General features: G+C 38.8%; 7 protein-coding genes and 2 long non-coding RNA genes across 29 annotated transcripts; 3 read left to right on the forward strand and 6 right to left on the reverse strand.

The window, feature by feature from the left end:
- Positions 1 to 4,905: 4,905 nt before the first annotated feature.
- Positions 4,906 to 6,937, reverse strand: BBS10 (Bardet-Biedl syndrome 10). Its single transcript, XM_039571078.1, is given in 4 exon segments — positions 4,906 to 6,180; positions 6,183 to 6,272; positions 6,275 to 6,687; positions 6,756 to 6,937. Coding segments are annotated over 4 exon segments (1,932 nt in total). The 3' UTR covers positions 4,906 to 4,933.
- A 169-nt stretch (positions 6,938 to 7,106) lies between these two features.
- OSBPL8 (oxysterol binding protein like 8) lies at positions 7,107 to 92,072 on the reverse strand. 9 transcript variants are annotated; one of them, XM_039570281.1, is made up of 24 exons: positions 91,954 to 92,072; positions 63,132 to 63,229; positions 57,747 to 57,783; positions 53,869 to 54,000; positions 37,656 to 37,726; positions 34,265 to 34,345; positions 33,315 to 33,416; positions 31,922 to 32,125; positions 28,046 to 28,130; positions 26,740 to 26,911; positions 22,812 to 23,046; positions 21,224 to 21,408; positions 20,451 to 20,532; positions 19,663 to 19,761; positions 19,116 to 19,212; positions 18,669 to 18,767; positions 17,059 to 17,156; positions 16,283 to 16,372; positions 15,581 to 15,717; positions 15,036 to 15,221; positions 12,603 to 12,690; positions 12,100 to 12,202; positions 11,429 to 11,534; positions 7,107 to 11,199 (listed from the first exon to the last, which is right to left on the reverse strand). In XM_039570281.1, the coding sequence occupies exons 2-24, from the start codon at positions 63,171 to 63,173 to the stop codon at positions 11,064 to 11,066; spliced, it is 2,667 nt and encodes an 888-aa protein (XP_039426215.1). In that variant the 5' UTR covers positions 63,174 to 63,229; positions 91,954 to 92,072; the 3' UTR covers positions 7,107 to 11,063. The 9 variants fall into 9 exon arrangements, with proteins under 9 accessions (XP_039426215.1, XP_039426214.1, XP_019135389.1 ...); XM_039570280.1 differs by having other exon boundaries at positions 53,869 to 54,003; XM_019279844.3 differs by lacking the exon at positions 91,954 to 92,072 and adding an exon at positions 80,296 to 80,316 and having other exon boundaries at positions 53,869 to 54,003.
- Positions 92,073 to 144,090: 52,018 nt separating this feature from the next.
- Positions 144,091 to 211,895, forward strand: ZDHHC17 (zinc finger DHHC-type palmitoyltransferase 17). The gene is made up of 17 exons (XM_010413715.2): positions 144,091 to 144,182; positions 161,540 to 161,643; positions 170,067 to 170,189; positions 173,389 to 173,466; positions 174,831 to 174,975; positions 181,185 to 181,249; positions 182,563 to 182,725; positions 187,340 to 187,465; positions 188,733 to 188,875; positions 191,178 to 191,278; positions 198,537 to 198,661; positions 200,674 to 200,736; positions 201,876 to 201,969; positions 205,216 to 205,299; positions 205,696 to 205,853; positions 206,674 to 206,768; positions 208,743 to 211,895. The coding sequence occupies exons 1-17, from the start codon at positions 144,120 to 144,122 to the stop codon at positions 208,879 to 208,881; spliced, it is 1,869 nt and encodes a 622-aa protein (XP_010412017.1). The 5' UTR covers positions 144,091 to 144,119; the 3' UTR covers positions 208,882 to 211,895.
- A 1,877-nt stretch (positions 211,896 to 213,772) lies between these two features.
- CSRP2 (cysteine and glycine rich protein 2) lies at positions 213,773 to 222,406 on the reverse strand. The gene is made up of 6 exons (XM_039571457.1): positions 222,367 to 222,406; positions 218,659 to 218,786; positions 216,557 to 216,725; positions 215,430 to 215,562; positions 214,682 to 214,775; positions 213,773 to 214,081 (listed from the first exon to the last, which is right to left on the reverse strand). The coding sequence occupies exons 2-6, from the start codon at positions 218,768 to 218,770 to the stop codon at positions 214,005 to 214,007; spliced, it is 585 nt and encodes a 194-aa protein (XP_039427391.1). The 5' UTR covers positions 218,771 to 218,786; positions 222,367 to 222,406; the 3' UTR covers positions 213,773 to 214,004.
- Positions 222,407 to 273,819: 51,413 nt separating this feature from the next.
- E2F7 (E2F transcription factor 7) lies at positions 273,820 to 293,817 on the reverse strand. Its single transcript, XM_039571545.1, has 13 exons — positions 293,785 to 293,817; positions 293,531 to 293,611; positions 290,739 to 291,014; positions 288,619 to 288,787; positions 285,916 to 286,197; positions 285,112 to 285,270; positions 283,918 to 284,055; positions 282,902 to 283,096; positions 282,169 to 282,253; positions 281,037 to 281,556; positions 279,918 to 280,194; positions 278,261 to 278,685; positions 273,820 to 276,978 (listed from the first exon to the last, which is right to left on the reverse strand). The coding sequence occupies exons 2-13, from the start codon at positions 293,609 to 293,611 to the stop codon at positions 276,802 to 276,804; spliced, it is 2,784 nt and encodes a 927-aa protein (XP_039427479.1). The 5' UTR covers positions 293,785 to 293,817; the 3' UTR covers positions 273,820 to 276,801.
- Positions 293,818 to 384,411: 90,594 nt separating this feature from the next.
- On the reverse strand, positions 384,412 to 385,140 carry LOC120411907 (basic proline-rich protein-like). Its single transcript, XM_039571079.1, has one exon. The coding sequence runs from the start codon at positions 385,138 to 385,140 to the stop codon at positions 384,412 to 384,414; it is 729 nt and encodes a 242-aa protein (XP_039427013.1).
- On the forward strand, positions 384,576 to 910,770 carry NAV3 (neuron navigator 3). 11 transcript variants are annotated; one of them, XM_039570170.1, is made up of 39 exons: positions 384,576 to 384,817; positions 518,411 to 518,815; positions 725,816 to 725,933; positions 726,653 to 726,705; positions 751,171 to 751,243; positions 754,944 to 755,121; positions 768,692 to 768,760; positions 771,481 to 771,620; positions 779,124 to 780,162; positions 788,104 to 788,219; positions 801,416 to 801,524; positions 803,303 to 803,686; positions 807,060 to 807,179; positions 844,161 to 844,299; positions 847,460 to 847,736; positions 849,882 to 850,587; positions 852,134 to 852,622; positions 859,029 to 859,070; positions 861,395 to 861,555; positions 863,364 to 863,552; positions 865,808 to 865,860; positions 870,481 to 870,504; positions 872,812 to 872,889; positions 880,562 to 880,645; positions 882,285 to 882,396; positions 883,687 to 883,808; positions 885,616 to 885,788; positions 889,427 to 889,580; positions 892,487 to 892,661; positions 896,404 to 896,501; positions 897,142 to 897,237; positions 897,485 to 897,653; positions 898,382 to 898,617; positions 900,586 to 900,740; positions 901,575 to 901,646; positions 902,082 to 902,278; positions 902,931 to 903,049; positions 905,728 to 905,931; positions 908,092 to 910,770. In XM_039570170.1, exons 2-39 carry the CDS (start codon positions 518,744 to 518,746, stop codon positions 908,209 to 908,211), a joined length of 6,915 nt encoding a protein of 2,304 aa, XP_039426104.1. In that variant the 5' UTR covers positions 384,576 to 384,817; positions 518,411 to 518,743; the 3' UTR covers positions 908,212 to 910,770. The 11 variants fall into 11 exon arrangements, with proteins under 11 accessions (XP_039426104.1, XP_010412028.1, XP_010412029.1 ...); XM_010413726.4 differs by lacking the exon at positions 384,576 to 384,817 and adding an exon at positions 386,520 to 386,702; XM_010413719.4 differs by lacking the exons at positions 384,576 to 384,817; positions 518,411 to 518,815 and adding an exon at positions 651,721 to 652,406 and having other exon boundaries at positions 908,092 to 908,239; positions 909,439 to 910,770.
- A 69,329-nt stretch (positions 910,771 to 980,099) lies between these two features.
- LOC109143234 lies at positions 980,100 to 982,925 on the forward strand. Its single transcript, XR_002043257.1, has 3 exons — positions 980,100 to 980,142; positions 981,760 to 981,878; positions 982,532 to 982,925. It is a non-coding gene; the product is annotated as an uncharacterized LOC109143234 (long non-coding RNA).
- A 41,524-nt stretch (positions 982,926 to 1,024,449) lies between these two features.
- Positions 1,024,450 to 1,063,785, reverse strand: LOC104698409. Of its 3 annotated transcripts, XR_753321.4 has the most exons (5): positions 1,063,698 to 1,063,785; positions 1,051,096 to 1,051,219; positions 1,041,685 to 1,041,842; positions 1,039,692 to 1,039,769; positions 1,024,450 to 1,026,799 (listed from the first exon to the last, which is right to left on the reverse strand). It is a non-coding gene; the product is annotated as an uncharacterized LOC104698409 (long non-coding RNA). The 3 variants fall into 3 exon arrangements; XR_005604559.1 differs by lacking the exon at positions 1,063,698 to 1,063,785 and having other exon boundaries at positions 1,051,096 to 1,057,728; XR_005604558.1 differs by lacking the exons at positions 1,051,096 to 1,051,219; positions 1,063,698 to 1,063,785 and having other exon boundaries at positions 1,041,685 to 1,045,997.
- Between the last annotated feature and the right edge of the window lie 33,392 nt (positions 1,063,786 to 1,097,177).

Here is a 1,097,177-nt window from a genome sequence, read left to right on the forward strand (position 1 = left end):
TGGACCAAAGCCTCAGTTCTTTTATCTGCTGGTGACTTTGTGAGAAATAAACTGTTTGCTGAACCAGCACAAATGGTGTCCCTATGGAAAAATATTTGGTATTCTTTTTGCCAGGACTGTTTTTAAAAAGAGTGCACTGCTTGATCTATTACAGGAATAAGCATCACTTACAAAAGTCTGGTCCTTTATTGAATCATTTAATAAAGAAGGAGCTACTATGTATTGCATCTATTACATTTCTGCTATTGTTTTTAGTTTCGGAATGCAAAAATTAAAATTCTTATTCCTGGAAGTAATTATTAGCTTAATACTCTATTAAGGGAGAAGTAATTTGCAAAATCCTAGATCTAAACATCTATTTGTAGTCTCATTAACAGAATACAAATGACACCTTACACAAAATGATACTGCAAAATTATAATCCTGTTAATTACAGCCAATGCATTTCCAAAGTGACTGGTGTTAAATTCAGACATTTACTCTCTTGTTCAGTTTTAATAGCAATAATGGGATAAATAGTATAGTAAATAGAGCAAGTGTTTAATATTTGGGTTTGCTAGTGACAAAACCACACAGTTTCTTAGATTTCCAAAATTAAAGAGAATTTTGCAACTGAGCATTGAAAGTTTCTCTCTCTTAACATGAGATTTAAAAGAACCTCCCTAAAAAAAAATATGCAAGGTGATAGATTAATCTAAACAAGCATAGAAATAATTCAGCAATGTAAACAGAAGTCTCTACCACTTATAGTAGATCTGTCATGCAACAAAAAGGAACTTTAGAACAGATGAATGCAATTCTAGTGAAGTCCAGGAGATATATGCAAGTGAAGAATTTAATCTTCCTTAATCTTCTCACATGGTGTGATTAATCCCCTGCCTTTGGGCTCTGGAAGATGACTTCTAGATACAGCAACAGAAATAATATGATTTTTCTGCATATAAAATATACAGAAAAATATAAAATATGCCACTATACAGTTACGTTCCTAAACAAAATGTTGCATTCTCCTATCCCCTCTTACAAAGGTGATTCAGCAGCCTGAGATTTGTGGCACAACAGAATAATATTCTTTTTTGTGCCTGGTTCCTGTTCAACGATGCTCTCTGTACAGCTGCCAAAAACGCTGAAGGTCAGCTAAGCATGGATGAAAATGTAAGGCCACACTCAGGTTGCATAACTCCCACTAAAGAAGTTAAGCAATACCTATTTGGTAAGCAGGGAGCTGGTGTCATGGAGAGCAGCGAGCAGGGCCAGGGAAGGTGCTGAGCAGCAAGGGACTGGTGGGGTCAGCAACGGGGACGCAGCTCCAGGAGAGCTGGGGAATGGAGGCTGTCTCAGCGTGGTCCCAGCACCTGCAAAACTGTTCAGACTCGACCCCCACACAAATCAACAAATAAAGCCAGTGTGTTCCTGTCACGTAAATAGATTATGCCTATTCCCAAGAACTGCATGCAGGAGGCAGTTTCAACCTAGTCCCATGCACATTACTAGACACATATACTAAAACTGGGGTTTTTAAAATTTAAGAAAAGAAAGAAACTACCTGACTGTATATGTGAATCTTCTACCTGACAAATAGGATCACCTTGCCTAAAATATACCTAAACTCCTTGTGCATGGGGTGAATGCCTTCAAAATATTCTGAGGAATTTCATGTGGGGCAGAATGTAAGTTTGCTAAGGACTGCAGAAAGGAGAGTTAAACATCATGATTTTTTAAAAGCTATTCTTTTAATCTTAGGCTATTGGCATCAGTATCCCTGAACTTTACATCGTATTTAAGGACTGGATCTGAGTTGAAACACATGTCCATGTGTACCTGACTTTCACGTTGCATGGAGGCCAACCCATATTTAGAAATATAAAAGTAATAGAATAATGGTGCAAAAGAGAAATAATCTCTGCAAAACAGTGCAAGAAAAACCCGTAGGCAGTTACAACCCCATTGAATGCCCCAACACACTGCTCCCTGTGGTTTTGAGTAAACCATTCTCCCAAGCTGTCCCAGGTAACCTCTTTGGTCCCTGTCACTGTGTCAAGAGATCACTTGTCCCCCGCTGAAGGGCAAGCTACAGCTCGAGACAGCTTTGAAATTTGGGACAGCTGCGAGATGTCACGAATAATTGCATACCTAAGGCTTAGGAACTGAGCAACAGTAACAGCCCAAGTAGCCTCTGCAATGGGGGGCAGCTGCTGAAGCAGGTCAGAAACATCAGCAGAGCAGAAATGGCAGTGACAGCACCTGAGCCAGAGCCCAGAACACAGACTGAGCTGTTTCTCAGGGCTACAAACAGCCTTTCTCTTAAAGGGTAGATGGGATAGCAGTGAACCCAAAATATCTTCTAAGATTAGGTCATGTTTACACTTCCAGGCTAATTATTGGAGAAGACTCCTAAGGATAAGGAAGAGCTGCGAGAGCAGTAAATCTGTTCTCTCCAAAGACTAAGTTAATGCCTTTTTTTTTTCTTCCTTGAGCTGGTGCACATCTTGTAATGAGCTTAGACTCCAGGACTGGAACCAAACAGCCATATCCTGAACAAGCATCCACTTCTGCAGACCAGGACAAAGAAGGGACATTCCTCTCCAAGGGAAAAGCCTGCCATGTTTCCAGTTCTGTAGACAGAACAGGGAAACAGTAGTTCAAAATGGAAAACTGATCATCCATAAAATATAGAAGGACAGAGAAGCCAAAGAAATACAGTTCCTGCCTCAATGAATCTTCAGACTCACAAGGTTTCACCAGAAACAGGTCAGAAAAAAGAAGTTTTATGTAACTGTCATTTTTTAATTCTCCTTTGTATCTCTGGCATGCAAAATAAGAGTTCTATATATGGTGAAATTTCTGGACTTTTCTTCTTCTCAGTAAGAATGGCACAATTTAAATCAAACGACCAGAAGGCCATTCATGTAACAAAATATTTTTAACCTTTCAAAGAAACTGCAGTAAATCTGAAAGTGACCAGATGTGCAAATGGTGTAAAGGGATGTGAAATGACACCGTACTTTCTTTCTTTAGACAGCACCTTGATTAGGAATACAAAGGTTTGCTTCTAAAGACAACCCCCACTGCCACAAGGCTTCACGTGTGCTAAGCCACAGTTGTTAAGAGTACCACAGTGCAAATCACTCATCTTTGGCTGGCAAGTTGGTCAGTGGTTTGAAGAGAGTATTGCAGAAACTTGGGCAAAAGCAAAACAAAATCAGCTCATTACAACATTAAAATGCAGACCCAAGTGCCTGCTGAAGTGCCAGGGCTAGTGGAAACTCCCGATGCCATCCAGGCAGAGCAGGGCACACAGCTCTGAAACCTTCCACAGTGGAGATTTCTCTTGGCTCATACTAGACTTGTCATATTCAGCAGCTTCCAAGAGCACACGATAGCAACAAGAATGGGATTCTCTTTCCTCCCTGTTTAATTCTCCCCCACCTCCGCACCTGCCAAAAGATTCTTACAAAAAGAATTGCTGCCCTTAGTTCTTTATTAAAGAAATCACTCCAGTGAGCCCTGAGTCTCACTATTATTCATATGCAGATGTCTATACGAGTGTATTAGTCAGGAAAAAAATTATTACAATGTTTTCTATTACCAGGAATATATGTAAAATTTCAACAGAAAGTTGTAGTCAAACAAAGCATTGCTGACAAAACACCTGAAAGAACTTTGGTAGTTTGAGTCTTCTGAAGAAACTGAAAAAGGAAAAGCATAAAGTAACGGGGGGGGGGGTGTGTGTGTGTGTGTGAGAATCTCTTTACTAGTTGTAACCATCTCAGGTATAGCAGGTAAACATGATTTATGTCTCTGGTTTTAAACAGCCCCACTAATTTTATTTAATGGAAGATTAAGAAAAAAATGCCATTACTCTCTATTATGCAACACTGGCAAATGCACAGAGAACCAATTTGATACCATTATCAGCTGCAGCTGATGAAGTTACTCAAAAACCTCCTCCATCAAACCTGTAGTTTTTAGGACCCAGTGGAAAGGGAGGTATACATGTATGTGGTACTGGGCTTAAAGCAAATATTATTAGGGTGAAAATCCTGGGGGAAAAAAACTGGGAAAAACCAGAAGCAACTGAAGAACCAACCCAGAATAAAATCCCTAATGATCAAAGTCTGAACTGTCTCAGGTTTTTCACATAGAACTGCATTAGGCCTGGCTCAACTTCTCCCATAAGTATACAGCCTTTTATAGCAGGACCACAACTCAACCCATGTTGTAATAAGGAATGTCACATTAACTAATTTACCAGAGAAACTGCCATAAAGTCAAATTATTCCTCACTCTTCTAGTTCAACTGAAATGAACTCAGTGGAAGATAAAAATGCTGCATCTCCTATCAGAAAATTCTTCATTGGGATACACCACAGTGGCTTACTGCTGCCTGCCCCAGTGCTGAACAGGCTAACAACAGTTATGTTTTTCCCTTTATATTCAAAACCACGATGTATTAAAAATATTTTAATTAAAAAAAAAAAACATTTAATCTGGCTAATTATGAAGGCTAAAAAAAAATCCCCCCCCTGGTTTGTAACTTGCAAGTTCAGTGGCTCGTGTCATACTGGCAACTTTTAACATGCCAAGAAAACTAATCACATCTAGCTTGTGAAAACACTCAATCCACCAAAAGAGGCCAAGTCCATCCTCGGCTTGAATGTACACAGGATCCTCAGCATGTGAATGGAGACTGCAATGCACATCTTCTGCAGTGGAAATCAGCTACACTTTCATGCTCAAAATGTCAAGTTCATGTTGTTTACAACCCAGTTTTCCACAGTCTCAGCTGGTTAGCCTTTTTCTTCTAAGAGAAGAAGCACATTAGGTCTAAAAGACATCTTTTACTCTCTAGCATTGAATTTTGAGACATGTCCATTTGACAAGAAGACACAAGAAAACAACACATAACCAAAATCAGTCTTTATTAACGATTTCAAAAGTCATTTTCTGAGTCACAATCCTCAATTCTTTGGAGCGGCCGCCTAATACCGATTATTAAGTCTACAGAGAGAAGCTCTGTAACACAATGAAGAACTGAAATGACTAACTGGTATTTGCAATACACTGACTCTAAGCCTTCATTATTTACAGGCAGTGGCTGATTTTTCCGGAGCGAATTAATGGCTTCAAGATAGAATTTGGTAAAGCCATCTCGTTCTGCCCTCCTGTACAAGGCCTTGGGAATACTTAGCAAAGCATCAGCAACCACGTTAGACACAACAGTTACCTCTGACTGCTGACACTGTTTTGCATAGTCCTGAATATAATAATGTAACAGGATTTCAAAGTAACCTCCTACTGGCAAAACTGGTCCCGCTTCTATGAGGGAGTTGGAGTAATCCTGTGCAATACCTACACAACTCTCCTCCTCTTTAAATGGAACGATATGGCAACATGTTTTTTCTAGACCTTTGCCACCATGCAGGCACTCACACACAGTGACTATATCGGTGTTATGTGCCACTAGCACAGCAGTGCTGTGGTTCTTTTGATTGTGGACCAGCAGATCACTTTTATGAGGGTCTAAAATTTTTGTTTCATCACTAAGTGCTTTCAGCTGACATTCAGAAACCTGGTTACTATTACAAGTATTTTCTGTTACCAGTTGTTTCTGAGCAGCTGAAAAATGCCAAGTGCAAACATCTGAGGCTTCACTCTGGCTTTCACCTTCCGCTTTCCATTCCTCTCTCTGATCAACTGTTTTAAACACCTGCTGCAGCATTGTGAACGCCTCCTGTAAAGCAGCAGCATGCTGCTCATTAACGCCATCGACCGGCCCACAAAGGATCAGGCAATGGGGCTGGAAGGCGCACACACTGCTGAAGCCAATGTGGACACATCTCTTGGAGATAAGCAGCAAGGGCAGGCAAAACGTTACCGCAGCAGTTTCGGTTATTTCTCTGTCCATGTTATCACCGAAAGATGCGTAAGGGGAGACGCCGGTGATTTCACTGATAAGGGCCATTTCTTCCGACGATAAACACTCAACCACAGACACACCATATAATTTGGCATAGTAGATAACTACTTCTTCTTGCTTCGCACTCGACAGTAAAAGCTTAACGTTGTTGCTCTGCAAGCGTTTCATTAAGGCTTCTGTCCTCCTAGTGACCCAGCGCAGGGAAGCCTGATACTGACCCTCAGAGTCTACAACAAACTCGACGCCGGGGGCCGTCAGGCGGGCCGCAGCGGCTCGGTGACGAGCAGGGCCCGCAGCTCCCCGTCCGCCGGGCAGTAAGCAGCGAAGTCCCTGCGGAGGACGATGCCGGGCGGACCCTGGAGCTCGCCAGGGGCAGGCCGGGCACGGCGGCGTGCAGCTCCGGGAACCGCCGGCCGAGGAGCCGCAGCGCCTGCGGGCGGGCGGCGGCGCTCGGGGCGCAGCGGCGGCACAGCTCGGCGCAGAGCCGCGCCAGGCGCTGCCGCTCGCCGGGGCCCAGCCGGCCGGCCAGGTACGGCTCCAGCAGCGCCTCCAGCTGCTCGGGCGGCGCCGGCCGCAGGTGCCGCCGCAGCCCCCGCGCCGCCGCCCGCTCCAGCACTTGCGCCTCGAAGTCCCGCAGCGCCCGCCGCAGCCCGGCGCCGCCCCCCGCCGCCCGCAGCCCGCCCAGCACGGCCGCCAGCAGCACCACGAAGCTCTTGGCGCCGTCCCCCGTCGCGGCGCGGTGGCTGCAGGCGCGGGCCGCCATCACCCTGCGGGCACACGGGCAGCGTTAGGGAGCCGCCCCCAGCAGCCCCGCCCGGCCCCCCCGCCGCGGTACCTGGCCGCGGGCGGCTCCAGGCTCAGCGCCTCCAGCAGCCGCCGCCCGTCCCGCGTCGGCATCGCCTCACCCGAGGGCCGCAGCAGCAGCGCCCGCCCGCCCCGCGGCCCCAGCGCGCCGCGCACCGCGCCCGCCAGCGCCGCCGCCTCCTGGCACAGCGGCTCCAGCCCGGCCGCCGCCATGGCCGCCGCGCCCGGGCCGCCCCTTCCGCCCGCCGCGCGTCACGGCCGCGCCCGGCCAGCGGCTGAGGGGCGGGACCGGGGGACGCGGGGAGCGGGAGCCGGGCTGCGGCGACCGAGGAGCAGGAGGGGGAGCGGGGCCGGGGAGCGGTGCACAGAGCCCAGAGACGCGGAGGTGCGACACATCTTTATTGGAGGCGGCCCGTAACAGTTCAGATCCCTCCCACAAAGCGGTGATCCCGGGTGTCGGACAGGGCGGGACACACGGGACGGGAAAGCGGGCGCTGTGTCCTGAGGGCTGATTTTCCCGCTTGGCAGAGCGAAAGGCCGGGGTAGGGCATAAAAGAGAAAAAGTTAGAGAGAAAGCCCAAATAATCGCGCCCTGACGTTCGAACTATTTCTGTATTACCGCAACGTAGTGCAGCTTCACTGTCACCATCCAAAATCCTCCACTCTCGGTTCACCAGCCAGAAAGAGCTGATTCCCCCCCCCCCCCGCCCCAGTCTGACTAAGCAGGAACATCAGTTCTCAAATACAACAGCCCTCACAAAAGGTCTGATATTACATATGGCACAAATTTGACAAATCTTTACATGTCTCAGAACAGCATAGAAACCCATCAAGAAGGCACTGTTTACAATACTTGAATATCTGCTAAATGTGCTGTGATTTGCGGGTACTCTTGAAATGAAAATAATTAAAACTTAAGGGACGTACAGGATTTTTGTTACACATTATTTACACAAACAATGGTAATAGCCAAAAATAACAGCCTTCAAGAAACAAGAATTACAAATCTGTTTCATGAACACAAGTCTAGCAAAAAAAAAAAAAAAAAAAAAATTGCCAAAGGCACAGAAGGACAGCAAACAACAAAAAAGAAGAAACCACAACCATTACATTTTACAGGATAACCTTTCAAAGAATTTGTGGAATTTCACAAGGGGAAGGAAGGACATGACAACCGGGCTATATGCCCTCATCAAGTAATATCAACTATTTAAAAGGAATCAACAGGTGAAATTCAAGAAACATCATCTAGTGTTGAAAATGATACTTGTTGCATTTCACATGGCATATTTACTTTTTCTCATCTTAGGTCGTCTGTACCCAATCAGGCAACCTGTACCTAAATGGCAACTTAAAGGCATAGAGTGCATCCGAAAACAAACAAACCAACCCAACAAAACCACATGGCAATAAATTCTGCAGATATTTCCTGTACAAGAAAAAAAACCCAAACAAAACAGGACTTGGAAATCAAATGTGAAAACGTGCTGTTATAAACTTTAAAAATTAGTAGAAGACCACAGCCCTCAAACATCTGCAAACTGTACAATCAATTTTTATGTATGTGCAGAGCTCAGTCTTAAGCAGGTAGTAAGTCAAGATCTGCTGTACATCATGGCTAAAGAGGACAATGGTGACGCACTAAAGAAAATGATCCATACACATCTGTGACCAACTGTACAGTAAAAATTAGGGAAGAAGTTACTTTGTTCTATTCAAATGAGGGAACATCATACAAAACCCAGCAAAATAAGAATTACTAGGTTTTCACTGTACTTTTCAGAATTTATCATACGGTCTCACAGAAGTCTGCAATTTTACTTTTCAAAACGTTTCATCACATATTCTTTACCTTTCCAGATCATCACTAAAAACACTTCTTCAACAGAATTCAACTCTAAAAAATAAGTTGAAAAGGAAAACAAGCATAAGGATTTTGTTTCGCTCTGTTCAAGTCTTTTACCTGCCTTGAGCTGAGCATGAACTTCAGCTGTGGAGCATCTTTTTAGTCTGACAATGTCTAACACCAAGCTGCCAGCCAACTGGCTGGGTCAAATCCAGTCACTACCATGCGGTTCATGTAAAAATGCACGCAGACTGTGTTATTCACTGCTCTTGAATAGAAGTGATTTTAAAAATCAGCCTGAAAAGGCAGAAGGACACTTCTATTTACAAGGGAGATAAGAGCTTGTAACTATCAGTCAAGAGTTTCAACACCACAAATTTAGCAGAGTATTATTTTAGGGGATTGAAGTTATTGCCTAAATCTCACTCATTGGATTATTCTCACGTTCAGAATATGTTTAAAGGCTTGTAATGGATCTTAAGACAAGGGAAGCGTTGCCATCTGAATGCAATAATGAATGGCCAAATTCCAGGCTGAGAACACTAAGTCAATGTCACAATACTCTGCTTTCTTAATGCCATTTCATGCATGGATGACAACTTCAGTTTCCATTTAGAGACTGAGGCATTTGTAATCTTTTTTTTTTGTTGTTTATGAAGGAATTTTCTACGTTCACAAATTTTACCTTATGAGATGTAGATTTAATAGAAGTCCAACCAGGTTTGGTCTTGCCCATAGCTACAAGATCTGGCTAATATACCATGTTCCAGAAAAATTATTCAAGACCAAACCATGCTAATGTGAAGCTGTAATAAATATGCTGCAGTTCACTGCTTACACAATTAACTTTTATGCAGCTGAGGCCCAAGGAAGAGGAAAGGTAAAAGAGAAGGGGAGGTGTGTGGAAGCTGGATAGATAAACGAGTAAACAGTATTTTCACTAAATACTAGTGAGACTGATGCAGAACAGAAAGGCAGATCACCTGGAGAGTCAGGTAGGCTGTCCAAGGCAGAGGGATAAAACGTGGCCATGGCAAAAAGTTAAGCGTGACTTTTGAACTGTTCCACTGCCCAGGATGGATTTGATCCTCTGAAAACGAACTTGGCTGTCCTTCACATTGTGTCCTGTTGTCTCACCTGGGGTACTGAAAATACAATTCTACAGCCCCTTTTTGCCTTGGTATGCTTGACTGGCACAGGGAACTCACCAGATAAACACCCGCACTACATTTTTTGCTGGAATTTTACAAATTCTATACATGCCTATATTTCTTCAAATAAAAAATGTTAGAAACCCTGGTTTTGAATTGAAACTTAAGCTTCGCATGAATTTGTATGGCTACAGCATACTAAAAAGGTGCATCCATGTATTCTGGTAAGTAGTATACACTTGCAGTAAGGAAGGATTTCACAAACACTTGGATTTTCCTCTCATTTGTTTTGAGATATATGATGTTAGCCATCACAAAATTTCTGAGCTTTCCCTGTGTAAACACATACATTTTCATTTGCAAGTGTACTCATGACATTGCCCAAATCCTATTCTTTTGGAGATTCAGCTCAAGCTACACACTAAGCACACCTCTTCATCTTCACATTTTGTTTCAAAAATAACCATGAGTCCTGGCGTCAGCAGTCTGTCTGCTTACTGTGACATGGCCATACACAAATGTAAATTCAAAGCTGTAGACTTTTGAAGACTTACAAACATACCAGAAATCCTTGATACTTGCAAATCATGAGAGAGAGCAGACCAAGACAGTACCTTCCTCGGTGCTGTACTGTTAAAAATGTGCTTTGTACAGTAGATGCAGGAATGTTTTTATGATGAATCTGAATTTTTTAAACTATAAAACAGCTGGCTTACAAGCCTTTAGTAATTCAGGATAAAAACCTCATACTTCCAAAACAAATCATGGACATTATGTCGCAGATTTCCCAAAGACTTTAGCTTTTTACTTGCCATTTCCTAATACTCACAATTTTTTGTATAATAATGTATTTGTTTGACCTTAAGCAAAAGTTTACTTCCAAACACCCAATGCCATTTACAAAAGCTGCTGACTACTTCAAAAGTTCCTTTGTTACAAAAATGCTAGGTTTATATATAATGAAGTATGCCTGTTTATCATTCTACCATAACAGGAATCCCATCCTACCTACAGAGTCTGACCTCTGAGTATTTAACTTGATCTATTCCGTGGTGAAGATTCATCAGTACAGCGTATGACGCAATATAAACACAAGGCTGATGTCGTATGACTGCGAGACAGAGGCACACACCAGGCGAAAGAGTGTACTGGCACTTACACAATTCTTACTGCAACTGGGTAGACAGAAGTATGATTCTGAACCATGAACGCTGAGGCAAAGTTCTGTAAGTTGTTGCTACACAGTTCTTTTACATAATATTGCATCATTTGAAGTCCAGCTTAAAATATGGTCCCCAGTAACAGTTCGATCATTCCAGTTCAAGAAGGCCCTTGTTCATACTTATTTGAACAAGAAATTAATGATAAGCTGTAGCAGAACCATGAGTATAATGAAGACACAGTGCTTAAACTGCAAGGAATGGTAGTCCCAGGGTGATGAATTAGAAGTGACTCTATTTCGTAGCGCCATGATCTCCCTGTAAGATAGAAAACAGTATCCTGTAAATTACAAACTGGACAATTAGACATTTTCTACTATGTTAGGGCTCCCTACAGAAGGCAGCTTTAGAGGAAAACTATGAAACATCAATGAGCAATCAACATTAGAGAAGAGTAAAGATACATACCAGCCTCTAATGGGGAAAAAAAAAAGCTATGAAATTACTAGTCTATAAACCATTTTAATTAGTTTTTAAGTAGTACTACCTCTTAATGTCTTCCTGTGTTTCCTTTATAGACTCAATGGCACTCTGCAGTTCACCAAGGTCTGCCCCTTTTTTCCTTATTCTTGTATTATGCTTCAGAAGTTGTGCTAGAAGGATACAAAAGTCAGATGTAATTGACTGAAGTCACTGCTGCCATAAAAGGAACAAAGTATGAATGACAAACTAAGCCTGTTGTAAAAATGAGAAGAAAGTTTTCTGGCTAGCTTCTATTGAAAACTTAATTTCAGAGTCACCTATATCACAGAAGGACAGCAACTTAAGTGCTTGAAATGTCTTTTAAACACTCGCCATATTGTTTAGCTTCTGCAAACATTATCAACAACAAAAATCTACCCTCTAGCCACGTACTAATCTACAAATTAAAACAATTAATCTTTTAAGAAAGGAAAGAGTTTACGAACACTATTCTTTTTCCCTAGGTAGTAAATATGTGCAGCACTTAAGCCTACCTACACTGCATTTAAAAAGACTAGAAAATCTGCAATTAAAAACATGAGCCATTCTGCTCCTTTTGTTTTCCAGAATGTGCTTCATGTTGGATAGAACTAAAGCATAGTAAAAACATTGAGATAAGAAGAGTATGCACGACACTGAACTCTTCAGATGTCAAATAAATTTATTATTTCTGTACATAAATGTATCTTCTTGTACCTTCACTCCCAGAGGAATCCTGGTTATCAGGCTCTGGGGAGGAGAAACCACACTCTCCTTTCTTCTGACTGGCTGGCTTTCGTTTGATTTTTGGAACAGTAACCTAAAATTGATAAATTTATGTTATTTCCAGAGAACCAGAACTCTAGCAAAGCAGCACATTCCAACAGTGACAGTTAAAAGCACAATATCTAATAGAAGTCCAAGTTAAAATTTTCGATGTATTAGCAGTCTGAATTTTGTGCATCTTCCCATTTAAGGAAAATACACATTAAACTGCTGAGCTCAAGTCTGTGTATTTTATTTTCGTATCCAATCAAGTAATTTTTACCACTTAGGATGCAACACAGAAGTGAAAGACATTGTTTGGACTGTGTAAACAACATTTTTGTAGGATAATAGCATTTCCCATCAATCCCAATGCTCTGATGATCTTTATACACATAATGGGCAACATATACAAGTTCCTGGATCTTGCATGTGCTGTCAGAACTGGAACATACCATTGGTGTCCGATGTCGAACTTTTGTTTGGATTGTGCCATCTTTTTCAAACTGGATCATATCATTCAAAGGGTCCCATGGTCTGGTACTAGACAAAGAGAATATTATTAACACTACAGCAATTTAAATAAGAAATATTTCCTTGCTCAGAAACTACTCAGTATGAAGAGGCAAAAAATCTCCCTATAGAGAAATCAGACATGGTGTTACGATCTTATCTTCTACCTATGGTCCAGTCTTAACCTGAAGGGCCAATAAATGGCCAAAATAGGGCCAAAAAATGAACTTCATGTCCAGATCAAACCCCCAGCCAGCTGGCCGAGTATAAACTATTATATTAACCAATATCATTATGTATCTTTTTTTGCCGATCATATGTATTTGCAAACATGGAGAGATTTCCTACTTCAGATACAGTTATTATTTTAGAACTACTGGGAAATTAGACAAATTTAAAAATATTTAACTGCTTTCTGTTGAGTTTTCTTTTTTTTTCTTTTAAAAAATGCCTAGGAAGGCGAGTTTAAGAATCAGTTACCTCAAACCTGCTTCCATCCCTTAGTGGCTAATGGTAATCAAGACTAGTGTCATGAGACACTAATGAGATATGCAGTTTTCTTGTTCTGATTTTTAGGAGTGCTTTTCCAATTACAGCCTAATACAGAATTTATAAAAAACCACAACAGCATGAGAGACATAGCTCATTAGAGAACAACAAGCAGCCAAAGGCAAATACCAACATCTCCGCTGATCACAGGCTTTTCAGGACAGAAACTGCAAGTGAGCTGCAGGAAGGATGTTCTGACACACAGCTTTAGTGAGAGTAGATTAAGCATGGATTTCCTTTCGTGTCCTTCCGTATGCCTTTTAAATAGTTGTAGCTGTTTCAGATGTTGTGAACATGGACCTGCACTTACATCTTAGCTTAACCTGACTTGAATTAAATGTCATCTGAGGCAACTGGGTTAAGAACTAGGCATTGCTCTCTTCTGTATTTGTAATCCAGATGCCTAAATCCATAATCCAGATACCTTAACAAATGCTCCAGCTCACTGCACACATCTTTCATAGTAAGTGCAGAAGACTGCTCTCTACATGGAGCAGGTGGTGAGCCAGCATTATATGCTTAAAAGGAGAGAGAGGCTTCTTCCAGGCAATGCTGACAGTGCAGACTGCTTTCTAGCACATAGCAAAATTTCTGTGGCACATCCTTGAACCACAAGGCCTCAAGGACACCAGAAATAATGCAGATTAACAAGACAGGTCTTAAAGCTGCAGAGGACAGTCTAACAGATTTCAAGTACTGTCCTTTTCCTAATGGTTTTACACAGGGTTCAAGAGTATGGGCAGTCAATTCAGCTGGACCGTTCATAACTCTTCCAGCAGGAAGAGGCATCAACAGCACTAGAAGGTTCAAACCAAGACAGGGTGCTTCACAGAGCATTTAGTCTAGTTGGGGAATTTCCCTGCTGCAGGATGTTTTCAGAGGTGAAAGTGTGCACAAACTTAACAGGAAACCAATGAAATTCATGGAAAATAAATTTACTGAGAGTTGATAAATACACAGATTCCTTGTTTGGTTCCAGGAAACCTCCAAGTTGCAAATTTGCTGGAGACGTGTAGAGTACTCAGGAATCTCATACTCTTCCCTGTACATACCCTTAGGCCATGACCTCAGTATTGCCATTCCTGTACAGAAAGGTAAAGGCCTCCCAGGTTTAGCCATGGGAATATACTTACAGCATTTGGAGTTACTTACAGTAACTCCAAAGTTACTTAACTCTGTGTGTATCATCTTTGGCTATTTTACTTTTACAATCCCTACAATACAGAAGCATGCTGGGTACTGAAAAAAAAAAATCAGCAGAACTTGGGTGCTCTGTGAAAACCGTCACTAGTAAAGGGCTCAGCTTCAAGTGGACTTTTGCAACATTGGTGAGGACACAGAATGCATCCCTCCAGCAATCAGGGAGACAGCTACATCTTCATCTTCTGACCTAGAGCATCACACAAATTGATTCACACACACTCATGTGCAGGGCATATTTGACAGCCAGGCAGAACCACTGGTCCCAGCATTAACTATTGCTGTAAACCTGCTATTCTCAGAGTTATTCTAATATGTAACAAATTAAATAGCTCAATCCAACTAAGCACAGGTTTCTCTGATTTTCAGGTACAAGATTTTCTGATTTCCAGCTGGTATGCCCATAGGTACCATATTTTCCAGTCTGGGAAATCTGTGTAGCTGTTCTGGTCAGTCTAAGGGGGGAAAAAGGGAGGACAGTGCACCCCAAAGTGCCATGCCACAAAAAAATCTAGAACATAGCACAGCTATGTCATTATACATAAATAAGCTCTGTGTCTCAGTTCTTTTGCTCCTGAAACCACAGGAAGTGGCTCAGCAACATTACCAAGCACTCCAGGACTCACTCAGCATATTTGTAGTGCCATTCTCCTGTGACTGAATCCTGATCAAACAGCTTGCATGTCCACTCTTCACCCTTAAGTTTCCTCTCTTTGGCACTCTTTCTCTGAGCTTCTTCCAGAATGTATTTCTCATGAGTAGCTTCTGTTTGGTCTTTATTATTTATTGCTTTTGTCACTTGTTGCCAAAGCCTGACAAATGAACAACATACAGAGTCACCAGAGTCACAATCTGGTTGACAGAAATAATTGCAAACAATTTCCTCAATTACAGGCTAAGTAAATGGACCACCCTCCAAAGAGAATATTACCATCACCCACCAAAGACAATATTACCATTTTTAACAGATGTTTTATGTACATTTCTGTCAAGATTTCCATGATTGTAAGGTTTATAAATAATGATCTTATATTTAACAGTCTTACTTTCTTTTATCATCAAAGGCTAGTATCACCAAACATGGGAAAGTAATGATAATTTGCTTATAATTTGGAGAAGACTATGAGTTTTATTTTGGCAAAATAAATACATGGTTCTAAAGTGAACTTACTTCTCTGACTCAAAGTCATCTTGCTCTTCAAACTTCACAGTGTATCTAGGTAACCTACGCTGCTTCATATCAGATGTTGGGTTCCAGAATGTCTCTGAAACACCTGTCTTCTTGTCACTAATAGTAACTTCACTGTCCTGTAACAGATATGATTGTTACTTTAATTGTAATTATCTCAGAGAGGGCCAAAATAAAAAAGCAAGGAATAATTGCCTTTTTTTTTGTAATAAGAATTTATTTTCTTTTGAATGCATGCAGTTAAGAATAATTAGATATGCTAATTTCAAAATTCAATTTCTGCCCTCTGTGCTAGGTTCTAGCTTGGAACAGTGATGCGATGGAATCATTACCACACCCAAAACCAAGGGATGCTATGTCACCTCACCAGAACTGAAACAACCTTAAATATTTCATGCTGGTGCCATAACAATTCTTCATTGAATTAATGCATATACCAAAATATTTTGCAAGCTTCATTGTAAAGCAACATTTCATTTTCTTCCTAAACTACTTAAATGTGCATTTTTCCACCTTTTAACAGCTGCAAATAGAACAATGTTGATTCTATACTTTCTTGAATACTTTCTACAAAAGCAGTACTTAGCTTTTTTGTAAACATGAGTCTTTTTTGTATTTAAGTGCTATTTTAACCTGTCTCAACCATCAGCCAGCATTTATAAAAGAGCATCACTCACTACTTACCCAGTGACCCTCTAAAATAGCCAGAACTTCTTTGCCAAGCTTAATTTTCCCTGATATTTGGTTAACACTGTCATTGTTACCCAAAAAAGGCTGCAAAACAAAAAGAAATGGTTTCATGTTTATTTGAATAACATATGATTTTTGTTCATATGTTTAATGTTACGGGAAAATGTGAATTTGTGAAATGTGCTGTAAACAGCCCTGATAGCTTTAATATTGTATCTTCTGCCTATTCAATCCCCAAAAGAAGTATAAAACCAGAGTAAGTAGTTTCTTTTTCCCTTCTTCTTAAAAGATTTGCTGAGTATAAGTACTGTCTAAGAAATGTGGAAAGAAAACAGAAAATAATGCAGAAAACAGTGACACAATGATATCCCAAAGGACACAGTCGTTTGCAGCACTAATTTCACAGCTTTGCCAAGGACCATTTGTTACTAGAGATTATCTTTTGTAGAAACAACAACGATTGCCAGGGATTTTCTCTGGCCTTCTCATAGGCTGCACATGTATCCTGTGGACTGACAAGGCAAATTGTCAGTTAACACAGCCTCCCAACTTTTATGTTTCCCCTATAATTTCAACTGAATGCAGTTTCCCTCTCCACGTGCACACTTCTTGAAAACTGTTTTTTCAGCTTTAAATCAGTTTCCGCCTCAAAGATGGCAAATGCAATTTTCAGAAGCCATCTAGAAGTAGTTTAGAAACCTTTGTTTATCTTATGTGAGTGGACATGATGTTCATTCTGCTTCTTGCGCCCACTCACAGCTCTTACTAACCTTGAGTTTGAATTCAATTGTTGCACTGTAGCCAGTTTTCTCACAGGTGATGTTGACTGTTCCTCCAAGCTCTAAGGTCATTGTTCCATAAAGAATTCCTGCAAGAGAAAAAAAAAACAAAACAAAACAAAAAAACAAAAACAAAAAAACAGCTAAAATGAGTATTTTTAACTGAACAAAACCTTTAAGTTACTTGGGTACAATTCCTAGAGTAAACATGCTTATGCCAGAGGAAAAATGGTATTTTCAGATGGCCTTTCCTAATGATAATCACGATCTTTCTGCCAAATAAGAAAACCCAAACAGAAACAAAAAGATCCAAGTGAATTACAGATAAGCAGAAAAACAGTTTATGAAGACGTATCTTTGGCAGCGTAAGCTGCCGGCTCTAGCAAGGGTGATGTTTAGTCTTATTGGAGATTACTGGAGGAGGGAAGCTTCTGAGGTTAAGACAAGAAAATAATCTATGACAAAGACAGCAAAGAAAAACTTCACTCAAAAAGAAGCAGTATGTACAGTCAGGCTACAGGTGAAGACATTCATGGACAACCAATATACAACAACTCTGATCACTCCCTAAAGACTTTTGAAAGTACAAGGGTGACAGTGCTGAGTACACTTGCTTTCCCATGATTACTATCTTTCCCCCTGCAATCCAGTGTTTGAATCACTGAATGTATTTTACATACACTGGATGCATGTGCAAATATGCCTTCCCTGCATATCCTTCTACCTTTCTCCCTATCAGCTTTATTAGTAACACTAATTCTCCTTCTTCCTGTTTGACTTGAATGTATGTGTATATGTTATGTGCTTTAACTGTTCAGTATTATTTTTGCCATCAAAGGTATAAAAAAAATACAACACAATATTAAAAACATTAAAAAACAATGGAAAGAGAAAAATCTAAACTCAGATTACCTATTTCTGCTAATTGATCTTCATATATCTCAAAGGAAGAAAGTATTATATTTGGTGACTTTACAGTCAGGCTTCTGAAAGAGAATTCTAGCTATTTTGAAAGGGCATTCTGGAGTACAGGGGTAGACAATACTGAATAAGCTACAGCTTAAAAATGAGCAATTCTGAAATCTATTTTGTGCTATTACCGACCTTTCAGAAAGCTTTACAAAGCACTGACCCATTTCCCATAGTGAAACTAAAGACAAATGTTCATGATTTACAATCAAATCAAACTATGGTATAGATACTACATTGCCTTTGATGTTTACAAGAGGAAAATATTGGAAAAGCTCAAAGCTTCTCTAAAAAAAGGCAACTCAAACAGTAAATTAATGTAACGTAGTGACAGATTACTATATAAATATATATACACACACACGCTCTTACTATCTCTTACTATATATGAAAAAAAAAAAAATCTTTCTCTGTGTCAAAAATTAAAACATGGCTTAAACAACACATGTATTTTTCTCCTGATAAAATATGTGGAAGCCTACAGCCACCACTGTTGCCAATATTCAGAACACTCTTCTCAGCTGACAAGTTTGAATCCAACACAGTACATTATTTAGAATAATTAACTATTTAGAATAACAAACTTCTTTTCTCATAACTTTGCCATCTAGAGAACGAAAAAAACCCACTACCTTTACAATGGGCATATGGCATTGTCATTACATAATCTTCTCCCCTATTTAGAAACGTTAGCCGTCCTTCTCCATCCAGTATGGCAGATAATGAATTCCCTGAAATTCAAAGACAGACTGTCACATTTCTCATCCTGCAAGACAACAGTCAACGTTCCCTAATAACTAAGGAATACAATTAAGAACATCAATATATTTAGCACTGCAACCTATCCTGTCTAGTGAAGCCACTATAATACACAGTGTCTCTGATTAAAAAGTAAAATACTCCAAAAATAAAAACTAAAATTCTGAAGACCAGTAGCAAAAACTTTGTAAGGAAAGGACAGTACCACAACCAAAACACTGACTCTTCTAACAGCCTTCTTTCACCCAAAAAACACAGCTCACGTGCACCAATTTTACACCCCTCAATAAACATACAACCAAAAAACCCCCATTATTTACCATAGAATTTTGATTTGGCCAGAATGCTACCACTAAGGCAAAAACCATCCTTGCGGTTGCTAACATAGAAGGCAGATATTGGAGGATGATGTGATACCTGTTGGAAAAAAACCACATACTTGAGAAAAACAAAAACAAGAACAAGCAATACAGTAAATATAGTATAAGCCTTAAGCTGATAATGACAATGCAAAATTCAGGCTGCACATATTAGAATGCAGTTAATAGATGTGAAATTTGACTAAAATCTTCAGAGATAAAGATCAAGCAATCACCTACTGAATTTCAAGAATTAAGAAAATCAGCACGTGACTTGTCCCAGAGGAAGAGGGAACAGAAATATTGGAAACACCTTCCTCCCTCTCTCTCTTTAGGAAGACACACTTAAAAGAGACATCTGTAAGAAAACTATGCTCACCAGGAGAGGTTTTAGGATACAATTCGTACATTTCAGTCCATTTTCTGAAACTACCATAGTATTTAACTAGCACAAATATACAATACATTGATTTTTCTTAAAAGTATTTGTTCTAGTTATCGCAGCTACCTGTTCTGCAATATAAAAAGTCTTGCTGTTTGTCCTTGGATGAATCCACATGCAGCGGAAAGTCTCTCCAAGTATAGGATTGTACGGCTTTTTTAGTCCCTAAACAGAAGTTGAATAGAGAGTAACCATACCATGCATGTACACAAGTCACAAAACATTTTATCAGTCTATCACTGAAGATAAGACACACAGGAAAAAAAATTATCCTAATATATATGCTAAAGTACATGGTACTTGATTTCATCATTTGAATACTACGCTCAATTACTCTGCTCTTCATTCTAGGAAAATTATCATACATTCAGTATATCCACTAAACTATTCTACTTGTAAGGACACAGAATACAAGGGAGGTCTTTTTGCAGAATTATTACAGAACTTTTGTCTGAAGTTAGGTAGTAAGTACTTTCTGTCGATACTATTTCCCAACAACATGACTAGGAAGAGTATTTAGCACAAAGCTAAATGAAGTGGTGGAAACGTTAGTCCTCCAATTTCAGACTGTTATCACTGAAGAATGGTAAATACAAAACTGGCTCAACTTTATAAAAAGATACTTAGTTCAATTTCTACTCCAAGGGACAAATGCAACAGAATATAGTCTATTTTAAGCATGGCTAGGGACCAAAAATTTCCATGATGTGTTTGTATAAGCAATGAAGACTTTACCTTGCTTTTTAAAAAAATGCATAACAATATAATTTAAAAAGAAAAACTTACTCCACCATGTCCCTAAGCCCTCAAACTAGACACAATGACTAAAGACAAAATAATATGTGAAAGTATACCTTTGGCTTTTTGTAGAATCCTGACAAATACCACTTCACTACTTTTTTCATGCGGTTGTAAGCATTCTCTTCAAGAGCAGCTCTGTGAAACAGAGAACACAGATCAAGTATCAGTATTGCATCATTTATAACATGCTATCAATTATTGTGACATATCTTGAATCTATGAGCTGACTAAAACAAGTTAGTGATTTGCAGTACTGTAAAACTTTCAGCCCAATCTCACAAAATTTAAAGTTTTCAAATAATTGTCTGAAAATTGAAGTAAAACAAAAATGCCAGAAATGGTATTTCCATATTTGAGGCTGTTCTTTGTAACATTAAATTCTGTCCCATCCCCACTCAGGTTCTTCCATTTACAGGTTACTAGTTTAGTATCTTTTTACTACCAGCCTACTTACATGCAGAGCTCTGAGCTGAATAATATTTACAGTCTTTATTTGCTACATTTGAGCAGACAACTATAAATCTGGACAGAACTTAACACTGTATTAAAAAATATTAACTAGTATTGGTTTCTCATTTTAAATATGTGTCTTCGAGAGAAAAAAATTAAACTCATTTTCAGAAGTCTTTCAACCAGTCTTCAGAAGCTAAAGCAGAAATGCCTGCAACACAATTGCTATTAAATTACTAAGAGGGGCCAGACTTCAAGATGTACCACATGAGCTCTCAAGGCAGTTAGCTTTCAGAAAATGACAGTATCTGACACTGTTACCCTACTTTAATTTTAAAAATTGTAAGAATGAAAACCCGAGATAGGATTGACTTACTCAGACAGAAAGTCTGCATGGTAGTAGTAATCAGACAGCTTGTCCAGGAAAGAGCGAGGTTCCAAAATAAATGTAGGCAGTACAACCTTGGACAAGTCCATTCCTGGCCGGACTTGCTTCAACAGTGTCCAGATCAAACTTTTGTTTTCTTCAGACACTTCTTCTGTCTGAGCAGCCTCCCCTGCCTAGGATGAACCAAAAAATTGCTTACAGAAAGGAGAAAGGAAACAATCCTCCAGAAGACGGGTCAAATATTCTAAGGTTGCAGTGAGAATGGGAAATGGATACTTAAAATAAAGCACTCCGAGATGCTGAAGCAACTATGAAGTTAGATCAAGTTTCTATAAATACACTTATGATACATCTTTAATGAAGTATGATAGTTATACTATTCAGCATTAAAAACTGCATTTGTTTTCATCATTCCTAAGCTGGAAAAATTTGAGGTAGAATGCTGTTCAGAAATCCTCCCTTGGTCCTTTCCTAGGCACCAAGTGCATTACTCTCTTCTCAAATGCAGGGCTTGTACTCCAAAGGGCTGTTCATTCTCCCAGCTTTTCCCAGCCATGAAAGCTGACATATTTATGCTTTTCACTGCCTTGGATCAGTCAGCAGCATCAGTGGTTTTCCTTAAAAAATGAACATGACTTAAGGGTAACTGAGCAAAACCAGCAGCCACACTCCAATATGCTCCTTTCTGCCCAGGAAGAGGGAAGATATTATCCCATATAGATTCTGAAATCAAGAGCAATGGTTGTAGGAAAAGCAAGGAAAGGTATCTCTTTTTTCAGAACAGTTCTAAAATGCATACTCAAAAATTTGTCACTTAAAACTCCTCAGCTTCTCCTAAAATACTGCTTTGTCTAGAAATGGTACTAGAAAGTACTAAAGCATAAGATACTCAAGTTCCATGAGTATTAAAAAAAACCAAATCACATAGTCATTTCTCTTAAGGAGAAAGAGGAGATTAGTGACAAGGTTTATTTCGATTCCTGTTACCAAGTTTTTTGATTTACAAATCCCTGTCATATTTGCCTGTATAGGCAAATACATAAAACAACCTGCAGAAGTGGAATAACAACTCTGGGGTATCGTTAGAATGCAAGGTGACATCAGAAACACGGCAAGCCTTCCACTAAATTCTGCAGACTCTACAACTGCTTAACTTCTCTCTTGCAGGAAAAAAAAAAAAAAAAGAAGTGTCAGGTTGCATTCAAACCTTCAACTTGAAGATTTTTACTTGAAAAAAAACAGGACTAAGTTAATAAAACCCGAACAGAAGTAACAACAAAAGAACAAAAAAGAACAACAAAAGTAGTCATGATGAACTTCTGCTGCAGGTGGCCCTTTCTGTACCTTCTGTCTGAGCAATACACCAGGTAATTTCATTATCTGTTAAAATCTCATACATTAGCACAAGAGTGCCAAAGCAGAGCAAAATATGGGCGAACAGAACCTTTTCTATACTTTATTGCTGAAAATACGAAAGCCAATCCTGTAAGTCAGCTTTCAAGTGTAGTCTGACCCTTAAAATATCAGCTTACTATTTGGAGAAGCTGCTTGCTCAGTACATCAACAGCACTTTTACCTCCCCAAGTTCTTCATGACTCTGTTCTAAATAAGTAGTTTCCTTGATATCAATTGGTTCTGGATCGACATAAGAATCATCCTGTCGCTCCGATGTGTCACTATCGCTTTCTTCACTTTTCCCCAATCCATCGTTATCAGATTCCTCGTGGTCATGGTCATTTTCCTTATCGGACTTGTCAGAGTACGTATCTTGATCTTTAAAGTGATGCCTTTCAATTTCACTGTCATTTAACCTATAAAAAACAAAGGCTAAATGAATCTTTAACTTTACACAATCATTTTGTTGTTTCCAAACCAGGATCTTAATAAAAATACACACCAAAATTGCCAGTATCAAGCCTGAGGTGGCAGAAATGTCAAACTAACCTTGCTGGAAACATATAGGATGCATACTCTTCTCACTGAACTGTCAAGTGACTGATGAGCCTGGGACACCAACCACCTCTCTAGGAAACCTGTTCCAGTATCTTGACCATACTCTCGGTAAAAAAATGCTCCCTAATGTCCAGTCTAAACCTCTTCTGATGATACTTTAAATCATTCCCATGCTTCCATACCAGGGAGAAGAGTTCAGCACCTCCCTTTCCAGTTGCCCTCCTCAGAAAGCTGTAAGAGAGCTGTAAGTTTGCCTCAGCCTCCTTTTCTCAAAACTAGACAAACTGAAAGTTCTCAGTCCCTCCTCACAGGACATGCCTTCCAGCCCTGTAACATGATTTGTTGCTCATCCTCAGAACGTAGTAAAGAACCTTCATAAACTTTTTAAATTTTGGGGCTCAGAACTGCACACATCCCTCAAGGTGAGGCCACACGAATGTTGAATACAGTGGCATAATCACCTCTCTTGACCAGCTAGTTAATGTCTGTTTGATGCACCCCAGGATGGAGTTTGCCCTCTTGGCTGCCAGGGCTCACTGCTGATCCATGTTGATCCTGCTGTCAGACAGCAGCCCCTGGCCCCTTTCCACTGCCCCTTGTCCAGCCCTGTGCCTGCCTCCACCCAACAGTCACCTAAGGCCACTGTGAGGGCAAGGCTGCTCCCCCCAGCCACTCCTCTCCCAATTTATTCTTGTGCCTGGCATTACCCTGCCCTAGGTCCAGAATCAGGCATTTGGACTTCTTTAATTCCATGCCATTGATGATTGCCCAACTCTCCAATTTATGCAGATCCCTCTGCAAGGCCTCTTATCCCTGGAGAGTCAGCAGCACCTCCCTGTTTGGTATTGACAGCAAACTTGCTAAGAGTGCATTCAACTCTTACATCCAGATCACTGATAAAAACACTGAACAGAACAGGCCCGTGATTGAGCCCCGAGGGATACTGCTGGTGTCACCAGCCAGATGTGGCTCCATTCACCACATCCCTTTGAGTCCTGCCATTCATCCAGTTCTTCAACCAGCACACTGTGACCAGCTCATCTCACAGCTGAATAATTTGTCCAGAATGACCCTGTGAGAGACAATATCAAAAGCCTTACTAAAATCCAGAAAAACTACAGCCAGCACCTTATCTTCATCCAGTAGGCAACTGACCTTATCATAGAAGGATATCATATTAGCTAAACATGACTCCCCATGGACTGTGCCTGGCGATTCACTGTTCTTTAAATGTCTTTCAATAGAACACAGGACGATCTTCTCCATAGTTTTTCCACGCACTGAGGTTAGACTCACAGGTCTATAGGTTCCTGGGTCTTCCCTCAGGCCTTTCTTGTAAATCTGAATACTGTTGGCTAGTTTCCAGTCAGTGGGGACCTCCTCAGACTCCACAGACCCTAGGGTAGACAACTGAGAGGTACCCTGCCATAACATCCACTAGCTCCTCCACTGCTGTGTGATGAATCCCATTGGATAACACAGACTTACAAACATTCAGCTGATACAACTGTCACAATTTCAGTGTCCACAAATGGAAAGTCACTGATCCTGCACTCATGGGCCTCCAACTGAAGGGCATCAAGCAGCCCAAGGTCTACTAATAGTATTAATGACTAAGGGGGAAAAAAAAAAAAAAAAAGCATTGAACATGCCTGATTTTTCTTCATCCCTGTTTTTCAGGTGACCATCTTCAACAAGTATTGGTCCAAGGTTTTCCTTGGACCTTTTCTTGCTATTAACCTACTTAAAAAAGCTCTCTCTCAGCTGAAGCTAAAATTGCTTTCACCTTTCTTCTCCCTTTTCTGTCAACCCAATTAAAGCTAGACCTGCCAGTTTTGTTCCTTAGACAGTTAAGCACACTGAATACTCTCAGAATATGCCATATCAAAAGATCTACTTAATTAACACATTAGTCTTAATTAGACTTAACAGCTGTAGCTAATTGCTGTGATTGTAATCTGGGACAGCAGTTGATATAAAACAGCTATTCCAGAGTACAGATCTCCAGCTGAATTGTACACAGCAGTCATATTGTTTCTATGAGATAAAAGAAGGAGCAAAACTGCAGCTGAACCAAACTTGGTCATCTGGATAGGGCCTTGAGTTGTTGCAGGGGGCAAGAATTTGCCTTTTTTGTGCTTTTCTCAGACCATCTATGCATTGCATAAAAAGAATTGCATTTCTCCCAGTCCAGGTCTCTCCCTGGGACAGCACACTCTTAACAGCAGTACAAAATTCCTGCCCAGCCAGAAAAGACAAATGGACAGCTAAATCTTCACCTGAAAGTATATTGAACTGGTGGAAGATTACTGAGGTGGATGCCTGAGAGGAGGCTGTGAGACCATGGGAGGCCTGTGGTGAAGCAGGCTCCTGGCAGGGGCCTGCAGACTTTTGGGAGAGGAGCCCACGCTGAAGCAGTGTCCTTATAGGACTTGTGACCCTGTGGGAGACCCACACTGCAGCAGGCTGTGCCTCAAGAGCCGCCCCCTGTGCAAGAGTGCCCCATGTGGCAGCAGTTCGTGGAGAACTGTTGCCCGTGCAATGGACTCATGTTGGGGTTCAGGGAGCTATCTCCTGCGGGAGCGACCCCTATGGTGGATTCCTCTCCCTGAGTAGCAGCTGGAAACCCCCATTCCCTGTCTCCCTGTGCCTCTGAGGAAGGAGGCAGAGCTGGGAAGGAAGGAGGGGTGGGGCAGAGGTGTTTTTTAAGGTCATATTTCACTTCTCATTATTCTGTTCTGATTTTGTTAGTAATAAATCCAATCAATATCTCTAACTCAAGCCTGTTTTGCCCATTATGGTATTTAGTGAGTGACCTCTCCTGGTCCTTATCTCAACTCATGAACCCTTTGTTAAATTTTCTCTCCCTATCCAGCTGCACAGGGTAGTGAGAGAGAGGCTTTAGTGGGTGCCTGGCATCAGCCACAATCAACCCACTGCAACCATTCATTCACTACACTCAATAATTTATTTCCACAAAAGCTTATGCTCACAAAAACCTGGCTGAAAGTATTTATTGAAATAAGCAGGGAGCAACTCAAGGGCACTCACACATTAGACACCAGGTGATATCAGACAATTTTAACTTTTATGCATTTGATCATAAGGTGACTGAATTATTATTCATCCATCTGATGATTCATGCTGAAACCATTTAAATAAAGGATTATTCATTTCTTTAACTAAAGTACAGCAATGTAAATTTACATCTACTGACTTTTGTCATGTGTACGAAGCTTCTGATTTTCCGCTGAAGCTAACAAGAGACATCAACTTAAAATTTTAATTTTTTCTATTTTGAACAGTTTAACTGAGTACTTAAACTTACTGATGTGATACTCCAACTTCCTTGGGACAAACTTTCCTCTGGATCCACTTCCGTTAATGAAAGACTTTTTCATTTTATGTGCAGAGTATAAAACACAGTGCAAATAAGGCATATAAAGAGAACTTGGGAGCAAAATAAACTGCAGCCTTAGCCTCCCTGTGGCGAAATTATCACTACAAGGTTCTGCCAAAAAGCTATCAGGTTTAGCAATTAATTCACTTACGGTAAGTTTTCTCCACTGTGCAGGTTGTTAGCACGAAGCAGGCCATAGAAAGAGACATGAGTACTGTCTGCTGAGGAGTTCAAATCGTGTTCTTTACCTTCCCTAATCATTGTACGTTTAAGCAGACTTGAACATTTCAGTGCCAGCTCCAAAGCATCCATCCAACACCTGCCTAAAGACAAATTTAGTATTAGACTAAAAATACAGGATTTAACAGAATTATACCACTTCTGTTTCCTAACTGGGAAAATTAGTCCTTTGGGCCTGCTCACATTGCCTTTGAAGACACACTTCAGAGTGGTTCCATGTTACATGCACTGGATTTTACAATCTGGTGGGGATGTAAAAACAACGCACAAATACCCAGCTTTGGTACAAGGGATGCGTCAGGGCAGGACAAGCAAGGTAAATCATGGTTTTGTTAGAGCATATTCCAGCATTTCTTCCTTAATGCAACTCTGGTTCCACCCAGGCCCTGACTGTGGAATGCCTCCAAAGTTGCCTGCAGCCCTGCTCTAATTCTGAAGACTAAGTAACTGCATCATTTGGCAAAATTTGCCCAAGCAATATGATAACAGTGTGGAAAAAGAGCTATAATGATAGCATATAAATAACATTTCAAAAGCTAAAAAGCAGATATTCTAATTTTCTTTGGCAAAAAGTAACTAAACAAATTTGTATATTCTTTCCACTTCTTCTTTTCCATCTATCTAATCCATTTCTCAATATAAAAGGCAAAGAGTCCTATTTTTAAAGTCTGCAGGGGTATGCTTAATTTATCAGTAGATGAAAAGCACCTGCTAGAAAGGCTACACAACAGTCTTAAATTTTTTTTCACATTTTAACTTTAGAAGGTAGTTGCACTGATCACCACCTTCCCAGTGAAGGGTGTTACAAAACTACATTTTGAAGGAATCTTTACTACTAGAACTCCGTGCAACTGCTGCACTTAACACAGAAATGCTTTAATAAGAATACACCCGTATTAGTACTTTACAATGGCACTAGCTTGATATTTAGACACATATTAATACAGCTAAATCACAGATAACCCTTTCCCCCTCCTCTACCTAGTCAACAAAAGGCAACTACAAGGAGTTCAGTAACATTTTCTTCAGGTCAATATTATCCTTTAGTAACCATGTAAAAGTACCAACATAATTGAATGCTCTAAATTAAAGGAGAACCTTAATAACAACTAAACTGCAATCAAAGTGCTGTAACAGACATGATAAGACAATTGAAACCATCTCTTTCTCATAACTAACTGTTGTCACTGCTGAAAATCAATGAAATATCTATTTACCATCTGATTCTGAAGCGGCTCGGATGATCAAGTAACTGCTGGGCAATGGCAGAGTTATAGCACCAACTGCTTCACCTTTAGGACCCTTGAAATACACAAAACAAGAAACAGCATCAGATATTTTAATTCATTTTTACAGTTTATCATTCAATGTAGTAAGAAGCTGACACACTGCAGGGCTATTTACTGTCACTCAGCAACATCTAATGAAGACATGAATGGAAAGATGGACAGCCCTCTTTCACTGGATTTCTTCTTCAAAGACTTCATTCTAAGTATCGGACCCAATTCAAGCCTACTTTTAAAAAGAATGGTCTTTGGGATTAAAAAAAAAGTTTAGTTTAGTTGGTGGTTTTGTTTTGTTTTTGGTTTAAATGGGGTTTTTTTGCCGGTTTTTGTTTGGTTGGTTTTTTTTGGTTTTTTTTTTTTTTGGTTGCTTTGGTTTTTGGTGTGTAGATCAGACTTGGCCAAACTTTTATTTTCACTATGAAGTCTTTTGCGCTTCACATTAAAAAAAAAAAATCCAAAAGACCTTTCCATTTCTGTCAACCTTCATTTTGGAATAAAATCTTAAATAACCATTTTGAATTCCCTTCCAAAAAAGTTTACCTGTGGTAACTTAAAGACAATTGATAGGCAAAGAGGGCTGTATTAAACATACGTGAAGCTATCGCTGAAAGCTGGGTTAAGCCTGCCTAACTGATGTGTTAACATACTTTGATCTTTACTGATTTCCCCCAGAGAAGCCTAATGGAAAGCCAGTATAAGGCTTAGAAGAGGGAATTGGAAAGCCAGCAGAAGTTTTGAGCAAAAGCAGGTAAAGGCAGATAATTTTAGAAGCAAGCAAATGAAACAGCCAGAACGTTTCTGAGGGTGAGAAGCAGGTAAAGGAGTAGTCTTGGTGGCACTTAAATACCAATACAGACAAGCTAGAGCTGGTGTAAATGATGTTCAGAAACTCCCAAGGAGTCAGTATAGAGTAACGGCAACTGCGTGTTAGAAACAAGATTCCAAACCTCCGCCTCCCCCTGAGAGAGAGGAAAGCTGTGCCTACAAAAAGCCTTTGGTGAAGCAGCAACACTGGGATTAGGAGTTAGGGGTACCAAGAACCAAGATGGACAACCCCAGAGCACGATCACTCCTCACCCCAAGGGCGGGAAGGCAGGGAAGAAGCCCAGTCTCAGCAGAGGAGGGGAGAGCACCATGGCACCACACCAGGCAGGGGTGGGAGAGGTGCTGGGGCGCTGCCGGAGGGGACCACAGCACCATGGGCGCACCAGCACTGTGCAAAGGCCTCAACCATCGGAAGTCCTTGAAAACACTTGGGTCACAGGACACAGACTAACAGCAGACTTCTGCTCATGAGGTCTGCCCTCTGGGTTTATACTGTGGCCACTTCAGGGTATGCTACTTATTCTGTACCAAACAACTACAATTTAGAGGTGCAGGATGGTTTTGGTGTCTGGTTTTGCTTTTTTTTCTGCAAGAAAGTTACACTTCCTGTTTTAACAAAATATTGACTAAAACCAAGTGAGTCATTTTTAGCAAAGATTTAAGTAAGTTGACTTATTTTATATAACTGCTCATGGATCTTGATTTCCTCTAATTGGTTACTGTTACAGCAGCACTGGATACTTTTCTTTGGTATCACTCATTATGGTTTCAAAACCAACTTCCAGTAGTTAGTGATCTGTACAAGAGGCAAATTAGTTTCTGTTTGCTGGGTGACTTTATTTGGATTGTCTCTATTCCTGATGGAATGATGCTACAACTACTCCAACCCAATGGTCAAGTCAAAAATTCCATTAGATTAAAAAAAATTTGAAGTTTACTTCTTACAGAATATTCATGCCAATAAAACTCAAATGTCATGAACATTCTTTCAAAGACAACAATGGAAACTGATAAGCAGTCACCCCTGAGTAAATTGACTCAGAAAAAGTTATTTGCATTAACTTTTCCAGTTATTAATTTCAGAAAACTGAAATGGCATCAGGACCAGGCACACAAGGAAGACAAAACAAGGTACAGTGCATCAGCTACCTCAGAGTGCAGGAGGAACATCAAAGACCACAGCAACAGGCTTAAGGGAGCATGTGAAGTGACTGGCCACAAACTACTGAAGAAGAGAATTTGCAGTCTGCCAGAAGGACACACCATGGCAAGTGTGTTCAAGCGAGAAAATCTCCGGCAGTACTTATACCTCTACACATGTTTTTTGCAATGCTATCTTTCTGCACGGACTGCAAACAAGGCTCATTTTGCCTTGGACTTGAGGCTCTTTCTACTAAATCCACTCTAGATCGGTCAATTGCTATTACACTTACACAAGTTTGCCTCACGACAATAAATCTGTAACTAGGATATTATGATTGACTAGGTAAACAAGGCAGAACAGGGCTTCAAACTTAAAGGCCTTTCATTTAAAGGAATCCAGTAATTCTCAACTGCAAATAGCCATACCAAAATGAACAAACGTCACTCCAGCTCTCAGCACATTTAGAATGGACAATATCAACTCGTTCAGGTTTAAAATTTGACCTACCTTAAAAAAGTAAAAATCTGGTAGGGCATGTCCTCTAAATTCTAAATATCTAGTTAAAAAAACAAACAAATCCATTTCTCATTGCCAAGCAATAAAGAAATATAAGACTGATTTGTGATCTTCTGCAGACAGGCCATCGCTTTGCAATGCATGTATACATATCATAAATAAAGCACATTAACACCAAACACTATAGATTTGGAAAAGGATATGAAGTTTGTGTTCTGCAAATGTGAGATCACCACTAATTACTGAAAAGTCTGCCTAAGCAATAATAAATTATTCAAAAGAAACTACAAGTGATTTGATCTAAGTTTGGTAAATTTAGATTAACACTGATAAATGATCACAATTCAGGATGACTCCAAGCATCAGGAATTATACTGCCTGACTTCCCTAGGAAAAGGATGACAAATTTAATACAGCATATTCTACAGATGTGTCAGTACATCTATATCAATTTAAGATTTAGAAGATAAGATAGCTACTGATTGTGAGATTGTAAGATGAATATTGCAGAGGGTATAATTAATTATAACAAGGGCCCTAATATTGTACAGTAATTTCATCTAAAGCAAGAAGTTATTTCAGAAGGAAAATATGTTCACTTGTGCTGTGCTTCCACATCCCCTCTCCACATGCAAACACAAAACAAGAACTACAATAGTTTATCAGGTTATAAACAATGAGTAAGAGCAAGCATTAAAGATCCTTACAAGATATTGAAATAAACTTTTGCCCTGTAGAACACACTGTGCTTCTCAACACAGGTAAGAGCTGCTCACAATATTATGCCATGTATGACAAGGCAAACAGACATCAGAACTAAATGAATATATTTATCCTCCTAACATGATAACAAGCTGCAATATAAGCTAGTATTGCACAAGCAAGCAATCTGCATTTTGACTCTTAAAGCAAATTGAACTAAAGTGACATTTTATTACATGAATATAGAATTGGACACCAAGAAATGTTTCTAACAAAACTCTCTCATTTTGGCAAATCTCCCCTTAATTTCTCATATTTGACTGGTGTAAAATACAATCTTAAACTCTCATTCCTTTCATTTATGTGATGTGTGATGGCATTAACCTTTTTAACAGCAACCCTTTGCACACAACACTTCTGAAGCTCTTTAAGTACACAGAGCAGCATAAATCAAATACCTTTTCTGATAAACAAGACTAGATGTTGAGGGCTTATATTCAGAATAAACAAACCATTGAAGCTCAAACAGAGAACATTGTTCAGCTTTTCATTAAGGTTGTCTTTATTCATAGCTGATTAATGCTAGTCATCCCTTAAGAACCATGCATGCTACCACTAACCTTTGTAGCCCATATAGTCTGCTCCAAAGGATGAAAAAGTTTGAAACAAAAGCCATCTTTTTTAGAAGGCCTCTCGATGAGTTCACAAACGTTCAGCAGCACTGTTCCTACCCACTGGTCATTTTTGGGAGTTTTGTAAAGAAGCAACACTCCTGGTTTCAGTACACACCACAGTTTGGTCCAGCTTTTCAAGGTACCACGAATCTAGAAGATAAATAATTACACTTGTATCTCAGTGAAGTCAATACCAAAACCATCCTCCTTAACAAAACCAAAATTGAAATTTATTAGCTTTTATTTAAAAGCTTTAAAAAGTTTACCCAGATTTATTAAAGAATATAAAGGTCTGCTTGCTCTTCTGTCTTGATGAGTACTCAATTCTACAAATGGGTATGCACACATCCAGATATGGGAAGTATGACAACTCATCTGAAAACTTAATGGATTTTCCTATTTGAAATATATTTTATCACTAGCACAAGGACATGATAATCTTTGGAAATAAAGCTCCTCTGAACACAGGTCAGACATCTGATAATAAAAACAAGATATTAACAAAATAACTCATATATTCGAAGTTCTTAGATAAAACCTTTTACAACAGCTGTTAGCTTCAACCTGTTTGTGAATTAAAAGAATTCCCGGAATTTCCACATCTCATCAGACTGCTTGCATCAATTCTCTCAACTCTGAATTTTAATTGCTTCTGTGTCTGTAGAACTGAATGACAACTTGACCTCTGAGCAGTGTTTTGGCCTGTTTACATCGATTTTTGCAAAAACTGGAGAAGCTTTTTCCTGGCAAGTTATTTGTTTGGAGCAAACAGTAAAAACAGGTTAAAGATCTTCTTTCTTGCACTATTTGTACAGTACTACTATGCTATTCCTAGCCAAAGAATATATTTACAAATGTAAGGAACATGTAGAAATGTATAAACTGCACTACTGTTGATAACATGGACTGCTATTTTTGAGATAGCAGTACCAGCTAGTTCTTAAGAGAGGAAAGGAAAATTACGAGAAATACACTGAGAAATCTGCATTCAAATATCCGACTGAATAATTTTTGCTATTGTTATGTATGTAACAGAGTTGCACTTCAAAGCATAAAATGAGAAGGACAAAATGAGAATTGCAAAGCCAACTCATCCCAAAGTGATGGCAATACACACAGGATGCATGTGACTAGGGTGACTGCAGTAAGTGGGAGCTAGGTTCCTCTATTAGTCCCCTAGGATTTGAGCACAGAGACCTTGGGATGCAATTAGCGGCTGCTGTGCCTGTAGAAAAACATTAACAGCAAGTAAAAGATTGAGCCTTTTCTATTCTGGCCAGAAAGCAGCAAGCAACTAACTGCTCCATCTTCAACTCAGGTTTCACACTTGGATTCTGACCTTCAACCAGTCAGCCATAACAATAACTGAGGGGTCCGTGATCGTGCTAAGTAATTCTTTTGTGGCTCTCTTCTTTTCTTCTCTGTAGTTTTTCTTTTGAACCTGTAAATAATAATAAAAATATTTACAGTGTCATGGCCATAAGCCAGTTATCAGCACAAAAAGGCACTGACCAATATAAGCTGAGGAAAAACCTGCTAAATTCAATTCACAATACAGATATAGAAAAGTAACTTTAAAACAGACTATTTGACTTCAAAGTGCAAACAATTATTTCAAGAGCAGCTACGACGTAGCCAATTTCAGATTCTTCTGTAATTTTCTTTTAAAACTGAGGACTTTGAACCTCCTGTTAGAATCAAAGGGGAGAAAAAACCAACCAAACCAGCCCCCTCCTCTCTTCCTTTCCTGGTGTAAACTACAAAACCAAAACTAGACTAGGTTCCAATTTATAGGTACATTATCCAATCTGTGGTCCTTACCCACCAGTTATGTTCCCTCCCCAGGAGAAATCTGCAGCAACATATCTCCCTCATTTAAAGCCAAATAATTCTACGTTTCTCCTGAAATGGTATCTGTCAAGCAGTGGAGGTTGGTCTTGCTACAACACGGGGAAGTTGGTCTTGCTACAACACAGTAGAAATGCAGTCAAACTGTAATATTGATAATTCCATTTGTCATTTCATTGCATGTAGGTGTCCTGACATCCTTGCCAACTTGAATTAACCTATAATCTGCGTTATTCTACAACATTGTGCCATCTTAAAGACTGCATTATAGAATGCCATTATTCAAGTAAAAATACAGTAAAATTTGGAGAGACTCAACAGCACAGCTTCTCACAATACTTAAATATTCCATTTGGCATTTTTGTCTTCTCATTAGAGAATAAGATAAAACTACATAAATGCATCTATTGTCCACGAGGAGTTACTAGGAAATTAATTCACCTTGAGAGATTCTTTTTTTGTAAGTTTGCTTGAAGATTGAGAGATGTCCTTCTCAGAGCCATTGAAAAGCTTGGATTCAGACTGAAATTCACAACACACATAATAAATAAATAAATGACAATGACAGATACAAGAATATATTACTGATGCTTGCACTTTTGAAAGTGTTTGAAGTGCAATTATGTTTCTAAGGTTCCCATTCCCTCTCACTTCTCTACTGCTTCCCCATTAAAAAAACCCAAACCAACAAACTACAACTTGTAACATGAGGTGTTCACCACCTATTCCTCTTTTCATAAGGGTTTTATGGGAAAGAAGTCTGAGATTCCTTTGGAAGCAGTTGACCTATACACAGTAAGTATTTAGCTCATGTAGACTGTTACTAGACAGAGAATGCTTGAATAGCTAGGCATTATTTTAGCAGAGAGAGAATGTTTTAGGAGGATACAGGTGTTTTAACACAGGAGTCATTCCCAGGATGTATGAATCAGAATACAGAATCAGCTGTCTTCATGCACAACTTGACAGCTTCTCCAAACGGACTGCTACAGAGGCACTTACCCTGTGACTCATGAAGGAAAATACAGCCTCTTCAGTCTAGAATTCAGTGCTCTATAAAACATCAGAGTAGAAATGCCCACTAATGGCACTCGTTCTGCTCCTTGCTCCCTAATTCCACGCTCTGATTACTTTGCAAGTCATCTTCAAGAAGCTCACGGTGGTGTCAGGCAGGACCGAGACCCAGGTTTTTCGTGACACCCAAGTCCTGTTCATGCAGGACAACGAGCTCCCTCAGCACCACATGATCTTCCCCCCCCACCTCTCCCCCATGTCTTGTAAGGTTCAAAGTTTATTCCTAGGGTTTGCTGCCTACTAGTTCAAAGGGAACTCAAGACATCAGTCACTTTAGGAACAGCACTCTTTAGGGGGGGAAAAAAAAAGGAAAAAGAGGAGTTTATCACAGAGTTTTCATATCATTCCTATTGGAAGTCAGAGAACATTGAGAAGGTATGCACTCTATACAAACTTCAGATAAATTACAAAGAGTTGTATTTCTTTGTACACTGAAACATAAGCCTGGTGGATGCAAACTTTCTGCATTGTCAAAAAAAAAAAATCAGCGTGACATTCTAAACTGTGTATTCAATTCAAATTCAAAGACATTTTATTAAAACTAACCCTCAAAATGTTCCACATTTCAAATCTCAAACTACAGTGCAAAGTCTATTCACTGAATTTGTATTTTGGAATACTGTAAAATGACAGTCAAAAATACGCAAGCTTTGAGGAAAACTTACTGCAATAGTAAAAACGGTGCACTTGAGCACTCTCTTAACTCACAAGCTGCTCAAACAAAGGAAACAAAACACAAAGATTCACAAGCTGTACTGAACAATTTAACCTGGATTCTATTTTACATCTTTTATTCAGAACTAAGACTTTACAGGAGTCTACTTAGCTACTGTAAAAAAGATATGTGCAATAACTGACAAAAAGTAATTTTAGCTCAAAACAGGTTTAATGATAAGTAAATTTTCTTTAACTTCTGTATCTGTCTTGGAAAACTGAAGGAAACCTCTTTATTTTGCAATAAAGGTATGTTATTGACACTCAAAATTTAGCCTTAAGATAAGCATACAACTTGAAATTAAATTCCTCTCTCTAGAATTTAAAGGAAATACAGTACCTTAAATGTAACAACAGAAGAGGGGAGAAATGCTTATCACTGTCACATAAGAAGAGGTAATGAATTCATTATGCAAGCTATCATGGAGCAACTTAAGCAAAACATTAAAAAATATTCTAGTTGCTCACTAACAGAAAGCTAAGGCAATCTAAAGGTCACGCATTTAAAAGCCCCAAACCAGGAAGTTTCACAGGCTACAAAAACTCCTTTTCTCATTGTCTCAGTTTTAAATCTCAGTAATATGACACTGAGTAAAGGTCTAGATTCACCTATTCAGTGTTTTGAGACAGGTCAGTGCATATTTTTAAGCCAGTAACCTTCTCACTGTTACATCTACACATAGCAAATGGGATAAAAAATTTAGAATAAAACACTTTAAGAGAACCTGCTGTAACTCTCAGCAAAGTACATTCAGTACCAGATTCCAGGCAAGTCCCATCACTGCTTTTCCATTCTCTCTTAGGAAGAAGGGCTGCTATTTCACTTCCACTAGTATAATCAGAGCCCACATGCAGCAATTTAAAAAAATGGGTGAAAAAAAGCATGTATTAGCAGAATTAGGAATCTTGGTCTCATTTTCAAAAGAAAGACACAAAAAAAGTAATAGCAAAGAACACAAAGACTTAAGATCCTGGAAAGACAAGAACCAAGAAAAATAAATATAAGGGAAAGGAAAAAGGAATTGGATAGTCAAAGATAAATGATTCTTGAGAGTCTGGAATAAATTCAAGTCAGAAGAGATCATATTAACTTGATTTCAAAGTCAAACTGATTTTGAGGTTTCTGGACCAACATTTTGATCAGAAGAAAGCTGGATGGTGAAGTACACTTCCTTGATATCCCTGACAAGTGAGGCTCTAGGATGCACTAAAGCAAAAAGATACAAAGTTTCGTGATTCCAAGTCACGTGTAGGACATCAGCAGTTTGAAACGCTTAGCTACACACCACAAAACTGCAGCATCAGCTGCAGAAACGAAACTGCTTATCCCGCTGCAATTTCAATGACACCATGTAAGCTGGGAAATGCTACTATAATCTTTACGTCTCTTCGTTTTCCTTCAATATCTTTCTAATGTTTCTCTTTACAGCTCTGCTATGGCAAATATCACAGAAAAATTTGTGTCAAGACTTGAGTGCAAACTGTATCTCCAAGGGGTGTGGCTGCCTGTGCCCAGGGCAGAGCACTGTGGGAACAGCTGTGCACAAAAGCAGCAAAAAATCAGGAATTCCCCCCTTTCCCCTGGGAGCTAGCTGTGCTCAAGATCTGGTCCTCACCTTCCAGAGCAACCCACACCAGCTGCACCCTGACAATCTGTTTAAGTGTTTGCTACCACATCTGCCTCTGTAAAAAGACAGTGGACATCCTAGCAGAAAACACAAAACCATACAGCTGGGTAAATTAGAGCCTTCAAACTCTATGGCAAGGTAATTTAAAATCTATGGCAAGGGAACATCCCACTCCAAGACAACAGCAAGAAGACTCCATATTTAATTTTCACTACTTTGAACCACACATTTGCATGTGATGTCATCCTGGGAACTATATTAAGAAATTCCCTTTAATCTTTATCTATTGCTGAATCTGAAGAGTAATCTTCAAGATTATCTACAACAAAAGTTAAATACATTTGCCTTTAATTAAAAATGCTTACTCCTTTATACACCAACATTTTTAAGCCTGGTTAAGAAGTTGTTTTCCTTACCTTGCTTTTTGACATAGAATATGCCACATCCTCTTTACTTTGTGATGCTTCATCCTTCCCTTTGTCAAAACCTTAAAGAAAAAAACCAGCATTATGCAAATAATTTAAATTCATTAACAATCTACATGAGCTAGCCTTTGAAATAAACTTACCTATGTGTTTAGCATTAAAAAGTACAAGTAAATTGGATTTCCAAATAACATATACATACCAATCTGTCTCATCAGTTGAAAACACTAGCTACTACAATATACACTAATTTAATACCCACTAAGAGGCAAGAACAGTCCACTGTATTTGGAAAATGCCACACCTGATCCAATCACCTGATGAATTGTAAATACAATGTGCCAACTTTTGTCCTTTTATTTTCTCATTCTCCCCTACCTGCATACATGCAGGCACAGAGAAGAGTACTAAATAAAGCCTTTTTTTATTTGTTCATTTCTGTAGCTAGGTAATTGTTAAATACCAGCTACATGAAAGCAAATCTGATGAAAAATCACCAGTCAGAATTTTTTTGCAAGAAAATGGAAAAAGTTCCTTACATTAGCCTTGAATTTATACTTCCAACTTGACACTGAAGAAGCATAACTACAAGGCTTTATATTAAAACAGTTATCAAAATCCCATGTTTTTCTTCTGTGACAAACCCCACACCTCCCCAGTAAAGCAAAGTAAGTCTGTGTATGTGTGACAATGGAAAACAGGGACACAACTGGTATGGGTGCTGCCACACAGCTGCTATGTGCCACAGAACATAGACTGAAAACCTGGCACCCTCTCGCAAAAAATCGCCTACTCTGCTTACAAGACACAACATCTCACTCGCTGATCCATTTTATTTGAATAGGGTGGTGGCAGCATACAGCTTTTATAAACAGGAATAAAAAAAATTGCACAATGCATTTATCTGTGTAAGTCAGCATGCCATCGTTTACTCGCCCTTCAGAGAGAAGGCAGATTAAACCATGCAGTCATACATGGATATCCGAACAGCCCAGGCAGCTGAGAAGCCTGATCTCAGAAGCTGGGGGTGTCTGAGAGCTGTGCCCACGAGAGGGCATTGCACCAGCAAGGACACCCGGCACCCACGGCCACGGCCCCGGACACGGCACCAGCCGGGCACGCTGCACCCACCGACACCACCAGAGCTTCAGAGCGTCCCTCCGGGCATGGTCCCGACTTTGGAACACAAGTCGGTATTCTGATCCCCAAAATGAGAATACTTACCAGGGCAACTCCTTGATTTCACATTCTTCAGGAGAATGTGTGTATGTGCGGGGAAACTATGAGCTTTGGAAGAATTTCTAACTTTCGGTAGCAGTGCTGTTGGGTAGATTGTCCATTGTAGGAATTTTTTTTTTTTCTAATTATTATCTTCCCCCTTCCACAACTTATGATACATAGAAACTCTAAGACAGAACTGATTCATTTGTCACAATTACACATCTTGGGAAGATGCATGGAGTTAAAGAGGCATTAGGTTGATCTCCAGGTTACACGAGAAATCTTGAGATTCCTCTTGGTTTTGGTCTGGTAATCAGTTTTTTCCGGTTTTTTTCTCCCTTTGTATTTATTATTTTTGTGCAGATATTATTTTTCAAGATCAGATTTTAAAAAATTATATACTGCAGTACAATATCTCATTCTATGTTCACATAAATAAAAGGAAGTCCTACATGCCTTTACAAACAACTTTTACACATCTTCATAGAAGCCCCACCTGGGCACAGTTCACTAAATCCTCAATTTTGAAATTCTTCCAACACACACCTGCAACAGGTTTGTTCAGCTAATGAAAACCTGTAACACAGAAGACCATTTAACAACAGGGAAGAAGTACCTTAACAGGCAGATGTGTAGTACTAAGGAATCCATAAAAAATCCAGACACCAGAAGCCACATTTCCTGGATAATACCAAATGCAAAAGCACATATGCTATAGCATTAGTTATCAGGCATGAAACAAAACAAAGGCTGTTTAAAGCCTCAGAGGCTACACTTGCCTTAGCTCACTGAGAAGTCACTGGATTCAAGGCCAGCCTTAGGCAGTCAAACACACCCCAGGACCATAACAGACCTCATCCAGCACCCAAAGAAATTCCTCAAAAGGCATCAAGTCCCATTGAAAATGCAATGCAGGCATTTTCTAACGACTTTGCCATTTTTATTTATTTAATGGCACATACAGAAGGCTTAGTGAGGGAAATCAGCAAGGAAGTGCTAAGTCAGGATTGTTCTTACAGAAAGAAGCTATTATTCAAAGCTTGCTTTCTAAAGCACAACAATTTTAAGAACTTTACATGCCCTTAATCTAACAGACATACATTTTTTATTTTCACAAACAAGCTTTGCATCAGTATCACCAAGACGAAATGACCAGAAAGAACTATTCTGTCACAGAGAACTGGACATGAAGACCAAAGTTCAGTGGCATTTCCATGAATTTCATCTCCTTGCTTTCAGTGTCTCGAGCTGGAGAGGTGTGTGTGCCAGGTGATTCATGAGCATACCACCACACCAACTGCTCCCTCCCTCCCCCACGTGCACAGAAAAGGGCTCTCTCAGGGCTTCATCACCAAAGCCAAGTCAGGGTGCTGCACCTGCTGGAACACCTTGCACTGCCCCATCTCGGTCTGTGAGGAAACGCAGTTTTTCAGCTTTGAATCCCCCACCATCCTACTTGTAACCTCCCTCTCTGTAGAGGGATAAGCTCACAATACAGACAGCTGTCTGGAGCAGAGATTGCCAGGGCACAAAAGGATAGAAGCAGGGGGTAATATAAAGAAAGTGTTTCTAGTTTTTCAGTGTTTATCAGCAGTGGTTTGGGACTTAATATTTTAGCTTACTTGTTCTTTCCCATCTTGTAACTCAATTAGCAGCTCTTTAACGAAATAACCTGAGCTCACATTTTACAATGTGGGAATTCAGGTGTTGAACAGTCCCTTTCTGTAATTTCCTCTCTATTGCATCCTTTGAATTTATGTATCATTTTCTACCTGCAATCCTGAAAGCAACCTTTAACGTTAGCAGTGCCACTGCTGTACTCTCTAAAGCAGTTTTGAGCATCAGCAATTGTGTTCAAAGCAACACCACATCTTAACAGACTTTCTCCCAGTGTGACCTTCCTTATCTTAACAGCACAGGTCCCATGGGCTCTGAAAGGTGATCCCAATGCCAGTGCAGTCAGCCACAGTTCATGGTATGACCTTAGAAGCCACGGGAAACTGTCCATTAGTGCGCTCCTACTGTGAGCACTCCCTCAGCATGTTCTTCCAAAACTTGCAGGTGAAAATCTACATTAAACTCATTAGGAGCTTTCAGACAGATATAAGAGCCTGACAGAGGAACTAGAACCACTGTACACAAGAGGCCGATGAAACAAAGTCAAACAGTGCTGCTTTAGAGATTGAGACAGATTATGTAGACAATCCAAAAAAAAAAACCAAACAAAAACCTCTTCAAAACACTGTTGACAAAAAACAAGGCTATGTACACTCCAAGATTAGAGACTATTTAGGATAAAGACTGTGGCAGTTTCAAACAAAACTGTCAAGGTAATAGATTTCAATTTTCAAGCATAACATGTATTTTTTAAAGTTGCACCCACAATCTGTCCCTTCAATCAATTTTGAAGGAAGGGAAAAACCAAAACCTACCACATAACTCTTTCATCTCAAATACTGGCTTTGTGCCTCTCAATAAATGCCATTTGCAATTACGATACATGAGAAAAATACATCAGAAAATAAACATGGTTACATTTTAATGTCAGATCTATTTTATCCATAAAAGAAATAATTACTATCCACTGGAGGCTCTTTTTGAAACATACAGAAAAAACCAGCAAAAAAGCAATGCAATGCAGGAAAAGATCACAAACAGCAATCCAAGCAACAATATTACTGACTTCCAAGTGAAAAGAAAGGAACAGCCTGATTTGATTACTGGTGTGCATGTGCAGTTTTGAGGAACAAATAATTGAGCTGGAAAATGTTTCTGGAAGAAGTATGAGCTGTACTTAGTGGGAGTTGTCAATACTGGTGCTATATAATAAACACATTGGGAAAAAAATCTTTTAAAAGAATTGAACACAGGGAACAGTAGTCTTTTTAACTGACTGGCTTTCAAAAGCTTCTTGACAACCAGATTTAAGACTACAATTTCATATTAACTAATTCAGATTCCTCCATGGACTTTAAAAGTGAAGTAATCAGAAAAGTAAGCAACTCCTTTTATGTGTTTTCTCACAGTCGTGTTTTCTTTTGCAAGCACCATATAAAATAAAAAAACCTAACCAAAGACTGTCATCACTGTAACTACATATGAGTATCTTTTAGACAATTACTCTTTACTTAAGCCAATCTGAAAGAGTATATAAAGAATGTTTATTAAGCATGTTAGGAATGTTTAAATTCTTCAGATATAATGGAAGACTTCAAAAGAGAAAGCATTTTTTAATTCTATGTACACACTTGAATTTTTTCATTAAAAACCTCTTTCCATTTATTCTGCATTTTAAGTAGTCATTTATTGTCTGCTTATGAACAGTGATCAGCTTTAATTGCACAATTCTATACAAAAAGGAAGCAAATACAAAATGAAACCCTTTTGTTTTCTCTAATTACCAGACTACACATTTATTTTAAAGGTAGGAAGCATCTGTCTAGTTGCCAACCCCATGCTTTCAAGCTTTGAGATCTTTTATTCTGTAAGCAGCTTGAATAAAACTCAGCGTTAGATTCTTGGTAGAAGGCTAATCATTTCCTGAGCAGAGTAAAAGGAAACATTCCAGGATAAAACAAGTTTACTAAGACACGGTGTCTGCAGAGACCCCCTAATCGCCAGTCTGCAACTTCCCCCATGCTCTGCACCCAACTCTGCTCCAGGGGTTCAGAACCAGGGCTTACAAATGCAGTGAGCCATGCTCCAGGAGACATGCAATAGAAAGTGAAAACTATTTTATTCCCCCCTTTCCTTCCCCCTGCAGCATCCTGGCCCTGTGGTGTGGGGTACGACTACACAATAAAGTGCATCTGTGCACACACACAAGACCAATCACATACCCAGAGCAATCCTGGAAAGAATGCACAATTTGTACTATGTCCCCTTTCAGGAATGGGTGACCTTGTAACACATTTTCAAGCACTAAGGCTTTCTGAAATAAACTGCTGAAATTCAGGTACCTGCATCAGAAGAGCACATTAGGAACAATGAAACTCTACTAATCCATTTCAATATTCCAGTACTGATTTTCAGGAAACAACGTATCTGAGCAAAAGGAGATTGAAACCCAAATCTTGCACTACAGAGTTTAGCAAGGCTATGTTTTAGCCCTCATTTTCTGTCTTGTCATTTTATGTCAAACCCTTGATGACCAGCCTGCAGATTTTCCAGTAGTTACAGCTAAATGAAAACCTTCTGCTGTACCTTACAATTTTAAAGCAGATCCATTATGTGTGTGTGTGGTGAAGGAGGGGGGGCAGTGGAAAGTACAAGAAAGGAAGGCATTTATAAACCACATCACAGAACCTCAGTCCTAAAAGCCCAAACAACCAAATCAAACATTCCAGTCAGTCTCAAATCCACCAATGCATTTTAAAGTGAGATTTGTGGCAGTGTAAAAGCTAACTTACTCGTTTGCCTGTCTGCAAATCTTGCCACTACAAAGAGCTGTTATCTAAATGCATACAAGCAGTACTCTTTCCGATTTCTACCAACATCTCAGTACATTATTTTCATTCAAGCTTAAAACTTTGAGGTGAAAATTTTATTTGCTTCTGTTCATTTTAAGGAATGCAAGACTGAAACAAACCTGGTAAAGCAGGAGAGAGCTCGTTATATCCGCCAAATGAAGCATTCCGGATAAGCCTTCGGCCATCAGCTCGTGGAGAAAACACAGAAGAAATCCCAGCGCATGAAGAAAACCTACGTCGCACTGGACCTTCTTCCTTCATGAGTTAAGGTGTTTGTGTAAGGATTATGTTCTCTGGGAAAGCTGGCTAGCATAAGCTGCTTGGAACAAGAGTGTTGCGGTAGCAGCCTTTTACCTCACATTCTGATGAGTAAGATACAAAAGAGGAAAAAAAAGAAACAAACGAAGGGCGCACATGAAAAATGCAGTGAAGAGACAGAGGCTGCCAAATCAGCAAGCCAAGCAACACTATACTTCTCTCATCAAAGCCCTTAGGATGCTTAAAGTGCAATGGCTTTGCTTCAGCTCTTTTTTTCTGGGAAACACACCACATCTCATTTTTTACCTCTCAGTTTTGAAGCACACAAAAATGGTACTTATCTTTTAAGGACTCCTTAAATCAAGTTCCTGTTAGTCTTTCAAGTCCCAAATTTATATCGCACAACAGACAACTCATGAGCTATGTGGCTTCCCTGTTTGATACTGTGGTACACTACGGGAATCTGAAAAGGGAGCCAATCATTTGCATTATGCAGCCAAGTCAAACTTTCCTGTTCAGGCACTTACCTAACTAGCTTTTGTCAACTGACTGCCATGGCCTCTACAACTTCACTTCTTATTTTTATTTAAAAGGTGAGGCAATTGCTTTTTCTTCTCAAAACTCTCCCATATTTATATATACAAACCAGCCTGACTCCTGGAAGAGCTGCCCTAAATAATCTCCACAAAAAGGCTTTTTATTATTAATGCCCCAAATATTTTATTCAAGGAATAAAACACTTTAATGGACCAACTTAAATTTTAAACATAAAAAAGATTCCAGTAAATTGTGCTTCAAGACTAGAAATCCGCTGATCCAAACTCCTCCTGCTGGCAGCTACCAGAATAAAGTCAAATAATCTCTCCCTAACCTCCTTTATCCACTGCTGGTTACATCAGCAGCCTCTTTGCCACAATGACTAGCATGCACAGCCACCCTCTTCCATATGTGGAACTTGCTTCCCATTTGGTGTTTCTCTGTGGGTCCCATTTTCCCCACATCTTATGATTGATGAAACAGGTTTTGAAACCTTCTCTGCTAAAAAAACAGGACACCAAGAACTGGCTTGAAAATAAGAACTAGAGTTCTACCTGACTCCATACTAGAGGTCTCCTTCTCTTACAAAGTGAAACACATGCCATAAATTAAATCAATAGTAGCATGAATGTGATTAATCCTCAAATAATATTATTTACTCCATCCCCTTATACAAAGAAGTGTAGTTAACTTCCCAGTATATGACAAGGTAAAAAGATGTACCAGATAAAAACAAATATGAGGCATGGATAGCCATCAATAGAAACCATTATATGCTGCATGAAAAACACTTAAGCACAGGGAGTAGGAAAAACTGGATGAGCATCATGTATTCAGGCCTGTCTCCATTTACCCAGCCCTGTGTCTCACACTTCTTTCAGCTGAAGCAGTCCTTGTCCAAATGTCCCAGAAGGAACAGAAAGAGCAGCTAAAAAACTAAAGGAGTGGAATGGGGGGGCAGTGAGGAGGAAATTAAAGGAGGGAGAACACTACCTTTTTTTCTGTTTGATTTTGGTTTTGTTTTAATAAACACAGCTCCATATCACCTCTCCAAACCTGTCTTAACTACAAAACAGAGCAAATACCTTGGTCCAAATCTATTCAGAATATGCATTTTCTTTTTTTTTATTCTAACTAAAATCAAGAGAAAGCTGCAGTAGAACTCCCCTTACACACAGAAGGAACTGTATCCTCTCATTACAGACCTACCTTGCCCAGTTAATGAATGGGGCTGTTATCTCCTCTTTCAGAGTCAGGGCTGTGACCCTGCCCAGAGCTCTGCTGACACTGGTATCTGGCCGTTTCCATGTCTTGTACAGGAATGGCTGGGTCACACAGACTAATGGGAGGGGCGGCTCCTCCATCAGACACTTGCACATCCCTTGGTCTGCATCTGCCTCCATGCCTGACCATGCCTGCCAGCCCAGCAGCTCGTTTCACAACTGAGTCTTCTCTGCCACCTTATGTTCACATTACTAAAAAAAAAAAGTGCCTACACTTCCAGGGGTTTCAGGAAACAACATCATCCTGAAGGCCTTTCCCTGACTCCTCTTCATGCCCTCGCAGGTCCCTTGACACTGCTCATGTAGCCAAACTGTAAACAGGAACAGATTAAAATACCTCTTTCTCCTTCCTATGCCCTTTTCTCCATTTAGAACTGAAAGCGAACTCTCTGGATAGATAAAATTAAGAATTTCAATATGGATAATGTTACGTTTCCCCTCTCTGAGGCTCTCTCCAGTCAAGGAAGCTGTTATCCAGGTATTCTAAGCACCTTCTGCTTTAACTCAACAGCAACCCAGGAGAGGCAGGCTCTGAGCCTTTTACCAAAATATGACTCTGTCTCACCACCACAACAGAGGAGGAAAAGAAAAAACCTAATTTAAGCTTCCTCCTTCATCTGCTCACTCCCTACCCCTCAAAGACTAAAAAACACCATAAATCCTTTTTCTTCTTCTCTCTTTTCTGAAAATAAATTCAGAAAGAAAAGGTCCATGTACTGATGAAATCAGACATCGTGATCTTAGACTAATGTCCCAGGCAGCCTTCTAGACGTTTGATACTAGCTTCCAGGGCTTTAATAATTGACATACTTAGAAAATGCACTCTCATACACAGCTTAGAAATTTACACTGTTTCAGATACTCACAAATAGAACTACAGCCAAGTCCAACTCCGTAAGTGAGACATGGCAGAAAAGCCTGCATAAACAGGAAAGTATCTGCACTTTAGCCCAAAGGCATCAGGGGCATGACACAGTGTATCTGCGCATGAATATGTGAGTATTTTCATAAAAAAATTTATGAAAAGTCATGATAGGAGGCAGTAGACTAAGTATGCCACTGAAAGAGAAAAAAAGTTTCCTGGTTTCTCTGTTTTATAAAATACCTTTATCAGTAGGAAGACAAAAATCCCTACACAACTGAAATACTTAGTTCATGTATCTCAGGGCAGGAGATTAAGAGGGAACAAAGGGGAAGAATTCATTCTCAATCTGTTGAACATCTCTTTAGAGGAGAAAAACTTATTTAATGTATACATTTTTCTAAAGGCCAGAACGTATTTCTCACATATTCTTCCCAGATATTAAATCTGGGCTTCTTCAATAGTAAATACTAGCTGAAAACTAATAATCCCATACTTAAGACATTCTTCCAGGATATTGACTGGAGCAAAATGTAAATCTCAGTGTACAAAACAAAGTCAAATAGAAGATACCTAGAGTTCTAACCATTTGTGAACACTTTTGACAAAGTCTGGTTTTAGCTTTAAAACATTTCACCAATGGAAAAATATCTACATCTAAAAAAACCACAAAACAGAGGTCTTAACAAAAAAAGACCTCTCTAAATTGTACAGGTATTAATTCCATGAAATTGAACTCAAATCAAATCTGGACTACCCAAATGAGGAACTGTAACTATAATAATCCTTTTTATAGAGATTTTAGAAGTTTAGAATAACAAACACATTCTACAAACTGATACTGATGCAGTAATACAACCAAAGAGTATGTCTAGTGATGCAAATTTTAAAAAAATAACCCTTTTCTCCTTAAAGGTACCCAAGGAAAAGCCAAAATATTCTTAAAACCAAATTCTGTGAAAGCTAGAGAGAAAAGAAGGAGGAAGGACAGGTTGGTGTAGTAGAGGAAGACAGAGGCTTTTTAGACTTGCCCTGCAATTTTGACAGTAATTTGCCCTGACATTTCAACATCGCTACCTTTTCCAGTAGAATTCTCCCCCAGTCCATGAAAATGTCATAAATAATTCTCTACATGCAGTACAAACACGCTCTTTGCAGCATGCAGAAAACAAAAAAGGAAAGCAGCTAGACTATCATACCTAAAAAGGTTTTATCCAACACCTGATTTTCATATGTGGAGTTGAAGTAAAAGTGGTTTTCTCCTATTTAATAAGAAGGGCATTAAAGATATACTTGCCTTCAGCACTGATATTTGATTCAGAAAAAAATTATACCTAAACCATGAGGCTACAAGTTGGAGCGTAGTTTAGAGAGGAAAATTTCTTTCACCAAGTATTCTTCTGTTCTCTGGTATTTCCAGCTCCAGTGAAGTTTAGCTGAGGAGTAATTCCAGAGGCAAGCCTGAGAGTGGTGATGAATGACCACCAAGGCTCCCCATGCACTGCTGGCAACTGTACTTGGCTGCACCTCCTCACTTGCTAACAGCCTGCTCGGCTCCTCCCACACGGAGTAAATAGCCTTGCTCACTACTCAGGTTTCAACATTGTCATCTCAGCCCTTATGAAATTCTCAAGGTCACAGCTCCGGTTCAAGTAGGCCTGTCCTGCAGAGACTGTCATGGAGAAAGAGGACTTGCTTGAGATGTTTCACAGCAATCAGCCCTGCTGTGCCTTTTAAACCCAGTACCACGCTTTCATAAAGCTATAACCCACACAGAAAGGAGTATATGCAATTTACCCAAGCCACAAATACTGGGTGGAGTAGCATTTCAGAAATGGCAAGTTTTAATAAACACACAATGACTTGCAGAGAGGAATGTGCCAGAGTATGCATTACAGTAAGAAAGCAGGAGGTCAGGATAATGTATTCAGGAAACTAATCACACACAGCAGAACTTAAAACATTTTACGAGAAACTCAGTCTTACAACACAGACTAAGATCAGATTATTTAAGGCTCAAGCTCCTTCCTCCTACTGTGACCAGAGCCTCACTCATATCCCATTCAAGACAAGCATCACTAAAGTTACTCCAAGTAAGTTACACAGTTTTGTGGAACTGGGGCTTCACCTCCACACTCCATCAAAAAACTAAAAAGTGACCCCCTGTGTCCTTGGGCTCAGGTCCCTGCAGCAGGACAACCAACACTAATTCAATACCACCTAAAGAACAACCAGTGCCCACGGCTCCTGCACACTGTTGATTACAGAATACTTCCTCATCATCAAAAGCAAAGCAAGACAAACTAAAACACCTCCTAATAAAATAGCAAGAAAGAGCAAGAGTCTCCAAGCATGAGGGCTTGCAAGGTTTTAGAAAGAATTCTTATGCAGAAGGAGAAAGCGGAAGTGTTAACATTTTTCTAAGACATTAAATGCATTTACTCTGCAGAGAAGGTGCCTTACTTCAGAAGTAACACTTACTGTTAATATGGAAGTATTTAAAAAAAGCTTTTTGGAGAGCCTCAAGTAGGCCTTTCTTCTTTAGCAGGGAGACAATGAAACAGACTTATGGGAAGATGAAGCGAAGTAACAAAGTGTGATACACTTAGTAACAAATTGTTCTTACTGTGTCAAGATAATAAATTATTCCGCCTTTCTTCAGCTTCTCTATTCAAAGAAAAGATAGAGGGAAACAGGAGACTGCATGAAGTTACTTCCATAACTAAGTCTGTCTAGATATAGAGAGTAAACTCATAGAAAATGTGAAAAGAAAAACAGAAATCACTATTAAAGATTAAATATAACCCAACTATACAGGAAAACAGCTTGGTCTGGAACCAGACAGACTGGCAAGATTTTGCCATCTGCAAGCCAAATACTATTATCAAAAAGAATTATTAATACACTGAAAGCACTGGTTGGAAAAAAAAGTAACAGCACAAACTGGAATTTAAGCAGTGATCAACTCCCAGAGGAGTTACAGCCTTGCCTGTGCTCGATGCCTCCATCTGCTGTTGTAATTATGGGCAGCGACATTTCTCTCCCCAGCTCCAAGGCAGTTCCTCTCTGCTCTGGCTCCAGTTTCATGCATTTGTATGAAAGAACAGGCTCTTGTGACCTCTTGGCAGAAACGTGCCCAGAGCACCACAGCCAAATGCCTGTCTCAGGTAGAGTTGCTAATGCTTTGAAAAGGCTTTGAGTTCACTGCCACAGGGCTGTATCTTTCCTTCTCTTGGTCCTCAGTAATCTGTCTTCACTGACGGCTGTTTAAGAGGAGATGCACTGCTGTATCTCTGGGGCTTCTCGCACACTGACCACCAGGAATCCAGAACAGGGATGATGAGTCAGGAGCTCCAGACCTTTCTTATTGCCCAGTGAAAACAAATTGTGTTCCTGCTGTCAACTGAGCCAAACAACTGAAACAAATGGGTTTTTTAAAAGCTGCAAGTTGCACAGGTCAACAACAAACCAACTTTAACTTGTTTTCTGGGTCATTAAGGCTCCAAACGCATCTTATCCCAGCTAATAACTGTTCTTTAGGACCTCCTGTTTGAAAATGCCTATTCTTCGCTTTCCACCTTTACTCACATACAAAAATTTGTATTTTCTCAAAAAATGCAGCATCCTGTGGATTAAAACCCCAGCACTAGCATATCCTCTAAATGCTTCCTCTGGAGTTGTTTAAAGTACAAGCTCAGCACAGCCAAAAATGCCCTCACTCTTCCCCAAAACCAGCTTCACCTCCTCCTTCCAATTGAAGGTCATCATCATCATCACTGGCAGACATGTAATTTTGTTTCCACTGTCAACCCACCTGCCTGCACCTAAGTCACTTCTGTTTCTCAGTCATGTAACACGATACATTTTTATCGTATTGCAAATTGAATGAACAACTACTACTCCTCTGCTGGAAAAGAACGGCAGATCCTGTTTCTTATCTCATGTCAGGCTCCTTCTGGGCACACACGTCCCAGAAGAACATGCTCACATTTTAACCTCATCTGCATCTCACTGATGTTTGAATAAAGGCAGGAAAAATACAGAAAAGTCTGACATTTTCAAGGATTCTATTACAGAATTTTAAATAATACTATTTACCACAAATACTGCTATTTAAGCACCTATGCTGTCTTCATAGAAGTTTGAAATATGTTTTAAGAAAATATCAGTAAGCTAAAAATATTAATCATTTATAAGGAGACTGAGTTTTATCATAAATTTAATGTGATCACTATTTCTGCATTGATTCATTTTATCAAAGAAATAAATCAGTATGCCTGAGTTAATAAGATTTACAAGAATCCAATTTACCAGGGATAATTCGACATAAATAGATGACATCAGCAAGCAGAGTCCTGCTCTACAACTTTTGAAAATGCAGTCTTGTACTTGATATTTTTAATGTTAATTTTTAAACTGCAATAAAATAATTTTGTCAGTTATTCCTTTTGGTCACACACTAGGCTAAAAAGGAAAAATTCCAAAAATAATCTTGATAGAAGTTTAGTTGTTTGTTCGTTAATAGTTAATAACATTTTTAACCACTGAATGCAAACACAGAAAATGAGCTAAATTACCATCATACTATCTGTGTGTCAGCTGCTAGAACTGAAAGATGATTTAGCAGTACTAACATCTATATGCACTACACTTAAAAAAATATGGTCTTGGTGAGTTGTTGAGGCCATGCTGCCCACTAAAGCCTAAAGACACACCATCCCACAAACATAAACAAAGCTTAACAGATAAAGCTAACTCCCCAAGCTCATTAAAGTTTCCATCAAAAGGCTACTGAATTATTTAGGTCCTATTCCAAGTCTGACATTAAATAAAATATTGAGCAAAAAACATAGTATAATCATTTAGTATGTTCAAGACACACTAGTTTTAGCATTATGATCAGGACTGGCCTACTCTGACGCTCTAGTTAACTACTTGATGGGCAAGGCAGGAATAAATTAAATCCACAAAAATTAAAATTAAAAGCCCATCTCAGGATCATGCTATATATGGCCAAGTTAGCACTTGACCACTAAAATACTAAACTTTTTACATAAACAGTTTAATATCATACAGGAAAAAATCTCCACCATCCCTTTTTTTTAATACATTTCCATCAAACCTTGCTGAAGCTTTCAATGGAAGTGAGTGCGACCTCCACACCTACGCATGCCAGTCACAGGTAAGATACTTCAGCCTCAGAATAAAGGACACCATAACTTCAAGGATCTTAAAAATATTTTGTAAAACAATGCAAAGATTATACAGAACAGTGACATTTTAATTAGACTTTGGCTGAACAATCACTAGACAATGCTGCCAGATCAAACTGTACTCTACATCTGTAAAATAAATCTGCATTGGACTCCAAGAAGAAGACTTCCTTCTCTGTCTTGGACAACATACTAAGTTCCATCTCACAAGAGTGACAGGAATGAGGAAGGAGGAAAACATGTCTTAAACTAAGAAACCAAGTACAGGAAAATAGAAGCTTTCTGAAATCCAGAGCTATGATCACAAATGAAAACACAGTATTTATACAGGAGCACCTAAAATGATAAAATACGTATCACTTACAACTTTACAATGACAGATTGCATAGTTCTCTTTGTTCCAAATAGGAAGTCAGTGGCTCAAAATAATGTTAAATATTTACCTCCCCTCCCTCATGTTAAGACTAGTGCAGTTTTAACCATATTTGTAATACTTGTCATTAGGATCTGACTTAAAACACAAGCAGAAGACATAAATTAAGCTTGTTCCAGTAGATTTTCCAAGAAATGGCCACTGAGCATGCCTGTCCCTGGACAGATGCTAGACAGCCACCATGGTGGTCTCCATGTTAACACCAAAGTTAGTGCTGGTTGTTCCAGAGACTGCACCTCCCAAGTTGCCGATAGGCTGCAAGACAGTAACTGTGGGTTGCTGAAGCCTAGCCCACATTGTACCATTTCTCTACTGAAATTGAATGCAAGCCAAATTTCTTGTTTCATGAAACTACAGCCTTATTCCTAGTAGTGCTCCTGGAAAATGAAGTCAGTGATGACTGATGCAAAAAAAGGCACAAATACATTTAACCAGCTTAAATCCACATACATAAGCCCTGAAATATTCAGATGAAAAAAAAAAATCTGGAGAGAAAACTTAATATCTGCAAGGAACTTGACATAGGACAATCAAGTCTTAGCGGTTTTCAAGCCCATCTCAATGATTTTCCTATGAGTGAAAGCCCTGAAAAAAACACAACAATTTGACTTTATTAATTAGTGGGAACAGCAATATTAAAAGGAAGAATTTATTAGAATATTCAAATACACTTACATAACTCCAGCATTTGTCTAGTAAAGGATACAACACAGTACAGAGAGAAAATAACCAAAAGTTCTTCCAACATAATAAAAATTATAAACAAGTTATATTTATATTATACAGAAAATATTTCCAGACTAAGCTTGAAACAAGGCACAGGACATCAAGTGCTGTTCCAGTGAGGTAACACCAGGAATTAGAAAATATATCCGAGCTAACTGTGTGTAGTACCAAAAATACTACCATAGTAACTTTAAAATACACTAAAATACTACCAGATTCAGCACAGTAACAACTGTCTTTGTTTCAAAGTTTTTTTCTTATCTCAATAGTACTGAATAGGAAAACAGGAATATGATTCAAAGTTACCTAAGAGACTGCCTTTGTTACTCTGAAACACTAATATCATTACTTTGACAAAGCAAGCTATGGGAGTTAGGGAAACTCATAGCAAAACCAGTAAAAAGTATAAAACCATGTCAGGAACACCGCTCATGCAAAAAACTAAAGGAAGCGTGGATGACTAGCATGGCTGCCAATAGTAAAAGGGGAGAGAATATTAATTTTAAAAGCCTGAAGTTTTCACTAAGAATACTCCAAGAAAAATGTCTAGTGATTTCCTAGGCAATAAATACAAGTAGTTTCAAAAGCAAACAAGCACAAGAGCAACTATCGCTTGGTTTTTTTTGTTTCTTGAATAGACTATCAGCATGTCAGGTCTACTAATGAGTTTCACTTTCCATCCAGTCAGTTCTCATGAATCCACAGAGTTTGTTTTCAACAGGTTTATAGCAAGGCAGAGGGACCACTTGAAAGCTGGCAAAAAGTAGTGTTGAGACTTTTTTATTTCTTTTTCTAAAGAGAAGGATCTTTCAGTAGAAGGAATTGTTGAAGTATCTTTATACAGAAGTTCCACTTATGGTACATCACAATACTGCTGCATAAAGGCACAACGTAAATACTGAGAAAAGAATGTTACTGTGGGTTTTACAGGACTACACACAAATAATCATCTACCATCACGTGGACTGTTCTCCCATCAAACAAATCATAGCATGCTCTAATAAACTAGTGCATCACGTAATGCCTTTTTTTCCTGTTTCAGATTAACACATAAAGATACAAATAATTACATACAAAATTTTAATATGCTTTCTTCCTTACCTCTTTATTGTAAAAGGCAGTGATTTTGAACCAGTATTTGGAACAGTTAAAGTCAGAATCTAAGTTCTTTAAAACCTCTGTAAAAAATAACTTTGTCTTACCATGACTATGGGCAGTTCCTGGACTGAGACATGGTTGGAGTAACTCTTTGGTTGGAGTAAAATAACCTTCTTTCCCCTGGTGCTGGTTCATTTTTCCTGGAGTTATAGGCTGTTCATCACTGTTTGTTACCACTGCTGAAATACAAAATAGGTGCTCATTCAATGATGTTATGTGCTTGTGCATAGATTTCTATTAAGAACTTCACTGCTATTTATGAAACTGGTTTTCAACTTCTCTCTTGCGAAACATTTCATTCTAGAAACTGAGGTTTTCAAACCATGTATTTGCTTTGGAGAGGATGGCAGAAAGAAGCCAGTAAGACTGGTCTAAGACATGAGGCAGAAGATGAAAACAAAGACTAGCATGAGGTTGGAAAGGCTGATACTGAATACAGATACAGCATTGAGCTGTAGCTTATCTTTTGAAATCCTTCTTTTCTTTACCACTTTTGCGATAGCTTTTGGTTTAACTAGCCACAACTCAGCCAACCCACGAAACAGCTTGCCAGATCAAGCTGTACCAACATCCCAGAAAGCTAAGATGAATGTCTGTATATACATCACAAGAAACAAGTTTTAGCAACAAAAATCATGTACAAATTCTGTCGAGGCAAAGGCTTAAAGCAGAAGAGTTACTCTCCTTGAACCTCATCAGTCTGAAAAACTTGTCTGGTGTCTTCTTACCTATTTCTAGGATAACCTCGCCAGCCATCCTGTTTTATAGTCTGTACATTTCCTTAAGCTGCACACAACAAAACTGTACCTTTTTTCATAGTCAAAGAATGACTGTCTCTGTAACACCTGTCATGTGAAAGCAGATATACTGACAATGTGTTCAAAGAGGGAAACAAGCAATATTTACTAAAGAAAAGACTGGAACTTACAACACTGATGGTTTTAAGAGTTCCCAAGCTTTCCTTAAAAGTTCAGCAGAAGATTTGAGTCAAACCAAACAAGTTCTATTCTCTGGATGGACTCTGCAAAGTACAAAGGCCTTCTTAGCTTTATCACTACTATTATTACAGTAGTGGAAACATTTTGCATCAAAACCTGGAATGAACACAAAGCAGTATGAAAAAATAAAAAGGTGCTTGAGTGTCCAGAGAAGGGCAAGGAAGATAGTGAAGGGTCTGGAGCACAAGTCTGATGAGGATGGCTGAGGGAGCTGGGGCTGTTTAACCTGGAGAAAAGGGGATTCAGGGAAGACCTTATTGCTCTCTACAACCACCTGAAAGGTAGCTTCTCCCACATAACAAGTGACAGGACAAGAGGAAACAGGCTCAAGTTGTGGCATGAGAGGTTTAGACTGGCTATTAGAAAAATTTCTTCACCAAAGGGGTTCTCAAGCATTGGAACAGGCTTCCCAGGGAAGTGTCACCAATCCTGGAGGTATTTAAAAGATGTGTAGATGTGGCACTTGGGGAAGTGGTCTGGTGGTGGACTTGGCAATGCTGGGTTAACAGTTGGACTTGTTGATCCTTAAATGTGTTTTCCATTCTAAATGATTCTATGAAGACTGCAAGGATTGCAATATACCCACCTGTATTTTTCTACATCAGGTAAACCATCTGAAGCTCTGCTCCAGACAAACTATACTCTATGTGAAGTGCTGCTGAGGAAAAATATGTAAGGAAATGGACAAGGGAGGCAACAAGCTCATTTTACCAGTTCAGAATTCAAGTCTATCAGTGCCAGAAGGCCGGTATTTCAAAGCAGTGTCTGATTTTGCTCTTCTTGTAGTACCTAACTAGCTGTTTACTGTTCTGCAACTACAAAGGAAAGGGGGGAGCTGGGCAGCTGCTGAAGTCTTGGGAAGGGACTGTACCACAAAAGGTTTGGTATGCGAAAATAAAAAGGGGGTAAGAAAACAGCTGCTTGCCAGGTTTGCACAAAATGGGTCGCTGCAAGGAGAGTGAGCTATACTTGTTTTAAAGATTAAAGGTGTACAGTGCACTGAAGTAAGACCAACTTTCAGCCAACTAGCTGAAAAGTCCTTTTGATGAGCCACTGGCCACTTAGCTTCCACAGGGATGGGATTTCTCAGGTGCCCCTGCCAGCTCCCATGCCACTGCAGCAGGTGACAACATGGGCTTCTAGCACTAGCAACCCTCTCCTGAGTGACCTGTGCAGAAGGCTTGTTTGTGAATGGGCAGCATGCAGCACTGCTAATGTTTTTGTAAGCTTTAAGCTTTGGGAATTCCAAAGGTTTCTTTAAGCTGTCACAATGCAATAACTTCTCAGGCAGCACTTGCCAGTAACCCGGAGTGTAAGCAAGCTCTGCACACAGGTGTTAGTAAAGCATGAGCTACATTCAGCAATGGTGACTCAGTCATACTAACAGGACTACAAGCTTCAAGCTCACTGTTAAATTCATATTCCTTCATTGGGAGTCAATTAGGTCCTGCAACAACTCCTAGCACTGTCAGAAAGGCTCTTTTCCTACAAAACAGAGCTTATGTATCACCTAATACAGAATACCACATGGCAAGCACTTTACATGCCTGGGGATTCAAGGTGAACTTCTTAAACCAAGTGAGTTTTTGAGAAATTCCATCTACAAAGCTGAAAAATGATTAGCGGGAGAGTTTTTAAATCTCCTTTTTATACAAAGCATTATAAAAGTACTAAACAAATGGAAATAAATTAGTTAAGAACATAACTATTTATCTAGACCATATCAGCCACTAGGAGGAAGTTGTCCCCCCCTCCTGCAAAATGCCTCACCCTAATGCTCAGATGTTTGCATCTGAGGTGAGGGAGAAGACAAGGCACTATTTTAGAGAAGAAACATCAAATAGTAAATATCAAAGCCTCCTTGTGACTCTTTAGAGGGCACATTTCAATACCAACAGAACTGTTGAGAGTTGAGAATACATACTTTGTTCATGTTCATCCTACTGGCCATCAAATTACTAATATAAAAGTTTGTCGGTACAACTCATACCTTAGAAGAAACATAAATCGGGGTCTTTTACAGCCAATTTAGTTCAGGTAAAGCTCTGGAAAAAAATATCTGAAGTGTCAGATTCATACTTCCTCTGTTTCTATAATGAGCCTGTGGAAGTGCCTACACCACTGAAAATAGCACAAGGACATCATATACAGGAAGAGGTTTGCTGCAATTCAATTCAACATTGTTTTCCAATGTCTGTAATAAGCCGTATCAGCTAAGACCACAGCTTCTGCACAGATTTCTCATAGAAAAAAGAAACAATTTGTGCCTGCACCTTTCTTTTTCCCACATACACAAACTCTTAATCCCAGGCAAAATTATCCTGCCAATCATACTATCACACAAATGCCCACAAACCTAAAGTAAGTCTTTGGCTGCGTGTAAGCACATAGATACATCTGAAGTTTTCCCTAGCACCTCATCAGATCCAGCCCTGAAGTATTACAGTATATATATACACCTCTTCAGTTCTGAATATGTAAAATTATTGACATCAGGTGAACCACACATAGCACTATAAACAGACAAGCTCAAAAATAAAAAACTCTTTCTGAACCATTATTGCCGTATCTTTACTATCTATATTACAATAGCGTTTGAAGGTTTCATTTCAAACTGATTAAAAAAAGCTTTTTCTTTTCCAGATAAGTAATATAAAAGATTTTTTTTTTTCCTGGCCATAACTGGGAGAGGTGAAGAATAAACTTTTCCCACTAAAAAAATAAAAGCTAAGGTAGGGAGACATTTGGATGAGTGGTATGCCAGGCAATACACTTTTCCAATAGCAAATTTTCATCACACTTTAACTTCTCAATTATGACACGGAAGAAAACCTAGTATTTATCCCAGCAACTATATGCAAAGATATATGCTAACTACTATGAACGTACGTGCAAACATAATGTAGGAGAGAGGAGTCACTTACTTGATGGTCCAGGAGAGTCTCTGTTCTCACCATGATGCTGTGTACCCATACAATTGAGGAATGAAGAACAGCAAACATAAAAATCCAGGCCAGGAAGAAGCAAGTGCACAAAAAGCAGCAGCAGCAGCGGGAAAGAAGGACAATGAAAACAGTGTTAGTTCATAACTAAAATACAACATGCACCTCAGTGCCAAAGGCAAGACCTCCAGAGACTCAGCAGTTCAGAAAAGTTGAAGCAACAAATCTGACAAATATGCTTATAGAAAAGCCATTATTAGAAGCCATCATTAGTAAACAGCAACTGCCTCAACCACTTCTTCTGAGTGGAAACTCTCCAGCAGCAATTTAGTGCTCGTATGACTTGATACACAGCATTTTTTAAGAAATTTTAAGCTGGAATGGTTTCAAAAGACTGAAGCTCTGAAGAAAGCTAAAGTAACACAAAATGTTTCCAAAAGCACTACACTTTCAGAAAAGTGTTTTGGAAGGAAAAAAACCTTTAAAGCCATCAGTAATATGCAAGCACCTACAAATGCTAGATCCAAGTCTACCTGCTTTTTGCATACAAACACAAACTTAGAAGGCACAGATTCAGTTCATCTACAAACACAGGTAACATTTGAAATTGCTCAGGATGCAAGACAAACAGTGCTGTTTTAAATTTAAGAGGATATTTCATATCTAAGTACTTCCATAGAACCAAGTTGCATAAAAAATAATTTCTCTCCCACTGAATCCATCACATACAGGCACTAAAGGATGGTAACTGCACAGTAATAGCCTGTACTCCTTTCTGATATTTGATCTGAAATCTTTTTTAAATCCTTGCTAACCAAGACCACAATCAAGGCTGAGATCCTGCTGTGCTCAGCCATGTACACGTACAGGGCAAATTCCACTTACGTCTTAAAGGATTTACTACCTTTGAAATCTGTGAATAGTAGAAAAGGAGAAAAAAGAATACTGATCCGCATGAACATTTCCTCCTTAAAAGTAAAATAAATCCAAACATGACATATCTTCTATATCCCAAATAAAAAACTTGTGCTCCATAAAGTGGAGAAATCCTTGCTCTGCTTTAAATAGGATCCAATCTTGCCTCTCTTATCAGGACTTAACAGCAGGAAATGTAAAAAAAGAAAAATCATAATCAAAATCTTTGCAAGCAGGAGTCTTGTCTTGCACTCCTGATCTCAAAACACTGATTCATTTTTTTTTATCCCTCATATCTGCCTAAGGGTGTTAAACTGTAAATTGACAGGGCAATGTGCAAATGCAAAGTACTGCAATCAATGTACAGCAACTGCAGTACACATCATTGGAAAGGTGAGGGAACCCTTCTTTCATAATTCTGCACTTTCTGGAACAGGACTTGATTGAACAGAAAAAACTGAAATAAAATATAAGCACACTTGGCAAATAACCTTCTATTCCTGCCAGAGACTAAATTCAGGTCAAAGAGTGAAACCCATGAACTTACCAGTAGTACATGAAAAATATTCAAGAATTCAACGGCTTTCAAGGCAAAGTGTTTATTCTTCATGTACAGATAACATACTGCAGACTTGGAAACAATTTATGTTCAGACTGGAACTGTCCTACCCTCTGCTGATTTTACATTCAAGAGAATAGTAGCTGACAAGAGAAGAAGCAGCCTGCAGAAACCGTACAGAGATCCAGCAGCTGACTGAAGGACTGGGAGCACTGCTATTCAGCACTGGGAGCACTGCTATTCAGCACTGGGCTGCTTTATTTGTCACCGGGAGCCGGAAAGCAAGAGAACGGAACTGGAAAAATACCTTGTACACAGACACAGAGGATCAGGAGTGCCTGAGGCTCAGCCAGATGCTCACTCGCAGCGCGTTACTTACGTGTGGAACAAACAGGAGAGAAAAGGCAGCGCGGCAGGTCCTGTCTCACTGCCTGCCTCGCAGGCAGCCCTGGCCAAGACACAACATGACACCAGAGAGCAGGGCAACCCGTCACCTGAGACGATGATGCAGGGGCTTTTCATGTAAATATTTTAGCATTGCATGGTTAATCCTATGAACTGGTACAAACAGCTCCTATGCCAGAGGCTGAAACACAAGCCTGTCTAACTCTGTCCTTGATCTTCTCCAACAGACATTCTGTTTACACACCAAACTCCGTCTGTTCCTGGTCAATCCCCTCTCTTCATTAGAGGTATTTGGTCCGTGTATTTACCTAAAACCTGCAGAATGTATATTTCTAAACATCAGTGCAAGATGTTAAGGTGAAATGAGACTATTTTGGCCAAAAAGACCACTTCATTTTCCAATGGCCTACTGCACCTCTATCATCTGCAATCCATGTCACTGCAGACTGGGGTTCCAAACCACTAAGGGAACAAAACATGACAGTTTTACTACTTCAATGTTTTCTCTGAAAAGAATGCCCTCAGGACATTCCTGTCCATCACCACCCACAACTCTTATTCTAAACATACAAAATTAAGAGAAACAAACACGTATTTCCAGAGGCCTCCCCTTATTTTCACATTATATAATTGATGACTCTGATTACAGATTACAGAACAAGTCCTTTGACAGGCTCTCAACACTACGTGATCAATTTCACTTCTACAGAGGCACAATTACTTTAAAACGTTGCTACCAAAATATATAAAGCCTAGTCCTCCTCCCAGTAAAGTTTTTGACTAAGAAGTAAAACCAGCAATATAAATCCAGCAATATAAAGCATCACATGAGACAGCAGCTGTAATTCTGTTTTTCTACAAAGGCAGCTCATGTGCTTCAAAAAAAGCACTATTTTTAGACTCTCATTTCTCAGAAATAAAGCTTATAACAACTGCTACTAAACTTTAAGTTTTATCTGCCAAGTTCTACTAAAAACCAAAATCCTTTTCCTGTTGAATATTAGGGTAAAAAAAAAAGCATATGTCACACTAGCATGTCTGAATCTCATATTACAAAAGTTTTTTAAAAACACTTATTAGTTCTACAATCAAAACATAAAGCTAAATTTTTAATAGTCTACATGAACATTCTAAAGCCAAGTTTGAGTTTTCATCTTGCTGAAGATAATCTCTAATACGTGTAAACCATTAAAATTAATCCAGTTACATTTAAATTCAAGACCACTGACCCAATTCAGAAATCTGATCAATAAGAAGAACCTCTACTCAATGCTTCTAGGAAAAAAGGTACTTTTGTATCTGTTGATGGATTAAGTAGCAAGGACTGACACTGACTGTATGAGTTATATGACAGGCAAATTATTTATTAAATGTGTTTTAGCAAAAATTAGAAATGAGTAAAAATTACTAAAAAAATAATTTCACAAAACAATAGTTTATACCATACATTTCCATGTAATATTCTAAGATCTGGGGCAGTGATACTTGATTAAATTATTATTTTATAGAAAAGTAGGCAAAAACTGCTCTCAAGAACTCAAAGCAAAGCATCTATTATTTTGCACTGTTTTAATGGTGCTGGACTACAAAAATAGTTTGCTGACTTGTCACAGGCCTTTGTCTTCAAATTTATATTCAGTACATATCAACCTAATTATTAGACAATAAGAGCATTTAACACAAGACTTTTCTGCCTATACTGATTCTGGAAAGGAAAGAGCACAGCGTTAAGGTCTGTGATCTCCCCATCTGTTCCGCTTTTACACACAAGCCAAAAAAGCAAGTTACAAAGCTGACACCTCTAAAAAAAGGTTTTTTCAGATATCTCCTAGACACATCCCAAAGGACTTAAAAGTGGAGAAAACTGTTGATCAGTATTCCTCATGTACATTGCAACTCGTGTATTTCATTAATTCTACCATGACAATGGAATTTAAAAAGAAAAAACCCAAACAGATTGCCCCTAAAAGTCTAGAATACTGAAAAATTTTAAACAAGATTTTAAAAAATTTAAATTTCTGGGAAGTTTCAGGATTTGCATTGACTGAAGGTCTTCAAAATTACTGGGTCACTCTCTCTTAAAATATATATAACATTTTTAATATTTAATTTTCACTTTTATTCACAATATACACTAGGCCAAGTATATTAGACTACCAAATAAGCTTTCAAAAATGTTTTTAATGCCTTTCTGTGCAACACAGAAAACTTGACATTGTAACTGCAGTTAAGACAATTACCCCACTAGCTGGTATTTTGGCAAGAAATGCTTAGAGTAGCCTATTACAATATACCATCAGTTAAAAAAAAATTATTGTGAGATGACACTTCAGAAGCACACAGGATGAAAGGCAATCTATCCTTACACTTAGCACTCTTCTAAAAGAGTCTTGGTAAAACAGAGACTCATTTTGAGGTACCTTCTTAACATCATGCTATTCTGAAGGAATGTCACAAAAAGAAAAGTAGCACATTTTATGTTACTTTGAAGTGTTTTCTAAACTGGTACTTTTCTATATATTTTGAGGAAACAAGGAGCACAGCAACTGAACTGACAGGATTTTTTTAAAAAATAAAAATACCCTACTGCACAGGTGAGAGTTGATACTCATACTATGCTGCATCTGGGATATAGATGCATGGGCCAGCAGCAAACCAATGAATTAGTTCATTACAGAAAAAAGCCAAGAATTTTCTTAATGCACCGCAAAATAGTTTGTCTCCAAAATCATCACTTAAGATAAAAACAGTAATAAAATACTTGATCAAATTAATAGCTCCATGTAGTAGTTGACTATCACAAATAAAGTTTGTCAGTAATGAGGTGTTAAACTTGACCTTCACCTCAGTTACAGAAAACATATCCTATTTTGCCTTTGGGAGGCAGTGTTTTGGAAACTATAAAACATTTCCTGCTTCAGCTATTAGAGTGCTTCTACATAACACAGCTTGTGGAAAAACTAAACTCTTAAATAATTTCAACATTTATGATGATGATGAAGCACAATAGTACCCACTAGCCTTTCCTGTTTTTAAATTGTGCTTAGAAAGAGCTTCACTGCTTCAGAAATTTTATAATCAGTACAGCTTATCACTCTTACACCTCAGATTACTCTCATAACATATAATTATCAATCCTTCTGTCTTTTCTGCTCCTCATTCCACCAAGAACTACATTATTTTTTCTATTGTCCGTAGTCACTAACTAGCAACGTGCCAATTAGACTGAGAGGAATACCTTTTTCCTTTGGGACTCTGAGACAAAACGCAAAAATCAAATCCAAAATCCAAAATTTTTTTTGAAGTTCAGCCCTCTTGCCATGAGAATCTAGTAAATGATACATGATACTACATGATAGTCCAAATGCATTCACCAGAAAAGTATCAATTCAAACCAAAAGTGAACAGATTCAAGCCATTTAACCCTCTCCCTGCAAAAGCATCTTCACATTCATCTCATTACACAAAGGCACACTTAAGTTACTCACTGAATTTCTATCCAGTTCCCCATCAACCGGAACATTCTCCATGTTGCAAGGGCCCGTTCTCTATCAGTTAGAGTTCTTCCATCCTGCTACTTGAGATCCTAGAGAGGAAATCAAAAATGTAATAATTTAATTCCAAGGGCTGAAATCCATTAGAGAGCTACACTTTCTCTCCCCTATGTTTTAACAGGGTAAACATTCTTATATGGTAACTTCTGCATTTTACAGTTCCTCACAAAACATGAACATTTTCCCATAGAAATCAACTTAGAAATGGACAGAATAGTTTCAAATAAAATGGCCAAAACAAAAACTACTCACAGAGGCAAGCATTTACTTCTACAAATAAGGGAGAGTTATGCAAAAAAAAGAAACCCACATGTTTTCCCCGTATTTCCCGTTGTTCCAGAGTTCCCAGCAGCACACCGCTCCCGCCCCACAGGCATGTGTACACCAACTGTTTGGGTACAAAACAAAGCTATTCTGGAGCAGTCAGGGTTGAGGGCTTCCCAGCATAACTCCAGAAACAACCACATATTGCCTTGTGGAACCAAAACACAGAATTTAAATAATACGTGCAAGCCAGCCCCTTCTGTGGCACAGCGGGCACTCATCTGGGGGTCACCACACACAGCCAGAAAGCAATGCCTCATCCACTAAGCATTTCCTATTTACTTTTTTTGCAAGAGGATGAAATCTACGATGATCTTAGTATTCACAACATATTTGAAGCCATTAGTGAGATAAGCACACAGTCTAGAATCAAGCAAAACTTGGTGGAAAGAAAGTGCTCTAACCATTGATTTGTTAAGCCAGTTTCAGGAGAGGTGCAGATCAAACTGGGATGCCTATTGAGATGCCCAGCTACAGCCCATCACTCTGCCTCTCTCTCCAAGAGCACCTTCAAACAAGACAGTAGTGGATGAGGAGGGTGTGTGCCTACCTGTTCAAAACAGTACAGCCAGTACTGCACAGGGAGAAAACCCTGTGGTCCCTCTGCAAAGCTGCTCTCACTCTGCCCTTCCTGCCAGCCACAGCAATCAGAGAATTAGCCCAAGGACAATTTCTTTTTCCTTTTGTCTTGGGTGGGGTGAGGGGGCAGGAAGCAGCTCAATTACAAACTTAATTGCTAAACCAACACTTGAGCAAGAGCAGGGCTAGCTAGCATGGAGATGGTGAGGGGTTTTTTTACGCTATGCTGTTAACATATTGTGCTTAATCTATGCATCGGGTTAATGGCAAGGTTCAGTAAAAACAGATTAAGTGAAGATGGAAGGGTGAGGTGGGAAGAATCATCACAGTGCTGCCAGGGAACCTGAGGAGCATCCTGAATGTAGGAGGACGGGAGAAAGACAAACAGATAACCAGAATACACAGGATCTCATAGTTCAAGGTCTGTCTCAGGAAACAGACACTAATGAAAACAAATCTCACCATAAAGAACAACTATCTATTCAACTGCTTTCAATGTTTTATTATAATTGGTTTTTGGTTCTGTATTATGTAAAGCAAGTTAGAACTTTCCCTCAGGAAAAAACATACAGTATTAATACACTTTAGCAAATTACCGTAACATATGCCAGTAATCCACAAAAGGAACCATTAAAAAAATAGTTTAACAAAATTACTGTGTGCTAACAAAATTGCAAAGTTAAAAGCTTTCTATGACTTAGTCCAATGAACTGAGGAGGACCTTGCCCAAGCACCTGAGTAATTAACTGAGGAGGCACATAACTGGGAAGCACATGGCTAGATGTTCTCATGTAAATTAGAAACAGTAGACATCTGAAAGGAGATGACAGCAAATGATTAATTTGCATTAATAAAAGGAAAGCTGTCATTACCACAGAAAGAGGAATTCACCCCAAAGCTCTGTTTCGCAGAGCAGCAAGCACTGTGACCCTTACCTTCCACACCCAAATACAAGATGCAGATTGGGTACACCAGACTGCATGCATATTCAATTTACAGCAAACACTTTTAAATAGGATGAAAAATGAGTGCCATTACAAACAGATGTGTGCACTGCTATTTAAAGCCATTTTTTTTGCTTTTTTCAGTTACACAAACTTGTAACCACACTCAAGTTATCCAAAGGAACAGATCTTTGCTGACAGGAACATTCAGCCTAAACCACTTTTAACACATTTTTATGTTTAACAAACTTTTTTTAACTCTTAATTTTTATTGTCAATGCTCCTGGTGTAATCTGCTCCTCCATTTGTTCACATGACCACAGACACTACATCCTTCCTTATCTTAGTGTCAAGAGCAGTACCATCAGACAGGTAGCCTAATGTCCAATTCTTAGCATTCTGATCACTGTCCCAAAGACACTCATAATCCAGCAGGGTCCCAAAGGCTTCAGTGAAGTTTTCTGGGAAAGGGAAGGAAAAAATTCTACCTGCTCATGTTTAAGCAGTAAAGCAGCTGCAGAAATGGTTAAGGACTACCCTCCCCCAAGCTGTTTAGCTTATGAGTAGACAGCCAGCTTGGCTTATTTTTCTTGGCAAAATGAAGGCTGAAAGTGAACAATATTGCTTCTGTTATATGCCAAAATAAATACAAAGGAAGGAAAAGGGCTCTCTCAGCAAAAGGATGTTGCCAAAGAATCAAATAAGTATGAATAATAAGTTCTGGAGAACAGATTTATTTTGAAAATTACAGAACACTTCTAACCATCTGAGCCCCGAGGCTTTGAAACAACTTTCCAACCAATGTAGGGAAGGGGAATATATTTATTTGTAAATGCAGCCAGGTTATTATGAAGAGTACTTCCACAAGCAAGCAAGCTCTTTTCTACTTTAGCTAACCCAACCATTAGATTTGAAGATAAAACCCCAAATGTACCATTTTATTGATTTAGGGATTTTTTTTTCGCTTTTAGGGAACATTCATTACATGCTTTTGCTGCTCTCTGTAACATTCACAAGTGTTTGCAATTTGGTCAACTTGAGGTTTTAATTAACAAATGTTCCTTCACAATCTTAATTCTTAAAAGCTTAAGTGTTCAGGAGGGCACATGCAAAATGAAATTATTTGAAAATAACTCTATAATGGCATCCAGCTAGTCAGCAATTTTTCCTTTATAGACAATGGATACAATCACACAGTCACAAAGGTATTACTTACTTTAAAGCACCTGTACCAATCAGACAAATCCTGCCACAAAATAAGCACACTCTCTCCAACTGTGAAGAAGGTTGAGCAGGTCAAAAACATGTATTTAAACCAGAAGGGAAATGTTTTCTTCTTATCACAGAATCTATAACCTGTCCTGTTAACACCTGCATTCCATCCTATTTTTGCTGATGACACCAAACTGTGTGATGCAGCTGACAAGCTGGAGAGAAGGGATGCCATCCAGAGGGACCTCGGCATGCTTCAGAGCTGGGTCTGTGTGAACCTCAGGAAGTCAGTTCAACAAGACCAGGTGCAAGGTCCTGCACCTGGGCTGGGGCAATCCCCAGGACAAACACTTGCAAGCACAAACACCCAATGCTGGGTGGAGAACAGGTTGAGAACAGTCCTGAGGAAAAGGAATTGGGAATACTGGTGGATGAAAACTAGACATGACCTGGCAACATGTGCTTGAAGCCCAGAAAGCCAACTGTATCCAGGGCTGCATCAAAAGAAGCGTGGTCAGCAGGTCAGTCCACCAGGTCATTCACAGCTCTACTCTGCTTTCATCCCAGGACAAACAGATATTAGAAAGAAATTCTGTACTGTGAGGGTGGTGAGGCATTGGAACAGGTTGCCCTGAGCAGCTGTGGATGCCCCATCCCTGGAAGTGTTCAAGACCAGGCTGGATGGGACTTTGAGCAAACTGGTCTAGTGGAAGGTGTCCCTGCCCATGGCAGGGAGGTTGGAGCTAGATGGCCTTTAAGGTCCCCTCCAACCCAAACCATTCTGTGGTTCTATGGTTTTAACAGATTGCTTCAGCCATTGGTAGTTTTTGTAACAATTTGGTTTTCAGTTTGTTGCACCTTGAGAATAGGAAAATCCTCCTTAGGTCTCCCACGTAAGGAAAGAAAAATATGCATCAATGAAAGCTACTACCCTGCATGAACAGGATCTTTTCTAACCATCTACAAACATGCATGCTCAAAAGTCCTATGGGAAGAGGTAAGACAACAATTCCTGCCCATTAAAAAAAAATAATTTCAAGAGCCATAAAATGGATGTCTCAGTACTATACTGTTATATATTCTCTTAGACGTAGTTACACAGACCACAGACTAAAAGCAGCACAACTCAGGTCACTCGGCATGAGAGAAACTGCAAGCTTTTGTTCAGTCCTGTAGGGATCAGTGAAGTGGATACGGCAGCGTTCTGCATTGACTTACATATTCCCTATGTTAACCAGACTACATAAGCTCTTATTACAGGGTATGTTTGTTTAACTAAATAAAGGGGTTACTAGGCAATGTAAGGCCCTTTTTCTGCCAGCATAACAAGAGCTCAACACCAAACATGATATTTGTTCCAGGCACAAGAGAGTTTAGCCCTGACACCATGGCAGTAATACCCTATTGGTACTATATTTATAACATTAAATCATAATTCAATTCACAAAAGGACTCTTCTTCCCCTTCTCCCCCACAAGATTAGCTTCTGTTCAAACACTCCACTACATCTGGAGAGTTTCATCCAGAGTCCCCACTGTCCCCACACAAGTTGCTGAATTTCAGCCAAGGTGCAGCCACAAAGTGCAAGTGGTAGAGATGACCCCTGAATCTAATGCATTTTCTTTTTAGTCAATGGACCAAGGTACTTGAACACCTGCATACTGTATTATATAGGCAGGTTTTAGCTTTCTTCCTAAGGACTATCACCTACGGTCATTAGATATGGCACTTGCACTGTGATACTGCTTTGTGATCTGTTAGAGTATCACAGTACCCTCCTGCACTCCAGCACCAAACCTCACAGGCAAGGCCAGCCTCACTGTGACCTGCCCCTGGGCTGCATGGTGAAAGGGCTGCTGTGTTCTGGACAGCCTTTCCAAAGGGAAGTGTGCTCCTGGGCTCTGACCTCCAAATTGACCTAAGCTCTGCAGGTTGCCTGCCTTCTTTCCCTAAAGCCTAAAATAAGTAGAAGCATTTAAATTGTCTGATACGAGTATCAGATAAGAATATACTGTAATTTTTTTTTAAGATGACACAAGCATAATTACATATTGACTTTAAAGATCAATGTGGCAGCAAGCAAAGGCAAGGCACACGAAGAGAAAACAAAACTAGTTTCTTACAGTGATGTCAAGAAGGATAAAAATTCACCTAGGTCCTTGCTGGAAAGCAGAGTCACAACAGGATGGATCCTTCACAGAAGGATGTCTAGACAGCATTTGAGTATCTCCAAGAATGAAGACTACACAATCCCCCTCGCCAACCTGTGCCAGTCCTTGGTCACCCTCCCAGTCAAAAAACGTTGCTGATGTTGGGATGGAACTTCCCGTGTTTCTGTTTGTGCCCATTGCCTCTTGTACCATCACTGAGCACCACTGGAAAGAACCTTTATCTGTCACCTTTATACCCTCCCTCCAGGTAGTTATACACATTGATGAGTTCCCCCTGAGCCTTCTCTTCTCCAGGCTAAACAGACCCAGCTCTTTCAGCCTTTTCTCACACAAGAGATGATCCAGGCCTTTGATCATCTTCATAGTCCTTCACTGGACTCTCTCCAGTACATCCACATCCCTCTTGTACTTGGGAGGCCTGAACTGTACACAACACCCCAGATATGAACTCAACAGTGCTGAGTAGAGAGGAAGGATCACCACTCTCAACCTGCTGACAAGGCCTTATCTAATGCATTCAGGAACACCATACATCTTTATGGCAAGGGCAGGTTGCTGACTCATGTTCAACGATCTGTCAGGATAACCAGGTGAAGTCTAGGTAAGCAGTTCTGTAAGGTCCATGAGAAAGTTCAAGGTAATACACTTGAGAAAGGTATCTAAGTGCTAAAACAAACCAAAAAGAACAAGTTTCCTAGACATCAAGAGCTAACTATAACAGTTATAGCTACCTATAACTCCTAAGAGGTATAGGATCAGTTTTAAGAGATTAAAGAAAATCTACACCCTAAATCTAACTAGGGTGATCAAACCAAGGCTCTCAAAAAATCTGAGTGTCTTTCATGCTGTTGTATGACTGCTGAACGCAGTGTCACTTTGCTCCATGCAGCGGGGGAGCAGCAATAGCACAGAAGGCAATAAAAGTACATGTCTTACTCTCAAGGCTCTTTGAATACAGTGCACCAGAGGAAGAGCAGCCTCCTGGTTGTAGCGCAAGGCCACAGATCATCTTCCTCAGCTAACAAGTCTGCACACCAAGTACACTTCATTATCAAGCTACAGATCAGGCCAGCTTCTTGCACATGACACAGTGCCACTGCATGCCAAGTACCCCATATTTGCTGAGATCAGTTCCAAGAAAGCAGGAACTGAAGCAGAGTTACTGGTAAAAATGGAGGAGGGACAACAGGGTCAAAAAATTCAGCAGAAGATCAATCTGAGAGTTGAGTAAATCTCTAGATTCAGTTTCTTCTACTGTGAAGTCAGTCCAAACTGACTTCACAGTAGAGCTTAACAAAACCAGTAATTATATAGGGGAAGTCATAGATGGCAAACTGCATAGTTACATTAACTCTGAATTGCAACATTTGAATGCTCAAAAGTCTGCTACAAGTATAACCACACCAGAATCAACAACTGCCTCAAGTCCCCCAAGTACACTGTGATCCCTTAATGCTATCAGGCACCAAATCTACCCTTATGAAACACTTCCTTCCACCCTGAGTTTCATCACCTGCCTTCTCATTTCCTGAATAAACAGTCCACATGCAGAGCAGGCTGTTTCCTCTGTTTCTGTATTGCTGTTTTCAGAAGGGAAAAAATATCAAATACCAAACCACCAAAAAACCCCAGGAAAGTTGAAGTGCTTAAGAACAGGACTTGAAAACATCTCTCATCTATAAAAATCCTGGCATAGTCCAGATACCTCTTCTATCTTTTGAGAGAGTTAGATGGCAACAAAGGCCAAGGAAAGCATAAAAAATTTCTGAATACCCACTGCAACTTTAATAATTACTACCTTAAACTGGTGGTCCACAGACAAACTTGTCCTGAAAAAAATGAAGGAGTACAGAAAAGATGGTAAAAGTCACCTACAGGTACTAAATTCCAACATTCTCTCTAAAAGCTTGAGTACCTACGGTTCTGGAGCCCTTTGGCCATTGAAACACACTTCAAAGCTCCCAAACTTATCCCAGTCTTCATGATACGTATTCTGCAAGACTGTTCCCATGATTCAAATGAGTTGCTTGTCTTAATGGTAAAAACATCTGCTTCTTCACTTAAAGGTTGTCTAGTTATCTGCAGCATTATACACTTCACTTCCACAAGCCATTTTTACCTGGGGCTTGGTCTAACTTTTGAACATAAAAATAAGAGAGGCAATAGACCACTGATTTTGTTCAAGACAGAATCTATGAAGCTTCATAAAATATTCAGATCTTTTGTTTGTTTCACTGTAAAGTAGGGAAAGAAGATTTATTCAAACCTTATGACACCAAATCTAGCCTTTTATCCTTACATAAATTTTTATATTTTATAATAACTTTGCTGCAGTAGTAACCAGCAAAATAACTAAGTGGGTGTCATACACCGCCTTAATACAAGGTCAAAATGGCCGATGATAGTCTTGATTTTGAAGAAAAAAAGATGGGCTAAAACTAAGTGGTTAAAGACACTGCAAACCATATTCCTTTTAGAACTCCACGCTGTGATTTTCTTTCACATCTGACAAGTTACTAGTAATAGGCTCTCACATGGTACTCTCTGTCTTATCTCTCATTTTAGCAGCTGTATGAAGAGGAAGTGTGACACACTCTTCTAGAGACAGGTGAAAGGGATTAGGAGATTACCAGTCCTCCACACCTGGTCCTTACCACCTCTTTCCCCACAGTGGCTGAGGGACTGCCTGATGACTGTCTGTGCAGGTGCTCCCTAACCTTCTTCAGTCAAAAGGCATCCCCACTACTGCAAATTATTTTAACCACACACTCACAGAATGTCTGTCATTTAAACTGAGCTAGGTCGTGGGACTTCCGCAGGTCTGGCGCTGCAGTGGTAACTAGCAGCTGAGGGACAGCTTTTCACTCACCTCATTCCAACCCTAACAGCCTGGGTAAGCACAGACTGTGTTTACAGCTACAGACCCCCCCAACACCAACTGGAAACTACTTCAGGAAATGAAGGGAATCAAGCCAAGCCAAAAGGAAAAGCAATGTTGTTGTTAGACGTTTGTCTGAATTGAAAAAGTAAGATAAGTCAGCAGAGATGTTTCCATAGACAAGATGGATAGGTGGCAGAACAAATCCTTCTGATTCTGATGCCAAAGTGGAATCAGTTGCCCTCCAGAGAGAACAAATAGATCTGGATTTCTTCTGCATGGAACTTTCCAAAACAAAACCCAAGACTATGAAAAAATTTTAAGAATATAAGAATTAATTCATTGTGCTGAAAAACCCTCAGTAAGAGAATGTTAGAAGTCTACTTCAATACATCAAATGATGTATCTAAACATTTTAGTTATAATGAGATCATAGATACAGAAATATTTTAAGTCTCATCTGCAGGTCAAGAATACAATCTACTTCATAAGGAATAAAGTTTCAGAAAGCTATCCTGAGAGTATATCAAAACTATTGCAAATAATCATACTACTACAGATCAATTAATTATTAACTGCTAGATAAACTGTATGTGACTAGGTGAGTGCTTTTCACCTACTGCAAATAAAGTAAGAAGTTAGCTTAAACTACCATAAAGTTTCTGTATCTCAGAAGCTGCAGAGATTTTGCCTGGACAGATAGGTACCAACACTGGTTCACTGCCACATCAGATGCTATTGCAACTGAATTCCTAAATGAATCCCAAAAAAATTCCATTAAATGAATAATATACCTCCAAAACTGAGTCACTGCAAAGACCAGTTTTCTAACAGCAATTCTACTAGGCTTTTAGCTCTTCCTTCACACTCTGTATTTTGCTGCCTCTGAGAACTGAAAAGGATGCCCAACTTATTTTCAAGAGGTGAAAGAAACCTTAAGGCTTCATTTAAATTTTCAATTTGTTGAAAGGATACCCTAAGTGTCACAGCTCCCAAAGGCCTACCAGTACAGAACCACTTTTCTGTACCCCAATGGCTGTTTCACCAAAGTAGGAACTGAGATTACCTCTCTAATGAGCACCATGAATACACTTCACAGGAGCTCAGTTAAGAGAGTTTTAACTACAATCCTAATTTCTGCTCTAAACTGGAACACCATAAAATAGAAAAATCAATGCAAGTTCCAAGATTAAAAATATGAAAGAAGACTTAACACAGACAAACAAGTCTCAGTTGAGCTGTGTTGGCTGTAGTACAGTTATGTTATGTGAGAGGTTTCTAAAAAAATGGTCTTTCTGCAGGCTGAGATGCAGATATTTCAAACAGGAACCTTATGTTTATTCTCATGTACAATTTAATTTTCTTATTTTAGCAGCAGTGTCTCTTCTTGATATTAAAACAGAGTTGATGACATAAGAAATGGCCTTCATTTGTATTTCTTTTGGTTAGTGCTGGAAAGTAGTTTACACAAGTTTAAGATACAGGGTATCTGTACAAGAATTTAAGAACAAAAGGTCAGAGTAACCTACTGCAATAGGAAAAACCCTAGAAATCCTAACTTAAAGTAGTAGCAGGTTCAAACAGGCAGCAATAGTATCTGGTTTACACATCATGGTTTATTAAAAAGCTTTAGAAAGTCTAATTTAGATTTCCATTGGTTCTGCCAAGTTTGGGGTTTTTTTCACTCTAATGCTAAAGTAAAATGAGCTGATCAACCCAACTTTGCTTTTTAGATGTCAGTGCTGTTCTACATAATCACAGTTCAGGATCTTTCATAGGGGTTTTTTTTGGCAGGGTTTGTTTTTTCTGTTTTTTTGTTTATGTTTTGTGAGGTTTTTTGGGGGATCCTAGGGAGGAAAGTTGGGATTTTTTTGGGAGGTTCTTCACTGTTGTTCTGTGGGAGATTTTTTAAATACAGGGGAAAAAAATATTACAAATAGACTTCTTACAGGCTTAACAAGAACTAGTGCTTTTAGCAACAAACATCTGAGCTTGTCTTCTGAAGCTACTGAGTAACTGCCAATCAACTTTGATTTGGAAATGCTGCAACAATCTCACATAGCTTTTAGTTTAACAGGATGAACAGCAGTATTTAAACAATATAGCCTGATCCACAGGAACTGTACAACAGTATTGCATTGCAGACTTGGCAAGTGACCTAACAATAAACCTCTTGTTTACCTACCCATTTCTATTTTACAAATTACAAGCTCCTCTATGACATTTCTTTGGGCAATGAGAAGCACCTGACCTGCCACAACAAACGGCTACGGAAGAACTACAAGCACCACCAAGTGACAACTTACCTGCAATTCACAGCCCTCAGAAATCAGGTCAGTATCACTGCCTAATGTCAGCCAGGCCACTGCTCACACTATTTGCAACAAACAAGCAACTTATATAAAAGTTACTTTTGACAGAGGTGAAAATAGAAGTCAAGCCTTTCACAGATCAAAGCCAGCCCTCAAAAACAGAAATTAAACATATCCCATTTCTGAAGAGCAGAATGCTTTTTGCTTCCAGTACTGCAAGGAAACACCAAGACTTTTCATAGCAAGAGCCACATATTATCAGGATACATTTAATGTTCTGCTTCAGGGACCAATATAGAAGATACTATTTTTTCTGCTTGAATCAACCAAGTACGTGTCATGATTGGGATAAAGGGTTCTGCTCCTTGACAGCCAGGGAGTGGCTGTAAGCACAGACAGGAAAACAAAGCCTTGATACTTCCTTGGAAGTTCTTTGAAATGCTTCGGAGAAGAAAACAGAGGAAAAAATGACATCCTTGGCAAAGCATTATTCTGTTCAAGGCTAAACAAATATTTAATGGATAAGGCACCTCCTCCTGCCCTTCCATCCAGTTTACTCAAGTACTGGGAATTCTCTTTCCCATAAAATGTTTTAAAGGGGCCATCAGATAGCTTGAGCACCTGATTTAAAGTGAATACAATCCTCTCAGCCGCACAATCCCATAGGACTGTGTGATAGGAAGTTTTGAATCCTGCCTCCTCACCCTCCTCTATCCAGCCCCTCAATACTCAGCAAGTTAAAGGAGCTAGTTAAGTGGCAAGAGACATCAGGTAATTTAGGAATGCCGGGTCAGACAGAAGACTGACACAAATGCTGGGAATGAAGGATGCAATACTTGTGAGCTCAAACGATAAATAAGGGAAAGAATGATTCCAAGAGGGAATGTGTTTCTTTTTTAAAAGGAAAAAACCTTCATCGTTCCCTTTCACAGCATGACAATATCGTCCCCCAAACTGACAAGAATTATCACTTAACAGCATTTTATAACTTACTTTCATATTGAAAATCACACACAATACCAAGATAAACACAAGCTTAACTACCAAGATAATACTAGCACAAAGCAATTCAATACCCTGTATCTCAGCCAAAGCAGTTAACTACACCTCTGTGTATAATGTTACACATTTTATTCCCTTGAAGGCAGCTTACACATGTATTTCCAAGTCTAACATGTAGGAAAAGAATGAAACACCAATTTCCATGCTTTACAAAATAAATGGAGCCAGGCAGCAACAGCTCAGAAGCTGTAACTGAACAAAAATGTACATCCCAACCTACCCATAGAGTGAGAGCACGTTCCTGGGGCACATTCCGTCTCTGACACTCACTTCACACACTGCTGTGAGGTGTCAGAAGGAAGAAAACTGCAGGTACTCATTTAGACTTCCTGCAGGAGCAGCTCTAAGAGTAACCAGCAGTCCATGCTTCCAACCATGTGCAGTGCTGACAGGGGCAACTGGAGGAACCTTGTGTCCTGCCCTTTCAATCCACTATTAACTGAGTATCCAAAACCAGCTGTCACAGATACAAACCAGTCAACTTCACCAAGTACAGTGCAGTTACAACTAGAGTCTTTAACTTTTAAAAGCTATGATTTGCCCAAGAAATCTTATCATGAACATGTAGAAGAGTAAAAATTTATTGCTTTGGGATATTTTTTCCAAAATTGTAAAGAAAAAGCACATGTAATACTGATTTTTAATGACAACAACAAGCATGCAGAGCCTCTAACCTCAAAAACAGCTTGGCATACATAATCTTTCCTATCTGAAAAGATTTTGTTCCTTCGTTTTGTAGCCCTCAACAGAATTCAGAGCAGGATGAGCTGTCCTCTTCCTGATGATCACAACCTGAGAAAAAATACCATAAGCCAGTAATTCTTAATACAGTGGCAAATTTTACACTCCCATGACAGCTTCTAGAAAGTCTGTGACATTCACAACTTTGGCTTTTTCATATCCAAATTGTATGCAACAGACACAGAATATGAAATTAGGGCTTGTAACTCCAGGAGTGCTATTAACTTAATAAAATCCAGATTAAAAGTGAATAGCCAGCTAGATATTTCAAAGCCATTTATAAGCACCAAACTGCAAAGTAACTGAGACACCCATCAAAAGCACCTAACCAAGATAAGCACACAAGCATTCCAGTTACAGGATGAAGTAATAAGCAATTCCCCCCCCCCCCCCCCAAAAAAAGCACTATGCCAACATTCCACATGCAATGAGAATTGACTGCTCCCAAATCTTGATAAGTATAATTAACCTTCATAACCCTTTCTTTGGCCTTGAAGAGTAAACCTGAATTCATCTTGAAAACCAATTAAAATGCTAAGCAGTCTGCCTACTTTGGGACTGGAGAATAGCATTCAATCAAAAAAAAAAGCATAGTACAATTGTCTCCTCAGACACCTTCAAGGATCTGTTAGCTGTTTCAGTAAAAACTGTAATTCATAAATAAACCACATTTTAACAAGGACTGAAAAATTCTTCAATTCTTCATGAAGATCCTGAAACATTTAAGATTTATGAAGGCAAAATCAAAGGTTTAACAGAAAAAAAATAGCCATAGAAACAAAAGATAAAGATGATCTAGGTGGGCTATGAAGTTTGATTTTGCCTTTTCATGCTATCTTTAACAACAGATATTAATTGTACAGTGCCATTTCCATTCAAAGAGCTTAACTTTGTTCTCCCCAGTAAGGTACATTCATTCATTCTGCCTTTTAGATTGACTACTGACAAGGAAATCTACTTATAATTTATGTCACCCAACCTGCTTTTTTTCATGTCTGCCATTTTTAAATTAGCACAACAACTAGACAGGCAGAAGGAGCTGGAATTCTCATTTTTCTTTCTAACTTCTTCTTTCCTACATCACAGATATTTCCTCTTACACAAAAAATTCCACATGCCTACTTGCCATGAAATTTAGATGCATGTGACTCTGTGACTATCACATTTCTTTTTGTAACTTTATTTGTTCAACAGAAGGAAAGGTAGGTAAAGTGATTTCTGATTTTCTAGTGAACTGGAGCTGATTTTATAGTAACTATCCAGTTTTAACATCAGAATTTTGTTTCCAGTGATAGATTCCAGTGTTATATTTTAGTATAACTTCTGGAGTTCACTACTGGAGTTCAGAGTGGCATTAATTACTTTTTCTTCCCCATTATAAATTTATTTTTAAATATACACAGTATAGCTGCTTAACAGGCATCTGTTTGAATATTTAAACAAGCCTAAATTAGCTCTTCATTTTGAAAACAGGTCCTTTATGCGGTGGCTGAAAGTCAGAATCATCTTCATGTCAAGATAAGGCATATTTCAAGCCTTATAACTTCCAAGGAGTTCTCTTGCTGCTGTCCAGTTATCCTTGACAGTGCTGTAGATGGCAGTATTTCACAGAGCTCACCTCCCTGCCCTAACCTGGGGCTAAGGACTGCAGAACAGGGAATGCACTGTGAGGGTGCTTCAAGAATCTTCAGTTCAAGCATTTCCACAACATACCATACACAGTAAGAAAGTATGCAAAATGCTTTAATTTGAAAAGCAACCCTCTCAGATGATTAAAGAAATGTACCATAATGCCAGTCAAACAAAAATGTTAAGTTACCGCAGGTGAGATCATCCTTAAAACAGAGATCCACAATAAACTGTTCCCATGCATAGGACCTGAGACACTCAGACATTTCATTTCAGATTACCAAAATAAAACCAAGTTCTCCGTAGTAACCTCATATTCCTGACTAGAAGGTGCAGTTCTAGTGCAGGTGGGTACATCTGGATCACCTGGGCTTTCACTTTACTTGAAATTGGGGCACTTTCAGAAAATAATAGCCTGCACAGGACATCTCAGTTTCACACTAAAATACAGTTCTAGTCTGTCAGCAACACACTTTCCACATGGAACCCCCCCCAAGAGCAGTCACTTTTGTCTGGAGGCTGATTGTTCACATCACGATGTGCACGGCAAAAGCTTCACAGGAATGAGCTACCACTCACTCCTGGAAAACATAAGTAACATGGATCCAAGTATATATATATATAGCCTTGACTTCCAATTCCCTTTCTTCCTAAAATTTTAGCAGGAGTTGACAAAAGCAAAGTATGCTGTATGCCACTGCTACAACCCTCAGGTGTTCTGCTGCACATGCCAGAAGCAGATTGAGGAGCAAACTGTGCAAATCCCATGCCACCATCATGGTGGGTTCACATTATTTCGCAATGGGTAGAAAAATTACTCAATCACTAGCAAGTCAGTAGCTTTAGGAACCACCACAACAGCAATTTCAATGCTTCCCCAGAAAATTCATCTCCTAGCTGTCAGCCTCATTATGCATCTCAAGCAAAGTACGTAACACTAGCTCCCAGCATACCGAGCATGCAAGCTTGTCTTTGTAATGCTCACGAATCAGAATTCACAGGAGCCTAGCATCTCCATTCCTTAGGATGAAGGACAGCCTGCTGAAGATCAAAATTACTATCTTTGCTACTCAGCAAAACATTTGCTGGGAACTAGAAGATGCATGAGACACCAGAAATAGTGATGAAGGAGGAGCAGAAGCCAAGACACAATGTCGGCCTCACTAACCTAGGAAATGAATTCCAAGGCTGTAATGGAGAGCAGACTGATACCACTGCATTCCACCAGACTATCATCAGTAGGGCTCTTAAAAGTGTTGGTCAGAGCAAATAAATTTACGCTGATAACAACCTCCCTGGACTCAGTTCTGGGAGGAGCAGAGTATTACTAATTTTGCTTTATAGCTTATGCTTGCAGTTATTTGTTTGAGGAGGGAGGAGATGTTGACATAGGCACCTGAACTGCAGCTTCTCCCACACTCTTACAATAGCATGATCTTGGCAAGGCAAGCAGCAAACTCTGCCATGCATGGGATTCAAGTAGAGACATTTAAAATTTCACAACTGCAAAATATTCATGCATCATGCAAGCCTCCATCCATGAACACGTGTATTTTTCTCCAGAGAAAGTGAAGCAAAGCACAAGAATATAGACAAACACTGCTAGGTTTCTGAATTGCTAAGACAGGCAGGACAGCAACAAAGAAGAAAAAAACAGATATGCTACTATATGCTTAAGTGAAAGGAGAGAGAGGTGCATGGGGCTAAAGATAAAAGTATTATGGACATAGAATAAAGCTGGGACAGAGAAAAGATGTTGAGAATCGTCAGACAATTATAACCAAAACAGTTAATGACACAGAGCCATCACCTGAAAGATGACTACAGCAGGACAAACATGGAGATAAAATGCATTTTTTTTAAATCACAGAATAAATTTCAAGCAAACATGACCCTGCAACAGGATGGTGACTAAGGCCACCAGAGCTCACGTGGGCTTTCATTCAGTACTGATGGCAACAGCAGCATTGTGTCACAAGAAGAGGACAGATGCTAAGTGGAGTTGGAAAACTGCACCTATTACACCTGTGAGTGGTAATAAAAAAGCCTCATCATTTCTTTTCTTCTCCCCCACCACTCAACTCTTGGGACCCTTGACACTGGAGAAGGGAGTGAGGATTCAGTGAGAGCTTTCAGACTGAGTGTAAAACCCTGGTAACATGCACACCTTCCTTCACTCAGGTCCTTTTCTAAGACTTCACATGAAACTTGTTTAGCAACTACTTTTTGCTCCTCCACAATTTCCTGTCTGGGCTGCCCTGCTGCAGAACACACTGTGCAGATTGCAGGTGGTCAGCTACAGCAAGTTACAAGTCATTAAAACACCATCTGCTCCCTGACAAAAACAACAACAACAATCAAAAAAAAAAAAAAAAAAAAAAAAAAAAACAAAAAAAAAACCAAAAAACAAACAAAAAAAAAAAACAAACCAACACATCCCTTTCTTCCTTCCCTCCATCCGAAAGTCTACAGACAGAGGTGCAAATTCAAACACCATCTCTATGAAGGCAGTAAACTATATTCAGAAAATTATTCTATAAGCCAAGACCTTGCTTCCACAACATTTCCCCCAACACCTTAAAGCCAAATGAATCACAACAGATGCGACTCATTTGGACAACCCAAGCTTCCTAAACCTGCATTTGTAAGATAGAAATATCTGCTAAACAAGCAGTTTATGTCTTAATCACTTACAAGAAACTAACAGTCAAAAAACCCCCAACCAAACCACACCACACCACAAAAAAACCACCAAGTTGTTTAAATGAAATTGTTAGCTAACACTGGAAACTAATACATTTTTTTAAACCCACAGAAATATCTAGAAAATGCCTACAATGAATCACAGTCCAAATTTACTTGTGATACCTCAGACATGTTTCAGCCATCACTTTTAAACACTGTACATTGAGATCAACACCAGGATGCTCTCACTCTAATTTCCCTTTCCTGTTCCTGGGCTGCCAGCACAAATGCTTTTTTACATATTAAATTCACAAAAGGTCAACTGCCAGATAATATTCCATATAGAGAATTTTTAAAAAGTTATAACTCATTGTCTTTAGTTCTTAAGAACAATACACAATGAAGTTACCCTTAACACTGTTCTCTTAAAATGCAACAAGCCTTAGCTTCCTGAAGTTTAAAATTAAACCCAAAGCCCAAAAGAACCAGCAGTTTGAAAAGCCTGAGCCTCCTGTTGCTACACAGCAATACCAAGAGACCACTGTGTTACAGAAAAATTACCGGTCTCTTCTTCCAAAAGCAGACTAAGCCATCTAATTTTTCTGCTGGATCTTCATCAGCCTGATCCATAAGATGCTGTTGCAAGTTCTGATGAAGAAGACAGGAAGATATGATTTTTAACTGTTCACAGCATGAGAAGTGCCATGCTGGTAAGCATTTCAGATGCATGATGAATTCTTGTACCTGTAATAAGAGGAAGGAGTCCACAAATTATTATCCAGAATAATTCAGGAACAGAGTTCAGAAATAAATCCATGTAAGGGAAAAAAGAACAAATATGCAGGAAGATAGGCAAAGCTACATCTACAATATATTTGTCTGAGATTCCTATTGGCAAATATTCAATCTACATAAGATGTAAAGATAAATAATTTCTTCTCTTTTTGAATGAAAGACTACTCATGATACTGTGAAGCATTCACAGAATACAGCAACTAAAACAGTACAGTTCAATGTTGACTTTTGCCTTATTCTGTTCATGCCTCAATTCTATCTATGCTGCTAATATGGCAGTTAATAAGATGGAGATTACTTCAGTATATTTACAGTAAGAGATAACACAAGTCCTGTTTATAAGTAGGTTCTATTTACAAAGAATCTCTCAATCACGGAGGAAAGTGACTTAAGATAAACAAAAAAATCCAGTTTTCTTCATGTCACGAAGAAAGATGAAATATAATTTGATAACTGATAAAATAAATAGTAAAAACAAGTGTATTAGAGTTCTTTTCTGGTCAATTAGTAACAAAAAATAAATATTTATACTCAACAAATGGTACAACATGCAGCCATCGATTTCTTAAGCTTGAAAAATAACCACCACCTACCAGATCTTTAACCTTCTTTCTGACACAGATCAAACTCTGTTTAGGAAGAAGGCAGAGATCAACATTAAGATATACAAGGAAACTTTTTAAGTCTTCAGTAGACAGATATTGTTTATAAGCCAAAAACAGGGGGAAAAGTACAAAAGCTTGTTTTAATTCAACAAGAATGTGTCTCTGAACACCAAAGTATCACAACTTGTAACATGTGATCTAACAGTGACCAGAGCAGAGGTCTTCTACAAATTTAAAAAGAAAGCAAAGCAAAACCACCAAAAAGCAAGCCCTCTCAGACCACAAGCCTCATTTCCTTACACAAGTTCTTAGTTTACATAAGAAGAAAGTATGTTTCCCTGCTCCAAGCTGACAACCAAACAGAGCTGATGACACTGAAAAAAACTGATTATTGAGATTCAAAGAAAAACATTCCTGTTAGCGCATGGAGACAAATATTGAGCGGTGTTCTTTGAAGCACTGACAGTAAGTGGGTATAGTTAATATTTAAATAAAGTAGCAGACATGGTACAGATCCATCTGTACACTCTCCCAGGTTTTTTTTTTTGCCAGTTTTTCTTTCACTTTATAGGGCAGCTCCCTGTTCTGCGTTCTACCTTGATTGGCATGTATAAACTTTCTGCTTGGTGCTGCTTTGCCTTAGTAGACTTTTTTTTTTAATCAAAGGAGAACTTTTTTCATCAAGGAAGAACATTCATTCTTGTTGATGATTTCAGAATTGTGTCTTAAAAATTCTGCTTACCCTCAGTAATTTTGCATGCTCTCTAAATAGATGGAATTGTAATTTCTGTAGAAGAAATGCTTTCTGCTTGCCAGTATCCCAGGCCTCAAGTCCATGCTTTCCTCTGATGACTTTCCATCCCACATCTTTTAGTGTAGCTGTTTGCATTAAGGCTTATCCTGACCCTTTTCAAGGCTTGCAATCTAGAATCAAAGTAGTGTTTTTAAAAACAGCAAGCAGTAAATCTTTATAGGTAGGTTAGTGTGGGGTCCTCAATTCTGCGTACAAAACAAGATCCAAATGTTAGCTTATTGGCTTCTCTGCACAATCAAAGAGTACATTTCAATTACTGATGAGAAATTACAAAATTTTTATTTCAGCAGAGGAAATATGTGCTGTAACATAAATCTTCCAGCCTCCAACAGATCATAACAGACAGCCCAGTAAGACCCTTAGCGTTAGAACTGTAACTTTTTATGTATTGTGCAGATTCGATTTAGAATTTTTTTTTTAAAGACATTAATTGAAGCAAAGAGATACCTTCAAAGTCTGCAATTTGCATCATACAGATAAGCCAAGTTGCTTTACTTACCCATACCAAGAACTTCTTTTTTTCTAAAGGAGGCTGCAAATAAGATGAAGGACTGCAGGTCACAGCTACCCCGACTGTTGTGTTAGGCTGAAGACGTAGCTGGGAGCCCTGCACTGAGATTTGCCAGCTAGCAGTTCACAGGAGGTTATCTCTTTCTAATGTATTGCTAGGACACTCTTTCCTATGCAAATATATACATGTACACATGCAAATTATGTTCTACAGGTTCAGCAAGTCCTTGCAGTAAAGCAGATACCACACGCCCATGTATCACATCCAGACAGCACACACCACTGCCTGAGTAACACGGGCAAGCACATCACTTCAGGAAGAGAAAAAAATGAACCCTCCTCCAGGCTAGTAGTCCTTCACAGTGTCTGACCCAACTGGACAGAATATAAGGGTCATTCAGGTCTTGTATTGGGAACAAGGTCTACAAGAAGAAATTTCCGTATCAATATTAATTGATCATATCCTCTTCTAAAACTATACTCCCCTGAAAAAGCTAAGTCACAGTTAGTCAGATGGTGCCTAGAGCTACAAGAAATCAGACAGAAAATTCCCTTCAGCACTTTAATGGTGATTTTTGTAGGAGACCAAGGCAGAAGACAGATGGTAAGTATCCAGTGAAATTGGAACAGGTAATGTAGTTGGAACAGCAGACAAAGCAGACAGGTCATATCTCACAAGAAAAAGCAGTAATCCCAGATGTCTTTTCCTCAATAAAGCTAGCAAGAAGGAGGCCCTCACCTTCCTAATTACACAGAAAAAATGGACTGAAGAGAAGCAAAAAGGCCATCTCAACATTGGCAGAGAAGATGTCATTAGGTTAGGAAAGTGATGCAAGTGGTCTTCACTCACAAAAGATACCCCTCCATTAGTAATGTGCACATTACATCCACTTCAATTATGTTAGATGTCAGCTACAAAAAGCATGGCCAGATGTTCAGTGACACTAAATTAACCCTATCTGCTACTTTAGGTAAGAATTTAACAGTATTCCTCAATCCTCCTCCTTTCCCTGTCCTTCACATTACCATAACTTTTGTGACATTGTCTGAATTGGAAAAGTGTATTATCAGGGACAAAAATCAGAAGGCAATATAACAGAAGCACAAAGCATTGTAAGGTCCCCCATAAGAAATGGAAAGAGCAGAGGAGCAGATTTCTTATTCAGAGAATCATTCATGATCAGCCATCAGGAGAGCTGGAAAATATGCAAGCCTAAAAACTAATATTGATACAGAAATTTCTTCTTGTAGACCTTGACCTTTGGCTCCCCAATACAAGACCAAAATGACTTCTCCTGTTGCAGAGACCTCTCTCTTCACCTCCCAAAGAGGAAAGAGAGCTTTAAGAATAATGAGCATTAAGAGAAGAGCGCATGCCTGCATTATCTTCTGCTGCAGCATAATCAGTTACTCAACTGTACAGTCATACTAGCAATATTTAACGTTTTCCAAAATTATATTGTCTGGCACACTATACCCACAATAAATGTATGGTGGCTGTATAGTACATGTAACAAACCCACTGAGATGAGTCAAAGCCAAATTTTCTTTCCATTTGTCCCAGGTTTACAGTGCAGACTATTAACCAAGTTTAGCTGGTATATAATATCTCCACGTGGCAATATTGTCCAGAAGGAGAACAAGCTATTAGAAACAATGAATTTACACCAAGCTGATGCCTATTTATGGCCCAAGTCTACAGAACTTCTTTGCAGTTTTCCCTCTCAATCACGCTAGCTGTTATTTGACATCTTCAACAAATAATACTTAAGCTTTTATTTTATTTAACTCTGCATCTAGACAAACTATGTTTCCTGCAGACGTGGATTAAACATATTCATAATTACTCAAACACTCAAAAAAAAAACCTCAAAAAAAAAAAAAAAGGAGCAACAGCTGTGCCACTTCCAAGTCTTGTCACTTTCATCTTGTTAATGTTTCAACTCAGAACAACTCCTCTGTTTCTAGAACTGGTATACTAGAAAAAGTTAACACTTCCCTTAGGTACCAATCTGATGTCTTTGGATACCTTATTCCATATTTCTGCATGGACTATGCATTAATAGAATCATCATGTTTCAAGTACTTAAAATACATATCCTTTTTTTAAAGTTACCCAGTCTTCTTTGTAAAAAAATCCAGTAATCTTGAGTGTCCAATAGTCCCTCAAAAAGTGCAGTAGAGCAGCTTCCAAGACTTGTGGAAAAAAGATAACACTAACATTACTCAGAGTATTCAACTTCTACCAAAAAAATTGAATTATACATCCACCTACTGGGGGAAAAGAGCACTTGGTTGACTTCACAGGTACTCTTCACCTGGAAATGACCACAGCCTGAAACAAAGCAGTTCCGGGGGTTCACACCACCTCCACCCAGCACCACTCCTACAATTTACATTTAGTTTAGCTCCCAGTTGTAACTCTATGGAGGCAGCGTTCAGTAAAGCACACAAATGCAGTTTCACGTTCAGCAGCCATGGTGTGGATGGCAAGGAGTCGGCACGACTGACATGTTCCTACACAGGAAGCACAAGGATTATCTGTGCCCATCTGTAAAGCAGGAGATGCACCCACGGTAAACTGCCTAAGAACAAATAAATTACTCCATCAAGCAGGTAAGCTGCCTCATTTCCATACTGCACATGTGAGGGTGGGGATGAGGGAGAATAAAAAGTTGTTCACTCTTAGAAGTCAGGCCCAAGTAATACAGACTGCATTATATGCATTGCCATAACACATCTGTTTAGACCAAAACATTTTCCTTGCATTATGTAATCAATTGCACTGCTCTAAATGGATATCTAAACTGGCTCAGTTCCGTTCAGAGACACAAATAAACTTGTTCTTGTGATTGCTTTCCACTGGAAAAAGTACTGAAAGAAATATCACAAGAACTCTGATTACATCAAAAGCCTTGTAAGAGAGCTCTTATTAGACAAAGGTAAAGTCATGCAAGGAAGGAGACCTTCTACAGCCATGTTAAATATTTGATTTTGTATTTGCGATGTATTTAGAGTTTCAGACAAACTCTAGTATGTTTCAGTCCCTCTCCCAGACTAGTTCTCCAGTGAGGAACAATAGGAAACCTGCTCTCCTGGTACAGTATGGTGCTGCTGTATGTGAGTCCCACAGCTGACAAACAACAAACTGCAGTTTATGCAGACTCACTGCTTTAATGCCTAAACAATATCCTAGCTATCCCTTCTGTGCTAAAGAACAGTATTCGACTATGGCAGCATAAAGGTTCACAAGTTGCACCAAAACCTCCACTGCAAATAAACTGCCTCCTCTTCTCCTGGCAGCACCAGCATGCCACCACACAAAGAACAAAACTCCTACCCTGCTCCTCTCCACCACCCGTCCCCACACACATTGCAGGTCTCTCGGGCAGCCACCTCTGAGACAAGACTGGAAGGAACAGCTTGCACAGGGGGTGGCAAACTTGGGATTTATTCTGAAAGCTTCATGTGGCCGTGAACAGTATTCTTCCCTAACTCCAGTCATACACTCTACAGTATTTTCATCCCCTGCAGAGACAAACCATGCCATGGCCTGGTTCAAAGAAAAAACAGTGACCCATAAGCAGCTATTTACACTAGAATCAAACATGCAAGAAAGAAAGAAAAAATATGCTATTGAGTACTGAAAAGAGCTTATATGCGTCACCACGTATCCTCATACCAAGTCATCTTTTCTACTACACTGCAACCAGACCAGGGAAACTACTGTTTCAAGTTTCTCAATTCAGTGCCATTTAAGGAGTATCTAATCACAGATTTACTGCATTACCACACTTCTTTTTAAAACCTGCAAAGATTGCAAGACCACAAAATATGAATATATTAACTAAAAAATTAGGTCAATGCAATATTGAAGCAAATGTCACCCATATTTTACCTAAAAAAAAGTATCCACTTTGCCCATAAAGGATGCCATAATTATAAAAAAATTTCCACATGAAATTTCAAGCAAATGAACTTGCTGCGTACCTGGCCAAATGTTTCACGAATCTTTGTATGTCAAACTTCACGTTTAGAATAAAGCCAGGAATCTTTTATAATTCATGAACTTGACACCAACTAAATCCATAATTTGCTTTCACAAATCTTGTATCAAGAATATGACTCTCTTTTCAAGTATCACTGTCCAGTTATAAGCAATAAATTGTTTGCCTTAACTCTCCAAATCATCTCTAAGAAATACAACATCTAAAGAACATTTTTGAGGAAAAATATGCCAATCACTGAGACGTGGCCCTCTTAGGTAGTTAGAAAAAGACCTGCTGTACATGAGACAAAGCCAGGTTTGGAATGACGCTTCTGCTGGTTGAAGAGTCACATGAACCATCCATGGGTGTTATTCATTACTTTGGGGTGGAATGTATCCTTTAATTTATTAAACCTTGGGAATTCTTAGGAATAGATAAATAATGCCCAAGCCACAGTCAAGTACCCAACTCTGTTTACTAGACCACCTGCTTACTATCAGCTTTAAACATGTGAATTCTAAAAACACCCACTTATCTTCTGATGTGTTATTCCTTAAATAGCTAAAACTGTCAACCAAAAAAATGTCTCCCTACAACAAGCATGCTTCCCTAAGTTGAGCAAGAATACTCAATTAAATAAAATTTTTTTCACATGTTTAAATGACCAGTATTAAACCCGCACTTCCAAGTCCAAGCCTATTCAAAAGAAACTCACTGGTCTTTTGAAATTACCTTCAAAATACCATGGCTTCTGTTTGCAGGCAAGAAAAAGATGACTCTGGAAGGAAACATGCTGGTTTCCCTTATCTCAACTGAATAGTCAGATTAACAGCTTCTGCAGTACTGCAACACCAACACTGGGTGACAGGATTAATGCACTGGAAAATGTCTGAACATAAAGATAGCATATGAGCTAGCTCAAGCTTAGATGCAATGAGAACACTTTCAAACAGATGAATGAATGGTTAAATGGAAAAAAGGAAGATGAGATACACACACTCCCATACTGTGTCAAAGTCAGTGTGACCTTAAGAACTTCCAGAGAGACAGATGTAGCATTTTTAGAGGATAAATGATCAGTGCTGTACCCTGTGCTGAGGGAACAAGCTCAGATAAAACCTTACATCCACAATTAAGAATGTGAAGAAAACGAGGTTTATTTATTCCTCTCCTAGCACCAGAAGTCCAAGCTATTTCCTCAAAATGAAAATCTTACTTCCCAAATGCCTCTTACCATCTGTCAAGCAGTCTTAGCTGTTCTCAAGAGGCTTCTTATGCTACTCTACATGTTACATCTGCAACAGATTTCCTTCTTGTAGAGTACAGATGGAAATAAACACTGTTTTATAACAAATATAGCAAAATACTGCTCCAGATTTCAATTGTGTACAATCCAGGACCAGTTACTCTGAATAAAACGCTTTTAACATATCTGCTGGTAATCAGTGGCCTATTATGAACACCATTTCCCGAACTTCACATGCTGCATTTACAGGATTCAACACTCTACAGAAGCCTTCCTTTTAAAAGTCAGTATTAGTCTTCAGAACATCAAGCTCCACCAAGCTCTCTACCACGATATGAAATTACCAAAATGAGACAAATCACCAGAAAAGCATGCAATTTGCTGTTCCCACAAGCTGGACAAGCATATGTTTTAAGATAAAGCTACACAGAGCTGCTTCTACTGCATCTAAACTGATGGAGTTTCTTAGGCAGGGAAACTACCTCCTTGATCAGATGCTAATTCATAAAAAAATCTCAAAACAATGCAGATTCTTCAAGTCCAGGGTCCAAATTAGTCCACAAGGCAGCAACGCTATATCTCCTCTAGTAATTATCAATGCCATGAAGTATTAATTTTTCAAAGTCAGTAACTTATTTTTTCTAATTTCTGGTTACTAGACCTTCTAATAACTAGAAAACTTGTGCAAGTCACACTTGTCTCAATATTTGTTCACACACTCTCAACAGAGGCAAGAGCCTTACAAAGCCCTTCACATAGCTCCAGCTTCAAACCCACAGTACGACCCTGCATTAGTGGGAAAGCTGCAGGCAGCAGAGGGAAGGAAGGGAACTATTGACCAGCTGAAGCTAAACACAGAGGTTATCAACTTTATCCAAAAGAGAAGAGAACAGCAAAAGAAATCGCTCAAGCAAAACTCAGAGACAGTCCTCTAAACTGAATCAAAGGCTTTGGGAAAAACATTTTTTGTTGCTGTGGGATTTTTTTGTTGGTTGGTTTTTTTTCAACAAAACAAATGACCAAAACTGTGCCCATAATTTCTTCTGTCTTAAACAGATATATATTTCTGAACTGTATTAGCATCAACCACCTGTTCTAACAGAAGCTAATTGCAACTTCTGTCTAACAAAACAGAAAAGATTAACTAATTCAACATCATTATGACCACATCAGAACACTGGGGGGGAGGGGGGGGGGGGGGGAAGCCAAACAGTAAAGGCAGCTCACTCAGGAAATCATCTAAAGAATCGTGTGACACTTAGAAGCAGTATTTTTAACTTCCTCACCAATTCAACAAAACAGCCTAGGCAAAGAACTACGCTGCTTCACTCTTCCTGTAGAAACAGTGACTACACAAATATCTCCCTCAAAAAGGTTTCTGCTACTGCTTCTCTGCTTCCCAACTGTACATCTGCCATAGAAGCAAGATCTTCATTAACAGAATACTCTGTCATGAACCACAATTTACCTGACCAAGATGTTCACATTACAGTTTGGAGAATAGGATCACCAACTTCTGTGTTTGTACTACTTTAATTACATTATACATACTGGAGAAAACCCATACTTGTAGAGAGTAGGACTATGCTATTTTCTACAGTTATCACTATTTCTTCACTGAAGGTCTTTTTCTGTTTTCCTTCACAATTCTCCATTTTGTTGAAAAATAAAAATTGTTATTCTGTGTTTAATCATAAATTTGAGTAATGTAGAGCTTTATGCATGTTCATTAAAAAGAAACAAACAGAACTAAAACAAACTGCATTGCTTGGCCCATTGGGAAGTTTTAAGTATACAACATTATGTAATTTCTCCAACAAATTTATTTTCTGTTCTGAAACAGAAGACCAAGACAATAAGAGATACGTTATCTGACAGACAGCCTAAAGCAAGAGGAATTACACGGCACAGGAAGGGAGAAGGGAGAAAAGAAAACTTAGAAAACTCTCCTGCATACTTCAGGAACTAGAATTTGTGGGAAATGCAGTGGGAAAGCAGGTGGTAAAACAGTAATCAGTGAAGAGATGAAAGCCTAATAACTGACTCGACACAGTTCATTAAAACTTGGCTGAGTGTTCTATGCAAAGATTTACTGGACAGAGAGGAGCCTGGAACACAACTTCACAGAATACAAAGTATGCATAGTTTCTTTACTAGGTAGTTGCACGACCATTTATTTGAAAGTGTAACAGCAGACCAGACAAAAGAAAAAGATTAAGTGCTGCATTGCCTCAGACCCTTCTCAATCACTTCAACAGAATGTAAGGAAAGGCAACCTAAAAATAATCAATCTTCAGTAAACTTCCCTTCCCCCAAAATTATTTTCCTTTCATTTCTGCATTTTATTTCGCTTTGGAGCAAAACCTGAGATAATAGAGCAAGCACTATTAAAAGAACAGGAGTACAGAAGTCTGACTTTCTGTCCCCATTCAGTTCTCTGTAAAAAGTGTACGAGTCCAGCATTGTTTCCTGCAGCATCAGAAAATTCCTCCTTGTGTGGTAAAAGTTAACAAACATCAACAAGCATTTATAGAACAGAGTTTGTACACGTGCAGCAGAAATATGAGCTGAATGGCCCTTTACTAAAAAGTCATTTTTTAACTAATTTGACAAAGCAGCATGTCTAAAAGGAGCTCTTTCCCTGACCCATGAATAAAGTAGAAACAAATTTATTTATTGCCAGGTCTAAGCTACATCAGCCTTGACGAATTTGGTTTATTTACAACATGATTTTTAGGGTCTTTTCTAAGCTAAATGATTCTGTGATCTTCACAACTCTACAACAAAAAAAATAAAAATAACGAGGAGCCAAAGGGTCCCCAAGTGACCACAATCACACATCTCCTTTTTCCCCAAATAGTTTCAATTCTGACGCAGACACATCAAACAAGCATCTGGAAAGGACAGCTCTATAGCCAGGTTTTGGAAAGTTGTATAATCACAAAACAAATTACTTCAAAGGTTAGGAGTTTTGATTAAAAACTACATGGCTAACACAACAACTGACCTCAGAAATTTGCAGGGAATTCTAAAACAAAACAGCACACAGAAAATTTCAGCAGTCCCTTCTACAGCTACTTGATAGCCAAGAATGCAATTATGTTCTTCTCATATTTTCTGCATCATTTAAAACCAGAACTGTATCAACTCTAAATTCTCCCTCGCCAGACAAGAGCTGACAAAGACAAGTGGGAAGCGCCGCTCCTTACACAGTTCTGTTACTGCCCATCATGTTCACTGCGGACTAACAAGTCAGTACCAGCTCCTGTGTTTTCAAAACTTCAAAACTGAGGTTGATAATTAACAAGCATTAGCAGGGCCCCGATTGTATTAACACTTAACAGATCAAAGAGATCTATATTTCCTATGATTAAGTCGGAATGATTACTGTTATGGAAGTTGCCAGATGAAAATCAGCTGTTTTTAAAAGGATTCCTGACCTCAGTCCCAAGAACTCCGTTTTGTTTGGACAGTGGCAGCACGAAACACGTTAGAAACATCTTCAGTGACACAGTGAATTGATGGCTTTCCTCCTTTCAGGAGAAGAATTCTACAGCGCACTGCTACAACACACAATTTGTGAAGACTATTATTTCAAGCAACCGTGTGAACCTCATCTGAACGATCACCGGGTTCGTTGAGCAAAGCCCCCGTAGAGCCCAGGCTCTTTAGGAAGCGAGCCGCTTCCAAGGCCTGCTAATAGAGATACAGAAGCGCAGCTGGCAGCGCCACGGGACCGGGGACAGTAACTACGTTTCGCTCCCCAGGGCACGGCTACAGCACAAGATTATTTTCCCAGTGTGAGGGGAAGGAGGTTACCGCAGTCACAGCAGCTACATTTTAACTGCATGTAACGCGACCGGTTTCCAACGGCGGACGCGGGCGGGCCCGGGCTGTCCGCACGGCGAGTGGCACCAGCCGGCCCGCGGCTCCGGCGCCCCCGGCCGCGGTGCCCGGCTCCGCGGGGCCGTGCTGCCGGCCCGACACCGCACCAAGCCGCCGCAGCCAGCTCAGCCTCGCCCGCGGGACCCAGCCCGGCCGGTGCCGAACCCTCCCGGCGCCCAGCAACACCCACCCCCGGGAAGCGCCGGGCCCGGCGTTACCGGAGACGCCGGGCGGTTCCCAGAAAGCCCCTCCCGCCCGGCAGCCGGCGGGGAGGCAGTACACTCGGCAGCGCGGCACCGGCGTGTCACACGCCCCCCGCTCCCGTCTGCAGCCGCGGTGGCTGCGGCGCTGCCCCGGAGCCGGCACTACCCTCACCTCTGCCCGCAGCGGGTGCGGCGGGAGGCGCGGAGAGGCGCTCGGCCGGTGCGGGTGGGCGGCGGCCGGGACCCCTGCCCTGCCCTCCGCTCCCCTGCAGGCGCGGGCTCCGCCGCCCCGCGCGGCACCGACCGCTCCCGCTGCTGCTCCCGCTCCCGCCGCGGCCGCGCCCGGTCGCCGCCTGATCCGCTCATCCGCCGCGGCGGGAGGCGCGCGCGCAGGCGCGGGCGGCGGCGGCGGCCCCGCCCCACGGGAGCGGCGCGCGGGGGGCGCGGGAGGCGCCGCAGCGCCGGGAGCGGTGCCCGCGAGCCGCCGGGAGCGGCGCTGCTCCTGCCGGTGGGAGCCGCGGGCTGCGCGGAATGCAGGGGTAGCGCGGCAGCGCAGTATCGGTCACCCCGCGTGGTGTTACGGGATAACTTAGGCAGCCGAAAAGTAGTGGCAGTGGAAATTAAGTGCGGTCTGAAGCATGCCTGAAAAACTGAGAAACGTGGTGTCAGATGAACATCGCAACAGGAAGCGTGCATTGCTTTTTTTCTTTTTTTTTTTTTTTTTTTGGTCACCTCAAAATGTGAGTTCTCAGAATCACAGAATCTATTAGGTTGGAAAATACCTCTGAGATCATCGAATCCAACCTATGACCCAACACCACTATGTCAAGTAGACCATGGCACTAAATGCCGCATTCAGTCTTTTCTTAAACACCTCCAGGGACGGACAGTGGCTCCACCACCTCCCTGGCCAGCCCACTCCTATGCCTAATCACCCTTTCTATGAAGAAATCCTTCCTAATGTCCATCTTAAACCTTCCATGGCACAACTTAAGGCTGTGTCCTCTTGTCTTGTTGCTGGCTGCGTGGGAAAAGACTGACCCTCACCTGGCTACACCCTCCTTTCAGGGAGTTGTAGAGAGCAATAATGTTACCCCTGAGCCTCCTCTTCTCCTAGCACTTTTAAACACGTCCTCGGTAATAAGAACCACCATGAGCTACTTACATATATTACTGTATTCCAAATAATATCAGCATGTACACCTCAGGTTGTTATTGCCTGCCAGTTGACAGTGCTGAAAGCAGTTGCAGAATGCAGAGCATCTTCATTCTATTTCAAGGGAAAGTACTGTCAGTATATTCAGAAGATATCTGGCATCTTCAGCACTGACCCCCAATGAATGACTCAGAAAAGCTGACAAAGGATTAATGTTTCCAACTCCAAAAATAAGTCTTTTTGCTCTGTCCAATTTTCATAAAATCATCTGCTATATCTCAATTGTGTAGCAGTGTCACTAGGAGTCCATTATCTTGGGCTAATGTTCCACTCACAATCTTTTCATTCTGTTCCTTGGAATCAGAGTTAATTAAAAGGCTGGCTATTCTTTCCTCAATACTTTTTTATGCTTCTGTAGAAAGATATGTACATGTTCCTGGCTGTGGAAGATTGCTTTGTCTTCTCAGCAATGAGGTATAAAATGTTGAATAATACAGAGAACATATCTAATGATGAAAACAAAATTGAAGTTTCTTTGTACAAAGCTTTTTATAATTAAACAATACTTCTTCCCAAAGGATGGCTCTGGAATGAGATAATTCACTCTGACAAGAGCTACTCACCCAGGATTTCTTACTGCGGAGCTTTAATTCACAAGGGTGGTTGTAGTCTACAGAACAGACTGACTCTAGCTTTGGGAAGCAGTCCTGCGCATGTGTGCAATTCATGACTCATTTATGTCTTGCCTTGTGATGGAGCAAAGCTTTAAAAGCTATTTTCAAGGACACCATATTTCACACCTTCACACTTTGAGAGCTCCATAAAAAACATGGGAGTTCTTCAAGTTGTGGTAAACACCCATGGAGGGGTCACAGTTTCAGATACACAAAGTATGTGATATCAGGCTGTTCTGTGCAGCTGAGTGAGTATGCCAGGTGAATCCAAAATGCTTTTTGCTTCTCCTGGAGGGCACTGGTAAACTCTTGTTACTTGTTCCTTAAAGTGCTTTTCTAGCTTTATAGGGTTCTTGTAGTCTTGTCTGAGATAGAAGGGGGAGGCTGGCAGCACACCAAAGTAGCAAGAGTTTATGGAGAACTCAGGCCTCTGCTCACAGGGCTTACACTGAATGATATACATGCTGATGCTTTCATGGGTTGCACAATGCTGAATTATGTCTCAGATATTTTTCATTAAAGGATCTCTTATAGGGAAAATGAGAGTGAAATACCCTTAAAGTACCACAGCTTCATCTCACCCCTTAGGACTATCAGATGGAAAAAATACTTAACTATCACTTCAAATACAGAGAATCCTAGAATGGTTTGGGTTGGAAGGGACCTTAAAAAGTCATGTAGTCCAAACCCCTTGCCAAGTGCAGGGATACTTCCACCTAGACTAGGTTGCTCACAGCCCCGTCCAACATGGCCTTGAATGTTTACAGGATGATACAACAGCCACCTCTCTGGACAACTTGTTGTAGTGTTTGACCACCCTTCATTGCAAGGCATTTCTTCTTTATATCTGGTCTGATTCTGCCCTCATTCAGTGTAAATCCATGCCCCTTTATCCTATTACTAAACGCTCTTGTGGAAAGTCTTTTCCCAGCTTTCTTGTAGAGCCCCTTCAGGTACTGGAACATCCTATAAAGGTTCCCTGGAGCATTCTCTTCTCCATGCTGAACAGCCCCAACTCTCACAGCCGCATAAGAGATGTGCTCCCTGCCTCTGATCCTCTTCATGGCTTTCCTCTGGACTTTTTTCAGCAGATCAAGATCATTCTTATGTTAGGGATCCCAGGGCTGGATGCTCTGGACTAGGGAAAGCATTTTCCTGCACTGTTATACGTCTATGACCAGGAATAAACCAACAGGAGGCCCACAGCTAGCAGAATAAAAGAATTATCTATTTTTTTTCCTGCAGAAACACCACAACTACCAATTCTGTTAATATGAGGGTCAGAAAAAGGATGTGAAAACTGCTCCATGGAAGGGGAAAAGCTCGGTTACATCTTTAACATAGGCTTTTAATTAATTTAATTTTAATTAATAGAGCATATTTAATTAGTTTAATTTTAATTAATAGGGCATATTTCCAACCCATTTAAAACAGCAGAGATTCAAGTAACTTAAAGGGTTTGATGTTTGAGGTTGTCAGGGAATGGCAAGGACAGGACTGTTCCCTAAGGGAAAGGTGAGTGGGGAGCCAACATTGGTACGATACCTGTCAGAGCAAGTACCTCACCATCCAGGACCCACTCTCACACTCAGTTGAGCCAGACAGACCTAGAGACAGTCAGCCAGAAGTCCGGATCATAAGGCAATATCATAATGAAGACAGAGATCCAAGGAGAAGCCAGGAGCAAAATCCCTTAGTTGTGGTTAGGTTGAGGTCCAGCAACCACCAACACAATGAGACCAGGCTGGTGTCAAGCCAGGAAGTCAGTCCACAGGTCAAAACTTAGATCAAAAATTACTATAGCACAGACTTAGTACTCTTCTAACATAGCTCAAATAAGAGCTGAGGGCCCAGGGTTGTGCTTAAATAGAGCTCTTGGGCCTATCAGTGTAAGTAGAAGCTGCAGATGAGGCTGCTTAGAGCCATTAAGGATTATTAGTGCACTCAGGAGCACAAGGAGTTCATCTGGTCCCTTTTTTCCTTACAGGATAAAATTTGCAATTACATACTGAAGCAAGCTTTTCACCTCAGCTACCTACAGCTGCTCCTTCCTGACTCAGCTCTTGCGAAAGAAGGGGTGAAATGGTGACAGAAGATCTGTGTGCTAGACATGAAGCTGAGCCACAGGAAGAACAACTTCCACCTGGAGTGTGGGAGCTTCTGGCAGTGCCACCATCTCAGGGTTAGTTCCCAAGTGCATCTGTTCTCAGAAAACAAGATAAAATACTTCAGAGTTGAAGGTGAACAACAAAAAGGCAGAGTGTTTTGTTTTGTGGTTGTGCATATCTTTGATTATGATATGCACGTGATTAGGGCTGGTATATGCTATAGAACACAAACAAGCTCTGTTCAAAAAGAAGATAAGGAAATCTGCATTATTCTCAGATAACATACTTGCAGAGTCGCTAGAGGATATTCATTGTAATCCTGCTGGGTGTTGTCTTATTATCTAGTGGTAACACACACCACATGGGACTTTTTTGTAAAGGAAAACAGAGAAAGACTAAAAGCAACAGCAGAGTCTGAAGTAAAGTGAGAATTCTGCAGTCCTGGCAAGGGAGACTTCTGAACACGCTCACTTTATTTTTTGGTTTCTCTGAAGTGGATAGCAGTTTCCTGCTACATCTACAGGGGTAGAGAGCTCTAACAACTAGGGAAAAATTAACAAAACCAGAAAAAAAAACCCCAGAAATACTATATTAAAAGTATGAAGAGGAAAAATACAGCAATTTTGTGTTTTCAGGGAAGCTGTCTTTCTTGCTCTCCTAGAAGTTTCAGCTTCCAGCATCTGTCAAAGAGAACAGAGGCTTCTGTTCTCAGCTTAAACAAAATCATTTTTAGTAAAAGTTAAGATGGAGACCTTTGTTCGAATTAACGAAACTTGGTCTTAATTAAAAAGCAGCAGGGGTTTGGCAGAGAAGTAAAAAACTTCTTAAGTAAATGTGCACTTAAAGTGGTTTTAGCCAGTTCTGATGGAAAGCTCAGTTTTGGGTCCCTCCTCTATGGGAGAGCCTTAGTGCTGCTGATAGAGCCATCAGCTCTTTGGCCTCTGGGCTCTTGTGGCCTCACTGCATAGCTTCATGTTTTGGAGCAATTATCTGCATTCTGACATTAGTGAAATTATAATTTTAATTAAATTTAGAAAGGATTATTACTGGGTGGCAAGTACATTGTACATGGTAGGAAACAATGTTTAGAAGTAGCGCTTTTATCATTGAGTTTGGTATTGCACACTTGTTTTAGAAGACACGTTTTGAAGCTTTGAAGCCACTGACATTGCTGATGGTTTGAGTCTCTAATTTAAAGTCAGCACATTTATGCTAATTAAAAATGAGATGAAAATATTTCCTCTTTGATTCTAAAAGCTGTATGGCAGGTATCTGAAGTATTTCTTATTTACAATACAGTAATTCTCACTGTTTTCCATTTCTTCACAGTTATGAATGCTATCCTCAGGAAATTACTTTTGCTGCAGTAATCCATCATTTACCCCAGTCATTCATGGGACTAACATAAAAGAAGGCAAACTTAGTTTTCCACTGTTAGAGCACATTTTTATTTTATTAGATGCAGAACTACTCATTCTGTCACAGACCTTGGCACTGCAGAATGTTCTTCCTTCCTTTAGATCTAAGCTTGTCTCTATGAGATATGTCAGTCCCGATCTTCTGCATTATATTTAGTTATTTAGGACGTGATGTTACAGGATTTTTAATTCAACTCAGGCATTTTTCAAGTACCCACGTATTTTTATTCTTTTGCATCACCAGTTCAAGTATTCTTAGCCCTGATCTGATTTGTCATTTCTGCAGCTTTCAGTATGCTCTTGTCTGACAAGTCCTCTTTAAATATCTGCTGTATCAGCTCCTCTTCTGTCTTGGAGAAGCTCCTTCCCCCCATGTGTCTGTTTTTAGCCTCCAACTTTCATGTAGACAACTTCATATTTCTCATGTACAGTGAAGTGAGCTTGATAGGATTATATTTAGCTATATCAGTAGGATTTTAATCCAGTAATTGTGTTGAGAGGGAGTTCTTCCAGCAAGGAGACCTAATGCATCTATTTCACCTGCCACTTAGCTTACCTTTGCAGTCAGTTTTCTCAGAACTCTTTGTATTAGTTTTGGTATTGTGAAGAAATAGAAGACAGCAGTGCATCAACTCTTGCACTAAATGGTAAACATGAAGGACGTAAACCATTCACATTGTACGGAATGTCAGTTCTTTCTGCCTGCTGCTGGGAAGTAGTGAATGAATTCCTTATTTTGCTTTGCTTATATGCGTGGCTTTTGTTTTCCCTATTAAGACCTCTTTATCTCAACCCAAAAGTTTTCTCATCTTCACCTTTTGGATTCTCTCCCCATCCCACGGTGTGGGGTGTGTGAGTGAGCAGTTGCATGGTGCCAAGATGGTGGCTGGGGATAACCCATAGGCACAATTCCTTTACCACATGCCAATTTTTTTAGGAAGGAAGGAAGACATGTACACATTAAGATCAGGATGCTCCAGGTTGAACCTTCTTTTCCAGAATTTCTTGCTGATATGTTGTGTTTTCCTCAGTTATAGAATGGAAGAAAATATACTTAAAGTTATAAACCTGTCTTTCAAAAGGACAGAGCCTACTTGTGGGGGCAGGAAGGGACCTCCATAGCTGTGAGGCTTCTTTCTGGTCTCTCGTCAAGTCAGTGGGCAGTATCTGCTGGTCTCTCCATTACAGGCTTTTTATCAAGGCTCTCTTTTCTGTTTCTCTGTCGCCTTTTGTGAGTCTTTTTGTTACCTGGGACAATTCTTTCACCCTTTTTTTTTTTTTTTTCAATAACTCTATTCTATATTGAATGCAATACCAGCCTAAATTTGGAAAAAGAAAGTTCATTTAACTCTGAGTGAGTCCAGGCCCTCCCTTTCTCAGACCTGTTTTGAGTTGCTGGCTAAGCAAGCCTGTTCAGCTGGACCATGACAGGTATGAATATGGTCCCCCTGTGTCAAGCTGTTGAGAATGATGCCTCAGCTGAAGCAGCAACTGCAATTGGTCCTTAGCAGATGCTGTCTTGCTGTAAGCCTCCCTCCTGACCCTTGACTGGCAGCTTGATTCATACCCTTAATGTATGCAGGTTTTATGTCTTTCTAATGTATGTCATTAATGCATAATCCATGAAACATATTCTATATCCGGGCCTCATTTTAACCTTAAGCAGTGTTGATCATGTCTCAGTTCCTTCTTTGCCTCCTTTTCTTGGCAGATAGCTAAGTTCACTTAGCTTGTAAATGCTCGGTCTCTAGCACATCATTACTGAATAGAAAACATATATTCACTGTTCAGGATAGTTGTATAGTCAGTGCTTGGGGGGTTTTGTCAAAGCAAGTGCGCTGTCACATTTGATTTCCTCTCACAGACAGACATTCATTAATTCCGTGTAAAGCACAGACATGTCTCAGAGTCTTGTTTGGATTTTTATTTAGCAGTAGTGCAATTGAATCAAGACTCCATCCACCTCTGCAAATGTGTGTTGTGATTACATGGTCTCCAGCCTGTCAGAAGCTTATGAAACATTTTCTAATCAGGGAAAGGCAACTCAAAAGACTTGTACCACACAGCTCCTGTGTTACCTGATACTTTGTTTATATCATAAGAGAGCCTGATGCAGAGAAAACTATGTAAAAGTAACACACTCCATGTGTCTTTAGGTCCTTTCCATGTCATGCAATTCTATTTTGCATTCTTCATCATGTTTTTCTTATCTTCTTAACATGTTAAAGGCCAGTGTCTCACGTCTGGTCCTTGACAGGCTGCTCTTGATATGATGAGAGCTGTGTTTATAGATGTAAACATAACAAATGAAATATGATGTGTATGCTCACCATTGCCCCAGCTACAGGAAACTTCTTGTCATCCCTCTGCTTGTAGCCTTGCTGTCAGCAAATCTAGTTGGAAGTTGCCTAGATGGCTCTGCATTTCTGTCTTATGAAATATCTGAGCTGTCTTTTAGGTCTTGTGTGTGTACAGTTGTCATGAAACTTGTTCATGAGTAACAGCCTGAGTCCTGAGCCCTTCATTTATTTGCAGAAGAGAATATATGTTATCAAGGATGAGGGAAATTCTAGAGGCCTGTGAAATGGAAATCATAGTGGCCACCTTTGAAAGGATGGACGGGGAGAAGAAAACAACCAAGGAAAATACCCTTAGCCTCTTTTTCCTTCCTAGAAACAGCCCAGCATAAAGTTATCTATGTGTAGCCCCTAGAAGATAACAAGGTAATGAGCAACAGCTGGCATTAATAAATCAGAACAATCATGTGGAATTACCCTCTTTTTCTCTACCCAAGGAATTTTCTGAATGGAAGGATGTCAATGTGATGTATTTTAAATTTGGTAATACCTTAGTAAGTACAAAGATGCAGTTTACATACAGCATCAGTAAAGTGGGAATATAAGATACATTGAATTTTAATTTTCTGGTTTGATAAATAGAAGAGTTGACAGTGGTTCCTGTGGATTTTAGAAAATGATTAAAGGTAATACAATAGTATCCTTTATTCCATGTACTTTATTGAAATAAATGTGAAAGTTCTCTGCTAGTGATAGTTACACTGCTTTTTCCTCTATTTTTGCCTGTGTAAAGGCAACTTCATGAAGTCCAGCCAGTCCACAGCATTTATTTGCTGAAGCAAAGCATTCACACAGTGTAAGTTTTCTTCAATAACCATGAACACATACAAGTGAAAAAACCCACTGCAATTGGACACCTTATTACATTATTCTCCAGTGTGTGTTTCTGAACTGTGGTACCTTTATACTACAGAAATTACTCTACCCCTTCCAAGTGAGTTTCACCAGTGGGAATGGGTGTAGATTTAAGCTTATTACATCCTGAAAACTGAAAAACATAGTTTCAAGGTCTGAGTTTTTTTCATGAAAGTTTTAACTTAGCAAATAGCTCCATTTAATAATTCTCGTAACTAAAAATGGCTGAGTCTAAACCTAGATGATTACTCTAATAAATTGTAGTGATTCTGAATTTGATCCTGCCTTCATGGATCAAATGGATCAAGTCAATGGAGTGATCATTACAGGACAACTGTGGTTATTACTAAAACCAGCTGCTCCTTCTCCAGCACCCCTCAGAAAAGCACTGCTTGTTAGGAGAGTGTGTTCTGAACTGCTGTACTTCACATAAATGATACAACTGTGAAGTCTAGAATAAAAAACAAACAGCAGAGGGAGGCATACGAATAGGAACAGGAGAAAAAATGTGGACTTGAGACCTGAAAGCAAATGAGATGGAAATAGAGAACACGTGGTGCAGCGGGACAGTGAAGGGCACAGCTGCGCAAGTGGGCGATGGGAGGGTAACTACTGGTAGGTACCCAGCCTGTGAGCCTCTGAGAAACCAGCCCATTGCTAGGATTAATGAAAAACTGCGGGGAGGCAATTCTGAATTTCCTGGAATTGCAAGGAGGGGGGATAACTGGGTTTGTTTGGTTTTTTTCTCTTCCTTCTGTTTCAGGTGAAACCCTCTCAGCTCAGGGAATTTTTATTTATTTACTCCAAGTTAGCACCAGCTACTGATAACTGATTCAGGTTTTGGGTGGAAAAAAGAGGAAACATAATTAAACACTTTAAGAGACATCTTTCCTTCCTTAGGCTCTGCTTTGGCCAAACACCTTTCATGCTTCCATCCTAGGCTCCTATTTCACTGCAGGTCATGCAGTGACCCAGGGGAGGTAGTGTTTGATTGTCTGATGACTGCTCTCTGCCACTCTCCTCTCTACAACTCCTTCCCTTCTCACTCTTTCCCTTCAGGCCTCTCTGGGACTACATATCCCCAACATTTCACATGACATCCCCAGCTGTAACAGAGGTCTTTAACACCTTTTCTTTCTCGTAAATCCGTGGTTTTCTCTGGTAATGCAAAAATGGCTAGGCAGGCCATAGAATTGTTAATACCACTATTCATATACATGCAAAAAATTCTAAAAAGAAAATGTTGATTTTAAACAATTTCAAACTGAAAAATGCTAAAATGCTACTGATTAAATCCAATCCAAATCTAGGTGCAATTGCATGGTTTTGCCTCTAAAAACCCTCTCCTGTCTTCCATCAGATACCATTTTTGTGTCTACTAAAAGCAGACATCAGCCTATTGATGATGGGGAGAGACTGCCTCTTACTAAACCTATCTGCAATGTATGGGCCTATGTGGTGAAAACCAAAAATAAGGCAAAATACTTCCAGGTACTCTATCCCTACTAGTGCAAACACTTGTGAACAATAATGTAATCAAGTGGTAGCGAAGTTATTTTTGTCCCCAGAAGTCTAAGGTTTTTCTTGAAAAAGAGAGAAAGTTCTCACATACATGTTTTTATCTATCTCTGCAGATCATGTACTGTTGCAAACATTAGTTGTGATACCAGTCTGTGAGGATGGTCATGGGTTGTGAAAATGCCTTGCCTTCTTAAGTAATCTTAATTTAAAGCCTCAGAGGCACAAAGCTTTTTCCTTCTATTGCTGCATTTGCAGAGACCTCAGGTGAAGGACAGTCTCAGAAATATGTTCCCCAGAAGTATATTCTTAGGGTGTTATTCAGGGTTTGGTGTGGGTTTTCTTTTTTCCCCTTGCTAAGTTGGTACCTTAATGCCACAATGCCTTAATGCCATAGTGTTTGTATTTTCTCATTTCCTCAATGTCAGGACTGTCCCAGCTTGCTCAGAATTTTTCAAGAATATTTGTCTGCATTAATGAAGATGTGCTTTACCTCTGGGCCCTCCCTTTGCATTTTGAATTATTGGATAAATTGTCTCTCCAATAAATTTCCACATTTGCTTCAGTATTTTCCAGCCTGTAGTTTTCAAGAGCTGTAGGGATACACTCCAGTAGTCCTCTTGCTGGTTTAAGTCCCGAACTTGATGTTGCTTACTCAGATCAACGAGCCAGGGGCTGAGGATAGCAAAAAGACATCAAAACTTTCCATCCTGAAGTGCTAGAATAGGAGCCTGTCAAACTTCTGATTAAATTCCATGGGGCCAGGATTTTACCCTTATCTGAAAGCCATGGGATTTCTCCTTCGCGGTCAGTGTCTGGTTAAGTAGACAGACCTGACCCTGAACTCCAAGTCTAAGCAACTAAGTCAAACGTTTTGGTACAGTGTGACTCTTGTCTGAATTACTACAATTCAGACCCATCTCTGCTGTTCATAGGAAAAACAGTTTTGAAACACATGCTTTATATGTCCCAAAACACGGGCTGGTGGCCTTTCAGAAGCAATATGCATTGTGTTTCACTGTAGAATTTGCATGTTAATAGCAATATAATAATATAGAAATGTCCTCACAATATCTCCAAGCACTAAGTAAAGTACAACTGACCTTAGTAAGCTTCCACTGTAGCTCACAGCCACCCTCTGTACTGAAGGCTCCTCTTGCTGGTGTCAAGCCCAAATACAATGAATGGACTGTAGGGTCAGTGTATAAAGCTGCAGATGGCTCCTATAAGCACTCTCACTTATCCTCTGCACCCGACAATGCATAAATCACTAGCACCATCTGCCTGCTATTTCTTTCAGCATCCTGGGCATTTTAACTCATTAGGTGGTGGCAGGGAAACTCGTCTCAAACAAGGGGTTTGCCAAAACGCACCAGACTTCCAATCCTCAGGAAGACCAATGCCTCATCATTTTGCTAGCAGCCAGTTGCAGGAAGAAATGCCTGCTTCATTTTGTACTTTTATTGAGGTAGAGAATGGGCTATTCAAAAGCCTGGGGTATCAAGCAGGAAATCCTCATTCCCTGTTTTTCTGTGCTTCAGTGAGAGAGAGTGATGACAGGTTCATACCCTGGCAAATCTCACCATCATTCTGTTTGGCCTGGAGTCACTTGCAGTCACCCCTGTGCTTGCCTGCTTACTATAAATAACAAACAGTCAGAAAAAAAAAAAGAATTCAAAGCTTCTTACTCTGTTGCTGGCAATAGGAAGCTATTTTCATGATGGTTGTTAAGTATTTTGGGCTTTGGCTTGGATTTCTACAATCATGTCTATAATAAATCACATTAAAGCAGATTAGTTCTGCTACATGCTGAGTTTTGTTCAAGGAAGTTTTTACTTGAGAGGATGAACGGGGGCGGGCAAGACACCAGATGGAGAGGAGTATTCAACATTGTCTCAGCTACAGAGAACAAGCAATGTGGAAAGATGCAGTCTGAGAGAGAAAAGGCTACAGGAAAGAAATAGGGTGAACAGAAACCATTAGGGTATGTGGGGAAAAGAACTTGCAGATGAGAAGACAACTGCAGCTGGAGCAAGACTAAACTGAGTGGCTGTGGGAGACAGGGACTCTAAACTGCTGATTTGGTAGGGGCAGGCTCAGGGAGAATTCTCATTTCTACTGCTGGGTGCAGGGCTTTTTTTTCTAATTAAAATATTTACAAATTTTTCATGATGGTGACCTTCTTAACATGATTTGGAAATGGAATGAACATTTTCAGTGTCTGAATGTTTTACTAGCAAGTGTTACCTTTAAAATTATCCCCGTTTTGATTCCTGAAGGCACCTATGGTTTACTTACTGCTGCTCACTGCTTATCCCCAGTTCAGGTACATTCCCTGTGCTGTGTTCAGGCAGCAGTCCTGATTCAGATGAGGAAGTGTACAGGGTGAGGACTGCATGTGGTCAGGCACTGAAACAAGCCAGCAAAGGCATCCTTCTCTTGCTCCTTTCCTGGCTCTGACTGCATTTCTCAAACGCTAGTGTTCTTCCAATGCCAGTTTTGGGGGGGTGTGAGCCTGCGTGCATAAACCTGAGTGGTGTTGAGGTTCATAGGTGCCTAAGGAATAAGAGTGATCAAACAGCTATAAAACAAGGATGTGCTTAGCCATTTCACTCACAGGCCTACGAGAGAGAATGCATTTTTCTCTGACCTTGGTTTCCAGAATGATAGAAGCATTAGCAATGGATTCCTCAAAAGAGATTTTTGCTGTTTTGAGCATTACCCAGTAAGATATTTCAAGTCTTGTCCATATATAGAATTCAATGAGATTTTAAGAAATTGTTTAATTATAGCAGTGCAGGTCAATATGTATATAGCCCTAAGTGGTTCTAGGTTGATTTTTATCAAGTTGATTATCCAAACAAATAGCAGATAAAATCTGTGTGGGTGTCTGTTATAGGGGTGTTACATCAGATAAACCTGATGTAACAGGTAAGTCGTAACAGTACAAGTCATAATTTAGCTGGAGTAATATAGGTGTGTCCGCAAGCAAGATTCCAGTATGGATTTTCTATCTTCACTTAAAAGTCACAAGAATTAGCTGTTCTGCTTCTTCCAGTTTTTTATTTTTACATCTTTCCCGCATCTTCTTGCACATATGCATTTTAAATTATTTACAATATTTCTTTCTGATACTCCCTGAGAAAATCTCCCATATTCTTGTTTAGCATACCTTATGGACACCAGGGGACTTATTTTGGTGCAAACTATTTTTCTAGCTTTTTTTTTTTCAATTCTGTGAATTGAAAAAGCCACAATTATGTGGCTTTAGATCAGAAGAACCTATTTGCATTAAAATGTAAAGCATCAAGAGACTCCAGCATTATATTCTTATCTAGTTGTACAACGAAAAGAAATTCTAATCTGCAGCAGTATCCTATAAAAAGGAAAATATCCTGCCTAACGCCCAACGCATTTTAGTCAGGCAGAAGTTTTATGGTAACTGCTGGATTGCTGCAAGTGCACAGAATAGAAATCAGTGGAGGCACATCTTGCAACTACCACTCCAGGCTGTAACTTTGTAGTAAAATCTCCCAGAGCCCTCATTCCCTGTCAGCACATGCTTGACTTCCATTTTGCAGAAAATTCCCTAGAACTCAATGATCTGCCAGAGTTAGATTATTCCATCTTTGGATACACTGCAGAATACATATTTTTCTTTCATTTTTTTCTGCAGCTGTCCAGGAAGGAACAAGTGGTGGGCTGGTGGATTTTCACCTTTTCAAAGAAAGGATTTTGGATTGTTAGACAATGGTCCTTTTACATGATTCTGTGTATTATTCTAGGTATAAGATGAACAGAATGCAGAGTGAAACCCACTGTTCTCATTTTTGTACTTGAAGAGAGAAATAATAATGGGATCAAAGATACTTTAGCTACCTTCCTGGGTTTTCATGTGCTCCTTTTTTTTACTGTTTCATGATGCAGACAGCTATATATTAGGCTATAAATCATTCTGCTTCTTTTGATGATGTTACTGCAGATGACTAAAGCAGAATAACTGTTAAAAATACGGGTCACAATGCTTTTGGTTATCTTGCTTTACACATGGTAGAAAGAATAAAATAGTATTTTTAAAGCCTGTGACTTGCAGAGTTTGACTCTTAGATTGTATATCATTATAAATAGCACTTAAAAACTGGTATCTAGATAGGTATATGTTGGACATTGGGATTACATTTGGGGCTTAAGTAGTGAAACTGAGGAAGAATAGAGGAAAAAACTTCTCTGTCTTCCTAGCTTCCTGCTGGTTTTTGTTATGCTCTATCATAGCACAAAATCTAGGGTTACCTGCAAGAGAAATACCACTACTATTTACATGGGTAAAAGGGTAAGTAGAGTAAATGTCTGTGAGACAGCCAAGCTCCGTGTGACCCCAGCAGACCTATCCAAGAATGCGTTCCTGGTGTCTTTGCTCTTGGGCTTGCTGCAGGAGCCAGGATGGTGCTACTGGAGAAGAAGCACAGAAGAGGGCCATAACTGTTGCTCTGACTCCAACCAATGCATCCATCAAAGCCTTGGCAGATGGAGCCAGGATGCAAGATCCAACCTGTAGGCATGTATGTGTGCTTGCATCTATGAGCTGGGTCCTGTGTTTAACACAGGGCACAAACACCATGTGTGAGGGATGGCAAATATGCCAGCCTTCTGTCTTCTTTAATCGGGGTGTGCCATTGAGTGCACTCACATGGACAGGAGTGTCACCATAATGTGTTCGTCCTTCAGATAACTTGAATTGTGCTGAAACAGATACCAGGCTGGAAAGAAGGACAAAGAGAAACTGTTACCATGCCTTAAATATCTAATGGGCACATGTTCTGTACTGGTTTGGGGTCTTGAAGAAGGCTGGCTGTGAAAAGCATCCCAAAGAAATGGATTCTTGGTGAGATATCTTGTCCCCCAAAACGGCCAGCCCATGTTAGTCCTCCACAGCACGGGACAGGCAGTGCCTGGGTCAGCACTGCATTTGCTGTGTGCTCTAAGAAAAAATGGTGTCAAACCTCCCAGCAGGTAATGGAGTTCAAGGGCCTCTCCTTGTTTTCAGTCTTAGATGGCCTCTAAAGAATGAAAAAGTGGCTGCTGTGACAAGGGCTTTGCTCAAGTGCCTCAGTTCACCTGCAGTACTGACCAAGATTTGAAGAGCTGACTAAAGCCATTCCTGTTCCCAGACACAGGCACAGGTAGAATTGTTGGTCTTGCTTCCTAGGAATAAGGTAGTGGGAAATTGCGAAGTGGTAAGTAATGAGCAGTACTGGATTGGTGCGCTACTATTGAGTTAATTTGCTTATATTCTGTTCTAGTCAGCATGAAAACGCTGCTTTTTAGAAATGTACTAGATCAAGTCACCTTATACCTCAAGAAGTAATAAATTATGCTAAAGTAAGATTTTTCCCCCACATGCAGCTTCTAATTAGTACAAATGACATTAGACTGTGTTTGTCTCACTGTGAAAGAGAAGTGGGAATTAAAAAACAGAGTTAACACCAGAGTTGTTAACATGTGTATGCACATAAATGACTTAGCAAATTTTTGTTCACACAGGAGAATTAAACCATCTTAAACTTTAAAATTAAAAAAAAAAGTACTGAAACAACATTGAGACAAGAACACATGAGACGCAGGAGGAGTAGTTAACAGCTGCAGGACCCAGAGCGGATTTTCTTCTCTCCAGCAGATGGCAGAATTTTCTCAGCTACAAACAGGCAACAGGAAGTTGAATCACCTGAAACCGAATCTCTAAAGAGGCAACATCCAGCCTTTTTTGACTTGCAGATCCCTGAACAAAACTGGTGGAGTTAGGAGTTCAACAGATAACAAAACAGATAATCTGTTCTGATGGAAGAGATGTGGAAGTCATCTGGCAGGACAGCTAGCAATAGTCCATGTAGCTCAAATTTACACTACAGCTGAATTGTCATAGCTTGTCCATAACACGTATGAAAGCCCACAGAATTTTTCCACATAGCTTTGACATGCAGTTTAGGAAGTTCAGACAAGCAAATGTGCTGAGTAGAAGGGCAGTAGAAGGATATTCCGGTTTCTGTGATAGCTCTCAACATCTATTTTCAGTCACTGATGAAGATAGGATACTGAGCTAGATAGACTTCATATGACATCACATGGCTGCTCTTATGATATTTGGCTATGCGACTTACTCTAGTAAATTGTTTAAATAATGTGAGAAAATAATATTTTGCTACAATGTTATTTAAGTCCTTATTCACCACTGTGTGGTAAAGCAGCTGCTGGGTAAGGCAGAGAGGTTTAAACTCTAGGCATCAATACATTATTCTCTGTACATCTTTTGGCAAGTCACACATCAGTGAGTTTTTCAACTTTCTACCTGAAAATTGGGTGCAATGCCCTCAAGAGATAAGGTTATATTCTTTGGATCAATTTGTCTTTATTATGTGCTCAGATACAATGGAGAAGAGTTAGAATGATGGCTAGGAAGATGGACTGTAAGCATGAACTCTTGATCTAAGTACATCCTTTTAGCTAAACTTTGAAATAACTCCTGAGATCTCATCTTCTAGCAAACACTGCATTCTAGGTTTTCTAATGCTAACCATTCATTGTTGTTTTATTGTTGAAATTGTTGTTTGAGGGTTTAGAAACTTAATAACCCGAGTAGGAAGGATTTCCTTCCACTGGGAACAGCAACTAGTTATCAGGTACTCATGTAGTTCATGCCAAAATTGTTTTTTTATTGTGTTTCTTGATTTTTATGATAAATAAATAGAATGTTTTTCAGCTACAGAAATATGTGGTCAAATAAATTTTTTTCAGACTCCAATTCTGGCACATTTCTTATCTGATGTCCTATTCTTCAAGTCAACCCATTAGAAGTGATGGGCAGAGTGCTGTTCCCTGCTCTGCTACCAGCCTCTGTGTGCCTCAGATTGTAGCCCAGTTGTGAAACCCTACAATGAAAGTTAAGGCTTCTGCCTGTGCTCTCTTAATACAAGCAGAATTTTAAATAGATGAGAATTCAAGAACTTTTTCCCCTCTCTTTGAGAAGGTAGTAGGAGAGAATTGAATGCAATGTGGTTCTGCAGTAATTCATACATCCTATTCGAAATCAAGGTCAGTGGAGCAGAGAGAAAGTCACTTAAAAAATCAGCTGTCATATATTTCTTGTTCTTCTAATGAGCCGCATTAAATAAGAGTAAGGAAGTACTAATTCATGTCTCCGGATGTGTAGGTTCTATTTATGCTCTTTGGTTTCTGAGTTAACATTACCATGTATTTTTTGTGCAGGTTTAGAATTTGTAGATTAGCAGAATTCAAGGTTTGCCATAATACTTCTGTTAGCAACCTCTGAATAGTTAGATATTCAACCATCTGTCATGGGCATTGTTTACAAGGTGTCCTAATCACTCCTTCAGCTCTAGGATGGTAAGAGACACTGAATAATTTTGCTGTGGCTTTTACTGTGTTCATTCCCAGCCATCTGCAGTCCCTGGAGCACCATGGATGTCCCCAGAGCTTTTAAACCTATTTTCCATCTGTTGCCTTCCCACCTATCAGCAGTACTAATATGGCCCAGAAGATTGTGCTGCTCTCACTGACAGCAAGAGCAACATTTGAAGCCTTCTTTTGTGTGCTGGTGCTGCTGGGAGCTGGCAGGCCAGCAGCAGGAATTAACAGCTTCAGAGCCCTGCAGATTAGGGTTAGACTCAGAATTAGACCGTGGTCAAAGCCATGTACTAGTTCTGGGAATTGAGAACCTCACCTACAACCTTAAGGGTGCTACCAGGACCTGACACCTGAATATTCAGAGTTGTGATTCCCTTCACCATGAGCAGCTGGGCAGAGGGCAGAGCCTTGATTCCATTTTGCTGTACTCACTGGTCAGACCAGCTGAGACAGCAAATCAAAAGCAATTTACTGCCCTGCGACCTGGGAATAAGGAGAAGGAGGGAGGGTAAAGGTGAATTTGACGTGTCTTCTGGGCATAACTATCTGCAAGATGGCCAGTTATCCCCTCAGTTGCTCAGGACTGAAGCCACAAGCACAGCTGACCTCTGCATGGTGCAGAGGGAGTGGAGAATGGAGGCAGATAGTTTCTTGTGCTTTGGGGGATGGGATAATGTTGGAGATGGAAAGAAGCTCTCAGATCTAGGAGAGAGTGACTCAGGAATAATACCCAAAACAGGAAATAATACTTATTGATTTAGTGATCATACCTCAGGCCTGGGACACAATCTTAGAATTTATTAATCTTTCAGCTGTGCGTGCACTTTGGTAGTTCATGGTTTCTGTACAAGCTCTCCTTTCCTTGGTGCTTCATCTTGTCTGTTCTATATCAGCCACGTGGGAGGAAGATTGGAGAATGTCTCCATACTTCCTTTGCACACCGGCCTCCCTGGCACAGCTACATTCACATATCCATGTTTCATAGAGAAAGTATTGGTGATTTGCAGAAAGCAGTATTGGAGTACTCATTCTTCTTTTTCCCCAGGTACTATGGGGCATCAATAAACAGCCAAACAGTTATTTCCTAATGCTACTTTTATCTGTAAATAACTGCAGGAATTGGGATATTACGTGATTGTGTTGAAATGATGGGATGGCATCAGGAACCATATCTCTGAAGGAGAAAGATTCTTTATGAACGACTCTGAGAGGCTGAGTAAGTCTAATGATGGGAAAGAAAGATAGATAAATGGATAGGGAGACACCCTTCCACAGTTCCAGAGGCCAAAAAGGTGAAAAAGCAAGAATAAAGTAGAGCAGAACAAAATTCTTGAGAGAGCAGAACTGAAAGTGGTTTGGTAGGGAGGTATTGTGAATCTTATGCTGTAGCGATGCAGCAATGAATGTTGCCAACATAATTTTATTCACTGTCATGTTGGGTAATAATCTGACCCTTCCTGGTGGTCTTCAGAGCCTCTTTTGGGTAATGTGAACATCCAGGTTTGGGGGTGTTATGACCAGCCCCTGAAGGTGAGGGTAACTCAGGTTCTTGTTGATAGATCCTTCTCCTCCTCAGCTTGGGGGTGCAAACCCAGCCCTGGCAAAGCACCCTGCAGCCTCCAAAAAAGGCTGATTGCTTTGAGTCATTAACATTTCAGTCTCTCACAGGAGATACTTCACTGGAAGGAACCCTTTCATTCAGCTGAATTTAAGAAGAGCAGCTACCAGCACCAGCAAGGCATGGAGACTCTTCTGCTGCCACCTTGCTGGTCACACAGAACTTTCCCAATCCTGGCAGCCTCACTTGACTCCCTGGCATGAGTCAGTGCTTCTCCATATTAAAGCAAGTTCTCTGCTGCCTTCCTGCTTTAGAGATGGAAGTCGATATTTGGCAGGGGAATGGCCTCATGTCAGAAATTTGCTATTTTCTTGTCTCCTGACAATAGACAATTTTTGAAAAGACTATAAAGCACTACAGTAGCTCAGTTAATGTGAACTGATCCAGAAAGACTTGTCAGAGATTGGTACCCATTTTCCTGAGAAATCTGATCTGCAGTAAGCACAGTTCTTGCCCAAGCTGAGACATAGCGAGTAAGAGCCCTGCAGATGCTGCTTCTGGCTGATGAAGACATTGTGGTCCTTGATAAAGCAGCTGAGAGGAAATCCAGCCTATTCTGGATTTTCAGTGCTCCTTCTACTGCATCAATCCTGGCAACAGCAGGACAAGAACTGGTGTACAGCAGGGAGCAATGGGGAAGTGGAGTGGAGTGGTGAAAAGGGGCAAGGTGCCTAGAGAGAAGACTGGAGAAGGGAGTTGTTGGAAGAGGACAAATGCTAGAACCTGTATATAGCTGGATAAGGGATTTGACTGTTTCATGTACTTTGAGACAACAGTCTGGGATGCAAGAAAAATTAGTTTCTCCTAAGGAAAAGAAACCACATTTGACAGCATGGAAGACCAACAATCTATGTCCAAATAAAAGGGAAACAAGATTCACAGTAATTAACTAGTAATGGAAATTAGGAAGCAGAGGAGACAAGAAAGAGAAGAGGGAGTAGCAATAAAATAGCCCTGCAAAGATATTGCTTGAAACATTTGGATACTGAGGGGGCAGAGGAAAGAGAAAAGGAATTAAAAATATGTTCATCCATCATATTTTATGATGGATAAACAAACTAAACATGAAGATGACAAGAGCTGTAATGAAGCTTTACAGACCAGCTTTAAAACCAGAAACAGCAATTTCCTACACATCTACAAGACTTTACCACTTACGTATCTCATACAACTGTTCTTTCTAGAAGAGTTTGGGCTCCAGCCTCCTACACTGATTGTTGAAGCACGGTTATGCTTATGATTTCTTTTATACTGTTGATAATCTAGAGGAACTGGTAATGATCAGTCATTAACAAAATCATCAAAATTTTGCCTTCACTTCTGAGTGTTCCTGGCACAATTAATAAAAGAAGAAAGTTTAATTAACAGGCTACAGGTAACTTCATTATTTTTCCTCTGTAGAGCTCCTGCAGAAAGACTGAATGGAATTAACTGCAGAAATGGAAGAGGGGAATAAAAGAAGAAGAACAAAGAGAGAAGTGAAAATGGACTCCTTAGCAATTAGCTGTCTAATTAGGCACTGTCTTGCACCGTGAGTTAGAACAAGAGAAATTTCATCCTTGCTGCCCATCCATTGACTCCACTGGAGACAGAGCAGTACTGAAGAAAGCCTTGGCATTCTCAAATATATGTTTCCTTTGTAGTGAACATTTAAATTAATTGTGCCTATGTAGAAGAAAAGTGGAAGAAAAATGAGATCCTGTTTCTAGTTTTGCTACTGACTCGCCAAAAAATACTCTCTATATGGTTAACTTCGGTGTAGGATTGCTTTTCTGCACTGCTTCTGGGCATCAGGAGTGGGACTTTGTTCCTTGTGCCAGGCCCAAGTCTTAGGCCACAAATGTGTCCTTCAGGACTTACGGAGCACAACATTGCCTGGGATTGAGAAAAACAGGGATGGACAGAGCTCTCCATACAGCCCAAAATGGAGTGAGATTTCCTGTTCCTGTTGTGTACAGCACCTTCTTCTGCAGCCATTGTGTTTTGCTTGCTGTTGATAAAAGCCTCTGTGAGAAACCACAAATGGACACACAGCTCCACCACACCTCTCAAAGCAAGCAGAAACTCTGTGGGTCCTTTTCACTGCTGCTCCTGTGTTTCACCTTTGCAAAGCATGTCTCAGTGGAATACCGTATGGTCTCGTTCACTAATGACTCTGAAGCTCCTTTATCTTTGGAGGAAACGCTTTACAATGACAACTGTAATATTGCAATCCTGTATTAATCTCTGGATGTCCGGTACAGATGGGACTAGAATTTGTGTGTGTTATCCAGGTCAATAAAGAGCAATGTAGTGTTCTCAGCAGATCTCTAAATGACCTTTTTAGACTTTAAAATTGACGTAGCCAGGTTTGTTATGCTTTTGCAGCATCATCTTCTGCTAATATTTTCTCCTTGACTGGAAACCAATACCAAATTACTCAAGTGAAGGAAGCTGTATGTGTTTAATAACCGTAGACATCTCTGTCTAGCCCATCACCCTGTAATCAAAATCTCATTTCAGATTGTAGAACTATGTGAAAATGCTTTTCTTTTTTTTTTTGTTTTTGTTGTTGTTCTTGTTGTTGCTTTTATTTTTAAAAGTGCTTATTCATTTGGTTTTTATTATGACTGTATATTTCTACTTGGCACTAAATGTCTTGCATCAATTACAGTGTTTACCGTGGACCTAACACCACAGAAATCAGTTTAAATCAACATAATCCACTGCATGATGTTGTTACGCTGCACTCTAAACAAAGAGGTCCCCTTGGTCTCTTTTCAAATCTGCATATGCAAATTTCCTTATGTACCTCCACAGGTTTCCAAGGAGTACCAAAAGGGTAATACCTTAGAAAAGTAAGCAAGAGGCATGCATTGCTGAAAAGAACAATAATTTCTAAACTAGTAACTGTCTGCAAGAAGTAGACACTAAAGAAAGGGCTCATTTTTCAAAAGGATACCTCCATAGGGCACAAATTTGGGTGGGTAATAACCAGACCAATAAACAAATGTGACACTGATGGATAGCTGCTAACCTCCTGACTGAGATAAGGAGCAATGTATGTTCATTTCAACTTACAGACACACGACTAAAACCGAGATGCCAAGAAAGTGTAATGTAAGTACAGAAAATCAATGAAAAAATTAATTCTGATCTCCAAAAGCATCTCAGTAACTTTTAACCCTTTCTGATTTTTTTTTTTTGTGTGTGTTTTCATAGACAGATCAAGGATTTAGAGAGCGAGGATCAAATTAGAAGATACTTCAAATTGTAGTCTAACAAAAGGACCTGTACTTTTCATTCTTTTTTTTGCCTTACATTTGTGAGTCTCAGTTGGGGGGGGTGAGGGGGGCAGGGAATTGTCACCTCCAATGCTGCCATTGTACTTCTGAGTTAATTTTTTGAGCCCTGCAGTCAGCAAATGTGTGTCTGCAGTGTGCCATAGGAACCTGCATTTCCCCAAAGCAGACCAAAAGAAGCATGTCCCTTGGGGCACACTCTCTCCTCTGTGTGATGGGGAAAGAGGCTGACTACATTCCACAGTGAAGGGAGCCAGAGAATGATTCCAGTAATGTAATGAAGACATTTGAGTTCTCCTAAAGGGGAGGGCACCTTTGGGTCAGAAGTGCTGGATAGGGATATATTAGTGGAAACTGTAAGAAGCTGTCAGGCACTGAGACAGTGACACTGGCAAGGAAAAGAAATTAGAAGAATGTAATTGGTCCAAGTAAAGTAGCACTGGTTGAAAGTATGGCTAGTCAGAGCAGCTACTGGAGTGAATTTATGCTAGTAATTTGACCCTTTCCACTCATTAACAAGTGAAACACAAGGCAGAGAACAGCCAAGATGTTGAATAAGACTCCTCATTATTCCAGTCAGTTCAAGCAGGGTAAGGAGCTGGAACGTATTTCAGAAGAATAACAAAGAAAAAGGAGTATGCATGAGAGCAGATGTGCTGAGCTGTTGCCTCCCTTATAAGTTCAATACGGATATATTCGCATAAAGGAAAAGAAATGTGGGAAATAGAACAGACCAGGAAGGTCTGAGATGACTCTCTGCTCTCAGGTGAGCAAGAGTGGCTGTCAGTAGTTGCTTTATGCTGAGGGCCTTGATGCAGTGTTACTTTTGGCAGATGACCAAAGGGCATGAAAATGGCCCCTGATACTGCAGTAACTAAGTAGTATGTCCTCTTTGATGTACTACTTCTTACTGATTTGGATCCACAGAACTTTATTTCTGGAGCCAGATCCTCAAATCCATACATGGAAGTTAGCAACAACTTCTCTCTGTGTGGTGAGTCAGAAATGGGACGAAAACAAGCCCGTCTGCTGATAAGATGGGCTGAGGGAAACACAGCCATGAAGAAAGCATACTGCAGGGGATGTTCCCGAATTCAGCTCTCTCCTAATGCCAGGATGGACTCCCTTTTTCTCTTAGGCACCGAGTCAGACTTATGGGTGCCCTCCCTCTCCACTCTGCCTTTTAGAGGGGCACAGCAGAGAAAGAAATTTGACATTTTCGGGACAAGGAAGAGCTTTCACATAGCTTAGTGAGGAGAGAAAGGCAGGGTGGGAAATGAGTTCCGAATAAAATCAAGTTCTCTTTTCACTGGGCTGCAGGTTCATGTTGCCTCTTGCTCTCTGGTTTCCCTGCCTTGGAAATCTTCTCTGCTGTATGCTGGCCCAGCTTTAACAGGCAGACTGTATTATCTTTTCTTTTTTCTTATCTTCTTTGCTGTCAGTATCATGATAGATAATAGAAAAAATTTTAACTGTTAGGGTGGTCAGGCATTGGAGGAGGTTGCCCAGGGAGGTGCTGGAGTCACGATCCCTCAAAGTGCTTAAGAGGCATCTGGATCTGGCACTGGGTGATGGTTTAGTGGTTACAGTGGCAGTGCTGGGTGGATGGTTGGACTTAATGATATTAAAGGTATTTTCCAACCTCGGTGATTCTGTGATTCTGTGGGGGAACACCAAGACAGAGTCTTGAATCAAGTTGCACACATCCTACTCTGCTGCCCCAGCAACTGAATTGCAGAAAACACTTCACTAGACATGCCCTAAACATTTGAGAAGCTGATTTCACTCTTGCAAAACTTCTGCTGACTCCAGTGCACCCACTTGTACAAAGATAAAACTCCTATTTAAATTAGTTTTCTTTGAAGAATACATCTATGGAATTCTAATACACAAGATGGATTTCTTTTTTCAAACTTGATATCTGGAACAGTTAAAATACCCCAATGAAAATAATAATAAAATAAAGTGTTAGTAAAGTCATCAAAATACCACTTGATTGGTCAATCTGTCTGTATTAGTGCTCATTGTTATTTTAATAACTGGCATTTAATAAGGACATATGTTCTACCCTCTGCTTGGAAGAAAATACTCCATCTCTGCACAATTATTCATTTATTTTAGCAGGACCTCTAGTAATAAAATCCTCTGGGCAATATTCCATGAAGAAGTAACTGCTTTTATAACCAGTTTTCTGGTTGTAGAAACTGAATTTGTGAAATAATTTCTTAGAAAAGTGACAGGGGAAAAAACAGAAAGAACAAAAAGAAAGACCTAATGTATTTTTACTTTGAGTCAAGTGTGTCAATCTATAAAATATCCATTGCCTAATTTTCCTTTGTCCTGACTGCCCACAACATCTCTCCACATGGCAAACAGTAGCAGACTTGGGCTTCTAATAAAATGTGCATTTAACCAGAAGAGACCTTAGGATAACTTCCTCAAATGCCAACTATCCTGGGCTAGAGCAGCAGAAGCTTTTGTTAGAATTACACAGCCCTTTGGGACATGTAAAAAAAGCCTTGTGATGTGTAAAGAGTAGCCACTGTGTTTATAATGGCCGGTAAACGAATCCCTTTATCACAATCACCATCTGTAATAATGTCACTTCAGAAGGATTACATGATCTTCCTCTTGCTTTTAACCAGCATTGTTTAGCCATGGAGGCCGTACAACCTGCACTGGCATGCAGAGCCTAAAGAAAAGGAGTTCTTGAAGGTCCTTGGGTTTCATCTCTTTCAGATTCCTTCAGCAGGCCTGGCTGATAGTTTTCTTTCAATTTCTCTGTGTAAGAAAGCACAGTGACTTGGCTTTGTAATCCATTGTTCACACAGATATCACCTGCCACAAGCAGTGCTCTGCTAATCTGCTGGGACACCTTCATCATTCAGAGGGGAGGGATGTTCTTCATGCTTTGGCTGGGGGTGCCTCAGAGGCCTTTGGGCTAAAAGACCAGATCAGTGAGGCATAAGTGACAGCAGAACTTCAGAGTGATTCAGAGAGCTCAGTCTTGCACATGAAAGAGTGAAGTTACCCTGCTGTTAAGAAAAATCCGCCTGTTACATCTTTGGCAGCCACTTTTCCTTGCAAGCAGACATGCTTCTGAGCTCTTCCACTATGCTTCCCTCATGGGAACATAATTTCTTGCAGGACAGGGGTATTTTTCATAGAATCAAAGCTGAAAAGTTTGTTTTCTGCCACAATAGTATAGCCTATCTATTATACTACAGGCTATTCGCAGTCACGTTTATACCAGTGCTGCTTCTCCGCATCCCTCTCTGCCACCTGAAGGTATAAAATGCCAAGAGAAGGTCATACAAAACTGTCACAATATTGCAGGCCACTGTGCTTAATCATGTGTGGTTTAAAAACATTGGCCTATCCTCCACACTTTTTTTGAATGGAAAATTCTCCTTCCCTACTGATCAAAGAAATGTCCAATTTAATTTTGGTTTTACTCTATAGTTTATGTGATCAGTTCTGGCTTCTTAATAAGTGAAAAGAAATTCTGGTCTTGCAGAAGTAGTTTATCAGCACTCATATGTCCAGAAACAACTGGTGAAAGCAACACCTGTTGAAAGCAAAACAGAGGAGAGAGATTTTCAGGAGGACTCTTTTTAACACAGAAAAAAGGAGAGAATATTTGATGTGACTGGTGGGTAAGGTTTTGTGTCACCAGGCCACCACCGTAATGGAAATGAATTGGCAGCTTTTCTACATGGGTGTGGTTAAATTGGTGTAATGACACCTAGCAACATTAATTCAAATAAAATGTAAAAAAGAAATGCAAAAAATGGAGGACAATCTTTTGAAGATGGCTATACTACTGCTCTTTTATATGCATCTGTAATGGTAAAATGTCATAAAAGATTTTTAGTGGAAACTGTTTTTTTTTCAGGCCAGGCATTAAGCATCTGCGGCCCTAATTGCACTAAGATATAATTTCTCATCATAAAATGAGACTTCTCCTGTGCACAGCTTGTAATTTTACTGCCTTTTATAACTCCAGCACTTACTGCATATTTATATTTTTGATTATTGTATTGAGAAATTAACAATCTCATAGTTAATAAATAAACAAACCAGTTTGGGTTTTTTTCCACTGGGCATCTGTTGCTAGAAGAAGAGACAATCTTGAAATTTTAGGTAAAGCCACATGAATGAGACCAACATGCAGAACACTCAGAAATATCCAGACGCATTTGACACTGGCAGCCACTGACAAGACTGTCAAGTGCCTGTCAAATTTCAGATGTTTTCCTTGCAAGGCTTGGTAGTGCCTATGAGCACTGCCAACAGATTGTTAAAATAACCCCAGGAACACACCCTTTCTAGGTCAAAACCAACTGTGAAGCTGAGTGCACTGTAATTATAGTGCACTAAATGAGTTACAGCTTGAGCTAATCACACCCCACTGAACTAAAGAGCTGTAATTACACAGGCAGTTAATGGGAGCTTGGCAGGATCTCCTATGGCAGCCTATGGCTTTGAGGGAAGGATGCTTCATAGTTGCTTTGCTGGTCATTGCAAGCTGGGGCTCAACTGGGCAAATCTGTAATTCAAGAGCTAAAATCAAGTTTGTGGTGAGACAGCAAAACTTAGTAGTATTTACCCAGCTGATACAAAGAAGGTTTCCATTGAAAATTTTCTTGAAGTTAATTATTTTTATCAAACCAACCAATATGATACTGGCTTTATGACAGCATTGTGCTGCTTGAAGGAAGCTAATATAAGCTATTGATGTAACTGTATAAAGAACTGGGGCCCCTGTATTTTTCTAGTGTTCCATCTGTTCCTCCTATGTTGAAAGAGGAGTCTGGAGTCTACCAGACTTAGGCCTTCACATTTACTTCTTGATTACTTGATTTTCTGAAAGTCTGAATTTTGCTTTATCTTTCTGGAAAGGTACAAAATACTATTTAGGCAAATTTAACTTTGTGCTACTAAATATTATTGGTTAGATCATAATAAGTGGATGGGTTTGGTTCTGTTTGTGATGCATATGGCCTGTGTTACAAGTGGAATTTTTGACCTACAGGACCTCCTTAGCACCACAGAAGTCCCACAGAGAACAGTTCACAGAAATAACTATATTAATCTTAAACAAAATGCTAGATTGTTGTATTTAAGAGCCTCATGGTGATCTCCTCTTTATAAAGGAGCAAAACTGTGATAAATATAAGTAAGAGTGGAGATATTTAATTTATATTTCCCAAATAGCAGCAGCCTGATCTACTTGAAGCTCTCCCTGCTCATTGCAGGGAGATTTGACTAGATGACCTTTAAAGGTCCTCCCAACCCAAACTATTTTTTGATTCTATGAAATAGGAAGAGAAGAAGAAGAGACTGGAGAAGGAAAAGTCATTAATGAAATATTGGGTGGCTAACATAGCAGAGAAGTCATACTGCATGGGGTGAGTCCTTAGCCTCTTGCTGGAGCATTTCCAAAGACAGCCTGGGAGACAGTGGTCTTAATAGTAATGGCTTTTAGTCTTGATCCACTCTTTTTAACTGGTGGAGAACTGAATTTAGACTTTGTATTCATGCACACAGTATCAAATGCAAATTGTTCTGCTACAACAGTATCTGCTCCAAAACCTCCTGTCTACCACAAGTATCATTGGTGCTGTTCGTCACAATCTGATAACTCAGTCAACTAAAATGCAACTTTAAATTTAGTGCCTGTAGGCATTTCTTTTCACCAGGGGATGTTGCCATGTCATATTTCAGCTGTCCCCTTTGGCCACTAGATTACTGCAAGAGAAGTCGCTCTAATTTTCTGGAAAATATTGCTTACAGAAAAGGACCAGATGTTCACTTGTGCCAAAAAGCAGAGGATAATGGAGGAACATTATCCTGCAGGAACATTGGGATGAAAAGGGCTCATTGTACTTCTCAGTGGAAGCCTGCATAACCTGCTCCCTACTGGGGCCACATGAGCCTCCAGTGGCAGGAAAGGGAGTGGCTGCAGTGGGACATCCCAGGATAAAAGCCACCTGGGCGGAAAAGTGACTATGTGGGATACACAGTGGAGAGGGGTCTGCCTGGAGCCAAGTGTGGAAGCAGGGAGAGTCTGAGAAGGTCTCTCAGGATGGGTTTCTGCCGGGGTGGATTTCCGTGAAATGACCTTATTCTGTGTTTGTTGTAGCCTCTCTCATTATCTTTCTATTTTTTTTTTCCCCCTTTAGAGGGGTGAAATAGAGATTGCAGATGAGGTAGGAAGTCCTGCATACACCTGCAGGTGATCACCAGGAGATGGCACCTTCCAATGCAGAAGGTGATGCTCCTTTCTCTCAGTATTGCAACTTGTCCAATCAAAACCCCACTATGCTGGGTTTAAGACTGTGGTTTTTCTTTACTCTTCTTCATCAGTGTTTATCTTCTGGAAAACTCTGTGAGAACAGTAGCTAAAGTTCTAGGGAACCAGATTAGCCTGGAGTAAGTAGCTGGTTTCTTAAACTATCTTGGACCCAGGGAGAAATGTGTGGAATCAGAGCAAGGGTTGGGAGATTTCTACCACTTTCCCCAAGAAATTAAACAAGTGACCAGTGATAAAATGGCTTGCTGTCCAGCTTATTTTTGTGAATAACCTGCAGAATGTCGTTGCTCCTTACAGAGATGAAGTAATATCAAGCAGAGAACTTTCTTGGTGGATAAAAGCTGAGAAATACTCACTGTGGCTGAGAATGCTGGTAGGCTGGGAGAGCACTCTTCAGCTTGCTGCTGAGGTCTGTGTGCATGCTGAATAGGGAACAAGCCAAATCCCTGGGTTGGTGGCTACTCATTGCTCAGCTTCCACTAGAGTTCATGCTGTTGCTCAATAGTGATGATATTGAGGTCTGCCACAGTCCATTTTCACCCCTGTGTGAAAGGTGTGGCCTGATAGATCTATGCTGGAAACAAACCATCTTTAGGGATGAAAGCAGTGGCTTGACATACAGAGAAGGCATCAGACGTTTGTACCACTCCGATTATCCAGATATTAGCCATAACCCAGGTGCTCTTGTGAAGAGGAGGGTTTGGACTGGAATGCTACATCATTCAGCCTCAGGAGTAACCAGGAGAGAGAACCATGTTCAAATCCTTGTGCTAGGAGATGAGTTGTTCTTCAGAATCAGTGAATTTTCTTGTCAGCACCCAGGCTCAAGAGGAAAAGGGCTGCTATGTGAAGTCATACAAAGATTAGCTATTATCAGCTGGTGAAAAGCAGTTTCTTTGTCAACAGGTTTGCTGTAGGCACAGTGGAGTGAAGTCTCTAGAAGCCCTTCTACAGGCCCTCAGTCCCTGCATGATCAATGTCTTCATGTTTCCGGTGAAATGTGTACCAGAAGAGAAAGAGCCATGATAACTATTGAGATTTTCATGATACCCATGAACTCACATCCTTAGCAGAAGCGATTGGGTAGGACTTTGGTTCATTTTATTAAGGTTTTACTTGTTTATATGTATGAAGGCAAAAGAGTCAAGCTGAAAATCTAGAGAATTAAAAGTACCATATAAATATTAAATATATTTAGATATTTATATTTTATGTATTGTATTTATAAACCCTGTGTTTGTATTTGACATTGAGGCACTGCATAAATGTAAATATTAAGCTAGTTCCAAAACTTATACAGATAATTTTTATGCTATAAAGAAGGTTGAGAAATGAAGTTTTCTTTTTTAAAATCTCCACTACAAATATCTGGCTTTTTATATTCTTAATTTTTTTAGTAGAAACATCCACTTGTAAGCAGTGGTGGTTCTGCACTTGCCTTCCCCAGGAGTAGTCTCTCATTAACCTAAACTACAGCAGTTCCCTGGAGCCTCAAAGTGCTACAGCACCTTTGGAGCACTGCTGAGAGAGGTGATGCAGGAGCAAGCCACCTCTACCCACTGCATCACTGGAGACTTCTCTGGTTTTGTAGAGACCACTGTGCATAAAATGACTTTCAAACCATCACTGTAACACAGAAAGGTCACGGTCACTCAGAGGCTTTGAAAAGCTTGATTCTGAGGCTGGGGATCAAGGTGGTCAGGTGCTGGAAAAGGGATTCTCAGAGATTACAGACTCTCCTTCCTTGGAGATGTTTAACTACCTCTTGATGGGATTCTGAACAATCTGTTCTAGCCATGCCTTCGTGGAGCAGGCAAATGGAAAAGGTGACCTCCAGAGGGCCCTTCTAGCTTGAATTATTCTATGATTCTGTGATCTTGGCAGAAAATTCCTCTCTACTGGGTCATATATAGGAATTTACAGTATTTGTGAATAGCTAATAAAAGATGCTTTTATTGCCTTACTTGCTGGAAATACATTTGGTTTCTTGTTACTGTAACTCTCAACAGTGTCTGTACTTGTTTGATCCCACTGAGGAGGTAATGGAGGTCTTTGAGACACACCATCCATATATATTGTTTAATTTAAACTCTGTGCTGCAGGATGGTGCTAGCTTTTCCAATTTTCTTCTTTACCTGAGCATGCAAGTGTTTATGTCCTAAGCTATCTAATGTAATAAGGAAAATAGCAAATGAGTTTCTTTAAGAAATTGTCGGCATTTTAATAACAGTACTCAGGCTGGAATTGCTTTAGAGCACGCAGTGAAAGTTATTTGGAGTCCAAGGCCATTATGAGAATCGATGACACAAGTTTGAAAGCGTGAAAGACTTGCATATTCTTTAGATCATTTTCAGGATACCATTTCCAATTCCCTTAAATGCATGGAAGAGTAAGATATTAGTGGTGTACCACTTCAGTGGGGTTACATCTAGGATGATGTTGTCTATCTTTCACTGTCAGCTGGGGGATATTTCAAGCTGAGACCCCAATTAAGTATACAGTATTCATGAGCTATGCCTGTGTTATTTACAGAATTGCACTTCATCAATAAACACAATTCAGTATTGCATGGTTAATGACAATCAACATAATTACTGTAACCTAGGTACACAATTGCTTCTGAGTTATAATGAAGCATTTTACAAAAAAATAAAATTACTCCAAGGCTTGAGATAACAGCTTTAATGGAATATTACTCTTTTTATTTTTTCTCCCCCTCTCCCCTTTTTTCCCAAACTCCAGTGTTTTTAAGGCAATTCACCTCAAATGTGCAATTTAGAAGACCATAATCATCAAAGTGGAGGACTGGAAGGCTAGAATTTATTAAGATGCTCTCTTTATGGACTATAGACTAGACTCACAAGTCTCTGGTTCATCCTTACTACCGTAGTCAAAGCATTATCAAAATATAGAGAAGTCTGTTTGTGTATGTAAGCATGTATGTATGTACACAATCACCCAGACTTATATATGCAACAATATGACCAAATCCCTGTGTTCTATACTTTAAAGAAGAAAAAAGTAAACTATTTGGTCAAGTTATTGCTAGAGGTCCTTCTGTATCAACCAATATGTCCCAATATCAGGGGACATTTCATAGCTGCAGCCTGTTTTTTGACAGCAAAACTAAAGGGAAATTACTGGCTATTGCATGCAGTTACACAGTCATGCAAGATTTAGGTAGCATAAAATGGTGTAGCCTCATCAATACAAAGAGCACTTCCTTTCCTTGGTCATGTTTTGCACAGCCAAAGGACAGCAGCAGCAGTATAATCCCCTCAACCAGCAATTCCCTTGCATATGGAGACATCACCACCAGCAGCTGGACCCTGCAGCTGCCCTGTGCTCACACAGCTTCTCGCTCTGCTTGTGTGTCTCATATCAGTTTCACCCATCCAATTTTTCCAGAACTATTAATGGGTTCTAACCTCAACTGCTACGTTATTTCCCAAACTGTATACCAACAGATATGTTTAATTTTAGCTACCAAGATCCTAAGTTTATTAAAATTTTTCAATCCTTTTTTCAATTTGCAAAACAAATGATCTTTCCTGAAATCCATTTTTCTTCCTTTCCTCCTCCCAAAAAAATTAATATTTATACTTATATGCTTCCCTAATTATTCCTTGTTGCAAGGAAGCAACCCTTAATCTCTGAGACCTCCTGTACCAGGATTAAGCACTAAACTACTGCCAAAGATAAAAGTTCTAGGCACCTCTTAAAAATTATTTTATTGAAATTGAGGCTAGATTCCCCTTTTTGCTTTAATCAGCATAGGGCTTACTTGAAAATGATTCCTTTATATGTTTTCAGGATACATCATGAATGACAAGCTAAAAATCTTTCATCTCTTGTTTGTATATAGTTACTGCATCTTGTCAATAAGCAATTTGGATTTTGCCCATTTCTTGCAACGAAAGGCTGAAATTTCTTGTTTAAGTGAAAAATATTTACCCTGTATAAATAATGGTATATTAATTACGTATGGATTCTGAGCATACTCATTTTGATTACATTGATTTTCTTCCACAGCCTAAGGATTATTTTTTATCTTATCTAGATATCATACATCAACTATAATTTCTTTTTTATTGAGTCACCACTGAACAAAGCTACCTTTCAATTTTTTTTTCTTTTTTTTTTGGGGGGGGGTGGTGTGTTTTGTTTGGTTATTGTATTGCATTTGTGTGGCAAGTGCTCTGGTAGCTGGGGAGTGTAGAGGCTCAGAGAAGCTGACTTTAGTGACATCCCACCTCCCCTCAGGCCACACTATGACCTGAGGAGCTACAGGGGTGACATCAGAGGGAAGCTGCAAGGAGCTGTGCCCATATCCAACAGAGCCAACAGCAGCCGGCTCCAAGATGGACCCACTGCTGTCCAAGGCCAAACCAATCAATGATGGAGGTAGCACCTCTGTGATAACATATTTAAGAAGTATAGAAAAGTTATTGTGCAGAAGTAATCGCACCCAGAGAAGGGAGGAGTGAAACTGTGGAAGAAAAGTCTCAGCAGATACCAATGTTGGTGAGCAAGAAGAGGGAGAAGGTGCTCCAAGCACCAGAGCTGGGATTCCCCTGTAGCCTGTGGTGCAGCCCCTGGTGAGGCAGGCTGTCCTTCTGCAGCCGATGGAGGTCCATGGAGGAGCAGAGATCCGGCTGCAGCCCATGGAGGAGATGCATGCTGGGACAGATGGATGCCCAAAAGAATGTTGTGACCCTGTGGGGAACCCATGCTGGAACAGGCTCCTGGCAGGGACAGACCCATAGGGAGAGGATCCCACACTGGAGCAGGTTTCCTGGTAGCACTTGTGACCCTGTGGGAGACGCACACTGGAGCAGCTTGTTCCTGAAGGACTGCACCCGGGAAAGGGACGCATGCTGGAGCTGTTCATGAGAAGCTGCAGCCTGTGGGATGAACTCATGTTGGAGAAGTTCATGGAGGATGCTGGAATAGGAGAAGGACGCCTCTCCCTGAGGAGGAAGCAGTGGCAGAAACAACATGTGATGAACTAACCATAACCTTCATTCCCCATCTCCTTGCACCACTGAGCAGGAGAAGGTAGAGAATCAAGAGTAAAATTTAGTCTGGAAAGGAGGGGTAGGTGGAGGAAAGCTGTTTTTAAGATTTATTTTACTTCTCATTATCCTACTCTGATTTTGATTGGTAATAAATTCAGATAATTTCCCTAAATGGAGTATGTTTTCCCTGTGACAGTAATCTGTGAGTAATCTCTCCCCATCCTTATCTCAACTCATGAGCCTTTTCTTGTATTTTCTCTCCCTTGTGCACCTGAGGAGGGGAGTGATAGAGTGGTTTGATGGATACCAGTCCTTTCAGCCAGGTCAAACCACTACAATTATACTTTGTAAGCATTTTCATTTCCCCTTTTGCTTGAACATATGCGGTGGAAACAAAGTTTATGAACTTTCTTAATTTCCTTTTCAGATGACTTGGGATGTTCAGATGACTCAGCATGTTCATCTTGAGGATACGCAGGAGAGGAAGGGCATATTCCATTTTGGGTAAGATTTAATGTGGACAGTCCATGAAGAGATACAGAGAAAAAAAACCACACCACACAAACCAAGAAAAAGTAGGATTTCAGTCTGGAGAAAGAGGTGTCCAATATATATAAACAGGTTTGAGAATAGTTACAATATTCAAAGCATGCTTTCATACACCGTTGCTCAAAATGGATGTGCAAGCAAAAAAAGGGTAGGAGTCCTGGGAAAACAAAATACTCAATGCACACTTTAGGTATTAGAAACAAGGTAGTGGCATCACTGTTCCTATTGCCTGGGATTTAATGTTTGTGGTTTCTCAGCAGAGCCAAGTGAGTGAGCACCTTCAGGAAGGGAGCTGAGCTCTGTTCAGCTGATTCCAAGTCAGCACTGCAGCATCACGCTCCATTGTGCTTTATAGACACAAGGGAGACATCTGAGGAAATAGCTGAGGAATTCCCTTAGGGAATCTCTGTCTGAAAGCAAATGATAAAAAAGATGATGTTCTTCCAAGGGGGAAAATGAAGGAACAATCATGAAGGAAGACACAGTGCCTAAATGAAACAAAATCAGTGTATCCCCCTGTAGGATAAAACCAAGATTATGTTTAGCAGCTCTGATGGGTGGTACTTGTTAATTAGTGCCAGATACAAATATCTTAACATCACTGTATCCCGGTTCAATGAAGAATAGAAATAAAACAGGCTGAAAAATGTTCACTTTGATGGTAAAACATGCAGCTGACTCATTTGCTTAGTAGCTAGTCAATCCGAAAGAAATTTTTGAGCAACCAAGATGAACATGGATAGTTAGGCAAGGGTCTGTCAGGAAAATGCTGGGCTGTGTGGCCAGGAGGTCAGTAACATGTAGGTTGATGACCTGAAAATTCTTTGCTAGAATCAAATGACACTAAAGCTTAAGAAAATGGGGAAAAAAGAGGGAGTTTGTTAGGGTAGTTTTGGAAGTCTCAACCACCTGTACTGGGCAAAAAAAAAAGCCACCAAAATGAGAAGCATGAAAGTCAAACTGGATGGTTCTCCCAGCTGATGAGGCAAAAGAAATTCAAGTGAGATACAGCTTTTCCAGTCTAATTAAGCACCTTGTTAATTAGAGAAAAACTGTGGGAGCAATGACCCCAGTCCTGTAGGTAGAGTACAGGCTTGGACACTGCTTTATTAGCTGCTGCTTTGCACCAGAGGGTGCTGGATTTTTAAGATCTCAGTAAGAAAGGCATTCAGACTCTTACAAGCACTGCTATTTATTAGCATCGGTGTTGTAGAGAAAGACAGGTAGTATAGATAATGTTATGTCCTTCCAGATGCTGTTAATGCTGTGTTGTGCAGCTTCAGACAGGCCTCCAGATCCCATCCATGGAGAAGTTACACCACCTTTTATTTTTTGTTAATTTCTGCTCTTTCAGGATTTTCTTAAAGCAAAACTCTATTCATCGTTTGTGCTGTCAGATAGAAAGGATATTCACAGAAGAACTCACTGCTGCAGTTTCAGATAAAGGCAAGGACATGCAGGTTGTGTGATTGCCAATACCAGGTGGGAGCTGCTTGCAGGCTCCTCCGTTACAAGCACCCAAGTTCACCCTGCAGCAAAGGGATCTGTGCAGCACAGCATGGGTCAGAAAACCAAGCTGTAGCAAGGCACTACAAACCTGCTTGGGTTAAATGCTGTGTGAATCGCTCGTACCTCAATGTACAGTGATCTCTGGTCATGAACACAGTGTCTGCTTGCTGCATCTGCTTTCAGTAAATCAATAGTTAGGTTTAGCATTTCTGTTACCATGTCTTTATGTAATTAGGCAAGTTTTATGAGCACATCATATAAAGTTTACCACAAATAAGGAATGCAATTGCATGTTAAATAGAGAAGGTAATTGCCTTAGTCAGGCTTACAGTTCACTTGGCAGAATGGTGTATTTGGCACGTGTGAAGGAAGAACTTTAACTGAACCATAAAGGTTAGAGAGGTTAAACCTTTGAAACATGGTTGCTGGCAGGTTTGGATGCTTTCCTCTGGGGACCCTTTAATAAAAAGCCCTGTATATTGGTCTACTTGTGCAGCGACAGCCATAAATATGTCAAGTGAAATGCAAGCTAATTAGAAAGCACTTACTTGGGTCCTCCAGAGTATATTAAGATGGAAAGGTTCACTCTCAGTCTACAGCCTACTCCTTTCTTATTCAATCCTATTTTCCTGTTGTATTGCTAAGATTCTCATCCCCATTCAGTGACAAGGCAGTATATCTAGCAGACTTTTCAATGTAGAGTCCTTTCTGTGGTCCTACTGAGTACAAGTCATTGTCTGGGGAGAGCCAGTCACAAAAGTCCTTGAGGAAGTGTGGCATCAGCTTTTTTCGCCCATCCAAGATCAATTACCCCTTTCTTCCGCATCCCCAAATCAAACACACACGTCTCTTTAAAACTCAGAACTGGTGGAACTGGGCTACCTCCAACTGGGGCTATGGGATTTATTAGACTTGCAAATAGTATCAAGCTCCTGCTGGTGCTTTATGCTGCTCCCCAATGGGATAACATGGTACTGACTCCCCTACGGCTACATTAAGACTACTCAGTAAATTTTCCTGGTGAATTTGGTAAAGCAAACAATGTAACAAGACCAAATACATTTATTTAATGACAAGCAAGTTAGTTGGAAACAGGATGGTGAAATTATTCAAAACTGAACAAAGAAAGTTAAATGAAATCATATCTTTACATTACTAATATTTTTGAAATAAAATATAAATGTATAGAGTCCTTATAATTAAACCATCCTCTTCTACAGCATTATCCTTTCCCGTGGTTCAGTTACTTGAGTAATATTTCAACTTTGGTTCTGTCTGCAACTTAATTGTAAGATAGACTTACTTGAGCTATTCCTTACAAGTGAAAATATTGGTCCTATGAAGAGGGCTGGCATTTCACTACAGGTGCAGTTGAAAAACTGGATTGTTTGTGCACTGATCCTACTTCTCTTTATCTATTATTATGACCAATGGCCTCATCTCTCTTGGCCTTGTTTGAACACCACCAGTTAGAGAAGCAGAAGGTAGCCTAGATTGGGCTGGATTTTTTGAATCTTAAACTTTCGTATTTTCAAATTTAGGGAGATGAAAAGGGACTCTGGCCCTTTTAGCTACCGTTGAAGGTTATCTGACTAGAATTTGACTGGAATTGGAGCTAGATCAGTAGGAGATCTCTCATCTTTGAGATGGATGGTCTTCAGACTGTCTTTTGGGTGAATATGAGGATGGGCTACTTGGATGAATTTGAGTCCCCAGCTGTCAGGGTATAATAGTGTAACTGAACACAGAGAGTAAGTTAATTATTTCAGTTTTACACACTGAAGGCCTCAGGGCCCTGGATCTACAGAAGAGAAGGTAAGCTCCTTCTGGGATGGATCAGCTGTAGGGACAGCATGGTAGTCACTGATCATGTGAGTGAGTCAGGTTTTGGGGGCTGATGCACAAATCTTCCAGTAACTTGCTAGGCTTCTAGGAGAAGCAACTCTCAGTAAGTAAGTAAGTAAGCAAGTAAGCAGTGGACAAATGAGGGAAAGTGCTATCTCATATATGCCACAAAATTTGAACACCTTATTCCTGATATCCTCTGTTGTAGGGGATATTTGGCAATTGCACCACCAGGTACTGGCAGAGAGAAAGGTCTGTGACCCACTTTCTCTGACATGTAAAAGAATTGGCCACAACAAGAGCTGGTCAGGACCACAGTCTGACAAATCTCTCAGGTTGCTGGCTGCAATATCTTGCTCACCTTCTCAGGGCTAAACTAATTGTCAGTTTTGGTGTTTATTTGAGGGTTAAATTTTTCCTTCATGTCAGATTGGCAGAGGCTGAGCAGCTTTTCCTATAGGACATGGGGCTGGGTCCATCTGCTAGAAATTCTCCAGGGGTGTTTCACTAATGGCAGTACTGTGCGTCTCTTATGTTCTCTTTGAAGTCATGCCATGGTGTAATTTTTGAGGTTTTTTGCCTTTTGCAGTAATGGTCTTGCAACTCTTACATAGTCTCAGAGATTGCTTTGTGGTATGAGGTTTAGGTGAGGGAGAACTTACTCTGAGGATCTATCTGATTCTAATGTCGATGCCATGACAGTGCGATTGCAGGGAGTTGAATTCAGTGATAGAGAGGCTCTTTCCCAGTCCCACCTGCTGCCTCACTCTGTGAGTACTGTGAGCTCACAGATACTGTGTCCCCCTTTCTGTTTAATTTTTCTATTTATCTGCTGCTCATCAATTTTTTCTTCCTTACATATATGCTGCTCCATATGGTTAAGAGACTACCTCACAGTCTCAACAGAACATTTCTGAAATAATTGAATATGGTTAATAATAGCGACCTTGGAAATTGTACTATTCTAATAATTCTCACCCTTATCTTTAAATTTCTGAATTAGCTTTGGAGCCAGTATTTCCACAAAGTGGTGGAGTTGGAGGTGAATGCTTCATATAGCTTGGAAGCTGTGACTACATGTTTTCAGATGGAACATGGCATTGTTTCAAACATAAATCACTTGGAGGCAGCAGCCACTTAAATTGGGTCAGAACCAGTGAATAAATGCAAGCAGAGAGGATGTTAATGAAAGCAATGTGATCTTTATCTTCAAACCCTCATGAACCACTAAGCCTAGAAAACAAACTGCTGTACGTCTTTGGAAGGCTGGACTGGATGATTAGCCTTCCAGTGGCATACTGCATTGATTTTTGTTCTTAAAGGTATCCTGAGTCATCGATAGTCAATGGATTTTCAAATCAGGCAAACACACAGGCCTTTTTCTGGACACAACAGGATGTTTTCTGCATCTCAAGTGTCTTGTACCACTTATCAGATATCATCCAGCCCTGGTGAAATAAGGACTACCCAGCAGGAGTAAACTGAACTTTAAATAAATAGGTTTTGTTCTCATAGTGTGGGAGAGTAAGAAATGCAGACTAAGATATATATGAGGAATTATCTGCATGGGGCTTTCTTTTCAAGGGGGTACATGTGGAGTGTAAAGCTGCTCTTAAAAATGCACTTCTCAGGCAATGGCACTAATGGCACACCATGCATACAGCCTTCAGTTTTAATAGCAGCTGCTTGGTTAAAAAGAAAGTTCAGTTGCCTGATTTTCTAATTCTGTAGGCATTGTTTTTGGAAATATCCTTTATCTGCAAGACCCTGGGGAAGAAAGTATATTCTTTTCCATTTTTTGAATGTGTGGGATTTGAGAACACTAGAAACAGGCCAAAGCTTTGATGCTATTCTTGACATTTCAAAGTCAGCTAAGCTAAAAGTCAAACACTACTTAATCACAGAGCAAGAAAAAAATTATGGCTAGTATTTCACTTCAGATGCATGAGACCCCATGGCCTTGCTCCCTTGCTCCAGCCTGCAGGCTGTATACATTCTGTAGCAGAAGATTTAGTACAACTGAAAAATTACAAAGCAGTGCCTTTATGATTAACAAACACTTCATGAAAAAGAAAATTTCGTTTCAAGAGGAGTGAGAAATCCCCTATTCTTTCCCTAGCAACCCTTCTTTCCCCTCTTTACTACTCTTCTTTCTCTATCATTTGCTGCCTGTTGTAACGGTTTGTCTGTGATTCTCTCTCTTTCCTCTAAAGCTTTACAGACTCATATTCTTTCCTTGCAATTCCAGAGTCTTTTCCTGGTTTCTCATGTGCCCCCCCACCCATTAATTTGCACCTTGTCTGTTCCTCTTTTAATTTCTCAACCTATTTATTGAGATTGCTGCTAGCTTAAGACAAGGCTACTGCCAGAGGGCAGGACTCCATAGGTGAGGTCTTCAAGGAACAAACAAAAAAAGAAGTCATTAGGCTTCAGTAATCTGCGCTGTGCCCTTGGAGAAAGCACTGGTGTTCATTAGTGCCTAATGCAATAAGCACGATCACAGAGTGGCAACTCGTCAAAGGGAAGAGCAGATGCTGATCTCAGAGCATTGATTAATGGAAGTCTTAAGTAATTTCATTTATATTAATGATATCATACTGTCTACACCAGTGTTTGCAAAGATACCCACTGATGCTTTCACTTAAGAAAAGCCCACTGCAAATACTGGGCCTGATTCACAGCTATCTTTGCCGAAATTTTGCACCAGCAGAACTTCAGTGTTCTCAGAGGGGATAGGCCAAGTTTAGTGATATGAGACCAGAAGCAGCAAACCTAGCCTGTACATTTCCTCTGAGTGCTTTCCAAAGTCTTCAGTTGTGTTTTCAGAGTCTCTGCATTTCTGTTCAAATTCAATTATTCATGTTTGACAGAACCTGCTCTGGCACTATTGTGCTTTTAAAAACTGAAAACTCCTCCAAGGTATAGTACAGAAAAAAACCCCAAAGCCACTCTATTGTCCTTGAAGGAAACACTGCAAGGCTGCTGATCCTGTTATTTCAAGCAGACTGATAGCTTTTTGTCCTATTGTGTCCATTCATAGTTGCTGAATATATTCTAAAATATCTCAATTACTCTCTATTTTACAGACATTTTTATTAGATCTATAATCTCATGCCTCATATCCTCAGAGGGTCCTCAGCACCCTGCCATTGCTAAACAATTATCAGGGGGATGTATTTTCTCCCTGATGGATTATAAGCTTTTCTTCCAGAGGCTAGATTTTATTGCACATTTTATGTCAGAACAGCAGAGGCTTGTTGTTTCTTCTTAATTGTTCCCACTAGAAGTCAAAAACATAAATACAGAAAGAAGAGCTAGAGTGATAATCCAGGCAAGAGAGAGCAAGCAATTTTTGATGTCCAACATTCTCATAAAAATTCATTTCATGCTCCTGCTGACCTCTTTCTTGTTGATTCATGGCAGATAAACATAACACATATCTCTTTTTTCCTCTGTCATAATGCATCAGAGAGGCTAGGCTCCTCTCTTAGCCAGCCTCTTTACCACAGAATAACAGGCTACAGGGAGGCAGATAATTTTGCAAACTTTCATATTTTTGCTGTTCTTTCTGCCCATGCCTTTCACTTCATCCTCTTCGTATCCTGAAAAACTTCACTCACCATAGGTAGTCTTAACTCCACAAAAGATCACCACTGAAAAAGCATGTTAATGTTGTCCCCAGAACATATTTCAGATGTCTGTTGTGCTTGCATTTTCCACAGAAAACTACACAGAAATGTATTCCTGTCTTTCAGATAAAGGTGCCAAATTTGTTGATCAGCTTTCTAATTAATATTAAGTCTAAACCTCCATTGTCTTTCCTCCAGTCATCACAGTAGGAATGTCATAGATAAATAAGTCTTCTTAGAAGCATTGAACATGACCTGTTTCATTCATATAATGGGCACTTCCAAATAGATATTTTAAGGAATACATATCTTAATGACTTGAAAGGACAGCATGTGAAGGAATCAGGCTAGACTTCTCAGTCTCAGTATTTGGGAGATTTCCTACCAGCTGGCTGCTATGAAGTTGCCAAGACTACAGACTCCTGACATACTTTAGGATCAAAGGAGAAGATGGGGAACCCGGAAGACAACACCACTTTGAGAAATGAAACAGCAAGACAATCACAATAGACTTTCTTAAGATAATTCCAGTGAGTCCTTACTGAAGCATGTAAGAGGGTAGCATTAGGTTTTTCACTAAAAGGCTAATCACTACAATGATTTTACTGATTTTGCTGAAAAAATATAGGGTTTATGTCTGCAAAAGTCTCACAATTTGAGGCTACTGCTGCCAAGTTTTTTCATTTACTCTTCCCTCATTCTGAACACCTTCTTCGCCATGCATTTGACAAGCACTTGAAATACCACTATAAAACAAATGTACAGAGATTCAAGCTGGCATCCTTTTGCATAAGTGTATTATCTTCAGAAACACCCACATTACTTTGGAGGCAAAACAATTTTTTAAAATATCCCTCAGAGGAGTGATAGGGTAAAATTATATCATTCTCCAGTGGAGTGCAAAAGGCAGTGGCCTCTGTTGGGGGTCACTCACGAATTCTCCCAAAGTGTCTGTTAGGTTGATGTCTGAACAGTGCTGTAGCTTTCCCAGGATGTAGGGTCTCTCTCACCACCAGAGAAACTGGCTTTTATCTGCTTAGGGTGCATGGGAGATGTTGGACCAGGTCTCTCATTAATCACCTATCTCACCAGTAAAACTCTGAGATGCTTCATTCTTGCCAAGCCGCAAATTTGAGGAGATAAATACTCGTGGTTAATATTAAAATATTTAACGTTTCAAATTCACTCTTGTTTTTTTTCCACTCAATTTCTTGCAAAGGTTACCTACTGCCTCCTTCCCAATTCTGGCAGCTGCCTGTGTGTAGGAAAACCCATGTCTTGGTAAAAAAGGAGCTCATAACCACAGGTTTGAAGTACTCAAGCCTGATAAGAGATAGCTTTTGGGTTTAGAAGGACCACAACCCCAATGTTGTGGGTCTTCCTGTACTTCTTTAAAAGAGTAATACAGTTACAGGTGGCTCCTTTTGCTATATTTTGCATTTCTGATCTCTCTTCTCTTTGGATCTACCCAGGTCTTAGGATAGGAACTGAATATTTGTGAAGAGCAAACTCTGAGGGCTGACTGAGTTTCCAACCAAACAGCACAGTACCTACAAAATATAGCTTGCTATGAGTTGTGCTTCTGTGGGGCGACTGCATCGTAGTGTCTGAAGTCTCTTCATTTTCTCCTTTAAATTGAAGATCTCTTGATTTGTTGTCTCTCTTGTAAAACAAATACTGTAAAATTCTTTGGGGCTTGGTTCTGATGTGCATCTTTTACCACATGCACAGCTGGCTCTGCATGATCCCGACCCCAAGCTGGGTTCACATGAACTGGCTCTGCTAATTCTGGAGCTGGGAGCCTTAGGGTTTTATCCAGCTGGCATCTGCAGAAGTGCTTCTCAGTTACTCCTTGTGCCACTCAATCAGCACAGTGGCTCCACGCTGCAGCAGAGGGATGCTCGAGCTCAGGTCAGCCCACACCAGGGCTCTCTGTGCTCTGCTCCATCCCACAGGGCTCTGCCTGTCCCTCCTTGACGCAGTAATGCATGGAGAGCTTTTTAGGCAGTTTAGCTGGGTTTGATTCTCTGTACTTAGTTTTAATATTGTGTGAGTGGCAGAACCAACCTTGTGATGATGGACAATTGTCTGCAGAAAGTGAAGGTTTAGATTGTGTGTATCTATGTTTTTATCTGCTTCAGTAGACTACCTTGGGCAGAAATGGTAGGAAAATATCTGCCATACAATTTTGAGGGAAAATGGAGTCAGAAGAGAGGATTTTATAGATCTACTCTGTACATGAGGACCTCAATGGCACCACCAGCCCTGTCAGTCCCTGCCCACATTCCGGGGACTCCCCCAACACTGCCCACCCCATGTCAGTCCCCCAGGGCCATCAGCCCCTGCTCCAGAGATGCCGCAGCAGCGCCAGCTTCCTACAACTCTGTCAGTCCTGTCCCCATTCCCAGAGCAGTGACCAATGCTGGTGTCCCCCCACTGCCCCTCTCCCAGCCCGGTGGGTACCCAGGCAGCAGGAGCTCTGCTCCTTTGCCTGAAGCTGTGGGACATGGTGCTAGGAAAAATTACTGAGTTAAAAACGGAGAATGCCAGACACAGCTGTCAAGAAAAATGAAGATATTCATAAGAAACTAAGCATATGGCTACTAGGTCTGTATTACATTTCATTTCACCTTCATGGAATTACCCTTCTCCCTGTGAGACAGGCAGGGACTGGGTTAGTGTTACACAGGGGAGCCCACATCTATGCAACTGCCAGAGTATTCTCAGCTGCAATACACCGAACTGCAACTTCGCAGATGAAATGATTATTTTTGCTGTCAGCCCTCTCCTGCTTTATTAAAATTCAATTTTATGGTGTAACTTTCCCTATGGAAATGTTTTGTTATTTGTTTCCAAGACATGACAGAAACATATATGTGCTTCTAGCAAATGCTGAAACCTAAGAGAAAGAGCTTATAAATTAGCAGCATAGAGTATAATAAACTGCTTATTTCTTTTGCTACAATATATGACCACTTGTAGCAGTTTTAAAGCCCAGGTATATAGTCATCTATTAAATACCATTCTGTGTGCCAAACCTTTTACTTCCACTGTATTAAAGCATGAGCAAGCATTTTTTCTTTTTCTTTTCTTTCTCTTTTTTTTTTTTTGGACCACTAAAAGCACAAGCAGTAAATGAAACCCAAGGTCACCAAGGTCCTGCAAGTTCACAAGTGTTGCCACTTCCCATTACCATCAGGATGTGCAGTTAGAGTGCTGGGAAATCTCTTAAGTGTGATTCTTTTGAGAACGGGATGAAAGAGTCTTAAACTTTGCAGCAACTCAAGGGAAGTCTGTCTCATCAAGCTGCAAGAATCATCGATGCTATTTTGACTGTGTTACCTCAGCATCTGAAGGGAGATAACACAGTCATTGCATTGAAAATGTCTTGGCATCTAGAGACTTTTTTTTAGAAAAGAATCGTGAAAGAGGGTTAAATCATCCACCTCTTTCTGGAATTATCTACATTGCCCACGTTTTTTGATGCTTCTGATCAGGCATCGTTTTTGACTTTGATCTGCAAGCTCAGAAAGGCAGACTTGGAATAGTGCATCTGTAGATTTCCATCCTCTCCTAACCCAGATCTTTGCACAGCAGATTAGAGCTGCGTAACAGGGCTGTCAGCTTTAATGTGACAGCTCAGTTCGCCTGCATTTATTCCAAAAACAGTGCCACTGGTTCATTCCCTACAGCTTCAAGACTTGATTATACCAGCTATGCCCCTCCTATACATTTTGGTGTGTTTTATGATTCCCAAGTGTACCATCTAGACATACAACTTTCTGAACTCCAAGCTTGTTTTTTTTATAATCACACAGCATGATGTTTAACATGGTGTATTGTATATTAGGGATGTTTGAGTTTGCATTTCAGATTAGCCATTTTCATCCAAACCTTATGAATGTTTGATGTATTTTACTTACTTTATTATTTTAAAGACTGGTTGTGGGGATTAATTCTTCGTTTGGCAGCTTCAGTATTCTGGCAGTCCTTATATGAATTTAATAAAGGAAATCCGACGCTAAAACCATTTTCCCCCACTGTATCAATGAGTCAGTAGAACAGGTTGCTGCTATGTATCCTTAGTCAAGGGCAGAAAATGGCTACCACTCTTTCCCATTGAAGCACAGTCGAATTTATATTTGCCCCTATGCTTAGAGTACTTGCCTCTATGCAACTATTATTAATTCACCATAAATTCAGCAAAAATCTAAATAAGATGGTCATTCATGCAACATTTTCCATCACAATTTTGAAAGTTTTTCGTAAGTGCTGTTGGCTTGTTTTGTCTGTCCTTAACTCCAATAGTATAATAAATCTAGAATACCCACATGGCATGCTTTAAGGACTTCAGTCAACCAATTAATTGTTCTCTACAAAAAAACCCAAACAAAACCAACCACAGAGAATTTAAACGTCTCCCATGAAAAGCAAAGGGTCACCCCTGAGGTGATAAGGCAGTTGTGCCAGATGATTATTGTAGGTCTCTTCCAACTGAGTGCTTCTCTTCTCTTGCTCTTCTCTAATACCACAAACTTTCTGGGTTTAATATTTCATTTTCTTTTTTACTACTTTTGATAAAGTTTCTTTTATATCTCTTTTCCTGTGCTATTCCTTTATTCTCTTCTTATATGACGGCAAAGTACCTTTCATGCTCAATGAATGAGCAGGTCCATTCCTGGCAGTCCACCTCCCTTGACAATGGGCTCTACATATTCACTGCCATAACCATGATGACAACAGTTCCTGAAGAGGATTATAACACAATAGTATTCTATGGCCATGCTATTTATAGAAGTGTCTTATTATTTTACATTTGGACATCCCCTTGGTTTCTGAAAATTATTTTAATTCAATTAGCAAATTCTCATTTGTAAAGGGGAAGGGTGTTAGTCTACTATGTTCCTCAGAGCTTGATTTAGATCTGAGCAGGGAGAATATTTACTTCATTCGATAGGAAGTACCGAAAATAATTCATTTACTGGCTTTCAACCAAAGATTGTAAATTAAACTCTTAACTGTGATTTTTTTCTTATTTTATCATTCAGCCCACTAAATTCCTGAGGATGAAATACTTACATAAAACCATTGTTGAATATTTATTGCTTCATTCTCAATGGTATCTTTTTAAAGTAGTGTAATTACTATTAATTTTATTTTATTGGTTTCTCACTGGTTTTCGTTTTGGCAGTGAGTTTCTGCCTCAGCAACTGCCTGTGTTTCAAAAATTCATTACTTGAATATATTCTGCACCTTCTCCAAAGGCAGCTAGAATAATCGGCCCAACGCAAAAGATGTAAAGAAATGTCTGGGAGAACAAAAGATAATGAAAATGAAAACAGAAAAGGAAAAAAGTTCATAAAATGTAATCCAGTTTTCAGTTTCAAGTCTGTTCATTTTTCTTTACAAATATGGAGCATAATCCAGTGTCAGCCGTTGTACAGGGCTGCATCACAGTAGTCCCGGGTTTCAAAGAATGAGCACAGGCAGATGGGTTATCAGAACAAACTGATATGTGTGGCATGTTTCTGAATGTGCCAAAAACAAGCTCTGGGGGAAAACTTACAGGAGACTCAGGTAAGTTAAAAATTACTTTAATGCACCTATGAGATCTACCTAGTCTCATTACCTTAGTGTAATGAGAACACTAAGTAATAGCCACTTTGACTATAATGAACAAAGAAAGGAGAGATGGTCCTTTGACATTTAAGAGAGCAGCAAAGTCATTGATGAGTATGATATTTAAGGTCAGATATTTAAAACACAAATGGGAAATAGAAGCACATCACCTTAAAGGGAAAAAATAGAGGGAATAAAAAGTCAAATTAGATAACCCCACTCATTTTCTGTACTTTTCAATCAATGCAGAATTCGTCAGCACATGGGATTGCATCAGCAAAGATAATCACCTAGGGAAATAATATGACTGCTTTATGTCACTCAAGGGCTATACATATTTCATGTCAATGAGATTATTTTGGCAGAAAAGAAATACACAATAAAATGACAAAACCACCAAAAATGAAGAGCAAGGGTGCTGTGCTTAGTAGCAGCGTACATTTAGTGCTCACCCCTCTGTGTTCAAATACTAAGTAATGATTCTACTGAAAACCGATTTGAAAGGAACAGAAAGTGACAGAAAGAATCTCTCCAGAAAGAGATACTGGATTCACAGGCTGATGTGCCGACTGTTTTGAAAGCACAACTTTCATTAAGACATTTAGGATTCCACAAATTTAAGTGGGGTTTTTTTTTAATAGATGTCTAGCATCTTGCAGTTTGTCCCTGTTTTCTCTATGTGCATATGCCATCAGCATTACATATCAATAACTATATGGGGAAATCTCCCTGAATTTAATACAGGAATTTGGGGTCCAATTATACTGTGGGAAACTACATGTAGAGAAGGTTCCCTTTAAATGAAATGGGTGACAATTTCACCACTGAAAGGTCATTTCCAGCTTCCAGTAGTCAAAAGAAAAGTTTGTTACCTTAGGAAAGTGAGGGGGAAATAGTTCAGACATATTATTTTTCCGATGTTTCCTATCAAACATTGTCATTAGGCCTCTTTTAAGACTAGCAAACTCCTGGATTGTTTCCAGTGGAGCAAGAGGCTATGTAGCAAAAGAGCAGACTTCCTCAGCCAGTCATCATGTTCCATAAAAGCACCTATCATTTGCAGACCAGTAGACAATATTATGGCTTCCTATCCCATCAAAAGAATCTTGCCCCCAACAGATACACTCAGGAGGAGTAGAGAAGAAGGTGACTTTCCCTTTCAGGACCCCTGTCCATGCTGTGTATGCTACAAGCTACAGTGGTTGAGAGGGGACCCAGACATAGAATGATAGTTCAGCTGGGATTTTTTCAACATTTTTCCCCCTGTTTTAGGAGGATTGCTTCATGATATCTGAAACTGCCTGGCATGATATACAGTACTATTTGGCAAATAGTAAAGGATAGTATAAACACAGCAACTGACCTTCATCTCTTCACAACAAGGTAAATCAAGGTGACCACCACTGGAATTCAGAAACGCACTGTTACAAAACTGGTGTAAGAGTATTTCCAGGCTCTCTTTGGTGATGCTCAGGAACAAACTGCCTAACACAGCCACTGTGACTATTCCTCTGCACCGTCTGTGCAGAGAAGAACCTGACCACGCTCAGTAGTGAGGCAAATCACATCACCCACTGCTCTCTTGTACCAGCAACACTGACTGACATGTGGCAGCACATTACATGGTCACACGGTCGAGTGGCTGCTGTCCCCAGTCATCCCGGCTGACAGATGCTGCCACCTCTGAGTGAGGACACTTGATCCCCTCATGAATCCTCTCTTGAACTGCCATGGCTTTCAGCCCAGGACGCTGAAGTCTCACATTGCCTTAGAAGAGAGGGCTGAAGTCTGCAGTGGTTCAGGATTGGACCCACAGCAAGCTCTGATGGCTCTGCCTTCCAGGATAGCCACCCCTCTCAAGTGTGTGAGGCAGCCAGTTGGGACTAAAAACAGGTTTAGTCATGCGGGTTTCATTCATATCCACGCAACTGTCAGAACCCTGAAATACTATAACAGAAGCAGTGCCTGCAGTTACAGGAGGTACTGTATTGAACAATTTCACTATCTGATTTCTGTTTTCAATCGTGTATATTTAATATTCTCTTAATGCACTTGCTTTGAGAGCATTTTCAGCTGGATTATATTTTTAAAGACAAATTCTGTGGAGCCGTCATGCAAACTCACAGGCTTTCAGTCACCCAAACTGGTCCAAACTGTGAGAAGTGGATATTCTCCATGTAAGAATGAATGCAGGGAGAAGTCATAGACTTGGAGAAACCCATGCAGAATGACATGTTTTATACATTCATTTTGGTATACACATGTAGGTAAGTGGGTGTCATTTCCAATATATAAAGCACAAGGCTCAAACAGTAATTGATTAGAAAATGAAGCATAGATAGAGAATTATAATTACTCAGAGCCCCTCTGCAAACATACTCAGAGGACAGGAACACAGCATGGCTTTTCCAGATATTTTAGCCCTTGATAGTGAAGCTAGTTTTTTGGGTCACTATGCAAGGGAAAATTTCAGAGGTACCTCAGTATGGTGGCAAATCTATCTCATGATTTATTAATTGGAATAGAATTAATCAAAACTATGTATGAAAAGTGAAGGACGTGCACAGCTCTTCTAAAGATACACATTCTTGTAGGTTTAGGTGAGGTACTTTTGACTTACTACCTGTTTTTGTACTAAGACATTCCAATATTCTCACTTTAAGTTTTGACCTGCCATGAGAATAAACATTTAGCTTTAATTGCAATATTTTGTTGCAAAGGTAAACATTGTTTACCCACACTTTTTATTAAGTCTTGATAGCGTAATACAAAGCTACTACTAAGAAATGTATGTTAAATGTCTCTTATTTCACTGTCACGTTTCACAGTTTAGTAGAAGATACAAACTAAAAAAGCTGCACAGTAATGCCCAGTACCGAACTGTGTGTACAGATGTGTATTCCATAAATACATTTTGTCCCTGCCAAAGTTTTTTCATTCCTAATAGCTTGTTAAAGAACATAAAATTCATGTTGCAGAACAGAGAGTCATAAGACTTTGTGCTAATTACATCCCAGTTTAGCTGTTTTTTGGCTTACCTGAAAATTAAGAGGTATCCAGGTCTTATGCCCCTTTTCACAGTGATTAACATAAAGCAAAAGAAAGGGAAGAAAATCTATGTGTCTGTGGTACAGGTGAATTGTTTTCCTTTTGTGAGAATAGGACTTAAAAAAATTTTCTAGCGTATGTGGTGTTTAACCAATATTACAGACTTGTCCCTATCGCATGCTTAGTTAAGTAGAACTGGATAAAACCTCTTTGGTCAATATGGAGTGCACTTCACACATCAGCTATAGAGCATTCAATGCAATCACACAGAAGAGCATTTCCTGCCACTGATCAACAACAATTCCTTGCATTTACAAGGCATCTTTAATCAGAGAGATAAAATTGCTTTGCAATGGTAATAAATTCCCAGAGTACCCTCCTGAATGAGATGACAAACTTTTTGATTTAAAGTAAATCACAGAGAAGTGAAACACTTGTTCAAGGTCAGACAGTAATTTTTTTGGCAGGGTCCAGAAAAATATCTAACCTTACAGCCTTTCAGATTTGTGGGAAATAGGAGTAGACTTTGTTTCTGTAGCAGATTGCTGAGTTTGTATCTGCCATTTGCTTACTCTCCACAGACCATAACCTCTCTCTAATGACAATGCAAAACAATGAAGAAGCATGTTTCCATGCAATTGTGTCAGATTGCATGTAGATCAGGAAAGGACAGGGAATGCTTGAAGTGTGGAAAACTTTTTAAACTTCTGAGCCACTGCTAGCTTTTGAACGTGGAGCTCTAATGCAGAGGCACAGTAGCACAATCCCGTATTCTTGTTCTGCTGTTACTTGGCGGTAAAAGGGACACTCATTCTGAAGAAAGATGTAATAGGCTGCACATGAACTATATTCACAGATGAGGCACCACTTTAAACAGCAAAAATACTCCTTATGGATGTATCTGGGAACAGAATTGGTTTCAAAATGTGTAGACAGAAGAACAGGCTACGAATATCTAGACAGATGTCAGAATACATGTTTAAAATCCAGTTCAGAGCCAGGGGACAAAGAATAACTTCTTCAGAGTTGCAAGGAAAAATAATCTGCCTAGTAAAGATACGATAAAGATTTCCAGTTATTTTATCACCTTTGCTTTTATTATAAACTGTCGTGATTGATAGGACTTCTATTCCTGGAGTTTGTAGGGGGTTGAAAACCCTCTTCCTCATGCAAATCAAATTGCAAATTATATCTAAGCCCTGGTACATTTAATAATATAGACAGTTAAAAAAAGATCATCTCCTGTATACTCTGTGTCTTGTTCTGCTCTTTTAGCACTTCAGTCCTTATGGTTTCAAATATGTGCTTTGAGACCTGTTTCACACCCCCGGTTTCTAAATCTTATGTCATTCTTCTTCACAATTTTGAATTTAAATTCAGAAAAGACATTTATGGTTTAACATTTTAATAACGCTGCAGTCAGATTTTATTAGTGCTTCTCTGTTACATTTTGCATGAGATAGGAAAGAGTAATAAAGAGAATATCATTGTAGGGTTTTAGGATTATGAGCTTAATGTATTATGATACAACAAAATGTATTATCTAAGGGTCCCTTTCTCACAAAGGCAAATGAGAGCACCATAGATATAGCAATATAAAGCAGCAGTCAAACCAGCATTAACATTCTGTAATTGCAAAACCATTTTTGATTAAAATGTAATTTATTTTTAAAAAATTGAAATAAAGTGCTTTAGGATTCCTAATCTTGGCTGTATGCACATGAGGCAGCCTGTGAGAACAGAAATGACCAGCTAAACAGTACCAAGCCTATTTAGTAACTAGCCCCCAAATCCACAGCAGGGTCATCTGGGCAGTGCGTGTGTGTTGGGATGTGAGGAACCACCAGCCCAGTAGGGCACAAGCGGCTGGAAGGAATTGCTTCCTCAGGAAGTCCTCAGGACTGCTGGGGGGTTTCAAACATTCCTGCAGCTGAGAGAAAAAAACCTTAATAAAACCTTCGTGCTTTCTTCCCATGATCTTTGCTACCCCAGCAGGCATGAAGATAACTCCCAAAGAAAAATGGGAGTTGCTTAGTCTGGAACCAAATCTACAGTAAATGTAGAAGGTGGAAGGCTCTCCTTTTGCTCACATTCCAACTTGTAATGAACCTTATAAGGCTGAGTATCTCCGCGAACCTAAGCTATACTAAATATTGGTTCCAGGAGAATTGATACTGGTATCTCCAAAAGTATGGGGTGTGTATATACTTATAGGCATATACCATATATAAAATATGGTCTGTGCGTGTGTATATAGATATATAAATAATCTATGCCTATAGCTAGCCATACACCAGTACGGCCCTCCCGCGCGCGGGCCGTGAGGGGAAGCGGCGGCGCGCCGGGGCGCCGCGGGCGCGCGCACTACCCGGCATGCAGCGGGCGCGGGGCTCGCAGGAAGATGGCGGCGCCGCTAGAGGAGTACGAGAAGGAGGCGGGCTGCGTCCCCATCCTGCACCCGGAGGTGCGAGCGGCCCGCCGGGCGGGAGCTGGGCGCGGGAGCGGGGCTCGGGGCGCGGCTGGGACGGCGTGCCGCCGTGGGGCAGGGGGGGAGTGGGGCTCGGCGGGCGGGCGGGGTGCACGGAGGGCGGGAGGTGCGCCGCCGCCCCCCGCCGCCGGCCTGGGTGTGCGCGGCGGCGGGCCGGGGTGGGTAGGGCCGGGCAGGGCGGGGAGGCGGGTGCGGGTGGCGGGGAGCAGTGCAAGGTCCACCGCCTGGCCCTCCCGTGCGCCCTCGCCGGCGGTCCCGCCCGTCCCTGAGTCGGGGGGCGAAGCAGCGGCGGGGGCAGAGGCGCCCGGGTGGTGCCGCGGCAGCGATCCCTGAGCGGCAGCCCGGGGGAAGCGGCTCGGAGGCGAAGGAATAAATGTTTCCCCTTGCGTTTGGATGGCACTGGTCTGCAGCTCACCCGCAGGTCGGGTCCGGCCCCATCCAGCCCAGCGCTCCCCGTGTGGCGTGGGCTTATTTTGAGAGCAAGCGGTCTGTTTTTTCCAGTGTGTTGGCGGTAGGAGGAATGTTTACAGGTAACATGTAGAGGTCGTTTCGTGCCATTTTTTTTACCCTTCTATTGTGCCGCCCACCTTGCAGCATGTGTGTATTCTTGAGGACTAGTATGACTGTTTTGAAATGTATTTTAAATAGTTTAGAAAAGCTTTTACGTGTGGACTTGTCACCTGATACGTTAAGGACGTATACGTTAAAGACTGTAAGAATTGATTTTTCAGCTTACAAAACAGATAAGTGCATATGTCAGGCTCCAGTTTTTGCTAAACAGATGGTATCTTTTTTCTTAAACAGTGTCTTAAAAGAATGTTAGTTTATTTGATGACTGAAGAGGCTCTGTAGGCCTCTATATGTGATCGTGTATCTTACCTACTCTGCCTCTCTAAACTGTGCTCATGACCAGTCTGTTCTGAAGGGTAATTAGCAAAGCAATAAACCCCAAGTGTCTTGATTTTTTTTTTTTTTGTTTTTGTATTTTTTAATTATTTTTGGGCTTTATTTTAAGGGATTTGTATAGACTGTTGCTACATGTTTCTTCAGCCTAACTGGAGTCAGACTAAATGCAGTACCATCGGTAGCAGTGTCTGATGATTTTCAGAGGTGACACAAGTTTTCAGTAGTGATCCACACTCTGTAGGATATTGATGTTCTTTGAAAGAAAGTGTTCTTAACTTGTGGAAGCTTCAGATAGGCAGTCTAAGACTGGAAAATGGAATAAAAAGCGTTTACGGCTTGTCAGAAAACCATTGTGTTTTAAAGATTGAAGATTCCTGTTTGTTAACTTTGAGTAATTACTGTATAGCAGACTAGAATCTCTCAATTTAAATTGGTAGTCTAGCTAGTTAATCTGGTAGAATTTTATGCTGTTCCTTTGATGCATAAAGTCAAATGTGTTTACAAAAGATGGGAAAGGAAGCTAATATATATAGCATGCTGTACCATCAACTGGAGTCTTTTAATATGCAATAATTATCACTCGTTTGGAGAGAGTTCTATTTGAGTTTTCCAGAAATGCTGAGTATCTGACTAGATCTTTTTTGTACTCACAAAATAGTGTCTACATGGATTTCAGTGAGTGTTTCCTTGTTCCCTAAAGTCTTTGTACAGATAAGCTTTAAAAGAGAAGGCTGTTTTTCATGTTGGTGGTGAGACAGACTGACTGTTAACAGATACTCAAGAAATACTCTTTTAAAAACTTACGGATTCTGTGCCATAGCAGAGCTGTATTGTCACAGACCTGCCCTCTGAACAATGCAGTGCATCTGTATTCAGTCATTTTTTTTTTGAGGGTCGGGGGCCTTGATACTTGGTGATTTCCACTTTTTTCAAGAAAATAGCACCATGTCCTTATGTAAGTAGTGACATTGGAGCATATAATCAGTTTCAACATTTGTATACTTTTAAAACCCATGCTTTTTATAGGACTGTCAAAATCTTTACTTTTTGTTTGTTTGTTTGTTTCATGGTGCTGTTGTTTATTTTAGATGTCTTTTTCAGGTATTTTTTCCATGCCTTTTTTATGAGGCTTTTGCTTCTTGCTGTCTTTTTGTATTGACTAATTTGGATTACTTTCAAATTGTTAGAAGTTTTTGTGGGGTTTTTTTTGTTTGTTTTTTTTGAAGAGATGTGTTTGTTTTTATATGGGCTCTAAGGCTTTGCATTTTGCCATGAAATACTAGAATACAATATTAATGTTGTAGGAGAGAGATTCTTAGAAATAGTGAAAAATTACTTAAATACTGGCGTGCTGGGAGATCTGTTTATTTATTTATTTGTGAAAGACTCAGTTTAAAGTGATTCAGTGACTTCGGTATGAAGAGGTAGAAATTGATGAAAATATGAATGCTTTAGGAAACTTATGTTGGGACTGCTTTTTATGGGGTTTGTGTGGTATCTTGCTGACTGGGTTCTTGGGCCTCCCTTGCTCCCTCTCTCATGAATGCAAGTTGAACTTAAGTAATGGACTCTTCTTTTCAAGGATATTTATTCTTTCTTATGAGAAGTTCAATTTAGTATGACAGTGTAGATCTCACTCTTCTCTTCTAGCTGTAAGATTACTAGTGGAACAACAAAGCTTATGAAGATAATTTTAGTGGTGAAGTACAACAAATAATATTAATTGCACATGTAATACTTGTAGAATGATCTTATAGTATATGATAAATGCTCAGAGAACTGCTGGCTAACTAATACATCTTGGAAATAGTTAGGATTATTCCTGAATGTCATTATTCCTAAAAGTCTTGCAGGAGTTAGTCTACTAGACTCAGTCTTTTTTCATTAATGATTTGGAAGTAATATCACAGTTGTCATTAATAGAACTTGCAGACAAACAAGATGGATGGGTGTAAGCAGGGAGGATGGAACTGTACAAAACCATCTAGAATTCACGTGAAGTTATGCTGGTAAAGCAGGCACACCTTAGTGCAGCTATATTCAAAGTAAATTGATGGTAAGGAACATATGCACGGGATTGTATCCCAAAAGTTATTGATTGGTAGGATACAAATATGAACAAGCACTTCAGCAGAAGTTCCCAGTATAATGCTTTGTTTAAAAATGTGTAAGAACAAGGAGAGGATTTTTGGCTGAACATGTGGTAATGCTAATTATGAAGTTTTGTCTTTAAAAATTATTGTTAAATAGTGAAGAGTATGGGAAATAATTAAAAATTATTTTAATAATGCTTTATGGTAAAAGGCCTGCAAAAGCCCCGTTCACATTGTCTAAAAAAGTGAGAAGTATCTTTTTTTCCCCTGTGTGAGTATTTTCGTACTGAAATCCAGTGCTTTATTCAGTTTATGCTTAACAAGACCCAATGACTGGAAAGTGAACTTGAATGGGATCAAATTGAAAAGCACAAAGTGGTAAATGCTGAGGATGAATAATCATTGTAACCAAGGAAGGAGGGCAGTGGTGGATTATCCAGCTGTTGATGTGTTCAGCTGGAGTTTAGATATCTTTCTAGAGATCAAATGCGAGTTTTTTAATTCTGCAACTGGATAACTGAGTGGTGTATCAAATATGTGAATATAGAGGAGTATAGACTGTTGGAGTGACTCTGATTCATATACATGAATTCTTCAGCAGGTTGGGAAGTGCATGGATGACCAAAGGGAGCCTTGTGGGTGTAGGTCTTGGAGCAGACACGGCATTGGTTGACCTGCCGTGTGATATGGTAGCTCCCTGAGGGACGCAGAGCACCCTACGATGGCAGAGTAACACTGGGCTAAGCAGTCCCTGCTGGTTTGTTTCTTTCTCCCACTGTTTAGGTTTCTGGTGACAGAATGGCAAACTCTGCTTCCTTTTATACAGTGTAGCCCTGGTATGGGAGTGCTGCTTATGCTGATTATGTTTGTTATCCTTTGAATAAGTTATTTTAGTAGGCCAACAGACCCCCTGACTTTAAATTCCTTGTATCTTCTAAATAAGAGCGAGTTCCTGATTGTTCTGTGGTGGGTGATGATAAGTTTGGATGTTTAATTCTGTAATTCAAGGGGCGGGGAGACAGGAGAATTTTAGAAAATGGATTTTGCTTGTAATGCTCTTTTATATTTGAAAAATATTCTAGATGTGGGCCTAGGATGGTCCTAACTGCCAAAGGTATTGCAGCTGTTGAGGGCTGCATCTCTTCCTAAATGGTAAGAACTATTACTGGGGAGGAAGATCTGGTTTGTTACTTCAGTGTAGTGCATTTACTGGTGTCAGGTAGTATGGGATATATTTGAGACAGATGGAAGTTACTGTTTATTACAGATTTCTTTTGGCATTAAAAAAGTCTTGTCTGAGACCTATCTTCCTGCAAAGTTGAAAAGCGATGTTAATAGTTATGGGCCCTGTTTGACAGGAGTTTTTCCCAGATGGAAGCTGTCATTCTTACCTTTGTTTCTCTCCTTATGGTTCACTTTGTAACTACCTAGGAAGTTAGAAGCGTATCCTGGTATTCCTTGTTGGTGATTTGAACAAAACAAGTAAACCTACTGTAGATAGCTTTGCTCTAATTTTTTCTGTTCAAGATTTCAGTGAAAGGCCTGACTTTACCATCCAGCTCTATTCTCTGTGGAGCTCTGTAGCTGTTGTTGGGGTTGTACTTCAGTGCAGATTGTTCTTAATTGTCCTGTACAGATACAGGACTTACTGTGTTGTTAAGTCAGGATCACTCCAGAGACTAGTCTTGCATTTGTGAGCTCATTCAAAGATCAGGTATCACTTATTATACTGCTTAAAAAGGAGAACAGAACTGTGATGTCTCAGACAAATTAGCATACTTGATATTGAAGGTTGAACCTTGCTTTGTGTATCTTGGGTAGCTTCAGAGGTTGAGGCTGGAGAGGACTGCAAATCTAATCCAACCTTGTATTGCAGGCTGAAGTTTTTTTAACGAATTCTTTTTATCACCAGAATACTTATCATAAAGTGAAAAAAAACCCAAACAAAATCTTACCATAATAGATCATTTTGCATAGCTGGGAAAGTTGCCCTCAAATATAATTAGTCTGTTTAAGAATTAAACATGTTTCTAGTCTGAATTTTATTTCTGTTAGTTACATCTTGAGAGATATCTGTCCAAACATAGGTCTGTCTGTTTATTTAAGATGCTGGTGATTATCAGATCCCTACACTACTGTTACGGTCTGCAGTCCTCCTGACCCTTTTGAGTCTCTGATGTTCAGTCATCCTTCCAGTGTTTTCATGGCTTTGCTCTCGGTGCATTAGCTGTTGGAGGAACTTGGGAACAGAGCACTATTCTGGCAGTCACACAGTTGTGGTAGTAAACACCTCTGGATGCCCCATCCCTGGAAGGTTTCAAGGCCAGGCTGGATGGGGCTCTGAGCTCTTGTGAAAGGTGTCCTTGCCCATGGCAGAGGGGTTTGAACTAGATGGGCTTCAAGGTCCCTTCCAACCAAGGCCATCCTATGATACCTGCTCATCATTCCCCACACGTATATTTGTACTGGTTTTGTTGGGAATTGCGTTACACTGGAAACTTGTACCCAGATAATGACCATCTGTTCGCAATCGTTTCTAGGATGGGTCTTCATTTTAGATAGGACTTTTGTTGATATTTAAAAAACCCTGATTTTGTCCTGTCCCAACATTCCCCAAGTTGTATAAGAAACAGAGTATTAGTTGTTCCACTTTTTCTCTCTCCACACACTCTGTGCCCTCCCCTCCGTGTTAGCATTACCTCTAACTGTTGGTTACTTCTAGGTTGCAGACAATGGTGAAATAGGGTGGGGTCAAGGTACAGGCTCTAAAGGATGCTTAGTGTTTTCATATTGACACTTCTCTGGGGGTTTAAAAATGGGAGCTACTGAGAAGATAAAGAGGGTTTTTTTGGAGCATATTCCTTAACTAGGAGAGTGTGTATAGTAGTCACAAAGCAAATTATAAGAATGAAGCTTGCTCACCTTTAGTTTTTAATACATGCAAGATAGACCACATTAACTTTCATTATATTCTAATTTTTTAATCAAAATATCAGTCCCAGACATTAACCCAAACACTTTGGACATTAACTGTGTTTGACCATTGCTACTACTTTATCAAATGAAAGTGACAGCTTTAATTTCCTATGAAGCCATGGTACTAGTCTTTGCTAGTCTGCTATATTATTAGTATTTGCTTTATTGTCTGTTCTGTATCAAAACCTAGAAAAGCTAGCAATAACTTAAAATGGTAACTGTTTATAACCCATGTCATCTTGTATCCAGACTGCAGGAGTTTCTTCTGGCTTCATGAATAGCAATATTCTTGTCTTTTGGACTATATGGTTGACCTAAACAACCTTTATTTTAAAAAAGTTTAATACTTGTTCTATTAGAAAGCATTTTATTGTGGCAATTTAAATTTTCTGGCCAGACTTTTTGTTCTGCACTTACCTAATATTTTCAAACTTTGTGGGTTTGTGTTTTTGTATTGACAGTTCTATCAGTTCTTACTTTGTAATCTTGACAATTTTTGTTAATTTCTTTTATTGCCAGGATGGTGCTTGCCCTTCTAGGGATAGGGATGTATTGTATCCTTTTGCTAGCGTTTCAGTTTTTTTGTATTTTTCTAATTTGTCATGGTCATTGTCAATGCTTCTCTTGCCATTCTTACAAAGTTGTTCTTACTTTCTTTGTAAACTGTGCAGTTTTTCACTGCTCTGGTCTTTCTCAGCAGTAAAATTGTCGCTTCTTGGGCATCTGGTAAAACACTTAAACTAGTTTTTTAACTATTTACAGTTTTTGTTATACATATTTTCTTCTGATTTGGGCAGTAATTGATTTTAAAGTTAAAAACTTGTTTTCAGACAGGCCATCTTAATGCATAAGTTATAAACATCTGGTTTGACCCAACTTTGTGTTGATTCAGTTTTCCTTTGCTTATTAAGCACAGGCCTTATTTCTCTCAGATTTTACATAAGATTAGTCTTTCAACAGTGCTTGTTTCACTGTGTTTGCCTGTTTGCCTAGGAAAGTAATGAGACTTTATGAATGTGGAAGAAAGTCTACAGAATTAAGGAGGAAAATGTTTGTTTGCTGTTTGCTTGAAAACTGAACAATACTGCCATTGGTACTTACATGTTTAGACAGGAACAGCCTCAGTAATTGATATTTCAGCATGCACACTGTCCTCTGTGGCTTTTCAAAGACAGTATGAGATAAAGATTTGACTTTCAGGGTATCCTTGTAGTTGAGAGAACACTGGGATATATTACAAATGAGACTGTGGAGCAAAGTAGAAGGCTTTTTCTGAAGTCAAAGGGAGTCTGGATGAATTGAAGCATTGGGCCTGTCATGCCCAGTATGTGGTGCAACATCAGACTACAATTTGTCTTCTGCAATTTTGAAATCTAGCAATTTCTTCCTACACTTGCAGGATGCCCTGAGGTATGTAGAAGCGTTTCCTTGGTCCTCTCTATAAGAAAGGAGGTACCAAAAATGGAGGGTAGTGGGAATGCTGTGGTCAGAACTTGGAAAGCTCCTCAAGATCAGGAGAAGATGTCTCAAGAAGGAGGGAGCGCAGTAGGAAGAGAGGGAAGACGTCCGAGCGTGCTCTGAGAACATTTGCATTGCTGGCTCTGAAGGATGCGATTTTTATGATTGAGTCTAAGCCGGTCTCAAGCCATGGTGGAACCCAGACACAGCTCCTCACCCTTCTTGGGGTGAGCTCTTGCAGTTGTGTGGCCAGTAGGTGACTTGGGGTAGTACTTGCTTGGTGAGTCTGACCTGATCTGACACTGTTACTTTGATGTTGTGAGAATGGGTAAGAGGTAATGGAGAAGGTGCAGCCAGGACCAGGAATGTGATCACCTGCCTGATGGCAGGTCACTTTTAGCTTGTCTTAAGCTGATTGTGATTTAGATGCTTTTGGCTTTACTCATATGCCAGTGATGCTTGTCTGGTCCCAGGATGAGCCAGTTCAGGGAAATAAATCAGTAGAAAATGCATCCAGTAAAAAGAAAACGCTCTGAATAACTTATTGCCAGTTTGCTAAGCCTACTCATGGAAGGATCAAGTGCACTAAAGTACTGACAGAAGGTAGACAGTGAGCTGGCAGTCCTGGTTTGGAAAGTGAGGAGCTGGAGAGAATGGGACCATTCTTAAGTGTCAGACCATGGATTCACTGAGCTGTCTCATTTGCTGCAGGAGATTGACTATTAGCATGACTAGAAGCACCTTTCATGCACTTCCTAGTTGTGGTGGGTTAAGCAGCATGTGTTTATCATAAGTGGGAATGGGAGTTTGCTTTGCTGGCTGTTGATGTAAGGCTCCATTGGCTACTGCAAGGTTGAGATGGGAATGGTGAATTGAAATTTCTTGTAAGGATTGAGCACAACTTGTACTAACTTTTTTTCTGTATCTGCCAAGGAGAAAAGAATATCTGTAGCTAGGCTGACTGCTCGTTGTGACATGTGCACTTGCTGGTGCTCTAATTCTTGATGAATGAAAAAGACATTTACCTTTGAAAAAGACTTTTAAGAATATACTTTTCTGTGAATTTTAAAAAGAGGACTGTTTTTTCTTCAAGTAGTTGAGTATCAGGGTTGAGCTAGATACATACTTGGGTGCATTTTTGAACTTTAGCACTTAGGTCTTTCAGGGATTTTTTTTTTTTTTTTACATTAATGGCTGTGTAAGCTTGTGTATTGTGAGATCTAGACCTGTGTAAATCACTTGGAAAAAGAATAGGTTAATTTTTGCCAAAATCTTTAGATTTTTGGCTCAGAACACAATGCAACACTCTGTGAAAAGAAAGCCAAAAAGATAAATGTACATGTTAATCTAAGTTGCTGACTAAACAAAAGCTTTATAGTGAGCTTTACACCATAACATTTTAAGCTTTTAGTTTTTTTAACCTTTACAGATGCTAGTAAATGTAGCTCTTTTAAATAGGATTTGCTTTTGATGCTGTGTGTGCAAATACAAAGCCTCTTGAAAAGCCTATTTGTGACGCTATGGCTTCCTAAAGTATAACACTGTTTAATTTAGGAGCATCTTCAAGGAAATGACTAGAATGCAGTTGACTGGTTGTGGGTGCTTGTTTTCTTCCCCGTTATCAGCTGTCCTTTAAATCACATGAGCTCTGACCTCTGCATAGAGTGGTTGGATTAAGGGGTCTAGTTGAGCGTCTCTAACTCATTATGTAAAAAATTAGATCTATGTTGGAGAGTATGCAGGATTATGTTCTCTGTGTGATGGCTGACTTGCTTGTGTGTGGAAATCTGTAGCAGCAAAAGGACCACTTCATGGTCCTTTATGGTTTAAGGTGAGGCTTTTCTCCATCTATTTCACCACTTTTTAAAGAAAGCATTGTCAAACTACAGATTGATTGAAAAAAAAGATTTAAGTATTTGGTACAGATTTATTTCCATTGTTTATGTATTCTATAATTAGCTTCTTTAGGGATTTCCGTAAACGAATCTTGTCTTTTAGTGTGTCAAGAAACTGTGCAAATAGACCAGAATTGTAGGAGGTAAACTGAACAGACTTCACAATATGCAGTAAAATGTAAAAAGTAATGGAAAACAGTCACAGAAATTGAATAGAAGTTTATTTTGTCGTGTCATACTTATTTTGTGTAATTTAATGCTGTAATGGGGCAGGGAGAATCCAAGGGTTAAGGACCAAAGTAAGGCAAGTCTGATGGTATATATTTGTAAGCCAGACACTGAACTTTTTTTTAAAAATGCATAATTTGATCAGTTAATAAGAAAAGTGATATGGCATGCTTTTTTCTTCCATGGAGAATGTAGTCTGGTTTAGGTGGAAATTTTCTAGCACGCGTTAGCTTAACTTTAGGTGTATGTGAATCATCCTGGTCCAGACAATCTAACAGCTCATAGCAGCTGTACACTTTGGCTCCTCAAAGTTGTGAACCTACATAGCCCTAGAGAACTCTTAACTTTCTGGGCTAGGTCTTTGTGTGAATATGAGAAGGATCAGACTGTTTCCACTTGATGACAGTCAACAGTTAGATTAGCTGTTGCAGCAGGAAATGTTGGGAGAAACTGGATTTTAGAGAAGAATGTCTGTAAAGAATTGATTGTGATTCTCTAAAACTATGGCATTTTAGCCTGTTTCTGTGACTTTGTGTGTTGCAGAATTAGTTGAAGGGGTAGGGGAAGGAAAGTTACCATAAACTTTAGAAGAAGATCTTTCATTAAAATTATTAAAATAACCGGCAGTATCTCTTTTTTGTTGTTGTCATTTGTGTTTGATTGATTTGCTTGTATTTATTTTCTAAGCATTTTTCTATTAGTGTTAGTTCATGAGTGACTGGTCTTCATGTATATAAATGAATGTGGGTGTTTATAATATGTAAATAACTATGTATAAATTGGTCTGTATAGATCCTTGCACCTTTTTAAAAGTAGGAGGAAAACTGGGAGAGCAAACTAAAAAGGTTGTAGTAAATGAAGAACAGGAAAATTGAACAGGAATTATTTAATACTAACCTCCAGTATTTCTTGCTAAATGTAACACACATACATGAGGATTATTATTTAGCTTCCCTGAAATAGTTGCAGTCACTTCTAATTTTATTATGATTCTCTGACTGCAGCCAGATATGAGAACAGTGTAGACATTAATTAAAAAAGAAATTATTTTGTTTCTGTTAAGAAGCACAGGCAATAGTATGCAATATTTTCTGGAAGGTAATACTTTTATTTCTAAGTTTTTATTTTAAAACTTGTTAGTATTTTCTCTTTAAGTCTCAATTATCTTGGTCACCATTCAGAATTTGAGTGTCTGATTTTGATCATGGTATCACTTCCTTGCAGCAACATTGCATAATGTTAAAGGAAAAGCAGTCCTAGCCATCTGTTAATGCCTACCAGAGCCATGTGTGGCAGCTGTAAGCAGCAGTTCTTTCCTCCCTTCCTTATGTCCAAGCAGGCATATTGACCTATTCATATCCTTCTGCTATGTATAATTGTGAATTATGAAATTGCTGTCTCAGAATAATTCAGTCTTGGTCATCTTTTTCTTTCATGCATACCTTCATATTTTTTTTCTGTAAATACTATTCTCAGAATCCTTAAGGTTATTTCATTTAGGCTTTTTTATTGGAAAAGATTAAAAGCTTTGAGTATTGAGAGGAAATGAGCATAACTTTACTTGTGTGTTTGGTTATGAGGAGGACTGATTGGGAATGCCGATATCAGCACAGCTTCCAAGAATAAACACTTTTTCCCCCTCATCTCCCCTGTACTTCTTGCTTTTTCCTTTGGAGTTATATTTCATATTTTGCATTATCTTCTCTTTCCCCATCTTACTGGTCCTATTTTCCAGAGGAAAAATTTTTTCTCTATGTTGTTCCTTTTTTTACCGAAACATGTCTTTTTTTTGTTGTTGTTGTTTTTAAAGCATTATTCTCTTTTATGTTTTTTTTTTTCCTGCACTGCATTACTTGTGCATCTGTGCAAGCAGTCTGCACATTTTGTGACTAATGAGTAATGACAAAATAGTCACAGATGCCTATGAGTGATTAGGGCCTTGTCAAAGGATAGTCACTGAAATGGGAAGCTTATCTAGAAGTAGTGATCCTTGGTAGGAGTGGGGGAACCAAATTTGATTCTTACAGGTAAACAAAATTTGTCTTTCTTGCAACCTTCTAAGCTAGCCAACTCTAGCAATTTCTAAGCAGAATAATTTTCTTCAACCTGTCAGCCCAACTTCTTGGGTATTTAAAAGCTGTGGTGTGTTCCATGATTGCTTAGTCAAATTAACAATTAGCAGCTGTGGAAACGTTCCTGCTACCTTCTGTTGACTTGCTTTTCCTTCCTGAGTGGCTCTGGAGCCTGTGTTTTCACAGGAGAAACAGATTCAGCTTGCTGTCCTACTAAAAGATAGAGTTTTCTATTTCTTGTTGTTGCCCCCTTCCCCTTTCCTGTACTGGAGTGGAGTGGGCGTGGTGTGACCATAGCTCCAAATACCAAAGCTGGCTTGAGTTAGGCAGCAGGAGCATGGAACCAAGAGCAGTGGGAAAGAGTGGGCAGAGGAATGACCTTTCTCTTTTAGCAAAGGTAACAACTTTGGCTCAAGTCCTACTTGGAAATGGCTCCTTGAAACAGGATGAAATAACTAGAGACTACTGTTTGCAACTTACTTATTTTATATCAGTGACATCGGGCCTCTGCTCTACTACCTTCTTACTAGTTTTCCTGACTCTCAGCTGGGGAAGAGCCATTGTCACTAAAGATCAAAACAGCAAAAATCAAGTGCACTTGGGTTTCAATTAGGTTTTCATCTTTTAATTGGCTGTTAGGGTTTTTTAACAGCTGATCATAATTGAAAAATTAAATTTTCCTGGAATAAATATTTTCATCAAAAAAGGGAAAATATTTTAACACTTGGGAAATGTTGTTGAAGCCATTTGTGAATGCAGTTTATACTCTAGGCTCAAAATGTTATGTTGCTACTTTATTATCAATCTGTCATATCATATGTTTAAAAAAATCATAGTAGTTTCAAGAATTTAAAGTATATTCCTAAAATTTGTGTGAGGGCGTGTGAATTTAGGGGAGGTTCATTCTTTTAGGTGGGAACTTAAAAGCCTAAACTCATTATTTTTCACTTTTTAATGCTTATTTCTGTTCCTTTAGTAGTGGGAGTCAGGTAATCTAGATCATTGTAGGATTTAAAAGTTAAGCTTTCTCTTCTGTCCAGCAAGTTGGAGGAAGTAATCGCTATTTTGTGTGTTACTATTTTTTGTTAACTCTGAAAAGAGATACTATGTAAATGTCATAAGTGTGATTTCTCTCTATCTTAGCTGCTGCTGCAGAATGACCCACACTGGGCAAATTGCCCCCGATGTAGCACCACTGCGGGTGGTTCTGCTGGGGCTGAGCAGCCTGTGTAATGCCTGGGCACAGCCAGCTTTGTTCAAGCAGCCTGCCGTCCACTTAGAGACGTGCCTGGGTGTGTTACGGCAGCATCTGATGGTCGTGCCTGCGCTGAAGCTGTTGTCTGTGGGAGCAATGCATGTAAAAAGAGATTGTGTTTAATATCACCAGGTTTTTAAATGGCAGTCTTTTAAATTGCTATGCGAAACATTTAGAAATGGGAAATGTGCCACCTTGAGCAGGTACCTGGTTTGCATTCATTCATTGTAGGTCTTCTAAAGGTCTCCTACCTCAGGCTGTCAGTTGTTCTCCTGTTATTGGTAGCTTGCCCAGTTAGTGGCGTAAATCTATGTTGCATTCTCTTAATATTAGTCTTTGATTATTTCGTTCTAAATCATTCTTTCTAGAATAATTAGGAGAAACTACTCTTCTGCATTTATATTCTGGTGCCCTAGCCCTGCACAGGAATTTCAGAACCTTGAAAACAATTATTTTCAGTTTCTAGCTGCTACCTTGCTTCTTTTCTTTTTGCCTTATCAGCCAAGCACAGTGTGTAACAGCATTATTTGCATTGACTTGGTCCAAATCACCTATCAGCAGGTGAGTCAACTATGACTGTGATTCACAAAATCCAGGTTTTCTTTTCTCCTGATTCCTGATAGCTTTTTGACTTAGGAACCCAGAGGTTACTCTGCAGATTACAGTCGTAAACTAGGCACTCATAATGCCAGGTCAGAGCTATCCCCAGCAGAATGGCTCTTGCAGTAGCCAGCATGCTACTGTGAGCCAGCATGCAACTGCCAAGTTGCATAGATAATAATGACTGATAAATTTTGAGTCTAAGATTGGGAGTCTGTGTCTGGGCTGCAGAGAACTGACTGTATTGGCTGAGAATTCAGATTTTATATGCTTTCCTGTGATGTACTGTTAAAGATTTACTTCCAAAATGAGCTGTGTCTGCATGTTCTTTTCAGGCACATCTAAAGTCATCCTTTTTTCCACAGTTTACACTGTGCTATAGAAGACTCCGTGGTATGATTTTGGAGGCTGTGATGCTCATAAAACTTTGAGGATTTTAGGAATTGTTTCAGCTATTCCTAAATGTAAAATATGAACTCAACTCTCTTAATAAATTATAAAACATAGGGTTCACTTTAAGTTTATATTTGTTGTGAGTCTTTATATTAAACAAATGGATTGTAGCTGCTCAGGTATGTACTGGGGGGGAAAAAGGGGAGAACTGTTTCTTGCTTAGTTGTGTCTCATGCATCACTTGTGATCACCTCAAATGTTTTTTGACTTCAGCTATTTTGTATTGATGTATATTGAAACTTACAAATTCTGTTAAAAAGAGTAGTTCAGAGATGCTATCAGTACAAAAGAAATATGTATATTCTTAAAGGTACTGTCATTAGCTTTAAGTCATTAGGAAACTAGTAAGCAGGAGTTAATACCACCTCTCACTTTTTAAAATTTACATGGTTATTAGTTAATACCTGAAGTTTTGTTGTATTCTCTTAAACCTTTTTGTGGAAACATTAGTATCATAAGGCTGTGATTTCATGATCACTCTAGGCTGACATTAATGTACACTGCTTGAGAATGCTCTCTTGACTGGCTACTGTAGGCTCAAGGGAACAGAAACCACGTTTGCATGCTTGAAGTGGTCAGGAAAATGCAGGTTAGTAAAAATAGTGTTCTCTGGTACACTAATATATGACTGAAAGACAGCCAGAGTTTCTCAGTTTGTTTTTAATAATTGTTAGATGAGAGACTTTTCCCCCTTCCAGTAGCTGTGGGAGGCTCAAAAATACATCAGACTACTGTCTCCTCATCAAGATGCTCCAGGACAGTGAATATTTTTTTTGTTCAGGTCTCTGCCTACTTATCCTTCTAGCTTTTCAGGGTCTGAGCATTACAAGTTGATATGTAAAATCCTGCTGCAGATGTGTGGTGTAATAATGGGGTAACAGAGATAGTATAAATCCTGCTTTTTTCCTAATATGACGGACAAGAAAAAAAATAATGTGGAACAAACTAATGAATATAGCCTTCTCTTATATTTTACTTTCTCTTTTAAATTGTAATGATCTCTGGTATCTTTTCCAGCATCTTTTACTCCAGATAACACTCTGGCTTATCTGGTAGCTGAGAGAAAAAAGGCTTGGTTAAGCTGTTGCCTTCTTCAGATACAAAGCAAAGCTATGCTTCTGAATTATAAGAGGATTGTTTGTAACATATGACTTGGATGACAGCAGATGCCCTGTTACATTTTTAGGTTGTCTCTCCTGTAGAGATGGCAACAGAGCAACCTTCCTGCTGGGCCAGCTATGCTTAATTGGTTCATCTAGGTAATTTTTCAGGCTTGGAAAGAAAAATTAAATGCTGCAGAATAACATTGTGGTCAAGAAAAGATATAATCTGCTGATCACTTAGGTACTGTGGAAACGGAAAAAATTGTTTTTCTGAAGAAAAGCTGTGCGTAAGAATAAGTCTATTTTGAAAATAAAGACTTGCTGCACTAGTCATCAGTGTTAACTGTGTTCTGGTTCTAAAGCTCTAAATGATTCAATTTTGTGAAAGAGTTTTTTTTTTTTTTAGAGTATAAATTTTCATAGTTTATCTAACTATATAAATTACTATATTAATTTAGTGCAACAAAATGTACTTAATGCATTAGAAATTCTTACTTGGATTTTTTCCTCCTGTCTGAAATAGGTATATTGTATGTAACAAATACAAACATGCTCAACTGAAGTTACTCAATTTTTAAGTAAATACTGAGAGTTTTCAGCTTTGCAACTAGACTAATTTCTTGATAGTTTACTCTGAAGTTATAACTGGTATCCAGAGTTTTTAGACTTCTGCCTAAGTGGTACTTCAGCATGTTGAAATCTAGAAATACTTAAAATGTGGGTTTCAGACTTCAATCTTTTCTTTTTTTTTTTTTTTAGCGTCTTTAAAAGATATAGATAATGTATGTAATAATTTTAGAGTAGAAATAGTTATTGTGAAGTAACAGCCAAGATGAATTAACATCTGAGCGCTAGAGGGCAGTTAACTTAAACTCCCATTCATTCAGTGGGGAGCGGGTTAATGTCCCGGGAAGCAAGAAAACACTTTGGCTCACTAGCCCCAACTGGGCACAGTAAGCAGTTATTTCTCATTGTGCCCACCAGCTCCTTTTGCAGAAATTACTGCCCAGCTGAGAGAACATGAGAAATAGGAAGGCCTGCTCATGCTCATGCTGGCAATAGGAACTCTCCCTAACCCTAATATATCTCTTAGTCAGTTAAGCTAACAGGGCAATGTATGCCTCTAAGGAGAGGTAGTAGTGGAGCTTTGTGACTATGAATCCTTCTTAAGGTTAGGTGCACTACATGATCATTGTCTTGACTCATTTCTCTTTATTTAAAAAAAAAATTAAAAATCTGTCTAGTATAATAATGAACAAGTTGGTAGCTCATTGCAGTAACTAAGTGGGAGTTGAAACTGTTTAATTAAACACCTTTCATGGGGTTTTTAAAAGTTTTTCCAGATTTAGATTAAAGATAAAAATTCTTCTCATGGAAGTATATGTTGGGGAAAACTGAACGTAAATAATACACTTTAATGAAATCAACTGAGATGTATCTTTAGAACGTGCAGAGAGCTTGTTCCTTTTTTTTTGCTTTTTCACCCATATTGCAGTTTTCATAGTTTTTTATGTAGCTATGCTGAATTGCATGGCTGGTGCGCAGAGGCAATCGGCTATAGTATCTGCAACGCATAGGAAATTGTCCAGAAGATCTATAAAATTAATTGTTCAGTTTCAGCTTGCACTTTACAACACTGAGTGTTGTAAAGAAAAATGGTGTCTTGCTGCCCTAGTGATCTGTTAATACAGTGTTTGAGTATAGATTCCAACAGGGGAAGCACTGAGCCTGAAAGTGTTGCCTTTCATCAACAGAATTAAGTCAGGGAGCTGTATCTGTCGAAGCACACATCATGGTCGTGCCATTTACTTTTGGGAGCCACAGCTTAAACATACACAGATAACCTCTGCTATTTGAAATGCAACATTAATTTGTAGAAACATACTGAGACTTTGTCGGTTTATGGCAAATAGCTTTTCTAGCTGTGTTATGTTGCATTTGTAAAAGCAAAGTAAAGCAAAACAAAAAATAAAAACCCAAGCCCAATAGTAACCAAAGAAATTTGTTCTTAGTTTTTGTTAGCATTCTGTAAAAACACAGGTAGGAAAAAAAGTGTAGGATTTGGCAGGACCCTGTGATTGCAAGTCGTGTTTTCTGTAAAGTGTTTGAAAACTATACTGGGGAATATGGTAGCCTGCTTTCCAAAATGTAGAAATGTACCCCTGTTACACTTAGGTAGCTTTATAGTACATTGAACTGGGTACTGGTTTTAATTTTGCTTATAAAATTAACTTTTTTTTTCCTCAGAAACTTCCTAATTTGGGTGTTCTAAAAGCAAGTTTGTCTTTTTTTAGGAAATAAAACCTCAAAGCCATTACAACCATGGATACAGTGAATCTCTTGGACGGAAAAGCCACATTGATGATTACAGCACTTGGGACATTGTCAAAGCCACGCAGTAAGTTTATTTTTGAATGTTAGATTTGTCTGTGTCTTTATCAGTTAGAAACAGTAAAATGGGTTGCTTTATTTGTGTAAAGTGGAAGGTAAACTGTATTTTTTCAATCCAGTAGTGGAAGATTTCAGAAGTAACCTCTGCAAAATTACTGTTAGGACAAATTTTTGATCATTGTATAAAAAAAATGGGAGGAATTGTGGTGAGTTGTAAATATAGGTGGTTGCTGGACAGATTGCTGGAAGAGAGAATGGTACTGATGTTTATTTTCTGTCAGTGATGATTTACAGGTAAGCAGGCAACATTTATATGCAAACATAAGGGTTTGATTGATTTATAGGTTAGAAAGAATGTGTCTCTAACTTTCATGGAGGACTGTAGGAGTAAACTGAGTGCAGATTTAATTGCCCTCTTTATGCAGATGTATTATACAAATTTGTTTGTTCCACAGTCCTGTAGCAGATACTAATTTACAAGACTTTCTGGAGAGTTGTCATGATGCTATTTTTTAGTTTGCTACTGTTTGCCATTCAGAAACTGTCACCACCATCGCTTTTCTTCAATGAGCTGAGATAGTTCTGTAAGATTTGTCTTTTTAATATTGTATTTTCAATTTGAATGCTTGAGCCATTATGGATCTTAGAGAGCTATTTGCCTTTTTCTTCTCAAGACAAAATTTTTCTTACATTTTTTTCCTATAAGAAAGCAGCTTTGCAGCTCTGCATGTGACACAGGCCCAGTTTAGGAGTAGGAAATATGTACTTTCCTTCATTTTTGGAGTTGTAAGGAGTTTAGCTCCCTGAAACAGATGTCTGACTCTGCTATTGTTGCTCTAAGTACTTTAATGGTAGCACTGCAACCTATAATACTCATATTAGGGTATTTTTAGAAATTACAATACTGGCACAATATCAAACTAGCTGTTTCTTATAAAAGTATGGAAGTGTGTTTGACAGCAGAAGTGGTTTTACAAGTTACCTACTTCTATTCTTGTATGTTCATTGCGTGTTTGGAAACCTAAAATACCTTTGTCCCTGTTAACCCTCAGATTCAGGCTGATCTGTGCTTTCAGCTGAGTTGTTGCAAGTCTTTTCTAGTCTCCTCATACAAGAACCAACTGGTCTGAGTTGACATCTCACCACAAGGACTGCAGTTTCATATTGTAGCCCTAATGGTTAATATTGCAGGGAAGGGGGACTGTCAACATGATCAAGTTGTGGTATCCAGGCAGCACTTCCCTGATTAGGAGGAGAATTCACAGAATCACAGAATGAACTAGGTTGGAAAAGACCTTTGAGATCATCGAGTCCAACCTGTGACCTAACATTACCTTATCAGCTAAACCATGGCACTGAGTGCCTCATCAAGGCTTTTTAAAACACCTCCAGGGTTGGTGACTCAACCACCTCCCTGGGCAGCCCATTCCAATGCCAAACCACTCTTTCTGTGAAGAATTTTTTTCTGATATCTAGCCTAAGCTTCCCCTGGCACAGCTTGAGGCTGTGTCCTCTCAGACACACTTTTATTTAAGCATTTACTAGGTTTTGAAGGCCATGTTATAAAAAATGTCTGTCATAGGGAAATATGTCTGAAATTTAAGGTAGAAAATAAACCCACCAAGTATTATAAGATTTGCAGTAAAATAAATAATGCTGCTGATACATTAATTCAGTGTTCTTGAAAAGATACACTTTTTCTACTAAAATGATGTAGTTATTTGCACTTGTAAAAGCATAACCTATCACATTTATGTATAAAAAAATAGGTGATCTTATCTTCTCCCCTTTGTCCTCTAAAATTAGTACTCACTGAGATTAAAATATCTGCTGACTTTCCTTACTTTTTAGTTCAGTGCTAAGTAAGTAAGATACCACAAAGTTTTTGTAAAAAAGGATCACCCGTCAGTCTCCTAGAACGCTTCCCATAAGCAGTTCAGTAAGTTGAAGCAAGATGTAGCAAAATATAATAAGAATTAAAATATAGTAAGATTTTTCAGTCTCTTGGTTTGGGTGGGGTTTTTCCCAACTCCAGTTTCTCCTGGAAAAAATAATTTGTTATGTTATTGTTCCAACATACATGAAAATTGAGAGTATAGTTCCTTAAACCTTAAAGGTGATGGTGAGAAAAATGGGATGAAAAAATCTAAAACTCATCTATATTTCATATATGCTGTTTGAATGTAGAATTCTATTTTGACATGTTCTTATTGACACTGGATTACACAGAAATAAAACAGTGTTAGTAAATTGCTGTGCTCAATTTTGTTTTTCAGCAAGGAAAAATACGACCCTGCAAACTCCTCACATTTTTCCATAAGTATTTGTATGTTGCATCATATCTTATTGAACTGTTTCAGTGCTATATCTTCTTAATCTGTAGATTGGACTCAAATTAACACGCTCATATGGTATGAGCTACAATTATAATAACTTCTTATAATCACATTAAGGCTTCATATAGAAAACAGTGGTTTGGCTCATTGAAGAGAGTTTGTTGGTATTTGTATTTTTTCCCCATTATGCTCCTCATGAGTTCTCCGGAAGACCTGGGGACCCTTGGCATGCTTTGTATCAAAAATAGTCAGTCTCTGTTTTTATTTTGCAGAAAATTTTGCTGGAGTAAAAATCACAGTGTTTGGGTTTAGTACCTATTCATACAAAGAGCACTTTTCACTGACTTTGTTGTAAACATGTCCAAGAGCATCTAGGTAGCTTTCAAAGTAGCACTGTCTTGGCCCTTCATGTTTCAGATGTTAGAATGTATATGTAATTTTTTGCCATATTATATTTGGCTATAGCAAAATTGTTTGGTTCATAGAAAGTCTCCAATTCTGAAAGCAGAAGCAGGCCACTCATCTGTATTTGAAAAACTGTTTTCAAAGGAATAGTAAAAAAATCATCCATGCTTGCCTTTGGTTTTGTTCCTCTGTGATATTCAGAGTTCTCACTGGAGCTCCAGGGAGGGAATGGAGTCTTGTTAAAAAACAAACAAAAAAAAAAAACCAACAAAACCAAAACTGTCATAAGTGATTTAAAGGTGAAATTTAATGGTGATGTATTGGGTACATTTATTTCTGTTGTCTGGCACCAGTAGCCCTCTGTCTCCAAGGCAGCAGTCATAACTTTTAATATGATGTCTTGGGAAACGTCCTGTGTTAATGTGACAAAGTTGCTGTTCATTTTGTTTTAAATCTTTAAACTGAGAAACTGAGAGATAGCTGAAGTTCACAAGTAGAGAAGCATGTGGTGGGCTGTCAGTAGGAGAACAAAATCTGAGACACATTAAACCTCGCATTGTGTTCTTCAGTTCTCTTGGGAGTGAATAGACACTTTTGGCTTTTAGGGAGTTTTATCAAATTCCAGCTTTGTTGAAAGTAAGTTAAATGACCATTATGAACATGGGTATTAAAGATTAATGATACTAATAAGTGCTTTTGTGACATCTGGAAGATTGATTCCTTGTACTCAAGTGTTACGATTTCATTATCACAAGATTAACTTTTCTGTTACATTTTATTCAATGAGATCATTCAAAATGAAGTTCTGTGCGTTGTGAAATAGTGCAGCATAAAATATGAATTATGTTGAGTCTCGCAAAGGAAAAAATTGTTGGATTCATGCTTTTTTCATGACTATTTCTCATCAGTCATAGGGTAACTGATAAAAATAAAGCTATATATTGAATGATTAAAATTGGTAAGGGTTGGCCAGAGGAAGTTACTCCTGGCTCTTTTCAGCTACTCACAGGAGAGAGTGGACAGACTGTGACACAGATACACATCCATTATTCCTGGTTATTTGTGCCCATGGGGTTGATTATATTGCTGAAAGTGAAATGTACCTGATGTTTTCGTGGAAGAGTGGGACTTTTTTAACCACATTAGTAATATGGCCACAACTGTCGAGACAATTTAGGGCTTTGGAACAGTATTCAGTAAGAGCTGAATTTCTTTTGTCTTTCAACACTGCTGTTAATAGTCCATTAAGCAGCTCGAGTTAAACCTTTTCTGTTGAAAACAAAATTGTCTTACTTTTAACACAAAAACCTTGAGAATGTGTTAAAGGCTTTGTTAGTATTTACCATCATTATTCATGGGAATGAGATTTGAAAAGAGAAAAAAGATCCATTTTCTGTTAATTGCATTTTCAGTTAATTTCAGTTGCTTTGATTTGAGTTACAGTGATAGCAAGATGAGGGAGTGAGCTTCTGGTTTACCTACTCTTTGTTGGCATGGTGATGTGCTCACTGTAGAGAGATTCCTTCCTATTATTGTGGCCAAATTTAATGTTAATCGTGCTGTAAAGCTGGCATTGTCTAATTTCAAGAGTCTATGTGTTTGTAGGCAAAAGAATAGAAAATGGATTACATATTTAAAATGCAGAAGGCAGTAGGGTACTGTTTTTCAAAGTATTAAGGTCAGAATATCTTTAACCTGCGATGACAAATAAAATGTTACAGGTTAGTTACTGAAATAGCTTAGAGACTGTGATCGCAAAATGAGCTTGCACAATGGTATTCTTGCCCTGGACTAATCCCGTTTCTTTCAGAACAAGACATGCTCAATAATATGCTTTAATTATGTTCCATATTGATGTTTACAGCATCACCCTCTAGAATTCACTCAGCTGCTGAGTATTTGTTAGATGAATATATCGGTCTCCTGTGAGGATTTGAATCTTTCTCTCCATTACTCTTGAAGGGTGTAGAGCCCTTTATAACAACATTACAAGCGTGATTACACTGTGTCTGAAATAGGTGACTTTGTCATTTTCTAACCAAACAGTGCATCATGAACCTTGAAGTCAGCTGCAGCAAATTGGTGGCGGAAGACTGTAGGTTGTATGTGAGAGAAGAATGCTTCACTTCTGCGACAGAGCTCAAGAAACCATAACTGCAGCAGATTCAGTGTTCTATTTAATAGCAGAGAGCCTGCTGTTTCCAGGAAGAGGAGCAAATTGTTGTAAATTCCTAACTTTTTTTTGCCAGGCAGATTTTGTCTGTCAAGATCCTTAAGTCCTCTTCTGACAATTTAATAAATTGAAGATTCATAAAATTATACCTCGTGTGCTGCATCTTTAGTAAACAGTTATGATCGAGTTCAAGGTACCAAAAGTAAATGGCTAGGAATAGACAAACTGAGGGTGACTTAAATTAAAAAATTGCTGTATACCTCATACTCAGTATCACTTTTGGAAAGAGCTTTGTTTTACTGTAAAGGCTGTTCTGATGTAATGCAGAATTTTGTGTTCTGTTTTGTAGCCAAGTAGTACCATGTACTGTGACTTGTAGTTTGCCTTCTGGTGGGAAGAACGGGAAGTCTGTGATGCTATGCCCAAAGAACGAATCTGTTCATACTATTCCTTCTTGTATCTGAAGCCATGCCAGCAGTCTTTGCCCAGGGCCTCACCACAGTGTTCGGGTGAATTCTAGAAGGAGGTACTTGTAAACATCAGCGGAGCATAATTGGAGTGTTCTATGGGAACTTCTGCCGAGGCACTGGCAACAGCATTCTGCCTCAACAGGCTGCAGGGTCACTTGTGACAGATTTCCTTTGTTTTTATACCTCTTAAGCCAAGTTCTTCAGAAAATAGCATCACATTTTCTGTAGGACTATAGTTCTGCTTTTAATAAAATAACCCAACAAATAACCCTTCCAGCCCTCCCCCCACAAAAAAACCCAAAGAATAATCACCCCTCTGCCCCCTTCCCCCAAGACTGTATAGTGCTTCTTGGTTATACCTATCTTGGCAGCATGGTCTAACAAAAACTTGGGTAGGAATCAAAGGTTACTTTCAGGAGGTTCATTTTGTGTTGTGTAGTCAACTTGGTAGGACACTCGTCTTAAAGCATATGTGCAGTTTGCCATAGCTGGCCAATAGTGATGTAGTGGTTTAACTGCTGGGAAGCTGAATCCCACACAGCTGCTCACTTGCTTCCCTCTGGTGGGAAAGAGAAATTGACCAAAAGGCTAAGGATAAACAAAGTTTAATAGATAAAGCAAAAGCTGCACACACAAGCAAAGCAAAACAAGGAATGAGGAACAGCAAAGGCCTTGACTCTGTGTAAGCACTGCTCAGCAATAGCTAAAATATTGGTGTTAATCAACACTGTTTTGCTCACAAATACTAAACATAGCCTCATAGGAACCACTCTGAAGAAGAGTAACTTGATCCCACCCGGAACAAATACATGTGAGGAAAATCCTAATCCGTTGCATGAAAGCTTTACATGATTGCTTCTTACACTTTATAGGAAGTTAACATTGTTGTATCCTTGTGTTCTTTGTATCTTTCTGATAACTTAGAATAATTTATTTTAAAAATTCCTACTTGCTGTTTTGTACTGCTTACTTAAACAGGAGGAGAGTCAGCTAAACTCAGCTTTAGGCAATACATTTTTTTTTTGCTGGTGACTGTTAAACCTAATAGTAGTGCATAGGTCAATAATTTCTTATATTATGGTTTCAGTTTGTACTTTAAGTGAAGACAGCAGGCTATCTCGAGCAGGAAGGGGTGTCATAACAGCTAATTGGAGTAGAACCGCTTGTCAACAAATGGTTGTATTGCCATTCTGTATGAATCACTTTCCAGGCTGCCTTCAGACATTGTAATATGGCAGTGTGATACTGTACTGTAGGAAAATCAGAATTTGCTGTCCTGCTTTTGGAAGTCCTTCTTTCCCCCATCTCTCCTACTGTCTCTTGACTCCTTGTTCTTGGCTGACCTGCCTTTTGTAGTCCTAACCTGTTTCAGTGGCCCTTCCAGCTGAGGTGAGAAGTCAGGAATGTTATGTATGTGTTAAGCCATTTGTACAAGCTCATCAGGCCACACTACTGATCTAAACTAGGACTTGGTAGATCAAGTGTGCCTAAAGACTGGGTTGACTTAGAACCTTACCAGTTTTCCTAGCAGTTACGTTTGTCTGAGCATGTGTATCTTGTCTAGCTGGTTGCACATTTTTAAGTCACTGTAACCCAAATGTCTTTCCACCTCCAACGGATTTAAAAAAAGGCTTTGTTGTCAAAATTATTCATAACTGCTGCTTTTTTACTCAGTCTGAAGGACCACATTTTACAAGTGTGTTGCCACTTGGTATGTACTGCATGCAATAGGCTTTGTTCTCATCTCTTGTAGTGTTTGAAAAGATAATTAGTATGACAATTTCCAGCATTTTTCATAATTTCTCATGCAACTTTCCTAAGAAATAGAAAACAACATGATCTAAGTAGGCTGTTATGTCTAGTACTTTTTAATAGCGTCCAACTAATTTTTGTGCTTCAAATCTGTGGTAGGCTTAGAAAGCATTCCTGAGTTCTGTTGGCTTGAGTAATTTGAACATTCATCCAGATTGAGGTTCCAGATTCAAATACATTAAAGAAAAAATAAGAATGGTAACTACCCTAGGAGGAAGGTCTCTGCATCAGTTATGCAAGCTGATGAGAAGCAGAAGAGCCTTTTCTAAGGCTATCTCTTCTGCAGAAAGTAGAACATAGAAGCAGCACATGAAAAACTTAGTTAAATCCCAACTTTGAGAGGCTGTTAAAATTCTGTTTTAGCAGAAGTCAGATGTCACAAGGCATTGACCTTGATTGCAAGGCATTCCCACATTCTCCTCCTTGACACTTGAGAAATCCCTATGGGATGTACAGATTTTCAAAATGTTATCTTTACTTCCTTTTCTGCAGTGTTTTTTTTTGACCCAAAAATAGGTGGTAAAACAGTGTAAGCACCAAGGCAAACATTATTTAATGTTGGAGTTACTCCTACATTAAATGCCTAAGTGATGTTTATGCTTCCTAATTTGCTTCAATTTTCAAATATGTGCATAATTTTTTTTCAAATGGTGGTACATCACATTTAATAGTTCTCTTTAATAAAATAATAGATTTCGTATTAATGTGCAGAATTCTGAAGTGGCCTAAAAAAGAAAATGATACTAACTTCTATCAGGAAGATTGCTATTTGTTGTCTTGAGAAGAATGGGAAATATTTGAGCTGCTAGTGTTTGTAGTTGGCTTGATGAACTTATCTTCTGCTGCATTTTAGGAAGATACTGTCAAATCAGCTGACTAAGCTTTTTTTGGTCGTCAAGAGCTGGAAAGGGAGGGAGAACAGAAGTGGGAGAAGCAAATGTAGTGGAGTCCCTGGGAAGTGAACGGTTACTTTAATTTAGTATGCTGCTGGTAGATATTTTGCCTTGCTCTGCAGTACGGTTTTCTGTGGACACAAGTCTTCTGCAATATCCTGATTCGATTAATGTAACTTGCCAGTGGAAGCTTCTTGTTCCAAGAAATTTGTTATCCTATAGAAAAGTTTCTTCATTTCTCTTCTGTTGAAGATTTTGTATTGTGACCAAAAGTATGGTGTTTGCTGAATGCATTTTCATCTAAGGTAAGCATTTTGACATATCTTGTTTTATTCTTCAAGGTATGGAATATATGAACGATGTAGAGAGTTGGTGGAAGCTGGTTATGATGTACGACAACCAGACAAAGAAAATGTAACGCTTCTCCACTGGGCTGCAATCAACAACAGGATAGATCTGGTGAAGTATGTATTACACTTTTGTTAAACAAAAATTAATGTCCTTAAAAATGTTGATTTCTTTTTTTAGGACAACTGAATGTCTTTAATGTGTCCAATTTGTCCTTTTTTCCTTGACACTATGTCAGAGCTCTTGTCCATTAATGCATCTCTCCCACTGTGACATACAGCATTGCATTTTCTTCCTGCTGTTTACTAGAGTGCATGTGACTACTGATGTGTCTAACTGTATCTAAAATTCCCTTTTCTTGATGCAGTTCTTGCACTTCAGGTTCCTCTGTCATTTGGGGATCTTGATTTATATCACTCACCTTATTATGTGCTCTCTCACTCTCTTTTTTGCAAGACACTACTTAATTTTATTTCCTTAGAATTAAATTATTTAGTGGTTTTTATTTGTTTTCAAGCCTATCATATCTTTCCCCAAGTGTTCTCTATTTCCCCATTATGTGCAGTGGATAATTTCATTAAATATGTTGGCTACCAAGCTTGGTACTACAGAGATAAAGTTGTCTACTCTTGTGATACCAGATCTCAGTGTCTGGCTTAGTGGGTGTTGACTATGTAAGTTCTTTCCAATGAAGTAGCTTAGCAGCTTGTCTGTGGGGAGTGCAGGCTTGAAATTAGACTTCTCTTCTTTTTAGTATTTCTTCATCCCATCTATTGTGAGACTTGTGTTCCAGTGTAGGTAACAGTGGGACCTATTGATAAGGAAAACGACAGAACCTTTTCATATTTTTGTAGAATCAGGGATAAGTGTCTACAACACTGTTGTGTTTTCATCGTGTCACTGATGTCTTGGTATGTCTTCAACTTGGTTTTGTAAAAATGCAAAAAATGGCCTTATGTCTCTACAGTTACTTACTGCCTGTATGTCCCCATCCCCTGTGTCAAGCTTTCTCCAGACAAAGATTTCTCTTCTACTTTTCCTTCTTCTAGTAAGTGACTGCATGCACTTTGATTCCTCAAGCACCAAATGCAAGCTGAGGTAGTTTTCAAATGCCTGCCAAAGACTTAGTGATCCTAATGTGGAGATCAGTGGATGTATTTTCTTCTTAAGGTGACCTCTTTTGAGATCTGCTTGCTTTGAGTGTGAGTAGCTTGCTTAAATAGGACTTGAATGCCTGGCATCTTCTAGTGGAAGCTTAGATGACTCACTGAGAGTGGGATTGCCCAGTTCTTTCTTCAGGGATCTTCTCATCTAGCACAAATTTCATTCTGCAAGATCTGCTTAGACAAGGAGATTAAGTTCTCAGTCTGGTTTTGCAGAAAAATCTTACCATTTTTGTGTACTGAAACCAAAATGCAGTGATAAATCTCAACTAAGTCTAAAAACACCCTTAAAGAAACATAAAATGTTACTTCAATGCACCATCTGGCAGGAGATTGTCGCCTTGTCTTTTCCCAGTTGTCAAACTGCAAGTTCTTCCTTCTAAATAAAACCTACTAACCAGTAAGCAGTTCTGCTGTCAGTATAATCTGAACATATTCTGCTTTTCTGCAAGGACCAGTGTTTGAATGAAGACAATCTGTTTAGTGTTCACCTCCCTATGAGTGGCTGTCACATCAGAGAGATGAATCCAAGCTTTGACTGTGAATTTCTCTGTGCTGTCTTTTTATCTAGACAAGATTTCCTTTGTAGCTCCTTCCCAAGGGGGACTAAATAGCTCCTGTTAGCAGCTGATACTTCACTGTAACAAAATTACTTTGTTTCTTTACCATATATGTGCTTTGTGTTTTCACCTAGATGGGACCAAGACTTCGACAAGATCTTCGTTTTTTCTCATGGAGAAATTAAAGAACTTAACTTCTGCAGAGATGTTAAAATTTTGTTCTTTTAGTGTTGGAGACCAGTGGAGTGGACTGTCCTGCATCAATCAGAGCAGATCTTATTTGTCTTACACACTGTTTTTTTTCTTTGGCAAGTCTGTTGAAGTACTCCATTGTGTCTGATGGCTCTAAAGCAACTGTGTAAAAGAACTTTTTCTATAGTTGTGTTTAGAGTGACATGCGTTTTTCAGTTTCTGTTCCTAAAGGTTCCTAGAAGGGCTGTTTTTGAAATTTCATTCTCTGAATCCATAAGCACTCTAGAAAATGAAGGTAGTTACTTAAGAGTAATGTTTTTCAAGTTGTTCTGTTTGTTGCCCTTCTTCTTGCTGTGTCATGAAACACTTAGCAGAGTTTGTGGTGCCAGAACTTCAATGTTGAGGATTTGAAGGACAGCTTGTGTGGGTGGAAGAGCAGCGTTCATATATACCTGACAGGTATTTTTGAAGTGAAAGGTCTGTAGGCACAGGTATTTGAAATGTGCAAACACTTAAATCTACAGCTAGGTAGTACTTTTCAAAGGTTAGACAGTGGTGAATGAAAAACTAGAAGCCTTCTGGGAAGGCCTGTGTTTAGAAACATTGATACCTTTCTACAGCATGCATTTTCTTTCACAAAGGAAAAATAATATTGCTAGCTTAGTGTCCCAGCAATGAAAACAGTTCACAGAAACATTGCAAATGACTATGAATGTGAATTGTTGCAGTTAAAAATAGGTAGCTTCTTTTGTTTTTACAGATAGCTATCTTTCCATAAATGTTCTCAAGGGAAAAATAATTTCTAGTCCATCATTTAGAAATATTTTTTAAATACTCAGATGGTTTTTTTCCTTTGATTAATAATGATTGAGAAGTATGTAAAAATCTTAGTCCTTCACTAAATGTGTAACTTAAATTTGAGTGTGATCTCTGGGATCAATGACTTCAGCAGGGTTATTCCAATGATTTTACAAGCTGCAAGTCTAATGGTATATACTTCTGTTATTTAGCCAAAATTATCTAAAAATTATAGTCTTCTAGCATCATAATCTTCTACCAGTAATTCAGAATTGTATTTAATGCAACAGCCCCATAATGCGTCTGTAGTAGCACAGTTTGTACAACTGGATATAGCAGTTAGTTTATAGAATAAAACTAGGAAATAACGTAATGTTTAAAACACAGTAGGAGACATCCCTAGTCTCCCAACCCTTGTCAGAAATGCAAAAAAATTGAAATTATATGCTTGACCTCTAAAAAGGAATGTTATAAGAAGGCAAGAAAAGGTTCTGGTCTTCTCATCTCTAACTGCCTGTTTTGCATTATATCAAACATGCTCACTTGTGTCCTTTCTGTTTAACCAAAACAAGCAATAATGTTTACTCTTTCTGTTATTCCAGATACTATATATCAAAAGGTGCTATTGTTGATCAGCTTGGGGGAGATTTAAATTCTACCCCACTTCATTGGGCAACAAGGTAGGAAAAAGTCTTCTGAAATTTTCTGTCTGTTTCTTTGCTTAACATGGAGTACTGATAGTTTTATGAAATGGTTGTATTTTATGGGAATACTTCGTACTAGAATTAATTCCGTCTTTAATAACTGAGTTCACTGTGAATGTTGCATGTTTGAAATAAAGGAGCTTTCAGCATGTGGTTTTTTCTGATGTAGAGGAAGATGATTGCTACAACAGAACAACAAGCAAAGTATAGGCAACTTACCTTGCTCTTACTTCTGAGATCTTGTTTTTGTCAAGTTGTCTGGAGTTCAGTGGCACTTTTGCAGATGGGTCTCGGGATGATTTTGTGTGACACTGTCCTTGCAGTGTTCTATTGCATGTGTGGATTTTTTTAAAGATACACTTAAAATCGGGTTTCTTATCTAGAAGATGGTCAGAGAACGACATATGGCTGGAAAAAATTGAAGACAGCCTTCAAGCAGTACCTGCTCCTTCAGACAACCACCTAGAAATGGGTGGGAAAGAAACAGTGTCCATATTAATATTTTTAACTGTAGATGGCAAAAAGAGACTTGGAAAATCAGCTTTTAGAAGATTTAATGTATCAAAATAATCTGTTTGCGAAAGGTGAGGACTTGGTTGTTAGCTTCAATTAAAGACTTCATCTTCTATATTCTTTTTGTTACAGATCACAGTCTGTGATTGTGTAAATAGCACAAAATCTTGACTAAATTTCCTGGTGTTCATTCATACCTGCAATCTGTTCTATGAAGCATTGCCTGAAGGTGCTTCTGAAAAATTGAAAAAATCTTTTGCTCATGTCAGAAGCTGTGTACTGACACTTAGGCACCATGTCTAAAAGAAGGATTTGTCTGTGCTCATTATGCCATAAAGACGCATAAGCTTTCAACACAGGGTGGAGGAAATGTAGACCTTCAATTTTCTCTTTTCCCCCTTTTTTTGTTTTACCACAGTTTTTAAGCTCCACAAAAAGTGAGAGTATCTAGCCAGTTTGACATCTCTTAAAATAGCAGGTTTCATATATGGTATGGAAGAAGTCACAGATTAGATTTCTAAACATTAGATTTCTAAAAAGTAACTTTTTTTTGTTGACTGTCTTTTTTGCTATGCAGTACAGTTAAGCAAATTGCATGTGATGAATGCACTATATGCATAGAATTTCTCATATAAATGAATTTGCTTACTCAGTTGGAGAATCAGATCATGACAGTTGCTGTTTTTAAAGTATGAGTTAAAGTGTGGGAGTTCTGATAGAGTAATTAACTGCTAAACATCTTTGTTGTATTTCAGTATTCAAATTTTAATATTTTTCCTGCATATAGTTATTCAGCTGTTTGTTTTTTTGTGTTTTGTTACATTTAGACAGGGTCACTTATCCATGGTTGTACAGCTGATGAAATACGGGGCAGACCCGTCGCTAATTGATGGAGAAGGATGTAGCTGTATTCATTTGGCTGCCCAGTTTGGACATACTTCAATTGTTGCTTACCTGATAGCAAAGGGACAGGTAAATTTTAAGTAATACCATATTTACATAGATTCTGCTAAAATTTAGAGTAGGAACACAATTGAAACTTACACCTGTCATTAAGGAAATGCAAAATATTTACTTGAATAAATATAAAAATAATTCCATGTCCTTTTTTGTAGACTGCAATGTTGATGTGCCACCTATTAAATTAATTTCCTGCAACAGTGGTCTGAGTACTTTGGCTTTAATTCACACCTGTCTAATGTAGTATATGGAAATTCTAATTCTTTATTTCTAATGAATTTAATCTTTAGATGTTAACTGTGACAATGGTAGCAAGTGTTGCAGAATTCTTCGTAGAATCATCAGTTATACATGGATAAAGAATCTAGTGACATATCAGTCAACAACTTTTAATTTATTGCTGTTCCTAATTACTTCCTTGTGTAAATAGAAAACCAAACGACCCCAGACCTTCTTGCTAGCCCCTTATATTACTTCTAGATCTGTAAAGCCTGTATATAATGTGTATTCATTACTGTTCCTCTTGTGTCCCATCTGTCATTCTGTCTGCTCAAAAACTTGATCCTGTTTTTGCTATGCACCCCTGCACTGTAATTTGTAGATTTACTCACCCATAGGCATGTGCCTGAAGCACAAATTTGATTTACTGTGTAAACCATATAGAAAAGTCAAAGCCCATCTCTTGTATGACAGTACTACTAAAGCTGTTCACACTTCTGTATTCTGCTTACTCTTTCAAATACCAAGTGAGATATGATCCAGTGAGTCATGTAGAATATGAAATCAGTGAGTTTGGTCTGTATAAAACAAATACTAAATTTGCTGCAGAAAATTACTTATACCTGTATATGTAAAAAACCCCAAGCTATTGCTCCAGGCAGTATTCAGTTTGTATCTGTTTGGTAAAACAGTACTTAGTGTATGGTAAAGAGTAAGCTAGGCAAAAGAAGAGTCTGATCCTATTTTGTATAACTGTTGTTTTGTAAGAAATAATGATTGGAGAGGAATGTGTTTGCATGAGGAGCAAGTTTTGTATTTTCTTCTCAAATTACATATAATTATATGGGGATTTTATGTTACCAGAAAAATCTTGCTGATATTATACAAGTGTGAACTTGTTTAAAGCATAGCATTAATAAAGTACTAATAGCCTTTAAAATATTCTACTGTGATTATGAAGTCTCCCTTTGTTTGTCTTCATGTTTATATACAGATTTGTCCTGTTTATTTGAACATATAATGCTTCAATTCAAAAGAAGCTGTATGTCTTTACATGAGTACATACATAAAGACACAAAAATCGCCTTAAAAATGAAAACCTGTTACTTTGAAAACAGTTCTTCTTATCAATAGTTCTTAAAACACTGATTTTTATTAAATCCCTCAAATATTATCAAGTAGGATTTTGGTATTCTTTCCATTATGTAAATGCAAATTAATTTTAACAGTGATTTTTCACAGCACTTCAAAATATTGAACTTTAAAAATCATATATTGATTTGCATGTTTAAAATCTAGTACTATCAATAGCATTGTAATAACAATCCCTAAAATCATAGTTCTCTAGCTGTATTGCATACAACTACAGAAACTACGTGGCTTGTCTAGAAGCTATGGGAAATACATGATTCTGTTTTTTAATCTTCTTTTAATTAGTACTGAGGTCATTAATCTCTTCTTTTTATTTCTTTCCCCACCTTCTTTGTAGTGCTGAGATTTGGATTTGGAAACTTCAACTGCTTTTGCTTCTGTGGGCTTACCCTATATACTACTACTTAATTGCCTTTGGTCTTTAAAGAGACCGGGTTCCCTTATATCCAAGAGTAGGCTAGCCCTTGTTCTGAACCTAATTGTAATACCTGTGTGGCAAATGACAACTAAATAAACATCAAAATAAGGATCAGTGTAGACTGTTGTGCTGTGTTAGTTCTGATCCTGATGCCTTTGTGGATGAGTGTGGTCAGAGAAGAGCCAGCTTTCATAACTGAATAGAGAACTGACAGGTGGATTAAGAAATTGCTCCTAATTTCTAGCTTGTCTGTTTTTGAGACAGCTGGAATCCAGCTTCAGTGTTGCTGTTTCACTCTCTTCTGGGCTGCAGCAGCCAATGGTTCAATTTGCAATCTGAGGCTTGAGTCCAGTCCTCTAGCTTCTGGAGCATGGTGAAGGGGAGGAGCTCTTGGTCAAATGCCCTCTGGCTTTGATTGGAAGTGAACCAACTTTCATGCCAGCAAGTACTACTCAGCCAAGGGGCAGCAGACAGCTGTTACTTTTTATTTAGTCATGTCTCTCACTAAATTCTGAGAGACTGATACCTGGCTGTATCAGAATTTACACATGTTGTTTGTGTCAGCCTGGGTCAAAATCAAGCCTGGGACAAGTACATGATATAAACATAATCAGAAATCAAATAACAGAATCTGTAGCACAGTTCAAGTTTAGGTAAGATCTTTATTTTTAAAAAATGTGAGAAAGAAAAATTGGAAAAGATCTTGAAGGCACTTAAAAATGTTCAATGCATAATTTGACTGCTTGATATTGTGCTTACACTACCTAAAATGCCAGAGGCATATCAGGACCTTGCATACACAAACATTCACCTAGAATAAGTTAAGATATGGATGTGGTATACGAATGGTTGAATAATGTGTTCTCATCCTGTGCATGTGCGAGGTAACTTAATCCCAGATGAGTGACTATAAAGTTGCTTGTAGAGTAAAATCATGTAAGAAATATTCTAGTTCTAAAATTATAGTTTAACTATATCTTACTCATAGTTCAACTATCATTTTCATAGTTTAACTAGAACTTACTCATCAAGTGCATTTTTTGTTTATTCTCAGAGTTGCAACTTCGTATGTTAACTAATGTCTCGAGCTATGTAGGGTCACCTTCTGAGCTATGGCTTAGAAGTAGGTGGCATCTAGGTTAGGAGATACCAGTGTGGTACCAGCAGCCTTGGTTACTTCGGTGCTGTGGTCCATGAGCAGTGTTCCTAAGCATTGTCACCTCAGTTGCCACTGAGGCTCCTTCTCTCCACCAAGCTCAGGCCAGCATTAAGACTCTGAACCAAGTATTTTATTTCCTAACCAACTCAGAGCACATTACTTACAGAATTGTAAGTCCAGTTGTGTTCTTCCTTATGACTGTCCAGACTGACTGTGTGTTTGATGGACTAGGATATTCAGAACAGAGCTTCTGTTTGAAGGAATGAGGTAGGTTTAGTTCTGTGTGTTATCTTTCTTGTTGGTCTGTGCTCTGTTCATTCCATAGGAATCCTACAAAATCTCTGCTTCCAGTCAGTAACTAGCATGTCTTTCCTAAATTAAGAAATACTGTCAGGCTTACATCACCCTTACTGATAAATCTTCTTTACGATATGCTTTTAAAGCCTGTTTTCCTTTCCCTGGGCAGCAGTTCATGTGAAAGGGATCTTTTCCTTATGGAGAATAGGATTCTGAGCAAGGATGTGATGGGTCTTTTCTGTGAAGGTCTGTGTTTTGTGAAACAAGCAGTAATGGTTCTAAAGAGGAGCACATTCCTGATTCCTTTCTGTGTAATTGGATGTAATTCTGAGTAGGATCTCTTGATGCATTCTGTGCTTTTGGAAAGGCTGTACCACGTCACAGTACTGGTTTGACCATTGCTTGTTAAATGTCCTGGTCAGCCTAATGCTGATCTCTAGCAGCCCTTCAGAATCCTTCCTTGTCAACCCTTGCTTTCAGAAAGTAGTATTAAGCAGCAGAGGAGTTGCTGCAACTCCTTTTCGTGCAGAAAGCTCTTTCTCCCCACTATTTTTGCCTCTCTGAAAGCTTTTTTGCAATCTCATATTAGTGTCCTAGGATTGAGTCTGGTTATCTTTGCATGTGCAAAGTTTCCTCTCTTTCAGAACCAGAGTTGTACCTTAGAAACAAGAGGAGATTTTGCCAGTTGTGGTCCACAGTGTTCACACTTGAACCACATGCAGAGGGCAGCAGTATGTGCAATTTTTGATCATTGCATCACTTACTGTTGGAATCTTTGATTCTTGCAATGCTTGCACCATGTCCTAACAGCACAGGCACGCCCCTTCATGAGCACTGATCTGTCACCTAGAGTTAAACAAGAAATTAATGCTAAAGTGCCTGTTGGTACACACCAGAATAGAAAAAGAGTCTCTTAGTAGGTACCAGCTGCTGAAGGTTTACTTTTTTGCCTCAGTCCTCTCTTTGGTAAAAAGCAGGAACAGAGCTTTCTTTCTAAAATGTCTCACTTGTTCTATGGTTATGGTAATGATATGAAGAAATAACAAGGAATTTTTCATGAGAGGTTTGTTAGAGCACGTGTTTGCTATCCACAGCTACATCATGTTTGTTACGTCTATACAGCAGTTTGCAAGTCGATCTTAGTTGCTTTGCTTCTCATTAAAGTTCCTTTGAAAAGGGGTCTGCCTCAGCCAATGTAGTAGTTGAATATGAGTAATAGCTGTAGCCTGTCCAGGTGACTTATGTGCAGGGAATAGTCTGGAGCTCATGGGTTTGGGTTTTTTCTTTTAGCTGAGTGTCAAAGTGTAGTTTGGATTTGTCAGGTGGAATCATTGAAGGAATTGTTCTGCTTACACCCAAACATGTTCCTACTGTCACAGAGAGGTGCTTTTCTATACGAAATCTAAAGATGAAAGAGTGATTGTTCATGTTGTGGTAAATTGTACAGTCTTCCAAGAATGTAGTTCACACAGTGTGAGCTGTGAATCAGTCGTGCTTCTCAAGGATGAATGAACTTGAGATTGGGCAGTGGTTCTAATTTCCTTCATCTCAGCCACAGGGGGTTAAAGGCAATGCCAGCGGTTATGTGGTCCTGGTAGGCTCAAAAGGATCTAACCGAGACAAGTCCTGTGGGCAGACAGAGTTGGATCCTGATCTCCAGCCATGTAACTCTTCTGAACAAACAGTACAAGCAAGTAAATCAAGTAACTGTTCTTTTCCTCCATCAACTTCGTTTTTTAAATTTCCTTTCTTTTTTTCTTAAATTAGGTGACAGAGTAAAAACTCAGAAATATAAAGTTATCTGCAGGCTAGAGGTGTTTTGAAAGCAATTCTTTGGAGGAACTAAGATGGATTTTCTGGGAAACAACTGCTTGGGTCAGGCTAGCAGCGGCGTGAGTCAGGATCCCAGGGTGCTGGGCATTTCGCAGACTACTGGAGCAGGGAAGGTTCTAGGGATGACAGAAAGCAACATCATTCACTTTCTGGGTTTTTGTCAGGAATTCCTCTAGCAGAAGACTTCATTGAAACACTTTCAATCTAATTTTCCTTGTAAGAACTGAGGGAAGTGGCACAGGAAATGCTGTCATAGCTCTGTTGCCTGTAAGGAAAACTCTTCATGTCCTGCATTATGTTAACTTGCAGTGATTTTGTTAGTGCTGATCTGTGAAACCTGCCCAAATGTGCTTGAGAGTCTAATCTGCCTCGGAGTGTTTAGGAATTGCCAACTTCCCTAGGCAGGTGAGGAAAGAGGGAAAAATGCTTAGATATTAATCCTTTCTGACGAGTCTAAAAGAACTGTCTGGGTGGTGCTTTTTTGTCTTTCTGTGGCTACCTTCTGTTAAATGTAATAATGGTTTTATTTATTGATTTATTTTTAGCCATTGGTTTAGTCACCACTTGATTATAGATCATTTTTATTTCTGAGCAGGTTGTTTTTATTAATGTCTTTTTTTCAACTTTAAAATTCTCTGGCATCCATTAGCTTGGTATCCAGATACATTAATACCTTTGGAACTCTATGAACTAAGGAAAATTGCTTGGAAGTGGAAAAATCGATGCGACTGGCATGTACTAGGATGTAGGATCCAGACAGTGGTATTTCTAGTAATTTGTCAAGTATCTTTTTAAATATAGGTGCATTATTTTAATTTTCTTCTGTATATTTTGAATGTAGTAATACACCATCTATATATATCTTTAATGTTGCAGATTAATAGTAAATTAGAAATTACTGGTCTTACACAGCATGACTATTTCATAGTTTCCAAAATAGATTGGAATGGTTGTATTTTGGCAATGGTGGTGTTAATGTTTATTTTCACTTTTTAAATTCTATTTGCTAAAAGCTTGCTAGTTTTTCTTCCTATTCAGATGATTAGTCTTAGAACACTGCTTCTCATTGCAAACCTTATATCTGCTGGATCTTGAGTATGCTTACTTATCTCACCAAGTTTTGGTTTTTTTCATTTTTTTTAGGATGTAGATATGATGGATCAAAATGGAATGACACCTTTAATGTGGGCAGCTTACAGAACACATAGGTAATATGTGCAGTTTTGACTTTATCTTAATGTTAACCAAGTGGCATATAGTAGTGACTTGTTTTGGGGTTTTTTGGGAAGTATTTTTTCTGTTGTTAACTAGTCAGTGTTCTTTCCACAGTTGCCTTTTTATCTTTCTTCATTTATGGTTATTGTGAATTCATCCCACTTGGTAGCTCAGCCCCACACAGCCGCTTCCTCACTCCCACCAAGTGGGATGAGGAGGAGAATCAGGAGGGTAAAAGTGAGAAAACTCATGCATTGCAATAAACACAGTTGAATAGATAAAGCAAAATAAGGAATTAATTTGTTACTTTCCATCAGTAGGCAGAAGTTCAGCCATTTCCAGGTCATCAGGGCTCTATCACCTGTAACAGTTACTTGGCAAGGCAGGTGCTGTAACTCTGAATGTTCTCTGCTTCCTACTCCTCTTCCCCAGCTTTTATTGCTGAGCACACTGCCATGCAGTATTGGATATCTCTTTGGTCAGTTGGGGTCGGCTGTCCCAGCTGTGTCCCCTCCCAATTTCTTGTGCACCCGCAGCCTGCTCACTGGCAGGCAGCATGAGGAACAGCAAAGGCCCTGACTCTGTGTAAGCACTGCTCAGCAATAGTTAAAGCATCCCTATGTTACCATCCTGCTTTGATCACAAATCCAAAACAGCACCATAGGAGCTACTATGGAGAAGATTAACTTGATTTCAGCCAAACCCAGTGCAATGACTTTTTCAAGAGAGAAGGTACTGTGAAGAGGTATTCACTATTCCTTCCTGTGGAGATGATTGGAAAAAATTGATGAAAAATAACACTTCTCCAAAGAACAAACATTCGGATTAGATTCCTGTTTGGAAGGGCCCATCTCCATCAATTGCTGGGAGGAGCACAAGCTAGCTCTTACCAATACCTGCCGTTACCAACATTCTCATCCTATTTTATCTTCATCTTCTGGATTGTGAAGTGGAAACATAACATGTTTTGAACTTCCGTTTTTCAAGTATATAATCGTGTGCATATTTTTACAAATCTGTTAGTATTATTAGATTTTTGGTAAACACAAAACTAGAATTGTAGAACAAATGTTTTGTGATATCCCAGAATGAGCTGTCTTAGGGAGATCCTTTAAAAGCCATCAGAATGGTGGTTGGTTTTGGTGGGAAGAGATTTTTGGGTCATTCATAATTGGCAGCAAAAAATGTCACTTTGCTATTACATAGTATACCTGATTAATGATCTTCATAGAAATTGAATGCTTCAGCAATAAGTTGGGATGTATTTGAGTTCATCTGTAGATCTAACAAGAATTTTCTTTCCTAGTGTGGATCCAACGCGATTGCTACTTACATTTAATGTTTCGGTTAATCTGGGAGACAAATACCACAAAAACACAGCATTGCACTGGGCTGTGCTAGCAGGAAATACTACAGTTATTAGTCTTCTGTTAGAAGCTGGAGCTAATGTTGATGCTCAAAATATTAAGGTAAACGTTTGGTCTGTTTTAACTGGAAGTGGTTTGAGGCAGAAATAACAGAGCCTATGATAAATCTCAAGGATAGGTCATTGTGGGTATAGTGGGATCATGAAGGGAGCAAAACCAATGCCACTAATTTGTCATTTGGCAGTTTCTTTCCTAACAGTGATGCATAACCACTAGTTTTGCACCATGAAAAATACTCAAGTAAATAATGTAACAATGATTATGTGTAAATATAGGCGAGTGGGGTGTGCAATTAGACTGCATGTGTGAAGACCGGTGTATTTGGATGCAAAACTGGAAACCTGACTGAGTATCTTCTAGTGAAGTTCTGAGGTGATCGTTTGTTGGAGTGAGATGTGAGACATCTCTGTCCTCTTCCAGAGAGCTGACAAATTCTCTCTCTAGTCGGTCTCCCAGTGCTAGTAAGCAAACTGGAAGCCTGAAAATGCCAGTAGGAGTAAAATAAGCAAAGGGGCTCTTTTTTTGCATGTGAACTTAACTTGCCTGATTACTAGAATTTCTTAACAATGCATCTAGATTCTGTACTAACAGAGCCCGTCTCCAGCATATGTTAGACCAGCAAAACAGCTCTTAGAATTTCTGCCACAGACTTGGAGCTTCTCCAGCCTTGGAAGGTGTGCCTTTGGGATGTGGTTTTGTCCATTACCTCCAGATGCTCTGTATATCAACTTAGATGCATTTTGCTGCCCAAACTGTTTCATCTGTGGTGTCAGAGAATTCACTTTCAGAAAAAGAATTCTCTACTCAATTTCTCTGCAAATATTTGTATTTTCCACTTAAAGAGTGCTACAGGCAGAGTGGTTACACTTGAAAACACAGCTTTAATGTGTTAACACATAATTTAATTTGTTTGTCCTTTCACCATTTTTTCTACTGATTAAGATGGCCAGGGCCTATTTTGCTTGGACACAAGTGATAGAACTATATTAAAAAAAAAAAAAAAAAGAAAAGTGTGCATCAGTTTTCTTGAAGAGCATGGAACAGCCTTTTTAAAGGTGCAGCCAAATTTTGCTGGCAGCTTTTTAGCTCCTACATCCACTTCAGAATATCAGAAATGTTCATAATCATGAATGAAAACTCACTGGAAGAAATCATGGCTTTTTACATGTTTAAAACAAATTAGCTAGCCTCTTGCATGCACTGAGGTGTGAATATATATTATTCCTGGTCTGTAAGGTCAGTTGTGTGGATGAATTATGCTTCTAGTCTCACTTCTTGTGTTGAAAATTCCTATGCCACCTATGGTAAAAAAATTAAGGTATTTTTGTGGAAAAAAAATCAGTATGTCATACCTTGCTTGTCTTGACAGACTGATTAATGTGATTAGAGTTCTGAAGTCATCACCTTACCTGCATTTCTGGACTCTTATGAAATCCGTAACAAAAATTTCTGTGTTTGGCTATATGAAGAAGTATCTGCTAGCCTGCTAGGTCATGGTCTTGCCTTCTTTATTGACAGACAGCAGCAGTCAGTAGAAAAATAGGTTTTTGTACCTGCTGGATCATGATAATCTTTCCAGTCGTGCCAGAAGACATGTGTCTGGTTTCACTGACCACTGCCTATCTTACGCAGTGGAGTCTAGGTTTCTTGCATGCCTTCCCAGGTTTTTAGAATCTTCAGAGGATCAAAATCATTTGAGCAATGTCAGTTTTGCCATCCAGCCTTTATAACGGATGCTGATAAGTGGTAGTAAATGTATAGGAAATATGAAAATTTGGTGGATTCGTAAAGGCATATAGAAACTCAGTTTGGTGCCTCTCCTTTGACTGTTCAGCAAAAAAGTTTTCTTTGAGCCGAAAACTAATTGTTAAGTGTTTGGCTCGTGTTTCCTCAGAATTAAAAGGAATTGTGAAGGGCTTCTTTCTAATGCAGTCACTTCCAGATTTCTGCAGCGCTATCTTGTGAAGTCCTTTTCTCAGATACCCCACGGAATTCACCAAGAATGGTGGTAAAACAGCTGAGATTAAAGAAATAGATTGGCTGAAAGCTGTTAATCTTCAAATGATGAAGTGACTGAAATATTAGATGCGAGGTTTGACTTTATTGTTATCAGCTCCAGTTAGTCTGTGTTAGAAAGGCACATGCTGCTGGCTGCCTAGGATTGGAACAAACCAGGACCAGTCATCTCAGGAAGGTGTTCTTTACTTTGCATGACAGTTTGTGAAGCATTTGAACAATAGCACTCCTATTCTAGAGCAAAGCTTGATACAAGCAGTGAGTTAGTCCTGTTTTGTTATGTACCCTCCTTTTATTACACTGTACAAGAAATTAATATTTTCCTTTCGGTAGTAAGATACTTTCTTTTTTTCTTTTTGAGAACTAGATTAATGTTAGAGTTAGAAGCTGCTTTTCAGTAATCAAAGTAGAGTGAGTTTTTTTGTTTGGTTGATTTTTTTTTCTTGAGGAAATTATCTTGCCACACCAGTAGACAGATTGGGCAGATGAGGACAGGATTTCCCAGGGAGCCGGGTTATCACTGGGGAAAACTTGTAAATTTTATCATTGGGGAAAACTTGTAAATTTTATTTAAGTATGAGCAGAGACTCCTTTTTTTAGTAGAGAGATATAGAGACCTAAAAGAGCTCTTAAGGTCTAAGAAAGATTTTTTTTTTTTTTTTTTTTAAATCTGTAAGTGAATCATTTCTTGAACTTTAAATGTAGTTCTTGATTATGCAGTGTATCTTAGGCTTGTCCGTGAAAGTCTGCGTGTACATTTCCCTATCATAATGACTCTTCAGATTATTCTTTCTATCTAAATACTTTAAATATATATTGAATATATTATTGAAGCCTTATTGCTTGCTGACAATCTTAAGTGTTACTAGATTAAGTTCCCCAATATATTTTTTCTTAAATTTTTAAGCAAGTCAGCCATCCACTACTCCTGTAAAGACAAGGAAAATATTAAAATGGCCAGATGATGAGAAGTATAGTCAAAGACTTCTTTAAAGCTCCCTCAATTTTTTTATCTAGGCAGTTCCTAGGTGTCTCATGGCCCTCTAGTGGAAGGGATGCTCAGCTGGACCCCAAGACAACTTCAGGATTTACTTGGGAGATCAACTCCCAGAGGGGATTGCTTGTCCACAGGTAATCTTTACAGTCTGGCTATATAAGGTGATACTAAAACAACAGCATCTCTGGAGTTTCCCAGATACAAGTAATTCAAGGTGCTATTAAACTTGTGATGAAACAGGCACCAATAGTTTGATTTCAGGCATTTCTGTTGAGAATGGAGTTCATTTAATCTGTTTAAAAAAACATATGGCTAAATAACTTTGAAGCCAAGTTAACTCAGAGAAGGTTATTCTTTTTTAACTGATTTTGCTAGTTATACTTCTCGCACAGAAGGTGTGAAAGGTCCTGTTAAGTAGCAAAAAGCTTCACCTCATAATTTGTAGTCTGTGCTATTTACTCTCCTAAAGATTTGGAGCAAGATTTCAAAGGCAAAGATGACAGTTAAGTACTCAATTCCCATTGTCTTTCTATGGGATACAGATAGCTAACTGTAGTTTTTAATCTTTGAAATCGCTTCTGTCTATAGTAATTATTGCCCTTTCTGGGTAGTTTCAGTTTCTAGTACCTGTCTCACTTTTTTTTTAGGAGGGGGCCGAGCGATGGAGGATTCAGCCATTTTTCAAGCCTCCATGAATGATTTGTTTAGGAGGGGAGTTAACTCCAGTAGAAGAGAGGAAGAGTCAAATGCAAAACTGAAGCTGGAGGTACCTGCAATTGGTTGTCTCTTGCCTCCTCTATAATTTTAGACCAAGTCAGTAACTTTTTCATTTAGCTCTCTTCCTAAATGTTTAAAAAGCAATAAAATCAAATCAGTTTGGTAGGCACCTCTGGTCCCTGTATCTTCTGCTCTATGTTTCTCTTTTGCTTCGTCTATTAGTCCTTTCTGAAATTACAGAAATAAAAACATAGGCCATTGCTGGCTTAGCACCCAAAATACATGAAGCACAAGCTCAGAGTAAAAGCTCAGAGTTTTGAAATAAGATGGACATGAGCACTCAGTTTATTCTTCCATGTTTTCTTCCTAGGACTTCAGTAGCTGAAATGAACCTAAGAACATTAAGCTTGTGGAAAAAAAAATCCTAGAAGCATTCCATAATATTAGTAACTTCACTCTGCCAAAAGGCAGAGAATTAACTAAGAAGTCAGGCTTTAGACTTCGGAGACTTTCCATGATCCAGTGGGTCACAAGTTCTTATTCTTTGCTTGATTTCTGCTGCCTGTCAATAGCTGAGGGGGAAGCACAGTCTTTCATTTACAGGCTAATAGACTGTGTATAGAATAGTGGAACACAGATTTGTTATATGCCAAAGGCAACAATTATTACTGTCAGGACGTACATCTTGTCAGGATCATACATTTAATATTTGACTTGTCCACACTTTTATAGTTCTGAGAGAGTGAAAAACCAAAAGGAATGAATGATGTTTGGTGTCAAGTAAGCTGCAGAGCAAAAAGTATGCCAGCATGTAGTTAAACTGATTTAAGATGTATTGTTTTTAACAGCCAATCTTCTGTTTCAAAAGTACTTCAAATGCATTTTATTTTTAAATTGGATGTTTCCCACATTTATACTCTTGACAGGGAGAATCACCACTTGATCTTGCAAAACAAAGGAAGAATGTTTGGATGATCAATCATCTACAAGAAGCAAGACAGGCAAAGGGGTATGATAGTCCATCGTTTCTGAGAAAACTAAAAGCAGATAAGGTAAGTAGTAGTATAACACTTGCGTAGATCAATCTTACCACTGCTCTTGGTTTGGGGACCTGTGTGTTTGTTTATGGGAAGTTCAGGACTGTGGTTTCCCCACATTTCAACTTTAAGGAATGTCTTTTTATTATGGAAAAAGTAATTGCAAAAGAAAAAAAAATGTGCTTTATTTAGAGCAGGAGGAAATAAACCCTAAGATTCCATACCCTTACTTTTAGTTTTTGTGCTAACGCAATATTAGGAAAGTATTGAGTGGTCTCGTATTGTTGGGGTAAGCCAAGGCTTTCCAAAACTGACTCTCAGGTAGCTGAGGAAAGAAGCATTTTGGGTATCCTGAGCTTTGATCTCCTCTCTAATTATGTATTGTTTATTGTTATTGGTTGAATGAAAGAAGCATTCAGTCTTAGTAGTATAATGTAATATATAAATACCTAACGTGGAGGCCTTTTGCTTCTCAGGGTATTGTTTAATACTGCAGATAGGAAGAGGCAGGAAATGAGGGTGTAAGGGTTAACATACTGCTCTAGCATGAAGAACTGTCCTCCTGCCTATTGTTTGATAACTTAAAAAGAGTTAATGTTTTCTTCTTAGTATCCATCAACACTCAGGCAGAGTGTTGTGCTGGATATTAAGTATTGGTACCACTGATTTGTTATAATTTTTTGATTTAAAGATGTATTGCATCAAGATGCTCAAAGTACTGCTACAATCTGTGCTTTAACCCTGTGGCACTATAACAGTGCAGCAAATATTGACCTGAAGTGATTTGTACATTTCATTGTCACTGTGCTTTGATTATCTGGAAAGAGTTTAGTGCTCTCATCAGGAGATGTACACGCATAATGTAAGATAAAAAAGGTCCTATCTTTATTCGTAGATGCTTCAGTATGACTTAAAGACTGCAGTTACGTGAGTAGTAAAAGTTCACTGAGATTGTCATGTGCTGTGCTGCAGTTTATACACTTAGGGATTCTTTAAGAAGTGCTAATGTTGCCTTGATTCTGGATTAGCAGCAAAGTCTCTAGAAGACAGTTTTAAAACAAACAAAGTTACTGATTCATAATATTATTTTAGGAAGGTTTCTTTTCCTTGCAAATTCATTGGAGGTATGTAAATACAGGAAATGAGAAAAATTTATGAAGATTTATGCCCCAGTGTAAAGCTTCCTGAGAATTTAATTTTCATGACTGTTCTGTTTATCAGAGAATATTATGCAATCTGTTCCTGAAAATATAATTACTTACTGGTGTTTGTTTCTACATAGGAATTCCGTCAGAAGGTGATGCTGGGAACTCCTTTCCTAGTTATTTGGCTGGTTGGGTTTATAGCAGACCTAGACATTGATTCTTGGCTCATTAAAGGGCTGATGTATGGTGGCGTTTGGGCTATGGTGCAGTTTCTTTCAAAGTAAGTGTTCTACTGGGACACTGTCTGTTTAGTGTGCATGCAAGAAGTATTTTGCTGGCATCTTTATTGGATAGATAACCTTAAATTTCCATTTGTTGGAATTGGTCTTTATTTCTGGGAAAGATCTTGTGCAACTGTAGCTCCTGTAATGCTCTTTTGTCTTGCGAAACATGGAATTATCTTGGGTGAATACCACTGAGCTAACAGAAGCTAACAGCAGAACAGAAATTCAGTCATTATCCAGAGGAGGGTGCTGAATGTCTGTCTACAAAGAGTTATCAGCATGAATATTACAGAAAGCAGGCAATGGAAAAGTTACTATAAAGTAATAAAGACAGTGTGCAAGTGTACCATTAAAACTGGGTTTTTTTAGTAATTTAAATGCATAAAGGCATCTAAAGAGATTTATAGAGAAATTAAGTCAGAATCAGATTTCATAGCTTTTGTTATTGTGGAAAGAAGTGACTAAAGAAAAAGCCTGCTTTCTGATAGTGTTTTTTATACATCTTGTTACCCGAAAATAAAGATTTTCAGTTGTATTTATGATTACTTTAAATTTCTGTTAATGCACCTACAAATATATGTGCACACACACACACACACACACACACACACCTAGTCATGCTCCAGTGGATTTTCAAGATCTGTAGACTACATCATCTCTCCTTTCCTATCATTATCATGTGTGGCCAAGATTGAAGAACTTGATGTATCCCCATGCTTAGGACCTTTCCACTTTTCTGGGGTTGGATGTCATGTTTATTTAGAACCACTTGCTTCTCTTTTCTTTCTGTTTGAAGAGGAAAATATGTCTGCTCCTTAAACCAAGTTCAGAAGATTTTAGTGGACTTAGAAGACTGGGAGGGCAGTGGAAGGTTATCAGGCTTTTGCAGGATCTTGGAGATGATCTGTTTAGTCTTTTTGTCACCTCTAAAGCTGTGCAATTTGCTGGCCTCCTCTCACAGAAAAAAACTGTTTGACAATGCAGATCCTCAACTGTGCCTCCTACAGAAAGGAGGGACAAGATTTCTTCCAATCTCTCAAGATCTGTGTTTTATCAAGTTTTATATTTTTGGCCTACCTGACATGTGTTCAAGATTAACGTTCTTATTTTCTCTTATCCATTGCTTAATGTTTAGTATAAATCCTTTCTGAAGTGTTTTTCACAAAGCCCAGCTGAATTAAACTTGTGCTGTTATTCTAATAGTGTTTTCCTTCTTTCTGTAGAATTTTTAGCTAATCTGCTTAGCTGTGTTTTCCTCCCTGTTTTCACACACACACAAATGCACAGAAGTCACTGAAAGAAAGATTTGTGCAAAGTAACTACTGTGTGTCCAAATGTGTAGTCACTTACTCATCAAATGAGCTTATGTTCCTTACAGGGTTTTCTCCAAAGACCTAAGGAACTTCCACTACAGAAGAGACAGATACTGTAAGGGAGTAAAGAAGTGAAATGGAAAAACTACTCCCTGCACACACTTGTCTATGGCCGCCCTGAGGGAGCCACCAGCACAAAAAGCAAAATGAATCAATATCAGGGTGTTTAGGCAGATCATGCAGAAGCTTTATTTCAGGGAGGTTAGTTGTTTAGAGTGTTGCTTTCCACAGGTTTCACAGCAATTTCTTCTTGAATATGGAGTAGCCTAGTCATTCACCTAGTTTGTCTCAACTGTATTCAGCTTCATTCAGAAGAGGCTTTAAAATGCGAGAGTGTAAGAAAGTGAAAATAATTCTGATGGCTTAATCTTTTTTTTTTTTTAATTAATGTAGCAGCATTTTATCTTAGAACTTGCAAATGTAGTGATACAGGAACTGAATTAATCTGGATTTTTTTTCCAACTTTCTATTGGCAGCTGTAGCAGAAGCAAAATATTCAATAATCTGAAATATTTCAAGTATATAGGCTGGTAACACCAAGGTCTCTTAAGCTTTTTTCTTAGTGAAGTAATTTTAACGTGCAGTTTTCATTGTATGGGTTTCCAAAACGTCTTTAGCACTGGAATCTCAAAAGTTAATACAATTTGCAACCACTGTTCATGTGGCTAAGAATCTTACAGGTTCCTAACTGCTTTCACAGTGTAGTTTTAGCATGAGTATTTACTCATTCTGCCTGTCTTGGCAGGTTGAAAAAGGGAATTTCTCGTGAACTTTGAACAGAAAAGGGAGGAAAATGTGTTTATGGCATATTTTGCAATATCCCATATAGTACATATTTTAATAGGAAGTGTTTTCCTGAAGCAGTAGTTCAGGATTTACATTTTATAAATCAAAACTTACCATGTGACATTGTTCTACATTACAGGTCATTCTTTGATCACTCCATGCACAGTGCACTGCCTCTTGGAATATATTTGGCAACAAAATTCTGGATGTATGTGACGTGGTTCTTCTGGTTTTGGAACGATATCCTTTTTTTGTGTATAGTAGTATTTTTTTCATGTTCATAGTATGAGGAATTACACAGCTATATCCTGCATATAATAGTAAGTAAACTAATAAAAATTTTAAAAAGGGAATCGCCACCAAACATTGCTTTCCATATTAATGGTGATTATTTTATTGCTTTAAAAATGTGCACGCTATTGCTGTGCTTTGGTAAGTAAAAGATTTTCCTCAAAATTTACTTACAGTAGTCTGCAGAATTTCCTATGCTTTACCAGCTTCTTATGTGGAGGAAATGTTAGCAGCTTTGTAAATTATTCTCTGGCTGTGAGGTGACACAATGTAATTAACTGCATTTTTTAGACACTACTTTTCTGAAAAGCTGTAGGCCACTTCATGGTCTGTATCAATTTCAGTGGAATTGGTTTCATAGTTAGATCTTCCTAAATATTTTGGAAATTCCATTTCATACAAGCTTTAGATACATTTGATAACTATATTTTAAGTTATTTTGAAAACGTGTATTAACAATATTAGATTACAGAGATTCAAAATATTGCTATCTTTTTGTGGTTTTGATTGTCTGTCTAGATATGAATTTCCCTTACTCATGGAGGTAGAAATTGATTCAGAGTTCAGTGGGGAATGTTAGTTTTCCATGGCAAGGAAATAGATTCAAATTTTTAAACAACTTTCTTGGGTATTGTAATTTCAGTAGCCAAGGAAACAAAGAAGAGATTCGATGTTTAATACAGTTCTTATGGTTGTAAATAGTTGCAGTGAATTTTATGAGGATGCTGGTGTGGCTTTTGTAGAAACTGGTTTTCTTTTCATCCTGAAAGGAATTGCCATGAAATAGGATAGTAGCAGTGCTTTTGTTTTGGCATCTTCTTGATATGTTCTGCAAGCCTAACTAAATCAGATGTGTATTTTTGGGTTGAGAATAGAGAGGAGACCCTGCTTCCATGCTACCTTTGGCTTCCATTCTGGCAGTGTTTGCAAAGATGCTGCTGTTCATAGCAGTCCCATGCAGCTGGAAATGACTGTTACGGCATGTTAAAAATAAAAAAAGCCCAACAGCTTAAAAATTAATATCTAGTTGCTGTTAAGTTAAAAAGAATGATGCCAATATTGGTATGTCTTGAAACAGTTATTTAGAAATGCTGGTCCTACTACCAGTCTCTCTGCCTGGCCTGATTATTTTATGTTTTTACTCCAATTCACTGTTGACTGCAGAATGAGAAAAGTGAGTACAAAATGACTATGAAAAAGATTTTCAAAAACAGTAGTTAGAAATAGAAGCTCATGTTAGCCAATGCTGTTACGTGGTTTTGGTTGCAAATGTTGAGCTACTGTGAAATGCTTTCTTGTGCCAACATAACATCAGCTTGGACCAAATCTAAGAATGTGTCCACCTTTGATTTAAAGTCCTTGACCACATTAAAATGGCTGCACAACCAACACAACTTGATGATGGCCTATCTCTTGATGTAGAAAGCTGTCCCTTAAAGCTGGCAAATTGTGAGGTTTTTATCCTGAAGCTCATACTTCCTTTTCTACCATCTTGCTTAGATTTTTATTTCTGTTAGTCATTCTCATTAAGTAGTTTGAAGTTTGGCATATTTTTTTCGTCACAGAATAATGTTAATTGTTCACTAGAAGTATAGACAATTAATTATCGTAAAGAAACCTGACTTCAGAATGTCAATAAAATACTGTCCTGCTTCTGTCCCAAGTGGGTGTCTCACAACCTTTGCAACAGTCTTTTTATCACAGAAGTAGTGGTCTAAGACCTTCAGTTACTAATTACTTTCATTAGAGCTGACACAATTCTCTGACAAGCAGTTTTAGAGACCAAGTGCTTGAGGCCATCTTCCTTTAATTGGTGATTTTTAATTGGAAGTCTTTGTAATAAGATTCCAAATTCATTCTTCTTCTGGAAAATTGCCCTGTAGCTTTATTGCAAAAAAAGAAATTGCATGCCTGCTCTATTTTTATAGCACGAGGCACAGCATTGTGGTTGGATAAAGAATTCCTGTATTTTTACAGCTTTGTATGATTGCTTACAGCAGACTAGAGTACTACTTTACACTCTGTAGTGTTCAAGTGATAAAACCTGTCCTGGAAGTTTTCACAAATTGACTGTCTTTTGCTCAGGGAAGAGAGTTTTTAACCTTAAACAACTATCAGGAGTTGCCTTACTGGAACTTTGTATTTTAAATAACATAAAGATCTTACTTGCTGCAAGTGCTACTTTAATATTTAGGTGTTTGTAAGAATTTTCTTTTCTTGTAGATATATTGAAGGTGTCTGGAAGATCATCAATTCTTTTGTGTTTGATCCTAATGGGACAGAAAAGAGCAGTTAATGCAATGTATCATAAAGAAAAATAAAACCAAGGACTTGCAGTGCATTTTCTTGAATTTCAGTGTGGTCACGTGAAAAATAAGTCTCTAAATTCTAAGGCTTAATAATGTGTCTTTCAAAAAGCCAATATTGAAAATGTACTGAATTTTTTGTAAATGTCTCCATTCTGTTGGATTTTTCTCAGCAGCTTCCGAGTCTGATGTATTTGTTAAAGTAGAAATCCTATTTTTGCAGGGAATGAGGAATATGATCTGTGTATTTATGAGTCTATATATGAGTTTATGGTCCTATGCCTCCCTGCCACTGTTTTGCTGCATCCCTGTAACTATGTTTTGCCTGTAACAAAGGGTAGTTATGTCTTGCTCCATTAGTATATTCTAGTTTTCTAGTGTTTGCAGAGTAGGAGCGAAAATGCCCTCAAAAATCCTACGCACTAAGTCACTACATTTTAATTTAGTTTTATTTTTAAAAGAAAAAAACTTATTTAAAATTACACTTAATAATGTGGGACTAGAATTTCACATTTCGTTCTTTTTCATTAGTATTTATAGGTAGAACATTCTCTTGTGTCCTGTAAATGTCCAGGGCAGATACCAAGATCATATCTCAGTTGTTCCTGCAGTCTTTTCAGTTCCAGCTGAACAAATACTGCCTGTTATGTCAAGAGGTTCTTACACTGCTCTTTCTAAGATGACAGTTTGCTGTAACCCAAAATATTCACAGTATTTTTTTTTTTGTTTCTTCTGCTTCCATTTGTTGCAAATGGGAGTGTGCAGTTTTAATTAAGCAAGCTTTTATGATTATTGCCTTAAAATAGCAATATTTTGCAGTGCTGAGATAATGAGATTGTATAAGCCAATTTATGTTTTTTTTAAAAATTCATCATTGACTAATACTGTATTGATTATCTTATTTGAAATATACTTCACCAATTCATGGGGTCTAGGTTAAAGAAAACAAACATTGCACACTTTTTAAATTAGGGATTTTAGAACAGGGTGTAAGAGAATTTATGATGATTTTCATTCTTTCACAAAGGCAATACAATACCATAGGATTTTAAAAACTGTAACAAGCTAGTTGGTACAGTTAAGCAGTTAAAAAAAATTCATATTACCAAAATTAGTTTCAGGAAAAGAGAAAAAAGCCTTGCATGCAGAAAAAAAAAGTCAGCAGCCATGTTTCTACAGGACCCAAAGACCCCAAAAATCCAAACTCTGGGCCCAGCTAGCCAGAACTTCTGTTCCCATATAAAGTCTAAATGCTTCTTCAAAAAAGTTAAAAAAAAAAAAAAGTTAAAAAAAGAATTCCGGGGTGGAGGAGATACGCTAACTGAATTTATTTGCAAGCTAAGGGATTCTTTTATGTCAGATAGAAATGGAGGTAGGGGGCTTTTGCAGAACTTCAGTTAATTACAAATGGATTTTGTCTAATAAATGCCTAATCAAATAAGGCTTCTCATGTAGCTATCTGCTGTTACCTACCTGGACTCTTAGATCCAGATGTACAGCTGTTATGAATTGGGGATTTGGAGCATCCTTCTTACAAGGAAAGGCTGAGGGAGTTGGGCCTGTTGAGACTCAAGAAGAGATGACTGGGAGGGGATCTCATCAATGTCTCTAAGAATCTGAAGGAAGGGTGTCAGAGGGTGTTTCCAGGCTCTGCTCACTGGTGCCAAGCAATAGGGCAAGAGGCAATGGGCAGAAACCGGTGCACAGAAAGTTCCACCTGAATATGAGAAGGAACTTCTTTACTGTGGGGGTGAGCATGCACTGGAACAGATTGCCCAGAGGGGTTATGGAGTCTCCCTTCATAATTCCAGAACTGTCTGGACACAGTCCTGTGCCGTGTGCTCTGGTATGACTCTGCTTGAGCAGGGAGGTTGGACCAGATGACCCACTGTGGTCTCTTCCAGCCTGACCCATTCTGTGATGCTGTGATTCTGGGAATTGGCAGGTTTATTAGCATGTATTTGATCTCTTGACAGCTTACACTGGCTGCAGATTTTTCTGTGTAGGAGAAAAGGATTTTTGGTTAGTGAAAGGGCACATCTGGGTCTATAATGTGCATTTTGGCTTGATTTCAGACTTGTATGATGTCTGATAGCAGGAAGTTGCATGTATTTGGGGCCTTCTAAATAGACTACAGTTCACGATGAAAAATTAACCTATCCCATGTTTACCTCACTTAGGGCTTGTGTGGTGCTTGTTTGGTTTTAATTTTCTTTTTAATGAAATGACCTTTTTGGTTCCAATTCCTGGAATCATTTTCAGCCTCTTGTATTTGTTCTAATAATTAAAGGATATTGATTAGGACTAAAAGTAGGAAGTGTTTCCTGGGTGTTTCTGCTTTGTCTCTCAATGGAAGCTGGGGAAACTGCATAAAAGAGAGCAAACTGATGGCAAGGCAGGAGGTGTGAATGCCTGGTATATTATACATTTTGCAGCCCTTAATAATATGGTAATGTCCTTTTTCCTTGTGTAGCTGTAAATGAGGATGTTAACACAAAATGAGACACTCTCTCTAGAGAACCAATTCCCTACTCTGAAGCTATTGCAAACCTACAAGGGTTTCTTACATGTGAAGAGTTTTGAGAGATGTCTGTGATGCAAGTTGCTAAGATCTCTTTGGAAGTAAGCTTCAGAGGGGAGTTCAGCATGATTTTAGGTACCTCTAGTGTGGGCATCTGTATTGAAGTTTAAGCACTCTTCGTAGCCAGTGACAAAAAATAACCACTTGTAAGGCTCTGCTTCTCTTACCTAATTTAAATATCTTGATACCGAAGATAGACTGGACATGGCTTTTTTTCCTTTCTGATGTCGGTGAAGGTATACTGCTTGATTTAAAGTGGGTGAGATGAACCTTACAGCTGAAGTTCTATATCTACATTACATGCTGGAAATATCCTGGAGAAGAAAACTTTTAATTTCTCATGTAGTCTCCCAACTGCAGCACAAAGGTGCCTTATCTGCCACAATTTATATTGTCAGCATTGCACTCATCTGACACCACCATGATAAAAGGACAGGCAAAACAGGCTCTCTGGGGCATCTCTTACGTTCTCTCTGTATTTGAGGGAGTAAAATGGGGGAAGAGTAAGTTGAGACAATGGACAGCTGCTGTGTTACAGGTTGTCCGAATTTTAGTTAGTAGAAAAACTATTCCAAAGCATTAAGGTTATAAAAACCCTCGTCGTCTTTTCCCACATCTTCTTTAAGAGTCTAGACATGATGTGTGGTAATTAGAAATGGGTCGTAAAATTGGTTTCAGTTGTACCTTTGTTGTTTGTAACAGTTGTCTGATTAGGGTACATTTAATGAAAAACCAGTTTTCACTGTTGTAAAAAAAACATTTTAGTATTCTAAAGAAAATGTAATCTCTCTCTAGGTAAGCAATTCAGTTGCACCAGCTTATTTTGGCAGCAGGTAGCTTTAGAAAAAAAATAGGAAGAAGTTGGATTGTATAAATTTTGAAGTCTGAGCTTTTCATCTCTAATGTATAAAATAGAACTGTGAATGTTTAAGTTATAGTATAGCTGATGTTTTTTCCCCCTGTTATAAACTTGCAGGAAATGTCTTGTTACTGGAAAGATTAATTCCCTTTAGTGAGCTAATACTAGTATTCTACTATATAAGATACGTTATTTAAACTTTAATTTAGCTTGCCAATTTTTTTTTTTATTAGAAGTTCACAGCCAATTCCTTGCCCCAACAGGTGGACAACAAAAATTATTTGGGATACACTTCACATGAACAATGAGCCTTTGTTAGCATTTCAGAAGTCATAAAGAGGCCAACTTGTATTTGTTTGCATTTCAGGGTTCTTCTGCGTTGCAAGTTGCTTACGTCTGTATGTATCTAAGTTACTCAAAATATAGTGTAATTTAGGGCGTGTAGTGCTTTGTGCCTGAGTGATAGGTGTCCTTTTTGTTTGGATAATGCTGTAGAGGCTTCTGCCACCACAGATTTGTCAGGTAGGGCATCTCCTTGCAGTTATAACTGGCAGCTGACAGCAAGTGTGTTTAGTCAGTTTCGTCAGGTCTTTTGTACGTTTATGAGAATAAATAATTTTTCTTTTGTGGAAAAGAAACATCTGAAGTATTTGGTTTTTCAATGTCACTGCTAAAAATGTTTTAATTCTCTGGAGAAATGTCAAGTGCTGTTAGACTAGACATGTTACATGGCAAGACATTGAATGCAGGAAATGTATTTTAAAACAAGTGGTTATTTTCTGTCTTTATGGTAAGTGATTTTATAAACACTTCCAGAGAATAATAAATCCTGTGGTTTTTTAAGTATTAGACATATTAGTATGTTAAAAATAACTTTCAGTGATGCAAAATATGTGTATTGCCTTATTACAGGACCAGGTTTCAGACACTACCTTTCTTGGAGATAAGTGGTGTTGAGACATGATTGCCATGCAGCAGTGGCCATTGCAGCAAAATTCCTTCTATGGCTAGAAACAGCCCCTCCTGTGATATCACAGGAATGTCAAGCTGCTGAAGACATAGGCAGTCAAATGTCTGTCTTAAAAATAGAGCTCCAAAATGTTTATTCTGAAAACAGGAAATAGTTATTAAGAAGATAAATTTCATGGGACTTAATTTAATTAAAAGGGAGAGCAGTTACAAAAACTGAACTATGGTTATTCATCCTTTAGAAGGATAAATGCTTTAGAAATACCTTATGGAATAGACCATTCTTAAAAGTTAGTTTTGAAGGTTGAGCAGTAGAAAATGCTGAGTACCAAGCTACTTCTTACAGCGGTGCTGAATTTTGTTAATTCTGAGGACAATGACTCCAGGCCATTAGTAAAATTTAAGTTTAGTTAAATTTTATTTCAGAATTATCAGTGAGAATGTTCAAGAGGAAATTCAGTTTTACACTTGAGATTCCTTGACTGTAAACACATCTCAATTTTTTCTTTATACATCTTCCATTCCTTGCTAATAGTGTTGCACTTTTCTACAATTTTGGAAAATCCTGGAAATCTGATCCGGGAATCATCAAAGCCACGGAAGAACAAAAGAAAAAGGTAAACCCAAGAGATATGAACTTGTTCTTCAACAGCCTTCCACCAGCTGATCAGAATAGTTAGTTTACTGTTCAGTTCATTAAATTTCCGTAAGTTGTATAACAGAAGGTTTAAAATGTTGAAAAGTCTTCCAGATTTCTTTTTTTTTACCATGTGTAATGCATTTCAAGTCTAATTGGTGCAAAATTGTATATTGGTCATTTTAAGTAGCAAAATAAAATTGTAGCCTGAATTTTCAATTTAAAAAGTTTGAAAAGCAGTTAAGGGAAAAAGCAAATGTGAGGTTTCAGACTTCTGCCATACTGAAACAAATAGCCCCTGATGGGAAAAGTGTTAGTGAATTTTTTGAAAACCTTCCAGACTTTTAAGCACCTCTAATTTTCTTTACCTTTGTGTCTAAAAGTATTAGACTGACAAACACTTTGAGGCTAAAACAGCCAAAACCCCAGGCAGTTTGGGGTGAGCCTGTATTTTGGCATAAATGTCAGAGAAAATATGGGTGATCTAATGATATCTAAGACATTATATCATTATTAGTATTTCAAATTTTTAAAAAAAGTTAAGTGCATTATTCTCAGCAGCCAAACTGATCATTGAATATGCCAACAAGTGGCAGAAGCATTTGTTTTGTTTTGTTTTGTTTAAGTTTCCTAGAAGCCACCGTCCCATCTAAAATGAACTTTGAGCTTCTACTTCATGGTTGCTTGTGAAAAGACCTGTGTGGATCAACATCAGACCGCTTGGAGTTTTGTCCTTAAGCAGGAATGAAAATACAATAGCCATTAAAAGGATGGCATAGATGAAGTAATTCTTGTATTCTGCAATTGGTTATAGCTGAGTTCTTAGTCAATGTGCAGATTTGGATTTACTCTCAATTTTCTGTTTCTGTTATTGCCAGTTTGCCAAAGTAAACTCCAAACTAAATTCTTCTCCTTCAACTGGACTAAATTAAGTAGAATAGTCAACAATGACACTTTGGATTGGATTCAGCAAATTGCACAAATATGCAGTTCATTTGATCTACTTACTTAAATAGGCAAGTGTGGTTCCAAAAGCCTTGTTGAACTGGGTAGGAATTGCAAGATGCAACTTCTTGAGGCAGATGCATATGGCTGTGAATGTTTTGGATTGCATCTAACCACATGGTAAAATGTTCTGTTAGCAGGGGTATGAACCACTGTAGGATGTGTGTCTTGCCTTCGTGCAGTGTAGCACTTCCTGACATTTTCATAATTTGTCTTCAAGTATTTAATGCTGAGTTAGCCTTTAGTTTTGAAATAACTAAGGAAGAAAATTCTTTTCATTTCAGGTGACCAAGTTAAGTATGTTTGGAAATGTGTAGTAAGCAACAATTTCAGATGTTTGTTGTTTTAATATGTCATGTCCTTTCTTCTGTGTTACAAAATAACCCAAGTCACTCTTAAAGCAAGTGAAGGAATAAACAAATAAAATTTTGCTATAGTTCAAAAGCATAGAAGGTAGACAAAGGTTTACAAAGCACAATGACGTGGATCTAACTGAAGTGATCCTGGGTCTGCACAAGACTTACATTTAAAAGCTATTCATCTGCTGTTGTTCAGTTCTGTTCTCCTGAGGTTTGGGATTTTGCTTGTGGACAATACTGAACTCCAGTGCTGAGTGTCAGACCATGTACATTCCTTTTTGCATCCTTTCGTTAGTCTGTAGTGTAGTGTTACACTCCCACTGAAATCAAAGGGACTATTTATGAAATTGTCCAAAATGTATTATATGAAATTGTCCAGGGTATCAAAAGTCACACCAGCAGCACTGAAATCACAGTAGGTGACTAGGAATAAGTATAAACTAGAACTAATTTAGAAGTAAATATGCATATTGTTTTAATAAAGTGGATTCAAAATCAAGTTTCATCTGAATTTAATTTGTTCCTGTGTGTAGAAAGTACCTGAAATAAAGGGCTCACAGCCACAGGTCTGAAAATGTTTGTCACCATTTGTTTATATGCTAAATTATAGTTTTTATTTTTCCTGCAGACAATAGTAGAACTTGCAGAGACAGGAAGTCTGGACCTCAGTATATTCTGCAGTACCTGCTTGGTAGTATATTTTTTAATCAACTTCACCACTTACTATTTTTTTTTCCTTTAATGCTAAGCCAGAATTAGTGTTCCTGTAATGAACACATTTGACCTTAATATTGCAGTTTCAAAGGCAGAATTTATTTGTAATATTTAATTTAAACAGTGTTTTCAATACATAATATGTACACAAAAAAACTGCAACAGTGAGGGGGAAAAAAAAATATCACTGTGGAAATAACTTGCCAGTGTCAAAATTCAAGTATCCAGTATGTCTACCAAATTAGTTGGTTATACACCTAACAAGTTATGAAAATCATATGTGACATTCTACTACCTCTGTAACTCACAGTAAAATTATGTTGTGCTTCTGGTAAAATACTTTTTTCCAAAAATCAAGTGTATTTCTCTATCTGGCAGTAGTCCGGAGGAACAAAAAAAGTCTTAATTTCTGTAAAGCAAATACAACATGCTTTTTTTTGGACGTTAACTAGCAAATGGAAAATTCTCAAGGTTATCAGTGTTAACACTGCAAAGCTCTAATGTATGTGGAACATGAATGATGTTAATATTTCCCAGTTTGAAGCTGGAAAATGATATACAAATGTGGCACCTTAAAAATTATGTGTGTATATACAGATATATCTCAGACCACTTCTTTCACGACATAACCTCTCCAGAAAAATTTCTGGGAGTAATTTAGCATTTTAAGTTCCATCGAGTTCTGCTTGTTGAGTCATATTTCTGTCTTTAGAAAAGAAACTAAAAAGTTTACAGTAGAGCTCTGTTATGAATGATACAGAATCATGGAACTCAAGCTCATTCTGTATTTTCATTGTTAAAAGCTGAAATGAAGCTGGTTGCTATACAAAGCTCAATAGCTGGAGGTGATAGAAGAACTTTATATGAAAAAAATAATTCTCTGTATAAGAAAAATAGTGTGAAAATAATTTCAGTGCAGTTGTAAGGATGTTTGTGTTAAACAGTGTGTAGATGAAGCTTAATAGCTAAGATTGCCTTAAGAATTAGCATCAAATTTTAAGTTCTCTGAGGAATTAACAGTAGCACAATCAATATACATTTAAATTGAGGGCTTTTCTGTTTAAAATATATCAGGGTAAGTTGCTTTTGTGAACAAAAGTTTATTATCTGTTACAGATACGGAAGCCAGTGAGGTCCAAACACTGTGGTGTTTGCAATCGATGTATAGCGAAGTTTGATCACCACTGCCCATGGGTGGGCAACTGTGTAGGTGAGTAATTTGCTAAAATGCTCTGCAAGGTTTTGCCCGTTCTTATTTCACGGTGCAAGTGACTTGGCTGCTTAAGAAAAGCTTTTCAGTATTGAGCTTAATTCTTTTCCTACATGTGATTCTCTGCATTGTTCTCATTTGTATTGTCTATTATATACCCATCCTCAAAATTGTTCTGTGTCTAATTCAGTTCACTACTTATGTATTTTTATTAACATAAACCCTAGTAATGAAAAGATGCGAAGCTTAACTGCTGAAAAGGCATGGGCCAAATCCACAACTGATTATTATCCACTATGTAAGATGAAATTTTTTATTTTGACCAATAATATTCAGTAATTTAATAGTAACGTGTACATATTTAAAATTGTTATGATTGTAGAAGTTAGATATAGAATGACTTCCTATTGAGGTATTCTCCTCTTTTTGATCATCCAGGTTGTCTTTTATTCTCCCCAGTGATTATGAAAGGCATGGATATAGAACAGAAGTAAAGTCTCTAAATGCTGCTATTCCCAGTCATACTTTTTGAGAAACTTATTTGAAAACCATTATTATGCAGGGAGCACTGAAGACCTGTTAGCTAGGAAATGAGTGCAGCTTGCTTCACATGTTTAATTTTTTGGGACGCAAGCAGACGTAACTTTAATCTTGGGGAGGAATTAGGACCTTGGTTCACTGACAGCTGACAGCCATAAATGCTTCATTATAGTCCTTTCACATACATATAATAATGAATAATCAGAGTAGTTTGGTCTAAAAATCAAGAGTAAAATAGTCAATCTGGGCATTTAAATTGTAATATAACATCTTTAAAGTCTCATTGAGATCAACTTATATCACCCTCTTCTATTTTATGTTTCCTACAGATGTTACTATCTGAGATATTTTTGGTTTTTATTTTAAATGTTTTACAATGAAAAACTAAGAAATTTTTGATTCAGACAAATGCAGGGGAGCATGGCTCAGGTTTTGCAAGAGTACTGAGGAGTACATGTCAATGGGACAGAAAGATCCAGTATTTTAATCAGTAACTGGAAAATAACAAAAAAGTGGTGGAGGAAAGACCTTAGTTCGTGTGTATTGAGAGAGTGTGTGAGTGATGGGGTTAGGGTAGATGGAAGAAATGGTTTTTAGGTAACAGTGATGATGAAAAGTAGAATCTGTCTTCTAGTGATGGTGTACAGAGTGAGGTAACTGGAGGTAAAAGTAAACATTAGGCCCTTGAAAGTATGCTGGGAAAAAGCATTAGAAATCACGGTATGGGAGCTGGAGCTGAACTGAAGGGAATGATGGTCTGAACAACCTTATATGGCTTCTCTGTCTCAGACTGGTACGTGGTCACTCTAAGCATGGGATTGCAAAACAGAATTCATTCTTAAAACAGCATTCATGGTATATTTGCCAAAAAGGGAAACATGAATCATGCCTTTCTGGAAAGGTAGAATTTGGATGTGTGTGGAATGTGTTAAAAGGATAAGAATGTTGCTAAAGATAGAACTGAGAAATCTTTTAAGAGTGTTTACAGACACTCTGAAGTAAATCCTTTGGGAATAAAACTTGGCACATAAGGAGACTTTGAATATTTTTACCATTTTGAAGAGGTTGACAAAAAGTGGAGACTATTTGAAAAAGAAATTAATCAGCAACTAGGGCAAATCCTTTGCCTCAAAATTTTAGTTAAAATACAGCAAGCAAGTTTCTAGAAGTGATTATATTTATCTTTTAAATGAAATATCAAAATAGCATTATATTTTTTACAGTTATTTTTTTGTTTTAACTGAAGAGGATAACTTTGTTCCTGCCAGTCCAGGAGGCAACTGTAGAGCACAGTACTGTGTTTTGCCCAATCTTATTCAAAATACAGTTTCTCTAGTTTCTTTTTTCACAGATTTTTTTTTTCTTTTTAAACTGCAATCAAGATTGTACCATTTCATTTATAGTTTTAAAAGCTACACCCATGTTTTTACCTCACACATATGGATTTCCTGTTTGACAGAATTTGCTTTAGTATCTTTAAAGATGTTGCTGAAAGAAGCATCCCATCAGATGCCTCTCAGATGGACTTCTAGGTCGCTATTTAACTTTCTTTTATGAAACTTAACAGTTGTGAAATTTAGAATGCAAATGGAAGTGATACCTTAGGGACATTCCCAAGGCTTTCTCATATGCCTTTAGGTGATTGAAGGCAATATTGCAACGTAATTTTGTGTTTTCAGGAACTTGTTTGATTTTCAAGGAAATGTCTTATGTTTAGTCTAGCTTGTGTTACATGCGTGTTTCTCCTCATCTCTTATTTATACAGTCTTTCAGCTCACTTGCTAAAAGCACTTGATTATTTTCTGCCTCCAGAGGATGCTCTTGTTTTAGCAGGGAAAACATTTGACATAATAAAGAAGTAAATGCTGTGCTGGTAAATGATGACAGCCAAATCTTTTGTAGCCCATTATCATCTCTGTGGGTTTAGTTTACAGCCTGGAGCTGTTGGAAGGTTACAACACTGGACATATTTTACAAACAGAAGGAAGGCTGAGTACTTCAGAATTATGATGTACTCAAGAGGCATAGTTTTAGCTCTACTAATGTTAAAAATAGATCAGTCGTAGTAACTGAATTTTCTTGCATTAGAATTATGTCTAAAGCAGAGTAGTTTTTATCCCATTCATTATTACAGCCAGGTTCTTAGGCCTTGTCTGTTCAGTTACATGTATTTGTTTTACAAGTTTTACTAGATACTTTACTTTTAGCTAGCTTCATCAAGCAGCCAAGCCTAAGATGTGAGTTAGCTTATTATCAAGGAAGGTTGTATATTTGTTCATATTTCTGTTACTTTTAAGAAAGGAACACTGCAGTTTGATGATTTTTCAATGGCTTTTAAAAAATACTTATTAATGTGTAGTTCCTGGCTGTTAAGGGTTCTGCAACAGCTGTCACCAACACTGCTCTAAATATGATTTATCAGTAATTTTATTAGTTCATGAAAGAGGTTACAAATGAATTAGTAAATTACAGTTGTAACATGACAGAAAATCAAAGAAAAATGGCTTTGTTGTCTGAGAAGTAAAAAAAAAAAAATCATAAACCTGCTAATTTCACTGTCTTGAAGTTATATTGGCTTAATATTGTAGAGTAATGTTTCTATGTACAATAATAAGCAGTACTTCTAAGGAAGCATTTAAACTTTCTGGTGTAATGTTGTCTTTCTGCTGAAAGTGTAGTAATTTGGTCCCTGTTGTGCAACTTTAGGAGCAGGGAACCATCGCTATTTTATGGGATACCTGTTCTTTCTGCTTTTTATGATCTGCTGGATGATCTATGGCTGTATCTCTTGTGAGTAAATGTGATTTTTGGTTTGTTTTTTTTAATTGCTTCTAAGTACTTTATCTCCTTGTATGGATTTTTATAGATCTTTGCCTTACCAGAGTTTTGGGTATTTTTATCCCAAAATTGAGCTGGACATTAATATTTGACTATATTGGGTATTTTAATTTAGAGGATGACATTTTTCTTGTCCTAGATCCTTTTTTTCTTCATCATAGCCAAGTGTGTGCATATGTCATGTATTCAAGGAGTTGGGAAAGGAAGAGAGAGCAAGTAAAGCTCCTCTGGCACACTGTCATTTTCTTATTTAATTTAATGCATTCTAATGTGGGCATTATATGTTGCTGTACAATAAACATACCTTAAATCTTCCATATATTTTTTTTACTTTTTTTTTTCCTCTAGACTGGGGTTTCCACTGTGAGACAAGTTACACAAAGGATGGATTTTGGACCTATGTTACACAGATTGCTACCTGTTCTCCGTGGATGTTTTGGATGTTTTTAAACAGTGTGTTTCACTTCATGTGGGTGGCTGTGTTACTCATGTGTCAGATGTATCAGGTATGGAAGAGCACTTCAGTCATAGTGCTGTGTCTTGGGAGTGTCATAAGAATATCAAATAGTCCTGTCATTTAAATTTTCGTGTTCATTGTGCTAGACCAAGTGTTTAGTCTCTCAGCCTTGCTGGAGGAGGCAAGCATCTGCTATCTCTCAGTATTAGGCATCATTCAGTTCTCATTCACGTGGCCTTTTTTTTGTGCAAGAGGTTAAAATACCTGCCTCCTGCTTTCCATTCTCAGAATGACAAAAAGGTAAAACAGACCAGAGAAAGGCAATAAAGACTAATAGAGGATAAGAACTGTGGGATCAACTTATAATAATGCTGTGTGTCATTAACAGAAAGGGAGTGGTAGCTTGAAAGAGGATGCAACAATTTCTTACACTGCTTCGGTGTGAGTTGCGGCCACATTATTGTATTCTAATCTGACCAAACCCAAGTTTTCTTTACCCTTTCTAAGAAAAGTCATACTGAAAGCTTTGAAGTATGACTTGTCATTAATGTAGTATGACTTGACATGAGACTTAATCTTTCCAGAAAGATTTCCTGGAAATAGAAATTATCCTCTAATGCTTAGGTAAAACTTCTCGGTAAGTTTTAGGTTTTGTCCTCCATTTGTATAATATTCCTTACTTACTACATACATCAATTTCAAAATCTTATGGTTTATGTTTGTACCTGATAATTTCCCCAGTCAAAAACTTGTTTGTGAAAAGAAGGACTTCAAACCAGTAAATTTGGTCCTTTTTCAGTCTGTCTCTCATGCACTACTTGGTTGCATGTTTTTATGTGAACTAAATTACTTATTCTTCCTGTTTTAAGATATCTTGCTTGGGTATCACAACAAATGAAAGAATGAATGCAAGAAGATACAAGCACTTTAAAGTTACAACCACATCTATTGAAAGCCCATTCAAGTAAGTTTTAAAGCATATACAAATTTCTTACTTGTGTAGCCTTGCATACATTTGAATCATGCTGCTTGTTGAAACAGAACACACTTAAATACTTTTAGAGTATTTTCTCTACTTGCAGTGCTGAATCTTGTCAGCTATTTTCACAGTCACACATTCTATCCAGTTAAAGGAAGTAATTAATGTTTTGTAGTGTAGGGTGCATAAACACAGGAAAAAAATGCTTTCCAGCAGTGGTTGTATTTTACTGTAGAGTTTATGGAGAAATAAATATCCTCTTTATAAAGCAGATGCTCAAACCAGAGGTAGCTGCTTACTGCAGCATGTTGATGTTGACCTGGACATCCATTTCCACACCGGGCACTTTCTCCTGAGTAATACTTAATGTGCTGTTGAATTTGCTCTGCACAGTAGCTCCCCTTTCTCTCTACTGTGAGAAAAGAGGCTTTGCTTTCTTCCTGTTCATGAGGAAGAGCATGGGCAAAGCTATTTGTGGGGAAGGGAGCAGGATGTCCCGGGAACTGAAGTGGGTGTTGCATGGGTGAGAGCAAGCTGTTGCATACAGCTTTTGGGCATCAGTATGTAAAAGGGTAGGTTGGGATTCTGGTTTTTGTAGTGATGAGAGTGCAAGATCAAAGATGGGGGCTCAGGGATGAATAGTACTGGGATGAGAATACAGGGGCATGGAGCAGCTTGTGGAGCCAAAGCAAGACATAATTGAAGGCATGAGCCTGGTTATTGATGGGTTGAGAGCATGTAGCAAAAGGAGCTGAGAAAAGGCAAAAGCATGTCTCATCCTGCTGCTTGTGCTGTGTCTCCTGTGAGAGCTGCTGCTCTTTTAGGTGCCACACAGGGAAAAGGAGATAGGAGATGGGAATTGTGATCAGGAGCAGTCAGCATGGATTCACACAATCCTGTTCAATGTGCTCTAGGATGACCCTGGTTGAACCAGATGACCCACTGTGCTCCGTTTCAACCTTACCCATCCTGTGATTCTGTTGTGTAGCAGATGGATTTCTGTGCTAGAAATTTACATGGGGTTTTTTTAGTATCTCTTCGTACAAAACTTGTAGTGAGAAGCAGACAAGCATCTCTGTATGGTTGCAGTGTTCCTACAGAGTAGAGTTGTAACAAAAACAGATAATTGCCTGAAAAACACAGGGAGGTGCACAGAGTAGGAAAAACCTGCTAGTTTGATCCCAAATTACTGTCACATTCGCAAACCATTTTAACTGAAATAGCTGCTGTTATAAAAATTACTCCTGAAAATAACACCAGATGTCTGAAATAACTGACTTAGCATCACCTGTCACATGAAGCATTGACATCAAATAGTTTCATCTCCTTTTTGCTTAGACCTGCTCTCACATGTATCGTAACATGAGCTTCTCTTCCAGAAAACTGTGATCTGTTCAGCCTGTGTCTAATTAAGTTAAAAACCCCCGGCATGTTGGGAGATTTTATGTAGGTTTCTTAAATACTTGACAGTTAATTGATTCAGCCACAGAAAGTACTTGAATAGTTCATTTAATTAAGATAATGTTTTCTTAATTTTGTGTTGTCAAGGGACCTGGTTGATCCTAGACCTGCAGCTGGTGAACCAGTATGTATGCAGAAACAGATATCAGTAAAGATGGAAATTATTCTAGGAAGACATTCACTTCATGCCGCTTTGTCTTGCATACATCTGTACAATGCAACTGTCCTCTTAGAATAGGATCTGAATTACCATGCTGTGCTACATGGTGGTGGACTCCTAGTAACACGTTTTGGTAGATAGTGGAAAAAAACTGGTGTCTTGGTTATGCCCAAGGATCAAACATTCACCAGTCTGGAATAATTCTGAAAAGAGTTGATTTTCTAAAGTTAGAAACTTTAAGGGTGAAGAAGCAAACTTGTAGGTAGGCAAAAAATGTTGTACTTCATTAGATGAGCTATGATACTGCTTGCTAACATGGTTTTTTTTTATGTTTTCAGCCATGGATGTATAAGGAACATTATAGACTTCTTTGAATTCAGATGCTGTGGTCTTTTTCGGCCTGTTATTGTGGACTGGACAAGGCAGTATACAATAGAATATGACCAAACTTCAGGATCAGGCTACCAGCTAGTGTAGCACCACCTTCATCCTGTGAGCATATCATACTGAGTGGTGCCTGAAAAATTTTCTCTCTCTCTCTCAACTCCGCATCCCTTGAAGAGTAGCATGCTGTGTGTAGGGCTGATGATGAATCATAAAGGTACCTTCTCTTCATCAGAATTTTATTAACAAAAGTAAAAATGGACAGAATAAACTGCCAAACCTGATAAGGAAGAGGAGGAAGATCAAAAAGGGATTTTAACAATTCTTAACATGAGAATTATTCATGACAGCATATTCACAGTATTTGTTATCGGGTTTTTTATTTAAGGTCTTTCACAATGGAGCATGAGATTACTGAAGTATTGACATAAGTAGTTATATTGTGCTGAGCAGAAAAATTTGTATCCCAGTATCAATAATTCCATTGAAACAAGAATCTAGAATATAAAACTAAATTTCATGATACAGAGTTCACTGATCGCTATGTTGTAGTTCCTGTAATGGGATTTTTTTAATACAGATTTTCTGTAGTAAGATGTACATTGAAAAATGTGCTTTTCAGTACTGTCGTAAACATCCTATGGTGGGGATCCCCTGTAACATGTTAAGTTATAGCAGTAGGGCACGTCAGGTAATGCTGAGTAAAATATGTTGCCCACGTTTTTTGGTGATTGTTTTTGCCACCAGTTAGTGGTACAGCTAAATACTTGTAATAATCCTGTTCTGAAATAATGTAGTCTGAAATAAACAACTGCACCAATAAGGAAAGCTTTTCTGTCAAAGCCCTGCTTAAATGCATGATACACCTGTAAAATTAGTTTACAGTATATAATGTTCAGGGAAAAAAAAAGTGGGGAAAAATAATTATCTTTGAAGTAATTGTATAAGCAACTTACAAACTAGCAATGTTTTAGTATTAGGTTTGGTCCTCATGCAGTACAGTGTAGTGTATTTGGAGACATGTTGGATGAGAAATTACATGGGGGATACCACAGATGTGAAAGCAAAAGTCTCAGTTATTAAAAGACAAGATAGATTTAAATTGAATGCAATTGCAGAAGAAGAACCCAAAGCTGCCTGAAATGCTTATTTCATTTGGATGTGAAATAATGGAACCCAAACTTTAACAAAACCAAAAAATTAAGAATCCCCATAATAGCACGTGTGCACAGAAAATGCAGAGCAGTGTTCTGAAGAAGATGGTGTATTGGCACGTGGAAATTGCCCTTAATTTCTGTTTTTAAGTTCTCATGCTACAGATGTGTTTGGAAGGTAAGGAATGATCTGAAATTGCATTCCAAAGGGGCTTTTCTTGAATGTGATGCACTGATTTTTGTTATGGTGTTTTCATATACTCATAGTGAATTGTTCACTGCTTCCTTAACTATTGTTTACAGAGAGACTGAGAATCAGGTTAGTTCTCTTCTAAGTGCTGTAGCAACCCAGTGGTTCAAGGAACCTGTGAGGGGAGTTTGGGGAGGGACCTGAAAGCAGATGTCTGAGACCAGTGTAAAGAATGTGTATCTGTATATAAATAATTTATCAAATACTTTTCTCTCTGTGAGTGTGTGTTTAGTGTATTTAAAGCTGCTCATTTTCATTTTATTCAACCAAAAAAGTGTAGGAAGATATCTAATGAGCTTTTAGTGATGTTAAATATTGCTGTTAATAGGCATTATGCCCTGCAAATTCACTGCATGTTTGATGCTTGGCAAAATTAGCATTTTCTGTAATACGCAGATTACAGGTAATAAAGCAATCTAGTGGTATTCCCGGCCCTTGCCTTAGTAAGAGGAGCAGTGAAACTGTAAATAGTTGATGTTCAGTATTTGCAAGTAAACATTTTTCCTGTAGTTGTTCATTGATCTCAAGACACACACTTAGTTTGCAAGTACCAGATATCAGGATTTACAGAAGTGCAGCATTAGAGCCCTTGAATGTTTAATACTGGAAAAATCAACATTGTCTTGGACACTTTTAAGAGGAGAGGTTTGGGTATAGGGGTGGCAAGAAGCTTTGGCTACTGTTGTCAGACAAAATTTGTAATCCTAACAAAAACATGCTCTATTTCTGTGAAAACAATTGACTTCAGTTATCCATATTTTTTCTAATCAGAAAAAAGCATGAAAGCTTTACAGTATGGTTTTTTTTAATCACCAATGACATTCTTCAATTTTGTTCTTTTTTTTTTTCCCCCCCCACATTTTAGTTGGGGGTCGGTTGACTTGAGGAGTTTCAATACACTTCATTAAATATCACCCAGCCACCAGAAGAGCAGTTCAGTGTGTGATGCAAGTTTTGGTCACAGTTTCCCAGTAGCATTAACTGCCATGAATTGCATCATGCACTCTGTGTCAAAAATGTTTGCAAAAGAAGAGGTGATCCTTGGTAGCACGTAGCGAGTTCTGCACTATTTACGTGTCAGTAGCTCTCTGGTGACAGTTTTGTTGAGACCTGCAGAATGTGAGCGATAGTAGGTAGTTGTGAAGATTAACACGCTTATATGGATTTGGGATGTATGAAGTTTCCAGTGCAAAATGTAACCTGTCTTGAGTAACACTGAATTGTTGATGTGAAATCATAAAGCAAGCAGGGGGGAGCCAACTATGCAGCATTTTTCTGTCAAGTTATCAGACTTAAAATTCACTTGTTGAACCAAAACTGCATTGCTTCTGAAACTTAAGCTGATCCAGACCAACAGCAGATCAGACCAACTTAATCTGACATAGGTAGAATAAATAGGAATTTTGTCTTGGCCCTAAACATGTGCTGTTTCTTTGCAGGTTTTTGTATTCTTTGATGTCCACCAGATTTTTTTTTTCAATTAATGTGTAAAACAGCATCACTACATTTTAAGCTGTGGATTTTTTGTATATTATTTATAACTGTGCCAAGTATTATTTTAATACTGTCGAGATCTTGATGTGTATTACATTGTGAACAAAAAAAAATCTGTAAAATGTTTAATAAACTAGCTCTCCTTACATAAATTAAATCTGTTAAATTTTGTAAGTTATTAATCAAATAAATATTGACTCTTAGATGCAGTGTTTGTATTGACTTGGGGTGTGATTTCATACAGTGTAGTTTCTGTCCAGTTTCAGAAGCCTTTCTGGAAAGATGTGCAGGTGTCTTACAGATGGCATGCACCCAAATCTGTACAGATGTGAAATCCTGTGAGTTACTACACTGTTTTGGTAAATTACACATTTGCACTACTAATTAAAGTTAGCATTCACTAATTAAATATTCCTGTCTTTTGAGCGAAGCATGCTGGCAAGGTAACATTTCTTAGGGGAGAATTCCATCTGGGGAATGTTTCATGTGGCCTAATGTACTTAGATAATGACATTTGAGGTATTCTAAGGGTCAACCAGACATCTACATAGGGCTAGGATGTGTCACCAAGATGTGTGCTTCTGGGTGGCACTTGCAGGAGAGAGAGTACCTTGACTCTTCTGCTCCATGCTAAAGGTTAAAGTTTGAGTAGAAACAAGGTAACAATGCAATGGAATTTAATCAGGATATTTATAACCAGCAGTATGTATGTGAAAGTATAAGGCTAGGACTTAGGAGCACATCTAAAGGGAAGAAAAAGTGCTTTCTACTGAGTGTTGGATTGGTATTGGCACTGAGAATTGGTTGTGGTGTTCTCCCCTTCCCCAAGCAATGTTCCTGGTGAGGCTGTGTCCAGGCTGACACCCTGTGGCTTGTCAGGTGAAGACCAGGGAAGGTACTTTCTTCCAGAAAGAACGACTGTCGACCTTCTGTGCTGAAGATCTCCATCCAAGATTTGCAGTGCTCCATCAGAGGAATTGCTGTGCTTGGGAGTCCTGATGATTTAAAAGCTGGTTCCTGGGTTTGGTTTTTTTTGGAAAGAAGCCAGCCCTCTGCACCCTCATTACGCCTTGACTAGATTCAGTGGCTTGCACCTCCCATTAGCTGCCTTTTAGTAAAATCAGACTTTTTTGCTATGAAAGCAATGTCTATGGTAGGAGTTAGCAGGACTGAGAGTTTTTCCCCAGGTTTTCTAGGCTGTGCGGTTACTTGCTGCCTCACTCCCACCTGAAATGTGCTGCTTCAGAGTTACTGTTGTGTTTTCCAGCTCTAATCTTTCCTGCTCTGTGAACTGGACAAGCTCTTGGGTCACATTTTGAGCTGGCTTGTTTTTCCTCCTATCCACATGGTTCCTTTATGACCTGTACAAAATGCTCTTTGTGTATTATTTTGAGTAGTACATATTTTTCTAATTAGTCTTTTGGCTTGAACTGCTTCACTGCCTCAGACCACAGTCATAGATCTTGCTTGAAACTGCTTTAGAACGTGCTGACACACTTGCTTAATATTTTGTTGCAGCATTCCCAGTCTTGAATGTGTTTCCATAAAGTCAGTGCTGTGAAGGATTCTTTTATCCCCAAAAAGTATCAGCCTGCTTTGCAAACCAGACAAGAGTTTCAAAGTTCTTTTTTTTTTTTAACCTAACTTCTTAATCTGCAGCTGTCTCGGTGGAGTATTCCTGCGCAGTAAGTTCTGTGCATAACAGCACCTCAATATCAAAGCAAGCACAGCCCCCCAGAATATTCCAGTGAAAATGGTTTGGTTTTCATCTACTAGAGACTCTGTAGCAGAGACAGGCAGCCATTTAGGCACACAGTTACCCCTGATCTGTCACTTTCAGGCTGTGTACAGAGCAGTAGATTAAGATTTACTGCTTCTGTGCAGTGAGCAGCTCGCTGCCTTGTACACACATATATGATGGTATGATACTGGAGGAGAGTGATTCAGCTCTGAGGGCCATGACTATGTTATGTCCAGCTTTCAGCAAAGCTCTGCATCAAGTCTATAAGCACCGTTTTTCCACCCCTGAAGTACCCCAGCAACACTCCCCTCACTTTTATTGCTGACAAAGTAGGCAACACTTGGATTTAGGGTATATCAACAAGCAAAGCTTTATTGAATTGTTACTAAGTATTAAAAGTGTTACAGTGTGATACACAAAGCAAGGAAAAAAGCAGTGTGTGTGTTTGTTTTTCAAATCATCGGCTGAAGGTACACTACAGTAACTAGTATCTGTTTCACAGTAGTTAGTAACATTTAAGAAACTCTTGTTCCTTCTAGCAGGATCTCAGCAGAGCTGAAGGGCATTTTTAGCCCCCTCACTGGGCGTGAACAAGGGCACCTGCTCCCTGGCCGTACCCAAATCCCTTGGGGCCAAAGTTCTTCGCGTAACAACCTGTGAGAAAGATGAAACGCAGTAGCTGAGTCTTCTGGCACATTAATTGAGAACAGCACTGTCTAGGCTAAGACTCAGCTGCTTCTCCTGAGTCACTAGAATATCCCCCTGGGAAGCAATGCTTAGAAACATTCTGTTAAGCTGCATAACTGCCAGGACTGAACTCAGTAGCCAGGACTGGTCAGTCCGTGTAGCTCCCAGCTCACTCTGTGAGAGCAACTCACACGTTGGTTCTGTGGCTTGGTATCTGTTAAGGCATTTGTTATCATCAAACCACTGTGTGGATCAAGTTTGTATCTACAACCATGCAAGAAGGTATGGCAGGATGCTTGCTGGCTTGTTTCCTTACTCTGTTCAGGCAGAGGGTACAGGCTGCTGCTGCATTTCTCAGTATGTGATGTTTTGCTTGATGCAGATCTCAACTACATCAGCAGCTTCAGTAATACCTATTTCATTTTTTTACTCTATTCCTATGGCTTACAGAGCACTTCCATGTTAACATGAGCCTGAAAGTTTCTTATATCAGCAATATATTGACCGTCTGTCCTTGTAAGACATTACCTTGAACCATAAACAAATGGTCTTTGCTTCTTTTCTCACCTTTACAATAGATTTCTCCCTCTTTTTCAGTTAGGGTTGTAGATTCTAGGCTTTTTCCACACTTGGCACATCGGAAGCAGTTCTTGTGCCATGGCTAGAGAAAAAATAAAAATAAAAATACAGTATTAATACACAGAATGCCCAAGTTGGTAAAAACCCACATTAACTGCATCAGTGTTGATTACAGACTGGTGCAATGAAAACCAGCTGAAGTGCATCAGTAGCGCACAAGAGCATCTGTATTTCTGTGAGCAGCACAAAGCTCCAGATTCCACCCAGCATCCTGCTCAGAGCAGCATTTTGAAAGGTTTGGGCTGCTCTGATCAATTCAGAACACATCGTGGCTCTCTGTAGCGAGTGAGTCAGACAGCTGGCAGACTGACATGCAGTTTTACATGCTATTTCCAGAGACCATCCCCTTTTTGCTGAAACATTCAGCCTCCCTCACAAGCTGCATGCCACAAGTTTCCTCTTCTGGGTAAGGGCTTCTGTAGTCTGCTTCAAGTCTCTAGCATGAGATGATACTGAATCTTCACCCCTGAAGTCTAAGGTGATTATTCATCACCCTGCATTTCAAGTGCTTTTCTTTTTTTCAATTAAGTTGATTGATTTGACTATTTCCAGTGCAAAGAAATGCAATTTTAAGGTAACTGCCCTGCTGTTGGTTCCCTGCTGGGACTGACATAACACACTTTGCTCAATTTAAAGTCCACGTAACAGGTACAAAACAGCACATGCAGTTCCTTACCTTTCCAGCTCCTATTACTTTCTCTGCTGCATAAACAGAATCACCACACCTGGAGCATTTCTCTGTCCCTCCAAACTTCTGAGCAAACTTGGAAGGGTTTGGATTTGTGGTGGGCCGGTGAGGAGAAGGCGTGCTGAAAGAAACAGGACATTTGTTTTCTCTACTCTTTTACTAAATGATCTCTTGCTCTTCTTAGTAACATGAACAGACCAGCATCCAACACATGGTACAGAATACAGTACTGCTGCAAAACTGTAAGAGAAGTAAGTTACCAGCAAGGCTATCCAATTACACTTGGTAGGGAAAAAAACAAAGCCACAACAACAAAAAGAGAAAGGCCGTGCTTTAAAGGATAAAAAGAAGCTACTGTAAAGGCTAATTTCCTGAGAAGCCTTCCCCTTTTTACTTAACTAGAAGAGCTGAACTCTATCAGGACATGGATTTTTCAGATAGTAAGCTACAAATAATTCTGTCAAGTTCCTGTCCACTGATTATAATCAGGAACCTGAATGGATCACTGAACCTGGCTGGAGAGCATACATCATATAAACGTTAAGCAATAATTTAGGAACTTGCATGAAGCAAGCTGTGAGACATACCTCAGCTTCTTTCCACATGCTTTGTTTTACAGCAAGAACTTAATCAGACTAGGAATGTTTATTATTTAATGTGACTTTTGGTTTTGGCTATAATTAAGCATAATTAAGTTCTTCATCTGCTAGTTAAAAATTCATTCTGCTTGTAGCCCCAGATTCTCAGCTGTCCAAATCCATCCCAGCAAGAACCTGTTGAACATTTCCAGCTTATTTAGGAGAGCAATGTGAGACGCACAGTCACCTCTGTGAGCTCATGCAACGCCATCAGCAGCTCCATAATCCAATCCCCTATGGCTCATTCATAGGATGAGCGTGTCCTTGCTTGCACGAACTCCTGCTTCTGCTCTTCCGACTCACATGGTCACCAGTGGGAGCTTTGTGCAATGCAGGTTCAATGCCCTGCATTCAACTAGACTGGGATGTTTTGCAATATGTCTATTCCAAACATGAACATAAACAAAACCCAGCCTGAAAGACTCCCCTGAAACTGAAGGACAAGGGCCATGCACCCCCCCAACTCCGTTTACTCACCTCTCAGGCTTGATGCCTAGTCTCTCTCCCCGGTCCATGTTCAGCGTGCCTGCCCCTTGGCCATATCCGTAACCTTTTGGGCCATACTTTTTCCCATAGCAAGATTTGCAGTAAACTTCAGCATCATGAATTGCTACAGTTGTGCTGTCCAAGTTTTTCCGGCAGACCACTGGAGGTAAAAGAAAAAGTTAAACTGCCTTGAGGGACTATTTCCATCAGCACACATAGTAAGCCAAAAATCAAGTGAGAAGTGATGTTATGGGTTTCCCTATCCAAAATCCTTCCCATTAGGCTGTGGGACCACCAGAGATTAGAGGGAGGAAGTTGCTGTTTGAATTTGTGATTTATGCTTAGCCCTGTAAAGGGCTCTATTCCTTCCCACCTCTTCATGACCGTGACATTTAAAGCCTGGAAACTTGCTGTGGTTTGATGAATGAGGCTGCTCAGAAACCCAGAGAGGGCAGTCAGCAGTTTCCCTTGATAGATGCCATACAGCATGAAGCAAAAGCCTATCAGTACAGAGGAGCCCCTGTCCTGCCCTTTTGGCCAGGGTGGGGCTGGGTAAAATTCCAAACCTTCAAGGTTCCTCCCCTCCCCCCCCACCTCAGTACTGCTTCAGGGCAGAGCTGGGGCTGGTTCACAGCTGTCACCGGAGGGGCTGTGCTTTTCTGGCCTTCCTACATTGTCCTTCAGCACAATGCAAGCCCTCTACTCAAGGTTACAGTAGAAGGGAGAACTATTTCCTTCTTAAACCTCCTTTTGTATGCCAACTGGCACGCTCTTTCCATCTGCAACAGCATTATGCCCATGAGAAAGAATTCGGGGAGAAAAAAAGAAACACCCTTATGAATTTTTTGTTTAAAGATTTTAATGTCTTCAAACCACTGGGTGACCTTTGCTTATGACATTCACTAGCTCCAAGGTTCTTTTATTATAAGACACTAATATCCAATAAGTAAATCAATTAATGCATGTTTGTTAAGTCTACAGACTTTAACCACAACAGAAGTATGCACTAAGGAAAAGCATGTATTCAGACACACTAGAGCCATTGTTTGACTGTAAGTTCCAGGTTTCTTTTAATAGTAACTCCCATAAAAGGCTGAAAATGAGGCAGACGATGCATCTAATCTTCGGTTTTTGTGACCACTGTAGAGCTCAAGGAAAGGAGCGTAGGTGTGCTGAGGCTCTCAATGCCAGCATAGCACAGCACAGCACAGCAAAGTTAGGCAGCAGACTTAACAGCAAACTTGTTTGAGGGGCCCAGCTGTAACTGCAGCCAATATAAGAGGGCTAAACCCTAGCTCTGCCCATATGTATTAATCACCAACAAGTGGGGCAAAACCTAATGCTTGCAATAAGGTAAAATTCTCTGATTCAGACAGGCTGTCTGCTTGCAAAGTAGGAGCCTCCAATTCACAGGGACCCTTTGTTCCCGTCATCTAAGCAGAGGTATTTTCAGCAGAGAAAGTGATTTTCAATGCCTCACTGGGCTTGTTGGTTGGACTGGAAAATAATGCTTTGGACTCCTTTCATCTGAAATAAACCACAGGCCCCTGTGCCAAGAAAATTTAGTTTTTTGGCTGTGCTAAAGCATCAACAACTCAGCCGTGCTCAGGCGCACCAGTGCCCTGGTCTGTGCAGGACTCCAGGGCAGCAGTTTGATAACTGCTCCTTCAGCTTCTGCCAGCCCCAGGACCACAGGGAGAAGCCCAGCTGAGCTCAGATCAGTGCAAACAGGGCTCTGCCACTGGGCTTTCTCCTCTGCATGAGCAACACTTAAGCCAGGTTTCCAACCTAGGGATCCCTTAGACTTCTGAGGAAAAGGCTGGCCAGCGTGCAAATGGATGTGCTCTGCTCTGAGACATACATCCTACCCCTTGGTATGATAAAACCTCTGCAGGAGGTGAGCTCTCCCCTTGGGACTGCCAAGCCCAGGAAGCATGTGGGGAAGCAGGAACCAACCCCAACACATGATGGACAAAGCTGCCACCCCCAGTGGACAGGTACCAGCAGAGTCTGGGATATCTCCTGTGAACCAGCACCTTGCTGCTGTGATCCCTGCAGCAGTGCCAGGAGAGATTTTGGAGGGGAATACTTACTGCAGAGGAAGCAGCACCGGTGGAAGCTCCTCCCGTCGCACTGCACCTCCTCAGCATGGTAGACAGTGCGGCCACAGGCACCACATTTGTTGCCACCTCCCCAGTTCGGCATGGTGGTTCTGTGTGCCCTGCCAGGCAGGAGGGGAGAAGGGGAGAGATTTGTTAAACACAGTGTCCTCCACCACCCTGGCCCCAGGACAGCTGGGGCTACAGGCTCCTTCCTTTAAACCAGATCTGTGAAGTTTGTGTGGCATCAGAGCACAACCCTGCAATTTCATCAACTGTTCGAAAACGTGACCTTCCACTGTGTGAGAAGTTTTTGGGATCAGTTCAACTTCCCTCCTCTTCAGATGCCAGACCAGACTTAAAGGCTTAGGCAGGCTCTCTACGGCTATTTGTAAAAGCAGACGAACTGGCAAGGGGAACAGAGACTGCGGCTGCTGAACAGCAAGAAAAACAGAGACACGGTCTTCACGAGCCATGTCCTCTGTCCCTGCCTGGGGATTTTGAAAGTTACGTAAATTGGATATGCACAAATTACAGTTTTATGCACAAGAGCTTTACTGCACCTGGAGCAAATGCCCCCCCAGATGGATATAATTTCAGTTTCTATGCTTCATTAATGCTGGGCCTCTCATCTGATAGAAGCAAACCAATTGTGCCAACAATGGCATTTTATTTTACTGAAGGGCCTGTCATTTGGGATGTGGTACAAGCCAAAGTTCACTTCGCCAGAAAACCACTTATTAGGGCTGTAGGAACATTCTGAACTCCTCTGAGATCACACCTGCACCTCAAAGAAGTTTAAGGGGGATTATTTTCCAGGGACTCCACCCCGATTACATGAACTGCACCTTTACCAGGCAGGTATATCAACCAAACCCAACTGCTCAAGTAGCCACAGCTGATTTAAAAGGAAGTGAAACCCCTCTCATGCATTACTTTGCAATGGACACTCAGAAAACTGTGGGGACAGGCACCTCACTCATTGTGTCAACCTGTACCCTTGGGAACAGTCTCTTACATTAAGCCAGAAGCAGTGGCTGCCCCATCTCAGGCTGATCTGCCCCCTCCTGAACTCCCCTGCACTCCCTGTCACCACCGCCAGCAGTTCCCCCCCAGCTCGACTAGGAGCTCCTCCGGCTCCTCCCATTAACTGCCCGGGGTTAAAGTTCCAAAGCGGAGCCCTGCCCATCATCTTCGGGATTTCTGAGGCTTTCTTCCCGCCACCACCACCACGAGCTAACACAGCCGTGTTTGCTGAAGGCTCATCTCTCAGTCAGCCCTGAACTGCCCTTGGCTTGTCACTGCTGTTCAATGCTGGTTTGCTCTCACCAGCACAGAGGCCAACACAGCCAGACAGGGTTACTGCCTCGGCAAGCTTAACCTAGCAGAGCTGCACTCATCACCCCCACTGCTCCTTACTGATGCTCATTTCACACAGGGTTTTTGGGCGAGGAGCATGGTTTGCCCACTGGAAGCCCAGAGGGCACCTCCTGCCACCCTACCCCACCAGCAATGCCATTCCCTCCCTGCAGAGTCCCCACAGCAGCACAAGTCAACTACCAAGGAGGGAGGCTGGGAAGGAATTTCTTGGGAGCTTCTGACTTTTCTCTGCAAAACTCACCTTCAGTTACGCTTAGAAGCTCTCCTAGGCCTGACAAGGAGAAGATACACACAACAGCATCCCCACTCAAAGCCCACAGCCTGCTGCCTTGAGTTAACTTTGCACTCATCCCTCTGAGCCAGAAGCAGAAGACTACCAATCTCCAGTTGCCTCCCTGGCCAACAGGGAGGAACTGGAAGTGCCACCACGGGGTGCCAGACAGGAGCACTTTTCTTCAAGAGCTCCTTTCTCTGAGGGGCCCCTCTCCCAACGTGTGGGACAGGCCTCAGTGCAGAGCGAGCCACCTCATGCCCCAAGCAAGGTAGAGCAGACTCGCAAACCACAACTGAGAGCAGCAGTTTTGGCTAAGCCTGAATTAAGTGACCCATCTTGCTTGGTCCTGCCCCAGCAGCATGAGCAGCAGTTCAGCAGTTTTAGGGATGCAGGGTAGGATGTGTGGTTCCCAAGTAAGACATGCTGCCAGGTAGCTGCTACAAGACCTTTGTCCAAGACAAGCAGACAGCCATTCATGGCATGTGGGAAAATAAGATTAGTTTATTAAACTCAATTGGGGCACCTTAGGTACATTCCTAAGCAACAGCTTAGGAAACTTCCTCAGAGTGGCTGAGCAGTGCCATTTGCACACTGACACCAGTTACTGAGATGGCCCTTTGTTTAATACTTCCATGGGATTAGCATCATTACTGCTCCATGGTTTAGCACTAATACCCTGACCTAGCTCATAAAATTAGTTTTATGACATTTCCTACTTTGCTTTTGTCATTCTTGGCACAACTGTACAGTCTAAAAATCAAGATTCCATTTCTTTTATTCAAGTGCTTGGCTGTGCTACCACACAGCAGCTGACATCAATCACAGCAAAGAGCGTCCTTAGTTAAAGGGAATATAGGCTGCACAACGCTTTGGAAAAGGAATGCATGGACTGGAAAAAAAAAAAAAGAAAAAAAGGAGGAGAATAGATTCCTTTTCACTCTGTATGCTTTCCAAAATGTAAATGGTATTTGGTACAAGAACTACTTCTGTCTTTTCCTCTCATCACAACCATGCTCATGTTCTTTTGTGCATTGACATGAGCCTACATTATTTTAATCATTTTGTTAACAAACAGTAATTTAGTTTTCATGCACACTAGACCTGAGGACCTGAATCAGGTTTCCCCAGCTTTGCCCCAGATTTCACATACAATATTGGGCAACCCAGGGTGCAGCTCCACCCTTTCTTCCCGAGAGAGACAAAATACTAGACGACCCGACAACCATTAGCTAAACTAAAATCTTCTGATAAGGACTTTGGGAATTCATTAAATGAAAACCAAAAAGGAACTGAAGTCGGTACTTCAAGGTGACCATATGCTCTTCCAGAGAAGGTATTTCCATTTATCCTCCCCATGATGTTCCCATGAAGGCTTGCGTGGGAACAACGGCAATATTTCCTCAGTTACTCAGCAGCAGGAGCTCTCTCCCGGCAGCGCTGTCCCGGAGGCGCCTCAGGGGCGAGGGGCTGGAGCCCTGCAGCAGCCCCGGGCAGCACCGGCCCGTCCTGCTGCCCAGGGCTCCTTCCAGAGCTCCACAGGGAGCAGGCTCACACCTCCAGTGCCGCCTCAAGCCTGCCCTGCTCCCTCGAGACTCTCTGGCTGCTTCATGCAGGCCTCCGGGGAGCTCAAGAGCAGCAATTAAATACCCAGGTGATCTCGCTGCCAGCACCAACAATTTTGGCTGTCGGCTGTCGGCTGCGGCTTGATGGCAGCTGCTTGTACCCAGCACGTCATCCGGACAAGCCACGGCAGCCGCCGAGTCCTTTCCGACCCGTTTGTTAACAGCAGCTCTAATTCAAGAGACCTAGGCCAGCCGCAAGGCAGACACACAGGAATTCCAGGCTAGCCAGTTATCCCGGACGGCTTTTTCGGCGGCCCGTCGGGGGAGCCCGGTGCGTGGCAGCTCCGTCATTAGAGCAGCCCAGCAGCAGGAGCGGGTGCGCACCGCCTCCCCCGCGCCGGCACCGGCTCGCGTTGTGCCGCTCGCCACCGCCGACCCCTGCCCGGCCCGGGGTCCGCCCGCCCCAGCCGCTGCCCCGGCGCTCACCTCGGCTCGGCTCGGCTCGGCTCGGCTCGGCTCGGCTCGGCTCGGCTCGGCGCGTCTCGGCTCGGCTCGGCTCGGCTCGGCTCGGCTCGGCTCGGCTCGGCTCGGCTCGGCTCGGCTCGGCGCGTCTCAGCGCGGCGCGGCCCCGCGGCGGCTTAAAGAGCCAGGGCGGAGCCATGAGGGGCCCGGCCCCGCTCCCGGCGCGGCGCTGCCCGCGCTGGGCCGGCCGAGGCCGAGGGACGGGAGGGTTCGGCCCTGCCCTGCCCTGCTCCGCTCCGGCCACCCCGGGAGGCAGCAGGAGATGTCCCAGCTGCAGCCTCGGACCGCAGGACTTCAGCCTGTGGTTTTGCCCAATTTTAGGATTCTGCTTTACATTCTTGCAGGCTCCGTGACCGTGTTTCCTGGAGCAAGGGGAAGGGATGCAGGGCTCCCCGAGAGGTTTCCCAGGACGTGAGGAGCGGGCTAAGGCAGGAGCCCGTGCCCGATTCGTGGGAGCTTCGGGGGACTCGGCACCGCAGCTGCCGCTGAACCACTGCTCCAGTGGGGACTGATTAGGAGGGGCTTTCACAAAAGACCAGCAATTAGGGCTGCCTACACCATGCTGCAGAAAACTGCCCGAGGCTTCAGCTGCTTTTTATAAGTGTCCCCATCTCCCAGTTTCCCAGGGCTATTGCACATTGGCTCTATCGGTTCAGGCTTATGCACAGGGCTCCCTGTGTCTAGTGGGAGATGTGGGTTTAGCCCCTCCTCGTTATTAATGCAATGCCGAATCGCCTACTTGTTGCCCACAGGAGTGCCAGGCAGCGCAGGAGCGACCTCTTCATGCGCACCAGAGCTGGAGCCCAGCGAGCTGTGTGGAGGCAGCACCTACAAACCCTCCAGCACAAGCGCTGTACAGTGAGATGGGCTGTGTGCTGGCTGGGGTGAAACAGGTCCCCCAGGGCTGTTGTCACAGGGGGACATGCAGCCTACCTTGTCCAGGAGCTGGGCCCAAAATGCCTGTACTGTGAGATGAATGAAAATTACTTCCGTAGCAGGTGAGAGAATGAGAAAGGTTACCTGTTCTCTCCCCTTAAAACGTTCTTCCCGTGTGCTGCAGTCTGCGTGCTGGCAGCTGCAACTTGCTGAGATTTTTTTGCCTTTCAGTTTTTAATTTTTTTGTTTGTAATGAGTTTTGAATGACCAGATTGTGCATGATTTATGTGCATCTCGGAGTCCTGCTCCATAAGCAAAGCCAGTATCGGTTCCTGTGGAACAAGTTGGTGTTCCCTGTGAACAAGACCAAGAGTCTGACCTCAAGCATCATAGAAAAAACTTTAGCCTAGCCTTTGTGGGAACCAAGCACTAGGAGAAGCAGAAGTGTTAGCAACTGTTGTTTCTTGAATTGGAGGTTGTATGAAGGGAGAGGATCTCTCATAGTCAGACAAGTAAGAGGCTGTGAGTCAGAGCAGGCTGACTCCATTTGCTGCAAGAAATGCCTGTGCTCTCTTGTCCAACCTGTCCTGCTCCCAGCACTGCTGGAACTGTGTGTGATGATGCTAAGTTATTTACCATGTCTCCTCGGGTAGCCTCCAGACCTAATAGATTTTCTCTTTTGATAACATTTCCTACAGACTATAAAAAATAAACAGCAGAGATCCCAATGGGAAGAGAGAGGCTTTGCAGACCTAGCAAGGTCTGACCATACGCAAAGAAAGGAAATTCTCACTGTGACTAAGGGGCCATGCTGGTATGAAATAAAATGCTCCTTAGTGGTGAGGTGCTGCTGAGTGAGCTAGAAGACAGTCTGACATCCAATACTTAATTTTCTCATGTTTAGTACTTTGTCAGTCTGTCAGAAACAGAGTAACTATGAGGGTCAGACATTATGTATATCAAGTAAGTCCATTACTATAGGAACAATATTAAGGAATACATTACTGCAACACTTGGGAATAATACCTTGTAATGAAAGAGAACAAAAGAAAGAACGAAAACTTTTACCACATACTTTATTTTTATTGATATGGACTATTTTTATCAATAAATTTTAGAAATATAGGTATGCACATGTATATTTATTATCTGTAAATACATAGTTACTTTATTTATAAGCATACCTATTCTATCTCCTCTGCAGGTCTCTTTCTCTGTTTCTTTCCTGAGAGCATAGTTCAGAATTTATTTAAGATAAAGCCTGAATCCCACCCTGCTGCATTCCTCCTTGCTGTCCTGCACTCCTTCAACCTGTCACCCTGAACATGCCTGCCATTGCCCAAGCAGCCCCACTGCCCACTTCACCTTCCTCGGCACCCTCCTGGCCTGATCCTATCCTTCCCTGTGTTCCTGCATAACACCTGCTGTAAACTACTCTTTCTGATGCCCCCAAAATTTCAGATGATGCCTCTTCTCACTGGCCTGGGGAGGATTTCCCACCTAACCACCGTGGCAGGCCCCTGTAAGCAGCCTGGCTCCTGCAGTCTACCAGTTTTTTGTCTGGCTTTTGCCATTTTGAGTTCAGCAGATTATAATTAGGACAGTTTATTTCTGAAAAACAGTGTTCAAGTGTATTCACAACTCCTCTTCCTTTCCCCTGATGATTCAGCTCAGGGGCGGGGGGTGGGGTGTGTGTGTTTCCTCTCTGTTCTTCTGCTTCCTTGGCCATGGGAAAACCCACAGGCTCTACACAAAACTAGTTCTCCCTTCACTTGTAAAATTCACCTGAAGCACATTTATCACCTCAGAACAAAATTTTCGAGGTTTTAGCTATGCCATAATTGCATGGAAGAGTTGTTTTCCATGTTTTGAAAAACTGAGTAAATCATCAGCTTGTTTGACCTAGTTACTTCTCAAAAGACTTGTCACACATCAGTGTACTCTGGCCTTTTACATCCACTAAGTACCTTCCACTCACCTGGGATTATTTTATCCTCATTTGATCTTGTAAGCATGGCCCCTTGTCTGCTTATGGCAGAGTCAATCTGCTCTGCTGGTAATCTTTGCTGTTGTTCTAGTTAGTCTGTATTTTACTTTGCAGGCAGTGGGTGTATTCATGTTCTGGCACTGTGTTTTTGTCAGACCTATTTTCATCCAAATACAGTTACTACTGATAGAGCTCCCTTAAGTAAGTTCTTATAAGAGCAAAATTTTTAGCTATTTTTCCTATTAGGAAAGGGGTTTTGAAGCTAGCATTAGAATTTATTGTTTACCAGCCTGGGAGGTCAGAACTTTGCAGTGGTTCCTGTGGTACCTTGGTTAATTTCTCACTGGCCATCCCCCAAACTTGCCCCAGTGAAAGGGATTTTCAAGTGACTTATATACAATATCAGCTAGTGAATAATTAATTTGTGCCCAGCATTACCCACATTTGTCCTAGAAGGGACTATGTGTTTAGCTAATTTCCTTGTCTAAACATTCATGCATCTCAAGAGTGCTATACATTTATTCTACTATAAATATGATGATAAATTAGTGAAGTTTTCACAAATTAATGAAAATACAACAGACCATTCTAGAGTTTACCAGAGCTGTGATTTTTGTTTTTTAATTGTCTCTGCAAGTCCAATGTACAGATATGGAAAATATTCTCAGTATGAGAAGATTGTGCTTTTTAAGGTTATCGATTTCTTTATTATTGGTCATGTTTTTATTTTATTTTGCTTTAGGCACTCCAAGCAGAAATGGAGGCAGCTGCAGAGCTGCTCACTGTTAGGGGTATGAGTGCTGGTGGGATTTTAAGGAGATTGAGCAGTGGGTTTTGACTCGGAGGCTCTCAGATTCCTCTCCAGCTCAGCAAAGTTTTTGGGACTCAGTGTGTTCCTGGTCCCCCAGGGAGATGGATCCATTCATTCTGAGGGTCTTGCATGCAACACTTCAGCCTGATGTGAGGCTTATCTAAATGAAACACACGGTTTGCATCTAATCCTAAATCCAATTAATGAGGTAAAGCACAGTGTAGGCTGCCAGTGATGAAGTTATCAGATCACAGCACTGTAAAAACTCAGCAAAACATTGAAGTTACTATATTGAAGTTCTAAGGGTTTGAACAGAGGGTTCTGAAAAGGCCAGTGAAACATGAGCTCTATTTCAGATGCCAACTCAGCAGAATATGAATACCTGGGCTAGTAATGATGTCACCTCCCTGGCAGGAGGCATAATCTAGGCTGAAAGTATTGATTTCTTTAATAAAGCTTGATTTTTTCACTGTACGCTCACAAGGCTGGGTTATTGCTTGAATTGTGCCATGGAAAAACCTGCAGGCAAGAGCTTCAGAAATCTCAGCCATGTACAAGTTCTGTTGCTGACTGACAGGATATCATTAGCACAGGACAAAATTTGAGGACCCACACAGCTCGTTCCAATGATACTGTTACTGATTTTGAGGAGGGCAGGGAAATGTGTTTAATATTAGATATAAGGCACAGAGGGGACAGCCAGGTGCAACTGTCTGACTCTGCTGTTTTCGGAACACTTCCCACCCCCATCAGGCTGCTGAGGAAATTATCTGGAGAGTAGATAGCAGTTTCTCTAAATCCATAAAGTCAAAAAGCACCGGTTGGGCTAAAAAAAAGAGCCCGTGTGATTTTTTTTTCCCCCACTGTCCCCTTTCCCAGTAATTCTTAAGACTCTAAACCCTTCTGCACCATGCCAGCACCTCTGCATGTAGCTTCTTGTCCTGATAAGAAGAAGCTCAAAGGCAAGTCATGCCAGGGCGTTACATCACCTGTGAGCAACCTTCCTCAGAGCCACTGGCAGTCCTGTGCCAGAGCTCCCTGCTAAGTGTTGTGAGAAAGAAGAGGGCGGATGGTTTCCAAGTTGCATTGTGTTGCCATTACGTGAAGTTTCCAGCATCCTTACATCAAAGGAAAGGCATTTCAGACTCCACAGAAACAGCTATGGGGGGGTCAGCAGTAAACCCAGCAACGTGCTGATGCTTGCTGCAAACCATTGCTACAAAAGCTGTCCCTGCCCCCGGCAGCACAACATGCTAAGATGCAATGATGCTTTACCTTTTCCAGTCTAGGAACATCAGATGTAGAGAAAGGAAGTGGAAAATTTGGCAGAAAACCTGTCCCCCTGAAGGAGAATAAGCTATTGATTGTGGTGGGGCTGGTAGTCTCCAGCATGTCTCCTTGCAGCCAGCAGTGCTTTAATTACCCTCTCTGCAGCGGGGCTTGGTGGGATTTTCTCATCTGTTCTCATCTGAACAAAATGTGAGCATCAGACTCCTTTTTACTGACTGTAATGCCAGTGACAAGCATGTGTCATTCGGGAGTGCATGAGCGTGCTATGAAGCCTGTTTTTCTCCAGCAGTAGAAAAGGAAAGGGTAGGTATACCTCATCTCACTTTGAGTCTCCTGGTGGGAAAAAGGCAGGACTCTTCATAAATATGATTGTACTCCATTAACAGCCCATTGAAGGGGAATAGGTGGTACTGGTCATCACCTTCGTGGTGCTGCTAAGACTGGGTGTGGCAGCAGCAACAAGAGCCAGGCATAAGATATAGCTGTGCTCTGATTCCTTTGCCTGAAAACTAAGCACCTGAAGCAGGCTCTGTGTAAAAAAGCAAGGGTATTCTGGCTGCAGACAGCTTGCCAACGGAGACCTGTGCCTGAGAGCTATTCCCAGGCTGCAGAGTTCCTGGTTTGGTGTGCAGCAGCTGTGAGTCTGAGCCCCTGTGGTGAACCAACAGCAGCACTGCGTTTGTGTGGTGCCTTTCTCCAGTGGATACCAGATACAGGTGCGGCAGCATTAGCTCCTGCCATCAAAGCGAGCTTCCATTAAGCTCTGGGTGGACCCATTTCTGTCTCTGACATATCCCTGGTGTGCAGGATCTATGGCACCAGCTGAGTGGCTCTCTTGGTTTAAAAGACAAATATCTGCCAAGGAAGGTGGAAACCTTCCTGGAATGGAAAGACAGCCCCTCGCTCCAAATTATTGTGACTGCGTGACACAACAGTAATACCTCACATCTGCATTTTGAAGCTGAGCTGCTCACCTCAGTGCCATCTGAGGATACCTCATCAGTGCAATCAGCTAATCTGGTTATTAATTAATTTAGTTATCATCACTGGTTGGAGTATTTTAATTACCTCTATCACTAAATAATTATTTGAGCTGGTAAAACCAGGTAATAATAGTACCACAGAAATGCTGATTATATGCAAGGGTTTCAGCAAGGAGAGGATGTCAGGACTCAGTGCTTGGAGATATGTTTGTGATTGTATTAACATAAAAGCCATTGTAGTGCACCGTGAGCACCCGATGTGAGCTGCCCAGCAGAAACTGCTCATCTGGTATGCTGCTTTCCCCCATCAGCAGATATACCCATCAACCAGCACTGACACTGGAACTCCCCTGGTCCCTTAGCCCCAGTGCTCTTTCCTACTCCCATTCCTGCTCATACTTTATCCCTCTTATTGGCCACAGAATTAATCAGGGTGCTCAACAGTTCCCATTTAAAACCGACTGTGCAAAAATCCTACCTAGCAGCAATGCTGCATCATCAGGAACAAATCATTGTAAGGCACTCCGCTTTCCTGTGGTTTCTTTGGATAGCAATTTATGACCACTTCCACACACAGCGAGTGAAAACAACTGTGCTTAGGAAGAGCACTTTGGCCAGCTCTTGCACATCACACAGTCTTGGCAGCGATCCCTTTTTTCTTGGCACAAATACAGAAGCTCTAGGAGGCTGAGGGTGTCAGAACCTCGTCTGCACGGCGCCGATGGTCAGTTTTCAGTGCTTGGCTTAGTCATTATTGTTAATGCTGCATTCAAATTATGACAACCACTGTCATGTAATGCATGGTCTGTGACAGCCACACACCATCCTACTACGATAGACCAGTGCCTGTAAAGTACAGGTCTCTTTTGCTGAGAAATATGGGTGTAAAAAAGCAATGAAAGAGCTGAAAGGATTCCTACAGAAATTTTGTCAGTTGGAAAGAAGATCCAGCATCAACAACCGTGAAATCCATGGTCAGGAAAAAGCCCAAACAATTTCCAATATTTTCCTTAATTGGATTACAAATGTCACCTTTGGAATCCATTTAGAAATCAATTATTCTTTTCTCTTTGTTGTGCTGTCAGTTTGTTTTTTACACTTCATTAAGCAAGGCAATGAAATGAGGCTGGTGTGTTTCTTATTGATTCTGCTTTGTGTTTGAAGTCAGTTTATCTTTCTAGATGTTAGGCCACAGTAAACAGTTTTCTTTTCTAGCACAGATGAGATAACTATCTGCACAAACTTTAAAAAGAAAAGAATTGCCATTGTCTACCACAGAGTCATTTCTGGTCTTCCTTGTGGTCTATATTCTTGCATATTTAATTAAAAGACACATTACACCATAAAAGAGATGGTATGGGGGTTAGGAAGACAAGCTGCTTAACCCCCAAGAGAAGATGTACTAACAAAGATTGAAAGGGAGGTGGCTGAGATTTAATATCTAAACTGTAGGGATTAAAAAAGGATTTAAAAAAGGAATGTTCTGGAGATTGCTTAATAGGCATAAGTGGGGAGACTGTGTCAGGCAGAAGAGAAAGTGTCAAGCTTGGAGTGAGCATAGGAAGCAAAGAGAGTAAACAGGGTAAATGTGTAAATAGGGGAAACAAGATGACTGGTATTAAGGGAACTGGAACAGAGATAGGTAGGAAGATAACATGCAAGATCCTAGTGGAAAACATTCTGGAGGAGGACAAAGAACCAACATTTAATGATGTTTGAGACTGAAGACTGACCTAGGGAGACAGTCATCAGCATGAGAGAGGTTTTAGTATTAGGTTAAAAATTAGGTTTAGTATTAGGTTAAAAATTAGGTTAAAAATTAGGTTTAGTATTAGGTTAAAAAAATATTTTGAAATTCAGAAGTTTATTAACTCCAAACTGGCTATGAGATGCAGGAATATGTGTATTTTCTGTATTCCTTGCAAGTTATGTTACTGCTTGTACAGTTAGATTTATCTCTGATTTATTTTTTTGCCCTAAGATTTTTTTTCTGCAGCAGTCCAGATGTTCAAGAGCTTTAATAAACAACACATTAATTGGAATTTAAAAGCCTTGTTCTCTTAACTGAAAATAATTTCCACATTTTGTCAGAGACTGAATTTTAAGTCAGAAAAATATATAACCATATCTATCTGTCTATCTATCTATCTATCTATCTATCTATCTATCTATCTATCAGGATACAGATGTATACCTGCTGGAATGGGTCCAGAGGAAGCCACAACAATGTCAGAGGTCTGGAGCACCTCTTCTATGAAGGCAGGCTGAGAGAATTGTGGTTGTTCAGCCTAGAGAGGAGAAGACTCCAGGGACACCTTGTAGCACTTTTCAGTGCCTAAAGGGGGCTAACAAGAAAGCTGGAGAGGGACTTTTTGCAAGGGCATGTGGTGATAGGACAAGGGGAATGGCCTCAAACTGAAAGAAGACAGGCTTAGTTTAGGTATTAGAAAGAAATTCTTTACTATGAGGGTGGTGATGCACTGGAACAGGTTGCAAGAGAAGTGGATGCCTCATCCCTGGAAGTGTTCAAGGTCATATTGGCTGGGGCTTTGAGCAACCTGGTCTAGTAAAAGATGTCGCTACTCACTGCAAGGGATGTTGGACTAGATGGCCTTTAAAGGTTCATTCCAACTCAAACTATTCTATGATTCTATGGTAGTGATGTCTCTGGGTTTTTTTCATCCTAAGCTATACACATTGAGAACAGACGATCAGTTCAATGTAAATCGCTTAAAAATTTCTGTTCTCAATTGAAAACCAGTAAGTTATCATGTTGTACCCTGCAGTTTAACACTATGCTTTGTGTGCACATAACAGCCTTGGTGACATGGCTCAGAGTGGGAGGAACAGCAAAAGGTTTTTGGCATTTCTGTCTCCCAGGGGCTGGTGTAGGCCGTGCTAGAGCAGCACTGGCTGCTGGCTGTTGGCTGTGCTGGGCTGCAAAACCCTCATAAGAGTAGGCGATGCCCTTGTCTAGCCAAGGCTGAGGCCAAATAAAGAAACCACTAATCACAGAATCATAGAATGGTTTGGATTGGAAAGGAACTTAAAAGTTCACCTAGTTCCAACCCCCTGCTGTGGTAGCTATAAGAGGCCCATGGATTTCAGTAAGTTTTGGATGGTTTTTCACTCCTTTTCCTTGGCCATCTTACCCCTGTCAAGTGAGGATGGCAGCTAACATTGTGATCACTGAGCAGGGGCAGTAAGTTTTAAAGAGCCATATCCCTATCACAGCTGGTTGCAACTACTGTTAAAGGTCACTAATTAAAGGTCAACATAGTAGCCTGAAGATGAAACATTAGGCAATACTGTTTTGGTGCTTGTCATTTAGCAAGCAGCCTGCTGTCTGTCTCTCCTACACTATACATGGTTTCAGTCTCGGTCCTGCAGTGAGCCACAACTTCTGTTTGTCCAACAGCAAATTTTCAGCACAACTCAGGCCAAACCCTGCAGAAACAGCAGTGCAACAAAAATGCAACAAACACTGAAAAATTTCAGCAGGTATTGCAGCATTAAAAGCTTACTAATTTTTCACTCCAAAATCTAACTGTTGTGTTTGCTTTACAAGAGAAATAAAAGACTTTTGTTTCCAGCCCATGATTATTTGGTGTGAATTAGGCCTTGTAAAGGCCCCTTGGCATTGTATGCGTTGTTCCAAACCTGGCTTTTAGTGTTTTAAGAGTAATTAGTCGAGCCTGAAATTCACAGCTAAAATTTGTTTTGATTTGTTTACATGTAATTGTTGTCAGGCAACCAGATACTGTTTTCAATTAGGCATTATGTTCCAAGCAAGAGGGTTAACAGAAATCAAAAGTAATTAGGTCTCCTAAAAAAGCAGCCATTTTATGCCAAACAGAAGAGGATTTTTATTTTTGCGGAAGATATAAGGTGAAATAAAACTGCTTTGCAGGTTAGCACAATTTTTACTGTTTGGTGATACTTTCGATGGTCTTTAAAAATCAGAGAAGGGAATGGAGCAATTTCATTGCCTGTGGTGCATTTGGAGTGTGGTGCCAAAGCCAGTATGGAAATCAGCTGAAAGATGAGCATTTAACCATTGGAGAGACTCTTGCTGATAATTTGGGGTACCCAATGCTGGTAGTTTCTACCAGCCGTTTTGCTTGAGCAGAGGACTTCCCAAATTTAGGGCACAAGCAGAAGACCTCTCATGCACATATTGCCTCCTCTCTCACCCCACCTGGTGAAATACCCGTTTGGTATTTCAGGAAAATATTCCCCAAGAGCTTCAGGTGAGCTTCAGGAGAACACCTCTTGTTTGGAGAGATGGCAGGGAGGCTGGCTAGATACTAAACCAGTTTTTAGTCATGCAGATTAGACATCAAATCCTATTTACTGTAGGGTACCTGGCTGCCTTGGAGACTTGAAGGTGTTGGAGATTTCTATCAGTTTCTTTCCTTGCTTCCAGCCCACTGTTCCACAGCCCAGCAATAGGCACAAGGCTGGCAGGGCACCAGCCAGACATTTTTTAGCCTGTTTGACCATGTTTTGTTCATTGTGCTGGGATCCGATTATATGTGCTCAAGCCTGTGCCAGCTCAGTGAGGCTTTCACCGCTGAGGATGGAGACCCTGCACTTGCCTGTGGATGTTTGTGGGGGTCAGCACATCACTGGGGCCTTGTTTGAAATGAATTTGTATAAATGAGGAAACAGTGGGTTGCCTGGCCATGCAAGTGGAGACCACTGACAGCTTGCCTACCATCAGGACACTGCTCTTGTTGTTTCAGACTTGTACAACCAAAGTCCTTCTTAAATAAGGAAAGCCAGTGATTCTTGGAGTTGTTTATTTTAGCTACTGTGACTTCATATGATATTCAAATCTGTGTGAATGTAATCCTTGTGTTTTCCATGCTAATCACCTTAGTAATGTGTATTCGCTAACTTATACAAACATTTCCTGATACTCATTTTGCTTTCATTGCCTTTTTGCTCTTCCTGCTCTCTTTGTATGGAAAATGCAGGACATACCATTTTGCCTAATCCTTTATTTTCCCCTTTGCCTGGCAGTCTTTTTTTGCCACCTTCAGCCCAAAGCCTTCATCTGACTTCTTTTACTCCTCCTTGCCTGAGAGCAGCCCTCCAGTTGGTACGGAATGCACACACGTGCCCAGACGCACGTGCACATGTACACATATCTATATACAAATGTCTTATTTTCATGTGGGCTGGGAGGACAACATGGTTTACATCACTTCACGTCTGTTGCCCTGACCTTTTCAAATAACTCATGTGAAGTTTCAGTGTTATTTTAGTTTGTCTTAGTAGCAAGTTTGCAGTTGAATTTATATAGTATTTTATAGTCTGAGTCTTTTTTCCGTAGTTCAACTGTACTTCAGGGAAGAAAGGTTGGAAGAAATAAATATATGTGAAATAAAATTATTGTGCAATATACCACTAATATACGAATATATCATGCAATATACTCTAATGTTTGAATTTCACTGTGCTATAAATAATTTCATGTATAGATGAGGAACAGACTTGATTTACTACTGTCTGTCTGAATTAGTCATATATGGTAAATTTCTCTAAAGGGGTCATATTTGACCGAAGGTGTCTGTTATTGTTGGCATTAAGTGATATGCTTTCTAGAACTGCTAGGCTACTCATGGCACTAGACCAATTTGTTATTTTGGGAGTAGATAAAGTCTTTGTTTAGCCTTCTGGCACTCAGTGGAGATCTTAAAAATGGTTTTCTTTGTTTTGCTAAGGTTTTCTGTTCCTCTTAAATCTACTCTGGTCTATGGGGTTTTGTCAAAGGAGACAAGAGGCCTGAGTATTAGGTGTACTCTTTCTTGGATGTCTTCCCAGAAGGCTCAGTTTCAGGTGGGTGGGAGAGGAACACGAGCAGATACTGTACAATACTGTACTTGTACGTTGCAGTGTCAGCACTCCGGCATTTGTCTAAAACCAGCAGCTGTCGTTGCTGACGTTCACTAGATGTCAGATATGATTTTTATATTATACAATAGCACCTGGGGAAGTTGAATCATATTTTTTTCCACGTATAAGTGCTACCTCATTGTGTACAGTTTGGAGTCAAATCCAGTAGAGGACTTGCACAGTTAAAGTGTGGGGATTTTTACCTAATGGCAAAACTTCCTCAGTTCCTGATTTTAAGATGGCTGGACCTGCATGTTTACACAGACCCAGACCTGCTCCAGCTCTGGCACAGATGTTACCTCGGGGGGTGGAGGATACCTGAGACTAGCTGGGATCCTAAGCAAAATGTTCCTGCCCCGCAGCCATTGCCGTGCTTAGTACACAGGCAGGATTGTTCTCACAGAAATACCATTGCCAGCTTCCCTGAAGGCAGCTTGTGGTGCTATTGTGTGCGACAACCTTGCAATTAGAGCAGTTAACAAGAGTCTGGGAAACCTGGATTTAGTTCTCTTTCCAGGCAGAAAAGATGCCAGAAGTTCCCTTGCCAGGCTCCAAGCTTCTCTGTGGGAGTAGGACTGTCACTTGTGAGTGCAGAAGGGGCCCACGCTGTTGGAAAAAGGGCTTATCCACCCTGCTCTTCCTTATGCCCAGGGCTGCTTTAGTTCATCACTAAGGGACTGCACCCTGGAAGAGCATCTGTAGGGGTCTGAGCATCTGTTCTGCTCCCAGGTCTGTGGGCTTGATCCCAGCTGATGCTTTCATCCTGTTACACAGTTGAGACGGACCCTTGTGAAGCTTGGGAGGTCAGTGGGCTCCACTGATTTACAGTCCAGAGCAGTTTGCTGGATTCAGGCTCTGTACTTACGCTATTTTTATTGCAGAACTTCCCAACAATGCCTTTTGTTTGGTGGAGGATGAAGTAAGTAAGCTCCCTGATAAAATGCCCACTTAAGGACATACTTAAGTGCTTGAGTGAATCTTAAGTAGGGTCCCTATAGTTTCTTTGCAGAACAGAGCTGTGACCCACGGGACCCGATTTCACTGTCCCTGCTCAGGCATTGTAGTTGGTGGGATGAAGGGCCTGGTATTGCCATGCCATGGCTCAGGTCTTGGAGATAAGTGAGGGTTTCAGGCTTTGATTCTTAGTAGAAGACATGACCACCCCTTTGGATGTATAGCACAGAAATGGCACTGTGCTGTCTTTCTGTACTCTCCTGCCGCAGCATGTTTTCTAGAGAGTTCAGGAGAGGTGGTACACTTAAAACATTTTTTCATTTGAGGCTCATAAAATATCTTTCACTTCTCAGCCTTTTGAATTGAAGCACTTCCATATTTTCTCAGGGCACTTATTAAAATGCCAATCAGTGAAAATATCTCCAGGAATTCAGTTTTCCAGGAGACGGCTCCTCATCCATCATGAGTTCCCAGTTACACTGCAAAAAGCCCGATTCAGCAAACATAAACCCACAAATTTACCTTATGTCCCAAGGGAACCTTGCTGGGTACAATTCTGGCTTGCATTAGCATGTGTTTGAAAAGTCTGAACACAGAGACCAGATATTGGAAATATTTATGATGGTTTGACAGCATTTATTTGGAAATGTCACTCCAGTAGTGTGTGGATCTCACTCCAGCCCTCAGGAGAGCAGCAGGTGGGTGTCACTGATGCCCTGTGCTGCACGTGCTCTGATAACAACAGTTCAAATTATTTTTAGGGGATGAAAAAATGTTTCAACACTTGGTTAATTTTTATCCAACACATGCCCGGTCTGCACAATTTAGATGGCTAAATGTCAGCTTGCAATGTTGCTTAAAATGTAGGGCTGTGCTTCATAGTCTTTCAGTGGTTACTTGAGGCTTAGGCATCTGGATCTTCTGAAACTCAGCTGGAGGAGCTGATGTGGACAGTGCTGTGTCACATGTATGTGCAGTACCCCCAATGTCCCTGTTTTCCTGAGACCTGGGCTTCTGGCTGTACCGCCACTTTTTGGGGGGCCTGAGAGGAAGGACATGCCCCAACATCCTTGTATATAACCTCCTACATCTGGAATCAAGGCTTTTAAATCTCAGAAATGTCAGCTGGTTTTTGTAATTCATGTGAAGTGACAGGACAGGGAGTGCTGGATGCCAAGAAGGGAGGTCATCCAAAGAGAGCAGCGCTTAGCTGATGGGGGCAGGCTGGTGAGCAGCAGTGATGAGGGCTTGAAAGGTACAAGTGTGCTATTGCTGGCCAGACCCTGAAGTCCTCCTACTACTATTTGCTCCATCAGGCTGTTATCATCAGAGAGATTGTCTGTATGACGTGAGGTATAAACAGAGTAAGAGCATCAGTATTTGATGTCTTACAGTGAGGGAGGGAACTGTAAAACTCTACAAGTAAAGAATATGCTTTAAAAAACAATTTGAAGGGCAAAAGGAGGGTGAGGGGTTGGACAGGAAGGCAGGTCTCTTGGCTTATAGCTAGAATGGGTTTTAACACAGAAGAGAATTGCAAGTACGAGAAGACTCAGCTGCTTTTTGATGCAGTGTTTTGGCCAACTCATCGCTTTGCTTGTTTTTGGTTGAGTGGCTGTAGTGGCTTGTTCCCATGGTCATTGTTGGCTCTTCAGCTTTGCTCAATTCTTTGGCATTTTCAAAGGGACCAATTAAGGCCATTTCCTTGAACTTCATCATTAGAGACAGTGCTCAGTTTGTGCATTCTGGTTACTTGCCAGATCTGGTGCAGCTATCCCATGTTTGGGGACTTGTGTGCAGCTTCATTTTGTGGAGCTGGGATTTCTCCTGTCAGCAGAAGAAAAGTTTTCTACCTGACTTGAATTTCCCCAGGCCTAGAATGATACCCAAGAGGGAACTGGAACCCATGTTTCTTTTATTTTAAATAGGTCTGCACAAACATCTGCCATAAAGGGGCCTTTGAATTACTGGGAGCAGGGGCAAATGGGAGCACTCCATAGGGTATGAGAACATTTTGTAAGGCATAGGGTTTGGGTCTTAATTTGAGTTTAGCCAAAGGAAAGGTGGCAAAATATTGATCTTTCCAAATTCTATGCAGCATGTATTAGACTTGGCTGCTGAGATTTTACTTCAGTTTGCACCAGGATTGTTGATACAATTCACTAATATAAACATTACTAGAAGGTTCATTTTTCTCCTTTAGCATGGCTTCTAGTGCTCTGGAGTTTTCAGTTTCATATTTTTTTCCTGACTGTTACTTACTAAAAATACACAATTAATGTGTATTTGGCTAGATAGATATTTTATGGTGTGGTCAGTGAAGTTTATTGAACAAAGCTACAGCCTGGGTCAAAAGCACTGCAAAATTGCAAGTGTGCATTCCTAACATCTTTGGACAGGAAAGTAATATTGAGGAAATATAGTCACCATCCTACAGTACCTGGCAGTGGATGCATTCTCCTACTTGGAAGATTTTTTAGCATCACATCTCATGTGAGGAAATGAAACATATTAGATTTTGGGATGAGAAGAGAGATACATGGACATTTTAATTGCAGTTACCCCAGCCAGGAGCCGAACTCCACATAACCGCTCATTCATTCCCCCACCAGCAGGATTAGGGAGAGAATTGGAAGGGTGAAAGCCAGAAAACCCATGGATTGAGATAAAGAAAGTTTCATAGGGAAAGCAAAAGCTGTGCACACAAGCAAAGCAAAACAAGGAATGAATTCATGACTTCCCATGGGCAGGCAGGTGTTCAGCCATCTCCAGGAGAGCCCCATCAGGTGTAAAAGTGAATTGGGAAGACAAACACCATCACTCCAAATATCCCCCCCTTCTTTCTTCTTCCCCCCTCATTTTATATAACTGAGCATGATGTCCTATGGTCTGGAATATCCCTTTGGTCAGCTGGGGTCACCTGTCCTGGCTGTGTCTCCTCCCAACCTCCCACGCACCCCCAGTCCCCTCACCAGCATGGCAGTACGAAAAGCTGGAAAGGCCTTGGCTCTGTGTAAGCCCTGCCTGGCAATAACAAAAACATCTCTATGTTATCAACTCTGTGTTCAGCACAAATCCAAAACACGGCCCCATACCAGCTGCTGTGAAAATAATTAGCTCTACCCCAGCCAAAACCAGCACACTGCTCAGGAAGTTAGGATCAAAAAGCAGAAATGATGCTTCATCTTTGCTTTTTTTTCTTAATGAATTAAACAAGTTATTTTCTCCTGTCCTGGGCTCTGGCAGCCTGAAATGCATGGATCTAGTAATGGCTGTTTTGCAGTAACAGATTCCTTCTCTCTTTTTTCCTTTTCCCAGCTCACCTATTTGTTTCAAATATATCTGTCAATTTCTCTAAGTCCTTGTAACTAGGTTTAACTGAAAAACTGAGAAGTTGTTTGTTTCCAGATAGTAGTATATTTAGGAATGGAAATTCAGATTGACCCAGGTTATGCTGTACAAGCAGTAAGTGTACTTCTGCTACAGAAAATCACTTCATTTGCAATGTTTTGAATGAATGAGCAACCAAAGTGATAAATGTGATGCTTTTCCTCAGTTTTTTTTTCCTCAGAAAGGGCTGTTAAAAAAAGAATTCATAAATTTATTTTCAATTGAGTACTTACCTGGATTCTGTTCTGAGATATGCAGAAATTGCATCCTACTTGTGTCTCTAGTACCCATTTCATCAAGTCACCTCAGCTGAAGGCAACGAGGGGGTTATACCATATGAGTATGTTGATTTATGCCCAGGACCACACGTAGTATTCCCCATGTACTGTGTACAAGCACTCTGTGGTGAATAAACACCGGCCCAAGGGTTCCCATCAAATGCAATCATTGACAGAACTGGTTTTGGATGGGGCGATGAACTTGGGCCTCCCTTTGCATCCATGAAACCAGCTTTTGATTTTGGAAAACTGACTAAGAAGCTTATTTGCCAGTAGATTTCCATGCTGAACAAATGAATGCAGGAAGTAAGGAGAACTAAGTACAACAGCAGATGTAGCTAAGGAGTTAGTAGCCCAGAAGGAGCAATGAAAGTTTTAGGATGTGGGGGTTTTTCCACACTGTTACAACTCTCTTATATTGTGAAAGGGAAGATGATTAACCATAGCTGTGTTGCTGTAATGTTATAAAATGGATGGGATGGTATCTTTCAAGGAGATATCAAATGATCCAGTAGCACGGATAACTAACTGCAGATTTCTCTGCATGACAAGACTAAGTTGTAATAACAGCTTGGGAATAATGCTGGTACTTTTTTCCATTAACAAAAGTTTAATTTTTGGAACTTTGACAGATTTTTAAAGTAACATAGACATTTCTTACCACTGAAACCCACATCTTTATTACAAAGCCAAACTGTTCTCTCTGAAACCGCATTATGCATGTTGTAACAGTACTCTCCCACAGATGACGGATACTTAGAACATATTTTTCCATGTGAATCATGCATTCACTTAAAAATAAATTCTCTTATTAAACAAAATACAATCATGTGACAAGTTTTGTAGGTTTCTCTCTCCTTTTCATTAGCTTATCAATATTTTTTTGCTGCTTCAAATAATTTTCTGATGATTGCATTATTTTTCCTCTTTACCCCTCCTCCTTTTCTTTTCAATGTAATATAAAGCAGTTTCCAGCCTCGCTTTGTTGCAAGCACAGCTCAGTAAAATCAGTGACCAAGAACTGATCCTGCAACAAGATGAATGCAAATTGGACTGTAGTGTTCCTTGAAACCAATGGTCACACAGCTGTATATGAAGTTGCCTGACTGCATTTCTCTGCTGGATAAAGCCCTTAAAGAGAAACAAAGCCATCATTACAGTTCCTGACCCTGATCCCTGAAGAAATCTCCACAATTTTTTTTACTTTCCTTCAAAACTAGAAGGTTACAAGGGGACATGAAAAGCGTATGTTGTTGTAATGCTTGTGCTCTGGGTGAGCATTCATCACCAGATGCTAAGTCTTGCCACAGGTGATATGGCTTTCATGGTTATTATCTGACTGTTTCACAGCCCCAGATAAAGGATAAACAACATCAGAAGTTCCAGGAGTGATTAGTTTTTGATAATTGTTCTGCTGCTTGCTTTGTGCAATTTACTTCTATAAATACACACTAGGGGAATCATTTGTCTAGTGTACCATGGCACAGTAATTTCCTATATAATTTCATCCAACTGCTGCAGGAACTCATTTGAGCAATTGTTAATTAATCATTAGCAGTCATTAACTTTGGGTAGCAATGATTGCTAATCAAGATTTTCATACTGCATTTTTTATTTCTGAAAGTTCCTAATTAATCAAATTAGTAACATTTTTTGTCATTTGAGAAAAAGAAACAGTATGTTTCTAACAGAACTCCTAGTTGCATCTTTGCCTTTAAAATCCTTGCATGCCTTCACTCTGGCTGCTTTTTTGTTGCATAAATTGCTTGAAAATATTTTTCAGTTTAAATTAACAATGCTCTCCCATTGTTCATGCTATTGGCAATTATGCTGCTAGGAATAAACATGAAAGTAGTGACACCACTCCAACTATTTCCCTCATGGTTAATTTTCTTTGCCTCTTACCTCATGGCTTTGAAAAAAAGAAAAAAACCCAGATATTAATAGTACTTTTAATGCCAGCTTTTTCTCAGTGGTGTAGCTAATAATAATCTATTTTTCTATTAGTGTACCCTTGTGGCCCATCACCACCATGCCTGTAGATGAGGTAGATGTTGCTTCATCAAGACTTTGTGCAGCTCCTCAGTAGAGGAATGTTTAATTCCAATTTTCTCTTCCACTGAAGTGACTTTGCAGTGTCGCCTTAGAAAGACAACCCATGGATGACATGGGATGGAAACCTTCCCTTAGGGAGAAAGGCTGGCCAGGTATCTCTGCTTTCCTTTCTCCACACGTTTGCCTGCCAGCCTGGATAGCAATGGTGGTGGGAAGAAAGGAGTAAGGGTTGAGCAGAGCTGCAGCTGGGATACACCACATCTCCAGCAAGGACCTTCACCCTCTGTAGCTTGGCCAGGCTGTACCAAACCATTCCTGTACTTCCAGTCCCACATAGAACTTAGGGTGACCACGTGGGAGAAACCGGACTTAGAGTCAAATATTTCCCCTTTCTGAGGCACGATAGAGAAGCAGCCCAGAAGCTGTCAGGTTAACAGTGGAACCTTTGCAAGCACTGGGAGGAAAAAGACGACGGCTTCCTAAACTGGCGACTGGATTAGCTCTAACACCTCGGCTTTAGGCAAGCAACTCCCATCTGTGTGCCTTCACTCAGGCCAGGAATGTTAATATTTAACTCACAGGGCTGTGAAGTACTTGAACAAGAAAAGAGCAGCATATTTGAACAGCACCTAAATCCAGCCGAGCCTACCTCCACGACGCCAGAGCAAGCTGCCGGACAGGGTGTGACCCACCAGCCTTGGGATGGAGAGATTAGCCACTCCTATCACTGTAGTTATTGAGATAAACTGATCACACGCTCGCCTCACTGGGAGCTGCAAAGACTGAGGTTGGCAAGTCAAGTCCCTTGACAGTGAGAATGCTATTGAATTGCGCTAACCCTTTATCACTGCTGCTTGCTGCACAAATACTTGCTATTACATTTATTATGAAAACACATTTCCTATAGAGCTGCAGATTGCAAAGCTGTGAAAAGTAAAAGGCTGAAATCAGGGTGATCTTATTTCAAGGAATTCCAGAGGAATGAACAATTATTTACCACTAATTGCAAAGAATCTTTGATAAAAACTCTGAACAGATTCCCAACAGCACACATTTTCCAGAGGCTGCCTGGTAACTTTCAGTAAAACCCAAGAACAATATGACCATCAACTTGTATGTTAAATGTCATCCAGATTTGTTCATATCATTCTCCTCTGCACTGCATCTTTTCTAGGCACATTTTCATAATTTATGATGTGCGGCCACATTTGGGGTCGCTCAGTTATACACCCAGGGAAAAACATCAGATTAAGGTCAAACGTAGCCCACAGGGATGGTGATTATCTTTCCCATTTGACTCTTCTTTAAAAGTACCAAAGTTACCTTCTAGCCTGTGGCTTCATTTGTAGACAGATTGCATCTGCACGGACCTCTCCCCACATGAAGGTGCAGTCGATATTTCCTTGAAATGAACAAAGTCACGAGCAGAGATGGCATTTGATGGCACGGTGAACCGCGCAGGGATGGCTTTGTGGCACTGTCTGCAACACTGTGCGAGGGCGTGCTAAATAACGGGACATGCTTGTTGAGAGAAACCCCAGACCTCTTCATGCTTGGCTAGTGCTGCTGATATGCTTGGCTAGTGCTGCTGATATTGTTTGATTGCTGTAAATGTTCAGAAAATTGCCAGCTATCTGTGAGGCTGTGCTGAAGGCTTCCCAGTTCTAGTAATGCTGTTTCATTGTTGTGAGCTTGGTACAAGGTACAGGTTGGTTCTGCTTAGGCTTGTTGCCATTTAAACTTCCAATAGCAGTAATCAATACTAGATGACTTAAGTTACCAGCCAAACAAGAGGACTGATGGATGGTTGAAACAATTTGTAATACCTCATGGGAAAGTTAATTGTTCAAATTATTCAGCAAATACTGCAAGTTCTCAGACAAATAGAACATTTGAATATTGTGTCGTAAGAAAGAGCTATGTCTATGCAGAATATTATTTTAAATTAATATTTCAACTGACTCATGTTTTATTTCTTCTGTGTAGCTGGCCTGGTTTTGTTCTATTGATAGAGGAAGTAAAAAATGTATGAATGTGTTCTGATTCCCCAATTCCCTATTTAATATAACTTATTAAAAAATTAAAAACAAGCTTCAAGGCACATCCTGCTGTGTGGTTAGTTCTCTTAAGAAGATTAGCAGACAATTCTAGCTGTGCTGTGATCCCAACTGCCCGTGGCTGAAAGGTTGGGATGCACAAGTCATTAAAAAACATAGTTGTTGATATTGTAAGTTGCCTAAATTATCAGAGATTCTGATATAGCCTAAACGAGGAGATGTGCATGATAGTCATTAGTTCAAATTCTTTGCTGACATAAAGCCACAGAAAGAGATGCAACTGACTCTAAAGATCTAGAAAGACCTTTAGCACAAAGCTTTTTATTTCAAAATAAAAATACCAGCTATCACAATTTTGGTTTAAATACTAAGGGCCAGTGCAGATGAGATTCTGTGTATGATATGTTGCTCTTGCTGAGCACGTAGGTAAGATTTCTTGTCTGTGTTCTGCTTTAAAGTTTCCTCTCCCACTCATGACTTTATGTGGCCGCCGCTCTTGCCAGCTATTTGTCAGTCTGAAGATACCAAAGAGAAATTTTGTATGAGTCTCTTATAATTTAAATGTACTCTGATTTAAAATGTAGGACACTGTTAGATGCTGATGTATTTTTTTCCTGAAAAATAACATGCAGCTTGCTATTCAATGAAGCCTCCTCAAGAACTTTTGTGTGAAAGAAAATGGCTTGTACCCAAGCAAAGCACTGACACTTTGCTGGGACATGTTGGTCTATATTTTTTGTGGATGAGAATGTGACCAGGCAGAGCAGCAGGCTGTACCAAGAGAGGACAGTGTGCTTTTCCTGGGGACAGCAGTTTTCCCTCTGCATTAAGTTACAGAAGATGGTTTGTGGGGTACAGCTGAAGAGCCAGGGTGTCTGTCTGGTTTCTGGAAGCTTCTTCCTAAAAGGATATGCTGGATTTAACTGTGCACTTGTACATTCAATTAAATGATAAATCAAGCTTCCTGAAAATCTGGTGTGGATGCTTTCCACATACTTGATCAAATGTGTGTATCTTACCCATGGGATCAGCAAAAATAAGGACTGAATGCTTGAAAACCATTGCAAATGTTTGCAGCTGGTCTTTTTAAATAGAAAATCTATTATGCATACAATTCTGGGGCAGGCACAAAGTAAAGATGCACAGGTAGGACCGTGAGACAAGCCCTGGCAAAGGGCTGAGAGGGTCAGACCATGTACATCAGCTTCCCCCCTTCAATCTCAGCCTCTGAGTAGGCTCTGCTACAAAAGACAGTGGTCACTGGCATATTTATTGAACTGGAATAGTCAAAGTGCAATTTGTCAACTTTAGTCTAACAACAGGGGAAAAACACCCAAACAATATGCCATAATAACACCCATTATTAAACAAAAAACTGGTTTTCATCAAGCCAAATTACAAATCTGCATCTCAATTCTTCTATAGTCAGAAAGCACTAAGATGACAAAATGCTTATCCTTTCAAATATTTATGCAAAAGGACACGGATAGCTCTAGTACCTTCATTTTTGCTGATTTATGTCCTTTTGTGTAAGAAGATATCTTTAAATGATACCCTTTTGATAAATTTATTGAAGAGCTATAATTTCTTTTCTCCCTATTTTGCTGTGCTTTGTAAAGTCACATTACACTGCAACATTTGAACCATGGACAGAATTTGACAGTACTTCATACCAAATGTACTTTTCAGGAACAAAAATAATAAATGCCCAGGAAATTGCTATTTTTACTGTTATTGTCCATTAAATCCATGGAAAGGGTGAAAAATACACTGCAAAGTTGGTAAAAGACCCACCAGCTCAATCTGGTTTTTAAACACAGAAGAAACTTCAGTGATGTTTTCTGCAAGCAGGAAATTCTAGAACTAAGAAAATTTCATTTAGAAACCACTAATATAAATTGTAAGTTTATTTATACTTTGCCTTCTACTCTGCAAATAAGTTTTCCATGTTTTTGTCCTTGTATTAGGTGTTCCATTTGAGGCCAGACAGATGTTGTAAGGCCAAAACCTCAGCTGTCATTAGATTTATGAATCAGTTTTGCTACAGTAAGGAGCTCTAAAAGAAGTGAAGCAATCTGATATTCTGCTATAGGAAACAAATAGTCTTCCACATACTCAAAAGCATATTTTTTTGGTTGCTTAATGATAACATTCTATCCTTTTCCTGATTTACATGTTTTGGCCCTTCCAAATACCCTTTATCTTCCAATTAGTTTCCCCATTACATGTATAATTAAAGACAAATCAGATTATGGTGATTAGCATATATTATAAGTAGTTTTATTAGTTTTTGAAGGCATATTCCTACAAGGGATAACACAGAAATTAGAAGACTAATTAGGCCAAAATTACCTTCACTAATGAATCTAAGCATTAGTTAAATCCTCTAACAAAAGAGACATTTTTGCACTTTGGAGGTTGAAGGTGTGATTTTCAGCAACCAACTTTAGGAATAAATCTGTGGAGTTTCAAAATCTACAAAGGGCTCAGCTCCAAAACACCTGAACTAATTCTCTGAAAACCTGCTGCCATTGGGTCTAACTGTGGTTGCTGAAGGCTTTCATAAAATAGCTCTCATGAAGTACAGCTCTTTCCTCTGTTCTTGGGCCTCACAGGGAGGAAGAAGAAGGTTTGAGGAATGAATGCCAAATTTTATTTGTGATGTGAGGTTATGGTCAGGCAAGAACAACACCACCTCACCAGCAGGGTGAAGGCAGGGTCTGTGTCCACCTGCTTGCCCCTGTTTCCCTGGCAAAGAGACGTTGCATGAGGAGTTGATACAGGGTCATGGTCAAAGCATCAAACACAGAAACCTGCAGTGGAGCAGCTCCTTGTGCCGTCTGTCCACATCGTGTGTGCACTGGTCCCACTCCCTTACTTATCCGGAAAGCATTCTGAACTCAGGAACAGTTGTTGTAACACAACAAAACATCTCTAGGTGTTGAAACACCAGCCCAGGACTCAGGAAACTCATTGTGATTTGGGGCCATGCAGTGGGTACACAGCCTTTGAAGGTTAGTTAATCCCAAACCTTTACATGCATTTGAGTTGTTGAATCTCCTTGGAATTAGGAACCAAAATACCTTTGAGGGTTCACATCTCAGTATTCCTGTCATAGAGTGCTCTATCTTTGAAGGGGGAAAAAATACTTTCTGCTTCAGATATGCTAAGTATGCTGAAGAGGGAGGAGTGGTTCAACAGTAGAAATGAAAGGCAAGAAGTACTTAAGATCCACCAACTAAGGACTGCCAGATCTGTTGCTGGCACAGTCCTTCCCCAGGCTTGGACTTACAATAAAGTGGCATTATTCACTAGAGACTCCCCTTCCCCCCAGTTCTCCACTGGGATAGGTATCTGTGCTCAGCCTGGAACAGAGTGCTTCTTTCCCGCATTCTTAATTGGGATGTATGTTTGTTCCTGTTTAACAGCTCTATTTTCAGATGATAATTACCTGCTGAAAATTTGGGCCTCTGACCTTAAGATTTCCAGGCCAGGTTTCTACCTCAGATTAATTTCATTTAGATGTGTAGTTAACAAAGAACAGCTATTCATGTAGGCAGGGAAAATCCCCCGTCATCTGAAGGAAAAAAGAAGAAAGTGATAGATTGTTTAGAACAGCTTTGGTGTCAAAATGGGTGGGAGCGAGTAAAGACTGAAATAGTATAGGAAAATAGTCCTTGGAGAGGTGACAAGACTTTCAGAATTCCAGTGAAGCTAGCCAAGGTTTGGGTATGATAGTTTCCATATGTATGACTGGTTTGCACAACTATTTCCCCGTTTGCTGCATAAAATGAAGCATTGCTGCACATGGTGATGCTGTTCTTTGCACACACTGGAAAACCTGCCTGGCTGGGCTGTACCTCCAGCGCTCTGCAACAGGTGAGGGTATGGGAGGAGTGAACATGTAGAAGGCAACAAGCTTTAACATGCAAAGATGTCCATTGGAAGTGATGGGGTTTGGTCTGTCCAACAGCCAGATAGCTTTTTCCCCAAAAAAGAGAATAGGAAAAGACCTGCTACTGCAGTCACTGAGCATGTGGATGTGTGTGTAGGCTGAGCTGACTCCAAACTCTGTGCCTCAAGCTGTTAAGATTGAGGCAGCATGCAATATCAAAGAAGTGAACTATACATTTCAAGGGGAATATTTATGGACTCAGAAACTGAAAGGTCTCTAGAGAGGAGAAGTAGGTAAAGGGGATAAAGGGCTTTTTGGAGGAATTAAGTTGCATGAGGGTCTTGTAACTGTTTTTCAAATCTGTCTCAAGTCCAAGGGCAGTTGTCAATGTGACACTGACAAAATAGCTTTGACTTTGGAAATTAGTTAATTTTTGGCACATTAACATAAATTTTTTATTACTGATTTGTATTTTGAGGAAATGAAGATGATTTAACAAACAGGGAAACACCTTTCCTCCCCATTCTCCTAACTCAGCTGAAGCCAGAAACCTTCCAAGCCTCAGATTCCTTTGTTTCTGCCAGCCCTCACACCCAGCCCCTTCCAGCTCCTGTAGTGAGGTGATAGGCACCACTGGAAGGTGGACCTGTGCATAAGAGTTTCTTTCAGCTACTAGTTCCTTCTTACTTTTTTCATTGGTTCACCAGCTGCAGGAGTGTCCCTGCCCTGATGTGGGTCGTGATTCCTCTGAGGTACCACCCCAAGCATGGAGCAGCTTCTCCCAAAAGTGCATCAGCAGAGTGCTACCAAGGAGGGGAGAACAAAGTACCAATTGTGAGCAGTAGGTGCAGAAGAAATGAAAAGGAGGTCAGAGCTGAATGCATGAGTTACTTGGCCATGGCTCGGAAAGAGGAGGTAACATCACTGGTGCACAGCAAGCAGTGTGTCTGAGAGAAGGGTACACACTCCTGGCCAGACAGCAGGCCAGGAAGGGCTTCGGCTGGAAGTCCAGCTCCAGGAGTTTGCAGGAAAACATCCAGGCTGAGGGTGAGTGTGACAGGGTTAGGTTATATTACACCCTTCCTTTAAGCATTTCCTTTTGGCTAGCTCAGGTTTCTGCCTCTTAACCTCCAATGCTGGCATAGTCAAGGGCTGTAAATCCCTCTTGGGAAGGCAGCCAGCTGAAAGCTGGTCACTACTGCAGCAGCTTGTTGTGGTTTTAGGTCTGTTTGCCTGTTCAGAAGACACTACTGGCAGCTCTGCTCTATGTACTGTGGCCCACAAGCCCAGTTTTTTTGAAAAAAGCTAAATCCTCACCAGAATTAGGTGAATGGTGTTATGCACACTATCACTGGGCAGGAACTAAGAGACTATCTAAAAAGAAAAAGCTGAGAAAATCCTGGGGATGTGAAGCAAAATTCCCTTAGGGGATTTATTGTCTTATATCCTGAGCGATAAATGGATGGGTTCCCTTCCATTTTCCATGGACATCACTGCCATTTAGCACCTGTGCTTCCTCTTCACCACAAAGTCTTCCTTCCTATGGACGTGTACAACAGTTTGTCCTTGCACCTGTGAATTTGGTGGCAGCTCTTTGGCAATGACATAAAGCAGCCATAAATTACAACTTAGGCTGAGGTCTCGTGCACTTGGTTTAAAGACTGGCCCCCAAAAGTTACCATCTTCACTTGGAGAAGACCTGCCTTGAGGCCAGCATGAGTGGAGCAGCTGGAGACCTTCTAAGACAGGTAGTTCCCAGTCTTTCTTACTCCTGGCCTGACTGTGTTGGGAGTTGCTGTTGCTTGATTGATCTGTTTGTCCTTGTCATCTGAAGTGGGCACCCCTCAGAGGGGTGTCCTTGAGCTTCAGGTAGCTGGACTTGTTCACACTGACTGTCTATAACCATCACTGCAGCACATATTTAATCTCTTTAGAACATTTGCTTAGCCTCAGGAAGTTTTCTGTTAGTGCAAACCCTAGGAGATAGCTTGATTAGGCTCAAGTGAGTGTATTTTACTGCCTTGGGAAGAAATGGTTTCTGCAACTTAACATGCAACAATTTGTAACACTTTTCTTCCCTGTGGCACTTAGAGAATATGTCAAGTGCAAAGAATTCCAGCCAAATATAGAATTCAAAACACAAAGAACTTTAATTAATTTTCTGGAAGAATTTATCATGGGGGAATCAGTGGGAGGTGAGATGCAGAGCGTTTTGCTGTATTTCATTTTCCTTAGCTGTATGTGACAGTATCTGTCTCTCAGCATGGCTCTTTCTCACAAGCATGCTCAGATGCAGCTGGAAGCTGGTTACTGTGACAGATGGTGCCAAACCTCTATTGTTGGGCTGGAGGTGGGTATTTTGGAATGGTTTTGCTTTAAAAACAACTCTCCTCCAAACTTTCCATTCTCTCTGAGGTCCCGAAAAGGTTTACAGTGAGGTAGGAATCCTCATAGTGATATAATGTGTGTAAATCTACCATTGCTGAGATCATTTCTATAGGCTGAAAGATGGAAAAACCCAGAGGCATTCCCTTGCCTGGTTAAACATTACTGCTGAGCTGTTGCTAGCATGTCGTGCTCCAGGATGAAGCTTCCACCAAAGAGCAGACAGACGCTGCCAGTTGCGTATGATTGCAGCCTCCTGGGAGCTCCAGCTTACCCTGGAAATGTTGGCTGCAGTAGGAATGTTGGCTGGGGCAGAGGCATGTGTTTTATACAGAAGATCAGTGCCAGCAGCAGCCGTAGTGTAGAGGCAGGCATGCTAACACAAGTGCTCCTGCCAGCACAGTGCATACAAGGTATAACAGCCACAGACTCCCTGTCCAGTGCTTGGCATGTGCTTGGGGAATTGAACTAGAACCTCCTGTGCAAGCTGCAGAGCTGAGGCCTTGGAGGAGGAGTTATTGTCTCTGAACTGGGCACAGCACACCTCCCAGGGGATGGTGGCTGCTGCTGCCGCTGTCCAGAGCACAGCCCCAGAAACCTGTGGTTCCCACTGGTGGAGCAGGTTGCACCTTCAAACAGGGACAAGCTTTGGGTGCAGAAGGAGCTGGTTCTTCCTGTGCACTGGGGACTGCATGGATGTGCCTGTACTTATGTCTGGTCTCCTGAGAGCTTAAATCAGGACTAATCCCCATTATTGGTAAGTCCTTACAAAAATTCTGCTAAGAAGGGTAAATCTTGGTAAACAGCAGTTCCACTTGGCAAGAGTCATGGCCAGCTGGCTGAAGCAGGCTAACATAGCTGGTACTGACTGTTTCTTCAAACTGAGCACCCTCAAGGCCCTTCAGAAAGCACCCCCATCAATATGTTTTCAGAGCCAGCATATTGCAAAAGCCGAAGGGATCTTGGGTAGAAGAGATTTTGTTTATTGCTGGGGAGCTTGACATCCTGTAAGAAAGGCTTACCTTGTTAGAGGCTAGCGGGTGCCAGTGGGAGGGAATCTGTGTTCACTACACAAATGCAAATTCCAGTGAGGAGATTAAACTTGTAAGAGTCTTACAGAAAATAAACATCCTGGTTAGGGAGGGAGGCTGGAGAAACAACGCTAAGTATAACCATTGAGTGCTTAGCTTCAGCAAAGGGTATTAATGGATAACTTGATACCCAAAGTGCTAAAGAAAACCTCAAAAGCCCATTTGAAAGGAGTTAAAGAAACTCTGTGTGTGTATAAGATAAGGCAAGAGGCCAACAAACACAGCACTGTTAAAGGTGTTCAGAGTGATTTAAGAGACAGGAAGAAGATCCAAAAAGCTGTTAAGACTGCAGGAGACCCTACTTCCAAGGGTGACAGGATTCTGATTTTCACAATCTGAGGTGCAGGATACAAGCAGGAAAAAAAGATTTCATTCTCAATGAAAAAGTAACCAGAGGCAGAGCCTTTACACCCTTACTTCTGTTATACTCTGTCATTTTTCTGGCTAAAGCATATGCTTTTGGGAAGGAGTAGGACAATAGGACAGAGTAAGTCCTGCCAGACATTTCTTTGAGAATCTCTCTCTCTCTCTCTCACACACACACAAAATAGAAAAAAGAAAAGAAAAATAAAAAAAAAGCAGCAAGTATTTTGTATCTTTACAGATTATGTAAAGATGAAAGAGTGAACTACCAAGACGGAAGACGGACGTCGACACTGCCAGGATACTGATAGTTTCAGATTCTGATAAAACTGTGAGTTCTCTAAGGTTGTATCTGTTTTATAATCACACCAAGTCTTTGCACACAAGGCCTAGATAGTTATGGCCTTCCCCTCCCAAGACAGGATAAGTTCTTGCTCTTTTTTACACTGGAGAACTTTTTCTTGTATGCTCTACAAGTAAATGCATCAATCCTTATAAGTATCCTTTAGGAATGAGATTTAACACAGGAGGCCTGATTCTGCACTACTCAGTGATTGAAATCAGAGAGAAACAAAAATGAATAAACAACTGCAATGACTCCTTGGGTTTGTCAGCTGTTTTATTCATTTATTTGGTCAGCTTTGCACAAGCATAAGTGACTACAGAATGTGCAAGGCACCAAAAGCTGCAGTGTAATAAGATGACAATGTTACATCTTCGTGGGTCATACCTTCTTGAGACAGCATCAGAAGACAGAAGCAGACAACTTCTCCTTGGGGTATTCATCCTACCCATGAAGGTACAATGGGCTTGTTTAGATAACAAACAGATTATGTTATTAAAAAAGGGTTTGCTTTAGAAGCAGTTCCATGTCAGCATTCAGGATGAAAGCCAATAAAATATGTTCTTTGCACACAAAATGGAATATACCAGGTGCCAATAGAAGGGCAGGTAGCAAAGAAGTTGTATGAAACCATTGCTTGAATATGTACACACAAAATCAGGAAGGTCAAAGTCCTGGATATTAGAGCTGATGTTAGTGAGGGATCTTAAGGATACCAGGAATCCTACAAGCATGCTCGTTACAAGAATGGATGCAGGTCTGTTGGAGGAGACAAGTTAGTTTTGGACAATATGGAAAAGGCTGAAAAACTCAAACAACTTTTTGCTTTGGTTTTCACAAGAAAAACCTGCTCCCAGACCACTGTGTACATCAGCACAACTTGGAGACTGGAAGGGCAGGCAGAAGTGGGGGAACAACACAGTCGGTACTGCCTGGAGAACCTGGGTGTATCCAGACCTGAGGGGCTGGATGAAATTTTCCTGAGTGCTGAAAGAATTGGCTTACATGATTTCACAGTATGTTGTCTGTTCTCTCTGACAAATCTGGTGATTGGGAGAGGCCTAGGACAACAGCAAAAAAACTTGTAGTAAATCATTAAGAAGTGGAAAAGGGAAGAAATTACCTAGGAAACCTCACTGTGTGAAGGCCAGCTTCACTTTTGTTGCTGAAAAGATTATGGGATATGTCTTCTTGGAATCCATTTACAAACATGAGATGGGCAAGAAGGTACTACTCAGAAACAGCCAACATGGTTTGCCTTCTACAACAGTGTGACTATGTGGAGAAGGAGAGAATCATGTATGCAATACACCGTGACTTTATTAATGATTTTGGTGCCATCATCCACAGCATTCTCATTTGGAAGCTGAAGAAATAAGGGCTAGAGAAACAAAATGCTTGGCGGACTGAAGAGCAGCTGAACTTCTGGGCACAAAGGGGGGCTCACATATGGTTGGTGGTCACTTATGAGAGGAGTACTGCAGGTGTTGCTTAACATTTTCATCAGAAGCCTGAATGATTACACAGAATGAACCCTCAGTGAATTTATACAAGATATTTTATTAAAATAAACATTTGACAAGATGAGTGGCAGAGCTTCAATCTAAAACACCTTTGCTAAACATAAGGACTAGGCCAACCTAAACAGCTCAAATAGTTTGACAAGAAGAAATGCAGAGCTTTGCACCTGTTGCAGAATAACCCCGTGTATCAGCACAGGCTGGGAAGTGACTGACTAGTGGTAGTCCTGCTCAAAAAGTCCTAGGTGTTATGACCGGGCACTCTCATTGCAGATAAGTCAACCCCTACCTCACTTGCAAATAAGACAAGACCTAATGTAGCTTTCCATGAGAAAGAGTCTTGGGATGGCAACGGTCCTGCTTGGAGCAGAAAACTGGGGTAGATGACATTTAAAGATATATTTCAATCCACTTATCCATGATCCTATAGCTTCAATATCAACAGCAGCTTAGTCTTTAAAGAACTTAATGTTTTTTTCCCAGGAAATATGTATGAAAGAGTCCACTCTCTAGGTATACATCAGTGTGGAATTTAGACAGTACTTCAATTCTCCACACAGAGTCATCTCCCTTCCCAGGCAAGAACATTTACCATGAAATCATAAGGTAGGCAGAAGGTTATGACTGTGGTGTGTGAAAGTTGGGAGTTGGGCCAGTTACACTCCTACCCTGGATATTTCTGGTTGTCTTAAAACCATTTGCTTTATAGCTTAGTTAATTGATGTTGGTTGTTATGAGTCTTGATAGCTGGGAGGGACTGGGTATTAGTCCTTTCTAGTTTTCATTACTGGCCTGTATAACTGCAGTTAATAAAAGCAATGATTCCTTAAAATGCACTCTGTGTATTGCAGGTGTCCTCAGACAACAGAACAGTATGTCTTGTTAAACACTGAGCCTTTACAGCAGCAGCACAAAGTCTGATGTTCTCCTCTGAATCATGGGAGATGGTAAAGGAGCACATCCCTTGCTGAGAACAGGGTTTTGAAATTATTTTCTCCGTCTTGCTCTGGTCACCCAAAACCCATTTTGGTATACTCATTTATACGCCCACTCTCTTTCTAAATTGAAAATGGAATGAATACTTTGTGCTTTTGGGGATTAGTGACTTGAGCAGAGCCACTGAGATGAGATCAAAGCTCGTGGGAAAATGATGGGCTAGCCTTTCTCCAAATAAAAACACAACAGAAACCCTCTCAGGGTCCTGTTGTTGCAGTGGCATGAACACCTTTGCCCGAATTCATCCCATCACATCATAGGCACTTAAGGAGGCATCTAAATTAAGAGTCTAAATGCTTTAAGTTCTCTTATTCCTATCATTAAGGGACTCTGGAATGCAATTTAGTTCTCGTACAACCTGAATTACTCTTTCAGACTGTTTGTCTCTTGCTGGATGATCAGGAAGCCTTGGATGACTCAGGGAGACACTCCAAAACTTTCAGTTTGGTATGAAAGCCAGGATCTAGCTATTTTTCTATGGAAAGATTGCAAGCTGTGGTTAATCCTGTTGGTTGTATGGTTTGATGCTATGAGCCCGCCCAGGGCTGACACACTGCTGATTTACTCTCTCCATTCTAGAGGATGTTACAGAGGAAACGAAGGAGTCAGTAACCTCAGTGACTCTGCTCTGGACAGATGGGCAAGAGATTAGCTTAGGGTAAGATCTGAACTTGAAAATAGTTCCACAGCTGAGCCTGCACAGCAGCCTAATACTGTCAACATGCTGCAGCTGTCCCCACTTCATTTTCTTCCCTCTCTTTCCTTCTTGGAGGCGTCAGACAGGCTGTGAGAGCAGTATGGTTTGTTGCATCGGTCTGCATGTATTGAGGGAACAGACTTCCAAGATTTCCATGAGCTTCTTTGTACATACATATACAATGACTCCATTGCCAGCTGTTTGAGACTCAGGCATAAATTACGTGGGAAAAGACCTGCCGTAGAGATCTAGTAGCACTTACCTTCTTGCTTCTCCACCTCTTTCTTTTACTTATGTCTTCTTTCAGTCTCTGGATGATCCAATCCCACTGGACATGCAAGTGTTAAGGAAACTTCCTAGTCTGACCATGCACATGGCTCTCTGGCCATCACACTCCCAACACGACAGATTTTCACTGCTGGGACTGAAGCCTCTTCACAGGGGGCAGCTCCAGTGAGCCCACAGGTGCCCTGCTTGGCTCCCTGCACACCCCATTTACACTCAGACCAGGTTTCCTGACCGGTTCGACCCCGGGTTTCCCACAGCAGCATCTCAGATGTCTCATTCCATAAAGCCATTTATTCATGGCATAGTAACACAGAAACAGCCTGAGCTGGTGTCTCCAAAGAGAGACCCCCCAACCAAGGAACCCCATGGCTTTTATACTCTCACAGTCTACTTGTGCACAAATCTTGCTCTTCTCCTGAGACCTGCGCTCCTGCTCTCTCCCTCAGTGTCCATCCACTTGGCTGACTCCTCTGGTCTTTGGGCACCTTGTTATCCAAAGGTTTGGCAGTTCATTGCCTCTTTTCTTAGGCTCCCACCCAGAGCTCAACCTGCACCTCAGCCTGCATCTCCACCTGCAGCGAGCTGCCCGCACCACGTGTATTTCTCAACACCAGTGTGAGCTGATGGGCAGCTCCCTGGCCCTGTGCCCCCTGTCAGCTGGCTCTTTCAGAAGGGGTGTGAGATGGTGAGGGTAACATCCTTCAGTGCAGCATTTTGTACACTAAGTGTGTTGAGGATAATAACATTTAGTTTTCCTTAGGGTTGGATTGCCTCCTGCTAAAGGTTTCTTTACCAGCAGCTCACGTGGACTCATCTTGGACCTGAGCTGATTCAATCGTTATTTCTCAGCACCATCTCCAAATACTTCTGAAAGATGGCACAGTCTTTCTTCTCCCATTCCAAGGAAAGCAGTGATGTCTCCTCTTCTATTCATCACACCCACCAGGAATTCTTCTGGACATGCTAGTTGTGTCATACTTTAAGAAAAGTATTTATTGCCAGTGTATGGACAGAAACAGAAAGGGACACCACAGACACAAGCTTTTGTAATGACATCAGGGAAGATTTTATTAATACTATACTGAAGAGTCCAGTAAATCAAGCTAATTCCACACAGCAGTTGGTATTTTTTAGCTTGCCTCAGGTTCCGTCAAAAAATGTCCATCTTTCTCCACAGTTCACCTTCCCCAGATCAGGGCTGGACTGTGCCATGACTCCTGAAGTGCTAAAGGAGGTCGTCTGCATCCTGGAAATCCTCTTTCCTGCTGTCAATGTAGAAAACACATCCCAAGGCTCAAGAGTTGTTTCTATGAAGTAAAGATGTTGGTACCCATAAAAGATGCTGGCTTTCCTGTTCAGATGTCCAAATACACATTTAGCTTTTGTTTCATACAGCTACCCACTTGTTTGAAGTTGCAAGCACATGCTGAGTGTTAGTTTCCTTCTTTCCTTGTTTCAAAGTGTACACTCCGTGTCTGTATAAAAGTATCTCTAAGTGTAGGAAATCCTTCTTCCTTTCATTGTGCATCTATTGGACGTGTGATCCATTTGTGTAAACAAAAAGGGAAATTTTGAAAAAGTGGAAGGAAATTCCCCAAACACTTAGTTGAATTAACACATTTGTTGCCTTTCAGTAGATTGTATTTACCTCATTTTCCAGTGTTACACTCCTGAAACACACTCCTGAAACTTTCCACACATACCTGAGGGACCCAAATTTCCCCCTAGAGACTCAAGGTATTGCATTAATCAGGGCCGTGTAAGCCTGGCTAGAGACAAAGTGGGCTCCATCTCACTGGAAATCACCTGGAAGATGTATGTTATATAAAAGAAATAGAAATTCTTAGTTCATCTAGGCAGAAATAAGTAGTGTGGAGACATGTAACTGTTGGACTACTCAGAAGAGCTCTTCTGCAGGGCAAGTGCCCAGCCATGGGGAGAGCCAGCCAGGCTGGGGAGCGATGGGCAGCAGTGGCTGCCTGTGTGGTGCTGGCAGCTGCAGCATCCAACCTTTCAGCCAGACAACACCAGGAACCTGGAGCAGCTGCATAGCCTCCAGTAGCCAGAGCAAAGCTGGCCCAGCACAGGCTGGCACAGCAGACAGCAACAATGGCCACTGTCTTGTAGCCAAGTGTTTCCAAATGACTTTGAAGTGCATTTTTTCTTTTTCATAAACAGCTTGCTGTCTTGTTTTCCCAAAGAAGCACAGAGCATTTTTTACTTCCCAAGGACACACATGTGCCTGTGTGCAGGAAGGAAACATCTGTGGAGGTGAGCAGGCGCAGTGAGGAGTTTTTGCTCTGTGCTGGTTTGTGGGAATTTATTGCAAGCCACTTGAAGGTTTCATATAAAGTGGGTAGTGTGCTAATGCCCTGGCCTTCAGGAATATTTCAGGGCTGGGGTTTTCCTTTTGTTTTACTTTTTGCTTGTGCATGAGATGCCAAAGAAAACTACTTGGAGGGGTCGTGGCTGCACTGGCACTGAGTGTGAGCGATGTCCACCAGCCTGCCTGGAGACCAGGCCTGTGTCTGGTCAGGCTGAAGAGCATGCCCAAACTGATCAGGTGCAGGCTGTTTCCAGGGCACCTGGCAGCACCTGGAAGGCACCCCAACTCTGTACGACGCCCACACATTCTTTTTGTGTGGCACTACCACCCATCATGTGACACAAACAGTGGGGTCCAGGAGCCCAGGGTCTCAGTGCTGCTCCAGTCCCCAGGGCAACTTGGCACAGTCTGGGCAAATGAACAGCTGAGAGAAAGAGGCCACAAGGATGTAACACAGAGCTTCTGCTGGAATGCTGGCTGCCCAAACTGGTTTGGAGAATGTTTTGGAGACCCATGGGGCTTTAAGCTGCAGTAATTCAATATTTAAAAACAAATAGGTTCTCCTGCCCTACTTATCCACTAGACGATGATGTTGATCCCAAATGTTCACAGTGCCAAAGGCCTATTCAAAGTGATAGGGGCTTTGAATCCTGCCTGTCAACACTGGGTCTTAACAAATGTCTCCTTGGAAATCAGTGCTACAGACCTAATTTGGAAGGCACTGCTTTGGAAGAGCTCAGAAGATTCGTCTGTAAAAGAATGGCAGGAGGGTACTCTGTGGCATTTCTAATCTCAATTGCTGTAATCTATAACAGGATCTGTAATGCTGTACTTGTTCAGGTGGGTTCCTTGGCAATTGTTTTCTTCTCCTGGCGTCTTCCCATTATTTTTTCATGAAATGCATATATAAGAAATAATATTCTATTTTATGTAATTGGTCATAAACTGGGGGAAAAAAAAAATCAATTAGAGCAGGGACTGATCCTGTTTTGAAGTAACTTCCCCCCATTGCTCTCTCTTCTCCAGGGCTGGCAGCTCTCTTCATTCCCAGGCATTCCCTTCATTCGGAGCTTGTAATGTCTGAGATGAAGTGCTATTAAATATAATTAAATACATTTAGGACACACAATCTACCACCTTGGTAGTATCTGTAAGAACAGGTGTTTAAAAGCTGCATGGAAAAGGAGAAGTCCATTTTTCCAAGTGTAGCAAACCTACCGCCCAGTAATAGTTTCTGTCAAACTGAATCTCCATGCGCTACTGTTAAAATCCAGGAATCTGGTAGAGTATTCATGTCCAGAAAACCTTTTTTTCCCTACTGTCTGAAAATGGCCTCTTAGTTTTAAATGATGATTTTAAAACACACCAGAAATGTATTTTCCTGCATCGGCTATTCATTCTGCCTTAAGAATATATAAAAACCAGATGGGACTCGTTTTCTCTTACTTGGTCCAAACATTTCAACAAGTGGGTTATTTTTCTTACCAGCCTTTGGACTCCCCGCTGTTCTTAATAGGATTATTTGGATAAATAAACTGATCCAACTTTGACCCTTTACTAACCGCTCATCTGAGGCAGAACATGCAGAAGTTAATGGAAAGAAAGGATGTCTGTTCTGGTAAGAAGTGAGCTAATATTGCTTTACTATGGAAAGAAGTAAAATTATTCTTGCCTGAAACAAAAAATCATGCATTTTTGGCATAAATATCCAGTTTTATTTCTGCTGTAGTTCAGCAAAAACCAGAAAGTGAACAGGTTGGAACAGTTTGGGAAAAACAAGGAAGGCTTACTCTAACTACCTTATGGTTTACAGATGTTTCAGGTAGTCATATAGACATCTCCTTCATTTCAGAGTTATCCTTGTATGATTTTGCCAGTGTTCAAACTAATTTTTCCCTTTAAGTCTTTGTCTACCTTAAGTACAATTGGAGGAAAGCAGGATACAGCCTAGCATACAGCAAAAACAAGATAAAAACAAACAGTGAAACAAAATCACTTTCCGTTATAGATAGGAAAGGAAAATTTTCAAAAAGTGAAATGATGAAATGAAATAGGACAGACATCCTCCTTGTTCTTCAGGGCTGAATGAATTAACAATACAAAGATGCAATGAGATACCTATATCAGTGATAGGTTTCAAAGACAATACTGAGATGGAGGTCCTGAACAAGGGAAATTAAAAGCTGAGCAGTACTGTAAGTAACACAGGTCACAAAAGATGTGCAGGTTAAATTAATGTATGTCATCCTTCAGCTGCTTCCCAAGCTCTGATCATCAAGGAGCTGAAGCTGTAGTAAAATGTACCAGTGGTCTGTACCTACCTTTAGGATTAAATATTTCAATGCTGTGAATAACTGCCATGACTGAGGTGCTCTGACATGTCACATGTCTCTGGCTTTGTCCTCATTATCTGGTCTTTTCGTAGAAGGATTATAGGTGCAATGGAAGTGATGCTATAATAAATAGAGTAGAAGTAGGAGTGGGTCTGAAGCATCCATTGTGCCTGGTGAGCAAAGCTATAAGTGACATTGATATGTTGTCCCAGTGTGCAAGGAAATATGCATTTGTCATGGGTTAGCTAGCACAGTCCCAGAAGTGATGTCCTTGCAAAGGAGTGCTTACAGCTTTCCCCATGACCTGACAGAACCTGTCAGCTGGCCAGTTTGAATATGGACAATTCTTTAAGCCACTTAAAGTTGTGACCGCCTCTGTGATCCACACTTAAGAATAGAAACCCTGAGGCAGAGGCTCTCTCTCATTTCCGATGCTGGGACAGGTGGCTGCGGGGCCCGTGCCATCCTGGAGCCGATGGGCCCTGTTCCACCCGTGGAACCCCCCCACAGCCCTGCTGTGGGCAGCCGGAGCAGCTTGGCTCACCCCCCCTTTGCTCAGATGTGCTGGTAGGGCTACTCATGAAACTCCCTTCCTCGGTTCAGTCCCTGTGAGCTGAGGTGACCAACACCTCTGAATGGTGCTGCTTGGACTAAGAAGGGGCTGAGGACATGTGCTCCTGAGGAGCAGGACAGAGGGGTGAGGAGCAGTTTGCAGCAAGCTAAGAGCACTCATCTCTTTGGCTATCAGCATTGCATTTGTCCTTGGTATCAGGGCCTGTCAATTTGGGCCAGTAATTTATCATCCTGTAAACAAGGAGCTGGTTCCAACAGTGAATTCGAAGAGCAGGCATATAATTATAATGTTTTTACCAACTCCTTCACCTAGAACTGCATTAGGACAGTTAACTATGGCAACTGATAAACTAGACAGGTCTGTAAAAGAAACTTTTCTCAAGCCATCCTCTTATATATAAAATACTAACGAAAAACAATTGAAGTTGTGGAAGAGTGTGTAGGTAATTGCACTGTACTATAATTTATATTTGATACTATGGAAATAAACCAAGCAGACAGAGCAGCATATTTGACAAGAGGTAGAGGAGATCATTTTGTTTCTGTATGGGACATATGTCACAGCTGCAATGGTGTTCTGCTTTGGATGAGAAGGGTGTGCAATTTTAATGAAATATTGAAGACCTCATTCCTAATGTGAATGTGGTCTAATGAACATTGTGTACTAGTCACCATTAGTGTTGACTGTGCAGTGACCTTGGATAAATCATTGCATCTCTTTGTGCATATGCTCATCTACAAAATCTTCCTCACAGATACGTAGTGAAGATTAATTAGTTAATGCTTACAGAATGCTTTGAAGACATAAATAAATACAATTATTACTTTAACAATGCTGAAGTTTTGAGATTAAGAGGGCATTTTACTCTCGGCATCCTACTTGCCAGTTGGGGGCTACAGTAACTGTCCATAGGGAAAGTATCTTTCACATTGGTGTTTGCACATAGCTGTCATCTTCTACTAAATGTCATTATAAATCCACATGGTCACCAGCTATCCACTGTCTACGAGTGCCCAATCTTTTATAGCAATTAAGGAATAAATTATAATCATTTTTGAAAAAACTGTACACTAGAGATGAAAATCTATTGCATGCACTGGCATTATTTGTCGCTCCAAGCAAATACAGGGTGATTTGGTTTCAATCTTTCCTTCATTCTTCCAATCCGCAGGACTTCATTTCCCAGGCAAAGAGCAGAATTGTATCTGGACCTGGGGGTGCCATTAAAATGAAACAAGTTTGAAAAATTCATAGGTTTGTTTCATGCCGAATCTCTGGGACACATTGGCACTGTTGTAAGTGTCTTTTCTTGAACTTTCAGATGAGTGTACCCACCTGATACACCTCCACTTCTTATGCTGAAGTTTAGTATGCAACAGGAGATCTCTCTAGCACAGTGAAGCAATAGAAATCTTGATCAGAACTATTGAAAAAATATTCATGCTCATAAAATCTGACTAAAAATAGTAGAAATTGCTGAACTTTAGATTTCCGCCAGCTAAAGTTAAATCAGACTTTGTCCCAAATTGGTTGTTAACCCATTTTTTGGGTATTTTTTGCCAAAAGGAATAGCAGTACCATGGAAATAAAGAGGACATAAAAACTATTAGAGTAGTTCAACATTGTTGCTATGTTGATAAGCATACAGTTATCATCATGCCTCCATTTCCCTGTGTTCTTCTGTTCTTTTGTATTGGGGCTAAATGGGTTCGTTTCCACCACAAAGAAGGGAGACATACATGGGGATATGGGGAGACAGCTGTGTGTCTGGAATGGCACGAAACGGACGATGAAAAAGTGAATGAGGCTACTTTCCTTTCTCAGGAAGGCTTACTAGGAAGGAAGACCATGAAAAACCACGAGCATCATTCACTGATGACAAAACAAACCGTGAAGCCACAGGTTTTTTGGCTTTGCTGCCATCTAGCAGAAGACAGACAGCCTGACATCCATCCACCCGCTGGGACAGAGAAGGGTATTTGATTGCTGAGGGAGGTGGGGGATAAGGTGGAGTGTGGTTGAGGTCTGAGCTGGCCGTTCTGGCTAGTTGACTCTTAAAACGTGGCTTGTTTTTGGAAGAACAGATTTAGAGGCAGAACTAGCTGAGACTCACTGCTGTTGCTGGAGGAGTGAAACAGGCACTGTTGGATTGAAGGAGAAGTGCAGCAAAAAGAACAAGACTTAGGAAAATTCAGATATGCCCTCTAAAGACTAACCTCCTCAGCAAGATAAGAGCCATTTTCCTTTCTGGAGAATGGAAAGCAGCCTTTGTGTGTACAGACCACATTTAATAATCATCAGTTAATAATACCAGTCACCTTGATCAAGGTTTGGTCAAGGCTCATGCTAAAAAACCCTTTAGCTTCTAACACATTTCAAGCAAGTCATTAGCTGATTCTGAGTGTATACTGCTTTATCATCTGAATGGTCTTGAGCAAAGCTTAGTTACGTAATGATCATGTTAGGCTCCTAAATGAGTTTCCTTTCCTGTAATTATTAATCCTCCAGCTCCCCTCTTTCTTGCAATCTCATTTTCTCCTGCAGCCTAGGTTCCTTTTGCAGGGACAGATAACTATGTCTTGCAGACAGTCATTTATGGTCTGTGTTCATTAGTTCACAGGCAAAGGAAGAAAAGCAGACTGCACTCCGATTTTCCCTTTGTGCAATGGAAAGGGAACATTTATTATGGTTTTGTTGCTGAGGGGAAGTTCAATTGCTAATGTAACACAGGCTAAAAATTTGCAGAAAGAACTGTTTCATGTTCTGGGACAACTGAACTCATATGTGTTTTCCTGGGAAGGAAAAAATCTGCTAAACCTGAGTTGAGGTGCTCTTGTGAGGCTGAGAAACATTTTGATAATGTTGTGCTTGGGCTGAGACGAAGGATTAATCAGGTCACTGAGCCTGAAAGTTAAGCTTTAAAAGAAACTGAAATAAGTGAAGATAGAGGACTATACACACAAATCATCCAGGTAAGTTTGCCCTGTATCTGTGTTCTGTATATCACTGAAAGTAAATAATTTTCCTGCCATATCTGATTAGACTGAATTTTTTAAAGATAAAGTGAGAAGTTTATTCCCATTCTCCTATTCACAGGCCATTTGCCTGTGAGGAGCATATGAGGCCCACACTGAGTTTCTGTGATGCTGCTTTTTTCTAGGGCTTATAAATTCAGCAATAAGTTATATTCTAGGTCTCTAAATTACACTAGGTGTCATATGAATGCAAATACATGTTAAGTAGTTTAAGAAACGCCTTGAGGAGGGAATGTTGGCCACCCTTCCATGCTGGAAGGGCATGGGACATGCCTTGCCTTCCTCAGAGGAGCTGTCAGCTGGACAATCCTCTTCAACCGAGCATGGGGAAGCCTTCAAGGGCAGAGGGCTGTTTCACACATACAGCACCCCCAGAGCCACAGCCCTTCTCATAGTGCTGTGCATCAGGGTATCACTTGCCAGCACCTGTGGCTAGTGTGGGATAGACATCATCCCACAAACATCTGCTTCAGAGTGCTAGGGTGATGGGCTGGAGGGAGGGAGCTGGGGAGTGAGGGTGTCCAAGAAACCATCATGGCCCATCAGGATGCATTGGTTGCCCTGAGGAAAAGCCTGGGTACTGTGGGACCCTGTCCTATCCTATACATTACAGGAGCTGGGTTCTCCTCCTCTTAACTTTGCACTAGGGATATTTTAACGTGATTTTGTTTCATGAGCCTTCTTCATTATTCCTTTTCCCCAGGTCCAGTAGATGAGAAGGGAGTGGTGTCTCTGCTCAGATATGCCCCAGTACCCAGCCCTGAAGAGCTCACCCCACTCGTGTGGTGCCTGCAGTGCAGTGACATGAACTGCATGTGTTCATTGTGGGGCTCAGCCTGGCAGAGTTCCAATCAGCCTCTGCTCCTGATTAAGAGGGAAAACATTCATGTATGCTTAGGTAAAAAAAAATGACCTTAACCGAGAGAAAAATGAGAGAGTAACTTTAAAATAGTTTTAAAAGCATATTGTCAGTGTCACCAAATAATTGTTTTAAATCCAGTTAAATAGAGTATTTTGTCAAAATGAGAGTGTCTCTTGCTGCAGAAATCTGCATTTAATCCATCTAAATGAGACTCTTGTAGCAGTACAATTATGACTTAAAGCCAGGTCAAAATAAATTGATTTTTGCATCAACACAACTGATGCCTTTACAATCATTTCAGTCTTTCTGAAGCCTACCCCAATGAATGTTTCCTTTATGAACTGGGAACTCCTAAAAACTCGAGAGAACATTCCTTTTTTATATTCACCAGGTTCAGACTGGTGAAATTTGTGTTGTCTTTGAAAGAGGGTTGTATGTGCTATCCAAACCAACCTCTAAAGGGTGTGTAAAGTAAAGTGCCAATCAGATTCAAAGAAAGTGGAGTTATGTGCATGCTCCATATATTATTCTGACTGATGGCTTTATTAAATCACTCATGGCCCTGTAAGCACTTTCTGTGATAATTTACTTGCAGCTGGTCTGGTGATGGGACTGGAGCACGGGTATTTTAGTGCAGTCTCCTTAACTGTAGGATGTTGTTGGTGATGCTCTGAGCATACTTTAACTGGAGTTAAATTTTCAGGGCAGGAATTATGTTTTCAGATGTGCATGTCATGTTATGGGTTCAGTACATGATCTCAGCATGCTTTTCATGAAAGCAATAAATGCAGCCAACTAGAGGAGGCAGAGAGTTGTGTCTTTTTTTTTTGTAGAGAGTGTAAGGCATTGCCCAGAAAAGGACAGTTTGGCCAACCAACACAGAGTTAGCTAAAATAAATTTACAAAAATCCAGTATTAGATGATGAATTTATGGGCTACTGATAAGTGACTAAAAGCAGGAAAGAGCAAAGCTGCCTAAACCACCACTCTGTCTGTTACAAGTGTGCATTTATGCCTTCTAACATGCATTGATGATATTCATTCACTCTTCAGTATGTTTTATTCATTCCTTTTAACATATTGTCTGGTTTTTCCCAAGAAGGAGAAGGTGGATCTTTTTCTAATCTCCTCTCTATAATGCTTTCACTTCTTCACTCAAACCAGCTGCTCTTTGTGTGCAGATAACTGAATGGACAGTTAAGTTTCCAGAAGTGCCTTTCATGTTCAGGAGATGTCAGTTAGTCCTGGAACAGTCATGGAACGATGCTCCAGAAAGCACAGTTTTGAAGCATGACGTTACCCACACTGAAAGTGCTTGTTCTCTCATGTGAAGACTGAAAAATTTGTGGAAAAAATGTCAAGGCATATCAAGGAAAAGACTTTCTGAAAATTCTCAAATGCTGAAAGCTTTTTAAAAATGTTTTCCAGAAAATTAAAAAAAAAATAAATTGCAGAAAATGTGAGAAATGGCATCTCTCTCTCCAAGATGGAAACCATGAGCAGAAATAGAAATGATTGTCTGTGCTTCCCTGCTGTTGAGATATTTCCAGTCTCAGAATTTATGGCTGCTTGGGAAAACTCCTACCTGGGTAGAAGAGCAATAAATACAAGGAAAACTAGAAGACATGCCAAGACAGTATCATCTATGTTATTTAAACTCTTTAGAAACTGGAAAAACCCCGCTGTTTATATCATGCATAGATTTAGTTTCTTGCTTACTAAGGAAAGCTGAAATCACTCACTGAGTTTTGGAATGTGATTGCAATATGATCACTTTGTAATGCTGGGGAAAAGGGCAGGGAGCCCTACATGATAGAGATGATCCCTGGAGGCAGGAGTATCATTTGATCCTTGGCACAGCCAAGGTCTGACATCATCTGAGACCAAAGACTGCCAGGTTAATAGCTATTAGCTCTACATAAAGAGGCAGCCATTATGCACCTTAACTGCTGTTTGAAATTCCCATCCAACAGAATAAATTCCCAGTGCACAGGTTATACTTTGCACATATCCTGAGGAAATACGTGTACCTGGCTACAAAGAGGGGAAATGAGAGCAGGCACTGTCAAGTTGGCTGGACCCAGAGACCAGTTTAATTCTTGCAGTTGAGGTATTGTCAGCAATACTTCACTTCTAGGAGCATCTTTTGCATTCATTCCAGCTGGGGACAATGCTAGTGCTTGTCAGAACCCCAGAGTAAAGCACTGACTTGCTCAGGGTCCTTCTATACCCCTCCATTGAGGAGTGTATGTCACAAACACATGCAAAAATATAGCCCCAAGAATCCTCCAAACAACATTCTGGTTAAAGTATATTTGGGTTATGAGCATATTTGGGTCTAGAGTGCAGCATTACAGATTTCATTATTGAAGGCTGTCGTCAATTTGAGGTCACTTGGTGACAGTGTTTGTGGTGCAAAGCTGAGTGGCTGTAGTTTTCTGCTTCTGGGGACTTGGGGTGGTTAAAGTGGAGTTAAGAAAGCTTCTTACTCAGCCTCACAGGTGGTATTTACTTAGAAATCAGCAAGCTGTTCATGTGAACAAAGTTTGGGAGAACTTGAACATGTCAGTACTTCTGTAGTGAAGGATGCTCCCGCTTGCTTGTCCTCTGAGACCCCCACTATTGAGATGCATCTGTATCTAGGACTTTCTGGAAATTGTCACTTTCTTAGGGCCAAAACAAACCTTTGTAATTCTGTCTCGAGAAGGTGTTTGGAAGAGGAACCAGCTGCAAGTGCACTAAGAACTGTGACAGAATGGTATTGAATAGATGATGAGGAGCACTTCTAGCCAGGCTGTTAGCAACTCCTGGAGACTATTCCACTTCTATTTCCCCATTCTTACCTTTATGAAAAGATATCAAGCCCTACATAGGCAAACAGTAATTTTATAGGGAAATGGACTTCATCTATCTATGTTAGCTAGAAAACCCTTTCAGCACTTTTCTCAGCTCTTCAAATACAACATACTTGGTATGGCTATAAATGTGATTTTCCTGGCTGCATCAGACTGTGGTTTGGGCATGGCAGTGACGTGCTCACAGCCATCTGTTGCTAAGTATAAATGTTGCTTAGTTTCATATCAACTGAAATATTTTCAGTGTGTACAGCTCCCATTCCAGATGTGCATTTCTATGGCATAGACTCAGAAGCTATGAACATCTTGTCACACTTTGCTCCAGGGACAAAGTATTGATAGGACAGAATTTAACTGGGATAAATGCAGTGAGATAACAATCTTATGTGATATGACCTTACTGCAGGCATTAAAAAAATGTCTTGCAATGAGACACCTTAACCTAACCAGCACTCTGCCAAGATATTTTTCTTAGGCATTAATTTTCTCCAGATATATCCATTGTCCTGTACTCAGAGATATCAGTCCCACAAGCCTCACAAAACTGAAATCCTTAGGAAGCAGAGATCAAAGCAAGCTCCTTTGATAGTTTGCTGCTTGTAGTGTGCTGTAATATGAACTCTGACGTGTTCCCAGTGATATTTAATCCAGGTCCAAAGTGGGATTTTTTTAATCTATGTTACGGCATGACCGATGTCCCATAGGATGACTCATTCCTCCCCTAAAATCCCCTGGAACTGGGTCACTATGCAACAGGATAGTCACTGAAAAAATCTACTCCCAAACAACAAACCAAAACTGCACAGTTGAATTACACACTGGTAAAAACAGGAGGTCATTGTGGTAAGGCTGAATGCTGAATCCATTAGATTGAGAGCTTAAAAAATACCTCCAGTGTTTTATATATAGATATGTATGGATTTTACTCATGGTATAACTTTTACTATCTTGAGAGAAAGCACAAATGTTTTGACTCCTCTAACAGAAACCACAAATGTGATTTATGGATTCAAATTGATCTATGAGTTTCTGCTGACAGAATTCATCACTTACCTAAACTACAAAAAGTTTTATTCTGCATTTCCAGTAGAATGAATGACTTGACAATATAGGAAGCAAAAAAAAAAAAAAATTTTTTTTACCCTTTATTTATGGAAGTTCAACCATAATGCAGCAAGGACTCAATTAAAATATAGCAGAAAATTTCCTGAGAAGAGACTGACAGAGATTCATTTGATCTCTTAAAAAGTAATGAGGTGGCATACAAATGTTCTGAAGATGGTATGGTGTGGAACTGTCCTCTGTTATCAGAAGGACTGGATGAATTCTCTATTGCTTTTTACATGGACTGCTGCAGTGAGGTAAATTCCCTCTCCCCACTTCCAGAAGCTTCTCCACGTTTCCTGTATATTAGAATTGCTGATTTCTAAATGACAACTTGGGACAAGGAAGCAAGGATTGTCCCTGTAGAAGTGATACAGTTATGTTCCCTTTTTAGTCCATCTCAAAGGATGTAGATGCACATCCCTGACAGGGGAGTCCAACTTCTCCACTCCCATAAAAGCTAGTACAGGGTCGGCAGTCCTAGAGAAAATTACCCCCTGAAGGAAGATGGGTGGGTGAGGGGAGCTGTTCCCCAGAGGGCTATGCCTGAACAATTGTGCCACTTTCCAGGCAGCACATTTATGGATTTACCTCAAGTTATAACATCTTCCCCATTTTACAGAACATAATTAGGGTGTGCATCTGGTTTGCAATGTGGAGTAATGGGACCCATCAGAGTATGTCAAAATGCAGTGATATAACAGGAATACATGCGAGAAGACGTTCGTACGAGGGGCTCTTTTGGAACTGTGGGGTGTTTGACACAAAGGGTTTCACCCTGAGTTAATGCACACAGGCAGAGGCAGCGCTGTCTCCAGCTGTTGTACAGTGCTGGCTGATCCCCAGAGCTGTGCCAGCTGATGCAATCCCATAGAAGACCAGGTGATCAGTTTCAGGGGACTGGCATGAGAAAACATCCCAGTGCAATACTCAGTGATTGATTGCTTGGATTTGCTGACATTGTTCACTCTTTGCAGAACTGCTTCTGAAGCTGTGATCATCTCAGTTGTTTCCTATCTTCCTAGGTTGAAATGGAAATTACCTAGCTTCTATTCCGGTTCAGCTGTAGCTGACTGGCTGGCTGTTGTTACCACAAATGTTTCTGAATTTCTTTCCTTATTCTCCTCCTCCATAGCATCAGTTTCGGTTTAGCATCTTGTCCTCCAAAGTGTTTTCAATGTTTATTTTTCCCCGTCACATACAATTTCAAGCTGCTCTAAACAGGCTGTATTGCTGGTGAGCAGACAGGAGACAACTTGAAAGGATAAGAAGGACATAGAAAAATTAATTCCCTTTAGAAAAGAGCTTGAGTATCATCAACTGTGGTTAGGCAGGTATTTGCATTTCCAGTGTGGCAATTAGACCCTGCAACGCTGGGCTGTTGGAGGGATATGCAAACTTCTTATAATATAGCTTTCTGTTAATCTGCTAAGAACAAAAATCCATCAGTTCTAGCAGATGCTCTGACTCTGTTTGCTAGAAGAGAGATTCAGCCAGATGTAGTAGGGCAAAACTCCCCTTGTGCCCCCAGGGTGGGTCACTGTTCAGTGAGCAGTGGCTGCTGCCATCATCCCACAAATGGCTGTGTTCAACTGGTCCTGGTGAGTACGATACAGAGAGTGACCACAGATCCTCTAATTGGAAAGATATTTAATCCATCTCTTCATGCTGCTAGTCATTGATCCAAATGTCCTCTGTTGGAAGTACTGCTGAAGGGGGAAGTTCTTTGTACTCCCATCTGGTTATGATTAATCTTCTCAGCCAGGCTCCCTTTGGCCAAAGAGGAGCCCAAGACAAGAACGGTCTCTCTCCCTCTTAATTACACTGGTTTAACAGAGAAACACTAGTAATTAGAGCACAGAGCTGTCAGTAGGTATATGTGAACATGGTGTCAGTTTACAGGGTGATGTGTTAAAGCTGATTCAAGCCTGTACAAAATCTCTTTCTCATTACAGAGGTGTGTAATTAATCACTTTGTCTCATTAGCATGCTATTGGATTAAACAGAGTCATTTTAACCTTCCTCCCTATCTTGGAATCTACTCTCACACAACAGAAGCCAATTTCCTTCAGAAAATATTATCAAGCTTTTGCATCTGTGGGATGTGGCTGTGCAGAGTTAAGCTAATTTTAGCCTTTTTACTATTCACCTGAACTTAAATGACATGTTAAAATCATTGTCTTGGAGACATCCCCCGTCTGGACATTGGCTAAAATGAGAAACTTAGCTGGCTGAGTCCAAGGTGGGCTCCTTTGCTGATGAGGGCTGCTTGTTGGTGCCTCATAGCCCTGCATGGGGAGATTTTTCAGGGAGGGATTTCTGCTACTCGTCTTTGCATCTCATTTTTCTTTTAATATTGGCCAAGCAGAATCCCTCCTTGAAAATGAAACAGAGGAAATACGTATGACCCAATTTTGCACAGAATTACAAAAATAACATTTTTCTGGGCAGAATCATAATCCAGACCAAGATTTTCTGAGCCTCAACAGACTTAAAAGGTTTATGAACCTTTGAGATTCATTTTGCTCTCTTTAATTAAGCTCATGTCTTGAGAAAGCCAAGGGGAAGATTACAAACATGTTTAACAAATAACAAATGGCAAAGACTTTGCTAGGAAAAAGCTGGTGGTCTGGTACTTTCTTCCTGTCCGCTGCTTTTTCACAGAGATAACAATTCACTGGGGCTGTGCAGGACTTTGCAGCTTGCCTTAACTTGAAGAGATGTCCAGAGAGACTCTTAACAGGGCAGGAGGGAGGCTGGCGCCTAAGTGAATCCTTTCATCCCCTGCAGAGGCTCCTGGAGCTCAGCCCTAGCTACTCTGGCAGGGCGTGGCATAGTTATCTGATTATAACAAAATATATTCCCTGAAACATTTTTTCCTCTTTAATTGTGTATGCTGGGAAGAGCTTTTGCTTTCTCAGCCTCTTAAAATACTCTTTTTTCTAATGCATTTGAAATGTTTTTGTTAATGTCTTATATACATAATGGGCTTCAAACTATGTCATTGCTGCCTCACGCTGATGGAAAGGAATCTTACATTAAAGATCAATAACCAGACAGCAAGGGAAGGTCACACCAAGACCATCAGGCTTATACTGCAGGAGCACAAGGGCAGGTTTTGATGCTGTCCCAAGCTAGTAGAATCTAACATGTCCAAATAATGGGAAGACCCAAGCAAGGCTGAGCAGAAAATCCCTAAATTATTTTCAAAATTATTTTCAAATCAATGAATATACTGTCTGACTGTTTCTTAACACCTGCTCAACAGAGCTGGCCCCTGCTTTCTTTCTACCTCACTCCACATCCACAAGCTAGATCCTCAACTGTAGTGAAGCCAGGTGAAATTCCTGGTTTTTTGACGTTCTCTGGATTCAGAGAAGTCAAAGACTGCTTTGCTCAGTATTGTGCAGTAGATGATGGGTAGAATTAAGGACTCCAGAACCAGGAAACTGACCCTGCTGCCCTTCAAGCCAATGTAGATCAAGGGTGAGTCCACTGGAGCCACTGGCATTGTGTTACTATAAAGGCAGAGAAGAACAAAAGTGCTTGAGTGTTTGCCACTTAGGCCTAGAGTGTCTGTAGAGACATTTTTAAGCAACATCTTCCAAACATCCTAGTTTCAGTGCAATAAGGATGAAAATACTAATGTAGGTGAGGCGTCAAGTGGGAGATTTTGTCATTAATTGGGGCAAACCTTAGAGCAAAGCCCCAGTCAACCCCTCCCTAACATCTTCTACCTTAAGTTCATTTAATTCCTGGTGCATTTCAGCACAGAACTAGTTGTTACCAATTAATCCAGATTTTGAAGGGGTGTAGGGTGATTAAGTTACATGCTGGTTGGTTATCAGTGAGATGCAGAGACTATGAAGACGCAAAGCGTTTTTCTTACCATTGAAGAGTTGGCTGCCCGAATAAGGGAGGTGTTTCCTTTGGGACAATTTATGGTGAAATCGTTATATTTGCTTCTTATTTTCTAGGCTTTAAATTGTTTCCCTTTTCTTCCCCAAAGACTAAACCTGGTCCAAATTGGCCCATTTCAGCTGCTGTTACAGGCACTTACCAAGATGCAGTATTTTACATATATTGGTGGTTTATTTGGTCTCACTACAGTGCCTTTGCTATCACACCATGCTTTGGGGATAAGAGTGTAAACTGCTGGTTCACAGCTGTCAGTTTTGAAACAAGAAAGCAGCTGTTGGAAAAAAACAAGTTTCATGCTCCCCTCCCACCCAGATTTGGTATATCATCTATGAAATTACACTGTTGTCACATCCAAGGTGAGAAATACCCAGCCAGAGGCAGGGGAAAGGCGTAAAAGTCTGGCATCTCACATTCAGTGCCAAATTTATTTATGGGACTTATTTATGTACTAAAATGGAACTTATTTATGTACTAAAATGGAGGAGCTCCAACTGAGGCAGAAGGTTTTGTCTCAGGAGATCCCATGATATCAGACTTGGAGGTCACAGAATTTTGTGAAGCAATGCAGTCTTTTGCCACCCATGAAAAAAGTTACCATGGCCTGCAAGGGGAATGGGGGAAGGCTTCACACTCTCAGATCTTAAGCTGGTGCTGACTGACATCATTAGAATTCATTTAATCGCTCTAGGAGTCCTTGGAGAAAGTGCTTGAAAAAATATCCTAAATTCTCCTCACATTTCTGGTGCAATAAATAAAGCTGGAAAGAAGCCAGACATTAATGCTTCCTGCACACATGGATCTTCTCAGACGACCACAGTGAGCATGGCTTGAATTTGCCTCAGTTGTGTGTGTGAAGCCTTTCTTCTCACTCCTTTACTTCCCAAGCTATTAAATTTTAAATTAAGCAGGCCACGGAGCCTTGCTCAGGCACTCTGGGCTGGAAGGAGAAAGCACTGCCATGACCCAGTTACCTCTCAGGAAACCCTCCTTGTTGACCAAGACAGCTGGTGAAGACCTGCTTCCCTGGACATGGTGGGAGCAGGCTTTGCTTTGCTGCTTGCTGGAGGCTTCCCTTTTGCTTGCCTCTGGCTGGGTTTGCTGGCAGTGCTCAATACCTTCCAGGACCAGGGGGTGACACTTGTCTCCTAGCTGGCTCTGGGCTGCCCAGCCCATGCTGGGAAGCATGAAGACATTCATCCACCATGGTACTGCTTGTTAATTTCCCTTTCTTATAGAGGGAACTGAATCAGACAGAGTTTGGTGTACTCCCCTAACTACTTTTTACTTCAAAAAAAGGGAGTTTTAAGTGTACCAGTGAGGACAAAAACTGTTGGAAGCTACAGCCCTGCTCCTCCTCAAGAAAATGTCAGTGGAGCCAGAGCATTTCTCATAGTGTATTTAATCTCATTAAACTTCTAATTTTTCCTGTATTAATTGTATTATTGTTGGAGTAGCAGGTCAGAAAAAGCTCAAAACCAACACTGAGTAAGCTGCTGAGTTTTCCTTTTAGAAATGAGTTTTGAGGATCTCAACCCTTTGCAACTCAGTTGTTTTGCAACCGTTGTTGGTGACATGGGACATTAACTTACATCTCTTGAATCACAGGGAGGGGTAAGGTGGCAATACTGGGCTTGCTGAAAGCAGTAGTGAGCCTGCTGTTGATTTTAATGGGAGCTGCGCCTTACGCGTGTGGGGTTAGGGAAGGGCAGGAGAAAGGGAATGGAAGCCACAGGTCTGTGGCTGTGTTGTCCACTTGCTCTTTCCAAGCAGCTGGTGTTGTAAAGACACAAAGCAAGCACCAGCTCCTTGGGTGGCTGTGGTCAGGCAGGCATTGCTGCCACCCTGTGGAGAGTGGGACCGAGGGACAGCTGCAGGGACACGGGGGTCCAGGGAGTGTCTGGGCAGGCCCTGCAGCGGTGCTGGGATGGGCTCCCACAGTGGCCAGTTGGGGATCACCTCACATGGCTTTGGGCCAGGGCCACCCAGTCTTGCCCTGGCCTGCTCCAGGACTTTAAGAGCCAATTTACATTGCACTGGTCCTTGTGCCTGCAACAGCTTGGTGGGAATTGTGCCCATGCTGCATGAAACAGATGGATGCTGGAGCCACTGGGGTGAGCTGTTACCCTCTACTAGTCCTTCAGTGCTCACATCCAACAGGGACTTCTCACCTGGACACAGTGCAGGAATATTTCTTTTCAAGGGTGTCCTTGAAAGTCCTCCATACTGAAATCACAGCCTCAGTTTTAATTTCAATTTTTATTCTGTAAAAGTTTAATATTTTGCTAGAAGATAGTATAAAAAAATATTCAACCCAACAGTGTGATCAGAGTAAAGCTATATGCAGACAGGTAAACACAGAGAGCTAGAGAGCAGGAAAAGCAGGACACCTAATCACTGAAGAACAGTTATAAACAGCAATAAAATTTATATCTATATTAAACTAGCAGTGCAAAAAAACAAACTGGAAGCAGCTTTACATTAAAAATACAGCTTTTTAAATACAGAAATAGCACCAATTTACAGAAGACAATCAGAAATGTAAACGTGGCAGATAGATTCAAGTATAAATTATATGCTCAGCCTCCTCAACAACTGTCTTGGGACAGAAAGGTTTCACAGACCCTGCAGAACTTCCTGGGTATGCACTTTGCCTCAGTGCAAATACAAATTCTGCTTTTCCAAAGCTACTTTGCTGATGAGTTGTTCCTATTTTATTTAAATTCTTAGCTTTCAGTGAAGATAAAGATAGGAAAGACAAACCCATTTCCTCTTGACAACCAACTGCTCCCCCTCACTGGTCTAGTTCAGCAGTTCGGATACAGAAAGTAGCTGCCCAACTGCTTCAGTGGTCCCGCTCTATTTCAGTGAGAATTTTGCATTGACAAAAACAAGACAGCATATCAACATCCTTTTTCTCCCAGGCTCAAAATCTGCTTTCCCAACCATGACCCACTGGAAAGGGAGTCAATCGTCATTTCCAGACCTGCTGTATTTATAGAAACTCAAAACTAGAAGCAGAAATTGGAAACTGAAAATCCATTTTCACTCCCTGCATTTTCAAGTATAAAGTTAGTTATGGCACACAATAACATTACTGACAAAGAAAGGCAATTTTGGTGATGATGCTTCAACCGGAGCAAAGAGCCAATATTAGCTCTAATCCTCCTCCCTGCTCCCAGCTGCCATTTCACTAAAAGGCTGCACCATACTAGAGGGAGAGAGAAGGCTTGGAGGATCAGCACCCACTGTTTTCCCTGGAACCCTAGCAGTCTGTTCCTGCCCCAGCAGCAACGCATGCATGCCAGCAGAAGTGCAGGGGCAGCACTGTGCTAGTTACACACTGCTTTTCAAAGCAAAATTAAGCTAAGTGGGTGTATAAGAACAAATAACTCAGAAGAAAAAACTGTAAACTTTCATAACTGTAGTGTCATTAAAATATAAAAAAATTAGCAGTCTGAAGATGTCTCTTTACCACCCCTGAAATTTCCTATGATAATTCTGCTGTAGATTTTCTTTCAATGAGGGCTAACCAAGCCCTCTCAAAAAGCTGTTATTGATCTATTCTAAGAGAAGGCCACATTACTCAAACTCTCAGCTTCACTAAAATTCTTTCTTAAATTCCATTTTCATCATACATTTTGTTATAAAAATAAAACGCCCTCCTCAAATTCCCAACCCTTAAAGTCCTAACCTCCCTTGACCAACAAAATAGCACATCCAAGAGTGCATCTGCCCTTGGAAAATCAACACCAGTACCAGAGAGCTGATCATGATGGCCTTACATTTGCTAAAAGTCCAGGCTAATGTGATGTCAACAGCAAGACTGTCTTTTGAACAGGAGACTGCACAAATTTGATTGCAGTTTGCTACATGAGTGAAAACATACCCAAACATAAGAGCATTAACTCTTAAAATTATGTTCTATATTGCTAATAGCACCATCCATTATTTGAGGACTCTGAATGTTAAGATTTTTCTTCCTCATTATCTTCTCCTAGGGTATACTGATAATTTTTTACTTTTTTTTTTATATTACTTTAAAACTCAAGGCTCCTGCTCTTTTTTTAACTTCTTTTTCTGGTTTAGATAGATAAGATCTCCCTTGTCTTCCCAACATGCTCAAATGAACTATTAACTAGTCAATTCCTGTGAAGAGTTAGCCACTTAAGTACATACCCCTTAAGTACACTTAAGTAAACAGCTAAGTAGGCACTTAGTAGACTCAGGTTAGACTGAATCTAATAATGAGTGAGGTTAATGACTTATCGGTATTCCTTGGTCATAAAGCCTAGACTGGATATTTAAACAGGAGATGAAATCTTAGCACAGTCCTCTCAGTGGCTTGCCACTCTCAAATCACTTTGTCAAACCTGTTTAAGGATTCAGGTTTTGTATTCTTTACATCTAACTTGCATATTTTGCTCAGAGTAAAAGTAAAAAAAACACCAACCAACCGAAGGACTAATATAATTAATTAACACAACTATAAAAATGTTAACATTCACAGTTATTTTGGTCTTAATATTTTTCACATGTATACATTCAATCATAATCATGTGTTATTATTAGGTTTTTCTAACCACAAGTGCTGGGCAAATTGTACAACAACCAACTGACATTCAAGTAATCCTACCCTGAGAAAATCTGTTAGTCTGAAACTGCAAAAATCCCTTTTTTCTCTAATCCCACTCCAACATACAAAATAAAAAGCAAAAGGCTGCACTGCAGAGGCAGGATTTGACAGATTGGAACCAAGAAAGCAGTTGCTCTCACAACTGCAGAAGTTTATCATTTTCACCACAGATTTACTCAGGCTAAGTAGAGTACATGCAAATAAAATGCTTACCCTGGATAAGTGCTAGACATCTCACTTAAAACCATGAATAAAGAACTCCTGGGGACTCCAAAAGAATCTGTTTGCATCTTCTCACAGAAATAAAGAGAGTTTTCCAAATTAAAATCACAATTACAATTTGATGCCCACAAGGCTGTGTGAAGCACAGAATCTGAATTCAAATCAGTACTGAAGGACAATTCAGTAAAAGGATTTCAGTACCAAGGGTGATTTTGAAGAAGATGGCTAACAGAACCAGTGGGTGAATAGATAGTAGGGAAACATGCCAAAAGGGGTGACATTTTAACTTGCTCCTCTTGCCAGGCAAGAGCTTCTTCTCTCATAATTGATACAGAGTCCAAGGACAATCTGCCCACCCCTTGCAAAGAGTGGAATTAGTCAGGGCTGGTACTAGAGATTTCCAGTCTCCTCTGCACAGAGCTGGCATTTCTGGTTTGGTTGCCTTCATTCTTCTTCCATGCCACAGGTTCTCCAAGACTTCCAGGAGTTTTGAAAAATGCTTCATGATGTGCAGGACGAATATTCTTGGGAGTGAGAGGTGCCGATGAAGGCTATTTGTGAAACAAAACCAAAGTGATTTGGCAGTGTTTTCTCAAAGCCTACACACAAACATGCAAACAGAAGACAGCTGGGAGCCATTAATCCCTGTGCCCTGCTACTCAAGGTCACACACCCTTTCAGAAGCTCCACGTGAAAAGCTATGGGCTTTGCCACTGCTCTTCACTCTGGAACTGGATGCTAGTACATCACTGCTGGAAGATGAACACCTTTATCTCGCTTCCAACTTAAATTTTTTCATGATTAGTTCATACTCATTTGTTCTTATGCCAGTCTTGTCCTTTAGCTTGAATGGCTCTTTCTCTTCCTTGAAGTTTTACTCACTTTTGTTATTTGTTACCATCAAGAGAAATCAAAAATTATTCTTCTAAACCCTGACCACTTGTCTTTTAAGTGCCACTCCACTGTAACCTCTGATGTTAGTATCTGTAATCAGATTGGCTGCCAACCAGTCTCTTATTGCAGCCTTTTTCTAAGCTCGAAGAAGATAAACATAAAATAATGTTTATAATGCTTCCAAATGTTTGATCTATTTTTCACTGAATTAGACAATAGGAAAACAAATCACCGATTTACAAATGTAAGTTGAATTAGTGCCAAAATTTCACCGCTAATAGTTGTAAACACCAAGCTAACAGTGTGACATGACTGTTCTGTGTCACTCGTATTTCAGATAAATGAGTCCTCCCTCACTTCTGAACTTCAGATTTTTTTTTACCCAAAAGTCTGGTTCTATGGTAGATTTTTAAAAATACCTTTATAAAAAAAGTTCAACAATCCCACAAGAATCATTGTTTTCTCCCAGCTCTGATGTTGCTATTACTTTTCCATTACATAGTGAAGAGAGATCAGAACAGGGCTGAGGGCATAACCCAGGACACTACTACCTGAAAAAGTGTTGCAGCCAGCTGACTCCCGATTTCTGACATACAATCTTCCTGTTCTCCTAATGTTTTTCTGTAGCCATTGCATAACACACATGACCCTGTCAGATGGGGAAAAATCCCCTTAGATTGGTGGGGAATTTTAGAATTTCTGTAAGAGATATAAAACTAACCACTTCACTGTTCAGGGCTAGATGTGCTATGCTGGGCTATGACTTCAACACGCCCTGTGCCACTGCTAAGATGGACACACACAGCCTAAGGGGAAGACATCAGCTCTCAGCATGCCAACTCTGCACTGACACAGCAGCACCAGCTTGCTGCACACACCGCCATCAGGCACCTGGGACAGCTCTTTTCATCACCACTTCTGTTCACCTTTCCCCCTTACCTGCTGCAGCTTCAGAAGGGTCACTGGGTGTCCCATACACACGGGGGAGTCCAGTTTAACAGCACTGCAAGATCTTGTAAGCACAGGACTCAGGTGCAGAGCAGGGTGAGCTGGCTGCTGTGGATCCACCGAAGGGGCAGGTGAGACCTTGGGGGTGACAACAGCCGTGGTGCTTATGAAAACAGGGGTGGTGGATGCCAGGCTGGACATACTGAAATTTGTGGAGGCAGCAGCTGAGAAGGAGCCATCAGGAACTGGGGAAAGAGGACTGGTGAATGAGGGAGAACAGACGAGAGGGAAGGAAGCCAAGGCTGCTGATGGCACCATGACACAGGGTACACTTAGAGAAGGCAACTGATTCGCAGCCAGGCTGATGGCACCAGGGGCTTGGTTTGCAGAGAACAGGAAATTAAAACTGCTTAATCCTAAACCAAAGAGAGAAAAAACAAAGCATTAATAAACTTGAAAAAGGGAATTAAACTACTGTAACTTCATCTAGAATAGGAAAAAGGTATGACAATAAAGAAAAGTCTGCCTAGGAACTAAACTGTGACAAAAATAATAAAAAATAAGGAAGAAAACTGTCACAAACCCCAGACTCTTCTGTCCAGCTCCCTTCTTTACCTTCCTCCATTTTCCCCCCTACTTGTCTATTCACTGTACCTGCATCCATTTACTTTGGTCATATGAAGTACCAACCACGCCCCTTGCTGTTTTCTGCATCTAACTTCAATTACAAGAAACATCCTGGCTAAACAAACTTTTTTTTCACTAACTGCAATCATCCTCTGCTATATGAAAATATTGCTTTTAATGAGGGGAAAAAAAAAACCCAGACAAATCAAACCCAACAAATGGGAGACACCCACAAAGATATATCACAGAGGCATTAATTTTGCTGAGAACAGCTAAACTACTGTATCGAAACAGAAGCTGCTCTGGCTCGAGTTTGTCTGACCTTCCAAAACACCAGGTTTAGCATTTTCAAACTGAGCATCTCCAACCTAAGTGAAATGCCATAGACCCCACTCCGTGTCACAAGTGAATCAAAGACCAAAGCAGTAGTCACAGAAATCTGCCACGCATGTCCTGTTCCCACAAAGCAGTCATCCACTGCACACAAACATGGGCACAAAACATGGTGGACACGAAATCCTACTGCAGTATTTTCAGCTGCTTCCTCTCTATCCTCACGGTGTCATACAAGCAGGACTGGCTACATTCCCAGTGCCTTGGGGGTTATCCTGATAATGCATGTTACAAGACAGTACAAAGTTTGAAGGTGATTAAATTCATACATTCAGGGGGATTCTGCTGTTCTATATTGGCCACCTTATTGCCAAATCTAGACTTCCAGCTCCTTTAGGTTTTGAATGCTGGATAAGTGTCTTTTTTTGCTGCACATAATTCAGGCATGCAAACCCTGCATTGTTCAATGCTATTAATGTTTGGGAACCTCAGAAAAATGCCTATCTTTTCAGAGGTGGAACAGTTCACATTGAGTCAAGAGATTTCAGAGTTATTAAACTACTACAGTGAACTGCTGTCAGGGTTTTTTGTGCCAAATATACTTATTCACCTATTTGTAGGACTCAGTATTTGCTCAGTGAACAGATACAGAGGTTTGGGTGCCTCTGAATCTCATGGCTGTCCTTACCAGCAGTAGGCTGAACATAAAGGTACTGTGGTTGGAAAGGCTGATTGGCATTTTCTTTAGAGATGTGCTCATTTCCTGGAGGATGTTCATCAGTGTCTTTGTTCTGAGATTGTTTTTCTTGCTCCTGCTCCTGCCAATCTAAAGGCTTAGCAGACTCCTTGTTTGCAGCCTCTGCAGCAGCAGGACTTGCGAGGTCAAGATGATTTGTTTCTAGACGTACAGCAGATGAACAGCCACTTCCTAGGGAAGGTTCTGCCTTGGGTGACTCAGAAGGCTTCTAAGCAAAAACAAAAGTGGAAATGAAGAGTCCAAACTAAAATAAAACCATGCAATACCTCTCAGGCATCTGTGCAAAGGAGCAACACAAACCTGATTAGCAAATCACCAAGTTAAAAATTTTGGTTGAGGGTCTGAAGAGCCATATGAGTGATGCCTAAACCCTGTGCCCTTTGCTGTTGGAGACACTACGTAAGAAATACCTGACCTCTGGGATTACTTTTCTATTGATAAGGAAAAGCACTTGTTTCAAATTGTTTATACTCAATATTCAAATGGCTTATATGATATGGCCTTGAGCCTGACCCCTACTGTCAGTATTTAAGAGAATTCTGAGATAGCTACACATCAACTTCATCATCTTTCTCTCACCAGCCTGCTGTGGGCAACACTGGGCTTCAGAGAGAGGGACTCAGGCTGGAGAGTAGGGGGAAAGAACAAATCACATCTGCTATAGCTCAGTGAAGTAAGCAATGCTGCTGCTGCCTGGGAAAGCCCAAGCTAACAGGGGAAGGTGAGGAGTAATAATTACATTGATTTCTTCCCCTCTGACCAATTGTTTTGCTGAAGACAATGATTACAACACTAACTCCAAAGAACAGCTGAGCATCACATCACTATGCAAAGCAATCCAAGTCCATTTTCCCCTGGTAGTGTGAAAACATCTCCCAGTTAATGCTATACTTACTGACACAGCCCACTTACAATTTTATTAACATGTGGGAGGCAGCATTTGTGTCTCTCAAAAGCAGTGTACTAAATTTTCCCTCCTGGAAACACTGTCTTAGGCAAAAGCCTTTCCTTACTATGAGAAAGCCTAAGTGATAATGCAACTCACTTTACCTTGGGTACTACAAGTGAGAGGGGGAGATCACTCTGCTCCAATGTCTGTTTTTTAGCAGCTGGCTCTTCATCATCTACAGGTGCAGAGGGTGATGAGCACTTGTGGGAGCTGCGTTTTTGGCAGCCAACAGGAGGTACGGCAGCCTGAGCTTCTGCACTCCTGTTTCCCACATCTCCTGAAGTGGGCAGGGTCTCGCTCAAATTATTTTCCTGAAGACCACCGCACAACATGAAAAGGGATGAAGATGGGAAGCACAGGAAGGGTTGGTTGGGGACCAAGGTAGGTTTTCCATTTCCTGTTTTGGAGGCTGCTGGTGTGGAAGGGTGTGAAGCCTGGCCGCTGATGCCAATTGGTAGCGAGAAGCTTGGCACATCTGCCTGAACCACAGGGAAAACTGCCTGAGGCAAAGGGTTAACACAAAAATCAGAGTCCCCAGGAACCGGAAGAAGGGAGAAAGCTAAGGTTGTGTTGGAGTTCTTTGATGAATTTAGTATCGTTTCAGTGTCACAAGCTTTATTCCTACAAAAAAAAACAACAAAAAAACTCAAACAGTAATGAAAAGAGGAAAAACATTTATTCCAAAATTAAACCCCTCTTTTATCCTTACCAGCAAAGAGATACATATTTGGACACAAATGCAGAAAAATTCCACCCCAAAACCACAGTTTTTACACAGTTTACAAGAAGGGTCACTTTTTTTCATTTCTAATTACACAGAAGCAGTCAGGTTTTTGGTGGAACAATAATGCTTTTGGCCGCACTTGACTAGTCAATCATTCACAAATGAATTCAAATTGGGATGGGTGTAGAGAAGACCGATGAGAGACAGAGACACCCTTCCATGGAATAATTTGCTCAGCTTACCCAGACAATAGGTCAAAGGATGCAGGAATGACCTATATAAACACATATGACAGAAAGAACTACTGAAGCAAAACACCAACACTGGTAACAAGCACAGGTGGGTGTAAAATGACCATAAAAAAAAAAAAAGCCATGCTGACATCTATCAGTATTAAAATTGTAATAATGAGACTTTATTGCAATTTTTTTATCATCAATGGAATCTATCCTTAAAATAAACATGACAAGCACAAAGCTGAAACTGGACAAGAGTTAAGACCAACCTACCCAGTATCTTCCTCTATCTTCTGCCTGCAGACAGCTGCTAGATTTATCATTTTGGAACAATTTTCATCTGAATTCACAGTGCAAACTGAAAGAACAAAGAGGCATTCAATTAATCACAGACAGGTTTACCAAGCATATTTTGATACCGGCCATATAAAATAATAGCTATAATTTTTCAGTCCTGACACATTTTTATAACATCCACTAATTGCCTAGAGCCAGAACCTGCAAGACACTCAGAAGTCTCAGTCCCACTGGAGAGGGGTTCAACATCATCATTTCCTATAAGAGGGAACTGTGAAAAGCCCTGTAATTACTTTGTCTTTTTTAACAACTGTCCATTAGATTGTTACAGTAAATTTCACTATATTAGGAACCATAAAATAAAGCAAGCATTTTGTGGCTAAATAATCTTTCTCTATCAAGTTTTCACAGATAAAACTGTAGTATAGTTGCAGTTAGTACAGAACAGAAACATTTAACTGCAGAAAACAAACTGCAGATTCAATTGCAGTATGGCCCAGATTCACCTCATGTAACTTTAGGGATTTGACTGGAGATTTTAAACCAGAAATTTCATTATCACATGGACAGTAGAAATATAGGCACCTCCCAAGAGTAATTCACATACTTAACTATGCTGATTCACCCAATCAAGTGCCTTAAATTGGTGCATGCCCTCATTTGGGCAGGTCCAGTGGGATAGAAAAGAACATGCTTCATTAGTAGTTACCTTGCCTCTCTTGACGTGGGCTGTTAGGCTCAGAACTGACCTTCCTTCTGGCTGCTTCACAAGGCTGTGCACTGTTAAATGAAGCATGACGTGTAAACCTTTGCTTTTCAGCAGCACTGGTCTGGTACCGGGCACAGGCTTCTCTCTGTGTCCCTGGCAGAGGATCTGATGTTGGGCTGTGCCCTCTCAGCTCATCTGTAGGGACACAATTTTGTACAGCAGTCCTTCAGTCAACACAGCTCATCATTTAGGCTTCTGCCATATTACCAAACTTGGCATTAAGGGAAGAGGCAACCTCTGTATTATCTCAACCCCCACAAGACTGAAACAAGCCTAGAACTCAGTAAGCACCAGCAGACAAGGCAAGGGCTTCCCTCCTATCCATTCCATAGCAGCTGCAGAAGGGACTACATTCTAGTGTGCTAGTCAGGAGGAGAAAGGGCACTAAGATCGTGTTTACATTATCCTTCACTTTCACTTGTTCCTGGCACTGTCCTGACACAAATATCCAAGCCAAAGGGAGCCTATCTGGCCAAGAAGCATGAACTTACAAGATCCTCTGTCCCACCACCTCATTCTTTGCAGACAAAGTTTTTGTAAAAGGAGCCATGTGCAAGAAACAGTCCTGATCAACTTGGTACGCCCCCTTACAAAGAAAATAATTCACTGTATAATTATTACTGAATTACTTGAGATTTTGCAACCCAGAACAGCTGTGGACCCAGATTTAAAGATATCAGTGCTATCTGCCATTGCTCTACAATTGATACAGTTATGCATACAGTTATCTAAGTCAGTGCAAAAATACCTATAAGACACAGCATCCCTCAACATCCTTCCACAGATCCAGACCTTGGGCGCAAAGTCTAGCAAGGGCAAATGTTGAGCTGGCAGCAGTTAATAATCACAGGGTACATGTTGAATGCTGAGCCATTCTTTACACACAGAAAGCAACATTTTACCACTTGGGAAGGGACTATCAAAGCAAAAAGAAAAATACAAACTACACAAGTTACCAGTCTTTCCAGGGAATTCCACAGGCCCGATCCACTTGAAAGCTGGTTTGCGTCCTCGTTCCTCCGTGACATGAACTTTCTTGATCAAGCCTAGGCTGGTGAGAACATTGGCAATATCATACAGCCTTCGTACCTTTGCTAACAAGAAAAGGCAGGAGTAGATAAAAGAGTCAGCTTTACAACGCATACAAGACACATTTATGTGCTTATTTCATTTCAGACTATCACCACATCTTTCATAGATGAGGTGAGCAAAATCAAATCAAGCTGGACTTAGGCTACCTCCTATGAAGCCTGCCAGGCCAGCTCCCACCTGACTGTCACAGGTGCTTCATATCTTAGCTGCTCAGGTTTAAACTCATCGCCCTCATTTTGATGAAATAGCTTAGGGAGTGATTACATCATCAACTTGACCAGAAAAGGCAACTACCTCCACATGGGTAAAGAGAAGTTGGGGGCAAGAGGCACAGGAGTGCACAGCTGATCACAAGAGGACACATATCCATAATTTTTAAAAATGTAACACACTCAGAAAAATCTCTGTGGCTCTAGCAAATAACATCTTTGAGCTCACTATGATACCCACATATTGTCCAGCTAAACTCCTCATGTTTCTTCTTATATTTGGGGTAGAATTTTAAGATTGAAGTGCAAGTACTTTATTTTAAAAGCACTTTAAAGGCTTAAAAGTCTTTATCTTAGAAGACTTATTTACTAATGCTGAGTTTTCCCATGTTCTCCAAGGGATTGAAGTTCTAATCCTCACTAACTGAAAGCAAACTCTGCCATCCAGCTGTAAAAGATTTCTGGGGTAAAAAGGAGAAGGAACATATTTCTGCAAAGAGAGAATTAATTCAATTAAAATAAACAATATGTTTCATTTCTGAAACACCATTCAGAGCAGTACAGGAAACAGGGTTTAAACAAAATTCAACAACAACAACAACATAAAAATGTGCTTCTTTATTCTGAAGCTAAACTTGGGAGATAACTGTCAAAGTGTCTCTTCCCCACACCAAGCTCTGTTTCCACAAATAGGCATTCGCAATGAAAAAAACCCCAGACCATATTCCAGGAAAAGATTCATGAATTGCAGTTGCTGTTACCTACTGGTGTCTGTTTGGTGTCAGACCAAACATGCCCTGTTTTCTGTACTCACTGACTGCTTGACTTGCCTCTCATTAGCCATCTTACTTTTAAATTTGCTGTGGTCCACTGTATCCTGGGTTTCTTCTATCAGTATCTTTGCTGCGATGTCCAGAGTGACTATCTTGGTCTTGGAGACAAGGAACAGCATGACAAACTTTTGGCTCATAATCCGCAATGACTTGTCCTTTCTGCTGTTTGCAGATGCTGTGTTACAAATAATACCCAAGCCTCTTAGCATATGTCATCCATCACAGCCAGAAAACTAATAAGTAGGTTTCTCACACACAAAAGGAGTAAATATTTCCTTGTCAGAAAGCAGAAATTTATTGAAAGGCAGCAAATAACTGAGTAATGCAGACAGGAGTCTCTCTTCAAAGGGCAATAAAAATTCAAACTTGCAGAAATAGCTTTTAGAAAGTGAAATTCCAGAGCTGATTCTATGTTAGGTTACACTGTTTTGTGCCACTATAATTTTGTGACTCTAATGGACTTTGTAACTTAAAAACATTATGTGTTACATGGGCAGCATGCAAACAGTGGACAAATGAAGATGGTGCTTTCTGTCAGGATAAAGCATTTACTGTCAGATACAGGTGGGGAAAGAACTGGATTGTCCAGCACAACTTCCTGCCTGTCTGTAGGACAGAAGGAAAAATCTGTCTTGAGACCTACGTTAGGAACAGAATAGAAGGAAGAATTCTGTACCCTCCATGGTGAATTCAGCACCTTTTTGGAAAGGATAACTTTCTATTATTTAATTTAAAAGCAAAGCAAGAGGAAAAGTGACATAGTAAACTGGAGGAAGAGACTTGTGTCTGTGTATCATCATACATCTAGTAATTATCTTACCAGAGATGCAATCTGGTTCTGAAAACTCCAGTAATGATCTGTCTTGAGAATCTGGAATTGTTTCCTTTTTCTGTTCTCCAAATTTGTACTCTAACTCCTGCTCCTTGTGCTGGGAGGTCAACAGCTCTCCATACTGCAGCTCTCCTGCTTCCTGAAGCATTTTCAGAGTTTGGCTGAGGTTATGCCGGCCATGCCAGCAGTACTGGTTCTTGGCCACACGGCTGACCAAGTGCAATGACTCCAGGACGTTCACGATATCGTAAATTCTTCTCCGTTCAACTCCTGTTTGGGAAGTGGGGGGGAACAGATAAAAAAGACATAGATGCTCATCTTAGTTCAACAGAAGCAGAGAATGGGTTGTTCTCTAACAGACATTGTCATTGTTCACATGGGCACATTCCATTAGATACATCTGTATTTGCACACTGAAAATCTGACTTATGTGCGGCCAGCTTCATGGTACGCTGCTCTTTGTCCATTTTCTTAACATCTAGACCAGCCATGGCTTCAGCCTAAGGAAGAACCCACACTGTGTTTAGGGTTTGCAGACTGCAGTCTGCCAGCCCCATTCACTCAGACCTACCCAGAGTGCCCCAGGGTTTTCAGAGCACTTCGGCCCTTCCTGACAGAGAGCTTCAAAATTCACACATGTACCTGTATACAAGCCTGCGTGTAACAGAGGGCAGGAAAGGGTCTGCCACAGTGTAGAGATGAAAGCCCCTCATACAGGAACCAGTGGGAGCACAGTTGTCCACTTGCATTTACAGTGGCACAATTACCTTTACTTGCTAAACAAGTACCCAGTAAAGGGGCATCAAAAGCTTCTCAAGGTGCAAAGCAGTGTAGAATGAGACCTGCTGTTCCCAAATGAAACAGAAACAAACCATCAGTGCTGGCTGGGTCAAGACCTATGGGAAATTTATTAAATATGTCCAGCTGGAGTTCAGCCTGCTGATGTGAGCAAGGTTGGGGACCGAATATGAACAGGTGGGTGGCTATGCTCGCTGTCCTGAGTACTTGTGTCCAGTGCTGTTTGAAGCATGGCTGTTATATATAACACAGTGTACTATATGCTGGTGGCAGCATCTGCACGAAAAAAGCCTCTAACCATTAACATCAGCTGAGCAGAGCAAGTGCCAGTTAAGGGGAACGGTTTTGAAACTTCACTGTGGGATGGCTGTTTACCCATCTGAAGAATAGGGATAATACTTACCAGCCTCAAACACATATTAGGTGAAACAATTCATGAGCATTTCCAAGTGTGTGAAGAACTTGGAGTGAAACACAATCCAGAAAAACAAGAGTGTTACACGTATCCTGGTGTCTGTCAGACACCAGCAGTACAGACCCCTTTGTGGCCTTCCACAGGTCTTCCGTGAACAAAGCAATATACATTTGTAGCAAAACCTGTATCACAGACACCATTTGTTACATTAAGAGCAGCAACATCAGCGCTGGGTAATTTTGTGGTCACAAGCCAAGGGGATACAAGCAAGGAAGGGAAAACAAACGGAGAAGGACAACCACAATCTTCCTCCTTCCTGGAGGTAAAATTTCCAACAGTAAATTTTAGAAGAAAGTTTATATTATTTAGGAAAGCAAGGTAATGCCACTCCCAATACAGAATGAAGCACTATTCATGTTCAGCTGTACAAGGTTGGAGCATGGGCATCTCATGCAAACACATAAAGGAGTAACTGCAAAATCTAAAAGAACAATTAATTTTAAAAGTAATTTATCTAACTATTTACCTAATCTGTATTCTATCCTATTTCCAATTCACAGTACCAAGGCAGATAAATAGGTATTTTAAGGCCTTTCTTAACAGAGTCTCAGAAGACATCATTCTTCTGTTTCTTTTCTTCCCAAAAGAGACAAATTTCATTTTTGCTACATCTTTTCTGTTAATACCTAAGTTTTAAATGTATACAAGATTTATTTAATTTAAGTCCAATTCTGTAAAGCCCTTCCTAGCAAAGAAACAACCTCTCCAAGGACTTCAATATTTTTGTTATTAATGTGGCCTGGCTGAGTCCTCTCTCCCAAGTTTTATTACTTCTTGCAGATATTCCATTAATCTTTTAACTAAATCCAAACTTAACAGCAGAACCAGTAAATGGGCTACTCAATCCCTTCTCACCACCTCAATATAAGACAATTTCTCATGGTACTCTTGCAGTTCTCCCAGTACCTCCCCATCACAAGGCAGTATTTAAAGCTAAGGTAGCCTTGATGAACCATGAGACCTTGGAAGATAAGATGCCAAACATGTTCAGAAGTCAGGCAGTAAACAGAATTTACCTCCTACACATGTTAGTTTGCAATTGTTTCCCCAAACGTTTCATTTTGACAAAATTTGTTGTCTGTAAGTCCTCCTTCAGAGGGTTTGTAAATCCTGACTCCTTGTGTCCAACAAATTGAATATTTAAGAAAGCAACAGTTGGTAAACAGCTGGAAGCAAGATCTGTCTAGTAAAAAGTACAGAAAGTCAGAAAGCAGATTTCAAAATGGTAGTGTTACCAAACAACAAAGACACTGAGGAATATAAGGCATTTCCAACTCTTGTTTAGTATGATTAGAAGAGCATCCAGATCCTGGGAAAGGCAGATCTTGAATGTAGTCAGTTAGAATATGATGTTTGGAAGGCCCACCTGTCAGGTTACCCCAGGTGATCAGTTACCCCAGTTTTGTAGGTATACATACCAAGAATTGAAGCCACTTCATCCAAAGAAATGGTAGTTTTCTCTGTTGACAATGGATAATTTGGATAGCGAGCTAGAAACTTTTGGCACAAGAGTCCTAAGCTTTTCTGTTTTCTGCTGGGTCTCTGCTTTTCAAATTCATCAACCGTGCTGTCATCTACTATATCATACTGTTAAAAAATAAATGTTAACCCTTTAGTGCAGAGCTTGTAAAAGCAAGACATAGTCAAGTGAAGCATATTTCAGATGTTACCAATATTTAAGACCAGATTTTCTAATTAAAAAAACCCCATGGACTCCTTGAAAGCACAGGACACTTGGATAACACAATTGCAAGCTCTTCTTATTTCATTACATAAGATACCTACAGAAAAACTCTTATCCGTGCAATCACGAAATAGTGATCATGCACAAGGAAAAAAGCCAGTAAAGACCAAACACCCAAGACTAGCAGATGATAAGATTATACTTGGAAAGAGTATTTCTTTTGGAAAGAAGGAAGAATATGCTCTCAAACACTTCTGGATCTAATAAACCAGGAGATGCAGAAACCATCAGAAAGTTCCTGCAATACCTCTTCCAAAAGATTTTGCTGACCTTTACAGTGACTCTATCACAAGGGGTGGGGGCACTTTGCTCAGAGACTATAAAAGGTGCTACTCAGTCTTTGAACCTTAAACTTAGTCAAGATGTTAGCTTAAGTAATTCTGTAGGATAGCCTGAATGTGGTCTTTCTATCCCTGTAGTGGGAAAAAAATAGAAACCAGCAAAACTGTGATGGCAAGAATGTACGAAGAGGTATGTTTATTTATCACAAACTGAGAATGATGGAGGATTTTTTTTGCACTGGTAGCTCTAAGGTTTTCTTCTGTGTTAGAAAAATAAGTCTTGCCCTCTGGCAAAGAAAAGCTGCAGGTGGTGGTAGCTGTTGAAACCCGTGTTTCCTTGCTTATGGGATCTTAAACTGTCCTTTGCTAGTTGCAACCAAGTAACCTTGTGGCAGGCTGGTGCCCTGATAGAATTCTTTGAGTTTTATACGGTATGGAAATAGCAGTATCCTTACTCTAAAACTTCTACTTCTTTTGTAAGTTACCTTTTTAAGTGGAGAAAATTATTAAATGAAAGTTTTATTAACTAGAAAATATTTGAATTCTTTATAGTAGCCACCCCAAAAATGCAGTGTGATCTTAACAGGCTTGGAGCGGTAATGAACTAACCTTTAACATCAACTATTTTTTATGTACTGGACACTATGTCAGGAATGATCTTTAGAGAACTGTTTGCTGTGTTATGACTATGAAAACTGCAGACTTTTCTACACTACTGTTGCTACTGTACTTGCTGTAAAAACTGCACTTCCAGAGTGATCTGCACCTATGAAATGATGCTTCTCAGTAGAAGCACCCGGAACTATTTTCCTGTTGCTGAAATCACTGGGGAAGGATATCCTACAAGAAATAACCCAGGAGAGGAAAAGTAGTGGTTGGAACAACAACAACAAAAAATCATGAAGGAAGAAAAGCATAATGATGCTTACTACAATTTGAAGTCATTCTCTCCAGGGACACTTTCTAAAGTGAAGGACAGAGATCAACCCCTGCATTGCCTGGGTCTTGTGAAGTAGAAGTCTTAATTCCTGACCTTGCTTTCTGACCACTAGTTTGGGAGTGGAAAGTGGAAAAAAAGGGTTTCAGATGACCACTTTGCAGGACTGCTGCAGATGAGGTAAAAGATTTAGAAAGCATGTTCTTTCATTGTCAAATTTATTTTTGAAAAGGATGCTTGTTTAAAACATGTCTGGCAATTTTCTTTCTAATGTGGTTCAGAAGTACTTCAGCTGGGGAAAATCAAACATTTAAGCTCTACTTCCTTCACTGTCCTTTTAAGTAATATTCAGACTCTTGAGGGGATCTCAGGTCAGTTACTACTAAGACAGTTATTTTTAGTCTTTTGAAGTCCTACTGCTCAGCCAGTGCCGTGTAGGTAACTGTCCTTGGGAATGTCTTACAATTCTGCAGCTTTCCATCCAGAGGAAAGCACCAGATGGAAGAAAACTGAGGAGCAACTTTAGGAAGGTCTAAGTCCTAATGGAACATGAGATAACCGTGTTCTGAGTCTCACCTGTAATGAATCAGGTGTGTCACTCTGCTCACTGTTTTCTATGGGTCTGAAGAGCTCTTTCTTCTTCTCCCTGTCCCTCATGTCAGGACTAGCAGCACTAACAAGCATCTTCAGGTTTGCAGTAGGAGTCCAGGGATCAGGCTGAGGTCTGTCAATGATCTTAACAGGTGTAATTGGATTTCTTTCCGGTGTGCAGCCTTTCTGCTTCGATAAATCAATTGGTTCATTCTTAATGGGAGTCTTTGGGGCCATCCTGGATCGATCAAATATGTTTTCCTATTAAAAACAAAGTTTTTAGAGGAAAAAACCATTCCATCAATCAATTTCATGATTCTTATGAAGGTAATTTTACTGACTTGTGCCTTGGCACTCATAGTTATATTTAGCACAGTTCTTCTGCCTTTCTTGGGAGTGTTAAAATATTCTACATGCTTCTGTACTGGAGGAAGTGTATTGGAGATACTGCCTTGAAATGTAGAACTTGAGGTCAACCAGTCCAACTTGTGGCCTATTAGGCTTTTAAACCCTGACTAAACCATCAGGGTACAAGAAAGCATTGCCCACAAACATAAATCACCAAATTGCAGGGAAACTGAAATCATGCATTGGTCACATTACACTTAGCAAGAAAGCACAGTTCTGTTTGAAAGGTCCCAGGTTAAAAGCCGTGCTGGGGATGCAGCTCTAACTCACAAAATGTTAAACTAAAGGGGATGTGACCTCATGTGCAAGCAAGGCAAGGTTTGCATCTGCACTGCCTGCTGCTCAAAGCAATCAAGAAAATCTCCATAACTGTTCCTTGACTACAACTAAGAGCTGCTAGAAGGAAAAAGTCTAATTCATCAGCTGATTTTTATCATTTTCTGACTGAAGCTCAACTCCTTCCAGTCCCTAGCTGCTATCAAACTTTTTTCATATTTCATCTTTGGATCCCTTTCTCTTACTGCAAGAATTATCACTACAGATGAACTCACCTCAAGGGACTGACTGAAGGAAGCATTATTGGTATCCTTGATATAATGTATTTTATTTTGTGCTGTAAGAAATCCAATTCAGAAACTGAATAAAAGCCGGAAACTTTCTTAAGTTTTGCCTTTTACTTGGAGTAATTTAACTATTCTGTAGTTGAAATAGATATTTAAATAGGTGATTCCAGAGGTCATCCTAACAGGCACAATCTAGCTAGAAAGCAGAAAAAAGTTCTAGTAACAACTGAAACCGGCTTTTACTAGGAGCAGTTTTGTAGCATTCAGACTGGAAACAAATTCGGCACATCAAAAGCATTGTGCTCTGAGCAGTGATAAAGAACACTGCTCCATACATTCACCTATAAATTTCCCAAAAGTATGTAATAAACACATCTCGTTTTTTACAACTAACAGTCAGCCAATTGTAACTTACTACACTGTGACAAATAGGGGTCAGTTTAGAGGCCATGGTACTTCTTGGAATAGATATTTATATAGTGTTGGCACTCAGTATTTTCTTGCAATTTCATGTTACAACCTTAAGTAATGGAGAAAGTCTATCTTCCTATGAAGTTCCTGTTCATTATGGTTGGTGATAATGGAACTGAAGTGAGGGCAACTGAAGCAACCTGCTGTTTCAGTACTTCAAATCTTCATGTTTGTGCAAATACCACCATGAAGAAAGCAGTGGCTCTACATGAAAAGCACATGACTCTGCCCTTTCAGATCTTTTTCTCCTACTATCCGATCTTTATTTTCTACTACCATAACTACCTGCTAAGGTAAAAAACACTTTTACCCTCTCTCCCCCTTTTTTTTTTTTTTTTCAGTAGCTGCAACATTCTGTGAAGTCCTACCTGTAGTGCACAAAATCACAAGGGCAGTTGGTATGAGATAGAGGATACAAGAGAGCAGCTTGATGAACTTAGTTTGTAAGCAGGAATTGAAACAAATCTCTGAGATAATAGGAATGGTATCTGACAAGAAAAATGTGAATTTTGGAGGACTCAGATTGAGCATGCACAGCAGGTCGTGAATTGCATCTAGTTCAGGAGATGTTACTGAGCAAGGTTATGGCTAAGGCTACATATGTCATCTCCTGGCTGGTGAGGCAGTAGGGAAACAATGAGCTTGTTTCTTGCTGAGTGGCCGTACTTAGCCTCTTGGCTGGAGAACACCACTTTATGAATACAGACCGAAGGCAAGCATAGTGGACATGTCCATCAGCGTGCTCAAACTGCTGCTAAACAACAAGACTATACTATTCCTGTGCCAAGTTAGGCCGGTGGTTCTTACCTTTAGAACTGTGAGTCTCTACAAGAGCCCTCTCCACCTTACCACATGGTAGCCATTGCAATACTTAAGATCACTGAGTGAGTTTTACTCAGGTGAAAGCTAAAATGTGGTTCCCTGTGTGCAGTACCAGAGTGCAATCACTTCACTTACTGACAAGGGTGGCATGACTCAGGCGTCTTACACTAGATTATATCTTTATCTTAGGGGTAGCGCTGGACATCCCAGTGCTCCAAGTGTTCACAGGTAAGATGCTGCGGTACAGACCAACAGGGGAGAGCAGGTCCGATGGGCAGCACCTCAAAAGCTGCCCACGGGAGCCACAGAAGCACAATCCAGAGCCCGACCCCCTCCAAAGCCCCCGCGAGTGGCGGCCCTGCTGTCGCGGGGCTGGGGCTCCACGGCGCTCCACGGCACCGCTCTCGCCACCCTCCCTCTTCCTCTCCTCCCCGCACTGGTCCGGGGCTCCGGACAACGCGTGCAGGGAACGCGCGGCGCCGGACCGGACCCCGCGCCGGCCCTCCCGCTCACCTTCTGGGCCGCCTCGGCGCGGCCCCGCCGCCCCGGCCGGGCGCTCGCCAGGTCCCGCAGGGCTAGGACGCTCACCTCCATCTGCAAAGCGAAAAGGCACTTTTAGCCCGGCTCTTAAGAGGAGCCGCTCCCGTCCCCGGAGGGACGCGAGGGGAGCGCGGCTGCTCGGGGCTGCGTTCCCGGGGAGGGATGGAGGGGAGGGATGGAGGGAAGGGAGGGAGGGGCGGGAGGCTCGGCGGGCTCCGCGCCCTCACCTCGGCCGGGGCCGGGGCCGGGGCGCGCGGGGGCGCGCGGCTCTGCCGCTCCCGCCAGGCGCCCTCAGACATCGCTTTACAATCCGGCCAATCAGGGGCGGCCGCCGGGGCGCCCCGGCCGCGCCGCCGGCCAATCAGCGCGCGGGCAGGCGGCGCGCGGCATCGGGCGGGCGGGCCGGGGCTCCCGCCCGCGCGGAGCCGTTTCGCTCCTTTTCTTGGCGCTCCCCGCCCTCCCCCTCCCGCGCCCTTCCCGCCGCCCGCGCCAGGCGGGAAAGGGCCCGCGGGTGCGTCTGCCGAGAGAGCCGCCTGCCTCTTGCCCGGAGCCGCTGCAGCCGTCCTTAAACCTGTGAGGGGGGAGGAAGGGCTGAGTCAGCAGGAGCCGGGTGCTGCCTCGGTCGCCCTGCCACTGGCTCGTAAGAAACGCCGTCGCGGTATCCGCGCCGGGACAGCACCGCCCGGGCCGTGGGTCGAGCGGCACAGCAGCCCTGGGCAGCTCGGACAGCCTTGTGATCCTCCGCCTCATCCCCTGAAGCGAGTCTGCTGCCGTGAAGGTAGAGCGAGCAGACGCCATGGGGAGCAGCCTGGACTTTTCGCTTTTTCCTGAGACTCTGCTGTGTGGTTTTCCCTCCTTCGGCACCTCACTACATACCAAGATAAAAGAAGAACTGGAAGGGAGCCTTGTCCAAAGTTAACACGTCAAATCCCGGCAGCCTGTGGGGCCGTGCAGTGATGAGAGTTGTACCTGTTCTGAGTATAGAAACACAATGTTGCAAAAAAAAAAAAAAAAAAAAAAAAAAAAAAGAAAAGGAAAAGTTGTCAAAATCATACCTTTCTGCAGTGCAGAACTTCTTCTGTCTTGAAAGTGATTGCTCTAAGCTTGAGACCCTTTCTGGAGAAATTTGCTCGGTGCAGTGTAATTAATTTTGCTTGTTGAAGTGTAATTAAGATTTTTTTTTTTTTGTATCTAAGAATTTTTGTTGTTGTTGTGGTAATAGCAGACATGCTTCTGCATTATTCCTGTCTTGTTTTGTTGTGGGAGCTCTGACATAGCTCATGAGCTAGTAATGAGTTGTCAAGGAAAAAAAAATCCAAGACACAGTTCTGATAATTTATAAAAATGTTCACTAGGTAATTTTTGAGGAATAGAAAAATTTTCTTTTCAATAGGAATGTAGAAAGCAGGTAGATATTCTCTCTTTCATTAATTGTAATTTATTTGTTTTTAAAATACTCTGATTTTTTCTTTTCAGCAAGTTCCAGTACACCACAATTTGCTGAAGAGAATAAAATATAAACTCTCAGAGAACCTCCTTTTATTAAAAAAAAAAAAATAAATAGCCCTACAAAAAAGCTCTACATACTTTTTAAACCTTAGTCTTCCTATTTTTAAGAGGAACATTAATTCCGTAACTGCAAAGCGTGTCTCTCAGTACATATTTGCAGATATGTAGAAAGAAACATTTCTAAGGAGTCAACTATCACTGCTGCTTTCACACACAGGAACTCTAAAAACAGACTCATGAGAGTCATAAGAGATGCATAGTCATGGAAAATCCAAACAGAATCTTGTGTCACAGACTGACGTGCCCAGGCATGATTTCTAGGCCAAAGGAAAGAAGGTGAGAAGAGAGTGTAGTGGCTGAGAACCTGCTTGTGTGCTGCAGCCCCAGTGACAGGAAATTGCCATCTGTCCCCTTTAGTCATTTACTTAAACTAAAGTGACACAGAAATATACATTCTCAGACCTTTATCTTAGAACTGTCACAGGCATTTGTGTATCCATTGCAGGTTAATAATATCTGTCGTAAGGTATTAGATGTTGTGAAAGTTTAGTAGGTCTAAATACATTTGCAGCTCTAGCACAGAGACTTTCTGGTTAAGACCTTAGTGGTGGTTAGGAACTTAATACTTGAGTTACTTGCTGAAATACCATGGCATGTGCATGTAGAAGTTCATTTGGTCATTACGGTGATTGGTTCTGGCCACACAAATCTGGTAATTTATAAGCCATTAATCAGAATATCTGTAGGTTGACACAAGACTCAGGAAGCTGAAGTCCAAATACCTGTCAATATCATTACAGGCTATGCAGGCAATGAGGCACTTTCTACTTGGGATGTTACTGACTTATAATACCATAATTTTGCAACTGGGATGGACCTGGGCTCTTATTTGACCTTCAAGGCTTGTGACTTCTTAGAGGTTAAGGATGCCTCTGAATATAAACGTGTTACTATTAAAGGTCTCTCCAAGTCCTTAAGGGAGAACTAGCTTGAGTCAAGTTTGACACCTTCGTTAAACATTGCTGTTGTTTGACATGCACAGTATTCCTGGCAGCAGAGCTGGGTACTGCTCGAAGGGCCCTGGCTGGAATCTGCTGGGTTAAATTCAGCCCCAGAAGGTGGGGAGCTCAGCATGTGGACGAGAGGCAGAAAAGCAGAGCTGGAGGGAGAGAGGCGTCACACCTATGCTTAAAAGAGGTGCTAGAGCCCACTTTGGCACTGAGTACTGTAAGGGGTGTGAGTCACATATGTAGACTAAGGTGGGAGAAGTGAGACAGAGCACCAGATGGGCAGCTGTGGGAGCCGCAGTGGGTGTGAAGGGACACTGGGTGCTGGTTTAGTCTGAGGAAATGATTTTTATTTAGACCGGAGAAGCGCTTTTCATGGGAGGTATTGCCAGTAATTTGGATTCCTCTGTACAATGATTCTTCTGTAATATGGAAACAAGGATGTTCAAGATTAACATATTCAACTGTTACACAATGTGACGAATGTATATAACATAAAAATATACTTTGCTGTTTGTTATATATTTTTATATAGAAACATATTTGTTAAGCAATGTTAATCTTTTCCATAAGATGAATACACAGTATTGTAGTGCATTTAAGAAGCAATTTTTTTGTTCAGTGAAATAAAAAACCAAATGTCTAATAGTGAAATGCAAATTTTAACTGGTAAACGAGTTATGAGTTAATCAGAAGAAAACTATGACACTGCATTTCCTTGCTTGTCTATAGCAGCTGAAAGAAGGTTGCTGATTATCAGATAAGATTAATTGTTGCAGCCATCGTATATCATAACATGTTCCAAGATGATTTTTATATCTATTTTGATATGCACAGGTAATCTACTACAACTGGCAGGAATAAGTTAACAAACTGATTTTTAAACACAAGTGCCTGTTCTTGAATGATTTTGTTATATAATTTTTACAGGACCAAAACCCACTATCTGATTGTTTATGATTTTGAATGAATGGTACATGGACTAATATATATATATATACACACATATATTCTATTTAACATGAATATTATTAAGAATTAAGCATTTCCATTAGTTTACTTCCATTTGTTTCTAGACTTGTAAATACAATATTTCATGCAAGGTGGAGGTGAAAGTGCCAATTCCTTGTGATAGAAAGCCAATACCTTTGACAGAGGAGATGGATAAAAACAAATCATATCAATGTGTTCAACAGTACTTCTCATCTCAGAATAGGAAATAGTTTTTAAGACCTTTAAACCTGTAAGACTTCTTGTAATGCAAAAAATATGATGAACCAAAGACCCAGTAGTTCCTCTATTCTCTCTCCTTTTCTTGGCTGCCTTTTCCTATGAGCTCAGCTATGATGGAAAATTATATTTCTCCATCTGTTTTGGCTGATATTTGAAATTTCAGGTCAAAAGCTGGGAGTGAGGAAGAGACAGATCCAATTATGAGCTTTTATTTCCATTAAAAGCCAGACTGAGTCACCCAATTGCCAAGCCATCAGGGAATCTTTGTATACCAGTGCTCTCACCAGTGAAGGTAGTGGTGTACCCAGTGTCTGCTGCTGATGGTTTTCCAAAATGCTGCTGGCTTAGGTATCATCTCCTTTCTGGGGCAACTTGGAAGTTCCCACCATTCAAGGACCTCAGGCTGCTCTGACCTACGCATGTTCTGCGCCAGCAGGGGCAGTAGCCGTGAGCATTTAACATTCAAGAGCAGCCGGAAGAGGTTGCATTGAGAGTGATTCTATGGACATGTGGCATCACTAGCTGTGGCTAGAATACAGAAGCACGGCTGGGAGTGGGACCTGGACCCAGCAAAGCCCTTCTTCCTCTACTTCTCCACTTGCTTTTGAAGTTTACATTCGCTGTAACACAGAACCCCAGCTCTCACAAGAGGGACAGAGAGGGGTCACAAATAGACCACAGGTGAGTGGCTCACTTACTGACAGGGAAGATATGCACGTTGGAAACCATTCCACTAGAGGAAGGCATTGGATGAGTTTCCCGTTTTCTGCCTGCTGTAGTTGCTTGGTGTTCTATCAGTATCATTGCTTTGTCCCTTGGCTCTGTCTTCTCTATAAAAATAGTAGGTAATTTTCCTGGACTCAAATCAAGGAAGGCACCAATGACATTTAACCTGAGGCTACAGTTTGTAGAAGGGCCTCAGGTCTTCGGTATTTCCCATTGCCTAATTCAGGTGCAGCCCTGCTCAGAGTTGCAGATTCATGGAAGGCAGCTGACTGTTTGCATAGAGGGTAGTGTAGGCAAGTGCTCCAGCTGGTTTGAAAAATCCCTTCTAGGATCGGAGGAACAGGCATGGCCATGCCTCGGTCCTTTTAAGGGTCTGATCTCAAGTAACCTGACAAAGATCACATAAGAAAGCAGGTAGCTTGCTAAATCACACTGCTCTTGAGTCAGCTTTGCACCTGAAAATCACTTCCAGCTGCTGCTGTTAAAAAACCTGAATCCTTCACAAAGGATTGCACTGGTAGCATTGCACCCCCCATTATTTTGTTCAGAATTAAATTGCTGTCTGCATACTGAAATTAATGGTGAGCTCTCTGTAAACTTCCAATTTCATTACTCTTCTTTAAGTGGGATACAGTTTGCTTAATGTCCCATACCACAGACCTACTCTGCTAGGGCTTGGGTAGATAACTTTGCATTAAAGAGAAGTGAACAAAGAATCAATGTGTTTACTGCAAAACCATTTAAAAATTATTAAAAGGATTACTGAAATAATACATGATGACTCTAGAAAGCCACCATGATGGTTGAAACCCTGTCTTCCTGCACACTGTATCGTATCTTCATCCTGCATAGCCCTTGACCTAAAAGCAAAGGGTCTATGGGTATCTTTCATCTGGCTGCTGTAGCAGAGAGAAGCTGCATGCAAACTCTGTCTTGTCAGGTTAGCTTTAGTGAAAAGTGCTTAAGTACCTCTGCACAGCTTGTTTTGACTCATCCTAAGATGAATCAGGACCTCACAGCATAGGATGCTATTCAGACATGAGACCACACATCTATGCAGCTGCAACCTCCATTGATTCAAATTAAAGTCTAGAGTTCTTTGTTTCTTTTGTTATCAAGAAAACACTGATACAGAACCATTTCTGCAAAAAATTCACAGGAAAAGATTTGTTGTTCCATAAAACTGTCAGTAGTTTAACTTAAAGAGGGATGCATTCTGTGCTGTAAATATTCAGAACTGCTCTCTAGTGATAGTGATTATTTGCTGTTATTTTGTTGTGCAGAATGGTTCAGTAGTGCTAGTTTCCTCCATGGACCTGCCACCTGAAAGTTTAACTATTAAACTGGCAGTGAAATAGAAGGCCAGGTATCTTCTTACAGTTGAATGGTTTTCCTTCCTGATTTCCTGTCTAAAAACAGGACAACCACTTCCCTTAATAATTTAAAAATTTCTTTTGAGACCAAACATGGAAAATAAAAATTTGAAAAATAGGCTCTTACCTGGAAATTAGTATCATAAATACTATAACAGAAGTCTCAATATGACCCCAGTGATGTGCTACCCAGGGAATTCTGTAAGACTGTTTACAGTTAGGGATAAAATCTATTCCTGAAATATTCTCCAATGGAGAAACAAAATCAACAGATGGACAGGCATGACAGAAAAAAGAAAGTCCCATATTTGTTAATTTTTTTGTGCAGTAGTCCTGGGAAAGACTGCCATAAACACTCCTAACTCATTTCATTTCTTTGCCCTGTATTCTTTGATCTGATATGATTGTTCCTAGATTATAAAGCCAGAGGGACCATTAGATCATCTGGTTTGACCTCACGTGTGTTGCAGGCCATTAAAATTGTATTCATTACCCTTGTATTGATTCTAAAGGCTTCTGCTTGGCTAAGGCTTGTGTTCCAGAGAAGCATGTGGTATTGATCTGAAGACAGCAAAAGACCGTGAATCCATCATTTCCACTATTATTAGTTTAAATATTATCCCATTGTCCCTATTAATTTTTTTCCTTATTTCTAATTGGATTTTGTCTGTCTAAAGTTTCAGGCCATTAGTTCCTGTTATGCTTTCCTACCTTAAACTGCAAGGTCTTTCAAGTATTGCTTTTTCCTGTGGTAATAATAAGCAGGTCACCTCTTGCTCGTTTTAACAGACTTCACTTCTCACTAATAGCTATTTTTTATTTTTATGGAGCAGATCATCTTGAGTGCCATCATACAGCACATACAGGACAACCAGGGGGTCAGGCCCAGGCAGCACGGGTATATGAAAGACAGGTCCTGTTTAACCAACCTGATCTCATTCTATGACAAATTAACTGGCAAAGTGGGTGAGGGGAAGGTTGTTGATTTTGTCTACCTGGACTTTAGTAAAGCACCTGACACCATTTCCCACAACATTCTCCTGGAGAATATGGCTTTCCACTGCTTGGACAGGTGCACTGTTTGCTGGGTAAAAAACTGTCTGGATGGCCAAACTCAGGTAGTGGTGCTGAATAGAGATACATCCAGCTGGTGGCTGGTCACTGGTAGCATTTCCCAGGGCTCACTGTTGGGATTGGTCCAGTTTAATATTTTTATTGATGATCTGGATGCCGGGATCAAGTGCACTCTCAGGAAGTTGGCAGATAACAGCTGGGCCGGAGCATTGATCTGCTGGAGGGTAGGAAGGCTCTGCAGAGGGGCCTGGACAGGCTGGATCAATGGGCTGAGGCCAACTGGATGAAGTTCAACAAGGTGAAGTGCCAGGTCTTGCCCTTGGGTCACAACAACCCCATGCAGCACTACAGGCTGGGGGCAGAGTGGGTGGAAAGTGGCCTGGTAGAAAAGGACCTGGGGGTGCTGATTGGCAGTAGCTGAACATGAGCCAGCGAGTGCCCAGGTGGCCAAGAAGGCCAATGGCATCCTGGCTTGGATCAGCAATAGTGTGGCCAGCAGGACCAGGGCAAGGATTGTTCCCCTGTACTGGGTACTGGTGAGGCCACACCTTGAGTCCTGTGTCCAGTTCTGGGCCCCTCACTACAAGAAAGATATTGAGGTGCTGGAGCAGGTCCAGAGAACAGCAACGAAGCTGGTCAAGGATCTGGAGCACAAGTCATATGAGGACTGGCTGAGGGAGCTGGGGTTGTTAATCCTGGACAAAGAAGGCTCAGGGGAAATCTTTATCATTCTTCTCATAAAGCAGTCCTTATCTCCTATGTGACAACCCCCCTCACCTGCAAATTTTATCAGTTTTAAGTTTTTGTCTTTGTTTAAAGTTTGCAACTGCTGAGAAGATACCACCACAGCTGTCCTTTCACAGTATGTTTTAAAGGGTTGCTGCTTTGCCAAGTTACCATGCATCAGCAAAACTGTCACTGGACTCACTGCCTGCCAAGTGGCTATGGAAAGGAGAGGAGTTCCCACTGGTCCCTCAGGTTATGTATGTGCCATGCTTAAACAAAACTGCCTGGCTGGTGCCAGCTCCTATAGAGCAGGGCTAACAAAAGAGATAAAGAAAACCACTTAACAAAAAAAAGGGGAAAATCTCTGCTGCCAGTAGGACTAAAGAAGCTCTTAGACATTGATAAGGAATTAATAAGATCCAAACTTGAAGTTAAAGAGCACCTTCAGCAGATTTCAGCCTCTAAAGTAGAAGGACAGCATCTTGTGATCACCAAACATCCATTGCAGCCATCAGAAGTCAGCTCTTCTGCAGAAGAAGACATGGGGTTTTCACCTGAGCAGTTCCTGCTGCCTGGGAAGATACGAGGCTGCAGCCAGGGCTGAAACTGGGTTACCTACCCTATCACCTCTAGTTACTGTCAATAGCAAGCTCTAAACTTGATACAAACATATTTGCATGGCCAGTACAGCACAATGCATTTGCTCTGCGGGGTGGGAGCGAGAATACACCCTTTAGGTGTTTGGGGCTGTCAGTGCCAACTTACAGGTCCCTGACTCTCAGAGTGGAAGTTGAAACCCGGTCCTAGTCACATTCAGCATTTGCAGAGGCAGATGCCACACTGAAATGTAAACCCACATGCAAAATGGGAAGCCCTTTTCACCCAGACAGCAGTAGATAATGACAAGACTGAGCCCTGACTTTATGGAAGTCTCTGTCCTATGTCATAGAGCCTGGTGCAGCAGTCTTCAGAGCATCCGAACTTTGGGGTGAAGCCTTGAACTCAAAGCGTACATTGCACAGACGCTCTGGTGACTGCGTGTCACATTATCTAGAGATTTTGGTTTCAGAAGTGTATTGTCTGGATGTTGAACCTGAGCTGGTGCCACCTGATCCTGCAGTCATGCTAATAAGCCCTCAGGCTAATAAACCGTCCTCACTTCCATCACGGGTGAATTAGTATTTGGAACTGCTATTGCTTATGTCACTTTGCTTTTTTCCATGCCCCTACTCTTCCCCTTTACCCCAAGGCCATTAGCCAGTTTGCTTGGAGCTGCCCTAGACCTCTTGTTTTATATGCAATGATATCTCTATTGTTTTTCAATATTTTATTTCTTAGAGTTCTGAGCAAAGAGCGCTCCATGGTTCTCCAGGGGACTAATTGCAATCTGGCAGAGCAGCCGTGTTTACTAGCTGAACTACTTCCACACAAAAGCATTGTTTCCAGGCTATGGAGTGGAGCAATACAAATACACTCCTGCAGGGCTGTCCCTGGAGTAATAAACTAGCACTAAGCTGCTTCTGCACAGAGCCATATGATGTGTCTCCAGCTGTGGTGAGGTCAGTCTGGAAGCCAGATAAATTGCCAATAAGAAACAGAGCAGAGCTGACTATATATCTGAAGTCCTATACAACTGTTTTTTTAAAAATAGTGACACTTAAAGAAAGCAATGGTCCAGCATTACATTTGATAGATAGTAGGGGCTTATTTGACCTGCAAAGCAATGAAGACATTTAGCACCTTCCAGAAGCAGACCCTAAATCTCTTGGTATTTGTAAGGATTTAGTATTATACTTACGATGCACTTCAAGGAAAATAGAAGTCTTATGGTTGGCACATGAAAGCTGTGATTTATCAAAATTTCTTCCCTGATATGAAAGGAAGCTCTTGGAGGTGAAATAAATTGAAATACCTATTTGTAATGATCTTTTCAGGGCTAGAGAAGAGGATAGCATTGCCATCTTATATGGTTTGTGGGATATATTACAAAAGGTGTCCTAGAGATTTCTCTAAATACATTTTTGTTTCTCCAATGTTTGTAAGCCCAGAATAATATTTTCCCCTTTCTTTGATGTATGAATATGGCTGTTTTGGCAGGGGTCAACCAATGCCATGAAATTAACAACAGCACCCCAGCCTAATAGGGTTTAAAACGCCAATAGAGAATGGAGCTATGTGTCTCTGCTAAAACCCAAGTACCATTTGTCTGATGCTCAAGACTTGCCCTATAAGCCCCACAAATCAGCAGGGAAACTGCTAGGAATTTGGTGCGTTTTAGGACCTGACTTACTACAACAGCTTATCAGTTGCAGTGCAAGGGATTGGATATGAGAGTAGTTTACAAGCCCAGAAAGCCTATCTACCCTCTAGACTGTTGCTCTTTTTGTTTCCCTTTTTGCATTTCTTGCTCCAGTACATTATAGAGAAAGTCACACAAAAATACCCTCTCTCATCAACCAGTAAAATTACCAAGTGAATCATTCTCTATTTTTTAAAATTTAATAATCATGTGCTTAAGCTTGATATAGTTCATACAAAACAAGTGGGAAATAAGATATTCTGCTGGAGCATTTGGAGTATGTTTTGAGCAGTGGTTTACTAGAAAGATAGTTAAACTCAGTTATTTATATTCTTTTAGAAAAATACAAACAATACCTCTTTTTCAATCAGAGATAACAGTACCTTCTCTCAAATCTCTGATACGCCCTGTGGGGGAGATGATAGTAAGAAACCAGAGGAAGAACAGAGAAGGAAATCACTTAGATTGGGTCTGGTCAGGCCTATTGGCTGCAATTAGCTTGTGTAAACACACTTAATATGCATTTCATTAAGGACTACCATGTACATACCATCTGTCAGTCACAGAGAGGATACCAGGTTCAGGGAGGTTACCTTGAGCAGAACTGTACAAACCTGTACATCCATGTTGCTCAGTAATTATAGTTAGTGCTGATGAGTATAGGGAAACACAGGGATGACCATGGCAGACTAAGCCAGAAGTCTGCTCTGAGCAGCCCTGTGTCTCACAACTAGCAGGAACAAACACTGAAGAGAAGTACATAAAATCATAATTTACAGAAAGTGATCTTTTCCCTGATCATTCTTCCCAGGTCCAGTACTTCAAGGAACTTCCTGAGAAAGCACTTGCATCTAGGCAGTCACATTGAGCAGCTGCCTCTGAACTCCGCCTGCACAAAGTCACTTTTGAACTCAGCTGCACTCTTGGCCACCTCAGTGTTCTGAAGTGACAAGTTCCACACTGTAATTACACAGTGGAATTACACAGTGTGGAAAGTACTTTGCTTTGAAATATGATGTCCGACTGAGTACAAAGGCTTTCTTTACCTTAAGCTGTATGTTAAAACAGTAAAAATGAAAAAATGAAAGGTCTGCTATGATATACCACTTATAGGATCAATCTCCAAGTGTGTTAATGCTGCTAGCTGATTTGCAGGTGTAAATCACATGTTTAAGTGACAGTGCTGTTCTTATTCTCAAAAGCCTTCTAGAGTATATGAATGAGATGCTGTGTTTGAGCTGCAGTGTGTGCAACCAGAGGCTTCTGGTTCCTTTGGGAATTCAGTTACAGCATGAAATTGATCTCTTTCAGCTACTCTGGTTGAGCAGGTGAAATGTGAAAATAATTATCAAGGCTCTGTGGCCCCTAGTAATTGTGTGAAACCTCTGAATATGCCTTCACTGCAGCTTGCTGACATAGTTTGCAATTGTCTGAAATGAGACAGTGCTCAAAACAAAGAACAGCACTGCTTTTCTCTTAAATGTCGGGAAAGCTGCAAAAACTGAGTAGTCTACCACATGCCTTTAAAAAGCAACTCATTTTCAGTGCAAGCATTGAGTGAATTGCTCATCCAGCACATCCAGTGTCCTCCTGACATATAGCTGGGAATGCCAGTAATTAGGCTCAGTGCAGTGGCTCATCTCCTTAGATGAAATACCAAGAACTGATGTTACTGGTACTGCCTACACTATCAAGAAAGAATGCTGTATCTAACCTAGAGAACTGGCACCACACATTAAATGGAAGCCACTCTTTTTTTTTTGCTGAACACCAAGGATGGCTAAATAAAAGCTCAGGGGTTACTTTCATTGCTTGGTAAAAATTGTTAATAATCTAGTGCTTAACCCTTCTCACTCATTAAGGAATCAGAATAATTTCCAGAAAAGTCAGGAACTGATTTAGTCCTTTTTTTTTTTTCCTTCTTTTTAAAATGATCAGTATAAATGGGAAATTTAAAGATGCTCAGGAGGGAGGAGGGCTGTTAAAGAACCACCTGTCCTTACTCAACAAATAAGTAAGAAAGTCATGAAGAAAAGTTAGCATATATATTCTGGTGTTGAGCTTTACAAGGTTTGAACTTTACAATGCGCTTTGTTCCAGATTGGGCTTGATCATTCTTTTGTTGCTATATTAACAAAAAGAAATAATTACTAGAGTCAGTAAAGAGGCAGCTGGAATACTAACCTGAGTGGACTCTGGAGTCCACAGTTAGAGGCTCACACTCCTGCCTGGGAGAGTGGGTTGTCTTGGAAAAAAGACCAGACAAATCTACCCCTGAAGCCTGAACTCCTTGGCTTTCATGAAAGTATGATTAACAGCCACTAGGACAGCTCGGTATCCAAAATCCAGGAGGTGTTTTCAGCCTTACATTTCTAACCAGACATGGAAGATGCTTGAAGCACTGGTTTCAGGCCCAGAGGAGAGACAGCAGATCATCCTGCAGTCAGCTGGATTAGGCTTGACCCAGTCTCTGCATATTTTATGCTGAATACCTAATTTTGTACTTTCTGCAGGAAGACCTTGGCTTTAGGAATTCCACATAGAGCTTGGCAATACCCTAATTAAATGTGAAATTGAGATCCAGATGGTGTTCATGCGTAGATGCTGAGTGTTCCCAATTATGTTGGATCTGGACATTCCTACATGTTTTAGAGGAGTCACACAGAAAGGTGTGTAGCAAATTGATGTTCCTAGGGCACTGGAGGGAAATGCTGGACACTGGAGGGAAATGCTGAGTGATTTGGAAGATGAAGTTGCATCTCGCTGCCATCTCCAGAGAGGATTCTTGGTTGCATTCAGTCCAAGAGCAGCAGGCATTCTCAAGCATTCAGGTCATATAATAACTGGGCTTTTTGTACAAAATCACGGAACAAACGGGTCTGCTGCCACTGGCTGGTGACTGATGACATTGATTCAAGGTCAGAATCTTGTTATCATTGCTAGAGATAAGCACAAAGTATTTACAGGCATGAAATGTCCTTGCTCTGATTGAGACTTGATAACTTGTCTAGCTGAGAATGGAGAAATACTTCTTTTCCTGTGAAGAGGCTTGTATTATGAGTCTTGCAAACATGTAGATGGATTTGTTAAAGTTGCTGCACTCCCCATGAAATTGGGAAGCATGTTAAGTACAAATTATTCAGCAAGTACATTTGTGTATACAGTGAACTTAGGTACATCAATCATAGATGTGCCTAATTGAAGGTCTCAAGGTTTTGCTTTTCTTGTGTTGTCTTTGTAGGTGAAGTGTAATAGAATAGACTTGATTCATGAGGATGCTGATATTTAGAAGGACTGGCTGTCAGTCAATATTGATTCTGGAAATCTACTGTAGCTGGAATGAATTTGACAGAATAAAAGTCCAAAGTGTATACCTGTCACTACTCATTTGCCCTTCATGACCATTTGTATAGGTGTGACACTGGCATCTGGAATGAAAAAAAGCATGTTAATCGTTCTGAGGTGAAAACAACAGTTGATGTAGAGGGTATGGTAAAAAAAATGCATGGGGCAGCTTTCTGTTTTCCAAGGAGTTTCAGTGAAAGTACGTTGACAAACCATCTGTTCACTGAACAAGGTAACTCAAACTGGAGTGTGAAAAGCCCTGTTAAACTGGGGGGAAGGACAGAAAGACATGCTTTAGCTACTGTATTTAAACCACATTGTGACTATTCTATTCCTATGGAAAGATCTGTGACCTGTACCATGCTTCATGTAGGCAGAGGATAAATTCAGCATGCTGTGGAGAACTGTAAGGGCTTCAGTGTGCACTCACATCTGCATCTTTCTCATGCACTTCGTTTATACTGTCATCAGATTTGAGTTTAGAGAGGATATTGGGGGTTTTGTCCCCTACTGCAGCATGGGGTCTCATTCTCCTGATGATTTTTCCAGACATTTCCTGCTCAGTAATTTCTCTCCCTCTTGTGGATTCCAATGTTCTGTACTCATAGCATGCCCATGACATACCTTTCAAGATGTTTAATAATTGAAACATTTACCTTTCATGGAGCAGATGAGATATTCTGTCATTTCAGAGTAGACCCTTTCGTTCTGTGAGACTCTGAAAGACACAAGGGATTGGATACACTGCACAAGACAAGTGTTTGAGAACATTTCATGTCATTCCTGTATTTTCACCCTACGTCTTATTATTGAGAACAGTAATACTGGCACACCACTTTTAAGTGAAGACATTTCCTTCTCTTATGAAAGTACTGTATGTGTTTCTACGGAGTATTTAAAGAGATGTTCTCAGAAAGAAGTGTGTTACTCGGTTTTTCAGGAATCCAGCTTTTATGAACAGCTGGACTTCTCTGTTCAATATGTCATTCAATATATCTAGCTTTGGGTCCAGATTCTACAGTCTGGTTTTGATCAACTGGATGACAGTAGCATAATAAAGTAAAGGGATACAACCAACTTGACTGACTCTGAACTTTAGTCTTGAAATATTCTTGCTTGAGAGATTGACAAGGACATGAATCTTCTTGAGAGATTGACAAGGACATGACAGGAAAAGAAAACGGAGCTGGAAAGGAAGTTAGATTATTTATTAAATATTTAGTGTGACTGTGTTTGAGGTAGAGTAATTCTTATTGCTGTTCATTCTGGTCTGTCTGCCCCTTGCCTTTCTGCAGGTCACTGCCAGCTGAGGTGTTTGCCTGACTGCTCTTTAAATATCTGGAATGATTTGGCTCAATGAAAAACACACACTCTTAAACGCAGGTTATAGTAATTTCGTGCTTTCTTTAGAGGACACACTGGTTTAGAAGTTCTTGTCCCTGCTTACAAAAGGATTACTTCTGACCCAGGGGAGTTGCCTGGCCCAGTTCCCAGCACAGCCCCGGAAGTGCTTGGCACTGTGGTGAGGGACCAAGTATCTGAAGATCAGAAGAGAGAAGCAGGACCTTCCTGGGACAGGACTGCCTCTTACAGAAAGACACAGGCAGCCCAAGGACAGGCCTGGCATCCCATGGGTGTGGCTTCCACCTGCCAAAGAGATGATGATCTTTCCCTCTCCTTCCCATCACCATTCTGCAGTTCATCAGGACTCTTTTAATGTGATGCTACAGCTTTTTCTGTGGATGCTGTGCATCACTGACCATAAGATATACCACGCATTAAAAAATGTCTATTTGTGGCATGTTTTTAATTTGGATTCATTTTTAATCTGAATCATTCTACTGATACAGTTTAGAGCATGACATGCTAAGGAGTTGCCTCAGCATAACAGTGGAAAGAGTGTAGGAAATAATTCCTGGAGTCCAGAAAGGAGGGGCAAGGAGAGGAAAACTCTTCTAAACTGGCTTTGCAGCAGAAGGAAAAAAACAGTGGTGTTCCAGCTGTCTCCTACAGAAAAAGCAGTAGGGTTTTATTTCAAAAAGAACTACCTTAGAGAGGCTTCTCTCTTCAACTGGCACAGCTGAGCAAGCTGCAGACTTCTGTGGGGCATGGGGATGAGGGACCAGCTGGGTCTGGAAGATGTGACTTGCCTAACCACTCCAAAGACACAGCCACCACAACAAATCCAACTTTTCTCCGTAGAAGACTACATCTATAATGTGTCTTCACTAGTCTGATATAGCTGATATTGGTATATGCAAAACTCTTATAAACTTGAAGGAGATTTGGCCTTTTCATGTACTGCTCAGACAAGCACAGAGCTGTCTGAAAGGATCTGCAGATATTGTGTTAGAAAGGAGTCCTGAGGTATCAAGAGCTGTAACACAGTACCCTAACCTGCATGGTGGGCCAAAGACATGCATGAATGTCTTTGAAGAAGCAGCATGTTGGTATTACAAGCCTTTTAAAGACAATTTCTCTCAAGAGAAAAAACACTTCTCCAATCTCAGCTATTGTAAAATACAGACTTGGCAGATTTTTTTATCTTGGCTCTAGTATGTCAAATTTATGGGTTTGATTCAGAAACATCTTGCAATTTTATGGCCTGGGGGTTTTGTTGCTATTTTTATTTTGTTTTCAAACAAAGGAGGTCAAACTAATTGAGGAGAATGGTGCTTTCTGGGGTTGGAGTATATGAAAGATTCATTCACTCTTATTCATGTTCTCCTTTACAGTTACAAGGCATAAACTATCTACCATAGCAAACCTTATTAAAAGAGGAAGGGCTCTCAGAACTGGTCTTGCTTTCCTGTTAACTGTCTGTTGTTCTACAGCTTTCAGTTGTAAATCAAATGCAGCAGTAAAACTGTCTAATATTAACATAAATATGTTTTGGACAAAGCAGATAATGTTATACCATGTACCAGATCAAAAATACGTGTAAGCTGTGGAGCCAAAAGCATCTCTCAGGTGTTGGAAGTTTTAGTGACTTTGCAAGTATCTGTTTAAATTCCAGACAGCCTTAAGTTCTTCAGACTCCAAAGGCAGCCATTTGAAAACAAACTGATCTGGTCATCATTCTAGTGAGGTGTGTCAAAACAGCCCTTACCAATGGAGGGTGCATGGAAATTCCTACCTAGTAGATGGATTTCAGGCCTTGACTTTGACCCTTCATATTTCTAAAGTTCCTGGAGTTTTCAAACCACTCAAGAATAACAATTTGCAGTAAAATTTTTTTGTTTGGCCCTTTCAGAAAGAGTACCATGTAGCTGTCACGTGAGTCTATGAATGGGTGACTATTAAGACTATTAAATGATGTCTAATTAGATCAATAGTATTTGAAGGGTGTCTCTGTAGAGGAGAATTTAAACCCCAACTATCATCATCATAATTTTTGAGGAGCTGTGTCTGGGGACAGATGAGCTATGGGCTCTGTCATTGCTTTGTTGTGTGACACAGAGCTGGTCACTGCACTGTGCTGTGTGTCAGTCTCTCTCTCTCCAAAGCAGGGAGGAGGATGCTGATCTTGGTAAAGCTATTTATGAAAATAGGAAGATATTAATACTTATTTATGCAATGTCCTATTTATGCAATCTAGTTCAGGTCAAATTTGGACATCTTGGAAAAAAATCTTCAATCTGTCAAGGGGAAATGTACCTGCAAAAGCTGCTGCAGGAGAGCTGCCAGACCAGAACAACAGCCTGAGCAGAAAGCCTCGTGCATATGCTGCATACAGGTTCCTGATAGCTGTTCAGGTCCTGGTAGGATGATAGTTTTCTGCCTAAAAATGTCTTGGTTTTCATCTCTCAATTTTTTGGCACTTGTGTGGCAGTCACTTTGGAAGGGGCATCTGTAATTTCCTCCAGCAGTCTATAAGCCAGAGCTCATTTTCGCAGTCATCTGGTAGATGCTCCCAGCATGAGCAGTGTGTCACCTTCTGTCAAAGATGAGGCAGGGAGGGAAGGAGAGAGACAAAGAAGGAATAATCAATTAACAAGGCAAAAGGTTAAAAGCAGAGAAAAATTAGGCAGAAAAGGAGAAGAGAACAAGGGGTTCCATAAAAAAGAAACAGGTGAAGAAAAAAGATTAGTGGAGGGAGGATAGCAATCCCTGTTATGCACTTAAAAGGCAAAGCATGCCTGTTCACAAGGCCTTGTGCAGGCTTTTTGTTCTTGTGGAATAGTGGCAGTTGGAGTTAGGCAAGGAGGCGTATCCCCAAGGAAGATCCCCCCAAAAGTGCTGACCTGCTTCTAGCTTAATCACTGCAAACATCACACAACTAATGAAAGAGCAGTGCCATTGCAGCTGCCAGGGCAGCAGCAGCTCACTGTGCTCAGGAAGTCCCACCATTTCTGATCTCTTACACAGTGGTGTAAATGGGGGAGAAATGTGGGCCAACCTAGACTGGAGCAGGGATAGGGATCAGTCTGCCAAGGTTTCTCTGAACAAGTATGGGCCATTCTTCAAGCTCATTAAATAGACTTACGTTTTAGCTCAGCTCCCAACAATGAGATTTAGCTGATTTCTTATTTTTACCATGTGTAAACCTTGTGTGAGTTGCTGGCTGTGAAAACTCTGGCTAGAAGTAGGGTAAAGTCTATCAGGTTACTGCTTTAGGAAAGAGCAGGCAGCTGAACGTAACTTCTCTCCTGACCTTTTTAAAAGTGCCTCATGTCCATTTAGTCATAGCCATTCTAAGAAATATAACCCAGTCCTGAAAGTACCTTCATTTTCATAAACAGAATAATCATATTTTTTTCCAGTGGACTGTTTTGAGACATTTTGCAAAAGGCAACCTAAACTAAGCATATTTACAGTTAGTTGTCATTCCTTAAAAAAACACAGAAAGTTATGTTACAACAAAAGATTGTGGTTTTCATATGCTCTTCCACATACAGATCTCTGCTGTACTATAGTATTATAAAAGCTACTAATTGCATATAAGGTATTGTAGTAGAGGAAGGTAGGGGTCTGGAAGTGAGGAAGGAGCCTGATTGTCCAGCCAGGAAGCAAACATGTATATATGGTATTGTTTGCCAGGAATCATAACATCTCTAAGCCCCTGGATATGCCTGCAAGCACACATGGCCCAGCAGCCACCCATTGGACATGTGAAATAGTGAGTGTGAAACAAAGGTGGCAGGTTGAAGTGGGACAGTAAAGCAGGGGAAGGTTATAATAATCATTTAGCTGCTTAAATTAGGAAGTTCAGAATTTTTTTTTTTTTTGCTTATGTATGGGTCTCACCCTCTGGAGGGACAGTGCTTGCATGTATGTCTACCAGACCATCTTTGTCCTCTTATTCACAACATGCCATACTACTGTATTCCCCTTTCAAGACACCAGGTAGTGTTCTGCCATGAGGAAATGGATGCTGCGTAGCAGGAACCATTTAACCTGAAGAGAGATGGGCTCAGAGCCACAGGCAGCTTGCGGAGGGCACCATCCGACGACTGCGGGAAGAGGATACTCATTGCCTGCGAGTTCCGGGCCGCTGCTGCAGGGAGACTCTTGCAGTAGCTGGAAAGGGCCTGAGGAGGGTGAGAGTGAGCTCAAAATCCCTCGTTACAGATCTGGCTGGGCTGATCAGTTAACGTCTGGCGAAAGAGATTTTAATGAGATGTTGGACTTACATGGATACGAAGCTTTTCTCTTGGAGGATCTTGAAGAGCTGTGTAGCTGGAAGCCTGCTAGTCCTGGCAGCTGTCTGGGTCCCAGCAGGGTTCCTTCTGCCACTACGAGGAAATTTCAAGGGTATTGTGTAGCCTCCTGCTATTTTATGCTGAGAAGTAGCCCCTGCAGGCATCACAGTAGAAGGCAACAGCTCTGAAAAATAAAGGACAGACTATTAACGTCACCTTCCTAAGTTTAAGCAGGGACTCTATCAGGAGACTGCAATATGGACAAGGATTCCCACGGACTGTTCCAGCTGGGTGCCTTAAACAGTCTGTGGAGGCTAAGTCATGCAGGAGGAGCTGAGGGTGGTTCAAGGTCCTGTTTGACATGCTGGGGCAGTCGTCTGCAGCTCAGGATAGACTGTACACAGCTGAAGCCATCCAGGCACATGTTAAGTCCAAAAAGACGCTGTCCTTGGGAGGAAGGTGTTGGCAAAATAAATGGCAGGGAGGAAAATCACAGGCAACCGGCCCATCGGGCTCCCTCAGGCAAGAGGGGCCCTTCAGAAAGTCATGCACTTCTGACATTTTCCTTCAGATTTTATATTAAATCCCATACTATCTGGTCTTTGTCATAAAACTTAATGTGACAGCCTGTGCTTAAGGAAATCTTTTATCTTCATCATCTTTAAAGATAGCCTCCACCTTTCAGAAGAAGCACAAACCCCAGAAATCCTAAAACTACCAATACAAAAAAAGCAAAATAAAAACAGATCTCATTATATACCTGGTGGCCATTTTTTATGTCAGTTTTGTGGTTGTCAACCTATTCCTTATATGAATTTTGCCTTCAGCACAGAAGTTTCAAAATTGCCTTGTCTCATGCTGGCACTGAGGAAAAGAGACCTTTGCAAATTCTCTGTAGTTATTGAACTGCAAACTGAGCATGTTTGAATTAAGGGAAGTATTCCTCATAATGAATTACCATGAAACATTTGTGCTTGTTCGTCATGTCACTTGATGAATGTGTTTTACATAGATTTTATATAAAAGAGCAGGAGACATAAAGGGGCCTTGGACAGCACCTTCTTCACCCATCCACGGATGACATGGGCTGCTTCTGCTCTAAGATCCATAACAGTGGACTCCAATGTGCTTAGAATCTCCTATTTAGCTCTCTTTCTGGTAAACCCATGAAGGAAGGCAGTGGTTCAAGTGTGGACTGAATCCTAGACAGATGATGAGATGTCCTGCATTTTCAGGGCAGGCAATAAATTGTAACTGTTGTCCAGATCCCTTGCAGAACAGGAGCCCAGGACTGCGACTGTCCCCTGCTGGCTTGTAGGTAATGGTGGTCTCATGTACTACTGTGCATGTTCTCTGGTCCTTCTTCCCACAAAACATGCATTTCTTGTGCCCCATATCATGTTTTTCCTGAGTATATCCAAAAGCTAGGCTTTTCCTGGATACAAGGGAAAAAATTACCAACCAACACCTATACATTAAAAAACTCGGCAAAGATAGATAGTCCATTTTATATGTAATTTTATTATTTATTGCTTAAGTACTTCTTAATCTGATTTTCCCATTTCATATTTTTCCTGCACTGTAAAGTTTTGGGAGTCATTCTTTAGTTTTGGTCTCTGTAAATAGAATTTGACACCTACCAAAGTGACACAAGTCTATCAAACAGGTACTAGCATCAAGGGATTTACTGGGCAAAGGAATCCTTAAGCTATACATGAAACTGTCAAATGGCTGATCTGGTAAAGTATACGCTGACTTAAGGGGAAATATTATAAAACTGTTTAGAGCCTTGAGAATGGTGAAGCATGAATTATGCTGATATATGTCCACATTACTCTTTTATTGAAAAAGATAAGGACAAAACGGGAAAATCAATCATATTCAAGCAATCCAGAACTACCAAATACATCTTCAACTGCATTAGGCAAGCATTTTTATCCATTTATGTAGACAAATACTTTGTCTTGGTCATAAACAAAATAAAATGTGTGTTTTTATCACTGGTCAGTTTAAGCTTTTCTGCAGACATAATGGAACAAAATGTCACAATAGCCTAAGGCTGCACATTTTGTCTGAGGAGCCAATACTTTCTTTTCTTTGTGCCTGAGTGAATATTTGTCTTGGGAGGAAAAGGTTCTTTTACCTGGAAGCAAAATATTTCTCAGTGTTTTGGCTTTGATTTTAGTGCTGAACATATTTTTAGGAGGAGTGCAGTTAAAGAACTGTTCTGGAAACAAAACTAAAGTAGAATCTTTGAAACTTTAGTAATGTGAAATGCAAAAATCTAAATCTGTAGTATGCTTCTATGTAGCTGAGATGTTTTCTACCAGAAAGCTTTAGCAAAAACAACCCCTGAATCTGGGCACTTGAAAAACATATAAGGCAGCCCTACTCTAGTTATGGAATTTAATCTATTTCTAGAGGGACCTGTGCTATATAATTCCACAGTTCACTAGCATTCTGTTTCTTATTCAAGAACACTCACTGAACCAAAGAAATCTAGGTTTGACTCAAACTAATTAAGCTTGTGAGGATTTACAAACATCAGTCAAAATCTTGCCAGCAGAATATTCAATGGAATACAGTGCAGAAGCTCAAACCTCTCCCTGCAAATTGAACAGCTTTCCTTGGATCTCCAGCTAGGAGTATGAGGCTTAGGGGATATCTTTGATTTAAACAGGGATTTTCAGAGCACAAAATGGAAACAAAATGCTTAGGAACCAAAATGTTTTACAAACTTTTCCTGTTAGGCTGTTCTGAATGTCTGAAAGTATTAACAGCTGAACAGGTGATCAATTTACAGATGGAAAGCTGAAGTGCCTTAACCTGGCCTGTTTATGTACTCCTGACTTGGTGCCATGGTAAAGCAAAGCATATTAAGCTAAGCTAAATATATAGGGTTTATTCCTTAGTTGCAATGAGTCAGAGGCATGCAGATGGTTAGTTAAAATCTTTCTGATGATGAGTCAGCTTCTCAGACCACAGTAATTCAGTTGTTTGCAGTTAACCTTAATGCCTGTTGTGGTCTGACTGTACCCTTGCTAAACGATAAAACCCCAACAGTCTTAATTTTCCATTCCCTGAGCAATAATATTGCACCTGGCACCACACACAAAACACCTGGGTGTAACACAGCCCAAGAATGTTCTTCAGAGCCTACATGTCATACCATCATTTCAATTCCCATATCCTTTCTTGAATCTTGAGTGAGGTGGGAGGGTTTCAGTCTGGCAAACTTGTGTATTTTTATATCGACTCTGCGTCAGCCTGAAGAGCTGTGAACACGATTAAGGTTTAGTGACCCACTGAGCACTGAACATGCTTGCGTTCGTGGAACTGGCTCCTCTCTCTGAGTCTGCTTGACATTCACCAGCAGATGCCTTGTGCTGGTGAATGTCATGCAGACTCGGAGAGGAGAGCCAGTTCCATGAACGCAAGCATGGCCAGCCCATCTGTTACAAGATTCAGGCTCTTCGGCTTAAATCTGCTTCCTTCATGTAACTCGTGCTTCTGCTGGGTACAATCCTCATTAATGGATCCCTAACTTAATAAAACTCAGACTGGCTCTATTAGGAAGAAAATATGTGCTGAGCTGCAAGTTTTAAAACCAGATTATTGCTGATACTGGTGTTGAACTTATCCAGCATACTCCACCTCTCACATGGTGTGCTGAAGGGTAAGAGATGCTCAGAGAATGATGGAGAGCAGGTTCCAGAGGGTGAATCCACTCCTGCTCAAGATGAAACCCACAAGTTGTGATGTAGGGCCTCTGGAAGCCTTGCACCTTAACAGAGATGCATCTGGAACTGGGTTGGGACAGGCTAGGATGTGAGATGACTGTATTCAGAGAAGTGAGTTGAACTGAAGATACTTCTGTTTTCTTCATAAGAATGTGATGGCATTATGAGTATTATGTAGGAGATATGAGTTATGTCAGAAGCTGTAGCACTTACTTAAGCCGTGGTATTCAGTGGTGTGTGCCATCAGACACGCCACATTCCAGTGATGAGAGTTCCCTAACTCTAGGAATGACCAGGAAATACTCAGCCCAGGTTTGTCCAGAGAGAAAAGCAGCTGGTGGGGGAAAGGGTCAGAGGCAAAGGGTCTGGATCACAGATGACAAGTTTCTTCCAGACAGCAGGAAAAGGAGTTTCAGAGGAAATTATGGATCCAAGCTGTCAGGAAAACTCTAACAAATACAGACCAATATGTGTGTTTGAATGATTTTCTTCAGCATTTGCCTTGACTTGAGCTAGAGGCCATGCAATACAGAACTCAACCTTCAATCAAACCCAGTATTTTTTAGTAAAGCCACTGCAATTGCTGGCTGTCTGACCTGTGTTAGATGACAGTCACCAAGGAGGGGTGAACGACGTCACTGTCATGATGCTACTGAAGATCCCAGTCTGCTCTTTTCAATGCTTCTTTACATATAGGTCATCTCTGTTAGCTATTAATTGTGCTCAGCACCAATTACTTCCACATTGTAACAAGTAATATAGTAGGCCTACACCTGCTCAAGTGCTTTCTGCACAAAGGTTATCATATTCAGTTCCTATTGAAATCATTGTTATAGCTTTTTATTGGAATTGGATCAAACTTTCAATTTTATGTACTTTTTTGAACACTGAGGCTATTCTGTATCACACAAAAGGAACACATGGACCTCACAAAATTGTGTAGTTATTGATGAATAATACTGAAAGATTGCTTGCTAATTGCCGTTAGTTATTCAGGTAGTTTCAGCAGCCAATGGCATACTATTAATTCTACTTTAAATCTAAAGATGACTCTCTTCCAACTCTCCTCTTTCATCTCTTTCATTGTACTGTAAGGCCTATTTGCCATATTTTAAACGAGCTATTTTTTATCCTGTCTGAAGTATTGAAAAGAATTACCATCTTAGTAATTACTTCAGCATAGCACATCTCCAGTAAGGCACAGCATTTTATCTTCTGAAAATAAAAATGATGCACCCCTAACCTTGTTAGGACATAGCGGTTTATTCATTCCATTGTTTTTCATTCTATTTTTTTGAGGGAGAGGGGAGGTAAGTTGGTGTTTGTTTGGTCTCAAAAATAGACAGGAAGATGAGCAACTTTTGACAGAATGATCTCAGCAGATAAATAACTGGGTTTCTGTATACATACATATGAACAAAAAGGACAAAATAGGTGTCTGCAAAGAAATTTGAAGTTGATTTAGTGAGGAGTCCTGTGGGATGCTTGCAAGTGCTTTATTTTGAACATTAATTATTTTACCAAGGTCAACATCATGAATAATGCTGTGTGATTAGCAGCAGAGATGAGCAGACTAGTTCACCCACTACTGGGCTGATGGCAATTGACAAACCCATGGAAAAGGCAAGGTTCCGAGAGGTCTCTGAAAGAACAGCCAGCAGCTTCTGGAGTAGAGAGGATTGTGCTTCTTGAGCCTAATACGTGGCAGAGGCAAGGACAGAGGGCTGGAGACAGTATGACAATGTCAGGTGCTGGGGGTTCATGTGTGGCAGGGTTTTAGCTAACAAGGCCTTGCTTAACAATATTATTTTATTGCTAACCCCACAGCTGTAGCTCCATGATACTGAGCAGACACTCTCTTAACCACAATATCTTTCATACATCTTTTTCCCCCTGGAGTACTTCTTGAAATTTATTCTTCTGTACAGTAGATCACTTTACTGAAGAAATGGAAGAGATAGTTTCATCTATTTAATCTCTCTCAATTTTAAGTTCAGACGTGCAAGGGGATAATAGGGAACCCAAGAATTTCAAAGTCATGCTGTTTACCACTGTTTGAGGAAGGAAAACTTAAGTTCCATACTGTCACCTGGGATTTCAGGTGGCATCCTTGAAGTGGGCTGAAATTATCTATGAAGTCTGTAGCGAAAAAATAAGATTTTGTCAAAAGAACATGAAAGGTGGTTTTGGGGTTTTCTGGTTGTTGGTTAAAAGAAAGGGGGGAGGCTGTGATATAACAATAAAAACATTTCCTTAAAGGAATCAAGCATTCCTGTTGATAGCAGAGATAGTGTTTCTAATTATAAACTAGAATTTTAAATTATAATTAAATACATATATAATATATATTATATAATTTAAAATATATGTAGTGGTTTAATTTGTTGTTCCTTATTTTCTGCCCTTTTTTTTTTTTTTTTGACAGCTCAATGTGAAGAAAGGGGTAGAGATTGCTGATAGCAAGGTGAAAGAAGTGCTATAATAATTCTATTTACTCTGTGCAGAATGTGTGTGCCAATGCTTTAAAAAGGTGATTTTAGTTTTGGGGAGAGAAATCAGTTTTCTCTAATTTTGTACACAAAAAGGGGTTACCTGTGCTTTGGATTTATTAAATTGAATTTACTAATAGTCTCAGCTCCAGGTAGAGACAGATAAACACCATAATGCTCTTCTACTTTTCCTGGTTATTCACAAGTTTAACTCATGTTTTTAAACACTGCTTTTAAAGCCCTTTTCTGTATGCTTGTATTGGCTTTGTGTGGCCAGGTTTTGGCAGAGGGAGGCTACAGGGGTGACTGCCGTGAGAAACTGACAGAAGTTTCTCCATGTCCCACAGAGACCATTTCCACTGCAATTGGCTCCAAGATGGGTCCACTGCTGGCCAAGGCTGAGCCCAACAGTGATGCTGGTAGCACCTCTGGGATAATGTATTTAATGCTGTGACATGGCAGCTGTGAAAGAGGAGGGAGAATACGTGAGACAAACAGCTCTGGAGACACCGAGGTCAGTGCAGAAGGAAGGGCAGGAGGAAACGCTCCAGGCACCAGAGCAGAGCTTCCCCTGCAGCCCGTGGTGCAGCCCGTGGTGAGGCAGGATGTGACCCTCCAGTCTGTGGAGGTCCATGGGGGAACAGAGATCCAGCTGCAGCCTGTGGAGGACCCCACACTGGAGCAGGTGGAGGCCTGAAAGGGGCTGTGATCCTGTGGGAAGCCCAGGCTGGAGCAGGGTCCTGGCAGGACCTGTGGCCCCATGCAGAGAGGAGCTCACACTGAGCAGGTTTGCTGGCAGGACCTGGGACCTCGTGGAGTACCCACTCTGGAGCAGTCTGTTCCTGAAGGACTGCATCCTGTAGAAGGGACCATGCTGGGGCAGTTCATGGAGAGCTATACCCCATGAGAAGGACTCAAATTAGAGAAGGTTGTGAAGGACTGTCTCTTTTGGGAGGGACCCCACACTGAAGGCAGAGAAAGAGCGTGAGGAGTCCTTCCCCTGAGTAGGAGAAGCAGCAGAGACAATGTGATGAACTGGCCACAAACCCCGTTCTCATCCCCCTGCACTCCTGAATGGGAGGAGGTAGATAAAATCAGGAGTGAAGTTGAGCCCAGAAAGAGGGAGAGGTGAGGAGAGGTGTTTTGTGATTTGGTTTTATTTCTCACCCCCTACTCTGACTCTTCTTTGGGAATAAATTAAATTAATTTGCTCAAGTACAGCCTGTTTTGCCCAAGTTGTTAGTGGAAAGTGCTAAGGAATTATTATTGGCGAAATGCTAAGAGTTTCTATCTAGATTTCCTTGTCCCAGTCAATACTTTACCCACAGCTTGTTTAATTTTTTTGGTTTTGAGCATGGCATAACCAACTCAAATTTATTTAGCACATTAGTGAGGTCTCTGGGCTGGGTCTTCAGGAATTAAATCACTCTCTTGTTCTGTTTACACTAAAATTTCATTTATAAGGTATATTTATAAAATCTGCTGGCATAAGCTTTTTTTCCCTTTTGACCTTGTGCATCGAACTCATATTCTGTAATATAGATGCACATAGAGTATGCTTGCAGGAAACTGTAGAGAGCAATTCAGAGATCTAGTCCTCTGCTAAAGGCTGATCTATGTGTAAGTGTCCTTGCTGTATGCCCTAGCCTCACAAAGGAATGGACTATAGAACATGATCAGATTACCAGGAGTTTGGAATAGCCTTATCATGTGCTATTAACTATTCCACACATCTGTCTCTGTTGCAGATAGGCAAAAAAAGAAATGTTGCTGCCTCTGAATCACAGAATCCTAGAATCCTAGAATCATCGAATCATAGGGTAGTCTGAGATGGAAGGAACCCACAAGAATCATCAAATTCCACCTCCTGGCCCTGCACAGGACCATCCCCAAGAATCACACCATGTGTCTGAGAGTATTGTCCAAATTCTGCTTGAACTCTGTCAGGGTTGGTGCTGTGACCACTTCCGTGAGGAGCCTGTTCCAGTGCCCAGCCAGCCTCTGGGTGAAGAACCCGTCTCTAATATCCAAGCTAAACCTCCCCTCACAAAAGTTCAGGACATTCCCTGTGGTCCTGTCACTGATCAGCACAGAGAGGAGATCATTGTCAGCCCCTCTGCTTCCCCTTATGAGGAAGATGTAGACTGCCATCAGACTTCCTCCAGAGTGAACAAACCAAGTGATTTCAGTTATTCCTTGTAAGGCTTCTTTCTAGACCCTTCACCATCTTCATAGACCTCCTTTGGATGCTTTCTAATGCCTTGCTTTTATTGTGGTGGCCAAAAGCTGTGAGAGAAAACACTTGCCAAGAAAAGAGAGAAAGGATCACCATTCAGGCAAAATATAAGTTGAAGAACACAGAGTTGTTTCTGCTGTGAGTCCTAAAATTTGATTTACAAGCCTTAGCAGTGCATAAGCCATTCAGATTTCTCACTGAGTGACGAAAAAGGTATTGTATTATGAAACCAAACTTCATAAAATTCCAACAGCAAATAAAAAAGAAACATTGAGTAGAAATTTAACTTCTCACTTTTCTTCATACTTGTACTGTTTTTAAATGCACCCATGCAACTTAGGAGTTACATGATCATTATTTTGTCTTTGAAATAAAATGGTTACCAAATTATTTATGGTAGACTTTTCCATACACAGTTCAAACAACAAACTGAAACCACCTAAGTCCACAAAAAAAAGGAGAGATAAAAGCTGGATTCCTCACTCTCATGCTTTAGGAAGTGTTGGTAAGTAATACATGCTGTAGATTGAATCTGTGTCAATATTTTCTTTGCAGTTCTTCAAATTTATGTAATGCTGGTCAAAGGACTCACCAGTTCCATATGTCTCTGCGTGGAGGCAGGTTGAGAATAGAATCACAGAATGGTTTAGGTTGGAAAACACCCTTAAGATCCACAAGTCCAGCTGTTAACCCAGCGCTGCCAAGTCTCACTAGACCATGTCCCAAAGTACCAAATATTCACATTTTTTAAATACCTCCAGAAATGGTGACTCAACCACTTTCCTGGGAAGCCTGTTCGAATGCTTGAGAACACTTTCCGTGAAGAAAATCCTAATATCTAATCTAAACCTTTCCTGGCATACATCAGCAGAACACAAGAACCCAAACTGAAATGCTAATGGTTACTCAGTGCACCAGATAGCAGCTGGGAGAGCTAAATTATGGGACAAGATATTAGAATGGTAAATCTTAATTGTCAAAAGCCTTGGTTGGTTCTATAATTCAAAATTCATCCTTCAAGCAATTAGTCTATAAACCAAATCTTTTCCTGAGCCTAAACTTGCAGACGCTTAGAATGTACAGGACTCTCCTGAGATAATCTGTCAAGTTTATTTGTGTCTCCAGACAGATTACCAACCTATTTTCTTTGCACTCACACTCCAAAGGCAATCTAATAGAAATATGTGAAGCATGAAGTAAGAGTGGGTACATGAAGTCTAGGCCTCCCTGTCAAATAAGAGGGTGAAGGTTTTTAATTGTTATTTGATAAAGATTTCTATTGCCCCTTTCTCACAGCCTATACCTAGGCTCAAAAATCACGAGTTTTGAATGTTTTGTTTTGCTATCACTGCACCTGCTTCATCTGCCCCTCATATATGACATGTATCTCAATAGAAAGATCCCAGGTTTCAAAAGGTTGAAAATTTCCTTGTGATTATTTCATAAACAACATGAAAACTGCAGGCAGAGGGGAGTCTTTTGCTGATGCCCCACTATCCTGTGCAGGCTATACAAAAGCATTCATGAAAACCATCCTCTGGCATTAGCCAAAGGAAGAGCTACTTAGAAAAAAATTAAGTTATTAAAATACTATAAAACAAAAGGCATGTGAGCCCACACTCTCCACTGCCGCCCAAGTCTTGTTAACTCCATTGGGTACCTCAGGGGTCAGTACTTCTCTGCTTTCAGGGTCCAAATCTGCACATAAAAGCAGTCTCAAACTGAATAAGGGGGGAGGGAAGGAGGAAAGCTCTTTTGTTTTAAGAAAATCATGGAAGAATTGACTCAGCAGGCTGCCAATAGTAACTAAAATATCCATTCCAATGAGATCACAGCTCTTTGCTCACCTCTCTTCTTCCTCTCTAACTTATTGCCATCTACAGGGACTAACTCAAAGATGTTCCTGTCATTTGTCTTCCCAGGGTTAACTAGGATCAGATCATGAGTTAAGATTCCCTTTTAAAACTTACTTCTTTCATTACAATGCTCTCTAATAATTTTTCTAGCCTCTGTTCACAGACTGAAACCTTCCCATCCCTTTGCTGCCTAGCATTGAAGAAACTCAAATAAATCTTGGTGTGCTCTGTGCTTGCAAAGATGCAGTCACTCACTGCCAGGGAGTCCGCACCATTTAGACTCACCCCAGAGGTTACTGGCAATCCAGGTGCCAGCCATACTTAAATCTCATCCCTAAGGCCGTTTTTGCTTCTTTCTTTTCCTACCCCTGTGAATTTTGCAGCATGTAGCTGGTGAGTGTGACCCTTTTGTGCTCTCTCAGGGTACACCACGAGCGTACAGGAGGGCTGGCTTGTATCACAGCTGACTGGCACTCTGGGTACTGCCTCTGGGTAGGTCACCTCTAAGGCACTGAGCTGCTTAGGACTGACGGGTCCAGTACCAGGCTCAACAGACCCTTATTCCTCTCTTTACTTGGAAGGAAATTGTTTTTGAACTGCAGGGTCAAAGGCAGCTGCCTTTTAGGAAGGGCTGCCTTATTACCACCCTCTTTCTTTGGACTGCAAAGTTTGCCCCTGCAGTGACTGCGGTGTCACACAAAGCTGATGTCATGGGAGCTTGCTGCTCCCGTGGGATGCTGTTCTCATCCTGGTGTGTTATCAGCATTGGCTAGGAGGCTCCTGGCTTTACCCAGGCCAAGTGACTTGTGGGTGCTGGCTGAAAGTGACAATCACAAATTTATCCAATTCTTAGTTGCAGAGGCAGTGAACGGATCCTGTGACCTCTCCATAAGGTGGGCCCCCTAAAAGTCAAGATCTTAATGCTTCCCCTGCAGTGGAAGGTAAAGAGGATGCAATAAGGATATTCATGGTGTTTAAGGTTCTGGAGTTCAGGCCATCCTAAGCCCACATAGCTAAGGTTCGTCTGTCATGAACTCTTGGCTTGAGCTATGTTAAATAATTCTGTTGCTCTTGAGTCACCAAGTAAGGATTTTTCTCAGAGTCCCAGACCTCAGATCTACGGGATTTCTAACCCAGCAGTGAAAATGTTCACTGAAGCACCTGAAGTGCCTTGCTGGTCCACCGCCTTCCTACAGTGCATCAATAGATGGCAGCAGGCAGTTCCTCCAGGAGCCGTCTTCAAAGCAGTGGTGGCAACAGCCAGTGATGATCTTCCCTTGCAGTGGTTTGAGATTTAAATCTGCCTGCAGACACTTTTTACGATGCTGTCCCCATTAAAAACAAAATGTGCTGGTTCTCAGGTAGGGTGTATGCTGTTACTGTAGTATGAAAGCAGTAAATAAGTATTGGCTTTATAGTATTGTAAGAAGATTAAATTTTTGGAGCCCTAAAGATTTTGTGCTACATTCAGCTGATTTCTTGGCAGTCTTGAGTGTTCACAAATCCCACTTCTTTCATTCCTTCTTGAGTCGGATAACTTCGCAAAAGTCTGGCAAGGGGATATACTATTCTGAGAAAGGAAAATCACAGGTAGATTCCATGTATTTAAGAAGATAGAGGAAAAAACATACCTTAAAGAAGGCTAGTGTGCTTCATGGGCTTACATGCTCCCTTTCATTCTGAACATTTCAATTATGAGTTTTACACAGAGGTTGGTTGTTAAACTGTGTCAGTCTGTCTCAAGCAATGAGCAATAGCTGCAGGTTGTGTTAAAAAAGAAGCTCAAGTTCCACATGGAAGAATATAGACCTATATCAAGTGTTTGGCCAAATCAATCCCCTATTCACAAAAAACCCCCAAAAAACCTAGGAGAACTTTTGGTATGTCCAGCACTCATAATGACATAGCACAGAGCTGATACTGTTCACTGACTGGGAAATGCAGTAGCTGGAATTTTACTGTGGGTCCAAGCCAGTGCCGGCAAAAAGCTCTTTTGCTTGAGGGACCTCTTGTGCTGCAAGGAATTATGCCCACAGTTTGAAGGTATAGCTTTGTTTAGTTCTTCTTAATGAATAGTTGCACTGCACTTCAGAATGGTTGTGTTGAAAATTACCTGTAGTGACTAGAGTGATGGAAGAGAGTTTTAATGTTCCATCTACTGCATAGAATTGACCCCCTCTTAAGTTTTTATCCTTATGTGAGACTAAAAGGCTATGTAAGCTATCAAGCTTCTGGTTAATGACCAAGCTTTTGCCTTGCAAACAGTATTAGCAGACCCTTTATCAAGAGGACGTGATGTCTCTGTGAACTGGCTCCACAGTCACAGGCACCAATTCATCATAGTCATTTACTGTGAAAACAGGAGATTTCAGTCTGCAGTGTAATAAAATGCTTTGCTTCCCAGACTTGTGCAATCTCCACAGAGGTAAAAAAAGAAATTTAAAGTCAAGTTTTCATGTGAAATGATGTAAACATAAAATTGAATTAAAGTCAATGTGCGCTGTATAAAACATTTCTGATCTCAACCTTCAAAAAAGACTGGAAGATGATGTTTTTAATATGAGCACACAGGTTTCAGTCAGGAAACACTTCAGCTGAAGAAATACATTTGAAACCTGTGGGAGTCCCCTGCATGGAGGGTTCTATTACTTTTGGGGGTATGGATGTTCTTGGCCCTCTCTTACATCTCTACCTTCACAGCATAAGGCATTTTTATTTTGATATGTTAGCTGTATTACAAGGTCTGGGGAAAGGACTACAGTTCCTTGTTAATGTTTCAAGGATGCTGTGGGCCTAGGTGATTTTCAGACTTGGTCTCACTTTGAATATTTGTGCATGTAATTGTACAATCTAGAGAGAGGAAAAAAGAGTAAACAGAGACAAAAGGTATTAAATTTACAAAGACCTGGAAACCTGGGTGTTTATTTAAGAACTCCAGGAAGGCATTAAGGAAAAACTGCAATCTTTCTAATATCCTCTTAGGAACTATAATCTGAACAACCATATTTTTTATCTGATATCACTTTTTTATTCATTTCTAGATTGATAAAATCAGGATGAAATCCAGTGTATATAAAGCTATTGAACCCAAACAGGCTGCCTTGCCATGTCTTTCCTGTAGGACATTTTCAGAAGCACAATAATTGAGGCAGAATTGCTCTGTATGCCTATAGTCCAAGTCTTGATATGTGAATACTGTCAGTGTAAGCATTAACATATTATTCTAAATTTTTTCCATTTGAAACAGGACCTAAATAGCAGAACAAACCCAGCTGCAGATACCAGCCATCAATATCTTTTCATTTTACATTTCACAAATATGGCAGAGCTGCTGTGTTTGTAGTTTTCCACACAGCTGAAAAAGTCAGCACTGAATTACTCACCAGCCTTCGGGAATCTTTTGTATGTGCTGGCTTCTGCGAGCTGTAGAGCACCTGCATTCATGCTCCAGAGGACTAAATCACTTCCTTCCTCTATCCTGATATATATCAGGATGCATGTGTCTTCATGGTGCCTGGGTGATAAGCTATCAGCTTTACATCCTCTGCTGGTTGTTCTGGAATGCCTTCACAAGTAAGTTGAGGAAGCTAAAAAGATGTGTAAACAGGGAGTGAGAAATGCCTGTGATAAATAACATCACCAAAATCCTCTTGGACAAACAAGTGCTCTTCAGCTCCATCACACTTGAAACCTGCTGTTGATTCTGCTTGTGGGAGAAGCACTCAGGACCCTCCATCCAGCTACTGGGGTAGGAAGAAGATGAGACACTTCACCAGGGCATTTGGTTAAAGGAAAGTTGCACTGGAAGAGGTCTGAGGCCATTTCTGGCAGTGCAATTTGATGCTGTGGGTGACTTGATTTAATAGCTAATTGTCCCTGAAAGTGGTGTTCCCGTGGCTCTTCCTGCACTCACATCGCTTTCCTGGTGCTGGCGCTCCCTTGTCTGCCCAGAGACTGATTGCTGAATCAAGAGATACTGCCAAGTGGAAAGTGTAAGGAGGAACGGGAACCTGGGATCAAGCCTCTTAGCAACAACTAGCTCTCATCTTTCCTTAGCTGTACTATTGACAGCATTCTCGTTGCCTGTAAGAACACTCTGACCCTTGTAAATCCAGCAGTTCACATGGCAAGAGCTTCTGGGCATTGCTGGATAGAGGGAGGATAGATCTTGCTCTGTGATTCCAGCCTTACACTGGTGACATTTCCACCATTATGTGGAACTCACAGAATTTGGTCCTCTGTGTGGACAGAGCAACTGAAGCTTGTATGTTCAGTAACGCTGGTTTTGACAAGAAGCTCCCAGTCCAGCTAGTAGTGCTGCTTTACACATCCTGCTTGTTCTGATCTTGCCTTGAGCCAATGCTGGCCACTGAATAACCAGCTTAAGCCTAACTGAAGTAAGGTGCATTTATTGTAATGTCAAAATGCATGTCCCAGTCACCAGAGGGATTAAATCCATCCTCAACATAGGCCAGCAGCTCTCCACTCAGAACTGAAGGGCAGGGCTTGGCAGGAACACCCCAGTCTTTGAGGAAGTCCTGAAAAACATGGTGGGCTCATGAGGCCATGGCTTTTAGCCCTCAAGGGATAGTTCTGAAGGACCAGTGGATGTTGATTGGTGTGCTGGAGTGCACAGGGGTCAGCTTCAGTCTCCTGGATGACACCTGGTGTTATATCCAATGCTCTACAGTAATCTGGACTCTTGGGTTTTTAGTCTTGTTTTTTTTTTCCTCTTTTTCCTTTGTCATCCCTTTCTTGGTTATGCCAAGGTATCTCAAATGTATAAGATAATGTCTCCTTCTGGACAGTTGTGACTGTGCTGTGACTGACCTGGCTGAAAGATTTAGCTCCAGGAAGAGGTGTACAGCTGAGAATTGCTATTATTGCAACTTTAGAAGTTAGTCAGCTTTGCAGTCCCATTTTTTCCCTGTTTCTTCGTCCTGGCTAGATATGACAGCTCCCTTCTCAGCGTGGTGACATCTCAGCATTGTCCTGCTGGATGTCTGGCTCTCCCCATGCATGGTGTAAAGAACCATGTACCTCCATTGCAGCAGTGATTTTCACTGTGGAAAGTGGGCTTCTTAGAGTTTGATTCACCCACAAGCTTCTTCTGCCTTAGTTGTCTCAGGATCCATGACATAGGATCTTCTGTAAATTTGCATCCATCACTTGGGTATCTCAGAGCTGGAAGCCGGTAGACAGGATCCTGTGGCACAGCTGAGAAATATGTCAATGCAACCCAAAAGGACCTTAAATCTGACCTTGGACATGGATTCTTCAGCTCACAGGTGAAGTGGCAGCTAGAGGAGGAAGAAACATGGTCAGAGAGACCTCCCCTGGGTCACAGAGATGAGGGAGCAGCCAAGAGGGAGCTCTGTCATGGTGCACATGGGCCTGCAGGATGTCGAGTTCCTGATACAAACTCCTGATATTGGTGTTTTGCCCCAGGAATTCAAAGTGTAGTTTGGTATTTCTGTATCCCCTTGGATAGATATGCATCTTGGTTGGAGAACAGAAATATCCCACTCTGTATGTGTGTGCTGTTTTTCCATGTGGAAATGGATTCAGTCTCCCTCAGAGATCTCAAAATAGCATATGGAAATGTGTTCTTGCTTTCATGTTCATTTTGTTCTGCCTTACACCTGTTAGACTTCACATTTTTCACAAAAAGAAACAGCCATTACCTTTTTTCAGAAAACAACATTTTATTTCTTTTTTACAGAGCCAGCTGAACACCTTTTTCTCCTGATCAGCTTAAAAAAGACTGCTCACCTAAACCCACAGATAAGTGAATCATATTCAATGATGTCACTTCTGCCCAACTAAACAAATGAATTTTCTTCCAGGGTAATGCAATCTTCTGTTATACAGAGATTAAATTACTGGGTTTAAAAAACCAGAAGTCTTAACCTTTTAAAATATCAAAAGTTTGAAATTTTTTGCTCAACAGTCTGACTAGCAGAGTAGTTTACTACAGCAAAACAAGAAAGGCTTCTTCTTGAACATCTTCAGAAAACATTTGAAGAGTTCCAGCATTCACTGAAATAAAGATTGGTGGTGGAGACTTTTTTCTCTACTGTCCCCAAACTGATCTATTTACTGCCATTACTGCTATGGCTACAAATGGCTTATGAGTTCAAAACGTCAATTAGGAGACCGGCTTTGAACCTCTCTTCTGCCTAACTCCTGTCTGTGGCTGATGTGTTGCCAAGGGAGCTGCATTGTTTCCTAGTGCAGCAAATGAATAAAGTTAAATTTATATCTCGCTATGTGCTAGAGAAATAGAGATGTAGTTATGTATGCATTACCTTGAATATAAATCATATAGAGCTCCCCACCTCCTCTGTCTGCTACAAGGCATGCATGAAAATGTCCCCCTGGAATAGAAATAAAACCATAAAACACCATGTCTCTAGCTAGAGATGAGTCAGATGCAGATTTTAGAAGTGGATCCAGATTTCAAATGCCACCCAAATCTGTGTGTGTGATCAAAGGTTTTGATTCTGACCCAACTCTAAATCACCATAACAGCCTGGATAAGATCCTGAACCCATAAATCTCTACCTTTTTATACATCCATTTAACCACATGGAGATCCTTTCTCAGATGGGAGCCATGTGAAACTGGGGGATGCCTTGCTGAGCACTGCAAGATGTAGGTACGACTGCCAGGTCAGATGCAAAGCTACCTTGTGGCTTTGGGTACATGATTTAGTCCTGGATGGCATTTCACAAGCAATGGGGCCCAAAGGGGCAGCAACAGGGCACTTGGGGAAGGCATTGCCACGCTGTGCCACCTTGGGCATGAGGATGCAGGATTCAGCCCTCAGGCTGGAGGTGCCCTACAGTGAGAGGCTCCCTGCAACTAACTAGCAGGCTCTGCAGCATGCTTGGGGCTGATCCCAGCTACAACCTGCACAGGAGGAGGAAGGGGAATAGCTGGGCTCAATTCCCCTATTTTAACACAGCTTCTTGTCCTCGTTCCAAATTAAAGCTTCCTTCATGCTCTTAAACAATCCATTGCCTTGATAATCCTTCTGCCAGCAGGATAAATGCTTCTTCCACTTCACAAAGTTGGTATATGAGGCATAAAATACTCTTTAAATTTTGGGTCACTGAGATCTGGCAGTTACAAAGTCATGGACTGACCAGCAGTGGAGAGATGGCTAAGATGTTTTGTGGATTCATTGGGTGGCCTTCAGTGATAATATTATGTGTTTGTTTTGGAGTTTTTCCTTTGCACAATTTAGGTTTGAATTAAATCTCTTTATTAAAATAGTTAGTTTGGTTTTCCAACTTTAATTTGGGATAAGATGTTTTGTCCCAAATGCTTTTGTCCCCTTTTCAGTACTACAGGCAAAACAAGAAACAGCCTTAAGCACAGTTCCCTTAAATGATGTTGGCTTTCTCTTCTATTATATTTAAATTGCCTTTTTTGGTGAGTGCTGAAGGTGAATCAAAGTACCACTTAACCTTCAGGTCAGACACAGGTACCAGACTTGAGTTTAGGCAAGTCACCCAACTCAGTGTGACCTATTATGTTCCATCTCCATATGTTCCATCCTTGGGAAGCACCATGCATATATTTTGCTATTCAGAACAAATTAATTGATTAACAAGCTATAAAATCCTGAGTACTTGTATCTCCCTCAGTGAAAAAAGGAGCTTATGTACCACTATGTAATATGACATTAAACTTGACTGAAAATTATCCCTCTCAGTCATAATTAAACATGACTTAGCTCAAATTTAGTATGGCTCTTGAAATCAGCAGATGATTTTTGTTATTAGGGCAATGGAGAGGAGGGGGCAGGGTGGCAGGTGATAAGTTCTCCTCCCTAGGCACTGTCCACCTGCCCTGCACACTGTTCTCTTTAGGGAGGGAATTACTAAAGCTAGAAAGTGGACAGAAATGTTCTTTGTCTACGTTTAGGCAAAACATCTGCATTAGTGTGTTCAAGGTTAAGACACAAGGTGAAAGAAATCATTACTCTCAGCATACAGCAACAATTCCATCTTTAAATGGGAATGTTATTTCAAAAGTACATACTTTAAAGCACAACTCTTCCCCTTCAACCTTCTAAGGCTGTTTCTTGTTTTCTGAGGAGAAAAGAAGCTAAAGGGTTGGAGCAGAGGACATTTAGGATGAGAATTATAACACAAATTTGAAAGTCCAGAAAACTTTCAGATGCTTTAGAAAAAAATAGAATAAATAATAGCCTCGAAAGTGCTTCTGAAGCATTAACTTTGGATTCTGGAGGCTTCCAGTTTGACAGAGACACTATTTTATTGCCTCAGTTCCGTGCAGAGAAAATCTGAGCTCGTGAGCACTGCGTGGAGATGCCATATGGGAAGCTTTGTAAGCCTCTGGCAAATATCTGTACCAAACATGCACTTGTGTATTACCTTCTGCATACAAAGCACAAAATGGCAACAAACAGAACCTCGCAGCACCAGCGGGAGGCAACAAATTACCTTCTCCACTTACAGATGGCAAAACGGGACCCACCTGTGCTCCTTGTAGCCTCATCTCTGAGAATGTAGTGAAAAATGTTGCTGCTCTAAGCCAGTGCTTTTTGTCTGTGGTTAACAAGAGGTGGCTTGGTGGGAAGGGTGATGAACCCAGCATCTGCCTGGGAGGAATATGATCTCAATCAGGCTCTCGGGCCACCCTTCTGCTAAGGACTGTCACTCCACAACTGGTAAGCATGTATTCTCTGCAAAGACACAGATGCAGGTATTGTATTTATTTTGTAACTGAAGGCTGTATACATTTTAGCACTTCTGCTAAATAGAAATAGAAATAGAAATATGAATCAGCTCAGGTTGTGTGACGGCATTGCAGCACCCTTCAGTGAATGGGGGGTGCCCTCCTTCCAACACCCCTTATTGTCACATTAAATTTTCACATTAATAAGCTTTATCTTGGTGGACCAGAGATCTGTCAAGGCTCAGAGTGAGGAATCTGGTCTTCAAGGAGCAGTGAGCCGGACGATACCCTTTATGGCATTCACCCAGGGAAGGAAGCCATATGCTGCAAAGCAGAAATGTAAATCTTTTCTTCCCAGGCAAACTGTGAAGCAGGGTGACTGTTACCAGGTCCATCCATAATGAAAATTAAAAATGGGAGCATCAGTCTTTCCCTTTTCACATATACCTTTCGCACTCAGTAGTCTCCCCGAGCCTGAAATATTGAAGCACCTTTATTGAGCATTAAGATACATCGTACACACCATTAATTCAGCTTCATAATGCCATTACCAAACAAACAATTATGACCATCTGAACTGAGCTTCAAAGTAGGTAAATACGTGGAAGCAGCCTTCATTCAGCCCATAGAGTTATTCTGTTCAAAATTATCTTGTATTCTAATTATTCAGGTGCCATGTAGAGTCCTCCCCATACACAGCAATTTTTAAGAGCTAAATTTTTCCTAGCCATTTTTACAGAGAGGCAGTTGCAATACTGCAACTATTCCTTGTACAGTCTCTCATCAATAACACCAGCCTCCCTCTCAGACACCACTAATAAATGCTGAATTTAGCAGCTGTGTGCCCAAGCAAGGAAATCTAACTGCAGGGTTGTTTATTGCCTGGAGCACCCACTGATAACAATAAAAGGGATACAGCCCTTATGAAGATCTTACATGCAAGCTAGATTATGCATCCATATCTTAATTTAGCTCCCTTATGCTGAGGCATCACAATACATTTGTTAATTACATGATCACATACGGTGTTTCCCACATTCAACTCCTGCTTCAGTTGTTGCATAGGATGGTCTGTGATGGGCAGCTGTTCAGCAGTCCTCTTTTCCCAGCTCTTCCATGCAGGTGTGCTGTGTCACTCTGACTAAGCACCGAGCTGAGTGAAATGGAGGTAATCAGTTCTTCCTTGTGTGTTCCTCTGAAGCACGAATTGATGGGAAATTGGACCTCTTCACAAATATCAGCACAGTTATCTTTAGAGCTCCCCTGTGATAATACGCAAAAGGGATTAGCCCATTTCAGAGGCATGGCTGAAGCTCATGCAAGTCTTGTATCTACTGCAATATTTGCCTGAATTTGACCCCCAACATTGCCTGAAGTTATTCAGTCTCACTTCAGCAATCCAGGCTGAGAAGTAAAAATGGACACTTGCTTTACCAGGGGAGTGTGTGAAGCCTCCTTCAGAAAAGCTCTGAAATGCAGCAAGCTTTTAACACCCCTCCCTGGGTGGGCTCCAGACTGTAACTCATAGCTTCCACTGGCTCAACACAGATCATCTTCCCAAAAGAAAGCCAAAGCAGGGATGGAGGGTTTTGAGTGGTTTTGTGAAACATCCCAGCAGAAAGGGAAATGGATAGCACATGGACCATCAGCCAGAAGCAAAGACCTTCCCCCTGGGAGTGGGAAATCAGTCCAGATCATTAGTCTAGTAAAAGAGGGAGAAAACTGGTAGGAGAGATATCTGAATTCAGCTCTGACTACTCTGCCTGGTGTACATGTGAAGACCAAAGCTACCTAAGCTAACACAAGCGCGTGCACAAGGCAAGATCGTGCCTCAGCTGTGAGCAAGGAGAGTGGTTCTGCCAAGGCCTTTTCCATCAGTCTAGTGTTACTGATGTTAACGAAATTCTTTGGCATGTACACCTGCCTGCAAGCCAGAGCTGGCCCAGACTTTACAGCTGTAATGTTACATTAATGACTTCAGATGGCAGGTCATGCCATTGATTTCAGCAAGGCTGTGTTGGTTGCAGCCATAGGTGGAAGCTCGTAGAGGAGCGATGCAGGAACATTACACAAGGGACAATCAATAGACTGAGACAAATTAAAGCTGGCAAAAGGTATGGCTGTTGACATAATAGTATTTGTGGTGAGAAATCTATCAGTTTCAAACAATCTTGACTTTCAAAGTGTGTTTGTTACTGGATTTTCCATGCTTTCCACCCCCACTGAGAAATTTTTTGCATACCAGGCAACATATACAAATACTATGTGAGATGAAATGCTCTCAGGTCCATGGTGTAATTCTTGGAGTTGTCCTGTGCAGGGCCAGGAGTCAGACTTTGGTGATCCTGTGGGCCCCTTTCAACTTGGGACATTCTATGATTTATGGTAGACACTTTAAACTGAGTGAAACAATCTGAGCACAAAGGAAATGTCTTTTTGCATAATGATCTGTGAAATTCAGTGTCATAGGAAGTCAAGGAGGATGTGAACATTCAGGTTACAGAGAGCATGTATTTATACCAAGAAGCAGAATAAATAAATTTAGAACAGTAAGCTCCTTAAAAGATTTATGTGGGTGAAGGGAAGCCTGAAACCTCACATTTCCAGGTTAAGGCACTAGGGGTCTGAAAAAAGCTGTCCTATAACTCTGTTTTGTAGAATTTTATGTATTTTTGAAGTGTCCGCTGCTTCAAACTTGGCAGCTTGATCCACTGGAGAAAAATCTGTATTTCAGCCTGAATATATCTCCCTTTGTATTAGACCCATGTAAAATGTTCTTCATTCTTAATAAATGGAGCAATTTATAATGCCAGTGTTGACTGGCAGTGTAAGAACTGACACCACAAAGCATAGTAGTAACTGTGGCTTTTCTCCCTCCAAAGTGGTAGCATCCTCTGCAAATCATCTTTTACATGGTAGCCTGAAGATCTTGGTCAAGGACTGGGAAGTGGGGGTTTGATGCCTGCTTCAGTGTGAGGAATGCTTAAACCCATTGCTCCTGATTTTTAAGAGACAGTGCTACTCATTATGGCATAGACAAGATGAATGGGGAAAAAAGGCTGGAGAAAGGGGAAGACAGATTTATCGGTTCCTTTACCTCTGTCAGTTGAAAAAGGAAAAACTAATGGTCGAAGAGCAAGATTTCAAACAAGAGCCTGTCTCTTACCCCAGCAAAGTGGGGACTCTGGGCTCTGGGTTGCACCCGGTAGTTTCATTGCACTTTTCCATTAATTGTTGGATAAAATCGTTGGGAGGAGGAAGGGACCAAACCTAAGAGAACAGGACTTAGAGCCAGTTCTAGAAAAGCACCCCCAAACCAAAGACAGGATGGCTGAGGCTGTTTATACCTGATGGCATTACTCCTCAATTCCTTTGCACAATGGCTCTGTGATGAAGCACCTTGAAGGCTCACAGACAGGTGGTCAATTGCTATAAATATTTGCATAGTCTGGTATGAAGGTGTTTTAAATAAAAATGGATAATTCGCTTATTTGACAGATACATCTTGTCAACCACATTAAGTTGTGCTGTAGAAGGGATTTGTTCATGACTGTGCGTTCTGTTGATCAGAAGTGCAGCAGAGCGATTAAAGTAGCACCTCCGATTTTGCTTACCTAGACCAAAAACATCTAGTACTTTCTACACAGGGTTTCTTTGAAGCCACCACACATCAGCACAGAGGGGACTCTTCTCAGCTCCTACATGCACTAGGACTGAATGATGGGCATCTGCAAGGATGCAAAGTGCATGGGTCTCAGCTTAGAGGCCCGTGTGCCAGCAGGTTTTGCCTCCAGTCCACCAGGGTAATGCCCTCAGCAGTACCATTCTAGTACAGAGCGCTTTTTATCCCTGGCCTGGCATAGAAAGGAGACATTTCCTTTTGATTCACAGCAGAACACAACTGTTGCCCTCTCCCAGCTGCACAGGGTTTGCCTCAAATCTTTCTAAAGAAACAGCCTCCTCTTGCAAGCAACCTCTTGATGTTTATTAGCTGTGGAGAAGTAGGCACACACCCATTCCCACAGGGCTGGGATGAACCCATCTTTCCTGACTTTGGGGGCTGGAAGCACATTTAAGCCTGCCAGCTCTGACGAAGGCCTGTGGGCTGGGTCCCAGCACCTGCATTTAATTTTCCTCCAGAGCATGTGGGGCCAGTCCTATTTCTGGGTCCTTAAAGATGTCATACTCCCTGCCACGTACATGCTGGAGCCTGTTGGGTTTGGGATAGTGTACGTTGTATAAGACTTGTGCCAGCTGAGCAAATCCTGGGGTAGATGCTCCATCACCATCCCGCTCCAGAAGGAAAAGGTTGTTTCTGGGGTCTGCAAGGGTCTACCTCCTGCTGCACGCTCCTTCAAATGCCATAATTCAGACTACCGTGTGTGAAAAAATTAAGGATCCAGGACATTTTACGTCTTAAACAATGTGGCATCATTTTAAGACCTGGCACCTCTCTTCAAGGCACTATGGCAGTCCAGCCTGGAAGTGCTGTGAGCCTCCATTGGCTGCATGGGAAACAAGGATGCTGAAGATCTGTAGTGAGTAAAATCCTAAAAGCTGTTAAGTTTGTATCACTCTGTGTCTGTTTGCAGCCTAATCCACAAAGGCTTTTACACAACCACTATTACAGCTTAAGCTCCATTCTCCTTTATGTCCTCGCAATTTCGTTGGAGGTCATGGGGTTGTATATTCTATCACACTGAGTTATTACGTGGGAAACACACATACACTACAAAAAAAATCTCAAATGAGTCATACTAAAGCAGGAGTGTTCCTTGCAGTCTCCGGAACTGTGCTGTTAAACCCTGAAATGGAGGGTTTAACAAAGGCAGGAGACCATTCTCTCACAGTCTCTAACTGCTTGCAGTTTGCAGTGGGGTTTTAGCTGTATGAGTGCTGCAGGACTGGGCTATCGTTGAACTTCTTAAATGTTACACTCGCTCAAAATATGACAGAGGCAGATTTTTGTCAGGAAGCAGATGAATGAGACACTGGTGTCATGGCAGTAGACAGATTGTTTAAAATTCAGAAAATTTACTATGAATCTGAATTTAAAAAAGCATCATTTAATATTTGGCACATTATTAAAGCAGTGTCAATTCTCAATTTTTTTTATTACACATGTGTGGGTTCAATATAATTATACTTCTGTACAGTGTAAACACATGTTTTGTCTGCATAAATGTGTGGCCTCATGTGGGACCATTTTGCACAATTCATTTAAAAGCACGATTAATAGTCTCTTACCCTTATTTGTATCCTAAGTAGCAATATCTAGTCCAAAACCACAGCAGTAAGGCAAAATGTTCCTAGAGCAAGCCAATCTCTTTTGGAAAACAGGAAAACTGTGTAGCTGTTTTATGCACATAAATACTGCTTAAGTGTATAATTACATGTAGGAAATTATTTCAAACACAGAAACACAAGAAACATCAAATCAAGTGTGATTCAGTAAAGGCAGTTCTTCACTGTGCTTTTCCAGGAGGGGAAGCCGCCAGTCTTAATCTGACATAGTGGTAGTTTCCAGAAATGAAAGGAAAAGCTGAATGCAGGATTCATTGCATACAACTTTTTCATCTAAGTATAAGGTCTCTTGCACAAGCTGTTCACCTAGACTCCCTCAAAGATCTGAGAAGTGAGAGAAGAGATCAAGAAGGAAACCCCAGCAGGTACTTTGTCATGTTGTGTAACAGGGTTGTCAGGAGGATTTGCTCCAAAAGCTACCAATTCTGGTCACTAGCTAGAGAAACAGAAGATTAAATCCTCATTTATTTTAAATGGCCCAAATTATGTGATTAAACCCCACCCTGTAGTACTTGCCAGAAGCCTCAGGGAAGGAGGGGAGCTGTACCCATGGAGGGGATCCTAGCAACTCAGCCCTTGCTAGAGGTGAAATGTCACCATCCTTTCTCTGATCCACTGGAAAGCCTTCTGAACTCCAGTTTCCAGGGTTTCTTTAGGACGGTGTTCTTTAGCAGGATTTTTGTGGCTCATGTTTGAACATCTGCCTTCTGTTGGAGTCCCGTGTTCCTGTGGAGGTGCAGCCAGTTTGCCACAAGTCAGATGGGGAACGGCTGAACAAGTTGCCTTGCACCAACCTGGTGCTCTCTACCCAAGCTGGTTTCTTGCTCTGCACATCCATCTTATACAGCTCAAGTTTCTTCAACCCTATATTATTTACTTGCCCCTTCTGATTCGACAATATTTTTGATCTTCTTTTTCTGTTTTCAATATTTTTTCCCCCCTTCATTCATGAAGATGCACTACATGTAGGTTTTTTAGTATGTTTCCCGCAGGGTTAGATTAACCATCACCTGTGCCTTATTTGGGAGCTTGTTTGCATTAAGTGCTGACAATAGATAAGAGGGTAGTAGAACTAATTGCCCTCCAAACATGTGCTTCTGATTAGCTTATTATTAGGAACTACCCTAGGTTTAATTTAATCAGTCATTTAAGCATTATGATGACATATTGGTTAAGTTCATTGGTTTGAACAGAAGCCAAATGAACATGCCAATGGAAATTACATCCCTTCAAAAGCTGTTCCCAGACCCCTTCTTCCTGGCTATGCTGAGGCTGCTTGCTTAAACACCCCAGGACAACACAGCATTGCAAAACCCATAGTACCTGGAAAAGCCTTGTAGAAACATTTCCCCAAGCACCAAGCTGGCTGCTCTGGGCCAAGACTCTCTACATAAGAGAGCACAGACACCAGGATTTGTGCTAACATCCATGCACACTCATGAAATAGCCTAATCCCACCAAACAGCCACATTATTTTGTAGTAACAGGGCCACGCCCTGCCATATGGAGTGTTCCTTGCAGGGCTCGTGCTTGTGGGTTAGGTCTGTGATGTCCTTTTGAGAGAACTTGGGGATGGCTGGCTGAGGATTCATCTTCCCCCCACGGTGTGTTATTTCACTGTGCTTTCTTGAGATATATTTTGAAGAGTTTTTTCCTTCCAAATTACTCCATACATCATCACTGTCTCTTTAGTTAATACAGCAAAAGGAGAGCTAAAAATGTAATATAATATTTTCCTCATTCAATGGAAAACATAAATTCTTGTTTGCTTGTTTTTAAATCAAAGCATAAATCTGCAATTTTATCGGAGCATGACCTCTGTAAAAGGTTTTATGGTTATTTAAGAGGAATATGGGCTGTAAAAAATGTAGGTTTATTGCACACTTGGATTAAAATTTTCCAGTTTCCCTGGTAAAAAAGTGCAGCTTCTGAAAAACACATTAATATGCTATCCTTCAGATTTTCACACAAGGGTATAAATATTAACACAATAAATTGTGAAAATAAAGACAATTCAGGATAGACAGACAAGGATACTTGATAACCAAAATTTTCCTCTTCTGTATTTTGAATCATCTCTTGTAAATGTGAAAATAGAGATCTTCATAAGCTCATCCCACTGTGTCAGCCCACCTGTTTGCTGCTGCTTGAAAATGAACCAGGTCTCTAGACACTGGGACATTTCTAGAATGATTTATCACAAAGCCACTAAAGGCAACAGCTGTTTCTGAGCCAGATCTTGATGTTACTGTGCAGACTTGACATAATAACCATTTTTACACTGAGGTTTTGCCTTTATTTGCCTTTGTATCAGACACTTTTCAGGCTTTGTGTCATCTAAAAGGTCATTTGCTTTTCCTACGTTTTTGGCTTTGTATCCATCTATGTGGTTCTGCATTTTTAACTGATTAACTGGCACAGAAGTATCTCCTGTTTGCTGCTGCATGATGTAGGGTCGTGGGTCTATATTGTCCTACACCTATTACTGACGTCTACGTTTTTATTATCCTAAACCCACATTTAAAGCATCTTCATGGCAATATATAGGAAGAATACTAAAATGTTTATTAAAAACAGTATCAGATGCTTAGTTAATTAGATTTCCCATCTGGCAATGTCTGAAATGGATTTGCCACCCTGTGTAAAGAAGAAGAGGAAACATCCTCCCTGACAGGAGCTCCTGCTCGCATCGGTAGCAATGCATCCACAGAAATCACTGGTGCAGAAACATGTTCTTGCACTGTAAATACAAACAACCAACTAAGTGCCTTACAGTTTTCCACAATGAGTGCATGAGATGCACTTGGAAAATAACTCCTATTAGTGGTTAGGAAGTAATATGTGAACCTCCGGTGAACTGGTGAAAAAATAGACTGAAAAATTGGCAACGTTGCAGTCTTGTCTGATTCGCATACTTAAATACTTGTGTCCTCTGCACCTTCTCAGTGAGAATGCATAATGTAGTCAGGAATAAAATACAAATTCTTAGTGAAGGAATGTAACTTTTTTAACAAAAGGAGACAGAATTGACTAGTATGATGTTGTGCTGGGACTGAAACACCTTTGGTTTACAACACTAATTACAGTGTGATCTGTTTTTCTGTTGGGTTGGGCTTTTGTTTTGTTACTATTCAATGTTATAACCAGGTCACATTCGGTGCCATTACAATCTTTCTAACTGTTCTGGGGAAAAACACTGCCATTTGTACATACGGATGAGGGGGCAAGTACTGAAGACGGATCAAAAGGAAATGATAGTGAATATCATCTGTAGAAGTAGAAAACCTGTTCTATGTATACCCATAAATGTTTTAAAGCTTAATTTTAAAAGCATTTGTTCTAAAGAGATGTGTTGATGTATGCTGTGTTCTATCTGTAAGATACCACTGTTAGAATAATTTATATACATGAACTACGTTTCCCTTGATTTGCCATGTTAGCCAAAACAGAGGTACCCAGAGTTTTGCTCTTAAAAGCTAATTGCTGTAAGGGGATGCCCTTTTCTTTACTCTGACTTCAGCCATTTTGTCAGAAGGTTTGTAGATAATGAAAGGATCTTTTTCAACTCACTCTGGGACTATAAAATATTTCTTGAAATCAGTATGGCACCCGCAGAAAACTGTAGCTGGGGGATCTAAAGTGAAGCTCATAATTTTTACTAAGCTTTATGCACAATATTTCCTGATTTAAGAGGGATATTCCTTGCAAAGCACTGGAGAACACTGTCCCCTTTGGCATACCATTTTTTAGCTTGCTCTTACTGTAGCTACCACTTTCTGATCTAGCATTCCTTTTACATGAGACATTTCAATTGAAATTAATGAAAAATGAGGGTGTTCAAGGAAGGCAGCTCTATTTTCATGTTTTAACATAAAGATGCAAATTAAGACCAGTATTAAAAACCTAACAAAACGGATGGAATTGTAAAGCAGAGTTTGTATTGGATGTAAGTAATTCGTTCTGACATTTTGTATAAGCATTACAAATAAATCAGGAGCTTTACTTTAAATACTGCTTACTGCTGAATAATCTGGATAAAAGACAGTTGCTGTTATGGAACAGCTTTTTAGTTAGTACTTTCAGTGTCAGTTTTGAACTGGATTTATGAATTTACTAGAGTGCCCTTTCATGATGCTTGTGTAGAGGTTCCTGTGGACAAACTGGGAGGATGAAAGCATTAAGATTTGGCCCAGCTCCTCAAATAGGAAAATCAAAATTTAGCTTTCAAGTATTCAGGGATCACCTCCTCCAAGCTCAGGAGCAATGCATCCTAGCAAAGAGAACATCGGGCAAAAATGTCAGGAGGCCTGCATGAGTGGACAAGCAGATCCTGGACATACTCAGGCACAAAAAGGAAGCCTACAGAGGTGGAAGCAAGGACAGGGAACCTGGGCATAATACAGAGACATCGTCTCTGTGGACAAGGATTGGGTTAGGAAAGCTAAAAGCTCTTGTAGAATCAAATATGGCTAGAGACATCAAGGGCAACCAGAAAAGCTTCTACAGGTGTGTTAGTATTAAAGAATGACCAGGGAAAATACAGTGTCTCTCTGGAAGGAAACAGGAAACCTGGTTACCGAGGATATGGAGAAGGCTGAGGTACTCAATGACTTTTTTTGCCTCAGATTTCACTGCTAAATGTGTTCCAGCCACACTGCTAAGTCATAGAAGGCAAAGGCACTGGGGGAATGAAGAACCACCCTCTGCAGGGGAAGATCAGGTTTGAGACCATCCAAGGAACCTGAAGGTGCACAAGTCCATAAGACCTGATGAGATACTTTTGCATGTCCTTAGGGAACCGGAAGATGAATTGGGTAAGCCACTATCCATCATATTTGAGAACTCTTGGCAGTCTGGTGAAGTTCCCACTGACAGAAGGGGAGACCCAATCCCCATTTTTACAAAAGGAAAAAAAGGAAGACCTGAGGAACTATATAACAGTCTCATGTCTATGCCCAGCAAGATCATAGTGCAGATCCTCCTGAAAACTATGCAAGGACAAATAGAAAATACAGAAGTGATCGCTGACAGCCAACATGGCTTCACTAAGGGCAAATTTTGCTAACATGACTGATAGAGGGTTGAGACTAGGTCATCTTTAAGGTCTCTTCCAACTCAAACCTTCCTTCAACTCTGATTTTAACTGTGAGACTAGTCTCATGTCACAGTCAGTAGACATCTTCTTCCTGCAGCCACTGCTCACATTAGCGGATGCATCTTGGCTGGCCAGCTGAGATAACCCCCAGTCTCCAGTGGCAACGCTGATGAGACCTCCATGGGTTACCATGGGAATTATGACAGTTCCCTAAATTACAAACATGAGATGCAGTATTGTAACTGGAACCGAATTCCCCTCCCAGAATTTTTCTATCATGCATGTGACCTTATAAAAGGCTAAGTCAGCAGCTATTTCCAATTGGAATTGGAATGGAATTAGTACTTTCTACTGTGATGAAATCAGTGCCTACTGTTCCCTCCATATCTGTGGGGTTGAGTCTCTGCCTTGTGCTGGCTGCCACCTGGGGCTCTGCCTGGCTGGTGCTGCTCAGTCAGGATAATTTCTTTCATGTGTCTCCTTGCGTGGGCTCCCAACTGGCCCGAGAGGCTGAAAGAAAGTCCCTTTCCATGCCATGTCATGTGCTCAGTTACTGAGTGGTTTAGAGGTTTCCAAATCCTTGTTTAAACACTGCATCCAAAGGAAATAGAAGGTCTTATGTTTTACTCCAAAATAACCTCTGGGGCCAAGCCAAAATGGAGAAATGGAGAAAAACCCCATAATTAAAAGAAAAGAAAGAACTATTTACAAAATCTAATCTGTAAGAGGACTTTGAGTCTGAGGTATTACTGCGTGAATTTATCTAGGAAAGAAAACGTGTAAGTCTCAAAGGACATAACTAATGTCAGCATGAGTCTGTAGTTTAGGGCCTACAGAAATTATTCTCCATGCTACTTCTGCCTGAAATGTACTGTTTCTTATATAAACTATATTTATGACAAGCAAGATAAGATGTTAAGAATAGGAAAAGTGAAAGGGAATTGTGACAATGATGTGAGATGGGGAGGAGAAGGTGACTCAAATATCAATTTTTTAAAATAGTTTTTACTTATTTAATTACAGAAGATCTTGTAGTTTTGGGTCACTAAAAATGGATGTCAGATTTTGGGACATGGATGTTCTCATAATGTACGGGTGCACAAGCCATTGCTGAAGCACCAGTAGTCCTCTGTGGTGCATGGTGCAACAAATGTGCTCTATTGTCTGTGGTTTGGTTTGATGCATTTATCCCCAATATACGAGCTTCTGGATGGACATGGTCTCAGAGCAGCCCTTAGCCTTGCAGTTGTCTCAGCCAGCACCAGGGAGATGCCAACTCAACAGTCAAATAGAAAGCATTGGAGGCTTAACATAGAAAACATCACTTTTCCTCTGCAATTTTCTGCTATGCCATCACTTGCAAAAACCTCCGAAGAGATTCTTTTATTTCTGCAGCCTTTTTTTTTTACATCAAAGGCGGGTTTTTATCTGACTCAGGATCTTTCTTGCCTAGGGTGAATCCTGACCCCATTGAGACCAATGGTACATGTGGTCTTGGTAGTCTGTCCTGACCACGTAATGTGTCTCCTGGGCCACAGAAAATGAGCTAACTGCTTCACTGAATCATGGAGCAAAAGGACTCTTCCTTTCAAATGACCATTTGGGAATAAGGATTATTTCCTGGAGAAAGTCAGTTCTACTTTAGCCACTACCTTACAGCTAAAATCTCTTAGAGATACGTAAATATAGCTAAAACATTAATGGCAAAGTAAATATGTTTTATTTTGTAATCAGACATGAATTACATAATAATCACACAGCAATTATGGTAAAATTATTACAGTTCCATGTTACAACTACTGATTGATATACTCTGGTTAGCACATGACACTGTTATTACAGCATAAACTCAACTGAGGGTATCTGGGGTCTAAAAATACACTAGGTGATCAGAAAGTAACACAGTCATAGACACGGCCTCCAACTTGTAGAATTGGTGCGCTCAGGGATGTACAGGCAAAGTCTAGTTACAACATGATGGCACTACAATTTAGGAGTAACTTGAAACCACTGCATGATGCAGTCTTAAAATAAGGTTTTACAATGTTAAAAAATGATGATATTAAAATATGCAGAAATCTTTATAGTTATAGCTAATTCATGGCTAGAGTACAAAATGCTAGTACGAATAGTCATTTCCATATTTTTAGAAAAAATTCCTAAAGTCAGTATAAGTTCTTTGAGTAATCTATGTAGGTTTGAAAATTCAGGATTGAAAAACTGCCTAAGCACAAAGTGTACATCATTTGTATTTGCATTTTTTCTGTGTCATGCCATGGTTTCAGAAAAGGAGAACAAAAGCCAAGGAGGATAGTAGCAGATTTCCCAGGGAGTTCCAAGGCCTGGAAAAAACACCAAAATAAAAAAGTAGGTGTAAAAGGGCCCTATGTGTTCTACTGAGTCTCTCAACTCATTGTACAATGATTTTGCTTTCCAGCCTAAACTTTTGTTTGAACCATAGCATATTATTTTATGACACATTCTTTCATGTTTTAAAAGCTGCAAGTGAAGGATCAATTATTATTTATCCTCTTTGTTGAAAAGGAAGAGTTTCTAGACTGAGTTTGTTTGGCTCTGGTTTCCAACCACTGAATTGTGCATATTTTTCTAAGAGAAAAAGCATTTAAATTCTGTTACACTAATAAAATAACCTCTTATCCTTTTTTGGGTAATCAAAATAGACTAAAACTTTAGACCTTTTCACCAGAAGATACTTCTCAAATTTGGGCATTCTTCCCTAGCTTTTATATTTCCTTGATATATCAGTGCAACATCCCTGATCTCCCCACCTGCAGCCTCCCTGGACCTCCTGGGGACAGGAATAACCAGTGCCTTGCCCTCAGTTATCCTGCTCATCGTTTCAGGTGCCGAGCCTGGCTGGCCCCTGCCACTGGGACAGAGTAGCAGGAGGGAAAAACAGAAGTTGGAAACAGACTAGCCACCTGAGAAACAGAAGCAGCAGCTCCATTGGTGCTCATGGTCAATTTTGTATTTTAAAGTAACAAGCATCATGTACAACAAAACAATGGTATTTCCTTACTTCTTCTTGGCATTTGTCTGTGATGGAAATGATTTGCACTTTCAGCCATTATATTATTTTTCTTTTACAGCCACTATATCCTTCTAAAAGCCACTGCTTCCTCTGATATTCTCTGCCTCCCTTTACAAATGGGATTTGTTTTCTCCTGAAAAATGACCTTACACTTGGTTGTGTTGAAACATGCATTCAAATGAAACCGCCTTTCCAAGTGACCCTGACCTACGCTCGTCATCTCTTCTCTCTTCATTATTTTCTTTTTATTTGCTACAAATTCTATCAGCAATGATTTAATATTTTCTTCAAGATCGTTGAATGGGATGAGAGCAGTTCCCTGGAGGCTTCTGCTCAAAAAACCCCTAGCCATTGCAAATGCCATACTGAGATCTACCAACTGAGCAATCCTTAATCTTTTTAAAATGAGTCTGTATTGATTTTCTTGTATAGATAATTTTTCTGAGAATATTATGAAGGACTTGCTCTAATGACTTTTAAAAGTTGGGTAACTGAATCAAATTTGTAATGTCACAAAACTTTTGGGGTAGATTATAAAAATTAAAAAAGCCCCAATGATATTGATTGAATCACTTGTTCTTTTGACTCCTTGGTGATCATTTTCCCTGCCAGCCTTTCCTGGAATTTATTAGAGACAAATGTCAATCTAAGCTTGTTTGTAACATTGCAGGTTGGATTTTTTTATCATTCTAGGATAAAATTATTAGCATTACTAATTCAGAGAGTTCCTTGACCACAATTGTTATTTCTTATAGATGCAACTTAGCTGGTCTTGCAAAGTCAGAATTGTCTGAACAGGATGTGTGGGAATCTGTGTGCCAGACCCCCATGGCTGACTCTGGCTCTTGGTACCTCAGCTTCTCAGCACCTGGGGGAACAACTGCTTGAGTACTTCTGTCTTTTGCCCTTTGTGATCAATAATCCTGCCAACTTCGTCTAATAGCAGGTCCAAGCTGTTAATGGGATTTCATTTCATTTGCTCCTGATGTATGTTAATAACGCCACCTGGTTAGCCTTACCCTGGATGACCAATGGCATCTCTTCTATCCTTAGTAATTACTTGTATTTCCACATTTCTTTATTTCTGCCCATTACTATCAGAATCATTTCAGGTTTAGTAGTATTTCTACCTCCCTTTCATCATTTAATGAAGGGAGGCATTTCTCCTGTGAGGAGTCTTTGCACAGACATGGATGATTAGGAGTTGCTGCTCTACTTTCTGCAGAATTTGCTTTCTCCCAACCTGAAATAGAGAGAATATCCTCCAGAGTACAGAACTGGCCTCCCTAAGATGGTGTCTTTTGGGTTCATTGGCTGTAGTCAGCTCTGTCTCTGTGGTTCCAGTGTTGAGTTTCCTTGAGGTTTTGCAGCAGAACAGGCAGACTGAATGTGGTGTGGAGCTGTTGCTGCTGCTGAAGGAGAAGCAGAAGTGGGATAAGATCTGGAATGATTCCCTGGAGAGCCTGGCTCCTTCCTCCAGCCCCGTATGAAAGGGGAGAAGAGACTTCCAGGTGGTACCAACTTAACAGCTGCCTTTTTGACAGGCTCCCCATCCCTTTAGCCCAAAAGCAGACCATGCCTGTGTGTTTGGAGACCCTTCCCCTCAGAAATAACACCACTATGGCATGGGCAGCCATTCAACCTGTGGCAGCCCACCGTCCTGACCTGCCAGGGCTGCAGCAGGTATCACCCTGCACTCTCACTGGGATGGCTGGCTACCATGGGCTGTGGCAGCATGGTCACGTTGGTTTGGATCTCTGTTTGGTGTGAAAACTCATCCAAGAAGGGCAAATGCCAGCAGACAAACCCAAACTTACTTTAGTGACACCACACGTACATTCATTGCTTGTCACTATCCTGAAGCTGATGTTGACAGACTCTCTCCTACTTGCTTTTGCTTGATTTTTTTTTTCAGCTTTAGGAAAGTGGTGTTCTGAAAGAAGCAAGAGTATGTACTGCCTACGTGCAGTTAGCCTATAGCAAGTAAATGATCATAACCACTTGCACCTACACTGACTGACATGGTTTTGTTCACATGTAATATGTTTTTTTCCCCAAGTCTTGTACTTTTTGATAGACAAATCAGTAACATTACTGATTTCACTGTCTAGAAAGAGACTATTTGCCTCATAGGTAAAGGGGAACAGATTTTCATATTGTGCAAGCATTAGTCGTTGCTGATACTTCGTGATATATTGTAGTGTATGATGCTGTTTGTATAGGACAAGCCAGAAAATGACATTTGAAAGGATACTTGCATAACAACTGGTGGATGATAGACTGGCAGAGGATATCTCAAACAAAAATACTCTTTCTATTAAGTAGTGTGCAATTTAATACATTTGACTTTACATGCCAGAGTCTAGTTGATCTTTTAATACATCCCTTGGATATTATAAATGTTTAGAAATATTAGTAGTTTCCAAAAAAAAAAAAAAACCCTGAAAAAACACTGCAGTTTAGTCTTAGGGACACAGGCCTTAGCACAGTCTAATTTTTCCAGTTTCTTAGCTGGACCCTGAGGGCTGGTAGCAAACTTTCCCTGGGGACCAGGGGACACAGAGCCCCACCCTGTGCACAGATGGGTGCTATGAATGATAAAAGCCACGTGGGAAAAGGGCAGGCTGTTATCCCACTGTTGCTGCTATTATGGAAAAGGGGTCAAATACAGAAAAATAGCAACCCCTTCATGTTAGGCAGTACAGCTCGTAGGCAAGGTAGAACGTTAAGAGGAGTCTTTGTCTTAAGTGCACTTGTAGTTACCATTGGGATAAACTTAGGATTGATGTTTGTAACTGCAAATACTACCCAGGACATATCAATTACACTGAATTGAGTTCTGAGTTTACTAAAGCTGTGAGCACAAGGTAGCACATGCAGGCTAGGGATGGCAAAAGCTGGCACAATTACAAGGCCTTACAAACCAATAATAATGCTTCAGTTCTGCTTTCTCCTCATATGTATCAGGGGCGACTAAGGAGATACCAAATTTATGCAAATAGAGGTAATTCAAAGAAATTTGCTTTACAGTGCCATAACTTAAAGACGGCAGTTTTATTGCCAATGAGAATCATATGAGAGACTAACATGCACATTTATGCAAAAATCAGCCAGTTGCATTTACAACAAAGCAGAGTAAACTAAATCCAGACCAAAAGGGATTTGTTAGCAGCTTTAGATTTTGTTTAAATTTCCCCATAGGACATGTGAACCATATGTGGAAATAAAATCCATGCATAAAACTGCATATTCCTGTGCAGTTTATTAGATACTTGACATCTCAATCAACATACTAATGTACTTCCTGAGACAACTCTTAAGCATCTGCAAATCTTTCCTTTTGATTGTTTTTTTTCTCTTCCTGTGGAAGAAATCTTCCTCTTCTGACTGTTCTTCTCATGAGCTTGTAATTCTCCTCACCTGTCCTTGTCTCAGCGCTGGCCAATCTCAGTCCTACCTTCCTAGAAATGTAGTGACTCAGAAATTTGTCTTCTGATGTCCTCACACCAGGAGTGTCTAGCTGCTCAGGAGAAACTCCTTTGGCTTTGAACTCTGGAATTTGAAAGATGAGCCCTGTACAGCATACAAAAATATTTTAGAATATTTGGAGAGTTTTTTCATGTCTTTATGCTGAGGTTAGATTTTTTGTTTTGGCCAGAGTTGTGTTATTGGACTAATATTAACCAGAAAAAAGGTCTACAATATGGCTTGAGGTGTTCCTGCCTACATAAATGTTAATAAATTAGGTAAAGTGTCTGTTCTTTGTTCCCTGAAGGGAAGTGGCAAGCTCTGAGCTGTACTTCTGTAGCAGAAGTTGCTTTCCTCCTTCCTCCTGGGCAGAGTGACTGCATCTATTCTGTCTTCTGGAAACAGATCCTGGCCTGTGTATCACACAAACTGTGCTTGGGGGTTGTCCAGGAAAGTACCGCTTGGCATGGGTCAAATCCATGCTGGGTAATGTGTTGCTCCATCTACTCAGTTAAATAGGAGGATGATCACAGGCCAATGCTCTGTCTGTCACCCTGCTTTGTTTGCTAGAATAGGCATAGCCCCCAGATCCCATCAGTCGGCATTTCCAGGAAGCTATTCAGAGCATCTTGTCTCAACAGCTTGCTGGAGGAGCTGGATAGAGAGATGTAGTATTTATAGGGGGAATAAAAGCCTAACCCTGTCAGGGATTGGCACTGCTCCTCCAGTTCACCTGCCTTGGGGTTTGCAGAGAACTATGCAGGAATCTTGTAAAGCACGGTAGAGGTTTTACTACCTGTCTTTTGGGGTGTTGATGCATGTGATCACTGTGCTAACAGGTAGACAAAAAACCCCTTTGTATTATCCCATCATGTTTTCCTTATATATCTTACTCCCTCTCTGCTCTCACTTTCTCTTTCCTTCCATCTGTCTCTAGACATCTCTTACAAGGGCTGGAGCAGCACAGATTTTGAATACTGACAGTTCCCAAGAATGCAGAATATCAGGAATTTGCTTGGACCCACTGGTAAAATACATCCTCTCCCTGCCAAGGTAGCCACACACTAATAAGAAGATGACAAAGAGAGCTATTCAGAAAAAATCTCCTAAATGCAACATAGCTTTTCATTTGCCCTCACTGGAGCTCAGAAAGACTCCACAAGCTGTGCTAACTCAGCACAAACACTAATGAGCAGCTGATGAAGACTGCTGTCCCTAGAGAGCTCAGATCCTCAAGTCTAGGCAAATGCCAATCCTACCAGTACAGTGAAGGCAACCAAAACATCACAATCACAACCAACAGAGTCAGGCAACTGGGCTAAGGCCCCCTCAGTTCATCTGTCCTTAAGCCCTCACCTAGCTTTGGCTCTTTTCTCTTTCCAGGGTCACTCTGTCTCCATGCATCAGGGCCATGTGCTTTGACACTTCTGTCTGCCCCTGGTGCATAGAGATATAACCTTTGCTCTGCTGCTCCATCTCAGCCCTAAGACCTTGGACACCGGAGCTCTGAGTGCTGTGAGCCAAAAGGATCTTTCAAGATACAACAGTTGCTCAGAGTCACCTGAGCAGCAACTGAGCTACACCAGAGTACCAACTTTGGCATACTGGTCCAAAGGCAGAATGTAATGTGAAGACAGAGCAAAACGGACTCTACGAGAGGTACTTGTTGCTTTAGGCAGCATGGGAAAGATCCAGCTTCCCAAAAAATGTATGTGTATGTCAGCAATATTCTTCCACACTCTTTCCCTAGTCTTTTAGTTTAAATCAGAACATCTGAGGACCTCATAGGATCCTTACTTAGCCTGTCCCTTCGTCCCCATCCCCACCTTGCTAGCTCTGAGTCGCTGCATTGGGTTGGATGTTGACAGCAAAGAAGAGGAGAGAAAAGAGAACATTTGTGCTCCCCAGTGGGTGTCAGGAGGCCATTCCTGCAGCAGGGAGATCACTGGGGGTTACACCAAGCTGGAGGGGAAAGAGCCCAGTTACTTGCTTGATACAGGAGGAAGGAGATGTGAGTGCTGGGTTGCCGCAGGAGCAGATGGGCCCAGGCGAGGGTCGGTGCTGGAGCCGCCACTGAGTGCAGGTGGTGTTCTGGCTCACATTCAAACAGGGCTTGGCTCTGGCTGCAGCACCATCAGCCTGGCTCTTGCAAGAGCCATGGCTGTGGCTGTGCCTGGAGAAACACAGCCAGCGACCTGCAGCACTGACAAACTGGAGCTGACTGAAGCCCAAGCTTTCTAACACAGGCTTTCCCAGCAGTCCTGATGATCTCAAATACCTGTGGGCTCTGGGCCTCAGTGGCCAAAAGGGGCCCTGGTGAGAAGAGGGTTTTTTGAGAGCTGGAACAGACTGTGTGGAGGCTGAGCATCCCTCCCGCAGTCTCATGGTGTCTGAGTAAAAAGCAGCTGCCTAGCAAATAACTTACAAATGCTAGTCCTAATTGAACTCCTGGCAAATACCTTGGTAAGGTAAGCTGCTGCAGGAGTTGAACTTTAGAAGAAAACTAGCAAGGTTAATTTCAACTGTTTTTCTAGACAAGTAGTGAACATGGATAATAATTCAAACGTTTCAGTGAGCTAGACCACTACATTGGAATGGCTCAAGGGCATACAAAGCAATGGTGCTGATGGATGACATCACCTCTTTTTTTGGTTTGGAGGCAATATTAGGAGGCTGTGTTGCTGAAGCAGGAGAACGTCTGTTGGCACTCCCTGACAGACAGGGATGCTTCATAGTGACAGTTAGAAAAGCAGAGATAAGCAAAAATAATTGTTTTGTTGTTCTTCAAACTTCAATGGACTAGATGGACTGATTAAAAAAAATATTATTTGAAGATACCATAATAATTTTATTGCAATTTTATTCAGGAAAAAGAATCAGTTTATCATGTTCACAACTAGCTCAGGAAATAACGAGGAGAAAATAACAAATCTTACAAACATTTCTGGATTTTCAAGAGGTTAGGTTATTTTTCAATACCCATTCATTATAAAATTTGAAAAAGGAAAAAGATATGCACATATATATGTGACTGTAAGCACACCTAGCTAAGATAAATCTTAGCTATATATTTGTTTATATATATTTATAAATGGTGTATAATAGATGCCTTTAATAAAGAAGGAACAAACCAAATGAAATTATTTAGGAAGCATGCAAGCTCTGAAATTTCTCCATTGATGTTAAAAACTTGCTTATTGCTTTACAAAATGTCTGCATGGATGCCTGTAGCAACGTGGTCCTTGGTCCTTTCACAGTCCCTCTGCACTGCCTATTTCTGCACAGGCAGAGCAGCAGTGGTGCTTGGTGACTGGAGACCAGGCCGGAACCTCAGCTCAGCTCAGCTCAGCCCAGCCTCTCTTCTGCTGTCTAACATCAGCCCTTCTACTTGATCTTCCAGTGGGAGCAGAGTATTCACAGTATGTCCTTTTAGACATTAGATAATTTGGGCACTGGACTGTGTTCTGGGGAATTTCACCTCCCTCTTTATTAGACAGATATGAATCATGGAATTGTTGAGGTTGGAAAAAACTCCAAAGATCGTTGAGTCCAACCACTCTTGGATCGTTGAATCCACCAACACTGCCAAGTCCACCACTGAACCAAGTCCCCAGGTGCCACATCTGCACATCTTTTAAATACATCCAGGGATAGTTATTCTATCACTACCCTGGGCAGCCTGTTCCAATGCTTGACAGCCCTTTCCATGAAGAAATTTTTTCCTAATATCCAATCTAAACCTCCCCTGGCACAACCTGAGGCCATTTCCTCGGCTTCCTTTGCTTGCTAACTGGGAGAAGAGACCAACTCCCATCTGGCTACAACCTCCTTTCAGGTAGTTGCAGAGAACAATGAGGTTGCCTGGAGCCTCCTTTCCTCCAGGCTAAACAATCCCAGCTCCCTCAGCCAAGGACTTGTGCTCCAGACCCTTCACCAGCTCTGTTGCCATTCTCTGGACACCCTTCAGCACCCCAGTGTCTTTCTTGTAGGGAAGGGCTCAGAATTTGGCACAGGATTTGAGGTGTGGCCAGTGCTGAGTACAGGGTTATAATCGGGGATCTCGTCCTGCTGGCCACACCATTGCTGATACAAGCCACATTTTTGATACAAAAGCTAGCCCTGAAATTATGAGATTGGAAATTATTATTACAGGCATAAAATCCAAAACTTTATATTTTATGTCGTAAATGCAAGAAGCACATGGCTATTGCAAATATGAAGAAGAAATGTCTATTTATCTAACTTAGCATAGACAAACTTTGAAAGGGCACTGCATAAAAGCCCATGGGAGGGAGAAAAGAACACACAAATCCTGACAAGAGAGGCATGATATGTCTGAGCAAACCAATGGAGATGTTAAAACTCAGAAGCCCCGAAGACATCTGCTAAATCAAACATGCAACTGGCAGCTATCACCAAGCTGTGCTCTCATGTGGTTCTTGGCTGTTGCTTGCCTGTATTTTCTAATTCCAGCATGTCTCCTTGGTGTTACTCCTACATGAACTGGCAGTGTTGTCAGAGGAAATCATGTCAGTGCACTGCAGACCATTTTTTGCCTTGTGAAGAAGTTAATTTGATGGATCTTGATGTTTAAAATAAAAACGCAAGTTCCATCTACACAGAGCTTTATATTTCATACTGGGAACATTGAAACCATGTGATGGAATCTTCTTCCAGCCATGAAAAAAAAATCAAGTAGGAGGAAGATGCTTCCTTTCACTGTAGGGTGATAAAGTTCACAAGCAAGTGCAATGGATACCCACAAGGTTCAGGGGGAACAGTACTAAAATGTCAACTTTCTTCAGTAGTCATAGAAACCAGTGTGATGAAAAAAGCAGCTTGGCAAACCCAACCTGGTTTTGGGCTCAGTCGGACTCTCAGTAGAAAGCTGAAGTGGGGCATAATTAATTATCAGGGCTAAACAAACTTTTGCAGTCTGCTAATGACATGGATCATATGGTTACCCTATGCTCTTCCCCCAGTCCCATGTGGTGGATAGAAGTACCTCTTTTTGTACCATTCTATAGCCAAACCATCATGCACCTGGCTCCTTTTCTGCAATAAAGTCCACTGAAAAGACTGTAAAAATCCTGAATGAATATGACTCATGCCTTTTAGACGCATTCATAAAATCCCCTTCTCATGGATTGACCTTTGCTATATGTTTTGGGCTGTCGGACAGATGTGTTTTGTCTACAGATTTCACTATCTTTGTACCAAAGGACTAATTTCTCAGCACTGATAAAATTCCCCTCTCGCTTCCCATGAAACAAACCCCTAAAACTGAACCCTGCAAAATAGTAATCCCTTTGCCATTGTTCTTTAAACATTGGTCTCCTGGAGCTCATCCTACCTCAGGGCTTACTTTGGAGATGAAAAAGAATACCAAGACATCTTGAGAAATACCCACACTGTTCAGAACAGAAGATTCAAATGCAGCAGTGTAATTAACTGTCTAAAAAATCCTGACCTGTGAGGCAGTCTCCAGCTGTGAGCCTGTAGCTCTGCCCTTTGGACATGTCTGCCATTCATGAAATGCATAACATCAAGAAGCCATTCTGCGAGAATGTAGCTGCATTAATGAGTGAGGAAAACAGACAGAAGCTTGTAGGGCATCCTCCAGGAATTCCACAGCCAAAACATGTTTTGATAAGGTGCAGTGCTCTAATAAATACACCAAGCACTCATGATAACTATGTCATTCGGAGCTCCCAGGTCTTATTTTCTGTAATATGTTCACCTTGTGAGTAGGATTGAACCCAACTGTGCTTCATGGTCTTCAGTGGGGTCAAAAAATTGTAAAAAATATACTGCATCAAGATAATCTTCTCCATTTTGTTGCTTCCTTTCAATTTTTCCTGTAGCTAACTCCCTCTTCAAATACAGAGATAGGAAATTAACTAAGTGATTAAATGAAAGATCATCCTATTGCAGACAAATAATGCTCTATGAAAATTCTTCAGTCTGCAAATCACAGCCTTCCCTCTAGCAAGTGTTTTGTGCAATGTACATCCAGTCAATCTGATTATATGTGACTTTGAGCAGTGGGCGGTTTTGTGCTTGTCCTCATGCGTAAAGGTAAATGTCAGCAAAATGAATGGAACTTTCAGTATTACTTATGCATTTGATGAAGCCCTTACACTCTCTCTACCAAGTATACTGTAAGTGCTTGACTAGATTTATCAACTGCTTTATAAGGAGCAGCAAGAAACTCAGATTAAAGGTTGCTAAGTTACAAACCAGATAAGACATAGGCATATTTCCAAATTTATATAAGCACCATACCTAAATTAAAGAGAAGTGTGAAAAGCGGTTCAAGCTCAAGAATAGGTTAACGTGCAAGACGGATTTTTTTCTCCATTTCTCTGCATGGTTTTACTTCCAGTGATATTTCAAAGAGGTATTACAGCATTCAGAACCTATTACAACACGCCAGCTATGGGAAAAGTAATGCCTAATACCCAGCATGGGGGCTTTTTAATGGTAATAAAAATATTATGCAGCATTTCCCTCCCCAAGTCAAGCCTTGAATACAATCCTCCTACAAATACAAACATGTACATCCTGGGTGTACAGGCCCTTGTTACAATAGGGACAAAGTAGAACCGTATTCACAGACAGATAACACAGACATTAATCCGACGATTGAAGAAATGGGATTTTCAACTGTGCAAATTCCAGTTCAAAGGAGGGATCCTTCTCAGTATAGATGTCTTTGTTATCAGCCTGTGTTTAGCTAATAAATGGTTTATTAAAAATGGTGTGTCTGTGAGTGGCTTACATACATATTACTGGGTTTGGAGTGGTCCAAAATTAAGGCTTACTGTGCTGGAAGAGCTGTTAGGAGATGCTTGTGTTCACCACATGGGGAGGCAGCATGCAGAAAGATGGAGCTCCTCTAGAGGCAACACCTTTTCAGCCTACTTAAGTTCCCAGGCTTTATTGTGGTCATGTATTATTAGTAGGCATCATCACAGATGGCTGTGTTTTGAGAGCCCCGTGTTTTCTAGCGAGGGAAAGGCTGCTGGAGCATTCAGCACTCAGACTGGAGGTGAGGCCACTTGGTGTGAGGTACCTCATGGCTAGCAGGTGCTCCCAGCTGTGAGTCCAGCTCCCCCGGAAAAATGTGTGCTGCAGAGTCCTGCTGCAGGAGAGAACAAACTGACTACTTAAAATAGCTCATGGAGAAATAACCATATTTTGCAGGCCAGCTTTTGCCTTCAGAAAGGCTAGCTGAGACATTTCTCAGATCATTATCTCCATATATCTAGATTTTCTAAAGAAAAAAAAATACAAAGAAAGAAAACTTTAATTGAATTCCACCTACATATTGCATGATGGCTAGAAAAGGCTCTGGTAGGGACTGGATAGCTGGGGTACAGAAGGACATTGCCCATATGCCTTTTTCTCATTCCCTGCTCCTTATGCAGGTGCAGAGTCCAGCAAAACCAGGCAAAGTTATGCTACACCATATTGATGCCTTCAGGGAATTTCCAGGAAGAAGGTGAACTAGGGCTTTCTGGCTTCATTCTGGTAGTTAAAAACAGAATAAACACCTGACTTCCAGACCGTGGACACCACCCAGTCTGGCTTTGCCATTTCTTGGAGCTCTGCAACATAATGTCTTAATGAAGTAGAATGATGTTGCATTGTACTTTCCTCTTTCTTCTTTTTTTTTTTTAAAGAGTATTTTCACTTACATGAAAGAACAACAAAATGCAACCTGATTTCTATCCTTCTATTTAATTACCAGCCCTTCTGTTTTCAAGCAGTTTTAAGGTAAGGATAATTATTATGAGCAGAGTTAGGAAGCAGGAAGTAGTGCTTTTTTTTTAGTTATGAGACAAAAAAGTGCTCTGAAAGGCTCGCCAGGCCAGATGGCAAAACATACCTCAATGTTGCTCAGTTATAACAAGAAAAAAAATAGTATAGTCCTAGATCTAATGGAAGTTCAGGGCACTACTTGGCCCATGAGCTGTCTGTGCTCCTGTCTGCTAGCCAGACAGAGAGTACCAGAGACAAAAGTCCTGTGTTCTGGGCATTGATTAAAGTCCAGCCTTATCAGAGGTACTAAATTTATGTTACCTTTCAGCTGCTGCAATGAAATTTTCATTAGAAAGAGTGTGCTTTAGTTTGGAAGTTTTTTGCAGTTGCATGTTTTTCCCTCTGTATAGCAATCAGTCTTATCTCTGGAAAGAAGAACTTCCCATCAATATTTTATTTTCTTTGTCATGAAGCCTTTCACCCTTCTTAGCTCAGAGCCTTAAAGAGGATGCCACCTGGTGGTTCCTCTGCTGGTGGTTCCTTTGCCACTGGTAGGACAGTCCATCTGTACCAGCTGTTCAGTACAAGCTCCTTGCGGCTCTGAGTAAAGCCTGAGCACATACTTACAGATGCAGTAAACTGATATTGTTTATTAATCACTGCTATGAGGGTTTTTTTATAGACATGTTCTACATTTTCCTACTATTCCTTGCTGTAGACAAGATACCACCCTGAGAACATCCAGTAGAAATGAATCCTGCTGCAAGATCAAGTTTTGGACTGAACATTTGAGTCATTGGCCTTATAGCTAGGTGCTCTGTTTTTCCTTTGTGTATTCGCCAAGCTGACAATTTAATCTCTCCCTGCCTGTCAGCTCTTGACTGTAAAATCCTTCAATCTGTGCTCCTGGAGAGCTCAGTCATCCCAACAACCATTGCCACTGTTTTGATCATTTCAACCCTCTTTTGCACATCTGTGGTTGTGAACAGATGAGAGAGCAGCCAGAAGAATGAGTTTAAAGGGCTTTTCTTCAATTCTTCAATTGAATCCTTCAATTTTGTTACATTACCTGAGCTTGAGTCTCTCTTTTTATGAAGGGGATAATATGGCATTAACCGTTATGCCCGTTCTTAACCAGGTCACTGGAAATTCCTTCAAGAATATCAGGAAATTAAGTTCTGCATTTTCTATTTCATAGTGTCATAGAATCATAGAATCATTTAGTTTAGAAGATACCTCCAGGGTCAGCAACTCCAAACATTAACCCAGCACTGCTAGGTCCACCACTAAATCGTGCCCCCAGATTTTAAACACCTCTAGGGCTGGTGATTCAACCACTTCCCTGGAAAGCCTGTTCTGGTACTTGATATCTATTGTGTGAAGAAATTTTTCCTAATGTTCAATATAAACCTCCTCTTAAGGCCATTTCCTCTTGTTCTATTGCTTGTCCTATTTGCAATTCTCACTCATCCCTTCTAAAATAACCCAGAAGCTTTTAAGCTTCCCAAGGAGCAGCATATCAAAGTGTTAAACCAACAACGGTCTTTAAAGCTCTTTCCTCACATATCCATCTTCTCTTTCCTTCTCCTTTTCTCCTAGCAAAAACCAAGGCTTTGTGAAAGATGAAGTCCCATGGGAAAGCTGCTGCAGGGATTATGACATCAAATTTCATGGGGTAGTCACTGCCACTTCTGAAGTAAAGTCTGCACTACAGGTTTTTGTAAATCCTATATGGAGCAAGGTTGTTTGGAGCTGGATTGACTTTGCGTAATTGTGCTTGTCTAACTCAAATTTGATGCCCAAGGTTCAGCCTCCTAGGGTCCTTCCTAATTCATAGCCTTCCTGATGAGTCAGTTATCCTGCAGGTTTCCTTCTTTTTCCATTGATTGGGTAGCAAACAACATGAGAAGAGATTTGCCATTTTTAGAGAGTTCAGAAGAGATGAATCATACCTCACTGCTGTGGTGCCTTCTTGCTGTCATGAGTCCTCTACAAGTTGAATCCCTGCATCCCTTAACTTACCCCTGTAACTTAAGTGGCTTTTATGAGGTTCCCTGCAGGAATCTCTCCTCACTGTCAAAACTCAAGTGAGTGAGTCATATCCAATGTTACCCACATTAGGCTAAATACAAATACATGCTTATGGAACAAGAGCAATCACACCCAAAGCCCCCTATTTGAACATATTCCTATTGAGATTTTATTCATTACTTACAATATCTTCAGAAAATCTCACAGTAGTTTGTAAATTACATTGGACATTACAGCATGGACACTCTAACCCAAACACTGTGATTTACAGAGAGTTTGGAACTCATTAGGGAAAAAAGAGCTAAATGGAACATGAAAACAAGCTCCACAAGTAAGGAAAAGGAGCAGGAATTAATGTGAATCTTTCCAGCATTATCTGTGAATAATCTGCAGAGATGTAGCACAATTCTATTTCACTTTTATGAGATTTTATTCATCAGCAGTGGAAGTAACAGCAGTGTTTTCTGAGACACATGAGAAATTCCAAGAGACCTTATTTTTGAAGGAACCCAAAGCAACAAATTCAAACCAGTATAAGCTGTGACAAAAAAAGATATGCAGTGTCTGAGACTCATGGAGCTATAGAATTTTTTAGACTAGTTGTAAATGGGGAAGAGAAATTTGCACTGTATATTTCTATTCTGTCTAATTTTCCACTTAAGGTACATTGTCATACTCATACTACATTTGTGATGTTTCTGTTGAAAACAAAGAAGCCACATGCAGAGAGACAGACACCCCCCACACCCAGAAGTGCTCCCGGCAGCCATGGTGTGGGAGCTGCAGCCTAACAGCAGTTCCCTGGGGGGGCTTTAATGGGGATGTGCTGAGATTGATGCTGTATCTGCGGCACGTATCCATTTGTGGAGAATCCATACATAATCAGGCCAGCAGGGACATCAGAAAGCCAAAACCACCACGCAGCATCTCCATAACAATATCTGAACCTGTGATGGTTGCTAATATAATTCTGCAGATGGAGAATCACAAGGGTACAGGACCAGTGGGGAATCTGGGATAACTGCAAGTTAAAAATAAATTAATCTATCAAACATGAGAGATTTAAATCAAGTTTATGTGAGGAATACAAAGCTGAAAAGAGTCTGTTCAGTAACAGACAGATTTACTCAAAGTTGAAATTCATCCTAGAAATAAAAAAACCCTGGTAATATGCACTAGCCTGGCCAGCAACAATGATGCTGATGAAGCAAACAGATAAGAGAGTGAAAAAATCCAGGCTCTCTGGTGCTCAGTTGCCTCTTTTTGCCCTGATTCAGACCCTTCCCATCTCCTTGTCTCTATTTAATTAAAGCACGTAAATGGCAGTGCCATTTAGCATGTTCGTTTAGCGGCTTTGCATCCAGCAACCATGTCTCTCAGGCTAGCTGCTGAGTCAATGTGATGGATGAGGAGAGCGCTTTGGCTTTTGCAGTCATTTAGTTGCAGCCTCCATAGATCTGTGGTGCGATGCAGAAGTGATAGATCTGCTCCTGTGCCAGGGCTTTGGAGGAGCAGTCTGTAACTGAGCACTTGCTGCTCCATGTGTGTCCATCCTCTTAGTAAACCCTTTACCATCCCTTGCAGTTTACAGTCAGCTGTCTGCTTTTTTTTTTTTTTAAACTGCTTGTAACATTATCCCTGGTAAAGGAAACTTTTAAATAGTGCTTTGTTCCTCTGTTTGGTTTTGTTTGTTTGTTTGTTTTTTGTCAAATATAATTCACAAACAATGCAGATTGCTGTACTCCAGGGAAAGGTAGTTATGGGAGAGGAGTAGGGGATTTGTGCATTGTTTCAAGAGGGAAAAGGAGGTCATAAGCACTATCGTAGAAATACAAATAACTGCAAATCTTTAGTTACTATTGGCAAAAAAGACTAGGAAACCAGCTCTGAACTGGGGAAGTAACATCCATGGGTTCATTGAATAAATAAATAATTTTTTTTCTGAATGTATTCAGTAACACTGGCCAGCTGCTGATGTCCAAGTAAAAGTGATACAGACAGAAACAAGCTCTGATAATTTTATTTTTCATGTAGAGCTGTCATGCATCAAAGAAGTTCATATTCACCAGTGAAGTCTCCTGACACCAGAGTGGGCAAATGAGCATTACAGAGCAGATGGGTAAAATGAGACTTAAAAAGGCTGAACAGAAGTGGCCTCCCTGGAAATACAGCTCAGCAACCTCCTGCTCAGATAAGTACCCTCAGCCTCTTTCTCCATCCTCCCCTTTGCAGCCACAACACATCTGTGACAGTCACTTCTGTGAACATTATCCTGGGGAACTGCAGCAGGACTGGAGCATCAGACATGGGATCTGTCGCCATTGCCCCCATGCTATGCTGTGGGAGCATGATGTCAAGCCTTCCACTTCTGGGAATTGATGCCTATGAGATGTGCATTGGAAGCAAAAGTGGCCAGAATTATCCTGCAAGAAATGCTGGGGATCCCACTGAACTATGTGTCACACCAAACACACCACTACCTCATGCCTTAGCTGTTAGAATATTTTCAGTCCAATTGAATGCAACCAGCTGTGAACATTTAGGGTTAAAGTCTGAGATAACCTCATCAGACAACCCCACTCTGGCAGACACCCGGACAGGGGAGGCAGTAACTGGTAGAGGGAACATTTCACCACTGAATGAGTTCAGGATGTTGCAGGATTTTTAAAGGCAGTCAATTCTTTGCTCTCACAGCAACTTTTGAAAAATGACAGTAAGAATCAAGCCTCTTTCACAGAGAAACCCTCTAGTGCACTTGAAATTGAAATTTTGAAATGAACATCAGCAAAAACCATCTACCTGAAAAATGCTGTTTTACTTGATGTGCACTAGAAATATGGATATGCCAATTTCATTTGCAGTAAGGTATGTTCTTTCCTCTGGCTTTAACACCAAACTTCTCAATCTTAGAAATAATTTCAGATCTTTGACTCAGTGTTAGAGAAAATACCTAGTTTTGTGCACAAACCTGATAGAGGGCCAAAGTCTTTCTCTTATAAAATGCAGAAATTTCTGGAGTTACTCCAAGGATGCATTTAGTCCCTTCTGTTCAAAATTTAAGACCTGTTGTTTTTCTAACAGTGCAGGTAATTGCTACAGCTGGAGCAAGGCTGTATCTCATTGTCTCCAACCTCAGCCCCTCCTGCTATTCTCTCTTTACTCAGCAGAAACACAGTGAATCCCTCAGAGCATGCCAAGGGATGGATCCAGTGCTAAATCCTTGCCCAGTGGTAGCGGACTGGGGATATCTCTGCAACCTGCAGCACATTCCACACTGGTTTCCCTGCAGCAAAGAAGGGTCAAGACTTCACCCATATGGGTGGCTTGAGGAAATCCTGCAGATATCAAGGTGCCTGCTGATACTCCCTTCCTTTCACTAGCCCTGAGTAGCAAATCAAACCCTCCTGCCATGGGGTCAGTTTGAGGACTTTTTCTTCCACTTATTTGCCACTGAGACCCCGATGTGGCTCCTGTCTCCCCATCGCAGGTTGCTGATTTGGCTATAGGATGAAAAGCAACTAAAGGCAAAGAGACACCTTCCAAATATAACAAGGTAAAAGCCTTTGCCCTGGAGAACTTTGGAAGAAAGAGACAGAAAAAAAGCACTAAGGAGATTATATTAGCTTGTTTTTACAGCTGGAGACCTGAAGCTCAGAGTTGAGATCTCCACAGTGATAATTTATGCAAGACCATGAGCTCACTCCGATCCATGGTGGGGCATGAGGCAGAGCCCTCCACTGAGCCCAACTGCAGCGTCTCCATCACATGGGGTGGTACAAGCCAAACCCCTCTGTCAAGTCCTGCTGTAGCTACACCTGTGTAGTTCTAAAGCCTTCTCAAATGGGAGAAAAATCATCATTTGTGCATGGAGATGGGATGTTTCTCAGCTTCCAGGCTTCCTAGCTGTAATAATTCCTTGAGAAACAGCTGTGAAAAGGGCAGGATCAAGAGGTGAATTGTCGGGCACTGTGCTAAGAACAAACTGGCTGCCTTTCTCTTATGCCATTCTGCTGCTGTACAGATACACATGCTCACTCATAAACCCAAATGTCAACAGATTGTATTTCTTTCCAAACAGGATTATCTATGAATATATATAACTCTATCTTGAATTAGAAAAATCCATCAGTTTTTCAGGTACACACATACATATGCACAAGTCTGTGCAGACATGCAGCTGTGGTGCAGTACACTACAAACAAAATGTGGAAGTGTAATTACTAAGTCTAAAACAGAGCGCACTCAAGAGATGCATACCAGCAACTCCCCAAATTCCAACACCTCCATGGCTGTATATATCCATCTCATAAATTTTCAGACTTACTGTGTCAAATAATTTCATTTTGTAATCTTTCCCTTAAACTGATTTTAGATTAATCTTATTTATTCTTATTAGATACATGTTTCATGCAGAGTGTAAACCAGTAATCTGCTTGTAAAGCTTACTGGCACTGGCTCATCAAAGTGGCAGGCGGAGAGTTGCAGTTAATGGTGATGACAGAGAGAGCCTGCTTGCTGGGTGGCAGCACCTCTGCGTTTTTCCTACCTCCCTGCTGTGGGACTGAAATCCATGAATTTCAAAGCTGCTTGTGTCTTCATAGTCATTATGGAGGTATCTGTCAGCCAGCAGCAATTAATGACAACCTTAACTTTTAAAGAAGAGAAATGTCAGCTCCACCTGGAATTCCTGGAAAGAGAAAAGCCTGTGGACTGGTCTTCTGCAGCATGGCAACCTCCATAGCCACAACCAATACACAAACTGACCTTTTATAATTTTCATTTCTACCTATTATGCTTGTTTTCTCACTAGTATGTGCTGGAATACATGGATTCTGGTGTTTGAACGATTTTTCCAGTGTTTTCACCTCCTAATGGTTGGCAGGGCAGCAGTGGCCCCTAACTGCATGCTGGGAAGCATTATTGTTCAGTCTGCTTTGCCCCAGATCCAAAAAGTCCTTGTCTTCCCCAGAACTGTTGGGACTATGCAAATAACAAGAGTCATTTTGACCATCCAAAAGATGAAGTCTGGCCTTGCCTTATTCATTTACCTTATATAAAAAAATAAATGCTTAAATGAACAGTTCATTATCAAGCTGCGTAAAATTCTTCAGCATTTTTAAATGAAATGCAAGAGGAAAGATTTCCCCATAACACCATGTTTCAATTTTTCTAACAGAAGGCCCAAGCTAGAAAATTGTCCTGTGTCTGTTTCCCAGTCATGTGTGAGTCTTTTTCCTGGAAAGTTATAGTGTTCAGCTATAAACTTTGGTATTTAACCTGCAAAAACATAGTATAGATCAGTCATTTCACACTGGTCTCCCAATACTCTCTGATATTTTAAAACCCATGCAAAGACCTTGCAAGTAATTTTGCATGTGTCCTTCTTCCTGGAGGACTTTGGAATGGACCTGCGAAACAAAGCCCCAATTTTGTATTGATGAATCTGGAAGTGAAGATGCAAAATATGCTGTTTGGCTGAAGGGATATGAGGAAATCAGAGACACAATACAGATAACGTCACATACAGAATATGTGACCTATTCAAATGAAAAGTTTCCCTTTTTTGAGAGCTCCAGTGTCCTGAATGAATAAGAAGCAGCCTGTTTCCTGCTCTGAACTCTCTTAATGGCCCTTTTAATGACTGCCTGCTCAAGTTTAAAGCCAGCTGTTTAATTACTAAATGCCAATATTTATGGAAGCCCAGCATATATAAGTGATTATGACACAATTCAATATTTATGGTGAGAAGATTTTTGGTAACTACCAACACTGAATAATCACAGTACTCTCTGTATTGCCACTAATTTTAGAGAACAACGAGCAAGATTACCTTTAAATTTAAAATCCAGAGACTATTCACCCTTTACCCTCTCAGTGACTTTAGACCCAGCATGTAGTAGCGGCAAGAAAGAACTATGATTTCTTGTCCCTGAAAACCATTGCTGAATTGAGGGAGTGAGAGATATTTTTAAGGTACTGTGACTAGTTTGCAGATGGTGGGGAACCTGATGAGGTGAGCAGCAGGAAGACAGTGCTCAGTGCTCTGGCTTTCGAACAATAGCTCAGTGACTGGAACATGTGGAGAGCAGGGAGAAGAGGTGGTCAGAGTATCAAATTCCCTTTGCCTATTAAAATCTTGCTTTTCTTGCTAGTAAACTCCAAAGCCTCCTAGAAAATTGGTCAAAAGCAGAAGCACTTCTAGATTTTAGGTCCTGTGAGATGCAAAGGTCCTTGTTGAGTGCAAAATTGTTCTCCAAGACTTAAATGACTCAACTACACCTACGCTTTGGTTTTGCTGGACTTTAGCCAGTGGGCATCAGATTCAAAAGCCTGTGAGGATGGTGCAGGACAGACATCACGGAGGGAGGGACTGCACTGGCTAACTTTGCTTCCATGTAGTAAGGGAAAAATTGAAAATTTGAACATTAAGGAAGCTGTTTCTGTCTACTGCTGATTTCTGTACTTCCATGTTTAGGCTGCAGTTATATTTACCACATAAGTGCATCCAGAGGAGAACCTCGGGTTTATATTTTATTCAAGAGAGAATTCTCTACTGTTGCAATATTTTTTAGTGCTAGAAATGGTAGTAGAAATTATGTCAATAGCTCACACAATTTCCTGCAGAGCCTGTTTCCCTAAGACATGTGGTAGAGCAATATTCATCCAAAGTAATGAAAGGTGTAAATTAAATGGAATAAAATTAAATTAAATCGAGGAAATATTCATTCTGCCTGGGAATGACCATACAGATAACTAATGCAGTTTAAATAATGTATCCTAAATATTTTCCTTTAGGTAACTTGATAACTGTTCCTGAACAACCCCATGTAATAATCAGATGTTCTCTGCTGGAGTATTAACCAGGTTTTTGCCTTTAGGAGTCTGCTCTGAAGATCTGAAGAAAGATTTCACTGAATTCACCAGGCTTTGCGTCAGAGATCCGGCTTGCAGGGCTGGCTGAAGGGAGAGTAGCGGGGGCGTGGCCTGCCTGGCTGCAACATCAACGTGTAACATAACACAGAACATCCACATGATGTCAGTGCAAAGGCTCATCTGGTCCTGCTTCCTCTCTCCCTGCGTATTATTGAGGGAAAGGAATATAAGAACAAAGAAGTATGTGCTTGCTTCTGGGTCCGTGGAGGCGGGATGGTATGAAAGTACAGGAGGGGGAGCATCTCTGTATACCCTCAAAGCAACAGGAGAATCCCTGGACTACGGGTCATAGTTAGATGTTCCTGGTTAGTAGCCACAATGGACCACTTTTCCATATATTTTTCTCCTCCCTAAACTTTTTATATACAGATTAAGCTCCATGTGAAAAGGCCATTTCAAAAATCCATTATGCTTTAGCTGCAGGTATCTCTTGTGTTCATTGTCCCATCCTGGCTTTCTGTCCCTAGGAACAGCAGTGGCTTCAGTACCTGAAATAATTAAGTAATAGTAGCATAAATGAAGATTTTTGTACTGTCATTTACTTGTAGGGTGAGAGGAGGCAAATTGATGAAATGTTGATGATTAGTTGCCTAAAGAAAAAGAAAGAAAAACAGAAATTTTTTTTGAGTAGAGGGACATAGTGAGCCAAGCAGAGTCAGGAGCCCTGTGTTTCCACACAGTATTTGATCATATCACTAGAACTCTTTTAGTTTCTTTCCAAATGTGTGAAACAGAAATGTGTAGCATAAATGACAACATGAGCTACTATGACTGTAATCTGTACATTATTTTGAAGGTGTTGATTACAGTATAAGAGCCAAACACATGGGGTTTCTTTGTCCTTATTGTAAATAGCTTGCTTGCATTGGCAATATTTAAGTCCTTACTTAAATGGGTTAAATTAATACTCATATTTACACAAATGTACATAAAAATTTGTTCTTATTGAATGTACTTGCACGTAATAGCAGTTGTCAATCTCTTTAGAGCCCACCCTTCTCTTCTGGTTGTAACTGGCTCAACTTCTGATGCTTGATTTTTCCCATGCTGCAAGTTTGCTCTTTTGCTCAATTTTTCTTTTGTTCAGTGAGACAAAGAATTCATGTGACTGAAGCTCATTTTCCTGTGTGAGGTATGGTAATAGCAAATAAAAACTGTCTTCTTTTGAACAAAATATACATATACTTATGGCTCATATCTGAAAGCTTCATTAGCAGTGATCCATGAAACCAGATCACACTTCACATAGAGGTGTGAAGTGGATCCTGCACCAGAATAGAAAGAAAGGGTCATATTTGCAAATACACATTAAACATTTGTCACTGATTCCGAAAGTCTTTGCTGAATGGCAGAGCAGGTAGATTTTGTTTTGCTGTGAAAGGCTGCTCTTGCCACCACCTGATAGGGAGAACAAGTCAACAGTTAAACGAAATAACCCATTAAGCAAGAGTTATAAAGAGATACAAAAGCCTCTTCCTCACTGACTTTGAATAAACCATGCTGAGCAAAAGACTCATCTTTTAAAAAGTTATTTACAAGACTGAATAATAACAACCTTGGATCAACAGTTTTATCTCTATGATTATCTCTCCACTTCTCCCCTCAATCAAAAATCCTCAGCTCTTAGTCATGATCCATTTTGGTTCCTAATCTCCATATTTCAAGGAATTCAGAAGAGTTAATGTGTATAGCTCGCATCTTAATTTACTAAGCAGGTTCAAGTCTTGTCACTACCCCCGAGCATATATACTGTTTTTTGAGCTTTGGTAGTTTACTCAAAAGCATCACCTTTCCTTAGTTCCTTTTAATTGTTTTTTTGTTTGGGGTTATGGAAGTGTTGAGGTGTTACTGATCACACAGATCATCATTATGGCAGAAAACAGACAGGAGAAAGTCATAGTCTAGACAGACTACTCAGACAACCTGTGTCTCCTTATTCCCACCCACTGCCATTTCTATCTTAGCCTCATCTTAGAAATATATTCTTATACAGCTACTGTTCCTGGGCATTGCAAAGACAAAGGCAATGCAAGTCTTGACACTGCATGTGCTGTGCCTGTACAAGTAAGGTGCAAAGTCAGCAAGAGAGCAGTAGGAGTACGACTGGGAGGCCTCATTAATGGGTTGCTGGCACCATATGAAGACTACATCAGTCATTTACTGCTGACATGACAAGATACTCCCTCAACAGCAATCATGGATCAAAAGAAAGGAAGCATTGCCAGCCTGAAATCTAAACTGCCCAGACACATACACTGGTATGTGCCTGCTGTCAGCTTCCTTCGACGTTTTGTGAAGTTAGCTAACATTTATCATTTATAATAAGTCTTTAAATAAAGTCTGTGCATGAAATGAACTATAAGGATATGCCAAGCCATTGTGCTCTCCTCAGCTGTGGATGTGGCCATTTGGCAGCCTCTGTTCTGTATCAGAAATGCCATGTCTAAGACAAGAATACAGGTGCTACCATCCCAGCCCCCATCCTAGGGATTTATATTCAAAGGGGGCCCTTGTGAGTTAAATGACGGAATGAAGAGGGATCAAATAGGCAAAATACAGTCAACATGTTCAGGAATAAAACCAATTAAAAAGCACTGGTCTCCCTACCTTTGTATCCATGTCCCTTTGTCACAAAAGGGCATACATTTTAAGGAAACTTTAAACTTGCATGGATTTAGCCCTTCAAAAAGATAACTCCATACCCCAAAGGATGGGAGAGCGATTGTTTGAAGTACCTATTAAACTCTTTTCATTATTCATTGGATGTCTAGAGAAACATTTTGACTGGTGTAATTCTATATACCCAACAGGCTGGTGCCAGAGTTTCCATTAAACGGGTGCAAGGACTACCTGAGCTGCCTGCACAGGGACAGTCACAGCCCTGTATTAACCCTTATTGATTTATGCACAAGTGAGAAAAGAGAAAACAATGCATGGAGAGAGAAGCCCTAGCCTGTCAGTCTGTCTGCTCGTGATAGCCTAAAACTTTCATTTACTCTAACTGGAGCTGAAGACACTCAGGAAATGAAGCCTAAGTTGTTAATTTGAGGACAGAATTTCTGCTACTATTTCAATACTAGACAGGGTACTGTCCCCCAAGTCCCCTGTTCTGGATTTGGAGGAGGAAGGCGTGATTCTGCTGTGGTAATATAAAAAGTCTGGAATTACACAGACAATAATGAAGAAAGGCTCTATTTTGCTATATATTTTTTTTATATCTGTTCTATTTTTCTATTCACTTTCTTACAGAAAAATACCTGTTTTAAAGGCACAAACAGTATATGTGAGTATATATCTTAAAGGAAGCCAGCCAATACCCAGGTACTATGAATCCTGCTTAAACCCTGAAATCCCAGCAGCTCAAATGTTTTTATTCCAAAAGATTGGGGTGAAGTCTCTTGGACTGCCATGGAAACAGGCTGGGAAGTGTTGTCAAAAGGAATAAAAATCCAATTGTACAAATAATCTGCAGTTGATGTGAATATTGCTCATTTCCAAGGCATAAATGTCATACTTCATAAGAAAAAAGTTTCCAGCAGATGTTCCTGTAATCCTATTTACTGGTTCTATACTATTTCCCCCGGTTGCATGACATGACTTTTCAGTGTTGTCAATATGTTGAAAAAAAATTTAATGAATACAATTTAAGAAATAATTCATCATGGGCAGAGGAATGGAATAGATGACCTAAACAATTTCCAATATCTACTGTTTTATTGTTATACTAAATATGCTTGTAACTAGATGACAAAAGAACAATTATTCCAGTGTAAAAAACATCCATGTTATTTTTTAGAAAAGTAAAAATAATTTGGTAAAAAGTCATGCCCCACAATTAAGTACTTGTACAAGAACTGTGCATCAGCCAGGCTTGGTAAATGGCTCTGTGTGTGGGAAGTTGTGCTGGACTGTGCCCTGGCTTCAGTACACTACATTTTTCAGAGTATTTACTGTATAATTTCCTGAAATTTTAAACTAAACACTGTTTTTTCTTCCTTGCTTACTGAACAAAAATTAAATTTGCAAGAAGTGCAGCTTCTCATATTCACAGGGTTGTACCTTCTCTCCTTTCTCTCTTCCAGTCTGGAGATAGTTTGATTGTAAAGTTTGAAAATCTCTTCCTGGGAAATCATCCTTACAATAAAGAGAGGGGAGAGAAAGAAGTAAGGAAATTACTTGTTTTTACTAAAAGGAAGCAAAGTGCAACATATAACATTTTAACCCTAGGTGTGGTAGAAGCCCTCATGAGTAAGTATTGTGAAAGGAACTTCATTATTTTGGGGGTCCCAACATAAAAAGGACATGGACCTGTTGGAGCAAGTCCAGATGAGGGCCATGAAGATGATCAGAGGGCTGAAGCACTTATCCTATGAAGCCAGGCTGTAAGAGCTTGGCTTGTGAGGAGGGGAGGGGAGGGGAGGGGAGGAGGTTCTGGGAAGACCTTATACCACCTTCCTGTACCTTAATGGAACACACAAAAAAGCTGAAGAAGGACTATTTACAAGGGCTGTCATGATAGGACAACAGGGAATTGTTTCAAACTGAAAGAGGACAGGTTTAGACTAGGTACAAGGAAGAAATTCTTTATTGAGAGGGTGGTGAGGCACTGAACAGGTTGCCCAGAGAAGTTGTGGGTGTCCCACCCCTGGAAGTGTTCAAGGCCAGGTTGGCTGGGACTTTGAGCAACCTGGTCTAGCAGAAAGCATCCCTGCCTATGAAGGGGGTATTGGAAAGAAGTTATCTTTAAGGTCCTTTCCAACTCAAACTGTTCTATGATTCTTTGCTTTTTAGTACTCAACTTCCCAGCAGGAAAGTATAAGCATCCATTTCTATTTCCTGTATTTACCAGAGATGTGTGAATTGCTCTGGAGAAATAAGGATCCTTTCAAGCAGCAGATTGGTCAACACTGGGTGTCCCAGCTGAAGGATGGAGATGAAACAAATATCCTTCCCCTAAACTATCGTGCTGTCATGCAAGGTTGCTGTCATGCAACCACTTGTTGTCCTGATGCTTGTACCTGGCAGCACCAGACACCTTGAGCATGGCTTCTGTGTGAGCAAAAAGTGAGCAGAAGCCAATTCTGGCATCACTGGCACAGTTCCTTGCCCAATTTTAATAGGTGTGTTCATAGTCTGACACCATTCTCCAGCAATCTATTGGCCTGTAGACAATGTGATCTGTCTGTTACCTGTCTAAGGTGATACCTTAACAGAAACTACATAAATTTATTCCAGACATGACTTCACCAGTAAAAATGGATTTGCTGAGCATTATCGTACATTTACTTGGTAACATCTTCTAGTAAGGCTGTTTCAGGGAAGTGGAAATGGCAGTCAGAGGGTACTGTGCCCTTCTTCATCGACAGCATGAGCCTGTTTCCGCCTCCCAGTCCCAAGGACAAGCTACCTCTGCCACCAGTGCTGGAGTTTTCCATTTATTTCAGTTCAATGTCATGTGCAATAAAACTGAGCTTCCTTTAGTCAATTCTCAGCGGAACCAGCAGAAAAGGTTTCTTTCATAGATTTCTTCATTCTGTAACTAATTGTAACAAATCCTTTACAACATACTTTTATCTAACACCTCCCATTAATATAATATTTTTATTAAAGAACTTAATGCCTGAAAATATATTTTAATCACCTTTCAATAAAGTAGTTTTGTAATCAAAATGTTTTTTGCCTTTGTTAAATGTCAGGATCAGATTTAGTCTAAAAATTAAGTTAATAATTTTGAAACAGTCTTCCGAGGGGTAAATCAAAGCTGGAAGTTAGATAGAAGCTAGTGGAAACTGTAAAGTACAAGTGGAAGTATAAGAGTTTCTGTCAGAGGACATTGCACTCTCTGATACAAGGGAGCAAACAAATATGCATTTAAGGATTTTAAAATGTAGATTATTGAATCTATAATTTCTATCTTTGATGTAGGTACAGTAGGTATTTGGTTAGGATATATTTGAAGAAGAGAATGGTATATGCAGAGGACAAACTTCAGTGTCACAATACACAGCACTTTTCTTCACAAACTTTCTTACACCTTCGTACATTATTGAATTTCAGACAGGTATTGCAATGCATATACCAGATAGAGGGAATGCTGCTGTCATTTTGGCAATAAATGGATCAAAGTTACCAATACTTCTAGCAGAATTTACTGAGACAGATACAATTAAGCAGACTAAAGGGTTTATAAATCTTCATTTTTAGATATCATAGGCTATCTTTAAAAAAAAAAAAGACATGTATCATTAATTTCCGCAGACAGATGAAGTGCTGATCTCTCTGAAATGCAAGAAAAAAGATGTAAAGTATAAGTCAGTGTCAGTGCAGGTTAGGGAAACACTTCATGGCTGAGTTGGCTTCTCATGCCTCCACCAGCACTGCTACCATTCCTCTGGAAAGCAATCTGAATCCAGGCTGGGACATGAACCCAGACACGCCAAGCCAAGCTGCAAGTGTCCCAGAATCTGAACCACTTGTGCATTCTCTGAGTCCTCCTCTACTGTACTTACCTTTCATGCTTCTCAATCTGAAAGCAGTAGGAGTTCCAGGAGGAGGTGTCTAAGAGCAGATTTAGGTCCCTGGGCTATTTGTTTTTTGAATTAAAAAGACTAAAGTGGTTTCAGTAGTATAATATACACATCACTTGTCAAGTTTAGATCAAAGCAGCTTTAGTTATATAAGAATAGAAGATGTCTGCACTTGGCAAACTCCTATTTTTCCTCCAGGTATGCTATACATTCATCAAAGAGCAACTTCATGACACATACTTTCAGCTGTCACCCACTCCTAAAAATATTGCAGCTGCCTTGCTTTCTTCCTCAAAAAGATAGAATGGGGCTTTTTTCAGCCCCAGCCATCCTCCCCACTGTGTGGAGATGTGGGCTGTGCTGTGCCATGTGACTCCCTCAGCCTGGGGACAGGTGTTCATTCTCTCCTGGCCCCAATGGTGTGAGGAACAAACTCACAAGCAGAAGACACTAACAGAAGCAGGTGTCTCTTGGTTTTTTTTCTTTTTGTCTGTCTTTATTTTTTTGTCACTTTCCATGATTCTGTGAGCACTAAACATGCGTAAGTATTTGCAGGAGTAACTAAATGTTTTGGTTTTGTTGTTTTTTGACTAAAAATTTGGGGGTTTGTCAAGATACACATCAAAACAACAGCAATCACTGTCTGTGGGAATTTTTCATCCATGTTGAAAAAATTTAACAATTAAATTGAATAATTTACTCTGACATATAACACTTTTGTTGAGATCTCAATCATTATTGCATGGGCCAAGCACTTATTCTGGGTTATGTCTCCCAATTATGTGACCAAGTATTCCTCCAGTACAATGGTCTTTTTGCCAAAAGATTTGATGTTCCATAGAAGAAAGCAAAATACTCAACTACTGACATATGTAGAGACCTGACAAAGGAAAGAAATTCAGTACCAGAGCTGGGTAAAATAGCTGATAGTTCAAGTGGTAGTTTTTAATGCTTTTAATAAAAAAATCCTCTGCTGTTGTTTTTAAATATATATAGTCAAATTTTGAAAGTGAGTATAAAAACATGATGCAGCCACAGTAGGATAATAACTTAAATGACTGAAAAAAATTAGCACTCCCCATCCCCCAATTTTTCTGGAATTGTTTAAAGCTAAAAACTACAAAACCTAAATTTACAGAGCTATTTTTTTCTGAAGTGTGGACTATACAGTAGTGATAATGAAAATGAGAACAAACCTCCTGGGATTGTGATGCTAGTTTGCCCTGCCAGATACAGAAACACTCCTATACTTTTAGTATTTTATGTTGCTTTTAATTTTGTTTCATTTCTAGGGAACAACTGTACCTCAGGTCATTTTGATGTCAGATTCTACTTCACATCATTTCTTTATGAGGTGCATTTCTTTTCTTTGGCTACTTCAGGAAAACATTACGAGGAGCCTGAAAACTGATTATATGAGCTGTGGCCAGGATGCAGCCTTACAGAAAGATCCTGAGCACTAACTTTCCTTACCAGCAACTATTAAAATATGTAAACCGACATTTTAAAGAGTTCAAGTTGAATGGTAATGACTCTAAATGACTTTTTAAAGATGGTGACAAAAGTACTTATGGGTATTTTTCCCTATGCTCATACAATTCTCTATCTTTAATGCAGTAATCATAATAAATATTGCCAGACCTGAAGAAACAGAGCCTGAGAGCTTGTCCGTCTTTCTTAAGAGTTTCTATTGTTCTCATAAACGTTTCTCTATGGCTCTCTCCTCTCTTGGATACATTGTGATATAACCATGCTGACATAATAAGCACTAACAATAGAAATCAAATTCAGAGCTACAAAACTTACTGTACAAGGAAAACAGATAATGAGATGGTAAGTAATGTCAATATACATTCATGGGAAAAATTGCATAAGCCCTGCATGGCTGTGAAAGAGCAAGCTGTCCAGTCATTTTTGAATATTCTGATCAGCATGGAAAATGCAGAGAAGTCCTATTTTGCAGTGCTGATTTGCTTCCCATGTGTGCCACTGCAAGGTCAGAATCCCTGGAAGCACACTGCTGCTTACCTCAAGCTTTCTGGGAGCTTCTGCCTTGCTTTTGGCTTGGAAGACCTTGAAAGACAAAAAGGAAGAGCAAACAAGTGCACGTTTTACCAGGGGTGACTCAAGCCATTAAATCGCTGCCCACTGGCCGTGCTTTACAGAGCACAAAGGGAAGATTGACTGCCCATGCCAACATTCGAACCTTGTGTCACTGCTGAAGTTCCCAGTGAACCTCTCCCGGGCACACCTTGCTCCATCAGACTTGGCACACTGAAGGCACTGTCAGCAAGCAAGGTGGGGCTCAAATGCAGCCTTTTTATTTTGGATAGTAATTCACTAATATTTGGGGACTGAGAGGATTTGTGTCTAAGTACTTACTACAGACTATTTCTGCCTTGGCAGGAGGACTTGAGAAGTACAGAGCACCTGAAGCAGGGAAGAATGGAGATGTGCCAAAGACCGGAGTGCTTGATTGCCCACCCAGAGCAGATCTTCACGGGCTTTGGGAAGCAGCAGGATGGCTGCTCTCACCAGCTGCATGACCTGCCTTTCTTTTCCTGCATATTATTTCTATTTCTACTGCTTGCAGTTTCTTCTTTTGTTGCTCTCTTTGCTCCTTACTATGAATTAATATGCTGCTGGAAGCTAAATATCAACTGAATTGATAAAGATAGGTTATTTATATCTTCTCAGGATTTAAATGACACAGAAGAAAGGTGGGGGACTTGAGCAGATCAAGCATTGTTTTGCACTTGCAGCCCCATGTAAGTGACTGACTGCTTTGATGGCAGGTGCATTGACAACTTCAGTTTGGATATGGATGGAAAGTAGATTGCTTTTTGGAAGACACTGCTACTTTACTCAAATTTCCTACACCACAGATGTCTCTCACACCTGGGCAGTGTTACCGTGCTGTAACTATCACAGTGTCCATGTGTAGTTTTTACTCAGAAGTTGAAGCTTCTTCTTCTTCTTTTAATTATCTGCATCCATCAGGACCTGTTTTGTTTTCTGCTATAATAATTTTTTGCTGGAGGAACATGGGAACCCAAGCACCATTCCTGGTGGTTAGGGACTTCTCCATCCGTTTTGAAAAGACATGGCTGCAGCTTTAGAGCCACAGAGCATTCTCCTTTAAAAGCCTGATTTCTGATCCCTGTCTGACATTGTCAGGAGGAGATCACTGGGAATGCTGAGGGTGGCAGGATGGGGGACCAGCATAGGATACTCTCCACAGCCTGCTCTCGTGCATTGCTGTCTCTGACAGTGACTCACACCAGCAAATCTTTGGAAAAGCGAGGCACTGTCTGCTGCACTGGCTACTGGGGAAGCTGTTGCTTAATCCACATTTCTCTCCTGTTTGTCTACTGGAAAATCCTTTATTTCCTCTTCTGCTTCAGGGAGGAACAAGGAGAAGCTGTTTCACCTGAGATCTACACAAGAAGCAGAAGGATCTCCTCTGCCGCCTTCCTATCTGGGAGAGTAGAGTCCAATGCACACCTTGATCTGTACTCACTCTTAAAATCATTGAATTGTCGGCATCCCAGGAAGTGACTGGGAAATACAAACATAACCCAGGACATACTCAGTGGAGGAATGATTGCTCTTTGCTCTCTGTGTATGTATATATTTTCTGATGGCTTTTTTGCTCCTCCACCCTTGCAGTAAGTGAAAACATGGACTCCACTCTGAGGACATGGAGTCAAGGAAGAGAAACCTTTTCTCTGAGGCCCCTTTGTATAACACTATGCCATATATCATCACCACTTTCTCATTTCCTAAGTCCCTTATTCCACCTGTCAGCATGCACAGACTCTCTCTTGGGCAAATCATGCCCCAGTCCTTTGGTCGTCTTGCAGAGCTCAGAGCCAAATTGAATTGCTGCCTGAGAGTACAACTAGGGTTTTAAAAGCCTGCTTACTCTGAGGAGGCAGAAATTAATTTATGCAGACTTTAACAGAGATACACAGTCATTTCTCTGTGGATGAGGCACATAGATGACTAAGGGGTCCCTCAACTTAAAGATCACAGTTTTGGGTTTTTTCGGAGCCACTTTGGAAAATTATTGCTCCTTCTCACCTGAAGGAAAGCTCTGGCATCTCCTGCTCTGTTTTTTATATCCTCATGAATCTCCTATTGACATCAGGATGTAACAGCCTGCGTAAAGACTGATTAGGTCTTCAGAAAAATGAAAACCATAAGTCTAGACTGCAGACTCTTGGATCTGGAAATCAAATGTTTGCATGGATGACTCATTCTTATTTTCCAGAAAGAAAACTGTACACTTCCTTTTAACTAAGTTTTATGAGTAAAACCCTTCTCACTGTGTGTGGAGCACATCTTATTTGAAAGATCTGGAAATGTGTCATGTATTGGCAGTATATCCTAGCAATAAAATATGCACAAATTCATAAGCACCATCCTCTCAAACTATTTCTGGCCAAATCTCTCTCAGAAATCAATGAAAAACCTTGACAAGGGAAGTAAAATAAGATATAGTGGATACCAAAGAAAGAAATACCCTTCTGCTTTGGCCTTCTCTGTCTTTTTGACCTAGCTTAAAATCAGTCAGTGAGGCATTACGTGACTTTGGAGAGGCTATAGTTAGACATATACAATGGCTCACACCTCAAACTGACAACCAAAACATTTTTGTATTTATGAAAAGGTCTCTGAACAAGTTTTCAGATACACAGGCCTTTTTTTTTTTTCAGTCATACTGTCCTGTTTTTATGTGTTAGAGTGTTTGGACATTTCAATATGTCCCTTTTAAGAACCACAAATTGCACAGCCTATTTGCCAAGTCTAAGATGCAAGCACTGTGTATTTATTGTATCTTTTCTGGCTCTGGCACCCATCTGTCATGTGGGCACGGGTATGTTCCTACACTTTGTGCCTCTCCTTGACTCCTGTACAACTCATTTGGATAGCAAGCTTTGCAAGGCAGAGTTTCCTACTTACAATGTGTCTATGCCAGATCCCCCATGTAAGCTGCAGGTTAATGAACATAACATGAATTGTGTAAATAAACAACACATCACAATAATACCCTTCACTGTTATTTCATCCCACTCCAATCAATCTTATATCTTAGCCTCCAGATAATAATTTTTCACAGGTGATAAAACAGATAATTTGGAGATATATACCCATATAAGCATTCACCTCCACCATTATAGAGGGTTACTCTCTTAGTATAGGTTTCCATTCTTTCTGGCCCACTGTGATTATGTTTGCTGGAAGATGCCTGCCTCTGTTCCCCTGCCTTTCTCACAATCAGCCACAGCATGATGTTACTGCAGGCTTTTTGGTTTTCAGTCAAATTATACCACCACAGATGTCCCAGGTTTTTTCTTCCATGGATGATGTAGGCAATAAATGCTTGTTTGCCTCCTGACCATGATGCATCTCTTATTATGTTGGAAAGATAATGGGATGATGTCCAGTCTCTGTTAAGGCACAAATGGTAGCACTGGTAACATATGCATAGGTAATGTCTAAACGGTATAATCCAGTGGCAGTGAAACCTTTGATTACCAGAAGAGAGGCCTTGATTTTGGTTCTATATTGAATAAAGAAGAAGGAAAAAGTGCAGATTACTGTTACTAATGATCAGCATACGATGGTCTTTATTGCTAGGTAAAAGGCTGGTACATTTCGTACTGGTCAGCATTCCAGGAGCTCCAGTTTCAGCAGCAGATCTGCAGGAAGTAACACCAATATGGCAGTGATCAGATTTAGCTCTTCATGGCTTGTCCAAAATTTTCACATTAATTGAAGACAGAAATGTGAGTTTTACTCATCACATTTGATAGGTAAATGGGAATCTAAAACAAATAAGTCCAAAAACTTGAGAGTAAGACTTATTTTAACCATCTTAAGATTTATGCTTTTGAAATAAGGAGAAAATTCTTAAACATGCTTTCCTCTTCTCATAAACAACTGCTCTGTTTTGTCTGGATTAGCCTTAATATGATTATTTTTCATTTTGATATTACTTTCAGTAGGAGGCTGGATAGAGAGCACTGTTCTCCATGGGATGCAGAGAAGAAAGGAACGGAAGTCTTCTTTGTGTTTCAGGCTCTCTTACATGGTTTGTCTCATGGTCTCACAGCACTCCCCACGCCCCAAACTAGATGTGACTTCAAATGGTGACAGGCATCTGAATGCAGAAAAGTCTGGCCACAGCTGATACAGAGAGAGATTTGTCAGAAGCAGTGTCGTGGTAGTGGTCAGTACAACAGAGTCGAGCTGCAGGATGTGCCCACCCGCTCCACACTTCAGCAGTGCAGGTAGTTGCATGCTTGTCCTCTTTTGTTCAGTGCTTAAGACAAAACAGCTCTTTCTGCTGCTGCTTGAAGGGGCAAATGAGATGGTTTGAACTGTGCTTGTAGGAAGCTACTAAAGCAGTAATGACTTCTTCAGCTCCACACTCACTAGGCAGAGGAATTTACCTCAAGGTACACATGGGACCTGAAGGCACACCTGGAAGTGAAAAAGCATCTTCAGAAAAAAAATTCTACATTTAGTCTCAGAGGAAGAATTTGAGCCACCTCAGAGCATTTCTGTTTTGTTCTATGTCTTTAGTTGATTTTTTTTTGTTGGTTTTTTTTAAGGGCATAATAGTTGTAATGAACGCTACCAAATGTGAATTTTCCCTCTCCCTTCTTTGATGGAGGACAAGCAATTAAAAAGTGGCAATTGCTCTTTCTCTGCATCTTCCTCCAACATTTGTAGTTTATTACAATTTGTATCTTCTTTTCACTAGTCCATCAGTTTGAGGTGATGTCTGGAAATGAATAATCATTTTCTAGCTTTGCATTACCACTGCATCCTCAGCTTTAAGAGGATTCTCTCCCTTTCATGCTTAGATCATGTTTAGATTACATTTTTGGCTTTATTCATCCTTAAAAGACCAGAAGTCTTTTCCCTCTGCTTTTTAATTTACTTAGGAAAAGCACATTAATTAAACAGTTCTATTTGGTTGGTTGAAGGTTGCACATGATATTTATTTAGCTGGAGGTTTATCTGGCTGTCAGAATAACTCACTGGAGAAATTGCAGTTTGATAACAATACTGGTCAACCAATGAGACCTTCAACAGGACCACCTGTGGTGGACCTTGTGAGCCTGCCTGTAGCACTTATCCCTGCCTTTTCTGGCATGATTTTATATGCTACTGCACCTCAGGCACACAGTATGTAACTTCTGTCAAGCCTTCAAGAGATCAGCAGTGTGATTCCAAAAATGCTGATAAATATACAAGATATGACTCAGAGACAGCCGTGATACCTCTTCTTCTAAGGTTTCCAGGATTGTAAACGAGGGAGGACTGGAACAACCAGACAATCAATTTATGGAACACTGAAAAGGTCAAGGTATTGTAATAGGCTGTGTTGCACTGAATATATGGGATATTAAAATTCAGATGGTTCATCCCTAGGAAAATAATTGCAGTTGCACAAATAGAGAAGCATAGATTTCCATCGTGGTGGCAATTACACAAACAAACAGATCTACTCCAATTACAGTCTGAGACAAACATTCTTGTGTGATCCTCTTTGGGGTTCGAATATTTGGAGTATTAAGTTGTTCCACTCAAGCAGAGTAACATAACCTGATAACAGGGATGGAAATCTTCTTTCCTTCTTCTTTCTCATAAATTAAATGATAAGGAAATATTAACAGTCAGTTCAACCTCTGCTAACCTTTTAACTTCAACTGTTGATGTGGTGAAGTCAGGAGCCTCTGTTAGGATCTTTTAACCTCTTATTTTCTTTCTCTCCTTTCTGATCCTCAATTTGCACTTTACATTTCAATTGTTTTGCTGGGGTAAGGAATTTCACCACTGACTATTAGCTTTACTTTGACAAGCCTCTCTTATTTTAACATACAGAGCCCCAGAAATTTAGCTAGGAGCCATTTTGATGTAAGGGTAAGACCAGGTTACTGGTCTGTATGACCCTGTAATTCTTACAGGCTTTTGAGAAAAAAAACCCTCTTCCACAGGATGTGATTTCTAAACTTCTGGTCATTGCTAGTCTAATTGACCCTAAGTTATGCACAACATTTTTTAAATCCTTACCTAAATCTGGACCTACAGCTACAGCTGAGGCTGCAGCAGGAGCACATGGAGCAGAAAGCACGTATTATATCTCTCTTGCAGAAAATACTCTTCTCAGTATATCCCTCCTCTCAGTGCTTGCTTATACTAAGCATTAAAGATCACAATTCTCTATATGCAGCTGAACTTGACTATTTAGAAAGGGAGTAATTTCACCAGCTAACCTAGACAGAAAACTGAGGCATTACTTCGGGAGAAATGAGGAAGGTGATGTCTGCCATTTGTCTTCAGTTACAGGAAGAAATAAGTTGTGTCCTAAATTAAAGCAGGAATTGAAGCCCTCTTGCATTGCAACTACAAACAAAGTTGAAAGAATATTCCGGCAAGAGCTTCTGAGTTAAAATACAGAAGATAGAAGAGATCCAGGTCATGTGAGAACCAAAGAACTGAAAGATTAATAGAGGAAGTAAAACCATGTCCATGTCTCCCAAAGATGTTTTCTGATATCCATGGCAGAATGGTGAATTTGACAGAAATATATTTATGTCTGCCAGGCACATATCCAGCTATAGGAAAAAATTCTGTTTGCATATGAAAACTCTGTTTTCAGTAAGAAAGCTATGGAAAATAATTTCTAACGTATATAAGCTCTTCTGTAAACAATACAAAATCATTATGCAGGGTACCTTTACCCTGTGTATCAAGAGGCACATCTTTTACGACATTTTTTTATTGCTATATTTGTGATATAACTGTTTTGCAGTGTTATTTAAACTCAAATAATTTAACTTTCCTTCTGTTTTATGTTTAGAAGTTTGGGGGTTGGGATTTTTTGGCATTTGGAAGCAAGACAACTGGAGAGCATTTTCTGTGCCATCTGAGGTCAAAAGTAACAGCATGGAGTCAGAGAGGGCCATTCAGCAGGCAATTTGTATCCCCAGTTGGGCATCCCTTCTGTTGAATGCAGCTGGTATAAAACATACAGGGTCTGGGGCTAATAGAAACAGCAGAATTAGGAAAGTGAATTTTCTAGAAAAGCTTAAAGTATAGAAAAAGTTGAGCATGCTGTTAAACAAGTCATGAGTTTCGTTCAGGGGACTGCAGAGCTTTTCCGTTTTTCAGTGTCATATTGCAGTTCCTAATACAAGAGGAAATAGATGTTTAAACCACTTTTTCCTCTGAATAGGCTGTTTTTAGTACACTTCTATACTTCTAGACAATATACTTCTAATATATGGCCCATTTCTGACCATATAGATTGTTTTGCAGCCATCGTGTGATAAAAAAAAAAAAAGTTGAAAAATTCAGCTACATGTGAAAATGAGACTTGGAAAAAATGGTGCTCCTTTACCAGTACTAAAGTTGTGCTCTCTTCTTTGAGTAACTCCAACTTTAGAGGAGGTATTTGAAAATTAGTAGTGAATTAATCATAGATATGTCCTTCACCATTCTATAGAAACATCTCCACTTTGGGCCATTTTGGAAGCCTCAGCTGTTCTGTGCAGTGCCTTCTCCATTAACAGCCAAAAATAAGGGTGCTGGAGACTCCCTCTTCACTGAGGAAACCCATTTCAGAACTTGCTCAAGCTATTAGATCTTGGAAAAACCACATTTTCCCAGATGCTGCAGGGATGCCATGCATTTTAGCAGTTCTGTTTTCTGAGCACATCGCTGTGCGCTCCTGCACACCTCACACCTTTGCAGGCAGCCAGGTCCTGCCTTCCCCAACAGGGCACAATGATCCCAGCTATGCAGAGATCCAAGTGCAAGGTCAGGCTTTCATTGTGCCTCTGCTCCAAGGTGGTGTCAGTGCTGGAAATTGAGGAGGGAACCTTCCTCTCCTTTGCTCTCAGTAACTCCCCACGCGCTAATTAATGATGAAGTCCACAGAGCTAATACATTAGTTTGCCTTTGCAAGTTTGTCATTGTTTGGTCATTCACTTACATACACATATATTAGCTGAGATAATTGACTGTATTTAAATACACAAGCCAAGATACTGCACTTTCAAATTACTGTATATCCTGAAATAAATTTACATTTAATCTCATGTCAATAATATCAACATACTTGTTTGTATCTCATGTTGAAGAAAACTACAACATAACTCATGTGTTGAAGTTTCATATATTAAAGGTATAGCTATGCAGTTTATTCTAAAGCTGAGAATCACCTTTTTATTCTTCACCATGCTTTTTTAGTCAAATGTTTTGCAACAAAGGGAAAAATAGACAGTTATTTAGATATTTTCTCTGCAAAACTACAAAAGCCATTGTAGATAATTCTTGCTAATAAGTAAACTTTCAAGATATTTCTCTGCTCTGGAATATCACTTCCTGCAGGACCAGAGGACTGGTTACTGTTTTTCTGTCAGACAGAGGCTCCTAAAACTGCTAGAGGCATAAGATTAAATGGTTGAGCCTAAGAAACAGAAAAATATTCTATTCATTTGCAAAACCTTTTACCAAATACCCCGGCAATCACGGAGTAGCCATTGGCAAAGAGGAGGTGGGAGCCTTGTGCATGCTGCTGTCTGTTTTGGTACCAGGGTCTGCCCATTGCACTGACAGAGTGGTTGAGCAGAGCTGGCTGGATCACCAGGTCTGATCTTCGTATTGGTGAAACAAAATTACTCCACACCATGGTGAAAAACGTTATGCTAACAAAACCATAGTTCTGACAATACTAACTGCATCTACATTAGAGGCCTCTGCTGGCACATCTCTGCTGGGTAAAAATTACACCTCTAACCCAATTAACCTTTCAGGGAGAAGTCTTGCAGCACAGAGACTGCTGAGATAACTCACTGCTCTGTGCCTTTCATGCACTGAAAGAAATAACCTCCAGGTTATCCACTCCAGGGATTGTCATTTCTGAAAGATGTCGGTCACCTGGGATCTTCACTCATGTATTTGTAATTCTAATTTTAAGACACTCAGCCGCTCTCTTGTCTCCGAGCTTTAAGAAAAGGCAGCCTCGGATGTCCCATTATGTTTTATTGTGTAAACTATGGTCAAAATCTATCCTTATTTATTTTCAGGAATATTTCAAGTTATGGTGGTATATTGGTAGGAATATTTCAAGTTATGATATTTGGAAAACTGGATTCCTGGACAACGTGGCTGTCAATTCCTGCCTTTTGGTCAGGCCTTTTAAATAATCTTTCTTATTTCTTAACACTAAGCTCTCACTAGGCTGCAAGCTGCTGTATGTTTTATGTCTCTTACTTTCTTAAATAGAAATGGCTAGCTGAAATGTCAGGCATTAATCAGAATGGGAAAATACCACACAGCTCAATAGGAGAGGTTTGTTGTTTCTTTTGTTCATTCTTTTACTCCTGCATCCAAACATGCCTCTGGTAGCTAATTCCCTCACCTCATGAGGTAGTTTCAGCTGCAGTTGTGGTGACCAGCACTGATGAACATTTGTGACAAATAGAGAGCTGCAAGGCTTGACCAGCTGATAGACTGGAAGATGAAGGTTTTTTGAAGCCCCATAGGTATCACGGGAGCCACTAACTGCAAGCTATCTTTCCCTAAACCTGTGACTTGCAAAGTGTTCTTCCTCTGGAAAGAATAATTCCACATTTTTACTTCAGAAGGGGCTCATTTTCTTTAAGGCAATCATCTGAAGACTTTTTTCTCCCTACTTCTCCCCTTTCTTGGGAGCTGAAGCACATATAGTGTTAGACTGCAACAACAGAGCAAATAAGGGGTTTCCCTGTGCTCTGCGGCAGACATTTTTCAGAACTGGAATAACTTAGAAGCTTCATTCCCCACCAGCAGAAACTTGTGGAATATATTCTGTAGGGGTGAAAACCCATCCTTTGGGTGGTAGATGCTGAATCAGCTGCAGGACCTGATGCTGCTGGAGCAGAGAGAGGGCTTGTGGTGAGAAATGGCTCACCGAGGAGTGGGACAGAGGAGAGCAGCATGTGAGGGGTGAAGGTGAGGACAGATAGGGCAGAATGAAGTGGTGGCAATGGCTGCTAAGCTCTGTCCACCCACTCAGGTGAAAGTCTGTATGTGCCTGTGAGTGGCAGCTGTTAGCACAGCTCTCTCCACAGTTGGGCTCCAGTTGGATCCAGCCTCCAGGCTTGCCAGGGTGTCCTGCAGGCCAAGCTCACTTCTCGGGACAGGCAGGCTTGAGAGCGCTTCCGTTTATGAATAAGGGGCACAAAAAGGATGATCTGTGTCAGAACTGTTTGTTGTATTTTTTGAGTCTTTTAGTTGCAATTTAAAAATTGTGATCTGCGGGCTGGGGAGGGCTGGACTGGTTAGGAAGTTTTCAACCCCTCATGCATTTTATACACTTTTTTCCCTTTAGTCTGCCCTCACTGCTCACATTACAAGCTCTCAGAAGCCGGGGCTGCCTCTTTTCGTGTCTGTGTACAGCGCTCATTTATACACTTTTTTCCCTTTTGTCTGCCCTCACTGCTCACATTACAAGCTCTCAGAGGCCGGGGCTGCCTCTTTTCGTGTCTGTGTACAGCGCTCATTGCAACTGAGCCCTGTTGAGGCCTTTGGATCCTGCTGTTACGCCTATAATAATTCATAACGCCCAGGGCTACTCAGCAAACGCGTCGCTCCCTCATCCCCCGTGTCCCCTTGGATGCCCGTATCTCAGAGCACCCGCGGGAAACTTTTGGTTACAAAGGCACACCCAGCCGGCCGTGGGCGGCGGAGGCAGCGGCGCCCGGAGAGCACGGCCCCTTTAAATTCCAGCTGTGCGGCGGGGGGCCGCACCGCTGGCGGCGCGGCGCGGGGCTGGGGCCGGGGCCGCTGCCGGTGCGCGGCGGCGGAGAGCAGCCGGCGGCGGGGAGCGCGCAGCCCTGCGCCCGGGGAGGCAGCGGCTCCGGCGCCGCGGTCCCTCGCGGAGGCGGAGAGGATGAGGATGGCTTCTGGCTTTTTTTTTTGCCTCCTCGCGACGATTTCCATAGTAACCTGATCGAGCGGTGCAATTTCGGAAACTGGGGTGGCTTTATTATTATTTCCTCCCCCCCCATTTTTTTCCCCGCTTCATCCCACCGCTCCCCGAGGAGTGCCAGCCGACAGGTAAGGTGCCCCGACCCCGCCGGGGTGTTTCCGCGCCGCCGAACTTCCCAGGGCGACAGCGGCCAGGCGCGGGGTCCTGCCCGCGGGGCTCCGCTGTGCGCGGCCGTGGGCAGCAGCCCGGGGCCGGGGCCGCAGCCCGGCCGGCTGCCGCGGGGGGCCGCACGTCGGGGCGGGGTGCCGCGGTGCCGGGGAGCCCGGCGGGGGGTAACCTCCCGAGGAGACCGCCGAGCTCTTTTTACCCTCTTTGTTTGCTTGTTCCCGGAGAGGGTTTTATTCTTCCCTTTGTTTCTCCCTCCTTTTCTTCTCTTCCCCCTCCCCTTCATCGCTCCCCTGCCTGGTTTGTTTCCTTGATCATCTTTCCTCCCTCCTCCCTTTTGTGAGGGTGAGAAATCGCACGCACTTAACCTTAAAATCTGCGGCGAGCGAGGACACAGCCACCCGGCTGCCCGTTCCCGGCTCGGCCGGTACCTGCCGCATCTCCGCTCGTCCCCTGCCCCTGGCCGTGCCCCCCGCCCGGAGCGTCCCGCAGCCCTCTGCAGCCCTCCAGCTGGGGCGGGCAGGGGACAGCCCTCGCCGTCGCGTCGGAGAGGAGCGGGGCAGAGCAGCCCAAAGCATCCCCCAGCCGGGTGTCATGGTCTGGGTCCCCCGAGAGGGGAGAAAGCACATCGTGGAAACCTGTGAGCAGGTTAGTCTAGAAGCTTCTCCGTCCATGACCTGCTCTTTGCTCACCTGCCTGGGCCCGTCCGGAGAACTTGGGGATGGGGGATACATCTTGCCCCTGCCTCGGCATTGGGTTGGCAAGGGGGCTGATGGCCCCATGGGTCCTGAGCCACCCAGCCCTGCTCCACAGCCTTCTCTTGCAGCCATGCATTGTCTCCCCTTCCTGGGTGGGCAGCACGGGGAAGGCCCCAGCAGGTGTGGGTTAGGTGGTGAGGATCTACTCCAGTTGCGATCATACTCGGTTGGTAGTGCCATTGCTATGGCCAGGTGGTAGCTGTTCACCAAGCAGGTCTCTGGTAAAACTTATTGTTGCTTGCCATCTTCCCTAGCTCTCTGGGTTTCATCCTGAATTGGTGTTTCTGACTCTGACTATATATTTTTTTTTTTTTGGGGGGGGGGGCGAGTGGGCAAGAAAAGGGGACTATTTGTCATTTTTTACATCACTTTGCACTGAGCACAATGAATAAATTAGTCTGCTCAAGGCTTTTTGTTTCTGTCATAAGTGATCAATAATCATCTGGTGGTAAGATGATCTTATTACAGAAAAAGACAAAGTGCACGCTGAGAACAGCTGAAATACAAGGTCAGTAACTCTTGGGTTATCAACAGTAAACCTGCTTTGCATATTTGAAGATGACGTATTTCTTTCAAAGTAAAGGCAACTTCAAGCCTTTGACGAGCTTTATTTTCAATGTAAAACAGTCAACATAGAAAACAAGCCTTGTTTCAGAGTAGGCTACTCATCCTTAAACATCCCCGGACCTCATTTAAATCTTTCTCTTTAGGGAAGGTGGACGGGGATTGCAGTCCTCTTAGGTGAGAAGAGTTTTTGTAGCTCCCAATACAAAGGTTGGTTTGTTCCTAGTGCCCAGCAACTGCTACAAGCTTTCCAGACACAAAAGAAAGGCGTAGTCTGTGGCCTGAAGATCGTGCATGCTAAAAAGGCAGTCAGCTGGAGGGTATCACAGATCAACAACCAGCTCCGCCGCCGCCGCCTGGTAACTGGCTTCATTCCGGGAAATGTAACAGTTCAGCGAGACAAGTAATTTGTGCCGAGGGGCTGGTGGCTCAGAGAGGACGGCCCTAACCTTCGGGTCAAGCCTGGGGTATGAGGAGCCGGGGTTGCGAGAGAGAGAGCCTGGACAGGAGGAAGCACTGGGGGCAGGTGAGGCAACCTTTCCAGAGAAGGCATTGGATTACAGCACCGAAGCACGGGAATGAAATATGAAAAGGGAGCAGGGCAGATAATCGGCAGGGGAAGAGGTTATGCGGGGACTCAGAGCCTAACATAAAAAGCTTGAAGTAATGAGTTTAATCTACGAAATCTAGTTCTTAAATTGTATGTGCTTGCCAATTAGCTAACCATTCTGCTAATCAGAATGGAATTCAGATTGTATCTTGGTAAATGTATTGACTCTGAAGTGCTGCAAGGATAAAAAAAAAAATTCTTTCCTCTTTCCACTGTTGTGGGCTTTAAATATGAACAAAAATCAGATCTGAGAATTGAGGAACCTTTTAATACACTTACTTTTCTGAGTTCACATTCTATCTAGCCTAGACTACCACAGTTAAAATCAAAAACTCCTATGGTAATACGACTTCAGGGGGCCAAATTCAGAGCAGTTGTAAGGCTTTTTACTGTTGAATATTGCCATGCATTGTGAGGAGGGGTCACCATCAGTCACAGTATGGATTAGACTGCAGGAGATGTGAGGCTGTTACCTTGCAGGGAGAAAAGCACTTACAGTATATTGAGGGAACCAATAGACCTCTTGGGCTCCTCTAATAAACACTTAAACAGTGCATGTATATAAAAAAGAGTTGCAGCATAACCTTTATTCTCCTGTATTAAGGAATGTGTTCATGTGAGTATTAGTTTGTGTGTCATAACAGCTTTCAAAATGGCTGAATGATATTGATTCAACTAAAAATACTATGAGAGAATAGCTGAAATTAGTTTGAATTTCAGTTTAAGAGAATTGTAAAAATAATGCCAGTTTTACATTGCTGGACAGCTAGCTGCAGTAATTAATAGGAATTAACAGAATCCTTCATAAAGCTATTGTTTTGTCCAGATTTTACTGGTATGGATTTAGGAAAAGTAGACATGAGTCAATGCCAGAAATTGCCACCGAGATCAGCACCCTGGGCAAGAATATTTACAGATGTGTTTCAGTGTCTGGGAATGTTCGCTTTAGATGGCTGGCAGTACTGTGCTTTATACTGCAGAGGATCAAAAATTCATTATGTTTGATTGGTAACACAGGGATGTAATAATACAGAGTTTCTCATTTTCTTAGAGGAGTGTTATCTAATTTGTGCTAAATTTTGCAGTTATTCTCCACATTGAGATGGATTAGAGGTGTACAGCTGGGACATGTGTAGCTGGGTTTTTTAGCAGTGAATCTGACTTGCACTGATGCATATGCATTTTTTTGTACTAGCCTCCCGTGGTATTGCCTGCACGTGCTGATGAAATAATCTGCCTGAGAGCTGTTAGAATTTGTATGTAAGAAACTGGTTTGTTTATATGTAGATCAGTTATTACTGCAAAGATAAATGTATGCATGGAAAATTGTTACCACAGATGGATGCTGGCTTCTGAGAACTGGGTCTCTTTAAGATAAACTTCATGTGTCATGTCAGAGAAATAAGCAAGATGGGGGCAAAACCACTACTGTGTTTTTTATTACGTTTTCCTTATGCCAGTCAGTGTAATATACACTGCAAGGACCCGATGCTATGCTTGCCATGAAAAGACTTGGGATTTTGTCAGTGTTAAATCAGACCTTTACCCACATTCTCACTGTTTGCCTAACAATCATTAGAAGAAATACTGTGGTAAAATTTCCTTGCAGAAACATTTTGTAAAATATGTAATATGTATTGGTAATTGCGGTATGTTTTGCTTGTACTCTAATGTTTCTTTTCTACTCTTGAAAATGACTGCGTACAAATAGCCCCTCTTAGTTGTTTTTTTCCACTTTCCTATCTATATTTAGAATTGTATCTATTTAATTGAGTGACAAATGTTCTGTTAACCCAAAAAGGTCAGATAGGATAATGGCAGTGTGAGCTGTCCTCTCTTCTCAACTGGACATTAGCAGACCAGTATTTGAGTCCCATCTTTCAGCATTTCCAAGGCTCACCAATCCTTGTTCCATGTGCTTTCAGTCCTCTGGATTTGGACTACCTTGAGGCATCACAGAAACCCTGTGCAGGACAGAACATTTAAAAAGTTGCTCCTTCTTCTGACAGAGCTTCTTGGTCCTCACTAGCTTCTTGGAGCACTGGTTCACATGGTTGTCTGCATGCAAATGAGGTGTCCTCTGGGGACAGTGTTGGATGGTGCAAGCACTAATGCTCCCTTCTATGTAACTATATCAGGAAAGTGTATGCAAAAAAGGTTTTTTCCAGGGATTTGTGTGAAATGGAGCTAGTGGATCTTGATATCTGCTGAGCTTTGACTGTTAATTTTTGTGGATGGAGATGGTCAGGTCTCTCAGGAACGGGCTGATAAATGTCACTTACTGCAGGGACTGGTTCACAGTGTTTGTGTTTAAGTGGAGTCCAGGGAACTAAAGCTCCATAGAGCAAATGCATTCCACATCCAGACATGTACATCAGGAGACATATTTCAAATGAGACAGCAATGTCCTTCTAGACTAATTCCAAGAGACAGAAAGGAAATGTGAGCAAGAAAATAAGGTCGCGCCATTATGTCTACTGATGACTTTCAATCTCTGATGACTTTCTATCTCCAAACTTAATTTAAACAATGATAATTGTATTCTGTTACATCCCAATACAGTCATGACTGTTTGGTTTACTCGTACTGCAGCAGTGGGTGCTAAGCTCTAATTTGAAACAGAGGTGGTCCCAGTTGGTGCTTGGAGGGTAAGCCTCTGATGATACCTTTCAGATGGAAACACTCCAAATAATTGAGAAGTAACTGAAAGCTGGTGAAGTAATAGTGTTAGTAAAGAAAGTTAATATTTATACTGAGTCAGAAAAACATTTGCATAAAGTTAAAAAAAGCCTAAGCACTATTAAAAATTGTAAGAGAGAATGCTTGACTGAGAGCTGACAGAAATAGTAGCAGTTGTTGTTTCCCCAGATTTTAATCAATCTCCTGTCAGTGACAAATAGAAAACATGAATTTTTTTGGTTATTCAGAACCATGCTCATAGAGAAATAAAAGCTAATCCTGGAGTCCTTTTAAGTGGGATATCCTGCAGTGTTCTAAATAATTTGATTTGGAGGGAACATATATCAAATATGTTTACATTTCATAAAAACAACGGATATTTTTCATGTTAGATTTATTACATATGTACCTTCTTCTTTGTGGAAAATGTGCTGCTTCTCTCTGTGTTATTGACACTTTCATTAGCAAGATGATAGATGCTGCTTGAAACAAAGTGTTTTGCTGAAGACTAGTAGAATCACTGTTTTAGGTTTGGGAAGAAATATCGTCCATAAGGAAGAGCTACAATCTGTAAATGAAGCATTAATTAAGTTTACAGTTACAAATATGAAATTATGGTACAATTACCTTTTTCAGGAGTCATTATTGTATTAAGGGTTCTGTTTTGTTTATATTTGTCTTTTTTCACGGTGATGTCAGTTACCTCTTACAGTGAAATGTTACTTTTTGTCAAATGTGTATGTAACATCTAACTTTTAATGGCCAATTTGTTCACTTCCACCTTGTTTTTAAATAGATGTCCATGTCTGCCTTTGTTCTATAAAATGTCAAGTTAATGGGAAAACCAGTCCTAGGTGACATGGCAACTTGGAAGAGCATGTCAAAACCAAAATTGGTTTAATAGTTCATTATTAACAATTCTGTTTACTGCAGATGAATGGGTTTTATGGTAAAACTCCAGCTGGACTATAAAACTTTGATCTTTGGAGTATGTCCTAATGTGTTGTTATTAAGCTTTAAAAATCAATAACGCAGGGGAAGTACATTAAATTGGCAAAAGTTAAAATAACATTGACAAGCGGGCAGTTAAAAACTGTTGATGGAACAGCTGATGAATTTGCAGAAGAACCTAAGATGATAAGGGTTGTTATGATCTATTTAAAACCATTGCAAATTCATGCAGCATTGCTCTTCTGGAAGTAGCACATCCAAATATTCTTACAGAAAGTCTTGACTAACAACAAAGTTGATTAGTCATCCAAGCCACCAAAATAGTTAAAGCAAGAGTCACTATATCTTGGAAAAGACACTGGAGCACTGATGCAGTTATTTGAAGGCATTTCAGCGTGCATAAGGCACTGAGTTACATTATAAACTATTAGGCAATATGAGACTCCAGTAATATCACTGTTATTTAATTGTGAAGCTTTAGCTGCATGTCACAGATACAAACTCCTGTAGAGCTCATATATTTTGGGGCACGACTTCTTTAAGATATATCTAAGGAAAATGAACAATATCATTCTGAAGAATATAAGAAGGGTGTAACTTTGCATGTAGGAATCGCCTCAGTAAGACTGAGTAAAAGTGAAAGAAAGTGAAGTATGTCACATCTGCATTGATGCACAGGGCATTTTTAAAGGGCTTTTTTGGGGATGCAGGCTGCTTATTAAGAGAGAGGCAGACTCACCAGTTTTAAGGAAAAAAAACTAGGAGTGATTTAGTCTGGAGCAGTAACAAGTGAACTAGGCTGTTACTTTAGAGGGTCTGGGAGGAATTCGTTTATCTTCTGTGGCTAGAAAACACTGTTTATGGAACCTGTTGTCCTTTCTCTTGAGCATCAAAGCAGTCCAGTGGTTCTGTGTCACCATGGTGCAGAGGTAATCAAAGCAAACCTTCAGAGACTGTCACAACATTGTCATTTTGGCAGCGCATTGAAGATAATTTCAGCAAAGAGGTAAATAAGCTCTGCATTGATAAGTAGGTTTCAGTCTGGACAGCTGGGTAGAAATAAACAGTCCCAAGCGGTCAGATACCAGTTTAAAACCACCCTGCTGAGATTTTTGTTGTTAGCAGAATACAGTGCCCAGATGATGAATTACTTCTAAATAAGAGCAATGTCTGTTTAGCTTTTTTTCTCCCTCCCTCTGTCCAACACTAATACTCATAGAATCTGTGCTAAGACACATGGGGGAGAGGGATGTGATTTGAGACAGCCAGCACAGCTTCACCAAGGGCAAGTCCTGCCTGACCAACTGAGTGGCCTTCTGTGGTGGAGTGACTGCATCTGTGGGTGGGAGAAGGGCTACAGGTGTCATTCCTATGGACTTCTGTAAAGACTTTGATACAGTTGCTCAAAACATCCTACTCCCTAAAATTAAAGAGAGATGGATTTGATGAATTGTCTGTTAGTTGGATGAGGAATTGGCTGGATGGTCACATCCAGAGGGTAGTGGTCAGCAGCTTAATATCCAAATGGAGATCAGTGACAAGGAGTGACCCTCCAGGGTCTGTACTGGGACCAGTACAGGTTAATATCTTCATCAGTGACATAGACAGAGGGATTGAGTGCACCCTCAGCAAGTTTGCAGAGAGCACCAAGCTGAGTGGTGCAGTGGACACAACTGAGGGATGGGATGCTGTCCACAGGGACTGGACAAGCTGGAGGAATGAGCCCAAGGGCACCTCATGAGGTTCAGCAAGGCCAAGTGCAAGGTGCTGCACCTGGGCTAGGCAATCTCCAGCCACAATACAAGCTGAGGGATGGAGGAATTGAGAGCAGCCCTGCTAAGAAGGAATTGGGGTAGAGGAAAAGCTGGACATAACTAGAAACCCAGTCATATTCTGGGCTGCAACAAAAGCAGTGTGGCCAGCAGGTTGAGGGAGGTGATTCTGCCCCTGTACTCTGCTATGGTCAGACCCCCCATGGATTGCTGCATCCATCTCTGGAATCCCCAACATAAGAAGGACATGGAGCTGTTGGAGGGAGTCTACAGGAGGGCCATGAGGTAATCAGAGGGATGGAGCATCTCACATATGAAAACAGACTGAGAGACCTGGGGCTGTCAGACTGGAGAAGGCTCCAAAGGTATCTTATTGCAGCTTTTCAGTACTTAAAGTGGCCTACCAGAAAAATGGAAACAGACTTATTAGCAGGGTTTGTCTGACACAACAAGGAGTAATGACTTTAAACTAAAAGAGGGTAGATTTAGATTGGACGTAAGGAAGACATTTTTCACAATGAGTGTGGTAAACCCCCTAAGAGGTTGCTCAGAAGGGTGGTAGATTTCCCATCCCTGGAAAATGCTCAGCACATGCTGAACTGAAAAGGCAGTTTAGTTAGTTTTTAATAACTAGCTACAAGGAATTGAAAGAAAGGACTTCTATAACAAGTTACTGTAAGCATAGTACAAGAAGTGTACATGCTCATACATGTAACTAGTGCCTCACCACATTTTATTGATAAACAGATAAAGGCAAATGACAGTCTGCATCACTCAGCTATGTTTTGCTGGTAAATGGCAGTGTTGTGGGAGTCTTGAATGTGACAGTGGCGCTAAAAAAGATGGAAGTGAGAGTTTGAGCTTAATGTAGACGCACTATTAGTTTGGATGACAGTGTACTAATAACATTTAAATCCACATTTTCTGTAGTGCTTTTTAAATGATGTTTGTGTCCTTGTGATTATTTTGTTATCTGTAGCTGCTTATTTTCATGGAGTCAGTTTTTAAACACTGACTTTTCCACTGAGTCAGTTTTGACTAAAACTCTGTAATTTGTTTTTTGACAATTTTCTCTCATTTACAATAGGTTGGCTGTAAGATAATTTTCTGTGATCTCATCCACAGAGGAATCAGTTAAGAATTCTTGCTACTTACTAGCCCATTCCCTTGCCATTCATTTTGTATGCTTTGATAGAAAATTAAACTCAAATACCTTTGATTTATATTTTCATTTGGGGGGAATTTACAAATATCTCTTTTGTAAGAGAACTTTGTGGATCTATACCAAATCTTTTCCTTGCATAGCATATTGCAAATAGTTTGCATTACAGGTAAAACCCAAAGCCCCTTAAGTTATCTTGTGGATGTGAAGTAACCGATTTGGGGACAACTGGCGGACTAACTGGAAAGCACTATCATATCATGTGGTCATTTGGGGCATTTCCTTGGTTTATTTTCTCAATTTTTCTTTATTGTTTGTAATCTGCCTTAGAAAGGTAGGCAACCATACTGGTTACAAGACTGAATAACTGATGGCTTAAATGTTGAACACCAAAGTAGTTAACAGCTTTCAATCTGTGTAAAGTAAAATCAGTTTCCCTAGTTATTAAGAATCATTGCAAGAATTTGCTAGCATCAATGACATGATTAAAGACCAGATTAAGACCAGGTGTGGGTCCATGAAATTCCCAAGTGTACAAATTTACAAGCACTTTTTAAAGCATATATAATGGTATAGCTAAAGGCTGTTGTTGGCAATCTGCTCCTCCCTAGCTTACTCATCCTCTTCTCATGCTGATGAAAACTTCAGTGCAGTAACTTCATGGCACATAATTCAATGATGTTAAAATAGGATAATTTATTCCCTTCCCTCTCACATTTTATTTCTTTCTATTAAATAAATTTCAGGCTCAGAAGTAACAAGGGAGTTGAGTTCGTGACCTGAATATAGCTGAAATTTACCTGCAGATTGCTTCCAGTCCCATCACATGTTCCTTCCATTTTCAAACTGCTGTTCTCTCTAGTAATATCACATTAGTTTTTCATGCAGAGATTTTTAGGCTCTGAGTTCCAATAATTTTCATTTTATGATGATCAGTCAATGCATGCAAGTCAAAGCCTGATTTATTCCAGCCATTAGGTGGCAGAGATTCTTGGGTATTTGGACTGCAAGCACTACATTTTGCCAGAAGCAGATGCTTCTGATGTTCCAACACACATATTTTGTGATCTTCACACAGTCAGAGCCACAGAACTGCTATGTCCCTCCTTGAAGAATGAGAGGGATAAGTAAGATTTCCCTCAGGAGGGAGAGCGAGGTGGCCTCCAGAGATCAAACCCTTACAGAATGGCCTTAGACTGACATAACAATGGCCTCAGCATCATCTCTTAGCTCAATTTGTCTTGCGGGACCTGGACTACGTGGCAGTCTCTCTGTAGCCCCAATAGGAGAGTTACACATGACATAATACTAAATGAAGCTTGGTGTTAGGTTCCTTGTTCCTGCTGCTTCATTGTTGCACAGCACACAGGATTTCCAGTGTATGCCATCAAATACTGCATAGGTCAAGGTTAGCCTAAGGTTAACTCAGTTATGTAAAATGCATATGCACTGCTGGTAAAGTTAGCACTATAGATCCTCAAAATAATTTTTGGAAAATATGTGGCATATTTTGAGAAGAAAAAGGGAAAAAAAACAACAACCAAAAAAGCAATTTTGGAAACAGTGAGTAATGGAAAGTAAAAGAGGACCCAAGATGTTTGTTTCCATTTCTTTTTTAAGCCCACTTCCCCAAATTGCTGGATATCAGTGTGTGCTTGAAAAAATATAAATGCCCATTCCTAGCTGCACATAAGTGTATTAGTTCCTACATGTACCCATGCTGTTTCGGGGAGCAGACAGGACGTAGCCGGTCTGGAGCTGCTTGAGGCATAATATTCCTTCTACCCAGCCCTCTCATTCATGTCTCCTGTGAGATAAAATGACCTATAGTGTTAGATGACGTATACTACCACTTTCCACTTTGAGAGCCTGAAATAGATTTTCTATGTGTCTGACGTGAAAATCCTGACAGTGCTCTACAACCTTTTGCCTGAAGCATGCAGGAGAGCAAATAGCAGATATGGAGGCTCTGGAATTTAAGGCCGAAGAAATCTGTCTGCAGAGCACCAGAACATGCAACTGTCTTGCCACATGGCCTAAAAATGGCCTCCCCTGACACATTCCTGGAGTTGGCCAAAGTAATCATAAAATGTACATCTTCCTGCACATGTGCAGTGCCTTCCCGTGCAGGGTAATGCAGAGTAACTCCACAACAGAAGAATATTTAGCAATAAGGTTAACAGACTAAGTACAGTGGTGAAATAAGGCCAGAAGTTATAAGGAAACGTGTTTTGGACTTATATATTGTAGACTTATCTATGGTTTTGAATATGAGTTGTCATTTGAGAGTATTCACCATGAAGCTTGTCTGAAAATAGTCAGAGGTCAGATCTTTTGATACCTACCTGCTAAAATCAAAGACGTTTAGTGTAAGGTGCTACTCTTGTAAAGTAGTTATAAATTCATGTGGTCTTTTTATTCAGCAAAGCATGTGTTCAGTAGAGTGGAATTCAACCTAATGAGGAACTTGCAAACTCAGTCTCTCCAACGAGCCTTGATGTGCCAGAGGTCAGAGGTTCTCGTGACTGAGCTGTACAGGTGTTTAAATCTCACTGGTGTGATTTTTTTCCTCTTTTCTAACATAATCATTTAATGGAGTTTGAGAAATATTTTCTGAGTAAACAGTAGCCTTTGTTTTCACCACTGAAAGGACATCTTGGGAAGAATCTTTGTTCTGTAAATACAAGTAATGATGTTAGAGATTTGCTTAGAATCATGAAAACAGTTTAGGGAGAATTAAAAAAACATCAGTGTGAGAAATGAAAAAGATGTATTATACCAATAGGTTCATTCTACCTTGTAGGAAAGAACAGAGGAAAAAAAATCTAAGTTACCTTGTTACCCTTTCGGTACCTTTCCTTACTGATACGGAAATGCTTTTGAAATTTTTCAAATACTGCTCTATATTTTCTAGATAAGTAGAGAACATACAGGAACAATTTCTTCTTTCCTCTCTTTGCTTTTCTTTGTTTTTTTTCCAGTGAATATGATGGAAAACACATTCAGAGAGGGATTATTTTGTCCTGGTTCTACCCTAGCCCAATATTTTTTTTTTCACTGAAGATTTCTGACAACCCTTTAGATAGCAATTTTAATTAACAGCCAAATTATTAAGAACATACCCACTCAGAGAAGCATTCTAAACAGCACAATTGTAAAGGTTAATTGTTCAGATATAATTACAGCCATACTCTATCCTTAAAAGTGTTGGTGAATTTCTACAGTCACATTATTTAAATCATTTAAATCTATCTTGGACTAATGCCATTATCTCTAAAATCAAAATCTGCTCCATGGACCTTGGTTATTCTCTTGTTTATGATATTTTTGTTGTAGTATGATGTCAGTGTCTTCAAGGTAATAGTGAAACTGGTCTTCTCATCTTTAAACAAACAAACAAAACCCAGGGAAACACTTTAGAGGAGAAATGAAACAATTGCTTCTCTCTAGTGGTCATTACCTTCAGACTTTAGAACAGAAGGCAAACCCTGTTTTCTGTGCAGCAGTTTTCTGAAGATTAGCTGCAAAATACCTACTACTTTTCAGTTGTGTGAATCAGTGAGACACAAGGCAGGAATAGTTGGAGGGGTGTTGAAAGACAGGGAGGAGGTGATGGTGTTAATGGAAAAGAAGTGGGTGGTAAATGCACATTAAAGACCCTGGGATATTAACCTTTGACTTGCACATGTTGTTTATTTCATTCTTGATTAATGTTTTTAAAATTTAGAAGGAAAGGCACCTTTTGGCCTTTTAAACAATGCACACCTTCAGTAAAACACTTCTCTTTGTTTTGTTTTTTTATTGGAAAGGGGAAATATTAAATGATGCTATTCAGGCTCCCAGCCATTTGACTGCATTTATATAGCAATAGTTGATGGCCTCTTATTTGGAGCCTGTGTGGTTTCATTGGGAGTGCAACACATGCTGCATTCATCCAGAGGATTAACTGAATTCTCTGAATTAGGAGGGTGACCTTGTCGAGCACAATGTGTTTGGAGACGTGAGGTATTGGTTCTCCTTGCTTTTTAGGGAATTTTGGGGTTTGGGCTTTTCTTTCTTTTTTTACTTTTTTTTTTTTTAAACCCTGAAATTTTTGGGCTAGCTTATCCATGTTCCCTTTCCCATTTGTTTTTGGGTGAGTACTGACAGTATTCTTAATGTGACAAGATGTCACTGTCTTCCAGATACTAGTGAAACCAGTGTTTTATCCTTAAAAAACCAAACAATGAGTATTAGACAAAATTCTGCCTCTGCCACACCTGTAGGCTCCTGCTGCATCCCAGTGGAAACCACTTGCAAGAATCCAGTTTGGCTTATAAACCTTCAGTCATGCACTGAGACAGGCTAGCTCTAGGATGGACGAATTGGGCTCAGTACTGCTCTGCTGACAGTCTTATTTTATTTCAAATTTTAACTCACAGTAGTAAGTAAATTGTCATCTTTGTATGTGACCTTGTCATAATTCCAGAGCAGAATCAGTGTGATCAGTGCAATTATTTGATATTGGTATTTTACATGAGACCCTTAAAAAAAAATCAAATTCCCACTTTCAGGGTGAGATATCAAATAACAGATTTTTAAAGGTTGTTTAAGGTCTTTGGGTGCCAGGTTCTCATTGACTTGTACAGGTCTCTGCTGTAGCTGGGAGATTCTAACCCCAAAGGTCTTGAAGGCAAAATTATCCCCATTTTCATCCAATCCTTAATCCAATTTTCTTTTAGCAATACGGCATAGCAATATATAGATATTGTTTTTTCTATAGATGTTTCTCCTTGCATTACATGACTGAAATGTCCCCTACAAATTCACCTACAATGAGCTCTGGGTTGAAAAATCAGCAGAATGAAATGGTTTTTAGTGTTGTAGACTTTAGTCTGTTTGCATAGATGCAGTTTTATTTCTGTAAACATTAGATATTCATATCTGTTATTTATGTAAATTTCTCTGTCTGCTATAGATTTGCAATCTTTGCATATTCTCTATTGAACTTTGATTATGCAGTTTGTAAAACATAGACAAGAATTTAAAGCCAGTTCCTGGTGATGATGAAGCATTTTCTTGCTTCTCAGAAGTATACTTAATCTTTTAATTTTATCAGAGGTGGAATTTAAATAAATACATCTGGAAAGCTATCTGAATGAGAGTGTTTTTGTTTCTTAAGGACCTTTCAGTAATTGTAATATGACTGAAAAGAGCTGCTATGTGTGGTGTTTGAACTGCTGATTGCTGCCAAAGGTTACTGGAGTGAAGACAAATGAATCCTTCAAGGCAATTAAAAGTAATATAATTGATGAAACAGAAGCTGCTAATCTCTTCCAGTTTCATATAACTTAAGATTTAGGGCATCATGCCAAAGACATAAGATGCAGAGGTGAAAGCCACTGCTAAAAGTTGCGTACAAATGGTGTGTCTTTTGGGGAGGAAGGAGCACCAGGAGCATGTCACACTAATGCTCTGCACATTCTGGTGGCTCCCTATTCAATTCAGAATACACTTTGAGGTCCTGATCCTTCTGTTCTTAATGGACTAGGGCCTGTCTTGGCCTTTCCATTTTCAGCCGGAATGCACAGGTTTAACAAAATGCTGCTGTGATTATAGCCTGGTGTGAAGCTGGGAGCCGGAGGCTGAGAATACTTCAAGCATGGCTTGAGAGACCAGCAAAGGTGAGAGTGAGTGTGGGCCTGCTTATGGCATGTGTTAAGACCAGAATTTTCCCTATAAATCTTCCCTCAGCAGAGAGATTCAAATTAGTTTAATTCTCATAATGGGAAAGAAGTGAAAAGAGGAAAAGGGTGAAGTGGTAGGATAGAAAAAAAGTCAATAAAAAAAGCCAGGGGAATGTAATAAACATGTGCTTTTCTGGAAAGCGGGCTGATTTAAAAAAAACCAAAACTTTCTGCTATTAATTAAAATAATATGCATCCGAACAATCTTAAAATAGACATCTTTCCTGCCTTTCTTTAAAAAATAAAAAAAGGAAAAATAGAAACCATCTCTGATTTTTATCAATTTTGGTTTTTTTTTTTTATTTTAAGGTGAGACTTGTGTGTTGTCTCAGGTTCAAATATCAGGTTTCCGTGCTCTCACAAAAATGCATATAAACTACTGGGTAGTTAAAGGGTCATCACTTTAGGTCTGCTAAGAGGAGTGTGATTTCTGTGTTAGCAAAGAAAGCTTTAAGAGGAAAGAACAGCTGAACCCAGAGGTAGGAGCATTCCATTGGCAGAAACTGTTGCTGCCCAAAGCAGGTCAGCTGAACTTTAAATATATAGAATTTTTAGCTTACTGTACCATAACCAGAGCTTGGTTTTCTAGTATTTCGTACTATGCTTCTACTTTATATTTACACATAGTCAAAAAAATCACCAAGTTAGGTAAGCCCATGTAATTGGTAAATGTCCATGTAAATCAATCTTAGCTCCTGTAGTTTTGTTGCTGTAGAAGGAACTCAGCAAAAGATGTTGGATAGAGCTGCCCCAACTGCCTCACTCCCAGTGCCAGGTCAGTGTACATCAACCACTTTGAGCTTCTTAAATATTACGTATTTTCACACTCAAAGAAGCAGGCTTACAGAGCAAAGCAGGATTTTTTCCTCTAAAATCCAGCACATTTTTATGATAGCTACTCTATGAGGGAATTAATGCTGTGAGAAGCAGGTATTTTTACTGCTGTACATTTGTGCAGTGTGTGCTTCTCCTGTAACATAGGGGTTCAGGGATTCTAAAATGTCTTTAGTTATATCAACTGTGGTTTTTGAGGTTTCCCAAGATAATATTAAGTGAAAAAGCTCACATGGTGTCCATCTTTATAATGATCTCTTCTCTTATCCATTTTCTTTAAGGAATTTCTCTAGACGCACAAATAGGTCAAGGCCAATACATCATATTTAAAAATAGGCCTCAAAGCAGAAGTTTGCAAAATGCCTTTCATCCTCATCCTTCTCCAATGTGACCATCACTCATAATCTTTTCTCTACTGAGGACATCTCACATTGTGGGGTTATATGCTGCACCTTTAGCCTCTGATCCTCAGGTAGTGATCCTTACTCAAGCACTGTGGTGCCAAATTGGTACTTGTTAGCCATTGCCACCACTGGAAGATCTTGTCTCTGAACAGCTGCAGGACTGAGTACCTGAGCCCTTCAGAGAAGAACGGGTACCACCCTGCAGCAAGGCTCTTGCAGTGTCACTGGGGCTACAGTGGGTGACAGTTCAGGGCGGTGTCACATGGAGCTGTGATGAGAGTGCAGGTTTTCTGTACAGCCTATGTCAGCAGTGCTCCCCGCTCTCTTCTCTTGCTATCTGCTCCTTGGGACATCCTTGTGTGCTGCACCTCACTTTCATGTATGGAATGGGAAGTTAATTTTCCAGTGCCAGGCAGTTGCAGTGATTATGGGCAATATAACTGTTTCTGAAGGCAATCTTCCTAGAAACCTGCCTGGAAAGATGTGCAAGTGCTCTTGGCCAAGGTCAAACAAGGTCCACTTTTTCCTCTCATTGTAGCTCTCTGTGTGGCAGTGGCAAAAGTAGGGGTCAAAGCAGCGAGGCATTATGAAGAAAATACTTTTTACTTAATGCATGCTGAGCTAAATGCTGGAAGCTGTTGTCTGTGATTACACCTGGAGCAAAGGGGTTGCATCAGGTGCCCACAGCAATGCTGTGTCCCAGGGAACCCAGCATCCAAACTCTCACACAGATACCAAAGTAACAATGATGAAATAAGTAGTTGGAGAGAAGGTTATGGGGCAAAGGGAGAGAGGTTAAGCTGGGACACAGGAAGAGAGTGAAACAGTCTTCTGCTGGCAGAGGATAGACTGGACCAACTATTCATTGTGTAAGGCAATGAGACAAAAGACTTGATAGAATGAATGGTGTCTATTTTTAGTAGAAAGAAAATGGCTTCTGCATCTTTTACATAAGCAGGGGAGTGCTATACATCTTTGTTTAAAATGAGGGATTCAATCTACCTATTGAGTTCAGCCAAAATGTCAGTAGGTTTAATGGATATCTTTAGAGATAGACAGTGACTTGGAGATGTCATGCCTGTGTACTTTCTACCATATCCAGTAATGTCCTGGCAGTTGCAGCAGGTTCTTCTGCGAACTCTGAGGATCGTGGGGAGGCCATGAGAGATCCAGGGAAGGGTGTCAATTCCCTGCCTGTGTCATGCAAGTCCTGGACTGCACTTTGGGACAGCAACACTAGGTCTCACTTGCAGTGATGTGGTGGGGCAAGGCAGGGGGCAGATCCCCAGCCAATCTGGATTTCAGTCTCAGAGGTGACAGTGGCGGCTGTGTGCACCAAAGTTGTTATCTTGTTACCATAACAACGTGGCACATCCTCTGCAGTCCAGGCACTCCGTGCCTAGTGTGCAATGCTCAGCAGTTGCTCTAACAAGATCCACTTTTATTTTATTCTTGTATTATCTATTGTTTGGGATAGAGAAGGAACACAGCCATTGGGTTTTCTGATGCGTCTTGTCAGCTTGTCCTAAAACTCCCGGGTACAAGGGAACGGAATGCCCAGATGGCACTGTTTTGCATTCCTATTTTGAAGATTTGGAAAATAAGTGCATGGCATGTGTATATGCATGGACAGAAAACACATACAAAAACCAATCTGACATATCTTGGAGTTGAATGTCCCAGTTATTCATTTTTTGGACTTCACTCCTTGTTAGTAATAGAAAATATTGCTGGGGTTTTAGTAGTGTGGTGTCTCCATAGTATGAAGTGACTGAAAGTTGGTGTGCTCTATCAGTAATGTGACATGAATTGTTAGTGCAGACCATTCTTCACTTTAAACCCCCCAATTTTTTGTTAAAGGGTCAGGAATAACATGTAAACAATACCTTTTATTCTCTGTGCTAGGTCTGTTCTCTCTTATTCTGCAGACATTGAAGAATCATGGCACAGGAAAATGTGAAAGAAGACATCATTCCTGTTGCATGACATCCCTAGCATTCAGGAGGACTTCTGTGTGCCTAATGTTTCATACAGGCACAGTACTTTAGCATTTAGTTAAACTCTGTTATTTTACTTACTACCTCACTATTTGGTAGTACTGAAAGTAATTTCTATGGGACCTGACTTTCACCCTAACTCTCAAAAAGACCAAAACCTTTTTATAAGGTCACTCCAATCATCTTTTAACATCTTGTCTTAAAATGCTCTGAGGGTTATTGCAAAGCAAGAGTAATAAAAGATTTCTTTTTAAAATAATGAGAAATGCATATTATGATTTTATTACACTTTTCTCAGCTGGCTGGGTAAAATATTTTCCTGTTGACATTTCTGAAAGAGGCAAGAAAATTCTTGTTCAAGAGCAAGTTTGTATGCAATGAGAAGCTGGAATAGCAACAACAATCTTCGTAAATCCTAATGAAAACCATAATCCAGAGGAATAAATCTGCTTCATAACACTAAAGCATTATAACTGCCACCTACTCTTTCAAACCCACAGACCAGCAGCTCCAAAGTACCAACTCCCTGTTTAGATATACCAGAGTCAAGAAATTTTCTCTCTCTGTGTATACATGTATCACGCACTTAGGATTCCTAACTCAAGCATCAATGTCAGAAATTTAACCACAATGCCTTGAGGGCAGATGATCAGCATTATTACTTTACTGTTCAGCTGAATCAGTGCTCCCTCCAGTTGGTTTCTTCATTCAGCATGCTTTCCTGTGTGCCATTAAGCTAAACCCGGCTCACATCCTCACAAATAAAAATAATTCCCTTTAAATATTTTGAAGAAATTTTTTGAAGGACCCACCTTGAGTAACTGGATGCAGTAACTCCTGCAATATATTTTAGGTATTCAGTATTTTCTGACTTTGAGACAATAGTTCTCATATTTACAGCCCTGGTGGATTAGCAATGGGATGTTTGCTACATCATGTTGCACTTGTCAAATGCTGCCTCTATTATTAGCAGGAATCACTGCACAATATAGTAATTTGAGGTCAACAACAACAACGTACGTATTTTCCATAATAGGAAACCTCTTTCTCCTGTGTGACCAAATTACAGTCTGCTAAAATCAACAGACAATAAACTAGTTAAGCTTTGAAGACTTCTAGAGTGATTCTGTGCCTAAGCAGTCCAAGAGTTAGGTGCTCATTTTCCAGTTTCCAAAATACTAACTTCATCTTTTTTCAGTCACATAGTAATTAATTAATTGTACCAGAATAGACTTTTGAAAATTAAAACTATGTTATCATGAGGTATTTTAGTATTTAGTAGTTTGAGCATTGAATGAAATGTATGTATCAAATCTTTGTTTTCTGATAAGAACGGGACAAAGGTGATGCACTTGAAAATACAGTGCTTAATTTCTTCAATGTTTATGTAATTGTTTCTTGATTTTGGGCAGCTATTCCAGGCTACTACTGGCAATGAGAGTCATGCTAGATGAAAAAAGATTAAAAAAATGGCCAATAAGAAAAAAAAGTGAATTCTCAATCTGTTTGCATGAGAAAATTTAGGTAAGTTCAGGTCTTGGGAACAAAGGAAGTGTTAACACTCCTCTGGGCTGCTCTCCCACTGCAGCTAAGAAGCTGTGAAAAAATAGACTCTTTCAGGGCTTGAATGTGAATGAGTTGAACTCTCCTGTAACTAGGAAATCTTTTCAGAATCAGACAGAACCGAGCAGGTTTTCAGTTGGTTGTATCCCGTTCATTCCCTCGCTCCTTATCCTCCACATGCTGATTCAGCTTGTAACAGAGTATGTTAAGGCTTTTGAAGTCTGATCAAAGATCCCACACTGGCTGCAGAGAGGTGGAAAAGAAGGAAGGCACCTTGTCTTTTGTGCTCATCCTAGCTGCAAACTTTACTGCTCCATCACTGTCATCTAAACCAGAAGCAAAAATGAAAATTCCTCTGCAACTTGGATGGTATTTTAGTCGTTCAATTATGACTAATCCAAGAGGTTGGGTAGTGCTAAGTGATTTTATTCTTTCTGTTTATATGCTGATTGCTCCCCAGTCTTAACTGATGCTTCTATCTAAAATGCCTTACAAGAAATATTGCTCAGTACACCTGCATCACTACTCACATGGGAAGAAAAAATTACCTGGCTCATATCTAATGGCCACACCTTATGAACCACTGATGCATGTTGACATTTTTAGTCTTCCCATGTCATTGGAGAAGTGAGGGAAGGGGAAAGCATCTTGTCATTAAATGTTTTTCTCCTAAGTATGATCAAAAGCCTCCTTTTTGTATGAGTTCACCTGCCAGGAAGGAAGGACTTGCAGGGAAGGACTCTGCCCACACTGAATCATATTTTGAAAGGAACAGAAATATTTCTATAATCTCTGGAGTGATAGTAGTAGCTTACGGCATACCAGTAAAGCAGCCCTGGATAAACTACCACAGTTTTCAGTTAACAAACTTAAAATTATCATCAAGATACATTTTTCCATTGTGTTTGGAATCAGCTGGACAATGTCTCTATTTTTGCCAATAGATGCTCTTCTATTTATGTTGGCTCCTAAGAGTACTGGACATTCAATTTTAAATCAGGGAGGTAACCTTGATTATTGTTTTTTAATCAAATACTGGGTCATGAGGCAGTGACTCAAGCATCACCTTCAACTCACCACTGTTAGCCCACAACTTTTATGGACTTGTCCCTTATCCCTATCTCACTTATCCCTGTTCTGCTTATCCCTAAATTACTGGGCAGGATAAGGTTTTTAGTTCTGTTCTTCTTTTGAACTACTCCTCAGTTCTTGTGAGGAAGAAGAGATGGGTCTCATGCCTGTTTCCATGCCACAAAGCTTTTTCTGCAGGAGCAGACCTTGAAAGGATATCATAAGGTCCTTGGTAGATGTGTGTATAACCAGATCCCTGTGCCTTTCTCTTTGCTTCACAGGCCATCTTCCTCAGTAGCAACCTCTTCTCCTGCCAGGGATTATAGAACCAGAAAAGGTTATGAAGGTTTTCTCTAACTGGACACTGGTGTAATTTTGCTGCCCAGCTCTCTTATTATTGAGAGTTTCTCACTGTCCACATCTGATGTCAGTACTGACATGTACCGAGCTGACCTAAATGCTTTGACTAGTCAGCAGCACAGTACCCACAAGCTGGCATTTTTTCACTTATCTCAGTGGTTTTTTTCCTGCAGAGGAAAAAGCTAATGGTTTCTGTATAGCTTCAGATGCAGAGTAAAGGCTGTGTCCCACTGTCAGCTCATTTCAATTCACACTGCATCTTGTGATTGCATGTGCAGAGCAAAAATTATTATATTTATTATCTGCAGCATGGCAAACAATGAGACTGCTGATCTGCACAAACTCTGCGTCAAGCCTCGCACTGGGTTGTCCCAAGTCTGTGAAAGGTAGGCAAAGTTCTGGGCAAAGCCTGGGGTCTGCAGAGTTCTGTTTTCCTTCACAGCCTTTTACTTAAATGGCTGCTGATAAATGAGGTACAGAAAATGGCATTAAAGTGGCTCATGATGTCAGCAAACTTTGCTTCTTGGAAATGTCACATTGTTGTCATTGCACAGAGAGAAAAGGACCAAGCATTGGCTGGTGTATACAGTCAATAAGGAGAATTGATCCCTGATTCTTTCCTGCCCTTTGCAGAATATAAGTTCTTTTGACCAGGAGAGATAAGGAGAGAAAAAGAAACATATAGTTGCATTTATGTTTGGTAATAATTTTTACGTAAAGCAGAAATAAATATTTTTGTGACCTAAAATATAGTGCATTGAAATGTTTCCTGGTGAGAGTGATTAGAACAGCGTGTAATAGTGTCTGACGAGCAACATGAATTCATTGACAACTAGCTGTTGAGTCTTACATATTTGATCTGTTTCTACTCCTTATGTTTTATTAATGCCATCTTTCAGTTCTAATAATGCCTGATTCTGTGCTTCTCAGTCAGCTACTGAGAAATTAATTTTCTGGGACTTGCTCCGAAGGAAGAAATGATGTGGGATTGAACCTGTCATTCCTGAGGAGCATTAACCAGGCTTTGGTCTTGGGAGAACTCTTATAGATCCCTCCATGCAACACACTTTTTATAAGGAGAATATCATACAGTAAGGAACATATTCTGTGAGATTTGTAGCTTTATATTTTATATATGAATATATATATATTTTTTATATTTTACATTATGCTGAAATCTGGTAGGAGAAATAGGACTACAGTTGGGACTCTGTGATTGTGCATGGGTATGCATGGGACCAGGTAAGGGGGGTGCAAGGACCCCCCACCCATAGTACAGCAATTAATGGACAGAAATACAACTAATCACCAGCTGCGATAATGTATGATAGCTTTGTAGATTCAGTGTCTCTGGGTCTGTGTGTAAACCATGAAGACCACACCTCTGGTGAGCACAAAAAGTAAAGACCAGGATGAAGCCTTGCTCACTCCCTGCACTTCCTTTGCTGCCGGAGGAATTTTGAGGATGCTGAGAGGAAGCAGAGGAGCTTCGGCACTGGCTCCATCAGGTGGCCTGGCCCCAGTGGGTGCAGGGATGGGTTTTGCTGCCTGTACAGCAGAGCATTCAACAGTCAGCACGTGGGCTGGTACACCCACACTCACACCCCCATCCAGAGCCTCTCCATAGCCCAGAGCCACTGCCACTGCCACAGATCCTGGCGCCACGTGTAGAACTCCCTTTGCTCAGTCCTGATGTCTGCATACAAAGTCATTAAAAAACATGCTGTGAGGGAAAGGACATATGGAGGCAGGAGCCATGGCCTGACCTGATAAACTTTTCATTTCATTTAGGCTGCTTTAGCTGCAGCCAGGCTTGGCAGAGAGGGGGTGCATATAGTTCTTAGAGGTTTTTTATACATGCTTTTTCCCCCTGCTTTTTTTCTTTCTTGTGGGTTTTTTTTTTTTTTGTTTGTTTGTTTTTTTTGTTTGTTTTTTATATCTTCTCTTTTCATCTGTTTTTGTTTCAAAATATACTTGATTTAAAGCAAACAGATTCTTCTAGTGTGGTGGTTTCTGAGGAGGTCACCATTAAGGCAGAATGGGCAGCCCAGATTGAATGAAAAATGGCATCCGCTCATGTGTAACCGTCTCTTACAGAGAACCCTACCTAAGTGTGTCTTAGTGTTTCTGTTTGGCTGATAAGCCAGCCAAAATCTCCCCTTTATTTATCTTACAAGCAAGAGATGACACTTCTGATAATGTTTTTTCAATTTGTCTCTGAAAGGAAACACTTGAAGGGGGGCTCTGTTTCTGCAGTACAAATGTCACAAAATTTGGACTGCATGGGCGCAAACAGCAGACTGTAAACCTTATGCTGTTTGTCTTTGGGATAGCATACCTTACAATGTCAATATGTGTTCTATTAATCAGATGAGTGTTGTGTCCTTTTGCATGAACCATCTATAAAGTATGCATCTCCCTTTGTGTTTTAAAAGCAGTTTTAGCCTGATGTTTTAATACACAGGCGTATTGCAGAATTGGTGTCACACAGCATGTCTTCATTTGTATTTACTATGTTGCACCACAGAACTATTTTGTTTTCACACTGTAATGTACATTTGTGAGAAGCTTTTCTGAAGTAAAAGTACACAATCAATGCTTTAAAAAATATTGCTCAAGGAAATAATTTTATTAATCCTACACACAATATCCTTCCTGTCATATAGTGGAATTTAGATGGCAGGATCAATAATGTAGTATCCACATGGGAATTGCTAATACACAAATTAGTGCATGGTGCCTCTGCACTTGGTAGAAAAGATAGCCTGTGTTCCCTCAGCCTTTTATTGCTGTGCAATCAAAGAGAATTATGGACATAAAAAATCCAGTAAAATATAATGGAATACTTCATGAATTGCAATGCTTACTAACAAGAGAAGAAGTTGCTTTTTTCAATTCGTGGCTGAACAGAGTAGCAAGAAATATTTAGGGTAGTAATAAAAGGCAAATTATCAGTGTTTTCCTTTAAAGCCTATCATGGAGGTAAACTAAAATCTAATGCAATCTGGTAACATTAATGCACGCTCTTTATGGTGTAGTGTGTGAATACTGGAATACTAATGGTTCATCATATTTATTCCACATAGCAATATTCTTTTGTGTTATTGAAAATGTAAAGGGATATAAATTAAATATAATGAAATAATTTAATTTCTAATGGTTACAGAATGATCTAAATATACCGAACAAGACCCTGTGACTGCCTGCTCTAGTAATTGCTCAGTTGTATGCTTATTTTCATAATCAATGCATTACTCAGACTATCTTTAGCAGAATTTATTGCCTCATTTTCAGTTTCATGCTACTTAAATATGCAGTAGGCAGTCCCACAGAAAATTGTGATCTGTAGAGCAAAGAATCATGGTGTCAGAGGTCAGAGTTCTTTGTTTTCATTCCTTTGAAATCGCTCTTTAATATTCTAAAAGGGGCAAAAAGCATGTAATTTGCATTTAAAGTACAGCTTTCCTGCATTACATCCCCTTGAATATATCCTTTGGGTAGTGGACATTTATCATAGAATTCCTCTTGACTCTGGAAGCAGTGCAGAAGGTAGCTGAAGAACCTTTGTAACTGTGCACTACAAGGCAATAAATCTGAAGCTGCCACAGGATTACTATGGTAACCATCCAGCCTGTCGGTCTTCCGGCCGTACTGAAAGGTAGGTTCAATTTTCAGCTCGTCAACTCCTATCCCTGATTTACTTGTTGACACTGCACATTTGATGTAGTAGTGTTAATGCCCTCTTGCAGCACAAGGGACTAATACTGACACTGTTTTATACGGCAACATGCAGGAACGACCCCAGGAAATCATTTAAAATTGTGGAATTGTATTCCTGTCAGCAAATGCATAAAGTGGCATAAATTACCAGATTTCGAATCTTGCTTTAAGCTGCTTCAACTTTGTATGGAAGAAGGAACTGTCTTCGCATGGCAGTGTGCAGTATGAGTTTAGAATTGAGATTAAAATTGCCTACTTACTTAAACATTTATAGGAGGGAATATGTGCAGGTCATCCTGGGTGTGTATCCCTGTGCTTGCACCCTTCTTCAGTTTCTTGCTACAGAGATGGAGAGGGTTTTGGCATGCAATGGGGTGATTTATCTTTTTTGTCTTGTAGTATTCTCCATGGAAATGATCTGTGGTTTTGAATAAGTATGGCAAATGCTGTTACGCCTCAAAACAGATTACTTGAAATGTTATGTTTTGCATTTACACACCCACTTATTTTCTCCCTAGGGCAGACTGAGGCTGTGTCAGGTTAGCCAATAAACCAGGGACTGCTGACTAACATCTTGATATTTTTATTTTTGAAGCTGTCCCCCAGCTTTCTGGGGGTCAATCCAAAAAAGAACACTGTTTAAGTGAGCTTAAAGTGCCTTTGTTGCTGAAGAAAGGAGAGAAATCCATGTTAGTTTTTAACACTGAAATACATTCAGGAGCACTGAAGCTTGTGAAGCCTGGTTTACTAAGAGTGTTTGTGGGTGTGGCTGTGCATGTGTCATGCGGAGTGAAGTTTGATCCTCTCGCATCTCATCAGAGGTGAAATCTGCTTTTCTGGATGGGGATAAAGGCAATTTAGTCTCTGTTATCATATCTTTGATATGAGTGGGTTCTTCTTTGTGTGTTGAAAGCCAGACTCAGCATTTAGCTTTTCTCTCAGTGGGGGTGCTGATCAAATTTAATGGCTCTGCTCTGATTCCTGTCTTCAAAAACACTGTAGGAATTTAGTAGATTTTTGACTTCCTCTCTCTGTAAAATTTGGTGGAAACTGACTGGTTGTTGCTAAAGGTAGCAGAAACAAGAGGGAGTTTGTACCCCCTCACATATGCCACTCTATAATCATCTTTGGAAAAAAACAAGGAAGGGAAAAAATTCTGCATACAACAATTGATATGCTGTTAGTCCAGTATCCTTTGGAGTGAAGCTCCTTGACTAGGAAAGGTGTGGTTCAGTTTGAAATAACTTTCTCAAGCCAAACCTTTCGATATGTAATATTGTCATTCACCCCATCTTTGATTGTAAAGAGGATTTATAGATTTTCAGTTTGAAGGATCTTTAGATATCAATTTCTTCCTTTCCCTAAAATATTCCTTAGGATTCCTCTCAAAACAATATATTCATATTAAAGAAATAAACCAGCCAAAGCACTGCTGGTAGTATGTTACCCTTCTGCTGCTGTGAAATATTCCACCTGCTGAAAAATATTTGTTTGCTCTCCATGGAACATAACTGCTATTTAATATCTGCTTGTAATAATCAGTTTGGTTAGTATGAACACCACATGAAGATAACATGAAAAACCACCAAATTGGAAATGTGCTGTCCCGTACTCCTTCTCACAGCTGGATTTGGATTGTCTTCTGAATGATAAGTGCAGAAGCAGGAGTGGGTCCCTCATCAGACAGGCCATGGTTCAGCCCACATGCTCAAGTTTCTGTTCACTGAGAGCTGGAGTAAGTGATCTCTTAACTGGTTATGCAGGTGCTTTTTTGGTTTTTATTTCCATTGGTAAGGACTAGTTGCTATTATAGGGAAGGGGAATTTTGACCTTGGTTGGCTGCCAGATGCCCATCCAGCCACTGTCTCACTCTTCCTCATCAACAGGATGGGGAAAGAAAATAAACTCATGTATTGAGATAAGGAGAGGGAGGTAACTTACGGATTACCATCACAGGCAAAACAGGCTTAACTTGGGGAAGATTAATTTCATGTTCTCCTGGTTAGAAACAGAGTAGGACAGCGACAAAGACAGGACTAACAACCACTTTTCCCACCTCCTTCTTCTCAGGCTTAGTTCACTCTTAAGTGTTCTACCTCTCTCACCCCCCAGCTGGTGCAGGGGGATGGGGAATGGGGGTTGTGGTCAGTTCATAATATTTCATCTCTGCCGCTCCTTCCTCCTCCCACTCTTCCCCTGCTCCAGCTTAGGGTTCCTACCACAGGATACAGTCCTTCATGAACTGCTCCAGGATGGGGGGGTACCCCCCCATGGGCTGCAGTTCTTCACAAGCTGCTCCAGCTTTGGTAATACCAGTCAAAGCTTATAGCGATCAGCACAGAAATGAAGACCTGCACATTTCCCTACAGGGCAGTGATTAAGATGTAAGAGAAGTGGTGGGCAAGACAAGGTGTGAACTTCTGACTTCATGCTGGCACCATATATGTGTTAAATCTGGTGAAATTATGAAGAAATGCGTTTCTTCAAGAAGGATGGCCCTCAAAAACATCATGTCTTCTTTACCTTAATTAGACAGATCACTTCATCCCGTGTGATGACTTAATCTCATGCTTGAGGATCAGTAGCATACTGTCATTTAGAACCATGGGCTTTATGAGGAAAGGCTGGAAGAATTGGAACACTGCACTTTATAAGGGATAGCAAGAAGGAAAATCTGAGAAAGGAATAATGTGTTTTTGTTTAAACATTTGACGGTGATAGATGTTGGCTAGTGTTGTTTTCCAGACCACAGTTGCTTGAAGGCAGTAAAGTTCATTTTTTCTGGCAGGCCACAGCTAGAGCTTTGTTTGAAGCATTGTTTCTTGGCTATGCTGTTAAGTAGAAACTTAGTAAGCATCCATATTTTTACAGTTCTAAAGCTCTGTCTGGTCTGAGATTTAGCAGATATACGTGTCTCTCTGGAGATAGAGTCAGTTCTTGTTGGAAAGCTGCTCATAATTTTCTTTTGGTATTTTACGTATATCTCAAATTAGGAAAATGCCTAGTAAAAACCTGGTACCATTTTTATAATTAGAGCTATGTTCAAATAATCTTTTCTAGGAAGGTGCTAAGACTTTGAAAATAGTGCTGATTTCCTAGCATGAACATGGTAGATAGTTTAGCAAAAATCTTCTATTTTCTAGAATTGTATATCTTCAAAATTTATCCTTTGCCATAAATTCGGTTCTGAAATCTGATGTTTTGTTTAAAGATAAAATGGTCCCTTGACTCTTATTGCTGCAAAGACAGTCTTAAAAAATGTGAAGGGAAGTGTGCCTTCCTTCATGATCTTGACAAGGTGAAATATGAGAACCTCATTTGAGAGGTTATTAACTCTGAAACTTAGTGCTTTGATAATTTTAAGCCTTGCTCAACTACTTCACAAAGGACAGTGCTGTCCTTTTTAGTGGATGCTGCTTCTTTGCTGGCCTGTACTATCATCATTAATAGCTATATTGATTCAGTCATTCATTTTTATATTTAATTCATTACAAAGTGCAGCCACTGAAGAGGTTACATAATCCAGAAATCTCAGTGCACTAAATCGGAAGTTGGAAGAAGGAAGCTATAAAGGGACCCTTGCTTCCTCTTTATCACAGGAGTTGTCCTTGTTTTCTTGGTATTTCTGACATATTTTACACACTCTCATTTGGGTAGCTTTTGAATTTTGTTCTTCCCCTCCATATCTACATGTTGCTGCCAGGAATTTTTGTTTGTTTGTTTGTTTTGACAGTGTTATTGGCTCTACGCCATCAGAGTCCTGCAACACTGCAGTAATAGTAAACCAGTGGCTATATAGGAAAGCATACGTGAAGGAGAGAGGACATCATTATTTTCCATGTTTTTGCAGTTACAGAGCTCTGATGCATTCACTAGTGCTATTTATATATGTGCCACTAAGCAGTCAATATCAAGTCAATCTCAGTTTTAAAATAAAACATGGCTTAAAAATTCTCTAATAAAATCCCAATGCACTGAAATGTGAAAGAGAGTTTCTTTTGTTTAAACATACTTCTTTTGGTTTCAAAGACTACTATCTCCCTATGATGGAGCTGAGGAAAGTAATTGTTTGCAAAGCAGATCTATGACAGTTCTTCTTCCAAAGTGTAAAGCTTTGGAAGGGGTAGAAAATGGAGGTAAGTGGACATTTGAGTCTTAAATCATGTGGGATATCAATAGATAGGCTGAAGTGTTAGAGAAGGTCTAGGGGGATGAGAAATGGCACAGGTGGTTTACAGTACATGCAAGCATGAGCTGGTTTTCTTCAGGTTGGGAATGGGACTCAGAGCTGTGAGGTAAAGGATTCTTCTAGCAGACAATGTTTCTCATGCCCAGACAGATCACAGAGTGGGCAGGTGACATGTAAGCTTCCATGCCGGCTTTGGTTCCTTGGGAAGGACTGGCAAGGCTGGAGGAGCCTTATTTTGAGGACATGCTTAGAAGAACTCTGTGGCGGATAACCTGTGCCTGAAGCATGTGGATTGTCCGCTTAACCGAGAAGTACAGGGGAGAAATACAAAGAGTATCTGGGAAGGGATAAACTCCAGCATAATCCTACTGTCACCTCTAGATTTCAAAAAAATCCAATAGCTACTTCTTCTAAGAACACACAAATTAATCCCCTTCTATTACAGGCAGTAGAGTATCACATTGTGTGTGCTAATTTGAAGTTCTCTTTATAATTTACTTCATTTGCAAATCATGTCATTCAATTTCCATGGCATGCAAACCAAAGCTCCTGAGTGAATTATGTTGTTTTAAGAAAAAGTGGACAGCAGAATAACCCAAGTACGAGCAGGTCATTGTTCCGTGGCTCTTCCCCTTTGGAGAACATACAGCAGTGAGATTTAGAAAAGGGAGAGGCAGGGCTTGCAGTAGAGAAATGTATAGTGGTGACCGACAGCCAAAGCATGAAGAATAAAGGGACCCATGTTTTCAATTAACCATGTCCAAGATCAGGCCTCAAAAATATGAGATAGTCTCTATGTAAACTATGCATAATCTTTGCCAGTCTGTGTCCAAATGAGACATTATCACAATGTGCATTAGAATGGGCTGCCAGAGGCAAATGCTTGTGTAATAACTCCCCTAAGTGAATAAAAAAAAAAAAAAGCCAAACTTGCGTGGTGTCAGCTGCAACATTTCATTTGTTGGCAGCCATTTTCCATTTGGGAAGCATGCTCTGCAAGTGTCAGAAACACACCCTTTACACCCAAGAAGAAGGGACAGAGAAATGGAACACATTAGGCTATGTATTTTTGTTTGGTTTTAATATTTTTTCTCAGTCTTTTTCTTTTGGACATCTTTATCACTCATGTATATACATTTTCACTAATTTAATATACTGCTAGTCATCAGAGGTATACAGTACTGCAAAGTCTAAATTTGTATCTGAATCGGCTTTTCTGTGCTATTTTAATGATCTATTACAGTCATCTATACATTTTTCCATATGGATGTCTTTTAGTGGTAGGAATAATAAAGTGTTTGATTTGTACCTGAATCAAAGATGGATTCTGCTGATAAGGAAAATCCAAAATAGCTTAATTATAGCTTAACATTGTCTGGCAGGTATATCTGACACTAGACATAGTACAAAGTATCTTGTGGATGCTGCAGGTGTTTCCTCTCCATTCAGGGAGGTGCAGCTGGTGAAAATACCTTGTCTTTGAAGACATGGCAGGTTCCTCAGTTGCTATGAGCTAAATTTGCTAAGCTAAATTTGTTGATTCATGTGCAGTATTGTGCTGGAACATTCTCCTAAAGTGAAATCAATTTTTTAGATGTAGTCTGACAAATTTTCTGTGTGGAAGTATGTATTTGCTCTGCATTTAGGTTCCAATTTCAGAAGCGCCATACTGGTCTGAAGTCTATGCTTTCTGACAGCTGTTAAGACTGCAGACCTCTCAGTCATGGTCACAGTAGGAAAATGGCACTTTCTTTGAGATAAACCTTGGTTATTAAATAGTTGCAAAGACTAATGTATTGCCCCCTCTAGCCCCTGTGAACATCTCAGTGTGTGGTTTGGCTTTGCATGTATCATGGCGTGAGTAGAGGCTGTGTTCGGTAGGGGCAGTCCCACGCTTCCTTCATCTCATCTGTTTCCCTGGCTTACGTTGTACCAGGTTGAGCAATCTGTGAGTGCAGAGTGAGTCAGTTTAGCCAACTGATTGGATCCAAAACCTTCTTTTGGCAGATTGATCTTCTGCCAGGCAGGTCACTGCGCCAGCTGGTGCTGTGGTTGCATGGTTGCTACTTGTAATGCTAGGGAGGAGTCTGGTGAGAGAGTGCTTCTTTGCACGGTAGCCCATGGTTTCACCAGCCTGAGTGTAACTTAGTACTGAATTTCAGGATTGGTGCCTGGATTCCGAAGCCTGATGAGTGGATTTAATGCAGTCATTTGTTATGCAATTCATGCTGGACTGGTTTTCAGTCTCCAGAAACATTGAACTGTAACTGCCAACAAGCTCTGAAATTGCATTAGTCTTTATGAAGGGGTTTTTGTCTTTACATATTATGTGTGATTACAAGCTAAAATGAATACTGTTAAAGTGTTGGGGTTTTTTGTTTTTTTCTCTATTCATTGCTACCCGTATTTGTCAAGGTACTGATGTAGAGTTAACTAGTCTGTAGTGACCTGGATTCTCTGTGCATTTTCTAAAGTTCATTCTCAGAAAGTGTTTTCTTTAGCCCATGGACATCTCCTCTGTTTATTTTTGTTTTGATTATTATCATACCCCTCCCCATAAGAAAGTAAGGAGAATTAATGTAAGCAGGTGGCCTTTTGTGTTGCGTGAGAGATGAGGGAAGTGCTCTTTCAGTACAGACCTGTGCAAGCTCTCGAGCAGCTCTTTCAAGAGCAGCAATTACAGGCAACCATCACACAGAAGCACTTTACAGAACACAGAGAAAAAGCAGCTGTTCGCTCGAGGCAGCTCCTGAGCCCAGACAGGAACTTTCCTTCTGATCCCTGGGAAGTCCTGAGATCACTCTTTAGGGTGTTTGGTAGACTCTGTAGATCCAGGTGTTTGTTGCAGGATGGATGATGCTCCAAAGTTTTGGGGTGCATTACTCCAATATTTGGTCCCATTTTAGTATCTCCTTATTAGGTTTTTGGTGGAGAGAGATCTTTTTTCCTCTAAGGAGAAGGAAGGAACTTGCTTTGTCTTATGACTCTGCTGCAAATGTGTTACTTTCTCTCGTACCAATTTTGTTTTTCTTTTCCAGTAATGCTTTTGTCACTTACTGTAACAACTCTTGCCATCCACTTTTCTTATTTGTGTTGGTATTCATTCTTTTAATTTGATGTTAAGGCATTTCACTTTACTTCCAGAGCCCTCCTAGTGGTGTATGGACTATTGCCTTTATGATGCCAGTTATAAAACACTTTTGCAAAACTTTCATGTTATCGCTTGAGTGTTTTCTCCAGCCCTTATTTGGTGACATAAGAATCTGCAAACGTGTTTTGGGGGTGTGTGGTGTGTATGTTTGTTTTCCCTCAGATTCCTCCTCTGTTGTAATGTTTTAAAACCCATGGCATGTTGTCTTGGCTAGTTGTCAGACATATCCTTTCTCTGTTATTTCTATCTCTCTTACTTCCCCTCCTTTCTCATCTCTTCCCACATGTAAGCTCTCAACAACAGGAAAATTAATTTTAATTTCTTTTGAAGACAGTCAAGCCCGCTGGGGGCTTGGTCTGTGATAAGGACCACTTAGTTGCTTAGGCATGTGCTACTACCTGGTCTCCCTAGTCCATGGAAATTTTTCCTGCAGTGCCTGTTCCTCAGCCTTAGTACTTTATTTTTCCTTCCAGCAGATCTTTTACCTCAATCCAACAATTACCACTGTTCTCATTTATATAAATTTTGGAAAAAAAGTCACAGCTCAAAAAAGTCCAAATATTTTACCCAAAGTGGAAAAAAAAAAAAAAAAGAAAAGAAAAATCAGGTATCTTGTGTGTTCTTGGTTTGTTACAATCTTAATTAATAATGGTAGCTTAATTACAGTCATTGTGATTGGAAGTTCTCTCATATGGAACATGATGTTTACTACATGTATGGAAAACATGCTGTAGAAATAGAACTAGGATTTTGAAGTTGACAGGCTGTGCTTGAATAACCCAGCTGAATAAATTATTTCTCTCATTCTTGGGATGGCAAGTTTATCTCAGCCTCCCAGATTTCTCTTTTCTCTCAATTTTATCATCTTCTTTTTCTCAGTAACAATATCAAAATATTCCTCCTCTTCTCTTAGCATTAATTGTCACAGTTCTATACTGTAGATATATATTTCTAAGGTAATAATTGCACTTTTAAAATTTCCATTGCTATTTTGTGAAATGTGTCAAATAGCTTAATGAAAAGTTGTCTTAAAGGATGTGGGCTTTTAATATAATTGGAAAAAATGTGAAAAATATTTACGACTAAAACATAGTTACTAGAGAACAACTTTGTAAAACTCTGAGAACAAGATTGACTCAAAAATTCTTCACTGAAATAAAAAGCAATTTGAAATCAACATGTATGTAATAGAGAGTAGAAATCAATTCTTCAATTAGAAACAAGTTATTTCTAATAAAAACCAGTAATAAAACACAATCATTTCCTCTTTTTTTTTTTCTTTTTTTATATAATGGACTGTATTTCACTGTGATCATTGTACTTGCCTTATACATGTATGAAATCAAAATTTTTGTTCAGCGAATGCTGCTTAAGGCTCTGAACCCTGGAAAATCCCATATTTAACCTGAAGCACTTATGTAAGAAAATATCAGTAATAAAGCTTAACTGCCTAGTATCTCAGTATGAAAATGTAATTTTACATCTATGTGAAATACACTGCTGTATTTGGAACCAAATCTTGGACAATATCAGATGATGCCAAAATGCTGATCAATTAACAAAGACTGTGGATAATTACAAAATTAGCCAAGAACTGTGAGACCCCGTTAGGTGATTTCCCAGGGCAGTGTTGCTTATTTTATGAAGATGGTATTTGCTTAAGATTTTTATATGCATATATATTTGCTCTTTTTTATCCTTTCAAGCCCGTAGGACAGCTTATAATCCTTTGGGTTGTCCTTTGCTTAGGTTATTTACGCCTCGCCTCGCCTCGCCTCCCCTTCCTTCCCCTCCCCTCCATCCCCTCCATATCTCACGTGAATCAGGAGCACAAAATAAACTTTTGATGCCACCCCTTTTATACCTTTTTATAACTTCTGTATTCTTAGTGGTTTTTGCCTACATTCTTGGACTTGTTTGTCAAGCTAGGAGACTCAACATTTTAGAAGCCTCATAGTTAGGGATCAGTGTGCCCCAGACCCCAAGGTCCTCTCCAGAACACATTCTGTAAACTCAGATTGAACCATCCAGGGGAAGGCTCCTTGGGGAGGGGGCTCACTCGAGCCTCTCATTGGGGAATCTTTGATAGATATGCTAATTAGTAAAGCCTATAATGTTATACCCGATTGATTGTGGGGTCATTGTGGTGTGCATTTCAGCACATTCCACCTGGACATAGTGCACCTAAGGATCCTTAAAATAAATACCAAGGTAAAATCCCTTTTCACCTTCTAACCGTGTTTGATTCTTGATTTTAAGACCAGGAAAAGGCATCACTTTGGATGCATGCAATACTGATTCCATTCTTTTGTTGAAGATAGTCTTTCTTGCTTTATACGATGAAAGTGAAACATCCTCTGCTTGACCTCCAAAAGACCTTCTGACATGTTGCACACTATTTCCTGATGTTGTGTACTCTATGTTTCATAGTATCTGTTTCACTGCCCAATATTATTTCATTCTCTTTACTGATCTCCATGTTCTTCTTGTTTCTTCTTACATGTCTGGTTGTTATAAAACCTCTCTTCTCCTCTGGGAAATAGCAGCTGCTCGAGTTCAGTACTTAACTGATGCACACCAGATCAAAGAGCTGAAGATGGGTCTTTAATCCGAAAGTTCATTCAACTGCAGTTTATGAAAGACTCTTGAAACTTCCTGGATCAAACCACTGAGATAGTTGCCTCATGCTATTTTTTCATTATGCTTAGGCATCTACTTGTAAAGAATCCAGATACTGACACAAATCACTCAAATGCTTGAGCAAGGATGCAAGATCACTCCCTCGTAGCATATGATAGGGACAGTGCTGGATGGAAAATATGACATTTGCCTTGTGATTTCTATGCCAATGGGAGATCTATTTCCTAGAGTCACTGACTTTCTAACCAAGGCATTGACTCCTTAACTGAGGCCACTTCTCTCCTTCCTGCCCCAGATATCATAACAACAGATTCTGGGCTGAAAAAGATGATTACAGGTGGATAGCAGAATTTCAAAAGTTGTAGGAACATGAGTGGATTGAGCCCTGCAAAAAGCATGTGCATTGAAGTGCAGAGAAGGTTTTTAGGACATTCCTCCATGAGCAGCACCAGTCCAGTAGCATTTTCCATCATCAGTCAATATAGCTCTAATTGTGGTTTAGGTTAGTAGAGGCTTCAGTCATGAACAAGACAACTGTAATAATATCATACATCTTTTTTCTATCATATTCCCTGCACAGCAGAGCTCATCCCACCATTTCTTTCCCTTTTAATCCAGCTTGTCCATGTTTTCAGGCTATAAAATTCATCCTTGACTAATAATACTGATAGAGAAAAGACTATGCTTAATACAGTTCTCTGGTTGAAATGTTAGACACTGTTTTCAGCTTCCCGGAAGAAATAAAACAAAATGGTGTTGAAATCATTTGTGACAAAGCAGGAAATGGCTTGGCCATGCTTTCTTACTCTTGTCCTCAAACATGATTATGTTCTTCTGCTTATTGTATATTGCCTTATCAGCATGAGGATTAGACTTTGCAATGAATAAATTATGAGGAAAAAAGTATACTGCTGTCCAAGAATAACCAGTCTTATTGGATACCGCATTCAGGAGGATGCTCAAGCAGTATTAGAGGTAGTTTCTGACTTCTGTAGTGTATTGTTGTAAGAAAAGGGTACTGTCCCTCTGACTTTTCATGTTCTCCACTGTTATTGCTCTGTTCTTCTTTGTGTAAATCCATTGGAAAAATTATAGCTCCATGTGAAGCATTTGCTAAAATGATTGGTATACAGATAAATAATTTGGGGAAGAGATAGAGAGATTTAGAAAAGAAGCTCCGAAATAGAAAGTGGACATAGATTGAAAACTCCTTTTAATAGTGAAATATTTCTGCTCAGGTATGTTCCTGAGATACTGGCATCCCAAACTTAGCATATGTTTGCATATGTTTGTGCCAATTTGCACACGACCTGTGTGCAAGCATGTTGACAATAAAGGTTTGTTCCTGTCACTATCCCTGGGAGCAGCTGGGCTCAGCCACACGTGATTAGACCCAGGGACCCAACATCTTTGTGGGCTGAACCCCTGTCAGGGTACCTCCTCACCACCCACTGCTACCAGCTGTATCAGTGTAGGAATTACTGTTCTGTCCTTTGGAGAAGACTAAGAGAGCAACTCTTCCAAACCAAACTGTTCTATGACTCTGTATACCTGCTTTCACTCCCATGGAGCTTTTAAGCAACAAGACTCAGCCCAGGCTGTGGGGCTTCATGGCTGTAAGAAGTTCCATTGAGGGCTGGCCTCTTCTCCCAAGCAACTAGCAAAAGGACAAAGGGAAATGGCCTCATGTTGCACCAAGGGAGGTTCAGGGTGGATATTGGGAAAGATCTCTTCATTGAAAGGGTGGTTAAGCACTGAAGCAGGTTCCCCAAGGAAATGGTGGAGCTACTTGGAAGTGTTCAAAACATGAATGGACATGGCACTTTGTGATATGGTTTAGCAGGCGTGGTGGTATTCAGTTGGAGGTTGAACTGGATGGTCTTGGAGGTCTTCTCCAACTTTAATGATTCTATCCGGAGGGTTGAATGCTTTCAGATAGCTTCACTCTGCAGCTTCACTCAAGAAAGGGAAGCTTGACCAGCTGATTGGAGTCCCACCTTTAATGGATATCCAAAGCTGTGCAGGCAACTCAGACACGCAGCACCATGCACTCTAGCTCAGAAGACTGTGTGTGGGCAGTAGAATGTCCTGGCTTAAACCCAGGTGAAAACGCACATTCATTTCTACAATGAGAACAGTCAGAAGAAACATGGGGCAAGGGGAAGCATCCCCACTGAGGGCAGTGACAAGGAAGGAATTGCACATATGGTCTGTACTTTGCAGTGACTGAGTGGCAGCAGGCACCCTGTGAAATTCACAGCTGCTACCTCTAAATCTTGCTTGTGTTTCCCTGTGGTCTTACTCTGGGACTCTGCTTCCTACAAGTAGTGCTCACCCCTCATGGGATGCAGGGGCAGATGGAAGGAGAAAGGAGCCATCCCTGGTACAAGAGAGAAGCATCATGCTACAGCTTGGATCATAGCTAGTGTTTTCCAAGAGGGAGTTGGACCCATGACCCAGTCTACCCAGCCTTGGGTGAGAGCAGTCTATCCCCAGTGATTTTAATAATGAAGGAAAGAGACCATTTAACATTCTTCTTCTGTGCCCTAGAGTCCTTGTAGATAGGCCAGAAGTATCTAGCCTTCAATGCTTTCCAATGCAAATTTGATTTATTTGTTACTGCCAAAATGTGTGCTTTCCGTTTTGTTTACATTTGGAGAATTGTGGTCTTATACAAATTGTCAACACTTTGAAGTAAAATAACCTATTCCTTGCTATTGCTTTAAAACTTCAAAGATAGACTGAGGGGCTGGAAGTGTCAATATGTTATTAATTTTACAGTGGCAAGTTCCTGTCACCAGTCATTCAGATGAAGAGCTGTGATAAAGTGGAGCAGTTTAAAATTACAGCAAGTTCAAGGTAGATACAGTACCTCATTCACAGTATCTTCAGGCAAAATAGTGAGATGAAATTGGTGAACTTTGGTGGATTGTTTGTTAATCACACCAATGGAGAGAATTGATGAAATAACCGGCCTGTACTAGTTTGAAAACAAACCAGTGGGAGGCACCAAGTCAGAATAACAATTTAATGGGGAAGTTAAAGAAAAGGAAAGAAAAAAAAAAACCTAAAAGAAAACACTGGTTCGAACTGACAGAGTCAAGATACAACCTGAGTCCCTGTTAGGCAGGGTGGTGATAGCAGTCTGGTAGAATGGTGGCTGCAGTCCTCTAAAGCGGTGATCCTGTAAAAAAAAGGGCCTACTCTTCCTCAGAAGGTCCAGTGGTGGCTGTGTAGCTCCTGTCTTCTGGAAATCCAGTGAAAAGGCCTTGTCTCTGGTGTTCAGCCTCAGCTTATATCCACGATGGGATGCTTGGTTCCTCCCTCTGGGTGGAGCATCTCACAATGGGGTAACGAGTCATGAGGCCAAGTGTTGATTAGGCTCATTAACAGAAGATAGTCCAGAGGGAGTTATCTCTGAGTCATGTGGCAGGACAATGATGGGCCATTAACAGCAAGATAGTCTGGGGGGAGGAGGCAAGGAAACACTGCCCCACCTGATTGTAACAGCTCATGAGGATGGTAATAGAATACACTGCAACCCAGGACACGGCCCTTGCAAGGTAGGGTGCAGCCATTCATTTCTATCTTGTCATTCATGCAGTTTGTGCAAGAAATAGCTTTTAGAAAATGATTAAAATTGATGCAAGTAGTAGGTAGTGCAGATGCAACTTGTGAATTCCAGCAATGCCCATTTCACAGGGGTAGGGGAGACAAAATGCACTTTCATTTTTCTCCCAATCATATTTGATGAAGATGAACTAGATTTGTGTGATTATAGACAGAAAAAATAGCTCTGAGGGAAGGGTATCACCTTGCCTTGCATATTGACCCCCCAGAGTGCTGAACTGTATTTGCTCATGTCCATGGAGGAAAGGAAGGTTGTGCCACAGCGCCAGTACAGCAGTGAAGTAGCAGGCTTCAAAGACTGGCTCTGTGCATCCCTCCTCATGTGTTATACTGAAGTCCTTTTACATATACTGGCATCTCTTTTCACACAAATTTAACGTGAAAAGTCCATGTTTCAGAGCCTCACTGAAGCAATGTAGTTGCTTCAGTTTCTGCGTAGTTGCCTTCTACCGCGCACTGCCACTATAATAAGTGCCAGTTCATTATGGCAGTCAGAATGCTCTTCCTCAGGTTGCTGAGGCTCTCTGATGTGTTGCTGCTGCCATGCTTCCAGAAATGATCCATCACAACCCTCGCTTGTATTAGAGGATTGTGACACATGCTCCTGTTCTGTCCTGTCCCATTCCCATGACTTCATCTATCCTTTTCTTGCAGTGGCTGTGCTGCTTTTTGACACTATAAACCTATTTAATCCATGGAAATGGCAGAAGACTCCAAGTCCTGCATGAAGTGGTTTTGTGATGTTTTGGTGTTCACACACAGTGCTTGCTCTCACTGAGCAGACAGTGATGAGGGAGGAGGTAGCCAGAGGAGCTGGGGAGACCTTACCTGGTGGGCCCCTGTATTGCTCACCCAACTCACCTGATTTCAGCTGCCTCTGCTGAGGTCAGCTCAGTCCACCTGACACGTGAGCCTTGTAGTGGTGTCCAAGCAGGGTGCAGAGGCGGGCACAGAGACACCGTGCGTTGCTCTGGCAGTGCTTGTGTGGAAACGGGTCGGACCTGAAAGTATTCCCATCTCCTTCTCCAAACAGCAGCAAATACAAATAATAACTCTTTGTGTGCGTACTTGAGGAAGAGCCCCAGACTGCTCTTATCTCTACAGCTGAGGAGGGAACCACATGTCATGCTGAGGAGAGTGAAGGTGGTGTGTGCAGGGGGGACTGGGAATAGCAGCTCTGGCTCTTCTGATGCATTTGGAGGACATGGAGGAGTATTATGCAAGAGACAGTCCTGAGAAGCATTTGTGTTGGGAGTCCATGTTGAATTTGCAGTACAAGCAGCACAAAAAGTGTACTTTGATTTGCAAATGGCTGCATTCTATATGTAAATTACTGAAAAAAGATAAATGTGGAACTCCACAAAGTTGCTTTTAGTTAATGTCAGAATGGAATCCAATTTTAATGAATACAGCCTAAAATTTTAAATAGCTTTCACTTAATTGGAAAAATGTTTATTTGCTGTGTTCATCTTTTTTTCTTAATGAATATTTGAGATGTGCTTGGAATGTATTGCATAACATCAATAAACATTTTACTAGCAATATGTCTGGATTTGTGTGTGTTTGAATAAGTTTACTTTCCTGTTTTTATACCAGATTGTAATGCAGGAACTCTATTATCCATCTTGCAGCCTGCAAAATAAGTGACAATTTAATGACTCGCTGGGACTAATTAAAAATGAGTCTTGCTGTTCACTCCTTACTTTCACATAGACAAATTTGGCAGTAGCACATCAAAACTTTAGACAGCTTCTTGTCCTTTTATGCATTCCACCTGATCTGTGAAAATAGCCTGCTCACTGCAGATACTTTCAGGTGGGAAAATTTTTCTCCTCTTTACAAGACTGTGAGGCCAGTGTGCAGCTCTTCACAAAGGCGACAGGTTGCTCCCAGTCTGGTAGAGCGGAATCTGAGCTGGGTTTTCCAGAAGGTAAGCCCAATGCCCAGGGCTTTGGCTGTGTAAGGGGCTGGATACAGTGGGAAAATTGCTTTTTTATGAACAAATGGACCTGAGAGTGTGACAGGATGGTTTGCAATAAGTTGAGAGGGCAGAGGTGCAAAGGGCAAGAGACTGTAGCTGAGAATGGTATTTGGAAAACTTATGTGCTGAAATGCTGGAGAAGTGGTAATAGCAGAGGATTTTCATAGACAAAGGGATTCACTACTTAGATTTTTTGTATGGCTGTGGTCCTAATTTAAATGACAGGAGATGAGAATATGGAGGTTAAACATATTCTCTCTTCGCCACCCTCCCTAGCCTTTGGTGTTTGGTTTTTTTTCCCCGTGATAGTATTTTTCAATTAATTCCTCAATTTGAAAAAAATTGCTTTTCTTCTCAGACTATAGGAAAGCCTCTAGAATTAAACCATGAAGTGTTAGAGCTGTGTGATTTGTCACATTCTTGTTGAAAAAAGGTTTTATTTTTGTACATAAAGGAGGTGATACCAGTCTCCAGATCAAAGGATCTTGTTATCTATTCATTCCACCTAGTCTGGGTTTCATGAGGTTTCTAATTTTTTGAAAGCAAGAATGACATAGTAAAACAATCATGAAAACTATTTAAATCAAACTTACACTACTGGAAAGAGATAGAGGCATAGGAGAATGTTTCAATTTAATTTAATTCAATTCTAATTTTAACAGGAATAATTGAAGATTTCTTTTATCCAGATCTCTATTATTATTGAATTTTTAAGTAAATATACTTGCTGCCTCTGTCTGCCAGTCAAATTCTAATTTTTTTTTAAAATTCAGAAATATTGTGGATTTATGGCACTCCAAATTTCCATGGACAAGTAAACTATGATTAGGCAGGCAAGGAAACATCTTCCCTGCCAAATGAAATTGGCTTTCATGTTCATTACAGAAAATAATACTGTTACAATAAGATCAAAATTTCAAAAAGAAAAGATGAATACCTTTACTCATTACTTAATTAAAATGTATGTGATGGCTAGTTTAGCAACAGCTTTCTCCAGCACGCTTTCTCAGGGACTCTTCTGGCACTCTGAAACTTACACTGGGATTTCTAATGGTAGATACTCTGACTCAGACACGTTGGGTTTATTGAACTAAGGATGTGGATAATGAATTGTTTAAAACATGGGGAAAAAAAATGTTGCATCTCTTCACCTCCTCAAAATGTTCAATTAGTCCTGAGTACTATTTCTCAAGGTGTAAGGAAGTCTTAAATCGTAGACTATATATACTTCCAACATCTGTTTTTTCATATTTTTGTTAAATGTGTATTATCTATCTATATTAAATGTAGAATGTACAAGACTTTTTGATCACTACCTGGAATCTATCCTTTCTATTTTTTTTTTTTTTCTCTATGAACTTTTAACATCTTTCATGAGCAAATTAGAACGTGGAATTGTGCGAAGAGCAGAAACGGCTAATTTATCTGGGAAAGGATAGCAGTATGAAGCCACCACACATTTTAGTCTAAAACTCCATTAATTTGTTGACTAGCAATGAAGCTTTTCAAAGCTTTATATCTGTTCTTTGTGTTTCTCCTTTATTGAATATTCATCTTAGAGGCATGCAAAGGTTGAAGAGGTAATGCAAGGTAAGGTCATACAAACCTATTTTGGTCATGCCCTTTGTGCACCATATTTGATGGGAATATTTCAAATGGCATATCTCAAATACAGTGACATCTGACTGGCTGGACATTGCAGACTCAAAAAGCTAAAACCTACTTAACTGCTCTCACTGCTCAGATAGTTCCAAATCCCACATGCAAAGGTGGGATCTGACAGAGACTGTGTATTTTTCTGGTATTTTTTCTGGTTTTCATCTTATCCAGGCTGGGTTTTTTCCTTTGTAGGGCAACACCTGGTTCTTAAAATCAAAAGCAGAAGAAAAATCAGAACACAGAAATATTGTGTGAATAGCAGAAATTGATAATTTATCTTGGAAAGGATTGTGATTAGCATCTGCCACACAAATGTACAAGGTATGATCAAATGGTAATATGTGAACTCAAGTAGGTGTTTCAATCTCTCTAAAACATGTTATAAAGAAGCCTTTTGAACTAATCAGGTGGGTTTTATATCCTTTGTATCATATTTCACTATAAAATAAATAGGTGTTTCCTGTTGCTGATGAACTGTTGAAACAACATACTCAAATACAGAGAGGTTAAATTATCTATTCCTTATAGCAATTGGGCACTTCTTGAAGATCTAAAAATTATAACCTGATATTAGCAATTTCTTCTTTTTTCTTTTTATACAACCCCAAAATTTCATATACTTGAGATGTTGTCTGAACACACTTGACAACAGCTTTGCCTCACCCCAAGCACTAATAGAAATTAAAATTTGTAACATTTCCCTGTTTATTTCTGTCCCTACCAGCTGCCTTCCTTTGCTAGCACCAGTGGTTGTGTGTCAGCTTCATGAACCAGCTGGGGAAAAAAGCCCCATTCTCTGATCTGATTCATCACAAGTCTGTGTTCAGTAATGAACAGCTAAAAATGGGAAGACCATGTAGGGAGTGAAAGTAATGGCCAAGGGGAAGAAAGACGGGGGACGACTTCTGTATTTGGCAGCTGTGAGGATGAGGGTGGTTGCTGAGGTCTGTAGGTTCATGTTAGACTTAGCCAAGTGAAACTGCAGGCTGCCAGCCAAGGATGGTCCTGCTTCTTCTCCGTCCCTACTGATTGTAGGCCAAGTCTTTGGAAAGCAAACCAACCTAAACAGAAGTTCTCCATTAGATCTGATCTTCAAGCAGACTTGTAACCTTCTCCTTGCTGTACCAAGTGCAGGAGGTAGCAATGACTTTACTCTCAAGGAATGGGATGTGCAGAAGAAAGGTGATAGCCTCATGTATGAACTGAACTTGTCAAACAGCAAATAGCAATCCTCGTTCCTTGCTTTACATTACCTGCTGAAGCTGGGAAGTTCACTTGTCTGAGGGAGTGAGGCTCCATACGATTTTTATTGGCATTTGTTTCTCTGACTTCCTGGATTTTATAAAAAAAATTCCACCTTGGAGCTATAAAATATTTTCTGAAGAGCTGTAGACTGCTTATTTTGGATCTCCCAAGACTGTAAATATCGATAGTGCTATTATAAATTGTAGCCACCAAGACTGGCCTCCATAAACTACGATACTAAATGCACAGTAAAGATGAACCCTGCTCTTAGAGTCTTACAATTTAAATGAGGACTGAAAAAGAAGCTTTATTCTCCTTATTAAAGGTGAATTGAATCTCAGTGAAATGAAACAGGAAATCTTCCTTCTGCAAAAGTGAGTCAAATGCCTGATTTTTATAAAAAACCTCACCCTTCCTTTGGACTTACTCAGAGACAAAAGAGAAGAAATCAGATTTTCTGAATCTCAGCCCTGAATCTTAACCGGTCATTCTGGCCATCTTTCTTTACTATATACTTTGAATATAATTAAATTGCCTTATTAAGAGAAGGCAGAACTGCTTGGTTAATGCCAGAGAAACTGATTAAATCCCTTATGCTGAGAGAAAGGTGCATTGGTTATTATTAAGCAACATGGCCTGGATGCAGCCTCAAGCTCAAAAGGTCATTAAACTATTGCCAGGAGCTGCTAAAGGAGAAATTCTCTATTTTCCTTTTGTCCTACATTCCTTCTTCAGGCATCTGCTGTAGAGGTCCATCACAAAAAACCCCAAAACACTACACCCTTATAGCTGTCCCTAATTATGTGAAGAAGGCAGAATGAAAAAGATTAATCTGGAGGGAAATAAAATAAAGTTAAAATTCCGGTTGACTCTCCAGACAAATGAGATGAGAATGAGGGTCACTATTGGAATCACAATACTGGGCTAAATTGTCATCTGGTTGGGACAAGAATATGGTCCCCGGTCTCAAAACTTTAAATCAGAAAACTTTCATGATCAAGGAGCTGTAGAAGGCCCTTTTGGTTTGCCAAGGAAGGTATGCTCATCTGACCTTCGGTAGGAGCTCACCCATTTGATGTGTTAACATTTGCGTGCAGAAGCTGTCAATCTTGATTAACTGTTAAAGAGTGAGTTAATACTGTCACTTTTAGATCAGTCTGCAAGCAGGTGGTTCCTGGGTGGAAGAAGGCAGAAAGAAAACATGTCTGACTTTGGGTTTGTTCTCATATCAACCCTTTCAGAACTGTGATGTCTGTATTTATGTTTCTTCCTGAAACATAAAACTTGCCAGAATGATGACCTCCAGTGTGAAAAGTATTTTAAGAAAGTTTCCTGTTACCGTTTATCCATTATTCCTTTTCCTTTGCCTCTTGCCGCATAGGTTGTCTGAACCAGTGTGGTAAGTGAAAACTGGTGGTAGTAATGAGGCTGCAGACTTTTCTCTAATTGAACCCTGTTACTGTTCCCATTAAGTTGCAGGATGTGTGTTGCCTCATTAATCCAAACTACTGTTGTAATTTCTTCTTCCCGTTCCCCACCTCACCCTCAGCCTGTCATCAATGCAGATAAGGAACGCCCTGTCTTAGATGCCATGTGCAGGAATTAGCTGCTAATTGCTGCTACTTTTATTGGTCTGACTGGGACCACCTGGCAGCTCCTCAGTAAACCAGAGGGAGCTGTAGGGTGGTATTCATTGCTCTCAGTAATGGATAAGATCTTGATGCACATGTTAGTCGCTCAGCACCAAGAACAGAGGAGCTTGGCAGCCAGGTTACTCTGTCTGGAGCCTGTGTGGTGCGTCTGAGGTATCTGCTATTGCAGTAGAGGGAGGGCACCTCTTTAGAAAGGTAGGTCAGGAGACTGTCAGCACAAATTCTGTGCTCATGTTGTCCGTGACTTTCCTTCTGAAGGTGGGCAGCTGGGGCTGCGGGAGCCTGGGATTCATCCACTGCAGGTAAGAGTGTCTCTCTGGTCAGAGGTAGAAAGGTTTCTCTGTGTCATTATAACTATCTAATAACTAATGCACTCTCACAGTCTGTGTTTATGAACTGGAAGTTGCTCTTGCTGCTGTAATTTGTGCTATTTCGCGTGCGGATGTGCTTGCACTGAGCCCCTGAAGGACTGTGGTGGACTCTGCTCTAGTGTTGTGCCCAGGCACAGGGTGTGTAGCAACTACTCCAGCTGGTGTGGGGAGAGTTAGTGAGTGTTTGTGATAGGTAGAGTACAAATCTGTCTGGATAGTCTTCTTAATGCTAGCTCCTACCATCCTTCCCCAACCCACCCTGACTTCGCTGTATTTTTTTCCCAGGGGGAATCACTGAAAATACCTATATGCTCTTTGGTGGGCTATTGCAATAGCTTTTTATTTTAATCTGTAGCTAGTGCTGATAGAGAAGGCTTATGTGGTTAGTGTGAGTTTGCTGATCTTTGTTAGTTCTGTGATGGCTTTTTTTTTCTTTGTGTAATTACAGATATATTTATCCAACTTTATGCGACAGTAATATTCTGATTTACGGTGGGACACATAAATCAGGAATACTATGCATTGCAAAGCAGTTGAAAAACACAACGTATTTTCAAAGAGATTTCATAAGAGTATGTTTTTTATGGTGTTTGAGTATATTTTTTGCCTCCATTCTACAGAAAAAGCATTAAAATGTAAGTTAGAATGGTAAAACTCACGACAAAATGTTAATAAACAGTGGCTGTGTAGCTGTACAAAAGATCATGCTTACTTTGAATAAATTATCCCAGTCACATTCTTCTGGTTGCAGGATAATCTAAAGCTTCAGGAGTAAGAGAATTTTTATCACAATGCAAATGACTATGAGGGGAAAAAAAAGAAATTTGACACTATATAAACTGGAAACTCCAGTCTCCAAATTTTTGTATACCAATTAAGATGAAATGTCATTTAAACTTGAAAATGAAAATGCTGCCCCTTTAAGGTAACATTTTTCTTCTTTATATTGTCAAAGACAACTGCAGTCACTGTGCCAACGCACCTTCAAGGTGCAGTGGTAGCATTCTGAAATTTGACAGGTTGAAGTTTGGAACTCAATTATAGTGACAGCCTTGGCACTTTATACCTCCCTTTAAGGTAGAAACCCAGAAAACAGTACCCAGGTAATAATAATTGTGTGTGTTGGCATAATGTACATGCCTGAGAGAAAGGAAATAGAGCTAAAATGTCATAAATGAGGATGAAATGAACTAGCAGAAACTGGTTGCTTAATAGATGTGATTTTTTTAAACTACAGGTCAAACTTAACCACCCTGGAAACCTTAAGGATAATTCAAAGTGATCTCTTAAGGTGATAGGCTGCCTATAGGGGTGGTGATGCAAGTGCTTTCAGCCCATGAATTATCTGTTACTTAGACTGCTGCCTTTCAAGGGGTGCAGTCAACTGAAGGTCTCATTTGTTGGTATGTGGAAAAATAAGATGCTAGGTAAGCTGTTTTTCTACACAGAAAACCTTTGCAGAGGCAGTGAAGAGTTACCATGTCTGGGGGGTGTGATTGGTGGCAAAGGAAAAGCAGAAATCACATGGCTGAGTAAAAACTGCCAAGCTTTTGAAAGAATAGGAAGGTTAGAGGGAGTTTTGGTTTATTTGTTTGGTTTTGCTTTGTCTTTTTTTTTTTTGGTTGCTGTTTTTGTGTTTGCTGGGGCTTTTTTTTTATTATTTTGGTGGTTGTTTTTTGTTGTTTGGTTGTTGTTGTTTTTTAGATTTCTGGTACTTTAGGATATATTCAATTTACGCCTTTGTATTTTTTTTTTCTCTTAGACTATGAGATCCCGAATTCTCCTTTTGAAGTGGAAGTATAGGGGTGTTTTTAAGCTATTTTTACTTTTGTAATTATAGATAGCAAATAATATGAGAAAAAAATAGTATTTGGTGTCGCTCAGATTATGTTGTCTTGCTTCCAGCTCCCTTTATTTGACAAGACTTCCTAGCATCTGTTTTGCTTTGGTCCTGAAACCCTCGAGACAGCTTTTGTTCTGCAGCAAGTAAGCTAAGAGCATGGAGAGTCAGCTGGTAATGTGATCCTGCAGATCCAGATACAGGGCTAAGTTTATGAAGGCAGCAAATGTGGCTCTGCCAAATGCTCTTGTCGTGTACTTTTAAAAAGATGTGTTGTCTGATAACTTCAGCTGTAAACCCCCGGGCCAGCCCAAGCTCTCAGAAGGCTGCTCTGACTTGCATGAAGTGTCACTCTGCCAGCTGGGAACATCTGGAAGAGTAGGCTCCTGCTCTGCTTTTCATTGAGTGTCATGGGGTTCCAGGAGAGGTGGGATGGTGAGCACAAAAGTAAAACTATAGCTGGGTGCAAATTAACTTTAAAATGTATCAAGCTAGTCATGAAGAGCTCTACTTCATATTGTAGGTGGTGCTTTTAATCTAGCTTCCAATGGAAGCCTATGTGCTTATTTCCAGGCATGATGTAGAGGTGATCAGAAATTTCGTAAGACTATCTGCTTGGATTTCACTCTAGAGTATCTCCCATGTGATAATTTGTTGGAACCCTGGGTTTAGAAGATTTAGGTTTATGGGATATTGTGATATATATATGTGTGTAACAAGATGGAGGATTTTGGGTGTGGGTTTGCTCTTCTTTCTTCCTTCTTCTCCACAAATCTGGGAAGTTTGGTATTAGTTGAAAAAACCCACGGTGTGGAACATGAATGTTTAGTTATTGGACTATAAGTAAAAATAAATTAGTTGGCATTCCATAAGTGGGTAATTTGGACCTTAAAAGACCTTGGAAGTTAGAACTCTGAGCTGTTTTCCATCTTGTTAACTAAGAAGCACATCCTGTGCAGCTGTACCATAGAGAAGAAAATAATAAACATCTAACTCTGAAGAACAACTCTGAGTAAAAGAACTCACGAAACAGAGGCAAAGAAGAAAACAAACGAGACAGAGAAAATTAATAACAATTGGTGTATTTATTAAGCTGTCTAATAAGCTTTATTCTTTCTGAAGATAAAGCAGCACTGAAAAAAACAGCAGGTAGACTGTGCATTTGTAAAACTCCCTGTCTTAACAGGGAGCTTGCTTCTATTCTGGTGGAGTGCCAGTTCTGACATGCTCTAAATAGCTTTTCATTATCACTTGATACCTGTACACATTACAGTGTGAGAAGTGCTTATTTTTGTGCTTTTTATCACTGCTAAAAACTTGTTCTGTTGTGTATAAGTTTATTCTGAACACATGATATACATGATGTAAGTCATGACAGTTCTATGTGTTTTTCCCCTTTTCTCACCCTTACTGAATTTGGAGCAAGAAACTTCAGGTTCTTTGAAATCTGTAACAGTGAATGCTTGCTGGGTGGTTAAGGATATATCTGCTTGTTTTCTCTGTGTAGAAAGGCAGAAAGAAAATGGAAAAATTCTTGTCAGAAATCTTACACTCAAAAGACAGAAAATTTAAAAACAGCCTTATTTCTTCTTCCTAGTTTAAATATTTCTTAGTGTAATTTTTCCTCTCCTCTATTGCCCATGGGAGGGCAGGAAAAATCTGAGATAAATGTGTCTTTGGAGCATTGCAGGTTTAAGGTCCCAGAGTGAAATCTGTGTTTGCTTCTGCAGGTCCCTGAGCCCTCAGGTGAATGGGTCCAGAGGGATCACGTGTTTTGCTATTTCAGTTTAGCACTTTAGTGAGGCCTCAAAGTGAAAGTCATCCGCAGGCAGAATTCAGACTGTTTTTCACACGTGTTGGTGCTCATCAGGGAGCAGAGTCTGTTGGTGGAATTGGCTCAGCTGCTTCTCTGATAATGCAGTCCTGATGCAGGAATTTGGACACTGTAGAGCCCTATTGCTTCTTCTCTGGGCCTCTCACTCAGAGGAACCGCTCAAAAATATTGGCTGTGGTGCATCAGGCTGCTGAGTTTGAGTACAGGTCAGAGATGCCCTGGCTCCGTTGGAAGAGGCTCTGCAATGATCCTTATGGGTTTTGCCTCCTTCATGCCTGCGTTGTGGGCCACAGTGCTAGACAAAAATAGCCCTCTTGTGTTCTCTCTTTTTTTTTTTTTTTTGGGGATCCTGTGACACAGGTTTTGTCTAGGCTACAGAAGTAATTTCTCGGCTTAACACAAGCTTCTTGCACAAACTTTTCTCATTTTGTATGTGGTTTAAGGCTAATGTGTTTTCTTCTATTTTGTATTGTACACTAGATGGGAGTGTCTTGGTGGAGAATTTCCAGATAGCACTTGCTAGTATGATTTTGGATGATTATAAGATCTTCAGAAGGGATAGGTGAGGAAGGAGAGTCAGTGGAGCGGCTCTGTACATTAGGGAGTGTTTTGACTATAGAGTCCACAAGGACAGTGTTGATAAGGTTGAGTGCCTTACTTATGTAAGAATCAAGGAGAAGGCCAACATCCTGGTGGGGGTCTGTCACAGACCACACAACCAGGATGAAGAGGTAGATGAAGTATGCTATAAGCGACTGGCTGATGTTTTCTGATGTTTTGGGCTTGTGGGACGCTTTATCTTGATGGATGTCTGCTGGAAACTTGGCACAGTGGAGAGGATGCAGTCTAGGAGGTTTCTGGAGTGCATGGAAGATAAATTCCTGTCATAGCTGGTAAGAGCCTAGCAGGGCAGTGCCTTGCTGGACCTTCTGTTTATGAACAGGGGGCTGGTGGGAGATGTGGTAGTCAGAGGTAGTCTTGGGCACAGCCACCACAAAATGATAGTTTTTGATTCTTGGTGAAGTAACGAAGGGAGTCAACAAAACCTCTGGACTTTCAGAGGGTGGACTTCAGCCTGTTGAGGACACTCATTTGGAGAGTCCCTTAGGAAAGGGAAGGAAAAAAGAATGGCAGGTCCTTTTTGACCAACCTGATTTTCTTTTGAGACTGGGTAACCCACCTAGCGGATGAGGGAAAGGCTGTAAATGGTATCTACCTGGACTTCAGAAAAGCTTTCAAAACTGTCTCCCACAGTGTTCTCCTTGGAGAAGCTGGCAGCCCTTGTCTTGGACAGGTGTGCTCTTTGCTGGGTTAAAACTGTCTGGGTGGCTGGGCCCAGAGAGAGCTGGTGAATGGAGCTACATCCTGATGGCAGCCAGTCACTGTGCTCTCTCCAAATACCTGAAAGGAGGTCGTAGCCAAGTGGGGGTTGGTCTCTTCTCCCAGGCAACTAGCAACAGGACAAGAGGAAATGGCCTCAAGCTGGGTCAGGGGAGGTTCAGGTTCCACATCAGGAAAATTTTTTTTCACTGAAAGGGTTGTTAAGCATTGGAACAGGCTGCCCAGAGAGGTGGTGGAGTAACTGTGCCTGGAAGTGTTTGAGAAACAAGTGGACATGGCACTTAGTGCTATGGTTTAGTTGGCATGGTGATGCTTGGTCAAAGGCTGTACTCAGTGATCTTGTCAGTATTTTCCAATCTTAACTATTCTATGACTTTGATTTTACAATTGATTTTGATATGATATTTTAGTGTCTTCAGTCACAAGATGAAAATTTTATACATTTCTCTTCTTTCTTTTCTATCCAGTGATAAACCACAGTATGTGTGATTTCTGGTCATTCACCACCACAGCTCATCAGGTAATCTTTGAGCATACCAGTAGCTGATGAAACAGGTACTTCACAGACAATTTCATGGCTCTGTCCAACAGAAGATTTAATCTTCTTCAAACAACAAAAATTACTCAAATTTCAACACTGAAGAAAGGTGGTAGTGACTGCTGAACTGATTAAAAGAAAAAACAAACTGATTTTTGCTGGATGTAGGTGCAGTGTTATGATTGCCACTTATGCTGTGATATAATGGACTTGGGCCTTGTAAAATCAAAATCTCAGAACGAGTGCTTGAATACAGTGTTTAGAGTGCAATAAGGTATGCATGTGTCTTTCCTGGAAAGGTTTACATCATATTTGTATGAATTAGCTTGATATGTGATATAAATGTAAATAATTTTAGGCATCATTAATGGGAAAAACTATTTTTCAACCCTCTGTTAGAAGAGAGTTACATTGCATAATCATGTCTTAAGTTGCTTGAAACATTTCTGAATATTAAAGTTTTGAGTAGAAATCATCTATGACTCCTATATGTCTCAAAAGATCTCTGAGGGAAAGAGGCTTATATGGAAAATATAGCAAAAGCAACTCTCCCATTTCTCAGAGCAAGTGTATGAAAAGTGAGCTGATTTGCCCATGTTAGACCTCCCATAGGAGTATTGCTGAGAGGCTGTTCTCTTCCTGAAGTGGTGGTTTTTTTGTTGGTTTTTTTTTTTTTTTCCTTTTTAAAATTTCTGTGAAGTCATATATCTTTTTGCCATTTTCTGAGGGAGGGTTGCTTGGGGTGTGGGTGTAATTTTTAACAGTAGCTCAAATCTGATTATGAACCTCTGGAATCTGTTTTCACAGTTACAATATTACAGCTGGTTGAAACTTGGCATTGCTTGTTTTCAATGAAATGCCAACGCTGAATTTTCTTTTGAATGAGAATGAAAACAAACATTAATTTGTCCATAAAACTGATTTTTTCAGAACACATTACTTTAGCTTCATTGAAGCGCTATTTTAAGGAAATCAAAACATTGTATTTGGCTTTTGACTCCTCTAATTGTTCCATATAATAAGAAATAACATTCTAAATGATATGTCTTTGAATGAAGCATGGCTTTTCAGAAAGAAAAAATCATAGAACTCAAAATATTTTTTGTTGTTCTACTTCTATTTGTTAATCAAAATTCTTAAAAGGAATCCTTGAAATTTCAGTTTCATCAGAATGGCCATTTCCACTATTGATTCTGAACACAACTGAATCATGTTAATGTTCAGAAAATTATTAAAATTGCATCTTCATGCAACATTTTCCAAGCCAGGAAGGACTGGCTGAATGAGACCTCTCTGTAGCTGCTTCTGTCTGTGGCTGAGAGACAGAGCTCAAGAATACTTCCTGTCTTGTGGTCCTCTCTCACCTCTATCCTGTTATTTGTTCCTGGGCAGCAGGAGAGCATTTAGTTATTGTTAAGAGGATGTAAAGTACTTCCTTGCATTTAAGGAACTGGAAATGGAAAGGGAATTTCTGAGGTTAAAGCACAGAGTAGACTAACTGTAGGTTAAAGATGAGACAATTGGATGAGTTAGGAATGAGGGGCTGTGCTGTGCTGTCAGTGGTCCCCCTGGGTTTGAGCACCATCCTGTCATCAGCAAGAATTACAAATGCCACTGAGGAAGCATGCATTGCTTCCCTTTTGTAGCTCCCAAGAGAGGGCTGTTTTGCCCAACTGAATGTGCAGTGTGGTACTGCAGATCTAGCTGTTTTCTGTGCTCATGTTCTACCTTGGGGGAAGTAAATAAGGAGCAGGTATTTCACTGTTTTCAAGGGGAGATGCATGGAATCTACACAGCAGTAAAATCTCAAGCAAGCGAAAAGCAAGTCTGTTCTATGTAATATGGTGTAGAATTTGTTGCCAGACAGAACTACTTGTTTTGATATTTTTTTAAAAGTCAGTGTCCCTATGATTTTCATGCTTGAAATTTGTAGCAGTTGTGACTGGATTGCTTCTTCTTTTTTTCCTTTAATAATTTATTCCTCAGTTTTGCTGTTTTTAAGTTCATTTTTATTTTGCTGGTAATGTTGGTCATGATTCTCATTCTGTTTTCTGGAATGCTTTTAGAGAATATTTTCCAGAAAGTTTTAAAGCTATATTCAACTTCTATCTCAAAGTTTTCATCAGGCATGTTTGAATGTGGGCAATGTTGAATGCAAACCTACTCTTTTGCTTTTCTCAAAATGAGGTTTGCATTTACCTTCCCCTTCTTGAAGTGTTGAAAGAAAAAAGGGACACATTTTTTGTTATATAAATGTGGCTTTGTTTTGCCAAATTAATCCTTTCCTGAGAAGAAACCCACAGGAGAGTCCTAGGAAGACAGTAGCATCCTCTGATTGATTGAAATTTCGCACAGTGTGTGTGATGAGAGATTTATGAACGTGGGGCAGTGCAGTTCCACAGTTCTTGCTTGTCTGAAGGGCTCTTGGACAAGAGACTCCCTGGGTACCTGAAGGCTTTGAAGAGAAGTGACATCCACAGAAGCAATTGCTTTCCTGAGCTGCAGCCAGACCTTCCTTTTCCTCTTCAGGTGTCACATTTTAAATAAATATTCGGTTGTTTTTCAGATCCCTTGATGACAGCCACAGGAGAGATTCAGTGGCCACTCCTGGAGGAATGTGAGCACTGTCAGTCACTGCCTGTATTCCATTAACTACAAAAACCAGGCAAATTTCTGGTTCACTTTCACACAAAGGTACTAAAAATTAGAGGAAGCAGAGGTAAAAATCACAAGATGAAGAAATAAAACTTGTTGGAATATACTTCAAAATCCTATTTCTCATGAGCATTGAGAGACAAGATATAGCCACAAATCAGCTATCTAAATGAAACTGCAAATGAAGCTGATAATAAAATTTAGCATGGCAATAAGATAAGAACTTATAAGATTACAGTGTCACTGGTAGGTTGTACGTACATTTTCTGACTTGAGTGCAGGTTTACAGGTAGAGGTTTTAAGGTGTTTTTCTACAGTGAAGCTACAGAAATTTTGAGGGTTGGTTGCTGGAATAATCTCTCAGAAGTAAACATTGAACTACACTGAGCTCTATAATCATTATACCCTAGGCTATTTTTTAACTAAGATTTATCAACATTTTTCAACTGGATTACAAAGTGTAAAGCTCCTAGGCATGCTTATGAACAATGCATAGTAAATATGCCACCAAAGTGTTTTCTGCTCCTTTCTTTAAACCCTCCAACTCTTCGAGTTGAAAAATACTGTACTATCTAATCCTTTGTTATTTAAATATATAGTGGTTGGGGCTGTATTTTTCTATTGTTTGCGTGGGAAGTAGATTGCATTTCCATGGGATTTGAATTCAATTTGTTATTATTCTCCTACTTGGCAGCTGGTGCACATCTCTGGATGCTGGCCAGAAGGAAAGGTGGGAGAAGCAGTGTAAGCTGATAAAGAGAGAATATTGTTTGGTTTTGTGTACCAAGCAACCACCGCCTCCTTTCCCTTTTCCTTATTTGCTAATGTATCTTGTAATTGCAACCTGAGACTGGTACCTGAATTTTAAGCATTTTTCATTAGTTCTTACATAAGAATAGGGTGTCTACCTCCCGTTGTATTGGTGAAGAGCTAGGAAGTTCCCAAATAGGCACCCCATGTGCCTAACATTGGGAGCCCCTTACAGCCTTCAGCTGTTAGTCCATAGGCATGTGAGCCTTCCATCAGCCCCATCTGGTATCTGTCATCCCTTGGGCACTTTAAATGATGTGAAACACTGATGGTAAGGTGACCCGCAGTGGGCTTCATGTCGGGACAGGCTACAGGCTCCTAGAGGGTGATTTGACTTTCCCTGAAGCAGACACTTTAAATTCATTGCCTTGACTAGTGACTATACTGGGAGCTTGAATGCTTTTCAGAGTCTCTTAAGTATAGATGTTTTAATCTTGGATAGATCCTAGCCAGAGCAATTACCTTGCCTCTGATAACAGTGTGGGATTTTGGTGGCCTTAGTTGTTAATTTACATTATGAGAACTTAATTTTTGTAGAACAGCAGTTTTCACTAATAATAAACCTTTAATAAGATTTTCAGTTTTAGTGCTGGCCTTCTTTATTATTAACTACATAATGTTGCTGCTAGAAAACCTATATATAGATGTGAATACCTAGCTGGAGAATACTTAGTTCAGTAATTGTTTGAGCTGAAAGTGGCTTGCTGGGAATAATTTGTACATGGGCATGCATATAGTCTCCATGTGCACATATACACCAAGAGCGGGTTTCTTGTATCATCTGATTTAATTTCAAAGTATCCTAACAGCAGGTAATATTATTCTACATTGTTTCTACAGAATAAGTTGTATCAAAAACTACTTATTGATGACTTTTTATTTTGTCTTGGTTAAAACAGTACATGGAACAGTACAAATCCATCCAGGAGTAGCCTGCCTCTTAATCACTCTGACTTTTGAACAAGGCATAACTATTTACTGGTAGTTTCCTAGGCTGCATTGCCTGACTTGTTGTCATTGTAATTCCTGTTTTATTTCAACAGCAATGTTATTTAAAAAGCATAGAAATGACAACAAAAATCTCAATAGTATCATGAATATGTAAACCACTTTATTTCCTGTTTATATTATTCTAATCACAGAATCATTTAGGTTCAAAAAAATCCCCAGATCACTGAGTCCAACATTTTTCCAATGACTTCTTTGTCAACTGAACCATAGCATGTCCACTTGTTTCTTGAGTGCTTCCAGGGATGGTGTCCAGTGATGGACAACTCCCTGGACAGTGTGTTCCAACACTTGGCAACCCCTTCTGCGAAGAAATTCTTCCTGATGTCCAACCTGAACCTCCCCTGGTGCAGTTTGTGGTTGTGTCTTCTTGTCGTGTTGCTGGTTGCCTGGAAGAAGAGTCCGACTCCCACCTCGCTACAACCAAAACATTGCTTTGTTGACTGCATTTTACAGAAGGGCTGTGGGTCAACTGTCAGTCATGAAATTTGACCAAACAAATTGTCATTTAAAACTGTAACAACAGAATCTGGAAATCTGCTAATTCAGGGTGTATGTATGTTCCCTATAAAATAACTGAAATCAGGTTTATGAGGAGGGGTAGGAGAAAAATGTCATATAGATGCCATCAGACCTCCAGCCCTAGCAAAGAGGTCTTGAATTTTTCTCTCTATATTAGTAATGCAGGCTGAAACATTTTTGATAATGACTAGCAAAGGTAGAGGGAAGAATAAACATGACTAGAATGCTAAGGTTTCCTTCTGATATTTTTAAAACTTGATTTTGAAAGAAGCACAAAATAATTAGGAGACTGGGTAGAAAAACTAATTCTTCAGTGATGAAGTTGAGTGAGATATTTAAGTACATGCTCAAGTTTAAACATTCAATATATTTTTGGGCTGTATCCAACAAGAAAGCATGTAATTTCCTTCTATCTAAATTACGAACTTAAAATTTCAGATTGCTTGCTCAGTTACCATCTATCCTGGAGGGAACCAAAATTTACTTGCAGAAAACTTCAATATTTTCTGTGGATTTCAAACAATTCTTATAAAAATGAGGTAATTCACTGACAGAATAATGGTATGAATTTTAACTTGATTTTGCCTTTTCAGATTTTAATGTCATTTAGCTTTGGAAGCTACTGCCCAATGTGAAGGCATTTCTGAATTCTGTTGGGGCCTGAGTGCCCCATTGCACTGAATGGGAGAGTTCAGGTTTTTAAATTAAGGTTTATGGTTTAGACTGTACAGCTATCTGCTACCAAGCTGCCCCTTCCTTCACCAAAGTGTAAGTTGATGTGGTGCATAAGTCACTGGAATGTCAAATTGGGTTTGTAGATAAAGTTTTTAATTAGTTTTCTAATGTTTGAAATAATTGCATATAATGTAGCTTAATCTTTTTAGATTTGGTGCAGTAAATGCTTTGTTTACATTTAGGTGATTTTTTTTTTTTAAATCTTTTAGTGTGAAAGTTGTAGTTTTAGGTAAGGATAGAAGGCAAAGGATGATAGAGAAGTAAAGATTGATAGTGGAAAACTACTCTGGTGTGTTGCTCAGAAAAATGCAGAGATATTTTCTTTATGGAACATTCCCTCTTATTGTGCCAATGATAAATACAGCAAGTAGGAAGGTAACAGTTCCAACAACCTGGGTCATTCATTCAGCTTCTGCACATAGATCCCACTGAACTTGAATAGGTATTTCTGGGCTTTCTCAGGTTGAACACACACAAGGTCCTGTCTCTGGCTGCAGATACTCAAGCAAGAGTTTATGGCTCAGGTTGTAGCTGAGGTTATTGTAGTGCAGCTGGTTTGCAGAAACCTGCGAAGTGCAACTTGTGTACTTACCTGATAGCACAGGACAGCTGTACTTTGTTTAACCATGTTTCCCTGCAGGCTAAATGAAGTCGAGTCTCTAGCCCACACCAAATGCTGGTTAGTGTGTGCAGAGATAGTTGTTGGTCTTTTGAGCATCAAACTACTAATCTGCAGTAACTTTCTTTGTAAGTTTCCCTGTTTTGAACCATCTTTGTAGAACTTGAGAATGTGTGACCACTACTTGCTTCTTCAAACTTGTAACTATCTTGAGAAGAGGATCTAGAATACAGAGTGCTGACAGGGCATCTCCTTAGGATTACTCAGTGAGGAAAGCAACCAGATGTGTTCCTTGCAAAAAGTTCAGCCCTTCTCATTTTAGAAAGTACTAGTTCTTAATTCCATCCTCACCTCTCTGAAGGGCTCTTTAGAAACTGGGCCAGGATCCTTTAAGATCTTCTCTCTAGAACTTTATTTTGAAAGTCTGGTTTCTGCAGATTGCTCTCCTCTTTCCTGTAGCTGACCTTACCTTGTCTGTTTCTTGTCAAGTCTTTCTCACATATGTCTTTTTTTGAGTCTCTGCTGTGTGATTTTTCTAATTTTTTAAAATCATATAATTATTTAAACTTATATTTTCCTTGTTTTTCTTCTCCACATTCAGTACATACTCATGTGTGGGTCTGCTTTAGAGAAGTACCTATTTCTTCAAGTTTTTGCTAACTTGCTATTCCCACAAGGAAGGTGGCAGTCCTAGATTTTACCAGGGCATGGTTTTAAGTTGCTATGTTCATACAGGTCCTGAGTAAAGTTTGTCATCTGACAAACATGGCCATTCTCTCCTTAACTGCTGGTCTGAGCAGCTGTGTTGGAGCAGGCATGCTGTTTGGTGTTGAGCCTTAAACACTGAAGGATTGGGATGCTCTGGGAATCACATTTTTCATGCATGTTTCATAGCTAAGGTTGCAACTGGAAGTATAGTCTAGCTGCACTACAAATATTAGAGCAACTAAATGACTCTGCAGCATGATACTGTATAAGATGAATACAGTGTCCATATCCTAGCACATAATGTTTCCTATCACGTATTTATCCTATCACATATTTAGTGTTTCATGTGATACCCTGACTGATGCCAATGATGGTCAATTATGGATGATGATGAATTACTGATATCAGTGAAACAATATTTTCACTGCTTTTATAGAGATTTCATGTGCAGTCTTTTAATCTCTTCAAGCCTTATTACCTCTGAGAAAATAGTTGCCCACCTTATTTTTAGAGTCTGGTTTATGCCTGGCCAATCCATGAATACAAAACCTCTCCCTCACACAGTTCTGCCCAAGTTCTGTTTTGTTTTGCCTTTGGTGTCTCAGTAAATGTTGTTTTGATTACAAAACAACCCTAAACCCTCACAAAACTCAAAAAACAACACCAGGAAGTAAAAGGGAAAAAAAAGAATTTTACAAAGGTGATGCAGAAAACAAGGATGCCAAAACTGCCAGCTGTACTTTGCTTATAAATCAGGTTGTCTTATTTTCATGCTCAGCAATTATAATCTGGTTTCTATGTTTTCTTCATGAATCATCTCTTAGATCTGGATTCCAGGGCTACTATAACTCATGCTGTACCTCCATAATAGTGATGTTAGAGAGGCAGGATGCTGCAAAGGCTGTAATTGCTCAGAAATTACTGATGTGTTACTGATGTGGTGACTTTGTGCCAACAGAGTCCTTGTCCCACTCTCCAGTGGTGGGGCAGTGATATGTGGGTTACCTATTCTGAGCTGCAGTACTGAGGAGAATACTGTCCTCTGCAGTATTCTACTGTGGAGCACAGCTTCATAGTCAGATCTTCTTGACAAGCATGTTACTCTGATGTTATTTTAATTTGTCAGGGCAAATAATGTCTGAGACCTCTGAGTAGTATTGCTTGCAAACTATGGATTTGGACATCATGATGGAATGTACGTGTCCTTTATACTCACTGGTGATGAAAGACAGGCATGGTCTACAAAGATGATATCCAACTTTTCATACAGCTCAGTTCTAGAAGGCTGGTTTTTGTGGACCACCTCTGTTGTGTGCTGGACTGCATGAACATATAAAATCACAGGTATTTGTCTGTGTGCTGCTCCAGCTGGGGCCTGTTAATCCCATCAGATAGAACATTTCTGTGTCCCTGCCCCTAGGAGAATGTAAATCATAACTTTCCACTATTCTTGGTCAGACTAGAGTTAGCCACGTGGCCATTTTTGGGCTACCCTGCAATACAGCTGGACTTGGGACAAGTTAGACTTTTTCAATCCTCCTCTCTCCCAGCCAATCTTTATAGCAGGATAAAGAGAAAGCTACCTAGTTGCATATAAAAATTGGAGCCCAGATGTCCCACATGAGTCACAAAGAAAATTCTCTGAGGCATTTCACTGAAAGCACAGTCTTTACTTTCTTAGACTCCAAGAAATTTCAATCTGTGCAGAACTTATAAAGCAGTATTAAAATTCAGCATAGCACAGAATTACGTCATATCACACATGCTCTCAAAAATAGCATCTTGTTGATGGCATTAAAGTAACAGTATTTAATTGTGCATTTTTTCACAGTTTTTCAAGATACTTGGTAGAATTTTACATATAATAAGAAAGCCAAATCCTTTTTCACTCTGTGTACTGAAAGAGATAGACTGCAGCCCAAGGATGGGAGAGGACAAAGCATTTCATTTTGCCCTAAAAACTTTATCTGCTCTATGTTAATTGGCAGAGCTGTGTCCAATCTACATTTCACTGCTTCTCTTTGAAACCCTCTGGATAGTAGAAAGCATTTGAGGTTGTAAGTGTTGCCCCTCAGAGTCAGGCAGCACTTCAGCCAATATCTTCAATGGCTAAAATTGTCACTTTTTAATGGGGGATACTGCTAAAAGTACAGATCTTCTCTGGCAAGAGCCAGGTTTTACGCAGTGGGAGTTAGTTGCAACTTTAACTCTTCAAATAGCTCTAGGTCACTGGAGTAGGATCTTTCAGTAAAAAATTTCTGCCATAGAGCAGAGAACCAATATGTTCTTTGTTCATTCCAAGCATGTTGCTCCCAGTGCAGGGCAGAAAAAAGCTGAGACCAAGGCTTGGCACTGGCAGATGTATGCTAGCAGGAAATTTCCTGGAATAGGGTTTTGGCTGGTGCAGTCTGGCAGGATAAGAGCTTCTTTTTGCTATCTCGGTGTGAAAAGATGATTCGTGCTTGGGAATATGTCCCCATGTCTTTTGCTGCATATGTAGTCACAGAGCAGGTGGCATATAGATTGTTCCATGTAGAGATCCACACATGCAAATTAGCATGAACTTAAATACAGGGTGACTCAAGATGGAGGTGCCATGTACCACACACTTGGGAAATGGCATTGCTTCTTGTGATGTTCTGATCTGCATGCTGTTGCTCTCTCTTCCCAAACAGATATGCCCTTGTTGTCAGACTAGGGAAGAAATTTAAGCTATCAGATCTGGTGTATTTGGATAAGATGAACTCATTAAAAGAATATTTGTTTCATGGCCCTTTCCTGGATTTGGAATGTAGGCATGCTCTGAGCACCTACTGGTTTGAGCAGTGGACAGGTTCTCCTGTTCTCTCATTAAATTACCTAATGCTTCACAAATCAAAAAGTAAGGAAGTTGTAAAGAGCAGGAGACAGGCCTTTTGATCATCTGACCTGTGTTGGTTGCCTAAGTATGGTGAGCTCCATGTTCAGTTTTTGTTTATATTAGTGTTTGAGCTTGAATTATGGGTACACTTTTGAAATCAGTATTTCCATTTTGGTTCTTAGAGCAGTATTGGAACACTTACCTCCAGATGAAACTAAGTGTTCCAACCGCCAGTGTGTGTTCAGTCCATGGAGCTATTTGGAAATAGTCACTTTCCCACGCACTATATGTGTACCATGGATATCATATACTCAACACCACCTGCTTCACACTACAAATCCTGTATTGGGATTTGCTGCTTCGTGATACAGCCCTAAAGCTCTGCTGACAGGAAGAAGGATGAGTGCTCTGACTCAGGGCACCATGGTGGGGAGAATGTCTCATCCTGGAGATACAACTTGGTTCCACTTTGGGGTCTAAACTAATAAAACATCACTCTCCTTGCAGAGGCAGAGGGCTTGCTTTGTGATCAGCAGAAGTGATAATCAGACTGGGTCTACAAAAATCTGCATTCAATACACAAACCCCAGTTTGTGAAACCTGTCGGCTAAGGTCAGCACCTTACAGGATTATGCTTTAGCAGTTTAGAAATCTTTTTGCCCCAAAATTGTTTTATGCAAATATGTACCTATATAGTAGTGAAATTAAATTGCCAATGTTAACTGTAAAAGAGAAGCACTTTTAAGACCTGGAGCTTGCAGCACCTCTGATCCTCTTGTCTCAGTGTTTCAGAGAAAAAGTTCAGCATTAAATATTTGACTGCTTTGAGCCTGCAGCTTGAGAACTGGCACAGCTTTATTCCATGCTCAGGTAGATAATAATTGGGTTTCAAGCTTCCACATCTGTTTTTTGACTGTTTCACAAGTGCATATGATGGCTGAGTTCATCTTTCCATGCATAAGCCTGATTTACCAGTACATCATGCAAGATCATGCACATTATATATGTCTGCTGATCTTACTCTTCCTCTCTCTTTACGTACTTTAATGAATATATACTTCTCAAGGCAAAATGGTGACGATAACAGAGCCCTATGTAGGGCAACTTCTATGCAGTTACAGGAAGTAATAATCCTCAATGAAGCTGCAAATTTGCGCTTGTAGGTCCTTCTTTCTACTGACGTGTTCCTTGAACTCACCAAAAAAAGTCAAAGGTGGGTTTTCCTCTTGCCACCCTTATGAAGATCAACTGTGATGAAACCCTGCATTTCTTAATTTTTATTTTTCTTATTATTCTTTTAAGCTCTTTACTTCTAAAATGCTGGGTCCGTGAACGTCCTGGCTCTGAGGGGGTCTTGGCTGTGTTGGAGAGGAGAACAGGTTTGGATCAGCTACCCCACTGTAGCTTCACAGCCCCACTCCCACAATGACCCCTGCCTGTCTTTCATTCCCCAGTGCCTCTGCTCACATATAAATCAGAGCAGAAGTGTGAAAATGGTCAGATGACTTCTGAAGGCTTTTTGGCACACCCATGCATTGCTCATACCTCCAACCATGCCTGTGAACACTGACTGTTAATCGTGGGAGCTGCTGTTGAGTTGTGCTCTCACCCGTGTGAATCCCATGTGAATGAGCATGTGTAGCCTGCCAGGACAGGCGGAGCAGGGGAAGAGGAGCTTGCCTGCTCCTCTTCTTTACTTGTTACTGCTCTAGTATTTACTGCATCCAGTGGCAAACCCTTGATCCTTGCTAGATTTTCTAGGTGCTCTGATATTCCTATTTCTACTACTAATGTAGAAACAATGTTGATCAATTCAAAGCCCAACCCCTTTTTCTACTATAGAAGGGTTATTCTTTATATAACCCTGAATTATTTTTGCTTTTCTGTCTGGTAATGGATTTTTTGCAAATCATACTGTTCATTGCCACCTTATTCTGTCACCCATTATCACATTACAATGTGTTTATTGTGTCTTGTCTCATCTTGTCCTTTAAGCATTGTAAGCCCTGACCCTTGTTAGCGCCACAAAATCTTGATGGATTTGGAACCTCTGTCTATTACCATAATGAAAATATTAAACAGTAATTTCCTACTTAGATGGCAATAGATGTAGCATTACTGGGACTCTTGAACTGCTTATCAAATAGAAAATTTATTTTAACACCTGCAGCTGAAATGAGGTAGAATACTTGGTGGCTGCTGTGCTCATGTTTCCACAAAGAAGAAAAAAGTGAGAGAATGTATCCAAAACCAGTGACAATGTGTAGTATAAATGTTTATGTCCCACTTTATGAATTTATGATGGGAAATACTATTCTGATGTATAGTTTGATACTGACACTTTTATAGACAACTGATTTTTATCAGCATTTTGTTGAGGAAAGAAACTATGAAGCATGTTTCAGTTGTGGGTTTTAAGCTAGGATGGTATTTCCCTCTTTCCTTCTCTCTCTTGCTCTTTTGCAAGAATTTCATTCTTTGATCAAGTGCAGGAAAGGTAAATGCTGTCTGCAGTGCTGTTGGATTATTCCCAAATGAACTGATTCTGTTGAGGAAATGATTTTAAAATATATTACGGCCTCTGACCAGTATTGAAATATCTTTTGAAAGTAGAGCTATAACTCTGCTTTTGCTGTCAGACACCGATGATTCCTCAAGTTTGTGGTGTTGCTCAGGTCTAAGAAACCTTTGTGTTCAGTGAATGCAGTTCAAGGGGAGAGTCTTTGAACAGGTACCTCTTCACAGTTACTCCCCTATTTGAAGACAGCTTTTCATTGTCTGAAACAGCTCTTAACTTTAATTCTCCCGTGGTATGGAGATGCAAAATTTAAATACTATTATACTTTGATTCCTGTTTTCCCTCTCATGTTATAGAATAGTATTTATGGTGCTATGGCAATAACATCTTCTGTGAGTATTCTTTGCTCTGGCTATATTTCAGTGTTTAATCACTATACCATGAGCAATGTCCTTGAAAGGGTAACAGGATGTGAACATCCTGGTTCACGAAGAACATATGCAACAAGATTATTAAGCAATTAGTCTCCATAAATCATGTTTTCTTGGTCTATTACTATATGTTTCAAGCCTGTTCCAATAGTTGACAGCCCTTTCCATGAAGAAGTTTTTCTTAATACCCAACCTAAACCTCCCCTTAAGGCTATGTCCTCTGGTCCTATGGCTTGTTACCTGGGAGAAGAGACCAACTCCCACCTGGCTACAAACTCTTTTCAGGTAGCTGTAGAGAGGGATAAGGCCTCCTGCAAGCCTCCTTTCCTCCAGGCTAAACCACCCCATCTGTCCCTCACAAAACCTGTGCTCCAGACCCTTCCCCAGCTCTGTTGCCCTTCTCTGGATACACTCCAGCACCTCAGTGTTCTTCTTGTGGTGATGGACCCCAAACTGAACACGGTACTCAAGGTGGGCCTCACCAGTGCAGGGTACGTGGGGAGAGTCACTGCCCTGGTCCTGCTGGCCACACTATTCCTGATACAGGCTGGGATGCCATTGGCCTTTCTGGCCATCTGGGCACACTGCTGGATCATGTTCAGCCGGCTGCCAACCAGCATCCCCAGGTTCTTTTCCACTGGGCTGCTTTTCAACCGCACTTCTGTCAGCCTGTAGCACTGCGCAGGGTTGTTGTGACTCATGTTGCAGTAATTTCTTCTTCCCCACTTCCTCCCTTAAATGTATGTAGCTGAATGATATTCTTTCTGTGCCTTCCAGAGTTTCTGAGGGAGAAGAGCTCAGAAATGGACTGAATTTTACAGGAAATATTGCACCCTCCTTCTGAAATAACCAGTGTTTCATAACTTAAAAGAATGACAAGCCTCTTAAGCCTTTTCAAAAAATAGGCTTGAGTATCTTTAATAGGAAAGAGTATTAAAATTCCATTATACTAAAATGGCCAAAGTTCAGCTATCATTAATTTTCACAGACCTTCAGTGAACAAGTCCAATCTAAAGATCTATATCAAAATATCATTCATTATTAAAGCTAATTGTTTGTTTAATTATTCACAGAGCTGTCAAGGATTGATTTGTCTGTAGTCCTGGGCTAGAATTTGACTCAAATTTTAGAAAAATTATACAAAACATTTCTCTAATTTTATTTGCAGCATACAGAATTTAAAAAGTGTTGGTTTTGGTTTTTTTCCCTTAAAAGCATTTTGGTTTACCTATTAATAATCTAAATCTCAAAAATAAAAAGCATAATTTCTATCTGTGGAGTGATGCTGAAGTTTTAATTTGATTTATTGCATGATATTAAAAGATAGTTAAAGGAAGATTACAGGGTTTTGCATTGACTTCTATATTTACTGCTTCTAAAGAATAACATTCAGGTAACTTGACAGCATGGTAAATGTAGACTGAGTGGAAAAGTTGATATATATTGAAGATGTTAATCCTGTCCCTCTCCCTCCATCATTTATTTGAGTGTATATTTATGTCTGAGGCTGTGCTATCTCTCTTGTCTCAGGTCTTTTGGCATGGGGCACCAAATGTTGAGAACTATATTTCTTTAAAGTGTATTATCTTAGCCATCACTGATTTAAATCCAGAGAAATAGCCTGAGCACTGAAGAGAGCGTGATTTTTCATATCTTGCATGTCTTTGGTGTTTCAAAGTGCTGGCTAGCTTCTCCCTCAGTGTGAAGTGGGTTCATCTTTCAATAAGTAACCTGTTTCTATCAATATTAAAGGAGGCATTCAGCAGTGTAATACCTAGGATCCATTTTCATGCTGTTCACTCTGGTGATGGTGTTCAGTCAAGCCCCAGTGCGAGGAAGAGATGCAGGACCACAGCAGTCCCAAGTATGCTTTTATTGTATACTCATCCAGCTTTTCCTCAGCTGACAAGCTTTTTGAACTGAGGTCATGCCTGAACACTATTGGATGCTGAATTTTAATCAATGAGCTTTCCTAAGAAGTTTTTGGACCTATTTCAGCTTTTAACATATGATGCAACGTGTGTCACTGGATTTCTTTTGTCTGGAAAAAAAATCTTTTTTTATCATCAAACTTCTGTTTGCTAATTTAATTTTATTTGACACTTCATATCTCAATAAAATTACGAAATATTATTTTCTATTTACCTTTCTAGATTATTTATGATTTTACAGAAATTTATATCAATTTTGTATTCTCTCCCATGTTCAAACTGAATAGTTCTGCTTTATAGTCCTCTAATGCAAAAGTCTTTTCAATTAATTTGTCATCTCCCTCTTTATTTCTAGTCTCAGGCTTTTGTGATGAAAGTTAAAGGCGCCAGAACTCCATGCAGGATTCGAACTGTGAGCATGTAGGATATATATATATATATATATATATATATAAAATTACCTGCTGAAGGTTTCATTGTAATTCTTCCCAATATTCTGTTGTGTTTTGGAAAGCCACCAAACTGAGTAATGTTTGTGGTGGTTTTGGTTGTGTGGGGTTTTTTTAGTTGAGTTTTTTTTTTAAGTGGTGCATTTGATGATGGATCTACACTACAGTCCTGAAATGGTAATAACAAGTTTAGAGTCTATTATTGCTTTTGACAGCCAAAGCAAGTCTTGGTTATGTGCCTTATTTTGGCACTTGAATTTTTCTTGCCACTTTGTTGCCCAATTTCTCAGTACTGTGAGAGTTTTCTGTAGCTCTTCATAGTTTAGATTTTTGGGAATTGCTCAGAGTTACTGAAGATGCTTTTCATTCATATTCCTTTTACCATTAAGCACATATTAATCTCTAAGTTGATCTTTCATCCTATTTCAAGATGGTCATGTTTTTCATAGCTTGTAATGTGGAACCTTGCTGGTTTTGTGGCTGCTGTCCTGCTTCCTGATCAAAGGCATTTTGTAAACCCATGAGATCATCTTTTATTTGCATGCTGGCTAATTCCTTCAAAGAGTTTTTAATATTTTTGTCTGTTATCAGTTCTCTTGCTGAATCTATGTTGGCTCTTCTCCTGTATGTCATGGGTATTCATTTATCTAATGATGCTATTCTTTACTGTAATTTCCAGCACTGAAGATGATTTAAATGATAGATTGTACAAATGGGATATTGCACACTGGTTATGACAATACTTTGGCAATTTCACATACAAGGTCCTTCAAATCTCTCGGGTGAAAGCCATCTGGCCTTGAAAATTTGTTACCGTTTTTTATCAATCTGTCCTACAGCTATTCTACTGACACATTAGTCTGACATTCTACAAAAAAGAATGAATTGCTGTGGGATCATTCAAACATCTTCTAGGGCAAACAAGTCTTGTAATAATTTTGTAAGCTTTACAAGGTTTCTTGTAGGCTTCTCATTCACTTAATTGTATTTGAGGGAAAACAGCTATTGCTGCTATGTTGTTAGTAAATTTTCTACAAATCATTTACTAATAGGTCATCTTATTTTATGTTTAGTTGCCGGAATTCCAGTGTCTTTTATTTACATGTGACTTCTGTGACTAGTAGCTGACTTCTGTTGTCTTACTGAACAGGCAAACAAGGTGATTACTTTGGGGGTTTTCGGTATTTCTGTTGGGGTTTTTTGTTTGGTTTGGGGGCTAGTTTACTTGTTTGGGTTTTTTTTTCCCTCCTTCCAGTTCCTTGTCTTTGATCCTTCCTTTTGTTATGGAACATGAGCACAAGAACTATCCCTACCTTAGTACTCCTGGACAGATCCTTTGGACATGTGGAGAGATGCCCCCTCTGCACCCAGCAGTGCAGTGTGAGCTTCACTGGCATCACTGACCCAGCTTTGCTTGCCTGGGACTTGCATGTTACAGGTCAGCTTCAGGCATCCTATGTAGCAGAGTGAGCCAGAAAATGTGTGAGCTCCTGCTGGGGTTGTATTCATATTTGCTTTCACCAGTAGATTTTGAAGTTCTCTCTGATTTTTATGTGTTTGTTCATTCCCTCTGTTCTGTTTCTCTTCTAGCAGAGCTCAGACCTCCTCCCCTGCTTTAGTGTATATCTCTGTGGTTTTGTTTGGGTTTTGGCTCAAAGTTAGAGGGGAAGGTCCAATTAGTAGATGCACAATTTCATCTCTTCACTTGGGAAAGTCTTGGTATATGAAGCTTTTTGTTTGTGAGTGCTAACAGAAACTAAGGCTTTATTACATATTTTTTTGGTGTTTTCTTTGCTGTTTTTTAAAGCTGCATGGTCTTGATGGTGGTTTTGTTGCTTTACCAGAGCTTTAAGGAAGAAAGTTAGAATTCAGTTTGTTTAAAGGTTTAGATAAAATTAGAAGTTGCCTTGGAGGTTCAGAGCTTTTATGTCATTGCAAAAAAAGAAAGGAAGTGTTATCTAAGGAGATGTGTACATGTGATGTCTGATGCTTCAGGGATATCAGACAATGCTTGAAAAAGTAAGGAGTGAAAACATGATGGGATTAATACTCATGAAATTAAGAGTAGAATATTGTTCTTCATATTAGATTACATTAAATATTTAAGTCCGGTTCCTTTGTGACGTGATGGACACTTGGGATAAGTGCGTTTTGTAATAACATTTTGTCTCCTGACACTTTTCTTTTATGAAAACCTGGCTCTTCTTTTGAGACATCCAGCAGCTTTTCAGATGTTATTACTTAAAGTATGTTACTCCAATTAGAGAAGGGGGGGCAGGACCATGGAAAACCAGAATGATATGTATAAAAACTTAGACATTTTGATCTAGTCTGCTATTGACTTTTAACACTTAAAAAACCCCACCACTTCCCCTAAAACCATTGAAGAACCCTATTTAAAAATACATCTTTGTGGGACATATTCTCAGTTGATGCAGGTTTTTACAATCTTGTTAAAGTCCAAAGACTTGTTTCAATTTATGCAAGCTGAGGCTTTGTATGTGTAAACCTTGAACTGTGGGAAGTGTTTATTTGTTACTGTCTAAGCATGGTTTGGGCAGTGAGGGCTTTCTTCCTATCACTGTCACTGTACTAAGGGCAGCAGGGCTGCAGAGTGCTCTTGTGGAGTTACTGAGAGCAACTGCAGGACTGCTGCAGACAAATATAGCTGAGGCCATGTTGGAGCCAGGACATGTGCCTGAGGTGCTTGGAGAATTCAGTTGCCAACTCTTAGGAAGTCTTTGAGCATGCATGAACTGATCCCTTTCACTCAATGCAGATTTTCAGAGATGAGAAAAGTGTGGTCCAGTCAGCAGAGATGCTGCCTGGCTACTTTGAAACCTATGCCTCTCAAACAGCAGTTCCCAGCTTGGTGCTGAGATGTCCATCCCATTCATGGGATGAAGGATGTGTGCCCATTCATGCAAGTTTCTTGCCAAAAATCTGTATCTTGTTGTGTCTGAGGAGTGTCCAGGTAAGCATGGCTTGGATAGAACAGATTTCAGAGTGTATTTCTAGTTATCCCTCATCCTACCTGCTCCTCAGCATTTTCTCGTCTCTCCTGTTCCTCAGGTGCTTCTACCCTTCTTCTCCCATCCAGCGGGTGTGGATGATGCTCTGGGACTGTAGGGAAAGGAAGACGTGTGGACAGGCTTTGCAGACAGAGGAACCCTCTGTCTGCAACCCTCGGGTTGGCAAAGAGGGGGTAACCAAAGGAAGTCTTGCTTAGATGCATGGAGTGCTCCTCTCTCATGCTTTAGATTTAAAAAAAAAACTAAATTAAAAATGCCAGAGTTCCTCAGCCAAACCACTACCAGCTCATTTGATTGGTTTTAGCAGGGATTAAGTAGTGGAATTGCTAAGTCTGAGAATTGCCTGGACCTCTGTACTATCATGTTCCATGTTAAATGAATGCATCCTAAAGTAGGCACTCTGGGTAGATTACTTCAGTTGAAATAGTTCAGGTTTTCAAAGATATAATTGATCAAAACCAGTCTTGAAACAGATTGTACAATTAATTGAAATTTGTGTTTGCAGCCTCACCTGTGTGCATATGCAAATATCTCTGAACATGTTTTTTAAAATAGCAGTATACTCCTACTCCATAACTGTATAACTCTTCAGTTTAGATGCTCAAATAGCTTTGTATTCTGGGATGGATGATTCTTTGAAATCCTTGTGAGCTGGATAACTATTCAGTTTATTTTATGCCATATAGAAGTGGGCTGTCTTCATCATCTGGCTGAATATTTCACTAAAGAGTTTTATTTTTATTAGTAATTGTCATTAATGAAAGTGCCAAGTTGTTAGTGTTTTGTGGCAGTGTTTGGTGAAGATCATTTGAGCATAGTGGAATTCAAGCAGCTTTTATTGACTGGAGAAAGGTGTGTGTTTATAGAATTAATCATTTGGAGAATATTTTTCTGTCTAATAGAGGCCTTAACTAAGAGATTCTACAGTCCTTCAAGTGAATCAGATGCACAGATTTCAGTTAAAAATTAAATAATAAAACACATACCAAAGATAATAGGAAGTATTTAGTAATAAAATGTTGAATATATCCAGTTGCTATTAAACAAGTTATAAAAGTAAAGTTCAGTAGTACATACTGTCTTGTGAGCCAACTAGAATGTGTTTTATGTGTCATTACTTTTTTCATCATCACAGTTTCTCTAATGCTATGGGCCTTTTTAATTTTTCAGGAGAGTCTTAGCAAAAATTGAAAATGTACTTTTAGCTGAGGGGATAAATGTGCTTTGGTTCTGAACTGAAACATGACTACAAAAATTGCACCTTCCTACCCAGGAGGTCTGATCTCTATATTTTTTGTCTGTTTCATTCATTAATTTTAATGACTAAAAGGTCATATTTCACTGGGTTTTATCCCAGTAGGTTAGTAAACTGTCATGTAGCAAAAAATAGATTTTATTTTCCTTTATATTTAATCATTGAAGCTGATAGCTAATCCTCAGCTGCAGGGCCAATTTATTCCAAGTTTGGTCAGTCAAATTCCATAGTATAAATTATTTTAAATGCTAAAGAACTGCACTGGAATATCTGCAGATTTTTTTTTTTCCTTGATGTAAGTTTGATAGCCCTATCTGAGCAGAAAAGAAATTAGCTCTTCCTTCAAAACCAACTAGGCTGGGTTTTCCAGCTGCTAGATCTGTACTTCTGCGAAGAAATTGTCTTTAACTTAAGGCAATTTGGTCAAAGTAATTGAGGTATTCCCACAAGCCTCTTCAAGAATGAAATCTAAGAAGAGGTGGGAGTAATTCTTGGGACTTCAGTGGGCTTCGGACCATTCTTATGAATACATTCTTAACTAGTTGTCATCTCAAATAAATTTGCCTTGTAGTTGTTGCTTTCATGGGGTTTTCTGGGGGCTGGGAATATGGGTAGGGTTGACATATTCTTAATTAATTTTTAAGATTAGATAAATAGTTTCTACTCTCTACTGCTGTTTTGACCACAAATGAGAAACTACTATAAATTAAAATGTATACTTGTGTTTTTCATTTATTTTTAATTTAGGCTTTCAAAGCTTTGCTTTTTTTTTTCTAATTTCCTGCTTCTGGTGACCTATTTTGCTAATATGCTTACCATCCTGTTTGTTCATTAAAATGACTGCCAACTAAGTTTACTTTTATTTTATGTTTATTTAAAGGCTTGTGGAAAAAGCCATTCTGTTTGTTCACAATGGCCACAAAGGGCTCTTCAGACATGGTTCAAGCAACGCCTTTTATGGAGGAATTCATACGTGTAGGTGGATTGACGGAATTGCGCTTGGACTACGGGGTTATAACTACAGTCATTCCCCTCAGTCTGTACGAAGGGGATGTGGGTAGAGCTTGCAAGTGCCTGTGCATTTGCTGCCTTAACACAGATGTGTTACTGTGGGAGCACAAACTGTACCTAAGGTTGTTCCTGTCTCTTGGAGTTTGACTAGTGTCCTGAGATTCATGTTGGCCAACACTTGAAAGCTGACAAGTGTCTTAGCTTCCTGCCCCCTGTTCACCAAACACAAACCGGTTTTCCTTACAGTGTGAGAGGTTCTGAGAAGTGAGAGTGCTGTTGCCCGACTTGAAACATTCAAAGGCCATTCTCAAACCTAGAACTGGGAAATGTTTCATCCATTCCTTATTGGTATATGGATTATGGAAAAAGGGCAGACCTTGAATTTGATATTTCTACACTTATTTTGTAAAGGTCATCTCTGTACAAATTTACAGAAAGATCTTAGTGATTCCTTCTGTGGTATTCTTTTGCTGGATAGGGAGCCTCTAACATGGAGAAATGAAGTTGTTGCTTGGTGTTACACTTGTTTGTTGGCCTGAAGAAGGGAGAGCTCAGTAAGATAATTTCTGACCATGTATGTAGTTAACTAGAATAATCAGATTTTTTTGTTTCAAGTAATACATGTGTGTAATAGTGTAATTCATACAATTATACAAAATAGAACAGTTGGTCATTTAATACATTTTTTTCCACAAAAAAGCCTGATTCAGATATTAAACTAATGTCTATATATAAGTATCCAAGCAAGAAGTTACTGCTTTGATGTGCAGAGATTCTTTGCTATGTCATTGCCTAACAGCTGAATGTTAGGGGGAAGGCTTCAGTGGTAGGGTCAAGCATTGGGGAGTAATTAGAGACAAAATTTACTCTCAGTTGTTTCCATTAACTACAAAATAACTGAAACATGTTTTATTGTATTGCATGGGTGTGATCTATAGCCTAAAATATTGTTTTGTGTTCTCTTTAACTAGCAGAGATCTATATCAGATCTGTGTTTCCCTTTTGGGGCTCTATAGTAGTTGCCAACGTGAATTTTTTGGAAACTGCATTAATCCTCCAACTGCTTTTCTGCTCTTGGAAGGTGACAGCTACTAATGCTCAGAGACTGAGGTGGCCCTGGTACAGCTGCAGCAGGGAGGTTCCTGTGTCTGCAGGCAGGTACATCATCTTGGAGTTAGCATGGGAACCAGAAAAAGTACTAGATTAATTAAATTCATTAATTAAATTCTTCCAACAGCTTGCAGAGAAGTGGGTAGGAAGGGATAATTGAGGATTCAGGGGTAGGTTTTGGGAGGGTACTATAATTTGACAGGTAATTGATAAACTTGGTTTGACAGCTCTGTTTTATTTTAACAAATGAAAGTGGATACTTTTTTCCTCTGGAATTAAGTGATAGCATGCTCAGTTTCCTGTAAAACAGCAGCTGTTATCTAAAGCATCTTTACAAGTGTGAAGAAAGTTTGATAATATAGCAATATAATTTCTATTTTAATATCAAAAATTAGATGGCTTATTTGTTAAAATGACAGTTTTACCAAGTCTTGAAGACAGTTACCTTATGTATGTATATGCACATGCTGGAACTCCATGCCAAGATTAAATATTCAGATTGGCTTCAGTTGATTTACTTAACTTGCTAATTTATGCAGCAGCTGTGCTCCTATAGCAATCAGTGAAGGAATTCTGGAGGAACCTGGCTTTGTTTGGACTATATAAGGAAAATGTGGTGGACCAGAATCATTCCTGCTCTTGAGCTACATATAGAGCTACTCTGTGTCATACAGCTGAAGGTATTGTTCCTCTTCGTGAAGTCTGACATATCTAGACATCTGGGGAGTAGTTCTGATAAAACTCCCTAAGAATGCCAATGTGTTGTTTTGTTACAGAAACCTAATGTAGTCTGTAAAGCATAACCTGGCTGCCTACAGCCAATGCTGTAGCCAAGGGTGTGATGCAAAATGTATCTGCATGCAAATATGATTCAAATGGAAACCTCTGGTAGCTGATTTGTAAGTGAGGAAAAGGAGCTGAGTTAGACGAAAGCAAATACGGTTTGGCTAGAACCAGAAGGTGACAGGAACAGTGGTTCCTGCAGTGGGAGCTGCAGGATGGAGACAGGAAGGGTCTGCTCAGGGGCATGAAGAGGACTTGGGTATTGCTTCCCATGGCCTTCCATGTACAGAGCTCTCTCAGGAGCTACAGCTAGTCTTTAATGTCAGATGAATGGAAATTGTGCTGGTTTGTTTCTACTTGTTGTGCTCTACCTATTAGTTTTACCTCCATGTGTTTCCTGTAATTTGCCTCTACTTTTTTTTGCGTTTTGATTTTTTAGTATGGAGAAGAGGAGGTGAAGAAGTCCCTAAATACTTCAGGTAGAGCTGTTGAAACACTAGATTTGAAACGGTGTGTCCTGTTATTGCAGACTTGAAATTACAAGGCAGACCTGCATCTCCTTTTCTACTTCTGGAAGTGGCTGCTGGGAAATCAACACAAAAAAGTAAAATGTAACAGATGAATTTTGGCATCCCTTTCAGTGTTCGGTTCTTTGTTAATCCAAGATTATTCACCGCATTTAATCTGAATTTGTATACAGTTTTGGACATCTTTACGGTATTTTTCAGTGAATGAAAATTTATGTGGAAGCATTCTCTCTATAACTGACTTTGGAGATCCTAAAAAAAATTAGGATGATAGATAGTTCTGTGGAAATAAATTATCTGGCAAATGCCCCAGATACTTCCAACTACAGGCAGTTTGACAGACTGCTTGGTTTTCCCACTGTAATTCTGTATTACTGATTTCTGCATAATTCAGCATTAGCCTCCTTAATCTGTTTTGATATGTCTTACTGTAATAGCAAGGCAGTAAAAGCAAGACTTGAACCATGAGCATTTGGTTCCACTTGTCAAGCATTTTCTCTTTTTTTAAATTTTATTTTACTTTAGAAGAAGAGATATGTAAAATGGGGAGGGTTTAAAAATAAATTCCTTCTTTAGGGGTAGGACCTGGGTTCTGAGTTTGTTCAGTAGCTGCAGTATTTCAGAGAGTGTAATCCTTAGTGTTTTATAAGAAGGTTTGATACACTTTGTTGAATGCATGTAGGTTATTTGGATCTGCTTCCAGGTCCTATATTTTCATCCACAAGGCTGACCTTGTGAATAAACTGTGAGGATCCAAGTTTTCTCTACTCAGGCTGCTTCCTGCTGTGTCTGGAAGTGGTCCCAGTATGGGACATTGATTTCCACTTAGTCTTTTCACAGGGGTGCAGATGAATGTCACCCAGTGAAGATTTAAGGCGATCTCTGTCATTTGGTAGGTGACGTCAACTGGCAGAGGAAATGGTGTACCTTCTACTCAAATGTGCCCTATGTGATACTTGGTGCATATTCTTGGGGGGGCAGAAGATCACAGGATATCAGTTTTCTTCCATCCTGTTCACAAACTCAAGTTGTACTTTCTGCAAATCCACAGTAGCTGAACCTGGTTTTTAAAGGTTAGTGCAACCTTTAGAACTACAGTAGATGATGTAGAGCTTTGTTTTCTTGTGGCTTGTTTGTGCCCAGGAACTGCTGGCTAAGCAGGGAGGCACGTCTGGAGTAGTCTGGCATCTCTCTGTATTTCCAGTTACAGTACCAGCAGCATTCAGGAGGTTCCCTCTCACCCAGTTCTGCCTTGTCCTCCTACCTTCCCCCCCACCCTGCCCCTTAACAGGACTAGTTCTTGGCTGTCAATATTTCGTTAAGAGAAGATCAGGTTTCATGTTTAATACAAATTAAGCATTGCATTCTAAAATCATTGTGTGATTTTATCCCTTGCTAAGAAATCTCTCTGTTGGAGGCATAAATTTATGGAAACCTTTAGTTTTCCAATACTATCCTTAGCCCAGATTTGTTGTAAATAGTACTTCCATGTTGAGTCTATAAAAGCAATCTTCATTCTTTGTAGTAGCTTTTTTTTAGTTGCCCTGTATATTGAAATAAAAATTTTCAGAAGTGGAATAATGATGTTCCACAGAAAAAGGAGGTATTGGTAAAAATGGATCCTTGATTAATTTCATGTCAAAAATTTTTAAAATAGGTAATTATTAAAATTGAACATATGAATCACTGTAAAATAAAAAGAGCCTGTATTCCTTTAAGGGTTGTAGATATTGCTTTTATTTAGCAATGCATGTATTGGCAACATTTCTAATGCACATTGTTAGGATCAGGAGTAAATCTGGTTGTTGCAAGTGTGATGAGCACTGGAATTAGGACTGACATGGAGAACCCCTTGGAGACAGCACCCTGGGTGCTCCCTGTTCCACATCTGTGTTGTGTGAGGAGAGATACTGGGAGAGTACCAAAGCAGCTCTGGAGTCATGGCTGGTTTTGTGTTGTTATATTTGTATATTTTTGTATTTCTGTATTTGAATGTACCTCTCCCTAGTGAAACCATCAGACTAGAAGCCATCTTTACATTCAAGTTTTTTTCATCCTGGCAAAACTCCTGGGTTAGAATAATTTTAAATATATATGGGAATATGCTTAAAATAACAACACTGCAGTTTTCAGGTTTTAACATTGGGTAAACTAAATTTTACTTAAATCTTATGACTATCAATACAGACACCTGAGTTCACGTGGAATTATGGCTGAGAATTTAAAGGCAAGAAGAAAAAAAATGCAAGAAAATTCAAAGGAGTGGTTACCAAAGCAACTATGATTCTTCCCCACTTGTACTCTAGTAGTGCTGCATGCTTCTCAGTGCCGCCAAGTGCTGATGTGTTAATACATGCGTGCAGCATAGCTGAGTTACTGAGGGAACCAAAGTTGTGGGGAATTTTAGATTAAAAATATGTGCAGGCCTCCTAGCTCAGCAGTCAGAAAAAAGCACAGGGTAGGAGAAGTGCAGCCTTTCACACGGCAGAATATGATTATTTTCTTGCTCCTGGCAAAGAAAGTAAGTTAAAAGATTAAAACTCATAAATTAAAAATTGTGGTTTTAGAAGATGGGAAATGCTTTAAAGAAAAGGATCTAGCTGGAAGAGTAATGCACCCTTCCCACCAGCACCAGGCTGCCAAAGCAGAAAAGATGTTGCCTGAACTCTGGTAGGCAGAAGAACCATTCCTGACCAGTTTCTTCTCCTATGTGGTGCAGTGAGAGCTCCCCCTCCTGTTTTCTGCCTTACCTGAGCTTTCAGATAGTACCAACCTTCATTAACATTTCAAGGGTATATTTGAAATCTGTGAGGAACTATGAAGCCTGGGGCCAGTACTTCTGCATAGGTGAGAAAGGCATTTTAGCTAAGACAGAGCATGACCCCATGGCACGCTGTGCCTTTGGGTGCTTGGATCACCGAAGCAGGTGCTTGAGCTGAGTAAACATAAGACTGGCAGTGACACTTGATGAAACAGTTAACAGTTAGTTTTTGTATGAAAACACAGTTCCTGTGTCCAAGAGGGGAGTTCATGTTTCATTACTAGAGGGCCTCTGTGTTTTCAGGCTTCTTCCATTTTTGAGCTTTCCCTAGTGAACAATCAACCCTGTACAGTAAATGGCTGTTTTCTTGCTAAGCCCTGCCAAGAGTACTGAATAAATAGTTTTAGGGAAGGACATGATATGATGATGGAAAGAAAATCAGGAAGTTTGCAAGACAAGTTAATATGCCTGCTTCCTTGTATCTCAAACCTTTCAGTGGCAGCTGTATTCAAGCAGTTGCATTCCTTTAGTATTAGTCAGAAAGCATGATTGAGTTTTATTCTAGCTTCATGGTTTTTGTGCCAGATAAAATACTTTATCAAGTGACAGCATTACTGATAGGGTGATACCTTATCTATTGTAATGCAGCTGCACAAGTTGAACTGTCAGAATTGTTTGAGCTTAGATAAGATCAGTTATTTGTGTCATGTAGTCATTGTGGTTTGAGTCCAGACTTTAAAGTTGGATTTTCCAACCTGTCAATTCAAAGTTTGGGAACAATCACAAGAAAATAGGCAACTTAAACTTGCAGGCTGAGCAAGCATTCTTCACACCTTTGTAACTCAATTTTTTGGTAGGCTAAGAAGTCAGATAATCTTCATCTACTGTGCAGCATATCCTTCATGAAGATGATAGGTTTTATCAAATGTTGAAATTATTGTTTCATGCTAATAAACCAGAATTTATATACTCTACTTTGTAGACTTCACATGTAGAAATACAATTCTGTATTCAGCTAAACACCCAGCCATATGGCCAGTTTCGGCCTTGCCTTTTCATCTGGAATTGGGGCTCCTGAAGAGAAATTGGAAAAAGCTATATTGAAGTCATGGATACTGCATAAGACCTAAAATGCCCTTTAACTTATTGCTGGAAATTGATATCTGATAAACCATGTTGGCCTTTTTGACTATGGTAAGTAGATTACAATAGTTTGAGAAAGGTTACAAACCTTGTAGCTGTGCAGGTAAGGTAGGAAGCGATTCATTGTCAGTACATAAGTGAATTTACTAAAGGGTGCTTCATTCAAGTGATATAATCACCTTAATGCTTCTTAAGTCAGCCTGGGATACCTTCTTCAGAACTGCTCTTCATGCAAAGTGGATTACCTATTGCCATCCACATTTAAAAATATTTAAATAACAGTTGTTTGCTGCCTTTTAACAGGTTTCTCTCCTCTTGATTTATTTTTGGGCACAGACTTGTTCTGTTTCTTCTTGAGCAGCACAATAGAATTAATTCCATAAATAACTTGGCACTTTTGTATAGCATATCTAGCAGACAGAATTTTTTATTACCAGTGAATATATTCTTGTGTAGGTTCCCATTGTTGGGGGTTTTTTTTGCTAACTTTTGAATGAAGCCACCATAATCAGATATTAACTTAAATGTCAAATTAAGAATGCATCTGTGGGAGTCAAGTATCCTACCCTAGCTAATTATTCACTAGGGGGTCTGCATTCTATGTTAATGAGGTATAAAACACACACAAAAAAATAGCTGAATATCAAAGCTGCTATAAGTGAACATGCAAGTGACTTAAAACCAAAAAAGCCCTGTACAGCACTTTCTCAACATGTGTAGGTAAAAAAGTAGGTACTTAGATGGCTTAAAGCATAATAAAATATGAATTCACATCCCTAAATGGCAGTGCAGTGAGGAAAGACTTCAGCTATCCACAAATCAGTGGATAGCACATACCTGTGACAGCGCAGACATAAAACTGATAGAGCTATGCAAATGTGGAGGTGGTATTATCAATTTCCAAAGAGGACAGGTCACTCTTCTGAATGAAATTCAGGCAACCTTGATGTACTTTAGGGAAACCTGCAACAAAACTGCTACTAGAATCCTCATTTTTGTATTTGGGTTAGCAGGTTTTTTTTGATAACCACCATAAAAAGGACTGTGCATCTTTCATCTGGCTGAACTGGAATATTGGAAGCTGCTGTGTGTTTAGCTAGTTGACCTTATTCAGGTCCTTCATGTGTGTCTGCCACCTTGCAATCACACTGTTCTGATGTGTTAGGTAAGAGCAGCAATTTCCCACTGGCCTTCAGCAAAGTCTGCCTAAAGCAGTGGCTTGGGAGCCATTCTGGCAACCTGCATGTTTCAGTAAGATCCCTGTTTTTTGTAATTTGAGAACTTTACATTTTTCTTGATTTAGTTAAGAGGGACAATATCTAGCCTGTTTCTGATAGCATTGACAAATGTTTTGTTATGGTGAAAAAGAGAGCAGGAGGTTATTGAGGTATTTTTATAAAATCGTTTGAAAGGATATAGGAGTGTTTAAGTTCCCCTGGTGTTTTATTTGGTCTGTAGACCATTATAGGACTGTTTAGTGAGCCCTGAGAAATTTTCTGTTCGTTTCAATGATATTGATAAGATTGTGAATCTGTGTGTTGCACAGGATTCTACACCACAGAAAAGGCCCCTCCAGAATTCCTGACATCTTCTATAAATCTAAGGAAACAATAAAAATAGAAAATGTGTGTTGTGCCCAGAATACACAGACAGTAACAGTTCACCTGGGAAATAGTTTCTGACAGATTCACTGATTGGTAGATGGCTGATGGGATTAGAGAATAGTCAGGGACCAGTGGTGTAGAAAAGGAGGAGTTTCCTTCTTTGAACTTTAAAATGTTTGTCCTTTAGGGCCATTTAATCGTAAATCAGAAGTGTTTGTTTTGAAAAATGTTATTGATAAAGAATGTTTATTTTTCTTTTCTTTTGAAAATTCTCCTTCCCATTATGTCAGTAGGTCTTTATAGTAAAGTGTATTAACTTTGGGGGGTGTGCGTATATCTATCCATATATATAAACACACAAGTTTACATTATATTATACACTGTAATGTAATGAGGCAGTGGAATTTTACTAGAGACTCTGGTATTGTTCATGCTTAAGTAAAACAAAGTAAAAGCCTAGCCCTGGAAATAAAGGCTTTGCTTAGTGGAAACTTAGAGCTGCCTGTGAAGGATAAAGGATATCCCTGGACAACCAAAGTATCACCAGAATCCTATCCCTGCTAACATGTCTTTGAAACATTCCTAGCAATGTCTGACATCACAGGTAAGTAGCTATAGCAAGACTGACCTCTGGATCAATAGAAATATCAAGAATGCTGTGGGAATATAGTTGCTTTGCGAAGTTTTATTCTAAGCAGTAATCAGTAGTGTGAGTGCTAGTAATTTGTCAAATTGTGTTGTACCTGAAAATGTGAAGAGTATAATAACCCTTTGTAGAATCACATTTGAGGTACCCCAGTTCAGCTTTGACACCTCATACACCTGAATGAATATTTACTCTTGCAATTCTGCACTTTGAATCCTAATCTCTCTCCATGGTCAGCATGGGCTAGTTGTGAATTTTTATGACCGTTTTCTCTTATCTCACCATATATTTTTTCTCACCTGTCCTTTCTTCTGTCTTTCAGTGCTTGGTATTCTCACAGTATTTGTATTTTTTTTCCTCTCCATTTCTTCTTCATTGTTTCTGCATTGCATTGCCCTTTCACAGTCTCCAGTGATTTTAATCTTTCTTTTCCCTTCAACCCCTTCTTAATTGCTTCTTTCTTTTTCTCATACCTCATAAAATCTTCGTCCTCTTCCTTCCTGCCTTCTCTCTCCTTGTCAAGATGTTCACCTCTTCTCTCTAGATCCAATATCCCCTATCCTCTCTCCATGAACTTTTAAATTTTTAATTTCTTCCCTACGGTTAGTGTTCAAATATGCTTCCATGTGCATGTAAGAGATTAAAAAAATTCAGTTCTCTCAGTGCTAATTATGAACCTTCAGGCACCGGTTCTTTCCATCATTCCAGTAGAAGGCGCTTTGCATGTGCGTATTAAGTTACACTGAGCAACAAGTTTGGCTTATAATACCTCTCTGCATGTTCTGATTCAAGCAGTATATCACATACATATTGAGGATTGGAGGGTTGAGAGGGGGATAATATTAGGCTTATTTTTCCACCTCCTATTTTTAAAAAGCATCTAACCTTTCTGGCCTTCTTCAGTAATATGTTCTTGAATAAATCAAAACAAAGGAAAAACATCCAGAAGGGGGAGTGGGGTTCGATAGATATTACACAGAAGAATGAAAAAAAATTCTGCTCTTTTCTACTGAGACAATACTGGATCCGTGATTAGTTTCAGGGTGTTTTTTTCTAGCCATGTGAACTACTGTGAGTGAGCCAGGCTTTCAGATATTCCATGTGCATGTAATACATTCTGCACAATTTTGACTTTGGGTTGCATTTAGCTATGTACATGTCTTCTCAGTGATTGAATTATTGACCTTGAAATTCAGTGAATATTGAAGGAGACATGATTAAATTTTTTTTTTCCTTTTTTAATGATTATATTTTAGTCTATTTGTGTGGCTAAACCTGTGCTCATTTAACATTATTTATTGAAATGATCTGAGAATCATATGAGACTCAAGGCTAAGCTGTTGAACCAAAATCTCCTCTGGTTTTTATTCTGAACTTTTAGAAACTAATACTTGTACAATTGGTTGCCCCCAAATGGTAAGCAGATCAGAAGCAAAAATATCTTTGAGTTCTTTAGACATACTAACAGAAACTTACAGTAGATACTGATACACTGAATCAAATGTAACTGGAGTCAGAGATCTCACAAAGTTAAAGGCTGTTTGAAGCTGTCAGGTCACACTGGTTTGCCTTATAGTTGCAGTGGTTTTTATTCTGTGAACATCTGCTGTTGGATTTTGCCCCTAAAACAATTCATACTGTGAATTTTGATGAACTCTTCTTCAATAGTTGCGTGTGACATCTGGTAATTAGAACACGTTGACAAACTTGTCCTTACAGGATGATGTAGGAGCTTTCACTTCCATACCTGTAGTTTGTCTGTCTATGAGACTTGCTAAAACCCATCACAGATCCTGGGATTAAAATAAAAATGCAGGGTTGGCAGCACTGGGTAAAATGTGATGAGTCTGACTTTCAAGAATTACGAGCATTCATTTTTTTTCTAAAAGCACTGTTTTTCCTGTTCCATAGTGGTGATGAATTACAGGAGCTAGAGGTCATACAGGACAGTGTCTCGTGTGCCTCAGCCTGCCTTTCAAGCTGACAGAAAACAGTGTGTGCTCTGTAAGCATTGTATTGCCTGATGTTGATCACGCTCGTTTCCCAGTGCCTCTAGAGGAAGGTGAGGGTCCTTGGCCTCTCTGGAGCAGTGGATTTCTTCCTATTAGCCCAAATGTGCCTAACTGTAGCTCTTCAGCTGTGCTGTGGGTCTGTAGGATGGGAGCCATCAGGATTGCTGTCCTGGGTCCTCAACAATCCCATTTGGGTCCTATTACAGAGCTCTTAGCACAGGCTTCAGCTGAGGCTAGTCCCAGAATATGCCAGTCCAGGGAGGTGATGCAGCCATAAGCAGGTCTGTCACAGCCTCTGCTATGATTAGTTGATGCTGTGAAGCATGAAACAGCATTTGCTTTCTGTGCTACAGCTATCAGATGGTGTGCCCTTCTTAATGCTCCAGAGGTATGATAAACAACTGTATTTCATGAACTGGCATTTCCAAAGAGGTCTTGCTTGTTGAACTGAAGCCCATTAACACAAAGTTTAACCAGCAATGACATATAAAACTCTAAAGCTAATTAATTCTAATAGTGAAAACCCATCTTAAGAATGATTTGATGTCTGGAGTATTATTATATCCCATGTTTTAGTTTCATTTTCTGCAGCTATGCTTACCCCAGCAGACATCAAATTTTGACCTTTATTTAAAATGGGATTACTTACAGGTGATCATTAGTTGGAGAGGTTATATAAGGGAGATAGCTAAAAAAAAAATCTCAGTATGATGGGAAGAACTGAGGTTCTGTAATAGTTGAAAGATGTACCCGTAAGTAAATAAGGAGAAAAAGGAAAGAAATGTTGTTTCAGTTGGCTGATTTTAACAGAAGCATATATTAGAGAAATAGGAGGTTTTGTCCTTGCCAACAATTTATTGTGTAGCTTTCTTTTCAAAGCACAAACTCTTGGACAAAATCCTTAGCACTGAGCAAACTTTCAAACACTGTTTTTGGGATTCCAACACCATCATTTGAATGACACTCAGTACTTGTTTTATTTTGAAAATTTTCTTTTAAATTAAAAGCTACTCCCTTTTTTTTGCTTAGGGAATGAGTCCATTAAGGGGATTTCAGCAGCAATCATCCTCACCTTTTTCTGGGTGATGTACTTATCAGTTGTCAAATACAGATATCATATTACAACTTGAGCCTCTGTTATATGCACTGTTCATGCTTGGTTTTGGAGAAGGACTACTTTTGTTTTAGTACAGAAATCTGGTAACAATAAAAATCTGATGATCTGTTCATGTACAATAATTTATTTACTTAGATTGCCCCCCTTGCAGTTGTGTTGTCTGCTAATTTTCTGTTAGCTTTATTCATGTTTCTCCTAGAGTGAGTCAATTATATAAAAGTTACAGTGTATACTCACCAAATTTGTTTTAATATTAAAGTAATATATGGCACAATAACTTCTGAGCTACTTAAATTCCTATAGCTTGAATCTTTCCAATTTTTTTCTCTTTATATGATATAGGACTTGCTGAGATGATTACATTAATAATGCATAACTATAAAAATTAAAGTGCATCACAGAGAACATGCTAATAGGCTTAATTGATTTAAACTTGTAAATGGGTGCCAGCAATCAGAAGCCAGGTGCAAGTCTGACTTCAAATGAACTGATAGTGATAACAGTGCCAAAACCATTGGCAAGATTAATAGTTCTGGTGTTGAAGGAAAAAAGAGTTTAATATTATGGAGTTACTTAAAATTAAGCTGGAAGAAAAATGTGAAGTACATGCACTGGACTTTTATGATGCTTATTTCTGTAATGAATTTAAACCTCAATTTAGTAGTTTCACACTTTTCTATTTTGTTTGGTTTTGAATTTAGTTTCATATTTTAAGATTTAAAAATAATTGTTGAGTAAGATTAGTTTTATCCTATGCAGATGGCGAAAGTGATTTTCTAAAGAATTAATTTAGATTGCAGGGTATCAGAAAAACAGTGAATATTTAGCACCAGTTAAATGCAGGACTTGGCCATTATGTATTGTTAGTCTTTCTGCTTCTAGTTGTGTAAAAATGGTAATACCCTCCATGTTAAAGAAAACAGAGCATTTACACAGCTTGGCTGTCATTGGCATGCAAGTATTTTTCTGTTTTATTAGCAAATAGGAATGTATTGTACTTTGTAGAGGTCTGGGGTCAGGATTTTATCTGTATGTCTCTAATTTTGATTTATAGTTGCGCTTTAAGGTAACTTTGCACTTGAAAATGACTTTGAACTCCCTAACTTGTGTATGTGCTACTGTTAAAATTTGGGCTTGGAGACAATCTTTTAAAATCAATTATTTATGAATCTTCAAATGTAAAGTTTACTGCGGCACAGTAGATTTCTTTAAGAGTTTGCTGCTGTCCAGATTGTACCATGTTCAATATTGTGTATGAAGAGTAGAATCCTGCGGTCTGGAAATGAGGATGTTGTCAACTGTTTTCTGACCACTTCAGATATTATGGTTCAAATACTGATTTTTGTTATTTTGTTTTTCTTCATGCAGACCTCTTCTACAGCTTTTGTATCATATCAATAACATTGAGAAACTTATTCTGTTTATGAGTAAAAAAAAAAAAAAAAAGCAAACAAACCAAAACCAAAAAAACAACAAAACCACAAACCCAACTCCTTGTTTTGGAGGTTTTTTCATGGATATTTTTCCTGTCTGTGCTTTAGCATAGTCCTTCAGAAAGCAGGATGCAGGGGAATACCAATATCTTAAGTGTACAGACTTGAAGATAAAAATGGAAGCTTGTGGAAAATCATGGGGGAAACTGGTATCAGATATGCAAGTTGAATCTACGTTTTAGCACGTATCTGTATACATCAACTGGCTACCATCCACGTCCTTACTTCCTGCAAATTTAAATTTTAGACAGGAAGCTTTGGAGATCCTGGGCAAGATTATAGGCTATTGAGATTCTTGTGGCTTTTGTAGAAAACTTTATAATACACCACTCTTGCTTTTACAAGGAATAAATCAGTATGAAGGTCCACCCTGTGAATTTGCCAGGTACCAGACCCAGATGTGCAAGAAAACACTTTGAAGAAAAAGAGAGGGGGAAAAAAGTGAAAATAGAGAAGAGAATCCAGCAAAACAAGTATCAGAGTGGGCATGTTAAATATATCTTGAAATATGGAGGTTTGTTAAGTACTTAAATGATTGGCCTGGATGCCTGCTTCACTCAGGCTTTGTGGGCTGCCTGAGAGGCTGGATGTGTGGCGGGGGTGGGGGGAGTTGCAGTCGTAGGAATGAGGATGGGCTTTTAAAAACTGGCAATGAATGTTAGAACAACATATTAAATCTAAAGTCCTGTAGTCTTAGTTAGATCATTCACTGCTAGAATAAGTCTCTATTAAAGTGTTGTGGGCTATATTGCTATTTAATTCCTTTGTTGGCTCTCTTGCTTGTGGTGGGGCTGCAGGGAAGAAGGCAGCTGCCCGTTTGTCTTGTCCTGCCTGCTGTGTGCCAGCTTCGATGAAGGCTCTGGAAGGAGGATGATGACTTGTTCCCAAGGGGAGAAATAAATGTGCAGGAGGATAGTAATTCCTGGGAACAGCAAGGAGGAAACACATGGGAAGCAGCTGGGGTGACTTTGTATGTGGTGCCTTTGGGTCTCCTGGTGGGGGAGACCGAGGGGGGCAAGAAACCTCAGAGAAAGTGTAAGCATGGACAAAAGGGTCCTTCTGGAAAAGGCAGGCTGGGCAGAGGAGGAGAGGGATTTGAAAGTCTCTCTTACTGTTATTTTATTTTACACAGCATAGAGGAGTTCTATTTCAAAAGGCCCTACCTTTTATTCTAGTAAAACCCAGCATGGGAGACTCAAAGCCCTTTTTGTCTCCTTTGGGATGCTGAGTGTAAGAAAAGGTGTAGTCTAGGTCATCTGAAAGGTCATGACTCAGTCAGGGACCCATTGGGCAAAGACTCCTTGTTTTTGAGACCTGAGTCTCAAAATTCAAATGACTCCAAAGCATTGCAAATGGTGGTGACATAATTATCTATAGGTGCCATACATTATTAATGAACAGTTGATTTGAATTATGTTTATTGCTGCATCAGTTATTTATCTAGAAACATACTTAAAATTCAGATCAGGAAGCAACATTTTCTTAATCTTGCCCTAGAATGGATTTTCTGATTTTCTTCTTTCATAACTGAGGCTTGGCTAAACGGGGAAAAAAAATAAAAGGTGCTTGATAATACATATTAGAAAGCTGTGTGTGTAGTGGGAGATAAGCTGATGTTTGAAAAAACACAGCAGTTAATTACACTTCAGGAGGTGGTGGTGGGAGGCTATAAAGGGTTGATATGTTTACCTGAAGACTCCTGTTTTCTTGTCTACAGTCCACAAGGGAAAGAAAACTGAAAAAATATTCCACGAGCATCTTTTTCTTAAAATATTTTTTTCCTCAGAAGTGTCAGATTAATTTCTAATACAGTAGTGGCAGTCACATTATAAATGCTTTACATGTCTCACTTGTCCTTTTTGCCTGCTGGTGTTCAAATAAGAATTAGTAATTCAGTCTTTTTTTTTACCACAAAATTTTCATTCAAAGGAAGTTGAAAAACATGAACACTGGTCATGAATTCATTATTGTCAGATTATTCTCTTGTGCATTGTTTATGGCACTGACAGAATAGATAACATCACTGGCCTTTTTAAGCAGCACCCTATTATTATTATTGCCTGGTGTATTTAATTCTAATGTTCGTTACAGGTTTTATGAGGTGTGGATTAAAGGTAAAAATCTCTGGAGTTGAACTGACAATAGTCATGCTGTGGGTTTCAATTACAGAATAATTCCTCCATTTATTCTGCTTAATTTTAGGAAGCAAAGGTCACAGGAATAAATTTTCTTTGTATGAATAAACACTGGGGAAATGATTGAGGACCCAACTATTATCATATGAGATGGCAGTCAGTTCTATCAATCTAGATATTTGCAGGTCACACTGATGGCAAATCTGTGCAGTTTTATTAGAAGTGATGCTAATAGTCAGAAATTTTAAAGGGAGCCTTTGAAAATGCTCTCTCTGAGGGTGACTGCTCCAGTAAAGCCACTGCAGGATCCATAGGCCTTACCATAAACACATTTTGGTGAACTTCATCCTTCTGTTCCTTTCCATACTATTAAAAAAAGAGTAGTGAATGCTATGGATATGTGGAAACTCTTACAGCTTCTAAGACCGCATCAGTAGTGTCCTGTCAGCTCTCTGTCCAATTTTACTCACTCTGGATTTAGAAATTAAGATATTTTCCTACTAGAAAAGATGGGGTGGGTTGGTTGATGCTTTTAAATCTTTGACAGCCTCCAAGGAATATCTACAGCAGAGGAATAGTGCAGAATATTTGTACATTTCAGTATTTTAATCAAAGGTCATGGGGAATTGCTTCTTTGGGTGTCTAGAAATCCTCCTCTGCTTCTGCTTCAGATGAATGTTAAGCAGTCCTGTAGCCATTGTACTTGCTACCTGTAATTTCCACAGCCATTAATCACAAAAATGTAACATGTAGAGTGCCATGATGTCAGAAGACTCTTCAGGTGCCTTCTTCAGATACTCTTCAGTTCCTTGCAACTGGAGGGTGCCACACAGCACCGGTGTGTCTGAGCTTGGAGAAGGGGGTGGTCAGGGGAGGTTGGGGTGCCCTTGGAGGCTTGGGACACAGCCTGGCAGGACCTGAGCAGTGTGGCCTGGCTTTGAAGTTAGCTTTGCTTTGTGCAGGACTTCAGACCAGATGGCCTCCAGAGCTCCTTTCCAGTCTGAGTACTTTTCTAATCCTGTGACTTGGCCTGGAGCATGCTTTCCCCCACTCTTCCCTGCCCTCTTCTGCCTTCCTATGTATTTCTTATCGTATTTCTTTGGCTAAGAAAAGTATCCAGATGAGAACCACTAGACTGGAACTAAAAGTGTAACTCTCCCTTGTCTCAATTAGCTTTGCTGTGAATGCTGTCTCAGCATTGTGGGCACATATACAGAGAGGTTTGTAGTGGCTAATGGAATGCAGCTGAGTGAAAATACATGATGTTATATAAAGACTGATACTTGGGAACATGGACAAGGATAAATGATAAAAGGCATCCAGTTTTTCAGAAGAAAAGCTATAATGGAGATCTGTCAAGAGGAGGCCTTAGGGTAGGAAATGAAGAACAGTTTTATTCCTGTGTATAAATAGAATTCAGAGCTCCCAGACACAGTGAAGTAAAAAAGCAAAGATTTGTCACTTGGATGTAAAGGATATGTGGGAGATTTATGTCCCTGCACTAAAAAAATTCATATATATATATATATAAGCCAGCCAACCCTTTTAGTTTTGTCGAATGAGAGGGGAATAATTATTCATTCGGGTTGATGTTCTATAAAGGAATGTGCTTATTCAAACTAGATGCATCTGATAGGAAATTAAAAGCTTTGCCTCTTTTGTCTTTATAAAAATCTGGTTCCTTTTTTAATGGTGACATTTTAAAGGAAGAGAAAAATGTTAGCAAGTAGTAGCCAAAAAAAACCCCCCAACAACTCGCAACTCAAACCTCCAAACCAAAAATCTGCTTTTGCAGTGGGGGAAGGGGGGGATTTGTAATTAATAGTATGTGTTTAAACATAAAAATTAACAAATCCAGGGAAAAAGAATTGAAAGAATTGTAAGTGAAACCTCATTGTAAAGATGAAATTGTTTTTGAATCACCAACAAATTGGGATGGAGATCTTCATATTTGTTGAGCATTATTTTAGTTTTCCTCTAAATTATTCAAATATTAATTCATTTACACACAGCTGGGATAGGAAAAGTCTTAAGAGAATTTTATGAAAGATGGACAGGGTCACAGTAGAAAAGGTGGTGTCTGTTAACAAGTGCTCTAATGTAATTGTAGATGAGGCCAGGACTGGAGTCCAAAGAACCTGGTGAGAGCCTGTGAAGGATATTTTAAAATGAGACACAGCTACCTTCCCTTACTTTTACGAGGGAAGTTTTAGTAAGACCTTGACAATCCTTAGGTTTTTCTTGCTGGTCATGGTCATTTGACATCTCACTTCTATGTGTTTGTTGTAAGGGAAAGGCTGCTGTTGCCAATCATAAGCATGGGGGTAAATTAGTCACTCTGGAAAGAGAACTCTCTTTTAATATCAGACCCTCTACACTTCCATATTGTTGAAGCACAATTTTCATGCTTCTAGGATTTTTGCATAACGGCTTTGTTTTTGTGTCTGAAGAATCAGTTCTAGCTGGCTTTCCTAGCAAATTGTCTGTCTAGTTCATTATGATTTTTTGTCATCTAATAGTTGTTAGAGGGTAAAGTGCTTTTTACCAAGACATTGCACTTTTTTACTTGTGCTTATATTTCCAAATTTGAGTATTTGAAAATTACTATTTTTTCAAGGTTTTGTGGATGTGATTCTTTGATGCATTTCTTTCCTTGTTGAGGTGATGCCATAGACTAGCAGGGATTGGATATTGCTGTGCATCATGGGGATATTACATCATGTTGTAAACATCACTCATCCCTCATGACACTGAGCTCGGATTGTTTCTTTTGTGCTACTTGAGCATGAGCCTCACTGTGCAAGTGAAATCTATGAATCAGGATGTAAATAGCTCTAAAAGTGTTTGTAAATGGAAGGCATCAAACTTGCTAATAAGTGTGTTTAATATGTAATAAGTATTAAAGTGTCCTTACTGTGTGTGAGTTTAGATAGGCTTTAGTGGATGCTGGACAAAGTCTGTTGCCGCCTCTTATGTATAAGAAGCCACAATGAGATTAGTGGGGAATTATGTTAAAGGAATGAGCAACTTCAATTGTGAAGGAGACATGAAAGACTTCCTGTGACTTCCTGGGAAGCTCTAATGCAAAGCCTTTCAGTGATCGCTGTGATCTGGGGAAAGGAGAGAAGGAGGAGGGGTGTGTAAGTATCTGTGAAGAAGTGGTAAAAATCTTTCTGAATTCTCTAAATAAAACCAGCCATATGTCCAGAAATAATTTTACCAACTTGTTCCAATGTGTTTCCTAACAGAATGTATCTTAAAAGTGGAAATGCTCTCTTACTTTTAAAAGTCATGCTGAATTTCTTAAAATATAATTGTGGGGGTTTTTTTTAATGGCAGTGGTATTCTTCTAATATAATATTTCTCAAACTTTAGATTTTTCTTAGTAATCATTTTGAGCAGTTTTAGAAAACTATTGAGCTTTCTTACTGTTTCTTAGTGTTGTAAAATATATGATTAACATAGTTACCATTGTACATAGATGATACTTCGATTGTTATAGCTATAGTTCAGTGTCAGAGAGTATTTTAATATTTTATGTGTACTTTAGATAAAAGGAGAAAATGTATGTATAAAACCTCATATCAACTATATTTTACCTTACCTAGGAGGAATGAGATATGTAGGTAATATGTGACAAAGATTTATAAAGTGTCTTTTTCTGTCTTTTACTTCTCTTGAAAAGTTATTTGCTGTCATCTGCATGGCAGCTATGATCGCTGTTATAGAAAGTATTTCAACATTCTCATGCTTCAAAATGTTTCCATGAATCTGACAGTTGGTACCCAAATAAAGTCATTTCCGAAAGCAACAGCAGAGAAGAGAATGTGCTGCTGCTATTACTTTTGAAGAGAAGACTTATTTTTAAACTCTGATCAGCCTGCTATTATGTGCATGCTGGTTTTACCTTGTTATTAAAATATCACAACGGGGATCAAATTCAGCTGTGAAGAAGAACCATGCTATCTGTATGTAATTCTATTGCTTAAAATTATGGTATGTTAATAGTCACACGATGGAGAAACCCCCCCCCCAGTCTAGGACTTCATTCAGCTGTATAAAGACGAGGCAAGGCTTAAATATTCATAGTTTTTCCTTTTTAATTTTATTAAGAGATAGAATGGAAATGCAAGTATCTGGGTCACGTTTTCAGGCAGACGTGAAATGTACTAAATGTGAGTGGTTTGGGAAGGTATCTCACCCCTATACACAGGGCTAAGAGGGATTTGTTAGCTCTCAGTCAGCATGTGGTGGCTGAAGGCCGTTCTAGTTGATGCTGACAGTGACAGCCCCATCAGGGCTTTTGTCAGCATGTGGACTGAGATTTCTGTCCCACATATATATTTCTGGAGTTTGGAAAAGAGAATAAAATCCATTACTTTATCCTTTCTCTATGCTGTTTTCTTATTCTTTTGTGTTCTGTAGATTTGTATTTCAGTAAGCTGCCCTGAAACATATGGAAGTTATTTAGGCTGCCATTTTATAATCCAAGAAATGACCATCTCTTTATGAGAGGGGGTAAGAGATAAGTAGGGATGTGAAGCTGTAATTCCCCAATGTTCCTGCAGTCTTCATAGGAATAGCTATGTTAATATAATAAGCAAAGTAATGTAATACTTTATCTTCTGTGTCACTGGCTATTCCACTGTGTTATTTCCTTTGTTTGCCAACTGCAATGCAAAATTCTGAAAACTTGATTAAGGTACTTCATCGCCTTTTAGCACCTTTTTAGGAGTAAAGCAGGAGGATTTCGATCTTAAGGAAAGATGCAGCAAATGTACCAGTAATGGCTGAAGCATGGTTGCCTTAGTCTTCAGAAATTGTATTCGTGTGGGGGAAAGCACTCATCTCTGTCAAATAGTCCTTTTCTTTCCCTCGTGGCATTGGCATGCCTAAATGTTTTAGTGAACTGGGACAAATGGGAAAGCTATTGTTTTGGCTGAACAACTTTGATCCAGCTCTCTGTGAAGTCTGTGGAAAGAGTCCAACTGACTTTCCTGGGAAATACAAAGTGGATGAAAAATACAGTCCATGGGATGCAAAGCTATTGCATTTTCCTTTTCAAATTTAGCTGAGACATATTAAGCATTTTTGTGCTCCAGTTTTCTTCAGAGAGCAATAACTTTTGTCACCCTCCTTCCCTCTTCTGCCTACAGAAAATCTGGTTTTGCTGGTGTCTTGTTCAGTTGTTTTTTTTAATGCAAGTGTGATGATACAGCATATACCTGCCTTACTTGTAGCATGACTGTGTGCTCTGTTCAGATGAAAAGGCCTCATTCAAGTCATTAAACAGGAGAAAATATTAGCATAAACTGTATTTTTCTTGAGATACCTTATTCCAGTGGCTTAAGACTAGGTTGGGAACTGTCAGTTCTCTGTTGAAAAACCGTCTAACTGTTCTTTCCATGGGATAACACAAGTACAGCTAAGAGATGGCTGAAGATGGTGCTTACTGTCTGAAAATGCAAACTGTGCTTGTTTCTAACAAAGCAGGACCAAATAAAAGCATCCATTGGCTAGAATATGCCACTTCACACAGCGGATACATACCCCCATATTATCTTCCTAGTTGAGCGAGGCAGGCCTGAAAACAGTGTGGCTGCTGGCTGGCTATCTCTTTCAAATGCATGGTTGCTTGTGTTGCTTTATGATCTCAAAGGTCTTTTCCAACCTAGTTGATTCTGTGGTTCCGTGAAAATGTGGAGATGAAGCTTGAGGGTTATGCAGGTTGAATAGTTGCATGTACATGGACTGACCCCTCTTGATCTAGTTTGTCAACAAGCTCTTGAACTGTTCCTACCTATCATTATCTGAAGAGGCAGGAAGGGAGTACAGAAGTCAGCAGAGTGTAGCTGTCCTCCTTGACCTTGCATTCTCTTGCTGTGACTAGTACATTCCTGGAGAGAGCAGAGGGGATGAAAGGAAGGGTACAAGGTGTGCTCTCTCCTTACTACTAGTAGGCTAGTACCAGGCAGGTGGATGTGAAAAGTCTCAGCCTTAGAATAAGAAATGACTGGCACTGTTAGTGTGGGTATCTATTTGTTAGGCAAAGAATAGGCATATTTCTGTGAGACCATCTAGTTCATCAGATTCCCAACTGGCCCAAGACTGAGAGCACTTATCCCCTGGGCAACATCCTTGTTAATGCTCGTTATGAACCTGAAACACAGCAGACTTCTCTTGGCACACACAAAACTAAATGGCTTCACAGGTCATGTGTGTGATCTCATTCATCTGCAAGACTGTTATGTGCAGATATCATACTTTGAAAGAGCTGGAAGTAGGGACAATTATCTCTACCAGGTGAAGTACCACCCTTCCTAACCTCTCCTAATTCCTCATTCCCCCTGCCCCAGTGCTGTAATTTAATGTGAAGGGTTTAATACCAAATTTTACTAAATGCTTTAGGGAGTATTGCTGGGCAACTCTGTAAAGAAGGCAGTGCATGGAAGTTCTTGTTTCCGACACAAGAATGTTTAGTGAAGTTTTCCCTTATTTATTTATTTTTATCTGTAAGGCCTGGGTATTTCTTTTTACTTTAGGGAAAAGGTACAATCCAGAACACATAATATTATCAGTTGTTAGCTCATTGAGTTGCTAGTAACGCCGCTTCATATTTGATTTCCAAGCGTATCAGGGATGTTAGGGAGTGAGAGAGCAGCTGTGAAAAGGTCAGTCTTTACATCTTCATCATAATTAACTTACTTTCATTTATGACTAGCAAATGTTCCTATCACCTGGAGACAGGGGTTCATTGGTAACAAATGATAAAATGACAGAACAAAGTGACCTGATAGGGCCTGACAACAGATTTGTTAAATACCTTCCCTGTAAAGGTTTTGTTTCTGTTTATGTGATGTAATTTCCATGTGTATAGATAAAACACAGTGGTGAACTTGGGAAAAGGGAAATTCCTCTTACTTTCTCTTGAAGTATCTCACTCACATGAGAATGTAAGGAAGGACAACAAAAGCTGTATGGAAAAGACGGTTTTGGAGGAATCACTAATACACATTTCCTGTGACTCTCAAAAGGGAGAGCCCTTTTGCTTTCACCTTCCAGGGTTGCTCCACCAACTGGATTTCCCTTTTTCTGGTTGGTGGCCTGCTTCTTACAAGGGTTTTGTCAAGGTCTTGCCTAGATTCTCAGAGCTATTTCACAGCAGATTTGGATGTTCTTCGAGGCTTGGTGAGTTAGCCCTGGAGCTGTTGCTTAGGTGTTTGATTGTACCATAGATTAAAGGACAAAAGCACCTACTTCATAGTATTAAGACAGGTAAAATCACTTGTTCTCCACTATGCTTAACTTCCTGTTAACCTCAAAGTATCTGACAGGTTCTGCTAATAGCTGATACAACTGGGTCGGGTGGGTTGGAAACCCAGGGTTGTGATGTGTGTGAACACTGCAGGATACCTGTTCTGGTAAATGAAGCAACATTAAAAATGTGAAGATATGAGAGCAGCCTAGCTATGGGATGTGATGTCTGAGGGCGTGGCACCCTAGCTGCTGAAAGGCACAGGCCAGTATTACCTACGGTGTGAAAATGCTTGTCGGCTCTTTGCACAGTATTCAAATTTGTCTGCTTTGGGGAGAGCTTTGACCATTTGCTTCAGTCACTTAAGATGAGGTGAAAGAATATATTTGGTACCCAATTAAATAAGGTACCATGAGAGAAGCAACAGCTTGAACTGTTATTATAGGTAGTACCTGTGTATATATATATAGGTAGTACCTACATGTATAACTGAAATTATAGGTAGTACCATTTGTAGTCTCTTAAGCTGAGAGCCTCTGTTTTCAAAGGAGTACTCTAAGAGGGTACAGATGTTGGACAATATAGCCAGATGCAACTGCAAGTTCTGTAAGCTGAGAGTCATGAAGAGCTTATGCTGTTCTCATAGGTACCAAGTGTGTGGCTTTATTTCTTCCCTAATAAGTTTCTGGTATTATCTTTGCATACACTTTAAGGTTAATTTGATTGTAATGTTACTAACTGTGGTTCTTCTCTTGAGAATGGTAACAACAGGTATGAGGAGGACTTGATCTTTATTTAAGATCATATAGTGGCAATACAGGAGTCTACTTAAAATGTCTGATTTCTTACCTATCACTAAGCATCTAAATTGGTGGGGTTTTTTAGAGGCTTTTTCATTAAACTAGGCTATATAAGTTAAATCATCTTCATGTTTTCCTTTATCTTGTACATAGAATTCATCTGTATTTAAGTGGAATGTAACCTCTGTTTAAAACATTAAATAGAAACATTTAGAATTTGCATGAAGAAAAGACGACATTTGAAGGAAATCTGTAGTTTTTAGATTACCTTACCCAACGTAAGACATTTTATTATCAACTTCAATTTCTCTTTACTTTCTGAGTTGACTTGTGATTCAAGTAGTGTTTGAACTGAGGCTTTAGGGATTTCCTGCATACGGTACTTCAGATGACTTTCAAAAAGTTAGTTTAACTTCTGAGGAACTGCCCAAAAGTTAAAAGCTTATATTTACTCCTACTTTGCGTATCAAATTGCTCCTACCATGTAAGAGAGGGTTTTAGTAAGTGATAATGCAGGTGGGTGGGTTTTTTATTATAAATTATTTTAATTTTTTGCTTTTAAATTTAAAATAAGCTTTTCTTCCATTCTACTTAATATGTTTCCAAAAACATGTAGTAACATAATGTATTTAGGGATGGATGAGGAAGGAAATTAATTGGATAAACTTTCAACCACTTGGAGCTTTCTTGAACTCCTTTTATTTGAGAAAGGGAAGGCAAAGTTCTAAACTGAACTCTTTGCATAATGCATGTTTATTCTGGAACCACTTAAGTCCCCAGTAGTTCTTAACCATCAAACAATATTCAGATAAGCATCTTTCAGAGCAGATTTTAGGAATTTCCCTGAACAGTGAGGTAGGCAGGCTAGGTAGTACAGGACTGTCTCAACTTTTGGTGATTAAGCCTTTCTAAGAAGTCCCTGCTTGCCTTGTGCCACTCTTGAGGAGGAGTTTGCCCTTCGTTCACTGGCAAACAGTCTATAGGACTAGGAGTCCTATAGACACTGGGGGGGAGCTGCACTGTAAATGAGCTCTATGGGAAAAAGCTGAGTAAAAAGTAGTGCAAAAGAAAGAGGATTTCCCCATTTTCATATATTCTAACACAGTTACATGAGTTCTTCGGACAAAGATCATTAGCAAATGGGATGGAAGTGTCTCCCTTCATAGTACTGTACATTGAGTTTGATTTAAATGTTAGTGGAAGTACCTAGTAAAACTGTCATATGTAGTTGGATAAAATCAGCTGGTTATAATGAGCTGCTATGTTAATTTAAAACATATTCACCATGACAGAGACATGCCATGTAATTGTTGAATCTCCTTTGTGTTTCTTATAATTGAATATTTAATTATAATTTTAAAATGATAATATAATTAGCATAATTTATTTGAAAAAATCCCTATTACTATCCTTAATTACATTATTTTTAACAATACTGCACATTAAAGATAGTCTGATAAGGGTTTACATACTCCTTTGTCCTGGAACTTGCCCTCTAGGTATCTGATAGTAATCCTTACATTTCTGAGGAAAAAAATCAGTTGCTTCAACATTATAGAAATTCATGTAGTTTGACAAATCAATCCTATTAACCTCTGTTACCCCATTGGTTTGGCTATTCAGAGCTTTTTGCATGACACTGTAAAAGCGTAAAACTAACAGTAAAGTAGGTTTAAATCCTTGAAATCTGTTCTGCTTTCTGGATGTTTGTATCACTGCAGATGTTCCGAAAGAATGTAATCCAAGTACAGTGTATATTGGATTGTTCACTTTTAAAGACTCGTCTTTGAAGAAATATCTGTTCAGTGGTATAAACTTCTAGTTGACCCAGATGTCACAAACCTAAAACCTAACCAGGGTTCTTCTACGGTAATGCCTATTTGTATCTTGTGTAAACTGGAAATATTTGGGGTATAAACACACAGGGAAACACTGTCAGTATTCTTGAGGGAGCTGAGGCTGTGTTAGCTCTATTGCTCACAAAGGAGCTGTCTGTGAAGGAGCCGCAGTGGAACAGCAGGCTCTCACACCAGCTCCCGGGGTGTGGGAGCCTTGCTCCGCGCGCCAGCTCTGTCTTGGCCAGGGTCATGTCGGGAGTGTGCAGCTTCCTGCAGCTTTTGCCTCCAGTTCCTGTAGGCAAAAATCGTACCCTGGGAGCTGTTGCCCAGATGTGGGATCTGGCATGTGAATGTCCCTGCATCACCAGTCCCTGCCCCTCTGCCTAAAGGTGGAGAGTCTTCGCTGTCTTACTAAAGCCATTGGTGCCAGGAAAGTGGACAAAGCTCTTCTGTGTCTATAGAAGATATCTATGTATAAAATATGTATTAGAATTAAAGAAAGAAATGCTTCTTTGTCTGATTGAACTGTTCTGTGTTCTCTCTTTGCATCTTTTTTTCTGTGGTTTTTTTTTTTTTCCCCCCCATTCAAACAGAAGCTGTATTTAAGGAGAAATATCAGTGAAGTCTGAAGGAATGCATCAAGTTGTCTTTGGAACTTAAAAATCTTGGCTGTGGCAGGACTCAGACTATCTGTGTCTGGTGATGCTGGCCAGATTTTGAGCATCTGGCCAGATGTTGTGGTTGATTGAAATATTTTTGTTTCGCAACCCTTGCAAATTGTTGGTAATTTTAACTTGATGATCGGCATTTGAAACTCCACTCCTCCTCTCTTTGCTTATACAGCCCAGTAGGAAGGAAGCTTTTTCTTTTTCCTCTTTTGCTTACCACTACAGTCAGAGGTTCATCAGAACTCAGTAGGGAGACAAGTATAGTTTAGCAATGTTATATAAGTGCATTCATCCCACTGGAACAAATCTTTTGTACTTCTCATTTGTGTATTTTGGTATGCTTTTTGATTATCATTGATTTTCTTTATTACACCATATAAAGCAATAACTCAAAGTATTCAGCTAAAGCCTGAGCATTAAATATGAATTAAATAAGAGAAGAAAAAAGCTTAAAATATATTTTGAGAAAATAAGATTAGATAAAACAAGAAAAAAACAAGGTTTATTGGACAGAAAAGGAATTGGTAATCCTATGAACTAAAGAGGCTGAGGTAAGAACTACAAAGGAAAAGGTAATGAGCATAGAAAATGAGTTGTTTAGGTAGGGAAAGATCCAGGTTGTATGCAGAGGTGGCAAATGAGGGATTAGAGAGTAAAATAAGCCAGTTACTGGATCAAATGTTGAGGAATCTGGATCAGTACAAAGGGGTGAAAATCTAGGCTTCTTAGGAAAGGATTAGTATTGAAAAGTGGTAATTGCAGTTGAAAAGGAAGACAATAAGGCTTGCACAAGATGGGAAAAAAAAAGGGATAAAAATTAATCTGAAAAAGCAAAGTAGAAAACCCAGGATTGTGTGAAACAGAAGTCTACTATATAATGGAAGCCTCTCATTTATTCCAGGAGGGGGTGATGATAATACAAATGAATAATAAATTTGGTTTCAGTTTTTCTCACATGGTGTGTGCCTCACAATCTTTCCTGGAGGATAGAAGCAGGGAGGTCACAGTTGTGATTACAGGAAATTGATTTGGAGCACTTATCATTTTCAGCTGCTGCCAGGTATGCTGCAAGGTGTAAACTTTCAAAACCAGATTTGGAAGATGTGTGTACAAAAGCTTGGGGTTTGTTTGGACAAAAAATGGATTTGGGATGCATCTCTTCCATTGAGTTTCAATCCTTAAATTTGTCAAGAGACCTCCCATTCTTCCCCAGAGTTACGTATTCATTTATTTATATGTCTATATTTGGATAGCAGTATGAAAATTCTGTGAAACCAGAGTGAATTTTCTTTTCTTCCCTTGAGCAGGAAATTGTGGTGGAAGAATAATTTTACTTGCTAATAATAGTTTGGAGAAATTTTGGCATTTTTCTTCATGGAATTTAGTGAAGCAATAATGAACAGAGTTAGTCTAACACTAGTAAAAGTATTTAAATAATTCTCTGATTAGAGGAGTTATCATTGAATGAATTATTCAGAAGCTGTTTTTCACACACAGATTAAAGCAAAATGTATTCAGATTTTATTTGAAGCAATATTGGAAAATTAAAATAGGAATGCAATTAATAATTTCAGCAATGGTAGGCATTGTTCATGATGTTTTTTACTTTCTACAATAACTAAGATATGAAAAGGAGTAAGTCGGATATAGTGATCTGAAATGAAAAATGTTTATGCGGCAGAGCCAAGCTCTTCCAAGGGAAAGAAACCACTGAGTCCCTTCAGAAATGTTCTATAGCATTTTCACTTTAGGGTCCAGTTGACACTGTTGGCTGCATTCATGTGCTTCTTTGTGTGCTCTGAGCACAAGGATAAGGTAGTCCAAAGCTTCAAGTAGCAAATATTCTCTTCCATTTTACTTCACAAACAATTTCTAAAATTTATTTTCACTGCCTGTGGACTCAATTCTTACGACTTCTGCATTTTGTTTAAATTTTGTTCTTGTCAATAAAGGAAACCATGGAAGTGAAATGAACATCTGTGTATACGTGCCTTGGTTAGTTCAAGATTGGATGCATGTTTCTAAGTCACAAGCCTGTCGCAGGTTCTTGGTTTCAGTCCCAGATCAACTATGATGGTCCACGTTATATGGGCCATTATACTCTAAGCCAGACTAGAGGACCCAGTCTGGCCTTTCTCAGTCTTGAATTGTATTGATCTTGGATAATTTATCTGTTCAACATGAAACAGAAGCATAAAGGGTAGACTCTAGTTTCAAATTATGTATATAACTCAGTAAAAGAAAGGTGGCTTTCATCTTTTAACAGGAAGACTGTATTAGTTAGAGGGATTTAACAGTAATTGCTAACATTTTAAATTTTTGGCTACTACTATTACAGCAGTAAAAGTACTAACAGCAGATCATGGTGTACTGTGCCACTCCAGATCATAACACTGTTTCACATGAAGGTAGAAGAAACAATATATGTAATGTTCTTGGTGTTCTTCGTGTAACTTCCTGCTGCAATTTAGACTTTTCCCGCTGCCATCTGATCAAACCTGATCAATTGTTAAAGGTGCCCAAAGAAAAGGATGCCTAAAGTGTTTTTTATTTCCCAGGAGACTACTTCTTATGAGATCACTGCCTTATCTAGGAATTTTGTAAAACTATGGTGATTTAATAAATGCCTCTAAGTCACCTTTCAGTGCTTACCCACATCAGATACTAATTCATCAAATAATGAGCCAGCGTAAGAAAAGCTTCCTGGTGTGGAAAATCATGTTCAGCTTTGACATTTTAAGTCTGAGTGCTAGACTAAAAAAGTATTTTAAATAACTCTTCAGGATCATTGGTGTGTCGCATTTGTAACCAACCTCCTTGCTTTTTTAAAATGGGGATTTACATTGCAAAGTAGTTCTTTTTCTTGTCTTTTTTTTCCTGAAGGATCACTTACTTTGGATTGATTTCTGCTTCCTGAATAGGACATAACAGCTCTTTAATATTCTTGTTGAGTATGCTTATTCAGAAATAAGTATGATGCTTTCACCTTTTAGAAAGGTGAAAGATGTATTAAGGGTTAATTGAAATGAGAAGGCAGACAAGTTTTGTCTTTATGAAAACTAGGTGTGAAACTTCAAGCATGTGTGAAAGAGCACAGCTAATGTTTTCATCAGCAGAACTGTAACATTTCTATAGTCACATGCACTTTGGACTAATTTTTTTCTTTGCCGAAGTTCTGTAGTGAGTGGAATTGAGGTTAGAAAAATTACCCACAAACAAGTTAGTTTACTTTGAATTGTACTTAATGTTTTATCTTCTTCTTATGGAAACTCCTGCACTCCCCTGGGCTGGAGATGAGATTCTTCAATGTGATGCTGCCTTTGCCCATCTCAGCTCCAGAACACGAGTGTGCTGCAGAGCTCAGCAAGAGATGTGAGTGGATGTTTGTCTTCACTGCAGAAGGTATCTTGCACAGTGTCTTTAGAAGTTACCATGACTTCAGTTGTCGAACATTATATTTTTCCCCTTGGCATTGTTATGCATTTTGGCTGTGGCAACATCCTTATCTGACTATCTCACCAGACAGAGGACATAGCAAAAATTTCAGAAAAATTCTCAAGGCAGTCACTAACCTATCGACTGTGATCAGTGAGAAATGACATTATCTATTTACCTATGTCAGGAAGAATTTTGATTTCTGATGTGGGGTAAAGGCAAGTTCCTCAACCCTTGATTAAATGTCTGTTTTGAGAATTAATTGAAAATGAATGTGAATGGACAGAACAAGTATCACCTGGATGCTATGATATATATACTGATTAATTTGTGGTTTAATGACTCACTGGACTGCATACCAACTTCAAACTTTAAAGCAATCAAGATGTTTTGGGGCCACAAGATTCCATTTCTTAAATTTCATAGAAACTAGAGAAGATCAATCAGCAGAAAATTTTCTTGAATGAAAAAATTATGCTTTTTGACCAGTCTCTTTCAAATGCCAGATATTCCTGCTGCACGCTTGATAGTAAAATATATTTAAAATTTGTGAGAGAGCTCTTAACAGAGAATTACAACACAGAGCACTTCATCTTGGGCAGTAGGGATAGCAGTTGGCCCAGGTGACTGTGATACCAACCAATTCACCTGTGTTTGTGTTTTCAATTTAAACTTTTAATTTAAATTAAAATGAATGGAGACTTAGTATATTTTTAAATATTCTTTCAGTTTAATATTGCAAGATAGATAATGTGCATAGGTCTATCACAGCACAGATGCTCACTGTTGAAATACTACAGAAGGGATTATTTATCATAGAAATATCCCAAACATTTTAATTCAAATGACTAATAATCTATTATATCAAGGTTTGAAGCTAAAGAGGGGGGAAAATAAGGGATTCTGCAGCCACTGCCTTTTATCTCTCTATAGCATGGTGTATTGAACTATGGCTCATCTTTTAATATTAAATTAAATTATTAAATGTACATGTATTCCACACCCTCAAGGATTTAAAATTTGTTTGGCTTCTCTCCTTCTCCCTGGTATTCTGGTGTTATTTAAAACAAAACCCCACCAACAACACCATTTCTACTTAGAACCACAGGTTCATCAAGGCTGTCTTATATACTAAATCAGAATTCTAGTCACTACTTTTGAAGAAGTAGAAAGTCATAAAGATGTAATCTCAGACCCTCTTCTTTTTCCCTCAAAACTACTTCATAATACATTAGTACAATTGTTATGTGCTTTAGTTGAGAATACAGCCTTGCCTTTAAAAAGTGCAAAAAGAATTAACTTCATGACTTATTGTAACCTATGATGAGAGGGTAAAGGGACAGTAAAAGATTATTTATCTATTCAAAAGATTATTGAAGTTAAATTTCCACCCATGTTTTTGTGTTCTGAAAATACCTAGAATTGTTTATATGTTGTTAGCATACAATAAAGGTCACTCTGTTCAAGGCAAATTTTTATGAGAAGTTTTTTTGTAATTACTTGAGTTTAAAGCACTTGTGGCTGTACTTTGGGCCTAAAGTCATGCTTAACACTCTGACAGCTGACAATTCTCCACCAATATTTGCCTTTGGGGAATTTCAGTGAGTACTTACAGGATAGTTTTACAGGGTAAGTTCTCCATTACTTACCTCACTGTTTGAGAGTCTCCATAACTAACTGCATAACTTGCTGAAGGAAAGTTATAAAACACCTTATTTTCCTTATTGGGTAGTGGAATTTCCTTTCATTAGTTATTTTCCTTCTTAATGTAGATAAATCTACTGAGGGTCTGGATTTGGTTGGCAGATGATTTGTCCAGACTTTTCAGTGTCCTTGCAGAAGTATGAATAGGTGAGTTGGCACAGGTCACAAAGCATGAATTTGCCCATCCAGTGCATCTGTTTTAAGCACTGAAGCACACAAATGTCTCCAGGTGAAATATGTATCTAGAAGAACATCTGTTATTGCACATTTTTATTCTAATAACAATTGAAGTTACCAAGATGAAATACATTGGCAGAAATCAATCTTTTGTGTGTGTGCCCTGTAATTCATATTCGAAATCCTCACCTGTTTTCAGCCTTTTGGAGATGGAGGTCTAGTGAGTTTATTTATGATTCATTTCTCCAATTATGTTGCTTTTGTTTCCTGTAACTACATGTCAGGCTTCTTAAGACAGCAGTTTTAAAAACTAAGAAAAAAAAATCTAACCAAACAAAAAGAGGAAATTAACAGTTATTCCTGTCAACATGTGATTAACTTGATTTACATGGAATTTCAAATGTTTATGTAGCAAACATTTGGTCCACATACTGTAAGCTAAACTCATGCAACTAAAACATTTGTCTGCATTTTTGCTTTTGAATGAAATATGGTCAAAGTGAACAATAGTCTTAGCTACTTTTTTGTGGCATTTGCCAGGCCAAACTACTATCCCTGAATGTCTATTACTGTAAAGAGGCCAAACTACTATCCCTGAATGTCTATTACTGTAAAGATTGTATTGTTCTCTAGTTCCTCCCAGTAAGGAAATGATAAAGTTCCACTGGCAGTGGGTATGCCTCAGTTAGCTTTGTAACCTGTAGTTGGGTTGAATGCCTAGCCACTAGAAAAGTAAATAAAATTAGAAGCAAGGATTGTTTATGATTAAAAAACCCAGGAAACATACCCAACATAAAACAACAAAAAGCCAAAAGAACAGAAAAAAAATGAACAAAAGTCACATGAAAGTAAGATTTATTCTAGTTTGGACTTAATTTGGGTATAATTTCATATGCTAACTAATTATCTGAAACACTTCCATCTGGGGAGATACTTCTATTAGGAATGAATGCTATTTTCCCCTTAGTTCACATTCTTCCCCCTCCCCCCCGCCCCCCCCACCCCCCTTAAGTGATTCAGACTATCACCAGGATAGGTTCCTTTAAGAAAAATAATTTTGAACTTTTGTCATTTCAGTTGTTGGTTTAGTGTTCTGCATCATTTCAAAAGCAGGGATTTTCATTACTGTTACGATTGCCCAACCACCACAGTAAGATGTGACTTTACTGTGATCTCATTAATAGAATAGAAATCAGGAACTGACAGAGTGAATGTGATTAATTCCTGTTGCTGTTCCTTGGGGCTACAGGGAAGCAGGGTGATTACGTGCCCCCTCATAGCTCAAAAGAGGTGGAAAATCCAGTTCCAGCAGGAGACCCCACTAGGATGCTGCACAATAGGGAGGAAAGTTGCTGTTAAAGTTGGAAAATGAAATCTGGAGTTTGTAATTCTGTCAGACAAACAAACAAGGAGTGTTGGGCAGAAAGTAGAGATGAAATTGGAGCATTCATGGTGGAGCATTCTGTGGGCTACTGAAGGAAAGAGAAACAGAGGCGATCCCCTGCTGCCATTGCACCCATGGCTTGCAGAAGGGCTTTCAGGGCAGACATCACCTCTTGTTCTCTTCTCCTCTTGTCAGGCATAGCAGTGATGACCTTTTATATTTTGCTGCAGAAGGCCCTCAGGTGGCTGGTGGTGGTGTGGAGTGGAAGAAACAATTATGTCAGTGATGTGCAGTGTTCCATTGCTCATTCTCCCCATACTGTGCAGCAGCTGGTGTTAGTCAAGCATCTCCTCCACCGCATGCACCTTCGCCACCCAGCTGTTCCTCAAAAGCTGTGCCTTCCAAAGCAGTACCAAAGACTAGGACTTCGCAAGCCGACACGGCAGACATGGAGTGCAAGGTGAAGCAGGCTTGGGAGCCCAGGGCAGGATAGGATCCAGGGCCTGGACAGTTGTTTCCCAGCAGGCTCTGTCCCTGCTGGCTTCCTTCTTCACCCCCAGCCATCCTTGGGATTCAGCAAAGCCTCAGGTCTGGTTGGCCCAGGCTGGCGACAGCCTGCACATGGCTCAGCCTCCCCGTCCCAGAGCATGCTCAGCCTGTGTCTTGCTGGGCATTGGTATGAATGTGACAGCTCACACACTTATACTGCCATCACTAATGCCAGTGCCTGCTGTGTATGTCTGTGCAGTTCCTGCCCTCAGTGATTACAGAGTGTTTCCGGACTGCTGCAGCAGTCCCACTGCTCAGCTCTGTGGCTTCCTTGGAAGCAGGTGCCAGTAGGACTGCTATCAGTGGAGGTGGCCCTGCTGCATGGAACTACTTTCCTCTTCCTCTTTTCTCTTTGCCTCATCTTGGAACTAGGCACTGCAATTTGAAGTTAAAAATCTGGAGTGTGTCCAGAGAAGGACAACAAAGCTATTGAATGGTCTGGAGTACAAGTCTTATGAGGAACAGCTGAGGGAGGTGGGGCTGTTTAACCAGGCAAAAAGGAGCTTGAGGGTGGCTCTCAACACCTACCTCAAGAGGCTGTAGCCAGGTGGGGGTCAGTCTCTTCTCCCACTTAACGAGCAATAGGACAAAAGGAAATGTCCTCAAGTTGCAACAGGGGAGATTTATACTGGATATTAGGATAAATTTCTTCACCCAAAGGCTGGTTAAACATTGGAACAGGCTGTCCAGGGAAGTGGTTGAATCACCATACCTGGAAGTGTTCAAAAGAGATGTGGATGTGGTGCTCAGAGAGACAGATTAGTGGTAGGCTTGGTAGTGCTGGGTTAAATGGTTGGTCTCCATGATCTTAGAGGTCTTTTTCAACCTTAGTGATTCTACAGTTCTAAAAAGGTTAGCTGCAACCTCTTTAAAATGCAGATCATGAATCCTCCTTGTGGCCTGTTAATAAGCTAGCTTTTGTATCTTATTTGCCTTATTTATTCAAACCAGGTTTGTTTGTTTGTTTTTGAGTATTTAGATAATTTTTGATGTTGACACATAAATCATTATTGTTGTTGCCTCAGGTGCTGTTGGTCACAGCCAAGTGCTCTTATACCTGCTCTTGCCTGGCTATGAATGCAGGAAAATTTGAGTTATTCTGCCCAATGAAATGTATTTTTATTATTTAGATTTTCACTGTGCCATTTCTGAACTGTTGCAAATGGCTCAGAAAGTATTCTAATTAGGGAAACTATTTCTACTCGGTTCACAATGGATCTGTATCTGAAAGAGGGAGAATCCAGTGAACTTTGGTATTTATTCATCTTGCATGTGAACAGCAACACTATAATGAAAGGAAATTAGTTGCAGTTCAGAGGTATGAAGAAAGGAAATGTAGCTCTTCCTAGTAATGCACTGTGGTTAAAAGAAAACATATTTAGTGGCTTGCTTTGTGAAAATTACATGACTACATAAAAAGGTGTTTGAAAATCAAACATTTTTCTCCTCCTTTTTTTTCTCCTCCCATATTACTAAATATGAGAGCTCTATTGTTAGGCTCTAGCTTTAGGAAGTAATTTTTTAAGCGATCTTGTGTTCTAAATTTGGATTTTTCTTACATTTGGGTAAAATGCAGTATTTCAGAGTAATTAATCTGTTTGTGTCTAGTTTATTCTGGGGACTATAGCCATATTTTAAAAAAGAAGCTATGAGGTCATAAGAGTTTTATGAAATAGGCCATTGATGGAAAAAGCATAGGGTGAAGCAGCATTCATGTAGGCAGTGTTGGGAGTGGATTTTGGCACAGAAGTGGCACCCACACCAAATGTGGAGATCAGCGTGCCTTTCATTCTGCTGTCTTGGAGCACTGCTTGGTAAGGAGATATCAGCTGCCAGTAATCAGGTATCGATACTTCTAAGATTTGGGGATTTTTGGTATTGAGAGCTTAAAAAGTGTATGGCTTTAGTTCTTGTTTTCCATAAAGAGGAATCTTACCAGAAGTGGTTAAATTGTTTTCCCATGTTCTTTATTCTCTGTCTCTGTTAGCAGTATTAGTAGTTATTTGTTGAATCCAGTCTGACAACAGCAAATGATGGTTATGAAAGAGTCACATAGTAGTCTAGTACTAGAGTCATGCAAGAAATGACTTGTGAAAGGGCATTGGAACATCTAAATATCCTGTATTTGCATTTTGAGGGGTGCAGTGGCTTGTACTGAGGATTGTCAGGTTGCAGTGTAGATGGATGGCTGCTATCTCAGACACAGAACTATTCAATATTGGACTACTTAATAGGAAGAGAATAAAAAAAAGTAAGAATTTGAGAGAATATTTTTATGATACTCTTTGCTTCCTTATGTACAAGCTCTTTTTCAGATTTAAATTTTACTGGCAGTTTAACTTTTTTCCTTGCCTGATCCTTTCTTCCTGGGTCTCTTAGTCTGCTTTGGTTAATATGAAAGCAGTTTTTTTTCCTGTCTTGTAGTTCTCCTAAAAAGCCTTGCTGGGGTTAAGTCTATCTTTGCCAAAATCAATCTGTATGATTTACTCAGTTGCTCTATTTTTAGTTTTCTTCCTGCTCTGTGGGAGATGCAACAAGCAGAATCCTCATTTCTATGCAGAATCATAAATTCTGTAGCATTTCTAGTGCTATGTTCCAAGTCAGGCATAACGGGGAATTGTACCTTTGCCTGCTACATCCAAGCTGAAAGTTGGGCTCAGCAGGACACAGACATATGCTTTTCTTATTTCCCCTAGCTACTTTTGGATATCTGTGCTGGATGAATATAACCTGTTTCAGAGTCAGAGGATTGTGGGGACTTACTTGTCTGCTGTGCACTTCCCTTAGAACTGAGGCTACCTGAGAGAGTTGTTTTAGGATTTTTGGATCCTGAGAGGGCTAGAAATTTTTGATATGTAGAAGGACTTGCAAACTTTGACAGGGAAAAACTGAAATGCCCCAAATGCCCCAGACACTTGAGGAGTAACAGGGCACTGCAATGTGGACAAAGTGTTTAGAGTGATTAGATACTTGTAAGTATCTGCAAATCTGGTTCTCCCTGTAAATGAATGTCGTAAGTAGCCTGTGGTGATGAATAGGAGCATGGATAAGATTTCCATGCACAGAGTGGATTTGTCCATGATTTACTGAATACTGCTAAAATTCTCAGAAAGAAGACTTAGCACTTTATTACGTAGCACTTAGCCCAGGAAATTATGGTCTTGACTAGAATGTCATGGCAGGACCACAGAACAAATATAGAATAATAACTCTTAACCAAAAAAGCACTGTAGTAGATGCTTTCCAGACCACTGGAGAAAATGATATCCCAGAATGAAGTAGAGAAATTCTGGTGATTTCAGTAGAATGCTGACGATCTTCCCAATGCCACTGAGAATTGCAGACTTACAGCTTCTCTGAATCAGGCTGTGTCAATACAGTTTTAACTTGCATTTATTGGAAATGTTTGCACCCAAGCGCCTGTAAAGCTATTGAACAGCAAATTATTTTTTAGTTCTTATTGTAGAAAATAAAATGGATAGCCACTTAAGCTTACAGGGTATTCATTAGTCTTAAACCTGTGAGCTACAGGAATAAGTTTTGAAGGGCCCAAACAAATAGAGAACTAACATTCATATCTGTGAAACATCCTTCATATCTCAAGCCATTCACAAATTTGAATACTATCTTAATCTGCTCCTGGGTTTGGTTTTCCCATCTGGAGTTGTCCTTAAGAAGTAAAGTGATACGTAATTCAGATCCTGAATTCTAAAATACAATCGTTCTTCCCAAATACCATATAACTTCTTCTTAAGGGGATCACTGGAAGCTTGTGCCATGAAAAAGTACACTATGTAGGTTCATATTTCAAGCACTTTTGAACATGTGTTACAAGTATCTGATGACATGAATTCACAACTGCTGGTGCATATTTTTGTGGTGTCACTAGACCTTGGTTGTGTCCAGGTAAGTCTTCAGTGCTTATTAAGTCTCTCTTGTATCTTGTCCATTATTAACAATCCAGCCTATGTAAATAATGATAATTTGAGAGAGAATTCTAGGTTTGGTTTTGCTGGTATTGCAGTGATACAGCTTTTGTTGGCACCTGCCTTCTTCTAGTTAGACTGGCTATAGATTTTGTTTGCTTTTCTTTCATACAGATAGCCTAAATAAGAACAAGAGTAATGTTTGGTAGAAACAGAAGGTAATTCTGTAATTTTTTTAAAAAGTAGAGTTAGTTTGGTGTTCCATATGATACTCTGTATACAGGAAATCTATAAAATGTGCTCAAAGAGAATCAGAAATATTTCTGAGATTTTTTCTCATTTTTTTTTATTAATTATTTCATTTGAAAGATAGCTCTGTAGCAAATTAAGTGTAGTTGTTTTCTGACTGTGCTGCTTCATGGTCCTGTTTGAGTTGAAAATCTGAATTGAAGTAAGAGCCGTATTTTTGTCAGTCTCCCTGTGTTAATTCAAGCTACTGTTTACAGATGCAGTTCTGCAGCACAAAAGGCATTGGACTTTTTGGTGGAAAGCTGAATAAGCAAGCCTGAATGTATCTGCAATAATAATTGTGATCAATTTCTCTGCCTGGTAAAATGACAGAGGTTAGATTAGCATTGGGTTCTGCCACAAATTGCGGCTTTTCAACAGGGCTTAGTAATGTGTGTCTGCCTGTCTGTCACACTATTTGATACATGTCAGGCTCTTGCATAATCATTTCATTGAATAAATAGGGCACTTGAAAATGTGTCAGAGAGAACAGTCACTCTACACACAGGCAGAGTGATCAACTTGATGATTTATCAGCCTCTTTGCTTTGCTGTTTCTATTAGACTGTGGTTTGCCCTATATATACATAGCTTTACTATCAAAATATATTCTATTGTTGTAATTCATATGTTATTAAAGTTGAGTGATTTAATAATATCCTTATACAAAAGATGTTTTCCTTCCATGCTCCATAAAAGGAAATTTTTGAACTAGATTGAAACCGGGTTTTTTACATTTAGCTGTGCTTTCCGTTTACTTTAACACATGCTTAATTTTAAAGAAATTTCTGTTTGCAGATGTCACAATGCTTCAGTCCTGTGCAAGATGTTTTGCTGGCTACAAAGTCCACTGAAGATTGGTTGCTTAAGGCCCTTTTCACTCTACAAGTCACATTATTTTTTTTAAGCTTTGTTGCAGATCAGTTCATTCAACTCACACAGTAACAAACCTTCAGCTCCTAATTATAGTTCTATCAACCAAAGGGTTATTTTTGAGAAGAATGGGACGCAAGTGATGGACCCTGTTGTGTGCAGAGCCACCATCACATGCAAAATTTTATTTGTACAATTATGGTGCTTGTATATTTGTGTATCTGCTTACATCTGCATGCAGAAGCAAATCAGTTGCATTTTCTGTTTTTTAAAAAATGCGTGGCTCCAACAGTAATCATATTTTATGGATGAAGCTCATTTGCATTAGGTTTAATTTTTGTTCATTTACCTACAATTATCATTGTAATTTCCTGAAAATTACAGTTTAGTCAAGAGGGACTTCAGGATTAATAATAGAGGGGTGAATGAATGCAGCATGTATGTTACTGCTCCAGCCATCTGCTATATGTTTATCCTGGGAGTTTCCACTCTGATTGAATCAGTACTGTCAACTTTGTGATCCCATCCAGTCTCTGACTACAGAAGTACAGAAAGAAATTCTGCTTTTGCATATTTGAAATTCTGCTTTTCAGGGTTAGCTAGCTTTGTCTGGTGTCAAGTGGTAAACCAGTCTGAGCTCCAAGGTTGCCCTATGTGCCTTATGTCTGTCTTTCAGTGTGGACACTTTCTCTTAAATGAGCTTTTTAAATTTCAGTCATGATTCATCTTCTTGGAAAGGTTAGATAATCAGCTGCTGTGCCTTTCAGAAAACTAAATGTCTTGATATAATAGAAGAGAAGCAGACTTTGAACTCTCTGCTCGTGTCGGGACACACCAGGAAACTGCTATCTGTTCTGCTCCTCAGATGGTGGGAGGTAACATCTTGTATCTGGACAAAGTATGGAATTGCTTATGAATGCCAGATTTGCTACAGTAGGTACAAACATTTTTGCAAGGAATTATTGCTAGGGAGCACTTTGGTTAGTGACATTATGCCCACAGATGGTTTTTTTTCTCTGCTAGGGGTTTTGTGGAAACTGAGCTTGCACATCCTTCAGGTGAAAGTCTGGTCTTCTGCCAACAACTTCAGTCCCTTAAGGGGGCAGGAAGCAATTCAACCATTATAGCATTATTCTGAGGGATAAAGTGGAAGTCCCTCAAAACCAAGGAGCCTATTAATATACCTAAAAGTATATAAGTAGCAAATATTTCAACTCAGAGTCAAAAAGTATGTAATTATGTTTTGGATTGTAAGCTCATCTCTAAAGTTAGTTGTGTAGCTGCCATGTAGTTAGAAGTTGGTTATTCTCCTGGCACATTCATTGAGAATTGGGCTTTGTAATTTTATTTTTTTTTAGCCTAGCAAATGTTTAGATGCAACAAACACAATGAAGCTGATTTGACAAATCACAATAGTATAGCACTTTAGTGCTAGCACAATATATAGTTTTGCTATATATATATATATATATATATATATATATATATATATATAGTTTTACTGTAGCACAATAGTATAGTTTTGCTACTGATTGCTGTCATGGGTTTTCCCATTTTTTGCCGTGTAGAATTTACTCATTTCTTCTTGTGAGGTATTTTCTGTTGAATTTTTCATATTTTCTTAATGTAGTTAAATGCTTTCTAAGTCACATAATGGAATTCTATTGTAATAGAAAATTTTTATCATGATTAAAATATCTGACGAAGGTATGTTCTTGGTCTTCTACTGTGTCTGATATTTCACTTCTAGAGGCTTTCATGAATATATAGATCCACTTTTGACATATTAAGACTTCTTTTGCATATGATGTAGAAGCTGAAGGTAATATAATAATAACTGTGAGAGCAAATACACAGTTTGCAGTGAAATTTAATATTTTATAGCTTTCAGTTAGAAGAAAAGAAAATAATGTATTTTATAGCTATATGAAAAGATGATTTAAGTGTTTCAGCTCTTAATTTTCACTGTGTTGTCTGCCAGTTGGGGATTGGTTTACTTTTATTTTCATGATAAAAGCACGTTCATATGAAGTTTTCTTGCAGCTAGATATTTTTGGTTCTATACAAATCCTTGCTGCTTCTAGAAAATATACAATTGATTACAAATAAATGCTATCATAAAAAATTACTTATCATAAAATATAATCAAAAATTTAGGTTGCCAAGAAGGCATTAAGTCAAGAAAGAAACAACTTTTCAAAACTTGAAACGAAACATACCAAAAAAATTACCAGATCTTTGCTGGAAAACTCATTAAATTGCTCAGATTCAAATTTCTAATATAAGATTGTCACTCTTTTGTAAAATTCAACTTTCATTAATTGGTTTTTTCCAAATTCTTGTTCGTTTATGTAGTCTGCCATATAGCGCAACACTTATTAGAATTGTCTGGTTTCAAATATTCTGCTGGTGAAGTAACATCAAGAACTGCTGAGCCATGTTAAGAGTAACTAATTCTCATGATAACTAAGTGATCTTTTTTTTTTTTTTTTTTTTTTATTGTGCTCTCAAATGAGAGCTCTAGTTTAGCTTGGGGAAAGATGCATTAGTGTAAGTATAGAGCTAAATACTATTATAAGATTCAGGAACTTTTAACTTATTTCCTAATAAGAAGAATATTCTTTAATCAGCAGAAATACATGCTGAGATGTGTGTGTGCCTTCTCTTTAGCCCACTTTCCTGATTTTTGCCTTAAGGATTCCTAAGAAGTATTCTTCCATTTCATGCAGACTGAACATTTCTTTGTAACAACATATTTTCTGTGCAAAAACCTTTTTCTGTCTGCCTCCTTAGCAGCACTTTTTTTTTTTTTTCCAAAATGTAAATATATAAATGAAAAAAGCCTAAGGGGAAAATAAGACAAAGTTTTAGAAAAATTATTAATGCCAGATATATCCCTAAAGCAACATAAAGGTGGAGAAATTAAGTAGGATGTATAATCTGTCTGGAGAGGAGTTGTATTTCTTGCTTTAGCCTGACTTCTGGATGGTCTCTTCAGACTCTTGCAAACTGTAGACCAGAGAAGACCTTGGTCTTAGTGCAGGTTGTGCTGGCGGCAGCAGGAACACCTCATAAGCACTGTCTTCCTCATCAGCTTCAGTCTTGCACTCTACTGTCACACTGTTCTCAGCAAGTTGTCACACTGAATCTCAGTGCACTATTTTGTTCTGCAGGTGCAGATTAAAAACTGGCAAATCTGATGCACAAACGGTAAACCTGTTTGGTGGTGTGGGAGACTGCACTGCTGTTCTAGGCTTTACAGAAGAACCTGGGAGATGCATCTTTTCCTTGAGACTTCAGCAATGAGGTTGTTAGCACTTCTTTCTCATGCTTATTTGAGAACAGTTGAATGTTTTAAAGCAACTGTCATGCAGTGGGGCATTATAGACACACGAAATGCAGAAGAATGTGGAATTTTGTTTGCGCCCTTATTTTCAGCTGATTGTTGGGCGTGCGTGTTAGTTTTCATGCCCTATATACCATGTGCAGTCTGAAAGGAGTCCTCCCAAAGCACCAATTACAATTTCTCTTTCCCACAAATACATGTGTAAACATGTAGTGACTTTTTTTCTTGAATGACAGCAGTCACTTCTGACAGTAATTGCTGCTTACAGTTTCTTATAAAAGTATAAGAAGTCCTCTATATGCTAAATTATATAGAAATATAATGTTGAAAAGTGTTTTTTTTTCCAATTGTAGCATGGAGCTGATGTGTCTAGTTGGTGGGAAAATACAGTAAAAGCTAAAAGGAATGTGTTATTAAGAAATCTGAGGATCTGTAAAGACATTCCTGCAAACAAATAATTTTCTGTTGGGAATTTTGTTTTCATTTTTGTTCTTGAATTCTTCTCTAGTAGAGATCACGTGAAAATGTGCTGGTTTACCCTGGTATGAAAACAGCTTTGAGTACATAAACGCAGTTTTGTGTTTATCTGAAATTAAAAGAAGAACTAAGCATTGTGCTCAGATAGTTCATGGCACAATTAACAGGAATTTTTAAGTATTGATATCTTGTAAGAATATAAACAGATATTCTTTTTCATTGGACCTACTAAGCACCATCCAACCAGTGTGTTATGAGCAGTAAATGAATATCCTTTTTGCTAGCCTGTAGGATATTACCATTGCTTTCAACTTTGTGGTGTATTACATGTTTCTTGATTCCTGAGTAAGCTGTCACAGGCTGCTCTCTGCCTGTTAAATGAATATATGCTATGAGAAGACACAACTCTATCCTGGCAACATGACTGCATTGTTACTGGTAATTTTCTGAATGTTTGTGACAATACAGACCTGTCTTTTTCTTTGTTTTCTTTGTTATTTTTATTTGATAAGCTTTTGATACTAGTAGTGTGTTCCTTATACTTTGTATCAGTGGAACTAGTGAAGAATGAATTTGTTCTATGATGATATTCTGAAATGTATAAACATTTGGGATGCTGCATCCCATCTGACTTTTCTTGAAAATGATTTCTTTAATTTATCATATGTCCACAGTGGAGATGGGGGAGGAGGAGGGAGGAAACTGTCCAGATTGAAATGCAAGTCTCTGTGTAGGCTTTTAATTAATTTCCCAAGAGAATGATATTGCAAAAAGGATGGAAGAGAAATGCTGCTAATGGTCCTAGTTGTGACACAGGAGAATATAGTGATGAACTTATAACCTGCAAACAAAATGGTGGCCTTTTGTTAGGGATGAGCTACATTTTGGGAGCTGAATTTTGTGTTTACTATAATCAAGATCCCAAATGGACAAACCCTCCTCATTCCAGCCTGGGGTTGCCTAGTCTATCAAAAGAGCAGATTTACTCCATACTCAGAGCAGATAGTGGCCGAGCAATAGAGATTTTGCACATCATGAGAAAAGATTCCATGATTCATTAGTGTAGTCACAGGACTGGTGCTGGCAGCAGAGAGCAGTCCCTTAGATGCCCTTGAGGAGAGAATGTAGAGTTGTCAGGTAAACTGTTGAACTGCTGCCTTTGCTGCCTTTGGTCATGTGGCAGGATTTGATTTTCTGTTTTTTTGTTTGTTTTGGGTTTTTCTTCCACTGCATGAACAAAAATGTTAAAACAACTTGATTCAGCTTTGCACATAACTGCACTTAAGGCTATGAGTCATGTGTCAGGACTAAACAATACCAGTCCTTCAGGCTCTCTGTTGTGCATTGTGCTGCTTAATTTTTCAGCTATGTAAATATTTGTCACTTCATGCTAAATGGCTGTTTTTCCTTCTTCCTGTGACCTTAACATTTTATAATCAAATTAAATTTTCCAGGACGGTTTTGTCAAATTGATCTAGATGTTGGAGTCTCTGGGATGTTTATCTTCAGCAGGATCTTTGAGAAAATACCATTTTTTGTAGTGTCTAATACTAAATGCTTTGAGAAGAGTTATTAATAGCATTAGGAGTCTCCAAGGAGGAAGGGTATAAATATGCCATAGTCCAGGTTGGCACATGGGCTTCTGAAGGACAGAAGCTGTGAAGAGGGTATGGAAAGACACATCAGTGTGAACAGCTCACCTCACTCAGAGTCTGGGAGGTACAGGACAGATGTGTATGCTTGTGTGTAGCAGAGCTTAGGCTGAGCTTTGAAGGAGTTTCTGATAAGGCTTATCACCAACTGAAAACAAAGTAATTTTACATATTTTCCTGAAGATGATTTTTGGCTGTATCAAGGAAAAATATCACTGCAATAGGGAAATATGAGATGCTGGATGAAACTTTCATCTTTTTCTATGGGTACTTGTTTCTGGAATAATCTTTCTGCTGAGATGGGCTCTAGTCCTCTGTTTTCAGATACAAATGAGGATCATAAGAAGCTCTACCACCAGATGTGTGGTGTTCTTCTGTTTCCTGAAGCATGAGGAGACTGATAGACAGGACATCACTGACTGTCAAACTCCAGATGTACTGTGGCAGTATCACTGTGTGCTTGGGTGGTGTACAAATCCCATGTAATTAAGTAGTGGCAGTAGTGGTACAGTGATGTGAAAAGAAATTTGTGTGCTTCAATATGATCAGTCCTGTGCTAAGATAATACACAGTATGACCTGGTAGTAGACTCGTATGAAGCTTTTCAAGCAGTAACTCAAACTAAAAACTGATGGGTGAAGATTTTGGTATTTTTCTTCTGAGCTTTTCTTGAAAGGTATCCTGTCCTCAGCAGTGTGCATTCACAAAGGCAAATAGAGTGACAAGTCTTTACATGTGTTAGGCCTTTAAAAATACACATTTTATGGATGTTCAGCAAGCATAGCTGCATGATTAAAATAAAATGGCTTACAAGAGAGTTGGATGGCATTAGACAATTAGAGGATCAAGTCTCTAGTCTTTTTCCTGGAAAAGTAATCTGTTGTGTACAGGTGAACAGGCCCTGGTGATGAAATGATGCAGATATATGGAACAGAGGACAGAATGGGAAAAACTTGTTTCCCAGGGATGGACTGCAACTCATGAAGTTAGGGTTGAATACGTTTCCATGCAACAATGAACAAGACTGGCAAATCATCCTAATAGTGTATTTCTCATCTCTTCTGAAGAAGCAATATTTCAGAATGAAACAAATTATATTTAATGCATACATTCAATGACTTCATGTGCAGCATGTGTCTCTGAATTTGTTATAGAAGATACTAATAAAAAAATTACAGTTTTACTGTGTCTTTAGTTCTCTTCATTTCATATGTTTTGATGCAGTCACTACTTCACTGTTAGAAGCTGTATTATCTCATATTCCTCTCAGTGTTTTGTGTTTCTATTGGACAACTTAAGATGCCAACTCTTCTGCCAGTTCTCTTTGCTTTTGTTAGATCTGAAAGTGTAATAATCCAGAGAGAGGATGTTATTAATTAACATAGTCTTTTTCAAGACGACCTATAGAATCTATACTTAAAGCAAGGATACTGGTTGTAGATTAATTAAGTTTTTAAAACCTAATTGTGGTAATCTCTGCTTCAGTTATAACTCAGACTAGTGGTTTTCTGCTAGGAAGAACTGTATAATAACTCAGCAAATGATTCATCAGTTGATTTATTGGAAACCAAGGGCAGGTATGTTAAAAAGATACTTCTAAAGGCAGTAAAAGAAGGGATGCCCAGTAGTAAAGAGCTTGAACTTCTGGGATTTGGTGGGTTTTTTTCTTTGGTTTTTTTTTTTTTTTTTTTTTTTTTTTTTTTTTTTAAATGTTGTTTCTAGATGTCTCTGTTCTTGATCTTCTACTTCTGCTGGTATGGCTTGTTTGCTTTCTTTTCTTGTGAAGTTTCTGATGTACTGAAGTTTTATTTAGCCATTGCAGTCTGCTTTGATGCACTTCTTTCAACATGCTATTAGATTCTGAAAACTTTCTGATCTTAAACAGCTTGTCTTGCCTATTTTCACTACAGAGTATGCCAAAATAAACCAATTGAAGTATATTTACACTTACACTACCTTATTTATGAAGTCAGATTGGTGGTTTTTAGGTTTCATTCTTATTTTAGTAATTAAAAATGACTTGAATATTCTCAGTCACCAATATTCAGTTTATTCATTACTAAGCCATTGTAACTTATCACCTAAAACATCATAGTACCAAGAGACTTCTACCTGGCAATAAATGTTATGGAGGTAGGGCATTATGTAGTATGGTATAGTGTAGCACAGCATAGTTAGTTGCAAGTCCAATTCTGCTCTTCTTCCCAGAGATGGGAGTGCCCTGAGGGTTTTTTTGTAGCTCTCTCTCATCTCCCATCATGTCTTGATTTGGAAAGAAATTTTCACAGAACAAAACTTCTGGCTGGACTATGCCTCTACTTTCCAGTTCCTCAGATGATAAGGAGGCTTCTTTGAATTGCATAGTGTTTTATTGCATAGACTGTTTTTAAATGAAGACAGTCTCTGGACTGCTTTAATTTTCATTGAGGACCTGTTGTGGCCAATGCACTGAGTGTAAATTTGAATTTTACCCCTTTTCCCCTGCTTGTGCTGGGCTAGGATGGAAGATTTAGCCTACAATTTGAGGATGCAAAAATTCTGAGCATCTGTTTTGAAGCGACATAGTATTGAAAGAGCCATTTTCAGTATTGTGAACTGGTTAACATGGTTGAATTTTTGAACTTTCAGTAGAACTCCATGGATCATGGATTGCCAAGTACAATGGTGCTACTGGGTGAATATATCAACAAGTTAAGCCAGCTGTTATGGTGGTTAGAAAACCTCTGCTAAAGCAAGCCAATGGTAAAGATAAAACAATTGAGTTGAGAAGAGGAGGCTCAGGGGAGACCCTATCACTCTCTACAACTCCCTGAAAGGAGGCTGTAGCCGGGTGAGGGTTGGTGTCTTCTCCCAGGCAACCAGCAAGAGAAGAGGACACTGCCTTAAGCTGCACCAGTGGAGGTTTAGGTTGGACATTAGGAAGAAGTTTTTCCCAGAAAGAGTGATTGGGCATTGGGATGGGCTGCCCAGGGAGGTGGTGAAGTCACTGTACTTGGAGGTGTTTAGGAAAAGACGGGGTGTGGCACTCAGTGCCATGGTCTGGTTGACAAGGTGAGGTAATGCCATAGGTTGGACTCAATGATCTCAAAGGTCTTTTCCAAACTAGTTGATTCTGTGATTAGTTGCCAATTTATGAATCTTTCAGAAACACAATTTTCTGAGGTTTAAGTAATAAGTTTTTTGATGTTTTTACTTACTCATTTTCCTGCAAATATTGCGTTATAAACCCAGTCTGATATTTGGTGGCCTGGTTGGAGCGCAGGAGTGGATCACACAGATTTTGTCTCTGTGGCTGAATTTCATGAGATAGAACTAAGGGGAATATGAACCTCATAGTTCTGCCTCTACAGTTTACGTATTTCATCATCAAAGGGCAGATTGAATGTCAACGGGCAATATGGAGGAAGGCATAATAAATGTGTTACAGCTCTGTCAGTGATGACTCTCGAGATTTTGATGAGGAGGGTGGTAATGTCTCTCTCAACAGTTCTTAACAGACTGGAATGAAGTTGGGTTCTCCTAGGCAGAACTGTAATAAAATATAGGCATTCTAAAATTTGTTTAGTTAAACCTGCAAAAACAACAACAAAACCCCCAACACATTAGGAGTGTGAGATTTATGAATTTTCTAATATTGTGTATTAGAAATATTACATGTTAATGAAAGAAATTTATGGAATAGAAAGAAGCTGTAAATAAAGGTGATGAATAGGCACTGTTGTTGCATTTGTTTTGTTTTCATGGTTCATGAGAAAACTACAGAGACGGTTTGAGTCATCTAATCCTTCATTTTAGTATTGTAGTATAGTACAGTAGAAACAGGTAAGTTTTACCCTGGAAGGTAAAACCATAGAAGCTAAGGTTGATTAGGCTGGGAACAGATTAGCTGGCTCACATATTCATGGAATAAAATGCATTTTCTGAAGAGATCTTTAAATGAAGCACTGTAAGGGAGTGTTGGTGGCAGAGCAGGGGAAGGCTAGGCTGCGATGAAACCAAAGAAGTCGGCACATTGAAGCAGAATAAGTATGTGTGTGTGTGCATATTTGTTCATTTGGCTGCTTTCTAGATTTGGAAGCCTGTTTTCAGATTGTGAATGAAGTTTCACTGGGTTGTGTTGTGTTCCTTTTTGCTAAATTTTGGTTTTGAGGAAATAGAAGGAAGACAGCATGATATCCAGTTGGTGGACTACTTTATATGCATGGATTTACTGTTTCTTGATGTGATTGAATGCAGCAATACTGAGATACCAAAATAAGATGCTGTCTTGTTCCAAAGCCCACTGAGCTAAACAGGGAAGAAAACACAGAATCAGAAAACTGCCTGTTGTAAGCTTGAAATCCAGAAGTTTTCCCACTGACCTGATGCTAATAGATCTGTCATTACAATATCTCAGCTCCAATTACAGGGGTTGTTGGAGGTATTATTGCTCTGTTTCTACTGTGTGTGTTATGTCAATGGTAGTGTAATCCCCATCCTCATGCACTGTCTAGTAAACCATGGTGATCTGTGTGATGTGGGTTAATTGAAGGGAAAGGAAGTCCTGTGAATCAGTGGTAATAGGCATTAGCAGATTATAATGTTTTATTGGCTCCTCATTACACAAGCTTTGAAATTTGAAGATGGCTTCCGTACAGAGATGGGGGGGCTGGGAAGAAGGATCTGCGTTTCATATCAGCTGCCATACCAAGCTACCCTCAGGCTAGCATATTTGCCCCCCCCTTTTGGATCTCACTTTGTCTTAAAAGGTGGTTAATTTATTTTTTTGTGTTGTAGCACTATTAATTTTTGCCTTTTGGAATAGTTTGAATGCAATGTGTGTTAAAAAAGGCAATGAGAGCTTGGTTTTATTTTGGGTAAGGGCTCTTACTGTTGGGGAAGGCTAAAGAAAAGACATCCTGTAAATGAATTAGGATTCATCAGTTTTAGTGACTGGCATGTTTCTTAATAACCCTTTGCTCTAATTGGCATTTTAATTAAAGATGACATTTTAATTGGTTATTTTACCAATTTAGCTTGGTTATTAGCATCAGCTACTTCTTTCATTACAGGTAATTTATCTATGCCATCTCAATATCCATACTAGATATTTTAAAATAGTATTTTGCTGTTCTGACAAAACTGAAATGCTTTTTTCTTGCTCCTCCAATGCAGTTCCTAGTGCTTGTGCTAGTCTGCAGTGTTTGCCGTTGAAAAAAGTGGACTTAATATATCCTAAGTAGTGCAGATGAACAAGAAAAATATCTCAATAGCAAATAACTATAAATTAATTATCACTGTTAGTACATTAAGTCTTTTCAATGCAAACCAACTGTGCAATATTAATTATAGCCTACCTGCCAGGTGCTGTCTAGCTATGCATTTTTCAGACACTTGAAATATAATCTGATAATTGTTTCCTTCACTATTCTTATTCCATCCTGGTTTTGTGTATGATCTTAATTTCATATTTTAAATTTGACATGAAGGTAAATAGAAAACATACTCTTAAATCTGTGATGCGGTAATAGGATATCCTTCTAGAAAGTAGGAGAGTGCAAAATATTCATAGGGAACAAAAAATGCCTGTAAGTACTGCATAGAAACTTCAAAAAACACCCAAATAACAAAAATAAAGCCAGGATTGGGCAAAGGTATGTGCTTAATAGGGTTTAATAATATTGAGATTTTCATTTCTCTTTGAAAAAAGATCCTTGGGTTGATTAGGAGAGCTGGAAGCTTCAAAGAAGCCCACAGGAGCTCAGCTGGGGCCTTGAATGGGCTTTGAAAATCCGAGCTTAAGAGAATTTAGCCTCAGCAGCTTTAGGTTCTCCATTATTATATTTTGCTTTTTAAGTAGCTGTCATGTTGTTGTCACCACATTGTGCCACAGATGATAGAAGTGTGGATGTAATGATTGTCTATTCTTTAAATATGCCTTTTGAGAGCTAATTAATACTAAGCACTTGAAAATTGTCTGGCAAAGGGCATGATATAAATGGAATATATGAGAAAAAGTTTTTTATCATGAAAACAGCAAACCATTTCTAAATACTTGTGCAAGAGATCTAAGGGCTCCTCTGAGGTGCCAGATTGACAACGCTGCCTGATCCTGTACCCACAGAACATATGCACTGTGGGCAGCAGTACAGCAAGTTATCCTGCCTGTGCCTCTGCCCTGTCCTAGATGGCCTGCCTCCAGCTACCAGCTTGCCTCCTGGTTCTGCTAAAACTGACGTTTAATACCTGCTTTTGTGATAATAGCTTTTTTGTTTACTATGGGTGGTTGCCTGCTGTGAACAGGATGGAGACTATCTTCTCTGCATTTTGTTTTTTATTCTGTGCTAATGAAGGACATGGTGTTAAATGGTTTATCTAGCACAACAACAATTTTTATATAAAGGAAAGAGAACTCACAAAACAAGGTGAAGAAACGTGAATCTCATGGTCATTGTCATTAATTCTTTTCTCATTTCACGTGGAGATAGAAAATTGTCTTCTTGTAAGCGCAAATGGCTGCTAAGATGCTTCTTAGCCTGATTATAGGGGCTGGACCAGAAAGTGGTTTGCTTATAAAACATCAGCATTGTTTTGGTTATGTTTTATTTTTGAAAATATTATGCAGAGAAATGTCACTATAAGTACTTAATGAAAACAACTTCAGGTCATAAATTATAATATGGGTCTCTGCATTTTGACTGTGTTATGCTGCTAACATCTGTTGTAAACTGCCCAGATAAGCTATCTTTGTTCCTAGTCCAATTTCTGTGAGGCAGTCATGGAAATGGGCTATGTTTATTTGTTTCAATTCATTTTATTAAAGGGTGAGAATAAAAAAGGGGTAAGGATGGGGAGGCATGACATTGTTCCTTCACTCTTACAAATTAGTAGCATGTTCAAGGTAAACAAGTATGTTCGTAATACAGAGATTTAACCAGATTTTTAAAAATTGCTTTAAACATAAGGTTTGGGTTTTTTTAACATTTGCAAATAACAGTTGCTTTTATGGCTCATCAGAAGAGAGCCTGATACTGCTCTCAGTGATGTTTCCTTCATGTATTAGTTGAGATATATTTAAAGCAGAATGTAATTGTTCCAGTTGAAGGTATTGATGTTTAGTGTGGGTGTCCAGCACTGCAATGGAGTGCTAATAAACCTTACTGATCTTAGAGCAAGAAGTTCCTCTAGACTGTAAATACTAGACTACTATTTGAACCTACTGAGAAGTTATGCATAGAAATACCTAGCTGAGAAAGTTAGGGATGGCTTTTTGTTCATAATTGTTTACAATATCGTTGAGTGTATGTTTTATTGCTTACAAATCTTACTTACTCATCCCTATCTCAAACTTTTATCAAGCTTTTTGTTTGCTTCAGTTACACTGAATGACCAGGTAATGAATTTTCACACTGATTCTTGTGCAAAAGGCTGTGTTCTGCTTCCTATTATCTGGGAATGTTGTGTGCATAAATGCTTAGCTGCTGAGTTAGACTGGTTTCCTTTCTGCTGTTGTTTTGGAGAAAGCTTATTCAAATGCTTCTGTAACCCCAAATATTTCACAGCTTTCCCTTTTATCTCTGTACTCAAGGGTTCAATATTAGAGATTCACTTTCTATCAGAGGACATCTGGGCAAAATAGTCTTGCAGCCAATCAATACTGCTCCTAATCTGGCAGGATAAAGCTGTGTGTTCCCTTCCACTCCAGGGGACTGCTTTTGCTGCCTGTGCAGCTCCCCACTGCCTGCCAAGACCAGACTTGGCTTGTTGATGCAGTGGTATGGGGAATTAGGCAGTGGGCTGCCAGACTAGTAAAAGCAGAGAGGCTCAAATTAAACAGAGATGTTCTTGATTTGTGGTGCTGGGAAGTATAGAAAGGTCTCTTTGTCTGAATTGCAATATCTGAGCTAGCTTGGTAGGCTGCATGGTAATACTTGTCTGTGATGACAGCAGGCATCTAACATGCTGGGGATTTAACACTCTCAGGCAAGTGCTTTCCTCCTTGTATTGGTTTCTGGTAAGGATGAGCTGTCACCTCTCAATGTGTGTAGAGAACAGAGGTCTCCTGAGATAAGGCTGTTCCTTATGCTTCCTGAAGAACCATTAAATTTCTATCACTGCAATGTGATCCATGCCTTGGGTAAAGACATTGTTTTCTGAGCCTATTCTTCTGTCCTAACCTCTACTTCTATGATGCTATTTTTTTTTTTTTTAAATCTACAAACAGCAAGAATATAGAAATTTGTAAGTAGTAATAATTCGGTGTTTTCATGCAGAATCTCACAGTGACATGATGAAAATCATGCATTCTTACTGCATCACCTGGTATGTATAAGCCTTTGTAAAATGAGTCATCATTCATATCATGTTGCTTTGTATAAATTTGCTGGATTTGGGAAGCAGTGCTCAATTTTAAAAAACAAATCAATACTGTACCAGTATTTCAACATGTTTGTTAGTATCATCCAGTAATAGCTGTAACAATCTTTATTTTGGTTGAGGCTGTTTAGACTGCTCCATCTAAATTACTAAAAGAAAAAAATTGGTTTAGTTATGGGAACGTAACTGATGTACAATATAACATTGAGATTTTGTATCTGTCTGAGATCTGTGTGCATGCTATTTAATACCAGTCATTGAATTTGTGTGTAAATTTACACTGAGTGTGTAAAAAAGTTTGGAGTATTTTTCTGCATAAAAATAGTACGTCATGGACATTTGCCATATATTTAAAAGCTTTTAAATGCTTTTAAATATGTTCAGGATTTCCCTTTTACTCTGAAATGTTATCAGCCATCAAAAATTAACAGGACTGGGACATCTTTTTAGGGTGAAACTTTTTAATATTTGTGCACACAATTTTATAATGCAATTAATTACAGAAAGTTCTTCAGATAGGTATTATTTCTGTGATAGATTACATAATGCATTTTACAGAACTGTTTCAGTCTTCTTTTTGCCAGTCTGAGCATCTGGTGAACAAAATAATTAAATTTGAGGTTTTAATTTCAGAAACCAGATTTTCTTAAAATGCATACTCAGCCCAGCTGCTAAATCTCTCCTTTGGAGTTTTTTCATACCTGATTTCTGATTATGTAAGGCAAATGGTATATTTGGATTATTATACAGATGAGATACAAATATTATCCAGCAAAACACTGTTCACAATCTGTGTGTGTTCGATCACAAGAAGCAATTGTGCTTATTTTGTCAATGTGGATGATCTCTGACCTTTGCATTTCTTTATCTTAAATGATACATATTCTGCGTGTTGATTACCAATAGTGTCCAGGAGACTGACAATATTTAGATGTAAATACCGCAGTACAAGCAGTGCACATTTGTGGTCTAATTCAGCAGTGTGTTTGTGACATGAATCACATTTTAATAATTGGGAGGGCAAATTACAAGACAGCTGTCTCAACAGAGAAAATAAGAATTGTTTGCATTGATAATTAGCATTTCTTTTTTCTTTAATTATTGCACATTTCAAACAGTTTTTTGGCACTTTTTGAAAGGCTGGAACATGTGTTTGTTTGAAAAGAGGAATAGAACCTCTGGTAGCTCACCTCGTCTCAGTTGTAGATCAGTGTTATAATCAATTTTAATTATTAATTATTCTTAACATAAAAGTTTTACTTTGATTTTCCACCCCATTCCATCAGGGTGGGAGAGAGCGAGAAAGGAGAGTTTGAGCATACAGCTGTATCATGCTTAATTTTCAGCTGGTCTTAAAATCACTACATAGATCCTGTAGTTAGCTTGGAAGAAGGAGGATTAACAAAAAGTGGAAACTCACTGTTACAGTTTAGCTTTCAAGATCTGAGGAAATTTTGCAGTACTATAAGATACTAAAAATTACTTAGATATGAGAAAAAAATCAAAAGTCCTACAGATGATGTAATTCATGCGGTAAGTAGTAGAAGATATTACAAATATTATTATAAAACGTGTTGCAAACCGAGCCTTTGATTTAAATTTCTTTAATCTAGCTGTGTGACAAAGAATCACAGAACCCCTAAATATAAATGCAGGATATGGGTGAGGAGGGAACTTGTAGCTGGGTCAGGGATCCATGTTACTCAGATCTAAGGGGTGGTATTTACACAGGTAGAAGTCATAAGATTGTCCCACTTATTGTGTTTTCAGGGCAAGTAGGTTGTATGATGTGATGAGGAGATCGTCAGTGTTATATTACAGAAATAGGCCAAGCTATGTCTAGTAAGACAAGACTGTGTCAGAAAAATGTTCTGCACCTTAAGAGGCAAAAAACCTCTCAAAGCTGTTTCAAAGGTTTAAAAGAAAATAGCAAAAGGCCTACGTTTTGCCTTCACGTGTGTCCTACTTCTGGCTAGGATAGAGTTAATTTTTTGCAGTAGTTGAGGAGGTATGACTAGGAGGTTTGTCTATATCATCTCACATTCATTGCCTGGGGTTGGGAAAAGGGACTCTTGCTTCTGAGAAGGATGTTCCTTCCAGTGGTAGATGATGTGGTGGGGAAGAGCTACTTGGTATTTGATTATTGTTGCAGGCTTTCTGTGTAGATCCTTTTGTTGTCTTATACCTTTTCCTATTAATACTGTTGCTATTCCTGTTGATTTTCTTATCTCATTGCTCTTTCTAGTAAATGGTTCTTATCTCAACCCATGATCTATGCCTTTTGTCCTCGCAGTTGCAGGGGGAGAAGGAAACAAGTGTGGAGTGGTTTTAGCAGGACTAAGTTGGAGAATATCACTGGTAAACCACAACGAGGTTTATTGTTGACTTGAGTAGCTATATAATACACTTTCTTTAACATAAACAATGAAAAACAGGACAGAGTTTGAAGTACTTGTGGTGTATTTGTGCCTTTTGTACTTAAAAGGAATCAGGTAAGTTTTCGTGAGACTATTGAAAAACTACCTGCCAAGTCAACATTAAACTTCTAAGAAAGAAGGGGTATAGCTCTCAGTGAAGCAATTGTTGTAAGCAACTTTTTGTGAAAGGAGATATGTTTCCCCAAGAGTAGCTCAGTTACTGTGGCAGCCAGCATTTTCACCTGTGACAAACCAGAAAAGATCTGTTGTTCCTGTACATCCACTTTGAATGAAGAGATGGCTGGTAGATTACTTGTATGGGATTATTCCACTAGGATTTGATCAGATGTGTTGGTGTGTTTAGACTTTGTCGTTTTTTTGGGTTTTGGTTTTTGTTTTTTGTTTTTTTTTTTAAACAGCTTCCTAACATTTGTTTGAATGTATGAGGCTCACATGTTCCATCCCTTAAGATGTGTAGTTTGAAGGAAAAGATTCCTCTCACTTGATTTCATACATACAGCAAAAATCTGTGCGTTCCAAAGCCCTTTAGGTCATGATTCATCTCAGCTAGTTTGGATGAGAGGAATTCCATTCTAAAAATGCCTATTTATTTTCTCAAGCTACAGAGAGACTACTGAGCCATGATTTTAGACTTACGCAACTGTTTGTTCAGATGAATCCAACCGAAGACTGTCTCATAGACACAGGATAATTTGGTGTACATAGTGATGCAAATCTCTTTTCAAGTGGAGTGTGATGTTTTTCTTTGAGTACATTACTGTCTTGAGACAATTTAGGCATTCATGAGTGGACACATGCTCTAGGTAGACACAAAGACCTATTCTTCCCATAACAATTATTTCCTACATGTTACCTCAAACCCTTTTTAGTTCTACATTTTCAGGAGCACTTAAGACTCTCTAGATATTCCGTATTTCCAGTCCATGTTACTGTTAGTTAAAGCTCTTTTAATGTAACACTTCCGTCTTTGCGATTCTTGGGAACAATGGATATAGTGCTTTGACATCTTGAAATGCAGTTGTATATGTGGTACTCTCAAGGTCTATTTGAGTTTCACTTGAATGGACTGAGACCTAAGATAAGTCAAAAATCAAGGTTTCCTTACATACTCATATTAATAAAAGAAGATTTTTAATGTGTTTAAAATTGTAAGGTTACAATCAGTATGTAAAAATATATGGAGTGAGCAATTATCTATGTTGGTAAATATTGATACAAATTGCTTGAAGAATGTAAAATCCAGCTTAAAATTTAAGTCGGTATACCCATCCTTTGATAAACTTAGAGGATTCATCTATGTTGGGCTGTTTAATATTCTCATGTGGCAAGCACTGTGAGCTGTGTCACTTGGGAATTTAGGGTAATACCAGAACAAAGCATTAGAAAATACAATGTAGTAATGTATTCTACACTGGCAGACCAGGAAGCAATTTACCCAGAAGGTCTTTCCCAGCCCAAATTTAAACTTGCCTGTGATGCAGTGATTGTGAGGACAAACTTCTCCCATCAAAGGTCATCTTTTTAGTTAATGGTTAATACACCTACTGATGCTTTTTGTCTTCAAATATTTGAAATATTTTTTGTCACTCAGCTCTTCCTCTAAAAAATATTTACAGTCCTTTTGTATCCCCTTCCCCCACCCCCAGTTAGCAGTCTCATTTAGTCAGTTGTCTCTGCTCTGCAGTTTCTAGGAGCTGTTGTTCCAGTCACATATTTGTTTGAATCAACTGATTTAATTGCAAGAGACTGCTCTGGACACAGATTGAATACTGAGGTAGCAGAGCACTCTTTGCAATCTTTGATCAGCACCTATATGTAATTTCTAGTGATGAGCCTGGGGTTTACCTCAAAAGGCTGCCACTAAACAAATACTGAAATAATTAATTGGCAGCTTTTGAAGCACCTGTGAAATTGTCTGTGAGCATAGGTAAGAATTTTTGCTTTATCACTTGTAACAGGCATTCAGTTAAAAATGTTCTGAAAATGCAGCTGGATCTTTTATGCAATTGAGTTATTTAGAAAGTCCTGATAGATCAAGAGAGGATGTGTAATTTAATGTTATTCTTAAGTTTTAAGGATTTAGTTTTATCAAACTGGGGAGTATAAGTTCTTATTTCCAGTAAAATAGGGGAGGTGGATTTAACTGTTTCAGGTAAGAGTAACCGGTGAACCCTCAGTATGTTGTTTTTGTGTTTGAATATATAAATTGCTCAAAATAGCAACATATGTGAAACTTTGTGTACTCCTGTTTATCACATTCACAGCCTATGAACCTGAGAGAAAACCTCCCCTTGGGCTGCATTCCATTCATGGATGGTAGCAAAGTTTTAACATACATGGGGTATTGCAAAATACCAGATGTATTAGTCTCCATAGAGCTACCATATATCTACATATTTCCCAAAGCCCAGGGCCTTTTTCTTCCTGGAAATTTTGTAAAGTTCACCAAAAGTGTTTAGTAATTTTTTTGGGATTTCTTATGTCTTGGTAATCTGGTTAGAACAATAGCTGTAAATGATTAAAACTCCCAGAAGATCGACCACTGCTCAGACACAGGTCAGCTGCATCTCTTTTCAGCATGCCAATCAAAACTTAAAAGCAAGAAAAATGAAGGCTTAATAGCTCCCTAGGAAACAAAATTTCAAAGGTATGTGAGCTCTCTGCTATTTTTGATTAGCCTTTCTCTTTCTCATGAGCCTCATAAATAGTTTTCTTGCATAAAGACGTTGCTTCAGTTAATGGGTCAGAGCAATTTAAGATCCATGTAGGTGTACTCGCATTGTTTGATTGAACTGTATTTTCTTGCTTGCTCTTTCCATTGTATACCTAGAATATGAGAATATGCTTTCTATATTCCCCTTGATTTCCACCTCAGTGTTGTCTTTCTTTCTCATATTCCACCCATGTTTTTGGTAGGTTTTGAGAATATTTTTGTATCTTCTTTTTTAAGGTAGCTCTTCTGTTATACATGCAGAGTTATAAAAAAGAATACAAATATTGCCAAGTATTTAGCATGTAAATAAATAAGGCATATTCATTCTTCCTATTGTTTCCCAAACATTAGAAATGTAAAAGCTACACCATACTGTTTTAGTCTATTTCAGTAGTACAGAGGAACATTCAAAACAAGTTTGAATAAAAATGGAGAAATATTCTACTGAAACCAAATTTATATAACTCTTCAGGTGGAATTTGTCCTTTACAGCATGTCTGCAGAAGTGCTGTAAGGCACAGTGAAATGTAGGCGTTTTATGAATCTCTTAAGAGACTGCATATGTAGCAGGGCAGTGCTGGGTAAGATAACCAAATGTCATTTGGGTCTGGTGCTCAGTTATGTAGAGAGTACTGTGCATGCAACACAACTGTCATCCCTCACAACAAATCTTTAGGAGACATCATAGTAAAAGGCTAGACTGGACTATCTCTTAAAAATATATTTTGTGTTCCCTTTCTTATGCTTCTTTATCTCTGATACTCAGTGGCAAAAGAATTGGATGATGGAAAAGGCATTCTTGTCTCGTACTGGTTCCAAGCCTGAAACAAAATTGTCATGTAATAGCAGCTCTAATTTCTGTAAGGAGAATTCAGCCTGTTTGATGGAGGTTGCTATGTAAGATAAAAAGAATTTGAGAAAACCAAAAAGATTTGAGTTGCTGTACCATTTATAATAATGCTTTCTGAGAATAGAACAGTCTCATATATATGTGTGTATATATACATAATTTTTAATTCATTTTTTCTAGTTCATTGTGTGCACCAGTGTTAATTTGTGCATTCAGTCTGATGATTTTGAGGCAGCTGGCATCCTTCTTTGCAGAAAAACATTGCAAGGATGTAAATGTTAGATTGCTCTTTATCTTTTTTTTTAATCCATACAAATCTGAAAATAAATGTTTTAATATACGTTGACTAGAGCCAGGAACAATGCAAACGGTTGTAATTCTATCCTCACTGATAATGTGGTGGCTCCACATAGCATTCTATCCTGAAGAGGAGTTCTCCCCTATGAAGAAATGCAGAGGATAGGGTAACACCACTTACAGAAATAATACAAAATGTTTCAGCCACGCACTTAATAGAGGAAATATCATCTCTAGACTTGTCCTTATGGGGTCACTTTTTATCTGAGTAAACACCATTTCATTTATTAGAAAGAGCTGAAACACTGCAGCTTTTTGTATTGCCATGAATCAGGCGTGTGTTTGGAGCAGAATTAATTTTGTATCAGAATAAATAATTCTGTAGGCAAGCATCAGTGCTTAGAGATATTTTTTTGGCTCACCACCTGCCTTCCCAGACTGCTTTTATCTGGTGCAGACAAGCCTTTCTATGGCACTTCTATCATACATGTTTGCAGAGAAGATATTGGCTTCTTATTCTGAATGCTGGCTAAAAGCAGTGTTCTCTGGCATTGCTCTCAAATCCTCCAAGAGTCAACATCATCTTCCTTTTCTGATAACTCTTTGTGCGCCTGATCATAATGTTTGAAGTTAGACCCATACAGAGACCCTTCATGCTTTCTCCCTGTGGAAAAAGACTACAAAGAAAGATAAGCTTTCATGGTTAGTTTTTAAGGCCATTGTGAAACTACTGTTAAGGGTAAATTATTAGAGCCACACTGGGGTGCCACATCACCTAGAAGTTTCATAGGAGCATATCAAGCCTGGAAGTTACATCCCTGGTATTCCTGACCTAGCTATCTTCAACGTGAAGCTGAATAATTTTGCAGAATGTTAGTGGTGAGCCTTATTTTTATTGCCTGAACTATCAACCTGGAGGACAGTGCCAATCTCAAGGGAGTCAGGGTGTCTTGACACTCTCCCACCATTTCTCTCAGCAATGCTGCCATCCCTGGCATTGGTGGACCAGAACAAAGGCTGGTTTGTATCTGGGGCTGGCTTTAGCTGTACACTGAGATTTACAGATAGCACTTGCTTTGGGTCCTGGCATAGACACTGTTGTGTTTGAAACAGGTAAATGGGTATTGTCTTCAGTTCGTTCTCCCTCCCAGCCCCCAAATTCCACATCTATTATAACTGCACATAAACTAGAAGGTCCATTTAAATAATGAGCTATTAGTACTGAAAATTGCTGGTTTGTCCTAAAATTTGTACGGCATTTCCTATCAGCATACCCAGAAAATAATTTCTCTGTTTAGATTTCCAGAATTTTTTTAATAAAAACATAACTATCTTAAGCATAAAACACTATCAGCACTGCTTATAATACCCAGGATGCAATTCAGTAGACTTATCCTGTACACAAACAAGAAAATTTGAAAAGCACAAATTGCAGTCACAGTTTTATACCTAGAGCTGCCTCAAAGTTGCTTTATTGGTATGGCAAAAGCTGAGAATGTCCACGTGGGCACAATATGATTTTGGAAAAGAAAGTAATCTGTTGGGTCTCTAACGTAGCCCTCATTCCCACCTTTGGCAATGATAACAACCACGGAGCAGTGTTTTGGTGTGCAGCCTCCCAGGCAGCCACTAGAATGCACCTTATGTGCTCATGTAGTTTTAATACATCTGAAGGTCAATGAGAATGGGAAGAAACCTAGGAAAAAAACTCATTATCTGAATTTTTCCTACAGCTGTACAGCAACCTTTTCATTGTAGATTTTGTAGAACCATTAAAACTGAAACAGTAGTTGCTTACAACTCACCCTCCCTGAACCTTCTTCTCGACCACGTTGATTTGCAACACCCAGACTCTGTAAAGATATTTATGTTAACTTCCACCAAATTTTACCGAATGTGCCACTTACAGGAAAATATTATTATTATTACTACTACTGCTACATGGAAAAAGCCTGCAGAGAGCTTGAAGATTCTGGTTGCTTTCTGAAAATTCTGTCAGTGTAAACTTACCAAGAACTATCTGTGTTGATAATAAGGGCAGTATAGAGAGGATGATTCTCAGAATATATTCTGGTGGTTTTCCCTACTAGTCTCTCAGTAACCTGTAGCTTACAGTGAAGTAAAAAGTTATTTCAGGCATATTTCACCTGACTTAAGTCCACCTGAATTTAAGGCAAGTATTTGAGGTACTTAAACCAGAAGTTTCATCATCTTGAATGCTTTCTGTAGTTTCTTTAGAGGAGGAAGTCACTAACCTCCCCCCATCATCACAAATATTTCAACATAGTATTTTCCTCATTGTGTTGTTTAGCAAGAAAGTCTAAGGATGTTCCTGACTTGGATAGCTTGTTCCACTTCCTTTAGGCCTGTGTTTGCACTGTTAAATGCATCTGGAAGACTATTTTACTCTAAGTGTCTGTAAATTATTAGAAATTGTTATTGAATGACTTTTTTGTGTCTGTTAAGAGAATAAAATAGTAAAAAAGCTCTAAATCATCTTGACTTTTATATTTCTAGGTGACCTAGTAAAAATCTATTATTTAGTGTGTGATCATCATGCTGTCTAGGACTCTGGATGTTTTATTCTGCGATTTGTGTGTATGTTAAATACCAGTGTAAAATGGTAAATAATGAATTGGATGCCACTGTAAAAAAAAAAAAAAAAAAAAAAAATTACCAGCCAAGAGCATTTAATTACCTGTTTATGTTGAAAAGGCTGAAGACCATGGAACAGTGTGCTGAATGGAACAAGCAAGAGTTGCCACCCTGTGCTTTGCGTGTTAAAAGTAATGAGGGCAGCCCAAACAAAATTATTTGCATTCTGTCCAACTTTGGCTTGAAAACACCATGCAGTTTCACAGAATAGCTTAATTGCCTAGCATAGCTTAATTGCCAGGCATGGAAAGTAATAAAATTCACATGTCTGACCACGAAATGAACCAGAGAAAAATCAGAGGAACTGCTGGGTTTAAGCAGCTTGGTTTTGACTTATCTTGGCTATGTAATTGTTATAAGCATAAATCCAGATGTTGATCCCTGCCAGCGGTATCTCATGTTTCATCTTCCTGCATCCTGGCATTATGGTTTTGTGCATTCTGTGGATCTGGGAAACTGTCAAATGGGGGAAATCACAGGTGGGGTGGGAATAGGCTGCACCTGAGAGTGATATCTGGCTCTGTCCTGCTGTGCATCAGATTCTGTGGAAACAGTGAGAAAAGCTAGGTGTGCTTGGGAAGGTTATAGCATACTATTGAATCTGATCTGCTTCTTAATCCAATAAAATCCTAAATTTATGGAAGATTTTAACAGCATAGTTTTAATGACTGCTTCCTATTTTATGGGCAGTTAATGCCTTAGTCTTGTTTTTTATTTCACTGACTTTCCCAGGATGCCCTAATAATGAATAGAAAAACGCTCTCTAAGCATCTGAGTTTACTTTGGTGAGCATGTTTATAATACACTGCATAGCTGCAGAAGGAGGTGATTCTCAAAAATTAGAATAGCAAGCAAAATTCATTATATGCTGGTAAGATGTACCAGGCTAAAGTTGTGTTTGGGTAACAAGCTATCTGGGTATGTGTTCTCTCATATAGCATCTTAGTGTACAATTGTTTATATTCCTGCGATTTTCCAAGGCGAATGCATCTTCTGTTTAGTTATTTTTGGAAAGGACTTGTCCCTGTTGCTTGATTAGTCCTGTATTGCTATCATGTTCAATTGTATATGAAGATGAAAATAGGTAAGAATAGGTGCTTCACATTGTAGTGTTGAGAATAACTACAATTTTGTTTCTTGTTGGAACACTCAGTCTGGGGAAGAAATTGTATCTCATAGGGCACTGTGCTATCAGTGCTTCTTTGTATCAATATTGATCTCTTGATTTTGTCTCGTGTCTATCTCGCCCTTGTGTCTTTCTCCTATTTGTAACTGGATCACAATGAGAAAGCTTAGGGGTGGGATGAGGTATTTTAAGGAGGATTTTTTTGGTCCATTTTTTATTTAGTATTTTCAGTATTTTAGACAAATAGTCTTTGCTTTTCTCTTTCCTATATTTTTTCCTTTACATTGATACCTGGAATTCACTAGCTGTTCTGAGTTGAATACTCTATGCCCACAGTGATGTAGAGGGGAATGAATGGGATCATATATTATTTCATCCTGCCAAGTACTAAATGAAACTCCAGTATCACTTAACAAAAACAAACAAACAAAAATACAACAAAAACAAACAAAACCACAAACCCAAACCAAAACTAAACAAAAGAAAAAAACACCCCAAAACAAAACCACCAAGACAAAAACCATGCAAAATCCACACTCACACCCCCCTAATGAAGACAGATAATCAATCAGTTACAGTGTGACAGAAAACGTAAATCAATCTTGATGATTTTTTTTTTTTTTTATCTCAACAGGTCTACAGTCAGGATGTAACCTCCTGTAAAATGGAAACCTGTGAAGAAAGATACAGATAGCAGTTGGAGTTAAAAGTGGTAGATGACTATTTCTCTTCTTAAGCATCAGCTCTTTAAAACGCTATGGTGATTTGGAAAGTCTCAAGAGTGAACTGCAAAGTTTTCCTCAGCTCAATCAATGCATTTCTTATTCATTTCTCCAAGTCATTGATGTTCAGAGATGGTGTGTGATGGAAAAAAGCACCATGTTTCTGTGTTTGTAGCCCCTGTTTTTTGGATTAGTTTGCTGCATTGCTGAACCGATTTCATTTTGAAGGGCAAGGAGTGAATGTGATGGATTTATCTTCAGAGATGAGCAAACATGGAAGGAATCCAGTAAGTCATAAACTAGAAGATCAAAAGAAGGTAAGATTGGTTTTAATTATACTTAATTATATTTGAATGACTTGCAAACTTGTTGATGACTTCTAGGAAACTGGAAATGAATATGCTTTTGAGGATAGAGTAGACTCTACGCTGACACAATATTGCAGTACAGAAAACTCTCTGAATTTTTCTAGCAAACTGTCTGTCAAAACCTGTACTTGCTGACCTGCTGATCTGAAGCAAAAATCTGACATCAGCCTAAGACAGTGTGAGATCATTGTTTTTTACTATGCACGTGTGGGTAGATACCCTTCTCATTCTGTTCTATGAGTAGTTCTGGATAATGTATTTTTGTTCAATTTTTATCCTTCAGTATCTAAGGCAGTTTAAGCATGTAAATTCATGCTTCCATGGTATGGGAAGTTCTTTCAGAAATCCTGCTTCTGCAACAGACTATCCTAAAAATTTAACCTTCTGTATTCATGTCCTTTACTTACTCATACTATGGTCTAGAAATATTTCCAGTGCCTATTTCATGAACCTCAATTTGATGCCTTAATTTCTTTGGGGGATGATAGAAAGACCCGTGTTTTATTGGTCTTTTGGTATTACATTAATGGATTTTTCCTGAAAAAACGTTTTGTTTGCTTAGTTTTGTGGGTTTTCTTAATATCTAGTTTATTAAAAGTTCAAAACACTCTAATATTCTTATTGCCTGGGTTCTAAGGTAAGGCCTGCACTGATTGGGAGCCAGCAGAGAGAATGTATTCCAATGTACCATCTGAGGCTGTGGTGTGCTTCATACAATGCCTTAAAGTGAGATTTACTGGCCTCTTAGAGTTATTGCATAGGTTCAGTGGGACTGTCCAAATAATGTATTGAAGTGCAGGTTATCTGCTTCATTATTACACAGACTTATAATAAATGCTTTTGGCTTGGGTCACCTTTTTTTTTTTTTTAATTTTTGGTATGAATGTTTCTGTCTAATGTTTTAAATAATTTTGATCTTATTTGGGAAAAAGTAGAAACTGGTATAGTTTATGGACAACATAAAACAATTTTAAATCCTATAAAATCAAATACTTGGTTTTAGTGTCTCTGAGATTTGTATGTGTTAATCTAAGTCATTAAGTCATAGCCAATAACCCTCTAAAGTGCAGAGACTTGTAGGAAATATACTATGCTAACACACGATGAAATTATTGCAGAAAACATATTCAGCCTTTGAGCATTTTTCGTGTAATGGAGAAGAGGGAGAGGTATATGATAAAAGATTATTAGTTTACAGCATGGGACTTTCTCCACTTTATAATTCCCACCCTTCTGTGGCACAAAAGAAAAGCTGAGAAATGTTACATTAATCTCACTGTCTGGTGAACTGTTTTCTGAACCATTATTTTGTGACCTGGAACCAAGTATGCTCGAGTCCCCTTTTCCTCCAATCCCCCTCTTGTTTTAAAAGAATTTTTTTCCCATCATGTCTAATGCCTGCAGATTCACTCCTAGACACGAACTCTTTGGATTGCTTAGGAGGAGAAGGTTTGTTTCAAAGAGGATCTGTTGTACCTCAAGGTCAAATCTTTTCTTTGAGCTAGTCTGTAGATATTTTATCCATTGGTAGAACTATGCAATGACCACCAAAGGCTCTGCAGCTGCTAAGAGACTCTGCTTTTGTGCTGTGGTTGATGCTGAAGAAGTAAATGTGATGATAATAAACAGAAGACTTGTTAGTTTTCATTTCCTTCAGGGATCTTTACTAGCAATTGAATATCATTCGTATGCTAATATCATTATAGAAGGCTAATATTAAAAAAAAAAAAAAAAAAGGGTTTAAAGGTGGTGGTGAAACATAAGAAGTGAAACATAAGAAGTAGTAGCTATTTGGCTCTTTTTGCTGCATTGTCTCTAAAGCAAAATTTTAAATAAACAGATCACTTTAGGAAATATTATCTGACTTACTGGCTGCCATGGGTCCTGTAGTTGCCCACTACCTGGATCAAACTAGGCAAGAGTCAAGCTGAATTTCTTGGATGCCTTATGTCCTTTCAATAAATAAAAAAATATTGTATTCTTGAAAGACTCAACTGTTGTGTAACTGTAGAATATATTGTTACTGTTTTCTGCATGAGCAATTTAGGAAAAAAGTCAAATTGAGAAAAAAAGCTCCATATAAGACTTCTCAGGTAGTTTTAGAAATGCAGACTGTGCTTTGGGATGTAACTTGTCTAATAATTTTATAGCTATGCTATATATATAATAGCATAGGGTTATTTTTCTGTGGTCTGGATTTGTGTCTGAACAACTATATTTAAATCATTTTTCATATTACTAGTGTGTATGATACTCAAATATACTCCTTGGCTCAAAACCCATCAAATGCTGTCACCTGCATTTTAACTAGGTGCATACTTCTCTTGTGGCTGCAGAACTGTCAAGTTCCTTATCCTTCCTGTAGCTTCAGGATGCAATGACATTTTTATTGATTTCTGCAATAGCCTGCTTATGTTTGTGGGACTGGCAGGTGTTGCTGGGCTGATGCTCACAGTCTAAGATGTAGCTTAGTCATGAAGTGTGAGCTTTTGGTAGCCATGTGGAAGCAGTAGTCTGAGTTTTGTGGCTGAAGTGTTGGGAAAAGGAGGGAGGCAGGCTACTAGTGCAGAGAAGGAAAAAGGTTTTAGAAAGACCATTGTAATTAATTTGACCTCTTACAGAAAACAGGCATAGGCCTTCCTTCTACAAATTCTTCTATCTGGATGCAAAGCCTCAGGAAACTGGGAATGAGCTGGAACAGGTAGTTCTGGGACGTCCATCATTTTTATCTGCCCAAGGGCTATGTGTCCATGGTATCTCCATCCAAAAGATGCCTTTTTTCCTCCAGGCTTGGTGTGCCAGCCATGCAGCTTCATCCATGTAGAGATTTCAGGTTAAATGCTGTGCTTCAGCATCTGTTTGCCCTTTCCACAGTGTACTGTGATTTCTTATTAAATAAGTATGATAAAGCTAAAGGCTTTAGGACAGAAATGTCAATAAGTAGCAGATCTATATATTGCTGTTTACAGTATGGTGTGCAAGTTCATGATTTTAGCACATCGCAGAGAGAGCCACCAACTAGCCTTTTGAATAACAGATTTCTCTAGACAACTTGTTGCAAACAACCATTTTAAAACCTGAAAGAGGCTGTCTTTTCTATCTGCATTTCACCATTCAGAAGGGTTCTTCTGTTTTCAAAATCAACATTGCAATTTGTGATCTGCCACATACATGGTTTATGCTAGCCAATCTGCGAAATGCATATTCAGAATTTCCTGACTACTCCAGTTATTTAATTTTAATGTTTTCCCTACAAGAAAGTCCCATTGTGGCCATTTCTTTGACAGACTATCCAGGTTATATTGTATCTTCAAAAAACACCTGCTTGCTGCAGACAGGCAAAGCCAAGCCTTAGAATGATGCTGCAGCTGTGGCCCTGCTGAAGTCTGGCGGCTGGGGGTGGGAGCCTGACGGTGGTTCACTGTGGGCGTGCGGATGTCTGCGAGGCAGCACACAAGTAAACAACACAGGTTGCTGTATCCTCAAAGATCATTTATGTACTTGATCATGCATAAAGCTGTAAAACTGTTTCAGAATTATAAGAATGTACAAAATGCTTCCCAGTAACAGTAATACTCTGTGCCTTAAAGGTTTGGCATATCTGCTTTGTCTGCCAACTAATTTACTGCTTTCTGTTCCACAATGTCTAGGGTGTTTCAGACAAGCCCTCTGAGTCCCTGTCCTGACACATACTAAAAGATGTGTGCCTGGATTTGAAATCTATTATGCAGAATACAATAGGAATGATATTGTTGCAGAATTTCTTGTTTCCACAGTAGGAGACTTTGTGCCTTTGCTGACACATTTTATCCATGTCTTGGAATTCTGCACACCCAGAATTCTTGCTATGGGCACAGGGATAGTTTTTCATCACATTTCTTTTAAACTCTTTTGACAGAAGGCCTTGATCCTTCTGTTTAGATATGGATCCAAACCAAATGAAAATGGAGGGTAGTTTTTAGCACTGCACCACCTCCTCTGCAAAGATATATATGAGAAAGCTAAATATGAGAAAGTATAAGAATCTCTGTTGTTTTCAGAACAAATGACGTTGTTTTCTTGTCTTTCTTTTGGTAGGCAGATGAGCCACTTTATTCGGAGGCACTTTCAAATAATCACCAAGGCTCTGTTACTGAGCAATAATTAAATATAATTAATTAGCAGAAATAACCAAACAAGCTTTGTCTAGTGTTAGATGTTTTGCTGATCTCTCTGGTAGCCATTTGGAGTTTAATTAAAAGTCCAAGAATCAGTCAGATTTTGCTTGATAGGATAAAATAATAGTTTACTGTCAAAAGCACCAGGCGGTCTTGATATGCAATCCTTTAAAAAAAACAAATCAAGAGAGAGGGTATAGAAGGGACAGATATAACAGGAATAATCAGCATGTGCACCACACTGTTCCTCCATCCCCTGTCTCCTTTGTCCTAGTCAATATTCAGTGCACGAGACAACATTTCAGGAAAATCAGATGTTGTCCTCACGAGGCAGTGGGTCCAGAAGCATAATTTGTTCTCCTGAACACTCTTCTACTGCTGTGTCTGTGCTCCCCATTTTCACACTTCAGTTCTAATTTTTATGACTAAATCTGTAGTCATCCAACAAGTGTTTTGAAAAATAATGACATGACATCTTGCGCAGGCCAGAGTTGTTGCTATTCTTGTTTAATAGTGCATTTTCATTTGAGGACCTGGGATCTGAATGATGTTGCTTTTTATGTGAACGAGAAGGTTGATTTCTCCCATTTTGTTTCTATTTCTCTCCGAGGCTGCTCTGAGCTTTCTCTCCCTTCATGCACTCCAGCCCCTCCTACACATATATACATATACATGTATATTCTGTGCAGCTCTTGTCCATCTGCTCCTCTGTGTCTGTCAGGAGATGCTTTGCAAACAGCTGGAGGTCTGCAGATCTGCTGAAGAATCAGTGATTCACTAAGCTCAATGTTCACTCTTATCCCGTATTGCACAACAACTGGCAGGGATTTTGTGGGGTTTTTATTAGGATATATATTAAGTGTTTTAATCAAAAATAGTGCAGCAAGGGAATGGTGAGGGGTCATCAGGGCTGAGGGAAGATATTTGTTCCTTTTTTGCTTTATTTCTTCGATGCCCTAGAATTAGGCACAGATAAGAAGAGCCAACACAGCTGATAAGAAGAAATGGACTGTAGGGATAAAACTACAGTTGCTTTTTTATATCAACTTGCCATACATTACCTCTGCCATTCCTTTCCTTAAGCTTTCTCCCTCCATACTCCATGTGTTTTCTGTTTCAAAAGTTTTGCTAGAAAGACTTGAGTTATCTCCCTGCCTATCAAACCTCCCTGGGGCCCCACCACCTGACTCTTCTCACTTTCTGAAATTGTTCTGTGCACACTGCTAGGGAAGTTCAAATTTTAAAAAACCAAAAAAACAACACACAGTCTTAATAAATGGAGTTAAATATCATTTTATGAAATATGAATCCCATATTTAATAATGTATAAAATAAAGTCATGTCCTCTGCTGCATATTAACAGGGCTTTTTCTTCCTTTTGGAGAATCACAATGTAAATGAGATAGTACATATTTCTCTTTTATACTTTTTCATTGCCTTCCCCAAACCACTATTTGCAAGAAAGACTTGATTAAAGGGAAGAATTTTGTCCCAGTGCTGCACCAAAACAGCTAAAAATTTAAATACTGATTAAATTAATTCTTTTCTTAAAATGATACTGGCTGGCTGGTTTTTTTATATTTTGTTAGTATGCCTCTGTTTTGTAGATGGTTGCTTTCCTTCCCAATCACTATCAGTTTTATCTTATAGTTGCTGCTATCAATGTGTGCCTGATAACTGAATAAAACTTGGTTTTATCCAGGAATACTAAGTAAAAATTGTACAGGGTGTCATCACTGCCTGGTTGGAAGGAGATCAGCTGCTTTGCAGCTGTTACTGCTGGCAGATTTTTGTGTAATCAGATAGCTGAAATGAGTGCTATTCTATATGTATGTATACAGCATGGCTTGGGATGTGCACTACAGAGTCGAGTGAGAGAAGGTGGTGGTGTCTCATTTGGGTTGGTTACTTCTCTCCCCACTGAACAAACAAACAGACTGACTGGTCTTGGTCTTCACTCGGTGCTAAAGGCATAGTTTTCAATTTCTACCAGTTACATTGCAAAGGTAGATTTAAGTGTCCTGTCTCAAATGGTCTTCTCTGTTTTGGAATAAGATACAATGGCTAAGAAGCAGAAAACAGTGAAACTGATGGAAATAGTATCTCATGATTATACAAGGTTCTCTAGAATTCCTTGAAGGTTACCAACTACTTGCACAGTTTAAATATGTCAAGTATAAAAGAAAATAAAAGACTAAAGGACTTTATACTATAAATCCTGTTTTTTGATTGCCTTTTTTAAAACAAAGCTCTTATTAGCTTCAGTACAAAGAACATTTTAAATGATAATAAATAGCTAAGCAAGTAAATGAAGCTTTCTTTTTTTGTCGTCTCTCTACAGTGGCATTGCAAAGCAAGGAAATCACTGTCATTGTTATTTAGTATTTTCCTGCTCTTAGCATTTTTATCTTTCAAAGTGTTCTGAATAATATTTGTTTATCTGCTTTTGTCCTGAAATCATCATCTTGGAAAATCTTACGTACTTCAAGGATGAAATGCTGAACTAATCTGCAACCTTGTCCTATCTTTCATCTTTTAAGAAGGAGCACAAGCTTGAGAAGCAGTTGCATACAACACTATATAGTGGAGAATCTGAACCTGGCCTTCTAGCTGATCCCTTCTCCTGCACTGTGACATTGTCTCAGGAATTTTATCAGCCAACTTCATGAAGATCATACCTTCAAAAGGTGCTTTGAGGTTTCTGCCGTTTGAAATCTCATCTTCGTGATAGTTTCCAAAATAAGTGCATTAGCATTCAGCTATCCTTCTTGCTGATTTTGAAAATATTTTCCTAAATTTTATCGATTATCGTGTATCAAACCACACATTTAGAGGAAATGCCTATTTTCTTGTTCCCCTTCTCTTGAACTTGCACTTCCTATGGGATTCTTCACTATGTTGAACAGGCTTCATACAATAAAGATTAATAAAAAATGGCCAGATTTCCTCCCAAAATGTTGGAAGAAGTAAGTAAAAATCACTTGAACCTTCTGCTTATTCCAGTTCTGGACTAGATTTGAATCTCTGAAAGACAGAAAAATCACTAGAGCAATGTTGACATGGATGCAAATAAAGCTTTTTTTTTCACTTTGATAATTTTTCTACTTCAAGTGAAAAGAAATGCTGTGTTTAGGAAGTATTTGGGGAAACCTGTTGTTGTTATTTTTACCACATTTGCATTGAGCTAGTTTCTTGAAATCACTCTGTAATGTTACCTTGAGATTTAACTGGATCCTAAATTCAGGTCAAGGACTCTGCAGCTTCCTAATTATCTCTGCAGTCTGGCAGTACAAGTAAAGCATTATACGTGTTGAATCTGTATGTCACGCAAGGAAGTCCTACTATTTGCTTCTCTAATTCCCCTGGAAGGCTAATTTTTGAAATTGGAAGGAGAAGCATCTGCTGCTACTGTATCAGAAGCAAATAAGTGAGGGGCTGTACTGCAGTGTGCCTTTGTGGGAGGGATATAAAGACCTCTTTAAGATTGCATTTTATAAACATTAAAGCAAGAAGTTTCTTGTGAAACTGCATTGTGTGTCTGCTTGTAGAGCAGAGTTAATAACCTTTTAAACTCATTTTAGATAGGCCTAGCCTAAAGCAATATATGACAGGACAACCTTGCCTGGTACTGTGGCTTTTAGCTTCTGAATAAAATTATCTGGTGGAAAATTGAGTGATTGCCAGCAACAATTAGTAGTCTCAAATTAAACTAGTTCTTGTTTTTTTAGATACGATATGTAAATGCACACTCTGAATTGGGAAAGTGAGAAAGGGTTGTATGAATGCAGAAATGATGCACAGAAAATTTGAAGCCTAGCTTCTACAAATGAGATTTTTTCCTAGGATTTTTGCATCCTTGCTAAAGGAAATACATGTGAAAACCTTCCCAAACCTCAAAACCTGTAGAATTAGGGACAAGGTATATTGTGAAGGTTGCATTAGTTTGTCATGTTAATTTTCTACTGTACACAGCCCTCAAATATGAATCTCTGGAGTCTGGGTATTGTACCAGAATGGAAGACTATGCTTTGCTACACCGTAACCTAAAGTGCCAGGGTGCATTTATGCTGTGCTCCAATAAAAGAATACTGCTGGGAAGATGCTTCATTTTTATCTTTTTTGATGGCTAGGTGCTGATGTTGGCTTTTCTCCAGTGCTCAAGTACAAAAGAATGCAAAGGCAGGGAAGTACTCTGGAAATGGTTATCATTTTCTTCCTTTCTTTCACAGCTGGTTACTGGCAAGCACATACACATCCATTTTGGTTTAGATGTAAGTATATGCATGCATACAAAGTAACATAGTTATGCTGTGTGTTTCCGGCAGGTAAATGAGAAAAGCTCCTCTGCTAGAAGAGAATAAAAATCTGATAGAGCTACTGAGTTTAATACCAATATTTCCTCTATTTCACATCTATGTTTTGTATTTTTTGTTGTAGTTTTTTCTGTTGGCTTTTTGATTGTGGTTTTTTTATTTACTTCAAGATACTCTACAGTTAGTTAAGTAAGCCTTAGAATATTCTTTTTGTAACGTGTTAAATTGTAATAAAATTGTATCTCAGTAGGCACTGGTGTATGCAAAATCCCTATACTTTTTTGATATTAGAAGTCCTTGATGTCTTTTAGAATTCTCAGTATTGGGCACAGAAATGTTTCTTAGTGGCACTTTTTCCTAAGTGACTGAATGGGTGAGGAACAGCCCGTTCCAGGCTGAGGGACAGCTCCTGGAATACAGGGATATAGCAAAAGTTTGTAGCAAAACAGCTGTTGTACCAGTTTAACATTTATCATTTTTGATGGAAAAATAAACCTGTAGTTGAAATACAAATCAGCAGGCTGTCTTTATTAGTTGGGCTTTTGGTATTATTTCTTTTGCCTGCTTTTCCTTTCCTTTTGTTGTTACTGTTGTTTTCTCCTTTCTCTGTCAGGAGTATTCTCATTACTTGTCATGTTCCCTTTATCCTTGCTGCATACTTGTTGCCCTCTATCTGTTTTGTTTTCATTTTCCTTCTCCTCAAATTACCTCAGCTTACCACTTTTTTCAGTATACGTGCATATAAAAACATGCAGGGAACTGTGTATGTGAATATGCATGCATGAGCATGCATACCTGCATGGATATTTGTGTGTACAAGTATTTTGAGTGAGTGCTTCTATATAAACTTGTAATACGGACAGCAATGCATAGGAAAATCTCTAGTGTAATTGAATGTGAGAATGTTTTTCTTTCTCCGTAATCCATTTGTTTCTTGTTTTTTCTGGAAAATACTGTCCTTAGTGCAAGGTCTTTGCCACACTGTGAATCTGTGTGCACATCTGTGCAGTGCTTAGGACAGGAATCACAATTTTGTTCCTGGGTCTCTTGAGTTTTTTAAAACAATAGTAGTAGTAATTATATGATTTAATATTTTCTTTTTAACTGGAATTTTTTGTGTGGTGGTGGTGAGAAATTTGTGTATTTACTTGCTTCCTCTGATAGAGCCTATCAGTGTTCTCTATCTCAGTCAGAAATGTGGCCGTCTTAGCCCTTGATGTGTGAGGTGCAGCCTTAAAATACTGCTGATCCCCATGTCATCTGACTGATGTGCATTAAAGCTCCTCCTTTGTCTGAATCCCTGAATTAATGCCACTAGTAAGCTGTATGGTAATCCATGACAGGGAGTAGTTATTAGTGAGTATGGTGGAGGCACTGTACCAATAAAAGAGGACTGGGGGGAAGCTGCCAAAAATATTTTTTTGTTATTGTTCTAAATTGCCTGATGTAAACACTGTGTCCATAATGTGTAATTTGAAAGGGATAATTTTCAGCAGGTGCTATTTTTGGCTTGATTGCAGAGGTCAGGTGACTTTGGATTTATTGTTGGCATTGTAAATGAGAAACAAAGGGAACCACAATGCACAAACACGTAAGTGGTTTTGCATTATAACCTCTAGAACACTAACAAGTACCCATAAAACAGTAATTAATGTGGCCCCCATTGGTAAGCACCATCTAAAACCAGTTTTTACCTATGGTTATTGCAAAATATGCTCTACTGTCTTGAAGACATTTCTTGATGTGCAGTGACTGAGATATATAATGACTTCTTGATTGCGACACCCTTTTAAAATTATTTTTATTTTAAATATGTTGACTTCTTGAACAGAAACTACTTTAGACTCCTGTAATTTTTGATGTTGTGAAGGTATGTGGTGGGTTGACCCTGGTTGGATGCCAGGTACCCACCAAAGCTGCTCTATCACTCTCCTCTGCAAATGGACAGGAGAAAAAATGCAGCAAAAGGCTAATGAGTTAAAGACAGGGAGAGGTCACTCATCAATTACTGTCACAGGCAAAACAAACTCAGCTTGGGAAAGTTAGTTGAATTTATTACCAGTCAAAATCAGAGTAGGATAATGAGAAGTAAAATAAATCTTAAAAACACCTTCCTGCCACCCCTCCTGCCTTCCCAGCTCAACTGCTTCCCCCAAGTGGCGCAGGGAGAAGGGAATGGGGGTTATGGTCAGTTCATCAAATGTTTCTCCCACTGCTCTGGAAGAGGAGTCCTTTCCCTGCTCCAGCATGGAGTCCCACCCTGTTCTGGTTTGGTCAAATTTAGAGATATATTCTCTGAGAGAAGTCACGTCACCACCCCTCCCCCACCAGGTTCAGGAAAAATAAATTTTCCTCGAAGGAAAGCGAAGGAGATAAAAACTATTTATTTAGCAAACACACAGGAAAAGGAAAATAATGCTAAATAATAAAATCTTTTGCTGTGAAGAAAAAAACCTGGGAAAGTGTTTGAGTCGTCCTTTGGTCTCCTTGGAGCTGGGGCTTGGGCCAGGGCCAGGCCCTCTGTGCTCAGTGGAAAGTCCTCCTGATGTGCTCTGATACTGAAGCAGTCCAGTAGAAAAGGGAGAAAATCTGAAATTTCAGGGAAGGAAAAAAGTTCAACTCTCAGTCTCTCTCTGGAGAAAAAGAAAATGAAACAACTGGCCAAAAGCTGACTGGCAAAAAAAAAAACCTGCAAGCCGGGTGCTTCCTCGCTCCCCTGCCGCAGCTGGAAAAAAAAGTCTCTATCTCTGTGTGACCTTGAACAAGCTGCAAACTGCTTTGAAAAAGTTTTGCTCAGTTTTTCCTTCCCCCTCTCAGGCTCAGTTTAGAGGCATAGAAAGGCACAAGAATTAATGTCTGGGCATAGGGCAGTGATATGGGATACACATCATAAAGTCACCCCAAGACACACCCATGGCAGACAGTCCTCCGTGAACTTCTCCAATGTAAGTCTATCCCATGGGGAACAGTTTTTCATGAACTGTTCCAACATGATGGGTTCCGTTTTACAGAGTGCAGTCCTTCAGACACAGCTGCTTCAGCCAGATCCACCACCATGTCACAAGTTCTACCAGAAACCTGCTCCAGCGTGGGCTCCTCTCTCCAAGAACCCCCAGGTCTCTGCTAGTACCCTGCTCCGCCGTGGGCTTCCTTGTGCGATCACAGCCTTCTTTCAGGCATCCACCTACTCCAGTGTGCCTCTTCTCCACAGGCTGCAGATGGATCTCTGCACCCCTGCTAACCTCCGTGGCTGCAGGGGCACAGCTGCTCCACCATGGTTTGCCCATGATCTGTAGGGGAATCTCAGCTCAGGCACCTGGAGCACATCCTGCCCTCTTCCTTCACTGACCTTGGTGTCTGCAATTGTTCCTCTTGCATATTCTCACTCCTATGGAATAACATTTTTCTCCCTTCTTAAGTATGTTATCCCAGAGGTGTTACCTCCCTTTCTGATGTGCTCGGCCTTGGCCAGGGGGTCTCTTGGACATGGGAGAAGATTCTGGAAGCTTCTCACAGAAGTTACCCCTGTAGACCTGCTGCTCCCCTCTACCAAAATCTGGCCACACAAAACTAATACAAGGTAGCAGATCAATATTAAGTCACGGTTCTGGAAGGCGGTAATTTAGTTTGCCTGAACACACTCTATATTTAGAGTGGCACAGTTACAGCTTTGTGAAACATCATTTTTATCTGTGTTATATAGTAGATTATTAATAATATGAATATTCCTATTGCTGTATGATAGTTGCTGTGGTATCACTTTTAGGAAGGATGTTAAGGTTTAGGCAAAAGACTGAAGGTCTGTTTCTTTTCTAGCTTTGTCAATTTTCTTTGTACCCTCAGGGAAGTTGCTTAAGCTCAGTTTTATTCATCTGTAAAATTAAAAGATCCTCTGAATCATTTATCATATAAGATCTTCAGATTGAAGGTCAAATATGTTTACCTAGTGTTTAAAATAAATATGCTGCACTCCTGGTTATTTGCATTGTGGAGTCTCAGTCATGAATCAGGATACAGTTCTGCTGCTGCTGTAGGAGTACAGTAAAAAAAGACTGTCTGGTTTAAAGATCTTACAGTTTGCTTGTAATATCCCTTGATTTCACTCTTGTATTTAATCCCTAAGAGATGAATGTGTCTTTTTCTTGGTAGAATGTGATCTCTTACACAAAAACACATGTCATTTAGAAATATATGTGAGAGAGGAGGGAGAAGTTTGTCTACAGAAAAGAAAGAATACACAGGCTTTTTCTTTGTCATGCTCACCAAGATACTTAACATGCCTTAGCTGTTACTGCATTGTATCTCTTTTTTTATCCTAATTTCCTAAATATGCTCTCAGGAATACAGCCACCTGTTTGGCTGTGCATTATATAGGGGAATACTTGCTTAATTAGTTCCATTTAGGTGATAGCTAAAGTAGATGGCACTTTCTTGTCGTTGTCTACTGCAACATGGCTACTTCTTGCAATGCCACTTCTTTACGTATTTCCAAATGGTCACATAAAGAAGTAATTTCAAGAGAACCAAATGGATCAGTCAGAGAAGTGGAAGATAGAAATAATAGAAGAAAATTACAGGATTTTCCTAATCACTTCCTTTGTGAGTGTAGACAACTGGGATTGTGTTCTTTTTTGAAAGCAGATGGAGCTGGTTACAATTTGCTCTGGAGTAGCACCAGTCCTGCTGTAAAATGAGACTTCTGGCTCAAAATCCGGAGGAGCTCTGTTTTTTAAAAATGCACCAGTAATGCAAGCTGATTTTCAGAATTGACACACATACAAAAACATTAATAAAATTATGCGTGAAAGAAACACTCATGACCCATAGCTGTCTGTTAGGCATTAACATTACATCAAGATTTAATTTGCATCTCTTGCGGAAAAGGAGTTCAATATTCCTTGCTATCCCATGCGCAACAGTAATGAGCTAAAATGGTATGTAAGCATTATAAACAAAAATGATCCCAAGAGCCAGATTCCTAAGTGGATCTGTAAATCAAAAGTGCCAAAGAGTGATTATGGAGATCTCAGAGTTCAGTTTAGTCCATCATAAGTAGAAATAGTGCACGTCTGCTTTGCTCCCCTCTCCTCTCCCCTGGAGTTTTTGTTCACTTTTGGTTAGCATTCCCATAAACAAACTATTAATCAGTAAAAGAGATGCAAAATACCTTTACCAGTAGTTAGTCTTTTTCTTGCCCTTTACTTATCTGTATGTTTCCATGAAATGGTTAAAGCAAAACGAGTCATTCCTTCATAACATGTATCTAAAAATCGTGGCCAATCCAAATTTGATCTGTCAAAAATCTTGTGTTATCTGGATATGTCACAGCTAGAAAGAAAGGAGGAGTTGTCATTCTGCTAATGTAGAACAGCTGGCATAACAGACTCCAAGTTGTGTGTTCCAGGAATTAATTTATTACCAAGGTAAGTTGAGTCACAGATTTTAAACTGTTAAATTTTCAGCTCTGGCTGTGCTGCTTGCCTGGGTAACAATAGAATCTCAAAGGAGATAAAAGGGAAACCATGCAACATATTTTTAAGGGGTGCTGGTCTTAATTTTTATTTTCCTCCTCTGTAAAAGAGTTTTCTGTGACTGAAATTGATTGCTCTGACAGCTGCATAGGGAAACCAAAGACTCTCCTGTGTGGTAGTCAGCACATGTGTATTATATGATGCTTTTTGCTTTTGTATCTTTATTATTTTCTCTTAGGAGGATTTTTGGTAATAAAGCAACAACTGAAGCCTCATTAAGGGGGAAAATAAATCCACTGCTGCTATTTAATATTTTCAAAAAGCACTTGTTTCTTCCTATCATGAGATCCTTGTGAGGGGAAAAGGAGAGGCAGACACTGATCTCTTTTCTGTGGTGATCATTGAGAGGACCTGAGGGAATGGCCTGAAGTTGTGTCAGGGGAGGTTTAGGCTGGATATCAGGAAAGGGTTCTTCACCCAGAGGGTGGTTGGGCACTGGAGCAGGCTCCCCAGGGAAGTGGTCACAGCAGCAAGCCTGACAGAGTTCAAGAAGCATTTGGACAATGCTCTTGGCACATGGTGTGACTCTTGGGGATGGTCCTGTGTCCCTGGAGGAGCTGGACCCGATGATTCTTGTGGGCCCCTTCCAACTCAGCATATTCTGTAATTCTGTGAGATATTGGTTGTTAATGTATTTTCAGAAGGCTGAACCCCATTTTTCTTCTTCCTTACTTATTGCAGCATATATTTGGGAATGCTGTGGATGCCATATTCCTAGGTGTACATCACTTGAATCATGAGGGTTCTAGTAAAGAAAAAGAATAAAGTGTTGCTAGTTCCTTATGGTAACCCTCTCCCCCCCCCTTTTTTAGATTTGAAAATTTCTCTGTGTGGTTTTAGTGCTGTGTAAGATTTTTACCATTTAATAACATAGGTGGTGATTGAAGGGGCAGGTACCATTTGTTATATTTGCAAGATCCTTTGTGACTATCTTGGTACTGTATCTGCAAATGCATCCTTATAGGTGCTCCAGGCATGTGCCATGAGGGTTTTTAACATCATACTTCTCAAAATCAAATCAGTAGCTGCATATGAATTTTTAAAAGAAGTGTAGTATTCCTGGCAATCTCATGGTTAAGGCTGTGCTTGGATTTACATTACAATACTTCACAGTTATACTCTAAAGGTATAATTTACTCAGACCTCTAGGTAACAGTGGGAATCTCTCCAATGATTTTTGGCAGGTTTTCTGTAGAAAATTTTCATTTCAGTATTTGATGGAACTTCTTTTTTTTTCAAGAGAAAGCATATTGGTTTATTTTTTTTCTGTGGGTTTGTTTTTTTTTAACCCACCAAACAACCCAAAACCAAAAAAGCAACTGGCCCAAATGTGTCTAGTCACAGTATGTGAGAGTCTCAATCCCCATCAGTTGCTAGTTTGTGTGTGCATGCAGACTGTGACAAAACTTGGGCCCTGGGGTTACATTAAAGAAGTAAGATATTTGTAACTCTTAACTTTGTTGAGAATAACCTAAACTCAGTTTATCAGACAAAGGCCTGTCAATCTGCCAAAGCTACTGCGGGGTCACTGAAGTCCAGACTCTTTTGTGTTACCTCTCGGAGAGCATTAATTAACTGGATTTCAAGAAAAGAAGTCCTAATAACAAAAAAAACCAACACCCCACCCCCCCCCAAAAAAAAAAAAAAAATCCAAAAGTTAGAAAATTAGCTTCCTTAATGGCTTTGTTTTTAAGGCAACAACGCAGATTGCTTTTAAAGACTGAAACTCTTCCAAACCATGTTTTGTCTGAATGAGGCCCTTAAATGAGACTGACTCTTTGGACCAGGATTGAATTGGTTGAATTGCCTCTAATGTTGTTTGGAACAAACACATACCATATCTTTTAGAGGAAACATTTTAATGTTTCTTAAAATTCTTCATTAATGTAGTTTGCTTTTTGATTTAACAGGAGGTCCAGAAAGCAGAACATGTGCTGGCACCTAAAAATAAGATGATACTCTGATTCTACTTAAACATTATTTCTCCTATAGTCACTTTGCTGCTGAAAATTTATCAGATTTCCTCAGATCTACTGTCTGTTATCCTTCCAGAGCTTCCCATCTTATGATTTAGAGTTCACTGTTTCCACATGCAGTACACCCAACCTGCCTTGTTAGAAAAGAGCAACCTGTAAGTTAAACCTGAGGGGTTGACATAGGGGTCTGGGTGTTACCAGTACTTTTCCAATGGAGTGGGCTGGGGGAGAATACTGCTTATGAGTTACCTGTGCTCTGTATTTTCTGGGGTGTCCCATCAGTGGATGCCCCACAACACATCTATCTGGTCCTGTGTCTTGGTGTGTAAAGTCTTTTCAAGAAGATAGACAGTGTCGATGACAGCAGGGGGAGCAGCTTTTCCAGTCATTCCTCCTCTTAAAAACACTGCCTGGTTTTTTTGTCAAAGGTAGTCTAGCTATTGGGTGGAGGATGAAGAAGGTGGATGAGAAATTTATTCTGATGAGGTTTTTATTTGTTTTGAGAATTGTGTGGAAAGATTGTTATAAAAGTGCCTATACAATGTTCAGGATAGAATAATAAGACTTATGACCTTAGAGGCAACTATAATAACTGCTTATAGTCTCGATACCAAATCAAACTTTTTGTACAGTATTTTTATTTGGTTTGTACTCTGATACTTATTGGGCTTGTTTTATATCGTGGTTATTACATTTTATTAAAAGTGTGAGCTTTTAGCACCATAGAAACTCAGTTTCTGAGTAGTATTACTTTGACATTACCTTGGAACAATTCATGCCACCAATATAGAATCAGCTGCTGCTTTATTTTTCAAATACACATGCATTGCATGCTAGTTTTGAAAACCCAACTGCAGTAAAGCCCAGAGCTTTGATGCTAAAAATTATTCTCCTCATGAAAATGCACTGGCATATTAACGTTTCTGGCAATTTCAGATACATGCAAATGTCAGGTTAATTTTTTCTACTTTCACAGAGTTTGGAATTGGGGTTTTTGATAAGTTGTAAGTGTCTCTGGGTTTCCTTTCATATGGAAATAAATGCCGAAGATGAGAATATCTGTTCTACAGTTTCATGAAGCTGACTCTTCAGATAGTGTGGCTCTAAAGGCCACTGAAAAGAAAATTAAGCAGTAAATTATAATGGAAAAAGGACATATTCTATTCCTTAAATGAAAATCAAAAGAAACTGTCATTAAACATGCATTTCATGTCTTTATCTACAGCCTGGAATTTTCAAATAAACTTTTTTTTTTAAAGTTTATTTTTTATTCTTGATAGAAATAAAGAAGCATCTGATTGTCTGGTTTGTGTAAACTTTGAGTGGGTTGTGAAAAGAGAATTTGTTCTATTAAGAGGTAATGGAGACTTGCCTTTCCTTGCAGTTTACTACTTTTTTGAATCACAGATGCCTATAAATGTACTACTTTTAATCAGTAATGTTGATATTGTCTTACATTATTTATGTGGTATCCAGTTTCTCCATTGTACAGTATTTTGACCGATAATTTGACAAATAAAAGTTTTGGTCTTCATAGGTAATGGGAAAAGATATAACAGGGAGGGAGAGACTGTCTACTCATAGAATCAAGCAAGGAATGAATGAAAAATTAGAATACCAGGGGTAAAAGTAGCACCTCTGTGTTTGTGCAACAGAGTACCTTGTGTGATGGAGGACGCTGACAAACTGAGGAAACACAGCAATGCCTGTATGCTTCCACCACAGCACAAATTCATTGAAATTGCTGAAGTTATGGTAACAACTGGGACTTAAATTGTTGATCTCCTTAACTAGCTGACTATTGCTCATCTTAATAGTATTAGTATTTTTTTTGTTACTACATGCAGTTCTGTTTGCCTGTTTTTTCATTAATTTTCTTTTTTCTCTTAACCCCTACTCCTGTGGTACTTTATCCTAAACTGAAGGTGCAGGCTCTTTGGGACAGCGACTTTTCTGTTTTACAGTATGTCTGTGCAGTGCTTGGTTAAACTAAGTTTTCAATTTAGTTTTTCACTTTTAGGCTATTTTTCTTAATGTTTAGAAAATATGATTTATTTATATACGTGCTGATAAGAGAATAAAGATGATCTGACTCATAGCACAGGGTGGAAATCCATCTATTTTAGTGCTATCATTTTGCAGGTGGGCACCTGCTGGATGTTTGTGTGCCTCCTGTGACCTATCAAGACCTCTTTAGCTTGGTCTTGATAGATATTGCCCCAGGGAAGATCAGGTAATTACTAGCATTATTTTTATTTCATAGTAATTTATATTCAAGATGATTTTGAGTTAAGAGACAGGGCCAGAAAGTCCCATGGTGGTAGATATTCCTTGTATACATTCAAATAGTAGGCTGAATTGAAATATTGTCAGTCTAAAGCAACGTAAGTAAGGTAAGCAGCCTATTTTGAGTAGCTATTCTACTTTAGGAGGTTTCCAAAATCAGACGTCTTTTTCTAACTTGAAATTATGCGTACTCTGACTGTAAATGTCCTGAATAAAATGCAGTATTTCAAGGCTATGAATCTATTAATAAACTGGGTATGTTCTAGTATATTTTTAGTGTAGAATAATTTGACAATTAGAATTATTAGAAATGTAGAGTGCTACTGAATAACGTAATTAGGTGGTGTTCGTTAATGAATGAGTACCTGTACTTTCCTTTAGAGACATAATCAAAATAATGTAATAGAAAAGGTAGCTTTTTTGGGACCAGATAAGATGGTGTGTTCAAGACTTTCACTTAGTACACTGGTTCTCATTCATATGGCTATTAAAAAGTCTTGCCTCAATGTTTTTAGCATTTCTTCTACTTTAATTCATAAAATAAAACAAGTAGCTTAATCAAAGTCAGTTAATATATCCCTCCTGTATTCCCTCCTTCCCTCCTCTTTGCTTTATGTTGCACAAATTTGATAGCATTTCATCTGAGGGTTCAACATGAATCCTTTCAATCACAGAGCAGGTTTTTTCTGTTGTTGTTTTTCCAAAGAAATACATACACTTAGATGGTATTTAAATTAGAACGATGCCTTTCATGTTTAAGTAGTGCTGTTAATTAATGTTGAGATGCCATAGAAATATTTTTTATCTTCCTTTTACCCCGATTTAAGTGAGAGTAGGTGGCAATGACAATTAGTCAGGAATAGACTTTTGGAATTAAAAAATGGTAATATGCAGAAAGTCCTAACTACCTTTTTGTGGTTTTGCATTACTCCTGCAGTGTTTGTGTTACAGTAGTATCTACCGGCCATGACCTTAAATCAGACCACATTATGCTTGTCACCACACAGAATTATATAGAGTAATTATTTCTGCATTGAGGTCCGTGTACAGGCCAGAATCTATGTGAGCAGGTTGGGAATTTATAATTATTGTCTATGATTCTACAGTATCTTTGCTCTTTTTTTTTTTCAAGGAATGGATTGTCTCAGTCATGATGGAAAAGGGGTGGTTGTAGTTGTAGTCTTCTGAGAAATGAAAATGCACAGGACTTTAGGGATTACTGACTTGAAACCTGTAACCATGGGATGCTTGAGCTAGAAGAGAGAGGAGGAGGAGAGGAAACCTTTTGGATATTGTCAATAGACACCATATTTGAATCTACTGAAAGGAACCTTGTAATTTATCCACTAGAGTACAGGATATGGTGTGATGGCTATGCTGCATTCTCCTGATATTTTGTCACAATTAAAGTGACATCTTCCATGTCACTTTATCAGTATCAACACATATCAACAGGTTTGATGAACTTTTTCTTGCATGAATATGCAGCCCTTCTGTATGAAGGGAGATGACCCCAAATTGGAAGCACATATAGAAGTTTATTGAGAAAGTCAAGTGAAGCACAGATTTTTGTAATTAATAGGAAAATGTTGTATGTTGTTATGTATTCTCATTTAGCCTAAGAGTCTCTAGATAGCAAGAGAAAATCATCTTGAGATGGATTACATTATTGTCTTCTAGGTTTTTCTAATGAAGGATTCTTATTCCTCCTGCGGTTCACTTATGGAGCGTCTAGTCTCAAAAGCCTTAATTCAATTTCCTTTCCTTAAAAGGAAGCATTTCTGTGGCTTGGGACCCACATAACAAATTCTGTCAATAAGTGATTCTTATATCATTCTTACTACATTTTCTTCCCAGTGTTCTGAAGGCTGGGAGGCAAAGTCATGATGTCAAATAACAAATAATGTAAAGCTGAATTTGGAAGAGGTCAACATTTGATGAGAATGGAAAAAGCATCTGTAGGTTAGCCCACAGTACAGTTGTGATGGTCTGCTGCTTGTAAGAGAATTTGTCCTGTTAACAGAAGGCAGAGGCACAATTATTACCCGTTTACAACTGTCTGAATCTCTGTTATTGTACAAATTTTGTAATTATTTATGGTTGTACAATTACAAACGGAACCATCTTCAGTGTTTTGGCTTAAGCATTATTATACAGCCAATGTACAGTAAATAAAAGTCAATGGACTCTGTAGAATTTTTGGTACTGCTTTGAGAAAACTTTGCCTTTAGCTAAATCTGTGCACTTGCACTGGAAGATAAGAGCCTGTTGTCTGAGAACAGCTGAAGTCAAAATTTAAAGACCTTTAAGTCACACATCTGCTACTGAGAGTAAAATTTGATCAGCAGGAGTTATTTTCTGCAGCTGGTATTACACCAGCTGAAAACAAAAAATGCTTGATTATCAGTTTTAAGGTGAGGTGAAAGCTTCTCTCCACTCCAAGTACATTTGACCTGTATATCATGGGAGAAGTCCAAAATGTTTTACGTTTTGCATTCAAAAGTGTTAGTAAGCACACCATCACTGAGTGCAGCAATGGAAACATTCAGTATTTAGCATTTCTAGCCCTTCCAGCATACACGATCAGCCACTTTACACTGCTACTGTAAGTGAATGCATTAATGTTGTTGACTACACAGCCTGCCTCTGAACCATATAAAAGGTCAAAAGGAGAGCCTTTCTGAAGAACCTTTTGGGTAGTTCTGTATTTTTCACGTTGTCTTACACCAATTCTCCCTAATCAGGAAGATAGGCATGTATGTATAAAGATTATTAGAATTTAACAGAATGGCTACTGAATTAAAATATGTGTACTTTTTATAGTTTCCCTGACTCTTTTCCTAAGAAATGAGATAGTACAAAGGAAATAAGCTTTAAGCATGCTTCTAGCCCCCTAGTACTTAGAATAGTATTTTTATGACCCTTGAGCAAAAGAAGTGGAGTACTGAATATATACATGCTCAGCTATTTTAACAGGATTTGCTTCTGATGTAATTAAATTTTTGAAATAGCAGTAAGAGTGTGCTCCATACATTCAGAATAAAAGTTTACTAGGTACTAATAAGGTAGAGATGCTTTTTTCATCATTCTTCACAAAATTCAGTATTTTGATTTAGAAGAATTTTATGATCTCACAGGGTTTTTTTCTCCTCTGGGGCTTAACAGGTAAGTCTGAATTGTACTTTATTAAATTAATTTAACTATCAGTTTTCCTTTTATCATGATTTAAACTATTTTTGAAACGTATCTGTATTTTCAAAGAACATTAATCTGGAATATTTTTTTCTAAAAAAGATACGATGTTAACAATCTCCTTGTTATAGTCCTAGTCTAGTTATGTATGGTTGGAGTTCAATCAAAGGAGTCTTCTGCAGTTTCTAGTTTTTGCTAATAGCCTTTCTGATCTAATATTTTAGACTCTACTATTAGCGTAAAAATGTGATAAACATGGAAATAGAGATTAAATTTTCCACCATATAAATATTAATTTAATCTCTCTGGAAAATTATAGCTTTTAAAATGCTTTGTAAATTCTGTAATTACTACAGTACTGGTTAAATAACTAATAAAAATTATAATAAATTTATCAATTGAACAGTCTTGTGATAACCATTTATCATCTTATTCTGTTATCAGTGTACACATAAACTTATGAATATATGCACTTAGATTTGTGCGTGTATATGTAAATCTATGTAATATTCCTTTAATACTGCAGTAAGATACAGAAGTTAGTTGTAGTCTTTCAGCATTACTGCTTCAATTGTTAGTACAGTACAAGTTTTCATTTAAAGGTACACTTTGAAAACATTTATATCATCAAACCTGAAAAACAAATAAATGCATATAAAGAACAAGAGTTGACAGGAAAAAGACTCCTTTGGAAGGCCCTGAAGGAGCTGACTCCATTTGCTTATGCATTACTACCGTTCTGATCTTGGATTTTTAAAATAATTTTCAAGCAAGTAGCAGATACAGTGGAAAATTAATACAGTCGTATCACATCAGGCCTGCTCACAATGTACTTGTAAAATTTATAAATATGATAAGACTCCAGAATTATGCCATTCAAATAGTATACTCTATTTTAATAGACGTGCAAATAGGATTAGAGATGTTCAGGATCATTACTGTTTAACATCTGTGAGCCACTGTAAATAGCAGGAATGTCCCTGGTTATTATGAGATTGTCAGACCATCTACTGCTGCCTCACATCAGGTGGAGAAAGGCCACACTGGAATGAATCTCAGCGTTATCTGTGGTGCTCCTCTGACTGTCTCTGTGTAGGAATCAAGACAGGGGATCCCTGTCTTGATTCCAAAACACTAAACACCTGTAATTTATCTTACTGTGTACTAGAAGAAACTGGATAATTTCTTCCATCCAGCAGAGGTGTCTCTTTGAAATACTTACAGCCATGCTTTTCTATGAGTAGGCCTGACAGGCCAGGTGGAGGACACCCTGCAGCTGTTACCACTTTGACAGTGAACAAAAAGAATACCGTTGACTAAGATATTTCTGAGAAAGTTGTAACAATTTTGTTGTTATTTTCACTGTTTAGCTGACGTGTTTTGATTTTGGGCTTCTAAGATCTGGGTGCTTATGGGCACACCATTCAGACACAAATTCAGTGACTGGTCTCAGTGAACCATCTCTTCACAAGATTTACTATTTACTATTAAGAAATCTATCTTGCTGTCCTGAAGGCAGCAAATCAAATCTGAGACATTGGATGCAGTAAATGGATAGAATAGATAGCTGTCAGGTTTGCGTAATGAAAATTCTGCAGAGACTTTAGTTTGTTGAGAGGTGTTTGGTTTTGGCAGTATAGGTGGGGGAGAGAATTCAAAAGGGGCTGAGGAGCTTTAAAAAAAAAGAAACTTTGTATCTAATCTATGTGTCTTTGAACTGCAGATATGAAGCCTTGCTTTTCAAATAGTTGTAGGCACTGTAGGGAATGGAATATGTCAATGTAACGTGCTTTCTGGACCATGGTGGCTTTTCTCTCGAATGAAAGGTGGCAATCAAGGAGCAAGAGGTAAAAATCAGAACTCTCTTTAACTGAGCACTCAGTGTTCAAGGAAGGTCTAATCAAAACCAAATGGAAGTGCTGTGCTTTCTAGAAGAGCTGAGGTAGTACTGTTGGGTACTGAATCTTTTTTTAGGCTGGTGAAAAATATTTCTCTGGTATTAGTTGCTCTATTTAATACTGTGTTAGTTTTATTTTCCCCCAAAATAATTTTCATCAGTGTGTGAATCTTCGTACAAATCTATTCTAAATGAGAGTCAGACACTTGTCTTGGAATGGGTGTTTGACTAGAGAGAATTTTTCTGAATTAAGAGGTCACATTGGACAGTAAAGCTAAATCCTACAGTTACTGTTAAATTACTAAAAATAATTAATTTTTCATTATCAAGTGCCAAATATACATGCAAGCCTATAAAGTGTTTTAAAATGTGTCCCTCATCTGGAAAATGTATAATTTCATATACATTACTTTCAGCACAGTTACCTTAAAAGAATGGGATTTCTACACCAGGATTCTTGGATTTGAATTACTTTTGACCTCTGTGTTGTTCCTAAAAGGTTATCTTTGATTGCATTTTTCTCATATTCTTCTTCTTTAGGTAGAAGTTCTCACATTCTTTACTTCTTTTCCCTTTCTTTCTATATCTATGACATTGTATTTTAATGTTGATATCATCACTTGTGCCTGAGCAAATAACATTGGACCAAACCCTTTGTTATTGGTGTTGCTGTAGTAAGGAGTTAGAGTCTGCTGCCAGTGCTGTGTACCTGAAGAAAACCAGAACTTTTCACATTCAGATGTCAAGATCTTCATCTGTTAAGGACAATGTCACCTATCAATAGTGGCAGCTCATTGATGTCTAGAGCCATGAATGCTGTTGTGATCAGTAGCACTGCTTCCCTGTGTTGTTTTTTGCAGCCAGCTTTCTGAAGGCATAGCTACATTTTTTTGTGGTTTTTTGTTTATGCTTTAGTCTGGCAAGATACAGCTCTGGATTAACATGGCATAGTGCCTATGTGATTGTATCCTGCAGGTATGACTAGGCTTCTAAACGCCATCTGGCAATGATAAGGGGCCAAATTATATTAGAACATCCAGACAATGAAATGGAAAAGGTTTCATAGTAACCTTGCTTCACCTGGTTTTGTGTGCCTTGTATGCAGACATCAAATAGATTGTAATGCTTATTCGTGTTGGACAAATAAGAGCATGGTGAGCTGCTTAGCCAGCAAATGTAACCTTTAGCTTTTCTCAATTCTGCAATGATATTCATAATTTAATGTTGCAGTTACATGGATTTATGCATTTAATTCTTAATTATTTTTTTAAAGTACTGCCTGCCCAAAGACCTAAAGCTTCATCTCTCTACTGAAGCTTGTATGTTAAGATTAATCTAAAACCCGAGGTATGGCATGTGCTTTTGAAGTCTTTGAACTGAATATAGCTTTAGTTTGAGTTCTGTCTACTTCAGAGGAAAGGAAGCACTTTCCTATTCTGCTCACAGACAGCCTGTGCTGGAGGGCTGCTGCCTCTCTTCTCACAATGACTGCAGCAGCTAATCATGTGTAATCCCTGTGTTACTGCTCACAAAGAAAATCAGTGTCATTGGAAAAGCATAAATCGGTGGATATACACATTTTACATGGGTAGATGCTTATATTTTATTTTATAAACCACATCCTTTTGGATCTGCCGTTATTCTGCTTTTTATGTGGCAGGTGTCAAGATTTCATTTGTACCACTTTGCTATTGTGGGTTCCTAAAATGTCTCTATAATGAGAGGCAAATCAAGGGGGAGGGGAAAAGGGGGAATTTTCATTTTCATTCTTCAGATAAAACGATGAACTGATATAAACTATATAAAAACCACATATAAACTATATGTTCGACAATCAAGATGTTGTATGTCTGGGTCTTAGACATGTCTTTTTTTCTCCCTTGTGCAAATACTCTTGCTGGATATATCTCTTCACCAGCCTGCCAAAAATCTTGAAACCTTGGACAAATAGCCATTGCAAATAGATGAAGTGATTTTTCTATTGCAGTGAGTCCAGTGCAGCAGGGTTTGTCAGAGTATATGACTTATGCAATGCATGTTGCCACCTTCATAGCCAGAACTTTCCAGACAGAATTTTGAGTCCTACTGAGTGTGATGGATTGTACTTTAACTTATAATATCAAGATCTGGATGGTTTTATGCTCCTGAGCAAATGTGGGTGCAAATATTTAGTATTTTCAGATAGTGATTTAGATGAGATTCCTGTTTCCATTCCATTCCATTTCCTCGAGTTGAGCACAGGTTGGTGGTGTTTTGTTTTTTTTTTTTTTTTATTTTTTATTTTTTTTTTATTTTTTTTTTTTTTTTATTGATGGCTTGATAATTTAGCTCACTGATAGTATCAAAGTACTAACTACAAGTTGACATTTAGGCATACACTCTCACTTCCTTTAGAAAATTGCAGGACAGGTTTTCTCACAAAGATGAAGGGAACATAAGTGTTTTGGAATTTGTTTTGTGATTTTTGTTAGTTTAATTTTTTTTGCTGATTAATTCTGGTATTGGGTTTTGACAGGGGGTACTAGAATGATGTTTAAATCTTTATATTCTTTTATTTTGGAGGAGTTAAAACTTGATGACTTTTCTGTTCTACAAGAACACCTATGCCAATTCAGGATTTTTCTCCTCTTCTAATGACAATACTAGGTCAAGCATGTTTCTATCCTATAATTTTATCTGTGAAACAATTCTTGGAAGGATTTGGGTCACAGCTGAGAGTCTGTCTGAGTCCAAAGTTCCTTTTGCCAAAAGCAGACTTCACTAAATATGGATTTTCCACTATCTACATGAAATTAAGGCAGAGGTGAAAATTATTTCAGCTTTAGTCTAAATCATGTAGAAGAATTTTTGACATGTGAACTGAGTGTTTGTAAACAACTGTAGTGTTATGTTTAATCTCCTGAAAGATGTTTACTAACCACTTTCAATAAGCTGAGAAGTTTATTAATCTTGATGAATATTCCCCATATGTTTTTCTAAAATAGATGTTTTAAATATGTCCTTAATTGTACCTTATCTGTTAGGGTGACCTTTTCTTCCAGATCAGCCTTTACAATTTTTATCCCTATCTTTGTCACAGACAGATTGGATCATGATATTCTAGCCTGAGTTTAGTAACATCTAAAGGCCATTCAGAAATTCTGTTAAAAATAAGTCATCTTTCTTACTTAATCGTGTCTCATATAGATCTATACTCTGTAGATAGTATAGCTGATAATTCATTTACAGCCTTTAGAATCTCTTAGTAAAAGAGATGGAAATCAGGCCTTTTGATACTCATTGTAACAGCAACTAAAACACTGGAAAAAATAAAACGACAAGTACGCTTGGTATGTATTTATTTACAATTGAGTCTGCTATTCTGGGTAATAAATGAGGTGGGATAGGGAAGATAAAGCAAACCCACAAATTTAAAACATATGTAAAATAACTGCAAGAGCATTCTGTACATAATTTATATTTAAACATGAAATGAAGATATAAAGTGAGGTTGAAAATGAAAAGGAAAAAGTTCAGGGTCTTTTCTGCATGTATTATGGTTAGTCTGAAATCTGGATAGTTTTTCCATGAGTAATTGAAAATTGACTATACTTCACATCTGTTTTGGCTTAACTAAAATATGTCAACTGCTACTTCCACTCAGAGCACAAGTTCTTTGTATCATGTTCAAAGGTGTCCTTTACCTCCATATTTGTTATATTTTTCAGATTCTAGTCAAGGCCCACAGCGTAACCAAATGATTGTTTAAGCTGCTCTCTTTGATCCCTTTCTGTTCTTTTTTTTTTTTTTAATGCTATAGTTCTAATATCTATTATAAGGTAGTAAAGGAATTCTGTGTTTCCTATTAAGGCCATCTTTATAGTACAAAGACACTGTGAGAATACTGGTAAGGAAATCTGACCATCTTTAGCTTGTAATATCAGGCAGACCATGTAAATTGGTTTTGTTAATTTACTCCTGTCTTTTAAAATCACTCACTGTCACTTGTTCTTTAGATACTGCAAATAATGGAAGACTTAAAGGCAAATTATCTGAAAGATTTAGACTAGGATTTTTTTGTCATGTTCTTGACATGATCTGATTTGATTTGTGCTTTGAGATACTCCAGTCATAGTCAGAATATATTGTGTTATTGTTTGCTGTTCAGCCAAGATGTACTCCTTCTGTAATACAAAATTCAAGCTGTTCTTTATAGATACTCTTCAGAATATACTGAGTAATCATTAGATTAAAAAAATAAAAATTGCTTCAGGGGATATTTTAGGGTGAATTTCAGTTCTGTTTTAGAAAGAGACTTATGCTTTATGTCATTCTTCAGAATTTGCAGAAAAGGAGCAATCCCTACATTCAGTTCTGCTCCCTGGGCTACAGGGAGATGTGTGGTGCCACATTTTGCAGTGTGAGTGCTCTAGTCAGAAAGGACTGTGGAGGAGGTGAAGGAAACCTTGACTGCTTAGGGGATGACATCATGGGTTTCCAACTGCTGAAAACGATGGCCCTACTTAACTATTTCTTGCTGAGGAGGTTGTCTTGTTATATGTATTAATCAACTTCAATGTTTAACTGTATTCATGACTTTTCTGAACTTTGATATACTTATCTGGTATTCTGTCAAGTGGTAGAACTTTGCTTACTGAACACCATTTCCTATAAATAGTCCAATCTTTGCTTTCTAGGGGATATGGACATGCAAATGTGCGTATCTGTGATTTCAAGCTAACTCTGCAGGGACATGTGAGGGAGCTGTTTAAATTAGTCATCTCTTAGCAACTGTTGTATCAGACAGATAAAATGTTTCTGAAAAGATTCGGAGGAAGGAGGTGGGGGGCAGGTTCTGACACTAATTGCCCTTACTATGTCTTTAAACAAGGTGCAAAATCAGCATGTGTACTCCAAATCCAGTTCAAAGAGTAGAGGACTGCTACTGTTTTAAGGTTAGGAAAAATAGTAGAATCTTAGTTTAGAAGCAAAAATTTAGAGAAGGTAGGCGATGACTTATTTTGCTCCTAATTCCTTGTGCTCTCAGACTGAACACAGTCAGACCCACAATGCCCAGAGCATGTACCTTCCTCTCCAAGTCTTCACTATCCTGGGCAGGGCTCATGATCACTTAAGCCTGAGGGAGAGGAGGCATCTTTCCAAAGAATGGTGCCTGAACACTGTGGCTGTATCGTAGACTGAAATCTGCAGCAGGGCAAGACAGAGGAGAGCTAAAGACCTCGTTCTTCACCACCTTTGCAACATGACAAGATTCTGTGGATGAATGAAGTGTGCAGTCCTGTGCTCACAGGAATGCATCTGTTCCCCTCTCATTTTCATTGTAAAAACATTTGCCTCTCCTCCTGTATGGTCCCAGCTCAGTCCCATCCCCTCCCTTATACAATTCTGCCATCCCTCATCACCAGTGTGGTTTCTGAAGTGGTTTGTCCATGCTTCTCCTATAATCCAGACTTTTGTTCAAAAGTACACAGTGAAGACAAGATAGAGATAGAGGCAGGTTTTGCCATGTGTGTGTGTAAAAAATTAGACTCTCTCAGACATAAATAGCTGTGCCACAGTTCAAGTTTTTACAGAATCCAAAAATCATCAATCATGCACCAGATGTGAAAATTGCTTTAACATTAAAGCTCTTCAGGGTTCAGAACAATAATATAAAGGCCTCTCAGAACTTTAGTTCTTCATTTTTACTCTTGATGCCAGATTATGACTTTGATTTCAGACTGACTTCACTGGAATTATAAATGTACCTCAGTTATGTTACATGTAGAGCTTAGGTGAAGCCTTATAGGAAGACTGCTCAGTTTTTTGTAGCAGTGATTTTTGCGGTATGTTTTAATCCTGTCGCAAATAAACAATACTATAGAAATCAATTAATTTTCTTCACTGGCTACCAGAAAACCACAACTCTGGCATTTGATCTTTGCACTTACAGACATAAAATCTTTTTTAATATAAGCTTGAAATCCATAGAAATTATTCTTCAACATATTGCTTGATCCTTATGAACTTGGGCAAAGGCTGTGGAGATTCTTTTTTCAAACTCTAGAATTAAATCTAGACGACTTAATACCTCTGAATTTAGCAAGTGCTATTTTAATAATTGACTAGTTTTAGATTGGAAACATGGTATGATTCTATAAAAAAGAATATTTTGAGTTGGGCAATCTCTGAATTTTTCAGCTATTTTTCTATGTTATTGGAGGCACTATCTTCCCCACATGCGGATCTCCTTTCTGAAAGATACACTCTCAAGTCCAGAGGTGAAGAAGTAGTATTCTTCAGAATCTGACAACAGTTTTTCACTTTTATTTAAAAATAACCCTTTTTGTTTATATAAAAAATGCGTCCATATAGCTGGTAGTTATTTCCAAACAAAGCATTTGTAAAGGTTATGTTGGAAGCCTTTCTGGTGGAAAGAAGCAGAAGTCCTTTTGTATCAGTTGGTGTATATTCAGCCATATACCCTATATATGCAGAAGAAGTTGTCTTTTTGCACCCCCCTCCCCAGGGGGCTTTCTTCCAGTCAGCAGTAAATTTTGATGCGCAGATATAAAGCTGAAGCTGACTGCACCAGTGTTTGTGAAGTTCACACCATTTGGAAAGTGGACATTAAAACAGTGCAAATATCTATGCAAATATGTTTTGATTCATCCAACTGTATGCAGTACTGACACTAGCACTCCAAATTTGATTTATTTCTAGCTAAAATTGCTCTGACTGCTGAGAATGGAACTATTTATTTATTTATTTTCTTTGGAGATCACTGCCTACTGAGATTAGATGCTCAGGGAAATTCATTTTAATTCTCTTAATATTGCAGGAAACAGTTTTTTAGAAAGCCAAGGTTATCCACAGTCCTGGAACTTGCAAGGAGAAATTCTAGCATGGAAACTGGACCATAACGCCAGCTGAAAAATCACAGAAGAAAATGCCATTTTGCAAGGGACAGCTGGAAGAAATCCAGGATGCAAAGTCAACAGCTGTCTTCAGTTGTCCCAGTACAGCGATTGCATCACTGGTTCACAGTGAGAATTGTGATTTTTACCAGCCTCTTAGTTTGGGAGAAAATTGCTACTTATTTGTAGGAATGCTATAGCTGAATGATTTTGTGTCTTAAGAAAAATTATAGAGTGAGAGTAGATTTTTGGCAGGGCTTTTGATGCTCTCTCTCACACAACATTCTTGTGTGAAGGTGTTTGAAGCCTGGGATGTGGTCTGATGAACAACAATGTGGTTTGGATCATTGGGCCCAGAGAGTGATTTTAATGGGTCATACTTTGCTTGGAGGCTGGTAGTGAGAGAAGTACTACAGGGTTCTGTTCTGGTTATGTTCAATATCTTAATCTATGACTTGGAGGAGGGAACAAAGTGCTGCTCTTGAGAGTCTTGCTCCTGGGAAAGAACAATTCCTCACAAAGTTACAAGCTGAGGTCTGCCAGTCTGTGGAGCAGCTCCATGAAAAAATGCTGGGGCTGTGGTAGGTAGAAAGGTGAGCATGGGACAGCAGTATCTGCCTGACCACAAAGGCAGCAACAGCTTCCTCAACTGCGCGAACGAGGGAGATCAAGTGAAGTGATGATCCCCTTTACACAGCATTTCTTATAACCCATCTAAACTGCTCCTTATAGTTTAGTATATATTTGGGGCCCCTCTGAACAAGAAGGGTGTCAGTAATGCTGTAGGGAGTTCAGCAGAGTGGTACCTGTGATGAGAAGCCAAGGAGCTGGGGTTCCTTGGCTGAAGTCTGGAGAAGGGATGACTTGACAGCAGTCCGTCACCTCCTACCAGGAGGTCATCAATAACGTGGTACCAGGCTCTTTGTCTCTTGTTCTCCCACCATGTTCAACAGGAGTTGAAAATTGAAAAAAGAGGAGCTGTACTGAAAAGGCTTTTCACCGTGAGGACAGTACAAGTACTGGCGGAGGTGGCAAGTGCACAGGCTGTGCAGATAGTCCTTGCAGATTTTCCATCTGGGAATAGCCCTGAGCAAGCTGACCTGAGCAGACTTTACTTGGAAGAGATTGGAGTAGAGCTCTCTTGAGGTCTCTTCCAGCCAGTATTATTCTGTTATTATCCAGAGGGGGCACTTTATGGAACAAATGGAACAGCTACATCCTGGTCTCACAATTGAAGGGGGGAAAAAACCCAAACAAACCCCACAGAAAAACCATCAAAACCACCCCCATCAAAAAACCCACAACACCCCCCCTCCTCAACTATTTCCTGTGTAAAGACAGGGGCAGCAGTAGATGTGTATATCCTCAGAACAGAATGAAGTGCCCATTCCCCGTCAAGGGTCCTTTTCCATCCTGTTGCCAGACATTCAAAATGAGAAACAAACACAGGGGAGTTCTGTATGTGATAGCTGAAGATGAGGCTCTGAACAGAGGCTTCTCCTTCACCCCCCTAACTATTCAAGGGCTTCCTCTGTACAGAAGGGGTTTTCCCTCTTTGCTTTGGACTCCTGTTTTATTTTACTTTTTTAAGTAACTTTGATCACCACCATTTGATCTGACAAGAGCATCCCCCAAGGCCTTTTCCAGAATCATGACAATGTATTAGTGTCATCCTGAAGGAAGAAGGAAAATAATATGTATGTGTATATATGGATGTATTTCCTGATTGGAGCTCTGCAAGTGGGGGGTACAAAGAACAGGATGTAATGTAGGGAAGATGAGCACAGAGAGCTAAGGAAGTCATTCACAGGCACTAAGGATGCATGTTCAGTCTCATTGCAAAAGAATGTTAAATGAATATGACCATAAGAGAAGACAAGTGATGCCATAGAAAACAAGATCCAGCTCTTTGTGAAGTATCTTGGGAATGCTGATCTCATATGCAGTCACAGCTTAAAGAACCAGTGTTCCCATGCAGCCCTCTCTGATCTCCCACCTACCCCTTGTCCAGCTTAAAGCATTGCCTCTCTTGGCAAGGTCAGGGTCCCATCATCTGCACTTGTGGACTGGACTGATAATGCAAACCCAGGAACACCATTTATTAATGATGAGGAAAAGTAATTTGTCTGTGAGAGGCTAAATGTACATAGTGGAGTTGGGGTAATAAAGGAGATGGGGAAGTTCTGTTGCAGAGGCAGAGCATCAGTTAAAGAGAAAGCAGTGTGTGGGAGCAGTCAGTTTTAAGAAGTCTTTGTCCTGGTGATGACTGTTAAGAGACATAAACACCAGTAATGTGGAAGGGATATGATCAAACTGTCTAAATTACAATCAAAAGAAAAAGAAAGAACCTAAACACTTCTTACCTGGATAGAACTAAAGTCATTACCACAATGCTTTGTTCATCAGCTGTTAGGTCAACACAAGTACTTCCTCAGTGTTTTGTAATGGAATCTGCACCTGGAATTTTCCTCATTTCATCATAAGTAATTTTTATAATTTCTTGATGTGCGACAATAGAGTACCTTGTGGCCTTCTCCAGCTATCAGAACTGCGAGTACAAATGGATTATTTCTCATGATGTTGCTTTCAGTTGCCTCTTATTGCCACATATCTTTTTCTGCATATTTACATTTTCCACTGATCCTCAGTATACAGAAGACAGAGTGTATAAATCATGCATTTCACATTCCTGGATAGAGCTGCTGTTGCTGAACACATTCAACACAAAATGACTACTGTTTCACAAAATCTTAAAAGAAATTAACTGCTGAGATTACTTTTTTCACTTGCACTGAAGCAATTCTGACATTCCCCTGGAAAGCTTTTGGTGTGAAAGCCAAAATGGTTGTGTTTTTTACAGCACAATATTAAAATAATCAAAGAAGAAATACAGTGTTACCTGCCAGATATTTCTGTAGTATCTGCCTCAATTCCAGCTTTCCAGTCTCATGGAGAAAAACCTTTGAAACTGTGTTATTTTTCTCCCTGCCTTATTCCGGAGACACATGCGGTGATAGTACTCATCTATTGTAACTGCTCTGTGACAGCATTATATTGACACAGATGATATTATCCAGCTGGGAATTTTTCCCAGGTTAGCTCCAATGTTACATCATCAATTTGATAAAGTAGATCCTGCCATAGACAAAAATCACTTCCCCAGATAAATTCAAGGCAGTTGTTTTTTGTTAGGTATGAGTCCTCTTTCTAGTAGTGTCAAAGTGAAAAGTTCTGGTCTCTGGTTTTTAGTCACTCACATAAATTCATGAAAACCTTATCTATTTCCCCCAGCTGACCCATATGTGCTGGTTGTGGGAGACACCCGTTCTGCTTCTTATTACATTTTGGGTATTTAGAATCTAATTTTTTTATTCCAGATGAGAAATTCACAGCTGTTCAAGTCTTACTGTAACAATTCTCTAGACCATGGCCTGGTCTAGAGAACAGATGCATTGTGTCTGAATTTACCTCTCTGAATAGTAAAGCCCACAGATATGACCCAATTCTGTAACAAAATCACTATTAAGACTTGATGTCCAAGTAATTAGTTTGTTGGTTAATCAAATTAGTTTTGTATTCTTCTGCAGGAGAGACTGAAATGGATTAGTATTGACAAGTATTTCCCAAACAGTGGAAAAAATCTTTCAACTGAAAGATATTTTGTATTCATCAAGTCATTCCTATTTGCCATTGACAGACTGATTGCTGTTCCCAAGGCTCAAGGAGACCAATATGTCCTCTATAATTTATGTCTGGAGTTTGTAGCTTGAGGAAAGAATTTTAAGGGATTCACATACAAATATGCTATTCTGTCTGTATGTAAACCTCAAAAATCTCTGGTTTATTAAAAGACAAAACAAGAAACACCAGCAACCACAAACAAAAGATTTTTTTTTTATTGTTTTCACATTTTAAAAAAAATATTCTGGATATTTTTGTGTTTCTATGGATTGCTATTGTATTTGCCTTACAAATACCTTATTATCCACAAACCCTTAATCAGAACATGAAAGGGTCATTTTATCTCCTGTACTACTTTTTGTGCTCTATTTCCCAAGGCTTCTATTGATTTTTTTTAAATGCAAATAACTTAAAAGGATTTAATTTCAGTTGTTGCAAAGCAATTACCTTTAGCTAGAAAGGGTTTAATTGTGATTTTATTTGAATGCTATGTTGGAATTTCTTCTCGTGGTTCATGATGTTTCTGTGCTTCAAATGAATTAATTATATGTGTGTAAAAATATTAAAATATTTCTATTAAATTTTTTTTTAAAAGATGTCAGAGTTTTAGTAGGACTGTGTGAGGATTCCCAATCTATCAACTGCTTTCTGAAGAAGTTTTTGGCAGGTGTTTCATAGGGACTGGTTTTTTCATTACAGCTTTCCACAAATGATCTTGTGAACAAATTTATTGATAACGGTAATAGTTAGCATTAAGGGGTATGAGGCTAAAGACTATGAACATATCTTTAATGATATGGGAATGTGGGGATATTGAATTTTTTTTTTTAAATGCATCAATTTCCTTAGACTTCTGAGACAACTGGTCGTATCGTGCTGCCATATGGAGAAGCATATAGTGCCTGAATTGCAGGGTGATGTTTTATACCTGCTGATGTAACTGCTTCTAATGGTATCAGTACATTTTAAAGTTGTATAGAAAGCTTTCATTGCTCATGCGTAAGGATCAGATTTCTTAACCAATTTATGTTCCAGTAACTTTGGGATATTTTCATATAAGCACTCCCCTTTGTCTTTTTAGTTAGATCTAATTCTCTCAAATTACCCTATTGTTCTCCAGAATCCTAATTTCTACAGGGTAAGAAAGCACGGATTTCATTTTGGACACTACAGAGTATTAAAGATGTTTGCTTATGTTTGCATAGTCTGAATATTTTCTGGTTTAGGTATTACAGATTTTTCTGGGTGATTTACCTGTGAAATAAGATATCCCTCACAGTAGACTGTGTCAATGCAATGGCTTCTGCTATATGGAGAATATACTTACAGAGCTTGTTTCTTCTTGTGTACGTAAGTCACATGTTGACACCCCTGTCTAGCTCTGAGGGGAGCTAAAAGCTCTTCTATCAGACACTGTCTCAAGTGTGCATCTGTAATTTGATAACTACTCAGTATCAATATCTCTAACCCACGTTTGGCTTTCTCGTATGACGCACCAGGGACAGGCAAGCCCAAGTACAGAGCTACAGATATTTGGGGCTGTATTCAGAGCCAATGAAACATGGCAATGTCTGGTAGATGATTGGAGTCGGAGAAGAGCACCTAAAGTGGGAATGATGTGTTCTCCAGTGTTCTCCACCTCACAACCCACCCAACACCCCCAATACTAAAGTTTTTCTGTGTAGGACAGAGAAGAGCTTTGCACCAACTCTTTATTGCATACCTTATTCATAATGCAATTCTGGATTAAAAGGAAAGTAACAGAGATGTATCAAAGTAACAGTAAAGGTCCTTCCTCTGTCAGAATTACTGTTCTTTAATGAACATAAATAACTAAGGCCTTATTGTAAGGCTTACTGTGGAAACTGCATACATTGATACAGTGCTCTGTAATAGCACTGGGGTAGAGTGGCTCATTCTGGATTTGCAGTCAAGGCTATGACCTGTGAAGTTGCCCATGTCAGTTCTGGGGCACTCTAGATTTTGCCCAAAGTAGGGCAGTCCAGGACTGCCTAAATTCTCTCTAGTTTCTTCCTTCCCAGTCTACTCTAACACCTCTGAGTGTCTCACCTTTTCATATTTCAGAAGCAACACTGAGGTAGAGGCAATTGCAAAAATGCCTTGGGAAGGCTTCCTAGATTGGGCTGCAGTTCCACTGTGCTGAGTCAGACATGGACAGTGCAGAAATGCAGCATTTCCAGCATTATTAATCAGGGAATTCTGTGTAAGGGACAGGGAAGATTTTTAGTGCAAAAGTTCCATTTCAGGCAGATATGGTAGTGCTGCTCCCCCATGTCTACTCCAGCAGCAAGGCAGACAGTGCTGAGTCAGAGCTTCAGGACAGATCCTCTCTATCCTAGCTGAAGGCAGGAAATCTAAAGTGCACTTTCCTTCTGCCTCTCCTGTTACAGCAGTTGGTTTCAGGGGAAGGCATTGATTTTTCACTACATTTGGAGTCAAGGCTCCAGGGCTACCAGCCCATGTACTCAGTTCTGTTTCTCTGTCCCCTCTGCCCCCACCCCTTTATTGCCCCCTGCTCAACCTTTTGCTCCTAAACATCCTTGAAACAGAGCTGCAAAGTCCTCTGTTCTGTATACATTCAGGGACAACTTTCTCAAAGTAAGGAATTGTTTAATCCCAATGTGGGGGGGTGAATAATAGGGGACTTTTTTTGCCTAATAAAAGCTCTCCAAATGTTAGTTTTATCTGAGCACTTGCACCTTTGATGAATCAACTGTCCCTCTTAAAGGCCTCTTATTCTTCAAGGCCATGACTTTTACTTTTATAGGAGCTTTGTTTTGTAACACTTGCTGTTTCCATTCTTTTGTTCAGATGTTTTGTCAATATTTGTGCGCTTACTGTTTCAAAGGCAGCGTTTTAAGGCAAGTAACATCTTACTCTTTTTGAAGAGTGAGAGACTGTGCTATTTGTAGCTAGTGTTTACTTTTCTGCTTAAATGCAGTTAGTCTCATTTTGAAATGACCCCATTGTTTTCATACAACAGTCTCCTTGACAAGAACCAAATGCCTAGCATTGGGTGGGTTTTATGTATTCTTACAGAGGAGGACCACGTCCCTCAAACAAATAACCTCCTTCACTGAATACAAGGAAAGGCTGAAAATGTAACTCTCTTCAACTTGTTACTTCATTTATCTTTTTCTATTTGTGGTGTACAACTGAGGAACTCTCTAAGAGCTTAAATAACTTTTCAGCCAACCTCTTGATCTCATGAGGCTTCTCCTCCCCCCTTCCCCCCCATACTTATCTTTGATTATGAAAGTGAAATGGTATGGTAGGACAGTCTCAAAATTTTTAGGGAGCCTCTGGGATGCAGAGCATCAGTGCAAGTATTTGCTTCTACATTAGAGAAGCTATCATTTTGCTTTTGTTTTTATTCATCATATTGTTTGTGCTATATGAAATATGGTATTTAGTAGAATTTTTTGAAGTTGTGTGCATGTGTCAGCTTCAACTCTTGTTGCATCTTGATTTGCATGTTATGATAATGATATCAAGGAGACAGAATAACAAATTCTTTCCTTCTCTTCTGTAGTTTCATTGACTCTCACATATCAGTAGAGATTTCTTTTTGCACTTTTTGCCTTTCAGTCCCTCTACTGATAGTAGTTAACTTTTTCTTAGTATTTAAAGACATTTAATTTTCATAATATGCACTTGCTGGAACACAGGTGTGCTGTGGGCATATGCTTGATTTATGGACATTTCTCTATTTGTAGCTATGATAAATACTCTTACATAAACTGAGTTTTTGTTTGTTTTGTAAGTGAAAGTACACGTGGGTCTGTAAAGGTGTCAGCTGTGTCTGTTGCACACATCTAGTGTTGTGGCAAGATAACATGTATTTGGCACAGAACTGTACATGATGTTTATGTAAAACACGAGAGTAAGTGCTTTTAGTGTTGCTCACTTAGTGATTTCATTGGCTTTTCTCAAGACTTAAGACATAATATCATATGGGATTTTCTAAAGTGTTTGCGTTGGTGTAAACTTTGTTCCTGTCAAAATCCTAGCGATGGATTTAAAAATTGTCTATATTGCTCAATATTGCCTAATGGTTTAAACTCAGAAAAAAAGAAAAAAAAAAAAGATACAGAAGGGTAAATTCAACAAAATCTGCATTAGAAAAGAATAGATGCCTGCTCCCTGTACTAATACTATCCAGTTTCTGCTGAGAGAGACAATTTGGTAGAAGGTAGGGTATATTTCTGCTAACTTTTAAGCCCATTTGAGTACAATGAAAACTTGTTAACACAAATACGTTTCCCTCTACACTACCCTAAAGATCAAAACCCAGTTGTCCCTGAATGGTGGTAGTTCCTCTACAACCCTCTGTGCTTTTGGTTTTTAAATAGGCACTTACATCATCTTTAGAGGTGAATGCTTCTGTTAGCCTAGAAGAAATTATGGGGGAGGATCTGGACACTTGTCAGTGTGTCCTAGTTTTAGAACTGCTGAGAAAGTAAGGACTTAATGTTCTTTGGTTTTGATTACAAATGCCTTGTTTTCAGACAGATGGCTTAAGTAAGCCCTGATTCAAGACCAGTTGAGGTGAAATGCAAAAAAGAAAAAGGAGGTTTTTAGAACATCGGAATGGCTAATCAGTTTAAAATATTTGATCCAGATATGAAGAAATTAAAGAAAATATCATTTATGAATCTATATTCACCTGTATAGTCTGAGATCATCTAAAGATGGCACTTTAGACATGGGCATGCATTGTTTTTGTTTTAAATGAGCATGAGAAGACAGTGTGGAGTCCATTTGATTTATGCTAGTTATGGAAGGGCAGATCATATCTGGTTTGATGTAAACCCTGCTAGAACAAAGCTGTAAGTTCACACTGAATTTTTGCCAGTATCAGTGGCTATATGAAAAAGGGAATTTTCAGATTACACAGATACTAATCTGTTTTCAGAGACCCTCTTTCTCTCCCTTCCTACTGTAAATGAAGTCTGGACCATTGTGCATGATTCTTTTTTCTTTCACAGTATAATTCCTGTTCAAAGAAATAAAATGCACAAAAGTTTATCTGTGACGCTGACAGTAAATTCGGTCAGAATACTCTCAAGTGACAGTTGATTAATAATTTTTATTTATAACTATACCATCATTTCCTAGCCAACTGTGCTCTTTAAATGGAGGTTTTTCCTTTTTTAAAATAAAATCTTTAGTGAGGATTTATGAAGAAAGTAAGTTCTTAAATTGTTGGCTCACAATTGATGAGCAGCAGAAAATGAGGTATAAAAACCTTTCCCTGTGTAAATAAATGCATGTCCCTGTGTTTAACGGTAAGATTGCTATCAGTGATTTTTCTCTTAAATTAAGTGTTTAGATAATTTATTTTATGCAGGTTGTCAGGGTCTGATAGATAACAGCTGTATAGTAATTTCTCAAAAGTGTAATAGAAGGTATCTCCCAGCTGGGCTGTTTGGTTTGGGAATAAGTTTTGGGAGGTCGCTATGAAGAGGGATTTTATAAATCATGTGTGAGTAATTGTGCTTTTGATGAAGCTTGGGTAAATATTTGGACTTGTTCTGTGATTTAGGAAAACCATTTATGTGAGAAACACATGTATTTGTACAATTAGAGAAAAAAACGCCCTTCAGTTCTGTGCTTTACCACTGGTCATGTGTTGGATTGAGGACAGCATGAAGACTATATAAATCAGTAGCTAATTAAGACCATTGGTTTCAGAGCAGTAAATGGGAATGTTACCTCTCTGAAAGATCAGAATAAAATAGTTTTGCCATTTTTCATAAATGTACTGAGACAAAGCTATCTTCAGTTTTATGAATAGGAATAAGTATAGTATATAGCTATACATTGAGAGATTATTACAGTGAGGTAGAAACAGGGGACTCCACAACTTTATTTAAATTTATTTCTTTCTCATCTACAAAATGTTGCTTATGTTCTACATTAAAATTCAGCTCATATTATCTGCCTGTCTGAGTGGCTGTGGTTTTATCATTAAATACACAGAAGAATAGCAACCAACTATTACAATTTGCCTGAGGAAGAAGTCCACAATGAAGGGTGTTTAGAGTCAAAACTGTGCCTCTACTGGCGTCATGGGAATTGCAGTCTAGGCTAGAAAATGCCACTGATCACAAGGTCACATAATAGAGATTACTGATCTGAAATGTAGTCCCTAAATCTCCTTAACTCCCCAGCCAGGTTTGGAACTACAAGTTACATTATTTTGCTTAAAAATCTGAAGAAAAATATTTCCTGCAAGCCTGAAGATAAAAATTTCGGGTGAGAAAAAAAGGACAGCTGCAGCTAAGTGCTACTTAATAAACCCAACAAGTCCTGGTTAAATGAAAAATTGTCTTTGAGTATACGGATGTATATGTACAGAATTCAGCTTGATAGGAATGTTCAGTAAACTGGATATTGTGAAAAGTTGGGAAATGTGGTTTTGGTTTTGTTGTTGTTGGTCTGGTGTTTTTTTTTTTGCTTTTCTCCAGACTCTCAAGATACAGACAATAGAATTAATTTCTCATTTTCCCTTACCCCACACTTATCAACATACACACCTTATGCTCTCTAGAAACTTACTATTTTATGGAGATATATAAATAATATGATAGTGCACTAAAATCACTGATGAACAACTTTCTAACAGTTATTTTACAGTGTTGGACATAGCAGACTCATTCTGTGGTAGCACCATGCTCTCTTATTCCTTTTTATATTGTGTATCACTCAAGCATTTTCCTTGTTTCTTCAGGCTCTTCTGAGCTTTATCTACATTTTATGAAATGCTGATGTTACTGTGGGACAGGAATTCTTAATTCAGTCTTTTGGGACTGTTTTAAGGGTCTGGGAGGCTGTAAAGGTAGAAAAACAACTCTATGTACACTTTGTGGTCTTTGACACCTGTCAGAGGCAGATCTACCTCTTGGTGTAGCAGTGACTGTGAAGTTAGGCCAGGACTGCATCAAGTCTCAAGTTTAACTGTCTGTCTTTGGCTTTGTGCCTCATTACTAACCCTAAACTCATGGGAATAAGGAAGCTTATCATATAATCATGCAGATTCAGAACTTTAAAGATATGCTGTATATTTTGGGTTTGAGTATTTTGATGATAGGCCCTTCAATAATTCTTTGAATAATCATACCTGAATTTTCTGCCAGACAGAAGGCAGGTTAAACCACAGTGCTTACTTATGTAAGACATACTGATCACTGGCAATTTCAGAGAATGACAGTCTGTTCTTTCAGGCTATTTAAGGTAAAAAGGGGAGCTGCTGTACTCGAGAGCCATGAAAATAGGGACAGTTTCAAATTATCTACTGATACCTTGAAAGTGGGTAAAAGAACATGTCTTCAGACTCCTGTAGGTTAAAGGGGAGTTAGATCAATGGTAGGAGGTAGAGATTTTAAATGTGAACATATATATATATATATATATATATAATCTTTTTTCTAAGCATATTAAGTACTGCCGTTTCTAAATTGTGTGGAATAAACAAAAAAAATCATAACACAGATCATAAAACTATGGCTTTAGCAGTATTTATTTTTTGAATGTCAGTCCAGAAGTATTCTGCTTGCATCTGTCCTTTTAAGTACAAGAGATGTTATTAGGGGAGTCTGACCTTCTCAGAAGAGAAAGCAAGTGCACAAAGGGTTTTAACAGTATTTTGCTACAATACAGGATATCTGTTGCAACCCTAATGAGAAATGTCAGTGTTGTATGTTCTTTATGACTATTGGGTTTCATGACATGAAGGTAATATTGATTTCAGATTGAAAACATCATTGAGACAGTGCTTGTTCATGCTGTGAATTTTATCTGATGCACCCTACTGTTGAACTCAGAACTGCAGTTTCCTAATGTCGTTGTATCTTGTCAGTGTTGTTTGCAAATACGTAAGTCCTATAAGCTTTGCTTGGTGACATACTCTGACTCACTTTTCGTATGAGATCATGCAATACACTGGCTGGTTTTTAGTCTACCTTTGTAGAAAATCACAAATCCATTCATTAGCTAAAGTAAAACATTGAAAAGATATAGTATACAAAAGACTAAAATACCATTTGCTTGGTGATAATTACTAGTGTTCATTTTCTCACTTAAGTGATAGGGCACATCACACTGTTGTCATAGCAACCCCGATTCTGTCCCATTAACTGCCTAATGTGAATTTATGAATGCAAGTCTCAATGTGTGGAAAGCTGCTCAAAATAGGGAGTGATTCATCATGTACAGCACAGACAGCTGAGTTGCAGGCTAAGTCAGGGCTGTCTGATTTGGTTTTCAGTGTTAAAATGCTATGCTGTGGTGCAGGTATCCAATTAAAGATTAAAGATTTGATATTTAGTGAGATTTAAAATGATAGTTGAATACCTCTTTTAATTTTTGAAATGTTCTATACTGCATCACAACACTAAAAAAAATAAAATTTGTTTTTCTGGAATGATACTGGGAAAGAAAATGACTCTTTCACAATGATTTTTTTGAGATTTGAGATATTTCTAAGGTGTACCCATTTCAAGTTAGCTTGCTAATGCTGAATGTGCTCCTGGATACAGTGTCATAATGGATTTATCCCAAGCATTAATTAGAAGTTTACACCTCAAGAAAACAAACCTGTGACTAAGGAACTGGAATGATACCTGGGTTCAAGTCATGCCTTCCCTATAGACTTCCCTGATTCAGTGGTACATGTTTAGATCTGTGCATGCATTTCTCCTGTGAAGTAGGAAAAAAAATACCAAAAAAACCCAAAAACAAAAAAAACCCCAACCAAACGAAAAAAAAATCCCCTCTTTACTTTTTCTCCTCTGTGTCATAGAATCGTTACGGTTGAAAAGGACCTCGAAGTTCATTGAATCCAGCTGTTAACCCAGCACTGCCAAGTCCGCCACTACACTGTGTCCTTACACCATGTCATAGCTATTTAGTCTCCAATCCTGTGCCTATTTGCAGTTTTCACACTTGTGACAAGTTTTAGTAAATGCATCAGCATTTATAGGAATAGTCCTCTATCTGAAATAGAAAATATGTCTCTACTTACAGTCTGCCTACTCAGTCTCAATGTGCTGTGCCCATATCATTCACTAGTTTTGTTCAGTCCCGAGGGCTGCTGTGAAATGGACAGTATCAAATGCAGTAAAACTGTGTTAAAAAAATGATATCATGAATAAGAAGCTAATAATGTAGAGGTGGAATTAAGGTAGCTTCTGCAATTTTATTTTTCATTTGTGCATCTGCATGGTGGTACAGTCCTTTATTACATTATTATAAACTATTTTTAGCAGGTTGTTTGGAGTTACAGAAGTGCTGTATGTCTTTCTCTAAGAAGCATGTTTGTCTGTTCATTGGGATAATAATAAGTGTCTAAGTTTACTTGGGATAAAAGAAATATACTTCCTTTTACAATAGCTATCTTTTGGAATTAGATTCATACTATCGGACTATACACTCAATCTTTTTTGAATAGCATAGCAGTGGAGTCAGAATCCAGACTTCATTTTCATGCTTTGCTTTTCTGTATATTATTACATTACACTGAATCATTCAGTTGCACAGTAAGATTTGTGCTTTATTTGTAGTTGATAAATTTACCTTTCAGGGTTGTTCTGTATGGAAGCAAAGGATACATTATTGCTGCTGTTGTATCTCTAATACATTTGGCCAAACACAACTTATTGCTGCTTTTCATGGTACCATTATGGTACCTCTGTTCCTGTGTGCATCTACTCATCTCTTCCAACCACTACTGGCAACACCATTTAGCGAGGACAATCTCCCCAATATTACTAGTTTTCCAGACAGAGAGGCCAATTTTGCTTATAAATCCTTAAACACAAACTTTCAATGATGTAAGAGAGATTTTGTTTTCTTTAACTCATGAACTAGAACTTGCAGCAGGTGCTTTGAAACCCCTTGCTGTCAGGATATGCAGTGAAAGCATGTCAGTGTTTAAAGGATTAAAAAGCCTCGCAGTTTTAGGCAACTGTTCAGATTACCAGTTGGCAGAATCGCAGGATGGGGCATGTTGGAAGGGATCTCTGTGGGTCATCTGGTCCAGCCTCTCTAGCCTAGCAGGGTGATCTTGAAGACAAGAAGAGATATTTGTATCTTTGGTAACTTGCTGCACAAACCCCATGGTATTACTGGAACACAAACACATATGGCATGTTTAAGCCATAAATGTACACATAAAAATGTAGTCTCACATAGGTACATGATTGCTGATATAAATGATCTATGTTCATCATTTTTAACAAAGAAAAAAACAAGGAATTTATGTAAATTTATTGGCTTCTTAGGAGTTTAAAATGTTAAAGTTTAGTCCTAGATCACAGATGGACATGCAAGATGCTTCAATGTTTAACATGGAATTAAAGGGAAGCCCGCTATTCATACAAAGAAAATGTCACCCTTTGCTGCTAACTGGGTGGCCTTCTGCAATGTGTTGACCTCAGACAGTTCACAATCAGCATCTCAAGGAGTTGTTGAAAGTATATTGGAGTCGAAAAGCTGGGAGGGGAAGGAAGTAGGGTGCTTTGTAAGAAATGTCAGAGAATTTCCTGCATTTCAGTTAATGGAAATTTTGTAGAGTTGGTTAACAAGAATGTCTGCTAAGGATATGCATTGACATGGCTTTTATTTATTTTTTATTATTGGAATTGACATCAGGGAAAAAAGTTTTGACCATTAAAGACTGGCAAATGAATTAATAAGTTTTAAAGAGCACATTTTCTACTAAATGCTGTATATGTAATATGCAATGTGAAAACTCATGAAAGGTATTGCAGTTGACTAACAAATATTTGGAAAATTATTTATAGCATATTGAAAACTTGACAGGAGGTTTTCTACATGACTTGCATGATGAAGAATTTGAAGCTTGATTTTTGGGGCCCAGAATTAGTAATATAATTGAAGTATACTTAAGCCTCAATTGCTTAGTGTAACTTAAAAATATTTTAAAACTTAAAGACATAGTAAATACTGTCTGAGTACCTAAGTATTCTGCTTGTCAAGATTGTAATAATTTTCACTAATTGTTACCAAATTTATCTTAGAGACACACACATTAAAGGAAAAAACAAGTTTTATTTTTTTTATGTGGAAAATCACATCTGTGTTTACAACTGCTTGTAATAGCATATTAACTAATAAGGGTGCTGCCAGTTACAAATTCATAGCCTGAACTGGGGTTTATACTTGATTTGTATCCTTTTCATCATATCTTTAGCAGAAAAATATCGTTTCCTCTGCTGCACACGCTTTTTGAAATGATGAGTATTTATAAGTGTTTTTATTTAATGTTGTGAATTAAAATCAAGAAATCAAAATTTGTCTCTGTATCTTATTAAAAAATACATAAGAAAAAGTAAATGTGGATGTATTTTGTTTCCAATGCTCTTAATGGTAGAATGACACATATCACTATCTTCCTATAAAGTTTTCATAACAAAATCTAAGAAATCCTTTACACTTACATAATTTTTATGAGGATTATTTTCTTACTCATTCTTCTTCACAACATAGAAGTTTATTTTAAGGAGGAGCTAAACAAGATTCTTCCATGAACAAGCACAGTAAAGACCATGACTGCATTTGAGGACTGTTCTGAACAGTCAATGTATTCAGTGGATTTAGGTCATCTTCAGGAATCAGTAACACTACCTTTCAAAAAGAGAGGTTTTTTTAAGGAAAGTTATTACAAATTATCTTGATGTCTTTCAAGAACATTTGTAACTTTCAGCAATTTTAAATGGAATGTTTCTCTGTAATTTTTTCAATACGTTATTTTTCTCCTGCTCTTACACAAGGTACTTTCTATTATCCACGAAGATGACTGAAGACACCCTACAAGTAATTCTAAGCATCTCAGAACGATCTTTTTTAAGTAGTCCACTTGCTGGTAAGCAGTGGAATGAGGAGATAGGTGAATGGAAACAATACAGGAAAATTCAGAGAATGAGATGGGGAGGTGGGATAAAACAGCAAGGAACTACAGGTTTGCTCTTTGTGGAAGATTCAAAAAGGACTGTTCACGCAATCCAGTAAATTACATACTCAAATTTATATTTAAGGACTAATCCTGAAAATTTTTAAATGAGGTAGCTATAATGACACCCCAAACAACACATCTTCTGAGGAATGTTAAATCTGAAGTCTAAGACTTGGTGAACCTGAGGCTGCAAAGGAGGAAAGTGGCAAGTGATTGTTAGCACTGAAGTTGTGAAAATGTGTGAACTCTTCTTCCAGCAACATGCTCTCACAGTTTTTTTGTGGCTACCTTGCCCAGTTGCATCTGGGTTTAGAGCTGCCTACTTAAGAGGAATACCTGATTTATAAACAAACTAATTTCTGAACCCAGTTGAAAATAAAAACATTTAGAAGTTGTAGGAAGATTGCTTGGGAGGTCACACTGTAACACTTGACTCTCAGTGCTTGCAGAGACTGGGAATATAGAGCATACTTTCTCTCCAAGGAACCTGAGTTGAAGTTACGCTTAGGCAAGATGTGCTTGAAAGGGCGTACATATATGGACCATCTCCATATTCAGTGGATGCTAAAGGGTTGTACAGAGCAACCACAGCTGTTCAGTTGTGTTCACATCTTCTAATGCCTCTTCCATAAGCCTTTGATGCTAATATGATGCACTTATGAGAGATTTGTGTGGCAACAGAAGTCCTTTATTTTCAGGTTTGAAATGAAACTTGAGCCTGCACTTTTAAAAAAATTCAATGTGCTACAAAGTAGCCACATTACATATAATTATCTTAGTGAAGAGGTTGTACAGAAGTTTTTAAATTACAATTAGTAAATAAAAGGCTTTCACAGACAATAGGTTTCCTTTGATAAACCAAGGACAACCTCTGTCTTTCTGCTTTTTCAGCTTTTGCCAAGTTTATTTGTGTAGTATAGTGTAACACAGACTAAGGTCTCCTCAGGGGTTTATTCAGCTAGTGACCGTTAATTGAAAAACTCATTTCAGATAATCCCTATGAGTGAAATTAATCTCTTGGTTTAGATGAAGTCATACATGACCAATTTCATTAAAAAATGAATTGGTAATACTTTTCTTTTTAAATGTCAGGTTTGGATTCTTATTTTTTCGTTAGCTATTATGACATTATGTTCTTGCTTCTATAAAATAAAAGCAGGATCTTATTTTTATGCCCTTAATGTTCATCACAAGCTTCACAAAGACTGTTGTTGCCCTTGCTTATTTTTTCCCAGCAAAACTGTTCTTGAAACTGATTGACACAGTTCTCAATCTGTTTTAATCTCATTGTGAATTACATTTTTCCACTAATAAATATTTAGAATTTAATCTAGAGAGGCATTTTAACAATTCTAGCATAAGGCAGAGTAGGGTACTTAAGAGGATCCTTCAAAAATCTGTAAGGAGAACTGGTGTCCTGAAGCAGTTCAATGACCCGTAGTTATTTAGTAAACTTGAGCAGCAGTGCTTTCTTCTTCTCCTGACATGTTTTTAAACATGTCAATTGCTGGACATTATGAATGGTTTTAGTAACCAGTGTGGTGCTACATGACTGCTTTTTGGTACCTTGCGGGTGAGAGACCAAAAAAATTTGCATTTTCAGGACTACGTATTATATATAAACCAGTAGCATTCTAGTTACCATCTTTTTTAATATAAAATAATGTGTTTACACATATGTAGTCATATTAAAAGAGCATTGTCAAAATAGCATTATCAAATAATCATGCTAGCAAAGACAAAAATTGGAGGTGCTCATTCCTCAGCAATTCATTGCTTAGGCTTCCATGCATGGGGCTGTGCTCTTTGACAGCTCTCTGCGCTTAGTGTAGAAACTAGTGAGGAAATTTTCAAACCAAACAGCTGAATTTTGGCAAAAGTACATACTACTGAAATACAGGTTTTGTAACAAAATTCAGGTAACATTAATATGCTATGCTGCCATTCCTGTGGTTTGTATAAAGTTCTGTCTCAACCACGAGCTCCTGTTAGCATGATTACATAATAAAAAAAGACTTGATGAAGCCAGTTTGGATAGCTTTAACCAGTTATTACATTGTCATAAGTGGCATGCTGTTCCCTTTGAAATAGAGGCCAAAGGATTTATTCCCAAACAGGTCCTGACTGGTGGCTGCTGCTGTCTGCACATTCAGAAGCATCTGAATATCAGAATTTCCACCTGAGTTCAAGTATTAGCATGTGTCAGTGTGGTCACAGGATATAGGGCTGATGTGGTTGGACACTGTAAGCATGATTTGCAGATAAAGTAGTCTAGTCACCGTCCATTTAATTTTTTAGGCTCTAGTAGAGAGGAGGCTGAGTTAGGCATGGACACTATGGGCTCTCTGGAAATATTTTATCAGTCTATATGTTGCAATAGGAAGCAGTATTGCTTAAGTATAAATGCATTATGACCCCCTAGCAAGGAAACTTGGAAAAAAGGCAAGAGAAAAGTTTAGTAAATATTATCAAGTAGATTACTGTTGTCAGTGATATACGTCTGACTTGCCTAAGGCTTGCTTCAGTAACTTCAAGGTTTGTAAAAATGACAGACTGAAGTAATTACCCTTCATGAATGAATGGATGAAGTGATGGACATACTCCCATGTATGCTTGTTTTGGTTATGTGGGGAGTAAGGAAGATATCTCACTTCCTTTCAATGCAGAAGGTTGTGGCATTCCCAGCTTGCTAATGCAGAGGAGACGGTATAGGCCCCTAGTCAGTAAACCTAATTAGAGAACTATTCCATTCCCCTATCAACTGCAACTGTGAGAGGCAATCTCATTAGTGTGTGACCTGCTGAATGCAGACAATGTTAGTGCCTTTTCAAGCTGGAATGCATATTTTGCTGATAACATATTCTTAGCAATTATCCTTTTCTCCATCAATTTTGTGGGTGTCTAGGGCTTTGGAATATTAGCTCTTTAGTCTGTCACTGTTGAAAACATCTGAAAGGAATAGAGCTTGTCAGCCTTTGGCTCATATGCAGCTGATACAGCTTCATTGTCACTATCTAGTCTGTCTGTGCTGGCAATACAACTGCTCCTATGTTGATAGGTATAGGCATGTGCAAAGTTTCTGCAGCACTGAGAATCAAATTCAAATGTTGTGAACTTACTCCTACAGTTTGTTTGTTTGAAGCAGAAGTAGTCTTAGAATCATGCTGCAGCTGTGCTTATTGAATATTTTGACATTAATTTCCAATTTTGACTTCAAAAATAACAGGAGGCATTTGCTTAAAGCACCTGATTTCTTAAAAAAACCCCTCACAACAACAACAAAATAACCTATAAAAACAAAACCAAAACAATTCAAAAACCCACTAGGAGAAAATAATTGGTTTTATATGCCTTTTAACATTTCTCTAATAACAGATCTATTTTTAAAAATTGCACAGTGTTATTCACACAGCAAGAATATATGCTTACAAAATGAAAAAAAAAACCAAGATACAAATTCCTCTTCTACTAGTAGCTATTTTAAGCTCCTTTCTGTGTCAAGATCATACTGATATGATTCTTTTGTTTCTATTTTTTATTTAGTGGGTTCTTTACTGAAGTGACAGAAAGTGGTATTTACAGACCTAATTGAATTAAATAGTAAGACCTTCTTAGTGGATTAAAGAAATACAAAATTTGAGGATTTCAGAGGGAAAAGATAAAATGTTATTAGTGTCATAAGTAATACATAAACCAAAAGCTGTTTTATAATAATTATTTATGTAATTATAAGAGTCATATGTATTTTCACTACAAGCAGGAAAAATCAGTTTCTTCTCCTGAAGTCCGTTTTCCTAGTTTTTAAAGCTCATTTCTCTGAGCTAATGGAGGACCAGCTTTGATAATAAAGTGTTTCCAGAGATTCCTCCCTTGTAGGATACAGGAATGCAGGTGTGCTAAATTTGCTCTGGTTTTTCTCATATGGTAGAAACCTGTTAGTAGCTTAAAACAGGCACTGAAAAGTAAAATTAAAAATGAGAGATTCCAGAATTATACTTTTACTTGATACGTTAATTTGGTTTTAAACAAATGCTTTTGAGACAAATACCCTATACATCTCCAATAAAAACCTAGATTTTAGTTTAAAATCTTGTTAATTTGACAGTATTGCTATTGGCTGCCAACTGCCAGTGACGAAAGAACTACTACTAATAGAAGTTCTGATCTCCTTTATTATATCTGATTCTTTTATGAAATTAATTTTTATAAATAAATTGGGTTCATCAACAAAATTTTTATTGCATATTGGAGAACTGTCCTCTTAAACCTCGTGTTTCTTCAGGTGGTTTTTTTTTTTTGTTAGGTAGAAACATAGGTGAGCATAAATATTATAAAAACATAGCTGTATAAAAATTAGGGTTCTAGTCTGTATTTGTTGTCTAGCATCTCTGAGTAGCAAACACAGAAAATGGGAACCCTCAGAAGGTTAGTCACTTCCCCTCCTCCTTTCCAATATTCGTAAGAAAAGCTCAAGTATAGTTGCTAAAGGTGGTTGAAATTTGTTAAAATGATGCTGTCATTAGTGCTGGGCTCTTCATATTGGTATTTCCTGCATTTCCCACCTAGCTTGAATTAACATTGAGTAGAAGTAAAACAGTTTGCTTTATCTTTCCAGAACAGACTTGCCATGATGATTTCAGGGCACTCAAACAAAGTAGCTCCCGAGTTCTGTTTTCAAGCTTTCTTGTGATGCTGAGCTATCCTTTGAATTTTGCCTGGTCTGCCTTGGCTTGTTTAGTGGAGCTGATGATATATGCTGTGATGGTTTACAGACCAGACTTTTTCTCTCTTTCCACACTGTGAACACCATAAACAAGCAAACAAATAAACAAGAAAGATGCTGCAGGTTATTAAAATAATTTAAAACAACTCTCTTGACTCAAATAGAGCAAGAACTTAGTGCCTGAACTCTTTACTAAAGTTTGGATGGAAAAGCAATGCCAGATTTACTTGAAACTACCTGTTTATCATAAACTTGCTGCTTCACAGTGTTATCCCAGAGTGGATTGTAAAGGTGTTTTTATACTGCTTTACCCATTGTGTAAGCTTGTTAACAAGATTGCCACATATTTTTAAGAAAATAAGTGATGGCTTTATTTAAATACAGGATCAAGCTTGCTTTTAAGAAAATAGGCTTTATCTTTCTCCCCCACTCCATCCTCCCCCTCCCCATTCTTGTTTCAAAACGGTACCGAGCCTAATAATGAGCTTGAGAAGTTTTCTAATGAGCATGTCTTCTGAAAAATTATTAGTGAGACCAGACTTTCTGAGAAAATACGCCTCTGCCTTTATCGGAGGGACAAGTCAACTCCGAGGAATTGCCGAGGATGCAGAGAGCAATCCCAGAAGGTAACACTGCCACCTTGGGCTCTAGCTCTGTAAAAGCACAAGGAGGAAGTTCTGCAGAGAAAACCGTTTTCTGATGCTGGAGAGCTGCTTGTCACGTTACGGTAGGGAAACCCAAACCCTGATGTTCCTAAAGCACAGTATCCCGTCTCCCAGAGAGTTAAGGAATGACTCATTGCAATGAGGTTTTCTTGCTCTAACAGTAATTGGTTTCTTCTGGATGCTTTGTGGTGCCTTTAGGAATTGGTCCTCAGTTGATGACTTGAAAGGACTTCTAAAAGCTGTTTCACTTCCAGTAGCTCTGTAATGTAAGAAGTTTTATTTTCCTGTACCTTCTATAATTTCATGTTTTACAATTAAAAAACATATTTTGCATTTTTTCTTCTTAAACACATTCTTAGCTTATTTGCCTTCAGTTTGTATTAGTTGACATTTCAGCAAATGCTATGTGAATAGGCAGAGAGTAGTATGGTTCTGCTTTCTAAAAGGTTTCACCAGAGGAAAAAAAAGGTTTCTTTTTGTGGTGAATTGTCCCATATATACTTTGGGTGATATATTTCTGTGCCCATCCCGTAGAGTATAAAGAAAGAAAATACAAACTGGAACATCAAGATTCCAAGATTATATATTTTTTATTAGACTCTGAATTATGTCTTATCAAACTACTCCAATAGCTAAGTGTACATCTAATACTTCCCTGTTATTAAGAAGGTATGGGGAAAAGTAAGGATTAGCACCTCCTTCTCCCCCTGCCAAAAGCCCTCACATGTATGACTAGAATATAAAGGGGCGCACCACTTCAACTCCATGTTGAAGACATTTAAAAATCAAATTAATTTCACTAGCATAATTACTCTAAATTTTGCATATGTATTTTTTCACCACTAGTTACTTGCACTGTTCTGGTTGTTAGTTGTAGCTGTGAATGATCAAGGACAAAAAAATGACATGTCTGCAGGGCAAAGTAATTATGGGGGAGGTGTGCACCTGATGCAGCTGAGGAAAAGAAATAAAATTTTAAAGGGCAGATATCTAATTAAAGATACTAATTGCCTCTAAAAACTGGGGAAAACACACCTTTCCTCTGCATAGTAAAGCATTCTCTTCAACTACTCTGGCTAAAAGAACATAAATTATTTCCTTTCATAAAATGTTTTTCATACACTGTATGTAAATTATCCTTAGAAATTGCCTCATCTTATTTAAAGGAGTATAGGCATGGATTCTATATTTAGCTAAATCATATATATATATGTATTTGTGTTATATAAAAATAAATAATACAATATGAGTAGTATAAAAACATCCTGCACAAATCTTTTGCAATCTATTCCATGGCTTGATTATGCCTAATTGCATGCTTGTAAAGAAAGTGAGATACACCCTTGTAGCTGGTGTAGTGTGATACAATCAGAATATATATCTGAAACAAGAGATCTTAGATCTGTTTTAAAGAAAAGAGTAAGTGCTAACAATGGAATATGAAAAAGGTAAGTGTTTGTTCTGTATTTTGGGACTTGTATATTTTCAGGCAACTGCAAGAAAAATTCTGAATTAATAATGAGGAGTTTTGACTGGTAGCTTGCAAAGCACTCTCAAGGGAGTTAATAAACCATTAATGTGATGTTCATTTCTCTTATGCTGGTCATCTTTTCACTTGAGTGCCCAAGACAGTCTGTCCCTGTGTCACTTCAATAAACAGCATGTTTTATTCATTCTCTTAAAGAATTAAAGGCATCATGATTGCTCTCATTTGCAGCAAGAGTGGTGGAGTGGTGATATTTAAAAGGTTTTTACATTGATGGAGATATTTAGTCGCATTTATGTGACTTAAATACTACAAGACATCCAGTCTGTAGCTTGAGATGTGTTATGTTTATGTGTAGAATAGCAAGTTGGCTTCACTTAATTGTATTTGTGGGAGATCTTTGCAGAATTCTATTTTCTTGCCCCTGTCTTAGAAGAGATTGATCTGTGGTTATAGCTATTCATTTTGTTTACCAAATGGAAGAATTACTTTTCTGCCCAAACATCTCAGTATAATCTAGCTCCTGCATGTTACCTCAAATATAATCTCGTGCCCACTGCTTAAAATAATAATTAGCTATATTGCAAATACGAGAGCTAATCTTCTCTCTTTGAAAAGCTGCATAAACAGCATGGATTTGCTTTGAGGATAAAGGGAAAAGAGTACTCCCCAAAGCTGTTTGCAGTGAGGAAATCTGCTCTGTAGTTGCTATTATGCTCCAGGAGCTTCTGCACCCCTTGCTGTGGCCTCAGGAATGCTTACATCTAGTGTCAGCAAGGCATTTAATTGTGTGCTTAACATTAAATTCAGCAAGACATCATACACATATTTAACTTCAACACTTGCTTGCTCGGTTTGCTTAACTGAGATTACAGGAAGGAAAGAGATTGTTCGGGTAAGGTAGGTATCCATGGATGCCTGCATCTACACCAACATCAAAGAGATCTTTTTCCAGCTCAGAAGCACTCAGATCAAAACTGGATTGCTTCCTTTCCAATGATGTTCATAGCAGAGGAAAGAAAACAGCTCTTGCCTCTCTCTAAAATCATCACTTGTCATTCCACATCCTGCATGTTCATCAGGACAATTGAGGGTGCTGTGGAATTGCCTTTCTTTCTCTACTTGTTTCCACCATAGAGTGACTGGCATTGAGATGTTATCTTTCCCATATTGCCTCACGCCCCTGATGCTGCCAAAAACAAGCATGGAAGGAAGGCTGTAGTGACCTGCTGTACAAATTACATTATTTTTGTTATTCTCTCAGAAAATGTCAAGTCTCAACACTGTACATTCTCAACAATGTACGGACTCTTCTTCCCAGCATCACAGCTTCACAGATGCTCACTCAGTGCCTGTCCATTTCTGGGCTTGACGTTTGTAGGATGGAGCTTACTGCTTCAATTATTAACACAAAATTCAAATTAACAACAGCCAAACTGTATTGGCTTACAGTCCAATGCAGCTCCAGCTCAGATGCCACATATCCCCTTGGGATTCACCTGAAGTACTAATACAGTCAGCTCCCTGCAGAGCATGGGAGACCATAGCCATATAGATTTCTGACAATATAATTCATTAAAGGCTTCAAAAGTAGATGAAGTGTAAGGGATGCAGCACAGCTAACAATTGGGATGGAAGCATATGGTCATTTTTTATGATAGACAGAGGCTTCTAGCTGATTCCTTTAAGGATTTGTGCTGTTCATGTTAAAAGGTCTGTGAAAGAGAATTAACATTCAATTGACAGAAATCTTTGTGATACAACATTATATACTATAATTCATTGCTGTTAACTTATTTTCTTCTATTTATCTATCATTGGTGTAAGTGGAACATTTGAGTGCATGAGGTGTATTCTTACTAAGCCATAATGTTAGCCTCTCTGACCTATAAATGCCTTTTATTGGTATCAATTCGATTGAAGCCTGGGAAAGCCTCATACTCTCTAATTAGAGAGTTTATGCATCAGAATTCAAATGTAAGTTACAGTCCACATTTTGTTGGCCAATTATTCAGAAATGATGCCCAGTCTAACAGCTTTCCTGCTGGATCATCCTCTATTAATGTGCACAGATCTCAGGAGCAAGCTGTCCTTTGCAAGTGCTGCAAGGAGTAGGTTTTAATCCTGGACAAGCTGCCACCAGAAAGTTGGAAGGAATTCAAAGAAAGCCACCAATGATGATTAAAGATTTAGATTTCATGAAGACTTACTAAAAACTAACTATATAGAATTCATCCATATGATGAAATAGCGATATGCCAGTGCAGAATTATTCTCACAGGAGAAAGGTGAGAATCACTAGTGGAGAAGATCAATTTCCAGTCCTCCCCTCACAAAAAAACCAGTGCCAAACCCTGTGCTGTATACCACTGCTTTCCTAGTCTACAGAAATTTCTTGCAAGAAAGCAGTACGATCTGCAGTAAGCAGTGTCCTTGTCTACCTTACTTGCTATAAGCAACTTAATGTTACTTAATTTATAGTTGTATTCTCATGCCAATTGCTGTTTCACACTTCTTTCCTCTCACGGATTCTGAGAGTGAAGTTTTTGGTAGATTAGCCACTCAGCGTGCACTGTGATCGCCTGCTGCATAATTCACAAACGTCAAACGACTAGACAGTCAGTGTAGTGGAGTTTTAAGCAATCAGTTGGAAAGTGGAAGTTGGAGTCCCTCAAATCTTGAAATCCTAGATCAGAAAAAAAAGATTAAAGAAATGCTTTGTGCAGCTATTAAACACCTCCAGGTGTGTTTGACTCTGATTAGGTGCTTGAGCCCTCACAAGTATTGAGTGTTTGTGTTGGATTTTTTTATGGATTAGTACAAGTACATAGGATCTTGAAAATCATAGTGTGACCACAAGCTCAGTAAGTAACAGAATACTGTTTGGTTTTGATGGAGCCTACAGAGTATAGATGGAAGATCCTATAGATTTTACTTTCACAAACCAAACTCCCCAGTGATACCTTGTGCTCTCAGTCTAGGGCTCTTCCAACCTGCAAATGAAGTCTGTGGTGGAGGGGTTCTCCATCAGTATTTCAAGGTATACCATTGCAGCCCCAATCAGCATACAAGTAGTTTTCCCCCTCTACTCAATTAAAAATGAAGGATTTAAATTTTTTTCTAATTTCTAAGATGTTTTAAATTTTGTTTTCAGTGTGAACAGGTTGCAATGTAATATCTCAGAAGTGTGGAAAAAAACTTGCACGTTTTGCCTTTGCAAAAGCTCATTTTCATGCATATCCATTTCCCAAGGGATACCTCTTTTTAATACTTATAGTGTTGATCACAAGCCCTAGATAAGATCAAGGATCTGCTTTGTTTTTGGTTTTTTGTCTGTCTTTTTTTAAGAAGATGTTCTGAAGGAATGTAGCAAGTGAATGATGGCTGATGAAAATGGATAATTAGCCCAGGTGTCTCTGCTTATATGAGATTTGGCAAAAATAAAAAGTCTCAACTTTGGAAGGGTAGCGGGCTTTCTGCAACGCACTTGACAACAACTGCCATTGGAAATGAAGACAGCACATCCTTGTGTGCAGTCTGAAAGATTTACAAGTTTCCTCTCTGGTTGTATTATATTCAGCTATCCTCCTCCAATTGTCAGATTAGGAATGCATACCTTCATTTCTTCTTTTTAAACTTGTGAAATATGAAGCAAATTGTATAAGAAGCTGATAATCAAACAGCATGGGGAAGTGAAAAATCTAAATACTGAACCTCATGATAGAACAAAAAAAATAGTTGAAAAGGAAAAATGCAGTGAGGAAAGAACACAGTAATAAGATTTCTAGTTGTTTTGCAGACATTCTCAGAAGCATATTAGGATTAGCCCAACTCCTGTGTACACATACCAGATTTCCTCTGGAGCACTGCATAGATGCCCATGAAAACAGGCATGACTGAAAAACAAAAGCCAGTGAAGCGCTACAAAGGGAGCATGGAACAATCCAGTTTTTACTAGTTAAGTGAGTTAAAGCATGAAAGAGAAAGCTGAAACTATAATAAGGTGAAAGACATGCATGAAATAGCAAAGAATATTTCAGAATGCTAACTGTGATGAGTAGGCTAAATGAATAGTTCAAGCAACAAAAGAAACAACCTTTAAAAATCTGCCTGTTTAATATGGTTTGCTGTAATTATTTAATCTGACCAAGATAATCCACTCAGTGAATGCTCACGAAATTGCAATTAATGTCAAAGACCATTTAAATAAAATCTTGAGTGTTTGAATTTTGGATTTTTTGTCTTGATAGTCATTCATGCCACCAGTAGTGCTTGGAGTCCGTTAATTTTTTTTTTACAAAAATTTTATAGTGCTTCAAAAAGAGTTTATTCTTTCGCTCTGGAAACTGTTTTGACAATACATAGTTGTACAAAAGCAGCATCTGGTGATTGAAAGTAGCATTCTTCAAGAAATATTAATCAAAAATCATAAATCATACATAAAACTTGTTTCCTTTTGGCTTCTTCTTAATTTTTCAAACATGAAGACGCCTGCTCCATTCTAGCAAGCCAAACAATCCAGTTGCACTGAATAAACACCTGATTAAAACCTTATTATCTAATTCACTTTGTTAGAGAGGGAGAGACTAAAAAATAAGCCTGGTTTCTAAATCTTTAGATCTCCAGATCAGTGCTTAGCTGTCAATGTGAGCTGCATCTTAAACAGACAGGGAGGACTTGATTCATCTACAGTGTCTGCTTTGTATGATAAAAAGATATCATTTGACCCAGCTAGAATGTGTTCCTGAGCCACAGAAGATGAGTGTTGTTTTCATGGCCTTCAAATTTAAAAATGAAATACAAGTGATGTGAAAAGTACTGTAGTCCTTGTGGTAAGTAAGCTCTCAGTATCGTTATAGTAGCTGGCTTTACTTAAAAGAGAAGGGAATACTGGAAAGCTGAGGTCACAAAAACAGCAAGGGAGCTTAAAAGTCTTACATCTGATAATGGAGATCATAACTTCAGCATTTGAAGATTTAGTTGGCAGTGCAGGCTAATGAAAGGACTGTTTTTTAGACTTAAACCACTAAATAGCGGGATTGCCAGGCATAAGTTTTGTGCAGTGTTTATTGTGCCCTCTGGAAAAGTCACTGTGTGGAATTTAGGATAAAATTCTTCAGCTTTATATGTGACATATTTTAAAAACATGGAGATTTGCATAAACTTTCTTCTGACATCCTCTATGGCATATAATCTCTCTTGCATGGAAAATGGACACAGAGAGTCTCCTGACATTTCCTCTGCAGTGTGTTTATGCTACCTTCCTCTTCTAGGGATATGCCTTCTCATGCTCCTTTCAGGACTGGCAGCAGAGTCCTTAAAGAAAGATGTGTGGAGGTGTTGTGCCCCTGGGCCCCTTTCAGTCCTCAGACCCTTCTTTGGGGTTAGTCTTTCTCTTCTTGGCTCCAATTTATTTATCAAGGTGTAGTCCGTAGATGTAAGGACCCCAATACAAATGGGTTGCATTTGTTCAAGTTGGAATGGGTGTGACATGTGAGATGTCCTCATACTTTTTGTTTCTTAGCCCATGTTTTACCTTACGTAATTGAGAATTGTTTGTATTTCACTACGCTACATAGTGCAGCATTGTAGTGTCATGTGCCTCGGTCATTAAAGAACTTCAGTGCTGGAATATGCTTGACAGACATGTCAATAATGCTTACATCCATTAGATCTGTTCAACTTACGGTTAATTTTAAATGTTTGCTTTCTTGAAAGAATTTGCTTTTTAAAATGTGTACACACTGTATTTTACTTCCACAGCTGCTCCTTTTTTTACCCCTGCTGTATATTGGTGAGTCTGTATTTGTATTTTCTTGGCCTTTATTTTCCCTTCTTGCCCATTCTGTCCCCTTATATTTAAAGAAGAAAACAATTCCAGCAAGTCAGAGCAAAAATGCAGGCACCATACTTGAATGCTTAAAATGTGACAGAACTCCTGGGAACTGGCTCATTATTAGCTCACTTCTCCATCCATTAATACATGTTAGAAATCTTAATTTGGTAGTCTTTTCTTTTTCCTTTTTTCTTCTTACATCCCATCCTAATGCCTGACATAGTTTACCATCAAGATGGGTCCTTTTCCCCTGCAGCAGTGACTCATGGTCAGTGGTCACCATGTTCCCTTTCTCCCACTGCAAAAATATGGGCAGTCTGTTGCTATTGCCTAGTGCCACACGTGAGAACCTGTCTGCTATGTTTATCAATACTGTGGTGGAGTCTTATTTCAGGCTGAGAGCCAACAGTGCTGAATGTTAGCAGAAATAGCAGAAAACATTGAAAAATCAGGTTAGTAAGCCTTCTTGTTGTTGTTGTTGTTGTAATGAAATAGTGGAGAGCTCTTTTCAGCTGTGGATTTTTGATTATAGACGTGGCTGTGGGGATACTATGCCTCCAAAACATGGATAATTGGCTATCATTCTCTCCACTTCCAAGCCCATTATTTTAACATAAAAAATATCACTGAGTCAGTGCTTCCGTAATGTCTTTCCCTTTATGAAGAGTGCATTGATTAATCCATAAATATATAACTTAATTTTTGGGATGTCAGCTGTATATGTCCCCCTTGCTTTTCTTCTTTTCTCATCGAGTGACAATTTATACTTTAAGAGATTGAGACATGTTTATTGAATTAAACTCATTTACAACGTGATGTAGCATTCAAATACAAACCTCTGGGCAGACAGGTGCTCTGCTTTGTTTTGCCAATGTCTGCATTTTTGTGTCCTACAGTGAGAGCTCAGACAAGCTCCCCACTCTGCATTTCCTAACACATAATTAATGTTTACCTGGCATAAAATATTTTTGACATCTTATCTTGTCAGTGCCAACCAATATGAGTGCAAAGAATGAGGAGAAAAAAGTAACATGTGTCTTTTCAGACATTGCAGATGCCTGAAATGTAGTTACTTTATGACCTTTCCACATACTCCAAAGGTCCTGTGCAGGTGCTCACTCTAGAACACAAGTAGGTGGCCATGTATTCAAATGATGATAAAGCAGAGATAAAAAAAAGAACTTTGTAGGCCAGAACTTTTTTTTCTTAATTAAACCTGGTGAGACTAATGAATCTCATTATCCTAACAGTTCAGTAGGCCTGAAGGAGATTACTCAGCATTTTCAAAGAATGGATTTTTGATGTACACGTACAGTCAGCAAAAGTGAGGTTTTGTTATCTGCAGTTTTCAGTATAATATGCAGAACAGTGCTTAGATAATTGCAGAAGCACACAAGGCCTGGAAAACTGTAAATAAATAACAGAAGAAAGTTAACTGATACTGAAAAGGATAGTCTTAATGAGCAGGCATTTGTTGAATAAATACCACTTAGCACACCCACTGATTTTCTTGTCTGAGACTAAATAAATGCCCAGGTTCTGTGAGTTCTTTTTAATTCTAAAAAATATATAGTCATACCCTCAATCAAAGTAGATACATATGTGCATATATATATATATATATATATATATATATTAACCTAGACAATGTGGTGATAACATCTTTTGGTACAGTGATCCCAAAATTTGCATTCCAAGTCAGGGTCAAATTAGGATTTGCAGGAGACTCCAGAGAGAAGATAGAAATTGAATCTGAAAATGAGAGCATTGCCAGTGGCCTTGGAAGATCTATGCTCAAAAAGAAACTGGTGGCAAGGCTCAAGACAAGCAGAGCCGAGAGCAGGACTGGCATTCTACCCTATAGATACTGTACAGTGCTTCTAAATGGCAGAAGGACTCAGAGGGAGCACTAGCACCAAAAAGCAGATAAAACTAATGGACCGTCCCAAGGTGCCTCCTTCATCCAATCAGTACCGTCCGACTGATCAAGATTAAACAGAAATCACCAGGCTTTTCTTCCAGCCTCCGAGTTAGCTGGCACATCACTGTCCCATGCTTGTTACCGCTTTTGCACTTCCTCTTTTGTGTGTCTGGACTCTTGTTTCATGATCTTGTTGAATAACTACCTGCCCCTTCTGAAGGGCATCAGAAGTAAAAATACAGATTGAAATTTGCAAGGCTAATTATGGATTTTAACTCATTGTGTTCAGTGATGTTTTTTCTTTTTTTTTTTTTTTTAATGGAATTTATGAGTATATATCTTCAAGGTGCATCCTTCAAGAACAAGTTGTGAGCTAACAAAAAAATTGCTTCTGTCTTTTCTTTTATGTATGTTATTCCTGTTTACCATTCTTTTCTGGCCCATTGGTCTTCATATTTCATTCCTGCTCTTTGAATACTGTAAGATACAAAGTGATACAAATTTTTACTCTAAGATATTTGGCAGTACTAGAAACATATAATTTACTGTGTACCAGTTGCTATCCAGTAATACTGATTGATTGATTGATTTGGGGGAGCTTATTACTTCAGTTATAGCTGCAAATGCTATAGTTTGACCTGATGATTATAAATTTAAGTGTCAGACATATTACTGATGAGGATGCCCCACAGGAAAACTTTGATTATAGACTTTGATAATATGCTCTTGCAAAGGAATTCTTAGATTGTGGAGGTATTAACTCATCAATGTATAAACCTTTGTGTTTACTGTTGAGTATTATCTGGAATTATGAAATAATGTTATTGTAGGGCAAGGATTCTGCATAATGAAGGTATTGCATAGATGGACTCAATGTCTTACATCTTTGAAGTACAACACTGCAAGGCTCCAAATGAATTCAACATGTCAAGAGTAACCTCAGATCTACAAAGAGGAATAGAATGTTCAGGATAAGAAATTCAGTAGCAGATAACTTCCTTTCTTCTTATTCTCCTTTAAGATGGCTTAACCAGGTAGATATGAACAGCTCAGAAACTAAGCTGATATTTTTTCTTTCAGACACATCTCTATTAAATAACGGTGCCTTCCTTGTGTATTAAATATGCCTATAATATTCAATACTTTGTTACATAGTAGGATTTAAAAAAAAAATCTAAACAGTTGGTAGTATATACATGCACTGTATCATGGTCTCTATTAACATAGCATTTATATTTCCCCCTCACACAAATTTGAGAAGCTTAGTTTCTACCTAAGTATATCTCTGTATTTAAATGAAAGACAATACATTTTTATATATTTTTCTGTATGCAGCTGGATTTTATTCTGTAATTAACAACTAATCAACAATTAATTATGAAAACATGTTCACCAGCTTACTGGTGTCTCAATTTTCTCTCGCTGTCTTGGTTTGTTTTCCTCCTCCTCATCCCTCCTCCCCCAGATCGTAAAAATAAATAAAGGATGAGCTTCTGGTGTTTTCTATAGACCGTTAAGCTTCGCTGACACTGAGTAATTTCTTTTACAGCTCACATGCACTTTGAATTTAAAATTTAATCTGTTCAAATCAGCTTGCATTACCAGGGAATTGTGCTTAGCATGTTCCATGAATGATTCAGTAGATCTTAATAGCTACCTTAGTAATTTCTTCTGAATCATTGAAAGAGATCACATTAGTAAACATCACTAGTAAATGCTAAGCACATTTTTCATAAAATTGTATTTCTTGAGTACTGTTGATTCCAATATCTGTTGTGTAGGTTTCATATATAGAGTTGTATGTTGTACCTTAGATTTATTGTGCTTGTAAAAAAGAGTACTTGATTTTTTAATTTTTTTTTTTTTTAACTCTGCAGCTGATACAAACAGTACACCAGCACAACCACCATGGCATTGTGCTTGCCAGCTCACACAGAGTGCCACACTCCATGGACCAACTCTAAAAGTGATATAAATGTAGCTCTGTCTTCCATTTGAAGACTTTCTTACATTGTACTCACTTATCACATATGCTGCTTCTGATTTCTGGGAAGACAAATAATGCTATTAGCAATTGGAGGAATAAAAATAACATGTGGAAGTAATATGTATTAAGGGAAGTGGATGTTTCATAAACTTTATGTTCCAATGACTTTGAAGTAGTTCTTAATTCAGCAGTAAGAAAGAGGAGTGATTTTTCTTAATTATTGTTCCCTTGAATATTTAAATTATGAATGAAGAATGCCATTGTTTCTTGAAAGATGGTAATACTTATTTAAATTCAGCCCCATTAATAAAAAACCCAGAAAGAATAAATAACTTTACATTCAAAAGCTTCATTAAACTCCATGCTCACAGTTATAATCTATTAATTATACTTAATATCTTCACTTCTATTTTGAGTTTATAGAAAATCTAATACAAGAAACTTTGAAGAGTTGTTTTTATTTAGGGAAGATACATGCCACTACGAAGGAATCTCTGTGTTTTATCATCATCTAATATTTGGATGTTTTCAGTGAACTGTTCCAGGTGTGATTTTAACACTATTATTGACTAAATACGTGAGCCATAAAGCTGCAAGAATACAGAGTGGATATTTATAAATGTAAAGCTTAGGAGTGTCAGTAAAACTACTTATGTATCTTTTGAACAGTTTTTGCTCAGAATAATTGCAATATAAATTAAGTAAAAAATCCAAGCACACTTATCTTTGAAGTGTGAGATGGGAGGACAAAGATCTCAAACCTGAAGACAGAGCTCAGTAGTGGAGCTGCTGTGGTCTACAATGAGCAGGATTAAAAGACTGAGACAGGGCACATTGAATCTCTCTACTGTTCTACAGAGCATCAAGATATATAGTTATTTTTGCAGTCTCATAAATATCCATCATTCAGAACAGTCCTGTTTTGCATTTTTATAGCTCTTTTAATTTCATAGCATCCCAGAATGCGATGCAAACTATGCAGAAATAGGTGCATAAGGGATTCTGACACATGCACACCTCTGGTATACATCAGCCTGTACAAACAGAAAGAGGGAAGAAAATCTGGCAAGCAGTTCTCCTAAAAATCCTGAGAAAGAACAGGCAGGACACGCATATATGTTGAGAAGCGGGATTCCTTCCTTCTTACTCTGGAAAGTTGTTCTGTGGGTAGAGACTTCACAGTTTTGTGGTTGTCCTGTTACACGAGTCGCAATTAACTTATGCTTGAATAAAAGTGCTGGTTTTTTTGTCCTTGTGATAATGTCTGTGTTTTGGGGTTTGTTAGTGAGACTATGTCCTGATTATGAGTACTGTGCCTACGACTTATGGTTTGGAAGATGTGACTCTAATGCATGGCAATTCATTAATTCCTAGGAGTACACATTATCAGGGTGAAGTAAGGTGGGACGAATAGGCATAATTTTGACATTTCCTAGAATTTTTAGTGTTTGACTTTGCAACTGCAATTTTTTTGCTAGTTTAACATTTGGTCAAACCAGAAAAAGTCATCTTTGAATGTGTTTGGAGCTGTTAGAAGGCATTTGTACATGTCAGGTGTGAATTTTCCTCATGAACAGGAGCTCAAAGTAAACTACAGGAGTCAAAATTGGACTTGATTTTGAGATGTAAATAGCAATTTGAGTTAAATGAATGATGTGTCAGCTGACATTCAAAAAAGTCTGCCCTTTTCTAAAAGAGATCCATTGTATTTAGCTTGAGAAGAGGTGCTATTTTTAATCTTTTTTCAGGATTTTTAAAAAATTTTTTTAGTTTCTATCATAATTCCAGTTTTAATAAAAATAGCATGCTCCTCAAGTAAAATTCATCATGTAGCTATATAAACAGGATTATGTTTAACTTCTTCTTTGGAAAGCTTATGTTGGAAACCCTTGATTTATATAGGCATAATAAAGGTTAATGTAAGCAGCAACAACATTTATCTCTGATCATAAGGAGTCATCGCTCTTTTTTAATAACACAATATGTATCCATATTGTTGACCTAGTAGTAAATCAAAGACTTCAGTAAGGATTGGGTTGGAACAGAGAACTGTACTGGAGTGCAAAGTTTGGTACTTTTGGAGGAAAAAAATAAAATCATAATATTAACAAAGTTTATGACAGTATATAGGCACAAAAGAATGTGCTAGCAGATCTTTTGTTTTCTTTTCCTATTTTGTCAGCCATTGCATGGGAGTTTCTCTATAGCAGAGTACAAAATATGAGTGTTAAGGTACGGAGGCTGCAATGACAAAAACGATTTCTGTTTTAGTTGAAAAAAATGGATCTCAGTTCAACGATATTTCCTGCAGCTTTTTTAAAGTAGGTCAGTCCTGAAATGAAAATCCTTTTCCAGAACAAGAGGTTGAAAGAATTTGTTTAGAAAATTACTTCTAAAAAGTCAAAAATCTATCCCAGGATTTTCATTCCACTAGAATTCTTTGCCAAATCTGGCTTGAAATTGTGAGTAATTTGGCCGTGTCAAAAAAAGCATTTTTATTTAGACCTATTCTCAGCCAATAAACTGTTTCCAGCTCTGTCATTGTGTCCTTACTGCTAGCAGAATGGAGATTTTAAGGCCAAGAAAAATGTCTTTCTATGTTCTTCTAGGCCACTGAAAACATGTGGGGCACCACAGCCTGCAAAAATACCTTAATAATGTTGTTTAAGGAACAGTTGCAATTAGTTTTAATTACTGTATATAAAACTAATCAGAAATGCCAAGTGAGAGCCTATACGTACACAACCTTTTCAATGTTTCAAATATGCTGAAGCAGGCGTGAAAAGCATGAAAAATAAATGAGAATTTGGGGTATTTTACAACCACATTAATTTTCAGAACAGATGCAGGGGCTTTCGGTTATTTTTTATCGAAAATGTTTCATCTACAATGAAAGAGCTGCTTTTTCAAATGACATTTTTGCAGGTAATTAGTCTGTGATATTTCTGTACTACTTGTTGATATTTTGGAAATATTTTTAAATAATTCAGCATTTATTTTTTTCAAAGTCCTAAGATTAGTTTTTTTCCCCCTGCATCTATTTCACAGTAAAAAATTACATGTGTTACATTATCAGGATATAAATTCTGTTTCATTTATTTGGAATGATTACAAGTGATGTGGAATTGAATGCAACTGCTAATTTTTCTCTCTCACACTTCCTTGCATGTCCACTCATAATTTGCACACTTTATCATTCATTGTCCATAATAGCAGAAGTTACCAGTACCTTAAACTGCTCATAAATTTTCAGTTCAAACTGTTATGTTGTGTCTTGTGAGAAGAGGATAGTGGTGCTACAGCCTGCATATTGTGTAGTAAAACCTAGAGTGCAGGTGCTGTACTTGGTCTACACAATGTGGCATGACTTCCACTTGCCTCCATGCAGCGCAGGAACCACACTGGCTGTAATGAAGTATCTGGTTAACAAGCTGGGATGATGAGAAGCAAGCGTTTTGCATATCCCTTCTATTTGATTCCTACTCCTAGGACATAATTTGATCACCATTATCGGATGTTAAAAAAAGATGTCTAACTGTACAGATGGCACATCACCAGAGCATTTCTGCCTGTACTTGTTTTTTGAAATTGAGCTTAATGAGAGTCTTTCTGTACACTGATGCCTTGAGTCATGCTCCCTTCATCTTCGAGCTCCTGGTGGTGTGGGGAGAGTCCACATTTCCCTGGGGAGCAGTGCCGCAGGAGGAGCTCCTCCTCATGGGGTCTGTGGTGCCAGGCCCCTTGGTTCTTGGCCTCAGTGGTGGGTGCCTGTGTCACGTAATGCTGGCAATAAGAACATGCCTTTAACATTTTTATCTTGCGTTTCTATCATCTAGCACGTGTTTTGGGTAGCCTGTGCTTCCCCTTTTCAGTCAGATTGCTTGAGGATTACTGTAGCAAGAGCAGAAGCTTGCGGTATTTCAATTAGTTTCTTTCTTTTAGAAGGAGCATATGCAGCTATCAGCCTGAGATGCAGTTTGGTGGAAAATGTTACAAAGAGTCTGACCTTGGGAAAGTATATTCTCACATATGGTGTCTGAGATTGATGTTACTTAGAGGTAATGAGCTGTGTGCTACATTTCCAAAGGAAAAACTCTCATTGTAGACATTTACTGAAAAAATGTTACATGTCATTTCTTTCCTGGCTCACAAGAGTTCAGAGAGAGGAGATGTAAGGGTCAGAGAACTGTAATTTAATTGTGATTGTCACCTCTTCCCTTCCTGTTGGGAGGAACTCCAAGCTGTTAGCAACTGAAAATTAATTATTATCTTGCCAACTCTTTATTGTGTATAAAATAACTTAGCAATTGTGCTTCAGTTTTCAGTGCCAGGTATCCTCATGACACATATAATGATGCCAGTTGGTATAAATTGTCGATATAGTTTGGACTTTCAGAGAGAAGAAAACATAGGGAAAGAACTGACCTGGTCATAAAATGATGGGTTTGTCATCTCTGTTCATCACAGAAGCTACAGGATGCTGTTGAGGAATACTAAGTCATTGTTCTCTTTTGATCCCTTTGAACTGATCAAAAGTGAAGAGCTTCTTAGTTTTCATAATTTCTCAAGCAATTTTGATTATATTTCTTCAGTACTTCTATTTATTAAAAAATATTTTTTGCTTGCAACACTAGATGCTTATGAAATGTCAGTACCTCAGAAGATGTTATGTTACTTCGTTGCTGGGCTAATTATTTACAGTCACGTTGAAAATAAGGAGTCTTGCTTATTAAAAATAAATGAGATTTATCATTGACTTCTGTTTGCTGAGCAAAAGATTGTATCATTGTATTTCTAACCAAGGAAAACACATGCTTTATTCAAATTTTACTCTTATTAGCCTCTAGCAGCTAGGAAACATCAAAAGCTCTGTTCTTGAAACAGGGAAAGCTGTTTCTTTAAAAATAGTTTTATGTAGGTCTGAAAGAATAGTTAGAAGCAGAAAGAAGGCAAAAAAAAAAAAATTCAGACAATTATTTTTAGACCTCCCCCTCAAAAACCCTTAGGCTCAAGGAATTCTAATATATTTTACATTTTCATCACCTGTACATGTAACAATTTTTCTATTTCATAAATAGACTTAGAGGTGAGCTTCTACAGAGTAGCACATAATTTCTGATTTCAAGCCCTATTAAGAGTTATGAATTTTGTATTCTGATACATAAAAGCAGATCTTTGAAGAGTCTTGATGAAGACAGTATTAGAAGCCTAACACATAATCTGATCTATGCAAATTCATAGATTAAAGAGCAGTTTTCCTCTGCTGAAGGACAAGAGGCTTATTAGGGTATTTTAAGCTGGAATAACTTGATTAGTGTAAATTCAATCCATAAACTACATCAGCTGAAAAAAAGTAGAAACCCTGTTTTCCTAATACTGATTAGTTAGATATTTTTATCTCAATAATAATTTTGCTTAAATTAATAAATGCTAAGAAACACTGGCAAAACACTTCATTTATTACCGAGTCTTGTACTTACAGATGCAGCCATAAATTCAGGATTGAAGAGTGGTTTTGGAAGGTTCTAAAAATATAGAAAAATGGGCTTCATCCTGTCTTTCCAGTTGGGAATATGGACAGGTGGTATGGAGAGTCAACTGGGATTTGAGAATTATGAAGCCTGATCAAACAAGGACATTTAAAAACTCAATGTCATGAGATGTGGTTGGACAATTCAGTTACAGTCTGTGACCTTCCCCTTTTAATTTCATCAGTTACTTCTGCCCACGTTAGCCTAGTCTACATCTCCAGCTATTAAAGAATAGTTATGTTTCTGTTTTAAATGGAAAAAAATTGTGACAGACATCCCATTTTGACACGTTCTATAAGATTGTGTACCTCTTTTTACAGACCCAGCTTTAAAAACATTAAAGATAACCTTAATGCTTTTAGACCCTTGAAAGTAAGTGAGTCTATAATTCGAATGAAATTTCAGGGGGTTTTCTTAACAATTTCTGTGTTTCATTATCCTTTTACAAATGTTAAAAAATCCTGAAAATGGATATCAGGTTTTATAAAATCATTATAATATCACGTTTTTTATACCTAATGTTTTTTTGATCCTGAGAAAACACATGGTGAATTGTGCCTTGTACTGAAAGCTGTTGTGTTTTAAGAAAATTTTAAAAAATTGTTTCCATTGTTTGAAACAGCTTTTAGGTTTGTGCTTCAGCCTTGCACATTAATTACATTGAGATTCTTACTTCAATACTTTATATAATTAAGAATTATGTATGGGGACAGGTTAACTTTTTGTGACTACCAGCAGTGTTTCTCAGAGGGCCTTTTTGCATTTGCGCAATTCTACTATATTGCATGTGCCATCTGCCACCTTCTGGATATTGTCAGAATTGCCAGTTGTCCGAATACTCTTTAAAATAATCGGAAAGTGCCTTCATCCCCCACGTACCTTCTGTTACAGAAATGAGTACAAGGGGCATCCTTGCACAGGTTAATGTATCAAAGGAAGTAGCCCACAATTCTCAGCCAGCCACTTTAGCAGCGTGCAATGGTTTTAGATTGAAGTCTGGTCAAGTTTTAAGCAGTGTTTCTATGTCCTGCATCATTCTAACAGATTGATTGTTGCTCTAAAATAGTTATGCATTTTGGCCAGGCAGTGAAAAACAACGTAGGAAATAAAATCTATCAAAAAAGTATCGATCAAAAAAGTAAGCTATCAAAAAAATATCCAAACCAACCCAGTTGAGAAACATGCACAAAGTTGTTGAGGTGGGAGAAATGTGCCTGTGTTACAGAAAAATTGAAGATGTGGGGTGAAAGCTTTTTGAAGTTAGGTATAAACACTCTGAAAAGAATTCTCACTTTCTATGTGTAGCTGCTGATAAAAAGTGGGGTTTGATTTACTGAGTCTAAAAGTGAGTTAAAGTGCCTTGCCAAGTCCTTGTGATTTCTGTGCCCTTTAGTCCCTGCCATAATTCATTCTCTCTTCTACATGCATTAATTTGCAATAACCTTTTCCCAAATAGAAATATGCTGAGTCTTGTACACTGCCCTTCACTTCACAGTCCTCTGTTGGTACTGGGAAAGTCTTACTACCCTTGTTCTGTGTCCCAGTCTCATGCATACGGAATGACCACATGCTGCCTTCTTGACTTAAAATGACAAACAGGAATAATTTCTTACGTGCAATAGTAGTTGAACCTAGTTTTGAAATTAGGCTGCTACCTAATTAGAGCTTTCATTTTGGAAAAATTAAAGTTCCAGCTTTCTCAGTCTGCTGGACTCCATCGGTATTTAACGCAATGTAAACGAGATCTTTAGTTGCTTCTACTAAGTTTTTTTGCTTATTTTCATTTGTTACTTATTAACAGGCTTAATTTTGTCTTCTGTCTATTTTCCAGTATAAGCTGTTCTCTTTAATAAGATTTGAGTTCTAAATAGGATTTTGGAGTTCATACATGAATTGCATACAAGCTCAAAGATAGAAAGATGAGCTTTTTCAAGTCTGATGGGTAGTGAAAAGGAAGCCTGGAGTTTATAGCAAAGCTTGTAGCTTGACATGATGCAGCAGAAATTTCAAGCAGAAATACATGAAAATTACATCAACTCTCAAGGCTGTCCCTTCAGGTATTGTTTCTCCAACTGCTGTTTCTCTTCAAGAGATGCTCTGTGCAAGCTGTCAAAGTCCTCATGGCAGCCAGGAATTAATTCTTTTAAATCTTTCCAAAATATGTCTTCCCTGGGGAATTTCAGCCTCCAGTTCAGAAAGGCAAATGTTGGGTTTTTCTCCTCAGTTTCCTAGTGTCAGTGTGTTGGCTGATGAACTGAAGGAATTTTACACCCCACTAACTGCAAAAGAAGGGGGGAAAAACCTCTGCCCTTGAGATTTGTCTAAGTGAACTCAGTTATTTTTTTTTTTTAAATTCCAAATAGGAAGCTAATGAAAGACTAAGTCCCTTAAAGATAAGCTATGTGTGGCTCTGTTAGTTTAAGCTTTTAAAGCTCTAGATGTACATTCTGGATGAAGCATGAGATGGAAGGAGAATTATGAAAAACGTAATATAAAGAATAATAGCTTTAAAGTGATTGGTGTGTAATTGGAGCAGAACAAGTAAACTATGAAAAAGCTGCACTCAATACTCAGCAGTTCATTTCAGGCCACACAGTCAGAGTTACTGCACTTGAAGAGATTCTAACCTGAGCCTACAAGAAAATTAAGCACTGTTCCATGAACGTGGAATTGAAGTAAATATCATAAGGCAAACCAGTATTCAGGTCAGGTTACAAAGCACATCCTAAACCAAATATTTCTTTAAGTTTCTGCAGTACAACTTCAAGCAATTGCTTCTTAGGGAAGGTCTTACCTCTTGTTCTTTGGGTCGAGTTCTAACACTTTAAGCTAAATAGAAGACAAAAGGTCCTTAGAAAAGTGTGCGGCACATCGCTGCTTTCTAACATGTGATTCATTTATGTGGCATTATTCTAAAATGGGAGAGTTGGTTTGAATATGCTTTTACCAGAAGGTTTGGTTGCGTTCTTCTTCACTCAAATGCAAAACAGAGTTCATCCCAAAACATTGTTAGCCAAGAGATGCACAACCATGAAATGTAAACAGTTTAAAACAGAGATTAGAGGGAGAAACCAGAAACATGTCAATTTCCAACCCACATAGTCTTCCTGTCTCAGGGGGGTGAAACAGTCACTCGGAGTTTTATTTTGAAATCCTCTGGAATATAAAAGCAACGTCAGAAAAAACCAAAAACACAGCTCAAAACCTGTCCTCAGAGGAGTAGCCAGTAAATACAAATTTTACATACAGTCAACTCACTCTCCATTAACACTTTTGATGTACCACATTAAAGCAAGCATATGGAATTAAGTTCACTTTCATGTTATATTTAACTGGTATTTCCTTTAGAAGGAATGTTTTCCCTCTTACCCTGTCAGAATTAAAGGAGTCCATACTTGTCTCCAGTGTAACTCTTTTTCCATGTTGCAAACAATAAATACATTTAAAAGAGGTTTGAGTCACACCATCATCTAACAAAGCATTTACAATTACCTTGTTTGTAAAATTTTTCTACACTAAGGTTTATTTTATTTAATGACTTGATGGAAAGGAGTGTTTTGCTTTTGTTTGTGGAAATAGGCACTGGGAGGGAAATTGTTGATAAAATATAGAACTGTACTCATGGTAGAGCATGAGTATTAGTTGCTAAAGCTTGCTATTTTGTTTTCTTCATCTGAGTAAGATGCAGCATCAGAGGAATAGATTTTATCTGATGTAGCTCATATGAGAATGTCTAGGTATTGTCAGTTGAGATTTGTTTATGTAATGAGTGTGGTATGTGCAGAATTAAAAATTATACCAGCCTAGACTGCATTCACGGAAATGGGTCCCTTCACTGTGGATAGACCAGAATTCTGTCTTTGGCATGAATAGTTACTTTAAAACGAAGTGAAGGAAAGAATTATGTAGTCTTGTATCCCATTTTTATGAAGTAGAAAGGTGACAGATGAAAAAGGGCTGTCATTTTGACAGAATGAAGTAGCAAATGTAAGGAAAACAAATATTTATGTGACTTTCCAGGAAAATTGTATAGATAATGAAAGGACCGTAATTAGCATGGCCTGGAACTGACTGTGCTCCACTAATCACAGGTAAAGGGCTTATGCCTAAATGTGAAAAATTTAGAGTTACTTTAGACTTTGAAACCAGGTATTGTTTTTTTAACAGAAATATGGTTGAGTAACTAATACAACTGGCACAAATACTGACGGGTTCAGTATATACTAATATAGATGGCAAAGAGAGTAGATGAAAACATTTATTTGGATCAGTATCACTTACATGAAAATGGGATAATGAAGACATACAGATTTTAATGCAGAATGTGATACCTTTAGAGTTCTGAGAAAAATACTTCTGAAATGTAGGTCAATGTGAAAGATCAGTCCCTAGTTACAAATTTGAGAACAAGCATTTCTAACAAAGGTAGATCCCAGCTGTCTCAGAAATGAGAGCAGCATTTTTCACCACAATGCCAGCAAAGAGAAACATTTTACATTTCGTTCTGTTAAATTATGAAGACATTATAGAACTGGTAGCAGAAAGGATCCTCAGCTAATGTTGTCCCACATTGATACCATTTAAATGAAATGTAGACTTCTAGCAGCTTTCATTTGTAATATAGCAAATTCTGAGGAATTAAGGAAGCTTCCAAGCAAGGTTGGTTAGACTTGAGGGCTAGAAAACTTGGGGGTTTTTTTAGTCAAAATTGGAAAAGGATTTAGAACTTTTACCCTCCCTTGCCCACCCCCCCCCCAAAAAAAAAAAAAAAAAGAAAAAAAGAAAAAAAGGTTTGTGTCTTAGCTGATTAATGTGAATGTTCAAAAGAGATCTCTAGATATGTAAGGAACTTGAGCAGGCAGTACTGAAAGTCTATTTTAAAAGTCAGGAAGTACTGTGAATAAATGAGATTCCTAAAGTGAAGCTGATTAAGCATTTTTCAGGAACTTATGAGAAATTGTGGTAGGTTCTTTAGTCACTTGAAAAGAGAGATGAGATGGATGGGAAATCATTACACTGTGACTGTAACATCCAGATTAAAGGTAAAGTCAGTGCGACCTCACAACTCAGTGAATACTTTGAGTCGGTTTTCAGTAAGGATATTGATGTTGAACATGAGGCCAAAGGCTGAGTGACTTAATAACTGGAATGAGTGCATAAAATGGAAATTACCATACTCAAGAGGCAAAAAAGACTGTATTCTCCGTAAATGGACTGGAATTTTTTGTTCATAAGGTACGGAATGGGGCGAGGGGGAGGTGGGGGGCAAGTCTGGCATGTAAGAAACCACAGGCCTTGAGTTTTACTATCAAGCTAGGGATGGCACTGGATGAACAAAAAGTGATGAGTGTTCTACAAATATTTAAAAATAAAAAATGAATCCAGTGAGCTATAAAACTTTATAAAATGCTTTATGAAATACTTCAGAAGAATGAGTGTGGAGGTAGATGAATGATGAGAAAGAAAATGACGTGAATTTACCAAGGTAGGTTATACCTTCTTGTCTTGACTAGACATTTGCTCCTGTTACTGAAGGATATATAATAGATCACAAAAAGTCAATAGTCATGTGAGGAAGTATTTATTAAGACAGGGAAAGTTAGAATCAGTACATGATTAAAAAGATGTGTAAGGAACATTAATAAGGAAATCTCAAACTAGGGTTTGAAGCAAATTGCTTGAAGACTTGCTGTAGGATAGGTTTGGGGGTGAATCTTATGTAACATTCTCATTAATGACTATGGCACAACAAGGTTTTTGCCAGTGGCATTTGGAGATCAAAAACTTGAGATGCATCATCAAAGGAGAATCAAAACATCATGAAAGAGAGTCTCCGAGGTCCATGAAGTAACATGAACTGGGGCAAAGTGACTCTGTATTTATAAAATATGAGGTGCTTCATCAGAAAATAAGAGAAAATTATACCTGTTGGTTGTAAGATGAATATGAGCAGTAAGAGGAATGAAAAGCTAAATGTGATCCTCTACCCTATTTTCAGTGAAAGTAGTGGCATGAAAACCTTCCTATCTGTGGTGTTGGTAAGGTGTGATTTGGAATCCTGTTCTCAGTTCTAGCCTTCATAGTACATAAGGATTAATATAATCATACTGGAATATAACTAGAGGGTTGCTGGGATGGTCAGCAGATTGCTCAATTTATCTTGTGTATTTCATGAGAGCTTGTCTAGCCAAGTGAATCAGAAGTTGAGAGGGGATATAATTTCTCTTGATGAATACATGATGGGGAGGAATGAGCATTAGGGAAGAAGAAAAGCTTAATGACTCTTCTAAGAAAGAAAATTCCACATAAAACAATCCTAAAAAAAAAACAGGGTTAGAAATTAGAACCATCAGGGAAATGAAGCTATGGAGTAGCTTTCAAATTTAAGTACTTGGGGGGGGCCGGGGGGGGGGGGTGGGGCAGGGCAGAATGACATTTCAAAATAGAGTAGTGTAGTAATCTGTGAAAGGGATGATGTGAAGTGCCTCACTATTATAGCAGAAGGCTCAATATCATGACTTAGATCTCCATCCTCTAAACAGAAAAACAGAATGAAAGAAAATGTTGGTTCTCTCAAATCACTGTTATATTACTTTAAAAAATATGCATTTCTTTCAGTAGGACCAACACATGCCGTCTGTTTTTCCTGTTGCTTCTCTAAATGGGTTTCTGCTTGAAATATTAATATGTCGGTAGTTTTTACAAAGAAATCCAACTTGCTTTCTGTTTCTGTAATCCTACGTATATGTCCATAATCCTGTTTGTTTCTGGAAGTTCCATTTCTGTTACTTGAGTGCTTATAAATTCAGTTGTTATGAATAAGCATGTAACACCAAGAAGAGAGTGGAGTTATTTCATGTTACCCTAGGAGAAAGCTGATAATAGGATAAAACTAAGCAAAGCGAGAGAGGTGAATACCAGGAAGCTGATAAATCCCTATCACAGAGACATATAAAACTCCACTGGAAAAATCCCTAATATAAATTGCAGAGAAAAAAGGTTTAGTCCTGTGGAAATGAAAAATTACACCACCTGATTTTTCAGTCTGATCTTGATTTTTTTCTTACTATTCTCTTCCTTTCTTTTGCCAGTGCATTTTTATGTTATTACAGTGTACATTTCCACATGGTGGCTGCTCAAAACACTGTAAGCACTGAGATGACTAAACACAACTGACTCATAAAATGTGACAGGAAGAGAACAGTTACATTGTAAGATCATCAGTTAAGCTACAAGCAGCCTTACTGGTTCGACCACCCTGTTGCTGCTGATACATATTTTAATCATTAGCCGAGATATAAATGAAACAGCTATTTACCCTTAAAATCTTAGAGTAAATCAGTCCTGTAAGAAGTGTGTCAGTTTGTCTTGCCACTAAACCTTCAATACTTGTTTTTCCGAACCATTACTGCTGCATTTCAGTGCTACTGTGTGTCACTGTACTTTGTTCCTGTCTGCACACTGTCCTGTCCTTCCACTCTGCTTTATTTCCTTTCCTGGACTAATTCAGAACGAATGGATGAAACTAAGCTTAGTGGATTTTTGTTTTGTATTGATGTGGATTCTTCTGGCAGCTATTTTCATCTTATTTAAAATGTCTTGGCTTGGTTCTTATTTGGATTTTCTTTCTTGGCATGAATATTATACTATTATACTGGTTAGTTGATTTCCAAATCAAATAGCTTATGAAATAATTGAAGTAAAGTACTCTTATAATGCTGAAATACTTTGTACTGCACAATGACATTTGGAATGAGCATAATTGCCATTTCTGGATACTCCTTTGTTTTGGTAATAATTGTGGGTTGGGGTTTTTTTTCTCTATAATTTTTATAAAGCAAAGTAAAATCATTGAAATTCTGGGCATTTTTAACTAAGCATTAGTTACCAAAAAGAAACTTGTATGGCAGCAACATCCGCTTCCTGGTGTTATTCTGGTTTGGAGCATCCTGATTTCACCAGTGATCTCTTTAACACTTTCTGAAGATCCTAGAAATAGTCAGGGGTCTTCCCACCAAAGCATGTTATTAATATCTGAGTACTGCCTTTTCTTCTTAACAATTTAAGCACCAAGCTGAGATCAGCCAGCACTAGCAGTTCACTTCCATCTTAGAACTCATCAAAATCCCAGCAGGAGAAACTTCAGAGCAGACAAGAAAGAGCCTGAATGAAGCCCCGCAGACAGAGGACTTGGAGGAGAGGCACAGAAAATGCTCAGAGCCTCAGCCTTTGCTCTCTGGGCCTTTTTGGTGTTATCATCTGATGGAAGTCTCATGTAAAATATATGCAGTTTCCAGGAAGCTGGGTCTGTCTTCTAGTTGAGTGTCCTGATCATGGGGTCAGGTTTTACTTGATCTCCACTTCAGATGATCACAGTTTTTGGCTGCGCAGAAACACAGGTAGGCAGGAGAAGAGAGTGCTGTATACCTGCTGCTGGTGGGGAAGTGTAGGATAGTTCTCTGTGTTACAGGAGATCTAATTTTATTGCTATGCAAACTGAATATGTCTAAAGCCTAGACCTCCCTAATTCAGGGATCAGGTCTTCAGCCAAAATCTTGACCTCAGCTGTTTTGCAAGGATCTTTCTGAGCAACTGGAGTGCAGCTAGTGCTTGTGTGGGTGAGCCTTGGAAGGAAGAGAATTTTGGATGGGGGAAAGCACTTGTCCTTTCAGGACACACTTGTCCTGAAACTAGTTCAGAACCCAGTTGTCCTATTGATAAAAGAGACTTCCTTCTTGTTTAATCAAAATTTTCAATATGCATGTATTTTTTTTTTCTCTTTTTGTCAATAATTTATTAACTAATGCAACACAGCATTTTTTGCCTCAAGCATATCCATACGCTGAAGATGGGGAAACTATTAGTCACTTAATACTAAGTAAATACTGTGCAAAATGCATGCAGGCTGGCCAACATCTAACAAACTGTATTTCTAATGGTATATGTCTGGATTTGACACAAAATGAAATTGCCCTTATTAAAAAAAAAAAACAAAAAAAAACAACCAAAAAAACCAAGTGAACTATTGTACCATTTTGTATATCTTTTTAAAAGCCATTTTTTTGTTAAAAATTCTGTACTTTAATAAACAAAACCATTTTACAGTACTGTATAACTGTCTTAAAGAGCACTACAGAATTAGTGCCAGTGGAGGATAACAATAAAAATTAAAATTTGGCAGTTATGACACAATTGTTTTGTATGCTTGCATTTCACCTCTCAGTTGTTTTTTAAAAAGTGCTGGTTTCATAAAAATGTAGTTCTTTTTAATGCCCAGTGCTGCAGGTGGTTCTGAGTTCCTTGACATTTATGCTTTCATCAGATACATTTTTCCTTCATGTTGCTTATATTTCTCTGTGGGAATGGCAAAAAAAACCTGGCAGAAAATGAAAGGAAATGTACCCTGAAAGCTTCAGCAAGTGTGGTATTAGTTCATATGTCTCAAATAACATAATCTTTTGGCTGGAAATGTGGCATAGAATCAGATGTACTCTTCTGTCCTAGGGGAGAGCTCATGTGATTTTTCTGTAACCTGTTGACTGCTGCTTTGGTTGCTGTCCTGAGGGTTTTTGTACTCCAGGACTGACACAGGGTAGCCACAAGTCTCACAACTTGTCACTTGCTTCCAGCTCTCAATATTTACTGTGTATGAGCAGAGCAGGAGAGGATGTAAAATCAAGACAATAGCTATCATTTTAGTAGCAAAGGTAATAGGAACAATTAAGCATCACAAAACAACAATTATTAACTTGAACAAATTTTTTACCACGGTGGTTTACTATCAATTGGGAATAGAGCAGAGAGATATTAAAGCAGAGGTGCAGTTATTCTATGGTATTTCTCTTGATGTAAGTAATCACATACGACATAATGAATAAAAAAAGGGCAAAGATTAAGCAAACTAGGATGTTAAATTTATGTTAAAATTACCATCAACACCAAGCATGAAGGCAAATGGCAGAAACTAAAAAAGCCCCAAACACCCAACATCCTGTCCCCCAACCAACAGATTTTATACCCATGTGTGTATAAATGGATGAACACGTTATAGATCTTGAATATCCCCTTCTTCTCTTTTTAGCTTAGTTAAAACACATGAGCACATGAACAAATGTGCCTGCTGTCATGGAAGCTTCACAACCCTTGATCAAGAATTGAATAACTAAGCATAGTGAGCTATAAATCTTTTTCTTCATAAAAGTAAAAGAAATAGAATTATTACACTGTAGAAAAAATAAGAATATTTTAATAAGTGAAATAAAACTTGCTATTGCCAGGAAAATGTTTTTTTTTAAAAAAGTACAAATTATTGATGAGCTTTGAGATGGTATTCATTTTTTCCATTAGCTTTTCTTAATATACCTCAGGGTTTATCATTAACTAAGCTCAGAACATATGGTCTGAATATTTGCTGACATGGTTCTATTCATTTCAAGTATTTTTGTTAACAGCCATATGCCAATTCTGCTGAGAATGAAGAAGTGAATTATGTTAAAGTTCAGTCATTTTTCCTGGAAGACTCAGCTTGTTTACAGCCTGATAATGTAGTTATGCCAAACAACTTTTGTTTACAGGGCCTATTTCAACCTCTATAGAGCAGAGCATCAGTAGGAGAATAGTGCAAAGTTTAGGAAGGGAGAGTAAAGTTAATGTGTATTTACAAGACCTAAGTGCAAGTATTTACAGTCTTTCACAGTACAGCTTTAGAGTGCTGGTTTTAAACTCATCACATTTACATGCTAGTCAGAGGTGGTACAAGCCTCTGCATAATATACTTACCTTACATTTCTTTGTTGCCCCTTCAAGGCCCCATAGAAACAATGCAGAGTTTCCTTGAGCTTCTTGGACTTACTGTTGAAAGCCACTGCTTAGAAAACTAAGATAAACACTTTAGAAAGAAAAAGATGTCTACCAAGAACTGAAGTAGTTTTATAAACTATAAACAATGGCAATATTAGTATTTATATAATTTCAAGAGGAAGAGAAGGTTTTAGTCCCAAATTATATGGTCACATCAAAATATTGAAGATTATGAAAGTCACAGACATAGAGTGACTACATCAACTCTCAAATAAAGAACAATTTAGTGCTGACAAAAGTGAGACAATGTAAAAAAATAGGATCAGTCTCTTCCAGTGACAGATGTGGCACAAGGTGTATGCCTGTAGAGATTCCACACCCAAGTTATGGGTTAACTGCAGATAAATAAGCTCGGAAGTATGGGAAAACTTGGTTGAAAACAAATAAATATCAATCAGGAAACATATTTTTTTCACATTGTTTGGAAACTGTGATAAGTTGCTTGTTTAAGCAAGGCTTTCAAAGCACGGTAGTGGACAACCTCCAGTCAGATGGGATGCAGCCTTTGTGGTAGGACCTTTGTATACAAGCCTTGTGCTCAGAAGTGGTTGACTGAGAAACACACGCTGTGTAGCTCTTGAGAGTTTCAGTGTTGCCACTAGAGTTTGGAAGGGGTTAGAAGGTAAATTGCTCAGAAATAAGATATGTTTTCCTGCACATAGTTTCCATTGCTCTTGGATACAAAACAGATGGACTCTCAATAAGGAGATTATTTTACAGCTAATTCTTGACCTCACCTATATGAATACTATTGTGTTTTAGTTAATTACTTTTGTTAGTTCTATAGATATGTGACTAGATGGTAAAGAATTAGAAACCTCTAGTTAATGAAATTTATGTGAGGAGATGAAGGAATCTGATATGAAGGTCTGTAGCAAACTTCTTGCTGATTATACTAAATAGATAAATATCTTATATATTCTTCATATTAATGGTGCATTACATTAGGTTTTGATTAGCCTTAATGAGATTTACTTTATGTCTGGAGCAGTGTTCAAATTACATCAAAATTACAGAAATGGAATAAAATGAAAATACTCTCCTTCAATTTGGTTGAAATGGCCTTAATTTATGTTATTATGCAGCCCATTGAGCTCTTTGAAGAACATCCAAGCTGTTTCCACACTTATTTTTATAGGGATATGGTTTAAATAAAAGAACTATCAGAACTGTTCTTGTATTCAGCCACATACATTGTCATTACTGGCACAATATCATCCCATTCCTTTAAAATCAGAAATGTTTGTGAGGTATCACAGGTTTCAGCCACTCTTCTCTGTGAATTTTAATTAACATGCTATGTTTAGTGAGCTGCCCTGAAGTTTTTTGCTTCATTTTTATTATGAGTATTTCCAATGCCTGCTTTAGGATGCAAAACCATAATATAAGGGTTTTGCTAAGAGTTTTATGAATTTTCTGCATCGATCCTCACTTTTTACTGTTTTGATTATTTGATATTACGCTGACGCATGAAGTTTGAGCTGATCGTTGTCCATTTTGTGAGATAAAGTGTAGTAAAATGGGGAGAAGAACATAGCCCAAACTTGTCTTTAGAATCAGAATCAAAAAGAAAGAAAAAGCTCAAAAAATCCCCCTCGAAACCCAGCAGACAAACAGTAGGCAAACATTAATGCCGGAGTCCCATGGCAGCCTAACCGCAAAATCAGCAAGGGGCTCTACTCTCCTGACTTGCAGATTGGATCCAGCACACTGGCATGTTTTTGGAGAGGCTCCACAGGCATTGGCAGGGGTTGATATCTGAGCCAGCTGATCATGGTTCTGGTACCCCAATTGCTTTTTCAGTCACCTTGTCTCTTAATTTCCCACAGTTACGTTCCCCCTGGCTCATGACTGGGGTGGTGCCTGTTAGCTGCATGTGAAGGTGATCTCAGGTCCCTGGCTCTTCTGTCACATGAGAGGGGTGGTTTGCTCTAGGTTGCCTGACAGGTGCACACCCAGGTTTGATGGTGAAAGACTGGAAGAACTTAGAACTTGGTCCTGGAGACATCAGGTCTGGTAGACACTGAGTTTGGGAAAGTCTGGTATGTCAGGGGCCAAGAAACAGGCTTTTTAGACACGCTTCCAGGCAGCAGCTTTGAGATTGCATTAATATATAGGTAAGACTGGGAAGATCATTTAAATTCTCTTCTCACCTCACAAATTACACAGTGCTGTTTATAATGTGTACACCCTTGATATTTAATTGGGAGATAAGTTTCTCTAAGTAAAATTGCCTGGAAATATGTTTTCCATTCAAATTAATTTCTATTTTGTTTTATTTCTTCAAAACACAGCTACATTTTCAGTAAAAGTAGTTATTTTTATTATACCTTTGATACAGTTATATTGAATTTTAACTGAAAAGCAGAACTAAACCTACATTTCACATAGTAAAATCAAATATTTTCAGCAACAATCACATTCTCCTTAGAATGCTTAAATTAAACCATATTTTTAGACTTGAAAGCTTTTGTAGAGAGAATGTTTTCATCAGCTTTGCCTGCACACAGGAATTTTGGAAGAAAAGACTGTGGTTTACACTGAAAGGAACATCTGCATCCATATGGGATATGGCAACCTGTGAGTCCATGCAAGCACCGATGCAGCCAGCACACTGGGGAAGATGACAGATGTGCCAAGTTGTTAACAGGAATATATTGATCCAAACTGCCTGCTAAGGGGCAACAACCACTGTTTCAGTCCATGCCCAGCAAGAGATTGAACTGAAGCTGTGGCGTTTTAGTTAATTATAGACCAATTACTTTGTCTTCAGATACAGAAGGCTGGATTTCAGCCACAATATATTCTTTGGATGTTAACAAAACACCGACCTCTTGATTTATTTATATACAGCATTCAGTTAAAATTCACTTCTTTCGCTAGAATTGCAAGATGTTCTTTTCTTAAAATTTGCTGTCTCACAGTGAATTTGATGCTGTCATGAAGTGTACTAATGTCATTTCTGGGAACCTGAAAAGTGCACTGAGCTGTTACAGCAGACTTACTCATAGCAGATAGGGAACTATTGCCAGTGTGGAACTACCAGATTTCTGCTGCTAAAAGCAAATCCTAGGCCATTAAAGAGAATGAAATTTAACCAGAAATTATTTATTCTCGTGGATATTTTCCAAATCAAAAAGACCATTTTCTCTATAGCACTGTCGGTGTACATATGTCCTCCCTTAAGATATGACTATTGTAGTTTTTTTAATTTTTCAATAATTATCTGTAATTTTGTTTTCTAAGGAATCTTCTTTCATGGTACATAGGATGTAGCACACATTGCCCAAAACGTGATCAATAATGCAGGTTGCATTATTTAGACATGTTTTAATTCAATTTAAATATAAAATAACAAATTGTAAGGATGGTCAAGTAGTGACACAGGTTGTCCGGAGAGAGCATGGAGTCACCAACCTTGGAGATACTAAAAACTTGACTGTACACGGAAGTTGAACAACCTGCTCTAGCTTGACCCTGCTTTGGGCAGGGTTTTGGATAAAATGGTCTCCAGAGGTCCCATCTCAGTAATTTGGGGGTTGTGGAAGTTCTAGAATTGTAGGCCACTGCCTCTTTCATTTAACTTCATTCACTGATACAATTCTTCATGATGAAAGCCCTATAAAGTTTGATAACCAGCAGAATAAAAGACAGGCATTTCTAAGCTCAGTAATTTCATGCACTGTCTCCTCCTCATGGCTGTCTCAGCATGTTTAGTCAGTTCAATTTAATTTTGAATAGCTTGATTTATTATCCTGTGCTAAAACATAGCATCTTTCTGTTCTCTTGTTCATACTTGCCTGGCTAGATAGTCATCCCAAAGTGGTTCTTCACATAAAGATCTGGGAAAAAGGAAGTGTTTTTAAATGCTGTTTACAGATACTGAATTATTAATCTTTCAGTACATCACTATGGTCAATTGTGAAATCCTTTGGGAATCAGGAAAATTCAGGTTTGTTTGTGTTGTTGTTTTCGGTTTTTTGTGGTTTGGTTTTATTTTTTTTTTTTTAATAAATAGAAAGATCTCTGCTTTTAAATAGGTGATATTGCTGTTCTTCCCTTGCAGCTACTGCTGCTAGGCAGAGGTCAATAAATGAATGTGTGAAACTAGCATAACATCTTTATGTTACTATGTAGAATATAAGTAGCTGGTTCTACATGTTTCCTGCTGATGACAGCATATATTCTCATTAGAAATTTTAATAATTAGAAAAGGGGAAAAGTGGCAGATACCAAAGGCAGAATTGTTCATTAGAGCAGTGTGGGAAGCAGCAGTACATGCTTTCAAGTCACTAGACATCTGTGTACTTGGGAACACTAAAGTTTGGGGACACTGAGATAGAATTTAGCCAAATTGTGCTTAATTTTAATTAAATTTTTCCTTTTGATCTTCTGTCAGAAACTGGGTTTGAAAGTTTCAGTCATCCACTCATGTTTTAAAAAAACTGGAAAAAGCATTGTTTTTTTAGAATTGAAATAATTTTGATGTTTCATTTTAAGTAATTTAAAATATAGTGGTCACATGACCTCTGTGTCAAGCACATTACTTTTCTGTAGTTGTGAAAACATGTCCAGATCTGAGAGATTGATAAGTCTTTGAAGATTGTCATCCACCAGACATGTTCAGTAAAGGCTTCTGTGGCCTATTCTGTGCTGACACAAGTTGTCCATGAACTGCACAGGAACTGTTTGCCAGAGTGATTTTGTCGTTTTCAACCCAGGCAGGTAAAGCAGGATTTTCCTGAAATGTTAATGTTTTGTGGAGGCCATAAAGTACTCTCCAAGGTTAGGCAACCAGTCATTCCTGAAATCTCAACAATTGTCCTGTTCCTCCCTTTGCTAAAGCAGGGCTTTGCTTTAGTTGGAAGGCTTGGATAGGGGATGAGTGGGACCAGAATATTGGACAATGGGAAGAAAACAAACTGTGAGGGGAATTATGATGGAGAGGTTTGGATATCAGCAGGACAGATTAGTAGGATTTGGACTGTTTGTGAGTAGGAAGGAGAGAACTATGAGCCAGCCACTGGTGAGAGACATGGAGATCAGAAAGCCTAGAAGAAGGGGAAGCAGAGTCTGGCTGGACAAACAGAATATTCCTTTACAGAACTTCTTATTCCCTAGTTCCCTATACATTACATACATGCATGTCCAAAGTAAATTGTAGGTACCAATTTTTTCCTTCCTTTGCATTATACATGTACATTTGTATTGTCTTCTTTTCAGAATTGCAGCACCCTTTTGTTCCCATGTCTGCTTAATAGACAGTAATTCTAGGTTCAAAGTATATTCTTTTTGGATATGGGGAGAAATCACTAAAAATGAAGCAAAAAAGAAAATAATACTAAGTCCCTTTTACTGTTTAGAGCATTCTCAGGTCTCTGTATTTTTGCCTCTCAGGAAAACTCTGGCAACACTTCTGCAGTATGAGATGTGTATCTTTGCTGTGATTTTTATGGATACTTACTTTCCCAATGCATCTTTGAAATGTCATTATTTTGCAGAGGCAACCACTGCCCTTTTAAATGGTTCTATTAAAATAAACTCGAGGTACCCTGAAGCTTTCTCAGGAAAATCCCAGCAACAACAAATTGAGCTCCCTTAGTGAATGATTGATTTGGTAGACGTACCATTCAAAATAACAGATATTTTTGTTATTTTTCCATCTGCTTTTAAGCAACACAAGTAAATACTTGCCTTGTTTGGTTTTTGGTTTTTTTTTTTTTTTTGGCTTTCTCTTTATTTCAGAGGACTAAATTTTAAATAAAATGGATAATGACATCAAAGGGATTGCCTTGGTATAACCTTTATGTAAAGCAGCCTTTTGGTCTCTAGTAAGTTACAGTACTAGTAATGAGATTCAGGATATGATTTGATTGAAAAAGGGAGCTTTAACAGCAGCTTTATTCATGGTTCTGCATTATTAATAGGTAGGATTACTTGTAATTATTTGCATTATTTCCCTTTCTACTCCACAGACATTAGCTTGTCTAAAATAATTTGTGGGGAACCCATCCTTTTCTAAAGTCAAGGAATTTTAAAAGCTGGCTTTTAAAAGGTCCCTGAGACATTCTAGTGTCTCAGAAGATTTGTTATTTTCCCCCTCCCCCTTTTTTTTTGATCCTGATACAAATATGGAAGAAGAGAGGGAATTCAGTTGGATTCCTACCATGTGAAATTCAATGTAATTGAAGACAAACCCAGTACTTTTTATAACTGTTGACATTAATAGAAGCATAGAATGAATTTTTCCAGAAAATCTGTATTCAATTTCCTTTTCCTTATGAAAAAAAAAAAAAAATTGGTTTTCAGATGGTTGATGATGTCCAGTTATGAACAGCATGTATTGAAAATATTATTCTTAAAACCAGAGCAGCAACCAAAGTAGTCAGATTTATTCTGATATTTTTCAGGTAAATTTCAGTTTAGTAAGATACTTAATTCTGTAGCTTTTGACGGATATGTAATCTAATTTCATTGCCTGAGCATCTAACTAGCATCTTTACTGAGAAATGTACCAATATGAACACATGTGTGTAGGTGCTGATCTGAATACAAAGTTTAGTGCCTTCCTTGACTCAAATGGTGACTGTGGAAAGCAAATAAATTTAGCATGAAATTTCAATAGTCTCGCCTAAAATATTGTTGGAAGAAATATGGCACCAAGGAGCCTACATTTTATTTACATGCAAGTGAAACTCACATAAGTCATCGAGCAAAATTTATTTTTTCTGCAGAATGATTGCTAAGTGCTTAGTGTATTTGAGTACCTATTAATTTTGGATAGATATTAGGAAAAAGTATGCCAGAAAAATGTGTAAGTAATATAAGTCTTCATATGTTCTCTTTTTTCCCTTTTTTCTTAGCACCACTGAATTTAGATTCAAGGTTTGAGCAGAAGTAACAGCTAATTATGGTAATAGTTTGAAGATTATTACAAAGCTAGTCATTCACCTGCTAAAACCATTGCTTCTTTCATCTCTGTTGCAACAGCTTTTTGATGTTTATTACCGACTTCGAAATTATTTTTTTAAATATTACAAATCACTTCATATAATGCACATAGAAAAGCTGTTGTGTGGCTGCAGAGATTTAAATTTCTTTTTTTAGTTCATGCTTATATTTACTTAAAACTAAGGTGTTAATGCCAATATTTTGAAAGGAAAAATATTGGCTTAGCTGAAGCCTGCCTCTGCTTGTGCATGAGACAAATCTGACTCCATCTGGTAAACGTCAAGTCTGTCATGGAGTAGAGACAATTCAAAGGAGAGTGAAAGAAGCAGCCATGCTCCCTCTCCCTGCAATTCTAATTGCATGTCTCTGTGTCCTTGTATTTTTTAAGCATCTCCCTCAAGGCTGACATGACGAGAATGTTGTTTTCACCCTATCCACCTTCATAAAAATATATTGTTGGCCTTTTTTAAAAAAAGAAAACCCCAACATCCCTGTCATTGGAAGGTTAGGAATATTTTAAAATCAGCTGCATCTTTTAACTCTTTGTGCACTGCCTGGATCCCAATGGGAGGAGCTGATGAAAAACATAGAGAAAGTTGGCAAGGAGTTTATAAGCCCAATGTGATGAAGGGTATATGTGCATACTATATTACATGAGATGACTTGGGCATGGCAGGCTGCCCATTATACTGTTGTTCCTCTTCCCTTCTCCCACCTCTGTTTGGGGAATCAATGGAGGTTTGAGAGTGAACTTTTGAATCTGTGAAACAGGCTCTCTGAAGACCAAAGTGTCTTCTCCATGCACATCTTGAAACCCAAGAATATCTATGCAAAGATAGAAAAATATTTCTGGAAAAAGTCACTCCTTGGTTTGATATTCTGGATAGGAGTGGTAAGAAAGAATGACTTCTTCCCCACATATTTTTGCTACAGACCTCTGTTCCTTTATTGAATATGTACCCATAGGTGTATTCCAAATGACCTTACTGGAAGAAGATTGACAGGCATTTGAGACCTTAAATGGTAACAGGGATTTTGATGACAACCCATTGCTGCAGTTGCTGGAACAGATGTCTCTGTAGGCACCTTTTTCACTCTGAGTAGTAGCTCAGAATAATGTTTCAATACCACATCTCACAGTGGAGAAAGAGAGTTTGTCCTTTGGATATTGATTGGCTTGTCTAATAACTCTCTTCGTGTATTTTTTGTGTAAATGTCTTGGAGATTAGGTAATTTTCTACATATTCTTGGGTAAAATACCAAGTAAACTATCTCAGAAGGTACTTGACTTGGATGTTTAATTATCTTGTAAAACCTTGAGTCATTTTTACAAATAATAATAAGTTTAGTGCTCTGACAGAGAGTAACTGACTAGTCTCTACTGTGTGCTGCAGCTTTGATCCAGGCCTGTGATGACATTTTGCTCAGCAGTAAATGGGTAACTGTGGGCACAGATTTGCAAAATGAGTTACCATAACCTCAGCCATTTGATGGACCACTGGGCCTTGAACAGACTTCTGATTTCTCTTTTTTGAATATGACAATTTAAAGCCAAACTGTGTCACTGCACATGATCAGGTTGATATTTAACTGTGAAACTTAGAGTGCAGCACGCTTGTGCTCTGAGTTGTGCATCTGTCCTGCTTTAGGCTCTGTTCAAGAAACTTGCCTTTGACAATCCTGACCCTTGAGGATGTGATACTTCTTTCTTTGTATGTTTACTAAATGTTAAAAAATACTTTATAAACTAATGCTCATAAATATAATGCCATCTACATGCTTGAAATGATCTTTGAATATAACCTTAAAAAAACAAACCAAAAAACCCACCAAAACCTCTACAATAGCATCAGTACGAGGAAACCTTAAACTGTGAGCAACTTAATACAGATGATTAGGGTAATTTTTTATCTCCAAAAATAATTTGCAGCTTTTAATAAAAATGGACTTAATTTGAAGGAGTATGACCTTCAAAATGTATTTATTAGTTTGTATTTTTCAGCTAATTTTGTTTATTGACATCTAATTGGGAAGATGTTTGTATGTTGATTTCACTGGAAGATATTTGTACTTGTGTTTCTTTTTCTCCAGTGTGTTAATTTTTGGTGTCTCTGCTGTACTAACTGTGAATGTTTCTGCTGTACCAAGTGATGATATAAGAAGGGAGGTAAAAAGTGGAAGGATGCAGCAGAGTGGAGCTCTGGGGATCAGCACCCCAGTGGGTGGCATGTCTTTAGGCACGTTGCAGCACCCAGCCAGTTTCTCATTTGGCACATGTAGCTGCTTAGCAGATCAAATGTGCCCCAGCCCAGCAGGGCAGTCCACAAACAAGGCTGGGGCCATGATGTAAACATAGCACTTTAATATTAGATTTAGAGAACGGAAAGGAAATTATGCATTTTGTTGTCACTCTTACTTCTCTCCCTCCCCAGGTACTGGAAGTGCAAGCATGCATGTCAAGGTGGGGTTTTAAAAAATATTTTGGCCCTATTTACTTCTTAAGCTGTTCTGAACTATTTAGGAGTTGTTACTTATTTTTTCTGTCCTGCTTTGTTGCTACAGCAGTGAGAGAAAACTTTGATGTATGAACATCCACTGCGCTGTACAAAAATGTTATGAATCATTGCATTTGTTTCTGCTTCCTAGAGTACAAATATCTTACTCAGCATATTTCATAACAAAATATATTATTACATGTTTGCCTGAAGCCTACAGTCCCACTAATAGGAATCATAGTTCCCATACTAAAAGTTGTCAGTTTCTGTCACAAGCAGGTTTTAAAGGGATTTATAAATTTTGTAGATGTGTATGTTATTTAATTGGGCTTTGCTCAACAGTAAAGTACTGTTAGTAAATGTTATTTCTGTGCGTGGTGGTGGATGGGAAGATGTCTCAAAGAGCATGGTGATGAATTGACTTTGGTAATATATATGTTATTTACAAATAAATCCTACCTCCTTTTCTTTGTACTTTGGTAGGAACAACATGGCTTCCTAGCATTGTGGTGAAACATAGCACTAGCATATCACTAGATGGGTAGGAGTTAATTTAAGAGAGTCCAAACATAGATACATAGGAATACATTTCACAGCAATTTGTACTTCATCGATATATTTATTCTAGTGAGAAGAAGTTTCCAAATTAGTAGATTTTTATAGGTAGTCTTAAGTTTAGCGGGGTAGAAAAGAGTGTAGGCATCCTAAGGATCAGACCTAATTCTTACTTTCTTTGAAACAGAAACATCAGCGAAGTCTTCAAGTGTTTATTTTTCCATCAGAGCGATACATCCAGCATGCACTTTAAAGTATTGTTCCACATTTTGCAGTGACAAAATTTAAAAGTAGCCCGTTATGTTTTTCTTTTATTTCTATGCAGAGAAGGAAGGATTTGTAGTTATTATCTGAAAGGAAAAGTGACAAGTATTTTACAAAAGGGATATACCCTGACTCAAGAGGAATCACTTGAAGAACTAACCTTCCTTACCCTCTTGCAATTCAAATCAACACAGTATCCTCATGTCCCTAAAGGCATTACTGTGTTCATAGCAGAGCTGTGAAAAAACTGTTTTGTTTCTGCCTACAAGGCATTGCAATTCACTGCCCCCTTTTGCTCACGATTCAACTTCTCACCTACCTGTGAATTAGGGTAGCTGGGCTGTAAGTGCACATTTGCTTCTGTCAGTTCTTCTAGAGATGTGATAACCTCTGGCAAAGGAAGGAGCAAGACAACAGTGAGATAATGGGGATTGTGTATTTGAGAATGTGTAAAAATAAATTACTAAAAGATCTGCTAGGACTTCCAGAATTGTAAAAAACTGTCAGAGGCATGAGGCAGGATGTGTTGGTGCTTGACTGTTTCACTTCTTCTGAGCCAGTTTATGGTACCGACTTTTTTGTTACTGTTGAATTTGATGTGATTACACTCCTGCCAGACAAACGAGTAAAAATGTTTATGTATGACACATGATGCGCAAAACAAATCAGGAAGAAAATCTTTAAGAATGAAAAGTAAGAAAATGAAGCCAGACTCAAATTTTCAAAATTCTGTGAAAAAATAAGTAAGTTCCTTTAGAATTGTTTTTACCCTCCTAAGAAGAAACTTGCTATCTAACATACCAAGAGAATATTAGGAATTTTCCCTATTTCTTTATCTCATTCTTTCTCTCTTTCCTCTTTCCCTACCTCCCTCTCTTGCTCACTCTTTATATCTATGCTCTAATAATTTGATCTAAAATGCATATTGCAGTTCAAGGCCAGTCATTTTCCTACTATTTACAAAGTAGTAAGCTATTCCATGACATCAACTATTTTAAATGATCCTTCTGCTTGATTATTTGGTTGGTTATTTAGGGGTAATATTGGAAATATTAGACTACTTTGAGAATATAAATCATATACTGCCAGACAGATGGGAGTTTGCCTTGTCCAAAAATATAAGATGTATGACTCATTTTTATCTTTGGTTTTCCACTGTAAAGAATGGGTGTCAGCTTCCTGTGTAATTTTGATTTGTTTATCCAGCAGTTTTGTTTGTCCATGCAGTTTTCTCTTTGCCAGTTGTGGTCTATATTTGGTTTCCATAAAAGGTATGTTTTCTTTAAGGCTATCTTTTTTTTTTGCTATTGCCAAAACCACAAGTGATGCACCATTACTTGGACTTTTGTTCTTAATTTAAACTTGGCATCGTGTCTTCCTTTGGTGTAAAACATGAAACAAAATCCTTTCTGACATAAAATCTAGGAGGTAACTCCTTCAGATCACTTTGAGATTGAGTGTGGGTTCTGTTGTATCGAGTGAGCTTTTCTACTTTCCTTACATTGGGAAGTGGGATATAAGGGATGAGGGAAGAGTACTTACCTGATGGTTGAATATTTACGGGGATCAATCTGTTTTGTAGAGTATATGGGGAAGGCTGTAATAAGAAATATAAAAGTTAAAAGTTGGGGAGAGGTAGTTTATTTCGATGAAGGTGTTCCATCAGAGAGCTATACCAACCCTTTCTTACTGTTTTTCCTAGTCTGAACAACTTTGGTGTCTTTGAGCAAACTGGAAATATATGAAAGTGGAAAAAATTAGTTCCAGTTGCTAAAACATAAACACACGTGGGTCTGCCCAGTAGCAATGATAATAAGAAGTTCTGATGCAAAATACTTGTTAGACAAAGATGACAGCAGTTGAGAAGATTTCTTTTTCTTTCCCTGCTTTTTGTCCTCCCTCTCCTCCACCCTTCCCCTCCTTCCACCTGCCCTTCATCCCCTTCCATTTCCTTTTCTTTTTTCTTTACTTATTTTCTTTACTTTCTTTCTTTCTTTCCTTCCTTCTAAGACAAAACTTGAAATGCAAAATAGGTTTGAAACATGCCAAATATGGAAGAGTGGACCACAGGGAAGTAATAGACATGAAAGCACAAAAGTTTCCTGTATTTCAGCTTGTATTGTAAATGCAATTTATTTATTCACCCTGGAAAGAAAGGAAATTACAATGTAATATTTTATGTTATGCAGTCTTAAGCAAGGATATCCAAAGCAGTCTGTGAAGAGCACATACAAAATTTCTGTGGATAAGATGGTGAGGTAACTCCTGCAGGCTATGGCAACTTCTTATCTTGTCATGGTTGTGCCGTCTATTTGCCCACTCTAAAGACGTGTCACTGCAATCTCAGACAGCACCTGCTAAAGTTTTTCTGAGAACAGGCTGTGAAAGTACAGCCTTCGGCTTTTCTCAGCCCTTCACCTCTGCTGAAGTTGATATGAGTTCAATCTATGTTTGTTGCATTACAGAGTATCACAAGCTACTTCTTAATCACCTTTCTCTTTCTGCCCTTTATTTAATCATTTTTGTTCTGGGGAAAGTAGCATCCAGTTAGAGGCCAACACAAAGCTGTTGATTTACCTTGTCTTAGCCACATAGTAGTAAATTGCTGTGTTTGATCTCTTTAGTGCCATCTGTATCTCAGCATGGATGAGAGAATTAGGATGTGGAGAAGGGAGAAGTCTTGAATTGTACATCTATGCTGCTTTGTCACAGAGTCTCTTTCTTTCCTTGCCTAGTTCTGAAGTGGAAAATGTTGCTATTTATGCCTTAAAAGAGTGGGGAAAAGAAAAGAGAGTATACATTTCTATTTGTTAGAGCAGCTCAGTTAAGAAAGTAATACATTGGCAGCTTGGAACTTAAGGAAGATGGTTCTATATTTCATAAATAAAGGTGAGAAAATAATAAAACAATTTGAACGATTACCTAACTCCTCCTAAGAAGCAGTTCAAGTACTCTGCTCATTGACCTAGACATGTAAATGTGAGTCTCCAGGTGTCTGTATCCTTGCTGTTGTGATGTTTGATGGTGCAAGTCATTCCAACCTCGTTTCTACTGACACTTTTAACTGATGCTTTTCTGAAATTTTCAGAGCAAAACCCACAAGAGATCCTAGTACTAGCTGTACCAGATTTAATATCTTCACATGAACATAACAGCAGAGTGGGATCTTTTGGAAAAGCAAAACTTCATTTTGTAGTGTACTAATTTCTTCCTATTTTTATCAAAATTTTCAATCAGCTATAGTCTCCATTGAAAATAAAGGAAAGAAATCTCCCATTTAGGAAGGAGCACAACTAAATAGTGCCTTTGGCATGCAGGGTGTGACTTGTCAGTCTTTGAATCAGAGTGATGAAGAGTACAGGTATACAGTTCAAAATCCCCATTTCTGTGCACTTCAACTGAGAGGAGCATCCCTGAAAATCCTGGGGAAGGCAGCACTCTGTTAGTTGCAATTCTGGCCAAAGTCTCACGTTTGGTGTAAGTAATTTCTGTTGCTTTGGAGTTTTCAACTGTAAATGAGGTAGTTTACTGCCTTCAGTACCAAATACTGAAATGGCTAATTTTTCTAATGATATCTAGCAGTAAAAGAGAACTAATAAATAACTTTATTTTCATGTTAAGATAGACTGTGACATATTTGAAATAGTAATTTAGATTTTTTTTTCCAGCAGAAAGGCCTGCAGTTTCCATGCCACTTTGATTTCTTCAGGATTTCCATGTATAGTTCATTGGAAAAATCATGTAGAAACCATGGTTATGTAGCATAGCTTATTAAATAATTGCTTTTTTTGATAGGCTTCTATATATGATCTAGTAGCTAATCTGTGAGAGCCACACTGTATCACTAGGCATTTCTATCACCACTTACAAGAGTAAGAAAATTGAATTTTGCTTAGCAAGGATCAGTTAGAAAAATAGAGATAAGACTTAAAGCACAAGTCAGAGGATGCTGAAGTCAAGTGAGCTCCCCAATGTCTGCTTTGTTGCTTTTAGGTTCCTTGACTTTTTTTTCCTCTTAATCCCATCCAAGATATTCTCCAGCCATATAAAAGGAACTTTTGTTTTTATGCTGTTCTCAGGGCTTAGTTGAGAAACAGGAGTGCAGCTGTGATGGCCTTGGCCATAGACTGTTTTTTACCGAGACACATTCCTTTCTCCTTGCCTGCATCACTGGGCTCTTGTCCAAAACCAACTCCATCGTGTTTATACTGTGTCCTCCTATGGTTTAGCCTTCCTTAGGATCCTGTCAAGCTCAGCCCTCACACTATGTCACATTGATTATGGTGACTTCTTTATTCCCCTTTCCTCAGACTTAGTTGTGAGAACTGTGTCATATCTCTTTGTGCTGAGCACATTCAACATTTTTTTGGTTAGAAAAGATACAGGGATACCATGAGAAAAAAAATGTCTTCATCAGCCAAAATTCTTAATACTCTTCATAATTTTAACTTCAGCTTGATTTTCTAAGAATGTTCAAGTTCTGTCAGTCAGAATTGCTAAAAGATCTAAAGCTTCAAGTGCCAGACTGTCATCCAAGACTTTTCTTGGATTTCTCTGTGCCTTTCTCCACTCCTGTGCTTTTGGTATTGCAACCCCTCGGTCGGTCCAGTGTTCTTAAGATTGAACCATTTGTTTCTTACTCCCAGCAGAAGTACATGGCTGCTAATGCAAAGGCTTTTTACTGGCTGAACAAATTAGTGAATACAAACTGACAGGCAATTCCATTTTCATGTGCCTTTGAAAACATTCTTGGCCACTTTACCCTTACAATCAAAGAATTGTGCAAAACTTTCTAATCAATTTGTGTTGATGTGTCTTGCTGCAGAAAATGAGGTTAGTGTCACTTCCATTAAAAAATTTACTCTTTTTTGGGTGGTTCACTTTTGGATGAATATTGTAGTTCAGTTTTTCAGTACTGTGAAAACTGCATGTTTTCTTTACGCAAAACTGGAGAAAACAAAACTGCCAAACGTTATTGAGAGAAATGCATATAATTGGCACAGCCCTGCAATTTAATGCACCAGTGATTGAATTAAGAGTTTGATCCTTTTCTTCCCTTTCTGATCCCCTTCCTTCTTTTGCATTCCCTTTCCTTTTGATCAAATAAAAATTACATTAAAAATCTAAGTCTCCCTAAGAGTACTAGGTCTCATTTTACCATGAAAGCCAATGATATTATGAAAATATATGAGGATCTCCCTGAGGCCCTATGTTACAGTTTTGTATCTAGTGTTTATCAATGATTTATGTGTCTGTTATGCAGTGCTCCATCTCTAGATGCTGCAAATATCTTTTCCACAGCTGACATGTCTCTTGGCTCATAAAATGTCTCTAAATGAAAAATGTTGCAGATCTGGCCACAGTAAATAGCAGGAAAAGAATTTCATGGTGGAGGTTATCCATAAACAAGTTATCCACCACATCTTCCATCAAGTAACACAAACCTAGCAGTGCGTTATCCTATCTACATATTCTGTGTGTTTTAGAAGCATATAAACACAGCCAAATGCAACTTAATGAACTATCTCCTTTTTTATTTTTAGTTCGGAAAGAAAAATATTTCTTCCAGTCTCTTGTTAATGATAAATGACAAATAAAAAAACACTTGAGAGTTCTTAATATTTTCTTTTTTTTTTTTTTTTTTGGACATAAGGGAGGAAGAGCATCTAATGTTGAAATTTCAGGGACACAACATGGCAAATGTATTTACTAGAGGTTTTTATAAAATCTGTTTCTCTACACAAATACCTCCTTTTGGTTTTTTTTAAGGAAAATGTTGAGGTACTTTTTAAGTCCAGACACATGTATCAGGCTATAATCTTTAAAGTGCGAAACAAACTGTGTACACCTGGAGTTTTTTGAAATTCGAGGGAAGACTTTTAGAAGTGCAAATAGCAGGTAGGTACATGTAATTGTGTAAAAGCCTCTTGTGGAAATTGCCTAAAGTGTACTCTGCCTAGATGATCCACTCGCTTTGAGTGGTGGTGGTGGTGTGTCTCTGCACACCCAACTGCATGACTGAGATAATGTGATTAGCCCCAACCCAATCTGTGTATCTGTGTATTTCGTGTAAGCCAGGAAATCTGAATGGAGGGTTCACAAGAACTTTTAGAATGAGATCTGGTAGACGTTAATGTTCCTAATACTTTACTCTGTCCTTTACTGTGACTCCTACGTTACTGTGTTAGTATCACTTACAAATTGGAGTGTCATGTTCTTCTGGGAACTGTTCTGCTTCTCCTGTTTGCCTGAGTCCTGCTTCCTGTTCCAGCTGTACATGAGGCACTCATCTATTTAAAGTGATTTTTAGCACTTCTAAACTGACAACCTCTTGGGAGTTTGCAAGATGGAAAGAGAAAGACAGTGAAGAGTATAAGGTTTGAATTAGATTTTGGAAAACAGATTTTTGGGTCCCTGAAAATTTATCCTGGCCACCAACTTACACAAACTGGTATAAAATATCTGTTGGGGAGCACCTGGCCATAAGGAGCGTACTTTATTAAATACAGATTTCTTTTAAATAGTGCACTAAGATATTTTCTTGATAACTGGATGGAAAACACAAAGCTAGGACATCCCAGTGGAGTACAACTACAGGACCTCCTAAGAGCCATAGCATGTGTTCACAAGGTGAAACCTCAGTTGAAGAGCCAGGAAGGTTCAGACTCTGGGTAGGAAACAGCAGGAATTTCCTGTCTTCTAGACTTAAGCTTTAGCCATGGGATTATAGCTTACCTGTTGAGGTCAGCGTGCAATAGGTGTTATTTGATTTAAACTTAAGTAATATTCATGAGTTTACTTAATTTCCTTTTATACATAAACAGTGCTCAGGGCCCTCTGCATCCATATATACCCAAATACACACATTTTTGTTATTTTCATGTGCATGGAGTAGCACAATTTCCCAGGAAATTCCCAGCTGAGAAATTACTTCAGGCTGCAGATCATTCTTCTGATCTTTCTTCTTCTCATGAATTTTAAACCTGCAGGAAATGCATTCTCATACAGCTGAAGGCTGAAGTAATTATAGGTTTTCTTTGCTTTGGACACATTTATTTCTCTGGGGATTCCTCTCCTAAGTGTGGAGCATTAGAACCGCCTAAATAAACCAGGTGTCAGAAATTGATTCGCACAATCGTTTTTATAGTCAACTGAGTAGCTGAGCTTTCTAGACTCCTGAACTCTGCTAAAGCTATAAGGATTCTCCTGTGTAAAATTAGGTTATGAGGCATTTAACATTTCAAAAGCTATTTTTCATGAAGTTAGGCCCAAGCATTGCAGAGTAAGTTCATGTCTTAGGAAAATTGTTGTTTGAATTTGCTGTGATTATGTAGATGAAGAAAACATTTCTTTTTCATTTTGCCTACTCTCTTTGTTGACAGTCATTATTAGATTTTAAGGTGGAGTGTTTTCATTAATAGGCAGTTGCTGAAGTTCTACCCTAAATTTTTATCAGTTTTTAGTTTAATAATTATGAAAAACAGATTTGAAAATCTCTGGCCCATGCTAGAAAAGGCTCCATCATTCTTATCTCATGATTAGCTGCTGTCTTATAAAAAAACCAGTATATTGCACTTTACACTTGAATGGCCATAATTTATTAAATAAGGACTAAGGTGATCCTCATCTGCATTTTGGACTATGCTGTACTTACGTACATACAAAGGCTTATCCTACTGCTTTTGAGAACAGTGGGACCATCACTTGGACTTGGAAAAGTAATTTAGGGTCCTTTTGACTATTTCATGGATGTTACTTCCATGGTAACCCATAAAAGAAAGAACTTTGATATAAAATACTCCACTGAGGTGTTGTCTCAGGTTGAAATAAATAGTTAGAAAAATACTAAAAAGCAGACACAATTTTCAAGCAAACAATTTTCACTTGTTTTACATTTTGAATGAGAGGTTTAGAGGAGAGGACTTTCTTGCCAAAAGCAGACTGCTGGGAACAGAAGAACAGAGCTAATAGAGCGAGTGGGTGTGCAGGACAGGAACTGGGATACATTTCTTAATTTCCAGTCTGTTCCTCTGAAATAAGGCTCTGATCCTTCAATTCCATCTCAGTTTTCCCACTACAGGGTAGCAGTATTCATCCTGAAACATTTTACATCAAACTGATGGGTGCTGCTGCTTTTCAGGAGGATTAATGTAGTAGCACCAGCTACAGCTCACTTAGAACTATTTCCATTTCTTGGTTATTAAAATCTACATAGGAGTTCTACACTTGCCAGCCAGAATTGGCAAAATGTCCTAGTGTTGTTTCCATTGGTTCAATTTCCTTAGTAGAAACAGTGTAGAGCTGGTGTGGCACAACATTGATGCAGCCAGCACTGGCTGCATGCTTATAACATCTATTGATAAAAAACATTTCAAAACTCCAAGAAGTAGAAGAGTGTGTGTATATAAAAGCAGTTCAAAACATTATACCCTTGCTCTAAGAACAGTGGTGCTGTTGGCCATTTTATTCTTCTGAAGTGTTTTGCTTCTTAGGCAGGATGCGTGTTATATTAAGTAGTACATGCTTCAAAATTGGCTCTTAAAATAGTTTAATGTAAATATAGTTACAGGTAATAGATTCTTCTCTCCCTGTTAAACAGTGCTGATATTAAACTTCTGTTAGAGGTACTGTAAGAACTATAAAAGGATGCTGATTTTCTGAACGTTTACTTTCTACTAAAAGCTCCAATGAGTTCACAATGCTTCTCCTTATTAACAAAAAAGTCATTGTGTAATGCATTCAACAAGCTTTAGTCCTAGAAGTAGGACATCAAATATTACTCTATTATTAGAAACTTCTTTATTATTTAAGAAGGAGTAGCACATTCTTAATGTAAGTTATGCATGGGAATTAAAAAATTCCTGGGTTACTGGAGGTACAAAGCCAATTAAAGCCCCAGACTGTTGAGGTGGTTTGAATATCTGATCTTAAATGAAGTACAGAAAACAATGATGATCTCGTGGTAAAGTTCATGAAATAAGCTGCAGGGCTTTAAAATTTCTGGTTCTGCTGTAAGGTGGCATGTTTGATTTTGGAGGAACAGTTTTCTCTGTGCCCAAGTTCCATACCTTTAAAGGAGGAATAGCACTGCAGAGACAGGCAATGATGATAAATCAGTTGGGTTTTAAAAACAGTTCCTGTGCTGATTGCAATAAAAAACCATAAATTAGAAGCCCTATCAAAAAATACAGTACAATGATATCTCATTATCTCTCTTTTTAAAATCAGTTGTGACATAAGGCTGCTGTATGTTGGCTTCAATTTGTTGGGTTTTTTTAAATCTCCTTGGCACATACAGAATGCTTGATTGCCAAGAACAATCACTTTATAGAGACAAGAATGGCTTCCAGAACTGTGAATATTAAATGATGTCTTAAACATTTTCTGTTAAAACATACTGGTGGTTATGCTTGAATGCGTGAATTCTGACTGCTATGATCGCTCCTTCAAATAGTTATTTAGTAATGTAAAACTCCTCTTCCTTAGTACTTTCACTCTCTAAAGACCAAGTCCAATTCTCATTAGTGGGAGCGTTAGTGCAACTACTTTTAACAACTGCAGTGGAGGTCAGTGAAGGCACTAAGTTAAAAAAACCCCATTAAATTGCAAATATGAAATCACAGATTGTACTTAACTGGTAAAAATCAATAAAATGTGTGGAACTTTCAGCAATCCCGTGTGGCAAGATCTTCAGAACTGTCAGGGCCTTCTGTTTCCCTCTTTCTGTGGCAGTGACGTATCTTAATGTTTCCGAGAATTTGGATTTAATTGATGCATCTAAAGCCCCAGCTTAAAAATAATGGCTAGCTTTTCAAGATGTCTTATCATGCAAATAGGAATTCTTGGAGTTTTGGAAATACCCTTAAGAACTTAGCAGCATATTAGGCAAGAAATGCCTTTAAAAACTGGACACGAGTGACTTCAAAACTAGGGTTAAACACAGATGTTTAAGATTATTGACTCCTGTTTATGTCAGTGGGAGTTAGATGCTTAAGTACCTTTGCAGATTTGGTCAATGGGATGTGAGAGTGCTTTACACTTCTAAATCTGGATCCATGTCCCTGTACGCAGTCATCTAAACGTCTATCCCTAAGGATGAATACGTGCTTCATCCCATGTGTATTCAATGGGTTCCTGTGGGTTCAATTTTAAACTGAAATATAGTGAAAGCTTCCAGTACTTTTTATGGGAATTAGATGATAAAATACATTTGAAACCTTTATCTAATAGTTTTAAAGTTTCAAGATGTATTGCAGCAAGTTTCCAGATGTAAATGAGCTCTGCAGGTTTCTGAGCCATGGAGTTAAAATGTGAGGAGTGGACGAACAGTCCTAACACCAAGTCCTACACAAGTTACATTGCTTTGCCAAATACATTAACCCACAGAAGGAGCCATACTGCCCTGGATCACTTAAAGTGGCTGCAGTCTCTTTTAAAAGAAATATTTCAGTTCTTTCAAATGCTTTTTTTTTTTTTTTTCCTTGTATTTGCTTAACCACCACAGTAATGAATGCAATGTAAATCTGGAAGAATTAGACATCGTATAGAATGACTCCATGTTGGCACCACCATAAGTGCAAATACAGTAATTTGTCACTCCTGGGGTAGCTAAACAAAAGTCTGGGTCAATATTCTGTGTAAAAAGAAAAGAGGTGGGCATAGAGCATCTGTAACTGTATTACTGAGGGTGTATCAACAAGCTAACATGGTCAAGATTCCTCCTGAAAAATTAGAAATGTGAAGAGGAAATTATTATTATGCCATTAAGGGAAAAATATTAGATGTTCTGAGCAAAGATTCTACTATTTCAGGAATCAGAAAGGCTCATAACAGGAAGGACCACAAATCAGAAATAATACAAAAAAACAAGGAATTGATGTTGATCCAGAACTTCTTATAAGGAAAAAATTATATAAAAACAATTGACCTAAACCCAAAAATCCTGCCTTGCTTAAGGCAATATAAATCTGTTAGAAGGTCCTGATTCTGCATATATTTAATGCAAGTGAAGAGTCCTTTTGTATTTAATGGATTTGCAAATGGGTTTTATGCTGCTAGATCATACATGCTTGTGCTATGGGATAGAAGAAATTCCTGTTCCTGGAAAAGAGCTAACAAAAGCCGTATCAAGAATACTCTCGAGAATCACTGGGACTACACACGTGAGTGAGTGTACAAAGACTTGTAGGATAAGGACATGGAAAAGTAAATTATGTGGCTCTCCAGTATCTCTGTGTAAACTCAATCTTCATATGAAGATTTTTGTTTTACTTGGCCCTTCACAAATTATCGCTTTGTTTTTGATATGTTTTTGAGTGTATTTATTTTGGTTTTAGGGGCAGTAGTTAAAGTGGGGAAAGATGTAATTGTCTTTTCTTTTTGCTTAATATTTTAAGTATACAAAATAAAAACCATAATTACTCAGTTGGCTAATTGCGTATTTTTTCTGGCTCATTGTTATCAGTGGACAATAATTTGTTGTCATAGATGGTCTGTTGGGAAAGAGAGTTAGTCTAGTCCAGTGGTGATAGAACAGACGGCAAAACGAATTACTGAATTACTTCAGCGCATGTTTCTTGACTGGTTTGAAGCTTCCATGCTTGTTTCTCCACTCTGTGGAATGGAACATAATATTCCATGGGTAAAATCAGTGAGAAGCAGTCCTTCAGCAGGGCCAGGTTTTACTCCTGGGGTTTATCTAACAGTGGACTTGTGACAACAAACTTAATATGCTTAAAAAGCCTTCTCTTTAAATAGAATGATACTGGTTTTGTATATTAATTAGAATATATGCTGTTCAGAGAACTTTATACTTTGAACATTTCATGTGACAGTGTTTAATTGTCACAGATGAGGGATTTTCACTCTATGGTCTGTGGTTTCTTTAGGTGGCTTCCAATATACTACACAGTGGTTGAAGTACTTCAGGAGGTCCACACACAGGCCTTCATGCTAGCAAAGTATCAATTCTTAAATCTTTCATGGCTTCATTTACAATGCTTTAAATTCCAAAATAATTGTGGGACACTAAATTTTAAAATATGAATGTTTGTCTGCAGTTCAAATCCTTCAGTATTAGGGCTACTGCCATCGAGATAACTGTAGTCACGTTTTTTTTGAAAAGTCAGGAAAGGACAAACATAGAAGTGGTGGTGTGAGTGCTAAAGTAGAATCCCATAACCAGGGAATGAAAAGTTAACATTAGGAATACAAGGAAAAAAGATGGGTCATAACCAAGTAGTGTTACCCTCATTACTATAAGCCTATTGCATCTAGCTGCCTTCACACCATTATAACGGTAATTTTGATGCAATCAAGCATGCACATATCCATAGGAAAAGTGAGATAGGTAACTTTAGGATATTTCCTTCTTAAGAAATGGTCTGCAATGTGACTACAGTCAAAAAGCAGTATCCCAGGTTATATTTGACCAGACATTGAGTTCAGTTGAAAGAAGAAAAAAAATTCTGAGTTTAAATATGGGGAAAGGAGCAGAGTCTTGGCTAGGTCCCAGGTGGTTAGTGGTCACAGGTGATCCTACTATGCAAGAGCAGGAGAACTATGAGTTTACTCCATCCCTTGAAAGTCAACAAGGGATTCTCCATCTTGCTTCACAAGAGTTTTTTGTATCTAAGCACAGGACAGCTAACCCAAGGGTTTCTGTGCCTCTTATTTCATGTTTTGAGGGTTTGAGCAGGACCAAAGTAGAGACTACGTCTTCACTGACCTCCTGTGCTAAAGTGAATTTCACCCTAAAGGCCCCTTTTGGAATAAACAGCTTTTATTTCCTTAAGCAAAAACAGAGTTGCTTCTGATTTGCTGAAACCAGATAAAAGAATCCAAATCCATTCAGTTCTGTTTGGTTTGGGTTCTGAAGAAAGAGTTTATCCCAGTTGGGTTCATACTGCAATTTATTTTTTGAGGATTTTTTACATTAGGGAGAAGAAAGGGGATGTGGAAGAGAGAGATAACTATGTTAAATGAGAAGCAGTTCTTTACTAAAAAGAGTTGAGAGTTCCTTTTTCCATAATTAGCACGGTTTTTAAACTGCTGACAGGGCTGCACTGCTGCTTATTATGAATAAAAGCTGGACATGGATAAAGCTGGGTTGAAATCTTGCCCGGAAGGTTTTGAAGACAAAACTATATTTTATGTTCAAATGTTATACTTTTATCTTAATTTTCTGTCCCTTTCAACTACTATTATGAGATTAAAGTTAGATGGATAAAGTCATTTGAGAAGCTGGGTAAAAGTTAAATTTCCTGAGTCAGTTCAAATGACCAGAAACAAAGATGCATTCTTCCTCGGTTTAAAGGATTACTTCTGGTCACTAAAATGGTCTTTTGTGACACTGAGATTAAGCAACGTTATGTGATAGTGCTCAGACTTGATTCTCCTCATTCTACTGGAGCACTCTTTCCTACCAGCTGTTACTGTCATCTATTCATTGTTTTCAGGTTGGCTCTAAGAATCTCCTCTTATTAAAGAAACATCAGATTGATCCTTCTGGGCATTTTAGGGGTATCAAGACATGAAAAAATTTAATTAATGTCATAATAGAGAATGTTTTTCTGTAGTCTGGCTAAACATGATAATAAGCAGAAAGACTGTAACTATATGGTGCTGCTGTCAGTCAGGCTTGACATATGGTGGTGTGGGGATGGTGTGTGCACGATTTTTATCTGAATGCTAGTGGTAGCAGTAGCAAAAAAGCCCCCGTATGGCAGTATTTAAAACTTGGATCTGATTTTTACTCTGCATCGTTGCATCACTTACCTGCGGTTTGAGGACTGAGAAAATTTGGGGGTTGTTCTTTATGTTTCCAAATGTTTCTGTTTAATCAAGAATTGTTGCCATGAGTGTTCAGGTGTTCAGTCAATATTATGTAATTTTTGTTTCTATTTAACTCATAAAGGGAGAATTTTAAATTGCTGCATCATGAGCAAAATGCATGGGAGACATGGAAGACTTGACTGAATACCTGAGAAAATACTGAAGTGCTTCCCTGCAGAAATGACATCATCTTCCCATCAGTTCATCAGAAGTGTATCTAGTAGGTGAAGGTGTAATAAAAAGTTCACTTGCAGATGGAAGTACAAGAGACACTTTATCATCCCAGTGAGTTTTAGCGTGTTGTCTCTGCAGAGAACTCTTAGGAATGGAAAACCTGGGAGTTGCAATCTAAAGGAGTCCTTCCATCAGTGCCAAGCCAAAGAGAAAGTGGATGTTCACAAGGAAACCGAGACACTCTCAGAACACTGAGGAACATGTTTCTCAACTAGAATAAAGAGAATATTAGGACAGCATGGGGACTATAGCATTACTTCAGTGGTCAAGATTTCAGTCCTTTTGAAATTAATGGGGATTTTATCACTGACTCATGTAGTGAAGGGATTTCAACCCAAAAGTAGCTAGGCCTGACTGCCTATGTAAAGGCTTCTGGGCAGCAGGAGCTAGTTCTTCATGAGTGCCAGGAACAGTTGAGTTGGAAGCTGCAGAAAGGGGAACAGGTGGGCAGTGATGTGTATGAGCTTTGGGGATGTCAAAGACAAAAAGGGTGCCATTCAAGGTTGCCCACTTCCCTGCTTCCCTGCCTGGCCCGTGCCATGCTGCCAGGCTGGTGGAATGCACCTGCCTGAGCCCCAGGCTCAGCTCACCAGCATACACCACAGCTCTCTGCCTTGAAGACAAACCCTGGAATATATGGCCAGCATTTGAAGCAGCATAGGTTCATATGTAAAATAGCAAGGTATGGCTGAGGAGGGTGTAATTTGTTCAAAATTGTGGCTTGTCTGGGAGCACAGCTCACATGCTGTCCCTGCAGTGGGAAGCATGGACTTCTGGTATTTTGGTTTGCTGTTTTCCTTTTCTTGGCCCATATCAAAAGTTCTTCCAGTACAGGAAAGTGGTGATGTGAGTTGGATACCTGAACTTCTTGAAGCCAGTAAGAGTTTTATTGGTGTCAGCAATTCAGGGATTTCTGTCCAAAAGGTGTCATAGTGGCTCGTGTGGAGATAGCATAGAGGGAAAAAACACTGTAGCAGAGAAAAAAAGGAGCAGAATACTAAGTGTGTGTGTATATATCTGTCTATATGTATAAAATTTGTTTCTAAACCTATTTTTTTCACTCCATCTGTATTTTCTCTTTTTGGGGCCTCTATTTTCATTTTTTACCTCTTTGTTGCTCTTGATCACCTCTTTTCTAACTTCTTTATTTTGTGTGTATGGGAGCAATAACATTTCACTGCAAATTGTACATTTTAGTCCAGGTGACAGTCATTTTCTTCCTGCACGTTTTCTGAGATGCTGAGGACAGATATCACAAACAGTTCTTTGCAGTGGTTAGCTTAGGCAAACCCTTAGAGCTATGTCCCCTATGTATTATGCACAGCAGTGCCTCAGGATACACTCTTAATTGTCCTTTAGTAGGTCATCTGTCTAAAACCTGGGAGAACTGTATTCTTGTTATAAAATTTATTTCATCTGTGTAACACAGAGACAGTTTAAAGAGAATGCTTTTTGAAATGCTTTTATTTCAGTGTAGATCTTGTCAAATGAAATACTGTTTTGTACACTTGGGCAATGCATCAACAGAAACATAGTTCAAGGAATGAAGATAATTTCTTCAATGTTTTGAGGCTGCCTATACTGAGCAGCATTCTGGGTGAAGGGTAGATATTTTAATGGAAACAATTTATTCACCTAAATCCAAAATCTTTGCTGCAACTGTTGCTAAGCGTTCCATAGAGCCATCTTTTATGTTCTCCCAGATCATAACATAGATTTTGTGTTTCTGTATTAGTTGTTCAGTATTTCAGATATTTCAACAAGGGTATCATGAAATGTAAAACCTCTCAGTATAACTTGTACTTCTTATGTCTAGCAGATGTCAGTCTAAGGAAAAACCCAAATATAGAATCTTTACTCTTTGATGGGAATGCATTTCTCAGTGACCTTATACTCCTAATCAGGAAAATTTAACTAAAATATTCCTTTTTGTTTGGTTGGTTTTTTGGTTGGTTTGTGTTGGACTGTGGTTTTTTTTGTGTTTGTAGTGTTTGGCATTTTTAAAATTGTATAGCTTTCCAGATGTAACTGCCAGTCTCCAGGAATCACAAGATGTATTTCTGCTTCAAAGAAACTGCTCATATGGGATTCAGTATGAAAACAGTACCACTGCAGATTAGCCTGTGCATTTTTGAGTAAAGTGTCTTCTCCTATAGCTACTGAGAAGTCGGTAACAACCATCAGTGGAAGTAGGCTAAAAAAATAGGGTTGGAGGATGTTGTACATCATGACAGACTATCAAGCTTTGCTAAGTTTGCTTCTAGCACTGCATGACGTCAGGTCTAAATGCAGGTGTTGTGGGAGGTTGTTTTTGTCTCTTAAAATAGCTAACATTACAGTCTTACGGGTAAGTTTCAGTTTTTCTTGGTATTGATACACATAATCTGTGATTCTTTGCTCAGTGTTGGTCTTTCAATAATTTTAAAAATTTACTTCACTAGAGCTAATGACTTAGGAATGGGTGGCTTATTATAAACATTCAGAAGTAAATTTTAATGCTAGTATGAGATAAAAATTTGAATTTTTGGGCTTGTCTGTATGTGTAGGTGTGAGGACTGCAATTTTTGGGTTGGAAATGTCAAAATGCATTCTGATTTTTTTCATGGAAACACCATATATTACTGTAAAGATAGCAAAATATTGCCTGTAATGCTCTCGGTTCTAATGGAGCTTGTCAGAGAACAAAACATTCTTTTCTTCAAGACTCCCAGCAGGAAAACTCTTTCCACAGTGTGATCTGATTTGTAGGCAAAACTTAACTTTCTGCACCTAGGATAAGACACCTTTTTCTTGCTATGAATCACTGAATCACAGAATAGTTAGAGTTGGAAGTGACCTCTGGAGATCATCCAGTCCAACCCTGCTGCCAAGGCAGGGTCAGCTAGAGCAGGTTACATAGGAAAGCATCCGGGTGGGTTTTGACAAGGAGTATATAAGCGACTCATCGGCGGCATTGGAGCTGTTTTGCTGCTTCCCTCCAGGTCCCAAATCACTTAATCTCAGCAGATGCCTCTTCTGGCCATGCCCCAGTGTGGCGATGGGGCACGCGGCTCTGCGTGCCCTGTGGCAGGAAACGCCCTCGCAAGGTACACCTTCTCAGGAACCAGAAGCTCAGACTAATTCACTCAAGCCTAACAACCTTGGGAAGTGCATCTTAACGGGATTTTAAAGGGATTTGAAGCAAGATGTCGAGGTCACATTTCAGTGCACTAGAGCTGAACCAGAGTAAAACAGCAATATTCTATTTTCATTTCATTGTGGCATACATTTCTAAATTACCAAAGCTGCACCCTTCCAAGTTGAAATTTTGGGGAGCATACCTTCTGGAAGGCATTTGGATAGAGTGCTTCCAACTGGAAAAAATTTTGGCATGTCCCTAAATTCTCTGTCTCAATAGAAAAATGGAAAAAGAAGTATTTTTGTAATATGGGTAAACTCCTGCATGAATTCTAAAATAAAACATTTTCTTTTATTTGAATTTTATCATGTTACAATTTGTTGTCCTAGAAGAATAGAAGGCTAAAGTGATAAAAAAAAAATTGGAAGTTGTTCAGTATTCCATTAATAGTCCCTTATTAGGAGAAAATTAAAGAACAATACAGTAATGATAAGTTATTCCAAGAGTAGCTGAAACTTGTGTACATGCTCATGGAAAATCAGGGACATTACTGGGATATTTCAGACATTAGAAAATTCATTATTTACTGTTTTTTAATCAGGATTGGCATACTGCGGGAAAGGCAGAAATTCACATGCATGGAGAGAGGAAAGACATTGTTTATAGAGTCCAAGAAATATTTGTGACAGATGAATTTATCCACTCATTCCTAAAATGGGACTTAAGTAAGACATAAAAAGTACACAAGTCTTGTGCCAGCTCTCTGCACAGGGGTGAATTTAATCTAGAATGAATAAGGGTCTTTTACTTATTTTGTTTACTTTTTGCAGCCTTTCTGCCCACTTCCTAACACTGTGGTTTTTAGACAGTATTTTGGACAGCAATGCACCACCTGTAAGTCAAATACCGAGGGCAGTGTTTGTAGGAAAGTTAATACATTGCTTTAATCTAAATCAACATATTGCCTTTATGGCTTACTCAAATGTTAAGAAATCCACCAATAATTTTAAGATGCTATAGTTTAGAAGAAGTACTTGACATTTACAAACTAAAGAAAAAAATATTTGCTAATAATTGGAACAGAACTGGATTTTTTTTTCCCATCAGATGTGTAGTTAGTGGTGCCGCACCTGATAATTGCTGGCATTATTTGTTCTACGAGAGCATTTTATGTGATATCCTGTTTTATGCAACTTGTGGCTGCGCATTTTGCCACTCTTTCACCATGAACCTTTTTTGTAAACTGTGATTTCAGCATGCTGAACTGTAAATTCAGCCATTTAGACATTTTAATTATTAGATTTCTGAATGTTCATGTGAGTAATCTGGTTTCTTTTTAATACTATTAAGTATTTAAGACTACTATAAGTGATGTTAACACAGCTAAATATTCTTTTAATATTAATTTTTTTAATGCATCCTTACAAATTTAGAGCCTGTGAGAACTGTGTGGGTGGTTTGAAGGTAATTTGCCTTTCATTAACAATTATTTTATGTCTAATGTTAAACAAACTAGTTTGCTCTAAGGACTTGGGAGGCAATTTTGGACTTTCGTGTTTGAAATAAGGTGTTCATTTTTATTATGAAGAGAAATATAATGACCTTCAGTAATAGAGTTGGATCACAATATATTTCACATACTGTTCTATTTGGATGTTTCTTGTGTTCAGCTGAATAATTACTGGTTTTATTTACTTATCTTTGTGTGCATTTTGATATATGTGCATGAATGCTTGCATTTGTAATTTCTACTTATTTTAAAATAAAATTTGTTGCCAGATGCACTTTTGTAAAGATGTTACATACAATTTTATTTTGTCCAAAGTTACGCAGGGTTGGAATTGTCTCCAATACACCAGTAGGCACAAACCCCACAAAACTTTGCAATGTAGGTCTTGCTTTCCTTTGGTGTCAGACATTTTTTCATATTAACTCATATTAATTCTCTGGTAGATTCTTAACACTGGAATCAGCCTTTTTTTTCCGTGTATGTAACTCATACAGATTGCAGGGGGAAAAATTTATGGCTATTGTGAAAAAATCTTATTCTGTACATATGCAAACAATCTGAGTCCTGAACTCTGAAGATAAGGTCTAATTTTTCAAGGGATCTCTCACACATGAGGTGGAGGTGCACATCTGCTTTTTTTTTTTTTTTCAAATATCAAAGAGCATCTTGACTTTATGGACGTTAGAAATCTTACTGTAAACATTTATCTAAGCAATGGTAAACTTTGCCTCAAGCGCTTTTTCAAAACAAGTTATTTTCCTCCTACAAGGATACCATACATTAAAGAAAAAGTCCAAACAGCTGTTTGTCGGGGGAGGGTTGTATTCAGGAAGACGTTTTGTGGCACTGAGAAACTCAGCTTTGGGGCTACTTTCAACTCACCTCAGAGCAAGAAGTACTGTAAATATTTTGCTTTCTTACTGTGTTTTACAAACAATTCATGAAATGTTGTTATGTGAGGATGAAATACACAGTTGTCCTCAGGCTTCTTCATGAAAATCAAAATGGCCGTGAAAAAGCCATGAACTGTGAGAATTAGGTTATCATCTGTAGGTTATAAATAGAAAGGTACAGCTGTAATCTCGTAATGGATGCTTTCTGCAATTCTTTTAGCTTCTCGAGGAAAGCATGCAATGCCTCTTATGGTAAATTTGCAGCTGAGAAAACGTCTGTGATGGATGTGATGCAACCCCTTACACATTAAATAGGAGGTCTCTTATTAAATCATGTTACTTGAAAACTCTTTCTGTTTTCTGTGTGTTTTTCAGGCTTAGGAGCCAATTTAATGACACAGCCAGGTCAATATTTAAGAAGGTGTTATTTTGCTTAACCATATCAGTTTGCCAAAGTTTATGGACAAGTTATAAAGCTCTGGATGTAGGAATTGAAAACAAAAGCACTGGTAAATCCTTAACTGTAATGGCCTCCATGTCATCAGGCAGCTGTGTCGTGGTTAGAGACATGTTTTAAAAATTGAGGTAATTACTTATCAGTGACCCTTTCATATTCTGTTTTTCCTTGTGTTCACACATGGCATTTTTTCCTTTAGTGATCTTACCTCCAAGTTAGTATTGGGAATAAACCTCTCAGATACATACAAGCTAAAGTAAAGGGGAGTAGTATATGTGCTACCCCTAGAGTAGAATACAATTTTGTTGTTGAAATTCCAGTTTTTATACTGGGTCGCAGTTGGAGCTGGATATTAGTCCTTTCCTATCTACCTCCAATTGTATAATTACACAAATTCATGAGCACTCCAGGAGTGTAATTCTCTCTCCTTCCTCTTCCCACCACTCCCATCTTCTGTCACTTGAAAAACCTCTAAATTTTCTCTCATCAGACTTCAAATGCATGACTGTTCCCTCCTTTCAGAAAACAAACATTTTTTGCCAGATTTGATGAGATTAGCAAGAAACAGGAGGAATGACAGAGGACATTTACTCATCTAGTTACCTACTTAGTGCCATAACTATAATGCTTCTCAGCCCAGCTGTTTCCCAGGAATCTTCAAAAGGTCTGCCAATAGCCTAAAGTAGTTTTTCTAGTAAACTTCATAGGATGAAGGGGTATGTTTTCTTCTCCCACTTTAAGGAAAACCCACAGTGACAGCTGTGAAGCCATAATGGTGCTCCTGCTTTCTGTCTCCTCCTCCAAAAATTGCGCAGGGTAGCCTGCTGTGATTCAGACTCCTCTGAAACTAGCGAGGTGGTGCTCCACTACTAGGAATCAACCTCACACCATTAACAAGGGGGAAAAAGGCAAACTCGTTATCAGATGGGAACTCAGCCCCTCCTTGCAGAGCCACAGGATCACACTGATGATACATCATATTTTTCACACCTTTTAATATGTGTGTGGCTTAGGTCCGAGTAAGGCATTTGAAACAGTACTGTTAATATGCAGTATTTCCAGGTGCTGCTGGATTAACAGGCATTTGTGGCCTGGTGTCTCAATCTGCACTAAGAGTACTTAGCTCTTCAAATGCTGTTGCATTTGGAGGGAGCAAAGATACTGTTGAGAAGCCTTGATTCCTACAGTAATATGCACCTACCCTTGACTCACCTGGGGCCAGATTGAAACTAGTTCAAATCACACAGAAACTGGGACCAGACCATTAGAAAATCAAAGCAGTCCGGTGTCTGTCTGGGTTCTTTTTTAATACTTTTTCATTTGTTACAGCTTTCATTTTTTCTTTGACTTCCACTATAACCGACATCTGCTTTTTAGATTTTTTTCTATGGGATCTCATCAAGTTGTTGAATGCCCAACACTTGCTTCTTTTCAGCCTTCTGAATTCAACATTTGCCTTTGTCAGAGGGAAAATGGTGCTTTCAGCTTCCATTGATGAAAGGAGAGCTTATGGTTTATAGGGAGATGTGCTATCTTTTATTATAGCAGCTGATACAGCTGAAGGAAAAGACAAGTTTTCGAGCACCCATCCCTACTCAAGTACAAGCTTATGAGAAAAAATTTAACTTCCCGCCTGATCCACATTAAATAAAATGTGGATGAATACAAGCTAGGAAAACCTCTGAGCAACAGCAGCTGCTCAGTGTTTTGCAGTAGTTCAATATAGAGATGCTATTTCAGCCCAAACTCCTCTCTTTGAACAGATGACAAGAGAAGTGGTAGTCTTGCTGTGTTCACTTGGAAAGCAAGTCAATTCCCTTCCACTTTCTTCTCCAAGTCTCCCAGTAAATGTCTAGGTGAAGACATTAAAATGTTTTAATAATGTATGTTTTGGTTTAGATTATTGGAGAGCTTGTGTGTATATAGAGACATGCTTAATTCCATGTTTATTGTGGTCATTTTTGACATTCAGAAAAACCAGCCACCTCAAGCAAATACGTGCTATACATGAGCAGATTGGTCTCACCATCAGTAAATAAAACTACCACTGAGTCCTGGGATGGAGGTCAGCCCTGTGGCAGCTCTAGCCATGCTAGAAACACCTCAAAATCTCTTTAAAGCAGAAGTAGCCCTTCCCTGAATCAATCTATTTTTCTGTGTTCAAAGCTGGAGCTGGATATTACTCCTTTCCTGTCTACCTCCAAACATCCAGGACAATGAGTAACCAACTCAAGGTTATTTCCCACCCTTTTCAGAGGACAGAGAAGAGAAAACACAGAGGGGAGAAACGCCTATCTTTATTTTCATTCTCTCGTACCTTGGGATAATAATTCAATGTCTTGGGGCTACCTGTGTTACATCAGTTGCCTTTTCCTCTTACTGTTAGAAAACAGAGGCTGAATTTGAGGTCTGCAGTGTCAGGGTTGTTTCTGCCTGAGAAATACACTGTACACACATCTAGCTCTCAGTCTCTCTCCTTTACATTTATATTTGCTGATGGGCTTTATGATTAGTTTCTTCTTAAAACTGAGGTTATCTGACCCATTAGATGATGGGAATAGTTCATGATATCTGGTCTGGATTTCTGAGTCTCTAATCATTGTAGCTGAACTATGGTCTGTCTTTTTGGCAAAAATTTAATGTTACCTGAAAAATTGCCAGTAATGAAAAGATCACTGTTACATGTTTGTTGGTTAATTATTCTGACAATTAAGAAATATATATGTATTTTCTGGTTTTAAACTGGGGCTTGAGCTTTCAGCCCTCCTATACCTTCCTTCTATTTTGCAGTCAACTGGCTACAGATGAGCTTGTGTGGTGTTTGCAGCAGCCCACTTATCTCAGTTATGTTGTGTTAAGTCTGGCCTTGGGAAGAGGATTTCTCTCCTCTGTGTGGATTATTCTGATTACAGCATTCATATAATAGTTTGAGACAGCCTCTTCTTTTTTTTATGTTTAAAAAAAGAAAATCTATCAATCTACTCCAAGTATTTATTACTTTAGGAGTGATAAAAATCATGACATTAAGGAAAAAAAGTACTTTGCTTAAGTTCATTATATGCTGGAAGTAGTACTTATGTGATCTAGAGTTTAATGTTGGGAAAAATTGGCCTATTTTTGAGATCTGGTTTGCTTTGATCTCTTATTTCCTGGGGATTTTCCACAGCTTCTGTGTCATGAAAGCTGCTTTGCCTCTTTGACCTTAGTAGAAGTCATATAGCAAGCTGTTTCCTTGTGTTTGTATGGCCTGAAGTTTCTCTTTTTCCTCCCTACACTTTCTGTCATGTAATCCTTGACTACTTTTTTTCTTAAATAAATTTTTCCAAGTATCCATTCTAAATATCTCATTCAAAGTAGTAAGAGCTGCCTTGTATTCATTCTTCTTCACTAAAATAGCACTCAGTTCTATGCACTGTCAGTGGACTAAGGTTTTTGCCAGAAGACACTGAGTGGTATTTGGCAAAATTCTGGCCTTTTTAAACCTAGCTGGAACATATGGAAGAACCAAATCCATGGCATTTGTTTTGGGCTAATTCCTCAAATTCTAAACCATACATTTCATAGAGTTCATTGCTCTGCTTCTCTGAATCTTGCCAAAGATAATGTAAATCCCCTTTTTATCTTTCATGATGGCATATAATGATTCTGTTGTTTTGACGTGAATTTCCTGTTATTACTTCCTCTGCATATTTTAGAGTAGCAGCTTGTAGTGAGAGAGAGATTTGGACATGCATAGGTTACTGGAAAAATACAAATATCCTGGATGAGATAACCAAGAAGGTAATTTTGTATTCTGCTAGAAACTCTTGAAATGAAATGCAGTTTTGACCCTGATGCTGTCATGTTTATAGAGACAAGACATTCCTCGGAAAAAAGTGCTAGTGTAGTCAGAAGTTTGTCTCCTGTCAGTGGCTTCTGTGCACACACTTTATCAAAGCATAAGGAACCAAGTTATTCCTTTGTTCAGTTAGCAATTTGGAAAGAGTTCTATGTGGATGCAATGGCTGTGTAGGAATGTATAGTTAAGGAAGAGGTGAATTTTTTTCCCCTCCTTTTTCATGCCTTAATTTTTGCTCTCCTGAGCCAGAGTTTTTTCTTTTGTTTATGAAATAAAATAAATCCAAATCAAACACAGTTTCTTTGCTCTAAGTTCTTTCCTTTTATTTGTTTTTTCTTTTCTTTCTCTTTTTTTTCCCCTTTCTTTTTGCACTCTGTCACCCAAATTGGGTTGAAATGTTCAGTACCATTTTATAGCAAACCCACAATTTTGTAGCTTTTTCCATGGTAAATTACAGATCAATTTTTCTTTCAAGGATGATGGACATGGACTTGGTTACATTGTTGTATCTGTCTTAACTTGGGTTCATTATATTCCACTCTAGAAAAAAATATTACTTGCCAAATATTTTTATTGGCTTGTCACCTTTACTGTTATAAAACCATTAAATTGAGAACCTATTAAAACCAGATTTTAAGATGCCTGAAAATTGTAAGTATGTCTTGCAATAATGTGTATGGAGTAATTTTAGTGAATGTCTGATTTTTCATTAAGTTTTTGTAATTTTCAAAATCAGCCTGCCTAATTTAAGAGTTCCTTAGGCACCACAAATGCTGTCTTTTACTGTTTCATGAGGGAATGGATAATTAGTCTGAAAACTGTGAAAATTTTCAGCTAAATTTTCTCTCTAAAATGTCAGGGGAGGACAGGGTAGGAAGAACTGCCCTTCGAGCAAGATGATCAGCAGTGTCACATGGAAGGTAATGCCATATGTCTGGCAGAAAGGCTCCAGGAGACAGACACTAGCTCAGATTTTCAGAAGGGAAATAAGATTGTAGGGAGCAGGAAAATGTGAGCCATTTGAACTGAAATAAAAGGAGAACAAACTGCAAAATTACAAGGCGTCTTTGTATTTCGGGTGGCATATGGGCCTGGATACTTCCTAAAGTTGTGGTGGACTTGGTCCCATTTATAATAATTTGCCAAAATATTAGAGACATATACAGTTTAATAAAACTGAATCTTTGTACAATATATGCAAATTTTGATTTGCAATACTCTCCTGAGGAGTACTCTGTGATGAGGGTTATGATTAAATGGAATATCCTCATATAATAACAGATATAAGCAGTGTTTTTTTCTTCCTTCCTGCCACAGAGCTGTCTCTAGGCCTCCAGTGACTTTTTTATTCATTTTTCACCCTTTTGCATTGGTGAAATCAAGATTCAATTACCCAAGAATTAAACAAGAGGAAAACCAAAACTGAGTATATGTTTGAGAAACTTTTTTAAAGTTAAAAATAAAACCAATTTGCATACACACACGTATATATTTTCAATCTCTTGCTGAACTATAAATTAAAGAAACACAGCCAGATTCTTGCCTGTAAGCCAAATTCACTTAATTTGACATTGATGGGAGCCCAGACACAACCAAAAGACCAGTAGACCTGAGTGCTATAAACTAACAGTTCCACTTGTGCTCAGGTCTGCCAAGAACTGCAGAGCACCAACAAGGAGCAGCATTTAATAAAGATACCTTACATCACTATATAAAATTGTTGCAATTGAATCTCAACATAGTAGTCTCATCAAATTATTTTTCTCTCCTTGACATGATCTGTAGGAGACATTCAAAGGGATTTTTAAGTTTCCTCAAAAAGATTTAGTTGCACAGTTCCCACTAATTAATTTATTTTGCTAAAATTGCCACTTAAATTGTAAAAGAGTTAAATATGCAAATAATTTTTTACAGAATCAAGGACTTTTTTTTATGTGTGCATTTTTAAAAGTGTTTTTTTATTTAGACCAACTTTTGCTTTATTTTTAAAAAAAAATTATTTGCTCTCTGTGTATATTGGTAAGTTTTCTGTTGAAGGAAAGACTATACTAACATTGTATGAAAAGAAAAGTAGTTAATGGATTTGTTTTTCTGGTTTGAAATACTGTAGAAAAGTTGCAGTGTAAGTTGTGATAAAATCAGTACCCAAGGATTTAAACTATTCAAAAACATGATCAGTGACAGAACAAAATTTGACTAAACTTCCTGAGGTGTTGCCCACAAGAAAGATTTTAGGGCAACTTCCCAAGTTACAAAAGCAACAACCCTAATACTTCCTGCTGCCAAAGGCCACTCCCGTACACATACTCCCTTGCCATCCAAACCTCTCCTGAGCCAGAATACATGCTGTTACCAAAACACCATGTGCCGGGAAAAGCTTTCTAATTGCTTTGAAGATGAAGTACTGGAACAGGTTGCTTAACAAAACTGTATAATCCCCTTCATGGGAGATGGTGAAGAAATGCTCAGCCAGTGAACTGATGTGTGTGGCCCCTGTATTTAATCCCCCTCTGTGCTTGGCAGTTGACTGGATGCCCTCTGGAGAGCTCTTCTTAGGCAAATTTCTAGGATTTTTGTGATGATAAACAGAGTAGTATATAATTGGCATTGATATTCCTTATATTATTGGTATTAGAAGGACTGAACCAGTACTTGGATAAAGTGGAAAATTTCCCCAAAGCTGACAGAACAAACTCAGTTTGATGTGTAAATCAATAAAACATTTCAGTTAAGGCTACACAGAGCTCTGTGGTCCTTAAATACAGGGAGTGACAGGAAGTGGAACTGTCCTTCTAGTTAGAGAAAATAATTTCAATCCTTTTTTTGTCTCGATAAAAATGCAGATAACCCATCAACAGGTTTTGCTACCAGTCATGTCAAACCAGATGAGGTCATATGAGCTGCAGTCATAGCATAACAAATATTCCAGATACCTCTGTGCTGCTTCTGAGCTGATATCCTTGGAGATCTTTTATCACTGAGGGCATCATTGAGGGCAGAAAACATATCAAAGAGAGGAAATTAAGAATGAGTTGTGCCTTTGAGCCAAAACACACTGTAAGGACCATCCATAAGCAATAACACTGAAGCATAAATTTGTGTTTCTGTGTTTCATAATATCATTCTATGTGCCTGCATAGGCAACCATTTTAAATATTGGGGTGTGAACAGAAAAAATTAAATGGATAAAGCACAACCACAAGTGGAAGAACACTTACTTGATTGACTACTTTTTTTAAAATTGCTTTTTTTCCTGCTAAACGCATAAAAGCTGTTCCAAAAAGGTTTCTGTTTTTTATATATAAATACTTTCTGAAGTTCTTTAATGAAGTTTGCCTGTAATCTGATGTCCTTCAGGCACATAAATTATAAAATACATTTATGCCTTTCTGCTGTAGTATTCTGGACCTGAAGTACCCTAAAGAAATCTTACAGGTTTGACAGATTGTTTAAACGCAAAGAGCTCGTGTTAAGTTTGCGCGAGTACAGATATTCCATTCTCTACCTTATTACTTGTTGAAATTCTGAGAAAGAAACCTGGATTTTCGTATATTGTTACTATGTGGCTAGCAGTAGATGGTCAAAGACATTAAGTACTGGATGGGAAGCACTTTGGGAACAATTTTCCTTATGAATTGAGAGAAGAACCGGAGATGATTCATGTATGGGTTTCTTGTGTTTCACATAAAATTTTTAATCATCAGTGAAAGATGGGAGGTTGTTGCAAGGCTATGAGTTTGAGCTCACAGTTTGAGCATGAGGACCAGTTATTTACTTGCCAAAAGCTATGTTTAAATTTGTGGGCATGTACAAAAGTTGTTGAGACTTGAGACCAATTTTATGCTGAGACTAATTTTTCCTCCACAGGAAATTTGCAATGGTGCAATTCTCTTATCCCACTACAGTTTTATCTAATGGTATTCACCACTTGAATAGTCCCATATGTATGGTGAAGAATAAAACAATAACACTGTGGGTTTGTTGCTGTTTGGGCTTAGGTTTGTGCTTAAGCGAAACAGTCTTGTGCTCCCTGATTCAGAACTGTAATTCTCAGATTATCACAGGGGTTGCAGCAAAGACACAGTTGTGTTCAGTGCCAGTCTTCAATATGTGTTTTGTGTTCTGATCCTTGTTCTGATCCTACCCATAATCAGGGTACATGGAACTCTGCAGAAGTACTGTGGGCTAAAAATTATCCAGAAAGCTTGGGAACCATCAATTTAGACACGTACAATATCAGCTATTGACCTAAAGAACTTGCAGTCTAAGTTGATGCAAGGCATCTCCTGTATGTGGCAAGTGTCCCACCTCAGCTGGCTTTGGATGGAACATAAACACACCTTCCTTACATGGGACAGTCTCAGTCGCAGAACACACCGTTGATGATTGGTGGTATAGGATCCTCCTGCCCTTAGCACCAAAATTTGGGTTGTCTTGTATAATTGGATTGTAACATGAAGCTCATGTTACTGAGTACGAAATGGACTTAAGACTGACTCAGAATACACTGGTTTTTTTTTTATTTTGCCAAAGCAAGCTAATGCAAAAGATGGAGGAAAACCCAAAAAGGAAAGAAAAGGAAAAAAAGGAAAAAAAAAAAAAAAAGAACATCCATGGCATCGGGACTTTTTTCAGACTCGACTCAGGAGATGGGGTACTTGTCCTTGTTCTGGCTGGTCTGTCTGGTTCTATCTTCTATAAAGCATGATCTGAAGTCATATTTTCTGTTCTTCACAAAAAATTGTTGGTTATTCTAGAGTTAGATTAGGCAATTTATTCTCCCCTTAGGAAACTTAAAAAAAAAAAAAAAAAAAAGAAAAAAAGAAAAGTCCTTGGGGGAAAAAAAGGAAAAAATGTTTGTTTAAAAATGGATCAATTCAATTAATAGACATTATTGGCAGTGCCAAGGAGCAGAGGCCTGCAGCATGGAATTGAGATTGATGTTGGGATCCGGAGGATAAAGGTGTAAACAGTCTAATTGAGCAATTCAATGCTTTTGCCTGATTTTTTGTAACTTGAAACTGTAACTTTGTCATACCAATTCAGTCATACCTAGAAGAGACTCACAGTGTGGTCAGTGGAAGGAAATAGGGATCTCAGGAGGTTGGTTAGTCTCCTACTCAAAGCAGCCTCTAATTTCTCTCTGTTAAACAGAGCTGGGGCTGGCTTGCTTGGACATAGCTCTGTGAAGATGCATGAGATGAATCAATCCCTGCTTGTGTGTGTCCTAGAGCAGGCCAAACCCCTTCTGCCTCTTCAGTCCTCTTACTCTGGTGTGATTCCTCTCTCTCAGTACGAGCAGGTCTTAACTATGGCTTCTGCTGGTCTTCTCAGAGGCTTCCTTTCTGTATTATGTTGTCTCCCCAGTCCTAGTGACCCCCTGCCTAGCATTAAATAGCTATTCCATGGAATAACTTTGGTCAAACAGTTGAAGCAGACTTGACAGTTGAAGATGTAGGCTTCAAATTGCAGCTTCAATGGTTTTTCAGTGTTATCCTTCCACTAAGATGTCAAGCGTCTTTTGCAGAAAGGGCAGCTGTCTGGCAAGGAATTTGATAGGTTTGCTTTGGGCAAGATTAAACATGTGTTCGAACATAATGCAAAATGTACTTCATAATTTCATAGAGATGTTCCTCTCTGTAACGGATACAACAGACAGATGGGGGAGCACAAGTTTCAAGAGAGACAATTATGAATCACTTGCGAAACAGTCGTGTTGCACAACAGCTGCTTGTCAACATCAGCTATTCTTCTTTTGCCCTACAGCTGTGCAAATCTATCTTAAAATTTTTAAATTGTTTTAGAGAAAAGTATTTTGTTTGATCTGATATGTTTTAAATGTTTTTTATCAATAAAACATCTGGAATGTTTTGAAATGAAACAATTTCAAAATTAAAAGTAAAATATTTGGAAGAAATGTGGCAAAGATATATTTTCAGTAGGTTTTAAATGTAATTAGTCATGGAAATTTATCACTACCTGATTTAAAATGTAACTTAGATCAGTTTGAAGGAAGAATTTTGAAAGAGAACAAAGTAGTTTACAGACAAGAAGCAGGACTACTTTTAAAAGTAAAGAAGGGATAATTTGCTGTTAGTAATTTTCAGGCTGGAATGTAGATTTTCTTAATACATTTTATCTAGTTTTTGTTGAAACATTTCTTTTGTTGCCATCTGTCTCCTCACGTTTTTATAAATTCTCTTTGTCAGTTTTTGTCCCAGTCCAGATCTAAATTTATGACGGTTGTATGTCTTCAAAGTTGGAGGAATACCTAAATCAATTTCCTAATAAAATCACTATTGCCTGAAATATAACAGCCTGTGCTTTTACAGTTATTTATTAAGTGCTCAATAGATATGTTATTGCTCAGTGGATAACAACCAAACATAAACTCTGCTGTTGTACTTGTAAGTAGAAAGTTTATTCCTCCTATGACAATTTTTCTGGCTTTCTTAGAGAACCAACTAACATCTATACATTAGGGTAGTAGCTTTTAATTGTTTCAGAACCTTCCTGGAAATGTGGGATGATTTAATATTTCATGTGGTTTTCTTTCCTGCTTTTGTGCTTCAAAGGATGGTGAACAAATTAGCAAAAACCTCAGAGCCAGCTACTGTCTGATATCTGCACAACTCCCACCAGCTTCAACTTGCAAGCTCTGCTTAATGACTTGAAATGGATATGACTTTATAGTCTGCATGTGATGACTGAACTCATGATGGTGATGAGAAATGAGTATGTGCTAGAGCTGCAGGATCAAACCCTTAGGAAGTCCATTACCCTAGTGTACAGCTGAAGGCTTCTTTCACTACAATTGAACTAATGTATTTTAATCTCTACCTCATCATATTTGACTTAATGTGGCAAAGAAAATTTTAAAATTGCTCATTAACTACAGCTGTTTATGCGTACATCTAACAAACTCTATAGACACAGATTGTTTCAAAACAGGTTCAGCTGCAAGCAGAAAAAATGTCTGGTGACTCTCAGTTCTCCTCTTTAGGAGCTTTAAGAGCTAATAAAACTTGGGTTTAGCATAGAATCTTTAAAGTAAAAAAATTATGGTAAGTTAGGAATTTTTTAAAAGGGGAAAAAAACCCAAGTACTAATTTCAAGCTGGACCCATAATAGTTATAGGGTGCATTTTCAAATCTATATAATTAAGGGCTCTAGAAGGATTAGAAGGAAGCTTAAATCATAGGATTTTTTGACTGAAATGCAGTCATGGGCTGTGCATAATAATCTGGATTTTTTCCTACATTGATCAGCTGAAGGACAGTAGAATGGGTAATGATGAAATTACTGTAGAATCCAGGTCATGACTCATAAATACCCATTACTGTAAGTATAAGGATACAGCAGTACTGTTTTCTTTTTCAATAGATAGGTATATGGATAAAATGAACACGAGAATAATGAATGGCCAGGCTCCCATAACATTTTTGACATAGATAGATGCATGGATGGATGAATGGATGATGGATGGTGATAGGATACCACCTTGCTTTTCCTGCAAGTGGATACTTTTTCTGAGTATCTACTCTGTTGCATCTGAATTCTGCTGACTGTGATATCATAATCACTCACAATCTTTTTCTTAGCATCATAGTTGTGATGCTTTCCTGATTTCACAGTTCAGATCTCTTGAAACAGACTGGCATATTAGGCAATGTTGAGGTATTACCAGAAAAATCTGGATGATGTCTCTCACCCACTATATTCCCTAAGGGAGGACAGACGTTTTTGTTCTCCTTACACATCTTGGGGTCCTGTGGTTATGATTCTTATCTTGAAACAAATAGAAAAAGGCTACTGAGGTTTGATACTACTTTCCATTGCTATACAGTCTCATCTGTATAAAATTAACAGCTATAGGAAGCTTTCTAATAGAGTTCAAAAGGACTGGGAGCCCTGCCTTTAGGGTCAAAACTCCGGGGCATGAGACTTGGAATTTGGAAGGCATTTGGGAATAGACATTTTGCTCTTATATCATGGCAAAAAGGCAACGGCTTCTCTCAGTGACCTCTCCCGAGAAAGGAGAAACCAACATATTTATATAGATTCAAAATAATTTGAAAAGCATCTGAGGCTTTCAGATTCTAAATCCTTTTCTGACTTCTCAGACTAGCACTATCAATATAATATTCACAGATTTACTTCTGGGCAAAAAGTCTCAGCTTTTACATAACCCACTGACATTCAAATGATTTTTTCCAATCACATTTGAGTTTTGACTTCAACTTGGCTGCCAGCAGAGTAAGAGAATTTGAATAAATAAATCTTTAAAACCAGCCTTGATAAGTTTTTTAATCAGTTCAGAAGAGCTTCTGCTTAAGCCAAATTTGTTTCAAAGAGTGTACAGAAGTGATGCCGAATAGTTTAACCTGCCAATTCAAGCAAATCTCATAATGGTCCTAAAGTTTCTACCATCCCACTAATTCCTACATTTTCTTTGAACTCATTTACATAAGTGAATAATATAATCCCAGCCTCAGAGTCCTTGAGTGAGAACTATTTAGCACATGTGGCCACCAAAGTCTATGGAAAGATTTCTCTCTGTGGAAAGATTTTTGTGGAAATTGGGCTTGGTTCTTGGGTTCCCTGAGACCACTGCAATTAGGAATGGATTTTTCCTCTCCCTTTCATTGAAATCAGTGAGAATTGCTTACTCAGAGACCTTTAAAGTAGCAACCTTTAAAATTCTAGCCTTTCAACAGCCTAGCTTGAAGCCATGTTTGAGAAATGATTGTTCTGTAAGATTTTGATTTCATTTGTACTCCCTAAATCCAGATATAATTAGTGAGAACTTAAGGTGGCCTAAGATGAAGTTTAAAATAACTGGATATTCACACCCTGCTAAGGGCATGATCCAAAAGGTATGGTGCTAAGGTTTGGCTCACTTTAACTCTTGTTTCCTGTTGGGAAATTCTCCTGTTAAATGTTTTTATTTTTCTTTTAATTAAAACCAACTGTCTTTCCTCAAAGAGGAGGAAAGTATAGGATTGAAATCAAAGATCAAAGAAAAGCAATTCTCTAGTCACAGTTGGACAATGTCAGAATTTCTGAGCTCCAGGTACTTTGGTGTTATGTGAACAAACAGGGTGCGTTGAAGCCACTAGCATGCGCAAGGATATCTCTGTGACCCTGCTGGTTTCTGTGAAGAGCAAACAAAGAGTGACATTATCAGCAAAACTGTTTAAAAAAAACCCTACTGGGATAAATTTTGAAACAGAAGTTATAAGAAGGATTCATATTTTGTTAAATATACCAAATTGTTGGCATATAGTATAAACAATAAATTCTTTCCTGCTGAAGGAAAACTCACTGGAATTAATTAAACTTATACCGGGGATAAAGTTTACCCAACACATAGAAAGTACACTCCATATACTTCAATAGTTTTTATTTTTAATGAGTTTAATGATTACAAAATAGTTGTGTAGCAGTTTTAAAGATACAGCTTTAGTGACCTTTTTGAGCTGCCTGCTATTTGGATATTAGCAGTCTAGAGATTAATAAATAATAACAGTTCTGCAGACTTGACAAAGAGCTGGACAGTCATGTGTGCAGCCTGTGTCAGCACAGAAGAATGCTTCTGTATTGTTCTTAAAGATTTTCTCTAAGGGAAAAAAAGCTCCTCTTGATACATACATTCTCAGTAGTTACATTTTCCATTGATTTGGAAGTAAAATATTTCCAAATATGATTTGTGTTAAAAATTCCAAATATTGTGTCAACTTGTAGAATAGCTTAAAGGAAAGAAGAGGGGGCTAGGGTAAAATTGAATGTTCACAAGTGTGTTGGAGGGTAGCAGTCTTAAGTAGTATAATATTTATGAGCAACCAAGAGGCGACGTTCTGCTCTCAATTACTCTGGCATAAATCTAGAATTACTCATTGGAAGTTCAAAGTTTTTGCTGTAGATTTACACCCATATAATGAAGAACAGAGTTCAGTTATGTAAGGGTGGGAAAATCAATTTGGCCAGAATGTAACTAGCCTGGAATGCAAACTTAATCACAGAAGGAAACCTTTTCCAGGTCAGAAAGCAGACTGCACATTGGTATCCCTCTTTTATTCTTCCGCTCCTCCTCCTCCATCTTTAGCTAATATATTCAAGCAAGTATAGGCTCCTGCTTCTTGCATTATCATCCCATGGCATTAGGCATTGGAATGCTTCAGCTTTATCATGTAGGGCAGAATAAAAGGGCTCAGGAGTGTTGGATTCAAGAAATTCCATAGAGGGCTAAAATGTAGTAGTGTCATATACACAAAAGTGGCTGGATTATAGTTTAAGTGAGTAAAATGCTTAAAAAACATAATGGTGGGTTATTGAGAAATTTCCTAATTTGAAGACTTTTCAGAGAAGACAAGAATCTTTTGACAGGCTGTTGGAGGAGATTTTTGAATAGTCTGCTAGTTACAGATCCCAGTGTCGCTCAGGTGGTTTGTACTGCAGAAATTGTTATGCTGTGCCGTAATGGTTTCTGAAAAGAAAATAAAAATACTGCCTGCACATCTTGTTCTTATTCTGGAGAATATTCTCTCACTGGGTGTAGGGAAGGGAATGGAGTGAAAAATAAGACTTTCAGAGAGAGTGTAAGAAAAAAATAAAAGAATAGAAAGGAATTATGTATGGAATCTAATTATATCTTTCCTAAATGGAAAGGAAGACTGTATTAGTATGTCTTGTACTTGGCCTAGTGAAGTAGCCAGAATTATACAGTTTTGTACCAATAGAAAATCTTCCTGGATCTATCAGGAAAGTTACTGTATTGTTGGCTGTGATGCTACATGAATGTGTAATGAAGATATTTTCTGTCTGAAGACTTATCTTTTCGAAAATAGTTTCTGCCTTTGTCACCATTAGAGGTGCACATGCCACCAGCGACATTTTCACTAGTGGCTGTTAACTTAGTTATTGCTGATTTATAGCTAACAGTGTCTGTTTAGCTGAGTGCTCCAGCTAAATAACCAGTTTAGTCTCCCTTCTGATTTTGATAAAACTGGTTTCTTTGTAGCTCATCCTAGGGTTGTTGTAGGTGGAACAAAATTATTTTGGCTTTCTGTTTTATTTTTTAATTTGTGAATGCTGATGTTGCTTTTATGGCTGCCAAATACTTGTTACATATGTCAGTTCTAAAAGCACAACTGATGGATGAAAGCTGGGAGAGGAGTTGTATCGTTTGTCTCCCATCTAGCACTTTTCTTGCACTTGAAGGTAAGACCAATATATAACGATAGCTTCCTTTTTTATTTTTGAAAACATGCAAGGTGAGGTAATATTTCTCCCCAGTATGCAGAGAAGCAGGAAGGAAGCATCTAACATCTGCAGGATTTGAAGTTATTTTTGACAGCTGTGTGCGACTGAGGGTTTCTAATATTTTTTGTGAAAGATAAAACAACCCAGGTGAATTGCTCAAAGGGCATTAATGTCTGTCTGACATGTTAAACATGTGTACTCATGTGTACATAAAGATACACATGAAAGATAAAATCATGCATCTATAGACAGAGTAGTGGTGAGTAACTACAGTTTACTGACCAGAAAAGCTGTTATTGTAATGTACTCTTATATTTTTTGTTGGGATGACACAGGGTATATGGTTTATGGGAGATGTTTGGTAATGAAAAACAGCAGTTCATCCTTGACACTTACTGATCAAAAAACGGGAAGGTTTAGTCTAGTGACATACAGAACCCATTTCAGCGGTTGGCCTGGAGCACACTCTGATCACAGCAGAATGGAGAAAGGCACAAGCTTTCAAGGCTCACTGTAGGAAATGTTCACATATGGCCAACAGGAGACAGAGGCAGATGGTTGAGATTTTTTAGTATGTACATGGCCAATTTTTATTTGAAAGAAAAGAGCACCCACTTACAGCTCAACTATATGTGGTCAAGGTTTTCCATTCATTGACACAAGGCCTGTCTGCTTAATATTTCACAGGTAGAGATGAGTGATCATCTCTGCCAGAGCTCCAAGCTGGCCAAGCACAAGACAAGAGCAGGAAAATCACAGTGAGTGTAGTGATATGCCCTGGTGATGAAACACTGTTGAAAAATGTGGATTCTGTATAGTGTTATCATAACTCATCAATAAGAGCAGACAAATGGCACAAAGAACATGGTTAAAAAGAGCATGGTTCCTTATCACAACAAAACAAAGTTCCTAGAGTGACTTCAAGATACAATATCTGTACTTCATGTGACAACTTGAGATCAAAAATGAAAGTACTGGTCACAGAAAAGATCCAACACTCAGGATGGTGCCTCTGACCATTAGCAAGAGATGATGTGCAAGGGAAGTGTGCAGCAATGGGGCCTATAGAATCATACAATTATTTAGGTTTGAAAAGACCCTTAAGATCATACAGTCAAGCTGCAAACCTAACACTGACGTGGGGTGTAATACATCACCAGTACATTCACCCAGCATCAGAGCACTGTAAATGCCAGATTTTCTGATGGGAATTGTGGCAGGGAAGGTGATATAATGGTGATCTTTTAATGCTTCTCCAAAAACTACAATGATTTTTCATACTTTATGTTGAGGTGTTAAGTTTGCCATAGGAAGTCTTGCCTTTAAAATGTGTGTTAGTATTTCCTGAATTAGTGCAAATCACAGGAAATGTAGGACAAATATTAAATATTCATGTGGTTAAAGAAGATGAAAATAATATGGGCATTGTAGGAAGGGTTACTTTATAACAAAATTAGCTACGATGACTATCTGCAAAGGCCAACAGGAAACCAAAAACATGGCTGGGATCATTCTGCTGTACTGATAAGCAGTGAGAAATAACAGGCAATATTATACAATAATTACAACTTGGATCAAGGTCCGGGGTAGCAGATGGGTAGAGGTGGTATAGCTAGCACAGTAGGTATTATAAACTGTGGGGGGTGCAAGTTGGCGTTGAATGATTACAGCCTCAAAGCAAGAAGGAAGCAGACAGTAGATTGTGAGTCAGAAGTGCTCCTCCAGCTGCAGTGCAGCTTGCACTTGTTTAAGGTCAAATATCAAAGCTAATCCTTTAAAATACATCAATCTTTGTTTTCATTAAGTATTCTCTAAGTATTAATATAATCTTTTTTTTTTTTTAAACACCTATTGCTAACCTCCTAACAATTCACTCCTAACAATTTTCATGATTGTTAAAAAAATTGTTTTCTTCATTGCTGTCTTTATACACTTTTGGCAGAGCAAGTTTTCTTCATATCGCCTAAATTCTCTGTGCAGTAATTTCCACTGACTGCAGGGGTATCTACTGGTGATAGCAAAGCTGATTGACTTCAAAGTCTCTTACTGTCGTTACTGCACTTGGCCAAGAGTCTGCTCATGACTGTAGCAGATGTTTCTAAGCTATTTTTTTAGAGTAACTTTTTTTTTTTAATAGACCAGTGGGAACCTTATGTAGAAGTTTTTCACTGCAATGCTGAAGTGAATGCCAACATAACCATGATTTTGAAACCCTCTATCAGATCCACAGTGCTCGTAAGAGGAAAGTTTCCTGCAGCTGAAAGCTTAGGTTTGCCACTCTGCCAGCCACCTGATGGCAGATAATCAGCAGATTCCTTCCTGGTTAGTGTCTTTTTATGGATTATTTTTTATAGTTTGTTAGAAAATTTCATAGTAAGTAAAGTGAATTTCTCTAAAGAAATTTTGGATGAAAGTTCTGAAAAGTTCACACTTAGTATCAAGAGTCAGAACAGCTTTGATTAACTACAAATATTGCCGATTTCCTTCTCATCTAATTAGAACTTATAAATGGCATCATAAAATATTCCATCAAAATTTTAGGGTGTATGTGCATTGGGAGAATTTTTTTCTGGGGGAATCTATATTGAAAGCAGTAGTGATTGAAGAGAATTTATGAGGACCATTTTTGGAGTGGAGCATAGATTTTAAATTTTAGTCAAAATTTCAAATGGAACAAAACTTCTTCCATCAATAACATTATTAAAAACAGGCTAGGAATTCTGTTCCTTACTACTTCCACTGAAAATAATGTTATCACCTAAGAGCTTAATCATGCATTCTGTAAATGTCTGGTTTTGTCGTGTCTACCTCAGACATTCCTCCAGCAGTTCTACAAAGAAGTTCTTAATTACCCTGATAAGTGGGAGAAATGCTCTTTGACAATGCAGCACTGAAGTAATGTATCTGTCATGTGATCTAAGACAGAAAAATGTAGGACAAGCCATAGAAATCATAGTTTACTATGGCCCACCAAAAGTGATACAAAGCCAGAAATCCCTTCAGAGAAAGAAAGACAAACTGGGAGGAGAGCAGAAATGGAAAAAGGTGAAGATACCTGCTAGTGTCCAGAAGGATACTGGAGAAGCCAGTGTGCCTGCTATGACTGTGTCCTGGAGAAAGTTTGTAACAGAGAAACCAAGGAGACAAGGAAAAAAGGACAGAAAAGCTGGCACTTTGATCCTTAGGATGACTGTTGTCTTTCTGACCACTTTATGCTGATTGAAATAACGGTGGGCATTTCCTTGTTAGCTGCAGTTAACCACAGCTTTAAGAGTCTTCAGCATTTTTTGTTTGGTTCATTTGCTTAGAAATGAACAAATAGATTATCCTTTTTTTTTTTTTTCCCCCCCTCTTCCGCCTCCCAAAGAGAAAAGCTGATCCTTTCATTAAACTTTAACAGCTGGCTGCATGGTCTAGCCAGTAGATCAGTATGTAAATACTTACATAGTATGTTCAGTTGCCATCAGTTCTTTCTTATCCTTAAAAAATTTTAGTTTATGTTTTCCAATCCTATAGTATTTATCCTTGATTCCTTTAAGCCAAATACTTCATGATTAAATACAGTGCACAACAAAGAAAAATAATTGTGATTTTTAACCCACACAGATTTATAATTCAAAAAAATCACTACTTAAGAAAGAAAATACTGAGGCCTCATATAGACCTGGGAAGGTCATTTAGGTTCATGGTTCCACTTGACTATATTTTAATATACCTTACATACTTCACAAGGTGGTATGGTACTAAATTACACATAAAGATTTCAAACCATCTGCTGGAAGATGCTGCAAATGTACAGCATGAATAAAAATTATAGAAGAACTGGTCACTTTATCAGTTAATGCAATCAAACCCTTAAACTCCTGTCTGAGTTTTGAAAGGCCAAATTGTTCAGACAATAAAACGATACCCCTATTTAAAAGTTGTCTTCTTTGAAAAACTTCCCCAAACATTCAGCCAAAGCAGAAGGATTTCCTTTAGGAAGCCGGATGCACCTTTTTCTGAGACTGTAACTTGGCTCTGGATTATATATCTTTTGGAATACAAAACTGTTAAGAAAAACAACAGCATCTTACTCAGTAGCATTACATACTTGCAGATAGGATTAAATACTTGTTAAATTTTTTACCTTGAGACTAATGGATTCACCTGATTTTTGTAATAACAAAAATAATGTCCATAGATTTATGATGTGAACATGAGTCAGAGCTGAAGGATTTGTCTCATCAGTATCTGACAGGTTGAACATATTTTGTTACACCAAACAGACACATGATATACTTTTTATTTGCATTATTAAAGTTTAAACCCATCTTATCTGGAGTAAATAAATAAATCTTATTGGTTCAGGTACCTTCAGTATTTTAGAATCATTGTTTACTTTTTCAAGAGTTGTCCATCCCCAGCTGGGGAAAACTTTCTGCTCAACCTGAAATCAGTGAACACAAAATTATGTGATTGTATCGGCACATTCAAGTTCAGAAGTTGGCCTGGCTCATGTAAATTCTATACACAGCTGCTACACCAGTGGGATGAAGTGGGGAAACAGCTCAGAACAGAGCTCTGCAGTCTCTGGACCCCTGACATTTCCTGTTTGACCCTGGACACATGCAACAGCTTCCTTGTTGAAGATCATAGAGAAGAAGGAGCAAACAAATATCTTGGCTCCATTTTTGAGGCAGGTGTCCCCTCTCTTGATATTTCCTGTGCTCTGGGAGAAACTGCCAGCTGTCTGTTCAGTTCATGCGAACAGTTTGTCTGAGGGCTGGGAGTGCAGAAGGGGAGCAACCTTCATGGGACTTGTACTGGTATCCGACTCAGTAAAGGAAAGGAAATATATTCTGGGGTGTTGTGCTGTGAACAGTTATTTCTGTTCAGTCCTAAGAACAAAAATTCACCATAACATTATGATTGACTGATACCTTCTTTCATGAAGTGGTTTAGACTTCAGGTGTGTTTGCTCCTGCTATTTGAAATAAATATTACAGCTTTTTTTTGGGATGTGGGGACTATTATACTGAATCCATACATGCTGTTTTACTTTGACATACAGATTATTAATATAATCCATAATTTCTGTAAAAATGTTGATTGTGTGACACTTTCAGAGTCATGATTTACAGCCAGATTGTCACTATTTTATCAGCTAAAGCAATGGCCCTACCTTCAACATATCACTGGAACTGCCTCTACTGTTGACAAAACTACTAAAGATTGTGTTTTGACCTTTGCTTTGGTTTCCAATTTTTTGGTTTCTCTTTACACTTTTATCTTCTTATCTAGCATCCCACTTGAAAAGTTACCCTCTATTTTTTTCCGCACTTCAGTTGTCTTCTAGCTCCTCATAACTCTCTAACCTTTCCTGCACAACTTCATCATTTCCTTTGTGTCAGGACTTCAGTCATGATCTGTGTTCGTCCTCCTGCATCCAGAATCCAGATGATGTGCCCTACCTGTCTGGGTGGTGGATGTCTACTCTAATAAATGTCTAAGAGGATAAATTAGAAACCTACAGTTCTTTGAGCAATGCTTAGCCTGACCTGTTTCTCTGCAGTCTCTTTCTAGATATATCAGTTTCAGGTAACCAAGTGAATATGTGTCCCTTACTTCTATCAGCCATATCTTTTTACTCACTGCTTTCTCTATCCTGACTGTAATACTTTTGTCCCTCATTCCAGACAGTCTGGTGTTGTGTTTGATTTCATGTAACTCCAGGTTATTACCACAGTTTACACCTTCTCCACCCCTATTTTCTCACAGATATGCCTTTTTTTCTGTTTGGACATGATTCACACATATCTAAATCATCCTTGTTTTGACTTTGGGTTCTCCCTGGATGCCCTGCTTGACAGTCACTTAGCTTCCCACTCCAGAGACACTGAGGAAAATCCCACCAAACTTACATGGTCAGCTTGATGCCTGACAATGTGCCCTTCTCTGCAGCTTCCAACTTTGCCCTTTCCCCACAATTCCTTCCCTTACAGAATCTTCAGACACCTTCTGCCCCCAGGGTCATCCCACCAGCACCTGCATCTGGTGACAGTTTGTGTATGTTGTCCACAGATGCTTTATCCTGTACTTTCCTGTTTGTGTGGAAAACAATACTGAAGCTTAGTTGTTAAATATTCTTTCCCCCAGGATAGCCTTCATAAAACCCACATTCATCATGAGGTACACAAGAGCCTTTTAAGCAAAAATTGTAGCTAAGTGATTTCTAAGAATAGCAGATGTTTGTTTATTTATTTTTTGCTTAGAATTAGAGAAAACAAGAAAAGGAAGACTAGGCTTGTAGCCACATTCTTACTTATGGAGTATAATTGTTTTCCTCCATTATCTTCTATGATTCCTGTAAAGAATCTTCCATACTCTTCTTTGCATCTTCAATAGACCAGAAGCACTTTTGTGATTTATCATTGTACAAATTCTAGCTCGATGATGTTCTGACCTGGTACTAGTTTTAAAGTCAACATATAATGAAGAATTATTTTGAAAGAGTAGCACTAACACCAGCCTCACATCATTGTTTCCAAATCCAGTTGGTTATGTATTACAGATGACTCTTTCCTAATAAGTTTGCTTACTTATTACTTTCAGGGTTTCTGTGCTGGGAAAATGGGTTGCAAAAGAGACTGTGGGTATCATGACCTCATCATTCATATTCAAAAGAAGATCAACAAGATTACCATAGTGCATTACTTTGTAAAATTATAACCCCGAGAAGTAATAAGATTCAATTACATTTTTTTGGCAGAGTTATTTTCAAGAAAGTATCTGTCTCATGGCTGTAGTTTATTCTTTGTCTTGCTCATTGGATAACAGTTCTCATGAGGATTTTTCATCTTCTCAAACCTTGCAAGAGATAAATCCTTCTTTTCCTGTGGTCTACTTCAGTCTTTGCATATGTGCATTTTCTGAAGCGTTAACTGTTAACAGTTGTGCCTAAGAACTCTAAATTCCTTACACAGCCTCAGTGCTTTATAATGCTGGAGAACAAATGCAGACCGCACAAGGAGCTTTATTCCCCTTTACTCTGCAGAAGACCTGAAATATCACACTGAACAAGAATATTCCAATCATTGGAGAAAACTGATGGATCCTGTGGGCTGAATTTGTCTAAAATGCAGAGCAGCTACCTCTGTCCATTCTTGCACAAAACCCATTGCAGCTGCTATTAATGGTGGCAAAACCAAATGGCAGATAAGCAGAGGATGCTGAAATGTGTTTGCTGATTCTCTGTATTCTCACTTCAAAACTCAGGAGATTACTAAAACAGGTCAAATTCATTCCTACAAACCACAAACAAGAATGGGATAGTTTGTAAGTCAATACAGAGAGCTGGATTTACCTACTGCGTCAGTGCGATCTTTGTAAATGAGTGATAGAGAACAATACTGCAGGTATCACAGGTCTATTCTGCAAAATAATTTAAAGGGATGATTTAAGATCTTTTTAGTCAGCTTCTCATTTACACTGTTTTCTTTTCAATGCTTTTTTTAAACTTTTGCCTTCCTTGTTTTGAGAATGTAAAAGTCCAGAAGGCTCTTCTGGACTTCTCTTCTCTTGTGCTTGTATCTATAGTGGTAATAGTACATACTATTCAAGGAAGGCATAGTTAATACCATGTCGTATATTGGGACAGAATAAGTCAAGTCACCTTATGGTTTTTTTTGGAAGACATAACAAAAAACCCCATGTCTCTAATGTTGGGTGATAAAATCCCATAGGAGTTGAATGGTGTGATATTTCTGCACAGGTTTTTTCCTCATGTCAATTTAAAAGGGATTCCCCTGCTGCAGGATCTCAAAGGAATTTACAGTTGTTCTTTTAAGTAAGTGTTTATGCTGCTCAACAATTTGGACTGTCCATCGTGACTCATTTTGGAGCCTGCTCTGCCTGCCTGACTTGTATTTCTATGTGCAAGGATTTGAGGTTGCCAGCAAGAATATTTCTGTGAGCAACAAGCTCACAGAAGTCATGTGTTGGACATGGACTTCATGGAGCTTTCAATGTTTTTAGAAAGGGAAGTGTTAACACTGAATAGATGACGTTAACACCACCACCAAGAAAGAAAAAAAAAAAAAAAAGCTCTGAAAAGCTGTATTGACTAAATCTTCTAACAATGCTCGTGATTCTCCTATATCCTGCTCTGTGTTTTTGTATGGATTTTTCATAGCATAGACAGACGTTACCCACAGTGTGATTCAGTGTCTGTTTCTAGCTACGCTCTTGCATGATTTTAACCTGATTTCACGGGAGGAACAGAGAATGAAACACCGTAGCTCATGGTTGTCAGCAGTGAAAAATAGCCAGAAATCAGACAAACAGCTTCATTGCTGAGATTATTTCCGGGATGAAAACTCGTCCAACAGCTGTTTGCTTTGGCCACTACTCAGGTCCTGGTTTTTTTTTTTTTTAAATCAGAAAAAAAAGAGGTGGTTTTTTTTTTTTAAGATGTGGGCTGGTTATTTATGTAGTCAGGAAGAGGTCTCTGCTTCCAGTGTTGTGGTCTCGGAGCTGTTTTGACAGTTGGAGTACAGGGAGGTTTCCTCTCTTCTCTCTCTCCTTTTCTCCCATCCTTCATTCACTTAATGCACAGACCTGGAATGCTGTAGGAAGAAGAGAAAGCAAATTTATGAGTTCTTTAATCCCGGACAGGCAGCTCTGTGGCAGTTACCTTCAAGAAAAGTTCACGCCCCAAAGGAGCGTTTAGTCTTACAGAGCCACTGACTCACAGAGCAGTGCGTGTGAGTGGCTGCGAGGGAGAAGGGCAGAGATGAAGGAAAAGTTTTGCTTCCTTGTGAAACTCGTAATATTATTGCTTTAAGACTTTTTGAAAAGATGACTGCTACTTTTGTTTAAAGCATTTGTTCTGAAATTGCTGAAGCTGGAGTCTACCAGACTGAGGTCAGGAGCATTTTCTTTGGCAGAAAGAAGATACTTTTATAGAAGCCATGCCTGTACTTGGGGTTGCCTCCAAGCTGAGACAGCCAGCTGTAGGGTCAAAGCCTGTCCACACTGCCCTCCCGATACCCAACCTTGGTTCTCCCAGCTCACAGAAGTACTCACCAAAATCTTTGGAGCTTACTGGGGCAGAGAGCTCCATGCTTTCTTGTCAGCTTACGTTAAAGTCAACCTGTGATTTTGGAGAGAGGAAAACGCTTCAAGGAAAAACCCAGGAGATCGAAGATAGCAAGGTTAGTTGTAAACTTTACCTGTGGAACTCAGTTCTCAAAAAATGTTGATTTGCTTTGAAAAAATCTTTGATACAAACTTTCTGCATGCAGAATTTGGGGGTAAATGAGTAAAGAGACTTTTGCTGTCATCACTGAACTCCCATAGCAGCATTGGAAATTTGTTTTGCTCAGTGTTGCTGTTTGAATAAATATTCTGGTTTTAAATGTTAGTGTTATTCACTTCACAGATGAATTTTGATAAGGATCAGTAGAATCATTAGGAGAGAAAAATCATTCTGGCACCCAGTAAACAGAGAATTTAAAAAAAATCTTGGCAGCTTTATGTTATATTATGAAATTTAAAAAGAGATCTCACGCCCACACCTATTCCCACAGGGAGGCTCTTTTAAAATAAAAACATGCAATTGATTTTCTTTTCAATTTTCAAATGATCTGGCTATTCTTGCTGCAGGACTGCTGAACCAGAAAAACAGCTTCTCAGTGAAAAGTACTTGTGTTTTTCTCTTCTTCAAAATAGCTTCTTTGTAGCCCCTATCTAGCCCCAATTCATTGTGATTTAAAAAAACCCTTGGATTATCTGAAGTAGGATGTCACAATACTTTTTAGACTGCTTAGGGATTTTTCTTTCATAAGGGGATTCTTTTTGAGTCCTAAGTAACTTTTAAAAAAGCTTCTGCTTTATTTTCAATTAGTCTTTCTGTTGTAGTTGAAAACATTTTTCATGCTTTGTACATGAGTATTGAGACCCTTCTTGTCAGCAGCATATATTTCTGTAGATCTTTCAGTCACTACATTACGGCTGCATGTGTGGTTTACGCAGCTTCAGCAAGCTGTGAGACTACCTCCTCTTGCTTTTCTAGTTTGTGGAACTGATTACCACACTGGAATTAAACATGTATTTTCAATTGTATCGTAGTTAGTTTGAGAACACTTAAATGTCATTAGAGTTGTTACAGTGGCAAGATGCACATAATATATGTACTTGTTTTTTCTTTGTTTTTAGTTACTGGGTTAATTCAGTATTACTGAAGAAAGTTGGTTTTGTGGTTAAAGCATAGGGTTGGGATTCTGAACATTTGGTTTCCTTTTTAAACCTTACCACATATTTCCACATGAGATTTTGGCCATGCCACTTAACTTTTCCCTTGGAGTTTTCTGTCACATCTCCCCATCTCCCAGAGATGATGCACTGGTGGTGTGAGACATGCTATACAGAAATGTAAAAAAGAAGCAAACTGTTCATCTCTTGATTACCACAAGTGATGAACAGTCCATTTCTATAACATGAGTATGAAGATAATATAAGTTTGAAGATAATAAGTTTTCAACACAATGCAATTCCTGCTTGTTTACTTATTTTTAATAGAAAATATTCTTAGTTTGTTTTTTAATGGTATTCCTTAATGGATATTCCATGAAAAGTAAATTAGATTTGCAAATACTATTTTCCATGAAAAAAGCAGAAGGTTACTACATTGGCTGCTGAGAAGTGTTTCTTGTTTACTTAAAAAAGTGTGGAGAAAGATATTAAGCAACTTGCCTTCAGTATTTAAACCATTTGGGAACTCTTAGTAATTAGTGTGAGACCAACTGGGAGTCATAGCCTTCCAAGGCATCTGGTCCTGGACCCTGCTGAACTTCTACTGAGTAAAGTAACAGCCTGGATGGATGAAAACAGTGATAGCAATTTGCTGTTTCATTGGTTTGACAATACCTGGCATCTCAGAGACTGTTTTTTTAAAGAAAGCAACAAAAAGCAAACCAATTTCCAAAAAAACAACCTACCAGTCATGACATCCTTCTCTATATATGTTCTCAGTGGAGGCTGCCGAGCAGTTTGAAAAGATGATCTGTAAAGAGTAAGACCAGCCTGTGCACATGATGGTCTGAAAACTTCCCCCAGCCAGCTGGATTTATAGAAGTGCTGAACATTCAAAAAGTTGCTAGTTTCTGAAGCCTTTCTGTATTATCCCCTTATAAGTCTGACATTTCCAGTAAAGCTTAGTGGCAGCCTTTTGCTCAATTTTCTTCCTGGCACATTTTTGGAAAGATGTTACTTTATTCACCTTTAAAGCAAGTTTCATGAAATCTTTTTGCCAAAGAGGTTTGGGCTGTAAGGTGGATGGGTTTTTATGAAAAAGAAATTATTTTAATGCTTTTCTTACTAGTAAGCTTCAAAGGATCAACCTAAAAGTATTGAATGCTGTTTTCTTCTTCAGTGATGGAGATCCATGCAAGCTGGGTAGCCTCAGAAGTATGTGTAGGTTACTAAACAGTAGTTCTAAGCACAGACCTGATCGAGCTGTTAGAGTTAATGCCTCTTCAGGTTTGCTGAGCAGATGTACGTCCTGCACTACAGGTAGGACATCCCAAAACTTGACCATTTGTGAGTGCTGATTCCAACAGATCTTTGGTTAGCAAACACATTAATCCATGTGATATCTCTGTGTGACTGTTGTATACAAAGCTGTACATTGGGTCCGTGTAACTATAAAAATGATCAGATAAAAAGTTTTTCAGTCTAAATTTGGTGAATACCTAGTCTGAGTTTCCAACTGAAAGTAAAATCTGACTAACATATTTTTTGTATGCTTATGTTATAATTGGATATAAGGCAGCACTGATTTTTGCGGGGAAAAAGTATGTATCTCTATGTGCAAAAGACAATGGAACATATGAATTCATCATCTGGTTAGCTTTTGCTCTTGTCTGCTGAAAGCAGCGCCTTTTGCATTGCTCGCTCTGGTGTTTTACATTTGCTGCACTATGGGTCACAAGTTTTTTCATCCTGTCTGCAAGGCACTTAGATTGACACCATGTAGTCACTGTGACATATCCTGTTGCTATGCTAAGGATTCTAAAATACATTTGGGTTATGCATGTCAATACAGTAGGTCGTTGCCACCCAGCTGTTTCCTCTATGAAGTTCACTCTCACCAAAAGTGATTGTTCAAGAATTTTTTTGCTTGTGTTGGCTTTCTCACAAGGCCAAGGCTGGTGAGGAATATAGCGGCAACCATCAGTTCCTTTTCCCTTGGTGTTTCTCCCATCTCAAACGATTTTGTTGCACTTGCACATGTGGTCTTGGTTGTTTCTTGTTTGTGGACATGATGAAGTTTAATAAAAGTGATATTTTATTGTGGTAGAAAAATTTTGAGGTGATTATATTTACCTTTTTTCTTAATTGTATAGAACTTAGTTAAGCTTATGAAAGCAAATAATAACTTGCTAATGATTTAAATTATTCTGTGTGTAGTTTATTCAAATGCACTTTTGTTCAAAATTTTCATAATTTGTGCTTTGGTACCTAAGTCTCATAGAACAGGTCCCTCTGCTTTCTTGCTAAACCCACTAATGTTTAGGCTGACTGCATGAACACTTTATGATGTGAATAGTAATGCAAAATATTTGAACACAAGTATTCAGAGCACATTCTTTTTCCCTGAGTATCATATAGACAAAAGTTTATTCCTATATATGTACACAGGAACAGAATCCAGCTGATGGATTCATGAGGTGAAATGCTGGCTGTCTTTGAAGCAGATGGAGTTTTGCTGTTCATCTGGACCATAGAGTGTTTTTGTCCAAAACTATGTCTGAAAACACAACTATATTTTCTAATACTTTTCTAACTGTGGGTGTAGTATTATTTGTATTTCTTTACCACCACTTTTATACTGCTTGCAAAATTAATCATCAGGTTGCTTTTTGATACTGTTCTAGTTGTAGAATGTGCCACTAAACAGTAACAAAGTGAAAAAAAATCCATTGATATTGTTGAAAAGTAAATGAAACAATGACTTAAAACTACAGGAATGAAGAAGGATTTTATTTGCAAAACCAACTTATTTGGTCACTAAATTATAACTGCACTGTATTATCTTGAGTTGGTGTTGGGAGGCTGGGGCCAGACCCTTCAGCTGTGCCCGGCAACAAGACAAGCGTCAAAGGGCAGAAACTGAAGCACAGGAATTTCCATTGAATTTCAGGAAAAAATTCTTTACTTTGAGTGTGGCAGAGCACTGGAACAGGCTACCCAGAGAAGCTGTGGAGTCTTCTTCTCTGGAGACATTCAAAACCTGTCTGGATGCAATCCTGTGCAACCTGTTCTAGGTGAACCTGCTTTAGTACAGGGTTTGGATTACAGGATCTCCCTTCTGTGAGTCGGTAATACTGACTTGTAGCAAAATGCCAATGGCAATAGTGTTTTACTCCAGGTCACCTGAAAGTGTGATTGATTTCAGCTACTCTCACACATTTGGTGGTGTAGTCACAAGTGCATTGCCATGAATCCTCTCCAGCACAAAGCTGCGCAGCTGCTGGGAGTCAGCAACGTCTGCTAGTCACACTGGTCTTCTGGTCTGGCTTCCTCGGGGCTGCTCCTTGCAGTGCTCTGCTTTATGTTCCCAAAGTTTTCCTCCCATCATTAGACTTTCTTCTTTCAAGAGCCCTGCACCATCATTTATGCTTCCAAAGAGAATTTTCTCTGAGATTAATCTGATATATTAATTGTAGAGTTTTGGTTGTATGACTTGGTTGATAAGATTTTAGCCTTCTTTCCTGAGTTAGTTAATTCCTTTACTATCATAATATCTTCTTTCTTTTGATTTTTTTTTTGTTTTCAGTCTCTCTTTGTTCATGCTATCTGTCTGCTGCTGTCTGCTTTATCTGCTTCTTCCTTCCTGCTGGCAGACATCTTTACAGGCTACTGAATATGACTTATTTTTCTCTGTATCCCCTAATCAAGTCTTCCTGTCTTGCCTGCAGCATTTTTCATATCACTTTTTATTATCAGAAAGCACTCGTCAGCCTCCCCGGATGATCCAGTACACACATGTAAACCTAGAACTTTTCTAGATACCTCAGTTTTGAGGGCTTGTAGTAAGATCCTAGTAGCATGGTGATAGTGGTATCCAGAGGATGAATGGACAGTTGTGGATCTTATGTGGATCCAGCCCTAGTAATTTCATTAAACAATTGGATTTTTATACAGGAAGATCTTAGGGGAGCTCAGGAAATGGATCTTCTGCAAGGCCTCCTGGAAGAAATGACAAAGAGTATTACGTGTCCACCTGAGTAAAGAGACATAACCAACTTCTTCTGTAGAGCACAGAAATCTGAGCAATTAAGCTGGGGAAGAGGTCTGTAAATCAGCAGGACAGAGCAGAATAGATGTGTGGTACCTGGTAAGCATGTCCAACAGAAAATGGGGTCCAAAACACTTAGTTGTACCAAGTGAATGTTGTTAAAGTAATCGAAACTGAACGTCAGTGTCACAAACCCAAGCTAAATACTTTGATCTGATTAGGCAAAAGCACATGCTGGTGCTGTTAAAGTGACTCTTAAGGTCCATTTCATTTGGTATCCTACCACTGCATCTCAGCTTTACTCTGAGGGCTTCTAGTGTCATTCAGCCAGCCCTTTTGCACTAGGACATTAAGATGAGCATGGAAACCTCTCATTTTTCTCTCATCAATTTCAAGTAGTTTGTCAGTGATGTGGTAAATCCTGCCCATCACAAGACCCCAAACTTGGAGAACATCTAGGCTGCTCTATACAGACAGATCTCAAGACAAATATTTTTGTTTTCCATACATGGGTGGAGCTCCTGCTCACGTCAGTGGGAGTACTGTGCACATTGGAATACCAGATGTGTGCCATAAATGACTTCCATATCTCTGTCTTTCCTCAGCTAACCCTTCCATACCACTTACTTATGTTTTGTGTGACCCTTTCCCACCATTCCCCAAATCTCTCCAAAGTAAGGCATCTGTTGCAATCCCACATCTCTTTGACCTTTCAATTGCTTGGATACTTTTTTGTCTGGTCTCTGAGGGCCAAGCTCCACTGAGTTTCTTGACACACTGAATCTAGGGAGCATAAATAAATGAGTTTCTTTCCCCATTTTGTCATAGCCTTCCTTTTCTCAGCACTAGTGCCCTGGAGATATCTGCCTTGTGGGTTGGCAAGAAAGGAGGCTGCTCATTGTGCTGAGAGTTTCATTTACAGCACTACAGCCAAGGCAACAGAAAAGGGCAGCAGAAGCAGCCAGAAACCGCCTATCTTCTCCCCATAGTGACCGCTAATGATGGGAAGCCAGCAGTGTTTCAAAAGCACTGAGCTAGCTGCCAGAAATTTCGGTCAGCACTGTGGACACCTGGGACTATGCGTGTTCAAAATTCACACAGCCCCAGTGAAGCCAGGACAGTTGGCAGGAGTTCAGATTGTCAGCAATTTCAGCTTCTTGTCTTGTGCTCTGAATTATTTCTTTATCAAACAGATAACAGTCTTTAATGTGCTTTATGTATCCAGTACCATCTGTCTATGCTATATTATAACTGATTTAAGAGCTCCATGCTGTATGAGCTTGCACTAAATTTCACTATTGTTTATTGTCTAATCATCTGTATCAAGCACATGTTCATATAGTTGAGATAAATGTAAAGTAACACAATATCAGCTCTCAAAGCTTTTGTATCTGTGAACAAATAGTATTGAGTGTAGGTTGAATGATGTTTTTCGTCTGTAATTTGTGATTGGGATCATAGATAGGAGGGTATTCAGCAACCTGATCTTAAGACCTCTGCCTAAATTTCTACTGCTTTCATGTTATTTCTCTTACAAAATAAGAACATAGAACTCAACTTATTCCGTATTAATTGGTGCGTTGTGAGCTGGTATTACACATCATCAGAAAACAATCACAGTTATTCTTTTGTATTGCATTTGTGCCTGGGGCAGCTTCTTGGGGATTTCCTGATGAAACAACTATTCAATAAAAAAACCTTTCCTCAAAAATGGGAGTGTGTCTGCAGGATGATGCACTGTGAATGCACCAGCAGAATTGGAACAACCCAGCAACATTTGCTTGGTGCCACACTTTTGCAGCCCCCTGGGATACCCTGTTCTTCATAGCCACAAATGGAGGTAAGTGGTCTCCCTCTTCAGATAAAAATAATGGGCTTGTATTATACCCCAGGAGGTTTTAGTTAGGCTTTAGTAAAACTTCCTAGTCGTAACAGTAGTTAAACAGAGGGAACACTTTGCCTGTGGAAAATATAATATCTCCATCACTGGAAAACCAAATGTGTACACTTGCCAGTCATAGTATTATTAGCACTGATCCTCCATTGTGCAATGGAATTGGTGACCACCTTGATGATCTTCTCATTCTCTTTTCTCATTCCTTGGTTCAGCTGACTTCAGGAGCTGAATGAAACCATGATTCATTGGGAACATGGGCTGACAGCACCGTGGCCCACTGGGATACAGATATGTAAGGACTCTCTTTGGAGACAGATTTACTTCCTTAGAAAAAGTGCCTTTGTGCAGTATGGGTGTTTCCAGAGGCATTGCACTGAAATATTGCAGTTCCTGTTAAGTTTCCTGAAAGCACAGGCAGGGTATTCTTGGAGCCCAGAAAGCTAGTTGTGTGCTTGGAAACACTGATTTCCCTGGCATATCAGTATTGGAGTGTCCTCATGCCTCCAACAAGCCTACAAGATCTGACAGTGGAGTGACTCGTGGGAACCCAGTTCTTTGCTCTACAGCAAGGAACATAGAAGCCCTATGAACTTAAAAATCCTTAATTTAAAATCCCTTCAGGAGCAGTGCAGTGAATATTTCATTTGGCTGCATTTTGTAGGGGGTCCCTGGAAGACCGGAGCACCTCAAATCAACAAGCAGTGTGAGGGGTACCACTGAGATTAGGGAGTTTGGTTGCACTGAAAAACATTTCTCCTCTCAAGTAAAAACACAATAATGTCCTTTCTGTGGATTTTTTTGTTCGGGTCAACCATACCTCGATCCCAGAAAGTTTTACTAGATTGATGTCTTACCATGACAGGTAGCATGCATGCGTGCAGAAGTTAGTCCAGCCCTAAATGACTGCATTACATGGAGGGCAGGAGAAAGGGAAAAGCATTATCCCCACAGTGCAGAGGGAAGGGAGAGATTAAAGGGAAAATGGATGATTTTCCCACACTCAGGCTGGGACTTTGTGGCAGCACTAGGAATTTCAAGTCATATATATCTCGAGTCCCAATCTCCACATCATAACCACAAGCCTATCCTTTGTCTTTTCTAAGGGATCAGTTAAGAATGAAACATCCAAATAATGAGTTATTTTTCCTTCTTGCCTCATAAGGACAGTTTTGGCTTTGTCATCATTTTAATGTCAATAGCTAGCATAAATGTGGGCCCAGCTCTGAGCTGGAGGTGGAATTCTACTCCAGGAGCCATATTCTCTTGATTTTGGTGTATCCAACCAACACAGACTAGCAGAGTTTGTTAAAGATGCAGAATATTTTGTGCGCTTTGTGGAGCAGTATAACATTTATCAATGGTCCCGTGTGTAATGCTGTTGATAGGCTGTTCACTTACTAAATATGATGTGGAAAATCCAGTATTTGTGAAGTAAAAGCAGGCCTCTTTTGAAGAGAAGTGGCTTTTTTTGGTCCTAATTTCTGCCTTTGAGTACACTGCCTAGCTTCTTTGTAGCAGAAACTTGTATTTAGTAAATACTAAGGGCATGAATTAGAAATGAGAGCTGCTAATTTTTTTGACTATGTATTCATTCTGGTCTAGGTCTACTGTCCCTTTTTCTCTAGTATACTAAACTATTTTTTGAGTCACACAGTTTTTCTTGCACTTGCATACAGGGCACGCAAAGAGTAGTTCATTTAAATCAGCTCTGTGTTTCATTCTGACCTGATTCACAGGATGTGGTCTTGGAGGAAGCCCATGCCTTAACAATAGCCTTTTGACAAGTGAGGGTGTTTGGGGATTAAGCTGGAAGAGGAGGAAGCATATATCTATTCTCAAACCTAGTAGTGGGCTATTTTGTGCGAATCTTCACTTGCCCATGATGTTTTTAAGGTCACAAACCTTCCTTTTGGTTTTTACTGGCAAGAGGATGTTGGCTGAAAGATAGCATAACTCCTTTAAAATTCAGTAAAGGAATGCAGAGTGTTTTGTCTGGTAAATGTGAAGGGATAATTCCCCTGTGTAAGATGTGCAGATTTCTGATGGCTCTTGTGTATGTTCTGTGTAAACCAAGCTGAGAGAACTTGGAAAATAAGCAAATCAAAGGGAAGCATAATTTTGAAGTGGTTAGAGCTGGATCATAATATTTCTGGATATATAAACTGAGAAGGTGCCAGCCACTAAATATACTAACTCTGCATAAAACATGAGAAAATTTGACCAAGTATAATATTAGTATTGTCCTAACCTACTTTCAACATGACATTTGGTCTGACTTGTATTTCTAGTTATATTTATTCCCTGTAAACCCTCCTTTGCTGCTCTGCCCTTCTGATCTTAATTCAGCAGAAAGCATTTCATCCTTCAATATATCTCTCAACAGTTGATCAAAATATTTTGTTCAGGTGAAACTCTCCAATTGCAGCAAATTTGAAAACAAATTGGAACAAAAATAGTTGTTGAGCTCTCTCTTGTGTTTTCTATTTCAAATTATCTCTCTTTGACAGTTTTAACACCTGGCTTTGTAGCTTGTTGATGTTGTGTTAAGCTCCAAAAGATTTGGCAGTGAAAACTTCCTGTTGTGCATCAGGATTTGAATTACAGGGAATGAGTAAAACCACTACAGCTTAGTAATGAGCATGGCCATGCACAGAAAGACTCCTAGCAAGTGATGTAAAGCACTTGACCACTTTCATTAATCTGGAAAGGCTGCATGGCTCATACGTGATTTAGGGTGAGTAAGACATAAGTCAGGGTGCAGGATTTTTACTCACCGCTACAACAATGAGATTTCCTGGCAGCACATCTAAGCAGTAAACAAGTTGGTTTCTTTTTTTTTTTTTTTTTTTTTTTTTTTTTTGGGAGTATTTTTGTTTTGGTTTGGTTTTTGTTTTTTGGGCTCTTTTTTTGTAAGCTGTCTCTGTAGTAGAAATAAATAGGCATTAAATAAGAATGTGAAAAAACAAATAAAAGTTCAAAAGGAGTTAAGAAATTTCCTCAGCTGAGCAGTCTGCCTGCTTTAGTCATTCCTGGCCAGCTCACCAGCCATAGACAGAGTGCTGGAAGGAAGAGCTGAAGGAATATGTTTCTCATGAAGGAGCAGCACAAATCTGAAATCTTGAGAGCTGCAGGTTAAGATTCTCTCTTTAAATGCTTCTGAGAGGGAGCAAGGCTGAGTGTATTACATGGGAATTCACAATCTAGTTTCATTTGTGGTTATTATCAAGTACCTCCTTGAACTCAGCTCATGCGTGAAACAGTAATAATGAATGTGTTTTTTAGAGTTGTTTCTTGACTATTATTTGAATATTATTTTTTTAAATACAGAAGAAATAATCTAATTAGCTACTTTTTAAAGTGTTGGTGAAGTTACTTTTAATTATCATAGAAAAATGATTTTTTTTTAACCTAATCTGTTACTGATGTTTTCAGCTTCCTATCTGTCAGGCTAATAATGCATCCATTTTTTGTTCCTGCTTGTAATAAGAAGACAGAAGTAGGAGGCATTTTATATACAACATGCATTTTTTTCCTGTGTAAACTTGTGATCCTGACAAAAGTAAGGAGACAATAACAGCGTCACTGCTGTTTTCTTCACCTCGCTGCAATATCTCTCTGAAGACTGGTATGGTTCTGTATTATTAGCTGAAACCTAAGAAATAGGTTGCTCCACAAAGATACTATTGTAGTGATTGACAGTCAAATACTCTGTTCATAGGTGATGCCATCTCCAGGTGTGTGTGGGGGGGGTTAATACAATCTAATTTGCAGAACTTTCACATCCAGCCTTCTCTTAAGGAAGAGCAAGGTTTCTCCAGTTGGGAATGGATTGGTGTTTGTGTTACTGATGAACGAGAGCAAAGCAACCCTCCCCATTTGTGACAGCTATGTCAGTCACAGCCTTAAAGAGTTTTGGTTTATAAGATAAGCTATTAGCACAAGGGAGTGGGGAATAGAAGAAAAATGTGTGGAAATGAAAACAAGACTTTCTTCCCAGGGCCCCACCAAGTCAGTGCAGTATTTTTTCTGAGTTATTCAGCCTTATTTGTGGACATGATACAGAGATGTAGAGTACTGAGGGGAGCTGATTAAGCAAAGTTTCACAAAAGGGAGCATGCAAATCTCAACATACTGAGTACCGGTGTGTTGAACTGAATAGCGTAATTCAAAAAAATTATTTAAAGAGGATTTGGCAAAAGAAAAATAATATAATACAGGAGATTAAGATCAGCAAAATAGATACTGGATAACTCCTTAAAAGCAAGGGGATTATGGACATATTTGCATCAATTGAAATTTTTTTTCCTTTTTTCCTGGGCATTTAATAGTCTCATTTATTTGTGCAAAGTTGTAAGATTTCATTTTGAAATAATTATATAGATGCCAGAAAAGACAGAGTGATAGTAGTCACATTTCACTCTAAGGGGACAAAAGTTCACTTCCCATTAAAAATTTTATTTTGGATTATAATAAAGTCAGTATTTTCAAAAATAATTTTCACTCAGATGTGTAATTGTCTTTAAAGGTCTCAGCAGCCTTTGCACAGAGTAATATAAGATTCACAACACCCTTTCATTATAAACTAGTTATTTTGTCCTAATTGATTAGATAGAAACATGTATCTTCATCAAGCCATAAATCAGTGTCATATCCCAGTATTGGTCTTTGGAAGGTGAAGGTGAGTATTGGTTCCTGCTGTATTTGTAAGTCTGTATTTGTGATTTAGTCCATTTCTTACAAAATTCTGCATGGATGCAGTAGCTAATCTGAACTGAAGGTTGAGTAGAATCTTTTAGAATGTATAAATACTGCCATGATTTTAAAGCAACAAAACATTTTGGATCATTTTGGAAAAAGTTGGGGTATTAGTTCACAAAGATCCACTATGACGCAAAGTGTAATTTTTTGGTAGTTCCTGAGCTGCTGTCCTTGTCTTGGTCAGACTAACGTGGATTTATCACTAGCTGTGTGATAATTCAACTTTTTTTTAATGCTGAAACATTTTCACAGAAATATGCAAGTAGAGCCTTAGATACAAAAATGAGAAATTCGAAGTGCAACAGCACTCTTCTACAACTACCTTTGGTTTTCTTATTTAGACTTCAGGAATGGTGATATTTCAGCTAATATTTCATACAATTCCAATCGGACATTTAAGGGCTGTGTAAGACAACATTCCTACACAGTGCTTTTTCTTTGAGATCAACACACTGTCTTCCTTTGAGTGCAGTTTGGGTGTCTTGCCCTTAACAGTTAGTTAAGCTCTTTAGAACAGCTATTTAAATAATAATTTTTGTGCTTATATGATTAATTTTGTTCTGCAGCTGCTTTTGGGATACTTTCAAACATGTTTCAGTGTGACAAGTATTGATGTGTACCCTAACATTTTTGGAGTAGCAGGATACAACTTGGATATGACTCAAAATGTTAAACCAGCAATTCATTGAATGGATTAGTACAGCTCCTCTAAAGCCACCATGAGATTTTTTAGTACAGAGATAATAAATGTAGCCTTAGCATTTTGGCACCAGTAGTGCGTCCTATGTAGAGTGAAATACATATTTAGTATATGGTGCGTATTAAATACAGAGATGGGTATTTGTGCTCATATACAGATACCTGTTAACATCTATCTATGTCATAATTTACAAAAGTTTGAAGTATAGTCAATAAATTATTCTTTTTCAAATGTGGAAGGTGGTTTAGAGATGCATATATGCACATTATACATGTGCACATATAACTCCATATACATCACGTCATATATGTTATCTTTTTGATAAAGAAAGGATAGAATTTTGAAAGAAAGGAGAATTACTGCTTATAGTAATGTGCAGAAAAAGTGAGATGTAGAACATGTCTTTTTGCTTGTCATTAACTGTAGAATTAACTGCTATGTTCAATACTGAAACAGGCAAATGCAGCAGAAGCACCGATCCCTGTGCTGCTTAGACCATGTGTTTCCGTCAGTGCACCCACAGCACTCAGCAACAGCTCAGCAGCCCACATCCCCAGTGACAGGCCAGGGGCTGGCAAGTGGTGCTCTCCTCTGTCCCTCCACTCTCAGCCTCTCTCAGGCTGCATTACCCCCTCCAGTTCCTCTGGGGTGTGAATCTGCCTCTGCAGTGCTGAGGAGACTGATGGAAAGATTGTAAATAAATTCTTTAAGTTATTGGGAGTTTCCAAAAAAGACTAGATTCTGTTACCCTACATTTGTATGCTTCTGCAGCTCTCTCCTTTTACCATCTCTGTGATATCTTCTAGGAAGATGTCCATTGTTCGCTCCATCATTTCAAATACTTCATTCTAGACACATGAAAAAAATAATCGTTTTCAAATTAGAACTTGCTGTGTTCTTTAAATCAGTGGGGGTTTTTCTGTTTGCTCACTGGAGTAAGAATATCATCCCATTTCGTTGTGGTTAGACAATTTATAATCTCTTACATTTTCACAAAGTAAGATTTTCAAGCAATACTTTTGGATGTCATTTTTGGGAATGTTGGGCTATGTTCGTATCCTGTGATATTTTATGTCATCTGACTGGTATTATCTGATAATCATTTAATCTGAGATTTTTATTCAGGGAAATTATAGATTTAAAGAGGAAAAAAAGAGAAGAAAACTTCTTTGTGCACTGAAAACATTCAGAATGTATTATTTTAGGAAAGCTGAGCTTGTTACAGAAAAAAAACCCCCTCTTTTCCATTTACTATTTTTTTTATTCTATCTGTTTGGATGACCTATGGAATTTGGTTAATTAAAAATTCCCAAATATTTAGGTTATGCTTCTTGCTGAAGTATTTGGACATTTAGATACTTCTTATAAGTGATACCCTGTTGTGTTTTTGAATAAATTTTGAGAACTATGATTGGCATGTCACTGCCTTTAATTTCCTTGTATGGTACAGTATTCAGTTCATGTCCATTTTACACATTGTATAGCCAAACTTGAGTATGCACAAACAGTATAAGGAAAGGGTAATCAATCTGACTGTGTGAAAACTCTGAGGAAATACTGATAAGTAAAACAGCCCATAAATTCTGCAGAGAGAATTGTTCACATTCATGGCTCTAAAGATTAAAATTGAGGCTCCTTCTGTCCCACCCATAAATGACTTTTGGCAGTAGAAATGTGGTCAGTAAAAATCCACTCACAATCTTTCTGCCAATCCATATCAGCTTTCTCTGTCTTATTCTATGTACCAAAAGAATCCAGTCTATATAGGACCATTGTTCTAAAATATTGTATTTCTTTAATGCAATCTTTCTTTTTGAGTTCAGTAATATTAGGTCCTGATAGCTGAACGTTGCTGTTAAAGTCAGGACTAAGTGCATGTGATTAATGAGCAGTATGAATAGAATATGTGGAGCACAGGCAAGAGGCTCTTTAGGATTGCTTTTTCCTGTCTGCAAATAGCTTGGGACCAATGGAAAATATAAGGGAAGTTCAAGAGAGTCCTAGCTCTTTTTTGTAGATCAGTGAAGTTCAGAATCAACACAGAGTGGGGAGCACTGATCAAAAATTGTTTGAGGAAAGTTGTTAATTCTGTCTTGTAATTTTCACATTTATTGAAATAATTATGTCTGTCAGTTTAGGAAAGGATGGAGGTTCCTGCTGAAAATTGAGAATTCTCTACAACCACCTGAAAGGAGGCTGTAGCCAGGTGGGCGTTGGCCTCTTCTCCCAGGCAATCAGCAACAGAACAAAAGCACACAGACTCAAGCTGCACCAGGGGAGGTTAAGGATAGCCATCAGGAAGAATTTCTTCACTGAAGGGATAGTTAATCAGTGGAACAGGCTGCTCAGGGAGATGGTGGATTTACCATCTCTGGAAGTGTTCAAGAAATGACTTGTACTTAGTTCTGTGGTTTAGTTGATATGGTGGTGTTTGGTCAAAGGTTGGACTTGATGATCATGGAGGTCTTTTCCAACCTCAGTGATCCTGTGATTCTATGAGGCTCCAGTCACAGTGGAATTCATCTTACCTCGTTAAAGCCAGTTAAAAGGTTGACGTCTAGTCTGAGCTAGTTGCATGGGCTCCAACTCCATCCAAATGGCAGAGAAAAATACTTCTTGAGGGCAATTTCTTTCATTTTTCTGAGTTGTTTATGTAAATGTAGAATGACTCACCCTCTGGCAGTACGTGCATCTATTGCTCAATTAAGGGGAGATGAACCTTCTAATTTAAATTAAACACTTGATTTTCAGTATCTGAAATCAGCTGAGATGAATCTTACCTGTAGTACAGAACTTCTATTTGTGAAGTTCTTTTCAGGTACGTATTGCTAATGTTATCATTATTACAACAGATTGTACAACTGTGTTTCAAAGTACATTATTTAAATCTTTTGAGGCTACTTTGCAAGCTAGTGGAGACATAGACTTCATAAAGGTGATGGATCAGGGCATGCTTTTATCAGAGGGACATCCTCTTTTTGATTCTTAAAACAGATTAGTGATATGAAAATATGGAAAGTCCCTGAGAAATGGTGAAGAGCAAAAGAGCAAAAATAATACTCAAAATGAGCCAGTTGCATGGGAGATGGAGATATCTCTGTGAAGAAGACATGTTTCATTTTGATATATTCTCACAGCTTCCTGCTTAATGCTGCAGAGACTGTAGAGATAATGAAATGGATCATTACCCAGAAATACTCTAATGAATTAGTTTACTAAATTTATTACAACTGTGTATATAGACACGTGAGCCTTACACGTGCACACAAAGAGAAATACGTAATGAGGTGATGGGCAATCAACTTGCACATGTGGATTTACACATGGGTGTACTTGCACAAATGTCAAAAGTTCTATCTCAGCAGCGTCTCATACAGATGCACACAGCACTTGCATGCATCTGCCAGCATTAGACTTCCTCCCTCTTCACTGCTGTCACTGTCTTTCTGAGGAGAAGGGTGGCATTAATCTAGAATGACATTGTTGTAACTGCTACAGCCATTGCTTATGGGGAAGGATATCATTAAGGAATTGTGGTTTCTGCTTAACAACTTGAAATAAGTAGGAAGGCTTATAGCAAGTGACAGGGCTACATGCTGGCTTAATCAAGTTGGATGTGTGCTCCGCAAAGGGTGCTGCTCGTTGGCTGTAGTCGCTGTAATTTCGCTGGTAAATCCCTCATGAGCTGTAAGCTACTTTGCTTGGCAAACTGACATGAAGTAGAAATGTTTGGAAAGCATTGGAGCTGTCACCTGTCTAACCAGTCTGCTTATTTTCATTTTGGACATTGTGCTTGCTATTTTCACTAGAGGGTATATGCAGATTGGTCTGAGTGTGCCCCGCAGGTGTGTGTTGGTACTGAAAATTTGGTTGCTGCCATTTGTATTTCAAACCAGGCAGTCCCAAGAACACAGATGTAGAGCCTTGTACCAGTGTAAGAAAGAGAAGGCATCAGTCAAATTGCAATGATGTCTTCCAAAATAGACATCAAAAGGTAGCTAAATGCCTGCCATTTCAATAATATAAATATTTTGATGTATAGCTGTTAAAGGCGTAAAGGAAATGGGCTTATTAAAGGGGTGACTGGATATTGCATCTGAGGGTTTAAGGTCTTCACAAAGCACGGAAACTTATTTCCTTTCAAAACTTTTAAGTTGGAAAAACTGATATTTGAGGCTATAAAGTTCACTAGATACATCTAAAAACCATTCCTCTTGTAGCTTCCTATTCACCTAAATGCTAATCATGCTAAGGAAAGTGCTTAATACTGTGTTAATTTTCTCAAGTCTCTTCTATTATGTTAGAAGTGACAATAAAACAGATTAACTCACAGAAAGGTAAATCATCAAGTTGTTAATATTTTCATGTTCTTTAGAATCAATTTTAAACAACAAACTTATTTTAAATTGTAGCAGGCTGAACTTAGCTCTTTCTACAATTTCTCCAAAAATTTTTGGTTACTTACGGGAAACTGGTGATGTTTTTCACTTTTGTCCACTGTGGCAGCTGTGGTACAACTGTTGTACAGCACAGCTTATTCTTAAAGGACTACAGTGCTTATTCTTAAAGGGCTCCAGTTCTTGTATTGTGTTCTTGTATTGTACCTGCTTCCAGGGTATTTCTTAATAGTTCTTCCAAGCTATCTTTTTAAAGGCTAAAGAAGCTACATTTTTTAGCTTCATGATAACAAATTTGACAGTGTGTCAGGAAAAAAAAGCTTGGCATGCTGTAGACAAAAGTTCAATTTAAAAAAAACCTTTTATCTTCTACCATCTTATGACTCAAAAACTATTAAATCCAAGCACTTAAATGAGAGGGTCAGTGGTACTAGATTCTATACAAGTGGAATAGTGATCTAAATTCCATTTACAATATTTGTGATGTAAAAAGAGTGTCAAATAAGTGAGGAGAAAAGGAAGCAACTCACAGATACATAGAAATTTTTATCTATGTTTATGTTAGAACATAAACGTTTAAATGTTGGACTTCTTTTGGCCCTGCTGTAGTATGCTAACTTATTTCTTGTCAAATACCTCAGCAGAAGTCACTCTTTGGAAGGGGCAATTGAGTCTTAGAGATTTTCAGTGCCCTGGGGATGGGGGGAAAACAGTGTGTATGTTTGGGTGAGGACTGGGTAAGAGAAGAGCAAGGCCCTGCTATTGCTCTGAAGACAGCGGAGCAGTGTTAGCAGTTGGATAGATATGTAAGGGCTGTGTCTGCTTGAAAGAGCCTGAAGTTAAAGACTAGAAAACTGAACTCAGCTCAAGTGAGTCAAAGGAAGGATGTTCACAGAAACGGACAAAAAAGTCTTCACAGCTGTCTCTTCTGTTTGGCATGCCCTAATTGCTATGATTGTTTTTAATGCAGTGCTTTGATGATTAGGGGAATCTTTTCTAAACAAAGTACCCATTGAGGCTGATACTGCGAATTTATCTGAAACTGTTTGTATGAAAATGGCTGCAACACAAATGCCACAGTCACTGCATTCACTTGCTTGATCAGGCAGCCTCTACTTTCTCATTGAAAGAGAGCTTTTTTTCCTAACTCCACAGGAGGGTAGACACAGAGAAATCAGAAGACTAATCTAGATTCTTCTATCTTATTTGTCCTATGTCTGAGTGTCACTGTGCTTACAACTAGCATGTCCTTCCCAAATATTTTGCTTGCAAGGCTCAAACTAATAAAAGGGATTTTAAGGAGGGGTGAGCAGGGAGGGAGATGGGAACCCTGAGGAGAGGGGATGGGATTACAACTACAGAGGATGAGGTTGTACATCTCAGCGCTCAGCATAAAAGGCTGACTCACAGTCTCTGCCATGACAGGATTCATAGACACAGTCCAGCAAGTTTTCTGTGTGCACTGACTCTATGTGCATTGAGGTTCCCTCACTTTCTGTATTACTACTTAGAGACCTTATGACCTTAATCCTGGAAAATGCAGTGTAGATATTTGAAAAGGAAGTTACAACTTGACTCTTATCTGATTCTGTACAAGAACTGAAATTCAACAAAGGCAAATGCAGGGTTCTGTACCTGGGGAAGAATAACCCCAGGTACCAGCACAGGCTGAGGTCTGACCTGCTGGAAAGCAGCTCTGCAGAGAAGCACCTGGGAGTCCTGGTGCACAACAAGCTGCCCATAAGCCAGCAGTGCCCCTGTGGACAAGAAGGCCAGCGGTATCCTGGGTGCATTAGGTAGAGCCAGCAGGCAGAGGGATGTGGTCCTGCCCCTCTAGTCAGCCTTAGTGAGGCCACATCTGGAAAGCTGTGTCCAGTTCTGGGCTCCTCAGGACAAGAGAGACATGGAGTTCCTGGAGCAGGTCCAGTGAAAGGCGACAAAACTTGATGAAGGGACAGGAGCATCTCTCTCATGAGGAAAGGCTGGGACAGCTGGGCCTGTTCAGCCTCCAGAAGAGATGACTGAGAGGGGACCTCATCAATATACACGAGTATCTGAAGGGAGGGTGTCAGAGGATGGAGCCAAGCTCTTCTCAGTGGTGCCCAGCAATAGAACAAGAGGCAACAAGCAGAAACTGATGCACAGGAAGTTCTGCCTGAATACAAGGAAGAACTTCTTTACTTCACAGGTGACCAAGTGCTGGAAGAGATTGCCCAGGGAGGCTGTGGAGTCTCTCTCACTGGAGGTATTCAAGAATGGTGTGCATGCAATCCTGTGCCATGTGCTGTAGGGTGGTAACCCTACTTAAGGAGGGAGGTTGGACCAGATGACCCACTGTGGTCTCTTCCAACCTGACCCATTCTGTGATTCTGTGAGGAGTAAATCTACCCATTTATTGGAGTGTTTTACACTTCTATAGCTGACCTAATTAGAGTCACTAACTAACTAAACAATGAGGTAAATATCTTTTGTTGATTCTGCTTCTCCCCTCTTTCTTAAAAAAATTCTTACCTAAGGTTGTCTCAGAAACATACTGTGAATCATCTTTCAAGATTTACAACTAAAGGAAAGAAAAAACAACTTTTTCCCTTGACTTTTTCATTCAGTGGTGTTTATATGAAATGGTGAAAACTTTGTAAATTTTTGCCTAGTTAAAGACAGGTGCTGTAAAATGCAGAGTAATGAAAACGGTCAACAAATAATGCTGGACCCAGCTGCTCTAGTCTTTGTAGGTGGATGTCCTTTCTGATTCCTCATTTGCCTTTGGACAAAGGACCCAGATTGTAGTGCCATCTCTACTGCTCTGGAAAAAATTAGATGGGTGGTTCCTGAAGCACCTCAGTGAGCTCTTGGTTTGATTGGAGAGGATAACTTGGGAACAGCACCAGATGAGTCATCCTCCATCCCTGCCTTCAGGGACTGACTGTTTTGCTTACCCAACACTTTCAGTTCTTGTTAGGCTGTTCCTGCTGAGTAGAGCTGTGGTAAGTGTTGCCAGCATGGGCTTCTCTGTAGGAAGCTCTGATTCTGGAGGACTATGGATGATGTCAGTTACAGCTGATTTCCTTTCCTGAAGCTAGTGAAAATTTCTCCAGCAGTATAATCTGTATCTGTGGGGTCCTTAATATAAGGGAAGGTGGCTGACTGCAGTGTTTGAAGTCTGAGTTATACCTGACTGGTATGTAAGAAATCACTGGTGCTCTTCTGGACACCACTGTAGCAGCATCAGTGGTACGCTGCTTCCAAAACAGGGTATGGTTTCATGTACATTTTTAAAATACAGTTTGCATCTATGGACTTACCTAATGGCAGTTAAACCAATAATTGTTTGAGGCTCTATAAAGCTCACAAAGTATGTATGATGCTTGTAAAACTAGTTAGCACCTTTTCTCCATTATTCATTTTTATTATTTCAAGTTGTCATAGTTCCCCTAATAGTGGTACATTTTTATATACAATGTTGCCCATGAAAACAGTAGGGATGTCTGTTCCTTTAATATTTGGCCCTTTTGGTAATCACTTGCTCAGAGCTAAAGTCTAACCAAGGGTGAGCTCACACTGCAGTCTTCATTGAGAGTAGTTTTCTTTTACTCCTGGTTTCCTCTTTCCATTTGTAAGAAGGAAAAAAAATAAAGAAAAGAGGAAAAAAAAATTAAGAATGAAAAATCTTTAAAATCTTTGAGAATTCTCACTTTCCTTCAGATTTTACTCAAAGTAACCCATATGCTCTGTTGTTAGGTATGGACAATGGAATAAAATGGAATGGAATAAAATTCAATAATCTGATTTGCATTAGGAAATAAATTTATAATCTAGTGTCAGAGTAGTGTACGTGTAAGGAGAAGACCCCCCACTATTTTCCTTCTCCCTTATCATAGGCCATCTGGTCTGTATACAATATCCACAATATTTATGGAGATGTGTATGTATCTCTGTAATACTGTACATCCATATAGTCTCCCCAGCTTTTAAAGGTCAGATTTTTTTCTATCTTCCTCTCAGCTGCATTGTAATTTATTAAATTAAATATATTTATTAAATATAATAAATTTAAATTTATTAATTTTTGTTTCCAATTTTTTGTGCATTTTCTTATTTATATGCTTGTCATAGAGTGATTTTTTTGGTGTGAATCTTGAAGATCATAGACCTTTTTGAGATAAAACTCACACATTAATTTAGCTAGAATTCATTAAAGTTAAAAAGTTTTCTGTCTTATGGAAAATCAGATAATTTCCAGAGTAATAACAAGAGAAAACTCTTATATGCAAGGTTTATATCATTAACCTACAAGTCTCATTCTTTGTTAAATTCGTCCTAATTAACAGAAATTCCTTTATCAGTATGAAACCCAACAGATCAAGTGAGACAAAAAAAGGAAATGCAAAACTATATTGTTTCTCTTTGCTATTATCAGGATAAACCTTAAATACCAATTAGGCATTTTATTTTTTGGCTTTTCAAACCCAGATATATATTTTAGAGTGTTAATTATTTTGCCTATACAGGGTAAAACTGTATGTAATACTAACATGAACAATGCTGAGCTAAATAGGCAAACTCCAGCTTTTAGGGGCAACTATTCCGTTTTGAACCTAGAAATAAAAGCTGCAGTTGTTTAGTCGTAGAGTTACCATGTTGGAATAAGGCAGCATTATGCAAGAAGACAAAAACAAAACAACATTGACTGTTTGGTGTACTTTATAGCAATTCAGTTGGAAAGGAAGAACAGAATTTAACCATCAAAATATTAGAAGCAGCTGTGGATACCTTAAGCAGGTTTAAAATTTTAAGAGAAGTTCATATGGCTTTAAGAGGGAACAGGGTGTAGCACTGGCATTGGCTCATACAATTTTTGAATGGCAAGGAACATAATATTTCAGTAAGTCTTAGCCAAGCTGTTCTAATTAGCCTACAAAAGAAAAAAGATCTTATGAACTGAAAACATCTTGCACTGAATGGGTAAACTTGATCAGTTTAGTCTGAATTATTTGGCTTCAGTCTGCATGTCTCATTTGGTGTTTGTTGGCCTTTGTACAACTGCAGAAGAGTCATGTAGGAGAGAGGAGCTGGAAGCACTGTAGACTGTTCTTTTCGGAGACGTTTGTCCCTCAAATTTGTGTACTTGAGCCAGAAAGTTCAGGGTAACGCTATGAAAAATAGTGCTTCTTGAAGCATAGCCATATTTATCTGGCATTAATTCATATACAGTGGATACAACACTGGCACAATTACAAAAAAGGAACTGATTACAAAACTGTATGGAGTGGTGGTTTTAATAGGGTCACAGTTTATTAAAATCATAGCAAACAGAAAAGGAAAACTCTTTAGAAATTTTATCTTATTTCTCCTCTTTCCATTTCTCCTTTTGCCTATATATATTAGTCTATCACTATCTACTGGTTTTAAATTTTAAATCCAAAAAGAAAAAGAAAGAATCTTTACATGTTTCATCTTTATAAGGCTCTTCAGCCATCAAAAAATCAAAAGTTCACTCTAGCACACTGTTTTCATTTATGTCATAGTGATGAAGGCACATTCTGGAAGATGAAAATTAATAATATCTTAAATGCTTTCAGTTGTCCTTCCTCAGCATCCATACCTCAGAAAGCATTTGCTGCATATGTAAAATCTGGAGATAGTCTGAATATTACCTAGTAGATCCAGCTTTTCTAGCTTTTTAGGGCCCAATTTAAATTACTGGTGAACAGAGGCCAAAAGTCAAATATATATACACATAAATAAATGTATTTTTGAATTACAAAGGACTTTGGAGGTCTGCAAGTGCACACACACTGTTTGACTTGAACTCTTCTGACATTAGCCACCTGTTGCATAAGCTATAGGACTAATAAAATAGAGTTGCAGAAGTATTCTGTTCTTTTTACTTTCAAGACAGAAAAGCATTGCAGCCAATTTTTGCAAACTGAGCAGCAAACAGACAGGAGGCAATAAGAAAAACCCTCTAGAGATACGGAGTGTTTTTCCTCGTGGTTCTTTATGGTATTGTCAAAAGGTATAGTTGTGCTCTACAGAAAGGAGTAAAACTACGTTACTCAAAGCCATTAGAAAAACTGCTGTTTGGACTTGGTCCAAAAAGCTATTGCTAATTACAGATAGATCTGTTTTTATCAAATTCTCAAAGGAGAACCTGTGTTTTAAATTATTTTAAAGTAAATCTCCAAATCATAATATAATTCACTCTTAATTCCAAAATAAATTTATATGAATTGAAGATTTTAATTTTTTTTCTTTTCTTCTTTTCCAGCCTTTCTGGTGTTTTCTCAGTAGGGATTTGGTATTCTTGCAGGCTTTTTAAACTTGGCTTTCTGTAACTCGGCTTTCTGTAACTCTTAAGGGGCTTTTCCAGATGTTAGATGCTCATTAAAATGAATTCTGTTCTAGTTCAAAAGTCTTTGGAGAAGCACTGAGTAAGGCAACAGTCCATTGATTCTCTCATATTAGACTCAGTGTTGGGTTCATTTCACGGACTTAAGTTCAGCAAGTAAAAATGTGCAGCTGTTAGTTCATTTCTCAACAGTGTTTCTGGCCAAAAAGGACTTTTATGTACTATTGTAATGACTTATAGGTTTTTTTGTGGTAAAGGATGCTCTTTGCTTCCTTTGATCATTGTTGTGTGAATCTGATGCACCAATGATGAATTGCTTTTAAATACACACTGACAAAATTCAGTTTTCTGCCATTGGTGAAAGAAGCTAGAAACAACATGACCAGACTTTGCTGAGTGTGCTGAGCAATTTCAGCATGTTTAGATTGGCTTGTTTTTATGTTTGGGAAAAGAAAAAAGAGAACAAGAGTCAACTTTAAAATTCATTTTAAGAGCAGGGTAATCCCACATAAAGTAAGAACACATTACAAGGGAAGGAAGTAAATTCAAGAACACAGAGGCTACATCCTACTTCCTTTGCTTTTTATACTGGAACATAGTAACTTAATAGACTGTACTAGAGAAGTCGATAGGGGAAATACCGTTTCTGTTTTCCTGGGGAAGACAATTATTTTTCAGATTTGATTGCTAACTGCAGCCTTATTTTTTACCTAACACACATGAGTTGCTCCAGTCTGTTGTTTATGGGGTAGTAAATTGCTTATCCCAGTAAACTGCTTTATTTTTAACATTTTTCCATCTTTTGAAACAAATTGATTCCTATTATCTTGGTGAGATTGTGATAATGCCAAAGGAATAGTCCCTTTTAAAACACTGCATGTTAGTAGATAAGTTTCTAGAGTGTAGAGAATAACATGAGATATTTATTATTAATACTCAGATAGTTTTAATGCTTATTTTAAGTATTTCCCCTGCAAAAATTACAGATTGTCGATTTGCATGTGAAGTTCGTTTTAATCTCACTCTTTCATTACCATCAAAAGAAAAATCCAGTTCATGTTAGAGATGTTTCCATCAAATTGTAATGAAAGGTTTCCTTTTTTTCCTAATAACTGAATTTAAACAGGACTGCTCACATCTTTACTCACTTTATTTACACATCCATTATTGTAATTATTGTAAACTGGATAGTGTAATATTCAGCATATCTGATTTGTTAATTCTTTTAGCATGCTAAATCTTACTGCATTATATATTCTTTACTTTTGGCCTGCTTTCACTGAATTGAGAAGCTTTGGGTTTTCTTACTGGGGAAAAATACAAATTCACTTGAATATATATATGTATATAAGATGCTTCTGGCTGGCTGACTGCAGGCACCATTTGAGGGCACTTTTAAAGGCCTGTATGGCAGAAAGATAGTTGGAATGTGTACAGAAGGAAAAGAAATTATTGAGCTGAAAATACTTATACTTAAAATAATATACAAAGAATATATGGGATAGGCACCTAAAATTAAGAAATTTATCTTTCAGATTGAAAATGTGGTTTGAAAATAGCTTTCCTGTAGCTTACCCCATTATCATGGTTTACTGGAAAAATTTTTTCATTACTCTGTGAAATCTATGGCAGATTCTTAAGGCATCCCTACAAAAAAGGCCAGTATTCATCAGCCCTGAAAACTTCAAAGCATTTATCTACATGAATAAATTACCACAATGCTAATTATCACTAATCCAAGAATTGGGATTTATATTTCATTGTTATCCTGTGATCATGCCATGTGCACATTTTTCACCGTAACTTGAATGCAAGGACTAAAAACCACCAGATTATTTCACAGTAACTGGTTCTTGTTCCCGACCTTAATTACAAATATTACTTTGGTTTTACCAGGGCACAGGAACCACCGTTGCTGTGTGTAACTGTCACTAATATCAAAGGCATTTTTGCAGCAGCTTCAGGGGGCCCAGATTAAAGCAGATGTGGGATGAGGTAAAATTCACACCAAACCTGACATCACTTTGGGCTGAGTATTTTATCTGTGAGTGCATCTGGGATCCATGCATGTCCGAGGACAGAATATAGTCCTTTAACTCTTTGCCAGAAGTTAAGGATTTGAAAGTCCCATTGGCCTCATGGTTGTTATTCATTCTAATGAAACTATCCTAGCACTTAGAGAATTTATTTATAACATATATTAGGAGTTGTCTTTTTTCTTTAGAAGACTGTACATGTGCACAACAGCAGTCTTATGGTGGTTGGCAGGTATCCTTGCCTCACTCAAGCATCAAACTGTTGAGTATTTTTCCTGAAATTCCTTCACAGGAAAATATTATAGTCATGGTCACCATCTGGTTGACCATGTTGTTTTGTTTTCAAATGGCAGGGAAATCTGTATCAACTGCATAAGGAAAGTTTTTGAAACCTGATTTGACTGCACTGATTGTTATGTGTAGGTCTGTGTTTCCAATCATCATGTTTTTTTAAACAAGTTCACTATTTGCATTTGAAAACCTGTAACATCTTAACATAATAGACTCGAGCACAAGGATATATATTATAGATCTACTCATAAGATGTAATTTCCTTGCAGCCTAATTTTCTTGGAAAACTTTCTTCCCTGCTTTGGGCAAGGAATTATTTTCTGATAAATACTAGGATAAAATCTTCATATTGTTCCTATCCACTTCTTGCACTGGGTCTTTTGGTGAAACCTGTGGTTTTCTGCAGTTCAGCAGGGTCTAATACCGAAAATTTTGTTCCTCGGGTGTTTCTTGTCAACAACAAGGGCAGGATCCTTTAATCAGCACACTACTTTCATTAGCCACATGTATTCTTTATGACATTTATTATTCTCCAGCAAATACTATTGAATTATACCATTTCTTCTTAAAAGTATCCTTCTGTGATTTTTACCTCTCAGATTGACTTATTGACTTCAACTTACCAAAAATATATTTTCACTTCCTTTCCTGTCAATGTAGATCATCCACATCGAGGATAGGATATGATTCAACTTACTGCTGAGCCACAGATTGTACATTTCCATGATTCTCTACTTTCAATCTTAAGGAGAGAGTGTGGGAACATATCTTTGCCTGCATGACCTCTGGGTGTACATCAGGATGCCAGGAAATGCAGGTCTCTGTGAAAACTGAGCAGCTCTATAAGATCTTGGTGTACATGATCAAGGTACTGCAACTCCTGTAAGCTTAGTAACTCATAATTCTGCCTAAAAGACTTGGAAGCGTTCTTTTCCCATTCCTCAGACAAAGAATAAAACTTTATTCCTAACAATTCCTGCATGCCTTTCTCTTGAACAGAAGGAAAACTGCAAATTTCACGGAGATTGCCATTGCAGAAAATTAGAAGGGCTAACGGTCCTTGATGTCTGTAGTAGCCTTGGGATGGAGCAGTAATTCAGATTCTCATTACTTCATGCCAAGTTAAAAGATGGTGCGCCTCACCTCGGTGCAGATGGGAAGATGGATGATCTTAGCAGGCATCAGCCCTTTCAGAGTTCCTGTGTGCTTATGACACGATTCTCTCCTCTCTACCACCCACTCACATCTGTTTAAAAATTTGGTATGATTTCATATACCAGCACAACTCCAGAGACAACTCAGAGCTTCCCTTCATGATGTTTTGTGAGCTAGAAGGAGTTGCTTTGCGCCTCTTACGCTTGGTCCCCATTCGACAGCAAATAAAACAGGCCTCAATGAAGGTGTTGTCTGTTCATCTGTTTTTGTCTGTCCCCTACTGAAGCCCTCTGAGGAAGCTGGTAGTGACCTTGGAGTTGAAGCTAGTTGTCTGGGTCACTAATCCTAATTTAGACCTTGTAAAGCAGGATTTCTGAATGGCAGTATGAGGCATCATTTATGTACTGTAAATAGCATGGCGATGAGGTCTAAAATGAGAAAGATGGTGTGCTTTGGGTGTCTCTCTTAATGTTAAGTATTTCCTCCTAGATAGTGTTTCATTTTCATCCAGTTTTATTTTACTTTCTTTTCCTTTACATGGTAAAGGATATTATGCTGACAGTTGCAAAAACCCACTGAAATCACTCAGTGTTGTCATTCAGCCAAATTATAATCCATTAAAAGTGCGGCAGGAATGAAACACAGATTAGATACTAAATGCACAAAACATGATTATTGATTCTCAGATTCAAGTTCCTGTATTTCAGTTTTCTTTTTTTTGCCACAAATGATACTGAATTATGAACAGTCCTACTCTTGAATGGTCTTCACTCTCCTCATAAGTGGGCATGTGAAAAAGATGGAGTAATAGACACTACCTGGCTGTGTTAAATCTTTAATTATTGTCTATCATTACAGAATTTGTTCAAATGTAACATCTGAAGAATGTAGGGTTTGACCATTTTGATCAACCAGCATTTTCTGGGTAATATGTACCGCTTCTGTCATGCTGCTGTAGATACAGAAAGAGGATGCTTGTAAGTGGCCTCATCTGTTCGTTTGAGAACACTGCTGGTAGTTATAGGGGTTTATGTAGAAACCCACTCATGATGATACTGTTTTTAAAACTGAGAGGCCTGTTTGATTTTAACAGGGCTCTGCTGATACCCAAGAAATTTTATCAAGCAATTTCCCAAACCCTTTCTAATCTCCTCATGTGTTTTATACCTTACAAGTCTAAGTGAAATTGATGTCAGGGTCTCATCAGCACAAATGCAAATCAGAAAGACAAGTACTGAAAGTTAAAACTTTTTCTGAAGAGCTACACCCTTGAAAACATGTTCTTATTTTTATAGATTGGTCAGTGCCTCTCTGAGAAAGTTACCTAATACTAAGTGAAATGGTTTTACAAATGTAACTTTAGGAAATTCCCTGGAAATTACTGAAACAGTGTCGTTAATTTTTGCTTCTAACTACCAGATCCTACTGGATGTATAGCGTGTAGTCAAAGTTATCAAGAAAGAGCAAAATGCTTTCATTTCTAAAATTTAAATGGTGCTGTTTTCAGTAACATTTATTTCAAATGTACAGGTTGGCCAAATAGTTTCATAACTAGCCTATGAACTAAACTTCTCCCGAAGACTACCTATCATCCAGACACTACTTCGAATATTTCCTGAAGTCATGTGCAATGCATAAGGCATTGCATAAGGCTTTTCCACCTGCATTTTCTGGATAATGATAAGCCTCCAGTCCTGCTTTTGCCAACACTCAAGTATGGCTGTTGTTCTCCCTTTGACTCCTCTTACACTCCATCTTGAGCTAGCACAAGTATCTGAGTAGTCATGTAGATAAATAGATCAGAATTCATAGACTTTTACCAGAAGTTAAATAACAAGTATGACTTAATCTGGATCTGTTTTCTAGTACTGTTCACAGACTCTTGGAACAGGAGATGAAGGGAGGAGTAAGCGGTGGGTGTAGAAAATGGATGGGACTTTTGAATCAGTTGTCAGTTTATATCAATTTAAAATATTCCTTAGGCTAAGACTCAATAGCCTCAGATTAAAAACAAAAGTACCTAATATAAATAGGGGAGGCTTTTAAAAGTCTGTATTTATGTCTTTGATGGATAGGGAACTACTATTTGAAAGTACTGTGGGTAGACTTAAAATCATTCTGGTGTTATTTCCTAAATTTATCTAGAATCATTGGAAGAGAATCTGCTAATCAGACAATAGGAACCTGAATATTCTTGGTTTGAAAATTAAGCATTAGGTTTATACAAAATAAAGCCATGGAACCAGGAAGTTTTATGTAAGAATAAATAAGAAAGGAATTCTACAGATGATACAGGATACTGAACTTTTTATAAAATGACTGCCAGGTGAAATTATAGCTCTAAAGTGTCTGGAGTTCATTTTATCTGTGCTGATTTACATATCAACAGAACTACATGACCAAAACCAGCTTTGTATGATTTTTCCTGGGATTGCATATATATTTCTATATGAAAATTTCCTTTTCTTTACTTTTTTTCCTATTACAAAAAACTGTAGTTGAACCTGTGCTAGGTCTCAGGAGTTATGAATAAATTTTCCTGCAGACCTGACATATTTAACTAGAGTTCGTAAAGTTTTGTACATTTATATAGTTTTGTAGGAGGCTCTGTAAAGAAAGAAGGAATGTTAGATCCCGCTTTAAATAAGAAACATAATGATGCTTCAAAGGAAAAACACACATAATTGGAAGGAAGGAAACATTTAGTTGACTGAAAATTTCTTTTAAATTAGTGTCAACAATGAAAACCAGGTATATATGTGTATGTGTTTGGGAAACATGAAGGGAGTTATTTCTGATCATTAAGAGCAAGTCAGCTATTTCCTTGGCTAATCAAATTTATCTCTCTTTTTTATTATTCTTTTTATGAGAGTTATTAAGCAGATTTGTGAAACAATTAATGTTTTTAAAATTTTATTGCTAAATCAAGATGAGATATTTCCAAAGACAATATAATTATTATTGTTAATACCATGTTTTATTATCATCTTACCAGAGATCTTCTGTTCTACCCCAGGTTTCTCTTTTTATTGTGCCTATGATGATTTGCTCAAGAAACTCTCACTTCTTTCAGTTTGTCTTTCACTCCATACCTCTTTTCCCCCTTAAGATCCCCTGTTGTTTCTGAAATATTCTCTGGCTACATTCTCTATCACATCTCCTCCATCTTTTACATCCCTTTTGTTTTCTCTTTTCACACCCTTCTCCTTCACCTTCATAGTGTGCCTGAGTGTGGAAGAAAAATGGAGGGTTGTTGATGGGGTGTTTGAGGAGAAAAGGGTATTTCTGATTCTGTAAGAATTGTTTATTTCCCTAGCATGTCTGTCATAGAAGGAGAATTATACCATCTTGGAAGTCATTTTAGAAATACAAGAGAAAAGAGAGAGTACTGTGAACTTTGTCTTTTTCTGATTTTTCCTCTTTGAGTTTATCTGGAGGGTGGACTTGTCAGTTGGCATGTACTACCTTTCTGTTCAACTAGCTGAAACACTCTATTCCCCTCTCCATCACAGGCAGTAACTGCATTGACAAATACCTTATGCAACAAAACATTTTTTCACTTAAACATATAACTTGTATGAGCATAAAAGAGTTTTGAACCACCAAATAATAATTATGGTCTATAATTTTTATAAAAAATATAAAGAATATGCACTGTGAACAGGAAATATAATTAAATTGTGTATCAACATAATTTTTGAATACATATGTGTGTTTAGACTGTGGTAAAAATAACGCAAAAGCCGTGCGTGAGGTTTGGGCACAGAATGTAGTTACTTTATTTTGTTACAGCTGTGATTAGAAGTTATGGAAGGGAGAGAAGAAAAGGCTTGAAAAGGAACAGAATAAATTAGAGAGTCTGTCAAATGCAGAACTCTTTCCAGGAGGTGAAAGATACATTATGGAAGGGGAATTAATCCCATTCAGTGGCCAGACAAAGAGAGGCATTGGAAAAAGAAGACATCTGTTGGTGAAGGAGAACATAAATTGGCAAGAGATGAAGTGGGATGACTGAAGGAAAAGTTTTTTAACGTCTCAGAGGAACATATTTTAAATGATATTTTGGAATGGAACAGACGGAGGATTGCAATGCATTTTGATCTGAATATAGAAAGATGATGCCAAATTAGGAAAAAAATAACATTCTGTGGTGGAATTAAATATTAAAGGATGAATATTCTAGATGAACAGTGGAAAAGAGTATGTAGTTGTGAAACTGAAAACTGAACAAGATTCTGGTTGTAAGATAAAGATCCATGCTCTGAGCCCCAGGTAGAAGCCATTTGAAGAATCTCATTGATTAGAAGTGCTGACTAACAGTGGCAAAATTTCTCACTGCTGGGACTATGAGTTTTGATACATTAAGTCAATATGAGCTGATCCATCTTGACATGAGGGAGGTGGAAGCAAGCAATGTGTTTACAACCTGTTTGATATTATAATCTTGTAAATAGAGGACTTGGTCTTAAGAGAAGTCTTCAAAATAGTTTAAGGGTAGAAACAAAGAACACAATAGTTAAAGCTAAAAGGTACTATATTAGCAGTCAGATCACAAATCCAAAAATTGGATCAACCCCCATTGGATTTAGGAAAACAAGCCAAACAATTTTGTCTCGCTTTCTAGCCAGTGGCAAGCCACACTTTAGTTTTTCCTCAAGATGTACTTAAGTGAAGAATTCTGTAACTCTGGGTGCCTCAAAGAGATTCCTTGTGGTCAAACTGAAAAGCTACGTCCCTGTTTTATTCATGGGGCTTTCAGGGATTTGCTAGTCCCCAGAAGGTTTTAGTTCTTTGACTAAGCTCCAAACACATCTCATGTTTCTTTCAAGCTATGACAGAAGGGGGATTTGTTTACTTTATGCTTAACAGTTGAGTATTGTACCTAAATTTTATATTCACAGCAAGAAACAGAAGACATGAATTTTAGGCTTTTCTCGGTCTGAATTCACAGACCCCCATTTCCTTGAAGAGTGCCCTATTCATATTGGTTTGACAGGGAGAATCCATCAGTCATTTTGTTGAAATGCAGTGGAGCCAGGAGCAGAGGTTACTGGGAACTTCGTTCTGACACTATTCAGAAAAAAAATCTTTGTTTCTATTCTGTAAGAGAACAAGAATATTCTTTTTGGTACGATCAGCCTGTAGGATCAAGTGTAAGGTAAATTGAATATTATTAGATTACTGGATGAGAAGATTAACAAAAGGAAGAGACAAGTCTCCCACCAGGATGCACCTATGGCCTGAGCAATGAGAGTGAGATGGCTGCTGCAACTTTCAGAGCATAGACCATGCAGCTCATAGCTCCTTCTCACCATGGGGGACTATTCAAAGCATAGCTGGTGATTAATTAAAAGGTACAGAAAACCCATTGCCTTTATATATACTCCCTACAATATGTAGAAAGGAAATCAATTTATTTGAATTTCGGTCTAAGTGATATGATCCTCAGATTCCTCTTACTTCACTTCTACAGAGGATGAAACATGTTCCTATGGACTGAATATATTAAAGAGGTCCCCAGTATAATGTGTCTATAGAGAAATGGAGAAATAGGTGCCTGAAAGCCAGATACACGAAATAACAGGATAAGGGCCCTTGAACACTGCTCCTTGTGAAAGTTGGCTTTGCACAGTAGAAGTGAAGAGGTAGACCACCAATGAACAACTCGATTTATAGATTTATAGCAAACATTACTTCTGCGGGATTAGATGACGTGACAGTTTTTATAATACTCTAAACTTTGTAAGAAAATATAGAAAGGAACAGCTTTCTTTATGAAAACAGAAATTTCCACAACCAACCCCTTAGTTTTCTGTTTTATTTTCCAGAAGGGCAAAATGGATTTAATATTAGAAATATGTTTTCTCTGGATCCAATTTCAATCTCGGCCACACTCTCTAAATAAAAATCTATAATCCAACTGACCATTCTTGCAAAGTTCCCTCTAATATATCTGTAAATGAAATATGTGTCTTAGAACAGACTGCATAAGTTTAACTAAATTGGCTTGAAACACACATATTTTAGCTAAGTGAGTGCAGGATTTTGTGCAGACAATGTCTATATCACCTGCCTATGTGCTCTGTTTTAGTTAGGAAATATAAGAATGGAATGTCTGTGGGGGGAGGAGAAAGTTCAGTTATAATCAGTTCTTCAAGGTTTTTTAACGCAAGCCATATTATGTGGGGAATAACTACCAGTTTTCAACCGGTTAGTATGAGGGTCACTGTAAATCTGTAAACTTTGTTACTGATTTTGGAAAAAAAAGAAGAAATCTATTTCTTGCTGGGAAATATTTTTCCCCATTAATAGGGGAAAAAAAGAAATATCTATTGAGATAAACGGAAAATAACCTTTGAATGTTTAACATAATAATTTAGAGCATTTCAAGAAAAAAAAAAGAACCAAAATCTGCTCTTGATTATACATGATTTTCAGTGAGTCAAAAAAGGGTAGCACAAGCACATCCAAAGGATAGAATTTGGCTCATGGGACGTAAGGCAAAAAAGAGACTTGAGAAATAAAATCTCTATATAAGCATCCTCGTCATTATTATAATAACACAGACATTTGAATTTTAGAAATTGTTTGAAATGAATGCATCTGAAAACTATTGCTGTTCAATAATAATCAATTACAGAGTTATCTGCAAATTTACATGAGGCATATATTTTGAATTTAATTCTTCCAAGTTATGTCATTTGCCTTTGAGGTATTGGTTTGGTTTTGCTGTTTGGTGTTTTTTAATATAAATTAGGCATTATAATTATATTTAACTCGTAAGCTTTACAATACATTCTTCTTTAAATGTTCAAATTTTAGAATTGCTAAAAGGGTGAATTTATCCATGAAGAACTGTCATGGTAGAATCAAAAGAATGGTGAAATCCTTTAAGTGCCATATCTTTGTAATTCATATTGCACCTGTGCAACTTCAGACCAAGAAGGAGCTGCTGTGTGTCTGGTTGTGCTTACAACACCATAAATAACCTCGCATCCATAGTGTTGATAATTACCAAGCTCTAGTGAACTGGTGTAAGAGCTGTTGGCAGAACTGTACTTCCTTCCACCACCTGCAAATGCAGAACACAAGAGAGCTGAAATGAAATAAATAGCTGTTCTTTTCCCTGCTTGATAAGTTGATCTTATGCCAGAAATCTCCATGACAGTTCAAAGTATTGGAGATGGGAAGATAGGAAGGTGTCCTGAGCTTGGCTAACTTGAAAAAGTTCAAAAAAGGGATCATGTGAGCAGGAGGACTCTTAATGAATAAAATCTTGCAATATATGTTTGTGGTCCTAAGGGGAAATTATCATAGTTCATCTTCCTAGAAAAAGGCTGAATACTTCAGAGTAATATTTGGTAACTAAGTACACTGTGTGGCTGTCATTAACTTTTAGGTAAAAAAAGATCAGATTATAAAGAATTATATTGCATAATTCTTGTGAAAGTCAATATTTTTCTCCTTTAAAAACACAGATGCATCTGTTTAAATGAGCTTCCAATAGAAATGCAAAGCTGGAGTTTTCCATGAGTCTAAGTGAAATTTTGTAATCTTTTAATTTATCCACTATAATACAAGAGTTAGTCTTGTTCTACAATAAATCCTGGATTCCTTGTAAATGTAAATATATTTGAAAATTGCATACACAAATTTAGAATCTCAGACTTGTTAAGAAATACTAAAATTACCTTATTCTGAAAACACCAGAAAGTTAAATTAATATTTAAAAGACATGATGAAGATTCACTGGTCAGAAATACATATCTTCCAGCATTCTGTGTTTTATTCTAATTAGATTCTGCATTTCATAAAACATGGATAAAATCTGAAATATAAATATTCTGTAGTCCTTCAATGAAAGTACAGTAATTGATTTTCATGGTTATACTCATATATTGGACTAAATTCTTACTGAGCAAAAGTTGTGCTAGAGAGAGAGCTTCTCCAGCGGTTGATTTTCTGTCAGTTTCAGAGCCCAGTAGATCTCAACATCAATCCTCATCTTGGTTGCATTCACTGAAATCCAGAATACTTTTATTTTAGAAGTCAGGCATATAGAGCTGGAAAAACCTAGCATTTCTTTCTTTTATTTCCTCTCATAAGTTACAGTACTATAGTCCCATTCATCAGGTTAACCTTTATTTATTTTCTGAGACTTGAGTCAATGCATCTCACTCCACATTTTAAGTCAGAGTTGACAGTGACTTGTGGGAGTATCTTCTACTGAAGATTCAGAATTCTAAGAAATGGATAGGTCAGTGAATACTCCTACATGATTCATACTGTTCTTTCAGGAATTCAGGAGTGCTTGCCACACTTGAAAGGAAGATCAGAGGCTTGCAATGGAAAAGGCTTTGAATATTCATTTCAAAGATACTGGAATAGAGATAGCAAATAACAACCACACATCTCTAACTGCAGTCTTCCTTTCACAGAGCTCTCTTGTTGCTAATAACCCCCTCTTTTTAAAAAGTGTTTGAACATTGGATGTCAATGGAATGCCCCTAATTGGATCATGCCCACTGTTAATATTTTGCTTGAAATAGACAACACTGATGTGAATTCATGACCAATCTAAATATATATATATTCTTCAAGAATATTTGTTACTATTTTTACAAAGAATATTTTTTCTGCTCTTCATGCCTACTCTCTCTTTATCAGTGCCAGGGATAAACGTTGGCTAGCTCTGCTGGCATACTGCAGGAAACAGACTCCCAACAGAAACAGCAATGTAGATCACTGCTATTTCTCCCTGTTTTGAGTCTGAGCTGCATGTCTGAGCAGTCTTTGCTGCTATTTCACATACTATTCACCAAAGCCAAGGCTTGCATGAATGCACCATGACTGTTTGAAGTTTGCACTACAGTTGGGGACATAGTTTTACTCTTTAGTTGGTTTGTATAGCAAAAATGCATTGGTTTGGCCTTACCTCGGATCAAGCATCCTTTTTTTTTGTCATCCAGTACAACAGCACAGTGTTGCAAGTAAGATAGGTAAAAATAATTCGTCCAATAAAATTAAAGACAAAAATTCTAATAATATTTGTACTGTTAAAAAACTTTGCAAAGCCTCTTTCTTGGAGGAAATAAAAATGCTGGGTCCAAGCCAAAATATCTGGTGTTATCCTGATGTGTATTAAATCATCATATTTTTTCCTCAAATAATAATTCCATTTTTTGTGGTAATTTAAATTATTAACATGTAAGGAATTTTGAAACCTGTTCACCATTTGCTAGCTTTTTGCAGTTAGAGCTGTACTTCATTCTCATGCAGAGGAAATGCATGCAAATAGAGGTAGCCGCTAGCAATGCACTGGAAGGACAGCTCATAAAACTTTTCCTGGGCCACTGCACAGAAGGGAAGTTGATCCTAGGCAAAAGTTATAGGTCTTATCCACACTGAAAATAGGCATCTTGCCTAACCACGCTTGGGAACCAATGGACTGCATGAAGCTAAGTATGACACCAGTTTCTAAACAAGTTTGCAGGAAGAGTTGAGGCTCCCAGATGAGTACTGGGAAGATTAGCAGAAACATGATGCATTTGAACTGACTCAGCAGTAAGAACCAGCCTCCCAAACCTCCTGGAGTTCTTTGCAGGGGTCTGAAAGCATGAGGAGAAGGTAGATCCTACTGACATAACCCGCTCTCATTTCCAAAATGCTTCCAATATGCTTCCTAATTAAAAAAAAAAAAAAAAAAATAGAAACTAGCTATAGCACAACACATTTTTTGACATGCAGCTGGTTGTAACAAGTGCTAAGAATGTATGGTCACCTGCTGTGGTGACTTGGCATAGGCACTATCAGTGACGTTCTGCAAGGGTTGGTTCTAGAACCACGTGCATAAAAGACCCAAAGAAGGGATGAGAAGTTACCTGACAAAGTTATGTATGTTATGAAGTCATTCAGACTAAGGATGACTTAAGATATTGTGGAACATTATGCAACTGAGCAAAAACACAGCAGAGGAAATTGTTCACAGACAAAAGTTTTAAAAAGGCACATCTGAAGAATCACCCTTACTTCACACATTGAATTGTAGAGTGTGTCATTCCTGCTCATAAGTAATACTTTCGGGTTCTGATCAATAATTCCATAGCAATGTCAGCTCAGTATTTAATATAGTACGAAAGACAAGCTAAGTATTAGGAATTATTGGAAAAGCAATAGATAAGGAAGGTAGTAAATGTAATTTCCCCATCCGTGCCACTGTGACAATTCATGCTGTCTTAAATACACATCTTGACTACTTTTCACATATCTGGTCTTTCCATCTATTGAAGGATAAAGTAGAAATGGGAAGATTGCTGAGAACAGAGCAAAAAAAAAAAAAGATGTGGAAGGATTGGTGAAGAAGGAATGATTAAGCGAATTTCAGTCTGCAAAATAAATGAGTGAAAATAATCTGTGAAATCAAGAGTGCTGTGAAAGGAATGACAAAGCCTTAGGCAGGGGGAACTCCTGCTGGAACTGCTGGAAAGCCACAAGTGAAGCTATAGAGGCCAAGCTCAGAACAAACAATCAAGGTAATTCTTTATGCAACCAGTACTTGAATTTTTGAACCACTAACCACAGGGTGCTGTGGATGCTGAAAGTTTACATTATGTCAAAAGGAGCAGACAGAACAAGCTCGTAAAGGATAAATTCACTGAAATTTACTAACTACCTAAAAAATGCATCTGGCTAAAGTTCTTCAGCTGAGAATGGCAACTGCAGATAAAAGGAAGGGGTAGTATGTATACTTGCTTTTTTTTAACATACTTTCTTACAGATCCTATTTTTGCCTTCTGATAGGGACAGCTTAGTGGACCAGAAATTTTGGTCTTACCAAATATGGCCATTATTATGTTCATACCAAGTGTTAGATTTCTTATTTTGGGGTTAAAAAGGGATTTCAAGTGCAAAGATAGTTTATTTCTCTTTTTTTTCTTCTTCCCGCCCCATGTACCGGGTTTCTGTCTAACAGTCTGTCAAGGTGTCTTCTGTGATGATTAGTGAATCTGATTTAAATAAATAATACTTTCAGCTTAAATTAAATTTTGGATGTGCATTTCAGTCACTTTCCCAGACACTGGAGAAAATTTAACAAAGTTCCTGTCTTCAACCAAAAAGGGAAGGGACTTATTTGCCTTTGCAGTCAGCAAAGTACAGTTAGATAAAGATGAATTTTCCAAAGTCTGCTTTAGATTCATCTCCGTAAGTGATGAGAAAAGTTCACAGCATTTTACAAAAGACATTAGAAAGACTCATAGGACAAGATTTTGGTTGTTAAATTTTTAATTCCATTTGAGTAAAAGTTTTGTTTTAATTAAAAGGATAGGTGAATTGGAGTAAAGAAATTCTGTTCATTAATTCTATGCCATTCTTAGCTCACTGTGGATTACAGATGAGGTCTGCTCTGAACAAGATGAAAAAGTTCCCAAGATATTTTTTATACACTCTATATGAAAAAGTGGGTTATCCAAGTTCAATATTTCGTTGAAATATTATCTTAATCTCTCCCTTAAGTAAGACATTAATTCCTTGCTGAAACTGAACACATAATCAAGACTTATAAGCATACCCACAGGTTGATTTGGCTTGAAAAATCAACTAAGAGAGAAAATTGAAAGTGTGCACAAAAAAGAGGAGTAAAGTCAGATTTGTGGCGAACATGAGGAAAGACCCTTCAGTTTGCTCTTAGTAAAACATCATGATGGGTAGATTTTGTCAGGCAAGGAATATTTTCCACAGAAGATGGAAAAGCTTGTTAGGCTAGATGAAATAAAAAATGCGTCTTCAGCAGGGTGATTGAAATCTTTCAGCCTAGCATCTCCTGACATCTCAGCCTTCAGTACCTCAAATTTACTAGATGCTTCTCAGTGTAATGTTAGAGCCCACTATGAGCATGACTTCTGGCTCTGGAGCAAGCCCAGGCTGTCCAATTCTTCTGCCTGAGATGACTCAAAGATTATAACCTGAACAGAAGAGCCTGTGTGCTGCCACCAGAAGGTATTCCCACCAATCAAAAGCTCTTAAACACGCATTTTGCATTTTTAATGCAACTGGATTGACCACTTTTGTTGAGGGGTTGTTTTAATTAAAAAGGTGTGAAATCTGACGTTCATCCTCTTGTAAGAGCCTAATGATTACAGAGAGCAAGAGTCTAAAGTTTTGAACTCTACTTAGGGAGTCAACCCTTTCTTCAACCTTTCTTACTTCATGCAGGAGAGCTGAAATCACTAGACTATGGGCAAAATAGCACAAGGTTACTCATGTATTGTTTTTGAATGACTTTGCTGCCAGTAACAGAAGACTTGGGAAGAACATCTCACTGAGCGCATTCTTTTTTTGGAAAAGGTAGGCCTTGAGTTCTAGTCTTGCTTTAAGGCCTGTTTACTTAGTGTCTGTTTAATGTACCAGTTAAAGAAATACTGGGAAAATTAACATGTAAATCATTTTAACATACCAAGTACAGAAGTAAACACCATCTTTCTTTCCTTTGCCACCTCAGATGTGACACAGAAATGTAAGGCTTACTTAGTTCATGACTCCTGTGAGAAAAATGGAGCCTTCTCTGAGCACTTTCCCTGAGTCTCAGTCTTTGAACATGTTATGCACTGAAGTAATTCTTTAGGAATTTGTAATTCAGTATGTGGATCACTTATACTTTTTTTTGTTGATACCTGTTTTTGACAAGCACTATATAAGTAGCCTAGCTGACTCAGAAAGATTTATGGATTCTTCTTTGTAGCAAAAGGTTTAAAGTTAGGCCATTTACTATCTGATTTCTCATACCTTTGTCATTTAACAGAACTGCACTGCTTTGTTGGGATGCTCTATATCTCAGCTTGATCACTTCAAATATGTTCTTTTGTGAGAACTCTGGGAGACTGCATTGACCAAAGTATCCACACCTGTGAATAAGGTCACAGATACTGTTCAGCGAAACTGACAGTGGAAAATTCAGCACCTAACTTAATAGTTTTTGGGTTTTGTATTTCCTGTCCAGATTTTTTTTGTGGCTGTCAGAGTTTGATGTTCTCCATAAATGGCAAATAATTAAACCTCCTCATATGAATCAGTAGATGTTGCTGACTCTATGAAAAGTGCTTAGGAGACCAGGAGACACGATGGTGCTTAATCCAGAAAACTAGGTCATTGAAAAACATAAAATATTTACAGTTATATATGGTGTGGAAAGAGAGGTACAGCAGATGTCTATAGCGGGAGATGATGTGGAAAAACAGGTGCAGCAGATTTTCCCTTTGTTACTGTTGAGGTGATTCCTGGAAACTCTGCATCAGTTTCAGCTAGAGGCCACCCAACTTCCCTGATGAGTCAAAAATCTTGTGAGCAAAACAGCCTAGGCGGTTCTAATAGAGCATTTTATTTGCTAATGAGTCTTTACTATCTTGTTCTCTTTTCTCCGCACTCCAATTTATCAGGGTTGAATTTAATTGCTGTGATCACTGAGGGGGAAAAAAAAGGCTAATTTGATGCCTAGTGTTCTAGGTTATATCAGCTAATGCATATTAATGACTTCATGCTTCTGTAATCAAGCTAATAGTGACCTCAGACCCTGTTAAATATGGCAAAAGCCAAGTAAAACAGAGCTCTAGTAATTTTGTAGACAAAGTGGAATTTTCATATGATGTAGGAATTCCATTTGGAGCCTATCCATTTTGACGAATTTTGCTGAAGAATGAGGAAGAACACAGTATTTCTAATAAGAATGTTTGGTTGAGGTGTTTTCTTGCAACCTCATTTTTTTCAAATAAGCATTAAGGATTCTTACATGATGTAAAGACAGTGGCAAGCTCTTGAAAAATGTAACGTTCATAGTTCTAAAAGCCTCAAGCAGTTTACTTGGATTCTAACTTATCACATACTTTATCCTATTGTTTCAAGTCCTATCTTCTATACCAGTGAAACCTTATTTTTTCTTTCTGGAATGAAATTCAGTTCTCATGAGTCATGAGATCACAGCCTACTACAAGCCATCGCTGAAACAAGATTCATGAGAGAAGTTGTGGGAAGAGTCCACTTAACTCAGGAGGTCTGTGCCCCTGCAGAATTTTCCAAATCACCCCTTCAGGAACATCTCTGGTATTCAAATCATATTTCTGAAGACAGCATTCATTTGTACATCTACTGTACATAAATCCATTTACTTCTTTGTGCAGATCAAAGCATTTAATCAGCACAAAAAGGCATGTAGTTGGATTTTCTACAGCCCCTTAGTTCCTAGTCAAATAGGCTCTTACACAGAAGTGTCTTAAACTTTAGATTCGTATGCAAATAAGGTTTAAAATCATCCACCACTTACCAGGTATTTGAACATTCCTGCTTACCTCAGTTTAATGGTTTCTTATTTGTCTGATGCTTTAAATCATCTTCCTGTGTCTGAAGAGATTCTCAGAGAACATGTTAAGAAAAATCCCTCCAGAAACACATCTGAAAGATAAAAAAAAGCTTAAAAAAAGAAAATTATAAGCTAAAATGATGCATTTAAATGGATTTATTGGGAAACAGTAACTAATGAAAAGTCAAACTAGTGTGAACAGTGTAGAGACTTTTACTTCTAGGAGGCTGTGATTCAATTTAAGCGCAGATCAGTCAAAACTAGTTATGTTAGGCCTGTGTAGGATAAGTGTGTGGTCTTGCATGTGAACAGATGTTGATACTTCAGAAGTCTATGCTACAACTGCAACTAATTAATACCATGCTGGAGATCACAGCAAGGAGGCCAGTGACTGAGATAACTTGGAGACTAAACTGTCCTCTGACCCAAGAGATGACTTTGCCTGTGGCAGCTGACATAGTCATCATTAAGAAACTTGCTATCCTCTGTACCATATGCATGCTTTGGGTAAACAGAGAAATTACACATTTTTAGATTCTAGAGGCCTTTAACAGTTGTTAAAATTGTATAAAATAAGATATGTAAAAATGTTAAACTGCAGTATCCTTGTCTTGTTTTCATGCAACAGTATTGATGTTAATGATTTGCATAGTTAGTGTTGCCAGATCTTGCAAAGCCAATTAATTATAAACCCTTGTTTTTAATGACATTAACCAAAGTCCCATAGATACTTTACCTGAATTTAAATTTATGCTACTTTTTCAAACCCCATATGAAAGAAGAGGTGGAAACTGCAATATCTTGATAGAGATCCCTTTGTATCCAGAGACATGTAATGCTGAAAATATATGGCTGGAAAACCTGCTGTTCTAGGGAAAAGCTTATAGTCTTGTAGAAGTTTTCAATGTGGAGAAATTAAGGTGCTTGACTAAATCATTTGTGTATAGTTCCATGCAGTCACTTCCAAATTTTGGACCTATTTCAAAAAGTAACAGTTGTATAGGATACCACACAGATAGCAGTTCATTGTTCTGCCAGTGTATTAAATTTCAGCTTACTCTTTGGAATCTGAGGTAATTTGTGACATTTTCAAGATGGTGAGGAGCTCTACATCAATTTTGTGTTTGTCTAGTGCGATGTTGTCTGCCAGTGGAAAGCAGATGTGTGATAGAAAATGAGCTGAGTTTCTGTGTTAGATTAGAAGTTACAGGCTTCTCCCCCCTTGGGCCATTGACTGTCTTAAGCTAAGGTAATTAATAATTGCCTGTCTCAGAGCTGTCAGAATAAGGTATGCAATTCTAAATGCTGTGAGACAGCAGATATATGCATGCATAAAGTAACTGTGGAAGAATTTTAAAAATAGTTAGGAGTATGAAGTGACTTTCTGAAATCTGTTTGAACAGTCTCAGTTTTGAGGAAGGGATTTTCAAAACAATTTGGAAAATTTTGGTCATTGCATGTAAATGATACTAAAACACTATAAAGTTACTATCTCTGGCATTATTTGTTTGATATATAAGCACGCAAACCCTTATTTCCTTCTTCTTTGAAATGTTTCTTCATTCATGACAGTAATGAGACACAATAAGTCCCCAAGTCCTTCCTTTTGCCCATGGAAAAGTGTTTCTTAAAGCATTATTTTTTATTTTTTTAGACGTGTGAACATGCTTTGCCCTTTCACACAGGTAGCGACTAAAGATACATGTAAACACTGAAATGCTAGAGATTTCAGGTGCAGTCTGAGGCCAGCATTTACACTGGTGAACGGCCTCAAGGTCCTTGTGGAAAGCGCTGATGATTTGTGAAGTACTGGCTGGTCATCAGCAGTGGCTTTTGGATTCTGTGGCAAAGTAGTTCAGAAAAGAGCAAAACAATGTAACCTTTTCAATGCTCTGTAAGTGGGAAAAGAGAAAGTTCTCAAGTGGTGAATTTCTTTGTTAAGACCTGAAACTCATTTGCTGTGCAGGACCATTTTAAAATGCTGCTGGAAATACTTTATTGTCAAACAGGAGGAACTGGGACAGCCATTAATGGACAATCTTATCTTAAAACATCACTTTCCTAGCACCATTTTCTTCACCCATTTGAGTTTTCAGAAAGAGCAGGGAACCATAACTACAGGAATCCTCAAGCAATTCTTTGATGCAAGTCATGACAGTAAAGCGTTTTAAGATTTAATATGCATAAAAGCATTACCTTTTCTGTGTGTTTAAAGGTTCAACCAAATTTTAAAATGGATTTAACTATCCAATGCAGGTGGGTGCTTTCAGTTGTTATTTCTGTTGTAAGCTATCAGGAAGTCAGAAGCCTAAAGCTTTCACAGATGCCTAAATGTCCTTTTTTTTAAGTGTGTGCATAAAGACAAAGTCAAGTTTGGTAGGTCTGCGACTCTAGAGGCCTGTCAAATTATAAACCTTGGGTGAAATCAGTGTTACAATATTCTAACTATATGTTTATTATATCATATTTAACAGTGGAAAAATAATAGTTCATTTCAAATGGCAATGGTATGCTTTACCAAAAACTGATAATAATGGATATAAGGGTACAAGAATGATGGCTTTATGGTATGTCCATCTGTAAAGCTATCTAATGGAAAAAAATATTATTTTCAAAACCCTGCAAAATACATTTTGGAATTTCAGATTGTCATTACTACTTCTCATATCAGATTTTATAACTTTGTTATAAAATACGTGCTGGGCTGTTTTACTGAAGTTAGATCTGACACTGTAAGTCTGGGTCAGTGCCATACACCTGGCTTCTGCATTACTATAATCTGAGTTTTGAGATGGAAACCAGCTGAGTATCGTATTTTAGGGTACATCACTGTTTACATGGCATATGTTTATTAACTAACTTTTGATATTCCTTTCTGAATATCAAATCAAGTCCATGGAGCAACAGAAGTCAGTAACTTAAACCAGTTGTGTCTTACCCAAAGCTCATTAAAATCCTTGAAAAAATTCTCATTGACTTCAGCATGCTTGGAAATAGTGACTTTTAACTAAATGTTGAGCAAAACTCTACTGTGGTGTTTCTGAGACATCTAGATTGTTGCAAGCAGTTATACATAGGAGGTGGTTATGCCTTTCACTGGAAATTGTTTTCTGGCTTAAAGAAAGAGAGGAAAATTTTATTTATTTATTTATTTATTTATTAATGCTCTGGGTCACCACAGAAAGATAGCTCAAGGGTCCTTATAATTCAGAAATAACATACAGCAGTTGCTGGGGTTAAGCAACAAAATGGGTTTGATTGTACACAGTTAGTCATCTGTTGGGTTAGATCCCATCCTTTCCAACAGAGGAGCCAGAGAGAGAACAATTGGGTGGAAAAGATAATAACAAAAGACTTAGAGATGGCCCTGAGGCTTCCCCATTTAATTGGTGTGTGCATTTTGGATGCACATGGATGCTGTTCCCTCTTGCTTGTGTGCATTCGTTATGCTGCACTTCACAACATTTACTCAAATGTGTTGACTACATGTTACCGTGCAAGGATCAGGACAAGAAAGATAAAATTTTTGTCACTTCCAGATGCTAATATGCACAAAAATTTCATTAACTGCTACTGTTAGCTGGTTTTGATTTGATTTTTCTCTCTTAAAAAAGTAATATATAACATCCGAGCAAAGCAAGTGTTGTATATCTTCACACAGTTTAACTGGAAAGAGGGTGTGGGCTTAAAATTTATACACAAGTAATAGTCACTGTATTGTGAAAGCCTGTATTTAAATATGTGGCAATGAAGATAGAGCATATGTATAAGCCCAACAATTTAAGGCTTATTCACAGCATTCTTTGCTACTTACAATGTTGTATGCTGCTTACTGTGTTCTCACTTTCCTTAATAATACATTCTTTGCTGGTGCTTTTCTGAAAATTCTTTGAAGACATAAGCTTTTACTCACCAGCCACTTACACTCTGTTGTTGCGACCCTTGACATTGCTTCAGAGGTAAGTCTGAAGGAAGACCAACAGTAACTAAATAATATTGTACCAAAATAGTGTTTCATGCTAAAGCTAAGCAGAAGTAATATTTGTACATGAAGAGCATATTTGCCTGCTCCCTCCTCATCTGCTGCCTCTCTTCCTGCTCAAGACCACATGTTCTGTTCTCCTGCCTATGGCCAGTACTGATGCTTGCCAGACAGCTGGATTGATTCAGCTTGCCCATCTTTTCAGAAATCATTTCTCTCTCTCGTTGTCAAGCTGGTTTCTGCTGTATTGAATTACATTTGTTCAGCAAGGTGGGTAATGGCTATCCAATTTTTGAGAAGACTCATGGTGGCAGAGTTATAGGAGCAGGTGACAGTCTGTACTGTATCATGTGACTTAAGCCTTGATGTTTTCTCATGTATCTATGTGGTTTAATAGCCACAGTTTAAGTTCCTATATGTAATGTTTTTTATTTGCTATATAAGCTAAAGAAACATGGAGGATTCCATTCATACATCACACATCAATTTTTGATGTTTATCTGTCTACCCATCTCTTTAGTAATCCTTATTTTCATTTTCTTTTTATGTGCATCAATATAGGAATTGAATATTAATTTATTGTAGCAGTTTTGAATCTAATTATCTTTCTAAGAGAAAACAAAGAGAATTTGAAAAAATATCAGTATTTTAGTAACTCAAAGTAAGCTTTCAGCTTGACTGAAAAAGTGAAAAGATTAGTGGGGTGTGAGTATAAGAGTTACCCAGTATGAGCTTACATAGGTAGCTTAGAGTATGGTGCAGTATTTTTCCCAGGTAGAGTTTGATGGTGGTTGAAAAATTCATGCATAGTAAAATGGTGTTTCTAGCACCCATGAGAAGTAACCAAGGCAAGAATTTCTGTGAGGAGGCCATTTTCTGCTGGTGTACGTTTGCTGACCACTTGGAGATGATACAAAGGGAACTTGTTTCTGGAGCTACAGATATTGTTGGAAGCTTAACGTCAGCGAGGAGCCCAGAAGTGCTCCTAAATCAGGTCTGAATTGACAAATTTCACAGTGACCATAAATTCTTTTAAATGTGCTTCCTTTTCCTCCTCCTTGCTCAGGTGATCCAGCATTCAATGGAGTATTTTTCAAACAAGTGTGTGATTCATAGTAGAAGTGTCCTTTTGCTGATACTCGAGTTCACATGATGTGATCAGTGCACCCAGATATTGCAAATGTATGGCAGCTGTTAGAATTCATCTCCTTGTGATGCCTTAAGTCCTTTAAGTTGGCAAATGGTTCAATTTGGATTTTTATTTATCTTAAAATTCTGCACTTGCCTCACGTTTTAGAAGAGTTTAAAACATTACAATTTTCAAATTATTCCATTTTATGAAGTAAATCATGTTCCTTCTCTGAAGTCCCCAGCTTTGTATTCTACTTTTGTAACTTTTCCTTAGGAGCCTAGCTTTTCCTGAGGAGTTTTTACATGTATTGTATCCAAAGACAGATAAAGTATGGGAAGAGGTTATCAGTTGAGGTTATTTGTATTTGTATGTCTGTAAAGTGAATTCAATTCCTCTAGTTTTTTTTTAAATCATTTGCTCTCTGTTTTTTAATCTGCTTTGAACATTTTTAATTAATTTGTTTGGCTTGGGATGTTCTTGTGATATTAACAGAACATGGTGATTCTGTACTTTCACATTTCTTTCTGCATTGTGTATGAAAACTAGAGCAATGCACAAGTCTTATCTCTGAGCTCACTTGGATGTAGTGATAATTTAATGACTAAGTAATCCAACTTTGGAAATTACTAATAAACAGTTATTTCTGTATTTAAAAACCATGCCAGAGTATTGTTCAGAGAGAATAATCAAGCACAGATTTCTTTTACTTTTTGTGCAGAATAAAAACCATATCCTTGTGCTCCTCAGATCCTGTATAAAAAGCTGACTATGAGTCTTTCTATTCCAAATCAGCATTTTTTAATCACTTCCTCCAACTTTCCAACAATTATTGTCTATGTTTTCTGCCCCTCTCCTGCTTTTACATAGTATCTACAGGTGCTATCATCAAAATACCAATTTAATCCTATACAGGTAAATTAAAACTGCATGTTGGAACTTCCTTGCTACCTCTTCTTCTTCGCCTTTTGTGTTTTCCTTGGGATAAACATTCGTCATTCTTCTTTTTCTCCCAGGTACTTTATATAGACAGTATGATACAGTTACAGTATATATTGCACTTTCTAAGGTATACATTAATTTTTGAGAGAACTTTCTAATGAATATCTAAATATCAGTACATATTAGTTGATTTCTATATTATTCTTCTAAAAATTAACCATGTACTTGGTGACTGCATGTGAAATTTTATTGTTTGAGCCTCAAACAATAGCTTATCATAACTGCAATTCTAAAAATCTTAATGAGCAGCAGACAGTGTAATGGTTTAGAAAGGAGGATGGTAAAACAATAACCACAAGGTGACTCATTGCTCTTAAATCACCTTAAAATGAAAAATAGTGAATACTGTAACATTGCATGTCCAGAATTCAGTGAATAATAATTAAAGGAAAGAATGTAGGGCTTGAGATCTTTTTCAATTTTCATCACAGTATTATCTGCAATTTCCAATAATGGATCAGTCTGTACATAATATTTTCTTGATAGATTTTCTTCAACAGAGCCCTATATCTAATGCTGCCTAAAATTATCCCCTTACGCATATTGTATTTGTGGATTTTAAAAAAATGTGTGTGAAGACTGGTTTTACCCTTTCCCTTAAGGATTAGTTTTTAATTACTAGCAGAAATTATACAGCTGTTAATATTTTTATTATACAACTGTGGAGAATTACAAGGGAGCTGCATTGCTAAAATTTTAACAGGACCTAGTCTTCTTCCAGTTACATCATTGTAAACATGAGGCACAGATTTTAAGAAATTAGCTTCAGCTGCAAAACCATGTACCTGTAGAATACAGGTACTCTTATTTTAAAAAATCACAGACAAGGACTGACATTGTATATGATTTCCCTAAACTAGTTGGCCACAAAAGGACAATGAAAACAAGTTTAAGTCAGGAAATACACAGTCCCCTTTTTCTGCTGAACAAATAAAGCATTTCATTGACTTCCATATGGTTTTGTGGTTCCCCTTCCCCCCTTACTTTCATATAAAAGAAGACGGCTTTTATGGAATTTCCGGGTTTATTGCTGTATTTTTAAAAAATGAAAAGCAATTATTACGAAGGAAAAGCATAACAGGAAAACAGATCTGAATACTCTATGAGCCTGAGTGCTGGTGGCTCTATTTGAATAAAAACAAACCTCAAACCTTCCTGTGGCCACAGTCTCATGCCTGCTTTTGCTTGAGCATTGTTTAAACTCCGAAGTTACTGTGAGTACTGTAAAACAAATCATGCCAAAAGTGAAATGACAACATATTTTTCTCTGAAAAAAATTGCTCCCCACCGTTGTTAGAATCTCTCCACCCCCTGCCAGTCAGTTAATGGCACGGAGTTAACAGTGCATTAGGATCCTAGCAGGCTTCACATCAGGTAACTAATGGCTTTAGAGACTTCTCCAGTTATAACCAAATTCCTCTAACATACTTGTTGGGCTTTTGCAAACTGTTATTTTTGCCCTCTTGTGCTTTCAAGAAATTAAAGTGTATGCTTGCCCAGTTCTGCTTCCTTTTCCAGACTTCATTTCTTCTCCTTAGGGGTGACTTTTATCCCCTCAGGACAATTTGTTCATCTGAAGTTCCCACACAGCCCTTTACAACATTTTAGTTGCCCATAATATGTTTTTTGACTTCAGGTAATGTTTGATGCTGCAGGTAATCTACATTCAGAGGAAAATCAGAAATTGTGGTGCCTTTCATATAACCAGAAAATGCTTTTTATTGTGAGTGTTTTCTTTACTAAAACAATAAATACTTTTGAGAAAGGAGCCTCTCTGAGAAGGCTACTTCACTTAGGCAATTGTTTCATTTGTAGGCTTATTTTATAGTTGTCTGAGAAACTTGAAGAAATGCTATTTTTAGAATATGGTTGTGGTCTTCTGGGACTGACAAAAAATTATAACCTGTGTTTTGGATGGAAAAAACCAGCACACCCTACATGTTAAATGCATAAAACAATTAATAAAATAATCTTGCTGAACTAGGGATTATACTTTGGGACTGTGTTACTCTGTTTGTGAGTGCTATAACATCCATGCCAGAGACCCCATAGCAAAGGGGGGTGCAGTTACCTCCAGCTCAGAGGCCTGGGCTGGGGCCTCCGCTGAGCCTGCCCTGTAGCTGCAGGGTGCTTCTGCCACATCTGGCTTCTGACTCAAGGGCTTATTTATTATTGTTCCTCCTTCCAGCCAGCTAGTTAGCACACTGGACCATTCGTATGCTGTGGATTTTAATTCTGATTCCATGTCTTCTTCCGGCAGGGGTTTTGTAACTGCAAACAGATGGATGCACATGCTGCAGTTAATAGTCAGGTCCTGGAGGTGAGACATCTGATCATGTTGGCTCACTGAGGTTCTACACACAACTGTCCTAGGGTGGGATGAGGGGTTTCTGGGAGACTTTCTGAGAGACTAGAGTCTCTCACTGACTTTACAGTTTAGTGATATCTGCCCTTTGAAATACACTGCAGAAAGGTGGTAAGAACCCTATAATCTGTCTCTTTATTTCCAGGGAGAAGATAGTTGACCTTCCCCATACATGCCATAAAGCCTCCCAAGAGAAATAAAGCTGAAGTAACGCTTGTCAGCAAATTTTTAGAGTGATTTAGGGACCTAGCATCCAGGGCTCAATGAAAGTCAGTGCTAATCTACCAGATATATTAAAAGATGTAAGGATGATGGATCACCTCTTTCATCACAAGGCCTTGTTTTCTAGCTGTTTATAGCTTTGAAAACTTTAAATGTATGGGCTAATATTTTTAAGGCAAGTATTTGCTTTAAGCAGAAGTTTTAGAATAATAGTAATCAAATTATATTTCATTTATCTAAAAGTATGAAGATGAAATGGAGATAGGCACTATGGTGCTGGATAAAATAAGGAGTCTTATGACTGTTTCACTAGGAAGCTATGACAACTCTGTGTCGGAGCAGAGTCTTCAGATTTGGCAAGGGAATGCTGGAGGGTCAGTAAAATGCTTTTCACTCCTTCCCTGTGAAAAATCTTCTGAAATTCGAACAGGATGTGAACATTGGAAAGTCTCAGTTCACACAAGCTTTCTACACTTGGAGATTAGAAAATAAACCACCCTTAATTGTACTGAACACACTCCAGTCCTTGGGCTTGCTTTTCCCAGCAACCAGAGGTCACTGTAACACCGGACATAGGCACTGAGAAAATTAAGGCTCTTCCCTGAGCAACAGGATTTATCTTCCTCAGGCCTGGGTGACATTTGGGGCAAACAGCATCAATGAAATAATAAAGAGGTTGTAGTTTAGAGCTCTGCTGAGAAGGGAAACTGAGTTTAGGAGAAAGCCAGGGCTAAAGAAATGGGTAAGTGAGAAAAAAAAAGTGGTCTTGAAACTTGGATGAGAAGTCAGAAGAAGTGCCACCAGTGAGAATTAAGTTATAATGTTGATCTTAGCCCTTTATAGTAGGGCCATACCAGGAGTGGAAAAGGAAGCAGCCAAAACTAAGTTTTGAGAACCTTAATTTGGCAGAATAAATGTCCTCAGAGCCCATGATATTTGGGTAAATTAAGAAATTGCTAAGAATCCTTATTGTTGAACTAGAGACTGAACTGTAAGAAACAAAAAGGCTGGCTGAGGCACGAAAGGCTGGGAAGGCATTTACTGTGGCTGCCCGTGGTGCCTGGCAGCACAGGACACAGAAGCCTTCCAGTTTGCTGAACTGGCACTGCTGCTCTGGAAAGGCCCTCTGTCCCTACTCCTGGGGGTTGCTCCTCCTCACCCATCAAGCACAGTATCCTTCTTTATACCGTCAATGGAGTTTCTCCACTAAGGTGATAAGAACATTCTGCAATCAAACAAAAAGGACGAGTAGATTTTTCTGAACATCAGATTGAAGTCCTAGCTAGGCTTTGTAGGATTCTTCTTAGTCATGTTGCTTTTAAAATTTGTGAGGGAAAACAATGGAATTAAAAAAAAAATATATATCATTGCACAGATAATTTTTCATTGGCTTCAGGCATAGTCTTGACACTATTTCCTAATTAAATATAAATCTAGTTCACCCGCTATTTCTCTACTAACACATTGAATAATCCAGTGCTTCACAGTTTGGCCACATATCCATAGAGCTCAAAACATCATAAAACTTTTCCCCTTTGCACAGTAATTGCCTTCACTTGTAAGTGGTCAGTGGTACATCTGGCTATAAAGATCAACCTCTAATGACAAATATGGAGAGCTGAATACATGCACACTTTCTTTACTACTTTGCTGTATTGCAGAAGCAATTTATTTTCCCCTCAGAAAAGGTAGATGTTGATTTTACACAGCAGAGTATTTTGACTGCTACATTTAAGTTTGTGCATAAGTCATGAATAATTTGCTTTTCAGTTAACCTCATTCACTGTGTGAATATTGCAAACATTTTCTTTTGTAAACTGTGCATTTGCAAGAGGATCTTGAGGCCCCTGTTGGGATTCATTTGGATCTGCATGTAGATAGTAGTGATTCAGAAGAGTGTAAAAATAGGGTAGCTCACAGCTGTCTCTGCATAAAACACCACTGGGATTGTATCTTGTAAGGAGAGGGGAGGAGTTGCAGAAAAATAAAAGCTCCCTTATGGCTATTTAAATCACAGTTTTTACCCTATTCTTACTTTGTTTACTAAATGCCCTTTTCTACTGTCTGGTGCCTAACACTTGCTGAAGAGTGAGTGAGATTTATTTTTCTTCTTGCTTTGCATTTTTTTATTCCTCTGCTCTTCACACACATTTCTCTCACTTCATTGCCCAGGGCCCCACCTCTACTTCCTACCGCCTACCTGCTGGAGGAAAAGAGGATCCAGTTTTCACAGTTTTCTGTCTATTGGCAGAAAGTCAGAAGTACCAGTCACAGCATGTTTCTTAATTCAGAAGTATGGAAGAGCTACAAGGATGAACAGCTGCTTTGGAGGGAAGGGAGGTGCTTTGAAGGACAAATCTGTGAAAGAATTTAGGTCTTTCTGAAGCAGTTGATTTCAGGCAGCCTTCTCCATGCAATTGGAGTTCTCACCTTCACAAAATAATTCATCCTAGTAATTCACTTAAGAAAGAAAGAGTTGATGGGCTTTTTTTTTTTTTTTTCATGTTGTTGATTAACAGCTTCAGTGGTGGTGATTTCTTGGATGGTGTACCAGCTGGTCTTTTAGATCTAGGACAGGCACCACTGCTATGGAAGAGGAGGATTTTCTCAGAGCGCAACAGCTTCAGAAGTTTCTTTTCCAGGAAGCTTACTGTTTAAGAAAGAGTGCAGTTGTTTTGCTTTTTCCCCCTTGCTCGTGTGGCATTGGATCAATAAAGTGTTCAGCAGAATTTCAGTCTGTTACTTTTTGGTGCCAGACTGTAAAATAAGATATATTTGTAATTAGATGACATACTGACGTGAATCAAATCCTGTTCTGGCTTCAACTGTCAATATTTTCAAATAATAATTAAAGTACTTTCAGTGCCAAGCCACTCATGATATGAGGATTTGAAGAGTGAAATTTTAAGAGATGAGGAGCATGGTTGGAAAATCTCTGGGCAGTCTTTCTCAAGAGGGCAAAATATCATTTAAATAGAGTTGAAAATTAATCCAAAAGAAGTGAGGCAAAACATTAATTAGATTGGGCAGATCATTTGAGAAGATTAATGTGCTAAAGAATACATGGTGATTATTCCTGTAAGAAATAGAAAAAAAAAAACATAAGTAGAAGCCTCTTAGCTAGAAATATTTTATACACTTAAGTTCCATCAAAATAGGTATGACCTAGCCTCCTTCCAAGATCAACATGGAACAAGAGGAGGACTTTTTGGACTGTGCAGAAAATAAGATGTAAACCATTTGATGTTTTCTTATATTTATCATATTAACACTCAAAACTGCCTCCTAAGCAGGCCAAGTAAGCTGTAGAGTCTTGTTGGAGCCTGTATGACTTGAGTCTTAAAACACGTTGAGGGTAATGCCTAAAGTAAACCTGATGATCAGGGTGCTGGTGATGTTCAGTGAATGCTGTCTACTCTAATCACCTAAATTAGTGCCCCATGCATGCCCAACTTGGCAAGTTAGACACCCCATCCCAGTGACAGGACTCAGTACTTCTACATCTTGTTGCACTTTGACATGCAGATTAGTACTTGTGCACCAGCAAAGCATGAAAATATCACACCTGGAGGCTAGATTCACTCCCTGAGGGACAGGACATTTACCCTTCAAGAGTATTTTCAGGGTGATAAATTTTATTAGAGTGTACCTGCACTTACAGAGTAGGCATGTCTGGTGTTCTCCTAAAGATGTCTTTTTCTATCAATCTGCAATGTCCTCTCTTGTAGATGGATCTTATACTATCTAAAGCAAGAAATATTTTTTATTTCTTATTTATGTAGCTGCATTGAAGATCCTGGAGTGTAGGAGGACTTCTTGATGCTGTAGTACTTTAATTAGTAACATACACAGTACTTTGTTTAGCTGCTCTAGAATATTTTTGAATCTCTGCAATGGGCGAGTGTTATAGTTTAAATCATTACAGCTGCTGTTATTTCTGAAATGCATTTCAGGGGCAGTGCGGTAGTTGAAACTCTCTGGATGTTTCTCTTCATTGGTGGTGCTGCACTGGCTCTAAGAGCCATTTGGGGAATGTAACAGGTGCCAAAAGGAAAGGACTTGCTGGTGGAATTGCAGAGATTGGGCAGGCTACTGGAGAGAGAGGTAATTTTTTTGTGTAAATTTCAGCTATTAGAAGTGGATTTAGTTTCGTTAACAATTTTCCTTCTTCTTACTAAGCTGAGATACTTTGGACTGTCACTTGTTCTTCTCTGGGAGACAAAATATCGAGTTTTTATTTTTGTCAGCGTTTTAAAAATCTTGATTTGCACTACAATATGCTGAGGAAAGAATTTGAAGCTCATGCAAGACTGCATAAGCTGGCAGCAAAGAAATAATGTAATCAGCACCAAATGTGTTTTCTCCCATGTTAGTTACTTTTTTCAGTGATTCTAGCATACGTTCTTGAAGTGTTACTTTGAAAATAGGATGCTACTCTTACCTGAATGCTGTGAGCTTTCCCCAGGCTCTGTTTGCCGTTTTGCTCCCTCCCCAGAACCTCTTGTTTTGTCAGCTCAGTGCATCTGAGGGGCTGCCTAAGTTGAGCTGGCAAGCTGCTCTCACTGGACCTCAGGCTTTCCTTTGCCTTCAACTTCTGCACAATTAAAATGAATGATACACCTCAGTGCTTAAAAGGTGCAGGCTGTTCCTGGGAAGGCATGGGTGAGCTGAGTACATTCAGATGGTTCCGCAGTTTTCCAAGCAGAGGACATGGGTCCTGCCCTTAAATTAAAGCTGTTCTGCTGCCTGTGCAAAGTGCTGTTCGTGATGAGAAAGGCTCAGGAGTTTTGTAGCAGCAGCAGCTGCTTAAGGAGATGTGTCTTTCAGCTGTGTGAGGAGCCTCTTCCAGTCAGGAGCTGATTGATGCAGTGTGGAGGCTTTTGGGACAAATGGCTGATAGGATGAGAGGCAGAGTGGACTAAAAGCACAGAGTGTTATTAGTTTGCTCCAGCCAACATCTGGCCTGCTTTGCGAGGTGTTTGAATGCATCCATTGTATAAAACAGGACTAATTTTTTCATCAAAAACACATTCCTGGCAAAGTGGCCTAGTTTCCTCCCCCTGTTCTGATTTGTTTTCTTACTGAACTCTGAAGCTGGTGGTGTGGGTGGGACGAGATGTTGCTTTTCTTATGCATGTACACATGCTATTTTTTTTTTTATTCCAGTTCTGGTTAATACATTTTGGGGTTTTTTTCCCTTAGTTGACAGGTATTTTGATGATATTACAGTTTCATGAGTCTAAGTTAAGTGAGGGTCAAAAATATAATATATTCCTAGTATTTCTAGAGCAGGATTTTCAGCTCAGTCTTTGCTGCAGTTCTTTGGATTTCCATCATATTTTGAGAGAATAAAAATAACACATTTGCCTGTTATTACCTGTACAGCATATATTTCCTCATAACCAATGAAAATAAAATTGTATTTTTTCTGTATTTGAATATGCCATGGTATTTGAGACTCTCAGGCACCACTGTCTACTCTGTTAGCAAGTTAAACAGGCAGACCTGTGAACAAGTTCAAAGACTGAGAAGGGATTTTTAGTTGATAGACCAGCTAGCCAGTTTGTAGTTTTTCTCACATTTTTGCCAGAATTTTTCCTTGGAAAATTTTCATGATCCCAAATGGAATAGCATCACAGTAATCAGGAATACAGAAAAGCAAAGTAGACTGGAGTCTGCCTCAGCCTAATGGCAAAAAACTGTTCCCTGTTAGTCAATAGCAACTACATATGTAAGCCAGGAAAGATTTTGAAACAGAAAACTTTAAATAGCTTGTACTGATTATCAGAGTGTTTTTACTTATTTTGCTGTTAAAATCATAACGCAAGACTGTTGAATTCCTATCACCAATATGCAAATATGAAATATGCTTCCTATTACACACATTCTTATGTGATACTTCAGAATCAGAGATCAGGTGATTTTACAGTGATCCTTTCATGATGTGAGCCTGATTTCTTGCTTTACATTCTGATCTGGTTTCGGACAGTTTTTCCTTTCTCTGTCTGCTCTGTATTCATACTGACTTTTTCCAAGCAGAGAATCAGGTGCTCTTCTAAATTTTAACATCGTCTTAAAGCTTCTGGCTTGCATGCTGGGAGGTTTGTAATAGATTTATTCATATGCCATTTAGTTACTTTTATTAATTCTTTTAGTCTTTTGGAACAAAGTTAATGATCTCATTTTACACTTGTTTTGATGTGATGCAAAAAGAAATGTTTCACATTGAAAATAAAATTGATTTTTTAATAGGATGCCGTGAATTATATCTGCATTGGTTAAGTTGCAAGGGCAAATACATGCTAGTGGCTTAAGGCACCCGTTTATAATACACTGTGGCTCTGGCCTGCTTATGGAAGCCACCTATTTTGTTTACATAAAGTTTTGCTTGAAAGAGTACTTTTAGAGTTAATAAAGTTTTATAACCACCTGTGACTTTGAAGTGCAAAATTATTTGACCAAAATTGCCCTTGAAGCAATAGTGAATGAGAATGTGGGGACAATCAGGAGAATGAGAGTCTGGAAACAAGTGGAATTGCTGCTGTACAGGGGATATCAATGATTTCAAAAGAAAATTGAGGGTAGGAGAAGGGTTACAGCTGCACATCAACAAAAGTCAGCAGGAAGTTGCTGCTTCCTGTTAGTATGTCTTGGGGATAGAAGTGCCATTCTTTCCTGCAATCTGAAATGTTTTAGTGGTCAGCGTGAGTGGATGTCAACATGGCCTACTTCTCCTTGGCTGTAAGCAATCCAGTGTAGTTCCTACCCCATGTGAAACACCCTGCAATTGAAATTATATCTAGAGTTCAGATTTTACCAAAAAACCTTTCCAAATTCTTTCTGCCAAAAATCCAAGTCAAGAAAACACACCACTCCCATAATACTCTAGGATGCTGCTCAGCAGTGGCTTTTATCATAATCCTTCCAGTGTTCACTGTAGATGTTTGAGTGACCCTTTCAAGAAACAACCACAAATTGTATGCAGTTTTCTTTTACACAGTGTGTAACAAACAAACACACAACGAGTATCCTACAGTTCCTTTTTGTCTACAAAGGGAGTAATTTTTAAATGCTCATAGCAGTTTTTCCTTGTGTAAATAAAATGTGTGCCTAGAAACAAAAGTTCTAAGAAACCAGGCTGGGAACATTTCTCTCTCTAAATTACTGATTTTTTCAAAAAGTTGGCATTGATATTTGAATTGATCAGAGCTTATTGCACTGATAATTTCCTTCCCTTTCTTTCACCAAGGATTTACATTAAAATAAAGCTCACCAGCAGCTATGTGTAGACTGTTTAAATGGAACTCAAAACACCACATCAAAGTATGACCCTTTCCCTCATTGTTTTCTCCCAGTGCTGGACTCCTAAGGTTGCATTACTGTCTAGTCAGATGAGTAATGATACAAGGAGTTTAGGTCAGACTTGGGAGGATTCAGAGCAGCACTTTCACCAGGTAAGATGGTTGTCATTCGATGAGGGCCCTGGCAGGGACACTCAGTCTGCTGGGCCATGGAGAACCATGACTGCTGGTAGGTGAGGTAGACCGGCTGTAACTGGGGATAGCTTCAGCCCCGTCCTTTGTGAGATCTGTAGGACAATTTAGTCAGCTGGCACAAGGTGAAGCATTTTTAAGGCTACATTTATTAAAGCCAAAATATGGCCTGATACAGAGCTGGCTCAGGATTAGGGGAGAATGAAAGCAATTTCTTGTGTTATCTGTTTGTGCTCTGTGTATGTCATATACATGTATTAATAGTGATATGTTTATATTTTTATATTGAAAGGATGGATAGCTCTAGAGTAAGTCACTGTTGTTACTTTATTCCTCATATTTAGTTTTTTATATTTCCATAGATGGAATAAACTGAATTTGCTAGAAGCAGTTGACTGCATTTCTATGCTCTATCAAGTTATTAGGCACTTGCTTAGATATATATTCTGACTTCTCTCCCCACAACACCTCCTTCAGTGAGATAAACCCCCAAACAGAGGTCTTTCTATATCATGAAATCCTGTTCTCAACATCTTTTTCTGTATTTTTATTTCTAGCCTTCTGTTCCTACTAAATATGTGATCACTTTTTTGAATGTGTGATCAGCTTGTTTGTACCAATATATGTGCCAGGCCTGGGATACTTTTTGATTGTGCAGGTAGAAAAACAAAAAAGAGACAGTGAGATAGTGAGAGACAGATGTTTATCCATATCCATATTCCAGGAGTGTGGCCTTCCTGGAATATTTGCATCTCCATAAGCTCCTGCTTTGCAAATTCCTGCTGTCCCTTTGCAGGAACAAGTCAACACAGAACAGATGTACCCCATTCAGTCTTGCTCCATTAGAAATCAACAGATAAATTAGCAAAGACTGCACTAAAACTGTGAGGAACCATGAGTATCTGCTGTGCACTTTTTCTACAGACTCTCCTATTCCACTTTTTCAACCAGATGCTCCAGAGTCAACCACAAAATTTAAGTTTTAAGATTGCCATGCACTACATGTGGGATTAGTCTCACTAGTTTTTGTCTCCTAAAAAATAGGAATTTAACTTCAGAGAGGAATTTGTTCTTGTATTACGCTCCTGTCCTGCTTGGGTTAAACTGCTTCACAGTTTCTCTTGGTACAGGCTGTTGATGGAGCCTAGATGCCTATCTCAGGCTAGATGCCTGCATTTTGGGGGAAAATATCTGGTTCCTAAATACTGCCAACTTTAAGTGATCAGCCATATTTATTTCCATATCAGACAAACTGGTATGGAATATGCATATAAGTATAAATAAATCAAATATGAATATATAATCAAATATGCAAAAATCAGAAATACTACAGCATAGTGAGGCAATGCTATTATATTATACATTATTTGATACATAATATATATTATACTGTTGCAACTAGTTGGTGCATTTATTGCTCTGAGCCCCTCAGGAATGGGAGCAGCAGAGGTCACAGAACTGAGCTGGGAGTGTGGGCCACTGTTGGATGCAGCCCTGCTTTTCCATAGGTGTCTTCCTGTATAAATGGCAGCTGTTAGTGCTCTCCTGCATCCTGTGTGTCACTGGTCCATGGGATGAGTGACTCGCATGATGTGGGGGTGGGAGGCGACGCTCCTTCTCCAGCAGGGTTAGTCACAGCACGTCCTACACATAAGTGCTTTCCCCGACTCACCCGGTGGCCTCAGTGCCATCCCCTGTCCCGGGAGCTCCCTTCTCACGTTTTGCTGGGCTTCTGGGAGTGCTGGGCTTCGTCTTCCTGCCTTGAACTGATTTGGATGCCTGGCAAAGATGACAATGTTAGAGAAAGCAGTTCATTCCACCTAATTCCACATGAAAAAGGATTAGGGCAGAACAAAGTTTTGAATGGCATTAGTGAAGCAATTGATCCAGCACAGAAACAAGGCAGCTTTCTAAGTATCTGCAAACTAGACAGAGCATCAGATACTCATTAGCACCATAAGCTTACAATAAGCTGTGATGAACGCTTCAATTTGCTCAGCAGTGCCAAGGGGGGATGTGGTTGGTTGGTTGGTTGGTTGGTTTGTTTGTTTGTTTAGCTCCAGGCCCTACTTCTTACCCTAAATGCAACAATTCTTCTGTTTATATGTTGTCTTCAGTGGAGATACTTCTGCTTTCTTGTGGTACAGGTAGGGGGAGGCCAAACCCTAGAAATGGGAAATTCTAATTTCGTTAGAAATATCCAGCTGAAAACAGATGAATGTGTTTTAATCCTTTGTCAGGAGAGGAATGTTATTTCTTTTTTGCATCAGTATATGCTGCAGTTGGACTTTCTTGAGGGAAGGGAAGAGGTTCTTACCTGTACTTGCTGCCATGACATTGACTGTCCTGCTAGTAAACGGATTTACTGAGGCACATTCCTAGCCCTTTGGCTTGAATAGCTAGTAAAAAATTCAGATTTTAGTAGGCTATTCCTGGCAAAAAGAAAAAAAGAGGAATTTTTAAATCCCATTTTCTACCTTATGTGGATTTATGACACTTTTCTATCTTAAAAGGGAAAATACCCAAATAATCCAGGCCGATCTCCTTTCCTATATCCCAAGATTATTTAAGCCACAATCTTATCATGAAGTGTTTAGTTATTCTGCACATTGATACTATTCAGGTTATTCTGTGATTTTTGGGGTTGTTTTCTGCAGCGGTTTTTCTGACCCTGAGTTTTGTCTCTGCTTCTTCTAGGCAGCCCATTTTTCTTTGTATATCATCTCAACAAAAACATTTTTCTCAAAGTCATTCTGCCAGATTTATTTGAATATCTGAAAACCTTACATTTGCTTTTGCTCCTAGCAAAACTCTATTCCTAGCTGTCTCACCTTATCTCTAAATTTAGATGTATCTTCACAGAGAAAACGTAAAAGATATCAACCTTGTCTCTTAAGGGAAAAAGCAGTAATGAAAAATATGATATAAGAATATTTTATGAAAGGATATCTTCTTTCCTAATTGTTTTCTTCCTTAGTTCTCAATATTTGATGTCATATGAAAGATTCCCTCCTTATTTTAAGATTTACAGCACATCATATAGCAGACCTCCATGAATCAGTGGACTGTTTTTAAGGCATCTGTGAAAAGTAGCTGAAAAAATGCTTACAGTAAGTCAGTTTACACTGTTATACAGAAGATAAAACAGTTCTGCAGGAAGATGTTTTGAGGCCATCCAAGTTTTTGACAGCCACTCGTTCTGGCTTCAAGGCAGAACCATATACAAGGTCTGTCGAGAATATGACAAGAAGTGATGGCAAAAATGATTTTTCATGCACAAAGAGGAGAAGTAATTATATGGAAATATTTTCTGTCTTTGCCCTCTTCAGGCTGAGGGCAATTTGCTCTTCCAAAGATGAGTGTAGAGAGTAAGACTAAAGGGCATCTTAAAGCTAAAAAATGATGATGCTAGAAAGTAGAAGCATCAGTAAGAGCTTGTAGGTACAGAAAGACAAAAATAGGATACACACTGATTTTGAAAGGTTGCTGTTTTAAGGGACAGAGCACTTCCAATCAGTTTACACAGGAGAGGTGGTTATGGAGGCCCTGCATCTCCTGGATCCCCATGAACTGCTTCAGGGTTTATGAGTGCATTTCTACTTCAAGGGGCCCATGGGCAGGTTTGGAGTGGAGTAAGCCATGTAGTGTCTGTCATGGCTCTCTAAATACTCCACAGTCAGAGTGACAGGAGAAAAGACGCCAGCTCCTTCCAGCCAGGAACAGAGAGCAGAGTAAAGTGACTTTTTAAATGCTTTCAAGGAACACTGAAAACAGGCAGTGGGGGGAAAAACCTAACTCTGTTTGTTGCTTTAAGCCTTTGTTCTGCCTCCTGGCTTTAAGTGAATAAATACATGAAGTTTGTTTAAAAGTGTTTGGGTTTCCCTGCAAATGCTGATTCTGACAGCTTTCCACAAAAAAAGGTTCACTTGTGCCAAAGTCAGATGGTCTGGTTAGTTGAAAAAACAACGTAAGAAACTGAGCAAGCCATAGGTACTTTGAGGTGTTTGCACTGCCTGTTCCCATGAAGGGCACCAAGAGGGATGTGTACATAGATGAGGATTTACACAACTCTACAGGTTGTGCTTCAACATCATGCCTTCCCTGATTTTTGTTGCCTCTCTTCACATGATTTTGCTGTTCATTTAGTTGTTAGATTCTTTGGGAACTCTGCTTATATAGTGTATATTCAAGGACTGGAATATATATAGCTAAAACCATTAGATGATAATCATACTATCTACCTGTGGATTTAAGAAATCGTCTCAATTCTTGGCTTTCTTCCTGTGTCTTCAGGGTCAATCCATCCTAATGCGCACTGTAGGTTTTCTGGTTTTGTGCTTTTTTAAAAAAAGTTTTACCTAGTAACTGCTGAAGGACATGCGTGAACCTCTCATGTAAACTGGAATACCCAATAAACTTGTAAATATTTGTTTTGCAAAGAATGGACAATATGCAAATACCTGTGCATGCTATTGTTTTTAAATAACCTTTGCCTTGCATCAGGTACATTCAGATGGGTTCCTTAGTTTATGGGTACTTTGTTGGTTGAATATCATCTCAAGGCTGATTATGAAGTATTGTCTTGTGCCCTCTGTACCACTGTGGCTGTTGTGTGATTGGAATTTGGAGCATGCTGACACAATTAATTGAAATATATTGTTCTTAATTATTTACAGAAATGTGTTGTACCTCTGAATATCACTGTGAGCATTTTAAATGCCATTTTTAGAATGTAATATTTTTTAATGGCCTACAGTACAAGACACTTTATAATTTGTATGCTAAAATACAATCTTTTACTGCGGTATTTTCAGACATTTTAGAGTGTTCCTTTGGGATTCAAATCCTGCAAGCTTGTTTGACATGTAACAAAGTCACCTATTTTGCACTGTGGTATAAACAGTTGTTTATAAGAGAATGCTTCTGTGGATTAGAAGTTGAAGGAATACAGTATATTCATCTACACAATAAATTAGATATATATATATATATATAAATTATGGAGAGGTGCATTTAATCTATCTAGCTGAGATGGGATTTTTTTTACTGTAAAACCACAAATTAGAGAACCCATTTGTCCACTTTCATTCTTTTTTAATGTATGGAACATCTTTTTTCGGGCAAAGAGACACAGATGAAGCATAAGTAGTTCAGCAGACTCTAGATCAGAGCTTGAGACTTAAAAGAGTTTTACTGCTGTGACTCAAGAGTAATTATTAGGCAGATAATGCCAATACCATTATAACCTGCAACAAGATAATGACAGTAACATAAAATGAAACACTGGTGTAAGTATAGGATTTTATTCCTGATAGTGGAGTAACATTAAACTGTCCAGGGAAGGTGAGAGCAAAGCCATCTGGTGCAAAGTTTGAGAAGCCTCTCTGTGGGACTGAACAACTTGAGAGGTATACCAGTTTCATTAAATTTTAAACTTCACTTTCCACTCCAAGTTGAAGTTCCCAAATGCATAAATTCTTAAAAAAAAAAAAAAAAAAAAAAAAAGCATTAGGGTTCTTTATAGTCTCAGGAAGTTCCTCCAAAGCATTTGTCCTTACATTTACATCAAATGAGAGACATTCAGCAAGTGCTATTAAAAAAATGCAATCCTCTGTTATAAGGGACCTTCAAGAACAACTGTAAGAATTTAAGGAAAAACTTGCTTTAAGGACTATTCTGTTCCATACTTATGCACTAAGTAATGTAGGAAATGGTTGGACTTTTAACAAAGGATATCCTTTGTACAGTAATTCCTGAAATATGACCTTCCCTCCTCCCCCAAAGAATTTTTGTTCCTATGACCTATCTCACTTGCATTTTAGGTGTCTATATCTATCATTCTCATCCTCAGAACTCCCACTCAGCAGCTGTCTATTTTGGCAGTGTTCATGTTCCGTCCATAGCCATTCCAGGTTTTTACATTAAGGATCTGTACAGACATGAAATTGTACCTCTGAGAATGCTCAGAAGCTGCGTTGGCTTCACAGAGTAAAGTACCTTGCCAGCAAGGTTTATTTAAAGGGCAGGTGAAATAAGCACCTGCCTACTTTAACAAAATTTACAGCTGGGGAAAAAGCTCTAACACTTGCCAGTGTTTCAGAATGAAATATTTATTATTCATCAGCAATAAGTATTTCCTTTTTCAATTAAAAAAAAAAAAGATAGCATGTTTAATTTATCTTTTTTCTTATGTTATCAGAGAGTTAGGAGGTTAATGGGAAAGGTCAGAAAAAATTTTTTTCTTGTTCTAAAAAAGTAGACTAAATGGAGGAGTGTCAACAGAAGTCCCCAAAATAATACTCCATATGCCTGTGAATGATTAAACAGCTGTGTAGGCTGTCCTGAAATGCCAGCCTTCTCAGAGCTACCTGAGGAGCGACCTACTGGTGCCATTAGTGCCGTACAGCACCACAGTCCCAGAAAACAACTGAGCCTGACATGGGATGGGACACAAGGTGGTAGGCAGCTGCATTAGGGACTCATTTGAGAGGAGGCATGATGCTTCTTTTACTGGATCATTTTTGTTTCTTACTTACATTAGTAGAACCAAATACAGAAAGGCTCTTGGAAGGAACGGCTGGAGCACAATCACTTCTGTCCAAAATGAATGCTATAATCTCTGGCCAACAGAGTTATTTGTTTGTGTTTTCAGTGAGTCCCTTTCTTCCTCATCTGCTTCCTGCTCACAACTTCCCAAATCTTGAATTATTTTCTGTATAGTGGTGTGGCTGCAATGAGAGTATCCCCTTCCTAATCCTTTACAGAAGCCTTTAGTCCCAAGGGGTGATTGTGTGGGAGGTGGAAGATACGGATTTAATTAAATTTACAGGCAGTGGCCATTTAAAGTGAGTTAGTCAATCTTTATCCTTCATTTCTAGTCTGTCATCCAAGAGACACAGTATCACCAGAATGTGTATTTTAAAAGAAAATATAGGACAGTGAATGAAGAGTTGCAGATGTGGAAAGCAGTCCCTTGAGGAAGAGGGCCCTGTGTATGGGCAGTCATGAGGACCCAGAGAACAAACCTCAAACACAAAAGCACCATTTTGTGTCATAAAAGAAGGGAGTTTCATTGTCTTCAGAGGTGAATCGTGTGAAAAAATTGTGAATCATGAATCACAAATCTTTGGGGCTATTTTGGGGTGTGCTGTGGTCCTATAAAAGGGTGTAGAAGAATCAAAATCTGGTAGAAGACATGGGTGGGAGACTGCAGATTGAACAGTGAATGAAAACCCCCAGGTCACAAACTCTGTGAGACACTGCCTCTTCTCATGTGATGTGTAGCCCAAGCATTCCCTAGAGGCATTTAGGCACCTTTTATGATAGAAAGAAAGGGTGTTCAGAACATTTTTAGTAGGAATCTAGAACCTTTTTCTTTCCATTGTATGATCCTTCCAAATCTGGTTGTGTTACAGAAGGTGTATGTGTATATTTCTTTCAGTAAGAAATGAGAAAGATTGTAACATTGATTCCCATTTGGGATGAAAAGTCTTCTGTTGTCGTAACTATGATAAGATTATTTTCTTCTCTTTATTGTTTAAGAATATCAACTGACAGAATCTGCTTCACACGTAAAATTAATTGTGCTGGATGATTGTAAATTTAAGTATTATTATAATCAGAATGGGCAGGTATTTATTATGGGCAGTACTTTCAATGGTGATCAAAGGAAAAAAAGGAAATGTCCTGAAGTGGTATCCCAATTGTACCAAGCTGCATTTTTAGTCTTTCAAGTCCTTGAAACACTGCATTTCTTGACTGAAGAAGTGTAAGTATAGGCTGTCATCTGTGTAAACAAGATTTCATTTTCCTAAGTTCAGATAGGTAGCAAAAGGCAAAGCAGTTGCACACATGATCATTACAACTCTCGCACCAAGACCTGTTTTACTAGAGGTTAATAACGGTAAAAGTCTCAGATCACACTACTTGAAATCATTAGCTTACTTAATATTGTTGTGTTACCTAGAGCACCTCAGTGGTGTTCTAAATATGCACAAGACCATTACTGATATTAAAATCGTAGAGTTGGTGAAAAACAACTTTTAAACATCAAAGCACAGAGAGAAATTAACCAGGAATTAAAACATCTTGTTATAAAATATGTAGCTCAGAAAGCAGTGTATGTTGTTTAGTTTGATTTGTAAAACTATTCTTCAAGATGAGAGGAAATTAGACAATTTAAATTAGTTTTCTAAGCCTCAAAAAGTGCTGAAGACTCTAAAGTTAGTTACAATCTTATCTGCTACTGTTTTCTCACAAGAAGAGAACAAATGTATGTCTTAATATTTTTGCATTTTTATGTATCAGAAATTTGCCTTCCACACTTAAAAAGAAGTGCTGGCAAAGAGGGTTATTTTGATCCCTGGGCCAAGTTCTTTAATGCCAAATTGTAGTGTGGAAAGAATCTCCCTGTCCAAGTTATAAATCCTTAAAATGAGCTTTGATGGAAAATATGGAGTAGTTTCACAGTGGAATCTTCTCAGCTCCATGTGAGGAGCCCCGTTGCTGATTTGCAGAGGCAGGTGTTCACCCAGGAATGGTCTGTTTGATAGCAAGAGTGGCTTTTTGCTTGTGAACAAAAAATGAATCAACAAAGCAATAATGGTTTTGTGCTCAAAATTATTTCATGTTTCTACTGAGGTTGTAGAAGTCTTCTCCATTCATCTGTTTTGTTATACTGGTGAGCTGTAAAGGAAACCTGTTCAAATTCAGTTAATTTTTCCCCTTACAGGAAACTTAACTCGGCATACTGTGGGTTTCTTTATTAAAGTGAATACAGGACTGGTCATGAAACTTATCCTGGCACTAACAAGACATTTATGAGACACAAGATTCACACAAATGGGGCCTCTACTATCCTGGATACCCAGAAAATTAGAAGCATGGCTTTCTTCAAGCACATCTTTCTTTTTCTTTTTTTTTTTTCCATAGGAAGGTGACCTTTGAGAGAGCCCAAGTGACAGGAGGCTGCCTTTAGAATCACACTCCTTATCAGAACTAAAATGTTGAAACCTTCTTAGTGGTGTCTCTAGGTGTAACACTTATGCCCATGGGGTAATCCTGGTCTTCCTTACTGTAATAAAATTATCTGAGATACTAGTTTAAATCAATGTTTTATGTAAAAGCTGCATTGAATAATAGATCCTTTATTTTATTGTATTTTCACTAAATGGATGCTGAAATTTACTTTAAAGATTATACATATATAAACACACACATATATAGATATATATCGATATCTATATATTTTATCCATATCTATATCTAAGAAATAGTTCCAAAGTTGTATGAACAAATATATGGTGTATTTATATCAGAAAGTCTCAAGGTTGACTGCTTTGGAGGATTGTTTTGTGTGGGTGGCACTTAATATTGTCTCCTGATAATTCAGGAAGCTTGATGCCAATGTTAATAACTGGGGTGCTGTTGCTCCCTTGACAAGAACTCCTTCCCCACAGCACAAGCCTGTAGAGAAGCAGCTGCCTGTTCAGGGTCCCTGCAGCTTCAGGACGAATATCTGGCTCCTTCCAGTGGCATTTTATTGCTATTGCACTAGGCTGAAGCCAATAAACAGAGCTATATGATTAAACTGTCCAGCAAATCAGTATGATTCTTTTCAAAGTATGAAAAAGTGAATTTATTCTATAAAGAGTTGGATTTTTATCTGGGCCAATATACAAATTACTCAGTGAACCTTGCACACAAATACACACACACACACAAATATACATTCAAAGAAGCTTATACTGTTACCATCCATCTGGCACAGAAGCATCAAAAGTATTGCCCCTGTGCCATTGGTGAGTACTGGCCTCAAACATACATGTTAGATTAATTCTGAGTTGGGATTTGGGAAGAAATGAGTAGAAAGGGAACACAGTAAACCAGTACTAATGTTACTTCAGTGATTAGATCACAAACTCTAAGTGAAACTTGGAAATATAAAACAGCCCCCTTAAAGTTGGGTAAGTCATCTAAAGTTTGCCAGTGATTGTTGAAGAGTATTGTTTCTACTAATTTTCTTAGCTGGGATTAGTGGAGTTTTGTTTAATTGTGTTTTTATCTGTAAACTTCTGAGTAGTGTTGATGGATATATGCTGCTATTTACAAAATAGAATTGTACTACAGGGATTCTGACATTTTGGTTAATTGGCATGTATGCCTCTAAGTGGTTTCTATTCCTTAACTCATAATTGTTCTCATTTGCTCAGTGGGATTCAGAAGCAGCATTTGTGGAATGTCATTTCATACTCATTTCATTTTGTTAAATAAAGTGCATTGGTTTCCATCTTGCCTATAAACTAAGTCATTCTAGTTTCATTTTATGGCTATATATTTTTAATTGTGTAAATATTTTTCTTTCTCACGTAATTTGCTTAATGTTACAAAAAGTGCCACCCCCCCAGACCCTAGATTTACTTCATAGCAAATGAATTTCAGAGTATTTTCTATAGCCAATTAAATCAAGACATAAATTGAATGGTTGATCTGTCTCTTATGGCAGTCTAAATGTGAACCATTGTTTTCAAAGTTAGCCTTTTTACTTGCTAAGTGGAGGACTGAAACTAATAAATTATTCTTTTGCATCCCAGAGGCATAACCTTCAATAAGAAAATATTTAAAAGGTCAGATCCTGCTTTCAAGTTGAGTTTTCCTTAATGTATAGGCAGTGGGAAGGAGAAAGGCATCTCTTTGCAATCTGGTTTCCTCACCCTGTTCTAACAATAATCAATGTGTTACCCAGCTTCTCTTTATAAATACAAACTGCTTCAGGGACACTCCAACACGTGCTTTGCTACCCACAATTTATTAGCCAAGAATAGCTAAGTTGAAATAAAGTTGTGGTCATGCCCTCTCCTCTGGCAAATCCTCTTCACAGGGACTCTGGGACTGTTACGTCGGCTCTGTTGGGTATTCAGCATCCAGGGTAGGCCACACACTGGAAAACCTCCCAAGAAATAGATACACAGCCCTTGCAGCCCACTTTGTAGCATACTGGAGAAAAACAGAAACAACTCATCAATCTTGTCTTTTTCAAGTGCAATTTGAAAAAGTGTCCACGGGTGAAAAGCTCTTAAGTGCTGTCAACTATCCACATTTGAAGTAGAGTGAAAACATTACACTAGAAAGTCATGTAACCCTTTTATTAAGTTAACAGTTGCATATTTCCACTTTGGCTGACTGTTAAAATTCTAGTCTTGGGGCTATTTAATAGTTTCATATTCCTGTAGTCCATTTTTTGTGAAGAAAAAAAAATTATGAAATGTATTGATATAATCCAAACATAAAATAAAAGACAGACTCCTGCTCTGCCAAGAAGTAGCACTATGTATTGCTGTGAAATATTGCAATCCAGGTAAACCGCTAGCAACATTTTTTATTTTTTAATAGATAAATATTCTTTCCATTTCTCAAACTCTTGTTTGTCACAAGATAAACACTAGAGAAAAATCTGTGAGAAGCTTGCTGTTACCTACAGATTCCTTTTGGTAAATGGAGTTCTTAAAAAGCCTCCTCACCCCCAAAGATGCTCATGATAGTGAGCATTGGAGGACAGCATTTCAAGTCTGCCACACTAATGAATGAGGATGCAGCTGTCTCCTACAGAATATTTCAAAGGACAAGTGATGAGAACTGGATTCTGTCTGTTAATTCCACATATCTTTTTCTTTTAGTGGAAAAATATTAAAATATTTTTGAAAATTAACTTATGCTCCTAAATGGCATGGAAATCTGTCATGGTCTTAGTGTACCTCAATTGGCAGCAACTGCTGTTCTCCCTCAGCAGCAGCACTGGCACATAAGGGAGTGACAGAGGCATATGGAAAGCCATCTTCTCAGTAGCAACAGGAGACCATTTTCAGAGCTGAGATTCTATATTCTGTAGCAAACAAAAAAAAAAATATCAAGAAGGATCCAAATTCTTGGAATATGCATTTTCCCACCAAGCATTTTTATAAAACTACCTGATAAAAAAGCTCAGAGAAGAAATTATTTTAAACTCAGCATACCTGGGATGTATTCCCAGCTGTTTGCCCTTGAGTGAGCCACATCAAAAAGCAGCCTTTATGCCTCAGTTTCCTCAAATCTACAGTAATAATAAATAGAAGGGGTGATCTCATTTATGTCTGGAAAGCATGTTGAGCTGATCCAGTTAAAGACACTGACAAAGTGTCATGCATTATTATTGCATTAAGCTGACTGCACTTCTGAAACCCATCTGACATTTCCCACTTGGCATTGATTGTGCTCAGTAACATTTCTGCATTAGTTTTACAGAGGATGCTTTATATCACTGCCTGATGTGTATTACATGATTTATGGTTAAACATTTTCTAAAAAGGCAGTAACCTGTGAGATCCTCTCTCTTTTTCACTTCATTAAGCTACCGCATTACCAAGTGTTATGCTTCATTACGGATCCTGCCAAGCAGCTCTACTGTTTTCCTTATAGCTACATGTGAAGTATCGAGGTGAAGTTCATAACTATATTTGGGTATCAGGGTTGATTTCCTCTACTCCGTTGAAGGTTAGCATGACGAGCAGTTGAGGAATGCTGGGGGAAACCGCCGTTAACATGAGCAGCCTGTGCCCGGGCTCGGATTGTCCTGCTGAATCCCGTTCCGTGTTGCGAGCAGTTCAATCACCAGGCTTGGCAGGGGGCTCGGACCACACAAACACAGCGTCAGGTCTGCTCCGTTATCGCGCTGCTGAGCCCGGTGCTCTGCCTGGCAGGTACCAGCGGCTGTCCCGGCCGCTGCCAGCACTCACATCCAGCGCTGCAGCGGAGCCCTCCCGGTCAGACGTGCCTGTAAAGCAGGGTGGTAGGAGAGGAAGCCTGGGGAGGAAATGAGTAAGTCAGCAACCAGGCCCAGTGTGTGGCTGTAGCGCAGGGTTACTGGAGCAGTGAAGAGGGGAGGAAGTGTTGCAACAACTAACTCTCATGTCTGTGTTTCTCTCTGAAACAGCCTCATTATAGAAAAATCCAACATAAGAGGATTTTGGGGAAACACTGCTGCACAATTAATGCAAGATGTCATGATCTATTGCTAGTTCTAAGAGGGGGAGCATGCACAGTTCCTCCTTAGAGCTACTCTGCATCCAGTGGAAGGGGAGCACTCATAAAAGGCAGACTTGCATGAAGTTACTGATTTTTTATCTTCTGTTCTGAGTTTTCTCCTTTGATAGCTGAGTATTGTGAATGATGCACACTGGAGCTTTACATTTTCCCAAGGATTTAAAGATAAAACTTACAAGATGCATTGATACTTAAAAGCTGTGAAGGGGGGAGTCTATTTCTCATTATATTTACATCAGAGAATTTAATGTAAAAAGATTATAGTGGCATGTGTGCATTCTTGCAATTTCATGTGTCTACCTACATGCTTTTCATTTTTTACAAGACTCCTGACCAATTGGGTCCCCAGAAGAATGAGATGAATGAGAAAGGCATCCTATGGGGAAGGGGGGAAACAGAAGCAAGTGGTATTTCCTACAGAAAGAGAGGAAATAAAATGGGACATTCCGTTGCCAATTGGGTGTTGGTTTGCTATATTGTCTCCATCAATAAATCTTTGCCTTCCTGATGTTTTTAGAATACATCTGAAGTGAAAAGACTCCTTTTTTAACACCGCCTCCTCCCAGTACTGTTTTTGTACCATTGCATGACTATCAAATGCTGACCATCAGAAAAAATTTGGTATGGTGTGGATAATCAGCCTTTGCTTACAAAACACTGTTTGCATTCTTTATGCTTATCACTTTTAAATTAATGAGAAAAGAGAATTATGAAGGGGGTGGATGGATTGGTGAAGTCCATTCTTTGAATACTAGACACTTGCAAAGCAGCTGCTGTACTGAAATGTCCTTGTCTGCTTAGTGGGAGGATAGTTCAAATTGTAGTCAGAATTAGGACTGATACACCCGATTATGTGAGGGTGTGACAAATGAAAAAGGAAATGCCTGGTATTTTTATTTGTAATATGAAACTAACCTAAAATAATACTAGTGGTATTAAATTTTATATGTTCCAGTGGATCAGTTTCATTGGAATACAGAAAATAGTTCTGCTTGTATTAATAGAGAGTATTTTTGAAACATTACTTTAAAAGAATGACTGAAGTTGAAATAGTAGTAGTAGGGAATATATGATGATATGGGTGTGGTATGTCTTTTATCATCATGGTTTCATATTATTTTAAATATGTGTTCATACAATCTTTATAGAGACCCCACATTTCACTCCATATGATTATACAGTTGAAGAAACACTTTCTTAGCTACAGTTTGCTTTAAAATAAAACATTTTAATGGAGCCTTTTATGTTACTCATCTGTAATAGGGAAAAAAGAATATGAAATCAGTGAAAACACAGGGGACTCAAGTGTACTTCTGAGTGTAGCAGGGAGATGAAGGGCCCCATTTAACAGTAGCATCCTTTGACTATGGGAGGGTGAATCCACTTCCACAGTTTAATTCTGTGGAGTTATTTAAAGTTCTAAAGCTATCAAGAAAGCTGTGGCAAATCAACTGGTGATCCACCTGCAAGAACATGGGAAGAAATAGAGTAGACCAAACAAGTTTTATTTTTCTCTCTTTCAATAAAGAGCTTGAAAATCTGTGGCAAAGGTACTCAGGTAGCGAAGGAGTCCTTAGCAGGTGAACATGGACTAAGTAGTGATACTTTTGTAGGGTGAAAAGCAGATGGCAGTTCTCTGGGTTAGGCTCTGGGCTGGGAATTGCATCTGTTTTCCCACCCTGGCTCTGCCACAGATTTCCTTGATGAAATAAGCAAGTAAATGGCTTTGGCCTCTGTTTCTCTCTTCACAAAATGGGATTCTGACCCCTTCCTCTCCCAAGGGTCTATGAGGTTAGATAAAAGGATGTTTATAAAGTAAGTTGTTTTTTTTTTTTTATGAAAAAGGTGCAGTTTCAACATTTTCAAACAATATTCTCAGCAGAGAACAACTCTTAGTTATTTTATTTACTCACATGGTGGTGCTGTAATTCATATGTGCTTTCTCTCAGTGGTATCATCCCACGACAGTGGGAGGTTTGGGAGGTTCTATACAAGTCCTGTTTTCTGGAGTGAGGAAAGAGGTCACAGACACCCTGCAAAAGGGAGCCAGGGTTGGCTGCCAAGGGCCACGGATACCCTCCTGCTGTGTGACACCCCCTGCCAATCTCCATTAGCATGGGCTCCCTCTGCTTGCTGGGACACCCCAGTATGGTGTGAGAAGCTCTTGGGGGGCACTCTCCTTCAGTGTAAAGGGGAAGGTGTCTGTTCCTTTTCTCCCGCCTTAAGTGAACCTGGTTCTGCTTGTGTGTGTGCTGGGGGTGTTACCAAATACTCTGTGTACATATGCACCTTATGAAATGCCTTCCACCTCTCTCTTCACGCTCCTCTCCTCCCTTATTTTGGAGGATGTCATTCAGCTGGTCCTTTTCAACCTTTTGTTGATAACTGCCATTTTTTGTTGCTAAGTGTTTGGTGCTGCTCAATCTCACCATTTCCCAATCCTCTTTAGGCAAAGAAAGGGCACAGCATATTTCCAGAATATATATACTCTAATCCCAGTGATACTGTGCATCTGGTGCTCTCAGTCTCCTCTGTGCACATTAAAGCACTTTGAAGTGCAGGCAAGGGGGCAAACGACCTGTCCCTGGGCAGTGGAACACAGTGATTACTGCATAAGTGTTACAGAGGCATCACTGGGCGCAGGAACACCAGCAACACCCCAATTAATCCTTAGCCAAACACAGGCACATGTCTCTGCTATCACTTTCTCTTAGACAGCCCCAGAGTATGAACATTGTTGGCGGGGCATGCATGGAGGTAGAAGTGTGGTGGGAGGTGGAATTGTGGTAGATGTGATTGATTTATGACAGGAGTTTCCTTTACAGTCATAAGGGGAATTTTGCTCGGTCACAGCAAGTTTGAACCCTCATGAAACAGCCTGAATCATTTGAAGCTAAAATAAAACAGAGGATGGCAGGGGGAGGGGCATGGCCGTTAGGGGGAAAAAAAAAAAAAAGTCAAAAAACACATTAAAATTTTTTCCCTTGGTGCTGACTTCTTAAATGGGAATGTGTTCCAGAATAGTTCTGCTATGTAAGCCAACATTTGTTTTAAGACTTTTTATTGTCTTTTTTCCTCTCTTCCCCTTCTTCCCCTTGCCCTCCTGCTCTGCTCTGCAGATTTACACTGACTGGGCTAACCACTACCTAGCAAAATCTGGCCACAAGCGGTTGATCAAGGATTTGCAACAGGACATTGCGGATGGAGTTCTGCTAGCAGAAATCATCCAGATCATCGGTAAGACCAGGGCTGAGGGAAGCACTGCGAGCTGACTCCTTGCATGGGGGAATATATAATTCAAGCTGAATGTATTTAACAATAAGATGAACCCTGAATAATACAATTTGACTGGGTCCATATGTCTCTGATATGTGTGGTTCATCCTTGTCTTAATTAAAAAATATGTTTATGTGAGCATGTTTGGAAGTTGCTGTTTAACCATACTTTAAATGGCCAGAACTGTATCTTACACACTTTGAATTGTCAGAAATGAATGCTCCATTAAACCATATGTCTCCCATGTGTGCATTTTGTTAGCTGGAGTGGCTCATACTTTCTGGGATTCCTTGAAACTGTATCCTGACCCTGCAAAGACAATTGTGGAAGATTTCATGTCAGCAGTTATTTTGCAGGGGCTGAAGAATTAGCAGCGACCTCCTTCGCACTTCCCCCTTTGCATGATTTGGCATATGGAAGCAACTGCTGCTAACAAGAGTGTTGTTACTGTATGACTGAGCTGTACTTAGAAAGGAGCTCTCTGTCAACAAAACCCTCTGCATTTTATTGCTGTGCCTTTTCTGCTTTTTTTCGGATTTTTTTTTCCTGTTTTGATTTTTAGGTTTCTGGGTTTGGTTTTTTTTCTTTCCTTTTCTTTTTTTTTCTTTTGACCAGGGGTTGGAAAGGAAAGTTTTATCTCATTGTTTACTTTTGCTTTTCCCCTCACTGTTTTTGTTTAGCAAATGAAAAGGTTGAAGATATCAATGGCTGTCCACGGAGCCAGTCTCAAATGGTAAGAATAAAATACATTTTTAGTTTGTGTTGGCACCACTGCACCTTCCTAAAATGCTTTTTAATATGGATTTATATAGAATATGAATATTCTGTCCCAATTTTACCATAAAGTTCTAATTCTTGTACAGTGTTCCTGATACTTTTTTCCACACATTCTTAGTGTTTTTCACTTTGTTTCTGTGCTAACTTTGGATCTTGAGATAACTTGACAGCAAAATTTCATCACTTCTAATTAATCCAGAACTGCCTTATCAGACCTGTTCTTCTGATGATCCAAATAATTTCATTTAGCTTCGTTTTAAGGGCAGTAAATCCAAGAATAAATTATTAAGTGGAGTCTTTGTGTCTGGAAAACTGGTTTGATGAACAACACTTGCCAAATTGTTTTTAAATATAAATAGCCTTTTGGATTGTCCACTGTGAAGTCCAGCTAGATGAACTGACTCCAAGACTTTCAGAAATAGCACTTTAGTCATATAGCTCTCTGAGCTATAGCTGGCAGCTGTCTAAAGACTTTTTAATACTCTCAGACAAGAAGCATTTAGTGACTGTGATTCATATGGAGTCTTATTAATCTTCTACTGTGTTTGTGGCTAGTCAACTACCACATAAGATGATACCTCCTTAGAAGACTGTGAAAGTGACAGACACAAAATCTGAGCCTCAGTAAAATCACCATACATTTATTGAATCATTTGCAATTCAAGTCATACTCTCCCATGCTGAGGTCTTTGCCTTTCTGTTTGCATTCAAATAATATATAAATAAGGTACATGGTTGTGTAGCTGGCAAGGATTTTGCAGTATAGTGATTTGGATGAGCTTGCATAATAGCAAACTGCTGAAACTGGGTTTAAAAATGGAAACAAAATAGAAAAGAAAATGCATTTGTTCAGTGCATTTTTTAATGGTGGAAGGTGCAGCTTTTCTTTGCAAAGTGTCAAGAGTTAAGGGGAAAGTTCTTGAGTACTAGTGAAGTTAATAATGGAGTCTTTTGGTTCTTACTGTTCAAAAAATGTGCAGGTTTAGAATAAGATTTTCTCTGACTTTCAGACTTTTTGAAACAGTCAATAGAAAGAATGTACATAATTTCCTTAATAATAGTTATTATTTTACTTACTCATATTACAGCAGCACCTAGTGGCTCTGGCTGAGAACTTTGGGAACTCCAGCGTGGAACTCTAATATTACACTCACAGATCAAGAGATAATCACTCTCTACTTTAATCACGTTAAAACTTGCCATTCCAGACAGGCAAGACAAACAAGGAGAGACAAAAGCACAGTAAAGTGGTATGATTTCCCAAGGTTATGTAAGTGGTTAGTGGCCATCGAGGATTGCTTAGGGACCCACCGCTCGTTGTCTATCGAGCTTCATTGCCATGAGAGAAGGACAAGCTGCGGAGAGAACTATTCACTCTAGCAATATTTGTATCTCCAAAACAACACTGGTATATGTCCTCTGTTGCACTTCTATGTGGCATAGGGATTCTGGATTTCATCTCTGGCTTCATGCAGCTATGGGGAAAACATGGTCAGTGCATGCCCATGCTGCAGCAGTACTTGTGGCTCTCTTTTGTGTTCATCTTTCTCCTCCCATAAGCCCATCTCTCAGCTCAGCCAGGCCAAAGAATTTGTCCCAGGTGCTCTGGGTCTCAAACCAGGTGCTTTGAAAACTCCTGTGCCTAGTCATACATCAGTGTTTGCACGGCGACTAAAGTGTCGCATTTAGCCACTTTAACTTCATAATAATATCTGTATTTATCCTTCTTTTGATACAATCTCTTTACTGAATTGCTTTTTCCCTACAGACTGATCAAATCATTTTCCTGTCTTTTCACATACTGGTTCTGTACTGCTGATTTCTAAAATGAGTTAGGAAATTTAAAATGAAGTTAAAGTAGTTCAAACGTGTCAGTTTTTCTTTCAGAGCATCTCAGAGACTCCAGGTTTTGAACCTGCTCTTCATTTGTTTCCTTTGGGCTGTGCACTGGTCTAACCTAACCAAAGACACAATTTTACCAGATTTTCAGGTAATTTTCCTTGGCAGTGCTCAATTTTGCTAGCCCACTCAGTTAATGGTAGGGCTATTCTCTTCTCCTTATAGCAGTGGACTCTGAAGGTGTTTGTAACATGCAGGGGAAAAAAATATAACAGTGGTTGAAGCTAGTTTGCATGTTGTATGTTTGACATACACTAGTATGTAACAATATGTCCTGTTAGAATTTGCCAGAACACCAGCCATCAAACCAGCAACAGTCAAAATATTCCAATAACATTTGTTAGCCATTCGTTCACCGCTTTCATTTTAAAATTTTTAGTTAATAAACCTCAAGAATCCCACTACCCTCTTCTTGCACATATGTTTTCGTAATCCTTGCTCTCATAACTTGCAATTAAGGGGAAATGTTTTCTCTATTAATCTGCCATTTGATACCCTTTCCAGAAGGCCATTGATACCCATTTTCAGGAGGTCTAAGATATTTTATTAGTTTTAAAAAAGCTAGGGAGCACTGACATGGATTGTCTGCTGCTGGAAATACTTGATATTCTCTGTGGATGAAATTGATAGTGGTTCATAATTAATCACTACCAATATTCCCAAGTTCTGTTCCACTCACAATTTGGTTTTCCTCTTGCGAATGGCATCATCTTTCAAGTGATTTTTGAGGCATCTCAATTCAGCTGTTGCCTTAGATTGTAAACATATTTTAATGTTTATTTTAAATGTATATAAAATGCTTGGGGTTTAGTTTTTCTTTAGTTCTATTGCAATGTGTTGCACTCTATGCTCATTTTGGCATTGGTATATAACATACTTGCAGACAAGGTGAATTGGCTCCATAGGTCCAAGTTCATAAAAATTAAAACCTGTGAAACGCAGCAGCACCCAGTTTCTGCATAGTTACCTTTACCAGGATTCTCGTGGCTTTCATTATGCTCACCCATTTGATGTTGAACACAGAACTTGAGAACCTGAGATGTACTGGGGGAAAAAGTATTTCATATTCTAATCTCAGAAGCTTTAAATAAATGAAATTTGTAAGAGAATTAGAGAGGTTTACTTGTTTGCTGGGTAAGTCTACTGTGGTGTAAAGATTTTGGTATTTCTAAGGAATTGTTATCATAAATATAATAAGGATTTAAACCTATGTGTATTACAACATATGTTGTCTGTCCACAGTGTCATGTAGAGTATTGCCTATTTTTTCTTTACAGCTATTCTTTCAAGGAGCAATATGGCATTTCATCTATTTTTTCATCATCTCTTTGAATCCCTTCAGTGGAAAACAATGCCACAATAATTTTTATAGTTTCCTTGTATGAAATATTCCATAAGTCTATCAATTAAGGACATTTCATATCACCTTTATTTAGAAAATAATGGGATTTCAAGGGTTTACCTTTTGGTAAAATCTGAAGCTAATTCCTTTCTGCCTCTTTATAACCCATTTGCTTCTTTAATTTCTGTTCCAAGTTCCCCCATCATTAGGAAAAGCAGGATAGAGTCCTGGGTAGAAAATACCTTACAAAGCTTTTATCTAATTGTTCAAAGAGAAAGCATTTAGAGTGTTTTTTTTTTCCTCCTGAACAAATTACAAATATAATGGAAAATCTCCAGTGTTTTGGCTTTTAACACATCACATCAGGCATACAGTAAGCATACAGAGCATAGCAATTCAATCCATCCTGGGGTAGTTGGAGAAAATGCAAGAGAATCAAAAGGTGTTGGACTGAAAATCTTTTAATGGTGACATTTGCAGTGTTGTCACTAGAAAATTTTACAAACATCATTTTTCTATTCTTTCCTCATGAAGTTTACAGTGCTGTCAGCAGTATAAACAGTAAAATAAATTCAAAGTTGACAAAAATTTTTTCTTTACTGCTCTTCAAGTTGATTTTTTCCTTCAGAGACTGATGCTGCCTTAATAGGTTTTTTTCTTAGAATTAGCTCTTGCTACTTCCCACAAGAACTGTTTCTGCCAATACACATCTAAGTACAAAAGCATCCTTGATTTTTCTTGGTAGCAGGGGTTTTCTCATAGTTATGATAAGGCTGGAAAGACCTTTCTTATTAAAGAGTCTCCTAGTGTTGTATGCATTTCGTGAAGACTATTTTTTATTTTGTCAATCTGATCTTTAGCACACTTTTCTACCAATTTATACAACCAAAGGTATGTGTCAAAGGTAATTTTTATGGTTTATAATACAAATACGCTGTGGTCCCAGCAGCCAGGACCCAGCACATGGCAATGAGCTTTTTCTTTTCATCAGCATTGTTATTGAAGTTTTCCTTCAGATACTTCCCCACCTCAGCTGGATTCTGAATTCGTTCAGGGGGGGAGTTCCAGGCTACTGGGTCAGAAAACTGCTTCAGGATCTGGCCTGTGTCCTCCCATACCCCACACCACTTAGGATTTTCCTCAACTGGGGCAGGTGTCTGGGCAACCCCTCTGGAAATCTCAGCCCTTGTTTTAGGCAAGCTGGAGACTACATAGAGGAACCCTGCTAGGTAACATAACAAGAAGGTGGTATCTTTGACATCCAGGGGAGCTGGACACTTTCAAAATGTTACGTGTCAGATCTGAAGGGGAAGAAGGAGATGAAGGGCTGGGAATTATCATCCCCTGCTTTTCCCCTAACAAACTGGGTGTAATTGCTAATACATTCCAAAAGAAAACTACCGAGGCCAGAATGGAAAAACAACATAACATACACATTCTCAACGGTTTCCATTACTTAGCCAAACTTTGAGAGATCACTAACACCAGGAATATTAAAATGGCAGTCCTGATTCTTACTCCTGACTTACAAAAGGTATAAGCCAGGGACCCGATTGCCTATAGCTGTGGACATGTATTTATTGCTAGGTTCCACAGAAGAATTATTAAATCAAACAGCATGGTGATGACTTACTGCTGCACCTCAATACAAAAGTGATTCAAAGCAAAATGTTTTGGTTTTTTTGCACTTTCACGTGCCCCTTAAGTAAAAATACAGGTCTTGTTCATCCTGGAAATCAGGGAGTTGAGAAGAGGTGTTGGAGCTGTAGAACATTGCCAAATTGATAAGAATCTTTAGTAAAAAGCTTTAGTTATCAACGCTACCACTAATTTTGTGTGAGCAGCAGTGTATCTGATAAAAGTGGGAATTGGTGTGACTATGTTTAGAACTAATAAGATAATTTCTACAACATAGTACTTTATTTCGTTAATAATGCCTTTAAAAAGATGCTAATAAATTAAAAATGTTTTGTAAAAAAGACAGAAGAATGCCAAAAATATTGCTTTATTCTATGAGACTGAAGAAAAGTTGTGTACATTAACAAGAGGAAGGCAGAGTAGGTCAATCAGTCCCTGCTTAACAAGGGAGCTTTTTCTGTGAGAGAGAAAGTTGAAGTGTGTGAAGCCTAAAGATGAAGTAGGACAAAGTTACCATATATACTGGTAGACATTGTTTTGTAACTTACTGGGCTAGATGTGCTCTGTAGTGTTCTTGTAGTCCCACAGAAGCCCATGGGGAGCTCCATCTCTACTTCTTTGCTTGGGTTTTTCTCTGGAGGAGGACAAGGTTGCAAGAAAATGGGGTGCATGCAGATCTCTTCTTAACAGGGAGTCAGCCTGTGGACAGGACAAATAGGTGGAAACTACAACTGCTGAATGTGCCACATGTGTCCTTCAGACTTCCTCTGACATGGATGTGCTGGGCGGACACTGTGGAGCAGCATCCATCCGTGTCCAGCAACGTCAATATCCAAGCATGATGTTCTGTGTCTAAAAATTATTTGTGAAAAACTGGGTAATTGTGTATAAAGTAAACATTGAGAGTTCTACTAAGGTTCATGAATTCCTTGTGAAAATGTGTGTGGTATGGTTGTGTGTAGCTCTTTGAGGAATGGGAAGCCTGAAAATATCATTCCTGTGTTCACTGTCAAGTGGGCCCACATGTGACCTCTCCCTGTCTGCACAGTCTTGAACTGTGTAAGAATCTCCGGCTTTGCTGGTGCAGTTGTTGGTGAGTTTGGCTGTATGGATTCAAGATACACTTTCTGTGCTTTGGAGCAGCTCCAGGTGAGCCTTCCACACAAGTGTGACAGATTGAAATATATACAGAAATTCAGCGGGGTGAAGAAATATGGTCTCTTGGGAAACTGGGAGTTCAATCTGAGTTTTGAAAACTAATCCCAGCTCCTTTAATGTGCAGGCCAGTTTCTTCCTCCTGTGACACCTATATGACCCCTTTTGACATCTGTATGACCCCCTTTTTTTTAAATTCGGACCATATTGTCCACACTTTCGTGCAGCCTCAAGCCATCTTGTTGTCCAGCTGGGAATTTCATGAGGACATTTTGCCCTCATTGTAGATGAGCCTGTCCCCAAATGTTAGCAAGCTCCTGACAATTGCATTTCTTCCTTGGACTTCTTAAGTGGCGGCAGAAGCATCATACTCCCCATTCCCTGGGAAAATTGGGTCATGGTAATATGCATCTTATCTATTCTTCGGTGTCCCACCTCACAAACACTTACTGGTTAATTACACATTTCTGAATCCAGCTCTTGCGGTTTGGCAGAATAAAGTCTTGTGCAATTAGGTTTTGGGGAGAACTGGGGGTAAAATACACATTAGAGCCACACTGGTAACAAATACTTCTTTTCACCATCTCTTCTCTCCTACCTTGCAACACTGGCAGCTCCAGGTGGAAGTGTGGACAAGGCTGACACAGCTCCATTATGAAAGGATATAAGCGGGTAATTTTCTGTGAGGGAAATGGCACTCCTCAATCTGATTCAGATTTCCCATTTTTTGATTGCACTTTCAAATAGGCCCGTATCTATTTTTACTTAACTAGCTGTGCTTTGTGAGTTTCTTCACTAGGTAGGTGATTTACATTCAACTTTTAACCTTTCTGGGATTCCCAGAACCCAAGGGCCTGATACTGTCATAGCCAGGAGCATGTCCTAACTAGCCTTCTGAAGATGATTTCTTGGACAAGTACTCTCATTTCCTAGGTAGGTTCAGGGTGTGATCTTCCTTTTAAGAACCAATCCCATTCCCACATCCTTCTCCAGTGACTGCCCTCAGCTGTTTGAGGGAAGGCTTTCTTGGACGTGTTTGACATATCCAGACACTTGCAATCCACTATTCAGCATACAATGTACTAGATGGCTTCAAAGCATTTGTAATTTGTTTGGCATTCAGTGAGTGTTGAAGCCAACTATCATTGAAGTCTCCCATATTTAAAACTCTTGAATCATGAATGATGACTGCAGGACAAAATTTTAGAAGCTGAACTTCAGGACTGTAGTTTCCTTCTTTGTTTTAGACATTTAGGAAAACAAAAACCAAAGCCATTTTATAAACTCATACACCTTGCTCATGCCTTTTTTTATGTAATTCTCTGTGCCATAGAAATTTAAGATTTCTCTGGCTAAAAGCAATGCATGTAGATATATCTACAGTGAAAATATGCACATATATTGAAGTTTGGTTGTTTTTTTTTGCAGATGATATTAACTTGACATTACAACTAGACTAAAAATGAAAATGAGAATATCAAGACTATAGACGTGTAACCTCAAAAGAAAAAAGATAAAGGGAATAATGAGGGTCTATCTAAGTATACATTTTGGGAATAATTGTGAATCTATGAATGGAGAGAATAAAGAAAGGAAAGAGAACAATTTCTGTAAGGGCAAGGTTAAAGGTGTTAATGGTGGTTGAATCTCAAGGATGTAGATGTTTGAATTCTTGTTTCAAGTTTTGCTGAAAAGAGATTATTAATGTTATTAACACAGCCAATTTGAGTAAGATGAGAGGCAAACTGGTTTAGTATAGAACTGGAAGAGGAGGAAATCCAACTGCTTCTGTGAACAAACCCTAAAATTTCCAGAAACTCAAGAAATTTAAGAGAAAATATAGATGGGATGACAGTTGGACAGACAGTTGCCTTTTTGTGGTAGACCAAGCATATTTTTACTCTGAGAGAACAAGGAAGCTGAGGAAAGGATGGAAGAACTGCTGCAAGTGTGAGATTAGTAAAGAATAAAGAATGGAAGACTTCATTCATCCTGCCTAAGAATGTTACTGTCTTAGGAAGGAAGGGGAGGAGAAGGCAACAAAATCATCTCTTTTTTGATATGGTTTGATTCTAGTTTGCTTGTTGTGAGACCTCTTTATTCTGCACTGAAACAAGCAATTCTCTTTACATTTAGAACATTAAATTTGAGAACATTAAAAGGACCACAAGATTTATAACAATCTTTCTTCACAGAACAGCTCAGAGTTACTCACTATTATCAGGCACTGATATACATATTCCCCTGAGTCACTCACATTTGACTGTCTGAAGTCATAAAAGAAAATGGCACAGGAACACATCCTGAGTGTTATTTTACTAGGCTAGAAGTACATTATTCATGAAGTATAAATTGTGCGCTGTTATTAGCCTTTTTGTTTACGCTTACAAATCCTTTGTGTTATTACTGTGTAGAATCATATGAGAATAACTCATCTAGATGTTAATGAAATAATCATGTCTTGAAAAGTACATATATTGTGATGAATACTTATACAGACTCCATGAAATCTACTGAGTCATTAGGTTAGGGTTGGGTTTGCTTGGTTAGGACTGGAATTAGGGTTATGCACACATTGCTTCTTAGACCAAGACTACCAAACACTAAAAGATCTTTTTATTCCTTAAAGTCAACTGTTTTCCCTCACACACTGCTTTCCTTCTCCCTCTCCCCCCTGCAATTCTTTGCAACTCACCTCCCTTCAATCTCTATCTGGAATATACCACTCATGCCACTGAGATATGACCATCTCACCCATCTGTCTCTTCTCCCCATCCCTCAACTATATTTGTCAGGAACGTCAGTTGATCAAAACTTGAGTTAAACTGTATTGGGAGGACATGCAGAGATTAAATGCTGCAGTGTGCTTGAAAACTAATGGGTGATGTACAGTGTGAAGTATTTATTGTTTGAAGAGATGCAGTTTACAGTCACTCCATTTCACCCATCTCTAATTAGCTTTCCATGATCTTCTATTTTTAGTTGGGTTTTCTGTGGTGGGGTTCCCTCCCGCCCCCAGAAATGTCATGTGAACATTCCCTGAAGTTTTGGAATTGAACTAATATATATTAGCAATACACATGCTTACACAAAGAGGTGAGGAATAAATGGCCTTGAAACCTCCATTAATAGGAATGCACTGAAAAGTCATAACATAAACGTGCAGTTAAAATATATACCCAAAAATTGACTATGACATTCATTCTAGAAAGCACCTGTGGTTATAAGACATTAACAGATTTTTCCCAGACAGCAGCAGCAGATTACAGTAAATATGTGTGCTTTATGATGGTGTATTTTTATCATCTTCTATAGGGAGAGTATGTTATAAATACTAGGAATGTCTAGAATGTTTACTGGATTTAAAAATAGAGAAGAAAGTGCATGATATTTTGCTGAACAGCAAAAAGGCATATTTAAGCTGAACAAGAAAATAAACAATGTATCTGAAGTGGTTTTATTTTACAGTATAACCAAACAAGGCTTTCTGGTAGTGCTGAGATTTTGTCAGCTTTCTAGATTTTTTCAAATGTCTGATTATTTTGGAACTGTGGCAAAATGCCAGGTTTTTTTAGTTACAGTTGGGGACTTCTATTTAAAGATTTTCTAACCACTCCCACTTCTGCTTAGACTTTTGTAATTTTGAGTGCTGTATGTTATTTAGAAAAGGTTATTGTTCTGTGTCTGTTGAGTTTCCTTGGAGAGGTAGACTTTTCACAAAAGAACATTTCTTAACGCTGAGGTGAAGTCCCCAGGCCTTTCACTCATCCTTCTTCCTGAAATAATCTGCCACTGCCTCTCTTGACAATGCAGAATTCTGCAGCTTCAGTAACAGCAAGTCTCTTGAGAAGCGATGCGCACGTGTGTTTTGGTGTTTGCCTCACACACATGGTCATGAATATGTGTCAAGTACCTTGTGCTGTTTTCTTTGAAATCTCAATGATTCTACACACTTCCAAAGGTATTTAAGCCACTCTCCCTCTCATGTGTGAAGGAAAGTTTGTGGGAGCTTTCAAATTCTTGGAATTTTTGTATTACCTGGGCATCTGTGAGAGCATGAGGTGGCCACTCTTCTACAGATTTGCCAGAACTACTATCTCTGTTCCTTAGAGTGAGTCCAGATTAAGTTTAGAAAAGATCTACTAGACAGATTTTGAGAATTAAGCATCAACATCTGCAAACAATAAATGAGGGCACACACCAAGTGTGAGTATCATCAGCTTTCACTTGGTTGGGCTGGGAAATGCAACTACTGGCAAGATGTTTTAATGGAGATACAGGAACTGTGCAATGGTCCATAAAATGCTGTCTGTGGTAAAGCAGCAGAGGGTGCCAGAAATCAACAAGTTGTGGCTTCCATTGTAATTAAAGGAACTAGCAATGTTAGGGTGGGAATGGCTTGCATTGTGAGTTTAGCTGCAGAAGGGAAGAAAGAAGACACCTTTTTGTAATTTTAAACACTTATGTTTAAAATTATAGTAAACACTGTCCAACAAATGATCAAGCTTTTGGAGGTATGGTGTGGTGCATTATGCCTAGGTGACTGTGCTGGTCACTGAATCATCTTTTAGCCGCTGTACATACCTGGTATTTAAAAGCTTGGCCTTAAAGCAAAGAGACTGCAAGACATGAGAATAATAAAGTAACGCGGAATGTCCTAGCAATCTAGTGTGTTAATTACAGACTAATGTGGCAACAAAAACTATCCTGTCTTTCCAAATTTAAAATGATGATGTACATTAAAAAGCCTTCACAACCTCCCCCACTCTCCTGTTAGAAAGTAAAATAACAAAAATTTGTTGCATCAAAAAAATTCGAGTTTTTTTGGCAGTACTGCATTACTTCCAGAATATAATACAATTACAGTGTTAGAAAAGGAAGAGAAAGAATGAAAGTAGGTGCATACTGAAACTACTGTGATCTGTCCAGATGTATTTTCTCACTCTGCCCTTGATCTTTGCTGGAACAGAAGCTGCCTACATCTGCTGCAGCTTAGTGTTAGCCTGTTTCATGGAAAGAATGCCAAAACTGCTTGATTTTACAGTGTCTTTTACATATTCACCATTTTGGAGTTCCTTGACTTTTATGCACACTGACCTGCCTAACCTTGTGCTTTTATTTGGCTGTAATTATATTCAAAGAACAAACTCCTCTTTGAACCCTGCTGCAAATCCCTTCCACTTACAGCCTCTCCCCAGTGTGCTGTTGCTGGCACACATGAATAGCACACAGCAGTGGTCCATCAGGTCAATATTGCCTCTCTGAGAATGACAATGTGAGGGGTGGCTTAAAAAGAACAATTGACCCTGGCATTTTTATTCCTTCATTCTCCTCCTTTTACCCCAATATCTAAAGTTGCTGTGTTAGGGAGTTAGAATGGACTTCTTTGCCTGCGCTTCCAGTGTATATTTATGCACTAGTGTTGCAATCACCATATATTCCATGAAATGTCAAAATGAAACGTGCTGTGTTTGTCAGGAAAAGTCTCGTGTCCCTCATGATCATGTGCACAGCCATGGGACCAGATGGAGAGTAGTCATGGTTTTTTCACTCATTGAAATAACGGCTCCACCAGCCTTCTCCTGCTGTCAAGTGCCACTCTGAAGTGGCACCAGATAGCATGAGGCACCTGAAATTGTGTTAGTAAAGATTTTGACAAACTTTGAACTGGACTTAAATACCAGTGTTAGCTCTAAATATAAACTCTGTTACACCTGGTGACCCTATTATAGGCAATGCTATTAAGGTAGAGATGGGTAAATTGGCTTAAATTAACTTTAGAACAAGTATCACAAAGACTGCTCATTTCAACAGCATTAACTAATCCCTTTTCATGTAAAGGCTTTTGATCAAGTTAATTAAAATATTAACACAATCTCCTGATTTTATTTTTTTTATGTAACTTGTCTGTTTAAATCCACTATGACCTGAAATTTAATACATGAATAGTTAGAATACAGTACAACCATTTTTGTTTAAGCAGAAATAAATAGTATAAATAGAAATACAGTAATCTATTTGGCAGCTCTCAGATGTGCAGGACTTATTTAAAACACTCCTAGTCTGAGCAGTCTGCTGACCATATGATCAATAGATGACCACATGACATAAATCAGAGCTATACTTATTTAAAGTTGAACTTATTTTAAGTTGGCCCAGTGTCTGGATATATATTGGTCTGGGCAGGGTTCATTTTCAGTGTCTGTCCAAGATACTTTTTTTATGTTGTTGGGACTAGGTTGTATTCAATCTCACAAACTGATCACAAATATTTTTTGCCTTTTTGATAGTTTATATCAGCTTAAAAAATTTGTTTACCTATGCAGTTCCTAGCAACTCTTTCAGGTGGCATCTGGACCAGCACCAAAACTGCAAAGTTCTGAACAGTGAATCTGAACAGTCTTCCTGAAAGAGAAATATACTTGTATTTTAGCTTGTAGCTTTTGGCAGTCTTTAATTCTATAACAATTAGATTATAATTTGTTTAGGCTTGTATTGTCAGCTAATTAGAACCTTGTTTGAATTATTCATACCTCTTGATTCTTCAATGTTTTTTTGGAATTACCATGGGAATGTACGAATGGCATTTCCCTCTAGGGGAAAAAAACACCACAAGAATTTCCCTTGGTTTCCACACTTGAGAAATGAGACCTATTTGCATGTAATAGTTAATATTTTTTTATTGTTATTTTTCATAAATAGTAGTTCATGGAGTTAGATAGGCTTCTGTATTCTAACTGCACACATAACTAACTAGCCAGCATCCCAGCCTTGTGAACTGTTTCGCCTGTCACACAGATTTTCTCAGTAATTCCTCCCAATAACAACTTTTAATTAGGTGTTTGCTGTTTTTCTTCTGCTAAGAGCTCTTACTTAGTTCATGGGCAGATCAGCAGTAACACTCCAGGGTAAACATATGTGCAAGGGTGTTTTCACAGTTCTTGTATATATAAAGCTTCTATTTGGATTTCTTGGCATAAACAGTTTCGAAAGATTTATATTGTTGCATTGTATGAATTAATGTATTTGAAGATATGTGCCCCCTCTAAAGGCCCTCTAAAATACTTATTTTTTTCAATAATACTGGCAGTATTTTGGAACTTTAAAACACTTGGATAACTTTAAAAAATTGTTTCCTCCTACACTTTACACTTCATTGGCTACAACTGGAAGTGATGGGACAACAAGAATTAAGTGCTTGTTAAGACTTCATTTTATAGGCTTGAGAACTTCTGATGTTTCTCTTATAGCATTTGGCTGAGAAGTCAAGAAAAAAAATCTGATCCTGTTGAGCTGACAAGCAGATATCCCACTGCCTTCTGTGGTTCCAGGTGCTTTTATTTTCCTTGACCGAGAATCTAAACATGAGATCTTGTGAAAGTGTGAAAAATTCTTACCACAGTTAGGAGAAAGGGGCAGAGATAGGCAAGCATGAAAGCTGTTTAGAAGCATGGTATGAAAATATGTACAGCAGGGCCTCATATTCCTATGTATATTATGCTAAACATGGTTTAAAATGCAATGATCAGGTACACTAGCGAAAGTGAAAGCCTGAGTATGAGTCTCTTGTGTTATCCCTGTGGGTTTTAAAGACATCTGGTTTAATCTGAGTGGTTTTACTAACCTGTGATGTCAATTCATCATCAGGTTTTTTTGTCTTTTTCTTTAGGGCTTGGATCAATTTGAGTAAGTAATATGAAAACTAAACATAAAGGAAAACGAGTAACTTATGTTCTCTCATGCATATATCTTCCCAAGGACTTTATGTTCCAGCTGGAGGACCAGCCACGTAACTTTAGTCCTACAGAAAACTCTGGGCTGTGCTTTTAGACGTTGCTAATAACAAGTACTTTTACCACTTTTCTTTTGATGAGCTCAATGTTCTAGAAATACTGTATGTTCTATAAATACTATATGTTCTATAAATTCTATAAATATTCCCAGGATAATATGAAAAATATATCTAATTAAAAAAGCCTTACAATGTTTATAAAATCAAAAGGCCAGATGGATAGGAGCAAACTGTTAGTGTCTCTCCTGCACAATCTGTAACATTATGACTTCTGCTGGAGTCAGGAGGGAGGGTTCAGAAAGCACGAAGTGCATCTGGCTGGATTCCAGTTGCAAAGTTCAAGAGATGAAGTGAAATGCCTCATAGTTTACCTGTTTACTTATTTTTTAAAGGATTCATTCTGTCACTGGTTGTACTGCCCTTATTTCTAAAAGCTGCTTTTTTGAGTGAGCTAAATGAAGTTGCTATGCACTAAGTAGTGGCGAAGGAGAGAACTGGAATTCTTTCAAAGGTTTAATTAAGTCTAGTAAATGAAGACTCTGTTGTAGACTCTCTCTTGACCTAATAGAGAGAACCTCCTCTGTTTTAAAGAAGCGTGCATTTTCACATTGCCCTCCAATTTTCAGAAGTTGCCAAGTTCCATAAATATTTAGACACTGGTACCTCGCTGACTCAGAAGTGTTGCATAAGTAAAAAAAAAGATTGTAGAAAGGCTTATTGGAGTGGAGCATTGCTTTAAGAAACACGGTGCTTAAACAGAGTTCTTTTTATCATTGCCTTAAAAAAGAGTCCTCCCAGGGTAGTGTTTATCTTCAATTTTGCGTTCTTAGTGCATGTATAAGGCTCTTTCATGGTGGTGGTGGCCTCTGGCCTGTGGAGAAGAGAGTCCTGAAGTAGCAAGTTACTTTCAGACACTGGAAGAGAATTTTTCCATTCTGCTGTGCAGCCATATTAGCTTTCTAAGAAATTTGTGCAACATATTTGAATACATCCATGGTTGAGTTCCAACCCAGCACTATATTCCAATCAAAATTCCAAAACTTTCTTCTCACAATTTCTATTACAGTAGCACAAAAGCATTTCAGAAATTACCATTGCTGTATTTTGTGCTTTACGTCTGCGGCAGAGACTACTCTATAAAAATGGGAGAGCAAATGCAGACAAGACAAGAAACAGAAGAGTGAGTAGGAAAGGAAGACGAGAAGCAGGCTCACATCATTATATAGATGATCAGTGTAAAATTTTGCAGTTTCCTCTTATGTGGTGGAAGGTTTTTGGTGTTTGTGGATGGAGCATTTTTTGGTTTTATATGAAAATGACCAACAGATGTTTCTAATGATCTCTTTGGCCATCTAAAAATTATGATTAGGATTTTTTTTTTATTTAGGATAACTAAATTATTCATTAACTTGCTGATGTGTACAGACAGAAACAAACAAACAAACAAACAGTTTTCTGTATATGCCATTACAGAAATAATCTCACATTCACTCTAAGGTTTCCAAGCATCAAGTGAGGGGCTAGGTGAAAAATTTGCAACACCAATTGTTGCTTTTGCGTTCCTGACAGGACTGATAGTAATTCATACCAGAAGGGATCCAATTCCCACTGTACCATTTTCTTAAAAACAATACACACCCGAGCTCATGCTTTGACCTCAGCAGTGACCTCATACATTCTTTTATCGGCAGGTCAGTACATATGTCTGTTAAATTCTCCAAGTACTTGAGAAGTTAATTTGTTTTCACATTTCTGGGTTTACTGGTCATATTTCGTGTTTGGACTGCATGTTGGAAGAATTTCATGTGCGTGTTCCTTAATATCTGTTGGAAAAGGAAGTGGAAGCTATTTCAGTTTTAAATAGGATTGTCATATTTTCCTCAAAAAATAACTAATAATTAAATAATTCCAGCACCATTTCCTAAAAATTTTTGCCTGGGAGGCCTTCTACATACCAGTAGTTATTATTCTCTAAGGTAAAATTCTTCCCAAATGCCTCCAGTAAATCAGTTTTTAATTTGCATGTATGGTCTCTTATTGCAAAGTCAATGCTTAGTGTGGAACAGTTTTCTGGAATGAAGCTACATGGTTCACTGATACATAATTTTTATTAAATGCTCCTTGAATTATTCTGTTGCAAATAATGAGGAGTTTGCTACAAAAGAGTTAAACCGAATGTGTCTGCGTGTCAGTGTGTTCTGTTTAACCTCCTAACATGTGTCATAATTTTGATAGAAATGTGGAATGTGCCTTAATCTGGGCCACGTGCAACAGCAAGTCAGCAGAATGCACTAAATATCTCCCAGCAGGACTGTTAACACCTGTTTTATCTGGATGGGTTTTCTAATTTACACCACCCATGGAAAGTTGACATTACCTTCCAGTGTAGTCACAAAAAGTTATTCCAATAGGCTGCTGTGGTAGGAGCTTATGGGAAATAAATTACCAGAAAATAAATAACATGATTTTTGAGAGCTTGTTTATCTCCTGATTTTCCCTTTCTTCAAATTTCCCCATTTCTACAAGGGAAGCTGAGGATTCAGGGAAAATTTCACTCAGTCTCAGTATTCTGTAGCCAGGGGAACTGTGCAACATGCAGCCTGCCATATGAGCACTTTCCACAGAAACTGCAAATTTAAAACTAAAGAGCTTCCTCAGAAGAGTCATTATAAGTTTTGCATTACTCTGGGCCACATTTCTTCCCACTGCATTTACTTTCAGATTTGGAAGAATTTGTGTGTATTTTCTGCCCTTCAAAGTGTCCTTATTCTGTAGTATTAGTAAAAAATAGGTTTTTTTAAATTACACAGTAATACTTTGTACACTTTCTTCACAAGGAACCTTGATGGAAATATACAACTTTTAGACAATCTTACTCAAAATTAAGAATCTGTAATTAATTTAGTATGAACACATTTATATGTTGACAAGGACATACAGCTTTGAATATTCAAGAGACAAGAAAGCAGATCACTTTATTTCAGTTGTGTCAAACTAGTTTAAACTGCACTATATATATATAAAAAAATAACCAACTTGCTTGTTATAGTTCAATTATAATACTTGCAAAATGAGCCCATATGAGTCTATTTCACATTGTTCCCTTTGAAACCCTACTCTTTAATTTAAAAAAGGACCCTCCCTTTTAGAATACCTAGGAATCAGCTATTGTGGATAACATACAACAGTGTAGTGAAAATGGTATGACAGCTTTGCAAGTAAAATTTCATGACAACTTTTCACAGAAAGCAGGTAAATCAACAGCAGTGTCAAATGGAGTGGAGCACGTGGGATAGAAGGTGCTTCCTATTATGATTAAGGTTACTGATTGGTACTTTTACAAATAATTGAAATAAATCTTACCATATGTTATAACAAATAAATCATAATTGCTTACTTTTTATGGATTAGATACATTTTACCCCACAGGACATGTACAACTATGAAAGCATTAGGGATAGTTTACATTTTAATTGTATTACCAGTTGCATATTTTTCTAAAGAGATGAGCAGAAGTTCAGATGTGCTGAACATCTGTCTTACAGTGAAGAGCAGGGGACTGTGACTACTGAATATTGTTTAAGTGATCATTTAAGAATCACCTAGAATCCCAAACAATGTTGAATGTGTGGCATTTGAAGAATGGATAGGCAGGAGGACTGGGTAATCCATTTTGGTATCCCAATTTTAATCTGGATGGTGCTTTTAACCTCTTCACTTGGACCTCTTTAGAGTAAGTCAGCTATCAAAAATGGATTTCTGCACCAAATCCTCAGCCTTAGAAAATCAGAGTGCATATAGATATGTATAAAGCAAGTATGCTTGTAAGTATAGTAGCAGGCAGTATATTCAGTTATCACTGAAATGGAGCAAGTTCTTGACTTGTTTGATGTTTATTTTTTGGTGAAGGAAATATTTGACATATGCCCATTTGTACCTAGTGAAAAATGCTAAATGTCTACCTCCCTGGTTTATGAAGCCTGGTTTTGTTAAATAATCTGAATGATAAAACTGAGGATAAAAACATGACACTATAGACCAGCAAGCATTATCTATTAGTATCTCTATCTTGTAACTTTTTAGCTCTTTGTTTTAAGGACTGGCAGAACATAAATACAAACTCGTGAAACCAGCTGGGAGGAAAACCCATAAGGAACAAAATTACAAAGCAAACCGAAAATCTGGGTTTTTCCCATGCGACAAGTGAGTTGTCAACAGGTCACGATGTGTGCAATGGATGAGCCATTTAAGAACAGAAAGTGAAATAAACTTGTCCTTTTAAATCTCCAAGAACACCTTTGGGCGTAGCAGGTTGTGAAATATAATATGTTTGGTCAAAGAATAGTCTGTTTATGTAGTGTGTGTGTGAGGATTTACCATTAACTTGTGAGAGTGTACATGACCAATTCTCTTACTGGTCTTAGACAAGGGAAAATTAGAGTTTAGGCCATTTCCACCTTGAAATGCTCTTCAGTTTCTCCCAGAGCATTCTATATAGCTAAATCTATATGGAAAGTTTAGTTCTCTTACCAGCTCCAGCATGTGCATCAAAAATGCTTTTATTCACTCATGAAGACATCTTGGTTGCTTGCCTGAACCTCTGATCTTTTTAGAGCCTGCAGTTAAGATCAGATCACTGGCACTTCATCCAGTATTAAGTAAGCAGCCAGAACTTAAAAGCTGGTATGTCTCCTTACATGACTGATTCCTGTTAAATTCAGACAAATAGTATCTGTTTTTACATTCTTTAAATTTTAATAATGTTATGCAACATGTGAATTGTAAATATTTAGTGTCCAGGTTGCTACCTGTAAGGCCTGAATTTTATTTGCTTTTGATTGTACTAGTGCTACAGAACTTGAAAGAGAAGGAGCTGTGTAACAGCAATAATATATTTTCTAATTCTGCATTCATTTAAATCCTCCACAAATTGTATTAGTGATGAATATCCATGCAAGAGGAAGATTCAAATGCATGTCTCTAAACTCAAGCTAATACTCTGGAGACATTTAGGAAGAAACATGCTGGGAAAGTGTGTTTGAAGTTCAATTATTTTGACACACACTATCTCATACCGTAATACTAATCTTAAAGGAGTACTATTTATTATTTGCAATTAAAAAGAAAAACAAAGCACCAAATACTGAAGAACTTTATGGAGTTTCTGTGCTCTGGAAAGTGAGTATGTATATGATTCTCTGGATTTCTGTGGAATACTATTTCCATGGATGTCCTTAATCAACCATCAGCAACATTACAAAAGAGAAAATCCTTTGCCAAATTTTATCTGGGAATTGGGTGATGAATCAGAATGTCAAAACACACACAAAGAACTGTGGAAGATAGCACTGAATGAAGTGCTAACAGAAATTATTGTTTTACTTTTGCTGCCAAAATAATCAAGAGTATTTAAGAGCACATATGTATAAAAACACTATGTGGTTACAACAATATGTCGTTTTTATGAAAGTGTCCTATTCTTCAGGAAGAATCCCACTCAAAGTAGGTGAACAGTAACTAACTTGTGTATATGTCTATGTGTTCTTGTAAACAATATTGTCATAAACTTAATAAAAGGGAGTTAGTCAAAGCAAGATATTTTTTGAGCTTCTTATACATGCAGAGAAACATAATGCTGTGTTAGTCATAATTACATGTCTTCTGAGCATCCCACAATTAAATTTATTTTTGGAAGTGAAGAAAGTGTTGTCTGTCAGACAAAGGAGATGAAAACTAATCTTGGCAATAGCAAAAATAATAGGAATAAAGAGACATATTCTATGTGTTGAGTCACTGGTGAGTACATCCCACAAATGAGCTCTTCCTGTAAGTCTGCTGGGTATTAAGTACTACTGTTTATCTACATGCAAGTCCCTCAGTCTGATTTAGTGATTTATTTCTGTTAGTTAAACTTCAAGTAACTTTCAGTCAAAAAGCAGATTACCCACAACTATGCCATGTAATATGTAACAGCATCTTTGCAATATATCTTCTTTGCATGCCACCTAATCTATTAACATTATCAGAGCTGTGACATTTCTGTTTATTTGTACATCATCATATGAACTGTATCCCCTTAAATGTCAGTGTAAAAATATCTTTGAAATCACTAATATTTTTGGTGTTAAGTATTTCAGGTGCTTTTTTCATCATGCTGTGTGTATGAATACTATTAAAAGGATAAGATTTATGAAGAAAGTTTAATATATTGTAAGCATAACTCAGGCTTAATTTAAAAATAATCAAATGGTGTTATCTACCTGATGATGCCCACAAATTAATTTCTAAATTATCATCATCTTAGCCAATTGTATCCTTACCCACAATGCTGGACCTGCATTTCAGAATTTGACATAGTATCCTTGAGTTTTGATAAGGAGGTGATTAGGTTTCAGAATTAGGTTTTTGTTACCTCTGAAAAGCAATTTCATGTAGTGTTGATTGACTTTCAACGTGGTTAATCGAATAGCTGGGTGGCAAATATCTATATGGGAGTGAAGGTTTATTATATCTTTAATTACTTATCCTATTTATAGTTGTTAAGAGTTTTAATATTGCAGGTATGCTATTCAATGTGCTGCAATTCCACTGGTTTGAATATTTAATATAAAATAAGAGCCTTGGAACAAAATAAAAATTGGAGATAGACAGTGGTGGAGAACTTTATCAACAGCAGTCTTGGCAACATGTACCTGTACAAGCAAATTTGCACATTTGAGACTCTTCTCTGTCTTGATATGCAAGATTTGGAGTCAATCTGTATATCCTGAATTCTGTACTGTAATGAGCAATATCTTCTGCTATAACACCTTGTAGTTCTGATGATACAATTCACTATAATGATAAACATAATCTCTGATAAAAACTAGTTATTTTTGCAAGCAAAATTCACTACAGAATTGTGGTTGTATCTGGTGTCTGTGTTGTGTTACACCACAAAACCTTCAGCCACTGCAGAATTCTACATACACAGTATGTAGAAAAACCAGTAAAAAGCAGTAGAATTCTACATATACAGTTTCAGCTATAGGAGGAGTTTACACCAGTGAATAATAACTTCATTTCTAACTACTTATATAAACATGGACTTCAGGAATTCGTACCACTCTTGATTGAAACAGTACTGAGGAATGGAAGCTGCTTGAAATCTCTTAGAACTTTTGTAATTGCAAAATTACTCTCATCTGTGAGTAAGTTTGAAGAAAAAGTGTTTGGGGCTGCTTGGGTTTGAGTTCAAAGAATAACTGTGGTTTTCTAGGGCAAGAAGTAGGTAATTAAAGCAATATTTAGAGACCCACTGAAAGCTTCAAAATGGGACAACTTTAAGACTAACATTTTCTAGACTGGACAGGAAAGAAAGTGAAAATAACCCAAAAATGTATTAATGCATGTCTCATTGAATCCCCTAAGAGTTTCTGAGAGTTGTATAGTAACCGCAGTTATTATCAGATAAGTGACTGTGAGAGTTGTTTTCTGACATTTTCGGGGTATTATGGGGCTGTGAGTTGCCACACCAAACTTGCTCAATTCACAAGTGAAAACAAGACTTTATTATAAGGCTAACAGTGCAACCCCAGTCTATTGTCTGGAAGTTGGCCACTGCTATTGCTTCATATACCCTTACCAAAAGGGTGACTTTCGACTCAGGGCTTCTGTTACTCTTCTCTTGGTGAACTCTGAAGCAAAACAGAATTTGCTTTGTAGTTCTGCAGAATACTTGTGTCATTGGTGTTAGTGGTAATGATTAGTTTTGTCTGAGAGTTTAAGAGACATGACTTCAAAGACACATGCTGTAAAAGTAGACACGTAAAATAACCAGGTGCTATTTCTATAGGATGTTTTTCACCTTAAATATGTGTGAACGTTTAGGTATTAGGCATATTATTTACTAGATATTCGGTATTGCAGATAGATATTGAGATGTTTTCACATTTGGGCTTAAAAGTTCTCCAGTGAACTAGGTTTTGTTACATCTGTGGTCTCCTGAACTACGACAGAGGGGACATGCCCCTTATGAAAAATTACTTGATTAAACTAGAATATGTGTTAGGAAATATTGTTCCAGTTATTTGAAGATGGGTGCTACTGATGTAGTGCACTGATTTTTCTTTCTTTTTTTCCTTTTTTTTTCCTCCCCTTGGCTTCCAGTACTAAGTAATAGAGCAGAATTTCCCACCTTTGAACCAATTGATACTGCATTATGGTTGATTTGAAAGTCCGAAGACACAATGTGTTGTACAGCTAACAGCCAAACAAACCTTCATTTCTTTTCAATTCTTCAGAGCAAAAAAATTTCTGTTCAAAATTTTTTATTATATAGTTAACATTGTTTAAAGGTGGAGTAGAAATACTCTCTTCATGTGCACTGTTTTCTGAAGTGATGAAGGGTTTTAGTTGGAGGTCAGGGCTGAGCCAGCCCAGTGCCTTGCTACTGCCACCAGGAGTGGCACCATCCGCTTGTCCCTCCTTCCCACCTCCCCTTTCCTCTCCCAAGCGATGATGCTTTACTCAGGCTGGGACACACCCTCCACTCTGCTGGCTCCTGTGCTTATCTGACTGCCCGGGAAACTGGAATGACTGAATCCATTTGCCTTTTTGCTGGGTGAGTTTTCTGCTTGGAGCCAGTTCCTTGTGTGCTCAGAGAAGCGCTGAAGCCCAGTAGCCGCAGGGCCCTCACACCTGGGAGGAAGAAGAGGTGAGGAAGAATCAGATCTTCCTATTTTAGCTGCAGCCAACTTGCAACTGATTTAGCTGTGTCACATCTCTATGTCTTAACAAGATTACTTAGTTAATTTGGGTTTTTTCGTGGTGTAAAACTACATAAACATTTAAGAAAAAGACAGTTAATACCTGGGTTGCTTCAGACTGTGCTGGGCCAGAGCTGAAGTATTCCCATTGATTTCAGGATGGCTATTCCACATTCAAAGCTGTGAAAATTGGTGACACCCACCAAACTGATTGATGAAGACTTTATGGTAGACCCCAATTTTTCTAGTGACTTTCATTAATTTAACTGCAGACTTTGAGTTTTGGTTTTCTTATGTAATTGATTCAGTAAAGAGATTGTTTATCATTCACTGTACATGTTAGCATGCCCTTGAAATCAAGGTTTGAAAAGACTTCTTAAAAATGTGTTTGGTAATGTTTTGACATTTATTGTCCTTGAAGATCATACCTAAATATTTTGCAAGTATTTATAAATTTATACCCATGGATCAAGACAGTCTGTAAACTCGTAATACATGTTTCTAGGGTCAGCAGTAAAAAGAATATTTATATCATTTCAGCTGTTACCATTTCCAGAGAATAGTGGCTGAACTCCAATACAGAAAGATGAGAGTAGTGAAAGACTTTCTTAGGCGAGAAAAGATATTGCCAAGGATCATGTAGCTTTCATTCAAGAATGAATTTACCCCTTATGTTTTGATGGTTGGAAACCATTGACATGAGATACTGTAAAATGTGTAAACATTCAAATAAATTAACTGCATGGACTTGAGCTACTGCAGATTTATGTTTTTAGTGTTGAATATTCTTTGCTTTATTTTTAATTTTCTCCAATGATAATAGGTATTTAAAATACCTATTTGTTTAAAAATTCTTAGAATTTTATTTTATTTTTGTGGTCCCAATTGCCTTGAAATAAATGCATCAACCTAAAAAAAGTATTTTAAAATCAAATCTGTTGAAGCCACTTCAAACAAAACACCTGTCTGTACATAATTCTTCTGTTTTTGTAGCAGCATATTTATAGACAAAGGTAGTAGTTTTTACATTTATAGCTGATTATTCCTTCATAGGTCCTAGAAGGACTGGGGTAATCAGCTGAGGACGGTGACTCAAGAGAACCTTTTGGAAACCCCTGTCTCCCACGATGCATGAAAGCAGTCTAATTCTGTGATTATTTATTTTAGAGGTAGAAGTTTTATCCTATTTTTGATATACATTTAGGCTACATTTTTGTACCTAAAGCTCTCTGTGGTTAACTGTAGATTTCTTCTAAATCACCAAGAGAAGCCAGCACCGTGTTCTTTACTAAGCAAGAACTCCTCAGAGGAGCATAAACAATAAATAAATTAAAGTTATTTGTTGTAAGATTTGAAGGAAAGAAATTAGAGAAACAACCACTAATGAGAATGATATCATTTTCACAGAATCCTACATCATCCCAAGTACCTTTGCTAACACTGTTGGAGGTTTTTGCTTACATTTTTTAGTAAACTCAGCCACTCACATCTCCAGACATATACTCAGTGTCTAATTCTCTATGGGTGCTTTCATTGTTCATTGCTGCTTGTTTATAGCATACAAAATCCAGTTTTATGTTAACTAGGTGGGTTGCTGAGTTGCCAGCATGCCATTCTGGATCAGGCATTTGTGAATTGTTTTTAAGCACCAAAGCGGACAATGAAAGCTTTATCTTGATTCCCCAATTAGCAGTAATCATTCTTGCTAAACTTTGGTAAAGAGCTGTAGTATGCAATGAATGTAAAGTATTCATTCCTGGGCAGTTACTTTTTTTTTTCCCCTCGCCCAACATTTCTACATTTTGTCAAATAGTCTTATGCTGCTTGTTATTTCTATTCATGTTGCAGATTGAGAATGTTGATGTCTGCCTTAGCTTTCTGGCAGCCAGAGGCGTAAATGTCCAAGGTCTTTCTGCAGAAGGTAAGAGAAACAAATCATCAGAACAAATAACAATATTTTCTTCTGAAAGCTAAATTTCTTGACACAAATCACTTGCACCTAAATACCAAGCTCCAGCTGTCTTGAACAGCATGCAAATATAGATTAGTGATAACAAGTGAGAGAGTTTCCTTTTAATTTTTCCTTGAAATTGAACCAAGAAATGCAATGTTTATGAAGCTTGAGACAGTGTTTTAAAACAATATTTTTTCAATGGTATTAATCTTTTCATGTTACCTCCACAATATTAGATAGGCACAGAACTTCCCAAGCATTTTTTTTTCTAACTTGTTCATATATTTGATTCAAAACAGCAAACAAGAATATAAGGATCTTGCTCAGTTAAATAAACCCGGGCAAGACTATTTGTTTCAGCAAATTTATTATTAGTAGTAATGCTGTCCAGATGAGTCTGAAAATTACAGTATTCCTTTGATGTCTTCTATTAAGTGAAAGAGTGAATGGTTTTCCTGTTTCAGCTATTCTGCTGTATTAGTCGCCTTAAGTAATTGCCTAACGTGGTTGCAACTAAATTAATAAATACAATGAACAAAAACCATTACAAATATCAATTGTCTTAATTATTATGTAATATTTGCCTTGTTCATGTAAGAGGCAAGTGAATTAATAAAATGTATATGTCTTTGTCCTGTAGCAAATTAAGCAGTTCTGCAAGGTGCTGTGCACCTTCAAAATCCTCTCTGACCTCTATGGCACCTGAAGGTAACAGGTCCAGAGGTGCAACCCTGTATTTTTATTTTGCTTGTAGCAAAGCTAAAAGCTGGAAGGAAATTTTTGTTTCCCCAGAGGTGATAATTTGAGTTGAATTCTTGAAGATTCATGAAGAAAAAACCTGGATTTCTAACCACTACTTGATTTTTAAATTAACTCAGAATTACTGTCTTTCACTCTCTGAACCTATCTAAGATTTTAAACGTGCAACATGGTCACAATATGTCCTATCTATTCACTTTGATAGTCAAATTGTGAAAAGCTCCTTAAGTGATTTAAGAGAACCTTTGTATGTACTTATAGATATGTTGTTGCAAGAGAATACTAAAAGTCTGCATGTTGTCATTCACCTCAAACCTATTTAGAACCAGAATTTCTAGAGCAACCTATTTTTACTTGCATATGAAGTATGAATCAAATGTGTGAATAGCATGAATTTATTTTATGAAGACACTCATCATTGTTTAATACCTTTACATGGTACATGACACATTTTCTGTACTTTTTAAAATCAAAATCTGTGTGCATTCTGTAATGCACACCTACCTTTGTTTTGCTTTGGAAAATAATTTTAATAGGATATAAGTTTCAATTGTGTAACTTCAATTTCATGTACTACTAAAAGCAATAATACTACATAGAACTAAATGCAAGGACTATGATTTAAAATACTCATTATTCTTCAAAACCAAATTTTAACATTTAGTGCTGAAGTAAGATTAACATTAATTCTGCTGTTATGCAGTTGGTCATGAATCTGGAGTAAATCCACCACTATCTTTGTAATAATATTCTTCAAAGTACTGCAGAAGTGTGATTCCCTTAAATATACCATTTTTTACTATGTATAATCCTGAACACTAAAATTTTTTGGGGGGAGAAGAAATTGAGTTTCTTGTAATAAGCTTTTGGTAAAGTGTCTTGTTACTACCAGGTCATTTATTAATGACAAGAAAGGTTGTAGAAAAACAAAACATAAGCTTAACAAGTTTTGAAGATTTCATAACCAGTTTCTGACCTCATTTTGACACTTGAGCAAAGAGGTCTAGAAAAAAAGTGATTTTCAAGTCTTTACTGCTGAATCTCTGCTTGAGAGCCCAGTTGATAAATAATTATCCAATTGCTACAAATTAAAACAGTCCCCTCATTTTCTGAGTATGTGCTTAGTACACATTAGAAGTTTCTGGATTTTTTGCTTGTGAGAAATCTTCTAACTTGATTAAAAGTAGGAAGGAAAAAGTTACTAATAGCATCTTTCTCTTAAAATAGTAAAAATTATAGTAGAACACAAGAAGACCAAAATTTTAAGATTAAAATATATCGACTGGGATTTAACGAAGGATTCTCTTTCTGAGCATTAAGTTATCCAAAATTATAATAAATAAACTAGTGTCGTGTACTGACAATCTTCTCAAATCAGAACCACTTAAAATGGATAGTTATGTAGTTTTTGGGGGTGTTTTTAGGATAATTTTAAATATAAGTTTTCTGTATTCCTTGACAATGATCTTCCTTGATACCAACGTGACTTGCAAAAGTCATAGGTGCCTAAAAAGTTCACTCATTCTGGCAAAGTTCTGCATATCTCTGGTGATCTCACTGGTAATCAAAGATCCTGCAGCATCTTCACAGGGAAGATGAAAAACTATGGCTGCTTAGAACAAATTTACATTTTGAAAAGTATATTCCAGTGCCCCGGATTGGGTTTGCTTTTGAAGCACAGGTTGTGAGCATTTTAAAAGCTCCAGTGTTTGCTGGCCTGTGTAGTATATGTATTAACACTTCAACTAATCCTATTGAAAGAAAATTAATATGGTTTAAGAGACATGAAAATGACAGTAATTTTGGATAAATTCAGCTTGAAAATTTACCTGGGAAAGCTGTGTAGCACACGCAGCTCAGTATTTTGATTTGCAGGGAAGGCAGAAAGGTTGTGGCATTGCATGTTAGGTTGCAAGTCTATAGCTCTAATAAAAACCTTTCACAGGGTGATCAGTGCCAAAGAAAATCAATAATGAGTTTATGAACAGACCTAGATGCTGCAGATAATTTCATTAAAGTCTTCTGAGGTTGCTTTTTCAACATTGAGATCCTTTATCAGCAAAGAATATATTGCATTATCCTTTTAAAATCTTCATCTCAGGATCAGCAAAAGCTATAAAAGGAATGGGAGACATAGGGATGCTACATGGCTCAGCAGAATTGTATTCAGGTAGCTGTTTTAGCCTCATGGAAGCTGTAGTTTTTAAGTCTTTGTTATCAGTAATAGCAGTATAAAACAGAAAGCTATAAAATAATCATGTCATTCAAAAGTTCAAAGATTTAATCATGAGCATTACAGTCACCTTTTTGAAAACCAACCTTTCATTTATTTTCTTCTCTCATGTACCCTGCACATCTGTATGAATGGATGTGCTCACTGACAAGAACCATTACCATACAGTCTTTTCGATTTTTCCAGAACTCACTGTTTATTGCCAATGTGCACAGAATTTGCCCCAAAAGCCAAAAGACTAATTTAAAGTCACAGGATTTGAAGGGAAGTATATCTAAGACCAAAAAGAATTCAGATTTTTCTGAATGAACTTTTCCTTAATTAGAATATTTGTACTTTGTTGAGACAGGAGTATTCATTTCAGATTATGTGTCTTATTTAAGGTTGGATATACTCTTGTTTATGACCATGCAAATGACTCATCAGGAGGGCACTGTAGAGATAGGTGTTTATTGCAACCCTGAAACATAAATAAACAAAAATTATAATAAAGAATAAACTATCAGTGACACCTAAAATGTCTCTGACTCTACAGGTAAATGAAGAGGTATAAGACATAAACATGTATAGCTCTAGGTATGTACAGAGATATTTTAGTATGACAGTTACAAAACTGAAGTCTAAAACCAAAGTGTTTTCACTTCCTTTTCTCTTTCTTTTTTTTTTTTTTAATAGAAATAAGGAATGGAAATTTGAAAGCTATTTTAGGGCTGTTTTTCAGTTTGTCTCGGTACAAACAGCAGCAACATCATCAGCAACAGTACTACCAGTCTTTGGTAGAGCTACAACAGCAAGTCCCTTCAACTCCAGCTGAAATCAGCCAGTCCAAAACACACCAAGATATGCAGTCAAGGTAGGTTAAAAAGTTATTTTTCTCAGGTGTAAAAGCTTTTTATTTTTCTGTCTGAAAAAGACAAAATTTTGTATAAAAAAATAGGTCATTTAAAGAATTTTTTTAGCTATTTACACAGTGGATTCAGTGTGGTTTTTGGTAGTAAGCCCACATTTTTTGGGAGTAAAGTTAGAGCGAGAGCAGAGAACATTCCCAATTAGATTTAGTTCCAGTTTTAATTAATTGTAAGCCTTTCTTTTACTTTATTATTGATTTTTCTGCCCATTGCACAACAAGAGGCAGCTAGCACACCATGTAGTTAGTACTGGTTATTTTCATGTTTTCTTCACATACCCAGTTCCCCATACGTAAATGAACAATTTCCAATAATTAACAAAACACATGGGGAAAAGGCACAATTGTTGCTTTCGTTTGTTATAAACTCTTTTTATTCCCACACATTCCGGTTTTTGAGGGCCTAATTCTATTTGAATGTTCTTTTTAAAATGGAGAAATAGCCCTAATCTAATTGTTTCTTTTAAGGGGCAGATTTTAATTTACTTTTAAGAAAGCGAAGCACTCAGCAGAATCCAGTAATTGCTGAACTACATTGCTTTCAGACTGTATCCAAAAAGATATTTTCAGAAGGTAGTTGCTTAAAGGCTACTACAGAAGAATTGAGTTTGAAACAGAAATATCTATTTACATGGAAAGAGTATTGCCAATGTATATTTTATTGGGGAAGTTAAAAAAAAATGTCAACTGTAGATCTTCATAAAGAGTTTTGTCTGTTGCTTTGTTTGGTTTAGTACTTTTTCCATTTTTTATATCCTTGTTTAAAATGTTTTTGTGGACCTACTGAACAACTGTATGTCTAGAATGTGGTAAGTCAATGATCTACATTGGATCAAAAGTATCAGACTAATATATTGACATTCTGGTTCTTAAGTCCCTTCATATATAAATTACACTTTCATTTGTATAATAAACATATTTCTTCTTCAATTGACAAAACTTTTAACACTTCAGCCTGATAGAAATCTATGTCTTGGAACTAGAAATATTTTAAAATTATGTTTTGGAGGAACGTGTCACTGATAGCATTTTAATTACCTCATTTGATGCAAAAATTAAGATACACTTGTGTTTGGCTGGGGCATTAAAAAGTGAAATACATTTATTTTCTCTGCTACTGAAAATTAATGTCTTTGAATGCTTTCTCTGTGAAGTACAGTATTAACATGCAATCTAGGAAATTATGGTGTGGTCCTAGAAGAGTCTGACCATTCTCAACATTTTCCAAAGTTGAATTTCTGCTTTGTGAAGGATATTTAATACTGTATGAGAGGCAGTAACATCTTGTTATTCAGGAATTAAGTGTTCACAGCTTTAATCAGTGGAATTAAGATCTTTTTGTTCATAATTTAGTGAAAGAACTGAAACATTTCCTGATTTTGTAATTTACCCATGGTGAATTTTTAATTACAAAAAAATTACAGTGTTCCTTTATGCATCATGACTATTGCAAGGGTTTGTCCAAAAAAGCCTCGATAAAGCAAGTTTTTTTACTATTTGGGTGACAGTGATTGCACATGGTAGGCAAAGAGGTGATGAATCTTTTATTAAGCTTTCCATTTTAATTCCTCAAGATCTCATGGTCCTTCTGCACTTTTTTCTCCTCTTCTACGTTGCTATGTTAAAACATGCTTCAGTGTTCAAAGCAATTATTCCATATCCCAGAACCCCCACATTTATGCTTTTGTAGAGTGACATCTAAGGCTGGTTTAAAAAAAATATTACTTCCATCAGTGTGTTTTAGACCTTCCTCTTTAATCTAGGAGTTTAAAATAGTTTAATTCTTCGATTAAATTTCTATTCATAGCTATGGTTCAGTTGTAAAATATTTCTCTGTAAAAAATTAATAGACCAAGATTGATGCCATCTTTCTTCTTCCTTATCTGCAAACTGAAAGCATGTTTTTTTTCTGCTTGCTTTCACATATACAGAAGTTTGATGCTTGTCACTATAAACTTCTGTATTGCCTGAGGAAATATGGTTTTTTCTATCCATATATTTTTCATTTAAGTTTTTAAGGATAAAGAAAGGTGCCTACTACTAAAAACTTTCTCCTGTATGAGAGGTTTCTATCTTTTACTCTAAAGGCATCTATTTAGTATTATGAGCTGCTACCAAAACACAGAGCCCTGGAACTTAGAAACAAACTGAAATACAGTTTCTTTCAATACTAATTTTCTTCTTGGTTTTTTTTTTTTTTTCAGTTTTCACTGAAAAAATTGAATTACTTTTTGAAGTAATATAAAGAAATTAGCATAAAATTATATGTCCGCTTCTAAGAAAAATGACCACATGTGAAAACAAGTTCTCCACAAATAGATAGGCATATTTAAATGTACACTGATGTGAATTCTCTGTGGTGGACTTAGCAACACTTCATAGCAGTCATTTAATTAAATTTTTTTTTCCCCACTAAAATAAATAGTTTGAAAAATAATTTAAAAATATTTCCCAAACACCTTTTTAGTTTAAAGGTGCTACTGAGTAAATGAAAGCTTCTTTTTACACAGAAGCCAAAATATAAATCAAAGAAAGAAAAGATGATTTTGGTGAAATTCATCTTTCCTCTTGCCCACTTTTTGCTATCTAAAATGTGGACAGGTAGCTTACGTGATTCCCCAAAGTGATTTCTATGATGGCTTTCATGTCAGGTGTGTCTCAGCAATAATTACAGAAGCAACCAACATAACTGAGCTGGCTCATGATTTAGAAGGTCCTGAGGAATTCACATGACTGCTCCATGGGACACTTGAGACCTTTAGATGCATTTGGCAAAAAGTAGCTTCATACAGACACTGAGACCTAGATATTTCATTGAATGGAGAATTTTGGAAAGTGATAAAATCTGAAGTGTATATTAATGTACATCCTTCACACTGTCCATATGAAATTATTAACTCAATAGATAATCTAACTGCTATCAATCAATAATGGAGTCATTTTACTATTTTTCTGAAGTGCTGTTGATAAAACAAGCTATTTTATCCTTTCATAGTGAATGTTAATCTTTAAGGCTATTTATTATTACACATTTATTGTGCAGGTATGCCTTTTTTTATTACTGTGTTGCAGTTATGAATATGTTTTTAAAAATTCTTGATTCTTTCCTTTTTCTAACATTTCTAACATAACTGTGGAAAGGTTTGGTATGTAGAAGCCTTAAGGCAGAAAATCCCTTATGGTGTAGATTTTGGAAAAAATATTTGGCAAATACACGTAACGAGAGTAGCTTCCATTAAATTGACCTGTGGTCTTTTACCTAGAAATAGTTCTTTCAGGTTTTCGAAAGGAACAAGAAAAATTACCTTATTATTATGGCAGAAGCCAGATAATGACTATAGCTGCTAGCATGTGAATGGGACATGAATCTTTTTTCAATAATTGCAAAATGCTTCAAACCTAATTTGAGTACCTTTTCAAAGGTATTTTGAAAATCATCTTCTTAAACCACGGGTATTTTATTGTACCGGAAGACTCACACGTATCTACTTTGTTAGACACATGAGAAATAAAGATGTCTTTTTGATGCACTCTGTATATTTAAGTGCATTTGATATCCATGTGCTTGTATGCGTGAATACATGTAAGCAAAAGCAAAATATATACACTGAAAAAGGTGGGTGCTTTATATTGACTTAGTGCATTTTTTTAGATCTTTAATAATCAATCACATTTCATGTTGTACTTTAAGTATTTGAAACTATGTCTTAGTTTCAATTAATAACTGAGGTTATTTTAGGTTAGAATATTCTATGAGAAAAGTTATCCTCTTTGTTGCTTCCAGCTAACATATAATAAACATATTGTGTAATTTCAACTTGATTTCCTAAGAGGTAAAAAGCTGTTGTATTTCCTTTATTAAACAAATAACGAGAAAGTGATGCCCTTCACTTCTTCCAAGAGAAATACAGATTATACATGGGAGAGGGAAATACCTCTGAGAAGTCACACTGAAGATATTCAAATTACAGAGGTTGTAGCATTCAAGCCTTGCTGAAGACCAAGAAAGTTTTGTCTTTGTATGTGCAGAGCTAGCATCTCCTTATTTAAAAAACTGGTCCTGCAGCTGATGGTGACGGTGATGATGATGATGGTGATGATGATGAAGATGATACTCATCCTCATTTGCAGATTATGATGTCCTCAGTAATGATCAGTCTGTGATTATTACTGTGTCTGAATCCATTCCGTGTGCCACTAAAGACAAGCTACTTTATACAGTGTTTGAGCCCTTTGTCAACAAAACTGAAACCGACACCAAATTATATTAGGACTCTACAGGCTTCATACAGAGGTTGCTTTGCTAAGGCAAGAGGCCCCAGGGGAAGGTTATAATCAGAATATCACAAGACTGGACAGATTAGGTTTGTGCAGAAATGGGGAATTCAGGAGACTAATTCAGGAGTCTAGTTGTCCTTGGGTGACTAGGAGGCAATACAGACCAGGAATGTAATTAAACCAATTTCTGGAGGAACCTCTCTTCCCTAAGTGCAAAGTTTGCATGGGAGGATAATGAATCTTCTTTCACAGGCTCCTTACAAGGTTATGCATAACTGGTCAGTGTGGCAATACTCTTAACATTCCTATTCCCATGTAATCTGTGACCAACATCAGAATTGTGAAAACTATGCACACAGAAGGCAAGCAAGATTCTTCTTTTGAAAGAGTATCATTAGCCTGTCTAATCCTACAGCCAACAGCAACATTTCAAATTAAATGTAAAAAGAATGAAGGAAGTTGATTCATGGTAAGTGAAATTGCCTTGTAAAAAGCATACTTTCTTTATGGATGATCATAGTTTTGTACCAGTAATAATAAAAACTTTGAAATTATTAGACCATCAGTGAAAAAATCTGTGGCAAATAATTAATGGTAACCAAAGACAAAGAATAGTTTTAGATGCGATTTCTGATTTCTTTTTACCCTAAAATTTCCTATATTCTTTCATGACTAACTGTGGGAATTGAATACTTCGAAATCTGAAGTTGGCACTTCACTCTTTCCTTATGACTTTTTTGCGGCTCTGAGATTTATTTTAAAAAATACAGTGCTGGTGGCCTTATTTATATCTGTCAGTACAGATAGATGACAACAATGGCTACATTATATTTTTATGCTTCGCTTTGCTAGTGGATTCCATTATCAGAGCAATACATCTGTGGTGATGATCTTTCAACCACCCAGATACTAAGAGAAAACACATGTGGATGAAAGAAGTTCTGTCTCATTTACAGATTAGACAGTAACTGGTTTCAGTAAGCTGTCAGAAAAATTCCCCTAGACAGACAAACTATTTTATCACGTACAGGAATGATGAGCACAGCTTGAGGTCCAGATGTATTTTGTTAAATTTGTTATATTAAAAGTGCACCCTGGTTTTTGTGGGCATATAAACAAAGTTAGGTAGCTGATTTCTATAGGGAGTTGCATATATAACTACTGCAAGGAAGAGGGTTTCATGTTGCCAGCTGCTCAGAAGTACTAGGGAAGAAATTAAGCATATTGGACACAGAGCTTGTGCTGTGTGAAATACAGTAATGAAAATGTAGTTGTTATGGTTATGAATTGAAATAGATCCATGTCAGAATAGTAGCAATCTGCATAGCAATCTTGATTACATCACTCTGTTTAGAAAAAGGCCGACATTTAAATATTCTCAAGGATTAAAATATGGTTGCAGCAGTCGACATCAAGTGCATGGCACTGACATAGGCTAGAAACTGGAAGGTGTACATAGTTGTGTGTCTTCCTTGGTTAACAGATAGGAAAGTGATGGAACAAGTCCCTTTGCTGTCCTTAGCTCTTGCCATTGCTAGTCGCTTGGTTTTGGTGAAGGGAAATGGGTAGGTAGTTCCTGCTTTTTCCACTACAGAATCATTATCAAATCACTGAAGAGAAGAAAAATTAGGAAAATATTTGTTTCTTCTTTCTGTTCTCTGTTTACTATTAAGGGTCTAAGCAAACAAAGCACTATTCATCTAATCTATGTATTTTTATGTGTCTGGGAGATAATGCAGAATGAGTTGCTTAATGTGATTGTTCCAGGATCTGCAGGAAGCTGACCTTCAAATGGCCCTTAGATATTTAGTTTTATTTTAACCTTTTATTTTACCTTGCACGTCAGCTTTGTCCCCGTTTTGTTCTACTCCCCAAAGATACAATCATTATAGTCCTCAAGGTTCCCAATGATAGGAACATCAGAAACAAAGTTTTCGTCATATTTGTCCTGAAGTTAAAGTAAATAATTTAGTATGTCTCAGTGGCAAATGACTAACCTGCCTAATAACCTTCACACAGAAAAGACAGAACAAAGCAGTAGTAAGAATGTATTTCTCATATACTTCTTCCCTGTAACCCATCCTCTCTAAGAAGATATCTAACATTTCTTAAGCTTCAAATAATGGGAGAAAGGGTGTTTCAAGGTGACATTCAGGTTAATTAAAATTTTAAGAAATTAAATTATAAAGTATTTTTAGTCTCTCAATAGGATTTCAGATTTTTTTAAACTGTTCATCTCCCATTTGACCATTTCACTACCAATCCTTCATAAACTGCTTGTATGTTTTACCTTCTTACATGCTTCTGTGGGCTGGATCCTTGAAACTTGTCCTTTGCTGATTGGTATCTCCCCTTGTTTGTTACACACCATTTTATCTCCTTGCAAAGTATCTGCTGTATGTCTGAACATTTTCTTTAGGAACCTGTGACATGTAGTTACACTGATTTCTTCTGTTTATGAATTACCTCTGCTCAAGAACGATATTTTTCCCTGCCTCCTCTTTTGTTTGCAGTTCAAAATGCAACTGTCATCTTTTCACATTATCTGTTCTTGCAGTTTTCCAAAGAGTGTTTTAAATCAGTTTAATGGCAATTTTCATTTTGTACATTTCAAATATTCTCATAGTCTGGCCTGTGTCACCCTTGCCACTCTTTACTTTTATATGTCAGTTTTGATGCACTTTGGCCATAATTTTCACTGTTGCTAATCCAGATCATGTAGAATTTAATGGGTAGTGTTCCATTCATCCTTGTAGCACTTAAATACAATCTTTTATATATTCCCTTTTGAAGGAATAGAAGATTTATAATGAAGTTATTTTCCCTTAAGACATTCTTTGCTGTTCTACCCTCACTCTCTACTGAGATTCATTAGTTCTTCTCATTCTCTGAAAATGAAATCTGATGCAAATGTCCATACATTTATTACTTTCCCAGACCTGTCACCTATTTAATTCTGATGTCTTGTGAACATTGGAGATTGCCTATAATTATTTGTATATGGCAAATAAAATTCCAACATGTGTAAAATGCAAGGGTAGCTATATTAAATTAGTGCAATCTTCTTTTTTTTCTTTTTTTTTGTTGTTGTTGTTGTTGTTGTATGAGTCCATTTTTACCTATTAGGAAGTAAAATGTTCCTTTTTGTTCCTATATATTCTTTAATAAATTCCTTTATACCAATGTGTGGCCCAGTCTTTTCCTTGCATTCTTAGATTTATTTAAGTCATAGTTTTATATTTGTACTGCTACTTTCTTTGCTTCTGTCAGTCCTTTTTATCAACTGTTATCTCTTACTATTTTCACAGACTGTGCAACAAATTTGATAGTCTACATATTGTGGTTTTGCAGGTGTCAGTTAATGAAATAACATTACAGTTAGAAGCTGTGGAGGCAATTACTTTCTCTCTTCATTTACCAAAAAAACTCCAAAATCAAAATCTGTATAAATTCTAAAGAAGCATAGCCAGTGCTGTTTGGCAATCATTGTCTGTGGAAAATAGATTAAAATAGAAGTGAAAAAAAAAAAAGATTTTTTTTATATTTAAAATTCACCAGGCTTACAGGAATTTATTTGTGTTTTGAAAATACTTAAGGGAAAATAGCTGAAATACTGGTAGAATCTTTTGTATTTTCTTTATATTACAAAGCTCTTTACCATTTTAAAGTCAATGGGGAGACCAAACAAAATGCTTACAAATGTATTTTACTACTGTCAGTAGAAACAGTTAACCATGTGATAATTTTTTGACTGACACAGGTTTATATCCCAGCCATACATTAGGATGTGTTATGAATGTGGATTTTCTGGAAATCTATGCAAAGATTCAAGAGATAATTAGCATAGATTTGAAGAAGTAAGAGCATCAGCATTTCTGTCACCTGCATTCCCATTCCCTCTAGGAAAAAACTTTATTACAGTTTTATTGTATCAAACTGAAGCTGAATGGTGGCATATGATTCTGTGCAGATACTCTGATATAATTTTGTTCAAGTATAAGATCATAAATGGTATGGAGATAAGGTCATAAAAGGGTACAGTCAGTCCCTAAGGGCCTAATCCTAGTTCTGGCAGCATGCTGTTATCCACTTGTCCAATTTGTTCAGAGAAAAAAAGTAAGGTTTAAAAGACAGCATTTTAGGTGTGCTACAGGTTAGGCTAAGCACAGTAGCTAAGTAGCACAGTGTCCTAAACTGCAACACACGGTTATTGCTAGCCATCCATTTTGTTTCTTTAATGTTGTGATTCCTGTACTCCTTCATTAAATTCCACAAAATACCTATACTACAATACGGGGACCAAAGCAGGAAAGCTATGGTCACTGTGGCAGACGATTCATTCTTATTACAAGTCTCTGTATTCTGCAAGAACATAAATATTGATGCAAAACTGGGTTATCTGCATTTTGCTTTATGAGTTGTGAACAATAGGAAAACATTGAAAACATAGTTTTACTTGTACCTCCAAGCATGAATCATTTGGAGACAGACTTCTTGAATAAGATGCCAGAAGTTCAAAGAGCGGAAAGGAGAAATGTCCTACTAATTTAGAACAGATGACAGGGTATGAGCTAGGACTGCCTGAGCCATAGACATTTCCTCTTGTGAATGAAAAAATGAATGTGTGTTCATGTGTCAGATATACACAGATAAAATACCTCTATCTATAAAGTACACATTCATATATAACATTTATATAAATGTTAAATGTTAACTTATTTACAAATTAATAAATACGTATAGATATAGATAAATGTAGATATATAGATGCATATATGTAGATATAGCCATATATTAATTCACCAAGACTGGGCTAACAAGGGAAAAGATATGTCTGAAAAATATTGTTTGTACAGAAATTCAATTTTTTGGTTTCTTCCTCAGTGTTCCTTGCCTATATATTTGGGGAATCAGGGATCTTCTACCTGCCCAAACTGTTTTATATGGTGAGAAGCCTGGAAACTTTTGTTTCCTGTGGCATCTTTCCAGGCACACTTGGAATTTGGACAGGTAGACCTTAGAATATTATCTCTTGTGCTTTTCAACCAGTAGGATGATGAGCTTCCAAGTAGCTTATTAAAAAAAATAAAATACAATAAAAAAGAAAAAAATGGTGCACAGTGCAACTGAGACCTTTTGGGGAAAATTTTACATTGAAAAAGCATTCTTTTTAAACTAGTCTTTTTTCAGAGAATCATTCTAATATAAAAGTCTTGAACAGCTCTGGAGTGCATTCACACTAGAGATTAAATGTACTTTATAAGATCAATAGCATATTAAAATTCAAGTATGCTAGTAAAGAAGAAAGAGTTTGATTGTATACTACAAACCCCTTTGCCTTTTTCTAATTTTAACATAGTGCATAGCTGGCATTTTAGAACCACCATGTGACTCTTAACATTATAGGAAAATGACAGTGTGATGTAACATGAACCTTTTGATCCTTTGGAAGACTTAATAAAAAGTAGATGATATTCAGGGTGTCACTGCATGGGTTACTTTTTGAAGAAGGAGGTTAAAATATTTTTAGCTTGATTCATGTTCTGTTCAGGTTTATCAAAGCTTCATCCTTCAGCTTTATGTGTTAACCCACTTTCAAGGACCTGCTTTTTTTCTGACATACTATACTGTATGGCAACAAGACAGACTTTCTGGTAGTTTAATCCATTGTCAAACAATCTGTTGCCTTCCTTCTTCGTAGAATCATACAATGATTTAGGTTGGAAAAGACCTGTAAGTTCATGAAGTCCAATTGCTAGGACCCAGTGCCACCAAGTCCACTACTAAAACCTGTCCCTAAGTGCCACATAAAGTCATTTTGTATTGTAGCTTATATTGATTTCCTAGTTTCCTCAACACCTTGTAGGACCATTTTGTAACTGTGTCCTCCCTGCAAATGAATGACCTCTATCAGTTCCCCATCCTGATGGATCATGGTGGATAGGTCCCCAATGCAGCTGACTGTGCTGCACAGCCATGTGGCACTGTGCAGAGTCCTGGTTCCTGCAACCAGTCAGCACAATACAGACGTTCATACAGGTGTTCTCCATCAGCACCTCGGGGTCAGCAACATCACTGTCCTTTCTTCTCAATGCTACCTCAGCTACCTCTGTGCTAGATTGCCTTTCTGGACAGTCTAAGGATGTTTATTCCATTTTCTCACAGCAAAAGAAATTTCCCAGTTGTCACCATTTCATATCTGCTGTGTTGACTAGTGTTTCCCTGGTTTGTAAGACAAAATATTGATGACTTCCACCTGGAAGACAGAGTTCAGATTATTTCTAGGGATTTGGTATCAGATGTCTATATGCCATTTTACCTGTTTTGGACAGGATTTATTTCACTTCTGCTGTGTGTTATTTGGAAGAGGAGAGCTAAGCATGATGCGTGGTCCTCTGTACATGGTGTAGATGATTGCCGATATGAGTATCCTGACAGTGGAAAGGGTTCTGGTAGCAGACTACTGAGAACCAGAGGCTTTCAAAATCCCCTTTTCCAGCCCTCTGACAAGTAAAACCTTCCTCATCCTGAATGCTGTAGCATTAAAATGATACTGTCTGATCTGTTCAAATCCATTTACTGCTTTATTGAAGACATGTACGTACAATATCATGGTGTGGATTTGTAAGCATTAAAAATAACTGTTTTAAGTGAAACGGGTTTATTTTCCTGACTGACAGATACTACCCACAGACAATTATCTGGCAGGACAGAGGGCAGTAGGTAAATATTTGTTTATACATTTAGAAGAATGGCTAGACTAAAGTCTAGTCTGCAACAGTGTTGCAGTTCACATCTGGAAAAGTGAGGCCAGCAACTGGGAAATGCATCCATGCAAAGCTTTCATGGGCCCAGGACATCCAGAGTTAATTGAGAAGGAAAACCTAAAGTCATTAGGAACTTGATGCATCTGCTTTAAATTATCTTTTTGCCTTTCTTTTGTCACATTACTTTGGAAAATAAATTTATTCAGTCACAGTGGAAATCATGCTTTACAAATCATGTATTACTGACATTGATACTTTCATCAATGCCTTTCAAGCCTGTCTGGAAAGTTTGAAAGCAGTCTATAGGCTGATGTTTCATGAATTTGCTGGTGGGTGGAGTCTCAACTAACAGGCAAAGAAGGAAAGCATTCTAGCAAGCATTATCAGATAGGTATTTATGTATTTATTGCTATTTAAAGTCTGTGGGCTAGCTTATCAACACTGAGATTAAGGGTTCTGATCTTTCCATTTACTCTGGAATGTGTTGTTTGAGGTAGAAATGCTGTGATACACTAAGGCTCTGCATCCTATTCACTCTGCTTTCCCATCTTATTTTCTGTGTTGATTGTACTGTGTATCATTCCACCTTTTACAGCATAAATGCACTAAGGTTTTATCTGACATGCAATTTTTCTCACAAATGTCTTATTTTAGTCAACTCAGATAACCAGCTATTCATTTGTAGATTCCTTCATTTTAAGTATGTTGGAAAAAGAAGATGAAAGATCTCATCTCAAAAGATGGACTATTATGCCAGGCACAAATGTAGCAAATTCAGTAAAACAACCTATGTCACATTTGCATTGTAAGTCCAGACATTATTAAGACATATAGCTGCAAGTGAAATATAATACAATGCACTAAAAACTAGATAGATAAAAATACATAAAGTGAAATTATTATAAAATTTTTTTGATATTATTATAAGTAATTATAATATCCACAGAAGCTATGGTCATATAAAAAAGCAATTTGTCAGCATTACTGTGAAGATATATGTCAGAGAATTGAATGCTGCTTTTACATATTGAATGATTCCTTTTTGCCCATTAAAGACTGAAGTACTCTCCTTTTTTTTATATTCATCATGTGCAAATGTGCCATTTTTAATTGGCAGGAACAGAGGCAGCTCTGAACCCTTTGTTGGGGTTTAATTTGTTAAAGTAGCAATAATCCCACATCCCATTCCAGTCTCACGTTGTCCCTTGGCTTATGCTTTCTTCTTGCCCCTTTTCAGCACTGCAGTGCTAAGAAAGGGAAGACTTTTCTTACCTGACAACTTCTCCCATCTGGTTTACACTCATGCTGGCTGCTTCAGTGGACTGGCAGAAATTGCTTAACACCGTTCTGTAGACTCAACACCAGCAGGTGCTTTGAATATGTGGTGCCAGTCTGTAAAGCTGGGACTAGAGCCCTGTGGTTTCTGCTGCTACTCAGAAGAATTTCTGGAAGATTCAGAACTTTGAGAAACAAAAGAAATCTGTGACTATCAGAGTTTCTGCTTACTCAGTTGTCCATGACTTCCTTAATAATTCAAGGAGTTTGATGTTGTGATTGCACCTGGCTTAGGTACCTGTCTACAGCTTTAGACTGTGTGGATCCCAAAGGATGCACCTGTTTATGGAAACTGAAATTACCTATCAGAAAGCTGTACCTTGGCCATATATTTTACATATCCCCTATGCAAATGTCTAAAAGATTAGAGGAAATAATTTGCTGTCTAGTAATGCCAGGTTGCTGGGTGTCAAAAGGAACACACAGTTTTTAGCCCTATAGTGTAGCATGTCTTCTGTTGCAGAAATGCTACGTGGATGCCTTAATAGACAAAGGTGCATTTTCCTGTGGAATTTCACAGTGAGTTTAAGCACATGCCAGGGCTTTCTTAATGCAGCCTCTTGATACATTGCCTGGGTCACCACATATGTGACCTGTGCTGTAACAGTAAAAAAATTTGTGACAGGGTGCTTCTTCCATATAGCTCTACTGTCAGGAGAGTCACCTTGCTTTAACAGGAATTTTTCTGAATCCACGTTGAATTTGGTATAGCAGATCTGTTCCTAACAGCCCTACTGTGAATACAGTCAGGTTGCTGGGGAGACCAGTAGGTGTGTATTTGTGCTTAGTGCTTTTCATGGGGGAAAAAAAAAGGGCACAATGTTTTAAAGTAAATTCTGTGTGAATTGAGCTATAATTCAGGAATTCAGTGGAAATTTGCTCGCTTTTTCTGTTCATAAGATAATTTCTAGCAAATGAGACATTTTATAACAGTATCCATTGTTTCATAATCTGTTCATTGCATCTCTCATAAAAATATGCATGTTTACATTGTTTCATATTGTTGCCAGTTAATTTGTGTTTTCTATCCATGTTCGATTTGCATTCATTAACTCATAGTTTGCTGGTAAGTGTATTCTTTCTATACATATTCAAAGAAATTCTTTAATTCAATTTCTCTGTTTCTTCTCATACAGTCTCACAGCCAGATATGCAACTCAGTCTAATCACAGTGGAATTGCAACCAGTCAAAAAAAGGCTTCTAGGTCAGTTAAATATCTCTAATTTATTGCTTGTTAGTGATACTCAAGCAAGTATATGCCCATTGATATTTTATCCTTTGGACTTAAGCAGACACTAAACAATGTGTAAATTTTTTATGTGTGCAAGCTTTGCGATGGTGAGCTTTGCCACAGAAAAGCCTTGTATTAATTGGCTTTTGGCCAGTTGGCTGATTTGTACCATATATTAGCAATATTTCTGGTTGTTATGTATCCTGCATCTTTGTATTCTGCATGTAAAATATTGGATGTGAAGGATTAGTTGGTGATTTTAGTGCTCTGTTCTTTCTGGCTCAATTCCTGACTTTAGTCATGAGTGAAAAGAAGTTTGGGAGTCCACCTCAGTTCCCACTAGATGTTTTGCAAATATAACAAACCAACCTGAAAGTTTGAGTTCACAGAGTTGAGTTAATGCAGAAGCAAAATAGAGCAGAAAAAAAGAATGACTTCCAAGACTTCTGCTCCATCAAGAGTAGCCTGCACACAGTCCCCATGAATGAGAGGCTTTGTTTTCGCAGTGAATTTGACAGAGCTGTGTGTAGGAGCTGACTTGTTTCAGATTTTGTCAGTATTTTTAGTCTGTCATTTCAATGAGCACTAAAATCTACAAGCCAGATTGTAGAAAAAAGAAGCTGAGGTCTAAAGCTTACTCTTTTTTCTAGCTTTCTTTTTTTTTTTTTTTTTTTTTTTTTTTTTTTGGGGTGTGGGGGGGAATAATCAACATGTTCATTAATTATACCTTTGCTGTACAGTTCATTGGTGAGACCAATGAACTCTAAATTGCATCATCTACAATAAAGATTGCGTTTCGCAGTACGGAACACTAACACGATGCGAGTTGCTGGTGATAGCTTGAAAGGAGCTACACCACGGTCCGGTTGCTTCGCACCTGCATTTATAGGTCTTTGTTTTCCTTATTGCTGATGCTCCTGTCTTGTCCACATTCAACATGTCAAGGTTAACAGTCTTATTGTCTAATACTTTAAATCTGTGGCAGTGTTTCCGAAGCCTGTTCAGAGGTATGTGACTTGTCCCTTACTTGTTATACTCTTCTTTGCATTTCCTTAGCTGCTTAACATGATTCTGCAAGAGCAATTTAAAACCTGAATTCAATTAAAAAAGTCAGCAAATGAAGTAAACTGGAAAGTGTGTAGAGAAAATGACCTCATGCATAATGTGCTCATTGTGGCAAGTTCTTGAATTCTGGCATGCAGAATATATGCAGAACTATTTTGTATTTTAACAGAACAGATGAGTTTCCAGTGTTGCACATGCCTTTTCATTGTTTTTGTCATTACCTCTGACAAATGATCTCAGGGCTCTTACTGCCTGTCAAATTAGGGTAATGAGAAGGAGAAAATGGATTTTTAAGTTTGTTTGAGTGCATTTTTCAGGGAACAGAAGATCACTCGAATTCATGGGTCACGGTAAAGGTTAGCATGCGTACAGCTGCAGAGCAGAGACAGTCTGCTCTGGGCTCGGCGCAGAGACTAGCAGCGCAGGCTGGCGGCCAGAATGAGACATAAAAATAATTAGTGGATTAGTTCTCTGAGGTTTAAACTGGTAAAGAAAGAGAATATGGATCTGTTTACATATGTTTGCAAATGAAAATAAAATTATTTGAACATTTCTGTTATGCCAGTATATTAAACAAACAAAAAAAAACTTTGGAAGAAATCAACTGTTTTTTACTTCTTTGTAATGTGATTTTGTTCCTTCCTTCTGATGCTGCTCTTTCATAATAAAGTGAAACTAACAGAATTTGATAACTCTGGTATAATTTGCACTGCCATTATTCAAATCATTCCAATAAGCAAGAAACAGAATAGAGATGCTCTTCTCCTATGGCCAAAGTCTATGACTGATTTGAACAGTTAATTTTGTCTAAGAAATAACAGAACTGGAAAGGATTGGGGGTGCCCACAAAGGTGCTTCGGAAAGTTTGAAGTAGGCATGTAATTAAGGTATTTTACAGCATAAAAGAGATTTAAAAAGATGCAGGCTTACACATGCCAGAAACAAGAATCTACATTTTTTTCCTTAGCACAGCCACACAGTAAGGTTCAGATGGTGGCAGCAGATACTAAGAAATGCGCTGTATAGTCTACATTATGTACTTCCATCTGAAAGGTATAAATGCATCTGTATCATCTAGATAAAAATAAGTATTTTCAATATTTTTCATTTAAAATAGTAAGGTGGAAGTATTTTAGGCAATAGCCTTCTGAAAAATAACTGAAGAAGATAACTAAAAAGACAGCTTTTATGCTAAACACAGCTGTGAAACATTTATTAGAGATACAAAATATTTCTCAACTATGTATTGCTGTGCTTTCTAATCGATCTTTTTAATACTTGCTCTTCAAAAGTGACAGATTTTAATAAAGATTGATATTGCACTTTAATATTTGTTAGGGTGAATCTGTTTTAGCAATGTTAACGGCAAATGCAAAGCATCTTCTTATATGTCTTGTGACTCTAGAAAGTATCTTTTTCCCTTTTGTGTGCGTAAAGATAAGCTTTTATTTTCATTTGTGGAGTCTAACTAATTTGAATCTTCCTGCTCGTTGTTGCTTACGATTCATTGGGTTTAATTGGTCTAAAACTGTGATCTGATATTTGCATACTGTCTCCACTATATGTTTCATTTCATAAAATGAACTGATTTCTCACTGATTTCTCACTAAATTTTTTCACCATTCCAGGCTTCCAGGACCCTCAAGGGTGCCAGCTGCAGGCAGCAGTACCAAGGTCCAGGGAGCTTCCAATTTAAATCGGAGAAGTCAGAGCTTTAACAGCATTGACAAAAACAAGCCTCCACAATATGCAAATGGAAATGAAAAAGGTAAGGATTAAGGTTACTAAGTTTACTCTTCATAACACACAAGAAGGGTAAAAAAAACATCCACAAGGGTCAAAGAAGTGAATATAGTATTTAGACTTGGTAATGAAGACCTATGGAAATTGGGGTCTGAATTAGGACTTGTGGTTCAGTTGGGATTTAAGTTCAGATGTGAACACTTTCAAGATGTCATAATTATATTGTATTCATCTTTGATGGAAGTATCACAGGGTGACTTTTACAAAGTAAAAGTTAATCCATATCGGATGCCTATAATCTTATTCCAAATTCAAATCTACTCTTACCCAAAGGAATACTGCCATCATTTTCAGGGGACTTTGCATCTTAGCCTCTAATGGAGAAGAATCATAATATTATATTTGCACCAGAATGTTACATGTATCTATTCTTTCAGAATCTTACCTAGTGTGTGTATAATACTGAACAAAGTATTGAAAATTAAGTCAAGTGAAATGAAATTTTGCAGGGATTTGGAGCAGCCATTGCGACAATGAACTGAGTACCCTGGGTCCTTTTGTTTCTCTCACCCTGTCTCTCTTTTTCCGGAAAATGTGCCTCTTCAGGCTTTATCTCAAAAAGAATAATGCAAAAATGCAGCTTTCTGAGTTGTGTAACTAATCTATCCCCTTCCTCCCCTTCTTTCTCCCTTTGTGTAATGAACAGCATTTTATTCATATCTCTGGGTTAGAATCCAGTTGAAAATGATACAATATACATAGTACCCGGTTGCATCCTTGGGGTTTGTGGGAGGAACAAGTATGCAGTGAATGTTCTTCATCCAAGCAACAGGCAGCTATCCAGATTTTTTTTACAAAATTCTGATGAACACGCTTTGCCCCTAGCTGTATCTGAAGATATAAAACCATCCTTTCAATAGTTATTTCTTTGTTTTTACTATCAGGATTGAATGTTTCACATAGTTCTATAGTGGGTTTTATTTTACCAAGGACTTGTTTGTGTCAAGACATCCAGGCTAAAACTAGAAAGAGATCAGAGTGAAAACTGAGCACACACTGTATAGTTCACAAATACAATAGTGAAGTAGATGTGGCTGCTTGAGTGAAGGTATGTACAGCAGTTTAGGTTTTAGAATTGCTTCATAATGTTGACATGTTTGTTACTGAAATATGTGAGAATGAAATGATTCAAGGTGAGACGTGCTTGTAGATACTGATATTCTTAGCTCATTACTTGGAAACTGTCTTTTGACTGCTAAGGTTTGCATTGCGTTGTACATTTATGTGACTTTTTGCATGATGTATTTCTTTACTTCCCCATTTCTTTACAGCAGAGAATGAGAACCTTGATGAGGTTTTTAGTGAAGTCATCACTTGCAAGAGGATAAGGGGGTGGCTTTTTTTGTAAAGTCAATTAATTTTACAGAAAATATAAGATGTAATGTTGCATATCTACAGACTACTGTATTTGAGATGTTTCCATCTGTTATTTTTTTTTCCTATCAAAACAGCAGAATGCATGAAAAAACATTAATTTGCATGATAATCAAAGATAAATACAAGTTTGTTTTAGGGTATAAAGCAGAAAATTAGAGAAAATTACTTTTGTAAGTGCAAGGATAGCAAAGTGATAATCTTTCATAATATCCTAAAAGAACACAAGAGCCTGTGTTTGAGTACACTGTGCTGCTACTTTGCCTAAAGAGAAAATCAACTGTACCTTGCTATATTTTAAATTTAGTCATTATAGTGACTAATTTTTGAATATTAAAATGAGATTTCCAGGTACTTTTTTGATATTTTTAAAAGTATTTTAGGATGTTCTGTAACCTGAGATTTTTGAAGAATTTGTTTAGAAACAAACTTCAACCCTTACTATAGCAATAATACAAACCCCCTCTTTTTAAAAAATAGTGTCATCATACAGTAACAAACTGATTTTTCCTTACAGTGCAGCACAAGTAATAGACCTTATATGTCAATTTTTGCTTCTGATGCAGATGCTTGGAGCAAGATAACTTTAACAGCTTTTTTTTTAATAGATGCACAGTCCATATGCCCTAATTTCTGAGACAAAAAAATTACTTGTGCTAGGTAAATAGCTGTTAGATGTTGGGACCTCCAAACCTCTTCAAGGTCAGACCACTGTTGTTACATTTTTCTCTGTTGTACACCTTCTTGTATGTGCTATAAGGAGACCTCAGAAAACATATACAGTATAAGATTTTTTTTTAAATCCAGTTATAGGTAGTACTTGTAATCCATTCCTTCATAACACGGTCACTCAGTCACAGTGGGGAATGGATATGTAGTCACAGAGTTAAAGGAGACCTGAAGGTCATCCCAAAGAAGATGTGAAATCAGTCTCTTATTTAGTATTCCATTATTTAGTCTTTTTTTGATATGATCTCCTTTGAACGCTGCTTAGGGAGTAGTTCAACACAGTCAGAAACCTGGCTCCCCTGAGCAAATGCAGGTTTGCTCTTTGCAAAGCAGAGCCCAGTTTCCACCGACTGACGCGGTCCATTGTGTGACACAGGTGTATAGTGACAATTGTGTATAGTTCTGGTTAAGTCAGAAACACAGAATGCACCAAAACATTAAACAAGCCATTAGCTGAAACTTGTTTGTGGAGCTTTAGTGAAATTGTTTTTTATTTTTGCTGGACTTTGCAGCTCACTGCTCGATTTCAAAGAACATGCCTGCTTTTCAGACGTCAGATTTATCTGCCTCTGACTTAATAACATAAAGATAGAAATAAAACTAGGAAAATTAAACTATTTAAATGAAGTTATTATTCAGATTGCTATTAGGTGGTGGAAAAGCAGCACATTTTGAGTACAGCAAAGATATAATGTTCTAATTCATGCCACATTTTTAAAACAAATCTTTAGCCCTTAGATCTGAGAAACAGTGTATTTGAACACTGGTAAAGGTCTCTATGTCATGGGGTTTTATTGTCAGCTTTTCAATATAATTTAATGATGTAAAATGGTGTTTGTGTTTTCTCCAAACTCAGTTTTAACAGTATTTCGTTATTTTGCCCATACTAACTCTGAGAAACTCTGCCCTGGAACTCTATTGTGTGATGATGCAAATTGTTGCTCATCTCTGGCCAGTATGTACATCTATAATTAGTTGGTGTATGTTTCTTTTGGTACCACTATTTTTCCAGGTGTCCTCTTGTGCTGCTAAGGGGTAGCTACATTCTCACGGAAAGCTAGAAAGGGAGAGTTGAATAAGCGGAATTCTTTTAATTTCACTAGATAGACCTCCCATTCCTTCAAATATCCTTATAGCAACCCCTTGCAACTTTTCCATTTTCTACTAACCTTTTTTATTGTGAGTGACTAAAAGTGGATTATCTGCCTGCCTGAATATTTAGATTATTATACCTACCTTTGCTGCAGTGGAGGAGCTGTTGTTACAGAGGTTGTCTTCTCCAGCAGCACAGCACACAGTAAAGGCCGCAGAAGACAAAGGAGGTTGATTATGTACTGGGCCCAAGTTCAACTCTTCACATGTCCTTTATTTGTTCAACAGCCTATGAAAAGTGGATTTGAAAATGTCCATTTGATCATCGTGGTCTTGCTGGGTTCTGGTAGGATTTCCCTTTTTGCACTGATCACCTGGGGATGTTTCTGCTGTGCTTTTACAGTGGAGGTTGAGCTCTGAAGCACTGAGTTCTCAAGCAGAATGCAAAACCGTTTTCACCAGAAGCTGACTGTGCATCTCAGGAATAAGGGGTTAAGCCTGAAATAGAAGACTGACTTCTTGTAAAATTTAGTTTACAGAAATAAGAAATCCTTGTCATAGGTTGGGTTCACTCTGTCTCAAAATCACCACAAGGTGGGGACAGGTTTCATGTAATGAACAGCTAAAGCCAAGCCCAACTGAACATGCAGAAAGCAGTTAATTGTGTGCAGCTTCAAGTAATTCATTTGTGCTGGAAGTGAGGGGGGAAATAGATCTTTTAATTCTGTATTTTTAAACATACAGACAGGTTGTCAATATTTCTTGAGAGCATGCAGTTCACATTCCTTGCAGAAACATTAAGGATGCCCTTTTAATTGAAGATTAATGGCAAGCTAAAGTTCTCTGTAATTTTTTGTTGCTGTTTATGGTTTGTGACATAGGGATCAAACAAATACCAGTGGGTCCGGGAACCTGTATTTTTTTGCTATATATGTAGCAGAACAAGCTGTTGATGAAACAGTAAATACTCTTCTTTTTACATTTTTCCCCTTAATGAGTTTAGTATTATACAGCTGGAAATATGGCAAGGCAGGCATTCTTCTTTTTAATCAGAACACTTCTTGGGTTTTTTGTTTGTTTTTTTTTGTTTTTTTTTTTTTTTTTTGTTTTGTTTGTTTTGTTTTGTTTTGTTTTTTTTTGTAGTTAAACTAATAGCCTGAAGCCATAAATATGTAACAAAACTAATAAAACAGAATGTAGTGGCATTCCACTGTTCACAAATTGTTACATGTACTCTGCATTAGCATTGCATATTCTTATGGTGAATTGTTCTTCTGCAAAATTACTGGTTTAGCTTAAGATCCCAATCCTCCTGTGTATTTAGGGCTAGCTTAATGCAAGACAAGATGTGTGCAAGTGCACACCCACTTCTGAGCTATCAGCCCTGTGGCTGATTCCTGGTATAAATTAAGAAAGCCTGAGGGCTGCAGTAATTTCCAACAGCTGTGGTTGGCCCCAGGCTTTCTTACAGCATCTGAGGCTCACTAGACAAGAGCAGGGGCCCAGCCATAATTCCTGCCTTGGTCCCAAGGGATCAGCTATGCAGCTGCCCACCAAAGGTGCTCTGTGCTGCAACCTGGAGCCTGGGGAATATTCTGTAACTTCACCTGTCACAAAAAATACTCTGAAGCAAGCCTCACCAGTGAATGTTTTCTTGCTTAGAACAGGACTCGGTAGAGCTGCTTGAAACCTTTTGTGAAGGTGGAATGAGCTCATTTACAGAATGACAGAATGGGTCAGGTTGGAAGGGACCACAGTGGGTCATCTGGTGCAACCCCCCTACTCAAGCAGGGTCATCTCACAACACATTGAACATGGTTGCATCCAGATGGTTTTTGAATATCTCGAGTGAGGGAGACTTCATAGCCTCTCTGGGCAATCTGTTCCAGTGCTCAGTCACCCACACAGTAAAGAAGTTCTTCCACATATTTGGGTGGAACTTTGCATGCATCAGGGTCTGCCTGTTGTGTCTTGTCCAATTGCTGACACCACTGAGGAAAGCCTGACTTGATACCCTCCTTCCAGATACTTGTATACATTGATGAGGTCCCCTCCCAGTCGTCTCTTCTGGAGGCTGAACAGGCCCAACTCTCCCAGTCTATTCTTGTAAGAAAGATGCTCCAGTCCCTTCATCAGCCTTTTTTGCCCATTTAGCGCTGTGGCATTTGCATACCAGGCTGAGGAGTACACAAAAAACCCTGGGCAGATGGAATTATATAGCATCTATAAAGGTGGAGGTGATTGGCTTAATGGAACTAGTTGTTAATAGGGTTAAACAAGTAAAAATGTTACATGTTGTCATGTTACTTTTGCTCAGATTTTTTTTTTTATATTTTTGAACTAGAACTCCTTAATGCTATCCAGAGCAGTAAATTTTGCTATGTTTGCATTCTCTTGTTAAAGGAAAACCAGGTTCCCTTTCAGTATTCTCAAAATTCTGCCTTTCTTGAATGCATTAGCAGCTTTCAGACTTCCAGATGGGTAGTTGAATCTTTACTTGAGGTTTAGGACTGAGACTGCAAAAATGGAAATGATGCATAATTTCATACTCTGTGCTGAAGGGACAAATGTCCTCAGCGTTCTAAGATCTGATTCAGACAGGGGAGCCCCAAGGTATGATATACTATGTGTGTATGCCAGGCATCATGCACTCCTTTTGTCATTACACAAACTGTATTTGCACTGCATGTTTCATGGGCTTTTTGTAGTACAGAATTCAGTATACTATAGGCAGGCTTACATCTAAATCATTGACAGTCTCAATGCTGAATAGCAAGACAAGATAGCGCCACTAAAAGAAAATACATCAGCTGCTGAAATAGCTATGTACCACATGATTTGATTGCCATTACCACTCCATTTCTCTGGTGCTCCGGGAGTGATGGTGTTTATACACTCAGATATGTCTTGGGAATCTGAACTTCATACAGAAGATCTTAACCCTTTCATGCATTGGTTTGTTTTGCTTAATAAGGCTAGGTGACGAAAATCACACCTATTTACTGGCATCGTTTGATTATTGCAGAGGGAGCCTTGTTCTCATTCATTCTGAAGATTCACTGAAGTCCTGGGTGACATAAATGTACTGAATGTGCCAGAGCCTTCTGTACCTACCTGAGTTCAGACCCAAACCAACTATCATTGCTGTACCCGTTTCAAGTACTGACACCAGTGAAATTGTTGGTAAATTTTTTTCCCACCTATGAAGGTGTACTGGGATAAGTTCCTGAAGTGAGCTGCTAAATATTGTTAACAGTACTTAAAACTAAAAAATGTATAGTCACCTGTCTTTTTTGCTTTTATGAATATTGATTTTATCCATTTAATTTCAGTATTACTCAGTCCTCCTCCTTTTCCCCAAAACCTTGGTTTTCTAGCACTAAACATCAAACCCATCTTTGTCCAGTTTTGGTTTTCTGCCGGAATTGTAGCATTCTTTTTTTCTTCTATGTCTCAGTGTTTTGTTATCAACAGGTGATTGGAAGAATTTCTTCATTACATATTAAAAGTAAAATCTTAAACTGGAAGGTTTGATTTTTATAATGAAATTGATGTAATAAAGGTGTTTCTGAGGCTTTCTTGGGCTTGTGGAAGTATTAAACCACACCATCATAATGGAGGATGTTGCGGTGGCAAAGTCCACTTTACACTCCCCACGTTGCTTTGAAAGTGGTCTCTCAGTAAACCTCTGTGCTGTAAAGTTCTCCCTTTACCAAGATTCCACAGGTTACTGACTCTCTCCCCCCTCCCATCCCTTCTCCCATTGGCCCCTGTTACATCACTCACCCTTCCCTCTGCCCCTTAGCGCTCAGACCATTGGCTTCTGATGCTGTGCCCGGCCCTGGGACCCTTAGAGAGAAAACCACACTCAGGTTTCCTTCTTGGTTCTTTGTCCCTGCTTCCTTCGAGTGTGTTGGACCCCTGTCACTACTTTGTCTCCGGTTCGTGCACAGACTGTGTGTGTGAGCGGCTGTTCGCCACCACCTGCGAAGGTGAGGTGGTGTGCACGCATGGGTGCTGGCAGAGTGCTGCCTAAGCGTCTCCACGAGGGACCCTGTGGAAAAAACGCGGCATCGATCCACCAAAGCCCTCCTTCCACAGGAGGAAAGATAGGTGTTTTCTGTTGGCATCCTTCATGTTCTATGCACATATAAATTATGTTTATTATAGATCACATGTAAGTGTGTCTTAAATGCCAGGGGAGTAGGACATCACCTTCAAGCAGGTGATGGGAGAGTAACTATACCATTATGGTTTTTTTCTGTTTTTTAAGCAGATTCACCAAAAGGCCCTCACCCCTCTGCAGGCATGAATGGAAATGTGCAGCATCCCACCAGCACCGGGCAGCAGCCGGTCTCTGCCATACCCTCTCCAAGTGCCAGCAAGCCTTGGCGCAGCAAATCCATGAATGTCAAACACAGTGCGACCTCTACCATGCTGTCTGTGAAGCAGCCCAGTCCCGCAACCTCCCCTACTCCAACTTCAGACAGGCTCAAGCCACCACCTTCTGAAGGCGTTAAGCCCCCTTCTTCTGGTCAAAAATCTATGCTGGAAAAATTCAAGCTGGTTAATGCTAGGACTGCTCTGAGACCTCCTTTGTCACTGAGCTCAGGACCCAGTGACAGTGGGAGAGAGGATGACAACTTTTCAGAGTGTGGTGAAATGGATGTCTTAAGTGGTGGGGTGAATGGCGGCGGCTCCACAAGTAGCAGTCCCAAAGTATCACCGAAGTTAACCCCTCCGAAAGCTGGCAGCAAAAATCTCAGCAATAAAAAGTCTTTGCTACAGCCAAAGGACAAAGAGGAAAAGAACAGGGACAAAAACAAAGTTTGCACTGAGAAAGCAGTCAAGGAAGAGAAGGATCAGGTCACTGAATCATCTACAAAGAAGAGCTCAAAAATTGCAAGCTTAATCCCAAAGGGAAGCAAGACAACAGCAGCCAAGAAAGAAAATTTAGTATCATCTTCTAGTGGGATCCCAAAACCTGGATCAAAGGTGCCAACAGCAAAACAGAGCACTTCCTCCGCATGCACAGGGAGTAAGGAGGTTGAAAAACTGAGGACTACAAAAGGAAACCAGTCCCAATCAACACCAAAATCTCAGCTTAGTGAGAAGGCTTCTCCTTCCTCTGGTCTTGCTTCTTCTGAAGGGAAAGAACCAAGTGCTGCTCTCACCCCAGGATCTTCTGCAGCTCTGTCAGCCTCGATGGCTGCAGGCAGTGGCCAGGGCACAGGAAATGGTGTAGTCCAGCTTCCTCAGCAACAGCAATACAGCCACCCCAACACTGCCACGGTAGCTCCTTTCATTTATAGGTAAGATCATGGAGGAAAATGGGGTTTGTGCTACTATTTAGGAAAGAGAGCTAAAAGGGATAAAGTAATGGCGGATCACGCTGTTATCCATCAGTTTCTGTCACAGCATCATGCCAATGTTTTCCTAATATTATTTTTTAATAAATATTACTGTATGAACAATTTTGTACAAGAGCTCTGAGTCTTTACCTTGTACAAAAGCAATCCACTGCAAATATTTGCCATTTTAAATTCAGGGTGTTTTGATTAGAAATACAGATCACATGGTACATTCTTTGTGCTGCTTTTGAAAGGTCATGGCTGAGTCAGGTTTCTAGTGTGAATATTCTTGTTTGCGTTCTAAGAACCTCAACATCTATTTGCTGATATTAGATAATATTTGCTTAGAACTCACCATTCTCCTAAAAGATCATAAAATAAACTCTTGTTGTTTTCAGAATGTATAGCAGTACTGGTGGATAGCTGAAGAAAAACCATACACAAAATTTTACAAGTATTCAAAAATACTTCAACAGTTTGTGTAGACAGAAAATGTTGGTGTTTGCAGTTCTTTTCCTGTTTAGTTTTCTACATGAGTTAGGTGTAGATCAGCTTCCTGGAGGCAGTTAATTTTTACAGGCAATAGTAAGTCTTCAGATGGCCAAGGCTCTGGAAAAGAATGAACAGTTAAATGTATCAACATTTCTCTGAATTTATTTTGTTATATGATAGAGCAGTTGAGGAGAAGCTGGGAGATTTCATTGTTGTACAACTCAGAAGATAGAAAAAGTGTAGAAAGATTGACAGGGTGATTTGAATAATGTTTTCAGATGTCAGATGTCAGAGCTGTTGGAGGGCTTTAGCTACAGTTGTGGGTAAATTTAACATCTGATAAAATGACAAATACATTACTAAGCAAAATACACTGCCAGTTTTTGTTAGTGAGTAGTACTCTCAATAATCTTGGCTAAAGATTAAAGAGGTGATGAAGTAGGCTCTGAGGAAGTACATGTATCATTACACACAACTAAACATAGCTTCAAAACCAATTTGGATGACTGATAAGTTCAGGAAATCATATGGGAGGAAGAAAAGGCTCAGTATGGGTTATACTTATTCTAATATGCAGTGAAGCCTCTTGAGCTTCAATTAGATGTATCAGTGGATGCACTTAATATGCATGTGACTATCTGGAATAACCTCAGTGATACAGAGGATTTGTAGTGTGGTACACGGGACAGCCTGCATATGTGTTAGGGTGCATATATAAGGAGAGAGAAAAAGGAGCTATGCTTTGCCTTCAGATGTGTGTGCTCTTTAATGGCTATTTTACTACATATTGATGCCATTTCATTGCGTGATAGAGATGTCTTAGTGTTGTTTTAAGCTTCGTCTTGAAGCAAACTGTATTCTGAATTTTAAAGGGTGATAGAAGTATGCTATCTTCCAGTAAAATTCGTTACTAATAATTGTCTCTTTGCTTCAAACAAACAGCAAAGGAGACCGCATTTGAAGTTAAATCTCACATGAAAATAAAATTCTCAGAGCCAGTGTCTGATCTCAAAAAATGCCACAAACCCAGAGTAAAGACTGACTTTGATCAGGTTGCTTCAGTATGTATCTCTCTAACTCTGTGCAGAATCTGACTCAAAAATACACAGTAACTAAATTTCTCAAAAATCTCGAGGGCTTTGTAATACCACACAATGATTTCACAGAAAAATATAAATATAACCAAGGATAAAATATCCAAATTTTCAAAGTTGGCATATTTATTTCTATGGATATATGGTAAGTGGAAATGAGCAAGAGCTGGGGTACTGTATTTACATTTTTTGTTCTTCAACATAATTGTTTTCAAAGCAGTTACCACAATTAATACACAGAATATTCAGGTGTGCTTTGGAAGAGTTGTATATGAGCTAGTAAACAATGATTACCATTTAGACTAGCAGGGTTTTTTGCCAGCTACAAGGAATATCTAGGCTCTGTGAGTTTGTACTGCAGTCCTTGTAAAAAAAGTCAACAAAATTTAGTAAAAATACAGTGGTTTTTATCTAGAGTTCCTCAGAATCTTGTAATATACTTGTGTCATCTATTTAGACTGCTAGCACAAGCATAAGTAAGCTAGTGCTTTCTCTGATTTGCTGCTGATACCTGCAGATACCACATATTTTGAAATATTTTTTTGTTAACCAAAAGGATAGATTTGAGGAAAAGGAAGATTTGTAAGGAAAAGGAAGTATTCCAAGGAGGTTTTTTTGAGATTGCCATGTATTTTCTTTAAGTAAGTAATGCAAACCTGAAAGAGTTATTAACAGCCATGTTTTCAAGAAGTCTATATTTTTATTAATGGACAGTAGATAGAAAATACTGTTTTACTGGGAGGTTCTCAAGTGGCATATTGCGCTACTCAGCTTTGCAGTCTTGGTCCTTTGCCCCATCTGATATCACGTTGTATTTTTATTCCTCTTAAACACCTGACATCAAAATTCTTATGGGATTATTACTTCTCTTCAAAGATTAACAGCAACAGTCAGAGTTGCATTTGAGATAATCTAAATGGGTATAATTTAAATTCTTCCATTCTGCCAGAAAGTGATCATTTATTTTCAAATGTGGCTGTGAATATATTATTTACAGTCCCGTATGTGTCCCCTCTGAAGTTGACCGCAGGGTCCAACTGATACATGATTGAAGTAGATGTAATTTATTTGCCAGAAAGCTTGATAAGAGAGATACAGTAGGAAGGCATAAGAGACCATATAATTGTTTAAAGTACACCAGCCACTGCTTAAAATTACACGTTCTTCTACTTAGACAGAATTGTAGGAGGATGGAAATTGTGCCATTTTCCTGAGTCCCTTAAACTTGTATTGAAATTAGCCTTAGAATTTAGCTGTGTTCCTAGTAGTGCTTAAATTTCAAATGGAGAAGAGTAACCCAGAAGTTTAGTACCTAGTAGGCTACAGTGAAAATGGGAGGAGAAAGGTACATGGATGAAAACAAAACAAGAAATCCTTCTGAATTTCAGGAGAACATTGGGTTATAACTGGATGCATGTACTGCACTTCAGCTTTATTTTACTGACTCCTCCAGTAACCAGTGTGAGAGCTTAGTAGGTCTCTTTTCCATGGCTCAAATATAGAATCTGAAGCTCTCAAATCCCAGGGGCTGTAGTGCTCAGGAATTGCTTACTGCCTTAAATGCTGAAAGTATAGAAATTGCTGCAGAGAATTAGCTGACCACTCATCATCCTGAGCTGCACTTCTATGTTCTGCATTGCTTAAATTTCCATTTTCCATCTGAATTTTAGTTTGATGATAACAACATCTGGGAGAAGTTTCAACAGTGTCTGAATTGCAGTCTTGCAGAGATATTATTGTAGTGTTAATGCTGGACTACAAACACCAATTTGGCACTTCTTTTGTCCCTGCAGAGTAAGAAACTGGTACCTTCATCTACCTAATAGGTTGGTGTAGGTAAGATGTTGCCAGGCTCTTCTCTGAAATGCAGGGTGAGAGGATAAGAGGTAACAGATGCAAGTTACAGCAGGGAGGTGCTCGTTGAAAGTTAGAAAAATATGGTTTTACCTTGAGGTTGGTGAAATACTTGGTGCAGGCTGTGGAGCAAGGTGGAATCTCTGTCCTTGGGCATGTCCAAGATCCAGCAAATCAAGGCTCTGAGCAACTTAATGTAACCAGACCTGCTTTAAGAAAGTCATTGGACCAGATGGCAACTAGAACATCTTTCTGATCTAAATTACTTAATGATTCTGTAAGGACTAAAGTATTCAATAGATAGGGCAGAAAAAGGAAATATCAGTGTAATAAATAAGCATGTTACTGGTTAGTAAAATTTTCCTCCCAACTCCTTTATTACGTGGTGATTAACACAATTCTTTTACTAGGCCATAGCTTCAAGGGTGTGCAGGAGCTTCAGAGCAGTGACAGATAGGAAGGAGGATATAATCTGGTTGTATCTCTGGAATCACAGTGAAATGCAGCTCCAGATGCCTGTTCAGGATGTCTTCATACAGGCTTAGGGAAAAAAAATATATACTACTCTTCAAGGATCCTGCAAACATAGCATGTGTAGGGTTCCTTGAAGCCACATTTATCCAGTTTTAATGACCAGAAGCTACTTCTGTGTCACTGATTGTGGAGTTGAAACTAAGTTTACAGTAAAAAATATTCCATCAGTTAATTGTGTTTGTTAATAATAGATTATGCTGCTAAACATACTTTCTTCAATAAAGTGAGGACTCAAAGTCATACTGCAGTGCTTTATTGATTCCTGTTATTTACATTGCTGCTGTGAAAATAAAGCAACAATCACTACCAAAGTTTTGCAGTTGTAGGTAGTGCTAAACATTGTCACTCACCAGTTTTACTTGTAACAAATACATGGTCTTTAGAAAAATCCTACCATTTTTCCATGATTGATTTTCAAGTAATTGTGCAAGAAAAGTTTCCATTGTAGAGGTTTTAGTTTAAGAGATGGGAAGAAGCATAATAAGTGAAGAAATCATTATAAACACATATTTGATTAATGCTGAGTTAAAAGATTAGCTTGATAAATCATCTGCGTTCTGTTTATGGTCTGAAGTTATTCTTTTAAATTGCTGTACAGACAGTGTGGCTTTATTCCTTTGACTAAACAGTAAAATGCAGCATAAAAGACGAAAAGAAATATTCTGTTCAGGCTTCTGTAACTGGCCGCCCTAAAAACCCTTTCATAAACCAACTAAATTTAAACTGGTTAAAACCCACTACTACAATGGGAAGGTTCCTGCAGGAACTCACTCATAACATTTTTAGAAATTGTTTGCGTCCTACATGATAATGTTGCATCCATTTATTACTTTATTGATATTGTCCTTTGACTTAAAAAGGTGTTTTCCCTCTCTTTGATTGCTCTTTTTAAATATGTGAGGCAATAAGCCCATCCCCTTCCTTCTCTTTTGTGAGGCTAGACCAAATCAACTCTTTCTGGTTTTGTTTTCTGGTTTTTTTTAAGAAGGGTTTCTTCTTCCCCATGAGCATCCCAGTAGCCCTTCCTTGCATCTGTTCCCAATTTAACTCACAATTCTTGAACATGGGTAATTGAACTGCTCATATTGCAGACGTGGTCCTGCCAGTCTGTTACACTGACAGTGATACACATTCAAGACAGCTGCATCTCAAAGAGATGTTGGAAAAATGCCATCATATTCATCTGATATCTTTTGGAATGTCAACTTAAAAGCAAACAAATCTTTGATGTTATCTCTGTTTATCTAAGGTTGGCTATTTTGTTAGAGACAGGAAATGACTGACTGCGTTAGAGACCACTTATTAAGTAGTGTTTCAAATTCTGTTCTTAATTACCCTGTACAGGCTCATTTTAATCAGAATGAATGAGCTTGTGCAGGTCTGATTGAAAGAAGGATTTGTCCCATTAAGTGAGTTTGATACTCTTACAAATAGGTAGCATGTAACTTAGTGGGTTGGGGATAAATATATTCTCTGATTGCCATGATTAAAATAGAAACAGATTGTCTTGTTTTCATGACGGTTTCCTAAATTAACCTTCACTGTAGATGCACTGCACTGGAAGAAATATCACTGGGCTGGCTTTAACTAAACTGAAATTCTTTTCCCTTTTCTTGATATCAAGAGAGATGCAAGAATTTAATTATTTTTAAGGCAGTGGGTTGTGAATAGGTAGAGGATAGAGGATCATTCATTAAGGCCAGTGTGCAAGGTTAATGAGAAGATCACTTAATTTGCTGTTTACTTTCTTTGAGCTTAATCTGTGCTGTACTCCTGCAGAGATCACTTGACTCGTTCACAGGATTAATATGTCCCACAGAAAGGCTGTTAAAGCCGAAAGTATAGGAGAAGTTGAACCTCACAATTTCATTTCCCGTTTTTCAAAAATTATAAGAGGCATTTACATGCTTGGTCGAATGTCACAACCCATAACAGGCCCACAGCAACACAACTTGAAGTTTTAGGTACCCAGTGTGCACCTGGGCCTCCTTGTTCCCCAAGACCCCCAAAATCATACACGATTTTACTTGGAAGTCTTTCATCCCTAGGCTAATCTTTCACCATTCTCAGTGCCTCTGGGCTAAGCTTGACTCCAGAGAAAATCAGGGCCTTGGCCATCATGCATGAAAAGGCTGGTCTGGTGTGGAAGTGCTGGCAGCCAGCAAGCCCCTGGAGACCTTCTGGACAAAGAGCTTGTGAGAGACCTGTTCCCTGCTCCCTCCTTGGGGTATCTCCATCACAGCTGCCCAAGGGCTGGTGCTTTCTAGTCCATCTGTACCAGAACAAATAACCAGTTTTCTCAAGTAAGCAGAACTTAGGTTGCTGTGAAATCCATAGTCCTCCATAAGATTTCTGTGGTTTCCTCAGACAATTAAAATTTTGAAGATTTAAAGCCCTTTGGGAAAGCAAGCAGGACTGTGGAATTTCAGAGTGTGTTCACTGCAGAAGGATAGAGTGAGCTTTTTTTTACTTGAGACTCTTCTCTCAAGCATCAAATGTAAAACTACATTCAAGGTTGGCAGGACATGGTTAACCTTGCAGTATGTGCCGAGCTTGTGTTTCCAGTGTGTGTGACAGACAAGTACCAAAAATAGTTTTTATAGAGCAGTTGTCTGTTTCCAGCATCTCAAAAGTACAAAACTTGATAAGAAAGGCAATGCATCTGATCAGGCATAATTTGTATTTCTATTTCTGAGTTGAATGGTTCTAATGAATGGATGCCACCATGTCAGGACTTGTGCTATCTTTGTGCAGATATCTGTTTCCTCATCTACTGTCATGAATTACTGAAAAAATCTATTTAGTAAGTAACTTTAAAGAAAATATTAACTGGAAATTTATTTCATAAAATAAGTTGCTATAAAATTATTTTGAGAGATAAGTAACTGTTTTTATGAGTTTTATTTATAAAATACAGATTCATTGCACAGTTAAATGTTTCTGTTTCCAGTTTAGTTAGTCATTGGAAACACTCTATGGTAAATTTTGAAAATTGAACTATAAATGTCCCATTTTAAAACTAGGATATAAATATTTCACCAGTCTTTTAATAAATCAGAGAAGGGACTGCTATTCATGTCAGGAAACCTGGAAGAACTTAAGCTCTAAGTGAAGATCTTTTAAAATTTTATTTCAAAAACATACATCTTTAGATGTATTCTTTTACTGTATACACATGGTGGTACATGCTGATATTTGATGACATCATAGTTCAGTAGTTCCAGTGTAAACTACATACTACAGCTGTTCCTTAAGAAGAGGCAATAAGCGTGTGAGGTATTTTTTATTTTAATCAATGTGCTCATGTATTTCTTGCTATTTACCTTCATACAACAGAAAGTAACTCTACTCAACAAAGCATTCCCATTATAACTTATCATTGATATTCAAAAAAAGATACCCTCAAAGAAAATAAGAGCTATTTGTCAGAAAGTTAGTAGAAAAACTTGTATTATCCCATTCCCTGGAGTTATATAAGGGGCATTATCAAAACAAGCTGCGCACAGATTTAAATATCTGGGCCATATTTCCATCCAGCCTTGCATAAGCTTTTTCCCACATGGCCTTTCTCACTTAATATTTCATCAATTACAAGTTTTTATTTCCTTTATGTATGTGCAGGGATGTGACTTAACCAATGTAAATGGATTCTGACTAGATCTGGTTGACAAATCCTGCAAAAAAATAAGTGGGGGAAAAAATGGCTTCAAATTTCACAGCTGCAAGTTGTTCCTGCAGAGAGAGAGAGAGAAACCCTAGTTGCTTGTACATTTGTGTAGCTGGACTTACACTAGCATAATAAGAATGTGACAAAAATGATATTTTCACCCTATAGTGGTATGATTCTAGATGGAGCTGCAAGTAGTACTTTTTTCTATGAATACATGAATGATAGATAATAATAATCTATCTTTTTGCTTGATTTCAGAACTCTCTCAGAAAATGACAGTACCTCTTTACCACCTGCTGACTCCTGTACCAGTCCTACTAAAATGGATTTGTCATTTAGTAAGACTGCCAAACAGTGCCTAGAGGAGATATCTGGTGAGTAACAGTAAGTCAGGAGAAGACTGTGAACTTCTTTATTTACATCTGTTTCTTACCAGGAGCTTTGTGATGGGTTGAAATAATACTTCTGACCTCTAATCATGAGTGATATTAAATACACAGAAAATTTAGGTCATGCATATTTAGTGCTTCAAATCCATGGTTATCTATTTGAACTGGTTCCTTCTGTTAAAATACCCTCTTTGTCATTTTTCAGAAACTGTGCTTTCACAAGACAGGGTTTCATGTAATTGTTATTTTATTTAATCATACTGAATGTTCCAAGAGGAGCAGTGGAAAGTCAACTTCAGAATGTTTAACACTCTCATTTAATAACATCAAATTAAATCATAACATCAGAACTGAGATATAAGTTACATAAGATATATGTTGCTTTTATAAATGAATCTGTATTGAGAAAACAAGCAAGTCCTTACTATTGTACCTGACTTGTAAGCTGCTGCTAGAGCTAAGCTGCTAAAGGTTGTGTTCTGGAATTCCTTGCAAACATGGATTAAAGTCCTTACTAGGTTACAATGGTGAAGGGATGGGCTATTTTACTCGTATTGGAATAATTCCTTTGAAGTCAAAAGAGCCATGCTGAGTTACATCAGCACAGGATCTGGTCATGACTGCCTATGGATGCAAAAAGCAAAGTGTGCCACCATCTCAGCAAGACTAAACTGCACTGCAAGGTTGTGTACAAGTTGTTCCAAAGGGACTCTTTGCAAGAGCTGTTACTTGGGAGTCTCAGGATTTATTTTTGCTGTTGTCTTGTTTTGGTTTTCATTAGCATCCTTACTCTTACAGTTTTACAAAAGGTGATATCCTATCCCACTGGTTTTACCTATAGTTTTGCCCTTTTACTCCAAACTTTTAACATTTAAATGGATTTGTAATGAGTCATGTGGTTCTTCTCACACAGGATATAACTCACTTAAAGCACTAATTTGACACATCAGTCTAAAATTATCTCTCTGCCAGAAGGGAAATCAGATGCCCACACTTTATGGGGACTGTCTTGACATTTAACTGACTCATACTGAAAAAGGTTTTGTCCTGGTTTGTCTCAGTCCCTTTGGAAGTTTTCTAACATCCTTTATTTGCACAGCCAGCTTCTGTGATAAATATGTCACTCTGAAGCATGGTGTAATGTTCCTTGGAAGTGATGCATACCTGTAAAAGTATAAAATTATTTTTAATTACTCGAGAAATCGGACTCCTTTGTCTAACATACATAAAGAGTTTAATTGAAACATTTGCCACAAATCAAAAGATGCTTCAAGGAATCATCCAGAGACATGCTAGAAAAATCCCAAGCAATTCAATACTTGCTGAAATGATCAAACAGAATATCATATCTGATGGCCTTTTACTGTTTTGAACAGCATCAAAAAGAAAAAAAATACAGAAAGAAAACTAGACACCAGAGATGTTCCTAATCTGATTATTTAGACTCTGGTGTTAGCCCTTGATTGGCCTAACAGGCTGTAAAGCAGAACCACTGGGAAAATGTGGTCAGTGATTTGCTGTGTACGTAGGGAAACAGAGGTGTGTCACTTGTATTTAACTGTTAGCAGCAAAAGGAATAAACAGATCAAGTACTGTATTTGCTGAATAATTAATTGTCTGCATGGGTGAACTATCACCAAGTCATTCGTGATGCTGTTATTGAATCTGCATGGATAAAAGCTCATGTGATAGTTGCTTAGAGGAGTATTCCATGATGGATTAGCCATGAGAAGGGACAATTGCATTCTTTTACTTAAGAGCATCTTTATTCTGGTATGATCAAGGGATTACACCAGTAGTAGAAAAGAGATAGGCAAGGTCAATTTCTGTGGTCTGGTCACTTATTTTCAGGGTATTAAGCAATGAATCCAGTTTCTTTCATTTTGATACTACCTTCTTCCTAAAATCATCAACTGTTGCTATGGATGGGCATCATCTTGATACTACCTTGATCTTTTGAAGCTTGGTAGCCACTAAACTAGCACAATATGTTTGTAAACAGTAAGGATCAGTAAGGATAATGCAAAAGAGTGAACATCTGTGGAAATCACTAAACAGCTGGGAGGAGTGCATTCATAAAGCACTGTCCTACCAGTATTTTGTTCCTGCTTCATTAATCATTATTATTTTTAAAGTGCCACATATTTAGAATTAAGGCTGACATGCTCAGTACTAGAATATCTTGGCCAATATTGTTGTATAAACTGTTTCTCTACTTTCTGAATATTTACACATTCCTGTTTGTTATTGCATCTTGGCTGAAGATTACTGCTCCCATAACCAGCCAAGCTGACCGTATTAAAACTCCTAATCCACTTTGGAGCAATATCAACCAAATGAACCTAAACTGATGCTTTTAAGCATGTCTGGTTCAAGACTTCTCCATAATATAAGCAAAAGTTGGATGCAGAAAAAATAATCTCAAAAATGATTTAGGAGTGGTTGGCCAGGCACCACTCCTTGTATAGTTCAGGAACCAAACCCAAGTTAATTTCCTTGCTGTAGTGGTAAAAAGTCATTGCTCTGCTTTCTGTGTCCAGCAAGGCAGTTCACATCCTTTTGCTACCATCTCAGCAGTGGTGATGGGAAAGTAGAAAGTAAAGCAATAATATGTAGAGGTAGTTTCCAGCTCTCCTCTGCTGTGTCTTCTTCCTCCAAGGGAGCTGGTTAGCTTTATAGCCTCTCCTGTCTTCCAACTCAGAGCTGGTGAAAGGTAAAATCAGAGCTCAAGCCGCTTGTATCCTACTCGCTACTTCGCAAGTGATTACTTGGTTTTACCTGCACAGCCATGAGAAGAGAATAGTGCTGGAAGGCAAGGGAGGTGGGGAGGCTGGTGTAGGCATGGACTCACAAGTGTGGCCCTGATAAACTGGACACCCTCTTTATTTTTATGTTGTCATCAATAATCTGCTGCTCTTGGTGAATATATACATGGCTTATGCCTAAAACCAGTTCTGCATCTTGGTAGAGCCATTGTAAATCTGTTCCTGTGTCTCTGGTGGGATTTTGTTCTAGATGTGATCTGAAGTGCTTGAGACTTTTCCCTACTTTATTTTTTCCCTTTTGAATATTCCACAGCTCATCAGAGCAGCCCCAGGTGTTTCCACAGTGCACATGCAGATCAGCCGTAGAGCACGCGCAGAGCAGTTTTCAGGCTTATGCATGCCTTGAATCCCCTCTGTGTGCACAGCACCAGTGACACATGTACTCCCACTGAATGAGCCCTGTTTGTAGGCATCAGACACCTGTGGAGTGGTTCTGGTGTGTTCTGTGTATGGTAGGCTTGTTGCTCACGTGGCACACAGGTGTACAGACCTCTGTCTGGGAAATCTCAGACAGAGGTCTGGGAGACCTAAATAAGGAACAATTCTGCATTCAAGTATGAACACAATTTCTTGCATGAACTTCATGTACCAATTGCCTCAACAAGGCTACTCAGTATCTATCCACTTGGTTTCTGCAAAACTGCAATATACCTTTATAAACAGGATTATAAAATGAGAATGAAAAGAAAGGCTAATAAAATAGTCCAATTTGGTTGTTGTTATTCATGATATGGCTGGGAACAAGTTGTTCAGACTTTCTTAACAAGTATTTCTTCTTAAAGTAGCTGTGACATTTATCACTTTCTGCAGTAAGTTTATTGGAGAAGGATGTCAGTAAGTTAATTAGTTAATAATCCATTGTAAACTGTACATGCTGGTAAACTACAAAGTATTATTTTATTATATCAGTGATAGCATTTGGCTTTAACAAGGGCTGGCATGTTCAAAGAGCTTAATGCAAAGTGTTTGGTTAAGTAATTATTCATGAATTTATAAATATTGACTAATTATTAAAAATCTGAGAGATGAAGCAGAAATGAAACAGTACTTTTAAAAGTTATAGGCCTATCTCAATGTCAGGATTAGCATAAAAACATTCAAATTTTAATATTTTATGTTTATTGTGCTTATTTTTTTGCTCTGTGAAAGAAATAGCTAATTAATACATTCAGGAATAGTTTACATTTTTTTTCAAGTAAGCTTAGCTGAAGAGATGCATAATCTTATGCATTTCCAGATATATTACATAATTCATTTTTAGGGTTTTAAACTACCCATTGAGACTTCAAAGAAAGTCTTATCTGACAGCTAAATTTGCCCAAAGATTTTTAGTTCTTAAAATAATTTTTATAATTCCTGTTATGGCAGAGACAGTAAATACAAAGTAGTATGTTTCGCTGACTGTGATGGCTTCAGGAAGTTCCCTAAGCTGTTCTTGATGTAAACATATTCCTGCTTGATGGGTGGAGAACACACTGAATTGCAAGGTAGTTGGGGAATAATGCTGTCTTGACATTTGCTCTCCTCTTGTCTCCTATACTTTCTTCTAGCTTAGAAAGATGTATTTTTTGTTGCTATATCTCAACATTTTAAAATGGAGAGGCGAGCTTTAGAAAGTTATTTTTCAATCAATAAACCTGAGAATTTTCCACATTGCAATTTTATGTTTTGTCAAATGACACCCTGTAGAGAGATGTTGTAAAGTACAAGGATAAATCCAGTGTTCTTTCTATGAGCACTTGGTCCAAGATAAATAGGTGTCTGTTGTATCTGAGGATGATCACAATGGCATGTCTACCAAGTGAGGCAATAGGATTAATGGGAGAAAAGTTCATATAACTTTATAATTAAGAGATGTAGCAAAATGTTCGTACACAGGAAGGCTGAATGAAGGTTGTGTGATTAGCCTCAGTACATCTCTATAAAAGCATTTGATGCATTGTGTTTTTAATGTATTTTGAAATGAGGCAGGTGAATGCTGCAGCTGCCAGCTACCCTCACATGACTCTTACACAGTCCAGGCATCATTCCCTTTTCAGTATGATGGTCTGTGACCTGTGTACTGCTGAAGCTGGGCTGCACTGAACAGCTCCGTTGGGAGATGGAACAGGTCAGCAGAAACACTGAGACCCACTGGGTTGGCCAGGATGCAGCTGTGCTGATGAGAGACACGTCCAGCCTGGAGTTGTGTGGCACCTACTGCCAGCACCATATGTGAGGTTTGGTGTGCCTCATTGGGTGAACATTTTTTGTCCCCTGCCATAAATTCTTCTGCTCCCAGCCAGAAAGAGGACTGACTATACCTGTCCAATTCTGGCAGTCTTCTATCTGGTCTCTCATGTTGGAGCTGAGCAGCCATGCCATGCACTGCTTCCCTAGCAGAGCAATGCTGAGCACTAGGGGCATGCCCTGCCCATGGGGCTTACTGAGGCCAGCTGCAGCTCTGCAGTAATGACTGCTGTATGTGACCATGCACACTGGGAGCGTGGATGGAGGCAGAGCAGGTACACATCTGCCCACAGCTGACCATGGAGACAAGTCACTGCCTGCAGATGTTGGAGCGTGAAAGAGCACGTGGGGCAGTTACCATTCATGGATTTGGAATGTCAGGGAGAGATTCAGACTTGCTCTTTATGGTAGGAAAAGAGCCTGTTCTCTTGATTCCAAGACAATCTCCAAAAGAACTTTTACATCACAGGGCCAAATCATGGAATCACAGAATAGCCTTAGTTGGACCCAAAAGGATCATCAAGTCCAGCTCTTAAGTGAATGGCCCATACAGAAATAGGATCCATGACCTTGGCATTATTAGCACTGTGCTCTGACCAACTGAGCTAAAAATCACTATCCTTCCTGTTGATTCAAAACATAGCAACTGAGAATACCAATTTGAGTATAAATCTAGGATATAAAAGAAATTAATGTGAAAAGAGTGAGACTGCCCTTCATTTTTCAAATTCTCTGTTGTCAATACATCCCTGTGAGGTCTTTCTAAGAACCACAGCTTAGTCAGGCATGTTGGACAGGCTGGGACAGCTGCATGGCACTGTCAGTGCACACCAGCACAGGAGTGTGCAGGCAGTGCTGGAGCTCTGGGACAACACCAGCACCACACCAGCTCTGAGATAACATCAGCACCCACACCACACTCGGCTCTGCTGCAGGCAGGCACCAGCACGTTCATAAAACCCTTCTAAGCGCCCATATGTCACTGCAAGTGGCAAACCCTGGGAGTAAACACAGCAGTCTCATCTTTTGTTTCCATGCAGAAAAAGTGGCAGGTGTTTAATATTTGGGACAGTTTTGTACTCAGGCAGACAGACCATTTCTCTTGTCTTCTCTTTGATTGTGTGGGCTAGGTGGGGATGGGAGCAGTACCTCCTCTTGATGTGGAACATGTCTTTCTAGGAATTCGTCAGTGCTTTAATATGGAAAACCACCATCACTTTAGACTACTGATTTTTTTCTAGGTTATTCTGTGTTTCTGCGAGTTATCTAGGAAGAAATGTACCTTTCCTTTAAAATTTCCAAGAATTTTCCCCTGTGTATCTTCAAAGACTATAAACTGAACCAGTGAAAAGCAAGAAATACACTGAGGCTTCTGTTAACATCTGTTTATTCATACAGGAAATCTGTGAACAGCTTGTAATTCTTAGGGTGGCATTTTTAAAGGTTATTTGCCTGTCACGGTTTCTCAGGTAGAGACTTGAGATGAGCATATTTTCACACTGACAAAAGCTGTTTATTTTTATACAGTAATTTCATTATTTGTAGATTTCTACATAATGTTTTGTGAAATTAATTTCCCCTAGATAAAAAGTTTGTATCTAAAAAAATTATAATTAAATTCAGCTATTTCTTTGTTCATCTGTCCATTTCTGGGACTAATATATTTTTCTTTGTGAGAAAAGGCATACATTTAAACCAAAGTCTTCTTCCTCTCTGGATAATGAATTTAAAAATAGCATTCAAAATTGCTGAACTTAGTTCAGACACAATACCGATTTGCTTTATAAAAAAATTACTCTTCCATTAATAGGTTTTCTTCAGAATATTGTGAAACAATGATTTTTTTACAGGTTTTTAATTCTATACTAGCCTCTGAATCTCACAGAGGTGCAAACAGGGTAGCTTTCTAAGGAGAAAGAAATTAAATATTTCCTTTTATGAATCATCTTACCAGACAAATACTGTTCCGAGTCTTATCTTACGATTTTAAATGATATTTTTTTATTTAGGGCAGAAATTGCAAGACTGGAGGTCCTTTTGCAAGTCTGCTTTTAGCTTCCTGCATAGGGAGTAACAGGGATATGGAAGAAATAGTTTTTCATCCTTACCTTTTGGGGAGAAAAACAGGATTTTACCATGAGCTAGATCAGTTACTGTAGCATCCCATTCAGGTGAAGCTGTGTCTTGAAACCTGTGGCACTGTAAAGTGGGCAGAGGCTTCTGTGTCTCTGGTTTAATTCACCAGGATGTTTGCTGCCATGGCAGCCAGCAGCATTCACTGCAGTAGCAGAGAAGAGTCATATATCTGGTAATGCAGGTTGAATACTAAAATGTAAGGAGGCTTGTGCTTCAGTGGTTAATTTTGGCTCTTTATTGAGCTCTGACGTGGAGGCTGTACTTGCAGTTCTGTGTCAGCCCATCTAAAGTGAAGAGCTGTGCACTAGAATCAGTCATGAGCTGGTGAGAGGGAGGGAAAAGCCCGAGACAGTACTTGTGCCTACTTTGGATTTCAGAAGGCAGCAGCTGTAGAAAGAGATGCAGGCCCACTGCTCCGATGAGACTGGTGATTGGATGGAGAGGGGAAAACACGGTTGGCTTTTGGGATTACTTCTGTGCTGGAGCAGAGTGTTTGATCAACTCTCTTCTGCTTGAGAGAAATCTAAGTGAAAATGACTGTAAGTACTGCAGATTAATGTGACGGACGAGAAGTGGCTTAGCAGAGACAGCAGTGTAATTTCAAAGAAGATGACTGTGCCTGTCTAGTCCCTTACAGTCCGTAGAGTGCATGTTTGAGCTGTGCTTTCACTGCGAGTGCAAGTATGTGCTACCTGGGGTGGGCAGCGTGCGGTGATGCAGGGAGCACCACCCGGACCTTTCAGGGGAATTGAACTGCTGTCCATCTCAGAAATATGAAATCTAACTGAGGTAAAGCCCCAGCCGGAAAGATGCAGCGATCTGCTGAATTGTCAGTGTTTAAAGGCACGGAGGTTAGAAGAGGGTGTGTTCGTCTTCAGAAGCAGAAGTCTCTAACCAATCTCACGCTCATCAGTGAAGGGGAGAAGAGGCGATACTCATACAGGGAGAACTGGTTTGGAAACGCCTCCAAGTCCAGCCAGAGTTACCAACGGCGGGAGACAGAAGCTGGGTGCAGAGGCTCCCTCTCCAAGGCATTCTCTCAGTCAGTGCACTCTCTCTGCCACTCCAGCCTCACCACACCCCAAGCATTTCAGGGGATACCACCTGCTGGAAGCAGGACATCCAGGAGGTCAGGAGACCGGAGTACAGGTGAAGGCTTTCAGATTGACAATGAGGAGAGCAAAAAATCAGATGATGAAAATGCACCCTGTACATCCCATTTCCCCAGCAGGACCTGGGCAGAGGAGGAGGAGGAAGGGTGCTTGCGTGAAGGGACTGCACATCTGGATGAAGATGTCATAATAACAATGCTGGGTGACCTAGAACAGGTCCTTTACACTGATATTTTAGGTAAGTTAACTTTGGCTTGACATCAGGAAGGGCAGGAGGAGACCCAAGTATTAGCAGATATCTGCATAGAGCAGATTTTTGATCTTGACAGTGATTTCCCAAGACAGAACTGGGTTTATTTGCAGTAGTATGCAAAAATAGGGTCTAGCCGTTTCTTCTTTGTTTGCTTACTATGACTTCTTAAGACTGTATGAAATGAAGACAAATGTCTAAATTGCTTTTGATGGGTGCAGGGGCAGCAACAGCCTGTGAATAACTGAGTATAGTTTGCTTAGCTTTTTGAAAAATAAGTTCTTAAATATTTTGAAATATTTAAGTGCTATTAGTTTATTCTTAAATTATTTTACTTTATTGACATTTTTTCTCATTAATTTGAAATTGATGTCTTGAATCCAGGGTTTGGGTGGGACAAAAAATGTCTTGGCCTTCCTAAAAACTGCCCCTCCAGTATTTCTTCCCCCTTCCCTAATCCCCCTGCAGATAATTTTACCCCTACATGTAGAATTGTGAATGCCAGGGTTTCAGTTTAGCTTAAATAGCCAGTTTTGTTATATCTGTGCATGCCAGTGAGTATTTGAAGTCCACAGCCATAGGTGCTTCAAAGGCTTCTGTGTAACTGGCTTTACTTTTCATCTCTCAGCCCTTTATAAGAGTGCTAAAAGTGTTCATTTCCAAAGCTTTGCTCTTCAGCCAGTCAAATGGTTGAAATAGCTGCTTGCTTTTCAAAGGTTATATGCTATGTGTCCAGCCTGGAGCTTCTTGCTGGCAGATATGTTAGCCCTGATTGTGTTTAAACATTAAGGACAAAATTTTTGCTGTATATGTAGTGTAAAAAGCTGTCATCTCAACACAAGAAAGAAACAAGAATTCTCTTTGTATGAATACCTTTTATTACTTGATTGTACCAATAGGTTAAAAGGGCTTCTGCTAGAGATCAGAGGCTTGCTAGCACAGGAGACTGAGCTCTAACCTGCCTCTGCTCCTCTTCAGCTGTTTGTCACTGACAAATCCCTGTTCTCTTGTAAGCCTCAGTTTCCCCACTTGCAGAGTAAAACTGGTGCTTTCCTTTCTGAATTAAGTTAATATCTAATAGTGGACAATTCTCTGCAGAGATGCTTATTATTTGTAAATCCTTTTATGCAAATCAGACAATTGGTGGAACTGTTATTCTCCCATTTGCTTTGGGCTGTGATTACATGTGCAGAAGAACAGAAATCATTATGAACAGTATTATTGAATGTGAAACTATGGGTGAGCCTCAGAAATGTGAATGTAAAAGTCTAACCCAGGTATCCAGTAGTTCCTATAAAATGTCTATTTTGATTTCCTGTGAATGTATCTCACACAGTGGAAGAAATGAATGTGTTTTCCAGAAATTTATTGAGGGAATAATGATTCACTGTTTATAGGCAAAAATTTGGGGACAGTCTTTTGGAATAATAATGTTTAAGATAAATGATGAAGCTACTAGTGATTGGAGCAAATGGCCTTTCTTGTAAGAGGAACAGACTTTTGACAGAAAGTTTCAGTGTACCCTGGTTTTAGTCTTATCCTAGACTCCCCATGTGTGAGACAGATTGGCTTTTTTTTATTGTCCAAACCAGAATCACTTGAGATAACAAGACAGGGAGCATTTCTGATATGTTAGGTCATGCAAATATGGCCAGACTATGATGGCAGTGCACCATAACATAAGAAACAAGGTATCCAGAGGAGTCTGGGATCCCTTTGAACCCAATCCTGATGCAATAAGCACTACAGTGTCTCCACTAGCAGGCATGGTGTAGTTAGTTTTCAGAAAAATAAACATATTCAGCATCCCTATGGTCTTCTTTACAGAAGGAGGCTTGTAAATGGAGAGTCAGTATTGTTGTGAAAATGTAGAATCTTGTACTCAGTGCAGAAAATTTCTTCACTGTCATGTTCAACTATTTATACTTTCTGACTTGTTCATCCATGGTACAGCAGGATTCCAGTGATATGGCCTTTAGAGAAGGATGGAAAGAAAAAAGAAAAATCCCTTTTAAACCCCTATAACAGTTAGAGTGAGAATTTTTTATAAAGTACTGTGTAGTATTTGAATATAATAAAACTTCAGTTTTAACTTTTTTTTTAGTAAAAACTGGTGGAAATGTTTTGAAATTACCCTCTGTGTCACTGAGAGATCAAAAGAGATTAGATCTCAAACTTTTCACCTCTGCAGGATAGAATAACCCCAATTTTTATGGTATAATTTGTCTGAAAGTGAAATATTCTTCACTGTGAAAATATATTTTGGCAGCTTGCCATATATGTACCTTTTTATTTAATGTATTGCAATTATACCTCAAGGCTTTGTTATGTCATTTACTGTGCAGTACATACTAAAAAAGACAGTTGCTGTCATTTTTGCTGCAAGAATTTGCAGTGTTAACATACAGAAGAGGACAACTGACAAGGATAAACAAGGAAGGAAAAGGGCAAGGTCACTGTAGAATATGAATTGTATTCAGTTCCTCAAATAAATATAAAGGTAAAGTATTGTTTTGACTCTAATTCTGCCTGCATAGACCCTGGAATTGGTCTTTCTGTTTAAATAGAAAATTTTCTTATGCCAACAAGCTACTCTTTCACCTCTGGTTCAAGGCAGGGCAGGTAACAGTTCCTGGATCTTCCCTATATAGGTATTGTGGCAGGAATATAACGTGCTCCTGGAAGTCAATTTGAATGCGCTTGGCAGAGCGGGGAAGGCAAAGGGCAGTGACAGTGAGGAACTGAGTGCACCACAACTGCCTGGAGGCAGGCATGGACAGTGTGCCTGGAAATTGTCTGGGCTTTGAAAAGCAGTCTCAGTCTAACAAGACATAAATGTCTTCAGCATGAGCTGAAGCATGAGCCCTTTTGCCTCACAGGAATCTCCAGGGTGGTGCAGAAACTTCTGCAAAGAGTTCATGGGATCCATGGGTACATTGATTGCCAATGCTTTATCAAACACATCTAGCTTGAAACACAGGAACAGCTGTAGTTTCAGTGACTGAACATTTGCCTCCTGCAAGGTACTACATGTAAAAATGTACACAGGTGGTTTCTTTTATGGAACTAAATATTGTGAACAGACATGGCCTTGGGGTGTGGCTTGAGAAGAGAGAGTTTGGCAGCACTGCAGGGCCTGTATCCCCGTCCTGCCCAGGTGTTGTTCCCACTGTCAGTTCCATGGTGCCAACATAGATGTTTATAGACATTAACGCACTGAAGAATTTTTTTTTGAGAGATAAAATAGGCAAACATCATTTACTGAAGGACTGTTTGGCTGCAGCAAAGAGGACAGAAGACACAACCAGGGCAGAGGAAATGGGAAAACCTCAAACTGGCATTGCTGTGAAAGCTAGCTTGACATTAAGCCACAACTGCAGGGTATGTTGGCTAGTACAATGCATCACTTGCCTATTGAGGAAGAATTAAAGCTTATATGGAATATATATGAAATAATTTATTTCCATTTAATATCAGGAGTTGAGATTTTTCTTAACTGCAGCACGTTTGGGCAATAGGACCTGACTGCAAAGGGTCTGTGAGGTATGATGTGAAATTTGTAATAGAGTCAAAGAGGAATTATTTGCACTTCAAGTTCAGCATTTTTACATGTAACTCTAATACCGATGCTTCTTTCCAACCTTCTTACAAGCAGCAGATACAGGATACAATCAGCAGTAGAACAGCAGCTTTGAACAAATCAGTAATTTTTGTCACAGAATTTCTTTTTAAATTCTCTTATTGTTCAAAAGTAAAATGAATTAAACTTCCTTGATCTATGAATTTGCTAGAAAACCTGCATTTCTGTTTCTTGGTGTATGACTACTGGAGGTTCCTTTGAGACTTACTATGTTTTTCTTTTGTAACATATTATACGTGTCTTCTCTCCTTTTTAAAATTTAGTTTTAATTGTATGGAGTAAACATTGTTCAGGATGTTCTAGGCAAAATTCTGAAAGCTTCTTTATCTGAAATATGAGACCAGTTTTTCACAATGGATCCTGAAGGCTGTTGAAACCTGTAATTGTACAAATGATGCACGTGTGTGGAGTGTTCAGATTTGTATCCCAAGAAGCATATTTTATTTTATCCCATACAAAGAATAATGTCCCTCTTCAGGAAAGCATTACAGTCCTGGAAGGATGCTTTATTAAGTGCCTTACTTAAGGAGTACTTTGAAATAGCCTTGATGTTAAGTGAATACCAAAGAGTTGTTCTAAGAGTCATCCCAGTTCTTTCCAGACACAGATTTAATGTGGCTTTTTTTCCTACTGAGTTATGTAAAATGTCAAGGACTAAAAAAGGCCTTTATAATGTATCAAGTGGTCTGGGGCTGCATCATGCCTTGATTACAGAGGATAAAAATTCCAACACTGTAAATCAGAGTTTCATTAATAGATTTGGGCCTTAACAGGGATACTTTGGTGGGCTTTTTTACATACCACATGTTATTTGTAAGCATATATGTGTTCTATTAATGAAAGGATGAAGTTTTATTTTTTAAAAGATTAAAGGGACAGCCCTATTACAATCGTGTGTGTGTGTTCTCAGCTGTGGATATATGTGTGCACTTTATTGAACCTTATAAACTCGTGTTCAAGTGTATGTGGGTTTTACTGTTTTCTTCCAGGGGAAGACCCTGAAACAAGAAGAATGAGAACTGTCAAAAACATAGCAGATTTGAGACAGAATTTGGAAGAAACCATGTCCAGCCTTAGAGGGACCCAGATAAGCCACAGGTATACTGGTTTTGTGTAGACTGCTGAAAATATGGACCATGGGAGAGTATTACTAGTTGCTGAATGACTGAGAGACTTGCAAGGAAAATTACCTGCGACAGTAAACTGCCATGTGACTTTCATATAGTATACTGTCAAAGTGTCTTTATACAATACTTCACAAAGATAGTTGTTTCATACACATTTACTTAGAAGCCTATAAAATTTATTTTAGGTAATTTTATAAGTAGATGTTGGGGATGAGATCAAATGCAAGGAAAAATCTAAATGTGAAAAATAAATATGTTGGCCATGGGAAAAAGACCCACTGGTGTAGTGTTATAGCTTTGAGCTCTTCAGGTGTTGTTTCTTCCCTCTCCTTCATTTATCTTCACATGTGAGCTCCCTTCTATTTTAATTTTGTTACAGATAAACTACCGCCTTCTGATTGGTCCCTAGGGTCTCCGCTAATTTTGTTACACACAAAGCATGTCTCAAGCATTCCATGCATGTGATTGTTTTCAATCACACTAAGTGACACACTCATATGGTGGATTTTCCACCAAAATAGTTTTCCTGCAGCACCTTCAATCACATGCACAGATCAGCAGAGCCTCTAGGGCCAATATTCTCTTGTTCCAATCTTGGTTAAGATGCCAGGTGTTTGGCACCATTCCCATAAGTAGAGGTTATAGAATCATAGAATCATAAAATTGTTTAGGTTGGAAAAGACCTATAAGATCGCCAAGTCCAACCATTAGCCCAGCACTGCCAAGTTCACCAATAAACCCTGTCCCAAAGTCCCACGTCTACAAGTCTTTCAGATACTTCCAGTAATGGTGGCTCCACCACTTCCCTGAACAGCCTGTTCCAGTGCTTGACAACCCTATCCATGAAAAAATTTTTCCTCATATCTAATCTAAACCTCCCCTGTCACAACTTGAGGCCATTTCCTCTTGTCCTATCACTTGTTATCTAGGGGAAGAGGAACCCCCATCTGACTACACCCTCCTTTCAGGTAGTTTTAGAGAGTGGTAAGGTCTCCCCTGAGCCTTCTTTTCTCCAGGCCAAACAACCCCAGCTCCCTCAACTGCTCCTCATCAGACTTGTTCTCCAGACTCTTCACCAGTTCTGTTGCCCTTCTCTGGACTTGCTCCAGCACCTCAGTGTCTTTCTTGTACTGAGGACCCCAGAACTGGACACAGGATTTGAGGTGTGGCTGAGTACAAGGGGTAACAATTTCCCTGCTTCTGCTGACCACACTATTGCTGATCCAAGCCAGGATGCCACTGGCCTTCTTGGCCACCTGGGCACACAATGGCTCGTGTTCAGCCATGTCACCAGCACCCCCAGCCCCTTTTCTGCAGGGCTTCTTTCCATCCACTGTGTCCCCAAGGCTGTAGTGCTGCATGGGGTTGTTGTGACCCAAGTGCAGGATCTGGCACTTGGCCTTGTTGAACCTCATAAAATTGGCCTCGGGCCTTAGATCCAACCTGTCCAGATCCCTCTGCAGAGCCTTCCTGCCCTCCAGCAGATCAGCCCTCCTGCCCAACTTTCTGTCATTTGCAAAATGACTGAGGGGGCACTCAATCCCCTCATCCAGGTCATTGATAAAAATATTAAACAGGACTGGCCTCAGTACTGAGGACATATACAAGCACACGTGTGCATATGGTGAAAGCACATACACACACGGAGAATTTTTAGAAACAAATATGCTTTCCTCCAGCCTTCACTTTTCCTGATATCTCAGGAATAGAGAAAGTAGAGTTCACTGACTTCTCCATTCTGTTTGGCAGCACATTGGAGACAACTTTTGACAGCACTGTGACAACTGAAGTGAATGGGAGAAGCATACCGAGCTTATCCAGCCGATCCACCCCGGTGACCTGGAGGCTGGGGCAGGCCAGTCCTCGGCTGCAGGCAGGAGATGCTCCATCCTTGGGTGCTGGTTATCCTCGCAGCAGTGCAAGTCGCTTCATACACACAGACCCTTCTCGATTCATGTATACCACCCCGCTGCGCCGAGCAGCTGTTTCTCGCCTTGGAAATATCTCACAGATTGACATGAGTGAGAAGGGAAGTGGTGATTTGGACATATCCTCTGAAGCTGACGTTGGTGGCTACATGAGTGATGGGGACATTCTTGGGAAAAGCCTGAGGACTGATGACATCAATAGTGGGTAAGCAGCACCTTTTTCTCCATTTGAACCAATGCATGACTGTTTAGAAGGATTTTTCTGAAAATTTTGGCACACAAGTAGAAGGTACGTTATAGTTGCAATATTTAAATATATGTATAAAAAACCAAACCTCCAATCTGCCAGTGATACTCTCAGCTGCCTTCAAATTCTGTTCTTTTCCTTTAACATTAAAATTACTTTGCTGTGAACTTTGAGTTCTAGTATTACTTACTGTAATTTCCTGGTTGTCTGGTGAACCATCATTTTGCATTGGTTTCCCTGGGATAGGTCTTCTTTTGGTATTTTTATGTGTTGTTTGAGATGGTAGGTATGGCATTGGATCCATCTGATGAAAAGCTGTTGTTGACACCACTGACTTTCTCTGTTTCCACTTCAGATATTGTCTAGTATAGTTGGTGTAATAGACCTTTATTGCAGATTTTCAACTGTGCATATCATTTGAGCAGTAATAATATCTTTTCGTAAAACACTAGACCAGTTACTCTCTTAATAGGTCCAGGAGGAAGAATCACAGTTTTTATTTTTGTTTGCTTAATCAGTTGATTGACTTTGAGGTACTGCATCCCCTGTGTTTCAAATCACTGTTCAACAAGTCTTATGTCAATCTAGGAACACAAGTCAGTTTAGTCCTGTGTATGTTAGAACTCATAGAACATCATTAAGAAAGGAAAACTATGTTACAGTTTAACTCATACTTAAATTATTATTCAGTGCTGCTGTTGGCATCTCAAGGCTGCTTGCTGACTGATGTTGAATAGACATTCCATAGAGTACATGGTCATGTCACACCACCCTGCTTCACTCTATAATTTTAGAATTCTTGCTGTCAATCTAATCTCTTAGTTTGAAGTATAGCTATGATTAGAGAACAGTGGGTGAAGAAATTGAGTATGACACATTCCTAAAGGCAAATCTAAGTCTGTGATCAAAGCTCTCTTTGGAGTAGTGTCTCATCTCAAGCACCATCCAAAGATAGATCTCTAGAAGAAGCTTCACTATAAAGAAAGCATATTCCTGTATCTCCCTGGTCTGCTGTCTCAGTGCTTTGTGTATGGAGCACTGCTGACACCATTGTCCACAACACCTATGTCAAGTAGGATGCCATATTTATATGTGCTAGAAAAGAGAAAATACATATGGAAAATATGATACTTTAATGTCTGAGGACCTCTTATCATAAAGGAAATATTAATGCTGCTTTTGAGAGATGCATGGATGCATGGTTTTATTCCAATTTTTTTTTAAAAAGGGAGTCCTTTGCAGTGCCTGATGATTTGTATTAATTAGCTTATCACATTAAAGGATGAATATAGTCATCTTATGTGACTTTTCTTTGCATCTCTAATAAGGATAACTCAATAGATAGTAAGTTGCTCTGTGCTCAGTTAACGTTTTTAGGCGCAGCAAATGTTAAAAACAAGTTGATAAGTTCTGAAATTTCAGGATTCACCGACGCATGTAAAGTCTTATCTCCTCTATGCCTCTTCCACTATCAGTTTAATTACTTTAAACACTTGGGGACAAGAATGCAGCAGTAATTAGAAATTAGTGCAAGGAAGGCCTGTTGCACTTATTAAGTCTCTCCATTCAGACCTTACTTAGAGAGGAAAAAAATCCATACAGTCTGGATTGCATTCAAGCCACAGCTAAATTTAATATGCCATTCTAGAGCTGTGGAATCTACTGGATAATTCAAGGCTAGCGAAATTATCTGTCCAAAAAGTCTGAATTTTGTCTTTAATAAAAAGATGAATATAGTATGTAAGTGTGACTGTTAATTTACCTTTGAAAACAAATGTGAAGTTACCATCTCCAAACTCCAGATACCAAGGTTTCAGAAATCCTTTGCTGAACTGCAGGCCAAATCTTACCCATGCATTGAATGCCTCAGAGTTTTGTCAAAAATAATCAAAGGAACCCTTTGTGTTTTAATGCCTTGAGGTTGCCTTCATCCATATTGCCACCCAAGACATGATGCCTTCTCAAACTGGAACTATCACAGAGGGTTCCACTGCTGCATCTTTGGTCTCAAGGCCTGCACCTGTTCACCCACCCTGAACCACGTAGATGGAGGCAGAGGCAGGTGCTCCCAGACTGCTCCATTGGCCCTCAGGTCTCTTTCACAGTTGATTTCAATTAAATCTGATCCCATAAGGAACTACAGGGAGAGGGCCAACAGAAAGTTGGAGCAGCAGTAGTGTGTGTGCCTTGGTTTTTGCCTGGAATTCTATGCTGTTACTAAAGTTAAATGTTTGTGTGCTTGGATTGAAAGATGGGTTTGTGTGCCACCATTTCATGGCTGGAGGAGAGATTGCGATAAAGATTGAATTTATACAATTTGATGATTGTTAAAGTGAGTAAACTCTGGGAAATCACTTTAGCCATCAACCTAGCATTAGGACTATGCCTATTTCAGTAAGTCTGTATTTTATTTTGGGTAGGTTCCATGAGGTATAGAAAACTTTTTTCTGAATATGTACACTTCTATGTTTGGTGCTGTGCATGGCCCTTCAAAAATAAATTTATGCTTTGTTGGTACATGAAAGTTATTAAAAAATACAAAAGGGAAACATAAAGAACAAGGGCCTAAGAGGGAAGACAGTTTGATGAAAGATCCTTTGGGAGCATGATGGACAGGTCTTGAGAGTAAGACAGGCTTATGATGCTGCTCTCTTATTAGTTCCAAGATTTGTCATAGAGACAACTAAACTGTAGGTAGACATTCTAGTAATTATTGCTGGTGCTTTTAGTTCACAAACTTTTAGTGGCTTTCTAGTGAGTAAGCAGCACTATACTCACCGGTTCATTCCTTAGACATTCATTGTAATGTGAAGTGGTGGGAATCAAGCAAAAGGAACATACAGAAAAATATCATTGTAAGGTTTTCAGTGGATATCTTCTCTTTTATATCTCAATAATTGCATTCCGGCAGGGACTATGAATTTGGGTTGCTAATTTCTGTTCCCATTTGGAAAAAGAAATGCTGCTAATTTTTTTTTTTTTTTTTTTTAGCTGGAGTGATGTTTCTTGCACCTGGTGCTATTTTTTGGCAAAACCACAGCATTTAAAATGTGCTTTTGAAGATACTTGAGGGCTTCTGTCTAAAAACATTTTAGTAAAAGAAGGTGGCCTGTAAGACATCATAGTAAAAGGCAAATGATCCCAGAAAACAGGCAGATACCCAATCTCCCTGTGCTGGGCACATAAAATGGGAATATTTAGTATCAGTCTACCATCTAGTAAGACAACATGTACCTTAAACATTTGAATTTCACAGACCATTAACTTTAGAGTGAAACACGGTTGCCAGATGGCTGCATTCCCCACTGTTTGACCACAAATTTATTTTCAGGTACATGACAGATGGAGGACTCAACCTATATACAAGAAGTCTGAACCGAATACCAGACCTCGCTGCCTCTCGAGACGTCATCCAGAGAGGGGTTCATGACGTGACTGTGGATGCTGACAGGTAACAGTGCTTTGCTAAGTAAAAACCTATTTGAGCTTTATAAATATTTCACATTCTTCATACTTGCTAAAGTATCACATAAGGAATAGGAAGAGAAAGCAAGATTCTGAGGCTGCAAGGTTTCTGAGCACCCAAAATAGCAAATACCACAATGAGCAGGGGAAAAAAAGCAAATTCCTCACATGGGAAGGAGACTTAGGAAGAACTTTTTGTTGAAGATGTAAGAGAAAATATTTAGAAGCCCAGACCTTATTTGCAATCTTGAACTTCTGAAATGGGATGTGAGTTTTACAGGTTGCCTTATCAATTGATGAGCAAGTGGAAAATTCTCATGGTCTCTAGGCAGCAGACAGCTTATGTCCCTGATGACATGGTTTAAAACATGCATTTAGATTTGGCTGGAAGTGGAACCATAGTCTTGTTCACCTTTGCCCTTTGCAAGTATCAGAAGAAGGCAGTACTGGCAAGTAGTGAGAAGTGAGAATTGGGGTTCTATCCCATTGTCTGTGCAGTGTGAAAAAAGAAGCAACTCCATCCTGCCGTTATATATGGGTGTGAGCATAAAAACATGCTCCCACTAGTATGTCTGTTTCTTTTCCTTAAGCTTAAAGTAGATTCATATTCGTGGCTTCTATCCACATCTGAGAAATAAAAATTCATAACCCAGCTTTTGCAGAACTTGGAGCTGTCAGCTCTGGGGTTTTGGTCACACCATCACAGAGATAAGGAACAGCTGTGAAATTTGGCAGTCTAAAATTTTACGGAGTCGATATGAGTGCCCTCTTTTTAAAATTAAGTTTCTTTTAGGAAAAAAAAGAAGTATTTAATCACGAAGGGAGGAAAGGTTCATGGAGTGGTTCTGGTTTTATAAACCCAGCAAATTAGTTGAAGAAGTTCTAGGATATTTACCTAGGTATGATATAATTTTCACTTATCACATTTTCTTATTAAAATATAAGTCAGGAATAGTCTGCATTGATCAAACAGTGCAAGCAATGCATCAGGATAAAGAACATAATTTTCATCTAGCGAACTAGCTACTTAAAAAAGAGGGTTGCTTTAGCTGACATCAGAGCATTTGTTGACCTTGCAGAAAAACCCTATTTTAGATAGAAATTCAAATGAACACAGCTAGGTTCTTTGGAATGCAAGCACTGACGTGATGCAAAGACCAGAGAACACGTATAGTAGGCGTTTAAGAAAATACTTTGGATAGAACTCAGGCAGTAACAGAAGGAGAAAATGAGAAATGAGATGTGGGCAGGAGGGACTTCTGTGGAGATCTGTATGTGAGAACAGGAACCTTACGCTCAAAGTGAGAGAGAGGGTGGAAAATTTAGAGGCTAGCAGTCATGTAATTAGAGAATGTCACTAGTGCCCACGTGTTTTTATGTCTCTCTCTTTTTTTCCCCCGGGAATGAAGTTATTAGAGCTCTTCCCACCACACAATATTCACACCCAGGTTTTGAACCATGCAGATTTCCCCTGAGGAAGGAGAAAAAAAAAAAAAAAAAAAAAAGGTCCAAAATAAGGGATTTTTTACTTTTTCTTAGTATTCCTCAAGTTCTAGATGCCACTCAAACACTGGATGCTTATTTGTGTTAATGTATATGTTTGTTCTGTACAGTGTGCACGTACATACGTATTTTGCAGAGTCTATCATCTACAAATGTGAAGTAGAACTTACTTCGAGCAATGACTGCTTTTCCTTACACAAAGAAAGAAAGCTGGATTCTTGTGTTCTTCCAGACCCTCTAAATGAGGTTTTATGGAACATACTATGTCAATATTTAATTAAAAGGTTTGTTCACAATGCACAGGCGTGAGGTATCTAAATTATTGCTATTCAGACAATTCTGGCATTCCCTGACCTTTCAATACTTTATTTTTACAAACTTAATCGTTCTTCGTGGACATAGGGTGGGGGGTTTTTTTATGTATAAGTGTATGTTATTCCTTGAACAAGCAGAAGTTTTTTAGGAAGTGTAAAATATAAATATTTTTATGAGTTCTGATGATAATAAAACACATGCTTACCAAAACTGGTTGCAAAAAAACCTGCGTTAGTTAGAAAAAAATTGTTTATGATGATCTTCAATGATGTGTGCCACACTCGATGTGACATCAGGTAGAAAAAGTAGTAGAGATTGCTGAGACTTTGGTAGGGTAAATTTTGGTCCTAAGATTTCATCTAATCTCACGTAGCCTTTTACAGCTTTTTTTTTCTACTCTGAACAAAAAATAGTAGGGTTTGTGTCATAGCTTCAAGGTATGCCTTGCCACTGGTATGATGACCTTCTGTGAAAGAGGATTATTCTCCTCTCTTTCATCCCTGTAGATACATGAAGGACATACACATTTTCTCTGTGGCATTGTTAGTATAAAACTTTTTCATAATTGGCATGATCTGCCCTTGCCTTTCTGTTGTAAAGGACTCTGCTGGCATCTCTTTTCAGGCAGGAAATAAATTATATGCTGCAAATATCTGATTTACATTAGCAAGCAGGAGAGAAATTTGGCATTTTGTCCATTACTAGAGGCAGCATTTTTTGCTGACAGCAGTCCCATATTCATGAAAACTCAACCTGGGTTTTCTCTGACAAATTGTAGCTTCTGCTTATATTTTAAAACTTTTTCTCTTTATGAGCTGGCAGTACAATATTCTTTAGAGATGAGGGCTGATATCTCTAAGGGTAATGCAATTTCTGGTAAATTTATACTTTCAGACTGATTCTCATTTCATGGATAACGTAAAAAGACAAGCAGGTCCCCGGTTTGATCACACTCTAAATTGGTTCAGATAGCACCTGCATCTCCACATCTTGCCAAAAAGCAAAGGTTTGAAGGCTCTCCATGTGGAAACATAGTCTGAGAGAGCTCATCCCGATAATAACATTAAACTGCTCTTTGAACAACTTCATAAAAAGTTAAATTCATGAATTCAGCATAAATCAAGGCTTAAGCTTTGCTTGCATGCTGCTCTGTAAAGCACATTGGTGCAGAAAGTACTACAGCAAACTTGCTTGTTCTGGGGAAGGAATTGTAAAGGCTGAAGAGACACTGGCAGCATCAGATGTCAACAGTTGTTTCTTTTTTTTTTTTTGTTAATAAATGGTTATTCCTTCCAATTTACCTTGCTTCAGTTACCATAAGAAATTAGTCAGAGAGCAAGATGGATTTTCTGCATCTGATATAACATGGGATATGGCTAAGGGAGTTCTCAGTGGTATGATATGACACTTCATTTCATTTTTTGTCCTGTCTACACTCTAGCATTTGCCTCCTGGGACTTCTAGAGGGAGTAGTTGAGGAACATTCTTGGAGTTCAAAACCTTCTTCAAAGTAAGATGAGCCAAAAGAGATTAGATATAAGCACACAAAATTAATTATTCAGAAGAAAAAGGTTTATTGCAAAGTAAGTTGTAGTATTTCCAAACCACCCTGTGATGTTCATGAAAACTGTTAGGGAAGTTTAAAGTAAGCCCTATTAGAAGGAAATACAGCTCCACTTAGCTCAAGCATTGTCCTTCCACTCCCTATACCTGCAGAATTTAATGCAGTGTGTCACAAACCACAGTTTTCTTCACCTTCGTCAGTCAACAGATGTTGTACAACCACTTTCACCTCACATCCCTTGAATGCAGTATTCTTTCTTTTTTACCTTTTCTTTGGATGAAATCCAAAGCTTTAAAGTTTATGCTGCTTAGTGTGCTGCTATCATGACCCACTTCAGCTACTTTGCTGTTGCATTGAATCTGAGCCCCAGTAATTGAGAGTTCCTATGCATAAGGAGTCTCTCAAATGCTTCCACCATCTGTCACATGTGCAGAAGATTTGGCAGCTATCTCAGACTAGCTCAGGCTTGGCCTGTTTGTTCTCAGCCAAACCATAATCACCATAATACATTATTAATTATAATAAAATAATTCCAGATTTTGTCTGTAGTTTATTAACTAACTTCCTGCATGAATGACTATAAGTCGTCTTCTGGTGTTTGTCTGAGTAGATGAGCCTTGAGTTGGAATATTGTGCTTTTGAAAAAGGAATTTTTCCAGAGTTCACATAGGCATTGAACTGGGAGCTCTGTTTCATAGGGTTGGTCATATTAGAAAAGGCTGAGACATCATGAACAGTAACTTAAAATCCAAATGGAATACAATGCCTGTTCTCATACCTTACGTTTCTAGAAGCACATTGAAATTTCTGGTGTCATTTGGAATTTACCCCATTGGGATGTTGCTAAATGGCAGGGCATACTTTACGTTTTGCCTTTCTATCTGGATGACTCTGTGTAATGTGTATTTCATCACTGTACTAATACTGTGCTTTCTGCTATGTGTCTCTAGTTTGGTATTGATGGGACTATGCAACTCTTACCTGTTCAGTTTACTGCTTCTGGTTGCAGAGCAGGATTTGCTATGGGTGAAGGAAATGTATATGCCACAATATTGAGCCATTCACTGTGTGCACGCATTCAGCCCTCTACCCTTTCCTTTGTCTGCCAGCATGTCAGGTCTCTCCAACACTGGGGACCTGTGTCTATGGCAATAAATACAAATATCCACCCCACAGATATGACGATATAAATAATAAAACATGAAACCAGATATACCTTCTTCTTGCTGTTCAAGACTTTCTTGGGAAATACTGAGTTTTGCTGTAAAACTGCACTGTATATGGAGGCTTCCAGTATCTTTTCATCTGCCTTCACCACTCGGTATGCCTGCGACTGTTACTCTGCTCACAGTCTAAAAAAGTCATTGTAGACCTGAAAGTCAGCATGGTTCATATAGCTGTGTGATTTGCTATCATTTTCTTGATTGTGATTTTACATTATTAGTAAGTTCTTAGGATATTGAAATAATTCTAAATATCTATACCTCACTGGTTTTGCAGTTACTATTCAAATACCTATAGAAGCCATAATGATAGAATCTCTCTTGTGAAGCAATTTAAATTTTAAAGTGTTTTTACTATTATTGTTCTCTTCTATACTTTTAATCTTCCGTAATTTCTTTTCACAGCTGTTGCTGTTAACATTTCCCACCATTTACATTTTTATTATTCTCAAATGATCCTGCATTTTCATAGTCTCTGGTGTAAATCTTTCCTCATCTTGGCATCTGCTAGGCTATCAAGAAAGTTACTAGTTAGAAGTATCTATTTCAATGTGTATCTCAGCTTTTATTGTTTCTGCAATGTATGGATGCTAAATTTAAGTACCTAAAGCATAAACATGTAGGTATCCATGCATGAAGGGCAGAATAATTGTGTCAAAAGGAGCACTCCTGGTGTTTTGGCTCATTATGTTGTTAAGTATTCAGAATTATTTGAGGATGAATTCCTTATTTTCAAAAGCATAATGAGAAATAAATTTTTCAGTAATATGATTTTGTGCAACAATATTAATTTAGAAAGAATGTTATTTGAATTAGTACAATTTGTTTCTGGTCATGCTTTCAAAAGTCAGGATTTGGACAACAAAAAATAAGCAAAGAAACTGGACTTTGATCTCATTTTGTGAAGTTCACCCTTCCTTACTTGCATTAAACATCTACTGTAATTGCCCATAGAACCACAAACCAAAAATGGAAACATACACCAGCTGTGTGGTTTCAGGTTCAGATACTATATTAATATCAGTGACATAAAGAAACTGCAATGTTAGCATGCTGTCATTAATATGTTAAACTGTCATGATCCTGCAACATCATGTCTGGAGACACACATTTTTGCACCCAGCTTACATTAAAAAATTACACTCAGAAAAGGCAAATGTGAATGGCAGATATTTACCTTAAAACAAGACCACGCTGCAAACGACAAATTAAGCTTTCTCTTTTTAAAATTTTTACTAAGTGGAAGAAAGAGGGACAACTAGTTTTCAGTTTAGGTTAAAGAGGAATTAACAGAAATAAGTTTTTAAACTTTTGCAGGAATACAAGCCAATTATATTCTCATGTGATGCAAAATGAGCTGAGTATATAATTTGCTGTGGGTTCATTGAACCTAAGGCTGGCTCTTTACAGATGACACATATAATACTCTCATAAATGTACTTTTTAAAAGTGGATGGAGTGGAGCTAGGTATTAATGACATGCAGTCTGTTGGTGTTCATTACTTCTGCTTATCTCAAAATTTGGTTTAATACTTCAAAATTATTTGAAGTGAGACAGGACTTTATCTTTTATTAACAGATTTCTAATACTCCAGGCAAAATGTAGATGGCTTATTTTGATTGCAGTCTACTTCTGAAGAGAGTATCAAAGTATTTAATAAAAGCTTTCCAAGGCTTGGCTTACAGTTTCAGCAGCAGCAACGTTTTGGTCCACCACTGTACTTCATTGTTACCAGCAAAAGCTTCTGTACTGCCTCAGTGCGTTAGAACAAAACATGGGTAGCAAGATTTAAATCATTAACCAAAATACCCCAGGCTCAAATATAAAATAAAAGAACTTGAATCTCCCATGTGATACATATTTGAGTCCTGAGGTCAAGAAACAAATTAATTTCTTTAAAATGTCTTGATTCGTTTGATGGCTGGAGGAAACAAATCCTGTAATTTTATTCTCCTGCATGGCTATTTTAAAAAGTCATATTGAAACTTGTAATAAAATAGGTGCAATTGATATTACAGTTCTAACATTAACAAGCACGTAGTATTTTAGACAGAAGCCTCATAAAACTGTATATAAAAATACTGATTTTGATGATTTATTATTGGAGATAAAGCAGCTGGTGATTGCTAAGCTGTCTTTTGTTCTAAATTGCCTCAGGGATACTTCTTTCTTAGTTAAGTAATTTTTTTAAAGAACTGTTTTTCTAATAGCTACATTCCAGACTGAGGTAGTTGCATGCTTGTCAAACTAAACATATGAATTATAAGAATATTCTAATTAACCCTTTCATGGAAAGTGATTATTTTTTAATACTATAAAAATCCTTTGCTTTGGATTTAATAGGTATAAGTTTCCTTTAAATAAAAGATGGATTTGGCAACTTCAGCAGTTATTCAACTCTAGAATAATGAGGAATAATTAAAAATGGAGAGCCCCATCATGATGCACTTTTTATACTCATGAGATGTTATGAGAAAGGGGTTAAATCAACTGTTCAGTCAGCTACTTGCTGTTGTTTTGTACAGGTGTAAAAAAATAGGTAAGTGAAAGGAAGAATAAATTTAAGCTAAACATCTAAAGTGTGAGTGTACTTTGCTGCTCAGGCTGTAGGGCTGCTTACAGTGCACAAGAGGAAAATTAAAAGGTTTTGACCTTTTCCTTTGCAATGTGCTGCTCTTGGAGCAAAACAGTGCTACTCTGTCCTGGGCCTTCAGGAAAACAGTGATGTTCAATACATTTTGGAATTGAAATTGCGTTGCAAGGTAACTTTATCATTGGCAGTTAAAAAAAGATAGCTGGAATCCAGATGAAACCTGGTCATGCGTTATCTATGATTAAATAAAAGAAGCATGTATCTAAAGCTGTGCAGGTTAAAAAACATGGGAGCCTTTTATTTTCCTTGAAAAAGAAATGGACTTTGAACACTGTAGACTGGCTAAAGACTATGTTCAAAGAGAGAGAGTGTGAAGAGAAAGCTGGGAAACGTGGCTGAAAACCTGCCAGCCAGTGCACAGAATACCCTGTGCTGCAGGCTGCCTGCTGTGGAGCACAACATGTGTTAACCTTTCCTTTTGGAAAAAAAAAATCCCTCCATTCGCTTGTATCAACATTTTACTTATAAATCTTAACTATGTCACCGCTGAGTCTTCTTTTGATGGAGAGAGGAAAAGACAAGCCTCCCTCATCAATCTGTTCTCCAAGCACTATTGTGGAGGCTTACTGCCCCTTCTGAGCCCCTTGTGACAACCTCAGCTCCACACAGGGAAATGTTTGGTGCAGCAATATGCTAGGAGTTTGTTTTCTTTTGAAGTTACAGCACTAATCTCATCTGTATCTAATTGTTAAAATATTAAGTCTTCAAAGATTTCCTTTGTAAACAAAAGATTGTCATAACAATTTAAGCAGGATCAGATGTGTGAATTTAAAGAGTGCAACCCTCAGTGAATTCTACAGAAGTTTTTTTTTTGCAAAAGGATACAATATATTTATAATTCAAACCTGCTTAGTTGACTGAATAATCTAAAATAATCTAAAATACATTATTTGAATGTGATTTTAAAACCAGATTTACCTAATTAAATTTACCTTAATAAAAAACCTTTTAATCTCTTACCTGTGTGCATTAGCTTTAATTTCTGATGTATTAAACTTTCCCTTTTATTCCTTTTGAATGCATTATGTTCTATTATGTTTCATACTGTAGAACAGAATGTAAAATGGCTGCTAACCCTATCAGCTGCGGCATATGTAATTCATGAAAGCAAAAATTGCTTTACTGCAGTTTAAATACATTGTGTAGTGTTGGAAATAATTGCATTGCCCTGGGAAGTACAGTAACTGTTAGAACAGGTGTTTGTCATTCCTCAAAGTGTTTTATCTAGCAACAAATCTTATTGGTATAAGCTAGTTTCTTTCATGTTTAAATACCCAGCAATTTTTTATCAGACACTAGGTACACTGATTTAAAAGTGAAATTAGGGTATTTCAAATGGATAGGATTTCAATCAGTTTCTGGAAAAGCAACTACAGAGTCAGAAAACACTGTTATGTATTGCATATCTTCTGAGAGTTTATCAATGAACAGACTCATACTGACAGCCAGGACCTAAAAGCTGAAATTTTTTTGATTGAAGCTAGAAATGCACACACAATTTTAATAGCATTGTGAACTTTAGGAGCAAGATATGAGGAATAAACTTACTTCATTTTTTTTAAATCAAGCCTAGATCTTTCTCTAAGATATTTATTTACAGATTTAAATACTAAAGTAGACAAAATTTAATGAGCGCTCTGTGTCTGGGGTAACTGGAAGACATGTAAAGCTTTCTGAGAAACCAGAGATCAGCGAAGGTGTATAATCTTCATGACTCATGAACCACCATCTGGAGGCCCTTATCTCTATCAGCTGTACTAGGAACATTGCTAGACATCTAGCTTTTGGGTTATATTAAGATGAAACATAACTGTTTCAAAGAATTTAAAGAAAGAAAACTCGCAGACATATTTTTGTTTTAATTTTAAATAAAATAAATTCTGGTAGAGCATTGCAGTGAAGTGACAGCCTGTCACCCAGGGATAGTTCCTTAGTGAAAGGAGCTATCTTTCAAGTGTTTTTAGAATGGTTTTCCTAAAATGGAATCTTTCTCTGTACATCAAAGTTACTGAAAGAGAAATCAGCATGGCTTTTTAAGGCTGAAGAATGATTCTTTTTCCTGTGTGAGTTAAAATCATTCCCCTTCATGAAAAGAGTTGACTCAGTGTTCCACTTACGACTCAAATCTTCAGATGCATAGTAAATAACTGAATTTGCTCTATCTTGCAAGTCTTTTCCCTTTGTTCAGTACATAAAGAAATTTATAATCCCCTCTTATAGATCTTTATTTCTAATCATTTAAATTAATGATACCAGCCACACTCTTGTGAAATGGATTAATATCAAGTGGATAAACTTAATGCAAAATCATGTAGGAAAAATAATTTTCTGTGTATTAAAAATAATATATGCTGGCAAAGATAATTTACAGCCTTCCAGATAAATTTTGAAACTTAATATCCTAACTAGATTTTCAACAGCTTTCCCTAAACAGCTATTTTCAATAAAATTATCTTCATATTTTCTTTTAAAATGTATCTATCTGATTGGAAATGTTGGAAATTTTAAGATGACCGGGCTTGTGTATATGTGTGTCATTCCAGCAAGCCACTGAATTGTTGAGTAGTGGTAAGTGAGCCCCAAAAACTTTGAATCAATTTCTGCAGCTTTCCAGTATGGGCAGTAAGAACAGCCTACATCACAGAAAATTTATGATATATAGTTTATTAATTTTGGATTGCTGCCTTGGTGGTGTTTTGTCAGATTCTTGGACTTACTGCAGCTATTCGGTCCAAGTCAGCACAAAGGCAGTAAATACTGAAGGTAGCTGGTCAGCAATGCTACATGTAATTTTGGTCCTCCTGTAGTTGGTTTGACTAATGCTTATTGAGGTAACCATTACAATTTCCTTGACAAGAGCTCCTTTCCTTTCACTAGCCATGACTCTGCTACAGGGGACAACTGAATAATGTCTTTAATGCTGTCTTAAAGCTGCAAGCAACTTCTTTAGCACACCTCACTCTGAAAACATTACCTGTTTTTCTTTCTGTGTAAAAGTAGCAGTGAATCCCAAATACAGAGTTCATTTCACTAAGTATTGAGTTGCTAAAGGAATAAGGTTTTTTGAGCTTCTCTCAAGATAATAGTCCATTTCTTGGTTTACAGCTGTAGCCCTGCTATAGGTGATGATTAGGATGTCAAACTGCTATCAACACTTCAACTTTTTAAAATTAAAGAAAAAGATAAAAAGTAGTTTATTTTTCAGTAGCTCAAAGGTTTTGGAAGAAATTTCTGTCTTGATGATATATCTTAAGTAACACTAAGGATTGATCACCAGCTACAGCTTCTTAAAAATATACTCTAACTAAAGGAAGCTCAGCATTTTTTGTGGATGATTCTTCCAGAAAATGAATACTCCTTATGAAGTTGTCTTTGAAAGGTGTCTTCTGCTTTCCAACCTCCGGTTCTGTTCCCCCTCCATCATCCATGTAGTCATCATCCCTAGAAAAATTATAATGACATGTATCCAGATATTCACTTAATAAGAGAGTCCCTGTAAAATATACTATATATGGTATAAAGCAATCTATAGTACATGGACAACCAAAGCTGCCCCATATCAATCTCATGCTCAGGGAAGGTACAACAGGATATGAAGTCCTCTTTTTTTCCCCTCTCTGGCAGCTGTGATGTTTTAGACCAAAAGTCTTAAAAAAGAGGATCAATTGCCAGTGCTATGCTAAGCATCATTTGTATGCGAGCAGAAAACGAAGGATAGTGTTGTCATTTTTATGTGACGTAATTCATATATTTGGAAGGAGCCTAAACAAGGTTCCCAGTTAACTTCTTAGGAAATTCTCCTGTTTCTGATACCAGTTTCTGAAAAACCACCTTCTCTTGTCTGAGTAGCAGTTTTGTGGGTTTTGTTCCTGGTATTTCAGTTGTGTTTTGCAAGGGAGTTAGGATAAAAGCCTGAGATAAATCCTGAGAAGACTAATCCAACTTAAGTATCTCACACCTGGTTTTATAGGATTTTTATTTGAAAACCTGAGGTTATCAAGACATAATTACCTTCTAAAAAGTAAAAATAGGAAAATTTAGGCAAAGTAAATAAGAATATTTTGTTTTAAAAAAATGAGAATTGTAAGTAATAATTTCAGGATGGCTTGCACTATGGAGGTTGAAAAGCTATAGATAAAAATAGATTTTCAGAGGACAGTGTTAAATCTTTACACATTTACTATTCATCTTTTAGGCAAACAGAAGTGCTCCTGAGTGAACTTCAAACAACTGAATCTTCCCCAGTTAGTTTTCTTCTATTTTACCTTTGATTGTTTTTCCAAAATATTGTTTGCAAAAGCGTGCCATAATGTAGAAATTACGCTGAACATGTTGTCAGGTCTTTCTGAATGGCACATGATCAAGAGCTGGATGCTTAAGCTGTAGATTTAGCAAATTACTTTCTCTTTTCATCTGACCTTGGAGAATTTCCTCAGTAAAAATTTGTGGATTAATCTACGTGTCATAGAAAGCCATATGTCTTTAAGGAAACTTGGTTAGACATGAATGTTGCTCTTCTTCCCTGTCTTTTTCTATTTCTGATAGGAAAATAAACCCCATTATGTTGAACAACTGTGATTTTAGAAGATGGGGAACAGTCTCATGAGAATATTGTGAGTCTCTAATATATTTAAACAGCCTAACTTTTGCTGTATGCATTTTACTACTCATTCCCAATGAAAAAAGGTGAAACAGTCCTACACTTCCTCTCCAGTGCATACCCTACATGTAGTACTGTATTTGCCATTCAAAACTTCCTCAAAAGGATTTTATTAGAACACTCTAAATATTCTTTACAGTTCACCAAAATGATGTAGTACTTTCCTGAGCAGTTCTTCAAGAGGAGTATATGTTAAAAGGGCCATCAGAAAGTGACCTGCTGGCTGGGCTGAACATGGAGCAGGAAGCTTCCAGAGAGACAGCAGAGAAGGGACTTCATCAGAGAGATGAAGCAGAATTATAATATATCTTTCAAAGCAGAATTATAATATATCTCCTAACACCTAAAGGTCTTCTAAAGAGACTGCTGAAATTGTGCATAAAAGATATCAAAAGGGTACTGAGGACACTGCTGCTCTTGACCGTGTTCGTACGGTGACAAGCACAGTGTGCATGCCTCTGTGGCTGCCCTTCTGCTCTGGTTAGTATGCCAGCAAAATTAGACAACACAATATTGCCATTCAACTCAGCTGGGATATTCTCAAATTGTTTTATCGGCTGTTGACTGAAAAAAACCCCAAATATTTCTTTTGTGTTTGGCTTTAGCCTGGATGCATTGACTTCTCTTGGAGAAGCATGATAAGCCTTTTGTTGCAGAGGATGTTGGCCAGGTGCAGAGAGCCCTAAGCATCCTTGCAATGCTGCTGGCAGCTCAGAGGGGCCTGAGAGCTCAGCAGAGGTGGTGTGGTTCCCTGAGCTTCATGCCTCAGCACTTGCCAGTTGCTATGTGTAGCCAAATAATCACTCAAGAACCCTTTGTGATGCTTTCAATTATAAAAAACATTTCATTAATTGCCAGTTATCCCCAGATTGTGGAAATGCAGACATGGCCTGGAGGCATCAGTATATTCTGTGTGCAGTTGGGATGGAACAGGGAATTCAACCTGCAGTAGTTGACTATGTAAAACTCAAGTAAAGTACATGAGGAAAATTGTATAAAGTCAAGATAAATCACTGCTTATTGTGTCAGGAATAGAAAGACATCACAATAGTACTTCAGAGTAATATCCTATAGTGGCAAAAAATTTACTGGTAGTTTTTCTTTCTGCTACAGGTTCAAAGTTCTTTGATACATATTTAGCTGCCAGTTTGTAATAAAGGCTGTGTCAGTTCCATCAGGACCTCGTGCAAGCCCTAAGAATCAGCCAGCTTCATATTCTAATCAGAGTAAGATCTCATGAAGCTACTATCAGAGGCTCTATAAAATGTATGGCAGCAATAGTTTTTAAGAAAAAATATATAATTGAATGTGTGGTGTGTACCAAGTTGCAGTCTTTATAAATCAACTCACTTTAATGCTCAGGTTGCTTTAATTTTCCATTAGTTAAGGAAGGGAAAGACTTTTTTGGTTTCCCAGTATATTTTCATTTTTGTGTTGTTAAATGATTTACTTTTGGTGGAGACAAAAATAATTGGTTGGACAAGAACGTATAGAATCATGAATGCATTTCCTGAGTGTCAGTATTATGTTGATGTTTCTCTATGAAGCTCTTCCATCTTCTATTTTTCTGTAAATTCCAAGAGAAATCTAAGAAATGCTTTTTTTTTTAAATTGTCATTGGTAAAGCAAGCATTTCTTAAGAATAAACTTTTGCCAGAGTTTTAATTTTTTCTTGTAGGAGATGGATTTTTTTAAAACAAGCAGCTACCTCAGTTAGTTCTGAGTCACCGCTAATTTAAAGTTAGACTCCCTTCCTTAATGGGTTTCTCTTCCTAGTGCTAGTTTTTTCCTCTGATATTTTTATAAAAGCCTTCTGGATTCCCATTTGGATAGCATTACTTCACAGTACTTCTTCTCTGGTGTTATCTCTTGCCTGCAAGACTTGTCTGAAGCCTTATTCCTAATTGGTTTCCTCACCATTTTTCTTTTACAAGAAAGGACTTTTTTAACCTCCCAACTTTTAACTCGCTCTGGTCATTTTTTTATCCTTGTATTTTTCTTTTGAAGCAGTTTTGAATTCCATTACACCTCCTGGGGTGTTTTTTAAGTTTGACCAGCTTTCTTGTATTCCAGTAGATGTGTTCTTTGGGTTTGGGGTTTTTTCACATTTCCAGCTAGTTTCATTCTTATACTCAACATGTTTTGGTTTGGTTTGCTTGTTTGTTTGACCAAAATAGAATATAACAAGCTCTTTCCTCTGGTTGCACCTTTCTAGGATAGACAATAATTCAAAATAGACTCTGATTCTCCTTTTTAATAGGTACCTGATTCTATTAGTTACTCAGCAGTTAGCTGTAGGCCTTTCCATAGTGATGCCCTCTTTTAAATTTATTGCCACAGTGTTTTTGATGGTGAGATTGTAGCTCACTCATGGTTCCATTTTGAAATTGCACTATTTTTTCCTGTCCCTTTCTGTCTCTTCAGTAAATATGAGAACCTACTTTTGCTGTCCAGTTATATTTATGAAGATGATTGCTATTCCTTTTCCTGACTGGTTTTGTGGTCTCATATTTTTTTCCAGTGTACCAATTTTCAGTAGCTCTTTTTCCATCTCATCTTTCAATCTATCCTCATATCTCAGTAAACTTGAGTGATAAGCACTGGCTGGACTTTGGGAGAGAGGAACAGTAGTCAGGAATGAGAAAAAACGGTGAAAGGCTGTTGTCCATATTCAATATGGAAAAAAGTCTATGACATACTGCTGATGATGTGGAACATTCAAAGAGTTTTTTCAGCTTTGCAAAGTGGGTGGTAACAAACATGACAGCCAGCAAGTCTGGAGTGTGAGAGGAGGACAAAGTTTCCCAAGATGGCAGAGACTTAATTAATTGCAACAGATTTTAATTTTTTTTTCTATCTGCAGCTATGTTTTATTTCATCTCTCACCTGCTAGCCTGCTCTACAACTTGAATATTACAGCTATTAATGTAGAAGGTGGGGAAAGTATTTCATTGTAATGGGGAACATTTAAGTTGGGTTTTTTACCCCCTATATAGTGAAGCCATTTGTGGTCACCTTCTATCTTTCTTTGTGACTCACCTCTGAACCTTAGTAGTCTTAACGGGAGTAATTAATAAGCTAAAAGAGATGTGCTGTATTGCTGCTATGTCTTCCTCAAGATTTCTAGCTGATAAGGGGTTTTATAAATTTGTTTTGGTTTGGGCTTGGGGTTGTTATTTTTCTGTGTGTGCACAGCCAAGCAGTAGCCCTGCTTTTTTTTGTCTTTTCTGGCTTTAAATCAAGATGACATTTATGGAAGATGAGAGAGCTTCAGGATGCTGGGGTGAGATCCTGGGTGACTGGCTGCTGTTTGGCAGGGATTTACTAAAGCAGCTTGCCTTATCTCCCTGACTGTGATCCTGGTACATTGACTGCTAGAAACACAGATAGCCAGAGGTCCCATTACCTTCTCAGCAAAAGTTTGTTGTGTCATAGACTTTGTTGTTCAAGTTCTAAGCCTAAGAGTTATTTAATTTTTAGTATGAAACATTGATAAGTTCCAACTAAACTGTGGAAGCAATCAGCCATTTTGGATGCATATTGACACTTCCAGAATTTAAATGCAAAGTCTGCTTTGCTTTCTCAGACAAAATAGCATGTTTTGTAGAATTTTTGGAAAAGCATGAACACTCTTTGGGTTTCAGCCAGACTCTTTGTATTATGTGCAGGTGCTTTGGGGCTTTAATAATTAGAGGATCTAATAAAAGAATCAGAGGATAAGGCAGGAAAATTACTACAACATGGGTTTTCTTTGCCCTTACAAAAACCAAGCTATCCTGTTTCACCTAATACAAAATTGGAAACTTACAGCTGTATCTCAGCCCATACTTACAGCAAACACATAACAGAATTGATGTAATTATTAAATAATTATTAAGAATCCTCTATTTCAAGCTGCCTGGATTTGATTGCTTTAGCTTGAAAAATAAACACCAAAATCCCAAATGAAATATTAAGCTCTAATTGAACAGGGAAGCAGGGCAAAGGTCTGATGTTTCTGGGTTAATACAATGTCACTTACTGTTTTTAAATTGTCATAGTGCAGTAAATATACATGGACTGTTTCTTTTTCCCTAGACTAGCTGAAGAAATGGGTATGCTTTTTGTAGCAGGCAAGATTTCAGAAGGCAAAATCATGACTTTTTTCTTTACCATGTCCACTCCTAAGCCACATAAGATTTGGAAAAAAGTGTTGCTTTCTGTTCTGCAGAAAACCCATCACTGTAAATCACCAATCAACACATTGTATTTATATCAACATATCCATGCCTATGTGTGTCCTGCCTGCAGGTGCTTATCCATGTGGTGTGAGCATGTATTGGTGGTACACACCCGTAAGTCAGTGTCTCTCTCTCTGCATGTGTACAGTGAGTGATCAGGTTCTTAGTGGAGGAAGAAGTGATGTTCACAAGCTGCGCTGTCTCTTCATGCTGTCACCATCTGTGTTGGCTCTTTGCCTAAAGCTGGTTGACTTTGAATATCACCCTGAAAACTGATGGGTGTTAAAAACTGAGAGGTTGTGACCTTAAGTGATTAGCAATGACACAGCATGATAAGTTCTTAGCTCTTGAAGTATAAGGCTTGTCTTAGGAAGGTAACAGGTAAATAATGACACTATGAGTCAAGGAGAGAAAAAGGCAGTGAAAATGTTCTCCTGGTGATTATAGATATGTTCTACAACTGATTACAGATAGAGTAAAATTATTCATCAAAGAATTTTGCAAAGATGCATTAGCTTCACGAAGCTATTTTGGCTCTTACAGTCTAATGAACTAGATAATTAAAAATTTACTCTGACAATGTCATTTGGATCTGCTAATTATTTACCATTTTTTGCTTGACAGCATACTGCTGTATATTAGACCTAATTTACATTATCTCTTACTGTATATTTCAGAAGTAGAAATGAGCAAGCAGCACATGCTGATATTTTCCTTTTCTTACAATTAAAAAGGAAGGAAATATTCTATTATCACTCTGCCATCTCACTCACCAGTCTTAGGAAGTATCCAGTATTTAATATTTAATATTTTTGTCTTCATGTGCAAACATTCACTGATACTCTGAACATCCCAGTGTTGGGTATTTTCCTTATTTTGAAATTAGGGAACTAGAAAAAAAGAGCTATTTTTGTCTCAAAAATTCAAGTACTAAGTCTGCTGGTTTTGTAGACTGGCTATCAACCCTTCTGATCCTCCAGAGTTAAGTTTTCAAAAGTCATATACCCATTTTTCCTGAAAAGCATCCATACGTTACCTGTGCTTTATTTCTGCACTGGAAGAATGTATTCTTCTTATTAACCGTGGTAGGTCTGCTCTTTACACCTTTACTTGTCATGTTATTGATTAGGCAAACAACTTTGGTCTGGCTTCTTCAACTGCTTTTTTTGCTCAGTTTTGCATGTGGTCACTATTGATTCTTCTGTGCTTACTGTTTTCTTATCCTGTCATGTCCTAAATGCTATGGAAATTATAAATATTCTGGGGCAAAGATTTTAGTTGCATGTTGCTCCAGTGTGCAGGGCACATATTCAACTAAAATATTTGAGTATTATTTCTAGGGCATACCATAATACATCTTATGGTAACCATTAGTAAAGATCATCCAAAACAACCCTTACAAAATTAGCTTTACAGTCATTATTCAAATTCAGTCAAAAACATCACCTAATTTCCTTAATGATTCAGTCATACTTTTCTTTCAAAGTATTAGGCATTGGTTTTTTTCAGCAGAATTCTTCCTTGAAATAGCATGCCTAAAGTAGATGGAATATAACTGTTCGTGAAAAGATTAATTGAGGGTATTTTGTACTGAGATAGTGGGGCTGTGAAATTTGAGATTTGGATTGGAAAGCTGCTTTGTTTCACCATACAGTCTAATTCAGAACTGTTGCTAAATAATGACATTTAGCTGTTCTCACTTGAATATTCTATTTCCCATAGTAAAAATTTTATGTTATGCCCAGAGCATTTCATTAAATTGACTGTTCTCACTGGGCTGGATTTTTATATAGGTTTTCTCAAATGCAGTAACGTAAAATACTAAAATAAAAATTAGCAGTAAATACTAGAAGGCAAGAAATTGAAAGGAATATCTGTGAGAGAGCTATCAGAAAAGAAGTCAGAGCATAAAAGACAAAGAAGCAAAGCAAAACAATATTAGAGACGAGTCAATAATATAAAGGTCACAATGGAATAAGTAATAGATTTCATAATCTAATAGTGAATTAGAAAAGAGGCTCTTATCAGATAGTATGTTTGTGTCCATTTTTATAAAGTATTTACTGATTTTCTGCAAGGCAGTGGTTGATTATAAAGGTACAATTAGCACTTACTAACAACGATAGAGAGAAGTGTTCCCTGATAACTGTATAATCTGCTCTATCTGGACAAAAAGAATCCTAGCATTTTTAAAGTAAAAGCAGGGAAACAGTTTAAAATGATGCTCCATGAATTCTTGAAGGCAGGAAGTCTGCATTAACTAATTTGAGAAAATAAATTCAGAACCACACAATGGGAATATGACCCACAGGGAATCAAGAAGTCATTGTTTAGTAATGCTGATGCTGTATGCAATAAACTCAAGTCTATATTATTTACATAATCCTCACGTGAAGAAGGCCATGCTGTATTTGACAAACAGACACAATGTGATGAAAGAGAAAATGCCAAGCATATTTCTGCTTTCTGTAGTGCTACTCGCTTGCAATTGCTATAGATTTTTGGAAAAAGCTATTTTATAAAGCTTTCAATAGCTCCATCTCACTGATAGTTGATTTCCGCTATAAAATAACAGAGACCTCCCAGACCTGCTACATGAGAACTCAGAAAGAGCTCATTATCTAATCAAGGAGAGGAATCTCCTGACTCACTTTGTGGTGTTATATAACTGTGTGCACACTGTAGGTGGTCTACCTATTAAATGCTAACCCCCAGAGCAGGTTGTACTAAACATTTTGCTAGACAAAGTGGTAAACCAAAATGAGACTTAGCAATTCCAAAACTCTTTTTGGTACATAAACCATGAAGAAACAGGAGAATTATGGTTTTTCGCAGTGATTGTTGTCACTGGCGACATTTTTAATATCCATTGCACTGTTAATATATCACTAAGTTAATGGAAATATTAATATAATAATGAAAAAATATTCTCTATAGTAGCAGAAGAAATGGTTAAGGAAATTCTCATCCATCAAATATCTGAATGTCAAATTAAATTAGAGCAATTCACAGTAGACTGGTTAGAAAACAGTGAGAATGAAGTTAGGTAAAATAATTCAATCTAGATCAAGATAAGATAATTTTTCCAGAATGCTGTTTTCAGATTCCATTTTTCTGCAGGCAATTTCTTGAAAGTAACTGCAGCCACTTCTTTAAAATCTTTTCTTTTAATCAATTTTTTTTACAGCAGTTGAGATTAGGTTATTCATTGTAGTGACAACAATGTCGATGAACTCATTTGGCTTTAATGATTTGATTCCAGCAGCAGCTTCTAATTCTGCTTACCATGATACCTAAGGTTTTTGTACAAAGGTTAAAGATGGAAGAGGCTCCTGGGATGGATGACAGGGTGGATTAGTGCTGCTGAGCCCTGCAGGAAAAGGTCACCACTGCAGTACAAAAAGGAGGGTTGTCACTGGGGGAGGTGAAGTCACAACTGGCCTACAAAGAGAGCTTTGGGTTTGGGTAACAACAGCATTGGCAGGGATAAGTAGGATTTGGTTGTTGTCTCCTGCTTATCTTTGCCTTTGCCTATCAACACAGCTTCAAATATTCACTGCCAGGCAGCCATCATGTCAATGGGACTGTCAGCGGTTCTCCTTCCTTCTCCCTCCTCCCAATATTACTTGTTTGTGTTGTTTCCAAATAGAGCATCTTGAGCCAGCACAGCACTGCCAGGTGAGCAAGGGGAAATATTCTTCTGCTGGCAGAGGTTTTTAAGCTATGGAAAGTTCCTCTTGGGTTGTAATTTATTTTTGAAGTTGCACACAGTATTCTGCTCTTATCTGTGTCTCACTGAGAATTCATGTTCAGTCCTAATAACTTCTGTGTCCCACTTACAGTAAGGGAGTAACTGAAGATCTCATTACTTAGGACTTCACATGATTAGTCGTTGGGGTGTAGGTTCTCGACACATTCATAGAACTGTGTAACATGTCATGGCCTTAGGAGACAATTTCTCAGTTGCACAAGGTAATATTTGTTATCAAATATGGCTTGCTAGGAAAACGATGGCTCAGCAATTCACCCTGAAATGTCACACCATTTCAAAGGCTTATCTTTCACAGTGCTGCATGTTGTGAACTTACTAGGCTGTACATTGAAGCCTACATACACAGTGAGAATATTATACATAAGTGGCAGTCCATGAGAAAGTGGCAGTTTGCAAAATGATGCCTGAATTATAAGAAATAAGAAGTGATTGCCAGCTTTTGATTTGCATTTAATGGTACCAAGCTGCAGTGGCATGAAGGCTGCTATCTGAATTTAGTGAATTGATGGTCTGGTCTCACTTAAGAGGACTAATTTTTTTCAATACTGGATTTCTCCATCTGGGAGGCGGGGATTTTTTTCTTACACCAGCTCCATGCTATGCTCTCTCATCAGTCATTCAGGGTGATCAGACTATGGGGTTTTTTACTGGCCCTGTATACTCCAGTTATACTGCAGTATGCTGCAATGTAAAAGTTAACTTTCTTACTGTTAGGGGAGCAGTTGCAAATCACAAAAGATGTTCCTTCCCAATCCCAAAAAGTAAACTTCGGTGTGGAGGGTAACGTGTTAAAAGACATGTGTCACAAACTTCCACTGATTTTGATGACATTGCAAAGAGAAGACGTAATCTTGAAAATGCAATTTAGTGTTTCTACTTGTTGGTTGTCACCCAGTCTCTCGGCAAAAAGCGCCTGGGACACATTACAAAAGGCAGAGGAAACCAAATGGCTAGTTTGTAAGCCAGTGAATTTAGGTTTGGAACATGAATATTCATCAGATCTTATTCCTTAAAATAATCAACACAACCTTTCTTCGCTAAGAGCTCTCAAGTTTGACGTACCATGCATTCAGAACCTGACTCAGAAATTATTAACTTTTAAATGGAAATATCTTTTCAAGCAGCATTAAACAGGGCGTTTTAGCAGTTTCTCATAAAATTTTCTTCAGTATTTGTAAAGTTCATTGATTTCAGAGAAATAAAAAGCATCAGTGTATAAAAGATGACTTAGTACTCAGGAGTAAACCAACTCCTCCCCCTTCAAACTTTAAAAATAAAATGAGTCTAAGAAATTAATTCAGCTAATTTAAAGTGTGTCTCATATCTCAGAGTAATAGAAACAAAGAAGTAATAGGAGACCTTTCTGCTTTCCCTGTTCAGATGCATTATTTGCTATAATTTTAGGCAGATTGCCTCTCAAAAGACTGAAGGGAGTGCAATAGCTGGGGAAATCAGGCCATTTTACAGTGTCCTTAACTGCTTAAGTGTCACAGTTTTAGACATCTATGGTTGAGAATTTTGATCTCTACCTAAATCCTAGGTGTCATAAAGAAAAATGATGTTACATAGTATCAAGAAACTTGTATTTTGAATCACTTACAAGTAAGTGCTGAAAATGCCCTAAGTTACGCTTTAATAACAAAGGCAATCTCTGTTCTCTAAGGAAAGTCTTAGGAAAATGCTAATCCTAGGGGAAGGATATTTAGGGATCATTTATACCTTAGAACATAAAGGGGCTTTTATTTTCACTCTAATGTTAAAAATGTGTATTTGTATTATCCTTATTAATTTCTAATTCCTTAAAAAGGCTAGCTAGGATCAGGTATTTAATTGTGCTCTGCTTTATGAAGTACATTTCATTGTTTTCAGTTACTGTTTTTAAAAATTTGTCAAGTTGTTTTATATCTGTTTGTTTCACTTCTTCCCCAAGAGACTTCTGCTTTTGTGAGTATTTCAAGTAAGGGATTTTAAAAGAAATTTCTTTTCGCAATCAAACTGTAAATAAAATAGTGAAAATTTCCTTCAGGCAAATTCTGGTAAAAGGTTTTATACCATAAAAAGCAAGCAAAAAAAGGCCAAAAAAAGTTAGAAAAACCTAACCTGAAGAATTTGATAAGACAAAAGGCAAATAAACAGAGAATCAAGTATCAGTGGATGTCAGAATTTGTTTTTATTAACAAAGAAATATCTTGACTTCTAGTGACAGACTATTTTGATAGTGGAAAAGAAGACCGATATAACAAGATGGACTCACATGCTGCACAATCTACAGGAGAGCCCTTAATAGCTTGTTTATTTTCCAAGGATGCACACTCCAGCATTCCCAAGTGTAAGCCATCACATTTGACAGATTTGAGAATGACCAGAGGCCTGAACCAGCAGCTTGCCATGTTCAACTCTTGCCAAATGCTTTTAATAGCAGTGTAACAGCAAAAAAAAAAGTGGGGTTGAGTGCCTTGTCAATCTTGGGAGACTCCTAGGCTTTGCTGTGTTGCAGACAGACTATGCCTCACTCATACTCATATTTTAATAAGAGGAGGAAGGAGTAAATTAAATTTTTCAAAGAAAACCTTGAATAAGTGAATGAAAATCCAATGGAGTCTTCCTGTTTGTCATAAGAAGTAATCCTGTGATGTTTTCTGTAATTTTCTGTAACAACCAGATTTTCTTTTCTTTGTGTGGGAGCACCTGGTCAAGAGCTGGTCAAGCCATGGACAAGATGCAGATGACTGGAACTGGCTTCCAATTTGAACCTTTATTTGGGACTCTTGTTTTTACTCATCTCCAGCCTTAATTACAGCAAAATTTTGGCTTGATGCCTAGATTTCTGTAGAATGAATCTGAGGCAAAAAGCTCGTGTGTGCTTAAGCCAGTACATGTATCAGGTGCCTGGGCAGGGAAGGAGAAGGGAGGGAAGGCCACATGCAGAGCTTCACTGCTGATTGTAGAGTACCCTATGGCCACTTGGCTTTTGAACAGTGTGTATATATTGTCTCCAACATCCAGTTTTCATACGGTTATTAAAAGTGAATCTTTAACCCATTTAACTTTCACACTTAAAACAGTCATCTGTATTTAAGTGTCTCACAATCAGAACATTAGAATGGTATTACTGGAATACGACATGAAATTCACATGAATGTCTCTTAGATGCAATGGCAGTGTTAGAGATGCCACTTGAAAAGCAGAGATTTGAATGAAGGATAAGGGAGCAAGCATCTTTATTGAGGCAATGAGTTAGCAAAAAGTGAAGCAAGGTCAGAAGTCCTCTGACTGTTCTCTCTGGTGTTCTCCTCCTTTGGAAAAAGCCACAAAAGGCAGCAAGGCAATTGCCTCTGTGATACTGCTGCTCCTTTGCCTTTGCAGTGACTGAAGCAATATATTCAAGAAAAGGGAGTGGTGTTTTTTGCAGGATTTTCTTCTGTGCTACTGCAAAAGAAAATGGTAGTCATCATTCATTTTTCTAGCAATTTAATAGTGAAATAAATGTTGCTTCTCTCATAGTTGGTCATATCTGTTATATTTTAGCACAATAATCTTAATTGTTACCCAGTATAAGATAGGTACCCCTTTACTCAAATTTTAGTTCTTCAAAACCGTTTTAAGAAATTTTGTGTTTTGTATTTATACCAGTAATTCTGTATCTTTCCTGTAAATTGAAATTTTGGGGAGATTTCATATGGAAATGGAGACTTTTTATAAGGGAGAAAGCTAGATGTTATAAGCATTGATTATTTGTAGAAGAGCTATGGTATCAGTAGTAGTACATATTGTATGTGCTGGGGATTTTAAGAGGTAAGTTTACAGTAGAGTTTTCAGCTTGCCATAAACTGTTCTCACTACTGCAATACCCTCTGCCCTTTAATTTCTGCTGCTTTTTATAATTTTATGTGGTCTGTCAGAGAGTAAAAATTATCTGAATTTTAGGTTAAATGGGAGAGAACAGGGCAATTTCAGGTGAAAAGTAAGTAAATAAAGTACTTGACTAAGGTAAAGACAGCATGCTTTCTCTGCTGATTTGCATGGGAGGATTTTTGCTGCAGGCCCTGTGCTGCTGCCTGTAGTGCCCTTTGTCTGGCTGTATGTGTCTAGGTTAGAAACAAAGCAGCAATTCAATTCTCCAAACTCTGCTCCCTGCTAATGTCTAGAGCTCTGACCTTTGTAGGTCAGACATTCACCCTTTTTTCATGCAGGATTTGAGCTTGGTGTCCCTCTCTGCTGCAATCCATCATATTTCCACAATCTCTTGCTGTCTGGTCTTTTGTTGCCTTTGTTGCATCTTAATTCTTTCTGCAACACTGCAGATGAGAATTTTAATTCTCAGTTCTCCTAGCAGGCGGTAAAGAGGATTCTAGTCCCTTCTGTTCTCTTTTCAGCAGAACTACAGGCTTCATGCCTATCCTTTATGGTTTTGGTTTTTTTTTTTTTTCAGGTGGAAAAACTGAACTGAAAGAACAGTGGGCATGCATTCTTTCTTCTTCTTTTCTCCATGATTTTAGATCCACTTCCCCACTTTCACAGCTCGCCTGGGGTTTGGGTTTTTGGGTGGTAACAATAAATACTGAACTTACGCTTTATATTACTAAAGGTAATGAAAAATTCACACAGTTGCAAGGATAACTTGTACTTAAAATGCATCTTGCTTGCAAGCCCAGTGAAATCATCATCATTTTGGAGAGACGTTTAAACTGGCTCTGAGATGAGATGTCCCATGCAGTGAAGTGAGCTGCCTGGAGAGATTCTGCCCCTGGTGCCCAGCAGGGTGCAGTGGGACTGACAGAGCACATATGTCTTAACAGAGAGTAAAGGCCCACCAAGTGCCTTAATCTCCTCCCCTACAGTCTCTGTCTGCTGCTGCCATTCCTCAAGCACTTGTGCGTGGCTGTGCTGGGCTGGGGAGGACCAACCAGAGGTTTTGTCACTGTCATTCACCACTTCTTTGGTCCTATCACAAAACTCTTTTTCTGCCCCTTGATGCTGACCTCAGTGCACTTCCCATTCTTCCAGATTCCATGAGAAACAGCCAGAATTGAATTCCTTACATTTTTGATAGATTTTGATATGTTAGGGGGGTAAATCCACTTGGTCAATTATTTATGTGTCTACAGGGAGATCAGGCATTATTTTTCTCCTGCTGAAAATGCTTACAGGCAGAAATGTGTCCCCTTTTGAAAACCTGCCATTCACACCACACTGACAAGCTGTGTCAAAAGTGTCTTGAATCCACAAGCACCATTTTTCTCTTTCAGTCAATCTGGCAATAATAGTAATTTCAGTACTTTCATCCCTTGGAAAGGTAGAACTCACAGTGAGATACATTAGTGCTGCCACCTTTTTAGCCGATAGGGGTTCTTTTAATGTACTGTTTCTCGGAAATTTGAGCTTAAAATAGCCAAGGGAATTACTCTGATATCAGAAGAAAGAAAGACTGCAACTTTCTAAAGGGTTTGGGTTCTTCATTTTTTGTAGAAAATTGTTTACAAAACAGAAGGTACCAGTGCCTCCAAGAAATATCTGTCATTGTACTAGGAAGAGTACCAAAATGTTTAGTATGGATAAAAATTGGCTATTGTTTTTGGTTGTGTATCTTTAGAGATTTGATCAAACTATGTAATTTATTTTTAAAGGAATTTCTCACATTTTGACTCTGGTTTTGCATTCAATTTTGAGTGGGTTTTTTTTAGTTTGTTACGAGAGAAATTCAAATATGTTTCATTTAGGAAAAAGGAAACGATCTTTTAAAATTTTGGTTTCCATTTCATGTTAACTTTTATTATTTTATTATATATGCATTTTTTCATATGACTGGTATAAGTTATAATATTTCATTGAAGATCCTTCAATTTAGTAAAAAGGAGTTTTGTTCAATGTTAAATCATTTCCACAATGATTTGAAATTTCAGACAAAGTAAATTGAACCATCTGAAGGCTAAGATACAAAAAGAACATTTGCGCTGTCCTTTTACACCTGTTTTCTCAGTGCAAGAAAGTTATTTAATATATTTAATATGACTAAGTATAGATTGACTGAAATTTAAAAATTATTTCTTAAGGTATTGAATTTTTTGAGAAAATCTGTTTTTTAAATTTTGCAAGATGTTTCATTTTCTATTAAAAAAAAAATAGTGTATTGTCAACTATATTTTGATAATTTCCACCTAGCTTTATATCCACACAGCTCCATGATAGATAGCTTGCCCTTTCATAGTCCAGGAACCTGAGCAGTTTATCTGGCCTATAACTTACTCCTAAATCCCTGCCTCCTCCAGACTCTTAAGAATTGGATAAGGATTAGGTTGAAACCTCAAGCAACAGTTCTGTAAGCGAGCTCCTACCCTCGTTGGCAAGATGATAAACACGTGGCACAGAGACTTTTTAAGAGATTATGAGACCAACAAGGATTGCGTACCACTGGCATAAGGAATAAGAAATATTTGAAAACTTCTGGTGATAGAGTCAATGACAGCTGTGGTCTCTGAGCAGGATTAAATTACTATTACTGCCAACGATTGCTTCTAAAGGCCATGTGAAAAGCAGTTATGTAACATGAGGTGCAAGTGAATAGCATTTAGATTTGCTGCAAAAGCCTGGCACAAGTCAGGATTAAAGATAACATTAAACCCTTCAAACAGAATCATCTTAAACTAATTAGTGCCAATAATGGAAATTCCAAGAGAGCCCTTTAATGCAGGGCAAGAAAATCTTCAACATTTGAGATATTGAAAGAAATATAAAATATCAAATAAATGCTTGGATGGCTAAAACTGTGTAAGTTAGGTTCTGAAATTTGTCTTTTCTAAACTCAGCACCCTGGCCTTCATGGGTGAAAAGGCTACAGGGTATTAAAAATCAGAAAATCTCCAAATCTCAAACCTGAATAAAAATATTCTGTGAACCTATTTATTAAAAAGACAATAAAGATACACTTGAACTGCATTATGCTTTTGGTTTTGCTAATTTATAAGCAGTCTTATTTTATGTATAGAATCATGAATGTCTGATATATTTAATTCATATTGCACATTTCCTCTCAGAAATACTTCTGCCTTGCCTCTGTCTTCATATGGCTGTGTATTTGCTTGAGAGTTAAGAAATGTAATTTTTTGAGCTTTATGTTTTCTGCAAAGTTTTATTAAAATCAGCCAGTAGTTTTGCCCAGGCAGCAATGATGAGCAAGACCCTGAAGGCCAGATGCACAGGGAGAATGACCATTGAAGCCTTTATTCCTTACTGATGCTAAAAATCAGGTCCTGCAGACGCAGGATGAAGTCCCTTCCTACTTTCTGCTAAAGCTGGGTCATTACTCAGCAAAATTTGGGAAAGAAGCAGGAGGTGTGAAAGACAATCCTGGCAAACCAACCCAAGAAAAGAAGGACCCTTGTGTTCTGCTTAACCCGTCCTTTGCCAGACAAGTTGTTGTCGCAATGCTGACTGCAAGAAAGTAATCATGTCAGGCTTCAGGAAATAGGCTTGCCTTGTTATCTGAAAATATTTGGGTGGATCAAGCTCTCAAAGAGATTCAAGAGGGAAGGTTTTTATTAAGAAGATCTTTAGGCTTGAACTAGCACCTTTTCCCATAGACACAATTTATCGCTAAATTCAACAAACCAGCACCTCCTCTTGAGACCTGAAGGGGAAAAATACGTAGCACCAGGCTGCGCATGAGGAAGTCTATTGCCTCCCAAATTAAACTCATTTTACACTTTCAGAGGGACTGTTTTTCCAACAGTGCTCATGCATTCAGGGATGCGTCCCACAGCCGGAATGCGCCTCCCACTCCTTGGATGGCAGTGCAAGGCTTCCAACTCTGGGACCATGTCATGCCATGTTTTGGTAAGGAGGTTATCAGGAAGTGCTTCAACGAGGTGTCAGGGATAGGAGGTGTCCAACTCCTATGTTGTTATTAAAAAGACCCAGTGAAATTGCAAATTAAGAATCTCTGTCTGCCACATCTTTCCATTCTAAGCAAATGACAGTGTGGGGTAACAAATATTCCTCACAAGTCAAAACCACTCCAAACCTTGCTGTACTGCCGCAGCAAAGCTGTATAAAACTGCTGGATTTAAGACTTGCTAGATCATGGAGATTTGTAGGATGAGTATCATGACCAGAATGAACAGAGATTTACTTATCATTCTGCTAACATACTTATGTACACTGTTTTTTTTCAGATTGAGTTTAATCAGGTGCAGAGAGGAAAAATAAATCCCTCCTTCTGCTCATAAGCAAAAATAAGACAGGTAGTTCTAGCAACAAAGATGCTTAAACATGAGAGACTGTGCACAGCAGAGGAGGTTACCAGTAAATCAGGACTTTGACATTGGGCAAATAATTACTGGGAATAGTTCTCCTCTGAACAATTATCAGGAGGATCTGTTTAGTTTCTTAATATACTGTAGAGACAAGGTTGAGTAAAGAGGTTTGATATTTCAACACCTCCCTCCCATCTGAAGCAGTCGACTGGCAGTTTGCAAAGGTGAATGGAAAATTCTGCTTACCTCAGGTTGTAAGGGGCTGGTTTCAGTATGATTTTTCTTTGATTATAAATGCAGATACCATGAGATACTTCTTTATGTTTGAGGCATCTCATTTATCTTTTCAATTTTGGGGGTGGGAAATGGCCATATACAAAGTGAAGAATGAAATCTTTACTTTGTAAAGTGATGAGGTAACAAGAACTAGTAGGGCTTTAAATTGTTTTTTATCTTCTGAAGAACAGCATAGGCACTTTGTATTTTGTTTATTTATGTCCATTCAACTGATGTTAATTAACTTGTCTGAATCTGCATTTGAAAAATTGAAACATCTCTTGCATCCAGTGTGTAGAAAACTTAACAAACGGCAGCAGGAAAATAATTCCATCAAAAGATTTTCTCCCTTGGCTTGTTATGGTATTGTCAACAGCTCTTGATGGAATTACTTCCTTACATCTTGCTTCAGCCCATATATTAGTATTTTCCAAAGATTGTTCAAAATATAATTAAAAATGGATGCTGTTTATCTGCCTCATGTAAAAAAACCCCCAACCCTGTACATTCCAGAAATAAAGTATCTTCCTGGTTGGATATTTATTGTTTTATTCAAGTAACGCTTGCCTAAATTTCATTTTGCAAAATTTCTTCTTCTGATTGTTGATACATTCTGTTATGAATTTAGAGCAAAGTAATGACTTTCTGCTGTCCCTATCATGTCAGATTAAGTGTTGTATTCAGAAATAAGTGGAAACCAGAAGGAATTCTGGCAATGACTTATTCAGATCCTGTGGTGTGGGTATGCAGGTTTTGCAAGGTATGTATAATTATCTCAAGGAATGTAAATCTTCCATCAATTCTTTTTTTTTCCCCTGCTGGCTCTAAAACCAAATTATTTCTTAAGGCACTTATTAAATGCTTGGAAGAACATGGAAATTAACTGACCTTGCAAAAATGCGTTTTTCTCTAATTGTGCTCTTGGGCTAGCTGTATTTTCTGTAGTAGGATATAATTTTCTAATGGGATCTTCTTATACAATAAATTTCTAACATGGAATAAAGAATCCTTGCGAAGTGATACTGCATGAAAGCAGGTGCATAAATGCATTCCTATTCTTTTAAACCCTAAACAATTTTCCTTCGAATATGCTGAGTGGATCCATTTTGAAATGTACATGGCGTGATTTTCTCCCTGTGACCTCAAAGTAATTCAGGATTAAGGCTTCAGTAGTCACCTTATTGCAGTATGACAGGTAATGGATTGCACTTGCTGAGGAAAAAGTGGTGAAGTATGAGTCCAACTGGCAGTGTTTTCATTTAGCTACAAGCATAGCATAGCTATAGGGAAATTTATGGTTCCTGCAAGTTTCTAGTTTGATTCAGGGCCTGGGCTTTGGCTCGCACAGTCTGTGGAATGAAGAAAAGTATTGATTTTACAAACTCTGTGCCCTCTTGAATCTGTCTGTGAAGGGTCAGCATAGCTGTTCCATGAATAATGAGCAGCTGAGATCACAGTAGAAGATTTAAAAGGGATTAATTCATGTTGAATTGAACTTTGAAGGAGAAATTTTGCCAGCTGATATATTGGCATGTTAGTGAGGAGTTGCTTTAAGTAAAACTGTCCAATTATTTTCTTATCTTTTCCTCTTAATGAGCTAAGAGATCATTTCTGTTCTCAAAAGTCAATTATGGAAGTAGCTATAAAATCTTTATATTCAGCTGAATCCTGCCTTACTCTCCTGGAACATGACCTGAAATATGGGTGTCAGAAAAGAGAGTTCATGGCAGCAGCCCAGAATGCATGTTAATATTCACTTCACTGGTGCACTGTAGAGAAACAATGACCACCCCCATGGAGTGTGTTGTGGAGGCTGATTTTTGCATTTTGTTCCGTTTTACGGATTTTATGTGTATAGAAGTAGCTTAAACACTATTTTCCACTTGCTTGTGTGAGTAAAGTAAAGGTGTACTAAGTTCAAACTTTCTGCTGTTGGCATATAGTTTAAGTCCTTTTCTTTGTTGTTATCTCTCCAGTCTTTCCTGCTTACCCTTTGAATATACCTGCCTTTGTCAGTTGACTACTTAGGGGATTGAATGCCAACCTTTTATTTCCTAACTCACATTTAGTGTAGATGCCTTGCACATCAGTGGCACAAATTGTCTTACACCCCAGGTAGCTGTCCACCTCACAGGCACCTAAATCTAGGTATTTTGTATTTTCAGAACACTGTAATTTAAATAACTATCCATTGTAACTGGATGTCCCAGTCCTATCCACTGCAGTAGACTACTGTACTAGCATCTTCTTTGGCAAACATGGAAGTATGCTATACTAATCAAAGAAATTCCTGGTGTTTCTCGTACCTCTACAGTTTCTATGAAAAATTGTGTAGTGACATCCAGAGGCTCTAAGAAAGGGACAGGGAGACCCGCAGCATCTAGGCATTCATTGACATAAAACAACGAGCTGGATGCAGGCAGAGAAAGGGTTAACACCTTACTGCTCACCATTGACCTGCTCTCAGTATGGATTTGTAGCTCCTCAAACATTCAGAAGTCAAGTTTCTGTTTAGCTCTGAATGCTACTCTTGTGTCATGATCTCAGTTGTCTTATTTGTCCTCTAAGACCATTCCCCCCAGCAGGAGAAAGACACTTGGGTGCTACCCTGCATGTACCTGCCATGGCAATGAAGGATTTAGAAGTGTTTAAAAGGGCTTCACAATTTGAAAGGTCAAAGTTGCTATAAAAAGCAAGTAAAGGTTGTTTTGCTAAACGTGTTCAGATTCCTTGAATCACAAATCCATACAAAAGTCCCCAGGGATATGTGAGTTCCATTGGCATTAGCAAGAATGTGACTAAGGATTTCTCATTCCTGATCAAGTACGTGTGCCTATTGCTGTGGTCTGAAGCTCTTCATGTGCAGTACAAAGCATGCGACAAAAGCAGTGCTATTTTCATTCAGTTACAAACTGAAAAAGTCCCCAGAGAGAGCAGTTTTTCTGATTAAATGAATACTTTAAGATGAAAGGTTTTGGTTTTGTTTTCTAGAGCTGTATTTTTGAAAGCTGTAGCTCCCGCTTCTGCTTGCAAAAATGGGTAATGAACAAAAGAAAACAATGCCAGAAACTTGTCAAACTGTGCCATGGGCTGGATACATTGAAGGAACCATAATTTTCTGGTGTGCTTGGTAGCACATTGATTGGAGTCTTGCTGTGTCTGATGATCTTCTTGTGAAAAGCTTTTTTATTTGCATACTTAGGGACTTCGGCTGGAGGAGCTCTCAAAAATTAATTAAGTATGCCAATGCTGGAACAAATTTCAGGCACCAACCCAGCTTATCAGTATGGTGAACTTCAATAAGCTGGCAAGTTTAAGGGCTTGTAGGAGAATGCTGGAAGTAGAAACAGGAAGGGTGGATGAAACAATGACCATGTCTAAGTGCTCTGTCATATCTTGTTGGCAACTAGACTGCTTTGATTTTCTGAAACAGGGACTTTGAAAGGAGAATATTTTAGGTATCAATGGACCAAAGAGATTGTTAATACCACTTCCCATTGTCACATACCATCAGGATTCATCTCTCTCCTCATCCAGTGCATTCTTACTTCCAGACATCATGCAAAAGTCTAGAAAAATATGTTGCATATTTTCTGCAGGTCCTCATTACATAGGCTACAGTCTAATTGCATCTTTGGCCTAAAGCTCTACTGCTTGCCTGCCTGCTGTGTGAAATAATGTCTTATTTTGTATAAAATATTTCTTCATTTGTTTCATATACTTCAGTGTGTTAATTCCACCCCCCTCCCCCCCCAATACTTGTGGAAAGCAGACAAAAAATTTTCATGAGCACAGTTGAGTGCAATTTATCTTTCCATTTGAGAGAATACTTGTTGGAATGTGTTTGTAATCTTTGTTCAGCTCTACATACTGATGTTAGCACCATGTGTTTAAACTTCAGACACCTTGCTATTTCCAGATCGCTATGTGGTAGGGAGGTCAATGAGAGGATTATTATGAGGAGATCTTTTCAGTACTAGCACATGCTAATGAAAGTGAGACAAAGAGTAATACTGGAGACTAACAAACTGTGTAGGTAGCAAGTCATGGATTTCTCAACTTTATGGAGTATTTGATAAGGTCAAGGAGTTGAAACTTTGCTTGAAGCATTTGAAGCAATTTGTGAAGCCCTGAGATGTGTACAATATTCACAGCCACCTTCACCAATTAGTGATGGAGTGGAAGTCTTCTCCAGCAGAAGTGTTTTTTCTTGCTTCAAAAGAGGCAAGAATTGTTCAGATTTGAAAGTTGCAGGCTAGAATTAGGGGATGAGTTTTAGCTAGTACAAATAATCTCATTGGCATAACTAGTACATCAAAGGAAAATACAGATCTCAGCAGAAAGAATATTGGTGAGGTTACTGCAAAGAGTCTGGGCAAAGTCAGAGGGTATGAGGTTTTTGGATGGAAGCTGTAGCACAGTGGCCATCATTTTAACCATTTGTGCATGTACTGTCTCTGTTTTACAGATGTAAAGCTGAGGTACAGCAATAGTAAGGCCAAAAAAGAGGTGCTGGGTTTTGACATGCAATTTGAGTTGATAGTAACCTAAATTTTAAGGTATCCCTGCAGCAAAATGTAGGTTCAAAGCACAGATTTCCATGCATTAAATCTTTGAAAGTCAAATGCAAAACACTAAAGTAAATTCAAATCTCTTTATTGGCGTCCAATTTATTTTAAAAAGTTGGTTAAAGCAGTCACCTTGCAGATTGCAGGGAGTCTGGTACACCAGGGGATTCAGTCATGCTTCATATACTCCCATTTGTTACAGAACTTTCAAATTCTTTGAAAGGAGACAGAAGGTGTCTTTCCATAATGCAAAATTCAGATTCATCCCTAAAAGCAGACCTCCTACAAGCACTAAATTAATTAAGCACTTCTAGAGAAATAATAAAATGTGATTGTGTTATCAAAAACTGTGCTGTTACATGGATTCACAATGAGAGCAGTGACTACTGGACTGTTTGCTTGTTTTCTATTTGGTGATTTGAACCCAGACAAAGCAGAATGAGCTGAGCGGCTGAAAATAAAAATCTGTCAGGTACATGTAAGCAGTGATTTTGAAGACAATAATGAATTATCCAGATTTAAGAAGATTTCTCTTAGAAATAGCAAAATTCATATCCTTAATGAGAAGATTATGGCTTGCTGAATATAAAGGTTCTTCTCCAGATCCTCTTGGGATCCAGGGGTTTCTCAAAGTAAAAGTTGCCAGAATGTGTCAAAACAAGGCACTTTCCTCTTAGCCTCAGTCTCCCAGGCAGCTGAACACCATTTGCTGACGTTTCCTCTTAAAGAAATCAGCCTGAGTCTGACACCAAGAAAAAATAAAAGAAGGAAATTTTGTCAACATTATAAGTAGGCTAAAATGTGGTTTTTAACAGCAAAGTGGTGTCAGGCATTAATGTGCAGCAGTACTAACATGACCTATCATAGACTCTATAGAATGTGTGAAAAAGAGAAAAGTAAATGAAAAATAAAAATGAAAGATGAATCATAGCCAATATATTAAAATATAAGTGAATATTGTTTTAATGAAGTGTAGGAGGAACAAGAACTAAAACTATAGTTTGCTGCAGACTCTGACTAATTGGTTTTCAATCTCAAAGTGATGCAGAATAATTTTATCAGATATTTCTGTCATGAGTTTACTAGTTTGAAGGATACATTATTATGAATCATCAATAATTTTTTTGTAAATTATAAGCAAGGCATTTTCATTATCAAAAACATATTCACGTGTCTGATAGCAACTCTACTATCTAGATTTTGGGAAAGAGGTCTGTAAAAGTAGAAACAAAAAATACTGAAATATAAAAATCTGGCTGCATGAGCAAGTTAAAACAACTTTGGATAATACATTAAAATAAGTAAAACCAGCAATCTTCCTTGCCAAAAGGGTGGCTGATATGGTCTGTTCTGTTGGAGTTTTCAGGTTTTACCATGTCTTTTCAAAAGGCTGGTATGAAACATTGTGACAAGTTGGAATTAATTTCTCTTAACAGTCCTTAGAATATGCCAGAAAGAACGCGGGTTTCGATAGTCCTGGTTTTTACAGGCATACTTAATATTGTGAGAAATTTTGGTGTATGAAACCCCCAAATTTATAAAATATCTTGAGCACCTATCATAAGAGAAAAAAAAAATCCAGACAAATACAGTGATGACTCTGAAAGGTTAGTAGTGGAGGTGTCAGAATAATCTTCTATACAACTTACAAGGTGGCCACAAGTGTTCCCCAAACCCACTAATAATCCACTGGTGAGTGAGGTGTGATAAGTGTGAAACACCATAGAGAAGCCATAATAGAAAGGAAGCATGGTCATAGTAATTTTTGCCTGAAAACTTCGGCTGTAGAGAACATAGTTATATCTTGTGAATCAGCTGAACTATTTCAGAATTTATAAAATGTGAATTTTCTTACAGAGAAGAAGGAACACATAATGAAGTATGAAAAATTAAAATAGAATAGAATAACAGACATGGGGAAAGCAGGATGAAATTTGGTCCTCAGGGTCTTAGGCAGACTCAGAAAACTGATGGTCAAATATTATTTGACATGAATGTTACGCATTAAAAGCTCATGTTTCTTCTGGAAGTATCTAATATGTATCATTTTGGATTTGGTTTATGATCTTTATTTTCTTTTTCAAAAACCAGCTTTTAATGAGGTTAAACTGTCTTTTCTACAACCTAATCACATTTAATATTATTTACAGTTTTATCCATCCTTAAGGTTCTCAGCCTTAATACTGTTCTAAAGGTATATTCCCATGTGTTACACAGCATGTTAATAATGGCTTTTGAGCATCAGTGAAATTATGCATCACATTAGACAGTGAAAAAAATCAGAAAGTCTAAATGACTAGTGCTTCAGAGATGGTTCTTAGATGAATGTTGACAGCCTATAATGTATGGTATTATAATTTCATTATTAAATCACTTGCATGTTTATTACCTGGAAATGTAGCAGAAGACATATTTATTTGTAGTCATTGTACTCAGCAGTGGAAAGTGCAGCACTGTAATAAATTCTTGCCCTCTGAAATATGTTTATCTTGCCACTGAGCTGGTTTACAAATGTGATTTTCTACCTTTTGCAAAAGGAAGGTAATGCTTGCTGCAGTTGCTATGATACGGGACTGGTGCACTGAACTTTCTGGTGCATCAGCACACATTTATTCCATGCAGTTCCCTGTCACTGCTGCTGTCTCCCAAAACTCCAAATGTAAAATAAGGATTCACTGGTATTTTCCTTGTTCACTCTGAATGACTAGCAATGGTACTGAGCTTTAATTTGACTGTGGGATTGAATTTCATTTCTTTTTCTAAAAAGTGGCTCATGAGGCTACAGCAAAACAAGGATAAAAAAGTGTTTTGCACTTTATCAGCACATTTAAGCACCTAGCTTTGTCTTTCCAGAAGTTATATATCTAGAAGATGCTTTCTCAACCCTCTCTTCTCCAGGAGAGGAAAAGACAAAAAGAGGGACCTTCAGTGGACAGTTTATCCTATAAGCCTGAGACACTTGAAGCCAGGAGGAATTACCTCCTGGAGGAGGCTGTTTTTAATACTGGTTAGAGAGGACATCTAGATAATTTAAATGAGATACCTTACTTTTATATACCTAAAACTATAGGAGATGAATCACATTGAAAGTGATAAGGTGAATTTTTTTTCAAACTTTTGGCCTCCGAATAATCTAAAACAAGATTAACAGGTGGAGATGTAGCAAAACTGGGAGCATAATGCTGTATGTGGCAATAAGCTAAAAGTCAAAATGTAATGCCAGAGAGAAGCAGTTCTGGACAAAAGTCTGAGAAACACAGATCAACCTCCCTTCCGTGCAAAAGCAAGGCTTTTGTGAGATTTGGTAATGACATGTCTCTAAGAGCAGCCTTTCTCTCCTCATTTGCATCCTTTGCCTCTATCTCCCAAAGCAGGACAGTTGACAGACTGTGTTTCTTCAGAGATGTATAACATGTTCTCTGTCAGCTCCAGTGACTGTATGCTCAGGGATTCCTATTTTGATGACATTGCACCAGCTAGACACAGACTGAAGAGAAGAAAATAAAATTTTTGAAAATACTGGCTTCTTGCTGACAGTGGATTAGGCTGCAGAAAAGATACTCCTTTTAAATAGCCTGGAAATTCATCAGGTGTTCTCCAAGATATTAATAATGTTTTGGCTAGCGGTATCAGATAGGCTTAATGGATTTCCCTGCTGGTGGAGTGAATGTGATTGCAGTGAAACATGAAACAAACTGTTTTAATGACTTACACTTAGACCTGATCTTAATTTTTTTAAGGACTCCTGCATCTTTCATTAATTGAACAAGCAACCACTTCACTGGGAGTTAATAATTAATTTAAATGTCTGAAGAATAATATTCATTGTACCTTAGGAAATACTACTGAAAAGTTTCTGGTAAATCACTTGAAAAATAAGTAATGGCATCTATTGATTTTGAGATGCTTTCTGCCTATTGAGACACAGTATGTAAAGCAGATGTGTTCCTTTCTCTGCAGCTGGGATGACAGCAGCTCAGTTAGCAGTGGCCTCAGTGACACTCTTGACAACCTCAGCACAGATGATTTGAATACCACCTCATCTGTCAGCTCTTACTCCAACATAACAGCCTCTTCAAGGAAGAACACTCATGCCCAGGTGAGTAGCCATTTGTTGCAACACCCCCCAAGCATGCAGGATAACAAAAGAAAAAGTTTGGTATCAATGCCTCTAAACAAATTAAATATTCGTATTTTACAAAATCCTCTATTACATCTGAATGCAAGAAGCCACAGACCCCATTGACCCAACCTTGGGCTGTGAGCTGACATCCCAAATTCCCTGCTCCCAGGGCACACATCACTGCTGAAGGTGCTGGCTGGTGAGACCCAGCTCTGCCCACCCTGGGGGAGCCCCCACTGTTCCCAGCCCCTGCTGCACCCTAACACAAAACAAACACAATATGACTGATCTGTGATGCACGGATTTCTACTCACTTCAGCTCATTTGGAATATCTCTTTCAACAGATAACACAATAAAAAATAATGTATCTTTTGTCTTTTATGAGCTGGAACATATTAGGGAAGAAATATACAGTCTGTACTGTCCTTTCAAATGGCAGAGATTCTCTTCTCCCCGCTTAGGTCCAGGGATGAAAGTGTCAATGCAAGGTGAAAATTCACAGTGTCAAAATAGAATTCTTAATAGCATACAGCCACAAACTATATACAAACTATATACATAACACATATACACGTGTGTGTGTGTGTGTCTGTGTATGTAAAGCTCTTGTCCCAGGTATCGAAGCTTTTCTTCCCAGCTCCCCTCAAAATTGCAAGTGATAGAAAAGTCAGTACAGAATCCCTGCAGGACTTGGTTCCACCCAAAAAAAGAAATAAAACCAGAAAATTTTGTCTCAATAGGAAAGTATTCTCTGCCATGTCATCTCCTGTTTACAAGCAGGGAACTTCAAGACTGAACGCTCAGCATAGGGGAACAGTGGTTGCCTCCAGTGATTTGATGTCAAGTGTTCAGGACACAAGGTTGACATTTCTGATTCCATTTAGACTCCTGCAGTTCAGACAGTGTCTGCAGTTCAGAGGTCTCTTTTGTAGATGTATATTGTAGCAGACTCTGTGAGCCGGAGAAAAACACGTGTTTGTCATTCCCCCAAACAATAGGGAAATATAGTTACTTTTGGAATGAAAATTACTTAAATCTCCAACAGGACAGATATCAGACGAATGCTGTACTCATGCAAATTCACACTAATGCAAATATTCTTCAGCCCTTACTCTTGCCTTTCTCACTCCATCAGGGCCTTCCATGGTTGCTAACTGGAGATCAGCCTCTTCCCTTTCACATCAGCAATGATGGCCAGCTAGTTCTGGCTTACTTGTTCCACTGCATAGTTATCAGGATTGAAAAATCTCAGGCTGACCATTTAACTCTTTGTGGTTTTGTTTTCATTTGGATTATCTCATGTTCTAGCTGCTCTATAATAAGCTTCTGTTTTATTCACAAATTGTTCAGCGATAGACAGAGATGCAGTGCATGTTCAAGTTTTGCTTTCATTCCAGAGTTTCTTTATATTATGAAGACTAGGAACAGACCTGTATCAGGTATGCCTTTACCAGGCAGATTAAGCAGAACTCACTGTATTCCATGCTAGCTGGCAATCTCAGTCAGAAGCTGAGATGAACAGAATACATTTTGCCAGCTGTTCTCCAGGTCTTAGATACACTGCAACACAGAGATCCCTTTATCAGTCTTTTTAAGTGATTGGAGCAGGAAGGCTATAGACTGAGACAGAAATTGCATATTTTGTTGTCATTTTCCTATTAAAAGCATGATAATGATGAAGAGAGGCTTTTAGAAAGTATTGTACTACTCATTTTTTTGAAATTATGCAGTTTGCTTTAAAAATGTATATATTTACAGTCATTCATTTATGGGAAAATGTCTGTAAGCATGTTGTAACAATAACTTTAAAAACTCTCTTCTGAAGGACCCTGCAATATTTTTGTAGGTATTTACTTGGGCTTTTTTCCCATTAATCGTTACCCATAATCTGTGCTAGCATGTCCAAAGAACATATGCAATTATGGAAATACAGAGATCTTTTGCATTTTGTACACTTCAGCTGACAAATATGTAAACAGGGACGGATTATTCTGTTGGTCATCAAGTCAGTATTAATCCTACTTATGACAGCAGTGCCTAGGAAGCAGCCACAGAGGGGTCTCTGTGGTGAAGGAGCTGTGACAGCACAGAATAATAAATAGCCTGTCCCTCAATGTGTTCCATTTTGCAGCCCCTCTTAGGCTGGTGATACCTGAGAGCAGCACCATATTTTTGCTGTTAAAGAGGGGCAGAGGCAAACAGGAGTGGTGAGAGGGTGATGTGCAAATAAGGTTTCAGTCTGAGGTCAGGAGGCTGCAAAAAAACACAGAAGGAAGAGTTACACCAAACAGCCTGTCAGCACAAAGAGCACCAGTCTTGTCAAACACAGAGGGGTAGGGTCAGTCTCTGTTTCTATTTAAGCCATTTTCACAGCTTCTGCCTTGTCTTGTTGGGCTGCTCCTTGCAGCACTCCCTTATCAGCATGCCTCAGGGAAGGAGATGCCACAGGGGGGTTAGGTCCCTGCTGGTGCATCCTCCACATGGGCCTAAGTTTCAGATGGAGCATGAGCCCAGCTTCTTGCCTTGACACCATAGATGAGTAGTGCTGGCATAGCTTCTCTTCTGCTCTGTTAGTTGATAGAGAGAGCTTCTTGTTGGAAACAATTCATTTCTGTGGAGACGGACTAGTGGAAAAGCCATCAGCTGTAGCATGAATATTTTTGTGGAAGATGCTATCCTTGCTCACTGGTGGCACAACATACTCTGTTCTGCTGGAGCAGTATTCCTAATCCAGTCACTTGAAATCTTGGGTAGGAAAAGTCAAGAAGCCAGACTGAGGTAGTATATTTAGGAATTCATTTACCCAAGCTTTTAGTAAAACCTCTCAGCACAGTGATTCCCTTCTGAAATTCAGACGGAGTTGAGGAACAATAGGGCATCACCACTGATTGGAGTAAATTATATTTCACTTCATTATGAAATCTTCTGAAATTAAAAAAAAAGAGAAATGTCAACCCTAATGGGTATGTTTTGTAGGTTTTTAAATTTTTGGAATCAGGATACTAATGTTTTAGAAGGAAAGTTTCTGTGGCCCTTGCTGCAAATAGACCAAATTCTCCTCCCCTACTATGATTTAAGAAATCAGCAAATAATGGAGATTCTGGGACTGACCATTTCTCATGGAATCTCTTGTAGCTGAAGACAGACTCAGAGAAACGCTCAGTTACAGACAGTGAAACTTGGGGCAGCACTGAAGAACTGAAGAAACCAGAGGAAGACTTTGACAGCAGCGTAGACAGCGGTGGCAAGTGGAAAGGCCTTCCCTCAGGGCTGTCTGAAGAGTCAGAGAAGGGGGGGCAGAAGACATCTCTCTCTGTATCACAGACTGGATCTTGGAGGAGGGGCATGACTGCACAAGTAGGAACAACTCAGTCCAGGCACAAAGCAGGAACAAGCGCACTCAAGACCCCAGGTAGGAAACTTCTGTAGTTCAGATTACAGTGGTCTTAAAATAATTGATGGGTACTCTCTCTCTACATATATATACTATATGCATATTGTTCTCTTCTCCCGTAAATGACTTCAAGCCCATATTGTAATATTATATCAACTTTTTCATTTCTATAACAGTTAGTTTGCTACATGCATAATAATAATTTATTAAGTACACATGGATGCATCCATAACAAAAACTGTGATTGCATTTTGTTGTACTATCATTTGTGTATGTCAATGTCTATTAAGGAATTCTTAGAAGTATTTTTGGACTCATCTGTGCCTTACCCTTTTTCTCTAGAAAACCTTACCTTTGATAATTCAACATTTGCATAGAAATGGCCAAATATTAGAAGCTGAATCAAAAAGCTTGAATATTCAAGGAAGGGGACTCAAAATTATATTTCTAGTTATTTCTGAACTAAAGCTGAGTTATCACATTCCACATACTATGGGTGTTCTACAGACCACTGTTAAGCAACAAAAAATTGTAAAAAATGTCTTTTTACACATTTTCAGTGCTAAATGCCCTCTTACCTAATTTTGGAAGGCCTCTCAGAAGGAGTAACCACTTCTGCAATCTAGTTTTCAAGCAAAAAATCCAAAGCTGGTGAAAGAGATATTTATTAAGACCATCTAATCCTAATCCATCATTTTACTAAAGAAATGTGAATTCTCAGTAGGACATTTTCTGGAGCTTTGTCATGTCCTGACAAAACAGTGCATGGGCATGCTTCAACCCCCAGTTGTAAAGACAGCTAACAAAGATCTTCTCAGAATAAATTCCTACCCTTTGTGAACCATTTTTGTTTCTTTGCAATTTGGAACTGCTCAGCGTTGGTGAGTCTCTGGTCTGTGAGATCCCTGAGGAGCATTGCTGTGGTGATCATACGGATACAGAAACTATAACACTCTAAGAGCAATTAAAAATGGAGATACTAAAAGGTTTGCTGCACGCCAAGCTAAGCTTCCCAGATCGGTTTTGCTGAAGGTGATCAGGCAGCCACTGTGCAAGACAGAATTGAGGCCTTAACTACTAATGATCTGTATGTTTGCTGGGTCAGAGTCTATCTGTATCATGGCATGTGCATCTGTTTGTGTAGCATAAAATGTGTACTGGATAAAAACATGAGTGGATTTAGTTCTGCTTTGCAGGTGATGCTCTTTATTACATTTTAGTTTCTTAAGAGAATTTAGGTCATCCACCTCCAAAGCTTTCATAATCACTTGATGAGTAAATTAAAAACTTTAGTATGTTTTAGGAGTTATTAGGAGTATACTATATATATTATATAGTGTACAAATGCTTGGAGAGAAATTAGAATTGAAATGGCAATTTTTATCGATTTTTAAAATAATAAGAGAACACCTTTAAAATAATAAGAGAACATTGTTAGAACACCTTATTTCAACCTTTCTGCATGTTACAATAAAGTTTTAGAACATATGGAAGAAACATAGAAATATATGTTATATAGTCATAAGCCTACCCAGGACTGAAGAAAACCTCACAAAAAATCAAAAATCTTGAGAAGACATCAAGGATATGACAAAGACTAATTAACTTGTGTAATTGATATTGTTACAGATCAAGATGATTCTTTCCATAACGTAATCTCTCCCTGATAATTTTGTGTAACTAAAACCAGAACAAACTTAGTCATAAGCTAAAAAAGATGCAATCAGTGAAAACCAAAGAATTCTATAAGTAGCATTAATTTCTACATGCATAATTAATGTCATACTTCAGGAGATGTTTATTACATGTAATGTTTTATTTTCAAGCATTACTTCTTTCATATAGAAATACTGTTAACAGAACAAAATTAGTCAAAATTCCTCATAGTTCATTCAAGATAATTTTCTACAACTATATTTTCTACCTATATATGAAACTGGAAGTCCTCAGAGGAATTTCAAGCTTTTAATATTTAATGTTTACCTGTAATGTCTCATACATAGCTGATGGGAGAGTAAAGACCAAACTGGTCTGTTTCCTTAGGGGAATTATTCCATTTGTGTGCTTTTTCATTTTGAAATTGTAATCATATCGTGTTGAAATTAGATATTAAGGCATTGCAGCTTAAACACAAGTGACCTTTTCAAATATACTTTGACGTAGGAAAAACTGATGATGCAAAAGCTTCAGAAAAAGTGAAAACTCCCCTAAAAGGAGCCTCCATACAGCGATCTCCATCAGATGCAGGAAAAAGCAGCGGTGATGAAGGGAAAAAGCCTCCCTCTGGCATTGGGAGATCAACAGCTACAGGGTCATTTGGATTCAAGAAGTCTGGGTTGGGATCTTCTACCATGATCACCACAAGTGGAGCGACCATCACAAGCGGGTCAGCAACGCTAGGAAAAATGCCAAAATCTTCAGCCATCAGTGGGAAGTCCAACGCAGGGAGGAAGACGAGCTTAGATGGTTCCCAAAACCAGGATGACGGCATCCTGCATGTGAGCTCAAAGACAACTCTGCAATATCGAAGTCTGCCTCGCCCATCGAAATCCAGCGGCAGCGGGATCCCCGGTCGGGGCGGCCACCGCTCCAGCACCAGCAGCATCGACTCCAATGTGAGCAGCAAGTCTGTGGGTGCTGCTGCCACCAAGCTGCGAGAGCCAAGCAAGATCGGGTCCGGGAGGTCCAGCCCTGTCACCATCAACCAGACAGACAAGGAAAAAGAGAAAGTGGTGGTGTCAGATTCTGAAAGCGTCTCACTGTCCAGTTCCCCTAAATCCAGCCCAACTTCGGCAAGCGCCTCTGGCACACCAGGACTTAGACAGCCAGGATCCAAATACCCAGATATTGCTTCCCCCACGTTTCGAAGGTTAGTGCATTTCTATGATTCCCTGAAGTTGCAATACATAAAGCAGGGATTTTCAGTGTGTTGAACTACTGTGCAAAAAGCCTTTTCAGGGAATATTTTGCCACAAGCAAATCAAGCACAGGAAAATAAGAGGGCAATAATTTTTTCATACAACACAATTATTTCTTTAAGATTTAAAGACCTTCCCAGACCTGAAATGGCTGTTCCTTGAGCTTTAAGCATTTTAGGTACATCCCCATAACAACAGTTTGAAGCTTAGAAGGTGGACTCAATGATCCTTATGGGTCCCCTCCTACTCAAGATATTCTATGATTCTGAGTTCAGCCACATGTGAATTTTCTTCTCAATACTGTGCTAAACCCCCAAAGGGAGGAAGGACACTGTGTTCAGGCACATTCTGTTAATGGAATAGGCATTGCCATATTCTGGATGGAGAACTGAAGAGCTCTTTAAATTATAAAGATTTAGATTTGCTTTCACATTGTTGGCAGCTCCAGCTAGAAACGTTTCATTATCTTAGCAGCTTCGTTACATTTTTCTACACAAACATTGGCAAGGCTAAATTTCAATTGTAAATGCTCTATTGTAACATTTCTGGAAGTATAAATCCGGATGAAGTGTAAATTGGGATGGAGCGCTTGCACGGCTGGAGGAAAAGCCAATAGTGCCCTCTTGTGCCTACTTACCAAAACAGCATCTCCAGGCAGCTGGGGAGCTGCACCTTAGTTTAGTGGGCTTGGTAATACGTAAAGCGGATTCTTACGTTATTAGACATGCTTACTTTACATCATGATAAGTTTTGTGTTTATTTACCTTTAACTTATGAGCTGCATATTAACTGCAGCTTGAAATATTTCCAGAAATACATTAAAACATCACATGACCTTTTAGTTCAAATTTTAGAGGACTTGCAGTTTATTTTTTCATCATCACTGTAGAATTTTCATATCTAGAATTGCTGAAGACATTATGTGAAATACACTTTTATCATTCCTGCCCTTGGAGACAAACTGACCCCTTTTAGCCATGGTGCAGTTTATTCTGTCTGAGGGGTTACTACATGACTGATGACTGCCTGACCATCTGTGCAAAAAAACGAGAGGAAATTCTGCACAAATACTTAGATGTTTATTAAACTTCGAAGGTTTTTGCACATGTTTGTTGCAATAATTTAAGCAGATTTGAGAAGTGAGGAGTTTAAAAGCTAATGACTTGGGAACGCTTAATTACTGAATGAATTTGGGGGAAAGTGTAATCTGCTTATGAACTAATAAGACAAAAACGTGATTATTCTGCCTCTCTCTGGGAGGGTCTCTGTGCAAAGAGCACATCTGAATAGCAGTGAATGAGAGCTGTTTCTAAAGAAACAAACCATGATTATTGTGATATGGTTAAGTGAATTAAAACTTGTGCTGCGATTGATCAACTAGGTAGGCATGATTTTAGTAGCAGTAATTAAAAATGTGTAGTTTGGCTCTTAGGATGTTGCGCCATGAATGTTTAATGTGGCTATCAGTTTCTCTAAAGCTATTTGTTTTACATTTAGGTTGTTTGGTGCCAAGGCAAGTGGTAAAGCTGCCTCTGCACCCAGTACTGAAGGTGTGAAACCCACATCGGCAATGCCCAGCCCTAGTACCACATTGGCACGGCAAGGCAGCCTGGAATCGCCATCCTCGGGCACAGGCAGCATGGGCAGTGCAGGTGGGCAAAGTGGTAGCAGCAGCCCCCTCTTCAGTAAACCTTCGGACTTAAATGCAGATGTTGTAAGCTTAAGTCACTCCTTGGCTTCCAGTCCTGCCTCAGTGCACTCTTTCACATCAGGTGGTCTTGTGTGGGCTGCAAACCTGAGCAGCTCTTCAGCGGGCAGTAAGGACACACCAAGTTACCAGTCCATGACTAGCCTTCACACCAGTTCCGAGTCTATTGACCTTCCTCTTAGCCATCATGGCTCTCTCTCTGGACTGACAACAAGCACTCAGGAGGTTCAGAGCCTGCTCATGAGGACTGGAAGCGTCAGATCTACTCTTTCGGAAAGGTGAGCTTGCCTATAGATACAGTGACCACGAAATAAGTGAGAGGCAAAAGGACAGGAGCCAAAACAATAAACCCTCCACCTCTTTTGCTAAAGGGACACTGTTTAATTAGCAGCTTAGTCCTTTATGTGAAAAAGGAAGGAAGAAAAGAAAGCTGAAAGGCATCACAATGTGGAATCAACTGCCTTTTAAGGTTTTACAAGCACTTTTTCTATCTTGAGAAATTTTTTTTGGTTCCCTTGTTCTGGAGACAATGAGAGAAAAGGGGAAAATTATCTAATTAAAGGCAAGTGTAAATAGCTAACAGGCACATAATGATTCCTGCATGCTGGATCCACCTGCTGTCCCATCATTTGGCAGCTCCAAAGCAAGCAAACCTCCAGCTGTGGGACCTCACCTTTTCTCTTCCCTTTAGCTCAAAGTACAGGCAGATCTGGTGTGCCCTGGCCTTAGCTGACCAGTCTTGCCTTAAAATACTCAGTCCTGACAAGTTGCTTCTTACATGGTCATCATTACACAGATCCTTACTGAAGTGCAGTTTCACTGGCAGGGAGACACTTTACAAGATGTGATCTTTGCTATGTGGTCAGTCCTGGCAAGTGTCTGGAACAGACAAAAATGCAAGAAAAGGTTTTTCCATTTACTCTATTAAAGAATTTTTTTACATGCAGATTTTTTACCATTTAAGTTACATTATGAGAAGGTGCAACTAGCCTGGCACAGTTGAACCAAAATTTTTTTCTTTTCTTTCCTTTTTTTTTTTTTTTTTTTTTTTTTTTGTGGAATATTTATTTGACTTTTGCAGGAGAGAAAAAAGTAATCTTTGCTAGGTACTAAGTAACTTCTGCTTCCCGTGAAAATTTTCAGGATTTGACAGTGAAACTCTTATCTCACACGGGGACTGCAAAATCAATATTAAATATTTCATTAGCCTTTGGCTCAAAAAAGAAAATTATACCGAATCAGTCAGAAATATTTTAAAACTAATTAGTTGTTTAACAACACAAACATTTTAAGGAAAAAAGACATTTAATACACAATGTCAAGATTTTTTTGCCCTTTATATAAACTCAGAGATTTTTCAATACCCATCCTTTCCATAGAAGGAATTCACTTTCAGTGAACCAGCATTAAAAAAAACCCCATAATTAAAACTTTGAGAACTCTAGATGGAAACTTTACACAGGTTTCATTTTCTTATGTTACGTTCAGAGGTATTACTATATCAGCTAAAAATCACACCTCTTACTAATATAATTGCAAATTATATTACTATTATATACTAATATATTCTATTATTTATTTGAATAATTATAAAACATATATATGTCCCAATATAATGTACACTAACAATACATAGAATTGTTAAAAATACAGTAGTTAAAAATACACTGATACATGAGCAATTTGTAGTTTGCACTGTGCCTTTAATTTTTAAATAGGAATTTGCATTTGTGTACTATGAACTGAATGTGACAATATTTCTTAAAAGATCAGTTATTAATACTAAGTTTACAAAATCCTTCTCTGCTACATATATGGATGGTGAGGTCAGTAGAATGATATGGAAGAGTATGAATTTATGCCAGAAATTATATTTATGCACAGGATCTTAAACATCACATTTCAAATATTAATGGCTTGGCATAAGCTCCTGAGCAACCCCCACTACTAATACTTTATGTATTTTTTCAGTGACTCAATTTCAGTGGTTCCAAATACTTTGCCGTTGGCAATATTTTTAAGTTTCATATTTGTCCATATGGGGATATTATGATTGAGTCCAGAGAGAGCCATTGTTCATGTTGATCTGGCCTCAAAACAAATACATGTAGCTAGAGTAAACGGTGTCATTTCTTGAATTATAGTCCCAACAGGGTTTTTGCAGTTTGATTTTTCTGAAAGGTCTGATATAACTGCTGAGTTTCTAAACTCTTTTATGCATTAAAACTTACACGTAGCAAAGTATTTTTTCACAAAAAAACATTGATTTGCGATGTTGGAGGCAGATATGCTTGGCAGCAGACTATGTCCTTTTTCCTTTGTAAACTCAGATTATATTTGAAATACCTTTGGCAATACTAAATATAGCATAGGGTAGCATTAAAAATTGTCTGCAAGGAGGTTTTTGCTTTTTCTTCAGTCACCCTAGAGCTTGCAAAAGACTGAGTCAGCAGTCCTTATAATCAGATATACTAATATAAGGTGGAGACAAAATCAGAAAGACCAAAGTGCACAATGAGGTACAACTAGCAAGCAACGTAAAGTCTGTGCAGAGTAAATGTAGGAAAAACTGAAATAGAAGAGAGAGCTAATGATAGATGATAAAAAAATATGTGTGTGTTTCATTGAAGCATTAGCTGTAATTTGATAGATATATATCAATAATGGCAAACATACTAAGAGGAAATGAAAAGGGTAAAAATATCTTTGGTTTACTGTCCTGATGAACTTTTCATTTCCCTGCTTCAGACACAGCCTGAAAAACCTGCAGTAATTAGAACTGGAGAAGAGTTTTCAAAGGGTCTGTGCTGAGGAAGGAGTGAGGAGGAGAGCTGGGATGGAGGGCGAGGAGATTACAGGAAGGCCACTTTGCCTGTAAAGATACAGAAGACATTAAACAAAATAGTTTAAGTAACAGATAACATGGGATTAGTCATTAACAGCCTTTTAAATAAGACTAATTTAATTAATTTGTAGGAAAACAAGCACTCTGAATAGAGGAAAAATAGTAAATGCAATAAAAATCCTGAACTTACTAAAGCTTTAAGTGCTATTCCTAATAACACTCTCATAAGCAAATGGGGAAAATAAAGGTGCTTGAATAGTCGGTAAAGAGTTACTGAAGACGTGTGATCAAAGGTTTATTATTCTGAAGGGATATAACAGGGCAGGATAGATTTGCATAGATACAAAATGGAAATTACTGAGGCTATTCTGCAGAACATGTGTACAGAGTTGTAGTGCAAAGCATTTTGAAAATGAAAATATTGCATGTAAGTCTTAGAAAGTAGCTATCCCATTCTACTTTTTCACATTAAGGCTTTAACTTGAGACTTTGGGACATCAAGTTTTAAGAAAGATTTAATGCAGCTGGAAAGAACACAGAAAACGAGAACAAAATTTCAGGGTACATCTACGTTTTCTATGAAGGAAAGTAGCCCTTGACTGCCTCCAGAAAAAGTCACCTTTCACGGACGCAGCAAATCTGCAAGGTCTCTGCTATATTTGCCCACCTGTCCCTCCAGGGATGATCAGATGTTGCCCAGTTTTCAGGCTACCCACTGAGCGATGGTATGACATCAACCCAGAGCTGCCTGACAACTCCTGGAGTGGAGTGTCGAAGTTTAGTCCCGCCAAATTTTGCGTCATTCAATGAAATTCTATTGCATTGTAACAACCAGAAAATAGGCTTGGTAAAAGCTAACAAAATATTTTCTTTTTCAGAAAGAAAGCAGGTTTTGCATCTCTCTCAGGCCTTTTGCTGGTTTTGCGCTAGCAATATTTAGAAAAGTCTAATTCTGCTGTCATAGCAGTGTAGCTCCCTATGTGGGAGAACACTTGTATTTTACCTTACTACAACTTACAGGGATTGAAATAAATCATACAGGTACTTATACTATAAAATAAAAACATCTTCTGGGGTTAAGTTGTAAAATTTTCCAGGTGGACACATCACCAGTAGTTCTTTCAAACCCTTAATTGCTGTTGGGCATTGCAAATTTGTGACTTCTGCTTGATCTGAATGACACAGCAAGGAAGGCATAAAAATGCAGAAGTACAGAAATAAACACTGGTCTGATCAGCAGTAATAGCTGCATTTTAAGATTAGCAGAGTGGAAGTGGTTTCTAGTTACATGACTGGCTTGCTCCAGTTTGCTTTAAAAGAATGTTTTGTTTTGAGGGTTGTGAAAGTCCATTGAAATCCACTTAGGCCCTTCAAGACTTTCAATTATTTTAAATTACCATCATAATTGATGGTTGTGGTTTTAAGGTGTGAAACAGTGCATCATGTATCAGATTTTCTTATATGTCTTGCCTTTTGTAGAAACTAGTTTGTAAGACCTGTATCAGCTTTGTCCAGCCTGTCATGGAGCTCTCTAGTTGTTTTTTAGCTTGCAATAATTTGTTTTATTGCCTAACAGCTCTGAAAGAGTTAGATGTAGCTCGAGGGTATGCTGTTATGACCCTTTCCCATGGCAGCCTCCTCACCAACGGCAGGTAGGAAAATGAGGGATGTAAGGCTTTCTGTAATTTCCCCCTTAGAAGTTGCAGTCAGTTTCAGCAGTGCAAAATAAACAAAAAAGAATGAGATATTGTGGGCTTGATAACTTCAGCCTACGTCTTCATTCATCTTTCTGCAAGATTGCTTTTTCCAATTTACATGGCAAAGGAAAATACCAGAATACTATGATATTCTCATCCTTGGTATTTTATATTGGTATTTGTCCATGTATGCATTGCTTCTTCCAGGAAAGGACTGTCTTTATTATCATTATCAACTTTACAGATCTGAGGTAAATTCAGTTCTATTTACCAAAAGTCCAGTTTCTGTGGAAGGAATGAACCCAGCTTTTGGTGGATGAATGATTCCAGATATTAAAAAGATTAGAGCAGTTATTGGTCTGAAGTAACAGTTACATGAGACTGTGCTTAATGGTTTAATACAATTATCTGAAATCTAGGAGCATCTTTGTAAGCTTTAGTATTTTAAAAACACAGAATGGGCGTTTGCTACACTCTACTGCAGTTGCAATAACTCTATGCTTATGTTAAGGAATATTCATCCCTATTTCATTTGATCATCTGAATTCAAAAGATTTTCAGAAAATCCTATGATCACTCTTTGCCTTCTTAAACGACTGGCATAACTTTTGGCTTGTGGATTGCTTTAAAGGAGCACTGACTCCTTTATTTTTATATAATGTGCTATAGATTACTTTAAAATACATATATCTCCAAGTTAAAGTAATATTGGAAAATACATAGTTCATACAGATTTTTAAGTGTTTGCATAAGAAACTGGTGTTACGATCATGTTTATTCATCTTGAAATTTAGAGGTGTATACAAGTACATAAAAGAACATCATGGCCCCGTTTTTCTCTCTGAAGAAAAAAAAATGAATCATTCATTCAAATTTATGTTTGTTTTTTGCCAACCATTCTTGGTCCTGTTAGCTATGTTGGGAGCAAAATGCTGAAAATGCAGTTCTCTGTCTGACATGGGACTACTCTCACATGGACCATGATAACTGGACCTGTGCTGAAATCCTGCTAATTTTCTCCTTCCATTTGCTTTCTCCGCATGCAGAACAAGGCTCTTTATTAAACTAGTAAAACTGTCTATAAAACTTCCTGGTGGTAAGAAGAGTTTGCTTCCCATTAGTCCAAGCCCTGACAGTAATGTATTGTCCATGTCAACAGTGTTTTCACTGCCTTTATCTACTTGGATCAAGGATACATGACAGTAGGACTCCCATCATCCCCAGCACGACAGGAAACACCTTTAATAAGGGTATTTCTTGGGTAGCAAGGGTCCTAAGTTACTGCTGCTCTCAGAGGTGTGATTATGATATGTAATACAGAAGCTTTCAAAAGCCATTTTGCCATTTAATCCATATGGTGACACTAAGTTATGTACTAAAGGGAGAAAACTTTGCAATACTTACTTGATGGTAACCAATTCAACTCACACCAGGCAGAGACTGATTTTCCAAGACCTTATGGTGAAATTCCCAAGTAACACTTGGAAGGAAGGCTAGTGGGTGCCCTTCTAGTGATGGAGTTTAAATAAGGAAAATTCCAGCCATAGTTTTTGGGTAATCAGCCACTCTGACACTATGTGTGCAAGAATATAGAACAGCATTGCTCTGGTGCCACTTTTCATTGTCCCCACCATTGCCTTACTATGTGAGACCCTCAACAACAGAAAGTCAAGAGTCTGTATGTTTAGCACATATTTCTACACACAGAGATGTCATTTGGCTTCTGGCAAGGCCATGCTGCCTCTTAGCAGGTGCCACAACCTTCATTCCTTTTGGAAATCTATTGGCTTATCATAGGCAACCGTGAAAAATAAAGATTCATACTGTGACCATATGATTCTCACACAGATTGCAGAGCAAAGCTGTAGGAAAGTTAGAAATGGTAAAGAAGCACTTCTTTCTGACCTGGACAGTCTCCAAATTACTATTGACCCAGCCCAGAGCATGTCTAGATGAAAAATGAATCTCCAGCAGTCCATGTCCTATTGTTCCCTCCAAATGAGTAAGGGATTTATCATGAAAGTTATATTAAAAAGCATTAAATGACCTTCTGTTATGCACACAAACCTAAAGCTTTAAAATTTGTTATTCTGAACAGTCCTGTTTACTGTATGTCCTTAGGGATTTTTTTTGTTTTAACAGCATGCAGCTTGACAGAAATACACTACCCAAAAAGGGATTAAGGTATATATATTTTTTTTGAGCATGACTGCTGCTTCTCTCTTTTCCTGTAACCTTTTCTACACTGCCTTTACTTTTCTTTATTCTTCTGTTGATCCTGTTTGCAACAGAGTTCTTGGAATTTAGATTCAAACCAGAAAATGTAAATTTTAACAATGGACTTTTTCTTTCCACATCTGCCTCAGGAATACATTTTCTTTCAAGATATATCATGGAAAGTAAATACTTTTAAGGATCATTTCCTTATGCAATGAATCTTAAAAGGCATTGAATCCTGGAGAGCTAAAAGAAACAGAACAAGATATTTATGCAATTCAATAGGACTAATTATAGAAAACATTATGGAGAAAAACAAGGTTTAGGGGTGGATCTGACTTGAACTCATGCGAAGAGTCATGCAATTTGAACTGGAGGGCTATTAAAGGGTAGGGCTAGAAAATACTAATTTTGTTATCCAAGGTTTATAAGTATGAAATGAGTCCTGCTCCAGACAGTATTCTTGGTCCTTATCCAGCAATACTGAGTCCACCTTTGCTACTAACTCTTCACTAAATTCTGTCTTCATCACAGAAAACAGAATTTATCCACCCTCTTCTCTCCTCCATGGTTAAAGAGTGGATCATACAGGAAACCTGGCTGGTCTCATCAGGTGTGGAAGCCCATCTCCCCAGTCCAGGAAAAAGATTTGGCGAGAAAGGATATATGTGCATGCACACAGACACACTGCAGCTTTCCAATAACTGAAATGACACAGTTAAATCTCATGAGTTATGAATAAATATTTATTAAATTTTAAGATAGTGCTAAACTGTTGTCACTAAAAAGCACCTTTTGCACTAGTTGTTCCTTAAAAAGAATTTAGTCAAATTTCCTACTATTGCAAAACAGTCACTTTGGATTTGGAGAGAACAAAAGAGGTGGAAGACATTAAAGGCATAATGTGGACCCTACAAAGACACAATGGGATGATCGAGGTTTGTGGATAAACAACTGTAATGGTGGCTGAAAGTGAACTGGAGTGGGAAAACTGCTTATAGGCATATAAGAATGATCAGTTAGGCCAGAAAAAAAAGTCAGTTTGATTTAATGTGCAGAGATCCTTGTCCAAAACTCAGATCCTGAATTCTTATTTTGTCATCCTTCCAATCTGATAACCATTCAGTAACTCCGTTCTCTACCACATTTATAGGCAAAGATCATAGCTGCCTTTTTGAAAGGTGAAAGGAAGTAAATATTTAATAAGGACAAGATAGTTTACTGCTGTAAAATATTGTACAAAACCCCAAGCACAACAGAAGAATTTACATGTTCATTTAATCTTCTCTCTAAGCAGAAACACTTGTGCCTCACAAACCTGAAGCCAGAATATCAAAAGCCCTTTCTGCTCTGCTGTTTTGGGGAACACTGATGGCTCATGACAGTAGTGAAGAAGGTGCTCATTTCTCAGCAGGAGATTGAATGAAGCAGGCTATTGCAGACATTGCTGAAAAAAAATCTCTTGATTAAGACCCACACCACCTGCACATACTAATGTTTAATCACTGCCAGAATTGCCCTTCTTCCAGCTCAGCCAAGAGAGGCTGGACCAGTGAGTTACCAGTTCTCCCTCAGCCCACATGTCACATTGAGCTTGTTTTATTGGTTTACCATAGGAAGCAGTTGATGAATTATTTGATTGCCAAACTTCTTCCTTCCAGAGAACTTGTTTCTGATAATTGTGTATTTTTCCTGTCCCTTTTCCTCCCCTCAGTTTGGGGCCAGACACAATGCCAGGTAGCATTCAGAGTAGCAGACCATGTCCATATTACTATGACTAGCTGTCGTTACCAATGCAAACTCCTTTTTCAGAGTTGTTGATCTGTTTCACTCCTGTCATCTAATCAATTGCCCACATGATCTGTGACAGATGTCATTTCGTAAGTGGCTACTAACATTTCTTGGCTTCTATTCTGTCCATTCCCCATCCTAATCATACAGCTTCCAAGCTTTTGCATCAGCCTGTACACTTCCTATAGCTTTGAAGTCCTTTTCTGTCAGCTCAGTTGTCTGTCTGCTATGGTTTATCATTCCATCTCTTCCAAAGAAGGGAATGCTGTTCTGGGGAGGGGGATGAAGAGTAAAGGGGGTTCAAGTCCTGTACATTTTCTGTTGTAACCCAGTGGTAAATTGTGCCTTGTTAAAATCTCTGGTGACAATCACTTGACTAGCCTTGATGTTTTCCAAGGGATTTGTTCTATCTAACTGGTGAAGGGTGTTTATGTGACAGCTGTTTCTTTCCAAGACATCACCTTGTCATTGTCTTGAGCATGTCAGCTGTGGTTTTTCAGATATACACCATCATCCCGGCAGACAAGTCAGGAGGAAGGCAAGGAATGGCTACGCTCCCATTCAACTGGAGGCCTGCAGGACACTGGCAGTCAGTCTCCGCTTGTTTCTCCTTCAGCTATGTCTTCATCTGCAACTGGAAAATACCACTTTTCCAACCTCGGTAAATGCTGTTTCCCTTCACTGTTTCTCCCCCTCTATAATAGAACCACAAAATTCAACTGTACATATTTCTTAGTCTGCCAGACTAGGTAGTTTATTTTTAACATCTTCATCACCATATTGTGTTATCGCACTAATGAGGGGAAACTCAACAGTGTTGTTAATGCAGTGGGCCAAGGCACCACATATTTTGCACAGAGAAAAAAAATCACAGATTCTTTATGATGACCAAGGAGAAAAAAATGGGAGGTAGAGCTGGAAATTAGCTTCTAATTCAAAGCTACTCATCTTTTAGATTTCACAGTCAGTAAGATTCTTTCCAGTGATTTTAGTGAATGTCAGAAACTAAGCATTGCATTTTTTCTACATACAGGTTTGCTTTGAGATAGACCTTTTTAATGTGTTTCAGTAGCTGGACCTGGCTGTAACTGCACTGGGCCCAACCTAAATCCTAATCTTGAATGCAATATAGTATTTTGGGATGTGAGTCACGTTGCAGTTTTATTTGATTACAGGCCAAGGTTTAGATTTCATTATTCTGAATCTTGTTTCAAATTAATCCAACACAAGTTTGGTTTTTTTGATAATTTTATTTTTTTCTTAAATGCTGAATAGAAACCACTTACCTGCACTGCACTTGACACATACCTAGGTTCACAATGAGCTTTATATGGTTTAGAGCCTTACTGAGGAATTAGTAACATCCTTTAAAGCATTAACGCTTCCATCACTCTGTCGCAACTTATGGCATCTATAGGCTATGATCACTCAAAAGAAATTTGATCAGACATACACATGTTGGTCTTTATTACACACGGGAATAGAAGTTGGACTAAAATACTCTTAAAAATGAAATTGGATCCTGGCTAAACAAGCCACTGCTTTGAATTTTCCTCCTGTAGTTTTAGATACAGCTCTTTGTTAGCAGTGGTTTTCCACTATATTATTTTCTGCTTACAATTATCTCCTTTTATTTTTGTTCATAGTTCTTGTGAACTCACAATAGAGAGCAATAAGATCATGGAGTTTAATTTTTTTTTTTCATTGTCCTTTCCTTTTTTACATTTTCGTAGCCTTGTGGAATAATTTGCTGTCACAACACAGGTGGTCTGGTAGTTTATAATTTAGAGAACATCTTGCACGATCTAAAATAAAAGTCCAAACACTGAGGCTGAATTTGGGTAGACAGCTTTTTTTTCTAGGCATTGAGATTTTGTAGTCCAGGGGAACCACAGCCCGGCTTTCCTTCCTACTGGCAAAAAACTTTGCAAAAGCTTAAAATAGGTTCATCAATGCTGTTCTTGATTTCAACCATGACTGACTACACCTGTTTATTAGGATGAGATTCCACTGAGGCCTGTGCAGGAATTTTTAACCTAATATGGTGGTAGGTGCTCCTGAAAATCAAAGGATAAATGTCTTGCATATGGAAATAAACTTTGGTCTTAACAGTCACCAGTAATACAGATACATAACAATAAAATACAGATACTGATTATTAGAAGAGCTGCTTATAAAAATACTTACGTCCTCTTACTCCTTTTTAACTTTTGAATCTCCTCCCTTGATTTTCTGTCTTGGGCTGCCAAAGGGTGTTCAGACATTGTTTTACAGGATTAATCTCATCCAGCTCCTTTGAGGCCATCTGCTTCACCTTTTTGTTGTGGCTTTAAATGTAGGAATAAAAGCGTTTCATTTCCTCAACAGCATGAAGTCCACCTAACCATGCTAGTCCTACATTACAATTTTATGAAGAACCAAAATTCACTTAATGGAAATGTGCTTCATTAATAAAGCTTTGTATTCCAGTGAGTCCAACCAACCTATCACAGTTTAACCTTCCTGGACCCAGCATGATGCGTTCAAACAGCATCCCTGCACAGGACACTTCCTTTGATCTCTATGATGACTCCCAACTGTGTGGTAGTGCTACATCCTTGGAGGAGAGACCACGAGCGATCAGTCATTCAGGTTCATTCAGGGACAGCATGGAAGAAGGTAAGACTGAGGAACTACTTAGATCAGCAAACATGCCCCAAAATAGATGTCCAAAGCTTAGTAAAATTTTAAAATATTTCTTCTGCACCCCGCACCACAGAAACTTAAATGATTCTGTGAAGTTTTATTAATCCTGTTGAGTTGCACTCGCAAGTCTTCCACATCCTAAAACATGGAAGATATTCCTTTCACCCAGTAATATGCAATGCTGTGTATCCCATACATGTGCTTTCTTTTTTTTCCCCAAACACCAGTGCTACTTAGCACCTCCTTTCTTTTGTAGTAATTTCATCCTCCCGCTTTCCTACAGCCTCCTATAGCAAACATCATGAATTTCTGTATTTAAATTCTGTAATTTAAACTGAGCTCACTACTTTATGTGGATTATTACTGTCTGCTTCCTTTAATGCTATCTGCAACATCTGGAACTTGGTGAATATCTTTTGGTTTGGTTTTGGGTTTTTCTCTTTTACATCTACAGAGCCCCTGACAACTCCCCACTGTAACATTTTCTTCTGACTAACATTTCTGGTAAATCTGATTATTTGAAGAATTCCTATGAGTGAAAAGTTCTTACACCCTTTAATTAAACAAAAAAAGACAACTGAAATTCCATGGAATTCATTCTATAACATCTTCTTTACTGCTAAGTGATGACAATATAAATTATCTTTATAATAGGCAAATAAAAAAAGTCTTGCCTTATTCCCAAAGCTCACAGTTATGATACAAAAGGGGGGAAATAAAAGTCCTATATAAAACAACAGACAAAATAATACTTATACTTTTTGATTCCTTTTACTGTATTTTAGATGATATATCAGGCAGACATCTGGGTATGTAATACTAGCAGTAGGGTGCAGGACAACTCAAGCTGTGAGATGTCAGCACAGATGGCTGGCTGCACAGAAGAAAATCACATAATTCAAGGACAGAGCTGGCTACAGACTCTTTGCTGAGGAACAGAATTATCAAAGGAAACACTGGAAGAATAATAGAGAAAATAAAGCAAAGTTATGCATAGAAAAAGAGGTGTTAAATGTAGAATTTCAGTAATGGGTCACCAGTGGCTTTAATGAAAGCTTTTCCATTGGTTATGTTTCATATCCAGCTGGAGTGGATAACCTGATCAACCTGAGTAAATGAAAGTCAATGCAGCAGTAATAAACAGTTTTCAGCAGTTTAAAGTCATTAGAGATTAACATGGAATGATGCTGTTAGAAGGTCAAATGTATTTTAAGATAGGAGCTCGGAGGAAGGGTAAAGTGAAACAAGTGAGGTAATGCATAGAGCCACTGTGTATGAATGCAGAATTGGAGTTTAGCTGAGGCATTTAAACCAGAGACTGAAAACCAAACATACTTTGGAAGACGCTGAATTTCAATTGTCAGTGTACCACATCTCTAAGAATACTAAACTAGATTTAAAGTCCATTTGGCTAATGCAAGTATTCTTGTAGTGTCTGGATTTTGCATACTGATGCCAGGTAGCTATTAAAGCAAAATAATTTTTTTACCAGACCCTGGCAGATTATAAATATCCAAAAAACTTCCCGTGAAACAAAAATAAAGAGAGGCAATGAAATAAATTATCTTCTTTAAAATTATCTGTGGGTATAGCCTTCCTCAGGAGCAGAAAGGGGCAATTTTTTTACAGTTTTAGTCTTCATTTGCCATTTCCAGATAGGCCAGGAACCCCATTTCTTAAAGTGCAGCCCTGCAACATTCACTCGATGCTCTTGACGTTGACTCCACTGAGAATTAGGGGAAATATGGCACTACATCTCACAGTTACCACTTCCCATGGACTACAACTACACAGGTCAGCATTGCTGAGAAAAACTTGGGAGCTCACCCCACGGAATGTGAACTGTTTTCCTAAGCATAGTCTCTTACTAAAATCATTTGCTCAGCTTAGGGCTGGTGTATAAACAGCTCGATTTCTGGTTTTTCTAAAGAGTGTATTTATCAAGTGATTTCTTGTCAAAGCAACAAAAGGGCTGCTTGGTTTGCTGATAATAATAAGAAATGTCATTGGCTCACTCACCTGCCCCATATACAGGAAAATGTTTTTTCTGTATAGGACAATCTTTCTAAATGCAGGGATATCTATCAATAGTTATTCTATACTGATAACTCATAATTGCTCTTTGTGGAAAATTGGTTCTCATCTTAAAAATCTGTTTACTTATTGAGCTACATGGGGGAAGTTCTATGCTTTCATCAATATTTCATCTTATTTTCCTTTTTTTAAAGTACACGGGTCCTCATTATCACTTGTCTCCAGCACGTCCTCTCTCTACTCCACGGTGAGTATTGACATTGTAGAAAAAAGTTCTGCTTGCCTCTGTTCTTGTTCATTGTTCATGAAAAATTCAATACTTTGAGATCCAGAAGAATTAGAACTTTACTGCAATAAAGTAGGAATATTTATTTTCAGCTTTGTACTACTGCATGATATTTTAGAAAACAGTATTTTCATCTTTTTATGTGAATTGCTTGTAACTGTTTGAAATCACCCAGTATACATTTTGAAAGCTAAAAAGAAGGTAATGGTCTAAGAGTGTCTCTTTTGTGGGGATCATTATGCTATTGTAGTTGACCATTTAGAGGCATTTACTTACTTTCAGCTAGTGCACAATTTAGAAAAGTATTTATATCCTGGCACTGCTTGAGGTAAACTTCTTGAAAACCACAAGATTGCTTTAGGGTAAGGGAGATACAATTTGCAGTTTAACTGTCTACTGATTTTTCTCTCAAGTGACAGCATTTAGATGTTATTTACAAAGAGAAGAATAACTTTATAAAATTTTAGTCTTACATTAATTAGATCAAGTAATATTTGTTTCTATCTCCAGAAGTTGTTCTGGGTTTGATTTTTTTCCCCTATTTTGTTGTTGTTTCTTGAGGGTTTTTTTAACTTATGGGGTTTTTGTAATATATTTTGCATAATTTATTTCTTCGGTTGTTCTACTGATAAGAAATCACCCATAGGGGAGCAGTTAAACATGTTTGGACATTCCCTTGCTGACACACAACAGTTGCTTTGCAATCTCCTCACTAACTACAATTACACGCTGCAGTAGCCCCTTTTCACAGGAGAGCAGCCCACTTACCTGCTTTCATCCCAGGCATTCATGAACAGTCCATGCCCTCTCCATATGTCCAGGTGTTGAATAGTGTCAGCTGACACTCCAGAGGTGGACTGCTCTACCCGCAGCCAGCACTAGTTCTTGCCTAGGAATACCAAGCCCATGCAGTTTGATGCCTCTGTAGCACATGGTAGCTCTGTCTCAATGCTAAACTCGTGTTAGCTTGAAACATATGCTGCATCCATGCACAGTCCTGCCTCTCAAAGTTCTGTTTAATCATAAAAAGGTTCATACAAGGGCATATCTAAAACATCAGATACACATGCCTTAGGTTTTTACAGGCCTTAAAGTGCAAGTTGCAAGTCATTCCAGCCCAGACCGGTCCTGAATTATTTGGAAGAGGGGGAGGGGAGGGAAGGTGGGAGGTGTAGAATGTATCTACAGACTGCTGCACATGAGGCGTGACTAACACTCAGAGTTAAGCTTCTCACTTATGTTTTGGTGGTTGAAAAAATCTTCAGAACTATTTCCTTGTCTATGAGACACTATGATCAGTTTGCATGGGAAGGTGTGTCAAAAAATATAATTCAAGCTTTAATGTAAAATTTTAGAAGAACGTTATGAAACTGATAGATGAAAAAAATAAGTTTATAAAGTGACACGGGGTGCCTTCAGCACCCAGTAAGTCTGAAATACCTGTGCTCTGATATTGTGTAATGTAGCAATTACTTACTATTTATATAACCTGTTATCTTTCAACAGAGTATCTTGGAAATAGTAACTAAACCCCATGATAGTAAAGAATAGTATTTTTTCTGCACAAAGTTTAAACTGTTTACCCAGGTTCATACTATGATGTCTTCTGACTGTGAATTCACACTGCAGCTGAGCCCCACTCCTTAAGTAATGAATTATGTAGGCAAGATAATGGAAGTTGCAGAAAAATCTGCAAAGGGCCATAAAGAAATTAGTATCACAAAATTACTAGGATTGACTTTTCGGAAAGATTTTTATTCTGAATTTCTTCCGCTTGATCCCTCTGGGAAAAAAGTTTAAACTTTGCAACAATTAATCAAAAGATGATGCACAACTGGAGTATAGAAACATGAAAAGTTTAACAGTCAGTATCACATCAGCTGAATGAAGAGAGCAATGGGATAGCCTCACAAGGGTATCTCAATCAAATGTATTTATCAGATTTCTTGAGCATTTTCTTAAGCCTTAGTGCTAGTGGTTTTCTGTGGCCTAATCACTGGTGAAATTCAGACAAAGTACTAAATAAAGATCAAGACCTTTATGTATAATTACCAGAGGATACTTGAAAATCTTCAAATTATTCTCTGAAGATTGTTTCTTTGGGAATTAGAATATGAGATTCAGAAGACATTTCCTTATTTTCTGCCATTGAATAATACAATGACACAGAAGTTCTTCATTCACTACTATTTTCTGTATATATTGCCTTTCTTCTTGACTTGGATTTGGGTATTCAGGACTTAACTTGCATAGACTGGGAATCTAGCTTGTAGAGATATGCATGTACAGAGACATCCATTTTGTTTCACAGAAACATATACCATGTAAGCAGATGTAGTAAATTGATTGAGTTTTGCTAGTGACTACTTTTAGCGCTCTGAGTAATTGAAAAAATTATAATAGGTTGTCTCCTGTTTTAATCTCCTCCTTGCTCAGTAGGTGAAACAATTAATTTTTCACATATTTAGTTAATTGCCAATTTCTCACACTGACTCTCAGCATTAGCTACACTTTGACTCCATAGGCTTCATTGATTGTGCTAAACCACGCTCAGAGGAGCTGTGTAAGGACGTGTCATTTGTACCTTAACATTCTAAGGCTTCAAAAAAAAGAAAAAATCATCCTTGCAAGGATGGGGTGCATGCATATGATGGAGAAGTAGAGTGAGAAAAAGGATTTTTTCCTTTTAGAGCCTATTGGAACAATGGCTGAGTCCTGGGTTACAATGGTGTCAGCATGAACTTAAGTAAAAACTGCTCAGATGTATTTGATGGTCAGATTTTATTTTTTAAGCTAATAGTATGTCCAGAATCCTGTTTTTTCTCATTCATCTACTTCCTTCACTGCCCACAAAATCTCACTTGTGGGAGCCACCTTTCTGAACTCAGGGAGAGCAGCAGCACTTCCTTGTGCATTGAGGGAGTTGTCTGGTAACAACATATAGCAATGCCTTTATCAGCAGGTTTGGTTGGTCTAAGGACAAGCACCATGTTGCCACATGGTAGTTTTAGGAAAAAGTCACCAACCCTAATTTTTTCCTTTTGTTGTCACAGAAGAAATCATAAGGGGATATTGTCATCCTCAATCCCTTTGTGATTTTCCATGCACTATATATTTGATGTAACAATAGTGGGAGTAGAACATATTGGTTTTTTCTATAGGCAGATCACCTTTTTGCAAAAATAGATGAGAAAGTTAGTGTGTTACAGTATGTGGGTCATGTCAGTGCCGGAAAAAAAAAGTCATTATACTAAATCATCCTTATGTAGTGTGGATGTGTCACGTATTGCAGTACTTTCAGCCAAAAGCATTTCCAAGTGTTGCCAAGGTAAATATCACAGCATCACAGTCTGTTTAGGGACTGCTAACAGATAAGCATGTATGGGAAGAGGCATTTTCCAGAAGTCTTCTCCCTTACACAAGATAAAGGAAAAAAAACCATTTCTGTTATAAATTATTAAAATCCTAAAAGCCAAAAATTAGTACCTAATAGAGGCTCAAAATCAGCTATACTAATTTGTAATAACACAGAATAACACAGAGTGTCTGATGCCAAAGAATCCTCTGAAGAGCCCTTACCTTGGGTTTTCTTAGTGTTTCTAGTGTTATTTATAGATAATTCTTCTACCTGCATTTTCCTTTTACTGCTTTCTTCTCTTGCAGATAATGTTAGACTGCTTCTCTGAACTTGGGCCACCTCAGATCATGGGGTGGATTGATTTCCAGTACATTAACTGACTCATTTTGTGTTATGAAAGGGTTCTTTTCTCATGGCATGCCATTCTTTCCCATTAGAATCCCACTGAAGCAAGATCTCTCTGTCCACCAAATGTCTCCTGAATAGTACTAATCCAATGCTTAGAAATTGAATGACTTTCAAAGGTTTGCCTTGCAATGGTTTCGTTTCTTAGCTTGTTGAAAAAGGCTGCTGAGTGAAAAGCTTCAATATATGACACAATATGTTACAATTTGGAAAATATCTAAAATTATTAAATAATATTAGCAAGTTTAATTGAAAACTTTAACATGCCTTGATAGCCCTTAATATTCTGGTCAGTAGTCTTTATGGAATAAATTACATTAAAATGCAAGTTCCCCTCACCTTCCTCAGTGTATTTGTTACAGGTATGCTGTCAACTGCTCTTATCAGGGATTACTTACTATCTTATTAGGACTATCTCTTGGTATGCAGTAGAACAAATAGAAATCCAGGAGCCCTAATAATCATTGCAGCATAAAAGTGTGCTGTGTCAGACTAATAAGGGCCGTGCAGTGAGAGCATAGTAAATTTTTGTTTGTATCTTAGAAATGCAGCTGCAGTTTCTGCAGTTCTGGTCCTGCTCTCCCTTTCTCCACTGTTTCATTTTGTCAGTATGCTGGCAGGCTCTTTGGGGTTTCAGCTGGAGCCTTGCCAAGTAAGTTGAAAAGAATTCCATTTATTGTTTTTACTGGATACCTTCCTTAAATGTAATGGATGCATGAAGCTATTCATTTCACTTCAGTGTAGCTGGCTTTTGTATTCTATTACTGCAATTATGTTGCACACTGATTCTAAGCCATTTCTTCTTTGTTTTTTTCCAGGCAGAAGAAAAGGCACATTCAGAGGTAAGAACTTTTCTTCATTTTTATGCTTATGTATTACCTTACGTTATTGTATAGTTTATTGTTTACCTGCTATGGCTAAACTGCCTGGTTGGTGGGGAAAATACACCCTGTGTCTTTGCATCACCTTTTAAGAAGTATTGGTGAGAACCTGGTGCAGCTTTTAGAGTACTAGAAGGTGTTTTCTTAGCATTGTTCTGAAGAAAGCCTCCTGGCTGCCATTCTGAAGAGATGAAAAGAATCAGTGAGAACTGGGCATTGAGTGGAGGAGTTGTGATAGGTCTGATTTCAGACTTAATACCACTCTGTGCAGGATCTAAGGGATTGTGCAATTCGAGGTAAGGTGCTGCCTTTCAGGAGGAAAAATACTTCAAATGATTGCTTTGAACTTCTCTCCCTCACATTTTGCATTATATTAAATTTCTGAAACTGACCACTTTGATGGATTTCAGAGCAATGCAGATTGATTTCATATATAAATCAAATTTGACATGGAAAATAGCTTCTTTCTCCTCACAGTGTATAAGAATGGGTGACAAGCCTGGGTCAGCATCTGGATACAATTACAGACTTTCTCAAAATGAAGTCCAGGTTGTATTAAGAGGGCACCAAAGTGTAGCAGCAATAAAATACAGCACCAAGGGGTGCATTTCCACTTCACAGAGCTACGTGCCTTCCAAGTCCTGCATTTATGCGGCTCCTATTTTTACTATTTTAATCAAAGTCAACAAAAAGATATTTTGAGGAAATTGAACAAATAAACATATCCTTCCCTCCTTGCTGCAGTATATTTCAATATAATTTCATCTAAGATCACATCTCCTAAAGCAAAGGAACTAAAGAGGCATGCCATAACTCAGTAGTGTAAATTACAATTCCTCACTTTATTGCCTTTTATATAGGGCAGTATGTAGAGGTGAAACAACATTTCTTTCCGGTGTGTTTCTACATGATGTTTTCTCAGTATCTGGGTCTGCTTGTGATGCTCTTACAGATGTTGAACAGCACTTCATGAGATCTACCTTGTGTAGTTGCAAGAACATGATGAAAGTCAGCTTAAGCTGGAATGTTAAATAATTTCATTTGAAAACAAAAGAGAAAACTTGGAAAAATAAAAGGGTCAGTCCAGGATGGAGAACAGCTCAATAATCTGCCCCTGTTGCCCTGAGCTAGTGTAAATGACTGAGGTATTGTTGTGTTACAGAAGTACAGGAACTTGTTCATTCTTAAAGCTTGTGCAATATTCCTTGCTGGTTTTCATGGAAGTCATAAAACTGAAGTACTACAATAATCTTTACTAGTGACTGGTACATGTTCCCCTTCCTAAGCTGCTTTTACCCATTTTACTTCTCTAGTCTGGAAAAATTTCTTTTATGTCTGAGTATGAAAGGCTCTTCAGGGTGAAACTCCATGCTGTGCTTGATTTCAGTACAATGCCCAAAAGTCCCTGCAAGATTTCAAATAGGGTTAAATGAGCTTAAAATGATGTGCAAGTTTCATGCTAGATATCTACCCTAGCTGAAATAGAAACAGATATTTTTCTTAAGGATTCTGTTTTTCATTAAAGAATAAAAGAGTCTTGAGTTAAGTTTATTTTCATGTCAACAAGCACATTTAAAGCTACTTTTTTTTTTTTTTTAAGTTGGCAAGCAAGTTTTTGAATACTATATAATGTTTAAAGTGGTCACATATTTGAATTTCAAGGACTGTAGGAAGCATGAGTTAGAGAAACAAAAATACTACTTTATCTCACCAAATTTTAGACATCCATAAAGAAAAAAGTCTGTGTCTGAGGTAGAAATCAAAGCCTTCTTCATGCCGGGCAGTGTGGGAGTACATTTTTCACGTTATCTTAGTCTAATGTAGACATTCAACACATGTTGGTTGCATCATGTCTACAGTCAGGCACAGTGAACCTCACCCAAGTGCACTCATGTTTCAGAACCTCAGGCCACATCCAGGGCAGCTCTCCTTGATTGCACTAAGCATATGTTTGGAACTTACGGGATTTGGTAAAAACCCATGACATTTCCCTTGCAAACAGAGGATAGTACATACAAAGTAATTAAGCATTTGCCCATATGTGCTCCCTTAACTGGAATTCTGGCTCATACGCCAGTTAAGTGCTAGAAAACAGCTGGAGCAACACTAAGAGACAACTTTTAATAATTTGTATTTCTAGATAGTTCTGAAATTAAAATGTGAAGCTAAGACATTGTAAACGTATTGGTGATGTCTCAAGAAAACACAAAAATAGCCACAACAAAAGAAAATTGCTGAAATACTGACAGCAGTCTGTTGTTTCTCTAGCAAATCCAGAAACTACGGAGAGAGTTGGTTGCATCCCAAGAGAAAGTTGCTACCCTTACTTCTCAACTTTCAGCAAATGTAAGTATTTTTGCTTGTGATGATAAGTGGTATCAATGAATACATTATCAATAGCTCTTACTCAACACATAGTTTGTGAGACTTTTACTATTTATTTATTTTGGGGGTTTTTTTTCAATTTAATTACTTCATTAAATGTCTATATTGCCCCAGCTTCAAGTAGAAGAAATCTTACGGAAAGTGGACAGTGGAAATGAAGAGTTTCCACAATTTGGAGGGGACAGTCCTATCCTGTTCAGTTTCACTCTTTTTTCAGAATCAATTATTAAAAAAAGCCAAAAGTAAGGAGACACAACCAAAGAAAGGCATGGTTTGCATATTCTGGTAGAATTCATCAGAGTTTCATTTCACAAAGACAAACCCTGCAAAATGCAGTCAGGTGTGAAGCAAGCACAGTGTACAAGTATATATAGAATTCATATGCTACAACAACAGTGCTGATCTATAACTAATGAAAACTGGGCTATTTCACAGACAGCTTCCCAGTGTTCCTTCTAACTGACATGTGTAATATGTGTTATGGAACATGTTATCTGAAAATAATGCCAGATACAGAATGCAAGCTACAATCCTATCTGGTTGCTGTGGTTTCAGGTGAAGTTACTGGATAGTTACTGAACAGTCTGTAGTATTGTCATTTTTAAATGCAATTTAGAATATAATTATTGTTACTACTGTGAAGGAAATTTGAGATGCGGTTACAAGAATGTATCATTTTGCAGTTCAGGAAAGCAGTTTCCTGTTGTCTTGGGTAACCCATAGAGTGCCTTTCTTTGAAGTGTAGGTTCACTGAGTATTTAGATTTATAAATACTGTTGTAATTTTAAAGAAATTATTTCATGTTTTGAGAAGATAATCTCTAGCTCTGTGAAAGCTTGTTTTTCTCTTAGGACTTCCACACATGAAAATGTGGAAGAGCTATGCTTAGCACTTTCTTCTCTGTTCAGATGGCTGCAGAGCACCTGTGCGTGTTTGTACGTCTGTAGCAGCGTAGGTTGCCAGACTCAGAATTCTAAGTACTGAGAATGAACAAGTGATTCAGATGTGGGACACTGTGCTGCTTGTAAATTCAAACTCTAGATTCTGAGTTGGGTTATTTATTTGAGAATATATAGGTAGAATAGCCAGCATGCCTATATTGGCTATGGGGTTTCTTCACTCACGTATTTTAGACACTGATCTTCAACAGTTTGGGCAGTTCTCCATCCACCTGTCCTGAGAGCAACAAACTAAAACCCACACTGAGAGGTCAGATGAGCTAAGTCTCCATCCTTTTCAGTCAACCCAGAAATGCTGTAGTCTATAATACAGCAACAAGTACAATAAGGCAAGGATGTCTAAGCATTCTCTGCAGCTGAGAAAACGAAGCCGTTGTTTTATTTGTTTGGACAAATGGTGTCCAATCTCTTCTCAGTCTTATTTAGAAGTCCTTCACTATACCTCTGGCCAATATGTCCTTCTATGAGGTAAACACCATAGAGGCTGGTTTCTAATAACATTACTTGTTCTAGGCAAATGTTCAAAGCCAACTCCAAGTTACAATCAGATTTGATCCACAATTCAGTGAAACTGAGTCAAGTTAAAAATGTGTATTTTGGCTTTGTTTTCACTCAAACTAAATCAGCTGCATGGGTAAGAAATAAATTTGGGTTGTTCTGTACAAATCAGATTGGATTGTTGTGTATCTGTTCCTTCATACTGCCTCTGGGCTTCTGAACACCTAGCAAGAATGCTTTTCTACTGATCTTACCATAAGGACGTTTTCAATAGGATAGTTAAAAATATATACATTTACATCTGGTTTTGCCTGTCCAGAAGTACCACCTTTGGATAATTTAATCATGTTCTTTTGACTGTTACACACCTTCTAATCCATCTCCATGGAGACATTCTTTAAACTCTAAACCTATAAGCAACTCCAAGGCTGATCCATTTAGCACATGCATTTTTTAAATGGTACAAGAGAAATCCTTCCTCTTGCCTAATCCCTAACATGTAGAAATTCCTTCAAAATTAAATTTTTCAGGAGCATGAAACTTAGAGGCTTCAAAATCTCCAGGTATGAACAAGATTGTATTCACAATTAATACAATCTTATAAAAAAAGTAGGTATTACTGGATATTAGGAGTAAATATTTTTGGTAGGATGTTCTCATGAGATACATACTTTACAAAACCAAAAAAATTGAAAAGTATTTCACAGTAAGCCTAGTCCTGAGTTAATTTTCTGCTATTTCTGGTACAAAACTTGCAAAGCATTAAAACAACACTTCCGCATAAATCCAAACATCGAAAGAGACTACTTAAATATTTTAGCACTACTGCTGTCAGTCCTTCGAGCACTTTATGTAAAGAAATTCTAAAAAGTATCATTTAAACATCAGAAATAAAATCCAGCTTGAAAGCAGAGAGTATATTCAACTATTTAATTATGATAGAGCCACTAAAATTTAGTCTACTTACAGAACTGATATTTAAATGCCCGTTATTACTTTTCATAAGAAGTCTGAGATTTATTAACAAACAATTGATTTAACTTGGCAAACTCATGGAAAACCTAGATGGGCGTCTAAATTTCATTAACTTGTACTGCCTTAACAATGCTTTCCTTGCATGTATTTATCATTGATCTTCTAGTCTAAGAGACACATTTCACCAATCGCTGCTTTTTAAAGAAGAAATAGTCCTAATCACAAAATCTGAAATTTATTCTCAGAAAAGTAATCAAATCTCTACATGGATAATACTGAGACTCTCATTTTGAGTCACATTTGCTTGTCAATAAGGCTAAAACTTGAACAAACATTAAGTTTAGTGCAGAAAACTTTGATCACGGCCTGTGTTCTCTGTAGATACATCCATCTCTGGCAGACAGGGAGCTTTATGGACAGAGTATCTTTTGTGGTGCCTTTGCTAACCAGAAAAATGCTCTGTCCTTTCTGATGCTTTTGCTATAAATGCATTCATCTTTGCATTAGTCCTAAGCTCCTCATAATTTCCATACCTTCACTGTCTGAAAACAGGAAGCACTTTTTGCCTTACTGTGGTCTGGAGAAGGAAACTGTTAATAGCCAGAAATCTTGTTCCCTCATAGTTAATCTCGGTGTGAATTTGTTGTTAGTATTTCCCTTTGTAGAACTGAGCAAAAGTATTGTACACAAGTGAAAAAATAGAGCATCTTATTCATCTTATTTCAACACTCTTTGTGCCCTTCTTTGCTTCTCCACAGAAGACTGTTGGTGACATTAGTACATAAGTCATTAAAAGACTGGCGGCTTGAAATTTGACCTATTTGATCAAGCTTTTGCTTGAAACATGATTTTATACCAAAATCTGTCAATTGGAAGTTACAGCATTTCTCAGGCATTTTTGAAAACTCTGCTAAAAATTTTCTCATTTGGTTTCATTTACTGTTCGGGTTTCATTGGCTGGATTCAAGTACTGTGCTTGATTTCAGCAGTTTATTTCATTTGATTAACCCCAAAGCGCCAGAGTGTTTTGCCTGCATATGATTAAATTCAAGCAGGGTCCAGCTGTTGTTTGGATGTTTAATTTACAGATTTTCTCTGAGATTCTTGCTTTACCCCTGGCATCTGTCTCGGTGTGGCTGAAGGGCAAATCTCAATACTAAATCAGAAAGGGCCTGTTTTCAGGGCAGAAAATGTCCAACCAGCAGACTCCCTACGTGACTGACAAGGGCTCAAATTCCAGTGAGCAGCCTGACCCACTGTGTTCAGAGGGACTTTGATCAGTGCTTTGTACTGGATAAAGCTGAAGGGTGTATGCTTGCAAACTGTAGCAGACCCAGGATGCCAAAAGAAAGAAGAGGGGGTTTGCTGGCTAATGCTCTTGTTTGGCCAGCTCTGAACCACTATCCTACAGCCAAGCAACAAGATGCTAGAAGGCAGCAAACAGGAAAGGTCACCAGATGCACAGTTGCTGCTTGCAATCAGCCCTATCCCTTCTGGCCTTTCACACATCCTTTCATTCAGCCGTGTCAGGTGGGAGGAACTTTATTTATTTACCTTTTTTTATAAACCTGAACACCACAGGTCAAATCCTGATGTGTGTTAGAAGACAGATGTTTCATATGTGAATGTCATGTTCAGGATAGGCTGTAAACCTGAGAGCTGAGGTATTTGGGGTTTGCCTGGTTGCTATAGTTTGCTAAGTAGGAAATGTTCAAAAGCAAATCTGTCCTCTTAGCACTGAAGTCATTCCCTAAACATACATCTCTTAGACTATTTCCAATGGGCATTTCACATGTTAATAGAAGTCAAAATTAATTCATACATGAAGGTTATCTAAAGATTAAGAGCTGTTCATCTATGTATCTGATATGTATGTCATGTTAATGATGGATATTTTTTGCTGTAAGTATACTTCAAGTAATTCCCACTTACTTAACTATAATTCCAGGATGTCTATTTTCAAGTAAAAATACTGCATTCAATTGTGAAGACATATTTTTACTTTAGAATAAGCATTACACAAAGCACATGCAATATTCAAGCTACTCTTTGAAGTATTGCAATGATGTGTGTATGCCATGAATGAAACTACTGAATCTAATGCAGAGATTTCTAAGGTGTGAGAGACTGGCTGTAACTTAAAAAAAAAATAAAAAAATCCTAAATATTTTTACAAGAGCGAAAGAATGGAAACTTTTAGATAAATTAAATAATCCTCATAAATTACCAAATTTTTAAGTGTAAAAAAAGTTTCTAATTGGAATTTTTGATTTCTGATGAATATTCTTAAAGACACAGATACTTCTTTCTCTTTGCTTTAATTGTTTTATGAATTATTTTGCATTTAACTGTTGAAATGCGAAGCCTGATCTCAAATGGGAATAGATACATATATATATGTTTTATGTATACTTCAACAAACACAAAAATATACTAAAAATTTAGCCTTTTTCAAACTAAATTTTCTTGGTTTGTTGTATAGGATTTCTTTAAGGAAAATCTGCTTAAGTTTTCAACAAGTAGGAGTTCCCTAGACAGCTGAATAAATGAATATTCACTACCATGCAGAAAGGCAGAACAGTTTATTACTCTGAATGTAAAATTAATACTTCAGTAGAAGAGTATTGTGTTGTTATAAACATTTAAAGTAATGAACAATGCAATTAAAAGGTTTCTTTCTTGAATAGTTTTTGGTCAATTGGACTTTGAATTACATTTCTTTATTACTAGCAAATCAAGACCTGATAGTCTTTATCTGAAATGAGTTAGGAAAATGCATCATCTTGATCCAATTACACTTATGATGCAAAAAGTATGGTAGAATATTCCGAGAAGGTAATGTGCTCTGTCATGGGCTGAATTTTAGTAAGAATCCTTGTGATATGGCTGTATTTCTCTAAAGGCTGTCAGAAAATAACAGTGTCAGTGACCTTTGATATCACTTTTAATTATGCTTTTTAGTACTTAATTTTTCCTGTAAGTTCTGTGGGGTTTATTCATGTACAATATAGGATGAAGTTGTAGCTATGAAATAGGAAAATACTTTGCACAAGTATGCATAGTTCCGTACCAAAGTACTGTGGTCATTACAGTCTAATTGCTAGAAAAGGACAAAAGCAATGCATAATTAAACAAATTATTCCTCTTTCAAGCCCTCAGTCCCCACTGTAATTCTCAGAGTAAAGCAGAACCACGGGCCATCAGCCAAGCCGTAGATTTTTTTTATGAGGCAGGGAACAGTGAGCTCCATTAGTTTCTTGTTAAACAGAAGTAATGAGGAGACATTTGGCCAAAATTCTGTAGTAGTGCATCTACTTTGTCTCTGATTGTGTTCTGGGTCTGTGGTCATCACCTTTGGAAATAAAACACCATAGATTATTCTGGATATTTTTAACATGTAGCTAATTAATAAAGTGGAATGTAAGTTTAAAAATCAGTTAGTTTTATTTTCCCAGAGGAATAGAGTAGTAAAAACAACCAAGTAGTATTGATTGTCAGGTTTCCAGGTTCATTTTATTTAAGATTATAATTTCAAGAATGTAGCCTAAGTTATAAATGTTTAAATAGGAATATATACAATTACTAATTAATCTTTAAGAAATTGCATATTTGTCTAGTCTCATGTTTATCAGGAGTTAGTCCTTGTGGTATGTGTCCTTTACCAAAAGAGTTATCCCTAAGATATCCCTGGAGATGCAGAAAGCAGGTAGATTGACCTCTATACCCATAAGTAATTAAGTATATCTAAGTATACTAATAGTACAGTTTAAAAGGAATAAACTTTTAGTAAGTTTAATAAGAATAAAATAAGGGGCTTTCAAGATACCTAAATATTTATGGCAATCCAAAATTATTTACAAAACACAAAAGCCACTCACCAGTGTAACAGCTCTGAACTGGAGATGCAGAAGTAGCCTACTATTATATATATGATAATATTCTCCTGTTTGAGGGATAATATACAGAGCAAGGTGACAAGAAGCCCTTTTCCCTCTCCTAAAGGGCAGAACAAAATCCTTTTTGGACCATGCCTTTTCTTGATTATACCTCAGATTCAGTACAACCACATACATTCAAACAGTTTTAACTATGCTTGTAAAAGCATGCAAATTTGCAGCTGAAAAATTTGCCAGGCACTGTGTGTGCCTGCACTGCTGTAATAAAAACTAAATTTCCTCAGTGAGGAAGCTCAGTTAATCCGTTTGTGCATATAAATATGGTGGGTTTGAGTTATATTTCCGAGTGCCAATGTTTAAAAACTTTGCCTATTACCACTTTTGAGATGGTAACAAGAAAATAAGCATTTCCTTATGCTTTTACTATTTGATGTTTTGAGAGAAGTGGATGAAATTTTATGGACTTTCATAAAAATTAAATCATTGCTTTCCCTTGGCTGTACAAGCTGGCTTAGCATACTCGGGTTTTCATAACCACTTTCCCTTCTTGGCCTAGAAAGCTCAATGCCAGTTAGATCTGATGAAGTATCATTTAGCTCACATACAGTGTAGGATGCTGGTTGTTTAAAAAAAAAAAAAAAAAAAAAGAAGGTTTACTTTTATTTTTATTTTTTTTTAAATCTTTTGGTCTGTTTCAACTTTATTGCTTTTCATACTGAGAGGTAAGACTTCCAGTTTTCAAGATTGTCTTTTATATATATTTGCACACATTATAAATGTTCTATTTACAACATTTTTTCATTACTTTTATACGCACACAGACTCATATGATCAATATAATATTTATAGACTAAGCAATGACCTTTTGTAAGACTAACTGTGACATTTTTTGTTTGAGGCTCTTGATTTTTAGGAAGTGTTTTATTTGTGAAGTTAAAATTTGCTTTTCAAGCTAAGTACTTGAATTCCTGTTTTGAAATGTCCAGTAATTGAAAATAATTGCTCCTGGACTTCTCTTTGGGAGCAGACTATTTTGGCCAATATATCAGTAAACTTAAAGCAGGGCATTAAATCCATATTTCATTTCCAGGCAGGGATACCTGAGCTAATCTCACTGGGGGCTAAAGAAGCCTGAGGAGCAGTGAGTTCATTTGGCTGATTCATCTATCCAACTCAGCTCAGTCAGAGTTTAAACTAATATTAAAGAGCTGGAGAAAATGTGCTTGCAGCAAAAACATACTTTTAAAAATCAAATGGATCTGGGAAAATGATCCAATTATGACAAATGTTGTCTTTCTTTCACAGGCTCATCTAGTAGCAGCTTTTGAAAAAAGCTTGGGAAATATGACAGGCCGATTGCAAAGTCTAACAATGACAGCTGAACAAAAGGTAGGTTTAAAAAAGTGGATGCTTTAATGTAGAAAGCAGTCATCAAATTTTGTTAGAGTTTTGTTTAAAAAACACTGAAAGGAAACAGGAACATCTGTGGCAGTAAAACACATTTTTCTGTAATGGTTGCTGCAATCAAATCTACATGAATGTCCAGCAGCATCGGGAAAAAACTATGCAGCATCAGGTTTACACAGACAGTGTCATAAAATAGTTTGAAGATAAAATCTTTCATTTCCAGAATTTAATTAAAACATGTGCCACTATAGGTTTACTCCATACTGAAAGATCCTGTAACAAAGACTTCTTATATATAAGATGCTGGAGTGCTTCATTACAGCCTCCCAGTGCCACCAGAATAATAGAATTAATTACTGGGAGCAAAGAAGTTTAAGTAGAGAAAAATAGCTCCATTGAGAGAGTTAACAAAGGTTAGGCATCCTATCCATAAGTAAACAAGTTTGGGTTTTCATTGTTGTATTTTGTCTAGTGGAGGAAAAAACTCCAAACCTGATAGGATAGTAAATTGAATGTGAGCCCTTGTACCAAGCTCAGGATGAAGAGGCTGCTTAGCACCTTACAGGATTGAACTTCTGAAACTCTCCACCCTTATGCATTTTGAACAATATCCTGTTAACGAAAGGCCTCCTTGAGACAAACTGTGAAAGAAACTGTTTATCTGTGAGCTGCTAGTCACCACTGGAGTCTATAACTGTCTATAAAAATAACATTTCAGAGTCTGGTTGAGCACCAACAGATGAAATGTGGTGAGACTCATTGTGAACTGGATAGAAAATATTTGTATTACTTGCTTTTGTTTCATCTTGGGGGGGAAGGGGAGAGGAAAGAACACAAGAGCAATGAAATTTTCTTAAAACCAAAACTTTAAACTATTTTATAAAGTATAATTTAGAAGGTTTTCTTTCCAGAAGAGGTTAAGCAGTGATGTGGAAACAGATCATGTCCAAGTGTCTTTCCCAAAAGATTTAGAACTTATTCTTTTCCTTCTCTTCTTTTCTCTATTGTTGAGTTTAAATTCCTTTAACCCTCATTATATAAGTACAGACTGGACAGACAGGGAAGTAATAAATAAAATATTGCTTATAAAAGCAATCATAAAAGATATTTTTTAATAAAAATCATCTGTGTATTCTAATACAGAACTTCCTGCACTCAAGTGGAATCATTTTACTTCAACTTGCAGGACCATTTCTATTAAACAGAGGGTTTTTAAATAAATTAGTATTTAAAAAATATTTTGAATTCATCCATTTAACAGTAGCCTCACATATTGAAGGATGTAATTCAAACGGTTTCATTGTTTTTTGCAATAACGTCATTGAGTTTTTCTTAATTTTATATTGAATAGTCATTTAAGACCCTTTTTAGATTACTCCTTGTAAAAGTGTTTTCTTCTTAAAAATAGCGTCATTGCTTTATCTAGAATAAATGAAAAAGAATAAGTTAGTTGATTTTAACATCTTTGGAGAGAAAGTATGCATTCTTTTTACTGTTGCTGTTATGTTCACCCAATCAGTCCCATGATCTTTAATTTGGACACTCTTGTAATTTTTTCTTTTAGCTTAGATAAGCATTACTCTTTTGTCATTATTTTGATCTCTCTTTGCTCTTCCCACAGGAATCTGAGCTTATAGAGCTAAGGGAAACCATCGAAATGCTGAAAGCCCAGAATTCTGCTGCACAAGCTGCTATTCAAGGAGCCTTGAACGGCCCTGATCATACCCACAAAGGTATGGGTTTGTCGTTATTAAAATAAATGTGGAATTTCTCCCCAGGAAAAAAAAACAAAACCGCTAAGTCACTAGTTTTCTGTTGTTTGGGAACTCTGTTGCAAGGGCAAGCACATTCTGCAGTGAATGGTAGGAATACTTGTGGTATTTCCAGAGCTGGAAACCTTGCACGAGCTTCCTGTCTGCCAGAGTTCCTGGAGCTTTATCTTAGAGTTCGGTGGCCAGGAATTGATCAAGAGTTATCCGTATCCCTGCAGTTGTCTGCTGAAGTACACCCAAGACACTGGTGAAGTCTTGCGGTATAAAATTGTTATAGCTTGGGAATCCAGTCAAAGTTGTAGCTTTGCAAATTGATGTTCTCGTTGGTAAGAGATGGACTGACAACAGCTCAGCTCCTTCATGAAGTGCTAAATCAGAGCAGGAAAGCAGGTTTTAAATTCCAGATGTCAAATTAATTTGTCATTGCAGTTAGGCAGATATTGCATGATAAGTACGTACTTCAAAAGTGCCTGATGATAAGCAACAGCAAAGGAATTACTTGAAAAAAATAATCGCAGTATTTGTTTTTGAGAGTCTTATTGATCTTCCATTGGAGAGGTCATTATTTAGATGTTTGTATTAAGGTCATTTCACTGCATGACTTCAGTGTAGCAAAGTAAATTTCTAGAAAGTAGAAAATAATCTAAAAAGTAATTTCCCTTGGTATTAGTGGGCATGTTCTGCAAGAATAATTTCCAGTGATTAAGATCTAGTTATTGGAGACTTTTAAGAAATTGAAACTCAAAAGCCTCACTAGCCATTTTTAATGTTCTCCACTTCTTGGTTATTTTGTTTCATTCATTTTTAATGAACTCCTGCCTGGTTTTTTTCTGTCATGGTATGTTAGAAGGTGGCATCTGAACGCCGATTAGGGCTGCTGCAAGTCAAGTAGTGCCTACACTCCTCAGAACTGTAGTACATGTGATACTGATACATCAAGTAATCCCTGTGTAACAGACACTGCTCAGCCATGAGGATACACGTGCGTAGATTGCTGTGAAGGGTCCTTGCCTTCAGGGCAAGAACAGCCCATTTTGGAGAAGCCCCTAAGTGTTGGTCTAATTGTATGCATCCCCCTCTAATCCCTATGTGGTTTCTCACAGGCTTCAATAGCTTTAATCTGAGCCACTGCAAGCATCAAGGCCATTTATGATTATTTAGACTTCCTTTGAGGAGGAAGATGCTACATAAATATAATATTTTTACTATATTGAAACAGAAACGGATTTCACAGTAACTTCTTTTCTTTAGATTTACGTATAAGGCGGCAACATTCTTCAGAAAGTGTTTCCAGTATCAACAGCGCTACAAGTCATTCAAGTATTGGCAGTGGTAATGATGCTGATTCCAAAAAAAAGAAAAAGAAGAACTGGGTAAGTACTCAGCAGGTTTAAACCTATTTTTTAGTTATTATATAATTTTCTAGTGTCTGAGTAACATGACAGTCCATTTCATCTGGAATGTTCTTGTGGGGCCAGATGGATATCAAGAAATTCGTGTGTATCCATACTTTGGCACTACCAGCAAACTAAAAATTATTGAATATCAGCAGGGGTTTAATTGCATAAGTCAGAGAATTTAAAACAAACAAAACCATAAGCAACTATGACAACAAAACAACAACAAAAAATTAAAATAGCGGTTGTGACCAAAACCATCTCTGGGCCACATTGAAGCCCTGTTCGATTTTTCTTCAGTTGGAGTTTGGTTCAAAAGCTTTACTCAAATATATTACCCAGCCATGGAGGGAGTTGAAATCTGTTAAGAATTCTCACGTAGAAGTAGTACGGTGTTTAAATAAATTAAGATGTTTCTTAACTGGAACATACAAATACCACATATTGCTAAAGATTTAATCAAATACTTTCAGTAAAGAATCAGACAATATGTTTTTATTGTTTTAAAAATATTATCTGCATAAACATTTGTTTTAAAATACTGATGAGCCTTCATTCCCTTGATTTGTAATTCCACACTCTTTCATGTTTCTGCAAGGTGAACTCTAGAGGAAGTGAGGTGAATATAAACCATGGAAAAGTTGGCATGCATCTATAAAAAACCCTATCTTGGCATGATTGCTATTTATTTTGGCAGTAGGCTTTTATACCTTCTAAAACCAGATTATCCTGTATGTCTTCTCAGTTTGTCTTTATTCATTTTAATCTCAAAGTTTAGGCTATAGAAAGGGGGAGTGTAGCCAAAATCCATTTCTTTCTCATTAGACATCATGAGCTGGAAAGGACTTAAATAATGCTTCGCATTAAGATCAGTGGTCGCACTCCCCACTCTCCAATTATACCATGAGAATAATGTGTTTGAAGACCTCATTTTTTCCTAGAGGAACTAGCTGGTCATTGTGTTCTGTACAGTTTTGATCAGAACAGCTTTCTGAAAATAAAAACAAAACCCACATTTTTTCTATGATTAACAAGTTCTGTATTTAGACAAAGGTATGAACAAATGGGCTAGTTAATTTTAACTGCAGACAAAACTGTTGTCATCTTGGCTCCTGAAATAAATGGCTCTTTGGCTATTCTGTCCCTTTTCAATACTGGATAGAAGCTTCTAGAGGGAGAAGGCAATGCTTGTACATTCAGAGATCTTACCACTCTAAAGGAAATTGCAAAAAACAGTATATACCTTTCAGCTAACATTCTTCTCAATAGTACAACAATGCAAACCTCATGTCCCAGCTTATATCCTCTCGATTATGATCCAAATCACAGCATTTGCACAGTTTGACCATTCCAAGTTTTAATGGGGAAAATAAATTGGCAAACCCTATAAATTGGACTAGTCTTTGAATTTCAGCTTTTAGTTCTGCCTGTACCTAGATGCAAAGTGGTTATTTAAAGCCACCCCTTGAAGGGAATGCCACGGGAATGGGGTTCCACCGGGGCTTAATGGCTTTAAATGAGCACCCCTCTCCAATAGCTGTACCACTCAGTCCTGCACTTTTTCCATAGCATTACTCTTGCACTGCGCTGGATTAATAAAGTCAAAACAAAGCACCGTATCATGTTTTTAGAGATACTGTGTTGCATATGTTAATACCTTGCTTCTGCATACTGACCTCAGGCAGTGGCTAGGATGGCATCTGCAAACTAACTCTTCAAAACATGAGCTACGCACAAAGTGCTCTGATGAGGAAAATAATCTTGTTCTGTATTTGTTTTCCAGCTAAGAAGCTCTTTCAAACAGGCCTTTGGAAAGAAAAAGTCCACCAAACCTCCTTCCTCACATTCGGACATAGAAGAGCTGACAGACTCCTCTCTTCCTTCCTCACCTAAACTGCCCCACAGCTCAGGAGAGTGTGGGGCGACATCAATGAAACCATCACAGTCAGCGTCTGCGTAAGTGTCTCTCTTGGCAAATGGGATGGGCTGGGAAACAGGCCTCCTCCAGTGTGGCCGTTTGCAGTTCACAAGCCATTGACAACAGCTGTGATCTTTTAATCCTGAGCTCCCTCCATTTGCAGGATTTCTTGTGAGCTTCACCATTTACACACTAGTTCTGCAGCAGCTCTTTATTCAGTCATTCTTTGCTCCTTTCACAGACTTTATCCAAAATCACCTAGCTATGCAAACTTCCAAAAGCTTATGTTGTGCTCTCCTTGCACCATTAGCAACTCTATTGTATCCATTTAGTAAAGGCCAAATGCTGAAGTTTCCTTGTTTCCTTTCTTCATGACACACTAAAAATGTAATTTTTTTCCCAGGTGGCTATGGATTTTTACAATATACTCATTCCTCTTGTTATTACTTTATCTACTTTGTAGCTACTGATGTATATAATTTCTAATCTATTTCCCCTCTTTCATCAGTTTGGTTTTTTTGTGGGATTTTACTTTTATATTTTATTCAAATCACCACCCTTGAGGTTTCAGGTCTGAGAACAAATCATCAGTCAACAGCTGTCCCATTTCTCTTTTTGAATATCTGATATGTTCTTACAGAGTTCACAGCTTTCATTCGTATACCTCTGCCTTTTTTTTTTCATTCTGCTAAACTCATAACTCTTTCTAATATGGGGAAATCAGCCTCTTTGAACCAAAAAATGCCTACTGCTAGTGTGAGCCTTACTTTCCCTGTCCTAATTGAGAGTAATCAGGTCACAATTACTCTTTCTTAAGGCCCTCAAGGAATTCTCATGACTGATTACTAAGCTTTATAATAGAATTACTCTGTGTTAGGTTATATGCCTTTTATTATTAAGTTTTTATAGACTCTAATGATTTTTATATACTAGGAGTCTGACAGCAAATATTCCCAAAAACTGAACACCTTGAGAATAAGTGCTTTCCTTTTTCTCAAATTGTGTGAAGACTAGAAAATCATAACTCATTTAAGTCTCTGTATTTTTGCTGGATTATTTTATAGGAAGCTGATATTTTTACCATTTGAGGTGTATGTGTGTTTTGGGATGAGGATTTCTACATGTTTGGTACCCTACTGTTTGACTTATTATCAACTTAAAAATCACCTTCATAGTGAAGAGTAAAAGCCTTACTTAGAAAGTGACTGAATGTAAACAGAACACTTTTATTCTGCAAAAATAATTACTCATGATTCACAGATCTGCTCCCATGACCTTATCCTGCCTCCTTTCCACCAATCCTAGTTTTTTTCTCTCTTTGACTTGCTCTCTAGGTGTGCTAGTATTCCCAGATTTTATCAAGGGCAAACTGCACATCTAGTCTTTCATCTCAAGCTTTTGCCATGGTTGTTTGATCTCTGAGCCTTAAATTTTTAAATTTCATCCTGTTCACAGCCTTCGGGTTTTTCCTCCATAACATTTTTACACAGTGATCTTTCTGATCATATTATTACATTTTTTATTATTATGACCTTTCTACACGGGATAACACAGAGATTACATAAAATGTATTAATATAGATAACTTGTCTGTTATGCTGATAATGTCACTTGATTTAGAAGACTCAGTTTTCTGAGTTGCATAATTTAAACTCCTGCCTCCTTTGAGACTTTTCATAATTGTTAGCAAACTCTGTTCAAAGATCTTGATTTACTCCTTCTACCTAAAGCAACCTATTGATTTAAAAATTCTGAGGTTGTAACAAGAAGGAAAAAGGAAAAGTCTTTCTAACTACTTTGAACCTCTGTCTCAAGTCTGATCAGACATTTGAATTTCTTTCTGTGACTGCTCAGGAATGCTAACTTATATTTTTGTTTTTCTTCCTTCTGATGAGGTCTCATATTCTTACGTAATTTTACAGTTATAGGAGCTAAGTTTTGTAAAGTTTTGGGATCTGCAAAAGAAAATTTAGTTCTTACTTTCTGCTTCCATTCTGCCTACCTTAAGAGCTGAGACCAGTTTTTCCTGTTTATTCCAGAACTGTAGCTCTGCTTTCTGTTTCACTTTTGTATTCTTTAAAGCTGGCTTGCCAAGGTCTTTTTGTCCATAGCTTCTCAAGATGTACTGAAAAAAAACCAAAAAAAAGCCAAAAGAAACTAGCCAACAAATAGATGACTTCCCACTTGTCCAGGTTATTTTATTAGATAATATATGCATGGAAATAAACCTTCATTTCTTACTTGCTTAGCATAGGCAGGTATGGGCACATCACTGAAAGAACTATATCATAATATTTGGGAAAAAAAATCCTAGTGTATGTCTTTAATAATTTGTAATCACTTTTAAAATATTTGTCCTTATTTTGAATGATATTCATTATCTTTCTTCCTCTTTGACATATATTTTATTTGCCATGAACTTCTTCATCTTCCCTTTGCTTATGATTTCTTCCTATATTTTCTTGACCAGGTCTCGTGTTCTAAACCATTACCTTTACTCTCTTCCAATTGCATCTGTCTAGTACATGTGTATGAAGGTCATCTCTAGCCTGGGCATCAAAGAAAAGGCAAAATGGTCGTGTGGTCTATAAACATAGATCCTGGTAAAACTGAGCGTGGAGCATGGAGCTGTATACCCAACTGTTGACCTGAGGAGTGCTGCATCTTCTTTCCCAAAATGTGTTTTCATGCATTCTGGCAATTAAATGCTGACCTTGGTTTCTATTTTTTTTTTTTTAATATTAGCAGTAATAATCACAATAATAATACTATTTTCATGAAATACTTTTCATTGAAATTTTTCTGCAAATATTAACTATTTATAGTCACAGTAATAAAAAACAACATTTATTGAATTGACTGGAAATACTACTTAGTGTAACAATGTAACCGAAATTCCGTGTTTTACTTTTTACTGGTGGTTCTGCTGATGATACGAAGAGGGCAAAACAGTCTGACAATGGAGCTGGACAATTGTGGGTCTCTGGGCCAGTAATGTTTCAGTTTTTTCTCACAATGTTATGGTTTCTTCCCTTAAAATAAATGCTCATGGAAAGTAATCATATGGTAATCCAGTCTTTAAGGGAAAAAAAACAAAACCAACCCACATGATTTCATATATCATACATCACAAAATGACAGGCTATAGGCAAAACATCAGCCATCACAAATCAAAACCATCACAGATCAAAATCTTCTAGACTATAAATTCAAGGACTGTCCCTTTGTGTACTGTTCAAAACAGAGAAAAATATTGATGCCTAACAAATAATAAATATCAGCAGTACACTTTGATCAGTGCACTTCAGTTCTGACAATTGTTACATAATGATAAACTTTGCACCAAAGAAATTATGTGAGTATAAAATCCAGTTAAAACCAATGGATGATAGACACTTAAAAAAAGATACCTGAAAAGTAGTTAAGAATTTGTTTTTCACCATAGTGAACTAAACTAAAAAGCTAAAAAGCAATCTGATCACTTCTTCTGGAGAGGGCTTTTTTTCCTTTTTTAATTTGCAGTTTGATCATTTTCATGTTTCTTTGATAAGTTTCTTTCTTCACTTCATAGGTTTCACAGCAGCAAGCATTTTTCTGTACTTTGATATTTAATAATAACACTGCTTTGGGGAGAGAACCTTCCTTTAATCTCCTGCCTGTGTCCTGCTCCTCTTTAGGATCTGTGAGTGCACAGAGGCAGAGGCTGAAATTATTCTTCAGCTAAAAAGCGAGCTGAGGGAGAAGGAGCTAAAATTAACGGACATTCGTCTGGAAGCCCTCAGCTCTGCACACCATCTGGATCAGATCCGGGAAGCCATGAACCGCATGCAGGTCAGTGCAGTAGCTTAAGTGATGACAGAGATGCACACCACAGGTATGACTGGTGTATTTCCTTGCCCAGTACTTTGTTTCAGGCACCAAAAAACTGTCGATACAAAGTAAATTCCTAGATTGACAGTAATTCTGAAGGCTGGGTATGGTAAGTGTTCACCTTATAATAAAGACATTCTTAGCATATGTATTAGTACCTAAAATGTGCTTAAGAGATATGGAAGAAGACATAATCCCTGCCCAAAGGATATTTATCAATTCAAGCCTGTGACTGGAGTAAGCAACATGACAGAGAAGCAGATCAAAAAATGATTTCTACAGCGTTTTAAATCCTTGAGCCATGGAGGGGGCCAGGATGTTATGTGCATACTCTTCCATCATTTCTGATTCCTAACTCAGTCATGGTTTGCCAAGGCAAAGAATGTAAAATTGAACTAATTACTGTATCCAGCATCATAAAATTTTGCTACGTTATTTTGTGACACTGCTCCAATTCTTTGTGAACGCATTTTTCATTAGAAGATTTTCCTTTTCATGAGGCTGATAGGATGCAAAAAGAATGGCAATGTTCTTCAGTGGAGCACAGAGCTTTATGGGACGTGACTCTGTTGCTTACATGCAAATACCCAGTACCATGGTGGGTGCCCAAAATGATCTGTAATATCCACACAGTATGACATAGGTTCTTCAGTAGAACTGGGCCCTTCTGGAATGACAGCTAACGTACTTACGTCATTCCTGAAGGCAATATAAGTCTGTATTTGGGGAACAGAATCAAGGTCATGGATGGATATTCAGGTTGAGACAGGGATGGCTACATTTAAAAGTCTAGGAATGAGCTGCATAATAAACTTCTGTTGTTGTCAATTGAATTTTAGTCCTGTAGTAGTGAGGGCTAAAGGGCTATCCTAAAATTACCCTGAGATAGGTACAGAGGGTGAAATGGAGTTCTTTGAGCATAGGCACTTCTTACCATTTGAACCAGCCTCAAGTATTTGCATCTGCGCAGGACATGTAGGTTTAGCATTCTTCCATGGAAGACCATGTTTGTTATGCCACTGGAAACCCACCCCTGCACAGCTGAATCCAGCCCAGTGGCTTGCCAGCTGAATTGCTCTGCGTTGGGTGCTTAGGTAAGGTGCACCTTTAGGCACTTTTGCGTAGATGCCCATAGCACCTGATTTCATAACTACAGAAATGGTGTGCCTGATGTTTTTCTAGACCTCTTTGTTTACAACATGCCTACATGAGTCTCAGCCACATCTTTAAACATCTATGGTACCTGCCATCCTCCCAGGTGTTCACACCCTGAGTTCCAACATTACTGTGGGATTATTTGGCTGAACTTCAATTAGAGGGAAGACTTAACAAGAACTGGTCCGTAAATATGGTTTCAGTTGTCCAGACATAAGTAAGACATTGATCTCGAGGCACTGAAAGGTTTTAAGGAACTATGAGGAATAGAATACAATTAATTGCAATGGTGGAGAAACGGATGTGAAGGCTTATCATCCAATTACAGTTTTATACTGGATACAAGTGCCTGAGCCAGGTGAACTCCCAAGAGGGAGAAGTTTGCTGGAGTTTTGCACAGTTCTCCAAAGTCTGAACTTCCTCAAACTTGGGCAGAGGCAACTGGTTGAGATGCTGTTACTGGTAATCACCACTTCTGAAGTTTTCCCAAAAGGACAGGCCGCCACCTTGCAGTTGCCAAACTGTGGTATTTTAGAGGATTGATGAGGATTGGTAAGGGGAAAAAGTAGGACTCATGGAAGTGATACATGATTACTTTTATATCCAAAGCACCTTAAAAACCTAAAGGTCAGGTAAATTGAAGACTGCTAAGGCTGTGTAATTAGTTGGCGTACATTGCAGAGTAGCTCCTGATTTGAACCCTAGAATAAACTGATACACACATCTGTTACCTTCTGTTACTTTTATGCTGGTTTGTCCCTTCCCTTTCACTAACTCCTCACCTTTGCATATGTGATCCGATCTTTTTGTAGCTGTAGCAGGGTTTTTTATGATGCTATCTATCCCTTATGTTTTTACTTGTATAATATAGCTGTGCAGCCTCCATAAAAAAATGGGACTTTTAGCCAGGTGATAGTGAATATAGAATTAAATTTGATGTGCAGAACCATCTGCAAGAATAAGCAGTTGCTTTGCAATGTGCTTTGTGAAGCGACTGGAAGCTAGATTTTGCTGGTACCAGGCTGTTGTCAGGCTAAGTTTTCATTTTATTATTGTACATTCAATAATCACTTGGCACCACAGAGGATTTAGCTAAAAAAATTCCAGTTGTTCTGATTCATCTGTAACTGTGTGTTTTCGTCATAGAGTTTGCTCACTGCTCTGTGAACAATCCCATGTTTGAATGATCAAAAAGTCTTCTTTGATAGCAAGAATGGTTATGAAACTGTTAAACTATCAATTTCTAATTTTTAATTTTTAATTTAATTTCTCCATGAAGTTACTGCTTAAATTTTATGTTCAAAGGCAGTAATAATTTCCTGTGACTTTGGAAACATTGACATATCCAGTAACTTTCTTAACTGACTGTTGCCTAAGGTATTTGACAATAGAAAGTACCTCAAAAAAATGGGGATAGCTGGGAAAATTCTCACCACAGTCACATTATGGTCAACTCTACAATAAAAACAAAAGCTTGAAGCTTACATTGCTTAGGATCTATCTTGAGGCAAAAGCTAAACATGGTTATTGGGGGGGTTCCTCTTCTTTTAAGAAGTAAAGGCAATCCAGTTTTCACTGTGTTATACCTCTGCTGTGAAAGTGGTAAACCAATTAACTAGGTCAGGGGAGCAGCATCACCAGAATAGCCACCGACATTGGTTTTCCACAAGAATAACCTCCTGTGCTTTTGTGTTGGTTTCTTTTGTATGTAGAATGAAATTGAGATATTGAAAGCTGAAAATGATCGCTTAAAGGCAGAGACTGGAAATACTGGAAAGCCTGCCCGGCCATCATCAGAGTCATCAAGCAGCACATCATCTTCTTCATCACGGCAGTCACTGGGACTTTCTCTGAACAATTTAAACATCACAGAATCTGTTACATCAGGTGAGCATACTTTGGGGACATGCAGGCCTCTGCAGTTAGTAAGAATTTTTCAGCCTCTAAATGGGCCAAATAGGAGCAGCATTTCTGAAAATTAAAATACCTCATATCACTCAGGCTAACATTGGATATACATTCAGTAACAGAGATGAGGAAGAATGCTCGTGGCCATGTCTGAAAAATGGAGCTTTTAGAAGCCCCTGAACAGCAGTAACAGACTGTTCATTATGTTTGCTTTGTTCCAGGCTATGACACTCTACCTACATAGTTTACGATACTCTTTGGTCATACAGTTTACAATTTGTTTGTAAAGGAATATCTGTTGAAGTATATTTGACAACTGTATTGATATATTCTCTTGCCCATATGGGATAAATATGACTATAGTATGTGAAACTTTCTTCTTTTAGTTTACAGATCTTTGATCATTCAGTTACCTCCCTTAACTTGACTTCGTATTTGCAGCTGAGGCAGAAGGTGGTCTCAGTTAGCTTTATCCCTTACATTTTCTTAATTTGGTACAGCTAGTTAGCCTATGTTGAACCAAATCACCATTTATCACTGGAGTCAAACCTCTCCTGGCTTATTAGGGACTCTCATTGTGTTCTGTGAATGAAGAAAAGCAAGCAGAACTTTGGTCCACATCCTGAATGTTAACATTTGATTATTTTCCATGCCATGGAGTTTATGATAATAAGCCTTCTACATTTGTTTTGATAATGTAGCCAAGAAACAGAAGTGCTGTCTCTAACATTAGAACCGGGAGCAAAGCAGGAGCAGAGCAGCACTCATTAGCATAGACGCCACAGAAAGTACAGTGTAGTCTCTGGAAGCAATAAAAATGTGGCTAATAATTGTGGAAAGAGTCTAGGCAAGAGTACAGCTGGGAATATGCCAAACTGACTGACTATAATTTGGATTGGCGGTTAGTCATATTATCTTGCCAGTCATTGATTACACGGATATTTGAACATTTTTTCTGGTTAATATCAGATTTTGTATGAAAATTGGTATATTTTTTATTTACATTCCAGCTCTTTGAAAGGTTTAACTTTTAGCATGGAGGAGTCTGAACTGGGCCTCAGCATGCACTGAGGTGTTGCAAAAGCAGGGAGAAAACATTTAACTGCTCACAGATCCACATATATTAAAAAAAAATGCAAAAACCAACCAAACGAACAAAAAACCACCAAAAAAAGTTACAGAATTTTTTTCAATATGGTGGTTATAGAATGTCTCTCATGAGTAGCAGCCATTAGCACTTTGTTGCTTGGCACTAACTCTGTCTAGATACAGGAATAAACATGTAGGAAGAAGAGTTTGAAGAAAAGGAGGGGGAACTAGATGAAAATTCAATGGGTAAAGAGGAACAGGGGAAAGTAAAGGGAAGGTAAACATAAGATAAAGAATGAAGAAGAAGAAAATTAGGAGGAAGTGTTCAGCAAAAGAACAGAAAAAATAAAAGCTGGGAGAAAAAAAGAGGAAGGAGAAGAAGAAAACAAGGCAAAGGAACTGGAAGAAGGAGAACAGGATGGCTGGGAGAAGTGGTTGGACTCTATGATCTTAAGGATGTTTTCCAGCCTAAATGATTCCATTATTTCATAAGCTTTATGTAATTTTCTGTGCTATTGTTCTAAATGTTTTTCTCACATGCAAAGTAATTACTTTTGGTTATAAGAAATTAAAGATAAAAGGGTGCCTAATGAGGAGTGGAGAATTTCATTTGATTATGAATCCAGAATTTTTGATCATTGCGATGATCATTTTGTTGCCATGCCAGAGAACTTGGAAGGGTGACAGCTTACCACCAAGTCTTTTGGGATTTCTGGGACAGCTGGAGTACTACTGAACAAAAGTTTCTGAGATGTGGAGAGGTTAATCATGATGAGGACTAAGCTGAGAGAACTGAGGGCTTTGGCTCTTCGTATTATAAAAATGCCGCTGCATGTTCTGGAAGCAATGTCTCCAATCAGTGATGGTCATCTGGAAATGACCAAAGCTATCCACTGTCACTTGCTAAGGGTATGATGATACCCTCCAGATCAGTGTGAGTGGCAAGCTGGGAAGGGGTTTGATGGTTACAGACACCCCTCTTTCAGTCAGTCACTGGAGTGAAAGGAGCAAACAAGGACAAGTACAAGACTGGCCCAGAGTGCCAGAGCTCAGACAAGAATTGAACTGAAGTGATCATAGCATGCCTAAAAAGCAGACCTGGCAGGGGGTAATTAAAACAATTTGTACCACCATGAAATTAGAGGCCCTTGGGCATCTTCTAAGCCCCTTGTATCAGTGAGAGGGAGAGCTCTTATAAAGCGGAATTTGTTCTTTTGCTACAGAGTGGTTCCTCATTCCTAAAGACTTAAAGAGGAATTAATTTAAAGGGCTACATAAGGGTCATTTAGAGATAGAAAAATTTCACAGGGGGATCAGTTGTACCATAATTTGCCCTCAGACAAACTATGATATTATCAAAGCTCTTAGATTTGCTCAAAGGTTTGTCAAATGTGCCAAAACACAAGACAAGTGAAGTGAAACATTCAGTGGTGACACAGAAAAACTGTGCCTGGAAAAAAGCAAGCATAGATTTATTAAAGCTCACAAAAAAAGAAAAAAATGCTTCTTTGTTCAATGAATTAAAAAAAAAAAAAAGCAGAATCTGCATTCTAGATCTGGATGTAATTATCAAACTTTTTACATGAAAGCTAATTTTTTAATACATTAATTGAAATTATATTCATAAGCCTTCTTTGGTTTTCCTTTGAACTGTGACTGAATCTTACTGGGACCTCATTTAATTTGGCTGAAATCTGACCTTGTGCAGACTATGTCATGAAGTCAATGTTTTTCAGACTAAGAACGAACAGGGCTTAGGTTAGTGGATTACTGTGCTGGCCTTTGAAGAAAATGCAAATTTGAAGAAAATGCAAATCCATAATCTCATCTAATTTTATAGTTAGTTTAAATGTCTAACAGTAAAACCTCAGAGAGAACTTCTAGAAGAAAGCAGCAGTTTTATCACTTGCAATAAAGCTGTAGGCCCAGCCTTTAATAGAAATACATCAACTTTCTCATTTTAGGAGTTAATGAAGTGGTAGAAGCAGAGGTGCAGAGCAGATCAAAATCACTCTTTACATCCAAGAAAAATGAAACCTTTCCTTAGAGGAATGGCTGAAAATAGAGTCCCATATTCTGGAGGAATCCAAAGTGGTTTTCTAGTGGAGGTGAAAAAGTTTCTATCCATGCCATATGTACAGAGGATAAAGGAATCATCTGGAAAGTGAAATTAAATGCTGTTTTACTTAACAGCAAAAATATCAATGCAAGGATTTCTTGTTTTCTCTTCTTAAAACATTCTAAAGGCGACAGCTGAGTGCCCAAAGACATAAACTTAATTTAGTTTTTAAACAACATTACTTTGTGAACATATTGTAATTTTGAAAAAGTTCCAAGAGGAAAAGCAAAGACAAGACTATAATGCAAGATTTTATTTATTTGTGGATTCTCTATTCATTTTTACATGATTAAAACTCCTAATGTTCCTTCAAAAATTGACAACTGGTAACTTTTTTGTCACCTCCAACAGAAATGGTGAATTAGGAATAAGTACAGTTTATAACAATTGCAAGTTGTTGTCATGGCAGCCTTTCTTTTTAACCAAAAAATCCTTTGAACAAATACTGAACTAATGATGTGAACAGAATTGATGTGATTTGTCAGACTGATCACTTCCCTTCTTTTAATGCAGATATTTTGTTGGATGATGTCACTGATGGAGCACTCCACAAAGATGGTCATAGTGTCAAAATCTTAGTCACTATAAACAAGGGCTATAGTCGAGCCAAGGTAAGTGCATTACCCAGAGCAGAATTATAGCTCAAGCAAATACTGGAACGTAGTAGCTCCATTTTTTTCGGTATTTTAAGCAAGGAACTGAAGGGAAATTTCCTATAGGTAGCAGCTCTCTTCTCTGTCATATATGCTCAATACAGGGAGGCACATTCTATAGACTAATGTTATATGGCCTCATTCTGCCTTTGTGGTAGCTTAGACACTACCAATTTTCAGTTTAATTAGTAACAGGATGTCCTGAGACTTCTATCTCCATTTAAAAGTCATTATAAGTTAGATCTGTGCCTTGGACTCCTTAGGGTGCAACTGTGAATTTGCTGCTGAGAAATTGCATTGTCGTGTTTTCATGTTCTGTGTTAAAAAAATTATAAATACCGTGCAATCTTTATTTTTAGTCATCTCTTTAAAGACACAGATGCAATCAAAGAGCAGAACAAGATTCTATATTCCCTTCTTTATAAAGATGTACCAAAGTAATACAGTCTATACCTATTTCTGGCACAGAGATTATTACCAAAGTTGTAACATCATATTCTAAATAATATTCTTATTCTGCATTGGGAAAACTATGGATCTTCATAGAAAACAAATTAGCACCATTTTTAGTCTAGTTTCCAAAAATCTCTCTTTCCAGGATCAAAAGCCACATGCATACCTGATAGGATCAATTGGAGTCAGTGGAAAAACAAAGTGGGATGTTTTAGATGGTGTAATCAGACGTCTCTTTAAGGTAAGACACTGAAAAATTAGCTTAAGTATTATTACAATTTTCTGTTTCATGCTAGAAAATTTCTGTATTCTTTGAGTTGTCTTGCCAAGTTTTTGGTTTGGTTTGAGGTTTTTTTGATACATAGTTAACACCACTATTAAGCTTTATTCTTAATGTCACTGTTCTTTTTCTTATGACTATAGGCAGTTTTCCAAATTGCTTTCATTCAGTAAATATTTTTATGTTTTATGTTTTCATTTAATTTCAGGAGTATATTTTTCGAGTGGATCCAACTACTAGCCTGGGTTTAAGCTCTGACTGCATTGCTAGCTACTGTATAGGGGATGTAATTAGAGCCCATAGCCCAGAAGTGCCTGAACTGCTGCCTTGTGGATATCTGGTTGGAGATAATAACGTCATCACTGTGAACCTGAAAGGTAAAACCCAAAGAATACTTCTGCAGGTACTGTAGAGTCCTACACTGCAGTTCCCTATCCTTTCATATTAGTTTTTCTTACACCTGATCTTTATTGTCTCTAGTTTGAGGACACATTTATCACATAAACTGTCTGTAAGACATTGCATAATAACTATTGCATTGCGGCCTTTTGAGGGAAATCTAGGGATATCTGTCCTCCCCTGCCTGACTTCCAAATCACACCAAAGTACAGATTTCTAAACAGTGGCAAAAAAATGAAACCCAAAACAGAGATTACAATGAGAAATATTTATGCTTTATTCAGTTTCACAGGAAAAATTCTAAACATTTCAAAAGCTCTAGGGATTTGCTATTGGAGGGGAGAGGGGACCTTCAGGGGAACTTTACATACATTGGTGTGACAACTGGTAACCCTTGTGGCTGTCACTTTGACCTTTTTTTTGTCATCGTTGCCAGTAATGTCTGAAACATGTATCTTTGCCTCACTGAGCCTTCTCTTCACATTTATTTTGATTGCATCTCTCCCACTCATCTCAACTCACTACTGCTGTTTAATTTTTGTGGAAGTATATCAGTAATTCCACAGCAAAGAAGTCCTTAGTAGGGATTTGATTTAAGATGTGTCTTACCTTGCTTTGGGCATAGCACTGATACAATCAGGTGCTGGGCCAAATTACTACCTTAGCAAGGATAAGACAGGCCATTTTTCTTTTCTTTTATCCCCAGGAGTGGAAGAAAACAGTTTGGATAGTTTTGTGTTTGACACATTAATTCCTAAGCCAATTACCCAACGGTACTTTAATTTACTGATGGAGCATCGCAGAATTATTCTGTCGGGACCCAGTGGCACAGGAAAGACCTATTTAGCTAACAGGCTGGCTGAATATATTATAACTAAATCTGGCAGAAAAAAAACTGAGGATGCAATTGCAACTTTTAACATAGATCACAAGTCAAGCAAGGTAAGTTACAGTTGAAAACATAACCTATTGCTCAGTTCGTAGCGATGATGCAGACCGGATTCTATTAATTTGTGTTAATATTATCTTTTGCTGCTCAGTTAGCATTTCTTCCTACAAGAATTCAGTCTCCAATCCTAGTGATGTACAGGGGCCAGATCTTTCTGTTCTAAACAAACCACTGGAGCACTGTCAAGGAAGACTCAATTTTTCCCCTCTTGAGGAAACCCACTTTAAGTATAGATGCAGAGTCCAACTCCTATGTAAATTAAATTTTTGGACTGTCTGTAATTTCTTTGTCAGAAGGTTGGATATATAGTAATACTAGTGTAACTTGCTTTTTTATTATGATGAAATCATCCTTTGTTAACAAAGATTTCAAAGTGAGGATTTGGAATTACTGTCTTGGGCTCAGTTTCTTAATCAGCACTGGAGAAATACAACCATCATGATTTCTGGTGTGCATCAGTGAGGAAGCTGACCATACTGAAATTGCCTCACACATCATGTCGCATTCCTAATGATTTACATGGCTCAGATTATCAGGCTTCTAGCATGACTACTGTGCTAGCCATAGATAAGGCTATTCACTTGGCTGTCCTGAATTGGGTGTACTCCTAACTTGGTACCTGGGGGGAAAAAAATGAAAGGGTTGCCCCAAGCTTTCTGATTTACACAGAACGTAGTGAATGCTAACGTAATGTAAGAAGGAAGAAGATCCCAAAGGGGCAAGAGGACCATTCTGGCAAAAAAACCTGCTTTTCACTGTCTTTGTACAGAGGATTTGTGATGCCATTTACTTTGGCAGGGAATGTGTTTATGTTTTGTTGTTATATCATACACATCTGTAAAGAAAATTGTCCCACAAAAGAATAAGCTTTTGGATTTCTGGTAAATTGCTTGATCTGTGTGTTTTGGTGTTTGGCTGTTGTTTTTGGGATTGGATTGGTTGGGGGCTTTTTCCCCTTTTCCTTTACTTCTATCAGAATTTATGTAGAACTTTTGAGTTAAAAACCCAAAAAACAACATTGTCAAATACCAAGGGTACAATACAGATGGTACTATTCCATGGAAGAAACCCATAATGTTCCCTGAGAGACACCTGATCATAAAAAGGCAAAGAAAAATCTTTCTTGAAATAAAAAAGGTGCATGTTCACATTAAAGAAGAAAAGATTCGGCTATCCCTGATCCAGAAAATAAAATGTCAATAGGAACTTTGTCCATGATACTGAGTATTTCCAACCCTGACAAAATTAGATACCTCTAGAGATACAGCTGTAAAACTTGACTAGCCCAGATCCTCAAGAGCAACAAAGTGTTGACAAAAATATGAAATGTTTTGGTTACAGAAAGCTCTCTTTTACTTCTACACTAAACAGCAGCCAGACAGCTGACAGGAAACAATTTACACCACAAATTTTATTATGAGGTGTGATAAAGCATCCTCAAGAGGGCAGGGAGATTTTCGGTGAGAGTGCTGAAAAATGAGATATCTAAAGCAGCAGTTCAATATACTGAAATTGTGTGACAGTGTGGTGGGGTTTTTTGTTATATGAATGTGGCATTCGTAAGAACAAAGGTCCGAAAATTAACGTGAGTATCTCAGCCCATTGGAAATGGCATACTTTATTGTAAACTATTTTCCTCTGGAGATAAGCTATTTTATCAGCAAATTTCTAAGGAATATATCCACCAACTCAGAATGCTTCAGTCATTTGCCTTGTGTTTAGCACTTTTCTTTTTCCTAGGATGTGGTTCAGTGTTGCCCTCTATAAGCAGCATGGTTTCCTGCATGTGCCGATCCAGCTGAGTGATCGATCCACAGAAGGAAATCTCTTTAGCAGTCATTTTATCTTCCCAAATTTTTTTCCAGTGAAATTACATCTATGGTCTAATTGAATTAATCTTTTCTGGGCTTGGGGCATTTTTTTGTGATTTTATTTTTGTTTTCTTACTAATTCTATGGAAGGATCTGCGACAATATCTAGCAAACCTAGCTGAGCAATGCAGTGCTGACAACAATGGTGCTGACCTCCCTGTCGTCATAATTCTTGATAACCTCCACCACATCAGTTCACTAAGTGACATCTTCAATGGTTTCCTCAACTGTAAATACAATAAATGGTAGGTATTACCTCTTCTCTCTCCTTGCACTTGTTTTGCAATTAAAACAGTAAAAGCTCTTTGTTATTTTGCAAAATAAAATGTCCCAGTGAACATTTAGACTCCCATAGGCCATCTGCAAGGCTGTTACGTGCTTCAATAATTTTAACCCTCTTCAGCCAAGTACTTAGTTGGCTCCTTCACTTCATTTACATGACTCCCATGCTTCTCAGTAAGATGTAAATGTACCATGAAATTTAAGAATGTACATAAACACTTCTCATTAGTACCATGAGAACAGCTTACACTTTGTAAGTGTGGAATTTGGGATAAACCATGCCATGCAGAAGCAGCTGTGTTTCTAGCAGATTTGCCCTTCCCATAGTTTTCCTGGAGCAGTGCATAAGTACAAAGTTGGCTGACTGTCCTTTACTCTCAAGCAAGAGTAAAAATAATGTTTTCTAGAACTTTTACTGCCGTGTAACATTGGTTATTTCTGCTGTAAAGGTGACATCAGAGGGACTTCCCTTCATAAAATCGTTGCATGCAATGTCTCATGACATTCACTGGCTTTTGAAATTAAAAAGCTAAGCCTACTGCCAAATTATGAGTTACATTAAGACAGGGTTGCTTCATTTATTTTTTCAGATGAGCGCTAGTAAACTACATATATGCAAAGAGGGAAATCGTACAATAAGCATTTTAAAAAGGGTACCTCAGAAATATTTTAAATATATGACTACAATACATCCAGAGACTCTTGAAATTGGCCTAGTGCAGAAAATAAGAAGGAATATACTTCGAATATTTGAATAAATTCTCCCTCAAAAAATCTTACTGCTTTTATCTTTCCAGTCCCTATATTATTGGAACCATGAACCAGGGAGTTTCTTCTTCACCAAATCTGGAGATGCATCACAATTTCAGGTACATTCACTCTGTATTTACTGTGGCCATGTTTGCGCAGCTCACTGCTTCTAAGCCCAGTTCTTTGACAAATATTGGTCTTGTGTCTCATCACAGTAAAGTATTTCAGTTTCAGTGTCTCTCCTCTGTTGATGGGTCTCTGAATGGTGTTGGGGAAAAGTAAAAGAAATAAAATTACTGTCTGGCACCTCTAGCAAGTTGCTGAAGATGATTGCATTCCTGCATTTCATTTGTCTTCGGCAGTGTCTTGAATTCCTGCTGGAACCTGAAATGGCTCTGTGGAAACAGTGAACAGTAATGAGGTTTATTGGAGCAGTGTTGTACTTGCTTACTAATGAGACTTGGAAGCTTATGATATTACTTTTATCTATATGTTTAAGAGGAAATAATGTATTTTCTATTCATGGCTGCTTGACATTTATCTCTCCTACCCAGGTGGGTGCTGTGTGCTAATCACACAGAGCCTGTTAAAGGTTTCTTAGGCAGATATCTGAGAAGGAAACTGATTGAAACTGAAATAGAAAAGAACATACGCAATAATGAGCTTATGAAAATCATTGACTGGATCCCCAAAACATGGCATCATCTCAACAGCTTCCTAGAAACGCACAGCTCTTCAGATGTAACCATTGGTGAGTCCACTGGTGGAATGGTTTGAAATAAGGATGCAGGCTGAGAATTTTAGAGATTTGTGAAGAATTTTTTTTTTTTTTAAAGTTGCCATGTCTCAATGGGAAGTACCACATAGGTATAGGGAATTTGTCTAGTTGTCATCGAGATTGAAAAGAAAATGGAAAGTTTAATGAGAGAGTATATATATTTCCTGGTAGAGCTTCCTTTGTTGCTAAATACTTTCAAGTAAAATATCACAATTTTTAAAACTAAATTTAAAAAAAATTACCCCAACAGTAACTTTCCTAAGCCTTATTTTTTTCTCCTGCTTTCACACTGCAGTATAATTACAGCAATAAAAACCCTTATACCTGAGGTCTTTTAATGGAATTACTACGTTAGCAAAGATGTCAGCTTTTACATAGCTTTGTAAGTGTTCATCAGGCCCTAAAATTGAACTAAATGACACCAGTTTTTTATCAGCAAATTTCTAAGGAATATATCCACCAGTTCATTTTTAATAACAGAAGACTGTTAGCTCCTTTAATGTAGTCCTGTTTTAGTATTCTCTTACCTTGAGCTTGTTCCAGTACTGTTCTTTTAATTTTGAGAAGATTATTTTAAGTGTGTTTCCTAGTTCTACCTTTTTTAATATACAACTTGACTGCTCAGGTCCCCGTCTCTTCCTCCCTTGCCCTATGGATGTTGATGGCTCCAGAGTGTGGTTCACAGACCTTTGGAACTATTCCCTGGTTCCGTATCTTCTGGAAGCTGTGAGAGAAGGACTTCAGGTATTTCATTTGTTTCCTAGAAGTTTTTTTGATTGCTTTCAAAGGCTTTCTCCAAGCTATTTTTAAACAATGCATCCTGGTATGAATGTTGTTGCATTTGCAAGAGGAAACTCTTTGGAGGAGTTATAGAAGGCAGACTCAAATTCCTTTTGACCTGCTCTTGCTCTGGTACATAATTTGGCTTTGTTTGCTCCAGCACTAACATATCTTGTATTTTATGAAGAGGGTTTCTTTGTGACTGGAGGAAGGTGGGGGTTTTTCCATTGTTTAAAGAGTTCCCAGCATGGCTAAATACAGCTCAGATTGTCTCCCTGAGTCAAGGCAGTCTCAGCTTACCCCTAAATGGAATGGTTAATAAGCTTTACACTAGTGCAAGAAAATAGCTTCGGTCTGTGTAATCCTCCTACCACCTACATAGACCGTTAGATACACAGGCATGTGGGGAAAAGCTGTGAGCAAGGATGTTTTCATAGAATCATAGAAAGGCTTGGATTGGAAGGGACCTAGAAGATCATCTAATTCCTGGCCTTAAACACTTCCAGGGATGTGGCATCCACAACCTCTCTGGGCAACTTGTTCCAATGCCTCACCACCCTCTTAGTAAAGAATTTTTCCTAACATCTGATCTAAATCTCTCCTGTCTTAGTTTAAAACCATTCTCCCTTGTCCTATCACTATCTGCCTACATTAAAATGTTGTTCCCCCTCTTTTTTACAAGCCCCTTCAAGTACTGGAAGGCTGCAATGAGGTCTTCCCCAGAAGGATAACTCCGGGTTATACCAGAGGAGGTTAGGATTTCAGATAGTTCCGTATCTCTGGAGCAAGCCTAAATCTTTACATTAATCCATTCTTTTTTTTTTGTATTTCCCCTCCTATCTTTAATTGGCTTTCTCCCTTTTTCCTTTTTTCTGTTTATGCACTGCAATTCTACGTCCTCTAAAAAGATGCTTTGTGGAAAGGCATTTTGTTCCACACATTACACTGAAAAAAATTACTACACAGTGCAGAGGGGATTGTTATGGACTAGGCAGAGCTATGTAAGCGGCTGCAGTTTCTTTATCACCTGTATTGACACAGTGACATACTGATGCGATGGAGGTTTAGAATCTTGCCTGTTGAATATCTCATGCTTTCCAAAAACTGCTTATCTCTCTGGGAATTACAGTGTTTATGCCTTGTACAGAATACTGCCAAACATTTGATAGAACAGTCACAGTGAGATTAACAGCACTTGTTTAGACCAGCTATAAAAATGCAGTGGTATTCTTCATGCTCATATTTTCCCAAGCATACAGGGTAACTGCTTAAATGAAAACTTCAGTTGTGGAGCAGAAGATGGCAGCATATAGAAGAAAATATGTTTGTTTCATGAGCTGTACCAATTTTTAGCTGCTTTGGATGGCTTCCATAGAATAAAATTATTAATAATAAACAGAAATCCTTTATATCATATAATTAAGTGCTCCTGGAACCAAAGATGGATAAAAACTGCCTTTCTAGTCAGGTACTTTGCAAACTCACTTGTCAGACATAGGATTTACAAGCCTTGCTCTAGATTCCAGAAAAGGTTTAGTTGCTATTAATCTCAGATAAGGGAAGTGCTACAGTCTGGAGTTAGGCTGCTACCTACCTGAGGAACATTTCTCTTGGCTTATTTAGGCAGAACTCTGTTTTAGCAACCTAGCCTCAGTGTAGGGCAGAAAGAGTCTGAGTACCTCTGTGCCTAATACAGGGAACTTGGCTGCCTAACCTGAACTCTGCATTCAGCAAGTTCCTGGCAGCAGGTGTTGCAGTGATAAGCACAACTCATCACTCTGCCTTTATCACTAAAGTCCTCCCCTCTTTTAATCCCTTTAGGAGTGCGGCCCACCTATATCCTCCATGAGTGCATGCCCTGCCAATAGCAGGGTGTTCTTGGATGGTGTGAGGCTGTTTGAGATGGGAGAAATTACAAAAAGCCCTGGTGAATGGCTTCCCATCCCAGTGTGTCATTGTCACTGCTAAAAGAAATCTTTAAAGCAGCAGCCAAGGGGTTCTCAGTTAACTTGTTGCTTGTGAACAGCAATACAGGCAGGGATGCATTTTAGTGAGGAAGCTACCAGATATCCTATAATTACAGTATTCTCATTTTTGCTTCCTCTGTCCTCCTCCCAGATTCATAAGCATTTTATGCTTCACAGTAAGGAAAAATACATCCCTTGTGAAGTTCTTCTCTTGACCTTCTAAAAGTTCTCACACTTAGGATGTGGACAGACATCTGATTCAGCATCTCATTTTACTAGGAGAAGTGAACAATCTGTACTGCCACCTTCTAATTCACTTGAAACAAAATCCAATTAACCTGAGTGCTTTTGATAGGTCTGTGTTAATTTCACTGATATGCTTTAAGCAAATTACCTGGAGGTCTCATTTCACACTGTATCAAGAACTTGCTGTTGTCTACAAGTGTCACTAGTTACTGAGTGTTTTCCAACTTGCAGCCACTCGGTGTATTGAAGGAGCGTTAGTGGAGATGATCAGGTCTTCTTAAGGTCTTATTTTACCTGAGTACTGAGAACATCTGAAAGCAGATCTCTTTCTAAAATGGTTTAGATGTTTGTGATAACTTCTTTTTCTGCTGTTACAGCTGATACTGAAAACTCTGTAGAGTACTTACCTGTGTTATATCCATAATATAGATGTACGGTAAGAGGGCACCCTGGGAGGATCCCTCCAAGTGGGTAGCTGATACCTATCCATGGAGCTCTGCAACTCTACAGCATGAGTGGCCATCACTACTTCAGTTAAGACCCGAAGATGTTGGTTATGAAGGTTATGCATCAGCAAAAGAAGGAACAACATCTAAGCATGTTCCACAGACTGATACAGAGGGGGATCCCTTGGTAAGATTCAAACTTTTGGGAAAAAGCTTTTCAGTATGCACTTTACTCTCACATGTTAAACTGTACACTGTGCAGTAAAAATCTACTGTGCAAAATAGGCTTTTAAAATTAATCCTCCTGTAATTTACAAGAATGTTGAAAATGAAAGGAAGCAGGAAGGCATGTATCAACAACATGTTAATTTGTCCTTGTACTGTTTGCATTTCCCATCTGCCCAGATGTACCTGGTATCTGGTACCATGTATCAGGTCTTCACCATTATATTGTTTGGGTACCACTCTTCAGCAGCTTATAATCAATTTTATCATGAAAACATCATTTTTCATTGGGCGGGTGTTCATCTACATTATACAAATGAAGGACTGCGATATTCACATTATCTAACTTATCTATCATAGAGAATTTAGTGAAAATAGAAATTAGCCATCCTCCCATTTCTCAGAAGATTTTAAGATAACTGATGACTGTGTAACAGTCTTAATGTAAAAGGAATGCAAGTGTGGTGGCATTAAATGATAAGAAATTGATTTCCCTCAATGCCATGTTTTGTTTTATTTAAATATGATCCCAGACATGTGGGTTTACCATTGCCTCCTCTGATAATGGACTATTAAAATGCATGTGTTGAACTGCTATTCTTGTGTAGTGCTTTCTCTGTGGACTGCCTTTATCATAATTCAAAATAGCATTTTAGAGAACTGTATTTCTAGAATACAGGCAGCCCTTGGAAAAGGGAATTTCTTAGAGAAAAATGCATTTAACTCTTATCAGTGTTAAGAAAATGGTTCCTCAGCCTCACTGTTTCATGTTCAAAAACAGACCTTGCACCCTGAAGAAGTGCAGAAAATCATCTAATTTGAGGTCCTCTCCCATTCCATAAGCTTTCAGGTGATAATTTGACCCTGTGATTTGGGCTTTGAGCGAGTGTATTGGACAGGCTTCCAGCACAGCATAGTCTCCACTATGGTGAAAACATGGGCAGCCTGAGTTCAGTGTCCATTCACCCCTGCTCCCTGCACACTGTGGTCAGCATCTGTACCTGAGTAAATGCCAGAAGCTTGGAAATTGTGACTGGAGGGTTTGCCCCCACCTGCAGTGGAGCTCATGGGTGGACAGACGCTGCACTTGTGGAAACAGGACACATCATGTGCAGGCTGTATTGAACACCCACCACAGGTATTCTGTGTTCACAAGCATGGGATACCTATCAAAGCTTCAGCAAAAGCTACTCAAAAGTGTTGAACACTGTTCAGTGCCTAGAGAAAACTCCACCGTGCAAGTTGAAAGCATAGAGATGTAAGGATTTCCAAACAAACTGGAAATAGGGGTTTAAAACACAGATAAGAATGCATCTTTCTCTTTGGTTTTTCTTTGATTGCTTTTTGTAACAACAGCGTATTTATTCCGTGAAAAACACTAAAACACTCTCAACATTGCTTGCAGTCCTTAGCATGCTGGCAGAAGTGGATGCTTTATAAATAAAATCCTGACCATTATACAGAGTTAGGCATCAAGCATCCAAGTAATTTTCTGGGTCTTAATGCTGCCATTTGCTGATTTTCAGATGGATTTCAGGTACCAGTAATCCCTAAATTATGAGGGGTTCTACTCTCCTGGGTAGGAGGATCTGTTGCTGTTCCCCTCCTGAGGTCAGCCCCTCAAGAGCAGATGGGACTCATTTATGAAGCAGCTGGCATCAGTCCACCCTCTCTCATTCCCTCCCCATCCTTCTCTTGTAGAGGGGGTATGTTACTGTGATTATGTTTTCAGTTGCTTTTCCAGCGTAATCATCTACACCATCCAAAAATTATCTGGAAGCTTGACTGTCTCCAAATATGGGCCCAGATGTCCAGCTGAGATACAGCTTCCTTCCTCTGCCAGTGTTGCAGCTGCAGCTGGCCTCACCCCTGAATTAGAGTTATCAGGCAGCTCCATTGTGTCCCTCTTTGGACCTTTAAGCTTCTATTTAAAAACCAGAAGGCAATGAAAAGAGTGCCAATAGGAGCCACTATCACCCTGCCCTTTCTGAAATCCTTTTGTATGGTCTCTCACCTAGATACCAGCACACCTCATACAGCAAGGGAGCTTAATTAAATTTTAACACGGTCACTGCAGTATTAAATGAGACGAGATTGTGTAAACATTGCTTTCTTCTTTCAGATGAATATGCTAATGAGGCTTCAAGAGGCAGCCAACTATTCGAGTGCGCAGAGCTGTGACAGTGATAGCACCAGCCACCACGACGACATTTTGGATTCATCCCTTGAATCAACCCTCTGAAAGGGACAAATCTTGCTGTAGGATGATGGTAAAATCTGTTTCCACTAGACCACTGCCAGTATTAAAGCAGCACATCGAGGTCTCTGAGTAAGAATGGTGTGTTGTAGGTAGGCAGGAGACCTAACTCTGCAAAGTCAGGAAGAAAAATTGAAGTGGAAAGCTTGAATTAGTTTAATTTCAATACCTATGGAGCCAAGTGAGACTCCATTTGTCAACTGGAAAGTGCCCTAGACCAAGGGCATCTGAGCAGATTGCACACGTGTTAGCCAAACTGGAATATTTTTTTTCCCTTATCCTCCTTCTCTCTCTTTGTCTCTCTCTGTTTCTCTGTACAAGTTTACAGTGAAACTTCTTTGGGTTTTTTTTCCTTTAGTTTACCCTGAGGTGCTGCATGAACAATGCAGTCTCCTAATTATCTTCTAACCTCTGTTGTGCCACATGGTGCTGGTCACAGGACGGCAGTGGTGTTTGTGTTATACACTACTGTCCATTCCAAAATGAGTAAAAGATGATAGTAACTCAGAAAGCACAAACAGTATTGTGCAATCACCAGAAAACATGACTGTGATATGCTGGATAAGTGCCAATTTAATTCTAACTGCCATGGTCACGGTGATGCGCTCCATCAAGTTTTTAGTACACAAGTCACAGATTTTATAAAGTTATTTTTACCACAAGGGTCTTTTTTAACCACCTGCCCACTCCTTAACAACGGTTTTCTACCAATTATTAACCAACACTGATTAAAGGCTTTTTAGGGCTTCGTTTGTTTGAGCCTTTTCAGTGAAAGAAGGAACATTTCTTATGGTGCTGTCTCACTGCCTTAAAACAGATTTCTAGAACAGTTTTACAGTTGGTTTAATTCCTAAACCATTGGTAATTTACACTGTTTTTTTCTTCATTTACTAATGAGAAAACATCAGTTAACATAGTAGCCTCATATCTGTATATCATGATTTTTTAAAGTAATGGATACGAGAAAGAACAGTTGCTATATAATATTTTTATCTTGTGAATAGATTTCTCTGCCTACCCTCAGAAGTACACAAGGAACCCAAACCCACTTTCACTGCCACCTAAATGCTGACAAAATCGGCTCAAATCCATTTGGTCCCATGGAACGGAATTTTTGGAGGATAGATGTTTTGAATACTTATCCAGCAGAGCTGGATGCACTTGATGCAGCATGAGCACAAATATATGGGTTTTTTTTTTTTCTTTTTCTAGTTTCAGCATGTTGTTTTGATTGCTATAGTTGTACATGAAGAATTCAGCATAAAAGAACACTGAAGCAGTGATGTCCACTGTGGAAGAGGAAGAGTTTATACTGTAAAAGTGGGTTGGTTTTGCACAGTCTACTGGGTGGGTATTGTAAATATAGAGAAAAAAAGAGAAAAAAAACAAAAAAAAAAAGAAAAAAAAGCCTTGCACAAATCAAATCAAAAACAAACAAACAAAAAAAAATTGTATTTTATTCTGTTGGTGTTAAGAGATGTTTCACTTGCTGAGATTTCCTGTATGTTGCAAACAAATACAGAATGCAAAACCTAAAAGCTGTTATTACCTGGTGTGTTTGTCCTGTACTTACAGTTGTTACGACTATGCAGGAGCTATCAATGCTACAGTCAGCACGTTTCAATATCTATATGAAGCCAATACATTTTGGGGGGAAAAGTCTGAAAATGTGTTAAGTTCATATGTCACGGCAGGCTACAGCCAGACTGCATCCGGACTGCTCAGAGTAATCAGAAACACTCTTTTACCACAAGAGCCGTGAGATTAAAATAGGTGCACGTGAACAAGAAGGTACCTAAGGGCTCTGGCATTGTGTAGTCATGTACTGTACACCTCCATGGATGTTACCTTTGGGATGTGTATCTGGTGCTATCCACTCCTCATGGCCGCTCTGTGGCCACCTGCTGTAACTTAAAGAAATCAATGCAGTTTCCAAATGGCACTAAGCTGCATCGCTGAATCTAGAGGTTCCTACACGGTGCTATTGCCCTAATAAAACTCTGAATTTATGCATGTACGATTCAGTCAGACCAACATCGTGCCCCCCAAATCTGAATCCATTTCTGATGCAAAATGTCAGCTCATACACCTTGACTGACTCAAAGAACTAAAGCAAAGCTGCTCTTTCTTGTACCTGTGCTCTGAGCAAACCTGCAAATCTTTTCCTGCCATATTTAGCTCACAAACACACAATATTACATATACAAAACTTCCTGCAATACATCTCAGTGAGTCCACCTAGTTTACAACTCAGAAATTGTTTGTGAAACATTTGTCTGTACACATTTTATATTTTGTACATTTTTGATGTAACATATCTTGTAAATAGAAACAGTGAAATAAATCATCTGAAAAATTTTGTAGTCTTTGTAAAACCCTAATAAGTATTTGGTGTCATCGGACTTAACTGGATGATGTATTTTCTATTGGTTTATTGTTCCTCTAGCTTGTAAACCAGCTTGCGTATTTTTTTTTTTGCAGGTGTGCACACTGTATCTGTCTAAATTATTACTTTGCCATTAAAGTGGAATTATTTATTGAAAACACAGTCTGGTGTTTTTGCAGTCAGGACCACTTAACAGTAGATATTATTTCAAGTATATGAACATGAAAACAAAGTGACAAACTGAAGGATGTGATTTTTCTGTATTCAGCAAAACTAATCTCTGTAGAAACGAAATTTAGTACTGTTTCCAGTTCCAGTGATCCAGCAGGATTTTTGAATTGCTGTGTCCTTGGTGGGAACAGGTTGTGCCATCCAGAAACAACTTCACAATCTCCCCATTCTCAGGATTATTTTAAAATACAAGTCTATTGATTTTAGTGACAAAAAATCTGTCCAAAACCTGTGAAGTATAATGCCTTATTTTGAAACTCAAAGAACTCAGAGCTACTTCCTCAGTAGGTATACATCAATATTATTTGATAGAATTCAAAGAAAGGAAGTAGAATTGTGTTAGTCGCCTAATTGTAGACTTTGAGGTTGGAAGAGATCATGTTCCTGCAAGTTGCAGCACCTAAGATGTAAGTCTCAGCAGCAGGCCTATAATTTCTCCTGAAAGTGCAATATCCCAGGAAAGACCTTTAGACATATCAGAAGAGAGTAGAAGATCCATCACCTTGTTAATGATATGGATAATTATTCACTGGGTGATTTGGATTTTTAAGGGTTTTATTTGCAGTTAGATCTTACGTATCACTTTTTCAAGAGAATAATATCCTATACTGTCCTATGTTACGCTCTTTCTTCTTATACTAAAAAGCCACTCACAATCAAAAACATCTTTTATATCTTTTACAGTAGTCTTCTTTGCTTGTCTTTTTGATGAGACAGGCAGCTTGCTCATTCCTAGCTTTTCACAGTAAGTCATGCCTTTCAGACCTCAACATGTTTATGGCAGGACTTTCTGACTATGTGATTTATCAGATAGTCCATTCTGAAATGTGAGTATGAGAGTTGCACATGGCATTCCTGTCATGGTTTCACATTTGCTATAAACAGCACTAATATCACCTTCCTACTCCCACTTCATATTTTCCCTGCTTAGGCTTCAGGGCTGACATTCAGTCTCTAATTGCATCATCCCACTGCAAGATCATGTTCAGTTAATTATCTACCAAGACCCTGACTTCTTTTCATGTTCTATCGTTTTGAAATACTTAGTCCAATCCTGTCTATATAAACTATGCTCTTTCTTCCTTAGATGTATGAGTGCAAATTTATCTGCATTAAAACAGGATATTCAAATCAGCCCACCCTACTAAATGATTAATTCTCTACAATTATCATCTGTCTAATTTATGACTTCACCAGATTCCATAATTTCCAAAACCTGCACTGTCATTTTACTTTGTCTTTCAGTTTGTACACAAAGGTAGTAAGTTATGTTTTGTCAAGAGCAGACCCCTGTTGAATCCTGGTAGGACCTTCCATGAAGATTTCCTGTTTACAGCTACATTGTTTACATCTACTCAAGCCTTGGGTATATTTGTATTTCAATTAAAACAGATATAAGCATACAAAGCCATGTGTATATAATATTATAGGAAATACATGATAGCATGTCTTCTCCATCACTAGGTCTCCAAGGACGGATTAAATTTGTTTCTGTTGAAAATTACATATGTAGAGATGATCTTCCACAGAAAAAAGATTAGACGAGGGTGATCTCAGTGTGCCTTTCCTATAATTCAGTGCTGCAGTCTTTGCACATTGTCCAGCTGCCATCACTTAGGGAAAAATATATGAAATTTAATTGTTAAACTCATTCTGTATCTCCCATCTCAGCACATCTGCCTGTTAACCTTCATCTGGAGACCTGCTTGGTGAATGCCCAGGTTCCCATGACAGGAATGGGGTAGTGCAGCCTCAGAAAGAAATGTTTTTAGCAAAGTACTTGAGACATTGCTCTTGCTTACAAGAACTCATTTTTTATGCTATTATTAACTAACCACAGTGTTTTCTCAGCATGCGCTTTTTCTTGATAACTGAATAATGTCACACAAATTAAATGCTACCACTACGTTTGGAAATGCAAGAGCTCCAGATGCACTGTCATGGGAGAAATGTAATGCTGGTAATAATACTAGTAGCAGAAAATAGAATCTGTCATGAAAGATAAATTAACTAAGGCCAAGGCCATGTGACCTTGCCTTTCTACACTAAACTGCATTTACTGTTCTTTGTTCAATTGCAACCTTAAACAAATGCTGACAAATAGCAATGACAGAGCACACTGCATAATCATGCCTTTAGTAACAAATTTCATAAATGAAATAATGTTTCACCTTTGTTAGTGCTTGTACTTGTTTTTCCAGCAGTTTTTGTTAAATTAGATTATACAATTTAGGAAACTAAAATGCATCTTGACAATTAAATGCCAAAGCTGGAAGAAAAGACATCTGGTAAAAAAATAAAGCATTTACATGGTGACACATAACCAGCACTAATAATTTTGTCATGCCATATGTGGATGGCTCTGACAGAACAAAGAAACAGACAAAATATGTATTATCTGTATGACCAAAGCCCAAGGACTTAATGAACTAAAAAGTAATTTGAGTGAACTGTATTTTAGCACTGATAATTCAATGCACCTTAAATATGTCCTGCTGCACTCTGCAAGTGCAGTGAAAAGACATACACAGTCTGAAAACAGACTCTTCAGTGCAGGTAAGCTGTTCCACTCATGTAGGCTGCATGCAAGAAAGAGATGTGGCTTCTGTACAGCAGTCCCTGAGCTTCCAGACATAATTTGGTGGCAGAATGAATAATTTAGCTTCATCGTTACCACACTCTTTGTGTAACTGCCGTGATCTTTAGCGTACTCTGTCCCTGCTTTTCCAGGTCAAGCTAGTGGCACTGGTTTGGACTCATGGTACTGACTCTTGATTGTGGCTGTGCAAAGTCACACTGGAGGCAGAATTTGCATCTAACTGAACTAACATTACAATGCAAATGTATTTTTCATGTAGAGGAAAAAAAGAAACCTAAAAGCTATATAAGAAAACCTTGTTTCATTAGTAATTACTGTGATTAATCTCATTACTACTTAATGTCTTTATATTACTGCTTTTGTAGAATCAGTGTGTCTCAAATACTTTATAAGTAGTTTTCTTGTAAAAACAAATTATGTTTCCAAGTATAAAATTACACTGCTTGTTTGAGAGGTGTTTATTACCTTGTATCAATCTACCAGCCTGTTTAACAAACTGCATCCTCACGCAGTAAATTTCATCTCTATCTTAAAGGCCTCTGAGGTCAAAAAACATTTAGTCTTGCAATGTATTCTAAGTCATGTTCTTTAATTTCTGTCCTGAATATAGGTTTTAGCATGTGAAGTGCTTTCCTAATTTCAACTTCAGTGTGTGCAATTTATTCCTCCCTAAACCATCATCTTCAGAGAATAAGATGGTCAACTAACTGCTGCTAGATTCAGATGAACATTGTGGCAACTGTGCAGAGCATTACACTCAAGAATTATAACGTAATTGCATGCTTAGGCACAGCATTCAGTGGTTTGCTATTTTGCCAATTGTAGTGTTGAATAAAACCTTCAGACCATGTTTCTAATCAGAATGGAGGGAGGCCTCCTCTTTTTCTGGAGTGGAGCAGCTGCTGGCAATAAAACCTAACTGCCTATTTTTAGCTACAAAACAATGGAGAGGTTACTCCACCTAGAGAAAGACAGGCAAGCTATAGGATAAAGTTACAGGGCATGCTGGAAAAAATGGTTCGTTCTGAAAAAATATCACTATTATTGAGCTGTTAACATTCCTTGATAAGTCAGGTAACTTTTTTAATTAATGATAATATTTTCTTACCATGTGTGAAAGATATGTGGGGGGTTTGCTGAACTAAGCAGTAATCAAAATGTAAAATATAAGACTGAAATTCAATGTGAGCTTCAGAACAAGTATCCAGGCTTTAAAGGTGGTGTTACATTGAGACACTCTGCCTAATCCTTAGGGACATACTATGATGTACAGAAATTTCACCTATATCCACCTAAACCTCCATATTTGCTCAATAATGCTGAGTCCTGTTCTTGTTCTTCCTCTGAGGGAGCAGGATAAAGAGAAAAAAGAGGTCTGATTCATTTGCCTATTTGTGCCCATGAATTCTCTCTCCTCAGTTTTGTTAGCAGACCTGCTGAATACCAAACCATAGCTGGTCAGGATGTTTCCAACTAACAAGGCTGTCTTTTGAAGCCAAAATGGTACACCAACGAATGTCAGAGTAAATGAAGCTTGGATGTACCACAAGAAGAGAATATTTTTGTCCGTTTTCCTGACAGCTCCCCAGGCAGATGCTTCAGAACCAGAATTGCAGCGATCTGAAGCTCTGGTGAAGTCTGGCTCAGGGCCCAGAGCATGAAGTTTCTTGCTACAGAGACGAAGATGCCTGTTGCAGGAATTCAGGTTCTCACTCCCCTGGTTGCTCCTGCAGCCTGAGTGGGTAGGGTATGCTGGCATCCCTCAGATGCTGAAGAAATACCATCACCACCCTCAATTCCCATGGAGGAACATGTCCTAAAGTGGATGATGGGGTAAAACCTGCTAAGATGTGTGGGAGGAGGAGGGGACAAAGCAGCCATTGCTCTGATCTGTTCCAGACAATATGAGCAAAACCTCTTATTCTTTCTAGAATGAAAGCATGGAGAATTTCTTCCCAGTGGTATTTTTTAGATAGGCTTTTACTGAAATTATTTCAAATACATACAGACACACATAGAGGACATTACTGTAAAGGTAATTTCTATATGAATCCAGCTTTTTGTTGACAGAGGGTCCTTAAGAGTCTGTTTAGACTGCAATGGCAATGGCAGCTTTGTTGAGGCAGACATTGCAGCTTGTTCTGGGGACTGCCATTACCAAAGGAAGGAAGGCATGTGCTCAGAGAACTCCAAGCAGTGGGGTTTTAGTATTTTTTTTTCCACTTGGATCCTTTTATAGATAAGAAAATATCTCCTGTCACTGTCACAGGTGCTTTGACTCCCTCAGCATTTTGTTCACTCCCGTCTCTGCCCTTTTGCCATTTAGCACATCCCTTCTTTTTCCTTTGCCTTTCTCGTACATGTTCCTCTTCTCTCTGCTGTTCCCGTTGACACTCAGTTTGGCTCCCCTTCTCTGCCTGACACATTTCACTTGTCCATCCCCTCACTCACCAGAAGGCTGCTGGCTGCTCAGAGTGTGCAAGGACAGCATCATGTCCTTTTCTGGCTCTGAATGCTGAGCATATGCTGTCACAGCTGAGCAGAGTGTGGCAATCGCAATCCAGCCAGCAACATCCCCTCCCGGACTCTGCCTGAGTGCTGACTCTTCTGCCAGTGCCATGGCAAGGCCCATTGCAGCAGCAGAAGAGGTCAGCAGCCTCTGGGAAGCCCCATACCTTACCCATGGTAATAAGTTTGCAGTGAAAAAGCTGAATGACTTTCAAGGCCATGGACCCTGAGTGCTCCCATCCTTCTCTATCCCCCCATCTCTGCTGACTGAATAATATTAAGTTAAAAAGCAACCTTTCACTGCTTTTAGCACTCAGCCAAAACTAAATAGCTCATATTTTGTAGCTTAGAAGAAGACTGTGAGATGTAAGATGGGTGACACAGTTATCTAGGATACAGGATGGTGGGAGCAGAGGCTCCAAAGCTTTCTTCAGCTCTCAGACTGAGTCTTTTCAAAGGTGTTTTATTCTCTTTCTTTATGGTTTGCTAAAGGATATCAGCACTGCCACTTCTGTGATCAAGAAAGGTGAATTTTTACTGTAAAAAATGGTAGAATTTTTCAGTTTCAGAAATTACAAGCAGAAACATCTCATCTTGAAAGAGAAGCAAATTCTCATTGGTAATTTGAAAGAAAATTAGAAGTAGTCATGTTACTATAGTGATATTTGTTAAGTAGTCATTAGCTCTAGACGAACACAGAAAATATTTTTCCATGGCTGTCACAGGAGTTATAATGATCAGCTAATATTATTTTATACTTTCTTAGTGATTTTGAAAAATCATATTGAAGTACTTTACAAAGGCCAGGATGAGCATCATTGTTAAGGAGTGAATGGGAAAGAAATCTCATTAGCAGCAGCAGGGTGCAGATGACAACATAGCAGAGCTTCATGAGAGGACTGTGTCTTAAGATGCTGCTAATGAAGAAAGTTCTGGAACTGATTGGCATTCCTACTGTCTATCACCCCTTATGTCAGAGGGTATTATATATATTATGTAGCTTTAGAAAAATTTTTGGATTGTATAGTGTAATATACTGCTTCCAATATCTGAAAAAGAAGATTCTGGGAAAACCTGTTAGACCCACATAGTTGCTCCTAGAAAGTATGAAACATTTTGTTGTCTGTGAGAACATAGGCAATCACATGTCTACATATGGAGACAGCGAAGGGAAAAAGTAATCATTGGATTTGGGGGTTTTATAAATGGGAATTTCACAGGGCTGTTGATATTAGTTGGTGAAGGAGACTAAATTCTATTTTCAGTGTTGACTAAGGACTAATTGAGAAGACTTCATATTATCCCTTGAGAATTTTTAAATTTTTGGTAGTTTGTAACAGTTTCCCTCAAAATTTCTATGCTCAGAGTTAAATGTGAGAAGGGTAAGCATTTCAGCTTGGAGTCCCATCAGCATTTGTGTCTCTGAATTCAAAATTTCAGCTCTCCCAGTTAGCTGGATTTGGAGACCTCCGTGGCTCAGTAGACCAGGGATTTCCTGTTTGCCTCTGGGAAGCAGAGAAGATTAATCATATACTGTGATCTAATGCTACAACTGCAAATGAGATTTCCAGGCAACTGCTAGGCATGTGGGTTTGGATCCCATATTTCTAGTTTAATAACTGTAATCTTAGATATAACTCATTTACAGGCTAGTCTAGTCCAGCCAAAAGACTCCATTTCATTAGGACACGGTTAGGCAGACATTCTGGCAGCAGCAGCAGCTTCTGTAACTCCATTAAACATGCTCAGCCTAGCTTTTCTCAGGAGATGGCAGCAGTAGCATTCCTGAATTGGCTGCAGTCTTTTCCATTTACTTCGGGTGGCATGAGGTGTAAGGCAATAGTTAGGTGGGAAACAACCCCTTCCCCCTGAAAAATCCTCCCTGAAGCCATGTGGAGCATTATGCTTAGAAATACAGACCTGTGGGTGTTTTGTGCAAAGAGAGTGATGGTTGAAGAGGTACAGATAAAGAAATATGAGAGTTAGCTGGGCCTTACCTGAATATTTCATATGTAACCCAAAACAAGTCTTTCCCTTTTTGAGCCATCCAAACAAGGTACTTTAAGCAATGCTGTGGCAGGATAGCACCATTCCATGTCATTGCTCCCAACTTGCTTACAAAGGTCCCCTCTGTCAACGCAGCAGAGGGTTGAAGAAGGAGGGTGAGAGTCAACTGACAGTGCTTGTGCTTGGTGGCGAGCAGGATTTCACTTTGCCATGGCAGATGCAGATGAGGCAAGGGAGAAAAGAGAAGATGGGCAGTGACATGACAGAAGCAGGCAGGAAGCAGAGAGGGCTATTTTATATTTTAATCCGTATGGGTTTTTCTGATGATGTATTGAGAGCACCCGAGCACTTACGTACTATGAGAAACAACTTTCATGTCTTGTTTATACTATAATCCTTCCCCCAGGGGGAGAAGAAGGGGCAGAACATTTTGTTTTCTGAAGGCATTTTCATTTGCTTTTCTTTAAATCCACGTGCTGCTGTGAGACTGAAGCAGTCAGAGGTGGGTCTCTGGCAGCAGTAGGTGATGAGCTCCCTTTCAGTGCAATGCTCCCAGTGGGGCATGCATGGGCAGGATCCACCCTGCTCACAGAGATCCTTTGCACCAAATGCACAGAGAGGTGGAGGACACTCTTCCACTCAGATGCACGGAGTGAGGTTTTTTAATATATCTTGGGCACAACTTTGCCAGCATTTTTATTATACCAGTGTGTTTAGTTTTCTTTTAAATGCTGTGACAAGCTTGTATGCAGCTCAGAGAGAGGTTTGCTGTATGTGCAGCATCCTGACTTGCAGACAAAGGTAGCTATTTTACTCCATGCTACCTGGAATTTTCTAGGGCTGTGGACTTCACACTCAGATATATCACAGAGATATATCAATCAGTCCAGCTGACAGGTGACAAAAGCAAGAATAACCATTGCCCTGCCCTTACCCTCCACTGTTTGCCAGTTGTAATCTGTGTTCCTTTTCAGCCTGCTGCTTTTCATCAGTGCTTTGATCACGTCCAAGTATGAGATGGTATTGGTGGCAATGATACACTGATCTGTGACAAAAGATGAGTTATATGTGTTTTTCACATATGGTTGCACGCAAGTACAGACTTACTGTTCTTGGTTAGGGAAGAAAATCCCAAAAGGTTCTCTAACTATTAATGTAATGGCTGTTCAAAAAAGAAAAAGAAAAAAACCTAAAGAAACAAACAAAAAACCCCACAAACCAACAAAGAAAAATATGACAGAAAAGACCATAATGCTGTGGTTTTTTCCTACTTAGTTCATCTAGGAATCCCATCTAGGAAAACAAGTTTCCTACACAAAGATGGTAACTTGCCTCAGACCTATAGTTGGTCCCTCCATCCATTTCTGCCATCTTGAAGAGTCTGTAGGTTGCCCTGAGCCTTGGCAGTGGCTGAGTGTCTGATCAGTGCCCAAATACTGAGTGACCCTTGAAGCTGCTTGAGTGCATCAACTGTGGTTAGATATTTAACAGAAGTTGTTACTATTTTCACTAACCCATCCAATAAACCTGGCACATACCAAGCCTTCTGACAAGTACACAATCTTCTTCTGTCTGATGCTTACAGGGGGTAGAAAGGGTAGGTTTTTTGTCAGCCCCAACAGGAGACCTGTAGATTTTAGGTATACCTGTGATCTTAAAACAAAAAAAAACAAACAAAAAAACCACCACAACAACAACCAAAAAAACCAACAACAACAACAAAAAAAAAAGGCAGGGGAAGGAGAAAAGAGCTACAGATAAGCTTTGCAGATTTGCTTTAACATGGAGAATTGAAGCATCAGAGCTATTTATTCATGTCCTTGGGATGCCAAATAGATAAAGAAGGAAGAAAAAGTGAGTTTCTTCAGAGAAGGACTTCTCCTTTTCTTCCTAATACTCCTAAAAGAGACAGCTCCTAAGAAGGACAAGGTAGGTGACTTTTGAGGAAATAAAGTTAGTGTGTTTTCTAAAATTATGTATCTTACCCCTGTCCAGAGCAGGCATGTCAAGAGCTAGAGTTGACACATGTCATTTATGTGACAGCTGAAGAATTATCATTTAGGAAGGCCATAGCCAAGACTGTGATAGCAATTATCTGTAGAGCAGAACAGGAGAGGCTACAGAAGAAGAGGTATTTTGTGGGAACAGCAGTCTTTATCTAAAAACTCAGGTGTTTCTGTACTTCAAGTCACACCCTTCTGGTTTCAAATGGTTAATGGCATGGAGAGGTGAGTGGTCTGTACTTTGTTGTTTCCAGGTGGCACAACTGGATCCTGTTGGGACCTAGTTCTCCCTCTGCAGCCGAGAAACAGAGGTTATTAGTGGTAGAGGTAGGCTTTTGAGAGAATAGTTTACAGAAACATGAAGTACTTGCTATTAAAGAACTGCTCTCAATTTCTGGAACATTTTACATTCTCTTCTGTCTTTGAAAGTAAAAACTGAGCAAGAGGACAAAAATGTATCCTCTTCCCTAAATGGTAAATTGTAGGACGAGAAAGCTGAGTAGGGATCAAAATGAGGATTGTGAAACACTGGAAGTGGTTGCAGGGGTGTTCAAAACCTGCAAGGATATGACCACGAGCAGCCTGCTCCAACTGCTAAGTTAAACATGGTTTGAGCAAGGACTCAGGCAATGTAACTTTCAGAAGTCAATTCCAAGTTTAGTTATTCTGTGATTTTAGTAAAGAAGGATCAGAAAAGAAATTAAATATGTCCATAAAAAGTGATTTTATTTACTAAAATCAAACACCACATCTAGCTGCAGTCAACTGCAATTCTCCTCTAAAGAGAACAAGTAGGAGAAGCAACAACTCCTTTGTACATTTCTTTTCAATATCTCTTCACTGCAGTCCAGCAGGAAGAACTCAGATAATATTCCCATCTTCTGAACTAAAGTTTTGCATCCTCTTTAAACAATCATCTGCATCTCAGGCACCCTCTTCTTCGGTACCAAATTTTCAGCTTTGTTGCAAGATGTGCTGATTGCTTCCCATGGTCGGACCATAGATACTCCATGATTATTTTAAGGTATGTGAGATGAAAGAGTGAATTCTAATGGAAATGTTCAACACAGAGTCTACAGTTAAATTTAGTGAGGGTGATAGATGAGAGCCTGACAGCCATACAGACTTGTGCTCTGGTAACACTTTGCATCTAGGAGGGGCAGCATCTAGAACTAGATCACTGTTTATTGTGATTATTCGTAACGGGGAAACAGGTCGAACCTTGAGATGACAACAGTCACAGGTAATAGCATTATTTGGTTTGTAATGTCTGGAGGTGGTCACCTCCAGACTATGGAGGTGATAAGATTTTCAGAGGACTTGGGAAGAAAAGAAGGCACATAATGGCAAATGAAAAATGCCATAGAAAATAGAAGTATTTCAGTCTTTAATAAGCACATGGAATTATTCATATATTTGCTAGGTTCTCAATTAATGGTAAACCTTGGCCATCTCTGAAAAACCTCTGCATACTTCACAGTGGTGAATCAAAAGGCATATGGATTGCTGGGAATTCTGGAAAATGGAATTTAAAATAACACTGGAGTTATTATATGAATAAATACTTTACATTCAGCTGGTATGCTGATGATCCCCATTCAAACAGGATAGTAGAAGAAGAAAATTATTAGCAGTATGTGAGTGGAGATGAATAGCCAGGGAATTCTTGGAAAAGATCAGTGAAAGTATCATAAGCCGTGAACAATAATACAGAATAAAAAATTAATGCTTTTAATTTCCTGCTTCTGTGCTACAAGTGGGGAAAGAGTAGGACAACCAGTGGACCAAATTATGAGTTAACAACCTGGCACTGTTGGTAGGCAGGATGCATTATACAAACACGGCGGGCAAAGGGTATCAGCCACCAGAGTCCAAGGGTCAGGATAAACAATGTGCCTGAAAAAGGAGGTTTCCAACTGCACTAGGTCCACAAGCAGCTAATATGAGCTGCTGAAACACAATGATCAGAGTCCCCACAACACTACACATTTAGATGAGTGCTGAGCTCCTTGTCCTTTTGCTGGTTGTACTGTTACTCTGGAAAGCTCTGCATGTATAACAAAGCACATCTCTTAAACAACCCTGGGATGGTGTCTGGCACAACAAGGAAGGCAAATCCTGCATGCTTCCAGTCTCCTCTTGCTGTGATGTTATTCTTTTGCTTTTGTGGTATGGTTTATTTAAAGAGGGAAAAAAAAAAAGAGTACAACATTGAAAACACAAAGGCAGCCAGGACTCACACCACCTGTTTTCCCCTGGTGCTTCTGTGTAGTGTTCGACTGGGTAGACTTTGGCAACAAAAATACACATTCATTGACACAACAGGTGGTTTTAGCCACAGCCTTCAACTTTGTTTAGCTGTTATCAGAGAAAATCAAATTTGCTATGACTTTTTGTGCATGCAATATTTCAGCAGTTCACCTTAATTAGACACAGAAACTAACTTTGAAATCCCTGTTGTCCTTCTGGATAGAAAGATCAGCCAAAAGTCTTGTGCCTATGCTAAGTATTTGAGATTTTGGTCTACCAGTTTGTCTAGTGAAGACATGGAGATGTGCTGCAAGCAGAACTAACAGAGGGCTGACTGGCTTGTTAAAAATTCACAAATAAGAGATAAAAAAAATTGTGGTGCGCTTTTACTCATGACACAAACTCATGATTTTAAAGAACAATTTTCTGTTATTGGACCTATTTAAGCATTCTTCCCACTCTGCAGAAGAGCTTTCTCTTCTCAGAAATCTTTCTCATGCATGTAATCATAAACTGTGAGTATGCTCAAGTAAGAACTTTGCTTGTCAAATAAATTCCCATAACCTTGTTCAAAACCTCTTTTTTTTTTTTTCCTGTTACACCATCTCATGGTTCCTCCCTATCCCAATCCTGGTTTACAAGCCTCCATTTTGAAGTCTGAGCTTTGGAACTGGACAATCTGTTCCAGGCAATGTCATTCATATCACCTTCTAAATCCTTAAAATTTACCCTGGTCATTATTACCTTGTGGGCGCTACTCCTGTTCATAAGTTTTTAACCATGTCTAGTATCATTCCTCTGGAAGAATATTCCGTTTGTCCTATTTACTTCTTTTAAAGTTAACAGAATTGCTCAAATAGTCTAAGGTTGCTAAAAGATCTCTGTGATCTGTTTTCACTTTTGAAAAGTTCTTGCATTATAAGTACTCTGCATTTTTTCAGTTGCTTCTCTTGAACCCCTGCTGCTTAACAAAATCCTAAGTTACTCTGGGAGAGAAATTATTTTATCACTGTTAAGACATAATTTTACTATATGCTGTCTTTCCTTACTGCAGAGAAATGTACGTCTATGTTCTGCCATGTATCTATGATTATTGGTAATTCTATCTTATCTGTTTATTCTTAGAATTTTCTTTGTTCAGGCTCTGCTTTATGAACTTATAATCAATTCATATTTTCCTGCTACAGGTTACTTCTCCTTTTGCCTTCCTTCTCAGTGTTTCTCAATTCCCTGAGTCATATAATTCAAAATATCAGAAAGGTCTTATCTTGTGAATATGTCTATAATATACATACAGAAGACAAATATTTCTAATGTAAATACAAATGTAGACATAAGTGTACACACACCTAGACACATAAATAAGGGGCTTTATATACATTATCTTACTTTCATGGTTTTTTCACCTTGTCTCATAACCAGATTTGTCTTCCATTCATTGTTGTTTTCATCTAAGTAGAGGGATTACAGTTTTTGGTGTTCTTAAATTTCCAGTCATGTTTACATAGTTCTGTCAAATTACTTTTTACAGATGATTCATTTCCTCTACTTTTTTTTCAGTTTTAAGAACGCCTCATAATTGATAAAATCTTTATTCCTCATTCTGTTTGTGAAAAACCAACGTGAAGAGTCATGATTTCATCTGTGCTATGTGATCACATCTGCACAATCACAAAGATCACAGTGAGGCTCTTTCTGTGTTGCCAGTGTATCACATGTTATTCCTGGTTTCTGGCTCTGTGACCCAAACCCTACTTATCTGTCAAGGTGAGGCCCAACACAAAGTTCCTTTGTGTTGAGTGAGCACATCTGACTTAAGACATGAACATGCAAATATAAGTTAGTATTGGCAGTGTCACACAGAACAAAAGTTCTCATGATAATGCAGTATTCCCTCATTACTCTCTGCTAGTAGTAGATGTGTAAGATGCTGCAATATTCTCTTACCTTTGGGGTTTTTTATGATCAGAATTTACACCAGTTACTGTTTGAAGTCTTGGAATAGGTGATGCTGCACAATCCAAGACATTCTGTTACCCAGGTACGAGACCGGTAATTTCTGAGCCTGTCAAATTTTTGCCCTTCAGCCTTCTTTACGGACCTGAAATTGAATCTGCCGAAGAGATGATCATGTCAAAGTTCCCACAAAATCTCAATAATAGTTTTAAGGTGAAATGTATGCCCTTTAATGAGCAGTTCTGATTACTTTTGTTCATTAATTAGTTCCCTTATATTGCTTTATAGGCAATTAGAGATTTTTTTTTTGCTCACCATGTGCTTTCATGTCTAGATTAATTTTGATTTCTAACCTTATTCTGGCACTCATTTCCTCTTTTCATCTTTTCTCTTTTTTTCTAAATGCCTTCTGATTTGTTTGTCTGGGCTGTCCCATCAAAGCTTTCATTACATTGACATAGATTCCACCAAAATCATATAACCCCTTTACCTTGTGAAAGGCTAACCAAGTGCCCTAGCAGAAGAGAGATCAGTCTTATAACAACTAACTTGCAAAAACAAAGCAGCCAAAAAACCCTTAGTCTCTCTCTTCAGGTGCTAGTGAAAGATGAAAAAAACCAGGAAAACCCCCTGGCTGTGTTCTGCCTTCCACTCATTTCTGAGTTTCTCTAAAGCAGTCTATAGGCCATGAAGATGCTGTTGGGCAGCATCCTTGGGCCACCACCTTCAGTGTATCCTCATTACTGATTTCACAGGTCTGTTGAATCTCCATGTACACTAGAGGCTACAAAAATGTAGAGGTACCCAGCCAAACTTAAATGAACTCACTTGACATCACAGTTTGCAATGGCCACAGCCTTAAAATTGTAATTTACTGACGAATCAGGGACAATTAACTCACTTTGACTTCTTTACTGCTTGCTCCCCTGATGCCTAGATTTGAGCAAGCCTGACCTTTTCTTTTTTCTTCTCCTTTTTTTTTTTTTTTGTATCAGTTCTGAAAACCAGTTCTGATACTGAAATACCTCACTGCAGACCTGCCAGTAGCTGTACTTAGAGAGTGACACCTTGTGTCTCTGCCTCAGGGAGATAGCACACCATCTGCTGTCTCGTCCTTTACAGGATGTTCTCTCAATTCCATGTGGGGGAGAAGGCATCACAGCAAACTCCATTCTGATCAGGAAACTTGTTTTAAACATTATATCATTGAACAAGAAATTAATCTAAACTTTTATTTGAAATCTTTTTTTTAACCCAGCACTGAAAAACTGACTATTGTTTCTTGAACCTTGATTGATTTTTTTACCTGAAATTTATGGAAAAAAACTAAACAAAAAATAATCCAAACCCAAACCATAAACCTTCTATCACAGCTAAGTTCAAAACAGGCTGGACTGTTTTGGACAAGTCCGTGTGACTTGTTTGCATAGATTACATCTTTTCTAATGGATTTACTTAGTTTTCCTACAGCTGAGAATTGTGTGTCTGTATCTTCCTTTCCTCTTTCTTCACAGTAGCTTTTCTTCCTTCTTGGCCAACTGCCACCTACAATATCAGCTGCAGTAGTCATGTCCACGACCTAATGATCTCACATCAAATTCTTCTATTTTCCTCTATGTTGGCAAGAATGCACCCATTCTTCTCTACCTCCCTGTCCTGGGCTTCTAATTTCCATTGGCCATAAGTCACAAATATTTCTCTCCCATTCCTCAGTGGCTAGCTCTTTCTCCTTTGAAATTTTGTCTTAAATTGTATCTCATCTCTACTTCTTGGTCTAATTTATCACTCTTCTGGAATAGCCATCATCCTGCATTTTATACACATGATGTTTCTCCTGGGTTGTGGTAGGACAAACTCCACATTATCAGAAATAACCACTGTGGTTTATGATTTCTGAACTCCCTGGTGAATCTAGCTGCTAGCCATATTTTCAAAGTAAATATTTGAAAATACATAGTATATCAGCATGGGTTTACATATAAATTGAAGACTTACTGGGTGTTATGAAGAATCTACTCTTTTGGTTGTTCTGTTTTTATAATTCATTAGATGCAATATCTAAAATTAGCCAGCGGCCATTTGTAGAGGAAAAAATACTGGATTAGATAATACCACTGAATTTTAATGTGAGGAAATTTTCAAGCTCCGTGTGAAATACCATAACCTTGACAAGTCATTATACCCCAAAATATTTTGAAGGGCTTTCCTAATGAGATGAAGAGCAAACATAACTGCTACGTTTTCAGTCTCCCTGTCTACAACAGTAACAAGTAATGGTAAATATGGAAAACATTTTCTTGATATAGACAGCTAGATAGAAATCATCAGCTATTTCTATGTTCTCATAAATGCTTTTGCATGATTTCCAGTTTGCAAAAGTTTATTATTATATTACAACTTGTAATTAATGATCAGATGAAAGAGAAAAGATTTCTTAATAAGTATATTGTTGATGGGACAAGAATAAGTCCTTGAAGACAAGAAAGCACATTGTAAAAATATTCATGAAAGAATGCAATATAGTTAAATATTCAAATCAGTAGAACTACAGGAAGAGTAAGATGAGGTAAGCAAATAACAGTCAGGATTTAAACTCCCTGTTGTACTTCTTCATGTTGCAAAAGCATGATAGCCCTGATGTGGAACAGGACTGCCCAGGCTTACCAGCTCTGAAGATCCACCACTCATAAAATTTTAATAACCTTTATAACACGCAGCTGTTCAGAGATAAAGAGCCTGGCTGTAAAATTACAAACAGTCTTTGTGGACTAAAGGCTAAAAATGCAGAACAGCACCTGGACTAAGATGAGCTTGAAGAAAATACACATGCTTACTCCAGAATTAATCAGGCAATGCCGTAAAAATTTTGATTTTCAATATAAATTAATTGAGGGAGGGAAGGTTGTTGGGTTTTTGTTCACAACACTCTTCACACAACCTTATTCCTGCCAGATCTCCCTTTGAAGTACAGAGGTGTTGCTATTAAAGCCAGTGTCCTATGTTAGTACTCCAAACCAGACTCTACTTCAATTATTCATATGTATTTCATATGAATTGTACTTGAAGGACTTCTGCTCTCGAAACAGACACTCGTTAAGATAATTTCTTAGCCTTGTCCTTCATGAGATAGATATATATACATATATATATATAAATATATATATTCATAGCTCCTCAGGGTAATATTTCAGCCCAATTCTTTGCGGTACATGCATCTTCGTATCTTCAGAAGTAAGAAACTAGAAAAACAGTTGTAGCAGTGAGGACAGTGACCAGGAAAAACTGATTTTGGGGCGAGAGAGAAGCCCCTTGGCTGTGTAGAGGTCATATGGGAGGCAAAGTTGAAAGAGAAAACAGAGGAGAAGAACCAGAAGAATGGAAGTCAGAAAGAAGCAGGGATACTGGTGAGGAAATTGGGATGGACAAAGAAGCTTATAAAGGACAGATCTTCACTGAAGATGCAATCAAAATCCAGGGGAGAACCTAGTCCCACCAAGAAAATGCCTGACAGCAGGGAGACTGTAAGGGAGAGGAGGAATGAAGCTGGTGTCTGAGAGGACAGTGTTCGCTGGAGGCTCATGACAGAATGAGAGGTCTGTTGGCAGACATCAAGTCTGCACTAGTGCTAGAAAATATTAGCTAAATGTAATCACTTGTGTTTGATACCAATTCACTGCCTTTCTATGAGGGCCTGCCCTTCGCTTTCTGTCCTGCAGCTTTCAGCATCCTGAAAATATGTATGCTGCTTTCCGTTATGTAAAGAGCATTTTTTTTCCTGTTCAGACTCCTACAGTGTGCCAGGTGGCATGGAAGGCAGAACAGTTGCACAAAATACCCTTTTTATATCAGGCAGCATTTAAATAGTGCTGTTCGTGGAGTGTGGCCCTGTTCCCACTGAAGTCAGTGGGTGCTACTGAGCAAAGCTACCACAACGAGTTTAGGCCTTACGCTTTTGAGGCACTGTCCCGTTATAGTCCAAACCTCAAATAGCATTGTCCCTCTAACAAACAAGCAGGGATGGATGGGAGCAAGCTGCTTCCCTGGCTGTTTCCTGCAGCACTATTTTATACTCACCGTCTGCCCACCCATCTGTTCAATCTCTCTTACAAAAACTGAAAACATTTCGGCTTTTTAAATGGGTGAAAAATGCCTCAAAAGAGGCATGAGTACTGTGAAATCTCCATGAAATGACTACTAGGCTTCTCCCAATTAAAGGTGATAAAACCTGGATATTAAGAACATTTTTATTTGTTGAAGGATATGGTCTTTTCTGAGAAATTTGTGAAAGCAGCATATTTTTTCAAGGATTCAGCAAAAAGCCAGCTGTCAACTCTGGTGCCACTCAGTCCCCATTTATGGATTTGTGGCTAATATTGAAGTGTTTGATGGAACAAGAGTGCTGACTGGTGTTTCTGGGAGCCTTTGCCTGTCAAGTGAGCCACAAAGCTCCAACCTGAGTTCATGGGTTGTCAGGAATATTCCCACAAATACTGGGAAGCCACCATCCCCAAGGAGCACTTCACAGCCAAGCTCCATATGATGGTACCATCAGTCACTGATTATTTCTTGTCCTCTGCAGACCTGGTTTTAGCCACAGATAAAACTTTGGAACTTGTGACCAAGCCTTGGCTCACAGCTACCTTGAGGATGGCAGACTGGTCTTCTGATTTGTAAAACAAGAACAAGGTGAAGCTCAAAGTGGGCAATGAGGGACAGGGAGAGCTGCTAACATGGGGGACCCTTCCCAGGATCCCAGGTCCTCGGAGAGGCAATCCTCAGCTGGGAATGGTGGGGCTTGGTGCTGGCCCAGGCTGATGTCTGGTTTGCTGTACTGTCAGAGGCTTCCTCTTTTAAGAGGAGACCACTCCTTGCCACTGTCTTAGAAAAGCATCCTTAGAAAAGTCAGGTGACAGCAAGGATCCTCTCTTAATGAGGCCATGGTCCTCCTGTAAACTGAGTAAGAAGAAAGGCTTTCAGGTCAGAAAAGAGGAAAGAGATTTTCTAAAGCAATCAAATAAGGAGGCCCATTAGAAAGCTTTTTGGAATGATGAGGTAAGGCTACTTGGAGTTGTGCATTGACTTGGAGAGGCATATTGAGCTGGCAAAGACTCCATAATACTCCTTGAGCAGGGAAGGAATTTGCTTGCTTTTAGATACAGTTATAAGGATCACCATTAAATAATCTAGACTCCAAACCTGAAGCCTTACTGCTGGCTTTGCAAGTGGCTGGGGAATAACTTTTCCAATACCCCCAAATAGAAAACTGTCGTAGGGATTAGATCTGGCTGTGCATGAGGAGTGACTCATTATGTTTTATAGCCCTTAGGTTTTGCTCTTCTGGTAATTAAATCAGTTTATTCATGAGCTTTTCAGGAAAGGGAAAGAAAAGATAGGCTGTGGGTTCTCCCCATGACAGGAGGGAACACTGCCGGTGAGGCTACCTTGGCTTTCACACAGATGAAGGCGGGTGGGCTTGAAAAATTGCATGTATGCTAACAGACACAGCTGAAAAACAGTCTCTAGAAATCACACATTTCAGAGCTGTGTTTGCCTTCTTATAAAAGTAGCCAAGTTCAAGCATTGTCCGTCCCATATGGAAACTTTATAGTGTTCTAGTCTTAGATGGGGAATAGCTACTAATGACAGCTGTTCACCTTCATTTAAGAAACAGAGAAAAAGATACTTCTTGTTTGCCACAGTGGGCTGGTGCTGAACTTCATCTCTTCTTGACTTCTCATAAACCTAAGACAGCTCAGCACTCTCGCTGTTTTTCATGTTGAGTAATGCCTTGTTTCATTGAAATCAAGGCTTATGAAGGAGTCTCTTCAAACTTACCCATTTGAAGCTTATGGTTTAAGCTCTTATCTGAAGAAAAGGAATCATACACAACTCAAAAATAAACTTTATCTTGAATTACAGAATGTGGAGTCAGATTCCAATAAAGACTAAGTAACTAAGATTTAGGATATTTTTAAACATTAGTTTCAAATCAAACTGTTGACGATCTTTTCCATACAGAGAGCATCTTGCTGTATTAAAGAACAGCCTTATCAGCAAACAATGTGCACTTCAAAGACTTAGTCTTTTCCACTAGGCTTGTCTCCAATTAGAAAAATAAATATTAGAAACTGCTGAGCAGCTGCACTGAGCACGAAAAGATTCAGACAAGTTTCTGGCTGAGAGAATATTGTCTACTGTAAAATTTGGAGTGGAAGAAGGTTGAGTACTGCCTCTGGTACAAACGGTGCCAATATTCTTCTTAAAAGGTCAATACAATAACAATTACTCTATTTTGTGCCATATGTAGACTATAAGTCACTCTGCAATGCTTCACAGTGCTGCTGGTCAGAAGACCGCTTGCAAGATGTGAAGTTGAGTATTGGGAACTGCAGTCTGTGCATGATGAACCTCCAGATTAAAAGTTTTTATAAAAAACCTGTTTTGTGCAGGCAGACTGCAATATTTCTGACAGATTCTAGCCCACAGTTTGTCTAAAATTTCAGTCTTCTGGTGCTTAGTTAAAGGAGAATATACTTCTGAAATTTGAAATAATAGTGTTTCTCAGGTGATGTGAGAATTTCTATTTTTATAAAATTATTTTCTTGTTAGGGAAGCAAAAAGAGATTGAATAAGGCAGACTACCTAAAACAAACTTCATGTGAGGAGCTGGTGGAATACATGCTGCAGTCAAATATATTTTTTATTTCCTAAACTCAAATATCTCTGCATTTCAGTCTTAGCCCAAAGAAAGTGCAGCTGACCAAAAGGGACTCCAAGTAGTAGAACAAAGGAAAAAAACAGGGGGAATTTGTGGAATCAGAGGTTGATTTGCTGTTTCTAATTGCTATTTGTACAATGAAGTCAGGTTGTTCTCAATACTTCTGTGATAGGAGACAAGGCTGATATGTGCCAGCCAGAGCAGGATGCTGTGGCCACTATTTGGGCTTACCAGACCTGTGTAAAACTACTGCTTGTATCCAAGTCCCACATGGTTTGTGGAATCTTTGTGTTGGAGCTCAGCAGTCATTACAGACCCGGAGGCTTGGAGCTTCAGTTCCAGACTCTGGAGTGAGTCACAGGCTAAATGAGATCCTGTGCTGTGTGGCTGAGACTGTAATTGCCGTTGTCAGCACTGCACGGCTGCAGCTACCATCCATCTCCAGTGGATACAAATATATGTGCAGAAGATAGTGAAGAAGGTCTTAATGTGCATAGAGGTAAAAAAAAAAAAAAAATTAGCTTGAAGTCTTTAAAGAAAGAAGATAAATAACATTAAGATAGAGGCTCCCTACTCCCACAGCCAATAACAAGTTTTCAAGAAGGTTTTCTTTTCTCCTGTGTTGGCAGCCACTTTGTTAGATAATAGCTGTGTTCCAGCCAAATGATACTGCTAAACAGCTTCTGGAGATCTTCTGTTGCTTATTAGGGCAGAGAGATTGTCCTTTTTATAAGAGTTGTAGACAAAATAATAGGAAACTTCTAGCCTTCTGTCTTTTCTGCTGTGCATACTTTTGGGACTTAGAAACCAGTTTTGTGGATGAGATGTGTATCCAGCACAAACAGTGAACTAGAGATGTATTTATCTTCTTCTGGAAGGGAAGAGCTCATTAATTTAACTTTGCAATTAAGATGGAATTTCTCTATTAAGAATATGGAGAATGGAAGATGCAGCGAAGTAGTTTTCTTCTAGACTAGGGGACTATGCAAACAAGTAAGGAACTAAGGTGCTTCTTCTCCTTCTCGCTGGTCTACTGCTACTTATAATTGTGATGGAGGAGTACAGTCTACCTTTTTTCCCCAGACTCTCTGAGTGTTTTATAGGAAGCATGCAGTATGGAGGAGGACAAGCCATACTGTGTGCTTGCCAAGTTAAAGTACAAAACAAGCTGCAGCTTTTTGAAACAGCCTCCTAATAACTCCACAACACAGTGGAGAGAGGCAGTCCAGTATCTCTTGTAAGACTATTTTAATTAGCTGGCCCAAATACCAAAGTAAATCCCTACCAATTTCCCAACAAGCTTGTTCAAATGCAAGCAATGCTTAGTTTGCTCAGCAGCACAATTTAGAAGACCACGGGGTGAGGGAGATTTGTCACTTTTTTGCAGTTATGACAAAGTCTGGTAGAGTAGCTTGGCACCCTGACAAGATGCTGAGGGTGCCAGATTTTATTAGGCTCCCGATCCATCCCTGAAAGTTGCAGTAGGGCAGCATTTCCTTCACCGCAGCAAAGCACTGGGACCATGGTATGGATTCAGCTCGTCAGGGTATACCCGAGATTTCTGTTCTGTTGATTCGAGGTCAAATCCTGAGTCCTCATATAATGCATATAAGTGTAATCTTCCCTTATCTGGTCACATAAGGTCATCTGAGAACATTTCTTATAAAATGTGTGTGGTAGAACACAGTCAGTGGCTTCCCAACATGGTTTCTAAACTAAAGAGTTAGGGATTTGGTAGGGCAAAAGATCTCACCTTCGTCTTTGAGTATATTTTTCTGAAAATGAAAGGCATTTTCTTCATCCTAATGTAGAAAACCAAGGTGACTTTCTTCCAAGGAGAGGTCATTAAAGTTCTGATATCTAACATTAATCTAGCTACCACTGCCTCCTTTTATAGAAATAGTTTTTCTAGAGAGTGATTCATCTCATCCAAAGAAAGACATCTAATGTAGGTCAAATGAATTGCTCTTTTGAGGCATCTATTTGTCTTCCTTGGCTACAAAGAGATATTGAGATGAGTAATGCTGGTGTCTGAAAGTGAAACATCTAAGCCAGGGTAGGTGAATCTCACTTGGAACAGGGAGACAAAGAAGCTCCATGGGGAAAAGTGTGCTGGACCTCATCAGGAGACAGACCTCACCAGTGTAAGTGCTCAGTATATATATTATTAATATTTATTTTATGTTATTGTTTGACATGATAGTGACTCCTTAATATTAAGTCCTTTTGTCTCTGGTTTTATGGTGCCTGTATCTTTTCTCTCTACATTCTTGGATGATCCCTTCCTTTTCTGTCTAACCATTCTTGAATTTCCCCTCTCCCTTGCTCTTCCTTCATTAGGTTTCTCCTGACCATCTTTTTCTGCCAGCCTCTTGCAGACAAAGACCCTCTAGGTGTCTAATGTACAACTGAATGAACTCACAGTTCATCCCATGCTGAAGGGCTTTAAGGAGTTGTAATTGCACAGAGGGGAATCTGGGTGTTGAGGACTGTCTTTGGCAATGTCCTTTGCATTACTGGCAGTGCTCCTGTATGAGAAACTGGCTTTTTTTATTCCTTTTCTGACTCTGTTTTTTGTATCCTATTTTTCTGTCAAAGGGAACTACACTAGCTTCCTGCTTCTGCAGATGGAAGCAGCTGCCTGGGAAATTGGCAGAGCCCACTCCAAACTATGGAGAAGCCAAGTCTGTTCAGCAGGAAGGCAAAAGAGACTGCTGCAGGCAGGAGGTTTTCAGACCAGAGACTATTCAAGGAAGTCACTCAGGGATAGATGTTTCTCTTTTACTGTAACAGCTTCTCTGGAAGATCTTTAGGTAGTGAAACCTGTTTGGAATTCCACTTGCAAGGTCACAGTACTAACTGGAATGTCGTTTCCACATGAATCATGGGTCTTGCACATTCATGGCACAAATTCTGGGAACATCTTCCATAAGGTCTTTATAAAGCAATCACTTCTAATCTCTTTTTAAAGCAATCACTTCTAATACTGTGAGCAACTAATAGTATTATAATTTACATTCTTTGACTTAAGGTTTTTGTCACCCTTACCAGACCCCCATAACTAGAACAAACTGGAACACAGTATTTTACCCTTAGAACAGCAGGGAAAAAAAGTGAATGAGAGAGAAAAGGTCTTATGTTCTCTGTTATACATTTGTAGAAGTGTTCTGTACAAATCTTTGGAGAGATTAAATGGATGATAGTTGTATTCAGTTTTAAATGGTGCTACCTCCTAGCAGATAATAGTCATGAAAGAGACAGACCCTTCTGGTGTGTAAATTGCTGTCATTCCATTGACCACCACTGAGCTTCACAAAATATCTGAGAATTAGGTCTATGAGGTCTCCCTGAATCTTTGGAGATCACTGTAAATGGATCCCACTGTACATAATACTGGCATTAAGGAGCTATAAATCATTTCTTGTAGCGAGAGTAGCCTCTATCATTTTCAGCTTTTGCTTTCTCTGTTATTCGCCAGTCTATTAGTTTGTGTTTTAGGGGTTTTTTCTTGTCTCTTTCTTCAGTGGCAATAATTTTGCTTATTAGTAGAAGTTATGCTGGAAGATGTTGAAATAAGGGGAATTGTCTTATGCATGACATAGTTTTATTATTTGATACTGGTGAAAAACAATTTCTTGTTGCTTATTTCCAGTGCATTAGCTCTTACAACCTTAATTAGGTCAGGGCCCCACTGTACTAGAAGGGGATGCTGTAAAAGAGAATCCCTGAAGCAGAGGACCTAAACCATAGAGATAAGAAACAGCAACTGAGAGAAACAAAAGAACAGGGAGAACATGAAAAGGTCTAGATAGGCATGAAAAACCGACTCTAATTTCTATCTGCACAATTCCTGGGTGTATTAAGCCAATCAGTAGCAATGATAGCACCTCTGTTATTTGCTTTTCCAGTACAGCTAGGCTGAATAGAATTTAAATTTCAGAGCACTGAATACTAATTGTGTTTGTATTACCCACTTGCCTATTTCTCCTGGTTTTTGAATGCTTTATCACAGACCTTGTATTAATTAAAGCTTTGCAATAGATAGGATTGTTTGGCCTGTACAAACATGACTTAAAATATCAGCCTCTTTCACAGCATCATGGAAGCCAGGGCCAATTGCTTGGATAATGACCTGCAGAGCAAGGTTCTTCCACCATTACGGTGCACAAGTTAATCCTTTTGCCTTCTGACAGGCACCAATGGATGGAAAGCAGCCAGTCCAAAGCCACCATACCTCAAATGCACCCTCCATGACTGGTATGTCACTGCAATATAGTTACTCCTTCTGCCACGAGATACACGGTGCTCCATGGTTTTAGTGAATGCAAATAGTACACCTTTAAAAAGTATAATAATGAATAGATGGGTAGGATTCTACATTTGCTAGTTTGTTTATGAAGACAGGGCAGAATTAGACTGTACAAAATTAACCTCAGTTTAACAATCAGGAAGATTTGTCCCGAATCTTTTCTCATTTTCAGTGATGCTGCCTGCTATTTCCATTATTTATTTCAATAACTAACATAATTCACATATTCAACTTTCCTGCTACCCATTTTCCTCATCATTAACCTACAGACTTATACTCTGCATGTTTCTGAGAGCCAAATTATTGAGGTCCTGGGCTCAAGAGATTAGTATCTAGTCCAGCAGTGTTCTGAAAGAAATAACAAGCAAGTATAAGAATCAGCATTGCAAAACATATTTGCTATTATCTATTTGATGAACCAGAAGGTCACAAAGGAAATGTGATACCTCATATACAAGAAAACTAAGGTCAAAACAGTTTTAAGGTGGCAAAGAAGCATGAGTGAACTAACTGAACTGCAGCTCCATGATTTTGCATCTCAGCTAGAAGTCATATTCAACGTGATCTGTCCAAACGTGTTCTGTACCCTGTGACATTTTCAAACTGGCCTTCCTTACAAAGTTACCCAAGCCCAGTTTGCATATAGATTACCTTCTTACAGTAATGCATTCAAAACTGAACTGTGTTTCAGGGGACAATGTACTGGCAACAAATCAGTTCTTTTATATGTAAAATATGGCTCTGGAGAATCTTTTTGTTTTTTCTATCATTAGAGGATTTTAGCAGGATTGTGTATAAAAGCCTGTGCTTCTCAACAGAATTTTTGGTAGCAGGCAGTTCTTTATGGAATTTTTATTTACTGGGGTATAACACCTGCTGATGTTAGTGCTTCAAAGGAAAGGCAGATTTCTTGGCTGTAGAGCAAGCATCTTAATTTTAGGTTTTGACACAGCAGGACATATATGGCAGCAAGCAAGTGAAGGAAGGATGCTGTTAGTACATAATTAACTGAATCACCCAGACAGATATCTTCAAAACTGGAATTGCTGCAAAACCAAATTTTGATTTTTGCTTTGTCTGTAGATCAATATTTATTTTATCTGATGCTGTAGAATCCAGAAGTCATGTATTTCCTGCTTGAAAAAGCTTCAGAAATTAAACTGATTTCTTTCCTGATCTCTGCAGAAGAAGGTTTGTTTCATTCTTAGATATTTTTAGGAATTTAAGGTGATGCATACTTTTGAACTGCGATTAATTGTCCTGCTTCAATATACGCAAATTTTTCACTTCTAGAAATACAGGTGTATGTTTAAGCATTTAAAAATGTGACTTTTTACTTCCTAGCAATAGGCCAATAGCCCATTTATATTTCCATTCAACAACTTTTTTCTCTGGTATCTTCAATCATCAGTCTCTGAGAGTATTTCCAGAAATATCAGCATATTCTTACAAAATGAATGCGTTTTGCAATATCATACCATAGGAAAGAGATAAATATAAGATAAAAACCCCTACAGTCCTAAAATCAAATTACCAAATCTTGAGTTTCCTTAGATTGGATATATTTTTCATCTTAAAGGAAGGAAAAAAATCTTGCTTTACTTCTGGGAATTGTGGTACACCTTAACCTCACATTCGATCTAGCTCTAGTGCCTTAGAGCAGCAGGTCCTAACCCATGTGCAAAACAGGAAGAGGAGAGAAGTCTGGCTGGGAACAGATTTTGTGAAGTATGCTAAGAAAATCTTGCCGTTCCCCTGGATTTGGAATTGCTCTGAATACTCTCAGATTTCCAAAATCATTCCAATTTCATTCCCAATTTCAATATAAAATGCTGTTGGACTGCATTTGTATTTCCTGTATTCTTGCAGACTGTCTAAAATGCCCCTAGGAGGATCAATTCTCTATCTCAGAAGTATTTCACGCAGATAGGTACTATCCCATTTATTTACTTATTTTCCAGATCATTCAAATCATCATCAGAATTATCAACTCTGTCTGGACATTACTGCTTTGAATTTATGCTTGGATGGTAACCACGGTCATTAACATGCTGTATTATTTGTCTGCAACAGTGGGATTATAGCAAAAAATCACTGATAAGTGATGTTAGGAAAGAATTCCTTATCAGAAGATCCAGGAATAGAATAGTTAGTGGATGATTTTAATAACAATAATAACAAAAAATTATCCCCTTAAAAGTTCCAGTTATAATGGTAATAAAAAATCATCCCCTCATAAGTTCTGTGCTCCTTCATTGTCATTTTGCTTCTCAGGTATCAACCCCTGGATGACTATTTCAAAGTGCTCTTTCTGCGTGGAAAGGTCTGCTAAACTGTATGTGCAGCAGTTCCCCTTCCCCTCACGTTTTGTAAATTCTGGAGTTGCTCACAGGAGTTTTCACAGTACCAATTCACCACATGTTTGTGAGATAGGCCATACAAACACTCAGAAATATCCTGGGTTGGATGTTAAAATCTAGTGACTGGGTCTGCTTCCAAAATACACATTTGGGCACATGAGGGTTTGGCCAACAAGTAAATGAAGATCATGTACACTTATCAGAAGACAAACATCAGTTGGTGTCATCAGAACAAATTCCACCTTGGTTAGATTTTCTCTTTTCTTCCTGATTTTAGCCTTTTATCAGCCCATTACAGTATAAAAGTAATGTTCCTAGTCTTTCAAGCTTTATTATTTAGCAAAAGCTTAAAATGAAATTAGAAACTGGCCTCTTGTTTGGAGAATGCTCAAGACAAGACTTACTTCATTCTCACCTAGTTAAGGTCATTTTAAGAGCATTTTGTCTCACTGTGCAGGAGATTTAGTCAATATACAGACAAATGAAAAAGCAGGGGATTTTAATAACTTTTCCCTGACCTTCAAGAAGGATTTAGAATATCCAGTTGTCCCCAAAAAGTCAAATGAAGGCTCAGGGACAAATTCCAGCACAAAAGCAGGGATATGTGTTGAGATTAAACCCCTGTTGTCTCAGTGATACAAACATTAAAGCCTATATGAAAGAAAACCCTGTATTGAAAAAAAAAAAAAAGAAAGAAGTCAAGAAAAAGTTTTGGGCTGATAAAATGACACAGTTCTTCTCCAGACAATTGAGTCCTTAACTATTGACTTTCCCAGAGAAAAAAATATCCAGAAAATATGTTTCCATTAGGTAGATACAAGCATATACCTGCCTTTCAGCCCTCTGTGAGAGAAGGCTGGTGAGTTTTAAGGCAACTTCCTTAGTGGGAGACTGCCTTCTCTCACTCTCCAGGACCTCTGCCTAATGGAGGTTTTTGTCTTCCTCTGGGAAGAGAATACCATCACTCCATTAGAAGTGAAGTCAAACAATTGATACAGGCTTGGCATTTTAGTGTGTGAGTAATCTTAATGGGTATGGTTGCCACATGTGGGCCGTTAGTAGCTTTTCCTGAGGCAGTAACCCTATTGGATATGGGAAATTCTCTACAAGTATGTTCTCCCCCTTTAATTGTAAAACAAAGAGTGAATTAAACAGTTTCATGCTGTGTAGTGAAATTGTAGGAACTGTACTGTTTAAATCATAAAAATCTTACTTTCAGCAGGGAACAGGGTACAGTCATGGGCTGCTAGGAGACTGAACTGCTGGCAGATTAAGCTGCTGATGGGGTTCAGGAGCTGGACTCACAGGAGCTCTGCCTTAAGATTTTGTTGGAAGTGTGTGGGTGCTGGCTGAGCTTTGCTGGACCCTCTTCTGTAATGACAATTTTAAAGTGACATCAGGGACGAATAAACAAGGAGTCCTACAGTATGAATTCTTGCCATTATTGTGCTTAATGAGAGAGTGTGCATGAGAAGTACCTGCACGTGTTTAACCAGTAAATCTTTTTCTGCTCCTCTGAGGGAAGCTGCTCTGGAGCAGGGGAAGCAATGCAAGTCATGACACCCAGCCCCTATTTGCTTCCTCTTCCCTTTATTCTTCTTCTTCTTCTTTTTTCTTTTCTTTAGGAATGGTTAAATGGCATGTACCTTAAACACAGCACATTTATAGACCAGTGACCTTAAGAGCTTTAAATGACTACATTGTTTAATGTGAAGGAAAAGAATACCACAGATCAGTGGAAATGTCAGCAGTACTTTTAATGAATCAAGTTTGTTTTAATCGATAGCCAAGTCTTCTTTCCTTTGCCCTGAGATTGTCGTGCTTTGCAAAGAGATAATAGTAAATGTCATGCTCTGAAAAAGCAGTGACTTGGTTACTATAAATCAATGGAAGCATTGTTCTACTAGATGTGACATATGAGAGACAGAAGTGCTGTCTTTCCAAGAAATCACTGTGTCCATACCCCGTGTAGAAATGGAGTCTCTGGAGTACTGCTCAGAGCCTCACCCCTCTGTATCCAGATGACTATCTTCAATAACCGAGTGAAAAGTGGGGAAATGCACACAGGATACCACTGAATCTGAGTGGACAACTACCTGAATTATTCAAACATCAAATTCTTTTTGTTTGTTGTCTGTACTGTGAATTTTGAAGTCCAGTTGAGAGTTTAGGTCACGTAAGAGCTGAGAAATAAACGTGCTCCTTTTTTACATTAAGGTGAAACCAGAAATTGCGCAACCACACCAGGGTTTTCCTGTATAGACAGCTGAAGGTTATCTCTGTGGGAAAACCTCTTTGCCTTTTCAGAGGTTTTTTGTTGTGGTGGTGATTTGTTTTTGGGTTAGTTTTTCTCCCTAGCCTTTACAACAACATCTGTAACTTGTTCTATATCTTGTTTGCTTGTTCATTTGTTTGTTTGTTTTATAGGTCATTCTGTCATGCTTTTCTGGGATATAGTTAGGAGTAAGAGCCTGTAAATTTTATAGCCAAGAAAAGAGATATCTGTCTTCATAAACTCCGTCCATCTCTAGCCCTGCCAGTGATGCAAATGAGAGAAGTGGCCTGTCACCTAGTTCAACACAACAAGCAGTGACAAGAATTCATTACTTTAATGCCCAAAGTAGGCAAAAGTATGCTAAAGTATAAAGTATATTACATTTGTTCTGGACCTTGAGAGTTGGATTTTACATTTAGTTTCTCAACCCTGACTTTTACCTCTGCAATTTATGCAGTAGTGTGGAATTTGAACAGACAGCACCTGTCTAGGTTTGTGTTCCAGAAGCTTTATCAGCTTTATAAACCCTCAGAGTGAGTTCCTCTCAATGCCATAATGTCCTGCTCTTTGTTTAACACCTTACAGATGTGTTGCTCAACGAGCTGAGAAATAGCAGACTGCTCGTTGCTGGCTTTCTCTCTCTGCTCCCACTAGTCACAACAACTCTTCTTCCATCTTCTCCTTCTGCTTAGGACACTGCTCTAGCAGAATTACCCCTTGCCCGCCTGTTTCATGCCTGAGACCTTTCTAAGAACACTTTACCTCATGACTTACTGTCATATTTTTCTGCCTGACAACTCACTCCTGAATTTACACCAGTGCTATTCAAGCCAAAAAAAAAAATAAAAATAAAAAAAAAAAAATATATATATATATATATATATAATCCTATCAGGACTCAAAACTTACAGATGGATGGGTGGAAAAGCCCAGAGCACAGTAACGCAAAAGAGTATCTGTATGCACCAGACTGCTGCTATTCCCTAGGAAATAGGCCAATTGTTTGAACTTCTTGACAACTTCTTCAAATTTCTCTGCCTCTGCCTGTGATTTTCCAGGTTAGTTTGTACTTACATCAATACCAAAATTCCCAGAGTAAGGGGAAGCCTGGGACTGAGGTTGGCTGAGTATCAGCTTCTTGTCTGTGCTGTACCAAGGTCTGAAATGTTAGCTTTTAAATATAGATCTATTTGAAGAGAATTTTCTTCCTTCTTTGTTGTCTTTCAAAGACAGCTTCTGTTTCACTGCAGCAGAAGGATAATAAGGACCATAGGAAATGCAGCTCTTGCTGACCTATTTCCTTAAGCATAGGACTGGCGTCAGTTCTGGGGTGGGATGGGATGGGAAAACACTCCTTTAAAATCCTGCATAAAACACCCAGGATCCACCACAGACTGCAAGTTTTGCATCCTCGTTTGCTAGCAGACAGACACTAGTGAGATGGTTGATACCTAGGAAAAGAAATTGTTGTAAAGGTGGCTTTCTGATTTATGTATATACTGTACTAAACAGGAATCAGTCTGGGAGGTTCATTACATGGATAAATTTATAAGACTCTGGACAGGAAAAAAAGCGAAAGCACATGACTCCACTGAAAGATTGAAAATCCTTAATTCCTACACTGTATAGAGAGATTGATGAATTTGAAGAGACAAAACTTCAGGAGTTTGAATTTCATTGGAAAATGTACCGAACCTCCTGATTGAGTGAATGGGGCTTTTTTTATTTGATCTCGTGTTACAAAGGCTGGTAAATTTAGAGGCATCTTTGAGTTATGAGAATAACTCTGCCAAGCTGTAGGCCAAACTGTGACCTTCGTTCAGATGTTCTGATTGACAAGCACTCTGGGGTGTTACCTAAGGTTTGGTTCTTTGCGAGGTGGGGGGCGAAGCATTCTTGTTCATAGACCTTCTTGGTCTTCACCCCAAACTGGCTTGTACACGTTTTTCTGACAGCTCCATCACTTGGGAGAGACAGGCCTGAGTTGTCATACTTTTTCTTTCTTCTTTTTTTTTTTTCTTTTCTTTTTACATTTCTTATGAATTATATTTACCAGATAATAGAAATCTGGCTTCTCCCTGCATACTTGCAATGAACTGGTAGAGTACTGAAGTAAGAAAAAACAAATTACTAGCACTCCATGAAAGCATAAGCATGCTGAGGTGCCCTCTGTGATATAATTCCTTTTGGATGAACTAGATGTTGTGCTGCATGCATTTGCTCTGAGCGTGCCCTCTGAATAGCTTTTTCTGTCAGCAAGTCCCATCATGTTTATTGTAAACTCTATTAAGAGTTCTGGGAAAGCTAAGAAATGTATTTGCTTTAAGCATAACACAGACTTGTTAATGCAAAGAAAATCTAATGCTACTACAGTATGAAAAACTGGACCACAAGATTGCAGCTGCATTATCATCCTGAAGTGAAAGAGGGGACTGAGGAAATGCTGCTTTCTGAACATTAGCAAATTGGCAAGTTTAATGAAAGGTAGGAGGCACAGGTAGTGTTTTAGAGTCAGCTTGTTAGGAGAGGGGGCTACATTCCTCAGGCAGTTACACACTCGTTTATGTCGGTACCTTGCTGTCCAACCCTAGATGTTTGGTTCAGGCAAACCAGTGGTTTGCCAGATATTAATCACTATGTAAGAAGTTTTCTGGGATGCTTTATGGTGGATCACCAGGAGATAAATTATTTTTCTAGAGAAGATTGTCTTCTGATGCCAGTACACAGGGCAGCCTGGCAAACCATCATCAGTAGCCTGGACATATTTTCCCTCAGTCTAAAGAACTAAGTTGACCCATTCCATGGCCAACAGCATTTGTAGTTTCTTCTAATCATTTGTGACCCAGCCTTGTGTTCTTCATATATCTGAAGAGGCTCCCTACCTCTTTCCACAACTTCTTGGAACTCTGCTTCATACGAGCTTCACAGGGTTAGTCACAAAGCATCTCTGTGTTAGAAGAGAAGGGAAGGAACATGCTGAAATAGAGTTCAGCTTAACAAAGCATAAAAATCCCTTTTCAATACCCATTCCCCCAGAAAACCTTCTCACTTTTAAGCATATTTGCATGTTTGTAAACTTGCAGATACACGCTGATTCTCACAAAAGTGCGTAGGAAGGTCAGAATACCCAGGGAGGTGAGGTTGGCATTACATCTGGCTTTGAGATGTGGCTTCTACTGACTGACAGGACAGTTGCAGACATTTGAATTGTGATGGCTGAACATACCAGACCTGCAGAAACGGTGTTTTTGCCTGCATGCCGATGTGAATACAGCTCCTGGCAGCAGTTGTAAGGTGGAACTGAGCCAGTGGAACAGTCTAATGTTGCTAATACTGCTTAAAAGCATTGAAAGAATCAGCTTTTACTACTGCATGGTTTCTTTTCTATCACTTGATTGTGATTGTGTCACTGAGTGAGCTCACAAGAATGCAGGCTGTAATCATACAGCAGGTAGAATAAAAGACCCTTTAAATGGAGCAGATACAATGAGCTGTAAAATGTACATATAATAAATGGCAAAAACCTATGCAGAGATATTTAGGAATATAATCATCTTTAAATCATCCAAATTCTATCAACTGATAGTAGGACCTAGCACTTGACATAAGCCAGAACATATTTTTGAGGCTAGCTTCTAGTTTGCCCTCACAGCATCATTATTTATAATCCCTGTCTTAGCCTGTATGTCTCAGATGCTGCAGGCTCCATATACAGGTCAATTAAATGTGCCCAGGAACATTTCTGGGCTGGGAGGCACAGCACACCCTGTGCCCAGACCTGGGAAATTGTCTGTGAGCCTGCTGCCTGTGGGAGTGTTCCCTGGAGCATACAGCATCCAAGACAGGCTTGGGAATTGCTGGGAATAGTGATAATTGCTACAGGCCAAAATAGTACAAGGAAACATTATAACAGTTTTATTAATGTAAACAACTGACTTTCTGCATTTTCCTGAATACTTTGATGTACTGGTATACCTTCAGCTGCTTTTACTGGGGGGCTTAACTTTGCTTTTCACACATCATAAACATATTTTACAACCTTTTACAGAGGCAGTTAGGTTCTATATAGTATATGAATACACTGTTCACTTTTTCAAGTTAATTCAGCAATTCACCTTGAATTTAGAGATAATTTCTTGTTTTTTTCAAATCCATTATCAGTTTTAGTACCCTTTTAGTTGTATGCCATGTTTAATGATAGAAAAAAGTTGTAGAACAAATGTTTTTTACATTTTCTTCTCCACTACTCCTCTTCAGTACCAAAACATCTTTGTTGCTTGAAAAAGAGCTTGTGCATCCCTTGTAAGATAGAGAGATTGAGTCTTACATGTACACAGATATATCTTTTTCTCTCTACTTAAAACACCACTGAGCTATTTACAATCACCACGTGTAGAAATTTGAAGTAAGACCAAAGGGGATAAAATCAGCCAGTTAATCCTGTTAGCTGATGCTGTGTCACTAGATCATGATGTATTTGCCCAAGTTAATTATCCCACTGATGGTACCCTAATGAAGAATTTCATATTAATTTTCCTGTTTGGCAAATGGCAAATCACAAAAATTTGTTTTACAAAATATAGGTTACATTGTTGTGGTGCCTCTCAAAATGGTGGTATCATTTGATGTGCTGTATGGGTTGGAGGAAAGACAAAGAAAACGGGGGTTTTTTGTAGGAGACAGCAGGAGAGCAGACTTGCCCCTGTCAGAGTTATGCGGCTTCTTTCCTCCCAGCAGTGCTCCAGTGGCTTCCTGCGCTTGGAAACCTTTCCTGTGCTTCAGCCTGTGTGTGAGTGCTGCTAATGGTAATCCGCAACAAAGCAGAGGATGTATTTGCTAGTATTATCCAAGAATAAAGCCCCTATACTTTTTTTATATATAAATACATTTTAAGAGATAAATCAGAATTTGCTCCAGTAATGTGAGCAGAGGTTCTGTCTGTCTATCCACTTGCCAGAGTTGTTGTCACTTCTGATTTACTGTACCTGGGGCTTAGAGGCCTGAATCTCTGCAGCCAGCAAGGAATTCAATAAGGCTCACATCTCCTTGCCCTTTGCCATACATAAAAGTTAGGAAGAAAAAAAATCCCCACCAAAATAAACTAAACCAAAAACTTTTACAGCAGGGGATATCCTGATACAACTATAAGCCCATCCTTTTCCAAGCGTAACTGCCACCTTAAGTAAGTGTTGTATAACAAATGTGGTACACTTAGCAATTAGTCCTATAGAATGCAGGACTAGAAAGTGTTATTTGAGCTGAAGATGTACATTTCCATTATTCACAGAACCATCCTTCCAGATTATGAGAGTCTTATCTCTAGTGTAGACTTACAGAATTTCACAGCACTATGGTCTGTGTTACTTAAATATCCAGTAAAATATTTGTGCTCATAGAAAGACTCATTTTGTTTGGAACAGAACACACTATGTTTCTGATATGTCACCCTTTATGAGAGTGCCTTTTGAAAGAATTAATAAGCCCCATCTCCCTAAAAATGAAATACATTGAAAAGCAGCAGGGTGTTTTCCAAGCAACCTAAATACTATAGCAATATAATCAAATTTCTAAAACACATGATCCACAATGATGGCAACAACAGTTTCATGCTGTCATGGCAACAGGAAATCTTAGGGTTGCAAATCCATAATTTGAAAAGATTATTTTGAGAGAGCAAAGGGGTTTTATATGGCAGCTGCAGCCATAGTAGACACAATATACTGTTGCTGGCTACTTCACAAGCTGTATATATCTATATTTTTTTAATTTGTCCTTCTTTTCATGGTCTTTAAGCCTCGTTTGTGTGTGTGATGTTCTTCTCTTAAAGGATTTGTTTGTCTTTCATTTAACTGTGAAGTTTTTATTAATCTGATTTCATGCTAGTTTATAATCTGCTTTTATGAGAAGTCTGGGGGTTTGGCCACATATTTATTTCATAATAGCAAATTTAATTCTTCTTTTAAGTGGCATGTTATTTTGTGTCAGGAGTATTTTTTTTTTAATTCAATGTGTATTATCTTATAATTCTATGTACCTAGGCAATGCTCCTTTTAGTGAAATACCTTTTACTCCAAGCTCTGCTGATTGCTACATAGCTTCTGGTGTTGGTTTAGGGTTTCTTTATCCTCCAAAGATTGGTAAGAAGTAAGCAAGGAATAACAAGGAGTAACAAGGAGCAATGAGGTTTTTGGGGTTTTTTTCCTCTAACACTTACCCTGTGATTTCAGAAGCTTGACTCTCCCACTGTTTGCTTTTATTTAATGTTGAGTAGCAATAGCATTAGACATATAATATATGGACTTCAATATGTTGTCTTTTACTGTGATCAGTTACAAAATTCCTCTACTCTTCTGGGGAACCAGGATTTTAAAGTAAAAGGATATTCTGTTCTGAGGAAAGGAGGCATGAACAAATTATGTAATGTCTCTCCTGATCTAAGATGCAAGATTGCTTTGCTTAGTCACATGGAAGAGAATGTCTCCCCATCCTAAATTTATCCTTAGACAGCAATCACGGAGGAGGACCTTTATCTGAGTAGATGTACCTTGTTAACACATTTCATGAGACTGAAGGGAATTCCTGGGTACATGCCATCAGAAGAAATTGTATCGTACAGTTAATGAAGCTTTATCTTAATGCTACGCAAGTTGTTTTCCTCTTGATTACTCATAGTGAAAGGCCATTCCTGTAAATATTCCTGACTTCCAGCCGAAACTGAGTCATACCACATAGCCATTTGTTCTTGTGTTAGTGTTGTTCCTTAGATTTAATAGGCCTTCTCTCCTCCTGCTGTCAGCCTCTAATGTATTTAGAAAGAAAAATCATATCTTTTCTCAACCTTCATGTTGAAAGCTGAGCTCCTTGCTTGCCCTGGTGGTTCTTTTCTGCACTTCTTTCCTTTTGAATTCAGCTGTACTGAACAGCAGGGAAGGCAGACCACTGCATTTCACAGGACAACCAGTGCCACAATGGGTCCACATAGCAGAACTTGCATAAAATCTCCAGACTGACTCTGTTCCCAAATATGGTTTTCTTCTATACATCACAAAGTGGGATTACCTTCTTACGTGGGTATATCTTTATCACCTCTTCGGATTTGGTTTCTTACATTGAAGTGTCATTATGTGTGGAAACAAAAACAAATGAATCTTACTAATAACAAAACTCCTAAAAAATGGTAGCAGAAGTTGTGGCCCCATTTTAGTCAATAGGTACTAACGAGAAAATCCTTATACAGACTATGCAGTGCATCACATAAGATGTTAATAACATGAAATGGTCATTTGCCTTGAAATCACAATATGGCATAGTATAGACCTTAAGATGAAAGTAAGGTTCACTGGAGGACTATTCTGACATGGTTGTCTGAAAATAAGCCTCTAAATATTTATGGACCATAGATTATTCCAAATATGAATAAAATTCATTTGTGGCTCTGTTCAAACTGGATCACATATGCACAGAATCATGTCACCTTAAAGAACTGTATATGTTAGAAAATAATGATTTTGTATTTCTTAGAGGTAAGGCAGAGTTAGAAGGCTATACCTATGTTTGCAAAACTAAAAGTCTTAGCAAGGACTCACAGTAAAACTGAAATAATAACTATTGCTATAGGATGGTTACTGACTAGAGGATAGATAGGGCTTTATCATTTCAAGTTCTTATCTAGAATAGCACATAGAGAATACAGAACAGACATGGCTTGAGTTTGTTTTACTCGTTTCACAGTGCTGTGAAAAGTTATAAATTCACTCTCGAGACTACAGGGCTTTCTCAGAGCTAGACGGAGGTTTGCATTAGTACACACATCCTGAGGCTTTGGTCCCTTGGCATAGCTCTAGTCATAAGATCCACACAGAGCCACAAACTCATTTGGGCTGAAAATTATGCTGGAGGTCTCCTAGACAAACTTCCTGGGTGAAGTGGGGTCAACACTGAATTCAGAGTTGGCTTTTTCCACAGCCCTGGGCCACTTATTCCCGTGCTTAGTTTTCCTTATTGAAATTTTTATTTTTCTATATTTCAAGTCAGAAACTCCCATTTTATGACCACTGTTATCATTCTTTCATCATGCACCACAGTAAAGGATTTGTTTCTGTCTTTCTGGTAACCACCTCATAGGTACCAGGGGGAAGCCATTAGGTCCACCTGAAGCCGTATTTTCTCCACGCTGAACATGCCCCCTTCCTTCAGCTGCTCCTCACAGAGCAAGTGCTTCAGTCCCTAACCATCCCAGTAGCCCTGATAATCAGATGAAAAGATTGATTAAAATTGCTTTACTTCTGAACAAGGAGCTATTATAGGAACTACAGAGTGTCTGTGTCATAATGATTGCTGAGGAACCCTGAATGCCAAATTGATGCTGGAATGAAGGGGACTGTGGTGATTTCACTTTGTAGAATGATTTCAGTGAACTGAACAATGCTGTCACATTGGTTAAGAAACAAGTGGTCTATCAGTAACTCACTTCTGAAACCTGTTGAAAAAAATCCCACATGGGTACATTGCAGCAAAGCTTAAGATACTTGTGTCTGGCTAAGTACCCTGCCGCTCACAGGGGATGCCTGGTCATTCCCCCCTCTCTGAAGAAAAGCTTTCTGCAAAATTTAAGCACAACTGGACCAAGGACTGGACCAAGATCCCAGATTCTGTACCTTACTTCCTGATGAAAAGCAGGAGCGTCATGGTGTAGAACGAATGTCAGTACCACTGGTTCTGATGTGAGACTCGAGTTTCCCCTTCGCTTGTCCTTTTTTGCAGCTCAGTGTTTCAAGCTGTGTGAACTCGGCTGCTTGTTTCTTCTGCTCCTTCAAAGCCCTGTTCCTGTGGCTGCTCACTTCTGTGTGTGGAAGCAAAGCTTTGAAATCGATTCTGTGTGACCACAGCATCCAAGTAATGAGTATTTAAAAAGAAGATATGAGAGCACTGGGGAAAAGGAGAAAAGGATGGGCTGTGGAGGGAAACATTCATCTGTTTGAAATGTCAAGGCTTAAAATACTGCTCCCAAGGAATTTCAGGGAGCTTTGAGCCCAGTCAGGAGCTGCCTGCTTGTCCTGCTTCAGGCATTTTGTCACCAGAGAGCTATGGCCTGCTTAGAATGGGGACATTTTTTTCCTTTGTTCTGGGTTTGAATGCTCCTTAACACAGCTTGTTTGGAAATCCTGATTTATTTCTTTTAAATAATTAAAATACTAGTACAATAGTATACAATCCTGAGTGTATATTTGTCAAATTGAACCAGACTTAAGTGGTCTGTTGAAGATATGAGATGTTCACATATCTGATGGGAACACACAGACCTTAACATACTGAATAAGTGTCTTCCCACTGGTTATAACAAAGTTTTGATGTTCCCCTCCACCTCCCTCCCAAATTTTCTGATAAATACATTGTGTATTATTCCTTATGGCTTGTAACTGCAATTTAATTAAAACAATTAATATTCATGTAGTAATAAATAGTAGGAGCAATTTTGTGAACAAAATTGGTTTGAAAGTACCCTTTGTGCATACAAATGGTTTAATTTAAATAAATACTATAATTAATGTCTTATAGCATAAATGAGGAAATGCTTGCAGAGCTCTGTGTTGTGTAGCACTTTTGAAAGACAAAGCTCCAGGCACCTGGAGCATGCAAAGAAATGGGGATGAGGAGACAAACAGTACAGCCATTGTAGTCCTTTCTCCTATTTAATCTTCCAAGATACATATAATCATAATTAAAAGCAAGATACAGGAATGAAGGAAGGTAAAGATGGAAAACTGAAACACATAAATCACACTGCTGTGACAAAAGAGATTCGACTGACATTCTTGTAAGGAGGTGCTGAGTTTGAATCCTCTCACTTGTCACCATTTCATTGCATTATTTTTAGCAAGAAGCTCAATGTGAAGCCTTCACTGGATGACAAAAGTCACTGTGTTCCTGCAGATCTATAATTCTAAGCTATCAGGTGTGAAAAAACAACTGACATGCACAAGGACATCCTGTCACTGCATCAAGGTGGGAAAGCACTTTGAATATTAGTGCTGTGCCATGGCTTCCCCATAAAGATCATGTTGTCAACATCAAAATTATTCTCAGTTAAATAAAGCTCCATCTACAATATTTTTTTTTGTTTTAAAACATTTCATTAAAATTATTAGTAAGTAACATTTGGACTTGGGGAAGGAGCAGGTGAACCTTTTTGCAGGAGCACTCCCTCCTCCTTGCTTTCATTAATGAGGCTTTCTGCTGGTCCAGTTTCTCATTGAAGCAGAGACGCTCTGTAGAGAGGATTCTCTTGGCGCAGTGCTGGTTTCCTCTACAGTAATATGACTCTTTTTCACTTGCGGGAGATATTTTTCTTAATATCACTCACGAGCGTATTTCCAGTGGTAGCCTATTCTCTTTCTTTCCTCCTTCTTCCCTTCCTGGCCCATTTCCTTATTTCTCTATTTCTCATGCGTCATGTCTAGACTTTCAGAGAGAACTGGATTGGACCCACCCTATATGTCCACACTGTTCCTCTAGGAGCATTTAGTCACCATTCAAGATATAGAAGGAATATTGCAGGTTTTTTCTAGTAGATATTTCCACTACATCAGAAAAGCCCTAAAATGTCATAGCTAGAGTAAAGAATAAATACTGTTATACTGCATGGATCTAGAAGGTATCCCTTTTTCCCTAGGAATCTGAAACACTTGTACCCTGCCCAAATCCTGATTATAACCAGCAGCTTGTCCTAAGTTGGAAGCAGCACAGATGTAGAGAATTTGCTCCTACTGCCGTGGGAGTTCTTCTGTGGGCAGAGGCTGCAGAGTACTGGGGTAGGGGAATTATCTTCCTATATGTTGAAACCCATATTGGGATGGTGTTGCTCTTCAACCAAGCTTGAAAATTTTAAGAATCAAGATACAAACAATTAAAAGCCAGTCTAATCTGTAGTCTAACAATTAGAATATTCATATTGGGAACAGGCTAGGCTTCTACTCCTTCCTCTTTGGTCTTTATCTAATACTAAAAAGCTATGTTTTAAATAGAAGACAGATATCCCGACAAGCGCATGTTCTCCACCTCATTTGATAAGAGATATAAATATGCTTTGCATCAGGGTAGACTGAGAGTGATATGCCCAAAATTTTACATACAGTTAGCTACTCATCAGTCTGGGAGATGGAATTTCAACTGGATGCTTTGCTGAGAGTCACTGAGAATGTGGTCATATCTTTATTCTGCTATATTATTATTTAGATTGAGAGTCAGTTTTCCTATGTAGAAAGACAATATTTTCTAAATATGCAACAAGTCCATGTTTCTTGCAGAGGGGAAGGTGTTGTAGGAGATTTTTTCCTGCAGATGCAAACGGGACTGTAGAAGAGATACCCCCATAAAAGTGCATAGATTAAGCATAAAGGCAACTAAATAATTATTTACTCATAATAAAATACATTTCAAAGCCTATTAATTCATCTTTACAGGAGGTTTATTGACTTTGGGTCTGATTGACTTATTAGTGGTATTTTTTGTTTAATTGTACTCTACTGGTTTTAACCTTGTTAAAAAACAATCCTTGCCTGGTGAAACATTTTCTGTTTTTCAAGCTAGTACTCTTGTGTGATGATAAACATGTTGTGAGGATGGGGCGTTTGAGGGCAATACTTCAGAGAACTGGAATACAGACACAGAAGCAAAAAATAGAAGAATGCACCGGTAGACAGAGGAAAACTTTGGAGTTAACACAGAATGCAATTCATTTCCTAAGAAGCTGCTCATTAGGAAGCCTGTGTGGTTTTAATGCTTGAAGAGTTGAGAAGCAATTTTTAGGTTCTGGTTCTTCCCTCATGGCAAGGCTTATTTTTAAAACATCAGTGTGATATTATTAATACATGTCATTTAGAAGGAAGGCCAAATGAAACGATCATGTCTACTTCTTTCAGAAAATTCTAATGCATCTCTTCATTTGTATTTTGTCTCATCAAGAAATTTATTGGCCCACGGAGACCTGCCAAGGTTTCATTTGTGTGAATTGTTCTTTCCTTCAGTAAAGTGGCTTAACAAAACCCGATAAATTGCTATCTAATTTTGTTTCTTTATCCCTTTGCAGTATGCAGTTTTCAGTTGTATTTCTGGGAAGTGTTACTTCAGGACAATAGCTTTCTGTCATGGTTGTGGTTCAGGTTTAACTTGAATTACATTGTCTCTTCAGTACAAAAGTACTCTGTTATTGGTCTTGCACAGTATAGAAGGTGTCTAGCAGGAGAAAGTAATTTCTACTATCAGCATACAAAAGTGCTTATGTGGATGTCCTGGAAAAATCTTTTGGCTGTTTACCTAATCAGCTTCAAAGTAGTTGCTTGATTTTTGCCCCCTCTATCAAAGAAATACACAAAATCTGCTGTATACAAATCAAAGTGGAGATCCTGCACTGGCAGAAACTGAAGCACGCTAAGTTCCTCCTGAACATGATGAAGAACTCCCTTCCTGTACGGGTGAGTGAGCACTGGAACAAATTGCCCAGAGGGATTGTAGAGTCTCCCTCACTGGAGATATTCAAGGGTCATCTGGACCCAATCCTGTGCCGTGTGCTCTTGAATGACCCAGCTTGAGCAGGGAGGTTGGACCAGATGACCCACTTCTGTGTGTGACCCTCTGTATCGTAAGGGACTCAGATAGCTAGTGGGCAGCTCATTCAAAACATTGCTCTTAAGGAGTGGATGCAAGAGGCAAATTAAAAATTAAGCCAAACACACTGACTTAGTTTTTAAGAATCTGGAGCAGAACAGGAGGGTAAAACCCAAGCAAAACCGTCTGAGTGAAGAAAAGAGCTGAGAACTTCAGTCAGTGAGTCAATGGTATTATTTGAGAAGACATTAACCAAAGAGGAGGTAACAGGCAGCAGAGCTGTAACATACAGACAAAATGGATTGGGTGCTCCCCACAGATCAGATAAGCCGAGCTCATCCCATTAGCCCCATTTTTATGTAGTAGCAGCAGTGAAGGCCCTGGCAGTGAGAATAAAGGTTAATATTTCCATAAACATGTAGCACTGAACATTCTGCTCTCCAGAAGAGGGAGCTTAATGTGGCCTGATGCAATCTTGTTAACCTCTGAGTCCCAGTATAACCTATTCTAGGTTCTTGTCTCAGTTACAGCAACCATCTTTGTGGAACCTCTGCCCAAAGCACTACCCAGGGTGGTTGTAGCAGTGCCCGCTCTTTGTTCTAGCCATATGCCTGAAGTGGGCTCTGACTTACCTCCTCCCCACTACCCTCAAGGGAAAATTTACTAGTAACTTGGAGTCTGAGGGACTTCTCCAGCTCCCATTAGAGTCAACAGTTTCTTAAACCCCTTCTTCATTCATCAACTGTGTAATATTGTCTTCTCGACTAAGTTCACTGACACTTTTCTCCAACATCTACATATTGATCTTTCAGGAATTCCTGCTTTCAGGCTTTCCTTCAGTCACTTTCTGCTGCAGGAAGGAAGGAAAAGGAAAAGGCTAGCCATTGATTTGTTAAAATCAATTGCTCTGGGTCCTGCAATGCTTCTTTTTTGAAGTCTTTCTCTTTTCTGCATACCTTTAACATTTGGTAAGTAACACCAGGTTTCGAATTTCCCTGTTCTTATATAACCTTTTGTGTAGGAGTCCTTTAGTTTCCTGGAGATCATGACTTTGTCATACTTCTTTCTAAAGGGTGAAAGTCTCCATTAATTTTTCTTAATTTTCTTATTCCAGAATTTTCCATTTGCTTGAGACTCACAATTTATTAATGATGGATACAACTCTTGTATTGGTGGTTCCACTGAAATGTTACAAAAATGGTCTAGTGAACATTGAGATTATATTACACCGAGAAGGTAATAACAAAAGTTGTTGAAGCACTTAAACTAAGCATTATGAAAGTAATATAGACATTATGGATGAAGTGATTGTTTTTCTTGCAATGTTATTTTTTTTTAGGCTCTACTTTTAACACTTTAATATGCCTCCTAGGATTTCAAAGAGCTTATTCAAAACCTCATTTTATACAGTTACCAGCTTTTTGCATAAAGCAGAATAAATATGTTCTCAATATAATTTAAAATAGTTTGACTATTGCAATTATAACCATATAATTGCATAATGTGCTGTATAACACAAACACTTACTTAACTGTGCAGAACAAGATAAGACAATTGAGTTTCTAAAGACAGAGACATTGACTTGATTTCAGTGTTATTTAAGCATATATTTTCTACCTGAAAACAACTATGTTCCATTAGTTCTTGGTGGACTCTACTATTGTAGAAGAGTTTAAAAAACCCATTTATTTTAGAGGGAAGAGGATATATTTTCAGTGGCTCTAAAAGTTTGCATGTTATGCCCAGGTGTGTATGTTTCCACTCTAAGGGAAGCCTCTGTATCGCCCTGTGATCCCTCCTGTATGAAGAGAAGATTGCATGAAACAGCCCAGGCCTATCAAGAGAAGATTCCTCCTACAAGTGCTTTCCTGCTACAGGTGTTTCATACTCCGAATCCAGTGACAGGGATGTGCAAGGGCATCTAAAAATGGGTTAACGATTTTCTGTGTGTGTAGATGCCAAAGCTGATAGATAGCTGTGTTAGTAGAGTTATGCATAAAGTACCTAAGGCAAATCCCTGTCTGGTTTTATCCTCTTTTGAGAGCTCTTTTGTTACAATAAGGGTCATTGTGGTATCCCATGCTGTAATTCATTAAGGGAAAGATGGGGAGGGGGAAAATAAAGGAGCACATTAATTCTTATTCATCACTTATCCAAGGACAATGATCTTGACAATGCGGCACGTCTTGAAATTAAGTTCTATCCCTTCTTCATCGAGCAATGTAATTTATCTCCTCCTGGAACCCTCTGTTACTATCCAGCAAATAATAAGCAAATAAAATTGTTGGATCTTTCATAGACTCTCATTATATTAAATTGGTTTCAGATATTCCAATTGTGAGATGTGGCAAATGAAAGGTGACTATTAGCATTACATTTGCATTTTAATTAGTGGATAATTAGTGTTCTTTAGTGTTCCTATTAATGCAATTTAGAAAATAACTTACAGGTGATAATTAAAGAAAATGTATTTATTCAGTTTTTATCTAGCACTCTAGAAAAAATCAAAGGGATTTCGTAGCAAAAAGTGAACTAGAAGGAATCATTCATATTTTTATTCACTTCTCAACGTTGTCATGTTCAATCCCATTCATTAAACAATATCTCTTAAGCTCTATCTTCAACACTACTTTTTCCCATTATAAAGCTGCTTCACTCCTGTGATGGTTAGAAATCTTTTCTCATTTCAAGTCTAAATGACTGCTTTATAATCATTTATTCTTGTGCTAGTACTGCCTCTGAGTTAAAAAATTCCAGTGTCTCTGTGTTTATTCTTTCTTCCCCCACCCTATATGTTATTAGATAGGAGTCTTATCCATCCTTGTAATTCTTACAGTTTAGCTTAGCAGGCCAAGTTCTGCTAGTGTATTCCAACAGCTCAAGTTTTTGATGCCTCTGCCAGTCTAGGAAAAGTATACTGCATCTGCTTGATCTGCAGCATTTCCATTGTGAGTCAGGTATTTTGAACATATGGAAATGAAAGCATCTGTCTTGCAGATGAGACCCTGGTAGGAAAATGTATGTGAAGCATAGAGAAAAACTGAAGTCTCTAACTTACCTCTCTCCTGCTGATTTTTTTTTAGCAGGATATCTTGTTTTCTGTGTCTGTGTTAATTGCAGGTTAAAATTTTCTTGCATCATTTTTCTTACATCTCTATAGTTATAAAGCTACTGGAGGACACTTTGAGGGCCAGCACACCATTTTGTTGATACGTTGTGTCATATTTGTCTTTTTTTGCCTTGTTTGCAACTCATCATTGCAGAATGATTAGTTCAGGTGCCTTGTTTCTACCTCAAATCTGATGCTTTCACTTCCACTCCTTCTAGGAGTCTACAACATTTTTTCCTAGGACCAAAAAAATTCTTTGACAGAGGCTTCTCAATGAAATGGTGGTGGCTCAAAAATCTGCTTTGTCTGTGTTATACTTTATTTTACCTCATGTCTCATTATATCATTAATGCAGGTTATATAATGCACTTTTACCTACATTTCTTTATTTCCAAAAGAGGTTGTGTCCTTTGGCTCACCTCCTTCTCTTCCCCTAAGTTTTATTTACCTCTGCAACACCATTTTTTATATTCTAAATCAGTGGCTAGAGTTGCTCCTTGCAATAGTATCCTGGGAGCCCTCCAAGACCCAGTTTGACTGAAGGACTGAATATAGCCATTTAATTTACACCACTCTCTCTCTGGGTACTGATCTCACCCATATGGGTACCTTCTGCTCTTTTCAGCTCTTTTCTGTTCTTCTCTCATTAGAAGTCTGAATCAAAACCCAGAGCTCCTCCTTCCCTAGCTGAAGGGAGTGATAATAACAGTGACATAAAATGAGAACTAGACACAAGCACAGATGGAAATTTTCTGTAAGAATAACAATTGTGATTAATCTGCATTTCAAAATCTGTGTTCCTCCATCCTTTGTCATTTCCCTCCCTCTTCCCCCTACTCCTGTGGCAAAGTCACCAAAAGGTTGCAGGTTACACACTGGTATTTTACTTTTCTACACCTTTAAACTGTTGTAATAAAAAGGGTGATCAATAGTTCAGTTACAAATGAGTTTGGAGGGGAGGAGAAGGTTTGACTGCTTGTGAGCCAGACAGCTCATCTCATGCAACGAGGCTGAACAACTTCTGTTTGATGATCGTCACGGTTGGGTGAAGTAGAGCAGGGAGGGAATAAATGTCTTTCAAATTAGATTGCAAAACTATAGGGTGGAAATGCTGCCTTGAATTTAACCAGCCAAAGATCTGGTTAACTAGAATTATGGCTTTATTTAATTTGATAGCTACTTCTCTAATTTATGCTTAAATTATTATGGTCCAGCCCTTTTTAAGAGGGGTCTGTTCTGAGGCTGGTTTTGTCTGCACAGCCCTCTGTAGGTACCACTAAGGGCAGTTCTGCCTGCCCCCTCTGCCTCTCCCAGCTTTTAGTGAGTGCTGTTATCTCCCCCCAAGCTCAAGGCAGGGGGAGGCTCTCTGGAAACATCTGAATTCACTCCCAGCATCCTAAAACACCTTATTTTGAGACACTCTCAGGCACTTGCAGTGTCAGATGCTTCAAAGGGAGCAAATTCACAGTCAGGATAGACTGTGCCTAAACTTTAGAGGCAAGCAGAAAGGCCCTCAAAGGTCAGGGTAGATATATCCACTGAATTTTAATGGAAAGGCTGCCTTACTGGATCATGGATTGACAGCCCAAAGGCTTTACAAGTGTTCTGTTTGCTTTACCAAAGTCTAAAAATGCACTTGAATTTATTGTTGAAGTAGAACCTCTCAGATTAGACAATAAAACTAAATAAGCAGAATAAAAGATAAATCTCACAAACTTTGCTTTAAACTAAAATGCTTCTATCCTATTTCTCAGATGGTAGCAGTCAGTTAATTTGCTTCTACTGCTGTTCCAACAGATGAATTACAAATGTGTTTGCTTTTCACAGTAACTTTGGGTTATGCTGGATGCATCACACTTTCTTTCAATTGAGCAAAGTAGATGCCGTGTTGTCAGTCACTCTGTTTACATGAATCTTTTCATCATCAAAATTTACACTGCACTCTCAACTGTCAATGCTTTACTAGAGTGACATGTAGAAATATTCTCATGACAGAGGTCAGGTATCTCTTCAGAGTGGCAATTTAACCTTTTGTTTAGAATCTTAGATGAAATTGTGACTGTGCTGATTTACACCATTTAACAAGCTGGTCCTCCAATATTAGCCCAAGGGGACAATAAAATTCTTCAGAATAGCTTTAATTCAGAAGCAGTTCCTGTCTTCCAGCTACCCTCCAAAGGAAAGTGATTGACTTGTATTTGTTGTGATTTCTCTTTCAGGAAAAAAAACAAACAGGTAAATGGTGCTGCCTCTGCCTTCAGCAAGAGGTGTGGGGAGCAGCGTAATGGAACAAAGACAACCTGGTATGACACTCCTGGATACCTGGAGGAAATCAGTTCAGCTCCTGCCACCAGAGAAAGATTTAAGGTAAAAGAATCAATTTACCCCACACAACTTAGGCTTCAAAAGAATAAAGCTGTCCTTTCCAAGTCCTTAGTTGATTGTAGCGGACAGGAGAAATGAGGTGTCACTAATCCTCTTGCTGCTTTCCCTGGCTGGTTGAAGAGTACAGATCTATTTTAAAAGGCCTCCTGCAGGCAGCTCTGTGGCAGGTGAGTCTGTCCACAGTGTCAGTGGGGCTCTGCATTGTACCCATTTAACAAGGCAGTGGTCCACTTCAAGGTCTTCAAAAGCTTAGGTTTTCAAAAGGAAGTGTCCTTTCGGTTTCAGGATAAAAGTCTTTAAATGCCTTGTTTAGTTGGGTTACAGCTTAAATAATAATTAGCACTAGATTTGGTAGTGGGACCATGAATTCTATTCCTTTTTTCCACAGCTTTTGTAAACTTCACAGTCTAAGGAAGCTTAATCCTTAGCTTGATTTGCCACTTTATTGCTGTTGTTTGGGCAAAATGCCACCATGCAACTGAAAACTGCTAGGACAGCATAAGCTCGGACAGTGTTACAAACAGTAGATGTAGCATGTTCAGAGTGGTTGAACTCAGTGGACTGGGGTGCACACTGAGCATAATGGGCATCCCTGCGTGCGTGCCAGTGCCCTTCCTTGTGCCTTGCTTCACCTTCAACAGAAAGCTGTCTTTAAGAGGTATCCTGGCTGAACTTACTTCTGCTGGGACAGCCACAAAACAACTGAGCCACTGGGAGCAGGAGGTGGAGGGGTGATGTGTGTATGAGCAGGACTGGACATTGCAGAGACAGCATCCAGCTTGTGGAGAAAGGCATTTTAACAAAGCTAGGCCAGTTCTTTCCTGCAGGCTCCCATTGTGGAGTAAGATCATGACCCTTGTTCTTTCTCAAGCAGACATATTCTCAATTAAAGCTGCCTCCTTGACAAAAAGGGTACATATTAGAAAGGGCAGGCTGGGACATGTGATGGCTCCTCCAGGCTCTTCCCCTGCAGTGTAGCTGGAACAATGGCCTCAGGCAAGGCTGCTTATCGGAATAGGGAAAAAACTTTTTCTTGCCACCTTTCAAGATAAGGCAAGGGTGGGAGGTCATTTTTTCCTCTGAGAGTTGGGTTTTTTCCTTTTATAGAGATATCCCCTCTTACAGTTCAGCCAGCATTAGTATGTCCATTACAAACCTGTTTTTGTGAAACATCCCATCTATTTTATATGGTTTCTTAAAAGCAAACCACATATAATTTATAAATGGGGACATGGAGAAACTTTTGGGTTGAAAAAAATAGTATCCTACACCAAAAAAAAAGCAAACAGAGAAGCTGTAACATTTCCTTCCATATTGTGTCCCACTGATATCAGTTGCACATCCCCTATTAATCCAATTACTGGGTCACCACTGCTCTGGCCTCATCAGGTCTTGAGTCTTGTTTGGTCTGAACAGCCTGCAGGATTGGCTCCTTTCATGACCAAACTGTTATACTTACTGGGACAGGCCTAAAGGTAACCCTCAATAAATCTTTCATAAGAAAACCCTTGAGTTTCCTTGTTTCTCAGGAACTAACCCTTCATTTCATATTTTTAAAGAGTTCTATATTATTCAGAGCACTGGTGTTCCTGAATTCTTTAAAGACCCACCAAGATACCAGTAGATGGATGCATAGTCATCCTCTTTGCTCTTGCTAATACAAATATGCAGATCTCGACACAGCAACAAATGACAAAAGAGCACAGGTAGAGTGTCTGGCCAAAGACCTGTACAGCCCCATATGCTGACCCTGACATTTGTGAGATGCTGATACCTGTCTTCATGCTCTTCTGCTCTCCACTCTCCACCCATTTGCTCACCACTCCTGGGACAGGGACAAAAGTCCGTCTTCTCACTTCCCCTTCAGATGGCTGCTTCTCTGGAAATACTTTTGCTTCTCTGTGATACTTTCTGCTTCCATTTCCCAAAGTCCTTTAACAGCTCCTTTACTGCAACTGTGTAAAATTGACAATGCTTTAACTTAGGTCCCATGGGCATGCTTTGTAGGTGCAGCTGTTTGCAGCTGTGGCTTGGTTTCACTATTCTACAGAGAGTTTTGAACACATTCCACAACCAGTCATCTTCCTCAGAAAAGGTACACCATGAGCTGGATACTCAATTTACCTCTGAAGGAATACCCTGCACATACCCCTTTTATATTTTCCCAATAAAGGGCTCGATGCTCATGTAATGCAGAGGAAACATCGCACCCCACCTGCAATTTGCCACCTTCACTGGTCCCTCATTTTCAGAATAAATGTGACTCTCAGCAAGAAAGTGTCTCTTCAAAGACCCTGGGAGTCACTGTGTCCTACAAGATGCTATTTTGCCAAGACTGGGACTCAGATGCAAAAGCATAGGTGTGTGGAAGACAAACAGAAGAATAGACTATTAATGCTTTGACCACAATCCAGACCAGAAATTTTCTAAAATGTAATACCTTTTTTTAAAAAAATAGATATCTTCCTCTTCCTGTGAGTTTTAAGTGTCCAGCAATATTCTGTAACATGGAGCACAGGAGATAAGAGAACAAGTTCTCTGCTATAAAACAATTAGGAAGTAGACATGTAACAAATCCTTGAGCCATGGCTTGGGTTATTCCCTTGTAGTGGTTATAGGGGAGCAACAGTTGTATGGATTATGAATAACACAAGCCCTGATACTCCCAGAGTTTGCTTCTGGTCTCCAGGAGGAAATACCCTCCCACTCTGCAGTGCAGCAGCTCAAGAGCTGTGCTACCATTGACTGTTAGCAAGCTTTCATTCCAGTTAAAGGGTCAAAACATAGTCAAATGAAAATGAATGCTGTGTTCTGTCAGGCTGAGGTGCTTAACACCTTCTTTGCCTCAGTTTTTAACAATAAGACAGGTTGATCTCAGGACAACCAGCCTTCTGATCTGTTAGATGGGGACAGGCAGCAGAATAGCCCCACTGCAGTCCAGGAGGAAGCAGTTCATGACCTGCTGAGCCATGGCCTGATTAGATCTGTGTCTGGCTGGCCACTCCACCATATTTTGTGGAAGGCCTGTGTAATTTAAAGGAAAATCCAGATTTGAATGCATGTTCTAATTTTCTCCTTCTCCAAATTTTTCTTTTTCAACATGCAGTATTTTTATTCCTTTGGATTCCTTGATTCTCACAAAGCAGAGGACACAAGGTTGTTTTATGTTATCAAATAGGTTAGTGGTTGGTCATTTTGTTTTGGTTTGGGGTTTTTCTGTTGTTTTTTCTTATTTCTTCTCAGGTGTTAAAAGCCTTGATGGCCTGTATTCCACACACTGGCTTGTAGTCCATCCTAAAGAGATTCTATCATGGAGCTTTCATAATAATTTGCACTCACTGAGTTGAAACAATAACTTCACCAGTGGGGGTAAAAATGTATAATCTCCTTCCATTTGGATTGCCCTTGGTACATAATGATGGTTAGAATTGTTTTAAAGTACAAATATAAAACTCAGCCATGTATCAACCACTTCCATAGGTGCTACTGCAGAAGCAAAATAAGTTCAACGGACAGTAAGGAATTATCTTAGAGGGATTTTACAGGACACAAGAAAATTAAAAGCTCTAAGGACTTGTATGCCCATGCTTTTAGGTGTTGCCAAGTGTAGAACAGACTGTATTGAGTTATGTACCCATGGACCTGTTTTGTTTGGGGTTCTTTTGTAAATCCAGTAATGCTAATTGTTCTAGTGCACATCGCTGTTTTCTTTGTGAAGCTCTTCACAGCAGCTTTTAACTCCCAGCTCTGTGTTTTAATAACAATACCATCTGGCTGACTTTTTCAGACTTCCCTCTGGGGGTTGAAAGACCGTTTTTTCCATTATAATTAATGAGATTTGGGTGTCCAAAACCCCTGGGCAGTTTTGAATATATCAACCTGCATCTTTTGGGGTTCAGAAGTGCTTTGAGACTTTCAGACTGAAAAGCCATTAAGCTGACCTGAGATGATAGGATGCTATGCAGTCTTAATGCTCAATACTAGTTTCTGTGTAAAGTGGCCAAAGCTTGCTCTGTTGTACCTGAGAGGCAGTGTTGTCGGCTTGGTTAAGAATGAACAAACCTCTTGAGGACCTTATCAAGTACATTTAATTCTTATTCCGGTAATATTGACCTGAAGGCCAGAAAGATATTTTTTTTTTGTTTTCCGTATAAAAGCAACATTTTTAATGTCTTACATTAGAGAAATATTTGGTACTCATAAAAGTACATAAAATTCCGGCAAACTTCAGTAGCAGCAGCTATCTGTGGTATAATAAATACGTAAAAATTTGCTTCAAAATGCTATGCACAAAGGGTGGCCAGCCTTAAAGTCAGGTTCCGAAAACTTCATATGATCTCAGTCAACAAAAGCCTTTCCATATTTACAGAAGAGATAAGGAAAAAGGGCAGGCAGTTGCTCCTAGTCATCTTGTAAACTGGATTTCAGCTGGGAGGGCAGACCTTAGTTGTCCCTTCTTCATCATTTCTGGCATCTGATGGCTTGGAGGCTCCCACAGCTGGAACATCTGGAACCAGTTGTGTGAACATTTTAATAGAACATCACTCTGGTCACTTCATTCTTAAGCAAACTGCCAAATAGATTGACAGCATAAATGCTGCAACAAACTATTTCTGTGAGTAAGTAAAGCCTGTCTGATGGCAGGTGTATTTCGTAAACATCTGCATAAGAGGGTCTTTGGCATTTATTATGAAGCATTTCTCCATGAAAATTGTGTGCAAATAAAGATTTCTAAGGCAGAATTTAAAATGTTTTCTATCTACTGCAGGAGAATCCTTTCAGCAGAGCTAAGATAGATGGGCTCACTAAAATAGCAAATGATACAAAAAGAAAGTGGCTTCATGCAGAGGGCAGTTATTTGCACTTAAATGGCAAATAAAAAGTAAGTAGTCAACCAGTTCAAATAATATTGTTTGGGGTAATCTATTTGGGTGTGTTTATCTAATCTATTTATAAGAATCTACATAAAAATCTCTGTATTCAGCTGTTCAGTTTTATGTTGTTTTGGACTTATAACAAAGGTTCCTTCTGTATGTTTCACAGCAAAAAATGGATTTTGAGAAAACTCATGAACTGTCAGAATTTTCGTGCAATAGATTTCTGGACTTAAAAGTGATACCTCAGATATGACTCAGTTATTAGATTTGTAAACTGCATGTGTGAGGATGTGGTTCTGTGCTCAGTGTAAGCAGATACATGTCTTGTACCACCTCTCAAAATAGCAATTTTAACTGCAGGAACTCAACTTTCCCTTGTGCCAGTGTTCACAGGGATCAGATCCGGCTGAAGATTAACCTGCATTTCAGAAAATTAAAAATAAAATACAAGCACAAAGTTTTCAGCAAAATCAATTTGCTTGGCTGAGCCAACTCAATGAAAGGATGGAAGCACAAGGTTGAGGGCAGAGAGGGAACAGGAATCACCCTTCTGGCCCCTATGTGGTCTCAGCTTATGCCTCTAATGTCACCACACTTGATATGAACACACACATACAGAAAACATACAGGCAATTCAGGATATCAGAAGCAGCTGGCTACATGCCAGCATATAATAATTCTTGATAAATCACATTGCTGGCTATTGGATCTAGCAGGGGTTGTGTGTTTTTGAGGTTGTGGGGTTTCTTTAAGACTGCCAGCTCTATATTCTACATGGATTTTAGGCAAGATCAGAGAAATAATTAGCTATGTAAGTATGTGCAGAAATTTCTCTCTTAGTGAGACAGAAGGAAATCCTGACAGACCTAGATGAGATGGAAGAAAGGACAGCAGTTTTCCCAGGAATAAGACATGTGTTTCAGAATAAATGCTGTGTGTAAAGAAAATGACAGTAGACTCAGTAGGACGTCAAAAGATATGGGCATGGTAATGTCTGCATTATTATTTGTTGTGAATTTCAAAGACTGCAGACTGGCCTCTGGAACAGTGTATTAGCTGGGCTCAGCAAATCACTTCTTCCCTTGTTTACTGGTATAAGTGAGCAAAAAGGGAATAATACTGTAATTCAAGGAATTACAGGGAATTCATTGCAGAGAATTTGCACCATGTAGCCAGTTGTTAAATGATATAAACATTAGAAAGGCAAGACCCCACTTATGCTTCTGGAAGGGTAGAACCTTTGTTTTAAAGGGGAAAATAATGCAAACCGATTTGAGAGCAATAATCCAAGAGGGGATTGTTGATTCATGTATCCTGTAAGAAAATCACTGTGAGCTACTGCCGGCTCCTATTTATTTTTACGTGTTTCCACCACCACCCCCCTCCTGAGACAGTAGCTGAACTGTGACTGAAATATTGTTTTTCCATCCCCAGATGGCAGTGCTGCCTTCCAAGATAATAACACTCGGTAGCTCTGGGAGAGAAATGCTGCCCGTCTCTGGCTGTCTTATGTGCCATGTTTCTTTGTTTCAAGGGAAATATGCTACAAATTCTCACGTAACAAGAATAGGGTAATCAAGATGGGCTTTCTCATCCAAGTCTGACACAGCAGCCATCTTCTGTTAGAGGCACTCACCAGATCACAGCCTACTCATGAGAAATGAAGTCTCTGACTGCGAGTCAGAAATTCTGCTGAACTTTAACTGTGCAGTTTCTATTATCTTCTAGGTGGACTAGAGAAGAAATAAGCATGATGGTCGTTATGGCTCTTAAAGGTGCTGTAGAAGAAGACTGTGCATACTAATCCTGGTTCACAAGCCTTTGGCATCTGGCCTAATCCTGCTTCCACTTTCCTCACCAGCACAACCCTTGCCATCCTCAACAGGGCAGGCACTGAGCAGCATTGTAGGTACTACATTAGGCTGTTAAATCTCCCACTGGCTTGCAGGCTGAGATACTGGCTTGGTTGCACTGTGCCTTTCTCTGCACAATTGCACGGTCCCCTTCAGTTACCTGGCACAAGAACTGAGCTGTTATTCCACCCTGGGCTACCCCTGCTGAGGTGTAACAGCACACCTTTGCTGGGCAATCTGGGATGTTCATTACTTTCTCCTAAACATAAAATAAATGTGTCTCGGAGTAAAAGAAACCTGGTGCATAGGGATGGCTGCCAGCTCCAGTGGTGTATTGAAAAGATTATAAGGATGTCTCAGCCCCTCTAGAGAACCCAGGAGAGTCAGTCCTGTTCTCATGGAAAGTGAAGCTCTTTAGCAATTGAAAATCCAGCTGAATGCTCTAGCATGTTGTTCTCTTGTATTTTGAAATGATGAGCAACGTCCTTCCGGGTTGGGAGGGTATGATCTTTTCAAAGATCTTCACTCCCACTGCAGCTCTTTTTTGGGTAGCTGGCAGGAAGCTGAAAAATGACTTGTTCTTTTCCTTCACTGGAGACATTTGTGTGTGTCAAGCTCTCTATAAAAACTTCTGCTACTTTGTGAATATCCTAAATCCCAGGTGGCATTAAAATACACTTCAAGATAATGCTCTGACCCCCTCCCCCAGCCACCCTGTTTGTGGTTTACAATTCAGTGAGGAGAGGCTTTTTCCCACCTTTCCCTGACAACATGCTCACAGAGCCAGTAAGGAAAGATTAAATGCAAGCAGATCTGGAATATGCATTGCCCTTCCCCTGACAAGCCCAGGGCAGAGGAGGACAAGGGGGCTCCCCGGGTCATAGTTGAGCAGGGAGGAAGAAGGAGAGGACAGCAGTAACCGCACGAAGAATCTGCCACAGAGGCTTCATCTGGAGGTGGTGCTGCTCTCTGCTGCTCTTTAATTGGAGCAAGCAGTAAATATAACCTGGCCTTCCCAGTTAATAGGATAAAAGAAATGCAGATTTAGTTCAGAGCAGCTTCTGCGTTGCTAATGGTGCTTGGGTCACAGCTTCCATCCTCAAGCCCTCTTTTATCCTCTTTTATTCCCTTTGATTTTCTACATAGGAAAAAAAAAATCCTTCTCCCAGAAGGAAATATTTATTTTCCCTTTCCAGGTTTCTCTAATTTATCCTCTCTTCACCCCAAATTCCTGCTATGTCCAGAGCCATGTTTTCCAACCCATAACCCCCATGCCCATCTCTTTCACTGACCTCAGAAATTAATAAACCACCCTACCTAAAATGAAGAGATATCAAACATAAATTTTGCATTCTCAGCTCTGCCACAGCTGTAATTTCTCTATTCTTCTCTGCTAGCTGTGGGGTGCTTGGAGAAAAATCTAAAAGTTAAAACTAGAAAAACCTTAAAATCAAACCCATAAGCAATTTTTTTTTTCTAGTGGAAGCACTCAGCCCTCTAGCTAATTGAGAAGACCAGGACCTCCTTATCACCACACCACACACATAGGCCAACAAATAAACATATCTGTAAATAAAATGCAGTAGACATAGCATTTGAAACAGAAGGAAAGGAGCTATCCTTCAAAATGGGGGCTGGATTTCGTGTTATTATCTCAATCAAAAGCCCTCTCCTTCTCGAAAACATTAGCAGAGATGAAAAAGACAGTTTGTTTTAAAAGCTGTATTATCAAACCCCTAAAATATATTTTTTTCCTCCTAAAGTCTGCATACACAGAAAAGAGGGAAAAGGAACTCAGTAATCTCAGACATTTAAAGACACATCTGCTCATCCCCAGAATTTGATTTCAGCTGTCACCAGTTCACCTGAAATGATTATATGGGAAGCCAAGCTTATCAACTCCAGTTTCTTATTTCCAGTGATTACAGCACTTTGCAAGTCTGATGGTTTTTGCCTGCAGAATATGGCAGACTGAAATATAATATTGGTTTATTTTTTAAACGACCAGATTTCTCAGTTCAAAAGAAAATCAACACAAAATATAAACAATATTACTGCTGCTTCAGAATAAAGATTTTTCCATTTTCTAGAATAAGTTTGCTGCCAAATCGATGATTTTTCCACAGCTAGAACATATTTTTCATTTAAATGTTAAATACATAAAGTTTACTGAAAACAGAGATATTTTATCTGAAATTAAAAAACCCAGAACAGCCTTCTTCCCTCTAAATTGAAGAGAAAATTTGTAACCACTTTTTATAATTTCCTTTATATATGTACTGAAAAATTACGTTTGACACAACTTGGAAGTAGAATCTGCCTTTTTTTCCAATGTATTAAATTGGAAGACTGTAGCAAAACTTGTTGCTATGGTTGGATTAAATCACCCTGACATTAATATTACATATCTTTCACTATTAAAAAACAATGTAAAAAAAGTAAGAACATTTGGTATCTTCTTAAGACCAAGATGGTGCAACACTTTCTGGGATACAGCCATCCCTAGCATACTTGCAGGGCACATGTGGATAAAGGGATATGGTTAAGGGTTTCTCCTTCTTTTGCAGGGAAATATGTGTGAAAAAAAGGCATTGGAGAGTCTAAGAAAAAAAGTACTTTGAAGAAAACTAAACATTATGGGATTAAGGAGAAAGGCCTAAATAAAAGGGGGCTGTGAATTTCCTCGTACACAAATTGTTTTCTTACTTTGCCTATGGAACCCTGGTTAGAAATACACAGGTTGCATAGGAGATGTCAGTCTAATCTTGGATTTTCCTTTGAACCAAAATCTTCTGTCTAACTGCCTGGGTCAAAAAGGGCAGCCGTGTTATAGAGCTTAGCTGGCAGAACTTGGTTAAATGTCTGTCTTCGGACAAATCAGTGTTTTTAAAAGCAGAAGTGACTCAGAGAGATGTGGGACAGAAAGGCTGTGCATCTCACCTGGCAGCCACTCAACTCTCCAAATCCTCCCAGGGAAGGTAAACTTACAAGGAACATTTATTTTGATTCTGTGGCATGTCTTGTAAATATGCATACTATTAGGACAAAAGGCAATAGAGGATGCCCCTCACCCAGTTTTCCTGGTTTGAGTAGACAGGAATTTGTTGCAGGTCCTCTTTCATAACTTGGCATAACTGGGAACCCTCTCGCTCCTGGTTTTGTCTTTCTGTCATCACTTACTCTGCAGCTGGAGCGTGAGTTTCATTCCAGACATTTTAATTGCAGGATTTGTTAAGACTAGTAATAAATATGACCCATTGCAGTGGCACTTTGTGTTTCAGAGAGATCTTTCTCTGTCTTGCAGACTGACAGATTTTGTTTTCTTTTCTCTCGTGGAAGTACCTGATTCAGCTGGTGAGCAAACACACTGATGTGGCTGAGTGAGCTGGAAGGGGCCATCCACTAGAATTCTCAAGACTGAGCCAGCCTGGCTGCCCATACCAGGAAGCAGGATCACACTGCAATCCGGATTGCTTTTCAGTTGGATATTGTCAATTTCTATTCACTTTTAAATTTTTATTTATTTATTCACAATCACTATCCAGAATATTCAACCTGGACCAGATTCTGACATTTTGAAGGCCTAATTACCAGTCTAAGAAGGAAGCCTACGTTAATTGTCAGTAAGACAGTGAGACTATTATTGAAGTAACTATATTGAAAAAACCTAAATGCCTGTTATCAGCAAGGGAGAAAGTCTGCCAACTTTATGCTAAAGAGAGTTTTTACGCAGAGTGGGTTTTTGATTTGGGAAATTAAATCAAAATACAGACGGTATTTCCAAAAAGAATTATTATGAAGGGATACTGAAAGGGAAGATGAAGCAGGGAGAATAAGAAAAAGCTGCTTGGAAAATTTTTCTCTGGATGCATAATTTTGTTTGAGGGAAACAGAAGATGGGGAAACAAAAAGAGAAGAAGTTGTCTTTTTTTTTTATGCACTGGGATCTGGAGACAGGTTGCTGGGAGTAGCACAGAAGCACTCCTACTGCTTCTAAAATTTCTCAGGGGCTTGATTACTGTAACTTGCTCAGGTTTAAAGAGACTGATGGCTTTATGGCAATGAAGGAATATTTCCATGGGATGGACATTCGAAGATTGTTCTATTTCTACATTTTCTTGCCTAATTTCACGGGGCATTACCACAGACAATCCAGGAATCTTGATCTCTTCTACTCTTGATGCCTTTTCCTGGTCTTAAAATCAAGAGTCATACATGGTTAGAAGGGGAAAAGGGATTTTACCTTTGTGTTTATTTTAAGGATCCTTAGGTGCACACGTCCAGGTCATATGCATCGAGATGCACCCCGCCGAGTCTACCCCCAAAGATAGGGTATGACCTTATAGGTTTTACTAATTAGCAGATCTATCAAAGATTCCCCAATGAGAGGCTCAAGTGAGCCCCCCTCCCCAAGGAACCTTCCCCTGGATGTTTCTATCTTAGTTTACAGAATGTGTTCTGGAGAGAACCTTGGGGTCTGGGGCACACTGATCTCTAGCTAACATTCTAAAATGTTTGGTCTCTTAGCTTGACAAACAAGTCTAAGACTGTAGGCAAAAAGCACTAAGAATACAGAAGTTGCAAAAAAGTTATAACGGGTATAAAGAAAAGGCAAAAAATCTTCATGGCATCACTCTGCATTTGTGACACATTGTAATACTGTGTTTTTACTGTTTAACTGTACACTGAGGGTATTCGGGGTTTATGTAGTCCTATAGACCTTTCTGAAATAATTTTTATTGTGCTGCCTATGCCAGTGAGGGAGATAAACCTGTTGGAGGAAAGAACCACCTAATGGCACCTGATACCATCACACAGAGAAAATTTTGCCATGAAATCACCTGCCAGCATGTAGCCTGCTCCCTGTGAAGTACCTCCCTAGGGCAGAACTTCTACCCCCAGGTCTTTGTACCATGCAATCTTGTCAGGTGTTTGCATCCAATCCTAAATTTTATGAAAGTAAACAGGCTAAATCAGCTGCCATCCAGTACACTTCATTAAGAGTTAATGTTCAATCATAATTTCCCAGAGTCCAAAGGGAAAAAAATCCAGGATAACTTGAAAGATAATCACAATTTGATACTGATTACTAAATATTGTGGTGGGCTATGACCTACATGACAGGTGTGTCTCATAAATTATCTAATAAATCATCACTAAGCAACATGGAAAAGTAAAACACAGAAAATGCTCTAGAAAACAATCAGTCAGCTTGTTTCTATTACCTTTGCAATGCTTCTTTCTGGAGTAGGTGTCGGAGAGATCTGTTGGTGGCAATGGATATTTCAACTGACTAAGGCCAGCTCAATTGTTTGAAGATACTTATTCTACTGGGAAATATATTTTGATGTACACTGATGCTTTAGCCCATTCTGGTAAGAAGAATTTAGGATAGAGTTGATAGGAGATAGTAAAAATACTTCCCAGAGAAAGTGGCAAAACTTCTTTTTAGAAACTCATGAGTTTTGCCCCTCTTACGAAAGTTTTTAAAATATGGACAGTCTTTAGAAAATTCAATTGAAAAATAGTATTTCTCCATCAGATTCATGGAAGCTGCTGCAGTGGGATGTAGGCACTGGGTTTGGTGTACAGGTATTGACCATGCAAGATGACAATATTGATGTTGAACTGAAGTGCTTTCCTTGGAGTCTTCCGTGTGAGAATCTATATGAGCTTTGAAGCTCTAGACATACTACCAAGAATTCCTCCGTAAACCACCCCTTTTTCTCACAGAAACAAGATCATCTGATCCTCTTAGTATTTTTCTGTAATGGAGGATGTAATTGTCTCTTTCCTGATTATTCAGGGTCTTGCCTGTTACAAACTCAGGAGTTAGTACAACTCTCTTTACCTTGTTACTGGTTGTGTGTTCCAAAGATTGTTTTAACTTTCTTGACTGTGTTCCCTCCTGTACAACCTAGCACTGAAGGCTATGATAGAAATTATCACTTGACCTTTTTCTGTGCTCCTAATCTGAAAAATAATCCTAATTTAATTTATGAAAGAATGTTTACTAATTTTTCTTGGCTTGCATGACTTGGATTGTGAACTCAGGTTTTTCTGGTGGTGAAATTCACAGTATGTTTTCAGCCATGCTTTGTAATACATTTCTTCCTTTTTCCATAATGACTCAGTTAAATACTGTTTATCATGGTAAAGTTCCCAGAGCATTTTCTCTTTCTATATCTACTGGGTCATCTTTGTTAATGCTCATTAAGGGTCTGTACCAAACTCTAACAAAGTAAAAGGAAACATTCCCCTTGGAGGAATCTGACTTTGGATCAAGCTCTCAAACCCCATTTTCGTTTTAAATGGCTTCTCTTTCCTCAACCCTCCTACATCTTTGCAATGCATTGAAGGAAGGAAAAAGCTAACACTATTGCATTATCCTTTTCCTCATTTAAAAGCAATGCTTTTAGAAGGAAATAAATGTGATGTTGTGTACTCACTTATAATAGCCATGGGTAAAATTATGCTGCATTGGTTATTGTTCTTTACATATATTACCAATTGAAAAGGAAATGAAGTTAGAATTAATGGACCCATTTGTACAAACATGATTGTTAATATTAATATGCAGGGTAAATCAGTTGGCAAGAGCAGAAATAAATTACTGAGTGTCTCAAACACAGTATTTCACTAGAGACTAACTGCACAGATGCTGAAAACAAAATCCTGTAGTTAAACTGGTGTGTGGGGAGGCTTCCCCTAGAGTTCAGGAGAAATATCAGAGTGCAGATTCCCCATAGTACACTTCTATTGTCCAAAAGTAGACAGGTGTTGCCAGGAGATTATTAGCATTTTCTGAGAAAAAGCATTCTGCAAAGGAAGGAGCTGGTGGAAGTAACAACCTTTCCTTCTGTGGCCACTGGGTTCACATTGCAGCTGCAGGACATTCTAGATTGATTTTTCATTTGAAAAAATAACCACAGGGAGTGGGTTGGCTTTTTTTTTTTTTTTGGTAGGCTCAGGCAGAATTGTAATAACTCAGTTTTTGAACCTGGCCTGCCTGGGGAGTGCACAGGTTTACTTCCTCATACCTCCACTGTAAGGGCACACAACACAAGCAGAAAGACTGCAGATATGGTTATTACCCTCAGATGTGCAACGTCTTAGGACAAAACCCTGTTCCTAGCTAAGAGGTAAAGCTTTGGAGAGCTCAGTGGGAATCTTAGTAGTAGAGTAGAAGTTTCAGTAGTCAATTTATCGTGTTTATAAATTATTCCTCTAAAAACATTCCATTTGTGATCGTCCCTTATGATATTGAAAGTAGTATTTTTGTGCATCAAGCCCAAATTTCTTTTAATTATTGATTACCTTCCAGGCCATTAACTTTTTGGGAAAAGGAAAGACACCCATCATAACCACATAATCTCCTTCATTACATCTGATTCTTTCAAAAAAAAAGGTGTGATAGTTTTGCTGGCCTATTTCAGAGCTGATTTTAAATTACCTTACTGAGACAAAGCTATCAATCTCTTAATCTGAAGAAACTGCAGATCAATCCAGAGCTTTCTTTTTTTATATAACAAGAAAGGGCAATTTTCCTAAAATCAAGGAATCCTCTTGAACATGGCCTTTTTTTGTTTATGTGAAATACTCTAATATTTTTTCCTTTTATCCTTTCATCAAGATTTTCAAATGCAACAGTGGAATAACATCAGAAAAAAAACCCATGACAATCACTAAAATGTTTTATTCTGCATTTGAATCCCATTAATAAGAATTAATTGAATCCCATTGATCAGAATCCCATTAAAACTCAACATTAAAGCATTGTTTGCTGGAAGAAAAATTTTCATGGCCTTGATAAAGAAAAACAAAAACAACCTTGGCTTTTCCGGCTTTAATCAAGTAATTTGTGACCCAGTAAGAGCTCTCTACTGCTGAGTTATTTTCGGAGCATTTATCACAGGTATTTCACTTGTGTCCAGCACATCCTGATTCTAATCTTAATACTCTTAACAATAGTAGGGCAGCTTTTGAGAACAAGCAGACTGGCTCTCCTGGTTATTTTGTACTGCATTCTTACACAAGCATTATTTATTTGGGATTTGAATACCTTTTCCAACATTCATTTCACCTAAAACAATCTCTATCCACATAGGGGGCCTTCTTGCATATCTAAGTTGTATGAAGAGAGACATTCATGGACAAATCTAAAATGTAGGCCACTTCCTTTGCTTTTGAGCAGTGATCAGTGTGCTGGACAGCAACCATTTGAAGGAACATTCCTATTCTGGGTGCTCACCACTTGGGGTCTTCTCATCCAGTTGACTGGCATCTGGGCTGTATTGTGGGCTTCAATCATGATGTCATATAAACAGAAGCAGAAATAAACCACAGTTCTCTAATTAGCCTCATTAATTCATTACTTGTGAGAGCTCCTGGCTTCACTTGGTCCTATGATGGATTGCGGCAAATGCAGTGTGCATCCCAAGCCAAAGGCGGGGGCATGTAAGGGCAATGTCCATGAGATGATCTTCAGATCCAGCATTGGATTTTTTTTTTTAAGTACTTAATACTTTTTTATGTACTCCAGATCATTTTTCTTCAAATGATTATGCTTTTACTGTGTGATAAATAAGACTCTGCCTGAGGATACCAGAGGGCATGCAGCACCAGAATAATATCTTTGCAACATATTTTGAGTGGTGATCACACCATTTCTAGCTCACCATATGGCTTAGTGCAGCTGTCCTAGCATTAAAATGACCTTCTTCATTACATAAAGGTCACAGATGCAGAATTCAACATTTTGTAACCCTTGGCAGGGGTACAGGTTATGCAGGGAGTACACCTGTTGTCCTGCCTGCAGTTCAGTACACCGTCACCCATCAACTGATTGAAACACAGGGATTGAAATTTAGCTTGCATTACTGTAGATAACATCAGTTAATAAACTTAGATGTTATCAAACAGTTTAATGTGCTGAGTTTAATAAAGAAGAATGCTAACATACTAGCATCAACTTCTTTATAGGTTTTTCTTTGTTATCCCTAGTAAGCAGGACCGCTACATCCTTCTTTACTGAACCTGGTAATATTAAGTTAAGGCAATGGCCAGGTGTTTCTGTACATAAAACAGTTAAATTTTTCTTCACTCAGAGAAGAAGTTTTTTGCATATTAATAATGGAATGGAGAGAATGCCCAGTTTTCTTCCCCCTGCCTTGTCCTGTAGAAGCTGGTCTGCTAATGAAGGGCTGAACTGGATTTCCCTGCTGTTTTCCCCAAATTAGCAGAAAAACCTTGGGGTGTTCTTCAGTGTGTTTCTCCTGCTGCTTCTTGCTGCTTCAGTCAGGCAGCATATTGAACAAGATGGAGTACATGGCCTCTTGACTTAATCGGGATTGTGAAGGTCAATAAAGGGCATGGATTACCACTAAAACACATTTCTCTCATAGCAGTGCTCAACATCATTGCCTTTTGATGGGTATTGCTAGAAAAAAAAAGCTGTAGTTGGCTTGAACCTCTGAAGAACTGCTAGATAGAATGTTTTAAACAGCGTATTCTAAGAAATCGAATCAAATAGAACAGATCTGCTATTTGCGTCGGAAGGGACCTACAACTAGTCCAGCTGCCTGACCACCTCAGGCTTCCCAACAGTTCAAGCATGGTTTTAAGGGCATTGTCCAAATGCCTCCCAAATATTGATAGGCTTGGGGTGTCAGCCACCTCTCTAGAAAGCCTGTTCCAGTGTGTGACCACTCTCTTAGTTAAGAAATGTATCCTAAGTCGGGCTTGATATTGCTCTTTCCAGCCGACCATCCAAAAGCACTTTGGGGCAGCCACTGCAAAATTCAGTAGTCCTTTTGGAGGGATCAGTACAATGTTAATATATTGAGGAATATCTCAAAATCAGTTTCCCTCAGCCAGTCTCAGAGCAGCCTATCACTCATAGTATTTCTGCCTCCTCTGTGTGTCTTCCTCAGCCATGAGCTTTCATAAAAGCTACTGATTTGGTTGGTTTAGGATATAACCAAAACATGCTCTCTGACAACCTGATTGAACTTGTAACACCTAATGTGGGAGCATTTCTTTTAAAAAGCACGCCAATCATCAATCTGGGATGTGACATTTTTTCTAATAATTAATAAAAAACTCCCAAGGCATGTGAAAAGTTGACACAAATAACACCCCAAACCAAAAAAACACCCTAAAACTGAATTTTATTCCCACAGGTTAGGGACAAAAGAAGTGAAACGGCACTGAAGGTAAAATACATGATGCTCAGGGAGATTGGCACAGCATTATGAAACATCTAATTTCAGCTACCAAAGGGGCTTGTATTGATTTTTCTTTTTTTCAGTCTCTGTGTGTTCTTTTATAGAGACTTCAAATAGAGTCTCCATTTTGCTCTTATGAAAACCACGTTTCTTGGAGGGCAATGTGGGGGAGGGAAAAGAATACCTCCTTCTGCTTGAAAAATAGCAGCCTACTTAGCACTTACTAGAGGATTATACACCCTAATGTTCTGAGAAGCTCCTTTTCAAGTACATAGAGGGAAAATGGATGCCTTGGGAGTATTTAGAAAATATTTAAATCCATGCAGGCTGCTGAGTGTTTTCACATTTGTGCATTGTGAGAGACAGATCCAGATTCTAGCCATCACTTTTGGAGCTATAAAATTTAAATTGAGGGCAAAGAACATGGAGCAATTCAGAAATACCTCTATTTGTAGGTCATAATTGAAGGTATTGAAAATGTTGTTACACAGAAAATATTCTCTCTTCAGGGCTGCCCCAGCAGCTAGAGTCTGACTCCTTGATGTTCAGACAGGGAATATGGAAAACTCCAGTCATGATCCAGGTCTGAGTGACTTAAAGATCAACTCTTCATTAAGACAATTTTTTCTGACGGTTTAGAAAATCCTAAATCTTTTCAGTATCAAAGGAAGCTATATTAGCAGCACCAATGCCTGATTTTATTCCTTTTTTTTAGAGAGGTTGTTATTCTTAAGTAAAAGATGCAGAAGTTCTAAGAGGAACATAACACTTATTAATATATAAATTTTACTTCAGCCTGAGGAAGGGAGACAACTCACCTTTCTTTACTTTTCCCTAGCTGGTTTTTGAGCAGAGGCTTTAACCAGAGTCCCTCCAAACTTTTGCCTCCACCATGCCTTCCTAACAGCTGGAGAAGTGTCATATTTTGTGCAGTCACACACTTGTTTACAGTTGTTCCCTGCACTCTGGTTCAGAGATTTAAAATGGCCAGAGATCCTAGCAGACGTATGGCTTCCACTGGATCCCTGAAAAATTACTTTTTCTATCGCTTTTTAGGACAATGTTAAAAAAAAAATTAATTGTGCTAGAATTTTGGCAGAGGAAAAGAAAAATACTGTAAAAAATACTATTGCTGTTTCTCAACGTTTGGCACTGTAACAGACCAAAATTTGAGCCATCCAAATGACAGTTTTAGAGAAGGGGGAGGGAAGGAAAGACAGCAAAAAAATTCTCATTGCTCAAACAACTTTCTGTTTTACCCCACATGTTATCTGACAGAATTAAAAATCCAGCAGGAAATTAAACCTGTACACCTGACAAAGAACTGCTTAGATGTGATGTGTGATTATAGATGACTCATTCCCATTCTGGAAGACCGGCCTCCTTTAAAGATTCTAGAAAGCTCTATTTTCTTTATTACTTTTTTTTCACAAAAGACATTTTACATCTTCATTTTCTAAATACGATCTATAGACAGTGTTTATTTAATACAAAATAGGAAGCATAACAAGCTTCTTTTAATTTTATTTCCTAGCTATTCAAGTGATTATGAATTTATATACCACATTTTTAAATTAAAATATTTAATACCCTGTTTTCCAAGACTATGGAAAGAATTGCTTCCTAGGTGCCTGTGAACTGTATTTTTAAGCTTGTGTGGAGATAGCTGGACACTACTGAAAAAAAAATCAGTGCAGTGATAACATTGCAAGCAACATAATAACACTTAACCCTTACATGGCAGCTCTTGCATAAAACTCTGCAGTGCCTTCACAATGACTGAAATGATTATTTTTCATAACACCTCTAAGATGCAAAGAACAGCTGCACAATGAGTACTCGGCAAAGGATGGAATCACCAGGGGTGATCACCTCCAGTGCCGAGGACCACCGTTAGTTAAAGTCTTCATCAATAATAAACAAGTTCAAGCAGTAAGTTGGTTCTATTACTGAAACTATCAAGGGATTTGAGTTTTCAGCATGTTGTTTCTGAGCTGGAATTTATCCAAGGTATCCAGGCAAACTCTGACTTTCAGAAAAATTACTGTTACGTGATCAAAAGAGGGCATATCCCAACAGTAGGCCCCATCAAAGGATTAGACCTGCAACACCAGGGTGCTCTTTAATAAACCCCTATCAGGGTATTGACTCCATGCAGTCTTAAAAGGAAGACTGCAGTCTAGTGAATCACCAGCACTGTTTAGTGCAGACTGAGTGTAATGTCACTTCACTTGAAGGATTTGACATGATGAGAACACAAAGTGGTGAGATGTACAGCCTACAACCACCAAGGACTTGTGCTTTCAGGAAACACATTTAAAATATTGTACTAAATTTACAAGGACTATATTCAACTCACTGCTATACTGGGCAGTCATTACCATGGTAAGCGGTGCACCTATAAGACTAAGAAGAACCTGCACACATTACTGTGAGATCCTCTTATTGACTGCTTATAACATTAAACAGCTTGAATGGTTCAGAATAATGGGGTTTTTCTGCTCAGGTGCATCATTTATTTGTTTTTTAATGTTTAAGATGTTTCCAGGATTGGTATTACCAACAACAGAACATTTTCTCCCCATTAAAAGGTAAGGTGTTTGACTGAGAAACTCTCTGTTGTATCCTATTCTCTAGTTGTTACTGATTTCTCACATCTAGTAATAATTAGGCCATATTTTTATTCTTTTTAGTATCTTTTTCCTCTAGTAGGGCCTTTACTACACATATACACTTCTGCTCCCTAGAGCTGTTTAAATCTCCTGTGGATGGTCCCAGCACCTGTACCTCCTTGCCTGGTTGTCTGATGAGGGTTTCCAGCTGCCAGGTCCTGACAAGGCTCGGGGGTGATGCTCAGGTGTCCCTGAGCTCGGGAGCCCCTTGTACAACTGGATCTAACACTCACTCCAGAATAACCTCAGTCACCACCACTGCCACCTCATGGACTATTGTTTTGAAAGATAGAATACCTTGCTATTTTTGTACAAATCAGTTACAGACAGCCAAAACTACATGTTTATATTACTGTAAGTAGTAACATAAATTTGATGGCAAAATTCTGACATGTTCCAGCAAATGGCCTGGATTTGACAGCCTGTCTCCTTGTCCAAGGAACAACTTTCTTCTGCTGGCCCCTCTCTAGAAAACAGTTCTTTTTCTCTTCAGTGGGAAGAGGTTGGACCAAAACACAGACGAGTGAGGAACTGGAGATAGGAGATGTACAGAAGAGAAGACAGAGCATAGGACAATAGTGAGAGCTAGAACTGGGAACAATTAATTCCAACAGAAGATCTGTAAGGGAAAGAAAACAAGAGAGTGGGGAGTTACTTTAAAAGGAGAGGAATTAAGGAATGAAAAATAAGACAGCTTTTTTTTCGGTGGCAGTAGAATGGGAAGCATCTTAGGCATGATGATAGAGGTACGCAGTGGAGATAAAGGATGAAAAGAGGTAGGCAAGATTCAAGAACAGGGGAGATGAACATTAGTGTAACAAAACTTCCTGAAATGGCAACTCTTGATACAGATTTCAGTAGAAAACGATCCCTTAGATTTTAAGGGTTTTTCTCCCCCTCAAACTTGCACAAGTAAGGCTTTGCTCAAAGCTTCGTAAGACAGCTAAGATATGAACTCTGATTTTAGGAAATGACAGAATCAACAGTGGCTGTTTCTGTCAGATTTTATCAGGTTTGGACATTTTTTTTCTTATGTTGCAATGGATGGCTTATATTAAATCTGGGCAGTTTTCTAGGGGGGGAGAAGTAAATCTATAGCTATTCAAAATTAAAGGGAGAAGCTGAAAAAGAAGGATCAAAGGAGGGGGACATCAGTTGGAATGGGTGCAAGATTTTGGAGCCTTTTCTGAACTGTATTGTTGGTCACAACTGAGCCCAGTCCAATAAAGATTGAAAGTGATAGTCATCTTCTGGCATATGAAATGATTCAAGTCTTGATAGAAAGCAAAGTATAACTTTCTTGTTTTGACAGAAAAAAAGAGCTCTGAAAACAAACTCCATAGGTATGGAATTTAAGTTTTATTGCTGACAGCTGGGACATTGTGAATCCCATGTGGTGAGAGCAGAAGTATAGACACCACACAAAGTTTTAGCACACTGGGGACACCTTCCAGGGGAAAAATTATGTTGCTTTCCAATGACCCCTACCTGGAAGATTACAGGCCACTTCCCAGACTCTTGACACCAGTGGACCTGACACTACTGCAGGATAACTGCAATCCCCTTGCATGCACTACTGGGAAGTTGCAGAAGTAGGATCCTTGGTTTCTTTTTTGACCAAATAAAAGGTGTAAACTAGTCTGCTTTGCTAAAGCCCTTCTTAAATTTGCAGTAGCTTGGCTTGTAGACGACTGAGGGGATTTACAGATGTGTACAAAAAACAATATCTGACAGCAAATTCCTCCCTCTTGTATCATCACCATTGCTGGGATACCTTGCAGCATCCTTAGGGAGAACATGTCTTTCCAGTCCTTCACTTGCTCAGCTCAGCCCTCTGATGTGGTTGGTGATTCGTCTCTTTTTGTTCTACTTGAAGAGCCTGTCTCTTTGATGACAGTCTTTGATGTTCCTGTTTAAGATTCAAAGATATTGCCTTTTTCTACCATTAAAAAGAAAGTTTTAAAGCAAAGGAGAGGTCATAGTAATAAATAGAGTTCATAAAATCAAACAAAATTAATTAAGATTGTATCATCAGATTCCTTATAAGTTTCTAGTGCAGTAAATTCACTGATAGTTTAGAGATTTTTCTGTATACGTTTTTGAATTTAGGTTTGAGGGTTTTTGGGTGTCCTGGGTTGCAGTGTGTTCTATTACCATCCTCAGGAGCTGTTGCAATCAGGTGGGGCAGTGTTTCCTTGCCTCCTCCCCCCAGACTATCTTTCTGTTAATGGCCCATCATTGTCCTGCTGAATGACTCAGAGATAACTCCCTCCGAACTATCTTCTGTTAATGAGCCTAATCAACACTTGGCTTTGCGACTCATCATCCCATTGTGAGATGCTCCACCCAGAGGGAGGAACCACGCATTCCATCCCGGATATAATCTGAGATTCCAAACACCACAGACAACCCTTTCCACTGGGTTCCCAGAGGACTGGAGCTACACAGCCACCACTGGACCTTCTGAGGAAGAGCAGCCCCTTTCTACAGGATCACTGCTTCAATAGAACCGCATGCACCACTTCAGAGGACTGCAGCCACCATTTTATCAGACTGCTACCACCACCCCGACCAACACGGTGTCAGGTTGTATCCTAACTCTGTCAGTTTAACCCAGTGCTTTCTGCCTTTATTTTCTTTGATATCCCTATTAAATTGTTATTCTGACTTGGTGCCTCCCAATGGTTTGTTTTCAAACTAGTACATTGGGTTTGGGTTTTTTAGTACTACTATATGTTTACACAATTTAGATAACAGATAAATTATTGCAGTTTCTATGAATCATTTCAGATGGTATTCATGGATTTATTGCAGTCATTATAAATATAGTTTCAACTCTTTCTGATGTAGCTTACCTTACTGAAAGACATTATCACTGCTGTTGAGAGCATTTGTTTTCAGAGAGGAGAGGTCTCCTAATAATGTCATTCACCTTTTTTCTCCTTGGGAATTCCTCCAAATCATTTCTTTCTGGTTCCTGGAGGATTTACCTAGACTCTGTAGTGGCACAACAGTGGCAAAATAATTGTAAGAAGATATCCCCAGAATCTACAATTTATTTTACTGGGGAGATACTGACAGTTATGGACAAGAAAAAGTCTTTTCCTTCTAAGGCAATGAATTTTCCGTTGTGGCAATGCTTTCAGACACAGGAAGTTGCAGTGCTCAAGGACTGAAATGGGCTCTCTGCAGAGCTGTGTGTCATTCACTACCTTGGCTGTTGGGCTTATTCCCTCTCTGTTATTCCTAACTGGTGTCATAGATCGTCCCTTTTGAATTTTAAAGCAATGAAATATGCCATTAATAGAATAGACTCCCTGACTTGCATGAGTTTGAATGATCAGAAAATCCATTCCCCAGTAGGGATTTTTAAACTGTAATGAAGAATTAAACTCTCGCTGCATGTCAAGGAGCCTGCCAGGTTTTCCTAAGCTCTTTCTCTTATAAGGTAGGAGAGGGCAGAGAGTCCAGCTGTTAATGGAAATTATAGAGGAGAGCTAGAACTTTGCCCAGCAGAACTGCTTGGGCTCTACACAGGCCAGTGAGCTGTAAACAAGTTCAAAAAATGTGTGCTTGGAAAGGACTGTACATGCATTATGTCACTGTATATATTTTCCTCAGAAAGCACCAAATTAAGATTTCAACCATTCTGATTGGCATTACAATTTGGATGATGAGCTAGGAGAGGATACTTGTGCAATTTCCAGAACAACGTGGTTGTATATAGAAATTTCATTGTTAGAGTGACTAATGGTGAAATTAGGCTTGTAATTTTTACAGCAAAAAACCCCCAGCTCTTCCAAAAAGCATCAGAAAGTGGAAATTTCATCTCTGAGGAGTCTGACACAATTTTGTGGGGTGTTGAAAACATATTAGCTATAAGCTGTAGTTCTATTCAGAGCTTCACTCTATAAATGACATTGTAACTGCTTTGTTTAAAGAAGCAAGTGAAGATTTGTAATTTGTGCTGCAGGATTCACTGAAGAGAGTGGGACATAACAAGCAAGCATCATCTTGCCCATTACTTGGGGAAATGAAATATCTATTTAAGGCAAATGCTTTGAGGCATGTAAATTTTGAAGTTCAGACTAGTTCTCAAACAGTATAGATTGAATATGTATAAATAACTGGCAACAGTTACACGGTGATATTAACCCTCATAAAGCTGTTATCCCAGCAATGCCTCTGCTTGTCATCTTCCAGGATGTATCTTTGAAGATTTGTGTTGGGAATTACAATGATGGAGAGTATGAGACAAGTCCTGTACCTTCCCCAGTTCAACAAGATTCTAAGGAAGGTCTGGGGCCTTCAAGATCAGAGGGGTAGGTAAAGGGAACCACTGAGATTCAGCTGAGTACAAGCAACTCACCTCTTACCTGTTCTTCAGGATAAATCAGGGAATAGGGGAAGTGGGAAACAGGGCAAACTGAGGTCTGATAACGTGTCAAGGGCGTATGGTAGAACAGACAGAGGAAGAGATGGGCAGGTGTCTGCTCCTCTGCCCATGCCTTGGCTAATGATGAGAAGTGCAGCTACCACCATCCACAGCCCAACAGGGTACCTTACCCTGCACCCACAAGGTAAGCCCAACCCAATGACACTAGAAAAGTGCCTTTAGGTGAGCCACAATCCAAAACTCACAGCTGGTAACAGCTATTTACAAATAACCTCATCTTGAAGTACCAATAGTTTAGACAAATATTCTCCACTACATGACACAGGCAAAGAGATTAACAAAGAGTGTGGTCTGGGCAAGAGAACAGGAAATGTGAACAGCAATCTAGAGATAGACATGGGGTGGTGGGGCCTGGGAGAAGAAAGAGTGAAAAAGATATGCACTGGGCTAATACCTGTAGCCTTTCAAACCCCCCACCTCTCCCTGTTGCCTTTGCTGCTTGCACACATAGCTTGACAGTTTCTCTAGTTAAATTATTAGTGCTACTTTCCTCTAATTTTATTTGTGCTTATTTTGCAGCCTGAATATATACTTTTAAGATTGTCTCTGCAACACTGAGAAGCACTACATGAAACAAGTTGCACGAGAACCTACCAACATGGAGGCAATAAATTCCCTACTTTTTAGACATGGGTCTAAGGAGCAAGAATAATAAAACACAATGGGTGAAAGCAAATGAAAGAAAAACAAACAAATCTGTAAGTAGAGCTTCTTGGGGTGGCTTAGAAATACAGCTTTTAAGGTAGAACGATTATTAAAGTGTGTTTTCACTTTGACTGTATTTGTTAGGCTTGTGCCAAATTCTGCCATTTTCCTGGCATTAACACAAAAAGGGAGCACCTGCATCTCCTTCAAAAATCTGAAAATTCTTGTCTTAAATAAAGCCTTCAGACAGTAAGGCATTTCTCTATCATGTGTTGTTTTCCTTTATCAATTGACAACCTGGATCAAGAAATGAATTTTGGGGTTTGTTTATTTGAGGATGTTTTCCTTCCCAGGGGCTTTTGGAACTTGAAGGTAGAAAATCCTTACCTAGGGTTATATTTTGTGCTTGAACAGTGAAATTGCATTCAGTTTTGACTCATGTGAGAATTATTTATAATAATTAATTTCCTTCAGTAATGTGTTGATTTGGAAGATTCTTCAGTGTGTTAAAACTAATGTCTAAAAATGTTCTACAGAGGATTGCTCACTAGCTTGAGCACCATCTCTAGCACTAGCTGCATCACCTACTGCGTCCTAAAATATCTCTGGACTCAATATATCACCAGTGCCACTGTCTCACTTTGCATGGGTCATCCTTCCCACTCCCTCATATCTGCTGGGTGGAGAAAAATACACAGAGCTCTCTGGGATTACAGTTGGGACCAGCCCCACTCCTGAGGTGAGATGATGAGGAAAGTCACCATGGGGAGTTTCCAGATTCCTCACTTCTCCTCTGTGTATGAGTGTTAAGTGCAGGAGAAGTCCCAAATGACTATTTGTTGGACTTGATTCTTTGGCACCATCCCTTGTGTCAGAGACTGAAAATAGTTCATGCCTCAAACATTGATATAAAGTTTTGCTCATTATAAAGAAGCTACAGCTGAAGAAGCTTCCCTGAAGAGTGGGACTTTGAACTGAAAGTCAAACTGTTGATTAGATAAAGGGAAAGGCATTGTTCAATCCTCTCAGGCTGAGGGAAAGGTTTGCATCCACAAAGGCCAAACCCACCGGCTGCAACTATCCCCAGCTGAGTTTGGGGTGGGGGAGAGCCCAGCTCACAGAAGCCAGGTTTACACAGACTCCCCCCAGCCGAGGGGGGAGGAGGAGGAGGTTTTGGGTGCATGGTGCAACCTCTGGTGAGAGGCAATAAACACCCATCCTCTGATTACACAAACTGGCCCAGCTGTGGAACCCCCAACCCCACAGGGCACATCCATGGGACATTCCTGTGAGAGGCTTGGCCCCACAGGACTGCATGTGATGCAACAGACCCAGAGTCTGCTGTGAGAGACTGACCCCCACCTCAGGGGGACATGGCCTGAGCATATAAACCCATGGGACTCTGTGCCTTCTGGGGGAACCTTCGCCACCCAGAGACCAGCTGGAGAGGATCAATGAACATCATTGGGATCCACAGAGTGGTGATATTTTCCTTATTCTGTCCCTGTCACTCTTTCTGTCCTCCCCACCTATCTTCTTTCTTCCTTACTCTCTCATATTTACCATCAAATAAACCCCTTACTATTGTCACTGGCATATGGTCTTGTTTGCACCTTAATTTGGGCAGAGACATTTCTAAGAACCTTAAAACTGGAGCATAACACCTTGGAACAACAGACTTTTCCTTTATCAGCTGCTTGTGAGCAGCTATGCTGTAAGATGTCTTCTCTGGAGGTATGCAGTCCTCATACTAAATGCTGGGTTTGCTATGAAAAGGTATGCCATACTTAAATTGAAAGGCCAAAGTTCTGAAATATAGGATGTTCCTGTAATTAGCTTGTCTGTGTAATCTTAATTTACATACAAATTTGTATGGACAGCTACAGTTCATAGAGCTCTCATCACAGGAGCCAGGTCTTGGTAAAAATACATTCTGTACGCAAAGGAGAGAATGCTAAGGATTTCTGGACAACCATGGAAAAGGTATTTTCCAAGCTATTAATCTTCAAATCCTGTGGAACAGCCGGGGTTTCTGGTGTAGATGCAGAAATCCTTAAGCAGTATGGAATAATGGAGGGTAAACAAAAACCTGCTCATCACAGAAGGATTTCAAAAGGACTTCTGAGGCAGCTCACTCAAAAAGGCAGGACTCTTGCCAATACCAGGTCAGATCAGCCATGACTGTGTGTAGCTGCATCTTCAAAACCTCAAAAAATAGATGGAAATTTCAGAGTTTACCTGCACAGCTTGACAGGGCTACACTGCAAAGGTTTTACTCCTAGTGAAAAGTTTCTCGTTAAGTCCTTTTTCTTTTACTGCCCTTGAAGTGGTTGTTGCCTGCTTTTAGACCAAGCCTAAGACTCTTCAACAGTCTAAGGATCTCTCAGTATTTCCTTGTGGCCCAGTAGGCTGTCCAAAACTTGATTCACTTTTTTCATGTGAAGCCCCCCCCCAAGCTCCAGGCCAATGGGAAAAACAACTTCCTCATATCTTTTAGGCAACACCTTTCAACACAGGCTGATCTTCATTTTACCTTATTCACAGGAATAGAGAGTATTCAAGCTAGAGTCCAACAATAATCTTCTTTTCAGCAAGACTACTGCTAACTCTTTAATCATATATGAGCTTAAACTACCCCAAGAGCAGAAGTTTGCTTGTCTCCTTGTTGGACATCGTGAAGTTTCTGTTGTCCCAGTTCTCTAGTTTATCAAAATCCCTGTGGATTCAAGCTATGACACTCATCGTGCAAGTAATTCCCTCTAATTTAGCATCATTGATAAATCTGCAGGTTATACATCCAAGGTGCTTACCTAGGTCATTGATTAAGATATTAAACAGTGAGAAAGAGCAGCCATAACACTGCTCTGCTCACTCCTGGCCACCAAGCAGATGCTGAGCTACTCACTGATAAATTTTAAGCCAAGACGTACTGTTAATTTTTAGTCCATCTAAGCATCATTTCTTCCAGTCCACAAGTCCTCAGCTGCCATCTGGCAGAGTATGGAGTCAAAAGCTTTCCTAATGCTGAGATGCATGACATCCACAAACCTCACTTTGTTGTAGGAGGCACCTGGGTTTGCTGAACATCATTTGTCCGTGGTAAATCTGGGGATTGCTGATTAAAACTGTGAAGTTTTTGTTCTTCACATGCTTGCAAATGCATCCCAAAAAGACAGTCTGTGTGATGTTTCCAAGGTCTGAGGTGAGCCTGGCTGACCTGTAAGTCCCCAGACCCTTGCTCTTGCTGTTTTTAGAAATGGCACCCACTGCCACTGTGCAAACAATCCAGGGAACTGTGTGTTTTCTCTGTGAAGGGCAGGGTATCCTGGAATTGTTTTGCCATGACAGAAGGGTCTGAGCCTGGGAAAGCACCATGATCATGGCAGCATACAGTGAGCTCTTGCTGCTCCTTGACAATTTGGAGGAGATAGTGTAAATCTCATGCCAGGCCATGCCCATATGTGCAGAGGTATTTATCCCAGCTGACTGTAATTTGTGTGCAGTCATACCAGTTTTTGGCTTCTCACTTAGACACCTGAATTAGGAGGACAAGTCACCACATACACAATAATTCCCCTACTAAATAATCCAGAACTCTCATTTTAATCAACATTTCAGCTCAACTTCATTCTGTGTTTTTCCCTCTTGGGGCTATAATGGTGATAAAGGAATCTGAATCAGTCCCCTGAGTTAAGAAATTTCTCCCTTAGGCAGTGTGACTTGTCCTACTGAGTTCAACTGGAAATTTATTTTGTTGCATAAAACAGAAAAATATGATTCATATACTGTTAATACTCAGCTGCATGTTTGCAATTTGAGCATTTAATGAATTTCAGTTCAACAAATTAATTGCCAGTTTAGCCTGAAAATGTTTCAGAGGTCCTTGGGAATAAGAAAGAACACATTTCTGCATCCCCTCATCTGCATGGATCAGCACATGACCTCTGCAGCTAAGGCTGTCTTAAGAAAAATGTTTTGTCTCTTTAGAATAGCAATCACCAAGCCAGCAAAACCATTCTGTAAGTGAGGTCACATGCTAAGGGTGCTTTTGCTAATTATTTCTGGGCATTAATGCAAAGAAGGTAATTCAAATTTCATCCAAAATAATCGACTGTCTACTTGAAAACAGTCACAGAGCCATAAAGTTTTGAAACTAATAGAGCATTTTAAAAGACTATTTTAGGAAAATATTTGAAGACTGATTGTTTTAGAGGTAGTTGTACTTGGAAGTGCCTTAGTAGTTGTGGTCTTTAGTTTTACATCTAGTGCATTGTGAAAAACTTTTGTCCCACTAGAGGCTTCCTGCAATGCAGGCAGGCACTGAACTGCTCATCCTTGATCCTTTGGCTTAAGTGGCAGGATGGGGAATATCTACACAGAGAGCACAACACCAGCAGCAGTCTGTGTTGTGGAAAAGCTGCATTTCAAGACTGGGAACATTGACAGAGCAAACTCAGGAATCCTCTCCCCCCAGATTTAGCTGTTTCTAAATCTCAGCCTTAAGAATTTCCTTCTGCCCCGTAGATGATACTGCTACAAGTGATACCAAATATTAAATGCTAATGGAGGTTTTTGGAGAGTGTCACTGAAAGGCCAATTGAAAGCTTTGGGAGAAGCATTTTGCGACTTTGTACCTCCCAGGTTTGTGACTCTGGATCCTGTTAACAGAAACACCGGAAAAAATGCATCCCAGCATGGTTGCCACTGGAATGGTGTTAATTGAGGGCATGGATCATGAAAATATTGCCAGCTCTTGTCACTTGTTACAAGTTGTTGATTTATATGGGAAATGAGAGCTACAAAGGTGTGTTTGTGGATAAGTATTCATGTTTCTCTCTTGGTATAAAGGGCTGAGAATAGAGGTGAAAAAGCCAAGAAATGAGAAGAATACAAAAGATACCCACACATCTAGTGAATATTATCTTGTTCAGTAAGTGACATGCTAATTTCCTCTTTGAGCATACATACTGTGGCCCTGCTAAAGTTTATTATCAAGTAAATTAAACTGGAACCTTTGGTATCTCAGTCAGTCCAGAGAATAAATGCATTTCATTAATTTTTTTTTCAAGAAAAAATAGAAAAGAAAATTGATTTTATTTTAAAAAAATAGTCAGGTGGAGCAATGCATGCTGTGTATGCTGTATTTTAGGTGCTTTATCATGCAATTTCCCATTTCTACATGAAGTTGCTTAGAAGCTAAAGCAAAATAGCAAAAAAAAAAAATTAGAAATTCCAATTTCTTAAAAGCTTGTCACTTTGATTGTACATTACCAGCTCTTTAAATAAAGTGAAGTGCTGGGCGAAGGAGGAAATATGTAACTTTGCCCCACGTCTCTGAGCTACTCCAGAAGATAAAGTTCTGCTTTACTCACTGTCCTTGTTTCACAAACATACAGCAGTGTGTTCATGAAAGTGTGATCTAAACTTTTAGCTTCCATGTATGAGACTTCAGTAAAGAGTTAAAAAAAAAAGTGCTTCCAATTCCAAAAGACAATCGTTTGATCACTGAGAGTTCATGGTCTTTATGCAGTAGAGTTTCATTTTTATATACATCCTAAAGTTAGAACACCAAAAGACCTAGTCATGAGTATTCAAACCAGCAATCATGGTTGTTTCTTTTTTGAAGCCTGACTGCAAGGCATGTTCTGTTGTCTTGGTAATTTATATCTATATTTCTCAGAGTTCCTCAAGTAATTATATTTTTATGAATTTGTTTTTTTGATTTCATTTGAAGTAGTTAGACTAATGTATGCTAGGAAAGACAGAAAAAGGTTTGGCATAGAGGATATGTCAGTTATTTAGCTGTGGTGACATTCAATCTTCTTTATTCTTTGTAAATCTGCCATTAGCAGGTTACAATGAAGTTGACTCCCTAAAATCTATAAGATCTCAGTAATTCCTTAAAATCAAATTGTTTTGCAAACTCCTCAATAAGCTATGCAAGAGAATTTCTCTGAAAAATGAATTTAAATAGTCCTTGAAAACAGAACACTGAATGTTTAAGCCTTTGTCAGGTAGTAGTTTAGGGTTTTGTGTTGTTTTTGGTTACTTTTTTTTTTCCAAAAATGTAATATTTCCTAAGAAATAAGGAAATTTCTTCTGCTGCCATTGCTGAACTGACTGATGGCTCTATGTGGGTGTTGCTTACTGTGGTTATGCAAAAGAAATCATGAGTCACAAGCAAGTGGAAGAAGGCAGTTGCCGTAGGCACTGCCACCAACCCTGGGACTGGCAGCGTGCTGGGGAGAGGAGCAGTTCTCTCCCATTTTGGCTCCTCACTTTTCCTGCAGTGTTGCATTTGACAAGTCATTTAAATGGTGAAGAGAATGGCTGCAAAACAGAAAGAGGAGCTGGGACTGAACTAGGAGAAAATACAAAAATAAAATGGATTAGGCAAAATGAAGAAACAGAAACTGAGAAGCATACTAATAATGATAAAAGATTTACAGTGAAATTTGATCAGGGACCAGTTTATTACAACCCCCAAATCTAGAGTATGATTTGCCCACCTGTAGCAGCTATTATGAAGGATAATGTTTTCCCACCTCCTTTTCATGCAAGTGAGACAAAAAAAGATCAGAAGCAAAGCTGCATTTGGAACAAGTTTCTCATTCCACTAATCCATCAGCATTATCTCCTGGGCTGCTTCCTTCTCCTGTGAGCCTGCAGCAGATGTAGTTACATTGCAAAAAAACATGAAAATCACTTTCCAAGTCATTTCAGTCAGTACTATAAGATTACTTAAAAATTGCAACACTGACCACTTGCACTGAGTCTGAGACCCTCCATGTGAGACCCTCCTCTGAGCCTTTTCCTCTGACTCATGATCAGTGACGTATCAGCAACAAAAGGTGTTGACACAAGACAAAGAATTGCCAAAATCCCAGGACAAATTAAAAAATGAGCAACCAGATGTATGCTGTCAAAATAGAAGGCAATAGGGTTAGAAGAGGAAATAGCAACACAAGAATCTTGTGGTCATAGAGATATGTAAGTAAAAAAATCAGTGACCAAAAAAGAAATTATTACTCTCACAGTTTTTTAATGAAGATATAAAATGAATAAATAAATAAAGGTTAGGGAGTTTGGATAGTGCTATGACTTTGATGAGGAGCTTAACTGTTACAAACACGGCTGTCTTAGGATGTGTGAAGATCCTTGGCATTGTAAAAGGATGTAGCTGTCCTCTATTTCTCAGTTAATACACCAAGAAACTGTCCTTCAACCCAAGTTTACTTCAACACTTCTGATCTTGCTGTGGAACAAAAGGTAATGATTACAGTGTGGCTCTGTTCCTCAGTTCTAGGCCTGGGTACCGGGGATCCAGAAACCTAACAGAAGCAAAGACATTGATTCATCACAGTACCTTAAAGAAATCAATCACCTTCTGGATGCTGGTTCCTATCTCTGTTTGCTGTGAGGATTCATCAACAGTTATGTTTATCTCTCTGCACATCATCTGATAGTGTTGAGTGGGAATGGTGATGCTACCTGATATTACTAACAAATATTTAGGTCTAATTTTTTTTGTCATTGCAAGAGATACAAGTTTCCTTGGATAGAATTATCTCAGATTTTATATTCAAATCCATCAGGGGCTCTTTATTTATTAAAAAGGTAGCATTGGCAGATATATAATAGCAAAAGTTTTGTTAAAAAATGGAGTGGGGAAAAAACCCTTTCAGTGCAAAAATCAATTGAGTACAGTGCTGTCGCAAATAATCCCAAGACTAAGGTTTCCGTTCTGCACTGCTTGTGGCTAGCTCCTACTCCAGGCAGTAACTAATAGCTTGCAGTTCGGCCTTGATTTTCTGGGATAGCAGAATAGTGCTTAGAGCAAATTTGAACTAGAAGGAAGAGGCATTAAGACACTGAAGCATATCCCTGAACCTCAGGTAACAAATGCCAGCCTGTGTCTGTGAAACACATTAAAGTAGCTTCAGGGCTGCTGTCACTCATGCTGTCTGCCTACTCCAGAAGTGCCACTGGGGCTGCTGGAGAGAAGACGAATGGAGTGACTCTTCAGCAATTTCTGGTGGCTTAGCTTTTGGAGGGGTGGCATGGCACAGAAGTAACCATGGATCTTTTATGACATGGTGACAAGCTGGTTGCTTATTAAGCCAGTAAAAACTGGAAACTGAGGCTTGTCATCTGAGAGAGTTTAAATGCACTCACTGAATTTTGGTTTAACAAATGTGCCTGTGTCCACAGACTTCCAAATTTGAATATTCCTGGAAAACAAAGCACATGCTTTTCCTTTACCCTTCAAAGAAATGACAGACTAGCTGCCAAATTTAACACTCTTTTGTAATGAAATATGTGCCACCAACATTCTCTCTACTATAATCTTTAGATTTACTAATTAATGCCCTTCAGGTCTGTTAGGTGAGAAGCTGATGGTCAGAATATTAATTCTTTCCAAACTCTTTGTTCAGAGGGGTAGTCAAGAAGACCAAACTCTGTCCTGTGTAATATTCTCCAAGAGCAACACCTTGTTCAAAAAACATTAGTCTTACAGTTTCCTGACAGTACTCTTCTTTATGAAATTATCCTCCCAATTGCTGCCAAAAGCAGAGGTCTGCTATTAGAAGAAGGCTGGTGCAGAGCCCAGAAGGCAGGGTATTCAGCATGCTTTGGGCAGCATTACTTTCTGTTCTTAAATGTTTCCTTTAATCCTCCAAACCTGTGCAAAGCCAGGTTTGGTCTTTTACTGCAAATGGACCATTTTGAGATAAATTTGTGCTAGAAAATTGAAGCACTTTAATTCCCACATCCACCAGACTAATTTTTATGTTTGACAGATAGAAAGGTTTTGGGTTTTTCTAAGAACTTAAGAAATGAAAGGAAATAAGCTTATAAAAAACCTTGTCTCTGAAACTGCAGGCTGCTTGTGAGACTGACAACACAGAAAGTGCTCTGTGCTGAAAGCCTGTAAATTCTGGGGAAAAAAGGTATGTGAAATGCAGTAAGGAATAAAGACAAAACTAATGCAGCATTTCAGTCTTTTTTTTTCAATCTATAAATGTTTCTATTTATATACTTATTTATGTAGGTGGTGATCTCCTATAGTTTTCACAAATTGACACACAGAATATTGCTAAGCAGACGGGACAAATAACCATGATACAACAGAAGTGACTAAAAGCCTTAAGCATCATAGGGCAAAGAATATTTTCTCCACCCTTGCCTGTGACTGGGCAGTACATATATATATGTGTGTGTGTATATATATGTATATATACATGTATATATATAAACATATATGTGCTGTAAGCAGAGATAATCATGTGGTAATCCACAGCCCTATATAACAGTCTTTATAGTTTTATGATTTCTGCATGCAGGTTTTGCCACACAGCTTGCGCTATGGTTTGTTTCTACATCTCTTTAGGCTGTGTTGCCATCATTCCAAATGTGCAGTAGCAGATAGAGTTCCAATCTGCCAGGTTCTTCTTTTTCTTTTCTCTATCCTCTGTGAATTAACATTCCAGGGAAGTAACTTTGTCAGAAACAGAAAATGTAAGAAAAGGTAACCAGTATGTGGAGAAATTCAATTCTTGTCACTTGGTCAAAAAGAAAAAATTTTTACTTTTCCTTAATGTTTTTCAGTCATATTTAAAAGGCAGTGATAATCCATCCACAATGGATTGCAACGTGTCTTTGTTCCCAGATTCATAAATAGGAATTTATAAAGCAAAATTTGTTATAAAGTATAGTTATCTCAGACACATAGTCCTAATCAACAGCGCATTAATTATCAGTACTGAAAAATGCATCAGAAGAGATCTCTTCAATTTTTTGCAAAATTTTACTCTTGATGTCCCTGAAGTTGGTCAAATACCTTCATCAGTAAAGCAGACATTGACCAAAATTTCATGGATGTGTGATCTATGGTGGTCATTTTTCTGAATATGAATAGTTACATATTACATAAGCTATTATTTGTCTGGATGTTTGGGGGGTTTTTTTCAGTTAGAAAGCCTTAGAAATCCCAGATTTCCTTCTTGAGGGTTTATATTAGTTGCTAGAAAGGTTGTTGCATGGAGACCTAGTATGTCTGGTGAACAGCTATATCCAAACCACATCTGAAACACTTATCTTGTCTGGGGAGCTGATGTCTGAACAGTACCCTTCTGCTTCAGAGGTTGGGCTTTGACATTATAAATGGGGCCTATTTTTTGCAGCCACCATCTTTCAGTCTCCAGAGTTAGCAACAAACCCTTCCAGGCATATTTTTAGGGAAGCAGGGCATTCAGAATCACTCTTTGTTCATTTGAAAATGAAATGAATTAGGCAATGTGCTCTACATGTTTGTCCCAAAGGCTAGTATTATTGCTATTTAACCAATGGCTGTCATTTACTGAAATACCAAAACACATATTTAATTTTAATGTTACTGTCACATCTGAATTGATAAGTTAGGTATGCAAATTTGATCTCAAATGAGAAATTAAGTGGCTAATCAGCTGATTGCTGCACTCATAGTATGGCATTAGCATTTTTGGTCATACATTATTATTTATCTTTGACTACTGGGTAGTTTTACTCTCACAGCACATTATTTAATCCAACCGCTATTTTTCTTGTTATATTTAATTAAAACTTGTGAAAAAAACAGTTACAAGGGAAACAAAATTACTGTTTTAAAATAGCCTGGTATATACCTTATAGAGGTAGAAACAATGCTAGATAACCATGTCTGTGGATGTAAGATATCGCATGTACACCTTCAGCACACAGGCCATTCTATTGAACTAGAACTTTCATATTTGCCATTGAGTGCTAAATTTATATGAATGGGGTAAAACAAATCAAAGACAGTAGCTACTTGATTTTTTACTTCTCCAGCATTTGTGCTTTGGATTGGTTTCCATTGTTTCGAGCATTCATCATACTGCCAAGCTACCAGCTGGTCCATTGAACTGATAACAGGTTACTCCTGAGGCACGTTAGGGGAGGTTTTTCTTATATTCAGTTCTCTAGTTTGATCTTCAAGTTTCAATCCTTGAATGATTATTCTCTGTGGAAAGCAATTAGCAGATTGACGGAATTTTTTCCCCTGTAACTCATTTTTTTGTATTGTAGATGAATTTGGAAGAATGCTAAGAAGAATGTTTAAGGCTCTTATAAGCCACTAACTTCCCTTTTTTAAAGAGGGAGATCAGCGCAGAGAAAGTTTGGAGGGAATATACATTGTCAGAACTATCTTTTTGCCTAGAAACTCCAGTAGTTCTTGGCTTGGAGGCGAATTTTACATTTAGTGAGGAGCAACTTTTTTATATATGAAAACCCACGCACACTTGATAAGTCAATATAGACAGATCACACATTTTGAAATTCCAGAATATAAATGCCCTGTCATTTTCTCTGAATGTGGAGTGGAGGGAAAGATCTTCCTGCCATTGCAGCTCTGTACTGCTGTGACTGTATATGGTCTACACCCCCACACTGGATGAGTTGTGTGCTTTTCCAGTTCTCTTCCTGCCAGCAGTTTGCAAGATGAAGCTAACTAGATATTATGCACAGGGAACAAGGCAAAACTGATACAAAGACACTTGAAAGGTGCATGGCAAACAAAGTGAGAAACTTAGACTGTGAGTTGGACTTGGGGGGGGGAATTGGGAATTTGGCGTACAGCTTTTGTCAGAGACTTTGTTTTTGGCAAGACCAGGAACCTCTGAGAGTAGCCAATGCTCTTGGTCTCTCAAGCAGCTTGCAGAGTGATGTAGGAACTCGTGAAATTTGAAAAAGGGAGAAATGGGTCTGAAAAGAAGCTTCAGTGCCAGCAGGACAGCAGGAACTTCTTAGGCAGTGATAGCGGGGAGCAGAGCTGAAGGAGGCAACTGGAACAGATACAAAGTTTAGAAGACAACTGAATACCTAGTGAGACAAGAAAAATATAATCAAGCTACAAGAAAGGGAAAATGAGACTAGTTAACAAGACTACTGGGTGAGAGAGAAGGCAGTGAGTGGGCAGCAGTGCAGAAAAGTAGAGGAGGGTTGGTTATGCAAAAGAACCAGGAGTAGGATGAGAAATTAGAGTACTTCTCTGGGACTAATGAAGTGAGAGGTTGTGTCTTAGGAGCAACCAGGAGTAGAGCAGAGGCAGTTGAAGATCATGGGCACACTGAATCACGCTTGGAGAAGTTGGGGAGCAAAACATCAAAGTCTGTTCCCAGTAACGCACGCTTTTCTATAGAGCCTGGCCCTGGACCTCAGATCCAGGGCCTCTTGCCATACTACTGTTTCCATAAAGGGCCAGGTGTACATGAATTTGCAACAGTTGTTACCTATGTCAGTTTTCTCTATTTAGACAAGATAATAATGAGAATATGGCAGTTTGATCTCCTTTAGGTGTGATTGTACCTGATCAGAGACCCAGGAAGGGCTCAACTCATACCAAGACCTCTGACACCAGATATACATTAGGGTTAAATGACAGCTCATGTGTTACAACATACTACAGTATATAAATACACTACGGTGTGTTCCACACCCGTGTCTTTGATACACACTGTTTTTGCAGTCTGTGATAGTACCAGTTCTCAGGCCAAAAATCACCATACCTCTATGTAAGAAGTCAAAAGTTTGGTCCAGTTGTGATTTGGATTACACATATGCAGTTGGGATTGTTGACAGAATTTAATTCCAATAAAACAGGGAACACCACAATGACATACACAAAAACATATTTCTTCCAATAAAGTATTAGGAGAGTGCTGTCCAACGGGTCTAGATGTGGTGGGATGGGCAAGTGTCAACCTGAATGCCATGTTGAACTTTGCCTCTTTTCCCCACCCTGATGATGAACCTCAACTTAGCCCCCAGACACCCATGCCTGTGACAGTAATTTTCCTACTCTGTCTAAGTCTTGTAAATCTTGACAATGCTGAAGAACTACCTGTCTATCTTACAACTAAATATTATCAGGATTCACAAATTGCCATTCTTTTGCCTGTCTTTTTCTATTAGGTAGCTGCTTCAGAGACTGTTAGATTGAGCTTTGTACAACAGAGGATGCCACTGGCAGAGGCACTGCCGCAAGTACATTTCCAGAATTCCAGTCTCTAGAATATCCCCTTAGATATGGGAAACTCAGCTTAAATTATTAAACCAGGTGCTGTACTGTAATGACTGTAATGAATGGCACTCTCTGGCTGAAAAAATTCAGTGATTTCTGCTGAATCTTCTCCATTATCTCTAAAATAGTTAAAACATTCAGTTGATGCAGTGTCAGAACTTGTTCCCTTGGTTTTGCACCTACTACCCATAAGTTCATGTCCATGAATGCCCATCTGTTAAGTCTGAAGCTTTTTCTGGTTCCCTACTTCAACAAATACCTGTTTATTTCACACAATGGGAAATAGTTTCCACTGAGAATTTGTGAATGAGCAAGTCTGTGAATTCTGCTCTTAGATATTGTGCAGGGAATGTGAGGCTATAGAAACCCACAAATGGATTGGGTCCAGTGTATGGAGTCGGGGGTGTTGGTCTATCCAGCTTTAAACCAGGGCTTTGCTTTGCACTGATACTCAGTGCTTTCATCCCTTGGCTTCCAGAGCCTGACCTGGGACATGTGCTTTGATTTCCAGGAGTACCATATGCACTTCACTATATCTGATGCAGTAGCAGCTACACTTGGGGTGGATATAGTAGTGCATAAGTCTGACTATTTTGAACATCTAGTCTCTGGGGGTTCAGACTGAGCACCCAAACATTGTGAGGGCTCCATGCCTGGGTTCTTTGGCTGTCAGAGGGAATTAACACCACTCCTGACAGTGCCCAAGGCTGCCCTGAGCATCGTGGGTGTGAAACATCCAAATTGTATTTTGAAGAGCACCAGAGAAAAACATTTAAGGAGATTAAACTTCAGAAGAGTTTATTTTATGTGTAGTGCCTGAATCAGAAACCTAAAAATGTGGACAAGGCAAAACAGTCACAGTCAGCTCACTAAGTGAGGTAGGGGGAAAAAAAAGAGTATATAATTCTTAAATTGCATAATATATCATCTCGTAGATGTGCATGATATTGAGCACTCTAGTATTAATTTCTTAATTTCTAAATTTGCCGGTGTTAGACTTCATGATCTTTTAATGTAGCTCTGCATTTATTTTTTTTAAACACGACTTAAAATCTGACAGATGGCAAGCTTTTACAATTATTATCCCTTTATTTCCTCAGAATGTGTCCTAGTAGTTTTTGGAATACATGCCTAAGGGAAATGTTGGTTGTTTCAGTGGTTGTGTAAGTTAAAACTGTAGCATACAATATAATGTAAAGGACAATTCTATAGTGATAAGTCAGAGGACCGTATGACTTCACAGGGCTTTTTCTATTTGTGCTTTGTGTGGTTCTGGAAAAGCGAGTTAGCTTTTCTCTGTGTTATCCTGCTGCTCTGCCTCAGGGAAAGACTGGACTTAGACAGGATAAATTAATTTTCATTTGGACTGTGTCTCTCTCCCTTTCTCCCAGCATCACATTTGAAGTTCCTGCGTTGTGTGATCAAAAGGCATCTGATGCAGAAAGTCAGTCAGCTCTGCTACCATCTGCACAACTGTGTACAATACAGATGGTACTAGGGATTATGGAGATACTATCTGACCAGTAAAGAGAAAAAAATCACCCAGTCTTTAATAAAATGGTTGTATCAGTGGGAGTGGAGAAATAGTTAATCAGTGTAGACAAGGTAACACTTAGTAAAAAGCTTAAGGATTAACTTCTAAACTCTAGATGATGTGGAGAAAGGAAAAAGGTAAATGTTTATCTTCTGAAATCAAATGCATTTTTTTCCCGGGGCACCAAACATCCCACACAGAAAAATCTTCCTTTGGCTAACGTGCATTGCCTAGCTCCAGAAATAATGTCCTAAACCAGGTTAGTCAGAGAGAATCAGGCTTCCCAAAATTTGACCCTGCCTTTTCATTGTCTTTGGAGTTAAGCAGTGAAATTGAGAGCATCTCAATTTGTATGGTGATGTATGATTGGGATTTTTTTTCTCCTTCCCTTCCCTTCCCTTCCCTTCCCTTCCCTTCCCTTCCCTTCCCTTCCCTTCCCTTCCCTTCCCTTCCCTTCCCTTCCCTTCCCTTCCCTTCCCTTCCCTTCCCTTCCCTTCCCTTCCCTTCCCTTCCCTTCCCTTCCCTTCCCTTCCCTTCCCTTCCCTTCCCTTCCCTTCCCTTCCCTTCCCTTCCCTTCCCTTCCCTTCCCTTCCCTTCCTTTTCTCCCTCTCTTTCCCATCTTCAGGTGCAGTCTCTCTGTAGCATGTGTCTGGACCCTTTTTTCCTCTGTAAACTCAGCACATTTGGATTTTGGTCCAGTTGGCAGGACTGCTGATACATGAACTGTTCTCAGTCCTCCTGATATTCCTGGAGTTGCCTGAAGGAAAAAAGTGTTGCTGTATGAACAGGATAACCAGCAAGGGATAATCTTGGCAAAAATAATTTCTACTAGCATTGTGAAATTTGACATGATTTCTTTGATTACCTGTTCTAGAAATAATGTATTTCCTAACTACAGGAATGTGTGTAATGCCTACTCCAGTTAATTTTTGGAAAACACTTATCATTCTGATGCTGTTTTCTGGTGCTTGTAGCTTTATGGAAGCTTCAAGCAAGGAAGCTTGTCATTCTTCAACCCTGCTTAGCTAATGAAAGCTTAAGACTTTCACAATGCCCTCTGCTAATGATCATGTAGAGGGATATGGTGTTGTGGAGAAAACAGTGTTCTACAACTTGAGAAGAAAAGTTGGAGATGGAAATTTGATCACTTTGATTTAATAGAGACAGACTATTTATTCTTTTCCTTTATTAAAGAAGAAATACCCTGCATGTTAGGACTAGGTATCTACTACTTGGCTAATGACCAGTCATGAGTCTAACTGTCCTAACCACGTCTCCATTGCTGTGTTCTGTCTTCTTACAACAGCATAAAACTTGTCTATACAAAAGCAGTGTTACAAAGATGAACCTAATGAAGCAATAATATTGCTTTCTGTCCTAGAAATTCTCCACAGTCTTCATCAAGAGCTGCCTTGTGGGTTTCATTGTCCCTTCATCCCAAGGCACACTGTTGTCTGGCCTTTGTCTTCAAACTTCTCTCTGCCATGTACATGAGTACATATATCTGCTCTGTCTTTTCTTCAGCTTCCTGAAGCTGGAAGGGAGGACAAGAAATAGTTTCCCCTGAACGGACCAGCCAAAAATGTGTTTACCATGAATGATACCACTCAGTCTGCAGGCCTCAAAACACCATTTAGTATTGTTATTGCAAAATAGTGTTTATCAGGGAATTCAACTGACAGGCTGAGAACTCTTCTTGTGTGGTTTTGAAGAGCTCACTTCTTCTTTTCAATCTAGAAGAAAAATACCTATAAACCCTCTGCAAATTTGCTTTAATATTGCAGTCGATAACAAAGAAATCTATGCAAGAAAGAAACACACTTCTGCAATTGTTCCAAAATTCCAAATTCTGTTTGGCAGTGTAGTTCAGACTGCTCTATATCAAGTTATTTTGGAGGCTACCTCATCTAACAAAACCTGAAGCAGTCGCTCCTTAAATGCTGCCTTGTTGTTTAACAAGTGCTGCCCTTGGTCAAGGGAACAAGAAGCTTCTCCTGCACAAGGTAACATGAAATGAATTTGAAAAATGATCTGTCACTTGTGTTTGCGGGATAAATTTATAAGAGCTTTGTCATGGTCAGCAGGGAAGATTAATGGCAGTTGGGACTTGAGTCAATCAGTGTTGAAACACACCAAACCAATTAAATAAATGGAAACATTTAACAGAGCCTGTATCAATAAATACAGATGAATATTAATGCAGACTGTAAGATTTGGAGTGGGGGGAAATGAAACAATGTAGAGAATAGGAAATGATTAGAGGGGAAGAGTTTCACTACATTTCTACTGCTGATCACCCAGAAGGATTTGGCACTGAAAGCAAAACTGTGCTAGGTCTTGTACAGATAAGCTGCAGCTGTATTATTTTTCCGTAATATATCTGTTCTGCCTTTCTCTCATATTTTTCATCTGTAATCTTCACACAGCTTTTACATTTTTTGGGTTTGTGTTGCTTATGCTATTGACTCATAATAGAAAATACACATAAATTCATGATTGGATTTTGAAATGTACAGCTACAAAACACCACAAGATAGTTAATATATAAGGGCATTGCCTTTTCCCTAGGTCAGTTATTCACTGGGTAGCAGTTCCTTCTAACTGTGCATAATAAGAGCATCCTCATGACTGGGGAAGTTTCTCTAGACTAGTTAACTTTCTGAATTTTTCCAGAGACCCTGTTTATAACTTGAGGAGACAAGGTTGCTGATGATGATAGGAGTCTTAGGACTGCAGTTAGGCAGGTCTTAAGAGATGTTTAGGTTTAACTAATGCTGTAGATGTATATTTTAAGAGCATGAAGAAGTACTGGGCAGTGCTTGAAGGGGGTCTGACTGTGACAATAAGGATTACAGTGGTGGAATACAAATACTGAGGATTAGTAAGTGGTATACAAAGATATTAAAATTCTTACATCAAATAAAGTGGTTCTCAGAAACAATTTATAGAGTTTGGTGTGCTGGAGAAAAGAGTATGTTATTCAGATTGGAAATTTTTCAGAACTTTGGAAAAAAATTAATGATTATAAAAATTATGGGGCATTTTTTGTCTTTCAAATGACTGAAAAGGGAAATATGTATTCAGAATAAGAAATGGAATAATTTGTGTCTTTCTCCTCCACTTCCTGGCCATAGCATTAGTGACTGAAACATACACACACACACACAAGATTTTGAAAAAATATTACATTTTCTTAAGAATGATTTCTATATGACAACCAGTTATCCTTGGGGTGCTGCTTTCTTTTATAAGGCAACACTGCTAGAAGGGCTCTAAACAAGCTTCCTTCTATAGAATCCTAATTGAATTCAAGTGTCCTGAGCTCAGATATGTCCCTGAAAGACAGAAGGAACAGAACAGAGCGTCATGCAGTTAAATTCACCTTTCTGTATCCCAGCTTCAGTAAGTTGGTGGATGGTATGACCTCAGAGAGGTTCATCTCACTGCTAAGGGGAATTGTTCAGCTGAGTCAGAGCAGACAGGAAAACAAGCAAACAAACCACCACCAGCAACAACAATGAAAACTACTGCTTCTAATTACAGACTGAACTGGAAAGGACCAAAATTTACTCTCTGTGTCTGATGTAGTTGCTTATAAAATTGTATACTCTACAATTAACATAATTTGGAGCAGTTTGAAATTTCATTTCTCTTTTTTAGTTCTAAGAGGCACCTTTTTATTGCTTTACAATGACATGAACATCAAAATGTTCAATATTTTTAGAAGTTAAGTAGAAAAAGAAGTGTGCTTGCTGCCTTCCTCTCTTTTCCAGCAGGGCAATGGAGCACCTGAATATAAATAAGAACACAGCTTTGACCAGTTGTTAGAAAAGAGGGGTAAATATCCATTACTTAGCAAAGAAATAGGTTTTAAAATTTAAATCTAGTGTGGAGGCAATAAGAAAACTGACTATGCCAAAAAGGTCGGTACAAACACAACCACATTGTCTATTGAATTTTTCTCCCCTACTTCATTCTTAGGATGCTCGAATTGACCTACTGTAGCTCAACAGCACCACAAAAATGAACATAGCAATGCCTTTGGTTTTAGACATCCTTTAGTTTTCAGGCCAGGTAAGTTTTATCAAGGCTAATATTCTGATAGGATATATATATGCTCTTAATCATGTTGTGAAAATCAGTGCAGAAATGTGCTGGTTCTTTGTACCATTCTTCTTGTGCTTCACAGAGCTAATATATTGGCTTGAACACTTGCATAACTGCATTTTCACTAGGGGAATTCTGAAATTTCAACTTTTCTGGCATATTCTAAACATGCAAAATATTCTTTAAAAGGACAAGATGGTAAAAAGTCCCCCTTTACTATCTCTCCTTTGGCACATTAGATTTTTATTTTCTTTTGTGACTTGTGTGGGTAGTCATCTGTGTGATGACTCTTGAAATGAGAAAAGGACACCAATGTTGACTCTGAGACTAGGCAATGATACAGCAGAAATCCCTTCTTGGCCAGTCCTCAGGTCTGTGCCTTCCCTGACTACTCATAGCATCAAAGAGCCTATTTAAACTAAGAGACTCTAATAATCTCTTGAGACTTCTCCTAATAATTTCACGCATATGTAGGAATAGGAAGAATTTATAGGTAATACTCTATGCTTCATAACAGATAAGAATGGATGGGAGCGTCAACTGTTTTTTGTGAAAATAATCCCCCTCAATGTCCATCTGACAGTTAAGAGAATTCCTCAGAAAACTAAAGTGAACTAGTGAAAGTACAGTCGTAACACGCTATAGAATCATGGAATGATTTGGGTTGGAAGGGACCTTAAAGATCATCCAATTCCAAATGCCCTGCCATGGGGATATAGTTTTGCTATGGTTTTCTAGTTTTACAGTTTTATGCTATAGATTTTCACTACTAATTCTCAGCTGTAGATGAACTTAAACTGCATAATCCTTAGTGCATTATTAGAGTGTCTATATGGTAAAGGGTAGCTTATACCACGTGAGACTTGCAGGTGCTATCAATTTTTTTGAACTATTGATTTGTTTGCTTAAAAGAAGAAGATAAACCCCATGTTCACCCCATGTGAGAGCATAGAATGAGTGAGGATGTTTTTCTGTTATGGCTGAAAAGAACCTCTGCTCTGGGTGCTGCTGGGAATAATGGAATTTTGTTGGCTCACCATGGTGTGCCTCCATTTGACATGCTGGGATGGGAATTTCACGGAGACTCTTACTAGAACTTCTGTCTTCCCAATATCTCAAACAAAAACTGAGCTGAACCAGTGGGAAAATACATAACTCACTGTCACATTGATAGGCAAGAGTGTTAAAATTTTAGAGCAGTGGCAAGCATCCAAACCACTTTTTTAAATGTTTTTTGTTTGCTCAAAAACAACTGGGTTATCGAAATAAGGTTCTTATTAGTTAAGCTTTGTGACAGCTCAAGCAGACACTTTTATCCAGTCAGGATATGAGAGGAGTTTCTTCAAAGAACTCAAAAATTAAGCCCTGAGTCCTGATCCTCAACCTCATTCTGCCCTGCAGAATAAAGGTATCCCAGTGTCTTCCTGCAGTGACAGTAAATGATTTTTCTGTTCATTATCATATTAAATGGGATAGTGCTTTACTCTCCTATTCAGAGACACTTTGCTGGATCATTCAGCATAATTAGTTAAAAACATACTACTTTATCTTTAGCAGAACATAGCTGATTAATTTCCTAGTTTAGAAGACACAGGTGTGTAGGATAAAAGCTTTCTTTGTTTGAATAAACAGAAAATGTCTCACAGTTTTTCAAATAACTTTCTTTAAAGGAATCTAGATAAATGAAGACAGAAGTACCTGTTCAATATTTATTCATTGAAAAGCAGAGAGATTTCTGCTAGGTCTTGTTTTTCAAACAATGTTAAAAGCTGTCCTAGTGTAATTGTATTGAGCCTAATGAATTGTCACTGGAGATGAATTTGGTCCTGATATCTGTTTTCACCTGCCAGAAAAAAATGTTTTTAATCTGCCTTTACATATTAATCACTCACAGACAAGGAGACAAGTCCTGGAACAATTCTCTCTTCTTTATACAGACTTTCTAATTCAGGTTGTTATATAATGAGGTGAAAGAAAATTCAAGATCACTCAATTTTTGTAACGACTTTGAGTCAGTTCCACAGATTTTATCAGGTTTACCCCCAAACTCAAGAATTTCTTGATGGATTAATAAATTTTTGAGAAAATGTATAACTTTAAAAATGTATTTGGAGCATGGAAAAAGATAAAACACTTTGGAAATTTATTAGCTGACTTGTGTGCAAAATGTTGCTTTAAAAGAAATTTGGGTTGCTTTTAAACATCTTGAATACTCTGACCTTCAGATTGGTGGGAAAAGTGCTGTGTTCATGCTCTGCCTAGACAGGCAAAATACTCCTGCCATCCCTGAGAGAGTTGCCCTGCAGGGTCTGGGCAAAGCGTCTGGGATCTCTGGGCTGGCAGTGGCTGTGGAGGTGCTCTGGAGGCAAGGCTGTGCGCTCCTCCTGCCTTCCATCAGTCCCTCTCTTCACCAAACCTTCTGGTGTGTCTGACAGGCTCTGGCTCCCTGAGCCCAGAGGGAAATACGTTGAATGTAAAGAGCAGTCTCTTCTGTCTATATTTACCCATGGCCTAAGCTAGTCTTTGGAACATATGTAACTTTCACAGTCTCATGGCCTCCAAATTCAATATTGATAGCATGCATCTCCTGGAGAGCTTTAATTTAAGACTAATTCTGCCAGGTAGCCTAACTTGGAAATTAAAGAGATCTTTCTTTAATCAGTAAAATGTCTCTCATTAATGAAAACTTGTCGCTATCAGATGCATTGACTTGCAGACCTAGTTGAAATTATTTGTTCTTTTGGCTTGTTCCAAAAACATCACATTATATAATACAGATTTCAAGATACCGCCATTTAGAAAGTGTTACATTTTTGTGATTTTTCTTTTAAAAGAGAGGTTGGTTTCTCTTCCCTCACCACAATGGAATAATGGTGGGCTAGCATGAATGAGTCGTGAGCTGCATATATCAGAGATACATAAGTCAACTTAAAGTCCCTCAAACCTCAGTTGATAATTAGAAACCAGAGTATAGGCATGGTCCTCAAATCCTGATTAGAAGCCACTTAAAATAATTACAGAAGGAATGAATGCAATTTGAAATATTCTGGTGAGCAGAAATCTCCATAAAATATTCTTGAATGTGATAATGTAAAATTTCAGATTATGAGTTTTAAAAAAAAATCATTACTCAGGTACACAAAAGTAACCCAAAGTAGACAGAGACAAATGTCAGCAGTAAGTTAACAGCCATAGAATATATAACATTAGGTGTTATGTCCTCTATTACACTATATAAAATTTCTATTATTATGTTGTCTTTAATAATTGAAATAATACTTTGATAAGTCAGCTATATTTAGGCATAACTGCCCTAACTTCTTTATCATTCATGACATTCACTTGCAAAACACCCATGTGATTTCATTATGTGAGTCTATTTGCACCCTCATCTCCTTATATTTTAACCTGAATTTATGCAATTATTTCCTCCTTTTACTTTTCCTGTGTTGATTTCTGCCTTTGTGAGACACTAATTGAAAATTACAGCTGTTTGGGAATGAGGTTAGAAATATCTGCTTGGGCCCACTCTAAAGTTTGAGGACTGGTTTTTTTTGGAGACCCCTTGTATTTCCTCAAAATCTTCTGAACACTAATGCACACATTATGGAGTACAGCTGTCATCTCAAGGCAGCCTCCCACAAAGTATTGACCATTACTGCACTATCTGTCCTACTGCATCATTCACATGATTCATCAAGAGCCAAGAAGGAACAGTTTGATTTTTCTGGCTAGTACACAATCATCCTTAATGTATTTGCTGAGACTTAAATTCAAAGCCAGGTATTGCAAGGATTTCAGATAATACAATGCCATTAAAAGCTTTTGTGTCTTTATGAAAAACTGTAGTTTAAGCCATATGTATCCTATACCTTCCTATTATGATTTTTTCTCTTTTTTTGGAGGGGTTGATTCCCACATGCTCTTGCTTAGAATCCACATTGCCTTGGGAATAGATTTGTAGCTTTGTCCTGTTCTTGTCATTGTGTAGATGGCAGAGCAGTACTGCAATGATATTTTTCTTTCATAGTAAACCAGTTTTCACTTCTTCTCCAAGTCTGTGAGCTATCAGGATTTCTAAAGGAAAAAAAAAAAAGGATTAAGTAACTCTTCCTCTTCCTGCCAACAAAAATGAGAGCAGCAGCTTGTATTTATGGTCCTAGTGAATTTTACTTTTTAAAATTTTATTTATGTAGGACAGAAGGAAAAGAGAACTCCTCCTGGAAACATATCCATCCTAGTAGATAGGTGTTCATGTTCTCCTTTCCAGGACGACTACGTCCATCTGATGGATCCACATGCACACCTCTTGTCACAGCTGTTTCCTGTTATGCTCTTTGCTGACCCATTTTGTTTTGTGTTACAGGAGACCAGGAAAGCATTGGCAGGATTGCATGCATATGTGCAAAATTTCCTTAAATATGTGGAAGGATTTTAAAGTATGTGCATTTTGCTGACCCAGGAACCAAACTGACCCTCAGAAACCTGCAGTCTAAGGATGTCAGAGCACAGTTTTGGATCTTTCACTTTGGGGAACATGCCTGTCCACAGAGGGTCACTGTGAAAGATTGTAGCTTTGAGGTGGTGGCAATCCTTGTTGTCTTTATGTTGTCCAGGAAGGTGTAGTCACTATCCCTGGATGTGTTCAAGAAACTGGACATGGGACTTAGTGCCGTGGTTTAGTTGACATGGTAGTTTTTCATCAAAGTTTGCACTTGATAATCTTGGAGGTCTTTTCCAATCTAAATAATTTTATGGTCCTGCAATGTGAGAAGCAAACATTTCCAATCAATTGACTCACCTATGCAGAACTCTATGTCAGTCCAGTGAAGAAAATATTAATACTTTATTTGGGCTTGTTTAAGCTTAGATGGGTTTATTAAAATTTTTATAACAAAATCAAAATGACAGGAACAGAAAAACTGCCCATTTCAAATATTTCACCCAGAATTTCTAGCCATCCATAAGCTAGTTTTAATTCATATATCTTCTTGATCTCCACAGAGAGAAAAAAAATGCTGCAAATTTCCTTGGCTGAACGAGGAAAGGTTACTTTTTAGGGGAACAAAGTAGAAATGAGTGTTTTTAGTGCTGAGTATGTATTTATGGACCTTTAAATCACTTAAGTACTTTTCCTGTCCTTGAAAATATGGATGTTCAAAAGTTCTTTTTAGAGTGTGTCATAAAAGACAGTGGTCAAACAGGAGTGACATGCAGGTGCTGAAGCTCTTAGCAATATTTATTTTATCTTTTAAAAAAGAGATTTATTTTGCAGTTAATCTCTTTTTCCTTTCAAGATTACTTTGAAAAAATAGAGGAAGATAAACTACGTATCAATTTATGACTGTTTTTTAAAAATTAGGCAGATTTTCCTCTAGAATTTTGTGAATTTGTCAGAATATTTTGACCATTTATTCTGCATGCTATCTTAGTTTGGAAATCTCAAGATGAAATAACTTTTTTTCCTTTATTGTCGGAGGCTGTCTACTTCTAGGAAATCCATGCTGATGTCACTCATAGAAGGATGATTTAACATAAAGTATTTTCAGTTGTGATTTGTTACAGAAACAAGCTTTGAATTTCTTTTTAAACACAGATAAACATACATAAAAATGTTCTATATTCCAATGAAATACTGAGATCAAATTGTGATTTTTTTTTTTTTTTTTTTTTTCTTCCCTCAGCTTAATGGCCATAGTAAGTACTAAAGTGATCCTTCACAGAGCACAGCACCTCAATTTAATGGGCATATGGCATAAAGTCAATTTAGGAGAATTGTCATTCTAACATTGCATCTTTGCCAAAACATTGTTACTGAATTTTAGAGACACTAATTTAGTTTCTCTAAAAAAAGTATCTCTATTTAAAACTAGAGAATGTCAGAAATATATCAGAGGAAGGCTTGTTGATGAAGTTTTTGTACAGGATCTATTATAGCTGAGAATCCTAGATTCTCAAATATCACTTTTCTTTCAGAGCCAGCTTTTAAACTAAAACCCATGATGTTGACTAGAATATGCAATTCCTAGTGAAGCAATAATGAGACAGAGAGGGAAAAAAGCCCCTGTTCCACTCTGCGCCCAGCTTCTACCTCTGACTCTCCATTTAGTGCCTCACATACAGTGTACCTGGCTTACTTTCAAGCCTTTCCACAAACATGTCATTTTCTGCAAAAGGCTTCAGTCTTGCTGGCTCCACTGTAGATTCCTAACACCAAGTCACACCTGTAACACTCAACAAATTGGACATGATGTTTATTGGGTGCCTTCAGTTGTTCCTGCCAGCCAGAAGGACACCATCAGAGTGTGGCCAGTATATCTCCACACAAAGTGCACTTAATGTCTGCACAAACCTTCACCTCCAGTCTGGGAACGTTTGGTGGTAAAGTGAGGAGCGATACAAGAAGACACCTAGTCTCTAGTCTTCTAATATCTATTCCTGTCAGGAAATTTATTTTTTCTAACAGAAACTCTTTTCACTTAAGACGGCACTTCCGGAGCTTTTCACATGGCTAAGGGAAGGTACAGCCGCTAAGCTGAGCTGCTCAGGTGTCACCTGACCCACAGCTGGGGACACCTCAGCAGCCACAACTGGTAACCTCGGCAGAGCCTTCTTTTGGACAAGGTGTGACACCATCCTGCGTGTGCCAGGCCAGAGCAGCTCTCCATGCGCAAGAAGAGAGCTCCAGCACAGGAGTGTCAGACACGCTGTCCCCATGGGGCTGTTCGGCCTCTGCCCCAGTGCTTCTCACTGCATCTCCCTCTGTCTACACATCGGTCTTCTACCCTGATGCCTGCAAAGAACCTTGCACAAATGTTGTGGCTCTTTTACCTTGAGGTCTGGGTAAGTACATTTCTAGGAGTCTTTCTTCCTTCACTTCTGAGTCCTGAGACCCTAATGTATGCCCATGTCATTTCATTCCTGGCTTATTTAAACATATGACCTGTATTTGTTGGCAGAAATGCAAGTTTTCATCTGAGACAAGGCGCTAACAGGTTTTGTGTGTTGTGTACTACCAGCAAAGATCACAAAATACGAAGAGAGCTTCACAATCAAAGACATTGCAGCCCCCATGGCATTACATGCTCTAATAGAGGAAAGCTACAAATAAAATTTAAAATTACTGAGATGCTGAAAAATGCTATTCACTGTGCACGAAGTTAGATTTTAATATATGCTCAGGTGTCTACGAAAACTAATGGAATGTCAGTTTGAGAGCTGGAAATAAATTTTTAGATTATATTTTAATATGAGCTGGTGAAGACAAAGTACATACCATGTAGTCAGATAAATAGAAAAGTCTGCAGCACTTACTTGCCAAGAATACCTGCAAATAATTGCATGTAAGTTGAAGTGGTGCAGTATTTAGACCAGCTGAGAATTAATACTGTATTTAGCAGGATGCATGGGAAAATGGATACACTGCTTCACCTGGGAGATGCATTCTTATTTCCATAAGGGAAAAAATTATGAGGAATTACTGAAAGAGATTTCAGCACCTTCTACTAGGTACAGTGTGATGATAAAGTGTGCTAATGGAAATCAAACAGTACGAGTTCAAAGTAGCTAAAATCTCCATGCCTGTTAACAGTTCTAAAATCACTGACATTAACCGTAATATCATTCAGGATGGAGTTTAAGACATTGGTGGGAAGATGAAGGAAAGGGGAATTAAATCACATTTTCTTTAGAAAACTGTATATAGTCCTTTGCTTTGTCTTTCATACCTGCTCTCACACTAAAAATCTCAACCTTTTTGTTATCATTATCAGTGGTAGCAGCAGCAGCAGCAGCAGCAGCAGCAGTAGTAGTAGTAGTAGTAGTAGCTACCAGTTTCAACTACATTTGGCAGAAAAATGAAGCTCTCACAATTAATTAACTTTGCCAAGTCTTATGGAGCTGTGACACTGTTGTAGTAGGCCCAGTAAAGAAAGGCTAATGTTAGCTCACCAAGCAATGCTTGGTCTAATAAACAGCCTCCATATGCTTTGGTATTTCTTGTACCTTCTAACACAACAATCACCCACAGGGCACTGACCTGTAGAAAGACAGACCATTGGGTTTGGTAGATGCTGAACTAGTTTTTTAGTTCACAGGGGTTGATGTTCAAAAATTTAATCCTAATTTAACAGTAGAAATACTGCATTTTGCAATATCTTGTGAAATGGCTGGGTGCTGATTTTATTTTATTTTATTTTATTTTATTTTATTTTATATCAATGTTGTATTCATAAGTGCCTGGTTGAACAATATGCACAACATTTCCATTCTTTCCTAACAGAAGAAAACAAGTTTCCACCTATTTATTTTCTGTCTGAAGCTCTAACGCTGGTTCTGTGGTTATTACTCTATTTCAAATACTGATATACAGAACTATTTCCATGAAATCCAGAATTAGGAGTGTCAGGGAAAGAAATGGGGAAGAATGTGAGATGTTAAGCAATACTCTTGCTAAGCAGGTTAACTCTTTAACAGTCTCCAAAAGCTGGTAGTTGAACTTTAAAGGTTGTGTACGCTTCAGCAGGCAAAAGCTGTGCTTCAGCAAATCTTAGACTAAGTGACAATAATGTTAAATGCACATTGCCCACTTCTGTAAACAGAGCAGTGAAAAAAACCCTCAAAATCACTCTTGCTTAAGGATTTAGGAAAAAAGGTGACTTGTGGGTGGATGAGATTTAAGCATCATATAAATAAGCTAAGTGTTCTGAGGAAACTTGAATCTCTTTAAGAAATGGAATTGACACAGAGGAATCAACGATAGAAAAGTTTACAGACACTCATTTGGAATAAGTAACGAGAAAAGATAATTTCCAACTTGACAATAGAATGTTATATGCAGTCTTAAACCAAAAAAGGACCCCATTGCAATATCTTATTGATAAGGTATTGTGGCTTTACAATATCTTTATTTTTAGGGAATTTCTAGGTGAAGACTCAGGTACATTAACATCAATTACTTGAGTATCATTTTCTCTTTTATATCTCACAGGAATTGACTCACAATGATACTTAAATACATTTACTCAGGGAAAAAAATGTAGGCAAAATCAGAATGATGTTCCAGATGCATTTAATATTACACAGAATAAGAATACCAATTAATAAGAATGCATTTAGCAGCACATGAACCTTATTTACTATGAAGCATAAGATCTGCAGGTACAGCATCCAGGATTCTTGACAACATCAAGCAATCGTACTTGTAAAAGAAGTTACTTTCCTTCTCAGTATTCTTTTCAAGAAGCACTTTTCAAGAGATGCTGGTTTGATATCTATTTAAGAAGTTTTAAACCAAAGCCTCAGGTTGTGAAATCATATGCATGTCACTGGTTTTTTCTTCAAATTGATAGCTGGTGCATCTTTTCAACGAGTCTTAGATAGTTTGTAGTTAGCTGGCCACGTTAAAGATTTAAACTCTCAGTTAGTGTTTGCCCTTTTCAAGGGAAGATAGTTTGCTACATCTTGCTCTCCTGCAGACTCTCAGTGCATCCTTTCTCCTAACAAATGGAGCTAATGCTGTACTAATGTTTCAGCCCTGCTGTCCATTACTTCACTTTCGGATAAACAGAAGCAATTTACCTAGTGGACAGAAAATGTACACTGTTCAGCTTTGTCACAAGGAAGATATGACAGTCAAAAGAATTGCAGTGGCTAAAGAAGTATATGCTGTCCTTGGCCATGTGAACTCACAGATCTCCTTTCCTTGCTTGTTTTTTGGTAAGTTTAGCACAATTCAGACCCTGTATCTGATGTGGGGCCATAAGGCTATTCCTACAGTGTTGAGCTGCTAGCGCTTTGTTAGAAATTCACTTACAGTTTCTGTTAGTTAGCATCTTTCCTTCCTGTCTATACTGCTGGAAACCCTGAGGCATAGGCCTAGGGCAAAATAATCATGCTATCCTTGCTGGAATCAGGAAAGTGAGAATCACCCAAGTGGAGATAGTTTCCCTTTCCTTCCTTTTTTATCCTTAAGTTTTGTTCTTTTGTCCAATGTAATATCAAAGAGGTAAACTGTGGCACATAACTATTATTCAGATGAAACCCCTCCCACCTCTCTGCATTTTTTTTTCCTATTCTTTTTGTTTTGTTTCTTCTATTCATTTTCTTTCTTTAAATCTTCCTTAAGAGGCTTTCAGAAATCCATTTAGTTTGACTCAGTTTGAAATATAAATAGCAAGCAGATCACTGTCCCAAATATCATCTGTGAGACTCTCTTTAGCACTTAAACAGCATCCGGTATGTGCCTGGCACTGGCACAGAGACAGGAGTCTCACAGACTAAGCTGATTTAGACACATGTCATGAGACCAGCATGTCACTAATTGCCAGTTTACACACTGAAGAGCTCCTAACTGGTAGTGAAGAAGAAAATTTCATGATAAATTACCATGGAGTAGGTTTTAATATAGGTCACATATATTTTTACCGTGTTACAAGTTAACTCCTTGATGACTCCTGCAGTAACACATTTGTCCGGCTGTACCCAAAGATCAGAATTTCCTGGAGGGAGAGGCCTGCACCACTGTTAAAGTACCTGCAGTATCTACCAGGCCTTTCATGTAAGGATTTTTAAGAAGAAGAAAATGGACCAATTTAATTACTGTGGGCTTAGCACACTTCACCCTTATTTCTGTGCTATGGCATGTCTTAATTTACCAAAAATACTACCTGGAGGATAACCTGTGGACTCTTATCTCACTTATGCTTCTGCATGGTTCAAGATGAGGTCGCCACCTGTCTTGGAGTTGTAAATCCTGGCCTAAAAGCATGCAAGCTCAACCTGGTCATGTCAGTATTTAGTTTATCTATGCAGATATGGAAAGATGTAGGACTGATAGGATTCAGGAGGTATTTTTATCAAAAATAAATGGTTGGAAATATAACAACCAGGCAAAATTTTCATCAAATTTCTGCTTTAGCAAGAGATATAAATTTTAAAAATTCTCTAGCAATGTTTTCCAACAATGTAATAATGTCTTAGACTTCCTTATTTAATGTAATTATATTGCATGATTTATATAACAAAATCACATGTGGAAAAAGTTCTACTTTTTTAAAATCTTTGAGTAGGAGTGTCTATTTTGGTATTATGCTTCTAAGGAAAACCACCTGTCTTCATGTCCAATTTTTGAACTGGTGAAGATATCCCCATTAATATGGTTTGATTTGATTAAATTTCAGATTAAAGAAGGAAAATAAATTACCTGTTTCAAGAGAGGCTTGAAAAACATCATTTTTCTATTCCCTTGTGATATCAGCAAGCCATGTTCAGCTGCCTGAAACACTTTGTTAGAGTGAAATTTGAGTTTTGTCATCAGCTGTCTGGAATAAACAGACTGAAGATCCGTGAGTACAGGAAGGGTGAAAAAGGACATGTAGGCATGATGCTCTGAAACTGGAAGCTGTTCACTTTCCCAATAGTTTAGTCCAGTTAGCTCTTTATTTTTCAGTGTAGCAGATACATTTGCTCTCAATTTTCTGATGGTCACACTAAAGTACTTGCATGAAGATTTATTATGTTGGTGAAAAAAAATGTGACTTTCTTTCCAAAATAGATCCACAGGTAAAATGAATGCTGATTTTTTAATTTTCTTTCTTTGTGACAAGCTTTGTCCTCAGAATTCTGAAGCTGTTTTTAATGTAGAATTTTTACCTCTCTTGGAAGATGTTATCCTTAAGTGAGCCTTATCATTCCAGTGACTATATCTTTAAAAAGAGGTGTAAGGAAGAGACACTGCAGCATCTTTGAATTTGAGAAGTGTAGTATATGCTACAGGTCACATTGGAAAAAGAAGTAAGTGTACTATCTGCTAGAAGCTATTTCAATCACAGAACTTTATTAGCAGTGTTCTTTTTTCTGATCATGATGCACTGCATTAAAAATATTGATTTTTATCAGTATTAATGTTTGCTACAAGGAGGTGAAGCAAAAAAATATAAAAATAAAGTGGCATAAAGTAGGATTAAGTGGAATCACTCCTCAAGGATTATCAGAGCACCTTATATCTCACAGAGCCTAATATCATCATATCATGTGGAAACAGCTTGTATTTTATGAGATTCTTTTTAATTCCTAACCCTTGCCCTCCTTCATTACAGCAGACATTTTTTGCTTTATATTAGTATTTTAACCACTTAGTAGCTCAAATTTAGTCATTTAGCCTTACAAGGCATTCAACTTCATACAATTTTTTAAAACATAATTTAACTATTAACCATTACACCACTGTTTTATTTTACAGTTAAATAATATTTTCCATTTTCTTGCCCATTCATATAAATTAGTAAAGTCTGTAAACATGACACAGTATTTTTTTTCTCCTTACACTGATGTTTGTTAAAGGGCTTTTTTAACAGCAAGATGTCCTGCATATTCAAGACCATAAATGCAAGAAGATACTTAGAAGATCATCTGAAAGAAGTGTAAGTATCAAATATCTCTCAATGCTTACACCATTTTTGATGACATAATTTTTGGCCAAGATGAGTGTTTTTTCTATTGTTGTCTTAGTGTCTGAGTAGGAGAATGTCAAACCCCTTTATTTGTCTGTGCCTGTGACAAAAAACAACCAGTTGTGACTATTAAAAAAGTGTTGGATATAGTTGATAACCTGAGCTGGTCAAGCAGAGGCTAGCAAGGTAACCATCTGCCAAAGTGTGGTAGAAAACTCTCAAACTGCCTACTCAAGGTTAATCTTAGTTTATCCAAGACTTATCACAACTTAATTCTAGATATAATGTAAGTGCTCTGTGTAACACATCATAATGGTTTATCTGTATACTCAATTGTCTAATATACATTTGGCTGATACTTGGAAAATAAATCAAGGCTGTACATCTCTGTGCCATGTCACTATCCTGAGTTCAAAGTGCTCCTTTCTGATGGACGATTCTGATCCTTAAAGAACCATCCATCTGTCCAAAGTTAGGATCAGCTGCCAAAAACATGTAATTTCCAAAAATCCCCAATGCAGACACTTCAATAATGTTAAGAAATCCCTTGCATTTCTTACCAGCTCTTATAGGTAATTTCCACCACCCCCACTCCAAACGCCCAGCTTTACATTTATTAGATTTTTTTTCCCACTACACCTTCTTACAGCAGTAGGGACAAGTTATGAGGACTGCCTAGATTGAAGCGTTCAGCAATTCTTATCATAGCTATTTGCATTCGGAAGCTTCCACCTGGTCAAGCTCTGCCCAGCCAGGATACACAAAGACGATTACGGTGTCAGTGTTTTCTAAATAGCTACTTTTGCAGAAAATGGCTTTCCTTTTATCTAATAAAAGTGCAATTGAATGTAATTTTGTTCTTTTAAGTAAACGGTTCTCTAAAAGAGATACAATTACAAAATTGCAACTCAATCTGTAAAAAGACGATGTTCAACAGGTTCCAAGACGTAGACCCTGGATTATCTTTGAGTTCTTCAAAGCAGTCTTTCAAGTGCCACTGGTTAATAACAGCTGATAACTGCATTCTTGGTACATAAACTTAGTCCTTCAAGACTTGCAGTGTAAGATACCCATCTTGTCTTCTTTTGTTGGTGGTGGAAAATAGAGGGACTGAATTGCCATGTGGCTGCTCCTGACTATAGATAAAACCTAGACAACAATCTATGACTGGCCAGTACTTTTTTTATCTTTCACTAAAAGAAGCTTTATAAAAATCAATGCTGTTTGTAAAGTTACCATCCTCTGGTGAATCTTGAGAGGATTCCAGCTGTTCCTCCAATCCCCACAAAACCCCAGAGTCTCTCCAGCTGACTTCTTTCTTTATGGAAAGAAGAATTTTATCCAATCCTGTAGAGTTCATATCCACTTCACTCTCCTGGTCAGTTCCTACTCAGATCATATGAACATTTCCCAAAGGTCTATACAGCTCGCTATGAAATTTATTGAAATTTTTTCATTGATTTCACAAGGCTCTGAACTAAGCCTTTTTGCTTGTGGCCCTATAGGATTTTCCTAGTCTTCTCTCCTTTCTAGTCCACTCTCTAAACTTGATGATCAGCTTCCGATTCAAACAGCTGCCAAATATCCTGCTGGGCACTAAGTAGCTGCTGCTAATTTCCCTTTGCATAGATAATGAATCCTGATGTATATACAACACAGCACGTGAGATTCAATCTCAGCTTTCTGAAGCATACTAAATTGAGACAATAGCTGTAAATTCACTGTTTATTTTCTTTAATTTCCGAGTAGATAGAGCTTAAAGCTACCACAAACCCTTCATGTTTATCTTTTTGATGCACATTTGATTTCTCTCATATTCCATTAATAATAAGAGCATCTGAGTGTGTTACTGTTGCTCACAAACATATGCTCTGTGCCAAAATACTTTTCACCCACATATTGTCATCTTTGTTAATGGCAGGGTATAAGAGTCCTGGGAGAAAAAGCACTGCAAGGCATAGGCTCTGCCCTTGCTACCAAGAGCAGATTAGGGGTCTCACACAAGACTAGAGAATTGCCTGCCACAACTTCTTTCTTGTGCTGCTGTTTCAGTTCCTTGAGAGCCCAGATCTGTTTTGTGCAATGGCTCTGCCTGGCATTTCTCTGGAAGCTACAATAGGAAGCTGTTGCCTGCCTCATGAAGCTCCCAGTTGCTCTGTCACGTAGCCAGTGCCAGTGTTTCCCATATGAATCTGGGCTGCAATTCCAGTGCTCCTCTCTGCCGCCTTCATGACAGATGGTGCACAGCTCTGCAGCGGCCACAGCTGAAAGTAACTCGTGGAGGTGTGATCCCACTGTAAAGGTTTTCCAGCATTGCTGCTCAGAAGAACTCCAGTGACAAGAAGTGGCAGTTAAAAATTCTGCTATGTACATAAAAGCATTTATTCACCTGTCATTGAACACAGAGCTGGAAGGTACCACTGTGCTTATTAGTGACAATTTGCATTACCTGAGCACCATGAATTTCTGCTACATCAAAGCTAACATGCTGCATTCTGACTTGCCAAGCTGGTATGAGGAACAGCATAATGTTGTGGAGGTTTAGCAGTCGCTGGAACAACACATCTGAGAAGCTGCATAGTCAGGTAATAGGCTAACAGTGAGGGCTTGTCATCTGGGGCCAGTGCACACTGCCAACCTTTCACAAAAAGCAGCTGCACCAAGGAAAAGTCCAGGAGCAGAGCAGCTGGCTGGGCTGTGTGAGTTTGGTGGCAGCACCTCAGCAGCATAGTCACCTGGCCTTTGCCTGCTCATGTCTGGCTCACAGCTGACTTAGGGTCATATGCGAGCATCACATGGAAAATGCAAAAGAGCCTTGTCTGATAGTCAGCCTACAGAAAGCCCAGATTTAAGGCAGTCTTAAGAAAAGACAAGTTGGTGCAGTCCAGGGACTAAAAGTATCATGTGAGCTCTTAAGAGGCATAAAGAAAACTCTGTAGGATATAGGGAATTAACTGAAGCAAGAGAAATTTCTTTTTAAATAGGCTACCTATTCCCCAAAAAAGCTAAGACCACAGGTAGTTCTACTGGGGCCCTATAAAGGGGAACAAGTTTTTAATACACACTTCTTTAAAAATGACACAAAAATAGAACTTCTGGGAAAAAAATTCACATGCATCTCACTTCAGTCACCTAATAGTGATAATGACCATTATAAAGTTAGGTCTACAGAGGCATATTTGTGCTTCTTTGGATACTATAGTCATAGCCTAAAAGAATGTAGGCTACCAACCTATGGCATTTGCATTAAAACATCTTACAACTGAAGGCAGGTGTTGAATTTTCAGTTAAGAGGGCTATAAATTGACTTTAACTCTTTTCTTTCTCATCCTGGCTCTAGCTGGCTTCACTTCTCACCTGATGTTCTCCACTTCTATGATTTCACAACTGGAGGCAGCATGATTGCTCATTGTCAGTGAGTGTACTGTATAACGTGTGTGCCTCTAAATTGCTTTCAAGTTGATAACTCTTTCTAATAAGCTTCAAGACAGTGCTCAGAATGTTTAATGTTTCTATTATTTTTCTACAGAATTAAAAACTGTTGCCAGTATTTTTTTTCCTTGTTTAAATCTTCTTATCCCAAATCAGCTGGAAGAGGGAAAGGACTTATGCTACAGGTGCACAATTCTGAGCACAGCTGTCTCTCCTGACTGTTTATGAAGGCTTGTCATAGAAAACAAGACCACTGCCAACCTAGCTTGTAAAAGGAAAATATGTATTCACTGATTATTATTTTTGTTTGGGTTTTATTCCTCTGTAAAATAAAAATGCAGATGTAGAGCTCTATGTGTTGCTGGCACTAGTGCCCCATAGGTCTTGTCACGGTAAATTAAAAGAAAATAGGTATTTGCTAATTTGTCATTACAAAAAATTAAAATTTAAAAAAAGGCATTAAAGTGATAGTCCCTTCGTAAGTCTGGCAACAACAGGGAAAAACAACTTCACAGCCTGATGTTGTCGCATTTTGGCAGTCAAATGGGTTTGTGTAGGCTGCTGTTGGCAGCAGTTTTCATTAGCTTAGGGCCTCCTTTCTGGAAAGACAGAACTGAGCTGCCAGACACAGATGTCCAGTCTGTGCAAGCAGGACTCACTTGTACACTGTCCTGCTGAGCAGCCCCCTTGAGCATCTCCCATCTGCCTGCCTTTAAGTGCAATTCTCTTATCATTATGACATCTTCCTTTATGACATCCGGGCTTTAATTTATATGTTTGCTTTAAGCTAAATTTCCTGTTATGTTATAGTAACCATTAATAATCACGGCAGAACTTCTCAGCAAGGAGAAATGAGTCACATTCCTGTATACTTTTAATAAATGCCACTGTCACTACAAACTGGTGATTGGAATAGGGCATTGTTTTAATTGTTATTGGTATTTATGCTTCACCTAGCAAGCTCAATAAACAAAACTAATCTAGTATCACTGTAATGTTTACTGATTACCTTCAGTAGATCCCACAAAAGAGACACCACCTGCAGAAAAAGGAATCAGCACCACTACTGATTTTTACCCTCCTGGTGCATCCGGTCCCACGACTGCAATAAGATCAGAAGGATTTAGGTCTTTTTCTTTCTGACTCCCTGAGAAGAAACATGAAATTATGAATTATTCCCTGAGAGAGAGCATAGAAGGAATTAATCATGTCCTCACGATGAGAGAATTCTTTTCAAGTAATGGCTGTTACCAGAAAATATTTTAAAACATTTTTTAGAAAAAAATATTCTTATTGATGTTGTACTGATTATACTTCAGCAAATACATTCTATATGATGAAGTTTTGAAAATTAGATCTTTCCAGAACTCTGGAGATGAACCTGGTAAAGATTCTGAATTTTTCAGGATCCAGAAAGACTCCTCAATAAATTGTGTATAAGGAATAATGCGTAGCTTTAGTATCTTCCTATTACAAAACTTTTCTCAGCATCTCTGTACTAAGACAATTTTTTCAGCGCAGCTAGCATTTGGACTGGAAGGAATAAAGTTTTGGAACATGAAGTGATAAACTTTTAGGATGCAGTGATATTTGCTCTGTTATTGTATATGTCCCAACAATGCGGTTTTTTTACTCTGTATATGAGAGTTTGAGGGTTCTCCAGAAAACAAAACCTTACTTGCTGTTTTATTTTCAGTCCCTCCTGAGAAGGGAGCTTTATTCAGCCAATAGAAGAGATGATCACTACCATACCTTACCGTGCTGAGCAATGTATTAAGAAAACAACTATATCAAAATCTTAGGTGCTAGAAATTAATTCGTGTGAGCAAGAAATTGCCCCCATTGTGCAGCTAAGTAGGTACACTCTGGCAGTTCCTTGATTTGCTTCTGAGCTGTGGTGGGTTTTTTGAAGGTTGGAGGGGGTTAGTTGGTTATACTGCAGTCCATTTTTTGTAGCTCTGCACCTTGATGTGGTATACCCAGTTTAGTACAGCCTAGTACTTTGAGTGATACAGCTGAGGACTTTTCCTGGCATTGTCTTAAATATTTTATTTGTGCCTCTAAACTCAATGTGATTATGTCAGGGTTAAGACCAGGCAAACAAATATGTCATGTGTCCATCTCCTGTCTCTGCATTATTCAAATAGCAGTGGAATTCTGTCTCTGTTTACTTACTCTTTGGCTTAACTGGTATGTATTTAGCCCTTCTAATATTTTCATAAGTCTGTTTTGCAAGTGAATTATCACTTTTGTTTTGCTACCTTGGATTTCTTTCAATCTGTCACTGTGCCCATGTAATGAGATGTCCAGAGCGGCTGCAGGTATAGTTGTATTTATTGCCCTACATAGATGAAATACCTTCTGCAGATTGAATGCTATTAAAAAAGCTGTGGACTTCCTGCTGTCAAACTGCATGGCAAAAGCATTTCTTGATTGCTTCAACATTATGACTATGTCTCTTTCTGTGTGTTCAAAAGTGAGATGTTAATTTTTTTTTTTTTTTAATTAATAGAAACAACTGAAGAAGCATAATATTCTCATTGCCATAGAAGTCTGAGGCAGCTAAACTGATTAGGTAGCTCCCTATTACTTGACTAAGGTTAAGTAAGATGTGCCCAGTATGAAATTTGCAAAAATTAATTGTTACAGCCCAAGTGACATGGAAGTGGACTGCAGAGAGGGTGAACATGATTCTGTGAAAGACAGTTCAGTCCGTGCTCATACCTTCTGATACATATAAATGACAAATACAACTCCTTCTTGATTGACTCATTATGTAGAAGGCAGAACTAATGCATAGCTAACTTGTATATTAGGCATGCCTTACATAAGGCAAGCAGAGGCATCTCTCTGACATTAAAAAGTGCACATTAAAAAATCTGAAGGAGTAGCGGTCAAAAAATTGCAGTCAAGAATGTTATTTTTCTCTCAGAGAATATGACATCTTTAAAATTCAGCAGTTCCCTTGATGTCTGTCAATGTGTCTGTTTGTTTTGAGGAAGAAAAAGATGAAGTGTTGTTTTTTGGTAAGGTCAAAACCTTTCCTTTTCAAGCACACCTGGAATGTTTTGATTGTTTCAAGACTCACATTCTTACTTTGCAAAAAAAAAAAATGTAGATCAGTATGCTCTAAAAATGATAATATATTCACATTTATGTCTTACTTTAATAGACTAATCAAAAGAAATCCATTTAGGTTTGTCTGAAACATATACTTTAGTTAGCCCTATGATTAAAAAACAAGTAATTAAAAAGGTTTTCTTTCTCTTTATTATTAGGATCATTTTGAGGGGATAGAAATAGTCAGATTAGATACTGAGCTACCTTTGAAACCCTGAATGTAGTGTGCAAGGTCAACATAGCAAAAATCTAGGTTAGGTCACATACACATGCAAGAACACAGCCCCAGATATCAGTATTAGTACACAAGCTGGGCTCAGCTGCTCTATTTCAAACACCAGTTGAAATAATTCAGCTTAATAGGGACATGTTTTATAGTAACTCTCTTATTGCAATCTTCCTGCAGAGCTAGTAACATATGTAAAATCAAAGCTCCACTGAAGAGTGAAGCTCTGCCTATGACTTTAACCTATGTCTTTGTCAGAACCTTGTACAAGACCAAATGAGTCAGCAACCTCCTGTTCTTTGTGAAAAGATTCTAATACAGAATTTTTGAAGAATTTTCCTCTAAGGAGGTTCATTTTCATCTAATGAGAACATATGGCTTTAGCAGCACCAATCTCTAAGGAATGCAGTCAACCTTTCTTTTATTTTCCTCTTTTAGAAAGTATCAGCGTAAGTACTGAGCTCATTACCAGTAAATCACCAAGTAGCATGAAGTATTCCAATGTAATCATAACTATCCTCACTTGAAGAAGGCTTGGAATGATGTGAATCATAACTGCACTTCATAACAAAGATACTATTGTGTAAATGTTCCTATTCAGAAGCAATGAGTCATGCTACAATGACCATCATTTAATCATTCTGACTAAACAGAGATTAACACTTACAACTGAATGTGTTACATTTTGAAATATCTTGGAGAGAGAAATATGGCAAAGTATAAAAACTTCTAAAAGCTACCACTGACTATTAATTCATGTGACCTAAGAGCTACTAGTTTTACTTGCAAAAGCTGTGGTCATTGAAGTGTGAAAGGCACTTATTATTTCAAAAATGTCTTGAAAATATTTTTCAGTATCAGGAATAATCAGCTTCACCCTTTAACACACTGTCTATGTTCCTTTCACAGGAGATTAATGCAATGATAAATGCCTGGTATAGTTGAGAATAAGAACAGCATGGATGATCACAAAAGCAGAATTTTGCTTTTTCACTTAATGTAACTTAGTATTCAAAAGAATACTAAGTAAGTTTGCCAGTAACACTAAATTGGGAGGAGCTGTCAACTCCCTTGAGAGCAGAGAGGCCTGCAGACAGACCTCAACAAATCAGAGAGATGGGCAATCACCAATCATATGAAGTTCCACAAGGGAAAGTGACAGATTCTGCACCTGGGATGGGAAAACTCTGGATGTACGGACAGACTGGGGAATGAGAGGCTGGAAAGCAGTGCCAGGTAAAGGGACCTGGGAGTCCTGGTCAATGGCAAGTTGAACATGAGTCAGCAGTGCCCTGGCAGCCAGGAGGGCCAACCCTGTCCTGGGTGCATCAGGCACAGCATCACCAGCCGGGCAAGGGAGGGGATTGTCCTGCTCTGCTCTGCACTGGGGCGGCCTCACCTTGAGTGCTGGGGGCAGTTTTGGGTCCCACAATATAAAAAAGACATTAAGCTCTTAGAAAGCATCAAAAGAGAGCCAAGAGGATGGTGAAGGGTCTGGAGGGGAAGCTGTATGAGGAGTGGCTGAGGACACTTGAATTGTTCAGCAGGAGATTGAGGGGAGACCTCACTGCACTTTACAACATCCTCACAAGGGAAGTGGAACGGCAGGTACCGATCTCTTCGCTCTCGTGACCAGTGACAGGACTCGATGAAACAGCCAGAAGTTGTTTCAGGAGAGATTTAGGTTGGGTATAAGGAAAAGGTTCTCACCAAGAGGGTGGCTGAGCACTTGCGACAGTGCAAAGAGGTCACAGCACCCAGCTTGACAGAGTTCAAGAAGCATTTGGATAACGCTTTTTAGGCACATGGTCTGATTCCTGTGGTGTCCTGTGCAGGGCCAGAATTTGGACTTGATGATCTTTGTGGGTGCCTTCCAACTCAGCATATTCTATGATTCTATGACTTTTCTATATTTTAACTGTTGATAAAAACCTATTATGGAGTGGCAGCTTGCTATCAAATGGCCCTTTAAAAGACTGGTTTATAATCCCATATCTAAGGAGCTTGGATTCCTCTTGGTCTGATACAGATTTAATATCTTCCCCTCACAAACTCACTTAAAAATAATAATTTTTTTCTTTAAAAAAGTCAAGTTTAAAAGTAAAAATCTTAAGCTTTTTTTTTTTCCATACTGTCAAACATTGAACATGAGACAGTAACGTGCCCTCGCTGTAATGGCAACTTGTGGTATCTTGGGCTGAATTAGAAATGTTACCAGTGGGTCAAGGGAGATTATCCTTTCCCTCTAATCAGCACTGGGAATCTGCACTTGGGGTTTTGTGCTCAGTGCTGGGCTCCCCAATACAATGAGACTTGGACACAGGGCAAAGAGTCAAGTGTGTCACCACTAGGAAGACTAATAGACTGAAACTGGAGCATCTTTCATACCAGGAAAGGCTGAGATATTATGTACCATTCAGGCTGGAGGAGAGAAAACTCATAAGGATTTTCTCAATGTGTGTAAATACCTGAAGGGAAGGTATACAAAAGAAGGAGCCAGGCTCTTTTCAGTGGTGGCAAGGGACAGGACCGGAGTCAATGAGAACAAGCTGAAACACAGTAGTTTCCTTGTGAACATCAGAAACACTTTTTATTGTGAGGGTGACCAAGTACTGGCACAGGTTGTCCAGAGATGTTGTGGAGTCTCCATCCCTGGAGGTATACAAAAACTATCTGGAGATGTTCTTGGGCAAAGAGCTGTCAGTGTTCCTGCTTGAGCAGGAGATGGCCTCCAAAGGTCCTTTCAAACCTCAATCATTCTGTAGTTCCGTGATCTCTTCTAACTGATTATCCCAGTATTGATGATGATCAGAATTGATAGTGTTTGAGTAAAACAAGAAGCACTGAACTCCATTCTAAATTTATATTGGATCACTACTAAGCTTCATAAACTTTGGAGAGTACCTTTGTTCTGACTTTTTTCTGGGCTCTGCTGTTCCTGTACATCTGTCACAACTTCTACACAAAATGCTTTCAAACTTCTGGCTTAGTCCATGTATTCCCCCTTTGACTTCGGTGAATCTTCTGCAGAGTCAAATCTAATTTGCTGTCCTCCTCCAAGTTCTTTTACTGATATCATATCCATCTGGTGGTGCTGTGCTGATACCATCACGTCTCCTGCTGAACACTATTCTCTTGTTTCTTTGTAGCATCCCGTCTGCATCCATCCTTTGAAGCAGGGAACATCTGTTTTTTATACACTGATTAACCTAGAATGGAGACTCCAGGGGTCTCAGGTAATAAAAATAGGTGACGATAGCAATATAATGTGAGGCTCCAGCCTAGCATATTGATTTCACTTACATATGAATATCAAGTTTTGGAATAAAATCTGGTGCTTCAAAATCAGTTTTTAAACTCTTAAATATTTCCCTGGAACCATTATTTCATTTTTGTTTTTCTAGCTCATCCAAAATTGAAATTTTGAATAATTTCCTGTTCAGCTAGTGCTGTAAGTTATACCTACTGGATGGAATTAAAGGATACTTTCTATAGGGAAGTGAGGCACATAAATATTTTCATAGATCGTGAGAGGAAAGTTTTGTAAACATATGAATAATATGCCAATTGGAGTACAGGAAGCCTGAAAGCTTTTTTTTTCTTTTTCCATCAGAAAAAATAAGAACAAAGACTTTGTTTCTACACAAAGATGCCATCAAAACCATTCTATGCAATTGTGCAGCCCTTCTATCCTAGAGCAAAATACAGTGGAATGAAGTCAATAAAGGAATCAAGTTTAAAACATCAAGAAAATAATAAGGGTTTTTAAGAGCAAAAGGGGTCACGTGCTTTTGGAGAAACATAATTCTAAATGTCAAGGACACAACACATTTTTAATCATTATTTTTCTCACTGATTTTATTGGGCCTTTCTTACTCTGGATGTAACAACTTTAGATCGCGAGTGAAAGCAAATGGAAGAATTAGGACAATGGTAAAGGTGAACTCGGGAAAAAAAATGAAACTGACCACAGCTGGATAAATCCTCTTCTTTAGTGTTAATTCAGAAAAACAGTAGGTATTATCTTTTTAAAGACAGTGTAAGCACTGCATGGTGCATTCCCTTTCTAGAAAGAGGACTAGATCATTGTCATAGCAGGACTGTAATAGGGTTGTAGGAAACTTGGTTTCCTTACTTCAGTCAGTGAGACAATCTATTCAAACTTCACATTTGTACAATCTCCTGCTATAGGAGAAAAATGAAGAGTGTTAATAATGTGGAAGAACAAGATAGCTAACACTACTGCTGGTTGCTATTTTTGCACTGTACCAGAAAGCAGGTACTGTTTTTGTCCTCTCATAAAATCCCTTCTGCTAGGGGTCATAGCCAGGCCCTGAATCCAGCACACTCTCATGCACTGTACCAGCACATCTGGCTGTGCCACCACCTACTCCCACCCATCCATAGATCCTGTTCGAATATTTCTGGGTTTTCAGCAGGTGAATATGCCTTGGGACAGATAGGCTTCCCTGTGCCCAGAAACGCCAGGGTGTCCCTCTGAAAACAGCAAGCTGGAAACCAGCCCCTTTCACTGGGATGGGTTTAGGCAGCTCAGCTAGATGGAATGAGTGTGCTGGGTCTCTGTGAGAGGTTTATGCAGCCAGTTGTATATCCAGCAGTGGAAGATCTGCCTTGGTTTAGTGGCTGCTAACAGTGGAGGGCTTCTGCTTTGAAAGTGGTTTCTGTGTCAATGGTGTGTGGTGGGTTTACTCCAGCCGAGTGCCAGGTGCCCACCGAAGCTGCTCTATCCCTTTCCTCCTCAGAGAAGAGAGGAGGAGAGAAATATAGTGAAAGAAGAGAGAAAATATAATGAAAGGCTCCTGGACAGAGAAAAGGACAGGGAGAGATCTTTCACCATTACCCTCATGGGCAAAACAGCTTGGGGAAATTACCAATCAAATCAGAATAGAAATAAAAACTAAATCTTAAACCATCCACCCCTCCCTTCTTCCCAGGTTTAACTTCAGTCCAGATTTTGTCTATCGCCTTCTCTCCAGTGGAGCAGGGGAATGAGGAATTGGGGCTGTGGTCAATCCATCACACATTGTCTCTGCCGTTCTTTTCTTTTCAGGGGGAGGACTCCTCACTCCGCCTCTGCTCCAGTGTGGGGGTCCCTCCAACAGGACACAGTCCTCCACAAACTTTTCAAATATAAGTCCTTCCCAGGGGTTGTAGCTCTTCTGCTCCAGTGTCGGTCCCTCCACAGGATGCAGTCCTTCAGGAACACACTGCTCCAGAGTGGGTACTCCATGAGGTCCCAGGTCCTGCCAGCAAACCTGCTCAGTGTGAGCTCCTCTCTGCATGGGGCCACAGGTCCTGCCAGGACCCTGCTCCAGCCTGGGCTTCCCACAGGATCACAGCCCCTTTCAGGCCTCCACCTGCTCCAGTGTGGGGTCCTCCACAGGCTGCAGCTGGATCTCTGTTCCCCCATGGACCTCTATGGACTGGAGGGTCACATTCTGCCTCACCACGGGCTGCACCACAGGCTGCAGGGGAAGCTCTGCTCTGGTGCCTGGAGCGCTTCCTGCCCTTCCTTCTGCACTGACCTCGGTGTCTCCAGAGCTGTTTCTCCTGCATAGTCTCACTCCTCTCTCTGGCTGCTGTTGGCCAGAAGATCCCTCCTTTTCTTAAATCTGTTATCCCAGAGGCACTACCACCATTGCTGATGAGCTCAGCCTTGGCCAGCAGCAAGGCCATCCTGGAGCTGGCTGGAAATGGCTTTGTTGCCCATGGAGGAATCTTTTGGCAGGTTCTCACAGAAGCCACTCCTCTAGCTCCCTCAATACCAAACTCTTGTCATGCAACAGCTCCTGCAGCAAACACAGGGGCCAGTGCTGGATGCCTGCCTGCCTCGTCTGGGTCCTGCAGGCACCGTGGGGCAGTGCCTGCCACAGCTGAGGAGGCCTGCATGTCTCCCACTCCTCCTGGCAGACTGAGTCCTGGCTGAGACCAACAGAGGCAGCAGCCTAGGAGGAGACTGGAACACCATCAGTAACTCTGATAGCAAGGTTAGACAGTGGTGACTGGCACTCAGAGCAAAAGAAAAATAGACACAAACCAGCCCAGTCAAACTAGCAGGTGTTTAACTCCATGTTCCCTGTGCTCTCTGAAGTGGTGGCTGTGGCTCCAACATTAGCTGGTCACCTCTAAAGTGTTTGTCTGTGTGTACAAGATCGGAACACGACATGTCCTATAGGAAACAAAAATTGAGAGTTATAAGTCATCAAGACAGGTGTCATTTTCTGAGAGTAATATAGTGATCTAGTTTATTTACAGCCAGTCATAACAGCAAAAGAGCAGAACATAAATCTTGAAAAGGGTGTCAAAGGTGGAAAGACAACTGTGGAAGAACATACATGCAAGAAGAAAGGAGAGAATTGGAGACTGTAATTATTTTTGCCTTATTTATCCCTACATATTTTAGATATATCATTAATTAAAATGATATAAGTGTGATGGCATGTCTTTTGTTCTGCAAATGGGTTATGAGGAAATGGAAAGTCTGAATCTTCTTGGTGTAGATAAGCTGTAGCAAAATTTACAGGAAAAAAATCAGTCTGGAGAAAAGAGTCAGTAAGGATCACATAGTTCAGTAGAACAAATTCAAACTCCTTTTAAGTGTTTCCATCACTGCTTTTTTTCTGTATCTCTGCTGGCTATCATCTAGGTTGTACACAGTCTGAATTCATAGAAACGAAAGCCCCCTTTAAAGGTCAATCAGACTTTTCAGCATATGAGTTACACATCAAAAATAGATTGAATAAAATAGAATGTCCATGAATACATCCTATCATCCCTTCATCTAATCACAGAAGTAATGACTCATTTTTATGACACAGAAGATATTGATACATCAATAAACTATTACTTCAGGTTCTTAATTTTTATTCTTAATCCAATTAATTAAAAATTTTTTTAGAAGTTATACATTCTATTCATGGTTACCATGGAGAGTGAAAGTACATAGTGTAACATTAGTTCTGACTCTATTAATATGACATTATCAGTTTGGTTATGTTTCAGCTATTTCACCAATAATAACTATGAAAATCAAGAGAACCACGATGTTTATATGACTGTCATAAGCTGTTAACCACTAAATTATATGGCAGCCATGTGATTTCTTGGCATTTATTAGGAGATTCTGTTCACTATCATAAAGAATTTGTAACCCAAAAATGCAAAAAAACCTATGTGTATTCAGAACACTCTCATCCACTGTTAAGAATGTTTTTTATCTCTTTGAACAACATCTTTGCTCTGCAAAGAGACTGTATTGCTGCAAAAGAACTGTTTTGCACAGACAAGTGGATCCAAACTTTTCAGCCTTCACAGTGCTCAAAAGCTGCTATTCCTGGAAAGGAGACAATCCCTCCCATTTGTATGACATCATGGTAGTTTGTCAAGTTGCATCAGGTGACTTTGAATTTCCCCTGTCCTGTGAAGACCAAACAGCTGCTGATGGACTCTTGTAAATCTGACCTACAGCTGTAGATGAATTCTTAACATTTAGATATCAAATAGAATAGCTATAGGCAAAGAATTTTTTGGTTTTGTCTTGAAAAATGTGCCTTTGCATTCCATCAGGTTGATGCAAAATTTGCTGAAGTGATTTTCATTGCTTTTGCAAATCCATTCTTAAGAGGAGTCTCCCTTTAAAGTTTTTGAAAGTTTTGAAATAAGGAAATTAAATCCTTGTAAAAAGAAAATGGAAAAGTTTATCAAGTATCTGTCCAATTTTGAATACTAGACTTTTTTATCAATAGTCATGAAGAAGTTACAAGCATCTAAGAGAGCCACTGATAGTTACTGATATTTATATACAGATCTATGGGAAATGTAATAATGCTGAATACACTCTGAACTGATCCTTTTCAATCTGCAACTTAATGCACATTCCAGAACTTCCTACTCCAAGGAGCAATTCATCCATAATGAAAACAGAATATACTTCATAAGGTAAAGTTGCAGTTTTGGTGCATCTGTGGCTTTCTTCCTCCCCGCTTTAGACAGGAATATGCAACAGAAAGCAGCTAGGCAGGGCCAATGTGATTTCACACAGAAAAATATTTCACATGGATGTCAAGATAGCAGGTGCTATTACCAGCACTCACAAAGTGAGGTCAGAGGACTCACAGGATATATTTCCAATCTGTTTTGAATGCATATTTTTTTAGGTTTTTTTCTGTTTATCTTTTTAATGTAATATTATATATATATATATATTTAATATTTTAAAATTTAAAAGAGGAGTTTGGGTCAAGTAATATTTCTTTTTATCCTCCTCTTATGAGAAAAAGAAGTGGCTAAAGTAACATTATTTCTACATCTTTGGTTTTACTTTCAACATAACACCATTTGAAAATTTTTAACATCATATACTGACTTGAATACAGACACGTCTTATGACCTTCACAGCTTTTAGATGACAAAATCCCTTTACATTTTCTGCTTCTGATAGAATTAAACCTCATCCTCCTAAGCAGCAGGAATGAAAGTGTTCAGAGTAAAGAGTGGAATATTGCTAAACTAGTACCCATGAAAATTGATTCTATAATGCACTGCAAAATTGCACGATCTTCTAAGTTATTGTGGGCGACCTTAATATTTTATACAGACAGACAGGATAGAAAGTCATGTGATGAGTGGAAAGTTTCAGTAAAATGTGACAAGGAAATTGTTTTGATTTAAATATGAATGTTCACAAGAAGAGAGGAGATGTGTTACATCAGTCAGCATTTTATTTCTCGATAGATTTTGGAGTGATATCTTCTTTTTTGAAGAAGCACCAAACGCACCAAAAAATGGCTTAAATGGCTTAAAAGTAATTTGCAAGGAGAAATACTGCACACAACTTCACCGGTGTGGTGGATAAAATATGTGTCTTGAAGTTAATTGAGATGAGCGAGCATCCATAGATATTCTGGTAAGTTGAGTGGATATTAGATGAAGTTCAGAAAGCAGACAGTGTTCATAAAAACTCAAATAACAGCCTGAATAACTTCCAGCTCTGGAAAAAATCTAAAAAAAAAATTTAAAGTGGGAAAAAGCCCACATGGTTAATTAATTTTCACATACAAAAGTAAAAGTTTGTGGGCCCTTTAAAACTCTTATTGAAATTCTTTTTTCCATTCCAGTATTCACATATTGGTAGAAGGAGCACAGTCTGATTTTCTCCTGTCAGGTTAAAAAAACAAAACAAAACACTAAATCCCAGGAAGAGAAGAAAAAATCTCCAAAACTCTGAAAGTAAAGCAGGTAAAATGTAGTTGTTCTTTCTTGATCCAGACTGACCTTGCAGTACTGGCAGTTTCAATGTTTTTCTGCAGTGTTTTGTGAGCAACTGTCACATGACATAAGTGATAGAAAGTATTTGTGAAAGGTACTGCATAAATGATTTTACACATGATTTTCTGCTACTTCATGAGTTAAAAAATCAAATATCCATAACTTGCTGCAATCCTAAGGTGAAATATGCATAAGAAGAACCCCAATTGTCTCAGTTCTTGACCAACCTTAAAAATAAAAGGTACTGTTTGCACTTATATATAAACAAGGACAAGCCACCTAGCAACGCACAAAGCTGCTTTGGTGTTTCTTAACTTTGGGATTTTGACTCAAATATTGCTAGGGCTTTAACTGCTGCCTATGAGATATTTTTAATTTAAAATAAAAATCCCAATCCTACATAGTTCATTTTAGTTTATGGATTGACTGTTGCCTTTGAGCCTTAATCAGTTTATGTTACCAATCTCTTTGCTGTAGTGCTTGGAGGAGTTAAAATTGGAGACTAGCTAAACACATTGGTTTACACCACTTTATTTATGTTTCTTTATGTTTCATATGCTTCTATAGAGCTTCACAGCATTCATCCATTTCCCATCTGCTTATCTGAAAAGCAGAAGGTTCAAAAATACCAATACATACCAGACATACAAATCATTATTACAGGCTTTGTCTGGCAGTCTTAAAAATGGTAACGTTCAGGTGCACATAAATCATCCGTTGCTTTTACAGAGAAGTAAACTCTTGCTAAACAAGATTTTTAAAGCTCTTTTTCAGAACCAGGGCTTCAAGAAGTTATCAGGACATTGGGAATTACCAGTTCTCCATCTGATACAACTCAGAAAATGACTTTCTACACACACGCACACAGAGACACAGGGAAATTAAAATAGCTACTTAAAACATAAGTTTTATTAGTTGAAAGGAAACATCCTAAATTACTTCAAATGTGTGACAGTAGCAATTCAGTAAAATAAAAAAAGAGAGAGAATTGGTGGAGTGCACATACAATTCCATCATTAACCTTCATACTCTAACGCACCAAAGAAATATCAAAGTCAAAACAACAACAAAACCCCTGTATTACTCTTGAGCCAGGGGAACTTTGCCAAGTTTAAGAAAAGATTATTGAAAAACATCTCACAACTTACATGATGTGCAGACGGAAAAAATTTATGAGAACTATCTCATGACTAATGCTAACTCCATCTGATAGTACTTGCAGTTGACAGAAGGAAGACATACTAAAACAAATCAAAATATGTTTATGTTTATATTAATTATGGGCTGCTTCCTCTCCCTTTTTCTCTTGAAGCCAGCAGTAACTCAGAAAACTGATCTCAAATAGGGCTATTTCTTCCCCCACCCCCCAATGACACTGACTTGACACTGGAAAAAAAATTAGTCTGATTCGTTACCTTACTGAGATGCTGGCTGTGAGATTCATTCATTCTTCAATCATGGGATTATATGAAAAGCTGCTATCTATAAATTGACTAGGTGTTTGAAAGCACCTGAATCTTCTCAATCTATCCAGCTTCCTTGGGAGACCAGTAACTTCACCCTTAGGCAAGAAAAAAATGTAATATTTTTTCCTCTCTCTGAGTTTAAATTTACAAAAGGCCTAAGAATACTTCAAAAATGGGCCTTCTTCGGGGTTGATGCTTCTGCTTAACCCCTTCACTGTGGTCTGAGGCATTCTGTACCACCTTCTCTAACTGAAACTAAGCGTCACATATTGACTGAATTAAAGGCTCTGTACAGATACAGGGGAAAATCTAATGAGATTCAGAATGTTTGCTAGGAGTATTATTTCCACAACTGTAGCTTCACCTAGGCTGAAAAAAAATCATATTTGGGAGTGTATTGAAAGCAAAGCAAAGCAAAACAAAAACCAGCTTATTGCTCTTCTACCCTTCTACCCACAAACACAAGGAAAGTTGGACAAGGAAAAATCAGCACAGGGAATAGAAATAAGACCACTTTATATAGGTAGACTGACAGGTCTGTCACTCTATTCCCCCTCTTTGCATCTTGTTATCAAATCAGACACCCTTGGAAAGAATTTTAGATTGCCTTGTGTTCCAGGAAGTTTCCAAATATTTCAACTTCAGGTTTATTTGAGAAGAATGTGCTGGAATGAGACCCACTCTCTCCCTCTCTGTTCTTTAGCCAAGCAGACTCTGTTTTTCCACCTTCACAAATGAAAAAGTTCAGAAGGCTCAGGGTGTTTAGTGGTTTCATTTTACATTACAACACCATCCTGAAATCCTGCACAGGTTTGAGCACACATCTCTGGAACGATATACTAAGAGCAGTGTCACTCTTTCAATATTAAAAAACAAACAAACAAAAAACCCACAAGATCAGTTTAGAAAGCAGAACACCTCTGATTTATGAAAATAATATACATGCCTAAGCAGTATCTCTGACTTATTTTGTTCAAAAACTTTATGGAGAGCTCTCAGATTGAAAGAAAAGCAAAGTCTGAATTTAGCATGGGTGTATTTAGCTTAGCTTTATCTCCAGACTGGCAGCTAGCTGCCTATCAAAAGGTTTTAAGTAAAGTTCTTGATTGTAGGTCAGTCCTCAGTGGATAAATCACAGAAGCAGGCACAGATAAGGTGCATGATTGGCTGTTCTCCTGCTGAGGAGAGACTGCATTAAGTTAGACTAATGAATACTGAATCATTTTCTCATCCTCAGGGTGGACACCCCTTGTCAGGGCTGAGTCACTGTGCAAGCAGTATGCTGAAGTGATTTAAAATGCAGCAGCCTCTAGTGCTGGTGACAGATGGATATAAACTTGGGCATGATACATACTCATTTCTAGGCCTTCACAAGGCATGAGTACAAATATACAAGAAAACAAAAGATAAACTGTGATAAAAGTCTCCCATTTGTGCATACTTGAGGAAAGTGTAAAGTGGACACCTTTTCATAGACATTAAAAATGACCAAAGAGGACTCTCTTCTAGGGTAGTCGGAGGTAGATAATTTATTCCGAGGTTACTTTTCTGCTTTTCTTTCCTTTCCGGAAGACTACAGAACCTCCTGCAATAACCAGTGCGTTACCTCTGCATAATGAAACTGCATCTTTTACATTTTCTGCGGAAAACCTCTTCTGATGTGCTCACCACTTTACCTAGTCATTTGAAGGTATTAGAGAATCAAAACTGCAGATATGAAAAGCTAGAGGTACATTCTGATTTTGTCACTTGCATTTTAAATAGAAATATGTGATCTTGTGAGAGAGAGAGGAGATAAAAGGCACTTCAGCACTAACTTCAGCACTACCTAAACACTCTGAAGGAAAGGATTGATTAAATGAATATTATTAGAATCTGGGTGAGGAATTACACAATAGTTTCCAACTTGGCTGAGAGATAACGTCTTGTGGGCTTGACTTTGCCTTGGGTTATGATTTCTGTTTGTACAATCCGGATGCTTGGCATGGGCAGCTGCTCAAAAGCCTTGCAAGTAGGGAATTGTGGTGAGCTCCCAGGGGCCTTGCAAGTAGGGAATTGTGGTGAGCTCCCAGGGGCCTCAGTGACCAGCTTGGGACCAGCCCAGGAAACATGGTAGCTCCTACTGCTTGCCAGGGGGACTTTCATGAAGGTCAAACTGTTTGCTTTCAAAAGTTGCCTTTAGTCAAGCCTTTGAAAAGAACTTTTCACAACCCTGTGATTTATTTCTCTGTGGTGAACCCTCGTTAGTCAAGAAGCGCAAATAATGCTGCCTTGGCACAGAGCACCAATAGAACATATCCTGTAAGGAATGCTGTTCATGAAAGAAAAAAGGGTAATGAAACTTCATAATATACATGCATGAATTCTTCTAGCTACTCTGTCAAACCGTAGCCTATGGAAACCTAAATTGAAAAGCTGCTCAGGAAAGGCAAAGGGTGGCTATGAATAGTCACCAGCAGAACAGCTTTATGAAAACAATAGCTCTAATACTTGCATGCTCTTCTATGGCATTTAAAGCATTGCTGTTCATTGTAGAAAATGGGACTTTTATGCTGACCTTCTGTTTTACCACTGGGGAAGCTAATGCTTGCATTGCAAGGGGAAAGCTGATTGGTTGTTTTTCATTATGGTATGTGTCACAAATGAGAATGTCAGGAAGGTCTGAAATTTCATCTCATCCAAATCGATTAGTGTTAATGTTCTTCTCATTATGATTTCATCAGGATTAATTAACGGAATCTGTGAATGATATGCTGCACATATTTGATATGCAAAACCAAACCAACTGTACAATTTATATTTCCTTACAGCTGGTGCTTCCCATATTCAGTTAGGAGTATAGAATACATGTCCACAGTGTAGACTAATGCAGATTGCCTTCCTGAACCATGAAGTGCCCTGGATGTCAGTGAAGCCTGTGCTAGCAGCTGACCCTGCTGGAGTCACAGCTTCTGCCCTGCACAGCCAGCCCAGAAAGCAATGGTCTCATTTCCTTACCAGCTCAGGAGGTTCAATGCACGTTCAGATTACACTGGTATAAATACATCTTGGCTATTGCGTTTAAAAATAGTTCAGGATAAACTTCTGGAATGTCCAGTATTTGTTTTCAGACTCGTCCAGTGGTCACTCAGAGCGCTCTATAAATTGCCTGACTGGCATGATTCATCAGTAAGTATACACAGTAGACACAGGAGTGGGCTGCTTATAATTCTCAGGAAAGTGCTCATCATCAGCAGAGAGAAATTGCTGTTGATGGCAATGGTAGTGTCCAATTAACCCCTCTCTACATAAATATCTGAATTTTTAGAAAAGCCATTTTTAAGTGTCTTTTTTGTTGTTATTGTTGTTGTTATTTTGGGGTTTTTTGTTGGCAGATCACAAGATAAAAATTTTATGTCCTTTTTATCTTTTTTAAAACATGACAAACCATCTTTGTAGGCAACAAGGTCTTCATGTATTGCTATATTTTGAGGCACAGAAGCAAAATAGGGCAAATCTGTTTTCTGATTTCACTGGTCTTGGCACTGTCTCCTGGATATTTACATCTTAATTTCTTCCACTCAGATGTGGTATTTGATTTAAGTGTTTGTGAAAACTACCAATCTGACAGTCCTGCAGACCGAAGCCTTCCATTTATTCATCCATTAACTACAAAGTTCAAGTTTTCCTTTCAAATTAAAGTGCTTCTATCCATGCTGGCCAGACCACCTCGAGGGAGGAATCATTTAGATTCCAACCACACTCGCACCCCATCCTCACTCTTGCGAATGCCAGCAAGAAGCCGTTTTCTGCCAGCTGTTGCATATTTCTAATGGACACACTTGTCTATAGGGCATAACGTGATCAGGTAACTTCTAGAAGATAAAAATACCAGGTTACTCCCAGTCTGGGCTGGACTTGAACTGATACTCCAGGAGGAAATTATTCTCTCCGATTACCAGTCCAGATACACTTTGGACTTTTTGGGGGGGTCTAAGAAGTATCTTAATGAAAGTATATGTATTTTTAAAATATAGTCACTAAAAATTCAGTGGACTATCCAAATTTCAGTCTGTATTAGCTGCATTGAGCTGTGGCTTATACTTAATAGGTAGGGAAAACAGAGCATAGTATAAATGCAACATGTTATACCTGGTAGACATTTACTGAAACAGTGTCAGGTTTTGAAACAGCTTGTATTAACTCTGCACCCGTACAGTGCAGAAAGAATCCAGAAAGAAGTTGAAGTTTGCTCAGCTAAATCCTTTTTCAGGCAGCTAAAAATGAGTTTTTCACTGAAAAGCTTATTTTCCCCATTTTTTCATATTTCTGAAAAGACATAAAAGAAAATAGATTGATTCTAAAGTAACAGAAGGACCAACATAGGGATGATGAGCATATTCCAGTCATATGGATTATGGGAGAAATCCAAAACCTTCAAGTTCTTATTTTCCCGTAAGACAGCCAATTCTGACACTTTAATATATAGGCACAGATATGTCAGAGGGGGAGCAAAGAGGCAATTCTTTCCTATCTCCTGTTGCAGGTTAATGGCTTTGGTACCACACATGCTACTGGCACTGCACTGTAGCAGCTAATGAAGAGCCTCACCGTTTTGGGGACAAAGTAGAGAGAGATGTGGTAGATTCTCCAGAAGCTGTATTGAGCCTCCCATTTGTGCCGTTGCCACTGGTTTGGGATGGAAAGGAGCTTGGTTAGGACTTCATTACGCTGTATGTGGCACATTTGGTTCTTGGTGTGTGACCAAAGAGGGTGCTGAGCTCACCATTCATGTTACAAAGGCATATGTTTCTGGATTATTGATTTCTCTAGTGTTTTCAACTACTTCGAGTGCCCTGAAAACCCACGATAATTTTTTTCTGGGAGAGAAAGTATGAGTGCTGCTAGTGTGGGCTCTAGTAAGGGGTTGAGAAGGCAAGTGGGACAAATGCTCTCAGGGGCAGTGGGATGCATGTGCTGTATAGCTGAAGCCTTGGCAACAACTGGAAATTGCTGTCAATGGTGTCATATATATTGACCAGTCTGCAAGTTCAATCCAGACCACCATGTCAAACAAGAGACCTTATCCTATTAAATCTGAACCGTGAACTTGGAAAAGAACTCACAGTAGATAAGACAGAAAAGTAAAATGCCTATATGCCTTTCCCTGTTTCAGCTTCCTATCTTCCTCTGCTGCCCAGGGTGGTTTTATTTGCTTCTTATGGCGCTTTGTTAAGGAACGGATCAAAATCATCCAAGTTTTACTTAGGCAGAATTTTTCTTCCACATCTTATTTCTTTTCTGTCTTTTTTTCCTGTCTAGAACAACCAGCCTTAGGCCTTTGAAAAAAATCTTGACAAACAACCCCGTGTTCTGCTTTGCCAGCTGACTGATGGATTAGTTACAGGTATGCTTGCCTAGGCTGCCTCTTCTGCAGAGCTGCCAACAGTGCTTCCATATGAATGAGTGATCACCAGCACTCACAGTCTTCTTCTGTTAGACCTGTATCACTTTCTACCTCTACACAGATGAAGATACCTGGATAGGCAAAAGCTTCAATCAATTTGCTGTTTGGACCCTGTCACATACAATGTGAGTCCGCAATATTAAAGAGAACTCACAGGAGGTGAAACAGATATAAGAAAAACCTAGCACTTGCTAGCCAAGTGCAAATAGCTAGTCCTGTAATGAACTGAGAAATCTAAGTCTCTCAGCTGGAATCCATCTATTTTTCCCTTGTGTTAAGGCCTTTGGGTTTATTATAGTGGTATTTTAACCTACTGGTAGACTGAAAGCAATATGAGGCATAGCCACTACATTCAGGAGGGAAATTTTGTACATTGTAAGGATGCTGCAAGCTTTTTTCTTCCTAGCAGGCAGGAAGAATTAGATTTGCCAATTCCCCAGTCTACAGTGCTTTTCTGAGAATTTTGAATTTTAAACTTCAACTTTTAGACTAACAGGCCAAAAAGCTGACTAATTCCTAGCTGTATCCTAAGATCGGGCTTCAGTCTGTGGGAGGGAAATTTTCACTGTGGAAATCTCTTTTTCTCTGAGGTAGAGGTGGCACTATAGGCAAAACAGAGAAAAAGCAGTGCCTTTTGCCCCCTGCCCTTTCCTGGGAGGTGCATTGGGGAGTTCAGGAGTTCAGACAACTATTTAAGTTAATTTTGCTTGAAAGCCTTAAGCCAGATGAGTTGCTCCCACACAAGAAGAGAAAGGAAACAAGAAATAAAGAGAAGCTGGATGTGGAGAATTTCCAGTCCCTTTGACAGTTTGGTTGCCAGAGTTTTCCAGGAGGGCAAAGATGCAGTCTAGACAGGAACTCAGCCATACCCTGGGCCAGTGACTGCATCTCTGAGTGGTGCTTTGACACTGTTTCCCTTTAGCTTTCTCTTTTTAATCTGGGAGAACCCTACAGACTAAGGTAGATATCTTAGGTGGAGAAACAGACAATGCAGATAGAGCATGCATGCAAATAGCACGTAGATCCATAGGAAATATCCTGGAAAACATTATGAGGTTATGCTTAGGATATTTGCAGCTGGACTAGACAGCCTGTCAATGGACATTTGGAGAGTGTTGTTTGGAGCAGGCATTTCCAGATGTTCATAAAAGATTGAGAAGCTTTGGATGGTCAACCCAAATCATTTTGTGGCTTATCACATCCCATTGACCAGTTCAGCATTTCTGGCTTCTATTATAGTGCATATGCCCCTCATATCCACCTACATCCACCATGATCCTCAAAACTGGTGGCAACTCACTAAAAAAATCAGCATGCAGTATGGAACCCTTTGGTTTATGATTTATTTATTTCCAGCTCAGCTTCTAATTTTACAAAAGAAGCAAAAAAAAAAAGTCAGCATGCATCAATAAGAGATTAATCTTACATCCCTCTCAAAAATAACTGTTCATAGTTTTTCTCGTTTGTCAGGAACTGTCCTTTTATTCTCAGCAAGTAGCTTCCTGTTATGTGGTTGATGTGCAGATGGTCACTCCTTCACCTTTAGATCCTACAGTGGGCAGACTTAGTAAGCAGTGGTCCTTCTCAACCTGCAAAGCACTCTGTCAAAGGCCATTTCATTTCTTAAAAGAAGTTAATTACACAGTGGATGTGTTTACTTAGATTCTTAGTTTTATTGTGTCCAGCCATCTTGTTGTGACAACACAAAAACCTAATGGAAAGTTAAGGTTGAGCAGAGTCATTAGAAAAGCCAGTGTAAATCTTGATTTCTGCCAGACCTGGGTGACTGGAGGTCAGGTACTGCAATTTTTAATTTTACAACCATAAGCACTGAGTTTGGAAAAGGATAAGTAATTTATTTCTCTTTTGTTAAAGCATGGGTAAATATATTCATGTCACTAAAACATTTGCATTATTAAAGCATTTGAATGAACATGAATAAATTACTAATCTGAAAAGGCTGTAATTATTTTTGCTCAGACAAAAATAAATAACGTTTTTTGCAGCATCTTTAGGCTTGGATGGTACATTTGCCCTTGTGTAGCTGAGTCACCTGGATCAAAGCCACTTTTGAATAAGACATAGAAAAAATGAAGTATTTGAAAAAATATTTGCTGTCAGCTTCCTCTATTGGAACTACAAAAATAATTGTACTTCTGATTTTACTTCGTTGGAAAAAAAAGAACAACAACAACAAACAAAAAAAAAACAAACACCACACTAACCCTTAATTTATTTGGTCAAACCAAAATGGTGTTAACCATCTTCAGTGACCTTTTTCTTAGCTGACAGACAAAGCTGAGTAATCAGCCAGCTGTGGTAAAAAAGAAAGCCATGTACCTGATGCAGTCTGGTTCTGAATTATCATTTGTGATACCTGTGGATCCCTCAGGAATGCTTCAGCATTTTGAGTATTTTGTCTTTCTGTCCAGACACTGAAAAAATGTTCAAGACTGTTCATTCACAGAAAATATATATTTCATTTCTGAATATACAGAGCTGGATTTAATAGCATTCTTGTTTCCTTTTTTTCCTAGAAACTTTTCTTTTCCTTTCTAGCTTTGGGAATTCCAAGTATCTCCAGTGTTAAACATTTTCTCTATAAGTAGTAGCAGACTGACATTTGAAGGAACTGACATGAAAAAAGACTGACTCATTTTAGATGTCTTTGCTGCCAAAACAACAAAAAAAAAAAAAAATAAAAAGAAACACTAGTTGAAACATGGGAAATTATGATTAGATGCTAGAAACAAAAAATTCACAGTGAGGCCGATCATCCCCTGGAACAGCTTGTCAAGAGATGTTGCATGATCTCTACCCTTGGAGATACTCAAAACTCAACAGGACGTGGCTCTGAGCAAGTTGATATAAGTTGTCCTTACTTTTGAAGAAGCAGCAGGAGCTGAATAAAGCGACCTCTGGAAGTCCCTTCCAGCTTGAATGATTCTGTAGTTCAGAGCCTGCCACATGACACATGACAGCAAAGTATTGTTTACGATCATTGTCAGTTCTCAGATTTTAGGTTCAAGATATAATTATCTTTCCTGGTGTATAGATTGCCTTGAATTCTACAGCAAGAAATACATTCATATTCATGCCACCATCTTTATAAAACAGACCTGCAACCATTTTTTCCTTGGAAAATTGTTCTTCATATAGCAAGTTCTTGTTCAAGCAGGAGCAATCCCATAAAAGTTTGTAAGTTATATTTTGGTACAACGTTAGGATTAGATTGTGCTGGCAAACAGAACATATAAGTGAAATATACTCCTTTAAGTTTACTGAATGCTTAATGATAAGTCTACTTCATATATAATATATATACATTATATATGAAATTAATTTACCAACAACTTTTTTGAAAATTGAGGGGTCTTTGGAAATCAAAGCAATGATAATGGAACTTCATGACTTCCTGTGATATGCAGTGTAAGAATCAAAAGTGGTCTGGAGGAGTTAAGGTGTGCTTACCATATTATACATATATGCTTGGTACCTGCTGCAGGCAATAGTGAAAATGCCTCAGCAACTGAAAAAGCAAGCATAGAAATATCTCATTTGAAGCATACTTTCTTTCTTCTTTTCTTTTCCCCCCTCTCTGCTGTTTTTTAAATTTGTTCAGCTTAGCGTGTTGGAAATACCCAATTTGGTTTTACCTTCATTCGATAAGGAAATCATTAATAATGGGATGGCATAGGATGTTGAAATGAGAAACATACCACTCAATACTTAGTTTGTCTCCCAGTTTCACTTGGTTAGCAAAGTTTCCTCTAGAAAAGGCAGAATGAAAGAAGTCTGACTGAATTTAGCTGGTTTTGTCATACTCTGCCTTCCTTTCTGATTTATATTTTATTAAGCAAAAAGTTAAGCAAAAGTTATAAATAATGTGTTAGCCAGAGGCATCCTCATCCATGACTTAATGGTACTAAAGACTTCCCACATTTCCACACAATTTTAAAAAGAAGACACGGAGCTTCTGAGAAAAGAAAAGAATTTCAGGTTCTGGGCAGCAGCACCACACCTATTGTTACTAGTTTAACCAATTTTCGGAATGCCTAGAGAGCATGGATTAGCAGAGCTAGTATACATGATAACTAATAACTGCTCTTGCTCTTTCATGAGAGTCAGCACTACCAAAGAAATACCTGTGAGAACCAGATCTACTGCATGTAAATCCTTCACAGGAGAAAGAAATACACATTGCTAAGACTCTGGTATTTCCAACAGGCAAAAGTGGTGGAGCAGAAGTGATGGGACATGGTAGTCCTGTGCAGTGCCAGCCTATGATCCTTGTTTCTCATTTATGCTTTAGGAGATGTTTCCCATTCAGGAATGAGACGCAGGAGCCTGCTATACGAAAAACACTTTTCCTGACCTTATCCACACACCATAACATGGAAGAAAAAGAGAATTTCAAGCAGCATGGATCATCAGAAAACCATGCCTTTCCTGGGGGCAAGCCAATAAGCTATGAATGATCCCTGCATCCAGATTTGTTAATGAGAAAGAGAAGATACAGCAGAATAGTATGTTCTAAATTACTGATAATTTAAATCAAATTCTGTCCAGTGATTGTCTAAACCAATAATTAAATTATATCAACCATCACAGCTCTTGGTTGATTGGAGAAGACCTTACTGTCTCCAACTTCTTGCTTTCTTCTTTTCTTTACTAACCCAAGACTGCTACTTATTAGCTCTTGCCCATGGTGCAAACACAGATCAGGATTTCCTTTTTTTCACCTGACTTTTGCCCTATCTTTGAGGTCTGTCACAGCGGTTGGGAAGGACCAAACTAATAAAAACAGATGTATATATGTATTATAGTTTTTCTTGGATAGCTCTACTTATGATCTTCAACCAAATGAAGACTTACCTTACACAGACTGTGCTGCAATCCATGTAAAGACGATCTTCGAACTTTTTTAATCCATCGGGAAGGTTTTGGACAGGTTGGGAGCTGCTGAACATCAGTATCTAGCCATTTCCACTCCTATTTCTTCTTACAAATGGAAAGTCTCTGCAAAGGTGTTGCTGTGACATGATGATGCAAAATCAGGCACAGAGCAAGTATCACACATAGTGCGTAAGTGCCGGTAATATAACCCATTACTAGACCACTTTGAAAACAACTCATGATTTTTTCCTATTGTAGACTTAACACTTCCTATTTTAAGAAATTTGACTTAAATTTTCCTGGTAATAGAAGTTATTTCATTTAGGAACAAAATCAAAAGATGAGCTAGCAGGCTCCTGTAGCTCCTGGGCTAACAGCTCTGTTTCTGGCTGCAGTTTTGACAGCAAACTAAAATACTACAGTGGACCTGTGAACTTACTTATTCAAAAGTTAATACGAATACATTTTCCAGTTTTTCTACCTCTTAGTTTTCTTGGAATTCTGTACATGTTCAAGGTTAAGATTACACTATTTAATACCAGCAATAGTTTATTGTTTGTAATTCATAAAAAATGAGGTTTCTTGTTTATTTTTTCTGACTCTGAACTATCTTCTGTCTGAGGTCATATGTTTCTTGCTTTTCATCATATGATTCAGTCTTTCAAAGGCAACTGTTCCACTAGGAAGGTGAAAAGGCAACTGAAATAATACAATGTGTCATCAAAATAAAATGTGATGCAATTTTAGTTTATTGCTACTCAGGGAATTCTATTTCAGTATCTTAATCTCTTTATCCAGAAGTGAGATAAGCTAGCGAGCATTGACACTTCTGGTCAGAAATTTTTAGTTATTATATAACTGGCATATAAGTGTTGTTTATACAAGACAGAAATACAATATATTCCCTCTAGACAAAAGACCATTAGCCTTAAAACTTTCATTACTTCTAGATTCACGATATCCTGAAGACAAAAACTTGTATTCTTTTCCAAGAAAAAAAGCCTTGATCCTCTAGCAAAAGATGCACAGCCTCCTCACCACATTGAAATTTTAAAAATTGCCTCAGTTGAGGCTTTAACATACTTTTGGTGCTTCTACGTAGCATTAAGCTTATTTCCGAAGGCTTTTGTAATGGTCAATTAAGTCGTCGACAAACTTAGAAAATGCCAGCTTTTTGTGAAAGTGGCACTCGGTAGCAGCTGCTCCCATTACTACAGACCCACTCCACATACCCGCCAGAGACCACAGTCGGGTTTTGAGGGTCTGTTGCTTTTGACTACAAAGTTACAGGGCAGATTAATGGTCTCTCTGCAAAGAACACCTGAGCTGAGCTAAGCTCAATTAGTCAATGTAAGGAATCATAGGAAACAGAAGGAGATGAGTCTGAAGCAAGCTAAGGTGCTTTCTTCTACCTTTGACACTTCACTCAGACTTTCCACAAAATGTCTACAAAGCCAAAAGATAAAAACAAATTAATTTCACTCAAATCCAGAAAGTAAACTGTGGATTCTGCAGTAAAGAATTTTTTTTCAAGACTCAGTAATTGCTCTCCAGTTGCCCAGTTTCCTGGAGTCTAGAATCCATAATTCCTTGGCTTTTTGGTGTGGTTTTTTTTTTAACTGAATATTATTTAAACTAGTGTTTTAATAGAGACAAAAACTGATGGAAAAACATAATTTCTTAAAATGCCACTCACTGGACAGAGGTGGATCCCCAAAGATGGAACAGATGTCACATTAGTACAGTGGGCAGAGAAAGAACTGTCATGTAAGCAAAACAATCAAAAGGCAAAGTAAAAAAATAAGCAGCTATCAAAGAATAAATACTTTATTGTTCCTTATTTTCACAGAGGCAATTCCTTTTTGCCTTCCACAGAAGCAAAGCTTTTTCAGCATTGAATGCTCTGTTGGCAGCTCAAAGCACTGCAAATCTTTAACAAATCCCAGGACCAACTTCCATGTTTTCTGCACTAAACCAGGATGACAGAGATAACAGTGCAGCTGATTCCTCCCTGATTATGGCCCAGTTCATATCAGAATAAATTGGGAATAGTTCAGTTGAAGGTAAAGAAGTTATTTTAAATTGTTACTGTAGTAAGGCAGAACAAGCCCTGATTCACAATGGGAAGATCAGATAATGTCATATATTGAATACAGATATAAATGCAAGGCTTCACATACTGAGAAATGAATTTAAAAAGTATTTAATATATTGTTTAACTACAAATTAATTAATTTGTTTAATGTTCTATCCATTGATAAATAATATTTGCATTGACAGCAATTGTACTCCTTGCTGTCTTGCTCTGTACTGCTGTGATAATTATTATTTCAAAACAAAAGTCAGACTATTTCCCTCATTTGAGAGACAACATCCATCATATGAATTGTGGATTTTATTTAGAGCATACTGAAGTCCATTGGAAAAACTGCTGTGGCCTTCAGTGAGCTTTAGATCAGTCTCTTGAACAGGTCGGGATTCTTGGGGAAAATAATAGCATGAAACCTTGTAATTAACTCAAAATATGTAATTCTTGTGCAGAGGGGCTGTATTTGAAATCTCAGAATAGATGAAACTAAAAGAGACCTCTGGAGGTCACCTAGTCCACTCCAATTTCTCAGGGAAGGGTCAATTACAGTTTGTTTCTCCAGGGTCGTGCAGGAACATAACTCTATTTCTCGACTTTTAAATTAACAACTTTGCCAGTTTACTTTTCTCTTACATAAAACTCTGTACTACATTTTACTCTGTAATTATGGGATCATTTTGGAAAATCTTTTTGGGCCTCTTGTCAAGAGAGTGGAATCCTGTTGTGCATTTTACATTTAGTATTACAATTTATTTTTTCACTGAGTAGGTCATCAGGATTTGAAGTTTTAATGTAATTTTGCAAATTATTGTAATTATTTGTAATTTTGACCTTTTTATGGCTCTATATTTTGATTGCAAAGCACTACACTTCTTTAGTGTGAGCCAGTGAGACTGCAATCAATGGAGAAAAGACTTAAATAGAACTAATATAAAATGGATACCTTTGAAGGTAGATAAATACCTTTAAAATTGTCAAGACCTACCAGAAATGTAACATTCTGAACCTCTCTGCTGTCAGAAGTCACTGCTGAGCCTCAATGAGAATGGCATGCTAAACAGCCGCCTATGTTTCTACACACATAATGGTCAAATCTTATCCCACTGCTTTTAATTTTATTGTTTCCACTTATTATTGTGTCCATCATCACTTGTAGAACTGCTCCACTGAATATTTTCACCATTTCCCTGGAAGATTATTGGTTGGCATCCCACAACATCCATGTTCTCATGAATCTGCTTATTTTTTACATTGAGAACTGTACAGCAATTAGCTGAGAATAACACCAATTATGAGTGATCGATTGATTGATGTTGTCTGTGAGTACCTGATACTGATTGTTGATGAGAGTTAAATTTTAATTAAAATCGCAGCTTCTCTTACTACTTATTACTAGTTGAGTATCAGTTAGAGTAGCCTTCATGCTTTCATGTCTTCTGGTCACAGCAATGCCAGAAATACATGGAGCAAGGGGCTGGAAAGAGCAAATCTCCAGGGTTGCTGCCTATTTAATGAGGGTATTTTCCTTTGATCAGGAAAACAGGGGGTACGAATCAAGCTAGGATTTTAATGTTAATCCTCATCTGAATCCTCAGCTTATATTTTTACATAAAGAGATAGAAGGACATTTGTTTCACAGGTTGCATTTTCTTTCTTCTGTCCCTTTATTCTGATAAGGTACCAAATTCAAGCACATTGTCAATTTTCACAAATTTAGAAGTGACTGCAATGTCTTCTATGAGTAAAGTATATTCTCATATGCTAGAATTGAAAATTTAAATTTATAATACATTTCTAGCATCCATTTAGTGTGTTTTATTGAATGAAAATTTCATGTATGTTTTCAAAAAGATCTGATTTAAATTCCAAAGATCAGAACATACCAGTCTGAACTGCATAAAATGAAAAAGTGTCATTTTAGAAAGAGAGCTCATGAAACTGTTTTCCAGAAGGCCAAGCCTGTCCTGGGGTGTATCAGGCACAGCATCGCCAGCCGGGCAAGGGAGGGGATTGTCCCGCTCTGCTCTGCACTGGGGCAGCCTCACCTTGAGTGCTGGGGGCAGTTTTGCGTGCCACAATATAAAAAAGACATGAGGCTATTAGAGACCATCCAGAAGAGAAGCAACAGGAATGGTGAAAGGTCTGGAGGGGAAGCCATATGAGGAATGGCTGAGGGCACTTGGTCTGTTCAGCCTGGAGAACGGGAGACTGAGGGGAGACCTCATTGCAGTTAGAACTTCCTTGTGAGGGAAAGAGGTGGGGCAGACACTGATCCCTTCTTTCTGGTGTCGAGTGACAGGACCTCAGGGAATCGCCTGAAGTTGTGTTGAGGAGGTTCAGGTTGGGTATTAGAAAAAGGTTCTTCACCCAGAGGGTGACTGGGCACTGGAATAGGCTCCCCAAGGAAGTGGTCACAACACCAAGCCTGACAGAGAAGAGTTTGGACAACACTCTCAGGCACATGGTATAACTCTTAGGGATGGTCCCATTCAGGGTCAGGAGTTGGATTTGATGATCACTGTGGGTCCCTTCCAATGCAGTATATTGTGTGATTCTTTGATTTGTGTCTTGTATATTACTGAAACATTTCTGAATTAAATTACTGAAATTTTTGTGGTGGGAAAGAGCAGTGACAAAGAACAATTCTGAAAGTAGTGAGGGACATAGTCCATCTGATCTTACCTGAAATGATGTTTCAGACTTCACAGCTTACACTGAGAAGGCTCTGTTATCAATCAGTGACCTTGTTAGCATTTGCAGTGGGCAGGCTAATTAATGATGCTGCTTTGCATGGATTTGGGGACGAGTAGGAAACAGATATAACATAATTAAACTATGGTAAAGTTTCAGATTTGAACTATTACTACTGAAAATGTTGGTGGCTATGTCAGTTTAATCAAAACTAATATATATGCATGGATTTACTTTGCATCAGTTAATTTTGGAGCACAATCCCAAATACGGCTCTCTGTTAAATGCTATTTTTGGAAGTATGTGCTGTGAATTAAGAGCTGAGTAGCATTTCCTACAGACTTTAATTCCCTGGGCAGAATGTTACCTAGAACTCTGTTACCTAGCAAGAGTTTCCCAGCCTGTATTTCACTGGGTGCCATCATAGTGGCTCAAGCCCTCAGTATCCATGCTAGTGTGAAATACTAGGGACTGCAGGGACGACAGGACAGGGGACTGGGGATGCATATCACTGTTGTGAGGAGTATCATAATTCCTGAGGATGTTGCCGTGTAGAACGGATTTGTCAGCAAGTCAGTATTCTTACCTTAGTAGACACAGTGCTACGTTTAGTTGACTTGCTCTGACTGTGTTCAACTTTTAACCTGTTTTATGTTGGACTGCAGGGTTAAACTAATTATATTGAGTAGATTTAAAAATTCCTTGCATATCTTGAAAGCATAGAGGCTTTGCAGTTTGCACATCCACTACATGGAAGCTATATCATTTTCTAGGAAAAATAAATACAGAATCACAGAATATTCTGAGTTGGAAGGGATCCACCAGATTCATCAAAGTCCAGCTCCTGGCCCTGCACAGGTCAGCCCCAATAATCACAATGTGCGCCTGAGAGTGTTGTTCAAACGTGCATTTACAAGACTTTATCTCCAAACATACATATTAAAAAAGCACATACCCAAGGTGCAGCAAGGAGTACAGCATGGAACATGTCAATGTTCCTGTTCCAGATCACTGGCTTCAGGGGCTTCAACATATTATGCCAAAGACTGAGTTAATCAGTGTGGTGGTATTTTGCCAGATGGCACAGGGATAATTAAGTGAGGTATTTTTTTAGGGAGAATAATAAGGAAAAAAATCTAAAAAGGGAAAAAAAAAAAAAGATTAAGCTCCTCAGCCAGTGAGGCACTGGTAACAGGCCAATATTCCTACCTGGCTCCTTCTAAGCTAGAGAGGTTTAATCTTTGCAGTCCTAAGGCTAGGATCAAGAATTCTGAACAACTGACTTAGAGAACACCAAGGAAGTTGAATCAGTTGTTCGCAATTGCTTCAGGAGAATCTCAGACATATAAGCTGCCAGCAAATGCTTCAAGAAGGTCTCTCTCTTTCCCCCTGAGTCCCTGGAATTAATGAAACTCATCAAAGCTTGCAAAGGAGGATGCAAATTTAGGGAAAAGATGATAAAATGGGTGTGTGGCTCCTGCATGAGCAAATAACCTGTGTTGGTATCTAAATTGATGGAAAATTCACAAATTGTGTTCACCAAAGAACACAACAGAGATAACAGTAAATGTCATGTTAGTTACCATAGTGCCTGCCTTTTTGATTAACCCAGTGCCTTCTGAAGTTCAAAAATTAATATAGCAGCTAGTTATTTTACAGACACTTGATTGTTCTAGCTGCTTGGCAGTGTAGTCCCTTTAAGCTTTTCCATTATACTGTCTCCACTGTATTTTGTGCAGTAGAGCTCTTAGACAAAAATACTGGCTTCAGAGCAATGCATGGCTGAGGAAACTGATACACACAGCTGAAATGTACTTACAAAAATCTGCCATGTTTCATCACAGATCTGTGACATAATGTACACAAAGTTTTCCAACATTCCAACATTCAAGCTTAGAAATGTCAGCTGTATTGGACAAAGGGATTATGATACAACTGTAAAAATTTTCATGTGCATCCAGTGTTTTATAACGATTCTTATCAAGTAATTTGGAGTAGTAGGCAGTCCATCAATAAATTAACTACGTTTCAAGCCTAAAGGCGACTCCAGAGCTGCCAGAGGAATAAGCCAAGGAGCCAGATGTCACTAGAAATGTTTCTGTCACTAGCTGATGAGTCCTGTGGCTGCCACCAAAGAAGAGAAGGAATGGGATAATGTATTGCCTTATTTTTCTGAGGCTAGCAGTCTCTGCATCAGTCTACTGCAATTCTTTTGCCTTCTGAAGTAAATATTTTAATGTTTTTGCATTTTCTTCCAAGCTAAAACATGTTTATATGTGTCAGGAAGTGGAGTTTCTAGCATTTAAAAAATGAAATTGTTGTTTATTATTGATCAATACTGCTGTATATTCTCAGCCTTTAGTGTCACAGTTTGAGAGTGGCAGTGTTCAAGGCAAGGTTGGAGCAATCCGGTCTGGTGAAAGGCATCCCTACCCATGGCAAGCAGATTTGAACTAGATATTCTTTAAGGACCCCTCCAACCCAAACCACTTTGATACTATGAAATGAAACTCTGTTCTGGTTGTGATCTGATCTCATGGATTAGTAACTCTTTGATTGTCCATGAGGATGAAATAAGTAGACCTTGGAGCCTTTATGGAATTAAGGCTCTACTACCACTTTCTGGCATTGAGAAACATCCAAAGCCACAGCGCCAGTGTCCAAAGAAGGTCTGCTTTATTCACTGTCTGGGTTTTAATCAGTCACAAGGCAACACAAGTACATTCTGGAAGGTATTGAACTCTTTTTCATCAGTGATACCCCATTCTGATACTGTAATACTCATTGCACGGACAGTAACACACTCTTTATCCTTCTGTTTTTAACGGCTACCCTTCACTCTAGCACTATAGGTAAGTTTAACTCGAATTTCATTCACCTGGAAAGCAGATTAGTCCTACACACTAGTTCAGAGTAAAGCCTAGGCTGATATACAGATATACTGCATAATAGCTCTGGCTTGTCTTTCGACCTCAGCAAGCTTTTGTGCTTCTGATGTGCAGGTGGGTTAGATCCAGTGAATGAATTTACAAACATTTCTACACTATCAGTCAGACTGAGGTCGGTAAACAGAGGTCTGAGCCCATCTGAATCTAGATGTTTTCTACCTCCCAACATGGTTTCCTTCAGAGATCCTGTTCAGGATTGGGCTGAGGGTTGCCACACTGTGGAAGGTGAGAAGCCAGATGTGATGGGAGAGCTTCTGAGCAGGACTCAATTGCTTTCTAGGTGAAAATATCATCCAGGACATAGCTACCCACTTCTGTCTCCATCTCTCTGACACACTGCTCTGCTGCTCCAAATGTAGTTTAACACTCTGTGGCAAATGGCTTTAAAAGTGGGCACTCGAATTTCACTGTTCTGCCACTTGAAATATTATTATAATGTGGTTTTCCTCCTCTGCCACATGCAGGCTTGCCTAATCACAGTCCAGTATTTACCGTGCAAGATGAACTTTGGACTTCCTCAACTATGGACTTAACTAAAGCTAAGCAAGAAACTGCAAACATTAAGTCAACCATATGTCCCTAAACCACCAAAGGAACCTCTTTACTACGTTTATTTTTATGCAGCAAGCAAAAAGAGGGTTTGGCCATTTTGTTTTGGTTTTGTATCCACAGCACACAAGAAAAAGGGTAAGATTACACAGAAATTGGATCAAATAGTATATTTGTAAGCCTGAGTTTTTATTTATAATGTATTGACAGATTCTGCCTATTTTAATTGAATGTCTTATAACTCACCTTGTGAAAGACAGCCTGCTATTGGAATCAACCTATGATACTAGATCAGCAGCCTCTGGTTTGTCAAGTTTTTGTACAGAAACAGAAACCAAATATTTCTAAAAGGCAACTGTGCTATTAGACTGGGCTTTAGATTCCAAGGCCATGAGGATCAAGTGGATTAGGCCCAGGTCTTTGACTTTAGGTTGATTACAGAAAATGATCGAGACCTTAGGATGCCACAGGAATTCTCTCTTTACATCCAGAGAGAGATAATTCCCTTCCCAGTATGGATCTGGACATTTGTCTTCTTTATTTCTTTGAGAGGTTTCTACTTTCAGTATTTTCATCAAGAAGAAAAGGATGGAGTGACCAGCAAAGGTACCAGTGCTGTGAATGTGCAAAGAAAATGACACAGCAATTGGCATTTCATACAGGACCAGAGGAGTTCTCATATTATATGAGAGCCCATCCAGCATCCCTGAGTACATAACTGGTCAGCTGAACCATTGCTCTCTTCCGTCTTTCACTTCTGAATGCTGACTTTTTAAAAAGCTGGCACATTGGTAACTTTTATTGTGAAAAAATTATAATTTGTCATGTGTGAAGACAAGCTGCCAGAGAAACAAACCCAGGATATCAGTCTATTTTCCTTCCTGAAAATTTCCTCTGAACCCCGTTTTTCCACCACTGGGATGTAGTCACCTCTCTTGATCATTGCTGGAGTCTGTGAAAATGCACTGCACTGTGTTCCTGAGGCTCTCTCATGTTTCTCTGCCTCTGATGCAAACTGTCGAACCTGTGGGGTTTTTTTCTCTAACTAAAATACAAAGTTACTTAATTTGAAGGGTCACAATACTTAAAAGGTAGAAAAAGATATTATAATACCCGGAGAGCTGGGGTTTTTTGACCTGTAAATCATCTGTTGTCTGTGTTGAAGGTTTTTCGTCCTGTGGTTATCATGGACTGAGCCATAAGCATCTGTAGCTCCCTTCCTCCCTCTGTTAGCTCTCTGTTGAAGAAAACATAGAGAGTTATTTACGCTGTTTTAAGAATATCCTTTCAAATTTAAAAGAAAAATCCAAGACCTGTGTGAACTTTAGCTGAGAGCTAACATGGAAGAGAATATGGCCTTAATATCTTTCAGTGTAAACACAGATATTTTTAAATAAAGGAAAAAAGCCAGTAATTCTGACTCATCTTTTTTCCTTAAATTGATGTAATTTCAGTTGGCCTTCTGTGGAGAGAAAGAATAAGGGAAAATAAGTGGGATAAACTTAAGATGCAGCAACAGAAATTTATAAATTCATTTACCATAAGTATTCTCCATGAAGTTTTTGCTGTTCTTTGTTTTAGGGTTTATATTGCCGTATTTCATATTTCAATGATTTTGGAGTCTTCTTTTTTTTCCTAAGAGATGCTATGACTTTTCTATATGCTACTAAACATATGTTGTTTAAAACTCACTAGTACACACTTTTGACCGGTTAAGCATTATTCAAATCCTTTTATCATAAAAGTCTATTCTCGAAAGATCACCTTATTCTAAGGTTACTAAAATGAAAGCAAAAGCCTTGCACATTAAGACTCTTTTTTTCCAAAAGATTTCCATTTTCTTCTCCAGATCTGCCACTTTACTTGCTAGTTGTATCATGAAAAGCTGTGCTTATAGCAGACCTATTGTGGAGTGAAAAGAGAAAATGCTTTGCTACAAGGCAGTAGCTAATCCACTATTCTTCAGGGACTGATATTCATCTATCCTTCAATAAAAGCTAATGGTTAAATAGACCCAATGCACTCAGCTAATCTAGGAAGAAGCTGATGGCTGGGGGTTGGGATTCAAAGTTCATGCTGAAGTGCTATTCCTGAAGACAAAGATATTCTTACATTTGCCTTAGAAAAAAATGACAATGCTAAAAATATCAGATGGCTTTCATTCTCAAATACATAGTTTTATGAAACAGAATCTATGGCACCTGAAAAAGTTAAATTTTATTAATTTTTAACCATTCATTGCTTTTATGAATTTTTCTTTTTAAGGGATGTGAATATTTAAACAAAGGGATTACATTTTAAATAACCTTCAGTCTAGTGTTTTGCTACTTGAATTCCAACACCCTTAAGAAGATACCATGGTTTTTTTTCATGAAAAGCAATTTTTGCAAAGCCCTTCCAGAAGGAAGGGAGATGACAACACTGCATTTCTCTCTGTATAACTACCATCCCAGTTAAAGCTACTGCTGTGCTGTGCATATCAAACAGTCCAGTGCAAGAAGGAAAGCTCACTTGAGAAATCAACAATGAAAACAAAAGCCCACAACTAACACAACACACTACACAAGGGCAGAGAAAATTTTTATAAGCAAGGTTGTGACTTAAAATACAGTATATATATTCTGAACAACTGCTGTAGCAGTTGTGTATGAGTGCAGATATATCACTGCTTTTAATAGACAGCCTAAAATTATTTTGTCTGTGCTGCAGGACATTTAAGTTAGCCATACTGTGACTAAGCCTGAAAACAAAATGACCTGAATATACAGATGTATTGTTTAACTGCAGGACACGGGTCACAAAAGGCCTAATTCTGGTACCCCTGAAAACAGTGGCAATAGCTCCCCTGATTTCACCAGAAACAGGACAGAATAGTAACTAGGAGCACAGCTGAAACTGGTGGCTGAAGGCCTTATTTCAGGACCTTCTCATAGTGCAGGTGATGAAACGCCATGCACTGCAGCAAAATGTCACACCTCTGTACGTTAGTGGGCTGCTGGCAGAACATCTGTGTTTTCTCAGAAACACAGAACCACTATTGGATACCTGCTGGGTGAGAGGGTTTCAGGATTTGTGTCTTTCCACAAACTTAATACTGCCAATATTTTTTCTCTTTCTGCATCTTTCTCCTCATTTGTCAGTTAAAAAAATACAAACCTGTGTGTGTATCTTTCATTTTATAGGGTTTTGTGCACCTTTTCAGTGCCCTTTAATTTTAATCCCTCTTTTAAAGGATGTTTGTTAGTAGGGCATCATCTTTCTAGCTGAGGCCAGACTGTATCCCTCGGTCCAAAGAGAAGCACTACTATGACAACAGCTCTTCTTTCCCTTCAGCATGCATCAGTGAGGATAGTCTGGGGACAAATACAGTCTTGCAATAAGCTCAAAACCATCCATTTGCCTTGAAAAGCTGAGAAAAGGGGAACCTCTGTGATCTGCATATTGGCACCAAGTGAATTGAGCTACTCAAGGGTTTAGGGATGGAATACAGATGCTCACATAGCAGATCTCGTACATAATTTTTGTGCAGGTCTCTCAGTCCTCGTTACTGTAGAATTTATATCATATTAGTTCAGAAGTGCAAAGTAATATGGAGTCCAAGCAGTCAGTGTTGGAGACATATCTGAGATAACGAATCTAATAGATGGAAACCATAGAGCTGGCTAAAGGACAGCAATTTTAATGAGCTGTTCAAAATCTCTCAGATTACTATGTAAACTCATGGTATTTCAACATATATGAAAGTTGCAATTTGATATCTGAGATGAATTTGCTCTATATTACTGACTTCATCTGAAAGCTATCTCAAGACCTCTATATTATAAGGGTCAAGATCTGTTAAGACAGATCTTGTTAAGACAGTCTGAGAGATATTTATTTTCAGATTATCATATATTGCAATTAAATAGGAAAGACACATATCTGACATTCATAAATAAGTCAAACACAGTTTTGGACATTATAAAATTGATCCAGAAATAAAATTTCTCAGTAGATTTTTGTAATATGGTAGGCTACTTTTTTTGTTTGTATCTACTGAAGTTTGATAAAAGTAGATTTGGTTGAGCTGCTCACAGGTGCCTCATGCAGTAAGGGCTGCCGTGACAGGTAGTCACCAGGCAGTGTAGTCCAGGTATGCTACCACTAAGAGTCTGGATGGGACCTGTTGGCTGTTTCTACTGCCATCTCTTGAAAAATAAGTCAGAAGAGGTACAGTACCTGGATCCTGTCAATGCAGGATGAAATGGTGCCTTACTGTTTGACTGCATTTACATTCTTAATGGTCTTGGCTCTGGCAGGATGATAAACCAGGCAATGAAGATTGTGAATTCATTATAGCCCGTCTCTCATTCTGTCATTGCAACACACTGACGCATGTTTCTAACCCTGACATTGAGAAGCTTGGGAACTTCATCTTTTCTCATTGCACATTACTTTTCAATTAGCTATTTATTCCATGACAATCTTCCATTCTGTTACAGCTTGCTTACTGAGCGTTGTTCTGACAAAGACTGTAGTAGGAGGTACTGTCGCACCCAGCCCGGGTAATCAGGAGAACCAGATTTCTGCTCCAACCTGCTGAAAAACACTTCCCAACAAGAAAGTTTTCAAACTTGTTAGAAGCAAAAGATCTTCCCCTTCAGTTTGTTAACATTCAGCAAGTCAATTCCTTTGAATATGCTTGTGAGACAGACTTGTTTAAAAAGTAATCACTGAGGGCTGTGACTGATCTGTATCACACAGTTAGCAATTTATGAGTACATGCCATTTCATTTTCTCAGGGTGTCATTTTTTTGCTAAATTTAAGCGACACTGAAAAATTAAAATATTTGGAGGGTTCTCTGACTCTGTCTTTTCAATCAATTATACTGAGTGATTACAAGTGGAAAGGCCTGGGTCATTCAAATGTAGTTTTCCACTGAAGAAACACTGCAAAATGCAGATTAGGCATTTGATGTAAGACAAAGGGATCACAGTCATCACGAAAAATAGAACTAGGAGTACAAAATAGTCAATATATGAGGAGAATACATGGTAAAAAAATTATTTCTCAACATAAATACATATTACATTTCTTTTTGCCTCTTCTGCTTTTCTAGAAACAGCCTCCTCTGCTTTTTAAATGTCATCCATATTTATCAGACTGCATGGTTCTTGACATTTAGGAATATTTTTTCATCAAACTGTAACTGAAGCTTTGACAAAGGGTACTAATTATCAAGGGACTAGATTTTTTTTTCCTTTTTTCCCCTTTTTTGAAGGAGCAGAAGGCTGCAGAGAAAACATGAATTGTCAGCTACTTTTAATACTCCTATAGCAGTCTCTCTGTCCTTATTTTTGAACATACCTGGAAATAAGAATTTAAGTGTTTGCTGAAGCATGTAGAAAATGCATTTGGAATTGAGTAACTTGATTTTAAATGACAGAGGTCATAAGATTATTTACTTTAGTAAAGAGTTTCCACCTGTTAGAACTACATATAATCCCTACTGAAGGAAATTTTACTAATATTTTTAAATGTAGTTACTGATTATTCACCAATGATGATTTAATTGACTATGGGATGCATAGCTTGTACAATGTCACGATATGGTGACTAAAAAATTGAAGCATGAAAAATTGAAAAAATGCTCAGTTACTAAACAGAAGACCACATTAAAAAAAAAAAATGTACACTGTGCTGTTTATCAGCAAAAGTTGTTCCTGTTAGAAATAACCTATTTTCTTGTCCTTATTGGCAGTAAAGACATACTGGACCCTGATCAGAAAGATGATCGTTTTTCACAAATCCCTTTTATGAGCCTGCAAATGAAGCCTAATATAAGTGTACAGATATACATCTGAAATCTATTATTCATCCATTTTCAGTTGCCTAGCAATGGCACAACTGCAAAGGAAAGAACAGTATGTGGTGAGTACTACATGTTTTCTTTATTGTTATCGATAACTTTGTGTCCATATATATCTTCATTATGATCTCGCCTGCCATCACATATAAATTATTTGATTTCCTTGACTTGTCAAACACAAGCCACTTAGTTTGAAGTGAGATTTTTAAGTAAGAAAAAATACCAGATATTCCCATTACAAAATCAATTTTAATTTAGTTGCAATATCAAAGCCTGCTTTGAATACACGCTCCATGAATTCAGCTGTGCTAATAGCAACACTTAAGTCAGATTATCTGAACAAGTTTTACAAAAATTTAAGGCTAAACACAACTTTCGTGTCTGGCCCAGCCTTGTTTTAATGTCATTAATTGCAAATTGACACATTGTCTTTGCCTACTCTATCTAACCATAGTGTAAGAAAAGAATAAGGCCAGTCCTAGTAAACCCTCAGGGATGACAACTGCCAAACAGCTACCTGAAACAGCAGAAAAGAAATATAGATCTCAGTATTAAAATTCAGCACCTTCTATACAGTCAACTTTACTTCTTGTCACTCCTTTTTATCCTGCACAAAATCCCTATCAATGTTTTCCTGTCACAGTTTTTAAATAATCAGACATTTAGGAAACAGAAAGGAAAAGAAATTAGTTCTTCCCCTGAAAAAAATGCATAACAGACCACCTCTGCCTGGCTCTGCATAATTTACAACTTGCAATTTTCTCCCTGAGAGACAATGCATCATACCAACCTAAAGCAAACAAACAAAAAACCAGAAAAAACCCTTCTCCCCCTTCACTTTTTTCATACATTAATGAAAACTAAGGCATTCTTGGCAATACTGTCCCTCTTATTGATTAGTGTCTCCAAACGCACAGAATATTGATTGACACTGATTTATGTCTTACAGCTCCACAAAAATTTGGTACTCCTTTCCTCTTTTTGATTTATCCACCTCAGCATCAACTCCTAGAAACTCTCTGGACTTCAGTGGATCAAGATAAACCAGAAAGGTTTAAGGATGCAAAGAGATGCAGTATATGAAGGACATGCTTCTGCTGGATGCAGCTCTTTCCAGGTTATGGGTTTCAAGCATTGCAGAATGTGTGGCAAAAGAAATTGTGGTTCAGTACAGAATGAATTGTTCACTGGCCATTTTCCACGTGGGGTGGTGAAAAGGATGATCTGATCCTTCTTCCCTCATGGAAAATGTCATCGTCCCTCTTGAAGTTTTCTAGTAACTAGAAAAACAAGAAATTGCCCTTCCTACTCTCAGTAATTCTAGTGCCCCAGTATATAGCTGTTAGAGATATTTTCATGCCAGTCATTTGATTTAAGGAACCACTGAAGTTTTGCACTTTTGTATCAAGTTCTGAAGGCACTTTTGTACCACGTCCTGAAGGTGTACAAGTTTCAACAGGATTTGGCTCACTTGTGTTCTGCATATGTGTATAGGTAGATAATTTAGTAGCAGACCAAAATGAAAGCAAGACTGCATAAGTTACAGAGATTAAAGGGTTTACCTTTCCTGCATGGAGGACAGTCATAGAGGGCTTCAAGAGGAAAACTCTCAATGCATCACGTTCCACAGGCTCTCCTCACCTGTGTTTGTCTCTCCAGCCTCTTTCATTGCTGGACATAGAGGTTTTTTTTCTCCAAGATTCAAGTGGTTATTATAAATTCACTACTTCACTATTTCACTCAGAACAGTTGTAAAATATCACCTATGATCTGAGAAATAATCAACTATTTATCCTGATCATGAAAAATCTCTATAGTTCCTACTCCATGGTAGGACTTTCACATATGGTCAATTTACCCAACCTGATATAAATGCTGTAGCCAGGTGCACCAGCTAAGACAGGCATCCCTTCTGGTTTCTGCAATCACCTACTTTTGATTATTTTTGCTGGCAGACAGAGCACAGAAATTTCATGGTGTAGTATAAACAGCCTTAAGGAAATAGAACATTTGAAGGATGGTGTACATAGGAGAGAAGAGAGAAGTAAGTAGAATTAAAATGTAGCAGACCCCCTGAGAGAAATTATTGCCTGGCAATTTAGAGTAATTTCCATTTTTAAGTAGTCCTTGTAAGGAAGAGCAAGAGTCATTTTCAGTCTAGCATTTGAATATTGAACTAATGGAGAAATGGTAGCTCTGCAGTGGCTCCGGCAGAGATCCAAGTGTTTTTTCCAGAGAGACCTTTTTCTGCTCCATATTTAAACTACATTTGTCTTAGAACTGCTGGAGTCTATTTTAAGGTAAACTAAAATCTCATTTAGCCTTGTGATATTTTCAAGCTTCACCAAGAAGCAGCAACAGTATGAAGGGATCAAAACTATTACACTGTAGTGAACAGCAGCTTTGGGGGAAAGGACTTGGGTAAACAGATGCAGGACATTAAAGCCAGAAATGCATACACCACCAACACTTTGGCCTAGTTGTCATTTTAAAGCATCGCTAAATCTCCTACATAAAGCACCCAAGTATGCCCAAGGAGGGCATGGGAGAGAATAATCTGCTGTAAACTGTCTGGCTGGCAGAAGTGAAGAGTGACCTGTGTCCCTGTCCTTCTGAGTAAGCTCCCACACCACAGACCTCTTCTGGCACTCTGACTGCAGCCCCAAGGTGGTTGTGGATAAATGTCTGGGGCTATCCATGTATTCATGTCTTTCACTTTGAAGCACCTGAAAAGAAGTGGCCCACAAAGCAGTGTATTCACAGACGGACAGTGGGAGGATATGGTGGATGCTCTGAGGCCTGCCAGGAGGTTGAGGGAAGACGGTACACTCCGCAGGGCAAGGTTTGCAAATCTATGGAGACTGAACATGCCACGAGCTATCAGAGCCACACTCAGGCTCTGTATCTTGGATTCACTCTAACGACACCCCAGGAGGCCAGAGGAGCCCTTCTTCAGCAATGTGGTTCATCATGACCCAGCAAAAAAACAGGAAACTGGGTTACAGGACAGCATAAATATAAAATACGTCACACATCTCACTGGCTGAAGACACCCTAATACTCTGTTTGAACAGAAAGATGTTTGCACCACACAGATGTCTACATTTTTCACCTATGAGACTGAGTGACATGAAGCTACCCTGGGTCGTCCATGCTTTGGGCTGATGTGCATAGTAATACTATGCTTCTGCTACAGGCACAGATTTGAGACCTAGGGAAAAAAAGGATAAATTTTAAAAGATTGATTTAAGGTCTTTATTCCAATGGAATTTTGCTAGAAAAATCTGTGAGTTGAGTAGCATGCATGTATTCACACAGCATTTGGTGGCAGAGGACAGGAAGCATTTTGAATGCCAAGATAATATCCCTGCCACTTGGGTAACACAGCTGTAAAAGCTGTGTACCAGAACCAGGTCACTAATCAGTTGCCCCAGCATGGAGTTGCAGCACCCACTTAGTCAAACAAGTCAATAATCAGGTCATTTCTTTCCTTCTTCTGAACCATTTAAGTTAATAATTTTGTTTAATAAAGCTTCTAAGTATCTTCCTACTTTTAAGACACAGAAATTTCTTGCATTTTTAGAAGCGTCAGTTTTTAAAGAGCACTGAAAAGTTAAAAGGACTTTGTTACTTCTATAAATGAAAAACAACTTGAGAATTTGTATTTTGTTTGGAAAGTATATTTTAAAACTAGATTTAATCCAAGCAATCACAAAGCACAATCTGCATTATGCAGCCAATGCATAGCCAAACAGTAATTTTGTCAGGTTTGGCACAAAATGCAGTAAAAAGAAGCTTTTCTGGAGATTGCCAGCATCTCCAAATCCCTTTCAAAAACATAATGAAATAGCTTCCTTTTCTATTCCTATTCTTTCAATTAAAAGGAAAAAACACTTTGCCCCATGCAGTGTGAGCTACTGTTCCTATTTTAATCGCAGGGATGGGAATGTAGGGCAGTCACTGTTGCAGTCAGTGGATATAAAACCACACTTCTGTGACAGGACTACACCACACATTAAAACAGGGCAGGGATGCCCAATACAGCAAGGCTGAGCTGAGCTGTGTAGCCTGGCAATGCATGTTTATTGAGCTGGTAAGAAGCTATGGATCTAGAGAAGGGCAACTAAATGATTAAAGATAGAGCAGTTGCTTACATAAAGAGACAAAAAGCTACAACTTAGCTTGGAGAAGGAAAAACTGAAGGGGGTGCTGTAGTTTAAGCCCAGCTGGAAATAAAGCACCACAAAGCCGTTTGCTCTACACCCTTCTTCCCCACAATGTGGTGGAATGGCGAGGAAAAGTGAAACTAGTAGGTTGAGAGAAAAGCAGTTTAAGAGGGAAAGCAAAAGGTGCACACACAAGCAAAGAAAAACCAAAAAAAATTAATTCATCACTTCCCATGGGCAAGCAGGTTTTCAGCCATCTCCAGAGGAGCATGGCCCCATCATGTGTGACAGTCACCTGGTAAGACAAATGCCATCACTGCAAATGTTTCCCCCTTCCTCCTTCTTCCCCCAACTTTGTCTACTGAGCATGATGTCAGATGGTCTGGAGTATCCCTTTGGTCAGCTGGGGTCACATATCCAGGGTGTGCCCCTTCAACCCCCCCAGGCACCCCATTCTCCTTGCCAGTGCAGCAGTACAAAAAGCAGAAGTGCCTTGGCTCTTTGTAAGCTCTGCTCAGTAATAACAAAAACATCTCTACAGTATCAAAAATTATTATTATCCATTATTATCAATTATTAACAATTATCAATTACTGTTCAGCACAAATCCAAAACACAGCCCCACACCAGCCACTGTGAAGACAATTAATTCTACCCCAGCCAAAACCAGCACAGGGGGCTATGATGGAAACATGAAGGTGCTGGCGAGTGAAATGAATATAGTCTATCATTCAACAGATTCTGTGGGACAAGAAGTAGATACCAGCCAATGAAACTCAGAAAATCAGTAGGAGAATATGGCATCATCATGTTCATGAAGGGATTAGACAAATCCATGGTCAAAAAAATCCATAAATAGATACTAAAGGGAGGTGGTCATGGATGTATCCTCTAGCAACATGCATCCAATGATTGTGGATGCTGGGAGACAACCAAGAGAAATGGCCAGGGTTGCTCTTCCCAGTGCCAGACAGAAGAGAGGGCAAGACAGACCACTGTTGTAATGCACAGGGTGTTTCTTGTGCTCACACTGATGGACATACCTGCCCTGGTGTAACTGAAGTGTACCTACACGATGTTCTGTCACATGGTACAGATATGTGGGATTTTTCTAGAAACAGAAAATACATGGACTATGAACTAGATTCAAAAGATGTTTACAAGGGAGTTCTGTGTAGCAGTTACAGAGCAGAATTAAAGTACTGCCATTTTGCAGGGTGAGAGCCAAAATATGAATTGACCTGGCTTCAAAGGGGCTGACCACACGTAATAAGCCATGGTAGGAGTGATTTTTGCCCTAAAGAAACTAAACCCAAACTGCAATTTGATCTTGCCTGTTTTATACAGAGGACACATTACCAATTTCACTGGTTGCTATCTGATGAATCTATACCCTGTGTTAACCCTGAGGTAAAAATTCAAATAGAGCTTTCCAGTGCCATTCCTGCTGCCTTTGTGTGAGAAAGACAGTTAATTTTTAAGAGTGTATGTTCAGGATCTGGGCTACATTAGTACTGACTTATTAATCTTTTCAGTAAATTTATTGGGAATTTTGGCTATTTCTGTAATACCATAAATTAAGCAAGGCTTTCTAAGATTGACCTAAGTGGCACTGCTGAGATTTCAGACCATTAACTTTTTTCATTCCTTATCTTCTCCTATCTGCGAAATGGAGATTCCACAGGTTGCAGAACTTTTACAGTTATTAATGTTTATACAGTGCTCAGAAAAATACCAACATACAAAGGCAAGATATTATTGCTTTTATAAAAGTTCGGGGACTTATCTTTTTTTTATTTATTCCCATGTGACCTTTCAAAGGGGTGAAACCTGAACTTTCTGCTGTTTCTAAATATCATTTCAGGTCTTATGGTTTAAAACCTTTAGTATCTTTGCTTTAGCATTAGTCATCATTAATGGCTAAAGCACATACATCCCCTCTGATATTTTGAAATTGAGAACTAGACATTTTTAAAACAACAATGGTAAGGTAACAGACATACTTTAGGCACACTTTGTTGGACCACAGAACTTATAGTAACTGGATTTTAAAATAGCAATTTCAGTAAACTCCTGTGGTATGTAGTAATTCAAGAGCAACACTTTTCTACCTTACCATTTCTTCACCCTCTCTTTTCTCAAGTAACCAGCTGACTCAGGATACAAAAGCCATGTAGTTAGATACGAGTCCCTGGAGATGGCTGTGGGTCTATGCAGTACCTGTACACTCTTGTACCTCAACAATGACACAGCAGTTCCCCCAAAAAAGCACCTTTCCAGAAGACACAGTCTTCTAAGAATACACAGCACATTTTGTAGGCTACAGTTTCAGCAGATGCAATTATGAATAACTGCAACCTGGTACATTTTTTGAATACTATGTTGCTTGAAGATAAGTGGTTATCTGGCAGTGCAGAAGTTCAGTTGTCAATCATGAGTTAGATAAGCAGAATGTTTAAGCCTATCACATCTCTTTTAAAAAGTAATGATATGATGACAGTAAAGAAACCAGTACAAACAGTTCTGACATCATAAGACAACTACAATAAAGTCAGATACATCAGCATAACCATTTTTAACAGACCGTTAAACATGACAATTTTTTATGTAAGTAAAATGTGGATTTCAGGAATGCATTACTGGCTGTGCAAATTTTTAATGATCTGTAAAATCACATTCAGCCACATAAATTATTTATGTATTTGTATACAAAGAATCAAATCTGGAAAATGTCTTTGCAATACATTTAAAGAACCACTTTGTTGATAGCAAAATATGGATATTATTTTTAGAAGAACTGATGGTCTGATTTTATTGCCCATTGTAAAAAAAATGCAAGGTCACATTGTCTTCTGAAAGAAATTTTAACATAAAGGTTATTATTCAAACTTATAGTTAATACACAGGAGAAGTTGCTTCTTTGGGAGATGTCACCTGCATAAAAGTCACTATATCTTGGCATTAGAACTCATTGACAAATGTGTTTAATTTATGTTCAGTGTAATGGAACGACTGTCATTTCTTCCTGTTTGGACAGTTACTGCCACTTAGGAGTTTTAAGTCACTTTTAACCTTGGACAGTACTGATTTTTCCTTTTGATGGTCCCTGGACCAACAAATTATAGCTTGGTTGCACTCAGCAGTTTTGTCTTTAGTGCCCATCTTCTTGGTTCATGTATGTATTTCTCAAGGTATATTTTCTCAATATAAGCTCCTTTAATAAAGGAAATGGACAATTTCCATGCTCTTATTTCTTGCTTTAATGTTTTAAATATCTTTAAATTTCTCTGTAATTTTTTTCATGCTGACATCTTTGTCAGCACTAGCTAACATATTTGGCCATATAGTCTCATATTTGGCCCCTAACCTTTCATATCCATCAAGAATATAAATGCATCATAGAGCTTCTATCTGTTACAGCACATCACCTCTTTTATTTGTAAGCAGTTGGGCTTTTCCTGTTCTTTGCATCTTAGGGTATTCATTTTCCTACAGACTGGTAACAGTTTTTGAGGGGGACAAACATATGTATAAGGAATACAGTCCTTAAAGGACAACCTCAGGCATCACCCTAGTAAGGCTCAGGGAGTAACTAGCAAGGCTGAGCATTCAGCAGGTTTTAAAATTAGTGAGCTAAAAACAATAATAATCCAGACTGGGCCTTACAGAAGGGAGGAAACGTCAGTGGTTTCAGACTTACATGTATATGCGCGGACATTCAGAATATGATGTACTTCTCCAGCCATACCTATTGAAATTTTGAGAACTCTCTGAAACAGAGATATAATAGTTACATCTGAAAGCAATCTTGACTTACATTTTGCATTTTAGAAGAAATGAAGAAATCAGTTGATGAAGGATGAAGTACTTCTTACCAAAGTGATTTCCCCATTAACATGCCCCAGTTCTGTACTAAAGAAACTATAGAATGTTTCTGAACTTTTGCTGCTGCTTCTATTTCTTAGGAAAAAAAACCAACAAAAACCAACAAAACAATTAAGAGATATTTAATGAAAGGACTGCCCATAAACAAGAAAGTTTTACTAATAGTTTTTTTTTTTTAATGTTCAGCTAGCAGAAAAGGAGGAAGAAAAAAAGATTAAAGTAACAATAAAAAGAAAGAGCAAGAAAAGAGAAAAAAAAATAAAAAAAAAAGAAAGAAAGAATACCAGATAAAGAAGAAGATTTTGTAATGAAAATAAAATTGGTCTCTATTGTTTGGCAGACACGTCCTGGAGAAGATGACTACTCAACAGCATTGTAACACTGCTGTTTAGTCATATGTCCAAGACTGCTCATTAGCATTCCCAAGCATGCATCAATTTGAAAGTGTCTTTCTTTCAACTCGTCAATATGGAAGCACCAAAGTGCACTTTATTTGCGTAATAGGTTCTTTCAAGATGTTCAAAATCAGTTTTGGCTCTTCTGGTTATATTCAAGTGACATCCACTCAGAGGGAAAAAAAGTTCCTTTTTGTTAAATAGTAAAAGCCTAGAGTGCAAAGAAATAACGTGTTCTGGACTGATTGCTTTAAGTAGTGACAAGAAACACAAGGTATTCTCAGACACTGAATCTGATTCACAGGTTCAGCAGATATCCCCCAAAGAACACCGGCATATAATATTATTTTGCTTGCCAGGAATATATTTTTACATGATTAGTATATTTATCAGCCAAACATGCAATCAGTCTAGAGACTGGTGAGTCCAGTTTCCTTCAGAGTACAAGACTAACTTTTTAAAAATTTTCTGCTCTAACAGGAGCTGTACAAGCCTCCTTCCTTTCCCCACTCACCCAGTAAACACTAGTAGTTTAAAGGAATGGGGCTCTGGGATGAGAAATTTCAATGTATGTTTTGCTAACCTGTATTTGTACCTCCCTTCTTCTGTTGTGCTGTGTTCAGATGCTACATGTTGTCATTCATCTTACATCGTATGTTTCTTTGGAGCTAGGAGAGAGTGGATACCAGCAAGATGGTTCTTACAAGAAGCTACATCATAGAATCATAGAGTCATCTGAGCTGGAAGGGACCAGGTTAAAGACCATCTAGTTCCAACCCTCCTGCCACACAGGCAGGGAAACCTTCCTCTAGACCAAGTTGCTCAAAGACCCATCAAAATCAGACTACAACACTTGAACACAAATCTCCTCCCTTTGGTATGAGTAACCCAACCATTAGCATCTTTCCAGCATATATCTCATCACGTGTCCCAAGAAAAAGCAGCTTGTGGATGTGAAATTTAACAAAATCATAAAGCATTGATGGAACGGTAAATATAAGGGTTCTGTAGCAGGTAAACTGCAACTGTAACCAGCAGGGGTGTAAGATGTACTATAAGGCACATTCACAATTATTATTGCCTAATTTGCCTTCACTCAACTGGTTGAAGGCATTTTTATAACACAGCAGAATTTGTTCCCCTCCATCCCAGACTGCTGTAGAACTGAGAAGCAATATTTATATAACTTCCGGAGCTGTGACAACAATTCACTAATTTGATATAGATTGGCTTTCAAACAAGGTGACTCAACCACTTCTCAGCCTCTCCACATGTGCCCTGCAGAACCTTCTTCCCCAGATCCTCTCTTCAGAGCTTTGGTGAAACAGCCAAGCAGGACTTTCAGAAATCTTGCTTTGCTTTATGCTGCAAAGTATTTCAGATCAATTATTAGATCACTTAGCAACGGTATAATAATAAACAGGGAACATGCTTAGAGTTGGCATCAAACAACATATGTTGCATGAGGCCAAAGATCTGAAAAAGTCTACAGATAACAGGACTGTTAGCTTTCTCAGTTTCTTCCTGGAGAGTTCAGGATGCGCTTTTCATCCAACCCTGTTTTCCCGTGCTGTCCTCTAGCCTCTTGGAACATTCTCTTACTCCTGATGCATATTGCAACAGCTTTTCAAGGGGAATGTGAAGCTACACGCAAGACCTCCTACTCCTGTAGAGTGTAAGAAGAATTAAAAAAAGAAGGCCTGTGAAACCTCCATTGCTTCGAAGAGAGAAAAGGAAATCTCAGTGAGGAAACCTTTTGCAGGCAAGTTTAAAATGCATAGTTTCATCTACTTCCAGCAAACTTGTTCTTGTGTATCTCAGTTATTCACTGCAAAGTAGGTTTAATTGGACATAGGGTAACACTTTCCTGTCTCAGAGAGAGGAAAACACGAAGTTATATCCACACTTAAGCCATATGCAAAGGTATTTTTTCTCAAAGGTTGATACAAGAGGAAATAATTCCTACAGTTTCAGAATTACACATTTGTGCAGTTGTGAATCATTCCTGCATTTAACACTTGACAGCATGTAAAGTGGATGGACTGGTTTTTTGCTCATATTCACTACATATCTGCTTCCCCCTGACAATACAATTTTGGCTTAATAATAAATCCCTGCTGCAAATCATCTTAAGAATCCTTGTCCCATAATTCACCCAATGCTTTTTGACCTTGTTAACTACAGATTTTAGAGCAGGAGATTGAAATAAATGTCAGTCTTGCTGATGTGGCCTTATTGTTTTTTCCCAAGAAGACAGCTTAATATGCTTAGACCACTAGAAGTGGCAATGCTGCATGAATTTCAAGAGCCATAATTAATTTATTTTATTAATGAAAGTAAAACAGAGTGTGCCAATAACTTTTGTCCTGTATGCTAATGAAGCTCGAAGATCTGTAATGAAACACTGTTAAATACAAAAGGAGGAACCAGAAGAAATGCATGTTACTAGTAATTTGGTGTCCATTAGATTGTCACTGCTGAGCTTGATCTTAAAAAACCCCAGTGTGCTGACCTGACAACAATGAAGGGAAGTATGCTTTTTACTTCATTGTTTTAAAACTTTAAAAAATGCATTTTGTACCTAGATGAGTTACTTCATCAAAGTCCTGCTTTTCTCCTGCTGAAGTAAATAGGCAAATTGCTATTATCAAAAGGAACCAGAAGGTGCCGTAGCAAAAGCTTTTTAGCAATTGGACTTGAATGACGATAGGTAAGGAGCCAAATATGAACTCAGACATTTTTATTCTTTTCTGTATGCATTAACAGAAGAAAATACTATAGGGGAAAATATTTTTCTTATTTATCCATCCTTCTTTTGTAATGGAAATAGAGGACATGAGGAGAAATGTTGGGATCTTAGAAGGTCTATAAGTAGGTGGTGCCTTCAGTACTGAAATGTCCTACAAAAATCATCAACTACACTGGAGACCACACTTGAAAAACAGTTACAACCACAAAAGAATGCTGCATGAGATTTTGCTGATCAGAAATGAGATAAGGTTGGAAACACTTGGGACACTTGTAGAAGGACAGTACTTAAAAAAAAAAAATTAAAAACCAGCTATATAATCCCAGTACAAGCCTGCTGATGCTGATGCTGATGTTGACGGCATCAGAAACCTCTACAAAAAACCCTAAGGTTGTCACTGAATTTTATGGTGTGTAAGACTATGGATAAATATTCTTATTTTTAGGAGACTGTAGGTGGTTTCGATACAGAGTGAATGCTGGAGACAGAACACATGAAGCAAAGAAAGGAAGAAGTCCTCCCCTTTGTGCTGTAGGAGATCAGGGCTACCAAGGACACTCTTTGGTCTTGTCACATTCATACCAATTTCTGGACATGATGCTGACCTGAGCATCTAAGATTTCAGTGGTTCTTCAGAAGGATTTAAGAGATTCTAAATTAGTTAATACCTGCCAAGGTATCTTGCTCCTTTTTGGAAGCAATTTAATGTGATTCTAAGCTGTCATTTGTTGAGTGAAAGTGATTCATGATGTATTGAAATGGAATTTTAAAATAAAATCTTTCTGAATTTAATGTTCGTGAGAGCAAATAGCATAAGCGAGGCATGATGCAAACAGAAGTAAAACAGAGCAAACTGTCCCAGTAAGTTCTGGTTATCCTCCTTGTCCTTAAAAAGAAAATTCTGTAGCATTAGCCTGAAGTTTCTCATGAATAAATCCAGACTATCTGCATTTGCTCAGGCTACAGGAGAAAAGGGGTTGTATTCAGTCTTTATGTTCGGTCTCTCTAATCAGCTTAAACCTGTTTTTTCCTGTTCGATTTGCGTCAGTGAATTCAGAGGCACTGAGTTAACAGAATTGATTTTAAAATAGATTTCAATTAAACCATGTAATTTATGACTTTAGAAAAGGCATACTTGGCTCAACATGTAAAGGCAGACACGGTAAGTGCATTGACACACAGCTTTTTTTCAAGCTATATGACGGGCATGTTAAACATCTAACCTGAAGGTGTGAACATTCCCTCTACTTTTCTGGCAGTAATTTTCCAGAGATAGAGCTGGAGCGGCACTATTTGATCCTGTGTAATTCTTGAAGTTCATTTTACCCTCCCTAGTGGTTTTGGGTAGGCCTGTGATGCTTGAACAGACTCTCCTCACATGCCATAGAGAATTATTATTCTGTATTCTAGGTCCTGTATAAGAGCAGGCATGTTCTGTGTCTGATTTAGGCAGTATTGCTTCGGTAGTCACAAGAAAATAAAGGATCATGATGGTGGTTCATAATTTTGAATTTTTATCTTGAGGTTTAAAATGCAGCTTTATTTATTTGGAATTATACAGAGTTTATATGGGGCTCTTTGCAGCTACACTTAGCATGGAAAAACACAACTTTTCTCCTGTGTGAAATAAATGGTTGACAACATGTAATTTTCTTCTTTGCAGTCCTCACTACAATTTTCTTCCTTTTAAGCAATAGGTATTCTGACAAAATCTTCTCTATTAGTCTTGTCACTGTGTCACTACTTGCATGTAACTGTTGTATGGCTAAACACCCTAATCATTTCCAGAGGTACAGTTCACAAGCTGTTTTTTACATTAGGTAAATATTTCCCAAGAAAACTTTATGGGAATAATTCACTGAAGCACTTCAGTTTTGGTAATCAAAAGGAATATTTCTGCTGAAAATGTACTCAGTGTTTAATTCAGACATTACTACACACACTCCTTTTGGCAGATGAATCTTCTTTTCTAATTAACAGTGCTAGTAAGAATATATACAGTTATAGGATATATATATATATATCCACAAGTATTATTTCTATTATACTGCCAAAATATGACCTCCTTCTAAGGGATAACAATGGTTTTAGGTCTGGCTACTTCAGTTCCAAAGCTGAAGGAAGTTGTACTGTCCAAAGCTGTACTGTCAGCAGCTTCGGCCAAGGACAGTCAGTCATGGAGACAGCACAGGGGAACAACGCAGGGAGACGGGGGCGGCGAGAATGGGTTACGGCTAACCATGGGAGCTTTACGGGAGATCAGGTGATGCTAGCAAAGGATGTGCTGACTTTAGCTTGGGACATAGCTGGACCCCTAGTCCTTTCTTCCCTACTTCATGCAACCACACATTTCACCTTTAAAAATAAACACAACCTTTCTGCTCACTTAAAATCTCCAGAGACTTTGACTTCCTCACCATCTTTGTCTGTACCTCTGCCCACACCCTCCGTGTGTCTGTGATGCTTTCAGCCAGCAAACTGCAACTACTGCTGGTTTTCAGAAGTATCCCACTGGTATTGTTTCTCCTGGTCCCAGCAGCCAAATTGGGAGGCAGCAGGTTCAAATTTTAGCAGGGTTCACAGAGGAGAATTACACTCTTTTGCACATTATGTTGAATTAGGCAGGGGGGATTTGTTGCTACGGTGTTTTTCCATCATACTTTCTTATCTTTGGTCCCTTCCTCTCTTCTTGTCTTCCTTTTTTTTCTTAGCAGTTTATGTTTCCCTGTTTTTATCAAACCACTTGATATCATTTAATGACACCTGTCATTCCTAATAGGCTTCTATACAGGATCATATCTTCATGATGTAAAAGTGGAACTCAGCAGTGGCCAATAAAAATACCGTAGATGACTCATGTTAATATTCCTTTGTTGTCAAAAGAAGCAGGCAAGCATTATTGCTTCTTTCAGGATAGGGTCTTCAGCCTAAAGAAAATGAATTGACAGAAGGAAACTGGGCTGACTTTTTCTTGCTTAGTCATAGGCTGTCTTGCTTTCAGTATGCCTGCAATTACAAAACAGCCGTACAATTTGGAAGGGTGCACAACAAATGATTCTCTAAACAGAAAAGGAGCCCATTAAGTTTAAAAACATGTCGCAATACTTTAAATATTCAAGAGTAATGTCAAGTAAATTCCCCACGTTGTTTACTAATTTTAAAAATCATTATATGGATAGTTACTAATTATGCCCTTTGAAAAATGAAAGCTTTTTTTGTCTTCTTGAAATTTCAATGGCACCTGAAACAGGAATCTATATGATTGAAGTGCATTGCAGATAAATTTCCTCCCTGGACTTCTGTTCTAGCCTTGGTATGGAAGGCTATGAAAATATTGAATTTCATGCTTCTGCTACATGACTATTAGCTAACTTTGGCAACTCCATAATTATCAGTGGGAGACGTTAATTTAGAGCCTTGCAGGCATTTCCCAGAGCATTAAAGGTTCTTTTAAAAATACAGCTGGGACTTCATTGTATGGAGAGCGTATCTTCCAGACTGCACACCACCAAAGGTTTTCTCTTAAAAGTCCATGTCTAATTAAAGAGTTGTAGGTTATAGGAGAAATACACATGGGCACTGTTGCTTTTCATGAAAAAACAGAACACATCATAAGGGTTACATTTGGGGGCAGGGAGGGGGAGACACTTCTAGCCTTGAATGCAATAAGGAAAGAAAATGTTCTACATGGTGTTTACTTACATGAACTGTGAAAAGAAATAGAGGTGAAACTGGAAATTGCTAAATGCAAAACCAGCCAATAGCAAGATAATGACACAACACAGTGAAGAAAGATTGATTTTTTGTCCCTCTGTCACGCTGAGGCTTAAGTTTGCTAACATAGCGATTAGACAACAGGTGGAATCTAACAAGTATGATTCACAAGAAAGCAGTGTTTAGATAGAAAAACAGTATATAATTTAGATTATGGTGTAAACATCCAGTCTTTCTGCATGAATCCACCTGTGGATTAAGCTACAACTGAAATTATGATTGCAAATACAGAACTCTGTCCCATCCATAATCAGACCCTTATAAAACACAGAAAACCTTCTCCCTTCTAATATCCCAGTTTGAAAATGTTACGAACTATAGCAAATTGAGAACAGAGGTGGTAGTCCTCCAAGACCAATTATAGTTCCCACTTCAGCAGTTTTGCTGGAACAGTTTGGATGCAAACTTCTTCATGTAACTCAAGTCTACCTCACATCATGAGGTATCTTTGACTGCTAATAGTTCTCTCACTGAAAAATGTGTCAGGGCATTTCTGGTTAGAGATCACCAAGAGGGAAGTTTATGATCAGTAGCCAGGCATTTTGAGACTAATGATTCGTTGTTTTCAATGAGGTTGCATTTGCTAGATAGATTATGAGATGAAACTACAGCTGTGCCTGTCTCTTCTATAGCAACCAACAGAGAGCTCCCCACCTTCCCCAAAATACTCCACTCCTCTCAAGCTGATCACACACTCACAAGAGGCAAAATTCAGTATTATACCAGGAAGCTGGATCTGGTAGGCAGGGGTGTGGATGCAATGTCAGTGTGGAGATGGCAACCTCTTGCTTTGGTTCATTTGTCACTGGAATAAAATTTGCCAAATAATCAAAAAATTGCCAAATAATCAAACAAACCTTTGCAAAGAAACATTAAGGAACATAATTGTTGATTAAACTTTCTTCTTGGTGTAAAATTCATCCTGAGGAAACCTAAGCCACAAAGTGGCTGTGATTATCTTTTTGTGTTGTCCTAAGACTGAATTAAAATAAGACTTGGAACACAAAGCATTCCTGAAGCTTCATTTGGAAGAAATTGCCTCTTATTCATGATTCACAGGCGAGCTAGTATTTCTTTTTTAGGCTGTGTAATACATGCAAGTGAGAGCTTTGAAAAAACAGTAATAAGGCATTTTCTTCTGACAAACCCTGGAACTTTATAAGTAGGGATCATACAAGGACTCCGCAAATTTTAATCCAGTTTGCATCCTATAAAAATAGCAGTACTTCATCTCTTATGAAGCTGTACTGTTTTATATTGCTGGTATAGACTGAGTTGTTGAGGAGAGTGTTTAAGGAGAATCATTTAGTGCATCTGTAAAGAGAAATGTGTTTTCTGTGAACTGAGAACACGAACAACTTCAAGACAGAATAATACAGCCAGAAAAGGCCAAAACCCCAGAGCGATTAGACAATTACGAATATTCTCTCCCAAAAGAGACTGCAAAAAGCAGCAGCATCTTTACATATAATTATTCTTACATTATTGTGGCATTTACTATCAAAGGAGCTATTTTTTCTTAAAAACTGTGAAGAGAAATTACTTTGTCTGACACTGAAAAGACATTCAGTTGAAAGTATTGTCTACCTCATAATTTTTAAGATAGGAGAAAATTGTGTAACTAAATACTAAAATTGTGAGAAAATTTAACTGTGACAGCGCAGGTGCTGAAGGATGAATATTAAAGGATGTTATGCTTACAAATTAATGAAAAATAAATGTTTATTGATGATGATGCCCAGCTCATATACCAAACATGCAGCAAAGAATGCTTTAGAGAACATGCTATATAATATCTTTGTTACATGATATTCAAAATTATAAAGCCTCTTCAACATTTTTTTTTTACCAGCTCAGAGAGATCTCAGGAGGCAGGTACCTCCTTGAATATATGGAGGTCTTGAGTCCTCAGGAGAGGGTTGTCTGTCCACCTGGCACCTGGAAAGGTCTTTCTGCAATTAGACTTTTAGAACTAGAATGTGCATGTTCATGTGCAACTGCTTGTTCTCCAAGGGTGACACAAACCAGAAAAGAACCAGTGATTATTGCATGCTTTCACAATCTGCTTATTACGTCCTTGGTCACTAGCATTTATGATGTCATGAATCTGGGAGACAACAAATTAATGGCAAAGTAATGAGCTAACAAGAACTTCTAGCCAAAGAAGCACTGTGATAAAGCAGTCCAGTCAGGGGAAGGCCACCAAGATAGTCAGGGGGCCGGAGTACATGGTGTACAAGGAGAGGCTTAGAGAGCTGGGTCTGCTCGCCCAGAGAAGGGGGCCATGGAAGGACATTATGACTGCATACAACTAGTTAATGGGAGGGTGTAGATAAGGCAGAGACAGACTTTGGGAGCTACATGATGAAAGGGAAAGAAGGAGTGAATGAAAATTCCATCAAGTAAAACTGTGGTTAGACATAAAGAAAAAGCTTTTCACAGTAGGAGCAGTCAAATACTGAGAGACACTCCCCAGAGGGACTACAGAGTCTGTATCCTTGGAGATGTTCAAACTCAGCTGGGACAAGGGCCAGATTAACCCAATGAGTGGGACACTGAACAAAACAGCCTCTAAAGTCCTTTTCACCCTAAACTATTTTATAGTCGTATTACTGCATAAATTAACTCAGGGGTTGAAACTATGACATGAGATGTAAATATTTTTTTTAAGAATGTTGTATGCATATGTATACATGGTTCATAACTGTATAATGTTTGAACTTAAAACCTTAACTTAAAATTCTAAAGCTTGCTGACAGTGACATATTCATGGCTCTTTCAAATTTGCTGAAAAATCCCTCTTTCCTTGTGGAAACACACTTGAACATACCACAAAAATTTGTTAAACTCTGAATAATTTCTAGCCAGGTAACTAACTGCAATTAATTTCAGTGATACAAACAGAAAAATTTTATGAACAGAGGTAGATAACCAAAGATGAATTGAATTGTATTGAAACTGATAATTAGTTTCCAACAAAAAAAAACCCTGAAGCTTTTCACAACTGAATTACAGTAGAAACAGAGAGATGAGAGAAAGCCACATAATAAGCTAATTGAAATGATACTTTGTCTAAAATTTCTCTTAAACTAAAACATTCCTTCACTCTTCTCATGCAACTTATCTGTGACTACCAAAAAACAGTCACTCAGGTTCGACATGACTGTGGTACTCCTCTACCAAAGCTGTTTAATACATGACAGTACCTCTTAAATCTGAGTAATAAACGTTCCTGCCAGGAAATCTAGTCTAAAAGCAAAATAACACCACCAAATGTCAGTGGTTAGTGGTAGTCTCCTCTCCTCGGTAATGCAGTTCAGATCTGAAGCAGCTCAAAATTAATTCCTTCTGCCTGCACAAGGACTGGAAATGAATCAATTTAGTTTAAGAACATCAAAATATTTTATTTCATTTTTAAGTATTTTTTAGTCTTTTTCAAGTTATTGGGTATTCAGTCTCAGTTTAAGATACATCCAAAAACTACACACAGTAAAATTCAGGATTTTAGGTGTTAACAGAGGCAGTTCACTTACAATCAGCAGTCAGTTAAACAAACATTTATCTTGGACAAGAAAGATTACAAATTAGCATCCCAGTTCTGTACAAGGGATCTCCTACACTGAAACGGTGTTAATAGAGTGCAGGACGACTGTTTCCCTCCTAGCCTCAAACATCTATCCCCAAATAAAGATATTTTTGAGGGGTTTTTTTCCGTAACTGCCATCTGAAAAAAAAATTAGTAACATAAAAATGAGTCAATTTCTATAGAAGTGGTCTTGTTATTATTTAATCAGGCCAGCATCTGAGTGATTCATGAACAGCAGGCTGTAATTCAAGAAGTAGTTCACACATTTGAGTTGAGAAAATTTAAAGGGGAGAGAAAGGAGAAGAAAGAAACCCCTTCCCCACAGGATTCAAAAAACACTCTGTCCATGATAAATACTACCTAATTTACTTTAAAGCAGTTAACATCTACTCAGTTCCTTAGATTATTCGGTGTTCACTTACAGGAATAGTTGGGCACCAGCGATGCATTATGCTAGGCACCGTATAAATCCATAGCAAAAGGAGAGGTAACCAGCAGCTTAGAGAAACTACTGCACAAAGCAGTTGTGAAAGGAGTTAATTAACATCTGGGAGTATTGTAAACCAGCCAAAAATTTTCTTCCACAAAGTAAAATGCTCTGGAAAAAAGCTGCCTCATGCAGGAACCTTTATATTCATCCCAAAGATGCTTATTTTTGTCAAACTTAAGTTCCTGACCCCAAGGTCAGGAAAAGTGCCCTTTGTTTCTTTCTTCACAAGGTGTCTGTCAGCTTGTGTAGGTAGGTATGCACTACACATATGCACACACAGAGAAACATATGCTCATGTGTGCATTATGGGCATTTCCAGGTTCACCTTAAAAGTACCTTGTAGTTACAATACTAAGAAAAAGACTATTATTCTAACAGTCCCACGGGGAGATTTTAGTAACACTATGAAGCAGCTGTAATTAGCTGGAGCTTAAAATAAGCAAATGGAGGAAGAAAATTTGCACTGCAGTTTAGTTTGATGTGCAGAATGAGCCCAGACAGCCACAGCATCCTGATTTGTAGAAGAGTGATACTGATTTTCCAGGGAACAAAAATACTCTGTCCAACTTTCTTCATTGCCTTTTAGTTCCTATTCTCCCACCGGTCAAGTTAAATTGAAAAAGACTATGGTGGAAGAGGGTAGGTGGAGAGAATACTGCTGGAGCAAATGGTGCAGCTCAAATTCTCATTCTATCCCCATCTTTTGACTGGAGATATACGTGGCTTTTCAAAATAAAAAGTCATCTTTCTAGAACGCCTGATTGCTTTGCTCTTAAGTCACATAACTTTTTTTCTGCCTGCTTTCATCTATCTTTCTTGTATCAAATATAAATGTGATTCCATCTTTTTATCTGGCACAGAGAGCTCCTACTAATACTTCATCAAGATAAAAAATACTATAAAAGCCCAAACACATTTTCCATATTATTGTTGTAACCTCAGTAACAGCTAAAGTACAATTTTGTTAGACAGAATATCAAGAAAAATGAGATTTTTCTTTCAGATCATTCTATCACTATTCTCGCTGCAGGGTCATTGGAAACTTGGGAACATATGTGTTTTGCTGAATAAGGACAATAATGGTGCTGCTAGTACTGATGTGATTCTAAAAGGTGGTGTGGCTAGTGAATAAAGAATTGATAGGATAAAAGAGGCTGTGTAACAGAGACTTTATGTAAAATGAAAAATAAATACCATGTGGAAAATCACTGGGTTTCCACCCATTTCACTTTCTGCCTTCTGTAAGACAAAATCATGTTGACAAATGACAGAAGTTGGCAAAAGCTCACTGTATACTTGCAGTTTCATAGAAAACAGAGGTGATGCAATGTCTTTGTAAAATCATTGTGTTGCCTTACTGACCATCGGTATATGTAAGTGCATTAGCTAATAATGATTACCAGCACACTCCAGGGTATCTGATAATTTGTCTGGAAACGGGTCACTGTACATACCACTGAGACCTGGTTTTGATGTTTTCAGGCTACCTGCACAGTGAGAGAGTTTCAGCTGACTGTTTCAGGTGACGTACAAATTCAGCTGCTCATCAAAAAAGAAAAAAGGCTCTTCCTCATGTCTCCAAGGCCCTGTAGCTAGCCATCAACTGGGTGGCTGACAAAATGCCAGTACAGGATAGAGCTTGCAGCCACCATTGTGGGGAATAGCAGCATTATCCTAAGTGAAGGTGGGTATTATAGGTAACTTCTATTCTGGGTGAGACAGACGCACAAACCAGCTGGGAAACAGAGAGAGGAGAATTCCGAGAGGCCATGAGAATGCTCATCTAGGAAGGCCCCAGGACAGGAACTGTGAGTGTTCTCCAAAAAGGAAGTTCTGACTTGACCCTTTGCTATGAAGGTACATGCAAATGGGACTTAATCTATACCAAATGTGAAGAACTGGAGATAATTTCTTTTTCCTATCAAAAACTTCTGTACTGCTTAAAGCAAAAGTCAGGCATCTTCATGACTGGATTGAAAACTGCACTTAGAGGCTCTGACAAAGCCCTTTTAGAGCAGAAGATGTAAGTGCCTGTGCAGTATGGTTATGTCACATCCTCATCCCCAGGTCAGTGCAGGTGACTTTCCCTGAAACATCGAGCAGAAAACAGTTTCATAAAGTCATGCTTTTGCAAAGTTTTCAAAGTTTTGTATACACACATGTTCTGTTTTTAATGCCCAACTCCTAATATTTTAGTTGTAAGAGATGGAATGAGTTAGGCTATTTATATTCAGCCATGACTTTTGTCACACTATATTGACAGTAAAATTGAGTTTGTAAAGATATTAACTTACCCAAAATACAAGCTGTAGTTGCTAAATATCTGACTGCAATGGGCAGTTTTGAAACTAGAACAAACCTGTGCAAGAAGAAAGGATATTGTAGTGAGATGTGTGATATACCTCCATGGTAGCCTGACAAACCTGAAAGATTCTTGCCCAAGAGAGCTGACCAGTTAAATACTTTGATTTTTGTGGGGGCACTGGTGTCCCTGTTCTATTACAGATCCACTGAATTAATCTGCCTGTTTGAAGGATCAGGGTCTAAATCTCACAAAACCCACGGGAAAAAAAGAAAATACATATAACAGAAAAATAGAAAATTCAATAAATCATTTCAGTAACACTTATCTTCTTAGTCTGAGGTTATTAGGAACATGACCACTATGGTAGAAGGTAGCAAATTATAAAGAAGGACTGACTGGTGTTCAAGAGATGGGAAGCTTTGCCTGAGCACTGTCAGCTGAGAGATCAGGCAACAGCAGGGAGCACAAGATGTGTCCACAAGCAGTACTGTTCAGAACCTTAAAAGTGATGGTGGAGTGAATGTCAATCACTTACACGAAAAGCTATAGCCCATTTTCCTTATCATATTCACAAAAAAACACGTGGAAACTTCATATTTTGCAATCTCTTAGTCCAACCTTATTATACAGGGACTGTCACACTGAATAAATCAGAACTGTTTAAAACCCTGTAGGCTGTTCGCACAACTCAAGGCCACCTGTTCTTGGTTCTGGTGCCTTTCTGTGTCTTGCTGTAAACACAGCATTCCCAAGGTCAACAACTGTAAGACTTGGTGGCATGGCTGCCCTCAGTTACACGCAGTAGTAGTCAGATTACATTACTGCTCGCACAGTGGCCTTGCAGGCCCTCTATGAATAAATGTTCTCTGCAGACAGGAGCTCTACATTCTGAGAGAGCACATTTATAAAGCAGTCACTTATTCCACACTCATTTCTATGTATGAATATATAATCAAGGGGAGAAAGAGGAACAGTGGTGCAGTTTAAAAGCTACAGTAAGAATCTGTGCCACAGGCAGCAGCAAGGCAGCCTTTCCACCTGGGTTTCTGAATGCTTCGTTGTAAACATACAGGACAGGAATGGAGCATGTCTGTTAAATGCACTGCCCACAAGCAGGGCAAGAATCCACTTAGCTCTTAATGAATGAACTCCTGTCACTGGAACTTAACGCTGCAGCAAAGATAGACTTTTAGGCTATGTTTTCACCGAAGAACTGACACAAGAGAGTGGTCACAACACAGACCATGCCTCCAGCAGAAACAGACAGCTGAAACTCTCTGTGAAGGTAGTCTGAAGCTATCAAAAAGAGATCTCATAGGTGTGCTAATTAAAGTGGTCTTCTCCAGCTGAAAAGTTTAGCATCTGGGGGACCTAAAGAGGAAGGTTTGATCAGTAAAATAGCTACAGCAGGTAAAGTTTGGTAATGTGGAAGTAAAAACTGGGAGTACCTTTATACCTAATCTAAGAATTCCATAGTAAATGTTAAAGATTTAAGTACTGTTAGCATAGGCTCCACCAGTGAATGTCCTTACTGCCTTGCCAAAATATCTAACCAAGCTTTTTCTTGTTCAGACTGATCTGATACGAACGTTGGGTTCCTGTGCATATGTTATAAGCTTTATTGGCACTGTAAAGGTGGCAAGTGGATCCAGTCAGATTCATAAGCGCTATCTTTCTGACTCCAGAGCATCTGGATACTGTGGGCAGACTGTTCAGAGAACATGTAAACTACTTATGCATCAAACAGAAGCAAGATTAGTGCCAGTTTAGCACGTGGTTTTTGAAATGCAAATTAAAAGGTTGAAGATGGGCTTCTGAAGCATGCTGGTGAATGCAATGATACCTGGAAGAGACCTCTTTGCTAAGCAATCCAAACATTGTCATTCTAGCAAACAGTTTATGTAGTCCTGAAGGGTGCACAGAGCCTGGGAAGGCTGTTCTAGATCCTTCCCCATCTATTCCACATCTGTTTGGGTTTTTTAGCAGCAGAAAGTTTTAACATACTGCTGGTGCCATTCATTATTGAAGTCTTCAGAGAAATACAGACCCTTGGACATAATGATGAACTTCCCCAGCCTACTGCTGCTCTTCATTACTACCCATGTCTTTCTGCCTTGGAGAGATGCTTTTATTCACTTGTAGTTTAGCTTTTGATGGCTGGCCTACTCAACTTCACCCACAATTTTACACTTGACTCAGTTATCTGGTGCTTCACATCTTAAGGTAGTTAAGACCTCTTGTGTTGATTTGTTGAGAAAATACACTACCAGTCTACATTTGGTAACTTCTTGTGATATTTAACCAATTTTCTCTTACCCCTAATGTCGCTAATGAGCTCTGCTTCACCATTTGTTATCTTATATACACACAAAAGAGCAAGTTTGCACTTGTCTGTATCACATTTATTCTCCATTGAAAATATAACTGCTACTTTTTTATTCTCCAACCATATAGTAAGAGTTCTTACTGGAAAGATTTGTTAAAAATACACAGCATTGACTTTTTAAGCTCATAATGGCATTTCTATCAAAATTGGTGGAAAGTATCTACACCCATTTTCTTTCCATTACCCTCTAGCTTTGCCCTGCCAGTTTATATCACAGTTCAGTTTTTAAAAGTAAAAAAATTTTTGTGCTACTAAAAGCATGATGCCAAAGCTCATATTTTCCTCCTATTGCATGGAAACCTGGGTATTTCTGTTCTCTTTTTACTTGTATTGCTGGAGACCCTTTTATTATTTAAATATATTTCTCAAATCTTTTCTTCTCTCTGCCCTTTTTGACCTCTTAAGTGTTTCTTTGCTAATCAGGCCTTATTCCTTTCTGAATAGGATTTCTCCTTGTTCTGAAGTGTCCTTCACAAAGTAGTCAGCCAGCCAGCAGAACTGCAGCCTGCAGGTTTTTTAACTCCATGTTGTTTGTAATATAAATCCTAGACAGTTTTACATCCATTGACTACAGGGAATTTAAATCTTCCTTCACACTTGAGTCCTGGTGTCCTCAATGTGACTCTTAATATGGAGAAATTTCTTCAGTTTATCAAAGTTTATCCAAGTTTCTCCTCTTGGCAGAGAATACATTTTGTAATAAAATTTTCTTTATCTTTCAACGCATTTTTTTTCATCTGTGAGTACAAGATGAATCATGTCTTTATCATACAATCCAAGGTTATTTCCCATGGCCAGTTTTTCTGTAGCAGCCGTGCTGCTCTCCAGTGCCAATTCTCAAAGCTCCACCTCTTGATTCATGAACAGCTTGACCACCAAAATTAAGGAACCTTTAAGAAGCAATCAACTTTGTCCTGAAAGATTTGGCATTGCAAATAACTGTCTTGCAGGTTGATCAGCAGCGTGCTTTAACGTTGAGGGGAACCAGGAAATACGAGGAATGACTCAGCCATCAGATTTAGGAACTCCTCTGTTCTCTAGGCCATTTGCTGGAGCTTTTCAGTTCTAATAATGTACCACAGATTAGGCATTTTGTTGTCAGAAAGAGAATGCATAAGGTGTTGCTTTTTTTTACTATTTGTACTGACTTGGAAGCTGAAAATGACTGTTTTTAGAGCTTTATAACTATGTCAGCTTTTCAACACCCAAAATGGAATTTTTTCCCTCTTTGAAAGAGACAAAAATTTAAGTAAAATCAATTAATTTTTGTTACTATTTGTGACATGGCTGGATAAAATATTTCCAAAAATAGTATTGAATTCCTTTATTTGATAAAGGCATGCTGTTAGTTACCCATGGCTCAAAATAATGATTTAGATCATTGACAAAACCTTTATACTTTGTGTTTGTAAATTGTTATGAAAATATAACAAATCTACAAAATTTCAATTAACCTTAGTTCATATACTTTCAGCACCTATTGCTTTGCTTCTAAAGTCATGAATACATGTAGTAAACAAGGGGTAAGGAAACAATCAGTTTTAATGAAATATAAAATGTGTTCCTCATCTGGTCATCTCAGAAAATCTTGGTGAGATAAATTTAAAATATCTTTTAACTCTGCAATAATATTTAACTTTACTCGCTGGTTCTCAATACAGCAGCATCTACCTATTCTTCCCTTTTTAATGCAGGCAGCACAGGTAAATTATGAATTAATCATAAATAGTATGAGTTAATTGTTTTCCCTACTGAAAAAAGGTGTCTATAAACTGCATGTTAAAGGTTACTGAATTTGACTGCTTTCATTGGTGTAGCTGTTCAAAACAGATGCAAAGTCTGAAACCAACACAATTAACATTTAGTATTCCCTTTGTGCTCTCTGAGCAGTTGATCCCACAAGACACAAGGATTTGGATAACTTGGATTGCACAAGATAGGGATGAGTTCAAAAGATATCTTCTCTGCTGAGAGTGAAGGGAGAGCCCATAAAACCAAAGAGTTCTTAGAAAGATTTGTGGTTAATGGCTGCCAAATAGTACCCTATATATTATTCCACATGCATTTTTAGTTATTATTACAACTGGGTTGTAACTAATTCTAAAAGCAAAAGGAAAATGAAAATTGAAATTTAAAAAAAGTATCTTTATCAAACATCAGATAATCCTTTTCTTGAAGGAAAGGTCAATTACTGTGAGTGTCAACCCTGCTTTCTCCCTGTTCTTCTATCAGGAAAAAATCCCAGTCAGTGTCAGCCTAACTATGATCCATCTACGTTTGCAGTTCTCCTCCCATTCCCTCATGACCAGGCCTGCTGTGCAGTACTGGAGCTGAGGTAATCAGTTTAGCACACGAATATGATTTGATTATTTTTGTTTTACATAGGCTATAAACCTGTCCAATCTGTTTTAAAAATCTTTTCAGTGTTCCATTCACTTAGCTTTTGCTGATTGAATTCCCTGCCTGAAATATATTAAGCAACCGGGGTTAAAAGAGGGTAGTAATTTTTATTTTTTCACTTTTAAATGCAAACCTCTCTTACTTTCTTGAAATAATTATTCATTAGAAATACAAGGATTTTGTACAGAGGTTCCCATTAGCTCTGTATTTGAGATTTTTAATCATGTACCAATCTAATATTACTTTAGTGGAGTCTGTATGTGATATTATCCTTCTTTACAGTTCATCATGGTCTCCTGCTGGCTGGCACTGGTGAACAGGCTACAGGCAGCAGCTGCTGGTTTGACAGCCAGTTCTGTTCAAGGAGGCGGTAACTGCAGGGCAATGCGTGCCCAATAAAACAAGCTAAAATTGTCAGGGGAACCCTAAACAAGACCCTGCTATGTTGAAAAAGAGTCAATCTCTAAATAAACTCTAAAAGGTTTGTAGCAGCCAGGATGGAAGTGGAAGTAGTCTTCCTTTGGAAGTTTACATAATCACTTAATTTAATCCTTCCTGTGGTGTTTCCCAGCCACTGCTCTATTTCTTTGATCATAATCTGCTAGGACAAATGTCAGGAAATATGAGTCTACAAAGTGATGTAAATCTTGCTCCCTATCGGAGATGTGACTATGACCATTATCTTAATGATATTTTCTTTCTCATGTATTCGTTTCTGCTCGGTGTTTTTCCAGTCCTTGATGATGGAGAAAAGCAATGACTTTCAAGCTTAAAAACAAAGTTGTATTATTCCGACCCTGGTGATGAGTGTACTTTAGCTTGCATTTCAAGGTGGAGAAAAGCCATAGCAGCATGGATATAACCTGTAGAATTTGTTATAACGTGGTATTTGCAACAAAACATGGCTTTTGGCTTTTATATTGCTTTGTACTTTCTGCAGCTCCATCATGGCATGTGTGATGAGACCTACTTGTATGTTTCTGTCTCACAGCAGTCAAACATTATCAGTCAAACATGGCCATTTCTTGCCTTTCAGTAGCTTTAAAGCCTTATGAGCTTTATGGATTAGACTGAATAAAAAAAACCAAGGCCTTCAAAACAATAAATTTATCCCATCAATGACACAAAAATATATACACATATATAAAACTACGTGCATCCATAATGTAACACAAACTATAAATACAGAAATTACCATCAAATAATATTTGCACATCAATACTTTTCTGGTTCTTTTAAACTTTGCATTTACTAATTTAAAAATAGAAAGAAAGAGAAAGAAACTAAGAAGCATTCCATCACTGTGGAAGCATATATTTTATATCTATTTGACATCTCCTGTGATTACAATGCACAGTTGAGGTCATTACACTAAAGGGAAAATAATGGTAGAATGTAGAAGACAGTGAACCAAACAAGAAAATGTTTTGCTACTGCTAATATTTTGATGTCTATTAGGTAAGAAGTTTTTCTTTTGTCAGTGAAGTCCTAGTTTGCTTTTAATTAATGTTGCATTACCCTTTTTAATAATAGCATCTACTTAAGATATCGTTAATAACACCTATTGAAGACACTAAGTCTTAGCATTAATTTAATGAGAGCATTAAACTGCATCTGTTATATGTTCCCAGTTAAATTAGCATGATGTTTTTTTAATGGATATTTTAATAGACATTATTAACCAGAATATTATAAAATTAAAACAGAACTCAATGGGTTCTTTGAGTTCCTGTTGTAATACTCTGTGAAGCCACTGATTCTGAAAAATAGCAGTCTATGTATTTTTAATTTAATTTAATGGCATTTGGCAAGAGTTACAACATGCACATGCTTTTATATGGCACAAGTAAAGACAAATACTCGCTGAATTAAGATGTGGCTGATATAAAACCTATCTTATATTTTGATCCTGTGGGCCAAATTCTTTAAGAAAGGGTTCTTTAGAAACATCTGTATACAGAGACACATAGTTACACTTTTTTTTATTACCTGAAGTGTGTTGAATTTCCTGCTGAAATCTTCTCTGAAAATAACTGGGAGTCAACATTTCTTCAGAGAAGGAAACATTCTTTTTATAAATTACTATTTCCCACATTTTTCAAAACACCTCATTTTCTCTTGTTTTTTGTGAAACTACACAGTGGGTGTAAGGAGTAAGTCTCAATTCCAACTTCTACACCAGTCTCAAAGTGCAAAGCTGTAAAACTCAACAGCTCACAGATCTGCCTGTTAAGCTCTCAATTTGGTCAGCAAACATTTAGTACACAGGCAGCAGAATTTGAACCTTCTCCTTATTGATTTTCTGTTTGTGCCACATTCCTGAAAGTATATATTTCATCCACGGTAAACATTATTGTTCACATCAATAAAGAAGGTCACTGGTCATTATCTTTTCATTTCAGCAGCAATTATGATAAATTCCCATTTTCTGTACTGATCTTCATTCTGCTGAGGGAAATTGGTAGATGCCTGTCATACATTAAAAAACTTTAGATAAAAGTGGCTTGTATAATCATTTAGCTGACATTTTGAATATGTCATTAACTCCTACATTTGGGTGAACCTTTTTCTGGAACTCTTTGAGTCGTATACAACCAACCCATTATTGTATACCACCTCAGAGTAAGCCTTTAGAAGAACTTTTAACTACATTTCTTGAATCACCAGTATTTTGTTTGAAATCCTAATGGTCTTACTCGAATACAAATCTGTCATTTCATGCAACAGACAAAGCTGGCAGACCTAATAGGAATTTTCCATTGGACTTGCTCGAGAATATGAATTCAACTTTCACTGAAGGACTAAGCAAATCCCTTCCCATCTCCCAGAAAGACTTGTCAGGAAGTGCAAATGAAAATCTTTACTTTTTACATAGCTCTCTTGCTACCTGTCTATATCCATCTGGCACTTTGAGATAAGGTCAGGCACAAATGGTGTTTCCAGGTTGATCTGTGTGCATTTAGAAAATACGTGCAATCAGTAAACAAGGAAGAAACTATGAAGGTATAGCCTGAAAGTGGCAAAGCAAACATACAGATCGAGAAAACAAAGGGTTTTGTTGTGCTTTCTAAACACTCAACCATTTAAAGATCTGTCTTAAACGAATGTGTCTAAAATAATCTTTTGATAAATGGGAGGAACATTTTTCCTGTAACAGTGAAGTTTACACTGCATTCTCTAATGTTGTGCGGAGAAGCTTCTGTTGAAAGAACTTGCCCAGAGGTTCTTTCAAGAAAAGAAGATGCTTTTATTTATAATCTCCAGAATTCCCAAAATGCAGTGGGGTACAAAGACACTTGAAAGTAGACTTTATAATAATATGGGGAAAAGATGTGAATGCCTGCTGTGCTGAGCTGGTTTGATTATGCTGTGAAGTCCTTAAAAACTGAGTTTAACATGTCTTTTGGGAGAAAAAGGAAACTTAAAATAGGCCTTCATAACAGGCCTATATGAGTTAGGAAGAAGCTGGTTGCTACATGTGCCAGTTTTCCTTGCTTTTTCTTCTAGTTTGGATGACAATAGCTCACACTTGTAAATCCAGGGAGAGAATGAAGTAAACACAAGAGTTCAATACTTCAAATAGATGTTGAACTTCTAAATTTCCATTTACCAGCCTTTTCCCTTAAGACAAGAAAGACTGCTTCAGGCAAGTTCTGCTGCTCCTATTATCTGGGCACAAGTCTCTCCTCTTGTTTTCCAGCCTTGGACCAGGGAGTGGAGGGTTGGGTTGTTACTAGGCTAGGCGTCAAGGGGGAGTGGGGAACCTCAGTTCCCTCTCCATGTTTCCTGCCTTTATCTCTGGACAAGACAGAACATCTCTGCAGTGCCAGAGAAAGTGACAGCCCAGGACTTCACAGGAGTGCCAGCTGGAGTGTTAAAATTCTGTTTAGCAAGGCTTTTGATATTCACTTACAAGAAAGGAATGGGTCTATTGAAACTGAGTCTGTTCCTGGAGCTAGCGCATGGCTCAGGACAGGAAGAGGAGTGTGGGGGGCCAGGTACCAGTGTCTCCTCTGCGTAGCATGGAAGAAGCTAAATTCCTCCTATTCAAGACTTCATTAAATTAAAAACATTTGTTGGATAGGAGATGCTGACTTCTTGGCTTGCTGAGCAGGATACTTGCCTGAAATGCAGATGACCCAGATCCAATTTTCTGTTCCAATTCCAGTTCCAAATTGGATGGAACAGGGACTTGAACTTGCAGCCTCAATTCCCTAGAGAGTGCCACTAACTTAAAACCTAGTAGCTAGAAAAGCTCTCGGGATTTTTTAATTTTAATTTTGTTACAGGGATTCAGAATTGGAGCCCATAATTGCTTTCAGCTGTAGTTTCATTGAAACAAATACATTCCTATAGAATTTGATTAAAACAGATCAGCATTTTCTGCCAACATCAATGAATCAAGAATATTTTGGGGAAAAGAAAAATTCTTTCAAAGAAGGAAAATGGGAAGGGTAAAAGAAGAGAATGGCAGGGGATCAGAGATAAAGGTAGATAAGCCAAAATAAAGTTCTATTTGGACAGGAAACAAAAACCTCCCCTTTAAAAATATCTCTAGAGCATTCCCGGTTGGATACCTGTCCTGCTTACAAGGCAAATAGACTTTCTGCTCACCGGTGAGCACCAGATCAGAGGAGCTGTTTATGAATTCACTGAGTTATCAAAGCCAGGTTCAATCTGGAAAACTGCTTTTACAGCCAGAAATCCATCAGAGCCCAGTATAGGATCGAGACCCTTGATGTCTATTGTAACCAGCAAAGCTTTCTCTTCTAGCTTTTTCCTCATCTTTTTATTCTTACACTTTCTGATGTATATTTCTATAAGCACCCTTTTGTTTTCTATACTGCCTTCAGGCAGACCACGATTCCTTTTAATTGCACTGAGATTGTTTGGTCCAGAAGTTCCAGAATCATTTATTAAGGAGACATAGCTCCGGCTTTGATCCTTTGAGTACAAATGTGCTGATGCATTTGCTTTCCTCAGAAGAACAGATTTAATCTTTAGAGCAAATCATCTTCATCAAGGGAAGAATTTTGCATTCCAGTGGTCTTAAAGTGAAAGAGGTTAAATTTCTTAATGAGATAATATAATTTGGTTACAGCAAAGAAGGACAATACTGAAATCTGTACAATACTGAAAGTAAGATCTTTTTTTCATCTCTCCCACATTATTCAGATGCAAAACAGCCTAAATGTCTAATCTTGCCTGTTTTCCAGCTCAATTCCTTTGTAAGTAGTGGCAAAGTGAAATGACAGAAATTGCAAAGATTAGGCAAATGGTTAAGAACCATTACAGCTATATGCAAACCCAAGGATATGAAAGCCGTATTTTGCAGGTTCTGTGCAGACTCCTTAGAAGTGCATGAATTCTAGACTAAATTAATATGATGAGAATCCAAGGATTTAGGGACATAAGAACAGGTTACTGAACTGGTGAAGAAAACCTCAAACCAGGAAAAGCTCTGGAGTTCTAAACCACCAGAAACCTGTCACATTTACTGAGATGTAACAGGAAAGGTATAGAAGAAAATCTTACAGATTTTTTTCTTGAGAGAAACATAAAAATTGGCCTCCTGGTATTCAACTGAGTTGAAAATTTAAACTTTGTAATAAAGCAATACTGCTACTTCAGCATATACCAAAATACGTGGCTTGTTCATGCCAAACGACCTTTTGTTCATCTTTCCTTTCTGATAATGATTTGTTATAAGTTCAGCTAACACCAATTCTTGTGTATTGATATTGTGACTAGATTGCTGAGGATTTGAGAATCTTTAGAACTGCAACTATTAAAAAAAAAATCAAAATCCTAAAAGACTGGCTTGAAAATGAAATTTAGAAAAATACATGTATTTGTGGATTATACTTTCTCCCATGTTATTTGACACTTGGGTGCTGGTTTTTTCAAGCTTTACTGCATAATTTTTTTTAAGCTAGCTGCAAATGTAAAATAAGTAAAAAAAATACATCTGTAATGTTCACAAAATCCCGAGGCTCAGGGTGGAGTTGGGAAGAGTGCTCAATGCCAAGAGAAAATGAGTTGTCTGAAGCAGAATTTCAGAATGTTTGTTTCCATTTGTTGTTTTACTATGGGCAAATTACAATACCAATGTCTACCGGTTCTGTGAAACTGTGCGTTTGAAATACAACCAATTAATAAAATGGGGTATATTGATTTGGAATCAAGTTTAAACTGCATGACTCACGTCACGTTGCATCATTGCACATAATTTGTTTACAAAACAACTTGTATCCTGCAATGATAGCATGCATGTTTGGGGGGGGCATTCATTATTAAACCAGCTTACAAATTTTGACGGTGGAAAGGAAAGCATCTGCATTCTGTAAATATATATCCAATCATGTAAATTCCAGCTACGTTATGTTGACTCTGCTGCTTCTTTTCCTGATTGGAAAGAGAAAGATCTGCTCTTAAAATAAGCAGATGGACTTTCAAACTACAAGCCTGAATGAATCACTGAAGAAACAAAAATGGTAGAAGAGAAGACTGAAATCATGGTGGAATCAGAAATAAGGATATGCAGAACAGACATCAGAAATTATGGATGCCAATGCAAAACAGTTATGCTAAATGTGTTCTAGTGCTATAATATCACTGGTATTTTAGTAACAGGAAACATCTGAGAGTTTGTTTATAAGCAGGATGCTAAGTGGTTCTAGTGGAGCTACTGAGAGGTACTAGGACAGGTTTCACACAAATCAGTTTTTAAAACTTTTAAAAATCTTTTCTGATTGGTATTCCTGTTACATCTGCTATGGCAGATACAGTCCGAAGAGGTCACAGCCCTGATGTGAATGTGATCTCTTAGACAAGACCCTGGGTAATGGGGTGGGGTTAGGCTCACTTTCTCAAGCCCAGAAGCAGCAGAACAGTTTATGAGCTGGAGCCCTACCTACACTCTACAAACAGAACCTCGATAAAAACTCTGTTAGTCACTGTGTCCTGGCACAGACATAGCTATAATACGGTAATCTGAATTTACAGTCTTCAGTGTCCTCCTCCACATCCCTACCATCTTGTATTTCCAGTACAGTTCCACTGGGAATCTGTCATTTACAGACTGGCTATCTTTCTTCAATTAAGTAGACACTGAGCATCAGTAAAAGCACCTCGAATCTCTGTTCTTAGATAAATTTGACACTGTGTAAAACTGTGGCTCTATTTCCCACTGCATGAAGACCTTTCTCTGAGAACACATCTCTGTTTTTGGGACACAGGTTCCAAATCTGCCTTAGTTTTCACAGCAAACTGGTTCTGCCAAGGTAAGAGCCAACCTGAATCCTTGAGATGTGAAAACAAGTGAAACCACTTTTAAAAATATATAGCTTTTTGCTACTACAAGCAGTGGTTTTGTGCCCATCTGCATTTGAGCTTCTTTGGATATTTTAAAAAAGCAGTAAGTTTTATTTAAAGCAAATTATAGTAATAAAGACTTAAAAAATTTATATTTTTACTATAAGCATTGGGTTAAAGCTGAATAATGCATTAACAGGTATCTTTCAAGGGATACCAAAAATATAGAGGCAATTTGCAGAGAGATACCTGAGATTTAGCAGCTTCTGAGTAGCCATATACTCAGTATATTCAGCAGCTTCTCAGTAGCCAGGCTGACATTAAATTTGGCTGCTAGAACAGGATGTTCAAGTGAAGGGCCAGTATTCTTGGGGTCAATGCCATCAAGCAAATTTATAAAAAATCAGAAGCAAATTAGGGCATTTAACTAAAAGGTTTGAATTTGAGAAGATAGCATAGTCAAAGATCAAACTAACTTCACTCTCCTAAATTAGTTCTAACTGGAGAAATGTGGGTTCTATTAAATCCGCCTTGAGACCAGTAAAATGTGCAAATGGAAAACAATAAGAACATGTCCCAAAACTGTCAGTAATCTTGTAAGCAATGGATTTTTGAGGAGTTTCATAATGGAAAATTTAGGCGAAATAATGCAATCTGTACACAGCGAGTCAGATATAGAAAGTCGAGTTCAAATGCAATTTAAATATTACACACAGGGTAAGAGAAGGAAAAATAGGGGAAGAACTTCAGAGAACTTGGAGTACAATGATATAGCTAAATACAAACAAGACACGAAAATGAGAACAATTTTAAAAAGGCAAACAGAACTCCTGTACTCCCATAGCCAAATATCTCTCTCCCATCAGGAAGAATAAAGGCCAAAAAATATAAGAATGACCTTCCTTTAAGTCATTAAACCTACATTTAGATACCCATAGAAAATAGGTATGTGTTCAGTTTTGATCATAGGGATCCTCAGACTTCAGATTACCTGGGTTCTTTCACCAAGAGCTCCATTTTAGAAATTCTAAATCACGAAAGTCTCATATTTCTGTTGTATCTGTGGAGAGATCTTGGTACACCATTATAAGCTTAACTGTATGTCAGTGCAATTTATTACATGATTCAAATCAGAATGTACTTTTGGAAACCTTCCCAAAAGTTTACATTAGTGGATTCTTACTCTTCTACTTTAGGACTATAATATTATACAATGCATTAGAGGCTGAAGGCATAGAGCAAAGAAAAGGTTTAATTACAGTTCCTGTGTGGAAGCTATAAATATATGGCAAGGATAAAGAAGACATGATAAGAAACCAAAAACGAAAAAAATACTGATGAGAAAATCACCTTAGAAATGACATCCTGAGGCAGAGGATATTGATGATGAATAGTAATAATATTCGATCTCAGATAGTGCTGATGGCTCCAGCAAGAGCTGCAGAGATTATCATTGTATTAGTCACTTTTCTGGGGCTTATTAGGAGAATTTTAGTTCAGTCGATTCTCCAGTTCTGGCTCAAGTGCTACGGCCTGAAGGCAAAGATTACGCTGCTATACCTTCTATCATGAAAAAATGTATTAGATATATTTTTTAATTAGAAGAATAAACATACATAATTTTCTGCAGCAGAAGCATTATGGGAGGGATTGTTATTGAAACTGTATTAAAAATGTAGTTCTTAACGTGAAAGTGAAAGACTTTTGCATATTTTAAGGTTGCTTCAGGGTATTCCAGCAACCCCTTTAAGTTAAAAAGAATAATATCAGAGAGAGCCTTTTTCATCTTTTTCCAGAGAGTACAAACCCCAATTTGAAAACAAACTTTAAACTCACTCTCCATGCCAAGAGAAAGTCTCTTAACAGCTATACCAGCTTTACTACCACTATCGTAGCCTTACTATAAAATTTATTTTATCCATTACTGCTACAGTATATATCTTTAATGCTGTACTATTACTGCTATACTAGCTTTACTAATTTATTTATTGTTTTATTTTACTTTATATACTTTCTGGTTTATATTACAAAATACACTGATTTATTTTACTTTTATATTAATTAATTTCATTTTTGATACTGCTATACTAGTGTTACTACTTTATACTAGCTTTATTACTACTACACAGGCTTCCCTACTGCTGTAATAGAGGTAAGCATATAAGACATCATAGAGCTCATAATACTTAATTGTAGAAAATATAAGTACCATTCTCCCATCTCGGTATGAATCTGTGCATGACTTCTTGGAAAGGAAGTTTCCAGTGTATAATGAGAAGGCAGAAAAAGTAAGAAAAAGAAGGAAAAGGTCCTGAGATATTAAGTCCAAGATTGGATTATATGAATGAACATGAAAAGCCTAAGTATAAATCTAGAGCTACATCAAGTGTTGTAAAGTACACCTTATGTACTTTGCAAAGGTGATTCATAGACTAAGTCTGTATCTGGAAGCAGCACCTTGGTGCACACTCGAGCTGTATCCACATTACTGCAGTCTGTAGATTGTGTCCCAGATTGGTTTCCCCTCACTACAAAATCTTAGTGGTTACAGATAATTATAGACCATTATTTTGCATTTATTGACTCTCAATTTCTGTTTCAAACACATGCTGTAACTGTCCCAAATACAGGGGTAGCTCTCTGCTTCCCAAAGCCAATAGAGCATCACGACAATCTAAATCTGCTCTGCAGAGATCCTGCAAGTGAGTGGTCATTCATTTCCACTTTTCCACCTAAAGAAAACAAAATCTCTTAAGCAAATCCTAACCTCCTACCAGGATAGACTGGGCCATAGCTGCATCTGAGTGCAGTCTGTTCTCTGCTGCCTGGAAACTTTGAACAAATGAAATTAATTTCAGATAGTGGAAAGACATCCATCTCCAGGCCTGGAACACCTGAAAGCAGATTTTCAGGATGACAGTGAATTTCAAGATGAGAATAATTGCATTTGCCAAGTGTTTGGTATACCTCTCTGAAGCTCCAGACCTTAAAAGGACATCATTACCCCTTCAAGCTTAGTCACTCCTGATCATTAGTTTGAGCTAGGAGAATCTACTGTCAAGATCACCAAATTGCTCACAGACCTCATGTATATCATCCATAATGGAATGGTTTCAGAAGAATCCCTATACTCCTCCAGGTATTACACAGCTTCCCCAACTTTTCAGAGTGATAAATGGTGTTCGTATGACCAGTAGACCACCACCCTAGGAGAGACAGCTCTCCAAAAGGAGGAATGGTTGTGGCCCTTCACATGTTTCTTCATGGACTCCCTGACACCAAATTCATGAAGGAGGTGTGGGAAGCTGACCCATTTTGGCTGATTCTGATCAAGGATGGACATGCACAAGCACAGCCTTTCAATTTCTCAATGTATAACTGTGATTCTGAGCCATGAACGTAAATCAGCAGCATGCTGTTGCAGCAAAAGTGGCCAACTACTTTCTTGGCAGTGTCAGCAAGAGAAGAGCCAGGAGGTCAAGGCAAGAAATCTATCCCTCTATTCAGTACTTGTAAAACCACATCTGGTCCATTATGAGGAGGTCTGGAGGACCACCTACATGACTTGAAACCTTCATCCTTCAAGGTGCTCAGAACTTGACTGAACAGAGCCCTAAGAAACCTGTTCTATCAGGATCTGCTTTGAGCATGTGGTTAGAACACATGACCCCTAACACAACCTCCGTTACTTTATAGATATATGACTACATGTTATTAGCAGCAAACCTTCATGGCTACAAAATTTAGCATGTGGAGGCATCAAATCTTTTTTTCTCACATAACTCTCTAACCAGCACCAGAAATAGGAACAGAATCTCAAACGGATCCTCTGTATACTACAAATACAATTCTTCGTAGTATGGCAGTACAAGCTCCTTGCTGGAGGTCTTTCTAGACAGGTACATAGATTTCTATGATCCTTGTGGAGGACTGTAAGATGGCATCAGATATGATATGACAGCATCCATAGTGAAGTGTGACAAAACACGCCAAAAGCATCAGCTAGTCTCTGTACTCATGCTATGACATGTCTTTTCTAGGACAACCCCTGAATGTGTTCACCAGCATATGGGGAGTACAGAAAGCCAGAAGACTATGCATCACTGGCAAAAACTGGGAGTGTAAAAACACAATACTGAAATACTCCAAATAGGCTCGGTCAGGGAATTTTTCATGTTCTGATCATCACTAGAGGGCTGGTGCTGTTTTTCAGGGCAGGTCTGCTGGCAACAGTGCGAGGCTGCCCAGCTTCAGATACAGGTGAATCTATTGCCACTGTGACTCCTACAATCTATCACAGCTCAGCCTGCAGAGTACAGTGTGTCACAGTAAATGAGGCATTAGATTGTAATTAAACTGGAAGTTAAACTGTAAATAACTGTGGCAAATAACATTTTTCCTCAAAAGAAAAACATCAAGGATTTTTTAGAAGTGACTGCAGGAAAAAAAATCAAACAATTCTAAAAGTTCTATTTAAATCAGAGTAGAAGGGAAAGAAAAGTAATATAAATCTTCTGGAAAAAGTAAAATGTAAACATTTTTATGAGCCCCTGTATGATGGAAATGGTATGACCAGCTTCCTTAAATAAAAATCAATTTGGTCAGAGATAAAGCTCAGTAATTTTCAGAGGAAAAGCCAAACTGAAGAGGTAGCTAATAAAAAAAACTTTAGCATTGAACAGGCCTTTTTAAACTTATGAGAAATGACTGATGCTCTAATAAATCCCTGAGGTTATTCTGCAGATACCTTTGTACTTACGAGGGAATAATGATGATAATGCCTTTCTGTCATTATGGTGGGAAAGTGTGGGCCACAGATTCCAGAAGGAAGAAAGTAAGGCATGAAGGAGTCCACTCTAAGTCCCAGAATAACTTAATCTAGGCTCTCATCTTCAGAAAGAACATTTTAATTTAGAGTTCCAACATCAAAGACCATATTAAATCACCATTTCTTTGAAAATCTACACTTAAGGACAAGGAGATATTAACCAAAATCCTTAAACTAATTAGTACCAAACACTCCTTTGGGCTGAACTTCTCCCTAGGATCAAATTACTGATCTTAAGCTGGTAAACTCTTAGTCCAATCTCAGTGTGGGCAAAGATGACCTTCTGGTGATGAGAACCTTTATTATTTCCATCCTAAATTGCTTTTTAGTCAGTTTTTATTCTTTTATTTTCTTGGGGGTTTTTTTTGTTTTGTTTTTATCCATGAAGCAACATTCCTTAGTAGCTACCTCTGTTCACATACAAACAAGAATGAAAAACCGAACCAATGACGTAGGGACCTTTCCATTCCTCAGCAGGAACCACTTCATTACTGTACCTCATCATCCATCATAATTCTGATTGCACACTTCACCTCAATCCGAAAGGAAAAGGACCAATCCTGGTTTTTGCAGAAATGCATCTTAACATCAGGCTGAAGAGGATGACTGTGACTGTTCAGACCATTTCACTGAGGACTGGCAACGTTATTCCAAAATATATTCCAAGATGAACAGAAAGAACTGAGAAGGAAGGTCAAAGGACTGGCAAATGAAAAGGCCACAAGCAAAAAGCCTAGGAAAGTGATAGGGCATTCTCAATCACAGATTTATGAGCAGCTAGGGAAGATGACCTTGCCCCAGACTAAGTAGGAACTATTGAGTAAAGAAGAAACTACGTCCCCAGAGTGCAACTGGAGTCTCTGTTACCTTAAAACTTTGTATTTAAATTCAGCACTTGAATTAAAATTTTGCATTGGTACATTAACTTCTTTAGGACTCTGAGACAGTTTGATTTATAGAAGATAACAGTCATGAAAACCGTGCTTTTAAGACAGCAGGTCTTACTACAGATTTATACCTAACCGTGAGGAGAATTAAGTTCACTGTGTAGGATTTATTTTTCTTTGCCTAATTTTTTTAAAAAACAAGAAAGGCCTTCTTTTCACTAACATATTGTAAGAACTAAAAATTCAGCTTTGACTTGGATAAATATCTATCAAGGTTTGCAGAGAAGACATTACTATTGACCTTATCATCTTAACAACACAGTTGGAGAGCTCTATTTCCTTCTAATTTATACTTGCACAATTTGAAGGCTATGGCATATGCTATAGAAAAAGCAGTAAGGTAAACAAAACAATTCTTTTAGTTTGTAAACAGAATGGTGTTGCTGACAGACAGATTTGCCAGAGTAAATGCCATTTTACCATATTGTATACTGGCTAAAACATTGCTACGAAGAAAGCAAAATTCAAAAGTCTTTTCTACTAACTATACTAATGGCACATAATTTCCAGTTCATTTATCTATGTGGTTTGCAAGCTGTTAAGCTCAATAAAAGTCTAAACATCAGAATTGTATAGTGACTGCATTTTTGTAAGAGAAGCAAATACATTTTTTAAACAGATAGAAATTCTTATGAAATAGTGATTACTGTAAAAAAAAAAATACTGACACTCTCTTAATTTGGCATTTTAAATACAAATACTAGGGTAATTTTACTGTGCCTTGGAATGAAATGACAGTGTGAGCTAAATGAAAACAAACTCCCTTGAGAATTATTTATCAGACTACTAATATTCAGAAGTATTTTCTGAAATTTAAAATACATTAACCAGTTCTTTAGTAACTCTATCCCATTTTTAATTCACACTGAAGTTCTTGGCCTACTCTGCATAGTCAGATGGTAGAACCTACCATGCTTCATGGCTGGGCTGGCTTCGTGGGGCATTTTTGCTATATGTCTGCTGCATGGTGAAGGTTTTGTGGACATCTCAAATTAGAGACATGAAATCTAGGAAGCCTGAAGCCATAAGATTTTACCTCTATTTCAGTGTTATATTATGATACTTATATTATTCACCCTCACTTCACTCTCGGGTTGGTGTAAATATAAGCATATTTTGCGCTTAAAAGACAATTGATTTGAGTCTGCACACAGAGTTATGCTTAATTTCTTTGGAGACGTGGAATGTCCTCTCTTATGTGCATCATGATAATCATTCATACTCATTTGAAAAGACATTGTTTAAGTCTCAACCCTCTCCTCAGAGCTAACACTGACTGCCATTACACAGATCTCCCACTTGCTTTGCAAGGTCAGCTCCTCAAAATTAAATTAGAAATCCTACTTCACATGCCTTTTATTACACAGTCATCCACATGATGCATATGCTTGCTGTGGATTAGAAATTTTACATGGGGGAAGCCATAAGAAGCCATAAGGTAAGGAGATTGATAATATCTGGGTGTTCTGGAGTTCAGCAGTTTGTCATTTTATATAGCAGACTCTGCCTAAAAAGAGAACTGGGACTTCCGTCCAGGTCATCTTACCTGCACTGAAAACATTTTTTTCTGGAGTACCACCCTAAGCACCACTTTGGTGAAAACTGACTTTCAAAGTGGGGAGGGGGATTAGGGATGCAGATCTGACAACCCAAAAGAGAATCCCTGAACTAGGGGCACCATCTACAGGGGAACAGACTGACACTGACTCAGATCAGTCCTTGCTTTACACAGCTGACATCTGTGCAAAGCATATGCAAGTTGGTTTGGCTACACTTGAACACCCCCTCATAGAGTACTTCTGTTTTCGTTTTCATTTTCATTTCTGCTGCCACAGTGTCCAGGAGCCCAGGGCACAAAGCAGGAGCTCTCAGTGTCAGCTGCTATACAAATGCAGATTAAAAGAGGCCATATCTGCCTAAACAACTTAGAAGCAGCAGCAGATGTGTACATATCAAACAGAAGAAAACAATGAAATCAGATGACAAACTGAGACAAACATCAGTGAGTGGAATAACAAGTTCTTTGATTTTACCCTTTGATTTTTAACTTTAATTAAAACCACAAAACCCCAACATTTGTTCTCCACTCTCTCTGCCCCAATGGTAATCACATACATTGTT

This window comes from Corvus cornix, chromosome 1A (genome assembly GCF_000738735.6).
Source record: "Corvus cornix cornix isolate S_Up_H32 chromosome 1A, ASM73873v5, whole genome shotgun sequence".
Lineage (NCBI taxonomy): Eukaryota > Metazoa > Chordata > Aves > Passeriformes > Corvidae > Corvus > Corvus cornix.

Excerpts from the sequence above, each read along its gene's own strand:
- OSBPL8 (XM_039570280.1), bottom strand. The coding sequence starts at position 63,173 with ATGGAGAATGTTCCGGTTGATGGGGAACTGGATAGAAATTCA. Across the intron at positions 57,784-63,131 it reads GGGAACTGGATAGAAATTCA|CATCATGGTGAGAACAGAGA; the intron begins GTGAGTAACTTA and ends ATGGGTACACAG. Across the intron at positions 28,131-31,921 it reads AGACTATATGGGCTACAAAG|GGTCCTAAAGGTGAAGCAGT; the intron begins GTTAGTGGTAGC and ends GTGTATTTCAAG.
- ZDHHC17 (XM_010413715.2), top strand. The coding sequence starts at position 144,120 with ATGGCGGCGCCGCTAGAGGAGTACGAGAAGGAGGCGGGCTGCGTCCCC. Across the intron at positions 181,250-182,562 it reads GCAGCTTACAGAACACATAG|TGTGGATCCAACGCGATTGC; the intron begins GTAATATGTGCA and ends TTTCTTTCCTAG. Across the intron at positions 187,466-188,732 it reads GAAAACTAAAAGCAGATAAG|GAATTCCGTCAGAAGGTGAT; the intron begins GTAAGTAGTAGT and ends GTTTCTACATAG.
- CSRP2 (XM_039571457.1), bottom strand. The coding sequence starts at position 218,770 with ATGCCGAACTGGGGAGGTGGCAACAAATGTGGTGCCTGTGGCCGCACT. Across the intron at positions 215,563-216,556 it reads CTAGGCATCAAGCCTGAGAG|CACGCCTTCTCCTCACCGGC; the intron begins GTGAGTAAACGG and ends TGTTTCTTTCAG. Across the intron at positions 214,776-215,429 it reads AAGTAATAGGAGCTGGAAAG|CCATGGCACAAGAACTGCTT; the intron begins GTAAGGAACTGC and ends TTTTTTCTCTAG.
- E2F7 (XM_039571545.1), bottom strand. The coding sequence starts at position 293,611 with ATGGAGGTGAGCGTCCTAGCCCTGCGGGACCTGGCGAGCGCCCGGCCG. Across the intron at positions 285,271-285,915 it reads AGAACCAGATTGCATCTCTG|CATCTGCAAACAGCAGAAAG; the intron begins GTAAGATAATTA and ends TTTGTAACACAG. Across the intron at positions 281,557-282,168 it reads AAGATAGAGGAAGATACTGG|GAATAAAGCTTGTGACACTG; the intron begins GTAGGTTGGTCT and ends TTTTTTTTGTAG.
- LOC120411907 (XM_039571079.1), bottom strand. The coding sequence starts at position 385,140 with ATGAAGGGGAGGGGGAAGAGAAGAAAAGGAGGGAGAAACAAAGGGAAG.
- NAV3 (XM_010413719.4), top strand. The coding sequence starts at position 652,164 with ATGCCTGTACTTGGGGTTGCCTCCAAGCTGAGACAGCCAGCTGTAGGG. Across the intron at positions 902,279-902,930 it reads CTCTTCAGATGTAACCATTG|GTCCCCGTCTCTTCCTCCCT; the intron begins GTGAGTCCACTG and ends TTGACTGCTCAG. Across the intron at positions 905,932-908,091 it reads ATACAGAGGGGGATCCCTTG|ATGAATATGCTAATGAGGCT; the intron begins GTAAGATTCAAA and ends TTCTTCTTTCAG.